Source organism: Lepidochelys kempii, chromosome 7, assembly GCF_965140265.1.
Source record: "Lepidochelys kempii isolate rLepKem1 chromosome 7, rLepKem1.hap2, whole genome shotgun sequence".
Lineage (NCBI taxonomy): Eukaryota > Metazoa > Chordata > Testudines > Cheloniidae > Lepidochelys > Lepidochelys kempii.
In genome coordinates this window covers 47,264,036-48,412,813 of record NC_133262.1, presented here as the reverse complement: position 1 = coordinate 48,412,813, position 1,148,778 = coordinate 47,264,036, and the positions used below count along the sequence as shown (strand labels likewise).

Below are 1,148,778 nucleotides of genomic sequence, written 5' to 3'. Positions count from 1 at the left end.
AGCTCCTCAAAGTGCCTCATTGCAGCAATGGAGCCCTGCCCCAACCGCCCTCCTCTGGCCTGGTCTGCATGGTGCCCAGTGCGGAGAGTGGGCAGCCCAGCCCAGCACTGCCCCATGGGAGTCAAGTGTGTTGGGGGAGTCAGACGTGCGGAGTTTGGGATTTGCCCCCTGTTCAGTGAAGATGGGACGCCCTGTTCGTATCTCCCCTGCTCCAAGGCAGGGCGTGGGGCCTCGCGGAGCCCAGACCTCCTGGCCACAGGCCGCCTGGGGTCCCGCAACAGGCTGGAGTGAGACCACATCTGACTCGCAGGGAGCTGGCTCATGGGCATGGGGACAGCGTTGGGTGAGCAGGCTGCCCCAGGCTGAGGCCACTGCCCCCAACGGTTCTGACAGCCCCAACGGTGAAGGGCCCCAAGGATTGGGCGATGCCAAGGCACCCAAAGTGGCCCAGCCAATGTGCTTTTGGGAGGGGCCTCTGTGAGGCTGGGAGTGACACGGCCCCCCCTCCATTGATCCCCACAGAGGGAGGCTCTTGATCCCTATTGGGCAGGGGTGAGCCCCTGTGGGGCAAAAGGGATCTTTCCCTGTCCCTCGCTGTGGCACCTGGAGGGCCAAGCCAGAGGCTGCCCGCCAGCCCCTCCACTCCTATTGGGCAGTGTAGGCCATGCCATCCGGGGACCTTGCCCCACTCTGACCAGGCCGCTGTCCTCCCTGGAGATAGACTAGGCCTGGCCCCGGGACTTGCCCCTGGCTCAGGTAGTGGAGGAGTTCCCAGAGCTGCTAGCACACAGCAATGGGGCCTGCAGGGGGTGCGGGGAGGTACAGCACTCGCTGGGGGCTTAGGGTCTCTTCAGGGAGCCCCCTGGGCTGCGGGGGGAGGTAACATCCTGGCAGGCTGCTGGGAACTGTCCAGGGGCTGGGCTGCCAGTAGTAGTCTCGGCCAAGGGGGGTATCAGTGCAGTGATGCAGGGGGGCAGCAGTGAGCAGTCAGCAGGCTGCAGGACATGTCATGGGTACTGAGTCCCCCTGAGCTGAGGGATCCCCCGGGGGCCGATTGCTGCAAGGCTGGGCCCAGGCTGGATCGGGCCCGGACAGGATCAGGTCCAGGGAAGCCAGAGGCAGGACAGGGGGAGGCTGATCCAGGCAGCTGAGAAGATGCTGGATGAAATCCCAGCCCCACGGCAGTTGGAGGCCAAGCTCCCATGGAGTGGGTAGGGGGGTGCCCCAGTGACCGTTTATTGAGCGTTTAACCCCTTCCCAGCCAGACACCCGCCTGCCACTTTCCAGCATGACCTTTATTCTTCAGAGCCTTGGCCGTGCCCAGCAGAGGGGAGGGGATCCAAGGACCCGCCCCGAGGCCCCAGTAGAAGCTACTGATGGGTGCTGCCCCCCCGGCCTCCCCTTCGTCAATCAAGTGGCTGGGATACACAAGGGCCGATTGTTTGCCTGGCTGGGCAAGTGCTGGGCCTGTCTGCCGGGCTGGGGCGTGGGTGGCGTTCAGAGCAGATGGCTGGGTTGAGGGTCTCCCACCCGGGGGGGGGGTTGTGGGTCACAGCCCCAGGCACTCCCCAAGGGATGCTTTTTGTTTTTCTGCCCCAGTGCACTCTGGAATGCCTAGTGACATTGTGCAGGCAGGATGGGGGGTCCTCTGGATGGATGGGGAGGGGGACGGCCATCTCTGTGTTGAGCCTGGAGGTGAAGAGGAGCAAGGAGTTTTTGCAGCCTGGGCTTCTCCCAGGGATCTTGGGCTAGGCGCTGCCTCGCTCTGGGCCTCAGCTTCCCCACTGTGAAATGGGGATAATATTTCCCTACTGTGATGGGTTGGATCACAGAAACCCCTTTGGGACTGCCAACTGATGTGCTGAGACTTCTTCTGAGCCTGTTTTCCTTGTCAGCTTGTGACTGCAGAACCCTGCCTGGTTTGAGCCAGACCCGCTAGCCTGCTGCAAACACAGACCCAGGTCTGAACCACGTCCCACAAGCTGCAGGCTTAACTGAAAACAGCTTAAGAAGTGTTTCTGTCTCCAACAGTCAGATACCCAGCTCCCAATGGGGTCCAAACCCCAAATAAATCCGTTTTACTCTGTATAGAGCTTATACAGGGTAAACTCTTCAATTGTTCGCCCTCTATAACACTGATAGAGAGATATGCACAGCTGTTTGCCCTCCCCTTCCCCCCCACCCCCTCCCCGGTATTCATACCTACTCTGGATTAATTAATAAGTAAAAAGCGATTTTATTAAATATAAAAAGTAGGATTTACGTGGTTCCAAGTAATGATAGACAGAACAAAGTAAATTACCAAACAGAATAAAATAAAGCACGCAAATCTATGCCTAATACAGTAAGAAAACTGAATACAGATAAAATCTCACCCTCAGAGATGTTTCAATAAGTTTCTATCACAGGCTGGACGCCTTCCTAGTCTGGGCACAATCCTTTCCCCTGGTGCAGCCCTTGTTCCAGCTCAGGTGGTAGCTACGGGATTCCTCATGATTGCAGCCCCCTTTTTTCTGTTCTACCCCCTTATATAGCTTTTGCACAAGGCGGGAATCCTTTGTCCCTCTCTGGAATCCCACCCCTCCTTCTAAATGGAAAAGCAGGAGGTTAAAGATGGATCCCAGTTCAGGTGACATGATCACATGTCACTGTAAGACTTAACTCTTCATTCCTCCCAGCCTGACTCACAGGAAGGCCCGTATGCAAACAGAGCCACCCACAGTCACTTGTCCTGGTTGATGGGAGCCATCAAGATTCCAAGCCACCATTAATGACCCACACTTTGCATAACTACAATAGGCCCTCAGAGTTATACTTCATATTTCTAGTTTCAGATACAAGAGTGATACATTTATACAAATAGGATGAGCACACTCAGGAGATTATAAGCTTTGTAATGATACCTTACAAGAGACCTTTTGCATGAAGCGTATTCCAGTTGCATCATATTCACACATTAGTATATTTTTATAAAATCATCATATAGAGTGTGATGTCACACAGGGTGGGAGAGGGCAGGCAGGGCAGGTGGCAGGAGGGGCCCAGGCAGGGCCAGGCTGGGGGCAGGCAGCAGGAAGGGGCTGGGCAGGGTGGGGTTGGGGAGGGTGGGAGAAGGGGGCAGGGCAGGAGGGGGCAGGCAGCAGGAGGGACCCGAGCAGGGCAGGGCTGGGGGCAGGTGGCAGGAGGGGGCCGAGCGGGTGGCAGGAGGTTGTCTGGGCGGGGCTTGGGGCAGGTGGCAGGAGGGGGCCGGCCAGGGCGAGACTGGGGGCGGGTGGCAGGAAGGGCCAGGATGGGGCTGGAGGTGGGTGGCAGAGGGGGCCAGGCAGGTGGCAGGAGGGGCAAGGCTGTGCTGCACGGCACACTGGTCTGGCTGGACACGGCTGTGGCAGCTTCGCTCCAATCTGGTTTCCTGCCAGCAGCCCTGAGCCCGGCTCCTGCATTGGGGCGAAAGGCAGCAAACAAGCAGCCTGAGGCCTGTTTATCTGTCTGGGGGCACTGAGAGGCCCCCCCTGACCCCACTGTTTACCCAGCCGCTGCCCCTAGGGGAGACACTGGGCAGAAGTAGCCTTGCAAGTGCTCCTGTTCCCGGTCAGCTCTGCCCTCTCATGCCAGGGTCCCTTGGGCCAGATCCAGCTCTCTCTCTCTCATACACACACACCCGGCAGCTGGGGATAGCCAGGGCTGCTGTGGGTCGGGAGTGAGGAGCACCAACAGAGGTGGGGAGGGAGCCAGGCGCTGGGCTAGCAGGGACTGCAGATCTGGATTGAGGAGGGGCACCAGCAGAGTTGGGGGGAGCCCAGGGCTGGGATAGCAGGGGCTCTGGGTCGGGAGTGAGGGGCACCGGTAGGACTGTGGGGGCAGCCAGGGACTGCGGGTCAGGATTGAGGAGGGGCATCAGCAGAGCTGTCAGCAGATCCTAGGGCAAAGCAAGCAGGGGGCTGCAGGTCAGGACTAAGGACACTGCCCAAGATGGGGGACAGCAGGGATGGGGTCTAGGACTGCAATATCAGCTCAGCTCCAGGCTGGAAGTGCGGGGTGGGGGTGCCCGGCCCGGCCATTCCCTTCCTTTGGGTTCTCATTAGTGTTACTCATTTTCCAGGAGCTGTTGGACCCTCAATCTGAGTCATGTGAGGATCCCCTGGCAGCACCCTCTCCTGGCACTCTGGCCCTGCCCACAGCACCAACAGGGCCATGATAAGTAGCAATGAGCAGAGGCTCAGACATGCGTGTCCAGGCCCTGGGTGGTACCATCTGCGCCATGGCCTGGTGCCCTGATCTGACCCGCCTGCAGCTATTAGCCAAGCGGCAGGGGCTGGGGCAGCACCTGGTGCCCCCTTCCCCCGGCTCCAGGAGCAGTGCCGCTGCTCTTGGGGTGCCCTTCTCCCCAGCCCACTGGCCTGGCTAGCGGGGGTCTGGGTCACACCCCGGCCAGGGCAGTCCCTCCTGAGATTGCAACTCCAGACAGGCAGGCCCTGCCGCTCACCAGGCACTGGGTCTAGGTGACTCAGGGCTGGGATGGAACATCCCTGTCCACACACCTGGGAACAGGGAATCACTGCCCCGGCCAAAGGGGCAGGGATACGGGTGGGATCCCACTACCCTGAGGGCAGCTCCAGGGTGCCTGACGGGGACCAGCCTGTATCCTTGTGCCCCTGCAATGGCTCAGGGCAACTGCTGGGGGGAAGGACCTGCCTGGATTCCCATCACCAGCTGCCCTGGCATATGAGTCAGCGTGTGGGAAGCCTTGGCCTGGGGGCTACTTGTGTGGGGCAGGAGCTCCCCCACAGCTAGTGCTCCTTCCCTGCCCCCCCCCACAGCGCCCCCTGCTGGGAGGGGCTGGAGTAGCTGGGACCTCCCCCACAGCCAGCGCTCCTGCCCCACACACCACAGTGCCCCCTGCTAGGAGAGGCTGGGGCTGGCATAGCTAGGAGCTCCCCCCATGTCCAGGGCTCCTGCCCTGCTCCCCACAGTGCCCTCTCCTGAGAGAGGCCAAGGCTGGAGTGGCTGGGAGCACCCCACACACAGCCAGCGCTCCTGCCCCACACACCACAGTGCCCCCTGCTAGGAGAGGCTGGGGCTGCTGGGAATTCAGTGTATTTCTGAGACAAGTGCAGGGGAATGGGGGGCTGAGCAGCCTTTGGGCCGTGCTGCAATGAGATCCTGTTGGCCAGGGATGCTGGCACCCCTGGAGGCGAGGCAGGGAGCTGGCGTTAAAACTGACTGGCCTTCAACTCCTAGCCATGGATCCTAATGCTGGGACCTTGCATTCCAGGGGTCAGGGCAGAGGGGCCAGGGGGCCGGCTGGAGCCCTGGGCTCAGACGTGTTGTTGGCCAAACCCACCTAGAAACCCCAAGGGGGCTGTCGCTCTGGTTTCAGCCCTGCGGGGGTGGGGGGAGCTGTGGATCCAGGGCAGCCGCCACCACAGCGGGGAGCCCATAGAGAGCTGGACAAAGGTGCCGGCTATAGGGGTGCAGCAGGAGACATGCCCCCTGCCAGGCCCCGCCCCACTCACCCCCAGCTTTCCCCCCCCCCCGTATCTTTCAGGCCGAGTGTATGAACTTCATCAAGATCCTGCACCTATACAACCGCACCCACCTGTATGCCTGCGGCACGGGCGCCTTCCACCCCGCCTGCGCCTACGTGGAGGTTGGCCAGCGCATGGAGGTAGGGCCCGGCGGGCACTGGCGGTACCCCTGCTAAGGGACAAGTGTGAGCCGCCCTCCCAGCCCCAACCCCCAGGGCATCCCCTGCCCGCCACCTGCCCTGCGGGGGGGGGGGGCGGGTTCTGTTAGCAGCCTGACCCCAGACCCGCCCTCCCCCCAATCGCTGACGTGCTTCATTCCTTCTCTCCAGGAGCCTGTCTTTAAGCTGGACCCTGCAGCCATGGAGGATGGCAAAGGGAAGAGCCCATACGACCCACAGCACGTGGCCGCCTCGGTGCTCGTGGGTAAGAGCCATGACCCTGAGCTGGCACGGGCAGGCCTCCTTATCGTCTGCTGGGCCCTGCTGACTGCCACCTGCCCCTGCCCCTCCCCCACAGCGCCCCCTACTGGGAGATGCTGGGGCTGGAGTAGCCGGGAGCTCCCCCCCACAGCCAGCGCTCCTGCCCAGCTCTCCACGGCGCCCCCTGTGGGCAGAGGCTGGGCTGCCTCAGGCACTGCAGGCTCGTGCCCTCTGGGGGGGTGCTGAGGGCGAGATGCCAGTTCTGTGCAGAGCCAGGACACAAGAGCCCCTGTTGGTCATCAGGGACTGTCCCCGCTGAGGAATCTGAGCCTTGAACTCACCACTGAGCTGTGGGAGGGGAGTGAGCAGGGCCCAGGCTGTGGGAGCCGGGGATTCACTTGTTAACCCTCCTAATCCCCCGGGGGTGCCCCTGTAAATTCCCCACCGCCACCAACAGTGACGTCTGGTGAGGGGGGTGAAGTGGATCCCTTGGCTGTCTGAGGAGCAGGACACCCGGCCTTTCCCCTGCCAATGGGGTGAGGTAGGCAGGAAGGGCTGAGCAGGCCCGTGTTTAATGCCCCCCACCTCTCTGATCCCTGCCCCAGGGGAGGAGCTGTATTCCGGGGTGGCCACCGACCTGATGGGCCGCGACTTCACCATCTTCCGCAGCCTGGGGCTGCGCCCGTCCATCCGCACCGAGCAGCACGACTCCCGCTGGCTCAACGGTCAGTGCCAGGGCTCAGGGGGTGTCTAGGGGGGGAGGCCAGGCCTTGTGGGTCCCCAGGAACATAATCCTGTTGCTGCCCAGGGGCCGATCCCTCGGCTCGAGGATGCTGGGCCGCGTCCTGAGTGTGGTGAGTTTGGCAGCCTCGGCCAAGCTCCTAGTGAATTTCACTCCCTGTCCCAGGGCCTGCTCTGACCCAGCCTCCTGCGAAGTGGGTGGGGGAGGCTCCCAGATCTGAGCATGCCAGTCACTGGGCACAGGTGGGAACAGCAACATGAGGGGGAGGCAGAGGCAGGCCCTGAGTGTCTGTCTCTGGGGGGAGATTTCAGAACTTGGGGACAGGCTTGTGTTCTGTGCTCCTCCTGATTACTGGGGGCCCTGTATCCCTGCTTGTCCCCCCTTGTGCATGCCCCTGATTGGGGGTCATTTCCCAAAGGCTGAGGGGCACCGGCAGGGCTCTGGGAGGGAGCCCAAGGCTGGAATAGTAGGGGCTGCAGGTTGGGAGTTAGGGGCACTGGCAGAGCTGGGGGAAGCCTAGGGCTGGGATAGCAGGGGCTGCAGGGTGGGAGTGAGGGACACTGGCAGGGCTGGTGAAGAAGCTTTCCCAGCCCTAATCCTGTGGGCAGCCGTGCTCTGCTCATCCCCTTTGGCATTTCGCTGACCCACCCTCTGAATCTCACCATCTGTCATGCTGGGATAATGAACTCATAGTCCTGCAAGAGCTTCTGGCCTCATTCACCCTTGGGAGGCCTCATTCCCACCCCTCCCCAGGCCATGCCTGGCCCTGGGATTCTCTCTCAGCTCTTCCCCAGCATCCCCATCCCTGCAGACAGCGGCTGAGGGGACTGCCAGGCTGGGGCTGCCATGGGCCCTGCCCACGCCCTGCCCCAGCCCTGTTCTGCCGAGAAGGTGCCATCACCTGGAAATGGGCAGCACCAAGAATAGCAGAGCCCCTAGGAGTGGCTCGAGATCAACCTGAGACAGTGCAGTGACCTGGCACCCCCAGGCTCTGCCTCCCAGGGCACCAGAGCTGGGCTGGACTGGGTGCAGGAATTGCCAGGCAGAGCTGTGGCAGGGAGCCCAGGGCTGGGATAACAGGGGGCTGTGGGTTGGGACTGAGGGGCACCAGCAGAGTTGTGGGAAGAGCCCAGGGCTGGGCTAGCAGGGGGTAGAGCTGGGGGGTGGGGCTGGGCTAGCAGGAGGTTGGGGGACTGCGGGTCGGAACTGCGGAGCATGACCCGTCTGCCCCGTACCCACTCTTCCTTCTCTCTGGCCCTGGACCCGCTCTCATGGCTGGGCTGACTCTCCCTGTGGGAGCTGGTGGATCTAGGCTGCCACCTAGTGGTGTGTGACTGCAGGGCCCCCTTTGAGTAGGGGGCACTTGTGGGGTGATGGAGCTGGGGCAGGGGACGGTCTGGCTGCGTGGGCATGGGGAGCCCCCCAGCTGCGCATTCCAGGGGCAGGGGGCTGAGCACGGCCAGTTGTACCCAATCACAGGCTGGTCTGGCTGGCCGGGGTGGGTCCCCGATGTGGCACGGGCGAGGGCGGTACTGGGGGAGCCCTGAGCTGCCTGTGGCAGGGCAGCTACCGCGGGGGCAGCATGTGGGTGCCCTCCAGCCTCCCCCGAACCCTCCCAGACAGGCAGGGGACCTGGGCTGCATCTCCGACCCCAGGTGCCATTCCCTGCCGAGCCAGTTTCAGGCAGCAAAGACCCCACCCATGGCACTGGCCGTGGGTCCTCCCTGACGATCAGGGCAGGGCCTGGCTGATCCCCTGGCAGTGCAGAGCCCATGTGGCCCTGGCCTGGCTCAGGCTGTTAGCTTCACCTCTCGGGAAGGGAGAGCTGGGGGCTAGAGCAGTAGGGGTCAGGACTCCTGGGTCCCGTTCCCTGCTCTGAGAGGGCAGTGTGTGTAATGGTTAGAGCAGTGGAGACAGGGTGTCAGGACTTCTGGATCCTATTCTTTGCCGTGCCACAGATTCACTGGGTAACATCCCTTCTCTGTACCTCGGTTTCCCCCTGTGTCGGCCAGGGGTAGGGCACTGCGCCGCGTGGGTTGGCACGTAGGTTGGGTAGCAAAGCGCTGGCAGCCCCGACTGGGCCGAGTGCAGCCGTTACTCGCTCTACTTTCTGCCTGATCGCCTGTGCTGGATGGCATGGGTGCCTGGTGCTCGCCCTGCCTGACCCTCCCTCCCTCCCCCGGTTCTGCCATGCCCAGAGCCCAAGTTCGTGGACGTGTTCTGGATCCCGGAAAGCGAGAACCCGGACGACGACAAGATCTACTTCTTCTTCCGTGAGACTGCGGTGGAGGGGCAGCAGGGGCTGGGCAAGGCCAGCTTCGCCCGCATCGGGCAGATCTGCAGGGTGAGTGCTCCCATGCCCACCCAGCCCCGCTGGGACAATGGGGCTGGTCCCTTTCCCTGCACCCCTGGGGGGGCCGGGAGGGATGGGTGTCACCCCATCTGTGCTCTGCCTGCACAGCAGCGACACTGGGGTTGGAGCCGAGCCTGCCTGGCATTTGGGCAGCGGCTCTGCCAGCCAGGCCGGTGGGGTCGTTCCCCGGCTGTGCTGGCAGGAGCCCCACGCTGGGGACAGCTCAGTCGTGCTCTCCCATGCCACCGCGGCAGGTCCGGCCCGGAGATGGGGAGTCCACCGTCTGTCATGTCCCGGGACGTCCTGGTGGGTGGAGACGGGGACGTTGAGCCAGGAGCTCCCTGCATGCCCCCTGCCCGGCCCCCTCTCAGCCTGTCTGTCCGGCCCCACAGAACGACCTGGGCGGGCGGCGGAGCCTGGTGAACAAGTGGACGACGTTCCTGAAGGCCAGGCTGGTGTGTTCAGTGCCAGGCAGCGACGGGGGCGACACCTTCTTCGACGAGCTCCGTGAGCGGCGTGGGGCGGGCGCCAGCTGCAGGGCCACTGACTGGGGTGGGGGGCGCTCTGTGCCTGGACGGGGATGGGGTGTGTGGGGAAGCTACACGCTGGTGGTGGTGGCGGGGGGGCTGGTCACGTCAGGCGGGGGAGGTATTGCTGTGCACCCTGGCTGGGCAACAGGGGCCTGGGTTTGATCAGTGACCCGCACTCACAGGTGACGTCTTCCTGCTGCGGACGAGGGACACACGGAACCCCCTGCTCTACGCCGTCTTCTCCACCTCCAGGTACAGTGGGGCCCCCCCAATACCTGCCCCTGCCAATGCCCAGCCCCCCAGATCACCTGCCCCCCCCCAGCTCACCTGCCCCACTTCTCAGAGCCCCTGCCCCCCCACATGTCCGTCCCCCTACCTCGCTCTCCTGCCAGCCAGCTCCGAACTGACCCCTCTGCTCACCCAGGGCCCCCCTCAGCACACCCAGCCCCCTCAGCCAGTTCATCCAGCCCCACAGTGCATCTGTCCCCCCAGCTCGCCCATGCCCCAGCTTGCCTATCCCCCCAGCCAGCTCCACGCTACCCCTCCATGGACCCCTCACCAGAGCACCCACAGGTTCTGCAGCTGGGCCTGGTGTAGGGAGGCGCTCAGGGCCAGGGACCCCTCATCCTTCCCCTCCAGCCCCATGCCCACTCTGACCCTCTTCTCCCTGTGCCCCTTGCCCTTCCCCCACCTCAATGCCCTTTTGATTCCAGTGCCCCATGCCCCCCTCACGCCCTTGCCTGTTGCTTTCCCCACAGCTCAGTGTTTAGGGGCTCCGCCGTCTGCCTGTACAACATGCACGACATCCGCCGAGCCTTCCTGGGGCCCTTCGCTCACAAGGAGGGGCCCAACTACCAGTGGGTGTCGTACCAGGGCCGCGTGCCCTACCCTCGCCCGGGCATGGTATGTGCTGCGGGCCCCAGCTGGCTGGGAGGGACGTGAGGCACAGGGCTCCCCCTGCAGCCAGTGGGGATCAGGCCCCCCCACACGGCGTCATCCCTCAGCGGGGCTGTGTGGCTGCCCGGCCCCTTGATACCTGCCCCTCCAGCCCTGCATCCTGCCCCCATCCTAGACCCCTTGAGCCCCATGGCCCCTATACCTGAGCACGAGGCCTGGTGCCTCGGCGCTCACACACAGCTCTGCCAGCCTGACCTGGGGGGAAAGTCCGTCCTGCCCCCGCCCAGAGGCCTGTGGGGGCAAGGGGTGGCCAGCTGTGAGAGGGGCCTGGGCAGGGGGGAAGGCTCAGCGGCTGTCGGTGCCCTGCAGGAAGGGCTGTGCCAAGTCTCAGCACCAGTGGATCTGGGAGGGTAGGATGGGCGCTCGATGCCCAGCGCAGAGCTGGTTCATTGACCAAAACATCCCCCCACGCCTCCCAAAGGGAAATGACTGAGCTGGCTCTGACCAAGGGGCCCGGAAAGGATGAGCCACAGGGGCTGCGGGTCCGGAGTGAGGGGCACCAGCAGAGCTGTGGGGGAAACCCGGGGCTCAAAGAGCAGGGGGCTGTGGGTCGGGAGTGAGGGGCACCGGCAAAGCTGTGGGGGGAACCCGGGGATGAGAGGGCAGGGGGCTGCGGGTCGGGAGTGAGGGGCACCGGCACAGTTGTGGGGGAAACCCGGAGCTCGGAGGGCAGGGGGCTGTGGGTCGGGAGTGAGGGGTACCGGCAGAGCTGTGGGGGAAACCCGGAGCTCGGAGGGCAGGGGGCTGTGGGTCGGGAGTGAGGGGCACCGGCAGAGCTGTGGGGGAAACCCAGAGCTCGGAGGGCAGGGGGCTGTGGGTCGGGAGTGAGGGGCACCGGCAGAGCTGTGGGGGAAACCCGGAGCTCGGAGGGCAGGGGGCTGTGGGTCGGGAGTGAGGGGCACCGTCAGAGCTGTGGGGGAAACCCGGAGCTCGGAGGGCAGGGGGCTGTGGGTCGGGAGTGAGGGGCACCGGCAGAGCTGTGGGGGAAACCCGGGGCTCAGAGGGCAGGGGGCTGTGGGTCGGGAGTGACGGGCAGCAGCGTCTCATGTGCAGTGGCCAGTGCCCCGGGTCCCATTTTCCCCAGCTGACCTCGCCACTCTCTGCCCCCTCAGTGCCCCAGCAAAACCTTTGGCACCTTCAGCTCCACCAAGGATTTCCCCGACGATGTGATCCAGTTCGCCCGCAACCACCCGCTCATGGCCAACCCCGTGCTGCCACACAGCCAGCGGCCCGTCTTCCTGCAGACCAGCGGGGACTACACCTTCTCCCGCATCGCCGTGGACCGGGTGACGGCCGCCGACGGGCACTATGATGTCCTCTTCATTGGCACAGGTGCACCCACTGCCCCTCCCGGAGCCCGGTCGCTCCTGCCAGCCCCAGATTTCCCTGGAGCTGTCATGGGCGGAGCCCGGGACCTCTAATGTTCTGCCCGTGCCACACATGCCCAGTGAGCGCCAGGGCTGCCCTCCGCTGCCCTCCTGCAGCGCAGGGAGCTGGGCATGTGGCGAAGTGCAGGGACAAATAGGGGAGCGACAGTGGCTCAGTGACTGGGATTCTGTTCCCTGCCCTCGCACTGGCCTGCTGGATGAGTCCCTCTCCCGCTCTGTGCCTCAGTTTCCCCTCGGTAAAATGGGGATAATAATACTGCCCCGGCCTGAGAGCTGTGGGGGCTGAGAAGAAGGGGATTCTGCCGTCCTTGCTCATGCTAAGCCATGACTGTGACCCCTTCGCTTCCCTGGGACTGCCTTTGCCAGTCAGGGCCCCCTTCTCTCGGTGCCCACGTACAGATCTGGGAGGCTAACCCTGAGCAGTGGGGTCCTGGGCCTGCGTCTCTTTCCAGTCGGGTGTGAGTGTGTGGGAGCTGCCCAGGGATGGGACATCTCAGCTGTGGATGTTACCATGCCCTGTCACCCCTTTCCCCCTCCCTCCCCCCCCGGCAGATATTGGCACGGTGCTGAAGGTGGTCTCGGTGCCCAAGGAGAGCTGGCAGAACATGGAGGAGCTGCTGCTGGAGGAGCTGCAGGTGTTTAAGGTAGGACAGTGGGCAGGGGAGGGAGGTGCCGGGGGCCTGATTTCCCCCCTCCCCTCCCCCCACACACCTGTCTTGTTGCAGGCTGGCACAGTCGTGCCCCCTCACCCCTCTTTCTACCCCTCTTCCGTGCTTGAGAGCTGGCGAAGAGCAACCTGAGCCATGGGCTGGAACTACTTTGCCTCCATGTATCCCTTCCCTCTTCCGGGCGCTAAAGGCGGGTGCCACATACTAATGAGCTGGGGGCCTCAGCCCCAGGGGAGCAGTGGCCATGTGGCAACCAGCCCCTCCCCCCAGCAAGGTGTGTGACTGGGTGCCTGCCACATGGGCCCGTCCCCCTCTGCCCACGTGGGGTGGGGCCGGCGGTGCCATGGGCAGGCAGCCCTGCCCGTGCCCCTGCCACCCACGTTAACCCAGCATCGCCAGCCTGACCCGACAGCTGGAGCCAGGATTCCTGAGTTCTATCCACGGTCCCACCATTCTGTGCTCTCCGGTGCATCATGTGGCCTCTTGGCGCCTCGTCCGTGGAGCGGGTCAATGGAGCTGACACCTGCCCCCAGAGAAGTACAGTGAGACCTCCCCCCGGGCATGGTCTGGACAGACAGGCAAAGTACCAAGCACCAGGCTATGCCAATCTGCCTGGGCTCCCCCTTAATGAGCTTTGTGCTCTGTTTGTCTCGGCAGGATTCATCCCCCATCACCAGCATGCAGATCTCGTCCAAGCGGGTGAGGAGCCCAGTGGGCACGGGCAGCATCTGAGAGGGTTGGATGGGAAGAGATGTGGGGCGGGGGGGGAGAAACAGCTGTGGGATGTGCTGGCTGTGACACTGTGCCAGGGTGCTGGCTGTGGTGCTGTGCCAGCCGAGCTAGGGTGCCAGCCGTGGCTGGATCCAGGGCAGACACTGTACCCATCTGTGTCTGTACAGTCCCTCGCACCCAGTGCCCCAGAGCCAGCCATTGTAATAACAAGGGTAGGGCCTGCTGGGGATTAGCGCCGTATTCTGGCACAGCGTTGTCCTTGCACCACTGGAGACCGAGGAAAAGTAGTTCCGAGTATAGGGGCTGGAGGAGGTGTAGGGAGACCGACCCACGTGTCGGCCCATTACTTGGAGAGCTTGGGGTTGCCCTGGTGACACGTCCAGGACAACCAGTGCGGGTGGGTGCTGGGCTGGGCAGCCGTCTGCCCCTCCCCCAGCTGGTGCACTGTGCCGGGGTCCTTGCTGCAGTCTCGACGGCTGTCCCTCGGCCTCATCCCCTGCAGGAAAGCTGGGCTGGCCCTGACCCGCCTTGACCCGAATGCCCCCCAGATGCCCTGGCGTGGGCATCCAGTGAGTGAGGCTGGGCACTGTGGCCGCCCCATCCCAGGGGAAGATTCTCCCCTCCTTTCCCCAGGCTGGCACCTCCTTAGACGTAGGCCCCATGGTGGCAGTGACATCCTGACCACGTGCTGTGTGGGCACTTTCCCGGGGATGCAGGGCCTTGGCATGCGCCCAGGTGCTGGATCCGCCCCCAACTGTCTGGCCTTGCCTCTCCAACAGCAACAACTCTACGTGGGCTCCCCGACGTCCCTCTCCCAGCTGCCCCTGCACCGCTGCGGGATCTATGGCAAGGGCTGTGCCGAGTGCTGCCTGGCCAGAGACCCCTACTGCGCCTGGAACGGCACCAGCTGCACCCGCTACATGCCCAACACCAAGAGGTACGGCCCCTTCTACTCCAGCCACATGGGGCCCAGGGGCACCTCGCTCAGATCACTTCCTAGCTGCTCCTGTAAGCACTGAGCCATGGGGAGGATGTCATGGGACCGGAGAGGATGTCGGGGGACTGGGGAGAGGCATGCAGGGGGTACCGGCTGCATCAGAGCCCCCCCCCCCCCCCACGCTGCAGGGCTTGGGGTAACATCTGGGGTAGGGTTGGCGCTGAGATGATCTTGTGCCAGCCTTATCCTGGGGCTAGGTGAAGCGGTAAGATCCAGCCCGGGGCAGGAGACCTCTGTTCAGTGCCACAGGCTCCCAGGGTGACTTTGGCCTCAGTTTCCCCATCTGTACAATGGGGAGAAGAGCCTTGCCCTGCTGCCCAGGGGTGTGTGAGGGGAGCGACATTAAACAGCGTGAGGCACCCAGATGCTAGGGTGATGGGGGGCCTGGTAGGGACCTTGGCGCTGCCAGCAGTCAGCATGCCAACAGACTGTTCAGGACAGCGACAGCCCCTCGTTAGGGACTGACAGGAGCGACGCCCTGGTCCCGTGTCGCAGAGCTGTGGGGCTCTGCACCCAGGGTCCAGCAGGGCGCCCGGTGTAGGGTGCTCCTGGCGGGTGCTGGGGGAAGGGGGCTTGCTCCCCAGGCACTAGGAGAGGCTGCCAGAGCCCTTGTGCTCCTCAGAAAATGTACGTCCGTCTCTCCGTCCCCTGCTGTGCCCCACCCTGACCTCTCTCCCCGCTCCCCCCTACAGGCGTTTTCGACGACAGGACGTCCGGAACGGGGACCCCAACACGCTGTGCTCTGGAGGTCAGTGTGCCCACTCTCTGCCCCCAGGGTACCAACTCAGCCCTTAGCCCCCGTCTGCGTGCCCATCCTCCCAGAGAGAGAAGTGCCCAGGCAGGACCACTGCCACTCGCTCATGTGCCGCAGGATGTGGGGCGGGGCGCTTCCCCTGCTCACATGCCTGACATGAAGAGAAATGGGCACCGGTCATGAAGAGAAATGGGCACATGCCTGACATGAAGAGACAGGACCTCAGCACAGACGCCTGGGGGGTGCTAGTTTATGCCCACTGCGTGGCCCATGGCTCTGGTGTATGCCAGCCCCACTCTTCCTGTCCCATCCACCCTGGTGCATTCGCTTGTGCCTGCTCCATGCCACGTGGCCCAAAGGCTCGGGCACGTTTGTTTGTGCCAGCCCCATGGCCTGGCTGCCCCCGTGTTTTTCCCGTGCTCACGCTCTCGGTGGCCTGTGCCCGGCAGATCCACACCGGAGCAGCGTGCCGGAGAAGAAGCTGTATGGGGTGGAGGGCAGCAGTGCCTTCCTGGAGTGCGTGCCCAAGTCCCTGCAGGCCCGGGTGCTGTGGACCTACCAGAAAGCCAGCAACACCCCGAGGAAGGAGGTACAGGGCCCCTCACCCCCAGGAGACAGGCTGCTCGGCCTGACCCACATGCTGCATTGATATGGGGGCATCAGGCTGGCTGTGCCCAGGCTGGTCAGAGCCAAGAGAGACAGGCTGGCACCTATCATACCCCAGGATCCTGGATCCCTGTGCCCTCCTGGCTGGGCTCCAGCTCCCCACTCCCATCCTCTGCCCCTTCCCACCCCACTCACTGCTGCATATGCATGATGCATGGCCACCCCCAGCCAGACCCCTCCCGGCTGCATAGACTCTCCGGCCCCACCACCTCACTCTTCCCTCCTGATCCCTCCCTGGCGTGAGGACACCCAGTCCAGCCTGGCCCTGCCCTGAGCAGGGGGGACCGGGAATAACTGCCCGGACCCATCCTTCCCCTGTGCCATCTCAGAGTCAGCTCCAGCTCTGAACCACGCTCTCGGCACATGTCAGGCATCTCTTTGCCCTGATGCCCCCTCGGCCCATCCCTGCACAGCAGCACTGGCGCAGCCCATGGCCCGCTAGCAGCGAGCCCTGCCCCCAAGCTACCCAGACCCTCCTGGGAGGCCAGGGTGGTGCGCTGAGGCACTGCACTTTGGCCCTGGCGCCGGCCCTGCTCCCCCGGCTCCAGCTCTGCCTTGTCTCCCCGGGCCCACAGGTGCAGCTGGATGAGCGGGTGCTGCAGACGGAGCGGGGCATTCTCCTCCGCAGTGTGGCACGCAAGGACACCGGGCTTTACCACTGCCAGGCCACGGAGCACGGCTTCACCCAGACCCTCCTGCGCCTCTCGCTGGAGGTGATTGGCGCCCGGGAGGAGGCACCTGCCGAGCCAGCCAGCAGCAAGCTGTGGTACCAGGATTTCCTGCAGCTGGTGGACCACCCCAACCTCAGCACCATGGACCAGGTCTGCCAGCAGCTGTGGGGCCGCATGAGCCACCAGCCCAAGAAGAAGCTGCCCCTGCCTTCCCCGCTGAGCATCCAGGCCAAGCCCCACAAGTGGAAGCATGTGGAGGAGACGCGAAAAGCCCGCAAGCGGCGCACACACGAGCTGCCCCGCGCCGAGAGGGGACCCCGCAGTGCTGCCGCCTGGTGACCTGCCGGACTCCTGCTAGGAGGCAGGGGAGGGTGGGGTGGGGAGGGGGGAGACCGGCGAGCCGAGCTGGCCATGGGTCCCCTCCATGTGTAGCTAGGTGGGGGCGGCCGCGCCCTTGAGACAACCTTCTCCCCTCTAGGCGTGGGGGAGCCCCCGGGGCCTGCCCCACAACCAGAGAGGGGGGCCCAGGCCTCAGACCATAGGCTTTGGGAGGCCAGTGCGACAGGAGCAGGGGCCATGCACCATCCAGACACTGAAGAGGCCTCCTGGATCCAGCCGTGCCTCAGCCTGGATTGTCCCCTGTGAGGCAGATCAATCCGCATGGGACTGTTTTTGTTCGATTGGCCCTCGGCCCCTGCCCAACGTCCTTTAACCCAGCCCCCTCCGGAGTCGGGAACCTCCCAGAGACAGCTCCCCACACACCCCTGTTTGGCGTGCGTTGGGGGGCAGGGAGGCCGGTACCTGGGTTCCCCCGGCTCCCCTGGGGACATGACCACTGTTGTATTTATTAACAGACTGTTACTGATGAATGTAAACCCGCCTCGGGCTACACCCCAGCCCCCAGTGGATGGAGGGGCACTGTTCTGGTCTTAGATACATGGACACGTGCCTGGCTGGTGGCTTTTGGGACGGGCGCATGTGGTCCCATGGTGCAGTGGGGGCGGGGGGGAGTGCAGCAGGCAGGAGATCAGAGCCCAAGCCTCTCCCCTCACTTGGGACACTCCCTGATTAGAAATAGGGGCAGGGTGCCCACCCAATGAGGCAGCATAGGAGAGATAACCATGTGGCCGGGAAGGCTCCAGCTTCCTGCAGGGTTGGGGGAAGTAGGGGAGAGTGGTGCGGAATGGGAGAGTCGCTGTGTGGCCAATGCCCCAAGTCTTTGGCCCGATCCCAAACCCAGGGAGAACTGATCCATGGCCCCTGGGGAAGCATGGGGCATGCTGGGCAGCCAGCTGGCCCTGAGGCCTGAACCACAGAGTGCTTCCCCATGGCCGCCATCCCAAAGCTGGCTCTGTGAGATGGGAATAACCGCAGGCCTTGTGGAAGTGGGATGTGGGTCCAGACCAGGCACTTTCAGCCCGGCTCTGGCAGTGTCCAGCGGCCATTTCTGGCTGCTGGCTGTTTGTGTGGCTGCGCTGAACGGGTGAGCCCATCGCAACTGGCCTCCCTTGTTGGGTGTCCCCACCGGAAGCCTGAGGCCTGTCTGGGGATGGAGAGCAGCTTTTGCCCAAGAGGGGGGTGGGTGAGGGAGCTGCCCTGGGTGGGTGGAGGCGGCTTTCCCAGCTGCTCCTGGCTAGGGACAAAGCATTTCAGCTCCAGGCTGCGTCCATGCAGCGCCTTTCGCCAGCTGGGTAGCGCAGCGGGCTTCAGGTGACCGGGGCTCCACCACTGCCCTGCCGGGGGACCTTGGGCAAGTCCCTTCACCTCTGTACCCACTCCTCCCCCCAGCCATGAGGCCAGGGGAACAGCCAGCGCATGGAGAGCAGTCACCGAAATGCTCCAGGTACAAGCTGCATGTTATGACATGAAGCCTGAGCCCTGGCTGACCATGCCCACACAGGATGGAGTGCATGGCTCAGTGGCCACAGCTGAAGGTCATCAAAACAGGGCTTCTCCCCCAAGGACCAAATTTCAGCCCAGATCTACAGAGGTATTTAGGCTCCTAACTCCTGTTGTAGTCAATGGAAGTTAGGCTCCTAAAGACCTTGAAGGACCTGGCCCTTGGGTGGGTATGTCAGTCGCGTAGCAGCTTCAAAACCTACCAGCCTGAGTCTCCTGCTTTTCCTCTCCCCTTTGGGGGTGACGGACTGACCCCTCTGTGGAGACGCAGGTAAGCGAAGAGAAAAGCGCTGCTTACGCCTTCAGGAGCCGGCTTGTGTGGATGCGATCTCCACTGCGCCGATGGGAGAAAGGCGAGGCAGGAAAATAGGAGGTGGAAAGAGAAGGAAGGAGGTGGTCGCAGACCGGGCGGGCCAGTGCAGCCCTGGTGCTCTGAGCTCGGCTTGGGTGCAGGAGAAAAGGGGAGCATGGCACGGAACTGGACCCAGCCCAGCGGGACTGTATTATATTAACACAATAAAAGCAATTGATGAACGCTTGTGCTCCTGGTTTTCTGAAATGGGCTGAACCTGCCCTGGACAGCGCTTTGCCCCTGCTACAGGTGCCTGAGCCACAGAGCCAGGCTGAGGAGCCTTGGCTACCAGAGCTGTAGTTGGCCAGGATCGAAACTGGGGTCTCGAGAGTTAGGAAGCAGGTACCTTTGGTGGAAGCTCCTGGGCTCTAGCCTGCTCAGCTGCTCTCTGGGGGCTGGACCAGCAGGCAGGTGTGTAGTAGTGTATGTGCAGCAGGGGGTGCTATTGTAGTGTGCAGATTTGGCCCGAATGGCATCCCTGGCCCCGGGAGGCGTGGGGAAGCAGGGCAGGGGGCAGGAAGCGAAGGGACACCCCAGGAGCGATGGCTGGCTGGATCCTGAAGCCTGCTCGCTGCCCAGGCTCAGTGGATGTGGTACCCATGCATGGTTGGTCCCAGTGGCTCTAGCAGGCCCCGCTTCGGCTGGCAATCCTCTCTAGATGTCTCCTCACAGGATAGGGTCATTGGAGTATGCGGTGTGACGGGTGCCTCTCCAGGGCTGGGATCGCACCAGGGGAAAGGAGGGGGTCACCAGCTCCTCTGCCCATCAGCCTGGAGGGCTTTGGGGAGGCTGGAGGCACCCCTCATAGCTGCCCCATCTCACCCATCACATCCCTGTGGGACTTCACACAGTACCCCTCACAGCTGCCCTGTCTCCCTCCAATGCCCCTCAGAGCCACCCCATCTCCCCCCAATACACTTCATAGCTGCCCCGTCTCCCTCCCACATCCCTGTGGGGCTCCCACAGTACCCCTCACAGCTGCCCCATCTCTGGCCATTCCCCTCACAGCTGCTCTCTCTTGCTGTACCCCCACCTTCCCCCTACAGCCCCATCTCCTCCCCTTGCCCTAGTCCAGTGCAGGTCCCCTAGCAGCACCCTGTCCATTTAGCCCCTCACCCCGGCCTTTGCTGCCTGGCCCTACTCTGGCCTGGGCTATTACCCGCACAAAATTCTGTTACTTACACACTCAAGGGCACCCACCTTTACCCAGTTCCTAGGGCTCAAGGCATAACCCTTTTAATTTAGGCACCCCCACCCTTTCCCAGTTCATAGGGCTCCAGGTGAAAATCACCTAACTTTACCCCTCTGTGGGCTCTGGGCTCTACTCCTCCATGGGCTCTGGGCAAATAACCTTTCCCTGTGGAGTCAGGGCTTAATCTTTTGAGGGTTTACAGGGTCTTTTACCAGTGAAAGTGCCTTACGCAGTAATATACCACTTAACCTCTGTTTATTAACAATCACCAAAACCAGACTGCACACGCTACACATAAAGTGCTCACCACTCCCAATAAGACAGATGAACTTTTCTTGATGGCCAGTCAGGATCAGGTCCATCTGGGGAACTCCAGTTTCTGCACAGTGTCATTGGTAGAGTATTCAGAGTAACAGCCGTGTTAGTCTGTATTCGCAAAAAGAAAAGGAGTACTTGTGGCACCTTAGAGACTAACCAATTTATTTGAGCATAAGGTTTCGTGAGCTACAGCTCACTTCATCGGATGCATACCGTGGAAACAGCAGCAGACTTTATATACACACAGAGAATATGAAACAATACCTCCTCCCACCCCACTGTCCTGCTGGTAATAGCTGATCTAAAGTGATCACTTTAGATCAGTTTGTGTGTGTGGGTGGGGGTGAGAAAACCTGGATTTGTGCTGGAAATGGCCCAACTTGATTATCATACACATTGTAAGGAGAGTGATCACTTTAGATAAGCTATTACCAGCAGGAGAGTGGGGTGGGAGGAGGTATTTTTTCATGCTTTGTGTGTATATAATAAGATCTTCTACACTTTCCACAGTATGCATCCGATGAAGTGAGCTGTAGCTCACGAAAGCTTATACTCAAATAAATTGGTAGAGTATTGAGGTCTGGCAGCTCTGATCTTTGGGGCTGCGTCCTGGAGTTGGTTCCCAAAGAACTTCCTTTTGGACCCGTTTGTATCGTGAAATTTGAGTCCTGTTTAGCTGTACCTTAACCAATCATTTTACTGAAATCTATCTAACCAATCCTAACATATTGTAACAAAATTCTCTCGACAATTATATCCCACCACCTTAATTAATTTACACCTAGCAAAAATTAATTATGTCACAGACAGAAACAATTAAAGAACCAGACAGAGACCAGACAGGTTAACAATAGGGAAGTGGGGACCATAATGACAAAACAATAAAGAAATGAGGCTTTCACAAACACAACTATTGAGAAGTGATTTCTTGACAGACAGAATGCTATTAAAGTAAGTTTTCTTTAGCCATCTTAAGATCTGTTTCTTTATCTGGTGACAGTGGGTACCATTAGGATGGGGGTCTCCTCCTTAACAGCTCGATATCACATTGTTTTAATGTAGTTTAGCTGGAATGTGAGGATGTGATTTTCTGCTTCTCAGCTAATGGCTGCTGTTGGGCTGCTCTTTTAATCTGGCTGCAGATGAAGGCCTTGTCCTTACAGGGCGGGGTGCCTGCGTGGTGACCTCTGGGTGGAGGGCGGGGTGGTGACTCACAGGGCAGGGCACAGCCCCGGCACAGCCCAGCCCAGGGCTGCACCTTGGGCTCTGTTCAGTTCCCCGTTTGCCCAGGCAGGGCTGTGCGGCCTCAGCTCCCTCCCAGCAGGACCTGGGCAGGATTTGGTTGCCCGCCCCCAGCTCACCTGGGGCATTGAGCGCTCTCCCCCTCCCCCACCCACCCCACCACTATCTGAGCCCTAGGATGCTCCCCGGCTACCTGGCTGTGAGACCTGGCAGCACCAAGGTCACCAGCTCCCAGGGACTAGAAGAGGGAGGAGCTGCCTGTGGCACTCACTGGCCAGTGCTGAGCTCTGTGGCTGGGAGGCAGCCCAGGCCCCCTGCCCTTCATAGAATATCAGGGTTGGAAGGGACCTCAGGAGGTCATCTAGTCCAACCCCCTGCTCAAAGCAGGACCAATCCCCAACTAAATCATCCCAGCCAGAGCTTTGTCAAGCCTGACCTTAAAAACCTCTAAGGAAGGAGATTCCACCACCTCCCTAGGTAACGCATTCCAGTGCTTCACCACCCTCCTAGTGAAATAGTGTTTCCTGATATCCAACCTAAACCTCCCACACTGCAACTTGAGACCATTACTCCTTGTCCTGTCATCAACCACCACTGAAAACAGTCTAGAGCCATCCTCTTTGGAACCCCCTTTCAGGTAGTTGAAAGCAGCTATCAAATCCCGCCTCATTCTTCTCTTCTACAGACTAAATAATCCCAGTTCCCTCAGCCTCTCCTCATAAGTCATGTGTTCCAGTCCCCTAATCATTTGTGTTGCCCTCCGCTGGACTCTTCCCAATTTTTTCACATCCTTCTTGTAGTGTGGGGCCCAAAACTGGACACAGTACTCCAGATGAGGCCTCACTAATGCCGAATAGAGGGGAATGATCACATCCCTCGATCTGCTGGCAAAGCTCCTACTTATACAGCCCAAAATGCTGTTAGTCTTCTTGGCAACAAGGGCACACTGCTGACTCATATCCAGCTTCTCATCCACTGTAACTCTTAGATCCTTTTCTGGAGCAGCCAGAGCTGTTGCATGCATGGGAGGGAACTGGGGGCAGGAGACACAAGGGTTGCGTCTCCTTTGCACTGTGGCCCTTTTCGGCCCCTCTGGCAGGACCAGGGGCTGTTATTGCTCACCCCCCACCAGGGCTCCCTGAGCTACCGGCACCTCCTAGCCCTGGGGCAAGCAGCTCGAACTGGCAGGGGGACAGGTCCCCATATGGCCCCAGAATGGAGGACAGTGCAATGGTGCTGTGAAGCCACCTCCCCTCAGTCCTGCGTGCAGGGACTCAGAAGATGGGCCTGGGGGACTGGGGCTGGAGCAGGAGTCTGAGCACGGGGTAGGAACCCAAGGGGCAAAGGGATGCCCAAGGGCCCGTTGCAGGGGCACCACCTGGGAGCAGCAACCAGCCTGGGCTCGTGCTGCCTGGCACCACCCAAGGCCTTACCATCCGTGATGGCTTCCCATGCACTGATCTCCACGTGTCTCCGTGCCAGGCCAGGGGCGATGCCAGTGCAGGTACGTCAGCCCTGAGCAGCACCCTGCACTGTGTGGGGGGATTGTGGGAGCTCCATCACTGGCCAGTCTTACACTCAGATCAGCTGGTTTTCCACAAGCTCTGCCCTGGACATCAGAGTGGGGCAGGACTCTGGCCTGTGACAGGGGCTGGGGGTCAGACTAGCTGATAGCAATGGCTCCTTCTGGCCTTGCAGTCTTTGACTTGCCCCTCTAGGGCCCCCCAGGACATTGCGGGGGCGGGGAATCACCGAGGGGCAGGTGTGCCCCAATCTTCCCCTTCCCAACTCTTTGGCCCTTCACGCCCAATCAGCATCAGGCTTGTAAGGCAGCCCCCTCCCCCCTCACGCGCTGGGGAGCTGAAAAGGGCCTCGGGCAGTGATGGCTGAGGCCTGGCTATTTCTGACCCACTCTGCATGCACATGAAATCCCCCCGGTTTGGCTCGAGCTCCGTGTCGCCCGCTCTCCATTGGGCAGCACTGCTGGGAGCTTTGTGCTGCTCCTTGCAGCTGGTGACATAATCTGCACTGCTCAGTGTCCACTTCCAGCCAAAGCAGGCCAGGCTGCTTCCTTGTCGCCTTGTCACTCCCCCGCACCGCCCCAGGCCAGGCAGGCATGGGAACTTCCCATGCAGGGAAGAGATGGAAACCGAATCTGATGCCCCTGCCCGACTGCAAAGGAGTGATCCCTGGCTTCCAGCAGCAGCCCACATGGCCCCTCCCTTGTCACCCAGCTGGGCCTTTGCAGTTTCGTTTCTCTAGCAAATGGAAAATGAAACTTAGCAGATCATAACCGGGGAAATCCCTAGCTCCGCTGCTGCTAGTTAAGGTGGACTTAGGGAGCAGCTCGAAAGTGCTCGCCCGGGTGCTCCTCTGCCCTGGATCCCACACTGGGGTGCCGCTACAGGTGCCCCCCCTCCCCCAAATCCCGCAGTTCTTCCTTCAGCCAGGCTTGAAAATGCCCCTCAGCCAGGGGGCGGGTAGTCGCTGTCCAGGGCAAGGAGGAACCTCACCACCACTTAACCAGCCCTTTCATAAAGGAAGGGGCCGGCCTGGCAGGCTTGCTGCTGGAGACGAAGCGCAGCGATGGGGAGGCTGCCGTGAGGTTGCAGGCAGCCAGCTCCAGGACCCCCGCTGCTGCTCTGGGGTGTCCAGACAGCAGGTGGCAGAGTGACATTAATAAGACTCTGGGCTGGGGGTTCACGTCCCCCCCACCGCCCTTCATTTGGATCTCATTGATTCCTAGATTCCAGGGCCAGAATGGACTCTGCCCTCCTGTCCAGCACAGGTCAGCAACCCTGCCCTAAACTAACCCTGAGTGCAGCTCTGCCAGCAAAGCATCAGGTCTTGCTCTAAAAATGGCCAGGGATGGAGGAGCCACCAGCCCCCTTGGTACAGTGTTCCAATGGTTAATTACACTCTCACTCTCCCAGTTTACAGAGAGTCCCTGTGTCCCAGCCTGGGAGCATGAAACTGACACTGATGAGATCAGTGCCATAGAATATCACAGGGATGGAAAGGACCTCAGGAGGTCATCTAGTCCAACCCCCTTCTCAAAGCAGGACCAATCCCCAATTTTTGCCCCAGATCCCTAAATGGCCACCTCAAGGATTGGAACTCACAACCTTGGATTTAGCAGGCCAATGCTCAAACCACTGAGCTATCCCTCCCTCCCAGGTGGAGTGGGGGAGATAGATACTCAGGTTAGGGGCTGGCATGAAGGACAGCACCCCCAAGCAGGGCCTAGGGGCAGCCCCCTCCCAGGAATCCCAGCAGCTGGGGATGGAGGAAGTACGTTGGGCTGCCTCTGGAACTGGGGATGAGGACCAGCCCCCAGGCTTCTCTCCAGGCCCATGACCAGCAGGTGTCTGGTGGACAGTTCGAGTCCTGTAGCCCAGGCCACCTTAACAAGCTCAGTCTGACGCCATCCACGGGGGAGGAGATCAGCAGGGTTGGGCTGTGCCCAGGATGCTTAAAAGCAGCAGCAGCAGAGGAAGGCAGGGACAGGGAGCAAAGCAGCAGAGATGGAGCTGTACCAGGTGCCCGCCGGCTCGCTGGATGCCTGGATCGCAGAACATCTCCAGCCCAGCGAGGAATTCCGGCTGCAGGTGAAAGACACTGTCCGGAGGATCTGTGATTTTCTGAAGGAGATGTGCTTTGACGACATCAAGGTGTTCAAGACGGTGAAGGTGAGTCTGTTCTGGACCAGCTGCCGGTGTAAAAGAGCATGTCCGGGCTCCTTTGGTGCAGGCGAAAGTCTGCGTGCCTACGCTGTGATCAGGGCAAGCCTAAACCACCAGCCAAGGGATGCCGAAGAGGGCTCCCACTTACCGCTGGCTGCAGGGGGCATTATCCAAAATCCGCCCTGGCTTCCCAGTTGCCGGTGGGGTCAGGTAGGAACATAGGAGTTGCATTGTCAGGTCAGAGCAGTTTTAGCCCAGTAACCTGTCTCTGACACTAACCGACACCAGCTGCTTCAGAGGAAGGCACAAGAGCCCACTTCGTGGACAATTATAGAATTATTTGCCTATAGGGGAAGTTTCTTTCTGACTACAGGCTGTTAGTGGTCGGTTTATGCTCTGAAGCATGAGGGTTTGTCTCCCATGGACATTTCCCTTCCTGCTGAAAACAAGTAGGGATGTTCTAGTTATCCTTCCAATGTCTAATCCTGCGGAGAGGGCTGAGAAGCTCATGGCCTCTTTGAGCGAGTTCCACAGGTTAACTATATGCTGTGTCACAAAAAATACCTTTGAGCCATTTTAAATGTGTTGCCTTTTAATCTAGCATTATTAGACATCCAATTTTTCTTCTCTGAATCAATGGCTCTCAACCTTTCCCCTGTTGGGTCACGACCTTGTAATCAGCACTCCCTTTACCAAAAACAGGACAGGAAGTTTGCAAAACCTCTCCCCAGTCCCATTTATTATGTCCAGAAAAATTACACTAAAAGAGAGTTATTGAGATTGCAGCTCAAACATTAGGAAATGCCGGAGGGAAGGTGGCCTGTTTAACCTTAATTCGGCCCCATTGTGCATATGTATTACAATACAAGCTTTAATTACGTGATCACATATTATTTTTTCCATGGGACCCTGCCTCATTCAGTGCACAGGGTGGACTTGTTCTACGGGTGAATCAGGGCCAGGTAGTGAAGGAGACTGTTGTCTGTAGGACCCCTACAGACTTTGCAGCAGATGGAAAATGTGCAATGAATGGGGCAGGGGGTTGCAGAGAGAGAAAGGAAGGTCTCCTGGGTAAGACAGTTGAATGCTTCCCTGGAGAACTGGAGTCTATCCCTGCCTCTGCTACTGAGTTCCTGTGTCATGCTGGGCAAGTCACTTAACCCAAACTGTTCCCAAAGTGTGCATTCTTCATTTTTGGGGTGCCCAACTCAAGCCCTGGGCTCTGATTTGCAGAAGTGCTGAGTGCTCACAGCGGCGACTGAAGCCAACGGGAGCTGGGCTTTGTCCGTACAATGTTCTGTATAAATGCTATGTTATCTGTGGGGCTGGCCAAACTCTGACACATCTGTACTGCGCATGTGCAAAGGGAGATATTTCAAAGGTTCTTAGCTTGGTCAAAGTTGGGTGGATTTTGACGGGCATGGCAAAAGGCATAAGGCAAAAGGCTTATCCCTGAGACGCAGGCCACCCTGCTGCCAAATTTCAAGTCTCTGCCCCATAGCGTACGTGGGGGGCGTTAGACCATCTTCGGTGATCAGAATGGGATGCGGGGGGAGGGCACCCCAGCAGTGTACACTACAATACTGGATTCAATATTTCCTATTCCATCCTAACACTTCTGGTATGTTTCTGGCTGCCCAGCAGGGGCCGTTGTGCCTGAGGGGTGACCTGGCTGAGTGGGTGCAGGGGCATGGCCCCCATGCGGCTCAGCGCCCTGGGGTTGTTGAGAGGGCAGCGCAGTGAGCAAATGCTTCTGTTCCGTGGCAGGGCGGCTCCGCGGGGAAGGGGACAGCCCTGAAGAACAATTCGGATGCAGATCTGGTCCTTTTCCTCAGCTGCTTCTGCAGCTACCGGGACCAGCTGGAGAACCGTGCGACTGTGCTTGACACCATCAGGCAGAAGCTGAACCGGTGCCAACAGACCATCGCCTTCAGCATTGACGTGGAGGTTTCCCAGCCGAAGGAGAAGGGCACCTGCCCGCGCTCGCTCTCCATCATCATCCAGTCAAAGAGGAGGCGGGAATCCATCGAGGTGGACGTGCTCCCAGCCTATGATGCCTTAGGTAGGGACTGTATCCCTGCCCCTCAGTTCGGCCTCCAGGGATCCAGCAGGTTTGGGGGTACCCACTCCCCTCAATGTCCCCAGGGCTTATCCTGACAGAGCTCATGGAAATGAAGGTGCAGCCTGTGTATGGGACACGGGAATAGCCCAAGGCCCATTGGGACAGGACTCCCCTCAGATCTGTGTGGTGACCCTCCCTCCCCTCTCTCCCACAGGGCAGGTGACTCCTGGCAGCAAACCTTCCCCCCAGGTCTACGAGGATCTCATTCGGACCAGAGCCAAGCCCGGTGAGTTCTGCACCTCCTTCACCGAGCTCCAGAGGGACTTTGTGAAGCGTCGCCCGGCCAAGCTCAAGAACCTGCTGCGGCTGGTCAAGCACTGGTACAAAGAGGTGAGGTGCCCTGCCCTGCCCCAGTCACTGATACCCCCCTTGCTCCTTCTCACCGGGCCACCAGCCCTGGGGGATACCATTGTATGTTAATGCAGGTTCAGATGGAGAGCTCTACCGGCAACCTCCCACACTTTAAAACCCCCTGGAATAAAGCTACTCACTGGAGCCCCTCCACCTGCCAGGGCTGCTCAAGTCTTTCCAGAAGATCACTTTGCTTCCCATTATTTTGCTCCCAGGAGATGGTGGTCATCTCAGCTTAGGCTGGTCTTTCCTAGCTCACTTCTCTCCTGGATGCTCTTGGGTTGGGCTCTGGCGGCTGGGTTCAATCATCCCGTCAAAGGGCCCCAGGTGTCGCTGGAGGCAGGCAAGACACTGGACTAGATGGATCTTGCCCCTGATCCAGTCTCGCAAGTTTGCTGAGTCCCTCTCTAGCAGTCCCAGAATATCTGTCCAGATCACTGGTCCCCAAACTGTAGGGTACACCCCACCAGGGGTACACAGAGGAACATTAACTGTGGACATGGCAGGGCCTGGGACAGCCTCCACAGAGGGCATGGAGGGAGCGCCACCCAGCCCCGCTCTGCCTCCAGCTCTGCCCCCAACCCCATGGCTATGCTCCTGGCCGCAGCACCAGCCACAGCTCCGGCCATGGCCTTGGCCCCCGGCTCCCAGTTCCCACATGCGTGCAGACAGATTACATTACAGTTAAGGGGGGCGCGACATGAAAAGTTTGGGGAGCACTGGTTTCGATGGTTTCGGTCACTTTCAGGCAAGTGCTCACAAGATCTTCTGATCATGAACTGGACCAGAGGTTAAAGAACAGAATCGTTGACCACATTGAACAGTCTGACTGGGAAACAGTTTCCATTAAAAATCATTCAAAAACAAAACAACAATTAATATAGCAATACAGATAGATATAAATTCCTCATTGGAACTAAATTCTATAGCTTCATAACAAACACACACTCAAACATCCAGTCTCACATCTCTCGTCCTCTAATTGCAGGGCAAGCAATTGCACAAAGAGCAAATTTCAGATTATGATTTCACGACCTATTTGCTGCTCACTTGAGTGGAAATTACACTAGCCTGTCAAATGACACTTTACAGGGTCAGGGGAGAAGGATTTTCTTTATCCTAATAAACACCTGAAATGATTCAGTGCCTGATGCCACAGCCTGTGGGGACTTCACAACGGCAGTGGGAATAAAATGTGGAGCCTTCTGTTTCAGAAGCACGGACCTCTGCCACCTGAGCTAAAGGAGAATCCCCACCAGATGTTAGCAATATAGGGCCTTGACACACAACAGAGCAGGTCTGATTACATGCTCTCTCTCTCTCTAGCTAGTACATTACATCCTGGCTCCCATTCTCTGGCCATTGCTCAGTAGTTGAGTGTTGTGGTGAGCACAGGACATGGGCAGGGGAGAGGTAGCGGGAGGTCACCCACCTGACCATGCAGCAAGAGGGATTTGAGGGCCCTGTACCCCCACCCCATCCCGTGTCTCAGGCCGGCTTCCCCCCATCTCCTTAACAGCTTTCCAAGACGACGTCGGGCTTGCCCACCAAGTACGCCCTGGAGCTGCTGACCATCTATGCCTGGGAGAGCGGCACCAAGGGGGCGGAGAACTTCAGCACGGCCGAGGGGTTCCGCACGGTGATGGAGCTGCTGTGCCGGTACCAAGAGCTCTGCGTCTACTGGACCGAGTTCTACGATCTCCAGTCCTCCGTGATAGGGCCCCATGTCAAACGGCTGCTGCGGGAGCCGTGGTGAGACCCCTGCATCTGCTCCTCTCGTCTCTGCGCGGCTCGCTCACGTCCAGCTGCAGCTCGGCCTTCCTTCCTGCGTGGGAGGGAGGCTCTGTCCTACCCTGGGACACCCGAGCAGAGAACTGGCAGCTCTGCTCAGCATCTCTCAGCCCTGCCACCCCAGAGGCCCCTGCGGTTACACTCAGCACCAGCCAAGTAATACGGCCAGCCCAGCACGCGCTGCGCCACGTGTAGCCAGGTTGCCTCTGGGGGCGTTCGCCCAAGGGGAGCCCTGGCCCCATGGAGCTCACCGGCCAAACCCCATTAACTGAAGGGGGCAGGATTCCACCCGGCAGCACCCGTATGAGCAAGAAAGGGTTGGGGGCTCACAGCCTGGCACAGGTCTGTCCCCACTCCTCCACTGTTAGCCTGTGCCTCAGTTTCCCCCAGGGGCATGGTGGGGATGACGACACTGACAGGGTGAGAGCTCGCAAATGAGTGTGTGTGGTACCCAGCAACACCCCTGGGCTGGCATTAGAGTGCAATAGTACCACAGGGACTAGGGCAGCGGCTTCTCCAGCCCCTCAGCTGCCTGCACACTGGCTCTTCCAGGGTGGGTGACACCGACCATACTCACCCTCCACCATTGCCCCATCCCCAAGCCCCTGGGATTCCGGCTCCAGCCGGCCAAGCCTGAGACTCCCTCCTCCAGCTCCCCTCCGCACCCCAGGGCCCTGCCTGAGCCGGGACAGGCACCGTCAGCAGCAGGCAGCTGGGATGTGTCAGCAGCCTGGACGCAGAGCAGGGCCTGGCTCACGGGGGAGAGGGAGCGAGCTGGGGCAGACAGCAGAGCCACTGGCCACATGGGCAGGTGGCTCAGCCCAAGAGCCATCGACAGAGAGAATCCATTGTGTTCACAGCCCCGTGATCCTGGATCCAGCCGACCCGACGGGAACCTTGGGGCAGGGAAAGAGCTGGGACCTGCTGGCGAGAGAAGCCGCAATCTGCCGGGACCAGCTGTGCTGTAGGAACAGCCTCGGCCCCATCCGCTGCTGGGACGTGCAGGTACCGACGCCTCTCGGGGTCCCTTCCCACCCCCGCCTGTGATGAGCTCGTCACTGAGCCTCCGGAGCATGGAGTAGCCGGGTAGCTCCCCTCATGGCTCCTGCGTCTGCCCCACTCACCACAGCTGCCCCTGCTGGGAAAGGCTGGGGCTGGCCTAACTGGGAGCTCCCCGCAATAGCCAGTGCCCCCCTCCGCTCCCCACAGCACCCCCTGCTGGGAGAGGCTGGGCCTGGGGTAGCCAGGGCCTCCCCCCACAGCCAGCATTCCTGCCCCCTCCCCACAGCACCCCCTGCTGGGGAGGCTTTGGCTGGCGTAGCTGGGAGCTCCCGCACAGCCAGCACTTCTGCCCCCTCCGCACAACACCCCCTGCTGGGAGAGGCTGGGGCTGGAGTAGCTGGGAGATCCCCCTCCCCCCACAGCCAGCGCTTCTGCCCAGCTCCCTGCTACAGAATCTGATGGGCCCAGAGCTGTGGGAAACGATTGTGTTGAGATTCCACTCCCCAGCAGAGGTTCCTCTGCCGCGTGCCATTAGACGTTCCCCGCTGCCCCACCTGGGCTGTCCGACCCCCACCCATCCCCGTCTCCTTGTCTCTCTTCCAGCCAGCCAGACCCATGCAGGTGACGGTGAAGCAGCTCTCAGGGGTCAGCCTGGACCTGGGGCTGAGCCCCTACACGACCATCTGGGAGATTAAGGAGGAGCTCGAGCGTGCCTGGGACATCTCTCCCTACACGCAGCGCCTGACCCTGCAGGAGCCTGGCCTGGGAAACCAGCTGCTGCTGGACGATCAGACCCTGGCATCACACGGCATCTTCTACGACACCACGGTTCTGATGCTCCTGACCGAGCCCCAGTGGATGGAGATCTTCGTGAAGGACCATAACAGCAGAACCCTGCTCTATGGTGTCCGCGCCAGTGACACCGTCCTGGGCCTGAAGAAGAAGATCGAGGATCGCACGGGTGTCTCCGCCAGCCAACAGCGCCTGACGTTCAACAGCAAAGAGCTGCAGGACGACTGCACGCTCGCCCATTACAGGATCCGGAGCAAGAGCACCATCTACCTGCTTCTGCGCCTCAGGGGTGGGTAAGATGCTCACTGGGTCACCGGGACCTGCACCTTCATGGGCAGGCGTCTGCTGTGTCCCCGGCCAAGAGAGCAGCACAGCGGGCTATGTTTCCCAAGAGCCTTTGCATGATAATTCAGGGCTTTGCTAATGTGCCCCTGTCACCTTAGCAGTGAAATATAATATCTCACTAAAAGGTGACAGAGGGCCAGAAAGAGTGAATTAACTCACAGACTGACCTGACCCATGGCCGAACTCTAAAGACTTGTTAGGAAGATATGTGAATCAATAGAGCTTTGAAATGCAAGCCTGCCTTGTTAGAAGGGTAGCTGTTTGCTCAGGTCTTGTGATGGAAGCAAACAAGTCTTGTCTATTGCTGTAGCTTTGATTCAAAGATCAAAAAAGGGATTTTAACATTTATGATGACACTTGAGTGAAATAGTATTATTGTCTGTATGTCTCTTTGAAGGTTGTGATAAACTGTATATGAACCATTTAATGGATAAATTACACTATGCTAATTGCCAGGATGGTTGGGAGACAGAAGATTAAGCTTATTCTCTCAGGCCAAGAGGCTGGTGGAAAATGTATAAAAACCCTGGGACACCATCCTGTTTTAACTCAGATCTGCTTTGGGCTTCAAGAAGGGGATACCCTGAGCCATAAGGATTGGGATCCCCAGTCACTGACTGGAGTCACCCCAAATATGGACATTGGACTATACCTAAAAGGACTTTTGGACACTACAAACTCATCTCTGATATGTTTCTGAACCTCAAGAATTGAATTCAAGTCTGTATGCATATTGATCTTTTAACCAACACACACTCTCTTTTCTTTTTAAATAAAGTTTAGTTTAGTTAACAAGAATTGACTGTAGCGTGTATTCTGGGTAAGATCTAAGTTATAACTGGACATGGGTATGTGGCTGATCCTTTGGGGTTGGAAGAACCTTTTCTTTTTTTTGATGAGATAAGATTTTCAGTAATCATCATCATATCTGACCTGTGTGTCTGGACAAAGGCCTGAGGCTGGACACTTTAAGGGAACTGCATTGTCTGGACTTCTGAGTAACCAGTGAGGTAATACAGAAGCTGCTTTGTGCTGGCTTGGTAAATCTAAGAATTGGAATATCCACCAGCTTTTTGGGGTTTGTTTGCTTTTCACCTCAGCTGGCTCCCACGGGCACCATCGTTACACCCCCACGTTCCAGAATCGGCACCACGTCCTTCTGTAGCGCAGGCTGTCCCCACACCTCCCGCTGCAGCTCCTGGGAGCTGTTTCCCCCCTGCTCCGCAACCCTTTCGCGATGTACTGCCCCCAGTGCAGAGCTGCGTGCTGGGCGCCCACCAGACATTGTTCATTAGTCCCGTTGTTGTAGTCCCCTTCCTCCTCCCTGTCCCAACTCCACTGCTGTGTGTCACCATCTCTGTTGTGTCATGCCAAATTCCAACCGACGTTTGCCACTTGGAATCTGAAATAATAAGCTTCTGCTAATCCCGCCTCCTGGGTGTTGTGTCCATGGGATATGGGTCCCGCCTGCCCTATGAATACAGCCGGGCGTCTAGGATTCAGAGATTCTTTCACTGAGATCATTCGGTCTGACCTCCTGTGCCACACGGGCCTGAGACCTGCCCCACAATAATTCCTGCAGCAGATCCAGCAGCAGTTCTGTGACCGGGTCGTGGCCCCCTCATCCGACCCAGCTACAGCAAACTCGGCTGAGTTGTCTCCCCCAGCAGCTTTGTTCAATGCACACAACCCCGCCGGCTGCATCAGGCCCCCCCACATATGCTATAATACATATTTTGCTTACTGTATTTTTCACTCCATGCATCTGATGAAGTGGGTTTTAGCCCGCAAAAGCTTATGCCCAAATAAATTTGTTAGTCTCTAAGCTGCCACAAGGACTCCTCCTTGTGAGTGACTCTCAATCAGCATTTGCATTGCAAACCAATTGCTGAGAACCCAGGAGAATAGGGTTAGGTCATTTTTGCTGCATTCCCTGAAAACAATTTATTCCTGGACTTGTTTGGGAACAAACAGAGCCTGGATTTTTTCTTTCTTTCTAATAACAAGAAGTGCTCTGCGTTAGATGCGCTGAAATACTGAGAGCACCTTCTAGATATCACCGGCTCATTGGCTAATGACAGACAAGAGAAAGCTCGGCTAGAGGTCATATCTGTTGGATAATGTGGTATATTTGGGTGTTTTGTTAACTGCTTTTGATTTACAAAGGGAGGAATAAGGGGAACAGAGAGAGATCAGGCTGCGAAAGAGAGAATTAAACAGAAGCAAGGAGTGTGATGGATTCTTTTTCACTGGCAATTTTTAAAACAAGAGTGGATATTTTTCTAAAGGATCTGCTCTAGTTCAAAGGAGAATGAATTCAGGGAAGTTTTCTGGCAGGAGGTCTGTCATAAATATAAAGGGAAGGGTAAACCCCTTTAAAATCCCTCCTGGCCAGGGAAAAGCTCCTCTCTCCTGTAAAGGGTTAAGAAGCTAAAGGTAACCTCACTGGCACCTGACCAAAATGACCAATGAGGAGACAAGATACTTTCAAAAGCTGGGAGGAGGGAGAGAAACAAAGGGTCTGTGTGTCTGTCTATATTCTGTCTTTGCCTGGGATAGACCAGGAATGGAGTCTTAGAACTTTTAGTAAGTAATCTAGCTAGGTACGTGTTAGATTATGATTTCTTTAAATGGCTGAGAAAAGAACTGTGCTGAATATAATAACTATTTCTGTCTGTGTATCTTTTTTGTAACTTAAGGTTTTGCCTAGAGGGGTTCTCTATGTTTTGAATCTAATTACCCTGTAAGGTATCTACCATCCTGATTTTACAGGAGGGATTTCTTTATTTCTATTTACTTCTATTTTTATTAAAAGTCTTCTTGTAAGAAAACTGAATGCTTTTTCATTGTTTTCAGATCCAAGGGTTTGGGTCTGTGGTCACTTATGCAAATTGGTGAGGCTTTTTATCCAACATTTCCCAGGAAAGGGGGGGTGCAAGTGTTGGATCTTAAGAACAATCCTCCCAACACTTGCACCCCTCCCAAGCAAATTGGGGCATGTCCTTTCCCTTTGGTTCTTGAGTCTAGCAACCCAAAAATCACCCAAAGTCCCAAGACCCAAAAATCCCTGTCCTTGGTCAGGGCAGCCCCAGAGTTCAAAAGTTTATCTGCAGAGTTTTACCTCCCAATCTGGGAGGAGATTGGAGGGGGGTTAAGGGGCACCTTACGTGGTCCAAAGCTGCTGGCCCCACCTCTCCATGGGGCTCCGCTCTGCCAGCCGCCCCATGAGCTGCTCTAGCCATCCAACAAACTGCTCTGCTTCACCAGCTGCTCTGCTCTGCTCGCCGTCCCGCAAACTGCAATGCTCTGTCAGCCGCCCCGCAAACTGCTCCACCATATATCTTCAAAAAAAGAAAAGGAGTACTTGTGGCACCTTAGAGACTAACCAATTTATTTGAGCATGAGCTTTTGTGAGCTATAGCTCACTGCATTGGATGCATAAAGTGGAAAATGCAGTGAGGATGTCTTATACACACAGACCATGAAAAAATGGGTGTTTATCACTTCAAAAGGTTTTCTCTCCCCTCACCCCACTCTCCTGCTGGTAATAGCTTATCTAAAGTGATCACCCTCCTTACAATGTGTATGACAATTTGTGCCATTTCCAGCACAAATCCAGGGTTTAACAAGAACGTCTGAGGAACGGGGGGGTGGGGGGGGGGAAACAAGGGGAAATAGGTTACCTTGTATAATGACTTAACCACTCCCAGTCTCTATTCAAGCCTAAGTTAATTATACCCAATTTGCAAATGAATTCCAATTCAGCAGTCTCTCGCTGGAGTCTGGTTTTGAAGTTTTTCTACTGTAATATCGCAACTTTCATGTCTGTAATCATGTGACCAGAGAGATTGAAGTGTTCTCCAACTGGTTTATGAATGTTATAATTCTTGACATCTGATTTGTGTCCATTTATTCTTTTACGTAGAGACTGTCCAGTTTGACCAATGTACATGGCAGAGGGGCATTGCTTGCACATGATGGCATAGATCACATTGGTAGATGTGCAGGTGAACGAGCCTCTGATAGTGTGGCTGATGTTATTAGGCCCTGTGATGGTGTCCCCTGAATAGATATGTGAACACAGTTGGCTTCAAAACCAGACTCCAGTGAGAGACTGCTGAATTGGAATTCATTTGCAAATTGGATACAATTAACTTAGGCTTGAATAGAGACTGGGAGTGGTTAAGTCATTATGCATGGTAACCTATTTCCCCTTGTTTTTTGCCCCCCCGCCCCGGTTTCTCAGACGTTCTTGTTAAACCCTGGATTTGTGCTGGAAATGGCCCACCTTATTATACACATTGTAAGGAGAGTGATCACTTTAGATAAACTATTACCAGCAGGAGAGTGGGGTGGGGGGAGAGAAAACTTTTTGAAGTGATAAACACTCATTTTTTCATGGTCTGTGTGTATAAAACATCCTCACTGCATTTTCCACTTTATGCATCCAATGAAGTGAGCTGTAGCTCATGAAAGCTTATGCTCAAATAAATTGGTTAGTCTCTAAGGTGCCACAAGTACTCCTTTTCTTTTTGCGAATACAGACTAACACGGCTGCTACTCTGAAACATATATCTTCAGGCTCCCCCACTACTTAACACAAATGTTAGGCGGCTTATTCCTTCACCCACTTACTTCCCTGGTCCTTCTCGCATGAACAGAGAGCAACAATACCCGAAGTCCAAACGTGCAAACAATTCAATGTTTATTGGGGTGAACTTCCAGCAAGCATGATTCCAGTTTCCTTCCTTAGTGTCCCCCTTCCCAGCTCTGACACCACAGAGCCTTACACCTGTGTCCCTGTTCCCATTCCTGCCCTTAGCCAAACATGATTCCAATTTCCTTACCCCCATTCCCTGTTCCCATTTCCCCCTTTAGCAAAACATGATTCCAATTTCCCCACCCACATTCCCTGTTCTCATTTTCCCCACACACACACCCACTCACTTCCTGATTATATAGTAAAACTTGAGTTCTGCTTAACTATACCTTAACCAATCATTCTACTGAAATTTAACTAATCAATCCTAACATATTGTAATATGATTAGCTAACCAGTTATATCCCACCACCTTAATTAGTTTACACCCAGCAAAATTAATTATACAGCAGACAGAAACAATCACAGAACCAGACAGAGACCATGCCAATAAACAATAGCAAAGTGGGAACTATAATGACAAAACAATACAGAAGTGAGGATTTCACAACTACATCTGTAAAGACATAAGAGTTTCCCAGCTGTGTCTATTGATAAGTGAGTTCTTACCAGGCAGAAAACTATCAACCTCAATTTCCTTTTACATCTTCTAGGCACTTCCCTTTCTCTGGAGGGGATAGGCATTATCAGGACAGGGTTGTATTCCTAACAGCCCAATAGCATCTTCTTTCAATGTGACTAGTTTGGAATGTGAGGATGTGACCGTTCGCTTCCCAGCTTATGGCTGCCTCTGCTGCTTAGCCAAAGAACCTAAGCACAGGGCCTCAGACTGTCACAGTAAGAGAAGGACCTTACACTGGCAGACAGTGATTTTGATTCTTTCTTTTATACCTCAATAACTAGCCAAGTGATAAGAATACACCTAAATTCTTAGAGTACAGGCCTTTACATCTATATCCTAACAACAACACTCAGTGATTTCAGCTCTTAGTAAAATTAGCTCTTTTGTGATTTCAACTTGTAGTAGGGGAGCCTTAGTACTGGTGCACCATTGGCCCAAAGTGAATCCAGCTCAACAGCCTGTAATCAGACTCCTAATGAAATCAAAATTAGCTCTGATATTCCACAACGGAGAGAGAAGGCAATACAGTTAGCATGTAGGACCCATACCACCACATATTACTATCTAACCCCAACCTCTCTCAATTCAAAGAGTTTTGGAACCCGTGTTCCTTGTCTAGTGAGTGCTACTTAGTTGATGGCAAGTCCCTCCATCATAACAAAAGGCCAAGTACAGTTCCACTGTCCTTGATTCCCATAATCAGGGTAATAACATTTTATTCTTCCAATAACAGAGACACTGGGGATCCCACAGCAGCCAAAGTGACCATTTGGCCAGCTATGGCCTCATTCTAGGCGGGGTGAGTGTGCCTATGCAAATGAGATCAGCCCCTGAAGTTCTTTTCCACAACTTGCCACACCTCACCACCAGATGTCAGGGTGGAGCTCATCCTGACTCTGCTTACATGAATAAATCTTTAGATTTTAGATTCTAAAGGACTGGCAACAGCGTGATTTGTGGGTAGGATCTGATTTGTATATTGACCTGGGTCTGGGGCTTGGTCCTTTGGGACTGGGAGAACCGTTTTTCTTTTACTGGGGTATTGCTTTTTATAACCATTTGTCCCCATAATGAGTGGCACTGGTGATGATACTGGGAAACTGGAGTATCTAAGGGAATTGCTTGTGTGACTTGTGGTCAGCCAGTGGGGTAAAACCGAACTCTTCTCTGTTTGGCTGGTTTGGTTTGCCTTGGTGTGTGTAGAAACCCCAGCCTTGGGCGGTAACTGCCCTGCTTTAAGCAATTTGTCCTGAATTGGCACTCTCAGTTGGGTCCCACCAAGGGCAGCACTGTTACAGATGGGAAGCTGGAGTTACCCCACAACTTGGGGCTAGCGGGGCGTAGCTAGTTCCTGCGTGCCCATGACCGGCACAGCCTGACCAAGACAGCAGTTCTTTGGGACTCACAGCGGGGGAGCAGTGAGGGGGCTGGCAGGTGTGTTTGCTGCAGGGGGGGACATCCCTAGGTTGTCTCAGTCCTGCAGGTACCTGGGGGAGGGGGCCAGCACAGGGACCCACTCTGTGGAGTCCAATTTCTTCAGCTGCTGGCAGTTCTTCCATAATGAATCCAAATCAGCCAGGCCGAGTCAGTGCCACCTGGGGTCAGGGCCAGATTAACACAGGGACTTTAGGGGCTGCAGCCCAGGGCCTCAGCCTAAGGGGGACTCCGCAGGCCCATTGGCCGGATGTGGCCCGCTGCTTCTTTTCATCCAGCTGGACACCAGCCCCAGAGCCTCGGCGCCACCCCCATGCTGCAGGGCTGGAATCGTGAGCGCCAGCTTGCCAGTGTGCCCCTAGGCAAGGGGCATTCAGGGAATCTGCACGCTGCCCCCAGCCCCCGTGCCAGCTCCACAGCTCCCACTGGGTGGGAACCGCAGCCAATGGGAGCTGCTGGAGCAGCACCTGTGGACATGGGCAGCGTGCACCGCACAGACAGGCCTGCCTGGCCCTTCCGCCAAGGAGCTGGGCATGCCAGTCACCTCGGGGAGCAGAGCGGCGTGGACCCAGGGCTGGCAGGGATCCTGCCTTAGCCCTACTGACCAGGAGCTGCCAGAGGTAGCCACCTCCAGGCCTGAGCCTGCACCCCCTACCCCATCCCAGAGCCTCCTCCTTCACCCAAACTCCCTCCCAGACCCCGCACCTCCACCTGCACCCAAACCCCTGACCCAGCCCTGAGCCCCCTCCTGCACCCAAACTCCCACCCAGAGCCTGCACCCCAACCTCCAAGCCCATCCCTGGCCCCAGCTGGGGCTCCACCCCAATCCCCTGCCCCAGCCCTGAGCCCACTCCCGCACTCCAAACCCCCAGGAGCCCCACAAAATTTAATTGCCCCAGACCCACAGGAGAATTAATTCAGCCCTCCCTGGAATGCTGGGGCAGGGCTTGGGGATGCACATTTCGATGTTAGCCAGCCCCCCAGATCTGTCCCACAAAGATCAGAGCACTTTCTTTGCTGCTGTCCCAGCTCTTCCCAGGCCGGACCCCCGGCCCACGCAGCCCCAGCCATGGGCATCTGCACTTGACTTCGCATCTCCCCAAGGGCTGCCACGTGAAACGCGCCCCAGGAGGGCCGCCCGTAGCGGAAGGGTTAACACAGCTCCGGCCGGCGCGCGGCGTCTGCGGGGACTTGTAGTCCGTGCCCCAGGCAGCGGTTGCCCCAGGCGCGGAGCATCATGGGCCTCGTAGTCCCGGGCGCCTGTCACAAAGCGCGAGGGCCGTGGCGACTCCACCCCTCGCGGACTGCGCCTCCCAGGGGGCAGCGCGGCGGCGGCGGGCGGGCCCTGCCCTGCCCTGCCCTGCCCTGCCCTGTCCTGCCCGCGAGTGAGGGAAGATGGTGGCGCCGGCGGCTGCCGCGTGGTTCCCCCCTCAGGCAGCGCCCGGCCCCGGCCACCCCGAGCCCGCAGAGCGCGCCCGGCCCCGCACCGCCCCCTGAGAGCGCCCGGCCCGGCCCGGCCCGGCCCGGCCCGCCATGCCCCGCTCCCGCCGGGCGCACGCGACCCGGAGGGGCGGCCGCGGTGAGTCACCGTAGGGGTGGGGGGTTACCTCGTGGGGGGTGGCTGTGGGGTGGAGGTGGCAGGAGAGGGGGTGCCCGGGGGTGGAGCCGGCCGGCCGGGTTACCTTGTAGGGAGGGGCAGGCTGGGTGGGACGCGCTCAGGCTCTGCCAGCTCCTGCCTTAGGCCTTTCCAGGCAGGGCTGCGTGGCCTTCTGTACACTCGCCTCAAACAGCTCTATAGGCTGCTGCCCTCGCCTCCCATGACCCCACTCCCGGCCGTAGTTCTGGCCTGGGCTGCACGTGGTCTTACCGAACTCACTGCTCAGCCTGAGGGTGGGGTGACTGGGAATGGGGGAAGCACTTCGGGGCAGGGGCTGTCATTTCAGTCTGTGTTTGTGCAGCACCTGTCACAGTGAGGGCTTGGTCTGTGCCTGGGACTTGTAGGTGCTTCCAGAATAAAATGCCGTTATCCTCAATGTACGGAGACTGTGGTCTGGTTTACACCTAAAACTGAGGTCGATCTAGTTATGGTGCACAGGGGTGTGAAAAATCCAGCTGTGCCAACTTAAACCCCCCAGTGTAGACACGGCTAGGTTAACAAAAGAATGCTTCCATCTCTCAGGGAGGTGGAGTTACTACAGCATAGGGGAAACCCACTTCTCTTCACTGCAACCTGCATTGACATTACTAGTTCCTGTAGCGGTGATATGGCTTAAATGACTGACATGGAATCTGTGGAGGAACAGCAACTTGAACCCAGGTCTCCCAAATCTCTCACTAGCACCCTGTCCGCTAGACCCTGTCCATCCTTCCTCTCATTGTGGTTGACTGAACTCTCCTTAGCTGAACAAATCTTGCCTTTCCTAGTCATTTAGGGACCTGTGAATTGAAACAGCAGGTGCAAATACACTTCGTTCTGTGTGCAGTTCTGTTGCTGTTTTGTGCATTGACTGTCCCCTTATGGTGATACTTGGTCAGGGCATCTGTTTAAAAATGTTTAATTGAATGATACATTTACAGGGTGCTCAAACTTTGACAAAGTACTAAAAATATAAATCCAACAGCAAAATAATGCTTTTGGACTTTTAAGATTAAATTTGGGGGCAGTGGTATGCCTGCGAAATCAGGGCAGCTCAGGATCATCTTCAGTATTGCTTTTCAGTCTGTGAAGACTACAGATTCCAGCGTGCATGTTCCGCTGTAATCAAAGCACCTAGAAGTGTAGTTGGCAAACAGCACCTCATATTAAAAATGGGGGCAGCTGGGATCTGCTTCCTTCTCCCAAATTAGGTACATACTTTCTGCCAAAATGGAGCCCTCAAATGTGTATTTAAAAAAAAAAAAGTTTGGGAACTGAATCTAGTTTTAAAGGTGAACAACAAGGGGGAAAATTGAAGTAAGTGGAGATATGTCCCATGTGCTCCCACTAACAAAGCTTAGAGGGGGGGAAGATTTCAGCACAGGAGGAAAAAAATTAGACTCCTACGGAAGTTCTGGATTCAGTAGAGAAGGCCCAGAATATATCCGTGGTTGTGTGGGACTTAAAGTGGCTCTGGCTTCATGCGTCTTAAACTGGGAAGAACAGGAGGATGTTCCAGATTTAACATTTAAGATTTAAAACATTTAAAGGATTACCTTGAATTTTTGAAACTAACTTAAAATCCGAGTTTCTGATAGTCTTCTTTAGATAATAATGCCTACGCTTTTGTCTAATTTCCTCTCTCTTAAAAAATGGAATGGTTAATTTGCTCAGCTTGCTGCTTCTGTTCAAGGCCTTTTCAGCAGGGGAGAAACTGATTATATATGGGAAACAGAAACTGACTAGTGCTGTCAAATGCGCAAAGTACACTGTGGTAAATAGAGAATTTATTCTTTCTCATTTCATTTTTAGTCATATTATTTGGGTTACGGTAGCGTCTTAGAGATCAGTCACGGACCAAGTCCCGTTGCGCTGGGCATTTTAGTAACACAAACAAAAAAGCCTTTCTCTGCATCTTTTGTGTTTGTAACTATATAATCGGTTAACAAAAAAGTTGACAGGAATGTGACTTTTTTTCAAGTTGACAGTGTCTTTTTAAATCTTATTTCTATGCTGAAATCCCTCTTTCAAAGGCACATTTCTGTTTTATCTATCTCCATTTTCACTTTCCAGTTCACTCTTAATCTTGTTCCTAAGCAGCATTCTTGCATGAAAGGATACTAAAAGTAGGGTACGTTCTGTCAGCCTATGTCTGAACTAAAAGGAAGCAATGTGTCTGTTACCAAGCTTATGCTTGCTAGCTACTGGAGTCTTCTGATACCTGGGTGCAAACAGGAAGAGCTTCCAGGTGGGAATTTGTCGCGGTTGTTATACAAAGCTGTAGCTCTTTTGCAACCCACACTTGTTCTGCTATTTCTGTGCGTGCATCTCCTCTGAAATCCTGTACTCCATCTCCTCTCCATTTCATGTTCTTTGCTGCTAGTGAACTGCCCACAATGAGATCTATGCTGTATGCCATGCAAAAGTAGCCTGTTTCTGCCTCAGGTAGCTAGCTTAGCATCGGGAAGACACTGAAGACAGGACATGCTGTGAGGTCCAGAGGAGGGAGCAGACATACCTGGATGTATTTTTTCAATATCTGTAAAATGCAGTAGTAAAACTTCTCACTTAGAGACAAATGTTTGAGTGGACAAATCACGGAAGCTGTTACTGTCCGTCTGCAGTTCAGTGACTGCTGGGGAATGCATTGCTAGCCCTGTTTCTGTTCTTTGCGGACCACGTCATAGTTGGCGTTATGGGGGAATCTTCAGCAAGGTTATTGCAAAGGGAACAACTTCACTAAGTGGGATATATTTTACACTGCGGTGTCCCTGACCCAGCCTGGAACTTTCCATTCTTCACAGCTGTAAGAGAGGCATGCCGAGCATGTCTCTTCTGCAGGTGTGTTGGATGAGTGCACTTTCACGCATGCAGCTGTTTGCAGTACTCCAAATACACGCAGCTGCAATTGTGCCAGACTGCTGTTTGCTTACAGACTTGGAAGCCAGTGCTGTGCAAACACTTGTTTGGTGTCCTGGGCATTGTAGGATCACCTGGAAGGTCTGGCTGATGTGGATCTATCCCAAACCACGGAAAGCCCCTGCCTATGGCGCAGGTTATTCTTTAGGTTGCGGTAGCACCTGGATGTGCATGGCACTCTCCAAACAACCAGTTTAAGCAACTGTGTTCAACAGAGATGTGAGACGCTCCCCTACCAAAGCTGGATTTGAACGTGGTATTCTCTAACATGGATATAACATGGTTTTAAATGTTTGCAATGTGTAAACAAAGGCTATTAACCAGGGCTGGAGTAATTTTCTAGGCACTTATTAGCCAAAGGGTTAAATCTAATATCCAGAGAGCAATGCAAAAGATGAGGGTGCAGGATAAGATCTGGGGGCTGGTTTTTCTGAAATCCACAGCAGGGCGCCCTTTGCCTGTGCTGCTAGGAATGGGCTGTTTCTGGACTCTGCTCAGGCAGCCCCATCTTGGTGTGGCTGGTGGCCATTTGGCTAGAAGCCATTTTACAGAGACTTCCTTCTGAGGATCTCAGAATGCAAATCTGTTAGTAGAAGGTGGGTTCATGCACGCCTGGCTGTGGTGAAAGAGGGGGGTTGCAAAGGGGGCTTCTTTCTTCCTCCCCTGCTTGGGAGGTGTGAGAGAGAGATGCTGAGAAGTGGGGTGAGCCTTGCCATGTGTCAGGGTGTATCATTAGACAATACAGAGCTGTCTTTATTGCTCGCCTGACAGAGCTCCCTGTACTGCTACTTGGCATTGGCATGAGTGGCAAATTGCAGGCACTTAACCACAACAGCAACTAGCTGAGCATGTAAAAGTTCACCAATGTGCTCTGCAGAGCTCCATGTAGAAGGTTGCATGGGGTGGGCTGTTCTTGGGAGCGGATCTGAGCCCCATCCTGCTCCGCATGTCTCTCACCTGCCCAGGGGGCTCGGGACAGGTTTTGTATCTCCGTTCGGTTTGAAAGGCCCATAACCCCCACATGCCCTGTTGTGAGGGACTTGTTGACTCTGCTTCCCAAAGATCCCAAACTGCTGCTTTTCCCCCTGGCCACTGCATTGTGCAGCACCCTGCTGGCAAGCTCCAGGGGGAGGGATCTCTGAGAGGGCAGGCTGTGTGCTCAGCATTACACTTTCATCTCTCTGCCAATCCGGCTCAGGCATTCAGTGCCACGCTGTTCTCACAGCAGGCATGGAGCCTGAAGAACATTAACCCTTCAGAAACATGTCCCTGGCGCTCTGCTTGCTGTGATGAATAGGATTCGATATACCAGCTGCCTTCTGGTCTTAATCCTTGTGCCTTAGCAAAGAGGCTAAAAATAAAACCCAAAGGTTTGTCCCAGTTCCCCTTCCCTAGCATCCTTCTGCCTCAGCCCTGTGCCCCAGTCCCTGTTCCCCTTCTCTCTCCTGCACCCCAATCCAGGCATCTCCCCTCCCCCCCCCCCAACTCCAGCACCCCTCTGCTCTACCTCTGACCTCTTTTGGCAGTGCTTAGTTGGGTCGCTGTAACTTAATGTGGTGCTGTTTTGTTCTGGTTATAGCAGCAAAGCCCTTGGCTCTCTTCCCACAAAGCTTGTCCGCTTCTGTGTGGAGTTATGTAAGGTGAGCCTGACTCTGTTTACCACTCAGCTCAGCATTTTTGTGCTGCATCAGCACACAGTTTCCAGGGCCTGTGTGCCTCTGGCCTTGCTGGGAGGGTGCCACCCGATGCAGTCTGTGGATGTGCCACGCCCCCACTATGGGTGCCCGCTTGGGTTAAAGGCTCACTCTATGCAGTTCTCCAGAAGGGTTCCTCCAAACTACCCTTTAATATGTGTATAGTGCTGCTTCTCCCAGTGATCCCAAAGTGCAGTCACGGGTACCACCACTGACCTGCGTATGGGGGGAGGGGTGCAGGCAAACCCTTCACGCAGTGTTCTCTGTCTGGCCTCCTTCCAGCTTCTTCTGAAGTGCTGGGCTTTAAAGAGCTGGCAGCTGTGTGCTGAGCTGGCACTGGCTGGTTTAACACTGAAAGTGGCATTAAGTTGTTTCTGTTTTGACAAAGTTCCCAGCTGTGAGCAATGTCCCCCCTCCCCCAAGCCAGGCCTCAAGTGGGGAGGGGCAATGGGGCAGTCTGAAGGGGGGTGGATCCAGATTGCCCTTGGGGGAATACTGAGGCTAGTTCAGTCTGCACTGGACTGGGCTTTCAGGGATCGCAGCTGTTTCAGGAAGAGATGCGTTTGGAGGCTACCTGTGACGTCTCCAGCTGGTTTAGCCCCTGGAGCATCCTCGCTCTGATGTCCAGCTTTCTGTAGGGTCCGTGTCTTTGGCCAGTATGGCTTGCACTCTTCACCACTCCCTCCCGTGGGGGTGTGAGGGAGGACAGTTGGCTCTGTGAGCTTATGTGATTAAGACACTTATCTCTCCACGGCAGCTGCTGGGTTCCTGTTGCTGCCCAGTGTATCGCTGAGTTCTCCCATCGAAACTGTGCATGCACCCCTTCTCCAAAGCACCCGGTCTCTGGTGCTGTCGTGCCCCTGGGCCGGCTGCAACCCAAGCTGCCCAGCCGACTCCTCCAGGACACAACCCTGCGTGGGGAGCACCGATTCAATGGCTGCATGCCACCTCGCAGGCAGAGAGGAAGGCCAGGTGTGGGCACTTAATCCTGGACTTCCCTGGCCTTCAGCACCCGGCTCCATCAACACTCCTGCTGCCTCTCGCACTGGCATCCCTCCCCCTCGTGCTCAGAGGCTGCTCTGGGTCAGCTCAGCCATTCGTGATCCTGCTGGCCTGTTGCTTGTGCTTGGCATGCAGAGTAACTGGTGCTGCTTGTTGTTCATGAGCTAACTTCAGCGTGTAGTCAGTGTGCTTGGTGCTCCACAAACCATGAATGGGCCCTGCCCCAAGGAACTTGCAATCAAAGCCAAAAAGGGGGAAGATGGATTGGACTGGGAAGATTGGGATGGACTGAACTCTTAATAGCCACATACCAAGGGAACTGATGGGCAGGATCCCCTGGGAGAATGACATGAGGGGGAAAGGAGTCCAGGGGAGCTGGCTGTATTTTAAAGAATCCTTATTGCGGTTACAGGAACAAACCATCCCGATGTGTAGAAAGAATAGTAAATATGGCAGGCGACCAGCTTAGCTTATCAGTGAAATCTTTGCTGATCTTAAACACAAAAAAGCAGCTTACAAGAAATGGAAGATTGGACAGATGACCAGGGAGGAGTATAAAAATATTGCTCAGGCATGCAGGAGTGAAATCAGGAAGGCCAAATCACACTTGGAGTTGCAGCTAGCGAGAGATGTTAAGAGTAACAAGAAGGGTTTCTTCAGGTATGTTAGCAACAAGAAGAAAGTCAAGGGAAGTGTGGGCCCCTTCCTGAATGAGGGAGGCAACCTAGTGACAGAGGATGTGGAAAAAGCTAATGTACTCAGTGCTGTTTTTGGCCTCTGTCTTCATGAACAAGGTCAGCTCCCAGACTACTGCACTGGGCAGCACAGTATGGGAAGGAGGTGACCATCCCTCTGTGGAGAAAGAAGTGGTTTGGGACTAATTAGAAAAGCTGGATGAGCACAAGTCCATGGGACTGGACGTGCTGCATCTGAGAGTGCTAAAGGAGTTGGCGGATGTGATTGCAGAGCCATTGGCCATTACCTTTGAAAACTCATGGCGATCGGGGGAGGTCCCGGACAAATGGAGAGAGGCTAATGTAGTGCCCATCTTTAAAAAAGGGAGAGAGGAGGATCCAGGGAACTACAGGCCAGTCAGCCTCACCTCGGTCCCTGGAAAAATCATGGAGCAGGTCCTCAAGAAATCAATTTTGAAGCACTTAGAGGAGAGGAAAGTGATCCGGAACAGTCAGCATGGATTCACCAACAGCAAGTCATGCCTGACTAATCTAATTGCCTTCTATGACGAGATAACTGGCTCTGTGGATGAGGGGAAAGCAGTGGATGTGTTATTCCTTGACTTTAGCAAAGTTTTTGATACAGTTTCCCACAGTATTCTTGCCAGCAAGTTAACGAAGTATGGGCTGGATGAATGGACAGTAAGATGGATAGAAAACTGGCTAGATCGTCGGGCTCAACAGGTGGTGATCAATGGCTCCATGTCTAGTTGGCAGCCGGTATCAAGCGGAGTTCCCCAAGGGTCGGTCCTGGGGCTGGTTTTGTTCAATATCTTCATTAATGATCTGGAGGATGGCGTGGACTTGAACCCTCAGCAAGTTTGCAGATGACACTAAACTGACAGGAGTGGTAGATAAGCTGGAGGGTAGGGATCGGATACAGAAGGCCCTAGACAAATTAGAGGATTGGGCCAAAAAAAATCTGAGATTCAACAAGGACAGGTGCAGAGTCCTGCGCTTAGGATGGAAGAATCCCATGCACCGCTACAGACTAGGGACCGAATGGCTAAGCAGCAGTTCTGCAGAAAAGGACCTAGGGGTTACAGTGGACGAGAAGCTGGATATGAGTCAACAGTGTGCCCTTGTTGCCAAGAAGGCTAACGACATTTCGGGCTGTATATGTAGGAGCATTGCTAGCAGATGGAGGGACGTGATCCTCGTTCTCTATTCGACACTGGTGAGGCCTCATCTGGAGTACTGTGTCCAGTTTTGGGCCCCACCCTACAAGAAGGATGTGGACAAATTGGAAAGTGTCCAGCGGAGGGCAACAAAAATGATTAGGGGACTGGAACACATGACTTATGAGGAGAGGCTGAGGGGAACTCGGATTATTTAGTCTGCAGAAGAGAAGAATGAGGGGGGATTTGATAGCCTTCAACTACCTGAAAGGGGGTTCCAGAGAGGATGGATCTAGACTGTTCTCAGTGGTAGCAGATGACAGAACAAGGAGTAATGGTCTCAAGTTGCAGTGGGAGAGGTTTAGGTTGGATATTAGGAAAAACTTTTTCACTAGGAGGGTGGTGAAGCACTAGAGTGTGTTACCTAGGGAGGTGGTAGAATTTCGTTCCTTTGAGGTTTTTAAGGTCAGGCTTGACAAAGCCCTGGCTGGGATGATTTAGTTGGGGATTGGTCCTGCTTTGAGCAGGGGGTTGGACTAGATGACCTCCTGAGGTCCCTTCGAACCCTGAAATTCTATGATTCTGTAAAGCTGTCTTGTGGCCAGTCTTGGCTCCTTTCTCTCTCATCTCCTGTGCCTTGTCCCCTTTCCATATGGTGCTGATTATCAGAGGCTCCAGGTCTCCCTTCTTTATCAGCAGGGCATGTCTAAACTGGGGTTGCTAATTTGCCAATATCCTCCCTTGCTATCTGCGTAGACACTTGCTGCTTCCTTATTTGCAGGCTACATATGGTGCAATCTGATATTCCTGTCCCCATCAGTGCTTGTGGCAATAGTAGCAAGGCGTGTGAGTCGCTGAACCCAGCCCTCGGGGCAGACTCGTCACCAGTGGGGATCTAGTTAGCACCCCGAGTCACAGTACAGCTGGCTACAGGCATGTGGCGCCCGCACAGCCTGTTGGGAGGCATGGTGGTTTGCAGGCATACAGCTAGGTCCCTGCCTGGCGGAGCTGGCAGCCTGAGTTGGATGACTCGTGAGTGAGGCTTAATGGGCAGAGGATGGGGAATATGGGAGATCCAGCGGAGTGGAGGGGGAATTGATTAGATCTCCCTTTTGCAAGCTTCCCTGGCATGTTATGTGGGCAAGTTCAGTCTGCCTTTGTACACCTTAAGCTACTGGCAGCTACAGGAAGCTGGGCCAGCTAGCTCAGTGATGGCAGACCCTGAAGGAGGATTATATTTCTTACAGTTGCTGGGGCAGAGTAGGAAGGTGATTAAAGGGGCAAGCGAGGCTCTCCAGGAGTGGAGTGTGGGGCTCTGCTCTCTCTGGAGGCTGCCCCTGTCGACCTAACCCCAGCCCCCTCCCCTTCTGGTTTCCTAGGAGCTCGGAGCAGCGCCAAGGCAGAGTCCCAGGCCAGCGATGATGAGGCAGCCAGTGAAGTACTGAGTCACTACAGCAGCACCAGTGAGAGCACCAGCATCGCTGAGGAGGGCACCGGTGAGTGAGAGGCAGGGGGCGTGACAGGTGGAGAAGGGCTGGCTAGAACCTGCAGCCAGGCAGGAGCAAACCAAGCACATAGCAACAGAGCGCTCTGTGTCTCACCAGAACCTCCCTTCTCCCCAGCATCTTTTTTTTTTTTTCCCCCTCCCTCCCTCTGGGCCCATAAAAATCAGGGGCAGGCTAAGAAATTCCAGGCCTCGGTTTTGTAAAGGACTTTAACTGATGGCGTGCGAGGGCTTGTCCCAGGCCCAGTCACTCTAGCTGACCATGGAGCTGCCTCCAGGTCGGCCCTGCAGGGTCAGTGGTTCTGATCAGGTGTACGAAGCACAGGGCCAGGTGGCACAGCTGCTACTCTCCTTCCTGGGACCGGATGTGGGGGTTGGCACTGCGGCCTGAGGTGGGAAGAATGGGTCCATCTGGCTGCTCGGCATTTGACTCTGGCTGTTGCTTGCAGGGAGCGATGCTGTGGACGAGCAGGCCCAGCAGGAGGAGGTGGAAGACAGACTGAAGGAGTGCATTGACAACGTGACAGACAAGAGGTGAGATGGGGATGGGGAAGGCCCATGCCAAGGCTTCCTCCCACTCCTCAGCACTGGCCCTTCCTCGGGGAAAGCACAGGTGTTCAGTGTGCTGCAGCTGTCCTGGGAGCTCTCGCCTCCTCTCTCTCCCTGCTATGGGTGTCCGTAGGTGCCAGGAGCCCTTTGCTCCTAGTACGTGCAGCACATGCCAGTGGGCTCAGCCAGACAGGGAAGAGCTTTAAGAGCGTGTCTGGATTTCATCCCCAGCTTTGCTCTGTCCAGCTGGGAGAGGGAAAACTAGTCTGGGAGGCATCTGCAACTTGATGGGAGCCATGGCAGATAGGGTACGAAGGCAGCTCCCCTGGGATCTCATCCTGCACAGCTCCAGGGAAAGTACTTCTGTTCCTGCTCCAGCTGCAGCGAGGCCAGACTGGACAGGACTCCCCTGTGGAGCAACCCTTAGAAGCGTGTCGTCATAGCTAGTACCCCCTTTGCTCTGCAGCCCTGCTGGGCTGGGCACCTCCCTCAAGAAGGGTAAGCTGGCCTTGGAAGGGGTGTGCTCTGCACCCCCTGTTGAGAAGAACCCATTGGGATGGTGACTCACCCTTTTCTCAGGGCTTCCCTGGCTTGGGAGGTTTGTAAGCCCTTTGGGACTGGCCCCAGAATGTCTTCCCTCTCTTTCCTCCCCTCCCCCTGCTGAGCCTGCCTGCCTACAAGGAAGCTGATCTAGGTGATGAGTGGCTGGGGTGGCCCTTGCCAGCTTTTTCAGGTCCCCACCTCCCTCTCAATGTCTAGCTCAGGGTATCTTTTCCAGCACCAGGACCCGACAGGTAGCCCTGGAGAGCTTGCGGCTGGCTTTCTCCTCCAAGACACTCTTTGACTTCTTGCTGGAACGCAGGCTCACGCTCACAGACTCCTTGGAGAAGTGCCTGAAGAAAGGTAAGGCTACCCATGCCCTTCCAGCCCTGGGAAGGCCCTCCGTAGCGGGGCAAGGGGCTACCATCTTCCCTGCAGATCCGGCCCCTTGGCGTGAAACCAGTCTTTATCTGCAGCCTAGATCTTCTCCTGACCTCAGCAGATCATAGCAGGAACGCCCGCAGACCATCAGCTGCAGGGGGGCGGGGTAAGTAGCAGGAGCAGAGACACCCAAGGGGGACGACCAACAGAACATGCAGTGTCTTGAAACTAAACCTTTGCAAACCCCCTTTGCAAATCTTTTTTTTCTTGCCTGCCAGGGCTCTGTCCTGGCAGGGCTAGCCCCTAATGCAGTATAGTGAATGCAGGAACTAACTCTGCCTTCAGCTTCTACAGTGGGAGCGCCAGTTTCTTCACTCTTCTCTGGGCAGGTTGAAAACCTCAACTCTACCAAATAAATCAGCTTGGCTGAGAGCCCCCCTCCAGTCTCAGGACACCAGCCCGAAGTGCTGAGCAAAGTTCTGCTCTGCCTGCATTGGACATTTGCCTCCATCCAGCAGCTGAGGGGTGTCGATGCACCTCGCTGCGTGTTCCTTGGTTGCATGCACGTGCCCTGTTCTGCTCTGGCACTTGAGGCAGCCTCCCAAGTGGAGGAAGGGAGAAGATCTTGAGGCTGATGGAAGTTCTCTTCTCCTGCCATGCAGGTAAAGGGGAGGAGCAGTCTCTAGCTGCTAGCGTTCTCACACTACTGTGCCTTCAGATGGGCTCGGGCCCCGAGGGGGAGGAGGTTTTCCGCAGCCTGAAGCCCCTCCTCATCAGCATCCTGACTGACTCCTCGGCCAGCCCCATCGCTCGCCAGAGCGTAAGTAGCAAGTCTCCAGGACACAGGAGCCCAGCTGGGTTCCAGGGGTGCAGAGCAGAGAGCAGCGCTGATGTGCTTTAAAGAGAGCTGTGTGGAGCTGGGTCTCCCTTGCACCTGGGTCTGTCTCGGGTTAGCTCTAGGCTTGTAGCAGGACTGTGGCTGGGTTATCACAGAATGTGTGAAACTGACCAGTGGCTGTGGAACTCAGCATTCACTTTCCACCAGTTCCAGCTTCTACAGGGAGGAATTCAGCTGTGGGTGTGATGGGGAGATGTGGCTCTGAAAGAGGTTGAGTGCCAGTCCTGGCTGGGCCTACCTGCTTTTGGACTTGCTCATGCTGAGCCTGCAGACCTGGCCCCTTGGAGAATGGACCAGACTCAATACTATGTCAGGGGACAGGCTGGGACAGGGTCCTCTCTCCCTTGAATCCTCGTTCTCTTCCCATCTCTGCTCTGTCGGTGGTCTCATCTGCAAGGCTGGCTCCGTGATCCAGGGCGTGGGAGGGTACTCTCCAGAACTGAGAAGAGGAGGCCTGACCTTCCCCTCTGTCCAACCCGCCTGGATCCATGGACAGGGGCTAGAGGAATCCAAGCAGGCGGACCAGCCCCAGGGATGCAGAGACAGGAGGCCTCCCTCCTGAGCCCCCGTGTGCACAGTCCCTCAGGCCAGCAGGGCAGCACCCCAACCCCTGCTCTGCTAGGAATCAGACTGCAGTTTGCCCCGGTTACAGGGTGCCCAGGCTCCTGACCACACTGGCAGCGCTGAATCCTTAGCGTCATGTGCCATGGGGTGCGGCTTTGAAACGTACTGGTGTAACAGCCACCCTCTTAGCCAGCATCAGGGAATGAACCGGGAGCTGCCACTGCTAAACAAAGTCTCTCCAGCTTGGACTGAAGATCCAGGGCTCCCTAGCTGGGCTGTAATACTTATAGCTTCTCCCCGACCCTTCGAGGTGGCACCCCCCACTTTGAGCAGTGCTGCTTGTGTGCTCCCACAAGGAGAACAGCCTCGACCTTACTGACTTAGAGCAGTTCAGTGTGAGCCCAGTTTCCCGGGCCCTATGGGGTCATGCAACCCGACTGCCCCACTCGGCCTCCTCCCTGCCATGCTCAGAGGCCAGGGATTGACTGGGCCTGGGAGACTGTACCACTGTCTTGCCCATAGACAGGTCCCTGCAGGGCACAGGTGGCGTAACACTGGCAGGCAGCATGAGGGCAGCTTGCCCTGCCTTGTGCCTGCATTGTGCAGAGAGAGCTCCTAGGCTGGTCACCAGCAGGAAATCACCCCAACACAGTCTGCTTGTGCTCTGTGCCCCCTGCTTCCTGCCAGCGTGGGGCAAAGAGCCACAAAGAGCCATGGAGGCCAGGAGCAGGCCAGATCAGCCAGCACAATCCCCAGTATGAACAGAGGGCTTCCTGGCCATTTCCCACAGGAGGGGAGGCGCCCAAGCATAGTCTTAGAGCAAAGGCACCTGTGTTAGCTCGTGGCGCTGGAGGATTTTTCCAGAGGGGTGGCTTGGAAGGAGTTAGGCACTGGGATCTAGGGGTAGGGATTGGCCCTGCATTACTTCCATAACCCGTTCCTCTTCCTGTCTAGTGTGCCACGGCCCTGGGCATGTGCTGCTACATTGCTGCTGCGGATGTGGAGGTAACTATGCCGCGGGCTAGCACCCAACGGGTGCTTTAAATGGAAAAGCTAGGGAAGGCTGCTCAGCCCCAATAGGGTCTGGTGTCCCCTTCCTTTCCCACCCCAGAGCCAGATGCACTGAACCACCACTGCCACCATCTCGCGGGGTGCAGCAGTTGCTACTGCTCATCACATGGCTGCTTCAGAGAAGGTGGTCTTAACCCCCCTTGTCTGCAGTACTATCGTACCAGCCTGGGGGTCCTGCCTGGCTGCTGTCCCTGCCCTGGAACTGTCCAGTTCACTAGTCACTAGCTGTGCCCTTGGCTTGTTTGGTCCCACCTGGCTCTGCCTAGTTGGATGATGGGATGTTCCCCTCCAGTGTGGGAGGGGCTGTGATCCTCACGCTGTTACCAGAGCAGCTGTTCAGAGGAGAGCAGAGTCCTGCCCCTCATGATCAGACCCACCCGTGGGAGGGACCCAGGGAACTGGCTGCCATGTCGCATAGGATCCGGGAGTCTTCAGCCCTCTTCTACACGTCCTTGCACCTCCAGCTACTGCCAGTATCCCCAGGCAGCCAGTCTCTGCGGCTGGTTCTTCATCCATGACCAGGGCAATGTGGAAGCACCAAGAGACACCCCCACCCCCAGCAGCTCATGACAGGGAGTTCCTCTGGCACAGAACCTGGAGCTTCTCTGGATAACAGGCTGCTTCTGGGTTGGGCAGTCAACACACAGTCAACCTGTGGAACTCCTTGCCAGAGGATGTTGCGAAGGCCAAGACCATAACCGGGTTCAAAAGAGAACTAGATAAAATCATGGAGGATAGGTTCTGCTATTAGCCAGGATGGGCAGAAATGGTGTCCCTAGCCTCTGTTTGCCAGAAGCTGGGAATGGGCAACAGGAGATGGATCACTTGATGATTACCTGTTCTGTTCATTCCCTCTGGGGCACCTGGCAACTGACCACTATCGGAAGACAGGATACTGGGCTAGATGGACCTTTGGTCTGACCCAGTAGGACCATTCTTATGGGCAGACCCCGAATGTGTTGACCTGGTTGAGGTGCTCTCATCAGAGGCTGCTGGGGCTCATTCCTGCCCTCCGATTCCCCTGGCTGTGTAACTCCCTGGTGCGCTTACACTCTCTCCTGCCCTAGGATCTGGTTTCCTGTCTCACCTGCCTGGAGGGCATCTTTGGAACTTCCTGCCTGGAGGAGGGCAGCTCTGTCCCCACCCACCACAGCCCCCTGCTCCAAACTTTGCACTGCAACTCCCTCCAGTCCTGGTCCCTGCTCCTTACCATCTGCCCCAGCTCCCAGATCAAGAAGATCCTGGACAAGTGAGTGACTTGACAGTGCTAAGGAGCTAGATGTGAGCAGGGAGTGAGCTGCCATTTGACCCTTTCATGACAAGGGTTCAGAGGGCAATGCATGTCCTGTTGCACCAGCTGGGTGGCAGGGGGTTGGACTCTGGGGCTGACTGAGTGGAGAAGTATCCCATCCATTGTATGGGGTGGGAGCTAGCCCAGACTCCAGCACTGGCCAGGTCAGTCTCCATTGTGGCTGGCAAGTAGCACAGGAGTGTGCTAGCTGCTCTCCATAGGAAGTGTGGCAGGCCGGCTCCCCTGCTCTGTCTCCACGCCCTCCTGCCTGAGCAAGGCCCAGGAGGGTCTCCCCTGGCTGCCCATTGCCCTCTGAGATGCCCAGGTGAGCGCAGCGTATCTGGTGCTGGCTCAGCCTTGATTCCCTGGCTCTCCTGCTGCAGTCACCTGCTCAAGCTGCCGCTGCTGCTGTCCAGCGACAACGTCCACCTGCGGATTGTGGCGGGCGAGACCATCGCGCTGCTCTTCGAGCTGGCCCATGAGCTGGAGGTACGTCTCAGGGTGCTGCTGGGGCTCAGACAGGCTCAGTGCTGCGTGGGGCGCGAACCCTCAGCTGTGGTGTGTCTGCCTCGAGTTGGTGGCCAGCTCCGTGCTGCAGTAGCGAGGTGCAGAGGAGGCTGGCTGTCTCGAGAAGCCTGCCCAGGGCCCCTGCTATAAAGGGGCTGGCTTGCTCTCACCTCTTGCTGTTTCCTTTCCCTATGCTCCTGGCAGGGTCCTGTTCTGTCCCCTGCTGCCACGATCCACATCACTGGCAAGGGATGCCCAGGGGCACGGGCTGGTTATGTGTTCAGTGGGTGGTGTCCATTGGGAAGACTGGCAGTAGGACCTGCTCCCCCACTAGAGAGCCCTCCCAGCCCAGCTGCCCCTATCCGGAGAAACCCTAGCCAGGCTCCAGGTTAACCCTCGCCTAGCACTCCAGCCATGGCTAATCCCTGTTCTCTGCCAGGCTTCCAGCTGTGGGGTGAATTCCAAGCAGGCTGCTCATCACCTCCCCAACCTCGTTCCCTCCCACACAGGAGGAGTTCTTCTATGAGGACATGGACCTGCTGTGCACCAATCTCAAAGCCCTGGCCACCGACAGCAACAAGTACCGGGCCAAGACGGACAGACGCAAGCAGCGCTCTATCTTCCGCGATGTGCTGCACTTCGTCGAGGTGCTCGCTAATCCCTGCCAGCCCTAGAGAAGCCTCACTGACGGGGAGGGGAGTGTGGGTGCTAGAACCGGGCATGCCCATGGCAGAGACCAGCCTGGGTCCTGCTAACAGGCTGCTTGGCAGGGTTCTCTGTTGGGATACAAAGCTCTAGGCCCCTTCAGCCTGTTACTGCCCCAGCCCTGACTGCAAGTCCCAGCTGGCACCTCACTGGGATCTCTCTGGGGGTGGAATCATGCCATCTTGAGGTGACTCCAGACCAGTTACCCTGCCCCAGTGGGGCAGGAGGTGTAGCCTGCAAAGGGCTCAGTCACTAAGGACTTCGAGTGTCTCAGTCCAGCAGTGCCCAGTGTGTGACCCACTCAGGTTGCAGGGCTGAGCGTGTATTAGAATGCCAAGGGGCTGGGATGGCTGCCACCAGCCAGTCTCCAGGAATTATGAAATAGTAAGTGGCTGGCAGCTATGTTGGCATCACAGCTGGCCCAAGGCGAGTGTCTTCCGCAGGGCACAGGGGCCTGTGCGTCTGAGGAGAACTGCCAGCTGGCTTATGCCAGCGCACTGTGGGTGAGTCATTAAGCTGGGAGCTGCTGGGCTCATGGGCCCTGCTTTGTCCAGTGGCATTCCCTGGTGGGGGTGGCTCTTTCCCCATGCTCCGTGGATGCATGTCGGATGGGGCAGGGCTCGTGCTCTCCTGGGCTGCCTGGCGAGTCACTAATGCCACCTCCCTGCCCCCAGAACGGCGAGTGCCATGAGGAGACCATCAAGTTTGGCCTGGAGTGCATGTACGTGGACAGCTGGGTCAGGAGGAGAACATACAACGCCTTCAAGGAGGTGCTGGGCTCCGGGGTCAGGCATCACCTACAGGTACTGAACTGGGGGCAGGATGCTGAGAAGGTCTGGCTGGGGGGGAGGTGGAATCAAAGACCCTCCCAGGTAAGGGGGAGCGTCTCCTGAACAGGTGCTTGGCTTGCCCCAGGTGGCCGTGTGTAGTGGGAAGCTCGTTGCTGGTGCTGGGTGTGGTGGGGAAGCAGCTGCCCCCTCCCTATGAAGGCTGGGGGGCACACCAACAGGTCTCGTCTCATGTTGCCCTTAGAACAATGAGCTGCTGCGTGAGATCTTTGACCTGGGGCCTCCACTGGTGCTGGATGCTGCAGCTATCAAAGCCAGTAAGATCTCCCGCTTCGAGAAGGTAAGTCGCTCGGCACTCGAGCCAGGCCTGTGGTCCCTTTTGCCTGGCTCCAGCGGTGCTGCCTGTGTCCCAGGAGGTGCTGGGCAGAGCCCTGGTTTGCTTCCCTTCCACCTCACCCGCAGCCCTCCTTGAGGGGGTCACTGAGCCTAGTGGGGAGGCACCAGGGAAGGGCTGGAGAAGGCTGCAGGTAGCTGTGATGGCTGGGGAGGACTCTTCCGGCCCTGCTAAAGCCCATCACTGGCTCCTGCGGCCAGGCTGGGGAGAGCAGAGGGGACAGCTCCCCATTCCAGGCAGAGCTCTCCCCACGAGCCTTTGGGGTCCAGAACCAGGAGTTCCCTTACCACCTGGGGCCAGGATCCCAGGGCTTGTTGGGATTGTGGGTCCAGTCCCAGGAGCTCGGTTAACACGGAACTAGGCCCGCACACCTCCAGGCTGGTGGCCAAAGCACTGGGCTCCCCCAGCGAGTGAGACAGAACCCCACTTGGCTCAAGCAGCTGCTTTCTTCTCTGGTGAGGGGCTGGCCCCCCTCTGATTTCACCGGCTGGAGGGGGGAGGATCTGGTGGAGTGCCCCGTGCAGGGATGTAGAGGGATAATAGGTGGAATACCAGGAAGAAGCCCCCAGCGTTGGCTGAGTAATCTCCCCAGGGAAGGTCTGGGAGCCCCATGGCTGGGGATGTGGAGGGTACCAGCACAACTGCCCGTGAGCAACCCTGCTTTGTGCTCTGGGGCCAGCCAGGGTGGGTAGATGGGCCCTAATGGCACAACCTGGTAGTCCTGTCCCTCCCCCTCCAGCTGACTGTTCCCTCTCCTCTCACCCCCAGCACCTGTATAACTCGGCCGCCTTCAAAGCCCGGACGAAAGCCAGGAGCCGCGTGCGCGATAAGCGAGCCGATGTCCTATGACGGAGGCCGCTCTCTCCGCCGCCTCCTGTACAACCCACGGACTGCAGACCCTCACCACTGTGACACAGGGGAGGAGCTGGGGGGTGGGGCGCTCGGCCCTCCCAGTTCATCAGCTCCTGCCACGCCCCTCACCCCTAGCCGCGGGGGCTTTTAGATATGTACAGACTTGTATTTAAATGGCGTGGCTGGTGGATCCCAGTGAGATGGCCATGGGCCAGTTTTATTTTTTTAACCAAAAAAATGTAAGTGAGGTTTGGGTGGGGGGGAAGCCCCCCACTTTTAGCTGGTGATTTTAGCCTCCTCTGGCCACCCCCCGCTCCTGCGAGCCCGTTGGGCCATCCAGGTGCTGTCCCATGGAAATGCTGTGAATCAGTGTGCAGGCTGGAGGCACCGGGGAAGGGGGGAGGTGGATTTTCAGGTGGGTGTCTTGTTCTCTCCCCTGCTGTGGGAGCTGTTTGCCTTGGCTGGGTGAAGTGGGAATTGGCAATTGAAGTGGCTTTTGAAATGCTGAGGGTGTGGCATTACTGCAGGGGCTGTTCGCCCTGCCCTCCCCAATACATACATGCTTGCATTGGGCCCCTCCCATGTGCACAGGCCAACCAGCTCTTCCCCCGCCCTTCCAGGAGTCCTGAGCATAGCTCAGGATGTGCCCAAGGGGCCGTGGGCCATCAGCAGCCACTGGTTTGAGAGAAATCCCCAACCAGTGTCAGGGTGGAACTAACAGGGCCCCATGGGGGTAGGGTCACTGCTGAGGAGCTGCTGCTCCCCTCAGATGCTCGTGTTTTGTGGGGTGGGGTCTTGGGGTTCATCTCCCATAGCAGGGTGCAGGGAAGGTCAGAGTGTGAAGTGGGGATCGATCGCTTGCCAAGAGGGGTTGATGCAGTCCCTAGTGTGACCAGTGAGGGGGAGATGAGATTCCCCCACCCCCTCCAGGGAGAAGCTGGAGATCTTGGAGCGAGCAGCAGCCTGCTCAGGGCCCTGGGCCCCTGGCTGCTAGAGACGAGGGTGGGATTGTGGGTGATGAAGGCAGAGCCTAGAACTGAGCACTGGAGCGGGCTACCAGCACAGCCGCCCCCTACCCCCCGCACCAGCTCTGTCCCCGTCACACAGATCTCCCCCCGAGTAAGCCAGGTCTGACTCAGTCTAATAGTAACTAATGGAGTGTAGTGCCTGGACTAGCCCCAGACCTGTCTGCCCCCCACCCCAAAGCTGAGAGAAACTGAGCTGGTGGGAAAGGTGAAATGCACCATGCTGAGGGAGCAAAGGGCTGCAGTGGGGGCGGGGCAAGCCTTGTAAAGGCTCAATGAGGCATTGCAGGGCTGGGAACTGTGCTCGCTTTAACCGGGCATTGTCTCTTTAAAAATCCCCTTTGGAAGTGATTCTTCCTCTCCCCCTCACTCCGACCCCTCCCCCCCCCAAAGAAAACACAGGCAGGCTTAGTGTGACCCTACAGCATGTGCTGGGAGGGGAGGGCCCCCTGTTTCTGTAGTGCCCCCTCTTGCCTTGCTTGGCAGGTGCTTGCGGGAGGGGGGTAAAAGGCCAGGAACCACACTCCCTCTGCCCTCCCGGATGAAAAATTGCCCCTCTGAAGGCTGCAATTTCACTTTCTTCTGAGCCTTGTTACCTGCCTGTTGGGGGTTGGGTCCCCTCCCGCTCCCACTAACCTCTGCCCAGAGCTGTGGGAATGGGGCCAGCCACCCCTTGCTAGGAAGCATCTCCCCTGGAGTTCTTTGAAGGTGGCTCCCTGCCTGGGGTTGAGGCCTTCCTTATAGTCTCCCTCTGACAGCACAAAGCTGGTCCAGGTGCTCTCTGGCTATGAAGGTCACATCAACTTCTCGCCACTGCTCTGCGGGGCTGGGCTCTGCCATAGTTTGGGGGGGACACACAAAGAAACCATGCCAGAGGGGGAGAAGAAAGGCAGCAGGGGCAGAGCGAGGTGGGACAGGGCAGTAGCATGGCCCAGCTTGTGCTCTGTATCATGGAGGGATGGGGACTTTGCTATGGGGTGCTCACCTGGGCCACTGGGGTGTTCACCCTATCCTACAGGGCTTCCCTTGAATGGATTGCTGGAGTGGTTTTATAACAGGGTGATTAGCGGAGATCATTAAAAGGCAAATGTCTTGGCTGCCTAGTCTGATTTCAAAAGCGGTAAGTGCAGGGCAGCACCCGCTGCTGGGGAGGGCAGGGAGAGGTGATCAGGGCTTTGGATGTGGATGGGCCTGCTGGGTTGGGATGGGCTGTTCAGGGCAGGGGTGTGCCCTAGGGCCATCTCTGCAGCTCCTGAGGACATGCTCTGCCTGCAGCAGGGCTGCCTCCCCCATGCAGGAGCCAGGCATTCCCTCCTCCTGTCTGCGTCTGGCAGTGCAGGATGGGACCCTTGTCCTTTCCCAGCCCCCTGCCATGCATGCTGGGCCGGTGTCCCCATGGCGGCCTCGGCCACAGAACCATCCTCCCCTGCAAAGGGAGCAAGAGGCAGCATTCCAGCTACCCTGCCTCTTGCACCTGTGCTGTGGCAGCTGCCCCTTGCGACTGGGGGAAGCCAGCGAGGAGCTCTCTACTGCTTTGTCTCCTGGGTTCCATCCAGTCCGACCATTTGTGAAACACAGGCCTGAGCCCTGCCCCTCTAATCCCCAGAGCAGAGCTGCTAGGAAAACACCCTGGCTTGATCTGAACGTTGCAAGGGATGGAGAATCAACCATGCCCATTATTAAATACTTCCAGGGGTTGAGGCAGTGGTTCTCAACATGGGCTGCATGTGGCCTGTGTGGCAGGGTCCCAGCTGCCCAGCCTGAGGGGGTCAGTTTGGGGTCCCAGCTGCCTGCCTGGCTTGCAGAGCAGGGTCCAGGTTGTGTTGGGTTGCGGCTGCCCTACTGCCCGGCAGGATTGGGGCTGCTGCCTGGCCTGGCACTGCAGGGCCCTGGGCCCCTGCCACCTAACCCTGCACCCGGGGCTCTGCTCCTGGCCCCACTCTGTGGAGGGGGTGCTGGGCAAAGAGGTTTGGGGGGTGGGCACTGTGGTTCTCAACCTGCGGCCCAGGTAACATCATGTGGGCTGCATATGCTGCCCACAGTGATAAATAGGTTGCAAACCATGAGTTAAGGGTAAGGAGGGGAAGAGATTTGGGGCTGATTCTCTATAGAAAAGGCCTGAAGGCCTAAACAAGCCCTCAGGGGCTCTTGCTTTCTGCAGCTGCGGAAGGTCAGGCTCCAGCGTCTGCCTTTCCTGGTCTAACTGCCTCCCCTAGCTGGGCTGGTGCCCCTCAAGCCTGAGCCGTAGGCTCCCCCCCGGCCACCACTGGGCTGGGACCCCTCTAGCATGCCTCCTGTTTCAGCTCACAGGCCCTTTGTGCTCTCCCCAGCAAAGGTAGAGTAGCTTCAGGGTGTGCCCAGGTGGGGATCGTGCCCTGAACTCCAGCCCCAGCGGTTCGAGCAGGCCATGGAGCTAGCTGGTAGCTGGGTCCCATGGGGCTGCTGGAGGGTGGGGGGCGTATGCTAGTACAGCTTTATTGTAACATACAAAATTTATATTTAGAAAGGGTAAATAGTGCTGGGGGGAGGGAGAAGCTGGGGTTAGAGGGGGAGGGGTTATAAATAAGGTGTGACTGTAGAGCAGATAATAAATAGGCTGCTGGTGGGGGGGGGTGATGATGGAGATTCTCCTCATTATCACCCCTTAGTCCTTTGCAGGCTGCCTGCCCCTGAACAGGCTCCCAGTACTCCAGCAATGACCCCCTGAGACCAGGAGTGCTTGGCCTGGCCTCTGGTCAGTCCATGTTCCCTGCAGAGAGGGGGTGCTTGCCCCGGGGTGCGGGAGGCAGTGCTGGACTTATGCCCTCCCCCATCAGAAGGAGCAGCAGGCCCGGGGTGGTCGGCTCACATCTGGTCCGCAGCCTCGCTGACGTTCAACCGCTTCCACAGCTGCAGGCTGGTGGCCCTCATCTGCCGCACGGACTCCTCCTGGGCCTCCAGCCACTGGGACAGGACCCGCAGCGACTCGCTCTGCAGGACTGCAGGGGAGAGAGGAAACCCTGTAGGTGGCGCTCCTGGCTCCCCAAGCCCCTTCTTGCCTATGGCCACGGTCACCAGGGGCTTAGAACTCATAACCTGCAGTCGAGGGACCGTCTCTAGCCAAACCATGCCACTAGGGGCAGACCCACTGCTGCTTCAACCCTGAGCTCCCACTGAGGCCGAGAGCCCCATCCCTCACGCTACAGCGTCCCCTTGGGGGCAGCCTGGGAGCTCAGCTAGAGAACAGGGTGATGCTCAGGGAGTCTGCCATTGAACCCAGGAGGATCCCACCCACGAGAGCATGCCCGCTGCTGCCACCAGGCCGGCCCCCTCGGCCCATCTCTGTTAGCAGCAACCCACGCGGGTTGTCCTGCTCTTCGCCCCCTGCAGCTGCCAGCAGCAAGCTCTCCCTGAGCCAGTGCCCGGCGAGGGCTGAGAGTGAGAATGGAGCCTGTCTCTGCCACAGGGAGGGGGCGCCACTGGCAGGGCTCAAACCCAGCTGCCTCGCCATACCCACCCATGCTGCTGTGCCAGCATGGCCGCAGGCTGGGACCCTTTCCACAGTGCTCTCCCTGGCTCAGGGTGGTGGAAGGGGCAGCAGGAGGATGGGAGGTGCAGAGAGTGGGATGGGGCAGAGGCTCAGCTCCTGCTCCCACTGGGGATGGGACATGGGGGCCCCAACAATGCCTCAGCCTGGCCTGGGAACTCTGCCCCTGTTAGTCTGCTACTAAAGTGGCTCCTGGCACGGCTCCCACATGGCACCTTGCTACTCGCGCTGCCTCCTTCACCCCAGGGCCAGCAAGTGCTCTGATTCTACATGGGCCACCCCTGCCACTCCCTGCCCAGGTCCCATTTGCACAGCAGGTGCCCCCAGCCCAGTAGGGCAGGGCCAGCATGGCAAGCGCTGAAGGAGATGGTCCCACGTACCACTCAGGTACACGGCCAGCGTGGCGAGGGCGAGGCTGGCCAGCACCAGGGCCCCGAGCAGGGCGAAGAGGGCTGTGCGGCAGCAGGCAGGGTGGAAGCAGGGGCAGATGGGGGTGGTGCGGACGGTTCGCAGTGTCGGCAGGAGGGCTGGCCTAGCCCCACAGCGCTTGGTGGAGTGGGCCTGAGGGGTCTGTGGGGTGGTGGACTGAGACAGGCCGTTCCCTGGGGAGAGAGGTTAGAAAAGAGTGAGATGCCAGCCACTAACGCTCACTGCCCCGGTGCCCCCTTAGTACCCAGCAGCCCCACTGAGAAGCATCTGCATGAGGGCAGGTGGTGAGCTTCCCTGCTGCAGTGCCAGGACCATGCCATGCAATGGACCCATTGCAGGGCCATGCCAGTGCAGGCTGTCCCAATGCCCCTCCTGTGCCAGTCAAGGCATAGCACGGCCCGACCCCTGGCTGAGCAATCCCAGGCTGGCAACAGAATCGGTCGGGGGGCAGGTGTCCTGAGGGAGGAACCAGCCTGATCTGAGCAGACCCCCCCTCACCCTGTGACTGCTCCTTTCCTCCGCCACCTCAGGGCTATCCCATACTTGCCCTATCTCTGGGGGGGATTTGGCATTAATTACCCAGGCTGACACCCCCTCTGCCCCCAACAGCCACTGGATCCCCAGAGCTGATCTGTCCCCTGACCCCCAGTACTGAGAGCCTCTTTGTTTCAGCCCCAGACTCTCCCCCCACCTCAGCCATCACCATGCTCCTAAAGCAATTAGGATGCTTTGGTCTGTGTGATGCCCTGCTGCTGCCCTCTAGTGGTGGCTGATGAGCCTGCTATGGCCCTGGCTAGCTGAGCTGGACCCTTTAGCTCAGGCCAGAGAGATCCAGACATCAGAGGTTCAATCCCCACTGCCCCAGCCCAGCTGGCCTGCAGCATTGCACAGGCAGCAAGGAGATTAGGGATCACCCTTGGCCTGTCTGGTGCTACGGTCAGAGTTCCCCCCCGAGTGAAGGACACAACCACCAGCCCCTGCGGGGAATGGTCCTCACCCTCCGCGGCCTTGTGGCCCCCAGACACCCAGTACAGGTCACTGATGGACTCCACCGAGTGCAGGTTGATCTCTGCCAGGTCGTTGCCATTGAGGTCGATGGGCTCCCTGGGTGGGGAGGTGTCTGCCTTCACCTCCATTTCTGCCAGAGAAGGAGGAGGAGCTTTGAGGCCTGCTGCCTTGGCCTCTAGCCCTCAGCCTGGTCAGTTTCACTCTGACTCTGGTTAGTTTCAGTGGAACATAGCTAGTGATGGAGATGCCCAAGGCAGGATTTTTCCCCGCACTCTATTCCCCTTCGTGTGTTGTGTCCAGGTTAAATGGCCAAGTTCTGGGGCTCTCACCACCTCTCCCCAGAACCCATGGGGCTACCTGTTAGCCTGGCCCCCACAGCGCTTTCCCTCCTGTTCCAGTCCTGCCAGGTCTCATCTGGCAGCTTCTGGCCATGCAAAGCCCCTTCTTGTGTACAGTCTCCAGGGGAGCTGCAGAGGGACTGGAGTGCACAGTCCCACTGCTTGGTGCAGACTTCCGGTCCCCCCAACCTGGAGTCACGTCTAAGCTGTGCCAAGCAGACATCGTTATAGTTTGTAACAGCCGGTCACACCCCCGAGCACTTAGCTGGATTTATCCCACAGGATGCAGCAGCTGTGTGATTCCCGGCCAGCCCATGGCAAGACTCAGTGGCTGCCGCGAGCTGTGCCCTAGATGGGCATCGCATACTGATGTCATGCTACTGCGGGGCCATAAATACACAGCTGACTTGTTAATGCCACCTGGCTTAATCATGCTAATGTCCCACTCTCCTAAAACGGCTCCTGTCCTTAGCTGTGGCCATGCAAAATCCAATTGAGCTGGACATCAGAACCTAACTGCCACTTGTCATTTGACAAGCAAAACCTTCTGCAGAATGGGACAAATCATTGCTAAGAGGAAGCAGTTCATCGCCCCCACCCACCCAGAGAGTCCCATTGATTCCTCATGCCCTCCCCAAACCCTTTTCCTCAGTCCCCACAATTTCGAAGAGTCAGTTCTGGTTACCCCTGTCGCTCGTAAGGGGGCCCACCTTATGTTATCCCAGGAAATGGTTGGCCCTTTTTTAAATTGGCAGTAGATGGCTGGGGGAGGGAGGGCAGTTGGCGCCTTTCCCGGCTGGCTCACTACTGTGATCCAGCCCTTATCAGCACTGACATAACGTACAAGAATGGTTAATGCACATCTGGAAACATGGGCAGGGGGAGAGTGTTGAAACCCCATTGCTGTCAATGGGGTGAGGTTTTCACCCCCATTTATTCCACAGACTCACTGCATGACCTTGGGCAGATCGTATTGCTGCTCTGTGCCTCGGTTTCCCCAGCTGTATAATGGAGGGGGTAATCCCCCCCCACCCGCCTCACAGGCTCATTAATGCACATGGTGGTGGTGCTCAGACCTGATGGGCAGAGGCTCTGATGGCTGACAATGAAGCAGCGATGGACGATCCTGACTAGCAGTGCCAGACTAGCGCGCTTTGCTTTGCCCACAGACCAGATGCCAGCAGAGCGAGTGTCTCTTTGCCAATGCCCCAGACTTGACCTCTGGGATCTGTTCAACTCTTGGCCTCTCTTATCAAGGACACCAGGAACGGCCAGTTGTGAGGCTGCAGTTTGTCACATGAGCTGATGAACCAGTCACAACCTTGCCAGAGCCTGTTACCAAGCGCCCCCCACCCCTCCCCACCTGGCCCATGTGACATGTAGCCACCGGCAGCAAACACTGGAGCCTCTTAGCCCTGTCACCTTAATATAACTGTCACACGGCCAAGCTGACCAGGGAGGAAATTCCTTCCCGCCCCCCCAGAGCTGGGAATGGATGGACTCTGGTGCGCAAGCCTCACCAGCCAGGCATCTGTACTAGCTACGGATGAGACGTTTGCGTTGTTCTGCTGCCCACACCACAAAGCCAAGGGTTGCTGCAGCCTACGTGCCATAGGCTCCCACCTGTAGGGTTTCGTTTTCTGCTACAATGGGCCCCAGCTAACTCAAGCCAAGCCCAGCATTAAGGTGTTTGTGCTTCGAGGGGTTTAACCAACCCAGCCCCAGTGTGGGGCTCAGCCATATGGCCAGCCCCAACTACCATGGGGGGGCTCTAGCAAAATCATGAGAGTGTCTTAAAAACTGATGGGGTTTTTTTTTTAAAGCAATTTTGGTGTCTTTGCCTTTGTCTTCTCACTTTTGAGCCTGTCGGACAATTCCTGGTCACATTTTTCAAGTTTGTCGCTGCCACTATAATGGCTGGAAATGTACATTTTAAAAAAAGGTGCTCACATTTTCATGTGTTCCCATGACTCCGGAAGCTGGGGCTTTAAGGATCACCAACCTTAACACAGCACATGTGACCCACTGCCCTGTGTGATATGGGTCCTCCTCTGGGCCAATCAGCAGAGACTATGAATCGATTACAGGCCCCCCTAAGCGCACGCTTGGGTCTTTAGTACTGGAGGGCTGTGGGTCAATCCCATCATGTGTCAGCCAAGATAGGTGAGGGTTGGAGGTTGGTACTTTAACCTGGTACCATGAGAGGTGCTGCAGCTCATGAGGGTCCCCTGCAGGCAGGCTGAACTGGCACTCATGGTCAAGGAACGCCCAGTTCCGCCAGCTTCTCCCCGCTGCACGCTCTCTGCTGCCCTAAGTGTGAGCTGATGGCACCCCCCCCCCACTTGTGCCCAACTGTCAGGGAGGGGCAGTGCCCAGTCTGGGGTTAGCGAAGTGCAGAGCTGGCACTGAGCCAGCCCCATAGGACGGGGGCGGGAGGGGGAAACCAGGGGGTTAATGGGGTGTTAACATGTTCCTGTGCTGCCAGCAACCTCGCTGGGGTCAGCCTGGCCTTGGCCCCACCTGCAGCCATCTCCCCCATCTTGGGCCTGAGCTGGGGGCTCCACCTTTAAGCCCAGCCTCTCCTGGGCTGGACTCATACTGGGGCCCTCTCTTAGGCGGGTGCTGGCAGCTACCTCCTCCGGTCTGATCTCGTCTGGGGTCTCTGTCCTCCCAGGGCTGGGCCAGGTGGCCTCACCCTGCCCCTCATAATCCCACAGCTGCAGCTGGCAGGATGAACACCCAAGGGAGGCAGCTCAAGGCTGGCACAGGAGCAGGGGAACGGCTCCCATGTTCTCCATCCCACCCCCTTCCCACACGCTGACGGGTACGGTGCCCCTGCCGACCGCCCCCCCCCCCGCCCCCCGTACCTTCTCCAGTCTCCCTGAGCATCGCTGTGGGGCCAGCAACCGCTGCAGCCGTTGTGCCTCTGCCAGTGGCCATGCCGCGGGAGCCGCTGGAGGAGGGCCCCACGTCCCTTGGGAGCTGCCCGGGAAGCCGGCGTTGGTGCCTACAGCACCAGCTGCTTGGGCTTAAAATAGGCCGGAGAGGAGCCCATGCCACAGAGGAGCTATAAATAGAGGGGGAATGAGCTGGGGCGGGGGCGAGATGGGCTCTATTCGGGGAATGCCTGGGATGCCACCACAGCTGGGGGCAGCCGGGGGGAAGGGGAGACAGCCAGCCTGGGCAGCAGCGTGGACTGAGCCAGATCTGGAGCGGGGCGGGAGGGCCACGAAGCCGGGTAGGTCGGGGGAAAAGGGGCCCCAGCCCATGACTTGTCTCAGACCCTCCTTCAGAGCTCTGGAAATAGTTAACCCCATGAGACCCATATCCACTTCATGGCTGGGAATGAGAAGGGCTCAAGCCTTCTGGAACACCGTCCACCCCCGATAGGAGCAGGGGCAGGGGACATCCCCCCCAACTAGTCTGAGGCTGGAACTGGAGGGGCTGCTATGGCGGGGTGGCCTGTGTGACTAGGGACTGGACTTGACAATCCAGGAGGGCCCTTCCAGGCTGATGATCCAGATTGGGGAAACTGAGGCACAACAGAGCAAGTGACCTGCCAGAGGGTCTGCAACAGCACTGAGGAAGGCAAACCTGGTGGTTAAGGCAGTGAACTGGCACTCGAGGGACATGGAGGGACTCCCAGTCACTTAGTCCCTCCCTGTGGGAGGAAGAATAATTCTGCCTTGTCTAATTACTTTGTAGGGACTGACTCTCACTAGGGGTGGGTGCAATGGCTGGTGAGTCCCTGGCTCTGGCTTGTGTGCTCTGCCCACTAGAGAACACTGCCTCTCACATGAAACCGTGTCACTGCATCGTCTTCCCTGGGATGAGGGCTTTTGCTGGTTCCAGACACATCACATCAGCTGCGGAGGAACATGACAATCCCATCAGGGAATGGGAATTAAATCAGATTACAAAAACCCCTGGGGTATCCTGGGGAAAGCTTGGAGACCTGCACCCTCAATTTCCCAGACAGATCCCATGGGCCTTGCACATTCAGCCTCCCCCACTATTGTCAGTGGAAGTTGGACATATACAAAAGCTGCAGGCTGGCATTTGCTTGGTGCTATGCAAAGAGGATGACCGGCACCCCAAGCAAAGGGCCAGCACAAAGCCAAGGTACTCCATAAGCCCTACCGTGGGGTTTCAGCGAAGCACAAGCTTGGTGGGGCCCCTCTGCGGGGGAGACTTACACCCAGAGTGTGGGGAAGGTGGCAGGTTTCTTTGAATCAGAAAACCAGAGTTCACCTCATCTATCCTGGACAGCAACTTGCTCCAACTCCCCTCTGCTGAGAACTCCAATCACTGAGCAGCTGTTGGTTCATCCTGGGCACTACATAAGAACCTGTGACCCCCACACTGGCAGAGGGCACAGAGGGGGTGCCTAGGGGTTTACAGGGTGGCATGTGAGGGCTCTACCAACGGTAACGCACTGGTCCTCTTAGCCACTGTGAACTTGCAGGTGATATGTAAGGCTTGATGGAGCTAGGCTGGAAATTCTGACCTTGAAGTTAAAAGCAGGTCGCCAGGTGGTGACAGGCCTGGGACAGATTCTGCTCAGCCAGGGGGCAGGAGATGCTTCCTTCTCTTTGCCTGCTCAGCTGTGTAAGCAGCGGGGTGTCCTGCTTATGAAAAAGAACAAAGGCATGTCCTGCCTTTCAGCCTTCACAGAGGAGACAAGTAGAGTGTGTGGCTGGGTCCATGAAAAAGGGCTGGCAGGGCTGCCTGGCTGGAAAACGCTGCAAAGACGGGTGAGCTTAACATCATTATACAGCACAGTGTTGACCAATCTATGCCAGTAGCACATATCTATATATAATATTAGTCAGAGCATAGTAACGGCACCATGCATTAGCTTGCACAAATAGCCTTAGGCACAGCCAGTTTTATAACCTAAATTGGCCTATACCTTTGCTCTAATACTGCCCTCCATGCGATGTAGCCCACACCACCTTGCAGAAAGCAGGTTTTGGCTTAAGCAAATAGAGACGCTGTTGAGCTCAGGTCAGAGGAATGTTTTGCCACAGCAACAGAAAGGGAGTTACTCTCCCAGGTGAACACAGCCTGTCCCAAAAGAGGAGGACAGGACATAAGATTGTTCTACACCTAGGAGGTGCCTTCATGCCCCAGGGTACCTGGAATGCCTGTGTTCAGAACAAAGCGATAAGGGGTACAGCATGGTCCCAGAACACAAGACACAACGCTGAGTGGTTACATGTAGTTTCCCATGTACCCTGTACTTGTAACCAGGCAGGATACAAACCGAGGGCTGTAACCTTGCGAGCACACTGGCTGTGTGAGGTGAACAAAACAAGGCTGCACAAGCCAGCTTCCTGGAACTGTACTGAACCTTTTCCCTTTTCTATATTCTTCTTGGCTTTTAGCAATAAATCCACTGATACTGGGTATTTTATCTCCTGACTCTATTTCATGACGAACCAAACTGTGGTCAAGCAATGGCCTGTGTAATTTATCAACACCAGTATCTTGTTAATTAAATCGCGCTCCAGAAGGCTTTTATTTTACATGTAATGCCATGGTCCCAAGCTTGCTACTTGCCAGCGCTTGACTCGTTGCTCTTTGGTAAATGCACTTTAGCACGTGTGTTCACTACAAACATGTGCTGTGCTAAGTGCTGTGTGTGTGAAGCAGAGCTGTGTGCGAAGGGGGAGCTGGGGCGTACTGTGAATCCCACGAGTGGCCAGTGGACCAGGGGTTTGGCACTCCAGAGCCTATCACAAACCTACCGAGGAACAGCAGAGCCTGCATGGCTGGCGAAGCCAGGGAGCTGACCCCTGGCGGAGCACAGACAAGGTTTCCTCACACTAAGGGCAAGTGGTAGCAAGGGTCCTCACAACCTTGGGTACCCCCGGGAAGCATCACAGAGCCTCTAAGCAAAGCTCCCAGTCTGGGCAGCAGAGAAAGACACCAGCTTTACACAGTTAAGGCTTTAGATAAGTTATATTGCATTCACATGGAGGTAACACGTATCATTCTGGTTCATTTAATCCTTTGGGGCGGGGCTAAAGAGTGAACAGGGAGTGGCCAGAGTGGAAAAGGCGTGGTGTGATTGTACGCAGAAGCTTTTCACTTTAATTTGGGGGTGGGAACATAATAAATACTGCTGGACTGTGATTGGCTGAAATCCTTTCCCTCATCTGAAGTCATCTTAATGGACTGGTTTTAGTCGGCCATTAATTGAAGCTGTAAGAGTGGGGCTGGGGGTCTAATCATGTCTGGGCTGAAGCCATGGGGAGGAGAGACCACGGTGGGGCTTCTGGGGATGTAGAACATAGAGATGTGACCATGCCACACAGCTCAGCCATCCCCAAGGGCTCAGGAATTAAAAGCCAGGGGCCAGTCAGCGAGAGCTGACCTGCTGCCAAGGCATGGGAGCCCATGGCTCTTGGCTTGCTCCCCTCACTAGAGCATCTGATGGCCGCGACCCATCACAGCTCACCCCCAGCCCTTTGCACAGTGCCAGGGCCCCTCTTGAGATGGCAGCAAGAACATGTGCAGCTGGCCCTGTTCCAGAAATGCAGTGGTTGGGGGAGGGGGGGGATCCGGCGTAGGGGCATTGGGGGCAGGGAGGAGGCCAGGGGTGGGGAAGTCATGCTGCCTCCTGAGGATTTGGGGCCTTTGAACTGTACCATCCTCCCTGCCAAACTCCCCCACTGCCTGTGACTTATTGCCCGAGGCAGCTCCTTGCTGATCTACAGGCAACTGAGTGCCCGTTACTCACTGGCCATTGTGGCTCTCGCTAGCCCTGGCTCTCAGAGGAGATAAGAACCTCCTACGAGGAGCGACTTATGGAGCTACTCCTTTAGCTCACAGGGTTGGGGCATGTGCTTTGGGGGCGGAAGGTGCCCTGGTTCTGTCTCTGCTGATGCAGCTCACATTGGGTGTGTTCCATGGGGCTAGATCTCCCCTGGATGAACTCGTCTGGGACTGGGCATCTCCTCCCCTTTAAAGGGGCTATCCCAGCATGGATTCATTGATCGTTTTATTTGTGGGCAGGAAGGATAGATTCTTATGGCTGGACTGGGTAGTCCCGGCTGATCCCCTAGGAACAGTTGATCATCCTGTGGCAGATTCATCCGTCTAGCCAGGAATAAAGGGCATGTCAGTGCAGGAATTTCCACGACCACCACAGGCTCCCTTCTCCCCGTTCCATGTCTATGGACCTGCTGAGGTCCCATGAGCCACCCCCTGATCCAGGCGGTCACCTGAGCTCCGTCTTCCCCTCGTAGGAAGGCTTAGGGCAGACCTGGGAGCCCATCGTGTTTCTGTCCCGCACTGCGATGCAGATGTCCGGATACTGGGCCGGCGCAGTGCAGTCAGGGCCCCTGCTGGGCTCGGTCCACGCCTGCTTCTCACAGCTGGCGCCCGTCCATCCGCGGTAGCAGTGGCAGCAGAACTGCCCCCATGCCCTCTGGCCCGGCTTGTCCGTGCCCAGGTGATTGGTCAGCATGGGGTCCGCTCCCCACTGCTGCGGGCGGAGGTGCAGGAAGGCTCCCAGCTCGTCAGGGTGCTGCCTCACGCACCGTCCACGCCCGTGACACAGCTGGCGGCTGCACAGCTGGGCCGCCGACGTCACATTCACCACGTAGGGCCCCAAGGTGTGGGTGATGTAATGGCGGAGGCTCCTGCAGCTCTCCTGGGGGGCGGAAAGCCACATTTACACCCAGTTCCACTGCAGACGCTGGCATAACCGGGGAGCAAACACTGCTACCTGTCTGCCCCACCAATGCAGCCCAGCCCAGCCCTGCCCTAGAGGGACCCCACCTCCAAACTGAGCTGGGTCTCAGGGGCCCATTGGCTCGTGGGCCTCCCTGCCAAGAAAGGGGAGCAGCCAGTGCCAGCTATGCAGGGCCCCTGGGGAAGGGATCTGAGAACCCACACACTCATCTCACACCCCTAAGAGTGAGTCCCTCTTCCCAGACACCTCCTGCACAGCTGCTTGCATTACAACTAACACACAGGTGAGTAAATGCAGACATCGGGCCATGTGGATGGGCACCGTTCATGCCACGTGGACAGAGGGCAGCTCCACCAGAAATGAACGTACAGACTATTTCAGCTCTTTGTATCTAGGTGACAACCCCCTGGGTCTGCTGAGGGCCTGACCAGGGCGAACTGGGGTACTTACGGCTGAACGGGAGTAGGAGTTGTCCCCCCACAGTGCCAGGCCGGTGGCGCCGAGCGCTGCGCTCTCCCCAATCGTATGGACCAGGTCAGCCTGACCGAGAAAAAAAGGGAACAAGAAAGGGACATTTAGACAAGGAACATTTGGGCACCAACTCTGGCACCAGTCGCTGGCGGCATGTTACCATACAGTGCTGTTTGCTTTGCTGGTCTCATGGCACTGGCATCATCTGTGTGTGTGTGTGAGAGGCAGTGCCCCTAGGATCGGTACCTGCCTGGTTCTGGACAGGTGCAGCGCGGTCCTGAGGGCGCCCACGAGGCATGAATGTAATGTTTATGTTGGCCTGCAGGTGATATTGGCATCCCCCATGACACTGCATGTGACCCCAGTACAGCACAGCCCTATGGCACTGTCGGGGCAGCACGCGAGCCCCTGGCCCCACCTGCACTTGGCAACGCCCCTCATTCAGCGGTCAGTGTCACTGATGTGCAATGAGCCCCAAGCAGAAATCAAAACAAGCCGGGGTTTGCACTGACTGAGGCTGTGTCTACACTACAAAGATAAGTCGACCTATGTAAGTTTGACTTATAGCCACCACATCAAATTACTGCGGTGGCTGATGTTCACACTGCCCTCCTTCTGTTGCTGGTGCTGGTCCTCACCAGCAGCGCTTCCACTGACTGAAGAGGGGCAGCGTGGGGGACTGAGATCCAGGGAGCGGAGACTGTGCAGCTGAGGAGCCAGGAGCCCACTTTCATGTAAATTTCACAGCTCCAGCAGAGCCCTGAAATTGACAAGATGGCCAACAGCAGATGTTACTCCTGAGGGAATTCTGTGCAAAAAAATTAAAAATCCTGCATCAAAAATGTAAAAATTATGCATACAATTTTAACATTTTGCAAATTTTATTTGCCAATAAATATATGTGGCTCCAGCATGGGAGTGGGGAGCACAGGCAATTGGCTGCATTGAGGTGAGAGATCATCCTGAAGCCCCCACTTTCCCCAGTACAGCAACTGGCAGTGAGGCTGCACCTGACCCTGACACAGTGCAAGGGCTGGGCCTGCCCCAGAAATGCTTCGGGGCCCTGCCCCCCTGCCAGGCACAACAGGTGTGGGTGGGCAGGCTCAGCCCAGCAGGATCAACTGTGGAGAGGCTTAATGCAGGGGGATCCAGGTGTGGGTGAGAGGTTTCTGTGTTGGGCAGTCTGGGTGCGGGCAGCTCAGTGGGAGATCTGGATGCACAGGGGCTCGTTAAGGGGTTCCGGGTGCAGGGGCAATGGGATTCTGCAGGGGATCCAGGTGAAGGTGGTTGGGGCTCAGCAGGGGAGGTCTGGGTGAGGGGAGATGGGACTCGGTGGGGTGTCTGGGTGTGAAGGACTTAGTGTGGGGGGATCCGGGTGCTGGGGGAGTGGGGCTTGATGAGGTGGGGGTCCAGGTGCAGCTGGTTGGGGCTCAGTGGGGTGAGGGCCTGGGGGGAGCTTGTCGGAGGGGTCCAGGTGGAGGGGGGTAGGGCTTGTCAGGGTGGGGTCCGATGGGCCTGCTTAATGGGGGAGCCCCAGCTGCTGCCGAGGGGATGCTGCATGCTGGGCTCCCACTTCCCCCCTCCACAATTCCTCTATCCCCTTTTTTTCTCCATTCCCATCCCCTCACTCCCTCCCCTCCCCCTGCCCTATTCCACACCTCCTTTTCTTCCCAACTGCCTCTTCCCCCCACCCCATCACTTCCCTCACTCCCCGTTACCCAGCCCCACCTCGGGCACTCACTGTTGCCCAGAAAACAGGAAGGCTCCCAGCACACAGAAGGGGAGCCCAACTGGCAGGAGGCTGCGTTCAGCAGCAGTCAGCGGAGCCCAGATGCTGCCTCCTTCAGCTGGGCAGCTCTGCACTTGCACAAATGAGTGGGGGCAGTGGCATGTAACCCCGTGTACCCCTCCTGCCTCGCCTCTGTTTGGGGGGGGCAATAACACCCCAAAAACGACACCCATGATCTACCCCCTCCACACCTCCTCCCAATGCATAGCTTCCCTTTAGCTTCCCTGGCATTTTCTGCAGGGAAGCACAGTCATGCAGACTCCCCCCAGGAGTAATCAGATATAAGGAAGGCAGTGTCTACACAGACACTACCTTGTCCTAACCACACAGACATAAGCCTCTCATTGAGGTGGCTTTATGATGTCAGCATAGCAGGGGAGTTACATCGGCGGGAGGAGTATTTCAGTGCGGACACCTACACTGTTTTGTCAACAAAAGCTGACTTTCCTGGACAAAACTGTGTAGTGTAAACAAGGCCTGAGCCAACTGGGCATATCCTGATTACAACAGCCCCCACCCTTGCTAGCTCCTGGCTGTCCTAGAGGTGCAGCTTCACCACCTGGTGGCTAACCCAAGGCTATTCCCAACCACCAAGAAGGCTGAAATCTAGCGATGAGCAGGATACCAGGCACATGGATCTCCAGCTCTGGTTCTTTCCTTTGCATCCCAATCCCTGGCTCTTACCTCGGACAGGTACCTGGCGGAGTGCCGATAGGAGACTCGGGAGTATGCTATCACAGGCAGGGGCTGCTCCAGGCCAAACCGTGCCACCCGGAAGGCCTCTTGCAGGCGGTGGTGGACGTAACTCTGGCGCTCGGCCAGCAGAAGCTTAGGTGGGAGGTAGATGCTCGGATAGAGGGCGGTGGAGGCCTCCCAGAGCCACATAAGCCGGTTGTTTCGCAGCACCTCCATGGCATGGCACTCCCCCGTGTAATTCCCCCCCTTCCTCCAGTTATCGTTGAAACAGTCAGGGAACCTGTAGAAGCCCCACAAACCCCAGGGCCTCAGCTTCTTCCCCAGCACCAGCGTCCTCTCCATGACCTCCTGGGCTGCCCCCTCAAACTCTTCCTCGGCCAAGTAGGCTCGCTTCTTGGCGCACATCTCTGGGAACCTCTCCTGGACCCACTGCTCAGAGGCCTCCTTGTACACTGCCTTGGGGCCCCAGTTCCGTCTCCACAGCGGCCTCCACTCCTCCCAGTCGACCACAGCCAGCCCGTGGAAGTCTGGCTGCAGAAGCTGGGTGATCTCCACTGTGGCCCTCTCTAGGTGCTGCTTCAGGCGGACTTTCTGGGGGATCCCCCCATTGTGGTGCTCGCCCTCTGGGGAGATGTACGGGTAGAGTCCAAATTTGTTCTTGTAGAAGATGGTCATGTTCTGGCCCTGGAATGCGTTGCCTTGGTTCTCCACGATGGCGTAGTCCTCGAGAGGCAGGGCAACCCCAAAGCGCTGGTGGCACCGGGCCGTGGGCATGTTCCACACCACCACAAACGGCTTGTGCTGGAGAAGGGGGCCGGTGGATGCACTCTCCCAACTGCTCCCTCTCGAGGGTGGGATGGCTCCGAGGCAGAACAGGACCCAGGGCCAGACAGTTAGGCCCAGAGTCATGGTGGACATTCTGCAACTATGTCCGGTCCAGACCCCCTCCTGCTTCCTTCTTGAATGAACACCCTACAAGGGGAGAGCAAATCGGAGGCAGGGTGAGACTAGGGAGCCACACCTGTTCTAACATTAAGGGGAACAGCTTGTTTATGGCTTCCTCTCTCAGCCCCACATCCTCTTCCTTGAGCTCCACCCATGACAATGGGAGCAACCAACACAACTTGCACCCAGGACAGACTGTGGCAGGTCACCCTGGAATGCTGGGGAAAGTCCCCAGCCCATGTCACCCATGTTGGGCTAAGGAGGACCTGATGCCAGCTGAGAACTGGTCTCTCCTTGATACATCCTGTGACTGCCCAAGGTCGGCTTGTGGTTGAGCCCATTGGGGCTCCAAAGGGCTACTGGAGAGGACAGCTGTGCAAATTATGCCCCAGGACTGAGAAGTATAAAACCCCATGGCTTAGTTTGCTCTGGGTCCCTCCTCGTCCTTTGTTTTCCCTTCCAAATTACAGGTGTAATGGGTGTTGAAACCTATAGGTGGTGTTTCTATGATTGTATCAGTGCATCCCAGTCAGACTTCAGCCTGGGCTTTGTCCACCCCCATGATGCTGTCTCCCCTGTTTCCTGCCATTTGGACTGGACCTCACCTCTGACCCGGCCTTCCCACCAGATCGCACTTGGACCAGGGACTTGCCCTCCCAGGGAAACAGCCAGAAGTCCCAGCTGACACCAGCGAGCAGCATCACCCCTGGATCGGTGCCCCAGGAAAGGAGCCCCTGCTTGGCCCGTGTGGGTGCAACTCCCAGGTTGGGATGCATGAGGGGATCTAAAAAAGAAAAGGAGTACTTGTGGCACCTTAGAGACTAACAAATTTATTTGAGCATAAGCTTTCGTGAGCTACAGCTCACTTCATCGGATGCATTCAGTGGAAAATACAGTGGGGAGATTTATATACATAGAGAACATGAAACAATGGGTGTTACCATACACACTGTAAGGAGAGTGATCACTTAAGGTGAAAAGAAAAGGAGTACTTGTGGCACCTTAGAGACTAACCAATTTATTAGAGCATAAGCTTTCGTGAGCTACAGCTCACTTCATCAGATGCATCACTTAAGGTGAGCTATTACCAGCAGGAGAGCAGGGACAGGGAGGGGGGGAACCTTTTGTAGTGATAATCAACTGCTGGAAATGGCCCACCTTGATTATCACTACAAAAGGTGTTCCCCCCTCCTCCCACACTCTCCTGCTGGTAATAGCTCACCTTAAGTGATCACTCTCCTTACAGTGTGTATGGTAACACCCATTGTTTCATGTTCTCTATGTATATAAATCTCCCCACTGTATTTTCCACTGAATGCATCCGATGAAGTGAGCTGTAGCTCACGAAAGCTTATGCTCAAATAAATTTGTTAGTCTAAGGTGCCACAAGTACGCCTTTTCTTTTTGCGAATACAGACTAACACGGCTGCTACTCTGAAACCTGTCATTATGCGAGGGGATCTAAGGCTCCTAATTCCCAGTGGAAGCTGGGAACCTTTGTGGATCTGGGCCTTAAGCTCTTTGGGGCAGGGAGTGTCTCTTATTACATACAACTGGCAGAGCTGACCCTAGGGTACAGCGAATCGGGGTGACTGCTCTGGGCTCCGCGCTTTGGGGGGCCCCACAGGCCGACACAATTGGCCAGCGCAGTTGGTCCCAGAAGTGACGGGTTGGTCCCAGAAGTGACAAATTTGTCACTTCCTCCCCGGGCCCCGCATTCCCCTAGGGACGGTCCTGTTTATTACGGTCCTGATCTTGGAACCCTCCTACAATGAAACATCCACATTCTTGTCTTCCGCCGTCGCTCTGATCTGCAGCCAGGGCCTCAACGGCGCGTGGCTAAGGGCAACGCTGGGTTCTCTCTGCTGGTGCCCCTCCACACCAGGGTAAACAGACAGTCCTTCATGGGCACCGAAAAGCTCACGCTGGGGGAACCTCCTAGGGGGAGATTTGCAGGCAGGGGTGCAAGTAGGGTGGTACCCTCCAGTACACAGTACTGGCAAGAGATTTTTAGTGGGTACGGGGTACCAGAAAGACTTGGGGCTAGCCCCACCCATCCGGAGGGCAGGGTGGGGCTGTGCTCTGCCCTTAAAGGAACAGAATGGGTCTAGGGAGAACATTCATTCTTTAAATGGCTTTAACAGCACAATACATATGCTAACAAACATAAACAAAGGCTTTGTTTAAGTTTGTTAGCATAGGTATTGTGCTGCTACATTGGTCAGGAGTCCTCAAGGGGGGCGGGGGGATGGAAGGTATTTAAACAGAAAAGGAGGACTTGTGGCACCTTAGAGACTAACCAATTTATTAGAGCATAAGCTTTCGTGAGCTGTAGCTCACGAAAGCTTATGCTCTAATAAATTGGTTAGTCTCTAAGGTGCCACAAGTCCTCCTTTTCTTTTTGCGAATACAGACTAACACGGCTGTTACTCTGAAACCTGGTATTTAAACAGTGTTTTTGATTCTGTTTCTCCCCTTTGATTCTGTTTCTCTCATTGGTCTGAATTATCCATGACATTCATACTGCATCACATCAAGTCCAAATCATTAGAGGAATGCCTTTGTTTGCACTGACCAGAGGATGTTTGGACTGTGATGTCAGCCCAGTTCTGCAGCCTGGTGGGAATCAGGTGTTGTACCCAGTGTACCTAGAATTCTTCTTTGCAGCCAAACTAGTCTAACATGCATTTTGTTACCTGGAACTGGAGCAGCAAAACAAAGAAAACAAATGCCTCATTTTCCAGCTTTGTGGGTGAGAGTACGATAGGTGAAGATTATAATGCTGGACACTGACAGCCTTAAACCAGCTGCCTCAGGAATCTGCCAAGAACTTTGCTGAAAATACGTTCCTCATCTTAGCAACGGAGCTAAGATTTATCACACATCTGCCTACCTTTATTCGAATGAAGCTCCTTCTGATCTGCCAGCTTAAGCATTGTCAATTTCATCCAGAACAATTTACAAACTTGGAGCCTAATCCTGTAAACCCTTAATCATTTGATCAATTCCATTGAAGACAATGGGACTATTTGCATGACTGTGGACCACTTTTGTGGACTGGTAAGAGTTTCAGGAGTCTGTTCCTATAAAAACAACAAGGAATCCTCGTGGCACCTTAGAGACTAACAAATTTATTTGGGCATAAGCTTTCGTCGGCTATAACCCACTTCATCAGGCATCTTGTGAAGTGGGTTATAGCCCACAAAAGCTTATGCCCAAATAAATTTGTTAGCCTCTAAGGTGCCACAAGGACACCTCACTGTTTTTACTGATACAGATTAATACGACTACCCCTTTGAAACCTGTTCCTATAAAGCAGAGGTGGGCAAACTGCGGCCCAGAGGCCACATCCAGCCCTCCAGATGTTTTAATCTGGCCCTCGAGCTCCCACCAGGAAGCGAGGTCTGGGGCTTCCCCTGCTCTGGTGCTCCAGCTGGGGAGCAGGGTCGGGGTCTTGCCCCACTCTGCATGGCTCCCAGAAGCAGTGGCACATCCCCCTTCCAGCTCCTATGCATAGGAGCAGCCAGGGGGCTCCGCATGCTGCCCCCACCCCAAGTGCCACCCCCGCAGCTCCCATTGGCCGGGAACCTCTGATAGTGCCTCTGCATAGGAGCTGCAGGGAGGACATGCCGTTGTTTCTGGGAGCTGCTTCAGGTAAGCGCCGCCCAGAGCCTGCCCCCGGCCCCCTGACCCCCTCCCATGCCCCAACCCCCTGCCCCAGCCCTGATCTCCCTCCATCCTCTGAATGCCTCGGTCCCAGCCCAGAGCACCCTCCTTCATCCCTAGACCCACCCCAGAGCCCGAACCCCCAGCCGGAGCCCTCCCACCCCCCAACCCCCAATTTTATGAGCATTCATGGCCCAACATACAATTTCCATACCCAGATGTGGTCCTTGGGCCAAAAAGTTTTCCCATCCCTGCTGTAAAGGAAGTTGAATCCCCCATTGAAATGCAATGTTTGGGTACAATACCATAAAGCAGTTAAGGATACAGTTCTACTTAAAATTTGTCTTTTAATAAGTCAGACGTGCTGAAATGGCTCCTCACCCAACTCCCATATTCCATATAAACAGACTGAATACTACATATGTGTGGGGAAAGTGAGTAGGTAAGCATATTGATGTTTGTATACAAAGGGGGGTGTCAGAAGGGACGGGGAGAGCATGGGATCCCTAGGCTGGGGGCGGGGCAGGGAGGAGTCACATGGAGGGTCACGTGGGGAGGTCACGTGCCCCCCCTTGTGTCCCTCCCATGAATGCAGTACCAGCAAGAAATTATTTCTGCTTCCACCACCACTGCAGGGAGCAGTTAGGCACCACTGGGAGTTGGGCGCTTCATGCTCAGGCTGCCTGTAAGATGCAATACCAGTGGGGAGCATTAAATCTCACGCTCATGCACAAGCCATGCCATTGCCCCCGTCCCTGCCCCTTGGCGGCTCTGATGCACCCTCCCTGCGGTCACTCCAATGGCCAGCAAGACGAATGCAAGCTGGGGGAAGGGGTCCAGAACTTCCAACTTTCCCCACTTAAGACCCGATCGGATGCCCACTGGAATCAGCAGAAAGCTTCCAGATGGCATCTATGGGCCTTGGACCAGACCCGGCTGCATGGGGCCAGGGCAGCCAATGCCAGCTCACTTCTCCCCAGCTGCAACAGAGATATCTTCGGAGAGAGAAGATTAGGAACCAGATCAGTCTCGGGTGCCGCATGACAGCCCAAAGCCATGTTCTAATCCCCCCAGAATGCACTGCCTGGGCTCTCACTGCCTCCCAGCACCCCAGAGACAGGCTCTAATCCACCCCCAATCTGCTGTGCAGAGCTCAGTTACAACTGACCTTGTTCCTTGAATATCACCTACCTTTTCCCCAGTCTATTTTCACAGCTCTGATAATTCTAGGTCTCCGTTTTCCCAGTACAGACACTCCAACACTTATCTATACACTGCACTTAGCACCAGAAGCCCAGCCCTCCTGGGAGACCCTACAATAACAAACCCAACTGCAACACCCAGCACTTGCAAGCAACCCTACAATAACAAACCTGTGTGTGTGTACTCCAGCACTTCCCAGCTACCGTACAATAACAAATCCACGTGTGTATAGCCCAGCACTTCCATGCAACCCTACAATAACAAACTCACCTGCAATATCCAGCACTTGCAAGCAACACTACAATAACAAACGTACGTGTTTATAGCCCAGCACTTCCAAACAATCCTCCAACAACAAACCCATGTGTGTATAGCCCAGAACTTTCAAGCAACCCTACAACAACAAACTCACGTGCAACATCCAGCCCTTGAGATCAACTCAAAAATAACACCCTGTTGTGTGAATTCCAGTGCTAACAAATGACCCTGCAATAGCAAACCAATGTGTGCAGCCTCTGTACACCCGACAACCCTACAGTACCAGTGTGCATGTAACTAGCCCCTCTTGAGCCCTTAGCGGGGTTTGATCGATGGCACTCGAAGCACAAGCACTATTTAAGCTAAAGAAATACCTTAGCAGGTATGTCTTAGCAGGCAGCTAGAGTAGACTTTTAGCCTCTTACATGACCAAGCCACTAGAGGGGGACAGAGACACACTCTCCCCAGTGTGGGTTACATGTGAGGTTGAGCAACTCTGCAAAGACCAGTCTCTGGCTATAAAGCACACCATCAGAAGCAAGCTCCACACAGACCAGGACACTCCACCTCACACCTGCCAGAACAACATGCAAAACCTGCAAACATATCTCCACTGCTACAATGATCAACACAACACCCCCACCCCCACCCCCACCCCATCCTCACAGCACACCTTTCAAGATCCACGGGTCTTACACATGCCAATCAAAACAGGTGCTGTACCCCATCCAGTGCACTAAATGCCCCAGTAGCAACTACGTGGGTGAAACCAGGCAATCACCATGCTCTGGAATGAACTCTCACAGGAAAATGATAAAAGACAAAAGCACCCTATGGCTGAACACTTCTCACAAGGCGATCTCTCTTTGTCTGCAAAAAGAAAAGGAGTACTTGTGGCACCTTGTGAGCTGTAGCTCACGAAAGCTCATGCTCAAATAAATTGGTTAGTCTCTAAGGTGCCACAAGTACTCCTTTTCTTTTTGCGAATACAGACTAACACGGCTGCTACTCTGAAACCTCTCTTTGTCTGACCACTCAGTCCTCAGCCTCAAAGGAAACCTGCACAACACTTACAAGAGACGAGCCTGGGAGCTTAAATTCATAACGCTGCTTGACACTGAAAATCCAGGACGGAACAGAGACAGACAATAGATTTATGGCTTATCACAACAATCTGTAACCCACTAACAACCCCTCTCAGCTGCTTTCCCCACTCTGACTGCAGGGGTGTTGATGGGCCACCGCACCTTGAGTGGTCCCTTGAAACGTGTGTTAACGACTTATGCTAACTAATTGTTCAGATCTGGTATTTAATTGTGGCAGTTTGAGGAAGAGCTCTGTGTCACTCCAAAGCTTGTCTCTCTCACCCACAGAAGTTGGGACAATAAAAGATACTCCCTTGCCCGCCTCTAATCTCTCGTGTCTAATGTCTCTCTAATATCCCCTAGAGTCAGGGAGCACATGGGCATGTGATGGGGAGGGGACATTTTTGCTAAGGAAGACTCCAAAAGGAGCTCAGCAACATCTTTAGATGGGGGGATATAACAGGCACCCGACAGCTTCAGCAGAGATGCTGTGCTAGCCGAAACATTGCCAGGTCAGTACGACTGGCCCCACGGAGCTCACACAGTGCAGTGCTCCAGGGATGTACAGACAGCTGTTCCACACTCGGAGCGCCTCAGGGGGCTGGGGTATTGACAGGCCAGCATTCGGGGTGGCTGACGTCCCACCGGGACTCATGCTCATTTCCCCCACCTCACCTGAGGGCCCTTTCCCAGCAAGCGCCACAGCAAACGAAGATCCCAGCGGCAGGGTGTACGGTGTGAATGATCACGTGACTAATGATTACTACATAGTACACAGCTGATGACTCTTGAGGGTGATGGGGCAGGGTGGGATGCAGCAGATTGATCTCAGCCACTCTCTTCCCCAGTTCTCCCGGGGTTGTCACTGGGGTTCAGAAGAGCTGCAGCTACAGCCACCTTGCATGTCAACAGTGCTTCCCCACTAGAGCTGCTCCCCTCCCAGGTGCAGGAGGCTCCTGGGGGTTCCCCTCATCACACGGGAACATGGGTCTCTGCAGAGAGTGCTGCCTCCTACGAAGGAGCCTTGACCCTGGTGACTCCAGTGGGCCCACGACAGAGGTAGGGGTTACCACCCCAGAAGTGGCTGCATTTCATCAGTGGGGGAAGTGACTCCTGTATAGTAACCATAGGCCAAGGAGGCCAGGTTTGGTTTTTCTTGAGAAAAAATAGGGGTGGTTCTGATACTGGTTCCCAGTATCAATCCTAGTAACAATCCTAAGAACGGCCATAGTGGGTCAGACCAATGGTCCATCTAGCCCTGTCTTTGGTAGTGTCCATGCCAGGTGCTTCGGAGGGAATGAAAAGAACAGGGCAATTACCGAATGATCCATCTGCTGTCGTCCAATCCCAGAATCTGTGGGTTTAAAGACAGCCAGAACATGGCATTGTGTCCCTGGTCATCTCAGTTAACAGCCACGGACCTTGCCTCCATGAACAGATCTAATTCTTTTGTGTGTATAGAGCAGTCCCTCGCTAAGCCCACTGCCCTACACACACACACACACAAAACCAGCTGCTTCTCCCCACCTCTCAGCACAGCTAAGAGCAGACAGAGCTGTAGCAAGAATTCACATTACCAAGACTTCCCTCTGGTTAAGAAACAAGTTGCCAAATGGTTCCCAGCATATCACGAAGCAGCCTCGTGAGTCAGAACCCACCAAAATTGCCCCAGCTGTTGGATCAAAGGCCTTTTGGAGAGGCACTCGCCTGGTCTGCTGAAAGTTGCATTTATTCCCTTCCTTTCAAGATACGCTTTTGCAATGGGGTTTCCCAGCCATTAGCCTGGGGAAATTCACATCTTAGTGGCGCCTGCATGAGTCCATTGTCCCATCTAGCACATGCCCAGTACAGGATCATTTGCAATTAACCCCTGGAACAACTGACCAAGGGTCATGGTCCTTCTCCATCACAAACAATTCTTAAATCCAGATTGGCTCTAGGAATTATCATGGGGCAGTTCTCTCACCTGTCATGCAGGAGGTCAGCAGATGATCACGAGAGACCGCCCTGGCCTGGAAATCCATGAGTCACATCACACAGTTTGAGTGACATAGAGGGGTTGGCGAATGGGGCTGGAGCTAACCCTTACTGCTCTCCCACCTGTATATATAGGGCTTTAGCTCCACCCCTATTTTAATTAACCCAGCCCCTGGGAGGGGCTTATTTTAAAATGACCCATTCTCCAGTTTGGTTCCCCACTCCAAAGAGAGAGAGAGAGAGAGAGTCAAACTAGATGCTGGCAACCAAAGAGACAAGGGAAGAAGTAACAGAAGAGCGATGGGTTGGAGGACGCACCCTCCAGCCCACCTGTCCTCTCTTGAACAAGAAGGGTGGCACCTCCTTGATGCCAGCTGGGATGCCCTTCTGACACCCACCCACCATCCCTCTACATAGAGCGTCCCAATAACTTCTTCCGGTCCGTCCGGTGCCTAGTTATAAATGCCTCCCAAAGGATCTGTTTGCAGCAAGACAGTGGCCACCACTGCCTTCTCCCCGTGTACCTGACACATTGAAGATATTCTTGTCTGCCCTGTATGGGCGCCTGCATATGACCGTCACCCTGGGGGTCTGGCTGTGAGACTGATGGCCTAGCAGTGGCCCAGGCCCTCCCTGTATCTCAGCTGGAATGTGCCTGTTATTAGCTGCAGTAGCTCAGGGTGCTGGCAGATCCCAGCCCAGGGAGCAGGTTGTGGGGTGGGAGGGGCCCTGAGAGAGAAAGAGACATCTTCCCCTCTGCGCTGGCCAGACTCCTGCAGTGTAGCCTAATGGGTCAAGCACTGGAGTGGGGCTTGCAAGGCCTAGTTCTACTCCTAGCTTGGACAGCTGGGTGACCTTGGGCAAGTCACTGGCCTCTCTGTGCCTCAGTTTCCCCATCTGTGAAAGGGGGCTAATGATCCTGATCTCCTCTGTAAAGGACTTTGGGCTAGATTCACAATAGGAGTTTAGACACAACTGCCACTTTAGACACCTAAATCTCAGAATCAGGGATTCACAAAACCCCCGCTCCACTGCCCCCACCCTCAATCTCTGTAGGTGCCCAAACTTGTTCAGCACCGAAAACTTTCAGGGTAAAAGTTCCCTGGGCACTTCTGTTTCTGTCTGTGAGCATGCCCTGTAGCCCCAGGCCACACATCCAGACACCTATACCTCAAAGAGCGATCCACAAACCACAGGCACACCTCTGCCTCGCAGGTGGTGAGATCAGCGCCCTGCTGCTTAGCCAGCCGTGCCGCTCTCCTGCCCTAGCTGAATCCTTGCCTGCTCGCATTGGGCTGGAACTGGGCATGGGCTGCGCTCCTGTGCAGACCAGCCAGGCGTGGCACAGGTGTAACCCACCAGAGCTTCGTCACCAATGCACAAGGACCAGCCCCACACAGATTTGTTAGAGGGGCTCTTAGCTGATTGGCCTTGGACCCACAAGGAGCAGGCCTGGGGAATCCCTTTGCAACCATGCTTTCAGCTCCAAGCCCCATGTCCCATATCTAGGCCTCAAAAGCCTTCCCCACTGGCAATGGGAATAGAGTAGGAGGCCACTTGCTGATTTCCCCACCCCAGCAGCTTGGGGGCCCCTATCATAAGGCTGGCCCGGCTGCTGCTAGAGATTTCTCCAGCTGCTTCCCCAATGATCCAAGGAGGCAGAGCTCGCATGAGTGTCTCTGCATCATAGATTTGCAGGGTCTCTCCACAGAAATCCCCTTCTGGCTGGACCAGAAGAGATCCAGGCTCCCTGATTTACCCATGTGAACATGGCAGATGGCCCAAAAGGGAATGACTGGGATTTGGACTCTCCCCCACCCCATGGGAGTTTGTGGTAGGCCAATCAAAACTAAAACAACCAAGCAGTGGGTAAGGCGGGGGCAGGGGAGTTCTCCCCAACCCCAACTTTTAATCAGCATCCCATTAGCACACTGTGCAGGAATCAAATGTCCTTCTTCATCCAGAAGATGGGGAGCCCTCTGAGGTCGCGATACGGTGTCTCCAGCAGGGTCTGACCATAGGGATCCTCCCCTGGTGAACTGGAGGCGATGGGGCCAGGAAAAACTGGTTGGCCTAACAGAGGGAGGTGGCATGGTGGAGGACCAGGGGGAGGGGGCAGAAGGTGTGCAGAGCTTACATGGGCAGCTGGTGGAGGTAAAGGGGGAGGTGGAGGCAGCCCCGCAGCAGCGATCCTGCAATGGAAAGGGGAAGCATGGGGAGGTGAAGGTGGCAAGGGGAGTGGAGGGGGAATGGCAGATTGTGAGGAGTTTAAAGAGCAGATCGGTGGAGACAGAGATGGCGGCAATGGTGGCAGAGGTGGTGGTGGGCACACAGTGGCGGTGCAGTGGGCAGGGGGTGTGGAGGACGGTAGTGGAGGCGGGTTGGCTCCTGAAGTTCTGCTGTTAAGATGGGAGGCGGTGGGACTGGGCTTTCCCGGTCCCCAAGCAGGTGCTCTAGTGTGAGGAGGGGGGCTGGAGAACATCTGCAGGAACTCCATGGGGACCACGGAGCTCATGAACCCCATGCTCTGCACCGGCTCAGATGCAGTGTAGCCCAAGTGGGCATAGAAGTGCTGCTTGTCATGTGTGGTGAGATGCAGGTGCCTGAAGCCACGGGACTTGGCGTAGCTCTCGGTGGCTTCCATCAGCTTCCGGCCATACCCCTGGCCCCGCAGCGCCCTGGAGACCACAACCGTTTCCACAAACAAGCTCTCGGGCTGGCTGACAACACGGGACAACCTGGCGTGCCCAAGGAGCTGGGTCTTTGCCGTCTTCCCTTCCTCGGCAGCCTCTGTGGCCCTCTGGGTTCTAATCAGCACCAGACACATGGGGAAGTTGTCTGTGGACTTCTGGAGTGAGTACATGCGAGAGGTCTTGCTTTTCTTCCACTCTTCGTTGATGAGCTCCGCGCAGACCTCCACCAGATCCGGCCTCTGGTGAAGGGGCACTGCCGTGAGCAGCTCCGAAACTGAGCCCATTCTTCCCAATGATGGGAGAACAAGCAGGCAAAGCTTTGCAAGTCACAGAGAGCCAGCACCGCTCTCCGAAGCCACGACACACCTGGGCGGGTGCACACAGCCAGATGCAACCCTGCTGCTGGAATTCCAACGATCACCGCAACAGGCCATTCCCACTGGCCTTGGGCAGATTGCAGCGCGGCAGGGAGACACCAGGCCCCAGGGGAGGAAGAGAAACTCCCAGAGCCAAATCCAGCCTGGAGCACACCCAGTCTTCCAAGGGTTCAGTACGTGCTATGGGTCATCTTGCGCCAACAGCTGATGGAAACAAAGCAATTGGCAGAGCCGTCACTGCCTCACTCCACCTGGCACCTGGAGAGTTTATTCCTTTTAATTTTTTCCATTTCTGGATGAGCATTTGAAAATCCACCCATAAAACTAGCCCTATAAATACCACATCTATTAGAGGAAGGGGTGCTAAATGGAGCAGGAAGGTCCCAGAGGAATACCTGCTGGGTCCCAGAGCTGCCAGAGCCAAGCTGCGCTGGTCCCCTTCCTTGCCCCAGCAAAGGGTTATGGGCCAAAGAGTGCTGGGCTCCAGCTGGTCACACCTGGTACATGGCCCCTAGGGGCCAAGGACACAGCATGTAGATCCGAGCAGCCCCGAGGATGCTCTAGCTTAGAATCATTGAATATCAGGGTTGGAAGGGACCTCAGGAGGTCATCTAGCCCAACCCACTGCTCAAAGCAGGACCAATCCCCAACTAAATCATCCCAGCCAGGGCTTTGGCAAGCCTAACCTTAAAAATTTCAATGGAAAGATTCCACCACCTCCCTAAGTAACGCATTCCAGTGCTTCACCACCCTCCTAGTGAAAAAGGGGTGGGTGACATCCAGGGGTGGGTGACAGCTGGTCCAAGGGTACATGGAGGTAAAGGTGGCCTAAAGCTATCTCAGGCCAGGCGCCTTGTTCCTGCATAGACGAAGAGGAGTGGGGACTCCGCAGTCTGCGCAGGAGATCGGACTCTGCGGCTGGTCGAGTCCTCGCAGACCAATGGGGCTGATCAGTGCCAACTGCGATGCCAGGTTCTGTGATCGGGACACCCGTCCGAGAAGGACCAGGCTGAGAACCACCAACTCATTGCAAGCGTGCCCTTGCTGCCCACTTGAGAGAAGGCCACAGCCCGACCATCAGGACAAGGAGGGAGAGGGCTGTGTCAGGTTGGGCTGGGCGAAGTGGGCCATGCCAGAAGCACAGTCCGTTCCAGATGGGTACCGTCTGTACCAGGCTGAGGAGGTCCCTGCCCCCTGTCAGCTTTGGCTTGTACCGAGCTTTAAACCCAGGAGATGGGTTCACAGACCCCACCCGCGCTGAAGCTTGGAGCCTACTTTAATAGAGGCTGCCTGTGCCCCCCAGGAGATGGCAGCAAACCATGGCATACGGGGTACCTCTCCTGTGTGCCAGCTCATCTCATAGGCTGCTGTTGGGCAGCTGGATCGGACCCAAACAAACCACCTGTGCACCCAAGCTAGGGGAAAAGGAGCACAGTAAAGGCTGCACCTTGCCAGTGGACAGTTCAGCTAGAGCGTCCCTGCCTCCCAGAGTCACCCCACCCATTGGCACTGAGCCAGCATGTGACAGCACGGCAGATAGGCCTGGGGATGGCTGTGAAGTCCTCACCCTGCCCCCCCCAACTTCCGCTCTGGCTGGGTCATGAACCTTGAGAAATTGCAACATGCACAGTCACCACCACGACTTCCTCTGAGCCATCCGCTCGCTGGATTTAGAGGCGCCTTGAGAAGACCCCAGCCTCTCCCAGCAGAGGGCGCTGTAGGGAGGGTCAGGAACGCTGGCTGGGGGGACCTCCCAGCTACTCCAGCCCTGGCCTCTCCCAGCAGGGGGCGCTGTGAGGAGCAGGGCAGGGAGCACTGGCTGGTGAGGGGGGGTCCCGGCTACTCCAGCCCCAGCCTCTCCCATTATCAGAGCACAGGTCTGCAGGTTGCTCAGGCCAGCACCTTTCATCAGCACTAAAGTCACTTTAAAAAGCCCTGCGAGGAGACAGAGCAAACACTTGCCAACCTCTGTCCAGGGCCTACAGGGGCCAGCCTACCCCCGGGACCACTCTGGAGACTCTGACCTCGCGTTCATCAACGGGGCCTGAATTTCCTGGCATTGGCAGGCGCCTTTCCCCCTGGCTAGTTCCCCTTCCTAGGGGCTGGCGGGCTCTGGGAAGCCACAGGCAGTTTGCAAGAGGAACCACCACCTAAGCAGTTTTCTCAATACAGTCAGATAGCAACAACCATGCTTTCTCGCCAGCATCTGGAGACACAGAAGGGCCTGGCCTCAGCAGGCTGAGCAGCTCGATCCTGAGACAGGCTAATGTCTTGTGACCTGGGACAGCCCAGATCTGACTGTCCTGCACCCCACAGTAGCTGCACAATCCACCCTGGTGCAGCCAACCACAGCTCAGATCCCCTCACCCTGAGCCACAGCCTCATCTCCGGGGCTTCGTTCAGCTTCATATTAAAAGGCCCAAACAAGGGAGGCACCCTGCTCTGGGGAGGAGCTATCGCAGCCTCGGCCATCTCTGCAAATGAGCCCCACTCTCCAGCCTGCCTTTGCCATTACTCCATTTCAACCTCATGATGAGAATCAAAATATCCATTCAGGCCCCGGGGGAATGGCATTAAAGCCAATGGCATCCCCCTTTATGCCAGGCCCCCTCTCAGGCCTGCCAAGAAGAAAGCCAGCCTCCCATTCCCCACTGCAAGCTAGGTATCACCCCCACTGAGGAAAGTGAGGCATGTCCAGAGCCAGTAGTGGAGTTGGGAAGAGATTCCAGGAATTCCTGGCTCCCAAGCACTATGGTGATCGAGTCAGCTCTGTTAGCCGGGGAGCATGTTTTTGCTGGGTGTCCACTCACCCTGCCCAGCATCAATGCTCGTCGAGCTCCTGTGCTCTGCGTCTCCTCCCTGCCTGGGGATCAACTCGAGCTTCTGCTCTGACTGGGGCCCCGGAGACGCTGTCCAGCCTCTTTCACAAGTACCTCACAGGAAGCTGCACGTTCCCCAGCCAACCACAGACACCCAGTTCTGCTTCCCAGCAGTGAATGACGTGTCTGTTTAAACATAGGACAAGCTGGCCCACGGGCCTGGAATGGAAATTGGTGTGGACCAGCCCCTCCCCAGTGCTGGCAAGCAGCCCCGTAAAGCTCTGCTCGCTGGGGGCTCCTAAAAACCAGGTAGGGCACAACAGGACTTCAGTTCAAAGGTGGCTGAGTTGGTGGGTTCTCAGCCTGATCTCCCCATGGAGCCATCGTATGGGCACAAACCAGCCCCTTACGGGCAGCCTCAACACAAAGGCCAAGAAGAAGGGTGGCGGTAGAGATGGCGTTCCCTCCACAGCTATCAGTGAGGGGAGCGCTTGCCCTGGTGCTGGCTGAGCTAGACCTGGTCTCTGGGGCTTCATCCTGGCACCTTCAACCTCCAATAAAAACAAGACCCCAGCACAAAGGCCTGGGGCATACAAAGGGTTAATCCAGGGAGTATTCACTATGGTACCCAGCACACTCCCCTAACTGCTATGCCCATACACGAGACCCTGGGGCACCAAGCTTCAGGGCAGCAGAGTGGGGAGGAAGGAGGACCAAGCTCCAGATAGGCTTGCCTGTCAAGTGAACCTACCTGGCCAGGGTCCCAGCTGGCACCCACACGGCATAGCCAGGGAGAAGCTCACCCTGCCAGGGTCCCAACGGGCACCCGCGGGGGGCGGGGGGGTGGTGGTGTTTACGTGGCTCAGAGCACAGAGATGGGCTGTGTCTGTGCAGCCTGGGGCAATGTGGACACATGCCTGGGCACGCGGACAAATCCCTGCAGTGTCCCTGGAGAGAAGGGGGCCCAGCTGCCCCCTGCAAACATTTCTGGCACTGGAACAGAAATTAGAGGCGGACGAGGGGGTTGCTCCCAGGGTTAGACAGAGCCATGGGGCTCCCATCCTGGGGGGAGTGGGTCAGCCACCAGGGCTCCCCCTTACTCCTGTAGGGGTGGAGAAACCCCTCCACAGCAAGTACAGCTCCACTTCCAGGGCATCGTACCTGCCATTCAGCTCCCCTGCTCCAGAGGTTCATCCTAATTCTCCGTCTTTGGATCAGATCCCTCCCTGCACCTGGCCCAAGAAGCTGCAGCCTCCCCTACTCAAGGTATGAGGGAAGCAGGGCCCCAAGAGCTGCCTGACATTGTGCCCCTACCTCAATGAGCCCTATGGGGTTTGCAGGGGTGCAGAATCATCAAGGTGCAGATCCAGCTCCACCTCATCCCACCCCCATCTGCTCCCTTCCTCTAGCCCTTCCGCCCAAGATGGCCCCTGTGCCCAGAGCTGCTGCAGACGAGGTGTAAAGGCCAGGGCTATTCCCCAGGGGCTGACGCCTGCCTGGCACAGCCCCTTGGCATCAACCTCGCTGGCACAAAGGGCACCTGATTCCTCATTGCCCTGTGCAGCCATTTAAGCCAGGGCAAACTCCCTCATCGTGACCAGGTGGCGCTCGGTACCCTTTGTGCACTGGCACAAAGAACTACCTGGGGCGTAAAGGAGAACCAGGCCCCAGAGCACGACTGGCACAGCCCAGGGCGTTCACACCCTTGGGGGCTCTCACCACTGTGTCCCCGTCTGCTTCCACGGACATGGGCTGGCCAAGCTTCCTGCCTTTACCACCCGGAACAGCTCAGGTGCAGGGCAGGGCCCTACCCACTGGCGCTGTTGGCTGAGCACTAGCAAGAGCTGTGGGTAAATATGGGGTTTCCCTGCCCAGTACAGACAGGGGTTCTTTTGTCTGAGATCCAATGGGTCACTAGACCCACCATCTAGACGGTGCAGGGAGACAGAACCACCCCAAGCATGCCTGTGGGTTCAGTCCCCAACTGCTGGGCCTGGTCACAGCCCAAACGGGGCGCTATGGGGCAGGGCCAGGGGCTCCCCCCTACTGCCAGGCCAGGTCACAGCCCAAACGGGGCGCTATGGGGCAGGGCCAGGGGCTCCCCCCTACTGCCAGGCCAGGTCACAGCCCAAACAGGGCGCTATGGGGCAGGGCCAGGGGCTCACTCTGCCCCCCCCCAACTGCCAGGCCGAGTCACAGCCCAAACGGGGCGCTATGGGGCAGGGCCAGGGGCTCCCCCCACCAGCTGCCAGACCGGGTCACAGCCCAAACGGGGCGCTATGGGGCAGGGCCGGGGGCGCTATGGGGCAGGGCCGGGGGCTCCCCCCCCAGCTGCCAGGCCGGCTCAGAGCTCGAACGGGGGCGCTATGGGGCAGGGCCCCGTTTCCCCGCCGTTCCACCCCCCCGCAGGGCCCCGGTACTGACATGGCGGCGCCGCGCGCTGCTGGTCGCGCGTTCCGTCCCGTCGCTCTCCCCCGGCGCCAGACACAGCGCCGCCTGCTGGCCGGAGGCTGCCGAGCGGCGGGCGCTGAACCCGCTCCTCGGCCGTGTGTGAGGGGAGCAGCTCCCCGCGCTCGCTCCGGCCCGGCCCATGGACCCGGCCAAGCACATTGATACCCGGCCCAGAGAGACCCGGCACGGCCCATTGACAGCCGGTCCATAGACACACCGCACAGCAGGGACTAGTCTTCTGAGGCCCGGCCCATTGACACAGGACCCACTGGCAGGCGGCCCAGCCGATTAATACCTGGCCTGGCCCATTGACACCTGGCACAGGGCCCATTGACACCCCATCCGACCCAGCCCTTTGACACCTGGCCCAGCCCTTTGACACCTGACCCAGCTCATTGACACCTGGCCCAGCCCTTTGACACCTGGCAGGGTGGCTAAGCATCAATGATTTTTTTTTAATCAGCTTTTTAATCGGATACAGTCCACCCAACAGAGCAGATGTCACAGGCCAATTGCTGGATAAAGTGTATGAAAGAGAAATTGAGCAGTGTGCAAAAGGTCTAGAGGGTGAAGTTGTTAACCTGAGTCTTGATGGGTGGAGCAACGTCCACAATGATCCTGTTGTATGTGTTTGTGTGACAACAGAAGAAGGGAATGTCTTCCTTACAGAAACAACTGATACATCAGGAGATGCGCACACAGCAGAATACTTACAAGAAGTAGCAGTAAAAGCTACAACAAACCGAAAAAAAATCAAATATCTAGTATGCAGCTTGGTTACAGGCAATGCTGCAAATGTGCCAAGATGAGAAGAAATTTAGAAGAGAGTGAAGAGAGTCCCAAGCTATCAACATACAGTTGCAGTGCTCATTTGATGCACCTCCTAGCCAAAGACTTCGGTGTTCCAGAAATAAAGGCGAATGTTGTTGAAATTGCAAAACACTTCCGTAACAACCACTTTGCAGCAGCTGCTCTGAAAACAGTGGGAGAAACCAAACTAACTCTCCCACAAGACGTGCGATGGAACTCAGGAGTGGACTGTTTGGAGCACTAGATCAAGAACTGGCCTAATCTGATGACAGTTTGTGAACAAAATCGTGAAAAAATAGATGGCACTGTCACAGCCAAAGTTCTCAACATTGGGCTTAAGAGAAATGTTGAACACATGCCGAGTACCCTGAAGCCCATTTCTGTAGCCTTGAACAAAATGCAGAGAAATAGCTGTTTTATTGCTGAAACTGGTGAAATTTGGAAGGAACTGAGTGAGATCTTAAAAAAAAGAAATATGCAATGACGGAGTTACATTACGAGCATTAAAAAACCAAATGGGACAAGCACTATCTGCAGCTCATTTTCTTGCAGATATTCTCAATACTTGGTACCAGGGTCAAACCTTAACTGCTGAAGAAGAGGAGTTGGCTGTGACATGGACATCCAGCAATCAACCCTCCATAATCCCAACTATCCCTCCATAATGCCAACTAATAAACTTCAGAGTTAAGGGTGAACCATTCAAGAAATATATATTTACTGATGATGTTTTAAAGAAAGTCACACCAGTGAACTGGTGGAAGTCACGTAAGCACTTGGATTCAGAGACTTTTAAAGGGATAATCTCACTTTTAACAGCAGTAGCTTCTTCTGCCGGTGTAGAAAGAATATTTTCTTCCTTTGGACTAATTCATTCCAAATTGAGAAATTGTTTGGGACCTGAAAAAGCAGGAAAGCTTGTTTTTCTTTTCCAGATGATGAACAAACAGGAAAATGAAGGTGAAGACGACTGAGTTAGCTGCAGAAGCCAATATTTTAAGTTTCTCATGTTGACCTGGCTGACATAATTGATTTAATTTTTGTTGGTTTTTTTTAAATATTTCATTTAACTATTTTAGTTAAAAACAATTTTAACAAAAACAAACCTGATTTTAAAAAACTTGAATGTTTAACTAAATTCAAAAATTCATATGCTTGTTTTCTTAAAATATTATATGCTTGCTGTTGAAGAAAAAATCAAGAATACATAATGTTGTTTTAGTTAAATAAAACAATTTAAATGTCTGTCTTGTGATGGTCTCCTCCTAATACAGCATGGCAAGAAAATCCTCCAAATATTAATGATTAACCTGTTGAATTGGAAATAGTTCAACTCCCAATGACTTCATAAATATCTGCTTCGACTACCTTTGGTAAATGAAATAACAAACAATCATTCATTTTCTGATATAGCTGTAAAACTAATCTGAAAAGTTTCCAAAATAAATCACTTTAAAAATGTATAGTGTGTACCTTCTAAAAATGAAACCTACATCTGACTCTGAGTTGTGAAGAATAGGTATTAAGGTTATAGCCACCAACAAGAATGCACTTTTATGTAGAAATCCATGATTAAATCGAGTCTTCCTGACTAATGATTTATATAATGTTTTAAATCAATTTGATTTAAAGCAAATCCACCCTGACACCCAACCCACTGACACCCGGCCCGGCCCATTGATACCCAGCCCATTGACATCCAGCCCATAGAAACACGGCCTGGCCCGTAGACATCCAGCCCAGCCCAACCTATAGACACCCGGCACACTGACACCCAGCCGGGCCCATTGACACCTGGCCCATTGACACCTGGCCCAGCCCATTAACACATGGCCTGGCCCAGCCCATTGACACCTGGCCCATTGACACCGGGCCCAGTCCAGTCCTTTGACACCCGGCCCAGCCCATTGAGACCTGGCTCATTGACATACAGCGCAACCCAATGACACACAACCTGGCCCTACTCAGCACATTGACACCCGTCCCAGCCCATTCACACCTGGCCTGGCCCAGTCCTTTGACATTCAGCTCAGTGACTCCTGGCTCAGCCCAGCCCATTGACATCCAGCCCATTGACATCCAGCCCAGCCGACTGACACCTGGCCCAGCCCAGCCTAGCCCATTGACACCTGGCTGGGCCCATTGACACCTGGCACAGCCCAGTCCTTTGACATTCAGCCCATTGACACCCAGCCTGGCCCATTGACACTCAGCCCGGCCTGGCCCAGCCTGGCCCATTGACATCCAGCCCATAGACACCCAGCCCAGCCCGTTGACACACAGCCTGGCCCAGCCTGGCCCACTGACACATGGCCCAGCTTGGTCCATTGACACTGTTATATTGATAAAAATACACAGGATCTTTTCAGGGGACAAGGCAATATGCCACGTTTATTATGAGAACACAATTTGATTTATAACCAATAGCTAATACCCACATACCCACACACACACACACATCAAATATTCTGCAGCTGCTGTATAGTTACCAGTCCTGAATGTAGCCTGAGTCCATAGCTTGATTTTGCAGCTTGGGTTCGCAGCTCATGATGGCTAGCTGGCCAGGAAAGCCGGGCACGAGAAAGAGCCATGTCTCTTTTGGGCGCACACCGATTCCCTTCGATGTTGGCAGCAGAATGTTACCCAAAGTCTTTCATCTTACCCATTTTTTTTATAGGCCTTAGTTTGAACAAGAGTCTATGGGTCTTGCTGTGTCACGCTGCCTCTGGGTATTGTGTGTTTGATTACCTGTCAATTGCAGGCGTGACTTTCAGCCTTGGACCTGACTTTGATCTTGCTTCAATTGCACCTTTGTTCTTTTCTTTTAGGTGGACTCTTCTCACTTTGTCAGGGCTGTTGTCTGCATCTTCAGCTGTTGGTGTGTGCACTTCACTTTACCAGGACAGGCTGGGGCTGGAGGTTGATTCCATCATCCATGCATACCTCATTCACACATCTGAATTAAGTTAATAAGGTTACAGCAGGGTTTTGTGAAATGGAGTAAGTATTTCAAAATGGAGTTTTAGTTACAATATGGAGTCTTATCAAAATAAGTGTAATGAACAATTTACAATGTTGGGAGGCAAACAGTAAACGGGTTACAATGTTTCAATAAGCGTGAACTGTGGGGACTTAACAAGCGGCTTTATTGCCATTTAGCTGGTTATTGCGATAGCTGGTTTTATGAATGAATGCTGTTTCATTCATAAAGCTTTACTCATGAAGTTCTGTTCGTTCATTTGATACAAAATAAAATCATATTAATAAAGTCTTAATAATAATAGTAATTAAAAAGAAACAATTGCATTCTTCAGCTCTACAACACCGGGCCCAGCCCATTGATACCCGCCCAGTACACTGACACCCATCCCATTGACACTTGGCCCAGCCCATTGACACATAGTCTGACCCACTGACACATGGTCCATTGACACCCAGCCCAGTGACACCCAGCCTAGCCCATTGATGCCCGACCTGGCCCAGTCCTTTGACATCCGGCCCTGCCCAGTCCATTGACTGGCCCTTTGACACCCAACCCATTGACACCCATCCCAGCCCATTCAAATATGGCCCAGCCCATTGACACATGGTGCATTGACTCCTGGCTCGGCCCATTGACACCCAGCCCATTGACATCCAGCCCAGCCCACTGACACACAGCCCAGCCCGGCCCAGCCCATTGACACCCAGCCCTGCCTATTGACACTCAGGGAGCTTGGCTTGTTTAGCCTAACTAAAAGAAGGTTGAGGGGAGATATGATTGCTCTCTATAAATATATCAGAGGGATAAATACCAGAGACGGAGAGGAATTATTTAAACTCAGTACCAATGTGGACACAAGAACAAATGGATATAAACTGGCCACTAGGAAATTTAGATTAGAAATTAGACGAAGGTTTCTAACCATCAGAGGAGTGAAGTTTTGGAATAGCCTTCCGAGGGAAGTAGTGGGGGCAAAAGATCTATCTTGCTTTAAGATTAAACTCGATAAGTTTATGGAGGAGATGGGATGATGGGATAACATGGTTTTGGTAATTAAATATTCATGGTAAATAGGCCCAATGGCCTGTGATGGGTTTTTAGATGGGGTAAGATCCAAGTTACCCGGGAAAGAATTTTCTGTAGTATCTGGCTGATGAATCTTGCCCATATGCTCAGGGTTTAGCTGATCGCCATATTTGGGGTCGGGAAGGAATTTTCCTCCAGGGCAGATTGGAAGGCCCTGGAGGTTTTTCGCCTTCCTCTGTAGCATGGGGCACGGGTCACTTGCTGGAGGATTCTCTGCTCCTTGAGGTCTTCAAACTACAATTTGAGGACTTCAATAGCACTGATATAGGTGTGAGGTCTTTTTTAGGAGTGGTGGGTGAAATTCTGTGGCCTGCATTGTGCAGGAGGTCAGACTAGATGATCATAATGGTCCCTTCTGACCTAAATATCTATGAATCTATGACACCTGGCCCGGCCCAGTCCTTTTCAGCCCATTGACACCCAGCCTGGGCCAGTCCTTTGACATCCAGCCATTGACACCTGACCTGGACCTAGACACCTGGTCTGGCTCAGTCCTTTGACATCTGGCCCATTGACACCTAGCCCAGCCCATTCCTTTGACATCCAGCCCAGCCCAGTCCTTTGGGCTGGGTGTCAGCTCATTGACACTGTGCCCAGCCCAGTGCTTTGACATTCAGCCCATTGACACATGGCCTGGCCCAGCCTGGCCTGGCCCAACCCACTGACACCCAATCCAAAGGCTTTGATCTTAAGGCCCATCAATATGGTCTCCTGCCCCCTGTTTAGGTGCAGCAGCTGGAGTAGCATCCTCCCACTTGCTCCTGCACTGTGAAGTGCTCTGAGGAAGGAACCTGCTGGCAATGAGGCTCTATGGACTCGCCTTTCCAGACAGGATGGTGTTTAGTCTGCAGAAGACAAGATGGTGTCTGGTGGGATGCTATTCCTCCTCCACTCCCAGCACACACACACATCAGCCCCTTTCAGTGCTACCGTGTAGGTCTGACAAGCCCAGCATTCCATTGACTTTACTTGGGGGAGGGGGGTAGGCACAGGAGTGCTAAACAATGAGTCATCCTGCTGGTCACTTCCTAAGCCTTGGGTTTGGGAGTCTGTTGATTTCACCTCCTCCGGATGAGCCACCAACGTTCCAGTGTGGAAAGCTCTACCCAGGAGCTGAGGTGTCCAGCTTGTCCCAGCTCATTGTTTATGAGGGAATTCAACATCGGCTGGGTCTTGGGAGCAAAGCTGGTAACCCTTAGGGTATGTCTACTCTGCAGCTGGGAGCAGCAGCTAGACATGCACTAGCTTCGCTTGAGCTAGTGTGCTAAATATAGCAGTGTGGACGTTGCAGCATGGGCAGTGGTACAAGCCATGGTCTGACTAGCCTGTGCCATAATGCCCACCCTGCTGTATTTAGCTCACTAGCTCCAGCTGAGCTAGCATGCGCCTGTCCATCTGGACTGGGAACTTCACTCCCATCTGCAATGTAAACATACCTAGAGCCCTCAGTGTCATCCCCTTGCAAAATCACACCTCCTGCAGCTACCTGCTTGCATCCCTAACCTGGTCTTCCTTTTGCTACCCACCCCTCACCAGCACCATGTCATAGAATCATAGAAGATTAGGGTTGGAAGAGACCTCAGGAGGTCATCTAGTCCAACCCCCTGCTCAAAGCAGGACCAACACCAACTAAATCATCCCAGCCAGGGCTTTGTCAAGCTGGGCCTTAAAAACCTGTAAGGATGGAGATTCCACACCTCCCTAAGTAACCTATTCCAGTGCTTCACCACCCTCCTAGTGAAATAGTGTTTCCTAATATCCAACCTAGACCTCTCCCACTGCAACTTGAGACCATTGCTCCTTGTTCTGTCATCTGCCACCATTGAGAACAGCCGAGCTCCATCCTCTTTGGAACCCTCGTTCGGATAGTTGAAGGCTGCTATCAAATCCCCCTTCACTCTTCTGCAGACTAAACAAGCCCAGTTCCCTCAGCCTCTCCACATAAGTCATGTGCCCCAGCCCTCTGATCATTTTTGTTGCCTTCCGCTGGACTCTCTCCAATTTGTCCACATCCCTTCTGTAGTGGGGGGCTTAAAACTGGACACAATACTACAGCTGTGTCCTCACAAGTACCAGATAGAGGGGAATAATCACTTCCCTCGATCTGCTGGCAATACTCCTACTAATGCAGCCCAATATGCCTTTAGCCTTCTTGGCAACAAGGGCACACTGCTGACACAAATCCAGCTTCTCATCCACTATAATCCCCAGGTCCTTTTCTGCAGAACTATTGCTTAGCCAGTCGGTCCCCAGCCTGTAGCGGTGCATGGGATTCTTCCATCCTAAGTGCAGAACTCTTTACTTGTCCTTGTTGAACCCCATCACATTTCTTTTGGCCCAATCCTCTAATTTGTCTAGGTCACTCTGGACCCTATCCCTACTGTAACAATGTGGCCTCTGGCGGGACACTACTGAGAGTATCAATTCAAGACAAATTGCTTACAGCAGGGCAGTTACAGCTCAAGGCTGGGGGTCCTTTACTACTAAGGCAAACCAAACCAGCCAGACAGAGAGGACTTCGGTCTCACCTTACTGGCTAACCATAAGTCACACAAGCAATTCCCTCAGACACTCCAGTTTCCCAGTATCACCACCAGTGCCACTTGTTATAGGGATGAATGGTGATGAAAACCAATACCCCAGTAAAAGAAAAAAGGTTCTCTCGATCCCAAAGGACCAAGCCCCAGACCCAGGTCAATATACCAGTCAGATCTTACCCACAAATCACGCTGTTGCCAATCCTTTAGAATCTAAAGGTTTATTCATAAAAAGAAAGACATATGGATGAGAGCTAGAACTGGTTAAATGGAATCAATTACATACAGTAATGGCAAAGTTCTCAGTTCAGGTTTGTAGCAGTGATGGAATAAGCTGCAGGTTCAAATCAAGTCCTGGAGTACATCCACAGCTGGGATAGGTCATTCAGTTCACAGGCCCTGCTAAGACACCTGGACTCTTCAGCTCAAGCTTTCAGTTGTTCATGTGGTTAGATCTGGAGGTCTCCTGTTCAGTTCCCAGGGTATCAGCCAAGAGGGGGCCATCACACACTTACACTTGTGCAAACAAAAAGCCATTTGATTGGCTCTTGAGGGTGGCATGTGAATTCTTTGCATGGTTCTAGTCTGTGATTTATTTTTATTTTGGAATGATCGCTTCAGCCAGGTGCTGTGCGTCATTTTGAATTGCACTTTGCTACCCTGCCTGGCGCTGTGTATACGTATGGTGTGTTCCAGGGGTGGGGTGTATCGGGCCACGTAGGGTGCATGGGCCCATGGGGCAGGGGTTGTTTAACAGCCACACTGAATGGTTCAGTGCAGGAGGCTTACACCGCAGTAGCCCTTGCATGCTGCTAGTTACAGCACACATTTTGGGCTATGACTCTCTCCGTTGTGGACATGACAGAGATCTCTATACATGGTACACACCTCCCTGTGAGGTGGTTTTAGCATAGGATGGATCTGACACTTACATGTCGGTTTATGATGGGGTTCCACATATCATGCATGTTTCCTGTCATGAAGCACAGAGTTACACTATGTGAGGGGTACATGACAGAAAGGAATTAACTGCATCCCAGACTGTATCCATATTGGTGTTTGAGCGTGTTTCAGGGTGACGTGGCCATGTGGGTGTAATGGGGCCATGGGGGGGAGGGGCATTTTGGGGTAGAGTGCATGGGGGCCATGTGGGGGGGGGGTTCAGGGGTTGGCTGTATGGGGCTACATAAGGCTCTCACTCTCGGTTGCCCTCATGTTCACACCGGGTCCCTGCCCAGCCAGCATAGCACTGGCAGCTGAATTCTTCCACCAGCTTGGCTTGCTCCTGCTTTGCCAGCTGTCCCTGCAGGCGGAGGTGGGGCCAGCTGCGGTGCCTCCGGACGGTGAAGCTGGAGGGGCTGAGGTGCAGGAAGGCATCGGGGTGCCCAGCCCGCCGTACGCAGCGCCCATGGCTGGAGCACACCGTGAGACTGCACAGCGTGGCGCTGCTGGTCACGTTCACGATGTAGTGGCCCAGGCTCCTGTCCACGTACTCCTTCAGTGCCAGGCAGGATTCCTGTAGGGGGGACACAGTACAGGCCCAGGCAGGGCTCTCTCAGGGGAGAGGAGGGGCCCATTTTCCTGGTGTGCTCCCCTTCCACACAGTCCCCCCGGGACCCACCCTCCCAGCTCCTGAGTGCAGGGGGAGCCAGACCCCAGGGCTCCCACTCTCAGCATCACACACACCTGGGAACTGCTAGTCGCACACCAGGCGAGAGCCCCCCCCGACATCTTCCCATCATCTGAGTGCAGGAGCATCCACACCCCAGCCAGGATTCCCATTCCCAACCTGGAAGCAGCCGTAGCCCCCCACGTAACGCACCCGTGAGTGACTGTAATCCTCGCTGCCCCACAGCACAACCCCTGAGGCACCTTGAGAAGCACTTTCCCCAATGGTATGGACCAAGTCCTCCTGCAAGAAGCAGAGAATCACCATGAAGATAACAGCTTCAGCTACTAACATCTAGGAGGGTTTGAAGGCTGTTGCATGCATCCTTCCCGCACAGATCTCCCCCTTCCGGCACAACAGGAGACAACCACCAGCACCCGCAGCCTCAAGCCAGATTGAGGAACCTCTGTGGTTCTGTTCCAGGTGAGCGGGGTGGGTCAAAGATAGTGCCATGGCCTCGCTGCCCACATGCAAAGCTGACAGGTGTTAATGACTGCCGGCAAGCGGGGCTTTGATCTACAAACAATCACACTCCAGGTTAAAGCGACCTTTCTGCAGGCTAAAGGGAAGGAGCAATTAAGCCCCTTTATGTAGTGACATAGCTGGAAACAACAGAAGCCACCATCCAAGGCAATGACAAGCCCTGATCAGAAGGTAAGCTGTGCAGGCTGATGGCAAATGCAGGGGCTAGGGGCTGGTTTGGCAAGCTGTGAGGGGGTGCTAGAGCAGAGGTGGCCAACAGGCAGGGAGGGGTCATGGCCCTGAGAGAGCAGAGGGTCAGAGCTCAGTGGGCCCAGCACTGACTGAAGAGGCAGGCCTGGGGATTTCTCAGTAAGGAAACTGCCGGCTGTTTGTTTCTTTCTGTTCAGGGAAGCTGGACTTTGTGCCCATTCTTTGCAAATAAACAACCTGACTCAAAAACAACCCAGCAAGGCCCCAGCTGCTGGCTAACCACTCGGGACCACTGCGGCCACAGCAGTGTAACAAAGACAGATCTCTGCTAAGCTGGGAGGGGAGCGTGGCGAAGAGTTGCTTGAGTTGGGAGTATTTTCTTTCCTGGACGTGCAAGGAAAAGGCAGGGGAATAGCCTGAAACAGGCCAAATGTAGAGAAACCCTCCAGGAGCCCAGACCTTTGTCTTGTGTGAAAGCATCACTCTCCTCTGGACCCATGGCCCCGGATATGGCCCTTGTCCTTCACACATCTCCCGCTGGGATCCCTATGGATCCCCCTTCTGCCCTCCAAGGCTTCTCCACCCCCCACTCCGCCAAACTGACTTCATCCTGCCAGACTTCCTCCCTCTACCCCTTCCCCACCAACAGCTGCTCCTTGGCCCTGGGTGACAATGGTAAGCAATGGGGGAGAGGACCTGGGCTAGAAGATGGGAAACACCCCCGCCCCTAAAGCTGGCCTCTGCCTCTTGCAGCCCCCTTGCCTGGCAGCTAGGGGATGCCCTCCCACATGTCCTGCCTGGTGCCCCCTCTCTCAGCAGCAGTGGGCTCCAGCTCCGACCCCGCAGGCCCCTGGGACAGGCCAGACTTGGGCCATTGGGAGCTCGGCAGAGGTGAGCAGGTGGCATGCCCTGGGGGGGGCCTGGCAATGCTGGGGAGGGGCGGCATCACCTGCGAGAGGAAGTCCTCCGTGAAGTCGTACTGGATGCGGGTGTAAGGTAGGACTGAGAGGCTGCCGGTCCCCGTCTGCCCTTGCACCCGAAATGCCTCGGCCACACGGTGCCGGACGAACTTGTCAACCTGGTCTGTCAGCCGGAGCTCCTTGGGCAGGTAGATGCTGGGGTAGAGCGCCCGGCTTTGGTTCCAGAGCCAGCCGAGCTGCTCATTCCGCTGCTGCTCCACGGCGGGACACTCCCCTGTGTAGTTGGCAGCTTTGAAATCATAGTTATAGCAGCTGGGGAAGCCGTAGAAACCCCAGAAGCCCCCAGGCCGCAGGCTCTTGCCAAGCGCCAGGGTCTGCTCCATGAAGGCCCGGGCGCTTTGCTTGAATTCCTCCTCAGCTTCCTCAGCCACCCTGTCTGGGGGCCAGTCGGGGTGCTGCTCCCGGACCAGCTCCTGGGACTTCTCCTTGTAGAGCTCCATGGCATCCCAGTTCCGAGCCCACACGGGGCGCCAGCTCTCCCAGTCGATCACCGCCAGGCCCCGGAAGCCTGGCTCCAAGATAGCCGCCTGGATGTCATGCCGCGCCTTCCCGAGGTGGGCCTGGAGGCTGCCGTTCTGGGGGACACCCCCGTTGGCAGCTGTCCCTTTCGGGGTGTAGTGTGGATAGAGGCCCAGCGTGTTGCTGTAGAAGAGGGCGATCTCCTGGCCCAGGAAGGACTCGTTGCGGTTCAGCACCACATCGAAGACCCCCAGGTCAAGGGGCACATGGTATTTCGTGCCGCACTCCTGGCTTGGGGCGTTCCACACCGTGACGAAGGGGCGGTCCCAGAGAACAGGGCCCCCACCTGCCGTGCTTTGAGCCACCGGGGCCAGGCTCAGCATGCACGCCCAGGGCAGTAGGAACGTGGCGGCCACCATGTTGAGCCTGCCTGCCAATGGCTGGCCTCTAGACCTTGAGGCCTCGGGAGAGCTCCTGGGGGCCCTGCTCCTCAAATTGGGAGAGTGAAATCTCAGTGGAAGCCCGGGCAGCCCCCGAGGGATGGGGAAGCTGGGAGAGACGGAGGGTGGATTCCTGCTGCCCCCAGGGGAGCCGAGTGCTGTCAACTTCCCAAAGCTAATTCCTGCTGGCTTGTCACAGCCTCCTCCCTCCTAATAACTCCCAGACTCTCCCCGCAGAGGAGCGAGGGCTGGGATCAAACTGCTGGCTTTCGCAAGGACTTGCGGTGGGAGGCCTGGCACTGGCTCCGGAGCTCTGCCCTCCCCATGACCTTGGCTGACGTGTCAGTGGGTCCTATTCCCTCCCCCGCACATTTCTTCCCCTAGGACAGGGGTCCTCAACCTACAGCACGTGTGCCAAAGACGGCACGCGAGCCAATTTTTAATGGCACGCTGCTGTCTGCCGGGCGTGCAATTAAAAATCCTGCCCGACCCGGCCCACTCTTCTCCCCCCACCGCTCTCTCCTTGCAGGGCAGGCAAGCTTCCCCCTCCCCCTGCCTCTTCCCCCAGCCTGCTGGGTTCCTGCCCCTCCTTCTCTCCCTCCCTGCCGCCGATCAGCTGACGGCCCTTGCTACAGAGGGGGAGAGGGAAAAGCGGAGGAGCCGCAGCGCTCTGTGCTGCGGGGACCTTGGGGAAGGGGGTGGAATCTGCATAGCCCCTCCAGCCCCCTGCCGTGAGTCCCTCAGGGCAGGGGGCTGGGAGCACCCCACGACCCCAGCCCATACCCCCAGCCCTCTGCCCTGACCCCTGCACCCCCCTCACATACCCCCAGCCCTCTGCCCTGACCCTGGACCCCCCACATCCCCCAGCCCTCTGCCCTGACCCCTGAACGCTCCTCACACACACCCAGCCCTCTGCCCTCACCCCTGCACCCCCCACACACCCCAGCGCCGTGCCATGACCCCTGCACCCCCCCACAACCCTAGCCCTGACTCTGGCACCCCCCACACATACCCAGCCCCCCCAGCCCCCTGCCCTGACTCCTGCACCCTCCTCACACACCCCCAGCCCCCTGCCCTGACTCCTGCACCCCCCACACATACCCAGCCCTCACACCCCATGCCCTGTCTCTTGCACCCCCCCACATCCACATCCCCACCCCCACCCTGAGCACCAAATGGGAGATCCTGCACACACACACCCGCATTCCCACCTGCAACCCTCACACCAAATGGGAGCTGCCCAGGTAAGCGCTCCACACCCAAACCTCCTGCCCCAACCCTGAGCTCCCTCCCTCATTCTAGCTCCTGGCCAGACCCTGCACCCCAACCCCCAGCCTGCTCCTTCACCCCCAGCTCTGTTCTCAGTGCACTCCCACCCTCAGCTGAGTGCAGAGAGAGGAAGAGAATGGGCCAGAACCAGGGAGAAGGTCGGTACCTACTCTATGTGGACAGGGCTGGGACCCCAGACTGGCAGCGGGCTGAGCGGGGCCAGCAGCCGGGACCCTGGCTGGCAGGAGCCAGCGGACGGAACCCCAGACCGACAGGGGGCTAAGCGGCAGTGGGCTGAGCCGCTCAGCTCACTGCCAGTCTGGGGTCCCGGCCACCGGCCCCGGCCACCGGCCCCGCTCAGCCCGCTGCCAGTCTGGGGTTCTGGCTGTTGGCCCCTTGCCAGCCGAGGTCCTGGCCACAGGCCCGGCTCAGCCCACTGCTGGCCTAGGTGAACAGAACCTCAGGCTGGCAGCGGGCTGAGCAGGCCGGTGGCGTATGATCAGCATTTTAATTTAATTTTAAATGAAGCTTCTTAACCATTTTGAAAACCTTGTTTACATACAACAATAGTTTAGTTACATAATATATAGACTGATAGCGGGAGACCTTAAAAACCATTAACATGTATTACTGGCACGCGAAACCTTAAATTAAAGTGAATAAATGAAGACTCGGCACACCACTTCTGAAAGGTTGCCAACCCCTGCCCTAGGAGATACCGAACTGAACCGGACCCCAGCATGGCCCCTCCCTCTTTTCCTTGCGCTCCTGTCCTCAGAGGGGGATGGGGTGTGTTTTCCCCATGTGAAGGAAATGCTGGGCCATGCTGCCAGGTCCGCTGCTCCAAAAGGGAAGCAGTTTTTTGCAGATGGGATGGAAGAGCCCTGGGTTGGCTGCTCTGTGCCCAGGTTAAAGATTTACCTGCGGGGGGAGAGAAGGAGAAGGGGTCAAAGGGATAGCATGGGGTCAATGGAACATGGGTCAGAGCTGCAGTGCTAAACTGCAAGGCCAGAATCCAAGCCACAGCAACAAAGACACAGCACCAAGGAAGCTATCAGTGCTAGGGATTAGCTAGCGTGGGCAGGGCACTGCTCCGAGGAAGCTCACAGTGTTGGGGATTAGCTGGCGTGAGCAGGGCCTGCTCCGAGGAAGCTCACAGTGTTAGGGATTAGCTGGCGTGGGCAGGGCACTGCTCTGAGGAAGCTCACAGCTCTAGGGGCTAGCTGGCAAGGGCAGGGTACTGCTCCGTGGAAGCTCACCGCACTGGGGGCCAGCTGGCATGGATAGGGCACTGCTCCGAGGAAGCTCACAGAGCTGGGGGCCAGCTGGCATGGGCAGGGAAGGGAAATCATGTCCTGGGGCTGGACGTGGACCATGCCCATATCCTTGCGGCTAATCTCAGTAGCAGAAGCAGTGGCCCACGCTGACTAGCCCTGCCAGGATCCGGTGTAACAAAGTGGAGCCAGCCAAAATTAGCCAGGCTACTTCTCAAGCCACAGGAGTCAGTCCCCGCAGCCCACATGGGGCGGGCCCCTTCCCTTCCTGCCCCACTTCCTGCAGCATCAGTGGGGCAACTGAAGAAAGTGGAGACCTGCTTATAAATGTCCGGCTGGTGTGACGATGCAAATTGATTGGGGGGAGGGATGGGGAAGCAGGGGCAAGGGCAGAGAGGCTCATGGGAAATGCTGTCCTGAGGTGGTTAAGCTCCACCCCCAAGGAATCCTTGCATCCCCATGCTCTGCACAGCCGCTGGTGCTGAGACTTCACCCCTACCGCCCCAGCTGGGCCGAGGGTGTCATGCTACTGCAAAGCCCCACTGCCACCCAGGGCTTCCGAAGCATCAGATCTGGAAGCCAGAAATATGGCCCTGGCATCGGGCCACCTCCAGGAGGGAGAGCATTTAAAAAGGGGGCAGCCAGGATAAAACACCAGGCCCCAGGCTGGACCCACTCCCTGAAGGACATTTGATCACAGCCTTGCTCTGCCCATGGCACCGTGTCCCTGTGGGCCCAACATGACCGTGCAGGCCCCTGAAGGCGGCTTAGGACCCAGATGGAGCCCACTGCCAGCCCCTACGTCCTGCCGGCTTGGTGGGGCTGGAGAGGAGGGGCTGGGGGAAGCTCAGCTAGAACAATGCCTCTCTCTGAGCCAGGAGCTTAATTTGCTATGAGAAAGCTCCAATCTCTCACCAGCTCTGGGATCCTTCCCCGAGACTGCCTCCTTCCCCAGCCAACGGCCATGGGAGTGAGATGGAGCAGACCCTTCCAACCTGGGATGAAGGGGATGAGTGAAGCTTTCCAGCCTATGAGAGCCTTAAGGGGCAGCATAATGGGGGGAAGGGGGGCTGTTTCCATCCCAGTAACCACAGCCGGTGTCCCGGGGGAATCTCGGGGGCTGGGGTCTACTCCAGAACATTTCCAGGTGGTCCATCGAACGGGATGGGGGAGGTGGACATGTGCAAGCCAGATGGGCCACATCCCATACAGTCCTGGTGCCAGCCACCCCTAAAACCGGAGCTCTGAAGCCAAACCAAGATCTGGATCCAAAGCAGGCCATAAAGGGCCAAATCAAAACCCAGGACTGGACCGGACCAGCCCCTCAGGCTGCCTCAGTGTGTATGATGGGGGGCAGCATTGGGGGCTCCAGCCCTGGCCCCCAGAGTACCCTCTTATGGCATAGGGTGGTGCTGCAACAGCCATGCCTCAGTTTCCCTCTCTTCAGGGCTCCTCAATAATTTCACAGCCTGGTTTGACTGTTGCAGTGACTTGGCCCTCTGGCTAAGTCCCTAACAAAAGGTCCATCCCATCCCCGGTATACGAGGCCAAAACCAAAGACCAAACAGTTTTCACACTGGGCCTATCTAAGGGTCTGGTTGGTCTTCGCTGGCTCAGACACTCCTCTGCCTGCCCGTCCTTGGGGTTCAGCTTTTCCCCCTTCCCAGGCTCCCCTCCATTCCCCTTCCCCCAGCTTCTTTGTGCTGGCCCCTGCTCCTTCTTGGGCAGTCACCCCCAAGCCTTCCTGCCTCGAGTCCCTGCTCCCCTGGCACAATATGATTCCCTGCCAGAGCCTTGCCAAACTCTGCAGCCCTCAGCAGCCTTCTCTAGGCCTCTGCCTTCTCTAGCCCAATGGGGTGACATGATTCACCAGTCACATGACTGTCAGCATTCACCCCACCTAGGGAGGTGAGCTGGCTGGGTCACAGCTCTGCTGAGCCCCATAGCCTCTGAATAGGCCCAGCCAGACTGATAGTGCAGTGCTGTGGGGTGACCTGCAGGGGGCAGTGTGTGACAACAATGCAGTGCTGTGGGGTGCTCTGCAGTGGGGGTATGATAATGGTGCAGTGCTGGGGGGTGCCCTGCAGGGGGAGGTGTGCGATAATGGTGCAGAGCTGGGGATGCAGTGCTGCGGGGTGCCCTGCAGGGGGCAGTGTGCGATAACGGTGCAGTGCTGGGGGTGCAGTGCTGCAGGGTGCCCTGCAGGGGGCGATGTGCGATAACGGTGCAGTGCTGGGGGTGCAGTGCAGCGGGGTGCCCTGCAGGGGGAGGTGTGCGATAAGGGTGCAGTGCTGGGGGTGCAGTGCTGCGGGGTGCCCTGCAGGGGGCGGTGTGCGATAACAGTGCAGTGACGGGGGGTGCAGTGTGGCGGGGTGCCCTGCAGGGGGCGGTGTGCGATAACGGTGCAGTGCTGGGGGTGCAGTGCTGCGGGTGCAGTGCTGCGGGGTGCCCTGCAGGGGGCGATGTGCGATAACGGTGCAGTGACGAGGGTGCAGTGCTGCGGGGTGCCCTGCAGGGGGCGATGTGCGATAACGGTGCAGTGCTGGGGGGGCAGTGCTGCGGGGTGCCCTGCAGGGGGAGGTGTGCGATAAGGGTGCAGTGACCGGGGGGGGGGGCTGTAGTCCAGTCCCATTGTGGTTAGGGGAGCAGTTCTAGGCATCGATCAGCAGGTGGCAGCACACGCTCGCACACGCTTCTCAGAAAAGCAGCCGGCCAAGCAGTGGGGGAGGGGGGGGGGAAGCGGCGGAGCTCAGCCCCCATCAAGTGCCGAGTCTGGTTTCTATTACACTGCGGTGGGGGGGCCGCCAGGGAGACTGGGAAAGGAAACAATCCAGCCTTCAGCTTCTGGAGACCTGGGGCCTTGACTCGTGCAGCTCAGCCTCTTAACTCTTTGCTGGGCAGCGGGCAGCAGGCCTTCCAGGCCGTGCCCAGGGTGCCCCGGGTTATGCCTGCACTACGCCAGGCGAGGCTGCCCCTTTGCAGTGAGGGCGGGGTCATGGCTGGAGTAAACTGGCTGGCTGCAGCTTAAATAAAACAGTCTCCTAGTTTGAAAGATGGCCGGGGGCGGGGCTATGTTGGGGGGGTAGTTGTGGGTGGGGGGGCTGCACCTCTCCTTCCCCATCCTGCCACTGAGTGCCCCCAGCTGTGCATAGCTCTCACTGGCGACTGCTTTGTCCACTCTGGGAAGGGACAGTGACACGGGAGCCTTCGCAGTGGCAGGATTGCCGAGGCAGAGGAGGACACTTTGGGGCAGGGAGCAAGGCGTGCTGGTTTGAACCCAGCCCCAGGCCGGAACTTGGTCCTGTCTGATGGCAGCCCTGTAACAGGAGTTGTAATCCCCGCTAATTGACCCCCTGGTTGGCACATTGGCAGAGGGGGGCCAAGGACGGACTGGGTCAGTGGAGACCGAATGCCGCTCTCTGGTTACAGCACAGAGAGGGAGTGGCCAACAACACTACTGCCTGTCCTAGGGATGATTTCTGGAGCCGTCTGTGGTTGTCATAGCCCAGGAATACCAGCCTGGCCTGGGCACAGCACCATACCCGCTTTTGCAGTCGGGAGAGGAGATGCCCTTATGCCTGGGGAATGCCACGCTGCTCCCACCATACTGGCAAAAAGGGCAGGCCGTGCTAATGACCCTCCTGGCTGCCATTTCGCCTGCCAGGGAAGAGGAGCTGATATTTCAGCAGGTTTCTGAAAAGGGTTAAAACACCCCTGGAACATGGAAATGACAGGGCTCCCCCACCCACCCACCTCTCACTGTCATAGGACAAAGGGTCTGAAGTGATCTGGGTCAGACTGCATGGGGGCGGGTAGGTGGGGAGAAAACACACACATCCCCATCAGCCCGGATCGGGGTGGGGGGGAAGAGGAGGAGAGTAATTCAGACTCTTGGCTCACATGGGGAAGTGGAAAGCAAAGGCTCAGGCCTAACCCCTGCATCGCCCCGCACCCAGGAGAGCAAATCCAGGGCCAAGAAAAGCACTAGCGAGCTGTGAAGCCTCCCAGAGCAGGTCATAACCCAGCATCTCCTCCAGAGCCTGCATTCTATGGGCTGTTGCAAATGAATTGGGTTTTACAGCTGGTCAAAGGGGACAGAAGGGGCTGGCTGGAATGAGACACAAGGGTGGCAGGCACCCGGCAAGGTTTTCCCGGTACAGCCCCTTGTAGGTTTTCCCCATGCAGCTCTGCCAATGCACTGAAGTCCTGACCCACAGCCCCCCACTAGCCCAGCCTGGGGCTCCCCACACCCCACAGCTCTGCCGGTGCCCCTCAGCCTGGCTTCATGGTGCCCTGTCTATCCTAGCCACAGGCCTCTTCTGAACAGACAGCTAAATGGTTGCACTCTGGACAGTAATTTTGGGGAGCGGATGCATCTCTGCTTGGCTGCAACCAGTGGATCTGATTTCCCTAGGGTCGCCAGTGAAGAGACTGCTCAGAGGCTCCGGCTGGCAGTATCAGTTGAGTGATGAGTGGGGAGGGGGCTCCGGCCTGCCCGTAGCAAGCAGGTCTCAACATCACACAAACCATCTCATTGGTCACCTAAGCTGGGTGGCCACAGATTGGGTGGATCATTGAAATGGCACCTATGGGCCCTCCAGGGCAGGGTGTGTCGTGCTTGCCCTGCTCCCATCTATGCTGTACCCACTCTCGGGATGTGCCAAGGTTCTTGTGCCCCTCTCTGGAGTTAACCCCTTGCACCATGTGTTGAAGGACAAGGGGGCTCCCCCTCGGGCCAGCACAGGCTCCCATCACACCCAGAACTGGGGTCTTGTGAAGGCCCCCTCGTGCAGGCACTGGAGAAGCCAGTGGAAGTCAGGCCTTGCCAGACAGCAGCTGTCCCCTCCTTGCAGCCAGGGCAGGGCACTAGCCCTGCTCTAGGCCCTGGGGAGGTTTCCCCACGCTGGCCTGGGCTGTGTTTGCTTTGGCTGCCCAAGCTCAGCTCCTGCCAAAGCTGGAAGCAGGAGCCATAGGGGTGGGCAGCAGGCTGGTAGTGCCAGCAGGGAGCACAGCGTGAGGGGCAAGGTTGGGGTACAGGCACATGCCCGGGCAGCAGGGAGGCCAGCATTGCCAAGGGGAGCTGGGCTGGGAAACCTCCAGGGAGGGAGAGCGCACGGGCTGCTGGGCCTGCCCCATGGACACCCAGCAAAAGGAGCCCATGGCCTTCCCCTTTCCCTTCCCCCGCTTCACCCCCACCCCGCTGGCTGCACAAACCCCTCCTTCCCCACTGAACCCTTGCCTCAACCCCCACATAATCCCTTCCCCTCACTCTGTCCCATGGTGCTTTGGGGCATGGTGCCTGGCAGGGGTGGGAGTCAGCACGGAGCCCTCTGTCCCCTCATCTCTCCCATCCCCCCTCTTCTTCCTTCCCCTTCCTCCCCATCTCTGTCCTGGAACAAGGGGGGCCATTCTTGCAAACTTCACTGGAAGGCCAGCACCGCACGCAAGTCAGGCCCAGTCTCCCCTTTGAAATTATTGGTAGGTAACAAGAGTAAGTGGCAGCCACTCAGCTGCCCTCCCCCTCCTGACCCCATCTCCATCCCATCCAGGCACGGGCCCAAGCTTGGCAAGCTGCTGGGGCCCTTCCCCATGGTCCCACCATGGCTGCAACGCCTGGACTTTTTCTAACAGGGCTACCGGAAAGCCCTGTCGGGCTCTGTTGCCCCCCGAAAACGTACCCCAAAGCATCATGGGACACACATGCCCTGAAAAAACACACACAAACCTCAGACACCAGGAGTGACCCTGGCAGAGAGGAGCCAACTATGTGATACTACAGCAACCTTGCCTGTGCACCTGCTGGCTGGCACACACTAAGCAGGGCTGGGCTAGCCAAGACTTGGGTGGGTGGCCACCCCACAACCCCCAGCTGCTATAGAAGTGGGGTGGGGTACTCGGAGCTGGTGCTGTGTTGCAGGGAGTATAAGTGGGTGCAGGGCTTGTTCTAGAGCAGGGGTCAGCAACCGGTGGCATCAAGCTGATTTTTAGTGGCACTCTGCTGCCAGCCAGGGTCCCGGCCGCCGGCTCTGCTCAGCCCACTGCCTGCGTGGATGAATGGAAGCTCAGGCCAGCAGCGGGCTGAGCGGGGCCAGCAGCCAGGACCCCGGCTGGCAGGGGCCAGCGGCCGGGACCCCAGCTGGCAAGGGGCCGGCAGCCAGAACCTAGACCGGCAGCAGGCTGAGCGGGGCCTGCGGCTGGGACCCCAGCTGGCAAGGGGCCGGCAGCCAGAACCTAGACCGGCAGCGGGCTGAGCGGGGCCTGCGGCTGGGACCCCGGCTGGTAAGGGGTTGGCAGCCAGAACCCCAGACCGGCAGTGGGCTGAGCGGGGCCTGCGGCCGGGACCCCAGCTGGCAAGGGGCCGGCAGCCAGAACCCAGACCAGCAGCGGGCTGAGCGGGGCCAGCGGCCGGGACCCCGGCTGGCAAGGGGCCGGCAGCCAGAACCCTTGACCGGCAGCGGGTCTGGGGCTCCATCTGCTGCCCCTGCTGCCGGTCTGGGGTTCCGTCCACTGGCCCCTGTAAATGTAAAATGTCTTACTGGCACGCGAAACCTTAAATTATAGTCAGTAAATGAAGACTTGGCACACCACTTCTCAAAGGTTGCCAACCCTTGTTCTAGAGTCTCATTACTGGATCTACTTTGGGGGCCCTGGATGTCACTGAAACACGAAACAGCCCCCTGGCCAGGCATTAATGGACCACAAGGAAATCTTGGATTTTAAGTGTTTACCAAAGTAAAATTTAGCACCTGGCTATTGCGCTGTGATTTCTATTATAGAAAGGATCAAGACTGGCATGTTTTGGCTTTTCTGACAATAATTTGGGGGCCCTAGAAAGTTGCTGGGGGGCAAATGCCCCGCCAGACCCTTCCAGTAGCACCAGGCCTGCAAAGGGGCTCAGTAGGGGGCACGCTCCCCTCAGTCACTGCTGAGCACAAGGGGGCGCTCAGGGCGCTGTGTTGCAGGCAGCAGAGGGGGTTACTCAGTAGGGAGCACTCTCCCGTCAATCAGTGCCACTCCCTGGGTGCTGCTGTATTTCAGACCAGCTGTAAAAGCAAGGCCCCTCCCCTAGTGCTGGTCCCAACACAGGGTGATCACGCCCAGGGCCTGGGGCAGTGGTGGTACGCGAGGGGAAGGGTACCACCCAATGCATGCGCACTGTTTAAGGAGAACACAAAGACTAGTGGGCAAAGACAGCCCCCCTCCCTAGTGGCATCACACCATACCGAGGGGCATGAGACCAAGGGGAAGGGAAACATCCCAGAGCAGCAGGCACCCCACTGAGCCAAGCTTCCAGCGCTCAGATCTGGGGTCTGTCAGCAAGAGAATCCACGGCAGGGGCCCTTCACCAGGGGGTGAGCCATGTAGCTCAGTGCAACACCCCGCAGTGCATGAGCAGGGCCAGCTGTCAGAGATGGGTCTCGCCTCCTGTAATAAACCCTGAGCCCCCAGCCACATGGCTTCCAGGGAAACCCCCCCACTGTGGTTTCAGCAGCCCCAGCTTTCCTCCTCACTGTTGGCCTTGAACGAGCATGCGGCATTGCAGCACGCAACAAAAACACCTCTGCGTTCCTCCCCAGCGCTGGCTGCATTTCAGCCGCCAGGAGCAGAGAATCCATGCAGAACCTGGCCTGTCAGTACGCAGGGCCACCAGCAGTTCTATGGACACATGTTGGCATGAGGGGGCTCTGGCTAGTCCTGGAGGTCAGGCAAAGGGGCAGGCATCCCATGAGGTACCAGCCTCTGTACATGGAACAAGTCACAGGCTGAATGATAAATGACCTAGCTGGGGGCTGGGCTATGAAGACATGGGGCTGCCCGCCACCCCCTCCCTGGCCCTGGAGCTGCAGGCATGACTCACGCCAGTTCCCAGCCCTAGTGCTCCCTCCACAAGCTAGCCTTCCTCGCAGCTGTCTTGTGCTGCCATCCCAGGGGCAAAGGAACCCAGTCCAGCGGGAAGCCCCAGCCCAGCCAGGGCAAGAGTCCACGCCATACAGGAGTAGGAGACCTCCCGGGCAGATGTCTCCTTGCCCTGTGCCAGGAGCTAACAGAGGGCAGCTCAGTAAGCGGGGGAGGGAAGGGTGCTTGGTACCATGCACGCTGGCTGTTGAGTCACACACCAGGGGCCAGGAGAAACAGGGAATTGTCAGCAGGGGCGGGGGGGTGGGAGATGGATGGTCCAGACTTGACTCAGCTAGAGTTGCCTCCCTATCTCGGGCATTGTGCCAGCCAAGAGGGGCCCTGCTGTACCAGGAGGGCACCCTACACTGAGCTGGTCCCTTTGTGCCAGCCCCAAATCCACCCCATGGAAACCAAAAGCCCCCGGAGCACCTGCCCCAGCCTCCCCCACAGCAGGGCTTGGGAAATGGGGCTGCTCCCTGCTCCCAGGGCAAGGGGGAGCTGCGCCATAAGCAAACAGCAGCCGCCCGCTCTCATTCCGCCTTTAATGGTGAGATAACTTTGGTTTCTCAGTGACAGAAGCAGGGCACTGGCTCCTGGCAGGCGTCCGGCCCAGCCCCCGCCTCACCCAGGCATGGAAGGGCATATCCTCCCCAAGTCCATAAACTCTGCCCCCAGGGGGGTTTCCAGACACATACAGCAGTATTTATCACACCAGGCCTTGCCTCCCCGACACTCCTTCGCTCACTGCATATCCGCCCCACTCCTTACAACAGGAGAAGGGCCCTGCCATCCCCTCCCTCCTCCACATCCCACAAAGCCTAGGGTAGAGCTGGGGGGCACCCCACACCCTCTGTGCAGCTTAGCTCATTTTGACAGTCCCCTGTCCCTCTGCTGAGCTGGGGAAAGGATGATCACCCCCCTACCCACACACCATGGGGCCAGGCTCCGCACTGGGGCACACCCAGCAGTAGGGAAGGAGCTACCTGGCCCTGGGGGATGAAGCCAGTCCAGGGCACAGCCCTTGTATTTCCACACCAGGGCAGATCTCCCCCCGCCGCTCCTCCTAGCTGCGGGCTGCCCCCTATCGCCGCATCACTGCCCAGGAACATCTCCCACCCCCACAGCTGCAAGCACTCTGCTGGCCCGCAGGGAAGGCTGGAGGGGCCTCTCACCCCCTCAGCAGAGGCAGAGGTAGGGGGCCACCTCCAATAGATCCGCTACATTGGCGCTAAACGAAATACAAAAGGCTCCTGGGTTGCAAGTCTGTCGGCCCCACAGAGGGGCACGTGGGGCTCTGACTGCAAGTGCCACCTATTGCGCCCATGTCCCTGCCATGCTAAGCGCCAGGAGACGGCCTACTGCCACGAGGACCTGAGTAAGGGGCCAGACTAGTCCAAACGGGCCAGGAACCCCAGCACCAGGAGTCCCAGAGTGGCACAGGCTGGGCAGGCTGCACTGTTGTGGGTGCTCAGCTGCCGCTCGCACTCGTCCCCGTGCCAGCCCTGGTAACACTGGCACCGGAAGTGGGTCCGTAGATAGGCGGTGTCAGTGGCAGACAGCTCCCCCTCTGCCCGCAGCAGCGGCTGCTGCCTGTCGGCCTCGCCCCGGCGCCGGATCTGGAAGCTGAGCGGGTTGAGGTGGAGGAAGACGTTGGCGGTGCTGTCCCGGCGCCGGCAGCGCCCCCTGCCCTGGCACAGCGCCTGGCTGCAGCGCTGGGCTGCCGTGGTGACGTTGACGATGTAGTGACCCAGCTCCTCCTCCAGGTAGGCCTTGATGGTCTGGCAGGTGCTCTGGGAAGGGAACGAGGGGTGAGCGAGAGCCAGAGGGCGGCAGTGAACTGACTGCCATGGCAGGCCCTGCTAGGAACCCAGGGGCAGCTCAAGCCCACCAGGGCACACCAACAGCTTTGCCAGGCGCTAGCATTGTTCCTTCACCTGCCTTCAGATCCCCAGCGGCTGGCAGCACTATTGCTGCATGCAGGGGGTGGCACTACCCTATGCCAAGCAGGCCAGGATTAGCAGGGCCCCAAGGAGGCAGGCAGCTTCCTCTGCCCCACTGATTGCCCGGGGTCAGGCACCACGGGATGCTCAGACCTCATGGGCACAGACTGGAGCATCCAGGAAGGCCACAACACATGCTGTGCGCAGCCCCTGGCTCACTCAGCACAGGCTGCGGTAGGCAGATGCCAGCAGGGAACCGGGCCCAATCCCATTTCAGTTTTTGACTCCACCGGGGGCAGGAGCAGGACTGTTGAGAGGTGCTCCCCATGTTCGATACCAGAGCTCAGTTGGCAGGAGGATGCTTCCCTGCTGCGGGCGAAGGGGGAGCTGTCCTCCCTCTGTACCTACCTGGCTCTTGGTGTAGTCTGCATCGCCCCAGAAGATGGCACCAGCCGCCCCCAGGGCGGCGCTCTCGCCAATGGTGGAGACCAGGTCCGTCTGCAAGGGAGGAATCCAGACAGGGCCAATGGTTAGGGTGGAACCTTGCAGCCGGAGGTAGGCAGGTGCAGCCCCCCGAAACAACCTGCATACTGCTCCCACCTGGATACTCCAGGGGCAGGAGGACTGGCTCATGTGGAAGGGCAGTGCCATAGCAGTCAATCCCCTGCGGGGGTGGGGTGCTCAGACTCCAGCTGGGCTGCACTGGAGGCGTGCCCTCTCTGCTAGTCTCTGAGCAGGGCTAGGCCTGGCCAGGACCGGAGGCCTCCTGGGTGGCGCTAGAGCACCGCTGTGGTGCTAGAGGCAGGTGCTTTTGGGCACACTAACTTGCCACCTGAGGCCATTAAAGATCCCAGGGTACTTTTCCTGCTAGGCCCCTCCCCCCAATTCTGCTGCCCAAATCCCAGCTCCCTACACTGCACCTCCATAAATGCTCCTCTCCCCCCCACACTCTTCCCCAGTCCAGCTGCCTCCGGGATTCTCCGTTACGTGCGCCACACTGTTGCTGGGTGCTGTTAGAACAGCTGCTGTGCTCCACCCCAGAGGTGGCTGCCTTTCTGGCACCAGGGAAAGCAGTGTCTCCCCCCCCACACACACACACACTCACACCCAGAGTCCATGAAGCAGCTGGGAGTTAAAGGTTGCCAGTTACCAGAGATATCCCAGGGCCACACCCAGCCTGGTTGCAGGCACTTTGTGATGGGGTGGGGGTGGAGCATCCCCACCCTGTACTCCTCACATTCCTGCCCCTCCCTTCCTTGCCCCAGGCCAGCATGCATGTTCCTGGGCTGGGCCTGGCCATCAGGGCTGCTGAGACAGCAGGTGGCCTGATGGAACAAGCACTGAAAGCCAGGCAGGAGGGAAGCGTCTGGGGGCAGCCAGCAGCCAGGGAAATGGGCTGAGAGCACCAGAGGTGGGAGGCAGGGCATGTGTGCAGCTCAGCTCCTGCCTGGGATGGGGGTGGGCAGCTGCAGGAGTAAGTTGCCTAGCAAGTGGGACTGGTGGAGTGACTGAGAACCGGGGTCCCAGCAGCCTCCCCACCCATGGCCTTGCCCACTTACCCAGCTGCTGCAGCCCTCCGAGATCCCAGGCCTGGGCTCCCTGCACACAGCTCTGCCAGTGCCCCTCAATCCCAACCCACAGCCCCTTGCTATCCCCGCCCTCGGCTCTCCCCACACAGCCCTGCCAATGCCCCTCAATCTTGACCCACAGCAGCCCCCTGCTACCCTAGTCTCACAAAGGGGTTGTAGCCTATTCAAGTCCCTTCACATCACATTCATCCAAACTTGGAGCCAGCACTGAGAGGTTAGCGCAGGGGTTCTCAACACAATTTTTGGTGGCCTCGGAGTGTGACCACCAACTCTTGCTAGTGGCCACAGACATTTTCCCCTAAAATACTTAAATATGCACATCTACACATCCAAATCAGTCACTTATTTATGTAGGGTTGGTGGGGTTTTTGCAGACTCAACAAAAATAGTGCTGTGAAAAGTGGTATTTGTCTGTTGGTTCATATCACTTTTCCCAGGAGACTTATTAGCTAGCTGGGAGGCTGAGATATTTGCATGTTTGTTAATATCACTTTTCTCAGCAAGCCCCAGGACAAATTAAGGCCTGGATGATAGGGGGCAGGAGGGGTTAGAGGGGGAGGCAGTGAGGACCTGGGGTGATGGATGCAGGGGAGACAGCAGGGGCCCAAGGCAAATGGGGGAAGGGGGTGGTAAGCCTGCATGCCTGGAGCCGGGGGGTCAGTGCCCATGGCTGCGTGGTCAGAGCCAGGGGCCGTGCAGCTGAAGCTGGGGGTCAGAGCCTGCTGCCACACAGCAGGGGCTAGAGGTCAGCACCAAGGGCCAGCTCTGCAGCTGGAACCTGGGACCAGAGCCAGTGACCGGAGCCCGAAGCTGGGGTCACATGGCCAGAGCTGAGGGTTAGCACCTGCAGACCCATGGCCAGGTTCCTGAAGTCCCACCACTGGAGCCTGCTGTCCAACCACCCCAGGGCTGAAGTCTGAGCCCCACCAACCCCTATCAAGGGGGGGTCGAGAACTCACTTTGCTCCTGCAGCATTGTACCCCACCTGTCTCCAGAGATGGTCCAGAGCAGTGCAGCCAGGAACAACAGGGAGGGAGGGGGAAGAGGTCGATTTCCCCACCCCTTCACTGTCCAGGAGGCTGTTGTAGCCCCACAAAAAGCCCCTGGTGGCTGCATGTGGACTAGTGGATATGAGACCAATGTTGGGCTGGAAGGCACCTTGAGAAGCCATCAAGTCCAGCCCCCTGCGCTGAGGCAGGACCAAGTCACCCTAGAGCAGCCCGGACAGGGGTTTGTCTGACTTGTTCTTAAAACCCTCCAGTGACGGAGATTCCACAACCTCCCTTGGAAGTTATTACTTTGTCCTACTGTCAGGGGCTATGGAGAACAATCGATCACCAGCCTCTTTGTAACAGCCCTTAACATGTTTGAGGACTGGTATCAGCTCCCCCCTCAGTCTTCTTTTCTGAAGACAAAACTTGCCCCAAATTTTTAACCTGTCCTCACAGGTCAGGTTTTCTAAACTTTTGATCATTTTTGCTACTCTTCTCTGGACTCTTCAATTTGTCCCCATCTTTCTAAAGTGCGGTGCCCAGATGAGGCCTCATCAGTGCTGAGCAGGACAATGTCCTCCCACACGACACTCATGTTAAAACACCCCAGAATGAAATTAGCTTTTTTTTTTTTTGTGGAGGGGGGGTGCAGCAACTCTACTGCATCCGTTTGATCCACTCTAACCCCCAGACCCCTTTTCAGTAGCACAGCCACCTAGCCAGTTAGTTCCCATTTTGCAGCTGTGCATTTGATTTTTCCTTCCTAAGTGTAATACATTGCCCTTGTCTTTGTTGAAGTTCATCTTGTTGATTTCAGACCAATTCTCAATTGGTCAAGGTTGTTTTGAATTCTAACCCTGCCCTCCAAAGGGCTTGCAACACCGCCCAGCTTGGTGGCCCCTGCATAGTTTTATAGGCAAACTCCCCACTCCCTCATCCAAGTCATTAATGAAAATATTGACTAGCTCTGGACCCAGGACTGATCCCTGCAGGGCCCCACTAGATGCACCTTCCTAGTCTGACAGCAAACCCTGGAGTACCATCTTTCAGCCAGCTGTGCATCCACTTTATCATAATACTATCTAGACCCCATTTCTCTAGTTCCTTAGGAGAATGGCCAGCAGCCGGCTGCCCTGCTCCATGTCAGTGCTATGCCTAAGCCACTTGTCAAACACCAGCACCAATGCCTCATAATTAGCCCTCTCATTGCCTCCCTGAGGACTAGTGTGTCCATGTTACAGAAATGGAAACTGAGGCACAGGGACAGAAGATGATTTATTCAAGGTCAGAAAATTTAAGTGCCAGCAGTGAGAATAGAACCCAGGAGTGCTGGCTCGCAGTCTCTTCTTCTAGCCCCTAGACCCCACTCCACAGCCAGAGCCAGGAATAGAACCCAGGAGTCCTGGCACGCAGTTCCCACTCTAGCCATTAGAACACCTGGCCCTTCCTCCCCTGCATACGAGATCAGGCCTCTCCTCTAAGAGGTGAGCTGCACTCTAGCACCAATGTATGTACCCCAGAAAGAAGCAGCCTGCCACCTACAGAGACCCCACTCCCATCGGCCCAAGGACCCCTCCGCCCCCGGAGCACTTCCCATGGGAAGCAGCCCCAGCCAGGAGCCGCACTCAGCAGGACACAGGAGGAAGCATTCAGGCATGTGCTGCCCTGGCAGACAGCAGCAAAGGAGGCCGTAATCACCAAGAGCAGAGAAGAATCTGCCCAGCTGGGGTCACTGGTGTCCTCCCACTTGCCTCCACCCCCTCAACATGCCCAGAAGGCCAGGGGTGGAGAGCCCCCACCCATACCACTAGGAGCTGCCCAGCTGTGCAGGACAGCATGAGGACCCCGAGAACCTCTGACTCCCAGCCCGCCCCAGAGAAATGGCTTCGCAGCCCCAGCCATGCTAGCAGCTGGCTTTGTGCAGGGCCCCCTGGACTTCTACTCAGCCACTAATGGGGTGCTGTGCCCAGCAAAGCTGGCACACTGAGCGTTATAGATGGGCTGATGGGTGCAGGGGGCCTCTGTGGCCCTTTCACCCCCATCTCAGCAACCAACATCCCACAAAAAGAACAGGAGGACTTGTGGCACCTTAGAGACTAACCAATTTATTTGAGCATAAGCTTTCGTGAGCTACATCCGATGAAGTGAGCTGTAGCTCACGAAAGCTTATGCTCAAATAAATTGGTTAGTCGCTAAGGTGCCATAAGTCCTCCTGTTCTTTTTGCGAATACAGACTAACATGGCTGCTACTCTGCAACACCCCACAGAGTCTCTGTGCAGAGAGGTTTCCCATGGGGCTTGGCTCAGCTTCCCTCTCCCAGTGCCTGCAGGGTAGGAGTGCAAAGTGGAGCAGGGCTCAGACCAGAGTCCATTCACACAGGTTCTGTTACAAGGGGGCCCTTTATACAAAACTGCTGGGAGACCCCACATCCCCCATTTCAGTGGGGTGCCCCATGCTACATCCTCAACAGTTAGAAAAGGAGATTGTTGCCTCCTACCCCTCCCCCATTGCTGCAAGGGGCTTGGTGCCTGCCTGCCTCTCCCTGCCCGCCCACCACCTGCTAGCACCCGAGGCTCCTCCATGCTCTGCTGGAGGAGCCCACCCAGGGCACAGCCCCATCCCATCAGGAGGGAGGTTGATGGAACTGCTCTCCTGGAACCACGGAGCTGGCACCGTATCGGGCTGGCAACAGGAGTGGGCCAGATCTAACACTCCCACCCCTGTCAGCCCAACAGCACGGCTTGGAGCCCCACAAAGGACAATGGGGCACCCCCCGTGACAGATACTGGCCTCTGCCTGCCTGCTCGCAGCTCGGACACACCCCTGCCCCACAGGGAGAGACTGCAATGGTTTCATACATTAAGCCATTCTTGGGTATCTGCAGGCCCTGCCACTAAGCGTCAGGCATGGACGGCCAGAACAATGGCACCAGCACCACCCTCCCACTCCTGCCTTTCGTCCCCCACCACAGCCACCTCCCCACCCATCATGCTGCCCCCTGCAGGCTCTTGTAGGGACAGTTACACCACAGGGCACCAGGAAACAGACTTCCCAATGGAGATCCTCGGCACCGCAGAGGGCATCCTGTGACAGCATGGACCTTCCACGCTGGGCGGGGGGTTGGCTAACGGGGGTATAGTACAGGATGGGATCATTTCAGACTACACCCCACCACAGCTCTGTATGCCCCCCCCCCCCCCAAATGGGACCTTTCCCCCACACCACACCTGGGGCCCAGAGAGCTCAGGCACTGGATTTTCACCTGAGCTCTTGAGAAAAATCTGTCTCTAGCTGATTTGCCTATGCTCAGGCAGGAGGGCTGGGAATGGAACCCAGGAGTCCTGGCTCTCAAACCCATGCTCGTCTTCCGGCTGCCTCCTGAAGCTGGGCCCTGTGGGGCGGGATCCAGAAAGGGGAAGTGGCGGCTGTCAACCGGCAGTTAGCCTGCACAGTGGCAGGGCCACGGCTCCCATTTCAACAGCTGCACTCCCCCCACCAGCCGGGGCATTGTAAGGTCAGGAACTCATCCCCAAGCCCTCCTCAGCCACGGCAACGCTGGGCAGGACCAGGGAGCTGGAGTGTGATCTCATAGACCCACCTGGCTAACACAGGAAGATTCTCCCCCACCCCACCTCCACTGCCCAGCCTTCTCTCCTCCCACCAGCGCCTGCCAGGAGGGCCACAGAGCAGCCCTGTCCCAGCTCACTTAGCTACCACCATGCAAGAGCCCTATGCCCAGCTGGCACAAGCAACAGGGCTGCTGGCAAGTCCACTCAGATGCAGAGGGGCAAGCAGGACTGGGACCCTGCTCTACCCCATAAAGTGTCACCAGGCACAGCTGGGGTTGAATTTGGGGAGCTGGTGTTTAAAGCCTTGGAAGGTGGGAAGAACCAGTTCCTCCCACCCTCCGTGGCAGAGTTCACATGAGGCCTGGAAAAGACTGGAAAGTCTGTTCCCTTGGTATGTTCTGGTGCCTTTGCTGTAATATACTGGGAGGGTGTATGATCACACTGCCCCCTAGTGGTGAGCCCACTCACTACCCTCTCCCAGAGCCAGAGAGCTAGAGGCCTGGGAAGAAGCAGGGTAAAGCCCCAGCACCTCTGGCAGAAATGGGTCGGTCCCTGGGACACGGGCGCCGCCTTACCCTGCTCAGCACATCCAGCTTGCGGCTGTAGGTGGGCCTGGTATAGACGAAGACGGGCAGCGAGTAGCCGTCGTGGTGCTGGTGGGAGATCCGCAGGGCCTCCATAACCCGCGAGTGCACAAACTTGCGGCCATTCTCGGAGGAGGCCAGGACCTGGTCTAGGTAGATGGAGGGATAGAGGGCTGTGCTCTCCTTCCAGAGCCAGGCCAGACGGTCATTGCGGGTCTCCTCCACGTCAGGGCAGCGCCCCGTGTAGCTGTCCGGGTTCTTGCTGTAGTCGTGGTTGTAGCAGTCCGGGAAGAGGTAGTAACCCCACAGCTGCTTGGGCCGGTAGCTCTTGGCGTGCTGCAGGGTGAGGAGCATGAATTCCTGGGCCGAGCTCTCAAACTCATACTGGGCCTCCTTGTTCACCAGGTCCTCCTGCCAGCTGGGGTGCCGCAACAGCACCAGCTGACGGGAGTTCTTGCGGTAGACGTCCTTGTTCTGCCAGTTGCGGATCCAAATGGGCCGCCACTCCTCCCAGTCAATGACAGCCAGCCCTTCCTTGGCCTCTGAGCGGATGTACTTGCGGATGCCCTCCTGGAGCCGGTCCAGGTGATCCGTGAGGCTGCTGTTCTGGGGGACACCCCCGTTCACAGCCACCTGCTGCTCGTCGTAGTAGGGGTAGCGGCCCAGGCGCTCCTTGTAGAAGATGGTGAGATTCTGGTCTACGAAGCCCTCGTTGGGAGAGGCCTGCAGGTCAAAGAGGCTGAAGTCCAGCTGGACCTTGAAGCGAGGCCTGCAGTCCTGGGTCGGCGCATTCCAGGCCACAATGAAGGGCTTCTGGGTGAAGAGGGGGGCAAAGGTTGGCTTCTCGTCCTGCCCACGGCTGCTGGTGACAGCAAGGAGCAGGAGCCATGGCACTGCCAGCGCAGAGCCTCCCCGCATTCTCTCTCGCTGGGCTGCTCGGTCACAGGATGGCTTCAGGTCACAGCCTGCCGGGGGAAAAGGCTGTAAGAGGGTAGGGCAAAAGGCACTCCCCCACCCTGCTAGCAGTAGAGCTCTGCCAATGCCCCTGAAACCCCCCTACTAGCCCAACCCCACAAACCCAGCTTTGCCAACGCCCCTCCAATCCATCGAGGTACTCCAATGGTCTACCACTGGCCCCCTTGTGAGCGCATCACAAACATTCGTGCATCTCTGCTCTGAGCTGGGGACAATACAGAAGGGAAACTGATGCTCAAAGCTCAAGTGACTGGCCTGAGGCCGTACAGGAGGACTGCAGTGGAGCTGGGAACGGAACAGAGATCTCCTGCCTTTCAGCCTAGTATCTTAGACCCCAGACCAGCCTTCCTGCCCCGAGAGCCCAACCTGCGGCAGCCTCTGTTGTTCCAGCCCTGGAGCTAACTCCCAGGGCTCTGCCACCGCACTTTGGTCCTGACCTGCCGCAACCCACCTGAGCGCAGTACAACTGGATGGGCAGCAGAGACTCGTCCTTAGGAGGGGAAGCTGCCAGCCACAAAACCCTCCAGCACCAGCAGCGGTACAGGGCTGAGAGCAGTCCCAGGCCCAGGTCGGTCAGCACTGCAGGCTGAGCAGCCTCCCCAGGCCCAGCCAAGGGCCGGCTCCAGAGCTCAGCTCCAGTGGTGCAGTTCCAGCAGAGCTTTCTTGACAGTCCCCCCAGCAAGAGCCGGGCCCCACCACACAGCAGGCACGTAAACTCCCTGGAAGGGAGCTTGCAACTTAGGGCCTGGCTCCGATCTCCCCCACACGTGGCGCCGACCGCGACCACTCGGGTCGAGTCACTCCGGATTGACGCTGGCGATAAACCGGAAGGATCAGGCCCCACGCCGGAGGTTTGAAGCCCTGAAACATCCCAAGAATGTGCGGGCCTTCGCTTACCAGCGCAGCCGGTGGGTCGGACACGCTTTGTTCCCGACCGATCCCTCCCTCTCCCCCTGTGCGACCCCCGCCGCAGCTCCGCCGAGCTGTCCCAGCCAGGCCACCTTTTGTTCGGCAGCTCCGCGCACTGAGCAACAGGCTTCGCACGAGCTCCGGGGCAGCGCGAACTTTTTTCCATTGCAATAGCCTGCGAGGCCAGCCGCTCGGTGGGAAGCAAGCGCCGGAGATCAAATAGCAAAGCTGGGGGGGGGGGGAGGAGGGAGAGAAAAATGTGGGTGTCAGCAGAGCAAGCGCTCGCACAAAGCCGCGCAGAGCAGCCCCACGGAGCAGAGCTGCAGCGAGGACAGATCCGCTCCCAGCCCGGCCGGCCGGCCGGCGAGCGGCACAAATCACCGCACGGCGCAGAGCCGGGAGAGGGACAACGCGGAGCGGCGCGTCCGGGACAGAGCCGGGGCTCCCCAGAGTTACCAGCTGCCCGTCGGCCCGCCTCGCCGGACCCCCAGCCAAGCCGCACGCCGGGATCCAGACCGCGAGCTGCCGGAGCGGGGCAGGGCAGGGCAGGGCAAGCCGGGGAACAGGGGACCTTTCCCAGCCACCCGGGCTCCGCTCCAGAGCGGGACGCTCCCCGGCCGCGGAGGGGCTCGGCAGCCCCCGCGCCGGAACCGGGGCCGGTGGGAGCGCCCCACGCCCCCCGCCCCGGTAGCTGGGAAAGTTCCCTCCTCGCCCAGCCCCGAGCGGGTCGCGGCCGGGCGGGCCCCAGCAGCTCCCCTGCGCTCCGGGCGCGCACTCACCTGGGGCTCAGCTCCCCATCACCCCCCAGCGAGCCCCTTTAAAGGGCCACGAGCCCAACACCACCCCGCTCGCCGCTGCCGGCCTCGGCAGCCCCTTTAAAAGCCCAGGGGCTGGAGCGGCCCAATGCGAGCCGGAGGGGAGGGGGAATTCCTGCGGACCCGCCCCCCCAGGGAGGCACCGGCTCAGCGCGCGCAGCCGGCCGGAAGCGGGAGGGAAGTTCTGCGGTCTCTAGCTCGGTCTGCGCCGTTTCTAACGCTCCGTGGCAACGGGGACCGTTGTTTTTATGTGCACTAGTCCTTACCCCCTTCCCCAGTCGGCAGGAACCACTTGGTACAGCCCGGCGGGCTTGGCATGCCAAGCGCCGCTTGCTACTGAACTGCAGGGGGCGGCGCGCGCCGGGGCAGGGCGGGGCCAGGGGAGCGGCCGGGCTAACGGAGCCCGCACAGGGCGCCAGTTAGGGGAGCGGCGAACTGCTGCAGCGCCGGCCTCTGCCCACAGGAGGGCGCTGTGGGGAGGTGGAGAGGGTCACTGGCTGGGGGGGGCTCCCAGCTACTTCAGCCCCAGCCTCTCCCAGCAGGGGGTGCTGTGGGGAGTGGGGCAGGAGCACTGGCTGGGGGGGGTCCTGGTTACTCCAGTTCCAGCTTCTCCCAGCAGGGGGTGCTGTGGGTCGCAGGGCAGAGGGCGCTGGCTGTCTCTGTGTGTGGGTCCCGGGGGCCCCAGCCCCAGAGTCCTCTGCGATTCCAGTGTTCGGAGCCTGTTTTCTCCGGGAGCTGCAGACAAGGGGGCGGGCATGCCTGCTGCCTTGCCCTCGCCCGGCGGGAGTTGGTATAAGGCAGGGGTTCTCAAATGGGGGGTCGGGACCGCTCCAGGGGGTCGTGAGGTTATTACCTGGGGGGGGTCACAAACTGTCTGCCTCCACCCCAAATCCCGCTCTTCCTCCAGCATTTATAATGGTGTTAAATATATAAAAATGTTTTTTTCATTTATAAAGGGGGGGTCGCACTCAGAGGCTTGCTATGTGAAAGGGGTCACCAGTACAAAAGTTTGAGAACCACTAGTATAAGGATTGACTTGGGAGCACTGGCTCTCTGATCAAGTCACAAAGCGGTTGTTATGTCAACGGCTGGGAATCCCTTCGAACATTTGTTTCGTTATGGACTCTACATAAACATCTGCTGGGGGAACAATGTCAGCCCCAGTGAATGGCCATTGTCTCGGGAGGGCCATTTTCCTTCCCAGGAATGCGCCCGCCAGTCTGCTGGGTTCAATGGCTCCCCCAGAGCTCTGGCAACTGGCTGCCAGGGCAGGGCTTGGCATGCCAAATGGCTGGCGCGTTCCAACCAGCCGGCGTTCTGGAGCCCTTCCAAAGTGCCACTAGAGCTCAATCAAAACCAGCTCTTCAGAGCCAGAAGGCTAAGCAGCTGGATCTTCTCCCACCACGAGGTTATTTGCATGTTCTCATGATCGCAGAAGCCGACAGCACTCAGGGGTTCAATGGGGCTTGTCTGAGTTTGGCGGCTGGCTGGTGTACGGTGCCATCTGGGGAACCTGCAGACACAGGATGCTGAGCGATCAGCCCTGGTTGAGTTCAGCTGCAGTCGTGGGTCTTCCTTGTCTCTGGAAATCAGCTTCTATCTAACTACATAACAGAGCTCCTGCTTCCCCCATACCACTGAGCCCGTGGGCCTCAACCCTATCCCAGAAGGGCCTTGAGACCCCATGGTGTCCCAGGTCTCTCTGCTGAGTGCCACCACCAGGGACAGCAATGGTGCTTGTCAGCTCAGGATGTCTCTAAAGCTTTACACTTTGCTTGAACACTCCTTTCTGGGAGCCCTGGGCTATGAGCAGGAACATAGGGGTTAAAGAGACAGTGCCACATGCTGGATTCCTTATTGATTAAAGCCTCCAAAAAGTGCCTTCAGTCACCTACGGCACTGGGGACTGGGATGGCTCTGGAGATGGAGTCTCTCACCTCTAGGTCCCTAGTTCCATAACCCAGCCCAGGTCAAAGGAGACCAAAGAGCCTTGGCTTGGGGTGGCTGATGAGTGGCCTTTTGGCTATGAATTAGATGGGGAGGGATGTCCCAGTCGATTTCCAAATGGGCCGGTATCTACGTGACACCCACTGCCACCAAACCTGCTGGCACTCCCAGCAGCGAGACCGAGGACTGAGTCGGCCAGAGGGTCCCTCTGCACTAGTGAAATGGCCCACAGGCTGACCAAGGTTGCCCACTGCAGATCCCTCCTGATCCATCCAGGATTGCTGTTGCAAATGGGGATAGTAGGACGAGATCATTGGGGACACTGTTACAGGGTGCACGACCGGGCCCCAGTTCTCAAATGGTTTGGGCCCATCTACAGTAGCAGCTTCCCTCAAGGTTAGGGTGGGTCCAAGGGGAACGTATTGAATGCTTTTGCTGGCCTCCAGCGGATGCCCCTGTCTCACACATAGAGGTTGGTCTCTGCGGGGTGGGGCTGAGGCATGCAGGTTATATGGGGGCTGTTTGCCCTGCCGCTGCCCATGCTGTATCTTGGCTGCAAGCAACCAGAGGCCTTTGAGCTCCAGGGCTGTCGCCACAGCCCCAATCTCACACCCCCACAATTGAATGCAGTTTTATGTTTGCACTGCCAGCTGGCCTGGGCACCTCCCCTTCCTTCCTCCACTGGGTTTGCAGGGCACCAGGGGAATAACCTTGGGGCTTGCTTTTAGCCGGGCCCTGCTTTTCCAGTCACATGTGAGCCACTTACAAGACACTGTGTGTAAAGTAATTAAGGGCTTGTATATAGGGGGAGTTTGACCACATATGCTTAGTTCAGAAGTGTCTGCTTCTGGTTTAGCTTAGCTCCCTTTGGCTTTCCACATGTGGGCTTACAGTGGTTTAAATTCACTCCTTTAGCTTCTACTGCTAGAACTTCCCGAGTGCACGAGTCCAGACAAGCAAACAGGATGAGGCCAACTAGTGACAGCTGGGATAAGAAACCCCACCACCACCACCCCCCCTCCCCACAGGGTAAGGTACAGAAGATCCACTCCCACCCCAGCATTACTCGCTGGTTACACAAATGGAGGGACACCTTAGGGCTTTTCTTAACAAGCAGCCACCCCACAGACAAGCACTGCTACCTCCCCACTCTTTCCTGCTCCTGCTGGGAGAGACCAGATCCGTTAACTGGGAGCTCCCCACATACCCAGCACTCCTGCCCCTCCCCACAGTGCCCCCTGCAGGGAGAGGCTGGGGCTGGAGTAGCTGGGAGCTCCCCCAACAACGAGCGCTCCTCTCCCACTCCCTACGCCCCTGCTGGAAGAGGCTGGGGCTGGTGTAGCCAGGAGCTCCCCCAACAGCCAGTGCTCCTCCCCCACTCCCCACTGCACCCCCTGCTGCAAGAGGCTGGACTGGAATAGCTAGGAGGTCCCCCCCACAGCCAGTGTTCCTGCCCTGTTCCCCACAGCACCCCCTGCTGGGAGAGGCTGGAGTAGCTCGGTGCTCTCCCCACAGCCAGTGCTCCTGCCCCACTCCCTACAGCAGGTGCCAGAATCATCAGGGCAGAGTGGTACCAGCAATGCCCTCTGAGCAGCAGTGGGTGGGTTCTGGCAGTGCATGCCCATCATGTGAGGCCCAAGGCCAGGGAATACCAACAGGGAGGAGAGCTACTGGATCATCCGGTGCCTTCATCCCAGCTGAGACGGATCTCCAGCGGCAGAGGAAATGAAGGGCGGCTGATCTGTAATCCGATCACAGCCCCCCCACCCCTGCGCTGGGGAGGGTCAAGGGGGTGAGGCCCAAGTGGGAGGAGGGGGGAAGGGGAAGGCACTGGCCCAAGCTGGGCTCTGCAGTTCGGGGTGGGGGGTGAGCTCCCAGTGGGAGGAGGGCAAGGGGAAGGCACTGGCCCAAGCTGGGCTCTGCAGTTCGGGGTGGGGGGTGAGCTCCCAGTGGGAGGAGGGCAAGGGGAAGGCACTGGCCCAAGCTGGGCTCTGCAGTTCGGGGTGGGGGGTGAGCTCCCAGTGGGAGGAGGGCAAGGGGAAGGCACTGGCCCAAGCTGGGCTCTGCAGTTCGGGGTGGGGGGTGAGCTCCCAGTGGGAGGAGGGCAAGGGGAAGGCACTGGCCCAAGCTGGGCTCTGCAGTTCGGGGTGGGGGGTGAGCTCCCAGTGGGAGGGGGGAAGGGGAGGCACTGGCCCAAGCTGGGCTCTGCAGTTCGGGGTGGGGGGTGAGCTCCCAGTGGGAGGGGGCAAGGGGAAGGCACTGGCCCAAGCTGGGCTCTGCAGTTCGGGGTGGGGGGTGAGCTCCCAGTGGGAGGGGGCAAGGGGAAGGCACTGGCCCAAGCTGGGCTCTGCAGTTCGGGGTGGGGGGTGAGCTCCCAGTGGGAGGAGGGGGGAAGGGGAGGCACTGGGGCTAGGCTGAGGCAGGGGCCAGGCCAGTCAAACAATGGGGACTCCCAGAGGAGCTGGCTGTGGAGCTGGGGGCACTGTTCCACACGAAGGGCTCAGGAGGCAGCAGTGGGGCAGCTCCCAGCAAGGAGGCCAGCCAGCCCACATTCCGGGAGCTGGGGGCTTTGCCAGCCCAACCCCTAGCCCCGCACAGGAGCATAGGCAGCCAATTCAGGGTGGATACGCACCACCAGCCATGCCAACCACACCTGCACTTCCCCTCCCCTCCTCCCAGAGCTACACCCCACCATTACAGGCCCCAATTCCCCCCTCCCCCCATTACAGACCCCAAATCCCCCTGTCCACCACCCCCACTACAGACTCCAATTCCCCCTGCCCACCCCCCATTATAGACCCCAATTCCGCCCACCCCCCATTACAGACCCCAATTCCCCTGTCCACCACCCCCACCCACCCCCATTACAGACTCCAATTCCCTCTGCCCACCCCACATTGCAGACCCCAATTCCCCCCGCCCACCCCCCATTGCAGACCCCAATTCCCCCTGCCCACCACCCCCATTACAGACCCCAATTCCCTCCACCCCATGTTAGGCCAGGTCTCTTCAGGGGACAAGGCTGACTGTCACTAGGGGATGCCGTTCTGCCTGGTGGGCTGCCCCGCGGGTGTAACACTGCGCAATGGCTGCAGCGTAGGATTATCATTCCATGCCTCCTTGCCGGGAACAAAGCAAAGCAACCCAAGCTAGGGCTGATGGAGGAGATAATACACACAGCCCATCCGGCTTCTTGATGGGCCCGGAAATCCATGTGCCTGGGATGAGGGAACAGCCAGGAAGAAATGCAGGAAGCCGGGTGTGTTCCAGGTTGGAAGCATGAGACACTCACCAGCAGTCCAGAGGGGAGAGTGAAACAAGGCCTCCTCAACACTTCCACTCCCCCCAGCCAGCACTCCTGCCCCACACCCTACAGCGCCCCCTGCTGGGAGAGGCTGGGACAGAAGTGGCTGGGAACTGCTCTGGGTCTAGCACTCTCACTTTTCTGGACAGTGCCTCCTCTGTTTTAGTCCTGGAAACACTGTAAATGAGACAGTTGTCCCCAGTACAGAGAACTGAGCAAGAAAGTCCCTGCTAAGTACGCTGGTCTGGATACAGAACCAGAGCACACACACACGTCCCCCCGCTTACTTTCCACAACACTCAAACCACAGCCTGGGACCCACAGCTCCTGTATCCTTCCAGCTACCAAGTCTCATGTTATCACACTAACAATATAGATTGCAAAGCCCTTTGCAAAGGTGGGGGTCACTATCACCATTGCACAGATGGGGAAGCTGAGGCACTAAGCGTTACCCAAAGACAGAAAGCAAGTGGGTGACAGAGCCAGGTCCTGAACCCAGCTTCCCAGGGCCACATCCTACTCACAGGGTCTTGCTGCCACACACGGCTCTAGTGCATTGCTGCTGTAGCATCTCAGCTCCAGCTGATCTCTGCTGCACGTCATACAGTCCTCAGCTCTACCCGAGCAAGAAGCTCTCTCCAGAACCTCTCACTTGTCTGCCCTCACGGTGTCCAAACCTGCTGCACCATTGATCAAACCGCCTTCTCATTGACCCTTGGGGCTAGTTGTTTCAAGCACTGGCACGTGGGCAGCCAAAGTCCCCACCTGATGGCTAGTCACTGGCTTGTGTGACATGAGTTTGTGGGGTGTCAGTCCCATGGGCCCGTCACAATGCCAACAGCCCACCAGCTTTTAGTTGCTGCAGAAAGGCTGAGGACTGACTGGGCCACGGACCCAACCTCCCTGCTCACCCCAGAGGCTGAGGCACCTTGGCAGGGAGCGGTGTGTGAGGTGCCTGGCACTGCTTCTGCCAATGCTAGGCGTACGCTGGCAAACACAGTTACCATGAGACTCCCTGAGCAATGCCCTTGGATCAGATTCACCCTCAGCAGTGTAAGGTCCTAGCCAGGACGACTCTAAATAGGGGAGGTTTCTGCCACACACCTGGCATGAAGGAGGCAGGGCACTGAGTAGGTGCCCACACCCATCTAGATGAGCACAATGAACATTGCAGGTCACTGGATGTTCTACTCCCCTCTGGGACAGCTGGCCGGGGTGCTTCTAGCACATGGCACTGACAGATCCCCCCTCACGCTCTGGGTTAGTGCATTAAGTCTTGTCTCCTACCCCTGGCATTGGGGCAGGATCAGATCTTTTGCTAGCCTCCTGTGGCCTCTCTATAGGTTAACACTGGCTGTGTCCTTGCACCACACATTGGAGGGAGTCATAGCACTTTGTGGACATTCATTTACTCACAGAACCCCTCTGGGAGACCAGTCAGTATCATCAGCCCCATTTTATAGATGGGGAAACTGAGGCACGGAGAGAGGAAGTGATCATGCAGCAGGCCAGCAGCAGAGCCAGGTCTAGAACCCAGCTCTTTCAAGGCCTAGCCCAATGCTCCAGCCACTAGGTAACACTATCAGAATGAGCATGTGATGGAGCTGGGAATAGACCTCAGGAGTCCTGACACACATTGCCCCCCCCGTTCTCACTGTTCGATTCCCCCACCACCACCACTTCCCTTCCAGAACTGGGAAGAGAACCGAGGTATCCCAACTCCCTGCTCTTATCACTCCTTTCCTGATCTCATTTCTATTGCTAGGTTCATCCCAGCCCGTTATTCTCTCCAGGTAAAGCAGGTCCCTTCACCCTCCCACAGTATAAAAAACTACTCACCCACCTGGCTTAGCTTTCTGTGGCTCCGGGTGGCAGCCGCAATGTTGGCACAGGGAAGGGTGTGGTAGAGAGAGCGGTCCACACTGGGGGAAACGCCTCACAGACGGCTGCACCCAGCGAAGGAAGGGAGAAATAAATGAATGACGGAGCTGGCGAGGAGGAGAGTTTTGACCCAGGCAGGGGATCTCCGAACAGTACAAAGGGTCCGGATTGGACAAAGATGCTTCCTGGGCTGTGCCGTCCCAGGGCTGGGATTCCAGGGGCTCTGTCTCCCAACGTCTCTCTCTCCTTCTCAGCTCTCCTAGGCTTGGTCCCCCGTTCCAGAGGTGCACACTCTCAGTCTCTGCAGTCCAGGGAGGTGTGCGCTCCCCAGTTCTCACCCGCCCCAATGGAGCTGCCCTATGTGCCTTAGCCAGTGCCCACCCCTTTGTCCCCCTAGACTCCCCCCTAGCTTGGAAGGCCTTTCTCCCGGAACCGAGCCTCATTTCCTGCTGGCAAATGGAAAGGAAAGCTGTGCAGTCCCTGCTCAGCAACCACAAGGCCTCAGAAAGCTCAGAGATGGGAGGAAGGGTGGCTCAGAGGTCAGCAAGGTCTCAGGGGATCTCCCCCGCGTTCGCTTCCACTTGCAACCCAAGGCGACTGCTGCTGTTCCATCATGCACCAGCCCAGTTTCCCCCAACCCTGCCGACGGGGCAAGATCGGGGCTTAGCATGGGCTGGATCGAGCGCTGCTTCCCATCCTGTTCTGATGTTGCCACCTGCCCCACCCAAAAAGGAAATACTGCAACAAGAGTCACCCAAAAGCTCTCCAGACTCTTGGCTCCAATGTGCACCTCTCCCAACCTGTAGATGGCGATGCAGAGCAGCTGGGCCTGGCACAGTGCCCCCAAGCTGTGCTCTGTGGGTGTGTCTGGTACCACCAGGATGTGTCGGAAGGTTCTGCTCCCCTTGAACGATTCTTCCTCCGCTTCCGGGTCTGCCTGACTCCAGCAGGACTGGAGAGCACCGTCTGCGGGCGAGGGGACTGGAGCCTGCACTGTTAGAGGATGCCAGAGAGACTAGCCCCCATTGCCCCCTAAGCTGAACTGCCCGTAGGTGCAGGGCCAATACAGAAGCCACATTCTGGGGCTGGCGCAGAGGCCCCTGGCCAGCTGTTCGTGGAACACCGGCGGGTGTGCTATGGAGATCTGGCGGGGCACAATGGCGCAGGTGCCCTGTCTTCTTTACAGGTGCTAAACCCCATAAAGGATGTTAGAAATGCTCAAAGACTTTCCCAAAGGAGCACATGCCGGAGCTGCCCCAGAGATGTTCTGCAGTCACCAGTGAAGTGGGGGGTGGGGAGATGTCTCCTGGGCCCAGACTGAGGCTGTATAGGGAATTTGCAGGACCCTGGGATGTGTCCTGAGTTGGTGTCAGGGGATTTGATCCTTGTCTGGGCTGGCCTAGAATTGGTGGGACTCAGTATGTGGCAGATGGGGGTGGGGCGGCTGTCTTCTCAGGCCTTGTTGCCTTAGAAGGGAAAATTGCTGCAACTCTGCAACTGTAGCTTTAGTTCCAGTTTGTTCCCAAGCATGGCACAGTTACAGTTCAGCGCTAAGGAGCAGTTGCCCGAGGGGCTGTTTGCTATTCCTAGACCAGGGTACACGGGTGCTGCCAGAATCCCTTGGCTAGCAGGGGGATGCGAGGGGCAGGCAAAGGAGCAGCAGGACAGAACCAGCACAGTGCTCCCGGGGAGCATCATGGCTGTGTGGTCCCAGGGAATGCTGGCATTTAGGGGCAGGGGGGGATTTCCTCTGCCTGTCACTGCGCCGCCACTGAGTGCTTGGGTTGCTCATGGAGCTGCTGGATCAGCCCTTCGGTGCCTCCCGTTTCCCGCCTCACCATGGTGACTCAGCAGCTTTCTAGAATCAGGAACAATACAGGTTTCCTGCCCTGAGCTCTGCTGGGCTGGGGCCAGGAAAAGAAACTGTAGAGATCTGTTCTGGCCTCAGGGTGGAATGGACCTGGCGGGACCTAGTGGAGGTCAAGCTCCCATGACACTCAAAGGTTAGCCATGCTGCTCCATGGAGAAAGAACTCACCTTCCTCAGCAGCCTGGGGTGGGGTGCCTGTCATCATGTGCCTTCAGACAGAGGGTCCTTCCCCGCACCACCCAGCATGGGCCCCCAGAATCTAATGGCTGATGCCTAAAGCCCCATTTAACCCAAGCTCCCTTCCGCCTGAGCCACATGAGTGATGGCTGCCAAGGCACCCAAAGAGAACCTGCCCCCTTTCTGAATGACTCCCAATCAAGTCTCTGTCTCTATCCCCATCCATCCATTTATGCAGGGCCTCCATCAGCATGATACCCACACATCTTCTATGTATCTGTAAGCGTCCTGCTCCCTGCAGCTCTCCTGCCCCCTCGCCACCCCCTGGCCTCTCCTCTGACGCATGTTGCTTCTCCAGTATCTCACCACTGAGCCCACCTGCTTCCTTGGGATGGGTGCTGGGATGGCAGCCAGCAAGCCACATGGGATGGGACCCAGGAGCAAGTTCTCTGATGCCGGTAGCTCCAGCTGTGATCCCAAGGCAGCCCCATGTGTCACCACTACCCAAGTCTTGTTCACTGTTGCTCTGTGTGCAAAGGCCTGGCTGGCTCAGGGATTCAGGGTACAGGGCCTTCCTAGCTCAGCAGTGACTGATGTCTGCCCAGAGATCTCTGGGAAATGGGTTGAGCGAGTCCCACTCCAGTTCCTAGTGCATAGGCACCCATGCCAGCACTAACTGGACCCCTTGCCAGCAGTCTCTGCTGATGGCTCAAGGACTGAATGGGCCACAGAGACCAATCTCCCCTCGCTGCCTAGTGAGGTCCTTCCAAGCTGGGCAGAGGCACACCAATGCATGATACGGGAAAGCCAGCCCTGCCACACAGCCCATGCTGTACCTGCTCTGTGGATAGAGGAGTCCAGGTTCAGGAACATTTCCCAGCACAGGAGCCATTTAAATCAAAGCACTTTCCCCAGGGTCCACCACTGGCCATGGGGCAGCTCCATGGAGTGGCTGAAGGTGACGCTTGTCTCCAGGCAGAGATCAGGCAGGGAGGCTAGCCTGGCTGGCAGGGGCTAGGTGGGTAGGTAGGGCATCAGCCCTCTGGCTGGCTGGCAAGTGTGGCAATGACAGACCAGGCTCCAGCTGGCGGTGCTGGAGTCAGCCCGAGCAGAACTGCAGAATGGCAGCACAGCCTGGTGCTCTGGAGCTGCCCTGACTGTCCTTGTGCAGAAGAAAGGCCCGTCTGTTTATGGGGCTGATTTGGTGGGTTTTTTGCCATGCTATTTCCAGGAGGCAGAGTCAGTTTTTTTCCACTGAGAATGGAAGCAAAGGTCCTGCTGAAGGCTCCTTTATGTGTGTGTTTGTGCAGGTCCCTCCGGGTGCCTGTCCAAAGAGAGTGTGTGTGTGCATTAGTATGTTCAGGGTTGCATGTGTGATTTCTGGCACACGCCCACACACGGAGCTAGCCAGGAGGCTGCCAGGGGCTGCTAGGCTGAGGAATTTCACAGCCCCCAGTTGGACAGACTGTCCCTGATCTACCCTGTCTCTGCCACGGCCGCTGCTTTGACTCCCCCACAGTGCCATGGAGTGGATGTGCCCAGGACAGGGCATACTTCCCCCACCCTGCCAATGAGCACAAGAGCTGAGCGGGGAGAGCTGTCCCCATGTGCCAGCCTCTGCTCAGAGTGAAGGTGCTGCCCGACTTCAGAGTTCTGCACCCCGCGAATGTTGCTGCAGGGACTAACTCACCATTTCTCAAATGTGGCCACCAGGGGGGTTCCCTGCTGCCACAGCAGTTTCCTGGGGAAACGGGGCACGAAGGGGAACTATCAGCCCCTCCGATTTCCCTGTAAGTTGTGCAGCAGCGTCTTTAGAGCCGCGCAGGCGCTCAGGGAACCCGCCTGGGGAAGGGGTGCCCCTCCCCCGGCCCCCAATCTGCCACGGTCAGGGCACCCCTCCACCAGCCCCAACTCTGCTGCAGCCTGGCCCTGCCACAGCCGGGGCAGCACGGCTGCAGATGTGGCTGGAGCAACCCGGCCCCAGCCCGGGCCGGGCAGTGTGGTCCGGCCCCAGCCACAGCAGCGTGGCTCCAGGCATGGCCAGAGCGGCCCAGCCCAAACCCAGCCCCAGCCCCAGCCCCAGAGTTGCCACGGCAGGGAGAGGCACCTTCCCCCCCATGCCCCCCGCCAGCCCAGGTGCTGCTGTGGAGAGAGACAGCTGGGGGGAGTTCTCTTTTCCTGCCGTAGCACCAAAGTACTCTTCTGCACCCCAAGCTGGAGCCCTCACATCCCCGGCCCCACCCGCACCCCCAGCTGGAGCCCTCACAGCCTTGCACTCCAACCCTCTGCCCCAGCCCCTAGCCCCTCATCCCCAGCCCCACCCCAGAGCCTGCACCCCCAGCTGGAGCCCTCACACCCCTGCAGCCCAACCCTGTGGCCCAGCCCTGAGTCCCCTCACACACTCCGAACCCCCTTGGCCCCAGCCCCACCACATGAATTTTGTTTTGGGCACCAATATGAAGGTGACGTGTCACACAACACCTCCCTATTGGTGCACATAACAAAATTCATTCTGCACATAAATGGGAAAAATTAGAAGGAACACTGTCCTTCCTTCCTTCCTCTACCTCTCTGGAGACACGGGTGGGACACACAACGCTTAAGGAGCAAAGTGAGGCTGGGAGGGGAGGGGGAGCTTGGCGGGGGAGTAAGGAGGTGGGCGGTGAGCCAGCAGCAGAGTGAGGGGGCGTCTGGCTGTGAGTGGGGGAGTGAGGAGGGATGCAGGAGGCAGGCGGGAGGTGGGTCAGGAGGCGAGCGGCAGGTGCATGGATAGCGGGTGGAGCCCCCCTTTGGGGAGGCTAGCCCCCGACTCCCATCCCTTCCTCCCCCACCCCGGCAACTGGAGCCCCGAGACCCATCTGCCCCCCCTCGGCTGGAGCCACAAGCCCCCCACCCGGAGAAGCCCCGAGCACCCCCTCCCTCAGCTGGAGGAGCCCCAGCTGGCCGAAGGCCCAAGTGTGTCCCCCCCACACACACACACACCTGCCTGGAGGAACCCCAGGCTGGCTGTAGCCCGGAGCACCCCCCGTCAGCAAGAGGAGCTCAGGGCCAGCCAAAGCCCCGAGCCCTGCCACCTGCCTAGAGAAGCCCCTGCCACAGCCACAGCCACAGCCGTGCCTCCCCCCTCCCCAGACCCAAGCTGCCCAGATATGGTTTTTCGTTATTATTTGGACTTCTATTATGTCAAAGCATTTTTAAATTTACTTCAGAATTGTTGTGCAACCACTTTTACCAAAAAAGCAAAAGAAACAATAATAAAAAAAGACAAGAATATGCAAAGCACCTTAGCTGTGTTTCTATTCTGTTAGGTCCAGTAAAGAATAGAGACAACTGTCTGTTATTTTTATTATTGAGTGTGCAAAAAACAAACAAACAAACCGTACCATAAATAAATTACGGGGATTTGGATGGATATATGTGCATATTACTTCATTAATTTAGGAAAAAGAAACAATTTTAGGAAAAAGTGAGAGTATAGCCGCCAGCGAGCGTTGGTGGCCACAGTCTGAGGCCACCAAAAAAAGTGTTGTGAGAACCCCTGGACTAAATGGTGCCTGGACAAAGCCAACTCGCTATCTGGCCTTGTGCAAGTCCCTGCCCCTCCTGTGCCTCAGTTTCCCCATTTACAGACATGGGGGCGATGACACCAGGCTGATGGGAGGGGCTGGAGAAGGACAAAGTGTCAAGTGCAATCCTGGGAGAAGGGTATCATTGTGAGGGCTCAGTCCTTGGGAGCACTGTTCCACTGGGACGCAGCTTCTCCTCTTTAGTCCACTGCCCTGCAGGAGGCAGGAGGGGCCACCCTTCTCTGTCTTGCAGCCTAGCTGAGGCTGTCATTGCCAGCTTCCTGGGCCAAGGATGGAAGTTCTCCAGAACAAGCCCACCAAGCTGGGGTTTAGCCCAGAGCCTGCCCCTTTGGAATTAACGCACCACCAGAAGTTTTGGCCACACCCTCCTGCTGCAGGGGAAGTGCAGGGTGGATTTGATGACCCGTGCAGAGCATCACTTGCATGGACGTAGATGAGATCTGACCTCATCGTGAGTGTGCATTCCACAGGAAATGGAGCTTGACTTTCCTGCAGGTGAAAGGCCCAGAGAAATGAAGAGACTTGCCCCAGATCACACAGGAAGAGTGTAGCAGACACAGGAACTGAACCCAGAATAAGAGTAAATCATTCAGGCCATGTCTGTGTAACCCACACACCTCCTGGGTGTGGCGCTCTGTCCCATCAAGTGGCACCGAGACCACTTAGAGAGAGAGAGATTAATAAGTTTGCTCTACAGCCATAGGTAACAGCTATATGGCTTTAGCTCATACAGTAGAGACTCATGCATTTAGCTCCAGAGATCCCAGGTTCGATTCCACCTGCTGACCGGGGTCTGATGGTGTTACAAGTGGGGGCTTGTCTGCGATTTCAACTGGGAAGTTTCTGAAACTCTGGATGTGTTTCCTCAGCTAGAGGAAGCCACACAACTCCTAGGTGTGGTGCTCTGTCCCATCAAGAGGCACCGAGACCACTTAGAGCAGAGGTGGGCAAACTACGGCCCGTGGGACCGTCCTGCCTGGCCCTTGAGCTCCAGGCCGGGGAGGCTAGCTCCTGGCCCCTTCTCTGCTGTCCCCCCACAGCCTCAGTTTACCATGCCGCCAGCGCTCTGGGCAGCAGGGCTGTGAGCTCCTGCCAGGTGGCGTAGCTGCCAGACATGCTGCTCTGAGCAGCATGGTAAGGGGCAGGGGGTCCCGGGGGGCAGTCAGGGGACAGGGAGCAGGGGGTGGTTGGATGAGGCAGAGGTTCAGGGGGAGGGGCGGTCAGGAGAGGGGGATTGTGGGGGTTGGATAGGCATGGGGGGCTGGGGTATGGATAGGGAGCAGGGGAGGTTCAGGAGACAAGGAGCAGGGGGCTTGGATGGGTGGGGGACAGTCAAGGAGCGGGAAATGGGAGGAGGCAGATAGGGGGCAGGGGCCAGGCTGTTTGGGGAGGCACAGCCTTCCTTACCCAGTCCTCCATACAGTTTTGGAACCCCAGTGTGGCCCTCAGGCCAAAAAGTTTGCCCACCCCTGACTTAGAGAGAGATTAATGAGTTTTCTAACAGCCATATGACATTTAGCTCCAGAAGTCCCAGGTTCGATCCCGCCCACTGACAACCAGGGTCTGTTGGTGTTACATCTCCACTACGGTGGCACAGCTATAGCACCAGACTGTAGGTGCTTCCTACATCACTGGAGAGTTTGTCCATCACTGTAGGTAAAACAGCTTTCCACGTGATGGTAGCTAGATAGATCAATGGACAGATTCTTCTGTCCACTAGTCGCATCTACCCCGGTGTTAGGGCAGCATGGCTAGAGTGCTCAGGGTTTTCACACCCACAACCCCCCTGCCCCCCGAGGGCCGTAGCTCTATTGACCTAACGTTCAAGTGTAGCCCAGATCTCAGGAGAAATTGTGCAGATCTCTGAGCCTCTCTCTCCTGTCAGACTTGAGCAAGGAAACAGTTTACTCCTCCCTGAGGTCACTGGGGGCGGTCCCACCTCTCCAGTCCCTGCTGGCTCTCTACAGCCCCAGCTCTGCACTGGTTAGGCTTGGGTCCCATTTTTGAGGTTAGCTTCGCAACCGGAACAGCTAGAGCCTTTATTCTTGTTTTAAGTGGAAGCTGAGCCTCTGCAGACCAACCAAGCGACTCCAGCCTGGTGTCCCACCACACTCTGACTGAACCCGAGCCCTGCCGTCGGAGATCTCGAAGTGCTTTACGAGGGAGGGTCACCATTCTGATCCCCATTTTGCAGAAGGGAAATGGAGGCAGAGAGGGGAAGGGACTTGCTCCAGGTACTTCAGGGTGAATCCAGGACTCCAGATCTAAAAGTAAGAGACTGGCCTGGTTGGACAACAGGGCCAGAGCCACTGGCAGACTCATAAACCTCTACACATGATCTGGGGGGTTGGGAGGATGATGGGAGGACAAAGAGAGACACTGTCAGACAGCTAAATATAGATAGATTCTGGATGTGTTATTTTTGTTCAGAACCTTCTCTACTTCTATTACCAAGCCAAACAGGCACCCTCCCCTTCCTCATTCTCTATCGGTGAAATGATAATTACAACTAGAATTGTAAAGCACCTTGATGATCGTACCTCGGGAGCACAGCAGCCAAGCAGCTGACAAAAAAAATCATGCTTCTTGTCAAACACATCAGAAACAAACTAACAAACAAACAAAGAAAGAGTGGATAATGGAACTGGTCAGACTGAATTTGTTTGGATCGTCAAATATCCTTTGACCAAGTGAAGAGGCCACTGAGGAACCGATTGAGAGCCAGGCCTGGTTGCGGACTCTGGCACGTGTCAGGGTCACCAAGCCCTTACGCTGTGGAGTGAGATGGATTTATGCTTTTTGGTGCCTCAGCTCATGCAGCTCCGCAATGTGATAGCGATCACTTATTACGCAGCCTTTTTTGCAAACCCCACAGCTGAATTTGCCTCCTGTAGCAGTGAGTCCCCTGGGTTAACTACAAGCTGCCGGTATTACTATCTCCCTTTTCTAGTCCAGAGCATACTGCCTTTCAGTGTCCCCTTGCCCTCTTATTTGGGGATAGAATGAATGCACCGGCCCTGCCCCCCTATGCCAGGGGACCTGGGGACAATTCCCAGCTGCAGGTACTGACGTGCAGGGCTGGGAGCAGTGAATGGCTCCTGTGTCTGTCTAGATCTGGCTATGGAAGGAGCAGGATTTGATGGGCTCCGGTTCACCTTGTTTGGTGGCCATGATGACACATGGCCTAGAAAGCAGGAAAGAGTGAAGACAAGTGGGGTGTCAGGCTGAGCCTGGGGGTGCCCATAAGCTGCAGTGGGGATCCCCAAGATTCCAAGGCAGGAAGGCTGCCCAGGGTCTGGGAGAGAAACAAGAAGAGGCAGCAGCCCAGACCTCCTGCCCCCTGCCCGTTCCCAGGCACTGAGTGCTGGAATGTGACCCATGCTCAGGAAAGAGACGGCCTCCTGTTCCCCATCGGATAGCATAGAACGTAAAGGGGACAAGGAAAACCCCGGCCACCAAAGCCGTCAACAGGAAACTGTCACAGAGTCACTTACTGAAAGCTTTTTGGCTTGGTGCGCACTGAGCCTTGTTTGTGCAACGGTGACTTTGCAACAGCAGCCCCCAGGCCAGGTGGGCAGGCAGCTGGGTCACTGCTCCCTCTGGGCAATATTTCTCCCCTGCCAGCAGCTCACTCACCTTCCAGCATCTGGGGCTCAGGGCCTTGAACAATCCTGGCTGCACTGCACCCCCCCAACCCTGCCTGCGTAGAAGCCCACCCTTCTGGGTTTTGGCTCTGCAGACCCTGGCTGCATTAAAGACTGCCGGCTCCCTAATCCCTTCTGTGTTTCAGGGATTGCCCTGGGGCTTCTCAGGGCAGCCAACGAGCCGATCCTGGGGAGGCCCAACAGGTAGAAGCAGCCTCCCCACTGACATCCATCTCAGTCTTTTCCTCTGCACAATTCCCCATCATTGTTAAATGGAGAAGCAAGGAGTTCTACTGTGCGGCCTCCGGCCATCCTCGCCTCCCTGCAGAGATGCGGCCCACAAAGACTAGATGTCCCAGCATGCAAAGCTCTAGCCAGGTCGGCTGGCTTACCAAGAAGTCTAGCGTGGTGCCAGACTGGAGATCAACACCAGCACCGAAGGCCATATTCACTACAGAGGCTGTGACATTCTATACGTCAGGGGAGCACCCTGTAACCCCCATATTAATCATTTATATATGATTGAGATATTTAATATAAATCGGGGGGGGGGCAAACTTTTTGGCCTGAGGACCACATCTGGGTGGGGAAATTGCATGCAGGGTCGTGAATGTTGGGCTGGGGCAGGAGGTTGGGGTGCGGGATGGAGTGTGGGGTGTGGGAGGGGGTGCGGTGTGCAGGAAGGGGCTCAGGGCAAGGGGTTGGGGCAGAGGAGGGGTGCGGGGTGTATGAGGGGGCTCAGGGCAGGGGGTTGGGGTGCAGGAGGGGTGCGGGGTGCGGCAGGGGGCTCAGGGCAGGGGGTTGGGGTGCAGGAGGGGTGCGGGGTGTGGCAGGGGGCTCAGGTCAGGGAGTTGGGGTGTGGGGTGTGGGATGGGTTTGGGGTGCGGGCTCTGGCCCTGGCCCTGCGCTGCTTACCTGGAGCAGCTCTGGGGTGGCAATGGTGCACACCGGGGCCAGGGAAGGGTCCCTGCCTGCCCACCCTGGTCCTGCGCCGCTCCCGGAAGCGGCCGGCACCACGTCCCTGCGGCCCCTCTGGGAATGGAGGCAGAGGGCTCCGTGCGCTGCCCTCGCCTGTGTGTACCTTCCTTGAAGCTCCCACTGGCCACGGTTCCCCATTCCCAGCCAATGGGAGCTGCGGGGGGTGGTGCCTGCAGGCGAGGGCAGCATGCGGAGCCCTCTGTCCCCCCTCTCCCAGGGGCCGCAGGGATGTGATGCCAGCCACTTCTGGGAGCAGCGCGGGGTCCGCGGCACCATGAGGGTGGCAATCCCACGGGCCTGATCCAAAGCACTGATGGGCCGGATCCAGCCTGCGGGCTGTAGTTTGTCCACCCCTGATATAAAGCATGCCATGTAAGGTATCACGGGAAAAGTTATGATCTGCTGAAAGCCATTGTCCTATCTAAGTATGTATATCATTGGCGCATATGAAGTTATGAGATTGTGTATCATGGCTGTCACTAAAATATGCTGTGAGTTGGGGAATCGCCCAGATATTAGCTCCCCATAGATAACAACAAGGGAGCTAAGCAACACCCGGGCTGGTGTCGAACAATCATCAACCATCATTGTCCAGCAAGGGAGTTACAATTCAATAGCTCACTTGCACAAGGCCACACCAGGGGAATTGCTCAGCATTGCCTGGGGACTCAGAAATGCCCTCCAGACATGCCAGGACTTGTATTCTCCAAGCACATGGAGTGAGGATATAAAATAGGGGATAGAGGCCGCAGGGTTGATCCTTTCTCCTACCCCACCCATGCTGAAGGCAACAAGAATGCTGCAGCTGAGGCGACTGGTCCCCAGGCTAACAAGGAGAGCCTGCGTATGAAAGACTGCTATCAACCTGAAGTATCCAGTGGGCTGAGAAAATCTCCTTAGTCCAGATATTGCCTAGTCTAATATGGTTGAGAAGTTAGACTGCATGTGTTTATTTTCTTTTGGTAACTACTCTGACTTTTTGCCTATCACTTATAATCACTTAAAATCCATCCCTTGTAATCAATAAACTTATTCTAATGTTAATCTTTACCAGTGGGTTTGACTGAAGTGTTTGGTAAATCTACTCACATTACAAAGGCTGGTGTATGTCCACTTTCCATTGATGAAGTGGTGAACCCATTAATAAACTTGCATTGTTCAAGAAAGGGTCTTGAGCTGTGCAAGATGGTATATTCCTGAGGTACAGTGCTGGGAGCTCAGGGGGATTTGGCTGGTGCCTTTCTCTGTGTGATTCATGGGTGGCTCTGGGAGCATTCATGCAATCTGGCTGAGTGTGGGGCTCCACATGAGATTGTACTGAGTGGTAACAGCATCTGGAGAGGTTTGCTGCTTGTCACCAGGCATTGTGAGTGATGACCCAGATTAGTGATTTAAGGAGGCACAGCAGTCCCAGGGTCTGAGGTTACACCCTGAGGATCCCGTACAACCACAGATCCCAGCATGCAACGCTCCTCATTGCCAGAGATGGGGATCGGTACCTGCCATCTTTATGGGTGCTACTTGGAGCGCTGCATGCTAGGACCCACAGTCCCTCACAGCCACATGGCCGCAATGTGCCCCATGTTCATAGAATCATAGAATCATAGAATATCAGGGTTGGAAGGGACCCCAGAAGGTCATCTAGTCCAACCCCCTGCTCAAAGCAGGACCAATTCCCAGTTAAATCATCCCAGCCAGGGCTTTGTCAAGCCTGACCTTAAAAACCTCTAAGGAAGGAGATTCTACCACCTCCCTAGGTAACGCATTCCAGTGTTTCACCACCCTCTTAGTGAAAAAGTTTTTCCTAATATCCAATCTAAACCTCCCCCACTGCAACTTGTTAGGTGAACGCAGCTGTTGGTCAGGGGAAGGTTGGGTGCCTTGAAATAAATGACTGATGAGTCATGCCTGGGGGGTGCTGGGACAGCCCTGGTGTGGGGAGTGCATGCAGCAGGTACTCAAAGGCTGAGGAACGGGGTTCTCCAGGCAGTGCACAGCTTACACTGAGTCTCACTGCCTTTGGTGATGCAGAGACTATTAAACAACTCAGGAAAGAGCAGGTCAGCACCGTGAGCCCATTGCCCCAGGTGTGACATCACGGGCAGTCAATGGGAAAGCCCCCCCCCCATGAGCAGAGCTCTGAAGCCCTTTGGCAGCACAAGCCCCAGGGAGTAGGCAGCAGGGGTGAGCTAGCTAAGGAAGGAAGTGACCTCAAGGCAGATGAGATATGGAGGGGGCCAAGGAATCAAAGGGAGCAGGAGCGCTGCCAGGGAACGTGGTCACCAGCAGCAGGGGAGCCCAGCACTGACTTTTATTGTTCAGAGTTCAGCGCAAATGGAATAATCCCGAAGCAAGGGAAGAAAAAACAGCTTGGGCCATTTCTCCAGCTGCTGTGGAAACAGCCCACAGCCCCCTCCCTGCCAGTACGGCTCCTGGCCCCCACATCCTCCTGAGCACCCCCAATGTGGGCTGGAGACCCCCTGCAGTGGGCTGGAGAACCTGGGCTGGTGGAGGGAACCTTTCTGAAGCTCCTCACACCCCGAACTTGGAGGGTGGATTACTCCCACTCCCCGGCTGTGTGCTAACGTGCAAGGGAAGGATCTTCCCATTAGCAAACTGGAGCATTAGCTGGGGTGGAGTTTCCTTCTCCTACTGCAGAGCCTGCTTGGCCGGTGTGAGAGCATGTGGCAGCTGACTACTGGGTATTTAACCCTTCAGCGTACACAGTGCAGGATTTCCCAGATAGGGCTGCTGCTCAATTTTACATTCACCAGCAGGCACAGATTTTGGGGCTTAGTCTCTGCAGTTGTTCGGCTAGATGGGTTAGTTTCCAAGCGGTATTTCTATGCAGGAGGCACCAGATGGCACTGTTAGGCAGAGCCTTACAAGCCCTTTTCTTAACATGTGAGCACGGTCCAGTCTTTAACAACATGCCATATTGTTAGTGGCGTGATGCACGTTCTTTGCTCGGGAGCTGGTGCAAGCAGCAAGCATTTGCTCTCTACCTTGGGCTCTCGAGCTAGAGTTGGTGCAGAGGTGCTCCCTGGGAACCAGACATCTGGAATCCCACTGAAACAGCAGGGGGAATTCCGGGAGGCAGAGTATAATTGGAATCGGGCCTGGATAGCAGGGCTAAATAACATACTCTTGCAGGACCTACCATGGGAATTTTAATAACCTTAATTGAGCAGCAGCTTACTTTTAAGCCTTTGCCAAAAGATGGCACCTACAACACCACAGCACTGCAGTCCTGGTTTAGAAAGCAGAGCGCCCCCTAGTGAGGCACTGGAACTGCTCCCTGCTCATCCCTTGCCCTGCCAGTCCTGCCCTGGCCTGCCTGTGCCAGCTGAGAGTGGCACAGCGTGGTGTGGTGTGGTGTGGCTTGGCCGCAGCCCCTGTTGTTTGGTACTGAGTCTCTGTGACGCTCAGGAACAAGCTGTTCTCTAGCCTGTGCCAGTTTAAATGTTGCAAATGAAGACAAGAAAATTTTGTCCCTCCTATTGGGAAACAGTTCTGGGCAGACAAGGCCATTGTACTTAAACAGAACCTCCTGTCCCGAAGGAAGCTGCCAACTGCCTTCCGCTGCCTCTGCCCGGCCCTCACACTAGGACAGGGGTGAAAAGAGCAATGAGGAGGAGGTCCCTGGGGAGCGTCGGTTAAGCAGTTAGCTTGTGAAGGCAGTAATTAGCAAGCGATTGGCCCCTAGCCCAACCCTGCCAGCAACTCCTTGTGGGACAGGGCTGAGTCACTTCACCATTCTGGGCCTCGGTCTCCAAGAAGGATGGTGATGCTGACCCAGCACTGGAAAGGGCTCTGAGCTCTATCAACATGAAGTGCTCAGCTCTGTGAGAGCCATAGGGGTAGTAGGCCCTTTCCAGTGTGGCTTCCTATACAGAAGGAACAGATTTCTCTGATCTTAGGCACCTTTATCAGCCACTCCTTGGGTATGGAGGGTAGGCACCGGTGCAGTAGGTGCTAGAGTTTAGGGATGTGCATTGTTTGGAGATAGGCTCCTCCCTCATGATCAGGGCAGCAGAACTGTTTCTGCTGTAGCAGCTTAGGGAACTCAGCACTGCATCCCTCCAAAAGCTCTCAACGCCCAACATGCAGTGTTATACCGACAAAACTACACAGGATCGTTTCAGGGACGAGACAAGATGTCACATTTATTATAACAACACAATTTGCGACGCCTCCAGCTGGACTGGCCCATGCATTCCTGGACGTTGATTATTGCCATTCTCGGTACCTGTGTAGTCTTGAAAGAGCAAGAGCAGGCTCCAAGCTCAGCAGCAAAGGCTGCCCAAATCACATCACGACAGCACACAGCTCTCAGCATTGGCTCCTGGCTGCACACTGGCTCCACTTCAGTCCTCGCCTTCACTGGACTCCAGGGGATGGGCCCATGGCACCAACATGACACCATTGCCATGCGTGATCACCCTCTGCTCCAGCACAGTAATGGAACTGGCAGTCGCAAGAGCGAGAAACGTGCAGGAGACAGAGCATCCTCGGGGTCTGGCCACCAATCTAGAACTCGTGGCCAGAAGAAACCAGGGGAGAAACAAACATAATAGGAAGGAACCAGCCAGGCCCAGTGGGGTCCAAATAACTCTGCTTTTCCTCTGAATGCAGCCGATGAAGTGAGCTGTAGCTCACGAAAGCTTATGCTCAAATAAATTGGTTAGTCTCTAAGGTGCCACAAGTCCTCCTTTTCTTTCTGCTTATTGAACATCCCCAGCATCCAGGCCTGGCTACATAGAGTTTGCTGCTGTGGCTGGGTTCTGCGTCTGGCAGCTTCTTAAACAAAACACAGTGAGCGCCACTAGAGAGTTTACAAACTATTTAAAGGGATCAGAGTAGCAGCCGTGTTAGTCTGTTTCCGCAAAAAGAAAAGGAGGACTTGTGGCACCTTAGAGACTAACCAATTTATTTGAGCATCAGCTTTTGTGAGCTACAGCTCGCTTCATCAGATGTAGCTGTAGCTCATGAAAGCTTATGCTCAAATAAGTTGGTTAGTCTCTAAGGTGCCACAAGTCCTCCTTTTCATTTAGAGGGTTATTACCCTATTCCTATACACTACAGGCTCCTCCACCTTTAATGTAATTGTAAAGTGCCAAAAAAATGCAATGCATCACTCACTAAACACACAACATGATACAAATTCAGTCTGAGAACTGGTTTGTAATTTCTCCGTGGATCACATCTCACTGACATCCCCCCACCCATTTCAGAACAGTGTCTGCACTTTCTCAGGCCGCTGGATCAGCACCAGCTTTCTGCCCTCTAGCATTCCGGTCTCTTGTAGCAGAAACAGGGCCCTGAGGCTCACTGATGCTATCACAAGTCACTGGGGCTGTATTGCAAGTTCAGTGTTTTCAACAGGCGTTGCTGTGGGACAGAACATTCCACAGGATTGTGCTCCAAAGCAGATCTCTCTGTCTTCTCCATGGCATGTCTGGTGCCTCTTCTGTCTGATAAGGCAGAAGACCAGTCTGTGACACAATCTCCAGGTTTCCATGACTTATTGTGGGTGTCTCTCATGAAGACTTTCTCCCATGTGAAAGCTATGCAGTTGGGTGGGATTATTTTGCAGCCAGTTGATCACACTGTTTCTTATGAATGTCTCTCTGTAGATCGGGCCTTAACAAGTCCAGGAGAGACCTTAAATTACATCCCATAAACAACATTGCTGGCTCCTGATTTGTAGCAGCATGGGCTACATTTCTATAGGCCAACAGAAAATTCACAATCTTGTACTGTAAACTGCCTTTATCTGGGGCTGCGGTGCAAATTGTTTGTTTGAATGTTTGAATAAACTTTTCCGCTACTTCGTTTGAGGCAAAAAGGGAATGCACTGATGTGACGTGGTTGATCCCATTTCTTTTGACACACAAATTAAACTCTTTGGATAGGAATTGAGTTCCATTGTCACTTACAATCTGGTCAGGAACTCCTGTCTGTGCAAACAAGTCTTAACACTCCCACCATCTGCGTGGAATTAGCTGAGTTCACACAGAATACTTCAGGGAATTTAGAATGGGCATCTTCTGCAATCAAAGACATACGTGCCATTAACAGCCCCCTGGGGGCTACGTGGATCTGCTGCCATGGGGCAGATGGCCACCCCCAAGAATGCAAAGGAGCACATCTAGGTCCGTGTTGTGTTTGTTAACAACCATGCCATTTCCTCTGCTTGTTTATCAATCCCTATCCACCACACACAACTCCCAGCCAGGATTTTCATTCCCAAAGGGCCTCGTGTAATTCTTGGCAGAAGCTTGACCTGAGCTACATTGGAACAACTGCCCTAGGGCCACATGTTAGGTATAGGTGGTGGCTAGGCAGAGCTAGAGGGGGCTCAGCCCCCTTCCCAAACCTCTCTGCTTTGCCACTCCACTGCCCACATGCACGCCCAGCTTGGCAAGTGAAGCCCTCTAGCCAGTGGCACTCTGCCTGCATATGGATGCACATATCACACGATGCCGGGGCAGGCTCCTCCAAATCCGTGAATGCCAACTGTCCCGAGCGGGGAGCCGGGCCCAGCTCCACAGAACTGGAGCTGCTGCTGCAGGGTGAGTATGGGGCAGGCTTGCTCTCCAAACCCTTCCACGCTGGGCTGGGATAGAGATAGCAAGCCCCACCCCTACCCACCAGAGAGCAGGGCCTGATTTCCCCTCTCCCTCAGAGTAGGTACCTTCCAAATACTCACAGGGGTGGGACTCAGTTCTCCCCCCTCCCAAATATTTTCACCAGCCACCTGTGACATTCGGCAGCCTGGATATCCACGTAACTGGTCATTTCAAGCAAAGAAAGCTGGCCATATAGCATTCCGGCCATCCATTAATCCATTCATATTAGGCCATCCCTTTATCAGCCAGCATGGATCATTTTCGGTGGCACGTTTTACAGTGGCGTTTGTCACTGGCAAGGGTTTAATCTGGGCCATGGGGAACATACAGACTGTCTCTGACTCCACTTGAGGATCTGTCCCTGCTGCGTGCCGTGGCTAACTTCAAAGCTTCTGCTTGTCACACTAATCTTGTAACAGCAAGCAGCCAAAAATACCGCCCCTCTCTGCAACCATTGCAGGGGCTCCTTGTCTTTGGGTTTCAGATTAAAGTTGGAGGTTGATGATCTAGACCCAGAATAAGCCAGTTCCCCTACAGAGATTGGTGAAACTTTGTAACTCCCCAGCCTAAGATCAGAGCTGCTCTGTCAATGGCATGTAGCCCATCTGCGATTGCTGCCAGCAAATATTTCCAGTGGCTGGAGATGGGACACGAGATGGGGAGGGCTCTTAGCAGAGAATTCTTTCCCAGGTGTCTGGCTGTTAGGTCTTGCCCACTGTCACGGAGTCACCAGGGCGATGCTCTGGAACTACTCCATATGAAGCCAGTCAGGACTCTGGGGGAGCATGCCTCCTCTCTGTGAGCATACTGTCTCCAGGGCAAGAAGCTTACCATGTTCCTGGGTCTGACCTTGGAGCATTCAGCATCCCCTTCCACACCTGTTAGTTTTTATTATTTATTTCAGGACCCTACTTCCAGAAGACTGCAGGGAGCCAACGGAAGGCTCCCAAGATTCCCTCACTATAGCCCATCTATCAGAGCTTATCTAAAATAATCACAGAGACCACAATTTAAACAACCGATTCTTTATTGACTAGGGAATTAGGAATAGGACAGGCAAGAAGGGACTAGGGAGCGAGGATTAATAATACTGAACGGATTTTATAACCAGGCACACTTTCAGACAGGAATTACAAAAGGGTAAATGATGGCCACTCTCTATACCGTGTTCAGATGCTGCTGCTGTGGAGACCAAGATTTGATGGATGAGAATGAGGAGGAGGAATCAGGTAAGGGGCCTAACTAACTTCCCACCCTAACCCGTTTGTGACATCCTGTCTGTGAGTAAGAGCCCTAGCCACTCGAGGTAGAAACCCCATGGATGGAGGTATGCTTCCTTTAAAACAAAACAATAAACCAGATCTTTTCCCATTCAATTAGAGTTGAGCTGTTATTGAGGCGGATAACTAGTGTCTGATCTTTTCCCTTCTCTCCGAAGTAAGAGCAGAGGAAGAAGAACCCCTTCCCACCCTATATAATCCTTCCCGTTGCCTAACAACTAGCCACTAGATTTCCTGCCTTGTCTCTTCTAAGGGAAAAAGAAGGCTGCCTAACATGGCAGTCTCCTTGTCCTTTACAAACCAAAATGGCGGGCAATAAATCATATCAAACACCATTACCAAGTAGCTTGTCATAATTTGACTGGGGTGGAACTCACACACCATGCGCTTCCTGCAGTGAGTCTGCCCATGTGGGGCTCCTGGGGAAGCCAGAGAGCCTTGCACCCCAACTCCACAGTCAGACGTGACTCTCAGCTAGCCGGTAAAACAGAAGGTTTATTAGTTGACAGGAACGCAGCACAGGACAGAACTTGCTGGCAGAGAAATCAGTGACTTTCAGCCAAGTCCATCTTGTGGGGGGGAGCCCAGAGCCAGGGCTCTGACCCTCCTCCTGCCCCCCAAGCCAGCCTAGACTGACTCGCTTCCAGCTGCCTGGCCCCTGCTCTGCCTGTTGCTCCTCCTCCGGCCTTTGTCTCGCTTCCAGGGCCAAGAGTCACCTAGTCACATCCCTAGGGTGACCAGATGTCCTGATTTTATAGGGACAGTTTGGGGCTTTTTCTTATATAGGCTCTATTACCCCCCACCCCATCCCGATTTTTCACTTTCTATCTGGTCACTCTGTCCATCCTCCTCCTGCGGGGGTTGCTCCGGCTGCCTGCTCTGGTGCTATGACCACCCCTTTGTAACCACACCCCCACATGTTCAGGGTCTAACTGATCAGGAAGGAATTTTCCCTTGGGTCAGATTGGCAAAGACCCTGGGGCGGTTTCGCCTTCCTCTGCAGAATGGGGCACAGGTCACTTGCAGGTTTAAACTAGTGTAAATGGTGGATTCTCTGTAACTTGAAGTCTTTAAACCATGATTTGAGGACTTCAGTAACTCGGCCAGAGGTTAGGGGTCTATTACCGGAGTGGGTGGTTGAGGTTCTGTGGCCTGCAATGTGCAAGAGGTCAGACTAGATGCTCATGATGATCCCTTCTAACCTTAAAGTCTATGAGCATAGTTCTGTTCTGCCAAGGGAAGAGATCTAGACGCAACAGGCATGATCCACCACACACAATCTCACTGCTCCTATTGCATATGGGGAAACGACACACGCTGACTTTACAGGCACAAATGCGCCTTAGTGCGGAAGAGCTCTCTCAGACAACATGAGCTTCTTGGCCTCATCAAAAGGCCTTGGTGCAGCGTATGGGCCGACACCGATTCTGCCCATTGGGTAACAATTCGTTTAGGGGATGTCACACAGTCCCTCTGTTTGGCAAGAACTTGTGGTCATAACTGACTGTCCCCAGAAAGGACACTTTTGAGGTTGGGTAGCCATAAAGCTTGTCTTGTGATTGAATCAAACAAGCTTTGTCAATGGTTTGGGCACAGAATTCAGTGGGGTCCTGGAACAAGCCCCATTTTCCCTCTTTGCTCCCTGAGTGCATTCAGGCAGCCTTACAAGTACCTCTGGAGTATTCTCCGGGTGCTCTTCATCATAGAATCCTAAGACTGGAAGGGACCGCCAGAGATCATCTAGTTCACTCCTGTCAGGGTTCCTGCCCCACTCTGAACCTAGGGTACAGATGTCAGGACCCACATGAAAGACCCCTTAAGCTTATCTCTACCAGCTTAGGTTAAAACTTCCCCAAGGCACAAATTCTTCCTTGTCTTTGGAACGATATCGCTGCCACCACCAAGTGAGTTAGACAAAGATTTAGGAAAAGGATCTCTTGGAGTTCCTGTTTCCCCAAAATATCCCCCCAAGCCCCTTCACCCCCTTTCCTGGGGAGGCTTGAGAGTAAACAAGGTGAGCACAGACCAGCCCCTTGGGTTTTTAGGACACTAAAAACCAATCAGGTTCTTAAAAGCAGAACTTTATTATAAAGAAAAAGTAAAAGAGCACCTCTGTAAAATCAGGATGGAAGGTAATTTTACTGGGTAATCAGATTCAAAACATAGAGGATTCCCCTCTAGACAAAACTTTAAAGTTACCAAAAAAAAAAACCAACCAGGAATAAACCTCCCTCTTAGCCTAGGGAAAATTCACAAGCTAAAAGAAAGATAATCTAATGCATTTCCTTCCTATTACTTACAATTTCATAGAATCATAGAATATCAGGGTTGGAAGGGACCTCAGGAGGTCATCTAGTCCAACCCCCTGCTCAAAGCAGGACCAATCCCCAACTAAATCATCCCAGCCAGGGCTTTGTCAAGCCTGACCTTAAAAACCTCTAAGGAAGGAGATTCTACCACCTCCCTAGGTAACGCATTCCAGTGTTTCACCAGCCTCCTAGTGAAAAAGTTTTTCTTAATATCCAACCTAAACCTCCCCCACTGCAACTTGAGACCATTACTCCTTGTTCTGTCATCAGCTACCACTGAGAACAGTCTAGATCCATCCTCTTTGGAACCCCCTTTCAGGTAGATGAAAGCAGCTATCAAATCCCCCCTCATTCTTCTCTTCTGCAGACTAAACAATCCCAGCTCCCTCAGCCTCTCCTCATAACTCATGTGTTCCAGTCCCCTAATCATTTTTGTTGCCCTCCGCTGGACACTTTCCAATTTTTCCACATCCTTCTTGTAGTGTGGGGCCCAAAACTGGACACAGTACTCCAGATGAGACCTCCCCAATGTCCAATAGAGGGGAACGATCAAGTCCCTCGATCTGCTGGCAATGCCCCTACATATACATCCCAAAATGCCATTGACCTTCTTGGCAACAAGGGCACACTGTTGACTCATATCCAGCTTCTCGTCCACTGTAACCCCTAGGTCCTTTTCTGCAGAACTGCTGCCGAGCCATTCGGTCCCTAGTCTGTAGCAGTGCATGGGATTCTTCCGTCCTAAGTGCAGGACTCTGCACTTGTCCTTGTTGAACCTCATCAGATTTCTTTTGGCCCAATCCTCTGATTTGTCTAGGGCCCTCTGTATCCTATCCCTACCCTCCAGTGTATCTACCTCTCCTCCCAGTTTAGTGTCATCTGCAAAGTTGCTGAGGGTGCAATCCACACCATCCTCCAGATCATTTATGAAGATATTGAACCAAACCCGCCCGAGGACCGACCCTTGGGGCACTCCACTTGATACCGGCTGCCAACTAGACATGGAGCCATTGATCACTACCCGTTGAGCCCGACAATCTAGCCAACTTTCTATCCACCTTATAGTCCATTCATCCAGCCCATACTTCTTTAACTTGCTGGCAAGAATACTGTGGGAGACCGTGTCAAAAGCTTTGCTAAAGTCAAGGAACAACACGTCCACCGCTTTCCCCTCATCCACAGAGCCAGTTATCTCATCATAGAAGGCAATTAGATTAGTCAGACATGACTTGTCCTTGGTGAATCCATGCTGACTGTTCCTGATCACTTTCCTCTCCTCTAAGTGCTTCAGAATTGATTCCTTGAGGACCTGCTCCATGATTTTTCGAGGGACTGAGGAGAGGCTGACTGGCCTGTAGTTCCCTGGATCCTCCTCTCTCCCTTTTTTAAAGATGGGCACTACATTAGCCTTTTTCCAGTAAAAATTTGTAATCTTAGATGCTTAGTTCAGGTAGGGCTTTAGGAGACGTATTTTCCCTGCCCTGGTTCGTCGTTGTCCTGGAGAGAACAGAAAGAAAAACAAAACATAAACCTTCCCCCACAGATTTGAAAGTATCTTCTTCCCTTATTGGTCCTTTTGGTCAGGTGCCAACCACGTTATCTGAGCTTCTTAACCCTTTACAGGTAAAGGAGGGATTTTATGATACCCTTAGCTGTATGTTTATGACAACTCCCCTGCACTCATGGCAGAACTAAGTATTATTTAGACCATCCTTGACAGGTGTTTGTCTAACCTGATCTTAAAAATCTCCAATGATGGAGATTCCACAACCTTCCTGGGCAATTTATTCCAGTGCTTAACCACTTTGACAGTTAGGAAGTTTTCCCTAATGTCCAACCTAAACCTCCCTTGCTGCAATTTAAGCCCATTGCTTCTTGTCCTAACCTCAGAAGTTAATGAGAACAATTCTCCTCCTGCCTTCTTGTAACAACCTTTTATGTACTTGATACTGGCTCCCCTGCCCAATGTGTTGCACCTAGGAACACGGAGTACCAGGAAGGCCCTGTAATACCTGGTCCATGACTTGCAGCCAAATAGCAGGTGCTATTCCAAACACAAGCCTCTTATATGGAACTAAGCCCTAGTGTGTGTTAATCATGAGCTACGTCTTGTCAGTCCCTGTTTCCAGATAGGCTTGGGAAAGAGTGGTCTTGGAGAAATGCTTCCCAGCAGCTGATGAGGCAAATACAAGTCTACTTGTCCTTTACAAACCAAAATAGCAGACAATAAACCATATTAAACACCATTACCAAGTATGTCATAATTTGATTGGGGTGGAACTCACACACTGTGCGCTTCCCGCAGTGTGTCTGCTATAGGCAAAGGATACTAAGCCACATGCAATACTGGGTTAATGGTAATCTTAACATCACCATCAATGTGAACAGCCCCCTTCCTTTTCATTGCTGTCACTATAGGGGTGTGCCATTTAACCTTGGATATAATTCCAGAGTCCTGACAATGCTGCAAGTCTGCCTCTACCTTTGGCTGTTTTGTAAAATAATCTGCTATAGTGGAAGCCGATAATGGCTGCCATCAGTTGGGTCTTTAATCTACAGACAATGACAGATCTGGTTAAAGCCAATAGCGGGGCTAAGCAGTCTTCTTTCAGGTGGAAATGGAAGGAGCAATTAAGCCCTCTTGAATAGTGAGATATCTTAAAATAACATAAGCCACCATCCAAGGCAATGGTCTGCATGGTAAGAACAGATTAGAAGCTAAGCCATGTGGGCTGAAGGGTTCCCTAAGTGCAAATACAAGGGCTAGGGGATGGTTTGGCAAGCTGTGGGTATGTGCTAGAGTTGAGAAAGCTAGCAGGCAGGGAGAGAAGCAGTCATGAGTTTGGCCCTGAGAGGCAGCAAAGAGACAGAGCTCTTTGGGCACAGGAAACACTGGAGATACAGGCATGGGGATTTCTGTGTAAGGAAACTGCCTGATGCTGTTTGTTCTTACTGTGTTCAGGTAAACAGGACTGGCTGAACATTCTTTGTAAACAAACAGGATTGCACCAAAGAAATACCTGACTCCTATCACTGGTTCCTCCTCCTAAGGGAAAGAACCCTGCTTGACCCAAATACTGGCTGACCGCACAGGCAGAAGGGGAAGCAGTGATGGAGGAGCGATGCGACTTTTAGGAGTTGCTGTCTCCTCAAGCACAATTGTGACTTCTCAAAGGTTATGATTCCACCCTGAAGCCGGCAGCTGCCTCTTCCAAAAGTTCAGCTTCATTTTTGCTTGGGGCTGGAATTTGGGTGTTTGTTTTTTTGTTTTTTTTTAAACCTGCACACATTTTATGCTTTGCCAGGGCAGCTGAATTTCTCTCAGCCATTCTCTAAACCCATTGTAATTTTGGGAGGCACTGAGGCAGCACGCTGATGCGGACCTGGATGGATACAGCACAAGACAAGCATATGGCTGCCCTTCTCTATGGGGCTCATCTATGCACTGGTGTAGGCTCTCCCATCTAAGTGAGCGGGGCAGCAGCTGCTCATATTTCCCCAGGAACACGATGGTCTCCCATGGTTACAGTTGGGGAGATCTTGCTGGGTCATTGACCTGTTAGCAGCTTGGAGAATTTTGCCTGAAGACAGGCCAGCAGATGATATAGGACCAGGATGCCGGTGGAAGGGAAGGGGTAAGAGCTACATTGCTTGGGGAATTTAAAATTGACCTGGACAAAGGCTTTGCAGAACCAAGCCTGCCTTGTCCAAGGAGAACAGTACCTCATGATGGGGAGAACTCCTCCAGAATCACACCTTTGGGTCAGGGGGCCTCAGGCCCAGGCAAATGTAGACAGACGGGCTGCCCAGAATGCAGAGAGGAAGGTTAGAGATGATCAGGGGTTGGAAGGGCTGATTTAAAAGGTAGGAGGAAAGGAAGGGAATTGGCAGGGGCTTGTCTGAACAATGGCGGAAAAAGAAGGCAATGCTATCTGCGCGTATCCAAAGGGTGGACGCAGCTGGGAGGAGAGGAAGTGCTCTAGCAGGAGCACCAGGGCGTTAACTAGCAGTGAGTTAAGGAAAGGAAACCTTAGGCTGAATCTCAGGAAAAGCTTGCTGGCAGCGAGATTGCTGAGGCTGCAGAATCCTCTCCCCAAAGAACGGGGGGGGGAGCCCTGGAGACTGGGACAGTTACTGTTTATACCATGGTAGCAGTCAGAGGCAAAGACCAGGGCCAACGCGGCGCTTGTGCCGTACGTATGCAGTGACCAACAGAGCCTGCCCCAAAGAGCTTACGTCCTTCACTAGGGTAGTGAAACACTGGAGTGCGTTACCTAGGGAGGTGGTGGAATCTCCTTCCTTAGACGTTTTTAAGGTCAGGCTTGACAAAGCCCTGGCTGGGATGATTTAATTCAGGACTGGTCCTGCTTTGAGCAGGGGGTTGGACTAGATGACCTCCTGAGGGCCCTTCCAACCCTGATATTCTATGATAGATCAGAGGTGGGCAAACTACGGCCCGCAGGCCACAGCCAGCCCCAGGGACCAGCCTAGCCCTTGAGCTCCTGGCCGGGGAGGCTAGCCCCCGGCTGCTCTCCTGCTGTCCCCCCACCCCCGCAGCCACGCTGCCGCATGGGGAGCATGGCTTGCACCCACCCACCTCCCAGGCTTTCCAATAAGCCAGTCCTGCCACTCTGAGCGGCATGGTAAGGGGGCGGGGAGCAGGGGGTTAGATAAGGGGCAGGAGGTCCCGGGCGGGCAGTCAGGGAACAGGGGGCGGTTGGATGGGACAGAGGTTCTGGGCGGGGGATGAGGGGGGCAATCAGGGGACGGGGGCAGTTGGATAGGTGTTGGAGTCCCAGGAGGCCTGTCAGAGGGTCGGGGTGTGGACAGAGGTCAGGGCAGTCAGGGAACAGGGAGCATGGGGGCTTGGATAGGGCGTGAGGTCCCAGGGGGCAGTTAGGGGCAGGGGTCCCAGGAGGGGGCGGTCAGGGAACAAGGAGTAGAGGGGTTGGATGGGTCAGGGTTTCTGAGGGGGGCAGTCAGGGGGCAGGAAGTGAGAGGGGGCAGATGGGGCGGGGGCCATCCTGTTTACCTCACATGCTGCCTCCCTAGTGTCGTCTTCCCTCCCCCTTTTAACTGCTATCGCCTGCTTCATTGACAGTTCGGCACAGCTGTGTCATTCTCGGTGCCGACTGGCTTGATTTTCAGAATCTCTGTGATGGAGCAGCGATGAACCACCCTGGTTGAGGGTCATGTTGGAACCCTCTGCACCTTCTTTTGTGGGGCAGGAGGCTTCTTTAAAATTAAAGAAAATTGGGGAGGAGCCACAAAGCTCTGGACAATACCCAGCAAGGGCCAATCCTGTCCTGGCCCTTGCAGAGCTATGGATAGACCAGATGGGATTTAACAGCTTTCTCATCGTTAGCAACCAGGGTTATTCTGTAAAGACCAATTCTGCTATCTTGTCCATTTTCCCATCCCCATGTGATCTATTGTCCAATTCTTCACCCAGACTGCATTTAACTGCCACCAGCCCTGGGCCTCACACCCTTTCCCCTGGGGAGATGAAGCTGATTATCTAAGAGAAATCTAACATCTATTCAGCCTGGATGTTTCCTGGCTCAGTCTCCCTTCAAGCCAGTGGCCCAAATCAAAGCCTTCCTGTTCCACAGTTTATCGGCTGTCCTTGAGCTGTGATTCTCTACACTTCGCATTCTGTCCTGAACTGGGCAGCACTGATAAAGTGCAGGAGTCACCTCCAAGCTCCCTCCTTCTGCATGGAGGCTGGTGGCAAACTCAGCAGTTGCATTGTCAGGGAAGGGCCTTGTGCCAAATTCAGCCAGTTTCTCTCTGAACACCACCCAGGTCTCTGGCTGTCGCTAGCTTGAAAAGGCCTGGGTAAATGGCAGCCAGGTGCTTCACTGATAAGGGAACTCAGGAGTGGAAAGGGAGCAGGGGCCATCCGGTAAGCACTTCTCAGTCAGGAGACTTCTGGTGCAGCCCTGGCTCTGTCCCCGCTTGGCTGGGTGACCTTAGGCAACTCCCTTCCTGCTTCTGTGCCTCAGTTTCCCATCAGCACAATGAAGGTGATGATTCCGCACACCCCGGTGGAGGGGTGTCTCCATTCATGTATGCCGAGATCCTCTCATAGGAGGAGTCATAGAAGGGCAAAGTATGACAGTGAGACAGGGCTCCTGCCCCTCTGCTCCACAGGCCTCGCCTAACTCCTGACTGTGTGCATGGCACTTGGTCTGTGATGGAGAAAGAGCACCATGTTTACACGCTATTACAGCACAAGTACCCAACATTTATACTGGGCACGCTCCTGAGAAATCCCAGAGTATATCGCTGGCTAGCTGCAGGGATCACTCACCGACCTGGGACATGCAGCCACCTCTTGGGAAGAACAGGGCAGTCACCCTGCAGCAGGGAACAGAACCAGGAAAGATGCTGCGGAGCATTCGCGATCACTAGGCTGACCACACATGGTCAGTGGCCCTTGCTTGTGCATGGCAGCTGAAGACAGCAACCCCAACAGCACAGCACCCCCTAGCACTCCACTGGCATAGCACCAATTCAGAGTGGCACACCACCTACTGAATCATTGACACTGCTGTCAGCAAAAGCCAACTCTTCTGGTCTTGAGCCGGCATGGCCCTATATAGTCTGATCGGCTCTGTACTGGAGGTGACCTGACGGCAGATGGTCTTGTAGCCCAAGGTGTCTGATCTCATCACGTGAGCATTCATGCACTCTGGGAAATGTAAGACACTGAACAGGACTGGCTTAAAACCAGGGGGGTGTCACTGAGATTTTTCTTTTCCCAACATGCAGGATGTTTGGGGCAAGTTCCCAAATAGGTCACAAAAGCAGGGGGCATCTGATGTGGAGCCCAAGGCTCAGCAATGGGGTTAATTATGCTCTTCACTGCCGCGTCTAGACTTGACCACTTCCTACTACAATCACCACCTCCTCCCCCTCAGCTCAGTTAGCAGGGTGAGCAACTTCTTGTGAGCCCAGAGCTTGGGATGAGTAACCTCTCCTCATTGCTAGGTTGGGAAAGTCAGCAGATCTCCCGTAGAGTACACTGCCAAAGCTCCAGAGGCAGCTGGGACTGCCTCAACTGGTGGTGATGGGGTGTTAGAATAGCTGACTGATCATACTTCCTTTTCAGCCCTAGCAAGCACATACAGCCCCCTTGGACCTCCCCTGTGTACAGTGGTCTCATGGAGAATACGAGTTGCAGTTTTATATGGTGCTAACACCAACAGAAGCTGCAGAAGCTCAAGGCACCCTGAGAGAGGAATTGGCATTATAGAGGTTGCAGGAGTGTCTGAGAGCCACAGTCATGGGTCAGGACCTCACTGTGCTAAGGGCTGCACAAACAGAACAAGAAGGTGCGCCCTGCCCCAGAGAGCTGACGAGGTGATGGGCCCACACCCGAAGTTCTGATCCAGCTGTCCATCCATCACTGCTGAACATGCTAATTGCAGATCTAAAAATCCCCACCCATCTCTGTGGCTGGGCCTTGACACTGGCTCAGAGGAATGGGATGCAACAGTCCAGTCACTGGTAATCAAAGCTCAGGAAACCAGTTTATCCCATTAAAGGTAGAGGACAGCTATTTTCTTAGGAATTTGGGAAAGCCAGTAAGGGAGGCTCAGTCAAAGCTGTGGAAAGGTATCTGGCCAAACAAAGCCAAGGGACTCTAAGGGTACGTCTACATCTACATTGCATTGAAAGACCCATGCCCACCATATCTGGCCTGGGTCAGCTGACTGGCTTAGGGGCTATAAAATTGCAATGTAGACAGCCAGACTCACACTGGAGCCTGGGCTTCAAGACATCACGAGGGGGGGCTGGGTCGCAGAGACACCACGAGGCCCAAATATCTACACTGCAATTTTCAGGCCCAAACCCTAGCCCTGAGAGCCTGGATTAGTGGATCTAAGCTGTAGGTCTTGGTGCCATGAGGCTTTTATTGCAGTGTAGACCTACACACTGGTAGCTAAGGTCCTGCCTAGCCTCCTCCCTTGCAGGACTCCTCCCATCTCCCCAGCAGGGGCTGTTGGGACACTAGAGGGGCACACACATCTTTGATCACACACAGGTTTCTGGAAGCCTGAAATTAATACAGTAAGATTCAGGGAAAGAGGAGCCTAGGGGCAGAGGTTCTTCCGGTTTTGGGTGCTCAGCATGAGAAGCCTGCAGACGGATTCCTCCCCCGCCCCAGAGGTGGTCAGTACCTCTGGACAGGGGAGGAATCAGTCTACGCCCAAAAATGGAAACATCCAAGATTTATGCTCACTTCCCTGCAAACCATAGGGCAGACGTAAGGGGCAGTTACTCTTTATGAGGAGCATTGCATGGGTTCACAGTGGCCAGTAAGGTTTGCTCCATTCACACCCAAAGAGATAATTTTTCTCACCAGCACCACTGCTCACTCTCAGATCTTAGTTTGAATTGCCCCTCTGTTCTTAGACTTTGGCCTCCTAGCTCGCCTCCTGTTAAAGATTTTGCAATCGGGGGTCAGCTGACCTTTGGACAGGGCAGAAGGGAATCCAGCTCGCTCTGCAGCCTGAAGAGAAGCTAGCGCTCACGGAGTCACCAAAGAAGTGTCATTTGCCCAGATACACTTTTCAGACCATTACCGCACTCTGCTCAACTGCTTGGAGAGAACAACTCTGGTGGCCCCAGCAGGCAAACACGGACAGGTCTTGTCAAATTTCACCAATCAAGGCAAAGCTCTCACCAGTGGGTGAAATACCACTGAAGACAGCAAAAGCGGAACAAATCGCTCATTGTCTGGGATGGCCGCAAACGGCAGCACATGCTCAAAAATGTGAATTGCAGCCTGGATGGCTTAGATCTCGGAGCTAGATCAGGACACAGCAGTATAAGGATGCACAGCTGCATGCTTCAAAAGCAACTGGATGCTGCCCTCGTCTGGGCAGCAGCTAGAATGACAGTTATTCGTAGTGCCTGGGTGACCCTAAAATCCAGAGCTCTTGGAACACAACATGTTGAAGGGTGGGGAATCAGTCATTTCGCTGGGTGATGTAGGTTTAGAAGGGAGAAGGTCGCTGAGCTCTGGAAGATTAGTTTCCAAGCAGGTAGGGCCCTTTCTAGGTCACTGGTCCAAATGCAGGGAAGGTGAGTGTTAGCGTCTGAAGGCCTTTCTGAATTTAGCGGGGGCGGGTGGGGTCCCCTGGCTGAATGTTGGAGTCAGAATCACAAAGAACACACCTGGCCCTGACCAACTTGGGCTCATCTGAAAAGCCAAAGCCCAAACAAAGCTGAACTCCCTGCTTTTCACTTTGTCTATTTACATTCCAGGCTCTTTGGGGCAGGGATTGTCTCTTTCAGCACCAGTACCTAGCACCGCGGGGCCCCCACCTCTCGGTTGAGGCTACCATAATACACACCATTTCTCAGCCAGGTCAAGACTGATGGGGGCGAGGGGGGTTAACCGCCCTGCTGCCAGCTGGAGGGATCTGCTCTGTAGAGAAACAAGAGGACTAGTCTTCTGGGCTATGAATCCAGCCGCCTCCATGATCAGCACTCCATTTGCTCTAACCCAGGAGAGATGGCCGAGGTTGAGCAGATCATCCACTCACATCTGTTTGCAATTCACAGCCAGGCATGTAGCCTAACCCAATTCCCACTGAAAGCCCATGGAGTCTTTCCAGTTGCTTCAGCAGCAGCAGGACCAGAACCCCACTAAGCATTATTTACCTGGACAGTTGCTAGGAAGTCCAACGCTGATCCGATGTGTCTCTCTCCCCAACATTAACTGCTCCTGTATGAGCTTTCCTTTGGAGAGCTCCACCCCATTATCCTACTATGCCCTTGGGGCAGCACCTTGCCTGTAAGTTATTCCTCCCGTTTTGTAGACTACTCTTTCACATCCTTCCCCCAAGCTACACATGTACGTTGGATCACAGCTCTTGTCAATTCTCCTAAGGCTGCTGGCCAAGGACCAGTGGTCTGCCATTCCTGACAGACATCTCAGCCTGAAGACATGTCAGCATGGCCTTTTAGTGTCAGTCTGCGGTTGTGGGTTCAGCACTGGTGCAGATACTGCTAATGGGTGCTGTATTTCAGTTAGGCTGTTAAATGGGGTTGCCTCTACAGCCAAGCTCTGCTGGGAGCCAAAAATCTCATGAATCTGAAGAGCCAAAGAATTTTAGCATCCTGGCCAACATTTTCCTCCCCCACCTCAGAATGCCCAAGAGCCAGGACTTTAAATGGCTGCTTGCTTTGCCTACAGAAGAAGTGCCTAAAATTTTCCATGATCAAGAGCCACATACATTCAAACTGGAGCCTGTAGCTGCCTTCTCTTTAATGCAATGGTGGGGATGACAGACTGCAACAGAGGTCACTCAGGTCAAGAAAGAGCCCTGTGGGCTGGAAGTCACAGCATTAAACAGTGCAGTAAAGGCTACATGGTTCTATGCTAGACAATAGAGCAACCTTGGGCTACACTATGGAACTTCCTGGAATGTAACTTGGTATGCCCAAGGCATACATGGGTACTGCTGAGATGGGAAGCCAACTCTCTGAAAGTTACACAGAGCTTGGGACTCTGAATTCACAAGGATCACACCCATCTAGTTTTCCCTATTTTTGCTGATTTCAGAGACAGTTCTCAGTTTTCAATTGCAGGGTCACATCTTTAACAAAGAGAACTTCTCTCCCAACTGTACAAGGCATCTGAGTTAAATAGGTGTTAAGAAAAGGAAAACTTGGGTAGTCTAAACAAGAGCCACATCCCCTTTTAATTACGTTTTATGATCATGGTGCCCTAATCTTACCCAGTTCTCCAGTCATCTGGGAAAAACAGGATAGGAAGAACCTGAATTGCTAATGTAAGAAAAGTCACAGGAGTTCCCATTCTAATTAGTAGCTTTAAGCCATTTCAATTTCCCCCTCCCAAGCCACATCCCAACAAGCAATGCTGGAAGGACAAGCTGCTTCCAGCAACTGCTGCTTCCCAGATGCTTGCACATCATCCAGCCAAGAGTGCTGACAAGATTTTCGCTGTGTCAGTCACTCATTAGAATTTTTGTCAATGGCTCATTTTCTTTTAGGGACCAGGCCTGTGCTAAGGAAATGATGAGTGTTGTGGTACAGCAGAAAACCATTTATAAGCCGTTTGGCTGTTCGGGAAGGGGGAAGAGAGAAAGCAGGATGCAGTGCAGAAAGCGAGACAATGTTTATTTCAACATACAGTGTTATTGGGATCAAAGGCCACCCATGCGAGGCAAGCTCCTAGAATAGCTCCACACTGTTTTGAGACACTTCCTGGACCACTACCTCCATTTATCAACTGACCTGTCAGTCTCTTGAGTGACTGCTGAAGATGTGGTTCTAGATTTATTTTCTAACCCGCAGTGGTGCTCTGTCAGACCAATGAGTATAGTCAGTGTAAGTTATTTTTAGGGCCTGTCTAACACTAGAAAATTCTTCCATTTTAACTCTAATCAATATAGCTAAAGCCGCAATCTCAGGCTATAGCTACACTAGGAGTGCTTTCCTAGTATAGAAACATACCACAATATACTACACCAGCTAAGCCCTCCTAGAGTGGCTGCAGCTTATACCAGCAAAGCTGAACGTTGTACCAGTAAAGTAAAATCAACCCCAAGAATGAAATACATTGGTTAGAGGGCAGCTGTGTTGGTATAACCATATCTATGCTAGGGGCTTTTGCTGGCATAGCGATCTTGGCCAGGGAACACCTCTTCACAGCCTTGACAAAGCTGGGCCAACAGAAATCTGTAGCACAGACCTGGTCTTAGTGTGGATGCATTCATAATGGCATAAGAGTACTTATACTGGCAGAACTTATTTCAGGCCAAGAAGCAGAACTAACAACACTGGTATACGGCACCTTTATACCTAGAGCCATGCGCAGATACATCCGATCTGCAAAAATGATCTGTGGACTTCCATCACCCTGACATCTGCTGGGAGAGCAATACAGCAGTGCACAGACAATCCAGGATGTTTTTGGAGAGTGTTGGGGACAACTTCCTGGTGCAGCTACTGGAGGAACCAACCAGGGGCCGTTCTCCTCTTGACCCGCTGCTTACAAACAGGGAAGAATTGGTAGGAGAAGTAGAAGTAGGTGGCAACCTGGATAGCCATGACTATGAGGATGGTTGAGTTCAGGATCCTCACAAAAGGAAGAAAGGAGAGTAGCAAAATACAGATCCTGGATTTCAGAGAAGCAGACTGACTCCCTTAGGAAACTGATGGCCAGGATCCCCTAGGAGGCTAATATGAAGGGGAAAGGAGTCCAGGAGAGCTGGCTGTATTTTAAAGAAGCCTCATTGAGGCTGCAGGAACAAACCATCCCGACGTGCAGAAAGAATAGCAAATATGGCATGCGATCAGCTTGGCTTAACAGGGAAATCTTTGGTGAGCTTAAACACAAAAAGGAAGCTTACAAGAAGTGGAAATTTGGACAGATGACTAGGGAGAAGTATAAAAATATTGCTCGAATATCCAGGGGTGTAATCAGGAAGGTCAAAACACAACTGGAGTTGCAGCTCACAAGGGATATGAAGGTTACAAGAAGGGTTTCTACAAGTATTTTAGCAACAAGAAAAAGGTCAGGGAAAGTGTGGGACCCTTAACGAATGGGGGAGGCAACCTAGCGACAGATGATGTGGAAAAAGCTGAAGTACTCAATGCTTTTTTGGCCTCAATCTTCACAAACAAGGTCAGCTCCCACACTGCTGTCCTGGGCAACACAGTATGGGGAGGAGGTGAGCAGCCCTCACTGGTGAAAGAACAAGTTAAGGATTATTTAGAAAAGCTGGACATGCACAAGTCCATGGGTCCAGATCTAATGTATCTGAGGGTGCTGAGTGAATTGGCTGATGTGATTGCAGAGTGATTGAATCATAGAATATCAGGGTTGGAAGGGACCTCAGGAGGTCATCTAGTCCAACCCCCTGCTCAAAAGCAGGACCAATCCCCAATCAAATCATCCCAGTCAGGGCTTTGTCAAGCCTAACCTTAAAAACTTCTAAGGAAGGAGATTCCACCACCTCCCTAGGCAACGCATTCCAGTGTTTCACCACCCTCCTAGTGAAAAAGTTTTTCCTAATATCCAACCTAAACCTCCCCCACTGCAACTTGACCATTACCTCTGAAAACTCATGGCGACTGGGAGAGGTCCCAGACAATTGGAAAAAGGCAAATATAGTGCCCATCTTTAAAAATGGGAAAAAGGAGAACCTGGGGAACTACAGACTCACCTCAGTCCCTGGAAAAAAAAATCAGCAGGTCCTCAAGGAAACCATTTTGAAGAACTTGGAGGAGAGGAAGGTGATCAGGAACAGTCAGCATGGATTCATCAAGGGAAAGTCATGCCTGACCAACCTGATTGCCTTCTATGATGAGGCAACTGGCTCTGTAGATATGGGGAAAGCAGTGGACGTGATATATCTTGATTGTAGCAAAGCTTTTGATACGGTCTCCCACAGTATTCTTGCCAGCAAGTTAAAAAAGTATGAATTGGATGAATGGACTATAAGGTAGACAGAACGCTGGCTAGATTGTTGGGCTCAATGAGTAGTGATCAACCGCTCGATGTGTAGTTGACAGCCAGTATCAAGTGGAGTGCCCCAAGTGTTGGTCCTAGGGCCAGTTTTGTTCATCTTTATTAATGATCTGGATGATGGGATGGATTGTACCCTCAGCAAGTTCTCAGATGACACTAAGCTGGGGGGAAGCTATATGCTGGAGGGTAGGGACAGGGTCCAGAGACACCTAGACAAATTGGAGGATTGGGCCAAAAGAACTCTGATGAGGTTCAACAAGGACAAGTGTACAGTCCTGCACTTAGGACGGAAGAATCCCATGCACTGCTACAGGCCAGGGACCGACTGGCTAAGCAGAAGTTCTGCAGAAAAGGACCTGGGGATTACAGTGAATGAGAAGCTGGATATGAGTCAGCAGTGTGCCCTTGTTGCCAAGAAGGCTAACCACATATTGGGCTGCATTAGTAGGAGCATTGCCAGCAGATCAAGGGAAGTGATTATTCTCCTCTATTTGGCACTGGTGAAGCCACATCTGGAGTATTGTGTCCAGTTTTGGGTCCCCGACTACAGAAAGTATGTGGATAAATTGGAGAGAGTCCAGCGGAGGGCAACAAAAATGATCGGGGGCTGGGGCACATGACTTATGAGGAAAAGCTGAAGGAACTGGGCTTGTTTAGTCTGCAGAAGAGAAGAGTGAGGGGGGATTTGATAGCAGCCTTCAATTACTTGAAGGGGGAGTTCCAAAGAGGATGGAGCTTGGGTTTTCTCAGTGGTGGTTGATGACAGAACAAGGAGCAATGGTCTCAAGTTGCAGTGGGGGAGGTCTCAGTTGGATATTAAGAAACACTTTCACTAGGAGGGTGGTGAAGCACTGGAATGGGTTACCTAAGGAGGTGGTGGATTCTCCATCCTTCGAGGTTTTTAAGGCCCAGCTTGACACAACCCTGGCTGGGATGATTTAGTTGGTGTTGGTCCTGTTTTGAGCAGGGGGTTGGACTAGATGACCTCCTGAGGTCTCTTCCGACCCTAATCTTCTATGATTCTAATCATGGATATAAAGTGGATCTCTGTGGATTTGCAGGACTCTATTTATACCAGTACAACTGCCTCTACAGTAGGGCTTTTACTAGCACGATCATGTTGGCCAAAAAAAACAAAAAAAACAAAAAAAACAAACATACACTGATAAGACATAAGTTTTACCAGTAAAACTCAGTGGAGACCAACCCTTAAGGGAAAGTTAACTTTAGTTAAGGTTGCCGAGTGTATTTTGAAACAAGACATTCCATTGCACACCAAAACCCAAACGTTACAAACCTGAAATCACAGAATCAAAAATAATTCAGATGCTACTCTTAAAACCCCATTCATTCCCTCACCAAATAAAAATTCTGCACTCGGACAACCTTAACTCTGCCCTTGGTAACAGGTGAATTGACAGTCTAAGCCATCCCTTTCCACCCATCACAATTTTCTCAGCAGCAGTGCAGAAAAGCTTTAATACCTTCCTCCAATTCGTACAAGTCTGGTCTTTCATAGAGAAAGAATGCATAAAACAAAAGACTAACTTCTGAACGCACAAACCGGACTCAGAAATCTTTCCCCCCAAAAAACAAAATTTCACCTACTCCTAATTAGACAAATATCAAAACTTGACATTAAGTTTTACATCAGATCATAAAATTATGTCCCTTACATTATAACAGCCTTTACTGAAAAGCAAAAGTTTGAAGTATAACTTAGAGCTTAAGTTTGAAGCACATGAAACCGTATGGAAATTTACACACAGCAGTTTAGCTGCTATAGATTGGATCACTGTCAGCAACTACTTCAGATTATTACTTTGCTTCAACACCAATTCTGTCCTCAGCATGAGTGCATGTGGACAGACCTGCCCACGACTTTGTGGTTTTGCAGTGCCTGTGCATGAGAGGTCACAGAAAAGTCATGAGACGCCATCCTTGAGTTTGGCAATTTGAGTGGTTGGCATCTAAAAATCTCTTTAACCAGAGCTTTTGAAACTCTAGGGAAATTTTTTTTCCAATCCCAAATCTATAATTTAAAAGAAAATTATACTTGGAGGTTGTTCCAATCACAAGTCAAAAGTGGGAATCAAACCAAGGCTCCTGTCTGAACTGACCCAAAAAAATCATGGATCACCACCATCTTTGCCAACACCACATTGTTGACTCGACTGGTGTGTTCTACCCCTTCCCCTCCACCGTGTGTGTCTGTCTCGTCTAGATTACAAGCTCTTTGGGGAAGGAACTGGCTCCTGTTATGTGTTTTTACAGCTCTGGCACAATTCTTGATTGGTCCTTAGGCACTATGTAAATAAACGTGATTGATGATCATCAGAATTCCAGTTGCAACTACAACTGTGGTGTCAAGGCCAACAAATTTTTAATTCTTGCTTCATCAATCCTTGCAAGCTAACTCTACCAAATCAATAAAGGATTTGCTCATTTGCTTCTTGGGTACCTGCAAGGGGATCACTCACATCTTAGGACCTCAAGATCACAACCAAGACCATCATGACATAAATAAACTTCAACATCACATAATCCAAGCTTCAGCACTTAGATAGCCCCCCCAGGCTAACTGTTCATGTGTTCAATACCACACACTGCATCCATACATGGCACTTGAACAGCCTATGTAGCAATAATGTGAGGTGTAAGCATGTTGAGGTACCACATACCTGTTATTTCAAGTGGGGTGGGGTGATTAGAAGCATTCACTGTGCTGCGGGAGTCTAAAGAGCAGCTGTGCTTAGCTTTGCCTCTTCCCCCCATCAGTTGAAAACACTTGTGTAATTAAAGGGGATAAGACTAATCAGCTGGAGACAAACTCTGTTAATTTTGTAAAGACTCCACAGATAGATTCCAAAGCCACTATGGCCATTCTATTTACGAATCTGTTTATAAACACCTCAGCTTGATGGCTTTCACTTACTACCACAAAACAGATGGCACAAAACACCATGTTTTAGAGACATCGATTCAGATCCTGAGGTGGATGTAAGCAGACAGATGTGTCCCCTCAGGCAAGCCCTATTTCTGGGCACAATTCAGAAGAGTTTTTCCTTGTGTCAGTACAACTGAAGGGGAGAGAGAATCAGGTAAGGCCCCTGAGTAGAACTAGGGGGGTTGCTACATGGGCAGCGACATCTGTATGGGTAAAGCTTGCATGGCAAGTTCACACTATGTTAGCTCTAACATGTCCTGTCTGTCCATTACATACAGAGGCAGTAAGACCAATTACTAAATCACCCTCCAAAAATAAGACAGCCATTGAACTTTTGGGATCTACAAATAGTTTTATTGAAATTTAACAAAATGAGACAGATGCACTCAAAGGCAGAGGAAGGAGGACCAAAAATATTGTACATGTTTGAATTGGAAACTCCTATCCATTTGCTAGAGGAGCTGTAAGTGTAGTGTTGGTGGGTACAATTCTACACATCCACACTTGAAAGCACAAAGTCGCACAGAAAGAAGTAGTAAAAAAATTGAAAAGAAACCAAGTGTGGTTTTTTTTGCTTGCTCCAACAATATAGTGGACATAGATACTATTTACAATTACCTTCACATTTTAAATATCCCTTCAGCAGTTCCCAAGGGTCCTCATCCCGTCTGTGTAGGCTCAAGGGGACCAGCACTAGTAGGAAATAGGGTTGGGGGAGAGAAAGGCTGGGATTCTAGAATCCATGCAGATTGACTGCACAGCTTCAACCCCAGTGGGCTAACCAGCCTAGAAAAGAAGTGGGTCAGGAAGAGGGGTAGGAAGCCTGCTGCTTTAGAAGTAGGGTGGAATGAGCCCTTCCTTGGGGGAAGACTCTGACTGGATTGCTCAGGATGTGTGAAGAGAGGGAGTTTCCCAACAGGCTGTCTCAGAGCATTTAAAGGACAGTGAAAATGGGTATAGGTTACCCATGGTGCTTTGCTGAGCAAAGGGTGCCCTGGTAACCTCTCCCTATTCAGAAGCAAGGCAGCCAGTAAAAGAACATGACAGGGCTAAGCTACTATGTTATGGCCAGATGTGAGACACAGACACTGTACTCTGCACACAGTGGTATGTCTGCACTGTAATTTGATACCACAGCTGGCCTGTGCCAGCTGACTCAGGCTCAAGGGCTATTTAATTGTGGTGTAGACTTTCAGACTCGGACCCCCAGACCTCACAGAGTTCTTGAGCCTGGACCTGAAAGTTAACACTACACTTAAACAGCCCCTTAATCCAAGCCCTGTGAGCCCAAGTCAGCGGACACAGGCCAGCCACAGGGTTTTAACTGCAGTGTAGACATACCCAGTGCCTTTCAGTCTTGGCTGGGTACCTCAAGAGTGTTACTCACTGTGCAGTGGGCAACCCATTCCCGTTCCCAAGTGCAGCAAGGGTTTGCCAAGGTGAAGATGTGCTATACAAACCCCCGTACAAAGGGGAAAGCATGGCTTCCTCTATGAAAGCCATTCGACAAGCTCTGCCAGATGCACCGTCTCCCGGCCAGCCCTGCTTGCTGCTATGAAACACCATCTCCTTCCAGAGTCAAGCTTTTCATCCCTGCTGCTTGTGGTGTGCAGATGGTTTCTGGGAATCACAGAAGGGGGAGCTCAGCCTACTCAGAAGGACTAACTCCCCTTCCTGCTCCCTCTCTTTTATACGAGTGGGAAGCATCTTGCCTTTCCCTCCATACAGAGTCTTCCCCAAAAGACCTAGCTCACCATTCAGCTCACTGATTTCTGACCAACTCTTGGCATGCAGCTTGTTTAACTAACGGCCGGCTCCACCTGGCACAGCCCATGACACTACCCTAGACCAGATTGGCATTCAGAACACAGATCTAACCCTGCTGCCCCAAACCTGCCCAGGACAAGGATGAGGTGTCTGTTCCTGAATTTGCAAACACAGGTACCACACCCCACACCAAAGCACATGGGAGGTGATGCCCTACCAACCTTTGCTCCAGGGGACATGTGGGGGGAAATAAGATACTGGCGAGCAGTTCTCATTTCTACAGAAGCCACCTCCCCATGCACTCTCCTCCATACCAAACATCTTCTCATTTCCCCTGTGCTAGATTCCACCCACCACTCAGGACCTAACCAATACTGCTCTCCACTCAGGAGGAGGCCAGTGGTCTCCTGCAGTCTCTTGCCTCCATCAAGAGAAGCCAGAGGAGGGCTCCCAGCCCAAGTTGTCTCCTACACACACCCCACAAGCAGAAGCAAGAGGGTAGTTTTCAGAGCTAGGTCTCCCCGTATCAGAGCAGGGGTCCAGGGCTGAGTCAGCCTCACATAGCTTGATCCATTTCTTTGTTGGAGATGGTGTCCTCCAGCCCAGCTCAGCCACCAGAGATGTGCCTCTTTCAAGGAGATCTGCAAGCCTTGGTCTGAGATGAACCCAAGTCACCTGCTAGAGAATGGCTGATGCAAACAAGAGACACTTTAATAGGATTTTTTTTAAGAGCGACTTTTCCAAGTAGGTGGAAGAACAACACTGATCTAGAAGGAAATGCTCAGCATCACAGTGTAAAAGTGCTCTCTGCTGGAGCTATCAAAGCACTCTACCTGTGAAAACTAACTTCCATGCCGGGGGGGAAGGGGAGAAGAACCTTTGGTCCCTCAGTGCTGTAGTTTCACTCCAACCACTACAGAGAGCGATTGGGGAACAAGGCCGAGTCTGAGTGCGAGCATTGCTATTGCTAACTACCAGACCTCTATCAGAATGGCATACAGCCCCTAGAACTATTCTCAGGGGTGTGGAGAGGGATACAACCAATAGAGACACACGGATACTGCTACAACTTTGCAGCAGCAGCTTAAATTAAACATCGAGGTAGCAAATGTCTGAAGTGCTCAGAAAGTAAATTACATGCTCTGGAAGGGGAAACAAGATGTCTCTAATAAGCTGACTGCTGTGGGAGCCACATCTCGATCCAGTTTTAAAGTTTCACAGGAGTTCTTGGAGGGGTAGATAGTGGTAAGGATCCCTGACATCCTGCTTGAGCACAGTGACTCTGCCCATTCTCATGTAACCCGGAACCGAAAGACCATGACTTCTAGTGTTTGGGATGGAGGTAGTCTCACCCCAGCTCAGCAGCAACCAGCCAGCACTCAATCCTTCAAATGAGGAAGCAGGCATGAAGTGGCAGACGCACCAATGCACAGTTTCAGTACTGCCACCATGAGTCTAGCTGGAAGAGGGAGCTGCCCCAATAGCCACATGTTTCTTTATCAAGTTGGGTGGGGAAGAGAGAACCTTCCATTAAAGTGCATTGCATTCCCTCTTGTCCCCATAGGGAGAAAGAAAGAGAGGAATGGGTGCAGTGAAAGAACCCAGGCTTCATATCTCAGGGAGATTTCCAAGACAGGAGGGGGCTAACACCAATTGCTTTAGAGGGTAAAAGCTGACTCTTCATTCCTGCCTTGGCTCTATCACAGCTACACACAGCTGGGGCATGCTGGCGGCACCAGGGCACAACTGATCAACACATGAAAGTTACCCAGAACCACATTCTGAGAGGGACTGAGCCCCAAAATAAACGCTATGGCTAATACAAGAGTTCACACCTCGTACCCCACACTCCAACACACCAGATTCAGGAGAGGGAAGAACGCCACTCAACAGGAGCGCAGCCTGCTCCCGCCAAGGCAGATGCATGCTAATGGGTGGCAAACTAAGCCCTGCTGTGCGAATCCTAACTGCAAAGCTGTGTGGGTTAACATGGGCTGCCAGCCCAGTCATTCAGCTCTGAGGACTGCTGCTGCTTCCAGCAGCGTCCATTGATCTTGCTGCAAAGATCGGACTGTTTGCTCTGCTGGCACTGCACAGCGCCACCACTGGCCAATGGGATTTTCGGAGAGGTCTTAACACCAACAGCTGAGCTGGGGTATCTAGAGCCACTGGAAAGGCTTCTGGGGACGAGACAAACCATATCGCTAAGAAGTACAAAATAACGCTGAGCACAGGAGGGGGCTGTATAAAAGAGGAGACTGAGGTCTGATGCAATGAAATCTGGTCTTCTACCTTCCCGAGAAGCGCTACTCTGTTTCAGTGGGGTTCTCGAGATTAGCTCCACCTCAGACCGCCCCATTTACCCTCCATTCCCAGATCAACCTGGGGCGGCACTGCATAACCAACTCCCCACCCCCCACTCCCAAGGATAAACTACACCACTACTCTTTTATTCATCACCACTTTGTAGGGAAGGGGCATTAGGGGGCTGCCCCTAGCCCCACAGAGGTGAATTAACTGACCTCAACTCTACCTGGGGCAGGTACCTGAGAAGCAGCGATTTTGTTCGGCAAGAGATGCAGGATGGCTCTCCCTTTTAAACCTCAAACACAAGTGTCATGGGCAGTTCAGTGATCCATCCAAACATCTGATGGCAGCCGCGAGAAGGATTTCAATCTTCTGACTCAGTCGAGGGTATTGTTAAGCATGTTGCTAAACAAGGTCACATGTCTCATCTGACTTGTGAAGAGATTCCTAGCCAATTCTGCACCACCCCATCTCTTCCTCCTCCTCCAGGAAAGAGGAGCTCCAAAGTCAAGAGTGTGTGCCTCTGTGCTGGCAGTCCATTGTGGTTCAGGAACACAAGGCAGCCTTGTGTGGTTACATTAGGTATGGTAAGGCTGGGCAGGTTGGGTGCACTGACGGCACACAACAGCAGCTCACACTCCCCCTGCAGCTCAGACCTCGCAGATGATAACGGGGAAGTCCACATGAATGCGAGGGTGCTCCAGTTTCACTATACCCTGAAAAAAGAGCAAGGAGGGTAAAAAGGCAGGGGAGACACTGGTCAGAGCAGAGTCTTAAGATAAGGCCTGCAAACAAAGGTCCCATGCTCTGCAAGTCACAGCAGATGGAGACAGACAATAGAGCTTATGTCCCAGTCCAGTTCTTAATGGACAAGAGTTCATTAAACCATCACAACTGAGCTGTTGGTTGACACTCTGAGCACCAGGCAGGCAAAACAGACTGGATGTGCTGCTAGAAGTAGCCCCTAAAAGTCAGACTAAGGTGCTCAGTTCCTACGACACTGAGGAACGACAACAGCATGAGAATGGGGGGGGAAAGCAGCTCAGCCTGTCGCTGTCCGCATTCCACCTGATCCATGACTAGAAGGTCATCAGCTTCCAGGGCTATTAGTCTGGCACCTTTAATTTAAAAGTCATTTAAAAGACTGGAAAAGAAAGGACTAAGTGACTGAACAGAAGAAAAGATCAAAGACCCTTGTGCACAAGCAAGCTTTCTGTCCAAGGAGTGATAGATACTGTGAATGTAACAAGCATGTGTGTCAACTAAAGCAGAACTCTAAGCCTTATGCATTTAATGTGCTTTGGTGTGAATATTCTTCCATTACAAACACATCAGAAAGCAAAGTAGCTTCAGGGTCGATAGGCAAAGGATGTGTGCGCTAATGGGTTTTATGCTCTGGTTTCACAGAGGGATCAGAACTAGTTTGAACCAGGGCAATCCCCACTAGACATACGAGAGGCTGGGAATGTGGTCTAGTGTTTAGACTATGGGAAGAGAAGTCACTTCACCCTTTATGCTTACATTTCTTCACCTGCAGTACGGTGACAATGCTTCTTTGAAATGAACTGGTTAGTTTGTGTTTGCAAGGCTTCTGGACGGCCAGAACTATAAGGTGCTAGCCAAGGACAAAGGCCTATTGCAAGGATGACAAAAACTGAGAAAGTTTTATTACATTTAATAAAAGATCTGTATTTTCTGGAGAACAACCACAGGTTTTGCAGGAGACTAACACAAAAAAAAGGAACTAGGGAATGTCTTGACCTGTGGCCTCCCAATTAATGGGCCTTGCTTGGTTCATGACAACGTGGACAAGTTTGTCACGTGGCAGCTGCTGCTAGAAAGCGGCACCAGCTCATATGGGTGCCTGGGTATAGCGTGAATGCAACAAATGTATTTTGCAAAATAAACAAGACCTTCATAACTACATACAAAAGCCTTGGAACAGATAAGAATTCCTGTGGCCACTACTAGAAAGTCATAGCTAGGCGGAGTTTATTTTTAGCGCTCATGAAAGGTGCCAGCCCAACAGTCCTGGAGAATGAGGTCCCCTGTCCATAAAACAAATAAAGCCTAGGTAATGGTGGTAGAAACTGCATACTGTCTCTGTGTCTCACTCCACCGTCCAAATGGATCCCCTCAAGGAGCAAACGGGGAGCTTGCTTCCCACAGCCCATTCAGCCTCTCTCCTGAGAATGCCAATAATGGCGTCAATTAGTGGCAACTGTGCAATATGGACAGCTGCCCACTAGAAGCTGGACTGAGACCCTAGCCCCCCCACAAACTCATCTCATAGTAGCCACTGAACTGCTGTCAGATGGCGACAACACACCCATTTTCACTGACCTAGAGACAGTACTGCTGTGTTTGCATGAAGTCTGCTCTACCCTAACATCTGCTTCAGCACTTCTCAATTTTAAATCCCTGAAAACTAGTCAAATCATAACCAATACCCCACATTTAGAACCTCTGGTCACCCGGTCCCTTCCTATATCTGACTCTTCCCCTCCACCCCCTTATTTATTCTTTTATTTGATTTTAGAACGGTTTGTTATATTGTTCCTTTTACAGTTTATAATAAAAGATAACTTCAAGGACTTGAGCGGAGGGTTTGAAAATGAAGGGGTTTTATATCAATGCTGAGTGTTGATACTGTAAATCACAGAACAGGGAGTCAATGTTCATTTTTAAGGTCAGACTGTTGGCTTCAGAAAGCAGGAACTTCCTGACACAAGTGTATCATGCTAATTGGCTTCCCTGACCTCACTCTGCTGGTTCACTAAGTCACAGTTTGGATTTTGTTCCAGACTGGCACCATCAAGTGGCTCCATGGGGCATACCAATGTCAGAGCTTCCTTGGTGTTTGCTGTCTGGAAACTAGTGTTTAAAATGGTCAAGTTACTTAGTATTTGTTTCTCTCACCCAGTCAGTGAGAGATAGGGGGTTGAGCCATGCACTTAATCATGCAGGATTTTCAGAACACCCCCATACGTAGGTGTCCTCTACTCAATCTTATTTCTGCTTCAGAACAAGGAGGCCTGGACACAAGGGTGGGGGTGGAATACCTACCCTTCCCTTCGGGAGCGTTGAGCAGAAAAAGAAATCTGGGCAAAAGGTTTCCATGTAATTTGAAAGCCATTGTCCCATAGGCATATCTAGTCAGGATTGTAGTGAGCTACCACTAGACTTCCAGGGGATGAGCCCTAGCACAAATCCCAGGTGCTCCATTGGTAAGAGATCACAAAGGAACCCGGGCGTCCTGCATAGCACGTTAATACATTACCGGTCGAGTCCCCACAAGGGTCGCTTTTGTTTCTGAGCGTGTTACCTGAGATATCAGGTTCTTGTGGATCCTTTTAAGTTTGGCGCACTGTGACGTTTCACTCCATATTCTTTATGAAAATATGCTTATGATATGATTGACATAACAGATGCACTTTATGTAAGATGGGTCTTGTAAGATCTCTTTGGAAAGGTTAAAATTTACTTAATGTGATTATCCAATTTGAAAGCCTACATCATTTCTGTATCTGAAGTTAGGAATATTGACAATGTATCTGTATTTCAACTACGCTACTTTGGGTGACGCCCTCTGCTAACACTTCAGGTACAACAATGGAAAAGCCAGACTGGGCTGATGACCCATCAGCAAGGAAAATGGACTGTGAAAAGGCTTGGCCTTCCTGAGGATGCTCCATATTGCCACTGACTCATGGACTCTGTGATACTACACAGTCAGGTGGTCTTGTCACCTGATACTAAACATTACCTGGGACTTCTTTTAATATTCCACTGGAAGGAAAGGGGGGGGAGGGTCAAGTTTGGGAAACAAAGAATTCACGCCTTATGTAAACCCTATTTAAGGGTGGAGAGAAAGGAAAATGGGACTCCTCTCCATGGCCTGTCTGCCCAAGAAGACTGCTAAAGCCACCTGAAGGGAAGGAGTCCAGACTTAGAAAGGGGTCCAGTCTGAAGAGAAATATAACTGGAACTCTGAACCACAGAAACTTTGCAACCTGCCTAAAACAACATTTAGGGTAAGAAATTGCATTTTGTAACCTGTTTCTTAAGTATATTGAGCCCAGATTGCGTATTTTGTTTTATTTGGTCAGTAATCTGCTTTGTTCTGTCTGTTATCTCTTACATTCACTTAAAATTCACCTTTTGTAGTTAAACTTATTTCTTGTTTATAATATAACCCACTTTATGTAATTTCTAACTGGAGGGGGGGGGGCAAGAAGTTGTGCATATCTCCCTCCACATTGAGGGAGGGGGAGCATTTCATAAAACCTTTAGTGCCCACTCCCTTTAAAGGGTACAAACCCAGAGTGTTGGGGTACGCCTCTAAGGCTAAATCTTTCCAGAGGAGATCTCTGTCTCTCTGTGCAGCTGGGTGTGGCCCTGCCTGTGTGCTTGATTGGAAGAGGCCTGTGAGCAAGGCCAGGTAAAGGGAACCCAGGCTGGCAGAATAGGCTGATTCAGTGGCATCCCAGCACATCAGTTGACACTTCAAAGGGCCCAAACCTGTCACAGTAGGGTCACTTTTGTTTCTGAGCACGTTACCTGAGGTATCAGGTTCTTGTGGATCCTTTTCAGTTTGGCGCGCTTCCTCCCATTCTTGGTGACAATTGTCTCCTCATAGAATTCATGGGCGAGATCCCCATCCTCATCATAATACATGGAGCTGCAGAGGAATGAGGAGAGGAGCACATAAGAGACTGGGAGGACTGGCCATCAATGATCCCTACCCAAACATTTTGGGAAGAGGGCAGCAGCGGGCTGGCAGACATCAGCTGTTTTGGACATTACACATTGGAGAGGGCTGGGCACCATGGGACTGGAAAATGTGATATGGAACCTGTCAGCTTGGGTCAGCAGCCAAGAGTCATTTCCATCTGACAGCTGTTCAGCAGCTGTGAAACAAGGAGTTGGCCTCAGTGCAGTATCTAGCAGGACAGAAATCTGCATCATAAAGCCACTCAGCAACTGGCATTAAATACATACAGTACTCAGATTTCAATGGAAGTGCCAGCAGCTGCTGTGTAGGCAGATCAGCCCACCCCGAGGTTGCACAGTCAGGCTCAGTGGAGTGGTAAGGGACTAAATGGACCATGAAGATTGCAGTCCCTCCATCACAAGGGCCTGGCCAAACCAGGGCTGAGATGGGAGAGAGAAGAAGATGGAGCTACTGCTCCCATTCTGTATACAGAGATAAGGTTTGCTATCAACTCACACAGCCGGAAAGTTGGTTTTGTACAGAAGCAATTATAAGCAGTTAAACACAGACCAATGGAGCCATGGTAAATCAGTACCAAGCACGCTTCCCAGCTCTGATTCCATGCCCACACTGGCGGATCTGTAGCACTCAAGGGTACAACAGCCACCAGAACAGTTTCACTCTTGGACAAACAAGCTCAAGTTGTTGCCAAGCTAGACAGCTATTCAGCACAAAGGGTACAAGGCCATTTTTAACTACAAGATCAAGTCTTACGTTCACTGCTCAAACACACCTAGTTTTAAGTTAAAAGAGAGCACACTTGGATCAGGCATGAAATAGGAACCATGAACTAAGCTCACTAAATGGGGACCCTGCAGTTCAAGAGCACTCTCTCCTACCCCAAGAGAGACTGCTGCAGTTAAAGGGGAAAATAAGTCATTAGATGACTTCAGGATTTCTTGTGGCAAGAGGGGAATTCAGTCTGATCTATTCAGTGCCTGGCTTATCTGCTAGCAATGGAGCTAATCAAGGCTCACAGATGGTGGGTTTTGTGATGTCAACACTTCTTCACTAGGATCCAAAGTGAGATGACAGTTTATTTCACAGGAATCAAAATCATCAGGTGATAACCAACTTGGGTCACTACTAACGGATCTATATCAGAACCCGTGACCTGGTGGTAAAAGGCCCCAGAATCAACTCGGCTATTAACTTCCCCCTTGTCCCAGTTTATGATATGTTTGAACACCCAGTTCCCTTTCTCTATGGGACTGAACCAATTTTACCACATAGCACTAAGACTGCACTAACGTAAACACCACAGCTCCATGCACACACAGATACTGAGTGTACCAAGATTTGTACAGCTGACTCACATGTGCCTGAAGTCCTCCAATGACACAAACGACAGCTACAGCACTGACATTCCCCTTGCTACACCATCCAAAGCTACCCTATCCTTGAAATGAACATAAGATACAAAAGCAATATACTGGTACCTCTAAAGAAGCCACACAATTCTTCAAAACAGTGGTGGGATGAGAGAGTAGCACAGCTTCCTTTCTGGACAGAAGCCACATATAAACAAAAAATAAAGGCCCAACTGCAGCGTTTTGGATTGCTGTTGAATTTCCCTGTTTCCACACATTGCAAATCCTGCACCTCCGGACTGGCTTGTAGGCATAAAGAAAGACACACAAGCTACCGATTTAGGCTAGACTAAAGAGGAGTATTGAGACTATGCCAATTCGCAGATAAACATCAGTTATTACACCTTCCTTTATATCCAAGGAAGAGGGGAAGAATTTCAGCTAACCACAGGCAACAGTTTGCCAGGTATGCCATTTGATTCAGGTGCACCTGATGACTCTCCTGTCAAGAAAGGAGGTACACCAGTATGCCAACAGCTAATTAGGAGGAAATGAACCCAAAGCAAAAGTCAAGGATTTTGGCACAATATTAATCACATAATTTAAGAACTGGCAAAGAAACAACTTTGTGGTGCACATAGCTCTGACGGAGGCAATCCATTTCAACCCAGTCACTAAGATAAAGGCTTTAGTTGCAGCTCTACATTTACTTCCCGCTCAGCTAACAGTCTGCTAGCTCCCAGATAGGACTCTGCCCCTGCCAGATTTTGTCCACAGAAGAATACAAAGATCAGGCAGGTACAGTCTGCTTCCAAGTTCTTGACAAAAGACTTGAGGCTTTTCCAGAGGTGAAAAGCCTCAAACAGCTACTGATGGGAAATAACTCCAGACACAGTGATCAGTAAAAAGCACTAACAGGAGCCTCAATCTAAACAGGTGATAGGGCTTGCCCTGCTCCAATGCACAAAGCTTAGTTGGCAGGCAATCAGCAAGATCCCATGTCTTTGCCTCACTAGGTACAGTCTGTGCTTCTCACTGAAGGAGTAGCTGCTACTGAACACCACTGACTTTGCACATCTAAGTGACTGTACCCTGGTACCTCTACAATTGGGGGGCTATTCCTCACCCCAACTGTGACACCTCATAAGGCAGGAAGCACAGCTCTTCTTGGGCCCCTCATTGTGACCTTGACACAGCTGGGTCACTGGACTCAGTCATTCATTCTTCCTCCCCAAAGGTAAAGTCCCCATCTCCTTGGCCCGACAGTTCTATCTCCTTAAAAAACACATATGAATAAGAGCTGCAATTAGATGCACTATCTATTTTTAAATAAAAAGGAGACAAATCAAAAGAAATTATATACTCTTATCTGTGCACAGATGCCACAGAGGGGAGCTACGTTACCATGCATTGGGAATCCCACCCTGAGGTAAGTGGGAAAGCGGGATACCGGGAGGAAGCACAGGCAGGAATGTCTGTGAGGGGAGGGCTCCTGCCTCATATTGGCAATAAGGGGCGATCAACAGGTTATCTCAAGTGCTTATATACAAATGCACAAAGCCTTGGAAACAAGCAGGGAGAACTGGAGGTCCTGGTGATGTCAAGGAACTATGACGTGATCGGAATAACAGAGACTTGGTGGGATAACTCATATGACTGGAGTACTGTCATGGATGGTTATAAACTGTTCAGGAAGGACAGGCAGGGCAGAAAAGGTGGGGGAGTAGCACTGTATGTAAGGGAGCAGTATGACTGCTCAGAGCTCCGGTACGAAACTGCAGAAAAACCTGAGTGTCTCTGGATTAAGTTTAGAAGTGTGTGCAACAAGAGTGATGTAGTGGTGGGAGTCTGCTATAGACCACCGGACCAGGGGGATGAGGTGGATGAGGCTTTCTTCCGGCAGCTCACGGAAGCTACTAGATCGCATGCCCTGATTCTCATGGGTGACTTTAATTTTCCTGATATCTGCTGGGAGAGCAATACAGCGGTGCATAGACAATCCAGGAAGTTTTTGGAAAGCGTAGGGGACAATTTCCTGGCGCAAGTGCTAGAGGAGCCAACTAGGGGGGGTGCTTTTCTTGACCTGCTGCTCACAAACCGGGTAGAATTAGTGGGGGAAGCAAAAGTGGATGGGAATCTGGGAGGCAGTGACCATGAGTTGGTTGAGTTCAGGATCCTGACGCAGGGAACAAAGGTAAGCAGCAGGATACGGACCCTGGACTTCAGGAAAGCAGACTTCGACTCCCTCAGGGAACGGATGGCCAGGATCCCCTGGGGGACTAACTTGAAGGGGAAAGGAGTCCAGGAGAGCTGGCTGTATTTCAAGGAATCCCTGTTGAGGTTACAGGGACAAACCATCCCGATGAGTCGAAAGAATAGTAAATATGGCAGGCGACCAACTTGGCTTAATGGTGAAATCCTAGCGGATCTTAAACATAAAAAAGAAGCTTACAAGAAGTGGAAGGTTGGACATATGACCAGGGAAGAGTATAAAAATATTGCTCGGGCATGTAGGAATGTTATCAGGAGGGCCAAATCGCACCTGGAGCTGCAGCTAGCCAGAGATGTCAAGAGTAACAAGAAGGGTTTCTTCAGGTATGTTGGCAACAAGAAGAAAGCCAAGGAATGTGTGGGCCCCTTACTGAATGAGGGAGGCAACCTAGTGACAGAGGATGTGGAAAAAGCTAATGTACTCAATGCTTTTTTTGCCTCTGTTTTCACTAACAAGGTCAGCTCCCAGACTGCTGCGCTGGGCATCACAAAATGCGGAAGAGATGGCCAGCCCTCTGTGGAGATAGAGGCGGTTAGGGACTATTTAGAAAAGCTGGACGTGCACAAGTCCATGGGGCCGGACGAGTTGCATCCGAGAGTGCTGAAGGAATTGGCGGCTGTGATTGCAGAGCCACTGGCCATTATCTTTGAAAACTCGTGGCGAACCGGGGAAGTCCCGGATGACTGGAAAAAGGCTAATGTAGTGCCAATCTTTAAAAAAGGGAAGAAGGAAGATCCTGGGAACTACAGGCCAGTCAACCTCACCTCAGTCCCTGGAAAAATCATGGAGCAGGTCCTCAAAGAATCAATCCTGAAGCACTTGCATGAGAGGAAAGTGATCAGGAACAGCCAGCATGGATTCACCAAGGGAAGGTCATGCCTGACTAATCTAATCGCCTTTTATGATGAGATTACTGGTTCTGTGGATGAAGGGAAAGCAGTGGATGTATTGTTTCTTGACTTTAGCAAAGCTTTTGACACGGTCTCCCATAGTATTCTTGTCAGCAAGTTAAGGAAGTATGGGCTGGATGAATGCACTATAAGGTGGGTAGAAAGCTGGCTAAATTGTCGGGCTCAACGGGTAGTGATCAATGGCTCCATGTCTAGTTGGCAGCCGGTATCAAGTGGAGTGCCCCAAGGGTCGGTCCTGGGGCCGGTTTTATTCAATATCTTCATAAATGATCTGGAGGATGGTGTGGATTGCACTCTCAGCAAATTTGCGGATGATACTAAACTGGGAGGAGTGGTAGATACGCTGGAGGGGAGGGATAGGATACAGAAGGACCTAGACCAATTGGAAGATTGGGCCAAAAGGAATCTGATGAGGTTCAATAAGGATAAGTGCAGGGTCCTGCACTTAGGACGGAAGAACCCAATGCACAGCTACAGACTAGGGACCGAATGGCTAGGCAGCAGTTCTGCAGAAAAGGACCTAGGGGTGACAGTGGACGAGAAGCTGGATATGAGTCAGCAGTGTGCCCTTGTTGCCAAGAAGGCCAATGGCATTTTGGGATGTATAAGTAGGGGCATAGCGAGCAGATCGAGGGACGTGATCGTTCCCCTCTATTCGACATTGGTGAGGCCTCATCTGGAGTACTGTGTCCAGTTTTGGGCCCCACACTTCAAGAAGGATGTGGATAAATTGGAGAGAGTCCAGCGAAGGGCAACAAAAATGATTAGGGGACTGGAACACATGAGTTATGAGGAGAGGCTGAGGGAGCTGGGATTGTTTAGCCTGCAGAAGAGAAGAATGAGGGGGGATTTGATAGCTGCTTTCAACTACCTGAAAGGGGGTTCCAAAGAGGATGGCTCTAGACTGTTCTCAATGGTAGCAGATGACAGAACGAGGAGTAATGGTCTCAAGTTGCAGTGGGGGAGGTTTAGATTGGATATTAGGAAAAACTTTTTCACTAAGAGGGTGGTGAAACACTGGAATGCGTTACCTAGGGAGGTGGTAGAATCTCCTTCCTTAGAGGTTTTTAAGGTCAGGCTTGACAAAGCCCTGGCTGGGATGATTTAACTGGGAATTGGTCCTGCTTTGAGCAGGGGGTTGGACTAGATGACCTTCTGGGGTCCCTTCCAACCCTGATATTCTATGATTCTATGATTCTATGATAAGTTCCAAAGCTTAGTGTGAGAAACTATATTCAGAGCCTTTTGTTTTGCCCCTCCCCATTCTTGCCAAGAGCCCTGGGAAGAGTAACATTTCTGTCTTCCCAGAGCTCAGCACCCTCACCCTTTAGAGTGAATGTCCCTTATAGGCAAATCCATCCTCCTCCCAGCCTACTACACAGGGCTTCAGGGTGCAAACTGTACCCTCTAATCACTAAAAAAATGATTCTGTATCCACACTGTACCCTCTAATCACTAAAAAAAGTGTGTAACTTTAACTGAGACTCTGCAGTCAACCCTAGAGGGGCACCACAGAGAATATTCCATGGATAGGAACATATGGACCAGCGGTACTTGCAAGTGCCAGGTGTCACTGGGCACTATAAGGCTCCAGCTAAGGCTGCTCAGGGGCACAATGGTGCCCATCTAGGCCTCAGATTTTCCAGGATGTGACAGTTTATTCAGATGTCACAGCTCTTTGGTGCAGACCCCAGGATCCAACATGCCCACCAGGACACCGCAAGGGCCACTTTACAGTAGAAGAAACTCATCTGAATGTGGCCTGGAAGTGAGAAAGGCATCATGCAGGGGGCCAGAAGATCCTGCCTCTTTGCCAGACTGCGCTATCCTATAGCGAACGAGATGTGCAGCCCCCAGCCACCGCCTACCCCAGAGCAACTCGCTCCCTCCAATTCTGACACCTTCCTGCCCCATGGGAACCTGCTGGCTGCCACCTGCTGCACGGGAGCCCAAACCATTACACCCCCAACTCCCACAGCAACACACCCCAGGGAAACGAGACCCCCCCATCCCATGGGAGACCACCCCATAGCAACCCACTCCCTGCCCCATGGAAAGAGGTCCCCCTGCTTATGGGAGCCCATTCCAACAGCCAACCCCCCAACCAATGGGAGCCAGCCCCATAGCAACCCACCCCCTGCCCTATGGAAACCAGGCGCCCGCCCCGCCCTTACCCGCGGCGGGTGAAGACGAAGGGGGTGGCGCTACGGCAGCCGCGCGCCCGGGCAAGGGCCTGCTCCCCGCCGGGGCCAGCGGCGCCACCCGGCCCGGGGGAGGCGAAGGGCCAGAGGCCGCGGGCCTTGGAGCCGCTGGCACCCATACTCAGGGCGGGAGCATGGCCCCGGCAGGCAGGAGCCACCCGGCGCCTTCGCGGAGCCCAGCAACGGAGAGACCCCACCCCGATCCGCCCTACGACACTTCCGGCCGCGCGGGGCGCCCGCCTCACGTGATCGGGGGGGCGGGCGGGGAGAGTGCGAGGAGCAGCGCTACAATGTGAGACTCCTCCCCCTCACGTGACGCGGTGGGTTGGGGTCGGAGTTAATAGGCTCGAGTCCCGGTTCCCGGCCCCGCCTCCTTCCGGCATACACAGCTCCCACCTGCCCTCCCGCAGCCTCCACCCCGCCCGCTTCACGTACAGCCCCCACCCGCTCCCGCCGCCTCCACCCCGCCCTCTTCACAGACAGCTCCCACCCCCCTCCCGCCCTCTTCACACACAGCCCCCACCCCCCTTCCTCTGCCCCCACCCCCCCTTCACACACAGCCCCCACCCCGCTCCCGCTGCCCCCACCCCCCCTCACACACAGCCCCCACCCCCTCCCGCTGCCCCCACCCCGCCCGCTTCACTCACAGCCCCCGCCCCCCTCCCGCAGCCTCCACCCCGCCCCCTTCAGACACAGCCCCCACCACCTTCCTCTGCCTCCACCCCTCCCCCTTCAGACACAGCCCCGTCCCCCTCCCGCAGCCTCCACCCCGCGCTCTTCAGACACAGCCCCCACCCGCTCCCGCTGCCCCCACCCCATTCACACACAGCTCCCACCCCCTTCCCGCCGCCTCCACCCCGCCCTCTTCACAGACAGCTCCCACCCCCCTCCCGCCCTCTTCACACACAGCCCCCACCCCCCTTCCTCTGCCCCCACCCCCCCTTCACACACAGCCGCCGTCCCGCTCCCGCTGCGCCCACCCCCCCTCACACACAGCCCCCACCCCCTCCCTCTGCCCCCACCCCGTCCGCTTCACTCACAGCCCCCGTCCCCCTCCCGCAGCCTCCACCCCGCGCTCTTCACACACAGCCCCCACCACCTTCCTCTGCCTCCACCCCTCCCCCTTCAGACACAGCCCCGTCCCTCTCCCGCAGCCTCCACCCCGCGCTCTTCAGACACAGCCCCCACCCGCTCCCGCTGCCCCCACCCCGCCCCCTTCAGACACAGCCCCCACCCCCTCCCTCTGCCCCCACCCCGCCCGCTTCACTCACAGTCCCCGTCCCCCTCCCGCAGCCTCCACCCCACCCCCTTCACACACAGCCCCCACCCCCTCCCGCTGCCCCCACCCCGCCCCTTCACACACAGCTCCCACCCTTCTGCAGCCTCCACCCTGCTCCCTTCACACACAGCTCCCGCAGCCTCCGCCCCGCCCCCTTCACACACAGCCCCCGTCCCCCTCCCGCAGCCCCCACCCCGCCCGCTTCACTCACAGCCCCCGTCCCCCTCCCGCAGCCTCCACCCCGCGCTCTTCACACACAGCCCCTGCCCACCTCTCGCTGCCCCCACTCCCTCCCGCTGCTCCCACCCTGCCCCTTCACACACAGCTCCCACCCCCCTTCTGCAGCCTTCACTCTGCTCCCTTCACACACAGCCCCCGCTGCCCCCACCCCGCCCCGCCCCCTTCACACACAGCCCCCCTCCCCCTCCCGCAGCCTCCACCCCGCGCTCTTCACACACAGCCCCTGCCCACCTCTCGCTGCCCCCACTCCCTCCCGCTGCTCCCACCCTGCCCCTTCACACACAGCTCCCACCCCCCTTCTGCAGCCTTCACTCTGCTCCCTTCACACACAGCCCCCGCTGCCCCCACCCCGCCCCGCCCCCTTCACACACAGCCCCCCTCCCCCTCCCCCTCCCCCTCCCCCTCCCGCAGCCTCCACCCCGCCCCCTTCACTCACAGCCCCCACCCCCTCCTGCTGCCCCCACCCCCTCCTGCTGCCCCCACCCCGCCCCCTTCACGCACAGCCCCAGTCCCCCTCCCTCTGCCCTCACCCCGCCCCCTTCACTCACAGCCCCCACCCCTCTCCCACAGCCTTGACCCCGCCCCCTTCACACACAGTCCCATCCCCCTCCCGCTGCCCTCACCCCGCCCCCTTCACTCACAGCCCCCATCCCCATTCCCCTCCCGCTGCCCCCACCCCTTCTGTCTGCCCCCACCCCGCCCGCTTCACTCACAGCCCCTGTCCCCCTCCTGCTGCCCCCACCCCGCCCCTTCACGCACAGCCCCCAGCCCCCTCCCGCTGCCCCCACCCTGCCCCCTTCACACACAGCCCCCGTCCCCCTCCCGCTGCCTCCACCCCGCCCCTTCACACACAGCCTCCGGCCCCCTCCCGCTGCCTCCACCCCGCCCCGGGTCACACACAACCCCCCACACACACACAGTCTCTGTCCTCCCGCACCTCCTTGGTGCACGCAGTTCCTGCTCTTCCTCCACTGCCCCTGTTTCCCCCACTCCCAAGCACACACAGCCTCTTCCCCTCCCCCGGCACATGCTCCCCAGGGCAAGGCCTGACTGGGTGCAGGGGTGCTAGGGGAGGGTTGGGCTGGGAGGGGGGGGAGTGTAGAGCGTTCAGTGGCAGGGCACATCTGCCTCCTAGCATGACTCATCGGCACCTGCCACCAGGCTGGCACCTGGGCTTCCCAGCCCAGTGGGGCTTTGTCCCTGGCGGGTGAGCTTTCCCAGCTATGGTGAGTGCTGGGGAGAGCAGGAGGGCATCTCCCCTGCTCTGGTACCTGTACCCCTTATGGTGCCTTTCAGACACACAGCCAGGGCCTGCTAGAAGCCCTCACCTCCAGGCCTTATGTTTAGTCTCTTGTTCTCCCAGGGCCAGAAGCTAGGATGGGCAGGCAGAGCAGGAGTCAGGGCGGGGAAGCAGCTCTGTGGCACTGGCATGTTGGTGCCTGGGTTTCTCCTCCATTCTGCTCCAGCAGCAAATCTAGCTGGCTGGTAGCATGTGTCCGAAAGATTCCTCCACCCACTGGCACTGCCTGTCTTGTGGCCAACAGCGCCGAGGCCTTCCATGCCGTGCTCAGGAATCCAGCCTGGGCTGGCAGCAGGGTGGAACCCACCCAGCCCTCCACAGCTACATGGGCTCTGCAGGCCCGACAGGGACAGGGGGCTTGTCCCCAGGCTGAGCAGCCGGTGCAGGGAATAGAATGGGTTTAGGATAAGGGTTGAAGTAGGGAACTCCTTCCCAGGAGGCAGATTACACAGCCCCTGCTCTCTCCTGACTATGGCTAATGTCAATCCACAGCACACTGTCTATTACTGTTATCAAACCGCCGGGAAAAGTTCATCCCATTGACCCTCCTGCCCCAGCCTTGCTCGGCCGATTGCAACGAGTCCTCCTCAGACATCCTGTAGATCAGTACCCCAAACATTGCTATGCCCGTGTGAGATGTACGGTACAGAGGGGAAGGTACTGAAGGTGAAGGTCACGGAGGGAAAAGGCTGCATGGGACAATGTTCTGGCAAATTCCCAGCCACAAGAATTCAATTCCACCTCCCTAATTCCTCCCTGTGGATACTCGCATCAGCCTCACTTCCTGGTCTACACTGGTGCATATCACTGCCATGGGTAGCTGGAAACAGCTGCCATGCTTCACCCCAGAGGGACAGGAGAAATGATCCTTGAATTTCTAAAGGGGTCTGGGCTTATGCAGGCTGAGTGGCACCATACTACTGTAATTTGTTATATGGTCGCCCATTCTTCCTGAGGCTGGGTCCCCAGGAGATGGGGGGGAGGGGGGAGACTGCTGCTCTCTATTTGCATGCATGTGGGGGGGGGGGGGGCTGCACAGGTTGCATGGTGCATAACTCATGGTGTGAGACAACAGCCTGAATCCTTATAGGTTGCCCCATTGCTTACCAACACAATTTGGGCTACTGTAGTGGGCTAGCCAACTCATGACTCCGCAAACCTCAGTGACTGTGAATCCAGTGTTACCAAACACGCACCCCTCAGAGAATGGCAGCCTTCTGCAATGGCCATTAGCTTGCAAGGGAGCACTATACAAGGGAGTCTACCCTCCCTGTCACCATCACCATTCCCCTCCCGAGAGAGGAGGGGAGCATTGCCTGGACTGGGACACAAATAACAGACCAACAGGTCCTCAGGTCACATCAGCACTGATCACAGGTCCATGTGGAAGATGTAGGCAGAGCTATGAATGGCAGCAAGTGGAAGTTGCATGGGAAGCAGGAGGTCAAGATGGACATGGCGAGGGGCAGGGGCAGTTTGCCCCCTGTGGTTCAATGGCCCCTCCCCCTTTGCCTCCCTATCCAGGGTGGCTCAGGCGTCCCCACTGTTGCACCTCTAGGAGGCTTTGCCTGTTCCTCTGGCTGTGGCAAAGCCTGGTGGGAGGCCACCAGGGTGCGGGTGGGGAATAGGTTCAGGAGCTTTGGGGTCTATCACTGATGCTGGGCAGACAGGTTGTCATTCTGCACCCAAAACTGGCTCCAAAGAAACAAAACAGTCTTGCCCTGAATTGTTTATTGATCCACACAGAGCCAGCACCACGCACAGGCCGAGCCTCCGGGGAAGCGCAGCCCCCACGGAAGCTCGGGACATTCAACAGAGTCGAGTTCAAAAACATTTACTGAAAAACTCAAATCCCAAAGCGAGGCCCCGCTGCAAAGAGGGGGGCCTCTTGGTGCATTCGCACAGCCTCGGGTCCCAGGCACTCATGGGGAGTGGCTCGGCTGCTTCACTCCAGCCTTGCAGCCCTGCACTAGTGCCCCAGCTCCCTGGGCACAGGGGGTCTGCCGCTCCTCGGGGAAGGGTTGGCAGTGCCTAGCAGGGCCTGTCCAAGGCTAGGGCTGCCATCCCTCGCCCTCCAGTGCTATCTACTTGCCATTGCTATTGGCCCAAGCTCCCACCAGGATGCACCGAGCTTGCTGGGGGCAAGTTGTGGGGTGCCATCCCTCCATTCACGTGAGGGACCTAGCACGCAACAGCGCCCATGGCCTCTTCTCCAGGATACCTACGGGGGCAGACCCTTCCCTGGCACCAGCTCCATTGAGGCTACACCTGGGGACGGGGTTGCCCCATGTGGTCCCCGAGCTCCTTCTCCTGGCCTTCCTTTGGATGCTGCCCTCTACCGAGGCCACCTTTGGTAACAGGATCCTGGAAAGACCAACACAGGGTCTTGAGGGCTGCATTGGTCCCTGGAGCAATTCCCCGAGGCTTGCCCCACAGACGGCCCTGAGCGTGGCTGAATTGAGAGAGTCTTCAGCCCTGCCAGCACAGCACCCTGTGGCTGCACCTGTCCAGGGACCTAGGGTCTGGCCACATCAGGAGGTCTTGGCTGTCCTGCTTAACGACAGGGCAGGGCTGAACAGATCCAGGGCCCTCCCATTCTCAGAGTCCACTGCTACCTCCCCCTCCCCAAGGAGTGGGGAACAGGGTTCAGGGGCTGCCAATAAGGTCCATATTGAGCCTCCATCTATACCCCAGACACGGCTAGGCCCAGCGGAGCCCAAGGCCCTGGCAGGAGGATGAACCTGGACCAGCTGTACCGCCCCACCTCTCCCCAAGGCACAGCCGGAAGCAGCCATCCTGGCAGTGACCCAGCAGCCCCACATATACGCACACATGATGGGGGGGGCAGTTCAGTGCCCCCCACCCGGGGGAAATGTCCCCATGCACACAGTCCCTCCATCGCTCACATTCGCGCCTCACACGGCATTGGGGGCCCCCGCGGGGGAGCCACCCACCTCCCATTCCTCTGCCGCCCCCTCCCACACTCCCCCCCACCTCCCTGCACCCACGCAGGGGAGCTCCCGACCCACAAGCATAGTCCCGGAGCGGATCCGTCCATGTCCACCTGGCCTCGCCGCCTCTTCTCCTAGCCACCTGGTGTCGGTTGGAGTGTCAGGTCCGGGACGGGGGCGGCTCAGCCCGGGGTGCGGGTAGTCAGTGCCTCCTGCATCTTCTGGCGGCAGCGGGCGTACTTCTGCAAGATCTGGCGGATGTGCTCCTCCTCCTCACGCTGCAGGATGCGCAGGAAGTTGTGCAGCTCAGGCATGCTGAAGGCGTCCCACTGCAGGGCGAGAGGGCAGAGGGCCTGTCATTCTGGGAGCCTGCGCCACGGTGTGCAGCATCACCTAGGTAGTGGATAAGGGCTGCGGGGCATTAGCAGAGCTCTCAGGGGATTATGGGGTTGGAACCCAAGGCTGGACTAGCGTGCGGTGGCGGGAGGCAGGGGAAAGCTGTGGGTGAGGATGGAGGGGCATCAACTGAGCTGTGTGGGGTCCATAACAGAAATGGCAGGGTGGCTGCAGGTTAGGACTGATGGGCATTGGCAGGCGGAGAAAAAGAGGGAGCCCAGGGCTGCAATAACAGAGTGGCTACGGCAGTACTGTGTGGGGGCCACGACTGGAACAGCAGGGGGCTCCGGTCCAGTATCCTTCAACTACACTGCCCCATGCTGACCAAACCTTACACGAACCAGTAGTGATCTCAAATTCCCTCCCAATGGAAGCGGGGGGTGGGGGTGAGGTTCTCATGCTGGGGCAGTGCCCTGCACCTCACTGTGCACATCTCATGCTCTCAGGCATAGCCTTCTGTTTCTACCTCTCCCATGCCCACGTCCCAAATGGGGCCTTGCTGAACTCCCCTATTTACTCCCATTGTTCCCCTTATCCTCTGGAACGGACGATTTTAGGACATTGTAGCATGAACTGACTGTCAGGGAACACCTGTCTGTATGTGGATCCCCCAAGATTTAGCAGGGTTGTGTCTGTCTCTGCCAGGCCAGAGACAATGGGGACTAATCAGCATACAACAATCAATCGTCCATTCAAAGTAAAATGCTTTGGGACAAGGGGATTGCTCCAGCTGGGAAAAGACACTTCCTGCCCCTGTCTGAAGGGAGGGGGGTTTGGAAAGTTATCAGGAGGAGAATAAAGGAGCTCACCAGGAGGAAAGGTCCAGGAGTGAGCTATTTTTGCAGCAGATGAAGAAGAGGGAGGCTGTGGCAGGGACGTGCCCGCCTACCGGAACACAAATGTTCCCCAAGGGAAGGGTGAGCTAGCGAGGGACATCACGTTTAGGGTGTTTGATTGTTTGGTACGGTCTAATCTCCTGCGCGTCACATCAACAATATAAAGAGCATCAAGTTGAAAGACTGTACAAAGCGTGTGTGCCTGTGTGCACAGCTGCCCAACTATTCTGTGCCCCCGAGACAGTTAAATTGGAACTGGCGTCACCCCTTTCGGGAGGAGTTCTGGGGGCGGGGTTTGTTCACGCACTGGGGAGTGTGAAGGGTCAGTGCTGCGCCCCGAAGGGCAGGCAGCTGGACAGCGGGTTCCAGCACTTGAAGCAGGGTGGCCAGATGCGAGGTCTGTGCCCTGAGTGTGCCTAGGGATCCTGAGACCAGGGCAGTGGCTCCATTCAGGCTCCAGGAGCTTGAAGCACCCTGGGGATGCGGATGACAGAGACTCCCCTCGCAGCAACCCTGGTGGGTGGCCAGGAAGGGGCGCTTACAAGAATCCCTGACACCCCTCTGCACTCAATTCCCCCTTTCCAGCCGGCTAGCCCTGCCATCAGGACCAGTCAGTGAGGCAGCCAGCAGAGGGCAGTGCTATAACACCCTTCCCACAAACCCATAGGCTTCCCAGAGGGACTCAGGCTCCCCCTCAAGACATATCAGGCCATTCCCAGACTCACATTGACCTCTCCGGTCTCGTTCTCCTTCAGAACGAAGCTGAGGACCTTCTCGTTGGGGCCAGCCAGCAGCCGGAGATGCAGGGGCTGCTCCTCATCTGAGAGCTTCCGCAGGTACACTGCAATGACAGACGGGCCACGCAGCTCAGTACAGTGGAGCAGACAGCTCCAGCTACTCCAGCCCCAGCCTCTCCCAGCAGGGGTGCTGGGGGAGTGGAGTAGGAGTACTGGCTGTGGGGGTGCGGGGGCTCCCAGCCACTCCAGCCTTGGTCTCTCCCAGCAGGGGGCACTGTGGGGAGCAGGGCACAAGCTCTGGCCATGGGGGGAGCTCCTAACTATGCCAATCCCAGCCTCTCCCAGCAGGGGGCACTGTGAGGAAGTGGGGCAGCCACTGTGGCAGGGTAAAATTTAAGCCCTGGCTAGTCAGTGTAATCTGCAAACTGGGAATAGCTCTGGCTGGTTTTAAAGCCGGTTGAGATGGGGACTGCGGGGTGGACGTGTGGAGAGAGTGAGCCCAGGGGAGGAGAGGAGGCCAGGTACCTTGGTCGTCCTTCTCAGCTCGCTCGAAGAGGGCGAACTTGCGGGGGTTGTCTACCACCATAAACTTCTTGAGCAGGGCCTCAATGACCTCGCTGGCGCGGGTGCGGGAGATGATGTGCAGGTGCTTGACTGTGTCCTTGGGCAGGTAGAAGGACGTGCGGCGCGTCACCACCTGGGAGCGCGGCGCCTTATTGGCATTCTGAATGGAGGGCGCCTTCTTGCTGGCTGGCACCGAGACCGGCCGAATCAGCTTCAGCTGCACCTTGATGAAGCCAGTGTAGGAGCCGTCTTTGTTCTGGGAGGAGGGAGAACCAGAGAGAGAATGAGCTGGGCAGAGCCGGGGAACGGGGCAGGAAAATGGAGCAGCGAACATGAAATGGGCCCTGGGTGCAGCCCCTGAGAGCAGGGAACACCCAGAATGGGATCCCTGTGCCCCCTGTAATGGGCTCTGGATGCAGCCCCTGGGAGCAGGGAAGGCCAGGACATGGAGCCATGACCCCCCTGGAATGGATTCTGAGCACTGCCCCTTTTTGAGAGTTCAAATCTGAAGCTGTGAGCTCCTTGCCCTGCCCCATCCCCCGAGCGCAGACCCTCCACACTCCTGGCCTCACCAAGCTCATGAAGAGGTTGCTGTTGATCTGGCTGTTGTATTCCTTTATCTTCTGCTCGATCTCGGCTTGGGTCAGAACTGGCTTCTCCCAGTCAATCTGCTCGTCCTGCAGGAGAGAGAAGGGTGGGGTCAGTCCACCTCCCTGGTCAGCAGGGGTTCCCATTCAGCTCCTGTCCCCACAGCTACCCTCTGCCTTCTGCATCTCAGCCCGGCCACAACCCAGGCCCACTCGGTGACATGGCGATTGGCACAGCACCCACAATGCCCTGCTGCAGGAGTTAGGACTGCTATGCTTCCCCCACCCTGAGAACTTCCTGCTGCCTGGTCTCCAATAGCCCTGGGCATGGGTGCTCTGGATCCTGTGCACGCTGCCCCCACCCGGCACCCTCCACCCTGCCCTGGCAAGTTCACCTCTAGGAAGAAGAGGCTCCCTGACCTGGCCCAGCTCAGGAAGCCAGCAGCACCAGCACCAAGAAGCACCATGACAGGGTCCGTGCCCCATTTCCTGTGGGTCTGTCCCTGATGTGGTGCACATCAGGAGTGACTCTGATGTAGCCAGGGGGTCACAGTGAAGCAAGAGAGGGGGACAGGTGCTGTGTGTGACACGGATGGCTGGATTTCAGTCCAGGGGGACGTCCTGTTGGTTTGGCCTGTGTGAGCCAGACAGGCTGGAGCGGGGGGGGGGGACGGGGACAGAGGAGTTCCCTGCCCCATGGGAGAGGTAGATACCAAGTCTGCTTTAATTACACCTGCTCCGCACGGCAGACCAGAAACCCCCGTGGGCAGATACCTCGTGCGACGGGTGCATCTGGAGAGAGATAAAACCCTGCTGAGCCCTCCCGTAGGGTCCCCCCAGGCCTGGCTGGGGAGAGCTCCCTGGACCCACAGGCAGGATCAAAGTGGGGAGTCAGGAATCATCCCCCCTACTTGTTATCCCAGAGGCTTCCAAGAGGCAGCGAGCCATACAGAGGTTTAGATCATGCAGCAGCCTGCCCCACAGAAGGCACAGCAGGTGGACACTCGGGGAGGCCGAGGGCAGAGGAAGGCTGTGTCCTTGTTGAGAACAGCGGGAGCTATGCCAGCCAGCACTGCAGACTGCCGTTACCACTGGAGAAACCACTTCACAAAGCCAAGAGCTACAGCAGCTGCTGGCCTAATCCAGGGGCGAGGAGGCACTCGCTGCCGAGCAGCGCCCACGGGCAGGTGTATTGCTCACACCCCCGTGCTGACACAGGGTCCTCACACAGGCGGGGCTGGGGTGCGAGTCAGTGACCAGCCTCCAGAAGAAAAAAATATAGGAGGCTCCAGCAGGAGATCCCACCTCCAGGGCACCACAGGCGATTGCACCCCTGGCCCTGCCAGCAGGCCAGATACGGGGCCTGCCCACAGTGCCTCTGTGCCACCCTCAGCCAGGGGGTGATCAGACTACTCAGATCACCTGCTCTGAGCCCCTGCAAACACAGGCCAGAGAATTCCCAGGATTGCTTTCAAGGGGCTAAGTGGCCCAGGCCCCAGGCTAAACACCTGTGTCCCGCCTCTCCCCCGACCAATGCAAGGCAAAGAACAGCTGCTTGGTCTGAGGTACTTGCTTCAATGCCAATGTCGCTCTTCAGGGGCTAACTTGGCATTGCCCATGCCATTCAGGGTTGGCACAGAAGATCTAGACACAACTCTCCACTGGGGCATGTCCCCAGCCAGGAATACCACAATGATGGGCCATCTTACAACACCTCAGCACGACAATGCAGCCAGCTCATGTATGACCAGCTCTTACTTCCCACAGATCAGACACAAACACGCCCAGGACACACATGCTGCCAGAGCAGGAAGGCCAACCCCCTCCCTTTCCGCTGCCACAGAACTTCATTGCACCCTCTTGCATCAGCCTGGCTTCCTGTTGACCCCCCCTCCCCTCCCCACAAGGGGAATTACAGATGAGCTCACCACAGACCAATCAGAGCTCTCCTGGGATTTCTGGGAACCACTTCCTTTCCTTTCCCACCGCAAAGCCGCCAGCTGCCTGCGCAGGATGGCAGTGGGGGAGAAGAGAGACGTGAATGGCACGTGGCACACACACCTCTCCACTGCCTGGCACACATCAGGCATGCGTGGACACACCAATGGATGCTCACACACATGTACACACAAACAGATACTACATAGCGTGTGGGTAGTAACCCGCACCTGGCATTAGCACCTGCGGCAGCTGCCCAGTATGCTGTCCAGGGGAGAGAGATGGCCAATGAGAGGGCAGATTGTGCTGGGGAGGGGGCCCCGAAGCCACCCAAAGGGGCAGCTGCCAGAAGTGTTAGAGAAGGAGAATGGAGATGCTGAGCTAGCGGGCGAACCGGAGGTGGGCTGAGCAAATAAAAGAAGAACAGGAGAATACAAGCAGGGGACTGGGAAGAAAAAAGGAGGAAAGAAGGAAAAATAGGAAAGGTTTCAGGTGAGGAGAAGCAGGTGAAAAAAAGGACCTGGATATATGCACAGACACTGTTAGAGAAGGGAGGGAAATCAAATCTACAGATTTACAGGAGAGAGAGAATCAAGGGGAAAAAAAATCTGAAATATAATTGGGGGAAAAGGGAACTGATCAAAGCTGCATGAGATGCAGACAGATCCTGAAAATGGTAAACAAGAAGCCCCCTCACAAAACACCTACAGTTCTTGTAAACAGAGAGAAATTCTTTGAACATCTTTGGACAGAACACAGATCAAAAGGTGCCCTATGGCCAGGTGAGGGCCCACTAAGTGCGGATAAACTCGGCACAGAAACAGAGAATCTAAGGAGCACTTTAAGCCGAAGAGGAGCAAAAAAAGAGGACAGCAAGAGTGGAACTGGACTTACAGCCAAGGAGAGGAAACGTTGATTCTTCTCCGAAGTGACGCAGGATATTGTTGAGTGAGCTCTTGTGTTCTTGTTAACAGCAATGCATTTGGTACCAATCGCACAGTGTGGACAAGCACACAAAGGTTAATGAGTTGGTCACCTATATAGCTTATTATAAGTAGTAAGTCTTTGGTAACGTTCAATATTATTTGTGCTCCTGGTACAATTTGTGGGTTTTCCCTATAAAATGTAAAGTTATCCCTTTTGCCTTGGTTTGCCTCTGGCTCTCCTCACAGCTAGCACAGTCTAGCCAGGTCAACACACACACAGTTCAGAGACAGACCATGCACACACACACCCTGCTGGTGCTGCACGTCAGAGACCAACTCATCTCAAGCAGAAGCTAAAGCAGCTTCTAATTTGCAATTGCTAGACCTGTTTTCTCCTCTTAATCCATGTCCACCTACCTGCCTGTATCCAACCCTAAACAGTGCCATCAGCCCCTTACTACCATGCACACCACATTTACCACATCAGGTCCAGCAAGCATTCATGGAAGGTGGCAGGACTGCTTCCCTGTCCCCAGGCTGCCTGCTAATTAATATCTATCAGGTGTTTGAAACTGGAGTGCTCTGTGGCTTAGCTGAGCTGCTTTATCACCCAGCAAGCTATGGTTGCTACTCTGGTCCTTCCCCCAGCTCCCATATCTCTGACCCTGCAGATCAGTCAGTTGATGATCCTCTAGGGTACTGGTTTTCAAACTCTGGGTTGCAACCCAGTACTGGGTTGCGGAGTGTAAGGCACTCGGTCCTGGCAGCTCTGGTCAGCACCACTGACCGGGCTGTTAAAAGTCCTGTCGGCGGTGCTGCCCAGCTAAGGCAGGGTAGTCCCTACCTGTTCTGACACCACACTGCGCCCTGGAAGTGGCCATCAGCAGGTCCAGCTTCTAGGCGTGGGGGAGCCCCATGGGGCTCTGCGCGCTGCCCCCGCCCCAAGCACTGGCTGGCCAATAGGAGCTGGCATGCGTGGGGGTGGGGGGCAGTGCCTGCAGGCGAGAGCCACGCAGAGCCTCTTGCGTGCCTCCACCTAGGAGCCAGACCTGCCGCTGGCCGCTTCCAGGGCACAGCGCAGTCCGTGGTGCCAGGACAGGCAGGAAGCCTGCCTTAGCACCCCTGCTGTGCCACTGACTGGGAGCGGCCTGAGGTAAGCCCGCGCCCCAATCCCCTGGTCGAGCCCTGAGCCCCCCAAACCTGGAGCCCCTTCCTGCACCCCAAACCCCTCATCCTCGGTCCCACCCCAGAGCCCTGACCCCCTCCAGCACTCCAACCCCCTGCCCCAGCCCCACCCCACACCCTGAACCCCTCATTCCCAGCCCCACCCCAACCCTCTGCCCCTCCCACACCCCAAACCTGTCATCCCCAGCTCTGTTGGGCCGCGGGCATCGACAATTTTTTTTCAGCTGGGTCGCCAGAAAAAAAAGTTTGAAAACCACTGCTCTAGGGAATGGTTCTCCAGTGTGATCATTCAGCCTGCACTGCCCTAGCTCTGGGCAGGTGCTTGTCCCCTGGTTGTGGAGCAGGGAGCAAGTACCCAGGTTCTGCTCCACAAACAAGAGACCAGGAAGTAACTCAGAGCAGCAGCCAGGAGGCCCTTCAGGCTGAGCCAGAGATTCCGGAGTCCGAAGCACTTTAATAGCAGGACACCCCACGAATCACGAGGAATTATCCGACACATTCGGGGGTGTGGAATCCCACACAGCCTCCATCTAAAGCCAGGGACAAATGTCTGGACACTGCAGACCCATCTCCTGAGAAATGCGATTAGATCAACAGCTTGTCCCATCAACACAGCGAGGCTGGGCATTACAATTACCCTGATCTTCCCAGAAGACTTGACAGACAACTGGAAAACTGCAGGGTTATGTCAGCAGACACCTGAGGGATGAACAAAGATTAATGAAAGGGAATGAGAGAGCAAATGCTCATACCGGTCTGTCTTTGTTAAGACCCATCTAATTCAAATGCTCAACAAATAGGCAGGAGGAAAACTCTCCCTGTTAAAGTTTCAATACCTTTCAATTAAAGACTGAGAAAGCTCTTGCCCCATGTCATGGAGTCACCGGGGCAATGCTCTAGAACTACTCCATACGAAGCCAGTCAGGACTCTGGGGGAGCCTCCTCCCTGAGCAGACTGTCTCCAGGGCAAGAAGCTTACCCAGCTTCGACCTTCCTGGGTCTGGCCTCAGAGCATTCAGCATCCCCTTCCACACTGTGTGCTTCCAGCAGCGAGTCCGCCCATGCGGGGCTCCTGGGGAAGCCAGAGAGCCCTGCACCCCAACTTCAGAGTCAGATGTGACTCTCAGACAGCCAGTAAAACAGAAGGTTTATTAGTCGACAGGAACACAGCATAGGACACAACTTGTTAGCACAGAAATCAGGGACTTTCAGCCAAGTCCAACCTGGGGGGAGGGGAGCCCTGAGCCAAGGCTCTGGCCCTCCCCCTGCGCCCCAAGCCAGCCGAGACTGACTCACTTCCAGCTGCCTGGCCCCTGCCCTGCCAGTTGTTCCTCCTCCAGCCTTTGACTCGCTTCCCTGGCCAAGAGTCGCCTGGTCGTCACCTGGTCATATCCCCCTCCTGGGTCTCAGGTTACGAAGGGGCAGCCATAGCATCCATGTAGGCAGCTGGAGCAACCCCCGCAAAAGTCACACACCCTTATTCCCACCACCTAGACATTGGTGCAATACACAGGGAAACTGAGGCACACACAGCATTAATACAAAACAGTAAGACTCGCATACAACATAACAAGGGAAAATTCCCACTTTGTCACACCCCAGTTCTCTAGTCCTCCAGGGACATCTCCAGCAAAAGCAAGAGACACACGACCACACATTCCTGCTCTTCTTACAGATGCAGTCCAATAAATAAACAAATTGAGCCAATGCCTTGTTTTCTGGTGGCCTTTCCAAGTCACATTTAGGACAGGAAGTGCAGAGCTGCTTTCAACTCCTGCATGCTATGATTGTAATGTGCTCTGTTAAACAAGAACTGCTTCCCAAGGCCCAGCATCTGGCTGTCCCTGAGACTGGGAGAGAGGTTGGGTCACGTGGAGTTTGCCTCGTCCATGCAGACTTTGGGAATCAATGCTTTAAGTGCAAGTTACTAGCACTGTTCTGGGTCCAGACCTGCCGCAGCTTAGGCAGAGGCTTACAAAACCCAGCCTGGCTACGCCCTGACAGGATGAGGGAACATGGGTGTGCGTCGGGGTGGAGCACGTTTCCCATGCGCAGAGATCAGATCCAAGGAACCAAAGGGGGAAGTCTCTGTATCCTGAGGATCAGGGCAGGCGGAAGCCTGCGAGGGTAGGGTGCACAGCACAGGGAGCCCGGCCCAGCCCAGGACGGAAAAGGCTCGCTGGGAGCTCACGGCTGAAGGATGAACAGTCACAGGGAGGGACACAGGCATCCTGTTTACAGAACAAAGAGAATTTTCTCCAAGGCCCATTTGCTGGGACATTACATAACGTATCACCCCCTGCTCCAATGCCACAGCACCTCCTACAGGCACCCCTGGTTCCAGACATTTCCTGCCAACTAATGCTAGGGCAGCGATAGCATTTCCCCACACACAACGGGGCATGCCCTGCCAGGGTATCTCTCATGCCTCCCCTACACCAGGATCCTCAGCTGTTCCAAGCCCAGCTCGGGGAATAGCTGCAACTTTGCTCAGATCAGTTTTGTTTTGCTTAGAACAGCTTTGAGGTCGGCTCTGCTGCTCCGCAACGGAAATAACACAGGGCTGGTTAGTTACCAGGTAACGGCAACACAGACGCACAGGGCGAGGGTGTGTTACAGGCCCCCTCACCCGTGCCAAGCCACACAGGAGGAGTCCGCCACAGCCCAAGCTAGGCCGCCACAGCTCTGTCACTCAGCTGCTTGTGCATTTAGCCCTGGAGGTCCCCGCGGAGTCAGCCCCGCATATGCAGGAAGAGGCCCCTAAGCGGCGCCTGAAGGGGTGATGAAATGCCCAGCCCACCTGCATGAGCTGCATGTCACAATCAGCACAGGTCAAAGATGGGCAGCCTGGAGCACTGTCACAGGACATTGCGCCAGGGCGCAGTGGATACTGGGCACTCATGGGTACTCACTGTATGTTGGACCCAGGGAAAGGGGGATGTGCCCCCTTGGAATGGGAGAGGGAGGTCCTGGCAGCAGCGCCTCCTCCCAATAGCATTAAGTCATTGCAGCCACACCCCACCCACAACATGGCACACAGCACAGGAGACAGCTACTATGCCAGGGTGTAGACAGCAAGGTGCCTAGCAGGTATGGGGTGCCCTGCCGGCTGGGAGTGAGCAACCCCCAGTGCCACATGCCCAGCTGCCTGCCACCAGCACCAGTAGGCATGAGACAGGGCTGTTTCCCAGGAGGGAAGTTCAGCAATCAGGGCGCAGGAGGCCGGGCGTGCAGGTCAGTGAGGTGCCACTGCAAAGCCTGTCAGCCGATCTATGCTGCCTACACACCCGGTGCAACACAGCCAGATCGTCTCCTCTCCTGGCCCCGGCTGCCCTTATCACTCCCCCGGCCTGCGATAGGGCCCTGCTCACTCCCTATCCCAGAGCCAGCAGCACCTTGGGTTATCACGTGGCAAACAACCATATACAGGCATAATGCCCTCTCTCACCACTGGGACTGTGTTCTTGGGGATGGGCCGAGCCCTGCGTTCTGTGGCATTGGCATTATACACACTCGCTGCAGCCTCCAGCTTGCAGTCAGTGAGTTTGTCCTGGGTCCATGTCCCCTCCCCAGCTCCCCACAGGATCACCCCAAGTTCCAAGAGCCCATCAAGCAGGAGCAGACCCTGGGCTGCAGAATGGACGACATCTGTGTTTGGTCCCTCCCCCGACCCTGGGCGACCCGGCTGGCCGCGGGGACCACAGATTTTCACTTTGGCTCCAGCAGGGCCTGAGAAGAGCTGTTTACATGTTTGAGAGGCCTGCGATTGTTGGATCCTAACAAATATTTAACCCCTGGTGCCACTCACTGCCTGGGCTGGGATCCCACAACCCCCTGCCTCTGCTCAGTAGGGGAAGATGAGGGTGGGGGAGGGAATTTCCTCCCAGCCCATTCCCTTCTCGCTTTCTGGCTGCATTTCTCTCTCTCCTTTCTCCAGCCTGGGGGTGTCCTGCCCCTCCAGTCACTGCAGCTGGGCTCTCAACTGCCCCTTTGTTGGGCAGGGCACCAAAGCTACAGCCAGTCCAGGGGCATTGTACCCAACTGTCTGCAACCTCCCCATCTCTCTGACTGCCCCTGCTGAGAGGGCTGGCTGCTCAGGGACATGGTGAAATGGTTAACAGCTGGTCTGGCTGCCTCCGCTCTCAGATTCTGAGTCAGATGGATTGTATTACAACCTGGCTCCATCACCCTTAGTCACGGGTGAGTAGCACTCCCACTGGGCACAGCACCTGGGGGGGGTTCCGCTCCCCCAGTGCGCAGACACCACACAGCTGGGGTGCAGGAGGCCCTTTGCACGGAGCAGGAGAGCAGCAGCCCTGACTCCCCTTAAGCCTCCAGGGCAAGGGACAAAGAGCCAGAGTCACCTGGAAAGGAGCAGACAAGGTTTACACTGGAGAGCAAAGCGCAGCCTAGAACCGTCCTGAGGAGAAGGCCCTGCGCTCTCCTGGCCTGTGCTCGGGGGCTCAACGTCAGCCCCTCCCCATCCAACGCCCCCATTTAAGAACCATCCTGCTTTGTGCTTTGCCAGCCCTTAGGGAAGCAGCAGCTGGTGATGCTGGGCAAGGCCATGGCGATGCTAACCCAATAAGGGCAGCACTTGGAATGTCTCCTGGTATCCAGGCTGTCCAGTCAGCCACAGTCTTGGGGTCCGTTCGGACTCCTGGGTGTCAGGAGAGGCCCCCAGAGCCATGAGGCCAGAGATGCCCCTTTCTTGTTTGCCACTGGCCAGAAGGTTGCCCCCCCGCCCCACCCTCCCCATCAGAGCCAGTGTCTCACACAGTTGTTGCCTCCAGACATGAAGCTCCCCACCCTGAAAAGCCTGGCAACACAGATCACTGCCAGCTGCCCCCAGCCCCTCCACAGTGCCCTGCCCTCTGCACCGGCTTCCCCAGGGCAAGGTCCCAAAGCCCGCCACGGCCCTGATTATCCAAGAGACACCTGTCCCGCTACGCCACAATCTCCAGCGGACCAATGGGGAAGAAAAGGAAGAGGGGCCAGTAGCTACAACACGGGACTGGGGCTCAGCAGACCTGGGCTCAACGCCTGGCTCTAGCACTGGCCTGCCAGGTAACGTGGGATGAGCCACAGATTTTCTGAAGAGCTCAGCTCCCCCCTAGGCACCTAAATGAAATGGGCTGATAAGACTAGCTGTGCTTTCCCATGATAGTCTCAGCACAGCCACTGAATCATGCACAAACTCTACTTTTCCTGCAGGCCCGCCAGGGCGCGGTTTCCATCATTAAGTGCTTGGGAGTGCTCTGATGGTGGCCAAACCCAGAGAGAACCAAGGATCTGAATGCACATTACACCTGGGAGTGAACCAAGCTTTACAGTCCAGCACACCCAAAATCATTGTACAGAATGGGGAAACTGAGGCACAGAGCTTTGTCGTGACTCGCCCAAGGTCACCTGGTGAGTCAGTGGCAGGGCTGGCAACAGAACCCAGGAGTCCTGACTCCCAGACTCTCTCCTGTAACCAGTAGATTCCACTCCCCACAGATCTGGCAACAGAACCCAGGCGTCCTGGCTCCCAGCACCTCTGCTCTAACCACTAGGAAACACTTAATCACACAAACAGGAGACTAACAGGGCTCTGTCACTCACATAAGGACACCTCGCAGGGGTGTCCCCAGGGGGTTTCTGAGCCAGCTGAGGAATTTACCCTTCTGTGGGGGTCTCAATGTATCACAGCTGGGAGGCCACAGCCTTTGCCAGCAGCAGTTTGGCACTCAGGGAACAATTCTTTTCCACCCAGCCCCTGCAGAGTGGCAGGCACGGACACAGCTGCAGGGGGCAGCGGCGGGGGGAGGGGGTTTCACGCCTTTTGCTGCTGACAAACAAAGGCACCACACAAAGGCCAGACTCTGCTCAGCAGCAGCCCAAGACTGGCACAGCAGAGGGTGCTGCAGGGTAGGCTTGAGGGGCATCAGTCAATCTGGGGGTCAGGACAGGACCAGCAAAGGAGCTGTGGCCAGGAACATAGTGCACTGGCAGAGGGTAGGGGGTTGAAGTTTGACCAACACCCAGTCCCACTTTTCTTAGTTTTTGCCAGTTAAATCAGCAATTCCCTTTGGGGAGTATTAAAAACTCCCCCAGTTCATCCACGCCTCCCCATATGTACATACACACATACACACAACCTGTTCCAGTCACCAGTTGAGTGGAACCAACTCATCCACACCCACCCCAGAGGCTGAGATCATCCCATGTCTCACACCCTTGTGTCTCCTGACCTCAGATCATCTGCCAAAGCCACAGGCTGAGCCAAAGGTCAGCCAGATTCGTGGTCCTTCGTTGAATGGCCCATAATGCCGGCCCAGCTCAGCTCCTGTAGGGCCACAGGCTGAGTGGCCCCAGAGTGCTCTGTAGGGCTCCAAGGAGACACCATGTGCAAGGACCTCCCTAGCCACTGTTACCCACTAACAACGCAACCTCCTTTGGCTGGTGGCAGCTGGAGGTTTGTCATTGCAACGCTGGGCACTGGTCCATGGAGCTCTTTGGAGCTGGAGTCCTTCCATAGCCCGCCATACAATTTCTATTCTCAGATGTGGCCCTCAGGCCAAAAAGTTTGCCCACCCCTGGGCTAAGAGGATCACAGAGCTGGAACAGCCCTGGGCCCTCCAGGTGGGGAGGTCTCCATCTCCACACCAGCTTGCCAAGTTCAGACACCTATGTCCTTCTCCCCACCAGCCTGCCCTCGGGTAGCACAGAGCTGGGTGGGCTAGGCCTCCTCAGGCAGAGAAAGAGCCTGGCAGATGCCCCATCACAGGGCGATGGTGCCAGGTGGCAATTTGAGCCTGTCCCTCAACGACCATTCACCATTCTGGGTGCCGGACGCAGCTCAAACTGATGCTCTGCCAAGGGTCCTCTGGGGCAGATCTCCCTAACTCAGCCTCTATCTGCCACCTCCCCAGTCTGCCAGGATGGCCAGAGAGCTCCTCCTGCCCTTACCACCACCTCAGTGCCCAGCACTCTGGGGACAGACACCACAGGAACTGGAAGCCCGAAGACAGAGGGAAAAGGTGAAGAATTTGGAGAGCTGGATAACAATGCAGCTGCACTCAGTCTCAACCCACAGTCCCCGCCCGCTGTTCCACTCCTGGATCCCCCCCAGTTCGGCTGATGCCCCTCGATCCTGACCCGCACCGTCCCAAAAGCCAAGTCTTCCAGTGGTGCCAAACTGAGGGTTTTACGCTAAATGCCCATCAAGGGGCTGGCAGAAGACCCACCAAACTCACGCCACGTGTAATGTCATCACAGCTGAAGGGCAATACCCCACCTCTCTTTACCCTACAGATCTCAGCAAGCCATGCGCCAGCCAGGCCAGGGAGACAGGAACCCCTCCTCCCGACTGGCCCCCCATGGCATTTGGCCAAGATCCTTCAGCCCCCGTGACAGCGGCGTAAGGGTTAGTTTCACACCCTCCACCCTCCCGCCCCCCGAAAAAAACCGGTTCCCGGAAAAACGCCTACCCGGGCAAGCGCATTTGATACACCCATGGGAAGGCTCCGTGGAGGCGTATGGAGGACTAGCCTTTTCCCCCCCCGTACCCTGGGATGAGCCCCATCAGTTTGCTTGCGAAGTGCCCAGAGCCTGGGCTGGCGGGGTACGGCTCGCTGGCTAGTTAGACACCCTCCACCGAGCTTCGCTCACCTCGGAGACCCACAGGGCAGCCCCCCATCCGCGGCCGCTCAGCCCGTGTGACTCCCCAAGGCACTTAGGGGACCAGCCAGTGGAGAAGCAGACCCAGGAGTAACAGGATGGGGTCCGAAGAAATCGGATCAGCCGGCAGTGAGACCTTTTGGACAGGGGCCTTGTTCACCCACCCCGCAGTGTGTCTGCGCAGCGCCAAGAAGAGCGGGGCCCTGGGCACACGAAATAATAGTCGTCTGGTTCAAAGGAAGGGGAGCAAAGTCCTCCTTGAGGAGCCTCCAACTCTAGGATCCGGATCTCCCCATCCACGCACGGCGAAATCTGGATCCCCCACGCACACTCCCAGTCGGGGCTCCCCTACCGGGCACTGGGGGGATCCGAATCCCCCCCACACACACTCCGAATCAGGGCTCCTCTACCGGGCACTGGGGGGGATCCGGATCCCCTCCCACTCCGAATCGGGGCTCCCCTACCGGGCACTGGGGGGGATCCGGACTCCCCCCCACACACACACACTCCGAATCGGGGCTCCGTCTCTGCCTCACCTTGTCCTTGAGGGGTTTGCGGATGAAGGAAGTGCGCGCCGTGAAGTACTGCTCCAGCTCCGAGTCCGAGTCCTCCTGGCTGCAGTAGCCGCTGCTGGTGGTGCTGCTCCAGGTCATCTCGAAGGACGGGGTCCCCGGCTCGCCCTCGCTCATCCCCTCCCCGGCCGCTGCTCGCCCTCCGACCCTGGCAAGCGGCCTCGCCCTTCTCCGGCCCGGGCTGGGAGCGCTCGGATCCCCGGCCCCCCGACCGGCCCGCTCGGAACAAGCCCGGATCTGCCGGCAGCCGCCGAGGCTAGGTCCGACGGAGAGGGCGGGAGCCCGCACCCCGAAGCGGAGCGAAGCGAAGCACTGCCCGCCCGTGGTCCCCGGCTCCTGCTCGCCGTCGCCGGGCTGCAGCCGAGCCGTTGGGATTGAAACGTACACACCGCCCCAGGGGCCGGCCCGGATTGGGGGAGGCTGCGCAGCCAGCTGGGGCGGGGCGAAGGCGCTCCGGCCCCGCCCCTTTCCGGCCGTGATTTCATCCCCAAAGCAGCTCGCCCCGCCGCGGCCGCTCTTCGGCGGCGCTTCCCAAACATTAGCCAGCCTGGGGCCAGCATCGCCCATGATGCAGGGACACCACTGCCACCTCCGCCTCGCTCAGCGTGTTTACAGGAGCCGCGCAGGGCGCCCATCATGGCGGTATCTGGGCGCTTCACAGGCCGTATGCATCTATCCTCCCAGTCTCCCCCCCCCCGTGCCAGGCAGGGAAGGGCCAGGACCCCCATATCACACAAGGGGAACTAAAGCACAGAGACTGTCTGGGGCCAGCTCCTCCGAGGTCTTTACTGCTCAACTACCTTGCAGGAGCTGGGCCTGAAGTGACTTGCCCAAGGTCACACAGGACACGTGGTGGGGCAGGGAATTGAGGTCAGGCCTCCCCTGTCACACATTAGTGCCCTAAGCCAGCCTGTGAATAGCCCCGATTCTCAGGCCTGTGCTCTAACCACACAGCAATGCTCCCAGGTAGGTAGGTAGATAGGTGTGTGCTGAGTTAATCAGCTCTTTCACCCAGGAGTCAGAGATGGGTACATCTTAGGCCAGAAGGACCAAAGGAGAGAGACAGACACACTAACTCAGCAGGACATGGGGACCATTTCCATTAAGACAAAACTGCCTTTCTTCTGCATGAGGGAGGTGGCAACAGCCCCAGCAGCAACATGGAGTTCAGTGCGGGGCAGTGCAGACAGGGGATGAAACCTGGCTGACCTTTGTCCCCTCCCAGATCTGCCTCAGTGATTATTCCCCAGCGGCTCCTTGGAGACACAGGCAGGATGCTGGGGCTGACCCTGCTTTCAGGTTCTCACTTGCACTGGGAATCCCAGGCAGTCTCACTTCCTTGCGTTTTTGATCAGGGAGGGGCAGCCCAATTTGGAAAGAATGAGAACCATGGGAACCTCCACCCCACAATGCAGACTGATGCCCCCCCCCCATCTTAGCCCCAAAATGCAAACCTCCCTCCCAAACTCAAGCTAGCCCCACAAGCATTTAGCCAAACCAAAGCACAATCTAGCCCCCCCACCACTCCAAAGCTCCCCCAAACACAAACTGAACTCCCCTTGCCTAAAGCACAGAGCCCCCAATGCCCTGCAGAGACGGCAAGGTTTGGTTCGCTCCACTCCCCCCTGTGTTCCCTGGTCATGGCCAGTAGTAGAGTCACCAGAAGAGATGCAGCTATCAATGGATTTCTGATTGCACCAGGAGGAATCAGTAATACCATGACAAACCCCAGCCCTTTATGAATTCCGCTCCGGATTCGCAGGCCAGGGCATTCAGACGGCTCCGAAAAGCACCCAGCTGTCTGGGAGTGGGTCAGACCCACTGTCAGAGGCAAAGTACTATTACAACAGCCCAACAGGGCCACAAGAAGCCTGCTCTACCCACCATCAGTGAACCCCTCAGCCGAGGAAACGAGAGACACGCAATGACCTACAACCCAGCCAGGAGCCACTCTGCTGTCGGGTTTTCCTGAGCAGGCTACACAGGGGATGGAGACCTTCACCAGCTCCAGTTCAGCCATCTGGCTGTGATGATTCATTGTTGCTACAGCCCCCGGAGGGCCCAGTCAGCATCACTCTATTAGGCCACATTGTACTAGGCGCTGTTCAGACAGAGGAATATGGGCCCTGCCTAGGGTGACCACATGTCCCGATTTTATAGGGACAGTCCTGATTTTGGGGGCTTTTTCTTATATAGGCACCTATTGCCCCCCACCCCCATCCCAATTTTTTATACACTTGCTATTTGACGAAGTGGGTATTCACCCACGAAAGCTTATAGACTAACAGACATATTGGAGCACCGCACTTGCTATCTGGTCACCCTAGCCCTGCCCCCACAGGGTTCCCATTGTCACCACCTAATGGCTGCATGGCAGCCCCGGGCATGTGCCCCAGAGCTACTTATATAATGCACATCAGGGTTGTCGGAGCACCTCACAAGGGATTGTACACTCACACACCAAGGAGGTAGGGAAAGATCCCCATTTTACAGATGGTGAAACTGAGGCACTGGGAGTCTGTGGCTGAGCCAGGAACTGAGCCCAGGCCTCCCAACTCCCAGTTCAGTGCCCTAAGCACTAGATCACCCTCCCTGCTGCTCTGCAAATGGATCAACAGCCCCTCGGACTCCATTCACCAGCACAACACTCACTGCTGTTTAAAAGGTCATCCCTTCAGGGTGGGGCTCAGACAGGATTTCCTTTGCACTGAATTTCATCCTGAGAACCTTTCCATATGCTCAGAGAGGGACAATGGTGGGTCTGTGGGTGATGAGAATTGGGGTCTGTAATGGGGTGGGGGGGTGATGGGCAAAGGGCAATGGTGGGTCTGTGGGGGAGGGGATTTGAGGTCTGTAATGGAGCTGGGTGGAGGGTGATGGCAGAGGACAATGGAGAATCTGTGGGGGAGGGCATTGGGGTCTAATGAGGGTGGGTGGGGGGTGATGGGCAAGGAGGCAATAGGGGTAATGGTGGGTCTGTGGGGGAGGGGAATTGGGGTCAGTAATGAGGGTGGGGTGACAGGGAAGATTCTGATGGACTCAGCAGTGAGCACAGGGGAGGGGCGGGCAGGAGGGGATCCAGACCCCATGGGCGTCCCAGACATGGGGGCCAGGTGCTCATCTGCCTTGTTGGTAGGTGTCAGGACAGCCACCCCGGCACATGGCATGGAGCTAATTAGCAATGCGCCCGCCCAACTGGGTGAATGGGCCTCACCTCCCTTCCCCCACTGTCCCTGCCCCTGGGGAGGCCCCAGCTGCCGGGAGTGGAGCCACAATCTCAGGATGAAATTGGAGCTGGCTCCTCCACCAGGGCCACAACAAGATTTATGACGCTTTCCCTGGACGCCAGCTAAGCCCCACGTGCACACCGCTGTGCATGGAAGGGGCAGCACCCACGCCTTGGGCTGGGGACAGACAGCAAGGGGAGGAGCTTGATGAACTCCAGCCCCAGCCTCTCCCAGCAGGGGACGCTGTGGGGGCCAGGGCAGGAGCCCTGCCTGTTGGGGGAGCTCCTGGCTGCTCCTGCCCTGTTCCCCCCAACTGCTCTCCTACCACGTTGGTGTCTTTCTCCACCGTCTGTTCGTTGGCCTCAGCCGGGTCACTGTCCTGGTACCGGGGGCCACTGCAGTCCAGCTGGATCAGGGCGCGGCACCGATAGTGGCAGGTGAACTTGCAGTCTGGGGGAGGGGAGAGGAAAGAGAAGACAGCGTTAGGCGAGCCTGCAGGGTAATTCAGCAGCCTGCTGGAAGGAGCAGCAGCCCCCAGGCTCCAGCGCTTGCCAGAACCCCAGGGCTGGGACAGGGCCAGTCTGACACCATTGAACATCCCAATCAGCTGCATGATGGCTCAGTATTTCCTATCCCAGCTCCCTGCCTCTCCACTTACATCCCCAGGTCCCAGGGAGAGCCCTGCTGCATGGGAACTCGGAGGGGGGCTGTGTGACAAACCTAACCTTGGATCACCCCCACCCCCAACCAGACCAAGCTCAGGCCAGGAGGGAGTCATTGGCCCCCATCTCAGCCAGAGCTGGTGGCCAGTGTGGGGTCCTCAGAAGCAGAGAGGCCCCCGCTCTGGGCTGAATCCTGACTATCTGGGCCTGCGCTTTGGGATTTCAGGAGGGAATGGAATAAAGGAGCCGGGGTCCCATGAGATCCCCACCAGAAATCAACCAGCAAGCGCACAGGCCTCCTTCAGCCACTTGCAGGGGATCCCACCTTTACAGTCATGCCAGCTCTGCTGCCTGCCCCCAAGATCAGCCAGGGGAGGGATGGTGAGAGCAAGTGCTGGGGACACCGACCCATACCACGCCACGCACACCCCTGCAGAGCTGGGGTCTGCCAAGGAAGTGGCGTAGGGGGATGAGGAGACAAGAGCTGGGTGCTCAGCCAGAGAAGCGGCTGTGCGGGTGGAGGGGAAAGGACCAGGCATTACAGGTGGACACCAATCCCAGGTGGAGCCAGGCACAGGGACAGAGGGGGCAATGAAACCCTTGGTGGGTTCCTGTTCTGCCCTCTTCCACTGAAGGTGCTCCACCACGACCACAGTGCACACCCAGCATCTGCCAGCAGCCAGGGAAACAGACCCCAGGGGATGCTCCTGCCCCGGCTTGCAGGGAAGCTGGGCTGGACAGGAGCTAACGGGGCTGCTGCCCCTCCAATTTCTCTGTCCCTGTGATTAATGCACCGTGCAGCTCTGTGGCACTCGGACGCTGCCCTGCCAGCCCCAGGATCTCTGATGGCCATGAGGCTTCCACTCACACGCCCTCCATGGGGCGAGGGAGAGAGTGATCCCCCCAACATGCACACACTTCAAAGGGACCAAGACAAAGAGCCTCTGTCCCAGCAGCATTGCCTTTCCCCGGAGCCAAACTGCCACCCGCCAGCACAAAGAGCCTATTAACGGGCACCCGGCTGGCCCCGGAACCATTCGCCTGGATGGGCTGCAGCCGACCGCAGCTCCTGCAGCGCAGATGGGCTCGTGCAAGAGGAATGCTCCAACGGCAGTCACACGATGACACAATGCAGCCTAAGAGATCCCCCTCACTCGCCCCATGTGCCCCCAATCTCTGCAGGGATGCCCTTTTCCCCACCCCCTATCTCACAGGGGTCTCCTCTCCCCCATAGCAAAGACCTTTCCCTGTTAGAACAAATTCTCTATTTCTTTCCCCTTGTTCTGTGTTACTGGCCTCGGTCCTACCACCTTTGAGGTCTGCTTGTGGCATCACAATCCTCTTCATTGCAACCTGTGATGTCACAAAACAGAGGATGCAGCTTGGTAGCAGGAACCGGTCAAATGCTCGGGAAAGAGAAATGGTTTGGGGTTTCCTTCCCTTCCCCCAGATCTCCCGAGCAACTAAGATTGAGGCAAAGATTAGGGAATCTTGGTATATTTTTTAAAAATTGGAGAAACAACATGGTCCTCATTTCATTCAAGGCGGTTCTGTGGCCCCCAAACACATCACTTTTCCAGCCTTTCATCAGAAGATGAATTTCAAAATGTTCCCCATTTTGAAGCAAAAGAATAACTGGTTGGATGAGAATATGGTTTCATATGCCAAATATGTGGCTTGAAAAACAGAGCTGAATTCACTCCTAAGTAGTCCTGTGTTCTTGCCAGCACCCCAAGCCCCCATGCACCCAGGTGGGGAGTGGGGAAAATGGGAACAGTTGGGCACTATAGAAAGAAAATGAGAGCACCTCTGATTTTGGAGATGTTAGCATTCAGTTGTGACTATTTCACAGGGCCCCCAACAGAGAGAGAGGGAGAAAAAAGCATGGCACTTCTCTTCTCTTTGCAGTACCTCCAATGCTGGAAGTCCCCGTCCCCCCCAAAAAAAATGGCATCAGGCCTCTGAAAAAGTCCCAAGATTGGCTTAAAAAAACGAGACCGTGACAAACTAACACATTTTGGGTGCTTATTTGCCTTCTGAGCCTTTGCCATGTTTTCAGGCTGTTCTCTTTGTGAGCACATGGGCTAGACAGACTTCAGAAGAAAATGAACTTAGAGATTCTCATGTAACCCATAGAGACAAAAGCCACCACATATTACAAGAGTCAGGATATAATCGTGACAGGTGTTGACAGTGGGTTCAGGCAACTCAAGGGCCTCTCCCTCCCTCTCCATAGGGACATCAGAACAATCCCAGTGTCTATCCAACACATGAGCTTCCTTCCACTGAGAGAGAAGGCAAACTTCCATTTTGCTGAGACACTTGAATGCCTCGTCAGCTTCTAACTAGCCCACTGAGTCCCAGGCTGCCTGTTCCCTTCTGCAGCTAGGCAGCTCTTTAGGAAGCAAACCCATGGTGATTTCCAACCACTGGTCCTGTGAGCAGCAGCAGAAAGAGGCCCCATGCCCCAGCTTTGGAGAGCAGGATTTAGCTGCAGAAGCAGAACCATCACACTTAATTCTCCATGGAAAGTTCCTCCCAAGTTTTCCATGGATTGTCAGCTGTTCTTTTTAGAGGGGAGCTATGACTTTAAATAGGGCTCTGGCACCCTCTAGTGGTTATCACTGCAGCACAGCAGGGCAACGAATCTAATTCTTTGACATCAGTGTCACTCCACTGGAGTTACTCCGAGTCACACCAGTAAGGAAGCAGGGGATCAGATCCATGGATTTTACAATGCCACACTCCACTTATCTTAGACACCCACTGCTAATAAAGGCCTACTGAGGTCCCTTCCAACCCTGATATTCTATGATTCTATGTACAGAGGAAGGGGTGGCTGGGACGGTTGTTGCTTATAACTAGGCCTGGCAGAATTAAATTGTTACTTTAGCATCATTTTGATGGAGAAACTCAAGGTTTATTTTTAACTTTTTTTTATTTTTATCCATTTCAATTTTCACAGTTGCTGGAAATTAGGGGGAGGGGTCAGACAATTTTGTACGGAGAACAGACGCTGAGATTCCAAGAGGTAACGCTTTATAACCGCTAAACACAACATTGACAACGTCACCTGCAAAATGCACAAAGTAACTGTCCTTCAATCAAACTCTAAGGACTTCTCAAGCAGCGTTTTCCTGACATCGCCCGTCGGTACATTTGGATTATTACTGACGGAAATCTTTGGGTTTGTAGGTGAAATTGACATTTATCAACATTGACAATAAAAATCAGATCCTGCCAGGCCTGCTCACAACCAGGCACCATGTCTAACAGGCTCTGCAACTGCCTCCCACTGAACTGTGGTCTCGTTAGATCTCACATATAAGCCTGGTGAGTGCTTGCATGGAACGGACCCAGGAGATGCAGAAAGTGGGGTTGGTAACTCAGTAGGGGGCACTCTCCCCTGGCAGTCACTGCCCCAGGGCGCTAGGGCGTGCTGTGCTGCAGGAAGTAGGGTGGGTGCTCAGTAGGGGACCCTCTCCCTGCTGAGTCAATGCCAACCCCAATGTCCCAGTGTGGTGGTAGGGCACAGTGTGCTTCAGGAAGCGGTGTTGGTGGGCCAGTAGGGGGTGTCCTCCTCTCTGATGTAATACTGACCTCGGTGCAGTACTGACACCTTGTGGCCAGTCACAGTCCCTTGGCATTTATAGAAGTACTAAGTATTATTATTATTACTATTATTATTCTTTTCACAAGAGTTGTTGCCGGGTAAAGCCACTTTCGGGCCAAAGTGCAACATTGGTCATTAAATTCTGCTGACCTGGCCTCCCCCTGAAGTTTCAGTTGGACACAGTTTTGCTTCCTGTCCCAGGGTTGCTGTGTGCTGTTAAACAGCTGCTGCGTTCCACCCTAGAGGCAGCTGCATTCAGCGGGGTGGGAGTCAAAGAGTTTGTCTGTAACTGATGCAGCACTTTAGGATGACAGATGCTCTCGGTGATCGATTAGTTACAATCAGAAGAGCTTTGCCACACTGGCCTTCATGCTGTTCAGTTACAGCCTTGTCTGCTTGTCCCTCTGGGGCAACAGCTGTCCTGACATTAGAGCAAACACGGATGGGGCAGGAAGCAGCAGACCGCCTCAGGGGAGATGCTGAGAGCGTTCCCACGTCCCATCCTCTGTGGGGGTCAGAGGCACAGAGCTCAGCGTGGGGTGACAGCTGCGAGCAACACAGATTGTGGGGGCGGGGTCGCTGGGCCAAAGGGACCCAGCAATGCAAGAAGGGAAAGCAAGAATCAGCTCAGCTGTCTCCAACACAGCATTGGGGCCAGGCAGATCTCCCCATCCCTTCATGGCAGGGTCACACAAGCAAAGGTTTCAGCTTCCTCCTCCTTCCCAGGAAAATTCCAACTCCATCCCCTGCCCTTTTTCCAGGGTTAAAAACAAACCAAAGTCTCTGGCTTCTCCTTTGGCCCAGAAGGGATCACGGTAAATCTCTGGGCTGATCTACATAGGGAAAATCGACCACGATAGCTACTGCAGAATAGCCTCTTCCACTGTGGAGTCAGGCACCACAGGGAGCCAGCTGGCCTGGGATCCTGAGGGCCCGGGAATCCAAGCCCTGGGGCAGCCCACATGGCAGGACTGTTGTAGGATTACAGAACCTGGAGGCCTGTCTCAGGACTTTTATGCTTTCTGCAGCAGAGCAGGGTGTCAAGTCCTGGCTAGAGCTGAGGCTCCCAGTGCTTTCAAGCTCCCAGCTCTAGGGTAGGAAGCCTGGAAACTTGTCACGGCAGGGCTGCCCCAGAGCCCCGGCCCTCAGAAACCTTGGGGTCTTCAGCCCCTCTCCTGGCAGCCCACTGGCCACCTGCCTGGGATTTGCTTGCAGCGAATGGAGATCCAGATGCCACTGGGGAAGTGGAGGCAGAGGTGGAAAGGAAATCACACTAAAGCAGGTTGGCAGCTGGGGCATGTCAATCAGTTGGGGTGGGTGGGGCCTCCCTGTCCTTCAGCATGGGACTCTCCTGCCTCCAATTATTTCCATCTCTAAAATATTCTGTTCTGCTCAACACATTTCTCCCTGCTCAACAGAGGCAGGGTGGGCATTCCCTGAGCATGGGCCCAAATCAGTTGACTGATACCGTCTCTAAGGGCGCCAATTACCACCATCCCATTGCCCCATATCATGGCCCTTGCCGGGCTCTGTGCCCTGACCAGTGGGCTGTCAGGTCCATGCCCCATGCCCTGACCCCCCGGGGTCCCCGCCGGGCTCCGTGCCCACCATCTCCAGCAATCACATCACAGTGTCCGCCAGCATGGCTCCCCACCTGTCACTCTCAGTGCCTGTTGCCATGCCCAGCCTCAGTGCCCAGCCACTCCAGAGCCACTCCTTGCCTCTGCCAACTCTCCCAACCCATACAAACACCCCCGTGCCATCCTGCAACCCCCAGTCAGCCTGAGCCAGGCCTGCTGCCTCCCCTGCTCCCCAGGAATGAGCCCCACCAGCCTCTGCCTCTTCTAGCAGGAGGAGGAATTTGGGAGCTAGCAAATGGTTCCATTCCCTCCCTGTCCCAGGCTGGGCGAGTCGGCCCTGCCTCAGTGTTACTGTCCCCCCCGGGAGATCTTCCAGCTTTACATCACTGAAATGCAGCTGCCTCTGAGGTAGAATGCAGCAGCTGTTCGACACCACACAGCGATGCCACCCAAGCCTTTGGGATGGAAATGGAACCTGTTCTTCTGTGGAGAAGACTGAAGAGGGATTCAGGGAAGGCAGATCGTAACATCGCCCAAGGAGGGACCTGGCCAAGCCCTTAAGGTTAATACCCTCAGTCTTGCAGACAGTGCCCCACCATCTTTAATGCCTGCAAGCAGGCAGGGCCTCAGGTTCTCGCAGCAGAGCTCTACTCCCTGGCTTAGAGGGAAGGGTGCCCCCTTCCTGCAGCACCTTGGATTTCCCTAAGAGTGCCTCTCAGCCAGCCCAGCTCTGCCTGGCTTGCAGGATCAGAAGAGATCCCAGCTTGACACGCTATGGCTGGAGGAGAGCCTTGGTCTGTCTGTGCCACTGGGGCTTTGCACCCACACCTGCCTAGTGCCAGCCCAGCATGGCAAACAGATAAAGGTAAAGAACCCATTAACCCCAGGGCTTCCTCCCACACCCACGCTTCCTGTGATTGGCAGGCGACCAAGTCCTTCAATTCTTACTGACAGCTGCACCTGGCTGGTCGGGGGTTCCCGACCTGCTGTGCATCTGCTGGGAACTCCAGACCCCACAGTGCCAGGGCTGGGGTTTAAACACTTCCGAGTGGAGCTTTCATACTCTCCTCACTCACACCAGTGCTGCATCCGGGGGCCCTCTAGCTACAGCGGCTGGCTGTGGTTCTCTCCCAGCTGTGCTGAGCGCTGGTCAGAAGAAGATGACTGGAGATGAGCATAGGGAACCATCTCTCCTTCCCCACAGTGCCCCCAGGGCTGCATTCGCAGGGCTCCCTAGGAGTCCAGGGGACGACTGGGAGCTCCTGGGTGTTGGGTAAAGCACCATTGTGAGATGGTGTCCCAGGGCAGCTTTCGCACCATGCAGGCAGACCCCAATGCCATGTGGGGGGGGGTGGGGGAGGGTGTCCCACATACCCATGGGATCGCCATTCTCACAGGCCCTGGGCTGGCTCTGAGTCCTGAGGGCTCTGAAGTTAATTTCCTCTGTGCACCATTGTGTAATCACCAGCAGGGGGAGCCCGTTAGGATGATAGGGTGACTTGGCCAGGTCGCTAGGCCTGGGTGTGATAACACTGCAAAATGACCCACAGCAGTAAGCACTGCTCGGCGGAACAGAGAGTTTGCTGTGTGTGATGATCCCAAACGTCATCAGCCTGGAACTGACCCTACTATGGGGCCAGGACATGCAGGACCTGGCCCCAGCTCCATGCATGAGCTAGCACTGGTCCCACTGTGGAGTCTGCACATTGTGCTTAGCCCAGAGCAGGCCAGGAGCTGCTGAGCTAGACTGGGGGAGGCAGCAAAGTGCTGGCCGCTGTGGGGACTGTTCTGTTCATTCCCTCTGAAGCACCTGGCACTGGCCACTGTCAGAGGCAGGATACTGGGCTAGGCGAACCATTGGTCTAACCCAGTATGGCCGTTCTTATAGGTTTGAAGAGCTGAGCCCTGAGTTCATCCCAGGCAGAGTGAGTGAGGTGAGTGTCCCAGAACTGGGCTGCTCACACCAGCTCACAGGCCCCCCACATGGCCCACCCCATGCCACATGTGGCCTGGCAGCGACACGGATACGGGATGATGAATGGCCTGGCACTGATTCTTTGTCTAGCGGAGCCAGGTGCTGGGCACTATGATATCCCTGGCTGGACCACGGCAGGGGAAGGGTCCCGCCATCCCCTCAACCAGAGAGGAGAGCCAGGGAGAGAACAGAGGAGGAAAGGAAGTCTCCTGCCGTCTCTCAGGCTACAAGGGGACCCCTGGGTGGGTTGGGGCAGGAGGCCTGTGCCCTGAGCCGCTGCCTGAACTCTGGGAAGGAGGAAGATGTAGACCCCTGGTTCCTGCCCCTCACTTCCTCTCCTGGCTCCTGCTCTCCAGGCTTTGGCAGGGGAACTGGAGGGCAGCCTGAGCAGCTGACAGACTATGGCTGCTCCTTTCTCCACCAGAAGGGACAGGGCTCTCCGCCCCCAGCCCCAGATGGATGCCTCTGGCCTGACTGCTGGGAAAGGTGCCAGGCTGAGACAAATGCCCCCGCCGAAAGCCCACCCCCCATCAATGAGCCTCAGAGCAGTACGGGGGGGGGGGGTCCCTCTGCTGGATTACCAAGAAGGGGCCAACAACCCAGCCTCGGCCAGTCCCGCTGCCTGCGCCCCCCTGCAGGGGAGGCCCGCTGCAGTACTCACGGGCGCACTGCAGGCTCTTCCGGGGGCCCCCCCAGACGAAATCTCCGCACAGGTCGCACCAGGTCTGCTGGCCGCGGGTGCAGGGCCGGAAGGCGTGGCCCTCGCCCAGCTGGCCCGTCAGCCGGGGGTCGTTCTGCCCGCCCAGCAGGCGGATCTGCCGCACGCGGCTCAGGAGCTCGGGCACCTTGCCGGGCGTGATGCGCAGGGCGTTGGTGCGCTCCAGGCGCACGGGGCGCTCCGGGGTGCCCCGGGTCAGGTCGATCCGCTTCTCCAGCTCTAGGTTCTTCAGCTCGATCATCTCCTGGGCCGGGGCCGCGGCCATGGCCCCGGGGAGCGCAGCGAGGGGGGGCCCAGGGCAGAGCCCCTCCGGCGATGGCACTGGGGCGGGGGAAGCCTCAGCGCGAAGCCCGGCCCCCGGCCCTCCCTTCCTCTGTCTGCCTCGCTCCCCTTTTCAGCCCGCCCGGCTCTTTCCTCCCCGCCCCCTGGGTTTGAACGAGGCGCAAACTCCGCGCAGACCCTGGCGGGGATCGCAGCGAAGTTCCCGCCGCCTCCTGGCTCTCCTCGGCCGGGACGCGTCGCCCCAGCACCGCCCAGCGGGGCCGCTTTGTGCTGGGGGGTGCCCCGGATTCGCCTGGTTCATCTCGCTCGGTCACACGGGCGGAAACACCCCGCAGCGGCTGGGTCTGCGAGCGCAGCGGTCCCGGCTGTGCGCCCCGGGCTCCCGCTGGAGTTGCTGCCCGCGCCTCGGAGCCCCCGAGGAGGGAAGGACCGGGCGGGAGCGCGGGGCAGATTCACACGGAGACCGTGGCGGGGGCCGTCCTCCCCCGGCAAAGGGGGGACGAACTGAGCGGAGAGCGCAGAAATAACCCCGCGGGCGGCAGGAAAAGCGGTGCCCGGCTGCCCTGGTATCCCAGAGCGCCCCCGAGGCTGCCGTGGCAGGATCAGCCCCCAGCCCGGCTGGAGGTTCGGTTCCTGCTGTTCCTAGAGCGAGGCCTGCGCCCGGCCTCTGCACTGGGGAAGGGGAGCGAGCAGGCGGGACCCCCCCGAGAGAGAAACTCGGGGCTGCTTGGGGCCCTTCGGAAAGCTAGCTGAGGGGAGTGGGCTGGGCGCTGGCTCTTAACCCTTTGTGGGGCAGGGTCCCTGCAGCTGGCCTGGGTCAGCCCCTGGTGTCCAGCAGCAGGGTTAGGGAGCAGGTCTGGTGCAGGGATTTCCCTACACCCCCTGAATTTACCCAGCACCCTTCTTCCCTCCCCCCAGTTTTGTGAACTAGTTACATGCAGTGTTGCCAATTGAGTGGTTGTTTGGAAACTTGAATTGAAATTGAAACGTTAATACGCACTTTAAAAGCATATACAGTGTATGATAAAATACATGTATCTGAAAAAGTATAATAGATTTGAGAAGTATGAACATAGACTAGCTTCCGTATCCAGCTGTTGTTTTTTATACCAATGTCAGTGCATTCATTTCGGTGATGTTGGTCAACCTAATAATTTCAAATGATGATTTGTAAGCAAAGTCTAAATGAGCTCTCCCTGACAGCTAGTGATGAGCTGGGGGGGAAGTCTTCGGGACCAGATTGTATTTACAATCACACCTAATCTACCTAGGTATCCAGCAAACAGAGCTGTGTTGCCCAAGTGATAGATTTTGGCTGGGGTTGGGTTACAAATCACTTGAATGGGGGGGTGGGGGAAAAATGCTGTTGTTCTTATTATAGGAGTAAAGGGCAGCAGCCTGTGCTGATTGAGGCCATCAAGAGAGAGGGTGGGGACAGGTGTTTTGCTTGATGGTCTGCCGGAGTCCCAAGGACGATTTGACCTGCCCCTCTCCACTGTTTAAAGACAGAGCTGATTAGGCTCTATAGATGGTCTCTTGTTTTATTAAGTGACCACTACAGCTGAAATCACTGATAATCAGGTCTAAGTGCTTAGACCTGCTGGGGGACAGTGTTTCTGCGGAAGAGACAGCCCAGACTGCACTAGCAGCGAGGTTCCCCCACGGAGAGCTCAGCTGAAATCACTGAGACCCGGTGGAACCTCAAGAGACCAACTTGCAGAGCTCACAGCGGCAGGTGGCAGCAGAAGGTGACGGCGCAGGGCCACTGGCAACAGAGCCATGGAGTGAACGGTGGCACAATGAACAACAGCGGCCAGAGCGAACAGTGAGCAGCTGGAGGAATGAGCAAGGTGCCTTCTTGTCCTCCACCTGGGAGGTGAACTCGTGTGAAAACACCTCTGAACTCTGAGTCTCCACTGACCAAGGACAAAACCGGTGGGTGTTAATGAGGCTGTTAAGAATGCTGGAGACACAACCCAGTTCATGTGGACAAACACAGCTGTGGCATCCTACTTTCTGTTTCAGCAAGAGACACCACACACTACAAACCGGAGGCCAATGTTATGTGCATTGTCGCTTGTTCATCCTAAACACTGGTTCTGAACAAGACCAGCAAATGCTCACTGTCTTTCTGCAAGGAACTCAACTGACTGGCTAGAACAGGGGAGGGCAAACTTTTTGGCTCAAGGGCCACAGCGGGGTGCAAAACTGTATGGAGGGTTGGATAGGGAAGGCTGTGCCTTCCCAAACAGTCTGGCCCCTGCCCCCCATCTGCCTTCTCCTGCTTCCCGCCCCCCTCAGAACCCAACCCCCCCCGCTTCTTGTCCTCTGACCGCCCCCTCCCAGGACCCCTGCCCCTAACTGCGCCCTGGCACTCCATCCCCTGACTGCCCCCCCAAACCTCTGCCCTATCCGACCGCCCCCTGTTCCCTGTCCCTTGACCGCCCCCTCCTGGGACTCCCCCCATTCCCCCCCCCGGATACCACCTCCTATCCAACTGCTCCCTGACTGCCTCCCAGGACCTCCTGTCCCTTATCCAACCCCCCGGCCCCCTTACCATGCCACTCAGAGCAGCATGTCTGGGAGCCATGCCGGAACCAGACACAGGGCCGCGCTGCCCTGCATGCATGCCCCATGCAGCAGCATGACTGTGGGGAGGGAGACAGCAGGGGAGGGGCCAAGGGTGAGCCCCCCAGGCCAGGAGCTCAGGGGCCAGGCAGGATGGTCCCACGGGCTGGATTTGGCCTGCGGGCTGTAGTTTGCCCATCTCTGGGCTAGAAACAACAGTGAAAGACTCAACAGTTGAAAAAGTGAAGAACTCTCTCCCCACATTTGAAAAAATTGCATACATGGCTGATGAATGCACCGATGCATATGGGCATCAAGTATTAAGTCACTGTGTCCATTATCTTGATGTCCGGGGTAGGCCAGTAGATGCATTTCTAGATGTTCAAGTTATGGAAGACAAATCGGCTACATCTGTGACAACCCACATCTTAGAAGAGTTAAATCTTGTCAATTGGACCCCAAACAGATGGCTGCTTGTGCATTTGATGAAGCTGCAAACTTGTCAGGAAGACACGGTGGAGTACGAGCTTTGCTCAGAGAAAAGTGTAACCCTAATCTCTCCAATATACACTGCAGAGGCCATCTACTCCAGCTAGCGCTAGGACGAGCTGCAGACTCTTCAAAAGACATTGTAAAAAGCTACAGATTTAATGTCTTCATTATGTTCTTTTTTCAGCAAGAGTCCAAAAAGACTGAATATCTTGGAAAATATAGAAGACACATGGGGACTGAAGTTCAAATTAGTCCCACTCTGCCACTCCGTGCCTCAGTTTCCCATTTGTAAAATGGGGATAACAATATTGCCCTCCCTCAGACAGGGTGGGGAGAGCAACTGCTGACAAGTTCTGTGTATTGTTCTTCCCTTCCTCTAGTGGCTCTTTTCTATCCCTGCTGCTGCTTGGTCTTAGCTGCTGGGCGGTTGGTACATCTTCTCGCTTTGACGTGTTACACAACCTCTCCAATAAAGATCAGCTTTATTTGAGAAGGAGTCTCTTTGTTACAAGAGCTGGGCGAGGCTTTGGCAGGCGGTAAGGAAGGAGGACCACAAAAAAAGAAATCTACCCCAGTGCCCTCTTCTTAGGGCAAGGGGTGGTGCAGAAATCCCGAGAGAGCAGGCAGTGAAAGCAGGGCATCTCACTGGAGATTCACCTGGTCTCTGTGCCCAGAGAGGGACAGAGATGCCAGTCAGTACAGATTCCTCCCCCCCACCTCCGTGCTTGTGCCCAGAGAGGGACAGAGATGCTTGTCAATGGAGACTTCCCCTGGTAGATGAAGGCACTGCTGCTTCCAGTTTCCAGCACTTCAGGGTGAAGGCAGAGGAGAGGCAGCCCTGGCTAATGGTGCCAGCACCTCCCAGGCCAGTGAGGATCCTGCAGTGCCCTGGCATGGTGCTGAGGGGCAGAGCAGGCCCCTGGGCAGGGAGCATAGTTAGAGCCAGACAAAAGTTCTGTACAGATGATTTATCCTATTCCCAGTAACGTTCACAAGCAGGGCAGAGGGCAGTATCCCTCCTGGCTTGGGGAAAGAGGGCAGGGTGAGGGGAGAGAGCAGGATGCCCCCACCCTGCTCTGACCCACTGCCATCTTCCAGAGGGAAATGCCCCTGGCTGGCACAGGAGGCCCCTCGCCTGAGCTGGGGAGCCCTCAGCTTTACCAAATTCAATCCCAGTTTGCAGCATCAGGACCCACCTTCTCCTCACCTGTACTGCAGAGCAAGGGAGTGGCCCTGGCCCTTCACTAGCTACCATCCCCTGCCCTCCCCAGTAGGATGCACGGCTGCAGCCTGCCTCCTCCATACACTCATGCTGGAAGTTTGAACCCTCTGTACCAAGCCAAGATGCTCCTTGGGAATTCAGTAGCTGGGCTCTCTGTGCCGTCCCTCCCAGGCCACCTGAGGAAGAGAGCTGGTCCCAGCCCAAGCAGGGAGCATGCCTCAAGGGGTGGGTGACGTCCCAGTTTGGACAGGGTGCTTCATGCCTAAGAAAAGCTGGAATGAAGCAGGTCATAAAGAGGGATAGGACCAGAGAGGTGACCTATCATCACTGAGGCCCAGCAAAGAGAGGAAACAGCTAAGCTGCATGGTGATAGAGGGAGCTGCCTTGGGAGGGGGCCCACCCTGCTTAGCCCCACTTTTAGCATTAGGATCAGCAGTCTCCTGAGAGCCAGCAAGTAGCTCAGCTGCAAGTTCTGATCATAGAATATCAGGATTGGAAGGGACCTCAGGCGGTCATCTAGTCCAACCCCCTGCTCAAAGCAGCACCAATCCCCAATTTTTGCCCCATACCCCTAAATGGCTCTCTCAAGGATTGAACTCACAACCCTGGGTTTAGCAGGCCAAAGCTTAGAGCTGCAGGAGGTCCCAGTCCCTGTGTGACCCCACGCAGGCAGCCTGTGGCAGGTCATCCCACAGGAGAGGGGAACAGAGATGCCCACCTCGACTCCCAGGTAGACAGCCTCTGGAGTGAGTCGTGCAGGGAGTAGACTGGCCCTTGCAGAAGACCCCGGATCAGGGGGGAAGGAGAGTGTTTGATGTACTGGACTTGGGTCCTTTTGAGGAAATAAGACAGGACTGGGTTCTGTGGCTGGTGCATTCTTTGGTGCACGGGCCGGTGCGAGAGCCCATCGGCTTACACAGAGCCCCTGGCATGATGGGTGGGATGTGGAGGATGTTTCCAGCTGCCCCTTCCTCTTGCCACCGGCCCAGTTAAGACAAACATCTTCCAGTGTCAGTGAGCTCTGTTGATTAGCTCCTCCAGTGCCCCCCAACATCCCCTGCCTGTCTTGCCCTCCCTAATCTGCCCCCCAACCTAAGACAGAGGTTGGGCCCAGTCCACAGTGAAGTGTGGTCACCCCCAGCTGGACATGGGTCATCTAGTTCAGGCTTTAGGTCACTTCTCCATGAAGCCCATTGGCACGCCAACTTTAGTGTCTTCTTTTTGTGGCCCCTTTGGAAAACTTTTGCTTGAATCCTTGTGCTGGTGACTTGGAGCCTTAGGGGAAGTTGCATGGCCTGTGGTATGTGGGAGGTCAGACTAGACAATCACAGTAGTGCCAGCTGGCCTTGGCATCGCTGAATCTAATCCAGGAGTCCAACCCGGGCAGCCACATCTCCTTGCCCTGCAGGCGCTCCCGGAACTGATTAAGGGTGTATGTGTGTGATTCATTCAGTCCAGGGCCCTGCTGTAGAGCAGTTTCTGGGGACAAGGACACTGATTCACTAGGACAATGCTTCCCCACCTTTCTCACTGTGGCTGATGAAAGGGGGAAGAAGAGGACAGAGAGAAGTGGAGGAGGGAGAACTTGGCCCATAAAGTCGCTCACTGAATGTAAGTAGCTCCAGCTGATCTGGGTGCTGGAATCTTATCCCCACCCTCTTGCCAGCTGCACAAACCCTGGTGCTGCTCCAGCTGCTGAGAGGTCAGGCTAGCTGCATCTCAAGTCCAGAACTGCTTGTTGCCAGTGGTCACCATGGCACCGCAGTACAAAAACACCAGTCAGCTGTAAAGACTGTCTGGTTTCAATGGAAAAAAAAATCAAGCCAGAGAGATGGGTGGACCCAGGCAAACCAGAGGAGAGTGTCCCAGGGGCATTGGTTGTGGGTTCTTGCTGTCACTAAAATAGAAATGAAGAGATCCAAAAATATCCCAGCAAGAGTCTAAAATCGCTCCCAGGAAGAACCATTTCTGGGGCGAGAGTACCAGGGAATGGTTAATGTTTAGGAGGAGTTTAAAAGTCAGCACCAGTTCAGGGAGAACAAGAATAAAAGGCAAATTCCCTCTCCCTCCATGTGTTCTTGGCCTGATCCATCCAGGCCTTGGAAAGATTATTTCCCTATGACCAGACTTCAAGCTCTACAGTACTAACCTGAGGTATTAAAAACTCCCATGCCGGGCTGACACAGTCCAAGTACATGCAGGGGATAAAAGAGTGTTAGCTGCAACACTAAACATTTAAACACATTACTCCTGATTCTAGCACTAGTGTAAATACAGTCAGTGCCTGGGAATCGGTGGTGATCTTTGTCCAGTGTAAATCTGGAGTCACTCTGCTGATTACTGTAGCCTGACTCTAGATTTATATTTTGTAAATGGGATCAGAATTGGCTTGAGTGTCCTCTAGACTTGCTCCCTACCTATAATGTGGGTTTCAGGCTGTTCTGGGCAGCTCGCATCCCACAGGCAAATCACACCAGCAAAGCCCGTGTTTTAGCCATGTTGATCCCTGGTTCTCTCAATAGAGTTTTGTGCTCTGTGTAAATAGGGCCTAATCCTGTAATTCCATAGCACTGGAAAAGGGGGAAGCAGTTCCTGCCTTACCTCTCTGCTGAGATCAGCTTATGTCCTGAAGCATGAGGACTGATAGCCCCAATCATTTATCCTTCTAGCCCAAGCCAGCCATTTAAATACATCACACGAAACCAGCTCCCGCACCTGAGAGTACAATTCACTAGCTGCTTTCTCATCCTCCTACATCCCAGCCAAGGCCCTATCTGTTTTCTATGGGGCAAACCAGCCCCACTGAGTTCTGCTTACAGCTAGGAGGGTGATGCAAAGCATGAATGGCAGCTGGGGCCTAATCCTGAGAGTTGCTGAACATCCACCATTCCAAGCCAAGCTGACTTCAAAACACCAGACCTATGGCAGAAAAGGCCAGTGCTCTAATTGGGCACAGTGGGTCCTATTCTTCCACAGCTGGGCTTAGGGGAGAAGTGGGCCTCAGTAGCATCCAGCTACTGTCGAAGAGGCAGGGATAGGTCCCACCTGTGGATCGCTGAGTCATCAGTGAAGAGGCAGCTTTTGAGCAGAGGCCTGACAGAAGCTACAATGCAATGTCCAGCAGAACCAGTTGTGTGCATTGATCCAAAGCACTGGACTGGCACATGGCAGCGCACAGCTCTCCATTCCAGTGCTGGCCAAAAGGATCTAGATGATACTGCATGAACATCCTTCTTCTGTGGCCTGTAGCTCAGCTTCCCCTTCTTTCCTTCTTTGGTGGCTTGTTTACAAGATGATAAACTCTGGTTTGCTGATATAGGGCTTCCTTAGCAGGGAAAGGGGGTGTGAATGCAAAGAAGAGGCTGATAAGAGGAAGGAATTTATTATACAGCAGCATGTACAAACCAGGTCCTCAGTTTCCTGCCAGAGAACAACACTCAGCGCTTTGGTGGATGACAAAACGCAGCGGGCTATCACTATGCTCATTTTTACCGATGGGGCAACCGAAGCACAGAGAGAAGACAGTTACCTTTTCCGTACCTGGCGTTCTTCGAGATGCGTCGCTCAAGTGCATTCCGCAATAGGTGTCTGTGCTTGGCACATGCACCGGTGCCAGAAGTTTTCCCCCTAGCAGTATCCGTAGGGGAGTGTCCCTCGCGACCCCTGGAGTGGCGGCTCCACGGCGTGGTATAAGGGGCGCTGTGTGCTCCCCCCACCTTCAGTTCATTCTTGCCAGACAACTCCGACAGAGGGGAAGGAGGACAGGATGTGGAATGGACGTGAGCAACACATCTCGAAGAACACCAGTTCAGGAACGGTCTTTTCTTCTTCGAGTGATTGCTCATGTGCATTCCACAATTGGTGATTCTAAGCTATATCTGTTGGAGGTGGGTAGGAGTTCACAGACACTTGGGACAGAGTACAGCTCTGCCGAACCCAGCGTCCTCCCTAGTTTGGGAGACGATTGCAAAATGCGAGGTGAAAGCATGAACCGAAGACCCTACAAATGTCCTGAATGGGGACATGGGCCAGAAAGGCAGTCAACAAGGCTTGTGCCCTAGTCAAGTGTGCCCTCACAATCGGTGGCAGGGGGACTCCTGCCAGGTCATAGCAGGTACGAATACAAGAGGTGATCCGGTTGGAGAGCCACTGAGTGGAGATCGGCCGACCTCTCACGCATTTGGCTGAGGCAATGAAAAGCTGCAAGGACTTCCTGAATGGCTTTATATGTTCTAGGTAAAAGGCTAGAGCCCACCTCACATCCAGCATGTGGAGGCGGTGCTCCCCACTGGACACATGGGGCTTGGGACAGAGCACTGACAGGAAAATGTCCTGACCCATATGGTAGGTGGAGACCACCTTGGGGAGGAATGAGGAATGTGGTTGGCGCTGGACCTTTTCCTTACGGAACACAGTGGATGGGTGTTCAGAGGTCAGGGCCCAGAGCTCCAAGACCCATCTAGCAGATGTGATCACCACCAGGAAAGTAGCTTCCACAAAAGGTGAGACCAGGAGCATGTAGCTAGCAGTTTAAATGGGGGACCTGTCAACCTGGTCAGCACCAAGTTCAGGTCCCACTTAGGGGACTGGGAGCCTAACATACGGGAAGAGACGCTCCAAACCCCTAAGGAATTGGCCAATCAAAGCACGGGAGAACACCATGTGGCCCTGCACCGGTGGGTGGAAGGCCTATATGGCCGCCAAGTGCACCTTGACAGACCAGGGCGCTAGACCTTGGGCTCTAAGGTGAAGGAGATAGTCTAAAATGAGCTGAAGCGGAGTGGCCACAGGCAAAACGCCTTGATCAGCTGCTCACCAGGAAAACTGAGACCACTTTGCCAGGTAGGCCTGCCGTGTGGAAGGCTGTCTGCTTTCCGGGAGGACGTGCTGAACCCCTTCCAAGCAAGTCCTCTCCTCCTGGCCTAACCATTGAGCAGCCACGCCGTGAGGTGGAGTGCTGATAGGTTGGGGTGGAGGCAGTGGCCTTGGTCCTGGGATAGCAGGTCCGGGAGGGATGGCAACAGCCATGGTGGGGCAACTGCCAGGCTCGTGAGAGTCCTGTACCAATGCTGCCTGGGCCACACCGGGGCAATCAGAAGGACCCAGGCCCTGTCTGTTTTTATCTTCTCCAAGACATTGCCGATCAGCAGGATCGGGGGGAAGGCATAGAGAAGCTGACCCAACCAGGATAGGAGGAAGGCATCGGAGATGGTGCCCTTGCCCAACCCCCCCAAGAGCAGAAGCGGGGACACCGGTGGTTCTGCCGTGTCACAAACAGGTCCACCTGGGGAGTGCCCCACGTTTGGAAAATGCTGTGCACCACCTCTGGGTGTAGCGACCACTCGTGCTGAGAGGAGACTTCTTGGCTCAGGCGATCCGCTCGAGAGTTCTGGGCGCCTGGTAAGTGGTGGGCTTCCAGGCAAATATCGTGGGCTATACAGAGGTCCCACAGCCTGAGGGCTTCTTGACAGAGGGCAGAGGAGCAGGCCTCTCGCCTTGCCTGTTGATGGAAAACATTGAGGCAGTGTTGTCTGTGAGAACCTTGATCACTCTGCCCTCCAGGTGCACGCGGAAGGCCACGCATGCCAGATGGACTGCCCGGAGCTCCTTGACATTTATATATAGGGCAAGGTCCCGTGCGGACCACAGACCTTGGGTCTGAATGTTCCCCACATGGGCTCCCCACCCTATGTCCGACGCATCGGACACCAGGTCCACAGATGGGGGCTGGCCATCTGTGGAGCCATCCATGGAGCATGAACGGGACCCCGCGGAGCATGTTCCCCAGGGAGGACCACCATCGAAGAGAGATGATCATCGGTTTGGGCACCGTGAGGACTTTGTCCATCCTGTCTCTAGACTGGGAGAACACCGAGGCCAACCAGAGCTGGAGTGGCCTCATCCTGAGTCTGGTCTGGTGAATCACATATGTACACGCCCACATGTGACCCAGAAGCTGGAGGCACGCTTTGGCTGTGGTCACAGGGAACCTTGTGACTGTGCTGATGAGTTCCCTTAGGGTCTCGACCGCTGGCCGCTGTCATGTCCAGGACTGCCCCAATAGACCCGGTGCAGCACATAGAGTTTAACATGGACTTGGTGTTGTTTGCCAACAGGCCCAGAGTGTTGCACATGGAGAGAAGAAGTGCCACAGGACCCTGCACCTGCAACCTGGAGCTGCCCTTGACCAGCCATTTGTCGAGATAGGGGAAGATCTGGACCCCGCGGCGTCTGAGGTAGGCTGCAACCACAGACATGCACTTTGTGAATACCCTGGGAGCAGTGGACAGGCCCAATGAGAGGACCGTAAATTGGTAGTGTTCCTGCCCAACTGTGAAATGGAGGAAACGTCTGTGTCCCTCAAATATATGAATGTGGAAGTACACGTCCTGCAGATCAAGGGTGGCGTACCAGTCCCCAGGATCCAGGGAAGGGATGATGAAGGTTAGAGAGACTATGTGAAACTTGAGTTTTACAATGTACTAATTCAGGCCTCGCAGGTCCAAGATGGGCCTGAGCCCCCCTCTGGCCTTCAGGATAAGGAAGTAGTGGGAATAGAAGCCCTTGCATCTGAACTCCTCCAGTACCACCTCCACTGCTCCTAGACCAAGAAGCCACCCCACTTCCTGCTTGAGCAGAGCCTCATGAGAGGGGTCCCTAAGAAGGGACAGGGATGGAGGGTGGGCGGGTGGGGTAGAGGTAAACTGGAGGGGGTAGCACCGGGAGATGGTGTTGAGTAGCCATCGGTCTGAGGTCAGCCGCGACCACTCTGGGAGAAAAGCACACAACTGGTTGGAGAAGGGAAGCTTTATTGCGGGTGGATCCCTGGTATGAACTGGTAAGTAGCCCCCAGGCATCCCACTTTCCCACCTGTTTACCCTTGAAGGGCCCAGGTTGGGGCGCAGACTGGGATTGCCTCCGTGGGCGTTTCTTATAGTCCCTTGACTTTTTATAAGGGGGCTCATATTTAGAGTGGGTGGCCTGGGGTGGGAGCCTGCTCTGGCTTAAACTTGGTCCTGGCCGGGCCCGGGTCATAGAGGCCAAGGGTCTTAAGGGTTGTGCGTGAATCTTTCAGGCCGTGCAATTTCACATCCATCTATTCCACAAATAGGGCCTTGCCATCAAAAGGAAGGTCCTGTAAGGAGTTCTGTGCCTCGCTGGACAGCCCAGACAGCAGAAGCCACGACGTCCTCCTCATGGACACCGCGGAGGCATAGACCTTGCAGCCATATCTGTGGCATCTGAAGCTGCCTGAAGGGCCACGCTAGCAGCAGCCATACCCTCCTCCAGCAGAGCCTTGAACCCCTTTTTTGTTACACTCTTAGAGGGAATCCTCAAATTTGGGCAGAGAGCCCCACAAATTGAACTCCTATCTCCCCAGTAGGGCTTAGTGGTTCACCACCCTCAGTTGGAAACTCAAGGACAAATAAACCTTCCGCCCAAGTAGATCCAGTCTCCTTGAGTCTTTATTCTTAGGAGATGGGGCTGGTTTTTCCACAATAGGTTCAGTGGTACTGGGCTCCTTGGCCGGCACCATGGTACCAATGGGCCCCGATGTGGCCCACGATGCAGCCGCTGGTGGTGGCTTGCTTGGTGGCCGGTGTCTCAGAGAGACCATTGGCCTTCCTTTCTCAACCTCCCAGGAAGGAGTCGGTGGAGCGTTCATCCCTAGTTCCGCACCCAGAGGGGGACCAAGTGGTGGGACCTGCGGCACCGGTGGGTATGCAGAGTACTGTGCCCCCATCCTCCCCGGATGAGCCGATCAAGGCTCCTCCTCCACCTGTCCCACAGGAACTGTTGAAAAGGGTGGCATCAAGCCTCAACCTTCAAGCCGAGGAGGTGGAGGAACCCTTGGACTCCCTTTTCAATGTCCTCTCTGCTTCGGCACTGGGCAGGGTGGCTCTCCCGCTCCATAAAGGGATGCCGAAGATTTCAAATGCCTTGTGGCAAACTCCGGCTTCCTTGCCACCCATCTCTAAGAGGGTGGAATGGAATTACTTCATGCCCGCTAAGGGGCATGAATACCTGTACACCCATCCTGCTCCCAACTCCTTAGTGGTCAAGTTGGTCAACCACAGGGAGAGGCAGCACTTCTAGCACTGGTGCACGTGGTGGGCACACACACCTATTGTGGAATGTAGTTGAGCAATCACTCAAAAAAGGAAAAGTGACTTGCCCAAGGCCACTCATTAAATCAGTGGCAGAGCTGGGATTAGAACCCAGAGCTCTCAACTTCTAGTCTAATGCCTTAACACTTGAACCTCTCTCTGAAGAAATCGGGGTGTTACCTGAAACTGGGCCAGCTAGTAAGCTTAGGGAGGACTAATGACCCACCAGAGTTTGGCAGAAAGCAGCACATTTATTATTCTGATAGCTAAGCTCAAAAGTGGGGAGCGGGGGAGTCACACTCACATTTGCATACTCACGCTCCCAGGACAGGCACAGCACGGGAGATGTCAGGATCCTTCAAGGTAAGTGTCCCACAGCGCAGCAATGGAAAGGTAAGTCTTCCCAAGGCACGATGGAATGCAACGCAGCGGACCACTGGTCAGACGGTCCGGGTGAAGGGCCTTCACAGAAGGTACAAGCTTGTGAGTGCACTCCTGACCACATGACCCCTTCCCCTTTTAAGGACCTGCTCTACAAAGGCAGGGAGGGGACTTAAGCATCCTGACTGAAAATAGACCCACACGTTCAAAGCCCAGCTTGATCAGCTCAACCCTTCATCTTCCAGAGCCTCATACACTGAATTTCATGTTTTGTTCGTTCACCATGTGATCTTCTGGCCAAACCTTTCAAAAAACTCAAGCTCTTAGAGGGCCTCAAAGATCACACAGGGCAAAAAGATCTGAGTGAAACAGGTAATGTTACAGCTGTGGTTTGCCTAAAGGTTTCCCTTACAGTGCAGAAATCCACCCCACAGGTGGCTGTATCTCAGCATGGAAAAGGTTCCCTTGTGTGCACTTTTGAAAAGTTAGAAGCATTTCAAAGCAGCCTGTTACTTGATTATTTCCTGCTCCACGAACATTAAGCACCCAGATTGTAAAATCACATCATGGATGATGAGTCAACAACTTCTGACAGAGGAAGTTTGGTGGCAGCCACTGCCCTCTTTGTTTGGTGCCCGAACGTCGAACGTCGCCATATTTCTGTGCTCTTCCAGTTCAGCCTCTATCACATGTATGGCTAAAAGCAGGAATTTCAAAACCAGATCAATCTCAACTGGTACTTTCTAATTCCCAGTCACTGCCCTCCACACAGAAAGCAGCCGGGGGGGGGGGGGGGGGGGAGGGAAATGTCTGTCTGTAGCCCTCGTTAGTGTGGTCTCTGAGCACCTCACAATTTTCAGTGTAGTTCTCCTGATCACTGTTCCCTCTAAGCTGTGGGCGCGCACACACAGATCCGAAACCCCATGCACACGGCAAAACACTGTGTGCACAAAAATGTGCACAGAAGCACAACAATTTGCACAGAATAAAATGCCTGTCAAAAATTAGAGGGAACGTTGCTCCTGACCCTTCCTCCAGGATAGGACTGGGGCAAACCCAGGGCCAGTTTAGATGCCAGGAAGGGGCTGAGAGGGTTGAAGGAAGAGGAAGATCTAAAGTGTGGGAAGCTGGGAGAGCCTGTGATAAGAGAGCCCCTGTCCCTCTAGGCTGGCCTGGCCCAGCCTGCTCTTGTTTACATTCATGCTTATCTACAAGGAAAGATTAAAGAAAATGCTGAATCTAACATCCACAAAAGAAAAACTGCTCTCTGAAGTCACAGGCTGGATCCTTCTGCCCAGCTCTTTAGAACAACAAACATCTCTGTCTAAACTAGCATCTGCCCAAGAGCCGCATCCAGACACAGGTGACGTGGGCCTCAAACGCCCCCACATTTCCAGGAGTTTGACTTCCCAGCCCCACTTCCATTACCTAGTTTTTGCACATACTTGTCGTATTTCCCATTCACTTTGCTTGTTCCATGATTGCTGACACTTGGGATTTTATCGTGAGTCTCAAGATACTTGGTGATTTTCTTAAAGCCCCAGCTCCCAGAGTCAAACGATTAACAGAGCATCTCGGCTCACACTTAAAAGAGAAGTATGTTTCTAGCCCTCGTGGTTGTGGAGAAAACCTTGATAACATGGCCACTAAAGGGTGAAAGACCAGCACTGGTTATTTTTAAAAATCTTGGGTTTTAAGCTAATCTCATTATTTTGGGGGCCTAATTCATGCTTTTTGAACACTGGGGATTGGTCAGCCTCACTTTTTCTAAAGCATCAGATAGAGAGGGGACTAAGCTGAAAGTTCAGGTGAGAACGGCATAGCCTTCAGAAGAGTTCAGAGCCAGATCCAAACTTCACTGCTTTTCTTATCATGGGTGGAAGCAAACCACAGCATCTAACATCTCGAGCATTCAGGTAAGTCTGGCTCCTGATTTGACTAGCTTAGACCTATCTCTAACATCAAACCAATCTAGCAGAAGCAGCCTTCTCTCCTTTTCTGGAGGCATATTTATATAAGCCCATGGCTTCCGGGCAGGATGATCTGGGGTTCAGCGAAAGATAGATGGCCAGAGAGGCCACTTTTGCAGCTACACGATGCCCTGGGACAACCCTTCCAGGACTATTTGTTGTAACTGTCCACATGGTCATTAACGAGACAAGGTGTATGAGCATAAGATTGTTTAGCGTAAGTAGTTAGCACATACTCTAAGGGACTGAAGCGAAGACTCACCAGTATGGCACCTCCTGCTGGTAGTCTTGGGAATTGGCTCAACTCCAGCCCAGAGCGCCCTCTGTTGGCTGGTGTCTCACCTGCCACAGGCCCCGCATCCCTTTACCTCGGGGTTCTGCCCCCAGCAGTACCCCCACACTCTGGGGGTCCCCTCCCACCTCTTAACCCACCTTGCCTTAGTGGCTACTGACAGTCATCATCTAGCCCCCGCTCACTGGGGCAGACTGAAGTTTGTAATGGCCACTGATCATTGGCAAGGGGTTAGGACCTGCTGCCTTTGCCTATCCCCAGGCTGTATCTCTGCAGCCCCAGTACCTCTGTAGGCCTGGGGTTTTACCAGGCTGGAGCTCCCCAGAACTATTCCCCAGCACTGCTCCAGTTCAGGTACCTTGCTGCCAGGCAGCTAGCCCTTCCCACTCCAGGACTAGAGTGAGACTCCTCCAGTTTCTCGCCCTCAGCCCTCTTATAAGGGCCAGCTGGGCCCTGATTGAGCTGGCCACAGCTGTGGCTGCTTCCCCAATCAGCCTAGCTTGGCTGCTTTTAACCCCCTTCTCCAAGAGTGAGGCAACCGCCCCACTACAGGGACCATTCAAGATGAAGTGGTCTGTTCAAGATGAAGTGGTCTGTTAACACCTCGGCAGCCATAGGACTAAAAGAGGGGAGTTAGTAGGTTACAGATTGTTGTAACAAACCATACATCCAGGCTCTGTTCAGTCCACGATTTTTAGTGTCTAACAGAGTAATGAATTTAAGTTCTGCTAGACATTAAAAATCTGTTCCACTTTACATTTTGCTGTGAGGCTGGGAGTACCTTTCCCAGACGTGAAGCAGAGCTCTGTGTAACTCAAAAGCTTGTCTCTCTCATCAACAGAAGTGGGTTCAACAAAAGATATTACCTCATCCACCTTGTCTCTCTCTCATACCCTGGGATGAACACAGCTACAATTACGCTGCATTCACATACATGGTCATTAACAGGATTGAGTTGGCAGGATTCAGGCTCATTGGAGGCCAACACTGGGGGAGCCAGCACATCTCATAGCATGACCCAAACAACTGGGGAAGTTACTCATGACCTTAGCTGCAGGGTTTTCAGCATGGGTGGGGGGGAACAGATGGGGATGAGGGGGCAGGAAGATCAATATCAAACGTGACTTAAGACAAGCTGCATGGGGACTGATCCTTGGCATTCTGACCAGAACACAACTTTGGTTGACCAGGGCTGACACAAAGAGCATGACTTGGGCTGCTTTCTGGATGGAACTGATTGTTCATTTCATTTCTCACTACAATGCAGAGAAAATCCCAGAGCGGGAGGCAAGTCCCTGGGTAGCCACCAAGACACCGCATTATGCTCTCAACCATGAAACAATGAGCCTCTGAAAATTGAAGTATTTGTCCTAACCACATCCGTTTCCCTGCCCCTCCCCCAGTCTACACTGCAAGGTCTGTGCAAGGATGTTATAGAACTGAGCACCTAGATAAGGAAGGCACAGACGATGTCACTTCCTGGGCAATTCCCTCCCTGCATGTATGGCCCTGACTGGCATCTGAGCATCAACAGAGACCTTGTAAACTCATTACTGGCAGAGATGGGGTTTATAAAATCCTCCCCAGTAGGATGATGCAGGAAATAAGTGAGGAAGTGGTTTTGTCATCTCTAGGGTGGCTGCTGCAGAGTGTTGCAGAAGGGAGATGAATGAGAACAAGATGGTTAGTGGCTCAACCCATTTACTGGAGAACAAATTGTAGGGGGGGAGGTGGGAGTCCCAGCAGAAGAGGTTCTGAGCCCAGTGCGGCTACTGCTGGCCTCTGAGCCCTGGGAGCAGAAAACGTATTTTCCTTAAGGCCCATGGTGCATTCCCAGCAGCAGGTAGTGAGAGCAGCAGTCAATGGTTGGTTCCAAACTTGCCAGCTGCCATGGTGGTGCTGCTGCTACAGAGTGGCGAGATCAGTGCTCACTGCCATGCTGCATGACTGCAGGTGGCACCTGCTCCGAGCAGGATGCCCGGTGACACAAGCTGCTTCTGAGTCACGGGTGACAGCACGGAAAAAGCTGCTTAGCATAAACGGGTCACCGAGGTCAGGAGCAGCCTGTTCTCAAGCAAGGAAGGGTTCAGAAACTAGGAGACAGAATGGGGTATGAGAGAACCAAGGCTCCCAATCTCAGCAAGCAATTTTCCTAGCTGCCTAAAGGGAGGCATCAGTTGTGTCGACCAGTGGCTGCTGCATCCCGCTGAGCTGAGCACGATCCCATGGTAGTGTATCTGGGCCTACTGTCCTTGGCTGCAAGGCTCGGATCTGGAGCAGCCCATGCACTACTGCAGAATGCAGTTACACAGGAGGCAGGCAGCAGTGGTGCACTGAGCCCAGGTTAGATGAACAAGATGAACAAGGGGTTGTCTGTCTCCAGTTCTAACTGGCGACCCTTTGCTCTTGGATTGCTGGAATGCCTGGGAGAAATAGTCCCTCTTTGGAAGGCTCCGGCTCTGCATTATGGCTGCACTTTCAGGTCCTCTTTTGTTTTCTTCAGGGCATCAGCCATCAGGTTGCACGCTTTCTTGTGCTTCTGCCAGTGCTGCACCTGGCACTCCCTGCAAAGAGAGAGGGGACAGAGGGGCAATGGTAGAAAGGAACACATTGGGAACTGGGTCAGGGGGTTGGTATGCGCTATGAAGGCCTTCAGCTCTACATGTCTGCTTTAAATAAGGGCCAGCCAGGGACAAAACCTGTTACCATCTACCTGTGGTTCAGTGGTCTGTGTGAAACAGAGTAGGGGTACCTGTTGTAGTGGTCAATTGCCCATAGCCATTGTCACTGACTGGTCCCCTCTGCTAGTCTCAGCAATGAGGCTAAGGAGTCCCAAAGAGGCCAAGGACACTGAATTCCTACCCAGGGTGGTTCCCTCTAGGTATAAGGTGAAGCACATTCACTGAGGAGAATCTCACGCAGCTGCTTTTGTTGTGGATAAACAGGGGACTCTGGGGTCTCAGCCCAGCACCTTCCAGCATCAGCACAAAATTCACTTGGATCTTCATAAAAGGGAACATGGAAAGGCTGCTTCTGCTCCGATTTGTGACATAACTGACCCCAGTGGAGATTCACTGTGGTGCAAAGACAGCTGACTTCACAGTTCCAGTGATGTTGATCAGAGGGTTAGGGGCTGTGAATTCATGCACTGATTGGAAACTCCATGGCAGTCATGAAGCCCAGGTGCATGGGGTATAACACCCCCCACTTCCATCATGACAGGTGCAGAGACCAGCCAGGGCTGCTAAACCCAGCATCATTCAGGTAACAGTAAGCACCAGCATTGGCATGGCCAGGTCTCACAGCAGGACTCTAGTACCAGCTGCGTGCCCAAGGGAGAGGTGAGATCCCAGCTAAGCCCTGAGGGCAGCAGGGAGCTCTGACAGACCAGACAATGCTAAGCATCATTACCGTTTGCAGTACCACTCGTTCTGGCAGCGAGAGCAGCGCTTTGTTGCCTCCGAGCCGCACAGCCCGCACTTGGGTTTCTCTGGGACGAGAGCCTCAAGCACATCCAGGTTGTATGTCCGCGCCCATCTGGTTGGGGATAGAAAGCAGGCATCAGCACCTAGAGCAGGAGACTCATGATGTGAAAGGTGGTGCCTGTCCTGCACAGGATGGAGCCTTTAGGTCTGACCCCGCTATCCCTCCCATCCCACTCTCCAAAGGGACCTCCTGCCACAAGCTAGGATTACTGCGTCGCTCAGTATCTCAGTCCTCCCCAGGGCAGTGAAACTTACGCTGGATATTTTCTCTTGTCAAGAAGCCCCTGCTCATTGGGACGATGGCTGTGCTGGGCCTCCTGTAACTAGCAGCCTCATAGCACAAGAGGAAAATAGGGACTGGCCTTGCAAACGGGCTCTCCTGCAAGAGGGTGCTCAGGGTTGCTCACCATACAGCAGCTGGGATCTTACCGGCACGCCAGGTGTTTCAACTCATCCTCTGAGGGGCTGAACATGTGCTTCACCTGGTGCTTGGCGATCGCCTGCCACTTCCCAGAGTTCTCTCTGACAATGCGGTCCCTGATGACAGGAACCTGTCGGGACAGCAAAAAGGGTGAGAGGAGAGTCCTGTCCCAGCATTATAAGCTTGCCAATATGGGGGCGATTCTGGGGCAGGACATACAGGGGCAGAAACAATGCCTGGGGTCAGTGTAGCTCAGGCAGGCGATAAGCACGGACTTGTATGAGAGCAGGAAGCAGGGATGAAGGCTGTATGTGGGATGAAGGAAGAGGTGACCAATGTGTGTGTGTACATGTGTGTGTAGGGAGCTAAAAGAAGATGTGACAGAGCTGTTTGTACACACACATCTGCACTCAGGACAATGGGCAGCGGGTATCATAGGCTGGGGGAAGCTGTGCCTCCCCAAACAGCCTGGCGTGGCTCTGCCCACGCTCCACCCCCAGACCTCCTCCTGCCTGCTTCTAGTTCCCCTTCCTGCTCTTCTGCAGCCGAGTCTGGGATAGGCAAACTGGGTCTGGTGCTCGCAAGGCCCACGGCTGGGGGTGCTGGGGCTGGGGCCACGCGGTGCCGACCGCCCAGAGCTGGGGTTAGGGGTGCTGGGATCACGCCGCCTGCCTGCCCAGCGCTCTGGGGCTGGGGGGCACTGGGGCCAAGCCACTCGCCTGGGGCTGGGGGGGCGCATTCTGGTTGTGCCACCCACCCGGCATTCCGGGGCGGTGGTGCTCCAGCCACGCTGCTCGCCCGGTGTTCTGGGGCTGGGGGTGCTGAGGCCAAGCCACTTGCCCCAGGCTGGGGGTGCTCCAGCCTTGCTGCCTGCCCAGCACTCCAGGGCTGGGGCTGCTGGGGCTGCGCAGGGGGCCTGGCAGCCACGGGGGCAGGGGATGCTCTGGGCTCCAGCAGGGAAGAGGGGGGCAGAAGGGGAGGGGGAGGTGCAGGGCCTCAGGCAGAGGGGGAGAGGCTTGGGGCTAGCCTCCGGCTAGCCTCCCCCAACAGCTTGTTCACCCACCGCCCATGCGCAGGGGGGAAGGAAGATGACAGATCTCTGTATATACACACAAGTGTGTGTAGGAGCTGAAGGAAGATGTAACATATCTGTGTGTATACAGGTTGAAGGGAGCTGTACACATATAGATCTGCCAGTTGTGCATGTAGGGGGTGGAGGAAGATGTGGCAGATCTGGAGAAGCAACAGCAGTCTGCTATGAGATGAACCCCTTCTCAGAGTTTATTGAGAAGAGGCCATAGCACGTGCCTCCTAGCTGCATGCCACTGAAGGGAAAGCTCAGTTGTGAACAGCATTTATTCTGGGGAGTGCTTTGATCCCCTCGACCTGCTGCATCTTCCCAGTGCATTTGCCTCCTTAAATTCTCCTAATTTCCTCCCTTCCACCCACACACTCCTTGAATTCCCATGTCAGCCCCAGCCTCCCTTCTCTCCAGGAGGATGGAGGTGATAAGACTTCTTTCAGATTCCTGCACTGACAGAGGCGATAAGGGCTAAGTGAAACAAAGCTATGCCTCCCTCTAATCCTTGGGAGTGAGAGCAGCAGCAGGGCTTGAACTCTAGTAACATGAAGCACTCTCACCAAGCTTGGGGGGGGGGGGGGGGGATGGGGGACAGGGACAGGCCCAGATTGGACCTGAACCCAGCACTCCAGAATCTCTTGGCTGATTTGATCTTTCTCCCTGAACTGAGAACTTTTTCCACTCATCATTTCTCTGAACAGAAACACCCTCAAGAGCCTTTCAGTGCAAAAGAGCAAATGCCAGCCAAGAACAGAGCATGGAGCTCAGACTCCAGAAGAAAAGCTGCTGTCTCAAAGGAAAAGGAGTACTTGTGGCACCTTAAAGACTAACCAATTTATCTGAGCATAAGCTTTCGTGAGCTACAGCTCACTTCATTGGATGCATTCAGTGGAAAATACAGTGAGGAGATTTATATACACACAGAACATGAAAAAAATGGGTGTTATCATACACACTGTAAGGAGAGTAATCACTTAAGATGAGCTATTACCAGCAGGAGAGTGGGGGGGAGGGGACGGGGAAGAAAACCTTTTGTAGTGATAATCAAGGTGGGCCATTTCCAGCAGTTAACAAGAACGTCTGAGGAAAAGTGGGGGTGGGGGGGAGAATAAACAAGGAGAAATAGTTTTACTTTGTGTAAGACTCAATTTGCAAATTGGATACAATTAACTTAGGCTTGAATAGAGACTGGGAATGGTTGAGTCATTACACAAAGTAAAACTATTTCCTTTTCTTTTTGCGAATACAGACTAACAGGGCTGCTACTCTGAAACCTGTTTCAAAGGAGCTGTCATCCCTGCAGAATAAAACAGCCAAGCAGAGATGGTGAGAGAAGGACTGCTCTCTGAGAAGCAACCAGTGGAAAAAGCCTTTTTCATCATCGCTTGGCACAGTGACAGTGGGTGAGTTCATTGGACAGGATGCGTGATCAGCATGTGTGACTGCAGCTGGCTTCGCCCAACCCACTCAAGATGCTGAATTCCAATTACATGCATGAGGCTAGTGATGCAAGCTGAAAAGGAGATTGACGAGATTAGAACGGCAGCACATTGAAAGGCCACACAAAACCCTCCAGAGCGATAGCTGCCAGCCTCTGCATTGCTAACTCACTCTGGGCTTGCCAGATGTGGGAGCGGAGAGTGACATCCTACCTACCTCCACTCCATCCTTTCCAAAATCATCATCATCCCTTGGCCCTTGGTTTATTGCACACCTTCCTCCTCTACAGCCTCCCAGCTCTCTGGACTCCAGCCAGTGCAGAATGATACTGGCACACATAAAGAGGTGTGGCTACAGCATCCGTCCTCAATCTAATCAAGGTCCAGGTCAAAACTGCCCTCTGTTATTAAACCCCTTGAGCCAACTTTAAGTGCAATGTCTCTCTCCCTTTTCCCCGTCCCATTCCTCCACTCAGCACTCCTCTGACCCTCCACAAAGTTGCCACTCTGGGTATAAGAGCCTTCTCGTCTGGAGCGCCTGCCATCTGGAAGAGTCTCCACTTTCCCATCTCTTTGCAAATCCCGTCTGAATGCACCTGTCTTCTCCCCATTACATGCCTCTCGGTTTCCTTCTCTCCCTGCTAGCTTTTATGGAACACTTAAATACATTTGAGGATATGCTTCTGTGAAGCAAATTACACAGGCGCATGCTACAAAACCAAGGACCCCATCCCTCACCCCTTACTCAACTCCCAAACTTCCCAGAATTCAAGGAGATTTTAATATTAACACCAAGGCACTTGCAATCAAGTTGCTTGAGTGGCACAACTTTTCTGGCCTTCTCTCTTGGAGTAGAGGGCCAACTGTCCCAGGGCAGGGTGCATAATAAGGAACTCTTCCATGGCTCCTACCATACATGGAAAGGAAATTAAGGGTTCTGGTAAACAAAGAATTAATTGTCACTGTGAGGCAGCTGGTGTCTCCCCCTCCACTCAGACACCTTGCTAAAGAGTCAGTGTAATCATGAGGTTTATAACCCAGTGTCATGTCATTAATTGTTGGCTGCTGCCTTGCTCCCCACTCAGCCCGGCTGCAGCATGAATCAAAGGCTGTCCCACAAAGACGCTACTGGAGCGGAGTGAGCAGGAGTCTGTGTAAGACTCCCATCCAGGTACTGTGAGAAGAACAGGCAGGCACAGTTTGACCCATGGTACCGATATGGCTTCCATTACCATGGTAGCTGTGCACCTCACAATCTACTGTGTGTGTATCCAGACCTCATACACCCCTTTTGCGGGGCAGGGCTATTATCTCCACTGTCCAGATGGGGAACTGAGGCACAGAGAGTCTGAGTGACTCACCCAAGGAGTCTGTGGCAAAGCAAGGATTGAACTCAGTTTTCCCAAGTCCTAGGGTAATGCTGTAACCACTGAGCCATCCTTCCTCTCCATAATATAGAATTCCATCTCAGGGCTCCGGTGATTTTGGCTTTGCTCTCATATCACCATCGCCTGATGCAAGGACAAACTCCCTGCTTCTCAGCTGCCTGTCTAGCCTGTGTGGAAGCAAGCCCCTAAGTTGATAGAGCAGAGGACCATTACTAACATGTTGTAGGGCCAGTAAAAGAACAGTGCAAAGTACAGGCTCAGTGCCAGGGCACATGCCCTCTCTCATCACAGCACCATGGTCTCCAAGAGGTGGGAATATACTCTGCCTTTGGAAACGGGAGATGGGATTACAGAACGCTACTGAATACGAAATGCAGCAGCCTTGTGCAGCTGGAATGGAGGAGACAGACTGGCCTTGGGAGACGGATGGTGCTGGAGGTACCTGCTCCAGGATGAGGTCCTTTCTGGGTGGAACAGGCTCTGTCACTACGAGGTGACTCAGAAATCTCTGCATCTCCACCAGATTTGGCAACTGGTCAATGAGGACATCAGTCAGGAATGCACGGAGCTAAATCCAGAGAGGGAGAGAGGAGGGTGAAAGGAGAGAGATCAGAACAAGGCAAAGAAATAATCCACTGGTTAAAAAACAAGCTGCTGGAAAAGTGGCCAGGTGGCCACATGCCAGCTCAACAACGCCCCACTGAGCAGAGCACTAACTGCAAGAGAAAGAGTGTACAGAAGGGTTAACATCATCAAGGGCTAAAATCATCCGGACTCCATTGCTCAACATCAAGAGCAAAGCTGGGTATTAAGCAGTATCAAAAGCCTGCAGTACCTGGAACTGCAGGAAGTGCTGTGGGTGAGGACTGAGGGGCATTTTCCATATTGTGTGGGGAGCTCAGGGCTGGAATAGCAGGGGGGGGCTGTGTGTTGGGATTGAGGTGCATTGTCAGAGTTGTATGGGAGCCCAGGACTGGAAAAGCGGGAGGGGGGCTGGTGGGCTAGGACTGAGCTGCATTGGCAGAGCTATTTATGGGAAGTTTGTATAGCATGTGCCAGCATGGTGCATGGCTCTAGTGCTCTCAGACTCATCCTTCTACAGGCACTAAATCCATAAATGGCATAACTCTAATTAAAGCAATAAAACAAACCTCTCCACCTCAGCAAGCCACTTGTGAAATTCTCACTAAGGTGGTAGATTGGCGGCCCTATATCTCCACAGAAACTGCCGCAGCAGTCTGAGTTTCTCAACACACCCTGTCAATGGGTCTCAAACCTGGCCTGGAGAGACCATTCTAGGGTGAGTCTAGTCCCCATGGCCCTCTCTGTCCTTGGACTCTGCTGATCAACAAGATGCTAATTCATGTCAGTGGGTGGGGTATTTGCCTCTAAACTTGACTGGCATGAACAAAGAAGCCATCTTGGAACTGATGACATGGTATTTCCCAGCTTGTGATACAGGTTTCAACCAGGAAATGCTCACCTGGCACATTTTTAAAGTGAAGACAAGAGGGTATCTATACCTGCGGGAAGGTCCCTGGGCCTAGGCACCATGCTGGGTATATGTATGACTATGCACACTGAAGTCTTGTACCTTTAGGAGCTGGCTCTTGTTGAAACCATCCAAGTTGTATTTCCGCTGGCATTCTGGGCTCAGGAGGAGGTTATAGAGGGAGAGCCACACCTGTCCATCCAGCTTGGTCATCCTCACGTGGTCTTCAGGAGGCACAACATACCATGCTCCATTCTCAAACTTCTTTAGCTTGCCTGAGACACACAGCCAGTAAGACAGAGGGTGAGACTGAGACACCAGACAAAAGAGGGCCCTATGGTTAGAGTGCCAGCAGGGACTCAGACCTTGGTTCAATTCTCTGCTCCAGCACAGACTGCCTGTGTGACCCTGGGCAAGTCAATTAGTCTCTCTGCACCTCAGTTTCCCTCTGTAAAGTGGGGCCAATAGCACTTCCCTACCTCACAGAGGTGTGTGAGAATAAACATATTAAAAGATTCTAAGATGCTCAGAGACAGATGATGGGGTCTAGATAAGGATCTAAGAGAGATGAACAGAGCCCATGGTTTTATCATCTGTGCATTCACTCAGGAATAGCAGTGCAGACAATGCTCAGGGCCAGGGTCGTTGCGGGAAGAGAAGAAACAGAAGAACTGATCGTGGGTCTGTGGCAAGAGCAAAAAAAGATGATGTGTAGCTTCTGGGAGCAGCTTGGACTCCTGGAGGAGATCGTGGCTGTGCTTCCCACACTTACCTGGCTTTCCTTGCCATTCCAGGGATGTGTTGTGTAGCTAGTGGTCCTGCCTACATAGGCCTTGCGACTAAATTAACCACCATGCTTATACTTGGCTGTGGCTGAATCCCTGCAATGCAAGTGTGGACTAGCCAGCCTGGTTCTGAACCAGGTTAGTTCTGCCCACACTGAGCTGATCCACTGTATCAGAACCCACTTTAAGGTGGCCTGGAAGCATGCTCGTTAAACAGTTTGGAACTCCATTTTGGATGGGCCCTCAGTGCACACAGCAGGGGTGGGAAGAGGACAGTTGCCAGGGAGAAGTGGGCTGATAACCAGGTCTTTCTAAGTAGATCCTGTTGCTGCTCACAGGAGCATGGGATTCTCTGCAGGGCAGGATGGGGTGGGTGAAGGGGGCTGGCAGATACATTAGGGTTGTATTGTGCTCTTTTACTGCACTGGGGACATCAGCTTGGGAACTCTCAGATTTGGATGAGAGACAGCCACAAGCAGGGACCATTTTTGGAAGTGCAGCTCCTCAATCCCAGCTGAGCGGCGTCTGCTCAAGAGCTGAGCCAATGGGCACATACAGTCCCATGCAGGAAGTGATCCCATGTACATGGATGGGAGGGGAGGAAGATGGGAAGGCCAGATGGAAACCCATGTGAAAGATGGAGAGTGAGAACTGAATCTAGAAAGGAGCTTTCAGATATTTCTCACTATATGGGAGCCACCTACCAGATGAAGCTCCAGGTAAAAAGTGCTACCGCCCCATGGATGCACTAAGGTATGAGCGCATGATTCATACCTGCTTCGCAGCGGCTCCATGGACAATGCTCCAGGAGCTCTACCAGGAGGCAGGGCAAGTTGTGAGTGTTCAGCATCCGTGTCAGGGCACTCAATGGCAAACTGTAGAGAAACAAGAGAGGAACTAGTGAAAACACCTATTGTGAGCAGTACAAGATCAATTACAAATGGTCCCAAGGCTCTGGGAGAAGCAAAATGACAAAATAAAATAAATTACAGTCAGACCTGAGGCAAAATCCACACAAGCAGCCATTGAGAATAGCCTGATCCCACACCAGGATCCACACAACCAGTCACCAAGCATAACAGGATCTATACACCAGGGCACTAGTACCAGGGTCCACACAGCCAGTCACCAGGTGAAGCCAGATCCAGCCCCTTGTGCTAGGTTTGATACTTTCAGCTGCTAGGATTGACCTGCAAACCAAATGCCCAGCAAGATTCACTCTGAGGGCCAATCTGCACACTGAGTTCTCAGTGCCAGCTACCGAGAACACGAGGAAGCACACACCAGAGCTGTAGTGCCACGATCTGCACATCCAGCTACTACACACAGCGGGATCCAGACACCAGGGCACTAGCACCAGAACTGATGCTCCCAGTCCCTGAGCACAGGCGGACTGACACCCGCAGACCAGTGCAATGACTTAAACAACCCCACCCCAGTTCCGAGGCTCATCTCTAGATTCTCCTGTGAGCCAGCTGCTTACCTGTCTACCTGATCAGTGATGAAACGGAGCACAGAAAGAGCCCTCAGGGAGATCTCAAACTCCATCATCTCTGCCTGCTTCTGTAATTCCTACGGGGGTGAAAACACAGACTCGTACAAGCACACCAAATATACGGCTAGATTTTTTTCTGCAGAGTAACAAAGGAGGCAGCATATGAGCTGGCTCTCAGTAGCCAAGGACTCATTAGGAAGCCCAAGCCACATAAAGCTGATTCCTTCCCCAAGATCAATGTAAACTGCAGTCACACAAACGCCTTTCAGTGACGGAGAGCTGAATGGTGTAAGCACTCCTGAAGATAGCAGCTAGTCCATGACATGAATGCACCAGGCTCCCCATATGAAGTACACCATAGGCTGCTGCTGGCTGTGTCACATATAGCCAGGTCGCAGTAGGGCAGATCATTTACCCAGTCCTGATGCTGAGCGCTCAAGGCCGGCCCAAGGAAGGAATAACTGCCCTGATCCACCATTTGAGAGATCCTAACATTAGCATGGCCCCACCTCCAGATACCCACCCCCGAATCCCTTCTGTAAACTCCAGCGTCATGATCCCACGTCTGGAGCCACCCCAGGTTGAGTGGATGGATATAAACTGGCCATCAAGAAGTTTAGGCTTGAAATTAGGCAAAGGCTTCTAACCACCAGAGGAGTAAACTTCTGGAACAGCATCCCATGAGGAGCAGTGGGGACAAAAACCCTAACTGGCTTCAAGACTGAGCTTGATAAGTTAATGGAGGGGATGGTACAATGAGGCTGCCTACAATGGCATGTAGCCGATCTGCGACTGCTAGCAGCAAATATCTCCAATGGCGAGTGGTGGGACACTAGATGGAGAGGGCTATGAGTTACTACAGAGAATAATTTCCTGATGTCTGGCTGCTGGATCTTGCCCACATAACTGATCATCATATCTGGGATCAGGAAGGAATTTCCCCCCAGGTCAAATTGGCAGCGACCCGCGGGGGGTTTTGCCTTCCTCTGCAGCATGGGTCACTTGCAGGTTTAAACTAGTGTAAATGGTAGATTCTCTGCAACTTGAAGTCTTTAAACCATGATTTGGGGACTTCAATAGTTCAGGCAGAGGTTAGAGGTCTTATAGAGGAGTGAGGAGGGGGCAAGGTTCTGTGGCCTGCAACGTGCAGGCGGTCAGACTAGATGATCATGATGGTTCCTTCGGGCATTCAAGTCTATGAATCTATGAGAGTCTGAGTCCATTGCATTAGGGGAATAGGGAGCTGAGTGATCAGGGCAGAGAGCTAGGTAGGATGACAGAGAATGCTGTGCTCTAAAGCAACTGCAATCCTAGCAATGGATATGACTTCATCTACCATCTCTATGCCCATGACTCACAGATCTACCTGTCCATTCAGGACTTGTCTCCTTGTGTCCAAACTAAACTCTCCACTGGTCTCTCTGACATCTCCATGTTGAGCTTAAGCTGATGGCTGGACACCAACATGACCAAAACAGAGCTCCTAATCTTTCTCACCCCATAAGCCTCCCTCCTTTCTCAGTTACTGTGGACACTGCCACCATCCTCCCTCAGGCCCAAATGCCAGTTGTCATCTTTGACCCAGCTCTCTCTCTAGGTCCTCACATCCAGGCTATGTCTAAACCTTGCTGATTCTTCCTTCCTAACACCTCTAAGATACAACTTTCCCTATCCACCCACACAACCAAAACTTTTGCCCAGACTCTCATCACCTTGCGTCTCGACTATGGCAACATCCTCTTCTGGCCTTGACAAATGCAACCTTGCCCTGCTATGCACAAGCATTCTGTCTGAAAAGATCATTTCTCTAGACCTCACTTTGACCACATCTCCTCTCTTTGAGTTCCTCCACTGGCTCCCCTTTCTCCACTGCAAACGGGAGATCAGACTAGATGATCACAATGGTCCATTCTGGTCTTAGAATCCTCGCAGGATAAGTGGTTTTCAATACTGCAATAGCTAAGACTGTCATTCTCCCTTGGGCCAACTCCAAGGATTAAGAAAAATACCCAGTGGGGAAACACTTCCCTACTGTTCTCAGGAGTCCCATGACTTCCTCTCCAGCTTTGAAAGATGAGCATAAGTTCCAGCAGGAGGCCAAAGGGTGAATGCAATTCTGGAGACTACTGCTGAGGTTGCTGTGTCTCACTTTAAATCCATTTTACTAGAAGATTCTGATGTCCTGTTTACAGAAAAGAATTTTAAGAACTGAGGGGAAAAAAAAAAATCCCAGATGCACAATACTGTCTCACACCAAAATGAACTGAAATAGCAACAAGCGATGAAGCAACAACGACACACCCAGACCTGGGAATGCTTCAGGAGGTTGGGTATGACCTTTTTCTCCTTAGGTCATTGGTTCAAAACTGGCCTAAGACTACAGAGACTGAGTTGTTACCATCTCGTGCGGGCTGGGTGGCCTGTGTGAAATGAGTCTTAGGCCAGTTCCAAGGGGAAACCTATAGAGATCTCAAAAAAATACCATTGCAATTAACCCTGACTGGTTCCCACACTCCTAGTCTTAGCAGAGAAGTCAAAAACACAATGGTTCATAGAAACTGAACTGCTCTCTTGCTCCTAGAGAGAATCTCATAAAGTCATGGTTGAAGCACACTTGTAGGACAGGGTGGGAAAACTAACACCGTCTCTGCTCATGATGAGCCACCTGTGAGAACAAATCACCAATCAAGAGACCTCCACCAACACCAAATTCATGTAGAGGAATGCCCAAGTAGAGTGGATTTATTCATCAGGTTCTGGATACAAGGGCCTTCATGACTATTACTATGGTCTTTCCCAGTCATGGAAATTTAACTTCCCTCCAAGTACAAGGTCAGACAGACCTGCTGGAAGTTGGAAACTTGCACTTTTAACCCACCTGCATTGATGATGCATTGGTCACATCCTCAGGCAGAAACTTTTCGTGGATTGGAAACTCCCCGTTGGTGCTCTGAGCTGCTAGCAGGGTCAGTTTCCGGTAGCTATAATCAATCAAGTCCAGAATGGTGTCCTCAGCGGATTCGCAGATCTCCTACATAACAAGAGGGCAGCAGAGAGCTGTTTGAGAGGAGAAGGTATTCCCTTCAGAAAGATCATTTTTCAGATGGCCTTCTGATTAGAAAACACCTCTCCAACTGCACCAATACCTGCAAACCTCAGTGTCACAGGGGACTGATTGAGATCCACCTTATGGCTTCAGGCTGAACATTATAGACATGGGTTGTTTGAGTTGCCTTAATTTCTGTATTTCCACACTCTCAGTTATCTGAGGTTTTATGCTTTATCTTTAAAGTGGCAGAACTGGGACTAGAACTCAGGGGGGCCTTGTCACAGGGTCTGGTCTATGCTCCAGCTTGTCACTAGTCTCCTGGGAGTGTCAGCTTTAGCATGCCAGGCTCCAAGGATCCACACAATCCCACAGGGGAAGGTCTGTGACCTCCAAGCCTGGGCCTTTGGCACCAGCGTCCCTTGTCTCTCTCTGTGGCTCCCTGCAGTGAATCCAGCCAAGCCAGAGTCCTGTGGGAGGCTGTACTTTAGCCCTTCAGGGTGCAATGCTCTCAGTATTTACAGTGACACAGGCAGCCTTTTAAAAACACGGTAACCATTTATTGGTCACCAGGAACATAGAATATGGAAGTCCTCAGGTTAGCACAGAGAAATGAAGGTTAAAGTATAGTCCATTCTGGTCAGTCCAGAGCCCCAGTCAAATTGTAGTGAATCCCATGCTCATGTTCAGTCTCTCCTCCACAGTCTGACCTCCTTGGTCAGTTTCCAGGTGAGAGTCCTGACTCCTTCCAGAAGCCAGCACTTTATCCCCCCACCTCACACCTTCCAGTCCTTTGTTACGGAGCTGGGGTCTGTGCCCAGATTCCCTGCTGTGAGGTGGGGAAATCCATCTCCCTCTAGGTTGCTGTTTGCTAGGTGTCAATGTCTGGTGCCTGGGCTTTTCACTGTCATCTCAGATTTTCTGTTGATATGGGGTCAGCCTCAGTCAGTCCTTTTTTTAATGACACATTTTTTAATGACCCATTAAACCTGGCTCAGACAGCTAGGTTACACACATCCACCTAGCTCTCTTAACCGGCCCTGACAGCAGACTTAGTCCTTCTCCACTCCCCAGGTAGCCAGACAAAATATAGGGGAAACTGAGGCACACATAAGACTCATAAAAATACTACAGAAAACTCCCACTTCATCACAGGTCTGGAATCTACTCCCATGATCTGTCCACCACACCACTTGTCTCCTTATGTGCAAACTTAACTCTCCACTGGTCTCTCTGACATCTCCATGTTGGTGTCCAGCCACCAGCTTAAGCTCAACATGACCAAAACAGAGCTCCTAATCTTTCTCACCCCATAAGCCTCCCTCCCTCCCACCTTTCTCAGTTACTGTGGACACTGCCACCATCCTCCCTCAGGCCCAAATGCTGGTTGTCATCTTTGACTCAGCTCTCTCTCTAGGTCTTCACATCCAGGCTATGTCTAAATCTTGTTGATTCTTCCTTCCTAACACCTCTAAGATACAACTTTCCCTATCCACCCACACAACCAAAACTTTTGCCCAGACTCTCATCACCTTGCGTCTCGACTACGACAACATCCTCTTCTGGCCTTGACAAATGCAACCTAGCCCTGCTATGCAGAAGCATTCTGACTGAAAAGATCATTTCTCTAGACCTCACTTTGACCATATCTCCTCTCTTTGAGTTCCTCCACTGCAAACAGGAGATCAGACTAGATGATCACAATGGTCCATTCTGGTCTTAGAATCCTCACAGGATAAGTGGTTTTCAATACTGCAATAGCTAAGGCTGTCATTCTCCCTTAGGCCAACTCCAACTGCCTCTCTAATTGCAACTTTTGGGAAAGGTTTGCCATGTTTCATATGCATGACCTGAAATCACATCTGGGATTTCCCCATTCTGGGGCCCTTGATTTAACACAGCAGAACTCATCTCTTACCTTGTGAAAAAACACTGTCTCCAGGAGGTTAATAATAGAAGCTTCATGGTGCAGCTGAGGGAATGTGGGGAGACAAAGCAAAGGTCAGAGGAACATCATCTACAGTGCCCATGGTAATATGCATCCAGCCTGTAACTGAGGTAGCCCCCAACACAGGTGCAGCCAAAAGTCCAGCCAATGAGGCAAATGCAACCCATGGAGTCCTTAGCCAGGCTCATCTTGAATACAGATACGTGTCCTGTAGAAACTACAGGTCCTGACTCCCAGCAAGCAATGCTCCATCATCATCTGAGAGCAGGCTGGAGCACTTCAAACTGGGAGCCAGAGTCTGAACCTTTGTATCACTGCAGTCTGCAAGTTTATCATGCAAATGATACCCTCTGGTTCCTGGCAGATGGCCAGTATGGCCCCTCTACTGGAGTAGTTTTCATGGCTTCACTAGAAGAATACTAGTGCACTAAGATACAGGTGTGTCTTTTGCTTCTGAGATCAGTCCCACCACCAAAAGGGCCAATGCAGAGGTTTCACTGAAATTCTTAAAGCAGCAAAGGGCCACCGCTTTCCAGTCACCCTGCGGGTCTCACAAGACATTTTTTGGTGGCCTCAGAGCGTGGACAATTTTTCGGTGGCCGCTCTGACAATTTTTCCTAAAATATTAATTAACTTTAGGAAAAACAAATAAATATGCATATATACACATGTCCAAATCATTGTAATTTATTTATGTAGGTTTTTATTGCAGAATCAGTAATAAAAATAATGTAGTTGTTTCTATTCTTTAATAGACCTAAACAGAACAAAATCAAATAATGTGCTTTGCACGTTCCTGTTTTTGTTGTTGTTTCTTTTGCATTTTTGGTTTGTTTTTTTTTTTGTTTTTTTTTTAAGACTTGCTAGCTAGCAAGTCTATGTCTGTGAAAAGTGATATTTGTATGTTGGCAGGGGGAGCAGGGGGCCGCAAAGAAGTGTTAATAATCACTGCCCAGGAGGCTGTGGCTGCACAAAAAGCCCCGGTGGCCGCATGCGACCACGATGGCCGCATTTGAGAAACGCTAACCCAAGAGATCCCACCAGATGACAGGAGCTGTTGCTGTGAAGATGCCTGGAATCCTAAGAGCACATTAGCTGCATTACAGGTAGTGCGGGAGAAAGTTCTACACCTTCCTCTAAAACAGTGGTGGGCAACCTGCGGCCCATCAGGGTAATCCACTGGCGGGTCCCCAGACAATTTGTTTACATTTGCACTATCGCCCGCAGCTCCCAGCAGCTGCGGTTAGTCATTCCCGGCCAATGGAAGCTGTGGGAAGTGGTGGCCAGCACGTCCCTGAGGCCTGTGCAGCTTCCCACAGCTCCCATTGTCTGGGAATGGCAAACCACAGCCACTGGGAGCTGCAGGCAGCTGTGCAAATGTAAACAAACTGTCTGGGGGCCCACCAGCGAATTACCCTGACAGGCTGTGAGTGGCCCGCAGGCCACAGGTTGCCCACCACTGCTTTAAAATATCCATCTTTTGCTGCTATCAGAGCCAGAGTACTGGACTAGATATACTATTCGTGTCTATTGCTATGACAATTCCTAGGAGAGTGTCCCCTGATCCAGCATTAGCTAGTAGCCCTAGTTGAAGTGTCCAGGGCAGATAGGACTGTGGAAGTTCTTAGAATCCAAAGAACTTACTGGACTGTCCTTCCTTCACATACATGCTGGTTGCAAACAGTGTGGAGTCCTGTCAATCAACAGCATGAACACCTGTGAGCGGTGCTAACTAAAAGGCAATGAAACTCAAAGTAGAAAAGAGGCTGTCTTTTAGAAGCAAGAAATTTGTAGTGCCATGTTAAATGGCCAGAATACCATACACGTTCAGTGCTTGAAAGAAATGTAAAATATCAGCCCTGAGAACTTTTGGTCATCCAAGATTCTATGGCTGTTTCTAAAGGGACAACAGTTACCCCAGTGTCCTGGCCAAAATCTAGGATAGGTGACTACATTCTGCTGGCTGTCAGAATTTCTATTGTAGTTTCAACTGGATAGGAGATCGTTCCTCATTTCCTGTCCTAAACTTAGGTAGTGTTGCTGTGTGTGCTGTTAAACAGCTGCAATGCTCCACCACGGGGGGAGGGGGCAGCATTTCAAAGGTGGGGGGAGTGATCCTTGTGAAAAGAAGTTCTTTGGGATCCTTGAGAAGGCCCTATGTAAATAAGGATAAGTTATTTTATCATTACACCATTGCCTAAAACCTCTTAGAATCACAGAATATCATGACCTGTGGATAAATGTGGATAAATTGGAGAGAGTCCAGCGAAGGGCAACAAAAATGATTAGGGGACTGGAACACATGAGTTATGAGGAGAGGCTGAGGGAGCTGGGATTGTTTAGCCTGCAGAAGAGAAGAATGAGGGGGGATTTGATAGCTGCTTTCAACTACCTGAAAGGGGGTTCCAAAGAGGATGGCTCTAGACTGTTCTCAATGGTAGCAGATGACAGAACGAGGAGTAATGGTCTCAAGTTGCAGTGGGGGAGGTTTAGATTGGATATTAGGAAAAACTTTTTCACTAAGAGGGTGGTGAAACACTGGAATGCGTTACCTAGGGAGGTGGTAGAATCTCCTTCCTTAGAGGTTTTTAAGGTCAGGCTTGACAAAGCCCTGGCTGGGATGATTTAACTGGGAATTGGTCCTGCTTCGAGCAGGGGGTTGGACTAGATGACCTTCTGGGGTCCCTTCCAACCCTGATATTCTATGATTCTATGACCTCAGGAGTTCATCTAGTCCAACCCCCTGCTCAAAGCAGGACCAATCCCCAATTTTTGACCCAGATCCCTAAATGGCCCCCTCAAGGATTGAGCTCACAACCCTGGGTTTAGCAGGCCAATGCTCAAACCACTGAGCTATCCCTGCCCACCTGTCTTGCCTCTCTAGCCCTCGTGAGCAGTGACTGTCCCACAGAATTTGTGTTTCATAAGAGTTTTGCCTGTGAAGACGACTCACATGCAGCTACCATATTAAAAACCTTAATGGAATATGGACAAGGTGTCTTGTGAAGCATGCCTGTTGAAGCAAACGTACCATGCAGTGCTACTACCCTGCAGGACATTCCAGATCATGGCAATGTACTTGAATACTGTGCAAGTTTGTTCTCCAAGACCTCTCTGAACTCACCACCAAGTAGATGGGAAAGGTGCTTTTTGGCTTGAAGTCCTCCAGCTGGCACAGAACAGGGAACACCTTGTGCTTCCAGATCTCCACAGAGATCAATTCCTCGATGAGAGTAGGGATCTGGACAGAAGAATAGACCGTGGAAAGTGAAACCCTTCAGGCAAGAGAAAATGGACAGAGAAGCCTAGTGCCATATGAGTATTTTAGTCCTAGAGGAGAAGATGCTGGGACAAACGGCAGCTCTCCTTGTTGGCAGTTTTGTTGCACTGTTCATCTAGGTACTTTCATGTGCCTCATCATCTTATTATTTGCTTCATCCCATTGACAGTCATTTCTGAAATCATATTTGTCCCCATCTTTCCATTGGATGAGATGGGACAATATATCTGGTGCAGGTAAAGGAGGGAGGCAGAGTTCTGCTAGTCTATTTCCTAATACACCAGCAACATTTCCAAGTGACCAAACTCACCTCCAAGATAAGCTCCACTGACTTCAGAGTTACATCAGAGATAAGCGTAGCCCATGATCTCATGGACAGAAAGACTCACTTTGTTTAGCAACAGTCCCTCTCTGGTGTAACCAAACTTGCATTCAATGTTCAGTTCTGGGGTCCTTTGTACCCAAAATATAGACAAACTAGAGGGAGTACAGAGGACAGCAACAACTATGATTTGGGGGCTGAGGAGGGTTACTGGGAGGAGAGAATAAGAGCCAAAGATGTAACAAATTTAGGCTAGAAAATAAGGCACACATTTTTAACAATGGGCAGAACAATTTATCTAGGGATGTGGTTGATTCTCTGTCTTTGAAGTCTTTAACTCAAGCTTGGCTGTCTCATTCTCAAAAAATATGAGCTAGCTCAACCATGAGATATGGGTTTGATGCAGGAATCACTGGGTGCAACTCTATCGCCTACGTTATTCATAAGGTCAGACGAGATGATGAGAATGGTCCCTTCTGGCCTTAAAATCTATGAATCTATAATGTGGCTAAACGACTGAGGTCCAGCGTCACAGACAGGGCTGATAACATAGTATTGGAAGGGTACAGATGCCAAGTAGGGAGAGAATTTGATTAGGTTGGTACAACAGAGTGTATCTGAACAAAGGAAAATTTGGGCTCCATATCAGGACACATTCCCTGACAGTAAGGTGAATTAGGCTGTGGATGCATCTCCCCAGAGAAAGAGGCAGGAGCCCACTTGGACTAGGCACTGTAGGGGGCAAGGTTGCCTAGGCTTGGTTGGGGGAGGAGGGTGAATGGGGCCCTGCAGAGCTTTCCCTTTTTGTCTCATCCGCTGGATGCTCTCCCCATGGAGGAGGGTGCTCTTACCCCCGAGCTCCCTGCGGCCTGCAGACTGCTCACCTTAGCATAGTTCACCAGCAGCTCAATCAGGAGCTGTTCCTGACGGGCAGAGGCGCTCAGAATCCCCTGTATGTTCAGCTTCTCAATGGCCTCGTGCTGCCGGAGCCATCTAGGGAGCAGGGGAGTCAGTGTCCACATCCCATGGCACACCTGGTACCCCAGCCCCTCTCCATGCCACCTTCCCCACTCAGAGACTAACCCCCAACCCAGGGGGATGCTTGCCCGGCTCTGAGGGACTCATCACATCCCCAAAAGAGTTCCCTGGAACTGGAGGGCTTCTTCCTGTAATCAAAGGCCCACCCCCTAGATCCGATGGGGGCTCACCTTTGCCTGAGGATCAACCCCTCAAACCCACTGGGGACTCGCATCCGTCCCCAGTCCACACAGCCCCCTTGACTCACTCCCCCTCACACCCCATGCCCCTCCCCTGGGGGGACTCAGCCCATGCCCCTCCTTAGCCCCCAGGGCCTCCACACACACTGCCCCCTCCCCTCAAGTCCCCCTGAATCCCCCCGCCCCCCAACTCAACTGGGGACCCCCCTCCTTACATCCCTCCCTCCCCCCCCGGCACGCCACCCCGCCCATCTCTCCTGGGGGCCCCGCTCCACATCCCGCCCCCTTAACTTCCAGGGGACTCTCCCACACCCCGCCCCCACCTCTGCCGGGACCGCGCCCCCCAGCCCCTCTCCCTCTCCCCCCAGCCCGGCTTCGCGGGGGTCGCCCCGTCTCGGACCCCTGGTCCCCGGTGTTCCGCAGCGGGCCGCCCCGCAGCGCCTGCACCAGGGCCTCGGCCTCCCCCGGCAGCAGCAGCGCGGCCGCCTCCGCCATGGCCCCACGCCGTCACCATGGAGACCGACGGGGCGGGCGGGGGGAAAGCGGCCGCGAGAGCAGGGGCCCGCCCGGCACCGCCCCCTCCCCGCCATCCTCTTCCGTCCCATTAGGAGCCCCCGGGCGGCCTGGCCCCTGGGCGGCCTGGCCCCCCGCCGCACCAGAGAGCCCCTGCTCCATACCCTGGCTCTGCTCCCCCGCCAATGTGCACCAGGCCCTCCGCTCCACTGGAGAGGCCCTGTATTCCTGCACTGCTCCCCGCGAACCGAGTACCAGTGTCCCATTGCCCCAGCAAGGCCCTGTCATGGATCCCGGCACTGCTCCTCCACCAACAGGCACCAGACCCCCCACTGCACCAGAGAGACCGTGCCCCCATGCCCCACCACTGCACCAGAGAGACTGTGCCCCCATGCCCCACCACTGCACCAGAGAGACTGTGCCCCCATGCCCCACCACTGCACCAGAGAGACTGTGCCCCCATGCCCCACCACTGCACCCATGCCACCAGACCCCCCACTGCACCAGAGAGACTGTGCCCCCATGCCCCAGCACTGCACCCATGCCACCAGGCACCAGACCCCCCACTGCACCAGAGAGACCGTGCCCCCCATGCCCCACCACTGCACCAGAGAGACTGTGCCCCCATGCCCCACCACTGCACCAGAGAGACTGTGCCCCCATGCCCCACCACTGCACCAGAGAGACTGTGCCCCCATGCCCCACCACTGCACCCATGCCACCAGACCCCCCACTGCACCAGAGAGACTGTGCCCCCATGCCCCAGCACTGCACCCATGCCACCAGGCACCAGACCCCCCACTGCACCAGAGAGACCGTGCCCCCCATGCCCCACCACTGCACCAGAGAGACTGTGCCCCCATGCCCCACCACTGCACCCATGCCACCAGGCACCAGACCCCCTGCTGCACCAGAGAGACCGTGCCCCCATGCCCCACCACTACACCCATGCCACCAGACCCCCCACTGCACCAGAGAGACCGTGCCCCCCATGCCCCACCACTACACCCATGCCACCAGACCCCCCACTGCACCAGAGAGACCGTGCCCCCCATGCCCCACCACTACACCCATGCCACCAGACCCCCCACTGCACCAGAGAGACTGTGCCCCCCATGCCCCACCACTGCACCAGAGAGACTGTGCCCCCATGCCCCACCACTGCACCCATGCCACCAGGCACCAGACCCCCTGCTGCACCAGAGAGACCATGCCCCCATGCCCCACCACTGCACCCATGCCACCAGGCACCAGACCCCCTGCTGCACCAGAGAGACCGTGCCCCCATGCCCCACCACTGCACCCATGCCACCAGACCCCCCACTGCACCAGAGAGACTGTGCCCCCCATGCCCCACCACTACACCCATGCCACCAGGCACCAGACCCCCTGCTGCACCAGAGAGACCGTGCCCCCATGCCCCACCACTGCACCAGAGAGACTGTGCCCCCATGCCCCACCACTGCACCCATGCCACCAGGCACCAGACCCCCTGCTGCACCAGAGAGACCGTGCCCCCATGCCCCACCACTGCACCCATGCCACCAGACCCCCCACTGCACCAGAGAGACTGTGCCCCCCATGCCCCACCACTGCACCCATGCCACCAGGCACCAGACCCCCTGCTGCACCAGAGAGACCGTGCCCCCATGCCCCACCACTGCACCAGAGAGACCGTGCCCCCATGCCCCACCACTGCACCCATGCCACCAGACCCCCCACTGCACCAGAGAGACTGTGCCCCCCATGCCCCACCACTGCACCCATGCCAACAGGCACCAGACCCTCCATTGCACCAGAGAGGCCCTGTCCCTGTATCCTGGCACTGCTCCCTTGCCAATGTGCACCAGTCCCCTTGCTGCCCTGGAAAGGCCCTGCCCCCATACTGCTCCCACACAAATGGGCACCAGACAATACCAGGGGTGCAGGGTGCTCTTGGGGGAGAGATGAAGAGCAGGCACTGCCTCTTGGTACAGACGCAAGCAATATTTTTAAAGTTCTGGCCCTGTTAATTTGCAATTTACTGTACATACACACACACTTCGTGCTGGGTTGTTACACTCTGTTGTGCCTGCCCAGTGAGGGACTGGCCTGGTCCATTTCCCGCTCTGGTTCCCCTGTCCCAGCCCAGGGCTCCTGCATTTGAGGCCCCAACACTGCACAGGAATGTTAGGAACCATTAAAGTACTTGTGTGTTGATTAAAGAATTTGACCATAATTAACAACTGAATCGTGAGCCCCTCCCGATTTTTTGGCTCTCTCCCCAACACAGATAGGCTGGGTGGCTCACTGAGGTGAGTTGGGGGGGTGGAGGTGGCGTTCCCTCCCCAAGTCCCTTGGCGTTGCCAGCCTGAGCCACCCCTGGGGCTTTTTGGCCTGGGCAGCTGCCCCCACTCACCCCACCCCAGTTACAGCCCTGTTCTCGGGTAGTTTCAGTCAGCTTCTGCCCCCTTGGGGGGTTGGGTCCTGCTCAGCACTCACCTCACAGTGGCGGCTCCTGCAGCTCCTGCGCTGTGGGGCTGCCTGGGCCTGACTCTGCTCCAGGTGCTGCAACCTCTGTGGTTGCAGAACTGCTCAGGTTTGGCCCTGCCCCCTGACTGGACCAGATTTGTGAGAGTGGAGTTGTGGAGTGGGGTTGTGGTGCCATTCACTCAAATTTGGCCTCCCCGGGGTCCTGTTATCATGACGGCTGGGCCAAACCTGAGTGGCTCCAGAGGTTGCAATGCCTGGAGCAAGGAGACGAGCCCAGCCCACAACATGGGACAGGAGTTGCCATGCCACCCTTTGAAGCATTCTCGTGACCCAGTTTTGGGGCCCAACCCACAGGTTGGGAAGCTCTGCATTCAACAATGGAGGGTTAACCATTTCCCCTCCTACACACTGCCCCATAACCAAAGCCAGACTAGTTCTAAGCGATGACCTTTTAGTCCCATTAGAACACCAGCTCCCACCCCCAGTTTCCATCCTTCACGAAGCTGGAAATTCACCAAAACTTCAAAATGCAATTTGAACAGTTTTATTATGATTCACTCACTCAGCCCCCAGCCTCCCTTTACCTAACCTGGCTACTCCACTCCTACAGCACCCTCTGCTGCTAGATCCACAGAACAGAAAGAATAGGTGTTTCATTCCCAGCTGCAAATCCTGGGAGGCTGGAGAAGAAATAGATGGGGCAAAATTATCAGGGCTTCTGAGAGCAGAAAGGAAACCAGCCCCCTTCCCTTTTAATACAATGACTCAGGTGTTCCACACGTTCTATGTGCAGCAAGTGGACACCCTCCAACAATCCCCGATAGAGCGATGACAGTTTTTCTATGCGACCTAGACTGGCAGCAAGAAGGCCGGCACAGGCACCGTGGAACCAATCATTTCAACAGCACATGGCAAAAAGCAACTGGCCAGCACGCACTGTTTGCTTTGCACTGAGACGTGGGACCTATGCTTTGCCCTCGTGCAGGAATGCAAAGACATCCGACCCGAGTTCAATCTCTTTCTCCAAGCAGCGTTAGTCGGACATACGCAACACACTCTCCACTAGAGGAGCCAAGTCACTTGAAAGAGCCACAGTCGGGGGTCTCAGATCCATCTCCGAGATGTGGACAGCTCAGCCATCCTTTTCCAGTGTTCTTTTCTCTGAGGTGCTGCTGGTACTTCCCGAAGAGAGATTCACTTCCAGCAAACAATGATGTTGGGATCATTCTCCAGTCTCTCATCCAGCTCTCGGTAGCTCATGCCTGAGGAAGAAGTAAAGAACAACATCTCTGGCACTAACATGAGTCCACCCTGCCAACCAAAGTCCCTGTTATTGCTGATGGGGGGAAAGGCAGGCAGAGGGGTGACAAGTCAAGACTAGAATGCCTGATTATGTTGCGTTGAGTCCTCAACTCTCATGCTCCAGCCATTGGGTCTTGGTTTGAGCTGAAGAATGGCCAACAGTGAATGCACAGATTCTGGATTTTGTGTCTCCCAGCTTGCTCACTGGAAAAGTAGCTCTAAAACAGAGACCCAGACCAGCCAGATAGCCAGGATCAAACCGTGGTATCTTGGCAATTACCATTTCAGTGCTGATGGCCATGTCTGACAAAAGGAAGACTCAATGTAGACTGGCCCTGTGCCAGCTTTCCCCTTTCTGCTTTGCCAACCTCTCTCAACCCTCATCTCTGACACCCCCACCTATTGCAATCTTGCCCACAAAACTCCTCACCTCTGACGCCCATTTCAGTTTTAACCCTTTCCAGAGAACATCCTCCCTCGCTGGTACAGCCAGTGATCTCAATGGCTCATGCATCGCTCCCCCTCACCTTTAACTTCCCTATGCCAACCCTTCTCTTAGGCTGTTCCTGAGCAGACACTCCAGTGCCCCAAACAGTCCAGCGGTTGAGATATGGACAGCTATTCCTTCAGTGGGGATCTAATTGAGACCACTAAGTTCGTGCCAGGTGTGGGGCGTACCAATTTTAAATCCAAATTTCCAGAGGACAAAAGGTTAATCCGATACCCTTCTGAGGCGCTCAGCTCTCAAATCCCCTCCTACAGCCAACTCCCTCTCCAAAACACACCTTTCCATTAAGCCTTTCAGCAATCGCCACGAGATTCCTTCCGCATCTCTCTCTAGCACACGGCTGAACTGTTTGTTCCGCATCTGTTCTAGACTTTAAGCTTCTATGACCTGCAGGGACCATACTGTGAACACTCCAATATTTTGCTGTCTAAACAGGATTCAAGAAAGGGCCAGGAAAAAAAAAAATCAAATGGGTTCTGCTGAAAGGGTCTCCTGAGACGGAACCTCTTCTGGGGCCATGAGTTCCCACTGTTAGGGCCCTGCACGGACGGAAAATGGCTCTCAGCTAGGTTTGTTACAAGGTGAAGTTGGGCAACGTCTGCAAGTTATTTCATTTGATCAAGTGGGTTTGTCTGGTGCCTTGCAACTCCTGCATATTGCTGCAACTCATCCAAATTGCAAGAACAAAATCCCTCCCACAGCAGTACAGAGCCAAATACAAGGACTACAGCTCATAGGTGCTACTGCAGTGCAAATCACAGAGTACCAAATGTTACGGACCTTGAATTAACACCCCCGCCCACTGCCGAGCCATGCTTGGTCTCTTCCCTCTCACTCGCACACAAAGCTGGGTTCCTGTACCTGTTTTACAGCAGATCTCATCATAGCTGTGGCAGCCTGTGTACAGCCGGGCTGGGTGACTTTTCTCATCCCGCACTATCTTCACAGGATACTTCTGGAGCCGCCGGATGAGGCCCTTCATCAAACCAAACTGGATGAGCTTCCTGAGAGAAGAAGGAATTGCTCTCAGAAGGGCTGCCATCCCAGGAAACCCAGAGTTGGAAGGGTGTGTTCACCTGCCACATGGTCTCGAATGCCAGTGGGGCTCAGCTCCAACCCAGCCTCTCCTCCCACCTCCTCGAGCAAAGTCAGAATGCTGAGCAGGTGACCTACCAGCATGTTTGGAGGTTACATAGAGTATCAGGGTTGGAAGGGACCTCAGGAGGTCATATAGTCCAACCCCCTGCTCAAAGCAGGACCAATCCCCAACTAAATCATCCCAGCCAGGGGCTTTGTCAAGCCTGGGCTTACAAATATCTAAGGAAGGAGATTCCACCACCTCCCTAGGTAACGCATTCCAGTGTTTCACCACCCTCCTAGTGAAAAAGTTTTTCCTAATATCCAACCTAAACCTCCCCCACTGCAACTTGAGACCATTACTCCTCGTTCTGTCATCAGCTACCACTGAGAACCGTCTAGATCCATCCTCTTTGGAACCTCCTTTCAGGTAGTTGAAAGCAGCTATCAAATCCCCCCTCATTCTTCTCTTCCACAGACTAAACAACCCCAGTTCCCTCAGCCTCTCCTCATAAGTCATGTGTTCCAGTCCCCTAATCATTTTTGTTGCCCTCCGCTGGAGGTTTTCCAATTTTTCCACATCCTTCTTGTAGTGTGAGGCCCAAAACTGGACACAGTACTCCAGATGAGGCCTCACCAGTGTCGAATAGAGGGAAATGATTACGTCCCTCAATCTGCTGGCAATGCCCCTACATATACAGCCCAAAATGCCGTTAGCCTTCTTGGTAGAAAGGGCACACTGTTGACTCATATCCAGCTTCTCGTCCACTGTAACCCCTAGGTCCTTTTCTGCAGAACTGCTACCTAGCCATTCGGTCCCTAGTCTGTAGCGGTGCATGGGAGTCTTCCGTCCTAAGTGCAGGACTCTGCACTTGTCCTTGTTGAACCTCATCAGATTTCTTTTGGCCCAATCCACTAATTTGTCTAGGTCCCTCTGTATCCTATCCCTACCCTCCAGCGTATCTACCTCTCCTCCCAGTTTAGTGTCATCTGCAAACTTGCTGAGGGTGCAATCCACGCCATCCTCCAGATCATTTATGAAGATACTGAACAAAACCAGCCCACACCAATGGGGAGGACTTCACTTTCTGCTGGCCCAGCAGCTCTAACTGCTGGGTCATGGGGTGAACTATAATCTCAGTACAGTTCTGAAAAAGGAAGGCGCTAGGAGCATGAAACAATCAGGAGAACTGGGCTCCGCTCCTGCCTCTGCTGCAGCTTCACTGTGAGAGCCTGGGTAAGTCACTGTGCTGATGTGCCTCAGTGTCCCCACCTGTAAAGTTGGGTAAATGATACTGAGGGGTACACTCTAAGCCAGCTCTGCTAACTAGCCATGGGCTTCCCACATCACTGAGCCATTGGCATTCATCTGCGCTTTCACTGGCACACAGCGATGTCATGGCCTCATCCTCAGAGCTTCCTTCGGAAAGGGGATGCAGCCTCAGACCTTTCATCCACTCTCTGGAGCTGCAGGGTGTAGCGGCAGATGAGGTCTCGCACCGTCGTGCCGGGGCTCAGCCCGCAGTAGAGCTGGAAGACGTCTCTCAGACTGGCTCGCTTATGACCTGTGGGGAAGAGACACACCCTGAAGTGACAAAACGGGGGATAGAGCTAAGGAGTAGAATGTCCTGGAGATTAACAGGGCCTGCCCAATCCCTGCGGGGGGGGGGGGGGGTCTCACTACCATCCCCAAGTTAAATGGTGGTGGAACAGTGTCAACACAGAAATATGGAGCTGCCTTTGTGTGCTCCGCAGGTCATGCAGCTGGAATATTGCACCCATCTGAAGGGGGGGAACGTTGGTCAGGACATACAGCTTATCCTAGACTCTGAGACTGTGACATTCTACCAGGACATGTGGGACTTTACAAGACCCCAGGTTAGCATCTCAGCTGAAGGATGATGTCACCTAAAGTGTGAGTATCAGGACCAAGTCCTGCAATGGGACACATCATCCTCGCCTGGAGAAGTGCTCCCAACGCGGCTTCGCTCTTACCAAGCTCATAGGAATGGGCAGACTGGATCAGAGCCAAGGTCCATTCAGCCCAACCACCTGTCTCTGACAGCAGCCAGCACCAGCTGAGTCAGAGAGAGATGTAAAAACTCTGCAGTAGTTGATTTGGGATCATGTGAGGGGCAGATTAAATATCATCCTGGTCTCTAATAGTTAAAGTTGTCTTAACACCTGAAGCACAGGGTTTAATATCCCTTCTAACCGTGTTATCATAGTTAATTATGGTAACTGACTATTCTTGCAGTCCATATAATTATTCAATCCCTTTTTAAATTCTGTTAAATTCTTGGCCTCCACAACATCCCATGGCAGTGAATTCCACCATATAATTACACACAGTGGGAAAATGTATTTCTTTTCTGAATTTGCCACCTTTTAATTTTATTTGATGTCCTCCTGTTCTTGTGTTAGGACACAGGGGAGAATAGAAACTCCTCACCTCTCTTCTCTAGGCCATTTGTTATTCTATAGACTTCTATCGCGTCCCTCTTCGTCATCTCCTTTCTAAGGTGATGACCCCAGTTTTTCTATTCTCACTCTTCTCTGAACCCCTCTGATTCTGCAATATCCTTTTGGAGCAGGGGTGGCCAGAACTATATAACCACTTCAAATGAGGCTTTACCACTGATTTATATAAAGACTTTAGAATAGTCTATTATTCTCCACCCTATTCCTTATTCCTCCAACCATCTGGTTTGCTTTTTTAACTGCAGCTGCCCACTGAGTAGAAGTCTCCATTGATCTGTCTACAATGATGCCCAGGTCCCTTCCTTGAACTGATACAGTTGACTTAGAACCCTGGCAGGCATGGAAGTAGTTAACGTTTTCCCTTCCACTGTGCATTACTCTGCATTTATCAACGCTCAGTTTCATTTACCATTGTGATGCCCACTCTGAAGGTCTCTCTGAAGTTCTTCCCAGCCATCCCTTACCTTGACTAACCTAAATAACTTTGTGGCATCTACAACTTTTGCTGCCTCAATACTCAACCCCTTTGTCAGATCATTAACACATTAACACAGGACCTAGTACACAAACTTGAAGGCCCCGCTACCAGCCTTTTGCCATGAGCAAACTCAAGGGAGAAAGAGCCAGTGCTGAACTGTTGGTTTCCCAGTCCCTAGCAAATCTCTGGAGGAATCAGAAGGCTGTGACGGCATATCCTGGGCCAGCACAATCTTACCATATCTAACTCAGTTCAGGCCTGCTATACCTTGCTTGGTGACATAAGAGAGACATTCTTCTTGGAGGCATTTATCATCCACCAGATCCTGGACTTTAGGTGTGGTACAGTATACATTTGAGTACTGGTAAGGAAAAAGAGAGATGAAATTCCTATTAACCAGAGGCTGCAGAGTTTTAGCTCTGGGCCTAGGATTTAAGCCAAACAACACTAGAGACTCCAAGACAAACAATTTGGTGGAGCCAGCCAAGGAGAAGAACCTGCAGCACACCACCACAAAGCAGCGTAACTGGCACGTGAACCAAAGCACTGTGCTGTCCTGGAAGAATTACCCTCTATAGAGCATAGGGTGCAACTGCATGTCAGAAGCCCAAGATTCTTCCCCTTTCTAAATCTGGCATTGTGAGCCAGTGATTCTGCTCGACCGAATTCTACAGCCACTGCTGCGCCAGGCCTACAGTTCTGCTTATACCCATGTGCGTGTTAGAGCAGATGCGTCCTGTATGCAGCCCTCTCTGCAACAGTACCAGGAACCAGGTGCTATTAAAAGAATATGGGGAAAAACATAGCAGGTCCCATGCATTCAGATGGCCCAGCTCCAGTCATACCGCCAAGGACAACAGCAGAGCTGCAGGTCAGTACTAAAGCTTTACAACCCTATTGCAGTTCTTAGTACCAGCCTAGCACTCCCATACTGGTTTTGTCCTAGGTCTTCTCCCAAGAAGGGGCTGTCTGTCCACTAGTGAGGTAGTTTTGTGCTGTGCCTAATATGGGGCCAGCAGACTCCTTCCAAGAGAGACCAGAGCTCCAGAGGTGAAAGGTCACATGTGCCAGGCTAATAATGGGCTGGAATTTTTTGCTCCTAGCCATACGCACCTGAAGTATGGAGACCAGAGTCACCACCCCATAGTATCTGCAAGACAGACAATGAAACATTAGAAATCACCGATTATAGATTCAAACACCAGCCTCTTCCCTAGTGAAGGCACAGGTTTTATTACTCTCCACTAGCTGCAGGCTGGGTTTTCTGTAGTGCTCCCTCTACAGGGAACTCTGCAGGGAATTTCTCCTAAATTCAGAATCCCATGTGTCAAGGGGATCGGGATGCAGGGCTAAAGTCAGAACTGGGGGCGAGAAGGGTGGGTATATGGATCTGTGTGAGTGTTCTGATCAGGGACCCTTCTCCTTCCCGATGCCCTAGGTCTTCGCACTTACAGCAGGTTCTGGATAGCAATTCGCACCAAATTGAGCTCCACGTCAGCTTCAGCAGAGATTTTCTGGATGTGTCGAAATCCATCAATGTATGGCAGGATCTAAGGAGGCAGCACGTGAGAGCGATCAGACCAAAGAGTGGAACATCTGCACGAGAAACCCCCTATAGAGACATCAAGGGGAGCGTGCGTGTGAGGGAAATCTAGTGTGTTTTCAGATTGATAATGACAGGTTTCAGAGTTGCAGCCGTGTTAGTCTGTATCCGCAAAAAGAAAAGGAGTACTTGTGGCACCTCAGAGACTAACAAATTTATCTGAGCATAAGCTTATGCTCAAATAAATTTGTTAGTCTTTAAAGTGCCACAAGTACTCCTTTTCTTTTTGCAGATTGATAAGGTAATCTATGACCACAAACAATTAAATGACTCAATCATCATCATTGCATGGTTATTGCATGTGGTCACTACGGGGCAGAGTTATGGTTGTTTAGGTACCTTACCTGTGCATTAGTAACACTGATATGTTTGGATTTCTCTTGAGTTAACCTTAGCTCTATGTTTCCTGTGTTTATAACGTTTGGTCTGAGGAAAGTCACAACATCCCTGAAATGTTTTTTACCCATAAGTGACCGATACATACTCTCAATGGTATCTCTGTCTTAAGGTAGCTTTTTTAACATGAGACAGTGATATGGTTCTGTGCACCAGACACGTGCACTTCTAACATCCAAGAACTCTTGTATCCAACTTCAAAATCACATTTACTGGGAAGAGCAATCGTTATAGAACTGAACAAAAAAGGCACAGGCCACCTTGGGCCAGATTTTCCAGTAAACGTGGTCCATGCACAAAGGGTCAATGAGACCATCAGAAGAGATTTAACATGGACACTAGATACGGTGCTGTCATAAACATACAGCTAAGGGTAGCATAACATCCCTCCTTTACCTGTAAAGGGTTAATCAATCATAGAATATCAGGGTTGGAAGGGACCTCAGTAGGTCATCTAGTCCAACCCCCTACTCAAAGCAGGACCAATCCCCAATTTTTGTCCCAGATCCCTAAATGGCCCCCTCAAGGATTGAACTCACAACCCTGGGTTTAGCAGGACAATGCTCAAACCACTGAGCTATCCCTCCCCATTAACCTAGTTTCAGAGTAGCAGCAGTGTTAGTCTGTATTCGCAAAAAGAAAAAGGAGTACTTGTGGCACCTTAGAGACTAACAAATTTATTTGAGCATAAGCTACGAAAACTTATGCTCAAATAAATTTGTTAGTCTCTAAGGTGCCACAAGTACTCCTTTTCTTCTTTCTATTAACCTAGTTGGCACCTGACCAGAAGGACCACTGGGGAAAGAAGATACTTTCAAATGGGGGGGCAGGGAGGGGGAGGTTTTTGTTTGGGCTTTTGTTGTTCTCTACCGAGACAGAGAGACCAAGCAAGTAATCCAACTCCTACTGAATGATACATCTAAAATTACAGAAATAGTAAGTAATAGCAAGGAAATGTGTTAGATTATCTTTTGTTTTAGCTTGTGAATTTCCCCTAGGCTAAGAGGGAGGTTTATTCCTGGTTTGTTTGTTTTTTTGTATTTTTTGTAACTTTAAAGTTTTGCCTAGAGGGGAATCCTCTGTGTTTTGAATCCGATTACCCTGTAAAATTACCTTCCATCCTGATTTTACAGAGGTGCGTTTTTACTTTTTCTTTATAATAAAGTTCTGCTTTTAAGAACCTGATTGGTTTTTAGTGTCCTAAAAACCCAAGGGGCTGGTCTGTGCTCCCCTTGTTTACTCTCAAGCCTCCCCAGGAACAGTCAGGGGAAGGGACTTGGGGTGATATTTTGGGGAAACAGGAACTCCAAGTGGTCCTTTTCCTAAATCTTTGTCAAACTCACTTGGTTGTGGCAGCGATATCGTTCCAAAGACAAGGAAGAATTTGTGCCTTGGGGAAACTTTTAACCTAAGCTGGTAGAAATAAGCTTAGGGGGACTTTCATGAAGGTCCCCACATCTGTACCTTAGAGTTCAGAGTGGGGAGGGAACCCTGATACGTGCTGAATAAGAATACAGGACAACCTCACTATAAACACATGCACCTCTGTATTCCATCCCTGTTTGGAAGTGTCTGCAACTGGAGAGCAGAGTTCCATGCTATTTAACACTTTGTTAACCAGCCCTAGTCACTGGATGGACACTTCCCCATAAAGGACATCTTTGCTTGATTTGGACAGCGTTAGCAACAGTCGTTGCCTTTTATCACATGTTCACTGGGAATGGTTCAGCACAGGCATACCACTGCAATCAGTAAAGTCTTCTCCACAAAAGGGATCAAGCTCCCCAGTCCTAGGACCCTGGGAAGGCCGGGCTGCTACCCAATAGCATTCTCCTTCCTCTTGTCTCCCAAGCAAGGGATTTATAGCCCCAGGAAAGGGCTACGGGTTGCTGAGCTGTGGTAACCCCTTGCTCACTGGGCACCAGGTAGTGCAACAGCCCTGTCACATCTCCATTCAGCTAATGGAGTCGCTGGGATGGGAGATGACCCCATTAGAATGTCCCCCCTGCTTAGCCCTGCCCGGATGAAGCAGACAGACCTGCTGAGTGGTGAGATCCCACTGGGCATTGAAGAAATCATCCTTGTCCAGGGTGAAGACAGGCACATCGTACTCTTGCACAATCGGAGGGTCTGGCCGCTGCTCGATCACTTTCAGGTGAATGGTGTTCGATTCATCTAGGGAGGAGGAGATGAAAGCACTCAGTTTTGCTAGGAAACACCTGCTGTGTCTCTCAACTTTCCCAACCAAAATCAGCCCTGCTGTAACAGTGCAATGGGAACTGCACCCGCTGCTGACATCACGGCAAGATTTGACCCTCAGATGCCAACCTCCCCTTCCATCCTCTGTGCAAGACTCTGTTACAGCAATCTGGTCCAGCAGTTCTCAAACTTTTGTACTGGTGACCCCTTTCACATAGCAAGCCTCTGAGTGTGACCCCCCCTTATAAATTAAAAACACTTTTTTATATATTTAACACCATTATAAATGCTGGATGCAAAGCAGGATTTGGAGTGGAGGTGGACAGCTTGCGACCTCCCATGTAATAACCTTGTGACCCCCTGAGGGGTCCAGATCCCCAGTTTGAGAACCCCTGATCTGGTCAGTATAGAGCAGCTGCCCTTTTCTTCCCAGCAGTAGCCAATTCCGCTGTAATCACAGCCCATTAGCACTCCAGGGATGGCAGAGGCAATAAGGGAGCAGTGCACTCCCACAGTGCATCTAACTCCCTTCTCTCCCCTGTGCTCCTCCCCCATGAAGGTCACACAAGCTACACTTCAAATACCGCAAAACAAAACAGCACAAGGGTGGGGTACAGGTGGAGCTGCAAGTCGGACCCTCCACCCCCAAACTACAAACACTATTATCAGGCAGCTCCTCTGCCTCAGACAGAATCCCCTAGTGGGGTGATGCTAAGGGACTCATTGTGAGGCTGGGAAGGGACAGAGAAAGAGACTACATTGCAGCTGGATGTCCAGCGAACCTACCTATTGGCAAGGTACATTTCCCAGTGGCGTTGAGCTCCTCCAGGAGGATGGTCATTATTGGCACCAGCTTTTGTTTACTCTCTTCATTGGAAATGAAGCCACTTTCCAGCTAGGAGAGAACAGGGTCAGTGTCATTGCCTCTCAATAGCAGCAAGCCACCTCGCATCTCTCTATAAAGCTGCCATGGAGCTGTTATGCAGGCAATACGATAAGGAAACCCCACTGGTATTTTTTCCTTTGTTCTTTTCTTACTTATAGTTTGATCCTGGAAACCTGTCACTCACCTAATTAATGACAAATCTCCCCTTTAAACCATGATGTGTTATACAGGATCAAGTGGTGAAATCCTGGCTCCAGTGAAGTCTCAAACTCCCATCGACTTCAATGGATTTCATCTAAGGAATTATTTTTTAGGGCCGTAAGCAAGCACAGAGGCCTGAAAGGATGTTTTTAACTTGAGAAATATTAAGAGTATCATGACAAGGAGAAACGGTCAGTGCTTTGGAGTACAAGTAGTCTGCTTGAATGTCTTCTCCTCTTCAGAAAAGATACCAAACTCATTCAGAGCACCCACGTAATCTGAATTCATTTTGAGGGCATACATGAAGAGTTTATGGGCTTTCTCACGCTTCCCCTGCCGTTTCATTTCAAGGGCTTGATTCAAAGCTGCTTTGGCTTCTAATTTGATTTCTGGGGAGGGTTTGGATTTCAGCACCAGCAGCTCTAATCCACTTGAAGTCACGCTGAGTCCAGTTGTCTGCCCTGTGTGCCTGGTAATCCCTACATAGCCTACTCCCAATTTAGTTTTCAGGAAGGAGAGTCCTTTGAGCACTGCCTGACACTGCTCTTCTACCGCAGCCAGTGGTTTTCCATGGCTTTGTTGGCAGATCTGTGGGAATGATCAGGGATGTTTACCATGGGCTGTTAATACCTTACGTGAAAGTGTAAGCTTCTATTCAAAGTGTTGCTAAGGAAGAAACAACACAATTGCGTCCCTTGATCCTAAACAACACACATCCTCACCTGAACTACAAGCTTCCCTATACAGTCATTATGGTCACGTGCATGATTCTCAAAGTGCATAGTTTATACCATTTACTGTTAAAAAGGAAATTTTAAATTAATGAACTCACACTTAATAGAAACAAACCACCCCCATATTATTTATTATCAATCACTGAAACTGGCTAACTTAAAATAGTCTTATTTCTAACAAAAAGTGGCTGGAGTTTCTCCATTATGAGAACTCAGTTTCCCAGGAAATGGACTAGAGAAAATAGTGAGAAAGACACTACCTGACATTTCAATTTGTTTAAACAAACAAACAAAAAGTGAATGGGCGTTGCATTATGTGCTTTAATTAACCATTATGTGCTTTTTAATTAACCATTGGAACAGTTTACCAAGGCTGGCAGTGGATTCTCCCTGTTTTTAAATCAATGGTGTCTGTTTTTCTAAAAGCTCTACCCTAGGAAGTTCTCTGGCCTGTGTTATACAGGAGGTCAGACTAGATGATTACAGCAATCCATTCTGGCTTGGAATCTATGAACAACAATAAGGCCTTGCCTACACTGCCACTTTACAGCGCTACAACTTTCTCACTCAGGGGTGTGAAAAAAAACAAACACACACCCTGAGCGCTGCAAGTTACAGCGCTGTAAAGCTAGTGTAGACAGTGCACCAGCACTGGCAGCTACTCCCCTCGTGGGGGTGGTATTTTTACAGTGCTGGGAGAGCTCTCTCCCAGTGCTGGTGCCGCAACTACATAGTCACGTTAAAGTGCTGCCATGGCAGCACTTTAATGCTGCTAGTGAAAACACACCCTAAAGTGCACCCATGCACACACAATGGGGAAGAGTTGGGGTTACAGACACACAACCCTGACTATAAAAACACTTAACAGCACAACCACAGCATTCTCTTAACGTATTTTTATATGTAATCACGTAAAAAAGTGGGAATTTGCTGTAATATTTTTATGATCCCATGTGTGCCTCAGTTTCCCCTATAAAAACAACAAGGAGTCCGGTAGCACCTTAAAGACTAACAGATTTTTTTGGGCATAAGCTTTCGTGGGTAAAAAACTACTTCAGATGCATGGAGTGAAAATTACAGATGCAGGCATTATATACTGACACATGAAGAGCAGGGAGTTACCTCACAAGTCAGTATATAATGTGTCAGTATATAATGCCTGCATCTGTAATTTTCACTCCATGCATCTGAAGAAGTAGTTTTTTACCCACAAAAGCTTATGCCCAAAAAAATCTGTTAGTCTTTAAGGTGCTACCGGACTCCTTGTTGTTTTTGTGGATACAGACTAACACGGCTACCCCGATTCTAGTTTCCCCTACGTTTTGCATGGTTACCCAATGTGGGGAAAAAGGACTATTTGCTCTCAGGGCAGGCTGGGAGACACAGGTATGAATGTGGCCTAGCTGTCTGAGCATGAATGGGTCATTGGAAAAGGACTGGCTGACACCAGCCCCATATCAATGGGATATCTGAGATGAGTAGAAAACCTAGTCACCAGGACACGGACACGTAGCAACCAACGATCCTGAGGGAGATGGATTTCCCCACCTCACAGCAGGGAAGCTGAGCAGAGACTCCCAGCTCGATAACAAAGGACTGGGAAGGTTCAATCTAAATAGACGATCAGACCGCGTGGCCTACCCTGTGTAGGTAGGACAAGACCTCTTGGAGGTCTGGCACATCAAAGGGGTTTCTCCTAGAGATTGTTCTAAAGCTGGAGGGGTGGGGGGACATAGCACCAAACCTGTGGATCCACATTAGGTATTGAACGGGTGCATCATTGCCACATCTGACCTCTAAGGTAGTGAGATAGCCAGCCAGTTTCTTCACAATGGGTTCCAATGCACAAGTCTTGGCTCTAGCATCACAAACAAAGCCCAGATTGAAGAGCAGAGCGTTCCGGCTGTATTTTTTGTGCTCGATACAAACCGGGCAGCCAATCAGCTTCTTCTCCATAGCAGTCCTATCAAAGAAAAACAGGCACAAGCCGTCAACTGCGATTGTTCTGGAAGCACTGGTCAGAACTCCATAGTGAAGGATTTTGCTTTTAAAATAGACACTCTTTTGCTTTGTATGAAAAATACAACGGATCCTCCCCAAACTTACAGCCCTTACTCCGAGCCCAGAATGAACTTTCTGAGAATTCAGAAATAAACGCGTTCATCAGTTTACGAGTGAGAGTCATTTAAGAAATTTAGCATCTGTGCCAGGCTTTGTCCTGAATTCTCTTAACAGAAAAACGCAGATTCTTCAAAGTTTCCATGTAGTTAAAATTCATTGAAATCTTGTGCACAGACTGTAACTAAATTATTAAAAATGGTGATTGCTCATTGCTATGATTATACAGGCTACAAACAGGTTCAGGCCACCAGCTCAGGTGACTTAATGAAGTGGGGCCAAAGTTAACAACCGCAACTCACAAGAATGGGCCTCTGTTCTTTATTTTTCTCCTTTAGCAATCTAGCCTTCTGCCTCTTCGGAAGGTCCCTGTTCCCCTATAAGCACTGAAGGCATGGTTTCAACAGCACTTGTCTTGAACAGCTTGATTCCTGCTGGACCTGCCAAGCAACAAGCTGTGGGCCTCATCTCTTAGCTAGGACTGGTGAAAGGTGATAGGAGTCTCTCCTATCCAGGTCTATTTATACACAGAGGAGCTACTGCTCAAGCAGTGGCAAAGAAAGCTTCTCTCAACCCACATGCCTCCCCCTTGACCTGAAGGTGCCATCACCTTCACATTATTATGCTCTAATAAATTGGTTAGTCTCTAAGGTGCCACAAGTCCTCCTTTTCTTTTTGCGAATACAGACTAACACGGCTGTTACTCTGAAACCTGTCATTATGCAAGGCACTGCATTTAGCCGTATGGAGTGGAAATCTATCAACTGCATGAAAAAACTTGTACAGATACAGACAGACATCATCTTCCTTTCCAAATGCAAACAGGTGGACATCGTACCAAAAGGACTGAAGGTAAAAAATCCATTACAATCTACATACCACACAGACTATGCTGACAGCTTATGCCACACGCTCTCAAAGAAACTGCGGAATCACCTGATCAACATCCTCTACAGCAAACAGGGAAAGATTAAGAATGAGCTCTCAAAAATGGATACTCTCATAAAAAACCAACCTTCCACACAAACTTCCTCGTGGCTGGATTTTACTAAAACGAGACAAGCCATTTACAACGCACACTTTGCTTCTCTACAAAAGAAAAAGGACACTAAACTTTCTAAACTACTACATGCTACAAGGGGCCACAGCAATGGTTCCCTCAACCCACCTAGCAATATTGTTAACCTATCCAACTATACTCTCAGCCCAGCAGAAGGAGCTGTTCTATCTCGGGGCCTCTCCTTCTGCCCCTCCACCCCCACGAACATGATACAGTTCTGCGGTGACCTAGAATCCTATTTTCGACGTCTCCGACTCAAGGAATATTTCCAAAATACCTCTGAACAGCATACTAATCCACAGAGGTCTCCCAACCAACACTACAGAAAGAGGGATTCTAGGTGGACTCCTCCTGAAGGTCGAAACAGCAGACTGGACTTCTACATAGAGTGCTTCCGCCGACGTGCACGGGCTGAAATTGTGGAAAAGCAGCATCACTTGCCCCATAACCTCAGCCATGCGGAACGCAATGCCATCCACAGCCTCAGAAACAACTCTGACATCATAATCAAAAAGGCTGACAAAGGAGGTGCTGTTGTCGTCATGAATAGGTCGGAATATGAACAAGAGGCTGCTCGGCAGCTCTCCAACACGAGTTTCTACAAGCCATTACCCTCTGATCCCACTGAGAGTTACCAAAAGCAACTACAGCATTTGCTCAAGAAACTTCCTGAAAAAGCACAAGATCAAATCCGCACAGACACACCCCTGGAACCCCGACCTGGGATATTCTATCTACTACCCAAGATCCATAAACCTGGAAATCCTGGGCGCCCCATCATCTCAGGCATTGGCACCCTGACAGCAGGATTGTCTGGCTATGTAGACTCCCTCCTCAGGCCCTACGCTACCAGCACTCCCAGCTACCTTCGAGACACCACTGACTTCCTGAGGAAACTACAATCCATCGGTGATCTTCCTGATAACACCATCCTGGCCACTATGGATGTAGAAGCCCTCTACACCAACATTCCACACAAAGATGGACTACAAGCCGTCAAGAACACTATCCCCGATAATGTCACGGCTAACCTGGTGGCTGAACTTTGTGACTTTGTCCTTACCCATAACTACTTCACATTTGGGGACAATGTATACCTTCAGATCAGCGGCACTGCTATGGGTACCCGCATGGCCCCACAGTATGCCAACATTTTTATGGCTGATTTAGAACAACGCTTCCTCAGCTCTCGTCCCCTAAAGCCCCTACTCTACTTGCGCTATATTGATGACATCTTCATCATCTGGACCCATGGAAAAGAAGCCCTTGAGGAATTCCACCATGATTTCAACAATTTCCATCCCACCACCAACCTCAGCCTGGTCCAGTCCACACAAGAGATCCACTTCCTGGACACTACAGTGCTAATAAACAATGGTCACATAAACACCACCCTATACCGGAAACCTACTGACCGCTATTCCTACCTGCATGCCTCCAGCTTTCACCCTGACCACACCACACGATCCATCGTCTACAGCCAAGCTCTGCGATACAACCGCATTTGCTCCAACCCCTCAGACAGAGACAAACACCTACAAGATCTCTGTCAAGCTTTCTTACAACTACAATACCCACCTGCAGAAGTAAAGAAACAGATTGATAGAGCCAGAAGAGTTCCCAGAAGTTACCTACTACAGGACAGGCCTAACAAAGAAAATAACAGAACGCCACTAGCCGTCACCTTCAGCCCCCAACTAAAACCCCTCCAACGCATTATTAAGGATCTACAACCTATCCTAAAGGATGACCCAACACTCTCACAAATCTTGGGAGACAGGCCAGTCCTTGCCTACAGACAGCCCCGCAACCTGAAGCAAATACTCACCAACAACCACATACCACACAACAGAACCACTAACCCAGGAACTTATCCTTGCGACAAAGCCCGTTGCCAACTGTGCCCACATATCTATTCAGGGGACACCATCACAGGGCCTAATAACATCAGCCACACTATCAGAGGCTCGTTCACCTGCACATCCACCAATGTGATATATGCCATCATGTGCCAGCAATGCCCCTCTGCCATGTACATTGGTCAAACTGGACAGTCTCTACGTAAAAGAATAAATGGACACAAATCAGATGTCAAGAATTATAACATTCATAAACCAGTCGGAGAACACTTCAATCTCTCTGGTCACGCGATCACAGACATGAAGGTCGCTATCTTAAAACAAAAAAACTTCAAATCCAGACTCCAGCGAGAAACTGCTGAATTGGAATTCATTTGCAAATTGGATACTATTAATTTAGGCTTAAATAGAGACTTGGAGTGGCTAAGTCATTATGCAAGGTAGCCTGTTTCCTCTTGTTTTTTCCTACCCCCCCCCCCAGATGTTCTGGTTTAACTTGGATTTTAACTTGAAGAGTGGTCAGTTTGGATGAGCTATTACCAGCAGGAGAGTGAGTTTGTGTGTGTATGGGGGTGGGGGGGATGTGAGAACCTGGATTTATGCAGGAAATAGCCCAGCTTAATTGTCATGCACATTGTGTAAAGAGTTATCACTTTGGATGGGCTATCACCAGCAGGAGAGTGAATTTGTGTGGGGGGGTGGAGGGTGAGAAAACCTGGATTTGTGCTGGAAATCACTTTAGATAAGCTATTACCAGCAGGACAGTGGGGTGGGAATAGGTATTGTTTCATATTCTCTGTGTATATATAAAGCCTGCTGCAGTTTCCACGATATGCATCTGAAGAAGTGAGCTGTAGCTCACGAAAGCTTATGCTCTAATAAATTGGTTAGTCTCTAAGGTGCCACAAGTCCTCCTTTTCTTTTTGCGAATACAGACTAACACGGCTGTTACTCTGAAACCTATCACTAGAGGTGAAAGCACAGATTAAAATCTCCATGCTCCAGTCCATCCTTGGCCTCTCTCCGAGACAGAAGAAAGGGGTCCCAAGGAGTGTAGTGGTGGGTTTTGTGACATGGAAACTTGTCTGCTGGGAAATGGACCAAGATCCACAAGTCATATCACGCAGGCCACCAGTCAGCTATCAGATGGGTACAGCAGTCAGTCACCTCTGGGTTGAGCAGGGTGAAAAGCCTTGGGGAGCCAGAGCTCTGCTTTGAGACTGTGGGTGCAGTTCTAGGTGGTACTCACACTGTGATGAGCTTGTTCTGCAGCTCGGGTTTGGTGATGATGTACACCTGGACTGTGTCAAAGAGTTCTCGGGATATGAAATCCTCTGGGACCTGCATGGCCAAGGAAACAATAAAGTATCACTGAAGAGCCAAGAGACATAACCCTACAGTCTCATAAGAAACCCTAGCAACAGGATACAGGCAGGACAAGGAGAGCAAGCACCTGTGAAAAGTCACTTTTGTAGAGAGACACAAGATGTCACAGTATAAAATGTCACAGTTCAGCTGAAGACACACACAGGGCCCAGCTGCAGGCCCTTGACTCATGGGGCCACCATTGGCTGGGTGCTGGAGACAGCATAGACTGAATTCCCTCAGTTCATTGCCTGATTGAATACCCAATAGACCCCCGCCCCAAATACTCTGGCATCACTGACCTGGTAGGTTATTTTAGGCCCCAGCGTTGGGTGGAATTCACTGAAGAAGATGCACTCAATTCTGCTGCTGCTGTCCATGGTTATTGCTGCAAGAGATACAACACAGAACTGATGCTTACCAAAAGACCAATCGAGTAGATTCTCTTTGGATTCTCTTCTCTTGGTCTTTTCCTTCCTCTCCCACGGAGAATGTTAGTGCAATAAAAATAATACAAACCTTACATTAATGCAAATTTTCAAATTCACAAGACTCATGTGTTCCAAAGCTGAGTTACAGCAGCTGTAAATCTGGCCTACGTGATATATACAAACTCTGAAATTAATGCCATGTGTGATAATACACATGCATTAGAGGGACAGGTAGCGTATAAAATATCCCAGCCTTTGACACAGCACTAGCATGGCTTTATGCACTGAATTCCAGTGCAATCACCATACTAGTGGCTGAGCCCTATCTCATTAACAAAGTCACTTTACATCAAAACAGGCCGTTGCCTCTCCTTCCAGTCCAGCAGTTACTTATGTGAAGCAACACTTTAACACACCTACTGCCCACTGGAAGTTGACTGTACATGCAAAATATAAATTATTCCCTGACTTCTACATGATTAAAACATTAACTTGAAAGGTGACCTGCAAAGGTACACAAAAATGGAATAGAATTATGATATCATAAAAAGCAAGAGTGAAAGTTTAGCAACTGCAAGAGAAAGGAGTCTTAGAATATTTAAATTTTTTTTCCCTCAGGCGCAGGGGCAGGGGGTGAATTTTAGGCATAAATATTCAACAAAAGCAAACTTTTTTTTTGTTTTTTAGTATTAAAGTTTAACATGAGCTTTTTGCAAAGATTCATGTTGCAAAGCGCAAACTCGCAAGTTTTATGGACCATGAACATAAAGGTAAAACTGAAGTTAATGTTCAAATGCAAATTAATATCCCCAGAACATTTCCCTCCCCCTTAGCCACACTTCTTTTGCTCAGTGCTACAGCTGCTAATACCTAAAACGTCTATACCATTGATCATCCCAGGGTGTCAGCGCATTAGTGCAGCTGGGTGAATATCGGCACCGCACTGTACAGAGACATAAAGCCTGCTTAAGAGCATACAGCAAGCTGGGGAAAGGGACTCTGGAGTCCTGGCCCTGTGAGCTAGCGACTGGACTCCCTTCCCCACGACGGGGATAGAACCCAGGAGTGCTGGTTCCCACCCCCCCCAGACCCTCTCCCCTCCCAGAGCCAGCACAGATCCCAGCAGTCCTGGCTCCCGCCCAGGCTGAGCCCACACCCCGGGCTCTCAGCTCTGGGGGGCGTAGGGGGAAGGGAACTGTCCACGTGACGTGCGCTAGACGGGGGGTGGCAAACAGCCGCGCCCAAGCGACCCTACAACAACCCGGCGCAGGGCCCCAGCCTTTGCAACTCAGCCGCAGACACGAAACCAATCACCTACCCCACGTCGCACATGCGCACACAGCCGCCGCCTAAGCCAGCGCAGGAGCCCTTTTACCCGAGCTTTTCGACAGGTGCATGCGCAAGCTAGTGGTCACTCCCCACCGGCCGATCTACGCATGCGCAAGATAGTGGTCACTCCCCACCGGCCGATCTACGCATGCGCACTGAAGGCTCGCCCGCATAGGACGAGAACGCCCCTCCTTTTGTCACATGTTCCTGGAGCATGAAGGCGAAGTCGCCGTGACAGGAGGTCGGGTGGGTCTTACGGATGATAGACAGAAAAGTTTAGCCACTCAGAGGCGCCAGAAGGCGGGTCAATATAATGAGGGACAGCAGAACCCACCCAATCAGGAGGTGGGGGTAGTTTTTCCTGCTTGTCTCGCCGAGTGCTCGCAGATGCTGGTGCCCGAGGATCAGGTGAGGCTCCCTGAGCCCGCGGCAGCCCGCGCCCAGAGGCGGGGGAGCCTCTCCTCCGCTGCGCTGAGGGGCTGGCCCCGGGGGCCCGGGGCGTGCAGCCCTCCCCGTGGCAGGGCCAGCCAGCAATGCCCTCAGGCCCGTGCGGGGCTGGTGAGGCGCCGGGCGGCCTGGGGCGCGTTGAAACGCCCGGACTCGCGGCTGCTTCCCGCCCGCCAGGTGCTGGGTGTCCCGTGGTCATGGCCCGTGCGGTGGCGCTGACCGGGCCGCTCTCCCGCCACAGAGCAGGTCCCCGAACCGGCTCTCTGGTGCCGTTGCCGGGTCCGCTCGGGGGCAGTTGCGGGAAGGGTTGGTGAATGGGAGGCCTCTGCTCTCCTTCCACTCAGGGTGCAGCGCTCTCCCTGGCCCACGCAACGTGTGGGTCGCCCCTGCATAGGATGGGTTTGCACAGGAGGCGAGGCTGTGTGCCTGTGTCCTCTTAACCCGGGCGCTGCATGGCACACGTCGCGCGGGCCCGAGCGGGCCTCTGGCTTTGCAGTTATTGGAGATCTGTTCATCTAGCACAGGGGTGGGCAAACTCTTTGGCCCGAGGGCCACATCGGGGTGTGAAACTGTATGGAGGGCCGGGTAGGGAAGGCTTGGCCTCCCCAAACAGCCTGGTCCCCACCCCCGATCCGCCCCCTCCCACTTCCCACCCCCTGACTGCCCCCCTCAGAATTCCTGATCCATCCAACCCCCCCCCGCGCCTTGTCCCCTAACTGCCCCCTCCCAGACCCCCTGCCCCCAACCACCCCCTGGGACTCCACACCCTATCTAACCCCCCCCCCACCTCACCCCTCTATCCAACCACTCCCTGTCCCCTGACTGCCCTCTGGGACCCCCTGCCCCTTATCCAATGCCCCGGCCCCCTTACCGTGCCACTCAGAGCAGCATGTCTGGGAGCTGCACTGCCCAGCCAGAGCCAGAGCCACTGTTGCGCTGCCCTGCATGAGCACAGAGCCCTGCCGCCCAGAGCGCTGCCCGTGCGGCAGCATGGCTGCGGGGGAGGGGGGACAGGAGAGGAGGGGCAGGGGGCTAGCCTCCCGGGGCAGGGGGCTAGCCTCCCGGGGCAGGGGGCTAGCCTCCCGGGCCAGGAGCTCAGGGGCCCGGCAGGATGGTCTCGCTGGCCGTAGTTTGCCCAACTCTGATCTAGCGTCACAAAAATAATGGCCTCTTCTTGTCCCAGCTGGGTCTGATCCTACTCTGATTTCAGGATCTGCTCCATGTGCATTTTGGAGTCACACTGCTGACTTTACAGCCCTGTCAAGCCATTTCAGGACTACAGGAAAAGGAGACTTCCGCAGCATCAGCCGCGACTGGCTGCAGAATCTGTTTCACTGGGAGGATGTAAGAGGCAGGAAGGAGAAAACCAGCAGGTTTTCAGATTCCAGATGGAAATTATAGCACTGACAGTTAGAAAAGTCATCTTTTAGCTTGTAAACACAGCTCCCTCCATCTGGTGTCCTTAAGTGAGGACTAAATATGGACCGTCATCATGATGATATTCCTTTTTCAGTGTCTAAATGCGCTTTGAAGCCATGTTTCAGAGAAGTAACCATGTTAGTCTGTATCCGCAAAAAGAACAGGAGTACTTGTGGTACCTTAGAGACTAACACATTTATTTGGGCATAAGTTTTCGTGGGCTAAAGCCCACTTCATCAGATGCAGTGATACAAGCTTTCTTGCTTGGCTGGAGCACCAAGGAGGAGCACCAAGCCTGCATGGCAGTGGATGAGATGACCTGTGTATTAACTCCTCTCTGGAATGATTTACACTTTTGCATATTCTAAATCAGAGGTGGACAAACTACGGCCCGCAGGACCCTCCTGCCTGGCCCCGAGCTCCTGGCTGGGGAGGCTCATCTCCGGCCCCTCCCCTGCTGTTCCCCCCCCCGGGCAGCCTCAGCTCACTGTGCCACCGGCGCAATGCTCTGGGTGGGGGGACGCTGCGAGCTCCTGGGGCAGCGCAGCTGCAGAGCCCGGCCTGACCCAGTGCTCTGTGCTGCGCGGCGGTGCGCCTGTAGCGCTGCCAGGCACCGGTGCTCCAGGCAGCGTGGTAAGGGGACGGGGGGGTTGGATAGAGGCCAGGAGAGTTCAAGGGGGTGGTCAGGGGCCGGGGATAGGGGTTGGGGCAGTCAGAGGGTGGGAAACGGGGGTTGAATGGGGGCAGGGGTCCCGGGAGGACAGTCAGGAAGGAGAGGAGGGGTTGGATGGGGCGGTGGGGGACTGGGGAGTCCGGGGGCGACAGGGGGCGGTGGATGGGGCAGGGGTCCTCTGGGGGCCGTCAGGGAATGGGGGTTTGGATGGGCTAGGAGTCCCAGGGGAGCCATCAGGGGGCGAGAAGCGGGGGGGTCGGATAGGGGTTGGGGGCCAGGCCATGCCTGGCTGTTTGGGGAGGCACAGCCTCCCCAACCGGCCCTCCATACAATTTTGGAAACCCGATGTGGCCCTCAGGCCAAAAATGTTTGCCCGCCCCTGTTCTAAATACACACTGCCACTGTTGTGCAGCGCATGGGGCACTGATCTGTGTTCAATAGACAGAAATGTGATAGCACCATAATTGCCTTGCAGTGGTATAATATATCGGCTTGCATCTTTGTCTCCATTATCCTTCCTCTGTTGGATGAAATAGAGCTGATCTGCTCCAGCTAGGTGTATCAATTTCTTCTACTTGTCGAGCTCCTCTTGATCTCATCTGAATCTTTGGAACAAAGGGCCGTGTGTTGATGCTCCATGTTCAATCAGCTGATTCCCACAGAATTGTTATAACATCCCCCTAAACCAAGCCGTTCTCTCTTGTCTATCAACAGCACAATGACAAAGTTCAATGCTTTTAAAGTCAGTCCCATTAGCTCCTTCCAGGCTGAGCTGTTCAGCATGTGCCCTCCTGCATGGCATTCATATTGTTTTGTTGTTGGTGCATATTTCTTTCAGCGGCACATCTGACATTTTTCCAATCATGTAGAAAGACCTGCCCCACCCTGCTAGGGGCCTGAACGCTTCCCATTGCTTATGAGTGAGTGAACAAGCAGCCAGTATCTGCAGTTTATAAACTGCCTTGGCAAACTTCAGGAGTCTCATCCTCCAGATTCACTGGTGGGATCTTGTATGAGCCCTCTGTGGTATAATGATAATTTCCACCCCTTATTGTTCTTTGGGACTTAACTTTATTTTTCTCATTTTTCTGCTTTCTAGTTAATCCGTGGATGTCTAGGAAGGACAGCAGTGAATTTCTTGCTTTAAGTCAGGAATGGTCTATGGTGCTTCCTTGCTGGATCTCTCCCTTGTCTGGATGTCTTGGGAAAGCTAATACGTACTAGACAGCCTGTGTAGCCAGTGGGAGTTGAATGGTGTAAGCACTGCTGCTGTGGGGCGGAAGACAGGCTCATCTCACAATGGCTCTGACCATCGAAACAGAATCACGGATCTACCGCTCCCTGCGAGCCGTCTCCGGCATCACTGCCCACCTTGTCTCACTTGGATTCACCATCTTTGTGGCCGTACTGGCCAGACCTGGGTCAAGTAAGTAGAAGCCAGTGTGGGGCAGAGCTACTGGACAGCATCCATGAATAAATACATGTGTGGGATCAATCTTAGTGCTTCTGAAAGTGATGGACTGGCTAGTGCCAGACGATGCATGCAGACCTTACGTAAACTCCCCAGGCACCTCTGCCACCCCTGTGGCTATTTGAATCCTGCCCCTCTCTGCCAGCACACATTAATCCTGACCTGTAGCATCCTACCTAAAGCTTCTGCTATTCTGGTCGTGGGGCTCCCGCTCAGCCAATGCACCTCATTCGTGGTCTGCTGCATTCCCAGCTACCTATCGCTAGGCCTTTTGCAATCACAGATTCCTACTCCTTCTCTTGGCTGTTTTTATAATGTGGAGGATGAGATTCCCCAGCCCCACTTTCAGTGATGACTGAAGAGGTATGTTACAAACAAGTGGATCACCCCGCTGCCTTCCTTCAACCATAATGGTTTTGCTGACAACCATTGCACTGTCAATTTAAAATAAAGAGTTTAAAATAGTCCCTGTCTGCCCCTTGGTCCCCCAGTGCCTGTTTTTGCAGATCTGGTCAAATTTCACAGTGTGGTTCCCTGGGTGGAAAAAACCACCCAAATGCGTGAAAGTGATGACAAACAACGAGGAGTCCTTGTGGCACCTTCGAGACTAACACATTTATTTGGGCATAAGCTTTCGTGGGCTAAAACCCACTTCATCAGATACATGGAGTGGAAAATACAGTAGGCAGGCATAAATACACAGCACATGAAAAGATGGGAGTTGCCTTATCAAGGGGGGGTGGGGTCAGTGCTAACAAGCCAATTCAATTAAGGTGGAATTGGGCTATTCTCAACAGTTGACAAAAAGGGGTGAATACCAAGGGAGGAAAAATCATTTTTGTAGTGCTAATGAGGTCAATGTAAACAAGGTGGCCCTTGTGATATGCCATCATGTGCCAGCAATGCCCCTCTGCCATGCACGTTGGCCAAACCGGACAGTCTCTATGCAAAAGAATAAATGGACACAAATCAGACATCAAGAATTAGAACATTAAAAAACCAGTAGGAGAGCACTTCAGTCTCCCTGGACGCTCAATAACAGACTTAAAAGTGGCCATTCTTCAACAAAAAAAAACCTTCAAAAACAGACTCCAATGAGAAACTGCAGAAGTGGAATTAATTTTCAAACTGAACACCATCAAATTAGGTCTGAATAAAGACTGGAAGTGGATGGGTCACTACAAAAACTAATTTTCCCTGTGCTGATACTCACACCTTCTTGTTAACTGTTTGAAATGGGCCACCTTGATTACATTGGCCTCATTAGCACTACAAAAAATATTTTTCCTCCCTTGGTATTCACCCTTTTTTGTCAACTGTTGAGAATAGCCTACTTCCACCTTAAGGCAACGCCCATCTTTTCATGTGCTGTGTATTTATACCTCCCTACTGTATTTTCCACTCCATGCATCTGATGAAGTGGGTTTTAGCTCATGAGAGCTTCTGTCCAAATAAATTTTAGTCTCTAAAGTGCCACAAGGACTTCTTGTTTTTGCTGATACAGACTAACACTCTGAAACCTGAAAACACAGTGTGTTTCTTTCTAATCAATTTCAGTTATAATCTGTCTAGTTAAGGCACTTATGGCCTCCACTGCTGTAGTACCTGAGTGCCTCACAATCCTTCATGTTATTCCCACAACACCCCACCAGCCAGATGAGGCACAGAGCAAGAGTGACTTGCTGTTGGTCATGCAGGAAATCCGTGGCAGAGCAGGGGATTAAAATCAGATTTCCCAAATGCCAGGCTAGCGCACTGACCCCTGAACTATCCGATCTTAGGTGGCTGCATGTGCTAATGGTGGGTTAAAACACAGAGTGATTTTTGAGGTGATACCTCTAGCAGGATATGTTTTTCAGCAATACATTAGTTTTTGGCACACCGGATGGCTAGTCTGAAAGGGCTCATTCCTCTCTCTGTTTCATTCCAGGCTTGTTCTCTTGGCATCCTTTCTTAATGTCGCTTGCGGTAAGTTGGACAAAAGAGCTCCATGTTACCTGCCTCCTTCCCTGTAATCTATGCTCCAGTAGCCAGTGGTAACTGCACCCTCTCGGGGCCTGGGGTTGCTCACAATGGACGCAGTGCAGTGTTGCCCTGCATCTCGTCACATCATTGTAGTGCGTAGCGGGTGTAAAATGTTGGTGAGTCAGAATGGCAGCATTATCTACCCACTTTGCACTGGCTTGAATGATAACACAAGGCACCGGTGGTGCTTGGAATCCCACTTAGCTGATTTCCCACCCCTTGTCCTCGCTCTCCCAGGCTGGAACCAAATCTGTTTAGCTCTTCAAGCATCTCTTCCTCTCTCAGCACCACCGCCAGGCTCCTGAGGAGTTCAGGGCTAGTGGGCTAAGTCTGGTCCAGGCACCTGGCCAGGTGTGGTAGGCTGATGGCTGCAAGCAAGTTCTAAACCACACGTTCTTTGCCAGCATGGAGAGAAAAATTGTAACCAATGAGGACACTATTCCCTCTAATTTTTCCCACCCATATGTGAAATGAATTGTTATGTGCACCAGTATGGAGGTGTTGTGTGACACATCACCTCCATATTGGTGCACATAACAAAGTTCATGTCGTGGGGGTGGGGCCAAGGGGTTCGGAGTGTGGGAGGGGGCTCAAGGCTGGGGCAGAGGGTTTGGGTGCAGGGAGTGGGGGTTGGTGAGGGATGGGGGTGCAGGCTCTGGGGTGTGGCCAGGGATGAGGGGCTCAGGGCTGGGGCAGAGGGTTGGGGTGCGGGGGGGTGAGGGCTCTGGGCTGGAGCCGGGGATGAAGGGTGTGGGGTGCAGGCTGTCCTGGGGCTACAGTGGGGAGAGAGGACTCCCCGCAGCAGTACCTGGGCTGCGGGGGAGAGGCGCTTCTCCCCACCACAGCAGGTCCAGGACTGGGTTGGGGCAGGGGAAGGGGCACCTTTCCTCTGGCCGCAGCAGGTTCTGGGCTGGGCTGGGGCCAGGGGGAAGAGACGCCTCTCCCTGCTGTAGTCCTGAGCGCCTGTACGGTGCTTAATAGGCTGCTGCACGGCCGCACAGCTTAGAGGGAACTTACATTGGAGGCTTAGGACTCTGCACACTTGCGAAACTTCTGCCCTAAATATTCTAGCATTACAACCTCTAGTTACTATTTCTACAGCCAGCACTGCGTGCAGCCTCTGACAGCGAGGCTTCGTAAAACCAACAGAACTAACCTGCATGTCTTAGCCAGCTCTTCTTTCTTATGTGGCCTTTTCCTGGGCACGTTTTGCATCACTCAATAGCCACCTGCTGCAGAGGGGAGTTGGAAAGGCTGGTGGTAATGCTGTAGTATATGAGAGTTGTAGGGGGGGCGGGAGCAGTGGGTTACATCCCGTGTTAGTGGGAGATGCCTAATTCAGAGCCATGATATTGAGGAATGTAACAGAGCCTGCGGAGACCAGCTGTACTGAATCTGTGTATTTTAAGCACTTATCACCTTAGTGTCTGGGCCCCGTATGGCCATGAATGTATTTCCCCCTCCCAGCTCCCCTGTGAGATAGGGGACAGATGGGGAACTGAGTCCCAGAGGGACTAAGGACCATGTTCTTAAAGGTATTTAGACACCTAACTCCCATTTAAATCAATAGGAGTTAGATGACTTTAAAAATATGGCCCTAAATGACTTGCCCCAGGTCACGCAGGAAGTGCCTGGTGGAACAGGAAATTGAACTGGGATCTCCAAGCCCTGGACTAGCCCCCTACTCACTGGATCATCCTTCCCTGGGTGCCCACACAGTACTGGCTACTCTCCCAAAGCCCTGTCTTATTGTGCTGCAGGGCTCAGTGTAAAACCTGAACTGGCCTCTCAGGAGGGAGGCAGCCGTTCCTTTGGTTGTTCCAAAGTCTTGGTTGGCTATTGAGAGGGGCCGTCTCCAGGATGTGATGCTAAGGGTGAGGACAGTTCTCTGGCTTCCATGGGGCTGGGGAGAGAAAGCACCACTGCCAGCATTAGCCTGACTGCTGCCGTGTCGTGTCCATGACGAGCTTTTTCCCTTTGTCCCCCTCAGTTCTCCTTTTTGATGACGGAAGCCCTGCTGGTCTTCTCCCCGGAGAGCTCACTGCTCCGCTCCTTCTCTCGCAAAGCCAAGGTCCGCTTCCACTGGGCCCTGCAGCTGCTGGTCCTCCTCTGTGCCCTGCTGGGCCTGGCCATCATCAGCTACAACAAATACCTTAATGGCAAGGCCCACTTTGTCACCTGGCACGGCCTGACGGGGTTGCTGACCGTGCTATACGCCAGCATGCAGTGCACAGGCGGCGTTGTTCTCCTCTACCCCAAGCTGATGAAGAACTGGACGCTGGCCAAGCTCAAGGTCTACCATGCCACATCGGGGCTGGTGGGTTACCTCTTGGGCTGTGCCAGTTTGATGCTGGCCATGTGCTCCTTGTGGTTTACCACCGCAGTGACTGGTCTTTCCTGGTACCTGTCAGTGCTGTGCCCCATTCTCACCAGCCTAGTTATCATGAACCAGGTGAGCAATGCTTATCTCTACCGCAAAAGGATCCAGCCCTGAGGTACCACGCTGAAACCAATCTTCCCTGGGAATGCTGAAGGTGCCAAGCACTGTCCCTGGGGCATTGGACCTGGGAAGTCACCTGCGTAGGGTCTCTCTGGAGCTAGCTTTCTAACTAACTCTCTATTTTTAATACTGGAAATGTCTGTAGCATTGTGCCCACTCCATGAAGTTGCTCTTCCTTGAAGGCCAAGCAGCCCTGGGCAGGGTGGTATAGTTGCCATCAGCCACAGTCTGTGTGACGGACAGCAGCAATTTAGCTCATACGTGCTTTGGTGCTGAACGGTTTCCCAGCCACATGCAGGTCTAGTAGCTGGAACAGCTGGATGCTCATCAGCGGAGCCCCGTATGAACTACTCCACGCACAGGCTCCGTACAACCAGAGGCGAAAGGATTGAAGCTGGAATTCAGAGCTGCTTCCCCTGGGTGGGCTCAGTGCTAGTGCAGACTGTTCTCATTGATACAGCACCAGGGCTGTATGGCGGGAATTTGTTATATCCCTTTGTGATTAGACAGGTCTGGAATGTTCCCTTCCCCCTCCTCTTTTAGGAGTAAAGAGCAGTAGTTCCGAGCAATGAGCAAATCTGCAGGGAGGGCTACCCCAGGTCCACACCCCTAATCCAGAAGGAGGCGCTGCAGTGCAGAGAAGAGAGGATCATAGGAGTAGAGATGGGTCAGGCACCAGCTGCCCTTGAGTAACACTGAGCCCTCTGCCATGGGCGGGGGAGTCTGCCTTGGAGAAAGTGTAGGGGCACAGGCCTGGAAGGGCCACAGCTGCCTTCTCCCATGGGCAGAGGAGCCTTTCAGGCACCCCCAGGAGATTCTCCAAAGTAAAGCTAATTGATGGTTGTTTCAGCACACCTTGGTGAAGTTTTGAGGCTGAGGGAATGAAGGCTGAGTAGTAACTAAGGAGCAGCCTTGGAGCAGAGGGGCCTGGGATCTCTATGAGCAAGACTAGAGCCGAGTGAAGCCAAGGAGAACACCTTGCCTGAGCTAGGGCTGCGCTGGGTGGGTGAGGTTCACACTGGGCAACCTTAGCATGGCTCTCCTGGTAGAGCATGGGCTGGAAATCCAAGCTCTGGGAGTGGCAGAGCCATTCACCACCTTCCTGTGCACTTCAACTTTGGCTGCTCCTTAAAGCCACTCTGAGTGGAGCCGGCCAAGGGCCTTAGTCTCTGTGCTCTCTGTAGAGCAGGGCTCCAGCCTTGTAGCAGCTGGGACCAGCTGCCAAAGAGGGATCTCCCCACTGTGCCATTTGGGCAGCTCAGCTCTGCGGGGCTGGAACTGTTGCCCAGATGGTTTGGAGGGGATGGGAAGCTGGGACCTTCTCCATGGAAGGTCGGAGACTTGAGGGCATGCTCTCTTGCTTCCTGGAGTACCTTCCATCCAGGGATCTCACAGCACTTTGCAGCCTCCAATCAGTCCTTCCCACACACCTCATGGAGCAGTCAGTATTGTCCACCCCATTGTACAGCTGGGGAAACTGAGAAGGAAGTGACTTGTCCAAGGTCTCACAAGGAGCTAGTGGGCAGATCTGGGAATCAAGCCCAGCTCCTGAGGTTTATGCACCATCCTCTCCACACTGTTCCTCTGACAGCCTCCTGGGCAAAGCTCAGGCCTACTGTTCCCTTCCTTGTGGTATGTGGGTGTGAGAGCAGCAGGCCTGCCCCCATTGTGTGTGTTACTGGGACACAGTCCTGTTGTATGTACTGTAGTGTATTTAGCCATATCATGTGGGAAAGGGCCACAGCCTCCAGGTCACTGAGAGATTGGGAGGGGGGACATATTGCACACCCGGTGCTATGGCCCGCAGGCAATGCCTGTCTTCTGAGGAAGGGGAGAAACGAGTTGGACTGAACCCTCTGTGCCTGGCAGGGAGGAAAGGACTTGGCTCCAAGAATGAGGGTACTAGAGACTTTGGAAGCAACTCCTGGTTTTATGCCTGCTGGGTTAGGCCCTCCAAGGTCCAGCCCTTCTCTGGGAGAAGTCTGGGGCACATGGGCTTGACTAGGGCTCAGTTCCATCACAGCAGATGGGGGCCCTTCCTCTTGCCTGGAATAGCCCTGGTGAGGATTCCTAAAGGTGCACAATGGTGCTCTGCCATGTTAGCTGCTGTGCAGTCCTCTTGGCCATTGCGTGAGCATGGAATGATCCTGGCAGCCCATTCACCTTTATGTTGCACTGACGCATTCCTTCTGGTAAAGGGAGAGGGAGGAAGTGCCCCTCCTCTCTGTTAGCGAGGTATGAGCAGCCTTGGTTCAGGATGCAGCCCTGTGGACTTTGCAGTGTGTGCAGCTCTCCTCCCTGGTTAAATGACACCGACACCCCCACCCCGCTAGCAGCGAGCTCCTACCAACTGTAAAAGGTGCAGAAAGGGTTTGGAATACTTGTGGCACCTTAGAGACTAACAAATTTATTTGAGCATAAGCTTTTGTGAGTTACAGCCCACTTCATCGGCTGCATGCATTTTTTTTCCACTGCATGCATCCAGTGAAGTGAGCTGTAGCTCACGAAAGCTTATGCTCTAATAAATTTGTTAGTCTCTAAGGTGCCACAAGTACTCCTTTTCTTTTTGCGGATACAGACTAATACAGCTGCTACTCTGAAACCAGAAAGGGTTTGACTCCTGCTGGGGCCCAAGGAAGCTGCAGCCAGCCTCAGCAGCTGTTTCAATCCTCTTACTGAGGTGCATCATGTTCCCTCTGGGGGGCAGGGGAAGTGGGAGCAGAGCCTACTCAAGGAATATTAAGCTGGAGCCAGAGGTTTTTTTAATTAAAGATTTCAAGCAGCTGCAGCCTTGTCAGCTTTGTGCCACTTTTTGTTTTAATTGCCTCCTTATCCACTAAGTTCCTGCTGAGAGAACAGAGGAATCCTCTTTGATGGATGCTTTTAACATGCAGCAGGGAGCATTTATCACCACAAGGTAAGAACAGCTCCCTGTGCCTAGGGATCCTACCCCTAAGCAGCTGATGGGAAGGAAGCAGGCAGAGGAGAGACGTGGACTAACCTCCTTGATACCCTTCCGGTGAAGATGCTAGCGCAGGAGGGACTATGATGCAGCAGGCTGTATCTCACTCAGCATCTTAGCATAGTTTCTTCCTGCCATTCTCAGGCTACAGGTCAATTTCACTAGCTTTTCTTGGCAGCTGTGGAAAAGTATAAAAAAAGCTCAGGCTGCCTGGTGCACCTGCCAACAGTAAGGCTGGGTGCTGCTGGGAGAAGTCATTGCGGCATGCTTGGTCCCACATTGGCTGAGCCTGCATCTGCTGTCCTGGGGCACCTTCCACAGGAACGCAGTGGAATTCACCCTTCCCGCAGTAACTATAAAACTGCTGGGCTAGGTGCCCCCCTTCTCAGACGCTGCTCTCTCGGATTAAATGAATCCAGCTCAGAAACAGGGCAGCTGCTGCTTTCAGATTAAAAAAGGAGAAGCAGATTTTGCATCTCAATCAGCTTCATTTAATCATGGACCTCAGGAGGTCATCTAGTCCAACCCCCTGCTCAAAGCAGGACCAATTCCCAATTTTGGCCCCGGATCCCTAAATGCCCCTCCTGGATTCAACCCACAACCCTGGGTTTAGCAGGCTGATGCTCAAACCACTGAGCTATTCCTCCCCCGTATGTAGATCAAGAGACTAGCAGGTTTATGGGAGGAGGATAGGAGCTATAGCAGCTAATTCTATGCAGGTAGGATCAAGTGCAGCATTTTAGCCCTCTGGGCACCAGGATTTTCCAACACACCTTGCTCATTTCTGGTGCATTAATTCACACAAGCCCTTAGCTTCAGTGCACTGAATCAGGGCTCTGGGCATCATCTGCCCAGCATTTCACAACTGACCAAGGGTTGTGGTGGATTCTCTGACCCTGACGATTTTTACATCAAGATTGGGTGCATTAAAGATCTGCTCTACTTCAAACAGGACTTATTGTGGGGCTGTTCTCTAGCCTGTGTTATACAGAAAGGTCAGACAAGATGATCACTGTGTTCCCTTCTGGCCTCGAAATCTGTGAAGTTAGGCTCCTAAATCAGCACCTAAATAAGTGGCCCGATTTTCTAGAATGCCTGCCCAGCCCGCAGCTCCCTTTGACTTCGGTGGATAAGGGTCTCTGGCACAGCATGCGTCCCTTGCAGCAGAATCATGCCACAGACTAAGTTAATTCTGGAGAGCATTTAACCCAGGAGTGACCAACCTGAGCCTAAGGAGCCAGAATTTACCAAAGAGCCACAGTAATACGTCAGCAGCCCCCCCCCCATCTGCTCCCCCCCCCTGCATCCAGCACCAACTCCATGGGTGCTCCGGGGCTGGAGCACCCATAGGGGAAAAGTGGTGGGTGCTCTGCACCCACTGGCAGCAAAGCTCCCCCACCACCCCACTTCACCTCACCTCCTCCCCTGAGTGCACTGTGTCCACGCTTCTCCCAGTGCTTGCCACCGCAGAACAGCTGTTTTGCAGCATAGCAAGCTCTGGGGGGGGAGGAGGCGGGGAAGAGGTGGGGCCAGGGCAGGGATTTGGGGAAGGGGTTGGAATGGGGCAGGGACTTCGGGGAAAGGGTTGGAATGGGGGCGGGGCCAGGGGCAGGGCCAGGTTAAGCACCCATCGGCGCCAGCAGAAGTCGGTGCCTATGCCTCCCATGCACCGGCAGCCCTGCCGATCAGCGCCTCCCCCTCCCTTCCCGCACCTCCTGATCAGCTGTTTTGTGGCATACAGGAGGCTCTGGGAGTGAGGGGGAGGAGTGAGGGCACGGCAGGCTCAGGGGAGGGGGCAGGGCGTGAGCAGTGAGCACCCCCTGGCACATTGGCACCTGTAGCTCCAGCCCTGGAGTCGGTGCCTATACAAGGAGCCGCATATTAACTTCTGAAGCGGCGCATGTGGCTCAAGAGCCACAGGTTGGCCACCCCTGATCTAACCCCCAGAGCTGCAAAAAAACAACCACCTTCCACGCTGCCTCTAGCTGCAGGGAGACAGCCTGAAACCGCAGCTCTGAGTGACCAGCTCCCCCATTCACAGCGGTTACCCACAACTGGAGAGGACAATTTTAAGGGCCAATGTTAACTATTTCACTGTTCATTTCAGCAGGAACATCCAGTTCCAAACTGGTTCTTAGATGCCAAAGACCCCAACTGTCTGCCATGCCCCCTCCTGCCCATCCCAAGCAGCTGCCAAACCCTCCTGCCTTCCCCCTTACTATGTCCACAATTAAATAATTCATCCCAACTCTGGTGCAGAGGAAGCTTTTGGGCAGAGTAAAATAATTGGAATTTAACAAAGTAAGGCAGGGCTTCTGGATTCACATCTGGGTAAAAACCCCATGTTTTAACTCACCCAAAGCTGACACACAATCCCCAGTTTGCTGCACCTCAGTGCTGCACATGCAGGAGGCTCCTGCGGTTGGGTTTAGGCCCCACCAGTCATGGGTCACACAGGGCTTTGCTCATAAGTGGACAACAAGTATTAAACAGTGCTGGAAGCAGCATACAAATATTCTGCAGAGCGTAATGCTGACCCTGCTGTTCCAGGCCTGCTCCTTCCTTCCACTCCACTAAACCTCATTCCTACTTTGTCACGGTCTCACAGGACGTGTCCACTCTTGGCCCCATACTGGCCCTGGGGGGAAACCCCCTTCAGTGTGACAGCCCTTCTCAGGGGTTAAGCCCCTCTGCCTCCTGGAACTGCACCTCTCTGAGCCTTAGCACACCTGTCTCTCGCTGTGGACCCCCTCAGGGAGTCCACTCACTCTGGACCCCTGGGACCTCCACTCCCAGAGGGAATAATGTAACCCTGTTCTCTAGACCGGAGTGACTCTTAGCCAGCATAAAACAGGAGGGTTTATTGAGCATCTGAACACAGCATAGGAAACTCTCTGGGCCCTCAGGCCTGGCCTCCCTCAGCACAGCACATCTCAGTCTCCCCTGCATCCAGGTGGGCTCTGCCTGCTCTCTCTCTCCAGTCCAGAGACCGCATGCTTTCCTGCTGGGCATCCGATATCACCTGCCTCCAAGCCCTGCCCCTTTGTCTTCTGTCCAAGTAAACAAGGTCACCTGGGCCTCCTCTCCTCTCATCCGTCCTTTGTTCCCCACTGTCTGGAACCAGCTGGTCCAGACCACCCTGTCTGGCTTGCCCTTCCTACAACACTCTGTCAGGGGAGCTGCCAGGGAGCTAAAGTGTGGCACAAACCTCCAGTAGTACCCTGCCATCCCAATGAAAGCCTGGACCTGCTTCTTAGTCTGGGGAGCAGGCCAATCCTTGATTGCCTCCCCTTTGGCCAGCACTGGCTTTAGCTGGCTGCCATCCTCACCTTGCAGCTTCCAGCATTTATAGTCAGTCCTGCATCCTGGAGGCGACCGAGCACCCTCTTCACTTGGGACACATGGTCCTCCCAGGTTTGGCTAAATACACAGATATTGTCCATATACGCTAGAGCAAAGTCCTCAATCCCCCTTAGTAACTGATTCACCAGGTGCTGGACGGTTGCAGGTACCCCCTTGAGGCCAAAAGGCATGACCAGGAACTCAAAGCCTTATTGGAGTGGTGAATTTCACCCTGGCCTCCAAAGGCATTTGCCAGTAGCCTGTGGTGAGATCCATGGTAGTGAGATACCGGGCAGCCCCCAACATATCTAGGATCTCATTGGTCCTAGACATGGGGTAGGCCTCAGACACGGTGATGGCACTGAGCTTCTGATAATCCACACAGAACCGGATCGACCTGTCCTTCTTGGGGACCAACACGACGGGGAGAGGCCAAGGGGCTGGAAGACGGCTGGATCACCCCTAAAGCCAGCATGTCTCCGACCTCTCTCTCCCGATCCTGGTCTGCTTTCCCAGTGACCCTGAATGGGGAACACCTGATGGGAAGGCTGGCTCCCATCTCCACCCAATGAAGAGCCAGGTTCATGAGCCCCGGATGGTTGGAAAACAGCTGCTGGTATGAATGCAGCACCCCTCTGATCTCAGCCTGCTTGGCAGGGGTTAGCTGGTCTGAGAGGGGAACTGATTCCAGTGAGGGGTGAGCCCCAGCCTCAGGGAAGCGACTCACTAGGGGATCCTCTCCCTTCTCCTAAAGCCCACACACAGCCAGCACCAACTTCTCCCTGTCCCAGTGTGTCTTCATCATGTTGACATGGTACACCTGGTGGCTGTGAGCCCAGTTAGATAGTTCCACTGCATAGTTCACCTCATTTACCTGTTTGATGACCTTGAAGGGGCTGTCCCAGGCAGCTTGTTCTTCCTCATGGGGATGAGAAGCATCACGTGGTCCCCGGTAGCATAGAAGCAGGCACATGCTGAGCAGCCATATCAGACCTTATGCTTCCCTTGGGCCCTGACTAGGTTTCTCCTGACCAAGCCCAAGCTCAGTGAGCTTTTTCTAGAAGGTCAGTACATACTCCACCACTGATTCTCCATCGAGAGAGGCCTTCCCTTCCCACTCGTCCCTCATCAAGCCCAGAGGTCCCCTCACTCTCCTCCTATCCAGCAACTCAAACAGGGAAAACCCTGTGGATTCCTGGGGCACTTCCCTGTAGGCAAACAGCAGGTGGGGTAAATACTTGTCCCAGTCCTGCAGGTGCTGGTCCATAAAGGTTTTCAGCATCATCTTTAGAGTTGAACCTTCTGGAAAGGCTCCTCTATAATGGGCAAAGGTCTCAGAGCTACTTTACACTTATTCCGGGCCTTCTCCACCCTCTGGCAGGAGTCACAGGACCTGCAATATTGTTGGACAGTGTCAAAGACCCCAGGCCCAGATGTCCTGAAAGGAGAATATTGTGGGCCAAGTACAACAGTCTGTGGCGGTACCTCTGGGGGACCACCAACTGCCTCCCAGCTTTCCAAGGTTCAGTTTGCCCCGAACCAACCCATTCCCGGTACAGGAATCCCTTCTCCCACAGGAATCTCTCACAGCAGTGCTCCCACTGGGATCCTGCACCACTGTAGCCAGCACGGGCCCTCAGCTTCTTTAAGGAAGGATCTTCCTGCAGCTCCATCTGGAATTCAGCTGTTGGGTTTGAGGGTACAGCCCCGGTTGGCAGTGCCTCAGTTTCCCCACCTTGGGATGGAGACTCTGGCCCAGCCCTATCAAGCCCTTCCCTTGGTGCTTCGGTCCTCCCCTTTGCGAGGTCCCTCATCCCTCACTGGCTCTGGCTCCGGGTAAGGACCAGGGCGCTCTGAGTGCCATCTGGCCAAATCATTACCAATTAGCACCTGGGTAGGCAGGTGATCGTGCACCCCAACCTCTTTGGGTCCCTCCTTAGCCCCCCATTTCAGGTGTATCCTCACTACAGGCACCTTGATGGGGGCCCAAACACTCCCCTCGGGGTCAGGTATGCACTGGGCACACACCTCGGGCCACGCCAGTGTCACCTCTGCACCTGTGTCCCGGAATCCCTGGATGCTCCTTGTGCTAATTGCCCCCCAGGGCCTGTCCCACACTCACCCAGTGGATTGAGTGAGGGTGCTCTGGAACTGGAGCCCCGCCTTTGAGAGGTCTCTGGGTGACTCCCTTTCTGAGTCCCCGATGTGGGTCTTCCTTCTCCCCCGATCTGCTGTCCACAAACACATCCGCCAGTGCCCCCGCACTGCACAGATCTTTAGGCTTCCGGTCCACTAACCACATCTGAAGGTGTGGAGGGCAGATGTCATACAGCTGCTCCAACCCCACCAGGTTACACACGGCCTCTGCGGTAATGGCTTCTGTGCCCTTCCCCCATTTGCGGAGACATTCCCCCAGCAGGCTGGGGACCTCCTTGTAGGTGATGCCTGAGGTCTTACGTACACCCCAGCATCATTTCCTGTATGCCTCGGGGGTCAGTTCAAACTTCAGCAGCAAAGCCTGTTTAAACAGGTCATAGTCCCCATCTAAATACCACCCATTTGGCTGAATGCCTCTATGGCCTTGGGACCCAGCAGGGGGATTTGACAGCGGAGCCTGTCTGTGGGGATCTGGTGCAGATCACAGGCCTTCTCAAAGGCTGTGAGGTAGGCATCAATATCCCCTCCCCCCTTAAACTGGGCAGCAGTTTGGTGAATAGATTCCCCACAGAACTGGTGTCTTGGGGCCCTTCCCCACTTACCCCCTGGCAGGCCCTCTTGGCCTACCTCTCCTCCAACTCCAACTCGTGCTTTTGCTGTTCTGCACGGCCCACGAGCCTCCGTTCCTCCAGCTCCAGCTCCTTCGCTTTCAGCTCAAGCCTCTGCAGCTCTTCCAGGGAGAAACCTGACTGAGGAGTTGGGTCTGATAGACTCCTGGCTGCTATGCTGCCCCCATGGCTACTCCCCGCCTCTGCGGGCATCCCGGGATCCCTCTGGGATCTGGAGCCTGTTCCTCAGACTGGTCATTCTCTACAAGCTGAGCCATCAGCAGCTCCTTAGTGAGCCTCTCCACACTCAGCCCTCTCTGCACAGATGTGCCAGGTCCCTCTTTTGGAGCTGGTTAGACGCCATTTCCGCGCTGGTTCCTTCAATTCCCTCGTTTTATCGCTGGCAGGCACTCACTGCAAAGTGCCTGCGCTTGCAGCCGACTATCTACAGGGTGCATCCACAAACCATCCTCTGCTACCACATTGTCACGGACTTACAGGACATGCCCACTCTTGGCCCATATGGTCCCTGGGGGGAACCCTCTTCAGTGTGACAGCCCTTCTCAACATTCCAATTAGGTGCGTGCGTGCCACGTGCACGGCCGTCAGAAAGTTTTACCCTAGCAACACCCGGCGGGTCAGCTGTGGAGCCCTCTGGAGTGGCGCCTTCATGGCGCTCGATATATACCCCAGCCGACCTGGTGCCTCCCCAGTTCCTTCTTGCCAGCTACTCTGACAGAGGGGAAGGGGGGCAGGTTTGGAATGGACATGAGCAACACATCTCGAAGAACAACAGTTATAAAGGTCAGTAACCCTTTTTTCTTCGAGTGCTTGCTCATATCGATTCCAATTAGGTGACTCCCAAGCCTTACCTAGGGGGTGGGGTCGGAGTTAAGTAACGTGGACTGTAGTACCACTCTACCAAACACCGCGGCGTCTCTGGCATACCGGAAGATGGCGTAGCACGAAGCGAAAGTATGCACCGAGGACCAAGTCGCTGTTCTGCAGATCTCCAGGATCGGCACCGGGTCAGGAATGCCGCAGATGAGGCCTGGGCCCTCGTGGAGTGAGCGGTGACGGCCAAGGTCGGTACACCGGCCAGCTCATGGCAAGCGTGGATGCAGGATGTGATCCATAAAGAGATCCGCTGAGAGGAGACCAGGAGGCCTTTCGTCCGGTCCGCCACTGCAACAAAAAGCTGTGTTGATTTCCTGAACAGCTTTGTGCACTTGATATAGAAGGCAAGGGCCCTAGGGACATTGAGGGAGTGCAGCCTCTGTTCCTGGGGACCGGCGTGCGATTTCGGGTCAAAAATTGGCAGGAAAATGTCCTGGCTGGTATGGAAGGCCGACACCACCTTGGGAAGAAAGGCCTGGTGAGGACAAAGTTGCACCTTATCCTTATGGAAGACCGTGTAAGGCAGTTCTGAGGTAAGGGCTCAGAGACACACCTCGCTGACGTGATAGCGACAAGGAAAGCTGTCTTCCAAGAGAGATAAAGGAGGGAGCATGAGGCCAGCGGCTCAAACAAGGTCCCCCATGAGTACCGGCTGCCAGACCTGAAAGTAGAGGCGGTTTAAGCCCTTGAGAAAATGACCAACCATTAGATGGCGAAGACAGAGCGGCCAGACACACCCGGTTGAAAGGCCGAGATGGTCACGAGGTGAACCCTCACAGAGGACGCCACCAGGCCTTGTTGCTTCAGGTCCAGGAGGTACTCCAAAATGAGAGGCACTGGTGTCTGGAGAGGGGGTGTGTGGCACTGGTAGCACCAACACGAAAACCGCTTCCACTTCATCAGATTCATGGCTTGAGTGGAGGGCTTCCTGCTCCCCATCAGTACTTATTGTACAGATTCCGAACACAGAAGCTCCAAAGGGTTCAGCCACACAGCATCCATGCCATGAGGTGGAGAGACTGCAGGTCGGAATAGCAGAGGCGACCGTGATCCTGAGGGAGCAGGTCGGGAAGAAGAGGCAACGCGACTGGAGCGTCCACGAACAATTCCAGCAGAGTGGTATACCAATGCTGCCTGGGCCATGCCAGAGCCACCAGAATCACCCGCGCCCTGTCCCTGCATATCTTGAGCAGGACCTTGTGCACAAGGGGAAATGGAGGAAAAGCATAAGACAGGTGACCCATCCACAGAAGCAGGAACATGTTTGTGAGGGAGCCCAGGCAGCGACCTTGGAAGGAGCAGAACGATGGGCATATCCGGTTGCTGCGGGAGGCAAAACAGATCCATCTGGGGAAACCCCCACCTTCAAAAGATGGGGTGGATGACATCCAGTCGGAGTGACCACTCATGGGAGTGGAAGGACCTGCTGAGGTGGTCCACCAGCGCGTTCTGGTCCCCGGGGAGAAAGGACCCCACTGGGTGAATGAAGTGGGCTATACAGAATTCCATGTCGAACAGCCTCCTGACAGAGGGGAGGGGGCGGGCCCCCTCCGCTTGTTGAACATGGCCATGGTGTTGTCTGTGAGGATTGCCACACAACGACCCTGTAGCTGTTCCTGGAAGGCCTGAAAGGCAAGGCGCACCGTCATCAGCTCCCAGACGTTGATATGAAAGGAGAGCGTGGATGGAGGCCACAGGCACCGCATCTGAAGGTCTCCGAGGTGGGCACCCCATGCCAGGGCTGATGCATCCATGACCCGAGACAAGGAGGGCTGCAGACTGTGAAAAGGGACTCCTTCGCACACCACCCAGGGATCTAGCGATCACCGGAGGGAGGCCAGGACCCGCTCCGGGATGGTGACCACTAAGTTCAGACCGTCATGACCGGGGCGATAGACCGAAGCGAGCCAGGCTTGCAACAGGCGGAGTCGGAGCCTGGCATGCCTGGTCACGTATGTACAGGAAGCCATGTGGCCGAGAAGACTCAGGCAACTTCTTGCCGACGAGGTTGGGAAGCTCTGAAGACTCCAGATGAGGCCCATGATAGCTTGGAAACGAGCATCTGGCAGGAGGGCTTGCACCTGCACGGAGTCCAGAACTGCCCCAACGAATTCTGTTATCTGGGTTGGTTCTAGGGTCGATTTTGCTCCAGTAACTCCCCACTTAACGTCCTCTCACTTAACGTTGTTTCCATCTTATGTCCCTGCTCCATTACAGAACATGCTCATTTAAAGTTGAGCAATGTTCCCCTATAACGTCGTTTGACTGCCTGCTTTGTCCACAGCTGGCAGCCCCCCCTACTTGCCCCACACCCAGCGCCTCCCGCCCGCCGGCAGACTCCGCGGATCAGCGCCTTCCCCCTGCTCTCCCTGCTTCCTGCCCGCGGCAATCAGCTGTCTTGCGGCATTCAGGAGGCTGGAGGGAGGGACGGGGGAGGCTGCGCGCCGTGTCCTCACTCCCCCCCCAGTCTCTTGAACGCCGCAAACTGCAGGAGGCCGAGGGCTAAGAGCCTCCTCCATGAGGAGCTGCTTTAAATGGAAAGTCTCACTCCTTTTAGTCCGAGGATGAAACCCTCTACAGATCCTGCACTTCTCAGCTTGATGAGCCTCCCCCAGACACTTCAGGCAGGGGTCATGGGGGTCGCCCATTGGCATGGGCTTAGAGCAGGAACTGCAGGGCTTGAATTCCAGAGCTTTGGGCATAAGCCTAAGAAAAAGAATCGGGGAGGAGGGGAAAGCCCCCGAACCCAACTAACACGAAGTAAAAACCAAACTATAACTAACAACTATTAACTATTACGCTAGGGAGAGTGGAGAGTAAGCGAAGCAAGAATCCACAGTTCCAACGACCATCATGGGCGGTAAGAAGGAACTGAGAGGCGCCAGGTCAGCTGGGGTATATATTGAAGGCACCACTCCAGAGGGCTCCACAGCCAACCCACCGGGTCTTGCTAGGGTAAAACTTTCCGACGGCCGTGCACGCGGCACATGTACACCTAATTGGAATCGATATGAGCAAGCACTCGAAGAACTGCACCTCTCTGAGCCTTTAGCACACCTGTCTCTCGCCATGGGCCCCCTCAGGGAGTCTACTCACTCTGGACCCCCAGAGCCTCCACACCCAGAGGGAATAGTGCAATCCTGATCTCTAGACCAGAACGACTCTCAGTCAGCGTAAAACAGGAGGGTTTATTGAGCATCTGAACACAGCATAGGAAACTCTCTGGGCCCTCAAGCCTGGCTGCCCTCAGCACAGTACATCTGAGTCTCCCCTGCATCCAGGTGGGCTCTGCCTGCTCTCTCTCTCCAGTCCAGAGACCGCGGCATCTGATATCACCTGCCCCCAAGCCCCACCTCTGTCCTTTGTCTTCTATCCAGGTAAACAGGGTCACCTGGGACTCCTCTCAGCCGTCCTTTGTTCCCCACTGGCTGGAACCAGCTGATCAGGTCACCAGGGTCCACTCTTTCTACAGCCCATTCCTCCCACTGGCCAGAACTGGCTGTGACTCCCGAGCTGGGCCTCCCGGTCACCAGTCGCTGGGGTATCCATTCTCTCGGGCTTTGGCCAGGGTGCCAAGTTGTCACTGGTCCTCTAACAACAAATTCCCTCTCCCATCACTTTGTTAAACCAGTAACACCCAGGGAAACTGAGTCCCACCCCCTTTGAAACCATTGAAAAAAAAAATCAAGAAAATCCCCCACTTTGTTACACCTAACCCACAGGATTTCCTGTTATTCCAACCTGAACCCCCACCTTTCATAGCACCATCATATGGTGCTCCCCCATCACTCTAACCCTGGGGCTCTCAGAGACTGAAAACCACCATGTGACTAAATGGGGGACTAAGATGAGACCCACTGAATTAGTTTCTCAAGGGCCTGAGTGAGGATCTAAGCATGGCTTGCTAGAGATGAGCACCCAGCCCCCAAATTCCTCTGCTACCAATGCCAACCAAACCCCAGGAGCCCTCGCCCCCAGCTCTCATCTTGGCAGAGCCAGCCTCTTGTCCCGTGCTCTAGCAGACATCTAGACTAAAGAGGCAGCCACACTTAAACAGAAGGCTCAACAGCAGCTCAGAGAAACACACAGCTTGAAAACTTCTGCCACACATTAGGATGGGACTTGGACTTACTGGTGATGTAGGGATCAGAGCAGATAAGTGAAACAAAATGAAATGGAAGGGTGACCCTCCACACGAGACCTGGGCTTTGGGTGATCTACAAACTAAAGTGAGAGGCACTCTTTGAAATAATTGTTTATTGATACTGAAATTCCCGTATGTTTATTTCTCAGTTGACAAAACCTTCTTGTGTGGCTCTTTAAAAAAAGTCATCACATATGCACACTCCTCAATTTGGTAGCTGCCTCCCAGGGAAGTATACAAGCTGGAGTGGCATGGTCTTGTGGGGCTGGTTCTCAAGGAAAGCTTTTCCAGATTAAGTGCTCCCCACCCCTACCCTCCAAAAAAGCCCATCAGCACAGAGGAGGGGAAAAGGAGAGGGGAAACCAACATTTTAATCAAAGGGAGGGGAAAAAACAGAAAGAAGAATTGTCAAGAGCCCCACCATAAAACAGATTTGCAATCTGACAAAGAATCAATGCACAGATGATTCATCCAAGCAGCAGTGAACGCGCAGGTCCCACCCAGTTCAGAGGCTGCGTTACAATTTAAATCACCGCAAAAGAAATTGGAGAAAAAACAAAGTAGCAATAACACAAATGAAATTAAACCCCTCTAGGACTCCCACAGAAAGACTAGGGTTGATGTATGTCCATGGACTAGTCTCAAAGCTCTGTGGCCCCAGGCTTTTCAGTCAATAATTCATGGTAGGCAACTGCAGCAAGAGAGTGGTATTAAGCACTTACTTTGTAGCTAAACAGGCTTATCTAATGATCATAGCAAATTCCCAACTCAGGAATTCATCTTAGTCAGTTCTTGCCAGATAATCGGGGCCAGAGGGGAAAGGGTTAATATAGCAAAGGGATTAAGAAAAATTTCCTGCTCCTCAGAGCAGTAAGAAAACTAACTTTGAAAGGGAAAAAGGAAGTTGCAGGGTACTTTTAACAACCACCACCACAAAAGTAAAAGAGAGAAAGTACTGTATCACTTGCTGAGTTTGCTCTCTGGGATGCTGTGAGGGTCATCTAGTGGTCTAGCACACAGGCTTCAAAATCAGGACCTGACCAACCATGTACATGGCAAATCCTGAGGCCGGATGACACCAATGCCTCTGCCCAGACAGTGCCACAGCCACTACTGAGGTGTACACAGTCAGCTAGCTCCAGTGGTGGCTACTGGCAGAGGCGGCCAGCGTAAGGCCTCTCTGGACAGAACAGTCCACGTTCTGTGCTGAAGAGACATGTGAGTCCACCCCCCTCGGTGGTTGATGCCCAGCCCTGATTAGTGTCTTTGAGGAACCTCACATCACCATAGAAAAAAGCGAATGAGAACCAGAGCCCCAGCAGGAGAGAGAGCCCTTCCAAGGAGCCAGCATTGGCTAACAGTTACCACCCAGAGACAGTCTAGAGACACGGCATCAGCCAACTGTGGCTATTAAATGCTGGAATGAGGTAGCCCTCTCCCCTCGAGGTTGCTGGAGGGGTCCCCCTGCTCCCTGCAGACAGCATCACTGGGGAGCAGAGAGGAGTGAGAGAAGATATGAGGGATCACTCTGACACACAGAGATGGGGAAGGGGAGGTGGTGTGTTCACAGGTCACAGCTGAGGGGAGGCGTCCTCAAAGGTGATGAGACTGGACTCCTGGCTGGCTCCTTTCCCTGCAGCACTGGCATCCCGGCTACTTTGGCTCTTCTCAGGGAGCAGCGGGCTGTCCGCCTTGGCACTTCCCTCATCCTCATTGTCCTCCATGCTGGGCCACGCTGACTGGTCCTCCACGCGTTTCAACCGCTCATTCAGTGCCTTCAGGGCGAGTTGTCTGCAGGACAAGGATGGACAGGGTTAGTGCAGGATCAGCTTCAGACACTCCCAGGGAGACAGGACAAAGTACGTGTTACAGCATGCTGGGCACTTCATGGGTATTTGGGGGGTGGGGGGAGATCTCCCAATGCTTCTATTGACCATCTGTCCAGCCCAAATCACCACTAGGGTGGGAGCAAAAGAACTCCAATACAATAGCCCTGCTCAGTTCCCCCCCCCCCACTCTCCTTTTGCTGCATTTCTGCCCCACTTCCTCTGGTTCAGTCTCTGAGTGGCTACTGTTCCCCACACACCTCCTGCTGGCTCATAACTCTCTCCACCAAACCTGCATGCAAGCTCTCCATCCCTCTCGCTTCAGGTGTATCTCCCTTTTATTCTGGCTGCTACTTCTCCCAGTCTGTGACAGGTTTACGGTTTAGTCCAGCCCCATCTGCTCATCACCCCATGGCAGAGCACCCTCAGCAGCAGCAAAGAGTTAAGGATGTGTCTCTGCACCTCCTCCACACCACCTATCTCCAGGAGAGGCAGTAGGGTTTTTGTGTCAGTTTCACTTGGCTGCTCTTGCGTGGGAGATGCTATGGGCAGTAGTGAATGCACCAACACAGTCCTTCTTAGTGGGTATGCCTTGCAGGGGAATTTCACAGTGCAGAGGCCTACGTGCCAGGGAAATGCAGAGCTCCTGCAGTTACTCCCCAGATCTAGCCACCAGTAAGCACAGACCCTCCTGTGGCTATGTCTTGGATAGCCTTGCTAAGATCTGAACAGATCAGGATCTCCTGAAAGGTAGCAACCCACCAGGTTAGGCCATCAACACGAAGAACCACATTTGGTAAAAACACCGCTGAATGGGATTTGGGAGGTTCTCCCAAGGAAGAGAATCTTTCAGGATCTTGGCTTCAGTCAGGACAGCATCTGAACCAAGACCCTCTTCCTGCTGCCCTCCCCAAGTATGGTCAGTTGCACTTATGGGTATATCCCTTGCGAATGCAGCATTGATATGAGACCCATGAGATTGGCAGAGACCACCTTTTACTATATGTCTGAATGCTCCTACAGGGCCCTGATCCTAACTGAGACTTGTAGGCACTATTGATTAGTAATAAATACTAATAGGGACTGGGCAGCGATTCTGTGATCCAGTTTAGGCAATAGAAGGATTTCAGCCAGTCTGAACACAGAAGAGAACATTCTCCTCCCACACACTACACTGAAATCTTCAGAGACAAAGGACAAAGATTTCAAACACTGGCCTCTGAATTAGGGCCCCTAGGTCCTCACTGGGAGCTCACAGTGGCTCCTAAGATGTGTATTTGGACAATCTGACTGGTTGGAGAGTCAACCCCTTCCTCCCTGGTCCTTCCACCTAACTCCTGCCCCCAAACGGACACTGCTGGAGTCCTAGAAGGCAGCACGACCAAACTGCAGCTTCCCTTCATTATTAGTATGATGTCATTTGAAATATGGTGCTGGCAGAGAAGCAGACAAGGTAAGAGAAGCAGCTTATCGAATGCCTCAGCTTATCGAATGTAGCGTTAGATCACTCAGGAGTACTGTTCAGTGCCACCGTTACTCTTCTGCTGATAACATTATCCCCCCCCCCTTTTCTGGGATTAATGTCAGCTCATCAGCTGAGGTCAAGCCCCCACCCTTCTGAAGGGAAATTCTGAAGAGCGTGGGAGTGTGTGTAGAATATATGCATGCCAGGAGATTACATTTGGTGCAGGCCTGGGGGCATCCTGTGCCCCCATCTGCCCTGTGTTAACCAATGTCCACCCCCTCCTGGGAGAATCTTCCCTAGGTTGCTCCTACACAAACTGCTTCCCCCAAGCATGCTGGCAGGAAATGCAACTGTCATTATGCAAGTATGCATCCGATGAAGTGAGCTGTAGCTCACGAAAGCTTATGCTCAAATAAATTGGTTAGTCTCTAAGGTGCCACAAGTATTCCTTTTCTTTTTGTGGAGTGAAACTGGCATCATCCTTATCAGTTTTACTCCTGCTGCCACTGGGGTAGGAGGGACACAGGCTTCATCCTGAGGCATAGGGAGGTAAGAGACTGAAGAGGAAGAGAGAAAGAAAGGAGGTGGAGGAGACTGACAGGTCAGAGGGTGCAGCACACATTGGCCAGTGGTTTCTTGTTCTTTGGGCCAGAAGAGGCTGGGAGAGCTCTTGACACAGTGCAATCATTGCCTAGGGGTGGGAAGTGCCATTTCAGGCAACGCTCTCCCATCTAGCTGCCCCCAGCTGGGAGAAAGGGTCTTTGAAGGGGAAGGAGTAAAGGTAGCCTAGGAGATACCACTGCTGGATAAATATAAAATTACAGATTAGAGATAGTTTAAATCTGATTAATGAAATATATCCATGTTGTAAAGAGACCCTGACTAGCAAGTAGAAGGAATACCTTGAAACAATGAGTCATAAGGCCAGAGGGAATGAAGTGTGGAGGACGTCTGGTTCAAAGACTAACTGATGAGATAAGGGGACGTTTCTAAAAAGGCGGCCTCTGACCCATACAGGTCATAGCGGATGATTTTAAATAAAATGAACAGAATCGGTCTTAAAATGAGCCAACATGGCCCTTCCCACTCCCCACACCAGTGTGAAAGCTTATGTGAGCCCCGGTGCATTGAAAAACTGTTAGTCCGCAAGAAGCAGGGGAGGCAAAGCCTTGAGGATTGTAAATATTATCTGGATTAAGATTGGAAATAAGGATGAAGTATCTCCAACTGGTTTTTAGCTAAGGTCAGTAACTGGCAATGACATCTCTTGTTTGTTGAAGGGCAGCAAAAGTAAACTCTTAAAAGGTTCATTGCTAGCATCTGCCTGACTATGTTGGAGCAGACCAATATGGGTCTAAGCACTCTTGGGTTTAGCCCATTGAGTGTAAATATCTTGATCAAATGCTTATGTGTTGTTACTGTATTGGGTGTAGTAAATTGCTTATTATTTAGGCTTGTTAGGCATGTTCAAAGCAATTGTATAAACACCATTTGGGCTTTGGATTTAATAAAGGAATTTATGGTCTAACTAGCATTGTAATAATACCTTGCGCAAAAATTAATAATTCCAACACCACCCACAAAAACAAGAAGGGAGTGGTGAGACAGTAGCAGAGAAGCAAGAAGAGAGGGAAAGGCAGAAACAAGGACCCAAGACAAAGGCCTGTTAAACAGAGAAACCCATCTCTAGAGCTGTCTTTTCCCACCCCATGTATCCAAGGTAATTTAACCCTCATTGCAGCAGGAAGCCAGACCAGAGAAGTTAAGATATATGAAGCCAAACGGGTGCTTTATCTATTCTACATCAAAACAAGGACATTTGTTTTCCAAGTCAGTAATGGATTACAATGCAACCCTCACTGCAAGCCCCTTGCAGAGAGTCTGCTCTGAATCTGCACTGGCCATTGACTCACACTTGCTGTGCCACATTATCTAGGAGCGCTCACTGTCTACTGGGAAATTATGCTGCATGGTGCAAGATGCAGCACGAGACACATTCCAGCTCTGAGTCATTTCTGTTCACTGCCCAGCCACAGTCCAAGAGCCTGCCAAATTTACTTATTGGCTAGAAGGAGGGGAGGAAACAATTGTCTCTTCCCTAGAGGCAAGTTCCCTCCAGGACATGGCTGAGGTATACTGACAAGGTAACTGTGGCTGGGGAGTTTGCACTGCTGCTGCTCATCAGATCCCCATTTCTGTGGGTCGAGTCTCCTGGGCTCTCAAGCTGGCTGCTTTCTCCAGTGCTAAAGTTGCTTTAAAACGTAACCTGGTGTATGTATCCAAAGGGAACAACTCCACATGAGTGCCTGGGACAAGGACGGACTAGACCAGGGATTGGCAAACTTTTTGGCCCAAGGGCCACATCTGGGTATGGAAATTGTATGGCGGGCCATGAATGCTCTTGAAATTGGGGGTTGGGAGGGGGTGAGAGCTCTGGCTGGGGTGCAGGCTCTGGAGTGGGGCCAGAAATGAGGAGTTCAGGGTGCGGGAGAGGGCTCTGAGCTGGTGCAGAGGGTTGGGGTGCGGGTGGAGAGGGATCTGGCTGCAGGTGCAGGCTATGGAGTGGGGCTGGGGATGAGGGGTTGGGGGTGCAGGAGGTTGTTCCAGGCTAGGATGGAGGGGTTTGGAGGGAGGGAGGGGGATCAGGGGTGGGGAAGGGGGTTGGGGCGCAGGAGGGGGATCGGGGTGTAGGCTCTGGGTGGCACTTACCTCAAGCAGCTCCCAGAAGCAGCGGCATGTCCCCTCTGAAGCTCCTACATGGAGGTGCAGCCAGGCAACTCTGCACGCTGCCCTGTCCGCAGGCGCCATCCCTGCAGCTCCCAATTGGCCACAGTTCCCGGCCAATGGGAGCTGTGGGGGCAGCGCTTGGGGTGGGGGCAGCGTGCGGAGCCCCCTGGCTACTCCTACGTGTAGGAGCTGGAAGGAGGACATGCCGCTGCTTCTGGGAGCTGCACGGAGTGGCGCAAGCCCCCGACACCACTCCCCAGCTGGAGTGCCGGAGGGGGGCAAGCCCCAGGCCCTGCTGCCCAGCAGGAACTCGAGGGCCGGATTAAAATGTCTGGAGGGCTGGATGTGGCCCCCGGGCCATAGTTTGCCCATCCCTGGACTGGACAGAATTTAGCAGGTCTGCGGTAACTGCATGAGACTCAGTGCAACACCAACATGAGCCACAGGCCTAAGCCTGTTCCAGATCCCACCGTACCTCACCATCTTAATAGGACCCACCTGAGATTTCCTCCTCAGCTCATACACAAAGACACCACCAAATGAGAGTACTTGGAACCTGGGTCGGCTGGAGAAAGAGGAAGCACTTGAACCAGCAACATGCGCCATTGTTATTGCTCTCCCAGAGCTGGTTTAGTGGAAAGCAAACTGTCCCACCTTCTCTGAGGCAGGGCAGGGGCCAGGCAGGTCTAGACCCACCCATAGCTAAAGGCCTGTCCCCTCAATTACAGGAGAGGAAGCACTAGATCCAGGCTACAATTAATTGCTGGGGACAACCAAAGAGAAAACAGGAATGGGCTTGAGATTAAAGGCTGGAAATCAAGGAACCAGAAGGGGACGCAGAGCAGAGCACCCCAGACAGCACCACCACTCCTCAAAGGCATCCCAGGAATCAGTAGACACTGCCCAGAGATATAAGCGGACAAGAAATAGGCCCCACAGGCACAGAGCACCCTTCCTCTCCCCCACTCCCAGCCCCCCCGCCCACAGCCAGCTTTCTTCTCCTGGTACGATGGATGGTCATCTTGGCTAGCACCAAGAGGAAGCTGACAAGCAGGTCCCGTGACATCGTGGGGCCGTGGATGGGTTGTGCAAGAATCAGATTCAGGGAAAAGTGCAACCAGAACCTCAGTAAGAGGTTTTGGAGGAGCCAGAAGAGGGGCTGCAACCTGACACATTCTGTATACACGTGCGCCAGGGTCTCCCTCTCCCCACAAAAGGAACAGGTGTAGGGGGAAGTTTGTGAATCATGCCAGGTACACAACAGTGCTCACGACACTGTGGAGGAGTCACATCCCCAGTGGGCTGTGAGATCAAAGTGGAGCACAGACTGGTTCTTCACCCTCAGCAGGTGGCAGCAGGCCCTGCCACTTGGTGTCAGAGTGGAACCAAAGGGTGAATAAGTGGATAGTATGAAGCATGAGCATGTACAGATGTTTCCTGGTCCTGGTTCAGAGGTGGACCAACTGGCTGGATGTCGTTCAGCCAACTTAGATAGCATGTCGGGGGCAGCTGAGGAGGCTCATGGGGCAGGGGCCTGATGAGGAGTTCTGGAGGGCTCGGGTGAGTGGAGAGCACTCATCTACAGGACCCACTCGAAGAAAGTAAGAGAAGCAGGAGGCTAGGCTGCCCTCACTTCATGACAGGAAGGGCAGAAAAGGTGGGGGAGTTGCATTGTACATAAAAGAGCAGTACGGCTGCTCAGAGCTCCGGTATGAAACTGCAGAAAAACCTGAGAGTCTCTGGATTAAGTTTAGAAGTGTGAGCAACAAGGGTGATGTCATGGTGGGAGTCTGCAATAGACCACCAGACCAGGGGGATGAGGTGGACGAGGCTTTCTTCCGGCAACTCATAGAAATTACTAGATCACAGGCCCTGGTTCTCATGGGAGACTTCAATCACCCTGATATCTGCTGGGAAAGCAATACAGCGGTGCACAGACAATCCAAGAAGTTTTTGGAAAGTGTAGGGGACAATTTCCTGGTGCAAGTGCTGGAGGAACCAACTAGGGGCAGAGCTCTTCTTGACTTGCTGCTCACAAACCGGGAAGAATTAGTAGGGGAAGCTAAAGTGGATGGGAACCTGGGAGGCAGTGATCATGAGGTGGTTGAGTTCAGGATCCTGACACAAGGAAGAAAGGAGAGCAGCAGAATATAGACCCTGGAATTCAGAAAAGCAGACTTTGACTCCCTTAGGGAACTGAGGGGCAGGATCCCCTGGCAGAATAACATGAGGGGGAAAGGAGTCCAGGAGAGCTGGTTGTATTTTAAAGAATCCTTATTGAGGTTACAGGAACAAGCCATCCTGACGTGTAGAAAGAATAGTAAATATGGCAGGCGACCAGCTTGGCTTAACAGTGAAATCCTTGCTGATCTTAAACACAAAAAAGAATCTTACAGGAAGTGGAAGATTGGACAAATGACCAGGTAGGAGTATAAAAATATTGCTCAGGCATGCAGGAGGGAAATCAGGAAGGCCAAATCACACCTGGAGTTGTAGCTAGCAAGAGATGTTAAGAGTAACAAGCAGGGTTTCTTCAGGTATGTTAGCAACAAGAAGAAAGTCAAGGAAAGTGTGGGCCCCTTACTGAATGAGGGAGGCAACCTAGTGACAGAAGATGTGGAAAAAGCTAATGTACTCAATGCTTTTATTGCCTCTGTCTTCACGAACAAGGTCAGCTCCCAGACTACTGCACTGGGCAGCACAGCAAGGGGAAGAGGTGACCATCCCTCTGTGAAGAAAGAAGTGGTTCGGAACTAGTTAGAAAAGCTGGATGGGCACAAGTCCATGGGGCTGGATGCTCTGCGTCCGAGAGTGCTAAAGGAGTTGGTGCATGTGATTCCAGAGCCATTGGCCATTATCTTTGAAAATTCATGGTGATTGGGGGAGGTCCCGGACGACTGGAAAAGGCTAATGTAGTGCCCATCTTTAAAAAAGGGAAGGAGGAGGATCCTGGGAACTACAGGCCAGTCAGCCTCACCTCAGTCCCTGGAAAAATCATGGAGCAAGTTCTCAAGGAATCAATTCTGAAGCACTTAGAGGAGAGGAAAGTGATCAGGAACAGACAGCATGGATTCACCAAGGGCAAGTCATGCCTGACTAATCTAATTGCCTTCTGTGACGAGATAACTGGCTCTGTGGATGAAGGGAAAGCAGTGGATGTATTGTTTCTTGACTTTAGCAAAGCTTTTGACACGGTCTCCTACAGTATTCTTGTCAGCAAGTTAAGGAAGTATGGGCTGGATGAATGCACTATAAGGTGGGTAGAAAGCTGGCTAGATTGTCGGGCTCAATGGGTAGTGATCAATGGCTCCATGTCTAGTTGGCAGCCGGTATCAAGTGGAGTGCCCCAAGGGTCGGTCCTGGGGCCGGTTTTGTTCAATATCTTCATAAATGATCTGGAGGATGGTGTGGATTGCACTCTCAGCAAATTTGCGGATGATACTAAACTGGGAGGAGTGGTAGATACGCTGGAGGGGAGGGATAGGATACAGAAGGACCTAGACAAATTGGAGGATTGGGCCAAAAGAAATCTGATGAGGTTCAATAAGGATAAGTGCAGGGTCCTGCACTTAGGACGGAAGAACCCAATGCCCAGCTACAGACTAGGGACCGAATGGCTAGGCAGCAGTTCTGCGGAAAAGGACCTAGGAGTGACAGTGGACGAGAAGCTGGATATGAGTCAGCAGTGTGCCCTTGTTGCCAAGAAGGCCAATGGCATTTTGGGATGTATAAGTAGGGGCATAGCGAACAGATCGAGGGACGTGATCGTTCCCCTCTATTCGACATTGGTGAGGCCTCATCTGGAGTACTGTGTCCAGTTTTGGGCCCCACACTACAAGAAGGATGTGGATAAATTGGAGAGAGTCCAGCGAAGGGCAACAAAAATGATTAGGGGTCTGGAACACATGACTTATGAGGAGAGGCTGAGGGAGCTGGGATTGTTTAGCCTGCAGAAGAGAAGAATGAGGGGGGATTTGATAGCTGCTTTCAACTACCTGAAAGGGGGTTCCAAAGAGGATGGATCTAGACTGTTCTCAATGGTAGCAGATGACAGAACGAGGCGTAATGGTCTCAAGTTGCAGTGGGGGAGGTTTAGATTGGATATTAGGAAAAACTTTTTCACTAAGAGGGTGGTGAAACACTGGAATGCGTTACCTAGGGAGGTGGTAGAATCTCCTTCCTTAGAGGTTTTTAAGGTCAGGCTTGACAAAGCCCTGGCTGGGATGATTTAACTGGGAATTGGTCCTGCTTCAAGCAGGGGGTTGGACTAGATGACCTTCTGGGGTCCCTTCCAACCCTGATATTCTATGATTCTATGAACAGTGTGCCCTTTCTGCCAAGAAAGCTAATGGCATTTTGGGCTGTATAAGATGCCAGCAGATCGAGGGACGTGATCATTCCCCTCTATTCGACATCAGGGAGGCCTCATCTGGAGTACTGTGTCCAGTTTTGGGCCCCACACTACAAGAAGGACGTGGAAAAATGGGAAAGCGTCTAGCGGAGGGCAACAAAAATGATTAGGGGACTGGAACACATGACTTATGAGGAGAGGCTGAGGGAACTGGGATTCTTTAGTCTGCAAAAGAGAAGAATGAGGAGGGATTTGATAGCTGCTTTCAACTACCTGAAAGGGGGTTCCAAAGAGGATGGATCTAGACTGTTCTCAGTGGTAGCAGTTGATAGAACAAGGAGTAGTGGTCTCAAGTTGCAGTGCGGGAGGCTTAGGTTGGATATTAGGAAAAACTTTTTCATTAGGAGGCTGGTGAAGCACTGGAATGCGTTACCTAGGGAGGTGGTGGAATCTCCTTCCTTAGAGGTTTTTAAGGTCAGGCTTGACAAAGCCCTGGCTGGAATGATTGAGTTGGGGATTGGTCCTGCTTTGAGCAGGGGGTTGGACTAGATGACCTCCTGAGGTCCCTTCCAACCCTGATATTCTATGATTCATGGAGCATGACACAGGACATGCAGGGTTGGCAGCCCCATGCACCGGCCAAGGGGTCCACCCAGTCCCTCTGATCGTAATCCAGGAGGTCTCTGATTCTGGTGGTGCCAGCCAGGACAATCCTCTGGCATACCAGAGAGGACTCCACCACCTGCACACAGATATGGCGGGTTGCTTAGCAGCGGTTCTGTGAGGAGGTCCTCCCCCTCAGTGGCAGCTGCAGACCTGGTCCCCAAGACTGACTTGCAGGTCCTGAGGAGGTCCTGGGAAAAGACTGGCAGCTCAGAGAAGCCTCAGGGGAGACCTCTTGAGTGGAGGCAGAGCACAGGGGCTGCAGCTAGCACCTCTCTGAACAAATCAATTCACCCTAGGAAGCTTTAGTGAATCATGCTGAGACCCAGATGCTCTCTGATGTGACTAGAATATTGGTGTCAAGACATCAGCAGGGCAGGAATACCTATTTCCACCCTCACTGCAGGCACTCAGCTTCCACTGATGTCAACGGCAGCTTTGTACGTGGCACAGCTGCAAATCTGTGGCCTACCCTGGAAGAGAATTCTGCCTAGTTTTTAAAACCACTCCCCATGCCCTTTTCTCCTGTCTGCTTAAACCCATCACAGACTTAGGACAGAGAGCTGCTTCTGCAGAGGGACTGTTCACATCAGCCTCTTCACTGCTTTGCCTAGTGCCCATGTCCACAGCCATCTGCAGTCCTCATTGCCATTGTCTATACACCCCACGTTAGTCAGAAAGGCCAAAGCAACTGGGCTCTGTGAGAGTCAAGCTGTGTGGGTCCAGGAAGGGACTGAAGGATTTCAGATACAACTACTGCGCAGGCACTTAGGGCTCCCAGTGGCTCACCCTAACAGAAAGGCTGGTCATATGCCCTCTCCGCTCCCACAAGGCATATGCACCTCTGCCTGTTTAAGCAAATGATGTGTCACCAGGGAGGGAGACTCCAGAGAAAAAACACCCACATCAAGGAAACTGACTCTCTGGGTAAAACACTCAGCGTGGAGCTCAGAACAAGCCACAGGGGCAAGGGGCTGCAGTGCCCACATGGTCTGCACCTGCTCCAGAGTTAGCCATTCTAAAAGGCCAGGGAGCAGGTGTACTCTTATCTGTACCCCATCACATGAGCAGGATCAACCCTCTATCCTGAAACACGAAGCTTTCATTTAAAATTCAGCCAGCAGTCATTGTGAGGCAATAGCGTCAGCACTTCTGGATGAGCTACGAGAAGCCAGCTTGACAGCCAGCTCTGAGGAGGAGGAAAAGATGATCTGGCTAGCAGGACATTTCAGAAGCCCAATCCAGCCCAACATTGCAGGCAGCTAGGAAGGTAATATGAAGCTGAGAAGAGCTTTCCTCCACACAGAAGGGCTGGATTTCCAACCCTGAAGAAAGCTCAGATCTAGGGCATCAGCAAATATGTACAGATGGTTTTTATTATAAGTTCTGCAACTGCACTGGAGCCAAACCCTCCCTTTCCCCTCTAGGCTTCCTCCCTCAGTTCTCCAAACCTAAGCAAAACAAAGCATCAGCCTACCCCAAGAATACACCTTGACTACAGTGCATCCTATAATGCTCTGGATACCTGGCATTGGCAGCTGTTGCGGAAATGGGGAGTGCAATGGGGGGATTCATAGCAGAGGGCACATAGCAACGAGCTGAACTGTCAGTGCATGTTGTATTCTAGTTATTTGTTTTCCTGCACTAAAAATGTTCTCCACCCGGACATGCAATCTCATTTCAGCTCCTTCCCTCCCCTCTAGCAGGATCCTCCACATCTCCAGTACTCCTAGCAGGACTCCTCCACTTTAATCCCTCCTGGCCGGTGATGCCACCTTCTGACAGCGGCTACCTATGAACATTCCTACTTAACCTGCCAGTGGAGGGACAGAGGGGTCCTCTCTCCACTGCACTTTTATCCTCAATCCCAACAGACCATCTGCAACCAAGAAACCATACAGTTGGGTGGGGATTTAACCCTTCGCCAACTCTCTTTTATCCTCAACTGATATAACAAAAGTCTGTTCCACAGCACAAAGCAATACATTATGACTTCTGCTTTAGGGAATGGCCACACAGTTGAATGCCAGGTGGAAAGCACCTGAGGCTGGGCAGCTACCTAGAAGGCCCAGAAAAGGCTTGAATAGAGACTGGGAGTGGATGTGTCATTACACAAAGTAAAACTATTTCCCCATGTTTATTTCCTGCCCCCACTGCTCCTCGGACATTCCTGTTAACTACAGGAAATGGCCCACCTTGATTATCACTACAAAAGGTTTTCTCTCCCCCCACCCTCGCTGGTAATAGCTCATCTTAAGTGATCACTCTCCTTACAGTGTGTATGATAACACCCATTTTTTCAGGTTCTGTGTGTATATAAATCTCTTCACTGTATTTTCCACTGAATGTACCCGATGAAGTGAGCTGTAGCTCACGAAAGCTTATGCTCAAATAAATTGGTTAGTCTCTAAGGTGCCACTAGTACCCCTTTTAGTGTTACCTTGTCCATTACATTGAGCCTTCATTAACAAGAACATGATTAGTTGGCAGCTCTTTTCAGCAGGTTCTTAGCTCCATTTCACATTGTATACTCCAAGCTGGGGTTGAGACTTATTTAAGCAAATCTTCCCTGAACAGCCTGTGGGAAATTACCAACTGAGCAGCCGTGGAGATGTGGCAGCTGCTCAGGTTACTGCCACCTCTCTAGCTCTAGCAGAAGCTTGAATCAGTTACCATTATTCGAAGCCCTATCTCCCCCAAACAGGACTAACCTGAATACAGGGAAATGTTTACACTGAAGACAATAAAATGTGAAGGTTTCTTGCCTCACTCGCTTTCGAAACTCATGAAACACACAATCAGATTGCACAGGAGGTACAGTCAACTGAGAAGTTAAAGGGAATGTGTGCAAAATCTGACCATGAATAAAACAGTTCATGAAAACAAATTTACAATAGTGTTTGCAATTTTTCTTTTTAAATAGTTTGCCATTGAGTTCAAACCCAACCAGCTGCCTGGGTTCAAAAATCCAGGAAATGAAAGCGACTAGAAATGGTGAAACTGACTCAGCTCATTCTCTTCCCCATTTGGGAAAAGGGAGAAAGAGTAAACTAGCATGACTGGCAAAGAGCAAAATAAGGCCCCAGTCATGTGGAGACTCATGAACCTTCAGCCCACTGATTTCAACAGGAATATTCTTGCACTTAAAGTTAAGCATGTGCACAAGGACTACATTATTAAAATGGCAAGGATCTAAGCCATGTATTAGGAACAAAGTTAATATTTTTTAAAAAGGAAGGTTCAACAGCTTCCCTTGAATTCTTAAATGGGAATGATGAGAAGGCTCCCACTTCTAAAGTGAGCTCCAGTGCTGATGGAATGTTCTGGTTCGATACTCAGAAGGTCCCTTTCCTTGGGTGGTTGTATTTTTCTTTTTTTTCTTTTCTTTTTTTTTTTTTTTGCAGGTGGTGGGGAGAGAAGAATAGTAAGAGGTGAACTAAAAGGATTGCCACCTGCTGACCTCAGGATTTCATTCCCCTTAAGAGACCTTGTCTGTAGAAGGATCCCCCTCAGAACTTCTTGTGGTTACCATCGCTGAAGTTTCACTAGCAATAGCAATGGTTGGAGTGCTACTGTGCACAAGGCATGAGTGTTTTTAACAGTGTGTGAGTAGATCTGCTCTCAGTAGAACCAGATGACATTAGGCCCTAAAATGCAGCTGTCCCTCACCAGGGCCTCCATTGCTGCTGTCACTAGTAGGGCTGCAACAGGGAAAAAATCCTAGCGCAGACAATAGTTGATGGCTCCCCAATGTCAGATTCAGGGGGTAAACACAGAGCCCTGAATTCAGATTGAGAAAGTCAAGTAAAGGAGGGGCAGATTTTCAAACATTCCCTTTTTAAAAAATAGTCCTTGTGATAGTGGTCCCCAACCTTTCTGTGGGAATAGCACATTCCTATTCCCAGAAGACTGTGGCGGGCGCCAGACACCCCGTTGCTGAAATGCTGCCGAGAAACAGCAACGCTTCTTGGCGGCATTTCAGCAGGCGGTTCTCCGGTGGCGGCATGGTGTCTTGTGGGCGCACACAACTGCCCCGGCGGGCGCCATTGCTCCCGCGGACACCGCGTTGGGGACCCCTGCCTTATAACATTTAAACCTAGACATAGTCATTTGAAACCAAGCAGTTTTGTTGTCTTATTAAAACTCATCTTAGTTCTCCTTTAGTAGGTATCTAGCACTGGGTATGCTACATGAACTCATGATCTCTAACCACACAATATATTTCAAGGGAACATACAATACCTTCTCCTCTCAGCATCCTGCGGGTCTGTTCCAGGCAGGCTGATAGTGATGGATGAAGGAGCACCCACATCATAACGCTTCACTGTTTTCCGACAAACTTTTACCTTCACCAAGATGCCATGCACCAAGTTGGCCACCAAACCAATCACGGGCTGCAGGATCTCGGGGAAGAACGTGGCAAAGGCAAAGTGGTCCGACATATCTCCACGTCCCCTACTGTGCCGCTGGTAGAAACGAAGATAGATCCAGCTGGAGAGGACCCCAAAGCCATAAGAAGCCAACAGGTTGCTTTCAATTAGGGTGGTCAGCCTCAGAACAGCCAGGATAAGGAGTAAGAGCATAGGGACCACTTTCATCCGCACCTGGGGCACCTTCAGGACAGTGCTGTCGCCCATGGTCTGCTTGAGGGCCACTAAGACTCCACCAAGGAAGCCCAGCATGCCGTGGATGCGAACAGTAAACAGGTACAAGAGATTGAAGGAACCCACGTAGGTGAGAAAGTAGGCAAAGGCTCCCAGAAGCCCCACTGAGATATTCACAACTGCAAAGAAGATCAGGAGCTCCAGTGCTCCCCACAGGGGCTCCAGCAGCCTACCAGCCAGCACTACTGTGGCCAGGCTCACACCAACGTCCCAGACATGCTTCTCCACCACACTGTGTGTGGCCAACGTCCAGATCCAAAAGTTGGGTGGAAAGAGGTAACCAGGAGTCACGCCGAGCCCGAACACCGTGTCCACAGCAAAGGATAGAAGGTAGAGCAGGATGACAGTGGCACAGATGGACTTCACTACCACACTGGTGCTGGCCAGCACAGCTAGAAAATGCTGCCGGGCTACTGGGAGGTACCGGTTCATGTTGAATCTCTTCCCACACACACCTTCGCTGAACCAGTCAGGGGCCTTGATCTGATACTTTTTGGGGAGTCATGCATCCAGAAGCCCCCTCTCCAACTCTTCCTCAATATGGATAGAGTGGACCTCAGTCCTGACACCGGCCACCACAGGCCCCGGGAGAGGGGGGACGACAGAGCCTCTCCGCCCTGCTGATCAGCCTCCCCGGAATGGCACAGCAGGGGACCGTTACCCTGCCTACCAGAGAAGCCAAGAGGGACGAGCCCAGATTCTCTTGGCCCTGCCACCCAAAATGCTCAGATACCCCAGAGCCCACTGGAGTCCCTCCACCCCACCCCCCTGCACGCCGTTACCCCACCGCCGCTCGTCCGCCCCACCCCGTGCCCCCTGCCTGTCCTGCCCCGCTCGTCCGTGCCCCTTGCCCCGGTTACACCACCCCCCGCTCGTCCGCCCCACCCTGTGCCCCCTGCCCCCGGTTACGCCACCCCCTGCTCGTCCGCCCCACCCTGTGCCCCCTGCCCCCGGTTACACCACCCCCCGCTCGTCCCTTACGCCAGCGGGCGGGGCAGAGCCCGGCTCCCCTTGGCCGTGTGCGCACGGGCGGGGGTGGCCGGGTCCCTGGGCCTGCCCCTCACGCCCCGCTTCACCTCAGGGGGCTGGCCGGCCTGCCCCGGGCCCGACCCCGCAGGCCTCACTCAGCCTCGCCGCCCCCCGACCCCGCCTCCCGCCCGGCTGCGGCCCCGCTCGACACCCCACGCCGCTGAGCGCTCCCCCGGGCCAGGCCGCGGCCGCCTCAGTCACTCACTCCCCCGCCGAGAGGCGACACGGACAAACACGGCACTGCGCCTGCACGCCGCCCTCGGGGCCCGCCCGGTGCACGCCGGGAATTCGAGTCTCGAGGCTGGGCACTGCCACGGGACGCAACGGGGAGAAGAACGACACGTCCCAGCATGCACCGGGCTGGCCGGAACCAGGGCCGCCGTTGGCGAAAAGGGTGCTGGGGGGTGTAGTTTTGGGTGGAGGTGGAGTTCTCCAGGGCAGGGGGAAGCTGGCCCGTGCGCTCGCTCAGAGCGTGTCTCCACGAGCAGCCCGCAGGGGCTGGGGGGAGGGGAGCACAGCGCGGGATGTGGCTGCCCCAGGGCAGCACGAGCCACACCGGCCAGCGGCTCCCTGTGCGCCCAGGCTCGGGACAGGGCCTCAAAGCAGAATCCCAGCCCTGACCTAGGGAGCTGGGGGCCGGTAGGGGCCCAGGGGTGGGGAAATGGGACCTGCCTCGCCCCCTCCTGCAGCCGCACCGCTGGGCAGCCTCTGCAGCAGGGAACGGGTCTAGTGATGTAGGTAAACTAGGGACACCAGATAGCAAGTGTGAAAAATCAGGACACCTTTTCGGGGATGGGGAGTAGTAGTTGCGTATATAAAAGAAAGCCCCTAATATCGGGATGTCTGGTCACCCTAAGGTAAACCCAGGCAGTGAGGTGTGATGGAACTGCAAACCTGGGTGCCCCATGCTCCCCGGGCAGCGGGACACCCGCCTCCTGGGAGAGGGGACAGACTGGGAACAGGGGGAAGGCCGTGCTGGGGGTTCATCATGACAGGTCCTGATCCTCAGCTTGTCCATCCTCCCTTTGCCGGGGGTTCCTTCACGCAGCTAGGCTGCAGGGGTTACACAATCCAGGGCTAAACCCTGATGTTTTTTGTAAGACCAACAGAGGACACAAGGGAGAATTCCCAGCTTTCCAGGGGTGGGAGCAACCACTTGCTGGTCAGCATACACCAGGCTCTGAGGATCTCAGCAAGAAAGTCTCCTAGGAACCCCTCATGGCAGGGTGACCCAGTGGGTGCCCTGTATTCGTTTATGGACAGGGCCCTCTCAGCATGGGAGCAATGTAACTGAGGCTCTCAGGCTTGTTATAAAGCATTTGGAGTCCATCTCGACACCACCCATAACAAAGGGCACCCCAGCATTTCACCAAGCACAATAAAGGGGTCCCAAACTTCTCACCGGTCACAGCTGAGGTCACCCTAGTGTCCCACCAATCACAGCATAGGGTACCCAAACATCCTACCAATTACAGTCAAGGACAGCTCAATGCTCTAAGCTCTTCCTCCACCTTGAGACTGTGGTTTCCTCAGATGCACGTGATTTTCTCCTGTATGCATGTTCTCAAGCACTTCGAACGAAGACACCAACATTTCCCAGCATTGATACTGTTCTTATGCTTTATTTCCATAGCACCATGGGCTGCATGACCCCATATAGCTAAGTACAAAAGGTCCCTGCCTCTGTGGGCTTACAGTCTGAATTAGACACCACAGTGCAAACAAAGGTTTCAGAGTAGCAGCCGTGTTAGTCTGTATTCACAAAAAGAAAAGGAGTACTTGTGGCATCTTAGAGACTAACCAATTTATTTGAGCATAAGCTTTCGTGAGCTACAGCATGCATCCGATGAAGTGAGCTGTAGCTCACGAAAGCTTATGCTTAAATAAATTGGTTAGTCTCTAAGGTGCCACAAGTACTCCTTTTCTTAGTGCAAACAAAGATAGGTTAAGGGATATGTGATGGAGAAGACAGGGGCTAGGACAGTAACTAGACTGACAGAGCCTCTGACCCCTTTGCTATCCCTGCTGTTTAAATGTGAGAGGCAGAAATGTCTGTCATAGAATCATAGAATCATAGAATATCAGGGTTGGAAGGGACCCCAGAAGGTCATCTAGTCCAACCCCCTGCTCAAAGCAGGACCAATTCCCAGTTAAATCATCCCAGCCAGGGCTTTGTCAAGCCTGACCTTAAAAACCTCTAAGGAAGGAGATTCTACCACCTCCCTAGGTAACGCATTCCAGTGTTTCACCACCCTCTTAGTGAAAAAGTTTTTCCTAATATCCAATCTAAACCTCCCCCACTGCAACTTGAGACCATTACTCCTCGTTCTGTCATCTGCTACCATTGAGAACAGTCTAGAGCCATCCTCTTTGGAACCCCCTTTCAGGTAGTTGAAAGCAGCTATCAAATCCCCCCTCATTCTTCTCTTCTGCAGGCTAAACAATCCCAGCTCCCTCAGCCTCTCCTCATAACTCATGTGTTCCAGTCCCGTAATCATTTTTGTTGCCCTTCGCTGGACTCTCTCCAATTTATCCACATCCTTCTTGAAGTGTGGGGCCCAAAACTGGACACAGTACTCCAGATGAGGCCTCACCAATGTCGAATAGAGGGGAACGATCACGTCCCTCGATCTGCTCGCTATGCCCCTACTTATACATCCCAAAATGCCATTGGCCTTCTTGGCAACAAGGGCACACTGCTGACTCATATCCAGCTTCTCAAACCAACACAAACAAGTGTTGGTTTGTGTCAAACCAACACAAACAAGTCTGCAGTATTGTCAGCCCCAAACATTCCAAAACCATGAGTCAGGCCCCCCAAAGTCATGAAATTGGCTTAGCAGTCATGAGATTTTCACACTAATCAGTGCTGGGTTCTTTTTATTTGCCTCTTGGATTTTGGGGCTTTTATGTGCCATATTTTCCAGCTTTTCTCTGCCATCACAAGGGCTAGCAATTTACTATTTTTTAAAATGAAAGCTGAGAGTCTCAAGTAACCACTTGACTCCTGGCACTGGTGCTAAAAGAAAAAAAAAACCCCGCTACTGTGAGACCCATGTCAAATCACAAGAGCTGGCAACAGCAAGTCAGCAAGGACAGGGAGGAGTGAGAGCGCACTAGAAAATGATGGTGTTGGAATCAAGGATTAGAAAACATGCCTTCTCGTGATAGATTCAAGGAGCTCAATCTACTTGGCTTAACAAAGAAAAGGTTAAGGGGTGACTTGATCACAGTCGAAATGCCGATATGGGGAACAGATATTTAATAATGGGCTCTTCCATCTAGCAGAGAAAGGTCTAACACAATCCAATGGTGGGAAGTTGCAGGTAGATATATTCAGACTGCAAATAAGGCGTAATTTTAAAATTAACCATCAGAACAACTTGCCAAGGGTTGGGGTGGATTTTCTGTCACTCACACTTTTTATATCAAGATTGGAGGTTCCTGTAAGAATTATTATGGGGCAGTTCTCTGGCCTGTGTTACACAGGAGATCAGACTAAATGATCACAATGATCCCTGGTGGTCTAGGATTCTAGGACTCAAAGGGTTACAACCAATGCACCAAAGCAAAGGGAATACAGAAGCAATTTCCCGACAGCCTCACGGGCATTTTACTTCCAAGGGCTGTTGCTCACCCAGTGTCTCATTCATCAGGACATCATGATGACTGTCCTTTATGGGCTTCTAATGGGTTTCCATGCTGGGGTGCCCTTGGAAATGCTGGGTAGGAAAGCGATTGAGCTGCGTGTGAAGCCTCCAATGCGCCCACAGCTCCAAGAGAAATGCTCTCGCTTTGCTCATGTGCCCTTAGCTTGATTTCCTGTTCCAGACATTAAGGAGAAGACTGCGCTCATCCAGCTGAGTCATTCTACCAGCTGACATCATGGGGTCACAGCGAGAAATGGGGCTGTTAAAATGGCCCCTTCCTTACTGCCCAGACCTGCTCCAATAAAATCCTCACATCCCACAACCCGTTACCGCTGCTGGATGTGCCCCAGATTTTACAAATGTTTTCAACTTTTCATTGGGACCATTTTTTGTAGCCCTCTGCCTGTGACAACCTCTTCCTTGGTTGCCATTGGCCCAATTCTCTTCTCTCAGCACATCGCTCAGGACTAACTCCAATGGAGCTACACTGGCATAAAACCCAGGTGAGAAGAGAATCCAGCCTCAGGCATCCCACTGTAAATGGCTTACGTGTGCCAAAACTGGGGAAAAAGGTGTTAGCAAACACATGATAAAATCCTAGATACCATTAAAGGGAGCCTCAGGCTGCTAATTCAGGGGAAAGCAACAAATCGCCTTGTCTTTCAGGATTTTACCTGGTGGGAAGAACACACGTTTCTTCCTAGTGAAGACAAGGCCCTAAGAGGGGAGAGAAACTGTAACAGCTACATCTCAGACCCCTCTAGAGAGGCTTTTAAATAGCTCATCACTGGATCATCATCATCAAGCTGAAAGCACAGCTGCTCCTACTAGTCTATTTCACGATTGCCTAGAAGCCCTGGTTGAGATCAGGATGGCAGGGTGCTAGGTGCTGTACATACACACAGCAATAGGTGGTCTTGACTAGGAAGAGTTTACAGACAAGACATTAATAGATGGGGAAACAGAAGAAGTGAGAAGACAAATCAGTTGTCCAAAGTGGCAGTGGCAGACCCAGAAAGAGAATTGAGATCTCCTGAGTAAGCCCAACTTTCCCTTCTTCCTTTTCTAGCTGCTCTGTAGGTGCTCTGCTCCCCACAGCTGCAGGGGACATGAATAGTCAGCGCGTAAAGGTTAATGTATTGGAGGAACAGCTGCATCTTCTACCCTGAGCAGTAATAGCTCCCCATCTGTGACTCTGTCAAGCCACAGGGTAAATCTGGACTTCCGCCTGCGGGAAAGTCAGCCAGGGAGAACATAGAGGCTTTGTGAGCCCTCCATGCTGCCAGTGCCAACGTGGAGGAGATTCCTGGAAGTCTCATGAGTGCATTTCAGGGGGTTGTGGGACAGCATACCTCACACTCACCTTGCTGCTCAGAGCAGCAGTACTGCCGGACCCTGGCAGCTTTTCCCTCAGCTATAGGATGGGCAGAAATGGGCCCTTGTCTTTTGTTCATGGGACTGTGAGCATGGTAATTTTTAATTGCAAAACAGATACACAGCTTGGAAAGGTCCAGGTGCTGGAAAGGTGCATGTTGGGCTGCCAGAAGATTCTGCAGGAGATGAGAATTTTAAAAGCACAGTATCAACAAGAGAGGACAATATGTTTCGGTAGAGGACCCCCAGCACAAAGCACACAGGATCCTAGGGCAAGGCTGCACCAGTAAGTGCCCTATTGTTGACTGTCCAGAGTCCACAGCTATAGCTCTAAATTTCAAAGCCAACAGGCTGAAGCGTCCCTAAAGGAATGCCAAGTTCTCAAGGGCCCAGCATCATTCCCCATGTCTGATCTCTCTGGGGGCAAGATTGCACCAAAACTAGTTATACAGGTAGTATGATGAGTGGAACTGAAGAGAGAGACTAAGGTTTCAGGCAGGACTCGGATTGGTGAAGGACCTGAGGTACAGCTATAAAAGCCAAGTACCTGGCTGCTACTAGCATTAATAGCAGACCCTCAGCGGATACTGCTGGCCTCAGAGTATATTAAACACTACGACTCTGCCTGCTTAATGCATCACTTATTGCTAGTGAAACCAGACAGCCAATTGGATTAGATTTTTATCCATAAAGATTGATAAACATTGTTTTCACCAGACACACACAAAATGACGAAAAGATATTTTCACTTATTATAATTGAAATGTACAGAGCAGCAAAGTTAGAAAAATGCTGCTTGAGAACTGATTAATATAGAGTTTAAGATTTACGTTGTATATTTTGACAGGTGATGTTGACAATTTGTGATTTAATAGTTATAAAGCTTTAACTTTTTGAATCTCAGCATCTATTGTTAGTAATTATTGCCTGACACCCCACTGATAATTTCTCACAACTGTGAAAGTTGAAATAGCTGACAAAAAATTAAAAATGCTTAAAATCCATAAGCTTGCACAGCTGTGAAAAATTAAATTGATAAAAATGGAAAAAATTTTTAAAAGTAAACATTGATGTTATCCACTGAAATGATAAAAAATAAAAATCTAATTCTGCCAAGCCTTCTTACATGCTCAAGGACAAAGAAGCCGTTTATGTCCATATTTGAGAGGCTCTTCCTGTCAAATTTCAGTAACTGTGGGACTTTTCCTAGCTTCAGGAAGACTCCTTGCCATAAGACACTCCCTCCCACAATACACAGTAGTACCATTCGATTCACTCACCTCTCCCTCAGCCAGCATGGAAGGACTGATAGTTACGGCTGCTGGTGTCTCAGCCAGGCTGTCTGGATATTAATGCTTGATTGTTTTCCCTTTTCTGTTCTCTGTGGAGGCTGCTTCCCAACAGGTCCCATGCACGTCGAAAGGAAAGCACAGCCCTTTTTCTAACAGCAGGTGACACAAACATGGATGGGTGTGTGCGTGTGTATGTATGTGCATGCTTGGTATGGACACATGTGGACATGCATATGTTCGTGCATGCGCAGGGTTTTCTGCTGTTCTTAAGCTCTCTGCTGGCATAGCCATTCTGAAGCAAGCACCTTATCTTCTGGTGCTTTCCCTGGTGGCTTGCTCTTTCTCCCTTTTTGAGGAGAGTGGCCCTGCACACAAGAATCTTGGTGGCTGGGGTGCTACAATGGCCTCCATTTCGTATGGTGGCAAGACCCAGTGTTGCAGCACTCTGCCTCAGTTTCCCCCTCCTCAGGAGCTTGATGACCAGGGATTTCACAAACTTATTTCAATCATGCCCTTGTTCGGCCTCAGTTGTTAAGACAAACAGCAGCTGTTCAAGGCCAAAGATAAAGTCCTCAGGGTCCAAACTTGAAAAGAGACTAGAAATCATAAACAGAGGTCCCTCTTCCCTGCTGATCTTCAACCATGGTCCCACCAAGGCCTTACTAAACATAAGGAGATGTAAATCTGGCCCATCCCTTGAGCTCTTCTTCTGCAAACTCTCACCCCCTCCACTTGGGCTATGCAGGAGCCTCCCTGCTCTTTGGCTGAGTGCAACCAGCCAGGGTTTTCTTGCCTGAGGCCCCTTTTCCTCCAGCAGGTTCTCACTTCTTCCTCTCCCAAGGGAATCCCTGCTGCTCCTGCTTCTCCTTGTTAATGATAGCCCTGCTTTTTACTGGAAATCCCCATCCCCTCCTCAGCTGCAGTCCCCAACCCTCCTACAGGCCCAAGTACCATTCTGGGCGGGCGCTATGAAAGGTGTCCTCATTGCCCAGCTAGAATGGTGGGGTAAGCAAGCGGCTTAGCAGAGCCCTGAGCTGATGAGATTTCCTTTCCTGTTGGGGTTTCAGGCCCTGAGCAGAAGATGAAAGCACTCTAGTGACTCGAGCGTTGTATCTGCTGGGCACTGGAAGGAAGGGAGAGCCTGATGCCTTACACAAATTTTGACAGATTCTTGTACATTTCCCTGCCACCTTTTACAGGTCACAGCAGAAACCATAGGGGCTTGATTTGCTTCTCATTTAGGGCCCAATACTCCTGCTATAAAGCAGTGATACGCAAACCTCCGTGGTTCAGGAGCCAAATTAGCACTCAGCATTACCCAAAAGATCTTCATTGTTTTGTTTACTATAGTACTACATAGTCTTATTTAAATAGTATGACAGTGGAATGATAGGTCCATCAATGGCTATGAGCCAGGATGGGCAGGGACGGTGTCCCTAGCCGCGGTTTGCCAGAGGCTGGGAATGAGAGAGGAGGTGGATCACTTGGTGATTACCTGTTCTGTTCATTCCCTCTGGGGCACCTGGCATTGGCCGCTGCCGAAAGACAGGATACTGGGCTGGATGGACCTCTGGTCTGACCCGGTATGGCCGTTCTTATATTCACTGACCAAGTATTATCATTATCAATTACAATTGGTTAATAATACGATGAAAGCATCCTGATTGGTTAATAACTTATATTGGTTAATAATGAAGTAACACAGTGTTTTAACAAAAACAATAAGGAGTCCGGTGGCACCTTAAAGACTAACAGATATATTTGAGCATAAGATTTTGTGGGTAAAAACCTCACTTCTTCAGGGGCACGTGTTCATGTCATGTGCCGCAACAGTCACATTGTGGCGCGCGACCCACAGTCTGAGTATCACTGCTATAAAGGACCCTACCGTTGAGTTTTGTGGCCTTAAGTTGGCACCTTACCCGGGTGTAGATCAGTGTCTGTGGCGTTACGGCTGAGGTTTCATTGCCAGCGCCATCTCTTTGCTAGTTGCAGCCAGAGAAGTGTTACTTGGCTGGTCAGCTCTTTGGGGCAGGGATACGTGGTTTTGGTTTGTGTTTGTACAGTGCCTAGCGCAATGCAAGACTTCTAGGCACAATCACAATGCACATACCTAACAAATAACAATGAGAGGGAGGGCAGAGAATGCAGCATAGTTTCCTCTAAAGACATTATAATTGTCAACAAACCCTAATTGCTAGCAACTCAGGCAAGTCAATGGTCCAACAGCAACCTTAACTCTGCCCACCTGTGTCCTCTGCTCACCTTCTCCCTAGTCTCATAGGTAACTTGCCCATGTGGGGTTATGAAGCGCGGTAATGCGGCCAGTAGTTGTTGGCTGATCTACGCCACACTCCCCATTCTGGCCTCTGTCAGGTGGTGGCAGGGTAGATCTTTGAGGCCCAGTCTGGTCCTGGAAGGGCCCCAATTTGGTCAGTGTCTAGCTGACATTTACTGAACTCATCTTCCTGTAACCCCTGAGGGGTAACACAGGGCGGCCCCATTGTCCAGCTGGGGAAACTCATACACACATAGAGGGGAGATGACTTTACAACATGGCCAGGATTAGAACTCATGCCCTTACCAGCCTGATGTTGACCTGTTCCGTCCCCTCATCCCCACCGCTCGGTGCAGCTGTCCACCAGCCTGTCTTCCACCATTGCCAACGGGCCAGCCAGCAGGCAGCTAGCAATTGTGTCCTTGTGGGGCTGCATTTTGTGGCATAGGAAGGCATATGCGTTTGTGACTAAACAGCAGACAAGAGACAGATCCAGGGACTGAGATGCTTGGAGATCGGAGGGTGGAGACTCAGAGACCTCTAACATGTCTCCTCTCAGCGAGCCCTCTGGCTCTCCTAAGGAGCCTGCTGATGACACAATGAGCATCAACCAACCAGGTGTGCTGGAGAACACTGATGGGTGCTCCCTTCGCCAGCGCCTTCCCGGGGGAGCAAGCAGCTTCCTCCAGCCTTGGGGCCCTAGGTCCTGAATCCTGATATGGCACCAGCCCCACTCAGCTGCCACGACAAGTCTCCTGACCAGCATAAACTGGGATAACCAGTCCTCCTGTAGGAATCCCCCCCATACCTGAATGAAGGGCTTGTCCACTTGCATTCTCCATGTTGGGCCCACGTAGTTAGCAAGGGGCAGCTGGCTTTGGGCATTGCAACCCCTGCCAGCTGAGTATAGGGGCATAGCCTGCCTTGTATATCTATAAGAACCTAATATTCTGCACTGACATGTCAACCTCCCAGAGTCAAGCAGGAGCAATCAATCCATTAAAGCAGCTACTAATTCCCCAGCATATATGGCATCCCAGCCACCCTCCCCAATCCCATTCAAAACCAGCTAAAAAAAGCCACCACGTGTGAAGTGAAAATATGAACATTATTTAATAACTGATCCTCTGTAATAAACAATTTGAAAATATTTTACAAGGAATCACACACACAATATTTTACAAAGTTTTTTGTCTTTTTTTAAAGTTTTCTGACTGTTCTGTACAAAAAAAGATAAAATCAAATCAAATAAAAAAAAAACAACCTTTTCGAATGAGCAGAAGAAAGCGTTCAGATGAGGAATGATCAGGATTTGATCCCAGCAGAACAACTATCTAGTGGTTCACTTTGTTCTTTTAGTTTTTAGTTTTTTAAACGTAAAATAGAATATATATATTTATATTTATGTATAGGCTTTTTTGTTATTCTCAAATGAGCACCTAACTAGACTATAGAATTACACAGACTCCCAGTAACACAGATCCAGCCATCTGTTCCAAACACGTTTCCCAGAGACATTTAACCAAACACACACTGAAAAAGCTACAAGCAAAATGACCATTAATTAACCCAGTCATTAATTAATGAATCACTTCCCTTACCCGCTCCCTCCCCTCCCCCGGCTCAAGGGTCAAACCGGCAAGGTCTGTGGCTTCCCCCTTCCCACCCCCCTCCCATCCCCCAAGTTGGTTTAGTTGAATTAATTTTATATAAGCATTACAAAGGTCTGGTGATTTCAGTTCCAGCCAGCCCTGGGCGCCCCCTGCTGGCAGCTGTGTGTCGGGTACAGGGGTACGTGGACACAGCTAAAATGATGATGGCCAATAGGCCAATGCAGCCCCCAGTGCTGCACTGGAAACGGAGCAGCTCAGGGTGAGATGAGGTGTGCTCCAGCCCCTGTTGCTTTCCTAAGTGGGGATGGGTAGGTCACCGGTTCCCCATCTCCTGCCCTGAACCCACCCCCAAACCCCGGCTCCCCTCCTCCGCCCGATCCCCAGCACCCTGCACATGCATCAAATTCCTTCACTGGCTCCCTTGCTAGCCTCAGTGTACTCTGCACAGCTCTGCCCCGGCCATCCCCTCTACCTCCACCCCCACCTCACCCCCTGCACTCTGCCCCGGCCATCCCCTCTACCTCCACCCCCACCTCACCCCCTGCACTCTGCCCCGGCCATCCCCTCTACCTCCACCCCCACCTCACCCCCTGCACTCTGCCCCAGCCCCAGCTCATTCCCTGCATTCTGCCCCAGCCGTCCCTTCCCCCCACCCCCACCTTGGGCTCTGCACTCTGTCCCCACCATCCCCCATCCCCTGCACTCTGCCCTGGCCATCTCCTGCTCCCCGCAACACCTCCTGCCCTGCACTCTGCCCCAGTCTTCCCTTCCCCTGCCCCCCCCATCCCCTGCACTCTGCCTGGCTCTCCCCTGCCCCACCCCCACTTCATCAGCACACTCTGCCCCAGCCATCTCCTCCCCCCCACCTCGTCCCCTGCACTCTGCACTGCTGGCGCTTCACTGGGAGACCTCTGAAATTCCTGCAGGCTGGGAGTGCCAGCCTCCTGCAGGGCATGCAGCTGGGGGGCAAAGGGGCCTGGGTGCTTATGGCAATGGTGGGATCTGGTCAGAGTTCCTTCAGGGAAAACAAACACAGCGCTAGGGGAATTCAAGGGGAAAAGCCACCTCTAGCGTTGGCTGTTCTGACTGGTCTCCTGTTTGGCCCTGCGGCTGCTGGGGTGAAGTTTGTGTCAGGATCAGAGTAGGGTTACAGGGGGAATGGCGCTACCAGGCTCCTGGGTGAGGGGTGATGACAGTAGCCTAGCACAAAATGGTTCAAAAGATTGTGTTAGGGTGTGTGCAGGAGCGTGTGTACGTACGCGCGTGTGTTCACGGGAGGGGTAGCCACGTGGGCCAGGATGCGCTGGTGTGGGCACGGTCTGTGAACGCACAAGAGTGCGTATTCCCTTGTGCGTACGAGGGGATGTGTCTGCAGGTGGCTGTGTGAACACATGGGGTGAGCGTGCGCGCGCTGGGGGGCGTATCTGGCAAGGGCTGTGTGCTGTTGCTGGATCCCAGGAAGCACTGTGCCCAGCAGGAACAGAGCCGCAGTGCCAGGGTGGAGGCAGGGCACAGCGAGGGCGCTAGCCTAATCACGCCCCAAGGGGCTAATGTCTTGTTTCAGGGCATGGCAGGTGCGTGGGAAGGAGCCTGGCTTCACTCTGGCAGCCCAGGCTGGGGCTGCAGGCTGCCCTGATCTGGAGCCCTGGGGAGATGCCGTTCTCACGGAGCAGAGACGATGCAGCCTGGCTGGCTAGTGCTGATGGGGCTGCGCTGTGCATATTCCAGGTGCAACTGGCTCTGCCACATGCTAGCAGCCAGGGGGACAGAAATACAACCTCTGCAGGAGCCCCAGCTCTGTGAGCTGACAGAGAGCTCTCCTAGCTGAAAGGAGCCGCCTGCTACAGTCACGGGGGCCATCTGTTGGTGGGAGACACGATCAAACAAAGGGCTCATCCCGGCTCAGTGGACACTCTGCTGGGCCTTAAGCCAGTAGCTTATACAAGCAGCTCACAAACTGGCTCCTGTATATTGGCTCCACACTGTGGTGTCACACAGCAGAGCAATGCCCCCCGCCCGCCTGCCTCCCCGCCACACTGTTCCTCGCTCTTCCTGCCCAGGTGTCAACACACCAGAAATCAAGGAGATTCTATAAGAGCGTACATCTGGTTTTCTCTCCCTTGGCCTTTGGTTTCTGTTTGCTCCTGAGCGGGGACACACATTCCCCGGCTCCGTGGCTTCAGGCAAACACGGAGATGGGGGCAAGGTGGCGGCAGGCTTGTTTTTTTACCCTAGGGGTTCAGGCCGGCTTTGGTGAGAAGTGAAAGGAAATGGAGGTGGGGCGGGATCTGTTAGTACCTCACAGACGTTTGCCCACGTCACAAAGCAGTCGCACGGTCTGGCGCGGCTTGGCAGTCTTGGCTCAGGAGAGACCAAGGGTACAGGATGAGGTGGGGGGCACAGGTCAGCAGCCGTGGGTCAGCAATGGCTGGGCTCATCTTTGCTAACAGGAACACTAAACCGAATGAGCCGTGGACAGAACGGGAAGCAATGAGGTCTTCTCAGACATTTGGCTGCTGGTTCTGAAGACAGGGATGGCAGCTGTGACAGCACATGAACCCCTTGCTAATGACATAGCGGTTGAGGCAGGATTGGTTGTGGAGATAGCAAGAAAGACTAAATACCCCACCCTGCTCCCCGTACAGAGAGTGATTAAAAGGGAAGCTAAGAAGATCCAGCAGATGTGCCAGAGGCCTACTGGATCATGGTGCACAGCATGGCATCGCTCGCATGGGACTGCACTCTATTCTGCTGAGCTGCATTAATGTGGCCTGACATGGCACTGAGCTGCAGCACTCCGCTCCGGTGCATCGCATTGCACTGAGCTGCAACACTCCGCTCCGGAGCGTCGCATTGCACGGAGCTGCTTTCACACTGCGTGGAGTCACAATTGCATTGCCCTGCTCCCTGTACTGCACTGAACTGCCCCTCATGAAGTTGCTCTGTGCTCCCACCCATGAAGCAGCAATGAGCGAGGGTCCTTTCCCCTTTCCTGGCCACCCAACGCAAAGAGGCAGAGGCGATATTTGGCTGGAGAGAAGGGGGCTTTGGGGTCGGGAGAGTACTCCAGTGCAGCTGAACCTGTGTTGAATGGCGTCCCTGCCTGTGCACCAGGAACAGCCCCAACAGCTGGGGACAAGCACAGAGCTAGCCCTGCCACTTTGATATCCCATCTAGACACCACTCGCTATGGTGGAAGGGATTCTGACTTTGATTTCAAAAGCTGGCCCCAGACATAAAACATGCCATTATGAAGACAACTGGAGGGGCTCTTGGCGGGGGCTTGAGTTGAGTGGCAGGTGCCCATAGAACCCTCTCCCCTAAAACCAGATCTGAAAGGCCCGTGTGGGGGGCATCTGATGCCATCCGGATACATATGTGACATCAGGGACAGAAAGTGCTGGCTGCTACTTGAAAGACTGGTCCGTCTCAAGTCCCCAGTTAGTGAGACCCTAGGATCCAGATGTTCTGCCCTCTCCCAGACGTCTGGGTGCTTCACAGGCCCAGGGTAACGTGCGTCATGCACCGAGGCATTCCAAGTGTGAAAACAAGGGCTGTGGGCACCCAGATAATAATGTGTCAAATGCATCACGGCATTCCCCTGCTGGTGGCTCACCTGGCACTTTACCTCTGCCTGTGTAGCATCTTCCTCCTTTTCTTGCCCGGCATGCCGTTTCGGGAGGCTGAACTTACGCCTCTGGGGCCCAACCCCCTGCTCTGTGGCCAAACCCCCTTGCTAGCGCATGCCCTTTCCAAAGCGTCCACCAGGCAACCGATGGCCAAAGGTGCGTTAGGTCAAACTCTCCCCTCAGAGGCAGAGTTAATGGGAGCAACATGCGGGCACCACTTGGCCATTCTGGGGGGTTCAGTTCAGGGACCCTCTTCCTCTAGCAGAGCTGTCCTGGATGCCAGTCCCTCTGGGGGCATATTTGGGGTGTTAGGGCCAAACGCACCCTGGTGTATCTCTGCTGACTTAACAGTTACACCCAGGGATGAGCTTGGGCAGGGCTTTTTGGAGGTGTTGAACCCCACTGAGGTCTATGGGAGCTGTGGGGGCTCAGCACCCTCCTTATACCAGGCCCTGGGTGTTTTAAAAGGCCCTGATGGATCCTCTCCTGCTCTGCGTGCCTGGTGGAGAATGACTCAGCACAAAGGATCAGGGCACGCTACTCAAAGGAGTGGCTAGTGCCTGCCCTAATGGTGGTAGTCCGGTACAGAGAGAGATCCATGAACCCTTAGCCAAGCTTCCTGCTAATGTACCCTTGGGTCAACTGTCCAGGGGCAGCTGTTATCCGGCCTGGGTTGCAGTGGGAGGATATCTCTGGGGAATGAGGAGAACTTGGACCAGGAAGTTCTTCTTACCCATGATTAGTCCCACCCACTGTATGCCAGGGCTAGAATGATGTACATGAATGGCTGCTGAAGGTCCTGGACCCTCTCTCCCAATTCCCCACGACAGAGTTATCGATTTAAATAAATAATACTGACCATGACATTCCATTCAAGTTTCTTTTTTTGTGTGTGTGTCCTTGTTGCTGACAATAAATACTTGTACTTCTTCAGGCTAAAACATTGGAAAGTAGATGTAGAAAGATCTGGTTTAAAATCCTCAGGCTACAAAATAATAATTGAAGATTGGAATAAGATGGATGTAAATAAGGTGAGACTTGGACGGGATGGCACTGGAAAGCACCTAGGGATTGGGTGGCATGGAGAAGCAAATGAGGACATTATAAAACTATGACATTGGTTGTTTTTTGTGTTCAAGAAGCCACGGTGATTGGCTGAGAAGTTAACAAGACTCGTCTCAATTTGGCAAGAAAACACCATTTTTTTCTCTTCTATTTTGTTTTGCGTTTTCATTTGGATGGGCAGGGTGGGAGGGCAGATTATCTCAAACACAAGAGCAATCTGGCATCAGTGTTGGTTAAATACTTTAAGACAGCAAAATGGTAAGACATCTCTCAATGGAAACTACAAAACCTCCCAGAATTCCACAGGTTCCATGAGGGAAAAGAGAGAAAAAAAAAGAAAAAAAAAAAAAAGAAAACCAAATCAAAAAACCAGGTCACTGTTCTTCGTATTTGGCCAAAAGCTCAATGGCAGGGAGAGGACAGGGTCAAGGAGTCAAGAGCTCAAGGACGCTCACTGTCTGAAGAACAGAAGCCTCAAATGGGTTGTGATTCCCCAAGTCTTGCTCAAGCTCAGTTCTTGCCAACCTGCTGCACAGAGACACTAGAAAGGCAAGGCCAGGTTGGAGAGAATGGGAAACAAAGCAAAAGGAAAAAGAAAAAGATATTCCAGGCTCCTGAGTGGAGTGAGAGGAGGTCCTCATGAGCCACAGCCAAGGTGTAACCAGAGCGGATGGGACGAGAAGAAGTTGCCCTTTTCCAACACGCCTGGAGAGGATGGAGATGGAGTTTTAAACAAAAGAAAAATGGATGGGTTGGCCCAGATGGATGTTTTAAAGGCAAGATGCTGAGAACAGAGGCTGGTGGCTGGCAGTCAAGTAGAGGAGCAGCAGCTGCAGGGCTAACAAGATGCTGAGGGAGGGTTTGAAGGAGGCCCCTCTGCCGCAGTCTGAGGTATCTTCCTGCGGAGACAAAAGGCGAGATGGGTTTCTGCAGGGATCGGGTGGGTGGGCGAGATCATCACACATGTGCCAGTGGGACCTGGGACAAAGGCAGTCCCCATGCAGTGACCAGCTTCCGCTGACTGATGCCCAGAACAGATGCACTCACTCTAGGAAAGCTTCCAAACCAGGGGGAGGTTATTGCCTATGACCCGGTGCACCCTTAAAAAAGCACGAGCTGCTGGCAACCTTGCTTTCCATCCCTAGCAGATCCCATGCACAGCTTGCCCTGCCTCCCTTCTCCTGGGACCCCTGCTTCCCCTGCCCCTGGAGCTGGTTCCCCCGCTTACCGTTGCATTGTAGTCGAAGCAGATGTGGGGACCTTTCCGGTACCGGGGCTTGTCTACCAGCTCACACTGATTTGGATCTCTCGGTGGAGCTTCATGTGTCAAGGATACAACGCGGTGCAGGCATGATTCTGGGGGAGAGGACAGAGGGACGAAGCAGGGCTGGGGCAGCTTAGAGAAGTTAAGCAATCGGACAGGAGGCCACCCAGAATGCAGGAGACTTCATGAGGTCTGCGATTAGGGAAGGACCGAGACCTCCCAAGATGTTCTCCCCGGTTCTCTTCTCTCCTCACTTGGAGGCTAGTGCACAGCATTGCCCCTTGGCTTTTAACACTTCTCTAGCAGGAACCATGTATTTCAACCCATCATCATCGATCCCCTTGCTGTCTTTGAAGCCCTCTGGCAGGTTGCCTTGGTCTCCTCTCTTCCCATTGAGAACAATTCCAGCTCCCTTAGCCTTCCCTCACTAGTCACCTGGCCTGGAGAACTTAAGTGATCACCTGGGCATCTGAACACTCTTGGGGGGTGCAGGCCCAGAAGAGAAACAGCTCAGAGCTGAACCCAGACAAGGCAGAGACACAACCAGCTCCAAGGGGAGTTGATCTGTGGACTATGTTTGTTATTTCTAAGGTGTTGGGCTGCCAGGGGCTGGGGGTGGGTCCTGCACTAGCATGGGCTGCACTTAGGGCTCTCCTGAAACCTGTGGGCTTAAAGAGGCGCTTATAGGGCATTGTACTGGCCTCAGTACGGAGTGAATTCCACCCTCTATGATCATCCAGTAGAAAAGCTCCTCTTCTCTCCAGTGGCTGTTGGCCGTGTCCTGAGGCTGAGGCGGGAGCTGTGAAGCCCAATGCAGCAACAATCAAAGGATACCTCGTATCTCCGCCTGAGGGAGCTTGGTGGACTCACACTGGCTGCACATCGGCTTATCCGCTACGACGAACAGCAGGTTGGTGTTGGCGAGCTTCTGTGCATGGAACAGCCTGTGGGAGGGGAGCAATGTGGTTATCCTGGGCCACATCTCTTGCCCTGCATCCTCCATCTCTGCTGTGCCGCTCCTGAGGAGCGGTGAGCAAACCCTGCTAGTGCTACCTGGGAACCCCTAGCTACCATGAGTGTGCTTCTTCCTTGGCTTGGCTGACCTATGACCCTGAGCCCCACACGCCAGTACAGGCCGCCACATCCCCTGCCATTGGTGACCTCCCAAGTGTTATCAGGGAGCGACGTGAAGGAAGATTAAGGTACCAAAGAGGAATCCAAAGCTTTCAACCCATCTGGCGGCCCTATTCAGCTGGGTGAAATTCCTTCCTGCCCAGGCTGTGAGGATTCGGGTGTCAGAGCCGCTGTGTTGACGTTAGAGGGGAAAGGTTCCACTTAATGAAACCCCAGTAGCCTGCACAATTTGGAGCTCACCTCGCATCCAGCTCACTCAGCCCAAGGGGCGGTCTGTACCAGCAATTGCTGGTGTCATGGGACAATGCTACTGCAAGTGTTTATTTATATAAAGGGGCCACAGCCGAGAGTGGTGCTTTACAAACAGAGAGAGACACAATTCACACCTCCAGTGTAAAATTAGATCAGGGCCACAACAGCCATCACATCACAGAGGGAACAGTAGCTCTGGCACCCCCAACCCCAGCACCGCTGCATCCTCCTTCCCCTTCTCAGCAGGCGTGGGAACGAACCGGGGACCTTTTCGGGGGGGGATTGCTGCTGCCACCTGGGCATCTCAGCAATCAATAACTGACCATCGGCTGAATTAAAGTCATTATTAATTCATGCACCCACAAGACTTTTCTGGTCTTGCAGTTCTTATTGAGTCAGCAAGGTACCCAAGCTTTGCCCAACCGAGGGTGACGTGTCAGTTGGGCAGGTGATGAAGGGCCCCATCCAAACTATGTACCATGGAGCAGGATGCAGCTGCCCATTGAGAGACTACAGATCCCAGCACGCAAGGCACTGCTCAGAATTGAGTAGCCTGGCCTCTGTGCATGCTGACAGGCCTTTGGCTAACGTGGCTTAATTAGGATCAGCTAAAATGATCATGTAACAAATTCTGCTCTCATTTACACTGGTCCCATACACAGATTTGTATTTGGTCCAGTATAAAATACACCAGCATTTTAAACCGCAAGACCTCCTGAGTTAAAAAAGAACCTGAATGGGAAGAGAAAGTTCCTCTCCCAGGTGTCAATGTTCCCTAGCTTCTCATCAGGAAGGCTTTCTGGGCGGAGGAGTCTGATCAGCTAACAATGGCTCAGAGTGTGCAGATCTCTCATACAACCCTGCGGATCAGGGACTCTGCAGCCAAATGCAACAAAACAAATCACACAAGCGCAAGCAGTGACATTCTAGCAGCTGCCTGTGATTCTGCACAGAGCTGATGGCACAAAGAGTTTGGCTTCAAACCTGCAAATGCACTCGAGATGCAGTACCACTGCATGCTTGTTGGCTGCTACTGCTTATGACACTGCCAGCGCTGCTGTGTTTGTTCCAATCCTTGGCGCGACTGCAAAGCACCTGTAACACTCAAGGAGAAGCAGCTGAAGTGGAAAGAAGAGATGGAGCTTCCTTTGCATGGGACCTGAGTCAGCTCCCACTGAATGAACTCTTTGCTTTGATTTTAACAGGAGTTGGATGGGGCCCAAGGAGCCATCTTCATTGTTCTGCTCTTCTTCAGCAGCCCGGCTCCTTCCTCTCCAAGCCGTTGGATTGACGACATGCAGCCTGCTGCACAGGACTGACACTAGGGCACTCCAGTGTCCTCAGCCTCAGGACCCCTTGGAAGGAGAAAGACACTCTCACGCCCCCAGCCCTCCTGGCAACAGAGCCCATGTTGTCTAGCTGTGACACGCACTCTGGACACCATGTTCTGGTTACCAGCTGCTCTGAAGCCCGTCGCTGTGGGCACCCTGTCACACTGACCTTGAGCAGTTTCCACAGTCGATCATAGCGTTATAAGTGGCGTTGACGGTGCTGAAGTAGTACTGCGTCTGCTTCATGATGCAGCTGGTCTCTCTGGACTCCATGCTGTCTGCTGTGACATCCTCTGTCACCAGGGACAAGACACAGTGGGACATGGCAGGAGGAAAACCCTTGGCTGCTCATTCCCACCCCACTGGAATGTGCCCTGCTTCTCTAAGCCTCTCTGAAGCAGTGGCCAGAACTAAGGCGGACTTTGCTGTCCAAAAATACACTCAATATAATGTACCCCTGAAATGTGCACACTGGGGCTGGGTGGTTACTGCAGTGACTCCAGGTGCTGGCCAATGGAGGATCAGCTGGTGACATCATCTATCTCAGTCGCTTAGTACTCTCCATCCCCCGGACAGACGTTTACTCCCCCTCTCTCATGTGCTCCCTCCTCCTGACTCATCCCTCCCACTGCTGCACGGTGTTAACCCGGGCAGATCGTACCTGTTTGAAACCAGCTGCTGTAGGTGAGGCCGTACAAGAGCTGCTGGAACAAAGACCTTTGGGAAGGAAAACACAGAGCTGTTAGTTGACATGAGAGGCCAATCAGAACACACTGCTAGGGCCAGGCTACAAACTGACTATAAGGCTGTGGGCTGGAGCACTAGTATAGACAGTTTTACACTGTGCCAGCTGAGCCCCCTTCACTCCAGCCTGACATGCAGCTCACAAGGTCAGAAGCCGGAAGCAGATGTTTCTTCTCCCTTTCGCTCTGTGTGCGGGAGGTTGCTTTGCCTGGCTTTGAGCTACTCTGACATCATGAAGGCAGGTACAGCCATCGCATGGAAAGGAACCCACCCCATTCCACCGTGAATCTGATCAAAGCCAAAGAGACCCAGCTGCTCTAAGCCTTCTCTTCCATCGAAGAGCACTCGCTTTCCTCAGGCTATTCTCCTCTGCAAGCAGAACTCAAATTCTGTCACTTGGCAGGTGACATCACTGAAGCAGATACGAGCAATTAACATAAACGCGGCAAAAACTGGGTGAGAGATGACGTTCCATTTGCTAATAAAGTACGATTTTCAAACCAAACCCACACAGCATCCAGGAGCAATTCTACTGGCCCCAAGGCTATCCCCTTCCATCTCTCTCCATCCAGAGAGATCAGGGCGGACAAACTTTTTGGCCTGAAGACAACATCAGGTTTCCGAAATTGTATGAAGGGCTGGTTAGGGGAGGCTGTGCCTCCCCAAACAGCCAGGCGTGGCCTAGCCCCCACCCCCTATCTGACCCACCCGCTTCTCACTCCCTGACGGCCCTCCCGGGACTCCTGCCCCATCCCCCCCCCCTCCGCTCCCTCTCCCCTGACCGCCCTCGGAGCCCCCGCCACCCCATCCAACCCTTTCTCTCATTTCTGACTGCCCCCCCTGGGACTCCTGCCCCATCCAACCACCCCTTCTCCCTGTCCCGACCGCCCCCAGAACCCCTGCCTCTGACTGCCCCCCACCACCCCATCCAACCCCCCCCCCTTCCTGACTGCCCCCGTGGGACCCCTGCCCCCATTCAAACCCCCTGTTCCCTGCCCTCTGACTGTTTCGACCCCTATCCACACCCCTGACCACCACCCCGAACTCCCCTGCCCTCTATCCAACCTCCCCTGCTCCCTGCCCACTTACCGCACTGCCTGGAGCACCGGTGGCTGGCGGCGCTACAGCAGCGTCGCCCAGAGCACCAGGACAGGCAGCCATGCCGCCCGGCTGGAGCCAGCCACGCCACCGCGCAGCACAGAGCCCCGGGTCAGGCTGCGGCTCTGCAGCTGCGCTGCCCAGAGCATTGTGCCAGTGGCGCAGTGATCTGAGGCTGCATGGGAGGGGGAACAGCGGGGGAGGGTCCCGTGGGCTGGATGTGGCCCATGGGCCATAGTTTGCCCACCTCTGAGATAGATAGATCCATCCGTCCATCCAGATAGATCTATCTACTAATAGCGTGCCAACCACCACTGCATCTGGGCACCAACCTAATGATCTATGTAACACTCCCATAAAAAGCACGAAAGCCAAAAATGTTCACATTTGGGTGGTGAAAGTTAGATATCTATATCCACATTTAGACCCCTAAATAAAAATGGCCTGATTTTCAAACATGCGTTGCTGAGCACCAGCAGCTCCGGATAAAGTCAGGGAAGCCACTTATTTAGGTACCTAATTTTAGACATCCATGTTTGAAACTTTCCGCTTAACTGTACAGAGAAATGTATAACTGATGCCTAGGGGTGTGTGGGTGTTTGTGGGTGTGAGACAGAGAGAGAGATGCTGACTAAAGGGAGTATCTCACATTGTATCTGAAAGGTGTAAACACCAAGGGAGCAGAGCAGGGAAATAATCAGGAGATCGGGGTTGAAATGGACTAGTGCAGATGTAGGCTGAATCGCAGGGAACATTTTCTGATGCTGAGACTTGTGAGGCAGAAATGGAGGCTCCCAAAGGAAGTGAGGTGGAAGCCCCACAGATTCAGAAGAAGAGTGGACAAGCCCCAGGAGCATGGAGTGTAGGGAATTCTCTGGCCCGGGGGATGGGATGGACCAGATGGGAGCTATTAAAGCATTTCCACCTGACTTCTATCACTTGCACTTTCTCACTTTGCCTCGCTGTGGCACATCCTTACTCTCCAGTCTCACTCTAAAATCTGGGCCGCAGATAGCTCCCCTGGCTGCTCGGGGCTCAGCAGCAGCGGAGATGGAGACTTACCACGCGGCGGCTGATGTCCACCAAGCCAGGTTCAGGAAATCTGCCATGGTGGGCTGAAAAGAAAGAGGAGAAGGAAACAAGGTGTCAACAGAGCCGGGCCCACCTGTCAACAGGGCCGCCGAGAAACTCTACAATTACAAACCAGTGGGCAGCATCCAGGGATTGATGCTGCAAAAGAACAGGTGTGAAGCGCTCCCCGGAGATGCCTGTGCTAGAGCCACACAGATAGAGGGCTCCATTTGCTCTTGTCTCCCCTGCTTTATAACATATGAGTGACTCTAAACATGGCTGGTGTCCACACTTCCCCAGGTTAACGCTTGGTTAGTGACTGTGGCCACTAGTGGTCTTTCTCCCAGCCAGAGGCCTGGGCCGGCACACTGCTGTTACTGGCTAACCTGTCTGGCTCACTGCTCTTTTGCAGAGTAGTGCTAACTCTTTAACCAGGCCTGCATAACTGGTGCGGCTGGTCCCCCTTCGTCTCTGTGTGCTAGGACACTCCAGAGTGCATTGCAGTACTTGATGCTGGGGCTGCTCTGTGTCGCATCCACTGGGCACTCAAGCCCCCGCTGCGGCACTCTGGGAGAGCTGCCCGTGTTTTCCCAGAACGCGCTCAGACCGATGCAGTAGGCAGCTAGGTAAAGGTGGACGCACAGCCACAGCTGGCACACGATTGTGCTGCGAGGAGCTGCATGGACACAACTCACTCATGCTGCTGGGTACCATATCGGAGGAGACAGCAGCCTGGCCACAAAGCCTAAGCACATGTGAGACAAGAGGCTATTTCGGACTCTGCACCCGACAGGGAAGCTGAACCTTGAGGAGCTACTTTCCACAGTTCTTGGCTCCACAAGGCATAAGGAAGAGGAGGGATAAAGCAGCCCTCTCCTAGTCCAGTGCAATGTTGAATCCCCTGGGGACACAGCACTTGGGGTCTGTGAGAGCACACTGTCTGGAAGTATTACCCAAGTCTTGGCACCAACAGGCAGATTAAGAGGACTGGCCAGCTTTTCCCTGTTACATTCTGGGAGGACATCTGTTGCTCTCATTGGCTGCATTACCCAGCTGCTATGCCCTATGAGAAAGCCAAAGGAATTTCTCCCTCAGGTTTCCTTGTGGCAATCAATGGCTCTTTAATTGCCTGGCTGTCAGGGATACAGCCCCTGGACCAGCAGGTGAACTTAGCCCTCGCCTCAGCTGTACGAGCACTGCCCATAGCCCTGCACTCACCACAAACACCCCTCTGGGGGCAGCTCCCGTGTTGCTCGGAGCTTCTGGGGTGCACACCGACTGGAAGTCGTAGGACTCCTTCCGCGCGAAGAAGGAGTTGTTGTAGAGGGCAGACATCAAATTAGCATCCACCTCACTGAAAAACTTTCCCACCTGGAACGGACGACACCAGAGCAGAGGGGGTGAGTCTGTGCTGAGCATGGGAAATGAGACATGCTCTCTTCACAGCAGGGCTCTGCGTTGAGTCATCCAGCCAGAGTTCACGGGTGCAGTACAGGAGCTAGGCTTACGGTTACAAATGAAATGAGTTTGAAGGTCTCTGCTGAGTCCCCTGTGGGTGCTTCTTAACCCAATACACAGTTCAGTACCAGCAGGAATGACCCAGGAATGGAATAGTGGTGGTGGGGCCGCAGCTCAGGACTGAAGGTCACTGGCAGACCTGGGGGGCGAGGGGGCAAGGACTGGAACAGCAGGGGGTGCTGTGGGGCAGGACACAGGGGCATTGGCAGATCCGTAGAGGGGCTCAGGCCTGGAGGAGCAAGGAGGCTGCCGGTCAGGATTGAGGTGCACTGGCAGAGCTGTGTATGTGGGGAGCCTAGGGCAGGAATAGCAGGGGGGCTGCAGGCCATCAGCCATGCACTGTTCTTAGGGGCAGAGCTACCAGTCCCTCACTTTCAGACACAACTGAAATTTACCCAAATTGGCCATGAGGGGGCAAATCACCAAGCTTCTCTGTGCTCTGACTGGGATTTCCCTTCCTTCCACTCCCAGCATCTCAGAGCCAAGACCCTCCACCCCAGCCTTTGGCAGAAGAACTGCTGCTCACCTGGTACCAATGGTCTTCCTGGTTGGAGAGCACCAGAAAGCCTCCATCATCGATGAGAACGCAAATGAGGTCCTGCAAAAGGAGGAGAGCATTGGTCTGACGTAGGCAGTTCAGAGCTTTGGGCAGCACTGCTGGGCTCAGCTGTGTCCAGGCAGCTGTGCCATGGGGGCAGAGCCCGGCCACTGCCCACTGGCCAAATTCAAGTGAGTTTCAAGAGAAATGTGCTGCAAGCAGCACATGAAATCCCTGGACAGGTCAGCCCTGCCCTGAGCACCTGGTTCCCTGGGACACTCCTTCAAGAATCGTCCTGAAAGCACATGGGTCTTCATGTGTTAAAGGGCTGCTGTACTGTGTGAAAGGGCAGCACTGAGATACAGCTGCCACATTGGGAGGTATGGGCCACCCAGAGGATGGAACAAGCCTTTGTAAAGGAAGTCTGTATCAAAATCCTCCTGCCAGGGCGACGTCTGATTGACAAGAGACAGGGACAGAGTTAAAGGCGTCTGCATGACTCTACATGTGTTTTCTGCCTTTCCAATTTGATGTGTTCAGGGGCAACCTTAACTTAGAATTTCCTGCCTTTCTGATGATTTTTTAAATCACATCAGAGTTTTTCTAGTGTGATTTCTTCTGGAGATACAGACGGGTATTTTCAACCTTCACCGAAGTTTTTTGTCTTGGAATTTCCTCTGGGGTTTTGAAAACATTTGTCACAAAGTACTCTGAGTCGGGAGGCTTTGCAGGCTCTCTCATCCCTGTGGTGTGTAGTAATCATCCCTAGCTCGTAGCATTCCGCAGCAGTAGAGCTCAAAGTGCTTTACAAAGCATCATGATCTCCGTTTTACAGCTGAAAGAGGGGAAGTGACTTGCCCCAGATCACCCAGCACGTGGAGCCACCAATAGAACTCATGTCCCCTGAGAGTCCCAGACTGGCACACTCTGTCCATGCTGGGCAGGCAGAGGGGGCTACCTGTGTGACTGCAGGAGTCCTGCAAGGTGATGAGGTAGATCAGAGGTTCTCAAACTGGTGGTCCGCGAGCTCCATTCAGGTGGTTTGAGGATAGTTCCCTCTAAGGTGCGCACCTGGGCGGCCGCACACGAGAGAATGAAGGGCCACCCACCTAATTAGTGGAGCCGCGCAGGCGTGGCTCCACTAATTAGGTACCTGGACCCTGGAGAAGATGCACATGTAAGGTGAGGTGGCAGCCTTGAGGGGAATAGGGGGTAGGCGGCAGTGGGGTGAGAAGGTGGGGTGGGGGGAATTTGGGACGTGCAGGGCTGCGGCGGCCAGAGAAAGAGGCGACTTTCCCCAGCTCCAAGGCTGTGGCTGCTGGGGAGAGACGGCTCTCCTTCCCAGCCTCTGCTCTGTGGCTGTTATGGTAGGGGAGAGACGGCCCCCCTTTCCAGCCTCAGCTCTGGGGCTGCTGTGGCGGGAGAGAGACCCCGCTCCTGCCACGGCCGGGGAGAGAGGGCACATCCATCGCATTAGAAAGGTAAGACTAGTGATATTAAAATATGAGTTGTGTGCTTTTATTTGTAGAACAAAAAAATGGTCATTATTATAAACCTTTTTTTATATAGCACTTTTATCCAAAGCGCTTTATAATAGTTAACTAACGGTACAAACAACATTTGGAAAGATCATTAAGTGATCCACTGAGACCCTCAGCAATTTTCAAGTGGTCCGTGAAAAAAACGTTTGAGAACCACTGATGTGGATTGTAAATGTCATCATGCCGGCATCATGAATGCCTGGGGTGCTATACACATGCTCAATAATAATGGCAAGCGCATGCTGGGGGGCTCTGAATTTGGCTGCCATGCTCTGGACTCCCGGCCCAGAGCAGAGTCAAGGGGCTGATAGGCTGCTCACCTTATAGTTCGCCTCACAGTCCATCTCGCAGCTCGTGGAGGGGTCGCACTGTGAATTCGAGCAAACACAAAGAAGGGGGGACAGTTGTAAGCACGGCAGCAAGCGGGGTGTCTGCAACTGATCTGCCTCATTCGGAATCCGCACCCATTTCTCCACTGACCACGTCCCAGCTCCTCCTGGCTGTACCTCCCCGGGGAGATCAGAAACCAACTGGGAGAAAAGGAGGATGGACGTGGGAGGAAAGGGGAGGAGGGTGTAACGGGATGATGGGTGGAAGGGATGGGCAAAGGGGGAACCAGGTCTGTGTGGGGTGGTGGGGATTGGGATAGCTAGGGGCCTGGCTGGTAGGAGATACTGGCAGGACTGTCCAGATCAGGGCCGAGCTGGGATCTCTCCTGGAGCAGAGTGGGACAGGTCTAAGCAATTCCACTGGAATGCCCCTCTCTGTGCTAACTAAGATCCTGCCCGTAGAAGCAAAGCCCAGCGGCCCTGCCCAGGAGGGCGACAGCTCAGATCTTTCCCCTTCCCTCTCCCCACTCACCCTGCGAGTTCCCAGCTGATCCCGGTCTGTCCGATTACTTGCCAGGACTTTAAACTTTTCAGCCCAAGCCTCCAGGTCGAGCTTCACTCCAACGACTGGGGAGAGGAAAGGAGGGCGTGGGAAGGTCACAGAGAGGCTCTCCTTCATACTCATGGCCATGCCCCGCACCCTGGAGAGGTGCGTTGACTGTGGCCAGCAAGTGTTGCCCCATATGTTAAATCAGAAGGAGCTAGACTCAGTAGAGTTGAGGGCTCAGGTTCATCTTCCTAGTTTCCACATGGGCCAGAGGGAGGTGGCTGCTCCCCATCAGTGGAACCACACAGGGGAAGCCCAAGATTGACTAGACACAGAGAGCTCAGCCTAGAGCCAGGGGCACAGGTTCCAACTTTTCCTTTTCCCCAGGGGTACTCAACCCCAGCTTCACCCTGAAGCCCTGCTCACACTCCGCCCCTTCCCCCACGGTCCCACCTTCGCTCTGCCTCTTCCTGCTCCTGCTCTGCCCCCTCCCGCAAGGCCCTGCCCTCGCTCCGCCTCTTCCTGCCCCCACTCTGCCCCCTCTCCCAGGCACCTGCCCACCTGGTGCTCTCCGCCCTCCCCCAAACCCCTCCCTGAGCCACCAAACTGCTGTTTGGCAGCACCACCCCTTATCAGCTGTTTGGCAGTAGCAGGGAAGAGCTGTGGCCAGTGGGTGCTGAGCACCACTATTTTTTTTCTGTGGGTGTTCCGGGGCGGGAGCACCCACGGAGTTGGGCCTATGACCAGGGGGCCCTCACTGATGGAGCAGAGCAGGGGAGTCCAGGCCCAAGTGGAACAAAAGTGGAACCCCTGAGCCAGGGTTAGCGTCCTGAGTGGCAGAGCCCACAGCTGGATAGAGCCTATCACCCTGCAGGCTGTGCCCAGACAATCCAGGAGAATCACATGGAGGGGCTTTCCCCTAGGTCTGCCATGCAGACATCTCCCTGGGCACCCTGACCTGCTGGCTTCAGGGTCCTCCCGCCAATGCTGAGCTCCACGGCCGTGCTGACCAGGATCCCAATTGTGTTGTTTTCGAGCTCCAGCCCTCTGTAGCTGGCTGTGGGAAGAAGAGAGAGACCTGAGACCACATGAGATGAGGGGAGGGCCACCAGGCAGGTCCCTCTGTAAGGGGAGGCCCTGGATCCATCCCTGCTGCTATGGCACTTTCTTAGATTTATAGAATCCAAGGACAGGAGGCACGGCCGTCCCTAGCCATTCTGCTGCCTTATGCAGCCCCCCGGTGGAGGGGGAGGGCTGGCCTCAGGCCTCTGTGGGGGGGCAGGAACAGGCTTGGGGGGCAGAGGGGAAACCATCCCCCAGCACGAGCTGGCGGAGCGGAGTGCGTTGGGGCCGGGTCGCTGCACTTCCTGCCTCCCAGTGAGTGTCCGACCCTGCACTCTCAGTTCGGCGGGAAGTGGAGTGACCTGGCCCCAGCCCACTCTGCTCTGCTCCCCTAGCTCCCAGCCTCGGGACTTGAGGGGCAGGGAGGAACCGCCCCCAGCACTCACCGGCGGCGCGTCAGGGAGCTGGCAGCGTGGAGCAGGCTGGGGCCGGGTGGCTCCAATTCCCACTGCTTGGTGAGTGCAGGGCACTCCCAACCCTTGCTGCAGTCCTCAAGGGAAGGGGTGGAATGGGGGCGGGGCTGGGGTGGAGCAGGGGCGGGGAATTTGGGGAAGGGGTGGAGTGGGGGCGGGGCTGTGGCTGAGCAGGGGCTTTGGGGAAGGGGTGGAGTGGGGGCGGGGCTGGGGCTGAGCAGGGGCTTTGGGGAAGGGGTGGAGTGGGGGCGGGGCTGTGGCTGAGCAGGGGCTTTGGGGAAGGGGTGGAGTGGGGGCGGGGCTGGGGCAGAGCAGGGGCTTTGGGGAAGGGGTGGAGTGGGGGCGGGGCTGGGGCTGAGCAGGGGCTTTGGGGAAGGGGTGGAGTGGGGGCGGGACTGGGGCAGAGCAGGGGCTTTGGGGAAGGGGTGGAGTGGGGGCGGGGCTGGGGCAGAGCAGGGGCTTTGGGGAAGGGGTGGAGTGGGGGCGGGGCTGGGGCAGAGCAGGGGCTTTGGGGAAGGGGTGGAGTGGGGGCGGGGCTGGGGCAGAGCAGGGGCTTTGGGGAAGGGGTGGAGTGGGGGCGGGGCTGGGGCAGAGCAGGGGCTTTGGGGAAGGGGTGGAGTGGGGGCGGGGCTGGGGCGGAGCAGGGGCTTTGGGGAAGGGGTGGAGTGGGGGCGGGGCTGGGGCTGAGCAGGGGCGGGGGCCCTGGGGAAGAGGCGGAGCGGGGCTGGAGCAGCATACAGCTGCATACTTTGCGTATGGGTAAAGATAGCCCTGACAGGAGGGACCATTGTGACCATCTAGTCTGACCTCCTGGATAACATAGGCCAGAGACCTGCTCCACAATACCCCTAGAGCAGGTCCTTTAGGGAAACCTCCAATCTGGAGTTAAAAGTTGTCAGTAATGGAGAATCCACCACGCCCCTTGGTAAATGGTTCCAACACGCCTTATTTCCAGCCTGAATTTGTTCAAAGAACCTCCCTGCCAGGCAGGGCTTGGGATATTGCATCTGCTGGGTCGAGAGCTGGGCAAACCACACAGCAATAACTGTGTTCACACCTCCAGCTGAACACCCCCACTCCCACTCAGTGGAAAGGCTCTTGGGCTTCTTCTCCCTTCAAGCCTGATTCCACCTATGGCTGCTGGCCCACCGACGCTCCCGCCCAGCGGCAGGGCTCTCTGACAGAGCCTCTGACTGCTCCAGGCCACCGATCAGCTGGGGCACTGCCGAAGCACGGACAAACCATGCGCACCTTGCTCTTTATACAACTATCTTCCTGGCAGCCTGGACAGCAGGAATGCCGTCTGGTTCACCAGCACCAGCACATACGGCCTGGCAGAGTAACGCTGCAGGCCCAGCTAGTGCTGGGCACCTTGCTCACCATTACGACGCAATTCCTACCTCCAGGAAAGGATTCTCCTATCCACCAGTGGGCGACACTCATGTAAAATACATGTGCAATGGACAAGGATATCTGAATCAGCAGAGCCCAAGAGATGAAGCTGCCCAGGGACAGATCTCAGGCGTTTCCCCAGGAGCCCCTGGCAGGGCCTGCTCTGTACTTCCAGAGGTAGCAGAGATGCTTCCAGCCCCCAGACACAGCTCCAGGCCCCGAGAACCATTGCTGTCTCCTCTCTCTTGGTACTGCTGCAAAGCGGCTGAGCCCAAGGAATCCTATCTCATTCCAGAGGGCCGTGAAGCACTGGGCTTGTCCCTGCCATGCATACCCAGCCGCTGTCTGGTTGGGGTGCCGGTGCAGGGTGGTACTTACGGTCCTGGTAGAGTGGTTTGAAGATATACCCCTTGTTGTCCAGGCTGCGACGATAGAAGCTGGCGTTGAAGGGCTCCGGGTCCTCTTCCCAGTCATCGGCAGCTCTGGAGTCAGGGAGGAGAAGAGGCCCCAAATCAGTAAGGCCATCAGTGGTGACAGCTCATGTATGCCAGCCTGCCCGCATGTTGAGGCTGCACCCTCACACAGACAGGGTTGAGACATGAAGGGTAATCAAGGCTACTTACTTGTTAGGGAAAACTCGGGTGATGCCACCATCCGTGGCAGCAAACACAGCCAGGAGACTGTACCTGCAGTGAGACAGGACAGGAGCACAGAGCGTTACAGCTGGTCAGAGGGTGCTCAGGCTCCTACCCCTCCTCAGCACTGCCCTCACTTATATCTAGCTATGGGTATTTTTCCTACCATCCATCACCGTAGTATTTGGGCCCCTTCCATGCCAAATCAATAGCAACAGTGAAATCCCCCATGGACTTTGTGGAGTCCCTGGCACTTCTGCCTTGTCAGGGTTGAAACCCTGCTTGGGCTGGGGATGTTTTGGGGGCAGAGCTGGGTATTAAATGGGTGTTTGAATGAGCGCAATCAGTTGCAGCTGGGACCCCAGGGGGTTCAATGCTTCCTACAGCAGTGCGTCACTGATGGCGGAAAGGCTCTCCCTAAGAGGAAGGCATTGTGCAAAGGTTCCAAAAGATGGTCTGCCTCTGGATTTGTCTGATCTGGATCAGCTATTGCATGCCCTGAAACTGTCATCTTGAGCACCATCTGTGCCAGCAGGGAGAGCTTCCCACAGCCATGCCCTGCCCCTGGCGCCTACCGTTGTAGGAGTGCAAGCTTTCGTATCGCAATGCGGCCAGTGCCAGCAACGTGGGCTCCTTCTGAGGGCTGAGTCTCTGGGGCTGTGAGCTTCCCCAGCACAGCACCCTAGCTGCACTCGGGGAGTCACACATTAAGACCACAGCTTTTACTTTGAAACCCATCTGGGTTCACAGTGCCTGCCGGGGTGGCTGTAGTCTCCACTCAGCGCAGAAGCTGGCTACTGCAAGAGCCTTGCTCAGCGAATGAACATCAAGGTCAAGGCAGAAAGTCTGGCCTCAGGCAGGGGGTTTCACGGCTGCTAATGCTGGTATTGTCTAGCCTACACGAGTCCCTCTGGAGCCCATTCCAGGAGGGCCCTGCCTTCCAGCCATTGACTAAGGGACTCAATCTCCCTGCTCCCAGCTGGAATTGCCCCTGGCTGGGCTGCTGCTGGCGAGACTGGTTCTGGAACGCGGATGTGCCTACGTGTTGAGGTCCTGGTCCTTCCACACCCTCTCCACCAGCTGTTGGGTGATTCCCGTGTCCAGGATCAGGTTGTGAAGGAGGAAGTTGTCACCTTGAAAGTAAGAGGGAGAGAAGAGAACGATGAGGTCTGTTCCCCACCCGGAGCCTCCCCCTGACCTGCCAAGCAGCAATCTCCCCCCACCCAGGGTTCCTGCCCCAGGGACTCTTGCCCCTCTGAGTGCTGTGTGAAAGAGGGCGGGTTCCCATCGCCCTTTGGCCTTGGCTGCCTTTCCTCTCCATCCACTAGAGCCCTTCTCCAAGCTGTCTGAGCCACTGTGCCACGGCACAAGTCCTGGGCTAAGGAAGTGGGCTCTTCCGTGGCTACTGTGCTGTTCTGCACCAGCCATGAGGAAGCTAGGGCTGGAGAACTGCAGAGACAATCCCAGGATAGGGCAGGTGGGACGTGGATTCAAGGCTCCCGCATGGCAGCCAGCTGTGCAGATCCCTGAGCTACTGAGTGCCTCCTTTGACCTGCTCTGGGACATACTTACCCTTAAGCAATACTGACATAACCATTGGGGAGAACACAGGGCTTGCATGAGAGAATCATGGCAGAGAGCAGGCAGGCATCTCTGCCAAGGTACTCTAGTCCTAATCTACACTATCCCCTGCTAGCCCAGCCCTAGGCGCTCCATACACAGCTCAGTGCCAACCTGCAACCCCCTTGCTATCCCAGCACTGCTCTGTCAATGCTCCTCCATCCTGCCCTGAAGCCCCCTTGCTATTCCAGTCCTTCATCCCCTCAGCTCTGCTGATGCACCTCAATCCCAACCTGCAGCCACCTCTGCTATTCCAACCCTGGACCCCCACCCCAGCTCAGCCGACAACCCTCATTCCTGCCCTTCCGTACCACTTCCTGCTTCCCCAGCCTGGCTGGCCCTCTCTTAGGAACAGACTATCACACAGTGTGCTGCTTTTGTGGCTAGGACCAATGCCCGCTTGGCATCAGAGCCCACCAGCCTCCTTTGGCTCATGAGCTGATCCCAACCTAGAGCTCAGCCTTGCCACGCGTGTGCCCCAGCCTGCTGAGTCAGCTGCTGATCTGGACAGGTGTCGTTAACGGTTTATCCCCCTATTCATCCCCTCAGCCTTCTGTGACCCTTCCCAACCCAAACTCCACCCTTTCTTCCCCGAGAGAAGCCCAGGACCGCTCTGCCCACGCTGGCCCCTGTGGTACTTACACTGTTTGGAGTCTGGGGTCACCTTTTCCATGAGAGCGATAAAGTTTTCCAGGAATTCTGTGTTGTTATCCGACAGGTCAAGGTCTTTGCAATATTCTCTGGGATTAGGGTGAAAAGATTTGGCGTTTGGAAGGAGGAAAAAGTTACTGTCACTTTTCTCCCGCTCAGGACTGGTGCAATCCTGTCTGTATGCGTGTGTGTGGGTGCATAGGGCTGCTTGTATATGGGTGGGTGTGCACGGACTACACGTGGGATGATGCCTTTGTGCTTTATGTTCCTGGGGCTGCATGTGCAGAGTGAGTGTGAGTGTATTTGAGGAGGTGTCTGGGAGGGGTATAAGTATGCAGCACCCTATATTGTGCATGTGTGTAGGCTTCTGTGCTTGGATGTGTCTATGAGGAAGATCCTACACAAGTGGATGGATCTAGACTGTTCTCAGTGGTAGCAAATGACAGAACAAGGAGTAATGGTCTCAAGTTGCAGTGCGGGAGGTTTAGGTTGGATATTAGGAAAAACTTTTTCACTAGGAGGGTGGTGAAGCACTGGAGGGCGTTACCTAGGGAGGTGGTAGAATCTCCTTCCTTAGAAGTTTTTAAGGTCAGGCTTGGCAAAGCCCTGGCTGGGATGATTTAGTTGGGGATTGGTCCTGCTTTGAGCAGGGGGTTGGACTAGATGACCTCCTGAGGTCCCTTCCAACCCTGATATTCTATGATAAGTGTGTGAGGAGGTGCTGGTGACTATGTGCAAGGGACAGATGCTGGGTGACATTTAGATGCGTGACCGTCCCTCTGAGTGGGCCTGCACTATTTGCATGGGCTGCATGGAAGCGTGTATGTTCACCAGAAAACTGCACATTCAGGCTTTCCAGAGTGGCACTACATCATCACCCAAGAACCACTGGAAGTTTATGAAAGAGTAAGTGGCCAATTTCAGTGGAGACAGCCGCCACACTGGAATTTATCAGCCATATCAACCCAGGGTCAGGCACTGCTGCCGGCTATCTTGATACCTAGTCAGCCATGCCATCAAACACCATGGGAGAAGGCTGCTAAAGCTGCGACAGCACAGCACCACCGGCAACTGGGCTTGCTAATGTCACTGAGCGGAAGTACCCTATGAGCAGTCACTGCACCCTCAGATCGCTCCACGTCTGCTCAGATAAGCTAGGGATTGCTGGTTGCTTTTAGACGTCCCTTTCGGTTCTTGGATTCAATGGGCAGAAATAAGATGGTAGCACATTCTTCAGCCCCAGCGGGTCTTTGGTCAATTGCCCAGGGCAATTCCCTTACACTGACTCTTGTCATGACAAATCCCGGGGCTTTGTTGTCAATGTACCGGGGCTCAGCTGGCCACGCATGTGAGTACTAGATAGTGTGATGGTACTATGCCATTGCACCTTCTCTTAGCGTGCAGACCAGACACACCAGGAATATCCACAGCCCTCTGCAGCCTGAAAAGGGCCCACAAGTGTCCTCTGGGTGAAACTTCACAAAAGGAACCACCCGCCTCTGGGGTCTGAGACGTGGGGGAAGCAATCAGATGATACGCGACTACTTGCTTTCACTGCCACATGGGCAGTGGGAAGTAGCTAGAAGCAGCATCCTCTCATTGGAACACCAACAAGAACCTGTGGAAGGGCAGCATCACCTGGAGTGGCAAAGCTGGTGCCAGCTGCTATGGCTCCCCAGGAAGATGGCATCACCTGGCAAAACAGTATGATGCCTTCTGACATTACTGCCCAGAATGGTGGCAAGAGCCCCTCAAAAGACAGTGCGCCCGGCACAGAAGGATGAAGTTTTTCAGGGATGACAGCTGGAAGGGCCATAAAAGACCTTTGAAGGGAACACCACGAGAGGTGAGATCTTCAAACCTACTTCTCTTTCTATGGGTGATGACTGGCACCTGTCACGCTGGTATCAGAACACCTGAAGGCACCTTACACAGCATCTATCAGAAGCACTATTTGCTGGGCTGCCTAAAACCGGATCTTATAGAGGGTGAAGGCGAGGCAGTTACAGAATTTATAATCTGGCTGCTGATCCCAGCTCTAGCTTTGAGGTGACTTAATGGCATGGAAGCCTTGGAAAAGTCACCAAACTCTCATCATTGGCTGACACAACATCCAGTGGTAGTTTTTCTCTCAGCCTTCCATGGAGGTGAAGGCCCCATTGCACTCACCCTGTGCATGCAGCTGCAAAATCCAGCTAACGTGTAATTGCTGAAAGTGTCACCATAGGTGAATTAGCCAAGACTTGGGTGCTGCCTTCCTGTCACAAGTGAACCCTAACACCAGTGAGGAAAATTGTGAAACGTGGCAGGCGCTCAGGTGAGATGGGAACAAGGCTGGAGGAGGTGGACGTGGTTTGGTGTTTGAAGGCCTCTCGTGCTGGAGCGCCTTCTCCAAAAAACACCTGATCTACACAACTTCAGATGCTGATGCAATAGAAGACAAGATGCTTCCAGATGCCATGGCATAGCCTAAAAGAGGGCCAGGGTTTAATAAGCAAAGACTCTACTGACCACATTAAGTCTGGGAGGAATTTCCCTTGACTTCCATACCACAGGTACCTATTTCCAGGTCTGGATTGCACCTGATTAGACCAGGACCGAATGTGACTCTAGTTTCTTTCTCATGTTGTCATTTTAGTAAGGGTGGGCCTCACAGTTCAAGACAAGAATTCTTCAGTGGACCTGGAGAAGCCTAGGATTCAATGACCATCTGCATGAATTCTCCTGTCACATTAAGAAGCAACTGGTCTCTCTTTGGTAGGCCCACTCCATTGAGAATCCCATTCTAAAGCACGGAAGGATGCCTATACTGAGCTTGCAATACTGGTTAATGATGTTTGATGGCATTCAGGCTGCAATGTCTTATGTTACAGACTCTGTTACAAATGGGTGCATTAATGTGCCCTGACGTAGGTATTTTTTATGCGATGGCAATGTGGCCATTGAGGACCGATTGTGATGGCCTCAGAAGTATCCCCACCTACCAAATTGCCAGCAGCTATTTAGGTGTTTGCAAAAGAGCTACCATACCCCCAAACATATGAATTCTTACTGCACACGAAGGATAAGCCATGGCTGTCTATGGGCCCAGGATGAACAATTCAGATTGAGAGACTCCTGAATATGAACAGCATTAGAATCACGAATGCTGCAGATGGTATCCTGTGATTTGACCATGTGGCTAGGAGCGCTGGTGACGTGAGCAGGTAGAGTGGTGGAGCATGCAGTAGGTTAAGCACTTGATGACTGGAGACTGAGAGAGTGTGGTGGACAAGACTCCAGCATTCCTTCCCTGGCTCTGCCACTGACTCACTGTGTGACCTTGGGCAAGCCACCTCACTGCTCCATGCCTCAGTTTCCCCCAACTGTACAATGGGGATAACTATACCTACCTACCTCATGCAGAGGGTTGTGAGGATTAGTTTATAAAAAGCTTGGGGACTGCCAGATACATGGAGCAGTGGACGCGTATCAAATCGATTTTGGTTCGTGCTCCATTCACCAAGTGCTCATCTTACCATGTCCTCTGACAAATACGCTCCCATTGCTAGGATTGCTGCTTGTACGCTCCAGTTACAGCAAGCCACATGCCCATCAAGTTAGCCTCACCAGCAAGAAAGCAACCTCTGGAAGCAAAATCTCTAGCGAGTCAGTTGTTTGTATTCTCCATTTATTTAGTGCTTTTGTAGACTCTGCTCTTGGAAGGAGCAGAGGGACGGGGCAGGGAGGGAGGAGGAGAGAGACAGCTCTGGGGTCTGTCTCATCGGTGGCACAGTTTCCACTGCACACAGCTGCTCTCGTCTTTGCAACATGAAAATAAGATGGCCAGCCATGCTTTACCCAGGTTACTGTATTGGAAATACCAGTACACACACACACACACACACACACACACACACTCGTTATACATATCTGTACCTTTTATATAGATAGATAGGTGCTGGATTAGCTGTGTAGAAGAACATGTACCTCTGGCACAGATGTGTTTGTGTTCTGCAAAGAACCCCACAGTAGCCGCTGGGGGTCAATTGTTATCCAAGCCCCCACACTGTGTTGATATCAGACTGCAGGCACGCACTTGGCCTGGAGTCCCGTCCTGCAGTGCATTAGAAAACGAAGGTAATTGATAGTTTAAAAGAATAAACTGGATGGTATGTGTGTGTGTGTGAGAGAGAGGTGTGATTGCATGTGTGAGTCTGGGTGTGAGGAGTATGGAATTATATAGGGTCAGATTCTCAACATGGGTAAATGAGTGTTGTGCCATATGCTGATTGACACCCACTGAGAATGTAGCTTGGAGCTTACAATATTCATGCCTGGAGTAACTTCGCTGAAGTCAAGGGCATGAGTTTGGCTCAGTCTAGGTTTGCCCTGAGTGAGCGAGCGCCTTTTGGGTTCCACGTCAGCCGAAGCTGGGAGTCCCTGTCTCCCAAATACCCATGGCTGCAATGTGTCACTCAGGAAAGAGAAACCAACTGCTTTTAAACCTGCTTCCAGCCGTGCTGATGCTACTTCCCTGACAGCTGCTTGGCTCCCATTGCTTCCAGCCGCCAAGTCCCCAGGCTGCCTCAATCACACCAGGTTCCTCGTGCCCGTGAGTTCTGATGTGAGGGCTGCCATATCAGCCACCGCGCCAGGGACTGAACCGGGGACCTCCAGAGCTAACAGCACAGGCTGTCCAGGCTCCCACACTGGCGTCTGTAACAGCCTCATCTCTGCAGATCAGGCACTGTGGGGAGGCCTGTATCACACTCAGCATGAGGGTTACACTGGCATGATATTGCTCCTCGCTGCCAGGCTGCCATCACCTCCAGGGATAGGGTGCCATGGGGAGCAAGTCTCAGCTGCTGTTGCCTGCCAGGTGCAAAGTGCACGGGAAGGGGTCAATTTAAGGACTGTCTTTACAAACTCTTGGCTCTGTGGCATTGGCCTCCCTGGCTGGGTCTGCAGCTGAGTTCTTTTGGCATGAGGCAGAGTGGGTCCTGCAGCCTGCAGGGCTTTCTAGCCTTGTTTCAGCAGTTCAACTATTACTGCTTTATTTTAAGCCATCTGTGTAATTATGCTGAAGGATCAAATGTACTAGAAAGGAAGGGAGATCCATGCCTGCAGGATATCAGATGGCAGGGTATGTGGGTGCCCATGAGGAACGCTTGGGGGTCTGAGACTCCTGTGGAGTGGGAACATCTCACAACACCTGGCTAATGAGGGCAACTGATGCTCACCTCTGCCTGACCCTGATATCAGCCTAGAGCATTGCCTGACACACAGCAGGCCCAGCTCTGGGGCTCAGATCAGATGGCCTGCCCTTCATGGGCTTGGCTCTGGTGTATGCTGAAGTGACTCCTGGGGAGAAACAAAGTGGTGGGGAGGGAACCCCTGGGCATTCCATCCTTAAGCAGCTCTGCAACTTGTGATCACACGCAGCAGGTGTGACTCCTTGTCTCATCAGATCAAAACACCCCAGGAGAGGTGATTGGCGTGCATTGTCTCTCTAAAGAGCTGAGCAGTGGACTTGTGACTGGTTCTGAAGTAACTCTAGTGCTGTGAGACCTTCACTGTAAAATATGGTAGCATTTTAAAAACATATTACTGAAAGGGTTGCCAGTTCTCGTGATTTCATTGCAAGGCTCAACATTAGGCATTTTTTCTTAAATCTCCAGCTCCCGGAGGCCTGGGATTTGGGAGAATCTTGGCTCTCAAACTAAGAAAAGTAAGTTTCTGGCCTTTGTGGTTGTGGAGAAAAGCTTGAAAACCAACCAGGTGGCAAATAAAAAGAACCCCAGGTGGATTATTTTGGAAAGTCTCCTGATTTCTGAGGGGTCTGATGCACAATTTGCGAATGCCTGGGGTCTGAAATAAGAGGAAGGAGAGAAAAGTTACTGGATCCGAATGTTCTGGCTGAGGCCATTCTGTGACAGTCCAGGTAAAGTCTCTGTATTTCCTGCAAAGCCATGGCTTGAAAAGCCACAAACTCGATGCTCTCCCTCTTTCCTGCTGGTTTTTACATATTTGAGGCAGGGAGTCAATTCCACGTGTACCCGCCATTTTGGCATAGCTAGGTCGCTGCGCGCACAGCGATCTGACATGGGCTCTTGGGAGAGGATGCTTTTGTGCAAAACTATCCAGATGATGCAGTGCCACTTGGCTGGATTGGAACTGAAAAGAGCAGCAGTGGAGATGCATCTGTATGTGGCAGGCATGCTTACAGTATAACAGCACTAACAACAAGGGTGTGTGTATGTAATAGTGGGTTTCATCTGGAGGGGCATAAAGTCCCCTCTCTGTGTGGGCAGCTGAGTGGGGAAGCCATATGGTTTTAATTTCCTGCTGCACTGTGCAAGGTCCACCTCTTTCCACTCCACCAACATGATGGAAGTTGTCATTCCCCTCCCATCTTCTAAACTTTTCACATGATGGCTAGAACGCATTGTAGATTCCCACACACCTCTACTGCTCAAAGATCTATAGGCGTCCCAAGGTCATCTTTAACTATAGCCACCTATATATCTACACAAATGCGTACAGATATATGTGCTCACACACGCACAGAGATATTAATATGTGATATATGGTTTCTGAAAATTGCCAGGGTACATATTAGAATTGATGGTATATCATACAGTCTTATTGACACTCATGTAATCTCATATGGTCCTCCTGGGACATCTTACAGTCCTTTTGGTCCCCAGGGATATCATAGGCCTTGTAGGATAGGGAAGCAATAACACAAGATCCTATTTTTTTTCTGATGTGTCACAGTATTGATACCAATTTGGAGCAAGGAACAGTCACGGAACAGATTTCAAACTGGAAGATTCTTACCTATTATTAGAAAAATGGTTAATATACAATAAATCACTACACGGCAATTCCAAATTTCTCTTCTCCTTTACGAACTACATCATTTGGATCTGAATTTCAAACAGTCCGAAGTTCAGGACTGTTGGATTGGGCCCATCTCTAACATACAATACATTGGTAACGCAATGGATTTCTAATAAAAAGCTAGAAATTCATCAAGAGCTTCTGGTAATGTTCTATGCTGGGAGCTGAAGTTGGAGTCACCTGACCGCTTTAATGTACAGTAGATTCTCATAAGATGTGGGTTGGTGGGTTTTTTTAATAACATATGCTTTGAAATTTTATGTCTCTAGTTGACACCGTCTCTGTTTAAATTCCACACTCCTTAAGTGTCTCATTAATATCAACTCTATGTCTCATAACGAACATTACCCTTCTGGAAAAGTCCTATAGCATTTAAAAGAAAATAATCCCATTTGAGTCCCATATTATATTAAGGGTCAATGAATGATTAATGGATGTGTAGTGGGGTGGTCACCTGCTCCTGCCTTAAAAGGCTTAAAACAGCCTGGGGAGAGGGCTGTGGCAGGGAAGGAAAAGTGGGGCTGAGTGGGAGAAGCAGCCTCAGATGGGGGCCACACCCCAATCAGGCCACGGCTGGCTTAATCAGGGCCCAGCTGGCCCTTATAAAATGGCAGTGGGCCAGGAGCACATAGAGTCTCCTCTAGTGAAAGATGGGCCTGGCTGCTGGGGAGTGTACCAGGGTACCTGAGGTGAAGCAGGGCAGGGGAAGGCCAGAGGAGCTGGGAGGCTCCAGACTGGAAAAGCCCCAGGCTGCAGGCCTGGCAGATGGCCTAAGACAGGGTAGTGGGGTTGCAACAGGGCAGCCCAAGGGTAGGTGGAGGCAGCAGGGCCAACCCCCCCTTGCCTATGATGACTGGCTTATACAAACTGCAGTCGGCCCCAGTGAAAGGGAGCTAGATGGTGACTGGCAGTAGCCCATAGGCTGAGGCAAGGTAGGGATAGAGGGTGGGGGGTTCCCTGGGGAGGGGAGAACCAGATCTGTGGGGTATTGCCTGGAGGGGCAGCACCCCAGGTAAAAGGGCACCGGGGTCCGGGAGGGACACGGGGGCCAGCGACGGCGAGACACCGGCAGAGGGCGCTCTGGAGCTGGTAAAAAGAGCTAATTCCCAGACAGCCAGCAGGAGGCGCTGCTGGGTGAGTCTGTGTTAGATAGTTATAAGCACATCAGTAGGTGTTACGGATTATTCTAAGAGGTAGTTATAAGCAATCTATTGACCTGTTGGACTCTATAACAACTGTATCAACCATTTATTAAAACATCTATGAACCATTTATTAACCCTTTATAAATATACCCTTAGTAAAAAGTGTGACCAATATTTCTATAGATTTTTTTCCTATAGATTTTAACAGAAATTTCTGTCCCTGTTAGAGAATTCTACAAAATAAAAATATCTTGTATAAAGGAGTTCTGTATCTATTAAGCCCTATCAGTTTTTAGAGTTATTTCTTTGAGTCCAATCCCTATTACCTCCTATTAGACTTTTCAATATGAGTGGAGCTGGGTGAACAAATTGACTGGTAAAATTTTCACTAAACAAAGTGCATCAGTCAATTGGCTCTGATTCAAGAGTGTTCAAACTACCACTCAATATTTGTGAAAGCGTTCGCAACTCTTCAGACATCCACAAATTTTAGTCAAACTATTATTTCTTCAAAAATTCACGGCAAAAGTGTGTTAAGTGCTACTTGTTATTCTGCCATTTAAAATCAAATTTGTTTGGTCAACCAATTAGTGACCAGAAACACCATGTGACTGAGGCAGCCAATCACGTGAGCTGAATAATAAATCGTTGACGCGAGCGACCCCAGCTCTGAAAATGATTGGTTGAAACTATCTGATGGACACCTAGGAATAAAGGACCTGTTTGCAGAAACTCGGACCTGTTTGCAGAAACTCAGGCCTGGCTCCTGAACAAATCTGCCACTCTCTCTTCCCAAAAAAGGCCCTTAACTTGAACCATATATTATCCATAATTGAACAGTCTGACCCGCACAGCCAACATGACTGTATGATGCCACAGCAATCCCACTATGACTTCTGGGGTTGTCTGCTGCTCTGCGAGACTTTTCAGAAACTATACCTATATATGTACACGTATATATGCCTCATATACAGCTATACATATATACTGTGCTTGTGTATATAACTGAACAGACGATAGACAGGGGCTGCCAACTGTGGTGGAGTCTCAGCAGAGTGCAGGTAGCAGCTACCGTCTCAGAGAGGCACACAACACACACAAGAGACAAAGAGTAAGACAGGCACAATGAAGTGGCATCAGTTCTGGAGAAGGGTGATGAGAAGGGATATTTGTAGGGGTGGAAGTGGAAATGGGAAGAGGGGAGTTGAACTAGCCCCGGGGTCAGCGTGGGGAGCGTGTTTAAATGGACACCTCAGCAAGCGCACACGCAAAGCTACCTGGGAGCAATGAATACATGTCCCTCGGACTCAAAGCTGTTTGGCAGCAGGAATTCAAAATCTGCAACAGAAAGGCAACGTTATCCGGTGGGGGTTTTAAATGAAGGAAGGGGCTTTGGTCTCAGAATATGAGAGAGAGAGGAATAAACAAAAGAGATCAAACAATTGACTGATTTTTAACAAGAGAGAAAGGAAGGGGAATTCTGTTGGTAACTGTAGCATTGCACAAGAAGGAGAGTTATAGCCAATATGTTGCCAACATTAGAAAGATTTGGTGATTTGATTGGATTTTTTTTTTTTGGTTTGTGCTCTGAAATGCAATATATTTTCTCTGTTGTATATGTATGAATACGGGCCGTATAGTTACATATACACACATACATATATATGTGCACACATTTATATATATATATATATATATATGCATGTTCAGTAGGTCATATGGGCATCTCTCTCTTATGAGGATTGTTAACAATGAAAAGAAACCACATGCTATGCTTGTATATGAAGAGAATTACTACAACAATTTTTTTTTGTAATAAAAATCATTGTTCAGGCATCAACATGGCCAAACCAGGGTCCTTTATGAAGACAGTCCAACCAAAGACTTACCCACCAAATAAAAGTCAAATGCAATGCACTGTGGGAGTGTTGCTGCCTTCTCGCTGCCAATGGTCTACAGCTCAGCAATAACCATCCCCCTTGGTCAGGCTGCAATGGATCCTTCCAAATCTGGATTAAGATGGGGGTTGGGAGGATCTGAAGGGGCTGTCGGAGAAGCCTAGGCTAATCTTCCTGCTCTTCCAACGGAGGTTTTACACTCTGGCTCTTTCAGATTCAAGGACCCAAGCTGAGGGCCACAATGTTATCTCTCTGCATTTCCCTGGTTCCCTGTTCTGCATCCTATTAGCTCTGCTTGGTGCTAGTGGTTTTCACTGCCATTGCCATTATCTCCTGGTTATGTGGCCACTGCATCTTCTTGGTACGAAACCTGGGATTGTCTGCCTAGAAGAATGGGAGATATTTGCCCCAGGGGGCAATGTGTTGTTGAAGCCTGGCATAGTGGGCCCAGGAGAGGACCTGATGGGGTGGAAAACGAAGGAGGAGTCAGCCAGGATCCAAATGCAGCTGTTTGGAAAGGCAGAGGCCACACCCATGACTAGAAAACCCTTGGGTTGCTGAAAGTGATTCTCCAAAGCAGAAATGCTGATTTTCAGTTCCAACAAAGGCTAAGGTGTCCCCAGGCCATTGGGCAGGGAGTGGGTGAGGAGTGAAGGTGAAGGGTTATCAGTCATATTAAACATGGTTTCTCTTTCCTTAGTGGTGGGGGGTATGGCACCAGGCGTTTAGAGACACCCTGGCTTTCTGGCCCAATCATGGACGTTACTTGCAGCCTGGTCCTGCCTCTTTTACTCCTGATAAGAGACCTTACTCAGATGAGTCACCCCATGGGAGCCAATGGGATGGGCAACTCGAGTATGGATTACTTGTGTGAGTGCAGGGATTGGGCCCTACGGGTTTTCACCCGTAACAATTGCAGGGAAACCTTGGTCTGGACTACTGTGGCCTTGGAGGATGGATTCTGGCTTAGACAAAGGCTAGCGCAGCATATGTGGGGACGGGAGTTGGAGGAACCTCTCCAGGATAACCCAAGTGGTTTAGAAGGCAAGGAGGGAAAACAGGTTGGGGAAACTCATGCCATGCATATGGCACATGCCCAATCCAGTTGGGATTTGATGGCCCAGGTGGCTAGTCCAGCAGGGCAGGGTCCTTTGCCTTGCTCCCCCAAGGGGATGGCTGTTGACAGCTCTCCATTGCAGGCCATTTTCTGACAACACAGGCTCGACTAGTACAGCCTGTCTGCATTTTTCACATGGAGCTACATACACATAAATATTCAGAGGTTAGCCCTATGAGCAGCCAAGCCCCTTGCCCTCCCCGCCATGTCTTCCCACAGTGCATTGCACGACACACGAGGCCCTTTGCCAGGCAGCACAGCCATAGGTTGGACTGTTGTTTTCTGTAAGGCAGGGTCTGGATACAAGCCAATGAGAGGAAGAAGAGGAAAGGAATACAAAAACACTAGTAATTATTCCATCAGCATTGCCATTACAGGGTCACTGGGAAGAGGCAACTCAAGGCTGATAGAACAGGGCTGAGGGCAACGCTCCCCTTACCTTTCTCCTTCCTTCCCCTTCCTCTGTGTCTGTCTGTCTATGGCATCTGTGCCCCTCTCTGTGTCTGTCCATCCCTCCCAAGCCTCTGAGCCTCTCCTCTCCACCTGGCTGGGGCAACTGATAGAGGAGTGGGTAGCTTCCAGTGGTTCTGCTCAATGCACTGTGGAGTGGGGTTGTGGGTCTCCTTGGTGGATGTGGGGTGGGAGTGGTGGAAGGAGGGCAACGAGAGGCACGTTCTCCACATTCCCCCAGCCATCTGCACACCTCAGAAGGTGCAGAGAATGCGACTGGGAAGCTAAGTCAATTTCCCACATGTTCTCTCATCACTTTAAACCCATTGGCTGTGCTTTTCACTAGATCATGGCCCTGATTCAAAGCCTATCCATTGACTCTGACAGATTTTGGGTCAGGCCCTCTATGAGGCACAGTGTCAGGCCAACGTTTTCACCGGCTGGACTTTAACGAATCCCACAGGATCTGGCAAAGCAGACTGAGGAGGGACCTGGTATTTTTCAAACGGAATATTTCAAACGGGCTGTTGTAACAAAGACGGGGATCAATTGTTCTCCATGTCTGGTGAAGGTAGGACAAGAAGTAATGGGCTGAATCTGCAGCAAGGGAGAGTTAGGTTCAATATTAGGAAAAATTATCTAACTCTCACAGTAGTTCAGCTCTGGAACAGGCGTCCAAGGGAGGTTGTGGAATCCCTGTTGCTGGAGGGTTTAGGAACAAGTTGGACAAACCCCCATCAGGGATGGTCTAGGGTTACTTGGTCCTGCCTCAGCACAGGGGACTGGACTTGACAGCTTCTTGAGGTCCCTTCCAGAACAATGGTTCTATGGTTTTATGATCTCTCAAAGTATTTCAATGACTCTTTCCCAGGGAGGCATTGGACGGCCTTATTCATGGAGTCACTGAACCAAATTCTGCCCTCAGTCCCATCCGTGCCCTCCCACTGTATTACACCGATGTTCCTGAGAGTAAATGTGCCCATGAACAAGATCCTGACATGTCTCCTTTTGGTTTTAAGAGCAGGAGAGGCAGAGCTGGTCCTTGGCTGCCTGACACCTCTGGATTTCAGTGACAGGGTTTTCAGACTCAGTTCTCCAAAAAAGGCAGGACCATGTCTTGCTAGTGCCTGCGCAGGACAGTCATTTCCTCCCTCTGTTTGTATCACAGATAGAGAAGTGGTGAAGGCAGATGCTGAAGAGTAAACATTGTCCCACTGCACAGGGCTCAGGAATGGAGCACCACGAATGCTACTGGGACACAAGCAGGGCAGATTGCTGGGTCAAATTCAGAAGTTCTTACTCAGCCCCTACTCCTGCTGAAATCCATGGGAGTTCTGCCTGAGTAAAGACCGTAGGAGTTGGTCCAATCTCTGGAAAGCTATGCTTATGCTAGGCCAAATCCTGAGAGGTGACCAAAACCACCCATTCCCACGGGATGGGAGTTGCTAGTTGCTCTGCATTTCTCGGTGTCTGGCCCTTTATCCTGAGCTACACAAAGGATGGAGAAAAAAGAAACCATGGAAGGACAGCTCCATCCAAACTCATCCCCCTTTATTTTTCCACTGAGGACGCTCCTAGATCCCGATCCAGTGGCCACTGAAATCAATGGAAAGACTTCCATTGACTTCAAGGGGCATCGACTCAGGGCTCCAGTGCATTGTGGGAAATTCATATCTAAGCAGATGGTCCAGCATCACACCAGATTGTACTATATACACCTAGACCCATTTACTTGGAATACATCGTGCTAGCCAACTCCACCCTTGGTGCCACCAGACCCAGGATATCTCAGGCAGCTGCAGCTAGCTCAGAACCCCGAACTCTTCTCTACATACACACATTTGCAGCACATGGACACACATATTTAGGTTTAAGAGCTGTTCATTTGGGGATAAACCCTGCCCCAATTGACTTAAACTAAAGCATAATAACTTAGATTTAAACAATAAGAGAGTCCTCACTCCTCCATTAAACTGAATCGGCCTAACATCACACCTGGAGTTAAACCAGTGCAACTCAGCATGTGGACCAGAGTGACACAGCCATGGCTGGGACTGAAACGATGCAGCGATGCACAATCTGGGGCCTTCCTAATATGACAGCTGAGACTTGATCCTGGAAGAAAAGCTTTGATTCACGCGTGTCATGGACCTGCCTGAGATTCCAGCCCCTTTCTCCTGCTCTGCCAACATCTCCCCACTCAGGAGGTCTAAACGCTTATTATTATTAGTTTTGTGATCACTGGATCTAGTTCCAAGTACCGCTGAGTCTGGAGATCTCTGCACAGCCCTATCCCATTCAGTTTGAGTTGTCTTGAAGAGGAGGGACGCACAGGAGCAAGGATGGGAGGAGGAGAGATTTGTAGGGAAGGAGTGAGAGAGGGAAAGAAGAACAAGAAAGGGGGCTGGGGGAGGCAGAAGAGCAGGATATTAAACTAGCTACAAAAACCTTGCTGAATCAAAACATAACAATTCCATAGGAGATGGACTCTTTAACGGTATCAAATCGAATTTCTGAGCAATGCACAGGGAAGGAGTGCAGAGATAAATGGGGACAAAGCTCTCATGAACATAACAAGACATGTTGCTTTCAAATAAAGGGGAAAGAACTGGAGGGAGGGAGTGGAGGAAGGAACAGTTTGGCGGAGGTTTGCAAGGTTAGGCGTGGCAAACGGGCACAGGAAATGGGCAAGCAGGCTGGGTGGAGGAGGTGGGGGGGGAGTTGGTGAAGGGTGGGAGTGAGGGGTGTGGGGTACTGGACACGGGGGGTGGTGGTGGTGAAGGGTTAGTGGTCTAAGACTGAAAATACTTGCCCTTCATTTTGATGTTTGGTACTGTGTGAATCCACCAGAGAGAGAAAGCAAGAAAAAAACAAACGAAAAAAACAACAAACAAAAAAAAAGGGGGGGGGGGGAGGGTTGGGTGGAAAGGAGGAAGGAGGGAGGGCACAAACAATATTTTATTCAATTTTTGTTTGAATAAAAATATTGTGTATCATAATCAGACCAAAAGGAAACCTCTTGCAAAAAAACGACATAAAGAAAAGAAAAAAGGCCACAGTAAAATAATAATAAAAAGTATAGATATAACTAGAGAACTATAATCGATCTATATTTATATAATCAAAATTAAAATGAAAGTCAGTAGCAAACAGTTGCAACAGTCTTGATATAGAAATGTTCTTATTGAGTTAGCAGACCATGCAAAAAGACAAAGTTAAAAGAGATCAGAGGGGAGACACGAGAGTGCCCAGAGGCACAGAGACAGAGAAGGAAGGAAGGCAAGAGAAGGAAAAAGGTATACAGAGATAGGCACAGGGATAGAGAGCTCAAGACAGGGAAAGGGACGATGCTGAAGGCTGTTATCCCACTCTGATGTAAGTGGCTGCTGAGAGAGCAAGGACCTAGGGTGTGGGCTGAGCAGTCCTCCAGGAGGAATCCCAGGAGCCGCCATGTCTGGGGAGAAGTCTTGGCCTAGATGTGGTGTGGGTCACTGCAAGCTCCCTTTGTGTGTAAACCCAACCCCTAGGAAGGGGGTATGTTTTGACCCACAGCGCCTTGTGTGAGGTGTTTATGGAGCAAGGTGGGGAAGTCACATATGCTGTGGGGGGAGGTCACAAAATCTTTTGAGCCCCCTTCTGCAGGTGACCCTGATGGGGGAGAAGGCTCAAGCTGCAGCCCAGAGACAGCAGAAGCATGTCTCGCTCCCATCTCTAGAACAGCAGCTGCTCTTCCTGGAATAGATGCTACAGCTGCTCCTTCCCCAGGGGGCACTGGGGCCAGTGAGTGCCAGCCCTTCCCTGCCCAACACGGGGCTGAACGAGGCCCCTGAAGCCTACCTGCTCATCTTTGAGTGGTGGCTGCTGAGGAATTCTGGGCCCTCCATTTATCTAATTTTTTAATGAGTCAGGTTTAAGCTGCAAATCAGGCCCTGGGTGAGGACAGCTACAAGGCCCTCCTAGCTGCCACCCTGGGCTGGCTGCATTTGGAGGAGCTGTGCTCCAGGGCTGAGCCCAGCAGTGAGCCTGTGAACCACAACTGATCCACTGGGCAGCTCGACCCGCATCATGAACCATAGAACTGACGGCCATAGTTGCTCCAGAGCAGTTTTTAGGACGCAAGCTTGGCTTGATGGGGAGGGATAGCTCAGTGGTTTGAGCATTGGCCTGCTAAACCCAGGGTTGTGAGTTCAATCCTTGAGGGGGCCGTTTAGGGATCTGGAGCAAAAATTGGGGATTGGTCCTGCTTCAAGCAGGGGGTTGGACTAGATGACCTTCTGAGGTCCCTTCCAACCCTAACCTTCTATGAATCTATGAATCTATGCTGGCACAGCCTGGGCAACACACGACAACTTCTACATGGAGGCTGAGAAGCCAGAGGACCACCTAGCAGACTCAGGGTGCACCCAGACATTGGTGCAGAGCGCTTGGAACAGCCCCAACTCCTTCAAGTGACAGAGCCCAGGGGCATCTCCTTGAGGGGCATTGCCCTGGCTCCCATCACCCACTGCCATGGAGCGAGACTGGACACAGTCTCTCCTGATTCCATGAGATGTCCATGGAGTCATTTGATTGACTCCCAGCCACAGGGCCAAGATGCAGGCTACCACAGGGCTTTGCAGGAGTTTGACCCCAATGGGGCTTGCAGTGGAGAGGCTACCAAACTGGACATGTTGGCACGGTTGTAGCAGGGAAGTAGGTAACAGGATGGCAGTGTTTGCAGGCTAGCAAATGCTGTTCCTGCTAGGAAAGGGATACATGGATTCTGCTGACTGATGCAGATGGCTCATTGCCCTACCTAGATATATCTAATGAGCGAGGACCTAAGGTGTGGGCTGAGCAACTCCTTGAAGAGGAACCCTGGGAGCAACCAAACCTGGAGAGGTGACTCCAGATGGATTTTGTGTTGGTTCATTCCAAATTCCTATTGTGAATAAAATCAAACCCCAGGAAAGACCTGCGTTCTGACCTGCTACACTAGGGGACTATGAATGCAGCAAGGTGCTCAGAAAGAGAAAGGGACAGTGGGCAGCAGAGAGAGACAGACAAAGACAGAAGGAGAGAGAAATGAGGGAGAAAAAGATGGAGGAGGAAGCCTGATTCACCCCCTTCAGGAGCGACTCATAATCCCGAGGTGGGAGAATAGGTTCTGGCGTAGAACAAGAGAGAGAGAGAGGTGCGCAGGTTAACACATAAGTACATAGACTAATTATAAATTAATTAAAAAGAAAATCAACGAACCAAAACTTAAATCATAAAAACAAAAGTGGTTTAAAACAAAACCCAAAAGAATCTTAACGAAAATAAAACATGCAAATTTTCACAGGCTTTCAAAGTAACTGGCTGCTACAGAATTATCACCTAGTACATCGAAAGCATATACAGCAGCATGTCAACCTCATCTCCTCTAGAGGGGTCTTTTTTTTTTCTTTTTTAGGAAACATTTTGTTTTAGGGGTTTTTTTTAATGCAAAATCTAAGTCTGAAACCCTCGCATTCCAAGGCAGACAATTAACCTTCCATTTTAAATGTTATCGTTCGTCTCTATTTTGAAATGATTATTATTCATTTTAGTAGCACACGTTTTGCTTATTTTCCCCCACATTGATCATTCTCTATACCAGCTGGTAGGTTCAGGGTCAAAGGGCATGTCAAAGGGCAAAAGGAAAAGGAAAGTGTCTACTTACACTTCACTTGGAGAATCTGGTCGCTGAGGTTTGCCCGGATGTAGTACTTGCTATAAGGTGGTAAGGCTAGCCCCAGGCTGTGGAAGGGAAGGAAGAAATCAGCATGTTTCTAGCCTGGCTGTCAAACTTTTTCCCAGGGGTAGGATCCTGGGGATCCAGGGGTAGGATCCTGGCCCTCGGACTCCAGTGGGGCCAGAATTTCACCCAACATGTTGTTCTAGACTGGCGTTTGACAATGTAATCAGGGACATCTGGGGCCTGATCCCTTAGGAGTCACTGGGCAGTCTGTTTTCAGAGCAGGAAGCGACACGGACATAGGCTCTGTCCTTGCCTTTACAAGCTACCCCGGCACCCACACAGAACCCCATTGAGAACAGGGGCAGTTCCCAGGAACAAAGCCAGAACATGCTAACCTCACCAAGGAATGTTTGGAACACACTCTCTCCCACCCCACTCCCCCATTAGATATAGGGATGGATGGCTTCAAAGTGTCTTTAACTAGTACATTCCCTTTAGCTGACTGGATACAGAGATCCAAATCCAGTTCTTCCCTCCCAGGGGTTGCACTCAAAGTCTGTTCCAGGGGTTCAGGAATTCAGGCAGGTGGATGTCTTAGAGCCCCACAGCACAGACTCTTCCAATCCTGGTAGCCACAGGGAGATCCAGGAGGGTGTTTCTGCAATCGGGGACCCAGAACCCCACCTGCCTGGGGCTGTGCTCTCTAGGATCCAAGAGACCTAGGGCTGTCCTAGCCACCAGGTTCTGCCCAGCTTGATGCGGGATGTTATTTGAAGGTGAGACCCCCACCATTGATTTCCCACGCAGGGTCCTTCCCAGCTGCTGGAGCCTGTTCCCTGCAAATCCCAGAAACGAGATGGGCTGATGGGGAAGTCAGTGGTGACCAGGGCCCTGGAGACTGTTGGGAGAGGGGGGCTGGCATGGGAGTAAGGACAAGGGGAGTGAAGAGGTGTGGGTGGGGAGGAGAGCCAGGATGGCCATTCAGGGTTAGAGCCCGAAACAGGTTGGGAGCCTGAGAAGGGGGCAGCTCTGGCCTTGGGGAGGGGGGTTGTGGTTTTGGGGCTGCCTCCCTAATCTAACCCCCATTTTGTCCATTGCCAACCCTGCCATCTCCACTCTGCTCCTGTCCCTCTCCCACAAGGTGCTGCTCCCTTCACTTCCCTATCAGCTATTTGCCTCCTCTCCCTTCCCCAGGGGCTCTGCATGGGCAGGGGAAGCAAAGAATGCCCCATCTGTCACCTCCCCACATACAGCCAGCCCTCTCTGTCTGAACTGGTTTGGTTGTGTCCGGGAAGCCCACAGCTCCCAACAGGCCAGCAAGCAGCTGGACTCCTCTGATCCCTTTCCATTGCCCTGTAGGGATTTGAGTGACATATATTTTTTATCAAGCCATAAGCACATGGACTGTTCCCCTGCCCCTGTCTGGGTGTCCAGCCTCTGAGATGGGGCCATATTGTCTTCTTATGACTGCCCATGTTTTGTGCTTCCTTCCACTCCCCCACCCCCAAGGCCCTCCCTAGCCATTTGGGTGACCTACGCAGGGTCTGGGAGGCAGGAGCTGTGGGTGGGCACTTTTGGGGCCCCACAGGCTCAGAGTGGCCCGGGGAATTAGCGGGGGGCCGGGAGCAGCCCGCTCCGCTTCCCTCGCCCCGGCCCCAGCTGTGTCGCTCGGGGGAGGGGGCTTGGAGGAAGGGATCCCCCCCCATTCGCCGGCAGCAGCGAGAAGCGGAGCAGCCCGCCCCAGCCTGCTCTACTCTGCCAGCTCCCAGCCGTGGCGCTCGACTTCCCACTGCCGGTGAGGGCGGGGGGCGTCCTTTCCCCAACCTCCCCGCCCTCACCGGCAGCGGGAAGCGGAGCGCCGTGGCTGGGAGCTGGCGGATTGGAGCGGGCTGGGGCCAGGTTGCTCCGCTTCCCGCCGCAGCCAGTGAGTGTGGGGTTTCTGGGGGAAGAGGTGGAATGGGGGCGGAACAGGAGGAAGGGTAAAAGGTGGGGCGGAGGGAGTTGTCTGCCTCCCCCACCCCCCAGGGACGGCCCTGTCCCTTGCAGTGGGCACAGCCCACGTGGGGGCCGGCCGAGGGACAGGGCTGGTCGCCGGGGCTGGTGCTGCCGCGTATGCAGCACGCAGCTGCCTAGGACACCATGAAATTTGGGGCAATTTGGTATTCCAAATTTCATGGTGCCCTACGCAGATGCGTATGCCTAAGGACGGCCCTGCCCACCCCTCTGTTTTGTGGCTGTATCATGCATGCGATCAGATGGCTGGCTCTCCACAGCAGGGACCCTGTGCAGTTTCTCTAGTCTGCTTCGCAGCAATCCCTAGGGAATAGATATACTTACAATTAACCTGTCTACCCACTGGACGACAGCCTTCCCCAAGGCAGATTATGCTCTAGTCTAGAAGCCATAGCAAGCAAGCAAGATCTGTTTTTCTAAGGCTAGCACCTGCAGCTCCCACTGATTTGAGAAGTGACGGGGAAGCTTAGACTCTTTGAAAACTGGTCCATGGTTTTATTTCCACCATGGCTGCTGCCCGCTCTCCCTGCTCATGGCAGCGAGCGTGCATAGCCTTCATGAGCAATGCACAGGCATGATTTCACACGAGTCCCAACTCGCGGTTTGCTTCTCATTCTACTTTAACATTTATCATCAGGTGAATGGGAGACTCCGGTTGGCTGGTGAATATTTCGGGCCATGGCAGATGCCAGATGGGAACGTCATAGCAACTTGCCACCAAATTCTGAGACAGACGTCAGATAAATTCACTTATTTCTCCAGTAAAACTCATGCATCAAAGATGCCGGTTTTGCAATAATAAGCTACACTACAATATAACGCAGTGGATGGAAAAGGCTGCGGGTGCACTCCCTGGCCAAAGTCAAGAAAATGCCAGTTAAAGGAGGCCCACGCAACTTTCACTTTGCCCCGATGTTAGTAAGTATTAATTCCCCTAAAATCCCTACTTACTAGAGGTGGGCGGGAAATGGTTTTCCCATCCCAAGAGAATTTTGGGGATTTCAAACTTTTTCTTGTCCTGAATTGGGATGAAATGTCAAAATCTCAAAAATTTTCACAATCTGATAATCTGATAAATAAATTCATTACTGGGTTAATCAAAATGTTTCATTTTTTAAATTTCAAAATGTTTAATTTTTTACTTTTAATGCCCCCCCTGACTTTTTAACCATCCATTAACTAAAATTTTTAAACAAAAAGTTGTTTTGAGTAAAAAAAAAACTAAACTTTTTTGGTTTGAAAATGTTGAAACAAGACATTTTGACAAATTCCGAACACCTTTTCCCCCCAATGTTTTTTGGAGTTGGGAGATTTGTTGAATCTGACCCTTTCCTGCCAACATTTTCTGACCCTTTCCTGCCAACAGTTCTGGTCTTGATGAATTGCCATTTTCTAATGGAAAAACGTTTTGTTGGAGAATTCCTGACTAACTCTATTAGTTACTTCATCACATACTAGTTCTCCAATAATACATCCAACCACTTTTCCCTGCGGTTTAAATACCCTTGTTGTAGCCCTGCAGAGTCTCTGTTATTCCTTGCACATTTTACAAAGCTTTAGCAAAAATTCCATGATACCATCTTGTATCTGAAAAATAGACTGTGATCATGTCATTACCATGTATTGTAATGTCTATGTATAAGAAGGTAGAATTAAGGTTGTACGTGCAATCTTAACTTGGGCATTTTATGAATTTCAAATTCTGAACTGTGCAACCCTAATGGTTTATTAAAATAGGTTTTTTTAGATGGAATTTCCTAGGGTTTACAGTTTTTTTTAAACAAGAGAAAAATCCATTGTCTGGCTCAGTCTGCCCAGGCTCCATGTGTTCAAACCTTTAGGCAGAGTGAGTTACATGTTAATAAAGAGCATCTACTGGACACATCTTGCATTCAGGATTATGTAACACCTCTGAGCAGTTGCTGACATGGGAATGTGACATTAGGAATGTTTGTCATGAAATTTGGTGTCTTTCAGTGCAGTGTAAGATGCCAGATGAAATTCAATAGAAGACTAGTGCAACATACTACACTTAGAAAGGAAAAATCAAATGCACAACTACAAAATGAGGACTGACTGGCTAGGTGGCTGTGCCGCTGAATAGGATCTGGGGGATTACAGTGGATCAAACTGAATATGAGTCAACAATGTGATGCAGTTGCAAAAAAGGCTACTATCATTCTGGGGTGTTTTAACAGGATTGTCGTACGTATGACACAGAAGGTCATTGTCCTGCTCTGCTTGGCACTAGTGAGGCCCCAGCTGGAGTGCTGGGTTCAGTTCTCGGCACCGCACTTTAGGAAAAATGTGGACAAATTGGAGAGGGTCCAGAAGAGAGCAACAAAAATAATCAAAGATTTAGAAAACCTGACCTGTGAGGACAGGTTAAAAAACCTGGGCATGTTTAATCTTGAGAAAAGAAGGCTGAGGAAGGACAGAGCTGGGGACCACACCCAGGTCTCCTGATTCCCAGCCACCGTTCCATTTACCTTGGACCCCACCAGGAGTCTCCTATCACCCATTTCTCCCTCTCCAGCCGGTGGCTGGCATCCAGCTGGTTTTTCCCGCTGCAGTTCTGTGCCTTCAGAGGGGCCAACACAGGAGATGGAACAGAGCCCTTCCACCTCCCGCCCACTCCTACCGGCCACACCCTGCTCACCTGTAATTGGTGCTTTTGATAGGGGCCCAGGTGTAGGTCCTGACGACTTCATCGATGTATCGCTGGAATTGCAAAGAGGACAAGCCATGGTCAGGGCTCAGGAAGAGACACTGAAATGGCAGTCCGGGTGCTACAGCCCACAGACAGGACAGTGCCAGGAGTCACACTCCAGGCTCTGAGTGCAACAGGCCCCTTGTGCGCCAGGACTATTACTGTCTCAGGTTCCCATTGCGTTCCATCTTTATCCCCAAGAATACAAGAATTTCTCTCCCCATCTCTGCGTGGGCCCTGCCAAGTCCTTACCTCATCCAGGGATTTGATCAGGGTCTTGATGACTCTCTGCCCTTCGCTGCCATCGATCATACTTCTCCGGATCTAGGGAAAAGGCAGGAAGGGAACTGAGCCCTGACACACACCGTGGCTCTGCACCCCAAGAGGCTGAGCCCTGGGCAGTCAGCTGGCCGTGTGGGCTCTCTGTGATCCTGTCCATGCCCAGCGCTCCAGACACATGGGGGAAAGGGGGGAACAGGGAGGGGTTGAATGTGGCCAGTCAAGAGCTCAACAGATCACCAGAAGGGAGAACAGGGCACCGTGCCGGCCCCAGGGACATTGAGATGAAAGCGGAGGGATGACAACCTCTCTGATGGCCCTGTGAGCGGGTGGGATGGGAGTGGAGGATGTTTATGGAGTGAGGGCTGGGTACAATCATGTTCACATGTGCCAGCCCCCAGAAATCCTGTGCAGGACCGCTTTCCCTGCGGGAGTCAGGATCGATGCCAGGGAGTCAGGATCGATGCTCATGTGCCCAAACCCCACCATCCCTACCGCCACTAAGGACCAAGTGGCGCAAGGTGTCTGCCCTCCCTTCTCATCCTTAGGCTGTTCCCTGCAGTGCAGGGCAGGGAAAGCGTGGAGGAACCCTGCTGCCCAGGCTGTGCTTGTCCTGTGCACAGAACGCAGCAGATTCCAGGGCCCCTTTGCCAGAAGGGCCCCCTAGCTGCTGTTTTTAACTCAGCCTTTGCCTGAGTCCCTAGTCTTGGTTGAGGGGTGGAGGGAGAGCCCCGCTCACCTCCTCCTTGTTCTCATCCTCCAGCTCAGCATCCAGAAAGTCCAGGGTCACGGGCTCTCGGAAATTGATGATCTGAAAGGAGGAAGAGGCTGGTGAGAATTGAGGGCTCATGGGCACCGGTCAGCAGAGCCAAGTAGCTCGGAGCCAAGTCAACTTCCCCTCATGCAAACCGCCTGACAGCCTGGGCTCAGCCACTCAGTGCACTAGTAAAGCACTCGATTGCTCAGCCAATGCCCTGAAGCATTGTGGGTGCTGGAAGACATGGCAACAGCTTGGAAGAGCGAGACCCAACAGGCTGTACTAGCAAAGCTGTCTAGCTGTTTGCCTTCCCTCGTACCACCCCCCGCATCTGCTCACTGGGGATTCCAAAGTGCTCTACAGACACTAATGAATTAACACTCTCCAGTGTCCTGGAGGGAGGGTTATGAGCCAACTTTAACACATGGGGAAACTGAGGAACAGAGTTGTTGAGCTTTTTTCTACAGCCTTGTACTCCTGTCAGCCCCACAGAGCCTGCGCAGCTCCGGGAGATGGCGCTCTACGCTACAGCGTGCAGACGAGCTCCGGCTGCACAGGTAGAGGCTGGAGGCAGTGAGGGGTGAGTCTGGAGGTAGTGGGGGTCGCACAGTGGTTGCAGAGGACAGACTTGCCTGCAGAACCCTTATTTCTGGAAATGAATAAGCCCAGACTGACTCTCAGCTCCCTGGGGGCGCATGCTGGGCCAGCAGATTAAATAAACATCCATTTGTCTGCCATCTGGGCACATTAGATACAGGGATCCCTGGGAGACCAGAAGCATGGAAGCTGCCAGTGCTGTTTGTCCAGTCACTTTTCCGAAGCGAACCACTCGCTCTTTAACCCTCAGTGTGCCAATCCTGAGGCAGTCAAGGCAGGTCCCCACTGCTCAGCCCTGCACCCTGGCACGTTGTGTTTAGCCCTGGTTCTGGTGGCTGCCCAGCCACTTTCCACCCAGCACTGAGCTCTTCTCAGGCTTCCCTGGTTTTGCAGATCAGCTCTGGGCTCTCTGGACAGAGCCTGCACCCCAGGCACAGAGCCACCTGTAGGTGACTGAATGAAACTGACGAACAGTGCCCTGGAGGGGTCAGGGCACCGAGACCTTGCCTGCCCCAGCATCCAGCCCAGTGAGAGCTCTGGAGCTGGGGGATGTCCAAGGAGGCATGACATGGCTGATCCTCAAACAGGAGACTGTTTTCAATCAGATCAGCAGGTCTGCAAGGCTTCCTACCCTGGTGATCCCCCAGTCAGTTCTTACAGCACGCGCTGGGCACAGAAAGGAGGTTACTGTTGGAGCCCCTCCCCCACAGGGATGCTGGACTATTTCTGCGGCCATGAAAATAGCTTCGTTGTTAGGGGTTGAGGGGGGACTGGGGTGTCTGTGTGGGCCGCAATCACATACCATTAGCGGGGGAGAGCCCAGGGACTGAATGCTGGGTGGGACAGATTTTCCCACTCATCAGGAGCTTAGCCAGGGATTGATGTGGCTGCTGCAGTGCGATGGGGCACAGGACTCCCTCCCCACAGCAAGGGGGCTGGCTCCTGGCTCAGAGCTCTGTGGGGTGGAGTGATAAAGCTGGGCTGGAGCCTGCGGGTCCAACTGGGCACTCAGGGGGCAGTCTGGGAGCTCTAGAAGAGCCGCATGCGGGCACTCGGAAGGGTGAGGAATCCGTGAATGTGGGGTGCTCCCTGCCCAGTTACTGGAGGGCTGGGCTGGAGCCTGGGTGGAGGCTTTTCCCATACTGCCTCCCAGTGAAGCCTCTTGTCAAAAGGCTGTTTTGAGCCGTGGGGCCTCTGGCCCCACTCACCAACCTTCCACAACGGCAGGCCAAGGTACTGCTGTAGTGCTATAGTCATCCCTGCCTACAGGCAGCCTGGGCAACACGCAAACACACCTACCTACCCCTAGCCCCCAGTCGCAGTACAGGGAACGCTGGGCCATTCTCTGCTCCAGGTGCAGCCATCCACCCAGCAGGTGTGCTGGGCTGGCAGAGCCAGGAGCGAGCGCAGGCACCATAGTTCTCTGAACATGTGTGCAGGCAAAGGGGGCTACACAGCAGAAAGGAAACATCTGGGGCAGAGCCCCTCACTCCTGCTTTCTCAGCAGCCCTGATACCTAGATCCCATTCCGAACCAAGGGGTGTTCACACCTGGGGTGATTGGGCCGTCCTGTCTAGAGACAGAGGCTGCAGAGTCCAGATCTGATCCTCTCCAGAGTTTGGTGCCATTTCGATCTGGTGTTCGGGCCTGTCCCTGAGAATGGGGGAATGTCACAGCTTTCCAGGTCCAAGATAACGGTCCTGCTCAGACTGATGCGCCCTCCCTGGCCTCTCTCACTGCGCTGGGCCATGGCAGGTAAACACAACACATGCCTAGACAGCCACGGGGAGAGGAATGGGCCAAGTACGCTTTCAGCCCCATCGAATGGAAGGGGACGGAGGAGAGTGAATAAATCCCACTGTGTCCCTGTCCGTCTCTGCTGCCCATTAATAATGCTGATGAGCCCCGTGGGACATCTGTGCCAATGAAACATATTTCACCCTGACCGCTGCCATTTCTCAGTGCCTAATTCCCAGCTCGCCTCTGAATGATGAATCTCTCCGATTAGCTCTGAAGCGGGGAGCCGATTTCCCCCGCCCCGCACTGACAGATGTGGCAGCCCCACGAGATAAATGATCCCACTCGCTGCTTCATGTCCCCAGGAAGGCATATTTCATAAAGGGCTGGGCTAATCCCTCTGCGCCCTGTCTGGAGGGGAGCAGGGGCCCATACATCATGGCCCAGAGAGGGAGCGATTAATGCCCATGGAGCAACAGGGCTTCCTACTCAGCTGTGAGCACTAGAGAGGGTTTTGGGGGCATATGAGTGAGGGGTAATTAGCTGGGGATTGAATCCACCCAGGCCCAGCAGAAGCCCATGTGCCTGGGATTGGGTGCCCCACTCGGCGTGGCACAAGCTCACGGGTACACCCCATTGCAGACGCTCAAACACATACAAGCATGTCCATGCACAGCACAAGATTGCAATGCATCAGCCTTCGCCTTGAGGCGGGGGATCAGAAGGGCGCCCTCTGCAGGTCACAGGAAGCTGATCCCACCTCTCCTGCCAGTCAGTGCAATATAACAGCCACAGTGGGCAGGGTCAAACTACTCAGTCCTACTCCTGGCTCCCTCTGACACTGACCTGCCATCACCATGAGCAGGTCACTTCCCCTCTCAGTGCTGGGGGATAAGGATCCTGACCTGCCTGCCAATGGGTAGGGGGGCTCAAAGTTGTTCTGTGGCACATGGTGCAGACAAAGCTGGCATCTCAGCAGTGAAGAGGGGCAGGGAGGGCTGTCTGAGTCTGTCTCTTCCTGGCAGAGGGGGCTGTGGCCTAGTAAAATCCATGAGATCCTGGAGAGGCTCCTCCGTGGGAAGCCAGTGTTTGCTGTCTGGCCGCGCCTGAATTTCACGTGGTCCCGCAGACGTGCTTTACTAGGGGAGTCAATCTCATGTGTGAATCCCTCTGATCACACCGTTATTCATAATCCCTGCTTTTCCTGGTCAGCTGGGTGGGCACCGAGGCTGGTGGAGTGCCACTAACAGGAGTGGGAGGTTTATCTCAGCTGTGACAGGCTCCAGGGGCTTTCCATGGGGGTACTCCCAGCTATGTTCCAGCTGTGTGTGTGTGTGTGTGTGTGTGTGTGTGTGTGAGGGGGGAGAAAGATGTTCCATGCATTCTCTCTCAGCCTCCTTGCCCACATGCCCGGGGCTGTGCCCATCCCTATAACTGAAAGCAGTGACCAGAACCTCAGCTGGCATAAATCTATGTCGATCCAGTGACTTCACTACAGCTATGCCAGATCCAGAATGTTCAAGTCTCTGTCATTCCCCCTGCCACGGCACGGAGGTGCTTTCTCTCTCTCTTGGGGCTGGATTAGACCAAACTACATCAGCACTGGCCTGCTCCTTCAAAGCTCTAACTGGGGGGAGAGCCCAGCTCTCTGGGAGTCCCAGCTCATCTGGCACCCTTCTCCAGCAGCTGTATCGCCAGGGATGGAGCAGGTGACGTCCAGCTTTTTCAGGCTCATGACCCTCCATTTTAACAAATTGGAAAACTGAGGCACAGAGTCCTGACGCCAGCTGCCCAAGGCTGTGCAGCACCAGGAAAAGCCCAGAGCTTTGATCTATGGACTATAAGGTGGATAGAAAGCTGGCTAGATTGTCGGGCTCAACAGGTAGTGATCAATGGCTCCATGTCTAGTTGGCAGCCGGTATCAAGCGGAGTGCCCCAAGGGTCAGTCCTAGGGCCGATTTTGTTCAATATTTTCATTAATGATCTGGAGGATGGCGTGGATTGCACCCTCAGTAACTTTGCAGATGACACTAAACTGGGAGGAGAGGTAGATACACTGGAGGGTAGGGATAGGATACAGAGGGCCCTAGACAAATTAGAGGATTGGGCCAAAAGAAATCTGATGAGGTTCAACAAGGACAAATGCAGAGTCCTGCACTTAGGACGAAAGAATCCCATGCACCGCTACAGACTAGGGCCCGAATGGCTAGGCAGCAGTTCTGTAGAAAAGGACCTAGGGGTTACAGTGGATGAGAAGCTGGATATGAGTCAGCAGTGTGCCCTTGTTGCCAAGAAAGACAATGGCATTTTGGGATGTATATGTAGGGGCATTGCCAGCAGATTGAGGGATGTGATCGTTACCCTCTATTTGTCATTGGTGAGGCCTCATCTGGAGTACTGTGTCCAGTTTTGGGCCCCACACTACAAGAAGGGTGTGAAAAAATTGGAAAGCGTCCAGCGGAGGGCAACAAAAATGATTAGGGGACTGGAACACATGACTTATGAGGAGAGGCTGAGGGAATTGGGGTTGTTTAGTCTGTGGAAGAGAAGAATGAGGGGGGATTTGATAGCTGCTTTCAACTACCTGAAAGGGGGATCCAAAGGGGATGGATCTAGACTGTTCTCAGTGGTAGCAGATGACAGAACGAGGAGTAATGATCTCAAGTTGCAGTGGGGGAGGTTTAGGTTGGATATTAGGAAAAACTTTTTCACTAGGAGGGTGGTGAAGCACTGGAGTGCATAACCTAGGTGGTGGTGGAATCTCCTTCCTTTGAGGTTTTTAAGGTCAGGCTTGACAAAGCCCTGGCTGGGATGATTTAGTTGGGGATTGGTCCTGCTTTGAGCAGGGGGTTGGACTAGATGACCTCCTGAGGTCCCCTCCAACCCTGATATTCTATGATTCTATGATCTTCTTCCTTGAGGGAGCGGTGTCCTTTGATATGTATGGAATGGCCATGGCTACTGCTGTCCTACCCCGCACTGTCTGCTGACACTTGGCTCCGGAGCTGTGAGTCAGACCCTCTGCGAGTTGCAGACTGCATAGGGTCAGGGCAGACTGCAGTGGGTGTGGCAGGGTGAAGGGCCTGGGACTGTGAGGGCTCCAGGCTCCTTGCATTGGGACCCCGGAGAGTAGATGTATTCCAGGCCCAGATATTGTTGGCAGGGGTCAAAGCTAGGGAGCAAGGCCCCTGCCCATACCTGGGGTTGCAGGTTTGGATGCAGCAGGACGTATCCATTCAGATCAATGGCGAAGATGTAGCCGTTAGCCCCTAGCTGCGGGAGGCGAAGAGAAGAGACTGTGGGTTAGGGCTCTGACAGAGAAGCAGCTCGGAGCTTGCCAAAGGGAGGCCTGGAGCTCGGTCTCTGCCCAGCACAATCACAGCCTCAGTGTGCTGGGCCCACCTCAGCTGATCCCAATTCAGAGGCCCCTGCCTCCTGCAGGGCCCACCCCAGACTCCCCTGCCTCCTCCAAGGTCCAGAGAAACCTGGCTCTGCTTCGCATCCTTCCAGGGATGGAACCCATCACCTCTCCTTGATGGACAAGGAAATGCAGCCCAGATTCTCATTCTGTAGGGGGCTGGAGTCTATTCTGGGAGGCCCAGAACCTCAACTGAGGTCCTCCCCCCCGGGCTGAGGGAACCTTCTTTTTCCCTGACACTTGGCTTCGTCTGCTGAGACGTCTCTGCCTGGGGAGTCGCAGTGAAACGCCAGGCTGAATCGAGGTGCCTCAGCAACCGGGCACGGAGCGGTCCGATACTCCCTTCCTCTGCCATCTCCAGCATCTCACCGAGCTGATGATCCTGTTTGTCTGAGCCCTCCCGCCTGAACGTTTGATACGCCCCTTGCCCAGGGACTCCTCGCTGTCTGGCTCGGTAGAGAAACCCTGCCCCGGCACTGGTGACAGGATCCCTGGATCCCAGGGGACGATGGCTATTCAGAGGTTGGATCGGACCGTCCCACCCACACATGCACAGGAGCGACAGGGCAAAGTGTTCTCAATCCAGCCAGGCAGGAGATCTGACAGAGCAGGGACATGCCTCGAGTTCTGACCCTCAGAAGCCAGGCTGCTGCTTCCCTGCCAGGCAGCAGGGTCTGTATAACCCAGCTGTGCTCTTTCTCAGCAGGGTGTGACATGTGGGGTCAGATCCTCTGCTGGATCAAGTCACGTCCCTGTAGCTCCTCTAGCGTACTCCAGCTGGAGATGTGGCTGGTACCCTTTAGTGCCTGTCCGAGACTGTTTCACGTAGTGTCCCTCCTGCAGGGGTTGCTACAGGGACTGGTGCAGGAAAGCGATGCAGAAAGGACCGAGGGAGACTGGTGCTGCTCAGCGCCTTGCTCATTCTATGCCTCACGTTCCCCTCCCCTCATGGCCAAGGGCAGAGCAAAGAAGCCCCTGTTTCCCCTCTCTCCCGCCATGGCCCCGGGGATGGCCTGCGAGGTGGCATGCGAGGGACCCCTCTGAGTGGGGCCCACTTCCCCACGCACGTTGTAGCGCGGCGTCAGCTTCTTGATGTCATTGAGAGCCACGTCGATTCCCATCACGCCCAGGATGAGCTGGTTCTGCAAGAAGCAGACAAAGTGGCGTCAGCACCAGGATTGAGGACAGAGCTGTGGGCATCCCACGTGGGTGGGAGCACAGGTGCCATTCGACTCCCTTAGTGGGTGCAAACACTAAGTGCACACACACACACACACACACTCACACACAGACACTTGGATTTGAAGGGCCTTCTGCAGGTCAAAGCAGAAACTTCACACTCAAATCTCCGTGCCAAGGGGATAGCCATGGGAGAGGCTGATGCTCATGGGCCTGTTCCCCCGACAGCTTTTTGCTTAACTCCTCCAAGTACATTTGAGGCCTCTCTGATACCAGGGCTCTGTCAGGGGAGCAGTGAATGACTAATACAAATGTTATTATCCACTCACCCTGGAGATGTGGCTTGTTTCTCTCTCACAGCTGTGCATCTCTAGGCACCTTCATCCCAAAGTACTTTACAGACTCGACATGTTACCAACTCCCCCCACCCCCAATACTGAAATGCAGCCAGCTCGGGGGTGGAATTTAGCAACTATTATATAGTGTAATGGATCTGCAAAGCAGTGGACTACAATTCTCACCAGCCCTCTTTCCCTGGCCAGGTAAGGGAAAGATCCTGAACCAGGAAGTGCCCAGGGCTCTGTTTGGGAGTGGGGGCCGCATGGAGAGCGGGGGCCGCAGGGAGCTGGAGAGACGCCCCAGAACTGTGGCCAAAGCTGCGGGTGGAACAGACTGTGACGGCTGGACACCACAGCTGGGTGCAGCTCTGGGTGGGATTTATGGGGGAGCAGCAGCGGTTGGGCTGGGAGCCAGTGCAAAGGGGCCCCAGTGAGAGACACTAACTGAGCCTGGCTTGGAAACCCACAAATGCTTATTTGCTTGAACAGAGACTGGATTGGAGAGAGCACCCCAGGCATCGGAACTGCCCCAGGGACCCAAACAGGAAATGGCTCATCATGGCTAGCACCTACAAGACCTAGCTGCTGTACTTGCCTCCAAGACACAATACACTACTGGCACCCTTGGGGCTTGGGGTACAGAGTAACCCCAATAAGTACAAAGGCAACACAGCAACACTACAAGCAGGAAAAGAAGATTACCATAGTTCAACAGCAGGAGGCGTGTGAAACAGGCTGAATGTACTCACTGAAATGAAGACAGAATGGCTCAACTCTTCAAAGACACTTAGGCGTCAAACTCCCATCGGGAGTTAGGCACCTAAATGTACCTTGGAGGATCCATAACCCCAGCGTTATGGAAAATGCCACAGAGTCTTAACTGAGAGACCAGCAAACAGTGACGCTCTCTGGGACTTGGGGCCACCAAACTAACCACAAAGCCAGGACAGGATGCACAGGGAAAAATCACAGCAACGGGACTATCCTATGAACGTGAGTTCAGTGCCAGGGAACAGCTGACGAGAGGGAGGGGCTTAGTAAGGAGACCATTAGAAGAAGCCAGAATTGGTTTGTAAGGCTGCCTGCTAGACTCCGAGCTGCCCTGGGTAAAGTTAAGACAGGTCACTTAATTAAGAGCAAAGTGCTCAGGCTGTCAAGGGCTGTCTTAGCATTTAACGTCTAGCTCTTTAGCATTGGTTCTGCGCATTCCCCCTGCCTGAGGTCTCCCCAGAACAGTAATGGAGTTTTGCAAGCCCTGACTGCTGCTCTCTGCACTGTTCTCTTCTTATTACCTGTGAGACCTGAACAGCAAATTATAACCTCCTCAGGCTACGATCACAGCCATAAAAAGCAACTCGACCTGAGGGTGGATTTGCTCCCCTGGGTCCTAATTGTTCCCCAAATGACCATGGGTGTGGGGGGTTGGTAGGTAAGAGTCTCAGCCATTTTGCTACATGAGGACCTGCTTGACAAAGGCGAAGACTCAATTTTATCTATCAAAGGCATTTACTGAGGTAGTGTCTCAGCATCTCACCATCTTCAATGCAGTTCTCCTCACAACATCCTATGCGGCAGGGCTGTTATCCCCACTGTACAGCTGGGAAATTGAGGCACAGAGAGGCTAAGGGACATGCCCAAGGTTGTACAGGCAGTCTGTGGCAGAGCAGGGACTTAACCCAGGTTTTCCAAGTCCTAGGCTAGTGCCCTGACGGCCAGACCATGCTTCCTCCATTGTGTATCAGGATTAGAGGTGACTCTGGGTCCCACAATCCAGCCCCAGGCCTCTGTTTCAGCTCAGTATGGACATGGGTCTGAGCCAAAAAGTCTGGCTTCAGATCCAAACTTCCCCCAGCTCTGGGGGTGTGAGCAGAACCAGGATTTTAAATTGCCCCATTCTTGGGAAAGGAGCCAGCTGCCAAGGTCTGGATCCAGATCTGAAGTTTCTGATAGTTTGGTTCCAGATTTTGGGCCCACCTCTACGCAGGACATGCCCATTCCCTTCTCCACCCTCACACATCCTGCCCTGCTGCTGCTCCCCTTGATGAGACACCAATGCCCACAGCTGCTATCCCACTTGATGTGGGACAGGACAGGCTGCTTCAGCAGGCACTAGCCCAGCTCCTCAGGGGACAGAGGCTTGGTCTCTGGCCTTGTTGCTTACTCAGTTGGGAAACAGATTGCTGGCTGCTTACGAACACATAATACCGCTGCAGTGATCAATCCAGAGCAGTACAAGGAGGGGAGCATGACACTGGGGGAGAGGAGGCTGAGCCAGTGCGGAGCAGTGAGTTGAGGCGGGTGGTTGAATTAGGGCATTATTGCCGGGGATCTGGTTAGCAAGGGCTACGTGTCGCATTTGCTCGTTGCTTTGTGTTTTATCCACCTGCCCCGGCTGCCTCTGGGAGCTGCCCAGAATTCACCCCTACCAGCTCCCTTGTCAGGCAGCATCCGACTCCCCTGCAGCTGGTGGCCTGCTCTTTGTTACGCTGGAGCAAATCTCTGGGCACCTGGGGCTTTCCTCCAGGGCAGGAAGGGCAGGATGTGTGAGGGTGGAGAAGGGAATGGGCATGTCCTGCGTAGAGGTGGGCCCAAAATCTGGAACCAAACTATCAGAAACTTCAGATCTGGATCCAGACCTTGGCAGCTGGCTCCTTTCCCAAGAATGGGGCAGTTTAAAATCCTGGTTCTGCTCACACCCCCAGAGCTGGGGGAAGTTTGGATCTGAAGCCAGGCCCTGTGGTCTGGGCCACGACCGCTCGAGAGCGCACAGCAGCAGGGACAGGCCCAGACTCGCGCTCTGCTAGTGCACGGGGTGGATGCAGGTGGGAGAGGATGATGCTAGAGCAGCCAGCCTAGAGATGCCAGTCACCTGAGCGCAGGAGTTGTCCTGCCAGCCCCAGTGGGAGTGGTGGATTCCTGTTAGGGGAGAGGCAAGGGGTGTGCTCCAGCTCCGCTCTCCCTTCCCACCCTTCCTTCACCACTGCTGTGGCTGAGCCCCTCCTGGCGATGCTCCCCCCTCGCCAGCGCCTACCGTTGGCTACATCCGGTGATGCAGCATCCCTGGAAAGGGTCGTGAGCATCTCCTGAAGGACCATGGGCTGCTGTCCCAGCAACGGATCCCTACGCAGCATGCCAGGGCCACGTCACATGCCACAGCTGGGACTCCAGCCTGTGCTTTGGTTTCCAGCACAAATAGCCACCATGGCACACGTGGCTCCCTCAACCCCCTATGGGTTGGCACAAGCTGGGTCTAGCTGCACAACTTTTGTCCTTTAATATTGTATCAACCCGGGAAACTACAAGAACTGGCAAGAAAGCCCAGTGGGAAGGAGGCTGGGGGAAGAGCTCCATTTGGCATACAGAGCCATACATTGGTTCACTAACCCCCACCACTGCTTTCCTCACCTGCCCTGTCTCCCTGATCTGCAAACAAGCTCCACAGAGAAACAGGAGCCACTGCTCCATCTCTCTACATCCCTCCTTCCCCCTAACCCCAGCAACCCCCCTCAGGACATCCATAGCTGCTGGGGTGAATGCAGCATCTCAGCTGTCCCAGCCCTGCCTTTTCGGGTGGGTTGATCCAGCTCATGTTATCCGAATCCTCATGGCTCTGGTTCTGTTCCCAGGGAATTGCAATGGAAGTTAAACCAGGCCCAAGCTCCCAACCTTACCCCCCTTGGCTCGTCTTTGTGGCTGATGCCCCCCGGAGCAGAGGTGCTCTTTTGTTTCAGTATCTAAAGGGTTTTTTGTTTTTGCCTGGAAGCAAAAAAACTGACCAGGAGAATAAATAAACTGTAATAATAATAATAATAACATGAAACAAAACCATTGGAGAGACCCAGGGAAGAGGAGGTGGATGGGGTGGGTGGCAGAAGAGTCAGGGGGTTCTGGGAGGAGAGGGCTAGGAAAGGTCGGAGGTCAAGGATAGAATGCAGAGCGTTAGCCTCAGTGATGCTGGTTCTTGTCTGGAGGGCAGGAAGATGGGCAGGAAAGAGAAAACTGACAGAGAGCAAACGAGAGACCAAATCCAACACATCAGACACTGAGATGAGTCTCTCCTGTCCTGCACTTCCTCCGACGCAGCCTCAGAGATCCTGCTTCCATGGAAATCAATGCAAATTTGGCAGGATCAGGCCCTTACAGGTCACATAGTTGCCGTTCTCAAGCTATGACCTATGGCTAAGGCTACGTGACTTCCAGAGACCTCTGTGACATTTTCCTGAGCAGCTCTCAAGTGCTGCTGGCAGCAGGACCCCCTTGTAACTCCCAGCTGCCACATGCACCCCCCCTGGAGCTCCCAGCTGCCAGGCCACGGGGGGACCCTGCAGCTCCCAGCTTCTGAGAGGGGATCCCACAGCTCTCAGCTGCTGCGGGTGGCAGGGGGAAGCCTGCAGTTATCTAGATGCCACCCCCCCAAGAGCTCCCAGCCATTGTGGGTGGCAGGGAGACCCCGGACCACTCTGCCACCATGGGCGGCGGGGACCCCTCCCGGAGCTCTGAGGCACCGCGGGCGGTGGAGGGGCCCCACAGCTACCCAGTCACTGTCCATAGAGGGGCCCTGAAGCTCCCAACAACCATGGGCAGCAAGGGGACCCTCGCAGCTTCCCAATCGTGGCGGGTGGGGGAGGACCCTGGAGCTCCCAACTGCGGTAGGTGCTGGAGCCTCCTTTCTCCCCATTTTCTCAGGGATATTTTTAGTAAAAGTCAGGGACAGGTCATGGGCTTCTGCAAATTTTTGGTTATTGCCCATGACCTGACCCTTTTACTACAAATATCTGTGATAAAATCTTAGCCTTACCTATGGCGCACCAGTGAGTACTGGCACGCAGGGGTGGGAGGGTGTGTCCCTGGTCACATGGTGCTGGCTCTGCCTCCTTGGCACCAGCTGCCACCTTGCATGCAAAGAAGCTACGAACACATGAAGTTCTTTTCTGCTCCATGCTGCTCCCCCAGGGATGTGATTGCAAGGGGAGGGCAGGGGTCCCGAGGTAGCTTCCCTGCTAGGTAGCAGCCTGTGCAGCCCTACGGTACAGTCTGGACATGTAGTGGCATGTTGGGTATGGATGTAGGCAGCCGGATGGAAAGCTCCCTGGCAAACTCTAGCATTAGCAACCAGGAGGGGCTAGCGACTGCAGAGGACCGGCTAACCCAGCCGGCTATGGTACCGCTCAGTGGCACTCTACAGCCACAAGCAAAAATCATCCTTCATTTAACCCAGCAGGCAGGGAAAGGCCAAATAACCAGAATTTAGACCCAGATCCACAAAGGTATTTAGGCTTCTAACTTCCACTGATTTCCTGACATCCAGGCTGCACTGATACCCTCCAGCTTTGGGGGGGGGCGGTGACCCCACGGCTCAACTGTGCTTCTTCTAGAGCTTCGCCATCACCAGAAACATCTGAGCGATTCCTCCTCGCCTCTCCCTGCCTCTCACATACGCACGTCCTCGTGCCAACACAGCCTGAGCAGTGGGGAGATCGTGGAATTGGCGGCATCCCATCTCCCGTGATGACGCTATCCACTGACACAGATGCTTTGGTCCCAGTATCACAAAGTGTTTTACCAACGGTAATTGGTGGAGCCTTTCGCACTTGCCCCTCTTACGGACGGGATAAAAAGGGATCCAGCTCTAGACACACAGCCCCTGCCGGGGTGGAAAGCAGCAGCTGTTCAGCAGGGCACAGCAGTGCTATAGAACAGTTTGTGGAGGGAAGGGAAGAATATCACATCCCGTGGGAGCTGGTAAAACAGGGAGGCAGGCTAGGAATTTGGCGAAAGACCAGGGCAAACAGCCCTTCCATTTCACAAAGCAGCAAGGCATTTTTAAATCGTCAAGAACTTGATTTTCCATCTTATGCAAGGGGGAGGGGGATCTTTGCCAGCCGGTTCAAGGCTGGGACAGGGAGAACACCACCTGCTGAGCACGCATCGCTAAGGCTAAGATTATGTCATGGAGGTCACAGAAGTCACGGAATCCAAGACTTCCAGTGACCTTCATGACATTGGGGGCCCCGCAGCTGACCAGCCTCCACAGGCGACAGGTGACCCTCTGGCGGGACCCCCCGCAACTACCTGGCCGCTGCCGTTGGTGGCGACTCCTGAGCTGCCCAGCTGCTGCCACTGGCAGGGGTTCCCCTGCAGCTCCCAGCCACCGGCGGCAGTGGGACCCTGGAGCTGCTTAGTGGCCGCTGGCAGGGGTCCTCCCGCAGCTCTCAGCCACCGCAGGGGCAGGATGCTGGACCCTTCTCTCTCCCCATTTTGTCAGAGATGTTTTTAGTAAAAGTCAGTGACAGGTCATGGCTTCCGTGATTTTTTGTTCATCGCCCATGTCCTGTCCATGACTTTCACTAGAAATATCCATGACAAAATCGTAGCCTTACTCATCACCACCTCCTGCAGCACCAAGTGTTGTTCTGTGACGTCTTCCATCCCAATACTGATCCACGCAAGTCTGCTTAGCTTGGGAGAAAGCCTGAGCTTGCAGCAAAAGGTGGCACGCCTGAGAGAATCCCTGCATAGATTGTCCCTCCCTGCCCAGCCAGTGACTCCAGCGATTGTCTCCAGCACAAGAAGATGGGCAGGGAACAGAAAATGGACAGCAAACAAGGTACCGAGTCCAACACGTACCCATCTCTCCTGCTAGTTTTCTGGCCAGATTCATTTGTGATTGAGCTCTGAGCTATCATCTTCCTCTTTAAAACCCAGCAGGGACTCGCTCCAGCCAGTTCCAAATGCCCCAATCTCCCATCCGCTCCTCTTGTCCCTGTGCTCTCTGCCTCTCTCCATGCCATCTCTCACCTGCGGCTACAAGGGCCACGGCCTCTGCAGCTGCTGCCGGCTGAGCCAGCCTCCCTGTAGCTCTCCACTTCCTAGTCTCATTGGAAGACAAACCCTTCCTCCTCTCCCGCTGGCTCCTGGTCCCCCCCGTCCCTGTTTGGGATGCAGTTTGAATTGACACACACTATGCACAGTAATGCTAGGTTGTGTTTTGTCTTTCTCCCCACCACACACACACACACACAGGCATGACTTGATTCTCCACTCCCACTGGCTTGGCCCCAGTGTGACCCCACGGATACCCCTGCACTTTCTCTTAGTTTACAGGGGTGTACGGGCCCCTAGAGCTGGAGAGAGGACGGTAACATTTCATACCTTTCTGTTGCTGCCGCCATCCTCCGTGAGGTTAAACACTGGCAGGGTGCCAGTCACCATCAAGCCCAGGCCCTGGACAGAGAAAGGAAAGGCAACCAGTCAAGCAAGCTCTCGGACATGTCTGCTCCGGTCTGACAGCTCCTTCGCAGGCTCTGCGCTACTGCTGGCCTGGGTCCATTGCATGGCTGGGGAAATCTGGGCATTTATCCCAGGCTGGGACAGAGGCCACAGAACGGAGCTGGTGAGCTGCAGTACCGAGCCCTGGGGGTCCACTGTGTCGACAAGGATCTGCTACCTGTGTCTGGCTTGACATGCTTCCCTCCCACCGTGAAGTTCTGAAGGGGGGTCGCCATGTGGTTTCCTTTTGGCACCAGCAGAGCGGCTGTAAATCTACCCTGAGGGTTCTGCGTCCCGCGGGGGGTAATTGCCAGGACTGTCCACATGTAGCCAGGCTACCCAGTCCCTGATGGGAGCTAGCAGCTCCCAGCTCTCTGACTGAAGAGCCTAAAGCATTATCATAACCCCCTGCTAATTGGAAACCGAAGCTAAATGTCCATGGAGCAGCACCGAGCAAGCAGCTGCTCCAGCAGCTGGGGGAGTAAAAGCACAGGTGGGCGCGGTGGGGAAAGGGCTCGCTTCTGTCTTGCTTACCAGAGCATCTTGATAGACATTGGTCCACTGAACCTGTTTTGCTTTGTTCCCTGCCAGGACCATGGGTCTTCCCAGCACATCCAGGTACTCCTGCAGACACAAGGAGAGAGGCCAGCCATGAGACAGAGACGGGAACCCCCCCTGGCCCATCAGAGATGGGCACACGCAGCCCCAGCCCCGCTGGGAGCAGTGAGAGGAGAAACACCGGCTCATATGCGGGGTATGTGACAGAGCCCAGGCCAGGGAGATCCCTCCACCTTTGCTCCCCCACATCCCTGGCTACTCCTGGCCCTAGGAGAGATGTGGGCCTTCCTGCTTTCAGTTTCTTAGCCCTGGTCCCATCCTCAGTGGGCTGTGGGCTCTGCTCCATTCCCACCAACCCGGCCCCTCAGCTGCCCCTCAATCCCACGGTGCCTACTCCCATTCTGGCTCTCCTGTTGGAAATAGCCAACATCAGCCAGAGGGACTCGTAGCTGGGGGCTCCATGCAACCCCATAGCATGCAACGGTGCCTGCCCGGCTGATCTGGGTGCGGCTGGGTCTTTGTCTCATCTAGGGCTGGGCGGGATGAAAGCTGCCACACCAGTACTTCCCCTTTAAAGGCTGATATAGCAACCCTGCAACATGGTCGGCTGCCTCTCAAGCTCCCCCTTGCTGCCAGGGGTGGCTTCTGCAGTACCCTACCTCAGTTTCCCCTTCACTCAGTAGCTCCATAGAGATTTGTGCCCAGTAACAATGCCCCTCCTTGAGGGCTGGTTTATTGCCATAAAATAAACTCAAACATAAAGTCTCCTCTGCCCCACTTTCCCACAGGGCCCAGCCCCTCTCCTCCCAAGACCTGTTTGTCTTTTTAGAGTCCCCAGCTGGGCCCTTCTGCCCTGGGGGTGGGAGCCTCCTTCCTCCCTGCTGCATCTGCAGGCATCTGCCAACCTCCTGCAGTGCCTTCTCGCTCCAGGCCTCTCCAAGGCCTGATCACATCACCAGACCCACTGGCCACATGTCAAGGCTGATCCCCCAATCTGGCACTTCGAGTGCAGAAGGTGGGGGCCCGCAAGGATTCTAAAAATTAATACTTGCCACTCCAGGCTTGTATTAAACTCCCAAAGTTACAGCTTTTCTCTGACCTTGGCTTGGTAAACGCTGTCATCACCCAAGTGAAAAACTGCCTCTTGCAAATCCTGGAAAAACTCACTTGGGAAGTTTTCCCTGAGGCCCCTCAGCTTGTCCACCCCTCCCTTGGGGAAGCCGAGAAAGAAAACAAACAAAAGGGAAACCCGGCTGTTGCCACCAGCTAATTGAAAAACATATGCACAGACCTTTTAAGACACAAACCAATCAGGTTTTTAAAAAAGGTAAATTTTATTAAAAAAAGAAGAAAGGAAACACATCTGGAAAATCAGGCAATTGCTAGATCTTATAAAGCAACTGAAAAGGGGTTAAACACTAGGAATGGTTCCCGGGGTCCAGCTTAACATTACAAAAGAAAACAAAAATACCTGAGCTTAGCACAGAGGAAATCCACAAGCCAAAATAAAGAAATAAACCTGATCACATCTATCTAAACATTCCCTGTCCCAGTGAATCCTTCTAGGTACGGAAGATAATTTTTCATACCTGGTTTAAACTTTACACAGTATTCCTGCTGCCCCTGTCTCTTCAGCCAAAAGAGAACAACCGAGAGACAAAGGGAAAGCTTTTTTCCCATTTTTAAAAAATTCTAGCCATCCCATTGATGCTTTTGGTCAGGTGCCCACTCCCTTTCCTTTACCTGGGGGACTCTATTAACCTGGGGGACTCTGTTAAAGCAAGCAGAGAACAGCCACCAAGAGGGCCTTTTCGCTAACTGGCTGGCTGGGTGTGCATAAAAGGGAGCTCCCCCTCGCCCCCTTCATTTATCGCACCACATGACTGTCATTCACTGGGTGCTCCGTAAGGGCTTTCCCACCCGAGGTTACACCCATCAGTGAAGCCTTGTGACTGCCCCAACTGTACAGATGGGGAAACTGAGGCTCAGAGAGAAGCGATGACATCCCCAAGGCACACAGAGAGTCAAGGGCAGAGTCGGGAACAGGACCCCCGAGTCCTGCAACCCTGCTCTAACCACTAGATGACACTGCCTTCAAGTGATGCTGTTGAGCTGAAGGTCAAGAAATCCCCTCGGAGCTAGACTGCGCACGTGTGGGCAGATGGGGGAGGGACTGGCACTGGACAATTCTTTCTCTGTCTCTTCTACTACCACCATGACACCCACCTTTCTCTGGGCATGTACAGGCTCTGCGTTACTGCAGGGTCCTTCCTTCTGCCCCCGCCAACAGAGAACTTCCCTCACCAACTCATTCCCCCCTTCCCCCACTGCAACACCTGACACTGATGGCAGCATTGACAGGCATTCAGCATTGACTCAGGCACACAGGTTAAGGCCAGTTTTGGGTCCCAACTTGAGACTCCTTAAAGGGCAGGATTTCCAGTCAACGGGTGCTCCCCACTCTCTGACACCGAGGCCCCTTTGAAGGGTCTCAAATTGAGCCCCCCAAATCACTAGCCCCTTTTGAACACCCAGGACTCAGCATGCAGCATGGGGTATGTTTGTGGGGGAAGTCTCCTGCCCCTGCTTCTGGGAGGCAGCGTGGCCTAGTGGATAGAGCACTGGGTTGGCGTTTAGGAGACCTGGGTGCTATTGCTAGCTCTGCCATGCTGGTTGACATTGGGCAACTCATAGCCTCACTCTGTGCCACAGTTTCCCCATCTATACAATGAGGATCATGGCACTGCCCTCCCTTTGTACAGCACTTTGAAATGTGCTAATGGAAAGAGCGAGGTAGTAGTGCCCACCTCCCCTCTCACTCATTCACCCTGTACTACCCCCATGGCAACACTCCTGCTCTATACTGCTGGGACAGAGAGCACAACCAGGCCCGAGGTGGCTCCCACAGGGGAGTAGCTTTTCGTCCTACTGACTAAGGAAGGATTTAAGCAGCTGAGCCCCACCACCTCTGCAGACCACAGCAGAAGGAGGGTGATGAGGAAAGCATCAGGAGTGATGTGAACCGCACCTGTGAGTCATAGAATATCAGGGTTGGAAGGGACCTCAGGAGGTCATCTAATCCAACCCCTTGCTCAAAGCAGGACCAATCCCCAATTTTTGCCCCAGATCCCAAATGGCCCCCTCAAGGATTGAACTCACAACCCTGGGTTTAGCAGGCCAATGCTCAAACCACTGAGCTACCCCTCCCCCTAATCCTTTCTAAACCTGCAAATGTGCTACCAGTGTCTCCCCGAGTACCAGAGTAGGGGGAAGGAATGGGGACAGACTGGAGGCTCTGTGCTCTCGGCCACCTGCCCAAGTGCACTGGGGGCAGCGCTGCCCATCAGCCCTCCCTTCTCCCCAAACAGATTACCTGCCCCTGCAGGTTGCCATGGAGAGAGCAGCAGGCTGGAGCCTGGGCCCTGAGGGGGCTGTATTCTTTCTGGATGACAAGAGAGAGAAGCAAGGAGAAGGCATGGAGCAGGAGCGAGCCATGCAGCCAGAAAGAGAAAGCATAGATCCTAGGAGAACACCAGGAATGCCATTAAAGCTGTATCCACGCTCACCGTTTAGCCCCATGGGAGAACTACTGTAGATGGGCCCTATCTATCTAAGCTGCTTACATGGCCCCCATCATATCCGGGCACCTGACACTCTTTAATGTATTTATCCCACCCCTGTTCAGCAGGGTAGGGCTGGTATCCTCAACCTGAGGCTCAGCATTGCACGGGACAGAGCAGGGATTCGAACCCTGGTCTCCTGCCAGCGCTCTGACCACTGGGCCATCCTTTCTTTCCACTCAGCTGAAGCACCAGGTAATTGAGCCCTGCTCCGAGCAGGCCTGAGCTCCCACAGGACAGCAAAGGCACAGCCGTCTGGCGGCAACCCTGCGGAGCTGTTTAAAATTAGAGCATGGGAGGTGAATTCTGAAAGAAACCGACCTCCAGGCCCTTACTGCTGTGGGTACACCCCACTCACCATGAGCACACGGCTCTGCACCCGTGCCAACCAGCTGGAAACAAGAGTGCTAAGGGCACCCGCGGGGCCCGGCTGCAGACCGCGTAGACGTACCGAGCGAGCTGGGGTGCAGAAGCCTGAGTGATTCCCCAGGGTTCCAGGCGGGCTTGTGCAGCCTGCAATGGTGCCTGTGTTGCCGTGGTTTCAGTGCTCCAGTACCCAAGCAAAGCAAGATTCGGGCTAGCTCAGGTCCGTCGACATGAGCGGCAATCCCAGCCTGCGCTTGCAGTGCAGACACACAGCGAGAAAGGTTCTCAGCTCTGCCGCAGACACCCTGTGAGACGCTTCGCCCCGTGCCTTTCCTCGCTGGCACAGTGGGGACAGTGACACAGCCACGGGGGACTGGGAGGAGGGATCTGGCCAGACAGGTGCCCATGGGTACCCTGCAGATGATCGCTGGCTGGCGAAGGAGGCGGCAGGAGAAAGTGGAGGCAAAGAATGGAGAAGAGGGAAGCAAGCGCTGTCAGCCACATGGAAAGAATTCAAAGCGAACGGCAAATTCCAGCACGAAGTGCGGCCATGCAAGAGATGCCCCCTCTGCTGCAGTGCCCGGGCCGTACTGGGCCCTGGCTGGGAGGGATAGTCCCATGTTCCAGTCTAAGTCAGAAACATTCACTGCAGGCCAAACGCTCTGAGGAGTGCTGGGGAGCTATGCCAGAGAAAGGGAGGGTTCCAGGCAGCACCGAGGGCTCAGGGGTCTCTGTCCCCTCAGGCTGTCTCCCTTTTGTGTTTGTTGGCACACCTTCGCACAGCGACTGCATCATGGGGTGCGTCCTCGCCCTGGGAGGCAGCATTAGGAAGTGGCATGACATCACCACAGGCCCTGATGCAATGCGGCACCATGGAAGCATACCGTTCAATAGCCAGCTATACTGCAGGCCTTGGGCCCATTGCACCTTCTCCTTACTAGGAGCCCAGCCACATCTGGGACTCCCTCATTTTCCTCTAGGCCAGCCTGGGGGATATGGGACAAACCACCAAACCCTTCTGTGAATGGCACGACAGGAAAGAGGTAGGGACAAGGAGCCACTTCTTCCCGAACATCCACCCCCTGCTTCCCACCCTGCTCACACTGCCCTATGGGCCCCCTAAGAAAACCTATAGCTGCACCAAACATGGGGGGCCCTCTGGCAAACTGCAGGGCTGCAAGATGCAGCCCCATCCAAGATCCCGAGTGACCACTGGTCAAGAACTTGGTAGTGACCCAAACAGAGCCCAGTGGGAACGTCAGCAGGGGAGACAGACGTGATGGGGAAGTCCAGCCATTCACCATATGGAGGGACCCAGCATGGCGAGATGCTGGCCAAGCCCTTCCGAGTGATTGTGGAGGAGTCTCTGCCGTGTGGTAGGCTGAATGGTTCTGGATGGCCAGGAGTACCATGGGTCAGCTGGGATGGGGCTGAGAATGGCTCAGGCACCAGCTCAGCAATTCTCCAGACTGTGCCGGCAGAGCCCTGAGAAATGTCTTGGCTGCATGAACGCCAGTTATGTATGATGTTCATGTTACTCTGCACCCCTGGGTGGGAGCAGGAACTGAACGAACAACCTCTGGATCTTACAAGCAGGAGCCTCAATGGGTGGAGCGCAAAGAGCCGACCCAGAGCCCTGGTGGGCTCAACAGTCTCTCTCTGGCCCAGCCAGTACTGGAGAGGGTGCAGTCCCACCGCACGATGGGCTGCGGAGGTGTAGTGAGGGAGGTGATAACCACAGACGACGCTGGAGGACAGGACTGGTTGCCCAGCAAAATGGTGCCTGGCTCATCATATCCTCAGCAAAACTCTCAATTCCAATGGGAAGGTTTGCCTGAGGGAGGACTGCAGGATCAGGCCCGTGGCTGGATCAGACAAACAGTCGTTCGGAGCACGTCCAGATGAACACACTGGCAATTTAGCTTTCTGAATGGGGGGAGCAGCAGGCGCCAATGAGCTCAGTAACATGACATCTGTCACTAGCACAGCAGCTTCACTTTACTACCCTCTGTTCCAACCAGCCTACTCTGCTTCACCCCAGGCACTAAGAACGTAGGACACAAAAGACTACACAACCGCCCCAGCCACCCCTCTCAGAGCCATTACTCGGATGGAGTTTGACTTTTCAGGAGAAAGGCAACAGACTCGGGGGCTGTCTGAGCTCAGATTCAAGACAGCGGTGAGCTTTATGTTAGGGTGGTTCTGATCTTGTTTTACACTTAATTTCAAAGGGATACAATTGCGAGAATGGATGTCTCTGAGAAATTAGTGCACTGTAGCTCTGCATTGCTGGTTGGAGTCTTTTTAGTTGTTTTCTGGTTTCTGAGCTATTAGGGGCCGTGTTTTCAAGCGGAGATTCCAATAAAATCACCTGACTCCAGGAGCTAGAAGGTGAAGGAAATCATCAAATCTGCAAGGCTTGTAATCCACAGATTCCAAGGCCAGAAGGAATCACTGTGATAATCTAGTCCGGCATCCTGTATAGCAAAGGCCAGAGACCTGCCCCACAATAACTCCTTTCAAACTAGTGCAGACCTTAAAAAAAAAAAAAATCAAAATCTTGATTTAACAGTTGCTGGTGACAGAGAATCCACCAAGATGCTTGGAAAATCGTTCCAAAGGTCAATTGCTCTCACTGTTAAAAATTTACACCTTATTGCCAATCTGAATTTGGCTAGCTTCATCTTCCAGCCATTGGATTGCATTAGACCTTTGTCTGCTAGCCTGAAGAGCCCATTAGCAAATATTTGTTCCCCAGGAAGGGTCAGGTGGGCTGGAGACCCCAAGCTGTGACATTACTGCTATTTTTAGTAATGCACGCTAGCGGGGCTGGAGTCTGTCTACCTGGGCTGAGAAGCTTATGCCAGTGGCAGGGCCCCATGAGTCTATCGCTAAAAGGCAGATTCTCTAGTCCTTTACTCATTCCTGTGGCTCTTCTCTGACCCCACTCCACTGTATCAACATCCTCCTTGGATGGTGGGCCCCAGAACTGGACACCGGACTCCAGCAGTGGCCGCACCAGTGTCAAACACAGAAACAGAGAGTTGGCAACACCCAAGAGAGAGATTTTGTCGCTTGCACCTTTACGTCTCGGGCCAGGTCCTCAGCAGCACCAGCTCAGGATATGTCCCAGGATTTTCAAACTGACCACGTGTCACTTAGGACCACGACAGCACCATGCAACATTCCCTGAGCGTAACCCCCTGCTTTGGGCTCTGTGAGGGCAAGGCTGTGACCTGGTGCGCGAGGAAGTGCTAACAAAGCAGAGGTGCACAAAGGGGGTGTGGGGTCAGACTCCCAGTCCTCACACCAGGTATGATGCCAAGTGGAGGGGACATGCTCCCCCCCTTCCCTGGCTCTGTGCCTCCAGTACCGCGCTGGCAGGATGGGTCTGGTGCCAGGGGGGCTCCTGTGGCCATGCTTCCCTCCCTTTCTTGGGCTGCAGCCAGCCCCTGCACTAGGCAGCAAGGTGGGGTTGGGAAGGAGCAAGGGGCCTCCATCTCCTGAGTGTCCTCTGCAGGAATCTGCTGCAACTGCAGTGCCTGAGAGCAAGTATAGCTCCCAAAAGGGGTGCGGAGGAGGTGGGGCCACGCCTCCCCCCTTCCACAGTAGCCAGTACTTCTGGGAGAGCTTTATGCCGGCTTTTAAAGGGTGTTGGAGCAGGAGTTCCCCTCTGCCTGCCAGGGGCTTCTGCAGAGCATGTGTGTGCAATACACTGGGCACAGAAAGGCCCAGTTTCTGTCCACGGCTCCGTGCACTGGGGCATGGACACCACCATCTAGGAGAGGGCAGCACAGCAACTGGCACAGCGGGAACCCAGCAGGTTGGTCCCCCGGCAATTTCCCTTTTTCTTGTCCCTAGACTCAGCCCCCTCCTGCCACGGCGAGGGGGAGCGCGTCTGTCAGTCCCTGTGCAGAGCTCCCGGTGAGCTGCAGCAGTTGCTCCTTGCTGGGTGGACACTTCACCAGTGCTGGCTCCTGTTGTAGCTGGAACTAGCTGCACTGCCCCACAGCTCCCCGTGCTGGGTGGCTCATGTGCCCTTGCAGAGGCACCAAGTCCAGATTTACCCAGCACACAGACAGACAGGGGGCATGTCTACATTGCAGTCGCAGGCGTGATTGCAGCTCAGGTGGGCAAACCTGTGCTAGCTAGATTAAAGACAGCACAGCTAACACGAGCAGTGGCGTGGGCTCTACGAGCCCCCTGGAACCCTGGGCATGTATTCACGTTCCTGCCAGCTAGATTGTGCCAGCTAGATCAAAGCTAGTGCACGTCTGCCCACTCAAGCTGCAATCACACCTCTGATTGCTGTGTAGATGTACCCAAAGCCTCTCATACGACACACGGAAGCAGACGCGCGCTCTTGAGAGTAAAGATGGGTCTCAACGTTTAAACTCACATACACACACTCAGCAGCCCCCCCTTTCCCCACTTGCATCTGCACACAGTGTGAATCTCATCTCTCTTCACACTGGTTTTATCTCATGGCCTTCAGCGCAGTTCCTCCTGATTTACACCGGGGCTAAGAAAGATCAGGCTCAGTCCCTGTGCATACAGCTGTCTCCCTGTACTCCCGTACGCTCCCAGGAAAATACACCAACCCAGATCTGGTGCCTGGCACCACAAAGGCCCATGGCAGCTGGGCGGAGCAATTGCAGGGAAAGTCCTGGAGCATGGTCAGTGCCGACAAAAACTTTGGAGAATTTAGCTGCGAACTCTATCAGCTCTCTACTGAGCATGTGCAAAATGAGATTTTTCAAAGGCCAAATGTTTTTTCATGGGAACATCCCGGACACAAGGATGATCCATCAGTCAAATTCCAAGCCCTCGCTCCAAAGCCCAAAGGTGTGCGAACTTCTCAGTGAAACTGCTGCAAGATTCTTTTTTTCACATGGGCAAAACAATGTATTTTTTCCCCTAATCTCGTTCTTGGAAATGGTTAAACCATTTTGGCTGACAGCTGAAATCAGGCTGAGGCAGCCACATGACATGGAAAATTTCAGCCCGAACAGTTAAAGTCTGCCAAATTTCTAAAGTAACTGAAAACAGGGTCTTATAATGGGAAGTACTGGGCAACCTTAACAATAAGCAGTGCTACTTTAGAACTTCTCAAACCTGAAGGCTCCTCTGGCTTCTGGTTCCCAAGGGGACCCTCTGAACCCTGTGAAGAGGGTCATATCCAAACAGGTGGTTTGAGAGGGCCATGGACTTGAAACTAGTGAGCACATGCAGGAAACTTTGCAGAAAGATCCCAATGCCTCCACCAAGAAACTTGACACTTCCTGGCAATGAGATGGGGACACAAAGCCGAACCCCACGAAAGGTGACAAAGCAGCAAAGACAAAAAGCTGCTTGTCACTGGGTGAGGCTGGAAAGGTTCAGTATAGCCACGAAGGGTTCAGTATAGCCTGGCTCAGAGCGCTCCCCTCTCTCCAGAAGTATCTTGTGGGACGTGCCAACATCTGGCTTCTAGTGATGAGGCAACAGGTTCTTCTCTTCCTTTCATCTGGATCCCGCTGCTGACATGCTGAGGATTGGAGCGTAGAAGGAGCCAGCTGGTTGTTTTCTCTAGCCTTAAGGCTGGTGACTGTTTGGGATTCAGCTTTCTAACCGGACCCCTGGGAAGTTCACAGCAGTTTTCGGACAGTCTCTCTCAGGTGGGAGCCTTGGAAAGGAGATGCCGACTGCCCCTTCAGAGTGCTCACAACACATTTATTAGCAGGGAGGGGAAAAGCCTCTGGGGGTTATCCATCTCGCTGGCTTTTTAACTGTCTTGGCCCATCCAAGAGCCAGATCAAAGCTGGCTCATCTATCGACGGGAGGGGGCAGGAATGCAGCAGATGAGCTAATGAAGAAAACATCTTGCAGGTTGTTCTCAGCCATCCGGGGGCGATGCATGCCCTGATGCATGCCACCCTCCCAACATCGAGTGAGCCGCCAGCGGGGAGCCTCCTGTCAAAACGCCTGGCTCTCTTCCCCAGGGATAAGGCTCTGCTGATGGGGGAGGCACTACACATGCTGCCACCCAGCGGTCTGGATCCACAGGAGCTACACAGCTGTACAGTCTGCCAGGGTACCTCCAGCCCAGGGGCTGCAGATTTCATTGCTGCTACTACCATGTGTCTCCTGCATTAGACAGGGCTGGACGAAGGTTGGGGTCTGGGATGTGACTGACAGCTCTTTGTCCAGTGCAGGGTTAAACCAGTCTGTAAGCAGCAGTCTCCAGAGAGGGGTAATTCCACTGGCCCAGAGAGGGGAAGGGCCTGGAGCCCCTCCTCTCCTGCCTGCCATGGAACTGCTCTCTCTCACAGGCCTGGCCTTATGGGACTATTCACTCTCCCTGATGTCCCACCGGGGGCTGGCAAATTGCATCTCACTTATCTGTTCCCCAGAGGAGCCTGTGCTCTGCATACAGCACGCATCCCCCACTGGACTGCTCCGTACCCATACAGGGCTCCCCATCTGTCCCATGCTCCATCTCTACAGGATGGGCAATACCTACACCCTACACCAGAGTCATGGGACCAGGGTGTGGGGAGCACATGGCACCTGGACCCTCCCCCAGGATGGGACTGGGGGGCACACGACACCCGGACCCTACCCCAGGATGGGATGGCAGGGGGGGAATGACAGGACACTCGGACCCTACCCCAGGATGGGGGCAAGGGGTGGGGACACCAGGACTTTATTTTCTCCCCATTCTTGCTGGTTTCCCTTTGAGTATCCAACATGACAGCTGCAGAGAAACCAAGGAAAGGCAAAGGGAGCAGAGAACTGCCCCCAGAGATGAGGAGAAGGAGAACCAGGGGAAGAGCAGAACTTCCCCAGCCGTTCAGCGAGGCTAGGGGACAGGCCAGCCCCCAGCGTCCCATGGACAACCTTGTGCAACCAGCTTAAGCTCACTCACTCTCCCATTCATTTTCCCCCTCCCTCTTTTGCTGTGTTGTTTTGCAATTGTCTGGCTGGAAGGCCTGGCTGGGCTGTGAATGGAAGGCCACTAGCCCAGCCCAGCAGTGCCATTTGCCAGGTGCTAATAACTCGTCCCCAGCTCTCACTTGCCGCCTGTCACCTTGAACAGCCTGACAGACCAGATGGCGCCGCTCGCTCTGCTCCGTGTGGATTAAAGCATGAAGTTTAATAACTAGCCACTTAAGGAGGGAAGGGAAAAACGGGTCCAAGAAGAGGGCCATTCGTTTCAATAATGCAGCTCATCAGGCTCTGTGACGGGTACCTAGTTTCTGCTCTCCTTTCCCAACGTGGACTCAGGTCACACTGAAATGGGTCTGGAGGCCCCAGCTGGGCACCCCATAGATGTCTGTCTGCAATGTGTACTCAGTAATTCAGGGCGCTTGGAGGTTTGGCCTCAGGAAACATTCAAGGCTGGGACAGCAGGGTGAGTGGGCTGCTGGTGGGGACTGAGAGGCATCTGCAGAACAGGGTGGAATGGCCAGGCAGGGTTTGCAGCTTGCAGATTTAATTGATCCCAAGGCCAGAATGGGGCACTGTGATCACATAGAAGATCAGACTAGATAACCCCGGCCAGCGAACTTCCCCAGAATAATTCCTACTGTACCAGTGCAGAGTCCAAGGGGTAGCGGTGAGGTTCTATAAAACACAGCCAATCTGGATTTAAAAATCGCCAGTGATGGATGAGCTGTTCTTGAGGCAGGGGGTGAGAGAGGAGACATTTCTCCCAGTGAAGTCCACTCGGATCAGAGCCAGCTTTGGCCCTTTGATCTGACTCCCTTTGGCCCCAGTCCTGGGCAGAGGGAAGTCCCTGCCAGCACCTGCACTTCTGTCCCCATACTTCTGAGGCGGTGCTGCCCGTGCACCAAAGAGGTGTTCAAGCCCCGCTGCAGGAACAGGGGTAAAACCTTCAGCTGCGAAGGCCGTGTCTGCACTAGCATTCCCCACTTGATCTACCACCACTGCAGGTCCTGTGGCATGCTCTGGGGTAGAGGAGTCGCCAGCAGCATTCTACCCCTGTGCTCGGTGCCATGCTAGCCAGCAGGGTGGCAACAATGCTGGCAGACAGCGTGCACCAGGGCCCTTACTGGGGCTGGGGCAGCAGTGGGGGATTCCAGGGGAGAAAATCTAGCACAGGCCCAGCCAGCCCCGTCCAGTGGCAACATTACCGGGCTTGCTGGCAGACAATCCAGTGGCTGGGAGATGATGCCAGCTAAGGACAACGTGGAAAGAGGTGCCTGTGTGTAAGCATAAGGGCCGTTAACTCCCCTTTGGATTGGCTTCTCCTCCATCAGCTGGAGTCCTACCCCAGCACTGGGTGTCTCTCTCAGAGCCCAAGCCGCTGGGTCCGATGCAGGAACCCCAGGAGCCAGTTCTCTAGCTTGCATCATGCAGGAGGTCAGACTAGAGGGATCATCTGACCTTCCTGCCAGTGGACCTCTAGGTGTATGTGTGCTGGGGGCCAGGTGTGGCTCCTTACCTGTGTGTTGATTCGGATGGCCCCAATGGAGGGAATTTCGAAGTAGTAACCTATGCAGAGAAACAAAGCAGGGAGCTGTAGAAACATGCCCATTGCACATAGCCTGGTACCTCCCCATTCGCCCTTTCCCCAATGCCCTTCCTCCTCACAGCCTCAGAGCCACGAGGATGTGATCCCAAAGTCCCACGGGTACCACCTGCAGGGATCCCTGAGCTAGAGCCCCAGGCCCTGGAGACAACGGGCCCTGGGTGGGAAGAAGGAGCCAGCAATGGACGGGGGAGCAGGATACCCAGTCGCTCTCTTTGGATTGAAACCAGGATGGGATTCTACAGGCAAACAAACAGATGGGGCTGTGAAAAAACCAGAAGGACAGGAGCTGTAAGGACCAGAACAAGAAATGAATCCTACAGGGCAGGAGCAAAGGGTAAGCACAAAGCTGGGGGTGGGTGGAGCCCAGGGCTGGCAGAGCAGGGGGCTGTGGGTCAGGAGTGATGGAGATGGGCAGAACTTATGGGTGGGAGCCCAGGGCTGGGACAGTGGGGGTGGAGGAGCTGTGGGTTGGGATTCAGAGGTACTGGCAGGGCTGTGGGCATGGAGGGGAGCCCAGGGCAGGGATAGCAGGGGGCTGTGGGTTGGGATTGAAGGGTATGGGCAGAGCTGGAGGGGAGGAAGAGGGGGACAGCAGGGCTGGAATAGCATGGGGGATGCAGGTCCGAATGAGCTGTAGGATCAGGCCCATGTGGAAGAACCTGAGCCCAGGCTCTGCTGCAGTTGTCAGTCTACAGAGCATTCACACCATGCCACACAAAGCCCTGGGAATTCAGGAGGCAGTTTGTAAAGTGCCCCTCCCCCACATAAAATGATAATGAGGCATCAATCAGCTTTAAAACAGACCAGTGATTTGGGAAGCCTGTCAGTGGTCACTTTTGATCTTCGACGCCCCCTTGTAGCAAAACCAAGTGACATAGCAATTCTGCCTCAGTTTCCCCTCCATTGCTGGAGTGATCACTATCTAGCCCAGGGATCTCAAACTCAAATCACTACGAGGGTCACATGAGGCCTAATACATTGGCCTGAGGGCCGCACCACTGACACCTTTTCATACAAACATACAAAAGCCCCCGCCTCTGCCCCTGCTCCCACTCCACCCCTTCCCCAAAGTCCTTGCCCCAACTCCGCCCCCTCCTTGCCCCTATTCCAACCCCTTTCCAAAATCCCAGCCCTGCCTCTTCTCCGCCTCCTCCCCTGAGCGTGCAGCTCCCCGCTCCTCCCTCTCCTTCCTGGAAAGTCCTGAGCGCTGGGAGGTAGGCGGAGGAGCAGGGAGGCAGTGTGGTCGGGTGTGGGGTGAGGGGCAGAGTGGGGGGAATTGGCGCCTACGGCAGGCTGCAGAAAATAGCTCCGCGGGCCGCATGCAGCCCGTGGGCCGCGTGTTTGAGACCCCTGATCTAGCCTGCCTGTTGATTTTTTGCTACAGCCTCTGCCCTCTTGCCAGGTCACTAGTGATCCTATTCCCTTGCAGAGTGTTCGAGTCCCATGGATCAGGAGGCCAGTCGCCCTAGGTAAGGGGTGTACATTGCTGGTCTCTTCAAAGCATGGCTTGCCAGTTCAAGGCCTTAGTAAAACCTCTTGCTAGGTTTGGCACGGGAACCCAGAGACCCTGTCTGAACCCGTCAGAGTCACCCTGGGGGCTGCTCTTTGAGAGGATCCGGTTTCTTGGGCAGCATCTCACCAGTCTCTGGCTGAAGGCTCCTGCTCCTAAGCCTCCCTGGTAGCCACCCCTCCCATCCACTCCACAGCTCTCTTATCTCCACAGCCCAGCTGTGAGGCCAACCATTAGCCCAGCTAAGCAGGCCGGCAGCTTTCCCTAGTAACACTCCAGCAGCCGAGAGCATGTGCTCCCCTGGCGCCGGGGCCCAGCGTGAATCCCCTGAAAGAGGTCGATTTGCAGAGAGTGGGTTCTCTGCATCCACTGAAAATCAGGCTCCCAAATCACGGGTCACCTTCCAAAACCTTGGCACTCGTATGCTGAGTGAGACGCAGAACCGGGACCGCACCCCAAGAGTCCATTGCTGTAACCGCTGGACAGCCCCGGGTCCCCATGAGCGAGACATGGAAGGGAGTTGATAAGCCATAACGAGCATTACCCGCTGTGGGGCTGCAGCGTGGTAACTGAGACTCAAGTAGAGCTAAGAGGGGTGAGGAACAGACACTGTAGGCGCATGGTGCATGAATTCCTAGACGTGCTGGGACTGCGAAGGGCACCGAGACGATAGCTGAATTAACTAGCCCGGGGCTTGGTGGGTGCCTGCGACTGATACAGCCAGGTGAGGGGGAGATCCCTGGCCAGGGACAAAGGAGAGCCAGAAGCAGTGCTGGCTAGGGAAGAGGCAGAGACGGGTGGCAGCAGGTAGAGAGGAGGGAGAGAGACTCGCAGGAATGGAGAGGTGGGGAGGGAGAGTCCCTGGCAGAGAATGGAGCCAGGAGGCTGCTGAAGAAGCCCGGGGAAGCGATATGCAGTGGGCTCAGTGAGCGGTGGTGTGAGTACAGAGTGAAGGCTCCTCACAGCTCCCCCACAGAGCAGGCCGTAGGGAGAGAGCTTGGCATGGCAGACACGTTCTTCAGGCAGGAAAGGAGGCAGGCTGAAGGCAGGAGGGGAGAGCGCTGGGCCAGGCCGAGTGGGCAGAGCCCCATGTCAGGCCTCTCCAAGCAGTGTGGGGAGAGGGGGGGGACTAGCTGCCTCAGCTTATCCCTGGTCCTGAGTCAGCTCCCAGGGGGAGGCTCACTGCTCCTTGGAGCCCAGTTGGCTCCTTTGCTCATGGAACCCCGCCCCCCAACCCCACTCCTGGGCAGCTCTGCTACAGGGTGAGGCCCTCCCCATAATCTGCTCCATGCCCCCTAGTCTGCACTCGTGGCAGTGACCCCCACAAGCAGTTCCCCCTCCCCTATGTGTGGGGGTCCTGCACATGCCATCCGGCTCCCCTGGCAGACGGGGTCCCCAGTGGGCACAGAACCGACACAGGGATGACTGCCTCTCCCTTTACAGGCAACTACATGCCGGCAAACGGTGCCTGCCTGGCCGCCCTGGAGCCCTCTATCCAGACAGCAAAGGCAGAGCAAACTTCCCATACACCTCGTCTGCCACTCAGTGCAACAGAACTGCCCGAGGGCGAGGGCACCTCAGCCCGGTCCTTGGCCCCTCTCCTGGGGTGAGCCTGGCTAGGTGCTGGGGTGCACTGTTTTCTGTGCAGTCCAGCTTCGAAGGAGAGGCTGGGGCGGTAAGCAGCACACAGCACTGGCTCCCAGGGTGACTTTGTATCCTCTCTCCACCTCGGCCACTGAGGAAAGTCAGACCAGGAGGGGGCGCTTTGCTTGTGTGGATGGAAAGCACAGACGCCTTCTGTCTGCGAAGGGTAACTGCCCTGCGCTTTCCCTGCAGGCTCCCAATCAGCCAGCAGATGGCACTCTTGGGTTAGGTTTGTTGTGTTGCGGGGCTCTGAGAAGCTCTGGATAACAGGCAGAGACTATTTGGAGAGTCTTGTGAATTGCACTGTGAGTCACAGAGTGCCGAGCCTGGAACCCTGGCTCCGCGCTGGGCCCCCGACCCCAAAATGCCAGAGCATGAGGAGCAAGACATCAGCTGGACCCTCCAGTTAAACAATGTAGCAGCAAAGCCGCAGCCCTGTACCTCGGAGGTTAGATCTGTCTGCGGTGGGCAATGCCATCCAACCATCGAGCGGGGTGAGCTTCCCCACAGCAGAGTCCGGCCCACGCCGCTGAGAGCCCGGCCGGTGGGAGCTGCCCCCCTCCCCGCCTTACCCCACTGTTCATGGCGTGCTGGCTATTCCCCCCGAGCGCTGTCCTACTTACCTTTGTTGGCACAAGCCATCCACTGCAGGGGGGTCACGTCGTAGTTGTGCTGCCCCACCGAGAAGGTGAACACTCGCACCTGGGGGAAGGGGGGCAGGTTAGTAACGGGGGACAGACTAACTGCACTACGCCCCAGGATGTCTCAGCACTAGAGCACAATGCCACAAGAGCTGGGCCGTGTACCCGCTCAGGCTGAAGGCCCTCACTGAGCTAGCTGGCCTGGCTGGGCTTGGGGCACTGCAGTGCAGGAGCCCAGGGCTGCAAGCTGAAGCCAGACAATCTGAAACTAGAAACAAGGCAAAAATGTTTCACAGTGAAGGTGACCAAGCACTGGAACGAGCTCCAAGGGAAGCCTTCATCCATTGGTGTCTTCAAATCCAGCTTGGCTGCCTTGGCGTTAGCCAAACCCAGGTTAGCGGGCTTGGCACAGGGGCAACTGGGTGTGGTTCTCTGGCCTGCAGGAGGCCAGCCTGGACGATCCGATGGCCCCTTCTGCCCTCAAACTCTAGGAATCGATGAGCATAGCAGTGTGGTCTAGTGGACGGAGCATGGGACTGGGAGACAGAAGCTCCCAAGTTCTTCTTCTTCTCCTAAGGCCCCCACTTGAAACCAGAGCCTCCCTGTACAAACACAGCGAGAGACAGTCTCATACAACTGAAAAGGCAAGACAGGGACAAGGAGCCAGAGACGTGAAGTGACTTGCCCAATAGCACACAGCATAGACAGGCAGTGATTGAGCTGGGCAGAGTGCCCAGCTCTCCCGAGTCTCAGTCTTGTGCCCCTCCCCACTAGAACATGCTGCCTCTGACGTCCACCCACCATTCCACTGATGGATCTTCCACTGATCCTGTCTGTGGTCTGGTTCACTCCCTGTGTGCACCCTGGACTTAGGGCCAGCCTGGGAAAGGCATTTAGGCACTGTTTTGCTCTGTGTTGCTATGCCTAACTAATTTAGGAGCCTGAGTCCCATTGACTTTCAATCAGTCAGTTAGGCATTGCTTTGCTCAGGTGGGTTGTGAGGCTTTGAAAATGTTATTACAATCTAAAGTGAAGAAAATCTCGCTCCCCATAGATCCTCAGTCTTTAAGGTCCAGTATTTTCTGTGAACCCCTCGAAGCACCCCGATCGAATCAGCTTAGCACTGTGACTATCAAGACACTTATTACTCTTGCCTTTACAGTAAACGCACGGGTGGGGGTAGGAAAATGTTTGACTTCCACCTGATCTAGACACTTCTTTGAGCCAAGCAGCAGCTGTAGACTACAGCTCCCAGCAAGCAACACTCTATCTGAGTCTAGATTAAATTATTATAAGGTGGGTGCAAAACTTGCTGAAAGACCGTACTCAAAGTGTAGTTATCAATGATTTGCTGTCAGACTGGGAGGATGTATATAGTAGGGTCCTGTAGGGGTCAGTCTTGGGTCCATTACAATTCAATATTTTCATTAATGACTTGGATGATGGAGTGGAGAGTGTGCTTACAAAATATACAAGGGACACCAAGCTGCCATGGGTTGGCAGCACTTTGGAGAACAGGATTAGAATTCAAAATGACCTTGACAAATTGAAGAATTGGTCTGAAATCAACAAGATGAAATTCAGTAGAGACAAGTGCAACATATGGCACGTGGAAGAAAAAAAATCAAATGCACAGCTACAAAATGGGGACTAACTAGGTGACTGTGCTGCTGAAAAGGATCTGGGGGTTAGAGTGGATCAAACTGAATATGAGTCAACAACGTGACACAGTTGCAAAAAGAGCTAATATCATTCTGGGGTGTATTAACAGGAGTGTCGCATGTAAGACACAGGAGGTCATTGTCCTGCTCTGCTCGGCACTGTTGAGGCCCCAGCTGAAGTGCTGGGTCCAATTCTGGGTGCCACACTTTGGGAAAGATGTGGACAAACTGGAGAGAATATAGAGGAGAGCAACAACAATGATCAAAGGTTTAGAAAACCTGACCTGCGAAGAAAGATTAAAAAATGGAGTGTTTAGTCTTGAGATAAGAAGACTGGGGGACTGGGGGGAGGAAGGGGGGGGACAACACACCTGATAACAGTCTTCAAATATGTTAAGGACTGTTACAAAGAAGATGGTGATTAATTGTTGCCCACACCCACTGACAGTAGGACAAGAAGCAATGGGTTTAATCTGCAGTCAGGGCCATTTAGGTTCGATATTAGGAAAAACTGTCTAACTCTCCCGATAGTTCAGCTCTGGAACAGGCCTCCAAGGAAGGTTGTGGAATCCCTGTTACTGGAGGGTTTTAAGACTAGGTTGGACAAACACCGTCAGAGGTAGTCTAGGCTGACCCTCCAGTCCTCCCCAGCAATCAAAGGGATGCTTGGCCCATGGAGGCTGGACTAATGAATGTGGAGCAGCTCCACTTCTGCTGCATGGTCTGGGCTGGAGAGGATTCCCTGCTCCCCCTTGCCGAGTTACTGGGGAGATGGATGGGGGTCACAGGCTGGCAGGGAAAGGAACCATCTGGGCACAACCCTCCTGCCTCCTGGGGACTCCTCTCCCATGGTCCCACAGCCCCTTGAGAGCACTGAGGTGCTCCCATTCCGCTCTCTTCCAGCCCAGCTCTCCTGTGACACATCCCCTGTGTACCAACAGCCCGGGCGAGGGAGCTCTGCACATTTCCTTCCCTGGCACTTCAGCACAGGTAATAAGACAGCCCTGGCATGTGAGCCGTCCCATTACAGGGGCAGTGGCTCAGTGCAGGACCAGGCGGGCAGGAAGGACAGACGTTGTAATAGTTCCCATCAAATGAGGTGGAATCAGGTGATAAAGCCAATGCCTGTTTCCCCTTTCCTTGTGATGAACTGGCGCATGGCAAAGCAGCTCCAGAGATTCACTCCCTGCCCCCTCACAGGGCTTCTCACCCACCTTTCCCGACTCATGCTCAATCCCCTACTCGTGATGGGCAGCCCCAGGAAGGGACGGAGGAAGCAGGTCAATGATACCACCTCTGCCCACCTCGTTGGCTCATTCACAGCACGTTGCTCCCAGGGAGAAACCCCATTGCATTTCCCGGGTATGTCTTTGCCTGCTCTTCTGCCCCTGACATGAGACTCTGTGCACTAGATCCCTGTCTTGTGCTATGCAGGCACGACCCATTCTCTGCCAGGCCCACCCCTTGCATCCCCAACCTTTTGTCCATCCCCTTTGCTCTGAAGAGGATGGAACAGCCAGATCTCTTCGTAGCTTGCAAGATTCCCCTGAGCTCAGAGCTGGGCTGCAGCAGCTCCACCTTTGGCTCAGTGCCCTTTGGGACTCAGCCCTTGTGTCTATGCACAAGGGACAGCACAAGGCAGTGGCCGTGCAAATTTCCCCTCCCTTGTGCCTCTGGAGGGCTGGACTCAAAGGAGAGCTCAGGCCTTGGCTACCCTGAAGGTTTGCCCTGGTCCCACAACCTGTGCAGCTGCACCGAGATGGGGTTCACTGCAATTTGCATCAGTGGATCACACCCCGTTTTCAGAACCCAGTGTAAATCACGGCTTCCCCTGCACATACTAGGGGTCTGCTCTGGTGGCTGGAATCCAGGCAAATTCCGAGTCCAGACAGCCCTCCATCGCCATGGCCCTTAGCCTCTCACTTGAGACTGTAACCTAACTAATGCCAGGGTGGCAGTGGCTTTTGTCTTGTGGATACTCGCAGCGGGCTGAGAACAGAGCACTCATTTCACACAGGCCACCAAACTTCCATTGCATGGGGCTGACTTTTGGTCTCCATCGAGCTTGAATCCAAAGGCTGCTTTTCCCACTCCCACCTCAGTGGGATCACTGCTCAGCAGGGACCTGCTCTGGTCATGACAGTCCCCACCTGCCAGACCAGCACCCTTTAACCTGGGCTTTCCTTACACATGCGTAATGTAGCAATAGGTGCACACAGCATCAAATCCTGCCTTCACCTATCCCCTGTGCAACCCCACTGCAATTAGCCATGCTGCCTGGGCAGGGCTCTGGGCTATTCTGTTTGGAGTGCCCGTTAGTGGTAGGTCTAAATACAACACTTCTTAGTACAAGAAAGGCCTGATAGACTACCAAGTATCAGAGGGGTAGCCGTGTTAGTCTGTATCCACAAAAACAACGAAGAGTCCGGTGGCACCTTAAAGACGAACAGATTTATTTGGGCATAAGCTTTCAGAGCTGGTTTTTCACCCATGAAAGCTTATGCCCAAATAAATCTGTTCGTCTTTAAGGTGCCACCGGATTCCTCGTTGTGTCTGATAGACTACATTACCCAGAATCCTTAACAGGAAGCAGCGTGTGCCTGTGGTAGTAGAGTGGATCAGTACAGCTCGGTGGAGCCTGAGCTGCAAACCTTAGGTTATTCCTTACAAAAATGGCTCCAAAGCCACATGTGTCCAGCACCCCAGGATGGGACCCTTTTCTCTAGGCAGTGGAACAGCAACTTGTTAGCCACTGTGTTCCTCAGTGAGCAAATGGAGAGAGAGAGAGAGAGAGAGAGTGTGTGTAAGTCTGCATTGCGGGATCTGCTCTTAAAAGCCAGGAGGTTTCCCTGCCCCCAGGCCTGCTAATGCAATGCATACATAGCTTGCCTCCACCCAAGGGGATGCCTTTGCCTTATCAGCCTGCCTGTTATCTCACCAAACCCTTCATTGCAAACCTGGAGAGAGTGAAAGTCTGTAGGTATGTAAATGTTAACTGGGGCAGGATATAGGCCCTCCGTCATCCGCTCCGACCAAGCCTCTCGGGGCCCAGAGGGAGACAGAAATGACTCGCTCTTGCCTGGAAACTGCAGAATACACTGAAAATGGACATTTCATATCAGCTTTTAAATGCAGCACCATAAAGGGCTGTGATGTAAACCTCGGACCTGCGTCCCTGCCTTGCTACAGTGGCTGCCGCTCTTGTAGCATTCCCTACAGCACCCCCTGCAGGGAGAGGCTGGGGCTGGCATAGCTGGGAACTCCCCCACAGCCAGCACTCCTGCCCCCTCCCCACAGCGCCCCCTGCTGAGAGAGGCTGGGGCTGGAGTAGCGGCGAGCTCCCCCCACAGCTCCCCCACAGCCAGCACTCCTGCCCTGCTCCCCACAGCGCCTCCTGCTGGGAAAGGCTGAGAAGTGAAATAGCTGGGCGTCTTCCAAAAGCCAATGCTCCTACCCAATTCCTCGCAATGCCTCTGGCTGGGAGAGGCTAGGAGTAGAGCCCAAGAAACAAACGCACAGCACACAGCAGCCTGGTATTCTGGGGTAAGAAACGAACACACATACTGCCTGTTGGAGCGCGGGCAGTGCTCATGGGCTGCACTAGGACCAGGACCACGTCAGCAGGGGATTGGTGTGTCTAATACCAGAGCACTCACCGTTTTATTGGGCCAGTTGTACTTCTCAAACACATCCTGGACCCGGTCTTCCCCACCATCGGTGAACATCATGATCATCTTATTGCAGTTGGCTCGCGTGATGTTGGACTGCAACCAAGAGAAAAAACAGAGTGAGGGCAGGCCCTGGAAGGGACAGAGCACATCGACTGCCTCTGTCATGCTCCTGGGTTAAACCAATGCACGGGCTTCTGCTAAGAAAGGCTGTATACAGTGTGTGTGTGTGTGTGTCTACTATACACAGCAACAAACTGGCTGGGGTATTGTGCCCCACTGTCTGCTGCTGGATGGGATCAGAACTACTCCATCATGTGTCATATGCCCTATCCTGCTGGCATCTATGGGGGACTCTCCTTTGGCTCAGATAATGTGTTTGGAGCACAGAGGGTGTGAGTTTTATCACAACGGTCACTCTGACGTTCTGGGAGGCCCCTATGTCCGGAATAGTAACCACCGTGTCCTCCAAGGTGCCTACAGAATTGTTTTTGTATTGTACGTGTGGGTGCCTATACATGTCTAAGAGTGAGAACAACACATCCATATAACATGTCCCCGTTCTCAGGGCAGCAGGGATGAAGAGCTCAGAAGCGCCTGTCAAGAAGCAGCCCTGGTGATGAGAAGCATCGGTCGCAGTATCATCCCACTCAGGCCATTACACCTGCTGCAACTTCCTTCCTATTCACTGAAGCCAGGAAGGACCTAGGAGGTTATCTGGCTGATTCCCCTTGGCCAGCAAAGTTGGGCTCCCTGTTCTCCAGCCTAGTCTGAAATGAGCCAGGCCATGGAGTGCCCGCTGCTCTCCTGGGGAGAGGAGGTCCCCAGAAGTCTCGTCTGAGATTCAGACCCAATTTCCCTTCCCAGACCTAGCCCAGGCACTTTGGGCTCTGGAAGGGAAGGGAATGGGAAGCAGAAGGGGCCAAGGCCAGCTGTGCTCTGAGGATGCCATGATCCAGCAACGAGAACCATTGAGGACCCCCCAGTGCTTGCTGCTGGACAGCCCAGGGTAATTCTGCCTCTGCCTGGGATGAGTGAAAGGAAGCTGTCAGAGGGGCCAGCAGGGGCCAGAGAGCCATGCCTGCACCACAGGACCTGCCCAGACAGGGAGAAAAGAGCAATATGGAACTGGAAGACCTCTCAACTGGGCACACAATGGACAGTGGGAAAGGCTGGGGCTGGAGTACCTGGCCCTGCCCCCTCCCCAGAGCGCCTCTTGCTGGGAGAGGCTGGGGCAGCCAGGAGCACCAGGGCAGCCATTGGTAATTCCTCTCCTATACACCTGTCTCTCTTGCTGCTCAAATGGTGACAAACCCCAAATCTACCTAATTCCCTTGTCAGGTTTGGCTGCATCTCATGGTCTCTCCAGGGAGGGTTTGGAATCCATGTGAGTGCCCAGGGCTGCAAGCCACCCTGCGCGTTTCCACTCGCAAACAGAGATGTGTGCATATGCGTCCACAACAGTGTGCGTGTGTGCACGTGGATGTGTGAATACAGCAGGGTGTGCGCACGCACGTGCACAGCAGCGTGTGTGTGTGCACGTGTACCGCAGTGTGTGCATGTGTGAGTACAGCAGTGTGTGTGTGCATGTGTACCGCAGTGTGTGCACGTGTGAGTACAGCAGTGTGTGTGTGCACGTGTACCGCAGTGTGTGCACGTGTGAGTACAGCAGTGTGTGTGCACGTGTACCGCAGTGTGTGCACGTGTGAGTACAGCAGTGTGTGTGTGCACGTGTACTGCAGTGTGTGCACGTGTGAGTACAGCAGTGTGTGTGTGCACGTGTACCGCAGTGTGTGCACGTGTGAGTACAGCAGTGTGTGTGCACGTGTACCGCAGTGTGTGCACGTGTGAGTACAGCAGTGTGTGTGTGCATGTGTACCGCAGTGTGTGCACGTGTGAGTACAGCAGTGTGTGTGTGCACGTGTACCGCAGTGTGTGCATGTGTGAGTACAGCAGTGTGTGTGCACGTGTACCGCAGTGTGTGCATGTGTGAGTACAGCAGTGTGTGTGTGCACGTGTACCGCAGTGTGTGCACGTGTGAGTACAGCAGTGTGTGTGCACGTGTACCGCAGTGTGTGCACGTGTGAGTACAGCAGTGTGTGTGCACGTGTACCGCAGTGTGTGCATGTGTGAGTACAGCAGTGTGTGTGTGCATGTGTACCGCAGTGTGTGCACGTGTGAGTACAGCAGTGTGTGTGCACGTGTACCGCAGTGTGTGCACGTGTGAGTACAGCAGTGTGTGTGCACGTGTACCGCAGTGTGTGCACGTGTGAGTACAGCAGTGTGTGTGCACGTGTACCGCAGTGTGTGCATGTGTGAGTACAGCAGTGTGTGTGTGCACGTGTACTGCAGTGTGTGCACGTGTGAGTACAGCAGTGTGTGTGTGCATGTGTACCGCAGTGTGTGCATGTGTGAGTACAGCAGTGTGTGTGTGCATGTGTACCGCAGTGTGTGTGTGCACGTGTACCGCAGTGTGTGCATGTGTGAGTACAGCAGTGTGTGTGTGCATGTGTACCGCAGTGTGTGCACGTGTGAGTACAGCAGTGTGTGTGCACGTGTACCGCAGTGTGTGCACGTGTGAGTACAGCAGTGTGTGTGTGCACGTGTACCGCAGTGTGTGCACGTGTGAGTACAGCAGTGTGTGTGCACGTGTACCGCAGTGTGTGCACGTGTGAGTACAGCAGTGTGTGTGCACGTGTACCGCAGTGTGTGCACGTGTGAGTACAGCAGTGTGTGTGCACGTGTACCGCAGTGTGTGCACGTGTGAGTACAGCAGTGTGTGTGTGCACGTGTACCGCAGTGTGTGCACGTGTGAGTACAGCAGTGTGTGTGTGCACGTGTACCGCAGTGTGTGCACGTGTGAGTACAGCAGTGTGTGTGTGCACGTGTACCGCAGTGTGTGCACGTGTGAGTACAGCAGTGTGTGTGCACGTGTACCGCAGTGTGTGCACGTGTGAGTACAGCAGTGTGTGTGCACGTGTACCGCAGTGTGTGCACGTGTGAGTACAGCAGTGTGTGTGCACGTGTACCGCAGTGTGTGCACGTGTGAGTACAGCAGTGTGTGTGCACGTGTACCGCAGTGTGTGCACGTGTGAGTACAGCAGTGTGTGTGTGCACGTGTACCGCAGTGTGTGCACGTGTGAGTACAGCAGTGTGTGTGCACGTGTACCGCAGTGTGTGCACGTGTGAGTACAGCAGTGTGTGTGTGCACGTGTACCGCAGTGTGTGCACGTGTGAGTACAGCAGTGTGTGTGTGCACGTGTACCGCAGTGTGTGCATGTGTGAGTACAGCAGTGTGTGTGCACGTGTACCGCAGTGTGTGCACGTGTGAGTACAGCAGTGTGTGTGTGCATGTGTACCGCAGTGTGTGCACGTGTGAGTACAGCAGTGTGTGTGCACGTGTACCGCAGTGTGTGCACGTGTGAGTACAGCAGTGTGTGTGTGCACGTGTACCGCAGTGTGTGCACGTGTGAGTACAGCAGTGTGTGTGTGCATGTGTACCGCAGTGTGTGCACGTGTGAGTACAGCAGTGTGTGTGCACGTGTACCGCAGTGTGTGCACGTGTGAGTACAGCAGTGTGTGTGTGCACGTGTACCGCAGTGTGTGCATGTGTGAGTACAGCAGTGTGTGTGTGCATGTGTACCGCAGTGTGTGCACGTGTGAGTACAGCAGTGTGTGTGCACGTGTACCGCAGTGTGTGCACGTGTGAGTACAGCAGTGTGTGTGCACGTGTACCGCAGTGTGTGCATGTGTGAGTACAGCAGTGTGTGTGCACGTGTACCGCAGTGTGTGCATGTGTGAGTACAGCAGTGTGTGTGCACGTGTACCGCAGTGTGTGCACGTGTGAGTACAGCAGTGTGTGTGTGCATGTGTACCGCAGTGTGTGCACGTGTGAGTACAGCAGTGTGTGTGCACGTGTACCGCAGTATGTGCATGTGTGAGTACAGCAGTGTGTGTGCACGTGTACCGCAGTGTGTGCACGTGTGAGTACAGCAGTGTGTGTGTGCACGTGTACTGCAGTGTGTGCACGTGTGAGTACAGCAGTGTGTGTGCGCGTGTACCGCAGTGTGTGCACGTGTGAGTACAGCAGTGTGTGTGCACGTGTACCGCAGTGTGTGCACGTGTGAGTACAGCAGTGTGTGTGTGCACGTGTACCGCAGTGTGTGCATGTGTGAGTACAGCAGTGTGTGTGTGCATGTGTACCGCAGTGTGTGCATGTGTGAGTACAGCAGTGTGTGTGTGCACGTGTACCGCAGTGTGTGCACGTGTGAGTACAGCAGTGTGTGTGTGCGCGTGTACCGCAGTGTGTGCACGTGTGAGTACAGCAGTGTGTGTGTGCACGTGTACCGCAGTGTGTGCATGTGTGAGTACAGCAGTGTGTGTGTGCATGTGTACCGCAGTGTGTGCATGTGTGAGTACAGCAGTGTGTGTGTGCATGTGTACCGCAGTGTGTGCATGTGTGAGTACAGCAGTGTGTGTGTGCATGTGTACCGCAGTGTGTGTGTGCATGTGTACCGCAGTGTGTGCATGTGTGAGTACAGCAGTGTGTGTGTGCATGTGTACCGCAGTGTGTGCACGTGTGAGTACAGCAGTGTGTGTGCACGTGTACCGCAGTGTGTGCACGTGTGAGTACAGCAGTGTGTGTGCACGTGTACCGCAGTGTGTGCATGTGTGAGTACAGCAGTGTGTGTGCACGTGTACCGCAGTGTGTGCATGTGTGAGTACAGCAGTGTGTGTGTGCATGTGTACCGCAGTGTGTGCACGTGTGAGTACAGCAGTGTGTGTGCACGTGTACCGCAGTGTGTGCACGTGTGAGTACAGCAGTGTGTGTGTGCACGTGTACCGCAGTATGTGCATGTGTGAGTACAGCAGTGTGTGTGCACGTGTACCGCAGTGTGTGCATGTGTGAGTACAGCAGTGTGTGTGTGCACATGTACTGCAGTGTGTGCACGTGTGAGTACAGCAGTGTGTGTGTGCGTGTACCGCAGTGTGTGCACGTGTGAGTACAGCAGTGTGTGTGTGCACGTGTACCGCAGTGTGTGCATGTGTGAGTACAGCAGTGTGTGTGTGCACGTGTACCGCAGTGTGTGCATGTGTGAGTACAGCAGTGTGTGTGTGCATGTGTACCGCAGTGTGTGCATGTGTGAGTACAGCAGTGTGTGTGTGCACGTGTACCGCAGTGTGTGCACGTGTGAGTACAGCAGTGTGTGTGCACGTGTACCGCAGTATGTGCATGTGTGAGTACAGCAGTGTGTGTGTGCACGTGTACCGCAGTGTGTGCACGTGTGAGTACAGCAGTGTGTGTGCACGTGTACCGCAGTATGTGCATGTGTGAGTACAGCAGTGTGTGTGTGCACGTGTACCGCAGTGTGTGCACGTGTGAGTACAGCAGTGTGTGTGTGCACGTGTACCGCAGTGTGTGCACGTGTGAGTACAGCAGTGTGTGTGTGCATGTGTACCGCAGTGTGTGTGTGCATGTGTACCGCAGTGTGTGCACGTGTGAGTACAGCAGTGTGTGTGTGTGCACGTGTACCGCAGTGTGTGCATGTGTGAGTACAGCCACGTGTGCGTGGGCGTGTGACTACAGCACGGTGTTCGTGTGTGTACAGCAGTGTGTGTACAGCGGTGAGGGTGTACGTGCATGTGTGAGTACAGCAGGGTGTGTGAGTACAGATTTCTCTGCCTCTATGCAGGACTCAGCCCAGGCTCACCATGCTGGCCATGACAAATCTGTTTTCCCTGCCTGATTCTCCAGGGGTGAAGGTGGTGGAGGTGAACTGGAGGTGGGGGCTGTCTGGACAGAAATTATGTTGTGACTATTACTGCTCAGTGATTAATAGGGCCATTCATCTTTATCTGGCCCACCGCCTTGGTGGCCTGTCTGAGCCGAGCCCTCTCACGTTGGTCCTGTGAACTTTTTAATGAAATGTAAGAGGCAGCAGTTCCTGTGAAAACTGAAATTCCAGGCCCTGAGGCTCTCCATTGATCTGGCCAGGGCTGCAGCAATAACATAAGCAGGTCCTGCCAGCAGAGCCCTGCCCCGGGACAGGCCGAGCTGAGCTTTTCCAGCCTGGGCGCTGCTGATGGCCTCATGCAGCGCTTAGCAGCTGCATGTGATACTGGGTGAGAGCCCTGAGGCAGGCATCTGTGAAGGGAACACGGTGCAATTCAAGGCGCACCCTGTGGGGGACACTGTAAGGAATGGTGAAAAGCACTGCCTGTTAGGTGCTCCCTGCTCCATTCCCAGCTTCTCTCAGAAGGGGGCGCTGTGGGGAGGGGGTTGAAGCGCTGGCTATGGGAGGAGCTCCTGGCGATGCCAGCCCCAGCCTCTCCCAGCAGGGGGTGCTGTCAGGAGGGGGCAGGAGCACTGGCTGTGGGGGGAACTCCCGGCTACTCCAGCCTCAGCCTCTGCCCAGAGGGGGTGCTGTGGGGAGGGGCATGGGACACTGGCTGTGGGGGGAGCTCCCAGCTACTCCAGCCCCAGCCTCTGCCCATAGGGGGCGCTGCAGCGAAGCAGGTACCACCCTGTTCCCCCCGGAGTTTTGCTCCCAGTGCTCTGAACAGAGCTGAAGATGTATGAAATACTCTCCAAGTCAAGCTGCAGTGTCCACTTAACGTTGGCTCTCAGTCAGTGCTGCATCCTGGCACTGCGGGGGCAGAAGTGTGGGGCTCTGTTCCAGTTAATATCCTATGGCCCAAGATCTCGTTCTCAGGTGAGCGACTGAAAAGCTGATGGCTGGCGGCCGGGGTGTGAGGGGCCTGAGGGACTGAAGAGCTCTGGACTGAGGAAGGATCAGCCATGTTACAGAGCAAAGGTCCACGCAAGGACCCACACGGACATCCCCATGGCTTGGCGGCTGCTTGGACCTATGGGCTCCAGCCCATCGCTAATGGATTTTGGAAGAGGATCCTATCAAAGACACGGAAGCTTGGAAAGGAAGGGCTGACCTGAGACTCCGAGAGGGAAATTTCCAGACATGGAGGCTTCCCTGTGAGGCTAGAGTGTGTCCAGCTGCCAGGCAGAGGCCATGGGAGAATCTCCTGTTTCCAAAAGGTCTGTTTCGACAGCATTGTCTCCTGGTTTCTTTGTGCTTTCTCATGTGTCATATCCAGCTGGTGTCTCTTGTCTTATAATTAGAGTATGCCAACACAACCCGCTTCTTTCGGTGGCGTGTCGCGTATATACCTAGCATGAGTATGAACAGCAGTATAGATGGTGAGGCACATTGTAGGTGAGTAAAGACATGCCTGAAGGATATGAGGATACTCGCTCAAGCAGTGCCTCCCATCTACACTGCTGTTTTTAGCAGCATTGTGTCCTGCTGTCTCCCCAGTGCTTGACCCTTACCCCACTGCTGGGGAAAGACTCCAGCAGTGGGGAAAGGCTCTGGCAGAGGGGAGGCAGCGACCAAAAGCTCAGCCTTTCCCCACTGCCTCCCCCTGCCAGAGCCTTTCACTGACGCGTGTAGCTACACCCTGCAGTGTGGAGGCAGCCTGCTTTTCACTGCGATGAGTAGCTATGTGTATCCTACATGCTGGTGTGCAGTGTACCCATAGTGTTAGAATGGAAGCTCTTTGGGGCAGGGACTGTCTTTCTGTTCTGTGTTTGTATAGCGTCTAGCACAACAGAGTCCTGGTGATGATGGGGGCTCCCATGGGTTATGATAATACAAATAATAAACAATAACAGCAAGGACCTTCCCCACTAGGCTGAGATCCCGAGGTGAAGAGGAGAGAAGTTCACAGAGTCACAAGATGGGGGTACCCTCTTGCAAACAGCTGATTGAACACAGTCCCCAGGCTTATGAGTTGCAGAGTCATCTGGCAGTGAATGGTCCAAGCCTCCTGCTCGGAGGCCAAGCATTTCACCTGGAAGCCTCCAGTCAGGATCCTGGAGCCCCCACCCCCAAAACCTGAGAGTCTGAGTCCTGGAACTGCCCAGGATTTTGTCCTTTGGAAGCCCCTGTGTTTGAGTCCTAAAGCCCCCCTCCCAGTCCCAGACTTACATTTTGCAGCTGGTCAAAGGCGTACTCAAAGCCAGCTTTGTAGTCGGTTGTCCCCTTGGCTACCATCTCCTGCACGTCTTCCTTGAAGACCTTCTTGTTGCGGATGTTGGCCTGGACCAGGTGCTTGAAGCAGGATACAGGTTTTGCCTTCTCGTTAAACTAGGAAGAAAGAGAGAAAGGGACCGAGCATCACAGCATGTTGGAGGGGCAGAGGGGGAACTGCAGCAGCGACGCTGTAATCCCCAACTGAAAGGCAATCGACTTGGTAGAGGAGGCAGGAAGAGAACCAAAGACTCGCCTTCCCCATAGCAAATGCTTAGTGGGTTATAAATCACAGCTCCTGGCACCGCTCAGCACTCGTAACTTATAGGGCTTCTCCATGGGACATCTACCAGCTCACGGTCCCTGTTGTGCTAAAAATAGTTTCGCCTGCCATTGTCCCTGGTGTGGCTGGGATGGATCTGTATCAGCGTAAGCGCCAAAACGCTGCCTGTAATGACTTAAATCTAGCTAAATAAAGGGCACACGCACCAGAGAGTCAAAAATCCATCCCGGATAGAAACAGGGGGCATCTCGTACTGCAGGACCCAGGAGAATGTTTCCACAACATCTCAAAGAGCTGGGCATCCTCCCCTGCAGGCATGGGCAGAGTGGGGAGCTAGCAGAGTGACAGCTTGTGGCTGGCAGAGATGGGGAGATGAGAGGAGCCTTGCCTAGTCAAGCAGCAGGCGGCAGAGAAGCTGGGTCAAGCAGTGCTGTGGTGCCCTGCAGATCTGGCCCACTGCTATAGAATACAGTCATGTAATAAAGGAACGCTGGAACCTTCCCAAGGAAGCTGGGCTGTGAACTTCTGCTGGAGAATGCCTGCCGGGCAGCAATCCACTCTAGACAGCCCAGTCTTTGGGCAAATTTGCACCTTATCGCCTTTGCTGAGATTGTCAACAAGGGGTGTGGGGCAATTAGTGCTAGTTACAATAGGGGGCTTGTGTGTTTTGTGGATACCTAGTCACTGTGGGGTGGGTGAGTGTCTAATCCAAAGCCCAATGGGAGTCCTTCCACTGACTTCCCTGGGCCTTGGATCCAGCCCTGAGAGCTGCACTGAGATCACAAACTCACTTCACACAGGCCACCAAGCGGCCATCAGCTGGCAGTGACTTGAGGCACCTGGATTTAGGACAAAGTAAAACCTGTGACCTAGAGATGAAAACACTGGGCAACAGATTCAAACCCAGGAGCCCAAAGTTAGACTCTAAATCAATAATTAGGCTCCTAAATAGATTTCCGAGGTGCTGGACACAGCAATTCTGAATGATTTCTGCAGTTACTTGGTACTTCTGAAAAAAAGGTCACTTTTATGTAGGAGCCTAGATATGGATTTAGGAACCCAAGTTTGAAAATTCTGGCCAGTACCATAACAAACCAATCCAGCAATTCACCCTGCAGTATCTCCACTACAAAATTCCCATTGTCATTCTGACAGACATTTTCTCATTCTGCTTCTGTTTTGATAAATGTGATAGAAAATGAGTAGGAGAATAAAGGGGCAATAAATCAAATACTATAATCACCTTCCTAGAAACCAGTAATTTCCAAAGAGCCTGGAATATCATCTTGCTTATCATACTGCTTTCAGCCCATAACACTCTCATTTAACGGGACACTGGCAGGAACATTTTAGTCCCTAAAATTTAGGCTTAGTAAAAACAAGACGTATCAGCTAAGACAACTAGAAATGTTCCCATTTTAAGCAAACAGTCCAGTAAAAAACAGCTTCCTTAAAACTGAACATGGCCCTTGTGTCCCAGACAGGGCAATACCCGGCTAATGCAGGAGAACCTGGAAGTGAAACTGACCAGAAGATTTAAGGGTGGCAATTTTGCAACAGAAAAGCTTCAAAAACAGACTCCAAAGAGAAACTACTGAGCTTGACTTAATATGCAAACTAGACACCATTAACTTGGGTTTGAATAGAGACTGGGAGTGGCTGGGTCATTACACATATTGAATCTATTTCCACACGTTAAGTATCCTCACACCTTCTTGTCAACTGTCTAAATGGGCCATCTTGATTATCACTACAAAAGTTTTTTCTCTTGCTGATAATAGCTCATCTTAATTAATTAGCCCCTCGCAGTTTATATGGCAACTTCCAACTTATCTGTATGTACATATATATCTTCTTACTATATGTTCCATTCTATGCATCCGATGAAGTGGGCTGTAGCCTACGAAAGCTTATGCTCTAATACATTTGTTAGTCTCTAAGGTGCCACAAGTACTCCTTTTTTTAGAAGCCACAGCAAACCTGACTAGCCTATCTTCATTGCTCCAAGCTGAGTGAAAAGCACGCAGAAAACATGATTCAAACGCAGCAGCACTTGTGTGACGGAGCTGAACACAGCCTAGATGTGACTCTGAGAGTCTGAAAACGCTTTCAGATTTAGTCTGATGGGTTTTTAGCAACCGGGGTTACATAGGCAGGATGGTCCAGTGACTAGGCCTGCTTCAGTTCCCTGCTCAACCACAGACACACTGTATGATGTTGGGAAAGTCTCTCTGTGCGTCAGTTTCCCATCTGTACCATGGGGACACTTGCCCTGTCCTGCCTCCCAGGGATGTGAGCGTATAAATACACTGGAGATCGTGAGGTGCTCAGATACATTGGTGACAGGGGTTGTATAACTACCTGAGACCGACAGAAAATGGGTCTCTTAACGATCTATCGGGCCAGATCCTCAGATGTGCTGGAACAGCATGCTGCAAACCTGAGAAGGGGAGGGAGGAGTCGGTGTACTGTCCCCTGGCAGCACGGGGTTTTCAGAGTGCAGTGTGCTTCTGCCCCTGGAGTGCCCTTTATGCTGTAGGGCGGCAGGTGTGCACCCACCCCTGGGGAATCCCCAGCTGCGCTATCAGGGCAGCTCCCCATCCCCTCTCTGCCGCCAGAAGAGGCACAAAAGGGACAGCAAGTGGACGAGGATCAGCTTGGTGATTCCTAACCTGACGCTGTCTAGTTACCCTATCAGCTGTTCACACATGCCAAACAGAGCTGTGAGCTCATGCTCAAGGCCTTGAGAAAGCATTTCCTGCCCATTTCCTCCACACCCCCAACTTCTTCTGGGACCGGAAAATCATCACAGCTCCTGCACAGGACAGGGGGAAGAGGAGGAAAAGGAGTGAGAACCGGTAGGAACCATCCCCCCAAATGAGAAATGGATGTCTAGACAGAGGTGGGATTCATTCCCCATTTCCTGAAAGTCAGGGCCCAATTAATCACTGAGCCATATCTGGCTCTCAGTTAGCATTGTGTAAATTCTGGAAGAACTGAATGGAGTTAGATGACATTTACACCAGTGTAACCAAGAGCAGAATGTATCTGTCCATGTGATTTCCCTGAGCATCTCTGGGTAGGATTTCTGCATGAAATTCAAGTGCTTTATCATAAGGTGGCAAACCCACTTAAGCAAATGTCCTGCACTATGCTCCAGCATGGAGCAGCCTGACCTCCCATCAGGGAGCAGGAGTGAGAGGATGGACAGAGCAGAGGTGCTCAGATTGCTGGAAATACAGAACATTCAATAGGGAGGCAGGGATCTGGCAAAAATAGCCAGATTACACTCATTACTTCCCTGCCAGAGAGAGGGCATGTGGGACAAAGAGCAACTACAGCTCCTGACTCCCGCTAGGCCAGGCCAATGGCCTGAGAAAACAGCAGGCCATCTCGCTGGGTAGTGGCTGCACAGGTCAGCTTGTATAATCCTGGAAACATCGGGCCAGAAGGGACCTTGAGAAGTCACCTGGTCCGGCCCCTGCGCTGAGACAGGACCAAGTAAACTTGGCATGCTCTCGGTGCTATATAGGTCAATCAGTAATAATGGATGCTGTCCAGGGAGAGATCATCGCTTGTCCTGGGAGCAGATTGTGCTGAGGAGGGAAGTAGCTGGGGTCAGCAGCTGCCGCTAATCCTCCATAAAGATATTAAGGCCAGGACAGGAGGCACATTTCTCAGTCTAGACACCTGAGGATCTGAGGTGTGCTTGGGGCCTGTGGATAGACCATCTCTGACACGTGCCTGTCACATCTGTTTTTAAAAGCCTCCTAAGACAGGGATTCCACAGCCTCCCTAGGAAGCCTACTCTAGAGCTTAGCTATCCTTAAACAGTTTTTCCTCAAAAAGAAAAGGAGGACTTGTGGCACCTTAGAGACTAACAAATTTATTTGAGCATAAGCTTTCATGAGCTACAGCTCACTTCATCGGATGCATGTTTTTCCTAATATTGAACCTAACTCTCCCTTGCTGTAGACTGAGCAGATTTTGTTGCTCTCCTTTGGAAAAACAAGTCCAACAACTGCCAGTTTGCTTTCCCTACCTAAGAGAAAAGCTTGTGCAGAGCACATCCTCTTCAAGCTGGCCTGCCTTGTCTCTGCTCTGCCCCAGCCCTTTGGTCCCATACTTCGCAAGCTGCTCCAGCCCTGCCTGCCAGCCCTCCAGCCCAGTGCTGATGCCAGGAAGAGGCCGAGTGGGATGGCACATGAGATGGTAAGGGATGCATTTGCAAAGGTGGCTTTTAATTCTGGGAGCCACGCATTTTGGGGCAACCTGCTGGCATCTCTCCGGACTTAATTCTCAGAGGTGCTGAGTACCCCTCAACTACAATGGAAGTCAATGAAAAGCAGGCCCTTAAGGTGACGCAGGCTGACTTCCCAATATCAGAGACTGTTTCTGACCTCTCCCTGAGAGTTTGATGGGCCATCCCTCCCCTTGTTCAGGTCCCTCCTAACCAGCCTCTTTCCCAAGGCCTGTACATACACCCTTGTCCTCCCCCCCGCCCCACACTGACTCATTTAGAAGGGAAAACATGGTGGCTCCTATGGGAAGCCTGCCCGGCCTCACCACTCAGTCATTTTGCTTCCGCTGCTGTACCCTCTCCTTCGTCTACATGCTGCATAGCTGGCTTCATGCTTGTCTGTTAAGTGCCTGGCAGGCTCCTGGTGCTATATGAATCAATCAGTAACAATAATGGAAGCTGTCCAGGGAGAGATCATCACTTGTCCTGGGAGCAGATCGTGCTGAGGAGGGAAGTAGCTGGGGTCAGCAGCTGCCGCCAATCCTCCATAAAGATATAAAGGCCAGGGCAGGAGGCACATTTCTCAGTCCAGACACCTGAGGATCTGAGTTGTGCTGGGGGCCTGTGGGGAGCACCGACGACCGATCAGTTTGCAAAACCTGCCAGGGCATGCTGGCGCCGTTCGTCTTGTATTCCAAACAGCCCCCTGGGGATGCTCTGGGAGTTGAGCCTTCACGACTGCTTTGCAGCACACAGCAGGGTCTAGAATCAGGGACAATGTCTGCAAAACTGTTTGAGAAGTGCTAATTAGGGTTATTTATTATTATAAAACCCTGGAGAGGAAAGAACTGAAAGGACTGGGACCAAATCCAGTACTGCCAGCCCCAAGAGGTTAAAATCAGGAGTCCAAAAAAAGCCTCCAAAAAAAAAAATCACAAAATTGGCTTAAAAATCATGAGATTGTAAGGAATAACAACACTGAACATTGAATTTGTTCTTTGCCTTCTGGTGGGTGAGTCTTTAGAGAGCATCCTGGTACTTTTCAGTGCAATGGGGCTAACAGTCCTGCCTTCCTCACAGAGCGGTTATGGGGATTAATATGTTAAAGAGTGTGAGGCACTCAGATATGAATGTGACGGGTGGGCACCTAAGATGCCTGCTTTGCTGGAGCAGCGCCAGAGTGCTCAGCACCTTGCAGCATCACGCTCTGTGGACGGCATCCGATGCCCTCCGAGGGCTCACTGTGGGGAACCTTTTTCCTGGGCAACAGTGGATCATGCCTTATTCATGTACTGCCTCTCCTGGCCCTGGGGGGCGGAAGCCGTCGATCTGTCAAGCTGGACTAGTTTTAATGAGCCCCAGGCTTGCAGCCATGTCGGCTGATAATACTGACAACCTGATGATAGACCTTCGGCTCTGGGGGCAATCCAGTCTCGGCTCCAGACATATTGCTTCTTCAGTCATCCCAGAGAATGGGTTTCCCCAGAATGGGAGAGAGGCCTTGATCACCTAGGAGCACAGCTGGTCTAGAGAACCACCCTGCCATGCAGCCCATCAGACATCTGGCTGCCTGATTAGCTCACAGCTCCAGTGGTGATAGGCTGACCAGATGTCCCGATTTTATAGGGACAGTACCGTTATTTGGGGCTTTTTCTTATATAGGCTCCTATTACCCCCCGCCCTGTCCTGATTTTTCACACTTGCTGTGTGGTCACCCTAAGTGGTGACAGCTGGAGAGGTGTCCTCAGGAAGGTCACTATTACATCCTGGTCACCTTCTGGCTGACAGGAACATCATACCTCTTGGCTGCTGAGGCAAACTGACCCCTAGTAGCTTCACAGCCTCAGAGTTTGCTGCAATTGCCAACATGCACGAAGTCGCAGTTTCCTCTGTGACCTTTGTCAAGGCCTCTGCTCTGCTCTCCAGCCTGAGTTGAGCTTCCCAGATGAATCTGAACATCTAGGCCCCTTGTGTTATCCCCCATAGCCTCTAACAGATGTGATGCCACCGAACACATCCCAGTGCGACAGCCTGGGATGGGACAGGGCCCCAGGGGTGGCGAGTTGTATGGGCCCGTGGTTGTATGGGCTTCCGCAAATTCAGGGCCCGGGGGCCCAGCTCACCAATATTCGGGGCTGGGTCTCTTCTCCGGCCCCACTTGCTGCCCCCATGTGCTCCTCCCCTGAGAGTCCCTGCCTGCCCTGGGCAGCGGGCAGCTGCCCTGTGCAGGTCCGCGCTGCGCTCCCTCACCGGCCGCTGCCAGCTATAAGGGAGTGGCGCTGGGGGTAGGCTGAGGAGGCTGCTGTGCCTGTGGAGGGAGGAGGCGTATGGCAGCCCCCACCCCTGGCAGACAACTCCGGGTCGGGGCTTATCCTGGCTGGACCTCCTGAGCAGCAGCCTGGGGGAGCTTCCGTGAGTGTTGTGCCAGGGGGTCTGTGCCAGGGCTGTCCCCCCGAGTTTGCTGTTGCTGGTGGGGAGAGGGCTGGGGGGAGTCCAGCCTGCCTGCTGCACCCCAAACTCCTCATCCCAGGTCCAGCCCCATGCACCTCATCCCCTCCTGCACCCCAACCCTCTGTCCCAGCCTATAGCCCGCACCCAACATCCAAACCCCCTCCCAGAGCCTGCACCAGCACCCAAACCTTCTCCCAGAGCCTGCACCCAGCACCCAAACACCCTCCTGCACCCAGCACCCAACCCCCCTCCCAGAGCCTGCACCCAGCACCCAAACCCCCTCCTGCACCAGCACCCAACCCCTCTCCCAGAACCCGCACCCAGCACCCCAAACCCCCTCCCGCACCCAGCACCCCAAACCCCCTCCCGCACCTCCTCCTGCACCCCAACCTCCTGTCCCAGTCCAGAGCCCATACCTAGCACCCAAACTCCGTCCCAGAGTCACACCCAAACTTCCTCCCAGAGCCTTAGGCAGGTGAGTGTGCAGGGGCGGGACTTGGACCCGTTCTGGGCACCACCAAAAATTATACAAACCTGCCACCCCTGCAGGGCCCAGCACTCTGCTTGCTGAGCATAACCCAGCCCAGCCCAGCGTGGAGGTTCCTGCCCCTCTACTGGCTGGGCCATGGAAGAAGCTGACAAGTCTACTACTCTCTCTGACACACGTGCCCCTTTAACTCCAGCAGTACGGCCTCATGCTCAGAGATCCTGGCTCAGTCGCTGCAGCTGATCCATGCCGGGACGTTGCTGCGTGAGCATGTTCCATCCAACAGCCGAGGCGCAGTCTGCATGAGTCTGTGCTGGGGCATGCAGACGTGGGCAGCAGTAGCAGATTCCCCGAGCCTGTGTCAACTGGCTGTATGCGAGGTCTCAGTGAATGGGGCTGTGTTACCAAGCGAGGGGCCTGACCCACACCGGTAGGAGCCTTTCCACTGCCTTCAGCGGGCTCTGGACCCCACCTCTGCCCCACTGTAAGGGGGCTAGGCCAGCCCTCTTCACTATGACAGGCGCACAGACATTGTGGCCTGGGTTCTCAGGCCCAGCCGGAAGGGATCCCTCACTCTCTGTATCTCATACCAACTCTACAACAGGAGCGTGGCACAGGCCAGTAAGTGAGAGGTGAAGGCACCCGCCTCTCTCCTGCAAGTCGTCCTTCACAGGCCTTCGTCCCTTCCCAAGGGGAGGATTGGGTTCCCATGGGGCGCTCTCCCGGCTTGCAGCCGTCCCAGGTCCGAAGCACTAGCCTGCGGTGCCTGCCATAATGGCAGGTTTGCTCTTTCCCTGCAATGGAAAGAACCTGAACGAGATTTTTTTTGAGGCATCTACATGCCTGAAAAACGAGGGGACTCTGGACCGACCCCTAACACTTCCTGGGAGGGCGTGGAGACTAGGAGACAATTTCCTCTGACTCATGGCAGATAAAATGTCCGCGTTGCTCCAAACTGTTCTGTGTCCAATCTGGTGGGAGGGATAAGCCAGACTGTAAGCCAACTTTATGACCGTTGGCTAGTACCTTACTCCAGTCGGCAGCATGACTATCGGAAGCCACATGTATGCTGTTAACTAGATTCTGCTCTGCCCTGAGGAAGCCAGAGCTGTTCCTGGCTGAAAGCTAGTCTGATGCCAGAGCACGCCCTGCAGAGCCACAAAACCTCCCGAGCTAGCTAGGCTGATGCAGCTGTACGTCTCCCTCGGCCAGCCCCAAGTCCCGGCCCCCTCTTTGCCTCTCATGCCAACACCCCACCGTCATCACAATGAACTTCTCCCACAAAGAAAACCGGCCGTCAAAGCCGGCGCGGGGGAAATGGCAAGGGAAGGATGTAATTTATTTCTCACAGTGTGTTTTGTCGGTTGCAATCGATCAAAGGCAGGGAGACATCGGGAGAGGGGAGGGAAGGGAAAGGTGACAGAAATGGTAAATGGGGCTGCGGGAGCCATGCAAGGCAGAGGGCAGAGCCTCTGAGGGACTACAGATTCCTCTCCCCTTTTCCCATTATAGAAAGAAAGAAAGAAAGAAAGAAAGAAAGAAAGAAAGAAAGAAAGAAAGAAAGAAAGAAAGAAAGAAAGAAAGAAAGAAAGAAAGAAAAAAATGCTCTTCTCCTCCCAGATGCTGTGGCATTTTGTGAGTGGCTAAGCTGCTTCCCAGATCTCAGTCACTACAGAACCAATTGTTGCTTTAACTCCTCGGTGCTGGAGGCTGGTGACACCATGAGCCACTGTTATAGCCCCACTGGAAGCCATCAGCTGGCTTTACTGATTGTGTGGCAACACCAAGGAGCTATGCTGGACCTCACGCCCCTCCGGCTGTACCAACATGTCTCCGGCCCCATACTCCTCGGGGCCTGCTTTGCCAAGGTGGGGAGAAATCCCACTGATCTCCATAGGAATGGTGGGGGCTCAGTATTCTGAAGGTTTTCCAGGGTCCTTGTTCTTCCACCAGCCCTGCCAAGGTGTCAGCAAAACTGCCAGGCTCCTAGGAGTGATCCAGACTCCCAGGGAGTTGACGCTGGACTTGGGTTTGACACCCTCTTTGATGGGTGTTGGGGGAGCCGTGGTTTTGGGGTGGCTGAAAAGGCCTGTCAGATGCTGGGTGAATTGGCTCAGAGATGGGATGGAGAGGGACGAAGGAAAAGAGCCTGTGGCAACCCTCATTAAAACCAACCCTATCCCAAGAACCACGGTCATTTCCTTGGCACTGCAGGTCTGACGGCACCCAGGAGGTCGAGGAGCACTCATATAGCTGACGCTGGAGGCCTCAGACACACGGACCGGTGATAAGACCCTCCAAGCAGGAGGGGAGGAGGAGGACAGAGATGAGACGATGCCCAGGCTAGTCACAAATGTCCCAACTCTTTGATGCAACCGTCCATGGTGACACTATCATTGGAGTGTACACCGTGATGGTGCGGGATCAGGGTCAGGGTACATATACAAGTGACCACATTCAGTGACACAGTCTCTCTCTCTCTCTCCCTCTGCAAGGCTGAGCACCATAGGTGCTACACCTTTTTGCAGCCAAGAAGCAGGGTGCAATTAGCTGGCATTTAACTACTCTACAGAGAAATTACTGGATAACAATTCCTTAGCTCCGCGCCGTACATGGCTCCAGTCACAACAACATCGCTATTTAGTGGCTAAGTGTTCCACTGTCATAGCACAGAGTAGCACTGAGGTTACTTGTCTATAGGGAGTATCTACATAACAATTACAGTGTGTTGGTTAGCAATAACAAAGGTTACAGTATAATTAGTGCCATTCAATTTACTCTGTTGCCAAACAATCATGGATACTGTATAGTACGAGGAGTGCGCGGGCTGCCATGTGTGACACAGTTTTATTAATGTGTAGGATTGGTGCCCTAGGGGCAACCTTCTGCCCTTAATGGAGTAAGCCGAACTGGGAAGGTGGCAGGGAGTGGTGCCGGCTTGGCCTTGGTGATGGGAGTCAGCCTACAGGCACAGGGTGGACGCACAATGCAGCGGGTGCGATATGCATCCCAGGTGAGGGCACTGTGTGGAAGATAACATGCGCTAGATGAGTGAGGGCTTGACCACACCCCGTGAGAGTTTAACCACACCCCCTGTGAGCCTGACAACACCCCACTGGGGCCAGGCTGTGCCACGTGGCCAATCTCCTTCCCTAGCGGGGAACAGCTTGCAATCTTGGCCTGCTGCTGCATCTAACTCTGGGTGCTTGCTTAGTGCTTTGGACATGTGAAATTGCTCTGCTCTGGCATCAGGGCCCTGCCATGCCAGGACAGACCCTCTGATGGTGTGTCAGAGCCCCTGCTCCTGGGAAAGGAAATGAGCAGGAGAAAGTAAGCTGAACTCCAGCATGGCTCAGGATCAGCTCAGGCTTTCGCTGTGCCCCTCCTGGTTCATCCATCCCCTGTGCAGGCAGTGGGGCCCCATCTAACTCTAACTAACTCTCCATGCCCAGCTCATCTGGGAACAATCCCAGCACTCACCACGGTCCAGGAAACGCTCTCTCTGTAAGAACTATCCACTGCCTCCCTGATCACTAGCTACGCAGCCCCCTGCTCCCTAGATGTTAAGGCAGAAGGGACCATTTGGATTGTCTCATGCACGGCACAGGCCAGAGAACTCCACCGAGCAATTCCAACTCAGAACGTCTCTCTTTTAGAAAGACCAATGCAGTCTGGATTGATCAGGAGTCACATGGGTTTGCTATTTAGCCAAAGGAAATGTAGTCCAGAAACTTTCCTCCCAGTGAGCTGTGTCACAGTGTGGGAGGGCCACGAGTCCTGGTATTTGGGTGCACTACGCCCAATTGAGACCAAATGGTGGTGCACAGGCTGGTAGGCCATGGACTTGAAGGGTGTTCTCCATCTCTCATTGCTAGGGTTCCCCACCCCTCACCCCTCCTCAGAGTGGTACTTACTGAAGCCACGTTGACATAGTCGTCATCGGAAAGGGTGTCCAGCATCTCGCAGACTGATGTCTTCATCAGCTTCAGGGTGAGACCACTGACGCTGCCGCTCCTGAGGAGGCAGAGGAGGCATGGCTTGTGATGTGGCTCAAGGCAATACATAACTCTGGGGTTGGCATACAATACCCTGCTGCTTGGAGGGAAAGGGCAGGGGAGGGGAGCATGGCATGACCAGTGACCCCACTGCTCCTCAGCAGCCCCCCAGAGCCTTCCCTTAGGAGGGCAGAGTTACATGCTCACTCTGGCTCCACCCTTTTGTAGACTGTTGATTGGCTAGGTGAGAATTTCACAAGAAGGCCCTGGCCACAAAAGGAATCCAGGGGAGGGGGGTTCCTACAGATTCCTCCCGGTCAACACTCACACGTCCACGATGATCACCATGTCCTTTGGAGAGGAGGCCCCTTGGATATACCTGCAATGAGCAAAGACAGAGTGTGAAGCATGCCCCAGCCTCCCAACCCACCCGGAGAAGGGACTGGCATCGCATCGCAGCCCGGGGCCAACTGGGGAGGGCGAGGTTGGGATGGGAGAACTATAGCAGTGGCTGGCAAGAGGGCATGTATGTGTATGTGTATTGTCCTGGGCTGGATAAAACCACTCAAGAGCCCATGATTAAATTACTCTGATAACTGGAGAAAGCTCAGGGCTCTATGTAGCAATTATAATATACAAATGATTTTTTAAATGCCTTCTAGTGACCGTTTTAATAACTGTCCTTAGTCGAGGAAGCAGCCTGCTGGACTACACTACCCAGAATCCTCAGCAGGAAGTTTGGTGGGTCTGGATTCAGAGAGTGCAAAATGAAGCATGATGGACTGGCAGCATCAAACTTCAAATTCTCTGTGCACAATGCACAGCTCATCAGCTGGAGCCTGTGTTTTGAGCACCACATGCTGTGAGGGCTGTTCCCTGGGGTGTGCAGAGCGGCTGTCATTGTCAGTGAAGCGTGGGTGGGTCGGCTGTGGAGATCTAAGGTCCACAGGTGTAGTTTGACTTCTACATTTTGGGGTGGGGGGGCAGCGGCAGTCAGGCCAATGGAGCTGCATGTAGGGGGGAGGGGGGCGGCGGACACAAATTCCGTGCCTTCCCACAGGGGCACCATTTCAGATCACGGGAGCACAAATTTCACCGTGATTCCAGGGGCTGCTTAGGCAACTGAAAACTCCAGTGTTTTTGCAGATAATAACTTAGAAATATCTGACAGGAGCACTGTATCTAATTCCTATATCAAGAAAGAAAATTAAATAAATATTAGACCCACTCAGCTCTAATACTAATGTGTTCTGACATCTTGTGACCAGTCACTTATGGGACACTCGTTAAATTTAAAATTGTAATGTACATTCTTACTCAGATATGCTTACTGAAGTCAGAAGGGACCATCGTGATCAACTAGTCTGACCTAGGCCACAGAACCTCACCCATTCACTCCTGTAATAGACCCCTAACCTCTGGCTGAGTTACTGAAGTCCTCAAATCATGGTTTAAAGCCTTTAAGTGACAGAGAATTCACCATTTACACTAGTTTAAACCTGCAAGTGACCCCACGCAAAGGTGAAACCCCACCACTGTCTCTGCCAATCAGACCTGAGGGAAAATTCCTTCCTGACCCCAAATATGATGATCAGTTAGACCCTGACCATGTGGGCAAGACCCACCAGGCAGATACCTTAGAAAGAATTTTCTGTAGTAACTCAGAACCCTCATAGAATCATAGAATATTAGAGTTGGAAGAGACCCCAGGAGGTCATCTAGTCCAACGCCCTGCTCAAAGCAGGACCAACACCAAGTAATCATCCCAGCCAGGGCTTTGTCAAGCCAGGCCTTAAAAACCTCTAAGGATGGAGATTCCTCCCCGAGCTGGTTGAGGAGCTCATCGAGTCAGGGCATCAGATAGGCGTCAAATTTTGAAATGGCGTTTACCCTCCAGAAGTCAATGCAAAACTGCCGGCTCCCATCCGGCTTTGGTATGAGGACAACGGGGCTCTGCCACTCGCTCTGGGAGTGCTCAATAACACCCAGATCCAACATTGCCTGGACTTCCTCCTCTACGGCCTCCCGCATTCGCCTAGGCAATGGCCGGGTTGTCTCTTGGACCACCACCCCGGCTGCTCAGCTAAGGGACCCACCATTCAGGCCTTTCAGTACAAACGGCACCACAAGGCAGCGAGAGAGATTCACGGAGCACTACTCAGTCACTACCGCAAACACACAACCCACAATGCTACACACACACACCCCATACACACTGCCACACCCACCCCACACTGCCACACACAAACCCCTGCTGCACACACTCCACCGCCACAGATGCACTGCACTTCTGTAGACACAAACACCACACTGCTGTAGACACACCCACAACACTGCCAGACACACACACCTCTTTACAGCAGCCACACACCACACATCACACTGCCATACACAAACCACACACCATGCACGAACACAAGACGCTGCTGCAGACACACACACATTACACTGCTAAAGCCACATCATATTGCTGCGGCCGTAGACAGACATCACACTGCCATACACACACACCCCACTGCTGCAGGCACACAACACATACAGTGAGACTCGACACCCCCCAACAATGGAGAAACACAATACACCCCTGACAGGGTTCCCTCCCCACTCTGAACTCTAGGGTACAGATGTGGGGACCTGCATGAAAGACCCCCTAAGCTTATTTCTACCAGCTTAGGTTAAAAACTTCCCCAAGGTACAAATTCTTCCTGGTCCTTGGAACGGTATCGCTGCCACCACCAAGTGAGTTAGACAAGGATTCAAGGAAAAGAACCACTTGGAGTTCCTATTCCCCAAAATATCCCCCCAAACCCCTTCACCCCTTTTCCCGGGGGAGGGTTGAGAATAATATACCAACCAAATAGGTTAACAAGGTGAGCCCAGAGCAGCCCCCTGGGTTTTTAGGACACTAAAAACCAATCAGGTTCTTAAAAGCAGAACTTTATTATAAAGAAAAATAATATTTTTTTATAGGCAAAAAGTTACCAAAAAACCCCAGGAATAAACCTCCCTCTTAGCCTAGGGAAAATTCACAAGCTAAAACGAAAGATAATATAACGCCTGTCCTTCCTATTACTTACAATTTGTAATCTTAGATGCTTAGTTGAGGTAGGGCATTAGTATTTAGTATTTTCCCTGCCCTGGTTCCTCGCTGTCCCAGAGAGAACATAAAGAAGCAAAAAACAAAAACCTTCCCCCACAGATTTGAAAGTATCTCCTCCCCTTATTGGTCCTTTTGGTCAGGTGCCAACCAGGTTATTTGAACTTCTTAACCCTTTACAGGTAAAGGAGGGATTTTATGCTACCCTTAGCTGTATGTTTATGACAGGCCCCCCAAATCATAGACAGTGCTGGACAGCCTGCTCCACACTGGCTGTGATTTCTTCCTGGAGCTCTAGGAGAAAACAGAATTAATAAGACACATGCACCTCTAGATATACTACTGATTATATAAAAACTAATAATATTTTCCACGTTTCAAGGACGATTTTAACCAGTTGATTCTGGGAAACTTTCAAGGGCGAGTGCATCAGCCACTTTGTTAGAAGCTCCTGAAATGTGTTGTATTTCAAAATCAAAATCTTGGAGAGCTAAACTCCACCGAAGAAGTTTTATGTTATTGCCCAACATTCCCAGACACACATTCCACCCCACACATCACACACATCCAGGCAGTGATGTGCAAACACACACAGTCTGTGCATTGCAGAGACAGGCACACCAACCCAGCTGCGGACACAGACACACACAGTTTCAGGCAGACTGATACACTCAGGGCTTGTCTACACTATCCGCCGGATCGGCAGGCAGCGATTGATCCAGCGGGGGTCGATTTATTGCATCTATCTAGTATAGACGGGATAAATCGACTGCTGAGTGCTCTCCCATCGACTCCAGTACTCCACCAGAACGAGAAGCATAAGCGAAGTCGATGGGAGAGCATCAGCTGTCGACTTACCAGAGTGAAGACACCGCGGTAAGTAGATCTAAGTACATCGACTTGAGCTACGCTATTTATGTAGCTGAAGTTGCGTATCTTAGATTTACTCCACACAGTAGTGTAGACAAGCCCTCAGGGCCCAGATTCCATGGGTGCTGAGCCCCCTGCAATACCCAATTACCAGTACACCAGACGGAGCTGGGAGCTCAGCCCATCACTTGCACATCCCTAAATGTTCACTCACAGTTCACTTCAGCTGTTGCTTGGCTAGAATTTGGCTTCTCCTTGGGGCCTCCCTTCAGGCCTAAGCCTCCTTTCTCACGGCCCCTCAATGACAGAGGATCCATCCGCCAACTAATCAGCCAGCGTCGTGGCGTCCCTGTCTCATACAGCAGGCCCTCAAGCCAGCTCCCATCAGCATTGCTCACTGGGTGTCCCATCTCCCTGGGAACACCCCACGGACCTGGCAGCTCAGGCGATGGTGCCCTCGAAGACGGGCACAGAGCGCTCCCTGTCCGTGGTGGAGTGTGTGTGTGTGTTGTGGGGGGGGGGGGGGGTCTAGGGCTTAAATCATCCCCGGTTTTACAATGCTGGTGCCAAGTGCCAGCTGAATGAAGCCATCTCACCACAGATCACACTCAGGGTAAGAGGGCCCATCTCTCTGGGGTAGAGGGGGGCCTGAGCAACCCCTCTGCTGAGATGCCAGCAAGGGGGCCTACATGTGGTGTGAACACCTGCCCAACTCATTTTATGGAGGCCACCAGTCAGCTGTCCGAAGGTCACAGCTTTTGGCCAGTGGGAAGCTTTCACCCTTCCCTTCACAGATATTATGAAGCATACAGCACGTGGCTATAAGCATAGGAATATTGTCAGCGGACAAGTCCAGCTTCCCATAGAGGCAGTGCCAGTGGGCTTTTAAATGGCCAAAAGCACACTCAACAGTCATTCTGCACTTGCTCACCCTGTTGTTGAACTGTTCCTTGCTGCTGTCAAGTTGCTCCGTGTATGGCTTCATAAGCCACGGCATTAAGAGGTAGGTGTGGTCTCCCAGGATCACAGTGGGCATTTCTACTTCCCCTACAGTGATCTTCTGGTCTGGGAAGAAAGTCCCTGCTTGCAGCTTCATGAACAGGCCAGTGTTCCGAAAGATGCATGCATCATGCACCTTTCTGAATCAGCCTGTGTTAAGGTCTGTGAAACGCCCACGCTCCTCAACAAGCGCCTGGATAACCATTAAGAAATACTCCTTGCTATCAATGTACTCAGTGGCTAGGTGGTCTGGTGCCAGAATGGAATATGTGTGCCATCTATCGCCCCTCCGTAGTTAGGGAAGCCATCCACGTCACACACGTTGCCTAGAGTCACGGTCTTTTGGAGCAGGACAATATTAATGGCCCTGCACACTTCCATCAACAGGAGTCCAATGGTCGACTTTCCCACTCCGAACTGGTTAGCAACCGATTGGTAGCAGTCTGGAGTAGCCAGCTTCCACAGTGCAATTGCCATGCGCTTCTCCAACGACGGGGCAGCTCTCATTCTCGTGTCCTTGCGCTGCAGGGCTGGGGCGAGCTCCTCACACAGTCCCATGAATGTGACTTTCCTCATCCAAAAGTTCTGCAGCCACTGCTCGTCATCCCAGACTTGCATGGCGATGTGATCCCACCACTCAGTGCTTGTTTCCTTAGCCCAAAAGCGGCGTTCCACTGTGGTCACCACCTCCGTGAATGCCACAAGCAATCTTGTGTCATAGCTACTACACGTGGCCAGATCAGTGTCGCACCCCTCTTGCCTTTGTAGTTTAAGGAATAACTCCACTGCCACCCGTGATGTGTTGGTCAGAATGAGCAGCATACTGGTCAACAGTTCGGGATCCATTCCTGCAGCCCGAAGAGGCAGGGTGTATAGTACACAAACCGTTGAAAGATGGCGCCAAATGTGGACGGAAGCAAAGGGATTGCTGGGATGCGAAGCAATGCATCATGGGGCATTGGGACAGGACCCAGGCTGCTCCATGACCCCCTCCACCTTCCCACAACTCTTAGTGGCAGAAGAGAAAGAGGTGCTCTGTGGGATAACTGCCCAGAGTGCACCACTTTGTATACTGCTGCAAGTGCCACAAGTGTTGACACGCTATCACAACGGCAGCTGACAGTGTGAACGCACAACAGCGGTTTCCCTTCAACGCTCTCTGAGTGGCACTCTAACTCTCGCGATGTAACTCTGCTAGTGTAGTCATGCCCCCAGAAGCTGTGAATGTGTGACAGGGGATGGATCACTTGATGATTACCTGTTCTGTTCATTCCCTCTGGGGCACCTGGCATTGGCCACTGTCAGGAGACAGGATACTGGGCTGGATGGACCATTGGTCTGACCCAGTGTGGCCGTTCTTATGTCACCAGCCCATCTCTAGATGGCCTGCTCCTTCCTGCCATGTCTACACGCTGCTTGGCAAGGACCTGATCCTGCCCTGGTTGAAGTCAAAGGCAGCTTCATCATTGACTCGAACAGGATTTGGCCTGGTGTGAATTAGTGCTTAATTACTGTCAATTACTCACCATTACTGGGAATTACTTGTAAACGGACAGGCCTTGATTACTAAAGCAAGTGAGGGATGTTCGCTAATTGGAAATGATTACATTTTCTTTGCGGATGAGGCTGAGCTTTCTGCCTCACAAGCAGCTATGGGACCAGCCAGCCCCTTTGCTTTTGGCACTGTCCAGGGAACAGGAGATGTTTTCCAGCTGGTAAAAGAGCCCCCTCCTCTCTCCTGCTTTGCCTCGGAGCCCCTAATTCCACATCCCAGACTGCATGTGTGCTAGCCAGGGGAGCGCAAGGGCCAGCACTTTGTTTTGGGTCCTGAGTCCTGCATTTGGGGGCAAGGCATGGGAGGGGGAGTTTAGGGGTTTCTTTTCCTGAACCAAGCCGGGGGGGAGCTGTGACGGGTCAGCCACAGCTGGGGGACAGCAGGTAACCCCTCCCCCTGTCCCCATAACCCCGAGGAGCAACAAAGAATGTTGTACTGAGTCCCGGAGGGGGGAAAAGGGACAGGACACTGACTTTTAGGGCTGTCCCTCCATCCTCTGCTATGTATCTTGGTGCCACCAGGGCGGCACTAAGCCCTAACTGGCATGGCAAGAACAAGTGCTGTTGCCCCCTGTGAGACAGTGAGTCTGTGTGGATTGTTTGTGATTCCTGCCACTGACATCCAACCCAAGGGAAGATGGAAGCTCTCAGGATCCCTGAATGTCGATATTCCCTGTCACTTGCAAACAGTGCAGATCAGGCTTAGGAGAAAAGAAAAGGAAGCCCAGAGCTGCAGTGACATTCCCATTCATCGCAGAGATCCGAGCCGGCAGCAAGTCCCATCTTGCCCTGTGCCACCGACGCTCACAAAGGACCCATCCTCGCACTTACTCATGCTGTTGGGGAACAATCGCTCCAAGATGCACACACACCAGGGCCTTCAGCTGGGCTGGCAGAGGACTTGACTGAGGCTGGGTTGAAATGCCCCCCATGCTAGCTCTGAACAGATCAACACTGCAGCAAATACTCTGTTCTTCGGATTCACCTGAAATCCAGAGCCACGTACAGAGGGCCAGGGGGAAATACCCTGATGCCATCTCCACTCAAACTTCAGTGTAGAGTGTGTGCCGTGGACGGGGCCTGGGACAAAAGGGGGCTTGTTGGGGGTCTCTCCTGCTCCAGTGATTCTGAGATGCTGCATAGCAACCTGAAGGCTGCCGTAAATCAGAGCCCCACCCAGAGTTGCTCTAATTTATACCAAGGGGCTGTTTCACCCCTGAAGCATCCCTGAATATGTATGGTGTAAGGTGGCTTGGATTTACCTTTGCCACTCTGCGCCTTCTAGAACTGAACCAACCCTCTGAGCCTTGGGGAAGCTGGGAGCTGGATCCCAGCTCTGCAACTCAAACCCATTTTAAACTGGGGGGCAGGGTTGCTCAAAACCCTAACTCCAAGGACCATGGTTTATGACTGGGACAAACGACCCAGCCTGCTGACACTGACCTCCACCACCGACCAGGAGCAGAGGATGACAAAGGATCTGTCCACTGTACCAGGCCCTGGCATGCCTCTGAAATGAGCTCTAAAACTGTGGGATCAATACAGAGTTTTATGGGCACCCAGTGGAGAGACTGTAAAACAAGGAGTGAGGGGACTGGAGAGCCCCGGGCCCCTGGAAACATTACAGGTGTGGTGCAAACAGGAACGTATGCAAGGATGCAGGTGAAATAAACCACATTAGACTTTGGTGAGTTTCATGACTCTTCGGGGGAGCGCAGGGCATATTCTGGGCACCCATATGAATGGGTCTACTTGCCTCGGCCTTTAAAGCTGGACCCATTTCTCCATCTATAGCCCTATGCTCTGGTCCGTTAAGCCATGCTCCAGGCTCCCATGCGGGATGGCATAAAGAGGCTGAACTAAGATGCTTCTCCTAATGGATGGTGGCAGCACATTTATCTCTGGGCGCTGCGCTCGGCTTAATACTCAGGGCCCTGCAGGAAAAGTGTTTATTTAATAATGCCATTTATCAAGGCAGGGAGCAAGGGAGAGCTGCCCACTGACCGCGCTGCTGGGCAATCCAAATAGCTCTTGGCAGGAGCTGTGTGCTGGGCCCCTCACCCTGAGAAAGAAAGGGGGAGCTAAGGAGCTTGGCAAGCCAGAATTTCAGACCCTGAGCTACTATCACATGACCCTGCTGGAAGCACATTGTTGTTATGTGTATTACAGTAGGACCTATGGATCAGGCCCCTTTGTGCCAGGTGATGTACACTCTAAACAGACCGAAGGGCTTACACTGTAAATAGATTGGCAGAACTCAGCTCTCCTGACTCCTCACCAGTGCCCCACCCACTGGGCCATGCTGCTGAGGGATTAGCTCTTGGAATTAACTCCAGGGCCTGTCCAAACACCCCCCTCCTCCCATCCCAGGAGGACTCTCCCTGTGTATGTCTGCCCATCCTGTGCAGAGCTATCTCTCTGCAGGGGCGAAATCAGTCTTCAGCCCAGCTGCAACCTCTGTTTCTCTGCCTCCTTCACCCAACACTTGCCCCTACAATTTCCCACTGCTGCTCGCACAGTCCCAGCAAGGGGGGCTAGCAATGGTGGGCATGCTCTCCATATGGAAGGTGCTGGCAGCCACTGGTCTTTTGTCCACCAGGCTGTGCGCACCCGCTCTGAGCAGGGTCAGGCAGGGCTGTGATTACGGGAACCCAAACCTCTGGGCAAGGCAAGGGGAAAAGGGCTAGTGTAGACATAGCCGAAGGTCACCAAGGGTAAGTCTACACAGCAAAGAAAACCTGCGGTACCGAGTTGCAGAGTCCAGGTCAGCTGACTTGGGCTTGTGACCCTCGGGGTGGGGGCTAAAAACAGCAGCATAGACTCTGGGGCTCCTAAATCTGGCTGGGGGTGGGTGGTGGGCCTTGGAGCCCAGGCTCCGGCCCGAGCCCCAGGGTCTACACTGCTATCAGCCCGAGCCCAAGTCAATTGACCCAGGCCCTGATGCTTGGTGCTGCAGGTCTTCTATTGCAGTGCAGACATACTCTCGGGGTCTGTTTTCAGTGCAGATCTAGCCCTGGCTCTTAGCTGGGTGTTGCTCAAATACTCTCTCCCCCAACCCCATCTGCACACAAACCCTCTCAGCCGAGTCTAGTGGTGTTTTGAACCCAGGCTAGCTGGCCTGCCTCGGCGTGGGGATGGAGGATGAGGAAAGGGGTGGGGATTGAGGTTAGAGCCCAGCTGCTGCTTCCACTCTGCAGTGAGGAAGCAGGCAAAACCATGCACTGAGAGTCCACCGATGCCTTCACACAGTTCCCCCCGTCTGCCCAGGAGGACAGACCCGTGCTCTCACAGTTCACTGGGAGAAAGTCACAGAGACTCATGAGATGTGCCCCCAGAAGTCCCAGTGACAAACACGGGGCAGAACAGCACCAGTGTGGGACACAACAACTGGGGTGTGGTTTTCTGGGCGGCTGCTCACACCTGGGCAAGGCTAAGCCAAGGGCCGATCACCAGGGCTACCTCTGCAGTGAGAATGTCCCCCCAGACTGCAGAACCTGCCCCGGTTGTGGGTGGAGGGGGGATTCTCTCTCCGTGTGTAACAGCCTCCCTGTTTGTTCCTCCGGAACTGCCCATGTAGGGCGTACAGTTCTCCCAGGCCTCTCCCTGGAGGGCTCACAGCCGGCTCTCCCCACAAGATTTTGACTTTGGTTAGCGTTAGAAACAGAGACATTCTGAGGAGCAGGCACTTTCCATTCTCAAGCGCACAAGCCTGGGAGGTCAGTCCCAGCTCTGCAAAGCACTTCAGTCCGTATTTAGCTCTGAGCGTGCACTTAAAATCCCATTGACTAAAGCCCACGCTTAAGTGCTTTGCTGCTGCTGAGGAGAGAGAGGATTCATGCTGGTGCTAAGGAGGACTGTTCTCCAACAAGCTCCAGGAGAGAGCGCAACAGTGAGGGCCTTAGCACAGTAACTGAACTCAAGCCAGCCAGACTCGGCTCCTTCCCTAATAACCCTGCACAGCCGCTGCAACTGAGGAAAGTTAATAATTAATGTGCAGGAATCAAAGACAATTAACCACAATGGTGGGGCCATTCATTTCCTGTCAAAGAGAGAGCCTGATTGGCGCTGGGGTGCGCGCTCCCACCGCTCTGTCCTATTTGTCAGTCTGGTGACAGGGCAAGGCTGGGCAGGATAGAATGCCTCTTGAAATCCTACGCACACCTGTGCAGTGTAGTGCCTTCCCTTAGAGGAAAGCATGCAAAACCCCTGTCCCTGCAGTCAGGAGCTGCTGGGGGCCTGATCCCGCATGCTTGCAGCATGCACAACTCCCATTGACTTCAATGGGAGCTAGGCACCTGTTTTGGGCCCAACCCTGCATGCCCTCAGTGTGCAGAGCTCCTGCTGACTCCAACCTCTCTTTGACTCTCACGAAGCATTTGCCAGATGAGGCTCTGGTAAGATGCTGTTTCTGCTACAAGCCCGTTTTCAGCTGGGTTTACAGTCAGTCTCTGCAGGCAGTGCATTTTGCACACAGTCTTAAGGGGCAAATTATGATACAAACATGTTGGTTTTGTAAAAACAAAGCGGGATGTGTGGAAATCACAGAAATGATATACAAAGCCCATGGAAAACAACCTCCCCTCCTCTGCGATTTCAATAGAAAAAAACCCCAAGGCATTCAAGATCTGAGTGTCATTTCAGCTGTCTGGTGATTGGCACCTGCATCAGCCTAGCCTAGGTGGCAGCGTCCCCACAGCAAAGCCCTGCCCCTGTGACTGTGTGTCCTCGCTGTTCCTGCACTTCTCTGAACACATCCCATAGCTCATAGCTCAGATGCCCTAGGATTCTTCCCCAGTCAGCTGTGTCAATTGAGAGAGAACTTGTCTGTCTTTCAGGGGGAATTGTGGGAAGGCCCTGGAGGATTGCCAGGGCTCATGTGATCTTGCCTGTGTCCTCACTGCAAAGTGGGCAGGTTCCAGCAGTGCAGGCAAGCATGGGTTCAGAGTGCAAATAAGCATGTGCTTGAGGGGTTTGCTGTGGATGGCAGGAGGATTTGGGCAACAACACATGTAGGCGTATGGGCCAAGGCTACAGTGTAGACATATCCATAGTGATAGTCCCAGCTCCTAAGAGTTTAGCATCCATAGACCAGCCAGTGAAAAGAAGGATTATTAAGCCCAGTTTTAAAGATGGGGAATGGAGGCCCAGAGAGAGTAACTGACATACATCAGTCAGTGGCAGAGGGAGGAGATGAACTCAGAGTAATGTGGCACCTTTCTGAAGAATGAAATTTGCTCAGACTAAAGAAGCAAAGATGACTAAAGCAACAGGAAGAAGGTATTCCCCAGAGAAACCAACTGGCTCTTTCCTTCTGTGCAACAAATACAATCAGAAGGAAAGAAAGAAAAGTCTAAACATTGTCTATTCGTGGCTTTGGGGCAGTAACTTCTCCAAGGGATTTCCAGTGTCTGCTAGGTGCTGGATGAACAATGTGTATTTACATGAGAGAAGAAATGGATCCTGAAATGTGACAGCTTCCAGCACTCCTTGTTCATGTCTAAACATGGATTTCGAGCAAATGCTGCATTCATGTTGCCACCCACAGGTTTCCAGGAGAGGGTTGTTTTTAATATGACATGAACTAAACAAAGAGAACCCACCTGCTAAAAATATCCCCAGGAAAAAGGATGAATATATATATATATTACACACACAAAAACCTAGTTGTATGTAATTTCCCACCCCCAGACTCCTTGTCCCAGTCTACTCCCCGCACACTTGCCGCAGGTCTGGCTTTTGTCTCCTCTGCATTAGTGTCAGGCAGCTTCCTCCTGTCAGGCCCAGCAGGGGTGTCACCGAGAGGGGTGTCATTCTGAGCTCTCAGTTCAGGTGCCCAAACTTGACATGGGCCTTAACTTATCTGACCTCTCAGTGTTCGTCTTCAAAGACTGTACAACACCGTCAAAAGACAAGCTGGGAGCTTAAATTCATAACTTTGGTAGATGCTAAAAATCATGGACCCAAAGACACTGGATTTATGGCTTATTACAACAAACTGTAAGTCACTAACCTTCACTTGTCCTACAAGTGCAGAAGCTTAACTGCCCACTTCACCTTGAATGGTCACTTGCAACATGTGTCAACTCCTTATGCTTAACAATCTATTCCGCCTTTATTTATTTACCTGTGACACACTCTGAGAACCCTTCCCAGACCTAAAGAGCTCTGTGTAAGCTTGAACACTTGCTTCTTTCACAAAGTCATGTTGGTACAATAAAAAATCTTACCACACCTACCTTGTGATATGGCAGGTAAGTACTACGATAAGCAAGTATCATGGTCATAAAATATTTATCTCACACCATCATGAAATCTCTCTCGCTCTCTGTCGGCAGATTCTCAGGGGGTTCCATTGGATTCAATTAAGATACGACAATTTATACCCACTGAGGACCTGTCACCATGGTCATGATAGCGTGGCATAATAGTTTGTTCACTGTGAGGTGCAGAGACTCTCCATCACTTCCGATGGATCGACAGACAGATGATGGGAACACTTTGATCCCCTCATTCACCCCAATGAGGTATGAACTTGCAGAGCCAACTGAATCATTTAAATACTAAGGCTGCTATTCAGGAAAGCATGAAAAAACACATATTTAACTTTAAGCACATGCGTAAGGGCTTTCTTGAATCAGGGCCTAATATAATTAAGCACAGGGAATTTTTTCCTCCTTTAAAATCCCCATAGAAATTCAACAGAAAAAGAACAGTAAAGCAGTGTTTCATGTAAAAACCTGGGTCTGACCCTGCAATCCCATCGCTTTGCCTGTGCAGTGTGTTGCCACTGACTCCAGCACATGCCAGGTGGGCGAAAGGGCCTATCTGCATGGATCTGACCGCAGGAACAGGGCCTTAGACCCAGACACGTCAGACAATGAAAGAGTTACAGCTCTCAGACCATTAACATGCCCACATTGCACCTAGTGTGGCAGATCCTCAGCTCTGGTGCGGCACTGCTTTATATAAAGGGATTTAGGCACCTAACTACTAACTTTAGGTTCCTAAATTCCCTCGAGGATCTGCACCTTAGAGCTTTCATTTCCTGACTTAGGTGCTTTTAACTCCATCACCTTCACATTGCATCTCCGTGCAGGTGAACACCCTCACGCCTGTATCTCTCCTGCTGGCAGCTGAGAGAAACTTATCTATTCTGCAGCCAGCCCTGATGGGATGGGGCTTTCTCTGGCTCCAGATAAGCAGGGACCTGGAGTTTAAAGAACAGACTTTAATCAAGCTGCTACTGTTTATGCAAATGCTGGCTATTAAACCTTCCCCACCTCTGATATTTTTTTTCTTTGTTGCCCTTCCAGGACTTCTGCTTAGAATGCCCTCCTGCTGTGTCCTTCCAGGAGGTAAATACCTGTTTGGACAAGCAAGGGGCTAAAGACGACATGGGTAAAAACCGATAACAGCAGTTGTCAAGCAAACAAAAGAAAAGAGTGGTCACCAGAGCACAGGCAGGCTTAGGCTGTTTAGCTAGGGATCAAAGCAGAATGTAGGGATGCACAAAAACCTTTATATTTTCTGACAGGTTTCAGAGTAGCAGCCGTGTTAGTCTGTATTCGCAAAAAGAAAAGGAGTACTTGTGGCACCTTAGAGACTAACCAATTTATTTGAGTATAAGCTTTCGTGAGCTACAGCTCACTTCATTGGATGCATACTGTGGAAAGTACAGAAGATGTTTTTATACACACAGACCATGAAAAAATGGGTGTTTATCACTACAAAGGGTTTTCTCTCCCCCCACCCCACCCTCCTGCTGGTAATAGCTTATCTAAAGTGACCACTCTCCTTACAATGTGTATGATAATCAAGGTGGGCCATTTCCAGCACAAATCCAGGGTTTAACAAGAACGTCTGAGGAACAGTGGGGCGGGGGGGGGGGAAGGAATAAGCAAGGGGAAATAGGTTACTTTTTATAATGAATCAACCATTCCCAGTCTCTATTCAAGCCTAAGTTAATTGTATCCAATTTGCAAATTAATTCCAATTCAGCAGTCTCTCGCTGGAGTCTGTTTTCGAAGTTGTTTTGTTGAAGGATAGTCACTTTGAGATCAGAAATCGAGCGACCAGAGAGATTGAAGTGTTCTCCGACTGGTTTATGAATGACAGTATGCAGCCGATGAAGTGAGCTGTAGCTCACGAAAGCTTATGCTCAAATAAATTGGTTAGTCTCTAAGGTGCCACAAGTACTCCTTTTCTTTATATTTTCTATTACCCCCTGCATCACAGGCAGCCGGTGCCATTTGGATAGTTAAAAGGAGCCCCGAATAAACAGGAAATCCCAGCACCCTGCATTTGTGGTGGAATAATTAGCCCTATAGAGCTAGCTCCTCTACCAGGGCTAATTGTAAATGATTCAATCACGCTTAACTTGATGTGTGGCTAAATTGATGCTTGCAGCTATCACTTAAACACAGTCTGTCATTGTGCCTCGTATTTCTCTCGCTGTCCTTCTGGCTCCAGCTTTCGAGAGTCATTCGTTTTTCTTCTTAAACGGGATCCCATGTAAGTGCTGCCTATGAACAAGCCCCACACTTACCATCTCCACTGGGGGAGAAAGGAAGGAAGATGATCAACCTGGTTGGTCTGTATCTAAGGATCTAGCTGCCTAACCCTCTGTCTTCCCCAGAGGCAGGCAGGAAGGAAGGGGAGGGGAGGAAAAGAGCCAAAAGCTGCAGCTCCGATGCCCCTGCCTGTGTTATTGTATCCATTTTCCAACACCAATGATGTGTGAAATGAAAATTGGACAGAGCTGGCTGCTCCCAGACCTGGAGTTTCATACAGCCTAGCTGCCTCCCTACAAGAGTGAGCGAGGGATGGAAGGAGAGGGGGAAGAGAAGATGCAGGCAAGAGGGGAGAGAGAAAGGGGAAGGAAGGAGACTCCTGAATAACCACACACCTGGCTTCGGTAAACCCATCTCCATTTTAATAGCTGCTTGTTGGGGCAGGGCTGGGAGTGGGAGGGGCTGTTGTGCTCATTTACGAGTAATTGACCAGAATGCTCTGCCAATGCATGTCAGTGCTGGCAATTTACAGTAGCTGAAAGGCTGGAGATGTTGACCATTGGTGTTCCTGGCTCTTTTCAATACCCTTTGTGACCAGGTCAGTTTTGATAACACAGCCCCATGTCTATGAGCTGTTGAGGGTCTTGAAGCAGCCCATAGCTCCATGAAAAGAAACAGCTGGCTATCTCAGTGGGACCTTCCAAGTATGGATGCAGCCTGCTGGGCGTGGGGTCTCGCTGGGCTCCTCCCATGGCCCTCAGTGCCCGGGAACTTGCTGGGCTGTATGGAAGGCGGGTGCTCAGGTTGTAGAAGTGGTTCAGGGTGAACCCACCTCCCATCCCAGTATGTCATCCACATGCAGCCCTCTAGCCCGCCCCCTGGGGGACTGTCCCCCTCCCTTCTCACCAAGGCCTCCTGCGGACGTCATACAAGTCGATCTTATTGGGCGCTCTCCAGGGGGTGGCTGCAATGAAAGCAGAGGAGGCAGATGTCAGCACACGGGGATAGAGGCTGTGGGAGGGGAGGGGATGAGCTAGCTCACTGGTTCTCAATCTATTGACCATCGTGGGCTACAGATGCAGCTCTCTGTGTTATGTGGGCCACATTCACACCCTATATATTCTAGCTGTGTGGCCCTGAGGATGTCACATGGGCCGCAGCTGTGTGTTGATTGGGCCGTCTGTGGGCTGAGAACAACTGAGCTACATGCGCCCTGCAGGCAAAGCTGCTGTGGATGTCAGCAGGAGCTTGGCCGGTACTGGGGGCATGTGATCAGCCCAGCAGATAGCCAGAGGAGGGGCTGAATGCTCCCAAGGAGTTAGGTATCAGATCACAATGCCTTATAGGCACCTGTAAAAGGACTGTGAATCTCAACGCCTGAGTTCAGCACCTAAGCTCCCACCATGGCACTAGGGGGCGCTGTGCTGCTGCCCCTCCTAACCTGGGCATGCCCCACCTCCCAGCAGGGGTGTCTGAGGCTGCCATGTTTCCCTTCCCCGCAGAAAGCCGCGATGCCGGCACAACAGACCTGGGTAGTAGCGAGTCACGCCAGTGGCGCTGCCAAAGACCTGCCACAGCAGAGACGGGTCTTCCTTCCGGTTCTCGATAAACACGTCCTCCAGGGCTTCAGTCCAGTTCAGCTCATTGAGGATCACGGTGGCTGGAAGGGAGAGAGCACGGACGGGCTGAGTGGGGGGGTACAGGACCTAGGGAGAGGACCTCATTCATTCCCGATACTCGGCCTGCAAGGGGATGGACACAGTGGGCCACATACTCCCCTTCCAGGCACAGATCTAGACCGCGGTGTGGCTGGCCCAGGAGAGCAACAATACCCAGCAGTTACTGCTCTGTTGCTAATCTCAGCTGTGTGCTGCCACGTGGCTGGTGCTAACCCCTCAGTACATCCTAGCGCTCACTCAGCAGCCCCTTTGCCTCCCCTGATACGGGGAAGAAGGGTGGGAGACCCCTACTCCTGCAGCAGGGCACAGGAGGCAAGGCTAGGGCCAAGGGGGTGCTGGGGGTGGGAGGGCAGGGGGCTCAGGAATGACAGCAGTGATGCTGGGGCTCCAAGAGCAGAGCACCATGGAAGAGACAGTCTGGGGGGGAGCATGTGGCTCCATGAGGCGCCAGAAGCCACCCACCAGGCCCAGACGTGGGAACGTGGAAGCCAGCGCCAGGCAGAGGTGAGCCCTCGTTTGTCACAGATCAGCATGGAAGTACCCAGCTCTGACTGGGCCTTGTCCCAGCAGATCAGCCATGGGAGGAGCCCAACGAGACCCACAAGCCCTCTGTGATTCTTCAGTGCCACGGGCTTTACAGTCCTGGCCCGCAGCACGCTCTTCCCTCCGCACCAGCTTCGTCTCTCCCCACATCAGAATCACATTCAGCATAGTGCTGTCCCTTGGCCCCGTGTGCCCACCACTTACCCTACCCACCAGTCTCACCCACTGCCAGCCCCTGGGCCTGGGTCCATCTCCTTCCTCCTCCATGTCTCCGCTACCCACTCACCATCCACCAGCACATGCCCACTCCTGCCCTGGTGCTCCTACACCCAGCATGGGCAGTGTAAGCAGGCAGCTACTCTGAGGAAAGCAGGCCTGGGTCAGGGCAGGATCTGGCCCCTCAAACCTAACTCATGCCACACAACAAGGCTGGGACTGAGACGGTGCAGCCCCAGACCTTCTTTGCGTTGACGCCCGATCCTGCAATGGAAGGTCCAATCTGGCCATGCTGCCTACCAAGTGCAACCATCAGCCCAGGAGCGACCCCATTGCTGTGCAGGGGGCTGGTCTCTGCAGGAGGTACCACATGCAGCTGTCAATGTTTGCAAAAACAGATCCTCAGGGCACGTCCTGGCAGCGGTCCTGGGGCATGGCTTCAGCTGGCCATGCCAGGGCTAGCTTCAACCTAGCTATCCCGTGTTCCAGAGGAGTGAAGCTGCAGCTGCAAACACTTCCGCAGGGTCTGTATGAGCCCTCCTGACTCCTGCATGATTATTGGACAGCTCGCCTGCACTAGGACCCGAGTGAGCTACAGCCAAGCTAGGTTAGGTCTGTCAGCTTGAGCTGCCATCCCCCCCGTCACTGCCATATATAAACCTACCCTCTGGCTGTAAGCTAGGGGCCTTCTCCTGCATCTGCGTAACCCAGGGTAGGTGTGTTCTCTGCCCGTTCCTCGGGGAGGGGAGTCTGTGACTGCAGCTGCCGCGGTCCCTAGTTCAATGGCCAGGGTGGGCCAAGATGGGGGTCCTCACAGGTCTAGGCTCCAATGCTTGGGGCACTGGGAACCAGCGTCTTTCAGCCTGGGGAGGGGGAGATGGACAAATCCATGCTTCCCAGACTGAGGTTTCTTTCTCCATCAGCAGCTGGCAGGGACTCCTGGCCTCTCCTCCACACACTACTGCACAGATCCAGACAGTCACCCCAGGCAGGTGTCAGCCTCCCAATCTGAGTGGCTGGTGAGCTGGTGAGCAAAGGACCCCCCCCACCCCGAAACGAAGAACTGCAGGGGGCACATTCAAGCCTGTGGCACATGCTTGCCACCAGGTACCTGCGGCAGATGGGAAATAAATTGGGTCTGTCCCCCATGGGGGCTGCGTTTGAGTCCCTCCTCCATCAGCTAGTCCCCAAGAGACAGTGGGTGAGAAGAGCTTGCCCTACTCTGCATTCACACCGGCCCTTGTGCCCGATGCAAAAGCAATTAAGACACCGGCAAAGAGAGATTTGAAATGATTCCGCTATTGAGGCGAGCGATGAGCTCAGAGCAGCCTGACTCTGTGATTAATCAGATGGGGCCAGGACTGCTAAAGTGAATGGGACAGGCACGCGGTTAGTCGCTCTTTACAAGGGGTCGTTTCTTTCAGAAGCCTCTAAGGATGGTATTTGAGTGGGGCAGCTCCTACACGGGGGCAAGGGGTAGCTGGGGGCATAAAGGGGTTTCTCCAATGGTGCAGGGCTGAGCTGCGGAGCTGAGCACGGGAGAAGATGGATGAGGAGGTCTGAACCCCGTAGAGCACTCTCAGGCCGGTGAGTCTCTCAAACTCCTCCAGCTGAGGATCTCGGCTCTCTGCGAGGAGGAAAGCATGGAGCCCCCCGCAGTGCACAAGTGGGCTGAACTCTCCCCACTTTACAACGCAGCAGCTGCGCCTGGACTAGAACTCAGGAGTTCTGACTCCTTTCATTTTATCGGCCCAGTCCATCTCTCTCTCCTCCCTTCCTCTTCTGCAGCCTCCTCATTCAGTGGGAATAAGAACCTCGCCTGCCCCATCCCCTCCCCAGTCCCTTTTTGAAACCCTGGAACTCTGCACCTGCTTGGGGAGTGCCCACCTGAGCCCAGCGCAAGCTCCAGCCTGCTCTCCTGGCTCTGCCTCCTTGTGGCTCCGCTCTCAGCAACTGCACCACACGTCAGACCCTGGGGAGATGCTGCTCCATATGCAAATGTAGACAATAGCACAGAGATGGAAAGGGGTCTGACCCTCTCCAGCTCAGAAGAGATTTTGCATGGTTCACAACCCTGCCAGACCCGGCAATGGTGCAAAGCGTCTCTCGGGGGGGGGTGTGTGTATTTGGAGCAGGGCAGGCTGGTGACATCTGAGATGGGGTAGACAAGCCTAATGCCCTGCAAGCCACCCAGCCCATCTGGGGCTCGACGTGCATTCTGGTGAAGGAGCGGGGAGCACTGAATGGTAGTATCGATCCACGGGCAGGACAAGGGAGGGAAGAGGCAGGGAATAGATAGGAAAGGAATCCCTTCTCTTCCATCCAAAGAGTACGTGAGCATTCCCCCTCTAACAGTTCCCCGGCACCACAGCGATATGGCAGGTGCAGCACAAACAAACGCTTAGGCAAAACAGATCGATGGCCAGAACAATGTCTGCACAGAAAGAGGGATCTCAGGTTCCCGGCGACAGCACTAACTGCTCCCATGGCACCTGTGGAACACCCCCGCTGTGCAAGGCAGAATTTGGCACTGGGGGAGCTTGTCCCCAGAGCAGGGGCTTCTGAGGGGCCTGGAAGGCTCTGAAGATGCCCCAGACTTGCTGGGAGCTCAGCCCCATGAGCTGAGGGCTTTGCGGGGACATTTTAAAAGCCAACATACAAGGAAAGTATTTGTGGCTCTGAACGCCACTCCTGAAAGCACAGCCGTATCTTGCCTAAAATTAAACAGAGGAAAAAACCAACCACCACAAACTGGGCAGCCCCTTCTAGCCCTGCTGCTTCCCACTGCCAGCCTGCACTGTGGAACGGCACGATGCTGACTGCAGTGTCGTGGTCTCAAACCTCGACTAGGCTGGCACACACCTCCAGAGCAGCTTCATGCCCTCAAAGGGCTGCAGCAAGAGCCCATCTCGGGCCGGGTGGGGCGAGGGGCCTGGGCAATCCAGCCCTATCAGGGCTCAGGGCAGTTGCAACAGGGCCAGTTTTGCATCCGATCTCTCTGTTGTTCAGCTTTGCTGACACCACCTACTGCACTTTTTGCATGTCCCAGTGGGGCTACTGGGCCACTGTCTAGTGAGGCTAGGACAAAACCTGTGCACTTAGAGAGCCAGCAAGGCCGCTGCCTTAGAACTGCTCTTGGTCTCCAGCTTTCTGGCCATTGCACCGGTTTTGGTTTCTTGCATTCTCAGTGACCTTGTGAGAGGGAGATTCATCTTCCTTAAGCAGCAGTTTTTGTATCTGAATATAAACACCACAGGCTGCTCTCAAGAGACAGCTACCCAGAGAAAACCATGCCGGCTACACCCCCCTCCACTTGGGTGCTGCACCCAGGGCCCCGGGGCTCAGGAATCCAGGTCCAGTTCTTCTCCCAGGGTCTGTGCCATGCAGGCCTAGAAATCCAGATCCAGGTTCTCTCACGAGTCCAATATTCTGTAACAGCGAACTTTTTCCCATTGCCGACTCCCTAGCGCTGGTGATGGACACAGTTTGCCTCATTATCCTTCTTTCCTACCTAGCTAGCTGTATCCAAGTTACTCTACCTTGCCTATTACTGAGCAGTCACCATCTGCTAGCTACACTCCTCCTGTAGATTCCATAGCACAGCGTTTCTCAAACTTTAGCAACCCGAGGACCGCCATTTTGATTAAGCATTTTTCACAGACCCCCAACCCCTGGATCAGACCCAGCCCCTGTTCCCATTCCACCCATTCCCTCAAGGCCCCACCCCGACTCACCTCTTCCCACCCCCGCTCCTCCTCTTCCCTGCCCCTCCTCTTCCCTGCCTCTTTCTGCCCCCTCCCCCAGCACCTCCTGCACACCCCTGAACAGCTGTTCCCTGGCATGCAGGAGACACTGGGAGGGAGGGGAGGAATCGAGGGAGGGAGGGAGGAGGAGGAGTTGATCAGCAGAGCCGGTGGACCCCCTGGAGTACCCTCGCAGACCCACAAGGGTCCGCAGACCCCAGTTTGAGAAACACTGTCAGAAGATGCAGAATTTGCCTCCACTCTCTGCAGGCAGAACAGCCTGCCAACCTGTCTCTGCCAGAGGCCAAGGTCAGGATGGCCCCCGGCAGCTGTTGCTGGGAGGCTGGACTTGGGTTCCGGGCTCAGTTTTATCCTGGGAGTTCCACCTATTCCTCCCCAAAGCCCCCCCGGGCAATTCCTCCCCATCCTTAATGCGGCCGATGCCCTTAGAACCCCCTACAGAGAGACAGCTATCGGAGCTCTACTCAGTCAGTCGTCACCACGCTGTACTGCAGCACCCCTGACCACTGAAGCAGTGTGGTCCAGTGGGTAGAGCATTGGACTGGGATGCAGGAGACCACTTAGCTCTGCCCTGACCTGCTGCGTGTCCTTGAACAAGTCTGTTTCCCTGCTTGCCCTTTGCCTGTCCTGTCTAGTTAGGCTGTAAGAAGCTACCTTTGAAGATCTGGGCCCAAGCTCTTGCGGGGGGCGGGCACGGACTGTCTCTCATAAGTGCACAAAGGGGGCACTGATCTCAGCTGGGGATGCCGTGTGCACTGTACACAAAAATGGGGAGCAGGGGAAGGGCTCTGAAAGGTTCCGGAGGCGCTAAGGAGTTGTATGAGGGCCCCAGCAGTCAGCTGCAGGGCTGCTAAGGCGCTCACAAGAGGGTCTTTCTTGTGTGTCCTGGAACAGCTCCACCAGGGTTATGCTGGGGACGGCTGACGGAGGGGGTGCGCACGCATTAAGGGACGCCTGCACCAAGCTCTCCCACATCCCACAGGTAACTAACCGCTTTCATGTTCTCTCCACAGGTATCGTTGCGGAGAGTGGACCAGATGATATGTCTGGGGCGAGAAAGCAGAAGGAGACTCCGCTGGTTGGAAGGCATGAGATGCGATGTCCTGAGGTTGGGAGTTCCACGACCACCGCTCCCAAGAGGAGAAGGCGGGTGGTGGTGGTCGGGGACTCTCTCCTCCGCGGGACTGAGTCATCTATCTGCCGCCCTGACCGGGAAAACCGAGAAGTCTGCTGCTTGCCAGGGGCTAAGATTCGCGATGTGACGGAGAGACTGCCGAGACTCATCAAGCCCTCGGATCGCTACCCCTTCCTGCTTCTCCACGTGGGCACCAATGATACTGCCAAGAATGACCTTGAGCGGATCACTGCGGACTATGTGGCTCTAGGAAGAAGGATAAAGGAGTTGGAGGCGCAAGTGGTGTTCTCGTCCATCCAACCCGTGGAAGGAAAAGGCCTAGGTAGGGAGCGTCGAATCGTGGAAGTCAACGAATGGCTACGCAGGTGGTGTCGGAGAGAAGGCTTTGGTTTCTTTGACCATGGGATGGTGTTCCATGAAGGAGGAGTGCTGGGCAGAGACGGGCTCCATCTTACGAAGAGAGGGAAGAGCATCTTTGCTGGCTAACCTAGTGAGGAGGGCTTTAAACTAGGTTCACCGGGGGAAGGAGACCAAAGCCCTGAGGTAAGTGGGAAAGCGGGATACCGGGAGGAAGCACAGGCAGGAATGTCTGTGAGGGGAGGGCTCCTGCCTCATACTGGGAATGAGGGGCGATCAACAGGTTATCTCAAGTGCTTATATACAAATGCACAAAGCCTTGGAAACAAGCAGGGAGAACTGGAGGTCCTGGTGATGTCAAGGAACTATGACGTGATCGGAATAACAGAGACTTGGTGGGATAACTCACATGACTGGAGTACTGTCATGGATGGTTATAAACTGTTCAGGAAGGACAGGCAGGGCAGAAAAGGTGGGGGAGTAGCACTGTATGTAAGGGAGCAGTATGACTGCTCAGAGCTCCGGTACGAAACTGCAGAAAAACCTGAGTGTCTCTGGATTAAGTTTAGAAGTGTGTGCAACAAGAGTGATGTAGTGGTGGGAGTCTGCTATAGACCACCGGACCAGGGGGATGAGGTAGATGAGGCTTTCTTCCGGCAGCTCACGGAAGCTACTAGATCGCATGCCCTGATTCTCATGGGTGACTTTAATTTTCCTGATATCTGCTGGGAGAGCAATACAGCGGTGCATAGACAATCCAGGAAGTTTTTGGAAAGCGTAGGGGACAATTTCCTGGCGCAAGTGCTAGAGGAGCCAACTGGGGGGGCGCTTTTCTTGACCTGCTGCTCACAAACCGGGTAGAATTAGTGGGGGAAGCAAAAGTGGATGGGAATCTGGGAGGCAGTGACCATGAGTTGGTTGAGTTCAGGATCCTGACGCAGGGAAGAAAGGTAAGCAGCAGGATACGGACCCTGGACTTCAGGAAAGCAGACTTCGACTCCCTCAGGGAACGGATGGCCAGGATCCCCTGGGGGACTAACTTGAAGGGGAAAGGAGTCCAGGAGAGCTGGCTGTATTTCAAGGAATCCCTGTTGAGGTTACAGGGACAAACCATCCCAATGAGTCGAAAGAATAGTAAATATGGCAGGCGACCAGCTTGGCTTAATGGTGAAATCCTAGCGGATCTTAAACATAAAAAAGAAGCTTACAAGAAGTGGAAGGTTGGACATATGACCAGGGAAGAGTATTAAAATATTGCTCGGGCATGTAGGAATGTTATCAGGAGGGCCAAATCGCACCTGGAGCTGCAGCTAGCCAGAGATGTCAAGAGTAGCAAGAAGGGTTTCTTCAGGTATGTTGGCAACAAGAAGAAAGCCAAGGAATGTGTGGGCCCCTTACTGAATGAGGGAGGCAACCTAGTGACAGAGGATGTGGAAAAAGCTAATGTACTCAATGCTTTTTTTGCCTCTGTTTTCACTAACAAGGTCAGCTCCCAGACTGCTGCGCTGGGCATCACAAAATGGGGAAGAGATGGCCAGCCCTCTGTGGAGATAGAGGTGGTTAGGGACTATTTAGAAAAGCTGGACGTGCACAAGTCCATGGGGCCGGACGAGTTGCATCCGAGAGTGCTGAAGGAATTGGCGGCTGTGATTGCAGAGCCATTGGCCATTATCTTTGAAAACTCGTGGCGAACCGGGGAAGTCCCGGATGACTGGAAAAAGGCTAATGTAGTGCCAATCTTTAAAAAAGGGAAGAAGGAGGATCCTGGGAACTACAGGCCAGTCAGCCTCACTTCAGTCCCTGGAAAAATCATGGAGCAGGTCCTCAAAGAATCAATCCTGAAGCACTTGCATGAGAGGAAAGTGATCAGGAACAGCCAGCATGGATTCACCAAGGGAAGGTCATGCCTGACTAATCTAATCGCCTTTTATGATGAGATTACTGGTTCTGTGGATGAAGGGAAAGCAGTGGATGTATTGTTTCTTGACTTTAGCAAAGCTTTTGACACGGTCTCCCACAGTATTCTTGTCAGGAAGTTAAGGAAGTATGGGCTGGATGAATGTACTACAAGGTGGGTAGAAAGCTGGCTAGATTGTCGGGCTCAACGGGTAGTGGTCAATGGCTCCATATCTAGTTGGCAGCCGGTATCAAGTGGAGTGCCCCAAGGGTCGGTCCTGGGGCCAGTTTTGTTCAATATCTTCATAAATGATCTGGAGGATGGTGTGGATTGCACTCTCAGCAAATTTGCGGATGATACTAAACTGGGAGGAGTGGTAGATACGCTGGAGGGGAGGGATAGGATACAGAAGGACCTAGACAAATTGGAGGATTGGGCCAAAAGAAATCTGATGAGGTTCAATAAGGATAAGTGCAGGGTCCTGCACTTAGGATGGAAGAACCCAATGCACAGCTACAGACTAGGGACCGAATGGCTAGGCAGCAGTTCTGCGGAAAAGGACCTAGGGGTGACAGTGGACGAGAAGCTGGATATGAGTCAGCAGTGTGCCCTTGTTGCCAAGAAGGCCAATGGCATTTTGGGATGTATAAGTAGGGGCATAGCGAGCAGATCAAGGGACGTGATCGTTCCCCTCTATTCGACATTGGTGAGGCCTCATCTGGAGTACTGTGTCCAGTTTTGGGCCCCACACTTCAAGAAGGATGTGGATAAATTGGAGAGAGTCCAGCGAAGGGCAACAAAAATGATTAGGGGACTGGAACACATGAGTTATGAGGAGAGGCTGAGGGAGCTGGGATTGTTTAGCCTGCAGAAGAGAAGAATGAGGGGGGATTTGATAGCTGCTTTCAACTACCTGAAAGGGGGTTCCAAAGAGGATGGCTCTAGACTGTTCTCAATGGTAGCAGATGACAGAACGAGGAGTAATGGTCTCAAGTTGCAGTGGGGGAGGTTTAGATTAGATATTAGGAAAAACTTTTTCACTAAGAGGGTGGTGAAACACTGGAATGCGTTACCTAGGGAGGTGGTAGAATCTCCTTCCTTAGAGGTTTTTAAGGTCAGGCTTGACAAAGCCCTGGCTGGGATGATTTAACTGGGAATTGGTCCTGCTTTGAGCAGGGGGTTGGACTAGATGACCTTCTGGGGTCCCTTCCAACCCTGATATTCTATGATTCTATGATTCTATGATCCCAGTCTTGCCTCAAGCCCTGGCGAAGATGCAGGGAAGCCCGGGTGTGCAGGGGAGAGCCTGATCCTGAAACACCTTTGGATCTCCAGGCTGCAGCAGCACAGGTCGGAAGGTGTCCGGGTGCTCGTGCTGGGTGATGGAATGTACCAACATTCGTCCTGCCAGCTGTGGAGTTTCACAGAACTGAAGACTGGAGCTTCTCTTCCTTTATTTTGTAAAATGGCTTCTCCTTATCCGTTGTATTTTTTTGTAATCTCCACCCCCAAAACCCCACAACCACCCTAGGAAACTCCAGTGGAAAAAGCTGTGAACAGAACATTAAGGTGACACAGCTAAGCACTGACAAACCAGGGAAGGCCAAAGGTTAGATCACACGTTACCTTAACTCTGCCCCTCGTATGCATAAATTATGATACAGTCTCTTCCTACATGATCCCATATAATTTCTCTATTACTGCAAAACAACACCATGCCAGTTTTTAGATAGCCCAGCGTAGCAGCTTCTTGTGCCATGCATCGTTCCGGGTATCTTAAGGTTGCAGGGAAAAAATGGCACATCAGTTGTATTATATGAGAACTAGCATGTGACCCGATGAATATATTTAGTTTCCTTAGAGGTTCCTCCTACATCAGTCCCTCCTCTAAACTCCTTAGTCATCCTTATTACCCTTCCCCCAAAGCCTCAAGGCACACTGGAGCCAGCTCGCTAGGCCAGGCAACAGATGAATCATGCTGCAAAGAGCTGGGGGTGCAATAAGCGGGAACACACAACACAAGAACTATCCACTGCCCACATTATCCACTCCCAACTTTGGGCCTACATCTATCCAGTAAAGGGGCCATCTATTGGCCCTTGAGAAGGAGCATTTGCTGGAGCCATGAAGAAAAACACCTCCCCATCAATTTCATTATTTGTTACTATTATGCAAATTGCCCGGGTGCTATGGGGGGATCTTATTGGTCTAGAGTCAGGGTGCAGCTGAGCACAGAATGGGTTAATAGACTGTAATATAAGACCCCTTTCTCTCTGATCTCTACAATGCTTTTTAGGGAGGAAACCCTGCGTTATAACGGGAGACACTTGGTGCGAAGCTCTTAAAAATCTGGCTCAGAACTGTCATGAAAACATGATCTTAAGGGCCCTTAACTCCAGCTGGAGTCAACAGAAGCTCAGCACCACTGAAAATCAAAGCTTAGCTTCTGCCAAATTGCCAGCTAAACATTAGTGGTTGTGCCTCAGTTTTCCCCATTTGTAAAATGGGAATAATAATAGAGTGCAGTGAGGTAACACCACCAATTCCTGTGAGGTGCTCAGACACTATAAATAAGCCTATCAATTAATCAATCAACCAATCAATTAAATAAAATATAGTAAAGCTTTTCATTTTTAAGTAATTCCACTTTCATTTTTAATTTCCTCCATCTGAGAAAATAAACCTTTCCATAAGAGGTATTTAATTCTAGTTAATTCAGGCACATGGCAAAACCCACAGACACATGGTCTCATTCACTCCCTCTCACACACGCCTTTTCAAAATCAAACCCGTACATACAAAAACCATGCGCCTCTCAAACCAGGCCAGTGTTGGGCTACAAAAGCACAGGTGCTGGCAGATGGCACAGACCCACTATGTGGGCCGGGTCCCCTCCCCAAGGAACTGACAGCCAGATACGATGGGAACATGGAACCAGAAATAAGGAGTGATTCATCCAAGCCCAGGGACTGACTCATGAGAGGAAAATCAGAGACTCCCTACCTCGTCCATTAGACAGAAGAATAAGCAGGTGCCTACAGCACCATGGTGACATACAGTCCTCTATGTCCCCCTTTGTCTCTAAAAGCCTCCTTTTCTGTTCCTTTCCTCCTGGTAGCCAATCAATGGCACAGCAAATGCTCCGTGACTCTGCATTAGCAGGCGTGAGGAATGTGCTTTACGTATTGATCTCCTTCAGCATACACAATAGAGAATGGAGAGGAGAAAACAAAAATTAATCTCTCTGGAGTCTCCTGCAGCCTCTGTCCTGATGCCCCGCTGGGATGGGCACCGTGCCCTGCAAATCTTTTCTGAACGGCACAGCAGCAACTTCAAAACCAACGTCTTCTTTCATTAATGAAAATAAACGTCTCATCCAGTTCTGCACTGGAGAGGCTGGGGCTGGTGTAGCTGGGAGCTCCCCCACTGCCAGTGTGCCTGCCCTGCTCCCTACAGCGCCCCCTGCTGGGAGAGGCCAGGACGGAGGCAACTGGGAGCTCCTCCACAGCTAGCCTGTTTCATATTCTCTGTGTATATATAAAGCCTGCTGCAGTTTCCACGATATGCATCTGAGGAAGTGAGCTGTAGCTCACGAAAGCTTATGCTCTAATAAATTGGTTAGTCTCTAAGGTGCCACAAGTACTCCTTTTCTTCCTCCACAGCTAGCCTTCCCCGCTCTCTACAACACCCTCTGCTGGGAGAGGCTGGCATAGCTGGGAGCTCTGCCCCAGCCAATGCTCCTGCCCGCTCCTTACAGCACCCCCTTCTGGGAAAGGCTGGGATTGGAGTAGCTGGGAGCTCCCCCACAGCCAGCCTGCCCTGCTCCCTACAGTGTCACCTACTGGGAGAGGCCGGGACTGAAGCAGCTGGGAGCATCCTTTGCTAATATACTCTTATTCCATAGAAAGAAATCTCTGTAGTAGAATGTTAGAGTTATACGGTTATGCCTTCGATAGTCAGAAAGTGCACAGGTCACAATTGCATGCCTAGCCCTTCCTCTGCCCCCTTGTGTGGATGCCAAACAGTCTTTAATGACAGGAACACACACTATTTGTCAATCCATATCCTTTAGCAGACAGTTTTTTCTACATCTTAGATACACACATGCAGCATAGGGTAAGGTATTTTTTATTAATGTTATTGACCTAATGGCCTAAGAATATTTATATTGATTTAGGGCTGAATCCCACTTTGGCCCTTAGCCTGCTATATATAACCTGTTGTCTTCTCTCTAAAGGCTGGATCTGAATATATTTCTCTGTATCCTGCCCGATATGGTGAAGAGGACTTTTTTTTCCCTTCTGCAGACAGATATATCTCCAGCCAATAATTTATGATGTCAGTATCTCAGATGCCGTTTCTCAGAAAGCTGCACCTACTGAGTTATGTTATCAGTGTATTTTGCACGATTTCTTGTTTCACTGGGCCAGCAGCTGTATTTTTCCCATGAGGAAAAAAAAAAGTGGTGGTGAGGAAATGACAGATTTCATGGGAAACTGTTACATTTCATACCCACCTCATTTAGTTGTGGGCATCAACCACCACAGCTTGATATGGTACCCAAGATAGATCAGTACACACAAGACCTCACGAGAAAAACAAGGAATCTCCATTCACTATTAGCTTCTTCTTCTTGTTACAGTATTGTTAATAAACATCTGGAATGTGGTTGGGGCTGCATTGTGCTAAACAGTGCACAAACATGTAACAATAGTGCACTGAGCCGGACCAAAAGATACAACACGTGGGTATCTACGCTTGTAGAAAAAATTGCATGATGCATTGTTGTACTGAAAGGTATTTGCAAATGGCTGCCATGCGATGGGTCTTGGGTCTAAAGATAATCAACAGAAGGAGAAAGCAAGCCTCTTTCTGTAGTCAAAACAGCTGAAGACAATGGAGGTGATGAGACAAAGCACTATGATGGACGGCGGGTCAGAGCTAAGCCAGGCAGGTACTCAGAAGACCCAGGTTCTAGTCCTGGCTGTGCCACTGACCTGCTGGGTGACTTTGGGCAAATCAACTCACCTCACTTTTCCCATCTGTTATGATCCTGACCTCCCTTTGTAAAGCGCTTTGAGATCTGCTGATGAAAAGTCTAGATAAGAGCTAGAGACCATGATTATTATAGGTAGATTAACAGGGTGATGCTAGTTGCAAGCTGTGGGTGTTGGAGGCAGGCAGCCAAGGGAAGTTGTGAGGGAGACCCTGAGAGGAAGCAGACACAGCGCTCGTTGGAGAGGCAGATCCGGGGAGTTCTGAGCAAGGAAGCGGCTTGCTGCTGAGGTCAGGGAACAGAACTGTGACCATTCTTGGTAAACATACGAGATTGCTCCAGGAATGTCCCTGACTTGTATCACTGATTGTTTGTCCGAATGGAACCACCCCTGCAAGGTTCGGAACTTTGGATAACTGCTGGGGTTAAAGGGCAATGGTATTATTTGGGAAACAGGCTGTGACTGTGTAATTAAAGGCTGCATCCTAATGGATACAGGCAAAGGGGCAGAGTTAAGGGTCCACAGTAACTAACTTCAGCATTGTTTGACTTCTGAGGGTCTAAACATGCAACCCAAACATGTCCTTAACAGAAGACTTTTGTTTGGAATTTCCTAGTTGTCTCCTCTGTTCAATATGAAAGGGAAAAAGTAAAAAATAAAATAAAAAAAAAATAGCAGCAGAAGCTCCCGTCTGCAGGTCTCGGAAGCTCTCCTGGCTTTCACAACAATCAGCAAATACAACATGTAAATTCTGTCATTTAAACTATTTGGCTAGACCCCAGTGGAGCGCTGCCAGCCTTCTCCCAGGCCGCAAGAACCCAGGTGACCTGGATTGAGATCTTGGTCAGCGTTTAGCATTTCATACCCAATTTAACACCTGGTTACTCACTGTTAAACTACTCTGCACTAACTGCTTTTGTGCCAATACTGTGGCAGTCATTACCATTTGCTGGCATTTGGCTAAACCAGTTTCCCTGGGCATGTCCCAGTAACGCAGATATCCCAATAGAATTTGTTGATACAAGCAGCAGGTACCATGATATTTTACATTTGTATAATGATTTTTATTCCTGCAAAGTGATATCTGCATTATACACGCAGGGCACTGTGGAAATGCAGCAGACTCTGGGGAGGAGAGCAGAAGTCAACCAACACACAGGATTCCTGCACAAAAGGGCAGGGGGGGAATTTTATATGTCTCCTGAGCAAATCTTTGCTCTCGTGCACTGCACTATGGGCTCACCATCACCCACCCACACAACCATCAGGGATTCGCTGTATAACAACATAACAACATAATACAATGCACTGCACGGGGCCTTGAAGATAAACGTCTGAGACAGTCCTGCTGAGAAGGGAACCAACTGCTCCAGGGAGAGGAGATATTTCAAGCCTGAACCAACAATGCCAGCTCCTCTGCATGCTTTCTCTCTTGCTTTCTTCTTAAAGCAACTTGTCTCTTGACAGAAATGGCTGTTCTCAAGCTCTCCCCCACTCTGACCCCTTACCGATCTCTCCTCGATGTCTGTCCTGCCCACCCATGGATGGGAGAAGGCATCAGAGCCAGGACAGAGGTTCTGTCCACAAAGAAAAACTCGCGGGACCGAGTCTCAGAGCCCAGGTCTTGCAGGGCTCAGGCTGTGAGGCGACAAATAGCAGCATAGACATTCCTGCTTGGGCTGGAGCCCGGGCTTTGTAACCCGGTGAGCAGGGAAGGTCTATGCAATTGTTTTCAGCCTGTCAGTCTGAGCCCCACAAGCCTGAGTCAATTGACCTCTGAGGCTCGGTGCCGTGGATTTTTCTTTGCTATGTAGACACACCCAGGCCCAGTCTCCACTATAGGGTTAGGTCGATGTAAGCTGCCTCGCATCAACCTAGCTGTGAAAGTGTCTTCACTTAAATCTGGCTCCCACGACACCAGTTTAGTAACACCACCTTCCCACGTGGCACAGAGTATGAGTGTAGACTCTGCATTGCTTATGTCAGCTGATACTGGCTTCCATGAGCAGTCCCACAATGCCCCACGTTGACAATGCAGTCGATACACGTGCTCCTGGTGAGGACACACAGCGCCAACACAAGGAGCCAAGCGCGCACAGAAGCAATGTGATTACTGTGATGGCTGCGTACTGATGTAATTTTGTAGTGTAGACATGGCCCGAGAGGGAGGGAAGTTTGCTTTCTGTGCAGTGCTCTCAACCTCTCCGTGCCTTTCTGACCCCATCTCACAGACGGTGGCAATGGTACTGGCCTAACCTCTTGGAGGAGTGGCATGAGGCTTTGCTAAATAAGAGCTGTGAAGTGCAGAGTTATTTAGGCCACTCAGCAGAGGGAAAAGGACACTTGCATTGCCAGACTGGCCCAGACCCATGGTCCATCCAGCCCACATTCCGTCTGTGACAGCGGCCAGGGCCTGATGCTTCAGAGGGAAGTGACAGAGCCCCCCGGTAGCAGATGTGGGATAAACTGCCCACCCCACCCCACCCCACCCATAGGCCTCATTCTGGTCTCTAATAGTTAGAGATTGGAGTAAACCTTGAAGCCTGAGGTTTAATCTCCCTTCCATCATTTTTGTTCTCATTAACTATGATAGATCTGGATAGCCTTGATCTCCATATAAGTGTCCAACCCCCTTTGGAATCTTGCTAAGTTCTTGGCCATGGTGACTTCTTGTGGCAATGAGTTCCGTAGTCTAACTGCATGTTGTGTGAAAGAGTATATTTCCTTTTATCAGGTTGAATTTGCCTCAGAAACACCAACCCTCCTGAGTCTCAGCGCAGTGCATGGCTCCCTTGGCTGCTTGGAGGCATTTTTTGGTGGGGAAAGCAGCAGCTGCCCGTGTTTTTCACTGATGCATTTGGAAAGTGGGTTCGGTATGACTGTAGTAATTTAGGAGATTAAGCAGTAGCATATGTAGCTGAGAGGGCCACTCAGGATGTACAATGGAACCTTAGCTATACAGTTATGTGCTCAGCAAGAAAACACCAAACAAAATGTCCCACGTATGCATGAGGTTTGATTTTCCATGGGTGAACACAAAACTAAGTTTCTTCAGAACATTTTAAAGCACTTCCAAGAGAGGGCTACTTCTCTCCCAAATTTCAACTTTCTACCCCCCTGATGATTCTGCTGCAGAGCAGTTCAAAAAGAGAATGCAACGGGGGTTTTTTTGGTTCTGAAATGGCAAATGTGTGTATTTTTCCTCTTTAAACCCTTTCAAAAATAGATGAATGAGTTGTGCTCAAACTTTAAACAAAGATCACTTTGGGGGCAGAGACCACGGTTGGAAAATTCCAGCCTGAAGGAAGAAAATTTCAGAAAATTGTAAGTCACCAAAACCAGAGGCTTAGAATAAAACCTGTCCTGTAGCCTTAACACCCATGAGTCATTCCAAGGCTTTCCAGCACATACAAGTATTCCCCAGAGCGACTTCATGGCCAAAGCTCCATACAGGTGGGGTGTTGGGGAGAGACACAGATGTGTCCCTTGGAAAAATCTTTTCTTGTGCCGAGTGCCAAATACTTTTGCCAAAGACTCAGGCAACTCCCCAAGCCAGGCTGATGCGTGCAGAAAGCTTCCCTTGCTATGCTGAACCTGATCACCAGGGAGAGTGTCATCCAGGCGCTGGGCTTTGCATGTGAAGGCTGCTAGTCTCTTGATGGTGACGTGGTTGGATCCTAGCTGGACCCTGCTCATTCCCCCACCCTGTTTTGCCTGAATGGCCCCTTTGCACTTCAGAGAGAGATTGGGGCAGGTCGCTTTGGGTTGTGTGTAAACGGACAGTACGCGGGTCTCCTTCACCACAGCCAAACTACTCCATTATTATCCCCTGCCAGAATTAGGGGAGTGGGCGAGCAGAGGGCCTGATCCTGCCAGCCGAGGGAAATTCCCCGTGTGAGGGGCTCACAGATGCCTCTTTCTCTCTGCTGTCCCACTCCTGCTGGATTCTCTGCTGGAGCCTCTTGTTTCTTATTAATGGGACTGAATCAGGGGACCAGGTCCATCCAGGACTCCTTCCCTGCTCAAACACGCTCCAAATCCCCATTTCTCTCTCTCCTTCCCCAGCACTGCCCCTGGTGATTCTCCCATCCCCCGATACTGAGGCTGGATCGGACCCTTCCAGGCGCCCTCCCCCCACCTCCCCCCACCTCCAGACAGGCAGGACCAGGCCACGTCCTCTAGCAAGCGATTAGGGATTTAATTACAAGTGACACAGTAAATAAAAAACATGTAAAATGTAATTTGTGTGTGTAGTGACGGGTGACTGTGGAGGGTGTTTCATTCCGTGTATTAATTAACGTGCCCGCCAGCGATAGTGCCCCTCTGGTGCTTCTGTGCCAGACTGGCATGGGACAGGGCTGGGGAGCTGGCAAGCCAAGGGGCACCGCTTGTGCCTCTCAATCCCACTCACTCCCTGACAGCCAGCCAAACCTCCAACATCCCCAGGGAGAGCTGTTGCATCCGGACCCCCTAAATGCTGGGAATCAATGCTTCCCTGCCCATCGCCGCCTCCTTGTCCTTCCTTGAACCTGGCAGCTGCCACGTGGACTTCATGGGGCTGGCTAGAGACAGACGAGGTCCCCCTAACACCCATGATCAATGCTCGAGATGTCCCTTTCACAGGATCAGACCCTAATAATACTCCCATTTTACAGAGGGGAAGTGAGAGGCTGGAATTCTCCATGTAGCATTGACCTGTTCGTGCCCCAGCCAAGGGCCCCTTTCCCCTCTGTTTCCAGCCTTCTCTCTACAGAGCTCCCTGGCCAGGGCTGGACCTCATCCCTGGAGGGTGCTGGTCCTCGGGAGACGCTGCCACTGGCTGCTCCCCCTAAATCGTGTTGCGTGCATGGGCGTGGGGGACTCCACTGTATTGGGCTGGAAGCTACTCAGGGGAAATGACGCCAGCGATGGGGCCAGGCAGAGGGTTCCCTAAGCAGACTGTACTAGGGGGGACGTCCCACCCACTGGATGCCCCATGTCCAGTCTCTATCCAGGGCTTGGCACCCTCCTTCCCCGGTGGGGAGGGGCCGGTGTAGCACTGGGGTTCGGTTCCCCACATGGCAAACCCCACTGGCCAACCGTTTCATGTGGGTACCCAAAGCACGACTGCGCAGGGCTGTGACTGCATCTGGCTGCCCACCTTCACTGCTGGCTGGGCAGCTCGACTGGGAGAGCCATGCTTCCCTGGTGAGTTAAAGGCGATCCGGTTGTCAAGTGCATGCCCTGGACATGCAACCCTGGCTCTCTTTTTTTTAAATTAACACTAAATAAACAGCAGGAAGAAAGTTCTCCAGGCTCTGATCCTTTTCCTGTGAACTCACTTTCCATCACAGAGAAACGCCAGGCACCGGGGCTCGTAAATGGGCTTTGGAAAAAGAAGAAAAATGAAATTTACAACGAATGAGGCAGTGCTGATTGTTTCTAATTACCGCAGTTCCCTGGAGCAGCTGCTCCTCCCGTTTTAATATACTTATGGAGGCACTGATCAGGGGCCTGCAGGGTCAGCCTCAAAGCCTTATTTTGACCCTGCTCCACCCTTTTAACTCTTTGGTTGCTGGAGCAACTGTTCTGAGTTTGTGAGCAGCAGGACTGGGCAGGAAAGGAGTGCTCAGGAAATCTTTCTCCAAATTGAAAGCAAACTTGTTTCTTGTGGTTCTTCGGCCTATTCTATCCAAAGCTCCAATTTACTATTCTGGTGGGAATCTGTGCATTTTGACACAGGGTAATGTATCTGTGCATCACGATTTCAGATCTCACTCGTGCCTTCCAATATTCCCCCCAGGTCTATGGTGCTGTGGTGGGGTGGCCGGTCCACACAGGGGGGAAGGGTTGAAACAGGCCAGAGGGAGCCTATGCAGAACCTTCCGATTAGAGGAGGGCTCACTAAGCGAGCCAATCGGGAGGTGGCTTGTTGCAGCGGCCAATCAGGGCCAACAGGGGCCATACATAAAGGGCTGCTCAAGAGAGCAGAGGGGGTCTCTCCCTGGCCTGCCAGGGAGAAGGCTTTGCTGCCTAGAAGCATCATGGCTAGAGCAATGCTGGGCAGGGTAGCAGAACAGAAGGAGCTTCAGTCTGACTGCTGCCAGACTGAGGCCCTGGAGGAAGGGCAGATAACGTGCTAGGGCTGCCCCCACTTGCCCTGAGGCAAGTGGCTAACACAGACTGCAGTTTGCCCCAGAGCGAGGGACTAAACTGGTGACTGCAGAGGGCCACGGAGATGAGTGGCTGGACTATAGATTGCCAGTTCCCCTGAAAGTGGGAGAGATAACAGCGTGGGGCACAGCCGGAGGGCTGTGCCCAGAAGAGGACACTGCAGTCCGGGGAACGATATGGGTCACAGACTGGTGGAGACAGCAAAGCGGAAGTAACAGCGAGCGAGACACCACTGGAGGAGGACGCCCTGTGGAAGGACTTGAGCTAATTCCAGAATGGCCAGCAGGCGGTGCCATGGCGATGGGTCTTGCACCGCTACAGGTGACCATTGCAAAACTGTCCTTTAATCTGACGGCTAGAGCGTCACATCAGAGAAGTCACAGTGATCCCCCCCCGGGCTGTGGATCTCTGCAGGAGAAGGGTCTGCCCACTGCTCCCCTCTACAGTCCTCCTAGGAGCAGCAACGACAGTGCGCACCTCCCACCATGGGGAATTTTGGAGCTCTGCTGTCATGAGGGCTGGGCCCTGGCTGAAAACCCAGAGTGAAGTCCGGAGCTGAATTTTCCCCAGGCTGGGACCATTCGGAGCAGGCTGGGAACCACCTCTGGATCCAGGCAGTTATTTCTCATTCAATACATAATGGTACTTACACACAACCTTGTTTGTAAGCAGATGGAAGCACCAGTTGCTCATGAAGAGTCCAAGGGCAGCTTTCTCAAGACAGGTCTGACTAGGGTGTCCCATTGCACAAAGAACATGCCAGCACACTTAAAACTCGCTATTGCCTTAACCAGACAGCTCTTCTTTTTTCCTCAAGCCCCATCCGTCCTTTCCAGCCCCACTGCCCACCCAGCTCCTGAGCACAGCACAGTTAGCTCCTCCTCCAGGACTCACCCCTCACAAGCTTCTGGCTGGATCAGCCCCCAATCCCAGTCTCTTCCTTCCACAACAACACCCCTCTTCTGAAGGGGTCTGCATGGCCCTCTCGGCAGTCACTAGTGAGGATGCTGCACTGGACAGCCAGCAGAGGGCACTCTAAGATCCTCACTTTTCCTCTCTCCCCAGAACACAAAGGTTGCTTCTCCAATGCACCTGAAAGCCGCTCTCATGGTGCAGGGCAGGTGCGTGGATTGCTCCAGAAGCCAGGCTGCCAAGCTCATACAAATCAGAGGTGCCCTGTCAGGTACCGTCTCATTCCTCCCCTGCAGCAGCAAGCACAGAAGTCGTCCCCCGAGTGTAGTGTGCGTTATTCAGTTCATATTTAAAAGGCTGTTTCCACAGCCTGGTCCCTCGGGGAATTGATGCCACAGCCTTGTAGTTCTTGCCAGCAGAAAGATCTCCTGAGAGTCCAACTAAACTCTCCTTTCCTGCTTTGGTACCCAGGCCTCACCCTCGCTGGCACGTACACCCATTCCACACATCCAGACTGCTCTGCTCACACATCATCCTTCAGCTGGGTTCTGCCCTCTCCTCTGAGTCCCCTGCCGTTAACCGGTATTACCTTTGCTTCTGCTCTGCCCAGCCCAAGTGGCCTTAATCTGCCCCCACAGGGCCGTGCTTACTGCGCATTCTCAGTTTTGCTCCCTTAGCAGAACTCTGTTAATCCTCCACGGCCACACCACAGGAAACAGAGCATCCAGCACCAAGGGACTCCTTCCAAAGCTGGGGACGCAGGCTCCAGGACTGAAACTGTAATATATTCTGTCAGGCTCTCCAAACAGCCACGTCTATCCATGGCTCTTCCCATTCCCAAGCATCCCCAGTGCTTTCCAAACCTCCGTGCCTAGGCCAGGAGTGCACAGCAGCTAGAGTCTGCAGCAGGACCTGACATCTGTTCCCTCCACCCCATTTCCTCGTGCTGGAAGAGGTGCACTGACCACCTGTCCTGCTCCTTTGATGAGCCAAGCACTGCTGCTGCCCCAAACAATCCCTGGCCTTGCCACCAGGGAGCATGTGGCAGAAGGAAGGCTCCTGGCATCCCATCCGCACAGGGCAAACCAGAACATGGCTCTATCTGTGGCCCTTGGCACTGGTGCTTACATACTACGATGTCTGCTGCCTTGGAACTATCATAGCTACAGGAGCCACCCACCCACCACTGAAAAGCACCCACCTCTGGCATGGGAGAGGACAGCTGTTTAGTGCCCCATTTCAGAACAGATTAGGACCATTGTGTGGTTGAAACTGGGGCGGGGAGGATTAGGGAGCAGAAAGGGGAGTCTGGCCAGGGCACCAGGCTGAGATCTCTTGGCTAAAAAAGCAAGTTGCCCCAGATCTCAGCCCAGTCTCTCATACATGAGGGAGCCTTTGTATCACAATCTGGGCTCATTCGACGTTCAGAAACACGTAGGCCCAGGCTCCCCGGGTGGATGAGGTGAACACAGAGTTTCCAGACTGGCATAAAGTGCTGGATACCTGCTCTCAGGAGATCATATTCTCACCATGAATCCAGCCTGACTCGGATCTGACCTCCTTCCCGAGGACTCCAGAGGCAGAGAGCCCTGCGGAGCACAGGAATCCCTCCATGGCAAGGCACGGGCCATCTGGGGAGGAGAGGGCTCTGCCAGGCCAGGGTTAGTTCTGTGCCCGGTAACACCTTTGGGGTCAGGAAGGTGGGGGGAGCCCCCCATTAGTGATGTTAGCTGGAGAGGAGCTGCCTATGCCAGCAAGGACATGGAAGTAACAGAAAGCGATACAGGGTGAGGATGCAGGGCAGGGTCGGGGCCACAACCCCCAGGTTGAGGATCCCTGCCCCTCTTCCCTTCTCTCCCATTGTTCCTCTCACCCATGTGTCGAGTCTCGGCTCAAGTCAAACTGCACGGCTCCGTGAACAGAGATCGTGAATGGGTCTGTGTAACCCCAAGCGTCCTGCTCTGTGCCCAATTCATGGAGGTCAGATGTCTATCAGAGCGCCCGTTTACTGAAGCTCTTTAGCTTAAGCTGTAGCCACTCATGCTTTTAGCTCTGGAGAACACCAGTTTAATCTCCAGCGTGTGTCCCAAGAGGGTGGCCACCATGTCACATGGTGCCCAGTGCTTTTGCTACAAGCCCCCTTCCTTCCCGCCATGGTGCATGCCAGGACTCCACCCTGACTCCACCACACTTGGCAGCTATTTCCATGCACCAGAACGTTGCTTTGGCTCATTTTTGCAATGGCTATTTCCAAAGAAGCAACATTCTTCCCCACAGAGCTACTCAATTCTGCCCCCACTCCTCTGCCCCCGCCATCCCCGCCTGGCCATTATTTCTCCAAATAGGCTCCAACTCCCCGGAGTGAGTTAATCTCCAGCCTGATTTCCTTCCATAGCCGAGCATGGTGATTTATGTGGCTTTGGCAGGACATTAGCAATTGTGCCAGCTGAAGAGCGGGGGGTTGGAAATCATGAATATTTCATCCTGTTCACCCGTCCCATGCTCCCCCCCCCTTCCCCGATCTCATGATTTGCTTCATTAGCTGCTTGGCCTGTGCTAGCTGGGTAATAAAACTAATTGCAATTTCTAATCCACTGATGCCGATGCGATGAAATGGTTCCAAGGATGTGCTCCTGCGTATGTACATGCCGCTAACGAGTGTATATCAGCACATGATGGAAAGTGAGGCTAAATAAGGTGATGTGAGCTAGGCTCCAATCACAGGCAAGATGGTGATTTGGAAGTGGAGGCGAGCCTCATGGGGGAGTTTGTGTGTGTGTCTGTGTGATCTAGGAAGCTGCGTCTGGGCTCCCTGCTTCTGTACTCCTAGGCTGGGAGAAGGAGTGTGAGTTTTCCTAGCGAACGTGTAAACAGTGACCTTGCTTGGGTCAACAGTGAGGTTTGAACCCAGGACCTTCACATCATAGAATATCACAGGGTTAGAAGGGACCTCAGAAGGTCATCTAGTCCAGCCCCCTGCTCAAAGCAGGACCAATCTCCAATTTTTGCTCCAGATCTCTAAATGGCCCCCTCAAGGCTTGAACTCACCACCTTGGGTTTAGCAGGCCACTGCTCAAACCATTGAGCTATCCCTCCCGCCTCTAAAAAGCATCAGCCTCAGCCCCTTGTGCTAAAGGACTAAGGCCCTCTGTGGCTGGCTGTCGCTGACTTATCAATGTCTATGGTGGACCAGCCACTAGACAAAGGTTCCCGGTGTATCCAAAGTAGGGAGTCTGGCCAGCTCCCTCAAACAGGCTCGGTGGATGTGCAAGCTCCCTGGGGCACACTGGAAGGGAACTCTTGGCAGCTCCCTGGTGGGTACGTACTGCACACATGTATATCCGTGCTTGGCTCCATCCAGCACCATCAGGTCCCTTCATGTTCACAAGCACAAAGTTCCCCATAACAATGAAGCACAAGTATATGCGCTGTGATTAGCAATGGGGAGCCAGAGAACCCCTGAGCCTTTGATGCAGGACTCCAGCTGGGCGCAGGTGATTTGCACTGCCAGTGCGTAGGACGTAGTGAGCAAGAATCACGGCTTGCGGGCCCTGCTCTGCTTTCCAGGTTCCCTGGTGATGGGGCAGGAGCATGGGCGGACTCTGGTGTATCGGACAGCTTTAGAACTCAGCAGGCTCTGGCTTTGTCCTCGTTATTTTCAAGGCCCAAAGACAACATGATGGTTGGCAAGTTTTGCTCATTTCTGGGGAAAGCCGAGGGCTGCTCCCAACGATCAGCCAAAGCAGGGAGACAACACAGAGATGGAAGACCTCATCCTCTGGATGGGAAGGGATCTTGGCGAGACAGTCCTCCTTGCATCAATGCAGCACGGCTTTCATTTTCTGCAAGCCAGTGCAGGTAGCAGGTAGCCGACCCCAATCTCCTTCTCACTCACAATGCAGAAGACTCTCCTACAAGGCCCTCAAGCCCCAAGACCTGCAGTGGGTCAGTCTATGGGAATTCATACTCATCCCTTTGCTATTTGACAGCTCCCTGACTCTACCCCAGGGCTAGTTAACTTGGCGCCAACTCCTCCTGGGCCACTAGTGAATCTAACTGCCTCGGGTGCTGCTTGAATCTGCTGACTGCAGTCGGCTGTGCTGCAAGGAGCATCACTCTAGCTGGTTCAGAGCAATGCCTCTCTGGACCATGTCAACAACATTAGGAGCCAGCACCAAACCACGTTGTTCCTCCAACGCAGCTTAGCCATTGTGCGGAATGCCTACCTGGCTCCTGGATGAAGATGCCAACCTCACTGCACATCCCGGGCAGCGGGGTCAAATCCAGCCTCAAACATCTCAGGTGATGGGGACACCACAACCTCCTCTGCAACACATCCCATCACCTGGGAGCCTTGGAATTAATGCATTTCTCTCCATTAGCTCATATGGACTTGTCTCTGTCTCTGTCACAGGGGATCACGGTATCGGCTCAGACCAACGAGCCATCTAAGGCTGGTACCTAGACCTGATGCTTTGTTAAGCGCAAGAGACCCCACAATGAACAGTGTCAGAATGCTCTGCCCAGTGGGGAGGGTTCGTCCCAGCTGTTGTCAGGAGGAGGTGGTGTGACTGAGCCATCCTCTGGGACTTACAGAGGGGCAAGGGACTCTTCTGGTAAATGTCACGAGGGGCTCTGGCTTAGGCTAAGGACTGGGGAGGTGCTATCTGTAGCACCTACCTCCACCCAGTGGGACTAGTTACAGGACAGGGAGCTGGCCTTAAAAGCAGGGCTCATGAGAAAGAAGGAGGGTTGCTCGGCAGCCACGCAGGGACTGAGCGCTAACTGGGCTCCAGATAGGCAGCTGTACTGAGCGGCAATACACATGGGGCTTCTATGCACGCGTTCCCCACGCTTCTTTCCCATCTGACACCAGGGTTCATCAGAAGACAGTGATGCCCAGGCAGACCAAGTGTGAGAACTCTCCACCTCTAACCACTCATGACAAGGCCCAAGGCCAGTCTGCAACACCGGACACACTGCTGGTCCAGCCACTCCACTGCCTTGCTTTTCACTGAAGCCAGTCCCTAATGCTGCGGAGGGAGGTGGTCCCCTCTCACCCACCAAGCACCTGTCTGCGCATTAGCACTGGATGAGGAGGACGGAGAGCTCCAGAGGACCAAGTGGCAGCGAAGGTGGGCCAGATTCCAGGGCAGCAGGGTGACACATTCCCTTTCCCAGTATGTGAAGCCAGCTGGGGGGAGGGACAGCTCAGTGGTTTGAGCATTGGCCTGCTAAACCCAGGGGTTGTGAGTTCAATCCTTGAGGGGGCCATTACGGATCTGGGGCAAAAATTGGGGATTGGCCCTGCTTTGAGCAGGGGGTTGGACTAGATGACCCCTTCTAACCCTGATATTCTATGATTCTATCCATCAGTCCCATGGCAGAGAATGAACTGCTGCCTCCCTCTCTTTACAATCCAGCAAAGTTGAGACAGGAGAGATGGGGTCTGCTGAGGGTCCCATCCCACCCTTGGCCTTCCAATTCCCCTGCCCCCTTAGGAACCGAGCCAGTGTGTGTCAGCTGCAGCAAGTTCCGCAAGCTACAGGTATGTCCGGCAACAGGAGCTCCCGGCGCTTGGCCCCCCTCTTACTAGATCAGGTGGTTGTTTGACGCTGAGCTCACAAACCGGACATGGGCCAGGGCTGCTGTTTGACAGCGAGACGGAGACCAGGGGAGAGCAGCCTCAGACCAGTGGCAGTGACACTAGGGCCAGCACACACAATCCCACGGCTTCATCTGAGCCATCAGGCTGGGCGGCTGACATTCTCAGCGTGATCTGGGAGAAACCAGCTGCACCATTGTGAGTGGCGATTGGGGATCTATTTACCTACCGTTCTGCTGGGAAGAGAACTGCCCACCCAGCGTCAGTTTGGGGAAACTCTCCAGCAGAAGTGCGGCTTACAGAGGGAGACAGAGAGGTACCAAGCAGCCTCCCATCACAGAGCAGTGGGGGTGACAGAACCCCAGGGCAAAGCGACAGAGTGGTTTTGGTGCAGTGCCGCTAATCGTCCAAGGCTATGCCTCGGTGCTTCAATGGCCGGAGGCAGATGGGACCTCCCCTAGGTTGGGGAGTCTTTGGGGTCAGACCCATCTCTGCTACAATCCCAGCTCCCTTGAACAGGGGGGTGGGGTCACTCACTGTAGCACGCTTTGCCAGGGAAAGGTACATACTCCGTCTTCCACAGGCCACGCCATGGAACTGCATTGATGGGATGTTCATGCAGGGGCTCAACAGCTCTACATTTACGTCAGCCTGTCGAGCCCCCAGACTCCGGTAGTTACAGGCTCTGCGTTATTTTTCATAAACCATGAGTTGCACAAAGACAGTAATAGAGAGAGGAGAGCTAACACATGAGTGCAGCCCTCCGTCCTTCCTTCGAGATCTTTACACCCAGGTCGGGGGGCTCTCTCTAAAAGACATGCTCTGGCTCAGTCAGGAGTTATTGACTGGATAGGAAATTACAGGGTGGAGCTCTCTGACCTACGTTATACAGGGGTCAACCTAGGCGATCAGAATTGTCCCTAGAAATTGAGGAGAAAGCGGCACTCACAGCCTTTGTAGATGTCCGTAGGGATCTGCACGGCGGCATACGAATAGTTAACCTTGGTTTTGAAGTTCACATCTTCGGTAAACTCCAGCTTCAAGGAGTTGGACTTCTCCCTTTCAATCTCTTCTCCCTCTGGATCGTCCTGGGAAGGGAACAGAACACAGCTTGTCAACACACCGCCCAACCTGGGACAGGCAGAGCGAGCGGCGGGAGGGCTGAGTGGGGGTAGCGCTTAGCCCAGGGCTGCCCAAGTGCAGCGAGATCCCATGGTGGTCTGGCAGCCAGAACCACGCCACACATCAGCACTGCGTGGGGCAGATGCAGGCACCCGGGCATGTCAGAATGCTCGAGTTGGCATGGGACTGTGCAGCTGTAACCCAGGGGCTGGCTGGCTCACCAGCCCTATCACCCGCCAGCCCCAGCGCATGGTGTGGAGACCAGCCAGGCAAAGCGATCACATACTCAGGGGTGCTAAGCAATTCCAGCTCTAGTGCGGTGATTAAATTTAACCCCTCACTGCCCACCTCCTAATCACATCTGGAGGCACAGACCCAAAGAGCCCTGGCCAGAGCATTCGAGGCACGGGGCTTAGAAAGAAACCCGGTGCTCTCCCCAGAAAAGGCAGGTCGAAGCCCCGGGGGCCCAGCTTCAGCTCTGAGCAGGGTGTTATCCTATAGGGTTGGCTCCAGGCGGTTCGTGCCAAGAGCGCGTCTCTCTTTTGGGTCAGTCCTTAGAGACCACAGGGGCTGGTTTTCCAGGTGCGGAGTCCACACAATGGGTAGTGGTGTAGCCACTAAGCTCTGCTGACACAATCAGATCCATGGCTTCTTTCTGCTTCTTTCTGCGTGGACGTTACGGCTCCCATGGCACTTTTTGGAAGAGGAGGGGGTTTGCCCTCCTGTCTTGGAGGATATTTCCCTTCCCCTCCCCCCAGCCATTGCGCTCTGTGACCTTTGTTTCCCTGTCACCCCAGAAGCGTCAGCATTTCAGTCAGGCTGCATGCACCGCGTTCGTAAAGAGCCTTGGGCTCCTCTGAGATGGAAGGCACTATCAACATCACAACACTTCATATTACCATGGCCGCTGGTGTCTGAGGAACGCCAGGAACAAGTTCCCCAGACACAGTCAACCGGCATAATTTTCTGCAGTGACTCAGCCCACATCCCATTCCTTACAGTGCCCTCTGCTGGGAGAAGCTGGGAGAACATTATCCCCCAAAGTGCCTCCTATTGGGAATGGAGTGGCTGGCAGCTCCCTACAGTCTAAGTTCCTCTCCCATTCCTACAGCACCTCCTACTGGGAGAAGTCAGGGCAGGCATAGCTGGGCGCTCCCCGCACAGCCAACGCTCCTGTGCTATTTCCTACAGTGTACCCTTGCTGGAAGAGGCTGAGACTGGAGTAACTGTGAGCTACCTAATGCCAATTTCTCCTCCATCCCCGCAGTGGCGATGGAGCAGCTATCAGATCCCTCCAGCTTCTCCTGTTCCCCAGAGACGAGCTTGGAGCTTTGTGTATCAACTCGTGCAGGTGGAGATGAAGAGGGAAGCTGGCTGTGTGCGAGGACAAGCCAGTTCCTGGCTCGCTCCTCAGCTCCGTGTCACCTTGCCTCTCTGTTTTCAGTGGCACCGCAGGTATTAAATCAGACAAAAAATAAAAACCACCCTGAAAATCAATTAGCAGCAAAAGGCGACTATCAAAGAACAAATTAAAACAGAGTGTGGCTTAGCGCTCTGTCAATAAGCAATGCAAACAATATTTAATTATGGTGGAGAGACAGTAAATTCCCCACTGCTGGAGCTGGAACACACTGGCTCTCTTTCACACTCCACTTCCCTCTCCCTTGCCGAGGCATTCTGCTGTATCCTTGGCAAGGAAACTGAACGAAGGGACCTGTTGTTGTTTAGAAGGAGATTTAACCTGTGAAGAGGCAAAAATTCTCCTTTCGGAGCAGCAGCGCGGGGCTGGGCTCCGATGTCTTGCTGGCCCAATGCAGGGGTCTCTGGAGAACTCCATGCATGCAGGGACAGGGGAAGATCAGAGCCGAGATGCAGGCCTGAGAGCTGAGCAACACCCTGTGGCATGTAGGGATGCAGATCTCAGCACAATGGCCAGCAAGGGGCAAGGAAGCAGAGCGGGACGAGGGACATGCTGGCCGCCGCTTCCCGCAGCCCCCATTGGCTTGGAACGGCGAACTGTGGCCAGTGGGAGCTGCGATTGGCTGAACCTGCAGATGCTGCAGGTAAACAAACCGTCCCGGCCCGCCAGTGGATTTCCCTGATGGGCTGCGTGCCAAAGGTTGCTGATACCTGTTACAGTCCATTCATCCAATCCATACTTGTTTAACTTGCTGGCAAGAATACTGTGGGAGACCGTATCAAAAGCTTTGCTAGTCAAGGTATATCACATCCACCACTTTCCCCATATCCACAGAGCCAGTTATCTCCTCATAGAAGGCAATCAGGTTGGTCAGGCATGACTTGCCCTTGGTGAATCCATGTTGACTGTTCCTGATCACCTTCCTCTCCTCCAAGTGCTTCAAAATGGTTTCCTTGAGGACCTGCTCCATGATTTTTCCAGGGACTGAGGTGAGGAGCTGGTGTGTAGAAGGGGCTGGGCCCACCTCTTCATCAGATTCTGCACCCCCTTCAACGAAACTACCACAGCCACGCTTAAATACCAGCTAAAGAAAAGAGAACCCAGATGTGCTCCTGAGCTGTCTGGAGAGGAGCGAATTCTCCTCGAAAAGCAGCTTGATGCCTGTCCCATTCTGCCTGTTCCCAGACTGAAGTACAGATCTCTGAGCCCATATGAGACAGGCTGATTGCGGTAGCAGAGATCATCCTGGGGAAAACGATAAGAGAAGTGATTGGAAGAGAGATCCACCCTGGACGCTGCTAGCTGCTTCAGCAGAGCTGCCAGTTTGATCCGCTGCATGGCTTGGGAAGAGCATGTTAGCATGTGGAAGGAAGATCTGCCCCAGGGGACACGGGGGAAAGAGATGCAAGCTCCTGGCTGACATACAGAACTAGTAGAAAAAAACTGTCCATTTCCCACAACAAATCTGCAACTAAAGGAACATTCTTCACTTTGTTCGATATATGTGGCTTTTTCAGCAAAATGAAAACTGAATATTTCCCAGTTTTTGTTTTTTCTTCTTCTTCTCTCTGTTTTCCAATTGGAAAAGGGGGTGGGGAAAGGAAGGAAGAGGGGAAAATCCCCCCAAAAGGGAACATTATTTTGTTGAAAACACCTGAAAATTTCAATGGAAATTAAAAGCTAAAAACATTTAGATTTTGCTCAAAAAAATAAAGGTTTTTTTCCCCACTAACAAGGTCTTTTTGGCTAGATATTCAGAAGTGTCCTGTAGCTCCCCTGGGGGTTCTCTACTGTGCCCATCACTGGGGTATCCTATCCTTTGATACATTCCTCGTGAACAGTGATGCTCGAGGAATTCCTGTCGGCCTTGATTTCTTCCCTTCCTTGCGGAGATGAATAGTCTTGGCTCCGGTCCCTTTGCTAGCTGGGGCTTTTGCTTTCAAAAAGAGATATTTCACATCAGTATCAATTTTTCTCCTCCTTTCAAACACAACGGCTTTCACAAATGGAACAGTCCTGGCAGCCCTATGTGCCGGCCTTCCTGCCTCACTACAGTTCGACCTCTCAAGTGAACGCAGTCTAGTTTACCATTGTCAGAGCTTCCCTCTTAACACTGTTTTTCAGAGCATTGATCGAATCCTTCATGGCAGTACCCAAACCACTGCTCAACTGGGACACTGGCAACCTGACATTCCCCATATTGTCTCCTGCCATTCTCAGAAGTGTGAGCTTCCTCCCAGCTAATGTCAATGACAATCCCAGCCCAGCCAGCAGTGCCCTGTCGATACCAGGTAGCAGGAAAGCAGCATGTATGTCCTCACCCCACCGCCAGACAGCAGCAGTCATTGCTTTGGGCTCTACGTGTCAATTCTCCACATGCTAGCGGAATTCCCTCCTTGCCCAAATGCAGCAGCCCCTACCAGGAAGATGCTGCAACCTTGGGGCAGGTTTTCAAAGGCCCAAAGAGCAGTTTAGCATCTGGATCTCATTCACAATTGGGTGCCTAACTCCCCTTTGTGCCTCTGAAATTCTCCCCTTGACCATGGCTTTACTTGCAGACTGGATGACCCGCGGCCTGCAGGGCTAGGTCATACAACATCATCAGAGACGAGGGCAGAACCAGGGGTAGGGTGTAAGCCAGTTTCTGCCTAGTGGAGGGCATGGAGACTCACTGGGGGTGGAGGGGAGATTGTCTCACATCTTCCTCTGAAGCATCTGGTGCGGGTTACTGAAGGAGCACAGGTCTGATCCGGTCTGGATGCCAAGAGACAGGCTTCTGAGGCCCCACACAGGATCCCTTTCCCCATATGCATAAGCGGTGCACTCTTGGAACTCAGGCATACATGCCTGAAAGGTCCCTGGATGGATCCTGCAGGCAGAGGGTGGAGAGGAGGAATCCAGGAGTAACAGCTCCACACAGAAGGCTGCTCCAGCTCTATTCCAGGGTTTAACTCTCTGCCCAGGCAGCCCCAGACATTGGCATTCCAGCGGGAAGATGCATGCCTGGGAAGAGTCCAGACTGCATAGGAAATGTCCATGGGCAGCGTACTGGGGTGGCTGCTTACTGAGCATCAGCTTGTGGCCAGGGGTCACCCTGCAACCATCCTACCCCCGTAAGCGCCCTCCTGTCGGCCCCATAAGCACTCCCCACATTCTTGGGACTAGTGGCACCCCACCCGAGGCAGGTTTAACAACAGAAAAGGTTCAAACAATCCCCAGTGAGTCCCCGGAATAAAGTCCATAAGAAAAAAGTTCATCCACAGCCCTGGTTCTTCTGCCCCACATCAAGCTCCTCCTCTGTGCCAGTCTGCCCCACACATAGCTGCCAGTCCAAACCCTTTCTGGAGCTCAGCCCCGTGGAGACAGGCTATATAGCAACTTCCTCCAGAGAGCTCCTGCTGATTGGCTGGGAGAGAGGGGAGCCACGCCCACTCTACATTCTACACTGATCCTGGGCCCTTAATTCCTCAGGACCACTTCCCCTCTTCTGCTACGATGCCATTTCCTGGACCTCTGTTCACTCCATTGCCCTGGAACGGGATCTTCTGGTCTCCTCGACACTTAAATCTGGCCCCCTCGATACCCGGCTAGAGACAAGTACTTCCTCCAGTTTCCAATCCAGCCTGGCACACAGGGAGCCCCTTCCTTGCCTTCCCGAACTACTGCCCTTCCAGAGTCCAGTCTGACTCTGATTCCACTGGGCTCAGTCCTGCCAGCAGGCACCGGCTCCAAGTGCCACCATCTGGCACTGTGACAGTCATCAGACACAGCTGGCAGCTGCACCAGGTAGAAGCAGTCCCCTGCCCTCCCTAACCTCTCTGGCTGGGATTCCTGGCAGCCCCCTTTGACCAGTGCCTCCAGGACATGAGGCTCCTTCTCTACGGACTGGAGAGAGACTGCTGTCTTCTGGCAGTAAGGCCGTAGGCTCCCTGTGCTCATCGAGGTCCAAAAGCTGGCCAGTGCGCCTGGGGTCTTCCTCCTCATCAGACAGGGGCTGGCCATCTGCTCTGTCAGGTACAAGGTCAGCACACTGCTCTTGCTCCTAGGGCTGTTGGTGCCTTCTCCCCAGAACAAGCAATCAGCTCCCACTGGGGATCAGCTCAGGTCCAAACTGTGCCTTCCTCCCTCCCAGACAGCTGGCATGGCAGACCTTGAGTGAACCACCCAATGACCACAAGATCCATTAAGGGACTAAGGCACCCAGCCAGGTTTATTGTCAACAAAGCATGATACTAGTATCTCACAGGCTCTACCGGATCACTAATACATGTATGCAATGTATACAATGGACTAGCTCAGTGAATGGCGGGACTTTCCTCCCTAAGGCCAGACAAAGATAATCCCTCTGAGATACATCTTTATACCCCAATACTAACAAGTTCGTACTGCTCCTTTGACATAGTTAGTTACTACCCCCTGAAGGCGCTAGTTATCACCCATCACCTTGTACATGTTGGTTCAGTCAAAACATCTCTATTACATACCGTCATCCTGACCGTATCTTTTAGAAGTGGCTAGTGTGTTTCTGTTATCCTTGGGGAATGTTTTTGTACCATCCTTGGTATTGGGATGTTCTTGTACCACTTGATATCGGGAAGTGTTTGCGTGGGTACTCTGTGACTAGCATTTCTTAGGAAAGTGTATTTCTACAATATCAGAATTCTGTTCTTGCTGAATTCTGTGAGCAGGCCCTACCTCATACCACGCCTCTGATACAAGGGCTTATGTCTCAGGCTTTCTTCCTACTACAACCCCTGCTCCTGATTCCCTCCCACGTTATAACCAGCGCAGAAGGCTATTCCAGCTGAAAACTGCTTTGATTTCCCATTTTCTTTTTACCACGCCTGCTGATTGGTTGCTCTGGGCATTTCACGCAGCTTGGGACAAGGAATAGGCTGGTCAATTTCATGAGTGTCACTAGTCAGTTTCCAAGCCTTGCTCCCATCTGGCGTGCAATGGTGGGGGAAGGCTACATCTCAAAAAAAATAAAAAGCCATTTTAACTGAATCTTGGTTTTTGCAAGACCTCAGTTTTGGGCCTAGAGTACTTGAGTGTGCCCCTGTAAGCTTGAACTTTGCACCCACAGCAGCACCTGCTGCTCCCTGGTGAACTGCTCCTCCCTTCGGCACCCATGGCTCTAATTACCCCAGCCAGTGCGCTGAGGTCATGTCTACACAAGGAGCTCTTTTGCCAGCATAGTTCAGGCAAACGCTGCCCCCAGCGAAATAAGCTATCCTGGTAAAAGCGCAGCATTGCCAATATAGCTGTTTCTGCACTTAAGGTTCCTGCTGACAAGGCTCTGTCAGTCAGGGTGACACCTCGTCATGCTCCTGACTGACACGTCTGCAGTGTAGCCCTGGCCTGAGTTATCCAGCTTGGAGCTTCTCTGTCTGAAAAAAAAAACCAGAAGAGCCCTGCAAGTGCCAGAAGAACTCAACCTCCTCCTCCTTGCCGGCATGGCCATGACGTCCTGGGATTTGCGAGGCCAAAGCTCTCATTCCATCCAGAGAGAGAGCCATCCGCGCTGACCTTTGACGCTGAGTTCCGGGCGTGGCCCATTGACACCACTGGATGCATCAGCCAAATAGATTACTGACTGAGATGAAGTTACACCAGGAATGAATCCGGCCCACAGACGTATTAAAGAGAAGCTCCCAGTGGACCCCTAACCTCACAGATAGCATACCGGAGCCACGTTCCTCGTGTGCATCTTGCTCAGTGGCAGAGGGAAGCAGAGAGAAGGGCGTGGCAGGGGAGTGAGGCAGGCTGCAGCCATGGTGGCGCAGCACTGAGCTGTTCGGTAGCAGACCCTTGTGAAGCTTTCCAGCTGACCCTTCACAGACCGGAGCAGGCAGCACTGCTTTCCCCACTACTCTAGTGGTGCACACCATTTGCTGCTGGGCAATCTGCAGTGTGACACGGAGAACGGCTTCCAGGGCAATTTGGCTGGCGTTTGAAGCCTGTCTCCTCCATCATTCCTCCCCTGCTCCAACATGCCTCGAGAAACTGGAGTGCCTGCTTTGTGTAAGGGGACTGTTGCCCCCTTACTAACGTTCCGTGGGGGTATTTTGGTTGGCTAGCTCCCAGTACTAAAAGGGAACGGGTCTATGGGAAATCAGGACCCTGAGACTGATAGTCCCCAGGAACAATGGGGAGAGGCCAATGCTCCAGGTCAGCGTGAATGACAGGGCGGGCAGGCTAATCAGGGAGTCAGGAGGCCGGGGGGGGGGGTGTCCCGTCCTCTGTGTGAGCTGGAATTGCCTGGGTCAGACAGAGTGGGGCCAAGCTAAGGAGAAAGCAGGGGCCCGAGCTAAGCTGGGGAGCAGAGCCATGCCAGATCCAGAGGGACCAGAAAAGCGGCCCAGAGAGAGCAGACCCTGTCCTGGGAGCAGAGCTGCAGCCCCAAAGCCGGAGGCACAGCCCAAAGAGAGCAGACTTGCCCTGGGAGGAGAGCTGCAGCAGCCAGAGCCAGAGGGGCCAGAAAAGCAGCCCCGGAAGCAGGTCAGTGCTGGGAGCAGAGTCACAGAAGCAGCCTGCAGAGCAGACCTGTCCTGGGAGCAAAGCTGCAGCAACCAGAGGCAGAGGGGCCAAAGAAGCAGCCCAGGGAGCTGGAGGCAGAGCAGCAGCAGCAGTGCAGAGACCGAGGGGTGGAGCTGGGGCTGGAGCAGTCTGGAGCTGGGTGCGGTGAGCAGCTGGGGAGACCGAGCGGGACCCTGGGCAGCGGGCCCAGCACCGGGAGACGCCTCAGCCAAGAGGCTCTGCAGGCCAGGCTTGGATCATAATCCTGACAGGGCGGGGGCGACACTGGGAAGAAGGGTCCCACCATTAGAGCCTGAGAGCGTGTGGCCACCACCAGAGCAAGTGTCCAACCCACAGTATCCCTGCAGCACAGCCAGGGCCTGAGATGAAGGCCTGGGACTTACAAGGAACAGACTGTGAACGGCCCTGACATTCCAGAGACACTGTTTGTGATGTTCCCTGCCACAGAACGGGGTGATGTGTTTCCTTTCACCTTTCCCATATCCCCTTATTCTTTTTAAAATTAATTGTTGATTAAATAACGTGTATTTGCTTTAACTTGTATGTAATGGTCAATGGGTCAGAGAAGTGCCCAGTGCAGAGAGAGTACCCCAGAGTGGGGACACTCTAGCCCCTGTCCTAGGTGACCACAGCAGCTTTGGGGGTTGACCCCACCAAGAATCCTGGGCCCAGCCTTGTTGGGGTTATGAGGATTCTGCCAGATAGGAGAGTGTAAGGGCAGTCCTCAAGGACAGGGAGGCCACTGGGTAAAGGAAGTGAGAGCGAGGACTCAGATCCTTTCACTAGCCCACTTCACCGGGGTAGTGCAGAAGCCAGGAAAGTTCCCCACAATAGCGGGACTATTCCCCCGCTTACATTTGCAAACGCCAACTGGTTGAGAGTTAGCTTTCTGCCGGGCCTGGCTGGTGCCGCAGACCCATCTGACAGCGCGGCAAAGCACAAGGACACGCTCTGGCTGGGGCTCGGGCCTGATGATTATCACAAGCCCAGGGGATAAGATGCTCATCTGATTTCCAAGGTTTTGTCCTTGCTCCTAACCATGTCACTCTGGCATCGAGGAAGGCTGCCAGGAGGGGAGATATAAACAGAACTCCAGATAACGCAGGCTTGGCTGTTGTTCCCCTCAATGCACAGATCTTCACCTGAAGGCTCCCTTTGATTGCAGCTGCAATCACTCATGCATTTGAGACACTTGAAGCAGGCCTGATATCAGGTCCTTGGCTGCTTATCCCAGCCAAGCGCAGAAAGGGGGACCAGAAAGCTAGTGCAGCACTGTCTCCGGAAAGGAAGCAGCACCATTTGCCTCACTGGTGGCAGCATGCTGCATTACAAAGCCAGTGTCCTGGGCCAACAGATGCAGCACTGCATGGTCATCTTGATCCCTTAATCCCATGGCCAATGAAGCACTGGGTTTGGTGTAGGTCTACAAAGAATTCAGCAAGGAAGGGGATTTAAAAGCTCCTTTTCTGAGCAGCTGAAACAAAGGAAGCCAGCCCAGAGGTGGAGCTAAGAACCAGGTCCAGGATATGATGGGGGCACTCTGCCTTTGTAAAGGAATAGACGTGGCAACACAAGCCAGAGACCGCTAGGAAAATACAAGTGGAAGCCACTCCCAGCCCAACTCAAGAAGGACATGTTAATTCCCCAGCTCTCTGTTACAACCAGCCAATCATGGCTCTTTCCTGGCTGCCTCTAAAACATGCCACACGTCCCGTGAAGAGAAAATTAATAAGCTAATGAAGCTGATGGAGGGGGCCAGGGCTGCAACTAACAAACAGCGATCGCGAGGCAGAGGTTGGGATAGGAGCACAGCAGCAGAAATGCAGAAATCACCCCCAACCCATGGCAATATCTGGACACGGCTTAGCATGCACTGAGGGCACAGTGCACACAGGATTAGCTGGGTGGGCTGCAGGCCAAGCCTGAGGTACACTGGGAAAGCAGTGGGGGGCAGGGGCCGGCAGGACTGGAAGTCAGGATTGAGGGGCACTGGCAGAGCTGGGTGGCGAGGGGGAGCCCAAGGCTGGACTAGCAGGAGCTGCAGGTCAGGACAGGGGCTCTGGCAAAGATGAAGCTCGCCCAGTGCTGGCCTCTGCCATCTTGGCTCTAGCTAGTAACGTGAGTCTCTGACTTTCACGAATGCTGAACATCACCCCGACCCCTCGAAAGAAACTTAAATCCAGCCCTAGGAATAGGTTGGCGCCCACGAGCAGCTCTAAGACGGCACTTGCCTTGCTCCCAGGCTGGAGCATCCCCTGGTGACGAAGGCTCATTAAGCGTGCAGCTTATTTATCGCTGCAGATGCTCCAGCCTGCACTGGAGGCAGCGAGCACAGTCCAGCTCTAAGGACAGCCCCTGCTCTCCCCATGGCATTGTGCCAATTATGGCGTCTCACTAGCACAGGCAAGAGAACAAACCACTCACCCTCCAGCTGGCCTCAGCTGACGTAACTGGGGTGGGGTGGAAAGAGGAAAGGCAGCGACTGACCCCTGCAGGTGTGAAAGGGATGTGGGGGAGCCGAGGGGGATGACAGCTCTCCTGTGCATTGGTTCCCCTTCTTACACTACTCACTGAGGCACAAACGCCCAGCGCCTTCCCTCCCCATCCCCAGGCATTTCGGGGACAAGTTGTGACACAGCAAGGACAAGCAGAGGGCAATCACCCTGCCCCACCTGCTGGAAAATATCATCTCCTTGCTAAGGCAGGCAGGTTGACAGCGGCAGAATGGTCCTGTCGCTCTCTGCACAGCACCGGCTCGTAAGCACCAATGGCCGCCCTCGCCATCCTCTGCTCCCCAGGGCAGTGACCCTGGACGAGCCCTGATGCTGACTCTCCTCCTGAGAAGGAGCAGGGCTCTGGAGGCTGCCAAGACACCTCCAGGACAGCAAGGAGACGCTGCCTGCTGGCTATGGGTGTCTCCTCCTCTCAGGTGCTGACTCCTTAGGAGCCCTGTTGCACCCCTCTGGATCTCAGCTGGCTGAGGGGTCAGCACTAGGGCAGTGTGATCAGCCACCACAAAGAGAACATGCCTCCCAGACTCGGCTGGAGGTCAGTTGGCTGGAGGTCAGTTAGCTTGGAGGGAGGGTCTGGTCCCTTCACATGAGAGGGGAGCAAAAGGCAGCGTTCTGAGAATCTGCAGGCCTGTCTCCCCCAAATGTTATTGGCGTTGCAGAAAGGGAATAGGCCCGAAGTGAGCTTGCCCATGGAAGGTCGCCTTCCTGTGACTCTGATTCCACTTCCTGGGGTCCTCTCCTTGCTCTTTCAGAAGAAGGTCTGTGGATACATCCAAGAGTCCACAGGGCTGGCGTGGGGGAGAGGCTAATCTGCCCTCTCCGAGAGGTTAAACCCACTTCCTGCCATTTCCAGCGCTCGCAATGAACCAGCAGATCTCCTGCTCATGCTGGCTCTACAAATAGCAGGTGCCTGCTGGAAAGATGAGGCACAAATGAATGAAAGACGCTGGGGAAAGCCTGGGGGCCTGGCCTATCGACAGAGAGGAGCAGCTGTGTTCCCAAGCTATGGTCCTTTGGTAGCACTGACCTGCAGGTTGTTCCTGGGTGTTCCTCTGTGCCTACGAGAATGGTGCCTTCTTTCATGATCTGCCCGCTGCCCAAGGCAGATTGCCTGTGCTGGAGGTTGGCTCATAAGCGTAATCTACCCCACAAGTACTCATCTGCGGTGTCATCCAGGGGCTCTCCCAGGAGCAATCAGATTTACTCTCGGTTTCCTTCTGAAATAAGCGACTTTTATAGCTTAGCTTAAGCCATTCTTAAGCCAGATCGTGCCACCCTCACTCGCATACCTGGAAGAGTTCCATCGGTTTCATTTGGGGCCAGATTCTGGGGCGATATCATTCAGTGTGAGATTGGGAGGGCAGGATGTGGCCCAGAATGAATAAAGCTGTTTGCACGTGTAATGGCGCCCCCTAATCGGATCAGCTGCTGGGACTGAACGTAAGACCTCCAGATGTAAATGCATGCGCCCGGCAGCTTGAGCTGAAGAAGCAGCTGCATTAGCACAGAGGCAGCAGCAGACTCACCAGCCTCTGTGAGCCATTAGAGGGAGACAAACAGCAGCACCATGCTAGCCGGGGTTGCATGCAAGCATGCATGCACACACAGCATAGTTCATTCCTCTGCAGTCAGACTAAACAATGGGCCCCCTTGTGTCCCTTCAGCCATCCACTCACAGGTCCTCCTCCTCGTCAGGCTGCAGTGCTGCCCCAGGGAAAAAGGCTGCTGGTTGGGGATGGCAGTCCTACACGGCACCAGGACAAATGATGCCAATGAAAAAGCATCCTGACATCCTAGCACATGTGTAACCCACTGCCCAGAGTGTGTTCCTCCAGGGCCACCACAGCTGCAGTTGCTCCGGTGCTTAGCTCTGGAGGTTCCTGGCCCAGTCTCTGATACAGCAGCTGGTTTTTTGTCAGCTGCAGAGAACTGTGTCCTCTGTCTCTCCCTACAGAAGCCATAGTCAAAGCCCTGGAAACTCCCTCCATGCAGCCGGCTCACCTCAGACCGGGCCTGGGGGCACCCCCGTGAGGGGTGAACGCCTCCAGCATCCGGACAGCCTGTGACTCTTCTGCTGAGGGGGAAGGTTGTGCTGGGAGGGGGGGGGCGGTAATATGGCCACCTGTCCCTCAGGAGGCAGGCTGAGCCACACTGATCCATCTCGCTTAAGCTCTGCTGCAGCTGTGTGCTGCCGACAGCTTCCCTTTGGGACTTCAGCAGGTGCTTAATGTTAAGCATGTGCTTACGTGCTTTGCCGAGCTGGGCCCTAAGCCTGGAGTTGCTCCAGCCATTATGTCAGGGAAGCCTGGGGCCCACGGAGGATTTACACACATTGGCCTGCGAACCGTCCCCCTTCCTGACTGCTGTATCACGCTGCTCTGTGCAGAGAGCAGCACCAGAAACCTGGCTGTCCCCAGAGAGGCGTGATCCAGCATGGCTCAGCTTCCTTCTATAGGCTCTCATGCCCAAGGACCCCTAGGAGGATGCTATGAAACAGCAGGTTGGAGACACACGATTGCAGCTACATATGTACAAGGCAGTCAGGGAAAATCAAAGGTACTTCCATGGCACTCATTGTGGAGCACCTCATAGGCTTTAATGCATTAATCCTCACACCCACCTGGGAGGCAGGGCAAGGCTGTTATCCGCATTGTACAGATGGGGAACTGAGGCCCAGAGAGACTGGCACAAGGTGACACTAGAAATCTGTGGTAGAGCAGGGACATGAACCTATGTCCTGGGCAAGTGCACTAATCAGGGGACCAGGCTTCCTCTGAGCTGCCTCCTTCCTTCTTGTTATGTAGTTCTGAGACTGCAGAAGCACCCACAGTCTGCCAAGTGCTTTCCAAACACGGCTGAAGACAGCTCCCTCCCCTCCCTTCTGCTGGGAACGGCAGGCACAGCTTCCCTCACCAGCAGGGACTCTATCCTGCTCGGGTTCAGTCTCTAATGGGGACTAATCATTCTGGCTCCTTTGAAAAACGCTGGGCCCTTCAGAATCAGCACTCTACAGAGTAAAGAGCTGCGGAACAGATGCTGGGGCAGCAGATGAGCCCCCTAACTCCCCCGGAGCATAGATTCACAAGCTCAGCAAACCCACACTGCTAAGGACTCAGTTCCCTAAGTGTGATGACCCTTCTGCAACGCCACGGCTGCAAGTGCTGGTGCACGGAGTCACTTGCGGCACCCAAGAGAGCTCAGAGGAAGCTGTCCCTGCCAATTGGACTAAGGAGGGCTTGGAACAACAGACTGCAAGGGATTTCAAGGAGCCCTTTCCCCTCCACTGGCTCAAGAAACATGGAGCTGTTTAGAAGTGTCCTCATCGCACCATACTCTGTTCTGGCACCGGTGTGTGTGTGTGCATTGGAAATAAGCTATTTAATGGGAAATCAAAGACAAAAACTAAAGCCCCAATGAACGTGACCTCAGGAGCGGAGCGGAAAAGGCAAGAGATGGGGAGTCAATGCTGAAAGGTGAAGGCTGCCACAGCTGACTCCACTCACCATGGCCAGGATCAGCTGACATCTGCTGAGCTGCCTTCGCTCAGAATTCCCAGCCAGCTTGTAAGTCAGACTTGCCGTGCACCTGCAAGGTGATTTGATGAAAGGGGAACATAGGGCTGGTGCCCTTGAGAAGTCCTGGAGGCATTTGTTATTTGTTTCTCCTTTCATTCCTGCTTGCTTGTCACCTTAGAAATACCAAGTCTGTCAAAACGTGGTCTCCTTTGGTTTTGTTGGAGGACTCAATGCATGTCTCGGGGATGCAGGCTCTGAGCTTTCTCAGCCTTGAATTAACTGGTCAGGGTGCTGAATGCATTAGAATGCACTCTCTGAGCATTAGAGAGGCATTAACCAAAAATACCCGGGAAGAAAATAAAGAGTTTTAAACAGTCCTGGCTAAAAATATCTTCATCCTTCCGAGTGATCAGGTTTCACTTATTATTATTGTTTATTATTTCCTGGACCAGGATTCCATTGTGCCAGGCACTGCCCAAACATACTTCCTTGGTATCTCTGACATCACAATCCCCCCAGTTCTCCCGTCACCCATAGAATCTTCCAGGAAAAACGGGAGAGAGAAGAGCTGAATTTCTAATGATAATACTCAGATAAACAAACTGAAAGGAAAACAATTAGGCCTTTAAAAATATCTAATAAAGAGGCAATAAAAATCCCCAAATGCCCCAGATCTTCCAACAAGTCCATTTTTCCTTTGCAAGTCACTTTGCTGTCACAAGCAAATACCAGTCATCCCTCTCTGCCCATTCCACAGACACTGGAGGAGGGGAACAAAGATGAAATCTTGCTTTGGTAGAATAATACTCGCCTGACCCTGCAGCTGTGGCAATAACATTCTCCACGGTTCGGAAGAGTAATAGGATTGCTATGCAAGGCTTGCTTTTTAATTCCAGCCAGTGTACTGTGTGTATGTAAATACACTGTCTATGGGACCCTAATACAGTAGACCTTGTAGCCTGGAAAGATGCTGAACTCAATTATGTGTTCAGTCTCCAAGCACGGGGCATGTATAGACCATAAGGAATGACTGGAGCTCCTATGGAGTGTACCTCTATGTTCTAAATCCAGATTCGGCCCTCAGTTACACCCGTGTAAATCCACTGACATCAACAGCCTGACCCAATGTAAATCAATGGAGTTTATGCTGGATTTTGCACTGATTTAACGGAGTTCAGAATCTGGCCAACTTCCCATAGCGTGTACTAGATGCAAAATTGAGCAATGGCCTAGGCATGTGCAAACGACAAGCAGCCTGTTTTTCAGCAGAACTCAGGGGCCAGGCCCCACTGCAGGAAACATCTCAATACACCAGATATTAATCCAATATGCCTCTTTGAGCCTGGGCCTTCCCCTTTAAAGACTGTCCCCTGCCTAGAATACACACAGAGAGAAGAAGGATCGGTGCCCAAACTGGAAATGTTAAACTCCAGTTCTATCCTTTGAAATCACTGTTCTGGAGAGAGTCACAAGATGGCACTGGCTTGCACCTTTTTGCCATTTGCGGCCACCTCTGTTCAAGGACTGGTGTATGCAGTGTAAAAAACCAAGTTACACTAATGATGCACTCAGAGTCCACGTCACTGGTTTCTCTTCCAATAGGAAGCTGCTCTGCAGGGCCCCCACTTGGTGGAAGGACAACATCATTCAAAACCCGACCCTTCTAGGAAAGTATTAGTTTCAGCTACAGAAAAGTATTATTTTCACCCACTTATACTCACGGGAGGGTCTTAATGTGCTCTACAAACATTCCTTTATGAAGCGCCACAATTTCCCTGTTAAGTAGGTGCCATATTATACCTAGTTTGCAGATGGGTAAGTTAAAGTACAGCGAAGTTAACCCTTAGTATTTCTACTACATCACTATAAAATATTGCAGTATTTCTTTATAACGAGGACAGAGGTTTGCCCAAGGTTACACAATGAGTCAGTGGCAGAGCCTGTAGAACCCAGGAGTCCGGCTTGCTATTCCTCCTCTAGAGCACACTGATGCCTCAACTGAGCTTTCCAGCTTCAGTCCCAGGACTCCTCCGTTTGTACGTGTGTGTGTGTGAGGGGGGTACTGTTCCCAGCATGAGCTTTCTCTCTCTCTCACTCACACCCATCCCGTGGCAAAACACACTGCCTTTTTGCCGTCCACCATGGCTGGACCCCTGCTTTCAGTCGTAAAATATCAAGGCTCATTCCCATCCGCCAACATTGTCATGTTTATCCACTACTTCCAAGAAGCTTTAAACTACAGCAGATAGTTACAGATGCTCTGTCTGTCATTATGCTGTTATATCATCCACTTTTCAGCAGCTAATTAGGATTCTCCAAGTTTCAGAGCTGTCTGGCTAATCTCATTCATGTATCCATATAGCCACATACACACAGCTCCTGCAGAACAATCCTGCATGCAGCTGTCGACATGTAGGATATTTCATGTGTCACCGAGACCTACAAGGCAACGTACACACATCAAGATCTGATGGTCACCAAAGAGTGGATACATTGGGCCAAATTTATCTGGGTGATCAATCTACTGACTTCAGTTGAGCTGTGTCTGATTAACTAGGCATGAAGCTGGCCCATTGTACGGAGTCACTGCAGCTCAGATAAAACCAAATTATTATTATTTGGATTACAGCAGCGCGTAAGGGCTCTGTCAAGGATCAAAGTTCCAAGATGCTAGGTGCTGTGCAAATACATAGTGAAGACACAGTCCCAGCCCCAGAAAGCTTACAGTTCAACCCTGATGCAACTGCATTGGCTGCAGCCGAGTTACCTCAGGGCTCAAGTATGCCCACAGTATAGATGAACAGCTCAGCATTCTCAGACCACAATGCCTATGAGAGGAAGCATAGCCCGGTGGTTGGACATCTAGCGTAGCACTTAGCAGACCTGGCTTCAATTCCTTGTACTACCACGGCCTTCCTGGGTGACTATGCCTAAGTCACTAGGCCTCAGTTTCCGCATCTTGCAATGGGGATAATGGCCTGGCCCTGCCACCCAGGGGTGTTATAAAGATAAATACATTAAGGATTGGGAAGCGATTTGAGAGCTACTGATGAAAAGTGCGATATAAGAGGTAGGTATTATTATCTACCTCTTCTGCTAGATCAGTGGTTTTCAACCTGTGGGCTGCGGACACAGCCTTTTTAAGATTTCCAAAGGGGTCTATGCCTCCATTTGAAATTTGTTAGGGGTCTACGAATGAAAAAAGGTTGAAAGCCACTGTGCCAGATCCAGGGCCACTTCAGATCTGGAGTAGTCAGGTGCCACTCTGCTGGAGCTACCCCTGCACACACCAGGAACGAATCTAGCCCAATAGAGCAAAAATAGGGGGTGCCATGGCAACCCAAGAGCAGCTTCCTCTGCTTTGCTTTGGCAGATCTGCACCATTTATTAGCTGCATTGCAGTAGCACAGTCCCTGCACCAAAAAGCTCACAATCAACGTATGATCATCCCCTTCAAATGTGTGTGAAACTTTCCATAGTTTGTTCATTCGGGGCTTGAGACGGACCCAAACTGCAATTCCAAGTACAAACTCCCTCTGCCTTGATATTTTGGGGAGGTTTGGAACCAAAAAGAGGCCTAGGTTTTCCAGATTGAGTTGAGATGTAACCCGAAATGGCGGAAAACGTGCATGACTAGCCAAGCTCCATAGATTTCCATCATTTAAGTCAGAATAGTTGTACAAGTATCTTCTTTAAAAAGCGCCAGTGGACCAAATTCCAGTTTATGATATGCCAGTGTAGCCCCAGAAGAATGTGATTCAAACGAAGAGAGTTACTCTAGACTTACATCAGTCTAACTGAGAGCCAAATAAGGCCTGGTCTCTATCCACACTCAGAGCATTTTATGAAGCAATAATAAAATAAATAAATAAATAATAATTAATAGAAGTAGTTCTGATCTGCTGGCTCCTAAAGGCTCAAAATCCAAAGGCAAATACAAAGAACTCAGCACTTATTATTTTTAAAATCTCATGATCTTTGAGGCCTGACTCTTCATTTTTGAATGCTGGAGGCTGGGTTATATTGACTGCTTCAGTTATTATTATTTACTTGTATCATGCTAGTGCCTCAAGGTGCCAATAAGTGTCCCGCTGTGCAAGGTACTAAGTACATGTGTAATGAACACATGGTCTCTACTCCAAGGAGCTAGTCTGTGTACTGGGCATGTGTGGGCAATGCCCCTGCAGTGCTGCCCCAAGCATCTTCTATTTCCCCGTGGAAGTGTCAATATTTTAGTGAAACTTGGTGCTTGGAAGTATGCTGTCAGGTCAAATCAGTCCCAAAATGTAGGTGTTATAAAACAAGCTAATCCAAAACCTAAAGCCAGTGGAAATGATCCCGTGGGGTTTTTGCTTAAAGTCCAATCAGAATCTTCCCCTCCCAAAACCCAGGTCAATATCCCCCTCGGATGTTTGCAACTCATACATTGCAACATTTGACCAGTGCATGAGAACCAGAAAGTAAAACTGACTAGAAACAAAAGTGAAACTAATTTATTTTCAGTCATGCCAATTCAGATCTGACAGTTATTAGGGACATGGGATTTAGATGGATAGAGGAGACAGCCATCTGAAAGCTGGTTAGGGTGACCAGATAGCAAGTGTGAAAAATCAGGACGGGGGTGGGGGGTAATAAGAGCCTATATAAGAAAAAGCCCCGAATATCAGGACTATCCCTATAAAATTGGGACATCTGGTCACCCTAAAGCTGGGAAATTTGTGGGAAGGAAAATGCTAGATACAGCAAAAAGTCAATGAGATGTTTAAGATGATTTCACTTTGAATAATCAGAGGTGTTTGTCGGAGCTTGTCTACACACAAAGGTGGTGCCACTTTAACTTCCTCTGTGGAGTTAAAGCACTACAGACCCCCGAGGATGGAGGCGGTTGTATCGTTACAAAGGCGCTTAGCCGACTTCGGTATGGGAAAGGGCACCAGCTATACCAGTATAAGGCATCTTTCAACCAAAATCCACATTGGAGGTTCTGCTGATATAGCTATTTTGATAAGAAACCACACCCCTCAGCAGTGTAATTACACTGGTACAAAACCAGTGTGTAGAGCAGGACTTATATATGTAAGAACATTTGTGAAAAATATTTGGGGCCCAATCTTCTTCTTACATTAATTTTACCCTGGTGTAACTCCACTGACTTCCATGGAGTTACTCCAGATTTAAACCAGGGTGAGAGGAGAATCAGACCCTTGATTTTTGTCCTGACACTTGTACGTCTACACTGGAATCAGCCAGATGAGTACATCTCATGTTGCTAGCCCATGCCAGGGTCTGTGCTGTCATGTGTATTTTTGCAGTGCTAGCTAGAGCAGAGCTAGCATGGGTATGCCTGTCTGCGTTGCAGTCCCACCTCTTATTGCAGCGCGGACATGTCATAGAACCAGAGTGTTAGAAGGGGCTGCCAGGGTGATCAAGTCTAACCACAATATCTGCTGTCTCTTTACAAAAATGCTGCCGTGTTATGCTGCTGGCACAAGGCGAGTGTCAGAAGTGTCACCTGAAAGCTTTAGCGGAGGCTCTGATGCTCTTGGAAACTACCTGTCTTTATCATGTGTAGATTTCAGTTGGCGGAGGAGTGAATAAATTAACACTGATCCTAAAAGCAGCATAATTTGCCTTGACGCTGCTTTGATTTTGACAGCATAGCGGGGTTTTCCTGAGCCGTTTACTGAAATCACCTATCTCCTGCCCATCTTAATTGCATTGTCATGATGGTCTCCACGGACCAGCACTGATATCATGGCAAGAATTAATTGGAGTCAGTACTGAGGATCTGCATTTAGTAAGAAAAGACATAAGTAAAAATCTGCAGTCACTCTCTGCTGGGCTGTTTCTAGGCACATAGGGGGCTTGATCCAGCTCTACTGAGATCAGCTGGAGTCTTTCCGCTGACTTCACTGAGGGCAGCATGGGGCCCAAGGTTCCAAAGGTGACTGTGTCAGTGTGTCCAGACGTGATGCTGAGCTCCTGGGTTTGAAATGACTGCTCTGGGAACAGCGAACTCCCTCTGTTCAGCTCCACGGGGTGCTAGTCAGCAGAGTTAATGAGGATTGTTTAAATGTCAGCACCGAGAACAAACGCACTGCTGATCATGTTAGCTGAGAAGGACAGCCCCTTTAAGCCCGTGAGGGGAGGTTAAGGGTGGTGGGTAGAGCCTGGTACCACCAGTCTTTCCTCCAGCCTGATGCACAAATGCCACTGTAACCCCCATGTAACAAGTTGGCCCAGGAACTAGAGTTACCATACACGCTCACTAACCATCACCGAAAACCCTGGCCATAACCTTCATACGCCCACAGGCACTAATCCATGTGAACGGCTGGAAAAGCCTGTTCAATTCTACTACTAATAAAAACCAATCACCACTACTAATGAATAATAATACTTAGCACGTATATCTGTTCCCTCTGGCGACTGCAAAGCACTTTACCAAGGTAGGCAAGTATCATTACTTCTCCGTTGCAGATGGGAAAACCAAGGCACAGAGCGAGAAGTCGGTTCCCCAAGATCTCGTGGTGAGTCAGTGGAAGAGCCAGGAACAGAACGATGACAAGGTGGTAGTGTCTGACCTCGGGATGCTGCTGTGTCCCTATTGATAGCATGGGAACGAAATGATGGCTGCTTTGCTAGAGAAATATGCCCCAGGTGTCCGGAAGGCACATCAATCCACCAGTAGGGCACCACTGCAGCTGTCTACACAGCAAGAGACGAAAAGCTCTGAGTGCACCACGAATTCAGGAGTAGGCCTGAAAGAAGCATTAGCACCAGGGCCTAGCTCCCAAAGGTATCCAGTTACATCATTTCCATTGATTTAGGGGCCTAAGCACCTGGAGGAGCTGGACCTAGGACTAGAGCTGGGAATTTTCCAATTAAACTTTTTTTTTGGTGTGAGGGGTATGTGGAAAATGCTGATTTGCCAAAATCAAAAATATTCATGGGAAAAGGTCAGTTTTGATGAATATCCCAATTCAAAAAAAGGTTGAACCCCCCCCCCCACCAATTACAGAAATGGGACATTCTGGAATTTTCAACAGGAAAAGTTTCTTTTTTGGGGGTTGGAAATAACTTTGTGGTTTGAGATTTTAGTGAAAAAAGGTATTTTTTTTAAAAAAGTCAGAAATGAAATGAAATGTTCTAATTGACACAATCAGGTTTTGTGGGGGGGATTATCAGGTCGTGAACATTTTCGAGATTTTGACTTTTCATTCCGATTTGAGATTGGAAGATATTTTTAGCGCTCAAAAAGTCTCATGGGATGGGAGAACTCTTTCCCACCCAGCTGTAAGTAGGACAGGCATGGGACCCCCTCTGAGAGTGCCCACACTCCTGCATAGCTGGTTAGCATTATGGAGGACAGAGAGCTGGGACAGAGGGCTGATCTATGCCCAGCTGAATAAGTCTGATGCCCCTTTAAGATCCAAGCTAAAAAATACAGTGGGCCTAATTCTCATTTATACTAAAGGCCCTTTTATGCCACTGAGGTCACATCTACACTGCAGCTCAAAGAGGCATATCAATCTGTGCTAGCTCTGATTGAGCTAACATGCCAAAAATAGCGTGTAGCCATGGTGATGTGACTGGAGGGATGCTAGGCATATCTTTGGTGTGGCTAGCCCCACCTGCCCCTTGTGCCATCGCTGCTACATTCTATTTTTAGTGCACTAGCTCGATCAGAGCTAGAACAGGTATGTCTCCCTGAGCTGGAATTTACCTCTCCAGCGCAAAGTGTGGACACGCCCTCTGACTGTGTAAAGGTGCTTTAAAGTGAGTTACAAGATACAAAGGTGGGGAGGAAAGAGAGGAATAAGAGGGGGGCAGCTGTGAGCCAGTATACTGAACACAGCTCTGGGGGATCAGGACACCTGGGGTCTATTCTGGACTCTGCCACTGACCCATGGTATGACTTTGGAGAAGTCAGTTCACTCTGCTACCCCCAACCCTAAGCCCAGCATGACGGCACTTGCTTTGCAATGGGCTTTAAAATGCATGAACAAGAGGCTTTATGAAAATGCAAAGGAATCTTATTAGATTTCTCAGCTCTTCACATAACACAGAAATCCACGCGGGTGCTGACGCCCAGGGAGTGAGATCCTGAGCTCTTCACACCACGACCCGGCTTTTCTAAGCTGCACAGGTTATACATAACAATCAGTCTCTTGAGCTCATTCGCTCCTCTTTTTTTTTTAATCTTTGCCAAAGGTCCTGTTTAGAGATCTTTCTAGACCATTTATTTTTAAATTACCAGCCAGAGGAGAGACGAAGGGACGAGGGAAAAAAAAGGAAGAAAGAAAGTTAGTTCTCGGGCTGATAGCTTATCAGAATGAAATCCAAATGTCACATTAGTTGAGAAAGTTGGGAGATTAAATTTTCTAACACCCTTCATCTGCAGCTGACATTTCAGGGGGCTTTTCTCCCTCCTCCCCTTCTCCTCCTTTCCACGTTTAACTTCTTGAGCAAAAAGCTTGCAGAGCCTGCTCTGTGCACTGGGACTGCAGATATCTTCTTAAGGTTAATTTTTTTAGGCTTTAGTTTGACCCAAGGACTGTAGTTTGCGCTGTACACACAGAATGTGTGAGAGAGTGTAGTGCTTGTAGGCATTACACAACATCATTTGAACTGAAATGCTTTCTTTTTACAAAGCCATGAGAAGTCATTATTGTTATTTACTGGGTTTTACTTGCTTGTGCCATGCAGACCTATTCTGTGAACAGATTTTATTCCTTGTCTTGTGTATTGGCAGCCTTGCCAAGCTCACACATTCGAAAATCCCGAGTCAGACCACACAAAATCCCGAGACTGGTTTAAAAACGAGGAGAGTTTTTTTACAAAATAATCCCTGCTGGGATCTTCATTCCACTGCTGGGTTTTGAGCCTGCAGGGGTCATGTTTTCAAGCTCTTCTCCACGCATCAGGACTAGAAACTTAGTTTTTTAAATAGGGGCTGACTCCCGCAGCTGGGGCTTTAAGAAAAACACCAAATGTTAGGAGCCTTCTGGGGAAATCCTTGGAGGTAGCAACCTGGTGCAGAAAGGGATTCTTCATATGATGGCCTGCATTGCAACTTCTGATATTTGGTGCATTTTCTGTCTATCCTATGAGGTGGAGACAGGCCTGAAATGAATTCCCGGAGCTAAAGAGCCCCCATAATTTGGGCAGAGCTGAATTTTGCATTTTTCTAACTATCACCTGAGATTTGCATGCCTCTGCACTCTGGGATCCGGATTCAGTTCCAAACTTTGCAGCCAGCCAGTCATAGTGACACAAACCTAAACACAGGCACCAAGTCCGCCAAACTCTTGAGGAATCCCGCTCAGGAGTGGAATCTTGCAGCTTTGGCCCCTCTCTGCTCTGAACATGTTTGTACTTCTCACCCAGTGGGCGAGATTCTCAGTTGGTATAGGGACAATGGAGCTATGTTGATCTACACCATCTCATGGTCCGGCCCACATTTCTGCAGCCTCTTCTATGCTGTAAACGGCCTGAACCTTTTTGTAAGAAACCTACGGCTGAAGTGCCAAAGAGAGTACCGGGCATTAAAGCGGGGGTAGCATCTGCTCTCAGTTACACTGAGGTAAATCCAGAATAACTTCACTGACTGCAGTAATTACTCTGCATTGACCCCTGGTGTGAGCAGCATTACTCTACCATATCTGCGCTATGCGTGCACACAAACAACCTTCTCTGTACATTTCACCTGGTGGAACCAGGCTGCAGCTACTTCAAGGAACTAAACCCTCATGTCCCTTCCTAGGTGTCTCCTACATTATTAGCCAATTACTCCAGAGTACATGGAGGATGCTTGGTCGGGGTCCCTGGCTGCATTGTCAAACCACCCTCCAACGACAGCACTTGCTTTGTCTCCCTCCTCTTGCAGGATGGCAAGGTCGATGCATGCAGCAGCCTTCTGACCCTGAACTGACAGCTATTAACGATTCCCGAAAAGCTATAATGAGACCCCAAATATAGCTGCCTGCCAATCATTTCACTCCACTGTCCATGGCCAGGCCGGCTGGTGAGAACGCTGTGCATGTGGAGGAAGCAGAATGTGGGGGGAGGAGGAAGCAGTCACGCTGCGGTGGAGAACAGTTGTTCCTTCTGAGCAGGAGCCCACAATGTGGGTATAGAGCAGTAATCTCTTGGAGCGCACCCTTATTTGCACAGATTAGGGATGAGTACAGGACACCCATTGTGGAAGAACTGCTGGATGGAAGAACTGGCTTGGAGGGTTCTGTGCAAACTACAGCTGCTAACTGAGTCTGTAACAAGTAGGGTACGTCTACACTGCACGTTAAGTCAGGCTCTGACTCCGGTTTAAAACCAAGCCATCCACATGCAAATCAGTCTGACTCAGGCCAGCAAAGCACTCAGGATCCTGGCCCTGCTAGGGCATGGGTCAGAGCCTGGGTCCTGCTGTGACGCGGATCCAAGCCCTGTCATTTTGCATTGTGAATGCAGCTGAAGCCGCAGACCCGAGTCAGAAGGTCTGCATAGTGCAGTATGGACCTGTTGACAGGAGTGGGAGACACAGGTCCAGCAACTGTAAATCCAGGTGTATTATGCAATGCGAACACTCAAGTGCAGGTTTGCAAACACTGAGTCCACAAGCCCAGGTCCCACAGACCTGGGTCTGCAATGCATGTACACATACCTATAGTGGCCTGATTGGCGCTAAACATAGACCCCACATAGCAAAAGCTCAGTTAGTAATTGTGCCAGCTAACAGCACTTTGCCCCTGCCACAAGCCAAAGCTGGCACATGGCATCCTGCTGTAACTGTTTCAGCACACTGGTTTACTGCAGTGTAGATGGGACACCTTTTGTAACTGGCTTGGCCAGTCTTCCTCCTTCACCAATAGATCATATTATTTCCACAGCAATGCTACATCTGGGTACATCTACACATGGGGGAGGGATAGCTCAGTGGTTTGAGCATTGGCCTGCTAAACCCAGGGTTGTGAGTTCAATCCTTGAGGGGGCCATTTAGGGATCTGGGGCAAAAATTGGGGATTGGTCCTGCTTTGAGCAGGGGGTTGGACTAGATGACCTCCTGAGGTCCCTTCCAACCCTGATATTCTATGATTCTGATTTCCACCATGTGGGGCCAGAATCTCACCAGAACTGCTTGTGAAATAACGACATCACACAATCTGAACATGAACCGCGGCCCCCATTCAGACTCAAACTCAGACGTCTGGGCCTAAACCTGAGCCAGAGTAAGATGTGAATACAAACAAACACCAACCTCTGGAAATACACAATTTGGTCTAAAGGGAATTGCCCTCAAGTCCGTCGTCTTAGGCAGAACAACAGGAGCCCCTGTCCTGCCACCCACACTGAGTGACCCAATGAGCTTCACTCAGTCTAAAGTCATGGCTACCCTGCACTCTGAGATGCAACTGCAGGCTCTAGTCCAGGCCTAAGGTGCGAGGAGGTGTATCTTATACCTCGCTGTGTGAGCGCAGGCGAAAGAAATCTGTTCGGCATGACAGACGCTGAGAGGGTCTAAGGGACTGGAAGTAAGACTACGTGGCAGGAATTTACATGCTGAAGGGGCCAGACGAAGATGCAAATTACAGCAGCCTGGACTCATCCTAAGGAATGTCTGTACTGTAATTGGGAGATGTGATTGCGGCATGTGTAGATGTACCCAGATGTAGGTCAAAGCTAGCTCGAGTAACAAGAGCAGTGAAGTATGTCCCCAGGATCCTGGGCGGGCAGGGCTAACCCTTGCAGCTGCCTTTGGGGACTGGGAAGGGCATGAGGCAGTTAAATGAGGGAGCAGAGCTCTCCTAGGACTGCTGAGCAGAAGCTCTGAGGCCCGGAGTCCTCGGAGCCCAAGATATTTTCATCCCTCTGTTAGGAGGATGCTGCCCTGCCCCAGACAGATGTCCCCTTTAACCAGGTGTGCATTGGAGTCCCAATCCCAGTGCAGCCTGGGCTCAGCCCTGCTCCCACTGAAGCCAGTGGAGATTGTGCAGTGTACATCCCAATGTGAGGGAGCGGGGTGGGTTATGCAGCAGGATTATACAATTTGCCTGTGAAGTAGATGGCCGAGTTCATGTTCAGAGGCTCTGCCATTACTGTACTCACTCTTTTAAGGGCACAACTTTCTCCATTCCCATAAACAATTAGGCACGTAGTAAAGGAAACCTAGTTGCATAACGCGCCATTTCTAGACTGTCGGCTATGTCTGCGGCTACAGCTTTCTCAATCGACATCTTGTATCGAAAAGGTCAGAGCGGGACAGCGTCTGTGTGATATCTAATGTGAGTTAGTCCTTTGTACAAATGCAGGAGGCAGGCTCAAAAGATAGGGAAGCGTCTTTTCAAGTCAAATACACACGCTTACAAATGTCTCACGAAACAGCAGAATTGGAAAGTGGAGCGAGGTACAGGGCTCGAGTGCTGGAAAGGATGATACAAAGATGTCCCCAGTCCATACTGCCGAGCGCACAATGGGTAGGCTATCCCAGCCACAAAAGAAGGGGAAGTTGTGAAAAAAGCCTGCCTTCCATTTTATAACTCTGGGAAATTAATGACTTGCCACTGATCAGTGGCAAAAAATTAACACCATTGTTGTTATGGATAAAGGACCAGATCCTCCAGGGCTGACACGGGACACAGCTCTATTGATTTCAGTGGAGCTTTGCTGATAAACAGAAACTGGGGATCCACCCTGGAGGATTTAAACACTGCCCCCTGCCACAAACACAATCATAATGCCTGTAAAATTATTGTAATTTTCTACCATTCCGCCAGTGGTATCCAGCTGAGAATGTTTGTTGATTTGAACACTTCGCTAGGACTAAACATTGAATCCCTCGCTTCAGGGAAGAGGCAAAAAGTTCTTGACTTCTGTAAACATTCTGAGTGTCTTGGGGTCCCTGAGTGAACCTTTGGACAGTCCCCATTCATTTGGGGAAAAAAATAAATTAAAAACGTGTTCAGGAAGATAGTGGACTGTTGGCAAAATGAATAGGAAACACAACTTTATTTTCCCTCCACATTTCAATCTGGCGTGAGGCTCATGAATGAAGTCACAGTTTCGCTGAATAGGCATTGTCTATAACAACTAACTTCATTTCAGGGAGTTCTCGTGCTCAATTTAAATCTAAAAAATGGAACTAAAAAGAGAAAAATATGCAGGTTTGCTATTTACTGCAATTGCAAGCGTCCTGCTATCTTTTTTTATTTCATCATCTCTTCTGTCTTTTATTTTGGCTGGAATTAAATTAGCCGGGATTTCATTGGGAAGAAGTAATAGTTCTAATAGGGTAGAGTCCTATCCATGCAAAATTACAAGTGTTTTCAATAGGGCCCATACAATTTTGCTATAATAAAAAAGGAGAGAGAGAGAGAGAAGCCTAAATGGGAAATGATTTGAGCGCTGCCATTGACATGGATACAAACTGCTAACTTCATTTGGTTCCAGCCCTGGAAACTAAGTTCCTTTTCTTTTCTGCTTTGTTTTGAGAGCTGCAGGTTTTAAAAGGCAGCGATTGCTGATGGCTCAGGAGACCTCAATGGCTTTGCAACCATCTGGAGGTGGAGGGCCTGATTCATTTTCAATAGCACAATATGCATCCTCTGGTGTGCAGTAGTAGACACCCTAGTAGTGGCAATTCACCCTGGAAGAGGGAAGCAGCTGTCTCCCAGGCATTCCATAGAATGCAAGACTGCATAAGTGCCCAGCCAGTGGAGCCTGCTTGAAAAACCTGCTGCATCTCCCAAGCATTCTGGACACCCCACCTTGCAGGTGGCCCTGCCCACTTTCTAGGCTGCATCAATCATTGATTTTTCGGAGCTGAACTGCAAAATCCCTCCCCAACCCCAGAACCAGAAGTTCATTTAAAAGCTAAACTGATTTTTTTGGTTGTTCTCAACCAAACAAAAACAAACAAACAAATTCATTTGGGTTGAAGGAAAAGTTTCAAACAGCGATCTGAATGGAGGTTTTCTAAACAAAATGTCGATTTGAAATGGTTAGTTTAGAAAATGTCCAAAATATCCTATTGTTTCTCCTAGTTCTTTTCCAGACAAAACTATTTGCTGAACTTGACCCAACTTTTTGATGCTTTTAAAAAAAGGCATTTTTGGGGGGGAATTTACTATTCGCTGAAAAAGTATTGCTGAGCTCTGTGCATTAGCTGGTGCAGCCTAGGCAGTCTGCACTGCTTTGATTCATGTTCCAGCTGGACTTTCCACTACTGAGGCCAGCCTTCCATCTGCGCAACCCAAGGGACAGATGAATCAAGCCATTAATGACATGCAATTTTAGACCCAAGACCAAATTCCTAAACCACCATGCTTTGTAAAGCAGTTACCAGTTTATCCTCGGGAGTTGTCACTGCCCGTTCTGCTGTGGCTTCACTGCTATTGTTACGTGAGCTAGTTGTGACCTCGCTCAGGTATGTTGACAAGGGCTGCAATCACACCTCCTGAATGTAGTGTAGACATACTCTTGGCTGCCAGAGGGGGCTACAGCTCATTTCAGGGAAATCTCATGGAGGGAAATTTGGACAGTGCTTGCTTTGGCCACCCCTGGTTCCAGCCAGTATCAGGAGACCCGCGTCTTCATGAGCACTGCCCATCACTGAAAATATTTTTATAGTCAAGACTGTGACCTTTTCAAAAGCCAATACTGCGTCAAGCCCATTCCAGAAACATAGGAAGATTTTCCTAGCCCTCATCAGCTAGAGGCTGGTTTATGCCCTGAAGCACAAGGGTTTATATCCCTCATATGTTCTAATCCCATCTAATGTCACCGTGGTTGTTCTCATTACACATATATATGTCTAATCCTAAAGCTAACAGCCAGAAGTTGCTGGCGTTTTGCATAGGAGCAGCCTACCTTGCACTAAGATTGCTGCTGCATAACTACGAAGTGACTCCTGCCTGGTAATAGGAGGGAGGTCTAAGAGAACATCTACACTGCAATTAAAAGCCTGTGGCTGGCCCATGCCAGCTAACTTGGGCTCGCTGGGACTGGGCTAAGAGGCTATGCAAGGTCTTAGAGCCAGAGCTCCAGCCCATACCCCAACATTTATACCACAAACAGCCCTGCAAGCCCAAGCCCTGAAAGCCCAGGACAGCTGGCATGGGCCAGCCACAGGTGCCTAGCTGCAGTGTAGACATACCCTTAGAGGCAAGTGGGTAGCTAAGCACTTCATTTCCAGGAAGAGAGAGAGACTGCAGGAAGAGAAAGGATGGTCTTCTGGTTAAAGCAGCTGAATGCTGTCCCGGAGAATTGGATTGTATCCCTGCTTGTGCCACAGAGTTCCTGTGTGATGCTAGACAAATTTTTTGCAAGCGATCACTAATTGTGAGTTCCTCATTTTCAGAGTGCCCGACTTGAGCCCCTGAGATCTGACTTGCAGAAGTGCTGAGCACTCACAGCTGTGACCGAAGCCAATGGGAGCTGGGCTCTGCACAAATACAGTGCTACGTAATGCTAAGGACTCTGAAAAATCAGTAATTCTGTCTCCAGAGCAGGATTTGAATAGCATGTTGGAAATTAGGCCCAGCGCCACACATTGGAGAATGAGGAAACAACAAAATATTGAACAGCTGTCCACTCAGTGAGCACCATCTTCCCTGTGCACTGAATGAGGCAGGGCCCAGTGCAAAACATAGGATGTGATCATGTAGTTAAAGACTGTATCACATGGGAGCTGAGTTAAGGTTGCAGAGGCATCCTTAATTCTGGCATTTCCTAACTTTGGAGTGCTTGACTTTGCAACCTTAACAACATTCCTTTAACTTAGGGTTTTTTGTTTGTTTGTTTTTAAACAAAATTTCATAGGCTTTTTAAAAAAGCAACTGACAATCCCCCAGAAATTCCACCACATGGAACCATTTTGACTCCCTTGTGGGTCTTCAGTGGAGCTGGCACCAATAACTCCACTGCAGAGTCTGCCACTTGGGTCTTACGCTGGGAACTATCAGGCAACCTTAACTTTGGGCATCGCTACTTGTGCCACCCATCATTTTTAGTTCTTTGTCCAATTTAATTTTAAATGCTTCAAGGGATCACAGAGCTTCCAATTCTCCCCCTCAAGAAGTATGTAGGTTGATAAGCACAGGGCTGATGCATAGATGCACCATGTTTATGCAGCGTCCTCGCACTCTGTGTTTAATTAGTGGTCTTATATTACTTAAGAGATCTGTAAATAAAATCAACCCATGCCCCATCTTCTGTTTTGTCAAAGCATCTTCCTACTCCCTGCTTTACTTGCTCAGATTAGCCCCATGGGCTGATAAAGTCTCAGACTTCCCCTCCAAGGAAGTCACACCTGTTTGCATCTGTCATGGCTGTTTATCATTTCTGTAGCTCTCGTTAAACTTTATGGTCCTTGGACAGCAGGAGCAGACCATGTGACCTGTTGCTGGGTCAGCGGGGGATGACGGTGTTGGGGAGCGTTTGTCAGCGATTGCACTTTGAAGAAATCGATCTGATCTGTTTTGAATTTTCCCTCAAGCACTGTTCTTTCTTGTTGTTTCAGAGCCTCTGTGACAGGAAAACTAGATCTGAATATCTGATGCATTGTTTGGCACTCAGCTACTATGTATAAATTCTAGAGGTGGTTGAATCCTATTCGTCAGACTGAGCTAAGGCTTCTTATCAGCTCATAATCCATCCCTGCTTTCCGTGCATGTATTTGTAAGTGTTCAGCGAGTAGTTTGGACTAATCCTTTTCAGATGATGGGTGCTTTGCAAGCTATTTGTTCCAACTATTTGCTGGTCACGATTCCCGATGTGCCATTGGCCACGTGGATTTGTTTCTGCTCTTTGCGTGGATGATTTGAACAAGCAATATACAGGAGAACGAATCACACACTGCAGTGTGAATTAATTCAGCTTGCAGGAGTTGCAAATATTTTCATGGATGCCAGAGAATGTTGGTGCCCAACAAGGATGGAATCTGCCAAGTCGGCCTGAAGGAATAGCCAAGGAAGAACTGCAGGATTTGGCCTTGCTGTGCAGATCTTAGGACCACACTGAGTGAATAGGCAACACCCACTAAGGTGCTGTGCAGCCAACATGGCCGGACTGCTATTTGTCATATAGCCTAGTACATCCCAGAGGTTCCCACATTTCTTCACAGCACGGGTGTCATCTTAACAGAGAGATTGCCACGGGGCGCTTCCCCTCCCAGTCCCCAACCTGGGAACACCTTCCCCTCCCACTGCCCTCACACCCCAACCCCGCGGGCGCCACAGCAATTACTTGGACAGGAAGTGGCCTTAGGAAAGTCCTATACTTTTAGCTTGGTATGTTGTAATGCAGAGCTGGAGCCAGATGCCCAGCTAGTGTGAAATGACCCAGCCCCGCTGTCTGCAGAGGCACTACAGCGGGGCCCCAGCCGAGCAGCGACCCCCGCCCCATTGTGACACGGCTTGGCCTGACTGTGCAATTGCAGTTCTGCTTTTGTGCTGTTTATCTGTGCCCAGGTGCACGTCTTGCCCCATTCGCCATGGTGACGGAGGGCCACAGGGTCAGTGGTACTAGTGTACGGGGGTGGGGGCAAGGGGAGTGGGAAAGAGCTGTGCAAAAGGGTGTGTCCTGCTGCATTCCATGGCCCCAGCACTGCAGCACCCCGTGTTAGGGAAGAGGGCGGGACGAGCAGGGCTAATACAGCCCCAGGGCGCACATGGCAAGCAGCAGTAGCCACTGCTCTGCTCAGACAGCGTGGCCCATGCAGGTCACACGCAGGGGGGAAATCCTGCAGCCCCCCACCCTGGATTTATGACACACGCCACATGCTGGCAGCCTGGCTCCAGCAGCGCTGCTCTTGCAAAGATACATGGCCCTTCCAAGGTGAACTGATTTTAGGGCTGGTGACCTCCTGGATTCAACTCTGTTTCTCCTTCTTGGTGCCGGAGTAAGGCTGGTCTGTGCTAAATGCCCATGTCCACCCCCTAGTCCTTCCCAGTTCAGCACCTAGCTGCAGGATGGGGGAAACTGAGCCTGTGAATCGGTCTCTGGGTCAAAGGCCTGGATGCTCTCCCAGTCCTTCGCTGCTTGTCGCTGTGTAAAGGAATACGTGGGACATAGGGGCCAGGCCTGGGCTCCCAAACCAGGGCTGCTCGTGTGTCATTTACAATTGCTGCCCGCTGCCATCGCCTTCCACTCCGGCTAGGGAGTGTAAGCGGCTGGCAGAGGCCTAGGGATGCAGAGTGTGGTTACCTGGGAACAGGGGGCTCTTTGTTCATGAGGTTCTGACTTGATTACATTTCATTGTTTTCCCCCTCCAGCTGCTTAATAGCTCTGGGGAGGGAAGGGGCAGCAGCAGGAAAAACTCCTTCCCTTGCTGTGCCTGAGGTGCGTCTTAGAAACGGGAGGGGAGCTCAGTCAGATGAAGAAACAGCTACGCCCTGCCAGCCCAGGGCTCAGAGAACAATCAACAGCAGCGGTTTGTACTTATAGGGCACCTTTACATCCTGTACTTCACCCCAAGTACTTTACCACCTTCATACCCAGGCAACCTATCACCTGCCATTAAAATGCAGCCACCTCTGGCGTGAGCCAGGGCAGCAGCAAATGCCTGTGAAGTGCTTTGATCAGACAAAGCACTAGCTGAGCGCTATCATCATGAAGTGTAACCGGCACATGTCGACCCCCTTAGGAGCCCTGGGAAATTCAAGCTGTCTGGTTTATATTTAAAGCATTGATTGCCAGCATTACAGGACGGCTTTGCCGGGAGGGGGGTCGAGAATTAGATTCAGTCTCTAATTAAAGGTTTGCTCTTCATTTGAATTTCAGATGCCAGCTTTAATTTTAGAAACTTTCCCAGGCAGCGGAGTGGCTTGCCTTAGCGAACATGCACCTGGATCCCCCTGAGACTGGCTCCAGCTGACGGCCCATCACTGTCAGAACACAGAGTCAGAGGGCAGCCACTGAGTCTCTCTGCGTGGGCCTACAGCCAGGAGCCAGCCCCTAGTGTCCAGCCGAAGCAGCTGGGCTAGGCTTGGGGGATAAAACCTGGGGGTTGTAGGGCGAGGGGGAGGAATCTGCTCCAGGCTGTGGGATGGAGGCGCCCTAATGGCTGGAGTAGACTAGCAGTTTTCATCTGCAGGTGGAAGCGTAGGAAGGCCATGCCCTCCCCATCATGCTGTAGAGGAAGTGCCTGCCTCCCCAAGCGGGGCTCTGCAGTGTCCAGTGTACACTCTCTCTGCAATGCAGAGCCATCCGCTGCACGCTGGTTCTGCTTCCTGGGTGACAGCGGACATGGGGCTGCACTGGGCACTAAGTGGCCCCTCTCAGAAATTGCCTGGTGTAACAGCACAGCGTAGCACTGGCTCTTAGGGACCGTAACCGGTTACTGCTAGGGAGCCCAGCTGTCTCGGCCAGAGAGACAGCACTTGCTACAGTCATACGTCTGGGGTTATGCTGATTCTAATGATCCCAAGGCATCTTGTAATCACGCTCCAACAGCCAGCGCTCCTGCCCCACTCCCCATAGCACCCCCTGATGGGAGAAGCTGGGACTGGAGAAACTGGGAGCTTCCCCCACACAGCCAGTGCTCCTGCCCCACTCCCCACAGTGCCCCCTGCTGGGAGAGGCAGGGGCTGGAGTAGCTGGGAGCTCACCCACAGTCCGTTCTCCTGTGTAAGGGGTATAGAGCATAGATATGACTTGAATAATTACTAAGTATTAATTCCTCCTGGCAATTAGAGAAGCTATCCACCTCTGTTTATCTTACAATAGGATCCACCTAGAAAGTAAAAAGCAAAGGAGGACTTGTGGCACCTTAGAGACTAACAAATTTATTTGAGCATAAGCTTATGCTCAAATAAATGTGCTAGTCTCTAAGATGCCACAAGTCCTCCTTTGCTTTTTGCGGACTAACACGGCTGCTACTCTGAAACCTAGGAAGTAAAGACAATAAAAAAATGGTTCACTTCATATGAGACATTTTGTCTAAGGGCCCACAAATCGGCCAAGATTAGGAGTTACACTCCCCAAGAACAGAGACTAAAACGGCTCAATGAGACTACTGTTACTCACCTACGCAAGAATCTCTCATAATCTGCATATGGATAAAACCTCTTTCTCCTTCCTGACCAGGGCCGGCTCTACCGTTTTTGCCGCCCCAAGCAGTGAAAAAACCTGTCGCCACTGAATTGCTGCCACGGCTGGCGGAACACAGAAGCTGCCGCCGAATTGCCGCCGCCGTGGAAACTCTGCCGCCCCTTTCTGACTGCCGCCCCAAGCACCTGCTTGGAACGCTGGTGTCTGGAGCCAGCCCTGCTCCCAACCTAACTAAAAAGAACTCCAAACAAATTACCAAGAAGGCTCACACCCTGCTTTCCTAGCAAAGCAGCCCACTGCACACGGAGCCCCTGATGTACTGGCAAGTTTCTGCGCAGTAAAGCAGCTTTCTGTGCTGTAACTCCCGAGGTTTACACACTGCCAAGCCACTTAAGGCGCAGAAACTGCACAGTTGTAGCCGTTTAAGAAAAACACCCCAGCGAGAGCCGTATAGCTTTGTGCACCGGGGCTACTGTGCTGCGGTGCCAGTGTAGACACCGTGGCAATTACAGCGCTGCGGTTGGCCTCCGGGAGATGTCCCACAATGCCTCTTCTCACCTCTCTGCTCATTGGTTTGAGCTCTACGGCCCTACCCTCAGGTGACCAACCGTCATCCCCACCCCATAAATTCCTTTGGAAATTTGAAAGTCCCCTTCCTGTTTGCTTGGTAATGCATGCAGTGGTCTCAGCGCAGTTTTCCAGGTGGCCATGCCTGCTCCATGCACCAGGTGATCCCCAGCTTGGAGTAATGCCGAGCTGCTGGACCTCATCAGCATTTGGAGAGGGTTGGGGGGAGACACCATTGCTGCACACAGGCGAGCCGCATAGGGGCCAGGGTGGAAGCCGCAGGCTTGGAGAAGACCCTCCCTTGATTCCCAGCTCACCCTCAGCAGTGAGATATCTTCCATCATGATACTAAACTAGGAGGAGTGGTAGATACGCTGGAGGGCAGGGATAGGATACAGAGGGACCTAGACAAACTGGAGGATTGGGCCAAAAGAAATCTGATGAGGTTCAACAAGGATAAGTGCAGGGTCCTGCACTTAGGACGGAAGAACCCAATGCACCGTTACAGACTAGGGACCGAATGGCTAGGCAGCAATTCTGCGGAAAAGGACCTAGGGGTGACAGTGGACGAGAAGCTGGATATGAGTCAACAGTGTGCCCTTGTTGCCAAGAAAGCCAATGGCATTTTGGGTTGTATAAGTAGGGGCATAGCCAGCAGATCGAGGGATGTGATCGTTGCCCTCTATTCGACATTGGTGAGGCCTCATCTGGAGTATTGTGTCCAGTTTTGGGCCTCACACTACAAGAAGGATGTTGATAAATTGGAGAGAGTCCAGCGAAGGGCAACAAAAATGATTAGGGGTCTGGAACACATGACTTATGAGGAGAGGCTGAGGGAACTGGGATTGTTTAGTCTGCAGAAGAGAAGAATGAGGGGGGATTTGATAGCTGCTTTCAACTATCTGAGAGGTGGTTCCAAAGAGGATGGTTCTAGACTATTCTCAGTGGTAGAAGAGGACAGGACAAGGAGTAATGGTCTCAAGTTGCAGTGGGGGAGGTTTAGGTTGGATATTAGGAAAAACTTTTTCACTAGGAGGGTGGTGAAATACTGGAATGCGTTACCTAGGGAGGTGGTAGAATCTCCTTCCTTAGAAGTTTTTAAGGTCAGGCTTGACAAAGCCCTGGCTGGGATGATTTATTTGGGGATTGGTCCTGCTTTGACCAGGGGGTTGGACTAGATGACCTCCTGCGGTCCCTTCCAACCCTGATATTCTATGATTCTATGATCACATCCTGTGGAAAGTGTGGGAACAGGAATGATTATCAGGCCCACCCTACAGTGCTGGCTATCCCCAAGAGCCATGTGCCCAGTGTACAGCAGGGTCCGGGAAGAGTGATTAACCCTGCCCCTGCGGCTACTCACTATTTTGGGGGGTCTTGTGGCTCAAGTGTGCTTGCCTGGGGTCAGCCAGTTAGTGGCAGGTGTGTGATTACTGGCTGTGTTTTAAATCACTGAATCAGGGTTCTCTGTGTTGCAAACAATACTGCTTCTGTAAAATGTTGCATTTAAACTTCACAGAGATGACCTTGGGAGCCTAGCCTCCCTCTTTGTTATCGACGGCTGACCGGCTACACAGAATTAGAAAGTGGCCAAGAAGAACTAAGGAGGACTTTGTGCATGATGTTATGATGCACTCTGCCGCTGAGAAACAGGAATTGAAGGAGTGGCGGGACAGCGAGACGAGGGACTGAAAGGAGAACGCGGCACGCCAGAATGAAGCCATGGAGCGGCTCTTAAAGTTATGGAGCGCCAAGCAGACATGCTCCAGGCGATACTAGCTCTTCAAACCAAGCAGCTCCGCACCCACTCTCCCCTACAGCCACTGTTGCAAAACTCTTTCCCATGCTCCCCTCAGACACTGCCAACACACTTTTATCAACCTCCTGGCTCCAGTCTATACCCGTGGCATTCTATTCCTCCCCCATCACAGTCTAGCACTGTGGACTCCCACTACCCACTGCACTCAACACCCATCCCTCTGCAGTTTGGCCCTGCTGAAGTACAGTACCCGCTGCACTGTACTCCAAAGGAGAAGGTTGGATAGGATCCCTGGACATACACAAATCTTTAGTGATCCCGGGACCCCACCTCCTCCTGGCACCTTACCTTCCTCCATCCCCCTCTCTTCTGATGTTTTTTTTGGTTTGACTCTCTCCTCCGGTTGTTATTTTGTTGTAAAAGAACTGTGTTGGTTTGAAAGCAATCTTTATTCTATTAATAGAAAGCAAAAAGAGCCCTGCAAAACAACATACAATTATGTTAAACCCACATATTGCATCGCCTGCACCAATTACCTCCTAGCACTACAAGCACTGCACTCCCAAGCACAGCAACAAATATTAGTGGCTTTCCGCTTCAAATTGCTGCCTAGAGGTATCCCTAATCCTTATGGCCCCGTGCTGGGCCCCTCTAATAGCCCTGGTCTCTGTTCAAACTCAGCCTCCAGGCACTGAGACTCTGCAGTCCAGCCCTGAGTGAAGCTTTCACCCTTCCCTTCCTAAATATTATGAAGCGTACAGCACGCGGCTATAAGCATAGGAATATTGTCATCGGACAGGTCCAGCTTCTCATAGAGGCAGCGCCAGCGGGCTTTTAAAAGGCCAAAAACACGCTCAACCGTCATTCTGCACTTGCTCACCCTGTTGTTGAACTGCTCCTTGTTGCTGTCAAGTTGCCCCATGTATGGATTCAAAAGCCACGGCATTAAGGGGTAGGTGGGGTCTCCCAGAATCACAATTGGCATTTCCACTTCCTCTACGGTGATGTTCTGATCTGGGAAGAAAGTTCCTGCTTGCAGCTTCCTGAACAGGCCAGTGTTCCGAAAGATGCATGCGTCATGCACTTTTCCGGACCAGCCTGCATTAATGTCCATGAAACGCCCACGGTGATCCACAAGTGCCTAGAGAACCATTGAGAAATACCCTTTACGATTAATGTACTCAGTGGCTAGGTGGTCTGGTGCCAGAGTTGGAATATGCGTGCCATCTATCACCCGTCCGCAGTTGGGAAGCCCATTTCTGCAAAGCTATCCACAATGTCACACACATTGCCCAGAGTCACGGTCTTTTGGAGCAGGATGATATTAATGGCCCCGCACACTTCCATCAACACGAGTCCAACTGTCGACTTTCCCACTCCTAACTGGTTAGCAACCGATTGGTAGCAGTCTGGAGTAGCCAGCTTCAACAGTGCAAACGCCACGTGCTTCTCCAAAGACAGGGCAGCTCTCATTCTTGTGTCCTTGCACTGCAGGGCTGGGGTGAGCTCATCACACAGTCCCATGAATGTGGCTTTCCTCATTCAAAAGTTCTGCAGCCACTGCTCGTCATCCCAGATGTGCACGACGATGTGATGCCACTACTCAGTACTTGTTTCCCGAGCCCAAAAATGGCATTCCACTGTGGTCAGCACCTACATGAATGCCACAAGCAATCTTCTGTTGTAGCTACTACACCTGGCGAGATCAATGTTGCACCCCTCTTGCCACTGTAGTTTAAGGAATAACTCCACTGCCACTTGTGTTGTGTTAGTCAGAGCGAGCAGCATATTGGTCAACAGTTCGGGATCCATTCCTGCAGCCCAAAGATGCAGGGCGTTCAGTACACAAACTGTTGGAATATGTCACCAAATGCGGATGGAAGCACAGGGATTTCTGGGACGCGAAGCAATACATCACAGGGCATAGGGACAGGACCCAGAATGCCCCGCGACCCCCTACGCCTTCCCACATCTCTTAGCAGCAGAAGAGAAAGAGGTGCTCTATGGGATAGCTGCCCAGAGAGCACTGCTCCGAATACTGCTTCAAGTGCCGCAAGTGTGAACACACTATTGCACAGGCAGCTGAGTGTGAACGCACAACAGTGGTTTCCCTTCAGTGTGCTCTGAGCAGCACTCTAACTGCCAGTGCTTGTAACATTGCCAGCGCAGACGTGCCCTGAGAGTTGATCCAAAGATGGGTGGGGAAGCTGCAAATTAAACAAACTATACTTACCTGGCAGTGAGACTGAAGGTCAAATAGGGCAAACTGCCTGTTACACCAAGACACTCAAACCACATGTTTTCACCCCAAATTATCAACTATACGTTTGTTTTCCTAATAAATCAAATATACCACAGATAATCTGTTTTGTCTTGTCAATATGTTTTTCACTCTGAATTAGAAGCTGCATGTTTATCTGCTCTGTGAATCAGGTAAACTCGCTCTTTATGTATGGGTAATATCTCTTGTTCTATTGCAAGCCCTAAATCAGGGATAGGCAACCTTTGGCACGCGGCCCGTCAGGGAAATCTGCTGGCGGGCCGGGATGGTTTGTTTATGTGCAGCATCCTCAGGTTCAGCCAATCGCAGCTCCCACTGTCTGCGGTTCACCGTTCCAGGACAATGGGGGCTGCGGGAAGCGGCGGCCAGCATGTCCCTTGGCCCGCACTGTTTCCTGCAGCCCCCATTGGCCTGGAACAGCCAGTGGGAGCTGCGATCGGCCGAACCTGCAGACGGTGCAGGTAAACAAACCGTCCTGGCCCGTCAGTGGATTTCCCTGATGGGCCGCATGCCAAAGGTTGCCGATCCCTGCCCTAAATAATGTGAAATGCTCATATAAAATCGAAGACTGTATCCACCAAACGAAAAGGCTTAGAATGGATTTTGTTTGTTTCCTTGATAAGTGATTGCTGCATTCTAGCAGTGATAGGCACAAAAAGGAAGATGAAAAAATACAATCACCTAACCACAGTATAGCTTGGAATTATTAAAATAAATTTCTTAAAAAGGGGGAAATTTCAATTAATAACATGGGCTAATACTGAACTTAAATCCTTGAACTGAATCGAACTAAAAAGCCTCCGATAAGAAAAGGATTGAAGAAATTTATTATACACCTGCGCCATCTATTTGATACCAACAGAAGCGGCAGAGAAACTGAAAGGGGTGAAATATGAGCGATCATATGGCAACTGGCCAATGGAAATCCAAGGATGGTCCCCTCCAATGAGCCCAGGAATTCGGGTATATAAATCTGAGGTCACCATGGGGGACCCCAGAGTTGACTGAATCCCCGCACTGCAACAGACTCCTGGACCAACCATGTGGAACGGACTCTCCCTACATCCCAGGGTTAACTAGATAAGAAGAAGTGGTGAGATTTCATGTCAAAGATTGTATTCCTCTTTTATTTATACATAAATAACTGAAGGGTACCTTGTTCAGTCTAGGCTCTCCAGTGAGACATCAAGTAACCATAGTTTAGATTTTAACTCATGCTCTATGTGTGCACTCCTTTATAAACCCAAGCGAATTGGCCTAAAAGAGATTTGGACCATAACTTCAGGTAATTGCTTTTGATATTCTAAACTTGTCCATCATCCCCAATCCATTCATATAACAGGAACTACACTCTTAAAAGTGCCTTACAGACATGTACATTCCTACTCCTTGGAGAAATGTTAGAAGGGTGATACTTGTGCTAGGTACTAAAAAACTGATGATCCTAAGCAAATGTGATAAAAAAATCTTAGTAATTTGCATTCTGTGACAACTGCTTGCAAGGCTGTATTGGAGTGTGCAGAACATAACTGGAACATTGGTTGTGTCTACACTTGATTGGTGAACTGTTGGTTGTATACTGATGTGGTTCTCGGTGAATTAATAAATTGCTGTTTGGTTAAGAATAACCCAGTGTCCTGATTTGAGAAATACTGTTCAAGCTAAAAGTTGACCTAAGAAGAACTTAGTATTAAGTTGGTAAGCTAACGCCCCCTGGACTTGATAAAAAGAGATTCTCCTGTTAGATTTCATTCTAACATTGGCTATCACACACAGCAAATCCAGCTTGTAAGATTTCAGCATTAAAATCTAAAAAGCACCTCAGCAAAGTCATAACATCGACCCCTATCCACATTGACACCTGTCCCATTCCCTACAGCGCCCCCCGCTGGGAGAGGTGGGGACTGGAGTAGCTGGGAGCTCCCCCTCTGCCAGCGCTCCTGCCTCTGCCATGCAATGAGTCCAGCTGTTAAAACTAGGAACTTGCCGCGAGTTCCCAGACCTAGCAGCCAAACACCCTGTATTGATATGAACCCGAATGAACTAGGTTCTGTTCCCCTGTCTGGGATAGCTTTGCCATGCAAAAGACCATGCTCCTGCCAACAGCTGCCACAAGCGCAGGTTCCATGCATTGTATCAGAGTGGGTCAGGCAGAGGAGAGCATCAGCCCAGGCCCACCCCCTACCTGTGACTATTGGAGAATGCAGGGATTGTACTCACATATTCCGTGTCTGCCTTGGAGTCGTAGTATTCAATATCCTCCTCCTGCAAAGAAAAGGTAAAAGCTCCGGTTAGTGGTATGCCCAGCCCTGGCTGGCAGGCCCACACCACCCCAAATGCTCGCAGAGGCTGTGCATTCCCCCTGCCTCCCCACTTGCCAGGCTATTGGAAACAAGGCTCAGAAGGAGGTTCCCAAGAGAAAGACAGGAGCTTTAAAATGAACCCCATGCCTGAGCCGTCGCAGTGACTATTGGACGGCTCCAGCTTCCCCTTCCCCTTCCTCCCTCCCCTTGCACTTTATTTCTTTCTGTTTCTAAGAGTCGGTGTTAATTGTAGCACTTGCTTCACCATCTCTGCCTCGATGATGTCGGAGTGGGGGATATGACATCATGGCCCACAACCTCTCCTCCTCCCTGACCATCACAACCTTAGTGGCATCTCAGTACATCATCACAGTGGGACTGTGATGTCACTGCTCATCACCTCTCCTGCTTGGTGACATCATGATGCATCATCACAGGGGAGGCTTGGTGACATCACAGTGCCTTGTTCAAGAAGGGGCTGTGATGTCACAGCCCCAAAGAACGTTGCTTTACTTCAAACACTAGTCAGTGGGCCACCTGCAGGAATCATTGGGAGGAATCTACAGAGTGTGTCTTGTAGGAGATCAGACTAGATCAGTGGTTCTCAAACTTTTTTGTGTGTGGACCACTTGAAAATTGCTGAGGGTCTCGGCGGATCACTTAATCATCTTTCCAAATGTTGTTTCTACCGTTAGCTAACTATTGTAAAGCACTTTGGATAAAAGCACTATATTAAAAAAACCTTAATAATAATTAACATTGCTTGTTCTACAAATAAAAGCACACAACTCATATTTTAATATCAGTAGTCTTACCTTTCTAATGCGATGGATGTGCCCTCTCTCCCCTGCTGCAGCAGTCCCCGAGCTGGGGCTGGGAAGGAGTGGGGGTCTCTCCCTCTCTCACCCACAGCAGCAGCCCCCAAGTTGGAGCTGGGAAGGAGGGGAGTCTCTCCCCCACCACAGCACCCACAGACCAGAGGCTGGGAAGGAGAGCCGTCTCTCCCTGGCAGCCGCAGCCCTGGAGCTGGGGAAAGTCACCTCTTTCTCTGGCCGCAGCAGCCCTGCATGTCCCAAATTCCCCCCACCCCACCTTCTCAGTCCACTGCCTCCTCCCACCTACCCCCAATTCTCCTCAAGGCCACCACCTCACCTTACATGTGCATCTTCTCCAGGGTCCAGGAACCTAATTAGTAGAGCCACGCCTGCGCGGCTCCACTAATTAGGTGGGTGGCCCTTCATTCTCTCGTGTGCGACCGCCCAGGTGTGCACCTTAGAGGGAACTATCCGCGGACCACCTGAATGGAGCTCACGGACCACAGTTTGAGAACCTCGGGACTAAACGATCACAATGCTTCTCTCAATCAGAGGTGGCTGTTGTGGTGTTGGTGGAAGGCTGGAAATGCCACAAGCCCCGCCCTCCCCTTCACCCCCAGCAGCAGCAGCAGCAAACCAACAGCCTGAAGAATAAAAATCAGCTTCACCATTCCCTTGGAGAAACCCACGTAATTCATTTGGGGTATTTAGAAACCATTTATGCAGAAAGGTCTGCTCTGATTCCTCGCCCCGTGTGCTAGGACAGGCGGCAGCTGATAAAATTCACGAAGAGAAAGGCAATTCAGAGAGCAGTAATACTGTCAAAATAGAATTCTATTTTCCATCCAAAGGGGTAATCACAGGGCAGAGGGAGACTATTCTGGATGCAGAAATACAGCAGCAGTGACAGTGCGCTCAGCGCTAACATGGCTGCCATTCAATCAGCCGCTACACCAAGACAGCTTTCTCTCCTGGAGCCGTGTCAGTGCTGATGGGATTTTATTATTATTCCTATTATTATTTAAAGGGAAAAACGATCCATGCTGAGAACAGCAGCTCAGGCAAGGAACCTGCAGGGATCTCAGTTCACTTCCCACGCCCCTTGACTGCATCGCCACAGGCCCGGCTCAGCAAACGGGCTCAGGCCAAGCTTAGGGACATGGCTCTACAGGTGTGTGGACATGGCTGAAGGGGCCTTCTCCCAAATGTGTGTTCACTGGCCTGTTGTTCTGTTCCACAGGGAAGTTGTGGGCAGGAGCCAGTGTGGGGAACGACCTCTCTGCAGTCAGTTAGGTATTTCAGGATAGAGAGGTGTGAAACCCCACAAACCAGCCATAATGCTGTGAGCCTGTGCCCTCACCCGCCACCCCCTGAGTCTCTGATTGGCAGTAGGGGTTGAGCAAGCAGGAGAAACTGGTTAGAGAGAGGGATAGCAAGAAACTCTGTCCCAATGACCAGTTGCAAGGCTCTTGTGAAGAAAAGGTGGCAACTGGCACAGGGGGCTAGATGTACGGTGCCCCTTGGGTCTCTGGCAGCGTGGAGCAGCGTGAGCACCAGCGGCTGCTGCAGGGACCCAGGAGTCTGAAAATTGGAGCTCTGGGCTGGGGGAACAAGCCCTGGGAGCAGCCTGGTCCCATAAGCCTGCATTGCCATTAAGGACCAGCCAGAGCTCAAAGGGAAGGGGGCCGCCCCCAATCAGTGATGGAGGGACACTGGGCCATAGCTGACAGAGGTGACTGCTGCTGCTGATGGGGAGTGTTTGTTACTGATAATGGCATTGGTGTGATTCCTGCCTCCCCAAAGGCCGTAGGAGGGCTCTCCACCACAGGGCAAGGAGAGGGAGGCTGGGCAAGGGGAGCCTCTGATGAAGAATAGCAGCAGTGATGGACGTGTGAAAGACACCTCGTGGCCATTGCTAAGGGGCTCATGGACTGGAATGGTTCCATAAAGCTGTGGGCCAAATCCTGCCCCCTCAGGAGTGATGGGAGCCCAGAGGGTATACGGAGCCTCTGAACCACCCAGGGTAGCCATGCAGCAGCAGGACAGGATTCCTATAGAGCATGCACTAAATCCCATGGAGGAATGCATGTTGCCCCTAGCAGGCCGGCTGGCATGTGTACTCAGTTCCCAGTGACCTATGCCATGGTGCGCAGTCTACATTAGCCCAGGGCACACCAGCTGGATCTGTGCTAGCAAGATGGCCTCGGAAACATGCACACAGCCATCAGTGCTCCACTTCCCCTTGTGTCTCCCAGCAGCAAGGGCTGGGCTCCGGCTCTGGCAGTATAATACCGTAGACAGAACATAACAAACAAGACCAAAGCTATAGACCTTACTTCATTGCACGGGAAGGGGTGTAATGAATCGGGTGACAAGACCAGCACCCGAAGTTTAGTGTATGGCACGGTCAGTCCTAGGGGCTGTCTGGGTATGGACAAAGCTAAGAGTCACCCGGTGACTGTAAACAAAAAACATGGTTTTCCGTAAAGACGTTGTTTTCATCATAGCAATTTTGGTACACACAGTGGCCAAGACGTTTAAAGTGACCAGTAATTTTGGGGGGCCCAACTTGAGACATCTTAAAGAGGCCTGGTTTGCAGAGGGTGAATGCTTGGTGATTTCTGAAAACTAGCTCTCTGTAAGGTGTCTCCAGTGGGTTGCCCCAAATCACGGGTCGCTTTGAAAAATGTTGGCCAATGTCGGGCATTTACAAGCTTCGCATATACTAAACAGGAGCTACTTCCTCTACTGCAGCCACCTCTAGGGTGGAACCTGGCAGCTTTCAGAGAAGGCCAACAATGCACAGCAGTTTAGGACAGGAAGTGAAAAAGAAAGTCAAACATTCAACAGAAAGTGAAGGGGGAAATTTAGGAAGGCAGAATGTAATGATGTGGTTTGACATCTTCAGCGGTTAAAGGGGCCAAGGCTATAGGAAGGAGGAAGCAATCTGTGTAATACCCTGCCCTGTGGGATCATGCCAGGGCACTGATTCAGTGCTCATGCAGAGGGAAGAGTGAAATGTCAGCTGTGCAAACTTGTGGTCATTGAGAGACAAATCCACAGCAGTCTACAAGCCAGGTTCCCCTTGGCCCACGCTCTTAGTTCACACACCTCTCTCTTTTCAGGGTGCATTGCAGTTACGTTTTTAACTCATCCATGCATAAAAAACACTGAAAAATGGTCTGTCTGCCTCTTAGGCTATGTTTGTACTGCAATCACAGGGTGTCACTGCAGCTCGTAGCTTTAATCTAGCTTGCTCAGGTCTCACAACAGCGAAGCTGTGGCAGCATGGGGCTTCAGAGGGGCTGTAGAAACCTACTTGGAACCCTAAGTAATTACTTGCAGAGCTAGCCCATGCTGCCGCAGCTTTGCTGCTCCGGTACCCAGCCTAGCTCGATTAAAGCTAATATGGGTATGTCAGCTCGAGCTGCATTCACATCCTGTAACTGCAGTACAGACATATCCTTAGGAATTAACTGCACTTACATAGCTACAAAATCTCTTCTCCCATCCCTCTCCCTCCACCCTTCCCTTCCAGTCTGATAGGTAATGTTTCTCAGCTGACAACAACTCTCCTTGGCTACATCATCACCACCACCACCTCATGTCTTCCTAAGACTTCACAGCTGTCCCTATGCTACAGCCATAGCCACTTGGCTGCACACCTGAAACACAGGTCCCTTAGGACACAAACTGTCCCAGCCAGATCAGTTGCTTAGCACCTGTTACATCCCCTGGAGCTGTTTTCTTCGCACAGATGGCCAAGAGTTTGCATCTGGTGAGTTAATTCAACTCCCCGTGTCGCTGTCAATATTACCACCTCTGTCACGCTGACCTCACTAGGAATGTACGCAAGGAGCAGAGAGCTACTAACGCTTCTTTGGAGTTATCCTTAGACAAAATCTGCTCAGCTAAAGCGCTTTCCTGTTTCTTCTCCAGATTGTTAAGACCCAAGCTGACAGCATGCTCAAGCTTAAAGAGATCCGGGCAAATTACATAGGCATAGAGTGGAAGAACAATCAATGGGGAGATGTCTGGCAGCTGGTTAGAAAGGAACACAACATGTAAGGCATAAGCTAATCTTTGACGTTCACCATCACATGTACCTTCTGTGACAGGGTCAGGCCAGATGGCTACAGGAGAGTTTGTTTTGTTTTGTTTTGTTTTTTAAGGCAGATATATTAGTCCCAGAGAAAGTAGATCCCTTTTCCCTGAGTAAGGTAACAGGGGCGGTTCCAGAACAAGCAGGAACTTGCTGGAACCAATTAAGGCAGGCAGGCTAACTAAGTAGGACACCTGGAGCCAATTAAGAAGAAAGTGCTATAATCAATTAGGACAGGCTGGCTAATCAGGGCACCTGAGCTGAAAAAGGACCTCACTTCAGTTTGTGGTGTGTGTGCGAGGAGCTGGAAGCAAGAGGCACTAGGAGCTGAGAGTAGGAAGGTGTACTGCTGGAGGACTGAGCAGTACAAGCATTATCAGACACCAGGAGAAAGGTCCTGTGGTGAGGGTAAAGCAGGTGTTGGGAGGAGGCCATGGGGAAGTCGCCCAGGGAGTTGTAGCTGTCGCCCAGCTGTTCCAGGAGGCACTCGAGACAGCTACAGGGCACTGCGCTGGAATCTGGAGTAGAGGGCAGACCCGGGTTCCTTCCAAACCTCCCAACCCCTGATCAGACACAGGAGGAGTTGACCTGGACTGTGGGTTCCACCAGAGGGGAAGGTCTGTGGGTTGTTCCCCGACCCACATGGTGGGTCAGCAGAGACCGTGGGGATTGTTCTTCTTCCTTTTCCCTGTGCTGGCCAGTGATGAGGTTATCTGAGTAAAACAGCAGATTTGAGCCACAAAAGTGGCCAAACTGATGGCTGCCATGAATCTCTGAGGCAGCCGTGTTAGTCTGTATCCGCAAAAAGAACAGGAGTACTTGTGGCACCCTAGAGACTAACAAATTTATTTGAGCATGAGCTTTTGTGGGCTGCAGCCCACTTCATCAGATGCATAGAATGGAACATATAGTAAGAAGATATACACACACACAGAGAACATGAAAAGGTGGAGTAAGAGGCTAATTAATTGAGATGAGCTATTATCAGCAGGAGAAAAAAACTTTTGTAGTGATGATCAAGATGGCCCATTCAGACAGTTGACAAGAAGGTGTGAGGATACTTAACTTAGGGAAATTGATTAAATATGTGTAATGACCCAGCCACTCCCAGTCTCTATTCAAACCCAAGTTAATGGTGTCTAGTTTGCATATTAATTCAAGCTCAGCAGTGTGTTGTTGGAGTCTATTTTTGAAGCTTTTCTGTTGCAAAATTGCCACCTTTAAGTCTGTTACTGAGTGGCCAAAGAGGCTGAAGTGTTCTCCTACCGGTTTTTGAATGTTATGACTCCTGATGTCAGATTTGTGTCCATTTATTATTTTGCGTAGAGACTGTCCTTGGATCCCAACTTAACAGACTCATTGAGAATGAATGCTTTCTCATGGGTCACTGGCTTAGTAACACAGCCGTGGGTAGGACTCCTCTGGGGGACTATGAAGGGTTGGAATGCCCTCTCCCAATTCATGCCCCCTCCAAAAATCAGCTCCAGCTTTCTCTCCCTTCCCTTGCTTCGAACCTGCAATGGTAACAGCATTCCCTTTCCATCCCTTACCACCACCAGGTGGTACTGAATGCTCCAGAGTCAGAGCAGTGCCCTGCTTCATGGATTATTTTCCTGGTGTTTCTAAAATGAAGGATTATAGTACATTTAATTCAGTCTGAATTTTGAGGACGGGCTCCTGAGTGTGAGGGTTCGTTTCTTCTTATTTATGACACACTATTTTCTAATTTATTCCCTTTCCAGATGTCTTAGAACCTCTCCTGGGAACCGCTCATGTGTCTTATGGAGGCGATCTGCCGAAGTCCCTGCTTTGTGTGATGCAAACCTTTCCCCTCTCATAATCCTGAGCTACACTTTAATATTTTCTTGATTGTCCGGGGTGTTATAATCTCCTATTGACCGCCTCCGTGCCTTTTGTGATGTGTTAATCCCTAAGCAATTGGAAGCCGCGCAACGCAGCCTTGCCACAAGACCTGATCTAAAGAGGCTGTAAGAATTCTTGCATCAGGTAGCAAACAACCCTGGGAAATGTGCAAAAGACCAGGTGCCCGCACCTCTCCTGGCATGATACAACAGGACACATAAGTGAAATTGATTGGTGGGCGTGTGCACAAACCCCCTTCCAGAAAATACATAGCTATTAGAAAAAAAGGTGAATTATTTATAGCAACAGGACTATAAGCTTTCACTAACATCCCTGGGTACCTTGGCATTTCACCAGCCAAATTAACTCTCCAGGATCCATATCTGAACACCAGCGGTGTTGCAAAAGCTGTGATGAAAGCTGTAAACAGTTTTGGTCACAATGTTCCTAATTGTACTGCTCCTAGCTTTCCTCTTGGGACGGAGGGGGCCCCTAAATCATTGCCAGGCTCTAGGCCCATTGCGGAGGTTTGTGGACCAAGGGAAGACAAGGCATGGGGCATGTATATTTAAAGCCAGGGAGAACATGGTATGTTACGCTGTGAGTGTGCCATTACGGGCTGCAACCTAACGAGGCGTACACACAAAGAGGCAGAACTAGGGTGGAAGAGTTAGTCGTTTCCTGGCGTTGAAGGGCTTAGCCAGCTGGGAGAAAGAGCCCATTACCTCCCTCCCGCGCCCCAAGAGCTGTGACACGATTGAGGCCGTCGAGTGACAACAGGGGGTAAAGGGCTGAGCCGTGCCCTGGGAGTCATTCCTGGGGGTTTGTGACGGAGAGGACAATACACCACGCTGATGCCGCATTGCGAAGACGCTGCTGCGCAGGAAAGTCGCAAGGGCCATCAGCCTGCAACAGTCTCCCTCTCAGAGCCCCTGCCTACAGTGATTCTGAGCTCTTCCATTTAACGCGCTCTCTTCCCTCTGCCCCTTGCTGTGCTGCCTCTTCCTGCCCAGACTGCTAGCCCCACGTCGTCCCCCTCAGGCTTCCCAGCAGTCCAGTCAGGAAGTGGAGATGAAAGGCGCGCGCCCCCTCTCCCCGGGTTTAAGCTGAAGGCAGCAGACTCCTCAGGAGCCTCAGTGCTACTTTTAGCTTCTCTGCAGCACGTGATCAGTTTAGCCCCGCATGGGACTTGCCTGTCGCTGCAATGGAAGAGAATGACAAACAGCAGCCTCGCTGGCATCTGGGGCATCTGCTGCTAATTACACAGGTGTACGTCAGAGCTGCACTGCATGGAGCCAGCACAAGGGGGGCAGAGGGGGAAGCTGGCAAGAGAACCTCTTCAAAATAACCCTCCCCGCACCCGACCTTAGCTGGCACCACAGACATGCACACCCATGCACATGTTCCTGGCGGGCAGGAGTCCACCTTCCCCAAACCACCCTGTGTTGTCAGTCTGAGCACAGAGGCCAAGCACCAAACAGGCTACTGAGAGCGAAATATCCTTGTTAATGCAACCGCATTTCTGAATTGAGGCAAAGCCTTGGGCATGTGCACAGAGCCAGCAGGAGTCGGGACGAGGTTCCAGCGTGGGCAGGTCCCAGTCTGTGCTGCATAGCGGAGCTGTGTTGTGACCGGGATGGAGGATGGCCTGGCTGCACAGCAATGGTGGAATCTGTAGTGTAGATGGGCACTGAACTGAGCGGGGAAGGCTGTCGTGCCACGAAAGGGTCATGCCTGCTGTAGCAGGAGAAATGCTCTCTGTGTTCGAAGATGCTGCACAACAACCAAGCTGTCAGTCACAGGCCCTGGCTGTCTGCAGATCTGCCACTGCCCGTGTTTGTAACAAGGTGGCTTGACAGTTGAACAACGGTATGAACTCCCCCGCCATCCCCATGGTGTAGCATGTAGCTATCTGCACTCATGATGACAGAGTGCTGTGCACCCAACCTGAGAGAGATGCTCCTTTAGCGTTTCTATTCCACCTACACGTACCTGCTCCCCAAACCTTCCTGGGAACTACACGCTCCTGCCTGGCCCAGTGCCAGGCCCCCAGCCTGGAGTGCTCCTAATTGTTCCCACTTCTGTTTCATTCCCTCCATCTCCTGCCCCCTCCCACTCCATGAGGTCCCCATTTCCTAGCCCAGACCTGCCCTCTTCTGTCCACAGTGTGCTGGCAGCAGCAAAGGGCATCTTCCAGGCTCTCTCAGGCTGAGCTGGGCTGCAGAGAAGGTCCCTGTGCCCTGCAGGTGTTGGGACACTGCTCTGATGTGTTATGGTGCAACAGAGGCACTGAGCGCGGCTGGAGGGGCACTGCTGCTGTCCCCACCACAGGCAAGGCGGCCAGCAGTACTGCCCAGCACTAGTGCAGCATGCTATGGTGGAGCCTGCGTGCTTGGGGAAGGTGATAACTATCTAGCAGGAGAAGATGCTGCAGCTGCAATTTGCTCCCAGCGTGCACGGACGCTGCCGTTCAGGGTATGTCTGCACTGTAACCACGGGGTGGGATGTACCCAAGCTAGCTTTAATGTAGCTAGCTCAGGTCCCAGAGCAGCCAAGCTCAGCAGCGTGTGTTTCACTATGGGTTAGCTTGCCCAGAGCCCTGCAGAACTATTCGCTGGGCTAGCTCACTGCCCTGGGACCCAAGCTAGCTAGATAAAAGCTAGCTTGGGTATCGCTACTCAAGCTGTAATCACACCCCGTGACTGCAGTAAAGACCTACCTTCAGCTGTAAGGGGCACCTGTCAAAACTTTTCTCTAGCTGTGCTTCTGTCCCCTCACCTCCCGCATCACGCGCCATGGGGCTCTGCTCTCTCCCCATGGAGCTTGCAGCTTCTCTCTCTCCCCTGACTGTCTGGGGACTTGAGGGATCTCTCTTTCTTAACAACTCACAGTGTGAACTGTTTTGACAATAGTTTTAACCCCCAGGAGACAGCAATGGTACCTTGTGCTTCTGGAACGCAGGCTCCCACTGCTTTCAATCCAGAGCACCATGCTTCCAGCCTCCCATTAAACAGCACGTGCCCTGGTGCATGGGTGGTTTGCAGCAGTAGGTCTCAGCTATGGGGCAATGCACAACTGAACGGGAGTGAGCTGGCACTGGTTGAGGTCCCTCTATGGCAGACTGGCATAGCCAACAATTCAGGCTAGGATAGAAGGGCAGCCAAGGAGTCAGCCTGGCAGAGGCTGGGATTAGGAAGTGGGTTTCTGCATCACCCATTGCACAGCAGTCTCAGCAACTCTCATTAGAGCGAGAAAGAAAAAAACTGAATGGGGGGAAAAGAAAGAAAGAATTGACACAGCATCTTCCAATTTCTGCTATTAAAAAGCCTAGTCATTAAGGGAATGTACTTATTAATTATCTGTGATTTGTTGTGAAATGCTGAGGGGTTTACAACAACAAGGACAGGGAAAAAAATTAATTTCTATTCCGTTGCCTTCCCAGCATCTCTCCCAACTCCCACACAGCTCTGCCCCCTTTCCAGAGCTGCCCCAGTTTGCGGCCATCTGCACTTCATAATTAACGGAACCCCTGGGAGACCCATAACACAAATGAGCTAATTTCATGTTTAATGATCTTTAATCAGAAGTGAGTGTGACTAACAACAGTCATCCAGAAGGTGCTTTGTTATTCATTTTATCTTCTAGCGGCTCCTCTGAAAAGCTAAATTCGCCTTTGACATGTGACGGCCCAGCTCCAGAGGAGTAGGAGATGGCGTAAGTGGGCAGTGCAAGGTAGCAGAGCTCAGAGAGATGAGAAGTGAGTTGTAGCTCATGAAAGCTTACGCTCAAATAAATTTGTTAGTCTCTAAGGTGCCACAAGTCCTCCTTTTCTTTTTGTGAAAGTGCTCTCTGTCTCTCAGGCCAGTACACAGACATGCAGCACCGGGAAAGCTAGTAGAGGGGTGACTTGTCCCTCCCTCTGTGCTGCGGGATAGCTTTCCGGTGGAATTCTGTTTTTGGAGACCATTAGTAGCTCTGATTGGAGCCAGTGTCACCTCCAGACAAGAACCTGAGGCCTCAATCCCACAATGCACCACAAGATGGAAGGGGAAGGGGGGCTTCTCTGACGCTGCAGTAGAAACGGCACAGTATTCTGTTGGGTTATTTGAGAACTAGTGTGTGATCATGTAATTAAAGGAGATACTGTAATGAGGCCCACGTGACAGACCAGAGTTAAGGTCACACACAGAGTATGTGATAAAAAGTGACAGGGAATCTTTATCCTCCAGTTATCTATCATATGCTCATCACCATGAGACTTGAGGGCACGTTTCTTAGGCACTCTATAGTCATCTCTAGGATGGTAGCCAGCCAGCGTGGGAGTGAGCCCCAGGAGGAGCTAGAATTGAATGTGGAAACACGATCCACTTCTGTATATCATTACTCTCCACGCTCAACAATTCTAACCCCACGACCAGCGGAGCAAACATAATCCCACTCAAACCCAAAACATGCCTTGGACACCAGATCAGCATCTAAAACAAGAACAGCTCAGACCCAGAACCAAGCCAAGCTGCTAGAGATCCCCATCCAGTACTGACATATTAGCAACACATTAAAACTCTCTTCTGGCATGAAGCCTACAAAAAAAAAACTTGACACCCGTGAGGCTGCTGGTGTGCTGAGACCATTGCCTCTCAAACTGATGAATAGTTTTTTATTGCTTCCTTGTGCTCTCCCATCCCTCTCTCTATATCCATCTGTTGTCTTTTGCCTTATACTTAGATGGTGCAGTTTGCGGCCGGGACTTTGTGTTCTGTGTTTGTACAGCACCTAGCCCACTGGGGTTCTGGAGCATGCCTAGGGCACCTAAGCACTACAGTAATACAAATAAATAATGACAAAAATAATTGCAGACACGCCACTTACAAAAGTAAGGCAGATTCTTCCCAAATGCTCAGGGGGGGAATGGGGGGAGACAAAGCCAGAGAGAGATTGTGAGATCGACGGGAGAGAGGACACAGCATGGCTTTCTACTCCAACACCCAGAATACGAGTCAGAGACTTCCTCAAATGATCAGGAATCCCTGAAGACATTTAATCCAACCGTGATGAGGAAACAAAGCCCCTAACCCTGGAAGAAAGAAGAGGCGTGGCATGGGGCTATGGCACAACCTGGCCCTGGATTGGGAAGGGACAGACGATGATGCCAGGCGGTCACTGGGAATCATGCCGCACACACAGCATGCGCTGTGTGGCTCATCCCTGTCTCTGGCAGCGATCTGAGGACTCTGTCTCTTTTCTCTCCATGCTGGCAGCACCCATCCAGCTTGTTAAGCTAATGCAAGTCTGGTTGAGCGGTGCTGAACAGCAAGGCGAAAGCGTGTGAGCTTCTGCCGTCCCATGGCAATGGCACTGGCACTCGGGCTGCCACTGCTGGGGGTGGGTGTGAGTCTGCGGCCCAGCCATGTGTGGTAACCTCTGCCAGGGACAGCAGATGAGCATGCTCTGCTGCCTCCAGCAGGGTAATGAGGTGGGAGAAATGCAAGGTGAGCTCCCCTCTGTTAAATATCACCAGCCATTCACAGATGGTTACCAGAGGTCCTGACACTCCCTCCATGTAATCTCTCCATCAGCGGTGGGCTGCCTTTGACACTCAAACACAAGGGAGAGTGCCCCTTCTGCCCAAGTGGGGTCAGGGCAGGCCGTGGCAGCGGAGGGAGTGTCTCTTCCTTCACTTCTCCTGCAGCCCATTCAGGGCACGCAGGCTAACCAGGAAAAATCACTGTCCCCTTGTTATGCTTATAAGTACACGGGATTTTTTTTTAGGGGAAAAGGCAATACACTCTGTTTATTGAAGATACAACAATTAGCACCCTTGTCCCTGGCTAAATCATCAGCACCCAGAGAGATCACCAGCCCAGCTCAGAGCCCTGAAGGATATGAAGGGGAGAAGGATCAGACCAAATCACACAAGTGGGAGGAAGGGGGTCTGCAGACTGGTTGGGAGGCAGGGCCATGGGGATCTCTGTAGGGGGCAGAGGGTTATTACAAATTCCCAGATTCTGAGGCCATAAGGGACCACTGTGATCACCTAGCCTGCCCTCCTGGTTAGCTCAGGCCAGAGACCTGCCCCACAATAATTCCTAGAGCACAGTTTTTAGGAAAACAATGGTAAATTGCAAAAAGAAAAGGAGTACTTGTGGCACCTTAGAGACTAACCAATTTATTTGAGCATGAGCTTTCGTGAGCTACAGCTCACTTCATCGGATGCTCAAATAAATTGGTTAGTCTCTAAGGTGCCACAAGTACTCCTTTTCTTTTGCGAATACAGACTAACACGGCTGTTACTCTGAAACCTGTCAAATGGTAAATTGTTCCAACAGCTAATTACCCTCACTGTCAAAAATTCATTATTTTCAGTCAGAATTGGTCTCGTTTCAACTTCCAGCCATTGGATCATGTTAGACTTTTCTCAGCCAGACGGAAGAGCCTATTAGCAAATATCTGTTCCCCACGTAGGTACTCTTAGACTGTGACAAAGTCACCCATTCACCTTCTCTTTGTTAAGCTAAACATAATACCGAGACCCGCCCCCCCATCCCTGCCAGCTGGGCCACTGAGGCAGCCGCTGCCCCTGCCCATGCTCCTACCCTATCGCAGCTGCTGTGCCATCCACAGGTGGGTCCAGCAGGGGCAGCAAGCAGAAAGGCAGCCATACAGCCGGAAGCTAAGCTCCACAGGGTCTACTAGTGTCCAAAAGTTGCAACTGATGCTCCTGCCCCAAGCTTAGCTGCGGGCAGGTGCAACCGGCCTGCCGGGAGCATGATTGTCCTGCGAGAATCATGCCACTGGGCAGCCCTGGCTGCAGAACCCGCTCTGCCCCTTCATCCACCATAGTATGGCCCGACTCCAGACCCTGCTGCCGGTACACAGCGCCAGCGCTGTAACATAGCCTGCATGTTCCCCTTCCAAACCACGTTGTCTGTATCTCAGATTGGATGACTACTGCTGCGAGCTAGCTGGCGACCCACTGATTGCCCCATCCCTAATGAAGCACTAACTCTACAGAAGTTTCCCCCAGACTGCTTAAAGAATCATTGACCTAGGGAAGGGTAACGAACCATGGTTCCTCTGCAGCTCTTCCCTTCCATCGATCTCAAAGGTGACTGAGCATTATGACATCCGTTACTCAGAGGGAGAGAACGAGGGCTGGTCACAGCAAGGTCTTTCTCAGATTCTCTCCCAGGATCTGCCCTGCTCCAGGGGTGCTAGAAACAGTAGGAGCGATAATGTAGACAAGCCATGGGGTTTTTTAGCACCATATTGCATTGCGGCAGGGCTAGATGACATGCTAGGTAAAGCAGTGGTAGTTGATGCTACTGGTAATAATGCCCCAGAACTAGAGCAAGAGGGGAAGAATTTGCCCAACAGCATTAGGGTAGACCCCACTGGAGAGAGGAAGGGACTTGCTAAGGGCATCCGGCAGGACAATGGGAGAGCTGGGAACAGCAGCCAACTCCCCGGATTCCCAGCCTGGTGATCTACCTACTGCACTGGATTGTCTCCCGCCCCTCAGGAGGGCCAGCAGCAGGACACTGTGCTGTCACTGGCTCAGAGGGGAAAATGTTGCGTGCTCAATAACCTGCATCAGCTGCGAGGTTCCCCATTCCTGCACTGACCAGCCCTGGGCCAGCTCAGCTTGAGCTACCAAGAGACCTGCTCTGAAGCACATGGTATCTAAGCACCATTTACGGCCTTCTGCTCTGGTTGACTGTCTCAGATCCATCTGGTTCCCATGTGTAATTCTGAGCCCCCTTCTCCCTGTCACACGCACTCTCTCCTCTTTCCCAACTGCATTACGACCCTTTCCCAGTGCATTGCCTCATTTACATGCACTGCCCTGGGAGACAGGCAGCAAAGGCATGGATGCAGAGAGATTCCTGCCACAGCCACTCTCTCCGCCCAGGCTGGCTGAGGCTCTGCAGTCAAACACCCTTGCCAGAAGGCATTTGGTCAGTAGCCTCTGAACTGATGTCACTACTTAGGCCATAATGGCTCAGGTTTAGCAATCCTAATTAGATGGCTGAGGACAACACTGCCTTGCTCTCTGCTGTCTCGACAGTGCCTGTAGCTGCTCCTTCCTTTGCCCCTCCCCACAATCCTGTATTTGCTCCGCTTTCAGATTCTCTTCCCCACGCAGGTTTTCAATCCTGCTCACACACCTCTCTCACCTGCTCCTAAGCAAACCTGGCCTGCTTTCCAATTAGCATCCATCTGCTCAGGTAGGTGTACTGCTCCCCGCTGGGGAGGCTTTGGGTTAAATACACATTACACAAACCATCTGATTGCTGGAGTCACTCATGCGCTGCCTGAGATGTTTAAGCTGTGAAAGCTGAAGCCAGGCTGCAGGGCCCAGCAGCACCTGTCAGCCAACCAGATGCTGTGCCAGCATGTCTCAGAGGCAGCAGCTGCCACCCACAGGACCGATGGAGGGTTCAGGCCTTGTGCTCCACCCCACCCCGAGGGGCTGGGTGGGACGAGACTGCGTGTGTCCCTCTCTTCAGGAACTCAGGAGGTGATCAGTTTGCTGAGAAATACAGGTCTGGAGGAGAGCGGGAGGCATGGTCTGCCTAGCTCAGCCTGACAGGATTGACTGACTTCCATAACACAAAGCATTCACATGGGGAGATAGGCTTGTGGGCTCAACTATTTATGGAATCATCCTCATTAGAACTTAGATTTGCAGAGCATGTCCAAGAGAGCCCTACACAGGCCACAGGACCCACCGCTGAAATGCAGGTGAAGCTCAGCAGCTGTTCAACAGCACACAGCAATGCTTCATGCATGTATCTGGGAGCCCACCACCATGGCATCTGGGTGCCCAGTGGGATTAATTAATTCAGCCTGGAGGGGCCAAAAGCAGATCTTTGCAGTGGGCAGGACGTGAAGAATACCAGATCTGACGGAAATGACAGATAGGGGGATTTACACTGGCAGAATGCCTAAGATGTCTAGCCAGCACAATGCAGCTAATACTCCGATTAAAAGATGCCATAGATCTTGCAATGGGATAATATCACTTCTAAAGTGACATCAAGCCACTATATCATCATCAATTCCTCATGCTGTGACCCTGGCAGGAACAAGACATCTAGCAACATGGGAGTAGAACAGTTCTAAAGATGAGAAACATCCCTAGATTTCCCCTTAACGGGATGTCAGCAGCAACATTCCATTCAGGCTAAATCCCAGTCCAACTGCAATCAACGGTAAAGATCCCATTGACATCAACAGACTCAGAACTTGGTCCTTAGTCTCTACCAGGATAGATTTTATTGTGGTCTTCACACTTGGACTGTCTATGGGCTACCACTCATCCAATGTGCTTGAATCAGGGTCTTTGCTACCCTCTGGGTCTTCTGACCAGTAGGCTATGTTCTTCCAACCCTGATCTGCTTCCCAGTCCCAGATCTCATTCCAGAAGTACGGCCCACATCTTACAAAGAGCTCAGGTAACAATTGTTCCTGTTTTTATATCAGCCCCTTTTCACTTGCGTGGATTGGACAGTAAAGCATAGCAAAGCCACTTTACTGGAGATGCATCTTAAAGATGCAGTGTACTTTGGATGTATAGCTCTCTCCTCCCACTGGGGCATGTCTCTAGAGAGATCTCACTCTTTCCATCCAAGCTGAAACCTAATCTCTCCAGCCTGGTTTCCTTTCCGACCCCTCACTGCTGGTTTTAGTTTTATTATCCTGCACAACGCTTTGGAATTCTTGGGATTTCAGGGTTCACACAGACTGACTGACTGACAAACCATCCGAGCTCCTCTTCACATTACAATCCCCAGCCCTATGTATCCTCATCTCCAATGGCTCTTCACCTAACACGCAGGTATGGCTAATTTGATGCCTCTCATCTTGCAATGTGCATGCACACGGAGGTGGCTTGGGCCCTTCTTTTTATTGATTCCAGTGATGGCTTCCTTCACTTTCTTATTCTCTAGACATGACCCTGCAGCAGATATGCATGCTCCTGAAGTGGTGCCTCCTTGGATAAGGACATGTCACCAGCAATCCTGAATCAGACATTTACACACTGGGAATGGATACTTGAGGCCTCATTGGGAGTGGATATCCTGATGTCCCAGAGCGCATATCCGCGAGTGTCCCTGGACATCCCCCACATCTGAACGTGGACACCCTGGATCAGAAACATGTTTTCTAGGAGTGGCCACCCTCAAATCTGACACACACAGTCTGCAGGCTCTTTCTGAATAGGACTCCAGGAAAGCTAAGGGGTGGGTGGAAGATATGGAAGACTTTGAAGCCTAGTTTCCAGCACACGTTATTCCCTTCACCGAGAATGAACATGTAGTGACAAGAAAAGTGAGTCACAGAGATGAAGGCCAGAAGAAACCACCAGGTCACCTAGTCAGATCTCCTGTCCAGCACCGGCCACTAACACCCCCAGCACCCGCACACTAAATCCAACAACTGAAATGAGACCAACATATACAGCCCACAGACTCAACTACTGTCTGCTACAAGCAGAGAATACAAGGTCTTGAAGTGCACCGATGCCTGAGGCCCCAGCAATGGCATGGAATTGATTAAATGAGACATTGTTGATTGGCAGGGAATTGATTAAGTAGATCATTGTTTTAAACTGTGGGGGACTGACACCAGGTAACTATTCCTCAATACTACATTAACTGCTAACCATTTAATTATACTCTAATTACCAAACGGCATCTGGGTAATGGCATTGTAAGCACCATATCATTACAGGATACACACAGGGTTACCTCAAAAAGAAAAGGAGTAATTGTGGTACCTTAGAGACTTACAAATTTATTTGAACATAAGCTTTTGTGAGCTACAGCTCACTTCATCGGATGCATTCAGTGGAAAATACAGTGGGGAGATTTTATATACACAGAGAACATGAAACAATGGGTGTTACCATACAAACTGTAACAAGAGTGATCAGGTAAGGGGAGCTATTACCAGCAGAAGAGAAAAAATACCTTCTGTAGTGATAATCAAGGTGGGCCGTTTCCAGCAGTTGACAAGAACGTGTGAGGAACAGTAGTGGGGGAAAATAAATATGGGGAAATAGTTTTACTTTGTGTAATGACACATCCACTCCCAGTCTTTATTCAAGCCTAATGCAATGGTGTCCAGTTTGCAAATTAATTCCAATTCAGCAGTCTCTCGTTGGAGTCTGTTTTTGAAGCTTTTTTGTTGAAGAATTGCCACTTTTAGGTCTGTAATCGAGTAACCAGAGAGATTGAAGTGTTCTCCGACTGGTTTTTGAATGTTATAATTCTTGATGTCTGATTTGTGTCCATTTATTCTTTTATGTAGAGACTGTCCGGTTTGGCCAACGTACATGGCAGAGGGGCATTGCTGGCACATGATGGCATATATCACATTGGTAGATGTGCAGGTGAACGAGCCTCTGATAGTGTGGCTGATGTGATTAGGCCCTGTGATGGTGTCCCCTGAATAGATATGTGGACACAGTTGGCAACGGGCTTTGTTGCAACGATAGGTTCCTGGGGTAGTGGTTTTGTTGTGTGGTTGCTGGTGAGTATTTGCTTCAGGTTGGGGGGCTGTCTGTAAGCAAGGACTGGCCTGTCTCCCAAGATCTGTGAGAGTGATGGGTCATCCTTCAGAGTAGGTTGTAGATCCTTGATGATGCGCTGGAGAGGTTTTAGTTGAGGGCCGAAGGAGATGGCTAGTGGCATTCTGTTATTTTCTTTGTTGGGCCTGTCCTGTAGTAGGTAACTTCTGGGTACTCTTCTGGCTCTGTCAATCTGTTTCTTCACTTCAGCAGGTGGGTATTGTAGTTATAAGAATGCTTGACAGAGATCTTGTAGGTGTTTGTCTCTGTCTGAGAGGCTGGAGCAAATGCGGTTGTATCGTAGAGCTTGGCTGTAGACAATGGATAGTGTGGTGAGGTCTGGATGAAAGCTGGAGGCATGAAGGTAAGTATCACGGTCAGTAGGTTTCCAGTATAGGGTGGTGTTTATGTGATTATCGCTTACTAGCACCGTAGTGTCCAGGAAGTGGATCTCTTGTGTGGACTGGTCCAGGCTGAGGTTGACGGTGGGATGGAAATTGTTGAAATCATGGTGGAATTCCTCAAGGGCTTCTTCCTCATGGGTCCAGATGATGCAGATGTCATCAATACAGTGCAAGTAGAGTAGGGGCATTATGGGATGAGAGCTGAGGAAGCGTTGTTCTATGTCAGCCATAAAAATGTTGGCATACTGTGGGGCCATGTGGGTACCCATAGCAGTGCTGCTGATTTGAAGGTATACATTGTCCCCAAATGTGAAATAGTTATGGATGAGGACAAAGTCACAAAGTTCAGCCACCAGGTTTGCCGTGACATTATCGTGGATACTGTTCCTGACGGCTTGTAGACCTCAGTCATCTAAACCCTCTGTGCAGGTTACATGGAAATTGCTTTGGGATCTAAGTGCAATTACATGGTAATCTGCAGAAGCTGGTAAATACCATGTCATCCCCTGGTATTTGCTTGTAAAACCCAACGGAGTGACCATGGTCTCAGTCCCAAATTCCTTATGTAAGGCCTACAGAGAGGCAGGATGGAACCTGGGACTTCTGAAGCTTAGGGCATGAGCCTTTACTGCATGAATTAAAAGCCACACATGGCTCTTACCTAAGGCTGTAGCAGACTCAGCAATCACTAGATGGTCTAGGTGCCACTAGAGGGACACAGAGCATGACACCAAGCAGGCATGGGTTACACTTACTCAGGCAAAACACTGACCAAATTCAGTGGGAGTTTTACCCCAGGAAGGACTGGAGAACTGGTCCCATGCGATGGTGGGGGAACGGACTGCCAGATGCCCTTCTATCACAGGCCAGGGATTCTGAAGCATTGCCAACTCACAACTTTCTGGTACCTCCAAAAAACATGCATTCTGATTTGCTGTGGTCCTTGGAACTCATCCAGCCAGGTGCTCCTGACAACCATGGCCTCATTTTAATCTATGTGAACCATAAAGAAACCATCTTCTAGTTCAGGCACCTTTGATGTTTCAGCCTGACAGCCGTACATGGAGAGTGACACCGGCAACAAAGCATGGGTGAAATTGGGGTTTTTTGGTCATACATATGGCAAAACTCCCCGCCCAATCTTGCCATTCTTCTCTTTTTCCTTCTCAATTTCTTCTTTAGGCTTCTCCTCAGGGCTGGTGTGATGGCTGCCATCTTGGCCAACACACTAGGGATTGAACCAGGGACCTCTAGAACTAAAACAGGGAGTTGTTACAGCTTGAGCTAAAGCTCTATAACAACACCACCCTTCCTCTGTGGGTTACATACTTCCTCTGCTCAAAGGAATCTTGTCCAGAGCATCAGAAGCCCACGGCAGTTCAAATCCCAGAGAAATCCCCACTTATGTGTTGGCCAAGACACTGGGGACTGAATCAGGTACCTAAACGCCTAAATGCTGCTGGAGAGGCTGCTTCAATGTGTGTCAGGTGCTTAGAGATCCTGAGATGAAAAGCAAATAATAATTTTTTAGTGCACCCGAGAATGCAAAGGGTTCATAGATCACTGACAAAAAGTCATAGCCAAGTGCCAACTCTTTTGGGCCAGTTTTTAATCAGTTAAATATCTGTTGCTTGGTTAGGAAATCTCCCAGTGCATCCCCTGCAGCAGGAGTCAATGCATTCCGTAGACAAGACCCTGTGCCCTAAGCATTTCAAAGATAAGGGATCCGGGGTGTTGCAGAAGGGGATTTTGGCTGATTCAGTAAGTGGAGCTCAGCTTGTCTGGAAATGCCAGGGGGGCACCAGCTTACAGCACATTACTGCCCCAACAAGCCCACCTGCCACACACCCTTTCTAGACAACGTGTCACAGGTTCTGGAGAGGCCTGAGTGTGAACAGAAATCTGGGCGAGATGCTAAGACACAGCCACTGGGGCTTCTCATAGAGTCAGGCAATACTCAGCATGAGGAAGGATGTCAGAATCTAGGCTTCGAGTATTTCTTTAATTCAACATGGCAGTTTATACAACATCTGGAGAACTGTATGAAAAATCCTTGCTATGACCTGTTCCACTGCATTTCTCCAGGTGCCATCTCACCCTTACCAGCTCATCTCCATGAATCCCTCCCCAAAAGTTAAGAAACTTAGAGTGGAAAAAGCCTTTAAATGCCCAGAAAAACGTCCATGATCACAAATGAAACATGGGCTGAAATTAATGTACTTGGGTCAATTTGCTATCTGAGTTCAGACATCAGTTGACACTTGGCTATAACCTTCTGTCTGTGAATCTTTTGTGTCATTGAGTGCATTAAAATTAGTAATATTTTGTTCTTCATCTGAGGATCTCAAAGTGCGTGACACACCTTTGAAGCACCAGCTCAAGAGAATCTCAAAGCAGGAGTTTGGAATTACATTACTTCAACAAAAGACAGCGTTATGCAATTGAGAAAGGAGGAGAATTAATCTGACTGCGTTTCTTGATCTCCAAGATTGATCATGACACATTGTCTAATTCTTAGAATCAGTGGACTAATGCACTGAAAGCCCATAAGCTTTGTTCTTGCCTAGAACATGCCTATAGACAAATTCTGGTTGGTCACATCCATCTACAGGTAGATGGAGTCTTGCCAGAGACATCTACTGTTACATAGGAGGAGTTCTGGTGGATCTCAGTTTGTTCCCCGGTGAATGGTCTCATGCTCAGGATTTAGAAAGAGTAAATATGAGCCTGCGCAGATGGACATCAGCCTGGGATACTCATATGGCAGCTGCCTGGCAGATGGAATTCTGGCGTTTCCAGACTGTCTCCTGGTAGATGGGTTCCTGCCTGAGAAATGTGCATTTTCTACCCATTCCACCTTCTAGAAACCCAAACCATCAGAAAACTAGATTCTACCAGCTGTAAGTAATAGTAGGTCAAGCACACATGTATCTAGAACAAGCTCCACCCCTTGCTATCTCTGTGTCTTTTTACATGTAGCCTCCCAGGCACTAAGGCCAAGGTGATCCTGTTTCTACATTTCAATTTCAAACTATGCTGATCCGCACAGCAGAGACATTAAAACACTGAGTTAATAGCCAACTAATTACAAACAAATCTGTGACCTTCCCAGGAGCTGCATCTTGACCCACTTCCTGCTACTCAGGTGAGGACCACCCTCCAGTATGCACCAGGTGGAGGAGAGTCCCTGTCTGATGAACTGGAGGGGAATTTTGAAGCCTAAGAAGCCAAGGTCAAAGAAAGTAATTGGAATGGTTAGTGTCGGCCACCATCGTATTAAGCCACCATCACCAAGAGGAGATCAGCTCCCTAGTTGTTATGGGAAAACATCTGGGACAGGTTCTGTTCTTGTTACCACCCTCATGGTAACTCCCTTGCTTACAATACAGTTTAAAGTTCACTTTTATTCTTACTCTTTTGGTACCTCAGAAATAGTTCATTTCCCCTCTACATCAGTTACAGCAACTAAAAATAACACTGAAAAGGTCAGTGCAGTGATATCATTGCTGTGGTCCTGCAGCATAGTGGGTGGAGGGAGCCTGGATGACGACTCTGAGCTAAACAGCCCAAAGAGATGGCAGGCAAGTGAGTCACATGCGCAGCTGCAGTGCGGTTCATATGCACAACTTTCCAACCCCAGGAAAATGCCTCCTTGGAAGGATGGAACAGCTGGTGTGTGAGCACCAGAAGCCCAGCTGATCATCTCTGGGCACAGCTCACAAGGCAATCTGCAGGGATTTCTGGTGGGTACCATCATTCACACCAGCCCTTAACCTCACGATTCACCAGTGGAAAGCATTAACACACATTTACTAAAATCCCCTTTGGCCACGGTTTAGAGAGGCACACATGAAAGATCACACAGCATGTACCGCACACATGGCTCATGTAAGACAAAGGGTTAAGGCTTAGCCTCCATTTATTGGGGGAGGGATAGCTCAGCGGTTTGAGCATTGGCCTGCTAAACCCAGGGTTGTGAGTTCAATCCTTGAGGGGTCTATTTAGGGACCTGAGGCAAAAATTGGAGATTGGTCCTGCTTTGAGCAGGGGGTTGGACTAGATGACCTCCTGAGGTCCCTTCCAACCCTGATATTTTATCTGTCCTTTGAATAGCTCACACAGACAGGACCATATGAATCCATGGCATACAGCAGGGCATTGTGGATGACTGATATTGGAATATGACTTACACACCCCGAGTGGCTTTTGAATCACATCTTCCTCTCCTTCCTACTAAGGGACAGCACAATGACCATAGAATCGTAGGACTGGAAGGGATCTTGAGAGGTCATCCAGTCCCGTGTCCTGCACTCATGGCAGGACTGAGATGCCCAGTATCACTGTGAGGCTGAGCCAGTCATCTCTATGGGCTCACTTCGTAGAACCTAGCACAACTTTGGGCCCAATCCTGCTCCCATGTTAGTCAATGGCAAAACTCCCACTGACTTCATCAGAAGCAAGAGCAGGCTGTTGGGGCTATATTCTATTCTGTCCTGCCTCAGGAAGACTCCCTCTAAGTAAAGAAATGAGTAAGGACTTTAGGATTTAGCGCTTGGAGAGCATGATCACATCCTACAGACCGCACAGGGTAACGACAGCAGTTGTGTCGCAAAAACACAGCACAGGGACTAGAAGTTATTGGGATGCTGTAGGTGGGACTAGTTCTGATCTCACACTGGCACTGCTCCATTGACTCCAGGGGAATTAGTGCTGATCTACATCACTGTATGCGAGATCAGAATCAGTCCCTGAATATTTAGTCTAGGAAGCCTGTAGCCAGTAATTTTAGCAATGTTGCTTTGTTTCGGGGTGCAGAGGTGAAATATGGCTCACGTAGCTTGGAGCCCTCACACTAGTTACTGACATCCAAAGTGGGGTTTGGAGGTACCAATTGCTGTTTCTGTTCCTCTGCAAGTTCACTCCAATTAGCTAATCCTTTCCTATGGGTTGACAGGCCTCCCTGGGATCTTGGTCCCTCTGCCTGTGAGGGCCCTTCTGCTAATCATACACCCTAGAGACATTTTAGCAACTCATCTAGATGTTCCCGGTAATTCCTGCTGAGTTGCATTGATCTGGGGATCTCTCATATTCCCCAGCTGTCAGTTTTATTCAGTCAGTCAGCATGGAGGGCCCATGGGCACATAAAATCTCTTTGAAGATTTAATTGGCTCACAAAGGACCAAAGTTCTGTTGTCGTTTACCTTGAAGACAACTGGGAGCCACTCTAATGACTCCAAGGGACTACTGCTGGTATAAATGAGTCCAGAGTTTGGTCCAAAGCTGGTAGCTCTGTCCACTCTCCATCCCCTAAGGTATGCTGGATTCTGATGCACAGAGGAGCAGGAAACACAGATGTGCATTGCTTTGAAGCTGTGCTGCACCTGTAGGGCCCAATTCACCACTTGCACAGACACATGTAACTCCACTGAGGTGACTTTACAACCACTTATGCCAACAGTAAATTTGGCCCCTATGATCTTTGAACTGGAATATGAAATGGAATTGCTTCTCTAGATGCCAGCTTTAAGATATGAGACAAACAAGCAACCCACTAAATAACGAATCCATAGTATCAGTTAACAGGTGGAAGAAGGCTGAAGGGAGCAGGCAGGCCTGCAAAGTATCATCTGGTCTGTTCATGATCAAATCTTTCCGTTGGTATAAGCATTTAAAATTGATAGTACATATTCAGGTGGTTCTTCATGCCCCAGAACCCTTGGGTACACAGTAATTGTAATAAATAGGAGAGGATTTTGCTTTGGTGCGCAAGGTATCCTTTAACAGCTCTGAGTTGGACACTGACACTGGAGTGGGCAAACACAGCAGCTGTTACCTACTCAGCTATAATTCCTACATCGCTTAAAGCATTGGCAGGTTTTATCAGAATTAGGGGGTAGCTGACAGGGGAGCACTGATGATGGGACATAAAGTATTTCAATTATACAGCCAACTACTTAAAATCTAACTGGTGTCAGGAGTGGCTGGAAGATCTTATCTCATGGCCTATGGCAAATTAGCTGTTGGTTTCAGTCTGGTTCCTTCTGGACAGGTGTCCCTATTCAAAAAAAAAAATCCCATCTTAAATGGTCTTTATGGTTGGCTGTCTCAGCTAATAAGCCAAAGGCTGGATGGATGCAGAGACTGAACTACCCTCTCAGCTCTAAAGGTGGTCCCTCCAGGTTAGAGTCTGCCATGCTATGCTAGTACAGCGAATAATTAACACTGGGACATATGTTCCTAGGGGTGTTGAAGGATTTATTGCACCAAAAACGCCGTCTCCTTTTTTTTTTTAAAAAAAGCCTCTTAAATTGAGGGAGGGAAGGCTAGTTTATTCCCTTCATGTGATCTTTACTTTCCACCAGGATACACACCAGAAGGGGCTTCAGTTTAACATCTTGTCTGAAGGACGGAGGACTCTTGGATGGGTTCTGGTTTGTAAGCCACTCTTTTACTTATTGCCTTTGGACCTTCTTCATGCTCACTGAGTGGTCAGTATGCCAGAGATAGCTGCATGCACTGGTTCTAAACCTTTCATTCAGTGAACACCAGAATGAATCTGGCCTTCTCTTTGCGATGGCCACGGGAGCTTTGGCCGCAATGCAGCTCTTCTAAATATTTAAGTGATGACTCTGGGTTTAGAGGAAGTGGCAGAGATTCATTCTGAAAGACGTTGGGGTGCTTACAACTGCTTTCCAGGACTGACCCCTAGATCCACATGTTGATAATGTCTGAGCTGACTTTTTCAATCTGCTCCAAGGCTGCCAGCTTTAGCACCTCTGCCATTTCTTCAGCTTGTTGAATGCTCCTCCCAAATCCCTTTCCTATTTAGGGCAGAATTTCCTTCTGCAAGTCCACAGAGCAACCAACCCAAAGTAACCTACTCGCCCGGCCCATCTTCTTCCATCGCCCAACTCCTGAGGTCCTTACCCACCCAAACTCCCACTGACATCAGTGAGTGCTTTGTCCAAGGATGGGCTCCAGGCTCTGCCCCCATTGGCTAGTTTTGGGTTTTAAGGGGATCTGGGAGCACCAGTGGCCATTTTCCCATTGCTTATTGCCAAAGCTGTGGCACACTGGATTTTCAATGTTCTCTTGTTGTAGCTGTTCCAGCTCCATCTAATCCTGTGAATCCTGCGTCCTGGCTAAAGTGGTGTTTCCCCCAGCTTCCCAAATGATTTGGATTGCAAGCCAGCAAAGGCCCAAGAAGCAAATGCTGTCTGACCCTGATATTAACATCATACTGCTCTCTGAGGCTCTCGGCAATCCACGGTGGCGTCCTGGGCTCCATTTATGGAACAGATGAATATTTTTCTTGGAACTCTACATTTTTCCCCATTAAAAGCCAACTGCTTTCATTCAGTAGTATCTGCGCAAGGACAGGGAGTTCTGATTTCAGGCACCATGAAAACCTGTGGGAAGCACTGGCAAAGGCTGATCTCTTTATCCGTCACTGGGCTATCTACAGATATCTATTTCCCACATAGTGCGGTGATGAATCCATCCCAAGTCCTCCATGAAGCTGATCGCATTGACAGTTAGTCTGAACTGCCACCTGACCCACCCCAGTGCTGTGGGTAGAAGATATTGGATTAATGCATAACTGGTGTGGCTGCAAACATGCCTGCCTTTCCTGTAGCTTTCTGCCTACGAGTTCCTTTGTACTGCCTCCAGCAGCATGGGGCTAGATACATTACCAGTGACAGGCGGGAACAGTTGTCATGATCCACCTTGGCATTTAAAAAAAAAAAAAAAAAAAGCAATTTCCTCCCTTTGCCTCCCTGACTGCACTGGGGAAAACATTTGAGTGACCCGTCAACAGGGTTTTTTCATCTCTGAAAGAAGAGATTTTATCTGATCTTGCCTTGCCTACTATTTTTCTTCTCATGGCATCTTGCTCTACTTCTATCAAGTCAAGACTGGCTCACACGAGACCTATGTGATTCCACCTTAATTCTGATTTCAGCAACCCCTCCTGCCTTGCCAGCTGCCCATGGGGAGACAGTGGGCTTCTGCCATGCAAACCACCTGAGGGGAAGCCTATAGACTCTTGCTACACCAACTACCCACAGGGAAGCCAAAGGGATCTTGCCATGCCAACCACCCAGAGGGAAAGCTCCTGGTCACTCAGATCTCCCTAAGCCATGCCCATGACATTGCCAAGTCTTTTCTTTTTTAGAAAGGAGGGGGCCTCCATTTGCTTTGAAGAGCAAAGAACGAAGACTTTTTTTTGTGAATGATTTTCTTGTTCTACTTTCAGGCAGAATGGTTCGACAGCAAGGTTGGTGCTGTAACACAGAAGTTCTCAGTGTGCCCTCAGAGCGTAATGAAAGCTGACATTATATCAAACACAATAAAGACTCTCCGTTGATGAAGATCATTCCTGAACACACAAACCTATTAAACCGAAAAGAAAAAAAATATCAATTCTACAGAGTCACCAGCCAAAAGTAAATGTGATTTGTTATCTAAAAAGGGGTTATAAACACAGCTTCAATGCACTTTCGGCACGGTAATGAAAACTAGGTTTGAAATGGCAAGATGACTGCAAATTAGAACATTTGATTTTATTTTCTAACTTTTTAGGTAAACCTTTCACAAGGGCAAGTGCAAGGTTAAAGAGACGATCTTTCTGTTCTCAGTCGATAAGTGGGCTCCATAATTAAAGGAGAAGAAAAATGAAATGGGGGTGATGAGCTTGCTTTGCTCTTCTGAAGAGGCTTTGAACACAAAGTCCTGCTGATGCAGCTCTGCACAATAACCAACTGATAGATATGCACACATGTACCTGCACACAGTTTTGCAGCATGAATTGCAGATACAACTCAGAAATGAGCAGAGACTTCAGTGCTCTGTGCAAAATGCAAAGCTCTGTGGCTATTGCTGTACCCACCACACCCTCAAACACACACTTGTATCCCTCTGGAGGGTCACTGTTGGGTGAGTAGCCACCCCATGCTGTATTAGTGCACACCGACCAGGGAACTTGTCGGGCCAGCAGAACTACACAGCATGTCCAAATACACGGCAGAGTGCTGCACCATCCACGAGAGCCCGCAGCACAGACCTCTGCCAATCACATGTCAAGACTGCAGCATTTTTTGCTAGGAGCGAGCATCATTCCGCACGCAGCATATGGGGCTCTTTTCTTGCTGGTGCACAGTTCGCCCCTCACGGTCGGGAGCTCATAACAGGGGAGTATGGAAGCTTTTGTGATTAGTAAAAATCACAGAAATGTAGAGCCAGAAGGGACCACGAGACCAAGTCAATCTGGACCATTCCTGACAGGTGTTTGTCCAACCTGTTCTTAAAATCCACCAGTGATGGGGATTCCTCCCCGGTAACCTGTTCCAGTGCTTGATTGTAGGGCTTGTCTACGTGTACAGAGCTACGGCACTGGTGCAGCTGCGCCACTGTAGCTTTAGCGAAGATGCTACCATGCCAACGGGAGAGCTTCTTCCATCAGCGTGGTTAATCCATCTCTCCAAGAGGCGGTAGCTATGGCGGTGGGAGAAGCTCTTCTGCTGACGTGGCACACCCTCCATGCGGGCGAGGTTGGTAATGTAGACCTGGCCATAGTTAGAAAGTTCTCTCTCATATCTCATTGCAATCTCCCTTGTTGCAAACTAATCTGATTTTTTCTTGTCCTACCCTCAGTGGACATGTGGGTCAATTGATCACTGTCCTATGTACATTGTTACCTTCATTTCCCTGGGCTTCTACCAAGCTTTGCCTCAAACCCCCAAGCTCCGTGCAGGGTCTGTGCTGCCTCAAATCGACAGGCGAGAGGAGTGGTAGCACTGGATGCACAATTCATCATACATTCAAACACAAGGTACATTTGCTGCATTCCATCCCATGGGAAAACAGGAGGGGTCTGTACTGCTCGGGTGCTCTCAGATCCTCTGTCACTACGGACGGCCAAGCTGTCTGCACCGTGTTAGAGCCCTGGAAAGAGGCGCCTGTGAGATCAGAATAATGCTCCTCACATGTTCAAATGCATTAGCTCCTTATCCACATACATTAATTAACCCCCTGTGCAAGGCACGACTCACCAGTGCGGCACCTCCCGCTGGTCATCCTTGGAATTAGCACTCCGGCCTCTGGAGCACCCTCTGCAGGCCAGTGTCCCACTTACCTCAGGCCCCCATATCCCTCCCAGTGCCCCTTCCCTCAGGGTTCTGCCCTCTGCATTACCCTCACAGTCTCTGGGTCTCCCCTCCCTGGGGAACCCCCAACCCTCTATCCACTCCTTGCCTCAGTGGCTACTGCCAGTTATCATCTAGTCCCCACTCTCTGGGGCAGACTGCAGTGTAATGGCCACTCATCATCAGCAAGGGGGGTTTAGACCTGCTGCCTTTGCCTACCCCTGGGCTGCCCCTCTGCAAACCCAGTACCTTTCCCAGCCTTTAATAAGGCCTGCAGCCCGGGGATTTTCCAGCCTGGAGCTCCCCAGCTCCGCTCCAGGTACCCTGCTCAGCTCCCAGGCAGCCAGGCCCATCTCTCTCCACAGCTAGAGGGAGACTGTCTGAGCTCCTGGCTCATAGCCTTTTATAGGGCCAGCTGTGCCCTGATTGGGGCGTGGTCCCAGCTGTGGCTGCCTTCCTCATCAGCCTAGCTTTTGGCTTCCCCAGGGCAGCCCTTCCCTGCCCTGCCCCCCCCCCCCCGGGGGCTGTTTTAACCCCATCAGGAGCGGGTGACCACCCTGCTACACTCCTATAAAAGGTTTTCAAGCTCCCAGTTGTGGTGGAAGAGAGATTGTGGCATCAAAGGCAAACCTGAACATGCGAGCATTAAAAACGCAGAGGGGGTGGGTCTGAGCATGTTCAAACAGACCAATGAAAGGAAGATGGGCAAGGGAAGCACAGGGTGCCAGCCAGTGGTCTCTGACCGACGGGGACACACAAGTGATGGCTCAAGGTACAAGCAAGCTCTGCCCAAGCTGTAGACTAGACTGGATCTCTCTCTAGCTGTGCCCTGCTTCCCTGGATAATAGCTGCATTGCCCACTGGAAATTTACTGGATAGTTACTGCTTCAAGCATCAGCAATGCTCCACTCCATGCCTTCTCTCCCTTGGGGGTAGGGCTGGCATGGGGAGGGAAGATGTCCAGTGGCAGCAGGGCTCCATTTCCTATTATATCAGTTTTAAATCGGATGCCTTTCCATTTCTTCGAGTATCCCCTTCTCATGCCATGAGACAGGGTCACTGGGAGTAACTGATCCCCCTTCACTGGATCATTCATTATTCTGAATGATCAGCGCTCACTTATAATTATTCAATTATCAACTCAATGTACAACCTGAAATTTGCTTTCAGCAAACATTTCAGCATTGCTGCTTAGAAACTGATTGTCGCGAGCATTCATGCCAGTAAATCTTGAGACGCCAACCTCTGTAGAAACTGACCATCGAAAGGGTCACGGACATGGGAGACATTTCTTTTTGATTTTCAATGAACATTAACAGAGTATAAATGGATAAGCACTGGACTGCGACTCAGGAGATCAGGTTTCAATTCCCAGCTATGCCACAGATTCCCTGGACAACCTCAGGTATGTCATTTCATCACTTTGTGTCTCAGGCCTTGATCTTGCAAAGACTAAAGCACATGCTTAACTTTATGCACCATGAGCAGCCCCATGGGAGTAAACAAAATTACTCACAGTGCATAAAGTAAAGCACGTGTGCCAAGGTTTGCAAGATTGGGGTCTTGAATTCTCATCTACAAAATGGAGATCATCTTCCCTCAATTTTTCCTGCCTCCGTCTGTCTGGTCTGTTAAGCCTGTCGGCTCTTCGGGCCACGGACTGTCTCTCAATAAGTGTTGGGACACTGTCCAGCCAGAAGTCCTCAAGCAATTAATACAAATAATGCAATGTTGCCTCCTTGTTGTACAGCCCAGCCATCACACAGCATGGCTACACAGTACAGCTCCAAAGGCCTGGTGCAGAGAACAGGTTTCACTGACTTTGAAGCCACTTATGTTGGGTTCTTTTCTTTTCCCTCCATTCACCTCTCTTTTGTTTGCAAGACCCAGTTAGAAGCTGAAAAACAAAATCTTATTTATTCTGTCCTTCCCCATTTGGCAAATGGTGATCCTATTCCCCCTGAGAGTCTTTTCTAATAGAGCTTGAAATTATCTGGGCTTTTTTGTTTGCTTCCTTGTTTTACGCGCCAGTGTTATTGATGGGAGTTAGCGCCATGGGGTTTCGTGGTTTGCTGGTGATCCCCCTGCTGGCCCTGCAATAGCACAGCACCCAACATCAGGCGGCATTCTCCGGCCTGCTAAATTCATGCAATGCCAACTGATCTGAAAAATTGTCCTGCGAGAATCCCCCCTGCAGCTTCTGGTTAAATCATGTGGTATTGCTTTTGTTCCCTGATTGGATGATGACTGGAGTTAATTGACACAGGATTTAACTGTGTCAATTAACTTTTGTTCCCTGATTGGATGATGACTGGAGTTAATTGCTAAACTTTTTTGGGGGACCCACGACATAATCTGAAACTGAGGCCCCCCAACCTTCCAAAACAAGTTGCCACTGAGGGGAGATGGGGAGGGAGGATTTAGAGAGTGAGCCCACCCCGCACTCACCCTGCAGCGGTGGCTCCTCTCCCAAGGGGAAGAGCCTGGTGGGCGCCTGGGGACGTAGCCCTGCTCAGGTTTGATCCAGCTGCCCTGAGGGATGGCCGGGCCAAACCTGAGTAGTGCTACCTCCCCAGGCCCCAGGTTGCAACACCATTCGGTATGTTCCGAGTTGGAGAGGGGGAGGGCGGTGGGCGGGAAGGGCAATGAAGATACATGTCGAAGAAAAGAAAAACTTAAAGGGAAGGCCTTGTTCTGGACCAGAGCGATCCCTCAGACTGGGCCCAAAACAGAGCGGAGAGAGAGTCAGACAAGGCTGATGTCACAAGGTGCCTCTCCATGCCAGGCCTCAGCATTATCTATGCACGCAGATCAACCCCATCACCATACTATCTGGGCACCTTGTGATCTGTAAGGTATTTAACTTCCCAACTTGGCTATGCGGCAGGGTAGGGCTGTTATCTCCATTGTACAGATGGGAAACTGAGGCACACACAGGCCCAGTGACTTGGCCAAGGTCACACAGGAAATCTGTGGAAGAGACGGGAACTGAAATGGGGGGACGAACCAGTTCCAACCTCTTTGAAAATCCATCCTCCATGTTCACTCAGACCTAGCTGGCTCACTCTGTGCCCTCCACCTCTTATCCTAACTGGGGTCTGCAGGAGCAGATGAGACAGGGACGTGGCCCCATGCAGGGCTTAAATTCAGATGGAGCCATCTGGAGCAGAGCCCTGGTAAATATTTTCAACCCCCTGGAGTTTTCATAGTAAGCTGGGGGGGGGGGGGGACCGCGGAGGGGCTCCCGGAAATACGCTATGCAAATTTAAGCCTTGGCTCAGGGATTCTTCTCAGCTGAGTGGGCGCTGTGCAACATGAAGCTCAGGGGGCGCTGCCCTCTGATGCTTGGTTGCATAGCTGGGACAAAGCCCACCCCAACGCACACAAGGAAGACAAAGCTGGGAGGCTGGCAGTAATTAGTTCTGCAAAAATAAAGCCCCTCCTTAGCCAGCTTGGACTCTAGCTTGGCTGTCAGGAGGCATCAGGGTTGTTTGCTAATCAGCATGCCAGATGAGGCAGGGGGCTGGGGCAAGCTACAGGCAGCTGCTGGATAACACAGAGCTGTGCTCCTTTATGATATTTCTGAGCAGACCCCACCCCGCCTCACCTCTTTTCTTTCTTCTCCCCTATCTCCCCAGCCCAGCCAGCCCCCAATGCGTCCAGTAAGCTGGAAGTGCTGTGAAATCACTGGACAGAAGAACTGTGCTCAGGCAGAGCCTTGTGTGGGGAGAATGCAGAGGGTAGAGGTGGGGGTTGGTGGGGAGAGGAACGGGAAGGGGAATAATGAGGAACTAACCCAATTAGAATCTGCATTATTCTTTGTGTTGTAAAGAAAGGGAAGGGAAAGAGAGGGAGAGAGAGAGATACACACACACACACACACAGAGGGAGAGAGATAAAGAGAGGGTGCGTGGTGCTGAAAAGGGGAGTAGCTCAGCTGAGGTAGGCAAAGAGGAAGCAGAGGGCTGGGCTCTTGAATGACTGAGCACCAAAAAGCACAGGAGCTGGGGTCTCTCAGAATCAGACTTCAGAGAGGAAGCATTTTAGAACTGATCACATTGTCAGACACTGACGTGGCAAGGCCAAGGAGTCCCTTGTCCTAATGGCTTCCCCGAGGATGTCCGCATTATGGCCCATCCCATGCCATGCTTGCTGAAGGAAATGTGATCTGCTCTGGTGGCCCTCCACGCCCTCCCGCTATTGCTATCCAATTCCACTGGGTGCGGGAGTAGCAAACAGCTCTCTATGTAGTGAATGGCAGCACTGGGAGAGGTAGGCATCCGAGCCAGCCCCTGAACCAAGGAGACAGGAGTCGGTTCCTGTTTCTAGCCACTCCAAGATCCCCTGAGCATCTGAGGGTACATGTACACTGCAGCCGGGGATGAGCTTCCCAGTCTGGGTTGATAGACCTGTGCCAGCGAGGTTCGCTAGCACCCTAAAAATAGCGGTGTAGCTGGAGGTTGGTGGGCCTTGACGGCTCAAGCCCCAGCCCAAACTGCAACGTGAAAGCAATGTCTAAACAGCAATTTTAGCACATTAGTACTAGTATGTCCGTGGACCAGTGGAGATACCAGGGGAGCAGGAAAGCAGCATTTCTCTTGGCCTGTCACAACTCTAACAGTTCTACCAGGCTCTCGCAGGACAGCATGGTCCCCACTGATCCAGCTATTGTATTAGGCACTAAACAGAGGTCCTGGCCAGAAGTATTATGAGATCCCAGGCACCTTGTTGTCCTGACCAGTTTGGTTCATTATATTCTGCTAGCCTAAACTCTCCCTGCAGTTACAACCTGGTAGGATATTTGCTTTACTTTCTGTGGTGACTCTTGTGCAGTGCTGCTGCATGCTCTTAAACATAGGTGCTGGAACTAGGGGTGCTGCTTGAAGTGGTTTCCATCATATACAGGGTTTACAATTTGGTTCAATGGCTCTCTGCACCCCCACTATACAATTTGTTCCGGCACCTCTGCTCTTAAATAGCTGCCGCATTCCACCCCAGATGTGGCTGTAATTCAGTTGTCGGAGGAACGATTGCAGCTTACATATATAGTCTATAGTTTGTAAATGTTGAAAAGCATGTGAGTCACCCATCAGGGCATGAAGTTTATATGGAAATGTAAAATATTATAAGCAGAGTTGCCTAAGAGTCCACACATGGTCCAATTCTGTTCTCAGTTATACTTGCTGGAAATCTGGAATAACTCCCTTGGTTTGGGCAGAGCTATTCTGGATTTTTGATGGCTGTAACTGAGAAGAGAAGTTGGCTAGCTTTCTTTGGCATGGGTGGTGGTTTAACTGCATTAATGTAAACCTGGTTGAAAAATGGGGTGGGAACATGACATTTTTTAAAATTGTTTCCATTTTGCAGGGTACTGAAATAAAATTTTTTTTCATTTTTTAGAATTTTTTCAGCAAATTGGTTTCTCAAAGAATTTCAAATATTTGGTCCCCTGGTCTTTCTGCTTTTGAGCAATGAGGGCCATAAAATGAATAATGCCTGGGGCTTTTTCTCCTTTTCTCCAGCTTCCATGTGTCTTTTTGCCACTTTGGAATTTTTCCAAGGTTGAGGAAGTTTTGAAAAGTTATAGAGTAGGAAAAGGAAAGGGAAAAGGGAAAGGAAGGAAAAGATAAGGAGGAGAAGAAGAAAAAAGCTGGGAAAAAGAACCCTAGTCATTATTCAATCTAATGCGTTAATTGGCAAAAATGGAAAAAAGTGTAAGGGAAACACCCCCTTTCCCCCAAAGTCAACAGTTTGAAAAGGTTTTGTTTTTCCAAAACCAGAAATGAACATTTTTTGTTTCATTTCAAAATTTCCTGTAGAAAAACATCATTGAAAACTGACATGAAAAAGTCATTACCGAGAAACCAAACAAAAAGCAGGTTTAAAACAAACAAGAGGGAGTACTTCTTCAAACAATGCACAGTTGAGGGAACATTCCTTCTGATGCTCCACAGCTCCCCATGTGCATCTATGTAGCTGGAGATGTTTTGTCCTCTCCCTGGACTGATCCCTCAAAATTGCCTGGAGGATGGCCAACATCAGGACCAACATGGGTTAGTGCACAAGGAGGTGTGGGGAGAAGGTCCTCCCCAAGGGGGAGCTTTAAGCGATACAGAGCATGTGAATTTCACCTACAGTATATGTAAATCACCAGGTGTACATTACCATATAAAATCAGCCCGATACAATTCAGCCAATATACCATGTCAGATACGCCAGGGAAATACATTGGTCATAAAATACTGGCCTGTTACACTGAAGTACATTTTTGAAGTACAAGGCAAATATAATTGCTTTGCTAGAGTGGCAGGTACAAAACAGCAACACAAACACATGGTTGAATTCTGCTGTCAGAGCAAAGGGGTGTGTGACTTATGTCAGAAAGGACGATTCTATCCACTCTGGAACTGTTTTGGGCATAGGGCACCTAGGAGAGAGACTTATTTCTCTGCAGAAATGTGTTAGGAGAGGAGAGATTGAGTAGGATGCAGAGAAAGAAAGGAGCTTTTTTCATTGTACCAATGAAAACTGTAGTGGGAAAGAAGCACTGGGAGAAAAACAACAGTAATAAACATTTTATGAAGCAGAAAATGGCTTATAAAGAAGTCAACTTTTAAAGGCAATTTATATAATCCTGCCAAATGCACATAAATGTGGGAATGGCCCTCTCGGCAGCCACTAAATGTCCCTTTCAGGGACACATAGCCAGGACAGCCAGCTCAGGACGCCCGAGCAAACCTACAAAATATCATAAAAATGCTAATGACCTGAGCGCCGTTCCTGAGCCGAGAGGAGAGGGAGAACGTGATTGCTGAGCGCAGAGGAAAACAGCTGGTTTTCAGCAAGGTGGTGGTGGTGCTGCTGCATTGAAATCAGTGGAAAGGCTGCCTGGGACTGCAACAGGCCCTGGATCTGGCCCCTACGCTCCCACTCATTTCCTTGATAACTTAGGGCAACCTGGCCTGTTTGATACTGGCAACCTAGTATAACTAACTAGGTGAAGCTGGGACTCATGGCCCACAAAGCATTGGCAAAATGCTAGGGAGTTGCAGGGAATTAGAAGAGCGCAGTTTGCCTCTTCAGGCAGGTCTACGCTGCAAGTGAAGGTGTGATTGCAGAGGCAGGCATAACCATGGCTAGCAACACTAGCATGGGCAACAACAGCACAGAAGATGTGGCAGCATGGCCTGGCAACCTGCGTACAAGCCTGCTGGGGACCCTGGGCACACACTTGGGTTGCTAGCTCCTGCTGCCATGTTCCCAGCGCTAGCTGCTAGATTAAAGCTAGCATAAGGATGCCTACCCATGCTACAACCCCACTTTCTACACTGTAAGTGACATACCTATAAGCATCTGCAGCCAACCAGCTCTTCACAAATACTATTGATAAATACATGGGTGCTGCAAACTCAATAGTTTAGGATTTGCCCTATGGGATCAAACCACTAACTAATAAAGCCCAGTCTCCAGTCTCTGATGTTTCGGAGAGGGGTAAAATGATTAGAGCTGGTTGGGAAGTTTTTGACAACAGAGTTTCTCGGAGCCAGGATGGAGTGTCTGGTGAAAGCATGGGAGCACTGCAGGAGGGACTTCTCCTGCTTCTCAGGTGAGTGCCCTGAGGCTCTACAGTCTCTTGCACTCTCTCACTGACCCAATGAATATTTAATTATTTATACAAAGCAGAATAGTTCCAACAGGAGAGATTGAAGAGCCCCAACCCCAGAATAGCCCATAGCCTGGCATCGGTCTAGGGCACTCACCTGGGATAAGAGACCTGCAAGGGAGTGGCCTAGTCACCTGGCTATCCGGGGCTGGGTGGACATGCACGCACTCGCTCTTGTTTTTCATGGAAAATTTGGAAAGATCTTGGTTTTGTCCCATTGAGGAGTGGGAACAGTTCTGAAAACTCAGATTTTTGTGAGATGGGAAAAAGGTTTCCCATCCAGCTCTGGAAATGACCCACAATGAACCTGGATAATTGGAGCTAGTTGCACACATCGCAAAGCAAATCCCCTTCTGTTCCTGCAATGATTGGTCCACTGCTTGTAGCAAGAAAACTGGCTGGCTGCAGGACCTTCGCTTGCCCAATTGCTAATACTACTGGCCACCAAATTATACTGTCCTCTGTTAAATCTAGCTAGAGTGTTGGAGGAGAAGGTAAAAGAAGAATTAGAGAAAGTCTGAGAAGAAGGGAAACTAATCACAAAGTTCCTGGTGAGCTGTTTGATCATTATGAGATGGCATTTCCTATTACATCTCCTGTTATGTCACAGGAAACTGGAGGGGCTGCATGGACTAGGACCGGGATATGGATCTTCCCACTCAAGTCAAATGCAGCCCAGGTTGAGGCGACTTGAAGAGCCTTCAATGGCAATGACTTTAAGGTCCACTGTTCTATTACTTACTGTACTGGGGCCTGAAAATGTGTCCAAGCCCCCTAAAACACCACTGCCCACAAGAGAAAATGTAGCATAGGGGCTGAGCAATGGAACAGGGGACTTCCAGAGAAAAGAAATGCCGAGCTGGCGGGAGGCGCTGCAGGCTAATACAGAAGGCAGCTCAGGTTCTAGGCTATCGCAGCAGGAACCCACCAACGGAGACTCCAGGGCTGCCTCCGGGTAGAGGTATTGGGCACTCCAGGGCAGCAGAGAGAGAAGCAGCTTCCAAGGTAGCACTGCTGGCGATTTCAGGGGTTTATTCAATATTCCTTGGACCGACTGACTGTTAGCAGCAAACAGATTCTTAGAGCTAGACTAGGAGGATTGGGGAAAAGAAGGACCCCTTGTCCTTTTGCAGTTGAACTGCAATAGGAGATGAATGCTGGGCAAAAGTGTAAGTATTACTTGACATACTACTTAAACCAGGAGCTCTTTGGGGTGGGACTGTCTTTGTACAGCACCTAGCACAACAGGGCCTTAGTCCATGACTGGTGTGCCTATGTGCTACCGCAGTACACCTAATAGAAACAAAATGTACAGCACCTAGCACAATGGGGTCCTGGTCCATGACTGGGGCTCCTATGAGCTACTGTAACAAACCTATTATCAACAAAAATGTACAACGCCTAGCACAATGGGGCCCTGGTTCATGACTGGAGCTCTTAGGTATTACCACACATATGCATGCATGCACACAAATAAATAAATAAAGCAGCAGCAGCTGTTTGGGGCAGGGACTGAGGCTTAGCGGAACAACCGGAACTAAGCTGCTGGGTACGACTGCACTATAAATGGTAAATAAAATAATACATGTGTGCTTGGCCTCTCATCCATGAGTTCCCAACGATGGCATCTATGTTCCCCCATCCTCCCTCTCCTAAGGAGGCTTTAAAGCCTGCTTTGGCCTACTCCCTGGGATGATCCAAAGGCTTCAGCTGTTATGAGCAGGCATGTCTTCCCTTCTTTAATACACAGACCCTGTCTGTACATGATGTGTAATGCCATTGGTCATAATCAGAGCAGAACATTAGTGCAAAGGAAAAAGCTACAGTACAAAACACACATGCTATGTCAAGGTCTTTTTACTGCTGTGTGCACCATGAAACTTCAATGACTCTTAGGTGAATTACATACAAGCACAGAAATGTAGGGACCTTGAGAGGTCATCAAGTCCAGCCCCTATGCTGAGGCAGAAGCTAAACCAATGGTTCTCAACCTATTGACCATTGTGGCCGCAGATGTGTGTTATGTGGGCTGCATCCACACAATATATATACTGTCTGTATGGCCCTGAGGATGTCTCTTGGGCCACAGCTGTGTGCCGATTGGGCCACAAATGGCCCGTGGGTTGAGAGCCACTGACCTAGACCATCCTTAACAGGTGTTTGTCCAATCAGTTCTTAAAAACTTCCTATGATGGGGATTCCACAACTTCCTTGGGAAGCGTGTTCTGGAGCTTAAACTACTATTATAAAGTTTTTCCTAATATCTAACCTAAATCTCCCTTGCTTGCAGATTAAGACCATTACCTCTTGTGCTACCTTCAGCAGACATGGAGAACAACTGATCACTGTCCTCTTTATAACAGCCCCCACATATTTGAAGACTTATCAGCCCCGCCTCTCACTCTCAGTCTTCTTTTCTCAAAACCAAACGTGACCATTTTTTAAACCTTTCCTCATAGGTCAGGTTTCTAAACCTTTTATCATTTTTCTTACTCTCCTCTGAACTCTCTCTACTTTGTCCACATCCCCTACGTAGGTGGGGATTGGAGGGCTGGACCCTGACCTACTGAAGCCAGAACATGTTCAGCTCCAGTCAGGATCATGTCCTTAGCAACCGATGCTGAGTGCAACGCCTGATCCATTCATGCGCACCCGTGCAAAGCAATTACTGTCTTAGGGCAACCATCACTGGAGAGAAGGTTTCACAGTGACATTTCCACTCCTCACACACTCAGGCCAAGGGACTCGTCTTCCTTGGTGCTAGAAGGCACCGTAACCCCAGCCTAATGCAGGGGGCATTCATTTCCATCCTCCTTCTCTCAGCCCGGGGGACTCCTTCCCTGGGTGCTGTCACTGCACCTCAGCCTGATGGGAGCACCTCCTGCCGTCACTGGTGACATGTGTCCTTCCTCCCCACTGTGCTACCAGAACACCGCGGACTCAGCTTCTTCGTTTTTTCTTCCAGTAATGCACTCACTTCTCTCTCCTGCCTGGATCTCTCGGCCCTAATTAGAAACGACTTCCTGATGATGCGTGCACACTGGACTCCAGCTGCCTCCACTGACGTGCCCGCAGCTTCTTCTGTAGGGACCATGGCTTGCCTGAAATCCAAACTCCACAAGGGAAAGGTTGCTAAAGCTACACGAGCTCCATAGTTTTGTACACTGCTAAGGTGGACTGAGGCTCCTTGCCCTGCTGCTGATGACAGTGCGTGGGGTTGCTCTGGAAAAGCTCCAGGAAGCTGCTGAAAGAAGGGACCAGCAGCTGTGAGATGAACAGGAAGCAAGGGCTTCCTCAATGCTTCTGATCGCCACCTCTGCTTTGGTGGGTGCTTTCTCCATTCCAAGCTGGAGGGAGGCCTTAGTGATTTAGACACTATGTTGCCCACCCTGAAGGAAGGACTCATTGGAATGTGACAGGTTTCAGAGTAGCAGCCGTGTTAGTCTGTATTCGCAAAAAGAAAAGGAGTACTTGTGGCACCTTAGAGACTAACAAATTTATTTGAGCATAAGCTTTCGTGAGCATCCGATGAAGCTTATGCTCAAATAAATTTGTTAGTCTCTAAGGTGCCACAAGTACTCCTTTTCTTATTGGAATGTGATTTCTTCTCTCTGGGAGGATTGCATGGGCTCTCTCCGTGAGCAGCTAAGGAGCTCCTACACCAGCCACCAGGGATGTGCCTGTGGGCCCTTCCAAGGTGAGCTAGATGCAGCTGACTACTGGCTCCTCCCCTTTTGCGCTATGCTTCTGCAAGGATCACAGCCAGCTGAGAAGCCTGTGTTCCAAATGAGGATCGTCGAACTGCAGGATGGTCCCAAGTCCACAGCAGGGCAGCTAGGGCTGGCTTGCATTTGAATGCCCTGGTTGGTCTTCTGCCCTTGGTGCTCAGCCTTCCACAGCATTCTTTACTCAACCACAAAGGCAGAACTTTGGATCTGGATCTGAATTCTGCAACTCGAGCCCCTCTCTCATATGAGATCCTACTGCAGCTCCACAGCTGTTCAAGGAACTAGCTGTTGAAAGTCTATGACTTTATTATGGAGGAGGTCAGACCAGATGATCACAAATGGCTCCTTCTGGCCTTAGAATGTACAACTTTATGAGCAGTGCTGGCAAAACTGGCAGTAGGGGATGGGGAAATACAGATGAACGCAGGAGGATGAATCAGTTAACTTTGCAAAGAGCTATGAAATATCAAAGATGCTCTGCACAGGTGGTAATTTGATGGTCCAAGCAAAAGAGGAGTAAGGGGGTTTAAAAGGCATCCAGCTCTGCCATGGGTTTATTCACCGCCGCACAGTTTGCCAGCAACTCCAGATAAGAAGCAGCACTGAGACACTGAGCATGTGGGAAGCCCGGGAAAAAAGGAAGGAAAATTGCAGTGCTAGTATCTCCTGTCCTGCAAATGGCCCCACTGTGTTTAACTGTGACCAGCAGCAAAGAGGAAGCAACAAAGGCGCTGCCTGCTATTGCTGGCTGCAAAACACAGAGAGGTTGGATGGCCCATCCGCTCCGCTGCGCTGACTCATTTGCAAGAAGGACATAAAGGAAGACGGCAAAAAAATAAAGCTACCTTCTGTAATTGTTATAGGTACATTTTGCACCTGTCACTAGTCTGAGCAAAGTGGCAAACAGAGGACTGAAACCTGGTAAACAGCAATGCAGCACGCACTCCGGAATGACAGCAGCCGACTCTCCAGCTGTCCGGGAATATCTATGCAGAGGAGGGGAAGTGAGTGGGCTGACCCACGCTTCACAGAGATCTGCTGCTGTGGTTAAGGCAGGGGCTCGGTGCTGTGAAGGCGTTTATGTGTTGCATGCATAGATAATACTGCATTTCGGATTTGCATGTTGAAACAGAAACACTCCCGCTAAGAGCATAGGCAGGAAGGGGGATGTGCCCAGCCTCAGGGCACTATCCAGGAAATATGCTCCCCCAGGGAGCTCTCAGGATGCACCCAAAAGACAGACACACCTGTAATGGGAGATGAGAACAAATCAATGGAGAAGAACTCAGGGAAAAAGTGAGCAATTGCAAAGTGGACTAATAAACTTGATATTGGCTTGCTGGCCCACTTCCAAACTGGGAGTTTTCCTCCTCTCTCTTTACCTCCAACATTCTGGGTGTATCTTTATATACTTACCAGGTAGGGAGATGCGCATGCACACACGCCTGAGAGATCTTCCAGAGATTTTCCACGCTACATCTCATCCCCAGAGACATTTTTTTTTCTGGGAAGTTTGGTAAAGAAAGTCAGACCTGAAGGTTTAAAGTGATGTTGTTTGGAAAATGTCCCTGAAATGCGCTTTTAAAAAATTATTCTAACTTTTCCTTTTTGCTCTTCTTTCTAAACTAGCTTGGCCTAGAAACTTTGCCGAGCTTCGTAACATCTGCAAGGGCTGAGCTTCTGCAGACCTCACACTCAATGCCATGCAAACTTTTGGAGCACAGAAAGCAAGAGGGAAGTTTGCTACCAAAAAAAGCTTTAGAGCTCATATGGGAAGCGTGCAGCCCAGGAGTCTACGTGATTGGGGACTCATTACTGAGAAGAATAGACAGGCCTGTAACAAGAGCTGATCCAGAGAACAGAAGGGTGTGCTGTCTGCCGGGTGCTAAGATAGGGGATGTGGACCTGAGGCTGAAGAGGACCCTAACGGGAGCGGGAAAGAATCCATTGATTATCCTTCAGGTGGGAACAAATGATACAGCTAGATTCTCACTGGAACATATCAAGGGAGACTACGCCAGGCTGGGGAAGATGCTGAATGAAATCGAGGCTCAGGTGATCTTCAGTGGGATTCTGCCTATTCCTAGAGAAGGGCAACAAAGGTGTGACAAGATTATGATGCTCAACACATGTCTCAGGCAGTGGTGCTATAAGGAGGGCTTTGGGATGTATGGTCACTGGGAAGCATTCATGGACAGAGGACTGTTCTCTCGGGATGGACTTCACCTGAGTAAGGAGGGAAATAGACTTCTAGGATGGAGGATAGCACAACTGATCAGGAGAGCTTTACACTAGGAATTCGGGGGAGATGGTTGGGAGATGTCCAGGTAATCTCCATGCCAGATTTTCTTTTTGAGAGGGAAGAAAATGAAGTAAGAAAGGATACAGCCGTGGGTAGGAGAATGGACATAAGACGGAAGGGCAGTGTACATACCAATCTAGTAGGTGATACTGGTGGTAGAATGTCTGTGCCCAATCGGGTAAAGAATGTGAGCAAAGACAAAAAGCAAAAATTAAGATGTTTGTACACTAATGCGAGGAGCCGTGGTAACAAAATGGAGGAACTACTGGTGCAGGAAGTGAAACCAGATATCATAGGGATACAGAAACATGGTGGAATAGTCGTCATGACCGGACTACAGCTATTGAAGGGCATGTGCTGTTTAGGAAAGACCGAAATAAAGGTAAAGCTGGTGGAGCAGCACTGCATGTCAATGATGAGGTAGACGGTAAAGAGATAAGAAGCGATGGAATGGATAAGACAGAGTCTGTCTGGGCAAAAATCACATTGGGGAAGAAAGCGACTAGAGCCTCCCCTGGGATAGTGCTCGGGGTGCGCTATAGACGGCCAGGATCCGATCTGGATATGGATAGAGACCTCTTTAATGCTTTTAAAGAAGTAAATACTAACGGGAATTGTGTGATCATGGGAGACTTTAACTTCCCAGATATAGACTGGAGGACAAGTGCTAGGAATAATAATAGGGCTCAGATTTTCCTGGATGCGATAGCTGATGGATTCCTTCACCAAGCAGTTGCTGAACCGACAAGAGGGGATGCCATTTTTTATTTGGTTTTGGTGAGCAGTGAAGACCTCATAGAAGAAATGGTTGTAGGGGACAACCTTGGTTCGAGCGATCATGAGCTAATTCAGTTCAAACTAAATGGAAGGACAAACAAAAACAGATCTCTGACTAGGGTTTTTGATTTCAAAAGAGCTAACTTTAAAAAATTAAGGAAATTAGTTAGGGAAGTGGATTGGACTGAAAAACTTGTGGATCTAAAGGCAGAGGAGGCCTGGAATTACTTCAAGTCAAAGCTGCAGAAGCTAACGGAAACCTGCATCCCAAGAAAGGGGAAAAAATTCATCGGCAGGAGTTGTAGACCAAGCTGGATGAGCAAGCATCTCAGAGAAGTGATTAAGAAAAAGCAGAAAGCCTACAAGGAGTGAAAGATGGGAGGGATTAGCAAGGAAAGCTACCTTACTGAGGTCAGAACGTGTAGGGATAAAGTGAAAAAGGCCAAAAGCCATGTAGAGTTGGACCTTGCAAAGGGAATTAAAACCAATAGTAAAAGGTTCTATAGCCATATAAATAAGAAGAAAACAAAGAAAGACGAAGTGGGACCACTAAACACTGAGGATGGAGTGGAGGTTAAGGATAATCGAGGCATGGCCCAACATCTAAACAAATACTTTGCCTCAGTCTTTAATGAGGCTAATGAGCTTAGGGATAATGGTAGGACGACAAATGGGAATGAGGATATGGAGGTAGATATTACCACATCCGAGGTAGAAGCCAAACTCAAACATCTTAGTGGGACTAAACTGGGGGGCCTGGATAATCTTCATCGAAGAATATTAAAGGAACTGGCACATGAAATTGTAAACCCATTAGCAAGAATTTTTAATCAATCTGTAAACTCAGGGGTTGTACCGTATGACTGGAGAATTGCTAACATAGTTCCTATTTTTAAGAAAGGTAAAAAAAGCAATCCGGGTAACTACAGGCCTCTTAAGTAGTATGGAAAAATTTTTGAAGGAGAATCTAGTTAAAGACATTGAGGTCAACTGTAATTAGGACAAAATACAACATGGCTTTACAAAAGGTAGATCGTGTCAAACCAACCTAGTCTCCTTCTTTGAGAAGATAACAGATTTTTTAGACAAAGGGAACACAGTGGATCTAATTTACTACAATTTCAGTAAGGAATCTGATTCAGTTCCACATGGAGAATTATTAGCTAAATTGGAAAAGATGGGGATCAGTATGAAAACTGAAAGGTGGATAAGGAACTAGTTAAAGGGGAGACTACAGCAGGTCACACTGAAAGGTGAACTGTCAGGCTGGAAGGAGGTTACTAGTGAGGTTCTCAAGGATTGGTTTTGGGATCGATCTTATTTAATCTTTTTATTACTGACCTTGGCACGAAAAGTGGGAATGTGCTAATAAAGTCTGCAGATGACACAAAGCTGGGAGGTATTGCCAATACAGAGAAGGACCGGGATAGCATACAGGAAGATCTTGTAAACTGGAGTAATAGTAACAGGATGAAATTTAATAGTGAAAAGTGAAAGGTCACACATTTAGGGATTAATAACAAAAAATTCTGTTATAAACTGGGGATGCATCACTTGGAAGTAGCAGAGGAGGAGAAGGACCTCGGAGTATTGGTTGACCACAGGATGACTATGAGCTGCCAATATGATATGGCTGTGAAAAAAGCTAACGTGGTTTTCGCATGCATCAGGCGAGGTATTTCCAGTAGAGATAAGCAGGTGTTAGTACCGTTATACAAGGCATTGGTGAGACCTCATCTGGAATATTGTGTGCAGTTCTGTTCTCCCATGTTTAAGAAGGATGAATTCAAACTGGAACAGGTACCGAGAAGGGCTACTAGGATGATCCGAGGAATGGAAAACCTGTCTTATGAGACTCCAAGACCTTGGCTTGTTTAGCCGAGAAGAGATATGACTGCTCTCTATAAATATATCAGAGGGATAAATACCATGGCGGGAGAAAAATTATTTAAGCTCAGTACCAATGTGGACACAAGAACAAATAGATATAAACTGGCCATCAGGAAGTTTAGACTTGAAATTAGATGAAGGTTTCTAACCATCAGAAGAATGAAGTTCTGGAACAGCCTTCCAAGGGAAGCAGTGGGGGCAAAAGACATATCTGGCTTCAAGACTAAGCTTGATAAGTTTATGAAGGAGATGATATGATGGGATAGCCTAATTTTGGCAATTAATTGATCTTTGACTATTAGCCGTAGATATGCCCGATGGTTTGTGATGGGATGTTAGATGGGGTGGGATCTGAGTTACTACAGAGAATTCTTTCCTGGGTGTCTGGCTGGTGAGTCTTGCCAACATGCTCAGGGTTTAGCTGATCGCCATATTTGGGGTCGGGAAGGAATTTTCCTCCAGGGCAGATTGGCAGAGGCCCTGGGGGGTTTTCACCTTCCTCTGCAGCAGGGGGCATGGGTCACTTGCTGGAGGATTCTCTGCACCTTGAAGTCTTTAAACCACGATTTAAGGACTTCATAGCTCAGACATAAGTTAGGGGTTTGTTACAGGAGTGGGTGGGTGAGATTCTGTGGCCTGCATTGTGCAGGAGGTCGGACTAGATGATCATAATGGTCCCTTCTGACCTTAAAATCTGTGATTCTATGATTAGGCACAAGGGCAAACCAAGGCAGCAGCTAGAGTGACTCAGCTGCAGGACCCAGCCTCTGTTTCCAACCTGGCTACCCATGGCATGACAATCCAGCCACGCACATGGACTTTGGACCACTTCTCCTTGAGCGAGGGGTTAATCTCCTAGGCAGGGGGTTTGGGGAATGGGAGGTGGGAATAGGCAGCTAGCATGACTATTTTGTTGTGGGTAAGATCAAGCTTCATCAGCAAAGAGACTCAAGGAACCCCATACATAGTTGGGCCAGAGCCTCCATTTGTGTAAGTCATCGTACCTCTATTGACATCCCTTTACGTCAGAATAGAAATGTTTCAGTGGCTCCTAGTGCTCAGCCCATCCCCTCATGTGATCCCCTCTGAAATCCCCAGAGCAGTTCCCCTTCCGGGCCCTTCTGGCTGCAGAGAAACAGTTGTTTAGGAACAGCACAGGAGCACATTATGAAAGCAGCAGAAACCAGCAGTGTGAGGAGAGGGGCAGGGAGAGGATCCCCTGGGGTTGTTGTCCCGTAGGGTGGATCCAAAGCCAGGGTGGAGGGCGTGACGATGCCTGAAGGTCACTCCAAATGACACTGCTGCAATCAAGCCCTTTGGAAAAAAAAGTGCTGGCATGTGGTTTAATATAAAAAACCCTAGAAAAGAGAAACTTTCCATGCAGGGATCATGGTTCTGACTGATTGCCCAGCTGATGATTGCTGGAAACAGCCTACCAACCGCTTTCACTCCTGCTCTTGTTTCATTTTCCCCTGAACCTCCATAGCAACCCATCTGCAGTGAGTGACTCTAATGTTTAATGGTCCTGCCATTAGCACTAATGCATTCCAAACACTCAGCATCTGCCGTCGCGCATTCAGATGGAAACACAAAAATAACCACACTTGGCGCAATCTGTCATAAACTCCAGCTTGAGGTTACAAAATGATACACTGGGAGAGAGGAGAGTGGTGTGGCCAAAATTAACAAGTCACTTGGTAAAACAAGTAAAGGAGGAAAAGCCGCAGTGTAACTATCGAGCAAGGGAAAGGGGAAGGGTGGGTAAGCCTCAGGCAGAGCTGCCCAGAGACCCGGCAGCAAGGAGTCACTCTCCAAGGGGCTGATTTAATTGTCCCTTGTGCATGCCAGCTAAATGTAAACAAACCTGGGATACAAATTGGGGCAATAAAACCCTTCCTTCTCTCCAGTGGCGTTATTTGAAGATAAGCACTTGTGGCACATGCAGGTACTAATGAAGAAGACGAGAAATTTTATAGCCTGAGACAGGGAGGCATTCATTGTGAATTACCGTTCAGTGCCTCTCCAGATGCTCTAAATTGCCACCTCCAACTCTGCAGACTGATTCCATGCTGCAGTTAAATCAGTGGGATTTTCCCCCCGGAGGAGGATTCGGTCGCTGTACTATATATTTTTTTAAAGCAGGCATGATGGTGTAATAAATGAGGGGCGGGGGTAGCTCCCTTTTATGGACCCAGCCAGCCAGTTAGCTATAATATCCCTCTTAGTAGCTGTTCTAGACTTGCTTTACCTGTAAAGGGTTAAAAATCACTGCTACGCACAGGTAAAAGGAAGTGAGTGGGCACCTGGTCAAAAGAGCTACTTTTGAAGGCTAGAACTTTTTGAAATTGAAACAAGACTCCCCATTTGTCTGTCTGTCTGTTGTTCTAGGGCAGAGGCAGACAGGGCTGGAACTATGCTGTAAGAAGGTTGGGGCCAGGTATGAAAAATCATCGGTATCATACCTAGAAAATACTCATTTGAAACCTCTGATATGTAAGTAGATGAGGGAATGTCTAGGAAGACGCGATCAGGTTTATCTCCTTTTATTTCTTTATGGCTTGTGGACTCCTCTGTGCTAACCCCAAATGCTTTTGTTTTGCTTGTAACCTTTAAGCTGGCCCTCAAGAAAGTTATTCTTGATGCTTAATCCTTGTGGGTTTTTTTTAATATCTAGCAATAGCTTGAGTTTCCAGATGTATTTTCTTTCTTTTTGTTTTTAATAAAATTTACCTTTTTTAAGAATAGGATTGGATTTTTGTGTCCTAAGAGGTTTGTGCACATGTTGTTTAATTAGCTGGTGGCAACAGCTGATTTCCTTTGGTTTTCTTTCTCAGCTCTTCCCCGGAGGGGGGTGAAAGGGCTTGAGGTTACCCCACAGGAAGGAATTCCCAAGTGTGTCTTCCTGGGTTCTCAAAGGGATCTTGCACTTGGGTGGTGGCAGCATTTACCCATCCAAGGTCAGAGAAAAGCTGTAACCTTGGAAGTTTAATACAAACCTGAAGTGGCCAGTATTAATTTTTAGAATCCTTGAGGGTCCCCACCTTCTGCACTCGAAGTGCCAGAGTGGGGAATCAGCCTTGACAGATGGCCTGTATACAACACAGAACACAAACATGCAGAAGCAGTTAGGAGCTTAGAATGTGTGTCTCCACAATCTTCTGAGTGGGCAGTGCCGGTATTCAGAGAAAGTTAGCCAGCCCTTGACCCCTCGGTGGCACCAGTCAACCACCCTAATGAAACATTGTGAAGTCCAACGAACGGAGGCATCTCCTCAGTAACTGCAGGAGAACAAAAGGCCACCCAAAGGTGCAGAGAGTGCATATGCGAAACCTGGGCAGGAGGATACTTCTACCTGGAAAACCTCTGATTTAATTATTTTTAAGGTTTTCAAAGGAAAAGAAGAAAAGTAGAGGAGAGTTCATTTTGAACCCAAACTAGCACAAGCTGTTGCTGTGCAAACTTTCTCTCCGGAGCCCTCCTCATCCACTAGCCCGACTATTCCATTTCTGAATCCCACATACACAGCTCTGCCCATGCACCACAATCCTGACCAACTGCCTTCCCTGTACCCCAATCACCTCCCCATCAGCCAGGATCTGCCTACACACCATTGTCCTGACCTGCAACCCACTGCTAGTCCTGACCGAGACTCTGCCCATGCACACCTCTGCCAATTTCCCTCCAACCTGAGCGGCAGCTTCTGCTCCATTGTGAGCAAAGACTGTTGAATATGGCAGTTGGTCCTGCTGTAACACCGCAGACATCAGCACAGTTGTACCCTTACACTCAGCTGAACTTGCCCCAGTCTTAAAGAACCACAGCAGCCTTGGAGAAGTCAATAACTTGTGTATCTCCCACTTGTGCTCCTCTGTGCAGCAACACAAAAGACTTCCCACTAATTCCCAGGCAGCAAGGTGACAATGGGACTCCACTGGTACAGTCTAACCGAACCTCTATGCCAAGTCTCCATTTCCATCAAGGGGTCTGGTATATGGAGAGCATTAAGGTTATACAGTTAAGCAACACAAACTCAGGAAGTACCAGAGCTAAAATAGGGCACACATCCCCTTAACTCTGCCCCCCTGTGCATGTTTTTTGTAACAGTCTGATCGCATGACCATGCTTTCTGTCATATAATACAAAATATCTTAATATTTTGCTACAGCCTTAGACATGTCACATATAGCATCATGCAGTACTGTGTACACCAGTCAGAGTCCATGACACTCATTTAGATAGAAGATACATGCCCTGCTTCAGTCTCTCTCTCTCTCACACACACACACAGAGGGCAGGAGCTTTTATGCTGGAGCTAGAGCACAACAAGCAATGAACTAGGACAGAGCAGATCTTGGCTCCTAGAGCCATCTCTATGGAACACAAATGGCACAGATTAAATGATCATCCCCACTAACAGATGTTTACTGCTTCACATTATACAGATGCAGAAAATGAGATTAAAACCTGGCCAGAAATGCTAGGACAAGCCATTTATGTAATCGTTCCTTTCTTTCCTAGGCTTTTAATAAGCACACAGTCGCCACTGATGCAGTAGATACATTGCACGCTCTCACTTTGGTGGGTTGCACGAGGAGCGATTCTGCCCGCAGTGCATGGGGTGTGCTGTGAAGAGCAGGGACAGCCGCTCGACCGTCCCACCTATCCAAGAGAACAGCACTGGGCAGGCCTAATAAAACAGCTGTGTTCTGGAGCAGTTCGCCAGTGCACATCAGTTCCGGGTGGCTCATTCCTAATTACCTGCATCTTGATTAAGTGGTTGCAAATGGTCCTGTTAAAAACATTTTCTTAAAGAAGTGGATTTCAGAAGCGCTTGTGGCAAAATAAACCAATGGCCACTCACACCCCACCCCGTTTTGTTTTGTGTATATTGAGGTTGTTGTTCGCCTCTGGGTCACTGGTTTAAATCTGGCTCAAGATGGTACGGACGGCAGCAGTCACCCCCATCTGCAGGCGAGCACCAGTGCTGCAGGTACCAGTCTGCAGCACATTTATGGACTGCTCCTGCCCCAACCACTGGGCTCTATAGGAACCAGCAAGCTCAGTCTGCATCCCACGGGAGCTAGGAGTCTGCCACTCTCCAATCTACACGCTGCCATCACTCAGTACAAACTGGCTCGTGTGGCTGCACTGCAAGACAAGAGGTCAGAGACCAGGCTGCCACCAGAGTTCCTGAGGACAGGAGCAAAGCACTGATAAAAGCATTCGCAGCTCAGAAGAATAATGACCCGACAGGAGAAACAACAGGAAACTTGTCTTTTCCCATCCGACACTACGAACAATATTGATTTTGAGTTGAGGCCATCTCTGTTCTTCCTCCTGGGGAAGGAGCTTTAAGAATGGTGGCCTAAAATTAAACCCCTTCCTGCACCAAGGAGAGCACGGCTGCTATCGGCCAAAGGGAGCGACTGTTCATCCAACTTCAGCGTACAACCTCCATGGCAGCTGCCGTTGAGCAAGTGTCTTGGTAGTGGGTGAAATGGGGCCTGATTTGCATTAGAGCTACCCATAGCCAGCCACACCCCGCCTCCACTACAGCTAGTTATACCTATCTATCAATAGCTACACACACACACAGCACTGTAGCTGGCTATAGCCATGTATACAATCACCCACATTCGGCAGGGTCCAGAGCACTGAGAGGTGCTGTTTTTTCTCCCCATGCATTGGAGGGGGCCTGCAGAGGGAGGGAAGGGCACTGGAGCCATCCTAAATCTCCTGCAAAAGCATTGGCCCTCCTGGGTGCTGACAGCACATCTGCTTATTAGTCCCATAGATTCATAGATGCCAAGGCCAGAAGGGTCCATCGCGATCGCCTAGTCTGACCTCCTGGATGAGACAGGCCAGAGACCTGCCCTGGACTCATTCCTGTCTGAAGTAGAGCAGACCGTTTAGAAACACATCCAATCTCCCATGATGGAGAATCCACCATTCAATCCCTTTCCAGTGCCAGTCTGAGGTTCTCCAGAATGACTTGGGAGGTGGGCGGGGGGGGGCAGCTCTCAGCCCTGGAACCCAGATTTCCCTTCGAGTTCCCAGGGAAGGGCCCTCTCTCAGACTGTGACAGCAGTCCCTGTGGAGGCAGCCCCACCTCCTTCAGGGACCCCAGGACATGGCTGGCAGACAGCAGGGGCAGCACTAGCAGTAAGAGAATTTCACAATCACTGAAGCTAGTTAAAGATGGAGGCAGAAGGTGGTGGGAAGGGGGGGGTAATGGAGGAAGCAAGAGGGAGACAGGACACTGAAGAAGGGAGAGGAGCATAGGGAAGAGGGGAGAGCATTAGAGAGATTCCCTCCTTGCTTCTGTCCCTCTTTCCAAATGCAATTCAGTCTGGGCCCAGCAGACACAATGATGTAGGGAGTAGCATAAGTCCATGGGGCAAGATCACACACAACCAGCCCTGGTTTGTGCACGCAGAGGTGGAAGGAGCCCAAACCCCACTACAGAACCTGACAGATGGGAGCTGAGCCTCAGCAGCCCAATCCCCCTTCCCTCCAGCCCCAAGGAATCCTCTCGGTTTTGGGGTTCCATAGATTTATGGGAGTCCTGGCTGGGGGCAGCTGCCTTGTGCTCTAGAAACACATCTCCCCATTCCTGAGAAACTGGGGAGGCAGAGGCCATGTGTGGGCTGGCAGGTAGGGGATGGAGGGCACAGGAAGCAGTGCAGAAGGGCCTGTGCTCCATGAGAATTCCCAGCCCACTGGAGGTGTCCTTGGACTTCCCCCATGGATCCTGGGCTGTCTGTCACACCCTCTGCTCACTCCCAGGGCCGGCGAACCCCACCCCTCGCCCTCCAGCAGATGGCTCACAAACTCTGCCGGGGCAAACTCACATGTCTTAGCCTTCCCCAAGCTCCTCTTTCTGTGCCAAGTTAGACACGATGCCCTACCCTCCATAGCTACTCCCAGAGCCCCAACACCATCCCACTGTGTCTCTCAGCCAGGAGCTCCCACCCCACGCACCATGGGCCTTTCTTATAGATCCTTTCGGGGGGGCTTCCCTCCCCAGCAGCTGAGAAGGGCTGCGTACAGAGAAGTATGGGGCTGAGAGCCTGGAGGTTACTTGGCTCACCTCCCTTTCAGCTCCTCAGGAGAAGCAGCAGCCTGGTTGCCCGGACACCTTAAAGCACCTCCGTCATGCGCTGGGAGCCAGAGAAGACAGGTTGGCCTCAGAGCCATGAGTCTTTCAGGTACCTGAGCTGGCCTAGAGGGCTATTGGGGACCAGGGTGTGCTGGGCCAGGAGCACACTCAGCCGCAGGGGCGGGGAGATACCCCCTCCAGCCTGCAGTCAGACAGGTATCAATGGGCCATCTGGAGCATGGCAGAAAGAGGCACTGGAGACCCCATAGGGTTGGGGAGGAGTGGGTAATGAAGACCCCCTCCATATGAGATACTCAAAGAAAACACAATGCACATAGGATCGCCTGTTGAAAGGCATCTCCTGCGGTGCAGCGCAGACATGGCAGAAACAATGCACTGTAGTGGGGATTTCAATCCATTGCTCAGCAGGACACCTCTTCAACTAAGCCCGAGTGACAGTTTTTGTATTCCCCCTTCCCCGCCCCACCAATTGCTGCTGATTATGTCTGTCTCTGCCTGAGAGATAGGCCTGAGTCTCAGAGATCTGGCCTGACTCCAGAGCAAAACTCCTCTGTCTCTGAGGGGTGTTCAGGTGCAGGTTTCCGGTTCTGTCTTCTCATCTCCAATCTCCACAGAGACGTAGTCCTGACCGGTCAACGCATGGCTCCTCTGCTGGATTCAGGGGGTGACCTCACAATCCTGTGTCTATGGCATCACCTGCCAGCACGACTGAAATGACTGTGATGCAATGCACATTACGTGATGGCATCAGAGAATGAAGCAGGCAGCAGGAGGTGAAGGGCTGTGCTTGGAGGCACGTATCTCAGCCATCTGCAGTGAGAATAGGAGTGGGACTGATGGAAAGACACAGGGCAATTTAATGGGGAACTGGAGAATTACATATGCCAGTGTGAAGTAGGGGTGTTAGGGCTCTTTAAAAGTCCCAGCAAGCAGGTTTTACTGGGTCAGTGACTATGCCAAGCACCTCCCTGTGAAGCTGACAGCTGTGTGCCCTTCCCATGACAGTGTGTGCTGACTCAGTGCCACGGCATCTGAAGCTTTGTTACATCCTTGTTGCCAAGCAGAGCCAGCCTCAGAGGTATCCCAATCTGGGGACAGATCAAGGTGGAAGGGGCAACCCCCAGTGTGTCAGGGCTCATTTGCCTCCCATGACACAAGTTTGCTGCTCACTGCCATGCCTGCTGATTTGAGTCAGCCGCTGCCTGCTGTCGCTGCCTAAGAAGTGGCTCTGTTTCGCAGTACAGAACAGCACTGCGGCTGGCCTCAGGGCTTCCAGCTCTCACGCTCCAGTGACGTTAATGAAGGCAGCGGAGCTTCTCCTGCAGGAGCTGGAGCTCAGAGCAAGGCAATTCGGAGTCCTTGCTGGAGCGACCTTGGATCTCTGTGATGGTGCCTGCCTTCCAAAGAGACAAGGCAAGAACATGTGTCCATTGGCATATACCCTGTGGATTGCAAAGGTGACATCCTGACGCTTTTGGTTGTTTATGGCAGAGACTGGAGTGCAGCTAAAAGCAGCCTCACTTGCATCTCCAACTCAAGTGGAGGGCACTGTCTAAGCTTGCTCAGAGCACATGAAGCTCTGGGCCCTCTTTGTTCCCAGTACATCCTAATTAGCCAACGGCAGCTGCCACAGTATGTTCGTTGCAGCTCGATGAGATGCCAAAGCCACTACAGAAGGAGAATGCTGTGGCCTCTGCACAGCAGGGGCTACTAGTCCAGCTGCAAACCTGCAAATAAGAGTTCCAGCAGGAGTGCAAATATCACCTGGTTTCCTGCTGGATCCTGGGAGCGTGTTAACCCCTGGGAGATTGCAGGCACGCCACAGACAAAGTGCTACAATCCTGGGAAGAAAAGTCCAGGGTGTCCAAATGGGGACAGATGTGCACAATACCTTACAGCATTTCCTGCTGGGCTTTAAGGAAAACAGAAGGGAATAGTATTTCAAGCAGGCTTGCTGAGCGTCCCACAGAACAGGACAAGTATGAAACTATAAAGAACAAAGCCACTAGCAAAAGGAAGGGAGGGTATTACCCATTTGGGGCAAACCTTGCTTTATGAAGAATGCCAACTTGGGTATCTCTGTAAGACATCATCTAATGCAGCGATTCAGAAACAAGAGAAATACACATGCTGCTTCCTAAATGGAAATGGGGCAGGAATAAACTCTACCTGTCCCTGAAGTACCTGCCACACAGCTGCCTACAACTTCCTGTCGTAACAGCCCTGAAACCCAGAAGTTGGAGTTCCCCATTAGCAGGTCAGTGTGTGTTTGTGGGAGCACCCGTGGCTGAAAAGTTCTGCTCATGGAAGCTAGGGAGGGCTCACACCTCCCTTTTGTGCGCTGCTCCTCTGAGCTGTTCTGCTGATCGTTGGCCTGAGGTTGTGTTTTGTGATGCTGGTGTCCTGAGTTTTGTTGGATGAGATGCAGCCAAACACGAGAGCATCCTCCCAGGTGCCTGCTCTAGAAGCAGCCTTCTCCTTGAATAACCTCAGCCCCGAGTGTTGGCTACTGTAGGCAGCAAGATCTAACCCATGGGGCAGCTGTGTGTTCTCTGAAATGGCTTCAGAGGAGCCAGATGCATGTCTCTGCTTGCTCCAGAGCTTCACTCCAATGTATTGTCCATCTTGGCTAAGGAGACAGGGCTGAAGGAAAAATTAGAGCTGTACAGCCCATGAAGTTTGAGAGTGGAAACTGAGCACAGGAGAACCTTCAAACCACAAGTAGTGCATCCGAGGAATTAAAGACTTAGCTCCCCCACCCCCCTCAGTTTATTTAATCTAGAATGGCCTGCTCTCTAGGAGACAGAAGCCTCCAAACAACCAAATAAACCCAGAAACAGTTGCGCATTAGGCACTGACCAGGGAACTATCTGGAGATGAGGTGACAGGACTACTGTTAAGATTGGCTTCTTGGGATAGAAGAGGTATCAGATTCCTGAAGCGATGGGTCCAGCCTGCAGATTTCAGATCCAGATCTTCCACCCAAAGGGCGTTCAGAGCTGGGATTTTGGTTCAGACCATTCTCCAGATCCCAGACCCTTCCCCTACCAGGATCTGACATTGTGAAGAATAAACACCTTGTACATGAAGAGTAATTTTTCATTTGGACAAGGACGAAGAATGGGCACTAAGGAAAACGAAAAAAGAAAACAGCGCAAGAGGCAGATGTGGGTAGATACAGAAGGAAAACGAAAAAAGAAAACAGCGCAAGAGGCAGATGTGGGTAGATACAGAATGGCAGCCAAAGATTCGTTCTTTCAAAAGATGACTGATCAGACAGGTGGTGCTTGACATACCTGTTCATTTAAGTTTACTTTAAGGAATTCAGCATTTGTTCTTTGAAATCACAACAGACTTTGGAAACCAAATCTCCTGCCAAAGGAAGAACTACCCCACCCCCAGCGCGACTTGGTTAAAAATCCCTTTTCACTGGATGTTCAGATCTGACCTGGGATCGATTGTCTCATGACTGAGAAGTCTAATACAATACTGTGGTCTGTTGTGTTTGCTCAATTGTTGATGCACAGCTAGAGATCCCCTCCCAAGATTTAAAATATTTACAATCTGAGAGACATGACAGCAGCCACCACAGATATAAGGGCCACTCCTGCTCCTACCAAAGTCAGTGGCAAAGCCACCATTGGCTCCACCAGGAGATGACCAGCCTCACTGTTTCTAGGGCTAGTTCCCCAGAATTTTTTTGTTTCCAGATGTTGAGTTTCACTGGCAGCTCCTCCTCCACCACCTTTGTTAGGAATTTTCAATCCCTTACTGATATGGGAGAGGAGGGTTTCATGGTTAACTACATTACAGCTGTGACTCCAAAGGCCGACTGAGATCAGGGCCCCCTTCTGCCATGTGCTGCACCAGACCAGAGACCGCTTCTGCCTGGAAGAGTTGACCCTGCAGACAGGCAAAGTGCGGAAGGGGAAAGAGAGGGACAGATAAAGGAAACAGCTTGCCCAAAGTCACGCTGCAGGTCAGTGGAACAATGCAGAACAGCACTCAGATCTCCTGATTCCCAGTCCAATTCCATAACCATTGGACCACTCTGTCTGGGACCCACTGGAGCCGAGATTCTGTGAGCAAGCAAGCATCTGTGCAGACTTTACTAAACCAGTGCATGCTTCTTAACCAGGATGCAACTGTGACCAGCCCGCTCACCTTCTCTGGCCCCACAGATGTTGAGGTGAACGATCATTAGATCAAAAACACAGTTCAGATTTCCCAGGCTCTTGGGTTTGGTATCCCAGAATTCAGTGGGGCCTCCAGATCGATGACATCTGCAACACATGACTAAGCAACAAATTCCAAGGCTGCCACTCCTGCATATTTTATACACAGCTATAGAGTGGCTTTATTTTTAATATTTATTTAAAGTCCTTATGACATGAGGGCTCATCTGTAGGGCCCTACCCAATTCACGGCCATGAAAAACATGTCATGGACCGTGAAATCACGTCTAACCCTGTGAAATCTGGTCTTTTGTGTGCTTTTACCCTGTACTAGACAGATTTCATGGTGGAGGTCAGCATTTCTCACATTGGGGGTCCTGACCCAAAAGGGAGTTGCAGGGGGGGTCACAAGGTTATTTTAGGGGGTCGCGGTATTGCCACCCTCACTTCTCTGCTGCCTTCAAAGCTGGGTGGCCAGAGAGCAGTGGCTGTTGGCCTGCCACCCAGCTCTGAAGGCAGTGCCCCGTGAGCAGAGGTGCAGAAGTAAGGGTGGGCAATACCATATTATGCCATCCTCACTTCTACGCTGCAGCTGGTGGTAGCTCTGCCTTCAGAGCTGGGCTCCCGGTCTTTACAGCTGGGCTCCCGGCCAGCAACTGCCGCTCTCCAGCTGCCCAGCTCTGAAGGCAGTGCCATTGCCAGCAGCAGCGCAGAAGTGAAGGTAGCAGTACCCCCCCTACAATAACCTTGCATCGCCTCCCCCCTACAGTTCCTGTCTGAGCCAGGACCCCTACAATTACAACGCCCTGAAATTTCAGGTTTAAATATCTGAAATCGTGAAATTTACATTTTTAAAAACCCTATGACCATGACATTGATCAAAATGGACTGAATTTGGTAGGACTCTACTCATCTGGGATGGGTGGGGCCAGACAAGTGAAAGAGATCAACGCTATAGCATAGGCAGGACCAGAGCAGGACTCCTGGGGAATATGGAATGTAAACAGATCACAATTTAAATGAAAACATTCTAATACAACTTTAAGTTATAAACCCATTGAAAAATATGCCCCCTCTGTCCTGCCCTATGGCCAAGTGCCTTGCACTGATTTTGTGCTACCCTGCTCAATAGCTGAGCACTGAGTACTGGTCATTTCACTGTCCTGTCCCCCCACTCACTGCCTGGCGTTCTAATGCAGTCAACCTGACAGCGGGTCTCTCTTCCAAGAGCCACCATGTGCATCCCCAGATTTTCCTCATCCAGGCAGCTGACAATGTCCCCGATCCTCTAGCTCAGCATTTCCTGAATGTCTGATGAGAGACAACTCCTGGTGCTATGAGAACCTGAGCTGTGCAGTGTAGGAGGATCATGGGAAGCAAGCAAATGAGGACAGACCAAGAGAGGCAGTAGCTATAGCCGCACAGATACCAATTTCCATCATGAGTTGGTCAAGTGGCAAACTGAACGCAGCTGGCTCCTCCCTCCTGCTTCATTCTTCTATTGCATGGGCCAAATTCTGCTCCTCAGAGGTCAATGTATGGACCAATGTATGGGTATCTAAGAGCTAGATTTGGCCTCAGGTCTTACTCTCATCTACCCCACATCTTTGCAATTCCTTCCTTATTTCTGTCTCCAAGCCCAGTCTCCACAATGGAGCTTTTGTCATGCCACAGGACACCTCCTCTGCACACCCCCCCCCATTCCACATCCCTCTTTGCAAACTATGCTCTGGCCACTTCCTCTTGCAAACAGCACGCACTAGATCTCCACAACACATATGTGCTGTGCTATGAGAGACTTTAACAATGCTCAGAGAGTTCAACCCCTGCTCCTTAGAAATGGAGATGGCCAGTTCGTTCCATTGAGATAATACTAACACCTCCTAGCTCTTCTCTAGTGCTTTTCATGCACAGATCTCAAAATGCTCCCAAAGGAGGAGATCCTTATCCCCATTTTACCGATGGGGGGAGTTTGGCCATATCTGGCTGCCAGGCCACCAGCACAACCAAAAACACAGAGGTGACAGGAACCTGCCGGAGACACAGCCTGGGCCAATATCTTTTTGACAGTGCAAGAGGTGGTTTCTCTGGGCTGGTTTCTCATGCTAGCTGGGGTTACTCATGGAGTAAGGTACTCCTCAAAGTGAGGAATGGTGGCACAATCTGGGGGTTGGTCTCTCAGAGGGTTTTTTTCCAGAATCCATTTGTGCTGAAAGGAAAACAACCATTTCTTCCTTCTGTATTATTGTTATAATTTGATACATTTCCAGGCAGAATCCTTCAGATTCCTGCTGCGCTTTATCACTGACATAATTACAAAGTCAAATGCAATCATTAAAACCACATTTTCCCTGCACCAGCCTCAATTACTCCTTCCCCCAGAATCAAACCCAAATCAGGCAACAGAAAAATAGGCACACAAGCATGTGTGTGCGCATCTGTCGTCATTTAACACAAGACCCCGCTACTGCACCAAGCACGCCCCTCCCAATAGGGTCCCTGATGACCATGCAGATGACTTGTCTACTGAGATGGCGAAGATGTAAATTCTCTAGGGAGCTCTCCACAGGAACTCAATACCAAAGTGTTTAACCATTAGCTTGACCTTCACCTTCTGCCTTCTGACTGCTCTTATTACCTGCATGCACAGACAGAAGCAACGCTGGAAACGAGCTCAAAATTACTTCATTCACTTTCATTAGGGCTGGCAGGCAGCAGGGACAGAAGATGAGGAACAGGGCAACTGTGTATGAACTTGCAGAGATGAACAGAGTGACGGGGACACAGCTTGCTTTAAAAATCACAGTGCGAGTGAGGGAGTGGGCAGAAAGAGAGAGAGAGACAGTGGAGAATGAAAAGCTAGCAGATGGGGAGAAGGGGGGGGGGGAGAAAAACCACAAAGACTGAGATAAAGCCAAGAAAGAAAGAACTGGAAGGGCAAATTCTGTCTCAAATGATTCCTACAGAACTCCAGTGGTTTCAGTGGGGTTACATGCTATGAGTGGGTTAAATTCTACCCTGGGAAACAAAGTGCAAGAGAGAGACACCCAGAGATGAGCCCATTAAAAAGGTTGCGATGCCTGTGAGGAGAATCCAGGCCTTACCCTGATGTTGTCCTGCCAGCGGTGGGCTTTCTGGAACTTCTCAGCCGCACCAGCGAGTCTCTGCAAATAAAACAAAAGAGAAGAAGTGACCCCAGAGAAGAGAACATATTTTGCAATAGCTAGGACACAACTGATTTAAGCTCATCCCACCCCAGGAGGGCACTGGCTCCTATGGGGCCACTGACACCAGGAGTTGAGCCTGAGTCAAAGATCCAGGCTCTAGATGGGAGCTAAAACAGGCTCACCTGCTCTGTGGATCAGGCACAGTGAAGGATGCGTCACTCTCTCTCTCTCTCTCTCTCTCTCGATCTTACAGCACATGGTCCCTCCTCAGAGTTCCAGGCTGAAAGTAGCTTCCATTGCCCCCCTGGTGCCCATCACTAACTCACAACGAGAGGAGGAGAAGCAGCATCCAAGGTGCTGTGAAAAACCTTGCAATGGGATTCCTCCCCTCGTTTCCAGAGAATTCTTGGAAGGCAAGAGGGAAGAAGGAACCCACCCACTAACCACAGCCCTTGTCTACACACACACACACATACGTATGCTGTCTAACTAAAGCTTTGATATGAAAATGACTCCATTAAAAGGGTGCAAAGGGCTGTCATTTCAGTTTAAAGCATGATTCTTGCTGTTTCGCCCTTGTCAATTCCTTACTGACTTAAGCGGAGCTGAAATAAGCTACTCACAGTGAGATAAGCGTCTATACAAGGACCTGAACCAGTTTAACTAAATCCATACAGACTAAGACACTGCTCACTTTGCATGTTGATAAGCCTAGCTTTGCAGTCATGACTTAGGACAGGAATTGAACTCAGGTTTCCAGAGCAGACTGAGAGGGGGAAGTTAGCCACAGCCAACACTAGCTGCTGCCACTCTGTAGGACAGTCCATAGCCCCTGGGATGGCGAGGAAGTTAGTGTCTCTGTCCAGAGCTGATTAATCCTCTCATGTCACACCAGATTATTTTTACACCTTGAGTGCAAAAGCCCAGGAGAGTAAGCTGGGCAGCACTGAGCTGGTCTGGATCGCACCAGTTGTTCCCATGGGCTGCGGAACGGGGAGAGGAATCAGGGAAGATATCTCGGCAGCTCTGGCTTTAATCACTGACTGCAGTAGGGAGGCTCCCATACCGAGATGGCATTTAACAGCAGCCTGATGAGGTTTACTGAAAGGACAGGTTAAGCACAGACACTGGAGCCAGCTCCTTTCTTCAGAATGTACGAGATTTTAAAATAATATCTCCGTATCCAGAGCAAGAGGAGAGTTTTCAACACAATTGAGTGCAGCACCAACATCATCCCTGGGAAGGGAAGCAAGAGGCATGGCCTGGCACGATGGGAGGTGAGGGGGGGGGCAAGGTGTGCTGTCTTCCCACTCAGCTACGTCACCCCATGCAATGCGGCTGGCCCGGCATGTGAAAAGTGAGAGGAACAAGAGTTGTGCAAAAAGGGGGTGAGCAATTTCTTTGTTTACCGCAAGAAAACAGCATGCAGCTACTCCATTCACACTTGGGTGGAACACGGCTGAGGGATATCGCTTGGGGCTGTCTAAAGAAAGGTTAGGCCCAAATTTTCAAAGGGGTCTGGCAGCAGTAGGTTTTCATTCTGAGACACCATGGGCCTGATTTTCAGAAGCGCTGAGCAGCTATTGCTCCAGTGGCCGCCCCTGGGAGCTCTTGGTGTTCAACACCTCTGACAGCCAGCCCTTGTGCCTCAAATGGGGCTCCCAACCGAGGCACATGAATTCGCTGGCCATCTGGGGCGTGTGAATAAAAACTGATGGGGACTAGGCAGCAAACCCCAGCACCTGAGAGAGAGCAGGGGCATCAGGCGGCTCTTCGTCCTTCTGCTGAGCAGCCAGCATTGGCCACTATCAGAGACGGCAAAGCAGGTTAGATGGACCATTGGTCTGCTCCACTATGGTGGGGAGGTAGGGTACAGGGGCTAGATGGTTAGTCTATAGTGGGGAGGGGGGTATACGGGGTCAGACTGCTAGTCTTTTCTGGTCTGATAGTGCTCTGATTTCTATCTATTGTGAAGCTGAGGCAGGGTGGGGCTGGGGAAGCTGGTTGCATGTGCACCTGGAGTTTCAGATACAATCAGGGCCGGATGAGCGCAAAGTGTAATACAGACCATGCTACCAGTGCTCCCAGCGTGTACTATCCTGGGCTGGAAATCATTAGTTTTTCCTTGTGGTAGGATCAAAAGTCTCCCTCGAGAGCCAGAACAGAGCTCTGCCACCCCCGTCCCAACACAAGTGTCCACTGGGCAATGTCCTCAGCCTCTCACCTAACCTCTGGGTTCGTCTGTCTTCCCCACTGCCTTGACTCCTCTCTACAGCGCATGGTGACCATTACGGCTCCTTTCCCGAGAGCCTGGAAGCCACTTTTCTCCGATACCCTTCCCTGGATCAGAGGAGCAACCGTCACCATTGGGCTCTGATACTGAGCTGTGAATTGCCAAGGCAGGGAGTGGTAACACAATGGGCGGCCTTTACTATCCCTCCCCTTTAGCTGAGTGCCCATTCTGGCCTGCTCCTCAGCAATGCTGACCCAGAGAGCCCCCATCCCACCCTGGGCCGCTGTTTCCTAGGGCTTTCCCTCCATTCATTTGTGTATCTCCTCTCATTCCTCCGCAGCTTTCCCATTCCCTGTCTCTTGCTCAGCTGCATACGGGTGTGTGGAGAGCAGAGTTTCTGAGACAGCCGGCAGAGGACGGGAGAAGGTCCCTTCAGCTACCAGTGCCTCAGATGTCACAGGCCCATTGTGTGATCTACAGCATGGCAGGGCAGGAGGAGAAAAAGAGATAAAGGAAAGAAAGTGAGGCGAATCAATCTGTATAATAAAGCACCGAGAAGTAGCTGTGGTCGGCTCTTTTAATTGAGCTGAAAGGTGCAAATGTCAAGAGCCCGGAGATTTCCAAGGGAGATCAATTCTGCATCACTAAGTAAATTAAAAACAGAAAGCAAAATAAATTACACAACCTCCCCGCACAGCCCGCTAGCCCAGATCCAAGAGCTGTGTGCAAGCAGGGCAGGTATGAGGAGTGGCCCCTTTCCAGATGTGCGTGGTGAGTCCAGCCCAGATCTTGCAGGGCCACAGATCAGATGAAAAGGGCAAACACAACTGGCTCTGTGTGTGTGTGTGTCAGATTGGGGTGTGGACTTCAGGATCTGCCCCTACCTGCCCTTAACAGCACCAAGGAAATGGATCTGACTTCTTACTACCCTCATCTATCAGTGCTAGAGTCACACAAAAGACTGGCTTCCCCAGATAGACACTTCCCCATCTTGCAGTGGTGATGTTTCCCAGGTGATGAGCACCCTAAGTCTGATCGCAGGTGCATCATGCCTATCGTTGCAGCCTTGTAAAATCAGACACACCCCAGTTGCTCACACGCAGCTATTGGCTTTATGGGATTCTCAGGGAATACGTGCCATACATGTCTGAGCTCAGATCCACGGACTAAGTGGCTAATCCGTAAGGAGGTTAATTAGCCATGAGGCTACCACAACAAACAATACAAGAGTTTGTGAGATACATCAAGGCAAAGACATTGCTCATTGCAGGTCCTACTACCTACATACAGGTTTCAGAGTAGCAGCCGTGTTAGTCTGTATTCGCAAAAAGAAAAGGAGTATTTGTGGCACCTTAGAGACTAACCAATTTATTTGGGCATAAGCTTTCGTGAGCTACAGCTCACTTCATCGGATGAAGTGAGCTGTAGCTCATGAAAGCTTATGCGCAAATAAATTGGTTAGTCTCTAAGGTGCCACAAGTCCTCCTTTTCTTTTTACCTACATACAGTCCTTCTTATGTGTTTACTCAGGCAACTGTCTGATTGATATGCCCCGATAACAGACAATGTCCGTAATGCCGAGGATCTCAAAGTATGGCGTGTGTACAAGAACAGTACAGCCGTCATTGGCATGGCATGCAGCAGATGCTTAACAGTGTACAGCCACCCTACGCAGGGTTTAGGGCAGGGAGTGAAGAACAATACTGTACTCACCCACAAGGTGAAAAGTGCTGGGTGATCTTTAATGATGACAAGTGGTAAAGGCCCCAGGCTGTTTTGCTGCTGTTATTCACGTGTTTTATTGAAAAATTATAAACAGACTAACAATGCGCAAGGAATCATAGAATCATAGAATATCAGGGTTGGAAGGGACGAAGAAAAAGCAAACAAAGTGACTTGAAGCAAACAGAACCTCTCAGTGAAAACCAGGAAGCTATTGAAATAACTAGTCCAAGGAGAGTGATAAAATCATTGCATTAATAATTCATTGTAGTAATAAGAGGAAGTTACTCACCTTGTGCAGTAACGATGGTTCTTCGAGACGTGTGTCCCTATGGGTGCTCCACTTTAGGTGTCTGTGTGCCCCTGCACCTCTAATCGGAGATTTTTGGTAGCAGTGTCCCGTTGAGCCCACGCATGTGCTCTCCCTCTTTTGTGGTCTGCCTCGAGGCTATTTAGCACTGCACGCCCTCACTTCCTTCTCTACCACAGAGCCCTGTAGAGAACTCCGAAGGAGAGGGGAGGAGGGCGGGTTGTGGAGCACCCATAGGGACACACATCTCGAAGAACCATTGTTACTGCACAAGATGAGTAACTTCCTCTTCTTCTTCGATTAGTGTCCTACGGGTGCTCCACTTTAGGTGACTCTGGAGCAGTACCCACCACTGGAGGCTGGGACTTCGGAGCGGAGTCTTTTACTACAGAGAGTACTGTGGAGTCGAAGATGGTGTCAGCGGCCAAATCTTCAGTGATCGCATAATGTTCTGCAAAAGTATGGACAGAGGCCCCACTCATTGCTCTATAGATTGGGGAGATAGGGATATCCCTATGGAATGTGATTGAGGTAGGAACTGATCTCTTGGAGTGCGTATGGATGGAAGCAAGTTGTGCCCTTGCTAAGTGATTAATGCAACTAGAGACCCGTTTGGATAGTCTTTGAGGAGATATCACAGAGCTTTTGGATCTTTCTGTGGACGAAAGGAAGAATTTAGGGGATTTCCTGAAGTCCTTAGTCCTGTCCAAGTAGAATGCTAATGTCCTTCTAATATCTAGCATATGCACAATTGTCTCCCAGTTGTCACAATGCGGTTTTGGGAAAAAACAGGGAGATGGATCTGTTGATTCATATGGAAAGTGCAGAAAAAGTAGGGAGAAACTTGGGATATGGCCTTAGAATTACTTAAAAAAAAAAAAAAAGACAAAGGCTGTGAATGATGGGTGTGCCATCAGGGCTGCTATTTCTCCTATGTGCCTAGCTGAGGTGATGGCAATTAGAAATGCTGTTGTCATGGACAGGTATAACAGAGAACAAGTTGCCCTGGACTCGGATGGAGGTCTAGTCCAAGCCCTGAGAACTAGATTAAAGTCCCAGGCTGGAGCGAGTGGTATCACATGAGGGAAGAGAGTCCCAAAGCCCTTAAAGAATCTACGCATTAGTGGTTGAGCAACTTCCAAGTGGGAAGCCATTTTCGCCATGAGATGTACCTTAAGGGAGCTGAGCGAGAGTTTAAAATGTAGTGCAAAATCAAAGGGAGGAAAGATGAGGTCGGGTCTGTCCCTTTCAAATGGTATGGACTTGGAGTCGTTTCCATTTTGTAGATAGGTATGTGGGACGGCCAACGTGTGGTTGTGTTGCAACACGTGTTTCAGCTTGTCAGAGCATTCTGCTTCTAAGTTTTGGAACAAAGAAAGATCCAAGCCTGGAGGCGGAGGATCCATGGGCTGGGGTGAAGGGTCAGCCCATTGTTTTGAGAGAGCGGGTGAGGAATGGGCTGACGTCAGAGGAACAGGAGGGCATATTGCCATCTGTGTCAGGTAAGGGAGCCAGACTTGTCATAGTCAAGAGGGGCAATCACAATAACTCTCGCTTTGTTTTGTTGAATTTTCAACAGAATCTTGGCTAGGTAGGAAACTGGAAAGAGACATACAAGTGGGCCCTGTCTTCTGGGAAGATGAGGGCAACTGTCAGTGAATGTTTCCCCAAGCCGGCCCTGGAGCAGTAACAAGGACCTTTCTTGTTCCGATAAGTAGCGAAGAGATCCATAGGCCGGGTATCCCCAAAGGGTGGCTATATCTTGAAGCACCTCTGAATTCAGGATACACTCATTGTCATGATAAAATTCCAGCTGAGATTGTTGGTTGTCCTGTTCCGTATCCCTTGTAGACAGACAGCTGAGATGAGCACATTGTGATGGGTGCATCAATTCCAAAGTCTGAAAGCTGTCTTGCAGAGGGAGGGAGATCTGGCAGCTCCTTGGCAGTTTATACAAAACATACAGGTCACATTAAGTCCATCATAACCTTTGTGTGTTGTTTTTGATGAAAGGCAGAGTTTGTGCACAGGCACTCTTGACAGCCCTTAGCCCCAGAAGAGTGATGTGGAAGGTCATTTCTGTGGAAGGCCATTTGTCTTGAATCTTGTTGGTGAGCTCCCCAGGGTATTAGGGAGATGTGTCCCAGGGTGGTGAATGTGGGTAGCGAGAGGAATGCTCTTGCTTGTACTGCATCAGGTTGGAGCTGATAAAGTCCAGTCACTGTACCGGGGTTAGTATGCCACTACAATGAAGTGAACCTTGGAGAATACCCTGTGTGGAGCAGTCTGTACCTATAATGATCCTGCCCCAAAGGTAAGCAGTAGGAAATCTCCTGTACAATGGTTGTATTGAGATATGGCAGTAGGCACCCTGTAGGTTCAGGGCTAGAAATCAATCTCTTTGCTCTAGAGCTAGTCCTAACTGCTGTGAAGTAAGGTAAGGTGACTTCTGAGTGGTGCAACAGGTGTATAGAGGGCAGCTGGTGCTGTAAGATATCATTGTTCAGGCCCCCGACCAGCTCATCAAAGTGCTTATAAGAGGCAGTTTGAGAGGTCATGGACTGGGGTGCAGACTGTTCTCACATTTGAGCCCTGGGTCTCTTACACTGTGGCTCATAACAGCACAGAGATGGTGAGTATTGAGAAGATTGTGATCTGTGGTGTGGTTGAGAGGTATATCTTCTCTTCTGTTCCACAGTGTAGATTCCTAAGGAGTGTAGTGAGGTCCAAGAATCCTTCAGGATGTCGAGAGAAAATCTGTCTTCTCCACAAAGAGTTTGGCCCTTCAAATTGGAAGTCTGTAGATCTGTGGGCAATCTAGAGAGGTGCAGCGAACAAAAAACAAAAAAACCCCACAACCCACCTCAGTTCCACTGTCATGGAGACTGGGCGGGCAGCTGTAACAGCTATATCCAGTGGTGTCTCTAGGACTGGTCTGGCTATTAACTGACTTTCTCTAAGGATGGTCTGAATCTGTTCTTTTTGTGTTTCCAGTAATGTTTCAGAAACGTCCTGGGTTTCTCAAGATTAACAAAATTGTTTTGGCCATGACAGTTTGGTAATTTATGACTCTCAACGGTAATGTTGTCAATGAATACGCCATCTTGCGAAGCCTGATCATATGGAGTTGACTTGGCATTATGTTGCTTGCTTCATGCATTAACCACATCCACTATGATGGAGTTGGGTTGCGGATGTTTGAAAACAAAGTCTGCCTCTTTGGGTAGAGATGTAGGGTTGTTTTTGTTTACACTCTGTTGCTGGTTGGTGCGATGGAGGCTGGCTCTGCCAGATGATTTTGGTAGGATCTAGAATCAGCTCATTAATTGGGAGGACAGTTCTAGATGAGAAGGTAGCGTGAAGAACTTCCACCAACTTGTGATGTGTATCTGCCACCTCCTGTAAGGGAATCTGCAGCTCGTCTGCCACCCTCTTGGTGAGATCCAGAAAGTTCTTAAATCTTCACCTAGTGATGAGGGGTGGGTGGTACAGTCTCATCTGGGAGAGATGAGGAGAAATGTGCTGAAGAGGTAGTTTCCTCTTCAGGTGTTTGCCCCCCACCCTTTCCTGTCCTGAAAAAGCTTTCTCCTGTCCTGGCTCAGGTGCTCTCCTGCCCTGGCTCAGGTGCCAGGCTGTAGCAAACCATCTGGTGGACTCTCCCTGAGAGACACTGGAGATGGTCGCACCATGTGTGTGTATATACCCGAAGAGTTACAATATGGCCTTGGGAGGGAGAGGCAGGAAGCCAGGCACGGGCGGTTGGCATGATGGAATTGGGAATGACCCTTGTAGTGTGGTGGTGGGCCACCTTGAGGGGCCGGGTAATGATCTCCTCCTGGCCAGTGTCAGATTTGTCAGTGCATAAGGGTGCCGCTGAGTGGGGTATTGGCAGTATACAGCCCAGTGCTAAGAGTGATTCTGAGTGCCGGGATGTGCTCAATACTGGGGTCCTGGTACCAAGTAATGGGGATTGTGGTTCTTCCCCAATCATCAGGTCTCCAGGATACCAGAGCTCATGCAGTACCATGGGTTCATTTGGTACCACAGAGGAAAGTCCGTTGTACATTGTCACTACCGATAGTTGGGCAGAGCACTCCCTAAATGAGAGTTTTGTCCAGTACAAAAAGTTTGTGGTGCCACTTTTTTAGAGACGGTATGGTAATTGTCTCTCCCTGGGTACTGAGGCCAGAGGTCTCCAGAGTATCAGAGCACCCGTGTTACCATGGGCTCATCCAGAATCCCAGAGGAGCGTCTGTAGTCTGTATCAATGGTTGGGAAGGTGCAAAACACTTCCTAGATGGGAGTTTTGTTGCCTCTGGTACCAAAGGGTTTCTCTATGCTGCTCTTTTAGAGATGGTATGGTAACTGTCCCCTCTTCTTAAGGGACGGTACCATTGCCTCAGAGCATGAGGGTGGAAGCCTCTGGTGTCTGGGTGCCGAAGCAGAGCTGACAGCAGGACTTCTCTGTGTGTAACTGTGCCCTCTCGGGTGCAGTAGTTGCCCAGAGTAGAGCTCAGAGCAGCACAGAGCTCACAGAAGCCCCTTGTCCATGCAGAGAGCAGACCTCAGAGCAGGGCAGAGCTCACAGCAGGAAGCCCCTTCTCAGCTTTCAGCTTCCAGAGCTTCCCTGCCGAACCAGAGCGGCAGCTGAGCTCACAGCAGGAGGTTCCTCTGCTGGTATTGGCCTACCGGTGGCCGCTCTGGGGAGCCCCCCTGGCTGGCCAGCTACTGGGGATGGCTGCGGAGATGGCTGCACTGGGGAACACGGCTCTGCCTGGCCAGTTGCTCGGAGGAGCCTTTCCAGGGGAGTCTGCTGATGGCTTCCCCCCCACCCTTCACCACTCGACCCCTTTTGAAGTGAAGGCTCCGGGGATGATCCAGGATCAACACCCACCGGAGTCTCCTGCAGACTGAAGTGTTTTCTCGATAGGGAGTGTCTGCCCATTACGGGAACTGACTCCTGGCAGGAGAGGCACCGCTTGGAGCAGAGAGCGCCAGGCAAGCCCCTGGGGAGGGGATGTCATCCTCTAGCAGGGAGGAATATGCAGAGGATATATATTTTTTTAAAACTGAAAAAGAAAATAATTATGAGTCTACTAGATGCCTGGGTGCGGGGAATGCCCCCAGACAGGGAAGGAAAGTGACCTTCTTTTCCTTTTTCTCTTCTTTTTAAACCAAAGGAATGAAGTAAAATAAAACAAAACACTAGCCTGAGTACTTGTCCGGAGAACAAAGGTAACAAAACAAACACTACTTATGCTAATGACACAGATAAGGAAGGGACAACTGCTCTGGTTCCAGCGGTAGAGAAGGGGGTTCGGGGGTTCGCAGGAGCAGTGCTAAATAGCCTCGAGGCAGACCACGAGGGAGGGAGAGCACATGCGCGGGCTCAAGGGGACACTGCTACCAAAAATCTCAGATTAGAGGTTGAGGGCACACAGACACCTAAAGTGGAGCACCCATAGGGACACTACTTGAAGAAGCAAAGAATGCTGCATTCATGCTCAAAATGGCTAGTGCAATAGCACCAGTTTCCCGTACATCTGTCAGTGCCTCTTTACATGGCCCATCAGCAAATATTTCACATTTGATCACTATACTCACAGCACCCTGGCACCCACACTGACTCACACGGGAGTTCTGCACATTAATCCAGATGGGAAATTTGGGCTTTGCTAAAGGCTCATTCTATTCTGCACATTCAGTTCAAAGACAAGGGAAAGGCACTTGTCTACAAAGCCTTTGTAGGATGTTCCCAAGCTGTTACTAAGGGAGCAAGAGTCAAGATGCTAAGTGACTCATTTGGTAATTTTTTGACTTCTTGTACAGAAGATCCAGAAAACTGTGACCTAAAATCATTTCCTGGGGGCATTAACACAATAGGTGCACGTGACTCTGTTTGCTATTATATGGCCAATTGTTTTCTTTTAATGTTGCCTTCCACAGCTTAATTGGGATCCAAATTGTTCCATGTAAAACCAAATAAGATGGCCAGGGGACTGCTGAAGAGCACTAAGCTTTCCTCGTAGAGTACCAACAGTGGAGTGGGCCAACTGGCTAGGAATCACTCCCAAGGAGCTCCTATTTTAGCCTCCTCCAGAAGGCAGCAAGAAAGTTCGCTATTTTCAAGAGAGGAGAGAATTTCCCACAGTTAGATCTGAGACATGTTTGAAATAAAAACATTGGGCCAAATCCCAGTCCCATTTAAATCAATGGGAGTTTTCCAATTGCCTGGAATAGGACCATGGTTTCACCCATACTTAGTGCCACTGTTCGCATTGGGTTTGGGGCCTAGGTGCTCAGTGGTGGGTGCCAATATAGGAACCTGGGGCGATAGAAGAGTGACGGGTACCTTAGAAATGCTCAGATCAATACAGGCAAAGACACGATATTGCACCTGGCTAGGGGGCATGTGATGGGAGAACTGGTGGTGCTGCAAGAATCAGAGATAAGCACCTTGCAATGCTGTGAAAAGGAACAGGTGCCACCAAAATGTCAAGCCAGGGGAGAGTGCTTTAGCATGCAAGTAGGTGGGTGTTAATTGGGCCCTACCAGCCTCATCACTGCTAACAACCTCTGTTCTCCCACCCATTGCACTGTTTCTCTGCACCATCTCTACCTGTCCTGGCTTAGCAGCACTACAGATATATTCAGATACCCTCAGGAGAAAGAGAACAAACTTGAGAGGCAATGGGAGAAACCAAGCAGATTAAGGAGATGTAACCCATCTGCTTTAAAAAAGAAAAGAAAAGAAAAGAAAAGAAAAGAAACTCAGCCAGTGAGTTTCTGCCACGCACCAGGTCCTGATTCACAAATGTAACAGGCCGCAAATGTCACATTGTCAATGCAAACCCACGCTGATCATGATAATACACTGATGTGATAATTTTGATACCTTCCCATTACGAATTCCTCTGACTCTCCTGTAAACTGATGTGTAACGCAGAACAATTCAGCCACTGTTAATTCAGCCACTGGACGATGAGGAAAAATGTGCCAATCTTATCTCTACAAGCAAACAAAGAGGTGAGGAAGGGAAGGAGAATTCTCTTGCTCATCCCATGCTTCCTCTTCTCTGTCCATTTCTCCCGCTGCGTAACGCTACATCTTTCCAGCCTCAGATAGGCCATGGGAGGTAAACGGCCCTGCTGGTAGTCACAGGAGGCATTCTGCCGGTGGCGTACTGAAGCCTTGTGAGCAGCAGGCTTGGAAAGGGTGCAGGTGCCCTTTCCCAAAACTGGCCTCCAAGCACTAGTGGATATGGAACAGGCACGGGCCTAACCATGCCCTTGGATGTATGGAGACAGAGCCACAATGCATGTTAGCATCAGCTTGCCCGCCTGTGTGCATGGACTACACGCACGGATGCCCTGTCCAAAGACAGGTGCCGGCTGCCTCCACATGAGCCAGCAAGGTAGGTAAGGGTCTCCTTGTGCCCTCCCCCACTTTGCATAACTATAGCCATGATTTGACTATGTGTCTGTGTAAGCCTGCAGGACAACAGGGACATAGCTAATCTCTTAGCTAACAGGATGACTGATGTGACAGTGAGGTACCAGACAACAGGGACCCAAGGGCAGCAGGTGAAGCAGAACGTCACGGCCTGGCAGCATCGCACAGGCTAGGGCAGTCTTCTCCAGGCTTTAAAAAGCTGTCCTCCCCACCCCCTTCCCAGCATTAAGATGAACGCAATCATGACTCCCCTACACCCTGCCCCATGTCAGGACTTGTCCATTCCATGCTCACTCCAGCTGGGCCTTTGTGTCCCCAGGGGGCATGTCCCTCACTCGGGGGAATGCTCGGCTGGCTAGTGAAACTCAGCACTAATAATGTACACAGGCAGTCACAGGAAACACAGGAATTCGCTGGATGAGACTGAGACCCATTCAGCCCAGTATCCAGTCTTACACAGTGGCTGATTTCTGCTTCAGAGGAAGAAACAAGACCCCTGCAGTAGGCAGTTGTGGGATAATCTGCCTCTGCGGAGCTCCCGTCCTAACCCTCTACCAGTGACGGCCCCTTTTATAGCCTTCCAAAACACTTCTCTTTTAGCATTAACTACCCTAACTCTGGCTGTTCTTGTTATCCTTCTCAAGCCAATATGCAGTAAAACACAGCAGTATCTAGTTCAAGACACCTCCTTGCACTGCTGGCACAGAGTTCCTGGAATTAATTCCTGAAGCTGGGAGTTTTGCCCTTGACTTCAGTGGGGCGAGGATTTCACCCATTGTTTCAAACGCCAATTAAGGTGACAGGAGCGGACAGACCACAGGGCACTGATCTGGGGCTCTGGACACCTGGATTCTATTTCTGGCTCTGCCACTGGCCTGCTGGGTGACCTTGGGCAAACCTCGTCCTCTTCTCTGTGCCTCAGTTTCCCCAGATGTAAAACGGGAATAATGATGCTGCCCTAGTTTGTAAAGTGCCTTGAGATCTAGGGATGAGAAGTGCTAGAGAAGAGCAAGAAATTGTTAACAGCATTTACAATGCCCAGGCATTTAAAAGCAAGGCAACGAACAGCTATCATCATAAATCTTACATTATTTCACATAAGAAACTTACTTTATTATTGTCAAACATAAAGGAATGCATATTTCATCACAATACAACCCTCTCAGCTATAGACTTGTGCCCTGTTTCTCTTGTATTGTTTCATTTTTATCTTGTTTTTGGGATCCAAATATTTTCTTTCAAGGGATACCATTAAAGGGGAAAGATCAGTTAATAGAGTTATCAGCTGACAGTTGAATTTTGGGGGATAATGGGGGAACAGAATTCGATACAGGAAATTTTAACAGGAAAAGTGTGTAATATCTAATTCTGTTTGAGGACTTGCATGTGGGGCTGATAAATGTGCATCATTAACGTGTGTGTGTATCCAATCGCAGGACTGTGGCCATAGTTTCTGTGTTTCATTTTCCAGATGGTTTTGTGCCATGTTTATATGCTGAGATTGCTGATGGAAGAAGAACTGCTGATGAAAGAAAAGTATTTATTCTGAATTACAGTTAAAGCTGCAGTGCTGAAATATGCCACTCTTTAGACTTGATAAGAATACTGGGTTTGTTTATAATGGTGACCAGCGTAAGATTATGGATATCCCAAACTATTTAATGTGTTTTTAAAGTACCTAGATTTTGCAAACAATACAACAGAGAACTACCTCAGCTGGTTGAATAGCTTCCAACAGAAATTATCGATTTGACAACATTTTGTAAAAAAAAAAAAAAAAAATCTATATAAAGCATTTCATAGAATCATAGAATCATAGAATATCAGGGTTGGAAGGGACCCCAGAAGGTCATCTAGTCCAACCCCCTGCTCAAAGCAGGACCAATTCCCAGTTAAATCATCCCAGCCAGGGCATTTCGGTACATGAACCCATTCAATTCTTTTGTTTCAAAATTACTTTTTGTTTCAAAATGTATTTTGTATTATATTACCATGAGGGTTTAATAACAATTTTCAAATAATAAATAAAAAATAGTTGACAAATCTGACCTTAATTTCGTTGAGTCTCAGTTCCCCATCTGTAAAATGGGGATAATATCACAAGAGTGTTGTGAAGATTGATTAATTAATGTTTGTGAGAGCCTCAGATACAATATTGCCACAGAAACCCCCCCAAGGAAATTAACAATTCTATCTCCAGGGCAAGGTTTGAATAGCATTCAGTAAAATAGGGCCTAGGACCACACACTGAATGAGGAGAAAACAAAATATTACATAACTGGTCATTAACTGAGCACCATCTATCCTGTGCACCAAATGAACCAGGGGTCCTGTGAAAAAAACAGTATGGGATCATGTAATTACAGACTGTATCATAATGTATATGCACAAGAGGGCTGGAATTCAGGTTGCAAAGGCACCTTAATTCTGGAATTTCCTGACATTTGGGTACTTGACTTTGCAACTTTAATAATGTTCTTTTAACATAGCTTTTGTGTGAAATACATACATATACAAATAAAGTCTGATTCTTGGAAAACGTGAGACCTGATTTTAAGAGATGCTGCACCCACAACTCCTCCTGGTGGCTGGGGAGCACCCGCAGGACCACTGAAACCCAGCCATTGGCTCTGACATGTTGTCTGCTAATCAGATCCATCTTGGCCACACAATATTGCCTCCAACATATAGGCAATCAATCCTGGTTGGGTAAAGGTGATGGGAAATTATTTAGAAGTTAAAAAGCAAATTAGATCCTGATTAATGTTGTAGCATTAGAGACAATTCTAAAGAAAACAAAACAGTTACTTATTGGCACACTTGAGAAATAGCCCAATAGACTCTTGTTTATAGTCCCCGAAGTGTGCAGTGAATTGATTGGCACTCTCACTTTGAGAGACAGACTGTGACCCATTACTTTACCTCCTCTCTATCCACATGTCTGTTACGGCCAGAAACAAATAGACAGGACAGCTAGCAGGAGTGACACAGGCCTGGGCTCTGCAGTGATAAGTAGCCCTCTCTTTAGTAGTCAGATATAAATTGTAATGAAGGTGGATAAAGTGGACCAGTTGGTTCATCTGATCTGAAAGGAACTCAAAAAATGAAGAGGAAAAAAGTCTCTTCTGTGATCACTACAAAGCAGGATGTTTATGCAGTCTGTACTGGGACTTGCTACCTAAGCACTTCTAAATTCTTATTATCTGTATCACAATAGGGGCTCCATCAGGGAGCCAGGGTGCTTGGTGCTGCACATAGAATAAGAAGGTTATCCTTCCTCCAGGGAGTTCACAATCTACACGGCAGGATGCAGCAAGGGCAAGAGACAGACAAATGGGCAGAGGGCGTGGGAGGATGACGTAGCCATCAAAGGATGCATCGATATCGGCTTGCAATATCATCAGTCTTAAGCGGAATCAAAACTCACAATTCCGGTCTTCAAAAATAAATCAGACTGGCTTAAAAATCACAAGATTTTTAAAGAATGATAAATGTAGGTTATTTTTCTTTGCCCTCTTGTTTTTGATCTTTTCTTTTCAAGCTTATCTCCATAACTAAGGGCTAGAAGTTTATTAAAAACCACACCACAGCCATCTTAAAATCAGATTTAATCACAGGACTCCAGATGCTGGGACTTTAAGAACAACAACAAATATTGTGAGACGTACAAAATCACAAAATTGGGCAACACTGACTTGGCGGCTGCTGCAGCTTTCTGTGGTGGGAAGTTCCACAGGCTCAGCAAGCACAGGTAAAAAACCCCCAGTATTTCCTTCAATCCATTTCGGATATGTTTCCTTTTAACTGCGTCAGCCACTGTCTTGTTCTCGTGCTAAGAGACTAAATCAGAGAGCCCTAGTGACCGTCTCTGGACCACTCATTATTTTATATGCCTCTGTCCCTCCCCCTCCTTCCCTTTTTACCATTTCCTCTCGAAGGCTCCGACTCAGCAAACCACTTAAGCACATTCTTACGTTCCAGTGATGTCTGTGCTTTAGACTGAGCACATTCTGAAATGATTTGCTGAACAGGGGCCTAAACTATTTGTGTTTTCTCCCCATATTAAAAACTTTCTGTGTCCCAGCCATTTAAATCAGTGTAATAGGGTTCTTTCGCGCGTGTGTGTGTGTGTGTGTGTGTGTGTGATTTCATGTAATTAAAGACTGTGTCATAAGGCATATGCACAAAGGGACTGAATTAAGGTGGCACAGGGCCACCTTAATTCTGGCATTACTGAACTTTTGAGCACTTGACTTTGCAACTTTTATAATGTTCTTTCAGTGGAGTTTTGTGTAGGTACTATGTACAGCAGTTGCCACTGAAAATCATAGTTGCTAGTCTGCAGCTCCTACGGTGCAATCTTTTCTCCTGAATAGGGGAAGATACCATGGACTCTGCAGGTAACAGAAACAGTGGGCTTTTAGTTTTTAATGGCGGCCAGTATATTATATACATTTCTAATTTAATGATGGGAGGTGCAGGTGGTGAGCCTTGTACGATTCAGGTCAGCATTAGAGATCTCTATGAATAGCTGTAGTCTCACTAGCTAGGATAATATCATAAGGGGCACTAGCTTCAGGACATAAGACCAGGGTGAGTATGAAATTCCCCACCTTGGGCATGCTAATGCATAACTGTGTAGTATGGGGCAGTCTATACCTTCCTCAGAGACATCTGGTATTGGCTCCAGGCTGAGACAAGCTGCCGGACTCGAGGGAGTGCTGATGTGCTCCATAATGGCAACTCCTATGTTCCTACACAGAGCGTGTTTAAACCCTGATGTTGAGGAATGGACACAGTGCTCATGAAGTGCAATCGCACCTGGAGCTGCAGCTAGCCAGAGATGTCAAGAGTAACAAGAAGGGTTTCTTCAGGTATGTTGGCAACAAGAAGAAAGCCAAGGAATGTGTGGGCCCCTTACTGAATGAGGGAGGCAACCTAGTGACAGAGGATGTGGAAAAAGCTAATGTACTCAATGCTTTTTTTGCCTCTGTTTTCACTAACAAGGTCAGCTCCCAGACTGCTGCGCTGGGCATCACAAAATGCGGAAGAGATGGCCAGCCCTCTGTGGAGATAGAGGCGGTTAGGGACTATTTAGAAAAGCTGGACGTGCACAAGTCCATGGGGCCGGACGAGTTGCATCCAAGAGTGCTGAAGGAATTGGCGGCTGTGATTGCAGAGCCACTGGCCATTATCTTTGAAAACTCGTGGCGAACCGGGGAAGTCCCGGATGACTGGAAAAAGGCTAATGTAGTGCCAATCTTTAAAAAAGGGAAGAAGGAAGATCCTGGGAACTACAGGCCAGTCAGCCTCACCTCAGTCCCTGGAAAAATCATGGAGCAGGTCCTCAAAGAATCAATCCTGAAGCACTTGCATGAGAGGAAAGTGATCAGGAACAGCCAGCATGGATTCACCAAGGGAAGGTCATGCCTGACTAATCTAATCGCCTTTTATGATGAGATTACTGGTTCTGTGGATGAAGGGAAAGCAGTGGATGTATTGTTTCTTGACTTTAGCAAAGCTTTTGACACGGTCTCCCATAGTATTCTTGTCAGCAAGTTAAGGAAGTATGGGCTGGATGAATGCACCATAAGGTGGGTAGAAAGCTGGCTAAATTGTCGGGCTCAACGGGTAGTGATCAATGGCTCCATGTCTAGTTGGCAGCCGGTATCAAGTGGAGTGCCCCAGGGGTCGGTCCTGGGGCCGGTTTTATTCAATATCTTCATAAATGATCTGGAGGATGGTGTGGATTGCACTCTCAGCAAATTTGCGGATGATACTAAACTGGGAGGAGTGGTAGATACGCTGGAGGGGAGGGATAGGATACAGAAGGACCTAGACCAATTGGAAGATTGGGCCAAAAGGAATCTGATGAGGTTCAATAAGGATAAGTGCAGGGTCCTGCACTTAGGACGGAAGAACCCAATGCACAGCTACAGACTAGGGACCGAATGGCTAGGCAGCAGTTCTGCAGAAAAGGACCTAGGGGTGACAGTGGACGAGAAGCTGGATATGAGTCAGCAGTGTGCCCTTGTTGCCAAGAAGGCCAATGGCATTTTGGGATGTATAAGTAGGGGCATAGCGAGCAGATCGAGGGACGTGATCGTTCCCCTCTATTCGACATTGGTGAGGCCTCATCTGGAGTACTGTGTCCAGTTTTGGGCCCCACACTTCAAGAAGGATGTGGATAAATTGGAGAGAGTCCAGCGAAGGGCAACAAAAATGATTAGGGGACTGGAACACATGAGTTATGAGGAGAGGCTGAGGGAGCTGGGATTGTTTAGCCTGCAGAAGAGAAGAATGAGGGGGGATTTGATAGCTGCTTTCAACTACCTGAAAGGGGGTTCCAAAGAGGATGGCTCTAGACTGTTCTCAATGGTAGCAGATGACAGAACGAGGAGTAATGGTCTCAAGTTGCAGTGGGGGAGGTTTAGATTGGATATTAGGAAAAACTTTTTCACTAAGAGGGTGGTGAAACACTGGAATGCGTTACCTAGGGAGGTGGTAGAATCTCCTTCCTTAGAGGTTTTTAAGGTCAGGCTTGACAAAGCCCTGGCTGGGATGATTTAACTGGGAATTGGTCCTGCTTTGAGCAGGGGGTTGGACTAGATGACCTTCTGGGGTCCCTTCCAACCCTGATATTCTATGATTCTATGATTCTATAAGGCTGGTAGAACTGGCTTGAGCCAGAATCAACTGAAGGAAACCTTGGCGCAAGCCTTCCCCTGCAGCTCGGCCAATGCACCTCATTCCCAATCTGCAAACTTCCACTACTCCAGCCCTGGGCATTCTCAGCAGCTCAACCCAACCTGCAACACCCAGCGACACCTTTGCTACCACAGCACTGCTAATCCATCCACCTCAATCCTGACCTTCAGCTCCCCCTGCTATCCCAGGCCCTGATTCCCTATAGGGCTCTGCTAGTGTCTCTCAGTCTTGACCTGCAGCCCCCCCTTTCCCTCCCCCAGCTATGCCTGCCTGTGATGGGGCACACTCGCCTTGCACTGGAAGGGAAGGGGTTAATGCCTCACTGGGGGCTGAGGAAGCCACGCCCCCTTCACCCTACTGGGCATGCTCCAGGTGTACCAGTATAAAAGAGAGCAGCCCAGCTCAGGTAGGGAGGGATGCTGGCAGGGAAGGATGTGTGCCAGGAGCTCCTGCTGAGGACAGGTTCCAGCCTGTGCCAGAGGGGAGCAGAGACGTGGATCACAGTGTCAGACCCAGTAGCTCATGGAGCCTCAGGGAGCAGCTGGTGCTGGGGAACTAAGAGATCCCAATGGCTCCTGGACTACAATGCCTGAGACTGTGGTAGGAAATGTCCAGGGGCGGTGTCGGAGTGGTATCTCCCGCCGAGGTAAGCTCAGCATGTTTCGGTGGGACTCCCCACTGAGCTGGTAACTGGTTGTTCCACTGCTAGTAGGGGCCTGGGTCAGTGACCCCTGTGAACTCTTGCCATTGGGCCACACCGTCCTGACAGTAGGGATGTGTTTCTTGGACTGTGGCCGCTAGGCCTTACTGCCCTGAACGAGCGGGGTGTTTGCATAGACTCTGGCCATTGAGCTGCACTGTCCTGGTAGTAGGGATGTGTTTCATGGACTCTGGCCACGAGGCCATACTACCTCCAGAAGGAGGAAGACTGGAGTAGTTGACACTGCCTTCCGGCTGAAGAGGACACCGCAGTCCAGAGAGCGATGTGGGTCCCGGTAGTGGAGACAATGCAGCCGAGCAGACAATGGGCAAGACACCACCTGCAGAGGGCGCCCCACAGCTGAATGAGCTAATTCCCGGAGCAGCCAGCAGGAGGCACCACGGTGGTAAGCACAAACCGTTACACGTGGTGGAGAATATGGGCATGACCCCAGACCTGAGGAGAGGCCTGAACTAAGGAAGCGAAAGGCGGTGTAAATACCCCTGCGCGATTAACCTCCCACGCTAGAGAATCGCGGATCGTCGATGCTAGTACGGAGTCGGACAAAGTTTTGAAATGGCTGCTAGAAAGCCACCAGCAGAAGGCAGCACAAAAACAACAACATAACGCGGAGCTGCTGCAACAGGTGACGAGTCACCCACAGGAGATGATGCGGGAGTGGGCTGCAAAACAGCAAGCACAACAGGAGAGTCTTGTTCGGCAGCAGCAGGCCCAACAGAAAAGGCTTGTTCAACAAATGGCAGCCCTGCTGCAGCCAGGCAAGCCCCCGGCCAACCCCCCAACAGACCCTGACCCAGATGCCTTACTGCCTGGGCTCCCTGTAAGGCTCACGAAGATGGGGCCTGGGGATGGTCCTGAGGCCTTCCTCCTCACATTTGAGTGGGTGGCCACCGTTGCGCGATGGCTGGCAGGACACTGGGCTACACTGCGAGCCCCTTATTTAACAGGGCCAGCCTAGGCAGCCTACCATAACCTGGACCCCCAATACGCCCTGGACTACAAAACAGTCAAGGCAGCCATACTAGACCAGACCGGCATCAGTCCAGAGACGTATCGGCAGCACTTTTGTCAGGGACGGTATCTGATGGGGGCCAGGCCATGGGCGGTGGCTCAACATCTCCGGGACTACGCTTGGCGATGGCTAGAGCCCACCAAGCAGTATGGGGCACAGGTGGCAGAGACGGTCATCCTGGAACAGGATCCGTGACAGTGGGATACGTTACTCCCAGCCTTGTTGTTTGCTACGGGAGGTACGCCAAGCCTCCACAGGGTTTTCTCCATTTGAACTCTTATATGGAAGACAACCCCGAGGTATCCTCGACCTCCTGAAGGATGGCTGGGAAGAAGAAGAGACCCAGGGAAAGGGGGTCGTCCATCATGTCCTACAGTTTCAGGAGAGATTGCAGAAATTGGGAACCTTTGCTAAAGAGAACCTGGAGCAGGCACAGCAGAGTCAGGCCCTACATTACAACAAGGGAGCCAGGTTGCGGAGCTTTGAACCTGGACACCGGGTCCTGATCCTGTTGCCCTCATCTGAGTCCAAATTTTTGGCTCAGTAGCAAGGCCCTTTTGAAGTAACCTGGCGGATCGGCCTGGTTGATTATGAGGTTAAGCTGCCTGGTCGGCAGCACGAAACATGCACATACCATGTAAATTTACTGAAGGCCTGGTGCAGTAGGAAGACATTACTGATTACTCCCTACCCTCCTGAACCAGAGCTGAGACCCCTGGCAGATGAGTCTTTGAACATGGGACAGTAACCACAGGAGCAGACCTTAATCTGAACCAGAAGGAACTACTCCAAAGACTATTGCGGTCTTACCCAAAGCTCTTGTCAGCATGGCCCATCCTGCTGATGGCCCCCATGAACACTGGCCATTGGGCCACACCACCCTGACAGTACGGGTGTGTTTTATGGACTGTGGCTATTAGGCTGTGCTGCCCTCAGTGAGCAGGGTGTTTGCATAGACTTTGGCCATTGGGCTGTACTGCCCTGGTAGTAGGGGTGTGTTTCATGGACTCTGGTTGCCAGGTCGTACTACCCCTGGAAGGGGGAAGGATTCAAGTTGTGGGCACTGCCAGAGGGCAGTGTCTTGAAGAGACACCGCGGTCCAAAGAGCGATGCATGTCCCAGTGGTAGAGACAATACAGCCGAGCAGACAATGGGCAAGACACCACCTGCAGAGGGTGCTCCACAGCTGAATGAGCTAATTTCTGGAGCAACCAGCAGGAGGCGCCACGGTGGTGAGCACAACCCGTTACACTGCCCTGATACTGTTGTGAGCAGAGTCTGCCAAAAATGGTGTACTGGTGGTGGGTTATTCTTTTCATCTGTCCCAATAGGGACAAGGATAAATCAGTCACACTCATTTTTACTTGCAACTGAAATCCAGGATTTGAATTCAAATTGCCAGAGTCTGGGAGAGTGGCCAGCTCATCCACGGTGCCACCTCGCTCCCTCTTAACTCTCTTCTCTGAAGAGCAGATGAACGGTGAGGAGAACAGGATTCCCATGGCGCTATATGCAACTATTCAGGACATCCACATCAATACCAAATGAGTTCATCATGAATAATATTATCATGATTAATACAGCTACAAGATTATTGGTAATCCTTAATAACGATTAGACCATTATTTTTAAAGCGTTACCGATCAATCAGTCCATCTCAAGGGGTGCCCCATGCACAGACTGCAAGACACCTGGGAGGCAAGCGGTGAGCTAGAGAGAACAGGGAAGGAGGCTGGTGCTGCTGACAGCCATGCAGAGAGAGATCTAGCGCTGGGTGGATGACACGGGTGAGGGGGACCGGGGCAGGAAGGGGAGAGGGGTTGCCAGTGCCACATAGCTGATCTGCAGAGAGAGCAGACACAGTTTATGGAGAGCGACACGTAGCACCCTCCAAAACTGGAGGTGGAGAAGGGTTATCAGTAGGCATACGCAACATATGCGGCTGCGTAGAGCACCCCAAAATTTCAGGCACCACCCTCGTTGGCTGCGGCATGGATACCTCTCCGGCCCCTCCCCTGCGCTGGGCCAGCAGGCTTCTCCTGACCCAACGCGCTGGCCCCTCCCCTCCACCCACTCACTCCTCAGCTGGGCAGCTGAGGGCTCCAGCCAGGGGTGGGGCCTCAAGGAGCCAGGAATGAAAGTTTGCATGTGAGTGAGCAGGAGGAGCCGGGGCCAGGCAGGGGGACCAGACAAGGCTGGAAACAGAGCAGGGGTGGATACCCGGACGTAGGGAAGAGAGGGGGGAACCGAGCTCGGTGGGTAGAGCTGGGCACAGGACTTCAGGGTCAGGGGGGCGGAGGAGGAATCAGGCTGCGGATGGCTCTGGGGAGCTGGGCCAGACAGGGGGGCAGGCAAGGCTGAGAACAGAGTGTTTGTGTGTGTGTGGGGATACCTGGAGGCTGGGAGCTGAACTTGGGGGTGTGTAGAGCTGTTCATGGAACTTCGGGGGGGGGGGGGGGGGAAGAAAGAGGAACCAGGCTGGGAAGGGAAAAGAGCTGGGGGGGGGGGTTCTTTGTCTGGCTCAGTGAGCAAGCAACAGATGCACTAGGGTCTCCTGGGGAGAGCAGCTGTTCCGAGCAGCCCCCCACTGTACCTGCACCTTTCCCCCTCTTTGCCCACATGCCCTGCCCACCAGCAACTCCCTGCAATCTCTCTCCTACTGTCCTTTTCACTCCGCCTCCCTCTTCTCTGAAGTTTAAGCCCAGATGCGGATGATCCCCGGGCTGGGAGGAGGGAGAGACGCGCACACACACACCCAGGCTGGGGAGGAAGGAAAGTTAAGGGAAAATAGAAGAAGGTGGTGTTTGCTTTTCCTGCCCATTCACAATATTCCAGTGTCAACAGGAGGAAACTGACACTAAAACAATGGGAGGAGGGGGATGTACCTAGAGCAGAAAAGCAGCAATCAGGGCTGCAGAATGCAAGGGAGGGGGCGACCTCTTAGCTGGGGAGGAAGATGGACTTGCACTGGACAAGGCTGGAGTAGCTGAAAACTTTTATTTAGGGAAAAGGGACATGATTTTTTTCTTGTGGATCCAAGTATCTCCAGGGCTGTCTTTCAAGCTGGTAGCATTTTGAAGGAGGGAGAGTTCTAAACTGTGCGGAGTTGGTGGGATTTTAAAGGTCCCTTTAAGAATGCAGCATCTTCTTCCTCACCCGTGGGAAAGACCTTTTAAAAATGGCCTTAAATAATCGAAAACAAGAGCCACTGTTCAAATGACACTTGGCTGGTTATGGCTCCAGCCCCACTGTTGAAGCATTGTTGAAACTGCGCTCTGAGTTATACCCAGTACAATCCCACTGAGCCGTGTGTGGCAACGAGGTGCATAAATCAGGGCAGAAAAAAAGACTGGTGCCTGAATTCCTTTTCTTATTAAACTGCACACACCAAGCACCTCTTTACTTTTCAGGATTAGAGGGAAATGCTCTATTTTAGGGAGAATGAAACGCCATTTGGGAGTTGATGGCCCACAGCAGTGGCAGGCAAGGCCCTGGATGACGGCTGGACTCAGCCACTGGTATAAGCTATTTTTTTTTGTCATTCAAATGGATTTTGGGTCATGGCTGACATCCCAGCCATCATGTAATACACTTCCCTGTGGCCTTTTGACATGCACACAGAGGTATCTCACTGCCAAGTTCCTATCCTAGGAAGGGGCGGGGAGAGAGGAGGCTGCAGGGTGATTTCCCACCTCCATGCAGCCAGTGGCCTATGCTTGCCACTGCCACGCTGGAGCCTCCACATTTATTTATTGACAAAATTTGCAGAATTTTAAAATACTGTGCACAGAATTTAATTTTTTGGTGCTGAATTCCCTCAGAAATATGGGGTGCCAGGCAGTTGGGGGAGGCTTGAGATGGGTGCTGGGGAGTGGTCTGTGGGTGGGAGATCGCTGGCTATGATCTGTGGTGGAGATCTCTCGGTGAGGGGCCAGTGGGTATGGGGATTGCTGGGCATCAGGGGGTGAGTGATACTGGGCAGTGGGGCGGTATAGCAGGGCACGCTGGCAGTGCAGGGCTGGGTTTGGGGGCACAGGTGGGAGGGAAGTGCAGGGGTTAGGGGTGAAGGCAGCACAATTAAACAGTTTTTAATAAAGTGCATGTGGCAAGTTATCAAATCATGTAAGCTTATGTTTGTGTTGCTAAGAGCAAGTCAGGCATAGGGGCACCAGTTTAATAATACTGCATACGGCCCCATAAATCCTAAGGACGGCCCTGAGCACAGGGTAGAAAGGAACAAGAGCAGGGAGAATTAAAAAAGAAACCGCAGAACTCAGGGACACAGGACCCCAGAGACTGCACCCGCCAGAGCCCAATCCAGGTGGCACAGAAATCCAGTTCAGGTTTCCTCCACACAATGACTACAGTTGGAGCCCATCAAGGGTACTCTAGGAATCCAGTTCCAGTCTCCCCCACAGTGGCACTCTACCCAGAGCCCATATAAGAAAGATAGAAATCCAGGTTAGGTTTTTCCTTTGCCTGGGGCAGCACCCAGAGTCCATTCCAGGAGGCGCAGTAATTCAGGCCAGATTCCTCTACTCCTGGGGGGCTGCACACAGGTTGCACTCCAGATACATCATAAAAATACACCCTAACACCTCTTGCTTTCCGATGTAAACAGAGCCAGCCTGTGCCAGAAGGAGGCAAACACACAGACAAAAGGTTGAGGCTAATACGAACATCTCTGGATTGCTCTGGGACATACCTAACAAACAGCACAGTCAAATGACACATGTATAAAGCACCTATCATTCAGCTGTATCCCCAGAGGCTTGACAAAGTACAAGCCCTGGAAGGAAGAGAATTTCCTTCCTTGCCCCGGGAGCAAGGACGCCCTGGGAAATGTTCAGCTTTGGGGGTATGAATATCTTGGCCACTGTTGTTCACCCAGGTAAATGGCTTGATTTGCTTGTATGTATAGTATGGAGGCAAACACTAACCCAAGCCAGATGTGGCTATTCCCTTCGCAAAGTGTTTCCTCACTACAATGAACACATGCAGCCAAAGCCCATACACTTGGATTTTCAGAAGTGCCCAAACCCCATTCACACATCATAGGAGTTAGGCACTGTCAGGAGACCCATGGGAAGAGCTGCCCTGGGGAAGCCATCTGCAGCATACACAAGCTTCATTGCTCCTGCAAAACCCAGGGACTCTGCTACATATTCCTGTGCACTGTCTCCTGGCACTTAACTACTTACATATACACAGCCACTTAATTCCCTTAGACCCCTTTGAAAATCTCACCATTGTCTACAGAGAGGTTCATGCCCTCCACAAACAGACCAGAGGAGATCACAACTAATGGGACAGACAAATGGAACTGCCCTCCAAAAATGAATCAAAATTCCATTAGAAATAGCACTTGGTGCACAGGAAACACCTGGTTCCTAGTAGAGCTGAGGGTGTAGAATTGCATGGGATGCTCACTTCCTTCCTCACATCAGTAAGAGCCTTCAAAGAGACAGCCAAGGCTGAGCTGCCCACTGTCCTCCCAGTGGCCAGCCCCGAGCACTGCCCCAAGTCGTGGTAGGTGCTTCCATTAGCACCACCATGATGCCCTGGTAGGTCCGGCACACCTAGAGAGCAAAACTGTCAATTGCAATGATCAAATATCAATGAAAAGAATATTAGAGGCTTTAAAAATGGGAACGTGCTGGCATGAAATATCTCCCAATTCACCCAAATGAAAGGGCTCAATTTTCAGCATGCTAATGTGCGTTGCCTTCCCTGACCTCTGCGCTGGAAGGAGCAGAATTAATTTTTTTCCAAGAGAGTCGCTAAAGGACTAAGTATCGGAGATTTAGAAACTAAAAATCTTGAATTTAAATGAGTCCTGCAGGTCATAAAAGGTCAATAATAGACTTGGGATTTACTGGTCTTTCCAATTCCCCATGGCTGCAGATAGCTGGATGCTAAAGAATTGATGGGTTAGATTTGGGAGGGTGGAGGGGCTGCATAGTTATTTACTGCATCCTGCCTTCTTTTTTATTCTGCACGCTTCTCCTCTCATCACCTGGGTGAATCCAGCCTGAGCTCTCTATTCAGAGACAGAGCTCCAAGTCAGGCCAGGATTAGGGCATATCAGGAAAAGCAGTGACTCAGAACTTGCAGACAGTAACAAATGGAAGCCGCTAAGTTTCTAGAATCGCAGAGAAACTCTACTGGAGCTGAGCAGACTCTCTCGTTGGAAGGCCCAGAAAGGAAAGGACGGTAAATAAAACTAGTCCGAGACCAAACAGGGAATAGCATTTTAGGGTTGACAGTTGGATCACTGAGGTGAGCCAAGATGGCAGCCCCTCGCCCCACGAGGCCAGTGCTATACTAGTGTTTGCTTGGAGCAGACGCGTGCTCGGATTCTAATGCAACTGACCCAAGATGAGAATCCAAGCCAGCTGCAGAGCCCCAGTTGCCCTCTTCCTCTTCTCACCCTGTGATGATGCATCTGTCTTGCTTAGGAATTACTCCTGACAGAATTCTGCACCCTTGTGGGGGCGCAGAATTCATCAGGTCCGCATATTTCTATGCCCCCCACGCAGAAAAATGCAAAAGAAATCTGTGGGGGGGACGGGACGCCTCTTCCCTGGCAGCCCAGGCACAGTGCATCTGTTCCAACGTGCCTGGAACAGTTTCAGAGAGGCAAATCACTGTTGGGGGAGGGGTCTGGGCCTGCGGGAGAGAGGTTGATCACCATCAGGGGGTAGGGTTGGGCGTGCGTGCCTGCCTGCCAACAACTACTAAAATTGGAACTATACAGAGAAGATTAGCATGGCCCCTGCGCAAGGATGACATGCAAATTTGTGAAGCGTTCCATAAAAAACCCACAAACCCAAAAAAACCAACCAAACAAAAAAAAACAACTGAGAGAGACTCTGTCCCTCTCACTTGCTACTGTGGCTCGCCGGGGTAGAGTAGTAGGTCTTTTTATTATGCAAGAGGCAGGCTCTGTCCTTGAGGCAGAAATGTAGCAGCCTGCCTGCATGGTAATATTGTTAATATTCCTATTGTTCATTAACTGTTCCCATTCTCAGTCAATTCCCCCAGCAACATAAAACCTGTAAAAGTTTTTAGGTCCCTACATTGCCAGAGTGATGTAAAGCCTTATAAATGACAGTAAGGGAATCAGCTAGGAAGAGCTATGTGCTCTCTCACTTTTTTCCTGTGCCAAAGTGGCACAATGGGGTTAGAGTACAGCTCAGGATTTATTTTACTTACCCATTTTAAAAAAAAGACTTTGAGAGCAAATAAAACATTTACCAAGCAGTCAATAAAATGTCAGGACAATCAGAAGCAAGCACTTCCCAAAGTACCCAGCCAGGCCCAGGACAATGATTAGCAAAACTGTATAGTCATTGTAGTTTAAATAAATTACCAAAACAATTGAAACAGGTGTATATATTATATTACATTATTTTGACACATAGAATATGCAAAATTTTGAATTTTTGGCGCAGAATCCCCCCAGGAGTAAGGAATGCAGCCCTTACCCCAGGCCAGGCGGCGAGAGCACCAAAGGGATCACAACGTCCACATGTAATGCACAAATTTTGTTGCACAAGAGCTGCAAGCAAGCCACCACCGCTTCTGTGCTGAGGCTTATTGTCACACTGAGCTGATGGGTCTCTTGCCCCAACCCAGCTCCTGTTGCAGTCTAAAACTTCTCTGTGTAAGCTGTCAGCCCCTCAATCAGCCAGTGGTTCGTTCCTATCTGAAGGAAAGAGGGGAGGTTCATTCCCACTTGCTCTCTCTGTAGGGGGAACTCGCAAGTTCTAGGTGGAAATGTTTTAATGAGTTGCTTTCTTTCTGGCCTCATGTCCACAGGACAGCAGTGTCACTTCTCTATGTCTCTGCTGCCTTCTCTCTCCCTGCCACGCGCTGGCAGTGAAAATTAAGAGGCTGGGCAAGACAGCATCTGGGCCATCTGGTACAGCCAGCATTTCCTTGTGGCCCCAGACGTCGTATGGTCTCAATCAGAAACACAGTTGTCAATTCACAGGGCAGCCAGGTGCTATCTCGGGCCCCAGTCCAGCCCTCGCCAGCAAAGGACTTCAGCACATGCTTAAGACTCAATGGAATTTAAGTGTGTCTTTAAGTGCTTTGCTGATCGTAAGTACTAGCTGAACTGGAGCCCTGATGAGAGTTACAAGCAAGAGGGCTTTAAAACGGGGAAAGGGCAGTGCAGAGAGATGTACAAAAACTCTCCTGCTCTGCCTGGATTAACCCCGGTGACTTTCATATGCTCAGAGAGCAGGGTTGGCTCCTCTGCAACTTGTCCTGTGAGACAAGCAACCACAGCACATATACAGCGCTTTGACTCTCACCGCTCCCCCACCCCAGTGTTCCGTGCTTTAGGAATGGGCTCCACACACACCTTCTTCCGCAGGCATGTCCCACTCTAACTGGGGCACGGCCCCCCTATCAATTCAGCTCCCTCACAGTCGACCGGGAGGTCTCCTAGCCACGCAGTGACAAGACCCAGCCATGCTTTGCCTTGCCGAGTTCCCAACCTGAGGACAGAAAATTGGGGTTTATAACCCATGATTCTCGGCCTGCTAGGAGTATATGCAGCCTCGCTGAAAATGGATGCCACAGGAGAGCCTTTGTAGTCCAGGAGCCATGGGGCAGGGATAATCTGGCTTCAGGACTCTGACAATGAAGGTTACTGCTGAATATTTAAACAGCGACCTCCTTCCAATGGTTCACCCATGCACCGGGCATCAGGGGCAGCTCCAGTTCTCCCCAACAGCCTCCTGCTTCCATTGAGGGTGTCATTTCCAAAGCACTGCTCGGTAGGGCCTGATCCTGAGCAAAGACTTGAAGCCAACAGGAGCTGTGGCCCTTTAGTCCCAGTGCTGAGCACTTGGCAGGATTGGGTCCTTGGGCAGCTTTCAGGATGCTGTGCAAAGCAGAAGAGGTGGTGGCCCTTTCCCTGCCTCCTCTCCCAATGACTCTGCATGGACAAGAACCTTCCTTCCAGCTCCAGAAGGCTGTGGCTTCCCGCAGAGCTTACCAAAGTTACTGTGATGGAGAGAGACTAAGGATAGGTCTACACCACATTCGGGAGAAGTGACTGCAACACGGACCACGGCCAATTGAATATGTAACCAAGGGCCCCGGGCAGCAAGCCTACGGAGTCACTGCTCTTGTTACCCGAGCGAGCTTTGGTCTAGTTCTACATACATACATTGCAATTACATCTCCCAACTGCAGCGTTGATAGATCCTAAGCTGCTCTAAGTTTCCTGCTGTCACAGGAGCATGGGGAAGCATACTGTGCCTACGTGTGTCAGGCTGTGCGCCGCCAGGCCCAACCCTGCCAGGTAACTTTACCACAAAAGAGACCAACGTGTAGACAACCAGCTCTGGGATGGGGCAAATTCACCCCCGGTGGAATCCCCCTGGCCGGAGCTATACATCACTGCCTCCAGGACCTCTGAGCAGCCAATGCCAACTCATTTAAACACTGGCTCTCCTATTAAAATCGAGACAGTCGATTGTTACAATCCCAATTCCCTCCCATTACCGCACTGGAAACTTAAGGCACCAGGAACTGCTGAGAAGTTGGAATTAAGGCTGACCCAGAAGACAGAGACATTTGCATCATCGTCAGCGGAAGCCATTAGGGATGGCTGTGCCTTGACAAGTTAAGCTGGGTGACTTAGCTAATGGCAGCAATCTGCCCACGAATTGATGAGGCTTGTGTTTAGCTCTGCTGCAGCGGCACTGTAACTAACTTCACTGGGCTGGCGCGAGGGAGGCAGGAGTGAAGGGAGATCCGGGCTGGGATGGCATTATTTCTTGCCAACCTGCTGATGCATACCCAAGAGCTGCCTTTACATACAAATTGCTGCTGCTCTCACTTTAGAGCCTCTTATTATCTTTGAAAAAAACATTCTTCTCCGTTCATTTCACTACAGATCGGAGGCCCCTATGCCTCCTTCACACCCTCTTCCCCCATGCACCTACTGCCTGAGATCTCTCCTAGGTTCTTTCTCCTACCCTTGAATGTTACCTTATTTCCTTCCCAGTCATCTCCCCCAACTCAATTTACTTCCCCTCTTTTCCTTTTCTCCTCCCTTCTTCACATGCTGCTTTCTCCCCAGTGCCCCATCCCCATCCCATCCACTCTCTCTTCTCCAAGACCATTGTGCGGTGACCTTCAAAACTGGCTCAAAGCTTTCCCAAGTTCCCTTTACTGCCCACAGGTGTCTGATGAGAATGAGGCAGACCAGATGTGCTCTCAGATGTTCGTAAGTTTCACTGGGAAGGCTGCTGAGCAGACAGCACTAAGAGACTTCAGATGCAGCCTTGCGTCTCTATCCAGGTCCTCTGTGGATCTCCTCATGGTCCTCCAGCAGAAGGAGAGAAGTGAGGATTGTGTCCAGTTCTAGTGAGCACAATTCAAGAAGGATGTTGATAAACTGGAGCGGGTTCAGAGAAGAGCCATGAAAATGATTAAAAAATTAGGAAACCTGCCTTATAATGACAGACTCCAGGAGCTCAATCTAATTAGCTTAACCAAAGGTAGGTTAAGGGGTGACTTGATTTCAGTCTGTACATATCTGCCTGGGGAACAAATATTTAATAATAGGGTCTTCAATCTAGCAGAGAAAGGTATAACATGATCCATTAGCTGGAAGATGAAGCTAGACAAATTCAAACTGGAAATAAGGTGTACATTTTTGACACTGAGAGTAATTAACCACTGGAACAACTTTCCAAAGACTGTGGTACATTCTTTATCCCTGACAATTTTAAAATTCAGATTGGATGTTTTTCTAAAAGCTCTGCTCCAGGAATGATTTGAGGGCAGTTCTCCAGTCTGTGCTATACAGGCGGTCAGACTAGCTGATCACAATGGTCCCTTTGGCCTTGGGATCTATGAGGGCCTGAGATTTCAAATGGAAAAAGTCAGCAGAAAAAAACTATTAAAATTCCTTTTGAGGAAGCTGTTCTAAAGTGCAACCACTTTTCTTTCTTTCTTTGCCTCACAGTTCACCTTTAGTTGTATCCCCTGGAGGGAGAGGAATTCTTCTGGGTGGTGCAAGGGTAGTGTCTAACTGAAACGAAATTTAGACTGATACATTTCCTAACTGAGTGAGATGCAGCCACCAGTGGAATCATCTCTTGGGGGGTAACAGCCCATGCCCCATCACTTGTTCATTTGAAACTGGAGAATAGACTACAGGGTACAGTCCTGTACTGAGTACGGAGTCGAATAGTTACCCTTGTAAGGGTATGCCTACACTGGAGTGGGGCTGTTATTTCCAGCACAAAGAGACATACCCCCGCACGGCTCTGATCAAACTGGTGCACTAAAAATAGAGTGTCGCCACAGCGGCAAGAGTGGCTAGCTGCCCAAGTACGTATCTAGGGTTTCAGATGGGATCAGCTGGTACTGCTGCTTTGGCTGCTGTGACTACACTGCTATTTTTACCACGTTAGCTTGATCAGAGCTAGCATGGGCATTGTCCCCTCGGGCTGGAATTTACATCTCCAGCTCCAGTGTTGATGTACCCTATGATCATACGCTAACCCCTTTTATAAAGTGGTGGCGCTGAGATACTTTCAGAAAGGGGCTTTGAAGTGACACACCCATCTCTTAGGGCCTGTCTACACTTAACACGCTACAGCTGCAGTGCTTCAGTGTAGACGCTACCTATGCTGACAAGAGAGGTTCTCCCATCAGTGTAGGTAATCCACCTCCCCTAGAGATGGTAGCTAGTTGATGGAAGAATTCTTCTGTCAACCTAGTACCGTCTGCATTGGCACTTAAGTCAGCTTTACAACACCGCTCAGGAGTGTGGATTTTTCACACCCCCTGACCTACGTAGTTAAACTGACCTAATTTTCTAGTGTAGACCAGGCCTCGCTGCTTCCAGCCTGTGGGTTTGTTTGCCTGTTCTCCTTTTTCATCCCAATCATTTCATCTTGGCATTTGTCACACTAGCTGCAGGAGAACAGGGGGGAAAAAAGCGCCCAACCCCAAACAAACAGTAATGATACTGTAAGTACAAGACCATAAAAAAATTATCAACCAGCGACAAGAGAAGACAACCCCTTATATACACACAGGGAATATAAATCTTTAGTAAACACTGTAAAGCAGCCAAGCATCTCATCCTGTAATAATCTCTGAGACAGTTGATCCCAGGGCTCTTATTACCCCAGCAGCCTGCATCTGAAATCCACTAGAAGCAGGCTTAGCCACCACTGAGTATTGATTAAGAAGGCAGCTTCACAAAATGCTGTGGCATTTTTCTTTCAAAGCACTAACTTGTTTGTCAATAATGCTCTCTTTGGCACAGCGAGGGTTGAGCAGGAAGGGATGTGGGGAAGGGGGATCTTTTCTTCTCTTCACATGTAGTCAGTGTCTTGTCTTTTTCTCTGTTTTCCCCAATGGGGAGGGGGAAGCAGTGGTTTGCTTACGTTCTCCTGCCGATCAGAGAACAAAGGAAACCATATTCCCACCGATAAAGAGCAACGGGTGGAATTTGCAGATTTGCAAGGACTCATCAAACCACCTGGATGGACAGTAACAGTTGTTAATGTGCACCTGCATCCATAGTGGCAGTGTACTGTGCCAACCAGATGTGGACCACACCCCTGATACGCTGGCAGAGGTAGGGGCAGCGATTAGTCAGAATGTAAATGCCCCCACACATACCTGGTGCCAGTGCAGAGCAGGGTATGGAACTGGGGTGAACTGAGGGCCCCCCATGTCTCAACATTAAGGGAAAGCTTAGTACACTTAAGGCTTGCAAGGCATTCATTGCCTAGAATCGACCACAGATCTCCCAGGGGGTAGCCTAGTCAGGATTCGACCTGTAAGTTGCCAGCTCACTGTGCAGAGGAAGCAGGGGTCAGCGCAAAAGGGGACAATGGGTAATTCTGCAACCTAGCTAGTTTGAAACAGAGCTAGTATGAATGGGATTAGATGATGGAGTTGCCTGGGTTAGCCAGAGCCTGGACTCCAGGACCCAGGAGGTCCCTTCCGTCCTATGTACCTATTACAGCTCAATACGTCACTGAAGTTGGACAGTCCTCTTTGATCCCAGAGGGACATCCCAGAGGGCTTGTACCAGGCTGCTGCATGGCCAGTACACCACATTAGCACCTCTCTGAAGCTGCTACCTAATTCTCCAGAACATTGACTTTCACTTAAAAACGACACCAAGTTTCCAGCTGTAAGAGCTGCAAAGAAACCGCCACAAAAAGGACCCAAGTGTAACAGATGCAAAGAGATCAGAGTCTGCACAGAGCTTGCAGCAATGGTTCACAGAGATGTGCGCTGCCTTATCTATCTTGGCGCGGCATTAACGCAGCTGCCCAGTGATGACCACCGGAATGTCAATGGAGAGGGAGGACCACAGATCTGCACAAGCCACGTATTCTTTGGGAGCCATGAGTGGGTGGTGTTTGGGAGATGCCCCCCCTTATTTTTCTCCCCCCAGTCAAGGAGCAGAGCCTGGAGGGCATGTTCCCATCCCAGTGAGGGGCCCAGTGGAGCAGCACAATCGTATTTGGAATCTACTGTGTGCAGCATCTCAGTCTGGTGGCAAATGCAGATGGTGTTTATTTTGTGGGCAGAGCACCGCCCGAGGTCCCCTAACCCCAGTCCCTGGCTGTCCACCTGTGCTCCTTTGAATGGAATGATGCTTTTAGCAGGTGAGAGAACAGCAACGGGCAAGGGAATGCCCCAGGAAGAGTGTAACGAAATTGCTCCAGCTAAGAGCGAACAAAAGGGACTGGCAGAGGTCTGAAGGGATCTCACTTGGCCCATCCCACCACACCTCCTGGAGGATTTTGTCACCTCAAGGATTTAGGATTTTGTTCCCATGTCCGATCTTCGCCCCATCCACCCGAATTCTTGGCCTCTACAGATCCTTGCTACTATTGGAAAGCTATAAACAGGGGCACTCAGGAGGAAAAACAGGGTCCCAGCTTCCAGATCCACGGCACTATGAGAGCTGTGTAGCAGCACAGAGCAAGTAATACTGAGTGCTCTACTGAAATCAGAGTGCCTGTGTGAGCCAGGGATGTTCGGCACATATGGGGACGTGTGGGACTCTGTGGCTGGCCTGGATATTGGCATGCTTGAACACAGATGAAAGGGACAGACTTTTCTTCTGCTCTAAAATCCCTTTCATGCCTCCAGAATGGACCTTTCATCATGCAAAATGGAAAAATACCCAAGGTCAAAAGGACAGCGCTGGCTGCCCGCATTTCCAGGGAATCTGAGGCTTGTCTGGGTTTCTCTTTAACTCTGTCTCCCTCAAAAACGTTTGGAAATCTGTATTTTCTCTTCTCTCGATTTTGCCCTTCACCAAGGCAGAATTCTGCTCCCGAGTGACACCGCAGGGCTCAGTTCCAATCATCCAGCCTCCCTTGTAAGGGAAGTTCTGCACTTGTAGGGAGGAGCATGGACAGTGTCGCTCTGAGATCACCACCTGCCCCATATCATCCCATCCCCTTGGAATCTGTGCTCTAAGACACTCTGCTGTCCGGGCTGCTGACAGCACCCACGAGGGCAATGATTTCAGTGAATTGCCACCTTTCAAAGCTGCCTGGGGGGATACAAATGTTCCCGTGCAGCATTGATGTGCACAGGATTCCACCCTCCTCCCAACTGGGCATCTAGGGAGAAGTTTGGTTGTCCCTAAAGCAGGACAGACTTTGTGGCAGGGCACTGCTGGGGAAGCCCCAAACAGCTCCTGCCACTCCAGCCCCAATCAGGGGAAATAGATTGGGGCTGGGTAAATAGCCTAGGTTTGCCTAATCACTGACTGCACCTGCCAGCCTCATTAGACAGGAGCTATAAGGCTGGGAAAAAGTGAGTGGGGAGGGGAAGACCAGAAGGGAAGGGAGAGGTAGGAGCCTGCTACTCTGTTGTTGACCAGGCCTGTGTTAGGCCAAGCCATTGTAAATAGCCTGTATATAGTAGGAAACTGGTGGTCGGAAATGGACACCAATAGAGAGCAAGGGAGTTGCACCAGCTTGGAGCGTCCCTGAGTCTGTGAGGAGCAGGGCCCAGGGGCTGGATACGCAGGGGCACCCCGTTACAGACTTGTAGAAACTGAGGCCTGCAAAAGCTTGGGGTGGATTTCATCCTACTTCACTTTTGTTACTTCACTGCTGAGTCAGCAGGGGGAGCTCACAACATTGCATTTTGCTGTTCCACGCTGCTTTCCCTATCACTTCCGCTGCCCTTCCACCAGTGCACCTGGGAGCAAAATTTGACACTCATTTGTCCAGAAAGGGCCAGCAACATGCTGCCCTATAGAACACAGATGTGATACGGAAAAAGGGACAAGACCAATATAAGGGGCTTTCAATTGAACTGGCTCAAAACCAGCACAAGAGGAGAATGAACCTGGCAAATCTCCCCAGCATTTACAGTTTCCACTGGGCTACCCTGCTTCCCCCTCTCCTAGTAAAGGTCAAAATGCTTCCTTTCTGCTCTGAGCAGCACAGTGCTAGGACCAATCTTTAATGCTACCCCAAAACTGGAGACACATGGGGGTAGGAAGGCCTGTCCTCAACCTAGCACATCATGGTTCCTTGAGATGTAGAGAACTGCTGGGTACAGTGGCTAACCCTCCCACCTGGCACTGGGAGCACTGACTCCCTGCTTTGAATTGTTCCTGCATGGATTCTCTTAGGGAACCCTGCAGAAGACATGGCACAATCCTGGTTTTCATCTAGTGAAGGAGAAAGTACGGAAGACAGAGACTGAAGGCTGAAACACAGATTCCCACCCCATGGCTTGCAACCATCCTGCCCCCTTCCCACAGTGCTAAATGGGGAAGGAGAAAGATCCCTAATGGGTCCCAGCATGGAAAAGGTTAAAAATCACTAGTTTGCAAGACAGAAGAATAGGAACTGTTGGCAGGAAGTATCTCCAGAAGCAGCGATGTCTGCATTCTTTCATTTGACCACTTGACTATCGACTAGTAAGACTCATTTTGCAGAAGTTGGAGGAAGTAGCTCTGTCTACATCCCCGATCTCCCGGAGTTCTGCAGGCTAGGATAAGGGTGTTTTGGCACACCATGGGCGAGCTCAGATGTGTGGGTGAAACATAAGCACCTCCACACCCCTTTAGTCTTTAACACAGGGCTTATGTAGTGCAGATGGCCTCATGAGATGAGTAGTCAGATAGATTTCCCTCCAGAACAGTCATAACAATACAAATCTTCTGGTGTGGATGCAGTTCAGAGATTCCAAGGCCAGAAGGGATTAACTAGTCTGACCTCCTGTATAACATAAAACAGAGAACATCCCCAAAACAATCCCTTACACCAGTGTATAGGTGCCTTCCCAGAACAGCTTATTCCCTTTCCTATATGGTGAAAAGCTGTACTGGTCTAAACCATCCTTATCCCACTGTAATTACAGCCACACTCAGGAGATAGCACCAAATTAGATCACAACTTCTGTGTGTAGACAAGCCCTTCGGAGGGAAATACACAACCTTGTTCATTTCATTACAAAATAAAATGCTCCCCCAGCCATGCCCATTGCATTAGTATCTGAGCACCTTTCCCATTACTGGAGTAAAGACAAAATGCTGTCCTCCCACCCCACTTTGCTGGGCTCAAAGAGAACAAAAACAAGCCACCGTACCAGTTGAAGAGGGATGGCTTTGAGATTTGCGCATGGCAGGCGACAGAGAAGAGAGGGGGACGAGGTTCTGGTGGATGACTGGGCTCCCAGATGCTACAGCAATACAAATAATGAATAATCATCATTCCCCCACCCTGCCCCACCACTGAGATCTGCCCACTATCCCTACAGGTTTGCAAACACTTCCTCTATCCCTGTCTAGCACCCTGTGCCTGGAGGTAGGCTGGGGGGCTGGTACATAAAGGGCAAATCCAGGGCAGAAGGGAAAGCCAGTTTGGTTTATTCGTCAGCTGTGTGGTAGATTTTCCCCACAGACATCTTGGAGCAGATTTTTCAGAGAGGTTTAGCCTAGCGGAGTTACACTGCTGTCATGGGAGTCCCACGAGTAATATCTGCCGTACGGCGTTGGAAAACGGAGGGCTGAGACACTAGAGGACATTCTCCATCTGAGTGGAACAGGATGATGCGGGCATCTGACCAACTCCTTACAAACAGCCTGTGGGTTTAGTGCTGGACGAAACCAGCCAAAAGCCACTGCACCTCTGAGAAGGAATAACGCTCAGGAAAACACCCATGGACACCTAACTGGCCGCTTAGTCTTTTAAAATTCGGAATTAGTTTAATACTTATAAAGAAAGGACCTAACAAGCGCTGGTTTCACTTAGGCATAAAACAGGCCAGCACAGTGGACATTACTGCCTAATCCTGACTTGCAGCCCCTGCTATTCCAGCCTTGGGCTCCCAACCCCTCTCACTCCTGACCTGCAGCCCACCTTGCTACCCCAGTCCTGCCCCAGCTCTGCTGTTGTCCCTCACTCTCCACCTACCATGTCATCACAAGATTGTTCGTTTCATTTAAGAAACTGTGTCTGTTCCAGAAATGCAATTTGCTCTTGCTTCCAGGACCAATATATTTTCTTTTTGCCAAGAAGCAGCTCACGGCTGTTTTTTCTTTTTCTAAGAACTGGTTACATTTTGCCAGGTTTACACCAATGTCCCAATATCAGCCACAAAAAAGGCCATCCCGGCAGGAATTCCAGGCATGAAAGTCAAGGTATTGCAGATAAAGGACGGAGCTGACGTCACCCTGACAACCTGGGATCCCCTAAGCAGGTTTTTCCCATGTAGATGGCTGGAAACTTCATTCCGAAATGTCTCATAAGAAGAGGACCCAGCTCTCAGAATAAGCAGTTCTTGAGCAGCGTGCCAAAGACAAGCGATATTCACCTGTAGGCCTTGCTTCTCCACACCAGCTGCTCCTCTGACCCCCATAGTGTCCCTGGAGCACTGCCTCAGGAAGCTGGGGAGGGGGAGGCATTTACTGCAGATGATGGAGTGAGCATTAACTCATGCCGGGAATCCCAGCAGGGCTTGTGGGGAAGGAAGAGCCAAGGGAGCCAGCTATCACCTCTTGCCCTCGGCCCAGGTCTTTCCCCCTTACTTAACCCCATTCCCACCGCCTATGACTATTTGTATTTCCCGAGGTGAGGCAGAGACCTATTACCACTTCAACTTATTATTTAGAGAATACGTGATGGGGAAAAGATAAGTTGCCCAGTAGGAAAACTGCCCCTGTGCATCGTAGATACCAATAGAAGATAAAGCTGTGGCTACTCTTCCTTTGTTCTTGCTTTCACACTCCCTCCCTTCCTCCCTAATTCTGACACATGGAAAAATGTAATTTCTGGGTGTGGCAGGCCCATTAATGTCAGTGGTAGGATGTCAATGGATTTTCAAAGGCTACCCTGTGTGATGAATTCCAGCATAGTGGTTTCAAATTGTTCTCATTTCATCCCCCTTGCAATGTTTCGGCACGTCGATTGCAGCAATGCATTCTCTACAGCTGTCTTACCTCCACAGATCTGAGAAACATTTTTATCTGTAGATTTTATGGTATTTATAGCTCATGGAATGCTGTCCACCTGTCTTCAGGGGTGGGTAGTTGTGTGTGGGAACTGGCCACAAGATAAACATTCAGATTTTATATATCTAGATGGATATATCTTGCTTGTGGATATTTAGGAACTAAAGCCTATATACATATTCACAGAAAACACCTACTGCTAAAACATAAATAATGGCTCAGGGTGGAGGAGAGAAGTTGCAGCTAACCCTAACCTTAGCTCTTCACAGTTTTTCAAATTCTGGATGTGGGAGAAACCAAAGGCAGCCTAAGAGCATAAAGTCCAGAAAGTAGCTACAAAATCCAGCTGGCCAAAAGCCCAAGAACGATTTAATCCCTTGTGGCTCCTGGCCTGTAATGTCCATGCAAAGTGTCTAGTTAGATGTCTGATATACAGCAGGCGACCACCTCTTGGTGCGGTAGAATGGTTTAACAGCAATGAGGCTACAAGTCACTTATGCGAGCTTCGATGCTATCCCAAACTCATGGGCAATAAAACATCTACACCACCCTCCAGGCAATCCTGTCTCAGAAATTATTTCTAAATGTTCTGGGTACTAAGCTTGCGTCCTTCCACCCGGTAAACTGATTCAGCCCCAACTGCACAGAGACTGTAATTCATTCTATATAGAAGTTTCCAAAAGATGATTTCAAACAGATTCATTGTGCATTATGTCACCATGCACAGGTCTGATAATTTATGCTCTGGCAGACAGCTCCCATTGGAAAGGGAAGATTCCTCACTGGGCCGTAAACCAGAATATTTTGGGATTTAGGCCAGGGTAACTTGGGGACAGGGGAGGGAATATTTTGTGGCTGGTAATTACTTATTTAAAATAGCTGGCAGCTCCTGGCAGATGCTCAGAGGTCTGGGAATATCGACAGCAGTCCCAGAGGAGCAGAGTGCAGCCATGATAAATTCACATTATCACTTAGCCTCTGCAGTTTACTGCATGGGCATTACCGCCACACAAGAGGTAGAACTATTTATCCATGGAATGACTGGTACAGATGCTATTCTCTAAGAGGAGTCTATGCAGCATATGTGCTCTGCATAGGAAACAATGCAAGTCTTGTACCACTGATCATGCCTGTTTGTCCCCGTGACTGCAGTGACCCAATCAGGCTGTCCTGTTCTCAGCAATAAGGTTTGCTAACCCCCTCGAATGGTACCTGCTCTCCCGTTCTCAGCACTATGTTGGTTCTGTTCTTAGTGAACTCAGAGCTGGTGAAAGCTGCCAGCTTGGCAGCCCTGGAGGCTGAATTCTATTCTGATTTCTTACACTGTGCCATGCTTGTGCTTCAGTCTTCGCCCTATCCACAGAGCAAGTAGTAATAATAACACCAGCACCACCTAGTTTTTACCTAGCACTTCTCATCCATGGTACTGAAAGCATTTTACAAAGATCATCACTATCATTATCCCCATTTTATAGACAGGGAAACTGAGGCACAGACAAGAGAAGTGACTTGCCCAAGGTCATCCAGCAGGACAGTAACAGAGCCAGGAATAGAACCCAGGTCTCCTGAGTTGCAGTCTAGTACTCTACCCACCAGGCCACACTGCCTCCTACAGAAGAGGCATGGCCTTGCAAGCTTTCCTAATACTCCCTCAACATAGCTTACACCTACCCTGGCCAGACTACCTCAGAGGATACATGGCACTTCTCTCACTCTCATGCAGGTTGAATGTGCTCAGCCCTGCAGGCTCAAGTACCACAGACATATTATAAAGTGTCTCCTGTCTCACTCAACCCCTGTGCTGTCTGCAGGGACTCCCAACGAGGTGGCTAGTGAGTGCCAATTGTGAGGGTGGGTTCCGGGGTGCAGGGGAGCTGGACAGGGACTGGGCTGAAATGAAGAACTCTTTTCACAGTGCTCACACAGCTGCTGAAGCTGTTGGCAGCTGGTAATGACCTATGCCTGCTACTAATCTGGGCTGAATTCCTACCACCAAGTTGGTGAAAGAGAGGATGCATATCCCAGGCCCATGAGCCATTTTCCATCACTGGGCTGAATTCTCCATCACTGATAATTTTTAAATCAAGATGGGATGTTTTTCTAAAAGCTCCACTCTAGAAATTACTCAGGAGACGTTCTCTGGCCTGTGCTCTAAGGAGGTCAGACAGAATGATCATCACAGTGGTCCCTTCTGGCCTTTTTTTGGGAACTCTGCAGTTGTGGACTTTGTTTATGTGCCTCAGCCTAGATTCGAAGCTCCAGCAGAGGGGCTCTGGCAGCCATTTAAAGGGCCCGGGGCTCCCAGCAGCAGCCGGAGCCCCAAGCCCTTTAAATCACCAGCCTGGGGAAGCTGCCCCTACCGGTACAGTCGGCTGTGTGCCAGCTCTTGCCGGTATGCCATAGCGGACTGGACTGGCTTACTTTCACCTCTGATACCCCTGCTTTTCTGGTGCACTTGTGACCATACCTGCCCTCCCTGAAGCTCACAGATTCCCCAGACATCCTTGCTGCCCTGTGCTAGGAATTCTTGGAGGAGGGTCTGTGACCAAGCACAGGGCTAGGAGGCAGGACTAGGTTCAACTTCATTTCCCAGCTCTGCCGCTGCCCATCTGCGTGACCCTGGACCAATCCCTTCCCCACTCTGGGCCTGGGTTTTGAGAGAATAAAGCAGGTCTACTTCCCATGTCTACTGCTGCAAATCCTATCCTGACGCCTCAACGTGGCGCAGTGGAGTGTATTCTCTGGCAGGTCTAACCATGCTATCAAGGTGCCAGACTGTCAGCCCAGTGAGGGGGCTGCTTCCTCTGTGAAGGAGCATGTAATCCCTCTTTCTGAAGCTGTAAGCTAGCTAAATTGAGGAGGTAAACGTGCCACTGACAGCCCAGCCAGCGGGTGGCTGAAAACAATGGCTAAAACAACATGGAAAACCAAGTCTCAGTTCTCTGCACGTTCCTCGATCCCCACTCCGGAGGCAGCAAGGCATTCGAATGACAAGAGGCTGCAAAGAATCTCAGGTGCCAGGTCGCCAAAAGGAAACTGGACAACTCTCTCAGTGTGCACTTATAACTGCAGAACACTGATGAGGGAGGAATTGATAAACCATCTCAGGGAGGAAAAGGCAAAAACAGCCTGCGATGTGCTGGGTGTTTGCGAAACATGACGAGAGACGGAGGTGAGCTGGAGGGATGGAAGCAAGGTCATTCTAGGAAAAGGAGAAGGCACGAGGACAGTTGGAGGAGTCGGATTCATCATAAACAAGGAATGGTCTTCGAAAACTGTCTCATGCCATTTGAAGTCATCGCGTATCATGGTGCTTTACCTCCAACTGAATCAAAATAGTACCCTCAAAATCATCCAGATCTATGCTCCCACAAGGGCATGAGAAGATGATGATGTGGAAGGATTCTATCAGGAACTGGAGAAAACCCTCGCACAGAGTTCCACATATACGATTGTGAAGGGAGATTTTAACACCAAAGTTGGAAGAGGGAGAGAGGGCGAAAAGTTCATAGGAAGGTACGGTATCGGAGAACGAAATGCGTGAGAAGAACAACTAGCTATATTGGCAGAGACGAGGAGAATGTTGATTGGTAACACCTGGTTGTGAAAGAAGGCCAACAGAAGATAGACCTGGATCGCATCAAACGCAAAGACAAAAAATGAAATCGATAACTTTCTGATCGATAGACGACGCATCATGTAGGATATTTCAGTAGTGCCATCATTCAATATCGGTAACGATCATCGCCGACTGAGAGCCAGACTCATATTCACTGTGAAGGTGGAGAAAAAGGTGCTTTGTAGGGCGAACAGAAGGCACCAACCGGTAGCTTTCAGCGAGGCAATCCTGAAAGAAAACATTTCTAGGGAAGATTAGAGCCTCCTGGAAGACTGCAATGACGATTATGAGAACTTCAGTAAGAGACTGAAACGGTGCGTGAAATCAGCTGAGCGTGAAAGACCAAGAAGAGCTAGTGGAAGAATCTCAGAGAATACAAAAGAAAAGGAGTACTTGTGGCACCTTAGAGACTAACAAATTTATTTGAGCATAAGCTTTCGTGAGCTACAGCTCACTTCATCGGATGCATTCAGGGGATACAAAGACTTTATTGGAGAAGAGGAGGAAAATGAAAAGAAATAGCAGCGACAGGCTTGAGTACTCCCTTCTCTGCAAGCTCATACGAATGAAGTTGAAGGAAGACTTTGAGAAATTTCGAACCGAAAAGCCCCTAAAGGCTGCTTAAGATCATAAAAGTCTGAAAAAATGCAAACGGGAACTGGCGTTGTACAGGTCACCATTATCAGCTTTGAAGAACAGGGACGGAAAATCAGTAACTGATCGAACAGAGATGGAGGGAACTTGCAGGGATTTCTATAACCAGCTGTTTGCATCCCGTACAGCCATCACTTCAACAAACCGATGAACACATACTCCCCATTCTCATCAGCGAAGTCCATCAAATGAAAGAGGGGAAGGCTCCAGGCAAGGATGGTCTGACAGCAGAAGTGCTTAAGGCGGGAGGTCAAGAACTTTGGGAAGCTCTCACTCAAAGGTTCAGCCACTATCTGGAAATCCAGAAGATATCGTCCAGTTGGAAAGAGTCCAATACCATCTTGCTGCATAAGAAAGGCGATTGAGAAAATCTAAAGAACTACTGCCTGATCTGCCTGCTTTCGCATATCTATAAGTTGTTCACTAAAATAATAACAAATCGACTGTCACAAAACCTGGATAAACAGCAACCTAGAGAGCAGGCCGGCTTTCGAAGGAATTACAGCACGATAGGCCACATCTTCACTCTAAACCAACTACTAGAGCGTTCAAGGGAATACAAGTTCCCTTTGTGTATTGCCTTCGTGGACTACGAGAAGGGGTTTGACAGCGTAGAGACTAAAGCCATTCTTGAAGCTCTTTCAGAATAGGGCATCAGCGCGAAATATATCACATTACTAAAGGAAGCGAACTCTGGCTGCAGCATGGACATATCACTGTTCGATACTCCTCTCCAAATCGCCATCGAGAAAGATGTGAAACAAGGAGATACAGTTTCACCAAAACTATTCACAGCCTGTCTTGAATTGGTTTTTCGACGAGCAGACTTGAAAGGCGGGATTAATATCAATGGCGAGCAGCTAAACCATCTCAGGTTCGCAGATGATACAGTGCGGATAGCCGAAAATACAGCCCAGCTTGAGAGAATGCTTAAAGAACTGAATGCAAAAAGTAGTCAAGTTGGGTTAAAAACGAATTGGTCAAAAACGAAATACATGAGATCAGGTATTCTGCCAAGAACCGAAATAACTCTTGGAGGAGAGCAGATCCAAGAGGTTGATACGTATGTTTATTTAGGCCAGGAAGTCAACATGCACCACGATCAGAAAGGCGAACTGTCGTGCAGAAAAAAAGCTGGATGGTGCACATTCAATGACATCAAGGACATCCTCCAAGGAAAGATCATCAAAACAACTCGTGCAAATCTTTTTAACTTGACCGTGCTTCCAGCGATGTTATATGGCAGCAAAACATGGTTGCTGACAAAGATTAAAGAACATCAACTGTCTGTCACACAGAGAGTGATGGAACAAACATTATTGGGCATTTCGCTCCGCGATCACATCCCCAGTGAAATAATTAGGCAGCAGTCTGGAATGCGAGATGTTGTCATCGAAAGCAGGCTCAGCAAAATGCGATGGGCGGGACATGTGCCCCGACTCAGCAACAACAGATGGACCGCAGCTATATCTGAGTGGTATCTGCGAGAACAGAAATGGCCACGTGGTCAGCTTCCAAAGAGGTGGGATGACTTCCTAACAAGGAGATATGGACAAGCATGGTGAAGGATGGCCAGAGCGAGAGAAGATTGCAAGATGTGTTGTGATCAGCTCAGTCTCAACTGATGAAGGACCGACTGTCTACACACGCAGTCTACTTCCCATGTGGATTGGGAGGCTTGGCTCACTCCTGTCTGAGACCTGTGGATGGAAAGGGCGAGAGAAGAGCACTCTGTTCTACTGATGGGATCGTGTCAGCGCTTCTCCTGCTCCACCTTTTCGTTCGCGATTTGTGTAGCAATCAACAAAGCAGCATCTAAAATGGAAAACCACCACCAAAGTCCAGCAGCTATGTCTAAGGTGTGCAAGGACTAATGTGAGCTCGCTCCCAGGAAACTCTGATCAGACCCACTTCCAGGGGAGCTTCAGGTCTGAACCTGTTTCCGCTGGGAGCTGCCCTGGAAACATAGAAAGCTGCTAATTCCACTCCCTGTCACCCTCCTGTTTGCTTTACACACTGATCCATTTCACCTGGATCCCCTTCTCCCTCTAACCAAATTGCTGTTGTGTGTTATTAAGGGATCTGGACACAGCCTAGAAAGAGAGAGCACCTGAAGACAGATCAGTGTTTCAGGTGAGCGACAAAAGGAGCCAGAACACGTGCGCGCACGGGTGTGGGAAGGGGAGCTGAACACTAATTGTTATGAAACACAGTGGAAGTAAATGAATTGATGTACTGATTTTGTTATGAATTTGGTTCATAGGGCTAAAACGGCCAAAGCCGGGGCAGCTGCATCGGCAGAGCAACTGTTGGGTAAAGTCTGCATGTACTCTCATGTCTATTCCATCCCAGGCAGATTTGCTCAGTGGATAGCTCACTGGACTGGGAGTCAGGAGACCTGGGTTCTCCGTTTGGCTCTGCCATTGGCCTGCTGGGTGGCCATTGGCAAGTTGCTTTGCCACTCAGTGCCTCCCCTTTTGCCCTCTGTCTATTTTGCAAGTTCTTTGGTGGCAGGGACCGTCTCTTACTACGTGTCTGTACAGTGCCCAGCATGAGAGGAATGAACACCATAGGAGTTACTGTGGTACAGAACTCAACAGAGTTGAGGGAGGTCCCAGACTGGGAGATGCAGGGATACTGCCAGTCAGGACCATTCCCCCACACCATACACGGGCTTCCCCAGAAGCTCAAGGCCTCAGACCTTATCTTTAAGGCACTCCATGGCCTGGGCCCAGGGTATCTAATAGAACTTAAAGCTCCAGGATAAGGATGATGGCCAACAAATCTGCTTCCCAGGCACTCTGAAACTCCCTATATACATGTAAAGCAGGAGACGGTGCTTTCTCGGTACCCAATCTGGAATGAACTCCCCCAGGAACTAAGGACCATCCCCCAATCTCCCCACCTTTCACTCCAAGAGCAAAGTGCACATCTTCCACCTGCCTTCTCTAACATAAGTGAAGAGCAGCAGGGACATATTAAAGAAACTCAGCACACTCCACACCCAATTCTCCCCTTGGGGAAAGGATGAGTCTCACACCATTTAATGCACTATTGCATTACCATATGATACCATATGATAAGAATGGTTCAAGAACCCACAGAACATAGAATGGGGGTGCAACATCCGTTCGAGCTAGCAAGGCATGCTGAGAGGTAGGACTGAGTGCCACTTGCAGAGCTGTGTGGGGTCCCAGGACTGAGGTAGCAGGCAGGGCTGCAGGCCAGGAATTAACAGAAGTGAGCACACAAGCTGCATGCCCTGGGCAGTCAGTCATATTCAGCCTGAGCGGGAACTTATTCTACACACACTTTGACAAAGGAATACAAATGAAAACCCAATTGCACTGCCTTGCCCCCAGCAGCTGCACCAAAGATGTATCGTGAGGTATCCGCACTCTCCATCATAACTCAACAAAAATGCTCCCTTGCTCCAGCGCTCAGCACATTAGGGCCACTATTGGAAAAGGTGCTCATCTCCAACAGCTGATCACCCCAGCATAGGCAAAGCGAGGCTCTGCCTGCCATGTTATTCCATGGGCAAAGTGAGTTTGAGACTCCCAGCCGGTTCCTCATAAGGAAACACCGAAAGAGCCAGCCAAGTCGTGCTGATGCTGATGCTGCTTTGGAGAAGGTGGAAAGAAATTATGGGAAGTGGGATCCTAGGTTTCCATGATAAAAAAACCAAAACTCTCTGATTAAAAAACAAAATAGAAATCCGAGTTTTTTTGTGATTAAAATTAAATGCTGAACTTTAATTTCCCTAGCCACACTATATATAGGTATCAGCTGAACAGAGTATTTATTGATATATTTACAATTTTTAAGCTGAAAGCCCGAGTCCCACTGCCAGGGGTTAACAGCCCAAACCCTGCCACCAGGGGCTGACAGCTTGGAGCCCTGCCCATACTCCTGGCCCCAGTCCCAGGAAGATCAGATAATTGGAGTTCCACTGTATATGTTTTTATTTTTTCACAAAATGTAAAAACTTTAAAGATTCTCTGTAAAAACTCAAATTCCACATTTCTCCAGCAGCCTCAAGTCATGCCTGTGTAGGTTTTAAAAAAGCTAAGGAGAGGCAGGTGGGCTGGAGCGGAGACCTTCTATGGAGAAGCCTCTGCCAAGTCTTCTCCTGGAGCCTGGTGGTGGGGGTGACAAAGGGGTGGTGATTTCCTGGGGATGGGGCCAGATAGGGGGCTCTTGTTCGAAACACTAACTCCCCTCCTCCCCGCCCTCCCAGGAGAGCAAGAGGGGATCCAGGTTCCCACTGTTCCTAGTCTCCCAAAAGGCCTCACCACTTTGCAAGCGGAGGAAGAAACTCAGCTACCATTAACTCCTTCTTTGCCAGGAAGTGCCCCGACACACACCTGCACTGCGGGCTTCAGGGAGGCAGGGCTCTTCAGGCCAAGGCACAGACTAGGGTAGTCAAAGGCCAGCACCCATTTGACACAGGAGGAGGACGCAGGCTATAAAAGGTTTCTATGGGATTGTATGAACTTCAGGCTCCCCATTCCGCTTTCCCTGTAACTGCCGCCCCTCTGCTGAAAAGAGACCTGCGGAGCCCGTGCCCAGGCAGCAACTGTGCACTAAAAGCTTGGGGCGTGCTCCTGCGCTGAAGTGCTCATTACAAAATACTTTAGGGGGCGAGGGTCACCTCTGCCCCACAGAGTGCCACTTCTCTTGGCAGGGAGGGAGGTGGGGAGTAGGACGGGGCTGTTCCCAGGAGTTGTTTATTCACACTCCCCCGGCTGAGTGACAGCTGCATTTCTTGACAATCTTAATTTCCTTGTCTCTTCCCTGGCAGGCTGCACTGACTCCTTTGTTTATTACTGTTATTACTCGTACTCCTGGGGAGTTAGTGCCTATGTGCTGCCATTGACTTGCCAGCCACACCCTAGCCAAACTCCCTGGCCAGCCCTGGGCTATTGCTCCTCAGCCCCACTCCTGCGGCATTGCAATTCGCGACTGCAGGCTGGTTAGTGCAGTCAGCCATTTCAGTTACCCCTGCTGCCATCCAGCCCCGGGGAATTTTCACAAAACAGTAGCCCCTCTTTTCAGGGCTAATGACTGCAGCCAGTTCCATGCCGACACGAACATGCAGTGGCCTCTCTGCAAAGCTCACCTCTCCCGCGACTCAGGATTGTCTGGGTTTCGGTCACTGACGGAGCTGGGCAGGTGTGGTTTGCTCCTTCCAAGGCAAGCAGGTGGGAGCTCTGAAGTGGCACAATGCTTCCCTCGGCGTAAGCTCAGGGAGAGCTGGAGTTTCCGTTATCAACCCTAATTGCAAAGACATGATGACCCTGCCACGAAGACTGGACCTTGGCTGAATTCTGGCTTAGAGACGGGGGCAAATTTCACCACTCTCACCCTGCACAATACGTCTAGGGAAAAGATTGGTTGAGCTATGGAGCAGGACTCCTGGCTTCTAGTCTTACCTTGGAGGGCAGCATGTCGAGTGGTTAAAACAGTGACCTGGGGGGTCAGAACTCCTGAGTTCTATTCCTAGCTGTGCCTTTGACTCACTGTGTTCTTTTGGACACATCCCTTCACCTCAGATTTCCCATCTGTAAACCAGCGTGAACTGTTCCCAGTCTTGGAGGAGGCAGGCTTAATTATGACTTACAAAGCATTTGGAGTTCTGCAGGTGTGAAGATGTAAATATCAAAGGCAGAGTTAAAAAAACCCCCAAACCAAACCAGAACAAACCATTTACAAAAAGTGTCTCGCACTCGCTAGGCCAAATTATGCCCTGGTGTGAACCCTATTCAGCTTTTTATGCTGTGCCCATCCCCATGGTATCTGAGTAGTTGAAAACAGTGATTGCAATGCAGTTGTATCTGCTTTAATTCAAGGCGTCACCTGGCCCTACAGGTGACAATTAACCTATTTAGAAATTAAACAGGTGGTTCAGAGCATCGGCGTCTTGCTATTTTACCGACATGCACTACAACAGCGTAAGGGAACAGGGGAGACAGAATTTGCTTAAAGCTACTTCTGCTGGGTGCACTCTCACTGCTGCCACTAAGCTTCTCAGCCATTGAATTTCCCCAAGCATGGAGGACACCTACACTGGCCCCTAATGACCCCCATGTCAAAGCTGCTACCATTTGTCAGGGGTTAATGAACCACAAACCAAGGTTTCTCAAAGGTGGCCTTGCTCTGAAATGTGCTTTGTGCCCACTGATCCAGGGCTCTCTGTCAACACCCCTGGAATCCAGGTCTTAACAGCTTTCTGCTCACAGCAGCTGGTGGGGGAAAGCCAGGCTACAGTTTGCATCAGCAGGGGATAGATTGCAGAAGCTGCCTTGTCCTTCCCATCCCTAATTTTTATGATCCTGCACATGTCCAAACTTCCTTAACTCTGTATTTGCTCCATCACCTAGAACAGCTGCTGGGCAAATAAACAGATACTACTTAGGAGCTCCCTTCATTGAAGGATCTCATAGCACATTATGTTGACTAAGTCTCAACACTCGGGTGAAACAGGCAAGGGAACAGACAGGCCTTCCTGTAACATGAATGGAAACATCATGGCTCATTCTTTACTGATGAATGGAGAGTTTTCTTTTTGCTGTGAGGAGCAGGCCCTGCCTATAATAGCTCACATTCTAAAGAGACAAGACAGACAAAGATGGAGAGGGGATCCTTAGGTACCGAGAGAGGAGGGATGTGCTTAAATTCACACAGGTTAGAGGCAGGATTGGGGAGAGAATCCATGTCTCCTGACTCCCAGTCCAGTGCCCTACCCACTCGACCTCAGCATTAAAACTTTGTCCTGCAGCATCCAAACATATATCCCAGCAGCAGAGACCAAAATCTCCTTAACTCAATAAATCTGACAACACTAATTGTCACGCCAATATACTGGGGGGGTGGGCAGTCAAAAGACAGACCAAAAAATGCACCAGACAATCTTTAACTAAAAAGCCTCCTGATTTTTGGGCCTAGCCCCTGATTTTTGTGGGACCTGATTCACGATGTTTGGCCTTTTGGACGTGGCAATACTGCATCTAGGCTGCCCTTCACTGGAGTCAGGTCCCAAAGGCTGTAGGCAGGTACACAGGAAATGATTGATAATGAAACCCAGGTAGTGAAGAGAGCTACAAACCTGATTCACCTCTCAGCAGGGACAGCTGCAAACTGGACCAGAACCACCAGACAGAGGTCGAATTAAGGACATCACTAATGAACCCAATGGTAGAGACATAATCCATGGTGTTAGTTGATACCATTTTGAACATATCTATTTTTTGCACTCCAGTAGCATCTCAACCAGGGCTCCATTGCGCTTGGCGCTCTACATGTATATCACAGAGATTCCCTGTGCCAGAGTACTCGCAGTCTAGGAGGACAACGGAGGTGCAATGGATGGAAGACACAGAGAAAAGTGGAGGTGGGAATGGGAGGATGAGGGAACAGTAAAAGGAGCACGTTTTGCATGCAAATGGGTTGTATCAGCTTGCCACCTAGCTAAACACTGTCAGATGGCAACATTCAGCAGACAATGCAGAGGTGAGACTAGAGGAGTCTGATGGCCAGCAAGACAGTGGCACTTTTCTTCCATAGATCTCAAAGAACTTTTACAAAGGTGGCTGGGTATCATCGTCCCTGTTGGATGGATGGAGAAAGCAAGGTGGGGTCCTGCCCCAGACCACACAGACAGTTAGGGACGGAGTTAGGAATACAACCCAGGTGTCCTGAATCCCAGTCCAGTGATCCAGGATTTATGAGTTTGTCTAAAGCTGGACAGCAAGAAACAAGCTGACCCCAGTCGGGTGCCGCAGGCTGAAGGAAGATGATCAGAGTGGCACTGCTGTACCATGCACAATGACTGGAATCGTTTTCCCATCGGGAGTGAACTCAACCTACTGCAAGGAGAAGGACGGAGCTGGACTTGGGGAGACATTTAGAAGAGAATCCCGGCCCGTAGGTGAAGAAAGACCTGAACTAGGCTCAGCGTTTACTCATACGCATACCAGAGTTTCTTTGCCAAGCCTAGACCTTGCTCATCTTTCCTCAGCTGCCAGGCATCATATCTATGTACAAAATGCCTTACTAGGGAAACGGGGTGGAGGACTGTGCTGTACAGCACACCTGTTGGACAGGTTAATGGAGCACTTTTAGGGAAAGGGCAGGGCTTGGGGCACCAGATCTTCGAAGCATTCTCAGCTTCTGCAGCCTTGCGGTTGAGAGAATGTGCAGGAAACATGTTAGTCAGCATTTTTAGCCACTGCTCCTGCCTTCATCTCCTCCTTATTCAGACAGAACGCTCGGCTAAGCTCAAATCATTCAATCCAACAAGGTTCCCTAAATCACATTCAAATAATCTGCGGTGCTCCAGTTATGATCATCAAGTAGGCCTCGTCACAGTTCAAAATCCATTACAATAACCACAAGGCATTTCAGTGGCAATTATAAGAGATAGTTTCACTTAAAAATCAATTTTACTTAGAGCTCGAGGGAACAGTTCTTTAAAAAAATAAAAAACTAAAACCAAAAAAGTGATAGAGCCTGCCATTCGGGCAGGAGAACAAGGAATTTGCCCAGGGGGCTCTTATTAGAACACAATGCATTGTCTTAGCAGATAGGGTATCAAATAGAAAAAATTATTCCTCTCGTTTTGCAAAAAAAGATCCTTTTTTTTTTTAATGATACAAAGTTCAGAAAGTGATTTTTTTTCTTTTAACACTAGATGTTAATACAACCAGACTAACAGATAAGCTCCAAAAGATCTCTGGGAGTTCTGGGTACATGGCACACAAAGAAAGTGGAGCTGGGGTGACAAGCTGATACTTTCCCTAGGATCCCGCAGACAGAGACAAACACATTCAGGATCTCTATCAAGCATTCTTAAAACTACAATACACACCTAATGAAGTGAAGAAACAGATTGACAGAGCCAGAAGAATACCCAGAAGTCACCTACTCCAAGACAGGCCCAACAAAGAAAGTAACAGAACGCCACTAGCCGTCACCTACAGCCCCCAACTAAAACCCCTCCTGCACATCACCAAGGATCTACAACCTATTCTGAAGGAACATCCCTCACTCTCACGGACCTTGAGAGACAGGCCAGTCCTTGTTTACAGACAGCCCCCCAACCTAAAGCAAATACTCACCAGCAACTACACACCGCAGAACAAAAACACCAAACCAGGAACCAAACCCTGCAACAAACCCCGGTGCCAACTCTGTCCATATATCTATTCAAGGGACACCATCATAGGACCTAACCACATCAGCCACACCATCAGGGGCTTGTTCAACTGCACATCTACCAATGTGATATATGCCATCATGTGCCAGCAATGCCTCTCTGTTATGTACATTGGCCAAACCTGACAGTCTCTATGCAAAAGAATAAATGGACACAAATCTGACATCAGGAATTATAATATTCAAAAACCAGTAGGAGAACACTTCAATCTCCCTGGTCACTCAATAACAGACCTAAAAATTCTTCAACAACAAAACTTCAGAAACAGACTCCAGTGTGAAACTGCAGAACTGGAATTAATTTGCAAACTGACACCATCACATTAGGCCTGAATAAAGACTGGGAGTAGTTGGGTCATTACAAAACCTAAACCTAATTTTCCCCATACGAATTTTCCCCTACTGTTACTCACACCTTCTTGTCAACTGTTTGAAATGGGCCACTCTCATTACCACTACAAAAGTATCCTACTGTTAATTGAACTGTCTCGTGAGACTGACCTCACACTTGGTAAGGCAATTCCCATCTTTTCATGTATTTATACCTGCTCCTGTATTTTCCACTCCATGCACCTGATGAAGTGGGTTCTAGCCCACAAAAGCTTAGGCCCAAATAAATGTGTTAGTCTCTAAGGTGCCACAAGGACTCCTCATTGTTTTTACTTGGAGGGGAGATTGTTAAAGGCAGACTCCATTTGGAGGTCTAACCCCCATGGAAAGTCAATGGGAATTGGGTGACTAACTAGAGCTGGGTGAAAATTTTCAGCCAACATTTTTTAGGTGAGTGGGGGGCAGTTGGAGAATGCAGATTTAAGACACCAAAACATTTCTCAAATTTCTGTTGGTTTCACTGAATTGTTCTGGTAAAAAAAAAAATCAAATGTTTTTTGTTTTGTCATTTTAAAAACATTTTGATGTTTATTTTGAAACAACTGTTTCAAAATTTCCTTTAGTTTTTTTTTTTAATTAAAAACATTTTTAAATGGCAAAAATGAAAAGGAAATGTTTTGATGTGAAACATTTAGTTTTACTTTTCAATTTGAAAAATTTAGTTTTCGGTTCATGCTGTAACAATTTCCCCTCAGCCCCCAATTTTTGAGAATTGCCAAAGAACCAAAAAATCCATTGTTCATCTAGCTTTACACCTTATGGCCATTTGTACTTTTGAAACTTCCTCTTTGATTCCCAGCATTTTGTTCAATAGGAGACCATTATAACCTTTGCATTGGAAACGGCTGACAATCAATATATTTTCAAAAGGCATCACCTCTTGCTGTGTTGTGATGTGTGAGCTACAACATGACCTTTTACACTATTTAGTGCTGCATGGGGATTTCTATACAGTAGACTATGGAGCAATAATAGTTACTCCAAGATTAAAGTTGCTGCTGAGTTTCAATTATAAGGCCGATTTTACACACACACCCACACACACACACCCCTACCTCTAAAATCTACAAAAAAGTCATACTGACCTGAAAATTAATAGGAGTTTGTCTACATGGAGACAAATAAATCTGTTAGTCTTTAAGGTGCCATTGGACTCATTGTTTTTCTACATGGAGAGTTATCCTGGAATAGCTATTGCTGATTAACTATATGTGCAGATGCTCTTATTCTTTATATAACACTAGAAGTTAATACAACCTGATGAACAGATAAGCTCCAACAGAGCCCAGGGAGTTCTGGGTTCATCGCACACAAGGAAAGCCGAGCTGGGGTGACAAGCTGCCACTTTCCCAAGCTGGAATTTCCTTGGATAACACCTGGAGAGGAGATGGTCAAAATCACAGGCTCCAGCCGGTGGTCTAACCACAGAGTTAATCAGGAAAAATTACTCTGTTTAAATTCTCACCCCTACCTTATTCCAGGTTACTTTTGGTGTGTAGACAAGCTCTCAGTTAAGTGTGGAGTTGAGCTAGAACATTTTCTGCCACATTTGAGTTCTATGAATCCCTGTCTCTCCATCGACCCCCATTTCCAGGCCCCGGGCCCCTACAAGGTTTAGGCTCTCCATTGGCCTTCACCATCTAACATACCTCTTGGTTCATCAGACTGGGACTGCCCAACAGCAAACCACAGGGAGACTGCCATACAAGGAAGCTGCCAGGTTTGTAACAGCTTCAGTGACCTGTCCGAAAAATGCTGCCCTAGTACTTGTGACCAGCAGGAGCCTGCCCCAAGGAGGCGCTGGCATCCTGTTGTGTTGGCTCCAGCCTGTGTGTTCTTCGGGAACCCACACAGGGGTTGAGAGCACATTTCAATGCTGCTGCATTATTTCTTCTCATTCTCTCTGGAATCCTTGCTGACATCAGGGGTCAAAGGAAGACGCGCCCTCATTTTGATGCAGCATATTTCCATCTCAAGTGCCGCCGAATGAAGAACGGCTGAGAACGGTCTCTGAAAATCAAGCGCATCCACTGGGATGCACCAACATGCAAGTCTCATGGGAGACACACATAAGCCACCTCTGATTTTACTGGCAACTGCCATTACCTTGCGACAGCTGCAAATATGCCTCTGAGCTGGCAAAGTCCTATGGACAAGGAGATCCAGAAGAGCAAAATAGCATGCATCTGACGGGCTATGAGAGCGGTCTTAAAATTTACCAAGGTCACTGTAGATTCCTGCAGTGCCAGGGCAGGGAGGGTGATGCAGAAACCAGTCATGGCTGTGCCCAGACAGAAAGGGATAGTGGGAAGAGCAGGCCAGCTGCAGCCAGGCAAGGTCAGCAGCAAGCTGTGCAAAATGCCTCGGCATCCAAGTGACCAGGCCTGATTGGGGTAGCCTGAGGGATGTGACAGTGATGTGTCTGAGGTTAGCAGCAAAGGGTTAGTTCCTTGCCAAAGCATAAGCATGTGGTTTATCTCGGCACCATGTAAGCAGTGAAGAGCTTCATGCTGATGTGGCTGGGCTGTTAATCGTCTCTCTTGTGACATTTATGCCCAAGCATTGAGGAGTCCGGTGCTTCACTGGGGCTAACTGAATCCATCAGAGCTAGACTCTCACTGTATTTCTCTCACTCCTTGTGACCTCTTTTTCTTTGAAAAAAATTAAGCTTCATTTAAGGAAACTCAAAGAGGAGCAGGTGATTCTACCTCATTCATGGATATCTGCACCTCTTCAGAAGAAGCTGCTCCAAACCAGAGGCCAGTTCTCAGTCCGATTTATGGTTTCGGTGGACAGACCCCACCAACTTATGTGGGGAACGAGTTCAACTATTTTTCCTGATGGAAAAATCAGTCAACAAACCATTCATAGCTACCACAAGACTGTTGATATCTTACATCTGTTTAAACTGTGCTGGAGAATATTTTGAGATGTTTTCAAAATAATTGCAAGAGTTTTCTGTTTGTACTTAGCAGCTAATTAAGCCGATCCTCAACAAAGTGAAATAGCAAAAATCTTTCATTTTTCTGCTACACTTCTCATGCCATTAAAACCAAGCTGGTGGTCACCTCTTCCCAGCCAAACACAAAATTACTCCCAAGGGGAAATACAGCATATCACCAGCCAAGCCTGGAGAAAGGACAGATCCTCTGGAAAAATCCTATTGCTCTGCTAAAGGAGATGAAACCCAGTTCATGCAAGTATGGTACCCAGTTTACCGATTGTGGAATTCAACTAATATAAAATCACCATATGAAAAAATACACTGGTAAGTTACTTGGGTATTCCTTCCACAATCACCATAGCAAATCTGACCTGCACAGGATATTTCAATTTTGCCCTGTATTAATAAAACACTTTATTTTTATTTTATTTTATTTTTATTAATAAAACCCATTTATATAGCTCTATGGATTTGCCAACACCTATTACGCTCTGTGCCTGTATCAGTAACTTCCCTACCCTTCCTGCTTTACAGTAGTGGATCCTTCTCTTTTTCCTGTTTGTTGCGTTATTGAAAATAAACACTAATGTGCATAGGAGTTCGCCCTCCTGCTGGTCAACAATAGCAAACGTGCTCCGACAGAAGTTATCCATTCCTGTCAACATCCACCGGGTGGACAATGAAGTAAACAAAAGGCCACCCAGAAAGGTTTCTGCTTTACAAGAAACATCAGGATGGTGCATGGATGCTAGATGTCTAATGCCTGCCTGGCACCTGGAAGGTCAATGACAAATCACACAGAAGTACTCCGTGCAGGGCTGCAGACTGGCCAACCCCAAACAGGCCCCCAAAGACCGTGAGCTTGACCTACAAATCATGAGCTATAAACAATTATAAATTCCTCAGCATTAAACGCTTGAGGATGGGTCATGTTTTCAAGCTTTTCTCTACAATAAGGAGGCCTAGAAACTTACTTCTTTTTCCTAATGCAAACTGAGATTCTTAGGCAATGACCTCGTTCTAGCAGCTGGAGCTTTAAGAAAAACACCAACGTCACAAGAGTTGATAATTCTGGCCAACTGACCCATTCCTGGGCTGCCCAAGTCTGTAACTCAGACAGGAACTCACAGGCAGTTCAGGGCCACTTGCATGTTGCCAACAGCTGCTTTAGCATCAGGCTGTGCTTTTCCTACTGGGATAAGATTCTTTGCACCAGGTCCCAGCCCCTTTGTTTGGATGGCAGCTGTTCACTTAACATGTTTTTTGCTTCCAATAGAATTCTCAAGGCTCCATTGAGAGAACAGAATTTCCAGGTATACGTAATCCTGCCTCAGTACGAGGAGATGGGCTAGGTGGCCTCTTGAGGTCCCTTCCAGCCCTACATTTCTGAGATTGTCATCATACGGACCCCCCCCGTGAACCACCCTATTTTCATGCTCCTTCTTGGAGCCCCCTCTCCTATGCATCCTTGCAAAAAGAAAGCTATTACCTTTTCAGATGCAGCTGACACTCCAGTGGAGTGGTGCCTCTAAACTAGTCCTGCACAGTGTGGCATTCCTGAGCTGGGCATGTTATGAGCTTAGCAAGGAATTCCTGCACTGAAGGTGGAATTCACCCATGCGCAGATGGCCAGCCCAAGGCATAGGCACCATTCATGTCTTCAGAATAGCACTGATGTGGTGCATTGGACTTGTGTTGGCCTCCTCTGCCCGGGGGTGAATTTCACTGCATCTGCAGAGTCAGGGTAGCAGTGAGGGGTATGCAGTCAAATCAAATCCAGTTTTCAGGGGATGTTTTAAACAAGGTACTTCTCCACGACAACTAGTTCCTGCTAAATTTCAGCTCAATAGCTGCTACCAATAAGTCATTTTTCATAACCACACTCAAAAATGGCAGAATCAATTTGGCTCAGACTTTCAGAAACATAAAAATAAAATCATTCCCCTCTAGGCAGCAACCAAGCCTAGGAAATAAGAGGGGAAAGTTTCATAGAGTTGTAAGTGACTGGCTACAGGGGGCTAAAACAAAAGTCGTTATATAAGTAATGCCAACAGTGGCTGCCTCTCCAGCTATCATCAGGATTATTACTACTCCACGCTCATTTCTCTTTAGCCATGAAATCATTTCTGTTCTCATTGCAGAGTCAGCTTCAATTACTGTCTGGGATAGCTAAGCCTTGGCATGCTCGCACCCACCGGCAGTTGCGTAGAAGGAATGATCATGCTATTGTGCACATGGCGGGAGGGGGACACCCAGTCATCCCCCAATAAATGTCAGCAAGGGTGACACATAAGGGTGTTGCATTACCTCCTAAGCTCTCCAACAGGCCTGTGTGCTGCAGTTGCTGCTCCACCCCCTTTGTGTTAAGTGCTGTTGGAGAAGTGAATGGTATCAGCTTAAAGCTTCCAACAGGAGGGGAGTGACAACGACTGACCTGTCATAAGCAAGAGCTGCCTGGTGTCTGTGTGTGGGGGGGGCTGGCTGAGAATTGTGTTTTGACTTTTACAAGAGCACAGTAATTGCTTTAATTGAGGAGAACAAATAAATCTGCTTTGTGCCTTTCTGAGTGTTATTTTAATACCACTGGCATTGTAATAAGACATCAGCTGTTTGGAGCGTCTACGCTTTCACGTTCCCAACAGCTGGGGCTCCTCATTGCATTACCAGCCAGAATTACAGTTCAGAGCCAGATCCCACATGCCTTGCTCATGGGACCAACTACACCGACTTCAATGGGACCACTCGAGGCAGGCCAGCAGAGTTTGACCCTGCAGATCTAGCTGTGGCTCCCCTTATGAACTTTTATTTCCAGGGATCTGGAACTTGGCCTGAGCCATTTGTTCTGCGAATCAGAGTGCTGGTACTCAGTACTTGATGGGCAGCCATATAGACTGAACTCCTCCACCATAACTACAGCAGGTACCGCATGGCCAAGCTTCCCCTCCCTACACCACCTCGCCTCCAGGAGCCAGAGGGGGATTTAGTCATCATGGCTCACACAGAGTGGAATTCGCTCCTGAGAACAAGGCCTTGGCACCACATAAGCCATCATCCTAGGGCGTGAGTGGGATGGAAATTGTGCATAGGTTGAATGCTGGCCTTCAGAATGGGGGCAAATTTTACCCTATATCCATAGCCCCCCTGCCGGCACCGCCAAGGGCCCCAGGTGTAAAGGTCCCTGGATGTACACACATTCCCTCCATCGCAGAGCTAAGGCTGCTGAAGTTCAAATCCCACTGACCTAAGTTTCTAAAAATCAAAGAAACTAACAAGTAATTGACTAAGTTCCTCCTGACACACACGCACACACACTCACACACACTCTCCCCTTCCTCATTTCTCCTCATCTGGCTCACCAACACCCCAGCTCTTCTCACAACGCACACGCACCTCTAGCGCTCCCTGCAGTAAACGGTAGGTGGAGTGGGGAGCACACTTCAGGCACCGATCCCTCAAGACAGAGGCACTGGGGTCTGCCTGGCACATAGCACAGCTGCAGTCCCCACCACTCCAGGCCTGCCCCCATGCTGGCCTGCACATCCCCACTCGTCTTTCTCTCCCCTTCAAAACTCCACTTGATCCTTCATGCTCCCAAAGCCCTGATGCCCTCGCCCCTCCTCCAGAGTCACCTCACTCCCTACTCCTAGCCCCTGATGTCCAGCCAGCCTCTGTGACCATCAACCATAGCCACTGAGGAGTGGAGCTGACGGCTCAGGGAGGCAGGCTGTCCGGGGCACTAAAGGCAGACAGCTGATGGAACATGCCAGTTCCTTTGGCTGCTCCTTGCAGAGATCAGATAGGTCACAAGAAGTGAGAGTTTTACGTGTGATATTTTAAAAATGGTCTGTGTCCAAGCTGGCATCCAGATCTAGGTGCGGCCGGACCCATATGTGAGAGAGAAATTTACAGGGATCGTGGCTGTTGAGCTAGAGAAGCCCAAAACCGCCCAAGCTGGTCAGGGCAACGTTAGCATGTTTTAAATGTTTGTTCTGCAAAGGGAGGCAGAGCGAAGGATCCTGGGAGGGCAGGGCTGGGCCTGCAGGAAGGGTCATGTGGCTAGAGGATAACTAAGGAGGGATACGAGTCGACAACCAGTGACAAGCAACTGCCCGGCAGCCACACCAGGAGCCAAAGGGGGCATTTCTCAGAGGCAGGTACAGTTTCTCCAGCAGCTTAGGTGCAGCACCACCCTTTTACAGGGGGCAGCCTGCGTTCTCCTCCACACACACTCTGCCAGCTCTTCTGGCTGATGCGGGGTGGTGAGGCCATAGACCCATCCTGCTCCCTTTGGGGCATCCAGCACTAAAGAGCATTAGCATGGGATGACATTTCATAGTGCAAAGTGCATGGTCAGGCGCTTAGGGACTAACAAGAATGTTTGCTATAAGCAGGGGACGTATCAGTTAGAAGTGACAGAAGAGGAGAAAGACCTATGTGTATTCGTTGGTCACGGGATGCCTATGAGCCGCTGATGTGATGCGGCCGTGAAAAAGGCTAATTCAGTCGTAGAATGCATCAGGCGAGGTATTTCCGGTAGAGACAGGGAGGTGTTAGTACCATTACACAAGGCACTGGGGAGATCTCATCTGGGATACTATGTGCAATTCTGGCCTTCCATGTCTAAGAAAGATGAACTGAAACTGGAACAGGTGCAGAGAAGGGCTACTAGGATGATCGGAGGAATGGAAAACCTACCTTATGAGAGGCAGCTCAAAGAGCTTGGCTTGTTTAGCCTAAACAAATGAAGGCTGAGGAGAGATAGGATTGCTCTCTATAAATACATCAGAGGGATAAATACCAGGGAGAGAGAGGAGTTATTTACGTTAAGTGCCAATGTTGACACAAGAACAAATGGATATGAACCAGCCATCAATAAATTTAACCTTGCAGTTAGATAGGTTTCTGACCATCAGAGGAGTGAAGTTTTGGAGCAGCCTTCCAAGGGGAGCAGTGGGGGCAAAAACCCTAACTGGCTTCAAGACTGAGCTTGATAAGTTAATGGAGGGGATGGTACAATGAGACTGCCTACAATGGCATGTAGCCAATCTGCGACTGCTAGCAGCAAATATCTCCAATGGCGAGTGGTGGGACACTAGATGGGGAGGGTTCTGAGTTACTACAGAGAATTCTTTCCCAGGTGTCTGGCTGCTGGGTCTTGCTCACATGCTCAGGGTCTAACTGATTGCCATATCTGGGGTCGGGAAGGAACTTTTTCCCTGGGTCAGATTGGCAAAGACTCTGGGGGGTTTTCATCTTCCTCTGCAGCACGGGGCACAGGTCACTTACAGGTTTAAACTAGTGTAAATGATGGATTCTCTGTAACTTGAAGTCTTTAAACCATGATTTGAGGACTTCAGTAACTCGGCCAGAGGTTAGGGGTCTGTTACAGGAGTGGGCAGGTGAGGTTCTGTGGTCTGCAATGTGCAGGAGGTCAGACTAGATGATCATAATGGTCCCTGCTGGCCTTAGAGTCTATGAGTCCAACCCTCAGCCTTTGCATGCAGACAGTGCAAGTGGCAGCCCCTGGGTAAGGATACCAGGGACAGATGTTTGCTGATGCCCCTGGTCAGGACCAAGTACACTCTGGTTCCAGGAAGCAGGAGGCACTGTGCAGCGGGATTGTGAGGAGCCATTAATGAAGAATAAAGGGATGAAACTGGGCAAAGAAAATTTAGAAGAGTAGGGAGAAAACTGGTAATAGTGAGAACAGTGAAACAGCATCCCCAGGAAGCGGCAGATGCTCTAACACTGGAAATATTGAAAACTAGACTGGACAAAGCACAGAGCATCATAACAAACGGTAGAGTCTTGCACTGGCCAGGGGGTGGGCTGGCTGATCTCTACAGCTCTCCCGTCACTACAATACTTTGATAATTGTACCTAGAGACCCTGATAATCTATTAGGTAAATTATAGGTTTCATTTTTGAAAGTCCATTATTATTAGGGTGACCAGATGTCCCGATTTTATAGGGACAATTGTGATTTTTGGGTCTTTTTCTTATATAGGCTTCTATTACCCCCCACCCCCATCCTGATTTTTCACACTTGCTGTCTGGTCACCCTAATTATTATGAATATACACAGTTACAATGTAACGAAGGTTTCTGGTGTTTGTCTTAACCCCCGGGCTCTGAAATCACTGGCAGCGATGGATGTTATGCTTGGAAAATTCAATCCCTGGCCCAAAGTTTTAAAACAAGGAGATGGAAAGAGACTAATGAAGCGAAGTGAAATTTGTAACACGGATCTGTTCAAACCTTACAGTTGTCTAAACACTAATTGAGTGCCCCTACTTGACTGAGCGGAAGGCAGCAACGCCGGGCTGATGCAGGCATGTTTTGAAAACCTGGCGTGGGTCAATGAAATACTGCTTCTATTATGAACATCTGGCCTTGGTGGGTGATAACAGCTTATGAAGTGTTTGTGTGAGAAGAGGAAGTTACTTAACTTGTGCAGTAATGAAGGTTCTTCAAGATGTGGGTCACTAGTTCCTGTGGTGGAGCCATAGGGACATGACTCAAAGAAAAACTCTTGCCTTAACAAAAATGGACGGCAGTATTCTATGTCAAACACCCCAAACACTGCAACAATGCGATTGAGAGCTGTGATCTTTGGCTGCCCAGTTACCCAAGAAGCAATACTGTGGGCAGTGGCATCAGGGTGTGTTATTGAACAACACACGCCTGCAGCAGCACGGCAGTGGGCTGTAGCATTTGGCAGCACCGTTGTACAATAATGCAGTAAGTTCATAATACATTTAAAAAAGAACGGTTTAACATACCAGTCTTTTTCCAGCCTAGGATGTTTCTCTACAACATGCTCATTGCAGAGCAGTTGTGGTTCCTTGCGCTGCTCACAGGTTGAGGGTAAGAAAGCTACTTGCATGGCCATTTGCACAGGCGGTGAGTTTCCTTAATCTCTGCCCTCCTGTCCAGCTCTGGAAACTGAGTGACTTAATAATGGTTGCACAGCGCATTTGGGTCAAAGCCCTACCTGTCATCTGTCCTTGGCTACGGAGACATTGACTCCTGCCTCCAATCCGCCCATGACACCAGCCTCCATCGCCTAGTTGTTATATTTTCCAACAAGTCCCTTCGTGCTTTCTCCCATGCTTCCCCTCACACTTGGGAGGAACTCCCCATAAATGTCCACAGAGCTCCCTTATTATCCTCCTTCAACGCCTCTTATCCTATGCCGTGATGCCTACAAAATACTGGACACTGGCTAGGGCTGCTGGGGTGCAGAGACCGTCAACTACCATGCTGACCAATATTGTCTTGTCAGACTATGAGCTGTTTGAGGCAGCGACTGTCTTTTTGTTCTGTTTGTACAGCACCAAGCACCAGGAGGTCCTGGTCTAGGACTGGGGCTCCCATGCGCTACTGTAATACACCTAATAGCAATACAAACGTACAGCGCCTAGCACCATGGAGTTCTGGTCCATGACTGGGGCACTTATGTGCTACAGTAATACATCTAATAGCAAGTAAAATATTCAGCGCCAAACACCATGGGGTCCTGGTCCAGGACTGGGGCTCCTATGCACTACCATAATACCTCTACTAGTAATAAAAGTGTGCCGCACCTAGCACAATGGGGTCCTGGTCCATGATGGGAGCTCTCAGACTGTACCACAATACAAACAACAACAGCCTTTCCTGACAGGCAGTCCTGAGCTCTGACTACACACGCAATCTTCCTTCTGGAGCTTGCAAAGCTTAGGAGAGAGGGAAATGTGCTCACTTGGATTTTCCTCCCATACTCGGCATTTTCCAGCTTTTACAGCCATTTGATGGTCCTTTAACGTATTTCCCTCCATGAGGTTTAATATATGATCAATTTCTGACTTGATTTTTTTTTTTTAAGATAATTCTCCTGCTTTCTGTTGAAAGTTCAGCTCTGCCCCATTTAAGGCATAATTCCTGCCCTGCAGACATGATGCTAAAAAAGCTTCAGCGTTAATAAAACCACCTATAATGAGAATTCAGATCCTCCTCCCTCTCCTTTGGCCAGTTTGATTGACTCCCATTCTTACTGTTAATAAAGAGCAACTTAAGCCCAGGGAAACGGATTCGAAGAGCAGCAACTCGCCAGTGAATAGCTATTTCTTATTACTTGTCTTCATTCATTTCCCCTCTAACATGCCGCTACTGTATGGGGATTCCACTGTGGAGCCACTCCCTAGCACCTCTGTCAGTGTCAGGGTGCTCTAGATCCATGCCATGCCACAGACCCAGCCTGCCAGCACCACCATGGGGGGGTCTCCAAGATCCATTAGAGCTGGGTGGGAAGCTGTTTTCCTATCCCATGAAAATTTTTGAGATTTCAAATATTTTCCCCGTTTCATATCAGGAGGAACCCGAGACCTTTCAAAGGATTTTGCTAAAATCCAGGGGGGAGAGAGAGAGAATAGCCACAGAATGGCCAGGTGGTGAGGGCACTCGCCTGGGATGGGGAGACGCAAGCTGAACCTTATACGGAGCAGGGATTGAACCTGGGTCTCCCACATCCCAGTCAGTGCTCTGGCCACCAGAAATTCAGTGTAACTGATAAACTCCCAAGAGATGTTTTGGTTATGAGAAATTGGCATTTTTCAACAACAAATCCCATTTGTTGAAAATGCCGTGACTTGTTCCAGCTCTCCCACCCGCCTGGCTGCCAGCTCTGATGGACAGGGCTTTTGGTTCCACCGTGCTGACTTGCCAAGAGTGCCACACGTGGGAGAGGAATCAGAATCCATCAGGTGGTTTCAGTGTGTGTCTCAGCAGAGGAGAGACTCAGAAGAACCTTGAATTTCTGTAAAAATGGGCCCGATCCTGTATCTCTTGCTCATGTGACTGCAGATTTGGACTCCAACTTCACAAAAGAAAACAAATCCCAGCTTTGTAAATGTCGGGCCCAATCCTGCATTCATATACGGACTGCAGAGTCAAACCCACTGATACAGAAAATAAAGAGCTTTTAGTGGTTGTCTCTCTGATTAAAGAGTGTATATCATTAAACCTGGAAAAATCAAAACAAATTAACATATTTTTGTTATGGGGAAAAAAATGAAGGGGAACAAAATAAAGAGGAAAAAAAATCCCCTAAGGGAAAATCCATCAACTGAAACAAGATTTCACCAACTACATATTTCCTGACCTTTTCCACAGTCATATATTTAGTGTTCCACTGACGAATTTGATAAAAAGAAAGAATTAATAAAATAGATTTCATTTTTTAAAAAAGGTCAGGACATATGTTACCGGGAAAAACTCATTTAGGTTTGTATCTTCCATCTCTCGAAAGCTGGAACCTCGCTCCCCTTCTCCCCCCGCTCCCCAACCAGAGGACCTTTTGGCAAGCTGTGGATTGAAGTCATTGATTTTCATTTGTTTGCACCACTGCATTCAGAGCTTGGTCTATTTTGTTCTTCCTTCCCCAGCCAAGCTCTGAGTCAGTCACCAGGAATCACTCAGAGGAGGAGATAAACGCTTGGGAGAAGCCAGTAACTAGTGGGATGTAGCAGATATAGCACAGGAATGCAGCCAATCACAAATGAGATTCAGGAAAAAAACAAACTTGGAAGCAATCTGTTACCCCAGAGGTATAGCCACTGAACATGGGTTTGCCACCAGCAACTGGACAAACTGGTAACAAGAGGCACACAGTAAAGAGGGGGTTTGCAAACAATAACTGAGGTGCAGCACAAACACTGAGATGCACCCAACAGTAACTGAAGAATAGTATGTTAACACGAGGGTGAAATGCAGTAACACTGATGGCTCATTACATACCCTAATGGAAATCCCAGGAGGCACCATTAAAATCCTTCCAGCTGATCTCTATTGGTTTCTACTTTGTTTCAGTTGACATCTACTGGAAGACGATGTAAGCTCTGCAAGCAACCAACCAATAGAGCTGCTGCTCCATTCCAGAATCTAGCAGGCCAACCAGAACCAGATGAATCTTGGAATTTCCTTTAGGATAAGACCAGCAAGGATAACAGCAAAGCACCCCTGTAAAGTTTATAGCTGCTGATTACTGCAACCAGGCAAAAGTGCCTCTTTCTATTCACAGATTTTAAGATCAGAAGGGACTATTAGACCATCTAATCTGACCTCTTGTATAACCAGGCCAGAGAACCTCACCCAATTATCTCTGTATTGAGCCCAGTAATTTGTATTTGACTAACACAACATCAGCATCTCCATTATCCACTCCATGTTGGTTTAGTACCTTGGCTGCTTTGAAACACGCTGGATTGATACCTGGCACACACATTTGTTTGCCCAAAGGAGTTTTCCCCCCCATCCTACAGAAGTACTTAAATCAGTTCTGCCATGTTTGATTTAGAGATTGCCAACAGCAAATGGAGTTAAACAGACGTTCCAGGGAAGCACTTCGGAGCTAACCTGCCGACCAAAACTGTTTGTAAAAATTAAAATATTTCCCACTGGCTCTTTTTCATGGGGCTACTAGTTTCTGATATTTCAAAAAAACTTTGGGGGAAAAAAGCCTAATCAAAACCTTTTCACAATATAAGCCACAGATATTCATGTTTGTAAATTGGCTGCTCAGTGAGTAGATTTTTCCTAACTTTTCCCCCCTTTACCATTTTCTGATATTTTTTATTGAACAAAATATAATTAATCAAAGTTAGCAAAAAAAATTACCCTGATAACATCATACCAAGTTATTACAAGGTGACAATGGGGGACAATTACAGTATCTAATCCTTTATACAGTACTGCAGCCAGGATGATTCAAAGCAAATACTCACAATGAATGGATACGAGCTCATTAATCAGAACATTAGTATAAGTGAATATAATGCCTGCCATTCAGATTGTATATTTATCTCTGTGGTTCATACAGTCAGCTGGAGAGATTGGAAAGGAGAGTCAGAAAGGGGGCGGGATGGAGAGAACAGACCAGGTGCAGAGTGCAAGGAAAGAACCTGCTCCCTCTATACAGGATCTCCAGAACAGTGGTATATTTCAGATGATCCCACTGATTGAAGCCCACCCAGCCGCGATTACAATTTGGGAACCCAGAGAACAATGTCATGCCAAGTTTTTGACTGAGTCGTCAGTGACAGAATTACATTTGTATTCTAATTAGGTAAAAATGGTAGGATGACAAAGTGGCTTCAGCTAGATGCGTAAACACACACACACACACATGTGATCACAGACCTGCATGAACCTGATTCATCAGCGTCCCCAGCATATGTAACAGTAAGAACCCACTGATAAGACACTTTGAGAGCAGTCAGGAAAAACTCCAATCATCAGACAGAGTTTTACTTGTTACCTTCACATAAGCTGTGTCCGATTACAAGGCTGGAATCTAGTGCGTGTGCTCCAATCAGTTGCACATGTGGCACTTGGTCTTGCTACACTGTCAGGCGCAATGTAAAGCTGTATGTGATGCATCTCACGGGGAGGGAGGGGAATGACACAGCAGCTCGAAGCTGCAGAAGGCGAATTATGATTATTATTGGGACTCTCTGTATGGTCCATAACAATGCACAGGCATGGATGGGGTGTGCCACTCAAACCAGGCTCAAGTGGCGCACGGGCCTCATGCTTGCCATCTCTGGGGTGAATTTTCCCTGGAAGGATTATAAGGCCAGGTTTTAATGAGGGGGTTTCTCAGGTCGTAGCAGCCAGCAGGATGCAATAAAATACCAAGTTCTAGTGTGAGATGGTAACATTTCTGACCACGCGTAAGTGACTTAGGGATTATGGGGAAAATTTTCCAGTGTCCCTCTCTGCTGGCATATTCGTGCATAGAGATCGGCCTCAATCAAAGCTAAAGCATCAAATACAAATGACAGGTCGTGGCTTGGAAAGCCCGTCCTGGGCTACCTATCATCTCGTCTGCACTGTTGAGCTGTCAGCCCCAGGTCCTGCTCTGCCAGAGACACCAGCCTTCACTGCCCATTTGTCGAACTCACCCACGAGCACCTTCTCATTCTTTCCCACACACGGAAGAAGCTGATCATAAAATATCCGTAAGACCACTGTACAGCCCTCCTTTACTTCTCTCCTCTAGGCCCACTAGACACTCGGTAGCGGTTAGGCAGCAGGCATGCTGCGACCGCTGCTTACCAGGTGGGTTAGAATGGTCTCACTGGTACCTTGCACTCCCCTGTCTCCCTGTTGTACTGGACTGTTGGTGAAGCTGTCAGCTTTCTGTCCTGTGTCTGTTTAGTGCTTAGCACAGTGGGGCTCTGATTCCTAACTGGGTCCACTAGACACTACTGTAATACAAATAATGGAAAGGACTCTGGCCCCAGCCTCTCTGGCCAGGCCCCTCTCTGGCATGCAGCTTACAATCCATCACTCTTTTACTGACCTGCCCAGCTAGGGGCCCAATGCTGCACCACAGTGAGGAGCTCCTCCTAAGAGCTGCTGAGTGTCTTCTGCTGGCTTCAGCAAGGGCTCTTGCACCCTACCCAATCTTCAGATTTCCAGTTAGTTCTGCCCTTTCTATGGTGACATGGGGGGGGGGGGGTGGCAATGTGTGTGTCTGGAAGCAGTTTTTAAAGACTCCAGTAGAGTCACGGTGCTGCCTTTCCCACCTCTTTCTGGACACCCCTAACGTGTGATTTCCAATGTGGAGAAGGGAGGGCAGCTCCAGCACTGGAAAAGACACCTGATCTCTAGAGGTGCTCAACCATTGCCCGGTCTCCGACTTGCTCTGCTCCCACCAGAGTCACCAGAAAAACTCCAACTGATTTCAATGGTAGCTGCATCAGGCTAACGCTGGTCCTTTCCATAATCCCACCCTAAGCCTCTCTGGCTCCCGTGAGTTGGAAACATTGTAAAGCTGGGAGGTCTCTCTTGGGACAGGCCTCCCAGACAGGCTGCACTAAACAACAGCGTGGACCAAGCTGAAAGAGCTTTAGATTTATCCTGATGGGAATCCCCCACAGGCTGGGCCATAAGGAAACTGGTCTGAGGCACTGTGTTCCAGGAAGGCACTAAGCAACGTAGTTTTTCGCACTGTTGAGGACTTCCCACCCTTCTCAATCCCACAGGTGGGATTAGCGACCAGAGATAAAGGAGCAATCAGCAGCAGGATCTGATGCGGTTTAGTGGAGGGCAGAAAGCAGTATCCTTTTGCTCCCAGGAGGAGGGGAGCTCAGGTTGATCCATCTGGAGTGCTCTAAATGAGTGCATTATTATTTCTGAGCAGACTAAATGAGGATGGACTGGGAAATTGACTAGTATGAGAGACACATCTGTGAAGGTGCGCAACACACCAGGACCAGAGTTAACACCTGTATCCTCTCAACAAGAGTAACCACTGAGACAATGCAGATCTGGAATCCAAAAAACCTTTTCCCCATGCAAAAGATGAACTAATCTGGGTAATAAATGACCTAAAACAATACAGCATGATCCACTAGTATTTACGATGTATGTGTCTAGGATGGAGCTGAATCTCATAATCCAGTGGTGTAGAGGTAAAAGAGGGTAAACTCCATTTACCCTCAACTACACTACAGTCGCAGTCATCATCATTCCTGAACATTTCCATGCATGGGGCTACCCTGCCACCCTTTTGGAAGGCGAAGCTAAGCTAAGCTAAGCAGAGGGCTCAGTCCAGCCACTGTAGCATAGGTGCTTCCTACAATCAACTGAAGGAGTTTTTCCATCACTGTAGGAAAGCCACCTCTCCAAGAGGCAGTAGCAACTACAGCAGGGCAATTGGCCTGGATTCACCATTGTGACTGGAGCATGAATGACTTAGACAGAGGAAAAGGCAACGGCTTTGGCCAGCTCTACAAAGCATTCCCCTCTTCCCAGGCACATCATCTAAGTGCATCCTGTACATGGGCACTGAGACAACTGCATGGAGGTACTGTGAACATTGGCTGAGCAAGAGAGGTAGAGCTAGGGGTCATCAGCATGGGACTTTCTTTAGTTTAACGAACATTAAGGATATCCAGTCAGGTGCTGTGTGATGCTTTGCTACACAGCCGTGCTCATCTCGAGATGCTGCTCCATACCATAGACCAGTTTTCGGTCCAATTTCTGGAATCGGTGGACCGACCGTGCCAACTTATGTGGGGAATGAGTGCAAATATTTTTCCTGATGGGTGCGATATAAGCAGACAACAAACCGTCTGTAGCTACAAGTAGACCATTGACATCTTACACCTGTTTAAACTGTGCTGGGGAATATTTTGAGTCATTTTCAAAATAATCGCAAGAGTTTTCTCTTTGTACCGAGCAGCTAATTAAATGGATTATAAACATGTGAAATGATAACATCTTTCACTTCCTGCAACACACCTCATGCTCTTAAAAGTAGTGTGTGAGGGACGCAGAGCTCTGCCTGCTGGCCCAGCCACAGAAGTTCATTAGCAAATATATCTCAAGAGCTATTGTCCATCCTGTTGTCAATTCAGTGATGCCAGTGTGCAAAACGGGAAGTAAACAAGGCGTTTAATGGCTGCGCCTGTACAAAAAACACAAGGAGCAAAACAAAACACCAAATGCAGAAGGAAATCATTAGCAGGTAAATACTGTTATGTCAACTGTAAGCTCTGCAGGCAGAGTGTCTTAGTTATGTTTGCACCGTGCCTAGCACATCAATAACAATTAAAGGCCCGATCCTCCACTGGTGTAAATGAGTGTTTTTCTGCTTCTGAAGAGCCTGCTGCCATATGCACTACATGGTAGGATGCACTTTTAAACTCCAGTCGGCACTTCAGCACCTCTTGCTGAAAAATGACCTCGTTCCAGTCACCAGCAGCCAGGGAATCCCAGGCTGCAGACTGGTTCCCATCCTGCTCTCGTGCCCATTGAACAGTGTGACAAAAACCTTCTCTGCTGAATATTTAAACATGAGGTTTAAAGATTTAAAGCCAGCAAGTCTCCTGGTTTTAGCTGGAGCAGCATTAAAGCAGGCTGGGGAGTTTCCAGAGGTCCCTCACCGCTTTCCACTAGCCTGGATTCTACTCTGAGGTGCAGAGAGGGCAGCTCCCTCCCTGCCGGGGTCACAGCTCAGCACTCGTCAGGAGGACAGCTGATGCCAGTAGAGGGCTCAGGAAGGGGCAGCCGGAATAGTTTCAAGGAGGTTTCTTGATGGGAAGTGCAAAGAAAGGGCTGAAGTGGGTGGGTTTTTTAAAGTTTATTCTGGAGCAGTGCTAAGTATTTGCTTCTTTCCTGGGGAGCAACCCAAGACAGGAGGCACAAAACCTCACAAAGCAGAGAGGTAGAAATAACATGGGCAATGGAGCGCAACTGACGCCGCAACTAATGATGCAAGTCCTAGGAAGACTGAGGAGCCCCACCCTTCCATCAGTGCTGAGGGACAGGTAACAGCTGGGAAAGTTGCAGATGATGCACCTTCGAGCAGGGGTGCCCAGGCCTGCCCAGCGCCTGAAAGACACTAATAAGCCCTAAAGCAGCGACCCAGTGAATAACAGCCAGCAGACCTCACTGGAAACTGACATGCTTGATTCTTAGTGGGTCGCAGGAGGAAGTGCATAGGAAAGAGTTAGCCAAATTGTTGTGTCCTGCCCCCTCTGTGACCCAACGAGAACGCAGGTTTCGGAGAGGCACTTTCCCACCTGGAGAATTGTCCACAGATTTTAATTCTTACTGGACTCAGCTGGCAGCTGAAATTCATGGGAAATCCTGAGGAGCAAAGTGATCTAAGTACAGCCCGTAGCACCAGGCTCTCCTCCATGCAGTCTATTCTAGGCAGGTTCTTATACAGTGTATCAATTGCTGTGGTTATCCAGCATTCATCCAAGCCCTCCAGTATTTAAAAGAAGCCAGTGCAGCCTGTCCATCCATGGACCTGGTGGGGTGCTCTCTCGCTTAGAATCTGCCAGCCATATCAGAGGCATCTCATTCTCACTCACTTTCTTGGGGCACATTCCAGGCTCCCATCTCACACTAGCTAGCCAAGGTCTCTTCCTGCATGGCCAGGGCTCACGGCTTTGAAAGATGAAAGGACCACGCTTCCTGGGCAAAGAGGGAGGGGAGAAAGGAAACCTCCTCCAGCTGCCAGAAGAGACCCAGCTGAGACATTCTCAGGTCTGATTCTCCATAAAGAATGAGCTCTAAGAGGAAGGGCTGTCCCTACGCTTTCTCTGTGCTCCACCACAGAGCAATTCTCTCCAGGCTAATGCATCTAATTGTTTGGACAGCTCCTTCCCCTTCCCCTCCTCAGATGTGAGATCTTTCGCCCTCTCCACTGGCCTGTCTCCTTCCCAGGGCTGGAAAGCCTATTTTCCTTCACCAGAGCCACATCTCCTGCTGCTACAGTAGCTTTGATTCTTTCTTTCGAAGACGTTATTTTTACACTTCTCTTAAAATACAACACTAAGAGAGGCTTCTTGACTATATTAACATTAGGAATCTAATCAGCAATCAGACAGCTCATAATTTTCTGATTAGCTCTGATTATACTCAATCTTTGGGAAAGAAAAAAGAGAATGAGCAAGAGAGAGAGAAAGAAAAAAAGGAGGAAAAATATTCTTTGCTCATTTCCTTGTTCTAATTCCCTCGACGAGGGCACGAGTAACCACACTGGCATCTCAGCCATCTCTGGTTAAGCAGGGTGATGCCACAGTGACCTAGTAAATGAAAGCTGCTGAATAAACCACAGTGCTGTCTTGCTTCCTTCTCTTTAGTGGCTGGTGCATAGGGTGAGCAGCTGCTGTCCAGAGGCTTGTCCCAGTAAATAACTCAAGGTATGGATATGAATGGTGGAAGGGAACTTACCCATGAAATTTCCACACAGAGCCTTACCCAACATGCCTGGACCAGTACAACGGAAGCTAAGCTATTTCACCAGCACATTCAATGGAAAGCAAAGGTGGCCAAAAAGACTGGCGCCCAATCAATCCATGTGCAACATACGCAGACTTTCCCTGAAGAGCCACTTGATTCCTTGGTGTGTCTAGGAGCCATCTGCCCATGGTTAGCTTGCCCTCCTGGAGCAATATTTCCAAGGGGAGGCAGGGGAAGACGGTCAAAGCCAGGAATGGGAGTTGGGTGCCTAAAAGCTTTGAAAGTCCACCGGAACTCCTGCTCCTGACCAATTCCATGGTAACAACCAGGAGAGAGCATCATTTACAGAGGAGAATGCACATAGCAGGAGCAGACTGGGCTCATGGGACTCAATCCTGGACCAGCCCAGAAGGCACTTGCACCTCCTTCTCCATGATTCACCTGCGAATCAAGCACTCCAACTCTGGGACTGTACCTGAGGAGGAGAAACTTCCAAAGTTCCCACCCCTGGTCCCTGATACATAACCCTATGGGGGCTGCAGAGAGCTCTGGCTGATGGCTTAGCGCTCCGATATTGGAGTATCAGCAGCATGGTCTCGGACCCTGTTCCTCTCACGCTCTGGAGGAGACACAAAGAGGTGGCACTATGTTCTTACTCAGGAAGGGAGTTAGTGACATGGCCATTGGCTTGCACTGGTCTGAACGGGAGGGAACGGCTACTTATCCCAAGGAAATCCCAGAGACATTTGGCCTTTCTAAATCGGTACATTGCTGAAAAGCGTCACTGGGGTTGGTGGAGAAAAGGGGCATCCTGGATCCATGGCAGCCAGAGCAGAGGCTCTCTGTCCTGAATCTTGGAGGTGTGACAAAGAGGTTGAGCCATCTGAGGATTAACACAGGACACGACTGAGTGCCTGGCCGTGCACTCCTATGAACATCTTCAACCCTACAAGATTAGGCCATAGTCCACCTAGTCAAGTATCCCATCTCCTGTCGTATTCGATAAGCCCACTGACCCATCTCCTCCTATATCCTGCTTCTGACATAGGCCATGAAAAGAGCTGATTCTTCAGAGGAAGGAGATTACCCCCCCCAAATATACCTAATCAATCATGCACAGCTACACACAGGGGATTCATTTCCAACTGCAGAAAACAATCCACTGATCCTGTGAAGCATGAGATTTGATTATTCATATCATAGTCAGAGCCCGCATTACTATAAATGTTATTAATGGTCATACAATTATCCAGCTGGCTTTTCAAACCTGCCACAGTGTTTCACTCCATGCCCTCCTATAGCGGTGAATTCCACAGGTTACCTACAGAAGCGCTGCCTCTTACTGGTTCCCAGTTTAGTTTCATGTGTTCTCTGGTTCTCATGTTATGGGATGGGACAATAAAAGAGGGAGTGACTAGTTCCCACTATGCCCCACAGAATCTTAAACACGTCAAACACTACATCTCCTCTCTTTCCTCTCCCCACACTTCTCTTTCTTTTCAAGGCCAGGTCACAACAAGAAGCCCTGATTTGTAACCCTCACCCAAGAATCAGAGAATGAGTGAAAGTGTTCCCGGAGTTAATATATGCAGTTCTGTACCAGTGACAAACTCACTGCTAGCCTGAGTGGCCAGACATAGTGTCTGATACCATACGGACCACCATGGCTAGAAACACCTGCTGTATACCAGCCAGGATGCTGCAATTTCCAGTGCTGTAGGGCTGGAGACAAATGCCTCATTAGCCCTTGAGTCCTCAGACCTTACAATTACATCACTCTGATACACGCCTGTTTCCCCATGCACCTTGCTCCTGTCATTCAAAATGGTTCTTGCAGCCACTGTCCTACACGACCAGGACTAGAAACCAACTCTCTATTCTATCTGAAAACACAATGCAACCTCAGTTTTCAAACAGTATCAGGCATTAACCTCCAGAAATCTGCCTTGGATTGGCTGCTGGAATCATGGCAGCATAGAACTGGGGGGCTGGGGAGCAAAGTAGCAAGTAGAATAACTCAGTTGGCAGTTCCCAGATCTCACAACCTGTCAAGGCTACAAACCATCCGGGAGGGCCATTAAGCTTTTGCCCTGAGCATTAGTCTGGGAGCAGTGAGCAGAAAGGAAGAGTCTTATTCCTTTGAGGCAGAGGGAAACTAGGAATATGTATATGCTATGGAAATTACACTTTGGAGGCATAACCCTGTAGTGTAGATAGAGAAGGTTTTGCCATTGGTATAGGAACACCACCTCCCTGACAGACGGTAACTACATCGAGAGAAGCCTTCATCCTCACTTCATCTACCTCACTGCATCTACATTGGGGGTTAGGTCGGCATAGCTACAGTGCTCAGAGGAGTTGGTTTTTCACACCCTTGACCAAAGTAGTTATGTTGACCTAACTTTTCAGAGTATACCAGATCTAGGAAATGTCAGTCTCTCTAAGGAGAGGTCTCCACACATACATCTGCACTGGTTTAGTTAAATTGGAGCAAACCCCTGCGTGATCACTTATGTAGGTTAAGAGTCGCTTATTTCAGGTTAGCTTAAACCATTCCTGTTCAATATAAGCTAACCCAAAGTAAGTTTGGCTTAAACTGAAATAAGAGAGTACACACAGACTTTTGCCCTGGTTTGACCAAATCATTTTAGAATCCCACTGAAAGTAAACTGGTGCAAAGCTGCATGTGGACGAGAAAAACAAACAAATACCTGATTTGTTAAGATCCTCCTTCCCCTCGTCATTTCACAGTCTGAGGGGGAGAGAGGAATCTCCCTCTATCAGGCAGATTCCAGAGTACAATCAATCACAGCTGTAATCAAACAGGCAGCTGTGGTGAGAGGCGAGAGGCATGTTGGAGAACAGCTCTCTTTTGTATAATTCTACCGAGAACTTGAACTTTGTGCATTGTTGTCGCACTCAACACAAATGCTGGTTTCTGCAGCCAATACAAATAAAACCTCCAATAAAAGGGTTCTATTATTAAACTACCGGAATTTATGCATTAAAAGCTGCTTGAGTTCACATGGCCAGGCCCTTTCCCCTCCTCCCCATGCCAGGAAAGTCTTCTCCTCATACTTCAGACCCTGTAATCACATCCGCGGAGCCCTCTTTTGTAAAGCAGCGCTGGGGATGTAATTAGCTTGAGGTGACCTCTGAAGAAAAAAAAAAGTTCAGGTTTAAAAAGAAAATCTCTCTGGTTAATGCTATGCAAATTGCCAGAGAGGCAATCAAGCTGACTTTTAAAAAGCTGGCCCCCGTCGGAACCACTCAGAAGACAGGCTTATTGTCTCTCTATCAATTTGCATCTCATTACCCACAATGCTCTGCTCCTTGGAGATAACCTTTTTGGGGGGCCATGCTGCATAAGAGTAGAGGCTAGGGCTAATACAGTTACTCATGTTTACAAGGATGTAATGTGGCTGGGCACCTCAAATGCAATTGTTCCGAGACTCAGCTGCTGTTCTCCCCTTGCCCCTTCCTTCCCTTAGAGGTGGCCCCACTCCTGCAGCAGTTTTCAGCCCTCTGCTAAGCCCCTGCAGATGTCCTGGAGGGCAGTTGTGAGCTCAGCAGCCACTTCTGCTCCCTCAAAAGCCACATCAGGGCTGCCTTTGGCATCAGAGCGCTCAGTCCGTGCAGTGAAGCCCTGCGTTGCAATCCTTGCATCAGAGCTCCCACCCAGCCCCTACATCAGAGCTTCCAGGCCCTGCAGCGCAACCCTTGTATCAGCAGTCCCAGCCCTGCACAGCAGCTCCAAGCCTTCCATCAGAGCACCGAGCCCCTGCACCACAGCCTTGCATCACAATCCCTGCATCAAGCTCCCAGCAGCCCTGCATTGCAGCTCCCAAGCCCTGCAGCGCAGTTGTCACCCTCACAGAGATCCCAGCCCCTCAGCTGTGCATCACAGCTATTTACTAATGACAAACTTAAGTAAAAAGAGCAAAGGTTGAAAGTGTGTTTCAGTGGGAGGAGTAGCAAAGGGGGTGGGGAGGCATTTCTCCACATGGGAAACTTAAAGCTTAAAATCTCCTAGATAAAAAACATTAAAAGTTTCACTTGCATCAAGGTCTCTGTCCATTTCTACATGCCCTCCCCAAGCATTTCATTCTTCTTCCACACTCGCCCAGCCCTCTACTCCTCCTTTAACCACCCCCCTCCACAGATCCAGTCTCTTCCTAGCACCTGGTAGCATAACAACATGTAATGGGGTGGGGTGGGGTGGGGAGGAGACAATGTGACACGAGGGAACCAAGGAAAACACAAAATACTCCATCCATGCAAGGAAACAAAATCCTGCACCCTGCCGCTTTAAATCACGCGCACACACACTCAAAGAACATACAGTAAGCAGAACCTCAGAGTTACGAACAGAGTTACGAACTGACCAGTCAATCATGCACCTCATTTGGAACTGAAGTACACAATCCCGCAGCAGCAGCAGACCAAAAAAAAAAAAAAAAAGAAAAGAAAAGCAAATACAGTACAGTACCGTGTTAAACGTAAACTACTAAAAACATAAAGGGAAAGTTTAAAACAATATTTGACAAGGTAAGGAAACTGTTTCTGTGCTCGTTTCATTTACATTAATATGGTTAAAAGCAGGTTTCAGACTAACAGCCGTGTTAGTCTGTATTCACAAAAAGAAAAGGAGTACGTGTGGCACCTTAGAGACTAACTAATTTATTTGAGCATAAGCTAAGTGAGCTACAGCTCACTTCATCGGATGCATTCAGTGGAAAATACAGTGGGGAGATTTATATACATAGTCTGATGAAGTGAGCTGTAGCTCATGAAAGCTTATGCTCAAATAAATTGGTTAGTGTCTAAGGTGCCACAAGTCCTCCTGTTCTTTTTATGGTTAAAAGCAGCATTTTTCTTCTGCGTAGTAAAGTTTCAAAGCTGTATGAAGTCAATATTCAGTTGTAAACTTTTGAAAGAACGACCATAATGGTTTGTTCAGAGTTACCAACATTTCAGAGCTCCGAATAGCCTCCATTCCTCAGGTGTTCGTAACCCTGAGGTTCTACTGTATCTCCAGCCCAGATAAGCAGTATCTCTGCCTCCAGTCTCCCAGCTCTTCCCTTTAATTCCGAACCCTATGACATGGCTGGGCTGGGCATATACATCTCTTCCTCTTCCCTCAGCTCTCAGGGTGCCTCCCTCAGCCCTTCTCCAGCTCCTTTTTCTATCCCTGCTTTAAAAAGCCACTAGTTAACCCCTTGCCTGCTTACCTGAGCACAGTGTGTCCCGAGCTATTTCTATGTTCTATTACATGGCTTTGTAATTTCCCTGCTAACCACCCAGCCTCTCTAGAAGTCGGTACTAGAAATACACTTCTCTGCAACAAAGCCAGTGAGGAAATTAATCTGGAGTCTCTAGAGCAAGCCACACTAGCAATAGGATAAGCTTTCAGACTGCAAGTGCTTTGGGGCAGGGACTATAATTTGTTACACGTTTGTACAGCGTCTAGCACAATGCAGCCCAACCCGACTGTGGCCCTACTGTAATATAAACTTTATTCTTATTTAATAAGTAATAAGCCAAAACTGTTAGAAACATTTTCAGAAGGGATCCTCAGGTACATTTTCAAAACATAGTAACTCCTTTTCTGATTTTGACTACACGTTGCAGAAATACTGGGATCTGGGATGCAGCGAGGGATGAAACGTTTCAGAGAGACAGGTTGCTTTTAGGGGAGGGAAAGGAAGGAAATGAAAAGTCAGGCTTGTAAGTGGAACCTTGCTCCAACATTAACAATCAAGCCATAGCAGCTCCCGTCACACAACAATCAGTCAGCATATCGGAGCCATCACCGGCAGCACCGCATCAGAGCTAGGAACTGCAGTGCTGGATCACACCTGCACCGCCACCACCTGCAAGCACTGGATCCAAGCGATCTGTTTTAAGCTTCAGCACCAGGAATATCAGTTACAGGCTGCTGCATGAGACCTGTGGTTCCCAGCAGCTGCTATCAGAGCAGCCAACTATCAGCCTCAACAGAGCTGATGGCTTCAGTGTGCAATGAGGAGGCCTGGATCATGCTCCCATATGAGTAACCCCTGGCTAGACTAGTCAGGGCAATTCAGGAGCGAACCAGTTTTGTACAGCCAAGGGCCCTTTGGGCTATCTCCCAACTTGGGTAAGCACCGGATCTTGGGTCACTTCACTCAACAATTCTCAGACCTTCCTCCCACCCCAGACCTCTATGGCCTCCCTCTTTGAAATCCTCTGGCCTTCTCCAGCCTTCCCTCTCTTCCAGCAACCTTGAGCCTCTCCAGTCTCTGCTCTTCTAGCCACAGCAGGCCGCTTCCATCTCTCCTCCGCTTCTGGCAGCTCCAAGCCATCTTCCTGTCCCCGCTGCACTGACCAGCCACTTCTCTCAGCCCAGGGGTTCATTCTGATTGTGCCTATTAGCCGATGGAGATCTGAGAGTCCACTGGGGTCTTTGCAGCTGGAGCAAAGCCCACCAGTAGCATCCAGCTGCAAGGCGTTGAGGCAATCATAACTGTAGCATATATACATGCTGAAAGGAGCAAGCACAGCTGGCTTACAGCCCTCACCAGGTGAGTGATGGGAACTGGGGCCACTCCACCACTGGGATGTGAAAGGTCTCTAGCTATGCTCACCCTAGACCCCTTTTCTATGGATACTGAAGCACCAGCACTGGCTCTCTGCTCTTCTGCCAGCTCCAGCATATCTGCACTGCTGTGCCTAGAATTGGTTATTGGCGAACCCTATAAAGTCCCTGACATAGCGTTCCCCTCCAACCTTCACTCACGCATCCTCTGCCAGCCAGTCTATTCTCCTCTACCATATCGCTGGCCTATGCTGCCCCTTTGTACTTTGAGGCCGTTAGAAGACAATTTAGCAGCAACCCTCCCATAGGGATCAGTGCTGAAAGGTCCTCTCTGCCTCACCACACCCCAGAGTGCAGTGGCAGTCACATAATTCTCATGCTTTCTTTCTTTTAAAACAAACTTTTCCATAACGAAAACTTCCCACTGGGGCTGGGAGGCATTTTGCGTTTTGCTTTTTAGAGATGCCTGTAAAGCATCTTTCTCCAACCTCCTGCTCAAACAGCGTGGGACCTTCGCGTTGCTAAGCACTTCCACGGTCCTCAACCAATGAGAAGCCACCACCTCAGTATCCAGGCCAGAGGTGCCAAGACAACAAAGAGATATTTTAATAGTCAAGAGAGCACCACTGTGATGAAGAAAACCCAATCGTTTAAAAACTCTTCTGAATAATAGGTCTGCCTCCCTGCTGCTGAAATCAGCTGCAGCATTTTGTTATTATGATAACTAAATATGGCAGATTTTAACAGCTGGAAACGCAGCAACAATATTTAAAAGAGCTTTTTAAATTGTCAGGATTTTATTCAATAATAGTAATGGGCTTTTTTTCCCCCCTGTTTAAGACACAAGGTTTCCTTTTTCTGTTGTTTCCGCACCATGCTGGTTGGGCTGAGAAACACATGGCTGCGTGGGGATGGCAGGCCTGCTGGAGACAGCATGTGCGTAAGAAATTGGCAGCAGCATGTGGAAATTACAACTGGCTGTTCAGGCTTCCTGCTCAGTTTCAGATTCTCTCTTCTCAAACTGGGTGTGGGTTCAGAAGCTGCAAAAATTACAAATCGCTGCAAAGAAGTGCTAGATACCATGGCCAGGAACTTGCAATAACTCTAGCAGTCACTGCCAGCGACCCAGATTCACAGCCCACTGAAGTAAATGGAAAGACTCCCATTCATAAATTAATAGGCCAGAAGAGATCTGTGATCATTTAGTCTGACCTCCTGTAATATCCAGATTTCTAGACCTTCAGAGCTGTTCCCCTCAGCCTCCTCCTGCACCCCACGGTCCACTACACCTTCTCCTGAAGTCATACAACAGACGTAAAGAGCCATCCCCATACAGGAGGACAATGTAGTTCTGGGAAGCAGCTGCATTTCCAAAGCCCAAATGAGTGCTGAACTCATGACCCCTACATCTATAAGACCTACGTGCTAATCTCTCAGCTATGGAGCCAGGCCAATAGACTCTCATAAACTTTGGATCAGGCCCTGAGATACTCTTCTAAGTTATCTCCTCTTCTAAGTAAAGAGAAACACTTTATTCTCTCAGACACCATGTGATAACTGGTGGGAAGTATTTGCGTTTTAATGGCAGCCACAGGGCTAAAGATACTAACTTGGAGATTTACCAGGTTCCAAGGGGAATGAAAGCTGGTCTTAAAGCCAAAAAGTGCACCAATATTAACATAGCTGGACTACTGGACTTTTAAAAGGTGTATTACTAATATTTGTAGTATTGTAGTGCTAGCCTTGCCTTGCTGCTCTTGTTACTGGTATTTTTAGCTCCCATATTAGAAATAAAATGGAAAAAAATACAAAACGTTAAGACAAACCTGGATAAAGCAGAACTTCACTAATCCCCGTGGTTTGACAAGCCAGGCACACTAAAATGGCGTTGCTGTAAGACCGCTCATGTAGCTGCCCTATGCCGATGGCAGAGAGCTCTCCTGTTGACATAATTAAACCACCCCCAATGAGCGGCAGTAGCTTTGTTGGCGGAAAAAGCTCTCTCACTGACATAGCGCTGTGCACACTGTCACTTATGCTGGCATAATTTATGTCGCTCAGGGCAGTGGTTTATTCACTCCCCTTAGTGACATGTGTTTTGCTGACATAAGTGCTTGTGTAGACTTGGCCTTAGAGCGCTCAACAATTCACAACCCCAGAGCCTGGACAGCAGCATCCTGTAGACAAGGCCACAATGAGAGTGGTACAAAGAATTAATTAGTCCTACAAAACGAACCACAGTCCATTTACAGTGCATTGCCAAGTAATTAAAAGGAGGCTACAAATGTTGATATAAATGAACAACAGGGCATTTTATGATGTAGTATTTTTTATTTTTTTAAATTGCATTAGTTTCCTAATTTGCAAAATTCTGTTGGCATCAGGTTTTCCAGTCATTAACGAGACAGTACCGTAATTCAATTCTGCTGGCTAAAACACCGCCACGCAGCTTCAGGGGGATACGCTATTCTTCCTTTACTTCATTTCCTGGATGCTGCTGCGCACAGCTACATACTCGGCTTGTTCCAGCCCAGAAAGGGTGGATTCCAGTGGCTGAGGGTGGGGGAAGTGCACTGGGAAGGGTGCTCCGTTGACCAAAAAGGGGCCAGGATTTCACCCATTTCTTATTCATTTAAATTGTACCGACTTTTTAAACCTTTAAACATTTATGGCAGTGTAGCCCAGTGGACAAAGCACTAGACTGGGACTCAGGAAAGGTGGGTTCTATTCTTTGCTCTGCAACTGGCCCACTGGGTGACCTTGGGCAAGTCATATCCCCTTGTGCCTCAGTTTCCCCACCTGTAAAAATGGGAACACTGATAGTGACCTCCCATGTCAAGCACTTTGAGACTGATGGATGAAAAGCACTATATAAAAGCTAGGGATTATCATCACTTCCTTCCCAGTCAAAACTCTCGTTAAAATCAATGCAATTTTGGCCAGAGAGTTGATTAAAAGCAAAGTAGCGGCCTCAAGTCTCTGGCCATGGGTGACAGTCACACAAAAGGTGACGACACCAAGTGTCCTCACACATGGGAAACGCCTTGGAATGCTGGGAAAGTATCCATTTTAGGGGCTGATGCAGGCAAGGAACCTTTTCACTGAGGTGGCCTGTGGAGCTCTGCTCTGTCCCCACTTTCTAAAATACCACCCAGTGAATCTCTGCCTCTGCTCCCTCTGGAAGGTGAACGGGATTGCAGCAAGCAGGGTGAAATTGTCCCATGAGCTCCCGAAATCAGTCACTGCAGATGTCACTGTCTGAGCCAGAGAGGGGACGGGGGCTTCCTGGAGCAAAGCAGTGCCCAAATTAGAGCCCACAGGTAACAATCCACCACTGACTGTCTTGCTCTGATGACAGCTATATCCCTACAATTGCACGCACGTACACGCGCGTGCACACACACATACCCCTCCTCTGAGAGGTTCTTAACAGGTGTTACAGGAGCCACTGCAATCAGTGGCCTGTTTGAACCACAGCTGGCAGGGATGAAAGCTGATGCATTCAACCATGGTGCAAACTTGACTACAAGCTTGCCTTGAGCTGACATTTCTCGCCACCAACACACATCACCACTTAAAGACACTTGGCCTGTCAAAGCAGTTCAAGCATTCTACTGGGATGTAAGATTAATTGGCAGGGTGTCTCATGCTCTTGTATTTGGCCTCCTTTTATTATCATCAATTAATTAAATAAAAAAATTAGAGACTAAGTAAAATGCAACAGAAAAGGCTTCTTCAATCCCCATAGATAAGTTGCAAGAAACAATGTAAGGAAAAGCAGGCACTGGGCGGTAGATTAGCTTGGCTATGCTGGTGATGTCATCCATGTCACTGGTGCAAAGAGGCATGAGAAAAGAGGAGAAGGATGTAGCAGGTGCCTTTTCGGACCAGCTCTATAACAAAGTCCAATGTACAGAATCAAGAACTCGACTTTGGGGTTTGGCTTTATTAACAAAGAAATTAACAACAACAAAATGAAGTTCCACACAAGCCTTCACACTCCAGACTTGGCTGCTTATAGGGCTCCTCCCTCTGGACTGCTCAGCCCGCATTCTGGTTCCTCTCTCTCCAGAAAGCCACTTCCACCTCCCTTTTATTGTGGCTTGGCAACAAGCCACCTGTGACAGTGACTGAGCAATACCCTCTTTACCCTTTCCCAGCAGGAGCAACAGCTATAACAGGGTGGGTGTGTTTCAGGCTAACCTTTTACACTGTTGAAAGACAGAATTCGGGGGGGGGGGGGGGGGCACGGCATGAAGAAAGAGAAGAAACTGAAGGATTGAGAAAATGAAAGTCCAAAGAATCACACACACACATACACAGAGGAATCAGGTGCAGATCAGAAACAATGAAAAGGCTAGAGAAGGAAGGAGGAGCTGCTGCTAACTGTAATGACCCAGGAGAAAAGTGCTATTTTAATGCTTCATTCACAGACATCGACACCCTTCACCTTGATGCCCATTTAGCATTGTCCTATTCAGCAAGTGTCCCCATGATCTGGTCATTATCTTTCGCTTACAAAAGAGCATCTCTGTGTCACAAATATTCCCCTCTCCAGCTCTGCTGCAGATCAATATCTCCTCAAGGCCTTTCGCTATTGTTTGGAGGGACAGAATTGATTTCTCCGAGGAATGTCTGCATGTGGGGAAGAGGAATAAATGAAAGCACTGCCGATACACCACTGCCAGAGTTCTGTTGAAGCCCGTGCTGTGAGAGGTGTGAAGCAAAAGGAGAACCTAAGCATCTTGACTGACAATGTCACACATTGTGTTTTACCAGAACTAGCTGTTTCTGCTGAATCAGTGGCAGGTGATCCATTCCATACCATTTATGGACAAAACATTTAAAGAGCTGGTTCTGAGGGAGATTTCCAGGTCAGGACCCTTCCTGCCTTAAGGTTTCAGTACAAGATGCACAGCACAAAGGCCCTGATTCAGCAAAGTACTTTCGGCATGTCCTTAACTGTAAGCAAGCTTCCATTGACTGCAGAGGGACTTAAGTGCCTTGCTAAACTGGGGCCTAAGATACTATTCTGCAGGGAGCTAGTGAAAAGCTTTAGACAGGGTAAGACCTTCTAATTTTAAGAGTACAGCAAGTTGACATGTGATCAGCGATTGAGGGGGCACTGACAGTTGAAACCAAGAGTATAGCAAGTGTCATCTCATCATGGTGGTATAAGACTGCAACAGGCACCTCAGATACAGGAGAGCAGGAGGTACACCCAAATCCATCAAGCAAATCGCCAGCTCCATATATTGAGTGGCGTCCTGCCCCAAAAAATCAGTAGATTTATTTAAAAATCATTAAATTAAAAAAATAAAATTTGGTGTTTAATTTGCTTTCTGCTTTTCTCTACAATCATGAAAAACTTGCCAGAAACTTACTTTTTTTCCCCAAGCAAAACCTGAGATTCTCAAAGAATCACATGATGCCAGGAGCTGGGGCTTTATGAAAGACACCAAATATTGCAAGAGCTGCAATTAAAACTGTAAGAGTTGGCAACACTGGATTCGGAGAAGCAGATACTGTGCTAAGGGGGTTACAGTAGGATGGAAAGCGCCAGGAGTTCATGCAAAGGGGCCATAGGGACACAAACCAGGAAACATGACATGGGAGATACAATACAGCAAGCCCAACAAGGCAGGACCAATTGCAACCTTCAGTCTATTCTCTTTCTTTCCTTTTTTCAAGCTTTTCAAGCACTTCCTAATTTTTTCTTGTTCAAGTGAAATAAAGCGTGGGGCGGAGAAGGAGGATTAACACAAGAAAGTCCGTTGGCTCTCAGTTCCTAAAACCCTGCTTAAAGTGCGATAGCTCAGTTCTTGGGGGCCATACTCTGTGCTGCAGTTCAGCCCTAAAAACCCCTGCTGAAGTGCTGCAGTTCAGCGGCTGGGCACCCCTCCAGTCCCGGAGCAGCGACTGATGCTGCAAGCACATGTTTTGTACCGATTCAGCTAGAGAAACTGAGTACAACAGAGCTAACCATAAGAGCAGGCTGCAAACCGGTAGGAGAAAGGGACATTAAACTGGTTTTGTCATACAAGGTCCATCTACCAAGCCACCAGTACTGGGGCTGGCCCAGAGAGGAAAGGAAGGAGTAAAAGGAAAGGGTCCAGGAAGTTAGAAGGAGAACCAGTGCCATAAACTAGGGGTGAAAACCTGGCCCACTGAGGGAGTTTTGCCATTGACTTCAATGGGGGCAGGATTCCACCCAAGGGGTCTTGTGAATGAGAGCTCAGATAGGAAGCCTGGGCTGCAACCCAAACAAGGAGGGGACACCAACACATCCACCTTATATAGCGTTTAGTGAAGGCTTATATGGACACTGAGGTTGCAGCCTTGCAGATCTCAGTGTCTGATGCTCTGTTCCTCTCTGCCCAGGAAGCAGCAAGGGACCCAGTGGAATGAGGATGGATTGCTGGAAGGAAAGGCATCTGAAAACTGAAACAGATTTGTCTGCCCCTACCAAAAAGATTGGAGAGGGGCTGACTCTCAGAAAGACGTTACCTGTCCAGAACATCTCCTGACAGTTCTTGTGACATCTCAGGAACATAGCAGAATCTCTTCCAAGAGGGAAGGTTTAGGGTAAAAAGAGTGGTGGGCAATTGGATGGAAAAAAGAGCAGATATTTGGGAGCAAAGTCCAGAAGAGCCCTGTGCATCTCCTTACCTGGGGAGAAGAAAAGGAAGGCTCCAAACTTGCTGACTTGTGTAGTGAGGATGATGGATATGAGTAATGTTGCCTTCATCACAAGAAGGTAGAGTGAGACTAATGTCCTGCTTTAGCTATGTGATACCTGAAGAGGGGGTCTGAGCCTTTTTATGGTGCTTGGGAACAGGAAGTGAAGGTGCTATAGACCACAAGGAATGTGACCATTTGGGGAATTTGTCTGCACAGCTTATGAATTCTGGTTGACTTCATGAAGTGGTTACTATGAAAATTGCTGTACCACTGAATGCCTCTATGTAAATGTGGAATGACTCTGCCAGACCAGGGACAATAGTGGGTGGTTAGAATTTAATTACTGGACAATAGGTATGTTAAAGAGGTTGCTGAATAGGGAAACCCCTTCTCTCCAACTCCCCTCAGCAGGGGACTAGGGGTTTGGAGAGTGGATAATTACCAGCAGCAGAGCAAAGATGCCAAGGAGGCAATGCCAGTCTCTAAAAAGCCTCACAGGGGGTGACTGAGGGACACACACAGAGGATGCATGGGGCAGGAGAGAGAAGGGGACCGATTGGCTAAGGTCAAAGAAGGTAAACTGGACAGAGAAGGCTCCACGTTTCAGAACCCAAGCCAGGCACTGCAGCTAAAGGACCCTGGAGGGCCCAAGATGACACTGACTCCAGCCCACAGACTACTCTGGAGTGGTGAGGAAACTGAGGCAGAAAAACGTGTATCATTTTTGTATAGATTTGCATATTTCTTGTGCTATCAAAGAAAGAGCAATAGTGTGTTAAACTACAGTGCAGTGTCTGTGCAATTCACGTGTTACACTGATCATATGTCCCGTGAAGAAGTAAGCTGCAGTCCCAGAATGCCCCATGGCTGGAGCTCTGGGAAAGACTAAGCTATGGGGGCTGTCTGAGGGTTCAGTACTGATTCCAGGGGCTTGGCATTGGGCCCTGTGGTTGCAGCTCTCAGGAGAGGGTGCCAGGTAGAAGGTCTGCACCCCAAGAGCGTGCTTAGAGGCCTTAAGACTCTGGGTGCTTAGAACAGCTGGGGGTTCAGTGGCTGGATCCCCAGTCTGGTGACTGGCCAAAAGGGAGCTCTCGACTGGACCAGTGACAAGGAGTCATTACAAACTGCCAGACTCAGAGCTCACAGGCTAGAAATTTGCATGCTGAAGCTGAGACCTTTGTTTAAATCCTGCAACAGATAATGCAGGAGGGCACTCGCTGGAACATGCAGGTGTGGAAATAGTCCACTCCAAACACACCAGCGACCACTGACAGTGAACATTTTCCTTAGCATTTTGAGACGAGGAACAGGAATCTTGCAAATACACCCTCCCCCAGCCTCCATGCTGCAAACTTCAGACAGGCAGGGCACTGGGACCTAATGCAGGAGACCCTGGAGTATGGGAGGGATCACAAATTGAAGCAGGCTAGGAGAAGGACCTTTGCATGGTCCCTGCTGATATTCCAAGCCAATGGAATAACACGGAAAGCCAACAAGGAAAGAAGAAGGAATCTACTTTCCACGCATTGTGTCCCAGTGTGTGGATTAGCAGACAGGAGAGGTGATAGCTCCCATGGGAAGCGAACAAGGCCAGCTGGGGAAAGTCCTGCATAAAGAGGTGAGCAATGCTGATTCGTACATGGACATCCACCTGGAGGAAGAGTCTACCGACTATAAGTCGCTTAGCTTCCCAGAACTACAAGCGTGCCTTCCCCACACTGGCTGCCGAGATCTTCTGCTCTGGAGGAGCTCCTGGGTTCCACGCAGAAGGAGGGCAACAGTGGCGTGTCTGAAGGTCCCATGCCAGGACCAGTGTTCTACATGTTACTTGGATGAGAAGAGGAACAGTGAGGTGGCAACATTTTGTGGATGGGGAAAAATTAGGTTAGTCAAGTCTGGATAAATCTGCAAGGAGTTTTAAAAGGATCTACCTCAACTACAGGACTGGGAAACACACAGTCAGATGAAATTCAGTGCAAGCAAGTACAAGGTAATGCTCACTGGAAGGAATGCTTGGAGCTCTACAAGCTGATGAGTTTTCAATTAATGGGAACCCCTCAGGATAAAGATCTAGGCATCAGTGAATGTAAGTATCTGCTCAGTACACAGCGGTGGTCAAAGAAGCCCACAAGGTATTAGGTTGTATTAAGAAACAGATCATGAATAATCCTGACATAGTATCAAGTTGGTACATAAATCAATGGTATGTCCTCACTTGGAATACTGCATTTAGTTCTGGTCACCATAACTCAAAAACGATAGAGTACAAACATGTGGGGGTTCAGCGAAGGGCAACAAAAGCTATAATAGGCATGGAAAGATACCCACAGAAGAACAGACTGAAAGGATTCAGAGTATTTAATTTAGAGAGGAAGAGATTAATAAGAGGCTAGAAGTATATAAACTAATAGATAGTATAGAAAGGGTCGGTCAGAGGTTTCCATTTAGCTTCTCACACGAGTCCAGAAAAGGGAACATCCAATGAAATTAAAAAACAATACATTTAAATCTGATAAAGCCCGAACACTTTATAAGCTACCAGGCAACTGCTCAGAAAAAGACCTCTGCAGTCAGTCTGCTAGTGCATAAGTGTTGCCTATGAGGGTTTTAAATCTTCCTCTGCAGTATCTGGTATTAACTACTATTGGAGACACAACCATGGGCTGGATGGACTGTAAATCTGATCCCGTCTGACTGCTATGTCGTAAAATGGATTACTGAACATTATTTTTCATTGTATGTATTATAGCAGTACCTAGGAGCTCCATCATGGACCACGACCCACTGTGCCAGGTGCTGCACACACACAAACAGAAAGACAACCCTTCACCAAAGGAGGTCACAATATAAGCAAAGACAGACCTTTGGAAAGGAGGATGCTTGCAGGGAATATGTGCCATTGGACTTTTATTTTATTCATTATATTTTCAGTGGTTTTTAACAATCAGGCATTTCCCCGCCATGAAGAGATATGCAGCTGAGCATACAAGAAGCTACGAAGGGAACATCGCAACAAATGTGCATTTCCCTTGGTGGAGCTGCGGTTTTATAGCACACATCAGAGCTGTCTCTTGATGTAGTATCAGACCAGGCAAGCAGAATTAACACATGCCTTGGATAAGCCTGCCATTTATTTATTTATTTATTTATTTTTGGCCAGTACTCTTCCTAAATGTTCCCCACGCTTAATGCATTGCAGTCTGCGCAACTCTAGTGGAAATGCATTATCGAGGGAGGCCAAGGCGGGGGTGGAGTGCAGTCTAGGCAGAATGTTTCTTTTTTATTTTTTGCATAAATTCTAGTAGGCAGATGTTTCCAACAACTTCCTGCTTCGCCGAACGTTTAATCGATGTTGACTTGTTTGCCATTTAAGATTGAACACGAGGATCCAGGAACACGGCTCCCAACTTCCCCCGCTTGCTTCTCTAACATGCAACATTATCTTCTGCTAGGATGAGTGTTCTGCCAGGGGTGTGCCAGTGCATGGATTGCCTCTGCCAGAACTGCTTGAAATGGAACGAGGGCAAGGAGTTGGAAGGGGAAGATGGAAAAAAGAGAAAAGAGGATAAATGGCAGGAGAAAGGAATACTACCAGAGCATTTATATAGCATCTTCCATCCAGAGAGCTTTAACAAAAAAGGCAAGGACCAATATTAGAGATGTTGAAAGACACTAATTATCTTTCTGTGGACATTTCAGAACTCCCCACCCACCCCCAAAGTCCCATAATTTCTTTTCAGTTTCTTGATGAAGCCCCTTTCCCCCTCCCCCCATGAATTTTCATTTGGGGAGGTGGTTGTCTTAGCTTTAAAAACAAAAATAAAAAAAAACCCATCACACACACCAGAAAATTTTGATCCAAAAGTTCTGTTGGTTTTTTTTCATTTTGGTCCCAAGACTAGTTTTCATCCAAAAAAAAAAAATGCTGCAGCAGAATAATTTCAACCAGCACTAGTCAATAACCCGGCTTTACAGAGGGGGAAACTGAGGTATGGGGAGATGAGGTGGCCTGCCCAGGGTCACCGAACAAATCAGTGGCTGAACTGGGTACAGAATCCAGATCTCCCAAGTCCCAATCTGCACGTTATCTTGTTGTGGTACCACAAGGAAGGGAACCAAAAAACTAATCACAATGTTGTTTCTTCCCAAATCCACAAGAGCCTTAAGTTTAAAACCTATTACCCTTTTTTTAAATCAGTTCTTATCGGAGCTTTCTTATCAGCTACACAGCATGGTTAAGAAGTATCTCTCTGCCATCCTTGTCCCTGGCTCTGATGCTACCTGCATGCCTCTTCGAGTTTGCTTCTTAACTGGGACAATCTCAAATCACACAAGACCCGCATCCACCTGGATGCCTATAGTCACGCTGTGTAAACAAGCATTTAATGGACCAGCAGGGGTCCCTAACTCAGCCCTTGCTGGGGCTAAACTCCTGATTGTGTGTGTGTGCGGCGCTCTGCCTTTCACAGCTAACTTTCAAAGAGGAAACCGTGGTGCAGAAAGGCAGGTCCTGCTCTACTTCCCGGTTCCTTTTGAGTCTCACATGCATGTTTTCCATTACCATAATTTCTTCCCTCCCCAACACCGTAGGGGAAGATGATTTCAAAGCCTTCCTAAAAGGCTCTCTCTAGCTAAGTGACTCTACGCCCTTGCAATTAAATCTCTCTGTAAATAACCAACTCTCCTACAACAAGTTTGGAGGAGCCACAGTAGGCAGGGCTAATGTACTTTCACAAGAAAAGTTAAACTTTCTGCATGGGGATCACACAGCCATTCAGGTTTCCACTTCAGAGAGGTGATTGGGATTATCTGGTGCTGCATCACAGTTTGTTTTGTCATTTCATCACAGACCATTCTCCAGAGCAGCAATTGCCAATCCAGGTAGCCCCATATGCCATTTTCCCTGTGACATCCATTCCCCATCCACCAGGATCTGTGTTACTGCAGGTTCATTACATTACAGATGCTGAGAGATACCACTGGGAGAAACACAGTGGTACTGCGCTATGCTGCAAAGCCTAAGGTAATGCTAATTGCTTGGCTGGTTCTTTCTGGGGGGGGTTGTTGGGCAAAGACGGTTGGAAACGCCATGTCACAACATTGTCATTTGGATGCAACCAGGTGTCCCCAGAAGCTGATACAGATTTGCAGCAGGTCTATAGGAGGCCTGCACCTAAAGGGCAGCCTCCTTCCATTCCCATAAGAGTGGGAGGAATGGCTGGGAGAGATGTAGAAGATGCCAACCAGGCCCACTCCTCTAGGAAGCGAGTCCATGGCAAGTGGGGCCATTATGCTCCCCTCTATGCCACACAAGGAGATGAAGACCCACGGGCCAGAGCTTCTAACCCAAAGTCTGACATGTAGCAAACTACACAACACTGAGGTATCATGTCACCCAGCAACGTGTCCCATCACAGGATGTATCCAGCCAGACCCTGCTCCCAGCCATCACCAAGGGAAAATCGCAGCTGTAAGGGTAATGTAACATCCCAGAACCCAACATCTTCAGCAGCTTTTACATAGTTGATTCTGGGTCCTTAAAACACAACACTGAATTGTGCTGCTCAGCTCTGATCCGATCCAGTTCAATACTTGGGACTCATTTTGCCTATTATTTTAACCCTCTGTATTCTAAACAGGAACTCTCTGTAGCGACAAGAAGGACACTGATGGGATGATTCTAATTGTTCTTATTGGGATCTTTATGGACTGAATACCCCAGACTTCTGCACGGGAAAGATGGACAGGATCAAGCCTTATTCTCTTTGTTGTGTTGGAGGGATAGAGGTTGCAGAGAGGTATCTGATTAGCTGAGGTCTGATGTGTGTGTACTGGACACACAGCCAGATTAGCGCTTTCTCCTTCCAACACAATCAAGGGACCAATTTCGAACACCTTCTCTCTGGCCCCAGGGACAGGGGAGCAGCTGTCTCTTTCTACAGACACCACTGCTGCTGGGTACCTTTGCACTGAGCACTGACTTCCAGACAGGCTCCACTGGTGTCTCATTGGGAGTGTTTTTGAAGTTTAAATTAAATCATGTATTAAAACGTATGGCCCCACATTGCTGTCTGACAGCATCCACAGGGCAGCTGACTGGTCAACAGGAACAGCAGTGCTGAATCCAAGCTAGCCTCAGCACTGCGAGGTTAGAATGCCCGGGAAGTTTGCACAGTGGGAGCTATGCTCCCTGGAATGCAGGAGGGAAGCAGTTAAGATGGTAGGTTACTGAACCAGCCTTTGACCTCTGGAGAGCTGGATTCAAACCCTAACTGAAATCACTACTGACCTCAACTTGGGAGCTTTAACCCCATGCAGAGTATTTTCTCAGCACAAAAAAACATGCAAAGTTAATGGAAGAGTTGAAAATTATTTGTGGACGTTGCTCCGGAAGAAAGACACAGTGAAGCTAAGAGAGAAGGTTTTAAGTACACTGGAAAGTTTTGTGAGTCTGACAGAGCTGTGTGGAGAGCCCAGGTCTGGAATAGCACAGGCTGCTACAGACCAAGACGAAGGCATGCAGGACTGGAATAACAGAGGGCACTGTAGCTCAGGATAGGGTTGAACGATGACTGCCTCTCTCCATTCTATAGGCACTTCAATTCAATTTTAACAAAAGCAAACTCCATCCCGGGGAACTGGGAAGCGCCAATGGCACTGAGACTGGAAAGGGCAGAAACCCAAGTACAATTCTCCTTCGCACACCCACCTTCCCTCTGAGTGTGTTTGGCTCCAAGAGCGTTTATCGCACTACCGTCTCTTGGGGCTGGGCTACCTTCCTTTACCAAGAACTTGAACACATGGGGCCAAAATAATATCTGGGGTTTCCTGCATTGACTTCAATGGGCTTATGCCAGGGATGAATTTGGTCCCCACAGTTGTAAAAAAAAGAAACCCAGGGGACAGCTGCCTTCTCCCCAATCATAGCCCATAAAAGCACCACAGCCCAGAGGCAGACACATCCCAGAAGCCCTTTTCCACAGATGACAGGCCAGCTCCCTGGTTCAGTCTGGTGCAACAGGAACCGGAGCGTGCTAGGCAGAGTGTGGCTGTGCTCCAGCCCAGGCCAGCAGAGACAGCCTGTACTGCCAATGGAGGAACCCGGCAGACACACTTTGGACTCTGCGCTGGTCCCGAAGGGATGCCGAGATGACAAGCTAGCTCTAGCAAACATGATGGCTTGGAGAGTACTGGGCTGCAATGGCCACTTCTGGTTGATGGCCAGTACAAGATGAACACAAAACTACCCTGACCTGTAACTCTCCCTCACCCCACAAACCCTGCCTCTCCTAGCCCGGCCCCATCCCTTCACCATCAGCCTACCCCACCTCCTCTGGAGAAGGACAGAACCTCCCTCACCCCCTTGCAGCATTCAATCCCCCTTAACACCAGTGAAGATCCCTGCCTTAAACAGAACTGAGTGGCATTGGGTTGTGTACCCATCACAGTTTGCTTGCCTCCTGAGGCCATGAAGGGAAAACAGATGCAGATGCCAAAGCCATGGCCAGGGAGGAGGAGCAGTTCCTAATAAATAACCACAGACCAGATCGTGGGGAAGGTGGCTCTCCCGCGGGACGGACAACAAGTGTCATGGATGTTTGGAACACCCCCACCCCCAGCCAGCCAGCATGCACTGCAGGGTAGAGACGCATCCTCCCCATACACCCAACCTGAACACAATGGGCCAGATTCTCTTCTGCAGTGAGGGCCAAAGAGCCGGTGAATCTCCCCCACTGAAAACGTTCCCAACACAGACAATTTCCCAGCAGGAATATCCAGCTCCTAAACCGCACCCTTGTGCTGTACCCAAAAGAGCGGGTGTGGTGAGACTCTATAAGGGCATGGCCAGACCACTACTGTACTCCAGTTACTCTCAAGCTAGCATACCCCCCCACACCTCCGCCCCCAGTATATGTAACCATCAGGCGTAGTTTAGAGCAGCCCCAGGACTGCCACAGAACTACCTCCTGGATCAAGAAGCCACGAGCATGTCCTTTGCAGCCCACTCACTCTCCCCAATCCAGGGCACAGCTGGGAGCCTACCGCTGCACATTCCCCTCACTGTTAATATTTCATTTTAAAAACCAAAAGCAGCATAAGGGGGGCGTATCCACAGCAGTTTGGAAAACTTCCGTCACCAAAACTGCCATGGAGGATTATCCCTCACAGAGTGTAGGAAAGTCACCTGACATGCACTCTCTCTCTCTCTCTCCGCCTGTCACATCCAGGCAGCGTCAAGGCCCATATTTGAGTCTTGTCATGTGTTTCCCCTGCATCAGCTGTCCAGAAGGAGCGAAGAGAAAGCATTGCTATGGGAACTGTGTAACTAACTGAGCTGACAGGACTTTGCCCAGGGTCTTAAAAGGACAGTGAATTAAGACAGCCTTTCATTTTAGGAGACCTGTGTTCAAATCAGACCTTTGCGCAGAATGGAGGAAAATGTATTTCAAAGGTCACCAAACTAGCAGCCACAGCTGGTCCAGTGATGGAATACTGGTCAGGGGAGGGAAGGAGGCTGCTAGTCAGAATTGAGGGGCATCGAGCAGAGCTATGGGGATGGGGACTTGGATAGCAGGGGGACACTGGAAGAGGGGCCAGGAATGGAACAGCGCAAGTATTTATTGCAGGTCAGGACTGAAGGGCACTGGCAGAAGCTTTGTGATGAAAGTTAGGCAAATCCACTTCCATCTTCTTCTACCACTAACCAGTGTTTTCAGCCCTTAACATTAAAAAGGTTGTAGAGCAGTTTTTAAACTAAGGGCTGAGGGAAAGCTGACACGTGTGGAGGAGCACATGGTTCGGACATCTCTTAGGGGAGGATCTATTAATAGATAATCTCTATGTCCTAGTGAGGACGAGAGGATGGAAAATGATAAAATACAGGCAGGGTCTGATCAGAAACAGTCAAATAAAAAAGAGTCCCATTCAGTTACATCATGTAATGGCAGACAGCTAAAAGGAGACAAGTTTTTAAAGTGCTTATATACCAATGCTAGAAGTCTAAATAATAAAATAAGTGAACTGGAGTACCTCATATTAAATGAGGATGTTGATATAATAGGCATCACAGAAACTTGGTGCAATGAGGATAATCAATGGGATACAGTAATACCAGGGTACAAAATATATCAGAAGGACAGAACAGGTCGTGCTGGTGGGCGAGTGGTATTATATGTGAAAGAAAGTGTAGAATCAAATGAAGTAAAAATCATAAATGAATCAAACTGTACCATAGAATCTCTATGGATAGAAATTCCATGCTCTAATAATAAGAATATAGCAGTAGGGATATATTACCGACCACCTGACCAGGATGGTGATTGTGACTGTGAAATGCTCAGGGAGGTTAGGGAAGCTATTAAAATAAAAAACTTTATAATAATAAATGGGGGATTTCAATTATCCCCGTATTGACTCAGGACAGGAGGCAGAGAAAAAGTTTCTTGCCTGGAACGCACCAGAAGAGAGGCAATTCTTGATTTAGTCCTAAGTGGAGCACAGGATCTGGTCCAAGAGGTGACTCTAGCTGGACTGCTTGGTAACAGTGACCATAATATAATTAAATTTAATATCCCTGTTGCAGGAAAAACACCACAGTGGCCCAACACTGTAGCATTTAATTTCAGAAAGGGGAACTACACAAAAATGAGGAGGTTAGTTAAACAAAAATTAAAGGGTACAGGGCCCAAGGCCCAAAGTGAAATCTCTGCAAGCTGCGTGGAAACTTTTTAAAGACACCATAATAGAGGCTCAACTTAAATGTATATCCCAAATTAAAATATACATAGTAAGAGAACCAAAAAAGAGTCGCCGTGGCTAAACAACAAAGTAAAAGAAGCAGTGAGAGGCAAAAAGGTATCCCTTAAAAGTGGAAGTCAAATCCTACTGAGGAAAATAGAAAGGAGCATAAATATGGGCAAATGAAGTATAAAAATACAATTAGGAAGGCCAAAAAAGAATTTGAGGAACAGTTAGCCAAAGACTCAAAAAGTAACAGCAATTTTTTTTTAAAGTACATCAGAAGGAGGAAGCCTGCTAAGCAACCAGTGGGGCCCTGGACGATCGAGGTGCTAAAGGAGCACTCAAGGACGATAAGGTCATTGCGGAGAAATTAAATGAATTCTTTGCATCGGTCTTCAAGGCCGAGGATGTGAGGAAGATTCCCAAACCTGACCCATTCTTTTTAGGTGACAGATCTGAGGAACTGTCCCAGATTAAGGTATCATTAGAGGAGGTTTTGGAACAAATTGACAAATTAAACAGTAATAAGTCACCAGGACCAGATGATATTCACCGAAGAGTTCTGAAGGAACTCAAATGTGAAACTGCAGAACTACTAACTGTAGTCTGAAACCTATAATTTAAATCAGCTTCTGTACCAGATGACTGGAGGATAGCTAATGTGACGCCAATTTTTAAAAAGGGCTCCAGAGGTGATCCCGGCAATTACAGGCCTGTAAGCCTGACTTCAGTATCGGGCAAACTGGCTGAAACTATAATTAAGAACAATGTTGTCAGACATATAGATGAACATAATTTGTTGAGGAAGAGTCTGGTTTTAGAAAAGGGAAATCATGCCTCACCAATCTACTAGAATTCTTTGAGGGGGTCAACAAGCATGTGGACCAAGGGGATCCAGTGGATAGAGCGTATTTAGATTTTCAGAAAGCCTTTGACAACGTCCGTCACCAAAGGCTCTTACGCAAAGTAAGCTGCTGTGGGATAAGAGGGAAGGTGCTCTCATGGATCAGTAACTGGTTAAAAGATAGGAAACAAAGGGTAGGTATAAATGGTCAGTTTTCAGAATGGAGAGAGGTAGAAAACTGAGGTCTGTTCTGGGACCAGTCCTATTCAACATATTCATAAATGATCTGGAAAAAGGGGTAAACAGTGAGGTGGCAAAATTTGCAGATGATACAAAATTACTAAAGATAGTTAAGACCCAGGCAGCCTGCGAAAAGATAGAAAAGGATCTCTCGAAACTGGATGACCGGGCAACAAAATGGCAGATGAAATTTAATGTTGATAAATGTAAAGTAATGCACATTGGAAAGCATAATCCTAACTATGCATATAAAATGATGGGCTCTAAATTAGCTGTTACCACTCAAGAAAGAGATCTTGGAGTCATTGTGGATAGTTCTCTGCAAACATCCACTCAGTGTGCAGTGGCAGTCAAAAAAGTGAACAGAATGCTGAGAATAATTAAGAAAGGGATAGATAATAGGACAGAAAATATCATGTTGCCTCTATATAAATCCATGGCATGCCCACATCTTGAATAGTGGGTGCAGATGTGGTTTGACCCATCGCAAAAAAAATATACTGGAATTGGAAAAGGTTCAGAAAAGGGCAACAAAAATTATTAGGGATATGGAATGGCTTCCGTATGAGGAGAGATTAATAAGTCTTAGACTTTTCAGGTTGGAAAAGAGATGGCTAAGGAAAAGAGATATGATTGAGGTCTATAAAATCATGACTGGTGTAGAGAAAGTAGATAAGGAAATGTTGTTTACTACTTCTCATAACACAAGAACTAGGGGTCGCCAAATGAAATTAATAGGCAGCAGGTTTAAAACAAATAAAAGGAAGTATTTCTTCACACAACACACAGTCAACCTGTGGAACTCCTTGCCAGAGGATGTTGTGAAGGCCAAGACCATAACAGGGTTCAAAAAAGAACTAGAAAAATTCATGGAGGATACGTCCATCAATGGCTATTAGCAGGAATGGTGTCCCTAGCCTCTGTTTGCCAGAAGCTTGGAATGAGCGACAGGGGATGGATCACTTGATGATTGCCTGTTCTGTTCATTCCCTCTGGGGCACCTAGCACTGGCCACTGTCAGAAGACAGGATACTGGGCTAGATGGACCTTTGATCTGACCTAGTACGACCATTCTTATGTACTAAAATTCAAAGCCAGCTAGATACGTCGCAGAACTTCAGCTGTCTCTCTCTGCAGTGGGTTTCAAATATGGAAAACAGGTTTGTCCATCCTAATTTCAACCCCATTGGTACATCCTGATTTTGAAAATGAGACTTAAACTGGACTTATCTTGGATTGTGTTGTGTTAAGTGGAACGTGGGAAAAGAAAAGAGGAAGAGAGGCTAGTGAAAGTATGGGGTGAGAAATGGAGCAGAGTGAAAACCAGACAGAGGAGCTGGGGAAGATGGAGCAGGGAGTGCGAGAGAAAAGATAGGCATAGACTGTATAACATAGCACCCTACCCATGCAGGGAGTGGAGGTCTCCTGTCTCCACCAGAGAGCACAGGCTGCCTTTCAGCTAGGGAAAAAAATGTGAATTGAATGTTTGAATTGAACCACCCTTGGAAAAAAATTCATGGGATTAAATTACATGCAGAGAGGGTCACAGTCTTGTTTTACAAACCTGGTGAGACTGAAGTACAGGGTATGAGCTTCACCAAACCTGTGCTATTCCCTCAACCCCTACTTTCAAGGCTGAACTCACCAATGCAATAAGCTTTGATTTATCTGCAAAATCCCTAGTACCTGATAATACACTGCAAGACTCCTGGGTGCACGCTTTAGTTCAGTTTGTGTGTGTAGTCCAGGACTGGCAACAGATTCTCTTATCCCCTGGAGAAAGTTAGGCAACAGAGAGAGGAAGGATGGTCCAATGGTTAAAGTGTCCGCCAGGGATTTTGGAGACCTGAGATCACTTATTTGCCCTGTACAGACTTCCTGTGTGACCCTGAACAAGTCGGTTAGACTCTGTGCACGCCCGTTCCCCAGCTGTCTAATGGGGATAATAGCCATGCCTTGGCGCATAGATGCAATGGGAGTATAAATACAATAAAGATGCTGAGGTGCTAAGATACTGGGAGCCATACAAAGACCTATGATAAAAAAGAGGTCAAGGGTAATGGGGGTCTATCACAAAGAAGCAAATAGTGGGCAGCCTGCAAACTGCTTTGTGGGCCCCTACCTGGGAAATACACTTGCTGTTTAATCTGTGGACTCCTCATCTTTTACAGTACACCAGACCCTTGCAGAACGCGCGTCTATATAGCGCAAATTTGCATATAACGTGGTCGCGGCCATGGATCCCAAATTTAATTACTTTAATTGCAATTCGTTTTAACACGGTCCCTGCAATAACGCAGTCCCTGTGTTAACACGGTACCACACATGGATCCCAAATCCCGTGTTCTAGCGAGGGTCTGGTGTATTTACGACCAGCTACAGAATGGTGCCCTCTTTTAACCAGATAATTGCAGAAGAGGTAGCGCCTGGCTAGGGTACTATAACCTTTCTGCTTAAATTCAGCACTGAAACGGTTTAGAGTCCAGCACAGAGGTACCTGAGGGTAATAAACAAGGAGGGGGAAGGGGAAGCTGTACAAGTAACTGTTCTGATTCTGCAAAGATTTGTGTTTTCTTTCTTGTTATCCTAATAACCCTTTTATAGAGCATATTGTTGGCAACGCTCTTTGCTGAGGCAGCCGGTTCTGTGTAGGCACAAGACAATTTGCAAAAGCAATAAACTGACATTCAGCTGAAAAAGCCTGTGAGAAAGATGAGCCATCAGCAAATCCCCCTACACACGTATGGCCTTAAAGATACATTGGCTCTATCTCAGTTACAGGAAAACAAACCAAAACAAACACACACTGCTCTGGAGAATCACAGGTGGCATCTGGCAAGCTGCACTGATACATGCTTCCAGTGCAGCACGATCTCACAGTTCTGCTTTTTTGCGGCTCCTCCTACACTTGATGAATCTGAACACACTGATGAATGGATTTGATTGGACTCAGAGACCCGAGTGAGGGTTTCCTAGCACTCGTGCCCTAGTGTGTTTCAAGTCTTTGAGCCTGGCTTTTCTCCCAGTCTGTGTAGAAGCCCCCATCTCATAATAGTGCACAGAAGAGTTTTTCATACGGAAACAGGAAAACTGTCCTGCCGTTACCTAAAGGAAATCAACTTTTAATTGAGACGCTTTCCAGGCTAATAATGTGACATTTGGACTTTACTTTCTGATCCAGTTAGTAAAGAGAAAAACAGAAAGGAGCATAAACTCTGGCAAGTCAAGTGTCAAAGTATAATTAGGCAGGCCAAAAAAGAATTTGAAGAGCAACTAACAGAAAAAAAAAAAAGTACATCTGAAGCAGGAAGCCTGCCAAACAATCAGTGGGGCCACTAGACAATTGAGGTGCTAAAGGAGCACTCCAGGAAGACATGGCCATTGCAGAGAAGGTAAAGGAATTCTTTGCATTGGTCTTCATTGCAGAGGATGTGAGGGAGATTCCCACACCCGAGCCATTCTTTTTAGGTAACAAATTTGGGACAAGGTGTTGATAGAACAGGGTTTAGAACAAGCTGATAAATTAAACAGTTATAAATCACCAGGACCATATGGGATTCACTCAAGAGTTTTGAAGAAACTCAAATAAGAAATTGCAGAACTACTAACTCTGGTATGTAACCTATGACTTAAATAAGCCCTGTACCAGATGACTGGAGGACAGCTAATGTAACACCAGTTTTTTAAAAAGGCTCCAGAAGTGATCCTGGCAATTACAGGATGGTACGTCTAACTTCAGTGTCAGACAAACTGGTTGAAACTATAGTAATGAACAGAATTATCAGACACATAGATGAACATGATTTGTTGGGGAAGAGTCAACACGGCTTTTGTAAAGGGAAATCACGCCACACCAATCTATTAGAATTCTTTGAAGAGGGTCAAAAAATGTGGACAAGGGTGATGCAGTGTATATAGTGTACTTGGACTTTCAGGAAAGCATTTGAATAGGTCCCTCACCAAAGGCTTTTAAACAAAGTAAGCAGCCATGGGATAAGAAGGAAGATCCTCTCATGGATCAGTAACTGGTTAAAAGATAGGAAACAAAGGGTAGGAATGGTCAGTTTTCTCAGTGGAGAGAGGTAACAGAGGGGTCCCACAGGATCTGCACTGGGACCTGTGCTGTTCTACATACTCGTAACTGATCTGGAAAAAGAGGCAAATAGTGAGATGGCAAAGTTTGCAGATGATGCAGAATTACTCAAGATGGTTAAGTCTAAAGCTGACTGCAAAGAGTTACAAAGGGATCTCACAAAACTGGGTGACTGGGCAAGAAAATGGCAGAAGAAAATCAATGTTGATAAATGCAAAGTAATGCACATTGGAAAACATAATCCCAACTATACATACAAAATGATGGGGTCTAAATTAGCTACAACCATTCAAGAATGATCTTGGAGTCACTGCAGATAGTTCTCTAAAAACATCTGCTCAATGTGCAGTGGCAGCCAAAAAAGTTAAAAAGTTTTCCTATTAGGAAAGGTACAGATAAGACAACAGCAAATGTCATAATGACACTATATAAAATCCATGGTGCACCCACACTTTGAATACTGGGTGCAGTTCTGGTTGCCCCATCTCAAAAAAGATATATTAGAATTGGAAAAGGTACAGAGAAGGGCAACAAAAATTATTTGTTATATGAAAGCTGTTACACACCCCCAAAGATTAAAAAGACTGGGACATTTCAGCTTTGAAAAGAGACGACTAAGTCTATAAAATCATGAATGGTGTGGAGAAACTGAAAAAGGAAGAGTTATTTACCTCTTCATATTACACAAGAAGGAGGGGTCACCTGATGAAATTAACAGACAGCAGGTTTAAAACAAACAAAAGGAAGTACTTCTTCACACAACGCACAGTCAACCTGTGGAACTTGCTGCCAGCGGATGTTGTGAAGGCCAAAAAGTATAACTGGATTAAAAAAAGAATTAGATAAATTCATGGAGGACAGGTCTATCAATGGCTATTAGCTAAGATGGTGAGGGATGCAACCCCATGGTCTGGGTGTCCCTAAAACCCTGACTGGATGACAGGGGATGGATCATTTGATAATTATCCTGTTCTGTTCATTCCCTCTTAAGCACGTCGCATCGCCCACTGTCAGAAGCCAGGACACTGGGCTAGAAGGACCATTGGTCTGACCCAGTGTGGCCGTTCTTATGTTCTTAAGAGCATCAAAACTCTGCTCATGTGTGCCACACGCTGTATTAGACATACATGAAATGTGACTTTCAAAGGATTATGGATAACCAAGGACTTCTAGAGCTCTAAGGAATGAGTCACAGATTGAGGGTGGCAGGAAAGAGCAACGTTCAACTGTAATGTAGGACCAGGCTTCCTGGAAAATCTGGACAGTGGGAGTGGGGAAGAGTCACAATGACAAACCTAACCACTGCAACTTTAAGCCTTATATCTGCACAAACCTAATCCTGCTAACATCAAACAGAGCTGAGCATTTTAAGGGGGATCCCTATTCAGGGAGAACTTTTCATCTTCTAGGAATGAAAGGCAAATAGATCTCACCCTAAGGAGCGGGAAGACACTTTGAACACCATAGCCCTCATGTCATTATTATTCCCTTTTCCCCGGTTCAGGAGTTAGGCGCTAAGCATTATTTATATATCATCTCTGGATACTCCACTCAATTGTAACAGCCTCTTCTAAGTGGTTTGCACCTTGGTAACTTATAGCACATGCAGACGAGCAGACGGAATGATCTGGCCAGGCAGGCAGACAAGGAGCTGAGATTACCCACCGACAAACTGTGCACACATCTAGTTTGTGAAAAGACAGTCTGTTCTACAGTTACCCTCTTGTCCCTTCGCTGCCCCTCTCCCACACTTTATGTCTTGTTTTAAGATTACAAAGTCTTCAGGGCAGGGCCCTAGCATAACATGACCCCGCTGGGGAGAGTAGGCCTTACTGCTATACTAAAATAATACCTTTGAGCAGCAAGTGGCTACATTCATAAAACCCTGCAACCTTCACCGACTAGAGCGCCCTATGCTCTTCCCCTGACAGTGTTAATTCTTGGCAAGCGGACTGGTTTCCCATTACTGAGACCCAGTCTACAAGCACCCAATTGCACCAGCTCTCTGCTGGTATAGGAGGCTGGATCTTGCTTCAGGGCCAGTCAGTGCTGATGGTCATTATCCAGAAAAAAGGAGGAGCTGGAGGGCATGCAGGAGAGGTAAAGAGAGGTAAAGAAGCAATTTGCTGCTCACTAGCATTCTTGCAGAACCTCTCCACTATTAGTCAGCGCACTTTTTATTTAATCTTTCTTTTAAAAGTGCATCTTATTTAAATAGGATGATTCTTATTAAGATAATTAACTCTTCCATTTAGATCTAAATTAACCTCCCTTTACCCAACCTTCTACAACACCTTTCAGCCAGATCCAAATTCCTCTTTATCCCACACGGCCTGTACTGGTTGTTATCGCATGATCCATCGTCCCTTTCATCCATCCCTCATTACATATTCTATGTTCCCCTGAGTGCCACACAGAACTGTCGCAATACTACACAGTCATCCATCTCACCCACCCCCACCAGAGACCTGCCATTAGCCACCCTGCCCATCACCCCACCTGCCCCCATTACAGACCCCAACTCCCCCTGCATAAATGCACCGTCATTCTTGGCCCATCACCCGTACCCAATAAAGGCCCTAATCCCATTCCCCCCGCACAGACCCCTGCCCATCACCCCCATTACAGACCCCAACTCCTTTCCTCCACAAGCCTTGCTATAACCCCCCATCATCTCCCCATGCCCCATTACAGACCCTAATTCCCCTTCCCTGCACAGACCTGTCCTTACTTTCTGTCGGTTCCTTCACAACAGAGCAAAAAATTCTTTTGCATGACTCTCTAGATACACTTTGCCATTGGAGAAAGTCCATCAACTCCCAGCCCAAGTTAATAGGCAGTTTTCTATGTAGCAGCGGCCAGCTTCAACTACCAGCAAAGTTTTTATTTCATTCCTGAATGCTGACCACCAAACCAAAAAAAAACCCCCAACCCAAACCCATAAAGAAATCAAACTTTTATCATAGTGTAGCTGCTCTTTCTCCTCACCTTTTCAAAGAAAGAGCATCTTACTAGAACAAAACAGTGGAGTTTTAAAAAATCCTTTAACATGTTTCATGTTTCTTTTATTTTTTTTTAAATGCTTTATGCAGCTGTCAATGTGCAAAATGAGAATTTTTTTTTAGCACAATCTTTGAAATAAGGATGCTATGTGGAATCAATTTTTTTATGGCAGTAAAGTAAAAGGGGAAAATAGTAGCAATTTTCTCTTTTGAACATGCCCTATTTAATGGAATGGATGTCACAGTGGAGTTTTATCCAAGGGAGATGGAGAAAAAGCCACAAAATGATACTGTGGTCAATCAAAGACTTCTACACTACAATCTTGTTACTCTCTCTCTGTCTCAGCCACTCAAGATTTGCATTGCCCTCTCCTCATCCTCCCTGCGTGTCCTCTTCCTCTCCCCTCCCAGACCCGAGGGAAAGTAAAATAAAAAAAGTAGATGGGGAGATCCAACAGCACTCCCATGGCAAATGCTGAAACACCAGGCACCATTTCCCTGATTGTGGCTCAAAATTCCTCACCCACAGTGGGGGAAGAGGAAGCTTCCCTGGTATTTACTTAGATTTCTAGGATAACATGCCACTGAGAAATTATGTTTAATTAAAAACACCAACAAATGTGCATCTGAAACCCTAGGCCCCAGTGCACAGACATAAAACAGCAATGCTGGATTTTTTAACGTGCAATTGTTTTCCTTTCTTCATACACATAATAGGGACATGAGACTCCTCTTGCATCCTAACTCACCAGGTCTCCCTCTTGGTTCCTGTTTCCTTCCATCTCATTGCTGTTCCCCATCCCCCTACTCACTCACTCACCCATCCACATTACACTGTCTAGTCCCCCTGGCTGCCCCAGCCTTGCTCACCTTTCTAGTCCTCATGGCCTGTGCTCACTCACTCTCCCCCAAAGCTTTCCTCCTACCCATGTTCCTCTGACCCACTTGCTCTCTGCCTCCATTTCTTCCCTGTTCTCACTCAGCCTCAGCTCTTCATCTTCTGGTCCTCAGCCCACCCCGGGGCCCCTGCAGCTCTCCTTCAGCTTCCTAGCCATCTCTCTCCCACTCCATCAGTTAGTTTTCCCCTAGGTCCCCAGCCCATCTTCTCCCCTGCCCCACTCTCAGCCCCCCCAATCAATCACCCTTCTGGCTGCTCTTTTATTCTTTGCCCTGCCCTGCACCCCCACTGTCTCTCCCCCCAGCAGCTCTCTAGTTTATCTGCTGGTTTCCCATCCATGGCCCTGCAGCAGGATAGAGGTGGAGGGAACCCCTCCACAAGCTTCCCCCCATAGGAGAGCAGCAGTTCCCAGGCTCTCCCTCTGCCCCGATGGCAGTGTGTGAAGAGGGAGGTGGTCAGTGAGAGATGCCCCCTTCCCTGACAGACACAGTGAAGTAATGCACCTATTCCCCACTGCAGGCCTAAGGGACACCCCTTGTTTTGTCCCTGCTTTCCAGTGCACAGTATCAGGTCAGTGCCGGATGCAGCTTGCCACATGCGCAGGATATGGTGCCACAAAACAAAGCAGAGTGCAGGGAGCTGTCCCTTGAACCAGGGGTCCAAAACTTTTTACTAAGGCACCCCACCCACTGCATTTGGTCTTTGAGGGGGACCTACCATTACCCCTCTACCCCTTCCCAATCTTCCACTCCCCTCCATTCTTAGCCCTACAGCCCCCCCCCCGTCCCCTCTCTCCAGTTCTATAGCCCCTTGCTCTGCCCTCTCCAGCCTGACCCCCTGCTGCCCTGGCCCACTGGCAGTGGGGAATGCGTGGGGCGAGGAGTTAATGTGGGGAAGCAGCAACATCCAATCTGCCTAGACCCTTGTGTGGACCTACTATTTGGGAAACAGTGCATTAAACCTTGCCCTGTATTCTCACTCCCCCCACCCCAGTTATCCTTTGCAGCCTCCAAATGCAGTGGGTCACCCTGGCCAGCCCACAGGGCACATCTCAGCCAGGCAGGGGAACTGGCCTGTCAGAGCTCTGGCTGCTCCCTGCAGAGTGACAGATGGCCAGCAGGAACAGATGGCCAGCAGATTCCAGGCACCAGGCTGCCACCGCTGGCTGGCATGGGAGTTAAACACACCAGCGGCTGCAAGAGCCTGTCTATGCTAGAGCTCTCCCTGACCAGAGCCGGTTGGAGTTGAATTGATGACTGCAGAGTGGGAAAGTTGTGTCCGAAAAGGCCTAAGTAGGCCAAGCCAGCAGCTCTGGGGCTCAGCCCGCTGCCAGCAGAGGGAGCTCTGGGACAGGCAGTGAATCTCTCACTGTCTCTGGAAGGCATGGGACCTCCCTCTTCCTCCCTGCCCGGAAGATGCTGTCACTCCTACGTGACAGCCCTGTGCAGCAGCTCCTGCCAGCACTTCCCCCATGCTCTCCAAAATGAAGGCTGCACTGTGTTATGAGGGGGATACAAAAAACCTGCTCTAATTAAAATATAGGAAGAGTCTAAGGGGGAAAGCCCCATGCAAGAGAGAACCTGGTTTGTCAAACTCCTCCATCCTTCTAACAATTAATCTTGAAGCACTTGCCTACAGGCAGGGAGGTGTGGGCGGGAAGCTAGATGGTGAGTAGGTTTCTACAATATCTTGCACACCAACTGGCTTTCAGTAGCTGCTGGAACTAGCTGTTGAAGGTTTCCCTATCAGGCTGTTGGTGAACCAGGCTGTGTATGTGCAGGAGAAGAGGATAGGAAGGAGGGAGAGAGGAGAAAGGGGCTGACAAAAGAAGCATGGAGAGCAAGGAGGGGATGAGGACAGGAGAGCCTGTCTCAGAAAAAGGAGCTATGCGAGTAGCCAGTGAGAGGGAGTCAGTCTCTTTCCTGTCAATGGGAAACAAAGTTAATATTATACAGAATAAAAAATAGACAAGAAGGAGAGTTTATTTCCAGACTCCTGGGACATGAAGGAGAGGGAATTGGCAAGGAGACAAATTTATTTAAAGCCTCTGTCAGCTTGTTTAGGTCCCAGCTTTAGGTTATTTTTTGCAGAGGGGCTTTCACAAAGCTTAAGATAGACTGAAATAGCAGGATTGGTGGGGATTTTTTAAACTTTCAATTAAAAACCTAAAAGTATTTAAAACTAAAAACACTCCCCTCAGAGGCAGAGACCCAAACAGAACAGTGCTGGGCTAAGACAGGAAGTGAAATGGACCCAGCCACTGTCCCAAGCAGGGACAAACAGCATGAGTAAGGGAAAGGGAACGATTTTGTTCTGACTGGTGCAGTGCTGATTAGAGGTATGCTGGAGGCCTGGAGCCAGGATTCAGATTCAAACTTCCCTGAGATTTGGGAGCGTTAGGGTCTGGTTTCTGACCCAGCTCTAGCTGTGTTCCACATTGGAGGTGTTGGTAGCAGCATAGCTAAGGAATTCCTTCCTCATGGCCCATTCGGATCCTTGACGTAACTCCGTTAGCTATGAGGGGGTGGGGGGGGGGGAGTTCAACCCATGGTTTTGATCACAAAACGAGGTTTTTGACTAAACGTCTCAGGTTAAGTTCTTTAATTTGGAGGTGAGGGGGGAGCTTTAGAGGCTGGAGCTAGAGGGGGAGGGAAGGGAGATGCAAAGTCTCTTTGCTGATGTTGCCACATCTTTTTTTTCTTGTGCAGCCAGGGGGCACCAGCTTTAAAACAACATTGAGCCCGAAATGGCAACACTCAACGCACGTGGTGTCTTTCAGCCAGCCGATCCCAAGGCAAGTGGGCAACACTGGCTCACAGATGGGGAAACTGAGGCACAGAGCTGTTAAGTGACTTGCCCAGGCTCCCACTGTAAGTCAAAGGCAGACCCAGAAATAGACCCCCGCTCCCTCTTCACTCTCCATCCCATGTCCTGTCTGCTGAATCAGGCACTGACACTGGGCTAAGGACAGTCATTTTGGGGAGGCCAAAGCAGGATCCCGAGGCAGTGTTCCAATACAGCCCTGCCAAAGGGATGCTAGTTCACTTCCTGTCCCAACCAGAGGGTGGTGTCAGACGGATGCTGTGTGCCATGCCTGAGAGGATGGCATCTCACTGACGGGTGAAGTGATCCCCAAGCTACGGTAAGAGGGCGCTCTGGGGCCTGGCTGGAGGAGAGCCTGCCTGTAAACATGAGCTCATTATCCTAGGTGGCCCAGGCCGGAGCAAGGGTTCTAGCGCAGCTGGCAGGTCTAACGACCCACGGGGGACGGGATGGGGTGGGGTAGGGTGGGGTACAGTCATACCATTCCTGTACAGGGACACCACGCAAAGGAATGCTGGAGCCCCCTGTGAAGCATGGGAGTCTCCTCCGTTAGTGAGGCTTGGCTGGGACACACCCCTCCCCAGCCCCCATGTGTTTAACACAGGGAGCAAGATGCCTTGCAGCTGAGACTGAAGAGGAAAAACAGCTCACAGAACTGCTCCTCCAGAAGGAACATGGTCCAGGGGCTACACTAAGGGGGTGGGAAGCTCCTCCTTGCCTGGTGTAGTGAGAGTTCCCTCCCCAACTCCACTGCAGTCTCCTTTAAACCCTGGTGCAGTCTATATCTAACATACCATCTGTACATCTTCACACCCCCTCCTGGGGCTGCCTCAAAGAGAGGAAATTTTGCTCAAGGAAAAGGCACTGGGCTGGAATCCAGGAGATCTGGGGTCAACCCAGAGCTCTGACACCACCAGTCCTGCATGACCCTGGGCAAGCCACTGACCCTCAGCTCCCATCTGCACCATGCTTCTTTACCTCCTAAGCTGGCAGAAGGGCAAGCACACCAATTAATGACTGTGAGGTGGATGTGGGGGCACAGAGAAGTCCACAAAAGAAGAATAAGGAGCTACTAAGCTCCTGTCAGAGACCGGTGGGTCTGGAGTGGAGCAAGCAGAGTTCTGCTCCCCAGCGTGGTCACAATTTACCTGGTAGCTGTGTCTGGCACCCGCACATGGATTTATTACACAGCAAGCAACGACTGTGGCAGTCAGGACTCCTGGGTTCTATTGCTGCTCTGCCACTGACTGTATGGCCTGGGGCCTCAGTTTCCCGTCTGCAAAATGGGGCACACCACCTCCCAGTGAGTACTGTGCAGTTGCGGATCTTGACAGTGCTTTGAGATCCTCAAAGGGCAGGCAAAGCATTCCTGCTCCAATTCCCTCCCATTCGCCACTGGCAGAGGTAGTGACGATGGGGCAAGGGGAGGAGCTATGACATCATGGCCGGGGGAAGGAGAGCCAATAAATCTACCTAGGTGTCTCCACCACAGCTGCTCTTACTGTTCTCTAGTCAAAAAAATCCATTCTAAAGTAGCTGAAGCAGCTCCACTGAGTCGCGGCACAGCCCAGCTAACGACGCAAACGTCCTGCATGCTACACTTCCCAACTAAAGGCCTCGGCTCCTAGAACAGAGGCTCTCAGAGCCCATTCCTTTGATGTTTGCCAATCACCTGTTTAAAAAGGCAAGCCCTCGCCCATCCCCACAGACCCGGGCTGCCTTGGCGTTTACCTTGGAAGCGATTGCTTACAAATAATTTCCGTTAAAGGTATTAGAGCGCGCGGCTCACCCCTGCAGCTTCTTCCAAGCATCTAAAACCTACTTCTGGGATCCAGCCTGATGCTGGAGTGGATGGGAGAGAGGGGCGCAGTGAGGTAGGATGGGAGGGGGCAGCTTGCTGAATGAACGCTTTCACATACTTACTGCTATGGTTTGAAGCACTGAGTCAGTCATGTGGGGCAGCGGGAGGTGCACAGAATCCAGGCCAACTACAGGAACAGCACCTGGGGGGCCAGGAGGAAGCAGCAGGGTGGCTGCAGGAACAGCACGGGGGAGCGGGAAGTGTGGAGGGGGGTAATTCAGCTGCAGCAGGGTGGAATGCATCAAGACATGACTGATGAGGAGAGGCTGAGGGAACGGGGATTATTTAGTCTGTAGAAGAGAAGAATGAGGGGGGATTTGATAGCTGCTTTCAACTACCTGAAAGGAGGTTCCAAAGAGGATGGATCTAGACTGTTCTCAGTGGTGGCAGACGACAGAACGAGGAGTAATAGTCTCAAGTTGCAATGGGGGAGGTCTAGGTTGGATATTAGGAAACACTATTTCACTAGGAGGTTGGTGAAGCACTAGAATGGGTTACCTAGGGAGGTGGTGGAATCTCCTTCCTTAGAGGTTTTTAAGGTCAGGCTTGACAAAGCCCTGGCTGGGATGATTTAATTGGGGATTGGTCCTTCTTTGAGCAGGGGGTTGGACTAGATGACCTCCTGACGTCCCTTCCAACCTTGAGATTCTATGATTCTAAGACATCATTACAGCAGCTGTGGGCCGGGGAAGAAAGATGCTGGAGAGCCTTGCTGCGCCCTGGAGCAGGCAGCCCTATGCTTGCCCAGGGCAAGGCCAGCCTCAGCAGAGTGACCATCCCCCAGGCATCTCCCCTCCCAGTCTCGCACTGTCCCACTGGCTGCTGCGGCATTTGCTTGTACTGGAGAAAGAGGGAGACACACACAAAACCAACCTCCCCCACTCTCAAATCCCTCCTGCCCCATTCCACTCTCCCCAGGTTCTGCTTTCCTCTTCCTCCACCCAGCCCCAAGGCTCTTTTCCTAGCTCCATGAGCCTTCTTCCCTGGCTCTGTGCTCCTGACCCCTGCCACATGGGGCAACTGCTCCCCCGCAGTCTCATGTTCTCCCCTGTCTAATCCAACTGCTCCCCAGACCCCTGTTCTCCCCAGGCCACGGACATCACCTATGGGGAGCAGAGAGGGAGATGAGAAGGCCCAGCTCCTTTCCTTCTGGTACATAGCAGGGGGCAGTAATGGCTTTGCCTATCAGGTGCCCTGGTTCTAGTCCCAGAGGAGGAATGACGTGATGGCTGCTTTAATGCAGTGTCTCTTTCCTCGAAGGCAGCCTCTCTGTGGCTGAGTCAAGGGGAGCTGAGGGTCCAGCTCTCCACACGCTATAGGGCGAGGGTCCACAGTTCACGAACCCTAGTGCTGCCAGTTTGTGCAGTTTTATCACAAGTCTTGCAATATTTGGGGCTTTTCCTAAAGCACCAGCTCTTCGAGTCCTGTGATTTTCTGAGAATTGCAGCTTACATTTAAAAAATAAGTTTCTAACCCTCATAGTTGCAGAGGAAAAAACTTGAAAACATGAAACCTAAAGGCTGGAAACCCGGGAGGCAAAGAAAACCCAACACTGATTATTTAAAAAAAAGACCTCATAATTTGGGGGGGGGGGGGCTTGATTCAAGGTTGGTGAAGATCAGGGGTTGACAATACTGCAGACACGCCCATTGGAGAGGAGGGGTTCACCTTGGATGGACATGAAGTGTGGCCTCAGAACTCCAAGTCTGCTTTGCCCTGTTGATTTTCCAAGGCCTGAGGCCTTTGGCCACTTGGGAGTGTCTTTTGGGGGGCGGGGGGGATTTTTATTTACTCATCAAAGGTGATTTCAGCAAATCCATTGCAACCACCACAGAGCTCATACACCAGTGCAGGAACTCTGATCCCGCCAGGCATGAGGTTCCTGAACAGTGCATACGCAGCACCCGTGCTTCGGAAACCCCACATCTTGCCACTTCTCTGACGTGGGGCTTCACAGCACCATGTCCAAGGACATGTACCACGTAGAGTTCTGCAACAGCTTAGGAATCTTGCATGTGCCAGGGATGGGCTCCTCAAATGAGGAGGGAGCAGTGGGGGCCCTCCCCAGGCCAATCATTTGGCCCCTCAGCATAGCGTGGCAGAGCTAGGATCACCCATAAACCCAGTTCCCATCTCATCCTGCTAACATCCCTCCCTCCACCCGTCATCTTTACAGCCCCCTTTTCTAGCCAGCTAGGGTGGGCTCCCTGTGGCTGTGGGCACTCTACCCACAGCATGCCGCATCCTTGCAGCTGGGCCAGAGACATAATGATGGCCAAACCACAGAGGACATGGCATGACCGTGTCTTCAGCTGCAAGCGGAACGCCAAAGCAGACCAGGATTAAGACATCCACGGCTGTCCAGGATACCAGCCGAACCAGCAAGGCATCCAAGCTTTAACGTGTCAACTAACTGCAAGACAGCAATCCTGTTTTTGCCACGGACACAGATTGACCTTGCACAGAAGGTATGTGGGAAGATGCAAGCTGCCTTCAGCCCCTGGTCTTAGTATTGCCTCATTTCCCACTGGGTTTGGGGAGCGGTGGTGGTCTATAACCGTAAACATTGCTACCCAGTTCCTGGCTTTCAGGCACTTGTGTTTTTTCCCCAAAGGACAATAATCAGTTCAAGGTTTAGGTCATGGATATATACAACAAGTTCAAAGCCTGGCACCCAGGAATAAAACGCATGGGGAGCAGGAGCTGGTGGGGCCATGCTAAAAAGCTTAGTGGGAGATCTGTGTGTTTGGAAGGGAAGAGAGGTGGTCAATCAGGAGACAAGTCCAAACATCAGGGGTTACATGAGCTGGAGAAGGCTAGAAGCAGGAGAAGGCAGTCAGAGGGAGGAGGTGAGAACTGTGCATGGCCTTGAAGGTGCTGAGAGCTGGCACAGATCTTGAAATGGTGACAAGCAGGAAGCGTTCCTAGCTTGGCACAGGGATTTCCATATTTAGAAAGGAAAAGAACTGACATTTACTAAATATAGACTGGCACTCTAACCTACTTATGTAACCTAACATGACAGCTCAAAGGTCCAGTTCATCAATGATGCTGGCACCTCACCCATGAGCGCCCGGCTCACTGAGTATCTCTGCTGCTTCATCACACCGTGCAGAAGTGGTTTAAGAATCATAATTACTGCTGCTTAATTGAAAGCATTAATGGTGCTATGATACGTACAGGAGAGAATGCCAATCCTGTCTCCTCCGGAGGGAGCCTGACGACTGGGCGGGAGCTGGACCACTGAGGGGAGCGTACTGGCTGGACTGGCACCTTCCCACCAAGCACCAGGACAATCCTGTCCACTGGCCTGCGGGGAGCTGTGTTAGATGGCAGAGCTCCTGAGTCCTCCAGTTCCCAGAGCGGACCAGAGTGTGACACTCTTGGCCGATCTCAAATCGGCTGTCACAGCAGCCACTTTGTAGTCTACTCAATGGGTGACACTTTATGCAAGTTGCTCAATGGGCTCATTTGCAGATAATCTCCATGTAACCATGGATTTAAGCTAATGGTCAATGCCCTGTGCTGAGCTGAACAAAACCCAGGAGCTCTGGGCGGGGGAGGTATATTAGGATGGGGGAAGGGGGAGGGAAGACCAAGTGAGTGCTACTGGGACTGTTGGGACTTCCAGGAGATAGCAGGTGCTGGGGCTCCTGGGGGGCCATGAGAAGCCCAGGGAGGGTAGGAGGTGCTATATTCCTGGGAGTCAGGGGGCCGTTTGGGTGGGATGGAGGAGACTGGTGCAGAAGGTTGCCAAAAGGAAGTAGCCTGAGGCCTGTACTGGCCCCTCACCTTGTGCTGGAGCAGTCGTGCCTGTCTGCCTGCTCACAGTCTCCACAGCTCTCTCTAGTGGCCAGAAGGCACAAACACCTCCAGCTTTCCCGCAGTTCAGCCAGACGTGGGGCCGCAGGTATGCGGATGGGATGGCCAAAGGTGTGACCCTTGGCAGCGCTGCGCTGTAGACACATGTGCTTCTGTATGCTCCTTTCCTCTGCCTGCCTGGGCAGTAACACACTAGTGCCTTGACACCGAGGCACTAAAGGCAGCCTGCAGGCTGGATTTGGGGAGGGGGATGCGTAGGTGACACCTGCAGGTCATTCATCATTTAATTCCATATCCTGGTGTGATAAATGAAGGGGGGGGGGAGTAGCTCTCTTTTATGGACACCAAGCCAGCCAGTTAGCTATAAAGTCCCTCTTGGTGGCTCTTCTCTGCTTGCTTTACCTGTAAAGGGTTAACAGAGTCCCGCAGGTAAAAGAAAGGGAGTGGGCACCTGACCAAAAGAGTCAATGGGAAGGCTAGAACTTTTTAAAAATGGGAAAAAAGCTTTCCCTTTGTCTCTCAGTTGTTCTCTTTTGGCTGAAGAGACAGGGGCAGCAGGAATACTGTGTAAAGTTTGAACCAGGTATGAAAAATTATCTTCCATACCTAGAAGGTTTCATTGGGACAGGGAATATTTAGACAGATATGATCAGGTTTATTTCGGTTTGTGGATTTCCTCTGTGCTAAGATCAGGTATTTTTGTTTTCTTTTGTAACATTAAGCTGGACCCCAGGGAGCCATTCCTGGTGTTTAACCCCTTTTCAGTTGCTCTATAACATCTAGCAGTAGCCTGATTTTCCAGATTTGTTTTCTTTCTTCTTTTTTAAATAAAATTTACCTTTTTTAAAAACCTGATTGGTTTGTGTCTTAAAAGGTCTGTGCATATGTTTTTCAATTAGCTGGTGGCAACAGCCGGGTTTCTCTTTTGTTTGTTTTCTTTCTCGGCTTCCCCAAGGGAGGGGTGGACAAGCTGAGGGGCCTCAGGGAAAACTTCCCAAGTGAGTTTTTCCAGGATTTGCAAGAGGCAGTTTTTCACTTGGGTGATGGCAGCGTTTACCAAGCCAAGGTCAGAGAAAAGCTGTAACCTTGGGAGTTTAATACAAGCCTGGAGTGGCAAGTATTAATTTTTAGAATCCTTGCGGGCCCCCACCTTCTGCACTCGAAGTGCCAGATTGGGGGATCAGCCTTGACACCTGGCATGCCGAGAAGAACCCTCTCACCTCACTCTGCTCTGCTCCATCAGCCACCTGACTCACAAACAGCAACAGATGTCTGGAATCAGTTAAAACCCCTCTAACTCACACAGAAACACTGTGGGAGCCTCCCAAAGCACAATTCGCAGGACTCGCCAGCCAACTGAGAGGAGAGAGCACAGACCTTCAGAACCCACCAGCCAAAACACCACTGATGTAAATAAACACCCCAGGTCTACGGGTGCTGGAGCCCTCAATCAACAGAGCGTATGAGCTGCCGTACCTGACAACAGATGCATGATACTCCGCATTCAGCATGGAGCCTTTGAAATAATTAGCCATTCTGAACTACAAAACATTGTCCCCGTGGGATAATAAAGTCCAACATCTGTCAGAAGAGCTAGTGCCTATCAAATTGCCAAGAGAAACATTTTTTCTCCTCATTCAATTCACATCTAAATTGAAAACAACCCCAGAAAGTATCCAGTGGCACCAAATCACTATACATCTCTGAGAGCGTGCAAGCTGTTCGCCATTGCCAGCAAAGCAGGCCAGCCATACAGCGATCACTCACCCAAATTAACAAATCATTTTATTTAGATATGAAAAGGATTGGTAACTGACTGATGGCATGCCCCCATATGGCACTGTAAACTGGAGGAAAGAGAAAAAAAAAATCAATCCAATCAGCCACGCCTCTCCCCCCCACACACACACACTTAGCATCCACACTCACTACAGCAGAAGCGGGGAAATGTGACAGCAGGTGTCACTGTAAGGAACAACAGAAAGCTGTGGATGGAGAAAACCATAGCTGACCCAGTCAATTCTTCTGTGCAGAAGTCATTGCAGAGTTTGGCATAGGAGCGCTGGCTGTGGGGGAAGCTCCCAGCAGGAGGCACAGTACAGAATGGCCCAGGAATGCTGGTCATAGACAGCTTCTTGCTGCTCTAGACCAGGGGTGGACAAACTGCGGCCCGTGGGCCAGAGCCATTTTAAGCCGCCCCGCGAGCCACATCACATAGCCGGGGTGCTGGGACGGGGCCACACCACACGGCTCGGCCCTGCTCCGGCCGGGGCGCTGGGCCGGGGGCCACACCATGCAGCATGGCCCCACTCTGGCTCCTATGCAGTCCAATGAGAGCTGCAGGAGCAGTGCCTGCAGATTGGGCACTGTGCAGAGCCTGCTGGTTGTGCCTTTGCGTAGGAGCTGGAGAAGGGATATGCCACTGCTTCCAGGAGCCATTTGAGGTAAGTGCCGCTCAGAGCCTGCACCCCCTGAACCTCTCCCCACACCCCAGCCCTGATTCCCCTCCTGCTCCCCAAACTGCTCGATCCCAGCCCAGAGCAGCGTCCTATACCCCAAACCTCTCATCCCCAGCCCCACCCCAGAGCCCACACCCCCAGCTGTATCCTGCACCCCTCCCCACACCCCTGCCCCAGCCCTGATCCTGCTCCCACCCTCTGAACCTCTCAGTCCCAGCCCACAGCACCCTCCTACACCCCAAACTCCTCATCCCCAGCCCCACCCCAGAGCCCACACCCCAACCCCAATTCTGTGAGCATTCATGGCCCGCCATACAATTTCTATTCCCTGATGTGGCCCTCGGGCCAAAAGGTTTGTCCACCCCTGCTCTAGACCATTCTCTCCCAACAGAAGGTGTTATAGAGAATGGCCCAGGACTATCTATCTAGCTAAGGGCCCCATAGATGGCCCCCTAGTATCAAAGTGATGCTCACAACCTTTTGACACAACACCTCTATGCGGGAGGGAAGTTCTATTATCCCTCATTTGACAGATGGGGAACTAAGGGACAAGTTTCCAAAGGTATTTAGGTGCCTGAAGATGTAGACAGGCACCTAACCTTGTGTACTTTTGAAAATGCCACTAGGTGGCAAACTCCAATTGGTTTCGGTGGGAATTAGGCACCTAACCTGCTTAGATGCTTTTGAAAACCCCACTAGATGCCTACCTACAGCATTAGGCACCTAAATACCTTTGTGACCTTGGTTCTAAGTGGTTTGGCCCAGAGTCACATAGGTGGTCTGTGGCAGAGCCAGGAAGTGAACCCAGGACTCCCTCCCAAGTGCAGCCCCGTGCAGTAACCATAAGGCAATTTTTCCTCTCTGCTGATTATCTTAGAGAGCTTCCAGTTACTCCAGACCCATCCCCTCCCAGCAGAAGGCACACCAGGGATAGCGAGGAATAATGGGGGTCACAGAAGCTCCAAGCAGGGACAGTGTAGCCAACACTGTAAAATTGCTGGCTGTGAGGAAGCTCACAGCTGGTCCAGTCCCAAGTCGCTGTGAGGAATGGTGCAGAAACACCAAGTGTGGGTATGACCCAGCAGTCCCTTGGTACCAACTGGCAGAGGGCCCAGAGAGGTACACAGGATTTTATAGGGATCCCCGGGTCAGATATCTGCATAATAACTCACTGAAGGGTGACAGGTAAGGTCTCTACCGAGAGCCAGTAGCCCACTGGTCACACAGTCACTGGGAAATGGACATGCGGGTCATACTGAAGGAGCTCTGTATCCATACTGATAATTATGTTCTTAAGGCTTTGGAGTTAGGAGGTGACATACCTTTCAGCCAGGAGGTAAATGACACCTATCTCCCCGTCTGGCCGTTTGTGCACTGCAGGCCTAGCAGTGTGGAGTGAGAGATTGTGAAACTGACAAGGGAGGAAATTGACGGGATAAAACAAACAGCTGAGGTGCGTGTCCTGTTTATGAACAAAGATGAAGGACTGTTCGAGTCCATCCTGGCCTGCACTGAATCCTTCACCAAGGAGGCCAGCTGATAGCACGCTTGTCTCATGAAAAGGGGGTCACAGCCACCCCTGCTGTAAAGCAGAGGTGGGCAAACTACAGCACGCGGGCCATAGCCGGCCCGCCTGGCTCCTGAGCTCCCGGCCAGGGAGGCTAGCCCCCAGCCTCTCCCCCGCGGTCTCAGCGCACGGTGTCACCAGTGCCCTGCTCCAGCCGGGCAGCCCAGGCAGTGTGGCTGGCTCCAGCCGGGCTGCGGGGCTGCAAGCTCCTGCTGCTCCGAGCAGCACGGTAAGGGGGGGAGGGGCTGGATAAGGGGGGGGAGGGGGACAGGGAGCAGGGGGCGGTTGGATGGGGCGGAGGTTCTGCGGGGGGGGAGTAGTCATGGAGCAAGGGGTGTTAGATAGGTGTGGGAGTCCTGGAGGGGACTGTAAGGGGGCGAGGGTGTGGATAGGCGTCGGGCCAGTCAGGGGACAGGGAGCAGGGTTGGATAGGGGGTGTGGTTCCCAGGAGGCAGTTAGAAGCGGGGGTGTGGATAGGGGTCAGGGCAGTCAGGGGACAGGGAGCAGGGGGGCTGGATAGGGGCAGGGGTCCCGGGAGGGGGCGGTCAGGGGACAAGGAGCAGGGGGGGTTGGATGGGTAGAGGGTTCTGAGGGGGGCAGTCAGGGGGCGGGAAGTGGGAGGGGCCAGATAGAGATAGGGGCCAGGCTGTTTGGGGAGGTACAGCCTTCCCTACCCTGCCCTCCATACAGTTTCGCAATACCAATGTGGCCCTTGGGCCAAAAAGTTTGCCCACCCCTGCTGTAAAGCGTGGCAAGTATTTTGGGTGAACAATACTAGTAGACAGAAGAGTATCTTATCAATTCAGTCTAGGTTCTATAGTGGGAGTTATGACTTTATTTTATATGTAACCATTTGTTTTCAGTAATTCTACTTGCTCCTACTTGAATCCCTCTGCTTTGATAAATAAATTTACACTTGATTTCACTACGAACACGTCCAAGTGCTGTGTGTTAAACAGAGGGGTGATCTGAGGTGGAACTGCTAAGCTGGAGTATATTGTTTCTTTGGAAGCAGCGAATGGATGATTACTGCGAGTGTCCAGTGGACCAGGCAGGCTGGATGCTCGAGGGAGACACATGGAGGGCTCAAGGGTTGGAGTGCACCTATAGCTAACCCACAGAGTGACTGCAGGGCCTGAGAGGCCTACAGGGGAGGGCTTATATTGCCCGTGGCATTGAAGCACTGACCCCTGGCAGGCACAGACATGGCCTCCTCATGCTAAGGGCAGGTGGTGGTAAGGGGCCTCACAAACCTGTGCGCCCCCAGGGAATAGCACAGTGGGGAAGCAACCTGTTACTCTAAAACCAGAAGTCTCTGTTGGGAGTGATCTAAATGTTGACCATCTGCATGTGTGAACACTGTGGTTAAATTCAAGATATAAACTAAATGCTGAATTTTTTAGTAATTCCTACAATAAACTAGATTCCACATACCCCTGGTCAAAAAGAAGAGTCAGAATATGCCCAATACAAGGCTTTTCCTCCTTAATTCCCCACCCCCAAAGACTCGCACAACCCCACTCACTGGTCAGTGAAGTATCAGTTGTTTGGGGAGGTTAACTTCTAATGGCATTGGCATGTGTAAGAGGAAGAAGATAGAGTTTTGACAACAAAATGCTTTCCTAGGCAGGAAGTTCTCAGAGCATTTGTGCAAATTTAGCCCTGGTGTAAAATGGTGCACAGTCACAGAATTCAATAGACTTAGGCCCAGTTGTAAGTCTCAGTTTGGCCTTTTGAGACGGGAGCCTGGTAAAGTTAAAGATAATGCACCCAGATTCAGCTACAGTCAAGGAACCTGGGCTTGTTAATTTCTCTTTTACATTTGAAAACTTGACACTGTAAAGAAACTGGTGATGAAGGATCCAGTCCTGCAACCATTACTAGGAGGATTTCATTCTGCAAGCAGCACCACTGACTTCAGTGCAACTACTCACAGAGGAAGGGGCTACTCATCTTGAGGCAAGGCAGCAGAATCTAGCCCTCTGCTGACTACAGCAAGACACAGTGCAGAAAAACACTTTGAAACACAGATTTGCCAGTGAACCTCAATTCTGATCTGCAGCCCCCTGCTACGCCAGCCCTGGGCCTCCCCCACAGGTCTTCCAATCCACCTCAGTCCTGAGCTGCAGCACCCCCAGTATTCTAGCCCTAAACTCCCACACACATAGGTCTGCTTATGCTCCTCAATTCTGACCTGAAGCTCCCTTGCTATTCCAGCCTGGGCCCCCCCAAAAATCCCAGTTCTTCTAATGCAGCTTGATCTTGCCCAGCAGCATGCCCCAGTCCTGGCTTTTCCTGTGCAGACCTAGGCTACTGTGGATAATGCTGCAGAGGTTTAATGTTCTAGGCTGAAATATGGAGATTCACTTTCCCCTTCACAATGTAAATCCAGGGCCCCTCTTCTCTGCTGTGTGCATGAATCCTCAGCCTCGCTAGGCCACACAGTGCCTTTGATTCGCATGTGCAACTGCATCACCGTACAAGGCCAAGCCCTCAAGGGACACACGGTTTCTGTGGCAGCTAGAAACTCAGAATGGCACAAAACCAAAGAGAATTTACAAGTGGCGTCACTGGAAATACAACAGCCCATGGCTTCTCAGCCCATATCGACTTTGGCAGCCCCCCCGCCCCTTTACCATCTGCAACATGCTGTATGCCATGGAAATGGGACCTGAATGTCATCGTCCGTCCGTCCCCCCCCAAAAAATCAGAACTCAAATAAGCTGTGGTTTGCAAACATGTGTCAGAATTAGAAATAAATAATAAAGAGGAGCGGTTTGCAAGCCTTTCACCTTTATTTATTTTGTCAGCTACAGTTTTGCCAACCATGCACAGTGCTGGGCAACATTTCTCTCCTTCCCCAAAATGTCATAATTGTTATGACTGCGTGGTTGGAAGCATTCCATCAACAGAGGAAACCTGCCTCCAGTGCCTGTCAGTCTAGCAAGCCCCAGGACTCCTGCGGATAGCACAGCTTGGCCTGACAGTACATCTATCACCATGCAAGGAGATGAGCAGAACAGGAAGGAGGGGTTAGTTGGATTACTCCCCTTGACCCTCCCCCCTCCGCTCCCTCCCTTTGATCCAAGGGGAAAGTCAGTTTAACCAACAGAGAAAGAACACAGGAAGGGGAAACCCTTTAAACTACCAAAAGCTGGTGGGAGGGAGCATGGGGAGAGGCAGGTGGGGTCAACTTGTGCCATCATGCAAGGCCAGGAAGGCATGAGATACCTGCAGCTTGACAGCCCCCACCCTCCCCAATACAAATCCCAGCCTGGGCTGGCACACCCTTCAAGCTTCCCAATCAGCCCCTGCCACGCCGCAAGCAGTCACTGGTGCTCCTGGAGGAACTGGAGGGATGCAAGCAAGACTTTGCTTGACAGTGAAAAACCATCAAGACTTTATCTCATTCACACAGGTGATGGAGGGAGGGGTGCTTGGGTCTGGCTCAGTTTCCCGGTTGAAATCAAAATTAGTTCAAGAGAGCACATGCATCATATGGGGATGGACTGTTAATGCTTTCCAGCTGCTGAGCCACCCTGCTCCCCAAACTCTCCTCCTCCTCCTGCAGCCCCCGTCCTCCACCCTCAGTGCCTCCCCCACACCCTGCTGACTTCCAAGCCACAGCCAGCGTTGCCTTCCCCCACAAATTCTTGCTCCTGCTTCCAGATCCTTTCCCCGCCCTCTGCACCCATTGCTACAGCCCAGCTGGCAGATGGATATTGTGCTGGCAAGCCATGCAAATGGAGGGCCTTTGCAGATGATTTTTGGATCAGCAGGCTGCAGCATATCGGGTGGCTGAAGGCTAGCTAAAACTTGCAGAGCTCTGCACAGCCACTGCCTCCTGCAGAGCCCCGTACAGCTGGCAAATGGTGCTACTTTCGTGTCATGTTCAATAAGCACTGTTGCAAAACTTAAAATTTACAAAAAGAAAAGGAGTACTTGTGGCACCTTAGAGACTAATCAATTTATTTGAGCATAAGCTTTCGTGACCACGAAAGCTTATGCTCAAATAAATTGGTTAGTCTCTAAGGTGCCACAAGTACTCCTTTTCTTTTTGCGAATACAGACTAACACGGCTGTTACTCTGAAAACCTAAAATTTACAAGGGTTTCGCCTCCCAACTGGGTTCAGAGCACAGAATGGGAAGCTGTATCCTGCATGTTTAAGGATTTTTCAGGAAAGCGGGGCGACATTCTGAATTCCTAGCAATAAATCCAGGAGACAACTAGCTGATTTCCTGGAAAGCAGAGCTGCTTTCTCGCCTTGCCTCCACCCAACACTGTCAGCTTTGGTTCCATACAGACAGACAGAGCTGCTGCTCCCTGTAGCTGTAAGATTCCAGCAACAGAAAAGCAGAGAAAACTCTGCCTACAGCAAATATCTGAGAAAATACTGCAAAAGCAGAGTGCAGTTGGGAAGCTGAGTGCAAAGCCAAAGCAAGGGCAGGCAGCTAGAACAGAGGCACAATATATAAGTGCATTAGCACTTAGCCTCTAGAGACCTCAGGTTCAAATCCTACCTTAGATCACAAGTGAAATGGAAGTCCACAGCAGTCTGAGCCATACCCTCCCGGAGATTTAGTCCAACTGCAGTTGCATGTGGCAGCGTCTGCTCAGGAGAGGCCCAGGCCTTGAGGCGCAGTGAGGTGCTTAGTGTCACAATTCTGAGGGCAGCGGGGGCTGCGCTGCAGGACTAAGGTGCCCTCGCAGAGCTGGGGGGATGCCTGCATAGCAAATACCAGGCTGGTGGGAAGCAGGGGGCTCTCTCGCTGGCCACTGCAACACAGCACGTTCTCCAGCCACAGGGCTCTAGTGCTTTTTTTCTTTAGGGCTTCAGCTCTCCCCGCCTCAAAATATGCTTATTTACCACAACTTCAGCATCTCAGCCATGCCCTTTTCCCTTGACCCAAGGTCTTCTGCAGGAGCCAATCTACTTCCTCCAGCTCTCACTAGCAACTGAGCTTTTGCTTGCTCTTCTTAGAGATCTCCTTCCTTAGAGGTTTTTAAGGCGCGGCTTGACAAAGCCCTGGCTGGGATGATTTAGTTGCGGTTGATCCTGCTTTGAGCGGGGGGTTGGACTAGATGACCTCCTGAGGTCTCTTCCAACCCTCATCTTCTACGATTCCATAATTTTTCTGAGGACCAAGTAATCTTCAAGCCACTGTCTGAGCTATGTGCTCAGGTGCTAGAACTAGGGGTGCTGCCGCACCCCCTGGCTTGAAGTGGCTTCCATCATACACAAGGTTTACAGTTTGGTTCAATAGCTCTCAGCATCCCCACTGTACAAATTGTTCCAGCGCCCCTGGTCTGAGCCCTAGTCTCACGGCACCAGCCAATAGGTATCTACTGAGTCGCAGGTGGGTCTGTACCCAACTCCCACCTAGGGCAAGCCACCTTGTGGCACTGGTCCCGTAAGTTTCTCCTTTTTTGTAAGTACCAAGTTTACAAAGCAGCAGCAATAAGCCCCAGACAAAGATGTAGCTAGACACTCCCTCCAAAAAGAGGCCTCTACGGATGTATTTACATTGTAAAAAGAAACCCCTGGCAGAGTCTCAAAGCCCGGTTCGACTGACTGAGGCTCACTGGGCTTGCGCTACGGGGCTAAAAATAGCAGTGCAGATGTTCAGGCTCAGGCTGGAGCCTGGGCTCTGAGACTCTCCTTCCGCACCAGGTTTCAGAGCCTCTAAAAAAAAACCCCCAAAACCCCCACCTTGTAGGCCAGAATGGGCCTAAGACCGGACCCCCAACACCATCAATATCTCATAAAAGAGATGCTGTAGAGAGCTCAAACATGTTCTGGCCTGGATGCAGGAATCACCGAGTGAAATTCTGTGGCCTGTGCTGATCAACCTACACAATCAGAATAATCCCTTCTGGCGTTAAAAATTGACGGAGCTATGAAGCATAGGGGGGAATGGAGAAGCAGCATGCACTGCAAGTTTACAACCAGGAAACAGGCTTAGCCAAGAGAATGCTGACCCAGAGGATGGAAGTGGCTTGGAATAAAGGCAGGATTGGGCAAGGACTTCCCTATTGGTTTGCATTTTTCTAAGGGACATTTAGGCAGGATGTTGAAAGAAGACACAACTGGACCAAGTAGAACAAATAAGAACACATCGCCTGATCCAGCACAGTGTCTTCAATGGGTTTAAGATCAAGCCTGCAGTAAAAGTCTAAGTGCGCGAAAGTCCACGGAGGTCAGTGATCTACGTCAAAAGTCATGGCTCTGCTTGGTACCTCCCCAGGCTGGCCAAGATATGCTGCATGCTGGTGTTTCAGCATGAAGGCTGCATCTTTTGAATGCCTACTAGCTTCAAACCTGGAGATTAATGACCAGAGAAAGAAGCCTATCTGGGTGATGAAAGCATTTAGTTAAAAGAATGACAGTAATTATGTTCATATTAGTCACAAAACGCTGCACACTCTGAGAGATTTTTGGTCGGTTCTTTTGTTTATTCCCTTTTCTGGCTGCACTGATTTCATATTTACGTCCCTTCTGAAATGGGGATAATTCTATAGGAGGTCTGAAATCCTGACTGCCCACAGACCTGGTTAAAATTAACCATAAAGATTCAGCCTGAGCCACTGGCTACAGAACCGAGCTGGTAAGGTCATTTATCATGGCTCAGGTTTTCCAGTTTTTTTTCTTGCGCCAACATTTGCTGCTGATGGACAAAAGGAGCGGATAGCTCTGGATAAAGGCAGGTTATAGCCACAGCCACATCGCAGGTTGACAGATACCAAGCATCCAGTGGAAGTCACGCCCGCCACCTGAGAGGACAAAATATGGATGCTGATCATGCTGCTCAAGCGCTTTATACCAGCTGGCTGTCGTGGTGGCATCAATGTAATCAATGCGTATTCCAGCCCCACAATCTGAGAGGGGAGCCTCAATTAATCTCTGCACCCCTCCAGCTTTATCAACACGTATAGCTCACATATAGTGTCAAAAGTGTACAAGAAGCTGTACAACAAGAGAACTGTGCCAAACCAACCGGTTCCCGGCCTCAAAGGCCGACAGGATGGGATAAGCCCGTGTCCTGAGAATTCTCTTTTTCTAGGTGCTTTGCTGGCTGGTTCTTGCTCATATACACAGAGTCTAACTGATCCCCAGATTTGGGTCAGGAAGTAATTCTCCCCCCCCGGTCAGACTGGCAGGAACCGTGGGGTTTTTATGACTTTCTCTGCAGTATGGGGGTGTAGATTGCCTGCTGTGATCATCTGGGTACCTCTCACATAATCAATTCTTTACCACTGCAGGGACCTCTGACACTGGTGCCCTCTCTCCCTCCTGTTCTCTGAGTGCAGCACACCATAGTTTTATTGTGTTATACTTTGGTCTAATTCCAGTTGTTGGGTTTAGCGTGTGGGTGCTGGATGAGGTTTAGTGGCCTGCCTTACACAGGAAGTCAAACCAGATGATTTGCTGGTCCCTTATGGTAAAGAAAAACTATGATAAGCTGGTACAAGCCAGAAAAAACAATACAGTAGAGAAGGGAGGTGATGAGTGGCCACGGGAGGGTCAATGCACCCCAGAACGTGCAGGTCTGGAGAAGAGGATTGAGGGAGCTTTGCACGCATGACTCGGGAGGCTGTTCAAGGCATGCAACACGAAGCAGCAAAATGCACAGTGCCAAGGGTGAGCTATGGGGGAGGTCAGCATGAGACTGAGGTGGATTAGATGGACCAAGAGGTGATGTCGCAGGAGATGAGAGCAGAGGTGGGAAAGGAAAACTGTTTTGGAAATGGGAGAGAAAGCCAGCACAAGGCTGCAGTGCTTCAGGAGTGAGGTGAACAGGGCACTGACAGCTGAGCATGGAGGAAGGGACACAGACAAGCAAGACCCCAAGGGCAGGAGCCTAGGTGGTGTAAAGGATGATGTTGGGGGGGAAGGGATAGCTCAATGGTTTGAGCATGGCCTGCTAAACCCAGGGTTGTGAGTTCAATCCTTGAGGGGGCAATTTAGGGATCTGGGGCAAAAATTGGGGATTGGTCCTGCTTTGAGCAGGGGGTTGGACTAGATGACCTCCTGAGGTCCCTTCCAACCCTGAGATTCTATGATTCTATGACAGGTTTCAGAGGAACAGCCGTGTTAGTCTGTATTCGCAAAAAGAAAAGGAGTACTTGTGGCACCTTAGAGACTAACCAATTTATTTGAGCATGAGCTTTCGTGAGCTACAGCACCACAGAAGTAAATGAGATCTCCTAGGGAAAGAGTATAGAGTGAGATGGGTAGAGGGAACAAATATCTGATAATGGGTTCTTAAATCTAGCAGAGGAAGGCATAACACGATCCAATGGCTGGAAGTTGAGGCTAGACAAATTCAGTCTGGAAATAAGACGTAATTTTGTGACACTGGGAGCAATTAACCATTGGAACCATTTACCAAGGGTTGTGGTGGAGTCTCCATCACTGGCAGTGTTTAAATCAAGATCAAATGTTTTAGTAAAAGCTCTGCTCCAGGAATTATCTGGGGACAGTTCACTGGCCTGTGTTATACAGGAGGTCAGACTAGATCAGTGTTTCCCAAATGCAGCCTCCAGTGGATTTCTTTTGCATCCATGACAGCCTCAAAAGCAGGGGCAGAGATGGCGGGGGCAAAGCAGCAGCCTCTCCCTGCAGCACCCAGCTGTTGCTCCTGAATAGCTGTTACCAAGGGCAACGAAATGCGCAGCCTTGGTGTTTTCACTGGCACTGCCAGCAGGCATCAGCACCCTGCACCATGAAGCATCCTTGGGAGTTCAGGGCAGAGCCTCTGGAGACACGTGGGGCTGATGTGCACGGTGCCGGATCTTGTCAGTGGAGGTGGCTGCAATGTTCGGTTGCCGGGACGCTCTCCTGGGCAGCATCCCTGCTCCAGCCCAGCCAGGGCATGCAGAGCCTGGGACTCCGCAGGCGGCCAGTGAGTTCCTGAACCACATTCCCCAGGGTGGGCTCTCGATGAAGGGTCACAGGAGACAGGGACAGAGAGACAGGTTTGTTAGAGCGGCCACCAGCAAATGTTTGTTGTGAGAACCCCTGGACTAGATGATCATAATGCTCCCTTCTGGCCTTGGAATGTAGGAATAAAGGCTGAGAGGAAAGGGGGAAGGAGGAGCCAGAGCCTCCAGAACTGAGGAAGAAAACATGTCCAGGGAAGTAAGCGAACCAGGAAAAGCAATCCACAGATGTCCGGGGAGGGCATGACTGACAAGGCCAAGGGCAGTGGATATACAGAACCCTCTAGAGGAGAAGAGACCATTAGTCTGGGCTGGCAGGGTATCACTGATGACCTACTAAGAGTAAGGAAGTGAAACAGATGAAAGGGGTGCGAAGCAAGGAATGTGAGGGCTCGGTTCCACACTCGAAAGTCGGAGCGGGACGGTGGCAAGGAAGTTACGATGAAAACATCACGGTGTCATAATGCCACTTAGCATTTACATTGTGCACATTCACTGACTCCCCCGTGCTGCCATTCCCTTTGGGGATAGCTATTGTCCCATCATACAGAAGTGGATACTGAGACACAAACAACTGCAGTGACTTGCCAAAGGCCATCAGCGAGTCTGTGGCAGAGCTAGAACCAAAAACTCAGCAGGCCCTGTGGCTCCTAGTCCCAATGTTTGCTCCTTCTCCCTGGAGCACAACAAAGCATATGCACAAACTAAGCCATTAGGTGTAAAGCAGGGCTGATCAGAAGTCTGGTACATGAGAATCCCTTATGAAGATGATTAACCCTTAGAGCTCAACAGACTTTTCAATGCATACTCATCAAGTGGCACCTTATGAATCATAGAATATCAGGGTTGGAAGGGACCTCAGGAGGTCATCTAGTCCAACCCCCTGCTCAAAGCAGGACCAATCCCCAATTAAATCATCCCAGACAGGGCTTTGTCAAGCCTGACCTTAAAAACTTCTAAGGAAGGAGATTCTGAAGGATGACCCTGAAATACATTGGACATACATTGTACAGCCTGTAGAACTATGTTAAAGTGCTTTCAACGTACACTCTCAGCACTGCAACATCATTACTTGGAGAGTCATTACATCAAAACTGGCTCCTAGCCACCAATACACAGCAGTAGATTGGGGTCAATGTACTAACTTTAGTAAAGTTCATAGCTCAGTGTGCTAAATGGCCACATCCAATGTGTTTTCATCACTCCACCTGTGCTGCAGTAGAATTCCACAGCGTTCTGTGAAGTACTTCAGTGTGTTTAAAGTGCACAGTCATTAATTGTAGCGTCATGATTTGCAGTATGCTAAGTGTATCACATCAGAACATAAAACCGGAGCATCTAGTTTTGCATAATTCCCTCTCAAATTCAAACACATGGAAACACTTTATATGAAATACATATGAAACAGGAGCTAAGTGTCATGTAAGAAACATTTTTAATTTATAAACTGTCACACAAAGATGCTTCAGAATTAAAAGATAAGGGGGAAAATCCCACATGGGTAATTGACACCCTCCATAGCCTAAAAGTGTTTTGTTTGATTTTTTTTTGTGTGTGTCAGCAGTAAAGATTTTCATATTGTACCAGAACATAGAAGCAAGATGCGTTCACAGACAGGAGACAGATGTGCTCCGAGACAGGAGACAGATGTGGCTCCAAGACAGAAGTGTAGCAAGAATTTAAAGTGCAGTAGCTTATTTAAAAGGCAGCAGCACATTATTCTTTTTTAAAAAGCAATTTAAATTGTTTGGTTTTTTTAAAGGAAAAATTAATTAAAATTGTAATTTCCTAAAGGATCCACTAAGAACTGACAAATGCCTCCGTGGAAATCTGCAGAAGAGGATCCCTGGACAACTTTATTCCCAACAGCCCATGTGGTTATAGATTTATACACTGACAGATGTTAATTTTTTTATGTGAAGTTATTGATTAGTCTGTGTCTTGACTGTATACCTGAGGGTTCTACATCACACTGTGTAGAGAGTTGTCACTTTGGATGGGCTATCACCAGCAGGAGAGTGAATTTGTGGGGGGGGGGGGTGGAGGGTGAGAAAACCTGGATTTGTGCTGGAAATGGCCCAACTTGATGATCACTTTAGATAAGCTATTACCAGCAGGACAGTGGGGTGGGAGGAGGTATTGTTTCATATTCTCTGTGTGTTTATAAAGTCTGCTGCAGTTTCCACGGTATGCATCCGATGAAGTGAGCTGTAGCTCACGAAAGCTCATGCTCAAATAAATTGGTTAGTCTCTAAGGTGCCACAAGTACTCCTTTTCTTTTTACTGTGTGGAGAATCATCAAATTGTATAACAGAATGGAAAAGTGTGTCCCCCTCTGGGATGGTGTTCCCAGACTCATTCTGTCCACCTCCAATATTAGGCCATCATCCTTCATTTAACTGCAAACCATAAAGAGTGTCCTGTCTTAAGTCCCTGCATTCAGGACCCCCTGCTGCAAAAGGGAGAAGTTTGAAAGACATTCAGTAAAGAAACAGTTCTGCTCCTAGATTCTACCTGACAAATTCTGCACTGTCTGGTGCCAACCCCTCTAAACCCTAATCCCTGAGCTACGCCAGTGAAGCTAAAGGTGTTGCATGGAACATAGGTCAGCACAGACCAAATCCTCTTTGTTTTTTACTACTGAAGTTTTCACTGTTGCCTTTACTCTTAAGTAAGAGTTACCCCAACCAATATATGGCTGCTCTTTGTGCCAGGAGTAACTTCAGAATTAGGACTCCCAAGCTATATGCGACCTGCCTGACATCTGGTGGCTTCTGCAAGCCAAGATGGGTAAGAATTGTCACGGATTGTAAATCATCTCCCATTAGATAACTAATGATCAGCAGGTAACAGACCAAAAGTGCAATATTTATTGCCTGACCTTAGCATATGGAGGCTGAAGACATCTGAAAGTCCCCAGGAGAAATGGATGTGTTGATAAAAGGGGACACTCACCCAACTTACAAACATGGATAAAGATCCTTTCAGGGCAGGGGCATTTGTCTTATCTGTCCAGCACCAGGCACAACTGTAATGCCATATAAATAACATATTCGATTCTAAACAAGGAATGCACTGCCTTCCCTCAGGGGCCACCGCTTTGGTTTTTCCAAATGAGAAATTTCCCCTTCCCCCTGCTTCCATCACGAATCTTGCTCAGAAATAATAAAGAGGAATCCTAATGCACCTTCCTTCCTAATACCCCCTTTGTGCCATTCCCCGCTGCAACCTTTGCATGGCAACAGAAGCTGGCATTCTGAAGGCATCCTACCTGGCCCATTTGGCGGCCCTGAAGCAGTTACAAACTGTAAGTAGTGTATAAACTGTTACTTATGTGTGATTATCACTAACTCCTCCAACAGCCTCTCTGCTGCCTTCTCTCCCCCACACCTCCCCTCCCTTTTAGAGGGGGGAGGGAGAATGACAGATGCAATATTTTGCACAATGAGATAATTATACAGCAGCCACATGTGGAGATTAGATTAGTAGAAGATTTCAATGCAAGGATATTTAACAAGAATGAGACACAGGTACATGAAAACGCAGGCGCAAAAGGTCATCATCATTGCGATGATGATATTGAGATTATGAAACAAAATGCTTATGACCTACATGGGCTCCCTGCAGTAATTCTGTTGTCATTGCAAATGCAAATAATAGGATTATTCTGAACAGGAGATGTATAGCCAAATGGAGACAAAAAAACTATGCTGAAGTGACAAAGGCAAGGTAACTCAGAGGCAAGGTGGAAACTCAGAGGCAAGGTGGAAACTCCATGCTAGACTCATCCCAGTCTGCAGCCTTTGTGTCCTGCACCTGGCCATCAGGTTGGGTTATGGATAGAGAGCCCATGTCTAAGGGCTTGTCTGTTTGTAGCTACCAAAGTAGTTACACCAGTGCAAACCCCTAGTGTAGACATGCTGCAGCAGTATAAGTGGCTTATACCAGGGCAGCCAATCCTGGGCTAACCTACAACAGTGCAAGCCACTTTATACACTGGTGCAGTGTGTTTACACTAGGAGTTTGCACTAGCGCAGCCATGTCAGCGCAAGACTCCCCAGTGTAGACAAGCCCCAGGTTGTCAATCCCCTGGCCTCTGTTAGCTTAACATGAGTTCTAGTGACGGATTAGCATTTTCTGCAGGGTTTAAAATTTCCCCTAATGTTATCTTAAGCATGAGGGGGGAGGGGAGCAGAAGAGTCACCCCTGACAGGATACACTATCCTCTCACAGTGATCTGGTACATACACAGAGATACCGCACTCAGATGAAACGATAATTTCCCAGTGTGGAAGCCACACTCCATAGGAGCTGCCATTACGTTCCACCGGGACAACAGCAAATCTGCTTTGTTTAAAAATGCATTTTATTTACCCAATAGGCCAGCTGTGTGTTTAACACATTTGGTTTTTAAAAGGGAGTGCTCTCTTTGGGTCTCAGACGTTCTAAACTCTCCAAGCAAATACACCTCTGTGGGCAAACCTCTAGCCCCTCCCCTAGAGCCACAGAGCACCCTGCTTGCAACAGGAACCCTAGAAGGAGAGAGATGGATGTGATCTGGGGAGCCCAGAGGTGCTCCCTTCCTTAGGAGTCGGAGCCCAGCCCTGTAGAAACTCCTGCGGGAGCCCAGAGCAGTGGTGCTTTGGCCACAGGAGGCGAGCTTAGGCTGAGGTGTTGAATCACAGATGAAGGTGCAGCAGCAGCAAGGAGTTACACAGTGTTGCCTATTCCTGTGATTTTATGGCAAGTCTCGCGATACTGTTTTTGGAAAGCTCCAAGTGATGTTACTGGGCGAAACTCTCAGGTTTTATTATTTGAAACAAAAAGTAAGTTTCTAGCCCTCACAGGTGCTGAGACAAGCTGGGAAACAGCGAACTCTAGAGATTTAAAAACCAGAAATCAAATGAAAGGATCCCAGAATGTATTCCTTCTAAAATCTTATGACTTTGAAACTGATCCTGTGATTGATGGGGGAGGTGGGGGTTGACTTTTGAATATTTGGGGCTGGCAACATGGGTTACACCACCTCAGCCTTATCCCTTTCTCATTGTTGCTGAGTCTGCACACACAAAACCTACTTACTTGGGTGTGGAGGTTGCCTGGGTGACTGTGGGAGTGGCTGGAGAAAGGATCTGGCCCTTGGGGCACATGCAGCACTATCCTGGGCATGCACAAGACCAGTTCTTAGAAACTGCTAAAAAGGTTCTCTCGTCTGAAGTTGCACCTGACAGGTTTGACCACTTGTCAAGTTTCACTGTACAATAAATGACACATTTGACACATATACATTTGAATCATGCGAGCCCAGGAACGCACCCAAATGCACACAGGTCATAGTTTCAAAAAAAATATTTGCGCTCACTTAAGTGGGAACAGCTTCATGAGGGAAAACCTCCACAATTAACAGCCAGCTCACCAGAATCCACAGCAGATCATGCTTCACCGCAGCGCCGCTGTGCAATGACCCCCACAACCTCGCACACGGAAATGAGGGGTCTGATGGAACTGACAGGTCCTTAACTATGCTGGTGCTACTGAGCACCTGCTATAAGTGGCCCCCAGGGGGCAGCACATGTTTCCCAATCTACTAACGAGTTCACTCATGGAGGAAGGAATTGGTTCAGACAGATTTGGAACAAAATGCTCCTCTCTGGTCCACAATGCAGATTCCATATACACACAGCGGGTCTGTGACACCGCCCTCCCCCACCGTCCAGCAACTCCTCTCTGAGCATCTCCAGGTGCTTTGCAAACATTAATAAATGAAGCCTCTGCACAGTAGGAAGGAGAGGGAATACTGTGCCTGTTTTATTGGGAGAGAGCATACATGATTCACCCCAGGGCCATAAAAAAGCCTGTGACAAGATCAGAAATGAAGGCCACATAGCTTGCAGCCCAGCCCTCTGCTTCAACCACTGGCCCATGCTTCCTGGCAACCCCAGAAAGCAAATGACAAGAGACACTGGTACAATTCCTGCATGAGGCACAGGTGCAGGATGTGCAAACCTACCTGACCTCCAGGCTTGGGAGCCAAAGCTGCAGTGGCTATTTTTAGCACACTAGCTTGAGCCCCGCCAATGTGAGTCTGTCTCCCAGGCTGAGAGGTTCGCTCCCCACTGCAGCGTAGACAGACCTAAAGCTTTGTCAGCTGGCAGCTAATGGAGCCTTGTTTGAGTAGCAGAGCCCCTGCAGGCCCCCACCTGAAAAGCAGCCAGCGATGAGCAAGGAAGTGCTGACTGCCGAGGGATGCTACAGTGCATGGGCCCCAGACTCCACTCCCAGCATGCTTTGCACAGAAAAGACAGAGCTAGGCTTCCCTTCCCCCATCCTGTTATGAGGGTGACCATGGCTCCCCCTCAACTACCCCTCGTTTCTAGATGTTCAGGAGACTAACCTTTACATACTCTATTAGAACGAGGGGAGTCCTGAACCACTCTTCTCTCAGTGCCCCAACAGGGCCGGCACTGGACACACTATGGATCTAGGCTGCTCCTACCCAGTGTGGGATGCGGGAGATGGAAGCTGTCTGTAAAGGGACAGACACTCCCACAGCCATGTCTAGTGCTGGGTTAGTGCAGCCGCTCCCAGCCCCAGCATGGCCAGCCTCAGATGACGACTCCCTGCTGAAAGACACAGACACACCCCATGATGCCCTGCTGTTGGGGAGAGGGTGGCCAGGTCGGGAGCTGTCCGTGAAAATTAGGGACCCTAGGGAGCCATCCATTTTCCCCAGCCCTACTTCTCGCCCTGGCAATGACCTACAGTTTGTTGCCCAATCCCAGTCTGCAAAGCTGTGACCCACAGCCCATCCAAACAATACCAGGGATATGACAGTAGCTGAAAATCGTATCTTAACCAGCCACACATGAAGATCACCTATCCTTTCCCTGTGGTTTAACATTTAGGAGTGAATCAGAGAGGATGGATGATCTTATGGGTACGGTACTGGGCTGGGACTCAGCAGCTCTGAGTTCAGTTCTGGGCTCTGCCAGAGACTCCCTAGGTGACTTTAGACAAGTCACTTTATTATTATTGAATAATTATTACTGTAGCGCCTATGAGCCCCAGTCACAAGCCAGGACCCTGCCATGCCAGGTGCCTTACAAACAGAACAAAAAGACAGCCGCTGCCCCAAAGAGCTTGCATTCTAAGTATAACACGAGCAACAGATTGCTACAGACAAACAGGCAAGGGAGCACAAGGAAACAATGAGATGATGGTCTTTCTACCCCTCATTCCCTGGCTACAGCATGGGAACAACCACCCTCTCTCCCGTCTTCCTCCTTTTTTCTGTCTTGTATATTGCTGATTTGGCTCTGTATAGTTCAGTTCTAACCACACTTTGTACTGTGCGCCTGGTGACAGCTTTATGACTCCATTTACTGAAATTTTATGTTTTTTTTTTTAAATAAAGGCTCAGTAAAAAAATGACTGGATTTGGAATGCCGACTATGACATCTGAATACCTCGCATACTGTGCCATGGAAGAACTGGGGTCAAATGGATATTTTTCCCCACCGAAGTTTGGCAACATCTTCATAGCATATTTAAAGGTGAGGTTACACAGATTTGACCTGGATAATTTTTTCAGTCCAAGAACAATGTGTCAGACTAAGGAGCATGTGATGCCGTTCTGACAACAGCTGGGGGATTCAATAACTCAGGGGATACCTCGCCTTTCTCCTCAGGGCTGCTGTTTCCAAGCCACCCGAGGCTACATATTCCCAGGCTTAGAAGTTACTATCTGCTGCTATGTAGCTACCTATGGAAAACAATCTGGTGCCCTCACTCCCATTCTGAGCAGACAAGCCTCCTACAGCACAAAAAAGCTGCTATCTCAAATTGCCCCCTTGTGAAAGTGCCAGCAAAGGAGCCAGGGCTGGATGATCCATGGAAACAGGACTTCCCCTCTCATCCCCAGAGCTGGGTGGAGGCACACTGGTGGGAAGGGGCAGGAAAAGCTTCCACTTGTGGCTCCTGTTCCTGTGGTTAGAGGATGTCAACTCCAGCTGTGTGGATCTGTCACATTTCACCAGCCCTGAAGGTCATGAGAAGAATCCAGCATTGAGGAACGCACAGGCAGAATTATAAGCTCTTTGGTCTGCATCCTACTGAGTCTCAACACAACTTTTTTTTTTTTTTTTAAATCAACGGGATCTAAATTCAGACAGAGCAGGTATTTATCGGCACACAGTGCTACCGGGAAAAATTCCTCTCAGCCTGGGTACAGACGCAATAGCAGCACATGCTCCTCACATTAGAAGGAAAGCTGACTTTTCTTTGGATCTATAAAGGTCTCCAGCTAGTCTCAGTTCCCTTTGGACACCATTATCCTTTCCTGTTTTACATATCTTTGCAAAAACACAGTGTATCTGGGTCAGGAAATCCCAGTTCTTAGTCCCCAGGTTAAAATCAATCTAAAAAAAAAAATACCCCAATCCAAACAGCAAACAAAGACAGGGAACAGTATTCGTTCTGATCAATTCTTAGTAGGTTTATAACAAAACAAACAAAACAATTATAGCCTGAAAGATCAGGTCTTTTTTTAAGAGTTGACAACCACAGTACACTACTAATGGTCACAGCAAAATATCTGCCCCTTTTCAGCAGCACTTTGATACTATTACCAGACGCATGCCAGCCAGCGAACGATTAAAAGTGCTAAGGCTGGCAAAACGTACAAAGCTTTGAAGAGCATGTATCAGAATGGATTTTACTGTGCTGAAACAGCCCCGGGCTCTGCAAATCCATTTCTTCCTCCAATTGTGTTGAAGTGCTAGTTTATCTCCCCTGTTAAGTAACCTGTATCAGAAAGATCTGTGGAAGATTTCTGAAGTTTCTGGTGACCCAGTTCACAGTAACAATGTGAAATGTATTTGTCTTAGCTGGGCAGAGGTGGGGAGTGGATGTGTCACATCTGCACAGAGACCTATAAATAGCCTCATGCAAACTGTGGTCAGGGATTAGGAGGCTCCTTGTTAATGCCAAGAGGACCTGAAAATAACGTCAAATGCCCAGGGGAAAAGGAAATTCAATTACTCATAGCTGATGCAGAGAAGACGACTGCCCTTTATAAGTTTAGGAGTGTGTGAACCGCAAGCAGTGGAGAGGTAAGCAGGCTCGCAGAGGTCCATGTCACACTGAATTAGCATTGGGCTACAGTGAACAGGTATGCTGGAAGGAGCCTCAGGCTAGCTTTAATATGCAGAAAAATCTGAGACAGCACTGAGAATGAGTAGGAACGGAGTCCAGCCGTGGGGAGGAGCGAGAGCATCCAGAACCTTTAGTAAGATCTATATGCTAGTGCAAGACATGACATTCCTTCATAAAGTTCCCCTAGGTTTTAGTTGTACCAAGAACTGACCGTCTCCTGCCACGTGTGACTCTGCACAGCCAAGAGCCCTACTGCCTTAGAGCAGTTAGAGCACGGGACAGCAAGTCAACATCTAGGGACCATTCCTGGTGCCTATGCTCCGCCCCACCCATATTCACCCTGGGGATCCTTAGAGATCTCTATGAAACACTTGGTGCACGTTGCGTGAAGTGCTCTGTAGGAGTGCAAAGCAGTAACACCAAGGAGGCAGGTTCTGCCTAGGCTTAACAATCCAGTACTGAGTCTACTGTTAGATTTGGCTTGGAAACCCTGGTACCTAACAGCTCCTGCATATGTCAGAACAAGTGGGAGGCTGGGAGATGAGCCCTTCCCCTAGTCTGCAGCAGACCAATCAGCACCAGCGAGAGTTGGGGGTGCGTATGTATCATTCCCTGAGTACAGGGCACGCTTATGCCCCTGACCTGAACTTGCATGACCACGAATCACTGTGTGTTTGGCCAGGCTTACGAGCAGGTGATCATACCGTAAATACCTTAATGCAGCCCCTACCACTGCAGTACCTGAGCAGTGCACAAGTGTATTTACCCTCACAACAACCCTGTGCTTTTATCCCCATTGCACAGATAGGGAAGTGGGCCACAGAGAGCCTGAGCGACTTGTCCAAGGTCACACAGGGAGTCTGTGGCAGAGCAGGGGAATTGAGTCAGAGGCTAACACTTTGACAACTGAGTCATCCCTTCTTCTGGGCTATGTATGTTACCGCAATTTTATATTACCATGACGTAGTAGTCACCACACTGACCATTCACCCTGTATGTCATACCCTTTTCCCATACAGTCTATCTCTATAAGCCCTACCAGGTAGGGATCATCCATTCAGTGCTGTCTGGAAAGCGCTTAGCACATCGTGAGCTCCATCAGATGTGAAAGGAGCAGATGCAATTAGCTCCAGGCAGGAGACCAAGCCCTATCTTTGTCCACAAACCTCTGAAGTGAAGGGGAAGAGGTAACCAGGTATTGGAGATTAGGATATATCATCTAGCTCTTACAGAGCAGTTTTTCTTCTGTCAATTTCAAAGTGTTTCTACAAAGGGGAATGGGCAATATCATCTCACTCCATTTTACACATGGGGAAACTGAGGCATGGAGAGGCAAAATGCCTTGAACAAAGCCACACAGTGCATCAATGACAGAGCTGGGAACAGAACTCAGAAGTCCTAGTTCCCAGTCCAGTGCAAAGAGTCATTGTTCTGAGAGTCTAAAGCTTTAAAGCTGAACTTTATTAACTATATTTCATACTTACAAATGCACTGTAAGCAATTTGGGGCTGGGATAGTAATTTACTGTGTGTGTACACAGCACCTAGCACTTACGACCGTGGCCTGATTGACCTCTAGGTGTTAGCACAGTATAAACGCTAAATAACAGTCTTACTAAATGAGTCAGCCTCAGGAGCCATCCATGTTAGTTTCTCTACAGCACTCAATTCTTCCCCGTTTTCTGCTAGGATTTTAGCTGCCTGTAACCTTAAGAACTCTGTCATTAGCGTGCAAATCCCTCTGAGGTTAACAGGAGTTCTGTGTGTGCCATGAGGGAAGTTCACGCTCTGCAGTGATTCACCGTCACAGTAATAGTGGGGGGTGTTAACTCTCCTCCTTCACCCCCCTTTAAAGGTTCATGATGTGACATTACAGCCATCGCTGTCAGTGATGCCAAACACCTACCAGAGCAGAGAGAGGGCCGTGCACTCTGTAGTCTCCCGTTTGTGGAGTTGCACTGAGTGAGACTTCAGCCATGATGGTGTGTCTTGCACGCTGCCTATGGAACAGATCCAAAAACCTAACCCTAACTAAACACTTGGGTTTGTTAACCTGCGCCTTCTGGCTGAGAAACACACAAGCACTGGCCTCTGGGACAAGGGGAGAATCCAGAGCCCCCGCTTCCAGAGCTGAAGAGTTTTTTAATCTGTGGAAGAAGCACCTTATGCAAATGATGACAACTCTTTACAGACCTATCTGAGGTCTATAAAAGGCCAGAGTTCATGTAACTACCATGACTTTTCTAGAGCTGGTATCTAAGCTTCCAGAATCCCAGGAGAGACTATGTCACCTATCCTCCAGCCCCCATGGTGCTTCCAAAGCGCCCAGTAACACAAGTTGCAGAGTAGCAGCCGTGTTAGTCTGTATCCGTGAAAAGAAAAGGAGTACTTGTGGCACCTTAGAGACTAACAAATTTATTAGAGCATAAGCTTTCGTGAGCTACAGCTCACTTCATCGATGCATACAGTGGAAAACATAGTGGGGAGATTTTGTATACACAGAGAACATGAAACAATGGGCGTTACCATACACACTGTAACAAGAGTTACAATATCTTCATAAATGATCTGGAGGATGGTGTGGATTGCACTCTCAGCAAATTTGCAGATGATACTAAACTGGGAGGAGTGGTAGATACGCTGGAGGGGAGAGATAGGATACAGAAGAACCTAGACAAATTGGAGGATTGGGCCAAAAGAAATCTGATGAGGTTCAATAAGGATAAGTGCAGGGTCCTGCACTTAGGATGGAAGAATCCAATGCACCGCTACAGACTAGGGACCGAATGGCTAGGCAGCAGTTCTGCGGAAAAGGACCTAGGGGTGACAGTGGACGAGAAGCTGGATATGAGTCAGCAGTGTGCCCTTGTTGCCAAGAAGGCCAATGGCATTTTGGGATGTATAAGTAGGGGCATAGCGAGCAGATCGAGGGACGTGATCGTTCCCCTCTATTCAACATTGGTGAGGCGTCATCTGGAGTACTGTGTCCAGTTTTGGGCCCCACACTACAAGAAGGATGTGGATAAATTGGAGAGAGTCCAGCGAAGGGCAACAAAAATGATTAGGGGTCTAGAACACATGAGTTATGAGGAGAGGCTGAGGGAGCTGGGATTGTTTAGCCTGCAGAAGAGAAGAATGAGGGGGGATTTGATAGCTGCTTTCAACTACCTGAAAGGGGGTTCCAAAGAGGATGGCTCTAGACTGTTCTCAATGGTAGCAGATGACAGAATGAGGAGTAATGGTCTCAAGTTACAGTGGGGGAGGTTTAGATTGATATTAGGAAAAACTTTTTCACTAAGAGGGTGGTGAAACACTGGAATGCGTTACCTAGGGAGGTGGTAGAATCTCCTTCCTTAGAGGTTTTTAAGGTCAGGCTTGACAAAGCCCTGGCTGGGATGATTTAACTGGGAATTGGTCCTGCTTCGAGCAGGGGGTTGGACTAGATGACCTTTAGGGGTCCCTTCCAACCCTGAGATTCTATGATTCTATGATTCTAAGAGCGATCAGGAAAGGTGAGCTATTACCAGCAGGAGAGTGGGGCGGAGGGGGGTGGGGGGGAGAAGAAACCTTTTGTCGTGATAATCAAGGTGGGCCATTTCCAGCACTTTACAAGAACAGTAGGAAGGGAAATAAACAAGGGGAAATAGTTTTACTTTGTGTAATGACACATCCACTCCCAGTCTTTATTCAAGCCTAAGTTTATTGTATCCAGTTTGCAAATTTATTCCAATTCAGCAATCTCTCGTTGGAGTCTGTTTCTGAAGTTTTTTTGTTGAAGAATTGCCACTTTTAGGTCTGTAATCGAGAGACCAAAGAGACTGAAGTGTTCTCCGACTGGTTTTTGAATGTTATGGTTTTTGAATGTTATATTTCTTGACGTCTGATTTGTGTCCATTTATTCTTTTACGTTGGGACTGTCCAGTTTGGCCAATGTACATGGCAGAGGGGCATTGCTGGCACATGATGGCATATATGACATTGGTAGATGCGCAGTGTGACAGGGTCGGGCTGGATGGCTACAGGAGAGTAATAGAAGGTAGATATATTAGCCCCAGGTTAAATAGGTCCCTTTTCCCTGGGTAAGGTAACAGGGAAGGTTCCAGAACAATCAGGAACCTTCTGGAGACAATTAAGACAGACAGGCTGATTAGAACACCTGCAGCCAATCAAGAAGCTGCTAGAATCAATTAAGGCAAGCTAATCAGGGCACCTGGGTTTAAAAAGGAGCTCACTTCAGTTTGTGGTGCGTGTGTAAGGAGCTGGGAGCAAGAGGTGCTAGGAGCTGAGAGTGAGAACGCATACTGTTGGAGGACTGAGGAGTACAAGCATTATCAGACACCAGGAGGAAGGTCCTATGGTGAGGATAAAGAAAGTGTTGGGAGGAGGTCATGGGGAAGTAGCCCAGGGAGTTGTAGCTGTCGCACAGCTGTTCCAGGAGGCACTCTAGACAGCTGCATTCCACAGAGCCCTAGGCTGGAACCTGGAGTGCAGGGCAGGCCCGGGTTCCCCCCCAAACCTCCCAACTCCTAGTCAGACATAGGAGGAGTTGACCTGGACTGTGGGTTCACGAAAATGGCCAAACTGAGGGCTGCCGTGAAGCTCCAAGGCGAGCAAATCTGCCAATAAGCGCAAGACCCACCAAGGTAGAGGAGGAACTTTGTCACAGCAGGTGAACGAGCCTCTGATAGTGTGGCTGATGTGATTAGGCCCTATGATGGTGTCCCCTGAATAGATATGTGGACAGTTGGCAATGGGCTTTGTTGCAAGGATAGGTTCATGGGTTAGTCATTTTGTTGTGTGGTGTGTGGTTGCTGGTGAGTATTTGCTTCAGGTTGAGGGGCTGTCTGTAAGCAAGGACTGGCCTGTCTCCCAAGGTCTGTGAGAGTGATGGGTCATCCTACAGGATAGGTTGTAGATCCTTGATGATGCATTGGAGAGGTTTTAGTTGGGGACTGAAGGTGATGGCTAGTGGCGTTCTGTTATTTTCTTTGTTGGGCCTGTCCTGTAGTAGGTAACTTCTGGGTACTCTTCTGGCTCTGTTAATCTGTTTCTTCACTTCAACAGGTGGGTATTGTAGTTGTAAGGACGCTTGGCAGAGATCTTGTAGGTGTTTGTCTCTGAGGGGTTGGAGCAAATGCGGTTGTATCGTAGAGCTTAGAATCATAGAATCATAGAATATCAGGGTTGGAAGGGACCCCAGAAGGTCATCTAGTCCAACCCCCTGCTCAAAGCAGGACCAATTCCCAGTTAAATCATCAATTCCCAGTTAAATCATCGAATCATCAGCTTGGCTGTAGACAATGGATCGTGTGGTGTGGTCTGGATGAAAGCTGGAGGCATGTAGGTAAGCACAGCGGTCAGTAGGTTTCCAGTATAGGGTGGTGTTTATGTGACCATCGCTTATTAGCACCGTAGCGTCCAGGAAGTGGATCTCTTGTGTGGACTGGTCCAGGCTGAGGTTGATGGTGGGATGGAAATTGTTGAAATCATGGTGGAATTCCTCAAGGGCTTCTTTTCCATGGGTCCATATGATGAAGATGTCATCAATATAGGGCAAGTAGAGTAGGGGCATTAGGGGGATGAGAGCTGAGGAAGCGTTGTTCTAAGTCAGCCATAAAAATGTTGGCATACTGTGGGACCTTGCAGGTACCCATAGCAGTGCCGCTGATTTGAAGGTATACATTGTCCCCAAATGTGAAATAGTTATGGGTGAGGACAAAGTCACAAAGTTCAGCCACCAGGTTTGCCGTGACATTATTGGTGATACTGTTCCTGACGGCTTGTAGAATACCCCTGGTTGGGGTTCTAGGGGTTGTCTGTGCGGATTTGTTCTTGTGCTTTTTCAGGGAGTTTCTTGAGCAGATGGTATAGTTTCTTTTGGTAACCCTCAGTGAGATCAGAGGGTAATAGCTTGTAGAAAGTGGCGTTGGAGAGCTGCCTAGCAGCCTCTTGCTCATATTTCGACCTATTCATGATGTCGACAGCAACCCCTTTGTCAGCCTTTTTGATTATGATATCAGAGTTGTTTCTGAGGCTGTGGATGGCATTGTGTTCTGCACGGCTGAGGTTATGGGGCAAGTGAGGTTCCCCCCCGCTCTCCTGCTGGTAATAGCTCACATTTCCTGATCACTTTTGTTACAGTCTGTACGGTAACACCCATTGTTTCATGTTCTCTGTGTATATAAAATCTTCCCACTATATTTTCCACTGTATGCATCTGATGAAGTGAGCTGTAGTTCACGAAAGCTTATGCTCTAATAAATTTGTTAGTCTCTTAAGGTGCCACAAGTCCTCCTTTTCTCTTTACAGTAACACAAGATCACAGCATTCAGCAGCCTGAACTAGGACCAAAACCTGGCCCCACTCAAGTCAAGAGGCATTTCATCACAGACATGTGCAATGTCAGGCTTCAGCCCTTAACGCTCCTTGTGCTCTTCAGAAAACTAGGTCTCAGTGCCCGCAATGAGCTGGCCTCAAAGTCTGCAGTCCTAGAAAGACATTAGAGCACATTCCCTTCCCAAGCCAGCCCTGGGGCCCCAAGCAAGACCAGATGTCAGTGGCTGACCTTCGTATTTCCAGCATCAATAGTCAAAGCCATAAATATGCTCTGCTGGATCCCATGCAAGTTAAAGAGCACCCAGAGAGGCCTGAACTGTGTCTGAATTTTACACGCACGCGCACGCACACACACACACACACACACACACTGCCCATTAACATCCCTGGGTAGAACAGTCCCGATTCCAATATCCTTAACTCATGTTGATTAATACCTTACTCAATGAGTGGTCCTATTGAAATCAACAGGATGACTCATGGAGTAAGACACTATTCAACACATGCAAGGATGTCAGAATCCAGCCCTTACAGTTAATCCTACTTGGTACATTCAAAGAAGCTTTGATTTGCTTTTGAGGAAAGATACTACAGAGTGGCACAATGCAGCAAGGGAAAGAACTGGAGAAATGGCACCAGGATTATAATAACCAATTATAAGAGACAACTGTGCAGTGCAGCACAGATCGCTTTAGCATCCAGCCTTTCCAAATGACTCATTTCCAATCTTGCTGCACACTATGGAAAAATATGGCGGGATACTCCTCATCTCTCAAATGTGCTTTAAATAGATGATGTTCCAGATGGTATTGACATTGCTAAACAAATTGTGAAACTCACATGCCAAACACTGTGGGTAAACACACCAAAGCACCTCTTGCAACAAAAGAGGCTAAAAACTCCAATTAACATCAACTTTAAATGCTGCTCACAAAGTGAGAAAGGGTCTGGGCTGCAATAGCTATTTTTAACAAGAAATCAGATGGTATGATACAAACTGTAGTCCAGATTCACAATACATTCCTCCAAAGGACCTGGCAGAATGGCAATGGGATGTGGAATCTCTCACCTCTAGATCAATAGGATCAACACAGATGAGGTCAACAGAGACTGAAAGTCAATGAAATCTGACAGCTGTTTGGTGGCCTGGGTAAAATGGGTTGATGGGTCTCAGTTTAATTTCAATCGTACATCACAAAAACCACCATCACATCTGGCATTACTTACCTACCCTGCCCTTGTTGGCAGTCTCAGTATGGAGACGGAAACAGGCTATGGAGACTGAAGACTGAATGCCCTTTTATGTTCCTATGTGTTATTTACCCTTGAGAGCAGGTCGTTAGCTTTATCCTGTTACCTTCAGTATGGAGGAGGTCAGTTGTGTTCAAAAACACATTATTTGACTGTGGTTTGCCCCAGAAAGGACCATGACCCACTATGATGTTTGGAACATGACAACTTCCTGTCTATGCTAGGTGCTGAGGGGCAATTAACCTCATGCCTAACATCATACCTAACTAGGTCTATTTTCCCAGCACAGGCATGACCCTAGAGAAGGTCCAGCAGTGGGGAGGCAGAGCACACTATGGTGGAAGTTTGCACTTCTGCTGACCAGAAGTACTAAGTACTTAGCTTAGTACTGAAGCTAAGCAGAGGTCTCCCATCTCTAAGGCTGTTCAATTTAGGATCTTTCTTCAGCACCGATAACGATTAGAGGCTTCACAAGGAAGGGTACCAGGAAGGGTTTCTTCTGATGAAGTTATCGGAAAGTGGGACAACATGCAATCCCAAACAGCAGCACAAAGCCATCCAAAACAGAGACAACAACATGTTACAAATTAGACATGTTTGCTGAATACTGAAAGGATCCCGTCACAATGCACATTCCTACTTCTCTGTCTGATTAAAACAACTTGAGGTGGAATAGCAGCTCTCAGCCTTGTGTCGTATTTCATCTGTGCATGCTGATTTGTGGCCTGAGCACAACTCTAAACAAAGAAAGGACAATGTAACCATTCAGCAAATGGGTGGGGCCCAATCCCTGGTGTAACTTCAGGGAAGAGATGGAAGGAGTAATGACATCGGATGAATCTGGCCCATGGTGATTATGCAGGGACGCTGAACATAGATTGTGGACAGGTTCCTGGATCATAGAATCATAGAATCTCAGGGTTGGAAGGGACCCCTAAAGGTCATCTAGTCCAACCCCCTGCTCGAAGAAGGACCAATTCCCAGTTAAATCATCCCAGCAAGGGCTTTGTCAAGCCTGACCTTAAAAACCTCTAAGGAAGGAGATTCTACCACCTCCCTAGGTAATGCATTCCAGTGTTTCACCACCCTCTTAGTGAAAAAGTTTTTCCTAATATCCAATCTAAACCTCCCCCACTGCAACTTGAGACCATTACTCCTCGTTCTGTCATCTGCTACCATTGAGAACAGTCTAGAGCCATCCTCTTTGGAACCCCCTTTCAGGTAGTTGAAAGCAGCTATCAAATCCCCCCTCATTCTTCTCTTCTGCAGGCTAAACAATCCCAGCTCCCTCAGCCTCTCCTCATAACTCATGTGTTCTAGACCCCTAATCATTTTTGTTGCCCTTCGCTGGACTCTCTCCAATTTATCCACATCCTTCTTGTAGTGTGGGGCCCAAAACTGGACACAGTACTCCAGATGACGCCTCACCAATGTTGAATAGAGGGGAACGATCACGTCCCTCGATCTGCTCGCTATGCCCCTACTTATACATCCCAAAATGCCATTGGCCTTCTTGGCAACAAGGGCACACTGCTGACTCATATCCAGCTTCTCGTCCACTGTCACCCCTAGGTCCTTTTCCGCAGAACTGCTGCCTAGCCATTCGGTCCCTAGTCTGTAGCGGTGCATTGGATTCTTCCATCCTAAGTGCAGGACCCTGCACTTATCCTTATTGAACCTCATCAGATTTCTTTTGGCCCAATCCTCCAATTTGTCTAGGTCCTTCTGTATCCTATCCCTCCCCTCCAGCGTATCTACCACTCCTCCCAGTTTAGTATCATCCGCAAATTTGCTGAGAGTGCAATCCACACCATCCTCCAGATCATTTATGAAGATATTGAACAAAACCGGCCCCAGGACCGACCCTTGGGGCACTCCACTTGATACCGGCTGCCAACTAGACATGGAGCCATTGATCACTACCCGTTGAGCCCGACAATCTAGCCAGCTTTCTACCCACCTTATAGTGCATTCATCCAGCCCATACTTCCTTAACTTGCTGACAAGAATACTGTGGGAGACCGTGTCAAAAGCTTTGCTAAAGTCAAGAAACAATACATCCACTGCTTTCCCTTCATCCACAGAACCAGTAATCTCATCATAGAAGGCGAGTAGATTAGTCAGGCATGACCTTCCCTTGGTGAATCCATGCTGGCTGTTCCTGATCACTTTCCTCTCATGCAAGTGCTTCAGGATTGATTCTTTGAGGACCTGCTCCATGATTTTTCCAGGGACTGAGGTGAGGCTGACTGGCCTGTAGTTCCCAGGATCCTCCTCCTTCCCTTTTTTAAAGATTGGCACTACATTAGCCTTTTTCCAGTCATCCGGGACTTCCCCGGTTCGCCACGAGTTTTCAAAGATAATGGCCAATGGCTCTGCAGTCACAGCCGCCAATTCCTTCAGCACTCTCGGATGCAACTCGTCCGGCCCCATGGACTTGTGCACGTCCAGCTTTTCTAAATAGTCCCTAACCACCTCTATCTCCACAGAGGGCTGGCCATCTCTTCCCCATTTTGTGATGCCCAGCGCAGCAGTCTGGGAGCTGGCCTTGTTAGTGAAGACAGAGGCAAAAAAAGCATTGAGTACATTAGCTTTTTCCACATCCTCTGTCATTAGGAGAGTCCCAATCTTCTCTTTTAACCTGCAATTGGACTGATCAAATGGGGCTATGTAGTCCCTAGAGAACATGCAAGGAACAAGTGGGACTCTGCCAAGGAGAGCTATTATCAGAAAAAATGGCCCAGGCATCAGATGCCAATAGCAAAGCCTGAGAGGAAACCCTGTGGCTTATCAGCATGCAGTGCTGCGTGCTAGCAAACGTGGACAGCCAGAGAGAGGGAAGAACTGAGAGGGAAGCACAGTACCTCTACTTTCCCCCCCTTTTCTGTATATTGCGGTAACTGGACCTACTGTCAGCTGCAGCCACTCAGGTTTCAGCACTGCCTTAGGAGGCATCCCTTGCCTATGCTTTTCTGTACCTTCTCCCTCCCTGTGCTTTTAAATGAAGCCAGGAACATATGTAAACTCTTCAGGGAAGCGATGGCCAGCTAATATACCTTTGTACAGTGCCGAGCACAATGGAGCCCTCATCTAGGGTGGTGCCTCTAGGGAATGCCACAATACAAATAAATCAATTGCAGTATAGCCACTGGACAACAAGTAGAAGTCACTGAACACCATATTTAAAAAGGGATTGGATTTGATCTCCCTTGAAGAGGGGTTCCCATCTCACAGGCAGCAGTTATTAAGCAGATGAAGATAAGCTCAGCTGCTGCTCCATTGAGAACCTATAAAAAACCCAAGAGAGAGAGAGACTGGGCACACTCATGCAAGAGGCAGCCTTAATTTGGATGGCTATATTCCAGGGATCTCAAACTCAAATCAGCATGAGAGCCACATGAGAACTAGTACATTCGCCTGAGGGCTGCATCACTGACACCTTTTCATACAAAGATACAAAAGCCCTACCTCTACCCCCGCTCCCACTCCACCCCTTCCCCAAAATCCCCACCCCAACTCCGCCCCCTCCTTGCCCCTATTCCAATCCCTTCCCCAAATCCCCACCCCGGCCCTGCCTCTTCTCCACCTCCTCCCCTGAGCGCGTGGCTCCCCGCTTCTCCCTCCTCCCTCCTGGAAAGTCCTAAGCGCCGTTGGTGGCGGGAAGCACTGGGAGGTAGGTGGAGGAGCGGAGATGTGGCGTGGTTGGGTGCGGGGTAAAGGGCAGAGTCAGTGCCTATGGCAGTCCACAGGAAATAGCTCCATGGGCCACGTGTTTGAGACCCCTACTATATTCCAAGAGCACAAATGGGAAGGCCATCTAGCATTACCCTAGAGGAGGCCGGCCTGGTTGGGGGTACGAAGGGGAAAGTTGGCCCTGATCACACACCCACAGCTCCCCATAAAGTGGCTGGCTCCTAAACCCATAACTGAGTTAGATCAGGATGGTGGCACAATTATAATAGAGCAGGTTGTGGTTCAGTGCTTTTCTTCAAATATAAAATCAGGGAATGGAAAAAATTTCATTTTCAAGGTTCAAAGGGGGTATTATGAGCAGTGGAGTTAAAGTATAAACCCAAAATTACTTGATCATGTTCTTTAATTATTGGTAACAAACTTCTGCAGAATTCCCAGGGCAGTAACAACATACAAGACGAAATACTTTCAAAAAGGTTTTACACTCTTTGTTTCTGCCCACATTTAATACTTTTTCCTTTAAAAAAAATGTAATGATGGAGGGGAAAATATAAGACTTTGTAGGAAAACAAAACAAAAAGGTTTAGGAGCAAAATTATTACAACGTCAGGGGGAAATATGTTGATTTGTTTATAGCATATTTGTCCTAGTGGGGCTGTAAGACATATAGAGAAACAACTACCAAGTGTTAAAGTTTTGCATTTCTTTAAAAGGCTCTTCAGAATCCCAACAATACTGTGTGTCCTGTGCCTATGCAGGGGAATGGATGGGAAGACACTCAACAGGGATAAGAGACTATGGCTCAATGGAACAGTGTAGCGAGGGGGCATGGTCTCCTGCCCTGACAGACGGGGAGAGACCCATAAGTCACCCCTGGTGGGCAGAGCTGGGACACCCAGCGTTGCCCCACTGGAAGCAGAGGGGCAGGACAGGAACCGGAACTATAGAAGACCAGCCCTCTAGTTCAGCTGAGGGAGAGCTTGGAGCTGACAGAGGCTGCCACCGTGCCTCAGACCCGGAAGGGCTGCCAGAGCCACCAGACACTGATGAGCTGGTGTGGCTGCCGCTTGCTGTTTACGCAAGCGAGACTGAGGATAACCCTGGAACTCAGGTACCCCAGGACATGGAGGGTAGGAAGGAGCCCAGGGAAGCTGAACAGGGCTCAGCTGTGGGACTGATTGTAAGCTGGCCAGTGTGTTGCAGGTGGATCCCCACTGACCCAGGGGCAGATCACTCCGCCGCTGATAGGACCCTGGGCTGGGACGCAGTGGAGTGGGAGGGCCTGCGTCTCCCTTCCCCGGCCACCGCATCCCTAGAGGGTGGCCGTCTGCCCCCGTTAGGCCAGGAGGCCTGTAATGGTCTGGCACCGGCTGGAGTTAGGGTGCCAGACAGGTTTGGGTGTAGCTCCCACAGAGAGCTGATTCACCCCGAATTGCTGTGTTGCTCTGTGTGGACCCAACCAGAGCTGTTAACTGTGGATTGCCTGCCCTGATTGAAGGCTCTGGGCAGACAGTCAGTCAGGGCAGCAATTAGTCTATCAGCCCAGACCACTGACTGTTGCGTAATTGGCCCTGCTTGAGGGCCCTGGGCTTATAGACTCCCTGTGCAGATGGGCTTCCTGCAGCCAATTAATAAGTACCTGATAGAAACGGACACCAAAGCAGGGGACACTGAGAAGGTTAAAGCATGAGAAAGTTACAGGATCCCAGCCCAGTGCTCTGTGTGACCCCCTCCCTGCTGCTAGGCCAACCGCAGGCTAGAGCCAAGTGACTCCTAGCTAATTCTTCCCTGACTGAGATGCTCCAGGAGGGATCGTAATAAGGGGCGTGATTTCCTGACCTGACAGATGGGGAGAGACCCACGGACTCCCTACAAACACCACCCCACTTCTGCATTGTGGGGTGGCTGTTTTCATTCTAAGAGACCCATCATGACCTCTTGTCTGTCTGAAAAAACATGCACCAGAAATTCCAGAGCCTCTGTGCATTGCCAGGGCAGCAGGATTTACTCTGTGTGTTGTGGCTTGGCTCGGCTCGGCTCTCTTTTGCTGTGGAGGAGACTGTGGGTATGTCTACATTGTGAAGTTGTCAACAAAACTTTTTTCTTTCACTTTTGTCTCTCCTGCCGACAAAGCTAACGCTGCTCGCGGGGCTGGAAGTATTTTGTCGGCCTGCATAACACACTGAAATACCCACAGGCATATTCCATTTAACTGAGGACAGACCACAGGTGTATAACTCTAGAGGTTTCATTTTGAGGGGAAGAGAGATGGAGACAGACAGACAGACAGACTGAGAAGGAGTAAGCCATTGCTATGAAATAATTATTAGCATATGTACTTTGGACAGCACAGTGTTTAACAAAGGGACGGTTGCCCTAACCACGTTGCTAAGAAGGCTAGATCAATTGAGTTCAGTGCCTCACAGTGCACAGTGTCTGAACGCATTTTAAAAAAAACAAAAACTTGGACGTGCTCTGCCACTCTAGCGAAAGGTAGGATGTTTTGTCACCATGACTGGGCAGGAGTCAGGCTGAGCTGAACACCATGGCGATAGAGTGAAAGGTGTTAGGGTAGGAGAAAATGCGATCAGTAAAAGGGCTAAGTAACAGCCTAGAAAGCTTAGGTCACACCCAGAATTAGAGCACAAAGATCCAGCTCAAGGACTTTCTGGATCCCAGAGCAGGGAACTCCCAGTAACTTCTGATTGCATTCCCGAATCCTGCAGTGAGCAGATATGGATTAATCTGCCCCCAGAGAAGTCTCTCTCCAAATGTCTGATCCCTTCCAAGACTTTCTTCTAGTGTTTACTGGAACAACTCTGGATATTCTTGTTCTTCATGCTATCACCCAAACCCTCTTTAAATTTTTCTAAGTTCTTGCATTCAGCAATATCCTGTGGCCGTAAGTTCCACAGTCTAATTAGACATTTTTTATCAGTTTCCAGTTTTCCACCTTCCCATTCCACTGATTGTCCCTCGGCCAGGAAAACAGCAGATGGGCTTCCAAAGAGGGACTCTCTGAGACTATAGCAAAGGAGAAAGAGAGAGAGAGAGAGAGAGAGTGTGTGTGAGCTCAGGGGAAGAGAGGAAATGGATTCTGTGTTTGGGGTGGGAGGAGAGGCGCCCTGACCTACCTCCCAGTTGTGTGACACACACATATTTGGAAGGCCTCCAGTATCCTTAGAGAATGAGTAATAGTGTGAACCTCATTACTATCGCCTCAACTGACAACTAAGGCCAAGAGGAAGCTTCAGTTATTTGAGTGCCTAACCTGAGAGACCTTATTTCCAGGTTCTTAGCCACTGTCTGAAAACGAAGCCCATTCCACAGGGCTCAAATTGGGAATAATTGTGCAATCCAAAAAAATCACTAGTCGCTGTTGTAAATCTGTTGTACACCTGACTACGATTACAATAGAAATGCCCTCCACACTATGCATCATTGCTGCAATGATGGCACCTTTTCCAAGTGTTTTGGACAAGGCCCTATGAACTCACCCTGCCCAATCATGCACCTGGGGACGCAATATAACCTAGCAGAGCATCAATTTGGACTCAGGAGACCTGGGTTTTATTCCCAGCTCTGCCACTGTCATGCTGGGTGATCCTTGGCAAGACACGTCACTACCCCGTGCCTCAGTTTCTACATCTGTAAAAATGGGGATAACACTATTGACTTCCTTTGTAAAGCGGATTGTGATTGAAGATGAGAAGTGCTATATACAAGCTCACCAATATTATTATTGTTCTCTTATTCCTACTGCCTTCTTGCCAGCACCTTCTTTCCCTTGCAATAGAATCACAGAATCATAGGATACCAGGGTTGGAAGGGACCTCAGGAGGTCATCTAGTCCAACCCCCTGCTCAAAGCAGGACCAATCCCCAATTTTTGCCCCAGATCCCTAAATGGCCCCCTCAAGGATTGAACTCACAACCCTGGGTTTAGCAGGCCAGTGCTCAAACCACTGAGCTATCCCTCCCCCCAACATAGAAGATCAGGTCATCTAGTCCCACCCCCTGCCCAAAGCAGGGCCAATCCCCAATTTTTTCCCCAGATCCCTGAATGGCCCCCTCAAGGATTGAACTCACAACCCTGGGTTTAGCAGGCCAATGCTCAAACCACTAAGCTATCCCTCCCCCATAGAAACGTTAAAACTCATAGGCATCACAGTGGTTCATGAAGATCAACACTTGGAAAGTTTACAAGGAAGAAGTACACATCCCTAACCAAAGCAATTATCTGAGGTATTTTTGTATCAAAGAGACAAGGTGGGTGAGGTCTGTCATCCTTCTCTCCCTCAAACCCATCCCTGCCACCTGTCAGCCACATCGGGTTTATGTCTACACTGTGATCCCCTGGGGTAGGGATTGTGGCACAACTGTTCTGCAAAGGGACAGGCACACAGAGGGTGCAGTACTGTCTACTTCAGCAATTTTATCGTAACATTTGTTGTTCTTGAAGATGCCACTCTCAGAGCCCTCATATGAGAAGCTCAGCTTTCACTTTTAAAAAACAGTACGTTGTGAACCCTCACAGTTCCGGTGTGAAACTCTAAGCTGTGATCTCCCAAACCAGAAAGGAAAAACAAAACACATTTTAAAATCTCATGATTTTTATGCCAACCTCATGATTTTGGGGGCCTGACTCATGGAGTTCGAACGCTTGGGGTTGGCAAGACTGCGCTGAACATCAAAAAAATAATCCCACATCAGCGCCGCAGACAACTGCCATCCAGAGCAACGTGTGGGACACCGCCACAGCTTCAGGCCTTTCCTCACATTCTGCAGCCAATCCATCCCCTATTCGTCACAGCTGCTGAAGATGAGGGTGGGGGCACATCTTCAGATCCCACTTCCCCTTCAGCAGTACAAGGTGAAGGGGGCCAGATCCCAGCCATTCTGCCCTGTTCTTTCTAGTCTACCCTAACTAGGTATATAAATACTATGGGGTTATATGAGCAGCTCACACTTTTTAATGGGTTTCATCTGACCAGTGCCCTGTGAGGAAGGGAAGTGCCATCAGCCCCATTTTACAGATGGTCAGCTAAGGCACAGGGCATATGAAGTGATGTCTCCTGGATCCCAGTCCAGTACCCTAACCATTAGGCCATCCTTTCTCTCACCTTCCCCTGTAGAGTTCATGAACAGCTGTACTCCACCACAGTTCCACATATCTGGAGATGGTACCTTTTGTGCTTGGGAGTTTTTTTTACAGACAATTCTGGCAGCCAATGTTAGCAGGTGAGGTGGGGCCGCTTCGGACATAGAAGGTTAACAGAAAGAAATCCTTTCCCTAAAATAACTGGTTTGCTCCTGAGCAGCATGTTTTTTTGTTTTGTTTTGTTTTGTTTTAAAGAAAGCAGCAACTGGTTTAACAAAATATATAGCAACTTATTTTCAGATCCGATCTCGATGCCAAGTTTGGATATGGCTTCTGAGATCCATGCCCAGGAAATACTGCAGAAAAGGCCTTATGCTGGGCATGAGCCGCAACCCATCAGATAACAGGGCGAATCTGAAGAGGCACCAGTTTGTTCACTGCTAAGAAATGCTGCTGCGGAATTTACCAACTCTAATCTCATTCACTATGCATCAAGGCTCCACACAATATTGAAGAGGTGCAGCACAGTGGCCTGCAGGCCCGCCCTCCCTCCCTGACAGAGCCACATGGCAGAGCTAGAGCACGTTGGAAGGGAAAAGGGGTCTGTCGGCCCGGTGCGAGAGACGGCAGGGTGGCTCTTCCAAGTACAGCATTTTCCAGTGGGGGAGAGCAAGTGCGCGCGCGTGCATTTTAGTCTGCTACTACCCAGCTGTGTGTGGAAAAACAAAAATATAACTCACTGTGCCAATGATTGCCAAAAGATGAAATATTAAACTGTGTTTGTGTGAGGGTGAGACACACATGCAGGACTGCAGCTTGGCAGTCTCTGCTCTAGAGTCCCACTGCTGAACTAACATGTAAACTGAATGGCTCTTTTACCTCTGCTGCACCCAGCTCCTCCTCCCCTCCCTTCCCCCCCACCCCCCCCACCCATGTCCACCGAGAGACTGACATTTCCTCTGGGGCAGACAAGCCATAGAAGAAACACAGCGCACCTGAACAGCGGGTATGAAGGGGATGTTTCCAGTCTCTAGACCTGCCTCCCTCCCCCAGCAGCAGGAGCTGCCAACCTAGATGTGAAAAGAAATCAACAGAATTAAAAGCTACGCCTGTGAAGCAGTGGAATAGTGGGGCTGGAGTGGCGATCCAGGGAGAGGGGAAGAGGAGAACCAGGCGAGAGCTTCCAAGTTATTGGCATCAACCTGTCCCAAGAATTTCACACAAGTCTGTCACATCTGCCAGAAGTGATCTACTCAGAGAGGAGCAGTGAGAGAAATAAATAAATCAAGAAATAATGAATAAATAAAGAATCTTTAAAAAGACTGCCTCGTGTGAAACAGACCCCTTAGGGAAGGTAAGCGGCAGCAGCCAGAAGGGTGGCTCAGTGCCGTTCCCAGTGCCCTGACAAGATTGCATCAGACAGAGATACCAAGCGGGTGGGGGTAGAACAGCGGAGTTCAGGGCATGTTTCATACCCTCTCTTCCCCATGCATACTGACCTTCCTGTCACTGCTAATTATCGTCGCATTCATGGACTCGGGGAAGAAACCACAGCAGATAAACTTTCCACTGTGTACACAACAGTGCACGAAATGGAGATGGGAGGGGTAGAGAAGGCAGCCTCATGCTATGGTTGGGTTTGCAATGAGCGTTGCTGAATTCAGTGCATGCCAACGCAAACTGGGAAGGGGGAAGGGACACATTCAGAGAAATGACACCCACTTCCCACCCAGAGGAAGGCAAATCGAAGACAATTATACGTCTCCTTGATGTTTCTACAGGCAGGCTAGGACGGATGGTGCACTAATCAAAAGGGATTCGATTCCTCAGGACAATGTGTACCAAATAATGGAAGACCACAAAGGAGCACCAAGGAGTGAGATGAAAGCATCGGAGCCAATACAAATAAGAGACTATAGAACTCAGCGAAACAAATATCTGACATTGTCTGTGTAGCAAGGTGGAATAACAACATTTGAGAGCCCATACTCACTTGGTACATTTTACCCATTGTATAGGTGTGAAATTAATACAATGCAGGGAAGCAGTTTGCTATGGTGACTGGAGCTGGTTGAATTCTATTCAACAGAGACAAAATCCAGCCAATTGTGGCTATTTTGGGCTTTACTAATCATCTGCAAACAACTCCATTCGGTATTTGAAAACATGCAATGAATCTCTCAAGTCAACAAACCACAGCCTGCACGTTACTCTCTGAAAAGTATCCCGTGTGGCTAGCCAGGATTTGAGGTTCAGAACGGGCCATCCGAGTCATTAGCAGGGGACAAAGCACATAAGACACACCAAATCCATGGGAGCAAATCATTCAGACCCATTTCAAAGCTTCATCAGTTCAGAAATACCAAAGGGCTGCACTACAGTAGAAGAGAACCTCAACCTTCATGTATGAAAAACATTCCTCTTCTTTCAGAGTAGCAGCCGTGTTAGTCTGTATTTGCAAAAAGAAAAGGAGTACTTGTGGCACCTTCTTGGTACTGTTTGGCCAGCTGCCATTCTGCCTACCCCACAAAACTGGACCACGGGGAGCTGGGCTCTATCTCTGACTCTGCCACTGATGGCAGATGTGGCTTGGCCAAATCTCTCCCCCTTCAACCTTGTAAAAGAGGGACACCATCATTCACCTCACATACAGAGTCTAAATTAATTAGGGCCCAATTCAACCTGTAGAGAAGTCAAAGGGAATCTTTCCATTTCCTTTCATGGGAGTTAGATCAGGCCCTTATAGTGTTCATGAAGTGCCTGCAGATCTTCAGGGTGGCAGATGGTGCTGAAGTGCAAAGCAGTATTAGCAGTTACATGGCTGGACACTAACTCCAGGGCTTTGGTACTTAAAGGATGTGACTAATGTTTAATATTCATTAGATCCTTTTTAAAAAGGTTAATTTTAATACTCATGAAAAAGGAAACCTGGAACCAGATGGGAGTGTGTGCTAGGAGATAGAACATACTGCATTGGTACCCTGAGATGTAAAGCTTGGCAAATACCAGCTGTATGATCCACTCCAGTGGGGCTCTGCCATCTCCAACTTCTGAGAGGCAGACAGCACTGGCAAGAGCCAGACATAGTGCAAGAACGATTCAGGCTTCCCTCACACAGCTCTGCCAATGTCTCTCAAACCTGACCCGCAACGTGATGTTCTATTCCAGGCCTGGGGCTTTCCTGAACAGAGACAGTAATTCAAATTCAAGCCAAATTATGCTATAAAGTGGGCGGTGCTTTGTCTGACACCCACTAGGAACAAGTTCAGACTTTCAAACTCCATGTGCCACGGAGAGAAGCCGAATATGAAGGGGGGCTTCCAGAAGTGAAAGGCAAGGTATCTGTGCCATTTAATCCTCCATGGTAAAGTCCACAAGGACAGGGCTGAACTTATCAGTTCTCTGGTGATTTGATGAAGCATCTGACCCTTCCCCGAAGCCAGACACACAGCAGGGGGGTAAACTGATGTGACCACAATAATTTGCAGTACCTGTAGCGGTAAGAAAGGAAGCCTGCACCTGAGAAAACCCCAGTTGAAACTCCAAGAACAGCCCTGGTCAGACGCTCACGCTCAGAGGGTTCCAGCTGGCAGCCCTCCTGCACTGCCATCAAGGAGTTCACAATGCCAGAGAGGCAGCAGGCACTGACAAGATACTGTTGAAAGGGAGCTCATGCTGTCTGTGGGGAGGATGGAGGGATCATAACTAGAGGCCACGAACCTAGATTCTGAGCATTCAGGGGCAGGAGCTGTCTGTTTTGTATGGTGTCTAGTACAGCAGGGCATTGATCCTTGACTAGAGTCTGCAGGCACCACCACAGTACACATAACACACCCCACAAAGAATCACAGAATTGCCAGGGCACTGTTGCAAGGAAGCTCACAACGTAAGACATCTCAGCTAACACTTAAAGGGCACTGCTGCAGGGAGGACAACACAGAGGGAATGGCATGCAGTGTGCACACATTCCTGCCAACACCACTGGCATCGAAAGGGCACTGCTCTAAGGAAGAAAACAATGACCCTTTTCTTTAAGGGGATATATGTGTAAGAGAGAGAGAGAGACACACACACACAGAGTATATAATCCGTGTCACTAACCATTCCATACACTTGATTGTTTCCCTCTTCAGAGATGCCTGCTGCAGAGTGACACAGAGCCTGCCTGACATGGAGACAACAAATTTATGACAAGTAAAAAAACCCCACAATTGTTAAGCCACATAGCAGTGCACATAGAAAAGAGAGGTTTCAGAGTAGTAGCCGTGTTAGTCTGTATTCGCAAAAAGAAAAGGAGTACTTGTGGCACCTTAGAGACTAACCAATTTATTTGAGCATGAGCTTTCGTGAGCTACAGCATCCGATTCATCCGATGAAGTGAGCTGTAGCTCACGAAAGCTCATGCTCAAATAAACTGGTTAGTCTCTAAGGTGCCACAAGTACTCCTTTTCTTTTTATAGAAAAGAGAGGAGCTCAGACCCAGGTCTCTCCGCCTGGCAAACTGATCAGCAAAATGCATTAGCTTGAAGAGATGAAAGATTAAAAATGTCACCATGAGCACAGCATCTACTCTAATTCCTCGTCCATGTTGCGATCCAAGGAGCTGCCTGGCACATTGACTCCAACATGCAAAATGAAAGTGCCTCCAAAGGGTAAACCTGTCACTTTAGCAAGTGCTGGTTTTATACCTGAATTTGTTTATAGTTGCAACAGGGCTCTCTCCAGTATATACAGATGCAGAGCCACCACCAGCAGCCATACAAGTCTATTACAAGCCTCCATTCTCGGCAGGGTATGGCAGTCACTAGAGCTTGGCAACAGGAAACTTTTACACACCTTAATTGCTGCCACTGAACCTGATTGTCATGCAGGACTACGAGAGTGCATGGCCCTTTACAGACCAGTAAAAGATGGAGCCCTTGCCCCAAGAAAGTTACAATCAAAGGCCCAAGTCCCACACACAAATTTGTGCAAGAGGCTCTCATGTCAGTAGGGAGCCCCATCCAAGTCAGCAGCATTCTGCCTTGGTGCAAGAGGCTATGTGAGCCCACTAAATGGACAGAGAACTAGGTGTGATAGGAACAAGGAAGAGAAAGTTATGAGGTTACATATCTTTGTGCCATATACACTCTGTTATTTGATGTGATAGTCTTGTGGTTAAGAAGCTGGGCTGGGATTTAGGACACCGTGGGTTCAATTCCTGGCTCTGCCACAACCTTTGGCCAAGCCACAATCTCTCTGGGCCCTGATTCCCCATCTGTAAAACTGGGGATAATTACACTCCCTCTCTCCCACCCTTTGTCTGCCTTGTCTAGCGTAGAATAGAAACTCTTCAGGGCAGCAGTCGTCCCTAGCTTGTCTTCACTCCAGAGTTAACTCAAACTACAATTCAATTGTTGCCCCTAATTTGAGTCCACACATAAAACCCTTAATGTAAGAACAGGGGTGCTTTTAACTCTAACTGGCTAGCCCAAGAGGAGTATTGGCTATAGCTCAAGTTAGCACACCTCGACAGATGCTAACATGACCACTGGATAGCGTGGATGCAGACTAGCTTCTCTCGAACGTTGCTCCAGTCCCTAACCACAACTCCCTTCTTTCCCCCCAGTGCTCAGAAAGGATAGGCAAATTCCCCCACAATTCTTTGGAAAAGAATTCATAGAGTGGCTCAGCTTACTGCAGCGCAAAGAACTATGGGATATGCCCCCTGAAGCCTTTAGTGTCACACAAATAAGCACAGTACCATGTGGACATGGCAGCTCCCGTGCCATTTCGCAGCATGGCTGCTCTCACACAAACTAAGCTACATACTTGCTATGTTGGTAAGGGGATCATGAGGTGAATAAAATAGGGCTAGGTTTCCAAAACCAGCTGTCTGCTGTACCCACAAAACCCACTTGCACAAACACTCACATTTATGCAAGAAATTGCAAAGAAATTTATGCCCCTTCTGTGCACTTGTTTATGTGAGCAGCTACCACTTTCCCCATGCACTCCTATGCCCACAATGCTGTATTGCTTATGGGACATTCATCAGAGTGAGTAAAACTTTTGGCTGGAAGCGTCCCCAGTCCCCAAATGACCATGCAATTAGCAGACGCAAGCTCGGAGTCCCTCACTGATTCTAGGGCAGCTGGAAGTTTGACAGGTGAAACAGAAAACATTGCCTCAGAAAAAGGACAAACTAGTGCCAACAAAATAGATTTTAGAATCATGGAATGGACCGCTACTTCTGCTGGGCTCCTTCAAAACTAAAAGGACAAGTGGTGGATCAACTCCAAAGCCACACACAGCATTGTGTCACAAAGTGAGCATGTGGAAACCTGCTGAGTAAACCAGTGCTGCAACTCAGGCACCCATTGAGCTACCCAAGTACTGACATGGCCCTCATCCCTATAGTATTGGAACATCTCACAGTCATTAGTGTATTTATCTTCCAATACCCTGTAAGGGAGAGAAGTGCTAGTATCCACAGTTCACCATCTGTGAGATGAGGCACAGGGTAGATTAAATCTGTGGCAAAACCAGGAACTGAACTCAGGTCTCCAGAGCCAATGCAGTAACTTAAACCACAAAGCCCGCCTCCCCCGATTAAAATTGTGGCAAATGCCACTGAAGATCAAAACTCCAGGACAGCAATGGCTAGAAGGGTACAACCCCATATCTCATGCTTTAGGCAAAGCAAAGGACTACCAGGGTCATCTACATGCATCGGAGATCATTCCACCTGTAGGTGAAGAACACCGAAAAATTCTCTGTCCTGTTGGGAAGGGACCATAGAAAAAACCTGGAAAAGCCAGGCACTATTCCAGAGTACAAGTACCTATCCTGGGGATACTTCCTGTAGTCCCCAAAGCACAAGAAACAGATGTGTGGTCATGGCAAGGAAATGAAATATGTCACGTCACACCAACTCCAAATGACATCTTCTAATGGGGCTGCCAATGCTCAAACAATACCCATCTGCTTGAAATGGCAGCTCTAAGTACATCATCTCATTTTCCTCTCACATTGGTCAAACAGATGATTGTTTGGAGCATTCTCAGAAGAGCTCCAAAACAGCAGCAAGCAAATGATCAACCCTATGAATAATCGGTTTCAGAGTAGCAGCCGTGTTAGTCTGTATCCGCAAAAAGAAAAGGCGTACTTGTGGCTCCTTAGCGACTAACAAATTTATTTGAGCATAAGCTTTCATGAGCTACAGGTCACTTCATCGGATGCAATTTGCAAACTGGATACAATTAACTTAGGCTTGAATAAAGACTGGGAGTTGATGTGTCATTACACAAAGTAAAACTATTTCTTCCCCAGCCCCCCCCCCCCGTGTTCCTCACACGTTCTTGTCAACTGCTGGAAATGGCCCACCTTGATTATCACTACAAAAGGTTTTTTTTCTCTCCTACTGGTAATAGCTCACCTTACCTGATCACTCTCATTACAGTGTGTATGGTAACACCCATTGTTTCATGTTCTCTGTGTATAAAAATCTCCCCACTGTATTTTCCACTGAATGCATCCGATGAAGTGAGCTGTAGCTCACGAAAGCTTATGCTCAAATAAATTTGTTTGTCTCTAAGGTGCCACAAGTACTCCTTTTCTGCCTATAAATAACCAACTCAGTCACAGCCAGAGCATCACCTATGAAACAATGCAACAAGAACATGGCAAATCAGAGGAATGACTGCAAAAAACCCACCACCCATATCACTAACATTGAACAGGCTTGCTGAAAAATCCTCAGAGCCTGACCAATACCTTGATTGCTGCAGCATAGTTGAAGTGTGGGTGCTCTTATGTTCGGGATTGTTTTCCTTTTAAGAGTAGCTTAGTTGACTTCTGAACAGTTGATAAACCAGCAGGGCACGTTTAGCAGATCACTTATTAGAATGAGTTACACATTTAGTCTATCCGAGGGGGTGGGACTGATTTAGTGTTGATAGAACGGTTACTTAGTGATGTTCAGCCAGACGCAGCCCAGAGAAAGGAAGAGCAACTCCCCCGCAAGTGCCTGAGTCTAATTCAGCACGGATGTAAACGGTGATGAGCGCGTGCTCCTCAAACAGGTGGCCATGGCAAGGTACAGGGGTATAACTGGCGCTGTTTTGTTTGGCACAACTGCTGGCTGCTGAATGTAACTCAGTCACTGAGGGGGTGGAAGCGTGGGGGGGGGGGTAAATCAGGAAAAGCAACAGCAGGAAGGGGTAAGATAGCAGCAGGGGGCCTGCTTTAGGCCAATCGCTGCACCACTCCCAGCATTCCCGAGACGAAGTCAGCACCGGCATATGGCATCACAGCTCCTGGTGTCTTCAATAGTGGCTTCACCCACTTTAACCATGGTTGAATTTGATCTCCCCTGAACACTGCCTTAGTGTCGGCTGCATTCAGTTAATATCCTCACCTCCAGGCCTACTGTCTGCACTCAGCTATACCTGTGTCAACCTGAGGAGGTGCACAGATTTTGCAGGCCCACTCAAAGCAGCTAGTTACAAAAATCTAGTCCATGGTATAAAACGAGTCTTTGCCTCAATTCACCCTCCCCAATACACTCCCTGGATTCTTCCATCCAAATGCTTGTTAACACATGTGACAGTCTCCCATGGCAAGCATCATGCAGCAGCAGGGAAGCTGAATAAAGACATTTGGGTGCCGGGAAGGGGCAAGACACTGGTATTGCCAGAGGACAGGGCGAAGTTCACAACCTGCAGCAACTTGACTTCTGGTTGCAGCCCTGAAGTCTACAGAGCTCAATACCTCCCCGCACTGGAACAAGCACCACAGCCATCAGAAACGCTGTTGTTCAGAGTTTGGGCTGGAGTGCCAGGTAGGTGAGGGAAGCACAACGCCTCCCCGCTGGCTTAGGAGTTGAGGCAGCTGCCAGGTAAGGGGAGAAGATGGTGCAGTGGCTCCTGGGAAGACAATAAGAAGGAAAAAGCCCAGAGCAAAGAGGTGGATGAAAGGCTCCCTGGGATCCTGTTCAAGGCAAGTCACTGCTCCGGATTGCCAGATGTTGTGGCAGGCATGGGGGGTGAAGGCCCATCGCTGTACCCCTTGCAAGCACGGCATGCAGGCAGAGAAGAAGCCTAGTCCAGATGCCACAGGAACAAGGGAGGGAGGTGGCCCTGGAGTATTTGAGCACAAACAATTTATGCAGTGCTCAGTTCCACATTTGCTGGGCACTGTCGCCAGAGTGAGGGTTGGGTAAACAGCCCTTCTGCAATGAACACAATGCAAAGACACTTGGCAACCCACTTTATTACCATACAGCTAATATCTTACAACTGCACCCTCAATTGCAAGAGCCATTTGTTCATGTCTCATTAAAACACACTATGTTTTATTTGGGTTAGACCAGCTTGCTGAGAGCAATCACTCTGCACTTCCAATGTCAGCAGCTACTCTGAGCAGCACCAGCTACTGGAAACCCTCCTGCATACCCCTGCTCAAGTGCTTCTGACTCACTACGAGCTTAGCTTCGAGGCTCAGAGCCAGAGAGTGGAAGTGGTGCAGATAGTACCAGAATCAAGATTTATAAGGGTCTGTCCTGTCCATACAACATGAAGCACTAGGTTGCAAGGTAGGAATGGATCAGTTGTGCCCTAACTTTGTTACAAGGCAAGTCCAGAGACACTGTTAACGTCCTGTTCACACTACAAAAGGGAGCGCCACAGATCTGGCCTGACTGAAATATCCAGAGACTCCCTGTCATCCAACAGGGACTTTGCTATTGCTAATCCCCTTTCCAGGGAAAGTGAATGACATGACAGTCTGACATGACAGTGATGGGCAGCAGTGTAAATCCCTATGGTAGGTAGCATTGTTTTCCAGGGCTTCCTCACAGCAATGCCAGTGAGTGACAGTGATGTTCACACCTTCCCAAAACCATCAGTGGCTCCCATCATCTTGATTACTATGTTTCTTCTATTAACAGAAGCATCCAAAGGCCCTGTTGTGCCAGGTGCTGCATAGATACAGAAGCAGGTGCAGCTCCTGCTCAGCAGAGCTGACAATCGAAAGACAAGCGACGTGTGAAGGAGAGGGACACATATACTCACTGGATACAAATATATATTCCCCCTTCTCCTTTCCTCATTTCTGTCAAAGCCCAGAGCTCTGCCACAACGTCTCATCACAGGTGGGTCTCGAGGAGGGAAGAGAAGGGGGGAGAGGCTAGCGGCTTTACGGATCCGGTACAGGAGAGCGTGCCATGCGCAGGCGCAAGCAGAACGGACAGCAGCACGATTGTGGAACAATCGGGCACACAGGCAGCAGAGGCTGCAATTGCTGGAGGTCACCAGAGCGTATGCAGGGAGGAGCTGAGAGGGAAAGGAAGGACAACTTCAGCACTACACCCCCAACTTTGAGCTGCAACGGAGAGAAAGGAACCCATTGGCTGTGGCCATCTAGTGTTTGACTTCTACACGCTGCTGTCTGCTAACAACCCTCTTCCCCTTCTATCCCATTGATGCCAGGCGCCGACAGGTCACATCTGTATCTAATCATAACACAAGACCCATCTGAAGGATGAATCCACTTCCACAAACCACTGTAGCTCAGGCAGATTTCAGCTGCTCTCTGTGGAAATTGCTACATTTGACATCCAGGGGTTTCTTCCACTTTCAGTCTCTCTTGTTAAGGAATATCTAGAAAGGGTGGAGGGCAGCAGCACGCAGCTCCCTCCTTTCCCTCGCAGCAGCCTGGGGCTCAGCTCCCTCTCCTGCCTAATCCTCCCATCCCCGCACAGCAGTGCAATGTGCTATCACTGCACCTCTCCCAGCAGCTCTCTCCCCTCCTCCTCCTCTCTGCTCCTAATGCAAAGCTTGCTGTAAAAAGGAATAATACTTGAGAGTAATCGCCTGCCTCCAGACATAGGGAAGTGCTCTTCTGAAAGCCCCAGTTAGCAGGCAATGCCCCTTGCAAGCACTCAGGCACTTCCATTTGAAAGAAAGACAGAAAGACAGAAAGAAAGAAATCCTGGATTCTCTCTCTCCTCTCCAGCCGAGTAAACATTTTCTTCTTTTCATCCTAGAGCATCTTTACAGACATGAGGAGCAGTACATCGTCACCATTCATTCCTGTCCATGGCTTCTTCCTCCATTAAGTCCAACCTGGTCGTGTCCCTGCGTACAATGTCCTGCTATCTAGTTGGTGGCCAGCCTCTAGGCCAGACTGACCTGGGTTGTGTTGACATTATTTTCTTTGCATCCTATCATCTGTTTGTCTTCTGCAGTGTCCCCACCATCATAATCCTTTTGATTGTAGCCAATCTTGTCCCTGATATCACATTCTCCTCTCCTTCTAAATTCTCCATTTGTCAAAAAATCATTCCATTTTACACCAGCCATCTTTTGAAGAACTCTTAGCTCTACTGCCTGCAGCCTTCTGATGTCGGTCTGTCTCATTTAATGCAGCTGCTTCCAGCCCACAGAGTAATATTGTTAGTACCCTAGCTTGATACATTATCACTTCAGTACCAAATAATGTTTTTATCAGTCCATAATTTCATCAGTTTCTGTGCAGCACTTGTAACTAAAGCACATCTTCTTTTAACCTCATCCCTGATGGAACCATGGCACTGATCAAGCTTCCTAAGTATACATAACATTTTACTTGTTTTACCACTTCACCGTTGCTACATTTCAACATTTTATCTATAGTCCCTTTTCCAAGGTACTTCCATTTCATCTTCTTGGCATTTATTTTAAGGTCAAGCTGACTACACCAATCTTCCAAGGTAGCAAAGAGTATCATCATTAATTCAAATAGGTCTGCCAGCTGTACAATGCCATCTACATAAACTAAGGAGATTAACTCCAGATCATTTAACGCCATGCCCTCCAACTCGTCTAACATTCTCAGTGTCCAGTTTAAAACCATGATGAGCAGTGACGGTGATTCCCTGCCCCCTTGTCTAACACCAAATTTTTACTTTAACCAGTTGCTTAATTTGATCTTGGTAAATTAAAGGATAAAGGAAAGATCTGTGAGGGAGGCATAAAAGGTGACCCCTGGAGTAACTGCTAAACCAACAAATAAACCTCCCCATGCAGCTTTCCGCATGCTGGCCACACACACTCGCCTGGACTGTGGATTCCGCTGCCACTGCTGCGTTAGGGGGTGGGCACAGACTCCGCACAAGGAAAGCCACTTGAAGCATGTGAAAGAGAAAGGCAGACTCAAAGCCTCCCACAACGATGGGTGCCTACATCTCCCAACCCAACCAGGTGGGCATAAGTCATTGACATGAGGGACAGAGGACCAAAGTGTCATGCTGTTCTTCGCTGCTACTGCAATGGGGTTTCAGGGAGACAACCTCTTGTTGTTGGAGGCTTCGGAAGAACTAGGAAGAAATGGCGATCTTGGCTCCTATGTCCAAACAGTTATCCCTTAGGAAAAATCTGAAGAGACAAAACCCTTCTTCAGAGAAAACGCTGCATAAAATCCTGGATACATACTTGAAGGTGCCTCTGAACAGATGGTTGCCAGAATCTCCAGGCTATAGCAACCACCATTCATATGGTTTCAACGCTCTGACTCCACGCAGTAGCCCAGCAATAAAGAATTGGTCTATTACGGCAATGTACATAATGATAATCTGCTGGACCACTTTACAAAGGTATCAAGTGAGGCAGAGGATAATGCCCTGTGTCAGCACTGGCCTCTTAGAACTGCACTTAAACTCCATCAAATCCTCAACAAGTGAGGAGGTACGTGCATGTTTAACAAAGCTTTTAACCCTAGGCCACCCGCCTTTCAGGATCGATTTCTCATAGTGGAAACACTGCTCCCATTGTCCGGGAGCACTGAAGTGGCAGAACGTGGGTTTTCCATAGGAAATTTAACTAAAACAATTCCACACACGCTAGCTGAAACATTATTTGTGGGGGGTGGGAACGGAGGGGTTAGACTTGAATTTGAAATAAGTTACTTAATTCTCAGTTCTGACTCTGACTGGTGGAGTTGTGGCATTTTAGGGTATGTCTACAGGGGGAAAAAAACAGCAGCAGTAAGTTTCACAGTCTGAGTCTACAGTATTGGGCTCAGGTTCTGGTGGTAAAAGCAGTTGGGTAAACGTTCTGTCTCAGGCAGGAGCTGGGACATACCCCTAGGGAGAGACAGTCCTTGTTTCAAAGAGATTACACTCTAAACAGGTACAGGTGAGAGGGTAAACAGAGGCACAGAGAAGTGACTTGCCCAAGAGCACACAACAAGTCAGAGCTGGGAACTGAACCCAAGACTTCCAATTATTAGTGCATGCGGCCAGCACATGGGTAATAGCCTTAAAGTAAAAATAAACGTAAGAAAGTTATGAAAACGTCAATGCATTCAGACTGTGGAGTGGGGAAGATAGCATTATGGTTTACCCATTAATTTCTAAACTACATGTCTACCAGCAAATGACTTTAGGAGAAACTTAATGTTATGGCATTCACACACAGAAGTTAGATCATGTAAAATACTCCTTCTGGAAAGATGCAGCATAACGCTATTTTATCTCTTAGAATTCAGAATGATAACACACAAAAACCCAAAAGCAGAGAGGGGAAACAGGCTGCTCTCTAAAGCAACGAGGCACAACTCACCCTACCTTGTTTTAAAGTGGCTCTTTCCAGACTGATTGTGATTGCACACTTTCCTGCAGAGCCATCTAGAGTGCAAGCAGAACTGGGAACAATGTCAGCACACACACTTTTAGGGTAGGTCTACACTGCATCTGGGAGCAGGTTTCTCACCTTGGGTAGAGAGACACATACCAGCTCTGCTCAAGCTAGCACACTAAAAATAGCAATGCAGCCAGGGGTGGTGGCGGCTTGGGCTAGCTGCCTGCGTACAAACCTACCCAGACTGGGTACACAGTTAGCTCAAGCCACCACCCATGCTATTCCTGGTTACTCTGCTAGTGCATTTGCTTGAGCAGAGATAGCGTGTACCTGTCTACACAATCTGGGAAGCCCACTCCCAGCTGCAGTGTAGATGAACCCTTAAAGTGGTAAAAAATGGTTACTTGCCTCTCGCTACTAGGGGAAAAATCTTCCGGCCAATGTGCATGTGTGCACACACCTGACTGGAATGGACATGAACAAGCACTCGAAGAAGAACTTGCAATTCAAACACAGTCCTCAATACACCACACTTAAGGTTGCACAACAAGCACTGAAAGAGAGTCAGGCAGTGCCCCAGTGAAGGCTGTGGCAGTGGCTCTTGGACTGGGAGGTGCTCATAGAGCAGCCAAAGACACCAAAGGGCAGCAGTAGAAGTTCACCCATGGTACGTCTACACTGCACACCGAGCCAGGCTCTGACTCATGTTTGAGCCCAAGCTCTCTTCGTCTCGGGTCAGCAAGCATTCAGGATCCAAGTGTAGGACCCTGCTAAGGGGATGTGCCAGAGCCCAAGTTCCGCCATGACTCAGGTCAAAGCCCTGTCATTTTGCAGCGTGGACCACTCAGAAGGTCTGTGTAGTGCAGTATGGATGCATTACTATGGCTAAGAGACCTGGGTACAGCAACTGTAAACCCAGATTTATAATGCAGTGTGGATTCTTGAGCGCGGGCTTAGAAACACAGAGTCTACAAGCCCAGGTCACACAGACCCAATTACAATGCAGCGCAGACATACCCCTGTTGGTGAGAGCACAGGCAAGGGATGGGGAAAAATACTGGGATAGAGGCTTGGGATCCATTTTAATAAAAGAGAAGAAAAAAAAAAGTCACCACGACAAGCCTTCACTGCTGCCACCAGTTTGTGACAGTGTAACAATGCTGGTTCTGGTGGGACCCAACTGAGAGTGCCAATTCAGGACAAATTGCTTAAAGCAGGGCAGTTACCGCCCAAGGCTGGGGTTTCTATGCACACCAAGGCAAACCAAACCAGCCAAACAGAGAAAAGTTTGGTTTTACCCCACTGGCTAACCAGAAGTCACACAAGCAATTCCCTTAGACACTCCAGTTTCCCAGTATCACCACCAGAGCCATGCATTATGAGGACAAATGGTTATGAAAACCAATACCCCATTAAAAGAAAAAAGGTTCTCTCGATCCCAAAGGACCAAGCCCCAGACCCAGGTCAATATACAAATCAGATCTTACCCACAAATCACGCTGTTGCCAATCCTTTTGAATCTAAAGGTTTATTCATAAAAGGAAAAAGATATAGATGAGAGCTAGAACTGGTTAAATGGAATCAATTACATACAGTAATGGCAAAGTTCTTAGTTCAGGCTTGTAGCAATGATGGAATAAGCTGCAGGTTCAAATCAAGTCTCTGGAGCACATCCACAGCTGGGATGGGTCATTCAGTCCTTTATGTAGAGCTTCTGTTTGTAGCAAAGTCGGTCCAGAGGTAAGAAGCAGGGTCAAAGACAAGATGGAGGAGCTGCAGCAGCTCTTTATATTCTCTTGCCATGTGGTCTCTGCTTTCTTTGTCCCAAAGACAAGCTGTCCATCACATGGCATGGAAAAACCTCAGAGCTCTGTCCACAGGCATGTCCCTGCATACCTTGCTGAATCACAAGGTGTAGCTGCTTTCTCTCAATGGGTCAGTTGTATAGCTGATGGTCCTTAATAGGCCATCAAGCAGGCTAGGCAGAGCTGAAACCAACTTGTCTGGGGTGTCACCCAGAAGCACAGCATAAGTGTGAAATACAGACAGTATAGAGCCAATACTTATAACTTTAAATACAAAAATGATACATGCACACAGATAGCATAATCATAATCAGCCAACCATAACCTTGTCTTAGACACCTTATTTGACCCCCTTTATACAAGATTTGGTGCCAGTACAGGACCTTGGTTGCAACAATGATCTATACGGTCCCAGATTATGTCAATAACATCACAGACGGGCACTCTCTTTGTGAGGAAGATGCTTGGAGAGTCACTTTTAAAGAGAACGAGGCAGGAAAGATGTGGCACAGGACTGGGTGAGGACACTGAAGACTTCATCCAGGGATCTCAACAAGTTTATGGACAATGAATTTACGATCACAACCATCATTGGGGCAAGTAAACACCATCATCAATTGTTGAAAAACGTGGATAACGGACAGGGAAACAAGCACAGACAGGCCCAAGGTCATAGGGTGAGTCACTGATAGGCCAGTTCCTGGCCTGTAGAAGTTCCAGGCTCCCAAGGTTAGTCCATGAGGCTAAACCCACCTCTCTCAGAATTACATCCCACATCAAAGAGAACACTAACAGGTTTGTCAGGTTTTAGAAGCCCATGATAATACCCCAAGCAGTTATACCCTACAGTGCGTGCAGAAGGCTAAGATCGTACTCTCCCGTCTCTCACTGATGCAGGTATATAGTGCTTCCCCCTAGAAGGCTGTTACAAAGGGCATCTCAAATGCCAGCTTCCCTGATCCACGGCCAGATACCTCCCCTTCCACTGTCTTCCGTGACAGATGTCCCTTGACTCACACTTTGCAAAAGACTCTCAGTAGATGCTGCAGTGGTGGGTCCCATTAAAGTCACACCGTAAGGTTTTAACCAGAGAGCCCCCGGCTATGCAGGTGAGGAGTGTAACGATGCACATTCATCACCAGTGAACCCCCTTGTGTCAGGGTGCGGTGGTGCAGTGGTTCTCATCTCCAGTGCCCCCTGCAGGCCCCCTGCCTTCACAGGATGCTCTGCCCTCTGGCTGAGAAGGGGCTGGTCCAAAGAATCATCCTAACCTCTGGGCCCTGTGCTCAACCCTTTCTCGGGATGCCACTGCCTTTCCCTGGCTCTGTCCTGCCCGACCAAAGTCTTCCTGAGGCCTCTAGTCTCCTTCCACCTCTGATGTTTCAGCCCTTTCCAAGAGCCAGCCTTCTCGTCTCCTCCCTGTGGCATCTCTCCCTTGACTGAATTCTCTTAGCCCAGGTGTCTGCTGATCCTTTTAGTCATGTCCTCTCCGACTGACGAGGAACTGCCCAATTACCACAGAGGTGGGGTAAATACGACTAACTGTGCCTTTAAGCCTTTCGCACCTGTGATGGGGGTTTTACCCCATCGCGAGTCTCATGCTAAAGCTGCCAAAGTGCACAAGCTGTTGGCTAAGGAAGCCTGCTAGTAATAGCCTTGAGTCTGTATCTGTGCAAACTTGGATTTGCCTCCTCGCAAGACAACACTGAAGCATTAAAGACCCACTCCTGGGTACGCCCATCATTTGATTCTCCAGTTAAATGGCCAAACTTCTCCAGCACCCTCCCCATCTCGGCTTTTGCGGATGCTGTAGCTGGCTCCTTTGAAGCATGGCATGTTAAGTGGCAGCAAGTGCAGCGCCCTGTCCTCCCAGCACAAAGTACGTTTGCCATCATTAAAGGAACAGGAAAGGACTGCTCCGGGAATTATGTGAAGGTGTTTATCCAGTGACGATCCGCTGTGACTTCAGGAGACATTTTGCTATGTGAACACATATAAAGTAATCTTGCTTAGTTGAAGGATGATGGTTCCATTTCTTTCATGGAGCTGAAAGACCTATAACTCACACTCACTAGGGGCATCGACGGACTATTAACGCCCCTCTCAAGAGGGATATTCTGCTAGCTCAACATCATGTTTCAGGGAGACGGTGCCCCCCTTCTTCTTAAGACCATGTTTTTGAGTTAAATAAATGAATGCATTAAGGTGACAATTTAAATCACTAGCAGCTGCTCAAAAGTGGAAGGAAAGGGGAGGGGGGAGTGGATTCTGAGTGGCTGCCACTCCATCCTCCGCTTATCCCCCGGTACCTGAGTACTGCAGAGATCTCAGAGCAGTGTGTGATTTCACACGTTCAGGCTGCAATAATCCCGGCACCATAGGAGGGAGATGACAAACAGCCTTGAACAATTCCTCGTTCTTATGAATCTAAATTAGTGGCTTAAGTTTGGGGTTGCTTTTTTAAGAATTTATTTGAATTGAGCTCTGGTGGAAAGGTGCTGGATAGGCCGTGGTCCTGGAAGGCAAACCTTCTGGCTAGCCACAGAACTGGGGCAGCCCAGCTCTCACACTGCAGCTCCTCTACAATGAGAGGTAACACAGCTGGGTGGGAAGCTGCATCCCCAGGCTGATGGAGACCACAGATTTATAGATTCCAAGGCCAGAAGGGACCATTGTGATTGAGTCTGGCCTCCTGTACAGCACAGGCCATAGAACCTCCTCAAAATAATTCCCCTGGAATTAGCGCAGAACTCTAAGAAACACCAAAAAAAAAAAAATCTAATCTTGACTAAGAAATTGCTAGTGATGGAGAATCCACTATGACCCTGGATGAATTGTTCCAATGGTTAATTAGCATAGATACTTTCCTCCTGGCACGATGACCTGAAACTAAGGGAGGGGCAGAAAAAACAGGCCACATTGATATGGTTTACACTCTTGTATTTGGTATCCAGATGGGTCCTTAGGCTGTTAGCTCTGATGTGAGCAGCAATCACATAAGTGCTTGGAAAGTGCCTAGTGCATAGTGATACATCATAATGATGGTTCCTCTAGAGATACACGGAGCAATTCCTTTTCAGTCCTTGGCCTGTCTGCCTGGGCCTGCCAACAAGGTAACCATTGGTAGTAGTGGTTTCTGAAACTTGAATGTTTGCCTGAGAGGAAGTGGGCTAAGATAACTGGTTAAGAAGCACAATCGCTGCCCATAAGGGCTTCTCAGAGTGAACAAGATCTCCAGCTCACGTCACCAAATAGCGAGCACAGTTCTGTTACTTCATTTCCTTTGCGGAAGGGTTACAGTGGGAAGGAAGGAAGGAAGGAAAATACCTGCCTCCATGTACACTGCAGTCAACAGGAGAGTACTTAAAATTCCACAATCATTGGAGGCAGGTAACATTGGAGACTCTGCCAGCAAATGAGCCAGTGTTATTATTCAGTAGATTAAGACCACAATTGATAATACTCCCCAAGATAAGTGTGTGTCACTGTATGCATTGGTCTAGCTAGCTGACAGAACCTTAGCAAAAGGTTATCATGTGCTGCTCCAGGAGTCCCGGGGTTAATATGCTACACTCAGAAGACCTGGCTTTCAATTTCTGAGCTCAGTCTCTTGTTATCTCCACCCTCTGGTCAATCACAGGAGTCAGGTTGATGGGAAGAAATCAAACGGTTTTTCATCAAACTAGGTCATGCCAATGCACAGGGCAGAGATGAAGGGAAATCTTCCACTGAGGATATAGGAAAACCTTTGTTGAGGATATGAGAAAACAAAATATTATAATTTCAAGTGCTCCAAAACTTCTGCAAGCTGAGAGGATGATGCACCCTACTAACATACCTCTGCATCTGCCCTGACGGGCCCAACACTACATCCGGGGAATAGTTACACAGTAAATTAACATTCAGCACCAACAGCCTCACTGATATAAATGGTATTTCCTATCCTATTGTGTATTTCATGCATATAATTCCCAAGGTGAATATTTACTTATATTTAAATATAAATTTAAATAATACTTATATTTACAAAAGTGCGGGCATACAGCCTTCTTTACAGACCACTTAGAATATTCCGCCCTAGTGTGCTACACAGAGCTCCCATTATGATTCAGATAGAGCTGTACCTCACCCTTGAGCTTACTGGTTATGCGTCAAATCCTCTAGCTTGTCTTACCCCCATGGGATTCAGTGGGCTGAATAAAGACTGCTGGATGTGGTCCTCAGTGCAATAGTGGATGCAAAGTAAAGCAATATCCTAAGGAGTAGCTAGTAGCTGCTTTTCAAGCTGCAATTGATCAGGGATGTTTGTGGGGAAGGACAAGGAGAACGCCTCAAGATGTGTTTACTGTTAAAGTGATTTTTTCAAAACCCAGACCTCATTTTCCTGGATACCTGCATGGGACCCTGGAGAATTTATATTTTGGAGTTAAGAGGCCAGGGCATGGCACAGTTAATTTAATGTAACATTTGCAGGGGATGAAGTTTGCAGTAGATCCCCCAGTTGGCATTGGGACATACATAATCAGATGGAGAAAGTACCTCCAAACTCGTCTCTATAGTGAAAAACACATACAGAGCCTTAGCTCTGAGGTGAGGACAGCAGGAAAGCTGTAATTATATTAAATGCACAGACTTCTGCTTCATGCTTTTAAGACATGTAATCTTTCATCAGAGTATCTTAAGCTGAATGGGCCACATTCGTCCCTGATGTAACACCACACATTTGATGAATGGATGAATTCAGCCCAGGTTGTTCTATTTGGGTGCCCAGAAAACGTCTTACATTTAAAACTCTCTGATCTAAAGACGTCTTAGCTGTGCTGCTGTAACAGTGCCAAGACATCTGGTTTGTGTGGCTTCCTTGCAGACCAGTGTTTTGAAAAGAGGATGCACAAACACTGGCTCTTTGGTGTTGCCAAAGTTAAAAGCTGCCTCTCTGCGTGCCTGCTTCTGATGATAGATTATTACACTTTGCATAGTACTCTCTGATGTTTGGGTGATTTGAGCATAATCAGACTTAAATGCAAGCAATCAGAGAAAATGCTTTCATAGACACCCTAATTTCCACACACTGGATCCTAATCGACACAATATATTACTTTTCTTCCAAGAGCTGGAAATGGATGGTCAAGATCTTTTAATGCATATAATGGATATAATGCATAAAAATACATTTACTGTTTAAGACACTGCCTTTTAATTTCTAAGGGAAAAAAAATTAAAAGCAATAGCAAAGCAAGTGGGGGTGGGGGACCCCAAACATCTTAAAACCCCATTAGAGTGATGCACATTTTGTGAGTTAATTCATCTCTCTCCTTTCCATTTTCTCAGCCATTAATCAAAAACAATTCTCTGAGAAGGAAAAACAATACCCCAGTTTGACAGGAAAGCCATGAAAGCTGGGAGAGATGGATACATGTGCCCAAGGAATAAGAAATAAGAAGGTTCTCACTAGATAGCCATCTGCCTTGATCTAGAGTCCACTTCAGGGCTAGGAGGAATCTCAGATACAAAGCAGTCACATGGGTCAGCATCAGCAAAGCTAAGCAGCAATGGATAGAGAAGACCTACCCTGGCCAACCCAGTGAGGGGCAGATGCCTCCCTCCCTCCCTCCAGAAATCCTGATAACCAATGCAGCATCCCATCAGATGGGGTGTGGGCACATGACATACAGTTTGCTGAGGCTCTGGAAAGGAAGCACTGCATGTCCCCGACTAGACAGGGCACGCAGTGCATGCAGTAGCCATCTGGGAGGCCAGATGGGCCCCCTGCAAGGATGTGCAGGGCAGCAGGAGTGAGACCAGCTACCTCTCACCCTCTGATACCTGGGCTCCTTACACCCCCTTCGCCTTCCCCATGCAGAACCCAAGGGGCAGGATCTCCTCCAAGGTGTGTGCCTGGTTACCCTGGCATGACTACTTACAACCCTCTGCCACATTTCCCAGGTTCACTAGTTAAAATGCACCTGAAATAACTAGGAGAAGCAGCCGTGCTGGCTGTTAGAGATGCAGAGATGCAGCTGCCTGGGAAACCAATATATGATGGGCTCAGCACTGTCACCACAGCCCACTCCATCATGTTGTTCCTGGGACACCTGGCACCTTTTCCGGACTCACTCTTTGAAATGCCACATCTACAGGGTTGTCCACATAAACATCCCAGAACCACTGAAATGACAGCTCGGCTTCAGGGGTTTTTCTCCCAATGGAAGTATCATTCCCAAAGTTATCACTGTGCCACTTGACTGGGCCATGGGCAGTGGTACCTAGTGGCGGGAGCTGAACTCAGGCTTAATGGTCAGAGCAGAAGTCATGCCCAATGGTTAGATCAGGAATCCGTAACCAGGAATTGGAGCCAAGGGTCAGAACACGAGCAAGAGGCCAAATCCTAAAGCCAAGGGTCAGAGCCAGAGGTGAGGAATCGGAGCTGAGGGTCAGAACCAGGTTATCTGGAGTGACGCAAGGCAGGGAACAAACAGGAGCAGGAGAGATCACAGCCATGGGCAAATACTTTGAGCAAGAACTAGGCGTCACCAAATGAAATTAATAGGCAGCAAAAACAAACAAAAGGAAGTATTTCTTCACACAACGCACAGTCAACCTGTGGAACTCCTTGCCAGGGGATGTTGTGAAGGCCAAGACTATAACAAGGTTCAAAAAAGAACTAGATACGTTCACGGAGGATAGGTCCATCAATGGCTATTAGCCAGGATGGGCAGGGATGGTGTCTAGAGCCTCTATTTGCCAGATGCAGGGAATGTGCAACAGGGGATGGATCAATTGATGACTACCTCTTCGGTTCATTCCCTCTGGGGCACCAGGCATTGGCCACTGTCAGAAGACAGGATACTGGGCTAGATGGACCTTTGGTCTGACCCAGTATGGCTGTTCTTACGAGCAACCCTGAACTGCTGCTGCTAGGCTTAAGAGCCAGTCTGCTGGCTCTTCCAACCAGTCAGGCAGCTGACCACAGACCAGCTGCACTCATTAGCTCAGAGACTGGCTGAGCCTACAGGCCTTGATTCCTGACACTACCTGTGTTTTTAACTGCAAAAGTCTCCCCTCCATGCGTTCTGGGAGCACAGAGCGGAACGGTCAAAGACGTGCCCTTCTTTCGACACATCTTTCAGAACAGAGGAGTTGCTACAGTACAACTGGCCCAGTGTCCCACCAATTGTTACATCTTACTAATGCTTTGGGAGCAAGACACAACACACTCTGCCCTCAGTGCTGCACTTACATATGCTGTACCACCCAATGGAGAGAAGGGAATTCATTTTCCTGATCCTAGCCAGTGACTGGAATAGCCTCTCTCATTTACATCCATTTACATGCTACGTTTTACAGATGCCAGGATTGATCCTGAAAGCCTTCGTCACATGGAACAAACCCAATGATTTTCAGAGTCACCACTTCAGGGAATAAGGACTATTATTGCACATAAAAGGTGACAGAATCAGGTCCATTAAATATTCTTATGAACAAGAATAATCTTTTTTTGTGCCTTATGTGACAGGGTTGGGCCAGATGGCTACAGGAGAGTGATAGAAGGCAGATATATTAGCCCCAGGTTAAGCAGGTCCCTTTTCCCTGGGTAAGGTAACAGGGAAGGTTCCAGAACAATCAGGAACTTTCTGGAAACAATTAAGGCAGACAGGCTGATTAGAACACCTGCAGCCAATCAAGAAGCTGCTAGACTCAATTAAGGCAGGCTAATCAGGGCACCTGGGTTTAAAAAGTCTCTCACTCCAGTTAGCGAGGGGTGTGTAAGGAGCTGGGAGTGAGAGGATATGCTGCTGGAGGACTGAAGAGTACAAGCGTTAACAGACATCAGGAGGAAGATCCTGTGTGGTGAGGACAAAGAATGTGTTGGGAGGAGGCCATGGGGAAGTAGCTCAGGGAATTGTAGCTGTGACACAGCTGTTCCAGAAGGCACTCTCTACAGCTGCAGTCCACAGTGCCCAGGGCTGGAACCTGGGGTAGAGGGCGGGCCCGGGTTCCCCCCAAACCTCCCAACTCCTGATCCAACACAGGAGGTTCCACCAGAGGGGAAGGTCTCTAGGCTGTTCCCTGACCCACATGGTAGATCAGCAGAGACTGCGGGGATTATTCTTACTCTTTTTTTCCCCATGTTGGCCAGTGATGAGGTTATCTGAGTGAACGGCAGATCTGAGCCATGAAAGTGGCCAAACTGAGGGCTACTGTGAATCTCTGAGGCAAGCAAAATCCGCACAGGACCCACCAAAGTAGAGGAGGAACTTTATCACACTTACTAACTTTTTTGCCTCAAACAGCATCCTGAAGCAGCAAGTGCCACAAGTTAATGATACTTCCTATTAAGAAACGTTTGTTTGACCTGCATTGAATTGTTCATTACCCCAGATGCCCTTACGCTCCTTCATTAGGAGCAAGGGGGAAAGGAAACACAACAGTGGTCTTCTGGAGAAATGTATGTTAGTTGCCGTAGTTCTGTTTTATTGACTCTCTGATTTTCAATGCTTAATAACCTTGATCTGTTTAATCTAAATTTTAAAAAGGAAAAAAGAAGAGTATCTTGGGAATTAGACTCATTTCAACCTCTAGTAAAATAGTGGAACAAACATTAAGAAAAAGATCTAAGAGGCTAGAGAATAATGGAATTGAACAATCAGCAGCAATAATAGTGCAGCAAAGTTGATTGCTTTTTTAAACATATAAAATTACAAAATCAGCAAGGAGAGAAAAGTGGTAGATGTGACATTCAGATTATAATAAAGCCTTTAATTCAGCCCCTCAAAAATCTTACCTCACGAATAAACTACTGTTGACTTGGATAAGAACAAAGTAACACGGACTGATGGGCTGGAAACAAAGAGCAATGGGTCACACGCTATGACAATGTTCCACTAATTAACTTTATACAGGAGAACCTTAGAGTTACAAAGTGACTGGTCAACCACACGCCTCATTTGGAACCAGAAGTATACAATTAAGCAGCAGCAGCAAAGACAAAAGAAAGCAAATACAGTAGAGTGCTGTGCTAAATGTAAACTACTAAAAAATAAAAGGAAAGTTTTAAAAAAAAGATTTGATAAGGTAAGGAAACTGATTCTGTGCTTGTTTCATTTCAACTAAGATGGTTAAAAGCAGCATTTTTCTTCTGTATAGTAAAGTTTCAAAGCTGTATTTAGTCAATGTTCAGTTGTAAACTTTTGAAAGAACAATGTTTTGTTCAGAGTTATGAACATTTCAGAGTTATAAACAACCTCCATTCCCGAGGTGTTCCTAACTCGGAAGTTCTACTGTACATGATGAATAGGATGAAATTCAATATGGACAAATGCAAAGTACTCCACTTAGGAAAGGGAAATGACTGCCTAGGAAGGAGTACCGTGGAAAGGGATCTGCTTGTAATAGTGGACCACAACTAAATATGAGTCAACAGCTTAACAGGTTTCAGAGTCGCAGCCGTGTTAGTCTGTATTCACAAAAAGAAAAGGAGTACTTGTGGCACCTTAGAGACTAAAAAATGTATTTGAGCATAAGCTTTAGTGAGCTACAGCTCACTTCATCAGATGCATTCAGTGGTATTTTCCACTGAATGCATCCGATGAAGTTAGCTGTAGCTCATGAAAGCTTATGCTCAAATAAATTTGTTAGTTGCTAAGGTGCCACAAGTACTCCTTTTCTTTTTGCGAACAGTGCAACACTGTTGCAAAAAAAGCGAACATCATTCTAGCAGGAGTGCTGTAAGCAAGACACAAGAAGTAATTCTTCCACTTCACTCCACGCTGATTAGGCATCAGCTGGAGTATTGTGTCCAGTTCTGGGCACCACATTTCAGGAAAGATCTGGAGGATGGTGTGGATTGCACCCTCAATAAGATTGCAGATGACACTAAACTGGGAGGAGAGGTAGATACGCTGGAGGGTAGGGATAGGATACAGAGGGACATAGATAAATTAGAGGATTGGGCCAAAAGAAATCTGATGAGATTCAACAAGGACAAGTGCAGAGTCCTGCACTTAGGACGGAAGAATCCCATGCACAGCTACAGACTAGGGACCGAATGGCTCGGCAGCAGTTCTGCAGAAAAGGACCTAGGGGTTACAGTGGACGAGAAGCTGGATATGAGTCAGCAGTGTGCCCTTGTTGCCAAGAAGGTCACTGGCATTTTGGGCTGTATAAGTAGGGGCATTGCCAGCAGATCGAGGGACGAGATCGTTCCCCTCTATTCGACATTGGTGAGGCCTCATCTGGAGTACTGTGTCCAGTTTTGGGCCCCACACTACAAGAAGGATGTGGAAAAATTGGAAAGAGTCCAGCGGAGGGCAACAAAAATGATTAGGGGACTGGAACACATGAGTTATGAGGAGAGGCTGAGGGAACTGGGATTGTTTAGTCTGCGGAAGAGAAGAATGAGGGGGTATTTGAAATGGTGGTTTGAAAACTGTGAATTGGGCGTGCTTTGTTCCAGGTGAGCCTTCAGTGGGCCTGACTGTATAAAAAGCCAGTCAGCTGCGAACCAGCTGAGCAGCGAACAACAGAGTGGCTAACAGAGGGAGTTTGCCTGGGAGTTCGCCCGGGGAGAGCCCACTGAGGCTTACATCTTGCTGGCTTCTCTGAGTAGTTACTACAACTCCTGAGGAAGCTCGTAGAAGGAAGGTAATATGGATTGGGGGGGTATTCAGCTGTTGTGACCTGTACTGGATGTGCCATGTTTGTCTTTCTTCCACAGGACAGAAGCGACTTTGTCTGTACAAAGTGCAAGCTGGTCTGGAAGAGACCATATTGGAAGAGAAGGTTCAAGGTCTGGAGCAACAGGTATCGACCCTGTGTTGCATAAGAGAAACTGAAGATTTCCTGGACAGATGTCAGGATATGCTTCTACAGGCACAACGTTCTGAAGATTCAGAGCAGGCTGCGCAGCAGGGACAGAAGGACGGTGAAGAAATTTGGCAGCATGTGACCTCCAGAAGAAAAGAGGGGAGCGTCCATGTACCAGCAATGCAGATACAGGTAAGTAACCGTTTTCATGTTCTCTCCATAGGTACGAATGTGGAGAGAAGACTAGATGATACATCTGAGAGAAGGGAGCAGAAGGAGACTCCGCCAATTGGAAGGCACGAGATGCACTGTCCTAGGGTTGGGGGTTCCACGACCACTGCTCCCAAGAGAAGGAGGCGAGTGGTGGTGGTCGGGGACTCTCTCCTCAGGGGGACTGAGTCATCTATCTACCGCCCCGACCAGGAAACCGAGAAGTCTGCTGCTTGCCAGGAGCTAGGATTCATGATGTGACGGAGAGACTGCCAAGACTCATCAAGCACTCTGATCGCTACCCCTTCCTGCTTCTCCATGTGGGCACCAATGATACTGCCAAGAATGACCTTGAGCGGATCACTGCAGACTAAGTGGCTCTAGGAAGAAGGATAAAGGAGTTTGAGGCGCAGGTGGTCTTCTCGTCCATCCTCCCTGTGGAAGGAAAAGGCCTGGGTAGAGACCATCGAATCGTGGAAGTCAACAAATGGCTACACAGGTGGTGTCGGAGACAAGGCTTTGGATTCTTTGACCATGGGATGGTGTTCCAAGAAGGAGGAGTGCTAGGCAGAGACAGGCTCCACCTAACCAAGAGAGGGAAGAGCATCTTCACAAGCAGGCTGGCTAACCTAGTGAGGAGGGCTTTAAACTAGGTTCACTGGGGGAAGGAGACCAAAGCCCTGAGGTAAGTGGGGAAGTGGGATACCAGGAGGAAGCACAAGCAGGAGCGAGCGAGAGGGCAGGGCTCCTGCCTCATACTGAGAAAGAGGGGCGATCAGCGAGTTATCTAAGTGCCTATACACAAATGCACGAAGCCTGGGAAACAAGCAGGGAGAACTGGAAGTCCTGGCACAGTCAAGGAATTATGAGGTGATTGGAATAACAGAAGAAGGTGAGAGTAACAGTAGGGGGAAATTAGTATGAGGAAACTAGTTTTTGTAAAGACCCATCCACTCCCAGTCTTTCTTCAGACCTAATTTGATGGTGTCCAGTTTGCAAATTAATTCTAGTTCTGCAGTTTCTTGTTGGAGTCTGTTTTTGAAGTTTTTTTGTTGAAGAATTGCCGCTTTTAAAGGCGGTTATTGAGTGACCAGGGAGATTGACGTGTTCTCCTACTGGTTTTTGAATGTTATAATTCCTGATTTCAGATTTGTATCCATTTATTCTTTTGTGTAGAGACTGTCAGGTTTGGTGAACGTACATGGCAGAGGGACATGGCTGACACATGATGGCATATATCATATTGGTAGATGTGCAGGTGAAAGTCCACCATCAGACGCTCAATGGGGCTATGCGGGTACCTACAGAAGTCCTGCTGACTTGAAGGCATAAATTGTCCCCAAATCTGAAACAGTTGTGGGTGAGGACAAAACCACAAAAAGTTCAGCCACCAGGTTTGTCAAGGGACCTAACCACATCAGTCACACCATCAGGAACTCAGTCCAACATATAGCTCCTAGGTGGAGAATTTTAATGGACATAGCTAGGGCCCTACCAAATTCACAGTTCATTCTGATAAATTTCAGTCATTGGATTTTAAAAATCGTAAATTTGATTATTTCAGCTATTTAAATCTGAAATTTCACAGTGTTGTAATTGTAGGGGTCCTGACTGCAAAAGGAGTGGTGGGGGGGTCACAAGGTTATTGTAGGGGGGCACTGTGGTACTGCTATCCTTACTTCTGCTCCGCTGCTGGAGGTGGCACTGCCTTCAGAGCTGGGCAGCTAGACAGCAGTGGCTGCTGGCCGGGAGCCCAGCTTGAAGGCAGAGCCACTGCCAGCAGCAGCGCAGGAGTAAGGGTGGCCTGGTATTTTGTAGGGCCCTAGACATAAATCACACTCATCCACTGCCTCGATAAGTAGGTTGAAATGAATCGAGCACCACTTTAAGGTCTCTGAAGGAGACATCGGAGACCAAACCTTAAGGCATTTCCTTGAAGAATCTGGCCACGGATTGGGATGAAACTACCATGAAGTTTGTGCCCTGTGTCTGTATAAAGCAGCACCTTGCTGTTCTTTGCAGATAGCTAGAACTGCCCCCATCTCCCTTCTGGACCTGCCTAGCCTCAGAGAGTTAATAACAGTGGTATGTGCTGGGTCTGTCTTGGATTCTCTACAGCAGAATAAAAGGGTTCTCCAAATTCTGAGTTAAACTGAGGAAGTGGAGGCTTGGGGAATGGCTCTCCAGTTCTGAAGAGAGAGCATATAAAACCTTCCCTGGGACAAGACAATCCCCATCACTCCACTACATACATTACTGCTGAAAACAGGGACAGTGCATGCCTGGAAGAGACCTATTCCTTTAGCAGCCTGGCTATCTAATGGACCTGACCCCAGAGCATTCCTCTCTTAAGCACTGCACTCATTTACCCATTTTCTCAGCTTGACCCGGGCCAGCATGACCACTGCGTGCATTTGTGTGCTCTGTCGTGCAGCCAGCCAGCCATTAATCACCTAGGTTTTGGCAGAGCATGTCACCAGGGTCTTTTTGTCCAATCTATACAATGAAGTCCACTTTCCTCCACTCAGTATTCTTCCCAGGCTATGACCAATTCCAGCAGCACTGATTCTCTCTCTGATGGAGCTGTAGCCCCTTTCAGTCTCCCTGTGTTTGTAATTGTGCTCTGAATGCATTGCTGATGACTGTCTGGCATTACTCGTGCCCCCATTTAGTTTCACTGAATTCTTTATTTTGTTCATTCTTCTTCTGAAAGTGCAGTCTGGTACAGCATAATTTCACCATTCTGACTCTCTCCTTTCCATTGGGCTTCTCAGTAATAGTGTCTTGACAGAGGTCGCCTAGTATCTTGCGGGCAGAAAACATTGATCTGTGCTTCATCTTCTCTGCCAAAGCAGTTTGAATGGGACCGGTTGGGTTGTCTGCTATACCCTAATGGGAAGAAGTTTAACAGATTTTTTTTTAGCTCTCACATGAATTGCTCTATGGGACGTAGAGTCGTGCTCTAAAAATAAAGTCAGAGAGGTGGTGTTCCTCGGGGAGTGCAAACAAGTCATTGGCTGCGTTCTTTTCTTCAGGTCAGCTCAATGGGGATTTGGGACCTGGCATCTTATACACAGCCTTCTGCGTCCCTGGCTCTGCTACTGCTCTCTCAGCAAACCTTCTCTGTCTGCTCAGAGCACAGCAGCTCACTTTGCTCCTTGCTGTCACATAGAAGGGGTGGTTTCTATCACATCCAGATGGGTTAATTCCCAGCTACAGAGAACCATCAGTCCCCAGCCATTGTGGCGCTGTACCCATCAGATACACAGCTCAGTGCTGGATAATGGAAGGGGCACAGTCCCACAACCCACAGTGGGAGGGAGCAGATGGTGCACACATGGGCACCAGGCTCTGGGAACACAATAGAAGAGAAGAACTGAACAATGGGGAAGCCTGGGTGAGGTCTCAGGGGTAGCATGAAGGAGCCGGGCCAGAATAAGATGGCCACTGCTACATAATGGTTGCAGTATCCAGTCAAGCACTGCACTGCGCTGGTATGACAGAGTTTGGGTGAAGTCTCGAAGCTGGTGGCCATGATAGCTGCTCTTCGTTCAGAATAAATGTAAGAGCAATTAATCTCCTTTTTGGAGTAAGATACTGAAACAGGAGCCCCAATCCAGAACACAGGCCGCATGCCAGGCCTTTGCTAAAAAGACAGGACTGCACCAAAGAAATACCTATCAACAATTTCTCCCCTTAACAGAAACCATCTACAAGCCCCTGAACACCGGCAAGCTGTTCAGGTCAAAAAGGAGCAACAGTACAAAGGCAGCCCCAGCCCAAACTGCTGGAAGGAATCATGTGTGATTCTGTTCTGGGTGAACAAGTCCCCCCAACGCCAATCATTAAAGTTTCAGCACCAGGGCAAACCTGTTTTGTAATCAGCTGTTTCTCAGCCATGTCCCTCTTGTTCAGAGGCTGCAGCTGAGGCCGTTTTAATCAATCTCTGTTCAGAAGGACAATCCCATTAAAGAGCATACGTTTCCCAAGCACCAAATCCCTACAGAAAATACAAGGCCTTTTAAAGAGGGAGCCCTAACCTTGTTACAAGAATCAGTCCAGAGCCCCAAAAGCAGCAAATGAACAATGGAGGAGGGAGGGATCATTACATTTATTTTTTAAAAATGTATAGGCTCTAATGGAGAATCCTCCTCCAACCACTCGAGTCCTTGGAAGGAAATTTAACCTTCCCAGGAGTCTGCAAAATGGCTCCTCCTCTATCTGGGAAATAACTAGTGTCCCTGGAGGTCTGGTCTCTTACTGCAAAACATATCATTCTCCCTCACTCAGGGAAGAGAGTGAGACGGGAGCAAATAATAGTGGAAGTGGGATATTTTCTAAACCCCCAAAACAAGAGATGGCAGGGGGGAGGGAGGGAATCAAGCTGTGCATAAAAAAAACCTCACACACACACACCTCCCTTCCAATGTAAATTGCAGCTGCTGTGTGATGAGAGAGGCACTTTAGAATTTTTCCTCAGTGTTAAGGATTAGGTAAATTAGCCAGCAGCTTTCTGCAATAATACATCCAATCAGTCCCCTTCCTTTTTGCCTCATCAGCTACAGCCACTGGGAAGAGTCTAGTCTGGTAGAAAGCTTGCAGATATCCCGGGGAAAGGTTAGAAAGCAAGTGCTTTGTTGCAGTTACATCTCTCCAAGGAAGGGCACATTACTAGCCCTGCCACAAAGGATTATTCCCTCACTTTAAAAGCCAACCCTGAACATCACAGAGCTTCTCTACCCAATTAGCACGTGACCCAGACCTGCCACTCACTCCAAACCCTAGTACAGCTAGGCTTTGTGATCCAGCAGAGTGCTTCAGTAATTAATTTATTTTAAGGGTGGAATTTTCTGCAGAGACCTGTAGTGAGAGCTGTGAGGCTGTACTGTGGACGGAGGTACACTAGACTCCAGAGCCCAGGTCCTCAGCTGGTACAAATGCAGGAAACTCCACTGAAGTCAATGCAGCTGTTTCCCATATTCCAGATTCAGATCTGGCCCCATGCACCTAAGCAGAGTGCTAGAGAATGACCTCCTGCCAGGAAAACCCTCACTTATGTTCCTCCTGCAGCATATACTGGTCCACTCTGGAAAATGGAGGACCAAAAGCTGTACGAGTTCAGCTCAGCTCCACATCTCCCTATCTTTCTCATTTTATACTTCTTCCTACCTATGAAAATAAACCAGTAAATGAACAACTCAGAACAGAATTCAAATCCTTTGGTGCTTCCAAGGTTTGTGCAGTCCTGCCTCAGCACAGGGGGCTGGACCTGGTGACCTCTTGAGGCCCCTTCTGCCTCTACAGTACACTCTGATCTTCTTAAACCTCTAGAGCTCAACAACCTAGGGCAGGGGTTCTCAAACTGGGGATTGGGACCCCTCAGGGGGTCGTGAGGTTATTACGTGGGGGGTCACGAGCTGTCAACCTCCACCCTGAACCCTGCTTTGCCTCCAGCATTTATAATGATAAATATATCTAAAAGTGTTTTTAATTTATAAGGGGGGGGTTGCACTCAGAGGCTTGCTATGTGAAAGGGGTCACCAGTACAAAAGTTTGAGAACCACTGCCCCAGGGCTTGTGAGGAGCCCAATCCCTTAGGTACCTTTAAAAATCCCACTTTGAAGGACATGAACAATCCTATCAATATCAGCATGACTACTTGTGCGATTACAGTTTGGCACGTGATTCGGTGCTTTGACGGATTGGGGCCTTTGTCGCCAATGAAAGCCTGAGTAGTCAGGCGAACGTTTTTATCACTATATCAATTTCTTTATTGTTGAAGGAGGGTGGTTAAGAAATCTAATGAATCTCAGAGGCTAGATAGAGGTACAGAGCCTGCAAACCGCCCCTCGTGGGCCCCTCAAATCAGGCAGGAGAAGAGTAGGATTGTTTCCCTAGAAATGCAGCTCTGTGGCCACAGTACCAAGTGCTGCGACCACAGAAGGCACTTCCACATCCTGCAGCACCATGGACCATGCTGGTGCTGTCAGTTCAACACAGGATCCTCTTATTACTTTGCCACTAAAGGGATGGAGGGAGCCTTGATAAAAAACTTGGGGTGAAGGTACCACACTCCTTCCTTCCAGCTCCTTTCCCACCTGACTCTTTCTAGCTGCTGGGACGGGCTTGGAACTGACTACCTTCTGGCTCTGGGGACAGGGAGTGGGGGGCTGACCAGGCAATCAAGTGGGGAATCTTAAATCTGTGAATACAAAAGCTTTTGGCTTGATTACACCTTACCTTGAAGGGAGGTGACAGAGCCAGCAAACCTGTCCCCAAAGCAAAGAAGAGCAGGGTTTCTGCAGCAGATACCTGAAATGGCAAACCCTGGGGCTGCAGACACTGAATCGGAGTTCACAGGGCCCTGGACAACAGTGACTTCTGTGCCATTCTGTATCCAGTCACACAGGTCCCTGTGGACTCCTGGAACGCACCATCACCACACTGCAGCCACACAGTGCCCTGTCTTGGAAAAGCTCTACCACGACTGCAGCAAATCTGTACACACAGACTGTAGCTAAGTCCCCCTCTCCAGAGGAGTTATAGCATAGTGCCACCAGAATACAGCTACAGAGCTTCATACAGACACCAAACATCCATCCTTTTCCAAGGCACAGTGAAACAGCAGAACCATCATTTCATCTGGATAGCCTTTGTCTGGGATTTATTTTAGAAAAATCTAAATGACCATCAGGAGGGTGGGCAGGGAATCCTATGCTATGAGTAAGGTGGCAATAAAGGGGTATGGAACAGCAATATGGAATCCTAGAGTTTGTTTCATTTCTATTTGCTAAAACTTTTAAAAAGACAACAAGAAGAATATCAAACCTTTTGGCCCCTTCCTGTATCTTTCCATTTCCATCTCTCTCTATTTTAAATGAGGTGTCAGGATGTATATTCCCCTGGGATGGCAGGTGCTTCAGAACGTGCTCTTCCCATAATGCAGAGGGTGCGTGTTTCCCTTTTAAATGATTTTCATTTCTATTCCCTATTCGGAGAATTTCATATTCCTATCAAAGGGCTGCCAGAGACAGTAAATAGCGACAGGACTGCATGATGGAAAATCAATAGCAATAGGTGGGTTTTATGTTTGTCTACTCCCCTGGAACTGTTTTCAGCAGCCATGTATTACAAACCTTTATAAAAACGGACCTTATGAAGAGAGGGTTCCGACTGGCTGAAAGTTCCAGCAGGCAGGTATCACTGCAATGGCACAGAGCAGGGCTCATTAGCAAGGGGTCACCTGAGCCACAAAATAGTTTGTGAAAGTGGCACTGCACTTGGGAAGTCAGCTCTGCTACTGCAGGGACTCGAGAGGCCTGGCAGAAAAATGCACTTGGCTGCACGTAGCTCATAAACCCCAGGCATAAGCTCTTGTGTGGCATGCAGCAAGGAGCGCAAGGCCAAGTGTGAGTAGAGGCAACACACAAGCATATGTAGGCACCAGACATCATCCTCCACTCTTAGCAGGAATCATTCCTCCAGCCCATTGGGCATCCGCTGCCTAACTCTCAAAAGCAGGGGCTGAGAGGAGAATGGGCATGTCTGAGGTGACACAGAGCTCATGGTCCCCTCTTAGATCGCCAGCTTGCTGCTAGGCACAGCCAACCAAGCAAACACAGTCTCAGTGCTCCTTGTCCTGTGGGTCACTTTGTACCTGGCATATGTAGGATCCTGACCCAAAAGGTGGGTGGGGTCAGTAGGAGGACACAGGATGCCTTGACCTCATATCTGTCTACATGAGGAAATGGAAAAGACAAGTTTCCTCTCAGCCACTCCTCAGCTGGATTTCCTGGCTACCTGCGGGAAACCAGAATCATCACAGAGTTCACAGCCACAAGGGACCACCCGATCACCTAGTCTAACCTCCCAAACATGACATGAAGCTAAATTTTAAATCATATAAAGAATATTCCACCTACTTGAAGGGTCTCTGAGGACTGTGAGGGATCGGGAACTCAGGAGCTGGGGTTTTTTTTTGCAGGCTGTCTAAATAGGGCCCATCCATCAGTTCCTCCTCTGGGCCATTCAACATCACTGTCATGTCACAGCACCCATAGCCTTTGCCCCCATACCTCCGGCATGGCCAAGTACCCTGCCATTTCTGATGCAGTACTAAAAGCCTGAGAAATCCCCTGCAAATCAGAGCCCCATGCAAAAAGCTTTGTGTTAGAAATAGACTGCAGCCATGCAGCCACAAGAAGAATTTACAACATAGACCTCTACCAGGCTCTCCTGCCAAGTCCCTTCCTAGAAGGCAGAGCTCCAGACACTGCAACACTGAATTTTAAAACAGGATGGAAATTATTTTTAAAAATGTGGAGTCAGGAACACTTACAGCACACTGGCAAGACGCTTGGGGGTTTTCCACCACTCCTCAGAGCACTGATCGGGAACCATGGTTATTAGTGAATGTACTGAATATCAACAGCGGAGTCCATTCAGCAGGTGGCAGGTTGCCCTACAGCCAGACCACGCAGGGTGCTGAACACCTTCCGCTCCCACTGAAGCCAAAGGGAGTTTTACTATTGACTTCAATGGGGGCAGAGTCCAGCCAGCACCAGCCCTTTAGAAAATTCCACCTCATTATTTTGCAGGCTTGGGTTTTACATCAGCCTTGGAGAGCACCAAAAGTCCGACAGTCTGACCCTGGAAGGCCGCCCGTCTCTTTGGAGGGGGGAAAAGGTTAGAAGACAGCAGAATTTCAGAGCACCACAGAAGATGGCTCTGGGGAAGATATTCTCTGAAAAGGATTCAGACACTACAACTATCTCCCCACCATGGAGAGATTTTCAATATAAAGTAACTACATGTTTCCACTTCATTCCAGTAGCTCAACAATATACACCCACAGCTCCAGCTCCACCCACATATTTGGAAGAAGCCACAGATCCAAGTATTTTGGTCACAGAGATACAGTAACTCCTCACTGAATGTTGTCCTGGTTAACACATTGCTGATCTATTAGGGAACAAGCTCATTTAAAGTTGTGCAGTGCTCCCCTATAACAACGTTTGGCAGCTGGCTGCTTTGTCCACCGCTTGCAGGATTCTCTGGAAGAGCAGCCCCTCCTCCTTGTGGGGATTGGAACCAAGTGGGGGGACAGCCCCCCATCAGCTCCCCTAAATTCCCTGTAAGGTATGTGGCTCGGCAGCTGCCCAGCAGCAGTTCAGCTGTCCCTCTCCCGCTGCCTGCTGCTCCTGCCCTGCCCTCTGCCTTGGAGCTGCTCCCGGGAGCTTCCTGCTTGCTGGGGGAGGGGTGCTGATATCAGGATGTCCCCCTGCTCCTGCTCCCCCGCCCCCGCTTGGTACCGCACTCCACAAAGCAGAGGAGGGGGACAGGGCTCAGGGACAGAAAGGAGGGAGCTTGCTGGAAGCTGTTGCTTCCTGTCTGATCCACTTAAAAGGGCAACATACTGGAAGTGGAGTCAGTGTACTTAAAGGGGCAATGCACGTCTCTCTCTCTCATGCACCCCCCCCCCAGCACTTTGGAAAGTTAGCACTGGTGCAGCCATGCACGTGCTGTCAGGAGGAGAGAGTGGTGCACTCCAGCTGGATAGCGTGGGCTGATCATCATGTTCAGTTTTTGCAGGGAAGCATTTGCAGCTACTGCCCTCCATCTATTGTGTTTCCTCCTTCCTGCCTCAGTCCATGCTGCCTTGTAGAGTGTGAGACTACATTAACAACAGCGTATTAACCCTTGGGGGCTCAGCTGAGTACTAGTTCATCATTTAGCAGTAAGGCATTCCCTGGGAAATATTCCACCCTCTTACTCCACCACCTCAACCAAGTTTTACAATCATCCATTGCTGTGTACAATATTAAACTGTTTGTTTAAAACTTATACTGTCTATGTATATAATGTCTTTTGTCTGGCGAAAAAAATTTCCCTGGAACCTAACCCCCGCCCCCCATTTACATTAATTCTTATGGGGAAATTGGATTCACTTACCATCATTTTGCATAAAGTCACATTTTTCAGGAACATAACTACAACTTTCAGTGAGTAGTTACTGTATATACATAGAGAAAACTTATTATACACTTTAATAAAATCTTGGACGACTGTGCTCAGGGAACCCTCCCTCAAATTACAAAAGAAAGAAATATATTTGGAATATTAACAGGAGCATCAAAGGAAATGCACCACAATAGGGTGGCTCACCAGAGAGAACCCTGGTATAATTATGTGGCCAAAGAAAATCAGAGATCTACTGAACAGATCTCAGCTAAGATGAGACCGTCCCCAGACCAGCTTGAGGAATGCTGATCTTGTAACATGCAAGAAACAAACAACAAAGAATAATGACCATGAGCTATCACTACATTGTACCATATGTAGAAAGGGGTCGCCTCCTTTCTATACTGAATAATTAATATCTGCACAGTTACCCACATTTAGCAACATTACACGAAATACCCATGGACTGGTACTAAGCTATGAATAAAAACCTCTGCATCAGCAGCTTGTAGATCCATCAGCCCAGAATCTATTGCACTAAGCATCTATATTCTTACCTGTGTTAAGCCATAGCACACAAAACCTCCACACTGTATCTACCTACCTGTGCATTCATCTGTGTACTCGCTTACATCATCACAAAATGTGAACATAGAAAGGCGTATCAATTAGGGTCAGGTCTGTACAAGCCACAGGATTCACTTCCTTTGGTAACAGAAGACGGACATTGGTAGGCTTCGATCTTTTTTGGGTGTTTGTGTTTCTCAAACAAGTGACAATAAAGATGGTAAATAATGGGGCACTACAAAGAACAACAGATGGCAAGGACGAGAAGGGAGGTGAAACTAATTTCTTTATGGGCTCATCCAAAGCCCACTGAAGTCAGCAGAAAGACTCCCACTGACTTGAGAGCCTGATTCAGAGTCCATTTAATTTGTTTCAGAGTAGCAGCCGTGTTAGTCTGTATTTGCATAAAGAAAAGGAGTACTTGTGGCACCTTAGAGACTAACGAATTTATTTGAGCATAAGCTTTCGTGAGCTACAGCTCACTTCATCCACTGAATGCATCCGATGAAGTAAGCTGTAGCTCACGAAAGCTTATGCTCAAATAAACTTGTTAGTCTCTAAGGTGCCATTTAATCTGTGTGAGCTTGTGCCCGTTTCAGTGTTTCCAATAGTGGCAGCCTGTAATAACACCCCCAAATAGCTGATCTGGAGAGACTCTGAGCATCTGCAACACCACTGAAGTCCATGTGAGTTTTCTGTGCCTAACACCACTCGAGTCAGGTCCCGGATTTGCACACAATTCAGAGGCAAAACTGAATGAGAACAGTGATAATGTAAGTCATGACTGGGCATGGATGACAGGTCTCCCTGCTTGGAACTGGCTCCAACATTCCCTGTAGGATTATTTCAGTGAACAGCCTGGTTCTAGCAACCCGGACCTTCTTTTGTTAAAAGAGATAATAAAGTAAAATTGCTGTCCTAAATATTACTAAAGCACTGGCTGACATGTTTAATAAACCTTTCCATTTGGATAAATTAGCACTCATCTGGACAAGTGCTGAAGAGCTGTTACTTGGGGAAAAATATTCAAGGCTCAGAGTTCAATTTAAATAATTATCAGCCTATTTCTGCTCTTACTGTTTTGCTGAAATTACTAGGAGATTGATACAGTCTGAGCGTAAAGCGTCTTTTGTCTGCATGTAATTTATTGACCCCCATCTCAGTCAAGATTTTTGGCCCATTCATTCTGCTACCTCAGCTTGTCTCCCAGTAACGAAAGAAGCCTGTACAGCCAGAGATTGTAAAGTCAACACCAACGGAGCTATTTTTATAGATTTTGACAGGGACCCTTGATTGATCAGTTACCACCTAGTGCTCTCGACATTTGCTAAACCTTAGATCAGAAATAATCGTCCTGCTTCTGCACTGTGCTCAGCATTTCCTTAGAGGCTGATTCAAAAACAGGCATTCTACCGATTTCCCACAGGGAATCAAACCGGCGGTCTGGCTAGACAAGAACCTCACCTTTGGCATGACCAAAACATTGCATCAGTGTCACATGACAATCCCCCTCATAATGAACTTAGCCCAATATGCAGTATTATGGGGTATTATTATTAAGCTTATGCTCAAATAAATTGGTCAGTCTCTAAGGTGCCACTAGTACTCCTTTTCTTATTATGGGGTGATTAGCTGACCCCTGGAAGTGTGAACGTTGGTTACCCAGATCTTCTGCTGTCATGAAATCACCCAGTCCATTGTACACACCGTCCATGATATTTGACACACTGACCTATCGTGGGAGTGAGTTCCACAGGACAACAGCATGTCAGGATGTATCAAGGATACTTGGCAGCAAAATGGGCGAGAGTTTTCTAGACCTACCTTGTGCATTTATCACAGCAAACCAGGTTGTCGTTTAAGGTCACTGTCTCATCTGCTGAGGAGTAGGTAGAGCTTGCAACCTGCAGGGGGGAGGGTTATAGATTCCTCACTGGGGCAGAAATTAATGACACAAACGTCCCTCCGAGTCTATTCTATTTGCTGCATTTAATTAAGCATGGGGGGGGGGGGCGGGAAATTGCCAAGATTTCTGTGTAGTTAAAAGGACATTTTTCATTAAAAAAAAAAGTTTCAGCCCCACTCTAGTTCCACAGTTCATTCCACTAATCAGTAGGACAGCCATCCTCCCTCAATTCGAGCCCTGCATGTGTGGTACGCTGCATAGCCCATGCTGTATTCAGGTAAGGAGAGAGGGCAAGGCCTGTCCGGAGGAGATAAAAGGCGCACACACTCTAAAATAACTCCCCGCCACCCAAAACAAATATGCATTCCACTAGCGATTCAGCCATCTGTGCCTTATGGCTGCTATAGCTAGGCAAGAATCCCTTTAGGGCACATTCTGTGAACCTCACGTTCACCAACCCATCAATCCTTGGCTCTCATCAAAAGACAAACTTAAAAACAGGACCAGACGCTCTGCTCAGGTTTAATGGAGGCAGCTAAGGAGCTGTGATCATTTGATGTTTTCTGATGATAGCGGTGACGCCTGAGGCCAGCAATAATATTACCATGAAATAAATCTGCAGTGATATAATTAGCAGGGCTGCTATTACAGCTTTGGTTTTACTGCTGCTCAACGTACGAGGAATAAAAACTGCTTGGATGGGGTGGTATTGAGGATCTAGTTTGGGTGGGAGGGGGCAGACAGAGACACTGTGATGTCACAGGGAAAACTCAAGCATGAGCAATGTGGGGATTATCTGGACTAATTTTATACACATTTCTGTATGGTTAGAGGTTATTGTGGGGCTGGGTCTATGGAACCTTGAAGGGTTAAGTGCAGCTTGAGCTTTCCCAGCTTTCCAGGAACTCAGCAGTGGCTTTAATTCAATTGCCTGGTATACGAAGGAAGCTACCGCCAGCCCCTCCTGAAGAAATACACGGACGAGGTACAAGGTCCCAAATCTGACCAAGGAACTTTAAAATCGTGAAGAACACATCTTGGAATGAATAAGAGAGCCTGTGAATTCAGGGGAGATAGCAAGTGTGGTGGGGGGGGGGGGGATCAGAGGTAGAGGTAGAGGCTGCGTGGTCAGGCTGCCTGACGCACCCCAAGTCTGGCAGCCTACCCAGAGCTAGCAAAGAAAGGCCAAGGCCAAAGTAAACATTATGTGTTCAGAGACAAGGTCATCATCATCATGTTCCTATTACACTTCTGGCGTTTAGGGCAGTGATGAAGCTCCTCCACTCCTGTCTGTTTCTGGCAAATCTTTCAATGGTTCCCCAGCTGTGACCCAGGTTTTTCAGCTCGGCTTCCACAGCTCTTTGCCATGTTGTTTTCGGGCGGCCTTGTTTTCACTTGCGTTCAGGTGTCCCTCTTATTGCTACTCTGGTGATGGAATCAGTGTCCATCCGAAGCACATGACCGATCAATCTCCAACGCCTCCTGGCAATGATGGTGCTCAGATTCTCTTGGCTGCACTGTGTCAATAGATCTTGGTTTGAGATTGTTCTGGGCCAAAAGATATGGAGGATTTTTCTGAGGCAGGTTGCATGGAATGAAGACTGTTTGGACATGTCATGCTTTCTCATTCCCCAGCATTCTGCAATATAAAGTAGTGTTGAAAGTAGGCAGCTCTGATAAATCTTAAGTTTAGTTTTGGTGCTGTATTTTGATGATTTCCAGACTGTATTTAAGTTCCTGAAGGTGTTCCTGGCTTTACTGATTTTGTTGCAGATGTCCTGGCTTGTTCCACCATCCTGGCTGATGGTGCTGCCCAAGTATGTGAATGTTTCTCCATTGGTGAGAACATTATCCTCTAGCCGTACTGGTGATGGTGAGGCAATATTAAAGGTCATGATATCTGTCTTACTGCGGTTGATTTTCAGTCCAATTTGCTGACTGAATGCGTAGAGTCGAGTTTTTTCTTGTATATGGTGTTGGGTATGTGAGAGGAGAGCGACATCTGTGAAGTCCAGGTCTTCAAGGGATGAGAAAAGTGTCCATTTAAAGCCACACACACTCTCAGAGACAAGGTGGGTGAGGTAATATCTTTTACTGGCCCAACTTTTGTTGGTGAAAGAGACAAGCTTTCGAGCTCCACAGAGCTCTTCTTCAGGTCCTGAAGCTTGACTCTCTTTCACCAATTGAAGATGGGCCAATAAACAATATTACCTCACCCACCCTGTCTCTCTCACACTCTGGGACCCACACGACAACAACACTGCAAACTACATGTGGTTAGGCAGTTGTTATTTTAACCTTGGCCTCTCTACTTGTGATGTACCCATGGATCAATCAGTCATACTTGTTTTGAAAAAGCTGTCCTAAGTCCCTTCATCTATCAGCTGCTGACAACACCTGAACAGCAGTATATGGCAGGCCCAATGGGTTCAGGCCCTGCTGGAGTAATACAATCAGTGAAACAGGGAGTACTGTAACATGGTGACCGGTTTAAAAGTGAGATGAACTGCGGGGTTTTCCCTAAGAAACGTACATGTGTGAGTCTGTAGCTAAAAAAAGGGAGACCATGGGAGAGTTGCGAGTGGAGTCAAGATACAATATATCCCTGCAACCATAATATCATGTTACGGGCATCCTAGACTGAGGCTGCCCATGTCCCCAGCCCCATCTTCATTGTTCAATTGTCGTTTAGTTGCACTTGAGCACATATCCTCCAGCAGGTTGCAAAAGCATGCAGAGAAAAGAGCAGAGCAGTGGTTTTGTACAGAGGAGGCAAAGAACAGCTGGACACTATTATACAAATAGACAATTTATGGTTGACCACCAACATTTAAAACCCATGGCCCTGTAGCAGACTCTGATACAAAAAAAGTACGTAGAGGCGGCTTTGGACCATCATTCTCCTCCAGCAATTTTGCTATTTTATCTCTAGTCATAACCTTTGAGGAATGGTCTCATGGTTACAGACATTGCACTGAGATTCAGGAGATGTGGGTTCTACTCTCAGCTCTGTCACACTTGCTATGTGAAACTGCTCTGTGCCTCAGTTTCTCCATGTGTAAAGTAGGGATCGTCAGCCACAACCACCACATCAGAGTGTTGTGAAGTGCTTTGAGTTTCTTTGATGAAAGTTGCTTGAAAAGGCAAAAATATTATCTTGAGGTTGGTTTTTTTCAGGACACCTACTCTCCAAAGTCTCCACAGCTGGCCCTGTTTTGCTTGTGTAACATTTAGCACTTATACTGCTTATATTGCTCCCAACATTGTCACTTGGTTCCCCCCCACCACCATCAGTTCCCACCCACAACCTCTGCAAAGCTGAATCTTTAGATCTAAATTCTCACCCAGCTACCTTAATGGCAACCATAAAAGTTGTGGGAGTCTCCATTTATGTGTGTGGAAAGTGAGTAGTGAAGATTGCTCTGGCAATAGTATACACAAGAGATATATCTGTTTATATGTAGATAATTCATTCATACAAAGTGTGCCATCTACTGGCAAGTCAGAATGTGAAACTGCTCATAAGTTAGGTTCAATAAAGTTGTTGTTGCTATGCAATACAAATGGTTTCCAGAGTCCAGCTTAACAAGGCTAATTGTGTGCATGCATATTCATTCATGCTGCAATGGGTGTGAACCAACCTCACTGCTTCAGCAACAACAGGGCCAAGTGAAGTCATACAGTGTTGCCAACTCTTATGATTTTATTGCAAGTCTCACAATGTTTGATATTTTCCTTAAAGCTGCAGCTCCTGGAGTCAGGTGATTAAAAATTAAGCGGAGGTATCATGCAAAAAAAAAAATGTTTCTTGCCCTCTTCATTGCAGGGGGAAAAAGCTTGAAAATATGATCCCTAAAGAACCAAAATCTAGAAGGCAAAGAAAAAAACCCATATACATTATTTTTAAAGCCGCATGATTGTCCAGTGATTGGCACTGGCATTACTATCAACAGGAGACAGGAAAGGAAGACATTGCAGGCAGAGATCATAGAATATTAGGGTTGGAAGGGACCTCAGGAGGTCATCTAGTCCAACTCCCTGCTCAAAGCAGGACCAACCCCAACCGAATCATCACAACCAGGGCTTTGTCAAGCCAGGCCTTAAAAACCTCTACGGATGGAGATTTCTCCACCACCTCCCTAGGTAACCCATTTCAGTGCTTCACCACCCTCCTAGAGAAAAAGATTTTCCTAATATCCAACCTAGACCTCCCCCACTGCAACTTGAGACCATTAGTCCTAGTTCTGTCATCTGCCACCACTGAGAACAGCCTAGCTCCATCCTCCTTGGAACCCCAGTCAGGTAGTTGAAGGCTGCTATCAAATCCCCCCCTCTCACTCTTCTCTTCTGCAGACTAAATAACCCCAGTTCCCTCAGCCTCTCTTCATAAGTCATGTGCCCCAGCCCCCTAATCGTTTTAGTTGCCCTCCGCTGGAATCTCTCCAATTTGTCCACATCCTTTCTGTAGTGGGGGACCCAAAACTGGACGCAATACTCCAGTTGTGGCCTCATCAGTGCCGAATAAAGGGGAATAATCACTTCCCTCGATCTCACTTGCAACTCATGCCCTGCACTAAAAGGGGACCAGAGTCACACTGTGCTCAAGACTGATTGCACAGCTCAGACAATAATATTTTAAGATGGTTTATTTGGCTGAATTCATCTCAGTAGGTGCAATGGGTATGGAGAAATCAAAACACTATAAGATGGAAATCATGGGCTCTAAAGAAGAGATTTAAGGGGGGAAAAGGTCAGCTGGCCCAGAAGACATGGGAGACTGTTGTAAGCATTAGCCCAGATAGAAGTACCAATCTGCAAGTTCTAGACTGGGTTATAGGACTGTTCAAATCTACCCTCAAATGCTACTCTCACGCTGCTGCAGACAATGTCTTTGCCCACGTAGTGTCTGTAACCCCATTACCTCATTATTTGGCTAATGTGATTCAAGCTCTTTAATATTACAGCATGAAGCCTAGGACCACTGTATCCAGTCACTCTGCAGTAGAGACCAGTGTCCAGGTGAGGCATGGTCCTGGGGAAAGGACTTCTGCTTCCATCAGTTTCACTTGCCATGTGGGTAGTCACATGATTACATGCTGGTAGGTGCATTGCTCGAGATTTCTCCTATGGTTCTGTAATCTACTGAGCTGGGTTGCCTCTGTGGTAAGGTATATTTTTAATTCTAGTTTGTTAGGCACCCAAAGGCCAGCAGGCTTGGGAAGCCTATTTTAAAACAAAGAGGATATCATTATTATGGCAACTGGGCAGCTTTTCATTCATCCCCAGGAAGCAGACATTTTCTTGAAGCTCGAGGTTGTAGGTTTAGAGATGGCTTGTACAGAAGGCTCAGGAAATTTACATACTTCCTGCTGAAATTCCACTGCCTAACAAGGATTGCTCTTTAAAGAGCGGATCACAGAGCTTGGCACTAAACTTGCATTAAATTGATACGATCTCTTTAATGTTATCTGCAGCTCGTTATCGCAATTGTATGTGCAATTTACATTCTTGTCGGCTTTTTTTTTTATTAAGATTTGCTAGATACCTAATGTAGATATTTTGTACATTGTTCCAATATCACTCAAATGTTTAATGGACATCAGCTGCCCTGAGAATATGTAATAGCTCTATGCTATGGGCTGTGCCTGATGCTGCCGTGTTTCACGCTCACTGCTTCAAGGATGCAGACAGAGGTGTGGGCAGCCTAGGCACCCATCACTTGCACTGAGAGAGAGAGGGTAGATGAGGCAGGCTGCCTGTTATATAGAGTTTAGTGGCAGCGGCATAGAGTCAAGCCACATAACAGGGACTGTGAAAGCTGCCTTCATGCAGGTTTGAGGCTCTCTCTCATTCCTGACCTGCACCAGCCTCTGCTATGCCAATTCAGGGGTCACTCATACAGCTCTATCAATGCTCCTCACCTGCCCCTACTCTTCCAGTCCTGCACCTCTCCTAAGCAGAGATCACCAAATTCACTTTCACTTGGACCACAAGGCAGGATTTGAACTGAGCTCTCAAGACTCTAAAGGCTAATGCCCCAAAACTGCACAAATGTCCCCAGTAATTACAATCTCTAACTGAGCTGGCAGCTCATAAAGTTGCCTATCTAGTGTAGAATTAAGCTGAAACTCCATTCTCTGACCTCACTTCCTGACTAGATCCGGTCTCTCCATTTCTTACGGTGACACTGAGCATTTGAGTACCTACAGCCATAAATTTTATTTACCCCCTCTATCCTTGTATGTTCTTCGATCTGCACGGAGAGCTGTGTCTGAGCCAGAGGCTTTTAAAGCTGCATTTGGAAAAAGGAAGGGCGCAGGAATGGAGGTCCTAGGCTCCAACACAGTTGTGCCTGGGGGGGAGGGATAGCTCAGTGGTTTGAGCATTGGCCTGCTAAACCCAGGGTTGTGAGTTCAATCCTTGAGGGGGCCATTTAGGGATCTAGGGCAAAAATTGGGGATTGGTCCTGCTTTGAGCAGGGGCTTGGACTAGATGACCTCCTGAGGTCCCTTCCAACCCTGATGGTCTATGATTCTATGCACCTCAATCTTGACCGACAGCACCCCTGGCTCTTCCAGCCCTGGGATGCCACATGTCTCTACCAAAGCACCTAGATCCTGGCTGCAGTTCTGCCCATGCACAGCAGTCCTGAATTTAAACATGCATATACTCCCAGCTGGGATGCAGCTGCGATTGCCAGCGATGCCAAGCTTTGGGTCAGAAAATGACTGACTCTGCAGAGCACTTTATGTCTTCAAAGTGCTTTACAAACATTAACTAGTATGAACACATTTATTAACACTAATGCGTAAATGTGGGTAAGACAAACATCCACAAACTACACGACAACCTAAGCCAGGCAAACCCAGGTCTCCAGGGACTAAAGAGTGCATCAACTGGCTATGTCCAATTTCCTCTCTAATAAACACTGCTCAGTGCCAATCTGCATCTAGGGGAATATTCATAACTACGCAGGACTCTAGGGTATTTTCTGTACAAAAGCGCCTTCATGTTCTTGGCTTTTTTTAAAAAAACAGCAACAGTGAAACTGAAGCTAGGGTTTGCCAGGTTTTAAATGTACGTGGGTTGTTCACTTCAGTATTCTATAGCTGTTATGTTGCTTAAAGGGATATTACCAACTTGAAATTCAGTCCATTAAAACCTATTTTTAAGAAAGTCTGGTACTACCCTGGAGAAAGAGCCACAGAAACAACATGAAACACTAATTATGTAGGGGAACCTGAAAAAGAGTGACAGCGATGGCTGTATGACAGCAAAGTGCTGTCAAATACAAAGCCAAACATTACTGGCAAAATTTTAAAAAACTACCCCTCTTTCTATTCTATGAGTTACAGGGGTCTCTGGGGCTCTTGCAACAATAGGAATGAAAAAGCTTAACCGGGGACTGCAGCCCCCCACATTTTTTAACTCAAGATTTAAAAAAAAAAAATTTGTAAATTTGGGCCAAATGTTCACAGGGTGCAATCTCCTGTAAGATGCACCCACATCATTTGTGACACCCCATTATTACATCTGCATTGTAGCAGCAAGAGATCCCAGTGAGGAATCAGGGCCTGTTGTGCTAGGCAGAGTACAGATATATAGGGCCTGATTCTCACTTACCCTAAGGAAGCCTCTGTACACTACTGTGGCAGTGTGAAGAGCCTTAAAGAGGGTGTACTTAGAATTCCCCCTCCCCTCTTTAAGGCTCCTGCATGCTGCCAGAGTAGTGTAAACGAGCCTTAGTGCAAACAAGAATCAGGCCCAGAATGAAAAGGCAAAGAGCCCCAAACAGCTTAGAGTCTATCTTGTACCTCCAGGCTTATGTGTGCAATCCAGCACCCACGAGGCTTGTGCTTTCAGGTATGCGTACGCCAGGCATAAAGGTGCCAGGGCAAATTTTACTCAGCCAATTTAGAAAATGCAACCCTCTAAGTCAAATGCAGTTGGGCCCCCCCCACCCGAGCAACTTTAGGAGTTCAGAGCCTACAACTGAGGACAGTTCAATGAACAGAAGCATGCTGAAACTGCCTGCATCATACCTGTCTCAGGAGAGACTTCAATGTGGAGCAAGCACCAGAGAGAAAATACTTTAGGAGCATGAGGAAATACAGAAGCCCAGAATAAATCCCTGAGCCAAGCCCATAAGTACAGACAGATGAGCAGCAGTGACCCACAGTAAGTGACCGACTCCAAGGCAGCTCAGTTCTTTGATGAAAGCTGGACACTAGTGGCGATAATAGAGAAAGGAGGAGAGAGAATTTATTTGACCAGGAAAGCACAAGGAGACAAAGTAACTACTTGCCCAAGAAGAAAAGGAGTACTTGTGGCACCTTAGAGACTAACCAATTTATTAGAGCATAAGCTTTCGTAGCTCACGAAAGCTTATGCTCTAATAAATTGGTTAGTCTCTAAGGTGCCACAAGTACTCCTTTTCTTTTTGCGAATACAGACTAACACGGCTGTTACTCTGATACTTGCCCAAGGCTAGCCAGTTATGCTTGAGGAAGGGGAAAACAGCATTTCCCTGGCCTCTGAACCTTTGCTCTAACCACTAGAAAACCACTGATGGAGCCCACAGCCCACGCACACTCTACATATAAACTAAAACAAATAAATCTACGAAACCCAAGCACCAGGTTTTACATGCCCTGTAGCAAGACAGAAAAAAGGCCATTGTATATTTATTCATTCTCTGACAACATCCTCTCCCAGCCAAAAGTGCCTGAGGGCTCATACACATATGTACAAGGTTAGGAAGTATCTTCAATGCAGAGACTTATAAGGTATCTCCATACATGACCTACTGCCTCCTATTTCCCAGCAGTGCAGCTCAAATGTATCCTGAGTGACAGACATGGCACACAGCTGTGGCTGCTTGTAAGACCCACATGGAGCGAGTTGCAGAGGCCTCTGCTCAGGAAGTACTCCGGTCTCTTCCACACACAGGGCGCTTGGTGCCACTAGCACCATCACTCAGGCCCTGCAGAAACCACAATGGAAGGATGTGCGGCCTCACATCTCTCTGCAGCCTCAGAGCACACCAAGCAGCTTACAAAGTTTTAAAGCAAACAGGGCTGGGCTTCTGCCAAGCATACATACAAGAAGAAAGGAAAACGTACGACATAATCTGTATGAAAGTGCACAAAGCCCTAAATCGTGTTAGCGTTATTAGAAGGCTGGTTACACTGCTCTGCAAATGGGCCCAATACAGTTCTCATAGACTTGTTACAAACATCTGATTGTCCCTGATTAGATTAGACAATAAACTCCCATCCTGGTGTGTGTGCATTGTTCAACTCCCTCTCTGCAATCTGTAAATTAGAATTCCAGACTTGAGAGATTGGATTCAAATTGGATTACTGGATCAGGTCCAGCTCAGGAACAGTGAGGGAAGGGTGGAGGGAGGAAGGAAGACGAGAGAGAAGGGGAGGGGAGGTGGGGAAGAGAAAGAGACAGGCACACATACAGCCCCAAAAAATAATTAAATAAATGAAGCAAGTCAGCCAAGATTTGATTAGGAGTGAATTAAAAATATAATTAAAACAAAAACTACTAACCAGCAATTAGGAAACAAGTGGGAGAAGGGACAGATTATCACTATTAATTAACAAAGCAAGGAGATTATACCTTTAAATGTTTCCAGTTTAGGCAGTGTGGTATTCCCCCCACCCCCCACCTTCTTCTCTTTAAATGCAAGTGCTGAGCAGAGAAAGCTAATTTCCATCTTTATTGCTGGGTGGGTTTCTGCTCTGTTGTGACTGGGCACAGTATGATGTGTGCGTGCTGTATCAGTTGAGCCCCTCCCTAGCTCCCAGCTAAACACAGGCAGCGTCTGAAGGAAATACTTCCCCACAAAGGTCACCTGCCATCTGAAATAGGGAAAGACAGGCAGATAGTGTGACCTAGTGGACAGGGCACTGGGCTGGGACACAGGAGATCTGGGTGCAGGAGTCTGTCCTCTTCCTGCCCTGCCTGAAGGTCTCACGCTGTGTAGAACCCATGGGCCATGTCCGGGTAAGGAGGAGGAACCCTACAGGTGTGCATGCGTAGCACACACTGCTGGAGTCCTGGGAGCTCAACAGTCTGGTGGACTGTGGTTCAGGATAGTCTTTATTTCAGCTCAATGACCCCTTCCTGCTGACTCTTCCTCTGCAGTTGAAGCAGCAATGGCTCCAGTACCTTCTCTCTGCTAGTGCCGGCTCCTAGGCTCGTCACAAGGAGGCCAGCTGTAGCTACCAATGCAAGTTTGCTCCACTGACCTGTGTGGGTAGCCTAACAGTGGGGCCACCGCCCAGATGGGGGAAAAAAAGGTTACTCACTTTCTCATAACTGTTGTTCTTCGAGATGTGTTGTTCATGTCCATTCCAGGCAGGTGTGTGCGCGCTGCGTGCATGCCAGCCAGAAGATTCTTCCCCTAGTAGCGTCTGTAAGGCCAGCCTGGGCACCCCCTGGAGTGGCACCTTCATGGCTCCCAATATCGGGCCCTGCCGATCCCCCACCCCCTCAGTTCCTTCTTGCCGACTATTCCGACAGAGGGGTAGGAGGGTAGGTCTTGGAATGGACATGAACACCACATCTCGAAGAACAACAGGTACGAGAAAGTGAGTAACTATTTTTTCTTCTTCGAGTGATTGTTCATGTCCATTCCAAGCAGGTGATTCACAAGCTAGAGCTCAGGAGGTGGGGTTGGCGTTATCCACAGAAAAGAACACGGCTCGCCCAAAAGCTGCATCGTCCCTTGACTGTTGTGTAATTGCACAGTGTGATGTAAATGTATGTATCGAGGACCACGTAGCTGCCCTGCAAATTTCCTGAATAGGGACTTGTGCCAGGAATGCCGCAGAGGAGGCCTGGGCCCTGGCAGAGTCAGCGGTTACCTGCAGAGTGGGCTCCTTTGCCAGGGTATAGCACTCCCTAATGCAGGACGTTATCCATGACGATATGCGTTGAGAGAATACCAGGAGGCCCTTCATTCTGTCCACCACGGCTTCAAAGAGTTGGACGGACTTCTGGAACGACTTTGTTCTCTCTATGTAGAAGGCTAAGGCCCTACGCACGTCCAGTGCGTGCAGCCTGCGCTCCCTATCAGAGGAGTGTGGCTTGGGATAAAACACTGGGAGGAAGATGTCCTGGGTCATGTGAAAATGGGAGATGACCTTCGGGAGAAAAGCCAGATGAGGCCTGAGCTGGACCTTATCCTTATGAAAAGCTGTGTAAGGGGGCTCAGGCGTGAGGGCCCTGAGCTCCGAAACCCATCGAGCCAAGGTAATTGCCACGAGGAACGCAACCTTGAATGAGAGATCTAACATGGAGCAGGTGGCCAGAGGTTCAAATGGCGTGCCTGTAAGCCTGGAGAGGACTAAATTGAGGTCCCAGGCAGGGACAGGCTGACTTGTGTGTGGAAAGAGCCTGTCCAAACCCTTGAGAAAACGACTGACCATAGGGTTTGCAAAGACCGAGAGACCATCTGAGCCTGGATGGAAGGCGGAGATAGCGGCCAAGTGGACCCTTATTGATGATTAGGACAAGTCTTGATGCTTTAGGTGAAGGAGGTAGTCCAGTATAAACGGTATGGAGGCGAGGAGCGGTGACTGACTATGTTGCTCTGCCCAGATGGAAAACCTTTTCCACTTGGCCAGGTAAGTAGCCCTGGTGGAGGGCTTTCTACTACCCAGGAGGACTTGTCTGACCTGGTCCAAACAAGACAGCTCTGTGGCACTTAGCCATGGAGCATCCAGGCCGTAAGGTGGAGTGACTCCAGATTCAGGTGCCGGAGTCGGCCCTGGTCCTGAGTGATCAGGTAAGGGACCAGCGGTAAGGTGAGTGGGGCCGCTATGAACATTTCCAGGAGCGAGGTGAACCAGTGCTGATGCGGCCACGCCGGCGCTATTAGCATGACTCGGGCCCAGTCCCTGCGGATCTTGAGGAGCACCCTGTGGACTAGAGGGATGGGTGGGAAAGCATATAGCAAGCAGACCTCCCATGAAAGAAGGAAGGTGTCCCCGATGGACCCCGAGCCATGGTTTCTGAGGGAACAAAGTGTCTGACATTTCCTGTTGCCCAGTGTGGCGAACAGGTCTATCTGGGAAGAGCCCCAGAACCGGAAGATTGAGCTCACCAAGTCTGGCCGAAGGGACCACTTGTGGCCATTGAAGGTCCGGCTGAGGCTGTCGGCCAGTGTGTTTCGCACCCCTGGGAGGTATGAAGCCTGCAGGTGGATCGAGTGCTTTATGCAGAAATCCCACAGCGCAAGGGCTTCTCGGCACAGGGGAGAGGAGCGTGCACCCCCGTTTCTTGATATAAAACATCGTCAAGGTGTTGTCCGTGAGGATTGAAACACATGTGCCCGTTATGTGTGTTTTGAAAGCGTAGCAGGCCAGACACACTGCCCTCAGCTCTTTGACATTGATATGAAGAGTGACGTCCACCGGAGACCAGAGGCCTTGGGTCTTGAGGTCCCCTTGAGGCTCTCCCAATCCAGATCCGAGGTGTCTGACACCAAGGTGAGCGAGGGCTGGCAAAAGGCACCCCTGCGCAAACCATTCAAGGGTCAAGCCAGTACCAGGTGGGGCAGGGTTACGACCCTGTCCAACGCATCTCTGGCTGGTCAGTACACCAACGCCAACCAAGACTGGAGTGGGCGCAGCCTTAGCCTAGCATGCTGCACCACGTATGTGCAGGAGGCCATGTGTCCCAGCAGCTTTAGACAGTTTCTTGCCGACGTTGTGGGGAACCGTCTGAGGCTCTGTATGATGTCCTTAAGTGAGTGAAACCTGGCCTCCAGGAGGTATGCCCTGGCTTGGGTAGAGTCCAGGACCGCGCCTATGCACTGGGGACAGAGTAGATTTCTCCTCATTCAGGAGGAGACCTAAGTCGAGGAAGGTCCTCCTTATAAACTCGACCTGAGCCTCCACCTGGTCTCTCGAGCGACCTTTGATCAGCCACTCGTTGAGGTATGTAAAAACCTGCAACTGGCACTTGTGCAGGAAAGCCACGACGACGGCCATGCATTTTGTGAATATTCGGGGGGCAGTTGACTGTCCGAACGGGAGGACGGCAAACTGGTAGTGGCCTCTGTTCACCACAAATCTGAGGTAGTGTCTGTGATGTGGGACTATTGCGATATGAAAATACGCGTCCTTCAAGTCGAGGGTGGCGTACCAGTCTCCTGGATCCAGTGAGGGGATAATGGAGGTTAGTGAGACCATGCGAAACTTGAGTTTCTTTACGTACTTGTTGAGCTGTCGCAGGTCCAGTATGGGCTGAGGCCCCTCTTGGCCTTCGGTATGAGGAAATACCGGGAGTAGAAACCCTTGCCCCTTAGCTCCTGAGGAGCCTCCTCCTCTGCCCCTACCGAGAGGAGGGACTGCGCCTCTTGAATTAGAAGCTGCTCGTGAGAGGGGTCCCTGAAGAGGGTCGGGGAAGGGGGTTGAGGGGGATACAGAATTGGATGGAATATCCCCTCTCTACCACGCAGAGCGCCCATCGGTCTGAAGTAATTCGAGATCAGGCACGGTAAAAAGGGGATAGATGGGACGAGAAAGTAAGATGGGAAGGATCCAAAAGTCGTACTGGCAAGCCGTCCTCAACCGTACCCTCAAAAGGGTGGCCTAGAGCCTGTTGGGACCCTGGGCTGGCCCGAGCTTTGTCCAGAGGGAGGGCATTACCTCCTCTGAGTGCTCCTGTTCTGCCTTCGCGGAGCGGCCTGGCGGTTTTGGGGTTGGTAAGAACGAGGGGCAGGTTGAGGCCTAAAATGTCTGCACTGGGTAGCAGGCGTGTGAAGCCCCAGCGAATGAAGGGTAGCCCTCAAGTCCTTCAAACTGTGAAGTCTCTTATCCATCTTCTCGGAGAAGAGAGCTACACCCTCGAAGGGAAGGTCTTGAATGGTCTGCTGGATCTCGTGGGGAAGACCAGAGACCTGTAGTCAGGAGCCTCTCCTCATAACCACCCATGTGGCCAAAGTGGGGGAGGCCGCATCCGCCAGATCCAAGGCTGCTTGGAAAGATGCTCGGGAGACCAGTTTCTCCTCCTCCACAAGTGCAGACAACTCCCCCCCAAGCTTCTTGGGGCAGAAGTTCTGTAAACTTAGCCATAGATGAGCAGGTGTTATGCCCATAGCGGCTTACTATGGCCTGCTGATTGGCTATACGAAGTTGCAGGCCTGCTGTCAAGTAGACCTTCCGGCCAAACAGGTCCAGTTTCTTGGCATCCCTGTTTTTAGGGGTGGATCCTTGAAACCCTTGACATTCTCTCTGATTGGCCGCGTCGACCACCAAAGAGTCCAGAGGAGGGTGGGTGTAAAGATGTTCATACCCTCTAGAGGGAACGAAGTAGCAGCGCTCGGATTTCTTGGCCGTAGGTGCCAGAGAAGCAGGAGTTTGTCACAAGTTCTTAGATGCTTCGGTTATCGACTTGATAAATGGCATTGCAACTCTGGAAGGGCTGGAGGGAGCCAGGATGTCTATGACAGGGTCTTAATCCTCTTCCACCTCCTCTGCCTGAATCCCCAGGCTTTGGGCGGCCCACCTTAAAAGCTGTTGAAGAACCCGGTTGTCCTCCAAAGCTGGGGCCGTCAAAGTCCCCATGACCACTTCATCAGGTGAGGACGAGGAAGAGAGAACAAGAGGTGGGCCCAGTTCACTGCCTTCGGCCCCTGCAGGGTCCCTCGGCACGCAGTACTCGGGCTGTGGAGCTGATACTGATGAAGAACTCTGCACTGCAGCTGGTGCCGGGGCAGATAAATCCAGCGGGACCAAGACCGTCAGGGTCGGTAGGGAGGGAGCTGAGGCTTGCCATCACATGGAGAGCTGGTGCCGGAGCTGGCTGAGGTATCGGTGCCGAAACCATGTGAGTCGGTGAGGCCACTCCGCCCGAGGGCGGCGCGGTCATCAGCGGTGCCAGCACTGACTGTGGCATGAACGACACCAAGAACACCGACACCGTTCTGGAGCGCGGACCATGGACTTGACCTTGGCTCTGATGGTACACCCAGGGGGTCCAGAAGGGCCACCGAGCAGGTGGTTGCCACTGTTGCTACCACGGTGCTGGGTATGGTTGGTGACTGCCCCGGGACCTGGACCTTCTGCTCCGCGATCTGCTAGATCGAGCTGAGTCTACCTCCGACTCCAAGGTCTCCGAATAAGATGACCACAGAGGAGCAGTCCCCTGGGTCGCCAACGAACAACAACTCAATTCCCAGGAGCGGTGCACTTCCTGCATCTGTGCAGGCGGTGCCGGAGATGGAGAATGACGGGCCATCATGGTTGGCTTACCCCTGGAGTGGAACAGGGCGCATGTGGTCACCAAAGATTTGTCCCTCCTTTGGGGGGAGGACGGCACCGGGAGGCACATCAGGTCCGTTGCCGCCTCGAACGCCTCCAGCGTTGATGGTGGTTGTATGTCCACCAGATGGTCCGGGGACCGAGGAGGGTTTGGACTCGACTGGACCCCGGCCGGGGCAGGAGTCGACAAAACCCTGGGTGGAAGCGAGGCAGAGGCCGTTTGTCCCGAGCCACTCGCAGACAGCGCTGGCCCCTTAGGCTTCAAGGGAGGTGATCGGTCCCTCTCCGGCCTCCTCTTCTTTACCGGCACCGGAGAAGGAGAATGGTGCTGAACTGAGGCCGACGCCCTAGGGCCCGAGTAGTGGTGGTGCCGGTGGGCTTTAGAGTCCTTAGCCAGGCCCGTTTTGGCACTGTTTGCACCAAAGCGCTGCGCACCGAAGAGGACATGCTCAGTGCAGGGTCGTTGGGTCCCTGGTCAGATTGCGGTCTCAGAGCCGCCTCCATGAGCAGGAGTTTTAGTCTCTGCTCTCTGTCCTTAAGGGTTCTTGGGCGGAAACCCTTGCAAACACTTGTCCTTTTGGTGAGTCTCACCAAAGCACCGCAGGCAAGACAAGTGAGGATCACTCTTGGGCATAAACTTTCCACAGTACTCACAGAGTTTAAACCCCAGAGACCTGGGCATACTCCCGAAGGGGAAACGAACTATCTAACAAACCACTACTAACTATATGAAAAGTACAACTATAGAGAATAACTGTTTACACTAAGAACAAAGACACTGCTAAGGCGCTTGCTGTAAGAGCGAGCAAAGTTCCAGCTAGCCATCACAGGCGGTAAGAAGGAACTGAGGGGGGGGGTCAGTGGGGCCCGATATTGGGCACCATGAAGGTGCCATTCCAGGGGGTGCCCAGGCAGACCCTACGGACGCTGCTAGGGGAAAAATCTTCCAGCTGTCTTGCACGTGGCGTGCGCACACCTACTTGTAATGGACATGAACAATCACTCAAAGAAGAACTCACACATGCCACTGGGAAGAGGGGGGAGAATGCTTTTTATGAGTACTAATTCACTATCATACCCGGTTCTCCATATCACATGCCTCCAGAAGCCAGAGAGGAACAACGCTACAGGCAATTAGCATGGAGAGCAACAGGACAAAGAGAGAAGCAGCTCCTGACACAGCTCAGTGGCTTTCGCTGGAGGAGGAAGGGCAGTCCTGTTCCAAACTGGATTAGCCTAGCCCATTGTGCCCTAATACCACCCTCAGCACAAACATTGCTGTCAAAAGTCAGATAGTTCACCTCTGGAGAGATTTAACTGCTTGCAATGACAGTGCCATAAGACTTACTTGGGGGGGGGGTGACCACTCTGAATGGAGCCAAGGAACACTTTGTTGCATGCCAATCTTTGCAAGTCTTCACACAAGGGAAACCTTTCACTCTCCATCAGGGAGCTGAAGGACTGATAAAGACTCATTACCCAATACCTGTAAGGGAAATCTCATGGCTATCAGAAAGAAAAGGAGTACTTGTGGCACCTTAGAGACTAACAAATTTATTTGTTAGTCTCTAAGATGCCACAAGTACTCCTTTTCTTTTTGCGAATACAGACTAACACGGCTGCTACTCTGAAACATGGCATCAGAGCTGTTAAAGGGATAAACCTGTCCAATTAAATCCCCTCTGCATGCATGATATATGCTAGACGCAGATTGAGCCCGAGACAACTCCCAGTGGAACAGAACCAGACAGTACACACCAGGGCTAAGAGCATCAGAGGATGAGCTGCCAACCTTACAAGCACCCTGACCAACCAGCTACCATCCCTGGAAAGCCCCCTAATGCAAGGTTCTATAACAACGCACCACACTCCTACTATGCCTTCCCTCCCAAGATTCAAAACACTTTATAAGCATTAATTGCACTACCATGCAAAGCATATGAGTAATGATATGCTGATGGGGAGACTGAGGCACAAAAAGTTAAGTACGTTGCCCAATTTCTCCAAGTCTCTTGTGTGAAGCCAGGTCCCCAGATGCCTGGTCACATGCTGACACCATTAAGATGCTGGCCCCTTTCTCATGCACTGCACAGCCGGTGCTCTCAAGCACCATCTTTGGAACTGGAGCCAGGGGAGAAGGGAAACATATTCCTCAGTAATAGAAGCTCCTACAGCAACACTCCCAGGAAATCTCTTCAATGAGACCTGCAACAGTGTTTAAAATAAAAATACACCTCTAGAGCTTTGCTCCTGCTGCTTGTGTTTTGCCTTAGGGTGATGTGGAAGGCCACGCCTGATCTTCCCTGCCTTTGCTGAAGGACAATTTGGGGATCTTCTAGGATGTACACAGTGAGCTCTTGCATCTTAACTGAAGGGACAGGAACGTTGAATCTTTACCAAAGATGTCCTTTCACCAGAGCATTCATCAAGCATTAGAGATAAGTAGGTGTTAACTAAACCCAGGGTTCATCCACACAGGTCAGCAGCTGGTGAGACGGAAAGTGAAAACAAGCATGGAATTGTGATGGGGGAGAAAGGAGAGAGAATAAGCTCACAGGAATTGGAAAGAGCACAGGACCCATTTAACAGGCTGCTCCTGGGCAGCGCCGACTACAACACCTCACTCACGGGGCTACAGGAAACAACAAACAGATCTCCACCATAAGGCAGCTTAAACTTTTCTACTTTGTCACCAGAATTTGTGCAGACAGAGAAATACAGCCTCAACTGCCCACCCTTCAGGCCTGTGCAAAGACCCTGGGCAGGCAGTCCAACGGGTGGAGAGAGAGAGAGGCTAGCTTCAGCACCGAACTCCGCCCCCAGCGTCTTGCCCCCAGGGGTTCAGATCTAAGAACTATCAGGCAGAGTGACCCAGCTGAACCCAGCTGCCAGGCTGGATTGTGAAGAAACAGGCAATTGCTAAAGGAGCTGGGACCTGGACGTCCTAGGGTCTGTTGGTTCTGGTCTCCAACTCCCATTCCCAGCATTCCAGGTTATCCATACTCCCTGATGTTGTTTATCTGTATCTTATTTTATTGTATCAGATAGACCCCTTTCAGAGAAGAAGAAAGAACACCAACACAGCCAGGACTGTTGAGGCAAGTCACAGTGTATAAATAACTCAGCATAGCCCACAGTAAGCAATGGGATGTATAGCTATCATGAGGCAAAGCAAATCATCTGTGGCTAAACCTCTGAAATGGGAACCAATCAGCAGTCGAATTAGCCTTCAGAGGTCTGCATGGGAAAAGCCCAAAATGAAACCCAGAAGCGAAGCTTTCCATCCCGCCCCTAACACCTAAGAATGTGGGGAAAGTTCAGATCCAGATACTAACTCCACACACAGCTCCTATCCCTTGCTGATTACAAGAAAAAAAAGCAGTCATGGGACATTCATGGCCCTGCGGGGAGACAATGCCCTCTTTTACCACACTGAGTCCAGCGGAGCTAATCCGCAACAGTGATTTTTCCACTTGTGTTTGACTTTAGTTACAGAGACATGCTCCGAGAAACTGCTCAGCAAACAGAGAAAAGGACACTGCTGCCACAGCCCTGGGACCAGATTCTCATCTCCCCTACACTGGGATCAGCTGGGATAACACCATGGTATTCAGGGGGAGCGTGACATGGTGGGAATTGGGCACATTGAGTTCCAGAAGCTCCCGCCCATGGAAAGCGCAGCCTCCCATGTTTCAGGGAGTGACTCTGGCAAAAGGATCATGTCTATTGCTGCAATTAAGAAATATTTCCCCAGTGCCACTTAACACCTCTGGAAAATGTCAGTGGCGTATCAGCTGTTTGCACTGATGCTTTCTGAAATCCGACATCAGCTCAAACCACAACCCCTGCTGCCCTCCTCCCTTTGCTGTGCTGCAGCTTGGCATTTACAGAGCTGGTTAGGAAGAGAGTCTGGGCTGAGTGGAGCACATCAGTGGCACACAGCCGCAGTGAGCAGGTGGAAGAAGCCATGAAAGTGGCATGCACAGCTTAACACGAAGCAATTACTACTCCGATCTGCACATCCAGGTAGCAAGCAAAAGCACATGCAGGAAATAGCAAACCTCTGCCTTAACTGTTGTGCTGGGTCCCTTCCTTCCCAGTCTGCCATGGTCATCAGCTCCTCCTGACCCCAGGGCACTTGCCACCCTGGAGAGTGGCTAATCATGGGCATGGGAAGTAATACACAACAGGCCCAGAAGGGAGGGAGAAGAATCCAGCAGCAATACCACTGAAGGAGATTACACTTCCAAGAAGTAGAACCACCCAAATTTATCCACAGCCAATAATAAAAAAAAAAATCAGATCCATTTAGTCAAGTTTATTTTTCTCCCAAACTCTTCTGCAGGCAGCGATTACACAGCAGCAGCACCATTATAATACAGTACACCTAGGCAGCATCTCCTGTACTTGTGCAATACACAAAGCAGCACGAGGATTTCAGAAAGAGCAACAATGCAGACGTGGGGAAGGGGGACCCAGCTTCCCCCTCCCCCCATCTCTCCTTCTATAAAATCTGCTGTCTCCGGGGTCCTCATCAATCATGGATTCCCTTGGGGCTCCCTGACTCACACAAGTCACCCCACTGACTTGAGCAGGGCTTCCTGTTTGAGTGGCAACAGCAAGATCCAGCCTTTGGCCCTGTGCATCAGAGGCCACTGCAGCTGCAGCCTGGAACACCCGAGCCTGTTTGCTGACACTGGATTCTTCACTGCCACCTCATCTGTGTGCAACTAGCACTTTCTGCCCCGCCCAGCAAGCACCTGAACACAGCGGGTTGGTGCTCTCCAGAGATGGGCGGGGCGCAATAGAAACATGTTAACTCAGGTTAAAAAACCACCACCAGTGAATGGAGCAGGGAGGGAGGCAATGCCAGCCAGCCCTCTCCTTCCAGCCAGGCACTCACTGCCTTCCGCAGGCATTCAGAATGCCAGGCTCATGAAGATGGAGGCTACGTTGCTTTTTTCTTATTTCCAGCTCACCCTCCCTTCCTGGAGCCTGGGGAAGCAGGGAGCAGCAGAGCGATGGCCACGGAGTTCGGGAGCACAGTGCTGGCTTCTACAGTGACTCAGAACATATGAAGGGGGCATTTCTCTCCCTCTATGGTTCCAGCAAAGGGCGGTGTGGGGAGGGAGTAGTGCTGAGGTTTGGGTTGGGAGAGAGGAGAATATACAGGGGGTGCGGGCTGTGACTTTTGAACAATGGGGTGGGGAGACAGCAGCCATGGGAGGGGCTTCTCATCACTGGAGGCCCTGTCTGCCTTTCCCTACCTGGGCCAGAGCAGACACGAAGGGGAGGACGTAGCAGTAGCGGCTAACGCTGGGGGGACTGGTAAGTAAATCCTGCAGAAGCTGTACTGGAGGCGGGCTGAGGCCTAACACTGAGCTCTGGTAACTTCACTAGAGCTGTACGTAAAGCCTCAGAACAAGCGCCCAAAGCACAATACATAATAAACAGGTCAGTTCCCTTGACAAATTCCCCGAAGGCAGCCCATGGCACAACTCTTCCTGCAAGCGCACAGACGTGGGAAGGGACTTGAGTGACAGAAGGGGGGAAAAGAGGGGAGACCTGGGAAAAAAAACAGCCACAGAAGAAGAGAATCCCAAGAAAAAAATAAGTTTGGTAAATGACTGACAAGAGACGCAGAGAAATTCTGGACTCAAGAACTTGTCAAGCCATGAGCAAAGCAACTGTAATTCCCAACAGAAGGGTCAAAGGTGCAGTTGGGGCATAACTGGGATATTAACTCACCATCATTTGGCAGTTGCTGACACCTTGACCCTTTTGCAAAGGTTTGGGGGGGGGGTGATATTTCCTGGGTAGAACCAGGGCAACTGTTGGTCCAGGCCAAAAAGCACCACAGAAGTTTGAATTTGATGCAGGAAGGCAATCAGAGCCATCCATATTTTTTCCCTATAACTGATCTGATGTGACACACTGGCTAAGTATGTTGTGTCCTCTAGTGTCAGTCAACTAGGATACAAGCCTACTACAGCTACTAGCAGAGTTACTCTATTAGCTCCAGGTAGAGGGCTGTGCTTTTGGGATTGAAGGCCAAGGATTCCATCCCTGCTGATGACACCAGGAAGCAAGTGGAATGGTGATTGTAGGGCCTAAGAAAGGATACAATAAAGAGAGTTAACACAGGGCTGGTTGGTGTGAAAGGGGCTTCCCCTGGACAACAGGCACTGGGGACAGAGGCAGCTCCATACTGATTTCATGCTTATGGCTGGAGAGCAGGGTAGGCCAGCAAGAAGTCTCCTGGTATCTGGCGGAGTGCACTAACCCCACAGGCCTCGTGGGAACAAGAAAGGAGTGTTGCAGAGAGATCCTGCTAGGAATTTTTCCTGTCTCATGAGGAAACAGACAGAATGGTCCAGTGTAGAGAGGAAGAGCAGTAGCTAAGTGCCCAGCCTTGCAGCTCTGCTTTACTGAGAGAAGCAATCACTCTCCTTCCCCCACATTACTCTGAAATGCACACAGGAAATAAGAATGCCTGTGATCGCCACACCCCTGCTGCAGCCATAAGGCTGTGTTAAGCCACTGCCACCAAAAGTCAGCACCAAGTGTGGTTTCTTGTGTTTAATTTTTGTTTCTATAGGGGAAGCAGGGGGGACTGTAAATATTATTAATAAACACTCTGGACACAACTTAACTTCCTTTAATCAGGATGCATTAATGTTTTGCTTTGAAACTGGGAACAGCAGGCTCTTTGATGAATAGGCTGAATCATCGTCTAATTTGAATGTGACTCCTATGCAGTGCCTGTGCAGCGTGCTGAAAGGCTAGCTAGTATCTTCCTCCAGAAACCCTGCTCACTGAGAGACGTCCTACACCTCCTACAGCAACAATACAAAGTGGGGAGGGGACTTCTTTTCCAGCGGTGGAAGCATACAGGTGCCACAAAAATTGTGCTACATAAGGCCTGATGCCCCCTCCCACTCTCACTGATACACGTCAGTCACACTTGACTCAGCTGCTGAAAAAAACATTTAAGGAAAATCATCATTGCTCCTAACCAATTTATTTGAGCATGAGCTTTCGTGAGCTACAGCTCACTTCATCAGATGTTTACCGTGGAAACTGCAGCAGACTTTATATACACACAGAAATCATGAAACAATACCTCCTCCCACCCCACTGTCCTGCTGGTAATAGCTTATCTAAAGTGATCAACAGGTGGGCCATTTCCAGCACAAATCCAGGTTTTCTCACCCTCCACCCCCCCACACAAATTCACTCTCCTGCTGGTGCTAGCCCATCCAAAGTGACAACTCTTTACATAATCAAGTCGGGCTATTTCCTGCATAGATCAAGGTTTTCTCACATCCCCCCCACCCCCATACACACACAAACTCACTCTCCTGCTGGTAATAGCTCATCTAAACTGACTATTCTCCAGGTTTAAATCCAAGTTAAACCAGAACATCTGGGGGGGGGGGTAGGAAAAAACGAGAGGAAACAGGCTACCTTGCATAATGACTTAGCCACTCCCAGTCTCTATTTAAGCCTAAATTAATAGTATCCAATTTGCAAATGAATTCCAATTCAGCAGTTTCTCGCTGGAGTCTGGATTTGAAGTTTTTTTGTTTTAAGATAGCGACCTTCATGTCTGTGATTGCGTGACCAGAGAGATTGAAGTGTTCTCCGACTGGTTTATGAATGTTATAATTCTTGACATCTGATTTGTGTCCATTTATTCTTTTACGTAGAGACTGTCCAGTTTGACCAATGTACATGGCAGAGGGGCATTGCTGGCACATGATGGCATAGATCACATTGGTGGATGTGCAGGTGAACGAGCCTCTGATAGTGTGGCTGATGTTATTAGGCCCTGTGATGGTGTCCTTACCCATAACTATTTCACATTTGGGGACAATGTATACCTTCAGATCAGCGGCACTGCTATGGGTACCCGCATGGCCCCACAGTATGCCAACATTTTTATGGCTGATTTAGAACAACGCTTCCTCAGCTCTCGTCCCCTAAAGCCCCTACTCTACTTGCGCTATATTGATGACATCTTCATCATCTGGACCCATGGAAAAGAAGCCCTTGAGGAATTCCACCATGATTTCAACAATTTCCATCCCACCACCAACCTCAGCCTGGTCCAGTCCACACAAGAGATCCACTTCCTGGACACTACAGTGCTAATAAACAATGGCCACATAAACACCACCCTATACCGTAAACCTACTGACCGCTATTCCTACCTGCATGCCTCCAGCTTTCACCCTGACCACACCACACGATCCATCGTCTACAGCCAAGCTCTGCGATACAACCGCATTTGCTCCAACCCCTCAGACAGAGACAAACACCTACAAGATCTCTGTCAAGCTTTCTTACAACTACAATACCCACCTGCAGAAGTAAAGAAACAGATTGATAGAGCCAGAAGAGTTCCCAGAAGTTACCTACTACAGGACAGGCCTAACAAAGAAAATAACAGAACGCCACTAGCCGTCACCTTCAGCCCCCAACTAAAACCCCTCCAACGCATTATTAAGGATCTACAACCTATCCTAAAGGATGACCCAACACTCTCACAAGTCTTGTGAGACAGGCCAGTCCTTGCCTACAGACAGCCCCGCAACCTGAAGCAAATACTCACCAACAACCACATACCACACAACAGAACCACTAACCCAGGAACTTATCCTTGCAACAAAGCCCGTTGCCAATTGTGCCCACATATCTATTCAGGGGACACCATCACAGGGCCTAATAACATCAGCCACACTATCAGAGGCTCGTTCACCTGCACATCCACCAATGTGATCTATGCCATCATGTGCCAGCAATGCCCCTCTGCCATGTACATTGGTCAAACTGGACAGTCTCTACGTAAAAGAATAAATGGACACAAATCAGATGTCAAGAATTATAACATTCATAAACCAGTCGGAGAACACTTCAATCTCTCTGGTCACGCAATCACAGACATGAAGGTCGCTATCTTAAAACAAAAAAACTTCAAATCCAGACTCCAGCGAGAAACTGCTGAATTGGAATTCATTTGCAAATTGGATACTATTAATTTAGGCTTAAATAGAGACTGGGAGTGGCTAAGTCATTATGCAAGGTAGCCTGTTTCCTCTCGTTTTTTCCTACCCCCCCCCCCAGATGTTCTGGTTTAACTTGGATTTAAACCTGGAGAATAGTCAGTTTAGATGAGCTATTACCAGCAGGAGAGTGAGTTTGTGTGTGTATGGGGGTGGGGGGATGTGAGAAAACCTTGATCTATGCAGGAAATAGCCCGACTTGATTATGTAAAGAGTTGTCACTTTGGATGGGCTAGCACCAGCAGGAGAGTGAATTTGTGTGGGGGGGTGGAGGGTGAGAAAACCTGGATTTGTGCTGGAAATGGCCCACCTGTTGATCACTTTAGATAAGCTATTACCAGCAGGACAGTGGGGTGGGAGGAGGTATTGTTTCATGATTTCTGTGTGTATATAAAGTCTGCTGCAGTTTCCACGGTAAACATCTGATGAAGTGAGCTGTAGCTCACGAAAGCTCATGCTCAAATAAATTGGTTAGTCTCTAAGGTGCCACAAGTACTCCTTTTCTTTTTGCGAATACAGACTAACACGGCTGTTCCTCTGAAACCTATCATTGCTCCTATGAGTCACGGGGGGAAGAGAAATGTCTCAGAGAGATGATTCAACTGGAAGGAGAGCGCAGGCAGAAGAAAACATAGGTTGGAGAGGAAGAAAAACTTCCTGGTAGGGAGAAGCTGCGTTAGGTTTTGTCTACACTAGCACTTTTGTCAGCAAAATTTTTGTCCATCGGGGTGTGGACAGTGCTATGTCCATGGGAGACCTTACAGTGGCACAGCTGTAGTGGTACAGCTGCGTCAATGTAAGGTCTGTAGGGTAGACACAGCCTTAGGCTGTGGCAGAGGCTCCCAAAGGAAGTGGAGGGAGAGCTTTGGCTTAGATCCTGGCCCCTTTGGCACTGTACAGTCCCTCTCCCTGCCAGTGCAGGACTGAAGGAGCCAAAAAGGTTTCCCCCATCCCTAGATTCTATTGCCTATCACCAATCTGGGAGGAGAGACCAGGAGCACCTACTAAAATGTTATAATTGAGGTGTATGGACATTCAAACCGGCTTGATGAGAGATGAACCACCCAGGGTCTCATTCTGAAAATGCATGCTTCATAAGATTCTCTCAGCCCTGGATAAATACGAGTCACCTCACCATGCTAGGCTACTGAATTGGGGGCTCTTATCACAGACTGGCCAACGCCAGAGATAGAATCAAGCTGGAAGACAACTGAGATTAAGTCCATCTGGCACCACATGGGCCGCATCTTGCCTGACCTTAGGAACAGGAGATGCACAGCCGCCTTTCAGAACTGCCTGTGAACCAGAACAGGGGACAGGAAGGAGGCAGTGACTGACCCCATAGATATATTTACACTGTGCTGTAAAGCTCCCAGCACCATTCCCTGTTATAAGCAATTCCCCGGGGAGTTCTATCCTATTCTACTCTTATTCCACGCTCATCACAGTAGGATCTGAGCATCTTCCACCAGTGCATTAAGCATCAGGACTAACACTGTCACAGGCTTAGAAATAGGCCTTGCACTTTGAGCAGAAGTGAGGATTGGGATGGAGCAAGAAATGTGTCATTAGACAGATGGAGGTGGAAAGACTGGGATACTTCATGCATCACGGCACAAAAGCAAATAAATTAAAAAAAAACCAATTTGGGGTGGTCCTTAGTTGCTGTAGGAGTTCATTCCACAGTCTGGGACTGGCCCCCAAGAAAGCTCTGTCTCTTGTTCTCTTATTAAGGCACAGAGACTTTGTATTTAACATTACATAACACAGCAATGAAAGCCTGCTCCAAACAGCTACGGCATGGTCTTTCCCTGCAGTCCAGCCCCCCTCCTACCAAGACGAAGGGTGACCTTTGATCTCTCCATCTGCACCCGCACATCCTTGCACGACATCTCACCCATCGCCCCTTGTTAACTCAGTTGCATGCCTTGTTAGGCCAGTGTTGCCACTTGAACTGTGTTCCCAGGTGCAGAACTTCACCACACACAAAGTTTCATAAAATCAAGCACTCCAGAGGAAGCGACAGTTCCAGTAAATGAAACAGCTTTATGGCAGCGCGATCAGGTTATCTTACTCCAGCACTAATGAAATGAGCTCACTCAAAGAGAAAATGACACAAAATGGGAAGTGAGATTGGAAACTTAAACAGATGCCCAAGGGGACAACTCACATGCTTATATCATAGGCTATGCGCACTGTCCATCCGGGCCATCGGACACAGGCATGCAAGCATTTCAGGTTGCAGCCTCTTAAAGAACCAAAGCTATCTCTCGGTAACACTTTTTGTTAGTTGTGCTAAGGAACTGAGGTACTTTCCCCCGTTCAGTAGCTGGGGAGAATACACTGGCAAGGTTCAGAAGCCAACGTCTCTAACTATAGCAGCACATGTAGCAGTTATCCCAAGACTAAGGACGACACTTTACTTGAAAAGTCACCTATGCTGGAGAGTTGCTGAAATTTACCAACCCATGTGCCTTCCACACCCTTTCAGAAATATTCACGTTAAGATATGCAAACCCTAAGAGATGCAGTGCCTAGGAGAGAGCACGTCACCGTGTTCTGCTGGCAAGGTCACACCATTCTGCCAGGATCATCCCTTCCCGCAGACCCCCAACACACCACAAGAGACCAATGAACCAGGCAGGCCCCTTACCTTTAAAGCCCGGACTTTCTTGGCCAACAGGCTCTCAATGTCTCCCGACACTTTCTCCACTAATTTCTTGGGGACGTTCTCCTTGACCTCAAACAGGTTCCTGTTGTCATTGTAGATCTAGTAAGCGGAATAAAAAGAAGAGAGACGGTCACCATTACATAAAGACATGAGAAACACAGATACCCCAGCCCTACAGTGCCAAGGGATTGTACTGCATGGGTAAGATAGGGGCTGTAGGATTTGGAAGTTGGGAGGCTTAGCACGCAAGGAAGGTGTGCACAAGGGTATGGTCTGAAGCTCATCCCTCTGGGTTTTCTAGCTTCCTCTCTTCTCCAGCAGAGACATCAAGGGCCTCTCCCTCCCCAAGGCCTGAGACATCCCAGTGCAATGGCCACCCATCCCTCTGGTGACCCAAATGTGCAATGCAGTCAAGGCCTCCCCAATTTTTTCACCCATTTTTTAGTGTCTAAATGATGTCCCCAGACCCCAGTCACAATCCACACTCCAGATCTTACTTGCCAGACCAGGCAACTGCAAGAAGAGCTCACTGCCATCCCCCAGGGCCAATAGTTCAATAGACACATGGGCTGACAGCAGATGGTACATAGCACCGCTATCCAATGCCAAATCAGCAGGGGGCAGAAGGGAGGTTAGCCAGCCGGATCGGACTGAAATTGGGATAAAACGTAGGACTTCCCCAGTAAACCCAGCATTTGGCCTACCTGCGCTGGAGAAGGGAGAGAGAGAAGTTGCCCAGTGGTGAAGGCAAAAAAAGTCCTGATACAATTAGCTACTCATTTGGGTTTCTAAAGTTTGCAGCCTTACTCCTGCGGCATGCTCTTTCACATGGATGGAAACCACCCTAGCTAAGCACATTCAGCCCTGAGGAAACCCCACTGCATTTCCAGTGGAGCCACTCTGGGGATTGATCTGTCCCACCAGCCAGAAGCTGATGCTAGAACAATCAGTGAAATTGTTAAAAACCACACTGACATGGTCAGCATTAGGCTTCAGAGTTAACAACTCCCATTCATCTCCACAATGAGCGGAGGAGGCTTAAATTATGCAGGAAACATGGGAGATCCCAGCAATCCGTAGGGTGACTAACTTCACTACTGCAGGAGGAAGTTCCATGAATGACAATTTCCAGTACCACTGATAACAGGGTACTGACTTTCATTTCTACCAAAGTACCTACCCCCTGGCCTCTGCCAAAGCCAGCCAAAAAAATGCCCCCACTTTGTGACCTCCCCACATGGCCTCATGCCCTTTGTCCCCACATGGCACGCCATACCTCTTCCCTCTCCTAATTAAGAGGCATCCTCCCACAAGCCTGTAAGCCCTAGGTCTCCCATCAGAGGCATGTTAAACCAGACAGCAGAAAATCACCCAAGTAAATCTGAATCCTTGGAGTTCACAGGCCACAAAGTCAGCATCATTGCTCAGGTGCACTGCTGAGCCTCTCATTCCCCTTGCCCCATGTACAAGGCTGTAGGCTCTTTGGGGTAGGCAATTCTGTCTTCATAGAATATCAGGGTTGGAAGGGACTTCAGAAGGTCATCTAGTCCAACCCCCTGCTTGAAGCAGGACCAATCCCCAACTAAATCATCCCAGTCAGGGCTTTGTCAAGCCTGACCGTAAAAACTTCTTAGGAAGGAGATTCCACCACCTCCCTAGGTAACGCATTCCAGTGTTTCACCACCCTACTAGTGAAAAAGTTTTTCCTAATATCCAACCTAAACCTCCTCCACTGCAACTTGAGACAATTACTCCTTCTTCTGTCATCAGCTACCACTGAGAACACTCTAGAACCATCCTCTTTGGAACCCCCTTTCAGGTAGTTGAAAGCAGCTATCAAATCCCCCCTCATTCTTCTCTTCCGCAGGCTAAACAATCCCAGTTCCCTCAGCCTCTCCTCATAAGTCATGTGTTCCAGTCCCCTAATCATTTTTGTTGCCTTCTGCTGGACTCTTTCCAACTTTTCCACATCCTTCTTGTGGTGTGGGGCCCAAAACTGGACACTGTACTCCAGATGAGGCCTCACCAATGTTGAATAGAGGGCAACGATCATGTCCCTTGATCTGCTGGCAATGCCCCTACATATACAGCCCAAAATGCCATTGGCCTTTTTGGCAACAAGGGCACACTGTTGACTCATATCCAGCTTCTCGTCCACTGTAACCCCTAGGTCCTTTTCTGCAGTACTGCTGCAGAGCCATTTGGTTCCTAGTATGTAGCGGTGCATGGGATTCTTCAGTCCTAAGTGCAGGACTCTGCACTTGTCCTTGGTGAACCTCATCAGATTTCTTTTGGCCCAATCCTCTAATTTGTCTAGGGCCCTCTGTATCCTATCCCTACCCTCCAGCGTATCTACTTCTCCTCTCACTTTAGTGTCATCTGCCAACTTGCTGAGGGTGCAATCCACGCTATCCTCCAGATCATTTATGAAGATATTGAACAAAATCAGCCCCAGGACCGACCCTTGGGGCACTCCACGTGATACTGGCTGCCAACTAGACATGGAGCCATTGATCACTACCCGACAATCTAGCCAACTTTCTATCCATCTTATAGTCCATTCATCCAGCCCATACTTTTTTAACTTGCTGGCAAGAATACTGTGGGAGACCATGTCAAAGGCTTTGCTAAAGTCAAGGAACAACACGTCCATTGCTTTCCCCTCATCCACAGAGCCAGTTATCTCATCATAGAAGGCAATTAGATTAGTCAGGCATGACTTGCCCTTGGTGAATCCATGCTGCCTGTTCCTGATCACTTTCCTCTCCTCTAAGTGCTTCAGAATTGATTCCTTGAGGACCTGCTCCATGATTTTTCCAGGGACTGAGGTGAGGCTGACTGGCCTGTAGTTCCCAGGATCCTCCTTCTTCCCTTTTTTAAAGATGGGCACTACATTAGCCTTTTTCCAGTCGTCCGGGACTTCCCCTGATCGCCATGAGTTTTCAAAGATAATGGCCAATGGCTCTGCAATCACTTCCGCCAACTTCTTTAGCACTCTCGGATGCAGCGCATCTGGTCCTATGGACTTGTGCTTGTCCAGCTTTTCTAAATAGTCCCGAACCACTTCTTTCTCCACGGAGGGCTGGTTACCTCCTCCCTGTGCTGTGGTGCCCAGCGCAGTAGTCTGGGAGCTGACCTTGTTCGTGAAGACAGAGGCAAAAAAAGTATTGAGTACATTAGCTTTTTCCACATCACCCTGCCACAAACCATCTAGCACATTTCGGGTGCTATAGAAACGATCATATGGAGTCTTCGCCTGTAGGGCATCAGTTCAAATCTAGATCTGATCAGTAGCAACAGTGACTATTTGAGGCATGGACTGTTTCTCACTATGTGTCTATATGGCGCCTAGCCCAAACGGGGTCTGACCTGAGATGGTCCTCTGGGCACTATTGTAATCCATCTGAGACGTCTGCGGTGGCTTCTGTGCAACATGCTGGGAGTCTCAGCCCAGGTCCCTCCCCAGCAGACAAAACACATCACAAAAGTTACCAGACCTGGCCCAGTGTTGGCAGCCTCAGTGGAAAGATTAAGGATGGGCTGGGCCAGAAATGGGCTGGGCCTCTTCTCCGTTGAGGGGATAACAATATAACCAGCAGGAGCATTTGTGGTAATGTAGGCCTAGATCAGAGCAATGAAAGCTGGTGCTTCAGGGCATGCGGGAGACAGGATGGTAGTGCTCTCTACACACTGCACTACATCAGGGTTGGGTGAAGTGGGGCTCCACTTCCCAGAAGCTAGTGATGGGGTCAGGATCCCAGCAGATGGGCCAGTGCCCTGATCCAGCATGACAAACACTACGTACTTCTGCAAATTGGCAGGGGGTGAACTGGAGGGAGTTCGCGCTGCCACTGTTCAGGCAGCATTGTGCGTATAAACAGGGGGCTTCGGTCACCAGAGCTACCAGGCTGACACCTTTCACTGGGCACTCTGTTCTCTAAAGAGGCTGGAATGAGAACCCACCCCTGTGCTGTATTCCAGCTCCACCAGCAGAAAACAAAGAACACGATTAATTAATCAGACAAACACCGGCTCCTGCACCAGGCCTAATGAGAGACAACTCCTATAACGGAATATGCCTGATGCTATGATTTAGGGACAGGGAAGGCCACCAAAGTATTACCCTCCTAATGCGATCTTCAAAGTACCCCTACAAAACAGCCCAGCAGAAGGATGCAGACACCAACCCCGTGGAAAAATTACTTTGATATTTCCATCCCCTCCACCCCTTCCCTGAAAAGCTGAGCTGGCGCATCAAGCAGTTTCTCAGTGGACAAGCAGCTCCTGATAACTTGAAGGCAGCTGGAGGTGAATTTGAAGTGTCTGAATACTGAATCCCACCTCCCACCTCCCCCCAGTGGCTGAGACAAATGGTTACAGACACAGAGGCTGCATGTGGTGCTTTCTGAGGCTAAGGAAAAGATGCTGCTTCTCCCCTCGGACAGTCTCTCCAGAGCTCCGTCAGGGTTAGCCCACAGGTTCCAGCCTTGTTTTCTCAGACCCTTGCTGTAATGGTCGTTCTGCCCAATGCCCCATTTCTGATGTGCCCAATTTCTCCTTTCTGTGCTGCTGGTGCATTCCTGACAACAACCACCTCATGCTGACCTTTCATCCAGAAATACCACGCCAGCACAAGGCTCTGCTCCCAGAACTTATGGGAGGGATACTGTCATTCCCAAAAAGTCAGGGTTTCAAGCAAGTTACCCCGGGTGCCAGCTTTCCCTGCAAATGGAGTAACAAACTTCCTCCACCAATGTGCCTGTCAGCTGCATTCTAACTAGCAGGAGCAGCAGGTTGAAATTTGCAAGACTCCCCTATTCTGAGCCTATCATAGAATCATAGAAGATGAGGGTTGGAAGAGACCTCAGGAGGTCATCTAGTCCAACCCGCTGCTGAAAGCAGGACCAATCCCCAACTAAATCATCCCAGCCAGGGCTTTGTCAAGCCTGACCTTAAAAACTTCTAAGGAGGGAGATTCCACCACCTCCCTAGGTAACGCATTCCAGTGTTTCACCACCCTCCTAGTGAAAAAGTTTTTCCTAATATCCAACCTAAACCTCCCCCACTGCAACTTGAGAAAATTCTTGTCAATTTCTCTATATTACTGGCTCACAAGAATGGGGCTGGTAGGCACAGGGAGTGGAAGTGTGCTCTGGCACCCCACAGAGCAGAGGCCCAGGGAGGTGGTTTGTTTGCCTCATCAATTGCAATCATATGCCCATAAGGAATAGCTGGGGAGATCAGGAGACACCTCACTGGGTCTCCTCCTCTCTCAGGCTGAAGAGCCATGTAGTTCACAGGAAAGACAGGAGGGATCGCCCTAGAAACTAACCCCTCAAAGCCAGCTACTTCAATAAGTCTGTGCCTCTCAGGAACCCACTCACTTTGGCCCCAAAGTCATCCTATGTTCCATACCAATCTGGTGTCCCCACAGCTTTTATTGTTGGAAATTACTGACACTGGAAATAAAGATTAATGGATCTGGGGTAACAGAGAATTATTTACAATAAAGGGAGGCATCCCGCAGACATTTTAAGTATTCTATGTGAATAATCTGTGAGCGCCCCTCCTTTTAGGTCCTTGTCACACAGCTAGGTCCCAGCAGGCAGGAAGGTGTGTGCTGCTGATAGCAATGAATGCTATTCTGGGAAAGAATCTCGCCGGAGCACAGAACAGGTTAAAGACAGAAAATTGAACATAAATTATATTCTCCCTCACTCTCTTTTTTCCTTTGGTAAGTAACAGCATAACAAAGTAATGTGTTTTGAAGGCACGCTACCTCCAGCTGAGCAGCAGCAATTAGGAAAGCAAAAGAAGGGGAACGGTCTTCAAGGAGAAAGCTTCGGATAAAGAGGGCACCCTGACATTCGTGTTTTCCTATTATGAAACGTAAAATCAGCTCCCATTGGTTAGAGCCAGAAATGGTGCCTACCCATTGTGGACAGGGAAGTGGGGGGAATAATAAAATCAAGCAATGCTCCCCAGCCCCCATCACACACCCTCTGCAGATGTAGGCCTATGTAGGCTTCGTCTGTCAGTTTATCCAGGTTAATGAGAATGTTGCAGTTCAAAGAGAGGGTGACCAAAAAAAAAAAAAATTCAGGTGGGGTGGTAGCATTGCCTATTAAGGTTGCCAACACTTCCCATGATAAGACCTTGTTTTCAGATGTGTATAACTTTGCCAAACTTTAATCATTTGAGCTGAAATTTTACATGCACATGCGGAATGTCTGCCTTGGGCTGAACAGTTGGGGAAAATTTCAGCCAAAACAGCCCAGCCATTTCGGAGACTGAAGCTAGTGAAAAATACATTGTAATGGCCTAGCTCAAAGGAGATCTGGGAGCATTATTTAGCATTTACAGAACTCTCTGAAGATACAAAGCATCAGGGAAGTTAGGGCTGCAGAGCTGAAGCTGACAGCTGCTCCCTCCTCAGCTCTGTTACAAAGCTTCCCATGGCAATTTGGGCATCCATGACAGATCAAAATTCCCCTGGCAACCCTAGTCATGCTGCTGCCATCAATTCTTGGCCTCCTCTTCTCTGAGTGGCAGCTTTGCTGTCAGATGCTAAAGGGAAGCTACTTTGAAATACTGAAGAATCCTACAGCAATGGACTGGACTACTGTACTAACTACTGCAAGGTGTGGTACTGAGGCCTGTGACGTTGCTCCCAATAATGCTCTATGTGAATATGCTTATGTATTCTGCCTGGATCCGACCGATCCTAACATATCAATGTATATATGACATAACTGGAATACGTTTTATGCTACATATGTCATGTAACATATCTCTGTAAAGGTTATGATCTACTGAATATATTCATCCTATTTGTATGCATGTATCATTTTTGTATTCGAAGTTATGAATATTGGCTATGTACTTGTTTAATTTTAAGTAGCCTCAGTGAAGCAGTTGGTCAGCTTCCTGAGAAAAGACTATTCTCAGTAAGTGCCCAATCAAGAAACACTTAAGCTAACAATGAACTTGGAGACGCCCATCGACACCTGAGCTTTCCCAGGAATGTGGCCTGGCTGATAAAGAACTCAGGTCATGCATGGACATGTGACTTGCCCATGTGACTCCAAAACTCCATCTTGGAGCTGAATTCTGGATAGGAGAGGAGGAGATCTCCACCCACAAGAGAAAGTCTATTTAAGCCCCTGGCAGACCCCTCCATTTTGTCTTCAGATGGCTCAAGAGGTAGCCTCTCCACCCCCAAAGGATACCTGAAAGAAACTGGAACAAAGGACAGTAACTACAGGGGTGTGAATAATTGCTGGACCCAGGCTAGAAGGAGGCTAGTCTGTAAAAGAAGCTTATTGGAACATCTCTGAGGGTGAGATTTCATCTGAAATTGCTTTCCTACTGTATTAGGCATAGACTTGCATGTTTTATTTTATTTTGCTTGGTAATTCACTTTGTTCTGTCTGTTATTACTTGGAACCACTTAAACCCTACTTTTTGTATTTAATAAAATCACTTTTTGCTTATTAATTAACCCAGAGTATGTATTAATATGGGGGGGGCAAACAGCTGTGCATATCTCTCTATCAGTGTTATAGAGAGCGAACAATTTATTAATTTACCCTGTATAAGCTTTATACAGGGTAAAATGGATTTATTTGGGGTTTGGTCCTTATTGGGAGCTGGGCATCTGAGTGTTGGAGACAGGAACACTTCTTAAGTGGTTTTCAGTTAAGCCTGAAGCTTATGTGGGATGTGTTTCAGACCTGGGTCTGTGTTTGTAGCAGGCTAGCGTGTCTGGCTAAACTAGGCAGGGTTCTGAAGTGCCAAGCTAACAGGAAAAATGGACTCTGATCTAACTTGTCACACGGCCCCTTCACCATTAGTGCAGAACAGTGGTTCTCCACCTTTCCCATAACAGGACCCCCCTGGAATCTTCTCCCATTCAGATATAACCAATAACCCTGCTCCAGTTATCAGTCTGAGAGACAGGTTGGCTATGCTCCTCAATACCTGCTTGCAACCTCCCCAGAGAACCCATAGTGCAGAATAATGTAATTATATATTTAATAAGGTGTGGACTTCAAGAAAGAGTCCATTAGAGAAACACAGACGTTGCAGGTGGAATAGACCCACTGGATCAACTTGATCATCTCCCAGCCAATGCAAGGAGGTTCTCTACAGCACGCTCCGGAGGCATAGACACCTGGGAGGAGGAATCAAGAAGGGGAAAAACAAACTTCACTGCAATGGAAACTTTTGAGTAGCGCTTTGCCTTCTCTATAACCTTTCACCCAAAGCTCTTCGCAAACAGGGATAAACCCTCACAGCAGCCAGTGAGGGACATGGGTTGTGGAGATCACTTAACTCTAGTGCACAGAAGCCCACAGCACCACCATACAACACGTTAGCATGGGGAGTGAAGAATGAAGTATCCAGCTGAGTCTGCAAGATGAAGTTACCCGACATACACTTTAAACCTGGACAGCATGCTTCACTTTGGCGTGTTCATTCTATGTGGCAGAACTGAGCTTCTGACATCTCAGCATGGTGTTCCATAAAGCCAGCCGGGGGGATTCAGTCAACAACTCAGGAGGAAGAACACTGAACTGTTTCCTCTGGAACTAGGTACTTCCTGGAGGTTTCACCGCCACCAAATGGCCCACTCAACCTGGCTTAGCTGGTGAAAATGGACAGACTCATGGCCTATGGAGGTAAGGCTGGAGGCCATGCTTTGTTTCCTGCGCCGTTAGAAATCCATTGAACTGACAGCCCTGAATATCTATTGAAGAACTATAGTGATCTGCTGGCACAGGGCATTTCACCTTTATCCCACACAGGCACGTGTGGAATTAGTGCAGTTTTGGTCGAGGTGGTGGGGGAGCTCCCAGCCTTTTCCTGTCTGCACTAAAGCTAAAGACAGGCTAGAAACAGAGACAACCTGAGATTTGAAATAGATTTCCCCCCTCTACCAAGTCCTAACGGGCTCTGAAACATCTACAGGGCAAGCTCCTCTCACTCAGCCTTAACAATACAATTCTCTTCCCCGGAACACCCAGCAAATTACCAATACAGCAAAAAGCCTTGAAAAAGGACCAGAGTCCCCCACCATAGGAGATAACCATTACACGGGGAAAGGAAGACACACACACCCCATCAGGGCTACATTTGTTCACTGTTCAACAGTGCGTACAAGTCAGAATACTCACTCTCCCCATGAATAATGGTGAGAATCCAACCCAGGGGTGGGAGAACTACGGCCCGCGGGCAGAATCTGGTCCCTTGGGACTTTGGATCCGGCCCACAGGATTGCCACCCTCATGGCGCTGCGCCGCTCTGGGAAGCGGCCATACCATGTCCCCGTATGGCCCCTGGGGGTGGGGGTGGGGCGGCAGAGAGCTCCGCTTACTGCTCTTGCCTGCGGGTACCTCCCTCAAAGCTCACATTGCCCAAGAATGGGGTACCACAGCCAATGGGAGCTTCGGGGGTGGTACCCACAGGCAAGGGAAACACACGGAGCTCTCTGAGCTCCACCCCCACCCCCACGGGCCATGCAGGGACGTGGTGCCGGCCGCTTCCCGGAGCAGTGCGGCGTGGGGCCAGGTCAGGCATGCAGGGAGCCTGCCCTGGCCCTGGTGTGCGCCGCTGCCACCGCGGAGCCGCTCGAAGTAAGCGGCACCAGGCCAGAGCCTGAACCCCTCCTGCCCTGAGCCCCCTCCTGCACCCCCCACCCTGAGTCCCCTGCCGCACCCCACACCCCTCCTGCACCCCAACTCCCTGCCTGCACCTCAACCCCAACCTGAGCCCCCTCCTGCACTCCAGATCTCTCCTGCACCCTAAACCTGTTCCGTGAGCCCCCTCATACACCCCACTCCCCTCCTCTGTCCCAACCCCTTGCCCTGAGCCCCTTCCTGCACACCGCACCCCCTCCCACACCCCGCACTCTGCCCCCGCACCCCAACCCCCTGCCCTGCAAGCAATTTCCCCACCCAGATGTGGCCCTCAGGCCAAAAAGTTTGCCCACCCCAATCCAGCCCAAGGCAGCCCTTCCCTGCCTCTCTGGGGAAGTCCTTCCTGCAGACTCTGACTTGGTTCTGAAAACCTCTTGTGCACCAGGAGAGCAGGAGGTGAGAGCTGACTGGGTTCACCAGTGTAATGAGGAACACCAGTCAGCAAACCCAACTGTTTCTTCACCCCTTGCTGAGCCCAAACACACGTCGTGCCAGCAGCGCAGCACAATGGTCACTGGGTTTCTTTTGGTGTAAAGCTCGGAGCTGGAACTCAGAAGTTCCAGTAAAAGCAGTCACAGACATCCACCTGCTAAAGCTCAGGGATCCCCTGTCCACCTCCCCGTGAGGCTGCTCCATCTCAGCTCTCACACCTACCAGTGTGTGACAGCCAAAGAGCATAACTTGGACTTTGTTGCATGTTGCACTGTAAAATTACAGATAGCATTCTATACCCATATATATCAAATGAGTTTTTCAGGCTGTCCTCTCACTGCATGAATCAAGCCAGGTTTGCACTCCCACAGCCCCCCCACCTGTTATGTTTATGGCACACACACAAAGACGTTAGATAAAAACATAAAGACTCTCACTGGAAAGTTGCAATACTACTTTATTTCTTAGCATTCAGAACCCTAACATCCACGAGCCCAAAACAAAAAGAGACAAAACAGGCTGCTCCCTAAAACAGAAATGCACAACTCACCCCTCATTCCCCTAAGCTGGTTCCTTGTAGACTGTGCTGAAAGACCCAAATCACATTTCTCTACAGAGGGCCCTAGCCTGCAAGCAGCACCAGAAAACCCCTTACAAATTAAAGTGGTATCTTCTAATTTTAACGCAGTTTTAAATACAATACCACACCTCACCCCAAACACAAGTTTAACCTGTTCCAGGTTGCAAACCTGGTTTATTTGAGTCTCACAGTGAGAGAAGAGCCTGAAAGCCAGGCTATGCCATGAAAAAAAAAAGGCTATAATTTATGGCTTATAGCCCAATGTGCACCAAAATACACATGGGCCACAGTCTGGTCATTGGAAGTCTGGAATGCAGCTGGGGGAGGTCCTTGCCCCAGGTTCTCATGGGGCACCAGGAAGAAGGAGAGTGTAAGGCAGGTGGGAAGGGCAGACCCTGCTCAGGCTGTCCCCAAATTCAACTCATGCAGCCCCCAGCCCTAATTAATGCAGTCTCCTCGATATGAACATACACGGTTCATGCTGTCCTTCCTGCAATCAGCCAATACTGGCTGGCCCCTACTTTAGAGCTGCTCCTTCAGGCCCCGCCCCCCATGACTGCAACTCCTCTGGACCCCCTCCCCTGATCTTCTCAAGGCCTTTGGGACAGCTCTGCTCCATCCCAGGATGAGTCAATCGATTTTAGATAGGGGAAGGGAGGGAATTCTCCTGGGCCAACAAATTATTCCAGCTGTGAGAGGGAGCAGAAAGAGCTTAGCTTCTCATTCCTCCCCTATCGGAAACCTCATGCTGCCGGCTCCTGGGGAACTCTGTGCCTTCTCCCCTGGACTCTCTCTGCTCCTAGGAGGTCTAAGCAGCAGGATCATCTCATCCCCACACCAGCCAGCCATCCGCCTCCTCCGTGAAAATGACTGGTCCAGGGAGCTCAAGCCCGCTACACTGCAACACAGGGTGGAGCTGAGGGCCCTGTCCCTAGCACAGGGATTCGGGGGAGAGGAAAGCGAAGCCCTGGCCCCTCAAGCACCAGGGGCTAGCTTGCAACCTGTCATGCTATGCAAGGCCACATGGTGCGAAAGCAATGGCTTCTCCCACTGCTGGTGCTGCTCCATGGGAGAGCGGTGTTCAGAGAGATCCTGAAACGCTCTTTGCTGGGCTTGTCCTGGGCAGAACCATCACTAGCCCTGGCCTCTGCAGGAGGCAGGATGACAACTACTGCACCAGCACCCCTTCAGCTCCCTTCTTCTCCACGTCACCCCATGGTGCCCAGTTAGTGCCTAATCCAGAGAGCAGCCCAGCTCCCACTGGTGTCTAAGATTTGCCAGTGCTCAGCGCTCAAGCCATTCATAGGGCATATATAACTGCAGAGTTGCCAACTGCAGCCATTTTATCACAAGCCTTGTGATATGTGGTTGTTTTCTGAAAGCCCCAGCTCCTGGAGTAATATGAATGTGTGAAAATCTCAGCTTTGGATTTGTTTGTTTTTAAAATGGTAAGATTCTAGCCCAATTGCTTGCAGAGAAAAAACTTGAACATGTTCTAAATCCAGAAGGCAAATACAAAGAACACAACATTTCTCATTCTTACAAAACGTCACAATGTTTTCAAGCCTATCTCCTGATTTTTGTGGCCTGCCTCCTGGTCTGGCCAGGGCTCCCAGAAGAAGGGTGAGCATTCCAACAGGGGCAGAGAGCTGAGAACTCCAGAGTAAGGGAGCAGGTCTGCCCAAACTCCAATACTCACAGGAAGCTTAGTAAAAAAGTTATCCAGCAACATCAATAGTGAAAAAAAGCCCGAATGGACTATTCCACACTGAGCAAAGAGCACAGCACCTGGACAAGGCCTGTAACCTTCAGATCCTCCCCAAGCTCAGTGACTGCTCAATGCTGCAAGCAGAGACATAAAAAACCAGATTCCCATCTCACTCTCACTCCCCTGCTACACCTACTGTTCTTAAATTTCATTGCCTGGTGCTTATATTTCATGCTATGATTATAATCACTGTGGTGTCTATATTACATTAACAGGATGTCAGCTTCTGTGCAGTATCAAGGATAATCAAGCAGGCAGTGATAAGAATGACAGCAGCCTTGCTGCCAGCGCATCGGGACAATTTGCACTGTCTTCAGCATGTTACATGGAGGACATCATACATCACTGCAGAGTGGGAGGTGATGCAACCCAATGGAGAGGCAGCTGGAGGGAAAGGGAGAGCGGTTACTGGAGAAGAGGCTGTAAAGGGAAGGCAAAAGAGGCAGCAAGGAGAGAAGTGAGCCAAGGAGGAGGAAAGGCAGGAGAGGGGAAGAAGAAGCAAGGGAGTTACGGTGCTGCAGCCTGGTTGGGACGGGGCACATCGGCCCCCCAGGCACGCTGCTCCTCAGAGCCAGCTCCATCAGAACCATCATCACAGGAGCTGCAGTAGCACAGTGAGCCTGCCAGCCCTTGACGCTGCTGCTCTGGGATCTTGACTCTTCCCTGATCTCGGGGGGAGCAATAAGCTGATTTTAGATGGAGACACATGTTGCTGACTCAGGAGTTGAATGCTGGGAGGAAGCCAGTCTGGAGGATGGACCTGCAGTCACCCTTTCCCTCCCCATGCCTCCAAACCTCCAGCATGCCCCCAATAAGAACCCTTGTTCCTATAGCAGTGGGATGTGCATGAGGCATAACACAGGAAGGGAAGAGAGAACCTGACATTTTTACACCCCATCTCCCTCTCCCTCCAGGCAAGCAGCTTTCCTGCCACCTTTGCTCCCGCTACATATTTAATAATAAAAAAGCAGCTGTCCTAGCAGTTCTTTGCAATATTGCTACAGGAGCAGTAAAGGGAAGCATGTAGTTAAGCTGCTCCTCAGGGACAGCTAGCTACAACGAAGCAAACAAACTGTAGAACACAAAAGCCTGATTCCTTAATGAAACGGCTCACCAAAAGGCAGCCATACTACATGGGACAAGTGGGACGGGAAAGGGCAAGGCAGCTCCTCCTCCTCCATGGGGGAAGGCTGGATGGCTCTGCGTCGTATAGCAGCTGTTCTGCATTGTCACACATTGTCCTATGAACGCACATTCTCCCTTCTCTTCCAGCTAATTTCTTGTGCAGTAGGTCATCTGCAGAGATTGAACCTGTGACCTTCTCCTAGTATACAGAACTCAGTGTCCAGGTTCTGTAACCAGGGGACGGGCTCTGCATCACAACGGGCCAGGCATTGTAAAGCAACGGCCAGATATCAAGCGGCATGCTGTTCCACCACATGAGTTACTGTCTGCAACACTGCTCCACAATCAGTAAGGAGAGGAAACCAGGCCATTCTGGTGCCCTCTGGATCTGCTAGCTCAGAGGCAGCAGTGGACTCAAACCTCTACACGTGACCTAGCCGCTGGAGGGGGACAAAGGGCTATATGGTATTAGCTCCAGTTACACACTCTCCCTTGGCAGCAAACCTCATCCCAAGCTCCAAAGGTTGGCAAAAGCCTGCATCCTCGTACAGGCCAGTACTTGTCATGTCGCTCCTGGTCAAGTGGTCAGTGGGAACTGACCCCGTGAGGGTCACATTCCCACAGTAATTCAGTAACACAGACACTGTCTAACTTGCCATTATGCTACTCCCTTTGGGCTAGGATGCTCCACAGACAGACAACAACAGAAGTGACGATGGTAAGGCTCCGATTCTGAGATGAGCTCTGTCCAGACAGAGCTTGATTCCCCCATGGTACACCATCAATGTCAACAGGGGCCCACCCACACAGAGCTCATGGTAGGATCGGGGCCAAGTTCATTGAAGCATGCTCTAGTGAAGCACATACAAGAGAAGAGCTAAAGGAACAGAGATGATATTCAAACACGCTGACAGATCACATGATCTCTAAGGGTACAGCTACACTAGAGAGAGTTTACAGTAGCGCAGCTGCATCATTGTAAGCTCTCAAATGTAGCCGTTCTAAGCCAACGGGAGAGAGCTCTCCCACAACGAACAGTAGCTATGTCAGCAGAAGCTCTCCCGCCGACATAGCGCTGTCCACACCTGCGCTTAGGTCAGTGTAACTTATGTTGCTCAGGGGGGGTGATTTATTCACCCCCCGAGTAGAATAAGTTATGCTGACATAAGCTGTAGTGTAGACATAGCCTCAGTTTACCCATGTATGACACACTGCACATTCCAAAGACAACCTTAACTCTGTCCACTAGCCACCTTAACAGGGGCATAGCTCCTAGAGCCTTAGAAATCAATCCCATAGAATTCTCGGCTCTCTTCATTCCTCCAGGCTAAATAAAGAGCAGTCTACCCACATAAGTGGAATCAATTTAACTAAGGCCTTGTCTACACACATGAATTGTATTGCTTTAACTCTACAGGTATAGTCAGAACTATACAGCCACCCCTAGTGCAGGTTCAACTATATCAGCATAAAGGTGCTTTATACAGGAACAGCTATTTCTGTATGAGAAGGGGAATAAGCTGTACCAGTATAAAGCACATTTATACCAGTATCACTGGGTCCACACCAATATAGTTATCCCAGTACAAAACCTGTTTGTAAACCTGATCTAAAAGGTGTGGGGTGTTTTTGTTGTTGTTTTTTAAAGCAATGCAAATCCTTAGGTGGGCAAGTCAAACTGATATTAACATGGTTTATACTAATTTAGCTGAAGTTGATTCCTTGCTGACTTTTGCTTATATCAGCATAAGCAAGGATTAAATCTATTTCAGTGACCACACAGGACCTGGCACCAGGTTAACTAACTTGGATTAAACGCCCACCATTAGTTAAACCACCACACCTTGTGGGCGCAGATAAACTCTAAGGGTATGTCTACACTATGAAATTAGGTTGATATTATAGAAGTCAATTTTTAGAAATTGATTTTATACAGTCCACACTAAGCACATTAAGTCGGCAGAGTGGATCCTCACTACCGTGGCTAGCATCGACTTACAGAGCGATGCACTGTGGGTCTCTATCCCACAGTTCCTGCAGTCTCTGCCGCCCATTGGAATTCTGGGTTAAGCAACCAATGCCTGATGGGGCAGAAACATTGTCGCGGGTGGTTTTGGGAACATGTCGTCAGTCGCCCCTCCCTCCACGCCTTTTTTCTATGCAGACACCATACTGCTTTCAGCTGACGGTGCAGTAGGACTGCTAACTGTCGTTATCCACCGCTTCCGCTGCAACTCTGCTCTGCTGCTATTGTCTCATTAGCGAATTTCTCCATGTTGTCTGTCATGGGCTCCCAGGTACGTGTGTTCTTCCTCGGGAAATGTGCGCAGTGCTAACCATCGTCCTCTACCACTTCCACTGCAACTCTGCTCTCATGAATCCACCTCGCAGGTCCTCTCGTGGTCTATAAATATCTATTCTCGTGGCATCCGTCATCAGCCACCGCTTCCGCTGCAACTCTGCTCTCCTGCAGACGCCATACCACGGCAAGCATTGAGCCCGCTCAGATCACCGCGGCAGTAATGAGCATTGTAAACACCTCATGCATTATCCTGCATAAGTAGGGGCATAGCAAGCAGATCGAGGGACGTGATCGTTCCCCTCTATTCGACATTGGTGAGGCCTCATCTGGAGTACTGTGTCCAGTTTTCGGCCCCACACTTCAAGAAGGATGTGGATAAATTGGAGAGAGTCCAGCGAAGGGCAACAAAAATGATTAGGGGACTGGAACACATGAGTTATGAGGAGAGGCTGAGGGAGCTGGGATTGTTTAGCCTGCAGAAGAGAAGAATGAGGGGGGATTTGATAGCTGCTTTCAACTACCTGAAAGGGGGTTCCAAAGAGGATGGCTCTAGACTGTTCTCAATGGTAGCAGATGACAGGACAAGGAGTAATGGTCTCAAGTTGCAGTGGCGGAGGTTTAGATTGGATATTAGGAAAAACTTTTTCACTAGTAGGGTGGTGAAACACTGGAATGCGTTACCTAGGGAGGTGGTAGAATCTCCTTCCTTAGAGGTTTTTAAGGTCAGGCTTGACAAAGCCCTGGCTGGGATGATTTAACTGGGAATTGGTCCTGCTTTGAGCAGGGGGTTGGACTAGATGACCTTCTGGGGTCCCTTCCAACCCTGATATTCTATGATTCTATTCTATGATTCTATGCAGTATGTGCGGAACCAGAACCTGCAAAAGCAGGTGAGGAAGCGACGGCAGCGCGGTGACAAGAGAGATAAGAACATGGACACAGACTCCTCTCAAAGCATGGGCCCCAGGTATTTGGACATCCTGGTGGCAATGGGGCAGGCTCATGCTGTGGAACGCCCCGATTCTGGCCCAGGAAACAAGCACAGACTGGTGGGACTGCATAGTATTGCGGGTCTGGGATGATTCCCACCGGCTGCGAAACTTTCGTATGCGTAAGGGCACTTTCATGAAACGTTGTGACTTGCTTTCCCCTGCCCTGAAGCGCAAGAATACCAAGATGAGAGCAGCCCTCACAGTTCACAAGCGAGTGGCGATAGCCCTCTGGAAGCTTGCAACGCCAGACAGCTACTGGTCAGTCAGGAATCAATTTGGATTGGGCAAATCTACTGTGGGAGCTACTGTGATCCAAGTAGCCAATGCAATCACTGAGCTGTTGCTCAGGGTAGTGACTCTGGGAAATGTGCAGGTCATAGTGGATGGCTTTGCTGCAATAGGATTCCCTAATTGTGGTGGGGCGATAGACGGAACGCATATCCCTATCTTGGCTCCGGACCACCTTGGCAGCCAGTACATAAACCGCAAGGGGTACTTTTCAATGGTGCTGCAAGCACTGCTGGATCACAAGGGACGTTTCACCAACATCAACGTGGGATGGCCGGGAAAGGTACATGACGCTCGCATCTTCAGGAACTCTGGTCTGTTTCAAAAGCTGCAGAAAGGGACTTTATTCCCAGACCAGAAAATAACCGTTGGGGATGTTGAAATGCCTATAGTTATCCTTGGGGACCCAGCCTACCCCTTAATACCATGGCTCATGAAGCCATACACAGGCACCCTGGACAGTAGTAAGGAGCTGTTCAATTACAGGCTGAGCAAGTACAGAATGGTGGTAGAATGTGCATTTGGACATTTAAAAGCGCGCTAGCGCAGTTTACTGACTCGGTTAGACCTCAGCAAAACCAATATTTCCATTGTTATTGCTGCCTGTTTGTGTGCTCCACAATATCTGTGAGAATAAGGGGGAGACGTTTATGGTGGGGTGGGAGGTTGAGGCAAATCGCCTGGCTGCTAATTACGCGCAGCCAGACACCAGGGCGATTAGAAGAGCACAGCAGGGTGCGCTGCACATCAGAGAAGCTTTGAAAACCAGTTTCATGACTGGCCAGGCTACGGTGTGACCGTTTGTTTCTCCTTAAGGAAAACCCATCCCCTTGGTTCACTCTACTTCCCTGTAAGCCAACCGCCCTCCCCCCTTCGATCACCACTTGCAGAGGCAATAAAGTCATTGTTGTTTCAAAATCATGCATTTTTATTAATTCATCACACAATAGGGGAATAACTGCCAAGGTAGCCCGGAGGGGGAGGGGGGAGGAGGGAAGCGCCGGATGAGGTGGTGGATGAGGGGAGGAGGGAAGGACAAGGCCACACTGCACTTCAAAACTTCTTGAACGCCAGCCTTCTGTTGCTTGGGCAGTCCTCTGGGGTGGAGTGGTTGGGTGCCTGGAACTCCCCTCCTCCGCGTTATTGGGTGTCTGGGTGAGGAGGCTATGGAACTTGGGGAGGAGGGCGGGCTGTTACACAGGGGCTGCAGCAGCAGTTTGTGCTCCTGCTGCCTTTCCTGCAGCTCCACCAGACGCCGGAGCATATCGGTTTGATCCTGCAGTAGCCTCAGCATTGCATCCTGCCTCCTCTCATCACGCTGCCACCACCTCTCCTCTTGCTCCCGCAACCTCTTATCTTGCTCGTCCCTCCTGTCCTCGCATTCATTTTCTGCTTTCCTGGACTCTGCCATTGTTTGCCTCCACACATTCTGCTGAGCTCTTTCAGTGTGGGAGGACTGCATGAGCTCAGAGAATATTTCATCGCGAGTGAGTTTTTTTCGCCTTCTTATCTGCGCTAGCCTCTGGGATGGAGATGATAGGGGGAGCATTGAAACATTTGCAGCTGCGGGAGGGAAAAAAGGGAGAGTAGTATTTAAAGAGACACATTTTAGAGAACAATGGGTAGACTCTTTCACGGTGAACCAAGCTGTTAACATTACATAGCACATGTGCTTTCGGTACAAGGTCGCATTTTGCCTCTTATATTGAGGGCCTGCTGGATTGGTGCGAGAGATCACACTTGCAGGGTCAGGCAACAGAATTCGACTTACAGGCAGCCATGGTAAGCCACAGTCTTTTGGCTTCTTCAGCCTTCATAACACGTGGGAATGGTTTCAAACAGCAGCACCCTCCTTTCCCATACAAAGCACCCGTTGGGTTGACCATTTAAAAGGAGGGGCTGTGGTTTTCGGGTTAACATGCAGAACAAACCCAACTAACCCCCCCCCCTTGCACAATTCTCTGGGATGATCGCTTCACGCCACCTCCTCCCACTGCATGACTATCATCAGGGAAGATCCCTGCCAGCCAAACGCAAACAGCTCAGCATGAACGGCCCCCACCACCACGTGGCTAAAAGTGGGGATGATTTCTTTTCAGCCACAGGCAAATAGCCCAGCAGGAACGGCCACCTCTGAATGTCCCCTTAATAATGTCCCTGGAGGATTTCCGCTCCATCCCCAGACACGTTAACAGACTTTTCTAGCAGCTGTATTGGCCGCAAATGCATCCCGAGTCTTCAGGGCAAATTAATCATTAAACACGCTTGCTTTTAAACCATGTATTATATTTACAAAGGTACACTCACCAGAGGTGCCTTCTCCGGCTTCATGGTCTGGGAGGCCGCCTTGGGAGGGCATTGGCTTCAGGGTGATAAATAGTTCCTGGCTGTTGGGGAGAATGGCTTTTCCGCTTGCCTGTTGTGCGCTATCCTCCTCCTCCTCCTCCTCATCTTCCTCGTCCCCAAAATCCTCATCTCTGTTGCGTGAGACTCCCCCCCTTACAGGGGTCCACGGACAGGGGTGGGGTAGTGGTAGGGGCACCCCCTAGAACTGCATGCAGCTCATCATAGAAGCAGCATGTATGGGGCTCTGACCCGGAGCAGCCGTCTGCCTCTTTGGTAGGCTTGCCTGAGCTCCTTAATTTTCATGCGGCACTGCTGCGGGTCCCTGTTATAGCCTCTGTCCATCATGCCCTTGGAGACTTTTTCAAATATTTTGGCATTTCATCTCTTGGAACAGAGTTCTGATAGAACGGATTCGTCTCCCCATACAGCGATCAGATCCAGTACCTCCCGTTCGGTCCATGCAGGAGCTTTTTTGCGATTCTGGGACTGCACGATCACCTCGACTGATGAGCTCCCCACGCTGGCCAAACAAGAAATGAAATTCAAAAGTTCCCGGTGCTTTTCCTGTGTACCTGGCTTGTGCATCTGAGTTGAAAAGTGCTGTCTACAGCGGTCACAATGGAGCACTCTGGGATAGCTCCCGGAGGCCAATACCGTTGAATTGCTTCCACACTACCCCATATTTGACCTGGTGATGTCTATTTCAGCGCTAATCCCCTCATCGGGGAGGAGTACAGAAATCAATTTTAAGAGTCCTTTAAGTCGATAAAAATGGCTTCGTCGTGTGGACAGGTACAGGTTTAAATCGATCTAATGCTGCTACATTCGACCTAAACTCATAGTGTAGACCAGGACTTAGAAGAGTACCAAACTAGTTTAGTTTTTGGTATTTGTAATCAGGTTGGTTTTTCAAATAGGCCTTAAGATACTTTATACTTACATATTTATTTACAAGACTGCATGGGACTGTTTGAATACTGATCTGCCTGCCCGTAGCAGTTTATTTCCATGTTTAGGTATTTTTAAATCAGAACATTCCTTGGAAAAGCAGTTTTAACTAATTAACCCCAATAGAAAAGTTAGCCACGTGACAGGATGAGAGGATATTAAGTGTGTATCCCTGACCTAGGTCAAGTGACTGGAGTGCTACAGCTGCCACAGATCCTTCCGGGCCCCAACAGACTGAGGTGGGCAATTTCTCTGCTTCCCCGCCTCTCCCCATTGTGTGTTTATGTGGCTGCCCCCTCTGCCATTCACCTCACTGCCTTGAGTCTTAACACTCTATTTTCCTTTCTCTAGCCTGCTCCAAGCTGCCTTCTTTCTGCTCTGGCCCTATCTTTAACTGACACTGCACAGCCCACCAGGGGAACTCCGTCCCAAGGTGAGACACTCGGGAGACAGAGCTTGTGCTACAGCTGGTACAGACCCTTCAGGCCCCCAGGGCTCCCTCACAAGCATGGCTCCTCATTGCCTCAGTTTCCCTAATAAACAGGGAAAGGCAACATGGCTAAGAGGGTTGGGAAGCCAAGACCCAGAGGAGTTCCCTCAGAAACTTAAGGAAAGGAGGCAGGATAGCTAAACCTAACTTTCCAAAACACCTATAAAGGGGGCAGTCTCCATGCAAGGGGGCAGCTGCTGCTGCTAGGAAAAAACTGCTTCCCCTTCCCGGAAGGAGGATCCTTTGCTTGTTTTGTATTGGATGATCCTATCTTTAAATAAACAGCCCAGGGACCTGTGGGCCCTTATCACAAAACTATACGCTACGCTGGTTCTAAAATAAACAAACTGGGGCTCTTTCCCAAGAAAGATGCCGGAAAAGCATCTCCGGTTTGTAGGAAGGGCTCTGCTACATGGGCCTCATTAACGTTTGCATGTAAGCTTATTTTTCAGGCTGTCCTTTTACCAGCGTGCGTGTACGTGCGCACACACACACAGAATTCCATGCCCACCCCGCTATTTTCCATTCTTTTTGCAGCCACGAAGGGCCCAATTCTACTCTCCATTACAATGATGTAAATCCAGGGTATCACCTCCAACATAGTTACTCTAAATCTACACTGGAGCAAGGAAGAGCACAATCTGGGCCAGTGGGGCCATGCTACCAGTGATATTAACAGAGTTAGGCCCAAAAACACAATGAGATTGGTTTAAAAATCTTGAGCTTTTAAAGAAGTTAAGTGTGTGGTTCTTGTTATTTGCTTTCTGGTTTTAGAGACACTAAAGGTCACATTTTCAAACTCTCTCAAAACCACAAGAGCTAGAAATTTTTTTTAAATGCAAGCTGAGATTGTCCCATAATCTCCTGACACCAGGAGCGTGGGCTTTCAGAAAAGCAGCAAATATCATGAGACTCTCAATAAAATCAGGAAAGTTGGCCGATTTGTATCAGCCAAAGACATTCATTATCCGGATCTTCACTTCCAAAGAAACCCCACTGAACCTGTGACTATTTCTGCCATCTATGTCCCATCTTCGACTGCCACCAAGGACTAGCCAGTACCTCCTAGCTTATAGGCTAACAGACCCAGTTCAACTCCAGAACATGACGTTTCCTGTCCATTGTTTTCAGAACACCATCTGTAGCCATTTGATCCAGGACAAGTGCAGCACTGCTGGAGGGAAATTTGGTAGGCAACAGTACTAATGAGACAGCCCCATCAAACATGCTGTCTGAAAGCAAGCCATAAAAAGACAAAATGTCACCAAAATACCTTGGGAACCCACCAAGAGACAATGCTCCCATTAGCAACTAAGACCAAGGTCATAGAATACCAGGGTTGGAAGGGACCTCAGGAGTCATCTAGTCCAACCCCCTGCTCAAAGCAGGACCAATCCCCAATTTTTGCCCCAGATCCCTAAATGGCCCCCTCAAGGATTGAACTCACAACCCTGGGTTTAGCAGGCCAATGCTCAAACCACTGAGTTATCCCTCCCATTAAATGAGTTCCTCCTCATTAAAGCTCTCTAATGAATTTTTACTAATCAGAGTAGGGTTTTCTCATGTTTTTCTAGTTTACAAAAACGGTAAATAAAGGATTAATTTCTACAGAAGACCTGAGAGGTCTAGGTTTTCTTTCCTAGTTTTTCGTGTAAAATTTTGGGAAAATATATAGTTGTTGAAAAAGCAAACAAACACTTGGAACACAGTATCTTAACTATAAGTTTTAATGGTCCATCGTTTCATAGGGTTTTCTCTTAGCGACTACTTGCCGTGGGGAGCTCAAACACACCGCGGAGGCAGTGCGGACTAGTAGCTTTGCATCTTTCAGGAAGGTTGAGTTCAAGCTATGATGAAGGTCACAAACGGAAAATACACTTGGTGGGTTCCATCCTAGACTCTGTTTGGAAGCATCACCCCAGTTACCATGGCATTTGACATGACTTGAAGGCTTTGATCACAAGATATCCAGAAACAGTATGGGGTGGGAAGGCCCCCAAGTGAGCAGTAAGGTGCACTGAGAAAGCTGGGTGAGATTCCATGACTGGGATAGCAGGGGATGCAGCAGACTAAGTCTGAAGGGCACTGGGACAGCAGTAGGACTGGAACAGCAAGGGGGGCTGAGGAGCAGGATTGAGGCAAGTTGGTAAAGCTGTGTGGAATCCCAGGACTGGATTAGCTTGGCATGCTGCAGGTCAGAACCAAGATGCATTGGATCTCATGACAGAGCAACAGGGCTGGTGGATGCAGACCACCACTAATGTGCACTGGCAGAGCTGTGAGTGATGGGTTTAACAGCACCCCTCTGTGCTATGTCTGACCTCATCTGGCTCCTCAACCCCCACGCTGTCACAACTATACACAACTATAGTTGCATCAGAGAAAAACCACAGCCCTCAGTCAGAACACCCTGCTGAAGACATCTCTCCACTGCTGCGATACCACTCAGTGCTATTTACGTGTACAAACTGTTAGCACGGAGCCTCTCAGGGAAATGCAGGTGCAGCTGTCGCATCGCAACCCTGACAGCATGTTGAGGAAACACTTCAAATTTAAGAGAAAAATACAGTTGCTTAGTTGAGCAGCAAATCACCTTCCCCCCCCTGCAGAGGCTTCAGACCTCAATCAGCCCCTCACTTAGCTGTGTCTATGCTGAACAAGAATAGCCCCTGCATCAGACACCTGTGGAGCTTGGCATGGGGCAGAGGAGATCTTCCTGGGCAGTAAGTGTGGGTGTGGGCACAGAAGTGGGTCATGCATCCAGCACTACTCCTTTGGGCACGTAGAAAGGAAGAGGCTGAGCTCCACAATGCTTTCCCTACCTTCCACTTGGGGTCTCCACACAGGTTGGGACTCCATTGTGTAGGGATGGCTTAGGAGGGAGTCTGCTCTCTGCTGCCTCAGGCCCCCCAAACCATACAGAACAACCCCAAGCCCAGAGAACACTGGGCCCATCTTCACTGACAAGAAGAGTGTGTTTTTACTGCGGGGTAACTAATACGCCTTAGCTGTCATGCTGGGAGAGCTGAGTGGTGACAAGCACTTCAGTTTTACTGTGAGGTAAACTGGGGTGTAGGCAAAGGGGAGTGCTGACCGGGCCTAGCTACCTCACGGCGAACACAGCCAGCTTCTTGTCTCCCTTTAGGATTTCACAGTGAGATAACTATCAATTTATTTATTTTTTTTAGCAGTGAGATAAAGTGCAGACAAAGACACCGACTCAGAGTTTTCTTGTGTGTTGTGAGCCACCACACAGCAAACTCCTAATGGTCACATCAACGCACGTCTTTGCCTCTAGGTGCCCCCTCCTGTCAGGACACAGCATAGGGATTTTGCCTCTCACACCCCTCTTAAGGCCATTTTTCTCAGTCGCGATGACCAGTCCCAGCTGGTCTCTTCTCCAAACTCTCTCGCTGGGTCTCCTATGGCTCAGATCTCCAGCCAAGGCACACAACAGCTCAGTCCCCTTCCGAAGTTCAGCTGTAAACCAACGTTCCCTTGCCCCACCTGGACTCAACCCTAAGCAAAACATCCTTCACCCCTTTTAGGCTCAACTTCAATTCCTTGACCTTGTCAGGGTACTGACCCCCACCAGGCTCTGCCTTGCTGGGAGTCCAAGTGCCACTTGATCTAGCCTTCCACCTCTCCTGGGCTTCTGTCTCATTCCCTGCCCCTTCCTAAGGAGACGAAATGCCCTAGTGCCTCTCGTGGGTCTCTCCCCAATGCTGAGCTCCCTCAGCTCCTTATACAGCCTAGCAATGAGGCAATTAGTTAATCACCTGCCAGGTGATGGGCATAACGAATTAGGTTCTTTTCCTGGCCTTATACGCAATAGGGTTAACCCCATCATGGGTCTGTTCCGAGAGCCTAACACACAGGGGTGACTTGTGAGCCTCCCTACCCTCACGCTGGTCTGTGCTGTCTGGAGCCAATCTGTCTCCTGGAGAGGGCAGCTCCCCAATATGGGGAGATGACCTGAAGCCTGGGAGAGAGTCTCTGGGTTTGCCGGGAATCTCTAAAGTCCATATGAGTGATGAAGCAGGTTTAGTGGCTTAGCACCCATACGCCACATGCTGAGCAGTGAGTTAGCTATTGGTGGAGTTTCTCCCTTTACCAATACTGGGCTGGGGTAAGCCCACAGGCTTTGCAGAGGCATATCTCATGTGTGATCTGTAATCAACTCTTCTCTGAATGGCCTAACCAGATGACAGTATGAGGACATGTTACTAGCATAACTGCTACAGTCACCTGACACCATTTGCACAGATTATCCCAGATACTATTCCAGTAATGGGCTCCCCACACAGCTCTGCCGATGCATTTTGACACCTGCATGTGACACCAATTGCTATTTTAGTTCTACCCCTGCATGTTCCCAAGAACTACTATGACAGTATACTGAGACCCCTGAGCCACCATCATTTATAGCTTAATCCAACTCCAAACACAAGCAGGGAGCAATGGTCTGGTAGTTAAGGCATATTTTATTTTTATATATTATATATAGGGGAGCCAGGAGAGGTGGACTCTTCTGCCACTGACTTGCTGTGAGACCCTTGGGCAAGTCAACTTCTTTGTAGCAGAGTTTTCCTATTTATAGTGAAACTGACCTACCTCCCTGGGAGACCGTCTCTTTAATGTTTGCAGAGTGTTTAGAATCCTTGGATGGAAGGGGCTATGCGAGTGTGAAGTATTCATATTCTGTTCCAAGTCTCCAGATGTAAGAGACTGGGTGCATTAAAAGTAATACAGAGGAACCAAAAACTCTTGTATGTTTCAAGTCAGACACACAAAATACCACCAGATCTCTGCACATGCTTTCCATCAGCACAGGATGTGTTCTCGGACTCTTGGTAAGCCTATAAGACCAGGCCCTCATCTCTTGGCTCTTTAGGATCAGGAGAGTGGACGTGAGATGAGCTCTGTTTGCGGAAAATGCCTTGGAACATATTAGACCCCATATACAGTATGGGATAGTCTCCTGCTGTTCTAGCACAACATGAATCAAGGACAGAAATTATTCCTTCCTGAGAGCATGTTACCAGTTTCTAATTTCATTCCCACTCACTTGTCATCAAGGGGATGGGAAACCTGTAGCGTTGACCAGCCTTGCCAAGTGCTTCATTCTTATGTAAAAACAAAAAAACCTGCCTACACACACACACCCTCAGATCCATGCACAACCACAAAGGCATGCACAAGCAGATGGGCATGTGAACAAACATGCAAACTCATGTCAAAACACATGCCCAAATGCCAGTCTTAAATCAAGATACACACACACACACAGAAGTAAAAACTCCTCCCTGGACGAACAGTGCCCGAAGAGCAAAGTGGCTTTTAAAACTCAAGCATTTCCCTTTCCCACTCTTTTTCCTTTGCCCAGAATATTAATTAGCGTTACTCTAAACAGCAGTAGCAACAGCCTAAGCCTGAGCAAGCTCCAACTGCTTTAAAGGAAACCTGGTTATGAGTTCTTTCCTGCATGAGATGATTAAGCTAAAACCGAGATGTCCATAAAAGGGTGATGTGTTTCACACCCCTGAATGACTAAAGTTTTAGTGCTGAAAGTGTTAGTGTAGACACAGCCTAATGTGGCATCAGTACCACAGTCACGGTCTCAGCACTGTAGCTTCTGTAACATACCACAGCAAAGCTACTGCTGCCATGCCAGAACCCTGCAGACTGTGTGATACTGGGGCGGTATCAAAGCAGAGTTTAGTTGGTCAAAAAACAGGAAAACAAATGTGCAGTTATATGCATAAATAACAATGCTGACTTTGCTCCGCAACTCTATATTAGCATGCAAGGATAACGAATATGCTCTACATATAGATGTATCTGAGTATTCAGCTGATCAACGAGTATCCCAAGATGCTAGCACCAATTATTTGTCAAAAAAATTGTGCCGGAAAGTGTATTCTTCATCAGTCACTGTTCATTATATGCTATTTACCACTGTCCTATTTAAAAAGTTTCTCATCCAAACAGGGAGCAGAAACAATGTCATACGTCTTAGGCGACCAATTACACACCTCAGATAGCACTCAGCTGAAGCGTACAATTCATAACCATCCCATAGGCTGAACACAGTTGGTCTAAACTATCAGGGGAATAGTTATAAATAACAAATCCATGTGCAGAAATCTGCACTGGTTCACAGATGATTCAGAAGGAGACAGAGAAAGAAGGTTACATTCTCTACACAGTGGAAATCAAAGTACTGTATAGCAGCGTTAAATGCTCAGATAGTATGATGATGGGCTTACTCTGAGGATACGGAAAGATAGACTGTAAATGTGTTTCAGTGCTAAGTTCCCCCAATACCATGCTGTAACACAACAGAGATAATGCAGCCCTGTCCCAGTGCCTCCTTTTAGAAAGTACATTGTGCATGGCTTAGCTGTGTTTTCAGCAAGAAGCACGTTCTGGGAGCTTTCAGCTCGGTTATCTTCGAAGCTGAAGAGTTTGTGAATGGGAATAAGTGCACGGACGAGAATCACAAATATAAAACTTGTTAAGTGTGGAACCATTAGAAGAGCAGAAAATCTGCTTCCACCCCTGGCCCAGTCCCTGGTGCAAAGTGGTTCACTCCTACTTCGCTTTGACATCATTTGGGACCTGCCTCAATGCAGCTCACCAGCCTTCGTGATGCCAGGCTACCAGACACTGGCAACATCATAGCTCCAAACCCTCCCACAACTCAGGTGATGAGAACACTCCCAGTGCTGCCTCCTCCAACGTAGCTCCGGTTGACAAAGGATACCACTACCCCTCTCTTGCTTTTTCTTTCCAGGGCCATTGCTGGGTTGTTCCAGAATAATTTACACTCAAAGGGGCTCACATGACATTACAAAAATCAACTTGTTTCCAGGAATTAAATGTTCTCAGTAGTGATATCCTTTTTTTATGCTCTTTATACTGCTACTAATAAACTAAGCCAGCATAATGCCTGGTAATTCCCAGCTGGGACTGATCGTCAAGCTGATGAGAATGTTATAGTTGGATTCTTTCCTGCTCTTTTTTGCTCCCCACCCCCCAATCTGAGTTAAGAAAATCTGAGCAGACAAATACACAAAAAACAAGAGAGCGCAGCATGCCTTTTTCCCTTGCAAGACACACAGAACAGTCTCTCCAGCAAATGCCTTTCCTAGTCACATTAGTTATTACTGCCTCTGCATGGTTTCTAGTTATGCGTGCATTTGAAGAAGGGAAAAAATGCTCAAGTTCTCGAAATGCCTTCATTTCTGCTTCATCTTGAACGTTTGGAAAGAAATGACCCATAAACTTTTAAAGTGATTAACATTTTATTAACTTGAAGGGCAAATCACATAACACCACAACAAAAACAAAAATAGAAAAGCAAAGCATCAAGTCTCTCTAGAAACACTGGGAAGTTCTGGGGGAATCTAATGATCTGACTCACCTCTTTCTTTAAAATGAATACTTCCATTTTGTGCCATTTTCCTCCCCTACACTCCTCGCCCCGCCCCCTATGATCCACTCTTCTAACTCATACAGTAGCATCCTTCCATGCTGTGGACATTTCTTACGTAAACACCCATGAAATATTCCCAGGTATGACTCCAGTAAGTATGCACTCCAGGTACCTTCTCTTAACAAAAAGAAGATTAAGGGGTGACTTGAACACAATCTAGTTATCTATGTGAGGAGCAATTATTTGATAATGGGCTCTTCTGTCTAGCAGAGAAAGGTACAACATGATCCAATGGTTTGAAGTTGAAGCTAGACAAATTCAGGCTGGAAATAAGGTGCAAATTTTTTTATTAGTGAGGGTAATTAACCATTGGAACATTTTATCAAAGGTTGTGGTGGATTCTCTGTCACTGACCACTTTTAAATCAAGATTGGATGTTTTCCTAAATGCTCTGCTCTATGAATTATTATTGGGAGGTGCTAAAGCCTGGGTTATACAGGAGGCCAGACTAGGTAATCACAATGGTCCCTTCTAGCCTGTGAATCCATGGGTTTTGACTTCACTCTGAAATCCACCTAGCCTGGTAATGCCAAGATCTGTGGCTCCCATCCACAGTTTAGTCTACATCAGTTGCCTTGACTTCATTTTCAGTTCCCTCCATGCCTCTGCAATCCCAGCAGTCTCATCCTGCCATTACACCTCACAATGCAAGGGTGGGGCTCTCCATTTTCACAATGACCTTACAGGAATTCAGAGCTCTGCCCAGCCCCAGTCCTCTCTGGAGCTCCTGTTAAGAAGGGGACATTATGCCAGCGGAGATGTATAGACAGACGCTTGGAGTAGTGCTGGCTGCATGGGAGGAGGGGTGGTGGCTCCTAGCTATTCCAGTCACTATAGGGAATGGTACAGGGCATTGGCTGTGGGGACTCTCCAAGCTATTCCAGCCCCAGCTTCTCCCAGCAGGGGGCACTTTAGGGAATGGTGCAGAGGCACCACTTGGCATGGGAGCTCCAAACTACACCAATCCTTCCAGGAATCGCTGAGGCAAATCCACTGTGTTGAGAGATGAGGTACTTCAAGCCGCAGCTTCCCTCAGCAGGAATTATTGAAGGCCAGGAAGGGTGAAGAGCAGTCGTGGTGGAGAGCACCTAGCTACTCCAACAGGATCTGTGCCTGTGGAAGAGCGATACAAAAAACCCTCCAGAGAAAATAAAAATACGTTTCTAGAAACCACAAAATGCCAATACATGCTTGCTATTCCCAGCCCCCACCCCCGAGACTCCAACAACAAAACTGTGAAGATATTTTTAATAACTGACATCAAATGATGTAATGCATATAGTGTAATTATGCTTAAGTGCTTTCCATGTTAAATGTCATTTCGGTTATCACTTTTTAAATGCAATTTTTATTGAATGCACAATAATAATTTAGCTACCATATGAGCAAGTTACAAAAAGAGAGCAGAATCAGGGAGGGAGGGTGGAAAACCTGAAACCCGACAATGAAATGCACTGGGATACACAGAGATGCTATCTCTGAAAAGCTTGGAAATAATAATAATAAAAAAGCCCAAAATTACAAGGCTGCGAATTGCAATAAAATTACAGCCTCTACCAAGGCAGATAATGGGAAGTGGAAAGGGGGGTGGGGAGAGAAACCTGCATAATTTGTCACTGCCGACCCCAGACACCTAGGCAGCCTGCACAGAGTAATGGAAATGTTTGGATACTTCAGATACCCAGTGAACAACAGTCCTCAATGGCCATGGAGGAGGTCAGGACTGGGGCTGTTCCCTCAATCCACGTTCCAGTACGGGAGCCTCCTTGCCCCAGAGCCCAAAAGAAACGCATGGTACCCCACATGCCCCTCTACAATATGCACAGCTGGGATTCTGGGAGCGCCTAGTCAGTGGAACTGCTTTGTAACAGGCTGAGCCCACAGCCTGAAGCTCCTGTCTGCAAACCAACGAGAAGGAAAGAAGCATCAAAGAAAGCAGTTACACTTCCCTGAGGACAGGGAATGAATGAACTTAGATCATCTGTTAAGTACTGACTCTTGGGGTATGTCTACACTGCACTTGGGAGGTGAGACTGCAGCATGTGTAGACACAGTCCCAAGCTAACTGGATCACAACTAGCTCAAGTAAACAGTGAAGCTGCAGCAGCACAGACAGCTGTTCCAGGCTTCCCCACCTGCCTCAGACTGCAGGTTCCTCCTCGCGCAGGGGCTGCCTATACTACCACAGCTCCAAAGTTTGCTCAGGTACGTCTACGTGTGGTGCAACTGCATCTCCCAGTTGCAGCCTTAAAGATATGACTCTCCCTCCAAATACCTTGCCAAGCCCATAGGATCAAATTCACCCTTGGCATGAGTGGGTGAAATTCCCACTGGAGTCAGTGGGATATGTGTCCACTGACCCAAAGCAGAAAGCTACACCGAGGGCAGCTGAGAGAGAAGAGATTATTAGCAACACAGGGCTGGCAGTCTCCAAACCAGACTGACTCATGGGGGGAAACAGCTAGCAGTTCCCAGGCCACAGTTACACAAGAGGCACTTCAGGTGGCAACTCTGAACCAGACGGAGAAGGAAAACAAGGCTCTTTTCAGGATTGGGGCCAAACATTGGGCGACATTGTGCTGCCAATTCTGATGCACAACTCCCTGTTGATTTTATGGCCGGGGACTCCACTGAAGTCAGCAGGAGCTCAGAACTTTAAAAATAAAAATAAATAAATAAAGAGAGAGAAAGGAAAATCCAACAGAGTAAAAGAACAAACAGAATCAGTGCAGCCAGGTTCCAGGAGTGGAGATGAACTGGATCTTAATCTCTGGAAAATTAAATTGGAAAGAAAATGGAACAACAAAAATAATATTGGCTGATGCAGATCATTCTCTCGCCTGTCTCTCCACAGCAACTCTGCCAGCTCCATTTGACTAAAACTTGTCAGGATGGAGGAATGAGGTTTTTTTGGCAGGAGGGGGGAGTTGTTTTAATTTTTCAAGTGGGGAGGGAAGAGGAAACAGCCTGATCTGAGCCCACTCCAAGCAGCTGGTGCTGGAAAAAAGGGTCCTAGCACACTGGACTGGTGGGAATTTATAGGTATTTCATTCCTTATGCAGGGATTACACTATTCACAGGCATTTGATTCCAGTTCTTAACTGTCTATTTGCGTGACAGGGTTGCAAGCCCTTCAGAAGCCTGGTCGGGCTACTATGTTGCCGCGAGGCCTTGCGGTGACCTCAGAATAAACCCCACACCTCAGTGTGGGATGGGTCAAAACCTGTGAGCACAGTACTGTAGCTCTGGGGACTGGCCCTGTAGGATTTGAGCCCCACATTACAATCACCACCACGCTTGGTGCAGATTGGCCTCCTTGGGGGCAGTGTCATCAGAACGGCCAATGGCTGAATGGGCCAGGGCAGCAAATCACCTTCTTGCCCTTCAGAGTAGGAGTGAGGTCTGTGGGTAGGACAGCATGGAGCAAAGCATAACCTGCCACTGCTACACCTGTTCCAGGGCTAAAGGACACCAAGCTCCAGGGCTGTCAGGCCAGCACTACAATACAAGGCTGGTTCTGATTTTGCAAGGGAGGTCAGGCAGAGGAGAGCCTATGGCCCTGGGAGCACTGAGCATGCTTTAGATAAAATAATTAGTCCAATATGTACGTGCAGAAGACTGAAGGAAAGGCAATGGTCCTGTTACCCCTTCCCAGGCCAGTCCTTGATGCAAATACAGCAATAATAATGGGCCTATAGAGCATGGTCTGGCTCAGTCCTGCTCGTTCTAGAATGGCTTGCTGGGCAGGGAGGGATTTTGACTGGATTCCCCATCCTGATCCCAGTTCTTCAGGGAGACTTCACCGTGGAGATGGCCTCATGCAAGCGAGAGCAGACTCGGACTGGCAGAGGCTGCCCCTGTGCGCGCTCTCCAAGGTGCAGTTGGCTCCCTCTGAAGAGGATGCGCAGGGTTAATGACGGTAGCCAGGCAGCAATACTGGTGCCTCACCCCAGCAGGCAGAGCTCTGGTGACTGAATGCCCAGCAGGACCTGGGCCCAGTAGCGCTGAGAGCAAAGGAGAGATAACACACCGAGGCACGGCAGCCTGAGCACCACGCTGGCAAGTCTCTTGAAGGTGAGAGCTCAGTGCTCCCCCCCACTCCCTGAGGGGCCTTCTCTCATGTGCTGATGTGCTCCAGTCGCTAATCAGGGCACAGAGTGAGTAGAAGCTGGCAGGCGCTGGGCTCCAGCACTTTCTTCCCAGCGGGAGCCGAGTGCCAGCACTTCCCCTGCACTAAAAAAGGGGGCGTGTCTCACTGTTTTACAGGAGCCAAGGTTTAAAAGATATTAAACAGAAGGTTAACGGGAATGCAATTTCCAAGGGAAGAAGAGTTAATTCCAGGGTCTGAATGGAGCTGTTCTGCAGGGCTCAGTCCTGCTTTTCCATCTCCCCCCCTCTGGGACTCAGAACTGAAGTGCAGCATCAGCTCATATGCTGCTATTCACCTGCCCCATCACAGGAGCTCCCCTTCTCCCACACAGCACTCTTAGCACTCAGCTCCCTGGCTCCAGCCTGCTCCCCTGTGCTCTGCTCCCAGCCAAGACCCACTAAAAAGGGCAGCTCTGTCAGTGCCCTGGGAGCTTGTGAAGTTCATTAGCTACGTTATGCAAAGTGGAATACGGAGTCACTGAACTTTACCAGTGGAGCCTAGAGGTGCTGCTGGCACAGCCCAAATCACTGCAGCCTCTGCCACAGACAACCTGCCAACGCATCAGCAGCCAGTGGGTCAGCCTGCTTCTCCATCTGCTCACAAGCGCCACCTGAACCCATAGGGGTGCTGTGGGTGAAATGGGAAGATGAGGATAGCAGGTGCCCCTGGCCTTCCCATTACTCCCCCACCTTGTTGACATTGTTGTGCCTTCCATACCCCCAATAGCCAGCCTGCCCCTACCCTCCCACAGGGACAGATTTTCGAGGGGCAGGATTTTCAGCTGCTAACTCATGGCCCGGTTCACAGCAGAGCTGAAAACCCAGCATACACCCAACCTGCTGAGCTCTCCTGAACATCATGTCTCAGACCAGACACAGGCTGTTTCTCACACATCATCACCCTTGCTACCAGGCTGCTGTATCAAGAGCAGAAAGGGTGCACTTGGAGCTTTCTCTTGTGACTCCTATTAAAAAGCTCCCCCCTACATTTCCCCCTTGCTTCCCCACTCTCCAACTCGGACGGCTCCAATCCTTGCCCTCCTCTCTCAGAGCCAGTCCCCTCCATCCATCCCCCAACCCTTCTACAGAGCCAGAATCCACTCAGCTACTTTTGATTTGGAGAGACAGCAGATCTTCTCCCCAGGAGCCATTAGAAATCCCCAGAGGGCAAGCCAAGGGCATGTGCCCCCACCAAAGGGCTAGGGAGCTCTGCTGCCCAGCACCAGCTGCCAGCCTACCTCCTAGCATTTCAGAAAGGAGGGTATTGACCAGGGCTGCTAAATGTCTCTGAGAAAACGAGCGATAATCGATGATGTGCCATTGGAGCCCCTGAGATAATACTATCTAATCAAACAGGCCTAGGGAAAACAGCATCTTATGGGCCATAAAACAGTCAGAGGCTTATTCCCCCTCATAAATACTAAGCAGCTGCTGCCACAGCAACAGCCCCTTTGGCTCTTCCTTCCTCTCCTCCCTTCCTATCCTTCCACTTGAACGCTCTGCTGCTGATAGACCCTAATGAGTTGGAGTCAGATTCGTCTGTCTAATCAGGGATGCGCTAATGGAGACGTTCTCCTGTCCGGTCTAACCCTGGATGCATGCTCAGAGGGGGGAGCAAAGACTCTACAGGAGAACAGGTGCCTCAAGCAGCCACACCCACCTACCCGAACAGGTGCTTGTAGAAGTCATATCCACACACCCCCAGACAGGGGCCTGTAGCACCTAGAGACCCACATGTGTGCACCCGTGCCTGTAGTGCGTACGCACACCCACACCGAGCTTGACTCTCCACTGAGTGGCAGTCCATGTAGGCACTTGGGGTGAAATCCTGGTCTTGCTGTCATCAATGGCAAAACTTCCATTGACACCAAAGAGGCTATGACTGGACTTCTCATTTGCATATTGAAGATGGCGATTGAGACCATGTCCCATCAGCACACCCCCTCTGTCCACACCCCACCCCTGCATTCTGGGGAAAAGGGGGCTGATTTTCAAAGGGGCTGAGCATCCACAGTTCCCATTGCCCAGCCCCTCCGAAATCCATGCCCACAGCATGCCTCCAGCTGGGCATACCCCACATCCTACAGGCACACAAATTCAGTGGCCACTTTTCAAAGATTTTGACTCAAACTTTCGCTCCCCCCTCCAACTTAAAATGTCGCTCAAGAGACAGCAGCTGTCCCTAGAGTTGTGTCAATTTCTCCTTCCGTTCTGGTGTAGAGCCATTGAAGTCAATTTATGCTGGTCTAACGGACAGAAGAATTTGGCCAACATCTGTCCAAGGCTCCTCTAAATCACCCCCTCCCCCCACCACCACAGGGAGCTCTAGTATTGATCCTGGATCATCCCATCCCTTTGCCCATAGTTATTCCATACCCTTTTTCCTTCTGATCGTTTGATTTTTTTTTATTTTTGCCCTTCATCTGGAACCAGGCAATTTATTTGTTTGGAGATTTCAGCATTGCCCCATTGTGATCATATTTGGTTTTTTAAGCTTTAAAAAGTATGTCCTCTTTCTCTCCCATAACATCCAGGAAAAACTACGAATCAGGACTCCTGGTTCCATTCCCCAATTGTACCAATGATTTGCTACTTGATCTCAGGTGAGTTATTTTACCTCTCTAGATGTCAGCTTCCCCTGATTGTAAGATAGGGATAATACTGACCCACCCTTATAAATGCTTTGAGATCTTTGGGTGATGTGGGCTGTAAAAAAGTTAATATTACAACTCAGGCTAAAGCTGAAAAATTAGATCTTGCAACATACCCCAAGAGTAAACAGACTAAGGCAATCAACTGCAGAGCCCAGGGAGCTGCCCTGAACAGTCAGACGTTAAGGGGGGGAGGGCGCGCGGCAGCTAGATTCTGAACAAACCTCAGCTGTTGCCATAGAGAGTAGGGCAAGAGACAGCCTCAGAGACAGTCCTCAAGTATATAGGGCTTTGTCTTGTTAAGATACTTTTAACTAGTGCCACTTGTCTGCAAAGCGATAGGTACCATCCTTATAGCTTGTAGGGCCCTCCAGAAGAAGCAAGCACAATAAACGCATGATCGGCGGAGAACTCACTCGCACACACTTCCTACCGACCCTGTCAAGAGCCACGTAACCCGCCTTCTACAAATAGCCCCTTAGCTCTATGAGCAGCTGATGCTTCGCAATACATGTTCACGTGGGAAGAGAAAACTAAGGGTAACTGATTCTCTGCTGCGTCCAAGGCAGCTCATGTGGTGCAGTGGGCCTGGGGGCACTCTCAAAAGGTGTCCGTGTCCCAGGAGCATGCTGGCACATCAGCTGCACAGCTGGCATGCAGACAGCACTGCACATGCATTTTGCCCCTTGTAACTCTCATGGCTGGGTAAATGGAAGGGAGTTAACTTGCTTTGCCCAAGCCCTGGGCTAACAAATGGCCATGTCAAGGTTCAGGTGAAGAGTAATGATAAACCTCTGAAAGCGCAGGTTTATAAGGAAAATGCCAGGTTAACTTTAATTGCAGGGTCAGGGTTTTCACTCCAGACACTGGGAAATCAGAAAAGGTTCAAAGCCAAAAGGTTTGATTAATTAGATAATTTTTATTATTAATTATTATTGGCACCACTCTCTCTTTTATCTGGTTTTGTCTGAAAGCAACAGACCCAAAGTTTGGAAGGAATTCTTTTCCGCTGAGGATGCTGACAGACGGCAATCAGGAAGGAGTGGAATTCTCTGCACACAGCTGGTTACTGTAAGCTTTCCTGCCTCACGAAGACTGTAGGATTATGTTTTAGAGGTGGAAGAATCATTTCACATGTTCTGAGAAGAGTGTCAGGAGAACCGGGTAGCATTCCTGGCTCTGCCACTGATTTCTTGTATGGCCTCTAGCAAGTCACCTCCCCACTCTGTGTTTCAGTTTCCCCAGCAAAAGGGAGAACAGTGATATACCTCATAGGGTGTTGTGAGGTGCTGGCCTGTCTCCCCACCCCACAAAGGGCTCATTGCCATATCTAGAGAGTCTTTCAGGCAGTTAGTAAAACAGTGCCCTAGAAGAATTCAAACAAAACTCACTCCTCAGCTAGTCACAGGACCCTGCCCTCCCTTCAACTAAGCCCTCTTAAGGAACACCTGACCCCTTTCCAGCTGGATCTGATAAAAATGACCAGTGTGGGAGGAGGGGCCCAGGCTCTTAAAGGGGCAAGCCACACTGTTACAGGTGTGATGAAACTAAATTCCATAAAGCTCTTCAAGATCAGAGACGGAAGGCAGGGGAGAGGCAAAAGCATCAGTCTTATGAATTACAAGCCCATTATGATGAAGTCCATTCTGATCACAGAACTAAAAATTAATGGTAGCTTAGGTATAAGCAATCATAACTTGATCACATTTACAATGTGCAAGCAGAATGAAGTTCAGACCAGTAAAATATTTATTTATACACACACACACACACACACGGTTTTTAACAGGGCCCATTTCACAAAGCTGAGCCAAATCAGCCGGGAGGAAGAATTTAATCAGAAAAATGTGAATGATAATTAGGAATCATTTAAGAACACCTTACTAGATATGCAAAAAGCCACAATCCCACAACTGAGGAAGAAAGCCATGCTAATTTTAAAAAATGACCTGGTTTAGAGGGGAAATGAAGCCTGGATAAAAAAAAATAAATGTTATATTACTATATACGTTCTCTCTCATGTGCAAATACACTCACGGAAGAAAAGGGAAACGGATAGTAATAAATACAAATCAGAAGTTAGTACTTGTTGAAAACTGATCAGGGAAGCCAACAGACACAAGAAGAAACCTATGGCCAGCAAAGTTAAGGACAATAAGGAGTTTTTCAAATACATCAGGAACAAAAAGAATCCTGGCAATGGCATTGGTCTGTTATTAGACAGACTAGTAGAATTATTAATAGCAATGAAGAAAAAGAAGAAGTGTTCAATAAATATTTCTGTTCTGTATTTAGGGAAAAACAGATTATATAGTCTCATTATATGCTAATGAAAACACTCTTTCCATTCCACTAGTATCTTTTGAGGATGTTAAACAGATGCTACTAAAGCCAGATATTTTTAAATCAGCAGGTCCTGATAATTTGCACCCAAGTGTTTTAAAAGAGCTGGCTAAGGAGCTCACTGGACCGTTAATGTTGATTTTAAGCAAGTCTTGGAGCACTGGAGAAGTTCCAGAAGACTGGAAGAAAGCTAATGTTGTGCCAATTTTTAACAAGGTTAAATGAGATGACTCAAGTAAGTAATAGGCCTATCAACCTGACTTTGATCCCATACAAGATAATGGAGCAGCAAACATGGGACTCGGTTAATAAAGAATGAAAAGAGGGTAATATAATTAATGTAAATCAACATGTTTTATGGAAAATAGATACTATCAAGCTAAATTGATAGCTTTTTTTTTATAAGATTGCAAGTTTGGTTGATAAAGCTAGTAGAATTGACATAATATACTTAGATTTCTGTAAGGCATTTGACTTGGTACCACATGACATTTTGATTAAAAAACTAGAATAATATCAAATTAACATGGCATACATTAAAAACTGGCTAACTGATATGTGTCTAAATGTAATTGTAAACGGGGCATCATCATCAAGCAGTCGTGTCTCCAGTGGGGCTCTGCAGCAATCAATTGTTGGTCCTATGCTATTTAACATTTTTATCAGTGACCTGTGAGAAAACAAAATCATGACTGATAAAGTTCGCAGATGACACAAAAATTGGGGGAGTGGTAAATAACAAAGAGGACAGGTCACTGATTCAGAGCAACGTGGATCTCTTGATAAAATGGGCAACAAGCAAACAATATGTGTTTTAATACGGCTAAATGTAAATGCATACATCTAGGCACAAAACATATAGGCCGTACTAACAGGATGGGATACTGAATCCTGGGAAGCAGTGCCTCTGAAAAAGATTTGGGGGTCATGGTGGAGAATCAGCTGAGCGTGAACTCCCAGTGAGATGCTGTGACCAAAGGGCTAATGCAATCCTGGGATGCATAAACAGGGGAATCTCCAGCAGGAGCAGACAGGCTATTGAACCTCTGAATCTGGTGCCCACAATTCTGCTGGAATACTGTGTCCAGTTCTGGTGCCCACAATTCAAGAAGGATGTTGATAAATTGGAGAGGGTTCAGAGAAGAGCCATGAGAATGATTAAAGGATAGGAAAACCTGCCTTACAGTGATAGACTCAAGGAGTTCAATCTTTTTAGTTTACAGAAAAGGTTAAGAGGTGACTTGGTTACAGTCTATAAGTACAAACTTGGGGGACAAATATTTAATCATGGGCTCTTTAATCTAACTTTATCCAGTGGCTGGAAAATGAAACTAGACAAATTCAGACCGGAAAGAAGGTTTACATTTTTGACAGTGACGGTAATTAGCCATTGGAACAACTTACCAAGGGTCGTGGTGAATTCTCCATCACTTATATTCAGACTGGATGTTTTGATCTGCCCCACATTAAGTGGTACTGAAGCTTCATACAAGGAGCAGACTTTGAATGCCAGGGAAGTGAGCTGTAGCTCACGAAAGCTTATGCTCAAATAAATTTGTTAGTCTCTAAGGTGCCACAAGTACTCCTTTTCTTTTTGCGAATACAGACTAACACTGCTGCTACTCTGAAACCTGTCACTTCTGCCATGTTGCTAGAACCCAGGCACAGTGGAAAGCCTAGAACCTAAATACCTTTTTGAAAACAGTCTTTATGCAAGTTAGCACAAGAACAAATATATATTTGCATATTTCGCCATTTTTAATCATTTAACAGTTTTAATCCTTTATCCGATGTTTATCTAAGAGGATTTTGCTGCACTTACAAGATTTAGTACAGGGTCATTTGCAATAAATATATTCATTTAACAGGTTTATTTCCCAGCCACTCATGAATTTGAGCAAGGGGCACGTTATCTGTCAATCGACAGAGGAAGGCTGCGAGACCCTCCCTTCATTTCCTATCCAGGCAGTGGCAGGCTAGGGTGTCTCAGCTACAGTGTCTTAAGAGCTGCTGGTCACCTAAACAGACACACAGATGGGCTCCTGCTGCCACCCCCCCAGGGAAAACATAAGCCTAAGCATTAAAGGTAGCTGCAGCTTCCCTTGAAGTAGCATCTGTGATGGACGGTGAGAGGCAATCATGGTGATGATGAATTGGGCGAGAGCCGCACTTGATGCCGCCTGTCTGAGGTATGGAAATGAGGCAGGATTACAGCAGCTCGTTAAGTCACTCAGTAACACCCCACTTGCCTCGTCTCAGATTGGTCGCTTGCAGGAGATTGTAAATCTACTTTTCTAGAGACCAAGTAAAAATTGACTAAGACTAAAACATGCTATCTAGTTGACTAAATTTGCCATGGAAGATGTTACCCAGTAAAGACAGTGTAAATGACAGCCCAATATTAGAAGGCAAATGGCGCAGCTGAAATCTCTGTAATTTTCAAGGTAGGTTTTTGGAAGGTAGCTACAATAAAATCTGCGGCTGAGTTTATAGCGAGATGAAGCTTCTCAGACATGCAAGGCTCTGTCTATGGAAAGCTGCATCTGAAACAAGTCCTTGTGTTAATTCCCTAAGTGTGCAAGGGGAGCGGGAGTGGGAGCGGGGCACACTTCTTCAAACTTTTCTGCAAGAACAGACAGTTGCTGATTCTTTAGTGAACTTAGTGCTGCCATAGGTTGCTTGTCGGAGGATCAGCTGATCCTGAATTGTCTGGATAGCTGTACCTCAGTTTTCCCTGGGATGACTTGAGTCTTGGGCAATCAAATGTCCAAAAACACCTCCGAACAAGCAGTTCCTCAGCCCTTTCAGTAAGCTCAGTCTATTGGAGAGGTCTATCTGTTTCAGACACACACATACTCCCCATCATCATAGCATGTGAATGCCCGACAATCTTTAACATGTTTATCCTCACACCACCTCTGGAATGCAGGGCAGCTCATCGTGCTGGTGGGCAGCTGCTGCACAGAGACACTAAAGGACTTGCCCAAGGTCACACAGGAGGTCTGTAGCACTGCTGAGAATTGAACCCAAGTCTCCCAAATGACAGGCTCGTGCCCTAACCCTGAACTCTCCTACTACTTCCTCCTGCTGCCTTGTAGCCACTGACCTTGAACAAGAGTGAACAGGAGCCCCCCCTTTCTCTTCCCCCTCCTGCACGTCTTTACAGTCAGTGCAAACAGTGCAAATGCTCATAGGGCAAGAGCATTAACTCTTTCTCTGCCAGTCCAGGGAAAGGCTTCTGCACCCCAAGCCCTGTCTTTCTCTGCAGATCAGGTACAGGCAGCAGCAGTGCAAGCTTCCCCACACTGCTCCATCTCTCTTAGGTCCCATCATCTGTCTCTTCTTAGCATATGCACAATGTGCCTCACATGGTCCGTGACCAGGATTTATGTCCCCACATCATATAACTGTATGGGTCCCCCTTACCCGAAGGGACCCTACCTCTTGTGCGGAGAAGATAGTTCAGCCTCTACAGCCCATTGGGTCCTTGGAGTCTCCAATAATTCTGCCATCGAGCCGAACGATGCTAACTAAGGGTTTCTGGGATGCAAGCGGAACAGAGTACCGTGACTGACCTTCGGTGGACTTAAGTCAGTAACATACAACTAAGGTGTGCTACATCCATCTCCCTGAGCTCCCACTGATACCACTGGCAGCTGCATCTCTTTAAGCTAGTACAAGCTAAACCCCCAACTGACAATTACAAACATACTTTCCCCTTGATTTGCTACTTGCTCTGTGGCTAAATAGCTTTGGTTGCCCTTTTGGCGCCAAAGGGAGACTCCACAGATCTGACTGTGGCCCAGCAGAAACAGACACTCCTGGAATAAGAGAGGAAAGTCAGTGCTGTGTTACTGAAGCGACTGAAAGACTGCTTTTAGACACATGGCCGAAGCTGCACATGAGCCAGGCATGTGCCCTGCCTCAGTGGCCCCACATGGCAGTGCTTTGGATCAAGCATCTTTGCTCCCCCGGAATCTGTCACTACTGGCACTTTGAAAGGATGCTGGGTGGCAGCTCTCCAAAATAGCAACAAATGTTTACCAAGGTCGTAGGGTGGATGGGCCCCACGCTTTTAAAGGGGCAATGTTGTATCCCTAACTAGACTGGAATACCCTGTCCAGTGGGGTCTGTTTAAAGGTAAATTCAGTCTCTTGGGTTCATCCAAAATAAGCTGATCAAGAAACAACAAGGATAAGCAGTACTGCTGCAATGTTCAGCAGCTGCACGGTGAACCAGAGCCTCCCTCGCCATGCACATGTGGGCATCACGAGGGGACAGGGAGAAGTGACAGCAACAGGTGAAACTCTTCTCGCCCTGGTCCCTCTCTGTCTCTAATTCAGTGGTTCTTAACCTTTACTACAGCCTGCACCCCTTAGGTTCTCAAAATATGTTCTCACACCCCTTATCAAAAATCATTGAAGTAGGTCAGTTCTTTAAACCTAGATATATATTTTTGTTTGTACATTACAGTAATCGTTAAAAATGTATAATGTTAATAAATATATAGGTTTGATTAAACAAATTAGTTGTACTTACGTATCTGTGCTTAATTTGTGTTTTCGATGATTTACCTTCTAAAAAAATCTGGCATGTCTCGTACCCTCAGAAAGGGCATCTCGCACCCCCAGGGGGTGCGTACACCCCAGGTTAAGAACCACTGCTCTAATTCATTGTGTTTTTTCAAATCCTCAATATTTTGCGAGACATGAAGAAATACCTCCTGCAAAAATGCTGCAGTTTCACAGGACACCCGTCAACTCCTTTGCAAGTAAATGCCAATGCAAATTTTCCCCCAAAGATCTTGGATTGTAAGCACTCCAGGGCAGGGACCATATGTTCCTGTGCACACTGAGGGCACTACTAGGAGTCAAATAATGAAGAAGAATCCTATGCCCAACTCAAGCCATCACTCATTAGAACAACTGGCAGCTGAGATGTAATGCACTAGTGCATGAAACTAAGAGTTAATGTTCCTCTAGTCTGGAAAATGCAATGTGCACCAGAGTCTGTTGCCCTCTGTCTGCATCGAATTAGATCTTATGGTTTTTAAGGTTTAGTTGGCAAAATTAATAGGGTGATGCTACTTCACTCCCTGCCTATTTAAAACATTCCAGGAATACAATGTTTACTTGCAGTCTCGGTACTCCGATACTTCAATATCTGCATGGTTCAATGGCTTGGTACAGCAGTGGTAGGCTTCTTGCTTTGCGAGAGAGAGTCCTCAGGAAATCTTGAGGAGAATATTCACTCCTTCCAGACCTTTACATTTTGCTTCAGGACTTAAGATTCTGCCCAATGCAGAATCTCTTTTGCCTTTCTCTATAGCAGCCATTGCTGGCCCCTCTCGAAGATCAGATACTGGACTATATGGGTCTAACCCAGTATAGTAATTCCTATGTGCCTAACATTAGCCCCATTATACGGATGGAGAAACTGAGCCCCGAAGAGCTGATAAGCCATGCATAGCTACTAGAAATCAAATGCACATCTCCTGACCCTGTAAAGCCATCCTTCCTCCTATTAGCACATGGACAGTGACACAAAATGTCCTGAGCCTCAAAGACAGCATCCTGACTATGGTCAACAACAAACTGGAGATACCCGAGTCTTCCCAGGTGCCCAGCCGGTACTCCAGCAACACAAGTAATAACTAAATAAATAAGCCCTTGCAGCATTCGCACACACTCACAGGGTTGTTGCACATCACAGATGCCCTGCTCCTTTGCTGCCAGGCTGATGGAAAGCAGAGTACCTTTGATATGCAGCAAGGATAAGCTTGAAACAAAACCTTTGTCCCTTTGGGGGTCTTCAAGAGTAGTCCATTGCAGGGGAGCAGAGTCAAGATAGGTTTGTACCATGGCTCAGAACCTTCAAAGGGTCCTTAAAATACACTGCACTCGCACCACCCAGAGAATTAAATGTTACTAATGGATCAGTCACCCCTGGGATCCATTCAGACTCAAAGCCATGTCAACACTTCTATCATTCATAAAGCTGCCCAGTCTTAGCCCACTTAGAACTGCCCAAACTGTCCCACACAGTGGGGAAGTCTCAAATCCAGAGCCAGATCTCGATCAGGATTTGGCAAACATCCTCTCCCCTGCCCCCCCGCCGGCTTCTAATGGGCCAAACCCAAACCCTGGATCCAAACCAGCCTAAAGTTCCTGCATCTGGATCCCGACTCTGCAGCCTGGGCCCCCCTCTTGCCTGAACAGACATGCCAACCACATGCAGGTAACAAAACACACACAAGCACACGTATCCAGGAAATTTATTCACCCCATTTGCCAAGATAAACAGCATGCTGAGTATGGAAGGGGAGGAGGAGGCTGGGCTGATTTAAATGATTTCATTTTGCAATTTGCTGTGCTCTTTTTAAGTCGCTTATCCATTTCAGTGCTCAATATTCGCCTCTTTCCCTAATTAGAAAATCGCTAATCTGCTCTGAAAAATGTAAAAGTGAGTCTTGCTTACGTGCACTGCTTAGAATATGCAAGTGTGATTTTTTTTTTAAGACCTCTTTAAAAGCCAAGGCACTCTCTTTAAAAGTCCCTGGTGTCTGAGTGGCATCTGTTTCCTCCACTCCCCAAAATCCAGGCCCCTACCTCCATAGTGACTCAGGGTATAGCTACCCTTGGTGTGAGGGGTGTGACTGCCACCTCAAGGAGACATGCTTGCATGCTTAAATCAGTAGCGTAGCTGCAGTAGCACAGGCTCCCTTGAGTAGGTGTCCACAGGGTCCCAGCGGATCTGTACTCAGGGTGGCTAGCCCATACTGTTGCTCGCCCCTACCCGTGCTCCCCTGGCTACGCTATTATTTTGAGCATGCTGGCTCGATGACGTGGCTAGTGTGAGTACATCTATGGCGAGCTAGGAATTGTCCCCTTAGTTCCAAGCGCAGATACAGCCTCCAAGTAGCGCCACCTGTTCTGGTGTGAAGCCCACACTCTCCTGACTACTCCTGCCCTGCTCCACCTCTGCTTCCCTCTGAGGGATGTCTCCACCCAACAGGACTCACTCCCACTGTAAACGAGCACTCCTCTCCCTCTCTGCACTCCATTCCACGTCACACCACCCAGCAGATCTACAGTATGTTTCAGGCTCAAAGCTGGCTGGGAGCCCGTCATCTGGCAGAACTCACTGTACGTCACCGTGACATACAGGAGAGCCCAGTCTGGGAGACAGCTGGAGGTCAGGCACAAGGCCACCTGTTAAAGTCATGTCAACCTTCATGTGCCTCAAGCCTCTGCTTTCCTCCGTCTCTCAGATATGTTGGCTAAGACATCCATCCAGGGAGAACCAGAATGACAATGGTGTGGAAGTAACCATGCACCCACAACAGTAGCCCAATGGCCCCAAAATTATCAGGTACACCAGTGGTATTCTCTTCTCCATTCTGGACATGCAGCTCTGAACCAGCTGTTCCAAACCAAAACTCCTTAAAGATATTTTGCATCATTCCTCCTCTCCTCTCCCCCCAGTATAATTTGCATCTATATGATTGTTACAAAGCTACCTCATCTTGGCCTCTGACATGGTCAGATTTCACAAGCAAGTTAGGTCAGGTGTGGTCAAAACTTGTATGGGAGCTCCCAGTCCAGCACGGCAACTTCAGTGCTGCTGGGAACCAATAGCCCAGCACGTGGGAGGTGGTGCAGCCTGCATGAGACCCAATGCAGATCATTCAATTCTGCCTCCCTCAATCTGCTCACTAATCATTTCCTCATTTCTTTTAGCAGTTCTGTGCACTGTTAAACAGCTGCTACATTTCTCTCAGAGGTGGCTGCTTCTCAGTAGCGAGTGAGTGAGATTATAAATTCCTTGGAGCAAATATGGTCTTTCTCTTCTGTTTGTACAGTGCCTAGCACAATGAGGTCCTGATCCATGAATGGGACTCCTGAGCACTACAGTAATACAAATAATATGAATAAAATCCCAGGGCAAGATTCATCCCTGCACCCATACTGTGGCCATCACAGGAACAAAGACTGAAGCATCCTGCACCTCCTCCCTTCAGGGGCTGCCATGGGATGATGAACTGCACCTTCCTCAGCCACTTTCCTGCTTTCAAGCTCCCTACAGGCCATTGCATGGACACACAATCAATCAACAGGGCATAAGAATGATTCAGAGGTGTCTCCTCCCAACCATGGCCTGGAATACCCCATGTCCTGGGTTGAAGGTGGAGGCAGTGTAGAGTTGGTGGAGTGGGCACTGCAGCTGGCATAGAACCCCCTGCACTGGCATTACTTTCTGATGGGGGGAGCGGAGCCAGCCCTACAGCCCCTTGGACCAGCTCAGCAGAGTCCAAGGGGACCACATGGTATCTGGACAGCAGACATGCTTAGAGCTTCCTTTGGATGCAAGATGCAATATAAATTCCAGACGTTATCGTTAGCGCTAACTGTATTTTTCAATAGGCACCAGTAGCATTTTGGGAAAAGCTTGGAAAGTTCACCCAGAGTCAGCATAGCTGTCTGGCTGCTAAGTGGACAAAGTTTACCATTTATCTTCTACTCCTCTGATCACTCGCAGAAAGGATTGGGGGAGAAAGAGAGAGACACTCCTGTACAGCTGCCATCATAAACCTTTTTAGCCAAACCACCCTGCTTCATTATAGCTTGTCACCGGCTCAGGGAAATCACTTGTCATGAAGATTTTCTTTTCCACATAACTTCAGACTCATTTTGAGGATTGGCTCAGCAGGCTAATGCACTGGCCTTCCGGCTCTAAAGGACCAGGCCTACACGTAGGTTAGGTTACAAGCGTTAGATATGCGGTTTCAGCCTTTGGCCACAATGCAAAGTTCCAATTTTGTTTGGCACAACCAGGGCCCCACCTCAGCAAAGCGCTTAAATCCCACTGATTTACGACAAACTCATGCCTAAGCGCACTGTTGAACAGTGATGGGATAAGGCATGTGGTTTGCTGAATCAGGGCCTGGCCTAAGGAGGCCGAGGGCTGAAATGGAAGGCCATTTCGGTTCATGAACGGAACCAGGGGGGAGACGCCAACACGGGAGAGCTAAATTCATCCCTCATTTAATTCCACTGAATTCAACGGGTTATTGCAACAAAAGAAATTGGCCTGGGGAGTTAAAAGTCAGGACTGAAGTATGGAGGTCCCTGGGCTGGGATAGCAAGGAGGCGGCGGGTTCAGAACTCAGGTGCTTTGACAGGGCAATGCGGGGATCCAGAACTGTAACAGAAGAGAGTGTTGCAGCTGTACCAGCACAGCTCACAGAGGAAGCTTCCACAGAACTTGCCATTAGCCTCTCATTTTCATTAGCACTAATTAAGGACAAGAGTTTGTTGTAACATTGTGGTGTTTTAACCCACTGGGCTCTCAGGGGACAGTTTATGTTGCCATAATAAATTCAGGGAAACTCAAGCAGGAGGTGTCACTGACCCCAAATTCAAATGATTAGTTAGTGTTACTATTTATTATGTACATACTGACAAATATGGTAATACCTCCTGTGAGATCTAGAAATCAGAAGCAGAGCTGGATAACTACCCTCCCACCCATTTTACAAATGAGTAAACTGAGGAAAAGTAACCAAGCCAAGGTCACCTAGAAGGTCACTGGAAGAGCTGGGACAAGAACCCAGGTCTTCTAAATCTTAGTTCACTGGCCATATCCACTGGCCCATACTGCCTTTCATATGTCTACTGCTTTAAAATACAAAATAAAAAGACCAGGGCTCTCCCCCCCCAGAGATGAGATATTTTTCTAAAATAATGAATTCCAGTTTATTAAAATTGCAAAGAAAGATAAACAGCCACTAAGCCAGTTGATATTACTGCATTTTTATTTTTTAAAAACCTTGCTCCTCCATAAATACAGAATCTGAACTATAATCTAGATACATAAGATAAGTGGACATTGAGTTCCTCTCAGCATTTGATAAAAATCTACAAAACAAAATTACAGTCCAACAGTGGCAATGTCACAGGTAAGACTGTGGCAAAGCTGTCATTTACTTATTCTAGAATCTTCCTAAACAGCTGTAACCCACACGAGTAAAACTAAAAACAAACCCAGCTCGTTTATTCCTTGGACAAAAGGTGCCCTCATCCTTCCTAAGAGCAGAAGGCAAACTGAACGGACAACTAATGGGGTTTCAGTCCAGCTCCCAGAGGAGCTGTGATCCTATCACAAAAACCACCACCCCACAACTGGCACTGATTGGCCCCCTAGTCCATGTAAGACACACACCCCCTCAGTGGGTCAGCAGCAGCAGGAAGTCAATCTGTGACCTCTGGTTCTAAAAGCATGGGCTTCCCCTGCCTGTAGCAGCCTTGTCAACCACTACGTAGCCCAGTCACCACTAGAGGGGGACAGAGTACTACAACGAGTGAGCGGGGTCTACATTAGCAAGTCTTGCGAGAGCGGCCAAGGACTAAGGGCCTGCCCTTCAAAGCCAAAGGGAGTCTTTCCATTCCTTTCAATGGGTGTGAACTGGGCCTGCAACAAGCCATAGAGAATAAACTTTCCACTTTCTCTTAGATGTTTCTCCAAGAAAGAGCTGAGGAACGCTGTCAGTGCTCTGCTGCTGCTTGTGCTAGACCTCTCCTATAGACAGCCACAGAACTTAACCCTCCAGGGCTGTCCCCAGCACTAAACTGAAACACACTCCTTCTTCCCAAAAACTCATTAAAAGCATTAAAAGCAGAAAGTTCATTCAGATTTATAATGGATCATTTTTAAATTGAGCTAAAAATGCATCCTGCAGAAGAAAAATTTTCCACGTACACAAACATTGGAGACTGCACTTGATTGAAACTTTTCTGTGTGTAAATTAAGATTCACTTTTTAAAGGGAGACAGGATAGTCCAGCGGATTGAATGAATAGAGCCCTGTGCAGATACAAAATTTGTATCTGTATCCAATCCACAAACATGGGCCATGGATACGAAGCAGATATCCGCAGATTTGCAGGGCTCTATCAATGAATTCTCTAAATCCCTGTAATATAAACTTACTCCTGCAGCTGCCCTCTACTCCTCCTGCAATGGATGTTCACTTTCTAATAACCCCAGTAAATTAGTGACACAAGCAACCAGTTCCTTTCTAATTGGTTTATAAGTGAGCAGGTCTCCTTTTTGAAGAGCGGATTAATTACCAAGCTGTCCAATGCGGGGTTGCGATTCACTTGTCTCTGCAGAGATTTAACACAGGGTGGCGAGGCTTCCATGCGTAAACAAGGTGACTGGCACAAAGGGCCTCTTGCACTCGCCCTGTGCTTGATGCTGTTGTCATGGATCTGTGTGCCAGCCAAAATTAAACCAGCCAGTGGCCTTTTCAGATAACTTCCCAGCCGGTTCCACCCCTCAAAGGTTAATGGAAATAAATATGAGAAAATCTTTATCGAGGTAAAACACTACATTTGTCAGGAAGACAGGGCTCATTTGGTGTTAAATTTTTTAATTTGGCTACTAGTTAAATCCAGGCAAAGACCTTGAAGTTAAAATGAATTGAAACAACTGCACTAACATGCCTAAGCTTTCGTTACATACTCCCTTCCTTCTCCCCGCCTGCCCCCAAGAGGGAGAGAGAACTGCACAAAAAATGTGCAGATTAAGTAGAGACAAAATTATAAATCAGTGTGAGGCTAGGTTAATACAGTCATGGCTTTCTGCTGTCGTCATTTCTCTGTTTGTTGTTTGCAATCCTTTTAAGGTGGCTGCATCTTGGAGCCAGTGTAATCCTGATTTTGTGTTTTTTCCATCCCCCATTGCTGGCAATTGATTTCAATTAACATTTTCATTCCTCTGCCTGCTGCAAATAACCACTTGGCATTAGAGTCTCTCAAGTAGAACCGGCAGTGGCTGTTCACTCTCTCAGTTGGGTGGGGGGGGGGGAGGAGGAGAGAGAATCTGGAAAACACTAAAGAAAGAAATTTCAAGTACCTTCAAAATGTGAGGGAGATTCCATCACATGTAATCAGATGCAAGTCATGGCTGCAAGTGGCTGAGAACTCATTTTTAAAACTGCTGGTGAACTCGGTGCTCATGTGACCGAAGGACTAAGAGTACAGGTTAGAACCAAGCATCCTGGGTCCAATTCATTGTTGACCTGCGCCTTGCGTAGTCACTAACCCCAGCAGAATGTGATTGCAATGTTACCATTCTGGTCAGGTAGCCCATTGAGACCACAGGTGCAAATGCCTATGCAAGGTGCACAGCCATGATGAATGGGTCCCATTACATGCATGTGCTTTGCAAGCTCTGCACACAGATAGCTGGCTTTATTTACCGTTGCATTTCAATCTTCTGTGGCATCATCATCTGCTTCTCCAGTCCTGCACCCCTCCCCCCAGCTCAGCCAACATATCTCAGTGCTGACTCGTCGTATGCCCTTCCCACCTGTCCTGGGCTCTCACCTAACTCTGCCAATGAGCCAGGCATGACCTGAAACACCCCCTGCTATTCCAGTCCTCCACTCTCTCACAAAGCCAGGACTGTGTAAATCACCTCTATCCTTCTGGGCAACAGCCCCTGCTAATTCCAAGCCTGGACCCTTTACCCAGTTTTACCAGTGCCCCTCAGTCCTCACCTGCACCCCCCTGCTTTTTCAATCCTGGGTCTCTCTTGAACGTTGACTGACAGCTCTGTTATGTAACATGCACAGTCTATGAGACCCACTGAGGCACCGCCCAAATGGAGCATTTGAAGGTGGGTCTCCAGTGGGGCTGTGCGAGAGCGCGGCAGCTCACTCCAGCATAACCAGGCATGTATTTTGTTTTAACATTACAGCGAATACAAAAATTGGATTCATCAGAGTAAAAAAGTTAATGTGCTTTCAAATGGTCTTTAATCCAGGTGGCAAGCCCATTCAGAGAAGGATGATATACAGTCCAAGAAGCAGATACAGCCCTGATCTCAAGTCCCTGTAAACTGGCTCCAAAACCTCCAGTTGCCACCTGGTTTAATAGGGGCCAACTTCTGTGCAGGCTTATATCCTGCAAAACCCCACTGGTTTCAGCAGAGTCACAAGGTGCAAGTCATAGACTATGGCCTTACACATGGATAATGAAGCAGTAACTGAAATAGTGACAACTAGATAGGGAAAGAACATTGCATCCAAGTCTCCTCTCACTATCACTAGGGTTACAGCCATGTAACTCCATTGATTACAACCGGAACTACTCCTGGTTTGCGCCAGCGTGAGAGGAGAATGAAGCGCATAGTAGCAACAACAGAAAATGCAGCCCCACTGGCACTTGGCTGCATTTTAAGTGCAGGAGTTATGAATACATAAGAGTAGCGCCACCATCCAAGATGTGTCAAATTGGGCACCCAGAAAGACACAGCCTTGTCCTTGGCTTCCCTGTTCCAGTGGTGAGTACCGTTATCCCCCATTTCAGAGATGGGGGATAACGGTACTCACCACTGGGAGTGCTGTGAAAAGAACCATGCAAATGCAAAGTCCTAAATAGGACTAATTTGCAACGGCTGCTTTTTTGGGGCTTTTGTTTAGAAATCATAAGCCTGTTCTGAAGGGAGCTGTTGACAATACCAACAAGCAGGGCTCATACCACAGACTATGCAGTATAATTCTCCCCTCTTTCAGATGCAGCAATAAAAAGCACCAGAACACAGGCAATCACAAACCCCCGACCTTGATCTAAATACTAAATGATCCTCAGCCAATAGCTGTTTATCCTTCCCATGCCTCTCCTTGCCATCTTCCCCTCGCAAGCCCCTGCCCCTCCAGCCCATGCTGGGAACCACAGCAAATGTGCCCCTTGCTGAACTTGAGCTTAGAGGCAGAGCGGAGAGAAGATGACAAAATAGGAGTTGGCAGCACTGCAGTGGGAAGCCCAACAGAACAGTCACCTTTTGCCTCCCCTCTCCGCCCCACGCACAGCGCAGTCCAAACAAAGCTCAAGAGCGAAAGCAGCCCAGCAAATGCCAGCCAAGCTTGCGATCACAATGGAGGGCACGAGGAGGAGATGGGTGCCCTTTACATTTTTAATGCGCGGATCCAAAGCGTGCCCTTGCCCCATCTGGAGTGCTAGGGGAGCAGTGATGGTCAGAGGCATCCTGCTAGCCCAGAGCAGCTGCAAGCAGAAAGCCTGGGGGGAAGGAGCAGCACTGGGGGAGCATGCTCAGCCACATCCCTCACAACTGCTGCGAAAGGTGCAGCACCAGCTCCCCTCTCAAGCGTGCCTCAGGGTACCAGCATGTGCAGAGAGGACTCCAGACCATGGCCACAACCCAAACCTGGCAGGCCCTTGGCCCTCCTGGGGTTGTACGGCATCACTGGTAGCACCAGTCACACCCCCATGTGCTCATGGGGTGCTCACCAGAGCCATGCTCGGATTTAGTCTTATATTGGTTTGCTGACTGTTGATTACAAGACTTCTCTGCCCTGAAAATAGTTCAAGCCTCCTGTATCGGTAGCTAGAATATATCCAGGCCAGTGAGGTAGTGCGGCAGGAACAACGTTCCTGCACTTTTTACCTCTCTCACACACACAGTACATGTGAGATCACGCCCCATGGAGGGTGCCATTTTATACAGAAAGGCACCGGGGGGGGGGAGGAGGGGGAAGGGAGATAAAGTACCTACGCTTAAAAATCAGCACTACACCCCAGCCCAGGCCTCTAGTTCCTGGCTCAGGACTTGTGACACTGTAAAAATCTGGTAGCTCTTCTTTAAGGAATTTAATTTTAGCAACCTAACATTACCCTAGCTCCTCCCTTCCACAACAAAGAGCATGCATGGAAAATTCTCATTCCATTTTATTTTAGGTGTGCTTTTTGAAATTAAGTGGGCTGCAAGAGGTCTGATACACTGTGTGCCGAGCATGTGTCTCGCAGTCTCTGTCTTTAGACAAATGCAAAAGGCAAAAAGAAGAAAAGGAGCCTGGGAGCAATTGCCTTGCTGCTGATTGTAGAGCGTGATTTTCTGGGGCCTGGGTGTGAGGGCCTACGCAAGTGGTCACAATCAGGGGCTCTCGTGGAAATTTAGCCACTCAGAAACCAGTGAATGAGAGCTGAGCACGGTAAACGGATAACACCTGAACAGAGGAGGTAGGTAAAAGTGCACCTGCCTTTCCTATAGCTTCCCTGGAAGACAGGACGAGCAGAGGGGCGGAGATAGGATAAGGGAAAAGTACATGGGAAAGGAAATACTTGGCTTGGGATGGTCTGGAATGGGAGCATACAGGCTCCCACACGCAGTGCAGGGCAAATCTTCCCCCGTACCTCTGCGCAGAGTCTCTGGCCAGCAGAGCTCTGCTAGGCAAGGGTGAGAGAAGGCGTTGCAGCTCCCAGTGGAACTGACTGAAAGAGGCAGCGCATGGCTGGGAGGGGAGGGCTTGGGCAGCTGGTGGATTCTCCTCTCTCCCCCACTTCCCCCCCGCCCCGATAAGGATGCATTCAGCCTTAGAGGTTACTGCAGCAGAGACCAGACTCCCTGGCCGCACATGTCTCCCCAGCGTTGGAGCTAGTCACTACGCTGAGGACTTGCCCAGCACGCAGTAATCCTCAATTCAGGGAGCTGCTGGAACCTGGCACTCCATTGGAGCGGTCCTCTGAACATGGCTGGATCTGCACTGAGTCTAGCCACGGGTTGGGGCAGTTCTCTGCTTGGTCATTACCATCAAGTCACTGCTTATAGGGTGTGAATGAAGAGCTGAGCTTCCATTGGCACGTTCTTCTCTTTGAATAGTCCATTAGACCTGAGCAAATACCTCAAGAGCATCACTGACAAATATTTAATTGAAAATTTGCTGTGGCTGTGGCATCCCATTCCCCCACCCCCAAAGTTAGTCTGCCCAAGCTATTCTAGCGAGCCGGCTCACTAGCACACATGTCCATGGAAACAGTGATCTTTAGGCAAACATGCATGGTGGAGGGGGAATCCAATGACTGAAATTAAACACCAGCAATCCAGTTGCAGAAACAGACCGTTGTTCACTAGCAACTCGCAAACACAACACAAAGGGCAATGTTCATCCTACAAATAAATGGCTGCTCTCAGACCTGCAGTCAGAAACCTGTTTGGGACTCCCAGCCCCAGGCAAGATTCAATCCAGAAAGATAGAGGAGACAGGAAGCAGAAAGGCTCCACAGGCAGCGCTGGGTGAACACGGCAAGGCCTTTCCTGAGCGTTTCTTCAGAGCAGGAGGTGAGCTTACTTTAGCCACAGCCTTTGGTTGATAGTGGAGCCCTGCACGGATACAAAATCGGTATCCACATCCGATCTGCAATCTGCGAAATTGATCCACGGATGCAGATACCCGTGGATATAAAGCAGATATCTGTGGATTTGCAGGGCTGTATCGATCAACCTAAACTGGCTGATTTCTTCAGCCAATCAGCCAGTGTTTGCTTTTCTGCAATCACTCCAGTGCTGAAGCTTTCCGCATGCAGACCCTTACAGAATGCATCGTACCACAAATGCTCAATCTGAGTTTAACACAAAGGGGTCTGCTTCACCGCAACACAGGGCACAGTTCCCAAATGCTCCTGACCAGAAAGCCAGCACAAAGGCAATTAAGTGAAGCAAACGAGGGTCTGACCGCACCCTTCACCTGCTAGAATATCCCCTCCCTTACCATAAGTGGGGCTCACCGGAAAACAAGAATTGTGGCTTGTAAAAACAATATTGGAAGGTCTTTTCTTTTTGTTCTGCAAAATAGACTTTTCCAAAAGATCTGACAAAATAGACTATAGACAAAATAGACTTTTCCAAAAAGATCTGTGAAAACAAACAGAGAGAGACCTGGCCCAGAACGTCCAGTAGCTTAGCCGCCAGGGCACTCCCTTGGGATTTGGAAGACCCAGATTCAAGTCTTTGCTCCTCCTGAGAGTCCATCTCTCTCTCTATCACACACACAATCACACCTGTGGAAGCAGTTCCACTTCGTATAAGTAATGAAATATTCACTGGTCAGAGAGAGGGACTAACTGTAGTTAGGGCACTTCCCTGGCATGTGACGCTCTGGGCAAGTCATGTCCTCTCTGTGCCCTCATGTTCCTTTTGTCTTGTCCATTTAGACTAGGGTTTCTCAATCTGTGGGTCAGGACCAAAACTGGGTTGCTAGAATGTTTCAAAGGGTGGCGTGGCAGCTCCTGTGACTCCTGTCCTATGGAGCAGGCTGGGCTCGCCTCACTGCAAATTCTGGAGTCCCAGTGGCACTCGGGTTTGGCCCAGCCGTCATGACAGCAGGAGTCCAGGTAGGCCAAATTTGAGTGAATGGCACTGCAACCCCATGAGCCAGGTCACAACTCCATTCACACAAACTGGGTCTTGTCAGGGGGGCGAAACCAAACCTGAGCAGTATTGCAGCCCCGGAGGTTGCAATGCCCAGAGCAGAGAGCCCAAGCCCAGCCAGCCCCACAACACAGGTGCCACCGCTATGGGGTGAGTGATGGGCAGGACCCAACTCCACTAGGGAGTAGAAGCTGACCCCAAACTATTTTCTGGCTCACAGGAAGCCATAAACATTTGCAAATGGGTCCTGAGCCCGAAAAGGTTGACTCACTGGTTTAGACTGTACCTTCTCAGGGCAGGGCCTGGCATTTCTTACTAAGAGTTTGTACAGCACCTAGATCAGTGGGTTGGGACAGTGATACAAATAATTTTTTTTAGGACCCGTGTGCCACATTAACCCACTGTTCTAATTTTTACTGGTGTTAACGGTCCACCCGACCTGCTGAATCCATGAACCTCTCTGCATCCAGGTTACGTGATTTGTGTTTAAGGAAATAAAAGTCACATTTTATAAGATGCCTACACAGTTCTTCCCTGTATTCCTCATTAAACCTTTTTGTCTCACACTGGGTCCATCCCCCGCATGGGGTACAAGCAGTATGGAGGGAAGAGAAACAACTTGAGATTCACAGTGTATTAGAATTAACAGCCAGGGCAGTCAAGTGTTGTATTTCTGTCCAATCCTTTTTTGAGAGGCTTGTAACATAAAACAGGGTCATCTCCACGTATTTATTCGAAAGTTCCACAAAGAGAAGGCAAACATTTATCAACCTCTGAGAATCTGCTTGAACAATGGGCAAGAGTGGGTGGAGCCTAAGGAAGCCATGTGGCCAAGGGTCAGTGCCCAAGACCAGGATGTGGGCAATCATGCCTAGTAGGTGGAGCAGGAGTCAATAGCCCAGAATACAAGCCCAGGGTCAGAGGCAGAGTCGTAAGTCAGGAATCAGAGCTGAGGGACACAACCGGAGTCAGAGGCCAGAGCCTAGGGTCAGAGCTGAAGGTCAGAGACAGGTTACCGAGACCATGGGGAGGCAGGAGCAGGGCTGGGTCTGAGACAGGAACAAGGCATGAGCAGGCCTGGACACAGGTGGGTGCAAGGCTGGAAACAAGCAAGGGCTATCACAGTCGTGAGCAAGTGCTTTGAGGAGCCAGAGAACTGCTGTTGCGCTGGACTCAAGAGTCAGCCTCCTAGCTTCCTCCGCCCATCAGGCGGGGTATCCCATCAGGCAGCCTAGCTGACGCAGACCGGGTTTACTCATTAGGCCATCGGGAGATGGAGCAGTGCCTTCTCTAGGCCCTTATTCCTGACTCACAGCCAAAGCCCTGTTCCTTTTGCAAGGCTACTGTCCACTGTCTACCCCTCTAGATCGCACCGGGGGGTATTTTTTCTTCCATGAGACCAACATACGCAGAGCTGGGAGCTGAGCTTACTGCATCTTGATCCAATAATGTCCCAGCAAAACAACAAAAGAAGGCTCGCTTCAGCCAAGGGCACACCAAACAGTCTTTAGAGCCTCTCGTGAGCAGTGCAGCAAGATGATCAATTTCCCAGTTTCTTCTGGCTAATTGGGCCTGAACCTGGAAATTTCCAACCCTGTTTGCTGGCTAAGCAGAGAGAACAGATCTTTGCTTCTGCTTTATAACCCTGCTTTAATGAACCTCTTCCCTGCAGAGGTTAGTGTGTGGTGTGTACACTCCAGCCCAAGCTTTTCATATTGCCTCACACAGCCCCACTAATCACCCTCTCCAAAAGACAAATACTTCTCCTCACCAAGGTGAGCAAAAGTAAACAGCTTTGGAGTGTGCAGGCCAAGCCATTATGCAGATCTGATAGGCCAAAACACATCCAGGACATTTCCCAGAAAGTCAGGACTTATTTATTTATTTTTAGACTTTGATTTTTTCCCAACCACCTGGAAAAAAAAACCTGGCACTGAGATATGGCATCAGAAATTTCAGGGAGACTTTTTTTCAGAAGTCATATGAGGGTGCGGGGGTTAAATTCCAGGCTTATTATGGGAAAATTCAACTGTAGCCAAATAACTGTGGAAGTCCCTCTGTGTGTAGGTGTCTATTGACTTAGGTACTGAACTTACATCTGAACTTACTTGTGCATCTGCCTATTGTACCTGTATGTGCCTCTTAAAATTCAAATAGTTATTTAAAAAAAAAAAAAGAAGAAGCCCTCCACTCAAGCAGGAAACAAGTTTCAAATGTCATTACAAATAACGGACTAACCCCTTCATACTCTCCTCCTGCCCAGACCCCACCTCCCCAGAGAGGTGGGCTACTTTAAGAGGAGAAAGGCATCGTTTCCATCCAAATGCACTAGACCAGCCCAACACATCCATCTAAGCCCAGCTCCCAGTCTAGAAATTCCTCAGCATGATGATTCTCTAAGAGGAAGTGGCACTGTCAAGAATTGCAACAGGGAAAATTGTTCTACTAGATATGAAGCAAAACGTGGCAGGAAGCACAGCCTGGAAGCCCTGGAACAAAGCTGCTAACAGGGAAAGCTAGCTGAAATATGGGAAACTGTTTAGATAAAGATTCCACCAGCATTTCTTCACTGGAAACCTATTTTGACAGAAGACTGCTGACCGCTTCTGCTATCAAGGATGCGGCCCATCGGGTCCTGGCTCAAGGAGAAGGATGAATGTCTCTGGGAGCACAGACCACCTCTAGTGAGCAGGGAGTCCAGTTTACAGGGGCTAGTCTATTCTTAGCCCCCGGCTACTGCTGCCAGTTGTGATCTTGCTAGAGACATAGACGTGTCCACTCGGAATGGGACTGAGGGCACCTGCTCAGTTCAGAGATTACTAAACAGCCATTAGTCATGACTGACCTGAGTTGGTTTCAAACGGATGAGCCAGAGAAGAGAACTATATCTTATTTCTCACACTCAGCCCCACAGTCACGACCTCCTTTAACCCTCAGCTGCCATTTTGCTGCCCCTATAAAGGAAAGCTGCAGCCACGATACTCACCCAGCAATCCGACAGCTCAGCTGGTGGAAAGCACTGTGCACAAGAACCACCGATTGTACTGCAAATTAAGGCATTTAATTGAAATGGGCACTTTTAAGCCTCCTACTGGTGGCAACAGGGCTGCCACCGCCAAGTGAGCCTCTATTGGTGATACCAGCAAGCAACATGGGGTCCAATGATTAACATAAACCACTCTCCTATGCACAACACCTCCTATGGGTCTCTCTTAGGACAAGCTCTGGCCAGAGGCGGAATTGGTCAGGGACAGTCTAGCCAGCTCATCACAAAGGACCACAAAGAAAGTAACACCATGAGGGAGACACCATGTTGCCAGCTCTGTCTATCCACGTCAGCTATCAGACACTCATTGTCACCCCAGATCCTATTCCCAGTCCTCAGCCCCTGGTGACACCACAGCTAGTGCAAGGACTAAATAGTTATGAAAAGCATTGGTTAGGCAGGCATGTGGTCTAGAAGTTTGGGGTGTGGCAACTGGGGCCCTCTCCCAGAAAATACTCACAATTTTCAGAGAAGACTGATATCTATAATAATGCAGAGTCGAAGAGGCAATCAGATGGGGTGGGCTTGGGAAAGGAGGGGGAAGTTCATCTTCTGATGTGAGCAGTGGATTCTGAAATTAAGCCCAGCAGGCTAGAGTATTGTGTGTGTATTATACCATAATGCAACTTTATTTGGTCTTTCACACAAACTCGAGCTCCCAAGTACCATACAGAACAAGTTAATAAACAGCAGCTGAGGGAGAGAGGGGATTTAACAAGAGCTTTGCCAAGGGAGGGAGAGCTGATAAAGGGGACTTGGTAGAACCTGCTGAAGAGATGCACTCTTGGACCCACAGTGACAAGGTCATACAAAGAGGAAGCTGCTGCTCAGTGAGTGGAGGGCATGCTGCGACTGGATTTCCAAAGATCCTGCAGCTCGCTTATGAGTAATCTAGGCCTCTCTTCTGGGGAGGGCAGCAGAACAGCAGTATCTGGAGGGCTGCCTGGGTGCGAGAGCCCCATTTATGGCAGAGAGTGTGGAGGCACACATACTCTGCTGTATTCTCTTCTCCTCCCCGTGTGGGTTTACATAAAGATCCTGCGTAGGCTACTTCAGCCACTTGGTCAACTCACTTCCACCAAGCAGCTCTGCAGCCTGCCTAGCTATCTATTTATCTTCACAGTAGTATTCCAGCACCTCACAGAACTTAAGTTATTCTCACAATTTATTCTCACAACACCCTGTGAGGTGGTGAAGGATTATCCTCATTTTGCAGATGGGACACTGGAGTCAAGAAAGATCAAGTAATTTGACAAGGTCAGATAGGGAGTATGTGGCAGAGCAAGGAACTGAACCAGGGTCAACCACAAGACCATCCTTCCCCCTCCTCTATAGTACCTCCCCTCCTTCCCCATCCCAGCTACTTGGCCCAGTCTCTCGCTTTGATGCCATTTTTTTAAAAAAGAGAGACCTTGATCCAGCAGCAGCAGCTGAGCCAGTGAAATGGCAGATTCTGACAGCAAACCCAAATTAAATCCCTTTCTAAATGTACATGAACACTTTCCCCTGCTTCTCACTCACACAATCGGATGGCTGCAGCGGAGGAGGAGGGGCAGTACGCTTTGGGATGAATTACAGCCTCTCTCCCTGGGAAGGGAAGCGTGCTGCCCATCAGGCAGGGGGAATGCAAGTCTTCAATCTATAACTGTGCAAACACTAATGCTGCAAAAGCTAATTTTACAGAGTTCCACTCTACGGATTCCTCTTTGTCCCAGAATTCCTCAGCTTGGGAGATTAACAGTATAGAGATAGAGAAAGAGAAGTTATTTTAAAATTCAGCATAAAACTCTCAGATTCAATGAGCTAAAAAAAATGATTGGAAAGTATCAGTTTGTGAGGGAGGGGGAAGGGCTCAAATAAACAGAAAAATAATTGAAAGACTGAGAAGAAAGTGTAGTTCTGCCACTCTAGAAACACCAATACGTGCTTTCATTTCCAATCATAGAATATCAGGGTTGGAAGGGACCTCAGGAGGTCATCTAGTCCAGCCCCCTGCTCACAGCAGGGCCAACACCAACTAAATCATCCCAGCCAGGGCTTTGTCAAGCCTGACCTTAAAAACTTCTAAGGAAGGAGATTCCACCACCTCCCTAGGTAACGCATTCCAGTGTTTCACCACCCTCCTAGTGAAAAAGTTTTTCCTAATATCCAACCTAAACCTCCCCCACTGCAACTTGAGACCATTACTCCTTGTCCTGTCCTCTTCTACCACTGAGAATAGTCTAGAACCATCCTCTCTGGAACCACCTCTCAGGTAGTTGAAAGCAGCCATCAAATCCCCCCTCATTCTTCTCTTCTTCAGACTAAACAATCCCAGTTCCCTCAGCCTCTCCTCAGAAGTCATGTGTTCCAGACCCCTAATCATTTTTGTTGCCCTTCGCTGGACTCTCTCCAATTTTTCCACATCCTTCTTGTAGTGTGGGGCCCAAAACTGGACACAGTACTCCAGATGAGGCCTCACCAATGTCGAATAGCTGCATTTGTATGGAAATTGGAATTCAATTAAAAAATCAAAAAAAACAAGCATTTTAAATAAGTTTTAACTAGTTAAATAAAACTACCTCAAATGTGCTGGATATATAAACTTACTTTTTTTTCCCCTTAACAAAACATGTTTTACATTTAAAACTAACTCTTTTATTAAACAAAGAAAGTATTATCTGTAGTAATGAACTGAACTGATTGTTTCTGGTCACCATGTCCCTTCAAGATTTTAGAACTACTAGATCTCATTGTCTTACATCTTATTTTAATTCATAGATAGGAAAAAGAAAACAAGCTTTCCTACTTTTGCAACTCTCATTTGGTTTCTCAGCTTTGAATTAACTAGTCATTGAACTGAACTCGTCGAATAAACGAAAATGAGGAAACACTCTTCTGCACCCGTAAAGGAGACTATTCCTCCCAAAAGTTAGTTGAGAACTTCAACAAATGTTGATTCTAGGTGCTTCCACCAGTTCAGTGGTTTGACTTTCTTAAAGTCTTTGGAAAAAAAACATGTACTGCTTGAAGATTTTTTTTTAAACTTAAATGATTTTTATTTAAATGTACTGTGTAAGTGATGAATAGCTTGCTCCACTCATTGCTCTGCACACCAGAAGCCCTTACTACACTGTGCTTTTTCACGTCATAAATCGCCTCTTCATACCCCTTTAGAGCTCACTTACTGTCTTCCCAAAGCCCATCCTGGTCTCCAAATAAATAAATAAATAAATAAATATAATAAATTCCCAACTCCAGCTGCCTTCAACCCTCCCCTCTGCCAATCCCTTGTTTTACTTCTCCATACCACATCAGAATTTGCTATCTCACTTCCAAACATAAGGATAATTCCCTAACCTAATATAACTGAGGACTGGAAAACTCAATACAGTTTGCTTGAGCTAGTCATTGGACCTGCACCAATAGCCCCTACCCCAGAACACTTCAGGCTCTCAATTCTCCACACTGTCTATATAGGTACTTATATGGCCCCAACAGCCACCATGGCTGGGCGCCTCACATAATATATGTACCCCCACACACTATTAGCTCCATTGCACAGATGGGGAACTGAGGGACAGGAAGGCTAGGTGACTTGGCCAAGGTCTAACAGGAAGGCTGTGTAGAGCTGGGATTTGAACCCATGTCCTGTGAGTCCCAGGCCAGCCCCAACACTAACCATTCTCCTCCCACCTAGAGCCTGGACTATAGGGAAACCAGGAGGGTCCCAAGGTTAAGGCACAAGGCCTGTGGGTCAGATAATATAGCATCCAGTCCCGGCTCACTGCATGGGCTTGAGCATGCCACTTCTCTTCACTGTGTGAGTGAGGATAATGGCACCTCCTTGGTCCCAAGTGGGGCTTTCATGCACATAAAGTGGTTAGACATCCTCAGATGCCAGGGCAACGGAGGAGGACAACAGCAGGTTTTGACTTTGAAACCCCCTTCCCAAATCAACCCCCAGGTACTGATGGCAGTTCAGACTAATAGAGCTTGCACAGGAGAAGGAGACACATACGCTCCTGCAGCAAGGAGATGCAGCAATGTCTTCAGCAGGAGTTCATTACGCTTGTTTATCTTCATTTCGTCGGTAACAGATGAACAGCATAATGGCTCTGGCTTTCTTGGATGCCATGAGCCCAGAAATACCCTAATGAAAAATAAATGTATTTACAGGGAAACGTCAAAACAGCCCAAGACAAGTCAAAGTAATGTGCCTGCAATGGGAATGAGTGCTTTTATTTCATCGCCCCTCCATGGCCTTCAAGCAGATCACGCAGCGGAGAGAGAGAAATATTTTAAATAGCGACACTTTGGCGATGCACGGTTGTGCTAGACAAGGAATAATTAGAAAATAAATTACTTTCTTTTTTAATCCCAGAATTTCCAAACATTGAATGAATTAGATTATTTGACAAACTCCAGGGTCATGCCAGGTTTGTCAATGCTGACGGGTCTTATGCAATCGGGGGTGCTCGAATAAATAAAAGGCTAGGGAAATACAAATAAATACAGTTCAGAGAAAGTACTTAATATCTGCCTGGCAACTTTCATAAATCTAAAAGATTTCTGGCTTCACACCAACAGTCTGGTATAAAAATAGCTTAATCTCCTTGAGAGCAAAGGAGCAATCATCAAAAGCAGACACACACTCCCCCTGTGCACGCACACATGCACACTCCAGCAGCCACCACGCTCAGACACACAACTTATCCTCTAGTTAATTTTCAGACACTTTCCCTAATTCTGTTCTGCACAACTGCTGGGCTGAGCAGAGGGCACTGGGATGACTTCTTAGAACCAACCATCCTTCTACAGTTTTGGAAGCCAATTTCTGTACATGCAAATGTGATTCCCTAAATCCTGATTAATTATACAAATGTATGTGTATACGGTATGATGAACACACACACTATTATTGTGCTGAGAAAACACCTCACCTCTTTGGAGAATATCAAGATTTTAATTTACCAGTGGTGGGGATGGTATTGCACACCAGCCAAGGTATAAATCACGCTATTAAGTCAAAACAGAACAACATGTGATGCACTGTACTTCCAGCATATCTGCAGAGGCTTTCACAGAATCCTGGAACCATGACACACTTATGGAGAAGGCTGTATAACACAGAAAGGTGCCGTATAAATATGTGTATTTGCATCCTGTTGATGTCATCATGCTATTTATAGAATGCAGAAACTAGCTATATGCTATAGCTATGCAAACAAGCAAGCTCTGGGTAGAACAAATTAGTTGAATAAGGACATGATACAGAAGCTGGCCGGCTTGGGCTGAATCTGGCCAGTCTTATATTCCTGAATAAAAAAAGCATGTTAAAAAATGGAGCAAAGCAGCTGGAGTGAACTGGTGAGTTGCAATTCATTTATTGGCTTAGCAGGCTGTGTTAGTGGAACTGGCACGGGGAGTTCCTGAATCCCCACATGTCTGTGCTTTAACAGCCCCCCTCTGCACCCCGACCTCAGCTCCCCTGGCAGCACTGCCTCTGGACATGCTGGAGCAAAGGCAGCAGTGCCATGGGGAATCTTTCAAGCACTGATCTCCAAGCCAGAAGCTGCCACAAAACCTTTAATGGAGCAGTTGACCATACCATCTACCAATGAGAATGCTTGGCATGGGTCCATACCATTGATTCATTACAGTCAGCCTAAACTGTTTCATGAAAATAGCTGTAGAAGAACGGTGATTGGTTTAGTTATCTATGATATACGATGGCCCTGCTTAAGAGTCATTTGACCCAGGCTGAAGCTTCGCAATTAATTAGATATAAAAATCTTTAAATAATTAAACTAAATTATTACCTAATTTCTTCAAATATAGCCTCTGCACAAGATTTCACTTCATTTTAACTAGCTGAAAAGTTTGAAGTGTCTGTGTTACTCCATTGTTAAGATCATTCAAGACCTAGAAAAGAGTAAAAGATGCTACTTTTCTGAAAGGATTCAGTTATTAATTAACTTTAACTCAAATTAACAGATTTATTTGTACACTCCCAGACAATTCATATTTACTCAAAACATCTATGTGGAAAGTTTGAAGAGGATACAATGCATTTTGCATACAAAGAGGCTGAAACTGTGTTTTAAGTGCAAAACTAACCTCAGCCTGAACTATAAAGTTGCAACCAGCATCTTCATCATTTGAAAGATTACTGCTTGGAAAATTATTTTCGAAAGGTCTCACTCTGACTCAATCACAGAGCTCAGAACGATGCTCAAGAGTCCTGGCTCCCAGTCCCCTGCTCTAACAACCAGATACACTCTCTCCCATAGCTCTGAATAGAAGCCAGGAGCCTCCAAACCAGCCCCCCTGCTCAACACACTACAGGTAACACTGTTACAATCTGGCCCAGTCCCACTTTCTGGACAGATCCAACTGCTGAATCCCATGTGCTTCTAAGCCTTCTGGGTCTGGGAGTAATTGGTCACTATTCCTCACACCAGGTCTGTCACCCAAAATCCCAGGTGCAGAGCCCTGTTTCTGAGACCTTTATGAGCCAGTGGGACCCCACAGTCTGGCTGCCTAGACCTCAGAACCAGTGCCTTGGCCCTCCCCAGTATCCAGCAGCTTAGACACAACCCCATTCAGAGTCTACCTAGCTGCAGGAGCTCTGGGCTTTTGTTACCCTTCAGGAGCAACATGGCAGGAATGCAAGGAAGCACAGGTCTAGCAAAGGAACTTCCTATCCTCAGGCACTTTCTTCTTAAAGAGCACAAGAGTTACAGATCTCTGGAAAATAAACTCCTGAATGCCATTCCCGTGGTCTGATCTTCCCACTCCTGCGAATCCTGGGTTTGGTCCAAGTCCTTAGGCCAAATAGCTCTTTCTGCCTGCTCAACCTGGTCTTTATGTTTTTGGCATTGGTTGGCCTCTCTTGCTTAGAGAAGCACCCCTTTTTAAATCAGTTATGTCCCATTTCTCCATGCTCTAAAAGCTGGGGAGAGGTCCAGGGTCTAGTTTCCTTCCCCCCCCACAAAATCAGCTTCTGTGTAGAGAGTTGTTCAAAGTCAGCAGCCCTACCAGGAGAAAAACCATTGTTCCTGTAGGGAAGAGTCATTCAAGGTTGATGGCCCTTAACTGCTCTGTCACAACTTCTTAGATATTGACTATCCACCAGATGGACACAGACATATCCCCCAAGCATCATACACACTTTCTCCCAGAAACAGGTAAGAACCCAGGAGTCCTTACTCCAACTCCCATGTTCTAAGTGCATGACACACTCACCCTTTTGAGCTGCTCTGGTATTGTGCTGGGAGCAGATTGTACCCTAACTCATTATTTCTTTGTTTTCCAGCATCTGATTTACAACAATGCTTCTGGATGGGTCAGTGTCTGTGCCAACTGAACCTAGGACTTCTAGGATGCGCATCTATTGCTTGAGCTATCGGTCCAGGAGCAGATGCCTAACCCATGATATAGGATTTACCCACAAGAGAGGGAATGGCCATGCTGTGTCAGCATGAATTATATATTGTGAAGAAATTCACTTGAGCAATCTTAACTCCAAGTTATAAGAGTTTTTCGTATGTGGCGATAGATATATGAACTCACAAAGATACCAAGAAGAGACTGATTATGCACATGGCTCCATACAGAGTGACCTCAAATTGCACCCGTGGCTGAATGAGCAACCATTTCAGATATCAGGAGCCGTATCTTGTTCTCACTTACACTGGGATAAATACCGTGTAATTCTGGTGAGTTCCTCCAGATTTACACCAGCCCCACAGCAATCAGAACTGGACCCCAAGTGTCCTTCACATCTCCTACATTTTCCTTTCAGACTCCTCTGAGCCCCTGACTCCTGTAATAGATGTCTCCTTTGTGCATGCATGACTCTGCTAAGCAAACACTCTGTCCCCTTCATGCTATTCCCTGCCTACACCTCACTACTGCTCTATCATCTCAATCTGTCAGCATTTCCAGCCTGAAACCTGCCACCCAATCTAGCCTGGCAGGATGCAGACAGCAAACGCTGGAGGCCCTTGACTTTGTGAGATGCAAATACAGAAAAAAAAAAAACAAACACACAACAAAGACAGGATCTAATTTTCAGATACTGACCCCTCCATCTAACAGGCATGGGCACAGGCCTATCCAGAATGCTCCAACTGTGCACTTCTTAAAACAGATCCACTTCGTGCTATTGCATCACTGACAGTGGAGCTGGAGAGGAGCAGAAAATGAAAAGCAAATGGGGGAAAAAACCACGGCGCCCTATTCTGTGCAGTAGACCACAGCTGTACAGCAAAGGGTGCCCGCCCTGCAGCCACAGAAACAGCTTTCACCCTGCTTCTGACACAGGGAAAGGAAGTAGTAGTAGAACTAGGGAAGACTTTTGGGCTCCAGGGAGAGATCTGATGGAGACAGCTGGTCTTGGAGACTTCCAGTGCCACATCTTAGGGGAGAAAGCAGAGGTGTTTAGTGGAGCCTGCAAGCTCTTCTGGACAGGTACCATGTCTGTCTTTATCCTCGTAAGGTGCGGAGCAGCCGGTGGGAGCCCCAAAATAAATAGTAATAAGACTGATGCTGGAGGTCAGACGAGAAAGGACAGTCTGGTAATCAAGGTGTTGGGATGGGGTTCAGGAGGCCACTCGGACTTTCTGTGCCTCAGTTCCCCATTTGTACAATGGGGATGAATAGCACTGACCCACCTCACAGGGGTGTTGTGTGGAAAAATACATTCAAGATTGTGAGGTGCTCAGACACTGCAGCAATGGGGTCCATCTAGGTACCTTAGATAGAGAACCAGACTACAGCGGCACCAGTGGCGTAGAGATGCGGAGATAGGATGAGCAGAGCACTGTGATGCAAGCCAGCTGTTGGGGTGAAATAGCAAGTGCAGCACCAACCTCCTAGACTTAACAAGCTCTGCCAATTTTGAGAAAACAGCCAGCGAGAAAGGAAAGTAGTATCAGATACCATGGTGACAGGCAGAATATAAGAACGTGAACAGAACAAGGCAGCTTTCACTTAATTCTTTGAAATAATCCAACATGTAACTTTAGCATGTAAAATTGTAGAGGGCCTGTGACCGCAATGGATCAGAAGCGTTCTAAAGAGAGCAGTATTAATGTACTCAAAGACAGAAATTCTGGCTCAACGTGGCATAAATCAGAACAGAATTTTGCGCCACGGGATCTGTTCAGAAATCCTCAGGAGGAATAAAGCAGGATAAAACAATGAACAGTATGACTAACCAAATAGACATAGCAAAACCTTATGAAATGGTCTCCTCAACTAGGCTGTCAATCCTTGAAGAGTACCCTCTCTACAAAAGATCCAAATCATAGAAGAAGTGGAAGTCAGTGCCAAAAGACCTTCCAATACCAGCAAGACACCATTTGATAACACAGAGTAGCAAGCCAACCCTGCAGCCAAGGATAGAAGACAAAACTAGGAAACAAGAAATGTGAGGGGCTTTTAACTATATGACACTGCAGTTGGAGGAGGAGTTTAATTATCCAGACATCTGTTGGGTGACAATATAGCTAACCCAGGATCATCAGTGAGAGTCAGAAGCTACGCAGAAAACAAGGTCATGCGGCTGCTCTCCCTTCTGCTGTACTAACCCTCCACATGCTGCAGTTACCCTGAGAAGCCCCACAATAGAGAGATAATGCATATAGCTTACCACCAGACATGGAAGATGTGAAAATAAGAGATGCTGTGCACAGAGAAGGATCATGGTTTGAAATCAGCTCCACACACAGGTGAGTAAGGCATGTGGTATGGACATACGGAGAGGAATTCTCAGAACCAGACAGACAAATGGGCACATAAGTTATAAGAGAACAGAGAAACAGGAAGGGACAGTACACGGACAGAGAGGAAGAGAGAGATCTATAATAGAGGCATATCATGGAATCTATGACAGAAGCAGGAGGAGGGACAAACACAGAAGGTGCACTATGGCTAAACATTTATTCCCAATCTGGCCCAGGTTTATTCAAAATTTGGCAGACCATTCAACAGAACCTGTGCTCAGTCTGTAGTCAGTCAAATACAGATGTGATAGCTGACAGATTTCTTCATCAAATAGTCACCAAACCAATAAGGGGGATACCATTTTAGATTTAGTATCAGTGAGGACCTCATAGAAGAGCTGATTGTAGAGGACAACCTTGGTTTGAGTGATCAGAAGCTAATTCACTTTAAACTAAATGGAAGGATAAATAAAAATAGGTCTGACACTCGAGTCCTTGATTACAGAAGGGCAAATTTAAAGGAATTAGTGAAGTGTGGGGACTGAAGAATCCAAGGAGCTGAATGTGGAGGAGGGTTGGAATTACTTTAACTGAAAATTGCATAAGTTATCTGAAGCCTGCATCCCAAGCCAGGGGAAAAACTTCACAGGGAAGGGTTGCTCATCCAGTTTGGTCTACAAGCATCTCCAACAGGTTATTAAGAGAAAGCAGAAAGCCTACAAGGAATGAAAAATGGGATGGATGAGCAAGGAAAGCTACCTCCTAGAAGTCAGACAGTGTAGGGAAAAAGCAAAAAACTGCCTAAGCCAAGCAGAGTTGGTCCTTGCAAAGGAATTAAAAACCAACAGTAAAAGGTTCTTTAGACACATAAATAAAAAGAAAACGAGGAAAGAAGAAGTGGGACTGCTAAGCACTAAGGATGGGATGCAGTTTAAAGATGATCTAGGGATGGCCCTAACACCTAAACAAATACTTTGCCTCAGTTTTCAATACGGCTACTGAACAGCTTAGGGGTAGTGGCAGGGTGGCTAATAGAAACAAGAATATGGAAGAAGAAATTATCACATCCGAGGTGGAAGTCGAACTCAAACATCTTAATGGAACCGAATCGGGCAGGGGTGGGAGAGGGGGAATAATCTCCACCCAAGCATATTAAAGGGACTGGCACATGAAATTGCAAGCCCAATAGCGAGGATTTTTAATCTATCCGTAAACTTGCCGGTCATGCCCTATGACTGGAGAATTGCTAATACAGCACCTATCTTTAAGAAAGGGAGAAAAAAAGTGATCCATGAAACTATAGGCCTGTTAGTTTGACCTAAGTTACATGCAAGGTCTTGAAATAAATTCTGAAAGAGAAAGCAGTTACGGATATAAAGGTAAACAGTAACTGGAACAAAATACAACATGGTTTTACAAAAGGTAGATGTCAGTCCAACCTGATCTCTTTCTTTGAAACGATAACCGATTTTCTAGACAAAGGAAATGCAGTAGATCTAATCTACCTGGATTTAAGCAAGGTATTTGATACAGTTCCATACGGGAAATGGTTAGTTAAACTGGAGAAGATGGGGATTAATATGAGAACTGAAAGTTGGATAAGGAACTGGTTAAAGGGGAGACTGTAACGGGTGCGACAGAGTGCTAGGTATGAAAGCCTGAGTCAGCACTCTGTTCACAGAAGCTCCAATCAGGCAAAGCACATTGGAGGTGACTAAACAGAGCTGTGCCTAATTTGTGTGTGGAGCAGTGCAGAAAGGCTAATTAAGCCATTAGCCAGAGCCCTCAAATAGGCACAGGAAGGAAGTAGAAAGTGGGGAAGCAGGTAGTAAGAGGGAGAGAGAGATAGCATCTTTAATGAGCAATGTATGCTGTGAAGGTGGTGGGACTCCTTTATAAATAAACTGCACAAGATGTTGGACCAGCACAAGGGTCCCTGTGTGGTTTGTAGATCGAGGAGGCCTTGTTACATTGGTCATACTAAAAAAAGTGAACTGTCAGGCTGGCGGGAAGTTACTAGTGGAGTTCCCCAGGGATTCGTCTTGGGGCCAATCTTATTTAATGTTTTCATTAATAATCTTGGCACAAAAAAAGTGGGAATATGCTAATAAAATCTGCAGATGATACGAAGTTGAGAGGTATTGCCAATATGGAGGAGGACTGGAATATCATACAAGATCTGGACAACCTTGAAAACTGGAGTAATTTAAATGGGATGAAATTTAATAGTGCAAAGTCATCTACTTAGGGACTAGCAAGAATTTTTGTTAAAAGGTCAGGGACTTACCAGTTAGAAGTGTCAGAGGAGAAGAAAGACCTGGTGTATTGGTTGGTCACAGGATGACTATGAGCTGCCAGTGTGATGCAGCCATGAAAAAAGCTTAATGCAATCCTAGGATGCATCAGGAAAGATATTTCCAGTAGAGATAGGGAAATGTTATTGCCATTATACAAGGCACTGATAAGATCTCATCGGGAATACTATGTACAATTCTGGTCTCCCATGTTTAAGAAAGATGAATTGAAACCGAACAGGCGCAGAGAAGTGCTACTAGGATGATCTGAGGAATGGAAAACCTACCTTATGAGAGGAGACCCAAAGAACTTGGCTCGTTTAGCCTAACCAAATGAAGGATGAGAGGAGATATGACTGCTCTCTATAAATAGATTAGAGGGATAAACATCAAGGAGGCAGAGGAGTTATTTAAATTAAGTGCCAATGATGGCAAGAACAAACGGATATAAACTGGCCATCAACAAGTTTAGGCTTGAAATTAGATAAAGGTTTCTAACCACCAGAGGAGTAAAGTTCTGGAACAGCCTTCCAAGGGGAGTGGAGGGAAGGGACAAAAAACCTGATTGGCTTCAAGACTGAGCTCGATAAGTTTGAGAGGATGGAATGAGGACAGGTCACATGACATTGTAGGCAATCTGCGACTGCTAGCAACTTATATTTCCAATGGCCGCTAATGGGATATTAGAGAGGAGGGCTCTGAGTTACTACAGAGAACTCTTTCCCAGGTGTCTGGCTGCTGGGTCTTGCCCATATATTCAGCGTCTGACTGACTGCCATATTTGGGGTCAGGAAGGAATTTTTCCCTGGGTCAGATTGGCGGAGACCCTGGGGTGTGGGTTTGCCTTCCTCTGCAGCACGGGGAATGGGGCACTTGCAGATTTAAACTAGAGTAAATGGTAGATTCACTGCAACTTGAAGTCTTTAAATCAAGATTTGAGGACATCAGGAACTCAGACAGAGGTTTGGGATCTATTACAGGAGCTGGCGGGTGAGGTTCTGTGGCCTGCAACATGCAGGAGGTCAGACTAGATGATCACGATGGTCCCTTCTGGCCTTAAAGTCTATGTTGTGCAATTGAGAGGGCAGAGACATGTATGCATCATGGGCAAGTGCTTTATGAAAAGATAACTAGAAAGTGATAATGATAGCCCTACAACATCACCACCATTTTAAGTAACTTCCAAGCACATCTGGTTTTCAGTTTCATAATGGAAGTGGCATAATGAGTTCAACTTCCAGCCTAAAGAGATTGAGCAAAATGCAGATAAGCCCTAAGAGTCCAATCCAACTGCCATGACAGTCTATGGAATGACTCCCATTGACTTCAATAGGAGATAGATTGGCAATGGGGATGCATCTCTGTACGGAGCCAACTCTTCCGACTTTCACCCTACTACGGATTCCTGGCCTCTCCAAGATTAGAAGACTATTTCTGCCTGCCAAAGTTTACAGCATTACAAATTAGAAGCTGAGACATATCATTCTTTGACACATTTCACTAGGCATGGACCTGAGCCATGAAGACCTGGCTCCAAAGTCAGGTCTGTTCATTCCTACAGCACAGAGTGTTCAGATTCATGGCTCTAGCCCAGCCCATTGTAACAATATGGGACGGTCACAAAGGGATTTTCCATCCAGCCCATTATAAAAGTAAAGGCTAGCCACAAAATCCAGTTAGAGGTGCAAACTTCCAGGCGTGTTCACATCAGGAGCTTTCGTGTGCAGGTCAGAGTTGGACCTGAACAAATACTCTGCATGCTCAACACAAATGCAATAGTTTCTAATTAACAACATATTTGCTCCTGAAAAAAATACGTGGACTCCTAAATTCAAGGATTGAACATATTTTCTTCCTGAAAGTGAAGAGTGAGATCCCTGTCTCCCACGAAATCTGGTCTTATGCCTTATAGCTAGGGTGATCATATTTCCCAGAAGAAAAATGGGATATTAAGTGGGACTGGCCCAAGCCCTTCTTCTCCCCATCCCCCAAGGCTGGCCCGAGGTGCTCCCTCCCCTCCCCATGCAGGGCTGGCCCGAGCCGCTTACCCCAGCCCTGCCTGCCCCCCACGCAAGGCTGGGGTCACTCCTTGTTGCTCGCTCAATCCTGCCTCCCCCCCCTGCACAGGACTGGCATTGCCCCTTATCCCCCTTGCACGTTCCTCCACACCGCACCCCACTTTTTTGACAAAAGTGGGCATTTGTCCCATTTGCTCTTGCCAACAGATCAAGCTGGTAAGAGCAAACAAGACAAATACCCACGTTCGTCAAAAAAAGTCAGGACAGCTGGGACAAGGCTTAAAAAAAGGAACTGTCCCAGCCACGATGGGACATATGGTCACCCTACTTATAGGGATCTTCAGTACCAATTCAAGAACCCCTGCACAGAATATACAAGGCACCCCTCTGAGGGGGCCCTCATTCCTGTAAAGGAGATTTTAAAAGCCTCCCAGCAGCACTCTCTGAAATGGAACAACCTCATTAACAAGAGATTTTACAACACACCCAATTTTAATCTACAGATGCTTCCCGGGTTACGCAAGACCCAATTTACGCAAATTCGCACTTACGGAAAAAGTTCCATAAGCCAGAAATAGGATTTTCGAGTTGCGGAAATTGTTGCATAACGTACTGGTATACATTTCCGACTTACGCAAAATTCGAGTTATGCAAGGCTTTCCGGAACGGAACCATTGTGTAAGTCACGGGGGCATCTGTATACTGTTTACCTTCCGTGCGTTCTCTCCATCCCTTCTCCCCCACACAATAAATAAATAAAATAAAATAAAAAAAAAATTTCCTTTGCCCACTTGGCCCACATTGAAAATGATTTTTAAGCAGACATTTCTCCTGCTCCAGCCCTAGAAATTCTAGGGTCAAATTTCAAAACAGGATGGATTGTTTTACCACCAATATGCGTAGCTATACATGCTACAGTTAAGGTAATCAAAACCTTCTGCCTCAGGACATAAGCTGATTGGGATAGGAGTCAGGAATCAATTGATCTTCCAGTGTACGGCATTATATGCCTGACCAGATGTACTATGGGTATATTTTTTTTCTCCTCTGAAGCATCATGGGCATAAGCAACTTTTGGAGGCAGGATATGGAATCTGATGGACCGTTAAGCCAAACTGTCTAAATCCCATGTTTTTACTCTCACACTTCTCCTCATTTATGGCCAGATCAATGTAAAGTGCCAACAACTCCAACTGCAGGGGGTTGAGATTGAGGTGCCAAACAAAGATACCATAAAATGCAGGCTTACATCTACATTTCAGGAATCACTGCTTAATTCCATAGATACAGCTGGGCCAGCTATCTGCAGCAAGCAATTTAATGAATCCTGCAAATATGGAAGAAGGGCTAATTATACCCAGACTAATTTTTATGAAGTTGTTTGTTACGCCAGATCATTGACAAATGGTTTATGCCAACATACTTTGACTTATGGACAACTCAGGAACTCTGTGCAACTGGTCTCCTAAATCACAAGAGATTGTTTCTGCCGCTTGACTGGATAACTCCCAAACCTGCAAAGAGCTTTCCAGATCAAATTTGCAACACCACTTCCTCAGCTGAACATTGTTGCAACCAAAAGTTGATGTCTGAATGTTCACAACATGTGAATAGGTTTCAGAGTAACAGCTGTGTTAGTTTGTATTCGCAAAAAGAAAAGGAGTACTTGTGGCACCTTAGAGACTAACCAATTTATTTGAGCATAAGCTTTCGTGAGCTACAGCTCACTTCATTGGATCATCTGATGAAGTGAGCTGTAGCTCACGAAAGCTTATGCTCAAATAAATTGGTTAGTCTCTAAGGTGCCACAAGTACTGCTTTTCTTTTAGCATGTGAATAAAAGAGGTACAATTAAATATTTTTATTTTATTCACATTAATCTATGCAAATATACATAGGGTGTGTGTGTGTGTGTGTGTGTGTGTGTGTGTGCGCGCGCGCATACACACAATTTTTTTTCCCCGCCAGCAGTCACCCAGCTGAGGCTGTTGACATCACAGATTCAGCCTTCTAACTTCCAGCACAACAGTGGCAGCTGAAAGAGAGCTCATATTCAAATAGCAGCTAGGAGAATACATAAAAAAATTACTGGCTAAGTAATTGCTTTTTGTATAAATGTTCTTTTTTAAAAAAGTTTTCCCCAGCGTGGAAGTCCTTTTTAAAAAGAATAAATTTACTGTATTCCAATTTATTCAGAGCCTGTAGATTCAGTATAATGAAATCCTCCTAAGTAAATATCTGATAAAGGAGCAAGTGATTAGCACTTGACCCCAGGAGCTGGGATTTCTTGATATGCTGTTCTAATGCAAAACAGCAGGAACCTCAGAACTGTTCACACAGAGGAGTCAAGTGAATAAAACCTCGAACAAAGGTCCTGGCTCCTCAGCGGCACAGGCTACAGCACAGGCTGCCAACTGACTGGATGGGGTCCAAACATAAGACTTCACCTTCGACCCCCAAGACAGCCAGAACAGGGAGCACTAGCAAGAGGATGTGCTGTGCTCTCAACAGGCAGGATGTGCTACAATGGGCTACATGAAAAACCCAAGACTAGCTTCTTTGCAATGACTGCTATACCACTGTCACCTTTGCCAAGTGCAGGAAGAGACCACAGCGACTGCCGCAACATGTATTGCGTTTTTAATGGTCATCACTGGACTAAGCCACAAACAGATTCCTCTTCTCTCTCCTGGTATCCTAGGTTTTGTGTCCCAGCAAGTTCTGGGTGTCGACCCAGCCAGGTGCTCCCTGAAGGAGGATATACTAGAGCATTTGGGAGGGGAAGGGCGGGGGAGAGGGGGAAGTCTCGTTCCCTCATGTTAAGACCTGCACACTTGAACACCTCAGTCCTTCACAAAGCACTACTTGTGAACTCCAAGCCCAGCCCAGAGGAGGCACTGAGAGGTCTTAGCACCTTGCAGGATCAGGCACTTCAGTCTATCTATCAGGGGGCTCCCCCAGTCCCTAGGAAAGGACAGTCTCTGACAAGTTCTTCTGTCAAGGCTTCTTCCACATCCCCTGCTCCATAATGCATCAGTAGCAGTATGTCACCAGCAGCTGGGAAGGCTGATCCAGTGTGAGGGTTCAATCCTGCTCCCACACAGGTGATGGGAAGTTTGGTTCCTGGTTTCAACAGGACCTGGATTTGACCCTTGAGAAAACTACTAAGCACCTTCACCTCTCGGATGATGGATGCCCTACAAAAAACCTGTGTTTGGGCATGAATGCGAGACACTCACTTTCAATTCACCCTGTCCCTCAATCCAGCACTAGGCCCTGAACAGTACATGGGGTCTTGTTGGAGAAGATCATAGGAGAGTCTCTCCTTGCAAACGGACATACCCACTAACATTCTACAGGCCAGGGACACAGAATAGTATCTTCTCCTGCTGAGACCTGAACTAAAGCGCCTAAAGTAACTGCTCTACAACTGTAGCTATGGGAGAATTGCTGGCACTAGTTATCTACAGATATTAACATCCAAGGTAAGGTATGACTGCACAGGAAGACAGTACCATTAGCAAAAAAATTAATCAAGGAAACAATCAGGCAGCCACAGAGCAACCCCAGGGACTGCCCATCACTGGCCAATTTCTTGTCTTCGCTCTCGCAGTGCTCTGGGCTGCTGTCTCTTTGCTTAGTTGCTCTTATTGCAGGCTTTTTGCCAATTCCCAAACTCTCTTTTGGGGACTACACACTCCAATATCCCTGCTTCAGCGCTGGTGTCCTCTTCGGTCTCTGTCCCTATTAACTGAAGTCAACAGACGCAGATGGAACCACACTAACCAGTCTACCAGCTACTGGGCTGCAGAACAGTTCCTCCTTGCCATGGGCCACATACGTGAGAAATTTCTGCAGCAGCATCTAGTGCAATTCCAGAGCCGCATTGAAAGCGCTTACCGCCCACACTTTGGCCTTCTGTGTCACTGGGCCTTTAAAGCAACATGTCCCAAAGTGCTCTTCCAATCCATTCATAAACAAGCAAAGCCAGTTTCCAGCCAGAAAAAGCTTTAGTCTGATAAACAAAGATAGTAACCGTCCTTCCTGTTAAAAACAAGGGAGAGAGCTCCAGATCCAAAGGGGTGAAAAAGGGGGGGGGGGGGGGAGAGAAAGTCTCAAGGAGACAAAGAACTTGAGCTTATGCCTAGGCATGACCTGAAAGAACATGCAGAAGGTGCGGATTATTCATTCATATTACAGTAGCGTCCCGAGGCCTCTAGCAGGGATGGGGGCAGCAGGAGGAGAGGGCGGAACTTGCTAAACAGACGTAGCAAAAAAAAAAATACAGTCCCTGCCCCAAAGTGCTCCCAGGGCAGGCTAGCAATAAAATGCAACAGGAGAATGAGACAAACCAATGGGCAGGACTACAGGAGGTAACAATAGCTCAAACCAGTTCTCAGTAGTTGCACACACACACACAGCACCCAGCTAGCCATTCTCCACAAGCAGGGCTTCGTAGGCATCATGGCAAGAGTGAGTTTCAAGGTGCACAAGAGCCCTAAACTTCAGGGGCAGTGGAAGGTGTATAGGATCAAGGCCCTAATGGGGAAACCAACAGGATGGCCAGTTGGCATGACCCACCATGAGCTCCATTAGTCAGCATTCGCCTCCACGCCAGAGGAAGCCACGCGTGTCGGCTCTCAGCCCCACAGGCTGGGTGCCAAAGTAAAGGATGAAAGATTCAGTGGGGAGGGAGGAAAATAAACCCAGCAACTCTCTTTGTTTCTAATTTGAAAGCTCCTCCAACAGCACAAACTGCAGCCAGTCTACAGAGTAATATTTATCCTGTGTGTGTGCGCATTTGTAAATGATCTCCACCACCGAGCCAGAGACATCTCAGCTACACTAATTAATTGCTTAAGTATTTCTCGCCTGGCTCTCTATGACACAGAGCTATCAGCATCTCTCTCCCCTCGACTTAGTGCCTCAGTAGCATCACTTGCTCTACCTGAAGATCCTACAAGGAAGCTGGCATCCCTCTCTCTCAGCCGAATGTCTTTCCCGCACACACACACACTCTCCACATTTACAGACAGACATTGGTTCTTAACAATTTGCACCACTAATGCACTCAGACTTGAGACAATAGTGCACATCCCTTCCCTCTGACCTCTTCCCATCCCCCACCACTCCTCACCAACGAACAGCAACATCAATGTATCCATAGGATTTCAAACCATACAAACACCAGTTTGGGCCTGGATTTGGTTCTCCGGATTCCCATTCCACCACTTCACTTCCTTTACAGATGTGGGAACATACCTAGGAACCTTGTTTACTGGAACCCAGCTCCTCATAATACACCTTTCATCAAACTCAAAGGGTGTCCTGCTGCCACCCCCTTGGAGTGTGAAGTATACAATGAAACGCAAGAAGAGAACAAGAGATGAAACTGAAATCTCAGGGTCTTGCATCGATCATCATGCAGTCATTCTAGTACAATGAGAGTCCAAGAGTAGCAAATGGGCAATGACCCCTTTCCAATCCAAAGCCCTAAGCAGCTACCCCATCATGATCCCGATGCTTCAGGTGGCACCAGAACTAGATCCCAATTACAAATCCCAATCCCAGGGTGTGACCCCTAGAACCCCTCAATGCCAACTGGCAAGGGGCATTACAAGAATACCATGATCCTGGTTCACCAAAGAATATCACGTGAGGTCTTAAATCAAAGCCGAAGGCATGCTGGTCATTAACATAGTTGTGAAATGTATATACAGATACTATTTAAGGAATTGTGTGTATATATATATATATATATACATATATATATATATATATATATATATATATATATACACACACACACACACACACACACACACACACATATACACACCTATACATATACACGGAAAATAAGTTCCTAAAGTCTGCGTCAACGCAGAGTTGACAAACAGGTTTACTGTCAGATAACAGGTGTTTAATTTGCATGCGACAGGCGAATAAACGTTGTAAGCCAACACAATGGAAGCCCCATTTATATACAAAGTCAATGAGGAGGGATGGTTGTGAAATCAACAAGGAGGCAGCACACGGGAGAATAAGCTATAAGGGGTTATCCTAATTCTAGGGACAGACAATGAACTTTGGGGATACAAGGAGAAGGCAAGGCAGACACCCCTTTACCCTGCACCTAGGAGTAACTGGGCTGTGTGATTACGTTCATGAAAACGGGATCACAAATAGCCTTGGCTGAAACACTGCAAGAGACATTTGAGGTGAGAAACTTCTTTAGACTGGTTAACCTGTTAAGTATAGTCTCTAAAGATGAGGAGTACTTGTGGCACCTTAGAGACTAACCAATTTATTTGAGCATAAGCTTTCGTGAGCTACAGCTCACTTCATCGGATGCATACTGTGGAAACTGCAGAAGACATTATATACACAGAGACCAGCAGGAGAGTGGGGTGGGAAGAGGTATTGTTTCATGGCCTCTGTGTGTATAATGTCTTCTGCAGTTTCCACAGTATGCATCCGATGAAGTGAGCTGTAGCTCACGAAAGCTTATGCTCAAATAAATTGGTTAGTCTCTAAGGTGCCACAAGTACTCCTTTTCTTTTTGCGAATACAGACTAACACGGCTGTTACTCTGAAACCTCTCTAAAGATGGTGTTATGATTTTGTTTTATAGTAACTCTTTTGTTTCCATTATTTTTTCTCACTATCTCTTCATCTTTGATAATAAACTTATTGTTGTTTTCACCATAGATGTGTCTCAGTACTCCAGTATTATACAAGGAGCAGGTCCCGAGTTGAATCAGTCAAGCTGGTACGTGCACTGTTCCCTTGGGGACCGTAGGCCTGGTATTACTGTGAGTGTTCGGTGGAGAAGGGGCAGGACACGCCAAGGGAACACTTCAAGGAGCGCTGGACTGGGATGCACCTACTGTTAACTTGCAAGGCACAGCAAGGGCTGGCATGGCCCAGAGGAAAGTGTCTGGGTGTCTAGCAGGCTGGCAGCATCAGTGAGCTGACATGCAACTAAGCGCAATCAAGTTTCCCTCTCACTGGAGGCAGGGGGGAAACAAGTCCTGGGCACTCCAAGAACCAGGAGCTGCCTAGGGATGGCGACCCCACTGTGAAACATTCCTGGGACCACCCACAGACAGCACCCCATTAAAATAGTGATGCCATGACTGCACATACGTGATAATGCCATTAAGTAATGTTCTTACAACGGCCCATTGGTGGCAATCCCATATGGCATTATTAACAATCACATTCTGTGATGGCATATAAGCAGGAGTGACCCCACTGATTTAAACCGACATGAAGAGCATCACTCGATATTATAAAACAGGCAAACACCAATTCAAATCTCACCACCACCAGCCAATTAGTGTAGAATGACAGCTGGCCTCAGGTCAGTCCCTGGCAACAGGTGCCCCATCCCAACCAATGCCATACGTTGACTGGTGGCCACGTTTGAAACCATTTTCCTAAAACACACCTATGGCTGTAACATGCTTTGCACCCCTGCTTAATATGGTTACAAATCATGATACACTTGTGCTAGAATCCTGCACAGACGGGGTTAGGTGATGGTTTCTGCTAGCAGTCTCATTTCTCTAAATGGCTGATGCTAAGACCACGCTAGCTGTGATCAGAAACCGTTCTCTAGCATGCTTGGGCTAGAGCTGTTTACTGGCTAGCACGTCTGTGCTGATACACAGCCAGGGCCCAGTCTGCGCCCTTATTTGGCAGTCTCAGCAGACAGGCTAAGGACTAAATGTTCCTAGAGACTGCTCCAGGGGCAAAAGGGGAATCGCATACGGCTGCAGGTCGGGGTTAAGGCACAAAACAAGCTTGACCTGCTGGTGTACCTACAGTGTGGATAAATAGAGGCCATCAGTTCCCAGCTCTGTCATTCTGGCACCTTTCACAACCACTGAATTCCCTTTATAAAAGAAAAAGGAGACTATATTAAAAAAGTGAGCAGACAATCCAAATGCCTGGGTGAGAGAGTCTTGAGCGAGGTTAAGAATATTTTTACAGTGGCACTAAAGGTGAATGAACACCAGAGCTTTTTGATTTCCTGCCTGGTTTCAATAAATGTTGCGCTCACAGGCACCCAAGGGACTGCTGTAGTTTGTCAAAACCAATTAATTTTCTTCCTCAGAACGCTGCAGGCTCCTCAAAATGTCGTTTGAAAGCTAGCACACATCCGAGGAGGGAAGCCAGTGAAAAACCGCAGCTCTGGTTGCAGAGCTCACCCCAACTCACTGACAGACAGAGTGACACTACAATGGGAGCCCAGCAGCCAGGCAGGGGATGGAGACAAGAATAGGCTCAAAGCAAAGGCACCATCACAGAATAAAGCAATGTGAACAGAATTAAGGAGTCTCTGCATACATTGCATCCTATGAGCTCGCTTCCAAGGAGAGAATTCAAAGCTGAGGAGTTGTTTCTCTCATGTGCATTTCCAAGCACCCGACCTTGTTGCTGGCCCTTGCAACGGTCAGCCAAGAGTTACAACTGCAGCCCTTGTTAATATTAAAGGTACATGGGAGTTTTGTTTGGTATTTAGAACATAGGACTTGCGGTCAGGATCCCTGGGTTCTGTTCCCAACTCTGCCACCGATCCACGGTATGACCTACAGCAAGTCACTTCTCTCTGCGCCTCAGTTTACCTATCTCTAAAATGTGGGGAGAAACCATTACCTACTTCAGAGTGGCAGGAAGCAAGAGCAAGTTAGCATTTGTAAATCACTTTGGGATAAAAGACTAAATGCACTAGAGGGGTGGACGGTATTATTAGGTCAGGATTTCCCCCCCCCCGCCCAATAGATAACACAGCAGCAAAGATTCATCATATACTGGATATTACGGCACAGACTAGATGGGATGAACATTCTCTTTATATTTACCTCAAATATTAAACAACCAGCATTTATACTGGAGTGAATACTAAGAGTAATTATTATCTGGGTGAAGTCGTAGGTCATCCCTCTCTCTTTGTAAATTGGAGGGGGAAGGAAAGTATCCATCCCCACATGCAACTCATATCTTCTGCAAAGCAGGGCAATGAGAAATGCCACCTGCCACAGGACTCCTCCCTGGGGTTGAAGCAGCCTGCAACTGAATTCTGATACCTAGTACTTTTACAGTAGTTTCTATCAACTTCATTATCCCCATTGTACAAATGAAGAAACTGAGGCAAAGAAGTTAGCCAAAATGTTCAAACTTGGGTGCCCAAATAAGAGTGACTGATTTTTCCAGAGATACCTAGGACAAGCTGCTCTCGTTGGCTTCTGTGGGAATTATGGGGCTCAGCCCATTGGATGGTCAGGCCACTTTTATTCAGGTTCCTAACTGTGGGAACTCAAGTTTGCATATTTCATCTAAAGCAATTTGCCCAAGGTCACAAAGTCAGCCAGTGGCAGAGCTGGGAGAAGAAGCCAGGGCTGAGATTGCAAAGGGGGCTGAGCAGCCAACTCCCTAAAGGTCAATGGGATCTGGGGACCAATCTTCTCTGAAAATCCCCGTCCAGGTCTCCCAACTCCCAGTCCCATACTCTGCCTGAAACACAACCCCAAAGCTCTGCCAATTAAGGAGCAGCAGCAGACTGAGCAGCAAAGTGAGTTGTATTGTGTAACAAATCTTTCAAAAACAGCCCAGGAATAAATCCCCCTTTTCTTTCTCTCTGCTCACCAACTGTAGTTTCTTCTATGGGCTCACTTACCTTTGAGAGTAATCCGGCATTTACCAATACAAGCCTCTTTATGACAGAAACATAGCTCCCCCAGCCACATAAACCCATTGGATATGCTGTCTCCTCCCTCTCTAGGTACCTGGTTTTATAGCTACAATGGGGAACTGCAAATCTCCCTCCTCCTCCTCTTTTGCTGGAAGGCAAGTCTTTCCACCGAGGCCCTGGAGATGAGAACTAGTGCAACTCTGAGATCAAGCTTCTAAATCTCTCTCTCTTTCACACAACTACCACCACCTGTTTGAACAATAGCCTCCCAGCTAACAAGAAGCCTTTCTCCATAGAAACTGCAGTCACCTCCCCTCAGTGAACATTTATATTGTGTTTGGATAAGGAGACTTTTTTTGGTACTCTTACCATGTAATATTTACATTACTGTAAGTGCCCGCAGGCCATGAGAAGGATGGTTCCCTTTGTGCTGGCTGTTGTACAAACATATAATAAGTGACCGTCCCTGCCCCAAAATGCTTAAAATCTGAATCTTAAAAGGCAAAAATATCCCCACCCTAAACCAACAACAAAAATCATGAGACAGAGGTCAGGGGTTAAAATGAATAAAGGTGATAAGAGACAGGACAAAGAGGAGCCCTCCAGCCCAGATCCTAAATCCCTTGGAGGACTAAGGACTCTTTTGACTTCAATGGGCTTTGGGTCAGACCCAGAGCTCAGAAAGAAATGCCGCAGAAGAGAGGAGACAGAAGAACAGATAACTGTTGCATTGCCTTCCTGCTCCTTTGCTCTCCTTTAGTCCCCTCCTATATTTCCTCTCTCCTCCCTGAAGAGGATCCCTGAAATCGGAGGTAGAAAAAGGCCTGTTCTTTGTCAAGTCCCTCACACAGGACAGCTAGCAGTGATCCTTAACATATATTCTACAGGGCTTTGCTCAGGCTAGCTGTAAACGACACAAGTGAAGGCAGTTTCTCCTCGGAGTGGAATCTTCTAACACCACCACCACTAATTCCCTGCTCTTGTATTCCATAGATCTCAAAGTGCTTTACAGAGGAGTTTAGTATCCCTATATACAGATGGGAAAACTGAGGCACGGAGAAGGAACATGACTTACCCATGGTCACCAGCAGACCCAGGAATAGAACGCAGGTCTCCCAAGTACAAGTCCAGTACTTTGTCCACTCAACCAGACTGCTTCCTTCAGGGGGCCCTGTCCATCCCAGTGAAACGCTGATAGCTATTGTTCTGTAAGAAGCTTTGTCTCCATGCAAGAGGAGGATTTTTCCATTATCAGGAATTGAGGGAAAAGGAACGATGGCTCGCTGGTTTGCCTGCCTTCAAATCACAGGAGAAGCAGGGCCAATCACTGCATTTTGTCTGAACAAAGTGCAAGCTGGTCTCCATATTGGAAGAGAAGGTTCAAGGTCTGGAGCAACAGGTATCGACCCTGTATTGCATAAGAGAAACTGAAGATTTCCTGGACAGACGTCAGGATATGCTTCTACAGGCACAACGTTCTGAAGATTCAGAGCAGGCTGCGCAGCAGGGACAGAAGGACAGTGAAGAAATTTGGCAGCATGTGACCTCCAGAAGAAAAAAGGGGAGCGTCCATGTACCAGCAATGCAGATACAGGTAAATAACCGTTTTCATGTTCTCTCCACAGGTACGAATGTGGAGAGTGGACCAGATGATACGTCTGAGGGAAGGGAGAAGGAGACTCCGCCAATTGGAAGGCATGAGATACACTGTCCTAGGGTTGGGGGTTCCACGACCACCTCTCCCAAGAGAAGGAGGCAGGTGGTGGTGGTGGTCGGGGACTCTGTCCTCAGGGGGACGGAGTCATCTATCTGCCGCCCCGACCGGGAAAACCGAGAAGTCTGCTGCTTGCCAGGAGCTAAGATTCGCGATGTGACGGAGAGACTGCAGAGACTCATGAAGCCCTCAGATTGCTACCCCTTCCTGCTTCTCCACGTGGGCACCAATGATACTGCCAAGAATGACCTTGAGCGGATCACTGCAGACTACGTGGCTCTGGGAAGAAGGATAAAGGAGTATGAGGAGCAAGTGGTCTTCTTGTCCATCCTCCCCGTGGAAGGAAAAGGCCTGGGTAGAGACTGTCGAATCATGGAAGTCAACGAATGGCTACTCAGGAGGTGTGGGAGAGAAGGCTTTGGATTCTTTGACCATGGGATGGTGTTCCAAGAAGGAGGAGTGCTAGGCGAGACGGGCTCCACCTAACCAAGAGAGGGAAGAGCATCTCACTAGGTTAGCCAGCCTGCTTGCGAAGGAGGGCTTTAAACTAGGTTCACCGGGGGAAGGAGACCAAAGCCCTGAGGTAAGTGGGGAAGTGGGATACCGGGAGGAAGCACGAGCAGGAGCGCATGAGAGGGGAGGGCTCCTGCCTCATACTGAGAAAGAGGAGCCATCAGCGGGTTATCTCAAGTGCCTATACACAAATGCACAAAGCCTGGGAAACAAGCAGGGAGAACTGGAAGTCCTGGCAAAGTCAAGGAATTATGATGTGATTGGAATAACAGAGACTTGGTGGGATAACTCACATGACTGGAGGACTGTCATGGATGGATATAAGCTGTTCAGGAAGGACAGGCAGGGCAGAAAAGGTGGGGGAGTTGCACTGTATGTAAGGGAGCAGTATGACTGCTCAGAGCTCAAGTATGAAACTACAGAAAAACCCGAGAGTCTCTGGATTAAGTTTAGAAGTGTGAGCAATAAGGGTGATGCCGTGGTGGGAATCTGCTATAGACCACCGGACCAGGGGGATGAGGTGGACGAGGCTTTCTTCTGGCAACTCACAGAAGTTACTAGATTGCAGGCCCTGGTTCTCAAGGGAGACTTCAATCACCCTGATATCTGCTGGGAGAGCAAGACAGCGGTGCACAGACAATCCAGAAAGTTTTTGGAAAGTGTAGGGGACAATTTCCTCGTGCAAGTACTGGAGGAACCAACTAGGGTTAGAGCTCTTCTTGATCTGCTGCTCACAAACCGGGAAGAATTAGTAGGGGAAGCTGGGAGGCAGTGACCATGAGATGGTCGAGTTCAGGATCCTGACACAAGGAAGAAAAGAGAGCAGCAGAATATGGACCCTGGACTTCAGAAAAGCAGACTTTGAATCCCTCAGGGAACTGATGGGCAAGATCCCCTGGGAGAATAACATGAGGGGGAAAGGAGTCCAGGAGAGCTGGCTGTATTTTAAAGAATCCTTACTGAGGTGACACGGACAAACCATCCCGATGTGTAGAAAGAATAGTAAATATGGCAGGCGACCAGCTTGGCTTAACAGTGAAATCCTTGCTGATCTTAAATACAAAAAAGAAGCTTACAAGAAGTGGAAGATTGGACAAATGACCAGGGAAAAGTATAAAAATATTGCTCGGGGATGCAGGAGTGAAATCAGGAAGGCCAAATCACACCTGGAGTTGCAGCTAGCAACAGATGTTAAGAGTAACAAGAAGGGTTTCTTCAGGTATGTTAGCAACAAGAAGAAAGTCAAGGAAAGTGTGGGCCCCTTACTGAATGGGGGAGGCAACCTAGTGACAGAGGATTTGGAAAAAGCTAATGTACTCAATGCTTTTTTTTGCCTCTGTCTTCACGAACAAGGTCAGCTCCCAGACTACTGCACTGGGCAGCACAGTATGGGGAGTAGGTAACCAGCCCTCTGTGGAGAAAGAAGTGGTTCGGGACTATTTAGAAAAGCTGGACGAGCACAAGTCCATGGGGCTGGACGTGCTGCATCCAAGAGTGCTAAAGCAGTTGGCGGATGCGATTGCAGAGCCATTGGCTATTATCTTTGAAAACTCATGGCTATTGGGGGAAGTCCCGGATGACTGGAAAAAGGCTAATGTAGTGCCCATCTTTAAAAAAGGGAAGAAGGAGGATCCTGGGAACTACAGGCCAGCCAGCCTCACCTCAGTCCCTGGAAAAATCATGGAGCAGGTCTTCAAGGAATCAATCCTGAAGCACTTAGAGGAGAGGAAAGTGATCAGGAACAGGCAGCATAGATTCACCAAGGGGAAGTCATGCCTGACTAATCTAATTGCCTTCTATGACGAGATAACTGGTTCTGTGGATGAAGGGAAAGCAGTGGACATGCTGTTCCTTGACTTTAGCAAAGCTTTTGACACGGTCTCCCACAGTATTCTTACCAGCAAGTTAAAGAAGTATGGGCTGAATGAATGGACTATAAAGGTGATAGAAAGTCGGCTAGATTGTCAGGCTCAACGGGTAGTGATCTATGGCTCCTGTCTAGTTGGCAGCCGGTATCAAGTGGAATGCCACAAGGGTTGGTCCTGGGGCCGGTTTTGTTCAATATTTTCATAAATGATCTGGAGGATGGTATGGATTGCACCCTCAGCAAGTTTGTAGAGGACCCTAAACTGGGCGGAGAGGTAGATATGCTGGAGGGTAGGGATAGGATACAGAGGGACCTAGACAAATTGGAGGACTGGGTCAAAAGAAATCTGATAAAGGTTCAACAAGGACAAGTGCAGAGTCCTGCACTTAGGACTGAAGAATCCCATGCACCGCTACAGACTAGGGACCGAATGGCTCGGCAGCAGTTCTGCGGAAAAGGACCTAGGGGTTACAGTGGACGAGAAGCTGGATATGAGACAACAGTGTGCCCTTGTTGCCAAGAAGGCCAATGGCATTTTGGGCTGTATAAGTAGGGGCATTGCCAGCAGATCGAGGGACATGAGGCCTCATCAATGTTGAATAGAGGGGAACGATCATCTGGAGTACAGTGTCCAGTTTTGGGCCCCACACTACAAGAAGGATGTGGAAAAATTGGAAAGAGTCCAGCGGAGGGCAACAAAAATGATTAGGGGACTGGAACACATGAGTTATGAGGAGAGGCTGAGGGAATTGGGGATGTTTAGTTTGCAGAAGAGAAGAATGAGGAGGGGATTTGATAGCTGCTTTCAACTACCTGAAAGGGGGTTCCAAAGAGGATGGCTCTAGACTGTTCTCAGTGGTAGCAGATGACAGAACAAGGAGTAATGCTCTCAAGTTGCAGTGGGGGAGGTTTAGGTTGGATATTAGGAAAAACTTTTTCACTAGGAGGGTGGTGAAACACTGGAATGCGTTACCTTGGGAGGTGGTGGAATCTCCTTCCTTAGAAGTTTTTAAGGTCAGGCTTGACAAAGCCCTGGCTGGGATGAGTTAGTTGGGGATTGGTCCTGCTTTGAGCAGGGGGTTGGACTAGATGACCTTCTGAGGTCCCTTCCAACCCTGATATTCTATGATTCTATGATTTTCAGCAAGTGCACTGTTCCAAGTCACATTCCCATCTGAAGTTGGGTGGGAAATGGATATTCCACTATTTTGAAGTTTTTTCCATTCCAAATGGAATGAACACACACACACACACAGACACACACACCCCTCAAAATTTCCCACACAACAAAAAGATATCATATGGGGTCAATTGCAATATTTTGTTCCTATTTAGACCTTTTAAAACAAGAAATTAATTTTTTTTTGAAAGATCAGTTTGAAACAAGAAACCAAAATGTTCCTAAGAATACCAAAGGTGATGTGTCAATACAAACAAAGCATTTTGTTACTTCCCACCCCCATGTAAACAAAATTAAGTCAAAATTGACTTGTTTTTCTAGACATTTAGATTTTTTACAGAACAGTATTTTTGTTGATCAACTGTTTTGATGAAAAGTTTCCCACCAGCTCTACTCACAACCTTTTCAGCCATACCCTTAGTCTTTGAACAAGGTGCTCTTGTATAACCAGATCATCGTCAAGTTCAAAAAGGGAAAAAACCTGAATCAATGTCAGATGCTGCTGGCTCAGTAATTTTCAAACATTGAATGATTAAAAAGAAATAAGGACCCTATAAAACTGGTAGAATTATTGCAAGCCAAAAGGTGCTATGAAACAAGAGAATTATGCAGGTCAGAAGTCAGAGGTGCTCCACCTCAATGAGAACCCATAAATATACTCACTTAACAGGCAAGTTTGCAGCTGCAATTTACAGGGCTGAAGCCTCACTCAAATTAAAAAAGCAAATATGCCCTTGAGGGGCCACCTATCCTGGACCCCGCCTTGCATTTTAATGCTGCCATCTTGTTATTTAATCCATGTGCCAAAAATGGGCTATTTAAAGAGGGGCATCCTCTTTAGAATACTTGGGAGCATATACTCATGTTTTGAAACATGCAAACAGTCTCCGATCCCAGGACAGCGATGCAGATTTCTCCCCATGGTGGCATCTGAGACCAAGTTTTGGTTTGACAACCCAGGTGGGGACAGGAAAAGCAACCACTCCACCACCCCACCCCCTGAGCATTTCTGGGTGGAAAAGGCAATGCAGTTCCTCCAGCCTCAATTTATCCTGGAAGTCTGAAGCCACGCTGGACATTTAAAAAAAAAAATTCTCCTTGTTTTGATTCCTGATCAGCAATAAAGCTGCATCTTCAGTTATCAGCTCCGCTCACAGGAGATTGTGTCCCAAGCTACATCAATTCCCCTGCTGAGTGTAAAGGAAAAGAACCATCTGGAGAGAATAAGACGACAATTAACTTTCCATTAAAGAATAATATATGTGTGTTTTTAAGGAGGCGAACTTTAACGATCTCAGCCTATTGATTCATTTTGCATTCGGGATTTGTTTTGGTTTGGTTTAACCACTGCCTGAACGTAATGGTTTAACCTAGTATTAAAATGGAGGGTTATGTGTTTCTTGGTGTCTCCACAGTACAAGCACGGAACCCGGGTAATTAAAGGCACCAGAACGCTGTCCATGCTCTTGTTGTTCCCACGGCTGTCCAATGCCAGCACCCTAGATCCTAACGGTTTTGCTTAACAGTCATGAGGATCTCACATGCGATGCCACTTTCTGGCTGCAAATTCAACATTTGTTGGAAACTCCAGACAACAGGGCTGTGCATCCGAGAGATGTGTGCATGCGAACATCAGCTGAACACTGGGCCTGTGCCCTCATCGACAATACTGGGGGTAAATCGGTTAAGTCAATGGAATCTGTGTCATCAGACCACGATATTGCCAGCTTGACAATTAGCTGAAAATGCATCAGTATTCAAGCCTAGTTCTGTCAACCAGAGGGGTTACAAACAAGGTCTTTGGGGACTATAATTATGCCAGGTCAGGGACAGGAAGAGACCCTGCTACTGCACTCCAGGTCTGAGAGATGCAAACACAGCCCCTAGGGGAGGTTTCCACACCAGATCATGGCCTAAAGAGCCATGCACAGTCAGCACCTCCTAACCTTTCATGAAGGAGGGTTCAGCAGTCTCTGTGGCACATTTTCCCCTTTCCTGAATCCTACCAGTGCCTCTGGGATCTGTTCTGGGCAAGTGAGGGGAGGGGGACTGCTGGAGGGAGGAGTTGTCCAGCCAGCACTTGGAAAGAAGTGGGTGTAAGCTGCTCTCTTTCTGGCCCTCCAGAAGTTACTCAAAGATGATGATACAGCCTGGGGAAGGCCACAACCAGGGGTAGGCCTTGGGGACTAGGCTCTAATGGTGCTGCATTGCCAGGGAGCTAGAGAATGGACAGTGGCACTGGGCTTGCACGCAGCTGGATGCAGCCTCCCACAGGAAGGGTTCTGGGTTGAGCCTCAAGGCCTCTACCTGGGGTGGCACACCTCTTCCTCCATCATAACCCTACTGCCTTCTCACAGGTGTGGATGCCTCCGGGAGCAAATTGGCTCCACACCTAACCACACTGAGGCTGCTGTCTAACAGGCACAACCTGGCCCAAGCCCTGGGAGGCAGGTCAGTCTGTAGACACTTTAACACTATGAGGAGGACCACAGCCAAGTGGCTAGAGCACATCACCAGCAGAGAAGATGTCAGGTTTTGTCACAGCCCCACCACATGGCCTTTGCCAATTCAATCTGCCTCAGTTTCCCCATGTGTAATAGACCCACAGGGAAGATGTGTGGCTAAAATTCATTCATATTTGCAAAGTGTATTGAGATCCTGGGCTGGAAAAACCACAGAAGAAAGCCAAGAGTGTTTTGGGGTTTTTTTAATTGAGGAAATCAGCTTGTGATCTCATTGATTGCAAGTGAGGTAAAGTGTCAGATAAATCACCACAGTTCAACCAATCAGATTCTCCTATTACGAAGCATTTCCACGGACTCTAGGCTTTCCACTCATTCAGCTCATGGAATAAACAGACCAGAATGTTCTTTGCCCTGTTCAGAACCTGCAAACTGGGGATCTTTTCCCAAACTATTACTGTTTTAAATGCAGGGAGGACAAATTTTCACGTTTCTATGATCAATCCCCTTGGCAAATGGCAGGTGACTGGAGAAAATGTATCAACCCAGGCACAAAAATCAAGTTTTACCAAGGCCACTACCAAAAAATAATAAATAATAATAATATGAAGAGCTAGAGGGCATGCCTTCACTTCCCCCCCCCCGCCCCTTCACTTCAAAATATTGCAGAGCATTTTAAATTCACAGCTTCCCACTAAAAGAAACAAGCTTCTAGCCTAACATCTGAGACTTCTAGGCTGCTTCTCTCCTTTGTTGTAATGGGCTGGGCTCCCCCATGCTAAAAGGGGTGTTTCTCCCTCTCTCAGAGAAGAGCTCCTGTACCCACCAACACAACTGGGCTGCTATCTGCAGTATAGACTCTCCTGTTCCCACCTCCTCACTGGATTTGTACCACCCACTGGAAGGGATTTAACGAGGGGTGCGAATGCCATGCAGTGAACATCCACATGCAGCTACCCCTATGAATTATTCACACACATTAGCCTCATTATGCAAATGATTTAAAAGCTGGAGCATATGTTTCCCTGACAGCTCTTAGGATGGATGCAATACAGCTCTAAGTGGAGAGGAAGGGTGAAGAGGAGGGAGATGCCAGAAGGAGCCACTTGCAAAGACCATTCTAGAGGGTGGCACAAGAAGGCCCGCCCGCCCCAGCCAAGCTACTGTGAGGAGAACATTAAAATACTGCCACTCAGTAATACATAGTCAATTTGCACTCAGTGTTGAGCAGAGTACTGAGGCTGCTGAACGGCCTGGGCAGATTAAAATAAACCTGAGCAGTTTGGAACTGGAATGTGTTTATCTGGCATTGCACACTTCACCTCCCCAAACAAGAGGAGCAGGAGAGGGCAGAGCAATGGCATTTGGAGGCAGCGTGTGCGTGCATGGGGGGAAAGGACGGTGAGTACAAGCTCAACAGATAGACAGCACATGAACCTTGTTTCCTACAGGTGGGGAACAGAAGTAGGGGGCTGAAAAAAAGGGAAAGAGGAAGATCTGGGGAACTACAGGCCAGTCAGCCTCACCTCAGTCCCTGGAAAAATCATGGAGCAGGTCTTCAAGGAATCAATCCTGAAGCACTTAGAGGAAAGTGATCAGGAACAGGCAGCATGGATTCACCAAGGACAAGTCATGCCTGACTAATCTAATTGCCTTCTATGATGAGATAACTGGATCTGTGGATGAGGGGAAAGCAGTGGACATGTTATTCCTTGACTTTAGCAAAGCTTTATGATACGGTCTCCCACAGTATTCTTGCCAGCAAGTTAAAGAAGTATGGGCTGAATGAATGGACTATAAGGTGGATAGAAAACAGGCTAGATTGTTTGGCTCAACAGGTAGTGATCAATGGCTCCATGTCTAGTTGGCAGCCGCTATCAAGCGGAGTGCCCCAAGGGTCGGTCCTGGGGTGGTTTTGTTCAATATCTTCATTAATGATCTGGAGGATGGCGTGGACTGCACCCTCAGCAAGTTTGCAGAGGACACTAAACTTGGAGGAAATGTAGATAAGCTAGAGGGTAGGGATAGGATACAGAGGGACCTAGACAAATTGGAGGACTGGGCCAAAAGAAATCTGATAAAGGTTCAACAAGGACAAGTGCAGAGTCCTGCACTTAGGAAGAAAGAATCCCATGCACCGCTACAGACTAGGGACCGAATGGCTAGGCAGCAGTTCTGCAGAAAAGGACCTAGCGGTTACAGTCGATGAGAAGCTGGATATGAGTCAACAGTGTGCCCTTGTTGCCAAGAAGGCTAACGGCATTTTGGGCTGTATAAGTAGTGGCATTGCCATCAGATCGAGGGATGTGATCGTTCCCCTCTATTCGACATTGGTGAGGCCTCATCTGGAGTACTGTGTCCAGTTTTGGGCCCCACACTACAAGAAGGATGTGGAAAAATTGGAAAGTGTCCAGTGGAGGGCAACAAAAATTATTAGGGACTAGAGCACATGAGTTATGAGGAGAGGCTGAGGGAACTGGGATTGTTTAATCTGCAAAAGAGAAGAATGAGGAGGGATCTGATAGCTGCTTTCAACTATCTGAAAGGGGGTTCCAAAGAGAATGGCTCTAGACTGTTCTCAGTGGTAGCAGATGACAGAACAAGGAGTAATGCTCTCAAGTTGCAGTGGGGGAGGTTTAGGTTGGATATTAGGAAATAAAACTTTTTCACTAGGAGGGTGGCGAAGCACTGGAATGGGTTATCTAGGGAGGTGGTGGATTCTCCTTCCTTAGAGGTTTTTAAGATCAGGCTTGACAAAGCTCTGACTGGGATGATTCAGTTGGGGATTGGTCCTGCTTTGAGCAGGGGGTTGGGGTAGATGACCTCCTGAGGTCCCTTCCAACCCTGAGATTCTATGATTGGCTGGCCTGTATCGCACCAGGATGAATAGTCCCTTTTCCCGGCTAGCCCCTCCTGGGAAGCTAGCTATCTGAAAGTGGGAAGGAAGGGGGTGGGGATTAGTCAGAACTCCGCCTCCTTTCTCAGCACAGAGCACAATGCACCCACTACATAGCAGCAGAGCTACTGCTCAGGATTTTGACTCCAATAGAAATTCCTCCTATGGGCGCCAGCCACAATCCAGTCCCTGGGAATCCTCCACACTTAAACACACTGCAGCGCACTCAGGATAGATTCTGGCTTTTAAGACAGGCAAGACCAACCTCTCCCCATCACCAGGGGATGGTTTTAAAGCATGGTCTAGTGGATAGAGCACTCGATTGGGAGTCAGAAAACTTGGGTTCTTTTCCCAGCGCTGCCACTCATCCGATACAAGACCCTGGCCAAGTCACGTCCCCCATGTGCATTTCTGTTTCCCCTTCCACCTATTGTAGTCTTGTCTATTTAGACTGCAAGCTTGCTGGAGCTGGAACTGTGTCTCAGTAAGTGTCTGTACTGATCGTAGCACAATGGAGCCCTGATCTCTGTTACTGTAATACCAGTTCATTTTTACAAACACTCTGGACACTGTCCCAAATCCCCACCACTACCCTCTGAATTCCCAGTGAGAGTCCTCCTCACCCAAAGGAAATTAAGGCAAGCAAAGCAACGCTCCATCATCCCCAAGGCAGAAGAGGGATCTGTTCCACAGCCACCTTCTCCAGACAGATCAGAATTCAGGCTCACAAACGGGTAACAATACCTGGCTATAGAAAGCGTCATCCAGTACATGCAAGGCTCGCAGTTACCTGTATCGTTATCATTAGAAGACTGAACAAAAACACACTGGCAGTTACCCTCACAAAGGTGCTTCTCACCTGCTGATATCATTAAAAAAACCAACCAACCAAAAATCTTGTGCTCTTTATCAACGTTTGTATAGGGGCTACAACAACAGAGCAGGGTGAGAAGCAACAAGTTGCAGAGAGACATGAGAAGGACAGGGGAAAGAGCTACAGTAGGTTCATGCACTCGCCCTTCAGCTTTGCAGACCCAAATCCAAATCTTTGCTCAGAACAAAGACTTTAAAACAAACTGAATCCTCACTGGCACACATCCAACCCACACAATTTGGTGGGAAGGTAGGTCTCAGCTCGTGAAATGGCCAGGGCCGATGTGCACCAGCAGAGGTGTAGGACACCTGGAATTCAAACAGCAGGTGGTGCTGGAGAAGCTTGCACAATACCTGGCCACACTATCCCCCTTCCCAGCCAGTGCTCATTAACAAATAAGAACTTCCAGGCACGCGGGGGTATGAGACTGGCAAGTAAAGGTAAAGAGCTGGGAAAGCAGAGCCACAACAACAAGTGAAAGTCCCGATACAGTCAAACAAAAAAAAGCCACTGAAGAAAAATTTGATGTCAGTTTAGAAGGAGACACTGGAGCCATCTCTCCTCCACGGTGTTCAATAGAGCCTTCGAGAGAGGAATGCTACATCCAGAAGGGCACATCGCTACCATGGGATTGCCAGCAAATAGAGGAAGCCCACCGTGAGCGGCCCTGGCTTTAAAAAACTCACCCCCTCCCCCATGGACCCCATTCAATCTCCATGCTTTCCCCAACATTGCAGTGACACCTGTAGAGGAGGATCAAGCATCAATGGGCTGGAGGGTAGCCGGCTGCCGAGCTCTGCCAACAAGCTGCTCCTCACGCCTAGCTGATGGCTCAGCTTTTCAGGCCATCTGGACCTTTATGGACTGGATGTTTCCTCATCACCATTAGAAGATGAAAAGGGCAGCACAATCTGCAGGCAGCAAGCTGGTGCTGGATGAAAAGGACACAAGGCCGAGCCAGTCACCACGACCTACTTCCCCAGAGAGGGTGGCGGAGGCAGTCTGCTGGATTCGAGAGGGGATTGTCAGCTTGGTTCAGCCGATTGCAGAGGCGGGAGGCAGGGAGGGACCCTGCACCTGCTCTACTCTGCCTGTTCCACCGTGCCTCACTGCTAACCTCTACCTGCCAGAGTAACACCGACACGAAGATCTTCAGAGCACAACATAGCTGGAGTCAGCCTTTGTGCCTGTCCCTGTGGCATGCCCCATGGCAGCAGACAAGCCAAGGGATCCCATCAGTTGCAACTCTACAGCTGGGTGTTTCCTCACCCAGCTGTGAGGACTGAAGCGGAGGATCAATGCTGTCAGTCTGAGGGTGAAGGTGCTGGGAGGAGGTAAAAGTGGCAGGTGACACTACGGTTTGAGGCACCAGCCTTTCATATTCAGAGACCTGGGTTCACATGCAGTTTAGTTAACAATTGAGAAGAGCTTAGCAGTCTCATCTGTATCACAAGAAATAAAAACACTGCACAATTTGCAGCTGCTCACGAGACCAGGCAGCGCAAATGCAAGACTGTAATGCAGGCCAATATTGAGGTGTATTACCAGAGTTGTGAGAACGTCCCATGACAGGAATTGCAGGAGAGCACCGCAGGTGAGGACAGAGTTGCATTGGCAAGAGGGAGCTTACACAGCACCTGCAGGCACTGTGCCTACCTCAAGTCTGTGATACGAGTTCCTCTGCCTTTTACATTTAACTTTATGAATGACTTATTGTGAACCCAGGGTACTAATAGCACTACAAGTGAAGCATGGTGCAAGTAAGCTCTATGTAATGTACCATAGTGACAGACAGAGATTTGCCGAGGTACCTCAATCAACCCTGACTACCAGCAGACAGCATGGTTCAAGTCCTACTCACACACAGGCCAATGCCCCTCGATCCCGAGCCACAGCCCCTCTGTGATTCTAGTCCTCCCCCACAGCTCTGCCAATGCAACTAATCTTCAGCCCCACCCCCTACGCGGTTCCACCAATGTCCCTCAATCTCAACCCACAGCCTCGCTGCTACTGAAGTCCTGCGCTCCCTCAGACCCAAACACACATGCACACTTCCGCCAATGCACCGCAATCCTGTCTGCAGCACCCGCTGCTATTCCAGTCCTGGGTCCCTTGAGCATAGCACCAAACTCTGTGGTGCTTTTTGTGATGTGAAGACAGACTACAACAGGAAATCGCAAATTCACTGTCACTTTCTGACTAAAGCTGGTAGTTTATGACCACACTAAAAACACAAGAAGAGAGTTAGAATTTTAGGAAAGCGGCAGCACACAATGTCAGGCTTACATTACCTGTCCTGCAAAAAATGCTGAGAGGGCTGCTGTGACCATGGGGAAATATTCTAAAGTTGTGTTTCTAAACAAAATATACCTTATTTTAAACAGGAAAAAGTGTATTTTAAACTGGTTAATTATATCGAATGAATACTTGAAAAACCCCACACTCCACTACACTGGACAGAGTCAAATTTGTAAGGATTCATGGAGGAGCTGGCTTGGTTGACCAAGACCATGGCTATGGATGGGAGGGAACAAACCACACCAAACCCCCTAGAATCACAGGTTGTGTCGCTGAAGTCTCATCTGGGACAAACCAATACAGAGCCTGATCCTGCACCACTGACGTCAATGAGGGTTTAATCATTAGTATCTCCGGCCACTGGATTAAGCAGGTGAGTCCACATCTAAAGCTCCAACCCTGAAAACACTTAAGCACATATAGTCCCATGCAAGATCAGGGCCTTAGGGGAATGCGGAACCTATATCTCTGAGCTGAAAAGCAAGCACTTTGACATGCCACCCCACTGCACCCCAGGACTCTCTCGCTCTTTTATGACTGCAAAGAAAAAACAATTTACAAAAACAAAGATGCATCTGAAGTGGTGCAAGCTCAAAAAACGTCCATCAGAGGGGTGTGCAAGATGACTATACCTTCAGGCTTCAGAAGAGGAGGAAGCAGGGCATCTGACATTTAGTATGCCAACTCCAGGAAATGACTTAAGAGTTAAAATAAAAAAAAGTCATTCCTGGGTGGGCAGAATAAAATATTCAGCACCATTATGTTCCCAGAGACCAGCTTTCTGACAATAAAGTTCATGCCTCATATGCCACAACAGTTATGAGGTTTCAGTCCCACATCCTTTCACAGCAACCAAGAAAATATAAATAAATAACCTGACAAAGCTGAGGAGGGAATTTCTATTATTGTTATTTACCGGGTATAGTCAGGCCTGGATTGAAGATCCATTTCTGGAGCAGCACCTTCCCCAGCACTTGCTCTCTCCATAAACCTGTGAGAGATGTCAGCAGGACCCAGAATGTATACTGGCAGGGGGTTCACTGATCTGGACTGAAGCTTCTGCCTGAACTGCAGTTTTCGCCTATGCCCCATGAGGAGCCAGGGGCATTAATCACTAAATTTAGATCCACATAATATTTGAGGTCCCATTCAGGGCTCCTGTTGTGCTAGGTACTGTACAGACATTTACAAAGAAAGAGTCCCTGGCTCCATGAGTCTGTAATCTAATTTGAGAAATGCAGACAGAGCTAGAACATATACACACAGAGCTAAAACCCGCAAGCACGTTCACGGTTAGATCCTGATCCCCTGCAATGAAAAACAAGACACAAAGTCTGGGGGAGAGGGGAACAATCAGCAGGTGCGCTAGTTGTATTCAGATATAAATGTGCATAAAATGCATACGCCACAGTCCCTTAACCTACCCATTCCAGGTTCTGCAAGTGCCATGGTAAGAGGTGTGTATTGAGGAAAGAGATGGAGAAGGATAATGGAGCAAATAATCTGCAAACACCTAGCAGATAAGGTGATAAACAACAGTGAGCATGGATTTGTCAAGAACAAATTGTGTCAAATAAACCGAATAGCTTTCTGTGACAGGGTAACAAGCCTTGTGGATGGAGGAGAAGCAGCAGATGTGGTATATCTTGACTTTAGTAAGGCTTTTGATACTGTCTCACATGACCATCTCATAAACAAACTAGGGAAATACAACTGAGATGGAGCTATTATAAAGTGGGTGCATAACTGGTTGAAAAACCATTCCCAGAGAGTAGTTACCTGTGGTTCACAGTCAAACTGGAAGGGCATATCAAGTGGGGTCCCGCAGGGATCAGTTCTGGGCCCAATTCTGTTCAATATCTTCATCAGTGATTTAGATAATGAGATAGAATACATTTATAAAGCCTGCGGACAATACCAAGCTGGGAGGGGATGCAAGTGCTTTGGAAGATAGAACTAAAATTCAGAACGAACTGGACAAACTGGGGAATTAATCTGAACAAAATAGGATGAAATTCAATTAGGACAAAATGCAAAGTACTCCACTTAGAAAGGAACAATCAGCTGCACACATACAAAATGGGAAATGACTGCCTAGAAAGGAGTTTTGTGTAAAGGGATCTGGGGGTCATAGCATGCTAAATATGATGTGTAACGCTGTTGCAAAAAAACCAAAACAAAACAACAAACAAAAAAATGAACATCATTCTGGGATGTATTAGCAGGAGTGTTGTAAACAAGTCAAGTAGTAATTCTTCTGCTCTATTCCGCGCAGATACAGCCTCAACTGGAGTATTGTGTCCAGTTCTGGGCACAATATTTTAGGAAATATGTTGACAAATTGGGGAAAGCCCAGAGGAGAACAAAAATAATGAAAGGTCTAGAAAACATGACTTCTGAGGACAGACTGAAAAAATTGGGCTTGTGTAGTCTGGAGAAGAGAAGACAGAGGGGACATAATAGTTTTCAATACATAAAAGCTTGTTACAAGAAAGAGGGAGAAAAATTGTTCAGGACAGGACAAGAAGCAATGGGCTTTAAATTGCAGCAAGGGAGGTTTAGGTTGGACATTAGGAAAAACTTCCTGTCAGGGTGGTTAAGCACTGAAATAAATTGCCCAGGGAAGTTGTGGAACCGCTGCCATTGGAGGTTTTTAAGAGCAGGTTAGACAAACACCTGTTTGGTACAGCCCATTGTACAGCTACAACAATCAGATCCAAATCTGGGTCCTGACTCAGAAATAGCCCCAATACCTCCAACCCCACGTTTTATCTCTTTCTGCTTTTGATTTACAGATTTCCCACACTCAGAAGACAGCATAACTCATCTCTAATACTGAAAGCAGTACTCATTCTATCGTTCTTCCCCCTACCTGTCTCACAAGGAATGACATCTACCTCATAATCCTTTTTTAGAAGCCCCATTTCCATTTAGATGCAAGCTTCAGTTCCCATAGCTTCTCACAAAATTTTATTCCATTCTCCCCTCCACTCATGGTAATTCAGCTGGTGCTCTTGTTGTCTGAGGGTATGTCTACACTATGAAATTAGGTCAATTTTACAGATGTCAATTTTTACAAATCGATTTTATACAGTCGATTGAGTATGTCCACACTAAGCGCATTAAGCCGGTGGAGTGCATCCTCACTACCGTGGCTAGCATCAACTTACAGAGCGGTGCACTGTGGGTAGCTATCCCACAGTTCCTGCAGTCTCCACCACCCTGGGTTAAGCTCCCAGTGCCTGATGGGGCAAAAACGTTGTCACGGGCGGTTTTGTGTACATGTTGTCAGTTGCCCCTCCTTCTGTGAAAGCAACGGCAGACAACCATTCCATGCCTTTTTTCCGTGCAGACGCCATACCACGGCAAGCATGGAGCCCGCTCAGCTCACCATCACCACTGCTGTTGTGTCCTGGGTGCTGCCGTCAGCAGATGGTGCAGTACGACTGCTAACCATCATCATCCACCGCTTCCGCTGCAACTATGCTCTCCTGGTCTTGTAAATGAGCTCAGTCTCAATAGCAAAATTTCTCCATGGTGTTGTCATCCACCACTTCTGCTGCAATCCGGCTCTCCTGGTGCCATGAATCCACCTCGCAGGTCCTCTCGTCGTTCTGTATCAATATCTATTCTCGTGGCACCCATCATCATTCACTGCTTCCGCTGCAACTCTGCTCTCCTGCAGATGCCATACCACAGCAAGCATGGAGCCCGCTCAGCTCACCGCTGCTGTTGTGAACATTGTAAACACCTCGCGCATTATCCTGGAATATAGGCAGGACCGGGCTAAGAGACACCAGCATGAGAAGGATTTTGAAGAGGACATGGACACAGATGTTCCTGAAAGCACGGGCTGTGGCAATTGGGACATCACGGTGGCAGTGGGGCTGGTTGATACAGTGGAACACCGATTCCGGCAAACAAGCACAGACTGGTGGGACTGCATAGTGTTGCGGGTATGGGATGATTCACAGTGGCTGCAAAACTTTTCCACGCGTAAGGCCACTTTCCTGGAACTCAGTGAGTTGCTTTCCCCCATCCTGAAGCGCAGGAATACTAAGATGAGAGCTGCCCTGACAGTTGAGAAGCGAGTGGCGATAGCTCTGCAGAAGCTTGCTTGTCGGGAATCAATTTGGAGTGGGCAAATCTACTGTGGGGGCTGCTGTGATCCAAGTAGCCAATGCAATCACTGATGTTCTGTTATCAAGGGTAGTGACTCTGGGAAATGTGCAGGTCATAGTGGATGGCTCTGCTGCAATGGGTCTCCCTAACTGTGGTGGGGCAATAGATGGAACGCATATCCCTATCTTGGCACCGGAACACCTTGCCCACCAGTACATAAACCGTAAGGGGTACCTCTCAATGGTGCTGCAAGCACTGGTGGATCATAAGGGTTGTTTCACTGACATCAACATGGGATGGACAGGAAAGGTGCATGATGCTCGCATCTTTAGGAACTCCGGGCTGTTCCAGCAGCTGCAAGAAGAGACTTACTTCCCAGACCACAAAATTACCATTGGGGATGTTGAAATGCCAATAGTTATCCTTGGAGACCCAGCCTACCCCTTAATGCCATGGCTCATGAAGCCGTACACAGGCAGCCTGGACAGTAGTAAGGAGCAGTTTAACTATAGGCTGAGCAAGTGCAGAACGGTGGTAAAATGTGACTTTGGACATTTAAAAGCTGGCTGGCGCTGTTTGCTGACTAGGTCAGACCTCAGCACAACCAACATTCCCCATTGTTGTTGCTTCTTGCTGTGTCCTCCATAATATCTGTGAGAGTAAGGGGGAGATGTTTATGGCTGGGTGGGAGGTTGAGGCAAATTGCCTGGTGTCTGATTTTGAGCAGCCAGACACCAGGGTGATTAGAAGCACACAGCAAGGCACGCTGCGCATCAGAGAGGCTTTGAAAAACAGTTTCATGACTGGCCAGGCTTCGGTGTGACAGTTGTGTGTATTTGTCCTTGATGCAAACCCTTCCCCTTTGTTGATTTTAATTCCCTGTAAGCCAACCACCCTGCCCCCTTCTAAATAAAGTAACTATTGTTTTGAAACCATGCATTCATTCTTTATTATTTTTTTTTTAAAAAGGGAGATAACTGACAAGGTAGCCCCGGTGGGGTAGGGCGAAGGGGGAGGAGGGAAGGACAAGGCCAAATTGATTTGTAGTGTGGCTATAATAAGCAAACTGTTTGAATGACAGCCTTATGTTGCTTGGGCCATCCTCTGGAGTGGAGTGGCTCGGTGCCCGGAGCCTTCCCCCCACCGCGTTCTTGGGCATCTGGGTGAGGAGAATATGGAACTTGGGGAGGAGGTCAGGTGGTTTACAATGGATGCAGTGGGGGTCTGTGCTCTTGTTGGCTTTCCTGCAGCTGCACCAGATGCTTCATCATGTCTATTTGCTCCCCCATTAGCCTTAGCATCGCCTCCTGCCTCTGCTCTTCACGCTCACTTAATGCTTTCCTAGCCTTTAGCACTGAATGCCTCCATGCATTCAGCTGTGCCCTATCAGTGCAGGAGGACTGCATGAGCTCAGAAAACATGTCATCGCGAGTGCATTTTTTTCACCTTCTAATCTGCGATAGCCTCAGGGACGGAGATGATAGGGGGAGCCTAGAAACATTTGCACCTGGGGGGAGATAAAAAGGGAGAGTAAAATTTAAGATGATACATTTCTGAGAACAAAAGGGAGACTCTTTCACAGTGAATCAAGCAATTCACAGTAGACAGCACATGTGCTTTAGGTACAAGGTCGCATTTTGTCTTTTATATTGAGCACCTGCCGGTATGGTGACACATCACACAGGGCTAGGCAACAGAATTCAGTTTCCATGCAGCCTTGGTAAGGCAAAGGGTAAACAGGGTTGGCTTCTTACACGTAACATGTGGGAATGGTTTCAAACTGCAGCACCATCCTTTCCCATAACAAGCAATGGGTTGGGTTTCACATTTAAAAAGGAGGAGCTGCGGTTTTCGGGTGGATATGCAGCACACACCTCCCCCTATCCCACCCCGTGGCTATTCTCCAGGATGATCCCTTTTAGCCAAGCACGAACAGCCCAGCATGAATGGGGTCCTTTTACTGTTCCCTATTTCAACCAGGTGACCATGAATGATCTCTCTCTCCTGAGGATAACACAGAAAGATATACACCGAATGTTGCTTGAATGTGACCAAAACCCAGGACCATTCACTGCCATGCTTTGTGCTGCAATGATTCCATAATACTTTCAGAGTACCTCCAGGAGAGCTTCATATCCCTGGAGGATTCCTGCTCCATCCCCAGACATGTGAACAGATTTTTCCAGTAGCTGTACTGGCTGCGAATGCAACTCAATTCTTCAGGGCAAATCAAACATTAAAAACACTGTTGCTTTTAAACCCTGTACTGTAGTTACATATGTGCACTCACCAGAGGTGCCTTGTCCAGCTTCAAGGTCGGGGATCCCGCCTTCGGAGGGTATTGGCTCCAGGGTGATGAAAAGGTCCTGGCTGCCGGGGAGAACGGATTCACCGTCTGCCTGCTGCGCATTCTCCTCCTCCTCATCCACAAAATCTTCCTCCGTTATGTGAGACTCCCCACCCTTGCAGGTGTCCACAGACAGCGGTGGGGTAGTGGTAGGGTCCCCTCCTAGAATGGCATGCAGCTGATCATAGAAGCGGCATGTATGGGGCTCTGACCCTGAGTGACCGTTTGCCTCCTTTGTCTTTTGGTAGGCTTGCCTCAGCTCTTTAACTTTCATGCAGCACTGCTGTGTGTCCCTGTTGTAGCCTCTCTCCAACATGCCCTGGGAGATTTTGGCAAATATATTTGCATTTCTTCTTTTTGATCAGAGTTCTGCCTGCACAGATGCATCTCCCCATAAAGCAATCAGATCCAGTGTCTCCCTTTTGGTCCATGCTGGAGCTCGTTTGCTATTCTGGGGGAACTGCATGGTCACCTGTGCTGCTGAGTTCGCCACGCTGACCAAACAGGAAATGAAATTCAAAAGTTCCCGCGGCTTTTTCTGTGTACCCGGCTAGTGCATCGGAGTTCAAAGTGCTGTCCAGAGCAGTCACAACGGAGCACTCTGGGATAGCTCACGGAGGTCAATACCGTTGATTTACGTCCACATTACCCCAAATTTGACCCAGCAAGGTCGATTTTAGCGCTACTCCCCTCGCCAGGGAGGGGTACAGAAGTCGATTGTAAGAGCCCTTTAAGTCAACGGAATGGGGTTGGTTGTGCGGACGCATTCATTTTAAAAACTGACCTAACATGGCTAAATTCGACCTAACCCCGTAGTATAGACCAGGCCTGAGTCAGTCCCAAACCAAAGTGCCTTTGTCATGTTTAGAGTGGTGTTTTGCTGGAGGTGGTGTCTTTCAGATGAGATACAAACCCAAGGGCCTGTCCAGATGGCACTTTTTGCAACAGAGGGAGCATTAGTCAGTCCCTAACTTTAAACAATGATGTGCTCCTGCTCCCTAAATATCCCCAAATGGATACAGTACTCCCTTTTCACTTCTTGTCCTAAACTGCTCTGTGCTGTTAAACAGCCGCCACACTGCATCCCAGACTGACTGGACAACAGTGCTGTATGTGTGTACAGTTTGTAAAGCTCTTTGGGATGAAAGGCAGCTAGGTTTGAATTCAATGAAGCTCTGCTGATTTGCACCAGCTAGGGATCTGCCCTCTAAAGTAAGTGTCATTCATTTTAAATTCTGCTTATGAAATCAACCCTCAAGCACCATACCAGGTCCCCCATTTGTTGATCCATAGATAACCTTGGCTATTCTTTTACGATTACAACAAGACATTCAGTCGGGTGATGTTAAAAGTTGTCAGTAGCCCACCGCTTGCTTGTACAGTCACCAGATATAGGAACAATGTACAAATTGCTCTTTCTACTTCACTAGATACCAAAGTTATTAGTCCTGTGGACTTTAAACCTGTCTGATTTCAACTGATCCTGTGCTATTCAATTACAGCTTGGGGAACCCTATGCCACAAGAATAATTAAACCGAAGGAAGTGATTACTCTTACCTGCAATTTACTGACTGGTCAATGGGAAACAAGGGCTGATAAAGCAGAACGCAACTTAATGTTTGTATTAGACAGAAGACTATTTCATTTTGGATTCCGATGCACCTATTTAACATGCATGGGAGCGAAAAGCAAAAGGAGACTAAAATTATATGAATGTGCGGTCACAGATGTGGAACTAAGCAGTGGTCCTTCCCAGGTGTTCTTCTGAAGAGCATGTTGTCCATTGTGTCTCCACACACATGCAATCAACCATATAGATGTCTAACCCTATATAGGATGTGCTGGGAGCTCAACACCAAGAGCCCAGTTCTGATCCAAGAGCTTGTCTATATGCAAAGCTGTCCCAATTTAACTAACAGCATGATTTTAAAACCTGATGTCTTTAGGATCCTTAGACTTCCAGTGTTTCAATATTTAATTCAGATTATTCCATTTAAAATAACTAATAAAGTGATGTTGGAAGTGTTAGAAAAAGGAGGGAGAGAAGGCACTGGAGGCTGAAGTCCACCCCCCCCCCCCATGCTGTACCGGCACTGTGGAAATAGGGCAGGCTTCCCTTTCACTACCCCAGCTCGGACTTGGAGGGATCACTTCCAGGAACGAGGAGGGAGTTCTGCTGCTACAGACCATTCAGTCCCTGGCTTCTCAGCTTAGCTCGACAACGAGAAACAGAGGGGTGAGGAAACAGGGGCCTCTACAATGGTATTTTATTTGTAAACACCTGTGTGCGGAGAAGCAGATTGTTATTTGCCAACTAAAAATCACCATGTTTCATTATGGTATTTAGGTGCAAACCAACCACTCAGATTATTCTCTGAATGCAGCCTGTTTTAAGAGTGACAATTTCAACTTACAAGGCAAATAAGAGCACTGTCTCTCCTTGGCAGCACAAACAGCTGGATTTAGTGTGTGTATGCTGTGCAGTACAGGGAAAGAACACAACGAGGTGCTGAGATAACAGTCGTGTGCAACCATATAGAAACCCACGTAGATGGATACAAAACACACATGCACACTTGATAAATGCATCAAATTGACTATCAACCAGAGGCACAGGCAGCTGTAACCCTGCGCGCAGAAAGATGGTGACTTATTACAAGTGTTCACACAGGCAGCTTCTCTAGAATAGGAGAGCTGCTCAGCGCCACAAGGAAGGAAACAGAGGGCAAGAGAGAAAGGCTTACCCCTCTGAGCTGCTGGACACCACCAAATAGTCTCATCACTCCATCAATCTCCTGCTCCAGCCTCCTGGCCCAGTACTGCATCCTGCAAGAGGGGGAGGGAGAGAGAGAGTCAGAGCCCTGACACTTAGTAGATCAGCAGGATAACTGAAGGGGGAGGGAGGAAATCGGTGCCCACAGCTAAGTTTACTGCACTCTGTTTCTGCAGTGTCAGATGTGGGCAGAATACCAAGAACATCTGCCCTTAGAGTTAAGGCTGGAGCTTCAGGACTTTTAAGTTTACACACAGAGGAAAGGGGAAGGGGTAGGTAGGCAAAACAGAAATTGCGAAGTGCCTCTTTTTGCCCTTTTACTAAGCACGAGAGACAGATAATCGTGCAATCCCAAAGGGACTATTCAAGGCCTGGGTGGTTCAGTGCTTGGCTTTTGCTATGGAGAACAGCTTATCACTCCTGCAGGGCTGTTTGGCAAGAGCACCCATAGAACCAGTTCAGGATCAGCAATGTCCTCCAGCCAGGGACTATGTCCTGTCCCAGCTAGGGAATGGACAAGAGGCTATAACAGGGCTTTCCCAACGTTAAATTTATATGACTGCAAGGCCACAAGACAGCATTTGACACACTTGGGAGCCTAATATTGGATCAGGAGAATCCCAGGGCTCAACTAATAAGCAGCCCCAATATTTCTCACTCCCATAAGAAGTGGTGCTGCCAGGTCTGAGGAGATGTTATTGGCAAAGCTGCCTCTTGGGTTACTTGACCAGAATGGGATGGGAAGCTGCAGCATGGACTACACAGTGTCACTCCTATGTACAGATCACTTTACGGCAAGAGTTCCCACTGCTGTCAAGCCTGCATCTGCCCACAGCACACTCCATACTCCCTCCTCCACTTCAAAAAAAAAATTTATTTTTAGTTGTAACAACAAAAAACCCTCCTCAAATCCACATCTTTTAATCCTCTTCCGCTTTTAACAAACTTCCCTGACTTCTTTAATTCCTGGCCATGTAAATGTTAAATCTCCCACCTGGCCTGGAAAAGTGCTGCTGGCTTGTCTACATCCCAATTATTATTATTTTCAGTGCTATTCCCATGGCACCTTTTATCTCTAAGTGCTGCATCGGAAAAAGGAGCCAAAGACGAGTAGATGAAACTGAGGCCAGTTGTGGAAAGCAGGAAGCCAGCCTCACAGCAAGTAGGATCATGCAGTGGAGAGGGCAGAAAGCAATAGAGCTATCAGCCTTGGCTCATTTTAAATCCAGGAAAATTCCCCCAGATCAGGGCTTTATGCACACACGCTACAGCCCTGCTGCCACTGAACCAAACTAGCTTCTCCGCAAGGACAAGAGATGGGGAAACCCAACTTATGAGAGGATTGTAGTACTGTATTTTACAATCTAATGATGGTCAGCCTTGGGCCAGTATGTATTTCCATTAGGCACAAATTCCACTGAGGGAACCCCCCTGCCCCGACACACACAGCTTCTCTTTTAGAGCAGAAGCACCACTTGTAAACACCTGGAGTGGAGGCACCTAAGGAGGACAGGAATCTGGTCCAGCAGATACCCATATTATTCACGCAGGTGGCGCTCTTGCCAATTGTTAACGTTACACAGGAGGCTGCCAACAGAAGGCTGGTATAACTGCGCAATCCAAGCTTACAGAATTAATCATGCTGAAAACCCCATCTATGATTAAACTGGTCTAATGTTCTAAAGCAGGTGCCGCTGTGATTTTTGCCCTCAGGAGCTTGGTAGGAGGAGGAGAAGGCAGGCAGGGGAGCAGATGGGCAAGAAAGCAGCAGATACATTTTCTCTGAGAAGCAGAGAGCAGACAGCAAAGCCACCTGGACAGCTGTTTTAAAGGTGGAGGGTCACAAGTTCTAGAAGCCCTCCAAGGAGTTTACACAGCTGGTATCTTTCACTGAATTCCAGCTGCCTACAGTATCTGTCCATCCCGTCTCTCTCTAGGAACACTGGATTTGCCATATCAGATGAAACCTATAGCCCATCTAGTCCAGTATCCATTAATCCTTAATAAAAAAAGTCTCCAAGTGCCATCAAGGCACAAGATTTCAGACAGTTCTAACTATATGGAAAGTTTGACACGTCTACATTATTCTGTTAAAATCATTCAAGACATACACACACACAAAACTGACACGGGGTGCTCATTTTCTTAATTTTTAAATTAATTTTAACTCAAATTAACTAACCAAGTTACTTATATCCACAGAAAATTCATTCTGTGCCCAAACAATAAGTGCTGTCATTTTGGGGAGGACATACATAAGAAAAACAAGGTTGGAATTTTGTTTTAAGTGGAAAACTCAACTGAGCCTTACCTCTGGAGCCACAACCGGCATCTCCATACCCAAGTATCTCTGGCCTAGCCTGCACCAGTGGGTTGTCAAGTGGGACGTGTATCCCCCCAGGGGGGTTGGGGGGGGAGGGGGGTACAGCAACTCATCTAGATGTTTGCCTAGTTTTTCAACAGGCTACATAAAAAGCACTAGCAAAGTCTGTAAAAACTAAAATTTCATACAGACAAAGACTTGTTTATACTGTTTCTTAACCTGGGAGGTCACGATTTATTTTTATAATTATATGGTAAAAATGAAAAAAAGTCAGCAATTTTCAGTAATACTATACTGCGACAGTTATATATTTGTGCCTGATTTTGTAAGCAAGTAGTTTTTAAGTGAAGTGAAACATGGGGGTATGCAAGACAAATCAGACTCCTGAAAGGGGTACATTAGTCTGGGAAGGTTGAGAACCACTGGGCTTACACTACAGAAGATTTGCCAGTATAGTTATAGCAACAAACTCTCCTAGCGTGGATGCAGCTTACTGGGGAGGGCGAGGGGGAAGAGTGTTTACGTCAGTTCTCTGAACAAAACAGGCTACACCAGCAAAATGACTTTTTTGCCAGTATAACTGAATATACTAGGGCTTCTGTCAGTATTGAATGGTCAGAGAAAAATAATCACAGTCCTACCTGACATTGCTACACCAGCAAAAGTTTGTAGTGTAGACCTGGTTTATATCTATGGATTTCTAAATGCAGTCATCACTATAACATTTGGGACCAGCGATTCTGGTGACCAGGAATGTCCAAGGCCAGGCACATCCTAGAATTTCACATCCTTCACTCACCACTTGCCATGTTCTGGGTAAGAAGGTACCATTTAAAAATATATTACTATTCTTCTATCTCAGCTGATCTCCTGTTTCTGTGATTGTCCCACTTGAAATTTTACAAAAAGGGATTAGAGTAAGGATGAAAAGGGCAAAGAAACCGATATGTCATTATGCACAGAGATTTTACTTTGAAGCAACTCTGGTATGGAAGCTGTAAGCAATAAGACATGACTGTCATTGCATCTCTAGGCCATTATTGCATGCCTCACGTGGTGTTACGGGGCTCGAGGAGCAATAATTCCTCGAAATGCTCAGCCCGGAGTGTCTTACCACTCTTGTGAAATGGCATTTATAAATAAAATATAAAGCAAACAGCAAGGCCGTTGCACTTACTGGGATACTATTGACACAGATGCATTACCAGTCACAAGGCCCCATTTGCGACCTACGCGCTAAAGCCTTTTCCTAAATTTAATTCCAGCTGCAGAAGCCTGAAGTAGCCTTCTCTTGAGAATTAATATGGGAGAGGAGGATGTCCCAAAGACAGGAGTTTTGGGTCACTACTGAGCAAGCAGCTAGATAGGCAGCTCTAGTGAAGCTATAGTGAGGCTGCTCATCGTCCCACCCTCTGCCCCCTTTAAAGACTATCTTGCGCAGCTTACCTCAGTCCCCGCTAAAAGCAAACCCTTGACCATGTGTGGCCGCAATGTGTAAATTCAAGTTCCCTTGACACTCAAAAAAAGCAAAAGGTCATTTTGTGTATTTGGTGGTTCCCCTCCCCTTCCATCTGCACAATTTATAACCTGCTGTACAATTTGTAACAAAGAATATCAAGAAATCTTTTAAAAAAGAGCAACTAAGTCCTTTGTCATGTTCTCCTCAAAGGAAGCTTTGAAAATGTTAATTGATTTCATAATCTGCATAATTTAAAAAAAAAAAAAAGAAGAAAAAACCCTGCACTTCAAAAATATTTACTAGCACACGCATCCCGTGCTGCAGTCCAACCTGCGCCAGATGGGAGCCAGAGAAGTTTGCAGCTGCACATACATTCCTGCAGAAAGGGGGGGGAATCTCTTTTCTGACTGCTCTCCTATTCTGGACATACCTGGTTTGGGCCCAGGGCAAGTTCCCCGTTTTACACAAACCAGTCCCCCGTCTCAAGGTCCCATACCTCCACGGAAGACTTTGGTTAATACGTCTGAGCTGCTGTCACCACCACCATTCCTGGGGGTGTTCGTTGGAAAGGGAATGAGAATTCCCATGGAGTCAGGGAACACCCCTTCCTTGGCCCAATGGCCCCCCCTCAATTTCTGCATGCAACAGACTGCATTCCTTAGCACTGGTCTTTTCTGCACAGCAGCCCTCAGTCACAAGCAAGCCACCGAGCCAGGTCAATTCCATTTGTTAGTGGTCTCAAGAATGTCAAAGGACAAGGGGGAAAACAACTTGCTGAGAGGATAAACTTGCTGCTCCCCTAGGACTCAATGGATTATACAGAAAGCGTTCTGTACAAGCGTGCACACTTAATGCTGTGTGTTCAGCCAAGAATGCTTCACTCTGATTCCTGTGTTTTGGTTCAATGCCCAAATATCACTATTTAATAAGGTTATTAATTATAGTGTCGTCTAATTTTTGCTGTGCAGGAACTTTCCCTTTTAATTGTCTTATTCTTCAAAATGCTTAATTCTCTAACTACCATCACATACGTGTGCATTCTTCATTTCTTATATATCTGAAAAGGGAAGCCCTATATAAGCCAATATTTACCGGCCAAAAAAAAAAAAAAACACACGACCCAACCTTTGTTGTTGTTGAACAGGACTTCTGGAGAGTACTGGCTTGTAACAGAACAGCCACAGAAATTGCTGGCCACTCTGCCAGTCATTTTCAAACCTGCTACAGGGTCATTTTCATGACTCCCTGTTAATTTCATGTACGTGCACAGGTGTTTATCAGGAATAAGGGCAAGAAAATACCTAGACAATTCACTCACACACACACCCCCACCCACACCCCCCCCCTCAAGATGTTACTCACCCATTATCACCCCACAATAAAGCAACTTGGAGGGGATGAAGGAGAGAGAAATTCCAGAAATCCAATGGAAGAAAGATCTATTAAGAAGACAGAATGGTTGGATAGATAGAACCCTGGACTGGGATTCCCAGGTCTTCCACTGACATGCTGTGTCACCTCGGCCATGTCACTTCCCCTCTCTGTGCCTTTGTTTTCCCCTCCCACTCAGTCTTGTCAGCTCACTGCAGCAGACAGTCTCTTAATGCATGTTTGTACAGTATCTAGCACAGAGGGGCCTTGACCTCAGTTGGGTCCTCCAGACCTCGGTGTAATAATTAATAAATAAGTAAATAAAAATCAGAGGGATAATCTGCGGAGGTGACTTTATTGGCCTGCAACCTAGACCAGGACAAATGATGTGAACAAAATGCCGCAAATACTAGATTACATTTTGTAATAAGAAAAGGAGTACTTGTGGCACCTTAGAGACTAACCAATTTATTTGAGCATAAGGATAATTCAGTAAATAAATTTAAAAAGGTTTGCAAAAACCATGCTGTCAGGGTTCCCTCCCCACTCTGAACTCTGGGTACAGACGTGGGGACCCACATGAACAACCCCCTAAGCTTATTTCTACCAGCTTCGGTTAAAAATTCCCCAAGGCTAAAACCCCTTTTGTCCTTGGACGGTATGCTGCCACCACCAAGTAATTAAACAAACATTCAGGGAGGGCCACTAGGAGCCCTATCTCCCCCAAAATATCCCCCCCAAGCCCTTACACCCCCTTTCCTGGGGAGGCCTGAGAATAATATCCTAACCAATTGGTTACAAAGTGAGCACAGATCAACCGCCGCCGCCGCCCCCGGGTCTTAGGATACTGAAAATCAATCAGGTTCTTAAGAGAAGAATTTTATTTAAAGAAAAAGGTAAAAGAATCACCTCTGTAAAACCAGGATGGAAGATAACTTTACAGGGTAACAAAAGATTCACAAACACAGATGAACTCCCTCTGGGCTTAGTTCAAAGTTACAAAAAACAGGAATAAACCTCCCTCTAGCAAACAGAAAATTCACAAGCTAAAACAAAAGAATCTAACAAGCCTTGCCTGGCTTTACTTACTATTTTTGTAATATTAGCAACTGGTTCAGGATTGGTTGGAGGAGATGGATTTCAGCCTGGCCCCTCTCAGTCCCAGGAGAGAGAACACCCAACAAAAAGCACAAACAAAGCCTCCCCCTCCCCAGGTTTGAAAGTATCTTCTTTCCCCATTGGTCCTTTTGGTCAGGTGCCAACCAGGTTATTTGAACTTCTTAACCCCTTACAGGTAAGGAGGAATTCTAGGCTACCCTTAGCTGTATGATTATGACACATGCTGTTTGTAGATGTCTGGCCAATAGAAAGAGGATAAGTTAATTGGTCAAATGTAGTAAATACCATACTTAATGGTACTGCGAAGGGTCCCCGCAAGATTGATGTATCCCTTTATCAACTCACACACACTCCCACTGCCCTGGTAATAAAAACCAAACAGCAAAGCACACCACAAGAAATCTCTTTTGCAGACAGTGAGGCAGAGGGGAGGGAAATTGCAGCATGGGACTCCCCAAACCAGTCACTGTCCATCTCAGAGTGGGTTTCTTCATTACGTGACCATTCGGAAAAATGCAGCCATCACATGAAGGGCACTGGAATTTTAGCAACATTATTTTGGAACTCTTCCACCTGAGGATCCCAAAGTCCTTTTCAACCATGAAAGAACTAAGCCTCACAGACTCTCAAAGCCTGAGTCTGATGCTGTAGCAACACTGGGTTACAGCTGTTTAAGTGAGAGCAGAATCATTCTGTGGCCTGCGTTGTGCAGGAGGTCAGACTAGATGATCATAATGGTCCCTTCTGACCTTAGTACCTATGAATCTATGCAGGTGAGGTGCAAGGCAGTCATCCTCAGCCAAGGTACGGAGAAATTAAGCCAATGCCAAAACAGCAAGTCCAGCTGCCTAACTGCTAGATAAAGCTTCTTCCTCTCCCCCCCTTTCCAAAATCCTTGATCATACCTACACTAGTGTAAATCAGGAGTAACTGTACAGAAGTTGGAGTTACACCAGGTTTCTAATGTTTTAGAGTGAAACTGGAACCACGCCCTTAAACTCTTAAAGCCTCTAACAGAACTGAAGAGCTGCAAGATACTGCTTTAATAAATAAGTGAATAGGTGTCAGTTTTATAAAGCCTATTTATTGCCTGAAGGAAGTTCACCCAACAAATTCCCATCAAGCCCTCGTGACTGACAACGTCCACACATCACCATGCAATCAGCTAGGTGCACAATGGTTTACATTAATACCTCCCTCTGTGCCGCCACTATCTCGGCTGTTTCACCACTCTCTCAGCTGCTACAATGTCTTTCAGCCATGATGAGGATGGAGGGGTTGAAGAGAACCCATCCCCCGGTGTAAGGCGAGAGCTGGTCTAGCAAAGCTTCTGCGAGCAGCATGAATTATTAACTGACTTTATGATGTAACGACAGACACACTGGGTTATTTGTTTATTGTGTATAATTCATGGCTCTCTTGGGAGGCAGACAGGGAGGGGTGGAGGAGATCATTGCAGTTCTCGTTTGTTCCAGGAAAGGAATATCAGATGGAAAGCAAAGCTGCCCAAAGGAAAGCAGTCCCAGCTTCCACAAAGCAGCCCATGGGATTCCAGCACCCAGCTGGGGACCAAAGCACATGCTCCACAGCTTGGAGAACTAGCAAAGCAATCAGACCGACATAGCCAGTTGGCAAGAACTCAGATACTCTGTGTCTGGGCACTGGTGACAAAGGATGCCAGACTATTTCCTAACGATGTTCTGATCAGTGGTCAGTCCTGGGGCCACTTTTGTTTGCTGACGCCGTGGGTGCTCTGGGGCAGGAGCACCAACAGGAAAAAATTAGTGGGTGCTCTGTACAAACCGGCAGCCAAACTCCCCTCAGCACCTGCCCCACGCCTCCCCCCCCTCCAAGCGCACCGCGTCCCTGCTCCTCCGCCCACCTCCCAGTGCTTCCTGCCCAGCCACTGCCAAACAGCTGTTTGGAGGCACTTAGCAAGCTCCAGGAGTGGGGGAGAAGCAGGAACGTGACGCGCTCAGGGGAGGAGGCAGGGAGGAGGTGGGGCCTGGCATTTGGGGAAGGAGTTAGAATAGGTGCAGGGAGGGGGCGGAGTTGGGATAGGAACTTTGGGAAAGGGGTTGGAATGGGGGCAGGGCAGCAGTGGGAAGGGTGGGGCAGGGGGCAGTCGAGCACCCAGGGGAAAGAGGGGAAGTTGGCACCTATGCCTGGGGCATTCAACTGCCAACTAGACATCAAGCTGTTGATCGCTACCCGTTGAGCCCAACAATCTAGCCAGCTTTCTATCCACCTTATAGTCTATTCATCCAGCCCATACTTCTTTAACTGCTGGCAAGAATACTGTCAGAGACGGTAACAGAAGCTTTGCTAAAGTCAAGATATAGCTCATCCACAACTTTCCACATATCCACAGAGCCAGTAATCTCATCATAGAAGGCAATCAGGTTGGTCAGGCATGACTTGCCCTTGATAAATCCATGTTGACTGTTCCTGACCACCTTCCTCACCCCAAAGTGCTTCAAAATGGTTTCCTTGAGGAACTGCTCCATGATTTTGTCGGGGACCAAAGTGAGGCTGACCAGCCTAGTTCTCCGGGTTCTCTTTCTTCCCTTTTTTTAAAATATGGGCATTATATTCTCCCCGTTTTTACAGAGAGGGAACTCTGAGGCACAGGGGTTAAGTAACTTGCCCAAGTCGAGGGAGGTCCTGGATGATTGGAAAAAGGAAAATAATCACCTGTGTGTTATGGGGATGGCCTAGTTAATGCTGAACAGCTCTGTGACAAGGTTGTCCAACGGCTCTTCCTTTGTAAATGTCACTCAGCCAGAATCCTTAAGCAGCCCCAGAGGGAGTCTGGCAGATCAGAATCGAGGCAGGGCTGTGGTTGCATCACCTGTTTAATGCTGCTAAGGTGTTTGGGAGAAGCGGACACAACTTTACCTTTTCTCCCTGCCTTGTCCCCTTCTTCCTCTGCGTTGGCTTCACTGTGCCTAAGCTCTAAAAACATACAGGAGAGTGGCTCCTTTAAATAAAAGGCCAGCTGTAGCACTGATATAGGTCTTCCCCAGGCCTCACAAGTTAAGCTGGGTTTTGTGTTGCCACTGAAGGGAAACTAGATTGTATCCATTTGTGTTGTCGCCCTGTGGAGTGAGCCATGTGCTTGAGGTTGGGGGTCTGTGACCAGCTAATGCTTAAAATTTGGCTCCTTTCCTGCTCCTCCCCCACTCCCGGAGCTTGCTAAGTGCCACCAAACAGCTGTTCGGCGGCAGCTGGGCGGGAAGCACTGGGAGGTAGGCGGAGGAGCAGGGACGCGGCGCACTCAGATCAAGAAGAGGAGGAGGAGAAGGAGCGGGGCAGGTGCTGAGGGGAGTTTGGCTGCCGGTGGGTGCAGAGCACTCACTAATTTTTCCCCATTGGTGCTCCTGCCCCAGAGCACCCAAGGAGTCAGTGAACAAAACCAGCCCCAGGACTGACCCCTGGGGCCATAGGCTTCAGTATTGGGGCTGGTTTTGTTCAACATCTTTATTAGTGATCTGGATGATGGGATGAATTGCATCCTCAGCAAGTTTGCAGAGGACACTAAACTGGGTGGGGGAGGGGAGAGGTACATATGCTGGAGGGTAGGGATAGGGTCGAAAGTGACCTAGACAAATTGGAGGATTGGGCCAAAAAAAATCTGATGAGGTTCAACAAGGACAAGTGCAGAGTCCTGCACTGAGGAAGGAAGAATCCCATGCACCGCTACAGGCTGGGGACCGACTGGCTAAGCAGCAGATCTACAGAAAAGGACATGGGGATCACAGTGGATGAGAAGCTGCATATGAATCAGCAGTGCGCCCTTGTTGCCAAGAAGGCCAACGGCATATTGGGCCGTATTAGTAGGAGCATTGCCAGCAGATCGAGGGAAGTGATTATTCTCCTCTATTCGGCACTGGTGATGCAACACCTGGAGTACTGTCTCCAGTTTTGGTCCCCCCACTACAGAAGAGATGTTGACAAATTGGAGAGTCCAGCAGAGGGCAAAGAAAAGGATTGGGGGCTGGGGCACATGACTTATGAGGAGAGACTAAGGGAACTGGGCTTGTTTAGTCTGCAGAAGAGTGAGGGGGGGATTTGATAGCAGCCTTCAACTACCTGAAGGGGGGTTCCAGAGAGGATGGAGCTAGGTTGTTCTCAGTGGTGGCAGATGACAGAACAAGGACTAATGATCTGAAGTTGCAGTGGGGAAGGTCTAGGTTGGATATTAGGAAACACTATTTCACTAGGAGGGTGATGAGGCACTGGAATGGGTTACCTAGGGAAGTGGTGGAATCTCCATCCTTAGAGGTTTTTAAGGCCCAGCTTGACAAAGCCCTGGCTGGGATGATTTAGGTGGTGTTGGTCCTGCTTTGGGTAGGGGATTGGACTAGATGACCTCCTGGGGTCTCTTCCAACACAAATCTTCTATGATTCTATTTCCACAGAGCCAGTCAAAGGCAGAACCAGGACTAGAACCCAGGAATTCCAGACTCCCAGTTCTGTGCTCAAGCCTCAAAAGGGTACGTTTACACTGCCAGTGAAGGTGTGACTGTAGCCTGTATAGGCATACCCCTGCTAACTTTAATCTAGCAAGCACAGGTAATAACAATAGTGTAGATGTTGCAGCATGAGCTAGCAACCGGAGAATGTATCCAGTGTGCTTGTACTTGGGCAGCTCTGAAGCCCATGCTGCTACATCTACACTACTGTTATCCATGCTAGCTAGCTTAAATCTAGCACGAGTAGGCATACCTTTACTTGCAGCATAAGGAGGCAGTAATCAATTCAGAAGGAAGGATGCTCCCACAGAGAGTGACACCCCAAGGAACCTGCCATGCTTACCAACACACTCTCTCTCTCTCTCTCACACACACACACACACACTAGAAACCGGAGAACCAAAGATAATTCACATTTTTGTTTTCAATGCCAATATTCATTTATGAAATCAAAAACTCTTGTTTGCAGGCAACCAAAAAGCTTGTGCAGAGAATATCCAGAGTTGTTGGGTTTTTATTTTTTTTTCCCCTAGAAGACAAAACCAGTTTTTAATGTGGCACTCTTGATGGGTCTTATGACATCATCAACCCCTTTCTATTTAGAATAATGACTTCTTCCACACGCCAAGAGATTTGAAATTACCTGTGAAATATATTTCCCTAGGCGCAGGCTCAAGAAGCATGTAAATTACCCAGGCTAATGGACTCTAGAATTCTCTCTCTCCAACATACACACTTCCACTCCCAGTTGGAAATGTTCAGATGAGATCATGGGAGACATGCTAAGGGGTAAATATTTGTGGGATGAGAGAGTTGTTGTGCTGAGGCTCCCCCAAGAGCTAGCTCTGCCTTTAGGAGCCAAGATACACAAGCCTTATACAGAGATAGCACAAGCGAGCACCTAGTAAGAAGTTGGTGCACTGTCAGCACAAAAATGTAATTTTAAAAGAGCGCTTTCTTGGGGCCATTGCCTGGCCATAATTTCCAAAGCACAAGCAGCCAAACTTACTATGGATTATGCTGGAGAATGCACCCCTTTAAATCTTCAAACACCCAATGTTATGGCACGTTGATCAATTGGCAGCAATTCCTCCAACTCTTCTCTCAACTCCTCAGAGAAACAGCCCTGTTCAAATATACATTAAGCTCCTCGCTTTGGTGCCAAGGCGCTTGCCAGAGTCTGGCCCCCAGAGTCTGGATTCCACAAGGACAATTCCCATCCACCCCAAGACAGGGAAACAGGGATTCTTCCTTAGAGGTCACTCTCCTGGCCATGTCTCTACTCTCAGAGCATCAGTATATAGAACGAGATGCACTGACACCAAGAGAAGGTGCTTCGTCCATTGAGAGGAGCAGATATCTGGGAATTATATGACTTGAGTTCTATTCCTAGATCTGCTATTGACTTACTGCCTGACCTTGTCATGTCAACTCATGCCTCTGTTTCACCTGAGCTAGTTGTTGTTCATTTTGAAGTGCAAAAGTTATTAACACACACATACTAAAAGGAAGAGTTATGTAGGGGAGGAAAAGGCATGGGGAGGGAACCAAGGATGCACACGAGCGGAGAAAGACACCTAGGTGCTCATACTTCAGCAGAGAGGGAAAAAATGAAATGGGACCTGAAAATATAACTATACACACACACCCAAAAGGGCAGGACAGTCATAGAAATTAACTCTTTAGCTGGTGTAAATAGCTGCAGCTCCACTGGGGATCAGGCCATGCCACTAACAGAGCCTATTGCAGGCAGGGCTGACAACCAGCCACCTTTCACCAAAGTCATACAAATCACAAGAGCCCCCGAAGATCTATACTGAAAAAACAGTAGGTGGGAAAATAGGAATGGCCACAAGACAGCACAGAACAAAATGGGCCAAGTTTATCCCCCCAGGGGGATTCCACTGAAGCAAGTAGAGAAAGGCCAGGGATGAATTTGGCACAATGGTCTTTGCATGGATTTTTCAAAGTCAAGGTCAAGTTGCAAAGCATTTCCCAGGCACATCCATCCTGCTAAACCACGGATTGACAGAACCCGTGGTATCACACTGCTCATTTTCCAGAAGCATAACCAGGACAAGCAACTTGAGCATTTTCAACAAATAGGGCTATACAACATGTTGAGCCATTTTCCCCACCAACAGCTAAGATCTGCACACACTCTTCAGGGTCACGCTCAGAGTTCAAAATTAACGGTTAGCCCAGGCCACTAATCCAATCACCACACTATATACAAGTAATCAATCCTGAAATACTAAGTCCAAGTACAGTAACAGCAGAGAAAGTGGGAATAAAAGGAATGAGGCTGTGACAATGACATGTTTCATTGCTGTGACCCAAATGAGGACAGCGCTGGCTTCATTCACAAGATTGGCCAAAAATATTTAATCCAAATTCAGCAGTCAAAACATGGAATATTCTGAATTATGTATTTATTTATTGATTCATATTGCACCTCTTGCAACCTTCAAATGCTTTAGACAATTTTAAACTTTACACCTATAGATATCACCCCCAAAATGCAGCTGCCATTCTGTATACAAGAATTTTAGGACCAGGCAGTAAAGACATAGTCTGCACCCACTTAAACAGGAGCAGGAATTTAAGGAGGTAGATGAAAATTATTCAAATTAGAACTTGAGTCAGGACCTTATTTTCCATAACATCTGAGATGGCACCCCTTCAGGCACACACCAACTCCCCTTCCCCACCACCACACTAGAGTATCACACTTGTCCTCCTGAGTCAGCAATAAAGCAATTTGCTGAACCATCACCACCACTTCCTGCTTGGCTGTCTTTGGGGGGGGGGTCTCCCATCCATGTATTGCCTATGTCTAACTCTGCTTATCTTAGGAGAGGTCACAAATGCTATGTGGTATAGCTACATGAATGGGTAAATGCAGTTAGGGAAGAAAGTCAATGGGTTTTACAACCTATCATACGAAAAATATTGACTCTGGCCATGGGCACATCCATCCATCATTTAACTATGATCCCACGCAATATAAAAGGCTCACCCCCGATGAGAAGGCCACACACTCAGTTGCCTGAAAGCCACCAAACAAGTGACATTTATTAAGTGGCTCTTTGCAGAAAACAAGCTGCTTTCAGTGCATTTAATTACATTCACAAACAGCTCGACCCGCCAGTGCAAGACTCTACTTGGAAAGATGTCAGGAAGGGGGGGGGGGAGGGAGGAGGGAGACTGGGAAGGAGGAAGAGAGAAAAAAGATATTCTCACACACACCCGCATCACTATGGGCAAATCTCCATGCAGCATATTGACCCGAGTATTCATTCTGATCCCAGACAAAATAAAATTGTACCTTCTGAGGCAAATGAGGCATAAACAGGGATGTCAGAACGGTACGGTGTACAAGACAGCGCAGTGCAAGGGGAGAGGGAAAAGAAACCATTTATCTAAGCAGGCATGAGGTGAAATCAGACCCTGTGTCAGACCTTGGCTCTCAGGCATCCTTTCACAACTGGCCACAGAGTGGCATTACAGCTCCATTTCACCCTGCAGGATGCCTGGTTAAGAGAGCAAGGAAAGGCAGGTAAAAGAAACGCTGCCTCAGCTTGGACCACCTTAACCCTAAACACTACTTCACTGGGGTGAGAATGCTGCCCCAAATCCTCATCAAGACGGTAAATAAGAAGCGGAGGGGATTATATTTCTCTCCAAAGAGAAACTGGGTCAAGACAGCTCATTTCCAAGGCCACAGAGACAGCAAAAAAGAACAACATAGAGGGGCTCCACTCAGTCTTAGGGCAAGGGGAGGAAAGTTGGTGTCTGTGTCAAAAACATTTACAAGGCATCTCTGACATCAGGTCACATTTGTGGGGAGGGGATAGATAAGGCTGCCTAGGAATAAGTAGTGATGCATGGAAGCTCCATGAAAAGTATGTAAAATTAGATGTGCTTCTTTCCTTCACACCAAGATAAAAATCAAGACAGAAAAAACTACATCCTCCATCCTCTTTAAAAATGAAGGCAAAAGCCGAAGTTCATCCCAGATCTAACTCCACTGCCTTTAGCAGAGTTGCACTAAGAATAAATTTGGCCCCAAACCTTGAAAGCTCTTGGGTGGCCCTCTGCCTGCACACAACATGCTTCTACAGCAAAAAACAGCCTGGGAGACCGAAGATGGTGAATTCTGCTACACAGCAACACAGACAGGATGGTTCAACTGCAACAATAAAATCGTCCACTAATGCATGGTGTGTTTGGGGTGGGGGCAGCTTGTTTGGGGCTAAGTGTTGATTCACTCCCCCCCCCCCCCCCCCGTGCTCTCAAAATGGCTGTCATTCTATGGCAGGCAGTGCAATGTCATTGGCTCGGTCACTGATCTACAATTATTAAGATTCTCAGGCAAAACCAAGAGAGAATAAATGAAAACTGAGAGGTATATATGTGGAGGGAAGGCACTGATTTTTATACCCAGTTTTGCAACAAGGGCTGGGTGGGAAGGGAAAGCACAGAACCCTCTCTGAAGCTGTGATACATCTCTAATGGGCTGGAGGCTCAGAGACCTCTCTTTGGCTTGCAGGCCTTGAATAATTAAATGCAGTTTCCTCCAACCTTCTTTTCCCTGCTGTGCATGACGGGCTGCAAAATGGTTTACCATTACCTTGGGAAAGGGCTTCTTGTTCCCCTGTAGAGCCCCTGCCAGAACACAGGCCTTATGCTCCCCAGTGGAAGTGCAGGTGCATTATTTAATTGTTTTTTTCCCCTACCAAGCACAAGAAATATGTTATCAGCAGTGAATACTCAAGTATATGACTCTAATTTATAAGGCTACATCAGATATGAGGAAATGGTACTTTGGCTCCTCCTGGCTCTACTGAGTTCATTATAGAGCAGTAAAAGAGGCTCAGCCACACATAGCCCAGAATTTGGCTGAACATTCAACACACGATAAAATTGTATATTAGGTGCTCTGCTTAGCTTCTTCCTCACTTTTTTATTCCTCCTTAGTCTCTGTTTTACAGCTGCAAAAAAACCACCACCTAACTAGGAACAGGGGACTTTATCTCTTCCTGTCACTGCACCAAGCCCCTAACAAGGTGACCATTTGACCATTCTGAAGAGATCTACGTAAAGCTTATGAATCTGAGGACCTAGCTACTAGACTCTCATCAATTCAGAGGGAGCGTTATAAGTGAGACAGCTTTATAAATCACCTGGAGCATAGCAGCTGACACCAGCTGCTCGGAGGAGTAGGAATGGAGACTCTAGACTCCTTGTACCAGGCTTCGGTGTATAAAAAATGCCCCCGGGTAAGAAACGAAGTCTGATTTCAAAGCGGATCGGTGTCTTGCTATGGAAGGAGTGTTCTGGGGGCCAGTTCTGCAGTGTGTTGAAATGAGTCCATATTTATAAAGAGAATAAATTTCCTCATTTGTCACTTGAGTGGAGATGGATTCACACTCTCTCCCAATTCCTTCCACCAATTTAACAGTTTAAGGGGTAAATCTGTTTGTGTGAGGGAAGGCCAAGGAACTAAGGAAGCTAGTACTGACGACACTTCTATTTATCAACAAGTGAGGTATGCGGAGGCAGCCACAGTGCGAACCCGCGCCAGGCCTGCCGCATTGTGGAGTGTCAGCTCTGAACTGGGGGATGTTGGGGACTGAGAGGGCCAGTTAGTTCCTGCCAGAGCTCACATCTGGGGGGACCTTCAAGATGATCGCTGGCCGATACTGACTCAGCACTCTCCCCTTATGGCTTGGATTCCCTGGGTAATCTTGAGCAGGCACCGTTGTACAGCCAAATGGTCTCCTCGCTTAGCACTACACACAGCCCTTCCTTCTACGTACCAGCCTGGCGCACCCAAGCATGCTAGTGCCTGAAACCACGTGCAGCTCATTGTAACAGGAGCTTCTAACACAGCTGAAACATTATACGTTGCCTGATGCAACAGAACCCCCTTCCCACTAACCTTACCCATTTCTTCGGCAATATGTTGACATGGTCCCACCTACCTGCCCTCCAACTGTCAATACAAAACACGAAAAGCAGACAGAGAACTTTATCTAGCCAATTTATAGGCAACCCCGAGGCTTGATTCTCCAGCCCTTAGTCATGGAAATAACCCTTACTAGAGTGAGTAATCCCATAGACTTTAAGACTACTCACATGAGTAACTATTAGTCACATGGATAAGAAACTCCAAGTCTTTAGGGCATTTGATTTGTGTTCTCCCCCACCCCCAGCATAAATTGCAATTATATTTCTAACCACAGTGATTTTTGCTCTGATGCACAGTGTAATCTCACTAATTTGCACTTCATTTCGCTGCACACCTCATCATTTGCACATGGAAACAGTGGTCTCCCATTCTCATCCCCCCACACACTCCCACCACTTCTTAGAAATATAAGCCTTCTCTTAACAGCTAAGACTTCATTACTTTTACAAAATTTACTGCGGAACATTCACTAGCATGCTGTGAAGGCTCATAAATAAATTAGAGATAGACAGTCCTCGGCAGGTAAATTAACGTGCATTTTGAAATGCATTATCCTTGGTTCTCTATCATGCTTGTTCATTTACTTGCTAATTGGCAAAACCTGGTAGTTCACAATGGACAACCCCGCACCCCGCCCCAAAAAATCATCCATGTGGCAGGGGACAGTAAGACAGACCCTGATTTCAACAGCACCAATGTAAATCTGAAGTCACCAATTTCAGCGGTGTCACTGCAGATTGCACTGCTGCTAGTGAGAGGGGAATCTAGCCCACAGAAAGTAGAGTTTGACTCCTTATCTGAAAAGATATAGATACGGTAGAACTCCATTACAGCCAGTTAATAAAAGTCAACGGAAGCTGAGGGCTCCCCAAAATTCTCCCCCTGAACTCCTACATGAGAAATCTGACAGACCTTGAGAAACATCCGCACTAGAAATGCATTGGGCCCCATCCATCCTCGGTTTAATTCCATTCACTTTGCTGGAGTTACAAATGCATTTGGCTCATTACATATACACAAATTCCACTCTGTTTTGGCTGCAGTGCCCAAGGCTTTATCATAGTCAGCTACATGTCATTGAAGGTTTTATATCCCCATTAAGTGCCCAGGCCAACAATTTGATTGCTGACATAGGGCATTACCATGCAGAAGAGCCAGGATCAGGCCTCATCCCTCACTCCCTTCAATCCCCAGCTCAGTTGATGCTGGGAACTTCAGAGTCTCCCACAGGAGACAGTCCAGCATGCATTGGTCTTTTGTGCCCCCATTAGCTCATTGAGAAGCAGCTTTAGAGGAAGCTGCTTACACTCCTAATTGCAGGAAAGGATCCAGGGTTTGCAATGGAGTGCATGACAGGATATGGAAACCACATACCACACAATGTTTCTCTGGCCTGATTTAGATTCATATGCCTGGGTCTCCTGCCCTGCATCCCAACACCGCCCCCCCCCAGCACTTCACTCCAACCACTCTGGCTACAACATACTGATACACGTATCTGGAAGTGAACATAAACAGGCATCTGAATTACAGACAAAAGAACCAATTCTTCACTCTGGGAAAACGCTCAGTATATTTATCATCTGACTAATATCTTCCAGTCTCGAATGATATCGACCAGCATTAAAAGATTGTTGAAATAAGGACTCACCAAAAGAACAATAGGGAGGTTATCAAAGTTGTTGAGTAATTCTGCCCAAGTGCTTTCCTCAAAACAGTTTAGTGCATTTCCAACTCCATGACCCCATCCCAAAGAAATCTATGCCATTCAGGTTATCAGTGCTGTATAGCCCCTACAACAACAAACCAAAGTGCATATCTCAGAACTCAGGAGCAAATCTACAACAACAAACCACTGCAGACATCAATAGAGGAAACAAATTTGCTAAGGGAATGCATTTTGCTTTCCCAGGGTTCTCAGGAAAGCACATATTTAAATGTTCTGACAAGTGTGCTTCCTAGCAGAGTATTTAATTCAAGTACTTCTTGTTTGAGAATGAGTTTTAAAAAAATTCTATCCTACTTGGCTATTTCTTCAACTTAAACACAATGCGGTTGTCCATCGTACATGTACAGTGTTATACTGTAAATATAAACTCCAGCACTAGACCCTCAAGGGCGCTCTGCTGACATTTGAAGCCCCAAAGCCAATAGACTTGCTTGAGGATAAACTCCCAGGTTCCCATTTAGCCTGCAGCTGACCTTCTTCATTGGAATTTTAAGGGAGTTTTGCACAGAAACAACAGTTTCCTCAGAATGTAGCCTCTGGATTAGGCCTAGTTTTGTACTCAGAGGGATGAATTCTACCCTCCAGAGCTCAGGAGGGTCCCTGCTGATTTAAGTGGGAACCTCACACACTCAAGACCAGAACTAAGTCCTTAACAATTAAAACAAACAACTACAAAACAAAAACTTTTCCAGGGCTGAAAGAAGCAAGCCAGGGGCACCATGATGAAGGGGGTTCACATAAGCAGGGCACATGGTGCATTTAACCCATTGGCGATAAACAAGAAATGCCCCTCATTATCATATTGCCCATGAGTGACCCATACTGGGGGACGCTTAGCAGCACAGAGGGAACGGTCTTCCTGGCTTCCTCTCTGCCAGAAGGAATGTGGCTGTGGCAAAGAACATTTTAAAGTGGTAGAGAGGGGGAACAGAACTGAGAAAATGAAGAACATAGAGGATCATTAAGAGAAAAAACTGGGCCTTATTAGTGAGGGATCCTGCAGAATGAGCTTAAACACTGAGTCAGGTCAGAAACGACACGCATGCCAACTGACATAGTTCCCATAGTGGCTTCACTGTCAGGAACAAGGGCTCACATGCAGCTGTTTCAAACATGAGCCCTGAGCAAGGGATGTTTGGGGAAAGGCCAGGAGGGGGAGAGAAAGAAAAGGAGATTTCAAACATCGGAGAGAAATATAGCAAATGAATGCTTGTTTTGGACTCAGTCTGTCTGGGTCCTTCTCCAACAGCACTCTGCACAGTGCGTGAAAGCCTCACAAACAGGCCAGTTCTGTGGAGACCCCAGTAGGTCGTACCTCAGGCAGGCACAGTTTCTCACAGGGGCAGGTGGACATGCTGGACATTAGTCATTCACCGGTGGCAGACGACCCTGCTCTGCAGGCTGTTGCAGAGGAAGAGCAGAGCAATGGTCCCATTTCCTCCCCGCTCCCTTTCTAGTGAATGGCACCAGAGGCTCTTACAGCTCTGCTCAAGGGTGAGAAGAGGCTTTCCTCTCCATCCTGTGCTGTATCACAATGCAAGGGCCAACAAAATCAGGTCTTAATGGAGGTTATGTGCCTCACAACACCCCAAGAGGATCATTACCTCTGTTTTCTGAATGGGGAACTGAAGCACATCAGGAGGTTAATGCCCAAACTTACCAAAATGGCCAGTTTTGAGGCAACCTAAAAACCTCTGGAACACCTGCAGCTTCCATTGACCTCAGATGGAGCTCTCAGTGCTCCAGATAACGAGGCCTGTGGTGTCTCAAATTAAACATCTCAAAATAGATATATATCACTGCCCACTTTTGACTGCTGCCCAAGTTCATAGAGAAACGACGGTGGCAGGGCCAACAAATGAGCCCACCTCTCTGAATCCCAGCCCCTCAACTAAAAAGCCATCCCTCCTCTCCTCTGATAGTACATCTTGTTATTTGTTTGGATATCCCAGCAAGAGACTTTAGCAGCCACGTCTCACCATGGGGTGGGGGGGTGTAAAATGGTTCCAAACACACATGCTGTCCTACAAGAAAAAAAATGGGTCACTGCTCTCTAGCCAATGGCAACTTTCCTTCAAGTCCAAGTGATAAATGGCAGGTTCACGGAGCGAGGCGGGGGCTTGCTCTGCTTTCAGGGTGAGGGACTGATAATTTATACATGGGCTATTCTCTAGCAGTTATGCACATGCAATTCCCAACAACAGGAGTTCGGCATGGGCACCAACAGGAGAACAGTCCCCTAAGTGGTCAACATTTATAGAGACTATGCATTTTATATTCCAACAATGATCAGGACAAATCCATCAGGGAAGCATACAGCAGTTGTTGCGCCTTTGCAGGGATCTCACTGCAATCCAGCACCAACTAGCTGATGCCTCCAAGTATTTAAAAGAAAAGAAAAGAAAAAAAAAAACAGCATCAACCAGCAGCCCTTTTTTCCACCAGAGCTATTAATCTCGTTCATGACGTACACATACGTGCCCACCCATAACAAGAAATCAGTTGGTCAAGTGGACACCACCCAACACGCCTGCTTGCATGGATCTGTTTCAATTGGGGATTTTGCTTTCTAAATCTCAATGAGAAATTTCCCTTTGGACAACTGCTGAGCTGAGCCTTCCTTAGCTCAGCATAAGATGATTAAAACCATGTTACCCAGGAGGAGAGAGAATATATGGAACACTGACTATTTACCACAGACAAAACCAGAAACCAATATCCAGAACCACTAGAGACAATTAATGCGATTCCTACTTTCAAAAAATTAACGGTCCCCCCCCCCCCCCCCAAAGGAAAATATTCTAATCATTGCACATGCTGCCCTAGGTCATAATGAAATAGTTCTAGGGAGTCTGCAAAAACAGCCTCATTCTTGAGGACCCGATAAAGGGAGACAACTTAAGCAACTCACATGGAAAACCTCTAAAGATAAGCAGTGTTTCTCATAAAAACTCAATATTGTTCTTTGTTGCTATATGGAAGAGAAAAATGGTTTTTTAATTGGAAGAATATGGCATCCAGTTTCGTTTCAACCAAAGGCATCCTCCAAAATTATACCTGCGTTACAGGTTTAAATTCTTTTCAATTGCTGGACTGGTAAAGGTGCTGGGGGGCTTATAATAAGGGGAACTGCCAGGAGAAGGTGCTTAGTCTGAGTGTAACAGTAACGATCGGGAACAGTTTTCTTCTGTTAAATATTTCTTTCCTTGAGTGACAGATATTACAATCCTGAGAGCTCCAGAGTACCGTACATAAGGCATTACAGTCCACATGTTACAGGGCATTAACCTACTGCCCAGCAATCGTGCCTCATCATCATCCAATACCCACACATGACCTCTTTTTTTCCCCCCAGGTTCAGAAAACAGGTCATAATGAGAATAAAATAACAGCAGTAAGAGGCCAGGCTGAGGTCTCAGTTCCAATACTTTTCTTCTTCAGATGCAGCGTAAACCAGAATTGCTTTCTGCCCTCTGTGAGCAAAGGCACACACACTCACACAACCCCCTTTTAGGGCCAAACCTTCCACTTTATAAAAGCTTATGAACCATATGTTGTCATTGCTGGGCCCAGTTTTGCATTCCTGGCATACATCAAACTCCAACTGATTTCAATGCAGGATTGGGCCCATTCTGGTAACACTGTCATTCTATCGAAGGTGCTAATGAAACATGCCTTATACTAAGCACTGTTTTGCCAGCAGTTTAACACAGCTGGAAAAAAATTGCTGTGAGCTAAAACCTAGCATAGCAGACAGGAGCAAATTTATAATACTTACTTAATCAATTTGGGTGGAAGAGGGAAGCAAGTTTTTTTGTTGTTTTTTTAATAAATTATATTACTCTAGAAACATGTCTCCTGATTTAAGATCCTTGTTTAAACATGTATAATAAAAAAAAACCTAACTGAATTAAAAACTGGTATCTGGAAAGTAATATGGTCTGATACATTCAGAATCTGGGGAGAGGGAATGCAAAAAACACTGTTGAGATCTTGAAGTGTAAGGATCCAATCCTACAAACCTTACTAGTGTGATGAAGGATTAACAACACAATTAGGCCCATTGACTTCAATGGGACTTCTCGCATGAGTAAGAATTACTCACTTGAGTTGTAGTTGCAAGTTCGGGCCCTAAAAATGTGCTATTTATGCAGTGCAGGCATATTCCACACACCCCGGCAACAGACACCTCTCAAGGTTTTATTCTGAGGAACATGTGTGCATGTTTGACAGCCAGATTGACAAAAAGGATCCCAACAGCTCAGTATCAGAGGTCAATAACATGTGGGCTCAGAAGGATGATTACAATGAGCTCCATAACAGCCCTGGAGTCATCTCTATGATGGGGTAGGATGTTAAATAAATAACACAGCAAACTACGCCTTTTAGAACGGAATGCTAGTATAGTAACACAACAGACCAGATTGATTCCAAATAAATAATTCAAATAATTCTGTTAATAAGCTTCCTTTTTAGAAGACCTAAACACATGAGTCTAAACACGCATTCAAAAATATTTTGATCCTTCAGCAAGTTACATTAATTTCAAGAAGTCTTTCATCAAATATTCCCTTAAAAGCATGCGCTAAAAATCAAAATATATATATAAAAAAATCTGATGCTTAAAAACCACAAAAATTGTGACTCAAAGCAACAAATATCCGGGGAGGCAAGCACAAAGTTAAGGGTGACTGCCATTATTAACCCATGTCATTGAGACCTTTCTCCACCTTCAGAAAAGCACAACGTAAGGACACGGTATCAGCCTTTACTCTGAACAGCCTGGCTCTTGTCGTTTTGTGGTACAAACCCTTAACATCTCATAACTTAGATGGTGGCGTCTCAAAACACATTCCAGAAAGGTTTGGGGTGGATTTGCGGAAGGATTTGCAGCTATCACATTGTGGAATGAACAAGTGAGAGCAAAAATTTCCAACTCCAACTGTAAATATAATTCTACATCCTTCCTTTATTACCTTACCCTCCACCCAGAAAATCATATGCTTTCTGATTTTGTCTCACTAGACTAAAATCAATTTGTCTGAGTTCAGGGGAGGCTGGGGGGAGAACATCCTCAGATTGATAGCCTGTGGCTGTGGAACTATCTATTATTAGTTTGTACTAAACTCCACCAGGCACTCCTGGATTGCAGATGCCGGTACTGTGCACCTGTAAACCAGAAAAGCAATCTCTGTTTCTTCCTCTCTCTCTCTCTCTAAATTAACATTTAGATAACTGTATTAAAGAAAAAACCCAAACCTTCAGGCATTGGTGAAGTTTGAGTTTTTCAGCAACTTGCCATCTATTTCGATTTTCCTTACTGGGGGGAGGGGGACGGAAGGATTTCACACCAAAGATTTCAAAAACTTATTATTAGAAGAAAATAAAAATAAGGCTGCCTACAGGAACTGCCTAAAAAGAAGTAACTTGCTGGAGTGTCACCTCCTGATCACCTATCCAGAGCAATCTTTGCTCCTGCATACACGCTCCAGGTAGGCACGCATTTGCAATACCGAGGGGCGTGCAGTGCGATACTCAAAGCCCATCGCTGCTGCTGCTGCTGCTGCTGCCCCCGATCCCTTCGCACGCTGCCTGTATGAGAGAGTTTGCCAGGGAGGAGCTGCAGGTCATTATGTTAATTCAGTTTCACCTGTCCGTCCGAGCACGAGTCCCTCTCTCCCCACACCTCACTTTCGGAGGCGTCTTCCTTGAAACCCGGGGCGCTCCTGTGCCCACGCCACCCGGGCACCGACCCGGGCACCGACCCGCGCCGCTCCTCCACGGGGCAGCGCGGGGAAGGTGCCGGACCCGGGCGCTCGCCAGCCCCCGCTCCCGCGCCTTGCCCGGAGCGAGCGAGGGGCAGGCCCGGGGGGCAGGGTGCCGGCCGGTACTCACGTGTAGTGCTGCGGGAAGCTGTAGCCGTGGGCGGCGGGGGCGGCCAGCAGCAGGAGCAGCAGGAGCGGGCCGAGGGGAGCCGCGCGGCGGGGCTGCGCCGGCATCGCCATGTTGCCATGAAAGATGCAGCGGGGAAGGGCGAGCGGCGGCGGCGAGCAACCTCTGCCCCCTTCCTCCTCCTCCTCCTCCCCCCCCGCTCCCGGGGCGGCCGAGCGCCCCCTCCTCCCCCGCCGCCTGCCCACCCCGCCGCGGGTGCGCTGAGCCGGGCCGTTCTCAGCGGGGCGGCCGGCAGCACTGAGCCCAGCCAAACGGAGCCTTTCCCTCAAATAGGCTGCCGAGGCGCTCAGCCTCCTCCCCCCTCGCCGCTTCTCCCCCCGGCCCCCCCATCGCCGGGCGGCACGCGCCCAGCCCAGCCCCGCCGCCGCGCATGCTCCCCCCAGCCCCGCCGCCGCCGCGCGCCCCGGCCCCGGCCCCGGCCCCGGCCCGGCCCGGCCCGAGCGCCCCGGCCCCGAAAGGGCGCAGCCAGTCCCTGCTCTCCACCTGTGTCCCCCCACCGCACCAAGCCGTGCCCCCGCTGCAACCTCCCCCCAATCCCTCGGTGCATCCACCCCTCCTGTGCCCTCTGCAAACCATCCCCCCCATCCCCCTGCACCAGCCCCTCCATCGTCCCTGTATACCAGCCCCCCACATCCTCCAGTGCATCCACCCTGCCAGTGCCCCCTGCAAACAAGCCCCCAGTCCCTGGGTGCATGCACCCCTCCTGTACCCCTCTGCAAAGTAGCCCCCATCCCTTGGTGCATCCCCCCTCCATCCCCCCTGCAAACCAGCCCCCCGTAATCGAGTGCATCCACCCTGCCTGTGCCAGCTTCTGTGCCTCCCCCTTGTTCACCATCCCTGGTGCATCCACCCTCCCTGTGCCAGCCCCTGTACCCCTCCTGCAAACCAGCCCCCACCCCCAAATGCAGCCTGTCTGTGCCAGCCCCTGTGCCCTCTGGAAACCAGCCCCCACCCCTCCAGTGCATTCACCCTGCCTGTGCCAGCCCTTGTACCCCTACAAGCCAGCTCTGCCATCCCCCTTCTGCCACCACCCTGCCTGAGCCTGCAGCTGTGCCCCTGTAAACCATCTCCATGCTCCATCCATCCTGCCTGTGGCTAGGCTGTGCCTCCTGCAAACCATCCCCCACCCCCGGTGCATTCACCCTGACTGTGCCAGCCCTGGACCCCCTAGAAACCAACCCCACCAGTGTATCCACCCTGCCTGTGCCAGCCCCAGGGCCTTCTGCAAACCACACTTCCTCCCCAGCTGGTGCATCCACCTTGCCTGTGCCATTGCTATGGCCCCTGGAAACCAGCCCCCTACTCCAGCTGGTGCATCCACTTCCGTGCCAATCCCCATGCCAATGCAAATCAGACCCACCTCTCTGCGGCCAGTTACACCTGCTGGGGTGGGGAGAACTGTCCCTATTTGCCCGAGAGAGGAAATGGAGATGATTTAATTTTACCCCACTACAGAAACCCATCTGCTCAAAGATATTTCCTCAGAGGCTAGTGAGGTCTCCTGACTTCTCAAGGGCCTACATTCCTACCGTCTCAGGACATGTGTGCACAATTTCACAGGGCCCTTACTAATAATCTCTCATTCTAGTCCCTTCCATTTGGGCTGCAAAATTTAAGATTAGCACACCCCCTCTGGTAGGCAGGAAAATGTAATTTAGTTTGTACACGATTTTTTTTTTTTAAATAGATCTGTCCCATGCTTGGGGCACATCTGCACTTACAATGTAAAAACAAAAATGTAGTGTCCAACAAATTGGGAGGATTGGGGAGGCCCTAACAGGGCTCTCTAAAACCCCAACTCACCTTCTCCCCTCCCCCCAATAAAAGCCAAGGCAAAGCAACAAGGCAACAAATTCTACCTTTGGAGAACCAAAGCAGGAAGCACATTGCAGGGCTGAGGACACCTGTCCCCCACAGAACACCCTCACTCCATTCCCCCTCCCAGTTAAAATGGAGGTGGGGCCGCTATCTTACATGCTAAGACAGTCTCAACTGTCACATCACATCACACCACACAGGTCTTGGAGGTAGCTGGCACCCGACTTATTTGGGGTTTAAAACCCTGCACCTTCAATGTCATCCAGAAATAAATACAAAGTTAGTGCAGCTGCGATGTAACATGCATCCCAAAAGAGAGTCCCCCAAACCAGCAGGCTGCTGCATTCTGCACTTGCTGCAGTTTGATGGGCATTACAGTAGAGCAATATGTAGAGTATGTTACAGAAACAGGACACGTCTGGTGCACTAGGGCAGAGCTCCTGCATGACCAGTTAAGGTTCACCACCATAGCACCCCTTATCAGAGCTTCCTGTGCAGGGGTTCTCACATCCGAGTGCACAGGATCCAGCCCCCTGGCTGAGAAGCATCTAGTTCAACTGCCTTTCAGCACAACAGAAGATTTAGCTAATGCCCAAAAGCCCAACAAATCAGTCCATCTTCAGGGCTCTGTTCTCTATCCCCTTTCTAGGGGGACTCTGGAGTCTTCTCCTCATCTCTGGTACTGATCCCAGGCTCCCTCAGACTGCATTCTCCTGGGGGATACTCCCCTGCTGATCCTGGCTCCAAGCTCTTTATAAGCATCTCTCTACAGCTTCCTCCCAAAGACTGTCCTCTCTCTGCCTTTTAAGAGGCCCAGGTGGCCATTAAGTTATCACCTGACCCTTCTTAGTCCCACCCCCTTTGGCTGAGAAGTAACTAATTAATTATGGCACAAGTGAAGCACATGTGACAAACTGGCCTTTAACCCTCTCTAGCCCATGATGGGGTTTCACCCCATCACAGTCAGTCTCCGTGTCTAAAAGAAATGGTTTCATCATTTTGGCTGGGTGTGAATGACCAAAGGAATTCTGATGTCACCTAACTAGATTCACCAGCACCCAAGGTTATGAATTTCTGTAACAAAAGGCAGTCCAGCCTCTGTCACTGCAGGTTCTGTCTTGAGTCTTGATTTTCTTAAAGTCCCAGCTCCTGGAGTCAAGTGAATCTCTGTTTTCATTTTTAAGAAAGTAACTGTCTAGCTCTCCTGGTTGTGAATAAAAGTTTGGAAGCATGATCTGAGTGCAAGCTAAAGGCTCAAACATCAGAAGATAAATAAAATGAACCCTCAAATTATTATTTTTTTAAATCTCATGGTTTGGGGGGGTCTTGGTTAAGATTTTTTTTTAAGACTTGGGGTTGGCAATATTGCTTCTGGCTGATTGCATCAGAAACTCAGTCTTAGTTAGAGAGAGTGACAGTCAGCTTGCCTTCAACCAAACCCCATCCCCAGCAAGAGACTGGGACAGCAAGTCAACTGCCCCATCCAGGATGGGCAAGAAGGAAATATAGAGATGAGTGTCATCCCAATACTCCTCACTATCTTCTCCCAATAGCCTAAATCTAGGTTGTCCTTGGTCAGGGAAATCTGAGTACCAGAGCAGCTTTCTCTCTTACTTAACCTTAGAAACAGAGTGAAAATTTGCAAGATTATCGATATCCAGAAATGCTTTTAAGCTAGACTCTAGCAAATGCTCCCTTAAGAGGTCTAGGTTGGATATTAGGAAAAACTATGTCACTAGGAGGGTGGTGAAGCACTGGAACAGGTTACCTAGGGAGGTGGTGGAATCTCCATCCTTAGAGGTTTTTAAGGCCCGGCTTGACAAACCCTGCCTGGGATGATTAGTTGGTGTTGGTCCTGCTTTGAGCAGGGGGTTGGATGAGATGACCTCCTAAGGTCTCCTCCAACCCTAATCTTCTATGATTCTAAGAGACGTGGGTCCATCTCTTAGATCAGGGATCTCAAACTTGAATCACCAGGAGGGCCACATGAGGATGAGTACATTGACCTGAGGGCCGCATCACTGACACCCCTGCTGCCCCTGGCACCGCTCCCACTCCACCCCTTCCATAAGGCCCTGCCCCTGCCCCACCTCTTCCCACCCCCCCACCCCTATTCCAGCCCCTTCTCCAAATCCCCGCAGCTGCCCCGCCTCTTCTCCGCCTCCTCCCCTGAGCACGTGGCTCCCCGCTCCTCCCCCCTCCCTCCTGGAAAGCGCTAAGCACCGCCAAACAGACACTGTAGCTACAACGTTCCTTACACTTCCTGCAGCTGGGACCTGAGTACAATGCGGCCACTTGAAAAGAACAGTGGCACCAGGCACCATGAAGTTCCACGAAACTAGGATGCAGCTGCCATGTTGAATTCATTTGCAGTGAGCAAAAAAGTCTCTGCCGCTGTTTTCAAAACGTCAGTTTTGGTTCCCAAAGCACACCTCAGCACTTTCTCCCCACGTGAATTGGAGGTAGCAGCACAGCGCTGTAACATTTTCTGGACCCCGCACAGTTCACCACATGATAGCCACAGCCCTGTGACACAATGTCAGTGAAGCAGAGATCTTCCTCGGAGCCAGTTTTTCGCCACAGCTCCCTACCGTCCGATTGGGATGGGATGGAATTCCATTTCCTTGGGGGTTTCTGCAATATCTTGCTCACCTAGGATCTGTTAGGATGCATGCACGTGCCTTCCCAATACACCTGTATTGACCCAGCGTGAGAAGCAGCCATGCCATGCAGGCAGCAACTAGTGAGAAACCACCCCCACTTCACCAGAATATGGACCAAAGAAGAAGGCCACTGTCACAGGAAGTGTCCCATCCCTGGCGGGGTGTGTGTGTGTGTGTATGTGTGCGATCAAATGCATCAAGAGGTGTATTTGACAGCAGCAGAGCTATAAAATACAGTGGTGTAGTGGAAGGAAAAGGGGCTTTTTACTGCACAAAAGGCTCTTCTACAACCTTTCCGCTTCTGGAATGGAAGACGCCAAAGGGAGTGAGTATAGGAAGGCTAAGGAGAAGGGATGGGGGAAGAAAGGGAAAGGTGACTAGCAGGAGAGGGGAGTGAGAGGATGAGGAAGTGAAAACGGGGTGTTCCCAGCCTGCTCATAACAAAGCAGACATGCTCAAGGTCTCTTGTACCATTGAATTCATTGGTGTAAATCTCAGCCTAAAGCCATCGCCTCCCTTCCCTGTTCCTAGGGTTTTCTCCTGCTCAGCCCCTAATTCCATCTGCCTCTGTGAGAGATGTTCAAGCCTTTTTATAGTCTGCTTGAGCAAACAAGCGCTGCCTGGTGTAGCCTCCGTCACTCTCATTCTGTCTCCTTCTCTCTGTCCCCAATGACTAGTTAAGTATTTATTCACGGTGGACGAGTCGTTGGGCCAGAGAGAAAGTGAGACTGGTTAGGGCCCCTGCCTGGAGGGTGGGAGATCCTGGGTCCAGTCTCCAAGCTCCAATCACACTTTCATTAGTTATCCACCATGGAAGAGCTTCAACAGGAGAGACTGATGCAGACCCACATCATATTAAATCCCATAGCTCTGTGGTTAGAGCACTTTCAGGAGAGCTAGGAGAACCCCTGGTCAAATCCCCTCCCACCCTCTGGAAGAGAGGGGGAATTGAACCCTGGCCTCCCACATCCCAGGTGAGTGCTCTAATGGCTAGGCTAAAATTTACAAGATAGGCCCTGCCTCTGGTTAGCAAATCATGCAAAAGGGCCCATGGCCCTGTCCCCTCTCTGTACCAGCATGCATAGTTGGACCACAGCTCCAAAGGGGTAGGGGAGAGTGATCTACACCATCCCAGTGGATTATGCATCTTCTGGGCACAGTGGACAACTCTGGGCAGGATTAGCCACAATGGGCCTTTTCCCTTCTCAGTTATACTGGTTTGACACTGTTATGGAGTTACTCTTGCTTTACAAGCAGAAGTGAGACCAGAATCTCCTTGGATGGCCCAGTGTAAGGATTTTGTTCTGGAGCAGGTTGGAAGAGGTACCTGGTTCACAAACAGAAGGGCTAATAATTCTGCACTCAGCTAAACCAGTGTAAATCTGAAGTCATCCCATGGAGTTTGCCTGGATTTATACCTGTGTAAATCCAAGTAGAATCTGGCTTTGCATGGCTAAAACATGCCTGTAACTGACATAGGTGCCTACCTTCCTTTTAGATTCAGCCCCTGAGTGAGAGGATGGAAAATGCTGGCTGACATACCATTAAAGTGAGATAAATAAGGGTAGGAGGTAATTAAGAGTAAACAGATGATAATAGCTAATACACATTCTGACTTTAGAGGCTTACTCTTCTTATCCAGTGTTCTTCAACCTGAGCTTCTTGGCCGATGATGTATGAGACTGTTTCATGCCAGATATTAGTGTTTCAGAACAGGGGAAAAAAGAGTGCACTCAGTGCTAATAGAAACATAATAATGTCAGGTTTCAGAGCAGCAGTCGTGTTAGTCTGTATCTGCAAAAAGAACAGGAGTACTTGTGGCACCTTAGAAGTAACTGCTGTGTTTACCAGAAGTCAGGGAGAACCAGTGTGTGTCTGAACAGAGTTCAAGAGGGAAATAACATCCACCGCAGAGCGATGTGCAGAGTTTCTGGAGTGGACAGTGTAAGAACAGTGGTGAAGAAGGCAAAGAGGTACCTGTGGGGCACCAGCATGAACAGCACAAGAGAAACAGAGCCCAGGTGCTCACACAAAGGATGCCCCAAGATGTAGTCCTGTGAAGTGAAGCAACATGCTTCAGGGCCTCTGCTGGAATGCTGGAGAGCTCATATCATGAGAGCCATCTGGCCTCTTTGTCCAAACTTATGGTAATCCAAATCAAAGGCTTGCTTTGACCCCAAAGTGGCCCCATCCCTCCCCCTCCCCAGACATGCAGGATATGGGAGGTATGCTATCCATATCTGCTATACAATATAAAAAATATTCATGCTACATTTCAAAGCGGCAGACTGCAGGATAACTCAGGGTGAAATTCGCCCTGGTGCAGAGGCCCAGCGCATGACGAGGCATCCCTTGCATGGTATTTAGGGCGTTTAATTGGGATCTGAGTGGCACCTAGGCCTCTGCTGGCCCTCTGCATGGGGGGAATTACTGAGGGAAAAAGAAAAGGAGTACTTGTGGCACCTTAGAGACTAACAAATTTATTTGAGCATAAGCTTTCGTGAGCTACAGCTCACTTCATCGGAATCTGATGAAGTGAGCTGTAGCTCATGAAAGCTTATGCTCAAATAAATTTGTTAGTCTCTAAGGTGCCACAAGTACTCCTTTTCTTTTTGCGAATACAGACTAACACAGCTGCTATTCTGAATACCGAGGGAAAGTTATTCTAGCCCTAGGGAGATGCAAGGTAGTAGGCAAGGGAAAGCTGACATTTGTCAACAACCGTCCCCTTACATAATTATTTAGATGCAAAATCTAGCATTCTGAGGTGGGACATGGATTTGGGAGACTCACTGGATGACATTAAATTCCTTAACTAACAGGAAACAGTACATATAACGTCTTTAGAAACCAAGGGGCCAGCTTCATTCATGGTGTAGCTTTACTGACTTCAAAAGGAATGGCACCAGAGAAGAATTTGGCCCCAGGCATGAAGAGAACTTGCTCATTTTAAATTGTTTTCACAGACACGTGCTCCTGCACTTGACGCAGAATGCTGCCACTCTCTTTGCTTTTATTCAGAATATATGTGCTTGCCCTATTTCTTCTTATGCGCCATATCATTTCTGGTATGACGCTTGGGAAGAGCCAGGTTATCCACTGGTTTCCTGGTCTTTCAGCAAAACTTCTGCCATTCCTAATAACGTTCTTTCCAGTTAGGTAGATGATCGCTTAGAACTCAGGCTGGTCCAACTGATGGCCCATGGGCTGGATCTGGCCCACAAGATGATTCTGTCCAGCCCCCAGATGATTTTTAGCTTCATGCAGCACCGTGAGCCCCTTGAGCCCCTGCTCTCAGTGGCGGCTGGCAGTGTTGCCGTTCAGTTTTTATTGAGCTCAATACAAAGATAAATCTCTGGCCTCTATTAAATAGAGGTCAGGCTAGGTCATCTAATGGTCTCTTCTGGCCTTAAAATGTATGAAAAATAAGTGATTATTGTATGTTTCAGTTTGTGAAATGGCTAAGGGCAGTATTATTCAGCAGGAAAGATGGAACAAAGCACGCTGTAAAAACTGAGGGCTCAAGTCTGGACCCAAAGAGCAACTGTTTAAACACTCCCCATGTGTTGTAAACCCCTCCCCAAAAAGTGTTCTTTTCACAAGGATCCAAATTCTAGCACAAAAACACCCATGAGTCAGCTAGATATTACATACCCACAGCAACACTGTCAGCATTTCAGTACTATGTTCAAATGCCAAATGGAATACAAACAGATACCTGGTTGGAAGAATTATATATAGACTTGGCAGAAATCAATGTTTAAAACATAATTTTGACTAATATCAATGTTTATTTTTATGTATTTTTCAATGATATCGATTTAAATTTTCACAGTTGTGCAAAATTATGGGTTTTAAGCATTTATTTTTATTTTGATCAATTTAAATTTTCCTAGCTGTGGGAAATTCTGGGGGGAAGGGTTCAGACAATAATAATTTAATGACAATAGACCTTGAGCTTCAAAAAGTTAAAGTGTAGCACCATTCAGACACAAGCTGTCAATATCACGTCAAAATATACCGAGTAACTCTCCTTAAATCAAACAGTCATAAGTTCTTAAGAAGCATTTTTCTTACTGTGCCTATCTGTAAATTTCAAATATTACAGATGGAAATAGTTTTTCGTTGGTTGCTGTGTGTGTGGGGAACAAACAGCGTTTGCCAACTTTTACCCAGAATAATCCTGACGAGCCTAATTATACATCGGAAACACCTAATGAAGTTGTGTAAAGCACTTCATAGACATTAGTCTGGGGTGGCTGCATTACTTATGAGAAGTTATAAAATCTTTTCTGCCACATCACAACATCATGTAGTTTGTAAATGCCACAGATTTTACAGCCATTCTGTCTTAGAAATGTTTTAAGATGTTTTCCCAATCAAAATGGCGGTATTGTGTTTTGTATTCCCCTGCCTATAATGCAAATCCCCTCCCGCACCCCAACCCCCTGCCCCAGGCTGGAGTCCCCTCCTGCACCCAAACATCCTCCTGGAGCCTGCACGCCCGCACTCCACCTCACACTCCAACTCCCTACCCCAGCTCTGAGCCCCCTCCTGTACCCCAAACCCATCATCCCTGGCCCCACTCCAGAGCCTGCACCCCCAGCCGGAGTGGAGTCCTCACCCCCCTGCACCCACTCCCCAGCCCCAGGCTGGAGCCCTCTCAGGCACCCCAAACCCCTCATTCCTGGCCCCACCCTAGAGCCCACACCCCCAACCGGAACCCTCACCCTCCTCCTGCACCCCAACCCCCTGCCCCAGCCCAATGAAAGTGAGTGATTGTGGGGGAGAGCAAGTGCTGAAGCGAGGGGAGATGGAGTGAGCAGGGGGGAGAGCCTCAGAGAAGGGGTGAGGCAAGGGAGGGGAAGGTGAGTTCGGTTTTGTGCCATTAGAAAGTTGGCAACCCTAGTCACCCAGGAAATTTGTAGCAGAGCAGAAAACTGAACATAGGTCTTGTGAGTGACAGGCCTGTGCCCTAACCACTAGACCATCCTTCCACCATACCCTTCCCAATCTGAATAGAATGAAATCAAAATAACTTGGTGTGTGAAAAATAAAATTACAATTTCTCAACAGTTTGAATCACAGAATTCACGTGTCTTTAATCTTGGAAGGACGGACACACACACACACAAACAAACACACGCATACAGTCTTGCAACAAGAGCTAAACCTATGAGAGCATGACAAATCAGAAAGGCGGCCTGCAGCAACATGGACTGACAGTCTGTCATTAACTCATTCCAGCACTTGTTTTTTCCCCTCAAGGGGCAAGTGGTAGGTGTCAAGCCAAGCTGCAGCAGCCCTAAATCAGAGTGCTCCTCTGGTCGTGGGTTTAAAGTCAGACTCTTCATGTTCCCCAAGCAGAGGTTTGTGCAGTTTCTGTATCATATTAAAAAAGCCAATTTGCACACTGTTGCTTCCCATATAAAAGCCAACTTCCTTCCCTCCCCACCATTAAGTAATTCAGTACATCTGGCACCCAGTCTAGCCTGCCAGCAGGCTTTTTCCTCATTACATTCAGGCAGCTGCTGCACCTTTATCTTTTGTCCAGTTTGGGGGAGTGCTGAGGGTACCTGGTCAAGAGGGAAAGGGGGACATCATCCCCTGGAATTTAAAATCTAGGTTGAACGTGGTGAATCCTTTGCTATTTTGAGGTACTTCAAATAAGACCAGGTTATTTTTGCTGAAAATATGTTCTGTTCCTCCTCATTCTCTCTCCGTCATTCCCTCACCCCTCATTTCATCCCATCTCACCTGTCCCAGAGAGCCTTCTACTCCAAAGACGATGGGAAAATCTAATCTGTGCTTTCCTCCCACAAATCCTCTCTCTGCCTACAAACCTCCTGGCCCTACTGCCTCTCTCAAATCCTCCCTGTCCTGTCCCCAAATCCTTTCTGCCACTTCAAAAATCCTTCTTCTCCCAAATCTGAGGTCTCCATTTCTCTCCCCCAAATCTCTCAGTGCTCCTTTCCTGCAAACCCTTCTCTGTCCCTATCTCATTTTGATCTCCTCAGTACAAGAGCTCAGGTTTTTCCCAAATGACAGAAAAATACCTGTAATCTGGTCATCCCAGTTGGCATTAAAAAGCATGCAGCCAGTGCCAAGGCTTGCCAGGGCTGAGTCCCGGCACCTCTGGGCTTGGCAATTCATAGGCCTGGCACTTCTGGGCTTGCCGCATTAGTTATGAAAGTAACAAAAAATCTGCTTCAGCCCCAGCACCTCTTTCATTACAAATTAAGCACTGCATGCAGATAAAGAAGGTGTTTACAAAGCTGCATGGCAAGTGTGCGTGTGTGCGTGGAGCACCCAGCACCCCCGCCAAACGATAGTAAATCACAACACGTGCAGCTCTCTGTTTGCTGTCATGCTGCGTTCTAGTACTGACTATGATGCTGTGTGACCTGGGACAAGTCCCTTAGTCTCAGATCCCTGAAGAGTTACTCACCTAACTCCCACTGAAATCAAAATCTGAATACCTTTGAGGATCTGAGCCTCAGTTTTCCAGTCTTCTAAAATGCTTACCCACAGGTGAAAGGCATTCGTGACTATCAGTGCGAAGGAATATAAATTGCAAAGGTTTATTAGATTCTGAACTGTATCCTTTTGAGTTCACGCACAGGATCTGTGAATGATCTGTTTTATAAACCCCTTGATATTTGTGGTTTGTATTGGTTAATACTTTCTCAAGTCTAAGTTTGTAACTACATTTATTGAAAAATGAAAATCAATAAGAAAAAGAGGTTTTTTAAAGAAAAGAGTACTACATATATATATATACATGAATGCATAGGGTTCCTTCTACCACATCCATATCGCTCTATATCTCTGCATCTAATCTATCTCTCTATATATAGATGGGGTAGAAGGAACCCTATGCATTTGTAACTGCTTTTAAAAGCATCTGACAATCAAATCTCATCTCTGGCTCTAAATGGAACTATTCTATAGAGATGCTTTAAATACACAAGCTGCATAGGCCACATACAGTGTGACTCTATCTCCCCCCCTCCCCACACACACACACACCCCAGGTCTTTCTTGCTTGCTTTGACTATTAACTTCACCATAGTGTTGCAAAGAAAAGAGGTCTCCAGATATCAAAATGATTCAACGGCCTAGGCGACCGCAAGAGAGAAAAAGGGTATTTTCTAAACCAGTTCTCCATGAAATCGCTGAAACTAGCTTTGTCCTGGGGGATAATAGAATGGATCATTAGGTACCTTAGAAAGTTCACATTGGATTTCAAAGCGAGATTGCAAGATGGAAAAAAACAACAACAGTATTTTAGGCAAATAAATAAAAGTCAGAGGGTCCCCTTTAAATCTGCAAAACACAGGGGTGCGGGGTTTGTAATTAGAAAGCTTTCATTTTTCCCAAAATGGTGAGGTTTTAAAGTCCCTCCTCCCCCACTCCTCCTCTTTCTCTCCTGGTGATTTAATCGCATATGATATTGTAAATCAAATCACTTCCTTTTCTCCACAAGTGTGAATTAGCTCTTAATTAGGCTATTGGGTGAAATTTCCAGTTAAAATGAAATGCATGTTATTAATAGCTCGCGATAGCCTTTGTGTTAATGTAAAGGTTAAAACATAGGTCTTTATCAGCATATGGGGGCCTGGTTTTGGTCTTACTGTTAAAGATGTTACCCCCTCCATTGACTTCAATAGAATTCCTCCTAATTTACACCAGTGTAAAATGAAAGGGGAATGAAGCCCATAACATTTACGTTTTCCAGTTCCAGCATTCATTTATAATAGAACAGATGCGGGGTGGTTGGGGGGAAGAATGCCAAGCTGAGAATCCAAATGATCGGGTCAGTTTTCTTTCTTTCATAGGTCCCTTTATCAGCATCACTGACTTTGAGTTGCCCCCCATCCTCAGGACAGTCTCAGTCTCCACCTTCGGTGGAGGTGGAGGACGATTGACGCACCCAAGAGACCTGTGGGGCCAACATAACATCCTCCTGTGATGATGCTGCACTGGCTAAGTTGCCTCTGCTCCAGGATGTGATGAATTAGCCATGTGGTGACAGTGTGATACGCTATAACCACATTACATCCTGATGCAGTGACATTTTCTTGTGTAACACACCCCAACGCAGTCGTTGTTCCCCCTCAAATGACTGGACGATAAGAGCCCACTACAGCTACCAGCGAATAGAGTTACTCCTTTAACTCCAGTGGCAGCAGCTCTTTGTTTTAACGATGCATGCCCCAGGTTCAGACCCCACTCTTAGCCCAAGCAGAGTTGGTTACACTTACAGTGGTGCAAACCTTCACCACGCTGAGAGTGGTGTCTTGTCCCAGCGCGAACAAAGGTGCAATGGCGACAGCTCTACTACCACTGGTCAGTAGCCTCACTTTGTTCTTTTTGAAACTGACTTGGAAAAGAGTTGATTTGACGAAACCAGCTGCTGCTTGGAATTTCCTTCCCTCTCATCAGCATGAGTTAATGAATTCAGCTTCCCACTGTAGGCCCTCACCCTGTGTCTCTGCTCCCACTTGCAAAACAGGGAAGTGATCTGCCTAACATCACAAGACAAGTCTCTGGCAGAGCTGCGGACAGATTCCAGCTGTCCTGACTTCTGGTGTCGCTGCTCTAACCTCAACCCATCACTGATATTTACTGCTAATCTGATTCTTTTGGGGGAAATATTTGACAGTGACTCTTTTAAACCTCAGATGTGTCACCCTACAGGATCAGATGTGAAATGGGGTGACTAGCTGGACTGGCACTTGCTGTGCTGAGATGCCACCAGTCAATAGGATGTACAGGTTAAATGTTAGAGCAAGAATGTAGAGCCACAAATCCACTTGCATCTATTAACCCACATCCTCAGCTTTGGCAAAGCTCTGCTTTGTGCACCTAGTGTGGTGGTTTTAAACGGTGAGCATGGAGCAACCAGAGGCGGATTTGACCCCAACATAATTTATTTCAGTTTATAAAATGTCAGATTTAAACAGATCCCCAGGTGCTTTTATGCTGGCTGGGGATCAATGGAGCACAGAATATTTCATCCTTCCATATTCTCATAAAATTCCCACCCAACGCCTCCTGCACCAGGGGCACCCTCGGCTGTCTGCTTAAGACAGTTTTAAGGCTCCTTTGTGCTGCCAGGGTGTTGTCAAGGGATCAGCGCTCAGCCCAGTATACAGTATACGGCCCAAGGAGAGCTGTAAAGTGTGCAGAACCCCTTTAGAACATAGGCCTGGACTGACTCATCCTTTGCACCCTGTTTTAATTAGTCATTGTAGGTCCTTGGAAGAAAAAGTAGAGCCCTATTCAAGACACTGTGCCTTTATAAACTCCAGCAGAGCAGAACACATTTGGTGGCTTTATACATAAAAATAGGTCCTTTTGTAGTGCAAGCATTTCCTTGTGAGTGGGATAAAGCAAAAATGATTCTAGCACTAGCTAGTGTGACTCGATTTATAACATCAAACAGGAACCCAGAACACAAAATGCTAGTTTGGTGCTAGCTACTGCAGACAACATAAAGCTGGCTGAGTGTCTGAGTCAGGTCTCAGTGAAAACAAGATCTTTGCTAAACAATGGCAATGCAGTAACTAAGATGTGAATAACTAAATCATACACTATGGAAATGAAACCACGGAGTGAAAGTAAAATGCTGAATTATTTGAACACTCTTCAAACCCAATTTAAATTTCACCCACTACTGAGACCTCTGTTGGCATCATAACTAATAATGGGAATGTTGCTGAAACGTCAGTTTAGTAAACAGCCCATTAGAAGAACGAGGAAAAAAAGAGACATCATACAAGAAAACCAGCCGCTTACAACAAGGCAAATAAGCTTCTTGCATAGAAATTCAAAATAGCTGGAAATAAAAGCACGGCAGTAACTGTCCATTTTCTAGCACGCTCAGTAACCAAATCCATCCAGAGAGCCCTGACTGTAATCATTGTGTGGGAGATGCTGCGACAGAACTAAAGCTCACTACTGGGGGACTAGATGACTCAGAGGATGGATTGGGAGGGGGGAAAAAAAACAGTGGACCTTTTCATCTTTAGGTCTCTGGTTTGAAACCAGCTCAGGTTAATTGTGAGTGGAAAGTCATTTCCATTTCATTGTCAATTTGAAATGAGTGGGTGGTGTATTGTATCCAAATTGCGATTGGCAGCCTTTGCAGAGGGGCTAAGATAGATCATGAAGACTGAACTGCTCCCAAGCCCTAGAGGGACTTTTGGCTTGTCTACACATGGAGTTATTCAGGAACAAGTATAGACCAGCCCTTAGAATGCTACTGGCTTTCTTAGCTATAAGTGAAGAATTATTATTTATATTACAGTCAAGGGTCAGCAACGTGACCGTACACAGACACAGGTGTCCGTGGTAAAAATTTTGAGGTCTGTGGTAATTTTTCAAAAAGTGGAATGACTGAATGACATAACCCCCAACCCCAATGTCCGTCACTAAGTATGGTAATTTTGTCAAGTGTCCGTCGTGCAACATGGTGGTGCCGACCCCTGATTACAGAAGCAACTGGAGGGCCAAATCAAGATCTGTGCTAGGAATCATACAGAGACATGGTGAGAGATAACTGCTGTCCTGAAGAGGTGGTGGTGGGGAAACTGAGGTACAGAGCAGGGACAAGACTTACCCAACGTCATATAGCAGGTGAGTGGCAGAGCCAGGAACAGAACCCAGGTCTCCTGTAGCCCAAGCTAGTGCTCTACCCACTGAACCCACTGCTTCCTTGCAATGCACTCATATCTTCACACTAGGTGTGCCATCTTTGTAATATTTAAAAACTGGACACTCCAGCAGAAGTGCCAGAACCTCCCCTTCCTTGCCCCTTCCCCCTGAAGACCAGGCCTTCCCCACCCCTTCCCCCCAGGCCTCACCCCTACCCCGCCTCTTCCCCATCCTCCTGAGGCCCACAACCCATTCACGCCTCTTTCCCTCTCCCTCCATTGTTCACTGCTTTTCACCTCTCCTGTGCTCCCTGAATGGGTCAGGACCAGGAGAGACTCGCCTGCAGAGCCAGGGCTGGGAGTTCCAGCCGCTCGATGCATTTAAGAGGTGGCCCTGGCTGAGCAGAGGCTGGTGCGGGTGATGACTCTGCGCCTCCCCTGCCCACAGTAACCAGACTTTGGGTTTCCAATCAGTAGATCGGACCGGATGCTGTCAAGTCCCGCTTTCGACCAGACTTTCCAGTTGAAAACTGGGCACCTGGCCACCCTACTTCACACTCCTGTTAGAGCTGAGCAAATAATGCATAACAAATAATTCATTTGTCAAAAGTTGACTCCCTTTCTGTTCCTGAAATGTTTGCAAGGGGCTAGCTAAATTCTCAGAATTTTTCATTATATTCCCCGGTATTTTTTTTTCTAAAAAAAAAACAAACCAAAGCTTATGCCCAGTTTATCTGTGGTCTTTGAAATCTGAGTTCAGAATCACTTGGATCCTAGACTCATAAGGGTAGAAGGGAGTGCAAGGGTCCTCCAGTCTAACCCCAGTCAGAGGTAACTGACTTCTGGTTAGTTAAACAAGTCTTGTGTTGTCATTTCTGTTTCCTCATTGGTTATATAAATCATCCAACCAATACAGAGTGAATTGCAAATTTCAGTGTCAACTGGGGAAATGGCTCTGCAGAAAACAAGTGCAGTCAGCAAGATCTTTCCCTCAGGAGCTGGTGTCTGGAATAAGAAAAGAAATGACCACAAACAAGCAGAGAAATCCCCCAGCGTGGGGCTTGGGGCAGTCCTACAATGCTGAGTATGGAGAGCTCCCTTCCCAAAAGTATCTTTCTCCCTCTGTCACCAATTCACAGCCCTTTCTCTGTGCACCTGTGCAAAGGGAGCAGAAAGCTGAACTGAGGTTAACCCTTTGTTCATTCGTTACAGCCCCTGCTGCCTCCTCCATCCTGTCCCATTCACAGATTACACCTGAATATACAGTTTGAGCCTTTCTTTCACATTGGAAGACTTAAGCATAAAACTCACTTTGTGGGTGATATTCATGCCCAGGCAGGAGTGCAGCATGAGCCAGATTTTCAGAAGAGCTCAGCAAGTTGTGTGCATGTTGGGTGCCGAGCTCTTTGGAAAACTGGACCTCAACTTGGTGCTCAGCATTAGAAAATCCAGCCTCTGGACTTAAGTGGGGTGTAAGGGCTTATAATGCAGCCCCTCTGCACAGGGGTAAAGTGCCCCAAATCTTCCCAGGAAGTGAATACGGTCAAGATTAGCATTTACATTTCATAGAATCATAGTTGATTAGGGTTGGAAAAGACCTCAGCAGGCCATCTAGTCCAAGCCCCTACTCAAAGCAGGACCAACAGCCACTAAATCATCCCAGGACCAACCCTTGGGGTACTCTGCTTGATACTGGCTGCCAATTAAACATCGAGCCATTGATCACTACTCGTTGAGCCCAACAATCTAGCCAGTTTTCTATCCGCCTTATAGTCCATTCATCCAATCCATACTTTAGACCGTAACAAAAGCTTTGCTAAAGTCAAGATATATCACATCCCACCGCTTTCCCCATATCCACAGAGCCAGTTATCTCATCATAGAAGGCAATCAGGTTGGTCAGGCATGACTTGCACTTGGTGAATCCATGTTGAATGTTCCTGATCACCTTCCTCTCCTCCAAGTGCTTCAAAATGGTTTCCATGATTTTTCCAGGAACTGAGGTGAGGCTGACCAGTTTGTAGTTCCCCGGGCTCTCTTTTTTCCCTTTTGGATGGACATTTGCAGAATCTCTCCCCACACACACACTCTTTGCTCTGCTGTAGTTACCACCTACATGACATCGAAAGCCCCTTGCATTGCTAGGACACTCGATTTCCTCATCCTGCACTCACTGTGTAATTTGCTGCTTGATCTTTGGATTTCAAGTGCTTCCCTTCACATCTACCCACCTTTCCTTCCATAGCCATTTTCCAGCCCAGTCCTCCTAGCATACTTAAAGCTCTCTGAAGGACATCTATCCGTTACTTTTGAATTAACAGTATCAAGTATCATTCAACAGTTGCTGCTCTGCAGATGCTGCCTTGCAGTCACTTATAAGTGAGCTGAAAAGCAGTGACCCTAGTACTAACCCATTGGGGACTTTACTATTGACCTTTGTCCACTGCAACCTAATGTAATTTAATTACTTCTGCTTGCTCCCATTAGCTTTCATATACTGGAGCTCTGTGTTCAGGGTGATCAGTCTAAGACTCCAGCCCTTTGGTGAATTATTTTATCAATGGCTTTACTGAAGTCGAGGTAGACAGAACCCTCACTTATATTCCCCTTGTCAAAAACCTCCCTGACACACTCGGAGAGAGAGGTGACGTTGGTCTGGAGTGATCTATTTTAAATACCATCCTCTTGGGTTTTTTTCATGTATAAATCATGTCCCTTCAGCCTATTCCATCAAACTGCTTTTTATAAGAGATTCCATGGGGCTCAATTCCACTCTCACTTTGGGGTAAACCAGGAGTGACTCCATCCAGTGGCAGCGTTATCAGAATCAGGCCCCATAATCTTACTGGGAACTGAAGCTAGACTTCATCACACTTTTTAAAGGTTTCAGAGTAGCAGCTGTGTTAGTCTGTATCCGCAAAAAGAAAAGGAGTACTTGTGGCACCTTAGAGACTAACAAATTTATTTGAGCACAAGCTTTCATGAGCTACATCCGATGAAGTGAACTGTAGCTCACAAAAGCTTATCTCAAATAAATTTGTTAGTCTCTAAGGTGCCACAAGTACTCCTTTCCTACACTTTTTAAAGACAGACTAACATGAACCACTCCCTAATGCAGCAGGGATAGCTAGCAACATGCTGTTATGCTCATACTGGCTGGTCTGTTGCTTCCTGCCTGCAGCATCTCTACAATATCCCAGGGTAGATATGCCCCATTGCACACAATATGTTCACTAGCAAAGTAGTGGCCGTTAGGGAGATCTAGAAGAAGTGTTATTAAAAGATCTGATGACAAGGAACACAATATCTGTTGCTCCCCAAGAAATTCCAATGCTTTTCTGTGGATGATGTCAAGGGTACATGTCTGCCTGCAGTCATGTTCTGACCCCAGCACTGTCATCAGGAAAAGGGTGAATATGGCCGCCAGCAGCCGGAACCTCTCAGTGCTCCCATAACTCACTGGAATGCAAACCATCCAGGCCTGGTGATTTACTGGATCTACATTTTTAAAATGCTGTTAGCACCAAGCTGATTTCCCAGCCTTTAAGCTCTTCAGGGCAGGGACCATCTTTGCTTGTACCTGGACAGTGCTGAGCGCAGTGGGACCCTGGTCATGAGTGGTGCTACTGGAATATAAATAAATAGTAATAATAAAGCCCACTGATGCCTTCATCATCCATGCATGCTTGCAATTTTTTTATTTTGGCACCATCATCATCCTTTTTGAAAAGCCTTTATTCTTGTCCCTCTCACATCTTCCATATTGGTCTTCCCTGCCTCATTTTGCAGATATCCTACAGTAACCTTCCCCCAAGGATTCCCTTAGATACACTTACACATTGATGTGTTGTTCTTCCTACTAATTTTAGCTACCGTGTTCTCCTCTCACATATGTGCTCAGGTGACTCTTATCTTCCATGCCTGGGAGCAGGAGAATCTATATTTTGCCCTGCCCAACAGCCATATTGCCATCTTGCCCAAAGATCAAGGCTGTGGCTGATTTGTACTAAATGGAGTGGCCTGGCCCACATGGGAAACAAATGTGACCTGCCGAGACTACGAGCCCCAGCATGCAATTTTCTATCCTGAGGTGAGTTGCCCGGCTCAGATTAAGATGTGCATCCCCATATTCATGAGGGCAGTCACAGGCCATATTGTAAAATGTTGTGAACCACAACTGACTGCTGGGCAAGTTAATTCACTGAACTGAGCCTCATTTCTTCTGTTCCACTGCTCTGCCAGATTTCACCCATACTGTAATGAACCGGCCTTCTCATTATTGGGCACCTTCTCTCCTGAGCTGGAGGGAAAGGATCTACCCACTGGAGGACATTGTTTTACCCAGTTCAATGTCTAGCCAGCAAAGTGCTCCATAATCCTTAGGGTGCAGGAAAAGGCAGTAATATCTTGACATCAGAGGGGGCCAGGCTCAGGAGAGCATCAGAGGCTGCACGTGGCAGGAGCAGCACCATGGGAGCTGGCCAGTCAGCAGCTTAAAAGCTGGATCGAAAGCTGGGCAGGGAGCCGGCAGTGCCTGCAGGAGTAGATAGTACCGTGGTCTGCACTCAGGAAGACTGTAAGTGCTTCAGGGCAGGGACTGTTTCCTATTCTGTGTTTGTACAACACCTAGCACAGTAGAGCCCCACCTTTGGCTGGCTCTTAGTCACTCCTGTAACAAACACAAATCTTCATAATAGGTGGGGCAACTGCACCTGCACAGCAGCAGGATGGGAGACTGTTTCCATTCATACCCCTGTGCTGGGCTGCCCCTAGGGACTGGGCTAGGAACTCTTGGGTTAATAACTTAATGTCCTTGTGCCAAGGGTATTTGCCCATTTTAGTTTTTGGCAGCACTAGTAAAGGGGGTTTGCTCAAACTCTGTGTGGGTTTATAGGAACTCACTCCCAGCCAGAGCCTCATGCTTGGAGTGCCAACAGCATTTGTCTCTCAGCCCATGGTACACAGAGCACACTGCTAGACGTCTCAGTTGGGTGGGTGCACCACAATCCTTACAGAAATACCCAGCTGTGGGGTCAGTTACAACAACTGGGACCTCTCCTGCAAGGATCTCAGTGCACTTTACAGGGGTAAGTAAATATTAGTATCCCTATTTTACATATGCAGAAACTCAGACACAGGAAGGGAAGTGATTTGCTATGGCCACATGAGGAAGCCTATGACATAGGTGGGAGTAGAACCCAGATCCAGGCTCCCCTCCCCAGTCTCCTGTTCTAAGCACCAGGTTGTACTTCTTCCCTATTCATAAGGGCTCCTCTTTTCAGCTAACACACTGTCCTTTTATTCTCTTTGCTAATCGAGGAGGGCTCCTCTATTACCTGTGTGTGCTTTCCTGAAAATTGGGCTAAAGCTGCTCCTTGCTCTAATTAGAACTGAAAATGCCTCCGCGCTCTTGGCTGCAAACTAATTGTTCCAATTAATCCTCAAATAGGTCCTCAAAGAAAAAATAAGGAGGGGGTAGTGCTGGAGGTCATATTAGCTAGAAGTCAGTATAAACATTGCTGAGTACTTAAAATAGCTACTTCGCAACAGGAGGAGAGATGGGTAGCTCAGGAATTCACACGGTCACCAAGTCTAGCTAGGACTAGATTTCAGTGGCACCTGGAAGTTATTACCAAGGGATGGCCATGCAGTTGTCTGTGTGTTATGAGGCTAGCCTGCAGCAGCCAGGAGTCCTCATCCCCCAAATCCCATTTTAACTGGTAACCTGGATGGGCATCTCAGCAGATATTGACTAGGGTGTGGAGACTGAACAAATCCCTTCTCTCTTTGAGGCAGTCTCTCCAGGTCAGCGTTAAGGCCTGTGGGTGGGGTGAAGCTTGCACTGTGTTATACCCAGGGGCGGCTCTACCAATTTTGCCGCCCCAAGCAGTCGCCGCCGAATTGCCACTGCTGCAACAGCGGCGGAGCTGCGGCCGAATTGCCGCCATGGGACACGCATTGCCGCCCCATTCTGATTGCCACCCCAAGCACCTGCTTGGAAAGCTGGTGCCTGGAGCCAGACCTGGTTATATCTTTTTTGGGGGTTAATTGAACATTTCAGTCTCCAGTACAATCACCTGGCACCTTGCACCAGCATGATGTTCACATGGAAAATGTTTAAAAAATCAGCCTGCTGACTTATGCTGTCACCCTGGAGACCCCAGGTTTGGTTTCCAGTCTTGGGCCTTATTCCTAGGGAGAGCAGCCATCTGTAGCCTCCGCAATAACTTATCATTTACAGAGCACTGCTCAGACATTAACTAATTAAGAGCCAGATTCCAATGCCCTCCCTCTTTGCACATAGAAGCCACCAAATAGCATTCAGGTGGCAAAGACTTTTGCCAACGGCGAACAAAGGCAGGATTTCAAGCAGGAACCTAATGGACACCAATGCAGGTTTTATAACATCCCATTAGTATGCTGGCCCAGAAGAGACTTGCCATCCAGGACCCAAATCTCAAAGCATAGGAAGTTCACACTCAAAAAATTTTGTATCTATTGCCTGAACTTAGGCATCGTGACCCAATGGAGAGAGCAGAGAACTGGAGTGAGAAGGCCTGGGTTGTATTCCCAGGTTGGCCACTGACTTGGTGCATGACCTTTTGGCAAATCAATTAACACCTCTCTAAAACTCAATTTCCCATGTATAAAAAAATGGTGAGAATGACATTTTCCCAGCTTTGTAGCTCTCTGTGATCTATGGGGGGTGTATCCCAGCCTAGCATTAACTAGCTGGTTCTGCATCTCTTGGGGATAGAGATGATGATGTTTCCATTTTATGCATCTCCCAATGCTGCCAGAGGCATGTTCCAGTGGCCCATTAATACCCACCATGTCCTCGCTCACTTTTGCAGTCTAGAACTAATCTGCCTCCAGTCTCGGCTAATTGGAAATGTTTTTTTCCTCTATGTTGCGTGGATTTCCAAAGTTAAATCTTGAATGATAGACAGTGCTGTCACAGAAGCATTAAGTGTTTAGAGAGCGATTGTTCTTGAAAGACTTTCATTTTTCAAACTTTTGCTTTTACAGAAAGCTGGGGAAATAAATGAGAACACTTAGGGCTAACCAACCCTTCAAGCTTTATACAGAGATCTACAAAAAGGAGAAACAACAGCCCAGAGTAATGCCTAATATATTTACAATTACAAGCATTTGCAGTTTTCCCCACATCCCTATAGGGCATTAGGGACTTGCCTTATATAAAGTCCTATTCATAACAGTCAGAGTGCTCCTACGAGGAATCACTCCTAAAATGTCAATTTACTTTTTTTAACCTGTTTAATAAAACAGGAGACAGCTGCAATTAGTGATGAATATTCCATATAAATGAGATTATTTTAAAAGCACCAGCAATATTATAAAATATTTTCAGTAAGAGAACAGCTGTCACATTGGCATCTTTTGTATGCTTTTATTCTTTTTTAAACATCACTTTTTATACTGGGTCACTTATTCTGTATGAGCCAAAACCTGCAGTCATGATTCAGTCACAATTCCCTACTGAAGCTAATGGAAACTTTGCCTGTTTAAAAGATGAATAAAGACTGCCCTGTCTTTATAATCCCATTGCAACCGATGGCATGACACCCGGTTACACCAGGGCTGAATTTGACCCATGGATTCTTGGTCCCATTTCTGCCCTCACTATAAATCTAGAGCAACTTCATAAAAGGCAGACCACAGGCCTACTTTGGATATGCAATACACCTCACTGCCTTGCCTTGGGAAATTGGCGTCCGTGCACCACTGATGCCTGACAACCCATGCTGCAGCACGAAGACCCAAATGGTAACCTCTGTTGCAATGCCTATCTAGGATCATGAGCTTTCTGGCTGTTAAGAGATTAAACCCAAAACCCTGCATATCAGGACGGCAGTAGAAATGCAGGAAGCAGCCTCCACCTCTCTCCTCCCGGCTACTTAGCTTTGGCATATTTTCTTTCTCTTCCATTAGATGCCACCAGCACAATACTTTGCTATCACACCTCTGCATCTCCCTCCTCCCCAAAAGGAATATGGAACAAATAGCATTTTAACAAGGTTTTATTAATTATTATTATTATTATTTCCCCCCAGATTTCTCAGCGAGGCCCTTCAGGAGGAAAGCTTTTGTCATCAACGAATATGCAGCACAAAGCAACTCGGCCTTATCTTATTAATTACTCCAGTGACTCCCCACATCCAATCATGCTGCCTGTTATTTATCAGTTAGACTATTGTACTCCAGTATATGGGGGACACGCAAGCTGGGATTGGCTCTGTTTACAGAATTCCCATTTTGCCAATGAGGAGAACGCTGTTGGCCCCACCAGTACCTACCTCCAAGCTAGAGTACTGGCCAATGCCCTTCCATGTCCCTATGTGCACTCTCTTGGTCCCTGTATCCTCATGCCGCCCCCAACATTCTTGGAATAGGGTGGCTTGCCCCATGAGCTGGAGAGCCAGGGGCTAAGCTAGCCCTGATCACAGGATAAGGCCCACCTGGGGAATCAGGAGTATAAAAGGAGCAGAATGTTACAGTGAAAGGGAGAAAAAATGCTCAGGGGGCTGGGTCAGAGTCTGCAGATATTGAGGAAAGCTCTCTAGGCAGGAAGGCTCAAAGACCTGTGAGGAAGAAAAGAAACCTTGAGTTGTGTGGACTTATGAATGGATTTTGTCTGGGGTTTCTGAGTTTTATTTACAGTTTATTTATATTAATCAACCCAGTCCCCAAGCTAGGGTATTTTTTGACCAAGAAAAAACCTGAAGTTTATTTGAACAGTCCAGGAGGAGAAACCGAGACAGGCTGCCTGCAGCATGACCCTCAGCCATGAGGGGATGCAGGAGAGGCACCCAGCTCAGTTACAATTCCCTTATGTGCCAGCATTTTCTGACCTGTGGAGCCCAGCTCCCCACTGCAGAAAAGACATGAAGGCCTTCCCAGGCAGCAGCTCCACCCTCATTCTGCAAACATCCCTCTGGGATATTGTGCTAAAAAGCTCTTTTGATAGCTCTTTCCCATCCAGCTTCCTCTGATGGCTCTTTGTTTGAAGAAGATAGCATCCAGGACTCACAGCATGACACACGCTGCATGCCATCGTCTCTCTGAGAGAGCTGTGCCATCTCCACTCAGAGGGCTCAGTTCCCAAATCCTTTCTTGGCTCTTCCTCACCTAGTATTTCTGCTTCAGTAATGGGGCCATACAAAGCCGCCTCAATTTCCTCTGAAGCACTAGATAACGATCACGGTCGCAGGGGGTGAGGAAGAAAGTCGGGCAATAGGGCGTGGTTGGGATGAGTAAGTGGCTATGAGTTTTGCAAAAGGGCGATCACAAGCTGCTCACTCCTCCTGCCCTGCCGAGTTGTTCCATAGAGGAGATACACACAAGTTGTGTATGCGCAAATACTTTGCCGTCCCCTCATGCCCTTCCTGTGAGAATCCCGAAGCATTTTACTTACATGGATGAATTAAATTTCACATCCATGGTGAGACACAGGCAAGTATTGCTACCCCAACCTTAGAGCATGAGGAAACTGAGGCATGGCGCGGTCAAGCGGCTACCTGAGTCACAGAGCTGAGTCAGTGGCAGCGCTGAGACTAGAACATAGGAGACCTGATGCCCTTGGCTCTACTCACTAGTCCACTCTCCCTCCCTCAGCATATTTAAGCAGCACACTGCTATAGTTATACTACATACAGTACGCATTATTCAATTATTAACAAACGACAGCTTCACAATGGCATTTTCCCTTAGTTTTCTCATTTCCAAAATTCCCAGGTACAGCACAGCCTATATCTCTATTTCCAGCCACAGCACCTTCCCCACTCCAGAGTCAGCATCCCAAAATCCTGAGTTACTCTCGATGTTGCTCTTGTCGGTAAAAACAGCAGCAACTCTGCTGCCTTCCAACACAGCCTAGAGCATCACAGCCTTTTTCACTGAGAGAAGGAGTGTTGGCCAGGACACTGGGGTTATCGCCTGCTTTATTCAAGAAGTGCCCTGGGATCCTAAACGTCCATCTGGACAGGTTGTGGTGAGCCACAGATAGGACCTGAGTTTAACAGCCGCAGTCAGCACGGAATGGCAGCATCTGCGCTGAGCAGGAGCCGGCCCCTAGCATGGTACTTACGCTCATGTTGATCCTTCTGGCCAAGGAGTGAGAGTGCTATTGAGTCGGCTGTAGTATGTTGCATGGGGGATGCACGCGATTCTGTTTTGAGTTTTAACATGTCATTAAATGATTCATAATTAGGATAAGACCAAACCTTTGGTGCCCATTTGTGCTGTCCTATATTGGCAGTGGGACTGATTCTCTTCTCACTCACACTGATTTTAGGTGAGTAAATTTGACGGAGTTACTCCAATTTACCATGCTGGGAGCGAGATCAGAATCAGGCCCAGCTTTCTAATATCTATTCTAATTTAATTTCTGTCGCTGTCTCTGCCTGGGAATTGTGATCTAGACATGGCCCCCTTTGGGCCTTGTGCTATTTCCAAATATAGGGCCTTCTCCCACTGTCCAATGGGAAGCCCAGCTGCTTCTAGTTCGCTCAGATGATGGCTCCATATTGTTAAGCTTAGAATTCATGACACTTCTTTCCTCCTGCCTCCCATCACTTTCAATTGTACTGTGTTTTATAGTTGTATTTCAGGTTTTTTGCACATAAATCAATATATGATAAAGCTAAGCACTTTTACACTCATCAAAGCACTGTGCAAACATTAATTCTCCTTACACCCTTGGGAGGTGAGTAAAGATACGACTACACAGCCCATGCAGCAGACTCAGATCCCAGGTCAATGGACTGGAGCCCACCCCTGTCTCCCTGGGCTTCAGAGTCTCAGCCTGAGCCCAAACTTCTGCACAGCTATTTTTAGCCCCGTAGTGTGAGTCCCACGAGCCTGACTCTGTTAACCCACTTGCTGTGTAGATGAACCCTAAGGGAATAAGCATTATTATCCTCCTCACCTAGGCCCTGCCAGTATGCATGACACTGGAGTAGCTACAAGCACATTTACGAACAGGGAAAATGAGGAACATGATCCAGAGAAGCCAGCATGGTTTTGCTGCAGCTGGGGGGATAGATGCAGAGAATCTACGTCCCTCATGTGCTATGGGACGTAGATTCTTTGCATCTGTGTTCTGTTATTATCCTAGTGTGCAGGGGCTTTTGCGTGCAGGTCAGGAGAAAGGACGGCACCAGTAGATCTATGCAAACATGGTGACCATTTCTAAATTCACCCCATTAAGGGATCTGCCCTGAGGCTGCAGAAGCAGCTCCAAGATCTGAGTCCCTCCTCTCTTGTCCCCTGTGGAACTTCCCAGTGCATTGGGGTAAGGATTTAGCCCTGCGTGATTTGACCAAGGTCACACAGCAAGTAGGGGCAAAGCCAGGATTAGAACTCAGGAGTTTCTGGCTCTCAGCCCAAGCACAATCTATCAGAGCACAGCTGCCTCTGTGTATTATAATAACAATAATCTGAGCTGTAATCTAGATGGGTAGCTTTGGATCTGATATATATACTTAAAAACCAGAAAGCAGCTAACAGGACAGACCTGTGAAATGAAGCATTTCTCTGTGCCAAAATGAACCAAAGCATTCACATGCAACATCACAGCAAAGCCCCTTCCAACCAGAAAACACCTGGGAAAGTTTAAAGAGCAAACCAGTAGGGGGAAAAGGAAGTAAAATGTCATATGACGCAAACTTGTTAAAGTCAGAGATCTATTAAATACACACAGTGTCTCTTCACCCATCCAAGGCACGTTTCAGACACTAACACAGTGTTTGCAAAGGGATTTCTGTTAGAGTGAAAATTATACCAGTGCAGAAGGCCAGCACAAGTTTCATACAGCCTTCAAAACAGGTGAGCTCCAGCAGGTATTTAAATGGCCACACATCCAGCAGGATGCTGTGTAACGCCATGCTTCCTGATGACTTTCATGCACAGAGCCAAACACTAGTAGCAGAGACTGAGACAGAGAATTCAGCTAGGCCATATTACAGTAGCATCAGTACTGTGTTTATTATGCAAGTTATTTCTTGCTCTGTATTGACAACCCCAGCAGGTCAAAACCCGTGAGTCAGGCTCCCAAAAATTGTGAGATTGGCTTTCAAATCATGAGATTTAAAAAAGGTCTAGAGACATGATCTGGGGATCTTTTTATGTGCCTTCTGTGTTTTGAGCCTTTAGGCTGCACTTGGAACATGTTTTCAAGCTTTTCTCTGCAACTGTGAGGGCTAGAAATTTACTTTTAAAAATATGAAAACTGAGATTCTCATGTATTCACCTGACTCCAGGGTGTGCAGTTTTAAAAAAAACACCAAAATCACCAAAAATCATGAGTGTTGGTAACCCTGCTTGTGGTTCATTAAATAAATTATTCTAACACCTGCCACAGTTGCCAATGAAATACCACAGATGTAAGTCAGAAATTTCCAGTCTCTGCAGTTACACCAGGCAGAGACACCGTCCCTCTCCCCTGATTAAATATGATTATGAGGGACTCTCAATCGGGGGGGGTCAAAGCTGTCAGGTGCATGGGGAACAGGTATTAGAGGGTATGACCCTCACCTTCGCACACTACTGAAAGGGAGAGAGGGATCTCAGCTTGATGGAAAAAGGGTGTTGGTATGGAAAAGGCTTGAGAACCTCTGATCTAGATATCTGGCGTCTTGTGACTGTATTTTCAATGAGTGAACATTCACCAGCTGTAAAAACCGAAGACTTTGTTGTTGTTGTCTGGAGTATTAAACAAGATGTTGATTGTAAAGTAGACTATCCACCCAGCAGAGAGAAATGCAGAAGAAATTCATAACAATGAAGAAGAAAATGAATTTAAGATTGAATCCCCAGGACAATAACCCAAACACCATCCTCAAAAAAACAGCAACGAACTGCACATTCATTAAAAGTAACTATCTCACCCTTTGTACTGGAAAATGTTGTGCTGATTCACATATTGCAGAAATAGTGTCAGAAGAATGTTTTATTTTAGAAGTCATTTTGGAAATGTAAGAGATATTAAGAGATAGTGGGTCCAAGTTATCTATGGGGCTTTACCTATGATTTCCCAGATTTTCAAATATTTTTAACATTTTATTTTAATCTAAAACCCTGATCACCATTAATAATAATAATGATAATGAATTCTATAGTGCTTTTCAGCTGTAGATCTCAAAGCACTTTACAAAAGTACATCAATATCATTACCCCTATTTTACAGATGGAGAAACTGAGGCACGGGGAGACGAAATGACTTGCCCAAAGTCACCCAAAAGGCCAGGAGCAGAGCTAGGAATAGAACTCAGGCTTTCTGAGTCCTAGTCCAGTATACTGTCCACTAGGCAACATTGCCTTCCCTTTTATGGTGTTTATGAGGTGATGGTGCCCAGCTTTCCCCTGTCAATACAGCCATATGTACATGTACTTTTTCATATATTCAGTGACAAAAACAATTTCACACACATTTCCATGATCAAAACAAACACTGAACACTTTGTGAAACTACAGGGAAGCAAGTGATAACAATTACGCCAGCTCAAATCACCAGCATCTTCTGTTTTCCCCTGACTCATGTAAGAGGAGCCTGAAAGGGTCTGGGGCTGACGCATGCTTCCCTATTAGGACCACTTAAGGTCCCAGCCAGGGGCTGAGGTTCCTATAATCCCCAGCCTCCCTGAGGTTGATGGCTGCTGCCCAATGTACCTCTGCACCATGTGCTCCCCCATTTGCTGCCCCCCTCCCCTGATTCCCCCAGGGTGCCACTGTCCCGGTCACGTTCAACCACAGACCCCCCTTCCCATTACCACAGGTGGCTTCCTGCTCCCACGCTGGCTTCAGGCCCCCCCAGGGAGAGCACACAGGGCTCATCGCGGCAGAGCCCAACTCCACAGGAAGCGGAACTCAGCTGGCTCGTGGAGTTGCTCCACCCCATGAGGGAGGGCTTTGCTGCTGTTAGGGGTTTGCCCATGACATGGAAGACTGTAAGACTGAGTTCTAGGGCCCAGCGGTGATGGAGCAGTGCCAGCAGGAGCTGGTGAGAAGTAGCCCAGGGAAACAAGACTTTGGCCTGGGTGTACTGCTGGGACTCAAGGCAGCAATTGCACGTTTCCCCGCTGACCCTGTGGTGAGATTGCCAGCCACTTCTAGGGCCCTGGGCTGGTCCCTCTGCCCCTTATGTGGGGCTGGTTGCAAGCTAACCTTCAGGCCAGAAATATAGACTGTTTAATTGCTCAGCCCACATGCAGAAGGCCCGAGCCATAGACTATTGCTGTTCACCCCAGCCAGGCTGACTGGTTGTTTGCTTTATCTTCCTTCGGAGATTCGAACTGCTATTTGGGCAATTGCGCAGCCTGACAACACATCTACTGGGCATACCGACTCCCCCAACCAACCAGAGGGGGCATCCTCCTGACCCCGAGGGTAGGAAGGCTACACCTGGAAAAGCTCAATGGAAGACAGGAGGTGGAGTCAGTCATCTGCTGCCAGTGGGGTTGCCAACTTTTGTTGGACAAATTCCTGGAGGTTTCATCCCATGATACAATCTGTAATTAAAGTTTAATCTTTAACTCCTGGAGACTCCAGGACAATCCTAGAGGGCTGACAACTCTATCTGCCAGGGCCATAGCATCCAGACCAGGGACAGTGGTCAGTCCTTAAATCCTAATGGTCAGTTGGAAACACCCTTGGCCCAACGGGTTGGCTGCAGCCTAGGAGCCTCTACAGTAAGGTGGAGGATGGAGAGTGGAAAATCCCCAGCAGCAGAACAAAGGAACCAGGCATTGTTGGTGGGATGTATCAAGTGGAAGGTCTCTCAGCAGAGACTCATAGGACCCTGGGGCAGGAGAGAGGCGCATGCTTTCGCAACAGGTGGGCCTGGTTAACTACAGACCATCAGGAAGAAGGAAACAAGCTGTGTGTGTCTGTCCCACTCGCTCTGTTTCTGAAGAAAAGCCATGAGCTGCAGGGAAAGGATCCTGAGCAGCACAGAAGACTGTGCCTAAGGCCAAAGAATGTCTAGGGTGGTGAGGTAACCATGGCAGGTGATTTGTGATTTTCTCTAGATCTGCGTGTCTATTGTGCAGGGGTTCTCAGGGCAAATTATTTGGTGGCCTCAGAGTATAGCCACCAACTCTTGCTGGTGGCCGCTCTCACACTTTTTCCTAAAATACTCTATTAGCTTTAGGAAAAACAAATAAATATGCACATATACATGTCCAAATCACTGTAATTTATTTATTGCTAGCCAATAAGTCTGTTGTGAAAAGTGATATTAACAAGCATACAAGTATCGCTTTTTACAGCAGACTTACTCAGCCCTATCAAGCCTGAGGACAAATTAAGCCCTGGATGGGTGGTGGGGGGTTATGGGAGGCAGTAGGGGCCAGGGGCAATGGGGAGGAGTGGTGGGGAGGCAGTGCGGGGCTGGAGCCCGAAGCCCTGTGGCCAGAGCCTGCTGCCCCGCCACCCCAGGGCTGAAACCAAAAGCCACTGGGAAGGTGGGGAACTCACCAGCTGCCTGGACCTCCAGCATTGTGCCCCAGGTGTCTCCATAGGGGTAGCAGGGCCCAACCACTGTTGGTGGCCCAGCAACCAACACCAAGGCAGTGCATCCAGGAGCAACAGGGAGGGGCCGTTACTTTGCCCTCCGCCCCAATAACAGCCCAGGTGGCTAAGGGCGCAAGAAAAGCTCCTGGTGGCCTTGCCATGGTGGCCACATCTGAGAAACGCTGTGCTAGGTGAAGTGTAACTGTTCGCCAAGTCCTGCGCATAGCCTGTCTCTGTGTGCTTTCCCTGCCATGTGCCCCCGAAGAGGTGACCCATTAACTCAGGGTGCTCATGTAGTGGGTGTTCTTGGAGAACGCGTGTGAGAGCCAGTACTAGTCCCAGGGGCAGGGAGGTTGGACCTGGGGGGTCCCAGCCTTCAAAAGGAAGTGCTAGACAGTGGATGTGATCCCCAGAGTGTGCCTAGACACCCCAGCCAGGGGCAGGGCCCAGGGTCAGAGCAGACTCAGGAGGTTTAGAGCGCAGGGGGGCCCAAACACGACAAGCGGGTGAATGTCAGGCCATTGGGAGCTCTACCAGCGTGGTGCGTTTGACACTAGGGTATGGAAACCTTGTCCAGCTGGCAGGGTGGGAGCCAGCAGAGCTCTGTGTGTTGTGAGGCTTGGCCCTGCCTGGCAGGGGAAAAGTACACCTTGCTTCCCCTGAAGGTCCCAGCATACTCGCTCTGTGGGTAGGGTGGGGGCAGCTGGCCATGAAGCCTGTGGAGGGAGCATGTGGCACTCTGTCGAGAGAGGGGATCTAGCGTGTGGAGGTCAGTATGACAGCGGGCCCCTGGGGTGAGGCAGCACTGGGGGTGGGGGAAGGGCAGGTGCACAGGATAGAGGCTGAGCAGCAGCCTCCAACGGGCGCCTCATGTTTCCTGACCTGGGCCTCACCACCTGGGAGCAGAGCTCTGTGGAGGAAGGAGGGGCAGTGACAGCATCTTCACATCCCCAGGCTGGCTGTGGGGAGAGGGAAAGGGGTGGGGAGCTGGCGATCTGGCTGGGAGACCTCTCACTGACTACAGTAACGTCTGTGTGGGTGGTGGTGTGGTATTTAACACTGGGGCAAAGTGAGGGTACCTTCGTTGAGGAAGCCCTGGCTCCAGGAGTTCAGTCTTGAAGAACCAAGAGCCAGAGCATTCCAGCTGATGGAAGGTGCCATGACAGACTGTGTGATTGGGGTGGTTGTTGTCACCTGGCCCCAGGTCTGTTCAGGACTTTAAAGATCAAAAGTCAGATTCTGATCTCATTTACACCTGTGTATATCTGGCGTTGGTGTACTGAAAGCAGTGGAATAATGCTGGGTTTCCACCAGTGTAAGCTGGATCTTGATCTCAGAAAGAGGCTGGTTTTGTAGTTACAATGTAGGAGTGGGACCCAGGACATCTAGGTTCAATTCCCAGCTCTGCCATTAACATCCCTTAAATTTGGGCTAGTTGCTTCATCTCCCTGTCCCTCACTCCCCCAGGTGTAAAATAAGATAATAATTCTTCTGGGTCTATCTTGTCTATTTACATCGTCAGCTTTTTGCTATATATATATCTACAGCACCTAGCACAGTGGAATACTGATCTTGCCGGGGCGGGGGTCTATGTGTTTCTAATAATACAAATAATAATAGTCTGTCCCCAACACCCTGAATTGCACTCAAAGTGCCTTGACGGCCAGACTACGGTGCTCTCCTGTCAACCTGCCATGCTTGAAGGAGGATGCTGCACTAATGTTTCCTAGTGGTCTCCAAGGGTGACCCTTATGAGGAGAATAAGCAACATGACCAGTGGGGTTTTAAACATGATGATCCTGTTTCAGTGCAAATGCCCCTAGGAATCAGAGATGAGACGGAGAAAACAAGAAAATCTGTGACACAGGGAGAGGCAGAACTGTCTCCCAACAGGAATCTTTCCAAAGTCTTCCACTAGGTACCCTGGATCTTTAAAGGGCACCGTCAAGTACTTTTAAAAATAGTTTAACTCCTCATTGTTGTAAGTCTTTCACAAGCTTGAAAATGCTGTCTCTCCCTACTGATTTTGTTCTTTTTGCTTTCACTGAGCAATCATTATTTCCCATGCTTTTAAATGATGCTGAAATTAGCTTAGTTATTTTTGTTTAACAACAATCTCAATGTATATGGTGCTTTTATCCTGCAAAAACAGCTTTGTTTGTTCTCCAGCATCAGTGGTGATGTCAGCAAAGCTCCCGGAAGAGTGGCTGCTGTTAGTTAATTGCTGGCTACTTTGCAGCCAGCAAAGAGGTGGGTAATGGGGCCAGGTGCTTTTGTAGGTCCTACAGAAATATCTTCTATTGCATTTCTAGATAGAACTTTCCTCATCATAAGTCAACAACATTACATAGCTAAAATATGAGCTTTAAATCCTTGGCTGTTAAAAGAACACTGTCACTATTTTCATTTTTTCTTCTTCTTAATAACAATTATTGATAATAGTAATATCTGGAAAACTTCCCCCTTCAAGTTTATAGTAGCAACTTCTGATTAAAATGTTTTTGATCAGAGAGATTGTTCCTTGTGATAGGGCCTTCAGTGGCCGGGCAGCCTAGATCATTGGTTAGGGGCTGTAGGGGGACCTGACCCCTCTTACTCCCTCAGGTCCTGGCCCAGAGTCCGGGGTCGCTCAAACCTCTAATCAGGGGAGATGGATCTGTCTCCCAGCCATTGGGGGAGGGGAGGTTGTGTGTTTCAGGTCTTGTTGGTCTGAGCTGCTCCCTATGCAAGTCCTTTAGTTTGGTGCGTGGCCCTCCTAGTCCAGTTTCCCCACAGTTGGGGCTTGTCTGCAGGCTCCCCTTCGCAGGGGAAGGCTTACTTGCCTCCAGTGGCTGCGTTGGCAGGCAGGTTGCCCGGTCCCTGCCTTCAGGCAGGCACACAGAGAGCTCCTGCCTCTTCCCCAGTCAGCCTCTGGCTGAGCCAGGCTCCCTTCTCCCCCCCCCCCCCCGCTGCCCCCAGCTGAACCCACAGTTGTTCTTTAACCTCTGCTGTGCCCGACTGCAGTCTCTCTGCTCCTTCACATTCCTCCATTACTCAGGTAGATTGGCTTGTTATTCTAGGTTGTTAAAGACAGCTGGCGTTTGCACATGGATTTGTTTTTGTGGGGTCACTCCGGAGCTAGTTTGCTATTGCAGGGTCGTTAAAGTGTGTCGTCCACCTCCCCATTCTCACTGATGTCAATGGGAAGAGGCCATGGAAACTGAGGGCACAAGATGGCCTCGAATTAAATGAATACTCCAGGGAGCAGAAAAGTAGAAGTAAGCCTCTTCCTTCATTTTTGCTGGCAGCAGCTGGCCACGTCATGCATAGCACGAAGGTCAAAGGGAATGGAGATGCCCTGCCCTCATCCAGGAGTCTGTCTCTCCCAGCAGACTGGTGAGTAGGAGGATGGTAACTCTTCAGCCCGACAGTTACTGAACTCAGACTCAGGAGCCCAGGGGTTAATTCTATCCTCACTGAGGCCCCACAGCTACTTTCCTTTGATGGAATCTGCATGCAGATTCTTCAGCAATGAGGAAGAGGGCAGGTTTTTCCCTTCCAGGCTTTCATTATGTTGCAGTTTTCATGATTTTCCAGGGCTGCTGGGTTCATGAAAATTAATGCAATTCTGCCAGACAGTTTCCTTTGCTTCTGATGTGCCCTGATGCATTATGAAACTGTTCAAGGGACTGAAATTTCCCTTCTGCTGAGTGCAGACCATCAGGGCTTGATTCACACTGTTTCAGGAGACTCCTTTCTGACACACCTAGTGCTGTGCTAAGTGACCCAGCTGAATAAATTGGAGGAGCCTTCTTGCGCTCGGGCCCTCTTTCTCAGCTGCCTCTTCCAGTTTTATGACATCAGCTCATTTGCTGGGAAATGTTGTCGGTTCAACAGGCAGATTTTGCAAAATATGTCAATTCTGTAAAATTTCCAAAACATTTATCATCTTTCCTGTTCCTTTAATTCCTGAACAGTGAGAGGGAAACAGATTGTAGGCAGGAAACATTTAGCAGGCTGGAATTTTTACAGACATTAAGAATGGGTGTTGGTACTCTTGGTTAGCCAATTCACTAATGTGTATGTTGCAGTCCTGCAGAGTGTCCTACAGGAGGAGGTATTAGTGAGCTCAAGTTTGGCATGTGGACACTCTCATATTTTGACTTCACCCTACTTCTGGTGTCTACTGATTAATGTAGAATTGTTCTGTATTTCAGTGCAAGCATTCTGTAGGGCCTTGTTAGTTTGTATCTCTTGGTTATGTAATGTCCATATCTTCTGGCAGGACTGGCACCCACTGAAAGCATAGGATTGATTTCTGAGTAATAATAAAAAAGGAGGAAGTTAATAAGTTCTGAACTGATTCTGATCATGCACATTGGAGAGGCATAAAGATTTCACTAAGAGATGCCAAGTGGACATATCTGAGAGAGGGAGACCAACTCAGGGAAGTCCCAAACCCAGTGTTCACATAGCATCGTTGAATAGAGAATGGGTTCTTTCTCCTGATGGTTTCAGAGTACCAGCCGTGTTAGTCTGTATTCGCAAAAAGGAGTACTTGTGGCACCTTAGAGACTAACCAATTTATTTGAGCATGGTTAGTCTCTAAGGTGCCACAAGTACTCCTTTTCTTTTTTCTCCTGATGGTCATTTTTCTGGAGTCATCAGATGAGATAGGGTACCGTAGTTGCTCCCAATGTGTTTCTAATTGGCTCCCACAATAGCTCTAGAATCTATGAGATTTTTCAAGAATTTAAATGAAACAATAAATTTTCTTATCAGGTATTTTGCTTCAGGTGCCAGTCAGATATCTCCTATTCTAGAGGTTCTCAACCTTTTCCATACAGGAATGCCCCCTTCCCATCTAGCCAGGATCTATTTGGGACGGAAATGGCAGGGTGATTGTGACTCGCTGATACCTTGTCATGTCTGCCAGGTTGAGGATCTCTGTCCTATTCTAAGTACAGAGAAAACTGACTAATTCCAGGTACCACTGTGTGGAAATGGTTGGTGCCAATGTAGCCTTTTTAATAGGAACCATTGCCTTTTATACTGATGGGATGGGTGAACAGGGGGAAAGCAAGAAGACAAAGACAGTATTGATAGGGTAGCTGGGTAAGTGCCCATTGGGTGCACTAGAATTCTTGCATGGACTGTTTGAACTGATCCATGCATCTAGAGCTTTGGACAGGTGTGTAAATCTAAACAAGTCCATCTAGCAGGACATGGATGGACCATGAGATAAATTCTCAGGCCCTCATGAAGTCACATCCGTAGGCTGTCGCACTGCAGCCTAAACATCAGCATGCTCCAACCACGTTTTATCGTGACAATGGAACATTTGTATCCCAATGTGCCAGTGCACTACCATGATGGCAAATTTGTCCTTCCAGTGCAAGTCTCCTCCCACAACCTTCCTTTCCGCCCGTTTTTATTTCTGCAAGGGGGCTCTCCCTCACCCCACCCCACCCACAGACAGCACCGGGCTCTCCACTGCTTCACATTTCCTTCTGATGAAGGGCACCTGGATCTGTGGCCCAAAAGAATCAATGAGGCATTGTTAGGAAATAGTGCAAGGACTCATTCATTTCTAAAACTTTTTTTTTCTCTAGTCACTGTTGTTAATTGGATTGTTGGTAGCCAGCAGGCTTTTGATCTGCTCTGCTGCCCCCACGGCAGGGGAAGGGAGAGAAGACGAGAGAGGGTTTTAAATGTCATAAATCACACAGAGATGCGTAAGGGTTTATAATGATCAATAAAACAAACAATTATCCTGTCATTTTCCAATACACTGTCACAATGGCTTCAAGCACCAGCAAGAAAGATATAAATAATAACACCATTCGGGGGAAAAAGGAAGAAAGTAGAAGCCTTGTCAGGTGGCTGTAGAATGCAGTGAAATGGGGTTCTGGGGTTGAGGTGTTTCTGCAATGTTTTTATTAGTTAACATTCCAGTAGCATCTACAGATCCAGTTCCCAACTGCGATCAGAGCCCCCGATGTGCAAGGCACTGTACAAATGGTGAGACAGTCCCCTTCCCTGAACAGCTTGCAATCTAAATACTCAAGAATGACAAAGGTTGGGAGGGAAAACAGAGGCACAGAGAGAGGAAATAACTTGCTCAACGTCACCAGGAAGCACCTTGAATAGAATCCAAGTCTCCTGACTCCTGGTCCACTACCCTAGTGACAAGATCACAGTGCCTACCTGCTGTAATGGTTTTGTAGGTGGCACAGATAGTGACACATAATGAAGGTTGCCTCACACTTTCCATTGTACATGCATCCTGTGTGCTGAAGGAAGCAAGGGTTTTTGTGGAACAAACAGCATATGATCATGTAATTAAAGACTGTATCATAATGCACATGCACCAGGGGGGCTAAAACTGAGGTCGCGCGGGCAATCTTAATTCTGGCATTTCTTAACTTTTGAGTGCTTGACGTTGCAACCATAATGCTCTTTTAATGTAGATTTTTTTGGCTGTAGTAGGATGTTTCCAAGGGGCAGAGAGGGTTGCGAGAAATCCTTCAGAGCTGAATTTGCCCCTCTCCTCCCCTCCTCTCCTCTCCGGAACTGCAAGAATAGGCCATTGGAGGAGACTCCAGTGGTGTTAATCAAGGACCATGAGAGCCACATGGGCATCTAGTTGGGTGCCCCAGGCTCTTGTCTCCCTGGTTTATCAATGTGGATGTATCTTTTTATATCACAAACTAAACTCACACAAGTGCGTCGTTTGCTTGTTCTCGGATCTGCCGTGACAGCGGAGCAGAAATTCCTTGATGGCTGAGTTTCTCACCATCAGCTTTGTGCTCATGCTGGCTGCATTGCAGGCCGGCCAGCTCCTAACTCTCCTGAACATGAAAATTCACCGTCTGGATGTTCCCAAATCCCAGGTTGTTTAGAACCACCCCGGCCTTCTGGTGAACAAGGGTTAACATTAGCTCAGCTTCTCCCCTTCTTGACCCTGGGTTTGCTAGACTCCTTAGGTCACTGCACTAACAGCTGCACAAGCTGCTTCCTTCAGGGATCCCTGGCCAAACAGCTCCCCAACTGCTTCCTCCAGCCCTCCTTATAAGGGCCAAGTATCTCCTCTTACCCAGTTGGGCAGCAGGAAATCAGCCACTGGTGCCAGTCACCCCCTGGAAGTCTGGTTCCACACTCAGCCATCAGACTAGCTTGAGCCCCAAGTGGGGGAGTCTTTCTGCTAATGTCATTCTTATTACAGTAGCACATACTGAGAGTTCAGACAAATGCAGGATTATTATCCTGACATTACAGATGGGAAACTGAGGCACAGAGACATTTGCCCAAGGTCACACACACAGTGTGTAGGAGAGCTGGGAGTTGAACCCAGACCTCCTAAGTCCCAATCCAGTGCTACCCTTCCTCTGCTTGCTGCTTATAGCTGCTAATTTTGCTTTCTTGTTATAAACATAAAGCCCTAAGGTTAATTTTCCCACGGCCTTTGACCAACGTAATACTTTAAAAATACAATTTTATGAAGTTGGACGGTTAGGGGCTTGGCAACAGGCTATAGGGGAGAACTCTTCACTCGTAGGTTGCTGGTTTGAATCCAGCGCCTGGTTGGTTGTGAGTGAAAGTTGGGGTGTTGCCAGAGGGAAGGGTGACCCATAAGGGGAAAGTCCAACAGTGACTGTTTCTTATGCAACACCAGTTCTCCAGCTAAGGCTGAACCATTGCCCACTGAAGTCATTGGGAGTATTTCCATTGACTTCAGTGGGCATTGGGTAAGGCTCTGAATGAGCTGTCTGTCTATCTTGGGTATGTATACGGCTCCCATCACCCTAGTTTCTGAGTACCTCACAATCTTAAGTGTGTTTATCCTCAAAACACCCCCACAAGGCAGGGTTGTTGTCCCCCTTGTACAGATGGGGACCTGAGGAGCAGGAAGGCTAAGAGACTTAGGCAAGATCACACCAGTAATCTGTGGTACAGTAGGGAATTGAACCGAGGTCTCCTAAGCCCTTATGTAGACCCCTAACCATCAGACCATCCTACCTGAGAGCTGCATCTCTGTCCCTTCTAACAGTTCCACCCCATGCTGGGGAGTTGCTCAGAGGAACACAGCAAGTGATCACAATTCCCCTTGCATTATGGGAGGAAAGGAATGAGGAGCTACAGGTCTGGCTGCCTTGGACATGTTCTCAGAGATGTTCGTAAGCAGAGGCCAAGGATTGAAGTGCTGCCCATATTTCCCCAGCTTTGCCTTCTCCATTACCACCATATCCAGACTGTGACACAAACATTTTTTGTTCAGGGAATGTGACAAGTGGCACCTTTTGTGTCTTAGGGGTCGGGTAGCTGGCATGACAGCCCTGACTGTCCGCAAGTTGCATTTGCCATTACTTGGCTGCTGTGGAGATGTCAGTGTTTATGAACCATACATGTCAGGTGATAGACGAATATGACCCATCTGACACATTATGGCATAATTCTGCCTTTGTGCAGTGTAGGTGTGACTTGTTGCATACATTAAGTGGTAATTTCCTCATGACACTGATTTATGACAGCTTGAGAAGTGTTCCAAAGAGCTGGTACCAACTTAAACAATAAACAAGTCCAGTGCTGGGCCAGACACACACCCTATTGGGACAGCCAAGCCAAGTAGCTTGCAAACTGAAAAAACAGACATTGCAGAAAACTATTCCCACCAATACATTGTGTAAGGAGTTATGTCTAATACCACCTAACGTACTAGAACCAAATCTGCAGCCACAGCTATTAACATGTTGCACACCATTGGCCTTGGAGTGACAGTGAGGATCAAGCTCTGGTCTGCTGTTCCAGAAACACAGGTCCCTGCGAACTGAAGTAGAATTCCAATTAGGTGTTCGCAGTATAGAGCCTATGACACACAGTTGAGCAATTTTAATTTTGTCCAGTAGAGGACAGTGTTGTGCACCAACCAGTAGATTCTGATATCTCTTTCTCTGTAACATTAGTGACTGCTCATCCATTTCCCCTTTTTGGCTTTCTTTTGTACGCTGGGATAAAGCCTTGACTATTTGTGTGTGGTGTGGTTTAATTATTAGATTATGCTGTTTACTTGCAAAGGAAACATTTTGTTCTTGCAGTGGTTGCGCCTCCTATCAATGTAATCCCCTCAGATCTTGCAGCTGAAACAGGGTTGGACTGGGTCAAACCCAGGGCTGGAGATCTCTAAGAAAAACCCCGGGCACCAGACAATTGATGCTGATGACACAGTGTTAGGTGCTCTAACGAGTGAGTCTGTATGGGACGGATGCCAAAGCTGCTGGCTGTGTATGCTGCATTGGAGTAATGGCTGACTTTCAGATAAGAAGTAAAACAGCAGCTCTAATCCCCCTATGCTCATTTGGCAAGGGGGTCCTAGCCACATCCCAGTGTGGATATTGATACCCTGTCTGCTTTACTTCCTGCTTCAGTTTCAGTCAGATGCATTGTTCTTTTTTATTGTGTGCCTAACTTGTGGTGTAGCATTTCTGTGTGCTGCTAAACAGCTGTCATGTTCCACCCCAGAGTAGGCTGCGTATCAGAGTTGAGCAAAGTAAATTCTTGTGTATATATTGACTTTAAAAAGCTGTAAAAGTCTTTGCGGTGTGTCATGGGGTGCACGACTCACCACTTGTCTGGTGCCTCCTGGTCACTCTGGGGATCAGCTCTCAAGGTCTCCCCCGTTCCCAGAGTGACACACCATCACACCAGCTCCCTCTCAGGTCTACAGCTCCTCTCTCATTCCAGGAACCGCAGTGTCCTCTTTGTGACTCCGCCCTCCGGCCAGGCCACTCAGCATTTTCCCCCTTCTGGAGTATATCTAGGTCTTTCCTGCAGCAGCCCTAGACAGTCTTCCCATTTGCTGCCTTAGGTGCCACTTCTTCAGACTGGTAGGGGAATCCAGACCCGCCATCTACGCCAGGTTACAATCCAGGGACCCTCAACTCCGCAGTTCTGGGCTTTCCTGAACCAGCCCTCATGCTTGTTCCCTAGACTGCTTCCTACCACACTGGTTCCCCTTCTCTCTCTGGACATAACAGCTCCAAACCCTCCTCCCTTTTCCCAGGGAGTGACTGCCCTTTCCCAGCAGCAGTCCCTACCTGTTGCCAGCTTCTTGGCTTTAGAGGCCCTGTCTTCTCTTGCACAACTGAACCTGCTTGCAATTAATTCCCTGCTCCTTAGGTCTTCCTCTAGGTGCAGCTTGTGGAGTTAATAGGCCTACCTGGCTACCTTAAACCTTCCAGTTCTGTGTGGGGTAGACATCCCATTACAGGGTGAAAGCACTAACTGAAAGCAAGGTGGTATTATTATAATGGGCCCTTTTCAGAGCCATCACAACGTGTTTCCTGGAGACTGTTACTGGCTCGGATCAGCAGCCTGACAACTGGTGAGAAGGGATGGATTTAAGCTGCCCTACCACACAGAGAACTGCAGAGCATTTGCCATTGCCATGCACAAAATAAATGTACCTCGACTTGTGCTCCTGAGAAATCATCAAGAATTACATGGACCCTGGACTTTCCATATGAAGAGAGTCAAATCGACTAAGGGAAAAAACCTGTTTGAATCTAACAGCTCAATTGCCTCCATGCAACCTTACATCAAGTTACTAGCGTGGTGTGAAATGCCTCCAAGAGTACCCAAATCAACTGTAGTTTTCCTGTTCTCACTCCCAGCCTGCTCCCCCATCATCTCCATGGCATGAAGACCAAAAAATGTGAGCAGAAGCTGTCCTCCCATTGAAGAACATGCTGAAACTTGGTACAAGTATTGGCCCCATCTAAACACAAAGGGACTGATCCTGTCCTCAATTTCACTGGAGCAAAGCAGCAATAACTCTACTGTGGTAAAAAGTGTAAAACTGAATGATACGCTCAGCCCTGAGGTTGATATACAAGCAGAATGGTCACCATCAATAGAGGGTGGCAGGATCCTGCCCTGGACACCTGGAGGAGTTGAATGAAATTGACCTCATTGTTTGCAGTGAAGATCCTGTCAAAGAGGTAACACCCCTTCCCCCCTCCCAAAGTCAGTAAAAGCATAACATAGAAAAACACACTTGCTTTTAAAGCCAAACTGCAGCAGTTCAAAAATCCCCGCTTCCTGCTGGGATTTGTGAGTCTGTCCCTGTAATGCTATCAAAGAAGCATGGTGCAAGGTCTAATCACCAGGCTGGGAGTCAAGTGCTCTCGATTCTAGTCCCAGATCTGCCAGGCACAAGGCCTTAGTCAAGTCACTTTGTCTCGCTGTGCCTTAGTTTACCTACCTATAAAAAGAGGATACTGCTGCCCACCTCAGAGGGGTACGAGCAGGCTCCGTTCATTAATATTTGTAAGGCACATTGAGTGTATCAGATGCAAGACTTGGGAGAAGACAAAAGTATGACTATTAATATAAGTCGGGCTCTGTGCTGCACCCACTGAAGTCAATGGGAATGTTGCTATTGAAGACGCAGGGCCAGAGCTTTAGGGGATGATGTGTCTGGCAGGTTGTAATCCTCATTGGCGTAAAGAATACCTGGGACACATCCCTGTCAGTCGAGATGAAATGCCCCTTTAGAACATACTGCTGGGAAGATGTTATCACCTTATAGATGTCTTTTATTCTCTGATACTTCCTACAGCACCATGCACTGTTCACTATAGTAAATCTCCTCCATCAGATGAACAGACACAAAACAGAAAGTGATTTATTATTCTGCCCCATTATGCCTGTTTTCAGAGAAACTAATTATTCCACATTGTTGCATTAGATACTTTAAGAAAGATTACATTTTCTTACTTTTGGCTGATAAAAAAAATTAAATCCATCAGTTTTCCTAAACACATTAGCGTAAAGACAGAATTTCTGGTTCTAATTATTAATCAGTCGGATTTGAGGATGCAGAGCATTTGACTTAAGCTCAATATATTCACGAACAATGTCCCAATATCACATTTTGTATGGAAACAATTTTTCACTTTATTCACGGCTTTTGGAGAGGAAACTGAGCTGCAGCTCTCGCTCAAGGTCGTGGGAGCTTAGTGAAGCCTCCTTGGTGTAACAAAGCTTAAACGTTATCTTCAACTTTCCAGACACTACGGGTATTTCTCTCCCTCCTTCCAAGCTCTGTGGTGTGGTGGGGACAGGATAAGAGAAAAGGAAATTAGCTGGCAGGTGTGGCACCTGGGTGAGAATACTTCTTTGTGAAGGAGGGCGGGGTAGCAGCATGAGGGGCAGAGTTAAGGCTGGTCTTAATAGCTAATTGATAATTTCCTGACTCCTGTATGCACTAGGTTCTGGAGTTGAGCCCTGGTTCAGTAACTCACTTAAGCACATGAATTGTTCTATTGAAGTCCATGGGACTGCTGGAAGGTGCAAAGTTAGGCGGCATGCGCCTAAACACCTTGCTGAATCTAAGCCCCTGTTGGCAGGAAAGGTGGGTGGTGGTGTGACTCACTTCTCTAAATCGCCGGGCAATTTCCCATTGAGGCAAAGATGAGCTGTCAGGGCATTAGCCAGTTCCCTGCCTCTCATGCTCAGCTGTTCCTTAGGTCACGACCCTACCTGCCACCTGTATCCTGGACTGGCCTGCTCTACAGTGCACCTGAGCAAGAGGAGAGGAGGGCAGAATGCAGCCCTGAGTGCTTCAGTTCTCCCTTCCCATGTTGCAGTGCGCTTGGTGTGTTGTCAGGGGAATAAATTCTTCCCTGTTGCGGCTGGGGAGCAGTGTTTGGGCTGGGAGGGTTAAGTTTTGCTTGTATTTCAGCTCAAGGTGCCTTGCAGTCTCTATGGGGCTCAGCTTTGCAGGGAGTGAAAAATTCATTGATTGGGAGAATCGGTGTTTTGATGAAAAGCAGAAGCTACTTGAACTTTCTCCCATCCCCAGACTGAATGAGCCATGATTGTGTGGGAGGTCTGAGAATGCTCGGTCAGCTCTTGGCAGGCCTGGAGCATTACCCCTGAATAACTGAGCCATCCCGAGTCAGAGGGGTTAAATCCTCATTCCAATTTTGGGAAGGTCTTGTCCCTGGAATCGATGTATCTGCTTCATTTCCAGCAAGGGGATTACAAAGTTTCTTTCTGAGGGACTGCTGCAGAGCTGCCTACTCAGCCTGGCTTCAGGCTAGCACCTACCTCAGTTTCCCCTTATTCAGGTTGGATCACCCCCTGAGCCTTCCGGCCTGCTTTGGTTACTGCAGTGACGTGGCCCTCCAGGAAAGTTATTACAAAAAAAAGTCAATCCTTTCTGGAGCACCCAAGTCCAAAACGAACCCAAAACCTTCCACCCAAGCTCAAGCTGGGCACAGCTCCTGCTTTCTAACGGGCTGTCTTCTCTGCAAGTTTCAAATGCTCTTCAGCCCATCCCCTGGGTTCATTTCTCAACCCCTTCCCAGGCTCTCCTGTCAGCCCCTCCTGGGCTCCTTTGGGTCACCCCCTGCTGTCTACTGAGCACCAATCCCAGGGCTTCCTAGCTGGAGTCTCTCTTGGTTCTCAACTGGCTTCTGTTTTATGACCAGACCAAAGGCCTGAGTTAACCAAAAACCAGCCTTTCATGTGACTTGGATCATATTCTCCACCTGGGGAGGGGAGCAGAGTGTGTCACAAGAGACTGGTCTGGACTCATCTCCCTTTTAATGGCCTTGTCACAGAGGGGATTAGCTCTTTAATACCTGCTCTGCCCCAAAGGAGCATTTGGGTTGTCAGCTCTTCCTGGACTAATGCCTAAGTCTTATTAGAGATGCAGGCCTTTAAAAGAGAACAGCTGGGCTACAAGGGTCCTTGGTTCCAGGGAGCAGCATGATGTCTCTGGCGCCTGCCCATGGGTCCAAGGTCTAAATATACAGGAACTGATTCCAAATGCCCTGAGAAATATTTGGGGGCCGTGGTGGATAATTGGCTGATCTCCCACAATGACTGTGTGTAGCCAAAAGAGCTAATGTGATCCTGGGATGCATAAACAGGGGAATCTCGAGTAGGAGCAGACAGGTTATTGTACCTCTGTGTTTTGAACTGGTGTGACTCATACTGGAATGTGTTCTTTTCTGGTGCCCATAATTCAAGAAAGATGTTGATAAACTGGAGAGGGTTCAGAGAAGAGCCACAAGAATAATTACAGGGGTAGAAAACATGGTTATAATGATAGACTCAAGGAGCTCAATCTATTTATTTTAAGAAAGAGAAGATTAAGTGGTGATTTGATTACAGTCTATAAGTATCTACCTGGGGAACAAATATTTAATAATGGACACTCCGGTCTAGCAGAGAAATGTATAGCATGATCCAATGGTTGGAAGATGAAGCTAAAAAAATTGAGACTGGAAATATGGTGTAATTTTTTGACAGTGAGGGTAGTTAGCCATTGGAACAATTTGCCAAGGGACATGGTGGATTCTCCATCACTGACAATTTTTAAAACCAGATTGGATGTTTCTGCTCTAGGAATTATTTTTGGGAAGTTCTCTCACCTATGCAATACAGGACGGCAGACTAGATGATCGCAGTGGACCCTTCTGGCCTTGGAATCCATGCATTTCATCTTCTGGGTATTCACAAAGCTATTGTAGCATTGCCTAGAGAATCAGGGGGTGTTTGCTGTGAGTTAATCTTTCGAAGGGATCTGGAACAAAGAACAGTTTAAAACCTACAACTGTGTTGGGCCTGCTGTGTGAACTTGCAGTAGGCTAAGCACTAGCCACAGATCCCAATCTTTAAAATGGGCTGAACTGAAATCCCAGATCCAAATACACCAAGATTTTCCAAAGTAAGGAGCAATTTTGCCCCAGGAAGACACCATGAGTGAAGCTGACTTTCTGTGGGTGGGTGGTCAGCACCCAAAATTGCTAGTCATTTTGGACAATCTTGGCCCGGAACTCTTGGGCATTCAGACTCTAGATCCAGAGCTGAATTTTATACTGTGAGTCCTTTTCTATTGTTGTTCATTTCCATGCGTCTCTGCAGTTGCTGGGCCTGGCTGAAGTATCTTGGCAATGGCTGGTCCTAGGGGTTCTCTGATAATCTCACAAGGGCCAGTTCTAACTCAAGTTCTAGCTCTAACTTTGCAGACCCAAGCGGCTCAGGAAAGCATCCAAGCTTCCATCTGTACAGAGCAGGACCTACCAGTCTCATGAGGTTTCCCCATTTCTAGCTGGACCTTCCATCCTCCACCCTCAGCTATCCTGTACAACCCCACTAAAGTCAGCTGAGTGTAACTGAGGTAGAATTTGGTCTGATGGGTCTATTTTTACTAAGATGTCCATATAATTGCATGAGCAACAGCCAGTTCTGCGTCCAGCGGGTCCTCTGAGAGCATCCATATCCTCAATGTGGATGCAGCCAAGGTAACGGCTATCCAGATTAGGCCTTCAAATGGGAAAGAATGTTTGCATACGCAATCAAGGGAGCATTTTTGAACAACAGGCCCTTGGTGGGGTGGCCTCCTTCATCAGACCCGTAATGGCCTGTACTGAAGTGCAGTGTGTTTGTGTTGTGTCAGCACTCACAGCCATGCTCATTTTTATTATAACAAGAATAAAAAAACAAGCCTCTTGCCTCTTCCCCACTCTCCTCCCCCAAAGCCCTCTGTCAGCATGAGACTCAGGACATCAAGATTAATGGCAGTGTAATGCACATCTATGTCATTTCCATTTTAATTCTAGTCTGCGTTTAGCACAGTAAGTGACGCTTAAATGTAACATATGGAAGCTGACACTTTGTCACCGCTGTCACGGGCAAGGGATTATGGGAAATATTCTGAGAGCTGGGGCCATGCTCCATCATTGTCTCCTGTAAAATATCATATTGCAGCAGATTGAGTTCCATTGCACGTGCTTCATGCTGCCGCTTTCCATCTCTGTTGCCTCTATGTGATTTTTTTTCAGCCTCTTTGATACCAGCCTGCCAGTGGCACTGATCCGTATGTCACAGGACAGAAAGAATTGGCTACAGCCACATGGCACTGGGGAACAGTTATTTTCTCCCAATTTTGCGCAAAGTGCTTTGCCATTTCTGTCTGCGGGATCTTGGCTCTGCAGAATTATGTTGTGAAATTTCTGGACCCCAGCCCCTTTTTCATATGGAAGCCTCATTCAGTGCTGAGCTGGAGAAGGCTCATGGGAGACTTGTGTCAAAGTTCTGTTGCCAAAGGTTAAGATGACTTCCCCACTTCTGCTGACATGCATCCGATTGGCTCCCGATGTGCTAATTTTATCTACCACATCATTTCTAAGGCACCCATCACTGCACTATGCAGGCACTGGCTTCAGAACTGTGTGGGGCATAACTTCTCTCTGGAGTGTATTTCACTGGTGGAAATCAGGAGCAACTCCAATCATGTAAATAGAGTTGTTCTGATCCAAAATTAGAGGAAATTGGGTCCCTAGGCTGGGACTCCTAAGGGAGCTAGGCACCAAAAGCTTATTGAAGTAAGGATGTGGTGCCCAGCTCCCTTAGGTGCCAGTGAAAATCCCAGCCCTTTTCTCTGTTCTCCTTGTCAGAGATAATTTGTACCTAGGTATCTTATCCCTGAAGAGTAAATGTGTTTTGTCTCTGGAGTCCAGTGCCTGGCAAATATTTACAAAGAGACTGCAGGAGAGGGGACCCCCAGCTTTCACACATGGTATTTGTGACGGGTTTAGTCACAGAGATTCACCTGATGTGCTGAAGTTACCTCTGAGCCTGTTTTTCCTGGCAGCTTGGGACTTCCAGAATCCTGCCTTGTTGAGCCAGACATGCTAGCCTGCTGCAACATAGACCATTGTTGAGCCAGACTTGCTAGCCTGCTGCAACCCAAAGCTGCAGGCTTTAAGTGAAAACAGCTCTGCAGGTTACCTGACTCCAGCACCCAGACACCCAGCTCTCAATGGGATCCAAATCCCAAATAAATCTGTTTTTACTCTGTATAAAGCTTCTACAGGGTAAACTCATAAATTGCCTGCCCTCTATAACACTGATAGAGAGAGACGCACAGCTGTTTGCTCCCCCAGGTATTAATCACTTACTCAGGGTTCATTAATAAACAAAAGTGATTTTATTAAGTATAAAAAGTAGGATATAAGTGGTTTCAAGTAATAACAGACAGAACAAAGTAAGTCACCAAGCAAAATAAAGCAAAAACATGCAAGTCCAAGCCTAATACATTAAGAAACTGAATACAGGTAATATCTCACCCTCAGAGATGTTCCAATAAGCTTCTTTCACAGCCTAGACTCCTTCCTAGTCTGGGCCCAATCCTTTCCCCTGGTATAGTTCTTGTTAGTTCCAGCAGACATCTTAGGTGGAAAACCAGGGCTTTCTCATGACTGGCCACCCCCTCTGTCCTGCTCCACCCCTTTTTATAGCTTTGGCACAAGGCTGGAATCTTTTGTCTCTCTGGGTCCCCACCTCTCCTTCTTAATGGAAAACTACCAGATTTAAGATGGATTCCAGTATCAGGTGACATGATCACATGTCCTGTGAGACCACAGCCGCCATTCTTCCTGGGCTGGCCCACAGATACACAGGAAGGTTTGAAAATAAACAGAGCCATTTACAACCAATTGTCCTAGTCAATGGGAGCCACCATTAATGGCCCACACTTTGGATAATTACAATAGGACCTCAGAGTTATACTTCATATTTCTAGCTTCAGATACAAGAATGATACATGCATACAAATGGGATGAACACACTCAGGAGATTATAAGCTTTGTAATGATACTTTACAAGAGACCTTTTACAGAGAGCATATTCCAGTTACATCTTATTCACATTCATAAGCATATTTTCATAAAGCATATGAAGTGCAATGTCACAGTCTTCACTCTCCCCAAACTCCAATGGCAGCAGCTAAACACAGCACTGTAGGTACCATTTGCTGAAGATATTTTTCAGGGACAAAGTGTAAACCTTTTCATGCAAAGGCCTTGACTCATAGACTTGAAGGTCAGAAGAGACCATTATGATGGTCTAGTTTGACCTCCTGCACAACGCAGGCCACAGAATCTTATCTACCCACGCCTGTAATAAACCTCTAACCTATGTCTGAGCTATTGAAGTCCTCAAATTGCGGTTTAACGACTTCAAGGTGAAGAGACTCCTCGAGCAAGTGACCCGTGCCCCACACTGCAGAGGAAGGCAAAACCCCCCCAGGTCCTCTGCCAATCTGCCCTGGAAGAAAATTCCTTCCCAACCCCAAATATGGTGATCAGCTAAACCCTGAGCATGTGGGCAAGACTCACCAGCCAGACACCCAGGAAAGAATTCTGTGTAGTAACTCAGATCCCACCCCATCTAACATCCTGGTCCCCACCCCTCTTTGGTAACTCCTCGCTGTAACTGGGGACCAGAAAGCCAGGGACTGTAGCTGGCCATCTGCAGGGTCATTAGGTGGGAGGAAGGCTCCCTGAGCCCTCTTCCTTGCCTATACATACACAGTGCTGGCAGCGGTTCTGTGCCTAAAATGACACTGTGCTGGGCCTCCCATGTAAGCGCTGTGGCTCTGAGACCCAGCAGAAGGACAGTCAGGGCAAACTGTTTCCTGGATGGATGGTGCTGGCACAATGGCAATTGGCTCTCATTTTCCATTTTCTCTTTCCATGGGAGGCAGCCTGCTGTTTCTGATTTGTTTGTTTCAAACTGCAACAGAATCTTCTCCTGGCTGCAAAGCAGCATGTCAGTAGATTGCAGTATTGCTAACCCCACATATTCAAACATCATGAGTCAAGCTCACCAAAAATCGTAAGATTGGCTTTAAAATCAAGAGAGTATTAAAAAAATAGATTTGGTGTTCTTTTTATTTGCCTTCTGCTTTTTGAGCCTTTAGGACTGAAGATCACATTTTGAAATTTTCTCCACAGCATAAGGGCTAGAAACTTACTTTTTCTTTAAGAATGAAGGCTGAAATCATGTCCATTTGACTCCAGAAGCTGGGGCTTTACCAAAAACAATAATTATCATGAGATGCAGAACAAAATCATGAGAGTTGGCAACACTGAGATTGTGCTTTCCTTCTCCATGTCCCTGTGGTAAAAGGCTGTTAGTGGCACTTTCATGCTGTGTGAATGAGAGGCAGTGTGTTCTAAGCGACAGGCCCCCTGGGCTGGTAGACAGAAGACCTGGGTTCTAATGGCAGCTCTGCCCCGACCCACTGTGTGACCTTGGGAAAGTAAGTACTACTTGTGTATTTAGATCATAAGCTTTTTCAGGGAAGGGTGTGCATGCAGCACCCAGCACAGTGGAGCACTGATCTCACTTGAGACACTTGGGTAGTACTGCATTACAAATGAAAATCTTCAAAAATCTCACCCGTGCATATTAGAGAGACAAAGCAGGTGAAGTAATCTATTTTATTGAACCAACTTCTGCTGGTGGAAGGGACAAGATTTCAAGCTTACACGGAGCTCTTCTCCTGGTCTGGGAAAGGTAATCAGAGTCTCTGAGCTAAATGCAAGTTGGGACAGATTGTTAGAGCATAAGGGATAACACAAGTTGTAGGAAGAAAAGGAGTACTTGTGGCACCTTAGAGACTAACCAATTTATTTGAGCATAAACTTTCGTGAGCTACGAAACTACTTAAGGGTTAGCAGGCAGGTGTGTGTTACAGATTATTGTGATGCACCATGAAACCAGTGGCCCCGTTGAGTCCATGGTTTTAGTGTCTAGCAACGTTATGAATTTAAGTCTATGATTCTATGGTATTCTATGATTCTAAGTTCCATGTTTGTAGTAAGATGAAGCCCTGAAACATAAACCCTTGGTATCAGAGGCCCGGTATGAGACCTAAGGCCTGAGCTAAAGTAATGGTCAAGACTTTGATAACATAAAGCAAAGTTAAGCTGTGAGCCAGAGGCCGGCCCTGCTCACAGAAGCTGGCAAGGAAAAGGCTGATGTTGCATAAACATATATCTAAAGTGTATTGGATACCAGAACTGTATACAAATGGTACAAGAACATTCTTATACCGTCCACATAGATAACAAGGACAGGGGCAAAAGGCTAGTATGATGGATAGAGTTGTTTTGTTCAAACCAACATGTACAAGGTGAGAGGCGGCACCTTACTACGTAGAAGGGTGGTGCATAGTTACATAAAGGGGTTGCACCTCAATACGTCAGGAGCGTTATGTAACTTGTTTGTACCTGTGTATAAGAATGCATCCCTAGGGGGCAGTGGAAATTCCCGCCACTGACTGAGCTGTGTATTATGTACTCAGGTAGCTTCTGACAACAAAGTTCACCTTTTGAAGGTGTTGTACAGGTTTCCTTTGAGGATGAGTATTGAAAGATCAGATATGGAGTGATCACTTGGTGAACAGTGTTCACTCACAGGTGATAGGGTGTTTTTGTCTTTTATCATTTTTCTGTGGCATACATGAGAGCATAGTGATTGTCTGGTTTCACCCACACAGTTGTTATTGGGGCATTTGAAGCACTAGATGAGGAACACCACATGTTGTGATAGGCATGTGTAGGACCCATGGATCTTGAAAGGTGTGTTGTGGGGGCCATTGATCATTGGGGGAGATATGTCTGCAGGTTTTGCATCTGTTGTTATGACAGAGTCTGGTGCCTTTGCATTGGTATGTTCTGGCCCGTGGATACTTGGGAACTTGCCTCTGATGATGAACGTCTTGGTTGTTTGAAGGCCAGAAGAGGATGTTCTGGAAAGATTACTTTCAGGATATTGTCCCCATCAAATATGGATTGTAGATGTTGATAATTCCCTTAGGGAGATTTTTTTCCCTTGTATCAAAGCAGGTTCTCCCAAGGGTCCCAAGGTTGACCCTTTCCAAAAACACCGTAATCACCTGACAGCCACACATTTCACAAAGTGATCACTCTGTATCTGATCTTTCAATACTCATCCTCAAAGGAAACCTGTACAACTCGTTCAAAAGGTGAGCCTGGGAATTTTAATTCATAATGCTGCTAGACACTAAAACCCCACACAAGGCCTGAAGGGATTAAGGTGACCAGGTGGGCCAATTAGCTTCCCAGACTTCACCTGGAAGAGAGGCCAGAGAGCACGGATTAATTAGACAAGGCTCATCTGGACAGCAACAGGTGGGGCCTGTAGAAAGCCCAAGAGCTGAGAGCAGCAAGGGGCTGCAGGGGAGGCAGCCTGCAGTCACTCCCTGGTAGAAGAGATGTGTGTTACTATAGAGGGTCATTCACAGTTACTCCCTGGGAGGAGGGAATTGGGAGGCTGGTGAACCCAGAGATGGGGGAAGCCAGGAAGGTAGGAAAGGCTCAGAGGGAAAGCAGCAAGGTAGAACAATGCAGGCCTTGGCTACTGACTGGAGGGCCCCTGAGAAGAGTGCAGGCCTGGGCTCCCCTACCAGCCAATGAGGATGTAGCACAGACCAGGCAGAGGACAGTGGACTGCCTGGGGCAATTTGTCCTGGAAATTATCCTCCCCCTGGAAGGCAATACACTCCTAGTGACCTGGCCAGAGGGCCAAGTCACAAAAAAGCAGCAGCTGGAGCTGCAGAGGGTGCAAGAGAATGATGGGAGAGATACCACCAGAGGAGGGTGCAATGCCTGGCCAGAGATAATCCCCAGAGTGACCAGGAGGAGGTGCCACTAGCAGTGAGTGGATCCCATGACACCTGGATTCAAAAGGGCTACTGGTGTCATGGCTCATTATAATTTATAACACATAACACTGCTAACCCTTAAGGGCCCACTTCCAACTCCTTTTGAATAACAATCTAACCCTTATTTCAAGTGGCCTCCTACAACATCTTAGCCCTCTGCTTAACGATCTGTCCCAGCTTGTATTTAGCTCAGTTGCTCTGATTTCTTCCCCATACCTGAAGAAGACCTCTGTGTAGCTCGAAAACTTGTCCCTTCCACTAACAGAAGCTGGCCCAGTATAAGATATTAACTCACCTCATCTCTGTCATATCCTAGGACCAACAACACTGCAAACAAGTGTGACTATTGTCTGAGTAACGGAGCAGCTGTAGGATCGTGGGCTGAGTCTCTCCATGGCACTGGGGCATTCATTCATCACCCGTGTGCCTGATTGTAAAGAGAGGTGTGCCTCTGCTGCTGGACCTTGATCTGAACTGTCCCAAAAGGCAGGGGTGGGGATTGCTCCTGTGGTCTGGGCCCAGGGTTACTCACTCACTTGTAAACTTTCTCCTTTCATTTTAACTCACCCCACTGTCGACGCTTCGACTCCTTCTCCATTGTGCTATTGCAACTTGCTCTTGGCCTGTGGGAGTCTGGAGCCAGCCGGTAGGTGCTCAGGAAGGAAGAAGCTGGCTGGAGGCAGGAAAGGACCACTCCCTAAAGCAGGGGTGGGTAAACTACGGCCTGGGGGGCCGCATCTGGCCCTTCAGACATTTTAATCTGGCCCTTGAGCACCAGCCGGGGAGCAGGGTCCAGGGCTTGCCCCACTCTGGCGCTCCAGTTGGGGAGTGGGGTCGGGGGCTTGCCCTGCTCCGTGCGTACCATGGCTCTGCGCGGCTCCTGGAAGCAGCGACATGTTCCCCCTCCAGCTCCTGCACTTAGGGACAGCCAAGGGGCTCCGCACGCTGCCCCCACCCCAAGCGCAGCCCCCGCAGCTCCCATTGGCTGGGAACCACGGCTGCACCTCCGCGTAGGAGCCGGAGGGGGGACATGCCACTGCTTCTGGGAGCTGCTTGAGGTAAGCGCTGCCCGGAGCCTGCACCCTTGATCCCCTCCCATGCCCCAACCCCCTGCTCCAGCCCTGATCCCCCATCTGCCCTCCGATCCCCTTGGTCCCAGCCTGGAGCACCTCCTGCACCCAAACCCTCATCCCCAGAGCCTGGACCCCCAGCCAGAGCCCTCACCCCCCCTCCCACACCCCAACCCTGTGCCCCAGCCTGGAGGGCTGAACTTCTTCCCTTCCCGCATGCTGAACTTCTCATTTCTGGACCCACCACAGAGCCCTCACCCCCTCCTGCACTCCAACCCCCAATTTCATGAGCATTCATGGCCTGCCATACAATTTCCATATCCAGATGTGGCCCTCGGGCCAAAATGATTGCCCACCCCTGCCCTAAAGGATTGTGTATTGCACTGTATTTAAAAAACAAAAAGCTTTTTTGTTAGTGCCATTTCTCTGAGTCCCTTGTGATGGGCTTCGGTCAGATTTCAGGCTTGTGACATCCCTGTATGATGCCTGCTGGGATGGAATCGGGCATCAGCAAGTCTAGACTTTGGGTGGATCTCAAAATAACATTCCTGGTCTGTTCTTTGAGTTGAATGGTGCTCTGCCTCACTGCTTTTTAGCCTATAACCCCACAATTCCCTCATTATTCAAATTGGATTATCAGGATCACCTTTAAACAAACCCCTCACTGTACCAGGCTCTCCCCCAATCCCTATTCTCTGAGTTACACTTTGCTTTGATTCCCAAGGTGTTATGAAGAGGGGGATCACTTCTGTGTATGTGCCAGGTGGGTGTATGTGGTACAGAAATAGCCTGGATCATGTAGTTTATGTTCAGAGTGCTCGAGGGAGGATATGTAGATAAAATTTAGCTGGAGAGGGAGACTTTTATGGCAGAGTGTTCAGACATGTTCCTGTTTCCCCTGACAAAGACAGAGGAGCACTGTCAAAAGCTTCTGAAAAACATTTCCCCAGCTCTGCATCTATCTGCCTATCTCCTCCCCTTCTTTTCCTCCATCCTCATACATACCTGTCTGCTTTATACAGACTCATCACTCTCATGATTTATATTGTTGCTTGACACCTTCCATAGAAATGCAGATGCATAACCTGCATGGCTCGGAGTAGTTTTTAGACTGCTCGGCTGCTGATAAAGAAAGGGATGCCAGGATGTGGTCCTCAGCACCTGCTGCTCTCCCTGATGTGTCTTTTGTCTAATGCGACTGCAGCGCTGGTGAAAGGGGCTGGTGTGACAGTGCTGAAGTCTCTGCCTAGCCACAGGTCAGGGCAGTGTGGGCAGCACTAGGGCAAGCCACACTTCAGTGTGCCCCTGTCCTGCCTTGGAGGGACCAAGGGGAGTTGAGTCCCCGTCCCAGTTTGGCAAGGGCGATGCTGAATTTTTACACGTTTTGCGGTTGCTTTGGTTAGTGTCCCAGACCTGTGAATCCCCTGCTCCCTGCAGGCAGCCTCCCTGCTGAGCTGGCACAGCTGTATGGGTGGGTAGGAGGGGAGGGGTGACTGGAGCTGGGAGCTCAAAGAGCAGCAGGTGGAAGGGAAAGGAACAGCTACACATGGAGGGCAGAGAGTGGACAGAGAGAGGGGGATAAAGGCTCAGATCCTCCAGAGTTTTTAGGTGCCTAACTTTTCTGTGGACATCACTGGAAGTTAGAAGCCTTAATATCTTTGAGGATCTGGACCAAAACCTTGTGGGAGAAGAGGCCAATGGGCAAGAGGAACCATCAGGAGAGGAAGAAGGCTGAAGTCATGGAGGGCAGAAGCGTGAAGGGAAGCATTGGGAAGGGTGAGAGATGCACTAGGGGTGTAGCAGACAGTAATGGTCAAAGCAGAGTGAAACAGGAGGGGGAGTTCTCACTGCACCGGCCAAGGAGGGGAGAGATGTGGGAGAATGCTACTTACCCAAGCTAGGGAGCAGAGGGGGATGGTGCAGGCCTTGCCACTCTGTCTTATGGACCCCAGAACTCTTGGAACTTGCAGTCATTTTTTGCCCAGTTACAGCAGGCCTGGGAGGGAAACTGAGGCAGTCGCCACACCAAGACACTACATATCCCTACACCTGGGTCCAGAACAACCCCCAAGTTAGTGCCCTCTGCGAGGAGACTTTTTTTTAAACGATGCATCACTTTTTTAAAATGTTATCAAACTTGTTAAAGTCCCTTCAGCTCTGGCTGATCTCTTGGGGGAAAACCACTCTCCACACAAAACTGAAAGCTCAACAGCTATCACAAAACTGGGATTACAGATAACGGCAGAGAATCTCTCTCTGGTGCTCAGGTTAATTAAATGACACAGATAACCTTGTGCATGGCCAGAGCGTGCACATGTGTTTTCTCTCTGAAATCATATCAATCATTTAATTAGCCCTGTGCTCACGCTGACATTATCTGGAGTTAAAGGCTGTGCAATTATTACTTGGTTTTCTTTTTCTTCAAAGAAGCCACTGTTTTCTTTTAAAGGCTAAGTTATTGCCCTAGGTAAAGAGATCCTGCTGGCTGTTTAGTTGCACTCTGAATCCAAATCCAAACCTCCCTGTCTACTCCATATAGAGGCTTGTCATTGTAGTAGAGATGAGGGCCTTCCAGTAGTGCATTAAGCAACTTGACTAGCATGGGTCATATGTGGTGTGGTGAGGTGTGGTGCCCAAGGATGCACAGTCAGTGGCAGGGTAGGGATTACATTTGCTGCTCCACGCCAGCGCCATGTTTGCTGGTTTGCACTGCTAGCTCACTGAGCTGGCTTGGAAGATGGTCTTTGCATCAGGCCCCTAATGTCTTTCATCCCTAGAAAAATGAGTTTGAATCCTACCTCAGTCTGAAGAGGGGTGGGGCAGGGAAAAGCACTCAACCCAGCTCTTGAGAGGTATTTAGGCACCTGACTCCCATTGATTTCAAGACCTTTCAGGATCTATGCTACAGTGATAAATGTTGTATGAATGCTTTGATATATGTTCCCAAACCATCAGTTCTGGTACGATTGACAGACATTGCTCAAATTAAGAGAGACCCTGGTCTGGAATAGCTGAGGTCCTGCAGGTGAGAATTCAGAAAGTGGAGAAGGGTGGGACTGGAATAGCAGGGGGCTGCCCAAGATTGAGGTGCAATGGCAAAGTGCTGGGCGTACCCAGGGCTGGGATATGGGGGCTGCAGATCAGGATTTGGGTGCATCGGCAGAGCTGTGTTGTGGAAACTTGCTTTGCCCCTGCCCATGCCACATGGGGCATTCACAAGAGTCATGAGGATAGCTCTCTCCTATTCAGGAATAATAACTTCCCCGCATTTTATTCAGAGAAGATGCACAAGAAGGAGTGACCACTGCTGAGCCACTCTGTGCCTAACCCACTCTGCTGTCAATAAGAATGCTTTGTCAGGATGCCCCAAAAATTTGCATGTGCTCCCAACCCCTGCAACCTTGCAGTGCCTGCCGGGACTCCCCTTCTGTTCCCCGCAGCTGTGTCCACATTGCACATCTGTACTGCCCACCCTAGGTGAGGAGTGTCTGGCAACAAAATACCTTGGACCCAGGGTGCCAAGGATGGGAGCTTTTATACCAAGGAATGAAGAATGGGGTGGTGGGGGGAAGAGTTGGATTTTGGATACAGAGTCATAGAGAAAACTTCCTGTGAATTAGGAAGAATTTCTTATTGGCTTTGACTGTAATTTGTGCCTTGAGAGCGCGGGTCCCTCGCCAGCTGTTTTTCCTGCATTGAGTGCTCCGCTTGCTCTTGTTCACTTTCAGTCTCCAGGACTGTATTATTTTTTTCTTAACCGGAGAGCTGCCAGCTGGTGGTGTTGATCACACCCCCAGCAGCAGGCACAAAGGCCAGGCACAGTTTACACAACACTCCTTCTTCTTCCCTTTCTATTTCAGCACTAATAAACACATTGTCATTTCACACATAAGCAGCTGGGAGCGTCGCTAATTTCAGCCTTTTGATTAAGGTGGTTTGGCAGAGCTCCTATGTGGAGTTCTTCGCATCCCAATACTGGGCCAGGGCAAGGAAAAGCCAGGGTCCATCTCTGCCCTATCTCCCAGCTGCCATATCCTCACTCCTTTCGGTAACTTGCCACCCTGACCCATACAATGTCAGCTGCCCATCATCCACATGCCCCTCTTGTGGCAAATGTTCCCCCACTTTATTGGCAATTCTTCCCAGCTTCCAAATCCTTCCTCTGCTGACATGCAACCCCCACACATCCCTTCCCATAACCCTCCTCACTCCTCCAAGGATGGGCATCCCTGACCTGCCCACGCCCTCCCATAATCCTCTCCCCCTCCTCTAGAGACCTGCATCCCTCACTCATCCCCTCCTGTACCTTGACCTCTCCTCTCAGGAAATGCAACTGTGACCCATCCCTGCCTTTAACCCTCTCTCCTCCCTTCCTTTCCCTTCCCTTCCCTTCCAGGGATATGCAACCCAGACATGTCCCTTCCCATAACCCTCATCCCTTTCTCTTCCAGCGACATGCAACCTCAATCCATCCTCTCTTATAACCCTCTTCCCCCTCTAGGGATACAGAATCCCAACGCAACCCCTCCCATAACCCTCAAAACTACTGAGACATGGAGCCTCAACACATTTCCAGTGATAACCATCTCCAATGCAACTGCTACCCTCTTTCCCCTGCAACCTTGAAATTTTGGGCTGTAAGTGAGCAGACTGCGTAGCTGAAGTGGCTGGGTTTGGAGAGGTGCCCCCCCTGGACTGGGCACCTTCCTGCCCCCATGGATCTGTGCTCGGCACCACCATCCTCTCAGGCATTCCAGCTGTAGCTAGTGCGGCGATGAGCCACGGACTACATGGGGCTGTCCACAGCTCTCCCAACCTTCATCCAGCACCCATGGTGTTTACCATTTAGGTTGCTTTCCCACTCCTGATCTCTGTAGGGTAGCCTCCCTCCTGGGTCCCCCTGGTCTGCAAGAGGGGTAGAGCCCATTTATTCCTCTCTCCTCTGTGGCTGTGGCCCTGCAGGCCCTGGGTTCTAATCCCAACTGTTTTGCAAGACTGGGGTGTGACCTAGGCAGGTCACTTCACCTCTCCGCATCCCCTACTGTGCTCCGTCGCTCTTGTCTGCTCAGACTGCAAGTCCTTTGGGGCTGGGAGGGTGGGTGGCCTTTTCAAAGGCGCTCAGCACTGGCATAACTGGGCTCCACTGAAGTTAATGCTAAGATTGCCACTGATGGAGTTAGGCCACTGTGGAGCACTTTTGTACAGCCACTAGTACAAGGGGGGCCCTGATATTTGCTGAGGCTTCCAGGTGCTGCTGTAATAGAAATCAGTATCAATAACCGTAATCTACTCTCATGTCACCTCTTCTTCCAGTGGGCACCCTGCTCTCTTGGCACTACAGGGCTCCTCATCACTAGCCTCCTCCCTTGGCTTCTATTCTCCTCCCATTCCCTCCAGTCTGCATTCTGTAGTGTAGTCTGCATTCAGATCAAAGCTCCCTTGCCCAGGCTTTCTCGCTGCACTCCGTTGTGACCCATGCAGCAGACCCGCCCATTCCCATCCTTACTCTGGGCTTTCACTTCAGATAGTGTATTTCAATGGCCGGCTCTCCCACTACACCATGGATCTGAGTTCACAGAGAGCTCACTTTCTCCATGTGCCGATACATGGGTGATTTCACCAGGATGATGTCCAGGAAACTCATTTGCTGGTGACTTCAGGGGCAAACTCATGAATTCCTAGCACCTGCCCAGCAGGGGGCCCTTTGCTTTCCAGCTTCCTGCAGTATCTGGGTCTGAAACGAGTTAGTTGAATCCATGTGCTGTTAGAGGTGCACCGTCATAAGTAACCACAGAGGGAAGGCCTTAATTTCCAAAGAAAACACCTCCCATAGCTGACTCCTCCTAGAGACATATGGTTAACTTGTGTCACTACATTCCCTTTTTCTCCGACTATCACTTTCAGAATCCATACCCTTTTCAGTTACATAGTAGCTATCAGAGTGCTTGAGAGAGAGTGAAAAAGCCAAGGCAGCTGATCAAGCACAGTTTTATTCCCACCAATAAGGAACGACAGTATCACATATTTACTCTGGGAGTTTTGTACATTCAGTTCTACCAAATGTAAATTAAGAGTGTATTACAGTGCTACCCATCACTCATTTTATTTGGACCATTCCAGAGCAGCTGTGGTTGTACCTAGATTTGCTTGTGTTATTAATAGGCTTGGACGGGTAAGATTTTTATCAGTAAATGTCAATTTCACCATACACACCCAAACTGGCAAAAAAATATTTCCATTGATGAGTGATCATAGAAATATACAGAAAGGCAAAGTAAGAAAAATGCTGCTTGAAAACTTAAGAATGTTTGAGTTAAGGACATTTACTTTGTATATTTTGACATGTGATGTTGACAGTTTGTGTTTTAACAGTTATAAAATTTAACTTTTTGAATCTCAACATCTAGTGTCATTAACTATTTAGTGCCTGACCCGCTGCCATTTTCAGACCCTCCCATAATTTCCCACAACCATAAAAATTTAAATTGTTACAAAAATAAAAAAAATATGCTTACAAATAAACATTGGTATTGTCTGTTGAAATTATAAAAAAATAAAAAATTGAATTCTGCCAAACCTAGTTATTAGTAGGGTAGCAGCAATAATAAGATGCTTTGACGCTCATTTCCCAGTGGGGTACTATGCTACATACTGTGCAAATGTATGTGTCGCGTGTGTCTGTATTTGTCCAGCCTTGTCTTGTCTTATTCTTGCCCCTCTGGTGTGTGTTTGACAGCCTTCACTGTGCATGTCTTAGCAGAGGAGATGATCACTTTTGCATCAACTGCGTCTGGAGTTGCCCCATGTAGCCTTTCAGCCTCTTATATCTGTTCCAGAGAACGACCCCCTCACCTTTTTCCCCTTAATGGCATCTGGACAGCCAGGCTAAGCTGCACACCTAGCTAACCTTAAGTAAAGCTGGTGTGGGGAGATCTGTTTTGTCAGGCAGCAGGAGGCAGGAGTGTGCAGGGAGCGAGAGAGCAGATGGGGAGTGATTTAGAGCGTTGGCTGTCTGCTATCAGAAGGTTGTCACTGCAGAGCAGGTAGGGGGAGATGCAAAACAGTCTTTAAGGCCTATCTCTCTTTTCCCCTCTGTATCTCTCACCTTGAGGTCAGGTGCAGTTGGATGCATAGTCATGGATTCAGAAGTGGCACCGGCCTTCTTCTAGGCACCAGCAAAGAAGGAGTGTCTCCATTTTCCTCCTCTTTTAAAACAACCACCACCAGTGACCCCCAAAAGAAACCCCAACCTAAACAATTACAGGGCTCTCCACCTATTCTCCCACTTCCTATTGTTCCTGAGGAGAAGTTGTCAGCCTTCTATCCGTAACAGAGATTAACTGCAGGCTGGGAGAAGGGGGAGGGGAAGGCTGGGGGCTGGAGCCATTTAAGCTGTCACTGACTCGGTCAGCACATTGAAATCACTGACACAATAACAATGCCAAATATTGCAGTTCAAAAATAACCAGCAACGCCCCCCGCCCCCACACACCACAGACAGGACAGAATAATGCATTTCCAGCCTTGTTGTTTATTGATGTACAAGCAATAGACAAAGAAAAGGAGTACTTGTGGCACCTTAGAGACTAACCAATTTATTTGAGCATAAGCTTTCGTGAGCTACAGCTCACTTCATCGGATGCATACTGTGGAAACTGCAGAAGACATTATATACACAGAGACCATGAAACAATACCTCCTCCCACCACACTCTCCTGCTGGTAATAGCTTATCTAAAGTGATCACTCTCCTTACAATGTGTATGATAATCAAGGTGGACCATTTCCAACACAAATCCAGGTTTTCTCACTCCCCCCCCCCCCAAAACACACACACACAAACTCACTCTCCTGCTGGTAATAGCTTATCCAAAGTGACCACTCTTCCTACAATGTGCATGATAATCAAGGTGGGCCATTTCCAGCACAAATCCAGGTTTTCTCACCCCCCGACCCCCATACACACACAAACTCACTCTCCTGCTGGTAATAGCTCATCCAAAGTGACCACTCTCCCTAAAACTCCTCCTGAAGGTCGAAACAGCAGACTGGACTTCTACATAGAGTGCTTCCGCCGACGTGCACGGGCTGAAATTGTGGAAAAGCAGCATCACTTGCCCCATAACCTCAGCCGTACAGAACACAATGCCATCCACAGCCTCAGAAACAACTCTGACATCATAATCAAAAAGGCTAACAAAGGAGGTGCTGTTGTCATCATGAATAGGTCGGAATATGAACAAGAGGCTGCTTGGCAGCTCTCCAACACCACTTTCTACAAGCCATTACCCTATGATCCCACTGAGAGTTACCAAAAGCAACTACAGCATTTGCTCAAAAAACTTCCTGAAAAAGCACAAGATCAAATCCGCACAGACACACCCCTGGAACCCCAGCCTGGGATATTCTATCTACTACCCAAGATCCATAAACCTGGAAATCCTGGGCACCCCATCATCTCAGGCATTGGCACCCTGAGAGCAGGATTGTCTGGTTATGTAGACTCCTTCCTCAGGCCCTACGCTACCAGCACTCCCAGCTACCTTCGAGACACCACTGACTTCCTGAGGAAACTACAATCCATCGGTGATCTTCCTGATAACACCATCCTGGCCACTATGGATGTAGAAGCCCTCTACACCAACATTCCACACAAAGATGGACTACAAGCCGTCAAGAACACTATCCCCGATAATGTCACGGCTAACCTGGTGGCTGAACTTTGTGACTTTGTCCTTACCCATAACCATTTTACATTTGGGGACAATGTATACCTTCAGATCAGCGGCACTGCTATGGGTACCCGCATGGCCCCACAGTATGCCAACATTTTTATGGCTGATTTAGAACAACGCTTCCTCAACTCTCGGCCCCTAACGCCCCTACTCTACTTGTGCTATATTGATGACATCTTCATCATCTGGACCCATGGAAAAGAAGCCCTTAAGGAATTCCACCATGATTTCAACAATTTCCATCCCACCATCAACCTCAGCCTGGTCCAGTCCACACAAGAGATCCAATTCCTGGACACTACAGTGCTAATAAACAATGGTCACATAAACACCACCCTATACTGGAAACCTACTGACCGCTATTCCTACCTGCATGCCTCCAGCTTTCACCCTGACCACACCACACGATCCATCGTCTACAGCCAAGCTCTGCGATACAACCGCATTTGCTCCAACCCCTCAGACAGAGACAAACACGTACAAGATCTCTATCAAGTATTCTTACAACTACAATACCCACCTGCGGAAGTGAAGAAACAGATTGATAGAGCCAGAAGAGTTCCCAGAAGTCACCTACTACAGGACAGGCCTAACAAAGAAAATAACAGAACGCCACTAGCCGTCACCTTCAGCCCCCAACTAAAACCCCTCCAACGCATTATTAAGGATCTACAACCTATCCTGAAGGATGACCCAACACTCTCACAAATCTTGGGAGACAGGCCAGTCCTTGCCTACAGACAACCCCCCAACCTGAAGCAAATACTCACCAACAACCACATACCACACAACAGAACCACTAACCCAGGAACCTATCCTTGCAACAAAGCCCGTTGCCAACTGTGCCCACATATCTATTCAGGGGACACCATCACAGGGCCTAATAACATCAGCCACACTATCAGAGGTTCGTTCACCTGCACATCCTCCAATGTGATATATGCCATCATGTGCCAGCAATGCCCCTCTGCCATGTACATTGGTCAAACTGGACAGTCTCTACGTAAAAGAATAAATGGACACAAATCAGATGTCAAGAATTATAACATTCATAAACCAGTCGGAGAACACTTCAATCTCTCTGGTCACGCAATTACAGACATGAAGGTCGCTATCTTACAACAAAAAAACTTCAAATCGAAACTCCAGCGAGAAACTGCTGAATTGGAATTCATTTGCAAATTGGATACTATTAATTTAGGCTTAAATAGAGACTGGGAGTGGCTAAGTCATTATGCAAGGTAGCCTATTTCCCCTTGTTTTTTCCTACCCCACCCCCCCAGACGTTCTGGTTAAACTTGGATTTATGCTGGAAATGGCCCACCTTGATTATCATACACATTGTAAGGAGAGTGGTCAGTTTGGATGAGCTATTGCCAGCAGTAGAGTGAGTTTGTGTGTGTGGGGTGTGTGTGGGGGGGTGAGAAATCCTGGATTTGTGCTGGAAATGGCCCACCTTGATTATCATGCACATTGTAAAGAGAGTGGTCACTTTGGATGAGCTATTACCAGCAGGAGAGTGTGGTGGGAGGAGGTATTGTTTCATGGTCTCTGTGTATATAATGTCTTCTGCAGTTTCCACAGTATGCATCCGATGAAGTGAGCTGTAGCTCACGAAAGCTTATGCTCAAATAAATTGGTTAGTCTCTAAGGTGCCACAAGTCCTCCTTTTCTTTTTGCGAATACAGACTAACACAGCTGTTACTCTGAAACCTGTCATTATGCAAAGAAATGGAAAGACAGAGTCAGGGGTCTGGGCAGCATGGCAGGGCAGTACATACTGTCCGGGTAAATTAAATACAAACAGCACAAGCCCTTTAGGTTCCCTTCTTTCTTTCTATCTAAATGGGCAACCACTGGTAAGGGCCATAATAGCTAAGGGTCTGTCAGCAAATCCAAAATAAAGATGAGCAATCAAACCCTTAAACAGAATCCCAGGGATAGGCTATAGACCATCAGGGTTAAACAGATACTTATTGTATACGATGACCATGCTAGATTTAGGGCTGGAAAGTCTCTCTGCACTAATAGTGCAGGACTATCCCCAGCATTGAAACCATGGTACTGCTAAGCGATGTAGCTGGCACCTCTTGTGAACAGCCCATCCCAGGCTCTTCTTTGGCAGAGGCTCCCCATTGTCCAATCTACATCCTTTTTAGAATGGTCCCCCTCAAGCTGGGTCCAGTCAGTATAGTTACTGCCACTCCCATGGGGGCTAAGTGTGGCGTGCCCTCTTCATGTGTGTCAGAACTGAGCACCCTTTAGTGTCCTCCTGATGCACTGGCTTTTTGTATGATCATGTCACCAGCTCACAGAAAGGACCTGTGACTAGCGCCAGCCAGTGGAGATCTTCTTCAGCTGGCCCCGCAAGGCACTGTGCCGGTGGTGTATACACTAATCATCTGTCTGCAGTGCAGGTGTAAGCCATTGGTACCCCTCCCGTTCCTCTCAAACATGCTGTGTACGAACCAGTACCCTCTCCTGCTGGGTTTCTCAAAGGTACACTACTGTGATCCATTACACTCACCCCAGAGTCAATGGCCCTGAATCTTCCCAGCCTCTTTGTTTCTCCTTTATTTTATTTAATTGTGTCTTGTCCTCATAGTTGAATTCAGTGCCGGTGCTGTACTGTATGTCCCTGGAGAGCAAACCTGGCATGAGCCCAGTACAGGCAACATCGGGTGAAGCTCCCCTCAGGCTGCTTTGTCAGTGTGTTTCCAGCCTGACCTGGAAGGACCCCCTCTCTGTGACATTCTTCGTGGCCCATGGAGTGGCCTCTCTCAGAGTTCTTGCTGAGGCAGCCGTGAGGCCAGCGATAGTGGTTTTGTGATGCAGATACCTGTCCATTAGGAACTGGACTGAGACCCAGCAGTTCATGGCACACAGGCTGAGCTGGATTGGAAGGGCTGCATATCCCATTCCCAATCCATTTAGCTGCCTTACTTCCCCATGTATCTGATTTTGTAGTAAGGGCATCATATGGTACAAAAGCACATGGAGAAGAGTTAGCACCTCTGCATTACTTACCTACTGTTTTCAAGGCATGACAGAGCCATGTTTCCTCAGATCATCTGGTGTGATGTTGCCAGAGAGCTCAGTATTCTGATGTGACCATGTGACGTTCTGCATGGCTGCACCATCTCCCTTTGGAACTACCTGTGAGAGAGAAGAAAATAGAAACCTCTCTGGGAACAGCTTGCTTTTCAGATTTATTACATTTGGCTGAGAGTAGAAAACCAGATAAGTATGGCAATCTCCTGAATGGGCAAAAGATGGGAGTCTGGCAAGAAAATCCAGAGTCTCCCTCCTGACTCTGGAAAGTTTGAAAAGCAGATTCAAAAGTATTGATTTAATCCAGAAAAAAACTACCACAGTGGGAGCTGTCCCTGATCTATGTGTGTTACTCGTACATGGAGCAAGGGTCAACATGAGTGGGCCCCGACATGGTTCTATTTGATTTGATCCTTCGAGAGAATGAGGTAGTTGGTTCTTCTGACTCCAAAGCTAATTGAATAAATAATGGGGCTCTAACAGATTACTGGGAGTCAAGCACATGCTTTGTCCATGTGGAATGTGGGGAAGTTGTTTGCTCTCAGCCCTTCCTTAGTCCCCTCCATTTCTGCCAGCCTTTGCTGATACTTTTTATTTGACACAGGTGAGTTTCCTTAGCCAAAACCATCACCAGTTGGCGGGGATGGGAGAGAGCTCTGCACAACAAAATGCATTGAGGCCATGATGCATCTAAACACTGCTGAGCAGAGGACTGTAGGCTCACTGCAACAGCACTAAGGCACCAGTTCAGCTAGACCAATGGCTTTCAACCTTTTTCTCATCTGTGGACCCCAGTGGAGGTCCAGACCCCTTTGGAAATCTTAGATATAGTCTTCAGCATAACAACATTCTTTTGTGGACCCCTTAGATATAGTCTGCAGACCCCCAGGGGTCCATGGACCACAGATTGAAAACCACTGAGCTAGACACTTAAGCACACTCTTTAACTTTGCTGAATAGAGATGATTAAAACATGAGCTTGAAGTTAGGCATGAGCTTATGTGCTTTTCTGATCTAGGACTTAAAGCAGATCTGCTCTCTAGATTCTCATTCCTTTTCATGAAGGTTGCTGTAGCTCATGAAAGCTTATGCTCAAATAAATTTGTTAGTCTCTAAGGTGCCACAAGTACTCCTTTTCTTTTTGTGAATACAGACTAACACGGCTGCTACTCTGAAATTAGCCACTTCTGTGATTCTTCCAGAGTTATCACAGTGCAAAGTAGCCCTGCTCCTCACAACCCCACATTTGGATCCTTTAAATCCAAAGCCTCACATTCCCTGAGCCTGGGAGCAGTGGAGGGAAGTGTGGAAGGAATGTTTTGTGCCACCGCTAAACTGGCAGATAGAAACTGAAACTCCTGAGGCCCAGGTCCTCAGAGGCATTTAGATGTCTAACCCCCACTGATTTCCCATTGGTTTCAGTGGGAGTTAGGCACTTAAATAATTTTGAGGGTCTGGGCTGCTCAGTGGTGGATGTGAGATGAGTTTGGTGGTCTCAGATCAATTCCTAGTGCGACAGGTTCCCACATCACTAAACACAGAATGGCTCTGAAAATTACCTCTTCTCTCACTCCACTATGGGGATCCTCTCAGAACAGAAGTGAGGCTCATCGATGTCACAACATCTGTGTCCTGTTCTGTAGCTAATTGAGGATTTCATTCTCCAGAGTCAATATCACCATATTTTTCTCACGTACTAGGCTCACTTCATTAACGTCCTTCTTAGCGCCGAGAGGCTGAGAGTTTTCGCTCGTTCAATATGCCTTTAAAATAAAAAACCACGTGCATTTGTGGGAGCAGGTCTTCACCATTCCACATACGGGATTGTAATTTTTCTTCAGCGCCTGCGAGCCACGATTAGGAGCCAGGATTGCTCTGCTGATAGCAATCCTGCCATCGTCTTTGATTGCATGGTATTAACTGTAAATTATACCCTTTTGGAGGCCGCATGTAAAAATAAAATAAATGTCAAAAGACAGAGAAAAATATTGATTCTTGAGGAAGCGGAAACTATAGCTTGGTTAAATTAGAATCTTAAAACCAAACCAAACAAACCTTTATCAGGGTGAAACAGGGATTAAAAGAAAAGGGGTCTGATTCTCCTCTCTTTTATGATGGTGTAAAACCTCACTGAAGTCCCTGGAATGACACTGGTGTAAGTGAGAGGAGAATCAGGCCCAAGGAATAGAAATGAGCTAAGAGGAGGAGACGGAGGGTGTGGATAGCAGGAGTGTGGCCAAGGTGCTGATGAATCGGAAGCATAGTTAATTAGCAAACTAAAGCACAATATATATTTAAAAGAAGAAAGAAAGAAGCTGCCGCCTGAGAGTAATGCTGTGAGCTCTGATTGACCAGAATCCAGCTTCTCTTACTAATGAAGTTTCCTGGTCTCAGGTTGACCTCAGGAGCTGTTTTTGTGCACTTTGCACAATGAAAGACTTGGAGTCGGGGGATAAGAGACCTCTTGAGGTGACCTGCATATCTAGAACTGAAACTAGACTCTCTGTCTCACTCCAAACCTTGGAGCCATCTAGGTCTTCCACAAAAATCTTTGGAAGGAAACTTCCGAAAATGGCAGAGGCATCAGAATCAGTAGAGCTTGAGCCCCAGCTTGGTGAACGACTACCATAAATGGCCTAGAGAGAGTGGAAATGCAGAAGAAGCAGAGGATAGTGCACATAACCTTTTTCATAGATTTTTTTTAAGGACCGAAGGGACCATTAGATCGTTAAGTCAGATCTCCTGCATAACATAGGCCGTCGCTGCTGCCTCTAGCCCATAACTTCTGGCTGAGCTAGTGCGTATAGCTTTAGAGCACACCCACTGTGGCTGTCATTCAGGCCTAGCAGTTCTATCATTGTATTTACCTTGATCAGCAGTGAGAAATGTGCCTAGAAATCCCACCCTTTCCCATGAAGGGGCTAAGTAAAGGCCACTGGGCACAGGCTGAAGGAAGAACAGAAGAGAAAGGGCTTAGGAAAGCTTTGAACAAAGCTCTAGGACAAATGGCTGTAGCCGTTTACTCCTATGACTGGGCCGAGTCTCTGCCCCCTCTGCCTCAGAGTGCACAGAACCTGAGTTAGTGTGCTGCTCGCTCCATTCATGGCGTTTGGCTGTACTGGTCACTCAGTACAATAATGGAACAAAAAGTTCCTCTTACAGGTTGTCTCCCAGGCTTGGCTGTTCCTACAGGCTTCCCTCCAGGACGTCTCCAATCCTAGTTCTCTCTGGCCTAGAGAGTCACTGTCTCCAACCTTTAGAGCCTGGTTGGAGATAAACTGCCAGCTAGGCCAACTTGCCAGCACGACTCAGCATCTTAATGCAGGGTTTTAGCACCTGAGACTAGAGTGACTCAACAGAAGAGTCCTCATTCCTACCTAGGGTCTCTGAGTCTGCCACCCAGAAATCCAGGTCTGTTTCAGACTTCGCCTCCATTTTGGTATGGAGGGTTTGGAAGATCTCGACTTGAGGAACCCTGAATATGTCTCCATATGTCCCACCACCATGTAGCCCTTCCCAGCCCCAGCGCCCCATTACACTGTCCAGATTCCTTAGCCCATTATTCAAACTGCAGCTGCTCCACGTTCTCTTGCCCAGGTGCTTGTTTAAGGTTTTTGAGCAAAGTGGCACCACAGCGATCTTCGCCATAAAACACTCCTCTCGCCTCTTAATTTTTGAGGGGATTGGGGGCCTCTGAGGGGAGTCTCTGCATCATCCCCTGGTTAGCACCCCATCCTTCTTCCAGACCCACACTGTTAAAAATGAACACCTTATTTCCAGTCTGAATTTGACCAGCTTCAGCCTCCAGCCATTGGATTGTGTTATACCTTTCTCTGCTAGTCTGAAGAGCCCATTATTAAATATTTGTTTCCCAGGTAGATACTTACAGCCTGTGATCAAGTCACCCCATAACTGTCTCTTTGTTAAGCTAAATAGATTGAGCTCTTTAAGTCTATCACTATAAGGTATGATGTCTAATCCCTTAATTATTCTCGAGGCTCTTCTCTGAACCCTCTCCAAATTATCAACATCCTTCTTGAATTGTGGGCACCAGAACTGGACACAGTATTCCAACAACGGTCACACCAGTGCCAAACACAGAGGTAACATAATCTCTCTGCTCATACTCAAGATTCTCCTGTTGATGCATCCCAGGATTGCATTAGCTCTTTAGGCCACAGGGTCATACTGGGAGCTCGTGTTCAGCTGATTATTCACCATGACCCCCAAATCTTTTTCAGAGTCACTGCTTCCCGGATACAGTCCCCTATCCTGTAAGTGTGGCCTACGTTCTTTGTCCCTTGATGTATACATTTACATTTAGCCATATTAAATATATATTGTTTGCTTGCTTCCAGTTTACCAAGTGATCCGGAGTGCTCAGACTCAGACTCTTCATTATTTGCCTCTCCCACAGTTTTGAGTCACCTGGGACCTCCTTTTGCAGCCTACCCCACTACCTTTAGATCCGCCAGAGGCTCCCTTCAGAGCAACAGGAGGTGTCCTACCGTGCCCACAAATGGTGTGGTTGTACCACTACCAGTTGATGGGGTACCTGGGCCATGTTATCTCTGTCATGTGACTGGAGAGCATGTCTCACATGCCAACTGGCCTAGCTCACCTCACCTCTCCCCTTCCCCCCCAGTGACAGTACATTCCCTGTCAATAAATACTCCAAATAAAAAGCTTCTGATAGGTGTACATTTGGGGATGGAAGGAATTATAGTGGGGGGTAGGGTGAGGGGAGGAGGAAAGTGCCCAATGGCCAGAGTATTATAACTAGGCACCTTTTTATGAAGTCTTTCTTTTATTTTCTTGTGTTTAGAGAAAACCGTTCTCAGTTTATGACTTCTGCTCCGTCAGTGAGAAAATGAGCAATAAAAGTAGAGCTAGGAAGGAGTTAACCCATTTGCAGTTCAGTATGTTACAATTTGCTTCAGTAATAATAATAATTAATAAAAAAGAACAATACTGGGAAACATAATTTTTAAAATGAAGCCTACCAAATCAATATGTGCTACATGGCTAGTCATTTTCTTTGTTTTTGGTGGAGAAATGGAGACCTTTGATTGGAAATCAAAAGCAGGGGTGCCCAGTTTCTCTGCAGTCATTACAAATCTTTGCTTTACTGTAATCTGTGGGAAGGGGTTTTTTCACTTGGGTACAAGGTAATGCTGGCAAATGGCACTGGAGTCACTCCTCAGTGACATCAGCATGTTTTTTGGAAAGAGACTGAAACCCTGCTATACTGGAAGGAGAAAGATGATGAGTCAGTTTGCAAAACACTTTTACTAGTGACCTAAGTCGCCATTTGGATCTGATGTCCAGGGATAAAAGGCTGATTCACTATCTATCACATTCCTCAGCTATGGTAGGATTTCCTATGATAGGCCCCAGTTCACCAAGGTACTTAATTTTAAGCAGGAGACCAGTTGACTGCAGTGGGATTACAGACATGCTTAAATTTAGGCATGCGCTTAAATACCTTCCTGAACTGCCACCATATAAAGCATAGATTCTTATTTTTAATGTAGATCTTAAGAGTGCATAACCAAGATGTGTAAATATTACCCCCAGACTTTAAAAGAGTTGCCAAAGATCATAGAATCATAGAAGATTAGGATTGGAAGAGACCTCAGGAGGTCGTCTAGTCTAAGCCCCTGCTCAAAACAGGACCAAACCCCAAGATCACATGGACTCAGTGGAAGAGCTGGTATTAGAAACTGTGGAGTGAGATTCCATTGTGTGTCAAAATCTTTTAGATGGCTTTGAACATCTCAGCTCAGATTTCTTGAAGGTCATCCAGAGCCAAGCTCAGTCCGTTAGCTGCCTCTCCTGCATGTGGGTATGACTGTAGCTGTCTTGGTGTTTTTGATCTTGTGGAAAGGAATGAAGGGGCTGATCTAGTGGTGGGCTGGGTAATGATGATACATTGTGGTTTGGGGTTTTTTTTTGTATGATGCCTTACATCCTAAAGGATCACACACAGCTTTTCAAGCTGAATCCAGTAGCTGTATAACAGCACAGAGCCACACGACTCCACAACGATGGAAAAAGCTGGGTCCAGTAGTGTGTGTGAGGATTTTAGGAAGGCAGAGTGGAACTGGAATTTGGTTGGACATTTGGTCTAATGTACGCCTGTTGCAGAAAATGACCTGAGATCTTTAGTAACTACAAAGTTTCGACCTCAGCATGGCAATAATGCCAACTGGTCTTATATAATATGCACTTACTCTTGGAGGCTCTCCAGTACCAAGGCAAACCAAGCAGATCTGGTGTATCAACAAGACATTGCATGGAGTGGTAACACTATGAAGGGGTGGCTTGCTGAGTCACAATTGCTGAGGCACCATAGAAAGAGCAGATGGAGGTGCCAGGGACATGATCTTCTGAGTGGAAAGCCTCTTGTGTGGAGGGTTTCCAACTCCACTTTCCCGCTGCTTTTCAATGTCAGACACAGCTAGTGCCTCCAGTCCAGTTTTTCTCAGATTTGCTCCTTGAGCCACCATATTTGCAGCCTGGTGCCTTATACCATGAGGATCACATACACTTGTGGATCATATATACATGAGGATCAGCTTAGATCCTCATGTGCAGTGTCCAGGCTTGCCTCAAATTCAGGAATAGAATTCCCTGACCATAAGGTAGGGCAAATGCTTCCCCCATCTGTTGCACTTGGGAGAAATTCTGACCTCCACTTAATATACAGCACCACTTGGTAACATGCCTCCAGCGGAAAATCTGAAGAGCATAGGTCAAGGTCCAAATTTCTTGGTCAAGGTATAGTCAAGGTCCAGACTCCAGAGAAAATAATAAAAAGATTACAATAATTATTATAACTAAATAAAAATATTTTGGGGTCTGTTCAAAAGCAACTGGCAGTCCAGATTTGGCCCACGGTCCACCTATTGGCTACCCGTGGCATAGGCCTTTATGTACCAGGCAGTCAAATAGTGTTTAAATGAACATGCATTTACTGAGCAAATATTTCAATAACTCAGGTCAAAGCCACACAGAATAAGGGGAGCAGTCCCAGATCCACATCCCCAGTTAAATTCTGTCATAAATATAAAGGGAAGGGTAACCACCTTTCTGTATTCAGTGCTATAAAATCCCTCCTGGCCAGAGGCAAAACCCTTTCACCTGTAAAGGGTTAAGAAGCTAAGAGAACCTCGCTGGCATCTAACCAAAATGACCAATGAGGAGACAAGATACTTTCAAATCTGGAGGGGGGGGGGTACAAAGGGTTTGTCTGTCTGTGTGATGCTTTTGCCGGGAACAGATCAGAAATGCAAGCCTTCCAACTCCTGTTGAATTAGTAAGTAATCTAGCTAGAAAATGCATTAATTTTTTTTTGTTTAATGGCTAGTAAAATAAGCTGTTCTGGAGGGAATGTATATTCCTGTTTTTGTGTCTTTCTGTAACTTTAAGTTTTGCCTAGAGGGATTCTCTATGTTTTGAATCTGATTAGCCTGTAAGGTATTTACCATCCTGATTTTACAGAGGTGATTCTTTTACCTTTTCTTTAATTAAAATTCTTCTTTTAAGAACCTGATTGCCTTTTCATTGTTCTTACGATCCAAAGGTTTGGGTCTGTGTTCACCTGTACAAATTGGTGAGGATTATTATCAAGCCTTCCCCAGGAAAGGGGGTGTAGGGCTTGGGGGGATATTTTGGGGGAAGACGTCTCCAAGTGGGTTCTTTCCCTGTTCTTTTTTTAAAACGCTTGGTGATGGCAGCATACTGTTCAAGGACAAGGCAAAGTTTGTACCTTGGGGAAGTTTTTAACCTAAGCTGGTAAGAATAAGCTTAGGGGGTCTTTCATACAGGTAACCACATCTGTACCCTAGAGTTCAGAGTGGGGAAGGAACCTTGACAACTTCCCAGAGCAGAAAGTAATTAGTCTGCTTGAGTAACCCCAGCCTTCCCCAGGGAGGGGCTCACTCAACAATCTGATGTGCACACAAATGGCTGGCGTCACTTTCCTAGGAAATATCTTCTTCAAAGCCTGTTTTTTATGTGGACATTTTGAAGGCCACAATAAAGAGGAAATTGCTCTTCCCAGTGAGGCTGAGTTTGAGGGGCCTGAAGATGAGGAGCAGCTGTTTGAACTTGATAATAAATAACACTCTATACTTCCATCTATAGACTCGAGGTGTGTTACACAGGAGGGCCAGCATTTTTTTATCCCCATTATACAGGTGGTGGAATGAGGTCTGAACAGTTAAATGACTTGGCCCAGGGAATAGAACCCGTCTTCCCCACCATGCACGGCACTGCCTACCCTGTCTGTTTTAAGAGGGCTTTGATGCCTTCTGAAGCAGCATACCTCACTGGATACCAGACTAGATGGACCAATGACATAACCTGGGCAGTTCAAAACCCAATATTGCTGTTGAATATATATGAAGCACTGGCAAACACAGGCAATATTTATTTAACAGAAAGCCCTGGGATTGGTTTCCTAGCAAAGACCAACCTAAAGTTATTGGGGAATAAGGAGAAAATAGCAACACAAACTTCGCTATAATAAACTCTTTTTAGGATGCAGCAGGGGTTTGGAGAGAGTCTGCTTTAGTCTGAGAGTGTTTGTGGGAGATTAGTGCTTATTAGCTAATAACCTTTGATTATGTTTACTTCCACAGCTGATGTGCTCAGGTGTTTTGTCACATAAAAGCAGAAATACGGCTCAGTGCCACAGCCTGTGCCTGGTCTAGGCTTCAGAGTTTTGTTTTCTTGGCAGCAGACTGAGGAACTACTATTTTTTACATCGTAATTTGTTACTGTTCTGAAGGGCTTTCCATGCAAGGAACATGAGGTAATAAAAAAATTGTCTTGCGACATCCCTATATGGTAAACTGGACTGTTGATAACTCGGAAAGGGTTCAGAGAAGAGCCATGAGAATGATTAAAGGATTAGAAAATATGCTGTATGGTAGACTTAAGAAGCTCAATCTATTTAGCTTAACAAAGAGACGTTTATGGGGTGACAGGTTTCAGAGTAGCAGCCGTGTTAGTCTGTATCCGCAAAAAGAAGAGGAGTACTTGTGGCGCCTTAGAGACTAACACATTTATTAGAGCATAAACTTTCATGGGCTACAGCCCACTTCATTGGATGCATAGAGTGGAACATATAGTAATATATATATATACATACATATATACACACACACACACACACATATATATATATACATATATACATACAGATAAGTTGGAAGTTACCATACAAACTGTGAGAGGCTAATTAGTTAAGATGAGCTATTATCAGCAGGAGAAAAAAACTTTTGTAGTGATAATCAAGATGGCCCATTTAGACAGTTGACAAGAAGGTGTGAGGATACTTAACTTAAGGAAATAGATTCAATAAGCTTGGCTTAACAGTGAAATCCTTGTGGATCTTAAACACAAAAAAGAAGCTTACAAGAAGTGGAAGATTGGACAAATGACCAGGGAGGAGTATAAAAATATTGCTCAGGCATGCAGGAGTGAAATCAGGAAGGCCGAATCACACTTGGAGTTACAGCTAGCAAGGGATGTTAAGAGTAACAAGAAGGGTTTCTACAGGTATGTTAGCAACAAGAAGAAAGCCAAGGAAAGTGTGGGCCCCTTACTGAATGGGGGAGGCAACCTAGTGACAGAGGATGTGGAAAAAGCTAATGTAATCAATGCTCTTATTGCCTCTGTCTTCACGAACAAGGTCAGCTCCCAGACTACTGCACTGGGCAGCACAGCATGGGGAGGAGGTGACCAGCCCTCTGTGGAGAAAGAAGTGGTTCAGGACTATTTAGAAAAACTGGATGAGCACAAGTCCATGGGGCCGGATGTGCTGCATCTGAGGGTGCTAAAGGAGTTGGCGGATGTGATTGCAGAGCCATTGGCCATTATCTTTGAAAACTCATGGTGATCGGGGGAGGTCCCGGACGACTGGAAAAAGGCTAATGTAGTGCCCATCTTTAAAAAAGGGAAGAAGGAGGATCCGCGAAACTACAGGCTAGTCAGCCTCACCTCAGTCCCTGGAAAAATCACGGAGCAGGTCCTCAAGGAATCAATTTTGAAGCACTTTGAGGAGAGGAAAGTGATCAGGAACAGTCAGCATGGACTCACCAAGGGCAAGTCATGCCTGACTAATCTAATTGCCTTCTATGACGAGATAACTGGCTCTGTGGATGAGGGAAAAGGAGTGGACGTGTTATTCCTTGACTTGAGCAAAGCTTTCGAAATGGTCTCCCAGAGTATTCTTGCCAGCAAGTTAAAGAAGTATGGGCTGGATGAATGGACTATAAGGTGGATAGAAATCTGGCTAGATCATCGGGCTCGATGGGTAGTGATTAATGGCTGCATGTCTAGTTGACAGCTGGTATCAAGCAGTGTGCCCCAAGGGTTGGTCCTGTGGCCAGTTTAGTTCAGTATCTTCATTAATGATCTGGAGGATGGCTTGGATTGCACCCCCAGCAAGTTTGGAAATGACACGAAACTGAGAGGAGTGGTAGATGCACTGGAGGGTAGGGGTAGGATACAGAAGGCCCTAGACAAATTAGAGGATTGGACCAAAAGAAATCTGATGAGGTTCTAAAAGGAGAGGGTTCAATGCTGGAGGGTAGGGATAGGATACAAAGGGACCTAGACAAATTAGAGGATTGGGCCAAAAGAAATCTGATGAGGTTCAACAAGGACAAATGCAGAGTCCTGCACTTAGGACAGAAGAATCCCATGCACTGCTACAGACTAGGGACCAAGCGGCGAGGCAGCAGTTCTGCAGAAAAGGACCTAGGGGTTACAGTGGACGAGAAGCTGGATATGAGTCAACAGTGTGCCCTTGTTGCCAAGAAGGCTAATGGCATTTTGGGCTGTATCAGTAGGGGCATTGCCAGCAGATCGAGGGACATGATCATTCCCCTCTATTTGTCATTGGTGAGGCCTCATCTGGAGTACAGTGTCCAGTTTTGGGCCCCACACTACAAGAAGGATGTGGAAAAATTGGAAAGAGTCCAGCGGAGGGAACAAAAATGATTAGGGGGCTGGAGCACATGACTTATGAGGAGAGGCTGAGGGAACTGGGATTGTTTAGTCTACGGAAGAGAAGAATGAGGGGGGATTTGATAGCTGCTTTCAACTACCTGAAAGGGGGTTCCAAAGAGGATGGATCTTGACTGTTCTCAGTGGTACCAGATGATAGAACAAGGAGTAATAGTCTCAAGTTGCAGTGGGGGAGGTTTAGATTGGATATTAGGAAAAACATTTTCACTAGGAAGGTGGTGAAGCACTAGAATGGATTACATAGAGAGGTGGTGGAATCTCGTTCCATAGAGATTTTTAAGGTCAGGCTTGACAAAGCCCTGGCTGGGATGATTTAGTTGGGGATTAGTCCTGCTTTGAGCAGGGGGTTGGACTAGATGACCTCCTGAGGTCCCTTCCAACCCTGATATTCCATGATTCTATGATCATTGATATCTTTGCAAAAAGAAAAGAAGTACTTGTGGCACCTTAGAGACTAACCAATTTATTTGAGCATGAGCTTTCGTGAGCTACAGCTCATTTCATCGGATGCATACCGTGGAAACTGCAGCAGACTTTATATACACACAGAGAATATGAAACAATACCTCCTCCCACCCCACTGTCCTGCTGGTAATAGCTTATCTAAAGTGATCATCAGGTTGGGCCATTTCCAGCACAAATCCAGGTTTTCTCACCCTCCATCCCCCCCCCCACCACAAATTCACTCTCCTGCTGGTGATAGCCCATCCAAAGTGACAACTCTTTACACAATGTGCATGATAATCAAGTTGGGCCATTTCCTGCACAAATCCAGGCTTGGGTCGGGTTATCGGCTGCTGCCAGTTCAGGGTCGGTGGGGCCCTCTGGTGTTGAGGTTGCAAGTATTGGATTCAGTGCTGACACTGGGTCTGGTGTTGGTTGTTCGGCTGGTTCTGGTTCTGGGACTGGTTCCGTCTGGGTCTCTGGAACTGGATCCACTACTGCTGTTGCAGACATTGGCCTGGGGTCCGGGTCCATCACCTCTGACTGGGTCCTGATAGAAGTTTCCGGAACAGAGCTAGGCCTCACGGCTTGTTTAGCCTGGCTGCGGGTGACCGTTCCCACCCTCTTGTCCTGCTTCACATGATTGGCCAAGTCTTCCCCCAACAGCATGGGGATGGGATAATCATCATAGACTGCAAAAGTCCATATTCCTGACCAGCCCTTGTACTGGACAGGCAACTTGGCTGTAGGCAAATTGAAAGAGTTGGACTTGAAGGGTTGAATCGTCACTTGGATCTCTGGGTTGATTAAATTGGGGTCCACTATGGAAGCATGGATAGCTGACACTTGTGCTCCGGTGTCCCTCCACACGGTGACCTTCTTCCCGCCCACACTCAGTTTCCCTCCGCTCCAAGGGTATCTGGGAGGTATCTGGGCCTGTGGACCTCTGGTGTGATTCCGGTGCAATGAACTGTAATCTGTTGGGGTTCTTGGGGCAGTTGGCCTTTACATGCCCCAGCTCGTTATATTTAAAACATCGTCCAGCTGATGGGTCACTGGGGCGAGGAGGGTTGCTGGAGAACGGGGTGGTGGGACGATAAGGGGTCTGGAGGGTTCTTTGGGAGGTAGGTGGGGCTTTGGGCAGCCCCCGGTAATAGGGTGTGGTCTGGGGTGGTCCCTTCTGTTCTCCGCTCCAACTGCGACCAGTTTTCTTCTTCTCTGCCACCTCCACCCATCTGGCTCCAATCTCTCCTGCCTCGATTATAGTTTTGGGTTTCCCATCTAGGATGTATCTTTCTATTTCCTCAGGATCACCCTCTAAGAATTGTTCCATTTGCATTAGGAAGGGCAAATTTACTGGAGATTCAACACTTGCTCCTGATATCATAACACTTGCTCCTGATATCCTGATAACATTGGGATATCCAGGCATCCCAATGTTTCACAATGTGGTAGGCATGTCGGGTAAATGACATGTCTGGTTTCCACCTTAGGGCTCTGAACCTCCGACGAGACTGCTCGGGTGTTATCCCCATTCTGACTCTCGCCTTGGATTTAAACAGTTCATACTTGTTCATGTGTTCTTTAGGCATTTCAGCTGCCACCTCAGCTAAGGGTCCACTGAGCTGCGGCCTCAGCTCTACCATGTATTGGTCAGTAGAGATGTTGTACCCAAGGCAGGCCCTTTCGAAGTTTTCTAGGAAGGCCTCAGTATCATCGCCTGCTTTGTAGGTGGGGAACTTTCTGGGATGGGAAGTGGTACTTGGAGAAGGATTACTAGGGTTTGTTGGGATATTCTGCTGAGCCTTTATCTTCTCCATCTCCTCCACATACTTCCTCTCTTTTTCCTTCTCCTCCAGTTCTTTGTCCCTTGCTTCCATAGCTCTCCTGTGAGCAGCCGCTTGGTGTTGTTCTGCTTCTCTCGCTGCCTCCCTTTCTTGTTCCTTCTTCAGCCGCATGAGTTCTATCTGTCTTTCATGTTCCCTTTGTCTTTCCTCAGCCTGAAATTTGGCTAATTCGAGCTGTAGTCGAGCCGCGGATTTTGTCATTGTAACCTCTCTGTTTTTAACTAACTTTACACCCGAGGTTTAGAAATAAACAAACAAAACTTGGCTGTAAAATTTTGCTGTGCTGGAATAGAATACCTATTCTCTGATAGTGATTGTCAGCCTACAGAAGAAGACAATTCCCTTGTCTCTGCTCTGGGCCCAAATTAAAGCAAAAAACTTCCAACTACTTGGAAACCTGCTTACCCAGCCCAAAGAAAAAGCAAATGGGTAGAACACCCCCCCCCCTATTTACTTTTAGGAAGAAGAAAAAAAAAACCTCTGGGTTGGAAGACTGTGAATTTCCCTGCAGGAGTTAAGTACCCTGCCTCCAGGCAAAGAAAACCTGCAATTCACAAAGATAATCCCCTTTTGTCTCTGCTTGGCCACAAAGCAGAGAAAAAACAAGCTGCTTTCAGTTTCAGCTGCTTTCTGGACTTCCTTTCCAAAGGAAAAAAAAAATTCCTTTTTAAAATCTGTATTTCTAGTTCAAAAAATCTCAACTGGATCTCAAAATGATTTCAGGTTAATCCCACCACTATGCCACCATGTCAAGGTTCCTCCCCCACTCTGAACTGTAGGGTACAGATGTGGGGACCTGCATGAAAAACCTCCTAAGCTTATCTTTACCAGCTTAGGTCAAAACTTCCCCAAGGTACAAAATATTCCACCCGTTGTCCTTGGACTGGCCGCTACCACCACCAAACTAATACTGGTTACTGGGGAAGAGCTGTTTGGACGCGTCTTTCCCCCCAAAATACTTCCCAAAACCTTGCACCCCACTTCCTGGACAAGGTTTGGTAAAAAGCCTCACCAATTTGCCTAGGTGACTACAGACCCAGACCCTTGGATCTTAAGAACAATGAACAATCCTCCCAACACTTGCACCCCCCCTTTCCTGGGAAATGTTGGATAAAAAGCCTCACCAATTTGCATAGGTGACCACAGACCCAAACCCTTGGATCTGAGAACAGTGAAAAAGCATTCAGTTTTTTACAAGAAGACTTTTAATAAAAATAGAAGTAAATAGAAATAAAGAAATCCCTCCTGTAAAATCAGGATGGTAGATATCTTACAGGGTAATTAGATTCAAAAACATAGAGAACCCCTCTAGGCAAAACCTTAAGTTACAAAAAAGATACACAGACAGAAATAGTTATTCTATTCAGCACAATTCTTTTCTGAGCCATTTAAAGAAATCATAATCTAACACATACCTAGCTAGATTACTTACTAAAAGTTCTAAGACTCCATTCCTGGTCTACCCCCGACAAAGACCAGCATATAGACGGACCCACAGACCCTTTGTTTCTCTCCCTCCTCCCAGCTTTTGAAAGTATCTTGTCTCCTCATTGGTCATTTTGGTCAGGTGCCACCGAGGTTACCTTTAGCTTCTTAACCCTTTACAGGTGAGAGGAGCTTTCCCCTGGCCAGGAGGGATTTCAAAGGGGTTTACCCTTCCCTTTATATTTATGACACACCTAGCTCCCCTGTGTCCCAGACTAGGATTCTGTGCATTAAATCTCTGTTTCCCAAAATGTTGGACGTACCTGCTGGGAGAGGGAGGTGTGCAAAGAATGAGCCTGAGGTTGAGAACACAACACTTAATTGTTCTCCAGAGTCTCAGCTTTCATTTTAAAAGGATAAGGTTCCAGCACTTTGGTTGCAAAGAAAACCTTAAAAGCATGAAGCACATGTAACCAGTGCCTGAGTCTGTGCAGAATCTGAAACAGCAGCTTTGAGATGTGACCTGACCCATTCATTTCCATGCAAACTGTCTCAGATGCCACCAATTATACTTAAAATGTCATCATTGCCTTAATGATTTCACTGCTCACTAGAGCAGGTAAGCAAGGATAGGACTGTGCCTTAAAACTGTCACCACTTGCTCTTGGAGGAGGATTATTCAAGCTCATAGATATCACTAGAGAAGTCTTGGGAACAAGCCATGCAAATCTGGAGCCAATTTAAAATGGCTGACACATGTGCAAGTGTTCATGCATACACATGCACACAGCAGACATGCACAGACACGAGTGCACACACCAGGACATGGCAAAATTTTGCCCACAAAGGAGACCAGCTAACAAAGGCTGATGATAGAGACATAACAATATCCTGACTTCCTGCTGGGATTTGCCGTGGGTGGGAGGAGTAAATTTCTTTATTCTTCCCCTTTGGGAACAATTGCCTGCTGGAGAGAATCAAGCAGCATATTAGCATTTCAGTGCACTTTATTAGCAGAGGGATTCTGGCCAATGATGTTTCTTAATAAACTGATTCGAGTGATAATCTGCTGTCCCAATGCTGCAAGCAGAGGGGCTGCTGAACAGCTTCCAATTCATGAGGCCTTTCCAGAGGAGGAAGCGACTCAGAGAAACTCTTCAGCTGGGGGATGAGGAACGAGAGGGAGTCGCATGCAAATTGACTGAGGATAAACATTAATTGCTGGCTGGAGGAGAAGGGATATTTGGTTGAAGGGAGGATCATTATGGTTTTACTTGGATACATCATGACTTTGCAGTGGGGGAGTGAGGGAGAGTGCTTGACCTCCCCACTGTTCATTTGCTGAGATGGCTCAGAATCTGTGCTGCTTCTGACTTGCAAGTTTGTAGCAACCCAATGGCAAACTCGGACAAAGACTGCCAGTCACATAGACTGCATGCCCAGCCTGACTTCCCAGAAGAGCCCTGTATCTCAGGTGGGTACCAAGCCTAGTGGTTGGTGCACGGCAAATGACAGTTCAACGTTTGTATTACTGCATTGCCTCTGCCACACTGAGATCCTTCCCCTTCCCCCAGTCTCACCACACTGATCTGTCAGAAGCTTTTGATACCATTGACCATCTTGTCAGCTGCAGAATCTTGTGGGAATCTTGTGGGAGTCTCTTCCCCTGTAAGAGATACTGGCTGACAAGGGGAAGTAGTTTGCAGTGGCTCTCAACCTTTCCAGACTACTGTACCCCTTTCAGGAGTCTGACTTGTGTCGTGTCCCCCAAGTTTCACCTCACTTAAAAACTACTTGCTTACAAAATCAGACATAAAAATACAAAAGTGTCACAGCACAATATTACTGAAAAATTGCTGACTTTCTCATTTTTACCATATAATTATAAAATAAATCAATTGGAATATAAATATTGTACTTACATGTCAGTGTATAGTACATAGAGCAGTATACACAAATCATTGTCTGTATGAAATTTTAGTTTGTACTGACTTTGCTAGTGCTTTTTATGTAGCCTAGGTAAAACTAGGCAAATCTCTAGATAAGTTGATGTACCCCCTGAAAGATCTCTGCATACCCTCAGGGGTATGCGTACCCCTGGTTGTGAACCACTGATTTAGAGGAAAGGACAGAAGTTATGTCAGCACCACCAACCAACTAGCCTTTTGTTTGCGGCTTCAGGGCCCTGTTGGAACCATCAGTGCTCCTGGCCTGTCAGACAGCAGATCATACTGATTTTAATCCTTTGCATTGATACTCAGGAACCACAGCCGTTCCTCTAATATGGACCTCACCTCCATGCCTTTGTTACCTCCAGGCTTGACTGCAAGGGACTATATAAGTAGGGCCCTACCAAATTCATAGTTCACTTTGATCAATTTCACGGGCACAGGGTCTTAAAATTGGTCAGTTTCACGATTTCAGATGTTTACATCTGAAATGTCAGGATGTTGTAACCGTGGGGGTCCTGATCCAAAGTGGGATTGTTGCCAGGGGAGAGAGGGGGTCCCAAAGCTGTTGTCATCAGGATTGTCATACTCACTTCTGGGCTGTGGAGTTCCTGCAACTGGAGGAGGCTCCCAGAGGGGGAGGTGGAGGTAGGTCCAATCTCCCCAGTGCTGCTGGGAGCTCCTCAACTAGGGGTTCCTAGCTACTAGTCAGGGCCAGTGTTAGATTAATGCATAGGCGCATGGGGCCTATGCCCAGGGGCCCTGGACAATTTGAAAAATGGGTGCCCCAGCTCTTGCAGGCGCCACAATGTGGAAGCCCCAAGCCCCAGCAGGTGCTACAGGGGCTGAAGCCCCAAGCTTGGGTGCCCTGAGCCCCGACAGCCGTGGGCGGCCCAAGCCTGGGCAGGAGCCATGGTGGGTGTGGGGGGAGGGGTTGGAAGCCTGGAGCTCAGGCAGGAGCTATGGGGGGAAGCCCCGAGCCTGGGCAGGAGCTAAGGGGGACGGGCAGCCCTGAGCCTGGCAGGAGCTGAGGGGGCTGGAGATGCGGGAGGTGGCAGCCCTGAGTCCAGGCTGGAGGCCAGGTGCCCCCAGCCCTGGCAAGAGCCACTGAGGGGGGGGGCAGCAGCCCCGAGCTCGGGCACCCAGAGCCCAGGCAGGAGCCACAGGGGATGTGGGGGAGCCTTGAGCTGGTACACCCTTACTTCTGCACTGTCTGTGGAGGTGGGTCTGATCTCCCTCCAATAACAGTCCTGTAGGGGAAGACAAGTCCTGTCCTTCCTCAGCCTGGCTGATTTTGGGGAGATCAGATTTCATGGGGAAGGGCTTATTTTACAGTCCATGACATGTTTTTCACTGCTGTGAAATTGGTTGAGCCCTATATATATGGGTTCCCTTTGGAGTCACCTGGAAGCTCCAGCTAGTTCAAAAAGCAGCTGTCCACCTTCTGAGAGGTATAGGCTGCCCCCAGTACATGGTGTTAGGCGGCTTATTCCTTCACCCACTTACTTCCCTAGTCCTTCTCACATGAACAGAGAGCAACAATACCCGAAGTCCAAAGGTGCAAACAATTCGATGTTTATTGGGGTGAACTTCCAGCAAGCATGATTCCAGTTTCCTTCCTTAGTATCCTACTTCCCAGCTCTGACACTACAGAGCCTTACACCTGTGTCCCTGTTCCCATTCCTGCCCTTAGCCAAAACATGATTCCAACTTCCTTACTCCCATTCCCTGTTCCCATTTCCCCCTTTAGCAAAACATGATTCCAATTTTCTTACCCCCATTCCCTGTTCCCATCTCCCCCTTTAGCAAAACATGATTCCAATTTTCTTACCCCCATTCCCTGTTCCCATCTCACATGCCCACCCACACCCACACCCACACCCAGTCACTTCCTCATTGACTACAGATTATATAGTAAAACTTGAGTTCTGCTTAGCTATACCTTAACCAATCATTTTCCTGAAATTTAACTAACCAATCCTAACATATTGTAACATGATTATGTACCAATTATATCCCACCACCTTAATTAGTTTACACCCAGCAAAATTAATTATACAGCAGACAGGAACAATCACAGAACCAGACAGAGATTATACAGACAAACAACAGCAAAGTGGGAACTATAATGACAAGACAATACAGAAGTGAGGATTTCACATCCCAGCTATTGATAAGTGAGTTCTTGCCAGACAGGATGCTATCAAACTAAGTTTCCTTTTACATTTTCTAGGCACTTCCCTTTCTCTGGAGGTGATAGGAACTATCAGGACAGGATTGTATTCCTAACAGCCGAATAGCACCTTATTTCAGTGTGACTAGTTTGGAATGTGAGGATGTGACTGTTTGCTTCCCAGCTTATGGCTGCCTCTGCTGCTTAGCCAAAGGCCTTAGCCTAAGAACAGGGCCTCAGACTGTCACAGTAAGAGAAGGCCCTTACACTGGCAGGCAGTGATTTTGATTCTTTTTTTTATACCTCTATCACTAGCCAAGTGATAAGAATACACCTAAATTCTTAGAGTATAGGCCTTTACAGACAGGCCTGAAAAGAATGGCCATACTGGGTCAGACCAAAGGTCCATCCAGCCCAGTATCCTGTCTACCAACAGTGGCCAATGCCAGGTGCCCCAGAGGGAATGAACCTAACAAGTAATGATTTAGTGATCTCTCTCCTGCCATCCATCTCCACCCTCTGCCAAACAGAGGTTAGGGACACCATTCCTTACCCATCCTGGCTAATAGCCATTAATGGACTTAACCTCCATGAATTTATCCAGTTCTCTTTTAAACCCTGTTATTGTCCTAGCCTTCACAACCTCCTCAGGCAAGGAGTTCCACAGGTTGACTGTGCACTGAGTGAAGAACTTCCTTTTATTTGTTTTAAACCTGCTACCCATTCATTTCATTTGGTGGCCCCTAGTTCTTATATTATGGGAACAAGTAAATAACTTTTCCTTATTCACTTTCTCCACACCACTCATGATTTTATATACCTCTATCCTATCCCCCCTTAGTCTCCTCTTTTCCAAGCTGAAAAGTCTTAGCCTCTTTAATCTCTCCTCATATGGGACCCATTCCAAACCCCTAATCATTTTAGTTGCCCTTCTCTGAACCTTTTCTAATGCCAGTGTATCTTTTTTGAGATGAGGGGACCACATCTGTATGCAGTATTCAAGATGTGGGCGTACCATGGATTTATATAACGGCAGTAAGATATTCTCTGTCTTATTCTCAATCCCTTTTTTAATGATTCCTAACATCCCGTTTGCTTTTTTGACTGCTGCTGCACACTGTGTGAACATCTTCAGAGAACTATCCATGATGACTCCAAGATCTTTCTCCTGATTAGTTGTAGCTAAATTAGCCCCCATCATATTGTATGTATAATTGGGGTTATTTTTTCCAATGTGCATTACTTTACATTTATCCACATTAAATTTCATTTGCCATTTTGTTGCCCAATCACTTAGTTTTGTGAGATCTTTCTAAAGTTCTTCACAGTCTGCTTTGGTCTTAACTATCTTGAGCAGTTTAGTATCATCTGCAAACTTTGCCACCTCGCTGTTTATCCCTTTCTCCAGATCATTTATGAATAGGTTGAATAGGATTGGTCCTAGGACTGACACTTGGGGAACACCACTAGTTACCCCTCTCCATTCTGAAAATGTACCATTTATTCTTATCCTTCGTTCTCTGTCTTTTAACCAGTTCTCAGTCCATGAAAGGATCTTCCCTCTTATCCCGTGACAACTTAATTTACATAAGCGCCTTTGGTGAGGGACCTTGTCAAAGGCTTTCTGGAAATCTAAGTACACGATATCCACTGGATCCCCCTTGTCCACATGTTTGTTGACCCCCTCAAAGAACTCTAATAGATTAGTAAGACACGATCTCCCTTTACAGAAACCATGCTGACTTTTGTGCAACAATTTATGTTCTTCTATGTGTCTGACAATTTTATTCTTTACTATTGTTTCAACTAATTTTCCTGGTACTGATGTTAGACTTACTGGTCTGTAATTGCCAGGATCACCTCTAGAGCCCTTCTTAAATATTGGCGTTACATTAGCTTTCTTCCAGTCATTGGGTACAGTAGCTGATTTGAAGGACAGGTTACAAACCATAGTTAATAGCTCCACAATTTCACATTTGAGTTCTTTCAGAACTCTTGGGTGAATGCCATCTGGTTCCGGTGATTTGTTACTGTTAAGTTTCTCAGTTAATTCTAAAACCTTCTCTAGTGTCACTTCAATCTGTGACAATACCTCAGATTTGTCACCTACAAAAGACAGCTCAGGTTTGGAAATCTCCCTAACATCCTCAGCCTTGAAGACTGAAGCAAAGAATTCATTTAGTTTCTCTGCGATGACTTTATCGTCTTTAAGTGCTCCTTTTGTATCTCGATTTTCCAGGGGACCAACTGGTTGTTTAGCAGGCTTCCTGCTTCTGATGTACTTAAAAAACATTTTGTTATTACCTTTTGAGTTTTTCACTAGCTGTTCTTCAAACTCCTTTTTCGCTTTTCTTATTACATTTTTACACTTAATTTGGCAGTGTTTATGCTCCTTTCTATTTACCTCACTAGGATTTGACTTCCACGTTTTAAAAGATGCCTTTTTATCTCTCACTGCTTCTTTTACATGGTTGTTAAGCCACGGTGGCTCTTTTTTAGTTCTTTTACTATGTTTTTTAATTTGGGGTATACATTTAAGTTGAGCCTCTATTATGGTGTCTTTGAAAAGTGTCCATGCAGCTGGCAGGGATTTCACTCTAGTCACCGTACCTTTTAATTTCTGTTTAATGAGCCTCCTCATTTTTGCATAGTTCCCCTTTCTGAAATTAAATGCCACAGTGTTGGGCTGTTGAGGTGTTCTTTCCACCACAGGAATGTTAAGTGTTATTATATTATGGTCACTATTTCCAAGCAGTCCTGTTATAGTCACCTCTTGGACCAGATCCTGCACTCCACTCAGGACTAGATCGAGAGTTGCCTCTCCCCTTGTGGGTTCCTGTACCAGCTGCTCCAAGAAGCAGTCATTTAAAGTATCGAGAAATTTTGTCTCTGCATTTCGTGCTGACGTGACATGTACCCAGTCAATATGGGGATAATTGAAATCCCCCACTAGTATTGAGTTCTTTATTTTGATAGCCTCTCTAATCTCCCTTAGCATTTCATCGTCACTATCACTGTCCTGGTCAGGTGGTCGATAATAGATCCCTACTGTTATATTCTTATCAGAGCATGGAATTACTATCCATAGAGATTCTATGGGACATGTGGATTCATTTAAGATTTTTATTTCATTTGATTCTACATTTTCTTTCACATATAGTGCCACTCCCCCCGCCGCACGACCTGTTCTGTCCTTCCGATATATTTTGTACCCCGGAATGACTGTGTCCCATTGATTGTCCTCACTCCACCAGGTTTCTGTGATGCCTATTATATCAATATCTTCCTTTAACATGGGGCACTCTAGTTCACCCATCTTATTATTTAGACTTCTAGCATTTGTGTACAAGCACTTTAAAAACTTCTCACTGTTTATTTGTCTGCCCTTTTCTGATGTGTCAGATTCTTTATGTGAATGTTTCTCGTCTGATCTGGCCCATACGTTGTTCTCTTCCATCCTATCCTCCTGACTAAAACCTAGAAAATCTCTATCTATAGACTCTCCTCTAAGAGAAGTCTCTGTCCGATCCACGTGCTCCTCTGCAGCAATCGGCTTTCCCCCATCTCTTAGTTTAAAAACTGCTCTGCAACCTTTTTAATGTTAAGTGCCAGCCGTCTGGATCCACCTTGGTTTAGGCGGAGCCCATCCTTCCTGTATAGGCTCCCCCTATCCCAAAAGTTTCTCCAGTTCCTAATAAATCTAAACCCCTCCTCTCTTCACCATCGTCTCATCCGTGCATTGAGACTCTGAAGCTCTGCCTGCCTACCTGGCCCTGCACTTGGAACTGGAAGCATTTCTGAGAATGCCACCATAGAGGTCCTGGTTTTCAGTCTCTTTCCTAGCAGCCTAAATTTGGCCTCCAGGACGTTTCTCCTACTCTTCCCTACGTAATTGGTACCTACATGTACCACGACCACAGGCTCCTCCCCAGCACTACACATAAGTCTATCTAGATGGCTCGAGAGATCTGCAAACTTTGCACCAGGCAGAGAAGTCACCATACGGTTCTCCTGGTCATCACAAACCCAGCTATCTATATTTCTAATGATCGAGTCTCCCATTACTAACACCTGCCTTTTCCTAATGACTGGAGTTCCCTCCCCCGGAGAGGTAACCTCACTGCGAGAGGACACCCCAACATCATCTGGAAGGAGGGTCCCAACTATGGGAAGGTTTCCGTCTGTTCCCATTGACTGCTCTCCTTCCCTGAGCCTTTCATCCTCCTTAACAGTGCAGGGGCTGTCTGACTGGAGGTGGGACAAATCTACAGTGTCCCAGAAAGCCTCATCAACATGCCTCTCTGCCTCCCTTAGCTCCTCCAGTTCTGCCACCCTGGCCTCCAAAGCCGGTACACGGTCTCTGAGGGCCAGGAGCTCCTTGCACCAAATGCACACATACACCACCCGCGCACAGGGCAGGTAATCATACATGCTACACTGAGTGCAAGAAACAGGATAGCCCCCTCTCTGCTGCTGGGCTTCTGCCTGCATTTTCTCCTACAGTTACCTAGGTTAATGATAGGGTTTTGTTTAAATCAAGAAGTTTTGATTATAGTTTAGTGTAAAGGTTTTAAAGAATGGCAAGTGTACCTTGCCTCCTTCCCACTCACCTTCCAAACTCCATCTTGAAACTCTTTGTTAGCGGCCCCTGTTCACAAAGCTCCCTAATCGCTTGCACACTGCTTTATAAAGCCCTGGCCTTCTTGATAGCCCTGGGATGTTCAGGATGGTGTTGGCTTCTTGTTCCAGTCCAGTGGCAGGGCCCGGTGTTGGTAATGATCTTCCGAGCCCTGACAAAGTGACACCTGGTTATCTGAGGAAGCACCTCCCTTCCTACATCCTATCATGTCAATTAGAATCTGCCGGGCGGGGAAAGGATCTCAATTCCAGGGGCTAGCAAAAGGGCTTTCTGGGTTACCCCTGCTTTGGTATTTACGTCTCTTAGTGGTTCCCCAACTCTTTCAGCCTTCATGACACATTGTATGGTTTCTGAGTTCTCTAACTCTCCCTTCAGGGCAGGGACCTTCTATTAGTCTGTAGGTATGCACAACTCCTCACAGAGTGGGGCCCTCAGGCACTGCTGCAATGCAAATAAAAATAATTGCTCCACAACTCAAAAAATATATTCCCTGGCTGTTAAAAACTCAGCCATTTACATTACTCAGCAGGCAGACATTAGCCCCTGGAGGAATCAGCAAATTTTAGCGGCATCTTGAAGGTTGAGGGTCAGACAGGTTGTGGTGAGATAAGATGTCCACTGTAGGCTCTGCTCTGCTCTCCAACCCTGCAGGGCAGCCAAGCACAGGTTTTCCTTTGTAGAGCTATAAGTAGCTAAATTTTGGGTGGCTTTTATAGCCACTCAGGAGCATTTTACAGCAGCCTGATAAAAAATTAAAAACATCCAGTCCGGAGCATGGCTTTGGGAAGGGCCCACAGCTCCAGTGGCCAACAGCAAGATGTGGTTCCAAGGTCTGGCAGCCAGTGAGGAAGCCATTTGGAGTGAGTAGGTGGGTTGACATTTTCCATATGCAAAGTTTTCCCTATGAAAAATGGCTTTTGTTTAAAAAAAAAAAAAAAAAAAAAAAAAGCTTTTTACCAAAAATGGTTGACATCTTTAAGTTACAAATGTTTGCAGAAGCTTTGGAGACATTTTAGTCAATTTTGTAATTAAAATATTTATCGAAATTTAAATTTAAATTCGTTATCAAACATCTTCATTGGCTGACAACAAGTTCCCATCAACAATTCCAAGTGCGATTTTAATGTACACTTTTACCTTTGGCCAGCAAAAAATGTTCGATGGTTTCAGATGCAATTTGCGTTTATTGATTTTTGGTAAATGAAAATGTTCAAATACAATTTCAGTAAAAGACCGATGAAAAAATATTGATTACAACCTCATGGAAACTTGCATGAAAGGCAAAAAACTTACATTTAAATCCCTGGGAAACAGAAACATAATTGAACTTTCACACGAAATCACTTTTTCTGCTTTTTCTCCCACCTGTAGCTTGGAGCGCCCTCCCTGATTGACAGTTATTGATTCAGTAGCATGACTCCTGGGTACCTGCTAGAGCTGGAAACCCAGCTCTGTCCTGCCTTTGCAGTTGTACTGAGGGAACTGTCACAGAGCAGAACTCCACATGGTACCATGAGTGTACAACCCCTGCGCGTGCCCTCACCCATTGTGTATGGCAGAATTAACCACTTATGTTTCTGGGGCCCTTCGTGTCTGTGAAAGAGGAGCCAAAATGTGTCCCTTGAGAACATCTGGGGTGGACTTCCTCTCCTCCAGTCTCCTATTTGCTACAGCAGAGAATACTCCGTGGGACATGGATTTGGCACGGATAATGGTTAATCACTTTTTGGGGCTAAGATCAAGTAGGCTATCAGTCTGATATCTAAGCAGCCTGCTATCAGATGGCTGGATCCTGCCCCTGCTAGGGGACAGAGCTGACAATACAATGGGGCTTTCCCAACATTAATGGCTCCTGTGACCCTGGAAGAGAAACTTGGGAGTCGACCAGGTTTTACAGAAAAAGCTGCTAATTCCCATTTAATTTTCTCCCCTTTATTATTAATCGTATCACTGCAAATGTCGTTTCCAGCAATATAAATAGGAGCCGTAGCTAGAGGGAATTGTGCAGCTTCTGTCAATTTTTCAGCACCCAAATGTGAAACAGAAGCAATTAAACTCTGAGGGAAAAAAGTAACAGTGTGGAACACATCAGAAATCGGGTCATGAATTCACACAGATGGGAAAGGCAGGAAGCAGTGGGAAAGCAGGGTTTTGATTGACTCACCGTCAACAGTAAATGAGCCATTGGCCATTTACTGTCAATTTTTTGCCTTTTAATCCACACATTCCAGAGGTGAAGACACACTCCCCTCCACCCACCTTCTGAGGAGTGGAAGAAAGTTGGACAGGGGAAGGAAAGATAGGTATGTAAGAGAGAAAAGGAGATGATTCTGGTTGGTGAGGGCAAGCAGAAGGGCAGTTTGGAGCATCCTCCACATGTGTGACTGGACGAACATGGGTAGGAATTAAACAGTGCCCAGGCACTACAATGATGGGCACTATAGAAATCCATCATCCTGAGAGGGACAAGTGGACTCTGGGAATTTAATCATAATACTGCAGTAGCACCTAGAGGCCTTAGGCAGGTCCAGGCCCCACTGTGGTAGGTGCTGTACAAATCCAGAGTAAATGACAGCTGCTGCCCCAAAGCCTTGATGAGGCAAAGCAAGGAGATGAAGTAGCAGCACTGTCCTAGTGGGACAGGAGGGGCTCTGGGAGCATGTTCTGTGTGCTGGGTGTCTCTGCTATTTAGGAACACTCCAGATGCAACCAGCAATGGCTATGAAAAGGTTGTGGGTGGGTAGATGGGGGAACGGGGATGAGGCTCAAACTGCCACTCTCTTATAAATGCTACAGTATACTACTGGGGATGTATGCTGTCCAGCTGGGACACAGTGTTGCTTAGTGCTTAAAGCACCTCCCAGCTAGGCAGAAGGCCTGACTTCTATTCCCAGATTTGCTACTCACTTTCTGTGAGGTGCTGAGTGGCCTGAACTCCCCATGATTTCCATGGGAGTGGAGGGTACTCAGCACCTCATAGGAACAACTGGTATCTTGCAGAATCGAGCCCTTTCTTAGCAGCCGTTTACTCACTGGATATTTTCTTTTCTGGGCATGAGGCGGTTAACGGCAAAACTAACCTAGCAGCAAAGCATCAAGGGGATTTTATATATGCTAGTCAATTTTCATTATTGCTCTTCCTACATACTTAGGTTCTGATTCTCCTGTCACACCAATTTTACACCACTGCTTTAGCAGAGTTACTCCTGATTTACACCAGGAGAAGTGAGAGGAAAATCAGGCCCCTAATATGTAGCTCTGAGTAATACCTTACCCATGCAATAATCCCATTGATTTCAGTGAGGTTGCATGCAGAATAAGGTTCTACTCAGTGTGAGTAATGGTGGCAAAATCTGGCCTTACTGTGTACTTGTCAAATAAATGACTTTAATTGACTGGTCTGTACAAAATAATGTTTGTAAGGGAAAATTACATGGCATTCTATTCTATTTGAAATAATATGTGATCATATAATTAAAGACTGTACTGTGATATACTGTGACAAAGTTCCACCTCTGCCTTGGTGGGTCTGGCGCTGTGGCGGATTTGCTCACCTCAGAGATTCACAGTGGCCCTCAGTTTGGCCACTTTTGCTAGTGGCTCAAACTTGCCGTTCACTCAGCTAACCTCATCACTGGCCAGCATGGGGAAAAGGAAGGAGAACAATCCCCGCAGTCTCTGCTGGTCCACCTAGTGGGTCGGGGGACAGGCCAGGGACCTTCCCCTCTGGTGGGACCCACAGTCCAGCTCAACACCTCCTGTATCCAATAGGGAGTTGGGGGGATGGGGGGAACCCAGGCCTGCCCTCTACTCAAGGTTCCAGCCCAGGGCCCTGTGGATCACAGCTGTCTACAGTGTTTCGTGTAACACCTGTGTGACAGCTACAGCTCCCTGGGCTACTTCCCCATGGCCTCCTCCTAACACCTTCTGTCTCCTCACCACAGGACCTTCCTCCTGATGCCAGATAGCATTTCTACTTCTCAGTCCTCCAGCAGCACACCGTCTCACTCTCAGCTCCTTACGCCTCCCTCACTGACTGAAGTGAGGTCCTTTTTAAACCAGGTGCCCTGATTAGCCTGCCTTAATTGGCTCCAGGTATCCTAATTAGCCTGTCTGCCTTAATTGGTTCCAGCAAGTTCCTGATTGTTCTGGATCTGCCCCTGTTACCTTACCCAGGGAAAAGGGACCTGCTTAACCTGGGGGTAATATATCTGTCTTCTCTCACTCTCCTGTAGCCATCTGGCCTGACCCTGTCACAATACACACAAGGGTTGGAGTTAACACAGAGCATGAAATCTTAAATGAGGACTTTTAAGTGCTCTGCCAGGCATCCTTAACTATATTTTAACAGAATTTTTTTAATGGAATTTCCTAGTTGTTGTTGGGTTTGTTTGTTTGTCTTTTGTTTTTGCAAGGAAAATTTTTTAAAAATGTAGCAATAGGGAACTATTTGGTGAGATGCGACTGGAATACCTTCTCCTGTACACTTCATCAGCCATTCAGGAGGGAGGGAGCCCTCTGGCACTTCTTTGGAGCTTTGCAGATTTTATCTTACAGATGCACAGTGAATGTAGCAAAGGCACCTTTCTCAGCCTGTGCCCAGGCTTACTACATTTTTCACTCAGCAGCTACATTCACCGCTGGGAAGGCCCTGATTCCGCAAAGTATTTAAGCATGTGCTAACATGCTTTTGTGAATCAGAGAGCTTGAGGCTGAATCAGTGGCATCTACCCTGTCTCTGACCATTGATAAAAATTAGAACAAAAGGTGATTTTATTTTTAAAGAACTTTAACTTGGTCAAATCAAAACCAATTGTCACCAGAACACTCAAAGGGGAACTCAGGACTGCTTGGTGGTGGCTATTTCTGTCAGACAAAAAGTTTGTCTTTTCATTTCAGCACAGCAGCTGTTAAATAAGAGGTTGGAAGTTTTCTTGGGGGGTGGAGGGGATTGGTTTGCACCTGAAAACAGGGGCTTAGAAGGGAAACTCTTGTGTGGCCTTAACTATTGTATGAGCAAGGTAGGATCTGTGTGCCTGCAGTGAGGTTCAGGGCTCTTTAGGTGAGTAACTCTTTTGCCAGTAGCTAGAACCCTGCTTAAAAATCTAGAGGATTTTTTTTTTTCCAACTTGTGGGAACAGGTGAGAGAAGTAGGGGTTGGAACTGAGGAGTCCTGTGGGGGGAAACCCTAGGAACAAACCATGTTCAGGAGGCTGGGGTTTGATTTCTTGTTATTTAAGCTAACAGTAAAGGCAAAGGGCCCAGGAAGAGGTTGGGTGTAAGACAGTTACATTGTACGTGTGTGTGTGCACTTGCTGTTTAAATGAACAGAGGCCCAGTCACCTGGGCTCTGCCTCTCCTGATGGAATGGCTTGGACATACTGAAATGCTTTCTAAAGAGGATGTATGGGAACTTCAGGGACATGGAAGGGAGAGAGGGGCAGATGAAGGCCATGAAGAATTCACTCCTGGCCCAATCCCTCTGAATGTGGGAGAGACACAACCAGTGGCAGCCTGAACTCTGTATGTTAGGATTTCAGAGTCTCAATCCATGTCTGAATGTTGTGTAACAAACGGAAATTGCTCATGTCTAGCTGACTGAATGCATTTCCACTTGAAGGTTTTTACACTTCTATGTCTCTGCTGGAGAAAAGTGCAGGCCCTGAAATGCCCAGATTACTGGCCCACCTAGAGTCACCTGGTCTTCATTTAGATGCCACAGATGATCTATCCCCAGTAGTTGGCTTACTTTACCCCCTCGTTTTATTGGGCCTGAATGTTTTCTTTTCCTAACCAGGGTGCTAAAGCCTGTGATTAATTTCAGCAGCGTGGCACAGAAAGTTGTTGGTGCTCTTAGAGACTTGGGGAAGGCTCCTCCCTAAATGGGTGACATGTCCTTTCGGTGGCTGAGCTGCGTGGGTAGCCACCCAGCCTTTATCAGCTCATCGGTCTCACTTGTGACACTGAGTACCCATCTATTTGGCAATTCAGTGTGGAGCCTGTCTGGATTCTGTAAAAAACATAAGTGGTCCTTCAAACCTGCAGGGCAGCATGTGTGAGTGTATGTGTTTGTGCAGGATAGGTGGGCAGAATATGGACTAGAACTGTGATCTCGCTGCAACTGGGAGCAGTGTGCTCCACTAGATAGGGCACTGGCCTTAGGAGACCAGGCTACTATTCCTGGCTCTTGCCACTGATCTGCTGGGTGATCTTGGACAAGACACTTCATCTCTCTGTGCCTCTGTTTCCCCTCCCACCTTTTGTCTGTCTCTTCAGGACAGGCACTGCACCCAACACAATGGGGTCCTGATCTAGCTCGGGGGGCTGTAACGGGTTATACTAGCCCTTTAAGAGTAGAGGGGGGCTAGAAGACCCTGTTCTAGGGAGCTGGAATGAACAAAGGCCCAGGAAATGGCCTTGTAGCAGAAGAAATCCCAGGGAATTAGGAGTTGGATGGGGGAAAACCCCAGGACACTGTTCCTTTAACAGCACAGGATCAGGAGCCATATAATGTAGGGGGTGGGCTCCCCTCTCTTCCAGCCAATCAGGAGGAGCTGTCTGGAGGATTTCAGTATATAGGCTATCTTCTCCCTCAGAACACGGGAGATGCACATGGTCAAGAGAAGGAAGACAGGAGGCTAAATGCCAGGAAGAGACAGCTATGAGAAACAACCCAGTGAAGAGCAGGCTGTGGCAAGGGAAGAGTGCTGTGTGGACAGCCAAAGAGCCAGAGATACATGTGAACCATTGGATTGCAGGGATGGACTATAATGGTGGGACTTTCTGGGATTGTTTGTGTGCATTTAACAGCCCCAGCTGGAGGGTGATAGGATTTACTAGAGGGAAGTCTAACAAGGTGCCCTGAAGAGGGGAGGCTGCTGCAAAGGGACCCCTGCCCACAAAGGGCCACTCAGTAAGTGGCAGACCTGTCACAGGAGGTCTAGGTGCTATACTGCTAAAAGTAGCAATGTAGAACTAAAAGGGAAGGGTCAGACTGGATGCAGTTAGAATCACTGCAGTGTACTACAAGAGCAGGTTGATTGTTTTGCCTTTTTCATTCCTTTTATACTAATGTGGCATGCCTTACTGCAGCACTGAGTAAATTGGCTGACATGAGAATGAAAAACTGTTATAAGATTCCTAGATGAGCTTGTTTGGACAGGGGCAAACCAGCATGGATCCACAAAGGAAAATCATGCCTCTCTAGTCAACTGGACTTCTGTTGCCCTATCAGCAGAATAGGAGAGAGAGGCAAAAAAGCTGACATTATTTACTTCAAATTGCATTTGATGAACTTCCTCACAAGTAGCTTATTAAGGAAACTAGCTCATTGTGGAGTGAGAGGTAAAGTGTCTGTTATGGATCAGAAACCAACTAGGGCCAGGAAACAAAGAGTTGGAATAAAGGATCTATTTTTAAGAGGTCAGCAGTGTCAAGCAGCATGGGGGCGGATGAGGCTCTTCAAGAGGACCAGGATTTTGTGCATTCATTAATGATTTGGGAAAGGGGCTGAGCAGTGAGGTGGCAAAATCGCCAAATGACACCACTGATTTAGGGGAGTCAAGAGCAGAGAAGATGAGAGGGATGTTAGAGGGACCTAGCCAAGCTAGGTGAATGGGCAATCCAACTGGAGATTCAATTCACCAAGGCAGATCCAATCCAAGTTAGAGCGTGTTGGAGAGATTGATTTGAACTGTTCTTACATATTGTTGGGTCCCAAATGAACTATTATCATGGATAATGAGAACATCTATTATTATATTAGCTAGGATTAAAAAACAACCAACCAACTAGGGATATAAACCCCCATGCTTCAGGGCATGAGGCAGACATTAACTGTATGAGACCAGGAAGATATTCCTCTTTTGTGCAGGGTATCCCATAATTGTCCACTGTGGGGTTCTTGCAACGTCCTCTGAAGCAGCCGGTACTATCAGAGACAGGATACTGGGCAAGATGGGCAACTGGTCTGATCCATTAGGCAATTCCTATGTCCCTGCTTTTATGTTCTGCAGACACACAGTCCTCCTGGGCGTCCAGGGCATCAGTAAAGTTGTCCTAAGTTCAGGGCTCTTCTAAATTCAGCTCCATTCAGATTTTTGGATCTGCCCACTTCAGAGCTTCAGTATTCTGCTCCATTCAGAAAGTCATGGTTCACATAACTTCTGGATTCTGCACCAGTCAAAATTCCAGCTGAGCTCAGGGAGCTTCTAATTCCATCTCATTCAGAACACACAAATTTCTGTGTGTGTTTTAAGTTTTGCATCTTCTGGTCTTCCTTGTATTGGCAGAAAATAGAGCAGTTTTGAAGAGTAAGCCTGTATCAATGTCTTCAGAGCTGGTCAAAATTTTTTGCATCAATTTTTTTCCCCATTAGAAAATGTGGTTTCATTAAAATCAAAATTTTCTATGGGGAAAATGACAACTTAGCCAATTTCAATTTTCTGATCCAGAGAAACTAAACAAATTTTTTTGGTTTGAGCGAAGACGTCAAAACAAAGATTTTGTTTCAAACAAAAAATGTCTCAGACATATTGAGCCAAATTATTTTGGTCAAAAATGTCAACATTTTTAATTTTGACATTTTCAATTTGAAATCATTTCAGAATTTTGACTCTCCATTCCAATTTGGAATGAAAAGCAATTTTAAGACTTCTGTGGGAGAAAAATCCCATTTCCTAACCAGCTTTAAGTATCTTATTGTGAAGCTAGATGATCCTGTGGATAAAGTACAAGGCCTGAGAGTCAGATGATCTGGGTTCTATACCTCCCTCTACTCTAGGTATGCTTGGGCAAGTTCCTTCACTTCTCCATGCCTTGGTGAAATTGGTGAATCTCTAGGTGAAATTTTAATTATGATCACTGGAAGATGTGTGCCCTAATTCCCTGCAGTGCTTTGAAAATCCTAACTCCACCTCTATGAAACAGGAATGATAGTACTTGAGTCTCTCACATGGGATGGTTGTGAGGCTTAATTAATCGATGCTTGTAAAATTCTTAGTTGTAAAGTGCTCTAGAAATCAAGAGTGTTACTTATAGAAATGAGTGATGCAAAACAACCTAAGTGCAAATGTTGAGCAAACCCTACTTCCGCTGTTAATACATTTTCATAGAAACCATTAATTGTTTGGGCTGACCAGGACCTCTAGACCCTCCCCTTCCAGGGGAAGGGCACCAGATTTTTTCCTTTCTGCATTATCACATAAATATCAGGCAGCACTTTGCAATCAGCCACATGGCCTTTGGGTAGCATTCATGGGAACAACATTTAATGGGAGGGTGGCTGCTTCTGCTCTTGGTGATGTGGTATCCACTCAGGGCTCCCACACTGATATAGCTCCTCTTTCACAGCCACTGCCCCATGCTTCTGGCCCCACTCTGTATTTTCTCTGTGTGGCACCGCTGGCATCTCTTCCCATTCATTCAAAGAGTAGTGGATCAAAAAAGAGTTTCACAATGAGGAGGGTAAGAGGTTGAAGTAGGTAGAGAGATCTTGGGAATTTAACCAGGAGCTGTCTTGGTTCATCCATCATCCACAGTGGAGATGGAGAGGGAATATATTAATGGGGACTTAGCATATAGGACAGATGAGCAGTGAGGGACAATGGCAGAAACAGCCAAAGTGGAAGGAAGAGGAGATGGGCCAGGATTCTTTATTGCTTTGTCCTGTAGCTTTCTATAACCTATTCAAGATTCCTTATGCCAATAACTAGCATTGAGACCAAGCCAGCCCTCCTGACTCCAACATGTCCAGAATGCCTGTGACCCACATTCTCCCTCAGATAAAAACATGAACGTCACCCCACTCTGCAGCCAGCAACTTGACTCCCTCTTGATTTTAGGATAGAGTTCAGAATTACCCTGCAAAGCCCACTGAAGTCAGTAGAAAGACTCAATGGGCTTCAGAGAAGGTCCTTTGTTTTCACGGCCTTTTCTATTCTCCCTCTCCTCTTTCTGCTCCCTCTGTTTGTCTAACACTGACCCCCTCCGTCTCATCACACCAGTCTTGTCACTCTTGGTGCGAGAGCCTCCTCCTTTTCCCCTGCTGCCATCCAGCCTTCCCAGATGGTATCTCTCTCTCATCAACTCTCTGGCTCATTTCAAATCTAAGCTGAAGATCAGTCTCTCTTCCTTCCCCTCCTCCATCCCCACCACTCTTTGTCTCCTCTGCAGCTGCTGTGTGCCAATTAAGGCCCTTAATAAGCCTTTGGAGATGCATTTGTATGAAGGGTGTGATGTATGGAGTGGGATTGGAGGTGGGTGGGTCACTGGCTGTGTCAGCTGCTCTGCATATTGCCCTGTCTGATCCTCTTCAGCTGCCTTCCCCTGCACTCTACCTCCAACCAAGAGGGCAAAGGCCCCCTTCCAAAGTTGTACGACGACACTTCCGTCAGCTGCAAGACACGAGCAGCATGTCCTTCTTTGAACCTTCACCTTTCTTCACTGAGACTGCACCAGCTCAGGCTTAGTCTACGCAAGAAAGAGTTTACTGATATAGTTATAAATCACCCCACCCCCTAACTGATATTGCTAGACCAGCAAAAGTTTCTAGTCTAGACTGGTCTCAGCCCTCAGCCTCCAGTGGTTTGAAGGACTATTCATCTGGCTATTGTGTTTTCAGCCGAGTAGCACCTTGCACTGAGTTGAAGAAGATTCTGTGGATGTGTGATTTTCCTTCCTTTAATCCATCCAACAGGGTATTGACTTTGCAGATAGTGGTAGCTGCTCCCTGGTATGTTGGTGGCTCCGCTGGCATGGCAGCTGACTCAGTCAGAACTGTGGACACTTCTGCTTTGCTGCTTTTCCTATTAGCAATACTTTACAAAACATCCTTTATAACTCCACTGGCTGAGACCTCCCCAGACAACAAAGGTGAGGGTAAGGTGCAGCATTCCAGTAAATATGATGTCTGGGCAGCTTCAGCCGTCTGATAAGGAATTCACTTTAACCACACAGAAAAAGGTGTAATTGTTTAGCTCTGCTGTCAATTGGCACACCCTGATTTAGCCATTTAGAAATGCAGATATTGGTTACAGGACCTGTTAAAGTACCAGTCACTGCCATATCTGGGTACTATTATATCATTAAAAGTCAGCAGAACCTGGTCAGCTGTTCAGTTTGTTGATCTCATTTCAGTGGGTTAGTCCTTGGGCTGGTATTTACAGGGGAGAATGTCACAAACACTGGATTTCAGAAACTGGGGAGCAAAGGATATTCAAAGAAGCCTAGGTTCCCAATTCCCCTTGAATTTCAGTGGCTGAGGCTCTTTTGGAAATCCAAGCCCATGGCTATTAAACAGAGGGAGGACTCATGATCTCTCAGAGTTTATGGAATCACACTTAATGTGATTCATTCTTGCTTTCTTTCCTCTTTGTCCACTTGTCCCATGCATTAGACTCTGCATCCAATTTGTCAGCTCATCCTTCCAGCCACCTGTCTAGTCCGTCCTTGTGTCCCTGTCACATTTGTTGGTCTGAGCATGCTGTTGCCTCTCCAATGAGTAGTTCTCTCATGCACGCACACTCTCTCCCCTTGCTCTGGAAGGACAGAGTGTTATTTTGCACCTTGCATCCACAGGGCCTGTATTAAGCCTTTCCTTTGCATTGTTAAAACTTTGCTTCCCCGTCAGGAAGTATAATATCCTCCCAATGCTCAGGAGAGGGAGAAAATGCAGGAAGTGAAAATGCAGCAAACAGGCACGGTAATTAGATCTGATACCTGGTCTCCAGCGAGGAAATTGGGAGATAAATGAAAAGTTGGTCCCACTGGAAGGTTCCCCAATGGGTTATTGATCAGGATCAGGTGAGCTAGAAATAAATAGAGGAGAATGTATTAATCAGAAGCGGATATCTAATTACCTGTCCCCCTCCCAGCTGCTAGGTTGTACATTTTTGTTTGCTTGCTTCTCTGATGAAGTCAGCAGGTATATTTCTTTAAACTCCCTCCTTCATCTATGTCCAAGAGGGAGAAGAGTGGAAGCACAGAAGCTGGCAAAACCTGTTAAAAGCAAAAAGAAAAGGAGTACTTGTGGCACCTTAGAGACTAACCAATTTATTTGAGCATAATTTCATCATCGGATGAAGTGAGCTGTAGCTCACAAAAGCTTATGCTCAAATAAATTGGTTAGTCTCTAAGGTGCCACAAGTACTCCTTTTCTTTTTGCAAATACAGACTAACACGGCTGTTACTCTGAAACCTGCTAAAAGCAGGCATCCTGAAATGGAAGGCAGTTTCTACTGTTCTTTACCCCAGGGATGCTCAGGTTTGTTTAGCATTCACCTGAGACCCCACCTCTTTTCCTTATGGTTGCTGTTGCGTGTGCCTTTATGGCACTGTAACAAGGCGTGACTCACCCCTGCGGCACCTCCTACTGGCTGTCTGGGAATTAGCTCATTTTCCAGCTCTGGAGCACCCTCTGCAGGCCACTGTCATCGCCACCGCTGGCCCCTGTGTCCCTTCCGGACCCCAGTGCCGCTTTGTCTGGGGGTTCTGCCCCAGCAGTATCCCCTCAGTCTCTGGGTCTCCCCTCCCTAGGGAACCCCCAAACCCCTAATCCCACCTTGCCTCAGTGCCTACTGCCAGTCATCATTTAGCCCCTGATCACTGCGGCCAACTGCAGCCTGTAATGGCCACTCATCATTAGCAAGACGGGGGTAGGACCTGCTGCCTCTGCCTAGCCCCTTTGCAGCCCCAGTACCTGGTTTAGGCCCCACACAAGGCCCTGCAGCTGGAGGGGGGGGGGAAGTGTAGGCTCAAACTCCCCAGCCCCTCTTGCCTCTCCCCCAGTGCTGCCATACCGCAGGTCCCTGCTCAGCTCCCAGGCAGCCAAGTCCTTCCCTCTCAAAAGCTAGAGAGAGAGTGAATCAGTTCCTGCCTAGCAGCTGTTTTATAGGGCCAGCTGAGGCCTGATTGGGACACGGCCTAGCTGTGGCTGCTTCCCCCAGCTACAGCCCTCTTCAGGGTTGTTTTAACCCAGTCAGGGTCATCTGAAGCAAATGACCCATCAGTACTTTGTATCTGCCTTAGCAGCATGTGTTGCTGGGTGCAAAGAGGGAAGCAAGTGGTTTTTCCCTGACTGTAGCAGCTTCTTGTGGTTTAAATGTGGAGCCACCCATTGTATGCACGTTCCCATTGTAATAATAGCTTATGGGCTGGGACAGTCAAAGGAATCGGAGGGAAATATGCTGGGTGGTGTAGCTGTGTCAGTCCTAAGATATTAGCGAGACAAGGTGGGGAAGGTAAGATCTTGTATAGACCAACTTCTGTCTCTCTTCCCAACAGAATTTGGTCCAATGACAGATATTACTTCACCCACTTTGTCTCTCTAAGGGAAGTAGGCACCCAACTCCCTTTCAGTTTCAACAGGATTTGGAGCTTACCTCCTCTGCAAATCCTAGACAGGAATTATACAGCATTTCTCCTTCGAAAGCAATGTACAGATGCTGTGTATTATATTACACTAAAAGAACACTAAAAGATGTTAAAAGAACATCATTGAGGTTGCAAAGTCAAACACTCAAAAATCAGGAAACGCCAGATGCAAAGTTAGCAAATGCAACTTTAATTTGGCTCTCTTGTGTTCTATGCATTGTGATGCCACTTTTATTTATGTGATCACATACTATTTATGTACCCATGTAAGTAAACACTATATCTACTCCTTTCCCTCCCTCTGGTCTGGCTTTTGTCTCCTCTGCATTCAAATCAGGTAGCTTCCTCCTCCACACTACCTAGGTGCAACAAGGCAGAGGGGTCAGGGATAGCACAGAAGGAACAGCTCCCTGCTCGCAGTTCCAGAATTCACCCCCAGTTGCCCTGAAGCACCAGCTGGAAGCAGCCATTACAGGGAAAGTCTGGCTTCTCCCCCATAACAGTCGGCTGGAACATGTGCTGTCACTCTGTGGGGATGGCACTTGCATAATCTGTCAGCGCTAGGAGCTGTGAGGGGACCAAGCATGCTCCATGAGGATGGAATCTTCGGAGACTTTTGCTGCTAAAATCAAAGAAGTCTCTACTGAGCATGTATGAACTGCCATTTTTCAAAGGCTTATCACTTGGCCAAATTTGGGCCAGTTTTCACCAGGACAGCAAAAGGCAGAGGGCACTAGAACTGTTGCCAGAATTTTTTAACATGGGCAAAAACTTCCCCTAGCTTCATTCCTAAAAATGGCTGAATCCTTTTGACTGGCTTAATAATCAGCCTGAGGCATAGCATGGAAAATTACAGCTCAAATCATTAAAGTTTGGAAAAGTTATAAGCAACTAAAAACAGAGTCTTAGAATGGGAAGTATCAGCCAATACCAATATGAGGCGGTGTTACGAAGGATCAGCCACTTACTACTGCAGTGTAACCTAAGCAGTTTTGGTTTGAAACCCATAGGCTCTACCATGTCCCAGCTATAGCATGACCACTCTTATCTGAACCTCACTAATGCCGAAAATGAAAAGCGCCCCAGGATCTTTAATGACTACAAGTGGACAGAGCCTCAGTTTTCCATTGTGTTCATGAGACAACATCCCCTCTGCCACAACAATCCCCTTTTGTCCCCACATCATGTTGGCCAAACTGGTTCATTGCCCCCTACTAAATCTCCAACACCACTTCCTAGGACACACCATCTTTCCTGGGAGGTCAACCTTCCAAATACTGACCAACTTGTTCCTTTCCAACTTGTGAGATCTGCTACCATCACAGCCTGAGGCAATGTGGGTAAAAGAGTGAGTGAGTGAGCGTAGGCTGCAGCTGAAATAGCCATAATAACTGTACAACTTGACATAGGAAGTCTGAGATTCTTATATGTGGTTTATAAGGTAATAATAATTGTGCATCTTCTGGAGCATTGGCATGGGGGAGGCTCTGCTGTATAAATGATACAGTAAAGACCAATGTTCCCTCTAATTTTTAACAGGCTGTGTGCGCAAAAAATTTCTTCTGTGCCACTGCCGAAGCAAAAAGAAAAAAAAAAAGCCGAAGCCGGAGTGTGCACGGTGTTTTGCCGTGTGGACGGGGTTTAAGATCTATGCGCACGCATACACGCGCACAGCTTAGAGGGAACAGTGGTGAAGACCATGATATTTGCTGTTGAATCTGATCATGATGAGGCAAAGAGGCTTTTTTCCCCCTCGCCCTTCCTCTTCTGTTAAAAATAAAACCTCCAAAGTGCATGAAGGTTGCTCCTAGATTTATTTGCAATAGGTTATTAGTCGTTGGCCCTAGGTGTTTCCATATGTGATTTATCTTTGCTGGGCCTGGGACTTTATGTTTCCCCTGAGGTGTTGGCCACTTCAGCAGGACTTGAAAGGACAAGGCAGTGTTTTAAAAGCTACATTCCATCTCCAGTTGGGTTCTCTTCTTTAAAAGTGAATTTAGTGCTGGTGAAAAGTGCTGCCCAGAGGGCCCCAGGGAATGATTCTCTTTATTTAATGACAGAACTGGTGCAGTTTGGACAAGCTTCCCCACCACACACTGCCCTGCCAATGTGAATCACTCCTGGTCTGGAGTTACCTCCTGCAGGTGTGAGTGGAGAGTTCAATCTCCAGGTCCAGTCAGTCCTTGTCCTCTCCACTGAGACTGCCAACTAGTGACAGCTGTGGTGGTGGCTTATCACGCTCTTGGCTTTCCTCCATTTGGAGCTGGATTGGGACCACCTGCTCATTTCATACAGGCCCCTCAGCAGCAAAAGAATAACTGACTTTTTTTGGTTCACTGGCAGGTCTGAAAAATTAAACAATAAATTTTGGTTTGGGTACAACTGAAATTTTACAGAATTTATGATTAATTGAAAAAGTTAGAAAAATGTTGTTCCGGGCCAAATGAAATGTTTCATTTGACCCCAAATGAAATATTTCATTTTGATTTTGGGATATATTTAACCTTTGCTTTTATTTTTATTTAAAAAAAAAAGGTTTCAGAGTAACAGCCGTGTTAGTCTGTATTCGCAAAAAGAAAAGGAGTACTTGTGGCACCGTAGAGACTAACCAATTTATTTGAGCATGAGATTTCGTGAGCTACAGCTCACTTCATCGGATGCATACCGTGGAAACTGCAGCAGACATTATATACACACAGAGATCATGAAACAATACCTCCTCCCACCCCACTGTCCTGCTGGTAATAGCTTATCTAAAGTGATCATCAAGTTGGGCCATTTCCAGCACAAATCCAGGTTTTCTCACCCTCCACCCCCGCCCACACAAACTCACTCTCCTGCTGGTGATAGCCCATCCAAAGTGACAACTCTCTTCACAATGTGCATGATAATCAAGGTGGGCCATTTCCTGCACAAATCCAGGTTCTCTCACCCCCTCACCTCCCTCCAAAAACCACACACACAAACTCACTATCCTGCTGGAATAGCTCATCCAAAGTGACCACTCTCCCTACAATGTGCATGATAATCAAGGTGGGCCATTTCCAGCACAAATCCAGGCTGGAGAATACCTGGGGTGAGAATACCTGGATTTGTGCAGATAAATCCACACATGCTCAGATAAATTGGTTAGTCTCTAAGGTGCCACAAGTACGCCTTTTCTTTTTTAAAAAAAAAAGGAACTTAAGGGCTAGATTCATAAAACCACAGGAAGAGGAGGTGGTGCCACCCCTTATACATAATAGCCTAGGGCTTTCACATGGGGTTTTAGAGAACCATTTTGGAACAATGACTTGAACCTAGATCTTTCCCCAGAGGTGTGTGCCCTAACCACCAAGCTATAGTGTGTGTGTGTGTGTGGTGGGAGGGGAGGATTTGTGGTGGGGAGGGAGCTATTCTTAGGCTCTCTTGTTGAAACTACTCCACTTTGACATCAATCCCAGGCAAGATAATGGAACGGCTGGTACAGGACCTGATTAATAAAGAATTAAAGGAGGGTAATGTAATTAATACAAATTAACATGGGTTTATGGAAAATAGATCCCGTCAAACTAACTTGATATCTTTTTTTGGTGAGATTGCAAGTTTGGTTGATAAAGGTGATAGTGCTGATGTAATATACTTAGGCTTCTTTAAGGCGTTTGACTTGATATCACACAACATTTCATTAAAAAGCTAGAATGCTCTTAAATTAACATAGCACACATTAAGTGGGTTAAAAAGTGACTAACAGATAGGCCTCAAAATTTAATTTTAAACCAGGAATAGTCCTTGAGCATATTTCCAGTGGGGTCCTGCAGGGATCGGTTCTTGGCACTATGCTATTTAACATTTTTATCAATGATGTGGAAAAAAACATAAAATCATCATTGATAAAGTTTTCAGATGACCCAAAAATTGGGGGAGCAGTAAATAATGAAGAGGAGAGGTCACTGATTCAGAACAATCTGGATTGGTTGGTAAACTGGGCGCAAGCAAACAACATGCATTTTAATATGGCTCAGTGTAAATGAATACATCTAGGAACAAAGAATGTAGGCCCTACTTACAGGAGAGGGGACTCTGTCCTGGGAAGCAGTCTCTGAAAAAGATTTGGGGATCATGGTGGATGATGGACTGAACATGAGCTCCCAGTGGGATGCTGTGGCCATAAGAGCTAATGCAATCCTGGGATGTGTAAACAGGGGAATCTCTAATAGGAATAGAGAGGTTATTGTGCTTTTATATTTGACACTGGTGTGCCTGCTGCTGGAATACTGTGTCTAGTCCACAATGGTGTCTTCTGGCCTCAGAATCTATGAATAAAATACTCGAGCATTCATTGGGCAAGAATGAGAGTGACTCTGTAGCCTGATGTATAACACGCTCATATGAAGTTCCAATCCCTGCTCTGCTGACTAATTATTGATATAAAGTGGAATAGTTTCAACAGGAGCAACCCACCCCATAATGGCCTGGTAGTTAGGATGTTCACATGGGAGCAGAGGGACAGAGGTTTAAACATGGGTCTCCCACAGACCAGGTGAGTGCCTGAACCACCAGGCTACTGAGTATAAGGAGGATGGCACCTCTTCTGCCGGTGGCTTTGTGAATGGTGTGTCCTTGTGACTCTAGCTAGGCCACAACTATTTGGCAAATTCTGTGTCAATTTCATGAAGTTTCAATTGACTCAGAACTGCATTTTTTCTGTGAATAAACTATGTGCTGGAAAATTTTTCCCCAGCTCTACTGAATAGCCATCAGAGAGTAATTAGGTGTGGTCACTGCTGAGCTGGGGACAGATTCGAGCCAGGGACCGAAAAGGGAATGGCCTCCTAGTCTATGTCCAGTCCCTTGAGCAATCTCATCCTCCTAGACAGTGGCTTTGTGAAGTGACAACACATAAAATTTCATGACATTCAATTGAACAATCTGTTTTTCCAGGGTCAATGAATTAACACTTAGTGGAATAAAAGAAATTAACAAAACCACCACAAGCATCAGAGACACTCTTCCAAGTGATCATTTTGGGTTGTTCCCTTCCTTCTGATGTGGGCATAGGGGTCTCACTGACTCACTGCAGGTGCTGTTGCCTGGTAGGAGGGTTTACATCCGGAAACAGCTTTAGAAAGAAAGCAAATAGAAGAACAAATTCCAGGAAGTTTTAGTCCATTTGATCCTCTGCTGCTGGCAAACTGTGATCTGGGTTTCGGGTCTGATGAATTCAAGGCACTATAGAAGTGTGACGGGGTATGCAAACCCCATGCTGAAGAACAAGGGGTTAAGGGGCAACCTGGGCCCAGGTGGCCTCACCTGGCTGCACCTGCAAAGCTGTACAAGCAGGAGGTGGAGCTTAAAAGGGGAAGCAGGGTGGCTCAGAAGGGGGTAAGCTGTGGAAGGGAGCAGACCTTTGCTTTGAGCTCTGGGGAAGGAACAGCTCAGCAGCTCTTGTTGCCCAAGACCTGACCAAGCCTACAAAGGAGAGACTGGGGACTGTTTGAGGGGGTCAGAAACTTTATTGTTGGGCCAGTTCTTTAATTTACCATGTGGGAAAAAAGGGATCATGGGTAGGAAGTGATCCAGGGAGGCAGCTATTTAGCACCCTAAGGTGCAGAACATAACAGCCCCGCCTTGGACCCTGGTTTGGAGCCTGATAGAGGGGGTGGGCCCAGGCTCCTCTGCCAACCCCTAAAGATGGGACAACAAAAGGAGTCTACCCCTCAGTGGGGAATCCAGTTGGGAAAGGCCTTGAATATGCAAGGGTCCAGACCCCAAGTCCTGGAGATAAAGAGAAAGCCCTGAACCCTTTTCTTTTTTGTATATACCCTGGAAGGGGTGGCCTGGAATGCATAACCCAGCCGGAGGGCTGACCCACAAAGAAGGCACAGATCCCATGTGCTGGAGTTGTAGAGGAAAGGGAAGATGTCAAGGAAGGGGACAACCTACCACACCGTTGCCTGACCACTAGGTTGCAAGGCTGGCATGGGGCATCTTGTACAAGAAGAATCAGGAGACTGGAAGGAATGAGATTGCTGGGATTCCGCTGGTATGCCAGGACCTCTTGCAGTCATAGGGAATTGCTCTCACAGGATTGACCAATCTCCCGACCTTATTCAGTGAGGGGCCCCACACCGTATGTGTATGGGCATACATACCCATCTTCACCTCCACTCCTTGACAGTGAGAAAAAGCAACAACCAGTAGAAAATTCCTCCTGAAATCAGATTTGGGGTGAAATCCTGGCCCCACTGACAAAATTCCCATTGACTTCCATGGAGCCAGAATTTCACCGGGGAGTTCAGGCTAAGCCCATGCATGTCAGCAAGAATCATTGCAGTTAAGTATCTAATCCCACTTGCACCTTGAGACACTGCAGGTGTCCAAATTATACTATTTTTTCCCTCTTCTAGGGAATTCTAGGGAGGTGGATTCATGCAGTTTCTCTGCTTGGGCAGAACTGCAGCTGAGTTCCTCCTTGTGCCAGCGCTGGGGCTGGAGTAAGGAGTAAAGAGTAAGGGGAAGTGCCTTATACCTTCCCCATTCAGGGGCTACTGGGGGCCAGTTTGGCCCACCAGCACAGCTAGAGAAGTCCTCAGGGCTGCCTTGTATCATCCCAACTACCATAGCCAGCATGGGGCTTGTGGCAGAAGGCAGAAAATCACCACCCAGCCACATCTCCTCCTCCCACCTTCAATCCTCCAGCCTGTCCTCAACCCCCACTGCAGGGGTGGTGTGGAGGCCTCCCGCATCCGTGCTACAAAGGGAGCATAGAATAATGCTGAGTCTGCCCCCTGGTCTTGGTCACCTTGTACAGGCCAAGTAACCACCACCATGATCTGACCTTGCCTGGATTCAGACAGGTGATCTAGAGGTGCAAACCACGTCTAGCCTATTCTGCATCTCCGCTTCTCTCAAGGTACCAGTGACCAAAGTGTGTGTCTGCCTTCACTGCTGGAGATTGTGGATGCTCCCACCATCCGCTGCTCTCTACTCTGTGATGGATGCAATGATGGATTAAGAGCAGACTGGACAGATGGGCTGATCCAAAGAACATGCTATAGGCACCTAGTTCTGGCCTCAATCTTCCCAGGATGGTGGCCCTGAGTTTTCAGCCTGTTCAGTACAAGTTTGGCCTTATTCTGTCCTTGAGTTTCAGCTGAACTAATCAAACACACCAGAGCTGAATTTGTCTGACTATAACACCCTAGACTTCAGTGGCCTTATACTAGGGATGAACATAGACCTATGTATATTCCATATTCTAAATGGGAAAGTAGGATTTTCTATGAATGTTGCCTCGTTCTGGTTTGAGCTAGGAAAGGTTGATTGTAGCACTCTTTTTCCAAAGAAACATTACAAAATATTCCATGCTGCAAGTCAGGGACATTGGCAGAGCTGTGTAGACTAGCATAGCAGGAGATGCTGCTGCAGGTCAGGAGGGAAGAGCCCTGCCAGAACTGTGAGGGAACCCCAGGGCTGGAATAGCAGGAGAGGCTGCAAGTGAGGAGTGAGGGACATTGGGGGAGCTGTGGGGGAGTCAAGCCTGAAATAGCGGGGGGCTGCAGGTCAGGAGTGAGGAGGACTGGCATGCTGCCTGACTGCACTGCTCTACGCAGAGTTATCAGACCCTTGTTTTCTGAAGTACGCACATTAATCGTAATTATCCCCGGAGAGGAAGCAATTTGAAGTTGAAAGCGGAGACTGGCCATGATTTTTCAGAGTAAACGGAGAAACTGAAAGGAAGCCTGCCATCCAGCATCCCCTCCCTCCCCTCTCGCAGCTGAGGATGAGCTGCAATGCTGAAAAACTATGTGGCCATTCTCTCCTCTGGGAGTGGGAGAACAGAGATGGATTTAGTTCTCTCTGTCTTGTTGGAGTTTACATGTTCCTGCCTCAGTGGAAGAATACTAGACAACCAGGGAACACAATCACTCATGTTGAGGCCACCGAGGAGTGACAGCATTATGGCTCTCCTGGATTGCTACACGGCAAAGCTGGCCTAAGAAAGAAAAGAAAAGAAAGGCAGGCAGGCAACTAGACTAGTTTATTGTCTTCTTCACAGTGGCAAGAAAGTCTGGATGATAAAGCTCAGTAACGCTGCACAGGTGAGGTGTTGCCTGCCCGTGGTCTGATCTTGCAGACAGAGTTTGGAGCTGACCATTAGGAAACCTGAGTTTTATTCCAGGCTCTGCCACTGACTTTCTGGGTGACCTTGGGCAAGTTGCTTCACCTCTCGGTGCATCGTTCTCCCCACCAGATGATGCTGATGCATCTTATTGAATGCTTTGAGATCCGCATGCTGTAGTTCAAGGAAGCTCCATCGTTGTTGTGCTGTTACATCCAGAATATGAGAGGAAACTGAATATATTTTCTCGCTGAGAGTCCCTAAACTCAGTCTGTCCATGTCTCTCTCTCTTACTCGTTTCCTCATCCCTCTGCACTTCTTGTTAAATATAGGAGGCTCTAAGTGTCAGATGGTCCTTGAATGATAGACACGTATATTTATTGAGTACAAAGACTTATTAGCTGAAAGACCCTTCTATGGACAGGCCACAATCTCTAGATTCTCCCACAATCTTTTGAGGATAATATAACTGCTGTTCTTGCCACAAATACCTTCCGGACACATTTATTGCTGCTGCTATTATTATTTATTAATTAATAATGCAATGGAGTAATAATTCTATTAGCTGATTTAATGCTAGTGAAATGTACCAGACGGCCCTGGAAACTGAAGTTCTGAAATGATCCCCCGAACAGGCACAGCGCAGGAGCAGGTCTACATGCTAAGTTAAAGCAATTTAACTAAAGGTGTGAGTTCTTTTTTAAACCAGTTCAGATAAATCAGTGCAACTTTGTATGTGGACACTCTTATAGCTATTTAAGAGTATCTTAAATCCCAAGGGATTTTTATTGTAGTGTAGACAGACACTTAGGTGCAATTCCCATTGCTTTGCAGCATGACCTTAATCGAGTCACTTACTCCCTCGGTGCCTCAGTTTCCCCATTGGTGGAATGGGGAAAAATTGCTGCCTTTTTCACAGAGCATTAGTGGGGTGTAATGCTAATCAATGATTATAAAGCCTTAAAGGATCTGTAGTGCACGTAACTATAGTATGTAATGTCACTCTTATTGCATCTTTTCATTTCTAAGGAGTCTACCCCTGTCTGCAGGGGTAACTGTCATTTTGTGTGGCAGAGCTGATACAGTATGTTACCAACAAGTTATGTGCTCTCACTCATGGAAACTTGATCTTTTATTCTTTCTTGTTTTGTCATTTCTCTTAATTTACAAATAAGTCATTGAGGCTGAAAGACTAGAAAAAGACAACAAAAATTCTATGGCTAAAAGGTGCTTTAGAAGTGCAAAGTATTATTATTATTTTATTTACTTTGCACTCATATAGCACTTCCCAGCCAATGATTTCATGGGTTTTTTTTTTCATACACAAAAAGCAACAGCTACAATAATAAGGTTTTTGTGCATAAGCTCTCTGATGCTTGCGTTGGCCCAGGCGAATCTCTGTGGGGTCCCTGAGGTATACATCCATGTGTGTATCTTGGCTCTCATCCATACAGCCTCCTCTTCCCCACCTCGCATCTAGGCTCACTTGAGATCCTTCCCTGTCCTCGGCTCACAGAATGGTTGATTTAACCTTGACATTCTCTTATCGACTGCATCATTGTCCCATAGTTGAAAGAGCGAAATTGTTTTCCATTGTCCATGAACTGAATGGGGCCTGGGCTTCAGTGAGCATGGGTTTGGAAGCACTTTAAATTGGACGGTCTGAAACTGAAGTACTGCAGGTAGCAGAAAAGTTGACAGACACGCTCCTTCCCAGGGTACACCTGACGTCCCGCCTCAGGATGGGTGCGTCAGCCCCAGCCTTCTCAGGGGGCCGAGTTCTGCATGTGGCTCTTAATCACATATACAACAGTGAGTGAAGGCCGTGCACAGGAAGGAGGAAGGCTGTTAGCGCCGGGGAGAGCCAGATCCAGTGGGAGGAGCATTATGCAATCAGTGCAGCTCTGCTAGTGCTCCTTATTTCTGACCCAGGTTATTTCAGTCATCCACCCCCATAGCTCTGCCAGTGCCCCTCAATCCTGCTCTAGAACATCCCTTGCTATTCCAGTCCTCCTTCCTCCCCGCCTCTGCCATTTCACCTCATTCCTGACCATCAGCACTCCTGTTTGATCAGCCCTTGATCCAACACACCTCAGAATTGAGGGACATTGGCAGAGGTGGGAGGAGGTCCCAGGTCTGGAACACCAAGAGATGATCTGGGTTGGAAGCGCATTATCCCAGATACACGTGTGTGGGACATTCAAGCAGCGCTGCCTACACTGGGAGCCTGATCTCCCCCCGCGTGCATTGCTTGCTTCTAACGAGAGCATCAGTCTGCATTGCAGAGAAACCAAGCTTGGCCTAGCATTAAGAGAACATCAAATGGAATGGATGCAGTTTTGTCCTGACTCTTTCCTTTGATGCCCTGTCCTCCCCACCCTAAGAGATGTGCTCACATTTGTTGCAGGAATCGGAGCGCTGGCCTGTTGCCCTGAGAGAGCCCCTCTGTGGCTACTCCTCCTAGGCCCTTGCTGCAATATTTTCTTGTGACTAATTGGCAGGGCTCCCTCCGGGTTTGCAAATTAAACGCAAAGATGGATTATGTGTTGGTCATCTTCCTTGGATTTGGATTGCAAGTTTCAATCCATGTCACTAATTGTCACTGAGTGCTTGTGTTCTCTGTGTCAGTCTCTACTGAGGATGGCATGATCACCAGGAGACTATGGTGAACTACTTGAAGGGACTTCTAGAGGCATGGAGTTTCTTTGGGTCTCCAAGCAGGAGTGCCACCAGAAATGTTCACTTTAAAGGTGAGCTGCAAATTAAAATTAAGGTTCAAGCAATGGCTTGTGTTCCACATTTGCCCTGCATGATGCTAGGGCTGGGTGCAGAGCAGCTGAGCTTGGGCTCCATACCCTCTCCCTACAGGCTGTCCCGGAAAATACCTGTGGTGGTAGGACTATTGGATATATAATTATGGGGATCCAGAAGAGGAAGTGCCTGCACCATAGCGCCAGGATGGGGGAGTGGATTTTGCCTCTCAACACCCATAGGCCCTTCACCAGCATAAAACCCATGTACATGCCTTGGCTTTACTTTAAGCAGATGAAGCCAATTGCAACCCAAGTGAATGTGTGCAATACACTTAGAGATGACACATGCCTTTCCATGTTAAACCAAACCCTGGGAAATCAGTTCTCCCTTCATTTGCCTGACTTATGCCACGTTCAGGATTCTGTGTCTGATGTGAAGCAGCTGCCACTCTCAACCAACCACCTCCAATAGTCCTTTGTTTTAGATGCTTGTTTGGTCCTCACCTTCTCAGGCCAGGTAGAGCATCCCAGATGCAGGGTTTTGCACATCTCCCACCATGAGAAAGTGCTTTAAGTTCCTCAGATGAAGATCGCTGAGTGACCCCCTTACACGGAGAAAGTGGCTGAACCACAAAATGAAGCGACTTTCTTAAGGTTACCCAGTGAGTCAGTGGGAGAGTTGAGTCAGAGCTAGAACCCTAGACTTGTCCTCAATCCACTAGATCGCAGCTGCCGCTCATTGACAGCATGATGAGTCACCAGGATCCTATGCGCCCAGTTCTTAAAATAACTACTAATCAGCAAAACCACACAGCCCCGCACTCAGTCACTTCTCATGCAAAACGCCCTGTAGGCCACGTTCCCTTTTCTCTGTTACACCAGTGTGTCTCCATTGAAATAGAGGGTGTGTACAGGTGTAACAGAACTTTTGAGCTCACTAGGAGTTTTGGCTCTCAAAGGACTCCATTATTTCACCCCTCACCAGCACCCTGGATGCTCAGCAAGCCAGGCAGGAAGACAATCATCTCTGCCCTAAGCAACTTGGAGCCAATCACAATAGCAAACTACTTTAGGCGGAGGATATGCTGCTTTTCCAGGCAGAGAAGTCAACATGGGTCATTTTCTGTGACTCTCCTGAACAGTGGGACTGTTTCTGTGTGCTGGTGGAGCCAGGCTACATCACTGGAAAGCATTGCTGTATTACTGCCATGGGATGTGCGGTGTACCAAGTGCACCGACTTGAAGCTGAATCCTGCTTCAGATGGGGTTTGGCCCAAGCGTTGAGGAAGGCAGCTGGTGCTGAAACATTGGCCAGGCTATAACCACGCCAAGGAATATAAAGGACTGCATGAGAAATACATCTGCTGAGTGACCAGAGATGTGGGGGTTGCTGGTGACCGGGTCTGTGCCCCTTTGAAGCTAGCATGACGGGAAGGCTGATTTCCTGAACTGACCCATCGGCAGTCTGGTTGAGTAACAGGGGCTGTGCTCATTGTTGCTGTGTTGCCCCACTAAAGGGGGACAAAAGCAGAGACAGAGACTGAAACTGGAGAGGGAGAGATTAAAGGGGGCAGGAGAAGGGGGCAGGGGAGAGAGGAGGAGGCTGAGAGGGCCAGAGAGAGAACTTTGGGGTGAGGGGAGAGAGATGGGGAAGGCCTGAGTAGGCCCATGAGACTGGCTGGGGAGGGGCCTGCAGGGGGGAGCACAGGCCCCCTGGACTCTTCCCCCCAGGAGCCAGCACCAGATACTATGCTCTGCATGGGGTGACATCCCATACCCACTGGACACTGCACCTAGTGCAGAATCCTGCTGCCCACAGGGAATTCAACCTCTGCTCTGCAGGGGTGATGCCATTCACCACTACCCAGAACTGAGCCCCATGGACTCCCCTGCTTCCCCCAGCCCCACCCATGACACGTCCCCTGCGCCGAAGCTTTTAGGCATGGGGCAGCAAAAGGCAGCTTGGGGCATCCATAGGCAGTGTCTGTCCCAGGAGAATTTCTCCCAGCTGGTAAAGAGACTTTGACGGCCCCTGGACAATGTCAGAGGGACCAACATGGGCTGCAGCAGCAGAAAGGAGCATTCCTCCCTCCCTCCATCTCTTGATCTAGAGCTTGAGATCCTCCCTTTCCCCATGGGGGCTGCAGTCATTTGGGCACTGGAGCTCCCTCCACCCTAGATTGGGATGGTGCTGTCAGCAGCAGGTTCTCACTGCGGGGTTCCTTGAACCCACTCCCCTCTGGCTCTCCAGAGTACAGAGTTGGTGACCTTCCAGGCAGGCTCCAAGAATAATCTTATTCTCCAGTCTCTCTTCTGGGGAGGTTCAGTGGGGAATCACTCAGGGGAAGCGGGCGGTGGAGGAGGGTAGATAATCTGTTGTATTTGAGGGCTAGGAGGGCTTCTGGAGGGATAGGGCTGTTCAGTTCTAGGTATGTTTCTCCTGTGTGGGACGGGGGCGGTGATTGTGTTTCAGGGCTCGGGAGAAACTTTGAAGTCACGTTGCGATGTACTAGAGAGGTTAAAAATGATGTGATACTCCAACAAGCTTAACTCTCTCTGAAATTTGATATTGTATTACAAGAACAAGAAGCCCAGCCTATGCACACTGTTTTATATAGCAAGCATAACAACGTATAGAACAATTGTTCACCATACCGCATAACATCATTTAATAATGGATCCTTCTGCTTCTTTTTGTTAACTCAGTGTCATCATACCATTTTCATCCCTACAGTATGCATCATTTTAATGGTGAGATTATTGATTTTCAATATTTTACTCTCTTTTCTAACATTGTGTTTTATTGGCTGGGCCAGATGAGACTGCATGTGTCGTTTGATGACTGAGATTGTTCTTTCGTCACCCCTGATTGTCTGTCTGTGAGGGAGGGAAGCGTTAGTATCTCCACTTTGTGGATTGGACAACCTCATAGAGGTTACGTGGTTTGGCCATGGCCCACACAATGCATCAGCGGCTGTGCCAGGATTAGAATTCATGGGTTCCTGGCATGCAGTCTTGTGCTAGATCTGCTGGAGTATGTTGATACAAACAAATGAACAATTTCCAACCTCCATAAAATCTGGTACAGTTTTATCCAAGATGCTTTGTCCATCCCTGCACTGTACTTAGTATTAGTCATAGGTTCATAGATTTTTAAGGCCAGAAGGGACAATTAAGATCATCCAGTCTGATCAGCTGCATAGCACGGGCAATAAATTTCATCCAGTGCATTATAAACCGTGGAAAACAGTCTCATTCAGCTGTTGTTTCATAATAGCTATGCCTGAGCTGGAGAAACCAGGGTCCATGGGGTCAAAGCCCAGCTCTCTACCCTCTTTATAGGAGTCCTCATTAGTTCCTTGAGAATCTTCATGGCACATACGCTGTGTGTCCTGTTAAATTGCACAGGTCTTTGAAACAGGTATGTTTGGATCTCTGTCTGTCTGTCCTCAGTACCAAGAGCCGTGAGTTACCTCAAGCAATCGGAGGGTAAGCACACAGTTTCGCTGGCCCAGGGAGCAGAACCATTGCTGGCAGGAAAGGGGTTAATCTAGTCACTTTTTGCAGCAGTCCCCGCTGGGTGGATGAAAATGATTCACATTTCATTCTATTCTCCGTCAGCTGAGATTGCTCTATAATTTTGTTTTTAGTCATTCGTGACAGACCTTCTCTGGCAAATTTAGTCACCAAGTGTTTTTGCTGTTTAGCCCCACTCGGTTGAAAGTTGGGGAGAAGCACCTTTCATATTGCGACAACTGAGAGATGAGCAAGGGGAGAGCTGATGGTTCTCGGTAGCAGACATACAGTATCATTCCTATCTCCCACCTGGCTTGGCAGCGATAACCAGTTCATTTATTCATGATCTTCTAGAAAGGATTCGAGTATTCAGTGTCATAATAGTTTGTGATCTTAAAGGGATAGGGTCAAGTATTTGTGGCCGAGAATGTGACCTATCATGGAAACTGTTATAGGTCGAAGGGGTTATATAATAATACTTTCACCTATCACCTTGCATCCCAACTTCCCAACATATTTTACAAACATTAATAATGAGTTAAATCTTACAGCCACCTGACACAGAGAGAAGTATTATTTTCCCTGTTTATAGAAGAGGGAAGCTGAGGGACAGCATGATTAAGCCACTTGCCCAAGGTCACACAGAGTCACTTGCAGCTTTGGGAGTAGGACGACTGTCTTCTGGCTCTCAGTGCTGTACCTTAATCACGGCAACAGCCTTCTTCCCTTGAATGGCTGCAGAATTCTAAACAGAGCATTTGTTATTTTAATTCAGCAGTTTGTTCCCCAAGAGAAGCGCCGCCCTTTGGGGCTCACTTGAGTGAGGTGAAGGTGTCACCTGCCAGCTGTACACTGGTCTGGCCTCTTTCCAGACCTGTATCCCTTCCCCATGGCATTGGCAATGATGGCGGCACATGAGAAAGGAACCAAACAAAATGGAGACATAGTTGCATTTGCTCCCTTCAGAACATGGGGGATAAAAATAACTGTTTAGCCAGGGGGTGAGTGGGGGTGGATGATAAGAAAAGTCAGTTGGTGAGACCAATGTTATCTCTAGGGTCAAGAGGTTCTGCACACAGAGGAGGGTAACACCAATGCTTGCAGCGGGACCGAGCTGTTTGCAGGGAGCAGGAGCTAGCTCTGTCATAGTAATGTGAAGGGCTGTGGATTGCTGAGGTTTCTGGGGGTGTTAATGCAGCACCACCCTGTAGTTTCCTTGCCAGGCCACTTGCTGTTGACAACAGAAGCTGATGAGGAAGGCAGTTCCACTCTGTTAATGACTGGCTGATGGAGGCAAGGGCCTGGGGCCATTTGTGCCATTATAAACTCTGGAAATATAAAGGAAAAAATAAAGGAAATTGCCTTTTTATGTGTTGGAGAGTTTAAAGTTGAACTGCCTGTTGCCATGGCTACAGTGTTCGGTTTGCAGTTTGGTTCTTTAAGACAGGAGCCCGATCCTGTGCTCCCACTGACGGAAGCACGTTCTTTGATGTCAATGAGAGCGGGATCAGATCCCAGTAGGGTGACCATAGGAAAGTGGGACTTCATCCTCAGCATCCCATTCCATTCATTATAGGTCAAATGCCCTGGCTCTGGAGTGGTGCCTCTGCTCAGGGGCATGGGTGGGATACGGTAATCTTTGCAGGGTCTGCACCCCAACAGGCCTCTATGCTCCAGACGGGCTTCATCTTCCACACTACAGAGTGGGGAGGGTCAGGAGCCTGCGGACTTTGGCCAGCCGCCCCCTGTCTGTAAAGGGCCAGGCACATCTCTACAGCTGTGTAAATAACTGATAAGGGTAAGACTCTTCTCAAACAGTCAGACTCTGTTACTGTTGGCTGCAGGTTTCTCAGCCATTTTCCTCCATCATGGACATTTTCAGGAATGCCCCTTTCTTGGCCTTACCCAGCAGAGGAGAGACCCTTCCCAGCAAGACTTCAGTTCCCTTTGTGCTTAGTCAGGTCCCAGGACTGGAATGCCACAGGAATATGGTGTGTGCTCTGGGTTCCCACCTGCTGGAATTGATCCTGCAAAGCCAATGGCTCACTTAGTGAGGCCAGCACAGTGCAACTGCTCCAAGTTTGTATCCATATATTGTGCCACTGCGTTAACACAGAGTGATGTGCTACCATCAGGTGACAAAATGACACCATCTATTGGTGAGCAATGCCAGCTCCAATCCCAAGTGCCATTCTGATGTTTCCCTCTGCACAAAGGACATCCAAAGGCTTTTAGACTGAATCATTTATTCTCAGATTAAAGGAAACCACAAAACAAGAGAGAGCAAGAATCAAAGGCTCCAGGAGAGGAAGCACAGCATGTGTGTCACCTCTGTAACCGGCTGCCCCTGCCCTGCCTCACAAAACAGTCCCTGCAGACGGTAGAGAGCTTAGGGATTTAAAGATGCAGTACAGGGAAAACAAAGGCATAACAGTCACAGAGCGGATAGTGCCATACCAGCATCTAGGTCTGACTTTTGAGTTGGGCCCATCTCCAGACAGTGCTTTAAAGTACAGTATCCATCCACCATTCGCCATAGCCTCTGTCAGGGTTCCTTCCCCCACTCTGAACTCTAGGGTACAGATGTGGGGACCCGCGTGAAGACCCCCTAAGCTTATTCTTACCAGCTTAGGTTAAAAACTTCCCCAAGGTTCAAACTTTGCCTTATTCTTGAACAGTATGCTGCCACCACCAAGCTTTTTAAACAAAGAACAGGGAAAGAGACCACTTGGGGACATCTTCCCGCAAAATATCCCCCCAAGCCCTACACACCTGCTTTCCTGGGGAGACTTGAGAATAATATCCTAACCAATTTGTTACAAAATCATCAACGACCCACACCCCTGGATCTTGGAACAATGGAAAAATCAGTCAGGTTCTTAAAAGAAGGATTTTATTTAAAAAAAATAGGTAAAAAATAATCTCTGTAAAATCAGGATGGAAAATACTTTACAGGGTATTCAGATTCAAAACACAGAGGATCCCCCTCTGGGCAAAACCTTAAAGTTACAGAAAACAGGAATAAACCTCCCTCTTAACACAGAGAAAATTCACATAAAACAAAAGATAAAGTAATCCGCCTTGCCTGGCTTACCTATACTGGTTGCAATATTGGAGACCTGGATTAGGATGGGTTGGAGAAGATGGATTTCTGTCTGGCCTCTCTCAGTCCCAAGAGAGATCAACCACCTAAACAAAGAGCACAAACAAAAGCCTTCCCCCCCCCACCCTGCAAGATTTGAAAGTATCTTGTCCCCTTACTGGGACAGGTAAAAGGACTTTGCCTCTGGCCAAGAGGGATTTTATAGCACTGTATACAGAAAGGTAGTTACCCTTCCCTTTATATTTATGACAGCCTCTAAGCAACGAACAAGGTAATTTAGATCCACAAAACATTGTGCATAGTATCATCACATCCCAGAACGACATTGTGATGCCTCCGATGAGTTCACTGTCCTAAATGCAGGGCTTGCTGGGTGATCCCAGGGGATGTTGGGACCATCCCCTGCATTTCAAAGTGGGTGGTTTCCCTACCTTACTGGTATTTTCTATGCATTCTCTGTTGCTTCCTGAAAAATGACTGCTGTGTGTCCCCCTTTGAGGAATATGCTTCCTCTCTGCTGTGACTTTTCTTCCTCACTGAGGGGTGGGAAGAGTGCTTGCCAGATCAACCTAAGCGCGTCTGCTGCCCACAAATGAAACTAGATACGAGCGCCCCATATTGAGTCAGAGACAGGAGAGGTTTTATCGGGGACAAACATGAACCAAATGAAAACTTTGGGATTTCACTTCAAAGGGAGGATGCCATTAGCAGCCCCTCTGCTCCTGGTTGCGCAGGTGGGCAGGCATTTTATTAATGTCCTGAGTAAGCAAGAAGGAGCAGCATAGGTTTAAAACAGAGGTGGGCAAACTATGGCCCATGGGACCATCTTGCCCAGCCCCTGAGCTCCCGGCCAGGGAGGTTAGCCCCTGGCTTCTCCCCTGCTGTCCCCCATTCCCCGCAACCTCAGCGCGCTGTGCCACTGGTGCTCTGGCCCGCCGCTTCTGCCAGGCAGGGTGGTGGCGTGGCTGCGAGCTCCTGCTGCTCTGAGCGGCGTGGTAAGGGGGCGGGGAGGGTTTGGACAAGGGGCAGGAGGTTCTGGGGGGTAGTCAGGGGACAGGGGGCGATTGGATGGGGTGGAGGTTGGGGGGGGCCGTCAGGGGACGGGGACCAGGGGGTTGGATAGGGGGCAGTAAGGGGTGGGGGTGTGGATAGGGGTCGGGGCAGTCAGGGGACAGGGAGGGAGGTTGGATAGGGGGTGGGGTCCCAGGGGCAGGGGTGTGGACAGGGTCACGGCAGTCATGGGACTGGGAGCAGGGGGGTTGGTAGGGGGTGGGATCCCGGGGGGTGGCTAGGGGCAGGGGTCCTGGGATGGGGCGTTCAGGGGGCAAGGAGCGGAGGGGGGGTTGGATGGGTTGGAGGTTCTGAGGGGGGCAGTCAGGGGGCGGGAAGTGGGAGGGGGTGGATAGGGGGTAGGGTCCAGGCTGTTTGGGGAGGCACAGCCTTCCCTACCAGCCCTCCATAAAGTTTTGCAATGCCAATGTTGCCCTCGGGCCAAAAAGTTTACCCACCCTGGTTTAAAATCTGCTGGCACCTCTGCACTGCTTGAGGCTGCATTAGAGCGAGGATAAGGGAATCAAGAGGGAGCAGGAACATTTCTGGGAGAGACGAACATCCCCACAGCACCTAGCAAGGCTCTTTCCAATTCAGGGCTCTGTGTAGGTACCTCTTTGCAGTGTCCCAAGGGGCCAACAGGACAGAGGTCTCCATACACAGTCCTCCCAGATAACACTGCAGAGCTGGCAGTGAACCGCTGTACATACACCCAACCACATTCCCTGTTCCCCACCTAGTGTACATGGAATTAGATTTCTCCAATGTAAGGTGATTGGAGCCCGCAAACTCTTTTGAAGCCTCCTCACCCTCCAGAGCACCCAGCTACCAACATCACCCCATCCTTTCCCAGGACAACCTCTCCTACCCCACCCCAGAGCTGCCAAACAAGGCTTCCTAACCAGACTCGTGCTCTGCTGCCAAAATCCTCCCATTCCTCCCCATAACAAGCATCCCCTCCTGCCTATCCCCTCAGCTAGCAAACACTCACACCCCTCCCCGTGACAAGACTCCCAATTCTAGTCCCCTCGCCAGCTGCTCAACTCCCTCCCTTTTTGGTGACAATGTGGAAGGTACCCCCATTTTCTGTTTGAGAATTGGGGTCCCCCTACAGCAGCAGGAAGAGCAAAGACTCCACTAGCTGAAAAGACAGGTTCTTGCCTCATAATATGAGTGGGGAACTACGTAGGATAGTTCCAGCCCCCCACTCAGTAGCAGGATGAATAGAGAGGAATACACTAGCTAGTAACCCTTGCTCCCTCCCCGCCCAAGTGCTACTGGTCTTCAGGGCATGTTAGCTGGGGGTTTCCACCAGTTATGTTAATATTTCTTGCCTGCCTTCCAGTGGCTCGGAATCCACTCCAACAAATAAGAGACGCTAGGCAGTGTGGAAAGGATGGTTTCCCGTTCATCACACCAAAACAGCCTGCACTGGCAAAGACTGCATTTTTACTGACGACGGATGATGCAACTGAATTTCTTTTTATAAGTGAGTTGTGTTTTGTTCGCCGTTTCGGCACTTGGGTGTGAATTTTCAGACTCACAAATGGGAGGTCTGGGTAGGCCAACGTACAGGAAGGTGTGGGCTGTGCAGGATTTCCTCACACTGACTGTCTGGCAAGGCTTCTTTCTGAGACGGACATGGTCTGTCAAGAAAAGTTATGCTGTTGGCCAACTTGCCATGTTGATAGACATTTGCTCGCTAGAGATTCCTAGACACTTGTCCATTGGAACCTGAGATCGGGTGTCAGTGATAGTTATTTTTATTATTTAAAATGGACTCAGGGGCTGGTCCTGCAAAGTACAAAGCACTGTCAGCTCGCACTGGTACCAGGGCCGTCCTTACCCATACGCAAAGTACGCAGCTGTGTAGGGCACCAGGAAATTTGGGGCACCACATTTCCTGGTCCCTGCTCCGCCTCTTCCCCATGGCCCCTGCCCCACCCCACCCCTTCCCGCCCCTGCTCCGCCCCAGCCCCACCTCCACTCCCCTGAGGAGTGCAGCAGGGCTGGGCCTGCACTCACCGGCAGTGGGAAGTGCAGCAACATGGCCCCAGCTGTGCCACCGGTGAGTGCTGGGGGGTGGATCCCCCCAGCGCGCTGGTCCCCCAAGCCAGCCCCCCCACAGAGGCCTGCCCTCCCCAAAGTGGGGCTGCGTAAAGCCCCAGAATAGCTAGGGATGGCCTTGACTGGTACCCTGACTGCTGGCAGCTTGACAGCCCCCAAGAGTTAAGTCCCACGTTAATCAGCAGCAGAGATGCACCCCCAATGATGTGCATTGTGTAGTAAGTGCATCTCAGTCTGAAGGATGCCCCTCATTTTAAACCTTAATTTGCCTCCTCCTCCCTCCCCCCAGCTAGCAACCACCCCACTTCTTCACCTGCAAGTTCTGTGGCTCAGCGGCTAAATCCTGAGGTCGCAGAGGACGCTATTCATACTATACAATCTAACAGCGTCTGCTTTACGGCTCACTGTGCTGCAGAGGCCCCCGAGCTCCTGCAGTCTACAATACACGTATCTGGGACCAAACTCTGCCCTCAAATAACTGTATTAACAGCTGCACCTGAGAGTGTCTCTTACAGTTCAAGTGTCTATCTTCACTGAGGCAGCCTGGGTTACTGGGCAGGACACTGGCCTGTTGCTCAGGAGACCTGGATTTCATTGCCCACTCTGCCACTGACTTGCAGTCTGACCTTTGGATAGTCACTTTCCCCCCCTGTGTCATCAGATGTTTGGCTGCATGTGTTTTCTCCCTGTGTGCTGTCCCAATTCTGCACAGATAGCTGGCACAGCAGATCCCAAACAAACCGCCCACTGACAACAAAATCCGTTAAGGTGCAAAGGCACTTGTTCAGGTTTATTGTCAGCAAAGTAAGTTCCTAGCTCCCTGGATCAATGTCTACAGTTACACTAGCACTTGTATGCCCAAGACAGTGGGCACAGCTCAATCAATGGTGGGACTTTCCACGGACCCCTCTGCTGCACAAAGACACTCCCTCTGAGATACATCTTTATACACCAATACAAACAAGTTACATATCACCCCTGATGTATTAGGGCACCATCCATTGCCTTGTACCTAGCACCTCTTAGGAATGTATGTTTTTGCAATATCAGCCTGCGACGGGGCAGGACTCACCACCTTGGTGCCTCCTGCTGGCCGTGCTGGGAATTAGCTCTTGGTTGCCAGTGCACCTTCCTCTAGTGGTGTCTCACCACCATCACTTCTGCTCCACCTCTAAGACCCGCGTTGGTCCCCAGTGTCCTTTTCTGGGCATGGCCCTCTGGCTGTGCCCCACTCCACTTTCTCCCCTCCATCTCTAGTCCATCCCCTTGCCACTGTGGCCTACTGCAGCCTTTGATCTAGCCCCTCACCTCAAGGAGTCAGAATACTGGTCACCCCCCCTGTGGTAAGTGGAGGGGAGGGGAGGGGAGGGGAGGTGGGCCCAGCTGCTACTCCATTCCCTGACCCAAGGACCCTATAGCCAGCAGCAACGTGCTGCTGCTCTTCCAACTCACACCGCCTATCTCCCTGGGCCACTTCCCCATAGCCCTGGCACCTTCCTGGCCCTTTGTGTCAGAGGCCTCAGTCTGGAGCTTCCTATTGCTCCCCGACCCTGCTCTATCTAAGGCACTCCTCTAAGGCAGCCAGTCTTTCTCCCTTACAATCCAGGGAGAGACAGCCTCTGCTCTGTTGAGCAGCCCTCTTTATATGGCCGTCCCTGCCCCTGATTGGCTGCTCTGACAAACCTTCTCCTGATTGACTCTCTACAAGCCCTTCTCCCATTGGTTGGGTTTTGCACAGCCCACCCTCTCTGAGGGCTGCTTTAACCCTCCATCTATCTGTGTGGGGTAGCAGTCTCACCACACAGCTCTATGCTTGCCAATTTGGTGAGCAAGTTCTGCCTCTTGCTCCCAACTTAATTTTGCTTTATATCAGCAAAGTTTTGACTACTTTAGCCCAGGCCTCAGACCAGGCCTTTGATACATGGGCTTATGTTTCAGGCCCTCTTCCTACTACCGCCTCCCACCCTTCATTTAGGCTATAAACTCTTCAGAAGAAGCACTGCTTCTCTCTGTGTGTTTGTACAGCACTGTGTACAATGGAGCCACCATCTCAGTTGGACCTCCCGGAGCGACTATAACAGAATTAGTACTTAAATAATAATAATCATTAGGGCAGTTTGGAATGGCTCTTGTCCACACCAACCGCTGGATCATGGTGTTCTGGACTTCCCGGAGCTGGTGCAGGCAGCAGTATCTATCCTTAAGCACACACAGAACTCTAGCCAGGCAGTGGGACACAATCCACTGCTTCGTTACATCTCTCCACTTCAGCACAGGTAATTTTCACACTGCTAGGTAATTTTCCTTTCTCCTCATGTCCCACTCCCCAACTCCCTTTCCTCCCTCCCTCTTCTTCCCTGAGCTGTCAGTACTAATGAACACAGAACCATCTTCATCTAACCCCTCACGACATCTCCTGCATCTGAACTCCTGGCTAATGGCTTATGGGAACCTTTCATTGATTGGGTTAATAGAGAATAAAATTACCTCGTAGCTGGATTTCACTTTGGTTTTAAAATTATGCCCCCCTACCCCAGGGAATGACTTGTTAACTCTTTTGATGCTAAACTACCCCAGCATTGGTGTGAATAGACCCTTGCCTGCCTGGTTGATAGGGGAGAAAGAAGGGGCGGGGTAATTAATTTTGGGAAGGATCTTTCAGGACACTGGGTGGCCTTGATTCAGAGGCACTGAATATGGACTGAACAGAAAGTGTCACATATGAAGCTGTGCACACATCCTAAATCTTGGAGTTTGTGTGCGTATTATTGGTTTCCATTCCACGGCATGGGTCAACTCACATTTAAAAGCAACAGATCCCCTTGTAAGTCTATTTCCTCTCCCCCATACTGACAAGAACTGAGATCCTGTTCTCCATGTATGTGTAACCTGATTATAACAGAGAGGCAGCTCCCGTATGGGTGGCCGCAGATAGTCTGAGGGGTAAAGCACAAAGCTGGAGGTCTACTATATGCTTCCACATAATTGAAGTATAACTCTTTCTGGATCCCCCAAGTTTCCTGCAGTGGAAATTCTCCACTTGCCCCACATCTGCTCCCCACAGAGTGCCCCTGGTACTACACTGGGGAAAGACAATACAGGTGTCCAGATAGCAAGACTCAAGCCCAATGACTAAACATGGGCTGGCTCAGAGATTAGAGCTTTGAGCCTTATGGGTGATTTCTTGGTTCTGGGGTTTGCAGGGGCTGGAAATGCAGCCAATGTTTAGCCCTGGGAAAGAATGAAGAAGGATTCTATCATGATGCTTCAACCCCCCTGCTAGATATTGTGCTCATGGTTCTGAAGGAGAGAGGGTTGAACTGGAGAGGAAACCTGGGATCCTCCCTAGAGGAACATACAACCTGCCCACAAGCATGTCTATCTATATAATGAATACTTGTGTCCATAAAGTCTCTTTGGCTATTTCTACCCTGCGCCCCAGTGTAGACTACAGGCTGTGAATTGCACAGTGCACTAATGTTTTGCAATCTGTTCCGTTCGGATGCTACTGGCATGAACTAAAAGGTGCCTAGTTTGTGTTAACATCGTCCTGTGGGGCCCACACAGGAAACACGGTGCTGTGCTGTTGGCTAGAAAGACCCACTTGCTTCTCCCCAAATGAGAAAATATTGCTCCTCTACAGCAGAGAGACTTCACCAGACGCAGAAGCCAAGACAGAAGAAAAGAGCACCACCACGACTGGTTGTACAGGGCCAATACTGGTTCAGGGGGCTGGCGCATGAGCTTGACCTTACCACACAGAGTTAGTCAAAAAGGGAGGAAATTTCATTAATTTTTCTTTAACAAATCCCCCCATTTTTGTAAATTAGAAATGTTGATTATCTAAAAAATTTCAACCGGTTCTATGGTTGCTTAAAAAAATTGGGACGTTTTCCAAAACCGGGTGACATTTTTCCCCAATATTCTTTTTCCAATTTCTAAATGTAAAAATTTGTGAAGACTTGAAAACGGTTGCCCATCTCCACAGCCAAACACTGGGACTTGTGTAGTTTTTTCCCCATGCAGATTTTGGTCTGAACTAGGGATCACTGAACTCGGGATGTATAGACTTTAAGTTGAATCTTTTCTTCATTTTCCAGACTGTATGTTGCCCTTGTGGGGAGTGGACATATATGGAAATCCCTTGGTAGCCAAAACCATTTACCAAAGCAGGGATTCAGCTGACATGTTGTCTCAAGTGCATTACATTGTTTTACGTCTCTGTCCAGTCTATCTGCTGTATCTAGCTGGGTCTTTTTTACTGCTCTTGTAAGAGTAGCAGCTGAGTACCTTGCCTCCCATGCAGCATGTAATCCCCCGGCCCAATAAGGATAAGTACCAATAGTGATGATTTCTCTTATTAGGCATAGAGCCTTTCATCCCAAAGCATCCACGGGTGCTTTGCAAACCATTTATGACCACAAAAAATGCATCAATTTCTGGGGTAGAGATGGATGCTGTTTAAAAACACCCACCAATACTGCATAACTGTTTGAGGCAGGTAAAGGACAATATTGTGTTCCATTGAAACTGCAGGGGAAGGGTGTTTGTATTTCAGGGAAGGGGAATCTGATTATCAAATTGGAATTTAGCCAGGGTAAGGAACATAAACCCCCCAAGTCATGAGGAAAATATGGGGGAGGGGGTCTTAGTGGTGACAGTAATCAAGGACGTCAGCATGTTATCTCTTTTGAAAGACAGCACTGCCAGGACTACAACTGCCCTGTTCCTATGTCGAGGCACTGATGCAGTGCTGACTCTGAGGGCAGAATACCAGACACCACTTCCTGCAGCATGTTGCCTTTTCCTCAGATCTCTCCTCCATGAACTGGCCTGGCCTGATTCTAATTAGTTTATGAGATCTGACAAGTTCACAACACAGAGCGATATGGCTTCTGGTTTCCACTTTAGCTTTCAGTTAGTATTTATCTGAGCCCAGCAGTTCCTCTGGTATATTGTAGTTGTTCATGGGGTATTTTTTCAAATGGATATTTAGCCTGATGTCCCATAATGGCTCTAGGTTTGCATATTGGCTCTCTTAAAAGACATGGACACTGATGCCGATTGCCTGTAACAGCTCCAATCTCTTGACCCATTCCTCAGTCATGGCTCCTTCCAAACTGGCACAAGCCATTGAATCAATCCACAGGGCAAAGCCGTCAGTACAGACGAGCGTCTCTCCGTTTTCTATACCTTGACCCTCCTTCTTCTTCTTCTCTTACAGACAACTCTCATGAATGCCCTTCCCCACCCAAAACAAACTCATATCTCACTGTGTTGCCACCTCAGCGGCAGGGCTCCTCATCTAATCATGACATTCAGCACCCAGGCAGCAAGGCATCCTTATTAGAGCAATCTGTACCAGCATCTTGCGTCACCATTGACTATCCCCCGGACTGGCCTACAAGTGTGCTTCTAGAGCAAGGTGAGAGAGACATACTTAGAATCATAGAACTGGAAGGGACCTCGAGAAGTCATCTAGTCCAGTCCCCTGCACTCAAGGCAGGACTTCTCCATCTGCTCCCATGCAGGTGATCAGCTTACTGATCCTGGGTCATTCCGACCCATTGCTGGGTCAGGGAGAAAGAGGCCGAGGCTGGGATGTGACATCTGCTTCTCCCAGAATACATGGCATTAGCTCCACTCAAAAGCACTTAAAAAGCACCCTTACTGCCTGGACTTGGGCAGTAGTGTGCATGATTCTGTACTGCATGTTACTACACTTCCTGTATTACCGTGTTTGGTAATTTTAGAAACACTGCCTGGGAATACTGCTAAATATAGAGAGGGGTGAGTAAAAGGCATTCCTGTTATCAGGCATCGGTATAGATTCTTGGCATCCCATAGATACAGGTTGTATTGTTCCTGATTTAAGGCTCTGGAGAACCTTTGATGAAGCCATGTCTGTCCTTCATAGAGCAGAAAGCTGCCTGGAGCCAGCAATAGATTAAACTGAATGAGAGGTCTCCCAGGGCCAGTCAGCAAGCTGGCAGTTTGTCAAGGTAGAACTCTGTGGATGAACATGCTGCAAGCCACTGAAGGTTTAATTTGGGAGCTGATGTGTGTTATTTACAGGGTGATCTCAGGGCTAAGCAGGATGAGAAAATCACTTGGACGCAGTGCCCACAAGCAGAGAGCGAGAGAGAATGAAAAAACACAGGCGAGTATGGGTGGGTTGGAGGGGGAAGAAGGAGGAGAGACTGTGGAGGCTCCAGGGTGGGAAACAAAAGTGGGAGGAAGAATTAAAAATGCCACTAGAGGCCATGCCATTTAAGCTGGCATGCATAGCAGGCCCAACAGCTTGCTTGGAAGTCCTGTGTGTTGTCATGTGAGACATGTTGATTCAAGGACTCCTTGGGCAGCCAGAAGTTGTGAATAATGATGAAAATGATGCTCTCTGTCTCCAGTGGAGGAAAGAAAGGAGGGATTCTGTTCACACGCCTCTCTAGCAGCCCTGTCTGGTTCCACTGCGGCAACTGAGGAGCTGAAGATTCATAGATTTTTAAGGCCAGAAGGGACTTCAGTCTTACCTCCTGGATAACACGGATCAGAGCACTTCACTTCGCGATTCCCCAATCAATCCCAGTACCTTGTAGTGTATCTCCTAGAAAGGCATCCATTCTTGAGTTAAAGATTTCAAATGATGAAGAATCCACCCCTTGCCATCCCTTGGTAATTTCTTCCAATGGTCAATTACACTGATTTAAATATTTGAGCCTTGAATCTGTCTAACTTCAGCTCCCAGCTGTTGGATCTTCTTATATCTTTATCTGCCAAATCAACGAGCCCTTCTTGAAGTCTGAGCACCTGAACTGGACACAGTATTCCAGTAGTGGTTTTACCAGTACAAAATACAGAAGCACTTTAACCGCCCTGCTTCTGCAGCATATTCTTCAGCATATGCATCCAAAAATGTACAACAGTACAGTGGGGGTGGAGGATTGGTCCCTGTGAAGATGGGAGTGGAAGCTCCATCACCAGAGGCTGACAGGAGTGGAAGAAAGTGGTGGTCATCTTCAAGGAGCCACCACAAACTCACACTTACAGTAAGTGGCCTAATAAGGCACTAGTGAGGCTGAGGCACCCATGGGTGCAAACTCTCTCCTCTCGGAAACCTACACAAGATGAGATCATCTAGTCTCTCATGGGGTAGCAGAAGCTTGGAGACCAGTCCTGATTGTTCTGTGTTTGCCAAGCCTGCTGTATGGCTTAAAGGTTGGTGGTGGCATGGTTGATGGGTGTAGACATCAAGACATTAGCTTGAAAACATCTGAGAGAGGAGTTTCACGTGCAGCATCACCATCAAAAAACAAGCCTACAGAAACTGGCCAGAGAGTGTCCACAAGATATTCAGAGCACAAAAACCCAACACTGTGTAGTACAAATCCATGAACCCACACTCACAGCAATAAATACTTTTATTCCCCTCAGCCTCTATGATACTAACTCCGGCTGGCAATAGAATAAGAACATAAACATAAGAACAGCCAGACTGGGTCAGACCAAAGGGCCATCTAGCCCAGTATCCTGTCTTCCAACAGGGGCCAGTGCCAGATGCTTCAAGGGGAATGAACAGAACAGGGCAATCATCAAGTGATCCATCCTCTGTCCTCCATTCCCAGCATCTGGCAGTCAGAAGTTAGGGAGCCCAGAGCATGCGGTTGCGTCCATGACCATCTTGGCGAATAGCCACCCCTCAGACCCTATCCTCCAGGAACACCTCTAATTCTTTTTTGAGCCCACATATACATTTGGTCTTCACAACATCTCCTGGCAATGAATTCCAGATAGGGTGCAGGCAAGTGCATGTTCATAAGTCTGGGCTTCTTGCTACAAACAAAATGCAATATGAGTGAGTGCCCAGGGTGTTTCCTCAATCAAAGGGGCTAAGAACAAGAACTAGTTAGGAAACTATCTTTTTATTCAAGAAAAGTTTTGATGAAAATATTTTTGACTAAATTTTTCTTCTACATTTTCCAGGTTTTCATCAAGAAATTTTGAAAACTAAAAATATGTTTTTTTGGCTAAAAACAATTAAATGAATTTCAGGTTTTTCAATTATACTTCCCTGAAATTGACAAAAGTTGCAATTTTATTCAAATTCCCGTGTTGTAAAACCACCTCCACCAACAGTTTTCTGCCAAAAAACCCCAAACCCAACAACATTTCAATGGAAAAAATTCAACCAGTTCTGTCGGTAAATGCAGAGGGCATATAGTCAACAAGCCAATGCCTGTCTTCATGCAAATGACAACTTGTAGTTCTGTGATAAGTGCAAAGGGAATTTCTTTTATAGGGAAAGGGGAAAAAAATGGTATGTGTGCATACATATTGGGTAACAGAAAAGAGCACTCAGATAGAAGAGAGTCTTCATGCCCGTGTAGAACACAGCTTTCATGTTCTTCCAAACAGAGAAGACAGTCTGTGCCAATAGTAGAAAAGAGCTCCAATTTCCATGCCAACACTAAAGAGAACCTGCAGTGCCCATACAGAAGGAAATCTGCATGCCCGTATAAAAAGACTTTCATGTGAATAGTAATATAAAGATGGTTTCCACGCTGTCACTGAAGAGAACCTCCACGCCCGTGTTAGCACTGGAGAGAGCTTCCATGCCATTGCTAGTGTTGGAGAGCACCTCCGTTCCCATGCTAGCACTCTAGAGAGCCTGCCTGCAAATGCCTGCATAAGCATTAGTAGAAAAAAGAATGACAAAACCAGCCTTTTGAAACCAAGACCAATTAGCAAGGTTAAAAAAAATCCCATGATAATTAAAAATTAAAAACCAACAAGACAACAGTGTAAAAAATGAAAGGAATGAATAAAAACAATTAGCCGAGATGAAGAAGCAGGGATGGGAGCGATATAAATTGAACCTATTATAAAACACTAATGACATTCGAAAACCTAATTTTTACATTGTCAAACCATTTTGATTAAGTGTTAAATGCAGCTCTTATGAACTTGGCATATTTTGTGCTACAGCAGTAATTTCTGCCTTTATCTTTCTCTCTCTCTGAAAAGGTGCTTCTGTGCTGAGCGAGACAGCGAATGTTCACAAGTTGTCACTGTTTCCCTCTTTTGTACGTGCCGTGAACCGCAGCCCCCACGCAGTAATGGTCATTCGTGTGCTAGCAAGAAGTGGGATCAAGGCAATCGGGGGGGTTGGGGCAGGTAAATAATGATGAAGCCAGTTGCTACTGATGGGAAAAATATATGTCTTCATAACAGGGAAACTTTTTTTAAATGGAATAAGCAAAATAATTGAAAGAAAGAAAATTGACTTTTTATTGCTTTTTAAGTGTTTAACATGAAGTTTCATCTAGCAAAATTATTGTTATTTTTATCTTTAGCTGCACTGTGCATGCATCTCCTTAAAGAAGATATTTCATGAGTTCAGGATGCCAGCTGCAAGGGGTTGTGTGGAGAATGACAATGGCTTATGCCAATACAATACATCAGCTATAAAGCACATTTTTGGAGCACAACCCTGCTGAACCACAGGTGCCACTGGAGTCGAATGCAGCAGGCCTTACCAGTCTGGTCTTGAGATGTGCTGCACAGTTGCAATTCCAGTCAATGTGACCAGGAGTTGAGAGTACTCAATACCTTGCAGGAGTCAATTAGTCCTCACAATACCACGTGGCAGTGCAGAGTCACAAAGGGAAGAGGCATGTTGTATCCACTTAAACAGCAGGAGGCAGAAGGCAATCACCCATTAGGGAATTTAGCCAAGCGACCAGGGTAAATATCCCCTTCTTATGAAAAGATCTTTAAAGACTCCAAGTGGCCAGAACCTTGGCTTCATAGCTCATCAGAACAGCAGACTAGTGCCCCAAACACCTCACTGACCTATTGGGTCAGTGCTCGGAAGGATGAGTCACAGCTACAATCCCCTCAGCCTGGACTTGGGGGTGTTCCTTCTAGTTGGTCTCCCATCCATATGCTGACCAGGCTTAACTAAGGAAACTGAACAAAGTCACAGCCCAAGGGAGGTTTCAGAAGGACCCTTTTGTGGGAGGGAGAGTTGCATGTGGTGCTGGCCACAAAATGGTGGTGGGGGTAAGGTGGTTCTGTGGAAAATTTGACTTTTCAGCAAAATAATAAAAAACTGAAATATATCACCTAACAGCCAAAGTATTTGGATTTGGAAATGTTGCCACTGTGCCTTGTGGGAGTTGTAGTTCAGTTGCCTCATGCACTCATTCTCCTCTAGGCCAGGCTGCCTGAACAGACTACATCTCCATTAACTGGGAATTGGTCCTGCTTTGAGCAGGGGGTTGGACTAGATGACCTTCTGGGGTCCCTTCCAACCCTGATATTCTATGATTCTATGATGCACCATGGCCTCCCCTCTTGGTGAGGGGTGGTGATGCATCATGGGAGATGTAGTTCAGTTCAGGAGCCCAGCCCATAAACGTGAATGGGACATGAGGCAACAAACCTATATCACCCATGAGACATGGCAGTGGATATGTGACTCAAAATATTTCAGTTTTAGGGTGTTTGGGGTTTTGGGGAAAAAAATGGAATTTTTTGTGGAAAATAGCCACTTTTTGCAAAAAATATATTTTTTTTAGTTAAAAACCCAATATTATGGAAAAAAATATGGAAAAATTTTGACCAGTCCTAGCTGCAACAGTGCAGGGCACCAGCAGCTGTTAAGTTAAAAAGAGAGATGGTATGTGTCAGGTTGGCTGGCCCCTTTAAATGAAGCAAGTCCAGTACCCCTGTGCCAGTACAGGTGCTCCTAGTTTGTCGAATTAAGAGAACAGGGAAGGACCTGTGGCTATAAAGGAGCAAGGAGAACAAGGGGATTGGTGTAGGAAGTTCCTGGCAAAGGCTGAAAAACAGCAAGAGAAGATGGCTAGCTGGTTGGCCGGCCAGCCTATCTGCCTGCCTTCCCAAGACAGAGAGCCTGAGCTGGAGAGGGTTGGGTTTTACCTGCTGGCATCTCCATGTTGGAGAGCAGGAACAGTCTAACAGAATGGGGAGTGATGTATGGTCTGATGCAGAGGGTGAGCTCCCTGTAGAGGGGCTGGGGCTTGTTCCTGCTGGGAATAGGGGGGTTGCCCTCCAGCTGGGCGGCCGTCCTGGCAGAAAGACGGGAGAGGTCTGATGAAGAGCTCACATGTGGTGGAGCACGCCCATGTGTGGTATGTGCTATGTCAGTGCACTAGTGGTTGTGGGATTTTCAGGACTATGTACAGTGGGTGAGATAAATGGACAATGTTTTGGACTTCAGTTATATATTATCCGTGCTAAGTTTTGTAACTAACGGGCACCAAGGAGGGGTATTCTTGACGCAAGAGAGCCTGTCGTGGCGTCTGTAAGGGCCTGTCAAGGCTGAATCCCCACTCTCTCACTTTGAGTACAGAAGGTGGGGGGCCTGCAAGGAGTCTAAAATTTAACACTGGCCACTCCAGGCCTGTATTAAACTCCCAAGGCTACAGCTCTTCTCTGACCTTGACTTGGTTACGGCTGCCACCACCTAAATGCAAAAAAACCCCTTTGAACCCAGAAAGGAGCACTTGGGAATTCCTCCCTGTTGGGTACCCTCAAGCCTTTTCACCCCCCACCCTCCTCAGAAGAGCTGAGAAAGAAAACAAAGGAAATTAGCTGTGGCTACCAGCTAATCAAACAATATGCACAAACCTCTTAGGACAACAAAACAAAAATCCAGTCCTGTTCTTAAAAAGGGTACACTTTATTTAAAAACAAAAAGGGGAAAAAAATCCACCTGGAACTTAGGCTTTTTGCTAGATCTTAAAAGAAACAATTACAAAAATTAAGCATCCAAAACAGCTTTCTTGGGGGTTCAGCTTAAATGTTACAAGCAAACAAAAGCATCAGGGATTAGCACAGAGGAGATCCATATGCCAATTTAAGAAATAAAGCTGATAGCATCTAACTAAATGTTCCCTATCCAAATCATTTCTTCTAGGTATGGAAGATACTTTTTCATACCTGGTTCAAACCTTACACAGCATTTCTGCTTATAGCATTGCTGCTCTGTATCCCTGCAGCCCAGAGAACACAGCTCACACACAAAGGGAAGTTTTTTCCCAATTTTAAAAAGTTCCAGCCCTCCCATTGGCTCCTTTGGTCAGGTGCCCGCTCCTTTTCCTTTACCTGAGGAACTTTGTTAACGCTTTACAGGTAAAGCAAGCAGAGAACAGCTGCCAAGAGGGATTTTATAGCTGTCTGGGTGTTCATAAAAGAGACTTACCCCTCTCCCCCCTTTTCATTTGTTACAGGGCTTAAGAGGGAAAATAGGATGGTAACCAAGACTTTAGGGTGCCTAGCTGCAAGGGGGCATTTGGGGATGAAGGGCAATCATTCGCAGAGGGGGGATTTCTCAAGCCAGCCAATACAAGCTTGGTAAACTATATGTACTCCATTAGTCAGGTCCTTGACCCTCTCCTTCCTCAGACCTTGGCTGTGAGGTGTAACACAGGGAAGCAGCTAGTGCTAACTCAGGTGGAATCTCTAGTTGCATGTGAGGTATATTTGCCAAGACAGGAGCTAGGTTATACCCTGTGTGATGTCCCTGGCCTATCCCACACTCTAGCTTTTAGGCAGGTGACATCAGACCCCTCCACTTGCCCTCTTTTCTGAATAGCTCCTGGGTTGAGTTCAAGGGGGGCTGCCTGTGTCTGCCTCAGAGACATTGAGCTAGCCAGCATCATTGCCCTACTGCTCCTCCTGTTCCCCCCCCCTCCAGCTGCACAGCTCTCTTTTGTCTCCATGAGAACATCCAGCCCCCTGGGGAGAGGAGAGTCCCTGCCTGCATGGAAAGAGGAGATGGGTCTTGCAGCTGGGGATGCAGGGAGCAGAGGGGGCACTAGTGTTTTAGGGAGAAGTGGGGCAGAGACAGGCCTGGTGAAAGATCATGAGGAAGGAGAAGAGGGACTTGGGCAGAAAGGGGAGAGAAGAGGAAAAGTGACCGGGAAAAGAAAAAGAGACTGTAAAGGTGCAGAGAGAGAGGGGGGAGTATGTGTGGGGGAGAGGAGGGACGCACATGTGCTGAGGGAGGGGAAAGCATGAGCTCACAACATCAACACTCTATCTACCCACAGAAAGACCCATTACCCCTGAAACAAATCAACAGAATTTAAAACCAAAACCCAAACCTTACCCCAAGCAGAGTCCTTAGCCATCCCGTGCCAGAGAATCCATACAATCCCTTAGGGACTTTGCTATTGCTTTCCTGTGGAAGATGCTCAGATATTACAGAGGTGGACAGCAAGCTAAAATCCCCAAATAAGTAGACCGTGCATGAGCACGGGGTCAGGGTTGTGTGCACCTGGAGCAGGGAGAAGGAATGTAAGGTGAAGGCATGAAAAATGCAGGAAAATATATATTTCAAAGTGCTAAAGTGGAAACAACCAAAGGGAAAGAGCCAACAGGAGAGGAAGAGAAACAAAAATAAATAAGAAGCCCAGGAGAAAACAGAATCACAGGAGAGAGAAATGTACAAGAGAAAAGGCATGAGAGGGAAGGAGTTAGAGTACAAATAAACTGGAACTTTTAGAAAGTTAAAGAATTTAGAAAGAAACAAAGAATGAAAAAAGCAGAGAAATTAAAGGCCAGAACATAAACCCAGGAGGTGAGATCAGTCTCCTTTAAATCGTATATTTACTGCCCCTTCTTAATCACCTTAGGTGTAGTTCATGAAACACAGCATCATTGTAGGAGTGGTGACACACATTGCAAACCTTTTTCACACACTTTGTCACACAATAGTTGACTCAGATATCAAGAGGTCTGGGTTGGATCGGCCTCTTTGGGGGCTGACAGATTAACCAAAATGAAGAGGGTCAAGAAGGTCATTGGAGATGGCACATGTTTGGAGTGTGCATATAATTAGAACTGAGCAAAACCTTTTGGCCAGAACTTTTTTTTTGGTGAAAAATGCAGATTCAGAGTTGGTGTTGGTTTTGCTGCATTGTTCACGTCGGTGGAGGGAAGACTTCTGAAGAATTTGCAGTTTCATTTTGACATTTTCAAAACAAAATGTTTCATTTTTCAACTCAAAACACCTTTTTAAAAAAGTGAATAATTTTAAAAGCCCCAAATCTAAACAAAACATTTCATTTGATCTGAACTTTTTTTTGACTTTTTGATTTGCTGAAAAAAAATCAATTATTGACATAGCTCTAGTGATGTTTTGTCCTGGCTCACTGTGCAGGAAGGAACCAAGAGCCCCCAGCGTCCCCAACCTTCACAATTGTACCTCAAAAATGGGGTGTAAAAGCCCCAGCTCTTGGAGTCCTGTAATTGTGGGATTCTCAGCTTTCATTAAAAAAAATTATGTTTCTAGCCCTTGTGGTAATGGAGAAAAGCTTGAAAACACGAATTCTAAAGGCTCTAAAGCACGAAATAAAAATAAAAACTCACATTTACTATGTTAAATCTGAAACCAGTCTCATTTTGGGAGGTGGGTTCTGACTCATTGCATGGGATCACTTGTGGTTGCCACTGCTGGGAAAAAATGCCCCTCTTGACACAGAGCCAGGCAAACATAGAGGTCCCTCAGTTCATGGGTGGCAGTGCTGAGAACCAGGAGGTGAACCAGCCACTGTAAGTCCAATTGGTTTCTCCAGAGAAGGGCTGTATTGAGGGAAGCTTGGGCTAATTACGAGATCAATCTGTGGTGGGGAGAGCTAAGGAGCTAGTTAGCTCACGAACAGGAAGAGTAGAGAGGCACAGAGGAAAGATGTGCAAGGAGTGAGTGAGAGAGAGGAGTGAGTGGGATGGAGAGGCTAGCAAAGCCGGGGTAAAGGGAGATCTCGGTATCAAGCGATCTCTTCTCTCTGGCTAAGGGGAATAATGTTTGTATGTCAGCGTAAGTAGAGATGCTGCACAGGACTGTAAAAGGAGCAGTGGTGGTTGAGATAACACAAATAAACCACATGCTGGTGTTTACAAATTGGAGGCATTAGAGCCCTTGGTGAATGAAGACAGGAGTAGAGGGCCACTCCTTGTCCTAACAGTCTACATTAGAGATGGTCCCAATTCAAAACTCTCTATCCAGGTATACACAGTTCTGGAAAACAGTGGATCTGTTGGCCAATCTCTAATCTGCAGGAAGGGTGAGATCTCAGATGGTGTCAGCTGACTCCTTTAAAGTCAGTGGTGTTATGCTGGTGTACACCATCTGAGACTCTGCCCCTATCTATTTAAAGGGAGGGGAAGCGTCTGCCAAATATCGCCTGGGATTGGCCAGAGAGTCACTGTGCTGTTAAAGGGACAGTCTGCTGCTGAGAAAGAATATGGAGTTGGGGAGTTTAGACCAGAGACAGAAGTCAGACTTTGGGCTTGATTCTCTGCTTTGTTACATTGGTGTTAGGCTTTGATCCACTTTAAAGGAGCTGCTCCTGATTTTCACTGGTGTCACTGAGGCGAATCAGGCCCTGAGCCTACAGGGTAAATAGGAGCACGTCAGCAGGCAGCTGGATCAAGCTCTGTGAGTACATGAGGTGAAAACCTATGTTTGGTAGGAACAGCTCCTTCGAACGAGGGGTGCAGGGCTCTCTTGTTAACCCATCCTGCCAGCAAGTGCTAGAGCTCTCCCTAAAGTTGTTGAAGTTCTGCTGACTCCTTGGATGGGTGCAGCAGGCTGACTCCAACTGGGACTTAAGTGCAGTGGAAGAGGAAACGAGGGAGCTGGGAGAGGGATGGAAACCCTACGGCCAGCCACGCTCAGGGTAGGAAATCAGGCTGAGGTTTACGTCATGTGATTGTCTCTGAGTTGCCCATAGAGCCAAACTCCAGGAAGAAGGGGAGTTTGAACACGCTCAGGGTCTATGTGATCTGCTGAGGGGTAGAGACTTTGTCTGTTTACAAGGCTTAGTAGCAAAAGGGCCACCCTAGACCAAGGGAGGATGGAAAGTTAACCAGGCAAACTGCTAGATGCCTGGCAGGGTCATAACGAAGTGGATAGTGACTTTAGTGGAAGGGACTCAGTGAATACAGGCAAAGTTTGAGAGGGACTAGTGAGGGCTGTGTATGTGCGCACACACAGCCCCAGCAGAAGTCCCAGCTGGCCTGGGTCAGACATTTTGTCTCCTGTCACTCCACTATTGCTTTGCTAGCTCAGCTCACTTTAACGTTCTCTTGGTTTAGTCCCCTGGCAAGTGATAGTGGCACGGCTGCTCCTCCCAATTCCAATGAATGACTGTGGGCTGCGCTTGCCACCTGGCCCATGTTTAACTGGATTAGCTGGGTTTTGTACAGCCTTGTCTGTTATAAGATTTAATGTTTTAATATTTTTTGGGTGTGCATGCGATGGGGTGTTCACCCCACACTTGGCCTGAAAGGGTTAATTGAAGCCAGATGGGTCAGTTAACCTACTAAGCAACAAAGGAGGGAGATATAGGCTGGGTGGAGAGTCTTGATTAGAGGGAAGCTCACCTGAGCAGAGGTGGGCTGGGCTGTTTAAAAACCCAGGAAGCTGGCAGCAGAAAAGGCTGGCAGGAGGAAGTTATGTGGTGACCCTCTGTTTAGCAGAGAGGGAAGGAGGGAACTCCAGGGAAAGAGTAGGATCCAGGGGTCCGGGCGGGAAGGGTGTACCCTGAAGAGAGCATGGTGGAGAAGAGTCTGTGGGATGTAGGGCAGGAAGCAGCCCAGGGAGTGAAGCAGCAAGATTGGGGACTGAACAAACCATGGCTGTGTGTTGCTGGGTCCCTGGGCTGGAACCAGGAGTAGAGGACAGGCCCGGATTCCCCTCCACACGACTGGGAACTGGAAGACTGCCTGGGTCACTGTGGGAGTGACAGAGACTTGGATGGGTTATACCCCAGAAGAGGAAAATGCTGAGTGACCTGGCCAGAGGGCCAAGTCACAAAGAGGCAGCAGCAGCTCTTGGAATGAACAGAGGCTGTAAATAGAGAGAGAGACACACACACACACACAGAGGGCAACTGTGGTAATGTGTTGACCTGGTGAACTATTCCTAGAGTGACCAGGAGCAGGTGCCATCCTAGCAGTGAGTAGAGCACCCTGTGATGGGGATTATGTTTATAATTTTTATTAATTTTTTTCTAATACAACAAATATACCAAAATTCCAGATTCAACATAACACACGAAAGCAGTAAAAAGGGTTAGGATAAAGGAAGGGGAAGGGAAGGGATATATCTATCTTCAGGGACTGCTTCAATCATAGACCTCTAAAAAGCCAGCCCAAGTTGCTTTGAATTCTTCGGGCATTCTCCTTCTGCAGAATGCCAGTCATTTAATAGCTGCGTGGTCCGCCATATCACTGAGCCCAGCATCAATGTTTGGATTAAGCGACCGTAGCTTCATGTTGGAACCAGGCCACCTTATTACCAGGTAGTCTCCGGGTATCAGGAATATATCCAAGAATGAAACTTAAGGGGAAGGGCTTCCACTTAACATCCAATATCAGATTGGTCCTTTGATCCATCTTATACCAGAAATTCTTGGCACAGGGGCACTCCCAAAATATATGAGCTAATGTAGTACCAAGGGAGTTATATTTCTAGCAGTGGCCAGCATTTGAGGACCATTCCCATTAGCTTATGTAGGGACAAGTATATTTGAAAAAGTGTCTTTGGTGAATAAGATGGGTCTACAGTTGCTTTTTTTAACATTAGATCCAATTGTGGTCCAGTGGGTCAAAGAGAGTTGTGCATCCAAACCTCTATTCCAAGCAACTCTCAAATTATCAGTCTGTGGCAGATTTTTTGGGGGGCTGGAACATTGTAAAAGGATACCACTGGCTGAGTAAATCCAGGAAGTTTCCTCCAAAATAATAAAACTTCAATAAAAGTGGCATCATCATAAAAAAAAGTTCCAGACTGGCCACCTATGGGCAGGTTGGGTTGGGGGTGGCACCCCTGGCTCTGGGCTGGCCACCTCAGACTCATCTGCATAAATGGAGGCTGGAGCATTGACTCAGGGTATGTCTACACTGCACACAAAGCCAGGGCTCTGGCTCAGGTTTGAACCCAAACCCCCCTTTCCTCCACACACACAAATCAGCCTGACTTGAGTCAGCAAACATTCAGGACCCAGGTTTTAGGTGTGACTTGGGTCCATACCCTGTCATTTGCAGTATGGATTCAGCTGAAGCCACAGACCCAAGTCAAAAGGTCAGGGTAGTGCGGTATGGATATGTTAGCATGGCTGTGAGACCCCAGTCCAGCAATTGTAAACCCAGATTTACAGTGCAGTGTGGACATTCAACACAGGCTTGGAAACACCAAGTTCACAAGTTCAACAGATTCAGGTTTACGATGCAGTTGCAGACATATTCTCAGGTAATCCCATAACTCCAAGAGCCGGGGGTTTGTCTCTCAGTGCCTCATTCTTCCATCTCCCAAGGGCTTGCGGAACCTGATGTGTTCATTGCCTGTGTTTGCTGTTTGTAAACAGGCCTGCCTGTGAGCCTCTCTGGAGGGGGAGGATGTGGAAGGGGGTGAGGGGAGACATGGCATATAGATGGGCTGGCAGCAGCAGCCAGAAATGCAGCTTCCTCTAAAACAAAAAGACACCTGCATGTAACACCTGTGCTTGTAAATGTTTGCCGCCTTCCTTGGTCAGGCCCCAGTGCCTGGAGAATGGAAGTGTCTATTCCATGGCACCAACCCTGCGATATTTGAATGCCTCTAACTAGCACTGTTGTCTACCACCGTGTACTCAGGTGGGTAAACACAAGCCAAGAGGCATGCACCCCTTAAACAGGGATGTGGGCACATTATGAGCGTTCATCTCATCTCCACTGAATCTGCCTGAATAGATGGTGTCCTGACACCAGCCCTATGGGTGGGCATTTAGGCATTTAGATGTGGAAGAGGCCAGGCAATCAGACTTCACCCTGCTCAAGAACCTTTCATCCAAGGGTTTCAAAGCACTTGGCCAGAATGAATGATTTTAAGCCTCATGACTTCTGCTATGAGATGGGGGAGTATCATTCTTCTCATCCGGCAGCTGGAGGAGAAGCCAAGATACAGAGGGGAAGTGACTCGCCTATGGTCACAGCAGTAGCATATAGAAGCATCAGGAATAGAGCCCACATCTGCATTTCCCCTCCCCCACCCCCAAGAAAGAAAGGGATACAAAGGAGGAGTGTGTTGTGAGGGGCAATGGCTCAGAGTAACTACTGTGCTGAAGAATTTTTTTCCCCCTCTGAGCTGGTTTTGATCTAGCATCATCGACTAGACACAAGAATCTGAACGGAGTAAACACCAAGAAGGCAGAGAAATTGTCCAAGGTCATCCCAGGAGGGGTAACCAGGAGAAATGACCATGACCTATGGGATGGCAGTGGTGGATGCTCCCGTCCTCTTCTATACTTTAAAGGAATTAGTTTACTTTAAGAAGGCAAGATGGAGTACCTGTCCCGCTCCCCTCCCACACATACTCTAAGCCTTCCCTCCATCTCCGTGCAACAGCTGGATACAAGGTCCAGGCTCCAGAGACTCAGCCAATTAGCAGAAATCCACTGCTCTCTTTAGTTGCCCTGTGTGGCTTCTTAAGCTTTAGGCAGCGAAGCATGTATGGAATGAGCTGGCCATTCACTAATACCAATCTTGCTGATATCTGTCACTTTACTGTGCCACGGTCCATGCCAAGGTTTGCTGGGAAGAACACAACACAAATTGGTGCTTGTGGGAGAAGGGACAGAGACAAGGGGGGGCAGGTGTACAGTGTGTGTGGAGGGGAGAGGTATTATAGCTGCTTTGACCTAATCAGACATAGAACGAGGAGGGGACCACAAGATGGTAAAAATCCCAGATGCTGGAAAGCGCAGGAGAGCATTTCAAATTTGCATCGCACACAGGAGGAGCTGGTCAGTTGTGTCCTGTGTGCAATGATTTTATTATTTCCACCACAGTGTCCAGCTAATGGGATTTGCAGCCATATTAAATGAATATGGATTTGGGCCCTGCTGAGTCTGGTGTGTGTGTGCACACAAACTCACATCTCTGGATTTATTGTTTCCACTGTGTTTTAAGGGTATGTTTCAGACTGAAGGAATGCTGTCTTTCACTGTCTCTCTGACTCCACCTGTCTCTCTCCTCTGTCTGCCTCTCGACCATTTGTCTCCTTAAAGGCCTTGATCCTTACCTGTTGTATTCATCTGCTCTCTCCCTCATCATACACTTAGAGTGCCAGCTTTTGGAGAGAGGATCATCTTTTTGCTGTGTATGTGTACAGCACCTAGCACAGCAGGGCTGTGATGCCTGACTGGAGTCTCTAAGTGCTATTGCAATATAAATAATAATTCTGCCGTTCTGCATGTGATGCACAGCAGGGAGTGCAATGTTGCTCAGCACCAGCACAAGCATGAGCTGAATCTACTCGGAGATGGAAGAAAGGAGGAATGCTAGGAGTCTGGCGATTGAAAGTCTGGAGCCCCTTTGCTTTCACACGTCCTTATGCTGAAGAGTCATGACAAAGAAGAGGAGGTGTATGGCCGAAGAGTGGGCGTATCGGAGGAGATGTGGTGTTCATCATGGAAATGCGGTACTGAGCTGTGACTCCCCGCTCTGGCCTCGCTCTTGCAACTAGACAGCAGTAATTCAGCAGCCATGCAGCAATGCTCTCATTAACGCAGGATTGGATTCTCCCTGCTCCCCCTCCTCCTTGGTACTTCGAAGGCTCTGCCCATGCGCCAGGCCCTTGGATCCCAATTCAGGAAAGCATCTTTATTCAGGAAAGCACTAAAGCATGTGCTCAAGTCCAGTTGAAGTCAATGAGTTTTAAACAAATGTTTAAACTTAATGGGGACAGGTTCTTAGTGCCAGTCTCCGGGAAGTCATCCTATCAACGTTGCTATCTTGTACATTACACTTCACGTGCCATTGACGGAACAGTCTGTTTCCCATTAATTCTCCGGATTAAACCATTTTGCCTTGTTCTGCATTTTTAGGAGATTTTTTTTTTAACCGCTCCACCTTGTATGATCTATTTACTTGATTGCTTCCAACGCCTGATTACAATACAGCAGTGCAGAGAAGCTTTAACTTCCTATTTTGTTTACTCTGCGGAGCATTTACAGCACTAGGTAGTGTGCACCTCTGTGCTGGCCCCTGCTTACTGCAGTGATGGGCATTTTAGGGAATGAGAGAGAGATCCCCAACCAAGAAGAGCTTCTTCTAGGCACTCAGTGATGAGTAAGACCCTGAGAGGATTTCAATCGTTTTTTGTAGCAACATGGAATTTGAAGCACAACTTTTTAAAGGGGTACCCGACATTGGTCCCCCATCACATGCCTTTTCTACATACCTGATCAATCACAGTGCAATGGTGCAATCACCGGCTATAGCTCAGTTCACCAGCTGTTTTTTGTGTTGGCTCCATTTTACACAAGCCATTCCCCAGCTTTGATGGCACTAGTGGTTAGAGCCTCTCATGGGCTACATAAACCCCACCCTAGAACGGAAGGGGTTAAGGAGCAGCTGTAGGCCCAGCTGACTCCCTACCTCCACACCTGCAGAGCCTGCTTTGGCTGGAAGGGGAACTTGAAAGGGGGGAGTCAGACTACTCAGAAGGGGACAGACTAGGGAGGAAGAGAGACCTATGCTCTCAGCTCCTGAAGAAAAGCGCTGCAGAAGCCTCTCAATGGGAGGAAGAGACTGCCTGCAGAGCCTTGAGGGTCACCAACCAAAATGTGGACCATCACAAGGGTAGTAACTAGCAGTGAGACACTGGAGGCAGGGCAAGTGGAGACCCCTTAACTTAACTTAACATCTAGGTGCTGCTGCCAGTGAACCTAGTCCCTATCACAAAGCCTTGTTTCACCCACTCCCTTGTTCTCCATGTGGGGAAAACTACCCTAAGTCCTGATAAATCTAAACAAAACATCAGCTGGACTTTGTGTCCCTGAGGAGATGTTCCTCGTACAGGTCCAAGGGCCGGGGGTGGGGTTCATTGCTCTGGGTGCAGACAGGTGCTACATTTCCTGAAAGAATTCCACTGATGGTGTTACCTATGCCATTGTGACCCCACACGATTGTATTACTGCAATGCCTTCTGTGATGGACTGTCCTAGAAGATCCCTTCCGTGTTGCTGGTGCATCAGGAGCAGGGTGTGGTTGCCCGCCTGCCAGCTGGTCTTAATGGGATGGAGCCTACAGCACAACTTCACCAGGGCCAGGACTATTCACTAGTTTCTGGATACAATTCTAGGTGTTGACATTACCTTACAAAGACCTATGTGGTGTGTGCCCTGGCTGCATTTGCCTGTGCACTGGGAGTAGCTGGAGCAAACACGCTAGAAGTTTCTCCACGGGAATGTATGGATGCAAGGGGTATTGTCACATCAAAAGGGCTGCATTCAAGTGCTGCTTTGTGGAGGAGCGATACTGCTGTTGTTGGAGATGAAGGGTTAAGACACTAGTTTGACATGCAAGACTTCTAGCTTCTGGTCTCAGCTCTACCCCAAACTTACCCTGGGTGAATCATGAAGTTTCTCTGGGCCTCATTTCTCCATCTCAAAAATAGATTAATCGATTCCAAGGCCAGAAGGGACCACTATGATCCCCTAATCTGCCCTCCTGTGTAACCCAGACCAGAGACCTGCCCCAAATAACTTCTAGGAGAGATCCTTTTATTTTCTTGATTTAAAAATTGTCAGTGATGGAGACTGTTCCACAACCTGTGGTAGGTTGTTCTGATGGTTAATTACACGGTTAAACATGTATGCCTTATTTCCAGTCTGAATGTGTCTAGCTTCAGCTTCCAGCCACTGGATCATGCTTTACCTTTCTCTGCTAGACCGAAGAGCCCATTAGTAAATATTGGTTCTCCACGTAAGTACATAGATGCTGTGATCAAGTCACCCCTTAACCTTCTCTTTATTAACCTAAATAGATTGAGCTCCTGGAGTCTATCAATATTAGGCAGGTTTTCTCATCCATTGATCATTCTTATGGCTCTTCTCTGAGCCCTCTCCAATTTATCAATGTCCTTCTTGAATTGTATACACCAGAACTGAACACAGACCTCCAGCAGTGGTCACACCAGTGCCAAATAATCTTTCTGCTCCTACTCACGATTCCCCTGTTTATGCATCTCAGGACTGCATTAGCCCTTTAGGCCACAGCACGCCACCGGGAGCTCATGTTCAGCTGATTATCCACCACAACCTCAATCTTTTCCAGTGTCTCCACCTCCGAGGCTGGAGGCCCCCATTGTTCATTGTTCCTAGATGGATACATTTAGCCATGTGAAACTGTTTGCTTGCATTTGGGACTGACCATACTGGCCCACATCACAGAGGTGTTGTGCGAATGATCCCATTAGTCTTTGTGAAGTGTTCAGATATGGTGATGGTGAGAGCAATAAATATAGCTTGGGGATGACCGCTTGCCCTTCTTCCCATTGGTGGGGCGTAATGGGTTTCCTTTTAACTTTTGACAGATCAGTGAATGTCGCTGGGCCTGCGGGACTTGTCTCTACGTGTTTGACACAGTGCCTATCATAGTGTCACTCCCTTTCACCCCACTGCCAACAAATGAAGAATGTCTCCTCTGACAGCTGCTTTCCATGCTGGCTCCCTGGAGACCAGTGCTACCTCTGTGCTGCTGTATGTAGCTCATCTCCCATTACCAGAGCATCCCTGATCTCCAGAAATGCTTTACTCCTTTCTGGTCAGTTTACCCATTGTGCACTGAAAAAAGCAATGTGGAAACTGAATGTGCAATGATGTTTGATTACTAAAATGTATGTCTGCATTATTCTTCACATTGGACATGGGAGGGCAAAGGCAAAGAGTCCTTGGCTTAAGTTACAATGGGGTACCATTGCTTAGATATTGGAAAGAATTTATTTTTGGTCACAGCTGTTCCAGGTGTGGTTGGAAAACCCCAGTTGCTTGGTGCAGGGTATTGGCACACAGTGATTTGAACTCAGTCACCCAGAACACACTGAGAAACTTAGGTCAGAGGTCATGGTAACAAGTGGTTGATTAGTGATGATGATTTCAGCAAGGGGCATTTGAATGGGGCTGCACGATTGTAGCACAAATGAAACACATTTGCCGCATTTCGTACCAAGTTGGAACTGGTTCAGGGTAGGTGTAGTCTTTCCTAGCGATGAGCTGCAGCAATCAAGCTTGGAAGGCACAAATGCACCGACCACTGCCCGGATCAGTGCCTCACAGGATGTGGCAGAATCTTCTAGCTATTCACAGGTGGAAGTAGCTATTTTTGGCCGCCGTGGCTCAAGCGAGAGGTTTGGAGTGGAGGGAACAGTTGCCATAATGCCCCTGTGGGTGTGGTGTGAGAGAAGGACCTGAGCCATTTCAGAGCATTTCCATTCAAACCTGCAGCCTCTTGGGTGTGGGACAGGCGTATCCTGTGATCGAGGGCAAAGAGCTCCAGTAGGATGAGTCTGGATATACTTTCCTCTGTCTCTGAACAGAAGGTGATCCTATACCAGAGCAGCAAGTGCTGTCTCTGTACTGCGCCCTGCCTGAGAGAGGGATCAAGGATCCTGACAGGTGCTGTGGATGACTGCTTTTTGATTAATTGATTCACTCACAAATGGTTAGTTTGCGATAGAGCGGATGTTTGCGAGATCTCTAGCCCTAAGTGATGGTTTCTTTAGCACTGGCTGGGCTGGTGCATGTTATAGGGCTGGGGTTAGTGTTCCCTTGTCAAAGGAGGTGTTCTCTTTTTCTCAACACAGGAAGGGCAGGGGCCAGAATCACAGGTGGAGACCTTGGCTGCCATCAGTGCTTCTTTGACTACTTCTATAGTAGGTCCTGGACAGAGAAGTCTGGCAGCACCATGGTAAGCTCTCCGTGCTTCTGTGGACCTACTGATGCTTGTGAGGAATACAATCCCTTGTGCTTGTTGGATACTGGGGATAACAGAGCACTGAGTGTTGCTGTATTTCTAACTGTACAGGAATTTGTGGGGAGCAGGTAGCATCAAACTTCTCTTCTTTTTCTTCCATGGCATTTATTTGTGGTGATAGCCACAAAAATCTCCCGTAATACTGGATACACTAATAAGAAGAAAGAGTTTGTCTCCCACTTTTTCTGCCTCTGACATATCCAGAATTCAGATACTGTGGGCTCTGATTTGGATCTTTGGCAGCACAACACAGGAATTAGATAAGTTGTTCTCCTTCCTAATACAATTAGATAATTTTTGTGCTGTTTCACCAACCTCTTCTCATAGCTCTGAGTCTGTGTCTGGGATGAGTTTAATTCCTGGCCGCCCACATATTCCTCTTAAATTGTCATTCTACCCTGTCATTTTTATCAGACTTGCCTCCTGAGTCTCTGACTGCAGTGGCATGCACTTAGTCTGAGTTTCAAACTGAGCCACTTCCAGCATTGCTGCTTTCACGAAATGTTTCTGATGACTTACAGATGATTTCGTGGACTTTAGGGGAGAGTAAAAGGGTGGCTAAGCCTCTAAAAGCACCTGGCCCTGGCTGATTATATTTAACCTTGAAGGAATCCTTCTGTGCTGGATTTGCCTTTATCACTGGGACCAGACATTTTGCCAGAGACTAGAGCTACTCAGCTTCCAAACTACCCAAAATGTATGCTGATAAACTCCAAAGGGAAGGGGAACACATATCTACTTTGTCCTGGTCAATTCAGTGTAAATCTCATTCCAGCACACACAGTGCAGGTGTCCATGGCTTACCCCTTGTGTGTGCAGTGGCAGTAGAAGACAACTTGCCAAGCTCCAAGTAGTTACCAAAGACAGAAGCGCTAGTGTGAGATTTCCCTGCAAGTGTGCTGTTCTAGCCGGGCATGAAAACAAATTGATTTTGGTGTTGCAAAAAGCACACACAGACTAAAAAGGAATGATGGTAACTCTTTGGTCAGTTGCATGCACTTGCATGTCCTCAAGGGGTTCTATTTCATAGGGAAATTAAAAATCTCAAAAGAGAGCTCTGAGAGGTCTCTGCAAGCTTTGATACTATTGACCACAAGGTGTTAACTTGCCTGCAGAACCAGTGGGGATGAAAGGAATCACATTGCAGTGGCTCTCCTCTTCCTTCCCATCAAGTAGTATTTGGCAATGGCTCATCTGCCCCCACAGTTCTCTTGCAGGTTGCCCAGGGCTGGCTCACCTCTGCTGTTTAACCTTTATGCAGGGCTGTTGGAGGAGATGGTTACACAGCATGAACTGTGGAGTTGCTACTTAATTGATAGGAGTAAAATTTACAAAAGCACCTAAAAGGTACAGATACCTAAATCCCACTGACTTGGTCCTGGACAGTGCTGCCTGTTGTTTTCCCAATGTGTGGCCATAATAGGAGCTTCTTCGAAGCCGACTGAAGCTCGTTCCAGACAAGACAGAGCCTAGGGCATCTAATCCATGTGGAAGGCATTGGAGGGGGTGGTATTGTTCCCCCTATATAGCCTATAAGGGGCTTTATTAGCAAGGATATTAATTTATTAGTTCTTTTTGATACTTGACTTTCACCAGGTGGGCAGGAATGTCCTCTTCCACCTGTACCTGGCAAGGAGACTGCCCCTTTCCTCTCCAATGCAGCTCCCACCACAATTACCCAGGCCTTTATGACCTGAAGTTGGGATTGTCAGCCCCATGTGAAGCATACATGATATCTTTGAAGACCACTCAGGAGATTCTGGTAGTGCAGTGCTCTGTAGATGGCATTAGCTTTTGAGGGCAATTCAAGGAATCGGATTTAGTGTGTAAAGCCGTAAAGGGCCGTCTTTCACCCAGTTTGCCTCCCTGATAGTTGAGATCAGCCAAGGCACTTGTCCTAGTGGGTCTGCTGGCAAGGCATTCTGGGGTGGAGCATCCTTCCCATCATTGGTCTGTGAAACTCCAAGGTTACTGATATTCAGGGTGCAGTCAAAGGCTCATGCCTCTGCGCAAGCTTTTGCCCGAGAGGAGAGTTTGGGCAGACCAAGGCTTGCTGTGAGGTTGGGATTTTTGGAGGTTTGGGGTGGGGAGGGCTGACTTCAATCAGACTGCTCACTCATAGTGATGCTTTTTAAAATGCTTGTACGTAACCCCTGAAAACACTTTATTTCTCGCATGGCCCAAACCAGGAAACATGCTGATCTCATGAGAGAATCTGATATCGCAAGATTTCTAGCCCAGCTTCCAGATCAAACAGATTGAGAGAAGCAGCCAAACCACTTTATCCAAGCCAAACTTCTAAGCTGTCTGAGGCTCTCACATGGCTAATTAGAACTGGTTGCTTTGTGCCAAGTTGGAATGGATTGGCCCTTCTTGCTATATCTTGAGGTTTCCTGACTTGCCAATTCCTTTAGGTGTTCCCATCTCAGTTCTCCTTAAGGCAAATCCAGATGAAACTATTGGGTGACCTTTGCCTATTTTATCACTACTTCCAAAGCAAAGTGCAGACCCACACAGCTGCTCAGGGAGCAGTCACAGTTGTACAATTTGGTTCCAAGTTACAGAGCTAGTTACGTGATAGCATGCCTAGCAAACCCATGTGGCTTCCCGTTGTTGGATGAGCTGTTATCTAGACTGCCACCTAGGATAGCCTCCTTCCTGACCTTTTGCAACAGCGTCACTAGCTATTTAAAGAAAATGTTCCAGAATTCTAATTTTTACAGAATTGTTGCGCCGGGGAAAGATGCCAGACTGTCAGCTGTAGAGATTTAAGCCCTCTCTGTATTCACTGAACAGGTACAGCACAAGCCAAAGCAGCATAAGCTCCTCTTTCACCTACACACATATCACTGTGCCTCAGTCCTGAATTGGACAGGCCACTTTTAAAGGGGAGAGGAGAGTTCATTCACTGTCCATTGATGTTACTGGCCTCATTGCCAGCAAGTGTGGAAATTTGTGCTTACTGTCTGTTCTGTGATGTGGGGATATCCTGGGGTGACACTGGCCCTTCAAAATGAAAGAGGCCAATGCACCTATGACTGGTCAGCTGACTCCAACTGGGCTTAAAATAGGGCACATGGCCCATAGTGGGGAAGAATCTGGGTGGGCTGGAAACCTGCCTGAGAGCACAGCCTGGAGAATCGAGGAAAGAGGCAGAGAGAGGGAAACTCTGCAGGTTTGATCTGGGAAGAGGGAGGAATTGGCTCGGAGACCAGTGGAAGGGCTAACCTGCCGACCTCCCTTCGCTAGAAAGCCAGTGGCAGGAGACTGAAAAGAACTGAATCATTGCATTGTGTTTGGGTAGAAGAGTCATGAGACTGGTTGTTCTCAGGCGGGTGCCCTGGAGAATGGGGCCCTGGAACATGGGCAGAAAGGAACGGGGAGCTCAGTGCTCTGAACTCATGGGGTGACCCAGAAGTGATGTCCCTGGAGAGGAAGATGGAAAATTGCAGGACTTGTATATGTTTTACAGTGGGAAGTGGGGGCCCTATGGACTACTGCATCTATAAATGAATAAACCATGGCCAGAGATGGGCTTTTGTATTGAGCAGTGAGAGACTATGCTCTTTTTATGGCTAGACTGAGACAAAACTGAGGCAAGCACGCTTGTTAGGCCACACCTGGTGTTGGAGGTTGCCCCAGGAGGGCCCACCTTGTCTTGGGGCACGTTTCCAGTAGGACCAGGACCGAGACCATCAGCCAGTTTCACATAATGAGCATCTATCAGCAACTTTATCATAATGCTGATCTGAGCTGAATTAAACTCCAGGACCCCTATGGCTGAAAGATTTGGTATTCCAATCCTCTAAGCCATGCAGCCACTGCTGAGGCTTTTACAGCATTCTCTGGTTGTCTCTTGCTGTCGTGGAAATCCTTACATCTATTAATTAGCCAACTCTTGCAAAACATGGTTGGATACTGTAATCAGCAGGATTAGGCGGGCTTTAGCCAATAGATCAGTGTGTCCTGCTCGGCTTTTGAGATGGTAATTTGTTGTGTGCTTTTGGGCTTGCAAAATACTGAAGAAGTCACAGCTGACCTCTTGCCCTTTTTCTGATGGAGGATTGTTCAGGGGACGCAGCGCTCTCTTTCTTTCCCTCTGCTTTTTATATTTCATGTGGAATTAGTGCTCACAAACAGGAGGAATGAGCAACAGTTGCTAAGGTCAAGTAGGCATTGTGCAAGCTTCCCTTGCTCCTTTGTGCCAATGCAATTCAGTCTCACCTGCAGCACATTCTGCTTTGCCAAACCTGGACTTGCACAACATTGAGTTAATGCCCCTCAAGCCCAAACAGCTATATTCTCTGCTGTTCCAGGCCTGAGTCTTCAGCCAGCTCTGTCTTGGTTCTGGCTTGGGACACCCCTTCCTATCCCAGTTTTTGTGCTTTTGCCAGCACACTCCAGTCTTGGGCTCCAGCACCCTGGCCCAGCATGAACCCCATAAAGCTCTGCCAATGCACCTTCATTTTGACCTAGAGCAACCCTTGCTCTTCTAGTCTTGGATTTATCTTAGGAAACTGACAATTGTGTAATGGTTCTGTGATGTGAACCAACACTCAGTCTGCACTACAGTAAATTGAGTAAATCAGAGTTGTTGTCACTTGTGACCAAAGACAGGATTTGAACCCAGCGCTGCAGAATGGGAACTCAAAAGGGACATTCTTACTAATGCCATCTTCAGTTTGGCTGTAATTCACTTTGTTAGCCAGGTGAAAACTAGTAGTGGAAACATATTTGAAGGTTTCATGATGGGGTGACCATTACTTGGATGCAATTATATTAAAATGTGCCAGAAAAGACAGAGACCCTGGCTATGGATAATTTATTGTTTCCTAGCTGCGCTTGTCTGGCTCAGCCTTGTCACTCTTCTCTGATGTCTGACTGTAACCAGATAAAATGCAGAAAGGGACTGTGAAAATGAGGGTTTGTAGCAGCCATGTTGAAGGGGCAACTTAAGCAGTGTTGTACAGTACAAAATAGCTCATCCAACGTGATGGTACCACAGGCTTTCTGACAACTGCACCCAATACTTTATATTATGATTGGGCACAGTATCCCAGTCAGGATCCAGGACCTATCATATGGCTGATATACAGACACATTCAAAGACAGGAATAACATCCAGATAGATACAAACCAAACAGTTGGGCACATTAGTTCTGGCATAAAGTGTTAGGGAATAATATAATAATTTAATTTTATATTTACATATTTTACTTTATCAATCTAGAAATAGTCCAAAGTGCTTTACAAACTGTACAGAAGGATTATTTGCTCTCTTATCTATCAGTCCATCTGTTTGTCTATTTTAGGTATTTGTTGAGTTCTCATCACTTTTTCGGGATATGTGGAATCACAATCTGGTTTAAACAGAAGGCATTTATTAAAGCAAGCTACAGCCAGAAGCAAACAACCTTGCACATAGCTTTAGTTCCAGCTTAGTGTCTTTTGTTCACCAGGGATTACAGGCTACCTGGAATTCTATACAGTTCTAAATAGTAATGTTACATGTTTTGTTGTGGTATGCAACACTTAAGTGCTCAGGGTTCTGGGGCAGTTTCACTCAAGGGAGCTACAGTCGTTTAGGGGTGTGAGGCTTGTAAGTTTACTAGCTGCTCCGACCACAGCTGTGTCTTCTGCATTCAGTGCAGGCTCCTGCCTTGCATCAACTGTTTGTGTTTCTAGTAGTAACAGTAGCTCCTTGAGGCCTCACTCAGGATCAGGACCTGGTGTGTGGGGCAGTATATATACAGAGAGGGAAAGAATCCCTGCTTCAGAAATCTTATGGTCCAAATCGACAAGCATCTTCAACTCCTTTTACAGCTGGGTAAATGAGACACAGGGAAAGAGACAGTGCGTCTACAATGTCAGTGTAGTTAGTCTTGCTAACAAAATCATGCTTCCACTGACAGGGTAGGTGTATTCTAAATGACTTGCGCACCATCACACAGAAAGTGTGTGGAAGACCTGGGAATTGCACCCCCCTGACTGTCACCTGTGTCACTTACACCACAAGGCCATCCTTCCTCTCAACAGGTTTTAGAGCCTCCTAAATGCACAAAACTGCAGAAATGTGTAGTGCCAAACTTTCTGGGGGAGGAGACATCAAAACATCCTATTTTCATACTGTTACCAACAGCCCCTCCTTAATTTATTCAGCTAAAGGCCCAGTGAAGGGTGGGGAGGGCAGGGGGAGCTGCAAACAAAAAAGGCAAAAGAAAGGCAGTTTGGTTCAATTCTGGCAGCCATGTCTCTGTGCTCCCTGCTGGGAGGCTCTGCCCTCTGCATCCCCCGCTGCAGGGATTCTGCCCCAGAACCCCACAGTACATGGCTCTCTCTCTCCTGCTCAGATGTTCCTGAGCCTTTGCTGCTGAAGCAAAGGGTGGGTGGATTTCCCTTGCAAAAAGAAATCAAAACAGAGTCTGAGACATGACCGTTAACTGGCTCGATGGCTCAGTCCAGCTCTTCGCAGAGAGGCTGTTACTGCAGTTCTGTTAGCACCTGTTAGTCCCCTTGCTAGGAGCCTGAACAGAGGGGCTGGGGACTGAATGGCAGAATGGCATTGCTCTGTCAGTGCCCATGCTGTACCCGTCCTGGGGGCAAAGAGAGGAGCTGTCACTCCAGCACCGTCCACCCTGCACTCAACTCACTGATGTGTTTAGCCTTTTGTGGGCCTCTCCTGGATTATGCTTCCAGACACCGTGAGGGATTGAACTGCTGAACCTGCCTGAGGGACTTTTCTCGTGCTGTTGCTCACTTGCCCCAGAGTGAGAAATAGGGGGAGCACGCCAGCCTTGGCATGCCAGAAACCCAGCACAACCCTCAGGACACAAGGTGAAGCTTTGTTTCTCCAGTAGAAATCAACAGGGATAGGAAGCAATTACCTTAACTGGGGGTTGATCCGGAAGACACCACAACAAACACCCCTATCAAAAGAACCCTGCAATCTTTACTGGCCGCAAGTAGTAAGAGACTTGGATTTATGTCCATTCAGAAAGACCACCTCTGCCAGAACCAGGCCCCCTAACACTATGCTGGGGCATTGGCTCAACTGTGAGGGAAGAGCGCCACCTACAGAATTCCCATGCCTGCAGTTCTTTCTCCCCACTCAGCTGGAGGTCTCCCATCCCAGTACTGACCAGGCCAAAGCCTGCTTCCTTAATGCTGTCTGGTAACATCACAGCCCAAGGTGGTGTGGCTGTAGCCTGTAAACAGACCTAGCAACTATTAAAGGGGCTCTCCGTTTCTGCTTTTTGCAGTTAAGTCTTCATGGTCTTTGGGTCTCCCTTCCACTATTATTGTCATCCCTGCCCCCACCCCATGGGCAAACAGGGACCACGGTTCAGTACTTCCAGATCATCTTCCAGACACTGACTCACCAGCTCTCCACAGGGTACAAAGTCCCGTAGATCTCTGTGACCAAACCCATTGATCTGACAGGGACTCAGATAAACCCTCCACAGAAAATTAAAGTAATGGAAAGCCAGATTCAGAAGGCAAGATCTCGGTGATGGGAACAGGGAGCTGACTGGGACTCGGACAAATCCAGGCACGCTGAGTGACTGAGCATCCATTCCATGCCCAACTGCCTGCTTAAAGAGACAGAGAAAAGAGATCCCCACACAGCATCTAGCATCACAGCAGCATCTGTTAGAAGATTAGTGCTGGAAGGAGAAATACCCATTCAAAGCAATATTATGCTGCCACTGGGGGAGTGGGAGTGTATGCAGCAAGGCTCCTGGCAACCACAGTAACAGCAAACAGTTCTGGAGGAAGGACATGAAAAGCACAATGGTGGGGGAGGAAAGAAAAGCAAGAACACATGCATCGGTGTGGGGCTATGGGGATGGAATCCAGTACCAGGGGAGGGAACCAGCTCCAGTCAGTGGTGCAAATACCGATTAGGTTAAGAAAGTCTAATAATTTTTAAAGGGGGATGGAAGCAGGGCAAAGAGCAGGATCGGCAGCAAGCTCCCAGTACACATGGCCACTGGATTGCTCTAGATCCTGCTGGAGGGGCAGATGAAGAAATTATGGCAGAAGCTGCTGGGCTATCTATGACATATTGATGGATTTATACTTTCACTTAATAGACAATGCCTAGCGTGAAAAGAGGATGTGTGATTGGCCAATCTGTCACCATCATCCATCCGCCCAACAAGGAAACTATCCATAGTGGGGCAGGGAAGGGGTTAAACCTCTTTACTCAGGCAGACAGGAGGTGATCCTGGCTGGCATAATAATGAGGACTGCATGAACTATCAGAATGGGAGAGAAGAGCTTTCAGCTGTGGCTAGTTAAGAGAAGTTCCTGCTCTAAAGGAAAAGGAACCTACTTGTTTTACAGATAGATTCCTGTATTCTTTTTCCTTTATGGCTTTGCCCTGGGGTCCCTCTGTCCTTGGGCATCTGTCAGTGACCCTCTTACAGAAATTTGTAAGGAAACTGACATTAAAGAAGATCTTGGTGTTCAAAGGGAACCCTCTACCTGACCCTTCCTGCTGAGTCCATGAGGGTGCCGTATAGCATATCTGTCAGTGCTGGAACTGGAGTTTCTGTGAGACTTTGCAGGGAGATAGTGGTTGGGAGATTGGATAGCTAAAGGGCTTGGTAATGAAGTAGAAAGCCCTTCACCCTGAATTCAGTGGGTAAAGCCTTAAGTTACCAACAGCTGTTACTGACTGCTGGCTGTTTGGAGCTCTCGATCCCGACTACATGTCACAAAATACATCCCTGCCACAATTAGCTCCCTTGTTGGCATGCTCAGTTCAAAGGTCGAGGCTTGTGAATGTGCCATGGAGCAAGGGTCAGGCTTGACAAAGCCCTGGCTGGGATGATTTAACTGGGAATTGGTCCTGCTTCGAGCAGGGGGTTGGACTAGATGACCTCCTGAGGTCCCTTCCAACCCTGATGTTCTATGATTCTATGAAGGGTTGCTGTGGCTTAGACTGGGCTGAGACTAAGAAGAACTAGATGTAATGCCCAACTCTGCCACAGACTTGTTGAGTGACTCTGGGCAAGTCACTTAATCTCTCTGTGCCTCAGTACCCCATCTGTAAATTGGAAGAATAATCCCACCACTCTGTTTAGAATGCAAGGTATTTGGGGCAGGGGTCGCATCTTGCCATGTGTGTACAATACCTAGTGTGATGGAGTCACAACTCTGGCTGGGACCTCTATTACAGTATCTATAAAGCCATTTGTTTTCAGTTTTAATTTTGTTTAAAATTTCCTGGGAATGTATCAGTGTTTATTACAAAAATTTAAAAAATGGGTGAAACTCAGTGCAAAAAATTAACTTCACAGTTTTCTGGGTAAATATTGGAGTCAATACTGGGGGATGGGAGGACAGAAAAAAAGCAATACATAGAGAAAAGTCAGAGTAGGGAAAGTAAAGGCAGTTTAATACTGCGGTTTATTTCATTAATTGTACATTAACAGTTCGTACACATATGCATGCCCATATTAATACGTGTGTGTATCTTCCACTGCATTGCTGTGCTTTAACAGATCGCTTCGCCATTTACACTTAGCCTAATTTATTAGTAACATAAGCACATCCACCTAACGTAATGGATTGGATTTTCTTAACTTAATCAGTATTTGCACATACTTGAGTGGTCCAAAATTTAAGTGAAAATCAGTTTAAAAAAACCAAAACCCCAAAGAATAGCTTTTTGTAAAACCTGGGCATTTTTCAGTAAAAACTGGAAACAAACCTTGAGTATAAATCATAATACACCGTTGGGTTAGTTCCTTCTTTGAGAGCAGAGAGGCAGTGATGGGGCATGTTGTACTGTTGTGTGGATAAATGGAGGACTTCATACTCCAGGCCTGTCCAGCTGGCACCTTTCACCCACAAAAGGTGTGATTGCTTTTGGCAATGCTATTAACCACTTAAGCCCCATCACATGCTTACAGTTCCTCTGGAAGTTGTAGCCCACCTTTCATCTTTAACACTATGAATTCACTTTAACACTATGAATTCACCCTTCCCCACCTCTTTGTTTAATCTCACCACCACTATCACTGTCTGTTCCTACCAGTTGCTTGTTGCTATCACCTCTAGCAGTCATCAGGTGAGAAGGCAGCACCAACCTTTGCCTGGAGAGCTTCATCATATTTCCTCCGTGGAGCTGTGAGCCCAGCACTGGTTCTGTGGATAAACATAGGACATGGTCTAAGCTAAGTGATGCCTTTGAGAGGAACGTATAGAGAGTAAAACTCAGTGCTGCTTGCACTGCATGGTGATGGAATTCCTGCTCCGGTTCCCTCTAGCTGAAGCAGTGGAAACATTCCCATTATGATGAGGTAGAGGAAAATGATGATGCTGGAAGCAGGGGCCTCATTCAGCTTTGGTGAGGCTTCATGGATCTCAGTGGAGTTAGATCAGGGATGATTTTGGGCTCATTAATGCTGATGCAGAGGTCACCAAGCAGGTGACTTCAACATTCCATCAAAGCCTGATCGCATTGAGGTCCTTTGTTAGGGGGCTTATTCCTTCACCCACTTACTTCCCTGGTCCTTCTCGCATGAACAGAGAGCAACAATACCCGAAGTCCAAAGTTGCAAACAATTCGATGTTTATTGGGGTGAACTTCCAGCAAGCATGATTCCAGTTTCCTTCCTCAGTGTCCCCCTTCCCAGCTCTGACACCACAGAGCTTTACACCTGTGTCCCTGTTCCCATTCCTGCCCTTAGCCAAACATGATTCCAGTTTCCCCACCCCAATTCCCTGTTCCCATCCCCCCCGCCACTTCCTGATTGACTGCAGACTATATAGTAAAACTTGAGTTCTGCTTAGCTATACCTTAACCAATCATTTTCCTGAAATTTAACTAACCAATCCTAGCATATTGTAACATAATTATGTAACCAATTATATCCCACCACCTTAATTAGTTTAAACCCAGCAAAATTAATTATACAGCAGACAAGAACAATTAAAGAACCAGACAGAGATTATACAGACAAACAATAGCAAAGTGGGAACTATAATGACAAAACAATACAGAAGTGAGGATTTCACATCCCAGCTATTGATAAGTGAGTTCTTGCCAAACAGGATGCTATCAAACTAAGTTTCCTTTTACATCTTCTAGGCATTTCCCTTTTTCTGGAGGCAATAGGCACTATCAGGACAGGAGTGTATTCCTAACAGCCCAATAGCACCTTATTTCAATGTGACTAGTTTGGAATGTGAGGATGTGACTGTTCCCTTCTCAGCTTATGGCTGCCTCTGCTGCTTAGCCAAAGGCCTTAGCCCAAGAACAGGGCCTCAGACTGTCACAGTAAGAGAAGGATCCTACACTGGCAGAGAGTGATTTTGATTTTTTCTTTTATACCTCGATAACTAGCCAAGTGATAAGAATTCACCTAAATTCTTAGAGTACAGGTCTTTACAGACAGGTCTGAATATCTATATCCTAACATCCTTTGGCTGTTGTAACAGGAGCACACTTACTGCAGAGCTAGCTGGCTCATAAGGACATAAGCGCTTTAGTTCTGGGCCTCAGCTTTCACATTCAAGAAGAAAACTGATTCTGAGTACTTCAGCATGGCAGCTTCAGCGCAGTGAGACCAGAAATATGGGGCGACTTCTTTTGAAATGCAGTATCAGTTAATATAGAGCAAAGAACCAAGGTGGCTGAGATTTCATTGGCCATGAGCACAGCAGAGCACAGGTAAAGGGAACCTGGAGATACAGGTTTCATTGTAGGTTGTGTCGTAGATTACTAGAAACCTGGAATCAGGATGACTGGCTGATGGCTCTCCACTTGGTAGAACTGATTAAAGATGTTGGTCCAGAATAAGCTGGGTCTTGCATAAAACTACACGTGCAATTCTTTGGGAGCTGTCTCTGTTATTTCAGAGTCCTGGTCCAGAATTTGGAGGAAATCTTTCCAGGGCATTATAGGGAGGTTTTCCAAACCATCCCTCCAAACCTTTGGGAGCTATCTCATCATTCACTATGTTGGGGACACTGGGGCATGGCCACTAGGTAACTCGAGGGGATGGAAGACCACGAGTGTCGATGAAGCCCCCTCGCACTAAGCCCAGGTGTCCTTGGCCCTCCCTCCCGCCTGGAGGGCTCTGCGTACTAGGCCCAAGTGTCCTTGCCCCCCCCCCCCCCCCCCCGGAGGCACACACAGCAGTTATGCTGAGAATCTGCAACAATATGTTGCCGGCACCCAGTGCCGAGAGGCTGAACAACAGCTTGAGTGGCCCAGTAAGGACTGTTTCTTAAGGGGATTCCTGGGATATTTAAGGCTGCTTTGGCTGCTTTTTAAAACAATTTATATGCCCCTAAGGGGGCATCTTATTTTTTTGATTGGGTACAAGTGGGGGCATTTCTAATTGTGCCGTTCAAATTACACTCGCCATAGGGACCACTACAAACCCACCATTGGCTTGCTACATTGGAGATATTAACTGGACGGCAAGTTATATTTCCAAACCTTTCTTTTGTGGTAAGAGTATTTGTAAGAGTTTCCCTAAAAGGGGAGGAACCATTACACCCACACTGTTGGCCTCCCCTGTTGGTCTTTATCCAATACCCATCAGCCCACTGTGTAATAACACAGGAGCTCTTTCCCATAGGATGCCCATAGGGATCAGATTGGTTTTGGGTAAAATATAACACTCCCTCAGTGAGTACTGCAACTGAATACTCCTGGTCCTGATAAGTGGCTTGCTGTAAAGAGGTCTTGTTCCAGAACGGTGAGTCCGTTCTTTCCTGCTCTTTGGTGGTGGCTAATTCTGCTAGGGTCAAGGGCAACATGTCAAGGGGCATTCCCATTTTGGGGGACAGTGGAGTTGGAGCACATACCCAGCAATCAGTCTAGTTTGTTAAATTAGCAACATGGTGCACAAGCAAAACAAAGGAGTTATGCTCCCAATATGCACAGTTTGGAAATACCAATACAGAGAATAACAATGTTACCCAATTAATTATCACCAGAGTCTTCCCAACCCAGGGTCTCCAGTACCTGGGTGGGCCCATTTTAGCATTAAGGTGCCCGCTATTTGTGTCTTTTAAACAGTAGCTTTAGCCCGAGATCGTCACTAGATGAGGAGTCAGCAGGTTGGACGGTCCACTGTTCTGCTGACGAGGGGGCAGGTACTGCCTTCAGACGAGAGTGATGGATCCAGTTCTTGTGTCCCTCGATCTTTGCCGCTGTATGGGAGATCAGCAGGACGGTATAGGGTCCTTTCCACTTTTCCTGGAGAGGCTCGTCTTTCCAGGTGTGAACAAGCACAGAGTCACCGGGCTGTAAGGAGTGGACGGGAGAGTCCAAGGGGAGAGGCTGGGAATCCTTGGTATACCTGTGAAGAGACAAGAGAACAGCAGACAGGGAACACATATACTGTGACAAAAAACCATTACCCAACTCCCATTCCCCTGACAGAACCGGGGTGCCATTCATAGGCCATGCCCTTCCAAACATAATTTCAAAGGGACTGAGCCCCAATCTACCCTTTGGGAGAACGCGGATACGGAGTAGGACGAGGGGCAAAGCATCAGGCCATCACAGTGAGGCTTCTTGGCACACTTTTGAGAGATGCCGTTTAAGGGTCTGATTGGTACGCTCCACTACCCCACTGGCTTGCGGTCTCCAGGGCGTATGGAGTTTCCAGGGGACCTGTAAGGCATGTGAGATGCTTTGAATGATTTTTGACGTGAAGTGTGTCCCATTGTCAGATTCCATCCACAGGGGGAGTCCAAAGCGAGGAATGATCTCCTTAACAAACTTGAGGGCCACTGTCCTGGCAGTGCAGTTACGGCATGGGAAGGTTTCTGGCCATCCGCTGAACCGATCCACTATAACAAGGAGATATTTGAACCCTTGGGTCCGGGGAAACTCAGTAAAGTCTATTTGCCACACTTGTCCGGGGCCCGGAGTGGGTTCTAGGACAGCTGGTGGCACAGGATGTCCTGGTCGGGGGTTATTCTTTTGGCAGACTAAGCAATCCGCTTGTACCTGGGCAGCCAGGGGTCGGAGTCCGGAAGTGATAAAATATTTTCCCATTAGTTGGATAAGTGCTTCCCTGCCAGCATGAGTGGTTTGATGTAGTTTCAATCATAGAATCATAGAATATCAGGGTTGGAAGGGACCCCTGAAGGTCATCTAGTCCAACCCCCTGCTCGAAGCAGGACCAATTCCCAGTTAAATCATCCCAGCCAGGGCTTTGTCAAGCCTGACCTTAAAAACCTCCAAGGATGGAGATTCCACCACCTCCCTAGGTAACGCATTCCAGTGTTTCACCACCCTCTTAGTGAAAAAGTTTTTCCTAATATCCAATCTAAACCTCCCCCACTGCAACTTGAGACCATTACTCCTCGTTCTGTCATCTGCTACCATTGAGAACAGTCTAGAGCCATCCTCTTTGGAACCCCCTTTCAGGTAGTTGAAAGCAGCTATCAAATCCCCCCTCATTCTTCTCTTCTGCAGGCTAAACAATCCCAGCTCCCTCAGCCTCTCCTCATAAGTCATGTGTTCCAGACCCCTAATCATTTTTGTTGCCCTTCGCTGGACTCTCTCCAATTTATCCATATCCTTCTTGTAGTGTGGGGCCCAAAACTGGACACAGTACTCCAGATGAGGCCTCACCAATTTCTGCAGCACTGGCTGGATTAGGCCCTTTGGTAAGAGGACCTTCCCTTCTGGGGAATGGAGCCATCCCTCCTTTTCCCGGAGACTGAGTTTGTCAGTTAGCTGTCTCTCCTCCCCAGAGTACTGAGGGGTTGGAAGTTCCCCTACTGATGGGATAAGGGCATGCATATGGGCGTTCTCAGTCTGAGGGCATGCTTAGCCTCTCTATCTGCCCGGGCGTTACCTCTGGCCACATCTTGATCCTTCCTTTGATGGGCTTTACAGTGTACAACCGCCACTTCTGAGGGGAGTTGTACGGCTTCTAGGAGCTGGAGGATTTGTGGCCCGTACTTGACTGGGGAGCCTTGGGCTGTCAGCATTCCCCTTTGCTTCCATAGGCCAGCATGAGCATGCAGCACACCAAAAGCGTACTTTGAATCAGTAAAAATGTTGACCCGCTTTCCTTTTGACAGTTCAAGTGCACGGGTCAGGGCTATTAGTTTGGCAAGCTGGGCAGAGGTCCCAGCAGGCAAACCTTCAGCTTCCACAGTGTCATAGAGCGTCACAACAGCATAACCCGCCCTCCTTTGCCCATCTATTACAGTACTGCTACCATCAGTGTACCACTCATAATATGCATTTGGGAGAGGTACATCCTTTAAATCCGGACGGCTGGAGTACTGGGCATCTATGATCTCTAAACAGTCATGTTTCTGTTCCTCTGTTTCTGGCAAGAGGGTGGCTGGGTTAAGGGAGGGGTAAGGTGACTTCAGAGTTCTCTAACAGCTTAGCCTGGTACTGAGCAATCCGAGCCTGGGTGAGCCAAAGCCCTCCCTTTGCATCCAATAAGGCTCGGACCATATGGGGAATATAGATTTGCATAACCCCTCCCAATGTTAGCTTCTCGGCTTCCTCGAGCAATAGGGCAGTAGCTGTGACCGCCCGTAAACATGCCGGCCAACCCTTTGCAACCTGATCCAATTGCTTAGAAAAATAAGCCACGGGACGCTTCCATGCTCCTAACAGCTGTGTAAGCATTCCTAGGTCCACCCCCCTTCGTTCATGTACATACAACTGAAACGGCTTAGAGAGATCTGGCAGGTCCAGAGCTGGGGCTTCCATCAATTTTCTTTTCAGGATTTTAAATGCCCTGTCAGCCTCTGGAGTCCAATAGAAGGGGTCATGATCCGCTCCTTTTACACAAAAAGAAAAGGAGTACTTGTGGCACCTTAGCTCATGCTCAAATAAATTGGTTAGTCTCTAAGGTGCCACAAGTACTCCTTTTCTTTTTGCGAATACAGACTAACACGGCTGTTACTCTGAATCCTTTTACACAGTCATACAGGGGTTTAGCCCACAGTCCAAACTCTGGGATCCATATCCTGCAAAAGCCTGCCATACCCAGAAATGCCCTGAGCCGCTTACAATTACTTGGAGAGGAACTTGACAGATAGCTTCCTTTCTTTTTTTTTTTTCGCTTGAACGCTGAGGCTCCCCTTGCCTTAGCTGTAACCTGATCCCTCTCCACCTCAGACAACAGGGTTCTCAGGAGGATATTACAGTCGTCTCAATCGGTTTGTGACTACTGAGGCACCCCTCAAAGACTGAAATAAACCTGCTTGGGTTGGTGGAAAACTCTCCTGCCTGTGCTTTGAAAGCAGCCAAATCCACAGGATTAAAGGGCACATGAGTATAAACCTGCATAGTTGTGGCAGGACGCCTGTCTGATCCAGACCGGGCGACTTTAGTTTCGGTGATTAAGGGGTATAGGCCAACCATTGGGGACTTACAAGGTGTGGGTGTAGGGGCCGAAGGGGACACCAGCTCTGCCATTACAGTGGGGGTGGGGGTCTGGGGACTAACATTAGCTGCTACCGAACCAGTCGGAGTCAAATTACAACTTTGCAGAATTACAGCTCTTTTCTATTTCTTAAAGCCATAAACGCTTGTGCATACAAATATTCATTCCATTTACCCATTCACTGACAAAACAAAACTAATTGGAGGATCGTGTTGTAATTAATTGACCCTCCTGGTGGCCACCACTCCTGGTCCTCTAGTTGATATTGAGGCCAGTCAACTGTACAGAATCATTTTAATTGGCTCTTAGTCATTGGATCCGCACCAAATACCTTCCAGTTTGCTAGAATGCACTCTAGGGGCGTACACCGTGCCCTAACCCCTGAGCTCTGTCCCTGTGCCATACCTACAGGGTAACTCTGGGCGTCCCCAGGTTCCAACAGAGCATATAATCCGGATTTTAAAAGGTTCCTACCTTATCCAAGGGACCGGTTCTTCACCGTGGCCTGCAGCTGCTCCTCCCCCATGTCTAAGGGACCGGTTCTTCACCACCATCCACAACTGCTTCTCCACTATATGAGTGCGTTGCACCGTTGTACCCTCCGGGGTCGATCAAAACGCATCTCCTCCGAGGCCCCCGATGAACTCACCAGTGCGCGCTGGGCGTCGGTTCTCGCCGCAATCCTCGACCTCCAGGAAGGGTCCGGGCAAGGCTAAATTGCAGCCTCGTTGCCCACCCAGGGACACCAAAAGCTGTTGCTGGCACCCAGTGCCGAGAGGCTGAACAACAGCTTGAGTGGTTCGTTACCCGGTGTGCTACACCCAATAATCACAACGGGGTGGAGAAGCAGAAAAGTTTATTTGAAGCTTCAAATAGGTACAGGGAGATTTGAATCTCAAATCCTGTACACAGAGCAGGAAGTTACACAGGCTTTTATACATTCTTTTTCCCAGCATACTTATCCAATAGCAAGCTGCCCCAAGTATCCATATAGCCAGCCAATCCAGTTCCCAGCTAGTTCCCTGATTCTCTGTATCATTTGTTAAACTATACATAAAGCTGCTTTATTCAGCATTGTTCTTCCATATCTGCCCTGTTTGGCCTTGCTTAGTTTCAGGCAGTCTGACTCCGCAGCATATTGTTGCAGATCCTCAGCATAACTGCTGTGTGTGCCTCCAGGCGGGGGGGCCAAGGACACTCGGGCCTAGTACGCAGAGCTGCTGCGAGTGCCTCCAGGTGGGAGGGGGGGCCAAGGACACCTGGGCCTAGTGCGAGGGGGCTTCATCGCCACTCATGGTCTTCCATCCCCTCGAGTTACCTAGTGGCCATGCCCCAGTGTCCCCAACAATATTTTGCAGAGTCAGACTGCCTGAAACTAAGCAAGGCCACACAGGGCAGATATGGAAGAACAATGCTGAATAAAGCAGCTTTATGTATAGTTTAATAAATGATACAGAGAACCAGGGAACTAGCTGGGAACTAGATTGGCTGGCTATATGGATATTTGGGGTAGCTTGCTATTGGATAAGTATGCTGGGAAAAAGGATGTATAAAAGCCTGTGTAACTTCCTGCTCTGTGTACAGGATTTGAGATTCAAATCTCCCTGTACCTATTTGAAGCTTCAAATAAACTTTTCTGCTTCTCCACCCCGTTGTGATTATTGGGTGTAGCACACTGGGTAATGAACCTACTTCAGCTGTTGTTTAGCCTCTTGGCACTGGGTGCCGGCAACAGCTAGGTTGTTAGCAGAGGTCTGTGGGCTCCGAGTTGGAACAGAAGGTTTAGTAAGTCACCCAGGCAGTACACTGGTAGAGTTGGGAGAACAAAGGTGGGTCCAGAACTGGAACAGGGACAGGAGTTTGTACTTCAGCAGCTGTGAGTGGGAAGTTCTCAGTGTGACATCCCGGAGCGTGCATCCTTCTGACTCACATTATTAGTCCTTTATTTTCATGGGCACAGAAATCATCAGTTTTTTTTAGGGAGAATTGTCTGCTCCTGGAATAGCTGTACAGATTTCACAGTGCAGGAAGGGGAAGGTAATTTAGCTCCCTGAGTTATTTAAATCCAGTATTAATTGCTTCCTCAATGCCATAGTACCTTCAGCTGGAAATATTTGGAATAGAAGCATTGCTAAGTAGAGCTGGGCCAAACTTTTCAGCCAAAACATTCTTCCACTGAAAAATTTGGGTCAACCAAAACATATCGTGAACTTGTGTCAAATTCATCAATTTTTTTTTTTTGGTGGGGAAAATCAGACAAAAATGTATTGTTTTGACATTTTTTAAATAAAATGTTTTGATGTTTTTACTCAAAATGACTTTTTATTTTAAAATTTGCTTCAATTTCATTTTTAAAAGTTCACAAAAACTAAAACAGCTCAAAAGGAACCATTTCACTGAGAGTCAAACAAAATGTTTTGTTTGTCCTGAAACAAATATTTTTGGTTCAGCGATTGCATCTAAAAAATCTGTTGTTTGCCCAGCTCTACAGCTGTGTCACAATGCCCCAGTGTTCCATCTGGGCTAGCATTTTGTTTCTGAAAGCAACCACCTCTGGAAGCTATGGAGAAAGGCCCTAGCCCCTCTCCTCACCCAAAGTCATGGTTACACATAAAATATAGAATCAGAACCCTTTGGGGGAGAAACTGTACATAAAGACTAGAAGTTTTGAGGTTCACGCATGTCCCTACTGTAGTTAAGGTGAACGTTAACATATGAAAGGGAGACTAAGAAAAGCAGTCAGGAGGAGGGAAGCTACAGAGACAGTGTGCTCTGTTTGTTTCAAAGGCTGTTTGGGCCCCTAATTTCTGGCAACTAGAAGAAGTTTCTATCCTTTTTCCTCCTGATGCTTGTCTGGAAAATGTCAACTGATCTCAAGGGAAGGAGGTTCCTTAAAACCAGATTTTTAACAGTATTTAGCTGCCTACAGCAGCAGATAGGTGCCTAGGCCCTTTTGAAAATCTGCTAGTCTCTTAGGCCAGGTCTACACTATCAATATACATTGGAATAACATCATCACTCAGGGGTGTGAAAAAGCCCCCCATCCCCCCAAACAACACAGCTATAATGATCTAATCCCCGGTGTAGACAGTTCCCTGTTGATGAGAGGGCTTCTCCCATTGACAAAGCTGCCACTGCCCGTGGAGGTGGATTAACTACATGACGAGAGAAGCTCTCCCATCAGCAGAGTAGTGTCTTTACTGAAGCGCTACAGCAGTGTAGCTGCACCGTGAGGCATTGTAAGTATAGACCTGCCCCTAGTCTCTCTGTGCCTCAATTCCCGGTCTGTAAAATTGGAATTATAGCACTTTCTATGCTCACTGGAGTGTTGGGAGGATAACTGCATTAAAGGGTGTGAGGTACTCAGACACAATGATAATAGGGGCCTTATAATGTACCATAGGTAGATAGGATTAAAAGAGACAAGCAACTGGATCTGGTTTTCTAATGCAATAGATTCAGCTGTGTTTCCTCTGAAGCCTTTCCCCTCCCCAGCCAGGAAAGAGTTGCCATGCTAGGCTGTCTCTTTAAACATTTGGCCGACTGCTGATCAGTTTCCCTGCTAATGGTATCTGACTTGTGATTTCTGAAGCTGAGCAGAGGTCACTGGCTGCAGACGGCCGTATCAGTCAGGATGCTGGCACTGAGTCCCCCCTACACACACCACTGGGAGATTTACCAAGATTGAGGATGCGATTCCATTTTTGAGTCTCAGCTGGTGCAAAACTAGTAACTGACTGCGTGGCATCTGGAAAATATACGTTTGCAGGTGCTGCTTATGGGACATAACTATAGTCTGCTGCCTGTGGGCTGCAAGGAGAATCCAGAGCTAGATTTCCTTGTGACTCTCCGTACCAGGGGAGATGGGTATTCATCTTGCTTTCTCCCTCTCTGTGATGCCTACCAACTGCCTGCTGGCTTCAGGTTGCTCATCCGTTTTCATGCCTCCGAAGGAGAAATAACAAAAGCAGTGCATTTGTTGAAGGCATCTTTCGGTGAGGGGTAGAGCACTGCTGGAGTCCTATGCTGTATTCGACAACTGATAACACAATCTCAGCTTCCTGTTGTTGTTGTAAGGACCAATCCCTTTTGCACATGATGGTAAAATGAGAACTGCACTGCTCTGGCAATTGGCCTTTCAAGGAGAGTGCTGGGTTTGCTTGGGTTGCCTAACCCAGAAGTGAAAACACGCTCATGCTGTGTGCACTAGGCTGGCTAACCTAGTGAGGAGGGCTTTCAACTAGGTTAACCGGGGGAAGGAGATCAAAGCCCTGAGGTAAGTGGGGAATTGGGATATTGGGAGGAAGCACGAACAGGAGAGCGCAAGAGGGGCAGGCTCCTGCCTCATACTGAGAAAGCGGGATGATCAGTGAATTATCTTAAGTGCCTACACACAAATGCAAGAAGCCTGGGAAACAAGCAGGGAGAACTGGAAGTCCTGGCACAGTCAAGGAATTATGAGGTGATTGGAATAACAGAGACTTGGTGGGATAACTCACATGACTGGAGGACTGTCATGGATGGATATAAACTGTTCAGGAAGGACAGGCAGGGCAGAAAAGGTGGGGGAGTGGCATTGTACGTAAGAGAGCAGTATGACTTTCTAAAAGCTCCGGTATGAAACTGCAGAAAAACCTGAGAGTCTCTGGATTGGGTTTAGAAGTGTGAGCAACAAGGGTGATGTCGTGGTGGGAGTCTGCTATAGACCACCAGACCAGGGGGATGAGGTGGACGAGGCTTTCTTCCAGCAACTAACGGAAGTTACTAGATCGCAGGCTCTGGTTCTCATGGGAGACTTCAATCACCCTGATATCTGCTGGAAGAGCAATACAGCGGTGCACAGACAATCCAAGAAGATTTTGGAAAGTGTAGGGGACAATTTCCTAGTACAAGTGCTGGAGGAACCAACTAGGGGCAGAGTTCTTCTTGACCTGCTGCTCACAAACTGGGAAGAATTAGTAGGGGAAGCTAAAGTGGATGGGAACCTGGGAGGCAGTGACCATGAGGTGGTCGAGTTCAGGATCCTGACACAAGGAAGAAAGGAGAGCAGCAGAATACGGACCCTGGACTTCAGAAAAGCAGGCTTTGACTCCCTCAGGGAACTGATAGGCAGGATCCCCTGGGAGAATAACATGAGGGGGAAAGGAGTCCAGGAGAGCTGGCTGTATTTTAAAGAATCCTTATTGGGGCTACAGAAACAAACCATCCTGGTGTGTGGAAAGAAGAGCAATTACGGCAGGCGACCAGCTTGGCTTAACAATGAAATCTTTGCTGATCTTAAACACAAAAAAGAATCTTACAAGAGGTGGAAGATTGGACAAATGACCAGGTAGGAGTATAAAAATATTGCTCAGGCATGCAGGAGTGAAATCAGGAAGGCCAAATCACACTTGGAGTTGCAGCTAGAGTAACAAGAAGGGTTTCTTCAGGTATGTTAGCAACAAGAAGAAAGTCAAGGAAGGTATGGGCCCCTTACTGAATGAGGGAGGCAACCTAGTGACAGAGGATGTGGAAAAAGCTAATGTACTCAATGCTTTTATTGCCTCTGTCTTCACGAACAAGGTCAGCTCTCAGACTACTGCACTGAGCAGCACAGCATGGGGAGGAGGTGACCAGCCCTCTGTGGAGAAAGAAGTGGTTCAGGACTATTTAGAAAAGCCGGACGAGCACAAGTCCATGGGGCTGGATGCGCTGCATCCAAGAGTGCTAAAGGAGTTGGTGGATGTGATTGCAGAGCCATTGGCCATTATCTTTGAAAACTCATGGCGGTCGGGGGAAGTCCCGGACGACTGGAAAAAGGCTAATGTAGTGCCCATCTTTAAAAAAGGGAAGAAGGAGGATCCTGGGAACTACAGGCCAGTCAGCCTCACCTCAGTCCCTGGAAAAATCATGGAGCAGGTCCTCAAGGAATCAGTTCAGAAGCACTTAGAGAGAGGAAAGTGATCAGGAACAGTTGGCATGGATTCACCAAGGGCAAGTCATGCCTGACTAATCTAATTGCCTTCTATGATGAGATAACTGGCTCTGTGGATGAGGGGAAAGCAGTGGACATGTTACTCCTTGACTTTAGCAAAGCTTTTGATACGGTCTCCTAGAGTATTCTTGCCAGCAAGTTGAAGAAGTATGGGCTGGATGAATGGACTATAAGATGGATAGAAAGCTGGCTAGATCATCGGGCTTAACGGGTAGTGATCAGTGGCTCCATGTCTAGTTGGCAGCTGGTATCAAGCGGAGTGCCCCAAGGGTCGGTCCTGGGGTGGTTTTGTTCAATATCTTCATAAATGATCTGGAGGATGGCATGGACTGCACCCTCAGCAAGTTTGCAGATGACACTAAAGTGGGAGGAGTGGTAGATACGCTGGAGGGTAGGGATAGGATACAGAGGGACCTAGACAAATTAGAGGATTGGGCCAAAAGAAATCTGATGAGGTTCAACAAGGACAAGTGCAGAGTCCTGCACTTAGGACGGAAGAATCCAATGCACCGCTACAGACTAGGGACCAAATGGCTAGTCAGCAGTTCTGCAGAAAAGAACCTAGGGGTTACGGTGGACGAGAAACTGGATATGAGTCAACAGTGTGCCCTTGTTGCCAAGAAGGCTAACGGCATTTTGGCTGTATAAGTAGCGGCATTGCCAGCAGATCGAGGGACGTGATTGTTCCCCTCTATTCGACATGGGTGAGGCCTCCTCTGGAGTACTGTGTCCAGTTTTGGGCCCCACACTATAAGAAGGATGTGGAAAAATTGGAAAGAGTCCAGCGGAGGACAACAAAAATGATTAGGGGACTGGAACACGTGACTTATGAAGAGAGGCTGAGGGAACTGGGATTGTTTAGTCTGCGGAAGAGAAGAATGAGGGGGGGATTTGATAGCTGCTTTCAACTACCTTAAAGGGGGTTCCAAAGAGGATGGCTCTAGACTGTTCTCAGTGGTACCAGATGACAGAACGAGGAGTATGGTCTCAAGTTGCAGTGGGGGAGGTTTAGGTTGGATATTGTGAAAAACTTTTTCACTAGGAGGATGGTGAAGCACTGGAGAGCATTACCTAGGGAGGTGGTGGAATCTTCTTCCTTTGAGGTTTCTAAGGTCAGCCTTGACAAAGCCCTGACTGGGATGATTTAGTTGGGGATTGGTCCTTCCTTGAGCAGGGGGTTGGACTAAATGACCTCCTGAGGTCCTTTCCAACCCTGATATTCTATGATTACATCTGTGGGTTGCTGCATGGAAGCTGGGCCTGGGCCTTGTCACTTTAAGATCCTGTAGTTTCGTGCTCTTGCCCTCCTAGTGCATTAATGGGTTTTGGTGCTGAAAGCTGTTAAACAGACAGGTGACTTTGCTTCAGACAAAATCCCATGACCCTAATGATTGTGATTTCTACAGGAGAGCCAGGCAGCAGACCATCCTCTAGTGTCTGGAAAGGGACCTTCTACTAACCCTAGCTGAAAGAGATCTCCTTTAAGTCAAATGGCAAAGGCCTACATTTTAGATGTGACAGAGCAGTGTCCGAGTCTTGCTTCCCCAGAGGTGTCTGTGACTTATCTAGTCACTGTATCTGGCCTTCAGACAAGAAGACTTTACAGTATCACCCAGTGATATAAAATGGAACATCCTCATCTTGGGGTCACGCTGGTGCTGCAGCACGTCATGCTAAAACCCTCTGAATTCGAGCTGTTTGTCTAGATAGGATGCTTGATATTAGTGAGGTTTGTGTGTGAAAATGGCTGTTGGACTGAGCCTTTAGTGCAGCTTCATGAGCAGTGCTTCGTTTGTAACGCAAGAGGTGCCAGGGCTCAAACAATTTTTTTACTTTAATATCTGAACTGCCAGGCCCAGAGGTGCTGGGGCTCAGCCCTGGCAAGCCCTGGCACAAATGAAGCACTCATTGTGGGGTAATGCCAGTATGCAACACATCAAAACAGCACCTCCTTTGTTACTGCTCCCCTCTGCCACCAGCACCATTGCAAGTTTGCTCTCTATAGGACCTTTTTCCCCTGCATGCTCTTCTGTGGCTGGCCCTTTAAATTTAGCAGGGCGAAGCTGCTTCAGCCCTAAAATGGCTGCTGCTTGCTTCATCTGCCTCCTGAAGTTGGTAAGTGCCCTTACCCCCAGTCAGTGGTGAGCTGGAGCCGGTTCGCTAGAACCGGTTGTTAAATTTAGAAGCCCTTTTAGAACTTTAACCGGCCAAAAGTGGCACCTTAGGCCACGGGGAAAATTTGGTGGGTGCAGAACACCCACCGGCAGCTCCCCACCCCGCGCCCGGCCCCAGATCACCTTACTTCCGCTCCGCCTCCTCCGCTGAACGCACTACCCCGCTCTGCTTCTCCGTCCCGCCCCCCTCCCCAGCTTCCCATGCATCAGCTGTTTGGCAGGAAGCCGGGGAGGGCTGAGAAGCAGGCTGTGGCTTCCCGCTCAGGCCGGGGGGGTGGGGGGTGCGAGGAGGGCCGCCCGCACCACAGCAGGTAACCGGGGGTGGGGGAGGTGCAGGGAAACCGGTCCCCACCCCAGCTCACCTCCGCCACCCTTGGCCTGAGCGGGAAGCCGCCCGCCGCCTGCTTCTCAGCCCTCCCCAGCTTCCCGCCAAACAGCTGATTCATGGGAAGCTGGGGGGGGGGGCGGAGAAGCAGAGCGGGGCAGTGCGTTCAGTGGAGGAGGCTGGGGCCGGGCACGGGGTGGGGAGCTGCCGGTGAGTGTTCTGCACCCACCAAATTTTCCCCGTGGGTGCTCCACCCCCAGAGCACCCAGGGAGTCGGCGCCTAAGGCACCACTTTTGATATGATCAGTGGGAGAATGAGGCTTGGGGCCTCAGTCACTGTAGTGGGGGCCAGAAGCTTGAGGTTCAATTCCCAGTTCTTCCACAGAACTGCTGTGTGACTTTGGGAAGGCCACTTGATCTTCCTGTGCCTCATTTTCCCCATCTGCAGTCTGGAGAAAACAACAGTGTCTCTGACTCACAGAAGTGTTACAAGGCTAAACTAATTTAATGTTTATATAAAGTGCTGTTTGCTCCATAAACACAAGGTTCTGAAGATGTGCAAAGCATCATTATTATTGTTGTTTCTTTAGCTATAAGAAAAATCTTAGTACCAGCAAGCAACAAAAATGTATTTCCCGGCTATGAATGTGATGTAGAGAGAAGGCTACATTTTGCAGCTGTTTTGGTACCTCATAACAGCAATCTATATGGTAGTCCCCCAGTTGCATTATAGCTGCAAAATCTGACTCTTGAAATATTAGAAATGCCAAAGAGCTTGGATGTAAATAACAAGCTTGTGTAATGTAGACTCTATAAAGGCATGGCTGAGCCGTTCCTTTGAATGCCATCTTCAGTTTTCACCTCACTGGAGTAAATAGCTGGTTGCTGTGTCTGTGTGTGAGTGTTTCAGAAGCATTAAAAGGTTAATTTTTACTGTGCTCAGTTACGGGAATATTTCTTCCACAGAGGTTGAGCAATTCTTCAGGTAGAATTCCGCACCGGTAACAGAAAGCTGCATCTCACCTGCTTCGTGAGGTTGGGTTTCGTTTAGCAATATTAGGCTGAGGTTTGTTGATGTGTAGGCAGTATTGCCAGCATCTAAACACAGTGAGTCAGGCCCCCTGAAATCATGACATTTGCTTAAAAATCATGACATTTTACAAAAATAATAAATTTGGGATCTTTTTATTCTCCTTCTGGCTTCTGAGCTGAAGGGTGACACTCGAGTCACATTTCCAGGCTTTTCTTAGCAACCACAAGGGCTAGAAATGTACTCTTGATTTTTAATGAAAGCTGAGATCCTCACCCCTTTACAAAACTCTGTGAGCTGGGGCTTTAATGAAAGCATCAGATATTCTGAGATTCGCACTAAAATTGTGAGAGTTGGCAATACTGTGTAAGGAGTCTTTTATTTGGATGGTTTTCTCTCATTTTCCCTAATAAACCTGTTTGTAATTAAGACACTGGGAACTGGACATTATCAATTATTAAATTGGTGTCAGTCTCTCAGGGGTAAAGCTGGGCGAGTCATTGGAGTTTTTTTGTTCTTGCTTTTGTTTATTGGGGTTTTGGGTTTTTTTTGGTTCAACCAGCACTCTGAAAAATCAGAGGAAAATGTTTGGAATCTGTAGCAAAGCACGTGTCCACCTGTCTCCCTTTAGCTTAATGGTTAGGGTATTTGTCTGGGATGTCAGAAGCTCCAGTTTGAATCCCCACTCTAGGGCAGGGACGTGAACTCAGCTTTTCCCCCGAGTATCCTATAGTTATTTTGGGGTGGGTTACTCTCAGTCTCTCCTGTTGAAGCTGTTCTACTTTGTATACATACTAGTAGCTGAATGCTCGTGCTGTTGAATGGGTGTAATTCATAAAGTCAAAATGGCTGAGAACATAAAGACTGGAAAGTAACAGATTGTGAATTCCAGCAGTGATTGAACCTGGGGATGCTCTAACTAAAAGAGCTCTCAGCCATACTCGTAGCTGCTTTCGTCACTTCACACTGACCCCCGAGACATCATAGGCTTCCAAGTGACACACAGAGTGACAATCCTGGAGTATTATTTTATAGATTCATTGAGCAAAAGTGACTGAGGCAGTCAACTAGGAGATAGGAGATGTGGATTCAAAGCCCTCCTCTGACAGAGGCAGAGGAGCTTGGGGTTGGTCAAAACTGTGTTTTTTGGTGAATAAACTATTTGAAAAGATTTGCCAAGTTCTACACAGCCCCCCCCCCCCCCCCGAGAAAGAGAACCCTGCTCCTGCTTTTCCTACCTCAAGAAGCAGAAACAAGAGACAGATCGCAGGTCACAAGTTAGTCCCCTCTCTCTCGGCCCAGTCATTCCCCTCCTAGTTAAAGGTACTTTCAGGGGCGCTAGATGAGCTCTCACAAAAGCTTGTCTGTGACTGGCCTTGGGTAATCCCCTGTGGCCACCTTGGTTTGAAGCTTTAAGGGCTTCTTTTTGGTCAAAGTCTGGAGGCTGTTACCATAAGCAATGCCCTCCTCTCGCACCCCAAGGAATAGACAAAACTACACAGAAAGTGGTACGCTGTTTAGGGTGACCAGATGTCCCGATTTTATAGGGACAGTCCTGATTTTTGGGGCTTTTTCTTATATAGGCTCCTATTACCCCCCCACCCAGTCCTGATTTTTCCCAGTTGCTATCTGGTCACCCTAATGCTGTTTAAAAGCAATGGGAGAAAGTGTGGCTGCATCATAGGTTTATTTAAATCTAAAGAACATGCCACAAGAGAACCATGAGCTTTATGGTACCCATGCAAGGAGAACGCTTCATGTTCTCATTCCATGCAGGTTTGACACCTGCAGCACTTGGTGACATGAGCTAATTGCACAGGGATCAGGAGATAAAGCAGTAATTGAAATGTGAGGTACCATGTGACATACAGCTTTTTCTCTACAGAGTCTGATCTCTGATCCCACCAAAGTACTGTCTTTGCTGCTTGCCCTGTCCAGCCCTCCAGATCACAGATGCTAGGTTCCTACTTTACAACACCCTGTTGCATTCAGTGAAGGGCATCAGTGGCTGTGCAAAGCACTCTGCACTTTCTCCATTGCAGGCTCTGTTAGACAGGATGGAGAGATGAAAGTTAAAACATGAGGCAGGACAAGCACAGAATCATTTTAGCACGATCAGCCCAATATGGCAGTGAGTGCTTCTTGGAATGTGTGTGTGTGTGAGAGTTATACACCTTATTTTATTTTATCAATAATAATGACGCATAAACTAGCACTCCTGTAGGCTGGTGATCCTAATCACGAGTTGGGGACAATCAGCCACACCCAGCTGATTTTCTGTCCTTCTCTTCAGGGCTGTTTATTGTCGAAAGAAAGAAAGAAAGAAAGAAAGAAAGAAAGAAAGAAAGAAACACAAATAACCAGCTGGCAAAGGGTTCAGACTGGGACCCCCTGGCAGCTACCAAGCAGGGCCTGCCCCAACTTTGAGGGGGATCCACTTGCCTGCAGACTCTTGCTCTGCTTACAGCAGCATTTACAGCATATTTCACTCTTCTCCCCTTCTCGGGGCTGGGCCCACCTTTCTACAGTCCATCTGAGAGCATGGGCCAATCATGAGGTACTATTCAGCTGCATCAGCTGATTCGCAGAACCTGCCCACTGGGCCAGGCTCTACAGCAGGGTCAGCTGATCCCTGCTCCCACTTCCTGCGCCCCAGGGCCACTAAAGGGGCAGATCACCCTGTTACAGCTCCCCTCCTCAAATCCCAAATCTCTATACAAATATGAATTAATTCTCACAACTTCCCTGTGTGTGACTGTGTCATTTTACAGATGGGGAAACTGAGGTACTGGTCAGTGCCACAGCCAAGAATGGAACACACATTTCCTGTCTCCCAATACACTGCATTAACCACTAAACCTCACTCCTTGTGTTGTTTTACTACTAATATGAATTTGGATGGCAGTAGTGCCTAGAGTCTGCTGATCAAGGATCAGGTCCCCCGTTGTTCAAGGCACTGTACACACACATAATGAAGAGACAGTCCCTGCTCCAAGAGCTCACAGAAGACTATTTGGGCTACAGGGTTGGATGGAGTTCTAGCTATTTCAGAGTCTAGAAGCATATAAATAAAGCTTGTGTTTATTTAAGAAGAGTGGCACTCGATTCCATTTATCTTCCAAACTCCTTTGACATTGAGCAGTTTGGTATGTAAGCTCTTGGGTGTTCAGTCACTTATCAGGCTAGGGTGGTACAATAAATGCATCCCTTGCAGTTCTACAGTGCATGTGTTCCCATCAGATAGAATGTTGGGCTATACCTCTGTATTAAAGATGAGGGTGGCTAGAATTGAGCTGTGGCTTTGGGTGAAAGTGGCCTTCAGCATTAGAGTGACCAAGTTTTCTCACCATGGAACTGAGTCAGAAAATTTCAGATGCGTTGTTGGGCTAGTATAGCTAAGAACATAATGCCTGATTTCTCATTCAGAGAATCTGCAGGAACTTTGCTAGCCAGGTGCCTCTTTTATTCTGCGAGGGTGGGAAAGTCAGAAGCAAACGCTCCTCAGAACTGGTGCAAAGTCCCTGGCAAGTGAAGCTAAATTTATTTCTCATGTTCTATCTTGAAACATTCCAAGTATGGAGTACCTGGTGCCCAGCCATCAGTTGGTGCAATTAAGGGCTCCCTCGCCGGTGGAGGAAAATGTCAGAACAACCGCAACTTGCTGACTGGATGTTGAAATGAAGTCTGTTCTTCAAAGGACTGACTTAGACGAATACGAAAAGACTAAACTTTACAGTGCCGTGCTTCAAAGGTACTGTAACAATGCTGCCTTTGGTGTGACACTTCTGAGAGTATCAATTCAGGACAAATTGCTTAGAGCAGGGTAGTTACAGCCCAAGGCTTGGGTTTCTCCACTTCTAAGGCACAACAAACCAGACAGACAGAGAGGACTTTGGTTTTACCCCACTGGCTAACCATAAGTCATATAAGCAATTCCCTTAGACACTCCAGTTTCCCAGTATCACTACCAGTGCCACTTGTTATGGGGATGAATGGCTATGAAAACCAATACCCCAGTAAAAGAAAAAAGGTTCTCCTGATCCCAAAGGACCAAGCCCCAGACCTAGGTCAATATACAAATCAAATCTTACCCACAAATCACACTGTTGCCAGTCCTTTAGAACCATAAATCTAAAGGTTTATTCATAAAAGGAAAAAGATATAGATGAGAGCTGGAATTGGTTGAATGGAATCAATTACATACAGTAATGGCAAAGTTCTTGGTTCAGGCTTGTAGCAGTGGTGGAATAAACTGCAGGTTCAAATCAAGTCTCTGGAGTACATCCACAGCTTGGATGGGTCATTCAGTCCTTTGTTTGGAGCTTCAATTTGTAGCAAGGTTCCTCCAGAGGTTATAAGCAGGATTGAAGACAAGATGGAGGGGTTTCCAGGGCCTTTTATATTCTTTGCCCTGTGGAAGGACACCCCTTTGTTCTTATTGTGGAAAATCCCAGCAGCAACATGGAGTTTGGAGTCACATGGGCAAGTCACATGTCCATGTATGACTCTGTTTGCAGGCAGCAGCCATTGCTCACATGCTATCTTGAACGTTCCCAGGAAGACTTCTTATGTGGATTGGAGTCTCCCAAGGTCCATTGTCAGTTAAGTGTTTCTTGATTGGGCACTCAATTTGCAAATTTCTTTCTCAAGAAGCTGACCAAATGCTTTACTAATGCTATTTAGAATCAAACACATTGAGATACACATTGGCACATAGCCAATACTCATAACTTCAAATACAAAAATTGTACACACATACAGATAGCATAATTATAACCAGCAAGTCATAACCTCTTCATAGACACCTCACACAATAACCTTTGCACAATATTTGCTGCAAATATATAACCGTGGTTGCAACAATGATTTATACGGTCACCATTTATGTCAATAATGTCACAGGTACATAAAATATGTGAAGCAGAGAGATGTGAATAAAAGGAAAATAAGTCTGTTTCAACTGGAACAGGAACAGAATGTGACTGCCAAACTCCCAAAACCACCAAAGACCTCAGACTCTGTTGCTCAGGAGGTGTTGGATAACGTTAATAAGAAAAATGATAAAGAGAATAAGAAAAATGCATTAGTATTGCTAAATAAGATGGGCCAGGATAAAAATATCTCTTTGTGGAATGATAAAAGGGCTTTTGTATACAAGGGCTTGGTGGTTAATAGTTCTAACATGCTCAACTTAGTCAGGGCCGTCACCCAGATGCGCTCTGTTCCTAGCAGACATGTACCTAAAGGATGGGATGTGTTTTTGAATGCCATGGCAGAACTGAACATACCATTTTCCGTCATGGGCAATGCGGCGAACAGAGATCTTTTGGAACGCCTGAAGGCTTTGACCGTTGACACCAGGATTGATCAAGAAACACTGACCCCTTTTTTGCCATCTAAAAAAACGAAAATTGGCTAAAAGACCCGAATGGCTCATTGTGTAATGTTTAATGTGTAACGTTTTTCGTGTTCTAAAAAAAAATTATTTAAAACTGGTAATGTTTTGCTTTAAATAAAACATTTCTATGCTTAAAAAAATGTATCTACATGTACTTTTTCTGAATTGGTCATTTGTTTAAAAAAAAAAAAAAAGAAGAAAAAAACCCCACCAAACATCAATTGGATGTGAAATTTAAACCCCTCACCTGGGGTGCTTTATTGGGTAACATGGCTATGAAAATCGTTGCAAGATGCACACATCTGGGTTTGTTGAAACATGTTTTGAGTGAGGCTAGGCATCCCCGAGAATTTACATTTAATATTTTTTAACAAAATTAATCACCATCGGTCATTTTGCACTAAGTTAGAATCATAGTATATCAGGGTTGGAAGGGACCTCAGGAGGTCATCTAGTCCAACCCCCTGCTCAAAGCAGGACCGATCCCAATTAAATCATCCCAGCCAGGGCTTTGTCAAGCCTGACCTTAAAAACTTCTAAGGAAGGAGATTCCACCACCTCCCTAGGTAACGCATTCCAGTGTTTCACCACCCTACTAGTGAAAAAGTTTTTCCTAATATCCAACCTAAATCTCCCTCACTGCAACTTGAGACCATTACTCCTTGTTCTGTCATCTGCTACCACTGAGAACAGTCTAGAGCCATCCTCTTTGGAACCCCCTTTCAGGTAGTTGAAAGTAGCTATCAAATCCCCCCTCATTCTTCTCTTCTGTAGACTAAACATCCCCAGTTCCCTCAGCCTCCCCTCATAACTTATGTGTTCCAGTCCCCTAATCATTTTTGTTGCCCTCCGCTGGACTCTTTCCAATTTTTCCACATCCTTCTTGTAGTGTGGGGCCCAAAACTAGACACAGTACTCCAGATGAGGCCTCACCAGTGTCGAATAGAGGGGAACGATCACGTCCCTCGATCTGCTGGCAATGCCCCTACTTATACATCCCAAAATGCCATGGGCCTTCTTGGCAACAAGTGCACACTGTTGACTCATATCCAGCTTCTCGTCCACTGTCACCCCTAGGTCCTTTTCTGCAGAACTGCTGACTAGCCATTCGGTCCCTAGTCTGCAGCGGTGCATTGGATTCTTCCGTCCTAAGTGCAGGACTCTGCACTTGTCCTTGTTGAACTTCATCAGATTTCTTTTGGCCCAATCCTCCAATTTGTCTAGGTCCCTCTGTATCCTATCCCTACCCTCCAGCGTATCTACTTCTCCTCCCACTTTAGTGTCATCTGCAAACTTGCTGAGGGTGCAATCCACACCATCCTCTAGATCATTAATGAAGATATTGAACAAAACCAGCCCCAGGACCGACCCTTGGGGCACTCCACTTGATACCGGCTGCCAACTAGACATGGAGCCATTGATCACTACCCGTTGAGCCCGACAATCTAGCCAGCTTTCTACCCACCTTATAGTCCATTCATTCAGCCCATACTTCTTTAACTTGCTGGCAAGAATACTGTGGGAGACAGTGTCAAAAGCTTTTCTAAAGTCGAGGAATAAACACGTCCACTGCTTTCCCTTCATCCACAGAACCAGTTATCTCATCATAGAAGGCAATTAGATTAGTCAGGCATGACTTGCCCTTGGTGAATCCATGCTGACTGTTCCGGATCACTTTTCTCTCCTGTACGTGCTTCAGAATTGATTCCTTGAGGACCTGCTCCATGATTTTTCCAGGGACTGAGGTGAGGCTGACTGGCCTGTAGTTTCCAGGATCCTCCTCCTTCCCTTTTTTAAAGATGGGCACTACATTAGCCTTTTTCCAGTCGTCCGGGACTTCCCCCGATCGCCATGAGTTTTCAAAATAATGGCCAGTGGCTCTGCAGTCACATCCGCCAACTCCTTTAGCACTCTTGGATGCAACGCATCCGGCCCCACGGACTTGTGTACGTCCAGCTTTTCTAAATTGTCCCGAACCACTTCTTTCTTCACAGAGGGCTGGTCACCTCCTCCTCCCCATGCTGTGCTGCCCAGTGCAGTAGTCTGGGAACTGACCTGATTCGTGAAGACAGAGGCAATAAAAGCATTGAGTACATTAGCTTTTTCCACATCCTCTATTAGAATTTAATTTTAAAATCTGGTCAAAAGATAAACCCTTGCTATGGTGATCTAAGAAAAACACGCAGTGATAGCTGCAGGTGATGGAATGGGGGTCCTGTAATTGTCTAGCATGACACGCAATGTTGGTGGCATTTTTGTTTAAAAATTTCATAATGCTTCTAGGAAAAAACACACTGTTCAGGGGAATGCCTGTATGAGTCAAAAAACTCTCCACAGTTACGCTCCACCAGATACAAGGCGAGCCAGTGTTCACCTGGTTGGTTGTCCAGATGCATGCTGACCACCAAACCTAGGGGTCTCTGAGACAACTTGCTGCGAAGGAGCCAATCCCAGGGGAACACATCTAAGAAATTCTTTTCTGTGTAAGCATGCGTTGATAAGACGCGTGAGAGCTGCACGGTGTCCATATTCACATGCAGGCAAACAGAATGTTTCTCCTCTGATTTATCTCTATGACGTTGTCAAAAACGCCATACATGATCATATTGACAGTGACCATCAAAGCTTTCCCAAAACATGTTTCTGCTCTCAGGTTCCCAGTTTTAATCAGGGAATAATGATTGTCATATTCCTGGTCAGAAGGCAGGTCAAAGGCAAACAAGGCCTCTATATAAATCCATGGTATGCCCACATCTTGAATACTGTGTGCAGTTGTGGTTGCCCCATCTCAAAAAAGATATATTGGAATTGGAAAAAGTTCCAAAAAGGGCAACAAAAATTATTAGGGGTATGGAATGGCTTCCATATGAGGAGAGATTAATAAGACTAGGACTTTTCAGGTTGGAAAAGAGACGGCAAAGGGGAGAGATGATTGAGGTCTATAAAATCATGACAGAGAAAGTAGATAAGGAAGTGTTGTTTACTTCTCATAACACAAGAACTAGAGGTCACCAAATGAAATTAATAGGCAGCAGGTTTAAAACAAATAAAAGGAAGTATTTCTTCACACAACGCACAGTCAACCTATGGAATTCCTTGCCAGAGGATGTTGTGAAGGCCAAGACCATAACAGGGTTAAAAAAAGAGCTAGATAAATTCATGGAGGATTGGTCCATCATTGGCTATTAGCCAGGATGGGCAGGAATGGTGTCCCTAGCCTCTGTTTGCCAGAAGCTGGGAATGAGCGACGGGGGATGGATCACTTGATGATTGCCTGTTCTGTTCATTCCCTCTGGGGCACCTGGCACTGGCCACTGTCAGAAGAGAGGATACTGGGCAAGACGGACTTTTGGTCTGTCCCACTAGGGCCATTCTTATGTTCTTATGTAAGGTGTAACCCTGTACCACGGTCGATTAACAGAGAACGATCTTTCATGTGTTTGCCAGCCGTCTGTACCAGATTCATGTATTCTCTCATGCAGCGTCCGGCCTCGAAGTCTGGTTGCAGAGGCTTGGTTGATATCTGTTCACCATCCCCATACAAAGCCACAAAATTAATATCATAATGTTCAAAATGAAAGGGGTTATTAGCATATCTTCCACTAAAGGCATCGTTATCCACAAACCCTAGGACAAGCATTTTGGGTAACTGTCCAAAGAACAGGTTCTCCTGGTTGCTGCCCATGCTGCCCGTGGGAATGCTAAACACTTTCATTCCCACACGGTCCACAGCGTATTTCGCATTAGTGATAAGCAGGGCCTCCACATGCCCCAGACAGATGCCCGGGGTCACCCGTACTTTCTTCACAAAAAGGAACGCTGATACAATGCGCAGTTTAAAGCCTTCGGTTGCAGTGCCCATTAAACAGAAGGCATCTTTACTGCATGTCAGTTTAATTTTCACATCCACTCCGTTCAACAAAAGTTTTTCTTGAAAAAACAGGTTGCTGTGTAGATGACCCAACAGCTTTATCGTCCTGCTCTGGTCCGTCAGCTTTGGCCGCCTCACAAACCCTAGGTTCCCGCCATCCAGCTCCGTTTCTTTGTGTTGTCCGGGAGTGTCTTTGTAAAACAGGCCGGTGGAAAATTGTGTGCCGAGGGTGTCGTCATTGTAATTGAACACTGATTCTATAAAGGCCCTGTAAGGGTAACAGTTGTTGTTTCGGCTTATGAGGCAGTCTCCCAGTGTGACATCCAACTGACTGAAAATAGAGGCCACAGGGTAATTCACCAGGCCCACCTCAGCATCCCTGGTGAGTTCAGTTCCATCTCCTTTTACAATCTTGCAACATAGGTCCAGCAGTGTGTTGTTTAAATCCATATAATCTATGCCATTCCCTGCTATAAAAAGTCGATGGGGGCAGCCTCCGTAATGGCTGAGAGAGGCGGCACCTTGATGTAGATGCTTTTCTCAATGCTGGTCTGGGTACGGGCTGTTTGGAACAAATAGCTAGTTGGGATTTGGTGCACTCTTCAGACCCGCCGTGAACAAAAGCCATGTTGATTAAAATAGCTCTCTTTTACCAGGTGGAGAGTGTCTCCTCTTTTGCCCAGGCTTCCTCTTGGACTTTCACTTATGGCCAGCCCTGAGCGTCAAAGCCCTTCTTTTAAAGGATTTCAGGGGACCCGTGCGTTGCGGGTATGATGCATTTCTCTTTCTCTTCCTCCTTTTGATGTACATCAGCCCCGATCCCTCCTGTGCAGCTGGATTCCCCACCTTCTCCAGAACTGCATGGGGGATGTGGCCTACCATGTCTCTAGCTATGTTTTGAGTGGTGGTTTTTACGTGGGGTTTAAGAATCTCTAGCCACCTCCTCAAAAGCAGTACGCCTTGTTGAAAGATGCTATGGAATATTCTGCCCATGCCAGCCCCATACATCATGGGGGCCCCAAGATATCCAGGAAGGGAGTATCCAGCATGGGCTTTGTAATAGTTGCTGTAGATGGTGGGGTCGCCATCATTTTTTAGGATCACCATTGTGCTTTGCTTTTTAGAAACCTCACTCTCTCTGAGAACGCAGGTGCAGCTTGACGATCACCTTGCCAAAGCAAAATGAGATGTGTCTATTCTGATCTGTCTTTATTTCAGTGGTGATGGTGTTGATGTGGTGTTTACTAACAGGGATGTAATGAGGTTTATCATAGATGATGGTGACAAATTCATTGTTCCTTCCTCGGACGGGGATGCAGCATAACAGGGAAATGGAAAAGAACCCCACAAACTGGTGTTCAACGATATCCACGTATAGCTACAAGGAGCTGAAACCCACTGTGATGTCTGCCGAGAAGGGGATTTTTTTGGACCCTGTGCTTGGGGCCCAAATCCAGAATGTTAGCTAGCTCCCCGCCAGTAGAAAACATATACGAAAAATCAGCGGATTTAAGTCTAACTTTTGTACCGGGGGTCATAGTTCATGACCACCTCAGGTGGTCCGGGTTGACAAGCCATGGTACTGTCCATATGATCTAGTAATTTGGATATGGACGAGTAATAACCTGTAGGATGAAACAGGTCCTGTAGGATGAAACTCCACGTCATATCTCCAAAGGTGATTTCGAAAGGGGTGTTTTTGTTAATAGTGTTACAGCTGTGCAGTTTTTGTATTTCCACTAACCCCACCTCCCAGGCACCCGGGAGATCCAAGGGCTTAATTAGCCGTATTGTAAAGTTTGAGCTGGTGTTTCGGGGAAAAACCCCAGAGTTGGCGTTGCTGGGCAAAGTGATGTAAAACCTGCCATTGCTCATTTCTCTCTCTCTCTTTCTCTTTGCAGGAGGAATTGTTTTCTTTCAAAGCTTCCACCCAACTGTTAAACTTATTGGGCTACCTCAACCATTTCACCTGCAGCTGCTTTTTTCTCCCTTTTCCTTCCTCTGCTAGAACTTTTTCAGTCCTGTCTCGTTTGGGGTTTACTTTTTGTAATTCTTCAGTAACTGTCTCACCCTTGTTATCTTTTAATCGGTATACAGGTCTCTGGCCCCTGGTTAAGGCTCCACTATGAATATATCATCAGTAAACGCTTGTTCTTAACCTTTTTCAAAAGCTCCTTTAGTTTTAGATGGTGTCATGTGGTCGCCTTTTCTAAAAGGGGCAACAATCAGTTTTATTTTAAAACCATGTCCATAAACCGTTTTCCGTACCTTCAGAGAATATGAAGGGTTAACATCACTGGGTCTGGTATGTATAGTTCTGTGAAAGCTCTGGTTGTAACTCTTTATAAAGTCAGGTAAAACATCGATGTAGCAAAAGGTGTTACGGGCTGATTCCCCACTCTGGCACTTTGAGTAGAGAAGGTGGGGGCTTGCAAGGACTCTAAAAATTAATACTGGCCACTCCAGGCTGGTATTAAACTCCCAAGGTCCCAGCTTCTCTCTGACCTTGGATGGGTAGATGCTGCCACCACCCAAGTGCAGAACCCCATTGACAGCCCAGGAAGGTGCACTTGGGAATTCCTCCCTGTGGGGTACCCTCAAGCCCTTTCACCCCCTCCCCACTCTGGGAAAGAGCTGAGAAAGAAAAACAAAGGAAATCAGCTGTTGCCACCAGCTAATTAAGCAACATGTGCACAAACCTCTTCTGACACAAAAACCCCCCAATCCTGTTTTTAAAAAGGTAAATTTTATTAAAAACAAAAAGAAAGAAAATACATCTGGAACTTAAGTTACTGCTAGATTTAAAAAGAGCAAATAGAATAATTAAGCATCAAGAATGGTTTTCTTGAGGTCCAGCTTAATAGTTACAAGCAAAACAAAAGCATTTGGGGGTTAGCACAGAGGAGACCACAAGCCAATAAGGAAAAAAAAAAAGAGATAAACCTAATTGCATCTTCCTAGACATCCCCTGATCTACTTACACAGTGGTTCTTAACCGGGGGTGCATGCATCCCCTGGGGGTGCGAGATGCCCTTTCTGGGGGTGCGAGACATGCCAGATTTTTTTAAAAGGTAAATCATCAAAAACACAAATTAAGCACAGGTACGTAAGTACAACTACTTTGTTTAATCAAACCTATGTATTTATTAACATTATTCATTTTTTAACAATTACTGTAATATACAAACAAAAAATATATCTAGATTTAAAGAACTGACCTACTTCAACTATTTTTGATAAGGGGGGCGAGAACATATTTTGAGAACCAAAGGGGTGCAGGCTGCAGTAAAGGTTAAGAACCACTGTACTTACATATCTGGGGGTTTCAAATAAGTAGTCTCTAGGATGATCTGATGGTTTTTCATACCTGGCTTAAAGCTTCCTATAGCATAGTTCAGGCTGTTCCTGTTCCTGTTCCTGCTCTGCGTCTCCTCTCTCCGGAGAACAACAACAGACAGACAAAGGGAAAGGGTTTTTTCCAATTTTAAAAAGTTCTAGTCCTCCCATTGGCTCTTTTGTTCAGGTGCCCACTCCCTTCCTTTTACCTATGGGCTTTTTTAACCCGTTACAGGTAAAGCAAATTGAGAACAGCGACTAACAGGGATTTTATAGCTAATTGGTTGGCTGGGTGTCCATAAAAGGGAGCTACCTCCCCTCCCCTTCATTTATCACAGGCTGTAAAATATCTCCACATCCTAGTTTTTAAAGTTCTGTTAAACTGCTCCACAACCCCTGCTTTGACTTCGTTATTAGTAACAAAATGGCTAATGCCATGCCGCTTTAACAATCTGCTTAAAGGTTTGATTAAAAATTCTTTCCCCTGATTGGTTTGTAATTTTTGAGGCATGTGACCTTCGCTGAAAATAGCTTTAAAGGCCTTGGATACCTCACCACCTGTCTTGTCTTTTAACCCTAAAGCCTGGGCATATTTGGATAGAATGTCTATCACTGTTAAGTTTCAGAGTAGCAGCCATGTTAGTCTGTATCCGCAAAAAGAAAAAGAGTACTTGTGGCACCCTAGAGACTAACAAATGTATTAGAGCATAAGCTTTCGTGAGCTACAGCTCACTTCATCGGATGCATGCAGTGGAAAATACAGTGGGGAGATTTTATATACACAGAGAACATGAAACCGTGGGTGTTACCATACACACTGTAATGAGCGTCATCAGGTAAGGTGAGCTATTACCAGTAGGAGAGAAAAAAAACCTTTTGTAGTGATAATCAAGGTGGGCCATTTCCAGCAGTTGACAAGAACGTGTGAGGAACAGTGGGGGGGAGGAAGAGGGGGGGGAAATAAACATGGGGAAATAGTTTTACTTTGTGTAATGACACATCCATTCCCAGTCTTTATTCAAGCCTAAGTTAATGGTGTCCAGTTTGCAAATTAATTCCGATTCAGCAGTCTCTCATTGGAGTCTGTTTCTGAAGTTTTTTTGTTGAAGAATTCCCACTTTTAGTCTGTAATCGAGTGACCAAAGAGATTGAAGTGTTCTCCGACTGGTTTTTGAATGTTATAATTCTTAACGTCTGATTTGTGTCCATTTATTCTTTTATGTAGAGACTGTCCAGTTTGGCCAATTTACACGGCAGAGGGGCATTGCTGGCACATGATGGCATATATCACACTGGTAGATGTGCATGTGAAAGAGCCTCTGATAGTGTGGCTGATGTGATTAGGTCCTGTGATGGTGTCTCTAGAATAGATATGTGGACACAGTTGGCAATGGGCTTTGTTGCAAGGATAGGTTCCTGGGTTAGTGTTTTTGTTGTGTGGTGTGTGGTTGCTGGTGAGTATTTGCTTCAGGTTAGGGGGCTGTCTGTAAGCAAGGACTGGCCTGTCTCCCAAGATCTGGGAGTGGATGTGTCATTACACAAAGTTAAACTATTTCCCCATGTCTATTTCCACCACTCGGACTGGTCAAATCCACTCTCCAGGCTGTCCTACAGGGGGTGAAATCCATCCTGATTGGTAGAGGCTGGTGGGAGGGGTTTTTAGAGAGGTCACATGACACCCTTTGCTTCCAGTCATGTGTCCATCTTGACCTTGGAAGTAGTACCCTCAGGGGGCGGGTCCTAGGGTGAAAAGTGGGCGGTGCAGGAGGGGGGTCAGAGGGTGGGAACTACGTTTGATTGATGGTAGATCGCTTATACTACTAGTGTGGGTGGAGGTCTTTGCTATATAGCAGAGGTAGCTGGATCTCTTCGCACATCTGCCTTGGATATCTGCAGAGTTGTCCCTTGTTTTTCCTGGCCCACAGTACCTACGTTTTGCTCTTCAAAAGCTGTCTGCCTCTGTCTGTACAGTGCCTAGTGGGGCCCCATCTCGCTTGAGGTTCCTAGGTGTTGCCATAGTTCACATAATAACAGTGAAATATGCTTCTCAGGCTAAGCAGGGCCTGAGAGGGTATACAGTACTCGCAGGGCTTGAAGAAAGGGGCTGCAACAATGGGTGTTGAGGGAGGTCTGGAGGCTGGCATGTGTAGGATTGTTTACAGGGCACAGAGGTAGAGAGCTTGCACACTTCGCTTGTTTTTGTTCCACAAACCTGCTGTCTCAAAGGTCAGTTAAATGTCTTTGCTCTACAGTGGCTAGCTGAATTTATTCAAGCTGTAGGTTATAGTGAATTCTACGCCTTGTCTGCTATTGAAAAGCATTACTCCAGATTTAAAACCTGCCTCACCTAAAGTCAGATTGGCACGTCCCTGTTGAGATTCTTCCTGGGAGGGCTGAGACAGGTGTAGCTGGGTGCTCCTCCACAGCCGTCATGCCTGCCTCACTTCCTATAATGCCCCTGGTTGAGACTAGCTAAGTGTGCCCTGTGAGCCAGAGCATCTGTCCCATTCGCTGCAGCATCTCCTACTGGAAGAAGCTGGGAATGCAGTTGGGTGAGCTTCCTCACTGTAAATATGCCTTAATTCTCTGAGATGACTCCTTCTGGGTAGACACCGGGCACAGAGCAGCTGGGAGCTCTCCTACCGCTCTCCTCACCATGCCTTCTGGAAGGAGAATCTGGGCAGGTGCAACTGGCATCTTCCCTTACATCTTGTGCTCTTAAATCATTCTGGACAGTGCCTCCTCCTGGAGAGTCTAAGAGTGGAACAGTGGGCCCCCCTGTGTCACTATTCCCCCTAAACCATGCCTGAGAACATCATCTGCTGGGAGGGACTGGAGCCTGAGTACCTTACTTTAACATGTTTTCAATGCTGACCATTGCCTGCTGAACTCTCTTGGTTTCTGAAGTAGCTGGGGTGACCCCTGACTCTTATCCTCACTGGCACTCTGTCCCACACCCACATCTTACTATGGAACGGAGAACTATTTTTTGTTCAGGTGGTGCAGTGGGATACATCTAATACTGTTCCCTAGGCCATCCAATTGCCTTAGTGGAGGACATGCCCATTCTCATTCTCAGGAACCCAAAATGTTAACTGTGCGTGGTTTCATCCCCTCCTGTGGGAAAAGAACGAGCCCCTCCTCTTTATCAATCCTTTTAGTGCTGTCTTCTTTTTTTAACCATCTCAGACTTTGAACGCCTGCTCCAAAGAGTGTGTGTGTCTCTCTCTTCCTCTTCATCTTCAGCAACTGCCAGGTCCGGAGGCCTAATCAATGCAAGTTATTGATAGCAAATCAATTAACTCAGACAAAGGATCAAAATGAAGGCACTTTCACTAAATTAATAAGTGATCCTAAGTCTTTTAACAGAGTGTTTCAGATAAGGAGAGCTCAGTCTTCTGGGACAGCAGCCTCCAGTCCTCTGTTTCCAAAGGCAATCAGCAGCAGAGAGCGCTCTGCCTTAATAGTATTTATTTTCCTTCTTAAATGGCACTTTCTCAATAGAAAGTGCTTAAAATGTGACAGCAGAGAGGATGTCAGGCAGCAGGGTCTAACTGAAAAGAGCTGATTTATTTGTACAAGCTAGCCAAGGCCTTGATCAGCTGACTCAATAAAGATCAGTTCTTTCAAAGGCCAGATATGTACAAGATATACCCAACATCAGAACAAACTCAATATTGATTTTCATAGTGAGTGTATGCGAGACCTGGTTTATGTTGGTGGTGATGTATATCCTGGCAGTTTCTGTTTCACCTACCCTGTGTCAGTTTATGTTGAGAGTAGCTGGAAGCTCCTCCACAGTCAGCACTCCTGCCCCACTCTCTACAGTGTTCCCTGCTAAGAAAGGGTGGGACTGAAATAGCTGGACATGTCTTGCACAGCTAGTTCTCTTACCCCATTCTTTACAGTGCCTCCTGTTGGGAGAGGTTGGGACTGGATTAACTAGGTGTGGAGTTGTACCCCATAATGCTTTATAGAAATATGCTTATGAGTGTAAATATGACAAAACTGGAATATGTTTTCTGCTAGATATGCCATGTAACATATCTTTGCAATGGTTATGTTCTACTGAATGTATTCATCCTATTTGTATGCATGTATCATTTTTATGTCTGAAGTTATGAGCGTTGGCTCTATGCTTTTATTTAAAGTGTTTACTGTAGGAAACACATAAGGCAGATTTTGTCAACATAGTGTGAAGGGGTTATTCAAGTAATTGGGAGTACTTAGCTAACAATGGGCCTTGGGAGATGCCAATCCACATCTAAGCTTTCCTGGGAACATTCAAACTAACATGTAAACAATGGTGTCAGCCTGCAAAAAGCTAAATCATTCATAGACATGTGTCTTGCCCACGTGACTGCAAAACTCCATCTTGTTGAGGGGATTTTACACAGGAGAAGAGAGGGGTTTCCACCCACAAGAGAGTGACTATATAAGCCCCTGGAAACCCCTCTGTTTTGTCTTCAGCTGGCTCAGAAGATAACCTCTCCACCCCAAAGAGATGCCTGAAAGAAACTGGAACAAAGGACTATAACTACAGGGGTGTGAGTGATTGCTGGACCCAGACTAGGAGGAAGTTTAGTCTATAAAAGAAGCTTATTGGAAGATGTCTGAGGGTGAGATTTCCCTGCATTTAGTTTCTTACTGTATTAGGCTTAGACTTGCGTGTTTTATTTTATTTTGCTTGGTAACTTACTTTGTTCTGTCTGTTATTACTTGGAACCACTTAAATCCTACTTTTTATATTTAATAAATCACTTTTTACTTATTAATTAACCCAGAGCAAGTAATTAATTCCTGGGGGAGCAAACAGATGTGCATATCTCTCTATCAGTGTTATAGAGGGCGAACAATTTATGAGTTTACCCCGTAAAAGCTTTATACAGAGTAAAACAGATTTATTTGGGGTTTGGATCCCATTGGGAACTGGGTATCTGGGTGTTGGAGCACTTCTTAAGCTGTTTTCAGTTAAGCCTGCAGCTTTTGGGGGATGTGGTTCGGACCTGGCCCTGTGTTTGTAGCAGGCTAGTGTGGCTGGCTCAACAAGGCAAGGTACTGAAGTCCCAAGCTGACAGGGAAAACGGGCTAAGAGGTAGTCCCAACACATCAGGTGGCAGTCCCAAGGGGGTTTCTGTGACCCAACCCATCACACTGGGAGATTCCCACATCTAGTATTTTTGCGTCACTCTCTACAGCATCTCCTGTTTCCATTTTTTCCCCTGATGAGTTGGCCAAAGTAATTCCAAGGATAGTCCCTAAACTGGGAGAGGGAGAGTTTTACATCAGTCATTGTATACGTAACTGGTGCTGGCCCTTCCCTCTTATTTTCCTACCTGATAAGTAGGGGCAGGTTTCTATTCTTTGAAATGCCAGAAACTTTTCTGCAGTGACAATAATCAACAGGGATGCATATGGAGCCAGGAAGTGAATCACATACAAATACAGTATAGGCTTATTCAAGATGAAACATGATTCAGGGTCAGTCCATGATTCCCTCCTGTAATGCCCTGGATAGTGCCCTCCCTGCTCTTGACTGGGTCTTTGGAACAATCAAAGTACAGACCATTCCCAAAGAATCCATCCTAGGTTTTACCTGACACTCAGAGGATGCTGGGACATAACCTCAAGATCATTACTTAGCGCTTTGCAAGCCTCTGTCTACAGGCATGCCATAAACCTGCTGGGGTTTATATTAATGTTGAGCCTTAGCTTATTATTAAATTAAATCTCCCAAAAACCAGAGGCACAACCTCTCCTGTTGTCCAATATCCCTGTTTTGCCTCTTCTGCCTCTCACTGAACTTTACCTGGCACTTTGCATCCTGATACCATCTTCAGATCCCTGCCCTTCTATGCCATGTAGTTCCTTCCAGAGACCCCTCTTTCTTCATAAGAACGGCCATACTGGATCAGACCAATGGTCCATCTAACCCAGTATCCTGTCTTCTGACAGTGGCCACTACCAGATGTTTCAGAGAGAGTGAACAGAACAGGGCAATTTATCCAGTGATCCATCCCCTGGTCTCCTGTCCCACCTTTTAGCAGTCAGAGATTTAGGGACACCCAGAGCGTGAGGTTGCATCCCTGACCATCTTGGCTAATAGCTATTGATGGACTTGTCCTCCAGGAACTTATCTCATTCTTTTTTGAACCCACTTATACTTTTGGCCTTCACAACCTCCTCTGGCAATTAATTCCATGTGCTGACTGTATGTTGTGTGAAGAAATACTTCCTTTTGTTTCTTTTTAACCTGCTGCCTATTAATTTCTTTGGGTGACTCCTAGTTCTTGTGTTATGAGAAGGGGTAAATGACGCGTCCTTATTCACTTTCTCCCCACCTGTCATGGTTGTGTAGTCCTCTGTCACATCCCCCCTTAGTCATCTCTTTTCCAAGTGGAAAAATCCCAGCATTTTTAATCTCTCGTCACGTGGAGCATTGTGAGATCCTTCGTAACTCTTTGCAGTCTGCTTTGAGTACTATCTTGAGCTTTTAGTGAGGGACCTTGTCAAAGGCTTTCTGAAAGTCCAACTACAATATATAAATTGGATTACCCTTGTCCACATGCTTGTTGACCCCCTCAAAGAATTCTATTAGATTGGTGAGGCATGATTTCCCTTTGCAAAAGCCATGTTGACTCTTCCCCAACAAATAGTGTTCATCTATGTGTCTGATAATTCTGTTCTTTACTATAGTTTCAACCAATTTGCCTGGTACTGAAATTGGGCTTACTGTAATTAACAGATTCACCTCTGGAGCCTTTTTTAAAAATTGGTGTCAGTTTAGCTACCCTCAAGTCATCTGGTATTGGGACTAATTTAAGTAATAGGTTACATACCGGAGTTAGTAGTTCTGTAATTTCATATTTGAATTCCTTCAGAACTCTTGGATGAATCCCATCTGATCTTGGTACCTTATTACTGTATAATTTATCAATCTGTTCCAAAACCTCTTTTATTGATACCTCAATCTGGGACAGTTTCTCAGATTTGTCACCTAAAAACAGTGGCTCAGGTGTGTGCATCTCCCTCATATACTCTGCATTGAAGACCAATGCAAAGAATTCATTTAGCTTCTCTGTAACGGCCTTGTCTTCCTTGAGTGCTCCCTTAGTATCTTGATTATCAAGTGGCCCCACTGATTGTTTGGCAGGCTTCCTGCTTCTGGTGTACTTAAAATTTTTTTTGCTGTTATAGTTTCTGTCTTTTGCTATTTGCTGTTCAAATTGTTTTTTGGCCTGCCTAATTATATTTTTACACTTGACCTGCCAGAGTTTATGCTCCTTTTTATTTTCCTCAGTAGGATTTGACTTCCAATTTTGAAAGGATGCCTTTTTGTTCTAACCACCTCTTTTATGCTGTTGTTTAGCCAGGGTTTTTTGGGGTATACATATAGTTTGAGCCTCTATTATGGTGTTTTAAAAAAAGTTTCTATGCAGCTTGCAGGCATTTCACTCTTGTGAATGTTCCTTTTAATTTCCATTTAAGTAGCTTCTTCATTTTTTTTTAGTTTCCCTTCTGGAAGTTAAATAATACTGTGGTGGGTGTCTGGTATTTTTCCCTTTGTAACAATGTTAAATTTAATTACATTATGGTTGCTATTACTGAGTGGTTCAACTATATTCACCTCTTGGGACCAGATCCTGTGCGCTACTTAGTACTAAATCAAGAATTGCCTCTCCCCTTGGGGGTTCCAGAACTAGCTGCTTCAAGAGGCAGTCATTATCAGTGCCTAGAGATTTTAGCTCAACATGCCATCCTGAGGTGACATGTTTCCAATCAATATGGGGATAGTTGAAATCTCCCATTATTACTGGGTTTTCTGTTTTTGTAGCCTCTCTAATCTCCCTGAGCATTTCACAGTCACCATCACCATCCTGGTCCTGTGGAGGGTAGTATATTCCTACTGCTGTACTCTATTATTTAAGCATGAATTTCTATCCATAGTGAACCTACGTTACTGTTTGATTCATTTACGATTTTTACTATATTTGACCCTGTTTTCTTTCACATATAATGCCACTCCTCCATCCACGCAAACTACTATCATTCCTACATATTTTGTACCCTGGTATTACTGTGTCCCATTGATTATAATTATTCCACCAAGTTTCTGTGATGCCTATTATATCAATATCCTCATTTAATACCAGGCACTCAAGTTCACCCATTTTTAGTATTTAGATTTGTAGCATTTATAGACAAGCATTTATAAAATTTGTCAATATTGAGTTGTCTGCTTTCATATGATGTAATTGAATGGGACTCTTTTTTGTTTGACAGTTTCTCTTCAGTTCCAACCTGTACTTTATCAATTTCTATCCTCTCCTCTTTAGTAGGATATAGAGTATCCCCTTCAATAAATCCTCCCCTCAGGGATGTGTCTGTCTGCACTGCTTGCTCATCCACACCTGTCAGCTTTCCCTCACCCCTTAGTTAAAAAACTTCTCTATGACACATTTAATTTTACATGCCAGCAATCTGGTTCCATTCGGATTTAGTGGAGCCCATTCTTCTGGTACAGGCTCCTCCTTTCCCAAAGGTTCCCCAGTTCCTAATAAACCTAACCTCCTACTCCCTACACCATCATCTTATCCCTGCATTGAGACCCTGCCTGTCTAATTGGCCCTGCACCTGGAACTGGAAGCATTTCACAGAACGTTACCATGGATGTCGTGGACTTAAATCTCTTACCAAGCAACCTAAATTTGGCCTCCTGGAACTTTCTCCTATTTTTCCCTATGTCATTGGTACCTACATGTACCACAACAACTGGCTTCTCCCCAGCACTGCACACGTGACAGTGTGACAGAGGACTACACAATCATGACAGGTGGGGAGAAAGTGAATAAGGACGCGTCATTTACCCCTTCTCATAACACAAGAACTAGGAGTCACCCAAAGAAATTAATAGGCAGCAGGTTAAAAAGAAACAAAAGGAAGTATTTCTTCACACAGCACACAGTCAGCACATGGAATTAATTGCCAGAGGAGGTTGTGAAGGCCAAAAGTATAAGTGGGTTCAAAAAAGAATGAGATAAGTTCCTGGAGGACAAGTCCATCAATAGCTATTAGCCAAGATGGTCAGGGATGCAACCTCACGCTCTGGGTGTCCCTAAATCTCCTACTGCTAAAAGGTGGGACAGGAGACCAGGGGATGGATCACTGGATAAATTGCCCTGTTCTGTTCACTCTCTCTGAAACATCTGGTAGTGGCCACTGTCAGAAGACAGGATGCTGGGTTAGATGGACCATTGGTCTGATCCAGTATGGCCGTTCTTATGAAGAAAGAGGGGTCTCTGGAAGGAACTACATGGCAACTATGGGATCGTTTCTCTCTGCTCCATCTTGATGTTCTCCTTCCCTGAGACTTTCATCCTCCTGTAGAGCACAGAGGCCGGGGACTGATTTTATTGCCCTGGAGCACTATGCTTCTCAGCCAGGATGTCTAGGTGGGGGCTTGCTTGAGCCAAATGTGTAGTTAGGGCTTGTCATAGCTCGTTGGCGCTCTAAGGGAAGGTGGGCCCAGCCTCACCTGTGATGAACAGCTACCCTCCCAGCTGGTCCTGATGGGCTGGGGATCAGATGGCCCTGTTTGTTAGACCCAGCTGGGAAGGGTCATGGGATGCCTGCAAAGGGCTGTCTGAACTCACTTGGGAGAGTGGCAGGGGGATGATTGTTCCGTGCGATGAGCCCTGAAGTGAGAGGGTGGTAGGCCGGGGCAAAGGCCAGTTCTGAGGCAGGTGGTCTGGGAATAAGGATCCAGCCTATGGAGAACCAGAGTGAGGGAAGGATTCTGGGCAAGAAGCCCTGAGTGTCAGCAGCCCAGGTAGGACCTGGACCTCTAGGGAGAAAGTCCAAAGGGTCATTGCTCTACACGTGAGTGGGATGGAAGGGTACCCTGGAGACCTGGAAGTATGTTACCACAGATGGTCCTCCACTGGGACCAGAATTGACCCGGTCTCAAACCAAAGCAGCAGTGGTGAGGAGCTGCCAGGTGTAGAGAAGCTTTGGCAGGAAGCCCTGATCCAAGGGTGATTGAAGATCTCAGGGAGGGTTGCCAGGAGCAGAGAGTTTTGACTATTTGTTTTGGAACTGGGATATTGTGGGAAGACCTGGAGGGAAACTGAGGCAGGCAGAATAATGCCGTGGTGGGCCACAAGCGGGTGCTGCAGAGGCTGACCCTGCCAAGGGGCTCCACTGTGTCTTCTGTGCCCTGATCTGAGGATGGTGCTGTACTGTCCAAGGAGAATTCTGGAAATGTTCTGCCTCATGGAAACAGAATCCCACTCGTGGCTTTTTGTATCCCCATGGTTACGCTCCTCCAAGAAGCAGCACGCTATCCCTGTGTGACCAGCCAGTGCAGAAGGCGCATAGAGCCATTGCCCTGCCCACTTTGGGGTGTCTGACACTCCAAAAGGGAGCAATTCTTCAATAGCCAGGGGACTCAATGGATACTGACCCCTGCCTTGTGACAGGGGTGCCAACTTTCCTAACCCTGACCCTGCCACATGAGTCTAGCCAGGAAATAAAAGACAGTCTCTTGACAGCACTGCTGTGTGCCATGCCTTCCTTTTGGGGGCTGCTGTGTGCCAGAGGCTATACAGAGGAGCAAAGGGTATGGGAAGCTCTCTTGATTTCTTTCCATGCCTCTGGGGAGCAGCTGGACACAGCTACCATCTACCCAAAGAGAGAATGTTGTGCCACCTGAAGAGTCCTTTGTATTGTCCACAGCACCTGACAGAAGAGCTGCATAACTCCACCATCCATTCCAGGTGGGCAGATTCCTTCTACGGTTGGGTCTGGAATCTGCTCATGAACAGAGTAACATTCGCAGAGCCAGTCCATAGGTGATCGCCTTCTGCGAAAATGCCAAAGTGTTATACAGCCAGGCAGCTCGTGGCCAGCTAATGTCCTACTCAGCAGTCTGGTTCGAGGTGTGTGCTGAGACTGAGAAGAGCTGGTTTAGCACTGTGGAGGAGTGCTCCTCTCGCTCTGAACTCTGGGGTCTGTGCCCGATTGCCCCAGCAGTGGTGTGACATTACTGATGTTTGCTTGGCTGAGAATTTGTTTCTGTGCCTACCCACTGTATCGGGAATTATAGTCACTGCTGTGCTGTCGCTTGCCTTCTCCAGGCAGCGTTTGCAGCGCAGGACTGTGATCTGCCTTCTCTTTCTACCGCGGCTGCTTTCAGTTTCACCCACAAAAGCCTCCACCAGCTGTCGTTCTCTGCAGCCGCATGTCCAGAATAACTGTTTAACCTAGAAATCGTCACCAAAAAGATCGAATGTAATAAAGCCCTGGAAAAGGCTCTTCCATGCCCTTTCCCCTCCCCTTTTCTTTTCCTGGGATATATGAAAAGCTGCAACTAGCAAATCAAAATCTATTTGATTTCTGTACTCCCTTGATAACCGGGCAGCTGATGTCTATCAGCCATCTGAGGCTTATCTGCTGCCTCCAGTCTCACTGCTACAGCAATTGGTTCCTACAGGGACGGCGCTAGGTTATAGAGTGAGACTGATATCACAGGCAGGCTCTTGCTTTCGAACTGCCTCCATTGTCTGGCTGAGCTAGAGACGTTCCTGAGCAAGCAGCTCAGTGTTCCTCCTCCCAGCGCTGGGCCCGTGTGTCACTGCTTCGCTCTGATTGCTGTGGGATTGGGATGAGGAAAGAAATCAAAGGGATTTAATTTTGAGCTGATCTTGGAAATCAAGGCCACAGGCTGGAGTCAAGGATAATGTGGTGTTAGTATTAGCATTTCTTTGCTGCCTAAAGGCCCCAAGTGAGATCTTGGCCCTCGTGCTAGGCACTGTACCCACACATAGTCAGAGAAGGTCTCTTTCCTGAAGAACTGAGGGGACGTCCACACAGGATAAAAGACCTGTGGCAGGCTGTGGCTGGTCCGAGTCAGCTAACTTGGGCTTGTGGGGCTTGGGCTCCAGAGCTAAAAATCACTGTGTGGATGTTCAGGGTTGGGCTCTGGGACCCTTCACTCTCACAGGGTCCAGCCCAAGCATCTATACAGTGTCAAGAATAGAAGGCAATGCTTGCTCTAGTTACTGAACTGCAATGCTCTCGCCATTCAGCCCCGCCAGTGCTGCTGCACCCAGACTCACATAACCCCCTGCATAAGGCCTGTCCTGAGTGGTGCATGCCTGCCTGCCATGGTGAATTGTGCCTCTGACTATGGTAGGCTTTGTGATGTGGGGTGCAGTAAACTGGCATAAGAACATAAGAATGGCCATTCTGAGCCAATGGTCCATCTAGAACAGTATCCTGTCTTCTGATAGTGGCTGGTACCAGATGCTTCAGAGAAAGTGAACAGAACAGGACAATTATTGAGTGATCCATCCATTGTTGTCCAGTCCCAGCTTCTGGCAGTTGGAGTTTTAGGGACATCCAGAGCAAGGGGTTGCATCCCTGACATCTTGGCTAATAGCCATTGATGGACCTGTCCTCCATGAACTTATCTAATTCTTTTCTGAACCCAGTTATACTTTTGCCATTCACAACCTCCCCTGGCAATGAGTTCCACAGGTTGACTGTGCACTGTGTGAAGAAGTACTTCCTTATGTCTATTTTAAAGCTGCTGCCTATTAATTTCATTGGGTGACCCCTAGCTCTTGTGTTATGTGAAGGGGTAAATAACATTTCCTTATTCACTTTCTCCACACCAGTCATGATTGCGTAGACCGCTATCATATTAACCGCCCCCCCACAAGTCGTCTCTTGTCCAAGCTGAACATTCCCAGTCTTTGTCATCTCTCCTCATATGAAAGCTGTTCTATACTCATGATCATTTTTGTTGCCCTTCTCTGTACTTTTCCCAGACCAGAAGATCACCGTAGGGGAAGTTGAAATGCTCATTGTGATCCTTGGAGACCCTGCTTACCCTTTAATGCCATGGCTCATGAAGCCATACACAGGGAGCCTTGACAGCAGCAAGGAGCGGTTCAACAACAGGCTGAGCTGGTGCAGAATGACTGTGGAATGTGCTTTTGGCCATTTAAAGGGCTGCTGGCGCTCTCTGTATGGGAAGCTGGACCTGGCCAATGACAGCATCCCCATGGTTATATCCATGTGCTGTACCTTCCATAACATTTGTGAAGGGAAGGGTGAACGATTCACTCAGGCATGGAACTCGGAGGTTTAACACCTGGAGGCTGAATTTGAACAGCCAGAGAGCAGGGCTATTAGAGGGGCCCAGTGTGGGGCTGTAAGGATTAGGGATGCTTTGAGGGAGCAATTTGAGGCTGAAAGCCACCAGTAATGTCTGGTGCCCTGCACAGGAGTGAAATGCAGTGGTTCCAATGTTAGTAGGAATCTGTGTTTGCTACACTGACTTGCCGTGCCTGTTTCTTTCCTGGGCTCAGGTATCCTTTATTTTATGCAATAATAAAGAATGTTTTCAAAGCCAAAAAATCCATTTATTGAAAACAAAATTCATTTATTGAAAAGAAACACAACTGCTTGGGAAAAAGAAAAGGCAAGGGGGTGGGGTGGAGAACAGTACAATCACAGATTTGCGTATGTCCTGTTATCATACTCAGCCTTCCTGTCTGGAGTGCTCTGCAATGAGCACTGCACTTCAGCATGGCTATACTGAATGGCGATGGGGGTTGAGTGCAGTGGGTAAGGGTTGTAGTTTTCAGGGCTGGGTGGTAAAGCTACAGGTGTTGGAGGCAGCTTGTGGTGGTAAGAACCCAGATGTTGGGGAAAGTGGGTTGGAGGTAACATGGGGACACAAGGGAAAGAGTTTTGGGACAAGGGCTGCAGGGGCAGGGCGGACACAGTAGTGCTCTGCATGCATGGCTACGAGCGCCTGGATAGAGTCCGCTTGGCGCTCCATTATGCTTATCAGCCGATCCGTGCTTTGCTGCCGGAGCACCACGTTTTTGTGCCGGCACTCCTCATTCTGCTGGCAGGTCCTCCTTTCACTCTCCTGCCACTCCTGCACTTTTTGATTTTCATTACTTGAATGCTGCATTACTTCATGCAACATGTCTTTCTTGCTTCTATTTGGCCTCTTTCTGATTGTTCGGAGTCTTTCAGCCAGTGGTAACACGGACAGCTGAGATCTCAAGGTTGCATCTGTAAAGGCAAAATGCAACACTTAACAGAGGCAGCATTGTTCACACCAGACAGAGCAATGATTCCCCCATATTTAAGGGCAAGCACAGTCTACACAATAGCATAATTTGCCCGTCCCAAAACGAGCACACACAACCCACGGGAGCCCCGAAATGGTGAGTAAGCACAGGGTCAAGTGTGACTGATTGTTTCACAGCTGTCCTGTCCTGTGGGTTTCTATGGCTTGGGGAGAGCCAACAGCGGCAGGGGGCCCCTATACTGAACGCTGTCCCCACATTTTCCACAGGAGTTCGTCCTGGAAGATATCTCACTGCTGAGGGTGACCTGGGAAGGAAGGGAGGGTCTTCCACTGCAATGTGGCTTCCACCCTGGCCCATATGCAGCTTGCCTGTGTGCGGCAATGGTCCCCCCGCCCCTCACGGCACAGTGGCATGGACATGTTAGCCTGACTGGGACAAGGACCACAGTAGCTCTCCCGAGAAACCTGCGCAAGCGCATTGCCCAACTTCTGGATAAGACCTTTGAAGAGATCACTGAGGCCGATTACCGCGATGTGAGAGAGCACATCAACGCCCTATTCTGCATCTAGGCATGCATGCAGCCCTAACCCTCCTCGCCCCAAGAGCCTGCACCGAATAACTTCCTTCCCAAAATAAAAGCTGCTTACCGGGAACCTCCTCTGGTGTTTGTCCTTCCCCAAGCACCGGCCGCCGTGACTGACTACCTTCCTCCTGGCTTCAGAACAGCTCCTGGCTGCATGCATTTAGGGTTGCTGGGGTGTCTTCCTCTGCCTCAGCACCCTCGGTCCTGCTTTGCTCCTCCTCCTCCTGCCTTGTTGCACTGGGCTCTGAAGTGTCCATGGTGGTACTCGGAGTGGAGGTGGGGTCACCCACAAGTATCACGCCCAGCTCTTCGTAGTAACGGCAGGTTGCAGGGGCAGCACCGGAGTGGCTGTTTGCCTTGCGGGCTTTGCGGTAGGCATTCCACAGCTCCTTCATCCCCGTCATGGCCCCTTTCCCTCATGCCCCTTGATATCTGCCCGAAGGTATCATAATTCCTAGGGCTGGAGTGCAGCTGGGACTGGACAGTTTCCTCCCCCCAAACACTGATGAGGTCCAGCACTTCGCCATTGCTCCATACTGGGGATTGCCTGGCGCGTGGAGGCATGGTCACCTGGAAAGATTCGCTGAGAGCACTCCACGCCTGGCTGAGCAAACAGGAAGGGGATTTTCAAAATTCCCAGAGAATTTAAAGGGCGGGTCTGACGGTTGGTCACCTGAGGGCAGGGCAGTAGAGTTCAAAGTGATGACCAGGGTGGCTAGCACAGGCATTGTGGGACACTTCTGGAGGCCGATCAGAGCGCACTAACGGACCAGGGCGTCCACACTGGTGCCGCAGCGCTCCAGCGGGGCGCATCAAACGTTATTCCACTCGCCGAGGTGGAGACCAGCAGCGCTGTAGCCGCGGAGTCAGAGCGCTCTACGTGCCTTGCCCGTGTGGACGCGTCGTGAGCTAGTGTGCCCGGGGCTCCTTTAATGCGCTGTAACTCGCAAGTGTAGCCATGCCCTGAGACACAGTTAGGGCTTGTCTCCACTGGCACTTTACAGAGCTGCAACTTTCTTGCTCAGGGGTGTGAAAAAACACCCCCCCCCAAGCGCTGCAAGTTTCAGAGCTGTAATGTGCCGGTATAGACAGTGCCCCAGTGCTGGGAGCTACGCCCCTCGTGGAGGGGGTTTGTTTAGAGCGCTGGGAGAGCTCTCTCCCAGTGCTGTGCCGCGACTACACAAGCCACGTTAAAGCGGGGCCGCGGCAGCGCTTTAACGTTGCCCGTGAAGACGTGCCTTACATAGCTTCACTTTCAAATGCGCATGGCTGTTCCCGTAGGTGACCTTAGTGTTTTAACTGGCTGGAGCAAACCAAAGCCTGGATTTACTTTAGCTCTAGCTCAGGGGTATAGTCAGACTCTGCGGCGGTGGCATTTGCGTTAGCGCTCGAAAACACCGGCTCGCTTCATCAGACTGTGTCTCTAGCAGTGCCTGCCGCTAAGCAAGCCTCTGGTCAACAGCTCTTCACTGTCCTCCTGATTCGATACAGACGCGGAGCCATTGTGCTAATGACTTGATGAGCCCTGGCAGTTCTAAGTGGTGAAACAAATTCAAGTCCAGGTGTTTGAGGGCCGAGCCACAGGAAACCTGCATTCAGGAATAGTTATATCCAGCATTTAGGCAACACTGTTCATTAGTTTAGAAACATTATCGAAGTCTCTCCCAAGGAGGGAGGTATGGTTCCCCTCTTTTACAGATGGGGAAATTTAAAGCAATGAGGTTAAGTGATTTGGTCACAGTCATGCAAAAAATTGGAGAAATGTTTTTTAAAAAAATGTGTAGACAAGCATGCATGCACATTTGTGTTGGGGACACTGGGCACTACACCAGGTAACTCGGGAGGGTGGAAGTCCACGAGTGTCGACGAAGCCCTCCTGCTCTAGGCCCGGATAAACCAAGGTCCCTTCGCTTCTTGAACCCTCTGTGATCCTGCATAACATTGAGGAAGCTAGCACACAGACAGGTTTGCACACGGCTCGCCAGCCAAGGCCAGCTTCGGCCTGGGAAACAGATAGATAAGGCAGAAATGTTTAGCAAAAACTAGTAACAAATAGGACCAAATAAGGCAAGGCTCGGGCAATGCTACTGAGGAAAAACACAACTGGCTGCTTTAGCTGATTGGCTACGGTATTGTACGGGGCAACAGGTAATTGGTTGCATAAGCTTGTGTAGTGAAGTAGGAACAGGTATAAAATGTATACTGGAATCTGCTACACTGGGGCAGGATTTGAGACAGCTCAGTCTCCCTGCTCCCTATTTGGAGCTCCAAATAAATCTTTCTGCTTCTCCACCCCGTTCTGATTATTGGGTGATGCACACCGGGCAACGAACCCCTGCTGTTGCTTGCCTCTGGCACTGGGTGCCAGCAACAGCTTTTGGCGTCCCTGGGTGGGCATGAGGCCGCTATTTAGCCTTGCCTGGACCCCTCCTGGAGGTCGAGGATTGCGGCAAGAACCGACGCCCAGCGCGCACCGGTGAGTTCATCGGGGGCCTCAGAGGAGACGTGATTTGATCAACCCCGGAGGGCACAACGGAGCAATGCACTCATGTAGTGGAGAAGTAGCTGTGGGTGACGGTGAGGAACCGGTCCCTTGGACACAGGGGAGGAACAGCTGCGGGCGACGGTGGGGAACCGGTCCCTTGGATAAGGTAGGAACCTTTTGAAATCCGGATTTTATGCTCTGTTGGAACCTGGAGACGCCCAGAATTATCCTGTAGGTATGGGACAGGGACAGAGCTCAGGAGGTAGGGCACAGTGTACGCCCCTAGAATGCATTCTAGCAAACTGGAAAGTGTTTGGATCAGATCCAATGACAAAAAGCAAATTGAAAAGGTTTTGTACAATAGACTGGCTCAATATCGGCTAGAGGACCAGAAACGGTGGCCACCAGGAGGGTCAATCAATTATAATACGATCCTCCAATTAGTTTTGTTTTGTCAGTGAATGGGTAAATGGAATGAACATCTGTATGCACAAGCATTTATGGCTTTAAGAGATAGAACAGAGCTGTAATTCTACAGAGCTGTAATTTGACTCCAACAGGACTGGTAGTAGCTAATGTTAGCCCCCAGAACCCCCCCCAATGTTGTAATGGCAGATTTGGTGTCCCCTTCGGCCCCCACACCTCCACCTTACAAGGGTAGGATGCCTCGGGTTACAGAGATTGCCCCCTCGGTGGGACTCTATCCTTTGATTACCGAGACTGTTGTGGCTTGCCCAGGGGCAGACGGACGTCAGGCTACCACCATGCAAGTTTACACCCATGTGCCATTCAATCCAATAGACCTAGCAGCTTTTAAAACACAGGCTGGGAAATTCTCCACGAACCCAAGCTGGTTTATTTCAGTCTTTGAGGGGTGCCTCAGTAGTCACAAGCCGGATTGGGATGACTGTAATATCCTTCTGAGAACCCTGTTGTCTGAGGTGGAGCGCAATCAGCTTTCAAGGCAAAAGAAAGAAAGCTATCTGTCAAGTCCGTACCCCCAAGCACTCATAAACGGCTCAGAGCTTTTCTGGGTATGGCAGGCTTTTGCAAGATCTGGATTGCAGAGTTTGGACTATGGGCTAAACCGTTATATGACTGTGTCAAGGGAATGGATCACGACCCCTTTCACTGGTCCCCAGAAGCCGACAGGGCATTTAAAATCCTAAAAAGGAAGCTGATGGAAGCTCCAGCCCTGGGTCTGCCGGATCTCTAACGAAAAGGGGTGGCCTTGGGAGTGCTAACCCAATTGTTAGAGACCTGGAAACGTCCCGTGGCTTATTTTTCTAAGCAACTGGATCAGGATGCAAAGGGTTGGCTGGCATGTTTACGGGCGGTCGCAGCTACTGCCCTAGTGCTTGAGGAAGCTGAGAAGCTAACATTGGGAGGGGATATGCAAATCTATACTCCCCATATGGTCCGAACCATGCTAGACACCAAGGGTGGGCTCTGGCTCACCCAGGCTCGGATTGCTCGGTATCAGGCTCAGCTGTTAGAGAACCCCGAGGTCACCCTGCAGCCTTGTCCCTCCCTTAACCCAGCCACCCTCTTGCCAGAAACAGAGGAACAGGAACACGACTGTTTAGAGATCATAGATGCCCAATACTCCAGCCGCCAGGACTTAAAGGATCAGCCATTCCCAAATGCAGATTATCAGTGGTACACTGATGGTAGCAGCATTGTCATGGAGGGGCAAAGAAGGGCGGATTATGCTGTCGTGACCCTCCATGATACCGTGGAGGCCGAGAGGTTGCCTGCTGGGACCTCTGCCCAGCTTGCCGAACTAGTAGCCCTGACCCGTGCACTTGAACTGTCAAAAGGGAAGCGAGTCAATATTTTTACTGATTCAAAATATGCTTTTGGTGTGCTGCATGCTCATGCTGGCCTGTGGAAGCAGAGGGGAATGCTGACAGCTCAAGGCTCTCCAGTAAAGTACGGGCCCCAAGTTCTCTGGCTTCTAGAAGCAGTGGAACTCCCCTCAGAAGTGGCGGTGATACACTGTAAAGCCCGTCAGAGGGAGGATCAAGATGTGGCCAATGTTAATGCTAGGGCAGATAGAGAGGCGAAGCGTGCTGCTACCCTGATGTCCCCCCAAACTGAGAATGCCCATATGCATGCCCTTATCCCATCAGTGGGGGAGCTTCCGACTCCTCAGTACTCTAGTGAAGAAAAAAAATTAGCTGACAAACTCGGTCTTCAGGAACAGAAGGGATGGCTCCATTCCCTGAAGGGAAGGTCCTTCTACCAAAGGGCCTGATCCGGCCAGTATTGCAGAAACTGCACCAGACCACTCACGCTGGCAGGGAAGCACTTATCCAACTGATGGGGAAAATACTTCCTAACTTCTGGACTGCGACCCCTGGCTACCCAGGTACAAGCTGACTGTTTAGTCTGCCAAAAGAATAACCCCTGACCAGGACATCCAGTGTCACCAGCTGCCCTGGAACCCGCTCCAGGCCCCAGATGGGTGTGGCAAATAGACTTTACCGAGTTTCCCCGGACCCAAGGGCTCAAATATCTCCTTGTCATAGTGGATTGATTCAGCGGATGGCCAGAAGCCTTCCCCTGCCATAATTGTACTGCCAGAACAGTAGCCCTCAAGTTTGTTAGGCAAATCATTCCCCGCTTTGGACTCCCCCAGTGGATGGAATCTGACAACGGGACGCACTTCACATCAAAAATAATTCAAAGCATCTCACATGCCTTACAGATCCCCTGGAGACCGCAAGCCAGTGGGGTAGTGGAGCGGACCAATCAGACCCTTAAACGGCATCTCTCAAAAGTGTGCCAAGAAGCCTCACTGCGATGGCCTGATGCTTTGCCCCTCGTCCTGCTCCACATCCGTGCTCTCCCTAAGGGTAGATTAGGGCTTAGTCCCTTTGAAATTATGTTTGGAAGGGCATGGCCTATGAATGGGACACCGGTTCTGGCAGGGGAGTGGGAAATGGGGTGTGTTTTTTTTGTCTCAGTACATGTGCTCTCTGTCTGTCTGCTGTTCTCTCTTTTCTCCACAGGTATACCAAAGACTTCCAGCCTCTTCCCTTGGATACCCCTGTCCATTCCTTGCAGCCAGGTGACTCCGTGCTTGTTCGTACCTGGAAGGACGAGCCTCTCCAAGAGAAGTGGAAGGAATCTCACACCGTCCTGCTGGTTTCCCACACGGTGGCAAAGGTCAAGCGACACAAAAACTGTATCCATTACTCTCGCCTGAAGGTGGTGTCTACTCCTCCACCAGTGGAACAGTGGACTGTCCAGCCCATCACCACATCACCCTCCGACGATTTTGGACTCAAATTATTGTTTAAAAAGACATAAGCACAGAGGGGCGGGGCTACAAGGGCATATACACCATGAGGTCCCTCATAGTGGGTGCCATTTGCCGGTATTCCCCGTCTCTCTTTCTCTGAAGAAGGGATGGATGGGGACCGTTAATTTGAATGTAAATACCTATGAGGCCCTCAAAATTGCCTTTGCCCGGGAATTTAATCTGTCCCACTGCTGGATATGTTCCCAGATCCCCTACCATGCAGCCAGCTTCCCTTGGAGGGCAACCCCCACACAACTGGTCAGATCTCTGTGACGGGTGGATAAAAGCAAACACCACTTGGTTGCAAACGCGGCCCACCTCCCATCAGGCCGTTCCCAGCATTAGCAGTCCCTGTATGCCACCCCCAAACCCATTAGCGAGGAAGATAGATTCGGTATGATCCTCCTCCCAGCATATGGGGTGGGTAGATTGGCCAAGCTCTATCGCCAGCTCTCTGTATTCCTCACCAAGTTCGCCAATGATACCTTGGCCATAGAGAGGAGCCTCAACATGGAACTGTATCAACTCTAGTTGTTGTCCCTGCAAAACCGCCAAGCCCTAGATTATCTTTTGGCTGCACAGGGTGGGGTGTGTGCCCTGATTGGGGATGAATGCTGTACGTATGTCCCAGAAAATTCATAGGATATTAACAAGCACATCCTGCCAGCCGAACAGGCTCTTAACCAGTGGAAAGCCCAGGAAAGAAAGCCCGCTATCTTTGCCTCACTCTGGGGATGTCTGCCTGACCCGGGGGGAGGCATTGTTTGTCTCCTGGTCACAGGTGCCGTGTTGTGTATTATCATTCTCCTCTTGCTTGCCTGTTGTAAAGCACTCATATACAAGATATGTGCCTCCCGCTCCCCATTATATCCTCTTGTTGAGGATTCTAACGCCTCAGCGCCGAATCACTTATTGTCCAGGGAATATGAGCAGACTCAGTTGCAAGCGTGTTGAGTATTCTCAAAGTAGGGAGTTGTTGGGGACACTGGGCACTACACCAGGTAACTCGGGAGGGTGGAAGTCCACGAGTGTCGACGAAGCCCTCCTGCTCTAGGCCCGGATAAACCAAGGTCCCTTCGCTTCTTGAACCCTCTGTGATCCTGCATAACACTGAGGAAGCTAGCACACAAACAGACAGGTTTGCACATGGCTCGCCAGCCAAGGCCAGCTTCGGCCTGGGAAACAGATAGATAAGGCAGAAATGTTTAGCAAAAACTAGTAACAAATAGGACCAAATCAGGCAAGGCTCGGGCAATGCTACTGAGGAAAAACACAACTGGCTGCTTTAGCTGATTGGCTACGGTATTGTACAGGGCAACACGTAATTGGTTGCATAAGCTTGTGTAGTGAAGTAGGAAAAGGTATAAAATGTATACTGGAATCTGCTACGCTGGGGCAGAATTTGAGACAGCTCAGTCTCCCTGCGCCCTATTTGGAGCTCCAAATAAATCTTTCTGCTTCTCCACCCCGTTCTGATTATTGGGTGACGCACACCGGGCAACAAACCCCTGCTGTTGCTTGCCTCTGGCACTGGGTGCCGGCAACATTTCTGTGCATCGGAATTACACACACAAAGCAGCTGACGTGTACATGCATGTTTGGGCTTCACCCCCACAAAAGGATTTGTGTGCATAAATCCCAGTGTAATTATTGGGGTTACTCTGTACCCCAGACCCAAGGGTGCCAGTAGCATGCCCAGTGTACTACATCTTGGAGGCAAGCATAACAGCTGCTTTAGCAGCTAGGCTTTGTAGGCACTAGGCCTGGTGGGTCCCAGTAACCACTCAAACACATGGCTTAGGGCAAGGTTTTATTGAGGCTGGTAGGAAAGGGAAAGGTCGCAAACATGGTAGGTACAGCGGCTTAAACCGTTGCAATTCAAGGTGAGCAATAGCCATCCCTGTGTGGGTTCTTAGGACAGACCCATGGAGAGTCAGGGATCTGCAGGCCTAGTGCCTGGGGTGCTCTCTCTAGTCCAGTCTTTGTTCAAGCAAATAAGCATTTATGGGTTTCCAAGTCAGGCTCAGTGTCTCTCACTGGGGCCCCTTTGCACTGACTTCCTGCCCAACCGCTGCTGCTCCCCCATAAATCCCACCCAGAGCTGCACCCAGCTGTGGTGTCCAGCCGTCACAGTCTTTTCCACCCGCAGCTTTGGCCACAGTTCTGGGGCGTCTCTCCAGCTCCCTGCGGCCCCCGCTCTCCATGCAGCCCCCACTCCCAAACAGAGCCCTGGGCACTTCCTGGTTCAGGATCTTTCCCCATACCTGACCACAAGGACTGGGAAGTGTAATTGGGAGGGGGCTGAAGGGAAACGTAATCCCTGTTTACCCAGTAGGAAGTGGATGTAGAATGGGGAAGGGGCTGATGGGAGCTGCAGTGCCCTGCTTTGCAGAGCCACCACACCAGTTTGCACATACACGCATCAAGGGTCTTGTATATCAGTAATAAGACAGAAAATACCATACTGCCACTATATGAATCCATGGTACACCCACCCCTGAAGTGCTGGGTGCAATTCTGGTCACCCCATCTCAGAAAGGATATATTAGAATTGTAATAAGTACAGAGCAGGCAACAAAAATGATTCAGGGTATGGAACAGCTTCTGTATGAGGAGAGATTAAAAGGACAGGGACGGTTCAGCTTGGAAAAGAGAGGACTCAGATGGGATATGATAGAGGTCTATAAAGTTGTGACTGGTGTGGAGAAAGTGTTATTTACCCCTTCGCAAGAATCAGAGGTCACCCAATGAAATGAATAGGCAGCAGGTTTAAAACAAACAAAAGGAAGTATTTCCTCAGACAACATACTCATTGCCAGGGATGTCATTAAGGCCAAAACTATAACTGGGTTTTGAAAGAATTAGATAAGTTAATGGAGGACAGGTCCATCAATGGCTGTTAGCCAAGATGGGCAGGGATGCAACCCTATGTTCTGGGTGTTCTTAGTCTCTAATTGCCAGAAGCTGGAAGTGGACAACTGGAAATGGATCACTCAGTGATTGCCTGTACTGTCATTCCCTCTGACGCACCTGGCATTGGCCACTGTCAGAAGACAGGATACTGGGGCTAGATGGACCTTTGGTCTCACCCTGCATGGCCATTTTTATGTATACGCTCTTTACAATGTGGGCCTCCATAGCAGAGCTGGAATTAGAGTTCAGGATCCCTGTCTCTCACTCTAGTACTGGACTCTGCCGGCTGGGGACACAGGAACTTCGTGGAAGTGATAGAACAGGTGTGATTTTTCTGCAATTTGATTTTTCATTCAGGCTTGATTTTTTGGCCTCCAAATTTTCCTTCCACACCAGGACCAAACAGTCTGCTGTGGAGACCAGCTCTACACATAGGCACTGCTGCACGGTTGCTCAGCTGGTTGACCGGCCAGTGCAACATTAAGTGGTGCAAAAGGCCTTGTACCAGCCCTCAGAACCAGGGTATGACTTCAGCTTTCACCTCACTGGAGGGCAAGGTGCACAAATACTATGGATCACCTTATGCTCAGGGATGGGAAGGCCCCCTGAGGATTCATACAGCTGCCCAGGGTCCTGAGTGGAATGAACCATTCAGAAATTCTGTCCATGTCTAGAATCTAACTCAGCCCGAACTGTAAACAAGGTTGGATCGATGCTTGTTATCACTTCTGATTTCCATTCCACACCAGAAGCAAGAATAGTAAAATATTGCGGAATCCTGTTCTCACAATATCCCAACTGAGGCTGGTAGTGGGAGCACTGGAAATCTCACAAGACATTCTGTTCTTGCCAAATGCCTATCTGCAGGGCTATTGGCCATCCAGATTTTTGGAGGTTCCATATCATTGCAGGAAGGGAGGGGAGGCAAAGGTTCTATTGTGCTACCCAGCTACATTAGAACATGATTTGGGTTTGTCAGTGAAGATAGCACCAAACGGTGCTCCATCGATGGGACGGGAAGATGCTCTGAGACTGGACAAAGCTGTACAGCGGTGACTTTTTCCGGTTGCACCAGGGTTTCTTTAACATAGCAGCAAATCACTTTACAACAGTCTACACAGGCAAAGCCAGTTACAGTTAGTGACATGGTAGTGCACTGTGGCCCCAACCACAATGGAGACTCCATTGTGCTAGGGGCTGTACAAACACAACACGGGAGGAGACAGCTCTTGCTCCAAAGAACTTACACTCATTGAAACAAAAATACAGAGAGGGGAAGCAACTTGCCCATTTCACAGGGGAGGTTATTGGCAGAATTGGGAAGAGAACCTAGTTGTCCTGGATCTGGGTCTAGTGCTGTTCCCACTAGAACCTGCTACCTCCTGCTGAGCCCTGTTGTTGGGGAGCCATGCTATGCCCCAGCCTCATTGGAATTGTAGACAGGACCAAAAGAGGAACCCCTAGTGTAGGGAGCAAACTTAATTGCACTGCACCCCCCTTCTGACAACAAAAATTACTACACGACCCGACGATGGGGGACTAGAGCTAAAGCCCGCCTGAGTCCCGCCACCCTGGTGGGGGGGGCCTGAAACCTGAGCCCTGCCACCCAGAGCTGAAGCCTTCAGGCTTTGGCTTCGGCCCTGGGTGGCGGGGCTTGGGCTTTGGCTTCAGCCCTGCGTGGTAGGGCTTGGGCTTCGGCCCCGGGCCCCAGCAAGTCTAAAGCCAGCCCTGGCGACCCCATTAAAATGGGTCTGAGAACCACTGCCCTAGTAGTTGAGGAAGGAGCTGTCAGCTGAGGCTAAACGCAAGTGGCCACCCCACTTTGGACAGCTGTACCCTAATACTGTAATAAAAAATAAGAGTCTGGGTTCTTTTTGCTCCCCCTCCCTCTCTTTTTCCTTTGTATAAAAAGCCCTAAAAAGCCCTTTCCTAGTGAAGGAGTCTATGCGGGACTGTCAAATAAACACATATCCAGGAAACGTGCCAGGCTTACATTTGCTTTTTGTTTTTCCTTGGGCCACAGGGGGCTGCTTTAATTCTCCGCGTTGAAAGCTCTCTGACTTCTTCATTTGCCGGGAGAAGACATCCCCTCAGCCCGCTGTCAGCAGCGGGGGAAGGCAGACAGCTGTTTTCAGCCTATTGGGCAGGAGCACTGGCTTGGAATCCTGTGCAATAAAAAAAAAAAAAATTATATATACAAAAGAAGTAAGGACAGGAAAAAGCTCTGCCACCATCATGAATATTTCAAGGTGCCTGAGACGCAGCGGGAGCATGGCTGCTCCCCTGGGCTGGATGCACATGGAGCTATCAGTAATGAATTTCTGTGTATAAATGCTTTTAAAAATACCATTTCTCTTCTCATCCCTCTGCCTTGCAGCAACATGCTCACCTCACCACCTAGAAGCACACAAAATATTCTCTTTGCAAAGGGCAGCAGCTCATCCAGTATTCCCCCCCCCCAACCAAACAACCCCCCGACACCCCCAAATTTCAAATTGATTTTCTAGCAAAGGGAATGGAAACGCTCAGTGCAATGTGGTTTGTTTGCTGAATGCATGTTCACCCACCTCCCTCTCCCCCTTGCTGTATTAAAGAAGTAATTAAAGGAACCAGCGTACCCTGACCATCGGTAGCTAGCAAGAAAACTAAGTAGGTCTGTTTGTTTGGCAGCACAGGTATTTTGGGGGTCTGTCTTTTGCAAACTGCTTGTGCTGTTGCTTTTTGCTGCTGACCAGGTTGGGATCCAGGCTAAGCTTGGCTAAGATCAAGGCAGAAAATAAAATGTTGGCAATCAAACATTTCTCTGAAGGGGATGCTGCTGGGTGTAAAATGCAGCGAGAGGGGAAGTTGCTGGTGCAGGGAGATAATGAGGATGTAGAATTCTGGATGCTGACACACCAGCAGGGCCCACAGCCGTGCAGAGCTGAAGCTGTGTCTTTCTGCTCCATGTAGGAAAATGCATGTGGGACAAACCTGGATCTCTCCCTTCTCTGTACATAGCTATATTCTTCTGTTCTTCCACCTCCTCCAATATCGTGAATGTTCAGCAATTTTCCCCCTGGTGGAAGCTTGCCTTTTTTATGGGGAAGGTTTTCCTTCCTGTGTTTAAAAAAGCCCTTCTCTAGCACTGGAGGATCCCAAAGTGCTTGACACGCATGAATGAATTAAGCCTCAGTGGTCCTGAGAGGAAGGGAAGTAGTATCTGTCTTTTGCATATATGGGGAAACTGAGTCACAGAGGTGCTGTGGTTGGCGGAGGTCATACAGAGGGTGAGTAAAAGAGTCAGGAACAGATCGCAGGACTCCTGCCTCCTGGCCTGTCTTTGTCATAAAACCACCCAACTTCCGTCATACGGCTTTTCGTTCTTGTGGAAAAAATGCGATGGGAGCAACAGAAATGCCCCACTTTCTGCAGAGATGGGCTTTTTCACTAGGAGGCTGGTGAAGCACTGGAATGGGTTACCTAGGGAGGTGGTGGAATCTCCATCCTTAGAGGTTTTTAAGGCCCAGCTTGACAAAGGGATGATCAGGCTGGGATGATCAGGGGGTTGGACTAGATGACCTCCTTAGGTTCCTTCCAACCTTGATATTCTATGATTCTATGATTCAAATGCTGTTGATCTGGAAAGTGGATGTTTTTCTCTACACAAAGGGAGGTATTGGGGAGGGGGGCATTTTAACTTACCAGCCTGGGGTTCTGGTTCCAGTCCATCTTCAGGGTCCTCCTCAAGGGTTTCTGCAACCTAGTCCTCTGAGTACAATTGCAGAATCCCTTCCTCCTGGTATTCAAGGGTGTCCTTGATGGTCCCAGCTGCATCAGCAGCCTTGTCGCTGTCCCTTCGGACCCAGCAGTGTTCGGCAGCACATCATGAGCGATAGTAGGCTCCATATTGGGGGCCTTGTACAGTCAGATTCCTCCTAGAACGGGCACGTGGCAGGTGCATTCTCGGACTGGGTGTTGGAATCTCAGGCCTTCCTGTACAGATCCTTCGGGTGCTGCATTTGCTCCCTTCACTGAATGTCAGTACCCTGAATGTCCAACTCCTCCAGCCTGCTGGATATTTGCCTGTACAGGTGCGTGTTCCTGCTGCTCCTCATGAAGTTGTGCTGGCCACTGTACTCCACCCAGATATTTATTAAGATCCGGGTATGCGCTTGGGGCGGGCTAGCTGCTCACTGAGCTGTTGCCATTATCCCCTGTAGTAGCAAACGTTGCAGCCTGCAGCAGAAATCTAGCGAGACGTGCAGCACACGACAACAACTGCATGCTGGGGGGATGGAAAGGTAGTGAAACTTGAGATGTGGTACCTGCTGCTTACCCACATCCACATTGCAAAGCAGGCTGGGTACAGAGCCAAGCCTCAGCCCTTACCCACACCCCTTAGGCATGCTAGATGGCTCTGCATCTGCTTGCTCTGTGACATGTGCTATATGGCTTTCAGGGTGGACCACAGGATTTTGTTGAGCACAACCGAGGGCCTGGACCACGGGTGGGCAAACTACAGCCCGTGGGCCACATCCAGCCCGCGGGACCCTCCTGCCCGGCCTCTGAGTTCCTGGCCCGGGAGGCTAGCCCCCTCCCCCACAGCCTCAGCTCACTGTGCCACCAGCGCAATGCTTTGGGTGGGGGGCTGCGAGCTCTTGCCGGGCAGCGCAGCTGCAGAGCCGCAGCCTGACCCGGGGCTCTGTGCTGCGCGGTGGCGTGGCTGGCTCCAGCCGGGCGGCACGGCTGCCTGTCCTGGTGCTCTGGGTGGCACAGCTGTAGCGCCGCCAGCCACCGGTGCTCCAGGCAGCACGGTAAGGAGGCAGGGAGCAGGGGCGGGGTTGGACAGAGGGCAGGGGAGTTTGGGGTGGTGGTCAGGGGGCGGGGATGTGGATAGGAGGCGGGGCGATCAGAGGGGGGTTGAATGGGGGCCGGGGTCCCGGCGGGACAAGTCAGGAATGAGAGGAGGGATTGGATGGCGCGGTGGGGGGGCAGTCAGGGGCGGGGAGTCCGGGGGCAGTCAGGGGACAGGGAGCGGGGGTGGATGGGGCAGGGTGGGTTGGTTGGGGCAGGAGTCCTCGGGGGGGGCCGTCAGGGGGCGAGAAGCAGGGGGAGTTGGATACGGGGCAGGGGCCGGGCCATGCCTGGCTGTCTGCGGAGACATAGCCTCTCCTAACAGGCCCTCCATACAATTTCAGAAACCCAGTGTGGCCCTCAGGCCAAAAAGTTTGCCCACCCCAGCCTGGACACACGGAGAGTCACCAGTGTAGACATAACCTTCAAACACCCTCTGCTGGCTGCTCTGTGGAAGTAGCACCAGCAGCCATGGTGACCGGTCTCTGCAGATGTATGCAGGCTGACTCAATCTCCCCTCCCCTCTCTGTGGAGACAAGAATGACCATGAAAAATAGGAATCAGTAGGTGTAGGACAGTGCCATTTTTTTCTCTTCCTGCAGCATCTGGCTCTCCCTCCATCCCTTCATGGTATATGTTGCTCACCTGGACAGCTTTTCAGAAAGAGGCTCTGCGACATGGACAGTCAACCCTAATGCTGACATGGCTGAATTATGCTGGCCGTGCAGTCCCTGTACATCAAAGCTCTGTGGGAGGCCCTGGGTATGGAAGGTGTTATCAGGAACTAAATTGAATCCGTCCTTGTCTAGGAGACCATTCAGGGCTGGTCCTTGGGTTAGGGTTACTAATTCATATCTGGGCTGGTCCATATAATGAAGTACACCGTGAACTACACACACGTAATGAAGTACACCATACTTCTTTACAAATTGGTTGCCTTTTCCATCTTGTGCCTAGACTCTATAGTGATTGAGTACCATGTAAATGCCAAGGGTTAGATTAGACACACTGCTCGATCTGGAGCGACTTGGGAGGGTCGGATTATCTATGCTATTGGGAGGAGGAAAATCCTTTACTAGCAGTTAGAGACTCTTAAGCGTGGGGTGGGGCGGGGTGGGAGGTAGTCCTGCTCCAGCTGAAGTCAATGCGAGTCCTGCTATTGACGTCAGTGGCTTGTAGGGATTGTCAGCATTGTGCTGAGCTGAAAGGTAACTGCGCCTGGTAAGAAAGAGGAAAGGTAGCTCAGAGGGCTAAGTGGGGAGAAATGTTCTCGTAGTGCTGGGTTTATTGGCAGAGCTGGCATGCTTTGCTTGGGGAGATGTAGGCATGGAGTGAGAGAGAGGAAAGGTGAAGGAGAGTGTACATACTCCGTGGGAGATGGAATTGAATCCAACTCCCCTTGGCAATTCTGCTGGGGAAATTAGCATTTCTTTAGAGCCGGGGCAAGGGCAGAGCCTGGTTGCACAGAGATAAGTGTGCACAGCAGCCTCCCAGTGGGATTCTGCAGGTTGACAATGGGCAAAGTAGTGTTTAACAGTTCCAATGCCAGCCTTTCACAGGGAGGTGATGCATGGGGTGTCACAGGTGGACGGTGGCGCAGGTGACGAGGGCCTGTGATCAATGGCATGGTACTGACACTGACAAATGTCCAGCAGTGATTACCCAGATGGGGAAGGAGGAGGAAGGATGTGAAATAACAAGAGGTTGAACAGGACAAAGGAACATAAGCGTAGAGTTTGGGAAAACAAGAATTCCTAAACCTGGAGGGATGGTGAGGGAGTCTGACAGGAATCATTCTCCGAAGCAGCCTGCTGCATACCATGCTCGCCTCTCAGTGGGGCCTCTCCATAGTTGTCCTGCCCTGCTGGCCACGCTGGCAGTCCCACAGATTCACAGGAGAGATGCTCTGATGTATAGTTAACAATCCCTTGAAGGACAGAAAATCCTTTGCAGGCTGCTATCCCATTACACACAGAGACAGCCCCTCCTCCAGGGCCTGCCATGATGACCCTCCTCTGAGACTGCTGGGTCTCCAGTCTGGGATACTCTTGCAGCAGCAGTTTAAGCTGCTGCCCTTTACAACTGGGTGACTCCCTGAGGCCTCACTTACAGGCCTTCTCCCTCTTTCCAGACCCCAGTGGGTTCCTCTCCACAGCCCCATGCTACTGATTGCTGAGATTTGGCCTTCTCTATGATCTATGACTTGTAGTTTCCTCCAGTTCAGCTGGGCTGCTTCTGTGATGGTGACCTTGGCTGCCCACTGACTTCCAACCTAAGTGAGCTGTAGCTCACGAAAGCTTATGCTCAAATAAATTGGTTAGTCTCTAAGGTGCCACAAGTACTCCTTTTCTTTTTGCGAATACAGACTAACACGGCTGTTACTCTGAAACCTAAGTACCATTCACTAGCCCAGCCTCCTCCGGTCTTGCATTTCCTTGGGCAGCCATGCATTATCTGTTCAGATCTTCAAGCCAGGCAAGGTCCTCAGGAGTGGGAGGAGGTTTGCTTTAGGGCTGAGTAGACTCTAAGCAGGAAGACGTCTGCTGGGATTGAATTTTAAGGAGCCCTGGGATCTTTGTGGTCAGGAGGCAGCTGATCCCCTTCTCTCCAGAGGTAACCCTGTATAATTCAGTGGGTGGGGGAGCAGCAGGGCACCAGAAGGCTCACTCTGCTATCCCTCTGCTGCTGTCTCCTTTTTCGGAAGGACGGAAAGCTGCACCCGCTCTTTGTTTGTGTGTCAATCCTGGTGCCAAGCAGTGACCCTAAATAGAATTTCAGATGCCAGCATCATGGTTACCTGAGGAACATCTCACATAAGGGACACCTTTATATATGACCCTGGGATTTAACAGAGAAACTTCGGAGCTGGGGGAGAAATGTGCTTAAAACCAACATTTAGTTTAAACCAGTTTTATCTGCAATAGAGTGCTGTGAAAGGAAATGAAAAGACAAACAGATCTCTGGGATAAATACCAATAGGTGGATTGCATGCACTTTTTTCTATTGAACTGCCGGGCAGTATTGACAATGTGAGGTTAGCTTGGGAAAAGGAAATGAACCATCAAATCTCTCCAGAGGGCTGGAGGGATATAATGCTAGCCACTATAAGCAATACAAGTTCCCTGTCATAGAGCGAATACCAGTGGAAAGTTATGATTAGACATTTTCACACAACAGCATTGAAAAAACAGCTTAGACACACAGTTCACAGCAAAATGCTGGCAGGGATGCCTTGTTTCTTCCTACCAATCTTCATGTCCTTTGGGATTGTCCCAAATTTGAAGGCTGCTGTTAGAAAATAGACACACGTTATTTCAGAGATGTAACCCCCAAGTTCTTATTACTATGAATGTTTGGAGAATGTCTTGGTTTGCTGCAGTTAACCAAAGATACTCGGTTAGAATTCTGTGAGTGCAGCCACTGACTGTATTAAATTACTATGGTTGCAGGTGTAACCCTTCTTCCCGTCAGAGTTGGCAGCAACAAGGGCCGGGTCCAATATCTAGGGGATCCATTCCAATAACACAATGCAAACTGGCTCGAGCCCCCACCCAGTGACCTGGGACAAATATATACCACCCCCGCTGGGCGCCTCCAAGAGGCAATACTTCCCCTCTCGCAAGCACATAGTCTGAATGTAGCAAAAAGCCTTTTAATAACAGAGAGAAACAATGTGGCATTATGTTGGGGAAACACCACCAACAGGATTCCTAACACAACCCATGAGCAAAAAAAACCCACCCCAAGCAAATTGGGGCATGCCCTTTTCCCTTTGGTTCTTGAGTCCAGCAACCCCAAATCACCCAAAGTCCCAAAAGTCCAATGCCCCAAAAGTCTCTGTCCCTGGTCAGGGCAGCCCCAGAGTTCGAAAATTTATCTGCGGAGCTTTACCTCCCAACCTGGGTAGAGATGGGACGGGGGTAAGAGGCACCTTACATGATCTGAAGCTGACCACCCCATAGCTCCATAGCAGCGCTCCGCTCCGCCAGCCGCCCCACAAACTCCTTCGCTCAGCTGCGCTCCGCTCCGCCAGCCGCCCCACGAACTCCTTCGCTCAGCTGCGCTCCGCTCCGCCAGCCGCCCCACGAACTCCTTCGCTCAGCTGCGCTCCGCTCCGCCAGCCGCCCCACGAACTCCTTCGCTCAGCTGCGCTCCGCTCCGCCAGCCGCCCCACGAACTCCTTCGCTCAGCTGCGCTCCGCTCTGCCAGCCGCCCCACGAACTCCTTCGCTCAGCTGCGCTCCGCTCCGCCAGCCGCCCCACGAACTCCTTCGCTCAGCTCCACAAGCAGCTCCTGCCATCCACAAACTGCTCCACCAGCCGGCCCGCCAACCGCTCCACAATATATCTTCAGGCTCCCCCACTACTTAACACAACACTCAGTGATTTCAGCTCTTAGGTGAATTCAGCTTGTAATAGGGGAGCCCCAGTGCTGGTGCACTGTCAGCCCAAAGTGAGCTCAGCAGCCTATAGCTAGACTTCTAATGAAATCAAAAGTAGCTCTGATATTCCACAGTGGAGAGAGGAGGAAGTGCAATTAGCATGTAAGGCCCTCACCAAGGGGCCCATACCACCAAGTGTTAATACTTGTCCCCAGCCTCTCTCCATTCACACAATTTTGGAACCCATGATCCTTACCTAGCGAGTGCTACTTAGTTGATGGTGAATCCCTCCATCATAACAAAAGGCCACATACAGTTCCAAGCACAGTTCCCATAATCAGGGTAATAACAATTTATTCTTCCTGCCCCAATAACAGAGACACTGGGGATCCCACAGCAGCCAAAGTGACCATTTGGGCAGCTATGGTCTCATTCTAGGCGTGGTGGGTGTGCCTATGCAAATGAGATCGGCCCCTGAAGTTCTTTTCCACAACTTGCCACACCTCACCACCAGATGTCAGGGTGGAGCTCATCCTGACACTGCTTACACAGGAAAAAAATACAATCCACAGAAACAGGGTTGGCCAGAATAAAATGAAAAGAAATGGGAAGTCCCTTATTCCCTCCTTTAGAATATCAGATGAGCCTTTTGAGGAACGATCCCAGATGGGATGAACTGATAAAAGCGAGAAACCATTGATCTAACTTTAATAATCTATTCCACCTCGCCTCTGTTGTCTTCTCTTTTATGTCTCTGACCCTCTTTCAATACTTACATAAGAAAATAACTTGCAAAGATTCTGTAGGTCTTTAATAACAAGTGAGTAACATTTAAAAGTTGCTTCTTGGAATGGTGCTTTTCCGGGCACGATTATTCTCTCCTTGACATTGAAATTCTGTATCATGTTTACATAATTCACGTGCGTTCTGTAAATTTCACACCCCGAACTCCCCTGCCCCAGTGTCATTATTAATCTCCTCTCCACACAGCTAAAAATGGGGATTGATTTGATTTTAAAAAAAATCAAGCATTATTCTTCCGTTGTCTGGCCTGCCTGCGAACATGATCACCAATAATCATCTGCATAGTAGCAGCTTGTTTTCTGCTATCTGGCTTGTTGAAGATGATATATGAAGTATAAAGAATAGTGTGAGATGGTTTTCTTAAGCTACGTTAAGCCCACTGTGCTGACAGCAGCAAAACAGAACGTGGTTTGACAGGGAGCTGAGCTAATGTGACACTGAAGCGCAACATAGGAAGGATGGGGCATCTATATTGGGCTGTGGTGGTTAATTTTTCATTGTTAGGGTCACTTTAAAAGGTGCATGTTTGTTTGGGTTTTTCCCCCCTCGGTGCCCAATGCCTGTTCTTTGAGAGTTGTCACCTGCTCCCACGTTTATAAGACACTCCTGGTTTTTTTTTCCCATTGGTCCGTTTTGCTACCAGGACAACTTAAAGAAGCCTGGATTTATTTTCCGCCTTACGACAGAGCATCACAATGTTGGTGACATTGCATCTTTCTGTTGGGGTGAGGTGTCAGCAGGAGATGTTGCTTCATAACAGATTGGTGCAATTTGATGGCTTGAAGACGGTGTCATGACATGGTTCTTTTGTGCCTCAGAGCATATGCAAAGAATTAGGAGCCCTACGTGATTCTCTTGAATCAATAAACACCCTTCATCTTCTCTCTGCAAGGGAGGAATTAGTGTTCCCCAGGAGCATGGATCAGTTATGGCTTTATTTTGCTAGAGTCCTCATGTGGCAATCACTACCCCAGGAGGTCATCAAGCCAACTATCATCACCAGAGTATTAAAAGAGCTGGATTATTTCTGAGCTAACTAAATCTCAAGCTTCAGCATACAGTATAAGCTGACCACCTTGCTGGGGTCAGGAAGGATTCCCCCTCCACCCTCATAAACACATGCATTATGGGGTTTCCTTCCTCTGAAGCATTAGGTATGGACTGCTACAAGAGTCAGGATGCTTAATGGACCAAGGCCCTGATGACCATGACAGACCCTAAACCCCTATACAGAGGCTGGTCCCATGAATGGAATCGTGAACCCATTAAAGTCAATAGGAGTTTTGCCATCGACATCAAGGGGTCAGGATTTCACCCCACATTTGAATTCTGTCCTCATCTGTGTATCGGACAGTGGAGGATCACAGCTGCTGTAGTGTATGCAGCAGAAAATCCCTAGCGGGTAAAACTGCTAGTATTTAAGCAACAAGAAGCCACCTAAATGTTCTTCTGTCAGTCACAAAAGGACCACTTGGGGCGGTTGAAGGTGAGTTGAAAAGCTGTTTGCCTGCTAAGGCTTGAGTTCAGAAAGCTGTTTCTCCCGACACTAAATGAGATTCAGTTTAGCTCAGCCTCAGGGCTGTAGTAACTGAAAGTCACTCACTACCCCTGCTGCTGCTTGATGAGGGATGAAAGTCCAGTTCCCAATGGCCAGAGGTCCACATAATGAACAATCACTGCATGGGTAACAGAGCCATCTCAGCAAAAAGGCTGAAAGGCTATATGCAGTATGCCTTTTCTGAATGAAGTTGAGACATATTGTAGTGGTGGGGGGCTGGGAAAATATGAGGGAGCGTCCCCATGTGCTGCACCTGTACTAAGGCTGCTGGCCAGTGATGAGCTGCCAAAATCTTAACAACCAGTTCCCTATAAAAAGTTCTGATTTAAGGGATGTGCCCCAGTACCAACAGGGTTACCATACGTCCTATTTTCCCAGGAGGAATTTTTAAAATTTAAAAATTCCTCCCGGACAGCGATTTAAGAACCAAAAAGCCTGACCTGTCTGGGAAAATACGGATGTATGTTAACCCTGCCTAAAGTTCTTTTTTAAAAAGATGGGCCTGAACTAGAAATGAGCTCCGTTTCACATGTGTGGGTCCCCCCCACTCCCTGGGGGTGTGCTAGGGTGACCAGATGTCCCGATTTATAGGGACAGTCCTGATTTTGGGGTCTTTTTTTTATATAGGCTCCAATTACCCCCACCCCCGTCCAGATTTTTCACACTTGCTGTCTGGTCACCCTACGGTGTGCACATGTGTGGGTCCCAGCTGCTCCCTGCTCCCTGCCCCCCTCATTGAAGGAGGTGTGAAGGGTTACTGCCCTGGGAACTGCAGGGCACCAGTGGACGTGGAGCCAGCTGCAGACAGGGGCATGGGGCAGGGCTAGCTGGAGGCAGGGGGTGCGGAGCTGGCTGGAGACAGGAGGGTGCGGGGTTGGCTGGAGGCAAAGGGGTGCAGGGCTGGCTGCAGGCAGGGCAGGGGGTGTGGAGCTGGCTGGAGACAGGAGGGTGCGGGGTTGGCTGGAGGCAAGGGGGTGTGGGGCTGGCTGGAGTCAGGGCAGGGGCTGACGTAGGGGCTGGCTGCAGGCAGGGCAGGGGGGTGCAGGGCTGGCTGGAGACAGGGGCTGGCTGTGGGCAGGGGGTGCGGCAGGGGCTGGCTGCAGACAGGGCAGGGTTGAGGGGGTAGCTGGAGACGGGCTGGCTGCAGGCAGGGCAGGGGGTGTGCGCAGCACGGGTTGGCTGGATACAGGGCAGGGGGTGCGGCACGGGCTGGCTGCAGGCAGGAGGTGCAGGACTGGCTGGAGACAGGGCAGGGGGTGGCGGGAGACAGGGGCTGGCTGCGGGCAGGGCAGTGGGTGCGGCAGGGGCTGGCTGTGGGCAGGGGGTGCGGGGGTGGCTGGAGGCAGGGCAGAGGGTGGCTGGAGACGGGGGCTGGCTGAGGGCAGGGGGTGCGGCAGGGGCTGGCTGCGGGCAGGGCGTGCGGGGGTGGCTGGAGGCAGGGTGTGGCTGCGGGCAGGGTGTGCGGGGGTGGCTGGAGGCAGAGGCTGGCTGCGGGCAGGGAGTGCTGGGGTGGCTGCGGGCAGGGCGTGCGGGGGTGGCTGGAGGCAGGGGCTGGCTGCGGGCAGGGCAGGGAGTGCAGCAGGGGCTGGCTGCAGGCAGGGGGTGCAGGGGTGGCTGGAGACAGGGGCTGGTACGGGCAGGGCAGAGGGTGCTGGGGTGGCTGGAGGCAGGGCAGGGGGTGTGGCAGGGGCTGGCTGCAGGCAGGGGGGTGCGGGGGTGGCTGGAGACAGAGGCTGGCTGTGGGCAGGGCAGGGGGTGGCTGCAGGCAGGGCAGGGGGTGCGGCAAGGGCTGGCTGCGGGCAGGGCGTGCGGGGCTGGCTGGAGGCAGGGCAGGGGCTGGCTGCGGGCAGGGTGGTGGGTGCTCACGGGGAGAGTGGCTCAGAGCAGCCCAAGCAGCAGGACGCAGCCTGCAGCCAGAGCAGCCAGAGCAGCCGGGGACCCACCAGGCAGCAGCGGGAGCCCCAGGGCCAGGGGAGCAGCAGCAGCAACAGGGCTCAGGCCCAGGGCCAGGCGGCAGCCCACATGGCTCCCGCAGTGCAGCGCCCCCGGTGGCCGGAGGAGGAATTACATCACTTCGCGGCCGGAGCCCATCAAAGCCTCAGCGCCCCCTGCAGGGAAGAGGGTTAACAACCGGTTCTAAAACTGCTTCAAAATTTAACAACCAGTTTGCACGAACCGGTGTGAACCAGCTCCAGCTCATCACTGCTGCTGGCCCAGCAATACATTTGCTAAAAGCTGTAGTAGGAAGCAGGCCTGAAACATAAGCCCATGTATCAGGGGACTGGTATGAGGCCTGAGGCCTGGGCTAAAGTAGTAGTCAGAACTTTGCTGATACAAAGCAAAGTTAAGTTGTGAGCAAGACGTAAACCCTGCTCACAAAATCTGGCAAGAACAGGGCTGATAGTGCAGAAACACATATTTCTAAGTAGTGCTAGGCACAAGAATATACATGCAAACACATTCCAGAAAGGTACCAGAACACCTTGATACAAAGACGCCAACTTCCCTTCTTTTCCATCAGTGCTCAACCCCAGCCCTGGCCCTGGCCCCGCCCTCACTCCTCCCCTTCCATGAGACCCTGCCCCTTCCCTGCCTCTTCCCACCCCTTTCCTGCCCCCATTCCAACCCCTTCCCCAAAGTCCCAGCCCCAACTCCGCCCCCTCCCTGCCCCTATTCCAACTCCTTCCCAAATCCCCATCCCGGCCCTGCCTCTTCCCCACCTCCTCCCATGAGCACGCCACGTTCCCGCTCCTCCCCCACCCCTCCCAGAGTGTGCTAATGCTGCCAAACAGCTGTTTGGCGGCAGCTGGGCAGGAAATGCTGGGAGGTGGGTGGAAGAGCAGGGACGCGGCGCGCTCACGTGCCGGGGGAGGAGGAGGTGGGCCGGGGGGGGGAGCTTGGCTGCTGGTGGGTGCAGAGCACCCACTAATTTTTCTCTGTGGGTGCTCCAGCCCCAGAGCACCCATGGACTCGGTGCCTATGCCTCGATACCAAACACATTCCCCAAAGACATGCTGACCTATTTTAAATATAAGGTCAGCATGATGAGTAGAGATGTTTTGATCGAACCAACATGTACAAGGTCACGGGCAGCCGCTGGATATGTCAGAGGGGCAATAAATGACTTGTTTGTATCAGTATATAAAAAGATATCTCAGAGGAAGTGTCTTTGGCTGGCCTAGGGGATAATGGAAAGTCCTGCCATTAACTAAGCTAGTCCATTGCAATGGGCATACATGTGTTAGTGTACCTGTAACGGTTGAGCAAGGGCATTAGGACCGTGCTTCATTGACAATAAACCTAACCAAGTGCTTTCTCTATGAACCAAGTCTGTGGATTTATTGAGCAGTTTGATGGGAGCCTGCAGTGTGGGCTATCTGGCCAGAGTCAGTACAGCACGTAGAAAGAACACACACATGCAGCCAAACATCTGACCACAAAAGCCATCAGTGTTTGTGAAGCACTTCGAAGCTGTATGTGGTAAGTACTAATATCATTAATAAAAGAATTTAGGAAGCCATCTGACCTTCCTAACACCTAGCCGCCATTCTGCTTTCATGGACATCAATAGCAAAACTCCCATGGACTGCAGCATGTGTCTATACCCAGCTGGATTGCTTGTGCAGTACTGTCAAGGAGTTGCTGCTGAAGAAACATTGTAAGTTTGGGTCCTGGCAGGCAACTGCAGGAGGAAGTAGGTTTCCAAGATATAAAAATAATGTTGTGAGTTTTAGCCCTTTCATGACTTAACCAGGTTGTTGGAAACCTCCTTGATTCACTGTTCCAGGCTCAAGTTCCCATGAAAAAGGAGCCATAGAAATGAACAGACCTCTGCGTGGAACGAGCCATTAGTTCAATGTAAACTGTTAGGAGCTCTCAGTGTCCCTCAGTAACGGAAAGAGCCGATACAACTACAACTTGGATCCAGCTTAATAGCAGAAAACACGTCAGCCGGGTAAATGCGCCCGGGGTAAATGGGCCCAGCGCCGTTCAACTGAGTGAAGTCACAGCCATTTACAGCAAAAGATCAAGCTCTATCTTGTGCTAAGCCTGAGGCCTGATATCTACTTCTCAGGGAACGCCAAAGATTTTATTTTCTCTCCCTCCCCTCCCTTCTGACTTGCCAGGGGCCAGGCTGAGCACCCTGCCAGTCCTATGATTTTATGTCAGTACGGATGTGAGGAAGGGACAGAGATGGGAAATATCTGGCTCTGATAGCAGTCAGTTTGGCTCAGAGCTGGTGGAAAAAGACAAAAGCATGACCAGGTGGCTTCCCTTCTCTTCTGTGTGTTGGTTTTATGTAGCTCTAGTCTGGCTATTATCCTGTACCACCTGTTCCACAACCCTATTTTGTAATAATAATCACACAAGCGCTCTGTGTTGTGCCCCAAGTTTAGAAACAGGGCTGGTATTTACCTCCCTCTGTCCTGTTCTCTGGCACACCGAGCAAAAGGTACAGAGATCAAGCTGAGAAATTCCCTGGAAATCACAGGCACTTTGCGGCTGTGGTTACTAAGCTCAGGGTGGGCTCATGCAGGAGTGGGACTGTGGAATGCTGCTGTAGGCTCTTAGTGGACTGCATCAATGACACCTCTTTATGCTCCCTAGAAACCAAGCAGCCCTGTGGAAAAAGAGCAGAGCTTTAATAGAATGAGGTTATGTTAGTAGCCCTTTGTGAGTGTGATAAGGACAGCTGATCCCCTCCACCCCCAATCAGTATGGTGGCTTCCCGGTGAGTTTTCTATCAGGGTTTAAAATACAGAAAGGAACCTAGCTGCTGAAGGTTACCTGGGTCCTTTCCAGCACAGAAGAGGTAATGTTGCTGGGATGCTATTGAGATCAGACAATATGGCCTGGCCCCAATCAAAGTATTGGAGGTGGACGCTCTTTGCCATTGCTGAATTTGGCCCAAAGATTGCCAAAGGTCATGCACACCAGATCTGAACTAGGCCCAGGGCATCCAATTCACCAATCCCCTGCACTAGTGTTTCACATTCACTATGCGCTGGTCTAAATGGCTACACAAGAGAAGGCAGGGCAATAATGAATTGGGGTCAGCATGTTTAATCTCTCCAGGGGTTTCCTTCCAGACTCTCCTGCATTGCTACATAAAGATCACCAACCCAAGGCTGCAGACAGATGTGTACCATTGTGTACCTATATAACAACCTTCCTATTAATCAGTCCAACGCAGGGTTTAAGGCTTGATGCTGACTCTGGTTCACATAGAGGCTCAATGATCCCTCCTACCCAAGAGCCAAGTGGTTAGAGGGGTCCTGCTTTCACACTGATTTCCACCCCTTTCACAGAAGCATTACAAACAGAGGCAGTGCCGAAGAGCATGTGCGTACAAGAACAGACGGCACTGAGTTGCATCTCCCGCCCCGCTTGGAGATGCTAGTGCTGCACCAGAGTTTGACACTTTAATAATAGATTTCTTTTGTCAGCTGAAATTAATCTTGGATTATCTGCTTCACCAATCCAAACACGGGCTCCTGCATTAGCATCCTCTTTCCTTAGGCTTGAATCTTTCAGGGAATAGATGCAAATTGCAAAGGCTGCATCAGCTAACAAAACCTGTAGCATTCCCAGCTACATCACGAGCGAGTCTGGGAGGTGAAGAATGTTTTTCAAACTACTCGCTACAATTTGAGAATCAATGTTGCATTCCAGTGAATTTTATTAAAGCTACAGCTTTGGAACCAAGTTTATTATTACAGGGGTCCGGTGCTTGCAACCAACTGCCTTAGTTCTGGGAGCAAAAAGAAATGCTACCTACCCCCGCACAAGGCAAACCAAATCTGCTTGGCTTCTGCCCTTTGTAACTGGTACAAAAAAATCTTTGTTTTGAAGAATTTAGCATTGCTTCACACACAAGAGAGCTGGCACCAACCCAAATACAAGGAAATGTAAAGTTAAGGCAGTTTTAGGTGTCTCTTCATTGTGCAGCTAGCCTGCATGTTTGGCCCCAGGTCTGAGCACCTAGCCCAGCCTAGCGTGGGTGTGAGCAGACACACCCACCCCACTCTTTTCAGTGTGCTAGCTTGAGTGCCCCTAGTGCAAGTCTGTTTACCCAGGAGGGGTGGCTCGCTCCCTGTGGCAGTGTAGACATAAGCTAAGAGCATGTCGCCTCTGGTCCTCCTCCCCAAGGTGCAGGTACAATGGGAGGAACTCTACACCACAGGTCACGCACAGCAACCTTCACTTGGTGATGTTTACACTTCATGTCACAGATGGGAGTAATCCCGTCGAGTGAGTACATGCAGAAGTGTTTGCAGAACTGGAGCCTAAATGCCATGTCATCTTTATTCCGGAAAACAACAATGTTATTCTGGATTGAAGGTTCAGAGCACATGCCAGGCATTTAAGGGTTAAAAAGTATCACAGGAACATTTAATTGTCCAAAGAACAAAGCCTTAGAATCCCAGAAGATTTAGGATTCAAAGGAAGGATTAAAAGAAATCTGACCACGTTGGTGTATGGAAATGTTGTGCCAAAGCATCCAGCCAACCCTCACTCTGCCCTGCAGTGATGCAATTATGAACATTTTTTAAAAAAACTTAATCTATCTTTAGAAATCATCATAATCTAATCTGGTGCTTAAAACACTAGCATCATAGAATCTACAGAAACGCAGGACCTTGAGAAGCCATCAAGTCCAGCCCCCTGGGCTGTGGCAGGACCAAGTAAACCTAGACCAGCCCTGACAGGTGTTTGTCTGAACTGTTCTTAAAACCCTCCAGTGATGGGGATTCCACAACCTCCCTTGGAAACCTGTTCTGAACTATCTGTATAGTTAGACAGTTTTTCCTAATATCTAACCTAACTCTCACTTGCTGCAGATTAAGCCCATTACTTCTTGTCCTAAATTCAGTGGAAACAGAGAACAATGGATCACCATCCTCTTTATAATAGCCCTTAATATATTTGAAGACTGTTATCAGGTCCCCCCTCAGTCTTTTCTTCTCAGGACTAAACATGCCCAGGTTTTTTAACATGTGCTCAGAGATCAGGTTTTCTAAACCTTTGGTCATTTTTGTTCCTTTTCTCTGGACCCTCTCCCGTTTGTCCACATCCTTCTAAAGTGTGGTGCCTAGAACTGGATCCAGCACTCCAGCTGAGGCCTCACCAATGCCAAGTAGAGCAGGACAATGACCTCCCGTGTCTTACCATGCGACATTCCTGTTCATATCCCCCAGAATGACAGTAGCCTTTTTTGCAACTGCGTCATGTTGTTGACCCATATTCAGTTTGATCCACTCTAACCCCCAGATCCTTTTCAACAGCACAAGTACTTAGCCAGTTAGTCCCCATTTTGTAGCTGTGCATTTGATTTTTCCTTCCTAAGCGAAGTACTTTACACTTGTCTTTATTGAAGTTCATCTTGTTCAATTCAGACCAATTTTCAATTTGTCAAGGTTGTTTTGAATTCTAATTCTGCCTTCCAAAGGGCTTGCAACACTTCCCAGCTTTGTGTCATCTGCAAATTTTAAAAGCATACTTTCTACTCCATTATCCAAGTCATTTATGAAAATACTAAAGAGTACCGGACATAGGATTGACCCCTACAGGACCCCACTAGATACACCTTCCCAGTTTGACAGCGAACCATTGATAACTACTCTTTGAGTATAGTCGTTCAACTAATTGTGCACCCACTTCATAGAAATTTCATCTAGACCACATTTCCCTACTTTTCTTCTGGGAATGTCTTAGTCCTAACTGTGTGGTTATTTTAGAAACTCCAACCTGCTTTGCAGTCCTAAACAACTCACTGAATAATGCACACCTCTCACATTTCTGATTAGACAAACAGCTTAATAATGATGACAATCAGTGACCATTTTGCATTAAGATTCTGTGACCCACAATTATACAAGTATCAATTAGAAAAATGCAGATATACTGTGTCTAAATATACAAACCACCTAGGCTTAGATGATAATAATTCCAAGATCTTATAATGTATTATGACATTACAGCTTTTACACGAACAGTAAAGATAGTGTGGTGATTAAGCATAACCCTTACATGTGTCATGTGTCTGTACAAGTGGCACAAATTTAGGCCCCAATATCCTGCAAACTCTTAACTTGACTTCAGTGAGACTAAGACCAATGGGAATTAGGCAACTACATCGCTTTTAAGAATCTGGTCGTAACCCACTTGCTTAAAGTTAAGCACCATGTATAAGTGTTTGCAGGACAGGGTCTCCTCAAAATTTCCGATTCCTTCATCTGTAGGATGCAAACACTGTTATGGGGAAACAACTGACAAAGATAAATTAAGAACTTGGGAGTCGGCTGCATACTTTTTAAAAAATTTAGAATATGCCCAGCCAGACATGAACTTGGTCTGAAAAGTGTGTGTGTTTGTGTGTGAGGAGGTCTGTTATCACCCCCACATCTGCCCACCCCCCTGCCTAGCAATTAATTTCACCCCAACCCCCAGTCAGTTCTGCATCTCATCCCGCCATCAATTCTGCCCCCACATCTGTTCTGTCCCACCCCCATATTTCTTAAACAACATGGTTTTTAATTAATTGTCTGAGCAAAGCAAGGTCCTATGCTCAACTCAAAGGTGTTTCTCTGTCTCCAGCGCAGTAACTTTGGAACATTGCATCTGCCCAATTCTAAAGTTTTCAGGGAAGGCATCTGTAGGCAGAACAGGCAGACGAGGGGGCAAGGGCTGTGGGAGAGTCAGGCAGGTCTCCTGGCTCTCAGTCTAGTGCCCTGTCCACTAGGCCACCCTATTTTATAGGGGCCTCCTAACCTTGCTGTGAGAGTTCTACCATGGACATCCATGGGAGGAAAGTTAGACCAGTGCTGAGTGCTTTGGAAGAAGGAAGGAAATTCCAGTAGGTTGCTGTACAGCTACAAACATTCTTCCCAGGTCACTCATAAGGCTTGGCCCTTTGCAGATGAGGCACATACGTACACCTGCAGTGCACAGCTGTACTGCACACCTGTCTTTGATCACGCTAAAGGTGCTTTGTTTCATTAGTGTCTGTGCTGCTCTAATCCAGCGACACTCATTTGGAAAGCATTCACTTTTCCTCTTGACAGCGTTCTGGAAGCCATATTTTTTTTATAGCTGGTATAATCTGGAAATTGAGTCCTTTTGGCAATTTTCTATAGTCACATATAATCCTCGGTGTTCATTCATGCCACTACAATTGGCCTTCAGTCTGTCCAGATCCAATTATTTCAAGTATCTCCAGGTGAAGCATCATGTCCTTTTATTTTAAAACCAAAAAAAATCACCACCCAAAAGTGATTGTTTTATCTCTCAGGAGCTGTGGGTTCAGCTCCTGGCTTTGCCCCTGACTTGTTCTGTTACTTTGTCAGCCACATTATTGCTCTGTGCCTCAGTTTCCCCATCTGTAAAACAGCACTAGTGCTCACCTCCCTTTGTGAAGT

General features: G+C 50.1%; 15 protein-coding genes and 1 non-coding gene across 41 annotated transcripts in view; 5 read left to right on the top strand and 11 right to left on the bottom strand.

Moving 5' to 3' along the window:
• LOC140914551 (semaphorin-3B-like) overlaps positions 1-18,835 on the top strand; it is a 31,845-nt gene extending 13,010 nt beyond the window's left edge. For all 3 annotated transcript variants that reach the window (XM_073352595.1, XM_073352597.1, XM_073352596.1), the window contains 14 exons: positions 5,546-5,665; positions 5,855-5,948; positions 6,550-6,669; positions 8,885-9,030; positions 9,432-9,546; positions 9,752-9,821; positions 10,328-10,472; positions 11,639-11,858; positions 12,467-12,558; positions 13,240-13,281; positions 14,094-14,251; positions 15,004-15,059; positions 15,515-15,654; positions 16,307-18,835. In XM_073352595.1, coding sequence (XP_073208696.1) covers positions 5,546-5,665; positions 5,855-5,948; positions 6,550-6,669; positions 8,885-9,030; positions 9,432-9,546; positions 9,752-9,821; positions 10,328-10,472; positions 11,639-11,858; positions 12,467-12,558; positions 13,240-13,281; positions 14,094-14,251; positions 15,004-15,059; positions 15,515-15,654; positions 16,307-16,741 — 1,953 coding nt within the window. In that variant the 3' untranslated portion in view covers positions 16,742-18,835. The remainder of the gene's footprint in view (positions 1-5,545; positions 5,666-5,854; positions 5,949-6,549; positions 6,670-8,884; positions 9,031-9,431; positions 9,547-9,751; positions 9,822-10,327; positions 10,473-11,638; positions 11,859-12,466; positions 12,559-13,239; positions 13,282-14,093; positions 14,252-15,003; positions 15,060-15,514; positions 15,655-16,306) is intronic.
• A 6,021-nt stretch (positions 18,836-24,856) lies between these two features.
• LOC140914550 (2'-5'-oligoadenylate synthase 1-like) lies at positions 24,857-32,289 on the top strand. The gene is made up of 6 exons (XM_073352594.1): positions 24,857-25,094; positions 26,856-27,150; positions 27,365-27,540; positions 29,081-29,313; positions 30,213-30,357; positions 30,958-32,289. Exons 1-6 carry the CDS (start codon positions 24,930-24,932, stop codon positions 31,441-31,443), a joined length of 1,500 nt encoding a protein of 499 aa, XP_073208695.1. The 5' UTR covers positions 24,857-24,929; the 3' UTR covers positions 31,444-32,289.
• Positions 32,290-39,550: 7,261 nt separating this feature from the next.
• On the top strand, positions 39,551-59,474 carry IFRD2 (interferon related developmental regulator 2). 2 transcript variants are annotated; one of them, XM_073352593.1, is made up of 12 exons: positions 39,551-39,786; positions 48,690-48,806; positions 49,264-49,348; positions 50,142-50,266; positions 50,947-51,104; positions 52,701-52,751; positions 53,885-54,066; positions 54,492-54,597; positions 55,125-55,262; positions 55,995-56,123; positions 56,353-56,448; positions 57,271-59,474. In XM_073352593.1, the coding sequence occupies exons 1-12, from the start codon at positions 39,741-39,743 to the stop codon at positions 57,349-57,351; spliced, it is 1,314 nt and encodes a 437-aa protein (XP_073208694.1). In that variant the 5' UTR covers positions 39,551-39,740; the 3' UTR covers positions 57,352-59,474. The 2 variants fall into 2 exon arrangements, with proteins under 2 accessions (XP_073208694.1, XP_073208693.1); XM_073352592.1 differs by lacking the exon at positions 39,551-39,786 and adding an exon at positions 48,163-48,342.
• A 1,549-nt stretch (positions 59,475-61,023) lies between these two features.
• On the bottom strand, positions 61,024-66,620 carry LSMEM2 (leucine rich single-pass membrane protein 2). Its single transcript, XM_073352590.1, has 4 exons — positions 66,548-66,620; positions 63,332-63,472; positions 62,286-62,507; positions 61,024-61,357 (listed from the first exon to the last, which is right to left on the bottom strand). Exons 1-4 carry the CDS (start codon positions 66,618-66,620, stop codon positions 61,224-61,226), a joined length of 570 nt encoding a protein of 189 aa, XP_073208691.1. The 3' UTR covers positions 61,024-61,223.
• Positions 66,621-68,270: 1,650 nt separating this feature from the next.
• Positions 68,271-90,098, bottom strand: HYAL3 (hyaluronidase 3). The gene is made up of 6 exons (XM_073352584.1): positions 89,353-90,098; positions 75,889-76,067; positions 74,327-75,310; positions 71,833-71,922; positions 70,910-71,340; positions 68,271-68,305 (listed from the first exon to the last, which is right to left on the bottom strand). Exons 2-6 carry the CDS (start codon positions 76,057-76,059, stop codon positions 68,281-68,283), a joined length of 1,701 nt encoding a protein of 566 aa, XP_073208685.1. The 5' UTR covers positions 76,060-76,067; positions 89,353-90,098; the 3' UTR covers positions 68,271-68,280.
• NAA80 (N-alpha-acetyltransferase 80, NatH catalytic subunit) lies at positions 85,336-91,876 on the bottom strand. Of its 5 annotated transcripts, none has more exons than XM_073352588.1 (2): positions 91,786-91,876; positions 85,336-86,746 (listed from the first exon to the last, which is right to left on the bottom strand). In XM_073352588.1, exon 2 carries the CDS (start codon positions 86,447-86,449, stop codon positions 85,415-85,417), a length of 1,035 nt encoding a protein of 344 aa, XP_073208689.1. In that variant the 5' UTR covers positions 86,450-86,746; positions 91,786-91,876; the 3' UTR covers positions 85,336-85,414. The 5 variants fall into 5 exon arrangements, with proteins under 5 accessions (XP_073208689.1, XP_073208688.1, XP_073208687.1 ...); XM_073352587.1 differs by having other exon boundaries at positions 85,336-86,800; positions 91,786-91,856; XM_073352586.1 differs by lacking the exon at positions 91,786-91,876 and adding an exon at positions 90,523-91,779 and having other exon boundaries at positions 85,336-86,800.
• A 7,564-nt stretch (positions 91,877-99,440) lies between these two features.
• Positions 99,441-103,965, bottom strand: HYAL1 (hyaluronidase 1). Its single transcript, XM_073352583.1, has 3 exons — positions 102,519-103,965; positions 101,051-101,140; positions 99,441-100,744 (listed from the first exon to the last, which is right to left on the bottom strand). The coding sequence occupies exons 1-3, from the start codon at positions 103,425-103,427 to the stop codon at positions 100,424-100,426; spliced, it is 1,320 nt and encodes a 439-aa protein (XP_073208684.1). The 5' UTR covers positions 103,428-103,965; the 3' UTR covers positions 99,441-100,423.
• Positions 103,966-114,418: 10,453 nt separating this feature from the next.
• Positions 114,419-132,484, bottom strand: HYAL2 (hyaluronidase 2). Of its 5 annotated transcripts, none has more exons than XM_073352577.1 (5): positions 125,229-125,465; positions 124,438-124,677; positions 122,557-123,530; positions 116,239-116,328; positions 114,419-115,680 (listed from the first exon to the last, which is right to left on the bottom strand). In XM_073352577.1, exons 2-5 carry the CDS (start codon positions 124,613-124,615, stop codon positions 115,279-115,281), a joined length of 1,644 nt encoding a protein of 547 aa, XP_073208678.1. In that variant the 5' UTR covers positions 124,616-124,677; positions 125,229-125,465; the 3' UTR covers positions 114,419-115,278. The 5 variants fall into 5 exon arrangements, with proteins under 5 accessions (XP_073208678.1, XP_073208680.1, XP_073208681.1 ...); XM_073352579.1 differs by lacking the exon at positions 124,438-124,677 and adding an exon at positions 123,992-124,401 and having other exon boundaries at positions 125,229-125,461; XM_073352580.1 differs by lacking the exons at positions 124,438-124,677; positions 125,229-125,465 and adding an exon at positions 132,359-132,484.
• A 17,808-nt stretch (positions 132,485-150,292) lies between these two features.
• Positions 150,293-185,144, bottom strand: TUSC2 (tumor suppressor 2, mitochondrial calcium regulator). Of its 2 annotated transcripts, none has more exons than XM_073352576.1 (3): positions 184,848-185,144; positions 177,967-178,087; positions 150,293-154,369 (listed from the first exon to the last, which is right to left on the bottom strand). In XM_073352576.1, the coding sequence occupies exons 1-3, from the start codon at positions 184,991-184,993 to the stop codon at positions 154,331-154,333; spliced, it is 306 nt and encodes a 101-aa protein (XP_073208677.1). In that variant the 5' UTR covers positions 184,994-185,144; the 3' UTR covers positions 150,293-154,330. The 2 variants fall into 2 exon arrangements, with proteins under 2 accessions (XP_073208677.1, XP_073208676.1); XM_073352575.1 differs by lacking the exon at positions 150,293-154,369 and adding an exon at positions 170,617-174,122 and having other exon boundaries at positions 184,848-185,142.
• A 4,265-nt stretch (positions 185,145-189,409) lies between these two features.
• Positions 189,410-218,533, bottom strand: RASSF1 (Ras association domain family member 1). 2 transcript variants are annotated; one of them, XM_073352573.1, is made up of 6 exons: positions 217,766-218,533; positions 209,600-209,724; positions 193,750-193,854; positions 193,139-193,433; positions 192,602-192,717; positions 189,410-190,973 (listed from the first exon to the last, which is right to left on the bottom strand). In XM_073352573.1, the coding sequence occupies exons 1-6, from the start codon at positions 218,085-218,087 to the stop codon at positions 190,827-190,829; spliced, it is 1,110 nt and encodes a 369-aa protein (XP_073208674.1). In that variant the 5' UTR covers positions 218,088-218,533; the 3' UTR covers positions 189,410-190,826. The 2 variants fall into 2 exon arrangements, with proteins under 2 accessions (XP_073208674.1, XP_073208675.1); XM_073352574.1 differs by lacking the exons at positions 209,600-209,724; positions 217,766-218,533 and adding an exon at positions 206,012-206,441.
• A 16,288-nt stretch (positions 218,534-234,821) lies between these two features.
• Positions 234,822-255,048, bottom strand: ZMYND10 (zinc finger MYND-type containing 10). The gene is made up of 12 exons (XM_073352572.1): positions 254,937-255,048; positions 254,204-254,312; positions 252,842-252,958; positions 249,688-249,741; positions 247,602-247,754; positions 244,712-244,800; positions 244,003-244,103; positions 242,546-242,718; positions 241,394-241,519; positions 237,052-237,173; positions 236,549-236,674; positions 234,822-235,701 (listed from the first exon to the last, which is right to left on the bottom strand). The coding sequence occupies exons 1-12, from the start codon at positions 255,029-255,031 to the stop codon at positions 235,602-235,604; spliced, it is 1,365 nt and encodes a 454-aa protein (XP_073208673.1). The 5' UTR covers positions 255,032-255,048; the 3' UTR covers positions 234,822-235,601.
• A 3,001-nt stretch (positions 255,049-258,049) lies between these two features.
• On the bottom strand, positions 258,050-277,648 carry NPRL2 (NPR2 like, GATOR1 complex subunit). 5 transcript variants are annotated; one of them, XM_073352567.1, is made up of 13 exons: positions 277,538-277,648; positions 276,091-276,176; positions 275,673-275,764; positions 271,181-271,349; positions 268,352-268,460; positions 267,405-267,541; positions 264,820-264,917; positions 264,481-264,517; positions 263,635-263,728; positions 261,856-261,973; positions 260,193-260,335; positions 259,609-259,718; positions 258,697-258,783 (listed from the first exon to the last, which is right to left on the bottom strand). In XM_073352567.1, the coding sequence occupies exons 2-13, from the start codon at positions 276,166-276,168 to the stop codon at positions 258,778-258,780; spliced, it is 1,191 nt and encodes a 396-aa protein (XP_073208668.1). In that variant the 5' UTR covers positions 276,169-276,176; positions 277,538-277,648; the 3' UTR covers positions 258,697-258,777. The 5 variants fall into 5 exon arrangements, with proteins under 5 accessions (XP_073208671.1, XP_073208668.1, XP_073208670.1 ...); XM_073352569.1 differs by lacking the exon at positions 277,538-277,648 and adding an exon at positions 276,308-277,528; XM_073352566.1 differs by lacking the exon at positions 277,538-277,648 and adding an exon at positions 277,090-277,528.
• Positions 277,649-277,884: 236 nt separating this feature from the next.
• Positions 277,885-288,495, top strand: CYB561D2 (cytochrome b561 family member D2). 4 transcript variants are annotated; one of them, XM_073352562.1, is made up of 4 exons: positions 277,885-277,956; positions 281,187-281,513; positions 283,489-283,526; positions 285,574-288,495. In XM_073352562.1, the coding sequence occupies exons 2-4, from the start codon at positions 281,387-281,389 to the stop codon at positions 286,075-286,077; spliced, it is 669 nt and encodes a 222-aa protein (XP_073208663.1). In that variant the 5' UTR covers positions 277,885-277,956; positions 281,187-281,386; the 3' UTR covers positions 286,078-288,495. The 4 variants fall into 4 exon arrangements, with proteins under 4 accessions (XP_073208663.1, XP_073208664.1, XP_073208666.1 ...); XM_073352563.1 differs by lacking the exon at positions 277,885-277,956 and adding an exon at positions 278,003-278,172; XM_073352564.1 differs by lacking the exons at positions 277,885-277,956; positions 281,187-281,513 and adding an exon at positions 281,527-281,921.
• An 11,796-nt stretch (positions 288,496-300,291) lies between these two features.
• On the bottom strand, positions 300,292-316,652 carry TMEM115 (transmembrane protein 115). Its single transcript, XM_073352561.1, has 2 exons — positions 315,468-316,652; positions 300,292-301,984 (listed from the first exon to the last, which is right to left on the bottom strand). Exons 1-2 carry the CDS (start codon positions 316,319-316,321, stop codon positions 301,765-301,767), a joined length of 1,074 nt encoding a protein of 357 aa, XP_073208662.1. The 5' UTR covers positions 316,322-316,652; the 3' UTR covers positions 300,292-301,764.
• Positions 316,653-331,620: 14,968 nt separating this feature from the next.
• CACNA2D2 (calcium voltage-gated channel auxiliary subunit alpha2delta 2) lies at positions 331,621-918,631 on the bottom strand. Of its 6 annotated transcripts, none has more exons than XM_073352554.1 (38): positions 918,463-918,631; positions 894,089-894,170; positions 789,444-789,560; positions 572,234-572,293; positions 512,491-512,535; positions 471,457-471,595; positions 444,778-444,909; positions 444,156-444,213; positions 428,548-428,598; positions 428,139-428,238; positions 416,722-416,880; positions 408,704-408,811; positions 403,369-403,447; positions 399,502-399,551; positions 387,046-387,135; positions 386,395-386,466; positions 378,793-378,867; positions 377,506-377,580; positions 371,956-372,027; positions 371,190-371,261; positions 370,887-370,948; positions 366,197-366,273; positions 358,326-358,386; positions 349,011-349,108; positions 347,791-347,881; positions 346,737-346,799; positions 346,492-346,595; positions 344,145-344,243; positions 343,172-343,266; positions 342,631-342,678; positions 340,758-340,829; positions 339,932-340,084; positions 338,705-338,757; positions 336,462-336,517; positions 335,970-336,093; positions 333,918-334,027; positions 333,048-333,136; positions 331,621-332,718 (listed from the first exon to the last, which is right to left on the bottom strand). In XM_073352554.1, the coding sequence occupies exons 1-38, from the start codon at positions 918,570-918,572 to the stop codon at positions 332,590-332,592; spliced, it is 3,330 nt and encodes a 1,109-aa protein (XP_073208655.1). In that variant the 5' UTR covers positions 918,573-918,631; the 3' UTR covers positions 331,621-332,589. The 6 variants fall into 6 exon arrangements, with proteins under 6 accessions (XP_073208655.1, XP_073208657.1, XP_073208656.1 ...); XM_073352556.1 differs by lacking the exon at positions 918,463-918,631 and adding an exon at positions 900,360-900,424; XM_073352555.1 differs by lacking the exon at positions 377,506-377,580.
• On the top strand, positions 599,171-599,274 carry LOC140915417 (U6 spliceosomal RNA). The gene has a single exon (XR_012160153.1). It is a non-coding gene; the product is annotated as a U6 spliceosomal RNA (small nuclear RNA).
• Positions 918,632-1,148,778: the final 230,147 nt, after the last annotated feature.

What these genes read in the sequence shown, in the direction of transcription:
- LOC140914550 (XM_073352594.1), top strand. Translation starts at nt 24,930, where the DNA reads ATGGAGCTGTACCAGGTGCCCGCCGGCTCGCTGGATGCCTGGATCGCA. An exon ending in CCCAGCCTATGATGCCTTAG is followed by an intron (nt 27,151 to 27,364) that starts GTAGGGACTGTA and finishes TCTCTCCCACAG; the next exon opens with GGCAGGTGACTCCTGGCAGC. An exon ending in TCCGCTGCTGGGACGTGCAG is followed by an intron (nt 30,358 to 30,957) that starts GTACCGACGCCT and finishes TCTCTCTTCCAG; the next exon opens with CCAGCCAGACCCATGCAGGT.
- IFRD2 (XM_073352592.1), top strand. Translation starts at nt 48,246, where the DNA reads ATGTGGCGCCCGCACAGCCTGTTGGGAGGCATGGTGGTTTGCAGGCAT. An exon ending in GACAACGTGACAGACAAGAG is followed by an intron (nt 49,349 to 50,141) that starts GTGAGATGGGGA and finishes TATCTTTTCCAG; the next exon opens with CACCAGGACCCGACAGGTAG. An exon ending in GGAGAAGTGCCTGAAGAAAG is followed by an intron (nt 50,267 to 50,946) that starts GTAAGGCTACCC and finishes CCTGCCATGCAG; the next exon opens with GTAAAGGGGAGGAGCAGTCT.
- LSMEM2 (XM_073352590.1), bottom strand. Translation starts at nt 66,620, where the DNA reads ATGGCCACTGGCAGAGGCACAACGGCTGCAGCGGTTGCTGGCCCCACA. An exon ending in GCTCAGGGAGACTGGAGAAG is followed by an intron (nt 63,473 to 66,547) that starts GTACGGGGGGCG and finishes CTTCTCTGGCAG; the next exon opens with AAATGGAGGTGAAGGCAGAC. An exon ending in GGGCCACAAGGCCGCGGAGG is followed by an intron (nt 62,508 to 63,331) that starts GTGAGGACCATT and finishes CTCTCTCCCCAG; the next exon opens with GGAACGGCCTGTCTCAGTCC.
- HYAL3 (XM_073352584.1), bottom strand. Translation starts at nt 76,059, where the DNA reads ATGCATCCCAACCTGGGAGTTGCACCCACACGGGCCAAGCAGGGGCTC. An exon ending in GTGGGAAGGCCGGGTCAGAG is followed by an intron (nt 75,311 to 75,888) that starts GTGAGGTCCAGT and finishes CTCCCCTTGTAG; the next exon opens with GGTGTTCATTCAAGAAGGAA. An exon ending in GAGGGGAAGACGGAGCTCAG is followed by an intron (nt 68,306 to 70,909) that starts GTGACCGCCTGG and finishes TTTCATAAGCAG; the next exon opens with GACACCCCGCTGCTTACACA.
- NAA80 (XM_073352588.1), bottom strand. Translation starts at nt 86,449, where the DNA reads ATGGGCTCAGTTTCGGAGCTGCTCACGGCAGTGCCCCTTCACCAGAGG.
- HYAL1 (XM_073352583.1), bottom strand. Translation starts at nt 103,427, where the DNA reads ATGGTGGCCGCCACGTTCCTACTGCCCTGGGCGTGCATGCTGAGCCTG. An exon ending in CGGAGGACTTCCTCTCGCAG is followed by an intron (nt 101,141 to 102,518) that starts GTGATGCCGCCC and finishes TGCTTCTTGCAG; the next exon opens with GAGGACTTGGTCCATACCAT. An exon ending in AGGATTACAGTCACTCACGG is followed by an intron (nt 100,745 to 101,050) that starts GTGCGTTACGTG and finishes TCCCCCCTACAG; the next exon opens with GAATCCTGCCTGGCACTGAA.
- HYAL2 (XM_073352577.1), bottom strand. Translation starts at nt 124,615, where the DNA reads ATGGAAAAAAGTTCGCGCTGCCCCGGAGCTCGTGCGAAGCCTGTTGCT. An exon ending in CCGACCCACCGGCTGCGCTG is followed by an intron (nt 123,531 to 124,437) that starts GTAAGCGAAGGC and finishes TTCCCCCGGCAG; the next exon opens with GCTGTGACCTGAAGCCATCC. An exon ending in AGCTGGATGTGCTGAGCAGG is followed by an intron (nt 116,329 to 122,556) that starts GTAAGGCGGCGC and finishes CCTCCCTTGCAG; the next exon opens with ACGGACCTGGTCTCCACCAT.
- TUSC2 (XM_073352575.1), bottom strand. Translation starts at nt 184,993, where the DNA reads ATGGGTGCCAGCGGCTCCAAGGCCCGCGGCCTCTGGCCCTTCGCCTCC. An exon ending in TTCGTCTTCACCCGCCGCGG is followed by an intron (nt 178,088 to 184,847) that starts GTAAGGGCGGGG and finishes ATTCCTCTGCAG; the next exon opens with CTCCATGTATTATGATGAGG. An exon ending in ACAAGAACCTGATACCTCAG is followed by an intron (nt 174,123 to 177,966) that starts GTAACGTGCTCA and finishes CTCTTTTTTCAG; the next exon opens with GGTATAGTGAAACTGGAGCA.
- RASSF1 (XM_073352573.1), bottom strand. Translation starts at nt 218,087, where the DNA reads ATGGCCGCGGCCCCGGCCCAGGAGATGATCGAGCTGAAGAACCTAGAG. An exon ending in AGCTGAGAAGGACGACCAAG is followed by an intron (nt 192,718 to 193,138) that starts GTACCTGGCCTC and finishes CTGTCATTGCAG; the next exon opens with TGTACCTGCGGAAGCTCTCA. An exon ending in ACGAGACCGGAGAGGTCAAT is followed by an intron (nt 190,974 to 192,601) that starts GTGAGTCTGGGA and finishes CTCGCCCTGCAG; the next exon opens with TGGGACGCCTTCAGCATGCC.
- ZMYND10 (XM_073352572.1), bottom strand. Translation starts at nt 255,031, where the DNA reads ATGGCGGAGGCGGCCGCGCTGCTGCTGCCGGGGGAGGCCGAGGCCCTG. An exon ending in ATGGAGCCGCTGCGAAGCAG is followed by an intron (nt 242,719 to 244,002) that starts GTATGAATCATG and finishes TGTGTGTCTCAG; the next exon opens with GCAAGCTAAAGAAGTTTGAG. An exon ending in AACGAGTGGTACTGCAAACG is followed by an intron (nt 235,702 to 236,548) that starts GTAATGATGCTT and finishes CTCTCTTTGCAG; the next exon opens with GGAGTGCCAGGTGCAGCACT.
- NPRL2 (XM_073352566.1), bottom strand. Translation starts at nt 277,114, where the DNA reads ATGATCAATGGTATAGACGTTTTAG. An exon ending in CAATGGTATAGACGTTTTAG is followed by an intron (nt 276,177 to 277,089) that starts GTATTAGCAGCT and finishes TATCTCTTGCAG; the next exon opens with CAATAACCATGGACAGCAGC. An exon ending in ATTGCTATCCAGAACCTGCT is followed by an intron (nt 264,518 to 264,819) that starts GTAAGTGCGAAG and finishes TCTGTCTTGCAG; the next exon opens with ATACTATGGGGTGGTGACTC.
- CYB561D2 (XM_073352562.1), top strand. Translation starts at nt 281,387, where the DNA reads ATGGCTCTGACCATCGAAACAGAATCACGGATCTACCGCTCCCTGCGA. An exon ending in ACTGGCCAGACCTGGGTCAA is followed by an intron (nt 281,514 to 283,488) that starts GTAAGTAGAAGC and finishes GTTTCATTCCAG; the next exon opens with GCTTGTTCTCTTGGCATCCT. An exon ending in CTTTCTTAATGTCGCTTGCG is followed by an intron (nt 283,527 to 285,573) that starts GTAAGTTGGACA and finishes TGTCCCCCTCAG; the next exon opens with TTCTCCTTTTTGATGACGGA.
- TMEM115 (XM_073352561.1), bottom strand. Translation starts at nt 316,321, where the DNA reads ATGAACCGGTACCTCCCAGTAGCCCGGCAGCATTTTCTAGCTGTGCTG. An exon ending in CAGGATGCTGAGAGGAGAAG is followed by an intron (nt 301,985 to 315,467) that starts GTATTGTATGTT and finishes CTTGTCCTGCAG; the next exon opens with ACAACTCGCCCTGAAGGCAC.
- CACNA2D2 (XM_073352554.1), bottom strand. Translation starts at nt 918,572, where the DNA reads ATGGCGATGCCGGCGCAGCCCCGCCGCGCGGCTCCCCTCGGCCCGCTC. An exon ending in GATGGCTTGTGCCAACAAAG is followed by an intron (nt 399,552 to 403,368) that starts GTAAGTAGGACA and finishes TTCTCTGCATAG; the next exon opens with GTTACTACTTCGAAATTCCC. An exon ending in TGGACATCAGCCGCCGCGTG is followed by an intron (nt 336,518 to 338,704) that starts GTAAGTCTCCAT and finishes TCCTTCCCAAAG; the next exon opens with GTCTTTGTTCCAGCAGCTCT.